The 1,101,059-nt window shown below is 35.7% G+C and overlaps 2 protein-coding genes and 1 pseudogene across 9 annotated transcripts; 1 reads left to right on the top strand and 2 right to left on the bottom strand.

Moving 5' to 3' along the window:
- Window positions 1-67,524: 67,524 nt before the first annotated feature.
- Window positions 67,525-69,413, top strand: LOC308622416 (eukaryotic initiation factor 4A-II-like). 2 transcript variants are annotated; one of them, XM_081243852.1, is made up of 2 exons: window positions 67,563-67,746; window positions 67,887-69,413. In XM_081243852.1, exons 1-2 carry the CDS (start codon window positions 67,684-67,686, stop codon window positions 68,760-68,762), a joined length of 939 nt encoding a protein of 312 aa, XP_081099978.1. In that variant the 5' UTR covers window positions 67,563-67,683; the 3' UTR covers window positions 68,763-69,413. The 2 variants fall into 2 exon arrangements, with proteins under 2 accessions (XP_081099977.1, XP_081099978.1); XM_081243851.1 differs by having other exon boundaries at window positions 67,525-69,413.
- Window positions 69,414-146,523: 77,110 nt separating this feature from the next.
- LOC308622814 (uncharacterized protein) lies at window positions 146,524-729,973 on the bottom strand. 6 transcript variants are annotated; one of them, XR_014016684.1, is made up of 8 exons: window positions 729,713-729,973; window positions 589,561-589,649; window positions 578,651-578,728; window positions 379,999-380,081; window positions 266,893-267,002; window positions 218,784-218,948; window positions 147,888-147,984; window positions 146,524-146,606 (listed from the first exon to the last, which is right to left on the bottom strand). XR_014016684.1 is itself a non-coding variant. In XM_081244446.1 (6 exons), exons 2-6 carry the CDS (start codon window positions 589,588-589,590, stop codon window positions 218,836-218,838), a joined length of 414 nt encoding a protein of 137 aa, XP_081100572.1. In that variant the 5' UTR covers window positions 589,591-589,649; window positions 729,713-729,973; the 3' UTR covers window positions 217,247-218,835. The 6 variants fall into 6 exon arrangements, 3 of the variants coding, with proteins under 3 accessions (XP_081100572.1, XP_081100573.1, XP_081100574.1); XM_081244446.1 differs by lacking the exons at window positions 146,524-146,606; window positions 147,888-147,984 and having other exon boundaries at window positions 217,247-218,948; XM_081244447.1 differs by lacking the exons at window positions 146,524-146,606; window positions 147,888-147,984 and having other exon boundaries at window positions 217,247-218,948; window positions 266,920-267,002.
- Window positions 495,967-497,364, bottom strand: LOC308622760 (protein ILRUN-like; annotated as a pseudogene). Its single transcript has 2 exons — window positions 496,410-497,364; window positions 495,967-496,234 (listed from the first exon to the last, which is right to left on the bottom strand). The product of its transcript is annotated as a protein ILRUN-like (transcript).
- Window positions 729,974-1,101,059: the final 371,086 nt, after the last annotated feature.

Raw genomic sequence — 1,101,059 nt, 5'->3', positions numbered from 1 at the left:
TCCCTTTAGTATATTCCCTGCCCTCCTGGAGCTAACATTCTATTGGGAGATAAAGATGATCAACAAGATAAAGGCATATCATAGTTTTATGTACTGATTCTACTTTGTATTAGGGAGAGGATATATTGGAAGTGGGAAGTTCTAGCCATCACTTTAGCAGGGGATGATTCATTTCTCAAGTTCCACGTTAAAGTGCTGTCATTTATTTATTTATGAAAATCAGTATTTAAAATGGTGTTTCTCTTCCTTAGTACTTGTAGAATAAGCTATATGTATTAAATTAGGCACTAAGTAGGCTTTAGTGGCCTGGCTAGAGCTAAATCTAGCATTATTTTTAAGCAGAGAAAATAATGTGTTCCAGGTTTCAAACAGTAAGATTTGCAAGTGAACTTTTAAAACAAAACCTATTTGTTACAACTCATTGGTTAAGTTGGCAATTGACTACTTTGCAAAGTTATTCTAAATGAAAAATGATTTTTTAGGCAGAAATCTAGGCAGAAATCATAGGTTTCTTTTATTACCTAGAGGTGATTTGGCACTTAAAACTCATTATTAATTTATAAGAATTATGTAACATTGTCAGGGTGTAAGCCTTTTGAAATGTTGGCTATTTCAATATATAAGGAATCTGTTGTGTCCTTAAGTTGACCTATATACTATAAATGTCAGCCTAGGGTTGTTTTTGGTAAAGAGCCATAGAACCATTTTTTGTAGTTCCTTCTTTTTTGGTCTGTTATATATCAAAAGGAGATAAAGGTAAAAAAACCATATCCAATGTTCTCATTAATTCAAGGTGTGAGGTTCCCTGGAAAGAAATGCAATTATACCCTAGAGGCAGCCAGATTTCTGAGCCTTAAATTTGCCACTTTGGCTGTTTTAGCTGTTTTTTTCTGTTTATTTCGGATTTCACTCACACAGAGAATCCATCTGTATATACCGGGGTCTAAATATTTAACCAAGACTTTAATTTACTACTAGTTGAAATGAAAAGCTATATTTCTAGGCAGTTTTAGTTTATGATTATTTTTACTTTTGTTTTTATTTACCTCATGTTCAGAAGATTTCGTGAATCTAAGGAATATAGTGTAGCTAAGACTACAAGACTAAACTGTAAAAATTAAACAATAACCTTAGCAAAAGCAAACACTTCTCACTTATACCCCTTATTACTACAAACCTTGGAATAAAAAATAATAGTTATACTTGTTGAAATTCAAATGAGGAATGAGAAGGAATCAGTTAAAACATTTATGAGAGAGAGACCGTCAAGATGGTGGAGGAGTAAGACGTAGAGATCACCTTCCTCCCCACAAATACATCAGAAATACATCTACAAGTGGAACAACTCTTACTGAACACCTACTGTACACTGGCAGAAGACCTCAAACTTCCCAAAAGGCAAGAAACTCCCCACGTACCTGGGTAGGGCAAAAGAAAAAAGAAAAAACAGAGACAAAAGAATAAGGATGGGACCTGCACCTCTGGGAGGGAGCTGTGAAGGAGGAAAGATTTCCAGACACTAGAAAGCCACTTCACTTGTGGAGATTGGTGGGGGTGGGAAGCTTCAGAGCCACAGAGGAGAGCACAGCAACAGGGGTGCAGAGGGCAAAGCGGAGAGATTCCCCCACAGAGAATCGGTGCTGACCAGCACTCACCAACCTGAGAGGCTTCTCTGCTCACCTGCTGGGGCAGATGGGGGCTGGGAGCTGAGGCTCTGGCTTCAGAGGTCAGAGCCCAGGGAGAGGACTGTGGTTGGCTGCATGAACACAGCCTAAAGGGGGCTAGTGCTCCACAGCTAGCTGGGAGAGAGTCCGGGAAAATGTCTGGAGCTGCCGAAGAGTCAAGAAACCATTGTTTTGGGGTGCATGAGGAGAGGGGATTCAGAGAACTGCCTAAATGAGCTCCAGAGATGGGCGCGAGCCAGAGCTATCAGCCCGGACACCAGAGACAGGCATGAAACACTAACGCTGCTGCTGCAGCCATCAAGAGGCCTGTGTGCAAACACAGGTCACTATCCACACATCCCCTCCTGGGAGCCTGTGCAGCCCGTGACTGCCAGGGTCCTCTGATCCAGGGACAACTTCCCCAGGAGAACACACTGCGTGCCTCAGACTGTTACAACGTCACACCGGCCTCTGCCGCCGCAGGCTTGCCCCACATTCCGTACCCATCCCTCCCCCCAGCCTGAGTGAGCCAGAGCCCCCTAATCAGCTGCTGCTTTAACCCCGTCCTGTCTGGGCAGGGAACAGAAGCCCTCAGGTGACCTGGGCGCAGAGGTGGGGCCAAATCCAAAGCTGAACCCCAGGAACTGTGCGAGCAAAGAAGAGAAAGGGAAATCTCTCCCAGGAGCCTCAGGAGCAGTGGATTAAGTCTCCACAATCAACTTGATGTACCCTGCATCTGTGGAATACCTGAATAGAAAACGAATCATCCCAAAATTGAGGTGGTGGACTTTGGGAGCAACTGTAGACTTGGGTTTTCTTTCTGCATCTAATTTGTTTCTGGTTTTATGTTTATCTTAGTTTAGTGTTTAGAGTTTATTATCATTGATAGATTTGCTTATTGAATTGGTTGCTCTTTTCCTTTTTTTTTTTTTTTTCTTTTTGCGGTATGCGGGCCTCTCACTGCTGTGGCCTCCCCCGTTGCGGAGCACAGGCCCCGGACGCGCAGGCCCAGCGGCCATGGCTCACGGGCCCAGCCGCTCTGCGGCACATGGGATCCTCCCAGACCGGGGCACGAACCCGTATCCCCTGCATCGGCAGGCGGACTCTCAACCACCGCGCCACCAGGGAGGCCCCCTATTTTTTTTATATATATATAGATATATATGTTGTTCCTTTTTCTCTTTTTGTGAGTGTGTATGTGTGTATGCTTCTTTGTGTGATTTTGTCTGTATAGCTTTGCTTTTACCATTTCTCCTAGCATTCTGTCTGTCCCTTTTTTTTTTTTTTTTTTAGTATAGTTTTTAGCACTTGTTATCATTGGTGGATTTGGTTTTTGGTTTGATTGCTCTCCTCTTTCTTTCTTTTTTTTATTACATCTTAATTTTTAATAATTTTTTTGATTTTTTATTTTAATAACTTTATTTTATTTTATTTTTTTCTTTCTTTCTTTCTTTTTTTTCTCCCTTTTCTCCTCTGCCGTGTAGCTGACAGGGTCTTGGTGCTCCGGCCGGGTGCCAGGCCTGTGCCTCTGAGGTGGGAGAGCCAAGTTCAGGACACTGGTCCACCAGAGACCTCCTGGTTCCATGTAATATCAAACGGTGAAAGCTCCTCCAGAGATCTCCATCTCAACACTAAGACACAGCTCCACTCAACGACCAGCAAGCTACAGTGCTGGACACCCTATGCCAAACAACTAGCAAGACAGGAACACAACCCCACCCACTAGCAGAGAGGCTGCCTAAAATCATAATAAGGTCACAGACACCTCAAAACACACCACCGGATGCCATCATGCCCACGAGAAAGAAAAGATCCAGTCTCATCCAACAGAACACAGGCACTAGTCCCCTCCAACAGAAAGCCTACACAACCCACTGAACCAACCTTAGCCACTGGAGGCAAACACCAAAAACAATGGGAACTACGAGGCTACAGCCTGCAAAAAGGAGACAGCAAAAACAGTAAGTTAAGCAAAATGAGAAGACAGAGAAACACACAGCAGATGAAGGAGCAATGCAAAAACCCACTAGACCAAACAAATGAAGAGGAAATAGGCAGTCTACCTGAAAAAGAATTCAGAGTAATAGTAAAGAAGATCCAAACTCTTGGAAATAGAAAGGAGAAAATACAAAAAACGCTTAACAAGGACATAGAAGAAATAAAGAGCAAACAAACAGTGATGAGCAACACAATAAATGAAATTAAAAATTCTCTAGAAGGAATCAATAGCAGAATAACTGAGGCAGAAGAACTGATAAGTGACCTGGAAGATATAATACTGGAAATAACTACCACAGAGCAGAATAAAGAAAAAAGAATGAAAAGAATTGAGGACAGTCTTAGAGACTTCTGGGACAACATTAAACACATCAACATTCAAATTATAGGGGCCCCAGAAGAAGGAGAGAAAAAGAAAGGGACTCAGAAAATATTTGAAGAGATTATAGTTGAAAACTTGCCTAATATGGGAAAGGAAATACTCAAGTACAGGAAGCGCAGACAGTCCCATACAGGATAAATCCAAGGAGAAACACGCCAAGACACATATTAATCAAAGTATCAAAAATTAAATACAAAGAAAAAAATATTAAAAACAGCAAGGAAAAAGCAACAATTAACATACAAGAGAATCCCCATAAGGTTAACAGCTGAACTTTCAGCAAAAACTCTGCAAGCCAGAAGGGAGTGGCAAGACATATTTAAAGTGATGAAAGGGAAAAACCTACGACCCAGATTACTCTACCCATCAAGAATCTCATTCAGATTCGATGGAGAAATTAAAAACTTTACAGACAAGCACAAGCTAAGAGAATTCAGCACCAACAAACCAGTTTTACAACAAATGCTAAAGGAACTCCTCTAGGCAGGAAACACAAGAGAAGGAAAAGACCTACAATAACAAACCCAAAACAATTAAGAAAAGGGTAATAGGAACATACATATTGATAACTACCTTAAATGTGATTGGAATAAATACTCCAACCAAAAGACATAGACTGGCTTAATGGATACAAAAACAAGATGCGTATATATGCTGTCTACAAGACACCCACTTCAGTCCTAGAGACACATACAGACTGAAAGTGAGAGCAAAAAGATATTCCATGTAAATGGAAATCAAAAGAAAGCTGGAGTAGCAATGCTCATATCAGACAAAATAGACTTTAAAACAAAGACTATTACAACAGACAAAGAAGGACACTACATAATGACCAAGGGATCAATCCAAGAAGAAGTTATAACAATTGTAAATATTTATGCACCCAACATAGGAGCACCTCAATACATAAGGCAAATGCTAACAGCCATAAAAGGGGAAATTGTAACACAATCATAGTAGGGGACTTTAACACTCCACTTTCACCAATGAACAGATCATCCAAAATGAAAATAAATAAGGAAACACAAGCTTTATATTATACATTAAACAAGATGGACTTAATTGATATTTATAGGACATTCCATCCAAAAACAACAGAATCCACTTTTCTTTCAAGTGCTCATGGAACATTCTCCAGGATAGATCATATCTTGGGTCACAAATCAAGTCTTGGTAAATTTAAGAAAATTGAAGTCATATCAAGTATCTTTTCTGACCACAATGCTATGAGACTAGATATCAATTACAGGAAAAAAAATCTGTAAAAAATACAAACACATGCAGGCTAAACAATACACTACTAAATAAACAAGAGATCAGTGAAGAAATCAAAGAGGAAATAAAAAACTACCTAGAAACAAATGACAATGAAAACACGATGACCCAAAACCTATGGGATGCAGCAAAAGCAGTTCTAAGAGGGAAGTTTATAGCAATACAAGCCTACCTCAAGAAATAAGAAACATCTCAAATAAACAACCTAACATCACACCTAAAGTAATTAAAGAAAGAAGAACAAAAAAATCCCAAAGTTAGCAGAAGGAGTGAAATCATAAAGATCAGATCAGAAATAAATGAAAAAGAAATGAAGGAAACGATAGCAAAGATCAATAAAACTAAAAGCTGATTCTTTGAGAAGATAAACAAAATTGATAAACCATTAGCCAGACTCATCAAGAAAAAAAGGGAGAAGACTCAAATCAATAGATTTAGAAATGAAAAAGGAGAAGTAACAACTGACACTGTTGAAATACAAAGGATCATGAGAGACTACTACAAGAAACTATATGCCAATAAAATGGACAACCTGGAAGAAATGGACAAATTCTTAGAAATGCACAACCTTCTGAGACTGAACCAGGAAGAAATAGAAAATATAAACAGACCAATTACAAGCACTGAAATTGAGACTGTGATTAAAAATCTTCCAACTAAAAAAGCCCAGGAATAGATGGCTTCGCAGGCAAATTTCATAAAACATTTAGAGAAGAGACAACACCTATCCTTCTCAAATTCTTCCAAAACATTGCAGAGGGAGGAACACTCCCAAAGTCATTCTATGAGGTCACCATCACCCTGATACCAAAACCAGACAAAGATTTCATAAAGAAAGAAAACTACAGGCCAATATCACTGATGAACATAGATGCAAAAAATCCTCAACAAAATACTAGCAAACAGAATCCAACAGCACATTAAAAGGATTATACACCATGATCAAGTGGGGTTTATCCCAGGAACACAAGGATTCTTCAATATATGGAAATCAATCAATGTGATGCACCATATTAACAAATTGAAGGAGAAAAACCATATGATCATCTCAATAGATGCAGAAAAATCTTTCGACAAAATTCAACACCCATTTATGAAAAAAACCCTCCAGAAAGTAGGCATAGAGGGAACTTTCCTCAACATAGTAAAGGCCATATATGACAAACCCACAGCCAACATTGCTCTCAATGGTGAAAAACTGAAACCATTTTCTCTAAGATCAGGAAGAAGACAAGGTTGCCCACTCTCACCACTGTTATTCAACATAGCTTTGGAAGTTTTAGCCACAGCAATCAGAGAAGAAAAAGAAATAAAAGTAATCCAAATCGGAAAAGAAGTAAAGCTGTCACTGTTTGCAGATAATATGATACTTTACATAGGGAATCCTAAAGATGCTACCAGAAAACTTCTAGAGCTAATCAATGAATTTGGTAAAGTAGCAGGATACAAAATTAATGCACAGAAATCTCTTGCATTCCTATACACTAATGATGAAAACTCTGAAAGAAAAATTAAGGAAACACTCCCATTTACCATTGCAACAAAAAGAATAAAATACCTAGGAATAAACCTACCTAAGGAGACAAAAGACCTGTATGCAGAAAACTATAAGACTGGAGAGGGTGTGGAGAAAAGGGAACACTCTTGCACTTTTGGTGGGAATGTAAATTGATACAGCCACTAGGGAGAACAGTATAGAGGTTCCTTAAAAATCTAAAAATAGAACTACCATATGACCCAGCAATCCCACTACTGGGCATATACCCTGAGAAAACCATAATTCAGAAAGAGTCATGTACCACAATGTTCATTGAAGCTATATTTACAATATCCAGGACATGGAAGCAACCTAAGTGTCCATCGACAGATGAATAAATAAAGAAGATCTGGTACATATGTACAAGGGAGTATTACTGAGCCATAAAAAGAAAGGAAATCGAGTTATTTGTAGTGAGGTAGATGGAACTAGTGTCTCTCATACAGAGTGAAGTAGGTGAGAAAGAGAAAAACAAATACCGTATGCTAACACATATATATGGAATCTAAAAAAAAAAAAAAAAAGGTTCTGAAGAACCTAGGGGCAGGACAGGAATAAAGATGCAGATGTAGAGAATGGAGTTGAGGACACAGGGAGGGCGAAGGGTAAGCTGGGACGAAGTGAGAGAGTGGCATGAACACAAATACACTACCAAATGTCAAATAGATAGCTAGTGGGAAGCAGTCACATAGCACAGGGAGATCAGCTTGGTGCTTTGTGACCACCTAGAGGGGTGGGATATAGAGGGTGGGAGGTAGAAGCAAGAGGGAGGAGATATGGGTATATATGTATATGTATAGCTGATTCACTTTGTTATAAAGCAGAAACCAACACACCATTGTAAAGCAATTACACTCCAATAAAGATGTTAAAAAAATTTATGAGACAGTCCTAATTTCTCTAAGGCCATTTATTTTTACAAATTAAATGTCAAATTATAGTTTCCTTTTAAAAATATGATATATATAAAGCAACAATCTACTGCTATTTCTGAATCCTTCTTTACTTTCCTTGTGTGCCCTGCTGTGAGCATAAACCTTTATTTCCAGATATTTTCTGTGTTTATACAGACATGTATATGTATCTATATTTTTGTACAAAATCAGGATGATAAAATATATCTTATTTCACAGACTTAAAACATTTATTTATAGTAAACATTTTCTCATATTAGTACCTATGGACCGTCTTTTGGTTTTTAATCATCTTATTGAGGTATAATATATGATAAATTGTACATATCTGAAGTAAACAGTTTGGTAAGATGTAATGTATGTGTCTTCCTGTGAAAGTATCACTACAATCAAAAAGCTGAACATATCATTCACTGAAAAGTTTCCTTATTTTACTTTGTGATCCTTCCCTCCTGTAGCTTTCCATAATCAATACCTGCAGGCAGCCACTGAACTGCTTTTGTTCCCTGCAGATTCATTTACATTTTCTAGAACTTTATATAAATGGAATCATATAGTACAAACTTTGTTTTGGTCTGACTTTTTCACTCAGTATAATTATTTTAATATTCTTGAATGTTGATATGCATATCAATGGGGCATTGCTTTTTATTGATGAATAGTGTTCCATTATATGGATATACCACAATTTGTTTATCCATTCATCTGGTGTTGGCCATTTGGGTTATTTCCAATTTGGGGCTGTTACTGATGAAGCAGCTATGAACATTTGGTTCAAATCTTTGTGTGGTCATGTGCTTTTTTCATTCCTTTTGAGTAAGCACCTGGAAGTAGAATATCTGGGTCATGTGTTAGGTAAATGTATGAATTTTTAAGAAGCTGCCAAAGAATTTTCTAAAATAGTTACCGGTGTATTCCACTGTATACCACCTTTTGGAATATTTTTTTATTATTTTTTCTATTGTTGGTTTTGTTTTCCTGCTTCCTTGCATGCCTGGTGATTTTTCATTGGATGCCAGGCCTTGTGTAATTTGCCTTTTGTGGTATTTTTGTATTTCTAAAAATATTCTTGGGCTTTATTCTGGAATACAGTTATTTGTAAATAGGTTGATCTCTTTGGGTCTTGCTTTAAGCTTTGTTTGACCCAAGTTTAAAAATGTGTATGTTTTTATTTTATTTTGCTTTAAGACCTTACTTTAATATTTCTTGTGATGCAGGTCTGCTGGTGATGAATTTTGTCAGGTTTTGTATGTCTGAACAAGTCTGTATTTTAACTTTATTAAAGAGATTTTCACTGGTTTAAGAATTATAACTTGAGTTTTTTATCTTTTAGTTCTTTAAAGATGTTGCTTTAACACTGTCTCCTAGTTTGCATTTTTTTTTTTTTCTGATGAGAAATCTGTCATTGTTATCTTTTTTCTTCTGTATGGCTTTTTCTCTGACTCTTTTAAGACATTGTCTTTATTGATGGTTTGAAGCAATTTGATCATGATATGCTTTCGTGTAATTTTCTTCAAGTTGCTCATGATTTTTATTTGTTATGGTTCTTGAATCCGTGTTTATAGTTTTCATCACATTTGGAAAAGTTTTGGCCATTATTTCTTCAGATAACTCTTCAGTCTTCCTCTCTTTGGGGATTCTAATTCTATATATTTTTAAGTGTTTAATGTTATTTTACAGTTCCCTCATTTTTTCTTTCTCTTTTTTTCTTCTGGGTTTGACTTTGGATAATTTTATTTTTATTTTAAGTTTATGCAGCATTTCTTCTTCAATGTCTAATCTGCGATTATAGCTGATCAGTATATTTTTATCTCAGGCATTTAAGTTTTCATCTTTAGAAGTTCAGTTTGGTTCTTTTTTTTATACCTCCCTTGCTTTTCTGAGGAAAGGTATTCAGTCTTTCTTCATGTGTCCTGAATGTAGGAATGGAGTTAGAATAACTACTTTATTTCTTATCTACTAATTCTATCATCTGTATTATTTTTCAGTCAGTTTCAAATGATTGCTTATTCTTTTCATTATTGGTTGTGTTTTCCTGATTCTTTGATGTCTTTGTATGTGATTTTTCATTGTGCCAGGCCTTGTGAAATTTACCTTTTGGGGTATTTTTGTATTTCTAAAAATATTCTTGGGTTTCATTCTGGAGTACAGTTACATGTAAACAGGTTGATCTCTTTGGGTCTTGCTTTAAAAGTCTATAATTAATTTTTCCACACTGCAGAAGCAATACCCTTGTTAGTACTACATGCTCTGTGCATTATGAGGTTTTCTACTCTAGTCGTTGCCAACAGGCATTATTCCCAACCCTATGGGAGCTCCAAGCACTGTTTCCTGTAATCCTTTCAGGTGATTCCCTACTCCTCCTCACAGATGTGGGTAGTTTTCTCACACTGATGCACTGAACAGTAGTTTAATGAGTTATTTGAGCGATTCTCTGCACATCTTTGGGGTTCTCTCTCTGTGCATCTCTCCCCTCCGTTATTCTGATTTTCAGACTCAAGCTTCCTTCGACACTCAGCTCTGTCTCCCATTAGGGACACTCTCAGGTTTTTTCTCCCTGAGTCACTGCATGCAAACTTATACCAGGCAGTAAGCTGGAACAATCATAAAGGTCATCTCATTGTCTTCATTGCCTAATGTCCGATGTTTTGAAAGCCTTTGTATTTTTTTAGGTGATTCAGGTAGGGTAGATCTGCTCACTGTTACTCCATCTTGGCTGAAAGAAAAGGTCAACCTTGTTTTTCTAATATCTGGAAATATTCTACTGCATTACTTAAATCAAAATGTATTTAACTAGAGATTTATTGAAGAATGTTACCCTGATACCAAAGCCAGACAAAGACACTACAAGAAAACTAGAGACCAATATCCCTTATGAACATTGATGCAAAAATCTTCAATGAAATAATAGCAAACAAAATTCAACTGCATATTAAAGGATTATACAAAATGACCAAGTGGAATTTATTCCTGGAATGCAAGGATGATTCAATATATGAAAATTGATCAATGTAATGCAACACATTGACAAAATGAAGGAAAAGAAACCCACATGATCGTTTCAATTGTTACAGAAGAAGCATGTGACAAAATTCACCACCCTTTCATGATAAAAGCACTCAACAAATGAGGAATAGACAGAGACTACCTCAATGTAATAAAAGTCATATATGGAAAAACTCACAATGAACATCATACTCAATAGTGAAAAACTGAAAACTTGCCCTTTAAGATCAGGAAGAAGGAAAGGATGCTGGCCTTTGCCACTTCCAGTCAACATAGTACTTAAATTTCTGGCTAGAGCAGTTAGGCAAGAAAAAGTAAAACAAATAAAAGGAATACAAAGAACTGAAAGCAGGGTCTCAAAGTGGTATTTATACACTCATATTCATAGCAGCATTATTCACAATAACTAAAACATGGATGGAACCCAAGTATCCATTGCTAGATGAAGGGATAACTAAAATGTGGTTTATGCATACAGTGGAATATTATTCAGCCTTAAAAAGAAAAGGCAATTCTGACATATGCTACCATATAGATGAACCTTAAGGACATTATGCTGAGTAAAATAAGCTAGTCACAAAAAGACAAATACTGTATGATTCCACTTATATGAGTAGTCATAATCACAGAGACGGAAAGTAGATTGGTGGTTGCCAGAGGCGGGGCAGCAGGGAGAATGGGGAATTATTGTTTAATGGGTACACTGTTTCAGTTTTACAAAATGAAAAGTTATGGAGATAGATAGTGGTGATGATTGCACATCATGAATATATTTAATACCACTGGACTGTACAGTTGAAATGATTAAGATGGTGTATTTTATGTTATGTGTATTTCACCACAGTTTTAAAAATTGGAGAAGAAAACTACATTTTCTTTAAGGATGAATTAGCTGAGTTTCATAAATTTTAATTTGTGTACTTTTATTATCCCATTGAATATACTTTCTAATTTCCTGGTAATACTATTCATCTTCAAGTCTTTTTGGTAGACATTAGTATAGTATAACAGGTTTCTTATGATCAATGTTTGCATGGTAAATCCTTTTAAAAAGTCTTTTAACTTCAAATTTGTCATACTTTTCTGTTTAAACTATATTTATTTTTCATAAGTAACCATGGTTGAGTCTTGCTTGCTTTTTAAATCTCACTTTATAGTCTGTGTTTCAAGGGAAGTGTTTTGTTTGTAAAATTTAATATAATTATTGACATGCTTGAATTTCATAGTAGTATTTGATTTTTGTTTTTTTGTTTTTGGTTTCCTTCATTCATTGTCCTCCAGTTGATTCCTTTTTGTCTTTTTTTGGAGGTATATAAATGTATTTTTAGTGTTCTACTTTATCTCATCTTGTTGCATTTTAGTTATTCTGTTTTGTACTTTTGGGGGGTGTTTCTTTAGATAATAAAATATGCATATTTAATTTATTATAGCATACATTAAAAATTCTGTTACCATCCTCTCCTCTCATACAGCACTAAAACTTCTATTACTTAAGGAACGCTTTAAGAAATTTATAACAATATATTTTCAATTGTCATTTACTTCTAAATATTCTGTAAAACCCATTTTTGTTATTATTTTTACTTTAAATGGCTAAATGTCTTTAAGGAGACAACAAAAAGTATGTGTGAGTATAGGAATAATAATTTCAATGGCCTGTAATATTTACTGACTGTTGTTATTTTTTTCTGGTGTTCTTCATTCCTTCTTGTAAAACCAAGTTTCTATCTGATATCCTTGTCCTTTAGCCTATAGAAATTCTTTTAGTGTTTCTTGTGGTGGAGATTAATTCTTACAGGTTTTCACTTTCTGAAAATGACTTCATGAGAAGTAATATTTATCAATGAAATTGGCAAAAGTAAAGAAAAGTCTATTGTTTGGTAGACTTCTTGAAAAAGGGTGCTCTCATACTGCCATTCTGAGTAGGAAATGATGGAACTATATAAAATTGTCTTTTGGAAATCAAATTAAAAAATTTTTTCATGCTTTGACTTAAATATTAAAATTCTTGGAATTCATGAGAAAATTCAGTTGTGTGTAAAGATATGTTCACAAGGGTGCGCACTGTAGCTTTGTTTTTAATAGTAAAAAATGGAAATAACCTCAAAGTTATTTAAGTAAGTAACAATACATCCATATAACAAAATAATATTTAGCTTCTAAAATCTGTATTGAAGAATGTATTGCTAGAGCTGAGGAAATGCTAAAAAAATCTACCGTATAACTGCAAAAATACATATGGTTTTGCCTGCTAGAAAAAAATGACATACATCAAGTTTTAGCAGTGGTAATTTTTTTCCTTTGTGCTTTTTTTGTTTGTCAGCTTTTCTGCCATGACTATTTAATAAGGCTGAAGTCCTATAATATTTATTCAAGGAAGAATTATCAAGGACAGTAGGAAATATTAAGTATACTGTAGAATAGAAAACAACTAAGAGTTCCTACTGACCTCTGGGTCTAGATAATTCTCTAGGGAGTAGAGTTGTCTTTTTTGCCTAAAGGGCCAACAGTAAAGCCATTTAATTTTCATTTTTTCATACCTCCCCTCTTCCCTGCCTAATGAGCTGTGATAAAGGGATAAAAGTTGAGAAAGACATAGATGCCAGATAATGTAATCCTGGAAAAAAAAAAAAGCAAGTTATAAGTGTAAGTGTCATTAAATTTTACAGCACTAATGAAAAGTCTGGTTTATACTTTGCAAGTTTCCAAAATGTTTTGAAGGTAGTACTCTATTTTCTGGAATGTGTTAGAATTCTTTTTACTAGAGAACTGTAAACTAAAAATTATTAGCCTAGTGACCTGAAATGAATTATTTTGGCCTGAAGCTAGTTGACCTGTCAGGCAAGTGGCAATCAATGGAAGAAGGGTATGTTCCATATGACGCTTTAATTTCTATTTTAATCTATGCACACATGCATTATCTTAAGAAGGGCTGTGCTTTTGTGCATCTTAAGGTCATGGAGAACTATGGTAAATTGGAATTTAGCTCTTCTGACAATAGGTTAATTACCAACTCACTCTTTTGGTGAAATAAAAAGTACGGAAGACATATATTTGGAAAAGAATTGTTAAGCATGCTTATCTTACCTTAATATAGTTTGATTATTTGTTATACTATTCAAATGTTACTTAACCCTTGATGGCTGCAGGTGGACATAGCTATGATCTAACTACTTATTTAATGACATTGCTTCGGTTTCTAGTAGGAGCAAATTAGAAACATTTATGGTAGATCTGGGAAGGAGTTTATAGGAAACCTTAAATATGATCAGTGTAGGAGAATATACATTTTATAGTCTCCCACTTTAACATTTTATTGTGAAATATATATATATCTCCCACTTAACAATTTATTCTGACCATTCTCTATGGTAATAAATATTTTTCAAAAACATTATTTTCAGTGTATATATAGGATTCCCCTAAAGGAAGAGCATCTTCTTTCTCCATCAACTAATAGATTGCTGCTGAAATATCCATTCTTTGTTCCAGGGCAGTATAATATCATAAGACTAAATGAGTTGTAAGAGATAGTTTTGTGAAACTCCCCAGTTGATAGTGATCATGCCAGGAGATTACAAAAATAAGGTAATTGCTCTTTAGTCTCTGATTAGATGTGTTTTTTCTAAGCAACTGCTTATTTTTAACGTGTAGATACTCTATGTTCTATAAATGACTATATTTTAAATCTTGCCTTCTTGAAGGCTTGGATAAAGGTATATCCTAATTCTAGAATCTGGAATATATAACTTCATTTAGTTTTACTATACCTCAACCTCACTTACTGTAAATTTATTTTAGCTTATCATACGTATACATTCTTGTGAGATAGGTTAAATTTGTTGGAACATTAGCATATAAATAACAAATCAAGAGCTATAATAAGTATTACCACAAAGAAATAACTTGGTCTCTCTAAATATTGTTTCCTAATCTGAAAAATGTGGATAATTATTTCAGTGTATTAGGGTAGAGGCATCATGAAGTTTAAATTAGATCATTTAAGTGAAAGCCTACTATACAGCCAGGAAGAGAGATGTGTTCGAAAAGTGCCTTCCATCCTTCCTTTAGAAATAGAGCTAGTACACAAGTTCCATTTTCATTTGGCTAATACACATGCTAGTGGAGCCATTCTGAAACCATACCAAGTAGATGATATCCTATCCAATATTACCAATATCTTGGTATTTTAAATTGAGCAACTTCATATATAAAACCCATTAAAAATGCTAATAAAATTAAAAATCTTTTTCAGTTTTCAAATGATTGTTTTGGTAACATGTAGATAAATACTGTTTTCCCTTTACTATAGGAAAGGCTAACCATACCATTTCTTTACCAATATAATCTTAAAATATACTAGACTATGGCTTTTATATATAATTTTATACAAAAGAGTTAGGATGCTTTATATTTTAAATATGTATGAGAAAATATGTCAGAAGGATGCAAAAGTCAGTGCAGAGCACTCCAGGTACTAAATAATGTACAATTTATTATCAATAATAAGATTACTTATAACTCAGGGATAACTATATTTATGAAGAAACATTTGCCCCACTAAATATGTTCATATTAATTTGCTTTTCACATGACGTGTTAATAATATTTGATTTGTTTAAATTTTACTTTGCCTTTAAAATATCATTAAAATTTGTAACGTGTATTTAATGCAGTTGTGATGACTAAATCTTGGTATTGGGATTAATGAGTGAAATGATCTGTGTCATAGGGATATCTCACAAGATGCTTTTATTTTTCCTTGTTTAAAATTTAAAAATTCCTAATGTTCATAAATAATCAGATTTTGAAATTTGGGCTAAAAAACATAAATAAAAGATATCTATCGTGGTCAAAATGTCTCACCCAGGGAAGAGACAATTTACTATTAAGAACATATCTCAAAGAAAAATCAACTAATTGAACGATATTAGTTGGACAAACCGCCCTTTCCTGCTCTATTTTCTAGTCCTAGACTGAAATGGAACAATGAGAAATAAGGTGTGACTGAGAAGGAGTAGAGACATACAAGATCTGAGTTTCTGTTATAGGAGTTTTCTGACTGTGAGTGCCCTATTTCTCTCCTTTTTTGATAACACCTTGATACCCCAATCTATTCTTTCAGTTCCTTTTTGGGCAAGAATTCTCAGAGTAGATCCTTTGCCTAAGAAGAGTCATTAACAAAGTGTCCTACCAAAAGCCATACATACTCAAAGAAGAAGAACCACCAAGCCCATGATAGTCTTCTATCCCAGGGCAAGAGACATAACATCAGAAAGAGGTGATGGGGAGTCATGTTATTTCTACCTTCTTTTTTTTAATACATACACAAATTTTCTTTTCAACAATAAATAAAAAACTACCTGAAGAAATTTGAAAAACAAATGAAAATCCCTAAATGTTATCTGATTTTTATTAGTCTTTGCTTTTGCCTACAGCAGAGGTCTCTTTTATTTCTTAAATTGAGAGAGATAAAAAGAGACACAGAGAGATATCCTTTAAAAAGATAGAAAATTTTCATTGCTTAGAAAATGAATGAGACCATAAAAATTTATATCTAAAGTAAGTAATAAATGTTACCATTTAAAACTTGCATCTTTATTAAGAATGCTAAATTTATGCCTTAAAACAGTACTACAATTATGATCTCAATTTGATGAGCTCTTGAAAATAACCTAGTAATTATGCTTGATTCTTGCATTTTCTCTATTAGTGTTTATTATTTAACTCTGATACACAAACACATCTTGATGATTTTTGTTTTCCTGTAATATTACTGATTTGTAATTTTAAAAAGAAAATATGGCTAAAATAAAATTTCCTGAATCAACAAATTCTTAGTTTATAAATTAAGACCTGAAATAATTCGGGTACTTTTTCAGACCTCAGAATTGTCAGTACATTAGCAGTGGCTTAAAAAAAAGGTACCATTATCTTTGTCAGAGCTACCAATATTTATAATAGATGATTGCATATGATGAGCCTATGGAAGGATTCCATAGTTTTCTCAGGCCACTGAATGTACTATTTAAATATCATTGGGACAGTTATACTAAGTTGGCTTCTATCAGTCAGCAGACGGTCAGTAAATATTTAGTACATGGCTTCCATGTGCTCTGGGCATTGCTAGACTAGGAATATATATGCATAAGACATGGATTTCACTTTTAAGATACTTGCATGTGAAGCAACGTAATTACACGTAGGAAATAATGGTGAACTGATCACACATACAACAATATGGTATTTATTTCAAGTGTTCTAGGTATTCAGACAAATTTTACTCTGAATTGCTGTAAGGCTCATATGTCTCGTGAGTGAGTAACTAATAAATATCTGACGCTGATACACATAGGCCACCTAAAGATCAGTTAAAGGTGTTATTTAAGAGATTTGTTTTCTATTGAATAAAACAGACTTGATTATAAATATAAGCAGGCTGTATGAGCAGGTTGCCTTGTAAAGAGGTTTTGGAATCATTATGGATTTTAACCTGGATCACAGGAATTTTAACAAATATTTTTCTTTTAATAAATTTATTTATTTATTTATTTATTTATTTATTTATGGCTGACTTGGGTCTTTTGTTGCTGCGCTCTGGCTTTCTCTAGTTGCGGCGAGTGTGGTGCGTGGACTTCTCATTGCGGTGGCTTCTTGTTGCAGAGCGTGAGCTCTAGGTGCGCGAGCTTCAGTAGTTGTGGCTCGTGGGCTCTAGAGCACTGGCTCAGCAGTTGTGGCACCCAGGCTTAGTTGCTCCGTGGCATGTGGGCTCTTCCTAGACCAGGGCTCGAAGCCGTGTCCCCTGCATTGGCAGGTGGATTCTTAACCACTGCACCACCAGGGCAGCCCAACAGATATTTTCATGGGAGACTTATTGGTGACCCATTTTATTTGTATTGAGTGTTCTTGAAAGCAATTGTGAATTATGCACAGTATTAACGAATAACAGTTTGACAAATACTGTTTAATGTAGTGAAGTATTTTAAATTCTGAAGCGTGTTTCAGATACTGTTTCAGGGGCCTTTTCGTCTTAAATTTTAGTATTTTACGTACATACAGATCATCATCCTTCTACAAACCAATAGTGAGTGCAGGAGCAGTGTTATATGAATAACTTTAATGACAACATGCTTAATATTCTTGGTGTTAATATCCTGATTGAATTTTAGTTCACTAGCAGTGTAGATTTCATTGTCTTGTATTCTAACTTTATGTGTTAGACGACCAAATGATACTTTGGTTAAGACATTCTAATCTGTAATAGCCAGATCCATGACCAGGAAATATCAATACATCATGCAATGCTTAATGAATTGCTTTTGGTTGCTGCTATTAAGTTGATGATATTGTCATGAACAAAGTGAGTCATAATACTCTATGACTTCAATCAAGCACCTTTTCCTGGGGGGCATGCTCCAGCACAGTCAGGAATAGATGTTAAGTAAATCCTTGAGCTTGAATTTCTCAACGTATATCTCCCAATGTAAAGAACACACACATGCACACACACACACACACACAGGCTGAGGATGCAAAGCAGGGTGGACGAAATATAGATTTTTTTCCAAATTATCAGATTGATTTTATTTGTCCTATGGTAATAATCCTGCCCGTATTACACATTCATTATTTTAAATGATTGTAACTCTATAACTAAAGTGAAATAGAACTTTGAATATAATAGAAGATTAATGCGTAAGTAAATGTAAGTGGAATTGATTTAATAATAGACTAAAATTTTAGAATATTTTATAAATTTCAAAAGCTTTCCATATGTATTAACTTCTTTAAGACACAAAATAGCTTTATCAATTGTACAGGCCTTGTTAATTCATTTTACAAGATGAACAAACATAGATTTTAAAAGACTGTATAACTAATCGGTGTCAGAACCAGCACTAAAAATCTTCCTCTTGATTTCTACTGCAGGTTTTTCTCCCTTACAATGACTTAATATTCATAAACCATGCTTATGAGGGGAATATTTTCAGTTTAATAATTTCTAAAAATTCTGTTTTAAGGCTAGATGGCAGGTAGACAAGAGCTAGGTTCATCATAGTTCTTTAAAGTGTGACTTAACTTCAGTTTTTCTTTATTGTTTCAAAAAGTATGTGTTCACACGTGTAGGAGGATAAAGTAAGTACTAGATAAAACAAAACTGGTAAGTTCCAGGTCTCAGATGAAATTCTAGAAAGTATCACTTAAATGACAAATCTAAGTAATTATAAAAGAATGTGAAAACAGAACCTATTTTAAAAAATAATTATTAGAATACTACACCATGGGGATTACATGACCATAGATTACCTGTTTTTTAGTGCAACATTTGACAGAAGTTTCCTATGAATTCCTTAAGGTTAAAGTGTTAAAATTTGAGTTAGATAATGTTATTAACAGTTTTTACATATTTACAGCTGATTAAGGAGTAATGATCTATGACAATTTGGGTGAAAATTATACAGGTGTTTAAAGAAGTGTATATAGAAAGTGTATAAACATCCCTTTGTTTCCCTATTTAAAAAATTGCTCCATTTTGGATGATCTCTCTTCATGTAATTTGAATGTCTAAACAAATGGCCATGGAGGCAAAACACACACACACACACACACACACACACACACACACACACACATGGCCCGCCATCACCACCACCACCAAAAAATATACTCATGACTTCTTCTGAGGCCTTTGGTTTCTGGATATTAAATCTGATGAGATTTATCATCCAGTAAGATACTAGAAGGATATCTACCTATAAATATTTTAGAAAATCAATAAATTCTCCAAGGAAGAAAAGCAACGAACTCTTCTTGGATTTTAATGAAATAGCTGACAGCATTAAGAAAAATTAACACAAAAATTGATCTTTCCTCAATTTTTCCATACTTTAGAAATAATTAATCATACCTCCATTTCAGGATCTCAGTAGAACATAATGTTAACTAAGCCATACTATTACTGCAGTTCTATAAAGCTTGTAGGGTGATTTTTTTTTTTTTTTTCCGAACCAGAACAGATATCCGTCCATTGCTGTTTATAAAGTGAAGAAGTGAGCTTAGCTCTCTAGCTTATCTATTCCAAAGGCCATTAGGTAACTCTAAGTACCAAATGCTGAGTCCAGGCCCTGGACTTTATTAGCGAAGGAGACGTTTGCCAAACATCTTTTGGTCTGATATTCTTACTTTTATATATTTTCACAATAAATGCAATGTCTGAAATATATAAAGGAAGATACTCAGGAATGATTAAAATACCATTCATTTTTCTTATAGATAATTTCAGCCTCGCTCACATTCCTCCCAGAGGTTTATTTATTCTGGATGCAACACCTTTGCAAAAGGGAACATCTTGTGTAGTACATAAAATAGAACTGCTCACACAAGAAGAATGTATAATAAATGATTTTATAATGCCTTGGTAATATAAACAACCTCTACCAATTGTACAAAATAAATATGCAGTGTGGTTTTTAATTCCTGAAAGTAAGGGATAATGACTGTTTGCTTAGGAAATTGAAAAAGGAAACCCACCAGCATATTTAATAAATTATTTCAAGTTTTCCTTGAAATATTTTTAAAGGGTAAGATCAAGAAGAAAAAAAATCTACTAATGCATCCACCCATGTTGCCCATATGATGGGGACTGGTCTTACAACCCTGGTATTATCTTCCTCTATAGTATGTTAGTAGGAGATAAGATGGTCAGAAATATTTTCAAGGACAATTGGCCAGAGTCAGAGCTGGCAAAACAATGATGAGTATGGTTTACTTCTACTAGAATTTTAAACTCTCTGCTAGATTGTGGATTTGTAAAACAAAAAAACTTCAGGAGGAGGCAAAGGGGTATTTGATTAGCAGTTTCCATGTGATATGCTTTTTTTGTGGGATGTGCTTTTAGATGAAATGTTTTTCCAAATAATCCAATTCCTTTTTTTCTGATTCTCCATTTGCCAAGCCACTTTCTTAACAATTTGGCAATATAATTTAAAAATTAAATATTTACAAGTAATTTGGTATTCTAAATATCTTGATACTGGAAATGATGTGCTCTAAAATCAGAGGTTAGCAAACTACAGCCTGTGGGCCAGTTCTGGCCCACCATCTGTTTTTGTATGATCCATGAGCTGAGAATAGCTGTTATATTTTTAAATGGTTGAAAAAATTAAAATAATAATAATATTTTGTGACTCATGAAAATTATATAAAATTCAAATTTTAGTAAATGTATAAAACATTATTGGAAGACAGCCATGCCATTCATTTACACATTGTTTTTGCTACTTTCACATTACAATGTATATTGGAATAGTTGCAAGAGAGACGATATGATCTGTAATGCCTAAAATATTTACTAAAACATTTGCTATATGGTCCTTTACTGAATGCTGATCCCTGCTCTTGATTATAGGAATGATTATTTCCATCTGTTGGAAAAGGGATTGAAAATGAATGTAACATCTTTTTTATTTAATAGATCTTTATTGGAGTATAATTGCTTTACAATACTGTGTTAGTTTCTGTTGCACAAGAAAGCGAATCAGCCATATGCATACACATGTCCCCGTATCCCCTCCCTCTTGAGCCTCCTTCCCATCCTCCCTATCCCAGCCCTGTAGGTCATTGCAAAGCACCGAGCTGATCTCCCTGTGCTATGCTGCCGCTTCCCACCAGCCAACTATTTTACATTCGGTAGTGTATATATGTTGATGCTACTCTCACTTTGCCCCAGGTTCGCCCTCCCACCCCATGTCATCAAGTCCATTCTCTATGTCTACCTCTTTATTCCTGCCCTGCAACTAGGTTCATCAGTACCATATATATACGTTAGCATACAGTATTTGTTTTTCTCTTTCTGACTTACTTCACTCTCTATGACAGACTCTAGGTCCATCACCTCACTACAAATAACTCAATTTTGTTTCTTTTTATGGCTGAGTAATATTCCATTGTATATATGTGCCACATCTTCTTTATCCATTCATCTGTCAATGGACACTTAGGTTGCCTCCATGTCCTGGGCTACCGTAAATAGTGCTGCAATGAACATTGTGGTACATGTCTCTTTTTGAATTATGGTTTTCTCAGGGTATATGCTCAGTAGTGGGATTGCTGGGTCGTATGGTAGTTCTATTTTTAGTTTTTTAAGGAACGTCCATACTGTTCTCCCTAGTGTTTGTATCAATTACATTCCAACCAACAGTGTAGGAGCATTCCGTTTTCACAACACCCTTTCCAGCATTTATTGTTCCTAGCTTTTTTGATAATCGCCATTCTGACCGGCATGAGGTGATAACTCATTGTAGTTTTGATTTGCATTTCTCTAATAATTAATGATGTTGAGCATCTTTTCATGTGCTTCTTGGCCATCTGTATGTCTTCCTTGGTGAAATGTCTATTTAGGTCTTCTGCCCATTTTTTAACTGGATTGTTTGTTCTATTGATATTGAGCTCCATGAGCTGTTTGTATATTTTGGAGATTAATCCTTTGTCTGTTGTTTCATTTGCAAATATTTTCTCACCTTCTGTGGGTTGTCTTTATGTTTTGTTTATGGTTTCTGTTACTGTGCAAAAGCTTTTAAGTTTAATTAAGTTCCATTTGTTTATTTTTGTTTTTATTTCTGTTACTCTAGGAGGTGGGTGAAAAAAGATCTTGCTGTGGTTTATGTCAAAGAGTGCTTTTCCTCTAAGAGTTTTATAGTGTCTGGCCTTACATTTAGGTCTTTAATCCATTTTGAGTTGATTTTTGTGTATGGTGTTAGGGAGTGTTCTAATTTCATTCTTTTACATGTAGCTGTCCAGTTTTCTCAGCACCACTTATTGAAGAGGCTGTCTTTTCTCCATCGTATGTTCTTCCCTCCTTTGTCATAAATTAGGTGCCCTTATGTGTGTGGGTTTATCTCTGGGCTTTCTATCCTGTTCCATTGATCTATATTGCTGTTGAATGTAACATCTTTAAAGGAAAAATTGCTGGAGGAACAGGTGAGGGTTATAAAGTGACTTAGAATAAATAAGCTTATTCTCCTTTGTCTAAAATTATTTTTAGTTTCATTGTGATCTATTTAAATTAAACACAGCCCTGGGAAACCATTTCATCATCTCAAAAAGTTACAAAATCTGAAAATTTTGAACTCCAATATTTATGGTTATAACTTCATTTTTTAATTTAATTTTTATTTTATATTGATAACTTTAAAATAGCAAGTTCTCTAAGACAGCAAATGAAGCCTCATAAACATCCTTAATACCTCTCTTTTACAATTTGTTACAATTTGTTATATCTAGTAATATAAATATAGGCTTTTGTTTCTAAAATTTGATCTCTCATTAACCCCAAAGAGCAATTAACAGCGAGGGCACCCTGAAAAAAGCCATGCTGTATCAGAAGCCTGAGTCAGAAACTTAAACTGGCAGCCTTGGGTCAAATTCAACCCATATATACATATTTGTTGTTGTTGTTGTTGTCGTCGGTACGTGGGCCTCTCGCTGTTGTGGCCTCTCCCGCTGCGGAGCACAGGCTCTGGACGCGCAGGCTCAGCGGCCATGGCTCACGGGCCCAGCCGCTCCGCGGCATGTGGGATCTTCCCGGACCGGGGCACGACCCCGTGTCCCCTGCATCGGCAGGCGGACTCTCAACCACTGCGCCACCAGGGAAGCCCTTTTTTATTTTTACTTTTTTACCCTTTCTTTCTGTATGTTGTCTTTGAAAAATTTGAATAGTTGCCAACGTATAAAAATCGGGAGATTTCACTTAAAATGTTGCCTTCAAAAATTCTCAAAAGTTCTGATCCACGTGATCCCACGTGGGATCACGAGTTACAGCTGAGTAGCAGCTGCCCTTTTTATAGGAGGCACCACCTCCCCCATTAGCCACAGTCCTCAGCTGTGTGCCTTCCATTGCCTCTCTGGCCCAGAATCTTCAGAGCGTGAAAGGCTTGCGCCTGGCCGGGAGCCTTGCATGAGAGCTGAAGAGAGCGTCTCGGGCAGGCGCAGAGTAACATCCTCAGGCATCTGGGAGGAGGCCAAGGATTTTTTGCGAGGAAGGAGGTGACCTATGACTCACAGTGATGTGCTTCACTAGATAACAGGTTGGTGGAAATATCATTGAATCGCGAAGAGACTTCATCTAGAAACGAATATAATGATTATGAATATTATCGTTACTATGTTATCTCTCTATGAATTTGAGTCATGGTCCTGCAGCCTTACACTGACTGAAAGAGCTGCATCAATGATTTTAGTTGAAAATGAATGGCTTTGCTTGTGTGGCGCCATTAGGTACAGTTAGAATGTAAAGCAAGAAGTTATAGAAAAGCTGTTTTAAGTGAGTCAGCATTTCAAAGACAGACCAGCTGATTCAGGTTATAATGTGTTCCCTATTACCGTAGGTGTTAGCAATAGGATGGATGAACTGTTGATAGGTATTTTTGCCCAGGAAGTTTAGTCATCACTTGAGTTGTCAAATTAGATGGTGTTTTTCTTTCTTATTCAGAAAAGCTGCAGTTTTCTGTCCCTTGTGCGATTAATCAGTTGATGAAAGTACACACTCGTGTGTGTAAATATGTGCGTGTAGATGTGCATGTTATCTACGTGTCTGTCAGTCATCTTAGGTTGAACCATAACACATATACAGAGGAGGATCTTAGATATCATGGGCAAGAGAACTCCCTTGTTTTGTATTTAAAGAAAATGAAGACGAACTTGGTATGGTGTCTAGAACTTGAGGCTTTTAAATCCCAGGTTACTGTTTCCCTCTTCTCCCTCCTTTCCCCTCCCTCCCTCTCCCTCCCCCTCCCCCTGCTTCTCCTTGTCAATCACCACCTCCTTTTCCTTCTATGTCATATTTAATGGCTTCTAAATGACTGGAAAAAATTTTATTCAGTTTATCATTTGACGTATTTTTTTAACTTAGAACTAAGATCAATTATAATTAATCAATAAATTGCTAATTATTTTTTCTACCAAGTGAATGACATTGTCCTACTCTGAAATAAAAGCAATGAATAAGACAGAAAACAGTGTCTGTTCGCTAGATGTAATGAGAATTCTCTATAGATATAATCAAGTGCAGATGAAAAACATTAAAAATATATGAAATCAAAGCCAAGATTTTGGAATTTATAGGCATTAATCAAAAGAAACCCCACTGTGAATTAGAGCCTATGACGTACAACTAAACTAGTACCCAGAGGAAAATTTGTCATCTTAAGAACTTATCAAAAAGAAAAAATGAAAATCCATGTATTAAATGAACTAGGTAAAGAGCAATATAAGTTTAAGAAAAGGTTAAAACAGGAATTAGAGTTCAAAAGAGCAGAAATTAATAAATTTAAAAATAGAAAAATAGTAGAACTGAAAATATTTGACTGGCAATAGTTCAGTAATCTCCTATACCTTTTTAAATTTAAAGTGTATATTATGTTTATACTTTAGATACTCAAATTTATATTACTGAACATTGGTATTATACTTTGAACTTTTATTATAGTGGGAGGAATGACCTTTAGACAGACAAAATTCCTATCCACAGAGTCATGAATCCTTTTGCTGTCACAGAATTTTTCCACATCTATGTATATTGCATTGGCCAAAAAGTTTGTTCGGGTGTTCCATAAGATATTGCAGAAAAACCTGAATGCAGTTTTTGGCAAACCCATAATTATTTAGAACTTTTATTTTGAAATCAAACATATTTTGTTTATTTATTTACTTTCCTTAAAATCTATAGTTCTGAAAGTAGTTTCTTTTAACTCTTTTAGATCTAAATAGTCATTTGTCAGAAAGACACATTTCTACCTATTGGTAGAAATTAGAAGGCAGGAGTTGATTTCCTCTTCAAAAGCAAAAGTACTTTGTATAAATCACGGTTTTCTTTCACACCCTGGAGTTTTATTTTCCAGTATTTACTTTGTTTCTGTCACCATAGTGTCATTCATTCATATTCCTTGTCTTTGTCCTATTAATGTTCTCCACAGAGTTGATTGTATAAATGTTTAAAAGCAAAGAAATAAGCCCCAAATGAAGTAATTGTAAATTTCCTCAAAAAGGGAATTCCATCAACATGCTTATGTAACAATGGGATATTTACCAAGACATAATTATGCAAATTAATGAGACATTTAAAGATCTGAATAAGTTACTTGTTTTACAGTTCTTACCAAGACTTTTTCATGTTTGCTCTGTTTCATCTATTACATACTGGTTGAGTACTTACTATATACTAAGCACTGTGCCCAGTGATTTATATTTAATATCTTATTTAATCTTGACAACTATTTTGTGATAGCCATTTTATATGAGTAAACTGAGACACAGAGTGGTTATCTCCTTGCTAAATATCACTCACTGAGTAAGTGGTAGAACCAGAATTCAAGCCTAGGCCTTCTGATTTGTAATCACTCTGCCTAACCACTGCTCTTTACCTCCTGTTAATAGAGCCTCTCTAATACATTTTATAGTGATTTCTCCTTAACTTTACATCTTTCTCCTAAAAAAATATTTAATAGATGCTTTCTCTGTTTTATCTTTCACTTTTCCAAAGACATAGTATCATCTCGTTTGTATCATGTTATCACTTGAATGATTTTTAATGTTATCCCTTTCTTGAGTCCAAAGAGAAAGATTTGGTTTCTTTAACACTTTGATAAATCGGGGACATCTTTTATCTTCATTGTGTTGCTTCCCAAAAAAGTCACTTGACCACACCCAGCACTCCCTTTATCCATCGTGGTCTGGCAACATACATTCATGAAACAGTGAAAGCACTTTTTAAGACGTGCCAATGACCTGTAGACTTCTCTTTCTTCCCTGGAGTGTTTCCCTTTTTTGACCTTGGTTTTTATCTGAAGGAATTTTTACATTTGTAATTTCAGTGTGTTCTTATTTTTGTCCATTTTAAGAAAAATATGTTCAAGATGCATCTGGTCCTTTGAGTATTATTATTATTTTTCTGGCAGCAGTTTGCTGTGATCATTCTTTTTCTTCACTTCTGCTTTACTTTTTCAAATTGTTACAAATTTTCAGCTCCGCCCTTTCTTCTTTCCTCTGAGTTTCTTTCATTACTCTTTTACTTTTAGGCTATGTCTTTCTTGTACCAGCTCTTCTTTTGTTGTGTGATATTCTTTCCATCCCCCTTGTTTGTATTTTTCTAGTTAGGCTGTCTAATATCCCATTTTCTTTTTCCTCTCTCTGTCCACTTGCTCATTTTCTTCGGCTTATGCATGTTTGTTTTGTTTTCTTTTCCCTTTGCTTTGAGTGTTACAGATCAGTCAGCATTTTTCTTTCCTTACTACTATTAACAGGCACCATCTACCCTTTAGGGTGAGTCAAGAAAAATAAGGGAAGGAAAACAATAACAAGAAAACTTCATCTCAACCCCTCCATTTTCTTGGTTTTTATTATACCCTTCTGTGTTTTTTAATGATCATTCTAATTATTTCAGGTAATAAATAGTTTTGAATTGATACTCATACTGTGATAAATTACCTAGCAAATTTAGTCAAGTACACACATCCATGTGGCTTAAAAAGAAAAAAAGGAATTACAAATGGACCCTAAAGACAGTCTTTCTCTTTTTCTATTTATTTATGAGAATACTAGGGCAAACACATTTTTTTATCTTAAAATTATATTTTTTGTTCTTTGCTTTTGTATCTTCTAGGATGATTCCTAAGATTATAATGCATTATAGGGAAGGTCTTGGCTGCTAACAGATTGAATTTTGTTACAGCAAAGTCCGCTGGGATTTTGTTATTTTCAACATTATTCAAAAATAAATTGGCTTTAAGTTGAGGCTGGCAAACATTTATATGACTGCCATTTTCATTCTGAAAGTATGTGGAAGAGGACCGGCTCTCCTTCACCGATTTGAAGATTTTTCAAGCTAGTTTAAATGCTGTGCAAGAGTGAAGCACAAGTTCTAATTTTTGTTGTTATTGCTGTTGGCAGACTTTGCTGCATGGACCCCGGGTATCTTACTAATATTCATACCTCATACTTCTGCTATGCTCCCTCTACAACTCGCACATGTGCTAGAAATAGAGCTGATGCTCTCAATAATAAATAAGTTAAAAAAACCCTCAAATCCCACGTAAGTCCAGAAGTGGAAATATCATCCTCTTTGGAACCATGAAAGGAATGGATGGGCAGGATGCACTTTGCTTATACAGTGCTTGAGAGGAAGACAAAATAATAGTACTCATAACAACAGTAATACTAACAATGATAAAAACTGGCATCTATTGTATGCCTACTAAGTCTGATTTTTATTAAGGGTTTATTAGTAATACATTGTATTGAATATCTACTATTAAACAGGTTTTGTGTTAAGTTCTTCATATGTATTTTCTTTCTTAATCTTTATAAAGTCCTTTTATTTATGAAAAAATTGGCTACAGCTTAGTAACTTGCCTAAGGTCATAGAGCTAGTATATTGGAAATAAATTTCATATCTATGCTTGTCTGAGTTCAGAGACTAAATTTCTCAATTCCTCACTATTATTCAGTACCTGCTCTTGAGTGCTTTATATCAAACATTGGAAGATGTCTTCCTTCCCTTGTAAAAATTATGGGGTATTGGTAATCCCAATTTTGTCATACATTTTAATTATTGAATAAGACAACATTTGGAATTATCTGAGAAAGAAAGAAAAAAATTATTGTAAGTCATGAACAAATTGTACAAATTTCTTCTCATCTCCTCACCCCCTTCAGTCTCCTTAATTATCACATGCACACAAATCAAGCAAAAGAGCCTGCTTCTCCTGTTTATTTGAAATTTAATGCATGGCACTTTTCTTTAGATAAAAAATTTGTATTCTAGGAGTTTAGATGCTTTAAATTCTATAATTTGATTACATTTTAACTTCCCCTAATGTGTCATCTAAGAAAGTAATATCTATACTCTTGCTAGTGGGAAATAACGAGTTAGTAAATTATACAGAAGCCGTGTAAGAGCCCCATAGAGCATGAAGAAAACAAACAAATCAGGGAAGCATAATCAATTTTCTGTACCATGAGAGGCTAATGTTGTTCTAATAAATAAGAATTCCTTTCTGTTACTTTGCATGCTGTAAGTACTGTGACTCACTCTGTCTGCTTTTGTTGTTCATCCCAAAGTGGTATTGCCATTAGAACTTGTGCAAAGTAATAACAGTTTTAAGTTCATTTTCATAAAAGTAATTAAACTACATCACTTCTTGTTGATGCAACAAGCCAAGCAGTAAATGGAGTGAAAAGGCCGCAAACACAAACTTTTAACTCAAAATAATGTAACATTAGCATCTTCTGCACCAAGGAATATGCAGATAAAGTGCATGAGATTAATCATGTTTAAATAACAAAAGAAAATATTTAGGGAAAACAGTTTTATTTCTTACTGGTTACAGAGCTCTAAGAACATTATTTAAAATAGCAAAAGTCATGCTATTAATAGCTTGTACTTTAGATAGATTACCAAACACGTGAGAACGATGCCCTCTTTAAATGCTTCAATTTAGGGCAAGTTGCATCCGTTGGAGAAGTTAAGATATTTCTAAAATTCATCACTCTGGCTTACTCCATAAAGGAAGAGAAAGGATGCACTTTTGTGTTGAAATGTACACTATATCTGAAATATACATTACATCTCCTTGAAGGGTATATTGCTTTTATAGAGGGAGTGGAGGAAGAACAAAATGAAAATATATCTGGATGGTTGCTAATTTTGTAAGGCAAATAACATGTTTCTAAGTGATGTTACTTTTGTCAACTAGAAATTCATGTTCCCGCGGACTCTGTGGCATAGGCTTTAGTGTAGGGACAAGTGTTAGTGCATGTGTCTTTATTACTTAATAAGCCTTTATTTTAGGTTTCTGAATTTCCACTTAAAAGTTGACATGGTTGGACTGAAATTAAATTGATCTTATTGTGAATTTGTGCAAACTTCACACTTCTATGTATAGAACAAATACGTGTCATACATAGTTATATTCAGAATTCCACCCTAAAGCTCACCTTCTAATTTAGCCTTTCTAAAATAAACAGAAATGTATTATGAGGCTCCTCTTTGATAATTGCAATACCACCACCACCAATGCACACAACACACTTCATAATCAGTTTTTAAAAATTATTGTACCATTACTAAAGGAGTTATATGAAATTACCTTTATTTCAATAGATAGTATATATTGTTTGTTGAATAAATGAAATGGAAAGACTTCAGAGGCACACATAGCTTGTGCTCTATAGAGAGAGGTGTTAGAAGCATATTCTATCAATGACTAATAATAGTGATGATGGTAAGAAACGCTCTGTGTTTGTAAATGATTGCTTGAAATACGTATGGCATAATTATACAAGTTTTTAATGATTTACTTAAGTTAAAGATACTAATTATTCTTCCAAGGAGCTATCATTGTACAAGTGTGTTTAAATAATTTAACTTTAGGTATCTTCTCTATAAGCTGCTTTCAACACACTTAAATGGAGCAACATCTAACAACTTCTAAAATATGTTATTTCTTTTGGGAAGCCTAGAGAAAAAATCCAGGGGGGAAAAAGTCTTACCTAATTTTAGAGAAAGGAGAATAGACCATCTTATGCTTAAAAAATTCACTGGGGTTCCCCTGGTGGCGCAGTGGTTGAGAGTCTGCCTGCCAATGCAGGGGACACGGGTTCGTGCCCCGGTCCGGGAGGATCCCACATGCCGCGGAGCGGCTGGGCCCGTGAGCCATGGACACTGAGCCTGCACGTCCGGAGCCTGTGCTCTGCAATGGGAGAGGCCACAGCAGTGAGAGGCCCGCGTACAGCAAAAAAAAATTCACTGATTTTTTTGAGCACTTTTAGGTTCACAGCAAAATTGAGTGGAAGGTCCAGAGATTTCCCATATACTCCCTGCCCCTACATATGCATAGCCTCCCCCCATTATCAACACCCCCATCAGAGTGGTACATTTATTACATCTGATGAACCTACATTGACACGTTGTAATCACCCGAAGTCCATAGTTTACATTGGGGTTCACTATTGGTGTTGTGCATTGTATGGATTTGGACAAATTACAATGATGATAATGATTAGTGTCCACCATTATAGATAGTATCATACAGAGTCTTTTCACTGCTCTAAAAATCCTCTGTGCTTCCCCAGTTCATCCCTCCATCCCCCAGTCCCTGGCAACCATTGATCTTTTTACTGCCTTCATTGTTTTGTCTTTTCTAGCATGTCATTTAGTTGGAATCACGTGGTATGTAGCCTTTTCAGAGTGGCTTCTTTCACTTAGTAATATGCATTTAAGTTCCTTCCATATCATTTCATGGCTTGATAGCCCATTCCTTTTTAGTGCTGAATAATATTCCATTGTCTGGCTGTATCACAGTTTATTTATTCATTCACCAAGAACATCTGTCTTGCTTCCAAGTTTTGACAATAATGAATAAAGCTACTGTAAACATCTATGTGCAGGTTTCTGTGTAGAGATAAGTTTTCATTTCTGTTGAGTAAATATCAAGTAGTGTGATTGCTGGATTGTATGGTAAGAGTATGTTTAGTTTTGTAAGAAAGTGCCAAATTGCCTTCTAAAGCGGCTGTACTATTTTGCTTTCCCACCAGCAATGAATGAGTATTCTTGTTGCACCACCTCTTTGTCAGCATTTGTCATTGTCAGTGTTCTGGATTTTGGCCATTCTAATAGGTATGTAATTATATCTGATCATTATTTTAATTTGCATTTCCCTGATGACATGTGATGTGGAGTATCTTTTCATATGTTTATTTGCCATCATATGTCTTCTTTGGTGAGGTTTCAGTCAAGGTCTTTGGCTCATTTTTGAGTCAGGTTGTTTTGTTTTCTTACCATCGAATTTTAAAAGTTCTTTGTATATTTTGGACAATAGTCCTTTATCACAGCAGTCCCCACCCTTCGTGGAACCAGGGGCCAGTTTCACGGAAGGCAATTTTTCCACGGAAGGCAGGAGTTGGTTCAGGCAGTAATGTGAGCGATAGGGAGCAGCTGATGAAGCTTAACTCGCTTGCCACTCACCTCCTGCTATGTGGCCCAGTTCCTAACAGGTCCGCGGCCCACGGCTTGGGGACCCCTGCTTTATCAAATGTGACTTTCGCAAATACTTTTGCCCAGTCTGTTGCTTGTCTTTTCATTCTCCTGACAGTATCTTTTGCAGAGAAAAGGAATATTTTGCTTTTAACCATTAAATCCCCCAAAGGCATAGCTTCTCTAATCTTTTTGTGGTTAAGGTTGAATTCCCTTTTCATTTCTTCTCAATGGCTCAAATAATTTTGGAAAAAATATAGTGTTCTGTTTTACTTGGGAGTGTGGAGAGGAACCTGAGAGAAAGAGAGAAGAGACTGATTTAGGAAAAAGATCAGAAAATACATCAAAATATTGATAGTAATTTGAAATTCATTTATGGGTAATTTAAATTTTTCTTTCTTTTATTCTGTATTTAGAATAGTTGGACAGTTGAGATTTGAAACAGGTGATTTTTTTTGGTTCATAAACAAATTTTTATTATAATAAAAAATACTGCATTGAGATAGTCGTTATGGCTAAAACGTTGTGTACTTTTTTTAACATCTTTATTGGAGTATAATTGCTTTACAATGGTGTGTTAGTTTCTGCTTTATAACGAAGTAAATCAGCTACAAATATACATACATCCCCATATCTCTTCCCTCTTACATCTCCCTCCCTTCCACCCTCCCTATCCCACCCCTCTAGGTGGTCACAAAGCACCGAGCTAATCTCCTTGTGCTATGCGGCAGCTTCCCACTAGCTATCTATTTTATATTTGGTAGTGTATATATGTCCAGGCCACTCTATCACTTTGTCCCAGCCTACCCTTCCCCCTCCCTGTGTCCTGAAGTCCATTCTCTAGTAGGTCTGTGTCTTTATTCCCGTCTTGCCCCTATGTTCCTCATGACCATTTTTTTTTTAAGATTCCATATATATGTGTTAGCATATGTATTTGTTTTTCTCTCTCTTACTTCACTCTGTATAACAGATGCTAGGTCCATCCACTTCACTACAAATAACTCAATTTCGTTTCTTTTTATGGCTGAGTAATATTCCATTGTATATATGTGCCACATCTTCTTTATCCATTCATCTGTCAGTGGGCACTTAGGTTGCTTCCATGTTCTGGCTATTGTAAATAGAGCTGCAGTGAGCATTGTGGTACATGACACTTTTTGAATTATGGTTTTCTCAGGGTGTATGCCCAGTAGTGGGATTGCTGGGTCATATGGTAATTCTATTTTTAGTTTTTTAAGGAACCTGCATACTGTTCTCCATCGTGGCTTTGTCAATTTACATTCCCACCAACAGTGCAGGTGGGTTGCCTTTTCACCACACCCTCTCTAGCATTTATTTTTTGTATATTTTTTGATGATGGCCATTCTAACTGGTGTGAGGTGATATCTCATTGTAGTTTTGATTTGCATTTCTCTAGTGATTAATGATGTTGAGCACTCTTTCATGTGTTTGATGGCAATCTGTATATCTTCTTTGGAGAAATGTCTATTTAGGTCTTCTGCCCATTTTTGGATTGGGTTGTCTGTTTTCTTGATATTGAGCTTCATGAGCTGCTTGTAAATTTTGGAGACTAACCCTTTGTCAGTTGCTTCATTTGCAAATATTTTCTCCCATCCTGAGGGTTGTCTTTTTGTCTTGTTTATGGTTTACTTTGCTGTGCAAATGCTTTTAAGTTTCATTAGGTCCCATTTGTTTTTTTTGTTTGTTTGTTTGTTTGTTTTCATTTCCATTTCTCTAGGAGGTGGGTCAGAAAGGATCTTGCTGTGATTTATGTCATAGAGTGTTCTGCCTATGTTTTCCTCTAAGAGTTTGATAGTGTCTGGCCTTACGTTTAGGTCTTTAATCCATTTTGAGTGTATTTTTATGTATAGTGTTAGGGAGTGTTCTAATTTCATTCTTTTACATGTACCTGTCCAATTTTCCCAGCACCACTTTTTGAAGAGGCTGTCTTTTCTCTCTTGTATATTCTTGGCTCCTTTATCAAAGATAAGGAGACCATATGTACATGGGTTTGTCTTGGGCTTTCTATCCTGTTCCATTGATCTATATTTCTGTTTTTGTGCCAGTACCATACTGTCTTGATTATTGTAGCTGTGTAGTATAGTCTGAGGTGCAGGAGCCTGATTCCTTCAGCTCTGTTTTTCTTTCTCAAGATTGCTATGGCTACTTGGGGTCTTTTGTGTTTCCATACAAATTGTGAAATTTTTTGTTCCAGTTCTGTGAAAAATGCCATTGGTAGTTTGATATGGATTGCATTGAATCTGTAGATTGCTTTGGGTAATATAGTCATTTTCACAATGTTGATTCTTCCAATCCAAGAACGTGGTGTATCTCTCCGTATGTATCATCTTTAATTTCTTTCATCAATGTATTATATTTTTCTGCATACAGGTCTTTTGTCTCCTTAAGTAGGTTTCTTCCTAGGTATTTTATTCTTTTTATTGTAGTGGTAAATGGGAGTGTTTTATTAATTTCACTTTCAGATTTTTCATCATTAGTGTATAGGAATGCAAGAGATTTCTGTGCATTAATTTTGTATCCTGCTACTTTACCAGATTCATTGATTAGCTCTAGAAGTTTTCTGGTAGCATCTTTAGGATTCCCTATGTAAAGTATTATATTATCTGCAAACAGTGACAGCTTTACTTCTTCTTTTCCTATTTGGATTCCTTTTATTTCTTTTTCTGCTCTGATTGCCGTGGCTAAAACTTCCAAAACAGTGTTGAATAATATTGGTAAGAGTGGGCCACCATGTCTTGTTCCTGATCTTAGTGGTAATGGTTTCAGTTTTTCACCATTGAGAACGATGTTGGCTGTTGCTTTGTCATATATGGCCTTTATTATGTTGAGGTAAGTTCCCTCTATGCCTACTTTCTGGAGGGTTTTTTTCATAAATGGGTGTTTGAACTTTATCGAAAGCTTTTTCTGCATCTATTGAGATGATCCTATGGTTTTTCTTTTTCAATTTGTTAATATGGTGTATCACATTGATTGATTTGCATATATTCAAGTATCCTTGCATTCCTGGGTTAAACCCCAGTTGATCATGGTGTAAGATCCTTTTAATGTGCTGTTGGATTCTGTTCACTAGGATATTGTTGAGGATTTCTGCATCTATGTTCATCAGTGATATTGGCCTGTAGCTTTCTTTTTTTTGTGACATCTTTGTCTGGTTTTGCTATCAGGGTGAGGGTGGTCTCGTAGAATGAGTTTGGGAGCGTTCCTCCCTCTGCTGTATTTTGGAAGAGTTTGAGAAGGAAGCCATCTGGTCCTGGGCTTTTGTTTGTGGGAAGATTTTTAATCACAGTTTCAATTTCAGTGCGTGTGATTGCTCTGTTTATATTTTCTATTTCTTCCTGGTTCAGTCTCAGAAGGTTGTGCTTTTCCAAGAATTTGTCCATTTCTTCCAGGTTGTCCATTTTATTGGCATATAGTTGCTTGTAGTAATCTCTAATGATCCTTTGTATTTCTGCAGTGTCAGTTGTTACGTCTACTTTTTCATTTCTAATTCTTTTGATTTGAGTCGTCTCCCCTTTTTTCTTGATGAGTCTGGCTAATGGTTTATCAATTTTGTTTATCTTCTCAAAGAACCACCTTTTAGTTTTATTGATCTTTGCTATTGATTCCTTCATTTCTTTTTCATTTATTTCTGATCTGATCTTTATGATTTCTTTCCTTCTGCTAACTTTGGGGTTTTTTTGTTCTTCTTTCTCTAATTGCTTTAGGTGTAAGGTTAGGTTGTTTGAGATGTTTCTTTTTTCTTAAGGTAGGCTTGTATTGCTATAAACTTCCCTCTTAGAATTGCTTTTGCTGCTTCCCATTGGTTTTGGGTCATTGTGTTTTCATTGTCATTTGTTTCTATGTAGTTTTTGATTTCCTCTTTGATTTCTTCAGTGCTCTCTTGGTTATTAATTGGTGTATTGTTTAGCCTCCACGTGTTAGTATTTTTTACAGATATTTTCCTGTAATTGATATCTAGTCTTATAGTGTTGTGGTCGGAAAAGATACTTGATACTATTTCAATTTTCTTAAATTTACCAAGGCTTGATTTGTGACCCAAGATATGATCTAGCCTGGAGAATGTTCCATGAGCACTTGAGAAAAGTGTGTATTCTGTTGTTTTTGGATGGAATGTCCTATAAATATCAATTAAATCCATCTTGTTTAATGTATCATTTAAAGCTTGTGTTTCCTTATTTATTTTCATTTTGGATGATCTGTCCATTGGTGAAAGTGGGGTGTTAAAGTCCCCTACTATGAATGTGTTACTGTCGATTTCCCCTTTTATGGCTGTTAGTATTTGCCTTATGTATTGAGGTGCTCCTATGTTGGGTGCATAAATATTTACAATTGTTATATCTTTTTCTAGTGTTGATCCCTTGATCATTATGTAGTGTCCTTCTTTGTCTCTTGTAATAGTCTTAGTTTGAAAGTCTATTTTGTCTGATATGAGAATTGCTATTCCAGCTTTCTTTTGATTTCCGTTTGCATGGAATATCTTTTCCCATGCTCTCACTTTAAGTCTGTATGTGTCCCTAGGTCTGAAGTGGGTCTATTGTAGACAGCATATATATGGGTCTTGTTTTTGTATCCATTCAGCCAGTCTATGTCTTTTGGTTGGAGCATTTAATCCATTTACATTTAAGGTAATTATCGATATGTATGTTCCTATTACCATTCTCTTAATTGTTTTGTGTTTGTTATTGTAGGTTTTTTCCTTCTCTTGTGTTTCCTGCCTAGAGGAGTTCCTTTAGCATTTGTTGTAGAGCTGGTCTGGTGGTGCTGAATTCTCTTAGCTTTTGCTTGTCTGTAAAGGTTTTAATTTCTCTGTCAAATTTGAATGAGATCCTTGCTGGATAGAGTAATCTTGGTTGTAGGTTTCTCCCTGTCATCACTTTAAATATGTCCAACTGCTCCCTTCTGGCTTGCAGAGTTTCTGCTGAAAGATCAGCTGTTAACCTTATGGGGATTCCCTTGCAGGTTATTTGTTGTTTTTCCCTTGCTGCTTTTAATATTTTTTCTTTGTATTTAATTTTTGATAGTTTAATTAATATGTGTCTTGGCGTGTTTTCCCTTGGATTTATCCTGTATGGGGCTCTCTGTGCTTCCTGGACTTGATTAACTATTTCCTTTCCCATTTTTGGGAAGTTTTCAACTATAATCTCTTTAAATATTTTCTCAGTCCCTTTCTTTTTCTCTTCTTCTTCTGGGACCCCTATCATTCAAATGTTGGTGCATTTAATATTGTCCCAGCGGTCTCTGAGGCTGTCCTCAATTCTTTTAATTCTTTTTTCTTTATTCTGTGCTGCTGTAGTTTTTTCCACTATTTTATTTTACAGGTCACTTATCCGTTCTTCTGCCTCAGTTATTCTACTATTGATCCCTTCTAGAGAATTTTAAATTTCATTTATTGTGTTGTTCATCATTGTTTGCTTGCCCTGTAGTTTTTTTAGGTTCATGTTAATCATTTCTTGTATTTTCTCCATTCTGTTTCTGATATTTTGGATCATCTTTACTATCATTACTCTGTATTCTTTTTCAGGTAGACTGCCTATTTCCTGTTTATTTGTTAGGTGTAGTGGGTTTCTACCTTGCTCCTTAATCTGCTGTGTGTTTCTCTGTCTTCTCATTTGCTTAATATACTGTGTTTGGGGTCTCCTTTTCACAGGCTGCAGGTTCAGAGTTCCCATTGTTTTTGGTGTCTGCCCCCAGTGGCTAAGGTTGGTTCAGTGGGTTGTGAGGCTTCCTGGTGGAGGGGACTAGTGCCTGTGTTCCCGTGGATGAGGCTGCATCTTGTTTTTCTGTGGGGCAGGTCTGCATCTTGTGGTGTGCTTTGGGGTGTTTGTGAACTTATGGTTTTAGGCAGCCTCTCTGCTAATGGGTGGGGTTGTGTTCCTGTCTTGCTAGTTATTTGGCATAGGGTGTCCAGAACTGTAGCTTGCTGATCGTTGAGTGGAGCTGGGTCTTGATGTTGAGATGGAGATCTCTGGGAGTTTTTTCCGTCTGATATTACCTGGAGCTGGGAGGTGTCTTGTGGACCAATGTCCTGAACTTGGCTCTCCCACTTCAGAGGCACAGCCCTGACACCAGGCCGGAGCACCAAGACCTTGTCATCCACACGGTTCAGAATAAAATGGAGAAAGAAAGAAAGAAAGAGAGAGAGACAGACAGAGAGAGAGAGAGAGAGGGAGGGAGGGAGGGAGAGAGAGAGGGAGAGGGAGGGAGGGAGGGAGGAAGAAAGAAAGAAAGAAAATAAAAGAGTTATTAAAATAAAAAATAATGTTTAAAAAAACTAAAAGTATTTTAAAAAGAAAGAAAGAAAGAAGAGAGCAACCAAACCAAAAAACAAATCCGCCAATGATAACAAGTGCTAAAAACTATACTAAAAAAAAACAAACCAAAAAGACGGACAGACAGAACCTTAGGACAAATGGTAAAAGCAAAGCTCTACAGACATAACCACACACAGAATCATATGCATACACACTCACAAAAAGAGAAGAAGGGAAAAAAAAAAATATCTATCGTTGCTCCTTAAGTCCACCTCCTTAATTTGGGATGATTAGTTGTCTATTCAGGTATTCCACAGATGCAGGGTACATCAAGTTGATTGTGGATATTTAAACCGCTGCTCCTGAAGCTGCTGGGAGAGATTTCCCTTTCTCTTCTTTGTTTGCACAGCTCCCGGGGTTCAGCTTTGGATTTGGCCCCGCCTCTGCGTGTAGGTCGCCTGAGGGCGTCTGTTCTTCGCTCAGACAGGACAGGGTTAAAGGAACAGCTGATTTGGCAGCTCTGGCTCACTCAGGATGGGGGGAGGGAGGGGTACGGAGTGCGGGGAGAGCCTGCGGCAGCAGAGGCCAGCATGACGTTGCACCAGCCTGAGGCGCGCCGTGTGTTCTCCCGGGTAAGTTGTCCCTGGATCCCGGGACCCTGGCAGTGGCAGGCTGCACAGGCTCCCAGGAGGGGAGGTATTGATAGTGACCTACGCTCGCACACAGGCTTCTGGGTGGCTGCAGCAGCAGCGTTAGCGTCTTATGCCCGTCTCTGGGGTCCACGCTGATAGCCGCGGCTCGCGCCCGTCTCTTTAAGCGGCGCTCTTAATCCCCTCTCCTCGCGCACCATGAAACAAAGAGGCAAGAAAAAGTCCTTGCCTCTTCGGCAGGTCCAGACTTTTCCCCGGACTCCCTCCCGGCCAGCCGTGGCGCACTAGCCCCCCTTCAGGCTGTGTTCACGCCGCCAACCCCAGTCCTCTCCCTGCGCTCCGACCGAAGCCCTAGCCTCAGCTCCCAGACCCCGCCCGCCCTGGCAGGTGAGGAGACAAGCCTCTCGGGCTGGTGAGTGCCGTCGGCACCGATCTTCTGTGTGGGAATCTCTCTGCTTTGCCCTCCGCACCCCTGTGGCTGCGCTCTCCTCCGGGGTTCCGAAGCTTCCCTGCTCCACCACCCGCAGTCTCCGCCCGCGAAGGGGCTTCTGGTGTATGGAAACCTTTCCTCCTTCACAGCTCCCTCCCACTGGTGCAGGTCCCGTCCCTATTCTTTTGTCTGTGTTTATTCTTTTTTCTTTTGCCCTACGTGGGGAGTTTCTTGCCTTTTGGGAGGTCTGAGGTCTTCTGCCAGCGTTTAGTGGGTGTTCTGTATGAGTTGTTTCACATGTAGATGTGTTTCTGATGTATCAGTGGGGAGGAAGGTGATCTCCGCATCTTACTCTTCCGCCATCTTAAAGCTTCTCTCCCAGGGGTGATTTTTTTTTTTTTTTTTTTTTGCAGTACGCGGCCTCTCACTGTTGTGGCCTCTCCCGTTGCGGAGCACAGGCTCCGGACGCGCAGGCTCAGCGGCCATGGCTCACGGGCCCAGCCGCTCCGTGGCATGTGGGATCTTCCCAGACTGGGGCACGAACCCGTGTCCCCTGCATCGGCAGGCGGACTCTCAACCAGTGTGTCACCAGGGAAGCCCCACAGGGGTGATTTTTAAAACGTGAAAAGTTGCTATCACTTCGTGTCCTTATTTCACTTTATTATGACTTTTAGCCAAATACATAATTTTGGTGTTCCCTGACCCCTAATCTTACTACTCTTGCACTAAGTTAGTGGTTAAAGGATGCAGATTGAGAAAATTCCCAACAGTGCGGAAACTCAGAGAAATACTTAAAAATATTATTTTAAAGACAGTTCTAAATTTAAATAAGAGACTATTAACTTCTGCCATAGTATCATTTCAGTGGTCCTGAGGAAGTTCTCTCAGCAACTCCCAGCACCCCATCCCCAGACGTTTTTGGTGATGCCTTAAATTCCTTCAGCAGAGCACAAAGCATTTAATTCCAACTTGATTTAAAGCTTGGTAGTTTCAGACTAAGTTAAACTAAGGGGCAAATGCCTGACAGTAGACCCTTGTCTGGTTTTAACTATTTGGAGAGTTAGAGGAAGCTGAGCTTATAAGGGTCCATCAAAGTCAGAATCAGTCATAGAAACAGGGTAGGTGGGGAGATGGGAGGATGCTGACGCAAAACTCTACCTAGTTCACATATTTTCCTGCGTCCTCTCCAATGTCTGCTCAAGCTTGGCACAAAAGGAGAAGACTGGAAACAACTTTACATTTTATTTGTTCATTAATCTTCTGTACAGAGCTTAGCAAACCACCAGACTTCCAGCTTTCCCGCAAACAACACAGAACACCTTTGGTAGATCAGTGGGGTTGAGCATGGGGACCAGGGAAAGAGCTGCTTTACACCTCCAGGCCCTATTCCACGTAGTCAGTTCTGTGTCACTTGTTTAATCTTTTTTTTTTCTGGAGTACTGTATATATATGATATATGTATATATGTACAATTATATGTACAATTATGTATGTATAATTAAAGAACATGTTTAGGTAGGACGATCAGGTACCATCCTGAGATTACAAGGTTGGGGAGTCATAGAAGGCTGGGCTAATTGCTCACTTGGTGAATGGGGTACATTCAGTCCCTGCCTGAGGCTTCACATGTGGCTTTGAAGCACATAGCAGAGTTCACAAACACACAGTCGGTCGGTCGTAGATTACTGAAAAAGAAATACTCAAAAGGAACATAACTTTAATACTTGTTGCATTCTTGTGGCCAGGTTTATCCATAAGAAGCATAAACATTATAGGAAACCTATTTTGATTTTGCCTGTGTGTCACCCTTTACTCTGTCATTGTTAACAGTGCCCCATCTTTCTTTAAAAAATTTATCTACGTCCATTTTATGGGTCATGATGGAATTGTCAGTGACATGTACTGATTTCCCATGCCCCCACCCCCACCCCTGGTCCCTCTGGCCCAAGTACCCACATGAGATTCAAGTTAGGCCGATCTGACTGCTGGGATTTTGAATCTAATGTAAGTAGCTCACCAATGGAATGAACTTGGAATTGAGTCTTTCTGATATCAGAGCCTCAAAGATATTTCCTTTGACATTTGATATTTTCCCTTAATACCCTTCCTAAAAGCTATTTCTGAGCGAGGTCTCCAGAGAGGTCTGGGTTCCTGTCCTCCTCAGCCTGGTTGTCCAGGTAGTTTTCTGATTCTATAGGCTACACACTGGTAGCTAATAATTAAAAAAAATTATTGATGTAGAATTGATTTATAATGTGTTGATTTCTGCTGTACAGCAAAGTGACTCAGTTATACATATATATACACTCTTTTTCATATTCTTTTCCATTATGGCTTATCACAGGATATTGAGTATAGTTCCCTGCACTATACAGTAGGACCTTGGTATCTATCCATCCTTGTATATACTAGTTTGCATCTGCAAATCCCAAACTCCCAATCCTTTACTCCCCGCCTTGCTCCCCCTCGACAACCACAAGTCTGTTCTCTATGTTTGTGAATCTGTTTCTGTTTCATAGATAAGTTCAACTGTGTCGTATTTTAGATTTCACATATAAGTGATATATGGTATTTGTCTTTCTCCTTCTGACTTACTTTTCTTAGTATGATAATCTCTAGGTCCATCCATGTTGCTGCAAATGGCATTATTTCATTCTTTTTTATGGCTGAGTGCGTCACATCTTCTTTATCCATTCACCTGTAGTTTCCATGTCTTGGCTATTGTGAATAGTGCTGCTGTGAACATAGGGGTGCATCTGTCGTTTTGAATTGTAGTTTTGTCTGGGTATATGCCCGGGAGTGGGATTTCTGGATCATATGGCAACTCTATTTTTAGTTTTTTGAGGAACTTCCATATTGTTTTCCATAATGGCTTCACCAATTTGCATTCCCAACAACAGTGTAAGAGGGTTCCCTTTCTCCACACCCTCTCCAATATTTGTTATTTGTAGACTTTTTAATGATGGCCATTCTGACTGGTGTGAGTTTGTACCCCATTGTAGTTTTGATTTGCATTTCTCTGATAATTAGTGTTGATGAGCAGCTTTCCATGTGCCTGTTCACCATCTGTATGTCTTCTTTGGAGAAATGTCTATTTAGGTTTTCTGCCCATTTTTTGATTGGGTTGTTTTTTGTTATTGAGTTGTATGAGCAGTTTGTATGGTTTGGAAATTAAGCCTTTGTTGTTCTCATCATTTGCCAATATTTTCTCCCAGTCTGTAGGTTGTCTTTTCATTTTGTTTATGGTTTCCCTTGCTGTACAAGAGCTTACAAGTTTGATTAGGTCCCATTTGTTTATTTTTGCTTTTATTTCTATTGCTTTGGGAGACTGATCTAAGAAAACATTGGTATGTATGTCAGAGAATGTTTTGCCTGTGTTCTCTTCTAAGAGTTTTATGGTGTCATGTCTTACATTTAAGTCTTTAAGCCATTTTGAGTTTATTTTTGTGTGTGGTGTGAGGATGTGTTCTAACTTCATTGATTTACATGTGGCTGCCCAACTTTTCCAATACCACTTGCTGAAGAGACTGTCTTTTCCCCGTTGTATATTCTTGCCTCCTTTGTCAAAGTTTAACTGACCATAAGTGTGTGGGTTTATTTCTGGGCTCTCTATTCTGTTCCATTGATTCATATGTCTGTTTTTGTGTCAATACCACACTGTTTTTTTCTTTCTTTTTTTTTTTTTTTTTTGCTGTACATGGGCCTCTCAATGCTGTGGCCTCTCCCATTGCGGAGCACAGGCTTCGGACGCACAGGCTTAGCGGCCATGGCTCACGGGCCCAGCTGCTCCGCGGCATGTGGGATCTTCCCGGACCGGGGCACGAACCCATGTCCCCTGCATCGGCAGGCGGACTCTCAACCACTGCACCACCAGGGAAGCCCCCACACTTTTTTTTTTTAATGAATGTATTTTTTAATTAATGTAATGTAATTTTTTAAAATTAATGTTTTGATTAATGTATCTCTGTAGTATTGTCTGAAGTCTGGGAGGGTTATGCCTCCTACTTTGTTATTTTTCCTCAGGATTGTTTTGGTAATTCTGGGTCTTTTATAGTTCCATATAAATTTTAGGATTATTTGTTCTACTTCTGTGAAAAAATGTCATGGGTAATTTGATAGAGATCACATTAAATCTGTAGATTGCTTTGGGTAGTATGGCCAACTTAACGCTATTAATTATTCCAATCCAAAAGCATGAGATACCTTTCCATTTCTTTGAATCATCTTCAATTTCAATTTCATTAATGTTTTGTAGTCCTCAGCATATAAGTCTTTCACCTCCTTGGTGAGGTTTATTCCTAAGTATTTTATTTTTTTTTGATGAGATTTTAAAAGAGATTTTTGGTTTACATACACTTTCTGATGTTTCATTGTTAGTGTGAAGAAATACAACTGATTTCTATATGTTAATCTTGTATCCTGCTACCTTGCTGAATTTGCTTATCAGTTCTAGTTTTTATGTGGAGTCTTTAGGGTTTTCTATATATAGTATCATGTCATCTGCATATAATGACAATTTTACCTCTTCTCTACTAATTTGAACACATTTTATTTCTTTTTCTTGTCTGATTGCTGGGGATAGGACTTCCAATACTGTGTTGAAGAGAAATGGTGAGAGTGGGCATCCTTGTCTTGTTCCAGATTTTAGAGGGAGGGCTTTCAGCTTTTCACTGATCAGTATTATATTGGCTGTGGGTTTGTCATAAATAGCTTTTATTATGTTGAGATATATTCCCTCTATTGCCACTTTGGTGAGGGTTTTTATGATGAATGGATGTTGGATTTTATCAAATGCTTTTTTCTGCATCTATTGAAATGATTATGTGGGTTTTGTCTTTTGCTGCTGTGGTGTATCACATTGATTGATTGTCATACGTTGAACCAACCTTGTGACCTGGGATGAATCCAACTTGTATGGTCTTTTTAATGTGTTATTGGATTTGGTTTGCTAATAATTATTTATTAGCAATTAATTATTGGTAGCTAATAATGTTAGTAAATTAAAACAATTAAGTTAGCCAGAATTGTTTTCTAATTTAAATTTGACTACTGAATTGATACATATGTGGATCACTGGTATCATCTCATCCCTGATAAGAGGGAGCCTCTGCCTCTGACTGGCATCTTGTGTGTCCAATTTCAGGTCAGGCAAAGTGAGAGAGTGAATGAATTTTACCAAAGGCAGCAGTGCATGGTTTTGAGGCCAAGATGTGAGATATCTTTCTGTGAAAAACCTACAATCCAAAACCTGGCCAACCCTTTAGTAGAGTCATTGATCCAAAGTTATGCAGGATGAGGAAAGTGGAAGCGTGAAACACAGCAGCAAGAAGGCAGGAAAAGGGAGCTGTATCTTTACTGAAGAAATATTCTGATTCTTGGAATCTAGCCAAAAGATATGTTTTATAGTTGACCTATGCCTTCTCTCTGGCCAAGAGACTTGTTCTATTGGCTGTTATTGATCCTGATCAGAGAATATACTTCACTTAAGTCACATTGTACCAATGAGTTTCTGCTTAATTTTGTACTCTGCTACTTGCCTTCCCCCTTTGCCCCATTCCTTTGCTTGGGCTATTTTTTCAGTGTGAATTTTACTTTTCAGTTTGTCCAGTGACATACTCATCCTTTGAGATTTATCTCCTCTGAGAAAACTTTTTTTGATTCTGCAATCAGATATTAGATTTCACTTATTCATTACACTGCAAAAAAACCTTCTCAGCATTATTTTATAGTAAGAATTAGGGTAAATGGTGGTGGTGAGAGTACTCTAAGCACATGAAACAAAGCATGTGCAAAAAGCAGGAGCTGAGACAGTTCCTGGCATATTTAGAAACCGAAATATGTGTATTCATTACTTATTACTTGAACTTAGTTGGTGATGGGGTGGGGTGAGTTTGCTTAGCAGAAGAGACTGGAAAGGTTGATAAGGTTCGCTTGAAATTAGTGGACATAGTAAGGACTGTTAGAACCAAATGTTAAGGCATTAACATATCACGGTAAGAAAATTCATGCATAAAAAAAGTGACTCGAAATTTCTAAATAAAATAAGTAGTCACAAAGTTAAAAAATATGATTCAGAGGAGGGTAACTTCATCAAAAGAGTTTCAGCAGCTAAGGTGCAGTTGAAAAAGACGACTGAAATGAGATTGGGCAATTGCCTAGGATAGTGGTTCTCCAATTTGGTTGCACATTAGAATCACCTGTGGAGCTTTTTAAAAATGGAAATAGCCAAGTTACACCCCATAGCAGTTAAATTAGAATATCTGGGGTGCTGCCAAGGGTTAGTATTTTTAAAGATCTGTAGGTCATTAATATGTGCAGCAACATTTGGAAACCAGTGGCTGACACCAACATTTACTTCATTTTATTTCCTAAGGTTCATTTTGTGTAACAAAGCTTTGCAGTCAAAAGAGAAATAGTGAGAGAGGACATTTAAAAAAATGTACTCATGAATCCTGTTGTCTGTACCAGGAACTGGAATGCCTAATGGAATTTTGGAACCATATTGAAAGTCAAGTTGCTTTTCTTTTTTCTTAAATTGTCAAAATACCTATGCTATCTTGTCTATCATTATATACTTTAGGATAAGACATGACTGATAACTCATTATGTGCTGAAAATCAGAGATGACAGTAATGCATACAAAGTACTGTTCACATGGCACAATTCCCGGTACCCCTAAGCCACAAGAAAATGTTCTTGTGAATTCCCACTTTGTCCGGTTAATTGCCTAAGACAATGACCTTACCATTCTTTTTATGAAAGAGGAAAGTGAGATGCAAGTAATTGGAGCTAGAATCTAGGTTTATTGATTCTCATGCCCCAATTACATCTGTTGTCCCTGCACTACCTGATAGACCAAGCCAAAGCTGGATGCTCACGTGATGAAAGCTGGTTGCCAGAAATGCTATTTTTAGAATAAAAAGTGTCAAGTTGAAAAATTTGCTTTGAAATCAATCTATTTACCCCAAAGGAATCATATTTCCTATGAAACAGCTGGAGATTAAAGACAGGTCAGTGGGAAGGTAATGCTTAAAATATGAGGTAAGGAAGAAAGGTTGTTATTCCTGAGGATAATTCCAAGTATGTTATCTTAGTCTGGGCTGTTGTAACAAAGTACCATAGATGAGGTGGCTTATAATAACAGAAATTTATTTCTCACAGTTCTAGGGATTGGTGGTGTGAGACTAGGGTGCCAGCATGGTCAGGTTCTAGCGAGGGCTCTTTGTGTGTTGCCGACTGATGACTTCTCATTGTATCCTCACATGGTATAAAGAGCAAACTAGCTCTCTGGCCTCTTCCTGCAAGGGTGCTAATCTCATTCATGAGGATTCCATCCTCATGACCTAATTGCCTCCCAAAAGCCCCACCTTCAAATACCATCAAACTGGGGACTGGATTTCAAATACGAATTTTGGGGTGACACAAACATTCAGTCTATAACATATATTAACCTACAGATAAACCAAGGAGTATTTATTGTACATCTGCAATGTCCTTAACATTCACCAGGCATTATGGTGCAAATAAAGAGTTGGTAGTTTCTTGTATAAGGAGGTTGCAACATATTGGTGAGCTATGACAGCACTTGCTATAAAGTGATCATGTATAGTGATACAGGATGTAATTGTTTGGTGAAGCTAAAGCACCAAAGCACATTTAGTGTCTTCTAAGTTACTCCTTATTTTATAATATTTAATGAAGAGGGGAAGAAAAAAACTTTGAATGTGATAATGTCTCTTTAGCTAATAAACTCCTCCATCAGCTAGCTGATCCTCCACCAGACTGTGAGTTCCTTGTTATAGAGATTTTTAAAATCTTTGATTCCTCTGCACAGAGTGTCCTGAACATAAAAGGAATTTGATAATTGTAGAACTTCCCTTAAACTAAGATAAAAGACACACAACTAACATCAAACTTAACGGTGAAAAACAGAAAGATTTTCCTCTAAGATCAGGAGCAAGAAAAGGAGGCCCACTCTCACCATTTCTATTCAGCATAGTAGTGGGACTCCTAGACAGAGCAATTAGGCAAGAAAAAGAAATAAAAGACATCTAAATTAGAAAGAAGTAAAATGGTCTATTTTTGCAAGTGACATGATCTTATATATATGGAAAACACCAAACACGACCAAGAAACTCTTAGAACTAATCAGCAAATTCAGTCAAGTTACAGAATACAAAATCAACATACAAAGAATCAGTGGTTTTTCTATACACAAACAATGAACTAGGGAAATGAAAAGGAAATTTAGAAAATCTCATTTAAAATAGCATCAAAAAAAATAAAATACTTAGAAATAAACTTAACCAAGGAGGTGAAAGCCCTTTACATTGAAACATACACAAGAAATTAAAGAAGTCACAAACAAATGGCAAGACATCCCATGTTTATGGATTGGAAGACTTAGTAATTGTTAAAATGTCCATACTACCCAAAATGATCTACAGATTCAATGCTATCCTCATCAAAATTCCAGTGGCATTTTTTGCTGAAATGGAGAAAAATCCTGAAATTCATATGGAAACATGAAAGACCCAGAATATTCAAGATGTTCTTGAGAAAGAAGAACAAATCTGGAGACATCACATTTTTTATTTCAAAATATATTACAAGGCTACAGTAATTAATATAGTATGTTATTGGCATAAAGACAGAGATATACACCAGTGGAACACAATAGAGAGTCCAGAAATAAATCCATTCATATGTAGTCTATGATCTTCAACAAGATACCAAGAATACACAATGGTGAAAGAATAGTCTCTTCAATAAATGGTGTTGGAAAAACTGGATATCCACACACAGAAGAATAAAATTGGACCTTTATCTCATACCATACATAGATCAACTCAAAATGGGATTAATGATTTAAATGTAAGACCCCAAACTGTAAAACTACTAAAAGAAAACAAAGAGAATTAGCTTCTTGACATTGGTCTTGGCAATGATCTTTTTAGGTATGACACCAAAAGCACAGGTAACGAAAGCGAAAGTGGACAAGTGGAATAATATCAAACTAAAAATCTTCTGTACGGGAAAGGAAGCATCAATATAGTAAGGGCAACCTATAAAATAGGGAAAATATTTGCAAACCATTTATCTGGTAAAGGGTTAATATATAAAATATATAATAAAAACTACAACTCAATAGAAAAATAAAATCCAATTAAAAATGGGCAAAGGAGTTGAATAGGCATTTCTCTAGAGAAGGCATGCAAATAGGCACCAGGTACGTGAAAAGGTGCTCAATATGGAAATGCAAATCAAAAGCACAATGAGTTATAAATTCACAACTATTGCAATGGCTATCATCAAAAAGACTAGAGATGAGTGTTGGTGAGGGTATGGAGAAATCCGAACACTTCTACATTGTTGATGGGAAGGTAAAATGGTACAGCCACTACAGAGCACAGTATGGAGGTTTCTCAAAAAAATTGAAAATAAAATTACCTTATGATCCAACAGTCCCACTCCTGGATAGACATCAAAAGAGATGAAATAAGGATCTTGAAGAGATACCTGCACTCCCATATTCATTGCTGCATTATTCACAGTAACCGAGATGTGGAGACAAATATCTATCACCAGAAGAAAGGATAAAGAAAATGTGATATATACATGCAGTGGTATATCATTCAGTATTCTAAAAGAGGGAAATCCTACTATTTGCAACAATATGAATGACCCTGGAGGACATTAAGCTAAGGAAAATAAGGCAGTCACCAATGGACAAATACTGCAGGATTCCATTTATATGAGATATCTAAAATAGTCAAACTTGCAGAAACAGAATAGAATGGTGGCTGCCAGGGCCTGGGGGGAGGGAAAATAGGGAGTTGCTGTGCAATGGATATAGAGTTTCAGTTATACAAGATGAATAAACCTAAAGATCTGCTGTACAACATAATGCCTATACTTAACAATACAGTACTGTGCACTTAACATGAGATTTACCCTCTTAACAAATGTTTGTGTTCTTACTACAAAAATGAAACATTAAACCAAAAAACAAAAAAACAAAAAAAAAAAGAAAAGAAAGCAAAACCAAAAAATCTAGCAAAGGGAGACAAAACACTTTTGGAGGTGACGGATCTGTTGATTACCTTGGTTATGGTGATGGTATTGCAGGTGTATGCATATATCTAAACTCAGCAAATTGTATACATTAAACATGTGCATTTTTTGTATGTAAATTACATCTCAATAAAGCTGTTAAAAATTGAGAAAAAAGATAGTGAATCATTAGTTATGTTTGTCTTGTTCCACCCATTTTATTCCACATTTTAAATTTCTCTTCAAATTACAGTTCCTGAGATCATTGACTTTGGGCTGCATACAGCAAACTGCAGATTTAAATTCTTTATTCTGCTACGAAGTTTAAATCTTTTTACTTATCATTTAGGTACTCTGACATTGTTTAGGTACATCTTATATGAAGGTAGTTTAGAAAATAATGCATTGAAAATTCGCATCACATAAGGTGATCTCAATGTGAATGAATTTTACAACACAAGGATGCATACATTTGCTAAAACAAGCCTTGAAAGTGCTAATAGAATACCACCACGTCTGAAATGAGGGAGCGTATTTTTTCTATTATAAATTCAATTATTTATTTAGTTATCTTTGTCTACTTTAGAAGACCTTTAAATGTGTATTTTTAGCTCTGCCTTTTTCTATTTCTTACAATGTATAAACTCTGGATCTTAAATGAAAAATTTCAGTCCTCTAGTTTTGTTAACCTTCTCTAATGGATCACTGGTTTTCCTTTCTGCAGTGGCAATGGGAAGACATAATACAGTGATACACATCATTGAATTTTTAAATTAAACTGGAAAAATTAAACCTTTAGTGAATTTACTTTAAGGGTTGATGAAAGTCCATTATGCTTAAAGAAAGTTTAAAGGTAGTATAACTTGTTTTTACATGGTGCCTGGTAGACAATTCCTAATCATGGATCAAAAATAGAATAGTATATTCTAAGTGTAAAAATAAATATATCTACCCGTGTACTTTAATATTACTGAATAAAATGTAACTGATTTTTGAATATCTACTCTGTGTCAGGAACTGTATTATTTTGTTAACCATATAGGGAAAGTAATTCAGGGTGGGCTAAAATGATTCATTTACAGAACAAAAGTTAATTTGACCAGATTATTAGGTATTGATTGTTATTATTTTCCTTGTGCCTATTTTAAGTGTCCATTCCTGTAACCCCCACCATAATCAAAATATTGAAAGTTTTTTATTACCCCTGAAAGTTTCTTCATGTCCATCTATAGAAAACTTTCCTCCAAACCCAGGCCCAGGTAACCACTGATTGCTTTCTGAACTTTCCAGAAGACCTAAGCCACAGGAAATACTTCCTCTGTTTTGCATTTACTTGAATTAAATATAAATAAAATTATACAGTATGCATTCTTCTATAGCTGGCTTATCTGTCAACATAATGTCTTGAGATTCCTTTGTGTGTGTCATTAGTTTGTTCATTTTTATTGCTAAATAATATTCCATTGAATGGATATACTGAAATTTCTTTCTACAGTCCCTTGTCGATGGCCATTAGGTTGTTCCCCAGTTTTGGCTATAATGAGTAAAGCTGTTGTGAGCATATGTTTTGAATTTCTATTGACTGAATACCTAGGAGTGGAATAGTTGCATGGTGGGAGTAGTACATGCTTAAGTCTTTGAGAGAATGCCAAATGATTTTCCAAAGTAGTTGTACTGCTTCACATTTTCAGCAGCAAGCTATGAAAGCTACAGCTAGCTCCACTACATCCTCGCCAAGACCTGTGAAGAGTCTTTTCATCTCTTCTTGTGAAATGTACATTCAAATTTTGCCAGATTATATTGTATTTTTCTTATTAATAGTTGTAAGAGATTTTTAAAATATATTCTGGGTACAAGTTCTTTGTTGAACATATGTACTGAGAACACTGGGAATTATCCTTCAGACTATGGATTGTTTTTATTTTTATTTTTCATTTTAATGCGGGCTTTCAAAGACCAAAAGTTGTAAATTTTAATGAAGTGTGATTTTTCAATATTTCAATGGTTGTGTTTTTTTCTCTTCTAAGAAGTTATTATGTAACCCAAGTCTGTCTTCTATGTTTTTTGGGGAGCTATAATCCATTTCATATTTTTGCATGTAGTGTGCAGTAGGGTGAGTGCTCCTCTTTTCCTCTTGTGGATATTTAATTTTTCTAGTATTGTTTGTTAAGACTATTCATTCTCCATTGATTTACCTTAGAACTTTTGCTGAAAATCAGTTTATTATATATGCATAGTTCAGTGTTTGAACTTTCTACCTCCCTAACCATCCTCATATCAATAACACACTCTCTTGTTTATTATACCTAGATTATTTCCAATGGTTATTTATCATAGAAATGGAAATGTTTACCACTTTCCTTTATATTCTATTATACTCCATTTCTTTTTTTTTTTTCTTTTTCTTTTTTTTTGCTGTACACGGGCCTCTCACTCTTGTGGCCTCTCCCGTTGCGGAGCACAGGCTCCAGACGTGCAGGCTCAGCGGCCATCGCTCACGGGGCCCAGCCGCTCCGCGGCATGTGGGATCTTCCCGGACCGGGGCACGAACCCGTGTCCCCTGCATCGGCAGGCGGACTCTCAACCACTGCGCCACCAGGGAAGCCCCTATATTCTATTATACTCCATTTCTAGGTTTTTTACACTACATTTCCCTAAATTTTACAATCTGCTTCTCAAATCCTTGAAAACCTACTAGTTTGATTAAAATTATATTCAATCCATATTTCAGTTAAGGGAGAATTGATATCTTAATATTAACAAGTTTCCTAATATAAGCTTTTGGATACTTTTATAATACTTTTTTATACTTTTCCAACTTTTTCTTGTTAGTATATTGAAACATATTTAACGTTTGTGTGCTGTTCTTCTAGTCGGTAACCTTCTGAAAATCACTTATTGGTTGTAGTAGCTTTTTTGTGGATTCCTTAGGATTTTCTATATGCATGATGGTTTGAAGTGTGAGTGAAGAGATTTTACATCTTTCTTTCAGTCTTCCTGTCTTTTACTTCTTCTTATCGCCTTACACACTATCTGGACTTCCACTGCACTGTTCAATAGAAGTGCTAAGAATCAATATTCTTTCCTTTTTTTGATCTTAAGAGGAAAACATTCAGTTTTTCATCATTAATTTTTTCATATATATCCTTTATCAGGTTGAAGTTTATATTTCTAGTATCTATACTTTCTATTCTTTTCTACAGAATACAAAGGCTTCCCCCCCCAATTCCTAGTATCTATTCCTAGAAAAACAGTTGTCTGTAGTTTGCTTTCTTCTTCTACTCCAGTATTTTACCAGACCTTTGTATTATTTCCTCCTCAAATGTTTGATAGGATTCACCATGGAAGCCTGTGGATATTGTTATTAATTGTACTCTGCAAATGTTGATGTGTTGTTGATATATTTTTATTACCATTCATTTCAATACATCTAATTTTCTTCTGTGACTTCTTAGACTCAGTAGCATTATTCAATAATGTGTGGCTCAGTTTCCAAATATTTGAGGATTTTTCTATATTTGTTAGTGATTTCTACTTTAATTCAGTTGTTGGAATGTTTAATTAATTTAAAATTTATTATGACATTTTAAGGCCCAACAAATGGTCTGTCTCCATTACTATTCCATTTAAACTTGAAAAGAATGTGTATTCTACTGTGGTTTGGTGGAGTTTTACCACTGTCAATTAGGTCAAGTTGATTGGCAGTTTTGTCCAAGTCTTGTATATCACTACTGATGTTACGTCTACTTGTATTATCAATTACTGAGAGTGGAACATTGACATCTCCAACTTAAATTTTTGGATTTGTCTACTTCTATTTTATTTTTTTCCATTATTGCATCATATATTTTGAAGCCCTGTTAGTGGCACATAAATTATGGTTTGTGTATCTTCTTGATGATTGACCCTTTATTACTATAAAATATCTCTTTTTATCCCTGGTGATATTTTTGTTCTGAAGCGTACCTTTTTTTCTGAAAATAAAACAGCCACTCCAGCTTTCTTATGTCTGGGGGTTTGTGTGGTATGTCTCTTCCCATTCTTCTATTTTTAACCTGTGTCTCTATTTTTAAAGTGGGTTTCTTACAGATAAGGTATTGTGGGTATTGATTTTTTTCTCCAGTCTGAAAATTTCTGCTTTTTATGTAATTAGAATGTAGACCAACTACATTTAATGTGGTTATTGATATGGTTATGTTTAAGTTTATAATCTTGCAAGTTGTTTTCCATCTGTCTTATCTGTTCTTTGTTCCACATTTTTTTCTCTTTCTTTGCTTTGTTTTAGGTTTTCTTTTGTATTTCATTTTAGCTGCATAATTAGTTATATCTCTCTCTTTAAAAAATATTTCAGTGGTTATATTAGGGTTTACAATATGAATCTTTAACTTACCACACTCTACTTTTGAATAGTATTATACCCCTTCACATATAATGTAAGAAACTTAAAACAGTATAGTCAAAGACAAGATGGAAAAATTAGATCTATTGCTGTGATAGTTTTATTTCCACATAAGTTGTAAACTCCACAATACATTATAAGGTGGGGTTTTTGTTTGTTTGTTTGTTTTTGCTATATCCAATTATCTTCTAGAGAAATTTTTAAATTAAAAATTTTTTAAAATATTTAAAAAATATTCACATATGTCTTCATCATTCTGTAGCTCTTCATTCCTTTTGTATAGAACCAGTTATCCGGGCTTCCCTGGTGGCGCAGTGGTTGAGAGTCCGCCTGCCGATGCAGGGGACGTGGGTTCGTGTCCCGGTTTGGGAAGATCCCACATGCCGCGGAGCTGCTGGGACCGTGAACTATGGCCACTGGGCCTGCGCGTCCGGAGCCTGTGCTCCGTAACGGGAAAGGCCACAACAGTGAGAGGCCTGCGTACTGCAAAAAAAAAAAAAAAAAAGAACCAGTTATCCATCTGGCATCTCTCTTCATGGAGAACTTTCTTTAATATCTGACTCCTTCCTCATTCCCTACCCCTCTCCCCCCATTGATCCCTCTTTCACTAATTTCCAAACTTTCGTTGAGTATGAAGTAATTGGACTTGTTATTTGTAATCATTTAATAACAGCTAACTAGTATTCCAAATGCCAAGGCCTTCTGTATATAAATTTAGATTTATAACTAGGGAATGCATGGAAACATGTTGTGTTTTGCTGTGGTTGTGAGTTAGATATACATTATGGTCTAAAATATGAAATGAAATCTTTCTGGGAAATAGAAAGCTTTATTGAACTTACTTTAAGCTTGTTGAAAAGATTTAAAGAATAGGCTTTTAAAAAAATATCAGGAATACATACTAGGAGAGATGTTTCTTCCATTTAGATAACTAGTAATGTTCTAGGCATTTTTCATGATGTAAATTTGAGTTTACCTGGTAAGGTTCTCAATTCATGAACTAACTTCAGTATTGAGCTTATTTTTTCTTTGCCTATTTGGTAACATGTGTGTCCCTTTGGTTTCCACTTAGGAAAAATCGTAACAAAGGCTCAGCTCTCAATAGGAACATATTAATGTGAAATTGCTTCATAGTGCATTGCTCTCAGGAAATAGAAATAATGATTTTAGATGAATTTGGGGTAAGTTTTTATGGGGAGAGAAAAAATAAGGACTGTAAACCTAATATAGTACCTAGAGATTTAATGACAGCTGAAAAAATATGTTTGAGAATTCCTGAGCTGGTTTATTGATGTGGAGAATCTAGTTACATACTTTTCTTTTATTGTTCTTTAAACAATCTCAGTTTATTTTACTTGTTTAGTAATATTAACAGTTAAGAAAATAGAAGAAAAAATATGCTAAGATTTTATGTTATCTTAGTTAATTCCCTTGACAACATCTTAATAAAAAGATAAGTACTTTTAGAGTCATGTAAACTGAAGGTCAGGGAGTTAAAAAATTTGCCTAATAAATGGAAGAAATAGTATACAAATTCAGCTCTTTCCCTTCCACTTATACCACCCACAACCTAGTAATAAAAATATATAATTTAATGCTCAACTTTTTTCATCTAATTTTCTTTTACTTTCTCCTTTCTCATTGTCTCCACCTCCCTGTGTCTCTGTCTCTGTCTCTTTCTTTCCCTGCACTTACAAAAATGGTTGATGAATGGAATCAGTGATATATCAGGTCTAAAACCTTGGAATCCTCCTTTCCTCTTCTTCTTCTTACTCACCACACAGCCACTTGGTTAGGAAATCATGTTGGCTTTTACTTCAAAATATCTTCATTTTATGACCACCGTTAGTTCTTCCCTGGATTACTGCAATAGGCTCTTGTTAGTAGTCCCTGTTTCTGCATCCTACTTTCAAGATAGTAATTTGAAAACTTAAGATGGATCATGTTAATATTATTGGCTTCCATTGTTTCACAGTAAAAGCCATATTCCTTACAGTGGTCTCTAAGGCACTGCATGATCTGACTCACCTCTCTAGCTTCATCTGCTATTCTTCCTGTTGATCTACTTGTTTACTCTCTCCAAGCTTAAGGACCTTCTTTATATTCCTAGAGCATATTTGCTTTATTCCTGCCTCAGGCTTCTCTGTTGGCTGTTACCTCTGCTTGGTTAAGTTCTTCCCTCATAGGGATAATTACCTCACCCCATCTAAGATTTATTTAAATGTCTTTTTTTTTCTACCAAGCATAACGTGACCACTGTACTTAAAATTGCAATCCATATTCCCAATCTCCCTTATTCTTAATTTCCATAGTATATATTACTTTCTAATAGACTATATATTTTAAGTATTCATTTTCTTATTTATCTCTCTACATTCCCTTATAGATCTTTATTTCAGTCATTGATCTCTCCAGTATCCAGGAAAGGCTTGGGACAGAGTATATGCTCAAGTAACGAATGAATAAATAAGTGCAATAGCAGAGGGAGTTGTCATAGGTAAGAGTGTGGGATGGTGGGGGGCTGGAAGCCAGGAACAGTGGGAAGATCAAGGTTTAAATCCTGAAGTGCGTAACATAGTTCCAAAACATATCTGTGTAATTTTGATCGAAAGGGATTATAACTGCTGAAATGCATAGGCCCTCAAAGGGCCATGAAATAATAGTGATTTAGAGAGATATCTTCTTTTTTAGATGATCGGTTAAATATTAGTTCTTACAGAAGTACTAAATTCTTCCGGGGCCTTTATTCAACCAGCAGAAGGAAGGAGTGGAATCCTGAAAAATCTCCTATGTTTAGCTTGGATTATGGCTGACAGAACATCTTATTTCCTAGATACTTTACCATTCAAAAAGGGGGATGGGGGGAGATTTCTTTATGGCATCCAGAAATAAATATTTTGTCTTTTTAGTACTTTTGGGTGATAAGCTTGTAGGAACACAGGCACTCCTCTGACAACCCAACAGATTTTGTGTGTGGGGGAAGAAACCACATACAAATGAAAACAATTTATTCCTCACTCTCATAAGACAGATCACAAGATGCAGTTTTTGAGACTCCTCTGGGGTCAAGAGGTCAAGAAAGTGTCCCTGGAGGCAAACTTATATTAGTTTATGTTCCTGGGCCATAGCTATTCAACTAAGCAAACCTATCATTCAGAGATTCAACCAGGGAAGAAAAGTCAAGTGTGTTTTATTTCTAAGTCAGAATATGCCCTTTTCAAAAGGAAATGTTCAGTGAAAAATATATTAAATTGAATTGACTCAAAAAATGGCCATATTAAAACATGGACCTCAGTCTAATTACTAGTATCATTTTTTAACCCATTTTAAAACCCAGCTGAGAGGTGATGCTAAACCCATCCTAAACAGTGAAAAAAAAAATAGACTCTTTATAATTAAAAATACACTTTGAAAAATCTAGTGTAATATTATTCGAATTGCATTTTAAGTTACCTTTATTACATGTCATTTACAAAACTGAGAAAACATCTCATTTACTATGTGTAGCAGCAACATTTAGATACTTATTATTCCAATATTTTGTACCTGAATTTGCATATATTAATAGGAATCAATTTTGAACTTACAAGTAGAAATTTTTTTCCTTTATCTTAACCTCTTATTTTCCAAGGCCTAAGACAACTTGCAGGTGAAATATTCCCATCATTTCATCTTAACTTTACAGAATTTCCAAGACATAAACTTATACAATTCTGTACCACTCAACCTGTTTTGGTTGACTATATGCACAGATTTTTCAACTTCCAGATCTTGAACTTCCATATGTATTTGTTCCTAAAATTGATCTTAAAACTGTCTGAACATCAACTGTCTGCAAAATAATTTTTCTCCCATTTTACGGAAGATAAGCATATCCCTCTTCTACCCCAAGTCCTGCTAATGGATGTTACCCCAGGGTTTTAAAATCTAAAGAACAGCAAACTAAGAAAATGCTTTTTAAATCTCTCTTTCCCTGCATATATATATTTCTGCTAAGTGTGAAGCCTGGCTTTAAAAACAGGGTATTGAAACATGTAGGGTATGTCTGAATTCACATATGTGTTAGAAATATGTGGTGTGATAGAAGTCAAGAAAAATTCCAGTTAGCAACTATACCTCTTCCATCCCTTGATGGAAATGTCAAAAATGCCTGGCTTTAGAGCAAAGCAAAAACAATCATAAAAAAAATGGTAAATGCTAAAAATATCCCTTTACCGTGCTTAAGTATAATTGATACTTGTCAGTTCTCAATATTAATTTCTAAAAATGTCATAAATTAGTGATGCTGCCTCTTTCAAATATAACTAGAATGATTTTGGAAATACCAACATTTTTTACAGCACATTGGATAAAACATATAGGCAAAGTTTTGTGTCATCTCTTTCAAAATTTACATGTGTAAATTCTGTGTAAGCTATAAGGTAGCTAAAACTATTTTATTAATCATGTGATAAAGTATTAATACAAATTTAGTCAATTCTCATTTTAAGTTATCGTATAAGATATTTAACATTTTCTAATTCCTATGAACCAAACCTAACATTTAAGCCACCTGCCAGATTGCTTAGTTTTTAGCTACACATATCGTTCTCTTCATTAAATAAAAAAGCAATATTTGTTCTTGATATAATTCCGTTAGTTTTTTCATAGTTTTGATTTTGATTTTTGGTTCTTATTTAAGTAATCCCCAAAGAGTTCCATACACACATGCAGTGACATCTCATTGTGGTGTTAATTTGCATTTCTACACTGACTAATACTTTTGAACTACCTTTTCTGTAATTTTTTTTTGCTATTTGGATATCCTCTTTTAAGATGTGCCTATTCAAGGATTTTTCCCATTTTTCAGTTGAGATCTTTTTTGTTTCTTATTGATCTGTAGAAATGCTTTAAATATTCTGGATATGAGTCCTTGATTCAATACATGCACTGAATATTTTCTCCCAGCTGTAGCTCATCTTTTTACTCTCTTAATGGAGTCTTTTAATAAACAAAAATACTTAATTCAGTGAAGTCCAATTCATTATTTTTTTATTTTTATTGCTTTTTGGTATCCTATTAAAGAAATAATTGTATTACCCAATGTGAAGGTGATATCAAGAATACTTATTATTTTGTCTTTCACATTTAGGTCTGCAGTAAATTGTGAACTAATTTTTCTGGCACGGTGTGAGAAAGGAGTCAAGATTTTTCTTTGATGTAATCATTGTTCCAATAACATTGACTGAAAGTATCATCCTTTCCCAAGTGAATTATACTAGTTTCTTCTCTGGAACTCAGTGGCTATGCATATGAGTCTTTTGCTGAACTTTCTATTCCTCACCGATCCTGGGAAAATACTGAACAATTGAAAAGTAAATATATTCAAATGCACAACACTATTTTAACTTTAAAACTGTTGTTTATACCCCAAACAGAATATTATCATTTTATTTTTCTGGATTTAATCAACAGAAACTCATCAATAATATTCTTAAAAACTTGTTGTTTTGCTTATCTCATTTTCAGTTTTGAGTTGTTAGTTAAAACGAATTGAATGTAACTTGTTTGATAAGTATAAACTTTATCAGGAGAAGTAAATATAATTCCTGGATATTTCAACTTAAAATAATGCTGTGAGTTTTAATATACATACTTTAAATTTTTTTCAATATTTTTTCAATTACTCTCATGTTCTGGAGAAAACCTAGTGAGGAAATACATAAAACATGTATATGGCTCACATTTTTCCTTTTGCCTCAGGCTCCAATATGGCTTGGCACATCATTTTTTGAATCCTTTTAAATTTATGTATTATGTTCATCACGGACTTTTTTTGGCATTAATTATGACTTTTAGAATATTGTTTTAAAATATCCTTTATCTTGATATTGAGTTTTTTGGCACCCCCTTAAATTTTGCATCTGAGGCCAAGTCTATCCGGGCCCTAATGTAACACTGTAGTTTTCACCTCTAGAAGTTTAATTGGAGTCTTTTTAAAAATATCTCTCATGTCACTAACACGTTTTAAATAAACTTCTTATTTTAAAATAGTTATAGAGTTCTAAAAAACTTATGAAGATAGAACAGAGAGTTCCCAATACTCCACTCCCAGTTTCCCTATTATTAACATCTTACATTAGTACGGTACATTTACTGCAATCACTAAATCACATTATTATTGACGAAAGTCCATAGTTCATTAAAATTTCCTTGCTTTTTACATAGTGTCTTTTCTTTGTTTCAGGATCCCATCCAGGTTATCACGTTACATTTTCCCGCCTTATCTCCTTAGGCCCCTCTTGGTTGTAATAGTTTCTCAGACATTCTTTATTTTTGGTGAGTTTTGAGATTTTTTGAGAAGGATTGGTCAGATGTGTATAGACTGTCCTTCAATTGGGATTTGTCTGATTTTTTTTTTTTTCTCATAGTTAGGCTGGGTTTTTTGGAAGGCAGAACACATAGGTAAAGTGCCATTTTCATCACATCATATCAAGAGTACATACTGTTAACCTGCCATATCACTGTTGGTCTTAATATCAGTCACCTGGCTTAGGTAGGGTTGGTCAAATTTCTCCTCAGAAAAGTTACTTTTTTTTCCTTGTGTCTATACTCTACTCTTTGGAAATAAGTCTCTATACACAGCCCACACTTAAGGAGAAGGGAATTATGTTCTTCTCCTTGAAGGTGGGGTGTTTACATAAATTATTTGGAATTCTCCTATGGTGACTTGTCTACTTTCTCCTATTTATTTATCGAATCATTTATATCAGTGTAGACTCCTGGGTGTTTATACTTTGGGTTATAATCCTATTCTACTTTATTTAGTTGCTCAAATTGTTTTAGCTTTGACTCCTGAGGACTCTTTAAGTTAGCCCCTGTCTCCCTTTGACATATGCCCATCTTTGTGGGTTTTTCATTTATAACTTTCTTACTTTCTGGCACTCTATGATGCTCCAGGATCATCTTGTGTATTCCTTCCCTGAGTTCTAGAATCACACATTTATCCAGGGAGTCCTGGTTCCTCTTAAAGGAGAATGTTATTAGAAACCAAGATCTAGGCAATAGATATGTTTGTTGCTATAGAGTGATAATGCTTGCTTGACCTCTCAGCTAACAGAGCACGAAAATTTATGTGTTTACCAACTCATGTATATACACATCTATAAGTGTTGCTATATGTATTCATCTGTATCTATATTAAGCTAACCCTGAGTTCTTACTGAGTTGTCTAATTCTAATCATTTACCAAATGGATCATTCTAGCCTCCTCCTTTTGCTGATCTGTGAATTCACACTCCAGCAGTGAGGGATCTCGTTCCCTTCATCCTCCAAACATGGACCTCATTGTACAGCTCCAGATCCGTGTATAATCATTTCAGAATTGTCAGCCTTCACTCCTACTGTAAACAATTTTGTGAGCCAGAGTAGAATGCTTATTTAGTTTGTCACCTTTACTCTTACCGTCTCAACTCATTTTCAAAGTTACTTCCAACAAAGTCTTTCTTCTGCCCTTTCAGTTACGTTATTTCATACCTTTGCAATAGAATTAGATTGTGTTGTCACTGCCTGTATCATTTTCTGGGACCCCCTTAACCTCCTAACTAGATTTAAAATTTTTCACACTTTAAATTTCCCTTCTTTTGCTGTAAAATTTTATGGCTTTTGACAAATGAATGGTGTTATCTGTCCACCATTATCATATCACACAGAATGGTTTCACCACCCTCAAACTCCCCCGTGCTTCCCTCTTTCGTCCTTCCCTCCATCTCCCTGAACACCTGCAACCACTGATATTTTCACTGTCACTATAGTTTTGCCCTTTCCAGAATATCATACAAGTGGAGTCATACAGTATGCAATATCTGTGTCATGTCTAAGTCTGGTTCTGCTGATTGCTTTGTCTCTTGAGAGTATTTTTCCCCTTGCTTTTGACATGCTTTATCATTTTTTGTTGAAAGCCAGACATGTTACATTGGGTAATAAGAACTGAAGTTAATAGGCCTTTAAGGATTGATGTTAATATGGGTAGGGCTGTGATTAATGTTTGTAGAAGCTGTAGGTTCCAGAGGCTTCAATTCCTCTGGTGTCCTTGTTTTCCTCCGCTCTTGATGTCAGGCTTCTTTATGTGCTCTTCATCAGACGGAGTCTGGGTCCTGCAGGTTCTTCAGCTGTAATTTATTGTTATTATGCTGGAGCCTGTTGCTGTGGTGGTAAGGTGTATGTATGTGTATAGGAAGCAATGTATAATCTTCCAACGAAGCCTCAGTCTTTTGATGGACCTGTGTCTTGGGACTGACTGTAGTCTTCACAGTTGTTTTCCTCAATGGTACAGCTTTTTTTCCCTCACTCTTATCTACTCCTTTCCTTGGCTGCAGTGTTCTGATCTGTGTTAATTCTATTTCCCACCAACATCCTTAGATAAAATATAAGGCTATAGAGGCCTGGAGTGGGGAAAATTTCCCTTCCCCTGCCCCCACCTGGCATAAGATTTTAGAATTGTGCTCTGGCCAAGTTCTTATTCTTGGAGAGAAGGCCTCTGATATGGAGAAGGACCTGCATCTATTTCCCAGTGGTTACTCTTCCCCAGTCCCTACCATGGCCACAAGGAGACCTTCCTCTACTCCTCATGATGAGACTTGGTCCAGTTCCTGGAGAGAAAGCCCACAAAAATGTAGGGCCCCCTAGGATCATCCCCCAAGGAGTTTCTGGGTCTCTTACTAGTCCTCATTCAGCTTCTAGCAGTTCATCAAACTTACTATTTTAAGTGTTTCTGCAAGTTTATGGCTCCAGCAGCTTCTTCTCCATGTAGGTAGATTTCAGTTGTGTCTCTGCATGCACCTGTCTCTTCAGATTTCAGGGTGATGGTTTGTCCTGTGACCTCAGTTCTCTAATGTGCAGGACAAGTCATTGATTTTCTATTGGTATCAGTTTTTCTTGTTTTAGGGACCGGAGTGACAACTTCCAAGCTTGTGGAATCTGAAACTGGAAGTCCCTCTCAACTTACATTTTTGAACTTAATATAGTTATAACTTCTCTCATGTTTTTGTCTGCTGATTCTTAGATCTGTGTCCATTCTGGGTTTGTGGCAGTGGATTAATTTTTCTTCTCATGATGGAGCATTTTTTTCTTATTTGCAAGCCTCGTCTTTGGAAGCCAGATGTTGTGAATTTTACCAATTTGTTTGCTGCATGTTTTCGTAGTCCTGTAAATACTCCTGACTTTTGTTCTGGGATGCACCTAAGTTACTTGGAAATAATTTGATCCCTTTGTGTCTTGCTTTTTAGGTTTTTTAGGAGGGACAACAGCAGTGTCTATTCTAGACCTAATTATTACCCCTGCTGAAGCAAGACACTTCTGTATATTCTTCCTGATGTCCATTCAATCTTGAGATTTTCCAACATGGCTGGTGGGAATGAGCACTGTTCCTGATTTGTGTGAGTGTATGTTTCCACTAATCCTTTCACGTGATTATTTGTCTGACTTATCTAATTTCCTTACACATAGGTGCTGATTCCCTGAAGATCCCTAGGGTTCTCTCCCTGTGCAGCCTTCTCCTCTCTGGTTCTCTTTCTTGAGGCCTGTAGCTACCTTGATCTCCTTGGACTCCAGGACCCTTTCTCAATCAGAGAGTCTGCTGAACTCCTCTGGGGTTCCCTGGGTAATGTCCTGGAAACTCTCTCAAGACAGTAAGCTGGAGCAATCGTAGGGCTAACTCACTCATTTCTCATCTCTAAGGAATCCCTGTCCTTTGTTCCCTAATAGCCAGTGTCTTGAAAACTATTATTTCACATATTTTTGTCAGTGTTTTTAGTTGACAGGAGGGTAATTCTGGTCCTTGTCATCCCACCTTGGCCAAAAGTGGAGGTTCACATGTAGCTAGTGAGCACTTGAAATGTGGGTAATTCAAATCAAAATGTGCTGTTTGTGTAAAATATACATCTGATTTTGACGTCTTAGTACCAAAGAATGATGTAAAATCTCTAATTAATAGTTTTATAGTGATTATATTTTCAAAGAACAGTTTTGGATATTGGTTAAATAATACATATGTAATTAAATGGGTTTTACTTGTTCTTTTTAAAATGTGATCAGTGAAAAATTTTAAATCATTTATATATTCCCATTATATTTCAATTGGACAGTACTGATTTAGACATTCCACAGACCATCATGTTCATTCACTGTAAATTAATAACAACATATTAATAATACTGGGGGAGCAGGAAGTGGAAAGTGCTTTGGATTTTGTATTACAATACATATACTCCAAAGAGTGAGACATACCATGTTAAGACTTCAGGACCAGCTACAGTGATGAATTTTGCAGGGGCCAATGTTCTGTGCATGCTCACACCTTGTGATGGGTTTTTATGACCAGAGGATAGACGTGGAAAATACCTGGACCTGGTTCATAGATGGGTTATCTTGATAAGTTGGCGTGAGCCAAAAATGGACAGTAGGTGTGTCCTTAAGGGCAGTGTTAAAGGGAAATCCTTCTATTGGAAATATCCTTAAGTAATACACTTGGTCTTTTACTTGACATGGAGAGAGAATTGTTCTGTGGTAAAAATACATGTGGAATAATCAGGAGCCCGGGTGGAAAAAGATTGAGACAACTGAGATGGAGAGTTTTGCAGAAGGGTAGGCTCATGGGAGTGGCTCAACGCTTGTGGATTTTTGTATCCACGGCAGTGCCTAGGGCTCAGCATTCACTATAGAGGAGACACTGAACAACCCGCTGGATGTGACGATCTGTCCAGCCTCTGTTCATAAATATACTAGTGATTGTGTTTCAGGACCACAAACAGAGTGATTTTGGTTGCAGAATGGAGACTTTGCATTTAAGACCAGAACCTGAGTTCCCCATCACAGGTTCATCTAGCTAGTGCTTTAGCTGAATATTGACCTGTCAGCAGCAGAGACCAGTACTGAGCCATTGAGGAGGCCAGCCAGTCCCTCCGGGGCAAGTAGCTTTCTTCTATCACATCCCTTCTACCTTAGAGGAAGGAGGTATTTGTCTTTTGGTGACTGACATGTGTTCTGGGTATGAATTTGTTGTCCTTGCCTTCAGTGCTTCCCTTGGCAGCACTGTCTGAGGGCTCAGACATTCTGGATATTTACTTTATCATCGTGGGACCCCATATGACATTGCTTACAATCAAGTGACCCATTTTGCAATGACAGTCTGACAATAGGCACATGACCGTATCCATATTAACCAGAAGCTACGGAGCTAATCATTTAGAGAACTTTGATCTGATCCAGTAAATCAAAATCGGGTAAAATAGGGGAAAATCCTCGCTGCTGATGGAAAAATACTGCAGTGGCTCATTCGTAATGGGTCAGCGGTGTCATCTTCAGAATCAGGCCAATGCATTACCATACAGACCTACCTCAGGGCAGAAAAGTAGATGCCCTGCTTTCTTGAGATTTCTCTTAGCCTCCAGTCAAGGGAAGAATTGCATTCATATTCATTTCCTATCCAAATAATTGACTGCACAACCTTGAATTTTCTTGTTTACACAGGTTATGACCAGGATTTCAGGTTACAAAATGACAAGCCTCATAACAGATTATTGAATACTAATTGTGTAAGCTAAATTATCTGAAATACATACTATAGTCCAATAGCTAAATTTTATTTGCAGGATAAATTAAATCATCACTTTTATACTTATGATTTTAACATTTACTTTTCTTTGGTACAGACTTCTTTTTCAAGCAACTTATAGATAGAAGAGCCTGTTATTCAGCATGGCTCTAAATCAAACAGTGTGCAATACATTATAATTACTTTCTGGGCAAATGTGTGTTCCAGAGGGTATGTGAGAAAATATGATAATTTCATGGAAATGGTAAGAGTGAGGTTGACCTAGCACAGTGATTAACCTATCCTCACAGAGTGCCGTAGATGTGGATGGATGAAGGCATGGATTTGAGAACTGGGGATGCATCAATTCCAGTATTATTTCAAAGGAAAAAGACTTAGTCCGTGTTTCTTGTGTTATAGAGTGCTAATCTAAATTATGATTTTTATAAACATATTATCTCTGGAATTCAGGCATTTCCAGTTATGTCCAAAGCAATGGTGGGGTGTGGTTCACTCAGGACTTATTTCAGTAGGACTTAAAGATCTTTCAAAGACCTCATTCTCAGGGAATAGTCATGAAGCCACAAACTTGATCTGAGCAATATCCTTCAGAATTAGAGGAGAGGGATGGTGAACTGTATTGCAAAATATTTGTCATTCAGGTCATTGTTAAAATTATTCCAATGAACTACTATCTGAACCCTCAGAAGACGATACAGTAAACATATGAAGGAAGCATATACTTCCTGAAAGAGAGGAATACTGCTTTATCACTCTTACTTAAGAGTGTAGCCTGTTGGTGGTGAGAAAAGGGGGTGAAAACTTGAAAGGTATTTCCCCCATTTGGTAAAACCTAGAACAAATATTAATTGCCCAAGTATAAGGCTGAACCAAAATATTTAGACACTATAAATTTTAGCACAGCAGTTGCAGCAGCTAACCCTTCTGTTACACTTTCCATAACCATATACTACTCTTAAGCTTTTTGGTAAAGCAGATTTTCACAGAAGGCACTAGAGCACCAGAGAAAGATACTGTTGGCAGCCTTAGAGAGCAATTGGTGCCTGCAAGTCACCCTAGAGGCATGTAAGCCTTACCAGAAAATATGGATTAAATAAAAGGAAAATGATGGAATCATAAGATAGCAGAGAGAACTGTGTGCATGAGCACACGTAAAACATACCCTGAGACATATGGTCACCTTACCTTTGATAAAGGAGGCAAGAATATACAGTGGAGAAAAAACAGCCTCTTCAGTAATTGGTGCTGGGAAAACTGGACAGCTACATGTAAAAGAATGAAATTAGAACACTCCCTAACACCATACACAAAAATAAACTCAAAATGGATTACAGACCTAAACGTAAGACCAGACACTATAAAATGCTTAGAAGAAAACATAAGCAGAACACTCTATGACATAAATCACAGCAAGATCCTTTTTGACCCACCTCCTAGAGAAATGGAAATAAAAACAAAAATAAACACATGGGACCTAATGAAACTTCAAAGCTTTTGCACAGCAAAGGAAACCATAAACAAGACGAAAAGACAACCCTCAGAATGGGAGAAAATATTTGCAAATGAAGCAACTGACAAAGGATTAATCTCCAAAATTTACAAGCAGCTCAATATCAAAAAAACAAACAACCCAATCCAAAAATGGGCAGAAGACCTAAAAAGGCATTTCTCCAAAGAAGATATACAGATTGACAACAAACACATGAAAGGATGCTCAACATCACTAATCATTAGAGAAAGGCAAATCAAAACTACAATGAGGTGTCACCTCGCTCCTGTCAGAATGGCCAGCCTCAAAAAATCTACAAACAATAAATGCTGGAGAGGGTGTGGAGAAAAGGGAACCCTCTTGCATTGTTGGTAGGAATGTAAATTGATACAGCCACTATGGAGAACAGTATGGAGGTTTCTCAAAAAACTAAAAATAGAACTACCATATGACCCAGCAATCCCACTACTGGGCATATACCCTGAGAAAACCATAATTCAAAAAGAGTCATGTACCACAACGTTCATTGCAGCATTATTTACAATAGCCAGGACATGGAAGCAACGTTAAGTGTCCATCGACAGATGAATGTATAAAGAAGATGTGGCACATACATACAATGGAATATTACTCAGCCATAAAAAGAAACGAAACTGAGTTATTTGTAGTGAGGTGGATGGACCTAGAGAGTGTCATACCGTGTGAAGTAAGTGAGAAAGAGAAAAATAAATACCGTATGCTAACACATACATATGGAATCTAAAAAAGGTTTTGAAGAACCTAGGGGCAGGACAGGAATAAAGATGCACACGCTTTTTCCAGTCGGGCCCTGAGTGGTTCATTGGATCATGTCTGGTAGCTCCGTGGATTATAACAGAGAACATGGCGGCCCTGAGGGAATGGAGCCCGATGGTGTCATCGAGAGCAACTGGAATGAGATTGTTGATAACTTTGATGATATGAATTTAAAGGAGTCTCTTCTTCGAGGCATCTATGCTTATGGTTTTGAGAAGCCATCAGCTATTCAGCAGAGAGCTATTATCCCATGTATTAAAGGGTATGATGTGATTGCTCAAGCTCAGTCAGGTACTGGCAAGACAGCCACATTTGCTATTTCCATCCTCCAACAGTTGGAGATTGAGTTCAAGGAGACCCAAGCACTAGTATTGGCCCCCACCAGAGAACTGGCTCAACAGATCCAAAAGGTAATTCTGGCACTTGGAGACTATATGGGAGCAACTTGTCATGCCTGCATTGGTGGAACCAATGTTCGAAATGAAATGCAAAAACTTCAGGCTGAAGCACCACATATTGTTGTTGGTACACCAGGGAGAGTGTTTGATATGTTAAACAGGAGATACCTTTCTCCAAAATGGATAAAAATGTTTGTTTTGGATGATGCAGATGAAATGCTGAGCCGAGGGTTTAAGGATCAAATCTATGAGATTTTCCAAAAATTAAATACAAGTATTCAGGTGGTGTTGCTTTCTGCCACAATGCCAACGGATGTGTTGGAAGTGACCAAAAAATTCATGAGAGATCCCATTCGAATTCTGGTGAAAAAGGAAGAATTGACCCTTGAAGGAATTAAACAGTTTTATATTAATGTTGAAAGAGAGGAATGGAAGTTGGATACACTTTGTGACTTGTACGAGACACTGACGATTACACAGGCTGTTATTTTTCTCAATACAAGGCGTAAGGTGGACTGGCTCACTGAGAAAATGCATGCCAGGGATTTCACAGTTTCTGCTCTGCATGATGACATGGACCAGAAGGAAAGAGATGTTATTATGAGGGAATTCCGATCAGGGTCAAGCCGTGTTCTGATCACTACTGACTTGTTGGCTCGTGGGATTGATGTGCAACAAGTGTCATTGGTTATTAACTATGATCTACCTACCAATCGTGAAAACTATATTCACAGAATTGGCAGAGGGCGTCGATTTGGGAGGAAAGGTGTGGCTATAAACTTTGTTACTGAAGAAGACAAGAGGATTCTTCGTGACACTGAGACTTCCTACAATACTACAGTGGAGGAAATGCCAATGAATGTGGCTGACCTTATTTAATTCCTGGGATGAGAGAGTTTAGAATGCAGTGCTCGCTGTTGCTGAATAGGCTATCACAACGTGCATTGTGCTTCTTTCTTTGGGAATATTTGAATCTTGTCTCAATGCTCACAACGGATCAGAAATACAGATTTTGATAGCAAAACGACATTAATCGTGATCTCTTGTGAGGAAAGTCGTTGGCTTTATCCTCTTTGGAGTTAGACTGTTGGGGTGGGTATAAAAGATGGGGTCTGTAAAATCTTTCTTTCTTAGAAATTTATTTCCTAGTTCTGTAGAAATGGTTGTATTAGATGTTCTCTATCATTTAATAATATACTTGTGGACTAAAAGATATAAGTGCTGTATAAAATCAGCCAATTATGTTAAACTAGCATATCTACCTTTATTGTGTTTGTCATTAGCCCGAATAGAAAGGCCTTTAAAACTGATTTTTTTAGAAAGCATTTGAATGCATTTTGTTTGGTATTATATTTATTCAATAAAGTATTTAATTAGTGCTAAGTGTGAACTGGACCCTGTTGCTAAGCCCCAGCAAGCAATCATCCTAGATAGGATTAAACGTTTACCCCAGTAAAATTGCCATATTGCACATGTCTTAATGAAGTTTGAATGTTAAATAAATTGTATATTCACTTAAAAAAAAAAAAAGACACACAGATAGGGAATGGACTTGAGGACACGGGGAGGGGGAAGGGTAAGCTGGACGAAGTGAGAGAGTGGCATGGACATATATACAGTACCAAACGTAAAATAGATAACTAGTGGGAAGCAGCCACATAACACAGGGAGATCAGCTTGGTGCTTTGTGACCACCTAGAGGGGTGGGATAGGGAGGGTGGGAGGGAGATGCAAGAGGGAGGGGATATGGGGATATACATGTGCATATAGCTGATTCACTTTGTTATACAGCAGAAACTAACACAACATTGTAAAGCAATTATCGTCCATTAAAGATATTAAAAAAAAAAAAACCATACCCTGAGGACTCTAGAAATAGTTATTGGTAGCAATCCTAAGAGGGGGTTCAGGGGTTCTATCATGGTGAGTGAGCATTATTTACCTTTAGGTTGGCCTGATGCTGAGATAAATGTTATGTGTGAAAAATGCTGTAGAAGAGTTCTGAGCCAGGAACTAACACCCTGTTTCACTTGTCTGGAATTTTCACTTCTCCATATTCAATTCAGATCTGGAAATGTTACAGTGGAGACTGAGGATGCCATCTGGGTTGCTCCAGCCTTGTAGTCTCCTAGCTCTCTGCTTTATGTCTATTCCTAGTAAAAATAGTACTAATGGTTGTGATAGAGACAAAAAGTAGCTCCTATATATTCTCATTTACATGAAATAGTCATTAAAAGTTGTTAAATATCTATACTGCTAATTATCATTTTTGGCAACTACCCTGGTCAGTTGCTCTGGAAGATGTCGGCTATTTTTTTGAGGTACTTCTGGATTCTCCCAAAGTATAATTTCAGTGTACCACATAGTTAATATGTAAGACAAAACATCCAAAGTTTACACTCTAATTTGGTATAAACCAACCCAGTATTTTCTGATAGTAGTGTAATGAATAGATAAACAGGAACTTAATTTATATATTTATTATATGTAATACATTATATAATCAGATGACTAACTGAATTGCCAGAAGAACTGAATACAACATGATGAAGTATTTGAAAATTTCCTTGTTCTTTGGAAACTTTCCTTAAACTTGTATAAGACGAAAGACAATAGGTACAGATATTTTTAGAATTATTGTTCTGAGACTTACAGAAGATTCCTAATATAATAAACCACTCCAATGCTAAACCTAGCCAAATTACTTTTTCATTTGACTGTAAGATTAAGAAAATGATTCTTACAAAATGTATAGTGAAGTGATGGATGGGGATGGTGTGCTACATTGGAGATAAAGTGAATTAACTACAGTAAAATTACAGGCCTTCATTAATGTATATCTTTGATGAATGTTCAGTTTACAAAATCATAAGGTTAATGACCTTTTTAATCAGAGGATAGTTAAGCCCATAATAAGCACTAAGTATGTTTCCTATCACCCTTGCAAAGAAGAGTTATTTATAACTTCTTGGAGCATTTGGACATTCTAATGGTATTTTCTGCTTTTGCTGAAAGACTCCTCAGGAAATAAGCTTATTTGCAGTGCCATTGGCTCAGTAGTTGGATAGGTTGATTTGCTTTGCATGCATGTGAATTTGTCCCCAGCCACAGGCTGTACCCTTAATCCTCAGTCTTTGCCCTTGTGGTTTTCTTTGAAATGCTCTTTCCTTAAACCTTCAAAAGGCTGACTTCATGTCATTTATGTCTCAACTCAAATATCAGCTTTTCGGTAAGGCCTCCACTAGCTCCTCCATCTAAAGTAACTATTCTAGTCACACTATTACACTGTGTTGTCTTGCTTTTGTTCATTTCATTAAATATTAATTTATTCAGCAAATATTTTTTGGATACCTACAATGGGTCAGTCACTATTGAAGGGTCTGAGGATAATGTAGCAATAAAAGCGATAAATCCCTGCTCTTCCAGAATTTATATATGAAATTCTTTTTAGTTTATTTGTTTACTTTTTACTCTACTTCCACAAGAACGTGTGCTCCGTGAGAGCAGGGACCTTGTCTTTCTTGTTCTCTATTATGCAGCCAATTTCCAGAATTGTATCAATCAATAGGTCAGTAGGTGCTCAATACACTGTTGAATGAATGAAACCAATTTGTAAGAGTGTTTAAAACTTTCTACTTCACTGTCTTACCAGCACCCAACGTTATTCATTCCTTCTGTAAAAAAAAAAAAATAATACTGACTGAAGACCCTGTAAGTACCACAATAGTGGATTATTCTTTAATGTACTTGATTACTCTGCCATTCTTATTTGAGCTTATCCAGAATTAGTTTGCTTTCTCTCAAACTTGTTTATGGCAAATGTATTAGATTTTTGTTGGTGTATAACAAATCACTATAAAATTTGTGACCTGAAACAACATACATTTGTAATTTATAGCTTCATTGAGTCAGAGGTCTGGGCATAGCTTAACCTGGTCTCTTCTTTCAAGGGCTCTCATGAGGCTGCACTTCAGTTGTTAGCAAGGGTTGAAGTTTCAGGTAAAGGCTCATCCAGGGAAGAATGTACTTTGCAAACTCAGGTGGTTTTTGGAAGAATTTACTTCCTTGAGAATTGTTGAAATGAGAGCCTCACTTCCTAGCTGGTTATTGGTTGGACATCACCCTGACTTTATTGATGGCATCTTGTTTCATCAGAGCATGTAAGCCAAGAAGGCAGTAGAGTCTGATAGCAAGAGAAAAGTCACAATTTTATGTAAATTCCTCATGGAAGTGACATCCTGTCTCCTTTGCCATTTTATATTGATTAGGAGCAAGTCACTAAGCAGCCCACACTCATGGGGAAGGAAATACACAACACTGTGAACACCAGGAGGTTGGGGTCATTGAGGACATCATAGACCCTGCCTGCCATGACAGTTGTACACATGCTATTTGGATCTTTTGTTTTAATTAATAATGAAAACTATGATAGATGAGTGGGAAAAGAAAATTGTTGGCATAAAAACTATGTAAAGACATGATAAAGTAATTTGGTAAATAAGATGCTTTTGAATTATTTGTGAGCTAGATTGTTAAAAACATTAGCAATCGGTAATTTTGTATATAGGTTTGTTCACAAGTGGCTAGTTTCTTGTCTTATTTTAGAAATGCAAATCCAAATTATAAATTATAATTGATCCATCATGGATGTTTCTTAGGCAGCAATGTTGAAATTTCATTAACCATACTCAAAAAGGTCCTGCCATTGAATCAAAAATATGGGTAGCCCAAATATTTTTAATAAACGGACTTTAGTGTAGCTGTTGGGGAAGAAAATCATGGGATCCACATACTGAACACCAGCTAGGAGAAATTACCTGCTGATATGCATGCTGTTCAGAGACTTGCAGAAGAGTTAAAGTCACTTATCAATAGAGAAAACTGGATTAGAGAGTAACCCTACAAAATTGGAAAAACAGATCTAAATGAGAATATGTTATATTTACTTACAAAAACAATGGCATAAAAATCAGTGTATGCAGCATCAAGAGTCAGAAATTCAAAGAAGAAATCACAGCAGCAATGTAGCTTATACCCAAATTGCTATTTTTTAAATCAGCAAATTCTAGAGCTTTTAAAATGTAAATATTTTATCTTTACCAATTTAGTGCACCTCACAAAAATCAGCATGGATGTAGAGTGAATTATTCAAAGAAACATGTGAAAAAAATAGTTACATGAAAAGCTAAATTTTTTAGATAACACATTTTCACAACTCAATTTGAAAAATTTTAAGGTGCCATAAAGACTTCATTTTTTTCTTGAATATGACATTCTTGATTCAGCCTAAGCATTCAGGAATTCTATAATATTTTAAAAAGATGATGCAGGCAGAATTTTTCCTGTTTTGGAAAAAAAACAAGACAAGAATATATGTCTTATGGAATCATTAGCATTCATTAAACAAAGACTGTCGTATTATTATTATGGGTTTAAATTCATACTCTAGCCTTTGATAAATATAGATGAAAAATAATCACCTGAGACACACACACACACACACACACACACACAAATATATATGTATATATATACACACACACACAGAGAGAGAGAGAGAGAGGGAGAGAGAGAGAGAGACATATAATAGAGTGCTATAATAAAGCCCAAACCACAAAAAATAGTTAACACTGTGGAGTATTAGCTGATTCGGAGACAGTTAAAGAGTGCAAAGATTTTCTGGAAGATGATACATAACAGAGGGTTTGTGGTAAATGTTCTGGCAAATTAAATTATTGAAAATACAGAATTCTTACAAGTATTGATAGAAAAAAACCCAGTTAAATATGAAGAAGTTATGAAATTCAGAACCAAAAGCTGCACATGGATTACTCAAAAAAGACATGGATGTAATTATATATTATATTGACTTACAACTGAATAAACCAACAATATTCTGATAAAATTTTGGAGGGAGTCTCCTAGAAAAGTATACTCCTTCTTCTAAATAACTTAAAATAATCAATATCATTAAACAATATCATTGCTTCATCAGGGCTGAGATGTCAAGTTTAATAACTATTAAGTAAAATAATATATCTAAATTCTTTTTTTAACATATCCCTTTAAAAATTTTTAAAATTTTTTAACAACTTTATTGGAGTATAATTGCTTTAAAATGGTGTGTTGGTTTCTGCTTTATAACAAAGTGAATCAGCTATACATATACATACATCCCCATATCTCCTCCCTCTTGCCTCTCCCTCCCACCATCCCTATCCCACCCCTCCAGGCGCTCACAAAGCACAGATCTGATCTCCCTGTGCTATGCGGCTGCTTCCCACTAGCTATCTGTTTTACATTTGGTAGTGTATATATGTCCATGCCACTCTCTCACTTCATTCCAGCTTACCCTTCGCCTTCCCGGTGTCCTCAAGTCCATTCTCTATGTGTGCGTCTTTATTCCTGTCCTGCCCTTAGGTTCCTCAGAACCTTTTGTTTTGTTTTGTTTTTGATTCCATATATATGTTTTAGCATACAGTATTTGTTTTTCTCTTTCTCACTTACTTCACTCTGTAAGACAGTCTCTAGGTCCACCCACCTCACTGCAAATAATTTAATTTCATTTCTTCTTATGGCTGAGTAATATTCCATTGTATACATGTGACACATCTTCTTTATCCATTCATCTGTCAATAGACACTTAGGTTACTTCCATGTCCTGGCTATTGTAAATAGTACTGCAATGAACAATGTGGTACATGACTCTTTTTGAATTATGGTTTTCTCAGGGTATATGCCCAGTAGTGGGATTGCTGGGTCGTATGGTAGTACCATTTTTAGTTTTCTGAGGAGCATCCATACTGTTCTCCATAGTGGCTGTATCAATTTACATTCCCATTAACACTGCAAGAGGGTTCCCTTTTCTCCACACCCTCTCCAGCATTTATTGTTTGTAGATTTTTTGATGATGGCCATTCTGACTGGTGTGAGGTGATACCTCATTGTAGCTTTGATTTGTATTTCTCTAAGGATTAATGATGTTGAGCATCCTTTCATGTGTTTGTTGGCAATCTGCATATCTTCTTTGGAGAAATGTCTAGATCTTCTGTGCATTTTTGTATTGGTTGTTTGTTTTTCTTGATATTGAGCTGCATTAGCTGCTTGTAAAATTTGGAGATTAATCCTTTGTCAGTTGCTTCGTTTGCAAATATTTTCTCCCATTCTGAGCGTTGTCTTTTCATCTTGTTTATGGTTTCCTTTGCTGTGCAAAAGCTTTGAAGTTTCATTAGGTCCCATTTGTTTATTTTTGTTTTTATTTCCATTTCTCTAGGAGGTGGGTCAAAAAGGATCTTGCAGTGATTTATGTCATAGAATGTTCTGCCTATGTTTTCCTCTAAGAGTTTTATAATGTCTGGCCTTACATTTAGGTCTTTAATCCATTTTGAGTTTATTTTTGTGTATGGTTTTAGGGAGTGTTCCAATTTCATTCTTTTACATGTAGCTGTCCAGTTTTCCCAGCACCACTTATTGAAGAGGCTGTCTTTTCTCCACTGTGTATTATTGGCTCCTTTACCAAAGATAAGGTAAGCATATGTGTGTGGGTTTATCTCTGGGCTCTCTATCCTGTTCCATTGATCTATATTTCTGTTTTTGTGCCAGTACCATATGGTCTTGATTACTGTAGATTTGTAGAATAGTCTGAAGACAGGGAGCCTGATTTCTCCAGCTCTGTTTTTCTTTCTCAAGATTGCTTTGGCTATTTGGGGTCTTTTGTGTTTCCATACAGATTGTGAAATTTTTTTTCTAGTTCTGTGAAAAATGCCATTGGTAGTTTGATAGGGATTGCACTGAATCTGTACATTGCTTTGGGTAGTATAGTCATTTTCACAGTGCTGATTCTTCCAATCCAAGAACATGGTATATCTCTCCATCTGTTGGTATCATCTTTAATTTTTTTCATCAGTGTCTTATAGTTTTCTGCATACAGGTCTTTTGTCTCCTTAGGTAGGTTTATTCCTAGGTATTTTATTCTTTTGGTTGCAATGGCAAATGGGAGTGTTTTTCTTAATTTCTCTTTCAGATTGTTCATCATTAGTATATAGGAGTGCAAGAGAGTTCTGTGCATTAATTTTGTATCCTGCTACTTTACCAAATTCATTGAATAGATCTAGTACTTTTCTGGTATCATCTTTAGGATTTTCTATGTATAGTATCATGCCATCTGCAAACAGTGACAGCTTTACTTCTTCTTTTCGTGTTTCGATTCCTTTTATTTCTTTTTCTTCCCTGATTGCTGTGGCTAAAACTTCCAAAACTATGTTAAATAATAATGGTGAAAGTGGACAACCTTGTCTTGTTCCTGATCTTAGAGGAAATGGTTTCAATTTTTCAGCATTGAGAATGATGTTGGCTGTGGGTTTGTCATACATGGCCTTTAGTATGTTGAGGTAAGTTCCCTCTGTGCGTACTTTCTGGAGGGTTTTTGAATTTTGTCGAAAGCTTTTTATGCATCTCTTGAGATGATCAGATGATTTTTCTCCTTCAGTTTGTTAATATGGTGTATCACATTGATTGATTTGCATATACTGAAGAATCCTTGAATTCCTGGGATAAACCCCACTTGATCATGGTGGACGATCCTTTTAATGTGCTGTTGGATTCTGTTTGCTAGTATTTTGTTGAGGAGTTTTTGCATCTATGCTCGTCAGTGATACTGGCCTGCAGCTTTCTTTTTTTGTGACGTCTTTGTCTGGTTTTGGTATCAGGGTGATGGTGGCCTCGTAGAATGAGTTTGGGAGTGTTCCTCTCTCTGCTATATTTTGGAAGAATTTTAGAAGGATAGGTGTTAGCTCTTCTCTAAATGTTTGACAGAATTCACCTGTGAAGCCATCTGGTCCTGGGCTTTTGTTTGTTGGAAGATTTTTAATCACAGTCTCAATTTCAGTGCTTTTGATTGATCTGTTTATATTTTCTATTTCTTCCTGCTTCAGTCTCAGAAGGTTGTGCTTTTCTAAGCATTTGTCCATTTCTTCCAGGTTGTCCATTTTATTGGCATATAGTTGCTTGTATTAATCTCTCATGATCCTTGTATTTCTGCAGTGTCAGTTGTTACTTCTCCTTTTACCTTTCTAATTCTATTGATTTGAGTCTTCTCCCTTTTTTTCTTGATGAGTCTGGCTAATGGTTTATTAATGTTGTTTTTCTTCTCAAAGAAGCAGCTTTTAGTTTTATTGATCTTTGCTATCATTTCCTTCATTTCTTTTTATTTCTGATCTGATCTTTATGATTTCTTTCCTTCTGCTAACTTTGGGGTTTTATTTTTTCGTTCTTCTTTCTCAAATTGCTTTAGGTGTAAGGTCAGGTTGTTTATTTGAGATGTTTCTTGTTTTTTGAGGTAGGATTGTATTGCTGTAAACTTCCGTTAGAACTGCTTTTGCCGCATCCCATAGGTTTTGGGTCATCGCTTTTCATTGTCATTTGTTTCTAGGTATTTTTTGATTTCCTCTTTGATTTCTTCAGTGATCTCCTGGTTATTAAGTAGTGTATTGTTTAGCCTCCACGTGTTTGTATTTTTTTGAAGATTTTTTCCTGTAATTAATATCTAGTCTCATAGCGTTGTGGTCCGAAAGGATACTTGATACGATTTCAATTTTCTTAAATTTACCAAGGCATGATTTGTGATCCAAATATGATCTATCCTGGAGAATGTTCCATGAGCACTTGAGAAAAATGTGTATTCTGTTGTTTTTGGATGGAATGTCCTATAAATATCAATTAAGTCCATCTTGTTTAATGTATCATTTAAAACTTGTGTTTCCTTATTTATTTTCATTTTGGATGATCTATCCATTGGTGAAAGTGGGGTGTTAAAGTCCCCTACTATGATTATATTACTGTCGATTTCCCCTTTTATGGTTGCTAGCATTTGCCTTATGTATTGAGGTGTTCCTATGTTGGGTGCATAAATATTTACAATTGTTATATCTTCTTGGGTTGATCCCTTGATTGTTATGTGGTGTCCTTCTTTGTCTCTCGTAATAGTCTTAGTTTGAAAGTCTATTTTGTCTGATATGAGAATTGCTACTCCAGCTTTCTTTAGTTTTCCATTTGCATGGAATATCTTTTTCTATCCCCTCACTTTCAGTCTGTATGTGTCTCTAGGTCTGAAGTGGGTCTCTTGTAGACGGCACATATATGGGTCTTGTTTTTGTATCCATTCAACCCGTCTATGTCTTTTGGTTAGAGCATTTAATCCATTTACATTTAAGGTAGTTATCAATATGTATGTTTCTATTGCCATTTTCTTAATTGTCTTGGGTTTGTTATTGTAGGTCTTTTCCTTCTCTTGTGTTTCCTGCCTAGAGAAGTTCCTTTAGCATTTGTTGTAGAGCTGGTTTGGTGGTGCTGAATTCTCTTTCCTTTTGCTTGTGTGTAAAGGTTTTAATTTATCCATCTAATCTGTATGAGATTCTTGCTGGGTAGAGTATTCTTGGTTGTAGGTTTTCTCTTTCATCACTTTAAATATGTCTTGCCACTCCCTTCTGGCTTGCAGAGTTTCTGGTGAAAGATCAGCTGTTAACCTTATGGAGATTCCCTTGTATGTTAACTGTTGCTTTTCCCTTTCTGCTTTTAATATTTTTGCTTTGTATTTAATTTTTGATAATTTGATTAATATGTGTCTTGGCACGTTTCTCCTTGGGTTTCTCCTGTATGGGACTCTCTGTGTTTCCTGGACTTGATTAACTATTTCCTTACCCATAGTAGGGAAGTTTTCAATTATAATTTCTTGAAATATTTTCTCAGTCCCTTTTTTTTTCTCTTCTTCTTCTGGGACCCCTATAATTCAAATGTTGGTGTGTTTAATGTCGTCCCAGAGGTCTCTGAGACTGTCTTCAATTCTCTTCTTTGTTTTTTTCTTTATTCTGCTCTGCGGCAGTTATTTCCACTATTTTATATCTTCCAGGTCACTTATCTGTTCTTCTGCCTCAGTAATTCTGCTATTGATTTCTTCTAGAGAATTTTCAATATCATTTATTATGTTGTTCATCATTGTTTGCTTTTTAGTTCTTCTAAGTCCTTGTTAAACGTTTCTTATATTTTCTCCATTGTATTTCCAAGATTTTGGATCATTTTTACTCTCATTTCTCTGAATTCTTTTTCAGGTAGACTGCCTATTTCCTCTTCATTTGTTTGGTCTGGTGGCTTTTTACCTTGCTCCTTCATCTGCTGTGTATTTCTGTGTCTTCTTATTTTGCTTAACTTACTCTGTTTGGGGTCTCCTTTTTGCAGGCTGGAGGTTCGTGGTTCCCATTGTTCTTGGTGTCTGCTCCCAGTGTGTAAGGTTTGTTCTGTGCGTTGTGTAGGTTTCCTGTGGAGGGGACTTGTGCCTGTGTTCTGGTGGATGAGGCTGGATCTTGTCTTTCTGGTGGGCAGGACCACATCCGGTGGTGTGTTTCGGAGTGTCTGTGAACTTCTTATGATTTTAGGCAGCCTCTCTGCCAATGGGCGGGTTTGTGTTACTGTCTTGCTAGTTGTTTGGCATAGTGTGTCCAGCACTGTAGCTTGCTGGTCGTTTAGTGGAGCTGTGTCTTAGTGTTGAGATGGAGATCTCTGGGAGAGGTTTCACCATTTGATATGACGTGGGGCCGGGAGGTCTCTGGTGGGCCAGTATCCTGAGCTAGGCTCTTCTACCTCAGAAGCTAAGGATTGACTCCCAGCCAGAGCATCAAGATCCTGTCAGCCACACGGCTCAGAAGAAAAGGGAGAAAAGAAAGAAAGAAAGAAAACTAAAATAAAACAGTTATTAAAATAAAAAAAATTATTAAAATAAAAAAATTAAGAAGTAATTAAAAAAGAAAGAAAAAATGGTAAAAGCAAAGCTATACAGACAAAATCACACAAAGAAGCATACACACACAGTCATAAAAAGAGAAAAAGAAAAAATATATGTATATATAAATTTTAAAAAAAATGGAAGAGAGCAACCAAATCGATAAAGAAATCTACCAATGATAATAAGGTCTAAATACTAAACTAAGATAAACATAAAACCTGAAACAAATTAGATGCAGAAAGCAAACCCCAAGTCTACAGTTGCTCTCAAAGTTCACTGCCTCAATTTTGGGATGATTCATTGCCTCTTCAGGTATTCCACAGATGCGGCGTACCTCAAGTTGATTGTGGAGCTTTAATCCGCTGCTCCTGAGGCTGCTGGGAGAGATTTCCCTTTCTCTTCTTTGTTTGCACAGCTCCTGGGGTTCAGCTTTGGATTTGGCCCCGCCTCTGCGTGTAGGTCGCCAGAGGGCGTGTGTTCCCCGCCCAGAGAGGATGGGGTTAAAGGAGCAGCTGATTAGGGGGCTCTGGCTTACTCAGGTTGGGGGAGGGAGGGGTATGGAATGCAGGGCGAGCCTGTGGCGGCAGAGCTCGGCGTGACGTTGCACCAGCCTGAGGCGCCGTGTGTTCTCCCGAGGAAGTTGTCCCTGGATCACGGGACCCTGGCAGTGGCGGGCTGCACAGGCTCCCGGGAGGGGAGGTGTGGAGCGTGACCTGTGCTTGCACACAGGCTTCTTGGTGGCGGCAGCAGCAGCCTTAGCATTTCCTGCCCGTCTCTGGGGTCCGCGCTGTTAGCTGTGGCTCGTGCCGGTCTCTGGTGCTCATTTAGGCGGTGCTCTGAATCCCCTCTCCTCGCACACCACGAAACAATGGTCTCTTGCCTGTTAGGTCCAGGATTTTTCCCGGACTCCCTCCCAGCTGGCTGTGGCGCACTAGCCCCCTTCAGGCTGTGTTCACGCCGCCAACCCCAGTCCTCTCCCTGGGATCCGACCGAAGCCCAAGCCTCAGCTCCCAGCCCCGCCCCACCCCGGCGGGTGAGCAGACAAGCCTTTCGGGCTGGTGAGTGCCGGTCGGCACCGATCCTGTGTGCGGGAATCTCTCCGCTTTGCCCTCTGCACCTCTGTGGCTGCGCTCTCCTCTGTGGCTCCGAAGCTTTCCCCCTCCGCCACCCTCAGTCTCCACCCGCGAAGGGCCTTCCTAGTGTGTGGAAAAGTTTCCTCCTGTGCAGGTCCCGTCCCTATTCTTTTGTCTCTTTCTTTTTTCTTTTGCCCTACCCAGGTACGTGGGGAGTTTCTTGCCTTTGGGGAAGTCTGAGGTCTTTTGCCAGCTTTCACTAGGTGTTCTGTAGGAGTTGTTCTATGTGTAGATGTAGTTTTGATGTATTTGTGGGGAGGAAGGTGATCTCCATGTCTTACTCCTCCGCCATCTTGAAGGCACCCCTAATGTACCCTTTTAACGAACACTTTTCATCATCTGAACAAGTACTATTCCATGCAGTACTGGATATGAGCACTTCTATTAAAGTAGCTTATAGTCAAACTGGACAGCTGCCTCAGCTGGAGCCTTAATGACTTTTGTGAAAACAGTGCCTCTGCATTTATCTTAGTGAAGGTGGTTTAGCTGTAGGAAATACAAGGAAATGGTGCTTTTGATAGGAATAATCATCTCAAAACTGACTCCATAATAGTGGCTAACTGAAAAGTAGCAATGTTGAAATGATCCTTTCTATTGATCAGTGGAGAAAAAAGAAAACATATTTTTGGGGTACTGCTATTTAATTTGCAGTGATTGGTTAAAATCTGAAGCATAATACTGTAAATGCTATTAAACTGTGGAAATGGCATCATTCACATAAAAAATAAACAGATGAATTGGTTGCCTCCTTATCATCTGTTCTGCCTTTGGTCTATTGTTTTGATAATAGCCACACAACCACTCAGCAAAATCACATCCCTCTTGCAGAGTCATTGATCAGGGATGGGCTTGTAACATAGAAGAGTGAAGCTCAGAGCTTTTGATCGGTGGTTGGGGAAGAGAAGCTTTCTGTCTTCTAGAGGATGTGCCATGTAGTTGGTGGATACTGTTGCTACATGATAGACACCAAGCTGAAAATGAAATGTTCATAGGTGAGACTGGAGCAAAGAGAATCAAAGAGAAATGAAGCTTAATGGAGTGATAAACATGCCTATCTGAATGTTTCAGTAACAAAAGCCAAAGCATATGTAAGGCAATGTAAGTTGTGTTTTCTGTTACATGCAACAAAAAATATCCTTATACAGTAGACAAGACACTGAAAGAAGTTTGTGGGGTTGAAGACCAACTCCTAGATTCTCCCACAGTGACATTAAAGATGATGGTAGCGGTGTGTTGTGAGCAGCAGAGGCTTCTGTACAAGTGAACACCATCACCAATAAGTGTCTGGTAATGACGATGCTGACAGAACTATATCTCTGATGGTGCTGCTTCCATTGAAAGCTGATTGCCTTTTTATATTAATGGTCGATTCTGCTGAATACATGGAGAGTTCTTCACTTCAAAAAAACTGCACTTCTACTTGTCAAAGCTATTTTCTTCCTTACCCTGATCATTTTTGGCTAAAGACATTAAATATTTACTGAAGTTACATATAACTGGAAATTATTAGTGATTGACCACAGCTATAACCCATGAAATATTAATTATATAACTTTAAATTATTGATTGACATTACAAATGTACAGGGCTCATAATAGAATAAAAGTTGAGCATATTTTTCCACTGAGAGCAATAGAAATTCTTTACTCACATTCTTTTTTCTCCTTATAGGAAGCTGACAATATTAATAAACTATATATTTTTAACTTCTTTTGATAATGTCTTGCCAGATGTCAGGAATCCTCTATGAAAGACTTATGTATGGGTAGATTAATGCTAATAATGGCAAATAATAAAAATAATAACTGACACTTTTGTGGCACTTACCATGAACCATACACTATTTTAGTAGTTTCCATGTGTCAGCTCATATACTCCTTATGACAACACTGTAAAGTACATACTATAATTTTGTCCCTCTTATAGATGGGAAAGTTAAAGCACAGAAGCAAGTCACTTGACCAAGAAGACAGAGCTCGAATATGGCAGAGCTGGGATTTGAACCCAGGTGCTATAGCTCCAGAGCCCATGCATTTAACCACTATAGCAAACTGCCCACTATACTCATAATCCTAGATGTTACTAGATATTGGAGTGAAGACACTTTCAATGGTCTTTATTAGAGCTGATCTACATAATTGTGAAGCATAGATAAGAAAATTAACATTGTGATTTCTAGCTAGAAATGTAAGAAGAGCATATAAACTTTCTGTGTTCTTGACTTTGGCCCATAGGAAGTTTGTGGTGTGGCAGTAAATGGAAATTTGAAAGAAAGTGAACAAGTCTTTTTCAAAATTAAAGTGAACAAAGAAGGTATATTTTGGAATATTCAGAGGTGGGTAAAGTTTTCGTGAAGGTAGGTGTGCTCCAGAACGGATGCTCTGAGGAATGGAAGTCTGACACTTATCTGCCAATAATGCCAATGAGGAAGCAGATGGGAAGGCATTAGAAGCACCAATTTGACTTCACAAGAAGCCACCCATCTTCAGATTTTAGAAGATCATGTGGCTTCAACTGCCAATTTACATATTTTTAGGAACCCTGAGTGAAATCTAGCCAAGATTTCCCTCCCAAGCCCTGGCCCATATATCCAGCTGCCTGTTGGTTACCTCCATATGGTGTGGATTTACTCTCTTGGTTAATGGTATCACATCTTTCAATTTCCACTTAAATTCTTTCAGGCTTTATCTGGCTGCATAAATTAAAATGAGTTTGTGTTTTCCTTTAAATGTACTTAGTATAAGCATTTTATAATTTTATCTAAATATTTTAATAAAATGCTTTCCAACTCCATTTAGTATATTACTTCCCAGTGGATTGGTAGAATTGTTTTTTTAAATTAATTAATTTTATTTATTTATTTTTGGCTGCATTGGGTCTTTGTTGCTGTGTGTGGGCTTTTCTCTGGTTGTGGCGAGCGGGGGCTACTCCTTGCTGTGGTGCATGGGCTCCTCATTGCAGTGGCTTCTCTTGTTGTGGAGCACGGGCTTCAGGTGCACAAGCTTCAGTAGTTGTGGCACGTGGGCTCAATAGTTGTGGCTCGTGGGCCTAGTTGCTCCATGTCACGTGGGATCTTCCAGGAACAGGGCTTGAACCCGTGTTCCCTGCATTGGCAGGCGGACTCCTAACCACTGTGCCACCAGGGAAGCCTTGGTAGAATTGCTTTTTATCGACTAGTAAAACTTGTTGCTTACGCCATTTGCCTCAGGATTGCAAATTTATGTAAAATTTACTAGCCATGCCTGAGAAAAAACGGTGAGATGAAGCCTGGCCTCATCCTTGATTCTGCTACCTGCCTCACCAACCAAATCAAATTTGACTCTAATTCTGTATGTGTCTCAATTCTGACTTTTCTCTAGAAGTTTACCACCTTAGATTAGAACCTCATCATTTTCCCCATAGATGATTGCAACAATCTCCCAATATATCCTCCTGCCTCTTCTTTTGCTACCATTCAAACCACATTTTCCTTGTCATCAGAATGATGCTTATATATACCAATCTTTATTTTCACTCTATAGGTTCTGAATAGAGTCAGCACTCCCGCAGGGGACACATAGAATACTTTGATTTGGCTCTTGTCCAGAGACCAGACTTACCTGTCACCATTCTGCATCACCCTCTTTCCTTTCTGAAAGCCATCCTCCAGCTAATTGCTAAAGACTTATTCCTGCAAACTATGTCCTTCTCCTTTTTTCACAGTGAATGTGTGTGTGTGTGTGTGCGTGCGCATGAATACTTAATGGTACATTGGGAGTTTTCCCATGATTATATGTCCTAATGAAATTTGTGACTTGAAGTATTCTTCCTGGGGACCTAGGATACATTTCCTGTGAAAGCTCCCCTTCTGATAAAATCATATCTAAAGCAGTCTTTCGTCTTTGGTGCCAAATTGTATGGAATAAATCCACAAACCAGAGCAGAAAAAAAAATGAGAAGTTTAAAAAAGATTAGTCTGGCTGTTCTCAAGATAACACCCATCCAAGGGTTGAAGGCCTGTTTTGTAGATGAGAGCTTTGGCTAAATTTGTAGCCTCTTTTTGTATAACTTGGGAGAAGTCATTTGGGATAATAGACTGTAGAAAGATGTTTTGACTTCATAAGCTGGCTTGTGAGGAAGTGTTTAAGTGGAGACACTTGAGAAGAGAGGGAGGTGGCACTAAAACGACACCCTATGCCTCCTTTCCATCTGAATATTCTTTTTGTATCTAATTCCTTTTTCACCTTAAAATGGTACATTTGACTGCCTTAGTGCATCGATCATAACCTCCATTCTAGAACCATCGACAATCAATTAAAAATATGTATGTCTTCACCAATTTTTTGAGAAGAAACACCTGTGGACGTTACTCAATTTATTATTTTCTATGTGTTCAGATTGTGATATCACAAACTCTATGCTTTCCCCCCTCGCATCATGTAGCTAATAGTCTATATAAAAGTTGATTAAGAAATTACCTCTATTAAATTCTAGTGTTCCCCTCTGACTATATCATTTATTTTTAAATAGTATTGATTCTTAAGCTTTTAGTTTAGTATGTCTAAATAAGTCTTTTGATTGTTTGGTCTTTGACTATTAGCTTAAATTTTCCTCATTTCAAATTATTTTAGCTACATCTTATATATCTAAATATTGTATGTATGTTTTTGGTATTACTATATTTTAATGAACAGTTCCTTTCTGAAATAAGCATTTTAGAAAATAGGAAGTAATGAAGAAGTAATTTAAAGATCACTTTTAACTCTTCCACTTGGAGATAACTATTAACAAATATTAATTTTGGTATATTTGTTTCTAGTCTCTTCTCATTGGCATATATGCTTATCTTAAATAGTTGCTATTTTATCTTATTTGTAAGTTTGTATCCCACTGTTTTTAGTTAACATTATATTATGTGAATTATTACATGCTTCCTAAATATGTTTTTATTAATTCTTGGTTATTAAGGACATGATTTTCTGAACAATTAAGCTTTAAAACTTTATATATAAATACCTTTTATCCAGAAGAATGGATGGGAAATGGCTGCTCGGTAGCTACCATTCTCACTAACTTGGGTAAATACAATTAGAGAAAGAGAAGTTTAGGAGAGAAAGCTTACATCAGCTATGAACTATGTAGGATGTCACTGATGAATGTCCAATATCCAGTAATTTCTTCTACTCCATTTACATTAATTTTAGCCCCGTCTCTCAACTTTAAAATTCCTTTGTTATTAACCTATGGCTCTGTCTCAAAAATCAATTCACTTGACCTATTTTTCTTCTAAATGCTACTTATATTTCATACGATTAAGCAGTTTTCTTGAATCATGAGGTCCTAAATTCAGGATAATTATTGGACAACAAATCTTTTCTATTACTCTTTAAAGATAGAGAAATCAACAGAGATTTAAAAATTGCTTCATTCTTATCTGGCTTATTGGCTCTGAAAGAAGGACTGCACCGTTTATCTCAGATATGTTAGCAGCTTAGCCATTGAAGACACCCCATAGTATTTAATAAAATACCGTAATTAAAATGTTTTTATTTTGTTAACATGCTATTAAAAATGAAAGAAGAGCATAGAAGAAAAAGAGACAAAAAATTAGAAAATGAGTAAATCAGATGAAAGTTGGCTTGTGGATGTTTTGCGGCATCGTCTTGAACATATTTGCCTTCCTGGGTTCTGCAAATGTGTGAATCTAACCAACTAAGATGCATAAGCCAAATCAACTCAACTTAGCTCATCTTTCCTAAGGTAAAAATAGGCCAAATCATTCCTCTTTTGAATTTAAGAAGGCAACAATTAGAAAAGTATGGGTAAAATTAATTTTACATTATTTTAAAATAAAAATAACATGTAGTTTTAGAAAACAAATTTAATATGAAAATGTGTATAAATCATTTCAACTTATAAAGTCAGTTTGGATATAATCTGCCTTCCCAGATATTTACTGGGGGGAAATTTGGAAAGTACGGAGATCACCTGCAGTTATCACCTAGAAGTCAGCAATGTTAACATTTTCTAAATACCCTTTTTCTTTTCCCCATATATATACTGATGCACATTTTCCCCACTAAAATAGACTGTATCACACACATATTTCAACCTGAAATTTGAATTTTGTGTATTTCAAGTATGTTCTCATGGTTTTATTAAATAGCCTTTTTATACTATTCTAAAAATAATCTTGATTTGATATATTAAAACCAAGATTTGCCAGCCTGAAAATGATCTATATCTTAATTTTGATTACAGTATGTTGTGCCTTCAAGTTTTAAGGTATTTTATTTTCCTCAGGAAATTTACACTTTTTTATTATTTTATATTGGAGTAGAGTTGGTTAACAATGTTGTGTTAGTTTCAGGTGTACAGCAAAGTGATTCAGTTATACATCTGCATGTATCTATTATTTTTCAAATTCTTTTCCCATTTAGGTTATTACAGAGTACTGAGCAGAGTTTCATGTGCTATACAGTAAGTCCTTGTTGGTTATCTATTTTAAATATAGTAGTGTGTACATGTCAATCCCAAACTCCCTAACTATCCCTCCCCCACACCCTTCCCCCAGGTAACCATAAGTTTGTTAAGTTCCTGAATCTGTTTCTGTTTTGTAAATAAGTTCATTTGTATCTTTTTTTTTTTTTTTTTTAGAATCTGCGTGTAAGTGATATCATATGGTATTTTTCTTTCTCTTTCTGACTTACTTCATTTAGTATGATAATCTTCCAGGTCCATCCATGTTGCTGTCAGTGGCATTATTTCATTCTTTTTAATGGCTGAGTAATATTCCATTGTATGTATGTACCACATCTTCTTTATCCATTCATCTGTGGATGGACACTGTTTTAAGATATTTTAGATATTATATTAAAAAAACCTTTTCAGATAAATTTTATGATACCTAAGAACAAGTGAAGGGCTCCTTAGTATTCTTTTCTCTCTAACATTGGGTGGCAGGAACAATACGGACATGTAAGGTGAAATCTGAATTTGCGGCATAGAGCCATGCCTAAGACAGATTGGTGTGAAGAGTGAAACATTCAGAAATCTGTAGTTATTGCTAATGGTAAAAATAAGCAAATGAATAAACAAACACATCTCAATACACCCCACCCACACACACACATATGCACAGACACACACAATACCAGTGAACAGGTGTGAGTCACCTATACCGCTTGACTGAATTAGTTAAAGCTCTCCATGTGAAAAGCCAATCTAATAACAGTAGAGTCTTCTGCACACCTAGAACTGATTTTTTTTTTTCTGTAAACCAAGTATTTCAACCTTGTTCAGATTTTAGAATTAACCAGTGAGTTTCTAAACTACAGAGTAGTCCAGCTCTACCTGTCAAAAACTGGTTAGTGGTGGAGCCTGGGTATTAGTTTGTTTTAATAAGTTCAGTGATGATCCATATTTTTAGCCAAGGATAAGAAGTATTACCTAAATGATAGTAAATTGCAAAAGTGAGCTTTGAGTGAGTAAAATATAATTTTCTGATTAAAGAATAAACAAAAAGAATGAGATGAAGGCAATTAACAGTGTAAAAATATATTTTTAATTTTTCATGTTCACCTGGGCAGATACTCGCAATGCAATTTTTAAAATAAGCACAGAACATTTGTCTCTAGAAAAGTTTAAATTTAGCCTTCAAGTTTTTTCAGAATAATATTACATATATGTTAATATCTGTTCTTTATTGATGGAAAAATCCAAAATGCAAATAATTTGCTCTTCATATTAAAAAATAAATCTATATATTTATAATGGAGATGGTTAACCGCATAGTCTCATATTCATTTACTGACAGCAAACAAAGTAATTACTCAGTTTTTTGATATTGTGAATGTATTCCAAAATAATTATTTTAAAATTTACATTTTATATATTACATAAAACAATCATCTATTTTAAATTTGTGAACAGCAGACAGAGGTAATGTCAAATAATTAAATTGCTGTTTTGGTTAAAATTTGATTAAATCGACTAGCCATTTTAAATTGGATTGGTTTAAATTAAATCCTTTCTTAAATCAAGATAATAAAAATGTTCCAAGCTGATTGTAAATCCATTCTGAGAAATACTGGTAAATCCCTCTGTAATTAACTTACCTAAGGCAAGTTCAGAATGAAATTTGCTTTCTGGCTTCTCTACCACTGCCAGTAAAAATAGCCCCAAATCTGATTAACCAAATGTTGTTTGCCTATATTTTATATAAAAGCTTCTACCTGACATACTTTCCATATGCCTTATTTCGTCAACTGTTCTTGAATATTTGTGTTCAGAAAGAGACATTTAGGGGTGTTAGTTAAAAATTCAGATGCCTGGTCTCCAACCTAGAGATTCCTAGGGATGGAATTTAGGCTTCTGCAACTTTTAAGCAAACTTCACTGTCTATTCTGATGTAAATAATTCTGGCTCTCATTTGAGGAAATGTTCATCTCATTATACTTACTCTCAGATGTTTTGGGCTCATGATGCTCTGAAGTATACTTCTCAGGTGTTTGGAGAAAAGTTCATTGGCTGTTACTTTTATCCCCTTTACAGTTCCAGAGCTGTCCTTAACAAGGAGTAGGTCATCACCTGTGCCTAGTGATTTTTAGGGCAATGCCTACTTTTTCTCTAAGGATTTATACTTCTTCCCTTTGTTGATATACTTTATATCCAAAAGGTAAAACCTTTAATGTGTGTTAGAGCTAAGGCTTAAATTAGAAATATCCATGAGAAAAAGGGATCACACTTAAGTATAAATGAAAGGAATCTTTTCTGGAGAAAGAAGTGCAATGGAAAAGAAATTTAAGGTTGTAAGGGCACTGACACGGAACATCGAACAGGGGTGGGACTTTACCAAGATAGGAAAAATGGCTCAGCAAGCAAAGTCTGCTAACATTGAAGAAACCATGCCTCTAACAGATTTACTCTGTTTAGGGTGTGGCATTCTCTACCTATCTACTGATATAAGTTTTTGAGGATAGGGTCTCTCTTCTTCCTTGATTTTTCTGAACCTTTTTTTGTATTTGACACCTAAACAGAAGACAACAATCACCTGATTTTAAATGATAAAGCCTCTGGGTCGCTTTAAACCTCTTTCTCTCCCTCTTACTCCCTACCTTTTAAGCAGACAGTGTGTGCTTCTCTCTCTTAAAGATTTTATTGGAACCTCCTACTGCCATTTCCTTACATAGTGCTGTAGTCATTTCCTGCCAGGCTTCCCTGATGGAGGCTTTATTTTTTTCTTCTCAAATTTGTCTTCCACTTCAAAAGCAGTGTTACCTTCCATGGCCTCCAATAGCATTCTCTGAATTGTGTTCCTGAGGACACTTATTTCCAGAAATTGGAGCTCTATTTGAATTTGCCTATTCAATTATGTTTGAAGAATGGTTTCTTTTCATTGTGATCTCTTAGAGCCCTGATATGCAATGTCCTCTCCAAGGACCTGTGCTAGTCAGCACTTCCCAAACTTATTTGGCCAGCAGTTCATCATCATGAAGCATTTCTTGGCCTGTAAGAAGAACTATCCATTTCTTACCCTGGCATACAAGCCCTCCCACAGCCTTTGTGTCTGTTATTTTTCACCAATTTCTCCCATATGTTCCAAAAACAGCAAAACTGAGATTCTTTTAATTTCTGAGACAGGATTTTAATTTCACATGCCTGTCCATGCTTTGTGGAGTCTGATTGCTCTGCATGGCATGTGACCTGCCTTTAGCTATCACTCCAACCTTTACTTTTCTCTTATGTCTTTATGGGTTTTTTTTTTTTAACATCTTTATTGGAGTATAATTGCTTTACAATGGTGTGTTAGTTTCTGCTTCACAACAAAGTGAATCAGTTATACATATACATATGTTCCCATATCTCTTCCCTCTTGCATCTCCCTCCCTGCCACCCTCCCTATGCCACCCCTCTAGGTGGTCACAAACCACTGAGCTGATCTCCCTGTGCTATGCAGCTGCTTCCCACTAGCTATCTATTCTACGTTTGGTAGTGTATATATGTCCATGCCACTCTCTCACTTTGTCCCAGCTTACCCTTCCCCCTCCCCATATCCTCAAGTAGATGCTCTAGTAGGTCTGTGTCTTTATTCCCATCTTACCCGTAGGCTCTTCATGACATTTTTGTTTTCTTAGATTCCATATATATGTGTTAGCATACGGTATTTGTTTTTCTCCTTCTGACTTACTTCACTCTGTATGACAGACTCCAGGTCAATCCACCTACTACAAATAACTCAATTTCGTTTCTTTCTTATGGCTGAGTAATATTACATTGTATATATGTGCCACATCTTCTTTATCCATTCATCTGTTGATGGACACTTAGGTTGCTTCCATGTCCTGGCTGTTGTAAACAGAGCTGCAGTGAACATTTTAGTACATGACTCCTTTTGAATTATGATTTTCTCAGGGTATATGCCCAGTAGTGGGATTGCTGGGTCATATGGTAGTTCTATTTGTAGTTTTTTAAGGAACCTCTATACTGTTCTCCATAGTGGCTGTATCAATTTACATTCCCACCAACAGTGCAAGAGGGTTCCCTTTTCTCCACACCCTCTCCAGCATTTATTGTTTGTAGAATTTTTGATGATGGACATTCTGACTGGTGTGAGATGATATCTCATTGTAGTTTTGATTTGCATCTCTCTAATGATTAATGATATTGAGCATTCTTTCATGTGTTTGTTGGCAATCTGTGTATCTTCTTTGGAGAAATGTCTTTGTAGGTCTGCCCATTTTTGAATTGGGTTGTTTGTTCTTTTGTTATTGAGTTGAATGAGCTGCTTGTAAATTTTGGAGATTAATCCTTTGTCAGTTGCTTCATTTGCAAATATTTTCTCCCATTCTGAGGGTTGTCTTTTCATCTTGTTTATGGTTTCCTTTGCTGTGCAAAAGCTTTTAAGTTTCATTAGGTCCCTTTTGTTTCTTTTTGTTTTTATTTCCATTTCTGTAGGAGGTGGGTCAAAAAGGATCTTGCTGTGATTTATGTCATAGAGTGTTCTGCCTATGTTTTCCTCTAAGAGTTTTGTAGTATCTGGCCTTACATTAAGGTCTTTAATTCATTTTGAGTTTATTTTTGTGTATGGTTTTAGGGAGTGTTCTAATTTCATACTTTTACATGTACCTGTCCAATTTTCCCAGCACCACTTATTGAAGAGGCTGTCTTTTCTCCACTCTATATTCTTGCCTCCTTTATCAAAGATAAGGTGACCATATGTGTGTGGGTTTATCTCTGGGCTTTCTATCCTGCTCCATTGATCTATATATATGTTTTTGTGCCAGTACCATATGGTCTTGATTACTGTAGCTTTGTAGGATAGTCTGAAGTCAGGGAGCCTGATTACTCTGCTCTGTTTTTCTTTCTCAAGTTTGCTTTGGCTATTCGGGGTCTTTTGTGTTTCCATACAAATTGTGAAATTTTTGTTCTAGTTCTGTAAAAAATGCCAATGGTAGTTTGACAGGGACTGCATTGAATCTGTAGATTGCTTTGGGTAATAGAGTCATTTTTACAATGTTGATTCTTCCAGTCCAGAGCATGGTATATCTCTCCATCTATTTGTATCATCTTTAATTTCTTTCATCAGTTTCTTATAATTTTCTGCATACAGGTCTTTTGTCTCCTTAGGTAGGTTTATTCCTAGATATTTTATTCTTTTTGTTGCAGTGGTAAATGGGAGTGTTTTCTTAATTTCACTTTCAGATTTTTCATCATTAGTGTATAAGAATGCAAGAGATTTCTGTGCATTAATTTTGTATCCTGTTACTTTACCAAATTCATTGATTAGCTCTAGTAGTTTTCTGGTGGCATCTTTAGGATTCCCTATGTATAGTATCATGTCATCTGCAGTAACAGCTTTACTTTTTCTTTTCTGATTTGGATTATTATTTTTTCTTTTTCTTTTCTTATTGGTGTGGCTAGAATTTCCAAAACTGTGTTGAATAAGAGTGGTGAGAGTGGGCAACCTTGTCTTGTTCCTGATCTTAGTGGAAATGGTTTCAGTTTTTCACCATTGAGGATGATGTTGGCTGTGGGTTTGTCATATATGGCCTTTATTATGTTGAGGAAATTTCCCTCTGTGCCTGCTTTCTGCAGGGTTTTTATCATAAATGGATGTTGACTTTTGTCAAAAGCTTTCTCTGCATCTTTTGAGATGATCATATGGTTTTTCTCCTTCAATTTGTTAATATGGTGTATCATGTTGATTGATTTGCATATATTGAAAAATCCTTGCATTCCTGGAATAAACCCCACTTGATCATGGTGTATGATCCTTTTAATGTGCTGTTGGATTTTGTTTGCTAGTATTTTTGTGTGTGTGTGTGTGTGTGTGTGGTACGCGGGCCTCTCACTGCTGTGGCCTCTCCCGTTGTGGAGCACAGGCTCTGGATGCGCAGGCTCAGCGGCCATGGCTCATGGGCCTAGCCGCTCCATGGCATGTGGGATCTTCCCGGACCGGGGCACGAACCCATGTCCCCTGCATTGGCAGGCGGACTCCCAACCACTGCGCCAGCAGGGAAACCCTGTTTGCTAGTATTTTGTTGAGGATTTTTGTATCTATGTTCATCAGTGATATTGGCCTGTAGTTTTCTTTCTTTGTGACATCTTTGTCTGTTTTTGGTACCAGGGTGATGGTGGCCTCATAGAATGAGTTTGGGAGTGTTCCTCCCTCTGCTATATTTTGGAAGAGTTTTAGAAGGATAGGTGTTAGCTCTTCTCTAAATGTTTGATAGAATTCACCTGTGAAGCCATCTGGTCCTGGGCTTTTGTTTGTTGGAAGATTTTTAATCACAGTATCAATTTCAGTGCTTGTGATTGGTCTGTTCATATTTTCTCTTTCTTCCTGGTTCAGTCTCGGCATGTTGTATATTTCTAAGAATTTGTCCATTTCTTCCAGGTTGTCCATTTTATTGGCATAGAGTTGCTTGTAGTAATCTCTCATGATCTTTTGTATTTCTGCAGTGTCAGTTGTTACTTCTCCTTTTTCATTTCTAATTCTATTGATTTGAGTCTTCTCCCTTTTTTTCTTGATGGGTCTGGCTAATGGTTTATCAAGTTTATCTTCTCAAAGAACCAGCTTTTAGTTTTATTGATCTTTACTATAATTTCCTTCATTTCTTTTTCATTTATTTCTGATCTGATCTTTATGATTTCTTTCCTTCTGCTAACTTTGGGGTTTTTTTTGTTCTTCTTTCTCTAATTGCGTTAGGTGCAAGGTTAGGTTGTTTATTTGAAATGTTTCCTGTTTCTTAAGGTGGGATTGTATTGCTATAAACTTCCCTCTTACAACTGCTTTTGCTGCATCCCATAGGTTTTGGGTCATCGTGTCTCCATTGCCATTTGTTTCTAGGTATTTTTAAATTTCCTCTTTGATTTCTTCAGTGATCACTTTGTTATTAAGTAGTGTATTGTTTAGCCTCCATGTGTTTGTATTTTTTACAGATCTTTTCCTGTAATTGATATCTAGTCTCATAGCATTGTGGCCGGAAAAGATACTTGATACAATTTCAATTTTCTTAAATTTACCAAGGCTAGATTTGTGACCCAAGATATGATCTATCCTGGAGAATGTTCCATGAGCACTTGAGAAAAATGTGTATTCTGTTGTTTTTGGATGGAATGTCCTATAAATGTCAATTAAGTCCATCTTGTTTAATGTATCATTTAAAGCTTGTGTTTCCTTATTTATTTTCTTTTTGGATGATCTGTCCATTGGTGAAAGTGGTGTGTTAAATTCCCCTACTATGATTGTGTTACTGTCGATTTCCCCCTTTATGGCTGTTAGTATTTGCTTTATGTATTGAGGTGCTCCTATGTTGGGTGCATAAATATTTACAATTGTTATATCTTCTTCTTGGATCAATCCCTTGATCATTATATAGTGTCCTTCTTTGTCTTTGTCACTTGTCTGATATGAGAATTGCTATTCCAGCTTTCTTCTGATTTCCATTTGCATGGAATATCTTTTTCCATCCCCTCACTTTCAGTCTGTATGTTTCTCTAGGTCTGAAGTCAGTCTCTTGTAGACAGCATATATACGGGTCTTGGTTTTGTATCCATTCAGCCAGTCTGTGTCTTTTGGTTGGAGCATTTATTCCATTTACATTTAAGGTAATTATCGATATGTATGTTCCTGTTCCCATTTTCTTAATTGTTTTGGGTTTGTTATTGTAGGTCTTTTCCTGTCTTTGTGTTTTTAAGTCTTCTGAGAATGTTATATTTATTATCCATATTATCCTCCACTTTTTACTACATTATCACTATATCTGCTATGTGTCTTCATTAGAGCATACAACACAATCTGTTTTTTATGGATACTTGATCTTCTCTAGAGTAAACTTCCTAATGCCAGCAACATTCATATTGGTCTTCCAAGAAATTGTCCTCAATATATGCCAAATAATAAATGCACACAAAAATTTTCAGCTCAACTGATACTGGATTACTAACCAGAAATTCTGAATTAAGTGAAGTTTGCTTTTATAAAACTTCCAAATTCTACTTATATGTAGATTAATATGGTTAGAACATAGGTTTGATTCCAGGTTATTCACATCATCATTCAAATGTCCACTTGTTTCAACCATTGTTGTCTTCTGGACAGTCCTAGAGTGCCCACTATGTTTCTCCTGGATGTAGATATTCTTGGAAGAGTATGCTGTGTTTGAGAACAGATTAGTTATTTTTTATTGGACTCTGAGATGGAACACTTATGATTATTAAGTTTTCCTTTCTCTTTTATGGTTTGGTTTTTTAAAGAAAAATATCCATCTCAGAGAGCACTCAACCTCTTTATTTTATTCTTATTTAATCAACACATATGGCATATACTATGTATTAGTTTCTAAGCAATTTAGAGATATTAGCTTATGTAATTTTTATAAAAACTCTACTGGGCAGAAACCCTTGTTGTTTGTATTTCACAGGTGAGGAAACACAGGCACGAGAGGTGAAATAAATTAAGAAGCAAGAATAGAATTTGATTCCAAGCAGTGTGGCTCCCAGGATTGGTACTCTTAAGCACTCAGCCATGCCACCTTTCACTGTGCTTGAAGTTTGCAATATTTTTCAACTTTGTGCAGAAGAATCCCTGAGCAATTCTTAGGAGCTCATTTCACTTTACTGAAATTGCTTAAATTTTCTGTGAAAAAGAATATATTTTAAGTTTAGCTAGTTGCTAAAAAGGATATAAATCTATAAAGAAATGTAGGGGTTATTAATAGGATAGGATTTATGTTTCCAAATGTAACCGTAAGGACTTCTGAAGTCAAGAAAGTAAACAGAGTTTTCAAATGGGTATATTTCAAGTCAGTTATAAAATATTTCTTTAAAGATTTAAAAAATATATAACTGGTTTAGTTATATTAATGGATTTTATCTGAGACTCAGTGATCTTAAAGAGCTTAAGCCAATGCCAGAAACCTTTACATGAGGAAGATGGACAGGTCTGTTGGCTACAGACTATTTCAATGCCCAATAAATCTTTCTAATGATAAAATAACCAAGGCCAGGTAACTTCAAAAATACAGGATGGGGCTTCCCTGGTGGCGCAGTGGTTGAGAGTCCGACTGCCGATGCAGGGGACACGGGTTCGTGCCCCGGTCTGGGAGGATCCCACATGCCGCGGAGCGGCTGGGCCCGTGAGCCATGGCCCGTGAGCCATGGCCGTTGATCCTGCGCATCCGGAGCCTGCGCATCTGGAGCCTGCGCGTCCGGAGCCTGTGCTCCGCAACGGGAGAGGCCACAGCAGTGAGAGGCCCACATACCGCAAAAAAAAAAAAAAAAAAATACAGGATGCCGTGGTGGTGAGGAAGAGTGGCAGAAAATAATAGAAGGAAGGGAGAGAATTATAAGCTGTAAAAGGGCTGGGCTCCATCTCTTCATTCACCTATTGTCTATATAATATAGTCTATAAAAGAGCAAATAGTTGGAGTTCAATACATATGTCTTAAAAGGATGCTTAAAGGTGAGGGAAAATGAAATAAATGGATATAAAACGAAGAGGAGAAAAGAACTGACATGGAGAATGTAAATGTAGGGAGGTAGGTAAAGAATGGGTAATAAAAGCAGCTACAATCACAGAACATTCAGTATCAATGAGGAACTTTAATTTATCATCTTATTTAATTACTACCATGGCTCATGGGGTAGATGCTATTATCACATGTTATTACTTTAAGAGTCAGAACCATGATTCACACTCAGCTGTTGGGCTTCAGAGTCAGTCCTCTTAACCATGATGCTATCTTAGTTCTGAGAGGAAGGAGCCTGGGAGGCAACCACATGAGGGTAGAAATCAAATAACAGCATCTTTCTTAGAGTTCATTATTGAACTAGTTACTAATTACTCTAAAACATAGCAGCTGAAAGCATCAACTATTTGTTATCCCCCGGAGTCCAGGGATTAGGAATCTATCTGGGGTTTGACTAGGACCCTCTGGTTCAGGATGTCACGTGAGGTTCCAGTCAAGTTGTTAGCCGGGACTGAAGCTGTCTCGGTGCTCTGCAGGAGCTATAGAATTCTCCTCCACACTCACAGAGCTGCTCCAGGTCTCCCTTGGAATATTTCTTCCTAGCTCACTCCTGTGGGCCCTGGCGGCCTTTACCACCAGGCTCACCCTGTGGGCCTCTACATAGGCTACCTGAGTGTCTCTACTACAGGGCAACTGGTGACTCCAAAGAGTGATAGAGCAAGATTGTGCCCAAGATGAAAGTCACAGTCTTTTTGTAACCTCTTCTTGGAAGTAACATTTCATCACTTTTGCATGTTTCATTTGTTAGAGTGAATTGATAGGCCTAGCCCACAGTCAAGGTGAGGGAATTACCCAAGAGAGAGGATTCAGGAGGTGGGGATCACTGGGGAGCACTTGAGAGTCTGCCGACCAAAATTGTAATGGGTTTATTAGATATTGTTCCTTTTGCCTGAATCATGTTTCTCATACCTTCAGGATCCTAACAGAGGATGCTTGGAGTTGAAAGAGTTAATGTGTATTAAATATCAGTTAATTACTTTTAAAACCAGACAAGTATTCAGTGTGGTTTTTCTCTGTAGTGTCATTTTTAAGTTTTGTCACAGTAAAAGAATATAACAACTTGTCAGGTATCTCAAGATTAAAAATAGGATAAGAACATTACGAAAACCTGGATGTACTATTCTGTGAGGTTGACAGGTTTAAAAAAAAATTGTGTGTCTTTTGGTTAGTACAAAGAAACAACTTGCACCAAATAATTTACTGAATTCGTTTTCATAAAGAAAATTTAGCAGAAAATCAAAGCTGGAAACATAGTCACATATCCTGGTAGCTTGTAGAGAAATTTAATGGAATGAAATAATTATTGTTTCCTTTTGAGGGATACAACAGTAATAACATCTAATTAATATTCATGTAGGATGAGTCATATAGTTTGGAATTTGGGTAAAGTATGGTGAACATCATTCATCTAGGGAGATCATTGATCAAAAAAGTTTTTTGAGACCCTTCTGTGTCCAAGGCACTGTGGAAATGTCAGTGAGATCCCTGAACCCTCATGAGTTGCAATTCCTTCATTCATACTTATTCATCCAGGTGCTAGCAGAGAGCCTAGTATGTGTGCAGAGTAGTAATAGTAGGGTGGACAAAGATGTTTAAAATCCATCAGTCTGATTCCTGCCTTCCAGGATTTCATGCTCTCAGATTTCAATCTGAGTCACCTTTGTACATTCTATAGCTCAATTACTGCATTTTGTTCCTGGTGGAAATTTAGTAGACCCATGATGAATTATCTATTAAGCTTCTTTCAGTTCATCAATGTGTCATACTCTGTGCACTTTCTGCCACCCTTCTGGAAGGTGCCTACTCATTTTCAGTTTTCAGTTTAGAAATCATTTCCTCTGGGAAGTTTTCTCTGACCACTTCAGGCTGAGTTTCCTGCCCTTCCTTTGTGTGCTCCTAGCCATGTGGACTGTTCTTATATTGTTCAGTGCCCATTTGGTTTTGAAATCCATGAATCCCATTCTTGTTGTCATGCTCATCTTGTTATCACGACATCCCCGTCTATTCAATAATATTTATTTAGTGTCTGTTGTAGGCCAACCACATCTCTAGGCACTGGGAATGTAGCAGTAAACAAAATATAGATTCTACTTCTTTCTGTTCAGTGGAATGAGGCAGACAATAAGTAAATAAATGTTTATTCACTTGAGTAGTGCTAAGTGCTATGAATACAAATAAAGAAGGGTAAGGGGACAAAGGAAGTGGACTTGAGGGAAGGCAGGGCTCTTTTAGATAGAGGTGTTAGAAGTCCCCTTTGAAGTGACGATGAGCTGAGAACTAGAGGAAGGGGCAGAGTCTTCCTGGAAGAGGGATGGTGAGTCCAAAGGCCCTGAGCTGGGAGCACATTGAGGTACTGAAGGGGCAACAAGGAGACCTTTGTCCCTGGAGCCAAATGACTGCCAGCGGGTGGGGCAGAAGGTGTTTAGGTGTGATGTCAGAAAGATTTCCAGAGGTCAGGTCCCATAGGACACTGCAGACCAGGACACCTGCAGCACCTAGCCCACACAATTGGTGTTGAATGAGCATACACTGAATGTTGTTAGATTAAGGTTGGGAGTATAGGAGCAGTATTGTCTGATTATATGTTAGCGTTATTCTCATTAAAGTACTTGGAGTAGTGGATTGAAAGCTTTGCTGCACAATAGAATTACCTAGGGATCTTTTAAAAAGGCTGTTTGATTCTAGGTCACAGGGCAGGCCTGTGACATCAGGATCTCTGTGGGTGGCATCTGTATTTTTAGAACTTATTTACAGAGCAGAGAGAGACCCACAGACACGGAAAGCAGACTTAGCTTACCAAAGGAGAAGGGAGGGAGGGATAAGTTAGGAAAATGGGATTGACATATACACACTACTATATATAATATAGATACCTAACAAGGACCCACCTTATAGCACAGGGAGCTATACTCAATATTCTGTAATAACTTAAAAGGGAAAAGAATCTGAAAAAGAATATATATGTATGTATAACTGAATCACTGTGCTGTACACGTGAAACTAACATGACACTGTAAATCAACTATACTTCAATAAAAAAGGATTAAAAAACTAATAAAGTTCCTTAGGTGATTTCAGACAAGCATGAAGATCGGTAACTTAGATCAGTGGTTCTCAAAGTGTGCCCACCGACCAGCAGCCTTGGAGATAACTAGAAATACAATATTTGGCCCCATCTCATACCCATTGAATCAGAAGCTCTGGAGGTGACACTAAGCTATCTGTGTTTTGAGAAGTCCTCCAGGTGCTTGGGCTGTGTGCTAAAATTGGAGGACCACAGTCTCAGAGAAATGGGCCACACGCGGGCAAGGGCAAAACAGATGTTAGTTGTAGAGGGCTGTGTTTCTATATGTGTGCCCTGGCAAAAATACCTAATATTTTACCATTTGAGAATTATTTCTTTGGATTAAACTTTCTCTCATATCCCTTTGTTTAAGTGAACCATTTCTCTGGGTAACATATCAAGCCATGGTTATTTAGTAGCACTGTAATGTAAAGGAGGCTGTTAGAATCATTTAGCTGACAAAATGAGCCATTCTGAATACAGGAATGGCTGCAGCTAGAAAATGTTTCTCAAAAAGGATGGAGATGGGGTGATGGCACAATTTTCCTGTAGTCTTGAAAGTATGATCAGTAATCAGTATTTCATAAGATTCAGGAAGTACTGAATAAGATTTTAAAATAATCTAAATATAACTTTCTAGTATTTACTCAGGGATATTTTGAGAAACATATTTACTTCTCTTTTAGCTGACCGTACACCTGATTCTGTATTACCTAAGTCTGGAAATGATGATTTAGACGTTTGCAAAGTTGAAGTAATACCAATATTTGTAATAATTTAAGAATGGAATATTTGTCTGGATGCCTTTTTTTTTTTTCCTTAAAGAAATCAAAGTCTTGCTGCCTAAGTTTCTCACTGGCATCGCTCTTCAAGAGATTTCCATGTGGAAACTCTCATCATCATTCATCCAGAGAACGTTACATTTTCTTTCACAAAACTCGAATATTAACATGTACGTTAGAGTTTCTTTTCCCTTTCTTTTTATCTGAGAATAGTAATGAATGAGAGGAAGTGAATTACGTAGCTTGGGGCCCTGTTGAAAGGAGAGCTTGAGCAAAATGCTAATTTTTGTTGTAGTGTCCTTATTAAGCCAGCAGGTTCATTCAGATTTAAGAATGTGGTGTGAAAGTCTTTTGTTGTCCTGCTACACAGGTTTTCTCTTTTACAGACAAATCAGCTTTTTCATAAAGGCTTAACCAGAGGCGATACCCGATACTGTCTGCAAACTGCAAGCAATATATCTTTGAAACAATTGAATAATATTAGTACCTTAGCTGAGAACAGGAGAAAATAAGGATAATATAATTTTAAAAGAAAACCTTCTCATGCCAGAGGATTTCATTCAGCTTGGTCACTAAGGACTCCAGATATAAGGAGTGCTTGAGATGGAGCGGATGTAAATGTAGAAAGTATGTCTCGATATCTCCAGTTTGTGTCCTCATATGTTCCTGGTGTATTTGACTGATCAAAACATTCCTGAGATCTGCAACCACACATCAAAATCTGTTTGCAGGATTTTAAAAAATGTTTTTTTCCTTTTTTTTTTGCGGTACGCGGGCCTCTCACTGCCGTGGCACCTCCCGCCGCGGAGCACAGGCTCCGGAGGCGCAGGCCCAGCGGCCATGGCTCACGGGCCCAGCCGCTCCACGGCGCACGGGATTCTCCTGGACCGATGCATGAACCCGCGTCCCCTGCATCGGCAGGCAGACTCCCAACCACTGCGCCACCAGGGAAGCCGCTAAAAAAATGTTTTAAATTGAAGTATAGTTGATGTACAATGTTGCATTAATTTCTGCTGTGCAGCAAAGTGATTCACTTTGTGCTATTCAGTAGGATCTTGTTGTTTATCCACTCTATCAATATATATAATAGTATACATCTGTTTGCAGGATTTTTAAATGAACAATTTCCCTCTATATCATTCAACCAAGCAATGTGCTTTCTTAATTTTCCCTCATGTCATTATTTTGTTAAGGTAAATCTGCACCCTTGCTGGGCAGGTGAATGTCGCCTCTGCAATGTTATATTGCCCTTCTGGGAACCCTTCTGTGACAAAACAATGTTCCCTTAAATGTCAAATTTGTCTTGTTGACTATTTTTGCGTCAGAAGCCAACTTTAGCAAAACAAAATCGTTTTTTTCCTTCCCCTATTTCTTTTCAGCCCACCTAAAGCAGTGTCATTTAATGTAGCATTCCATAGTTAGATGTCTTAAATCTGAATTCTCCAACTGTAAGTAGCATAAAACTGTCAAATGTCTTTTCTCTTTTGCATGTTTAATGGCTTTGTTACTACATTTCATCAGTCTCTGGCATTTGTTAGAAGCCATCAGTGGCCTCACACTTTTTAGTACTGGATCACAACGGACAAGTGGAGATGTGTCTATATACCAATAACTCTCCCCAGAGTTAATCTAAGCTATCCCCCAAACCACATAAAGGTAGTTTTTATATAAAAAACATAAAATCATTGTACAACTGATAGGAACTACAGAGTTAATGAAGTAGTGATACAACTGTAGTAATTCATCATCCAGAATTACGTATCTGTGCTTCCTATGTGAGACTAAACGACTCATTCTTACAGATTGCACAGAATACACACGGTACCCCTACACAGAGACATACGTATTTTTTCTCACTTTTTCTCTTTCTTTTATACACATTGTGGATCAAATGCATCAGGTCTTAATGTCTGTCACATACTATCCAGATATTTACTCATCAATTTTGTTTGTTTGACAAGTATTGATTGAAGACAGGGTTCTATGCTGTGGGTGTAGATGTCTGTGCATACAAGTCTGTGTGCTCAGGGAGCCTATTTTCTAGTGGATGAGGCAGAAAATAACCAAGTAAACAAATAAACAAGGTTAGAAGAGGTTCTTAAGTGGGAGATTGAAAACAACAGAATAATGTAATAGAGATAGGATTGTGGATGTTATATTAGATTAATAAATACACACACGTCTACAAATGGCAGGACATTTGAGGTGAATCCTTAATGATGACAGTGAACCAGTGAGGAGAAAGCCTGGCAGAAGAGGGAACACATTCAAAGTCTGTGGGTGGGGAAGGGCTGGGTATATTCAAGGAAAAGAAAGAAGGGGTGTAGTGATCAAGGCAGGACGTGCTCTGAGATGATAGTGTAGCGGTAGTTAGGAGCTGGACCCTCAAGGCCTTGTGGGCCAAACAGGGTTCTGGGTTTTATTCTATGAGCAACAGTGAAAATCCGGAGGGACCTATGTAGGTTTCTTGGTGATGGAAGATAAAGGCTTGGACAAGAATTTTGAGAACAAACATACCAAAGATATATTTTAAAGACAGAAAAAGATGACTATTCACAGTTCCCATACTGGTTTCCTTAATTATTATTTTTAGATACGCTAAGCACAGCACAAAGGATATTCCTTTTGAATGTCTAAACTATTACCTTGGAACAAAGATTGTTTAGCTCTCAAGGAAGTCTTTTTGATAAAATCAGTTATTTAATGAAGATAGTAGGAAATGGACAAAAAAGCTTTAAGGCCAGATATTTCACATACAGCTATTAAGTTTAGTGTCCCGTATCATGGTAGAGTCAAAATAGTGCACAGGAAAAATACAATTTTAAACACACACACACACACACACATCTGTGTTTTATATCCATCTCATAGTTATGAATGGAAGCATCATGACTTGTTTCAAGTGATGATTTCAAGAAGTGTTGTATTCACCTCTGCTGTGGACTGTATATTTGCCCCCACCCAAAATTCACATTGAAATTCTAACTCCCAAGGTGATGGTGTTAGGAAGTAAGGCCTCTCTTCAGTCACATGAGGTTACAGTGAGAGGACAGCCATTAAACATCAGCAAATTGTGCTTTTAACTTTTGACAGTTGTTACAAACAGCACGTATCTAGACTAACTCAGAGAGGGAGAAAAATCGTACATATCCTTTTGGAATGTGGTATCATTGTCCAGGGGCAACAGGCTTATATTACATGCTGACGACCTCCTGGGAACATTAGTTCTGATTGACAAGCCAGGAAGAAGTATATGATGCATAAGTGGAGGAAACACAACCCAGATGCATTAATTTGATAAATAAAAATATGACTGCAGCATAAGAAGGGATCCTGTGAAGTGCATGAGAGAGCACTGGCTTTGGGCTCACAGAAACCTGAGTTTTATTCATGACTCTAAAACCTACCTAGTTACTGCGTGATTTTAAGCAGCTTGCTTTACCTCTTTGAGCATCATGTACATCATGATACCTCAAGACTGTGAGAAAAAATGGAAAGAAACAATACATGAAAGTGCTAGCAAAGTTCAGGTGAAAGTTCTCCCAGATGACCTTATTTAAAGTTGTAATTCTTTCACCTCTCCCAGTGTTCTCAATCCCCCTTCCCTTGCTCTACTTTTTCTTTTTTTATATAGCACTTTATCACCTTTTACTATACAATGGGATTTATTTGTTTATTGTATTCACTGTTTATTGTTCTCTCCTGGATAATGTAAGCTTCACAAGAGAAGGGATCTTTCTTTGTTTTGTTCACTCTGTGTTCCAAGACTCTAGAACAGTGCCTCACACATCATAAACACGAATGAGTGTATTCAATGAACATACTAAAATCCAGCTCATAAGTAATAATCAGTGTTGACTCATTTCTACTCCCCCTAGACTCTCACTCTTCTCACAGGGAGAGTCCAACTCCCTGCACAGTAGGAAGAGAGCAAAGAGAAAAATCTAAATCAGTGGTTCTCAGCCTTGGCTGCAGATGAGAATCACCTAGGGAGCTTTAAAAAAAATCTAGATTTTTCTCTATTTTAAAATTTTTCCATTATGGTTTATTACAGGATATTGAATATAGTTCCTTGTGCTATACAGTAGGACCTTGTTGTTGATTTATTCTAAATATAATAGTTTGCATCTGCTAATCCCAAACTCTGAATCTGTTCCTCCCCATGTGACTGTGGCAACCACAAATTTGTTCTCTGTGTCTGTGAGTCTGTTTCTGTTGCATAGATAGGTTCATTTGTGTCATATTGTAGACTCCACATATAAGTGATGTCATATGATACTTGTCTTTCTGACTTACTTCACTTAGTATGATAATCTCTAGGTCCATTCATGTAGCTGCAAAGGGCATTATTTCATTTTTTATGGCTGAGTAATATTCCACTGTATATATGTACCACATCTTCTTTATCCATTCTTCAGTCGATGGATGTTTAGGTTGCTTCCATATCTTGGCTACTGTAAGCAGTGCCGCTATGAACATTGGGGTACATGTACCTTTTCGAATTATGGTTTTCTCCAGATACATGCCCAGGAGTGGGATTGCTGGATCGTATGGCAACTCTATTTTTAGTTTTTCAAGGGACCTCCATACTATTCTTCATAGTGACTGCACCAGTTTACATTCCTACCAACAGTGTAAGAGGGTTCCCTTTTCTCCACACCCTCTGTAGCATTTGTTATCTGTAGACTTTTTAATGATGGCTATTCTGACTGGTGTGAGGTGATACCTCATTGTAGTTTTGATTTGCATTTCTCTAATAATTAATGATGTTGAGCATTTTTTCATGTGCCTCTTGGCCATCTGTATGTCTTCTTTGGAGAAATGTCTATTTAGGTTTTCTGCACTTTTTTTGATTGGGTTGTTTGGGGTTTTTTTGTTGTTGTTATTGAGTTGTATGAGCTGTTTGTATTAAAAAAAATCTAGATTTTTAAATCAAGAAAACCAAACTCAGTAGAGACGGGAATCGGGCATAATCATTAAAATTTTTTTCTATTTTTCACTGTATAGACAAGCTGGAAAACCACTGATCTAAGCCACAGGCTGTTACAGTTGCTCTAATTCCCAACCAGTTATGCTGGTCAATGAGACCCATCATTTCCCATGCCAGCTCCTTCTTCCTGAACAAAGAGTGGAAGGGTGATGGTAAGATAGTGTTAGCTTGCAAATTCTTGACATTTTGATATGACTTTTAAGCAAATTGATGGGATAAACAATAAATATAGTGAGGACTCAGCAGCTGAGAGCACGCATACTCAATTTTAATCCTTTTTAATTCAAATTCTTTCCTGTCATTATCTTACCCCTTCTTAAGAGACGTCTCTTCAGATTTCCTCCAAGACCCTTGAATCTCTGATTCAAGTGAGTATTTGCTTTACCTGCATGTGATTTATCACATTGCAAGACTGTTATGACAATGCGTGGTGACCTCATTGTTAGGACAACTGGGAGTGGTGTTTGCTCACCTTAGCTGAAGCTTGATTCCCCTGGATCAGCTGTTTTGTTGGTTATTCTCAACTCCACCCATCCAAAGATGTGAAAACCTCTGTAGTGCTGCTAGCTTTCCTCCTTGTTTTGTCTGTTTTGCCACAAAGAATGAGTGAATGATACATTAGTTCCCTTAACTTGTATTTCTGTTAAATATATAAATATGTTAAAAATTTGAACTAAATATTTACTTTACGTGCAGTATTACTGTAACTACTAATGAGGGAAATGTGATTTGCTGAACTTCATTAGTCAGTGGTAGGATTATAGCTAGAACATAAGCATTTTGTTGAAAGATGAAAAAAAGAATTATTCAATTCCACATCCCTATGCATAACATAACGAATGTTGAAATTTTTTCTGACTCCTATCTCTTTATTTTTATCATTATTAATCAGATATATCCCCAGAACCAAGTGTGGCAAAGATTATCTAGCTGCTCACCAAACCAGATTCCTCCTCTTCCTGAGCCCGTAGATTACATTTCCTAAATAGACTTGCAATTAATAAGCCCATGTGACTGAGTTCTAGCCAATAGAATGTGAAGAAAAGTGATGCCCACCATTTCCAGGCTTGACCCATAAAAACTCCAACATACAGTTCATTCTTCTTCCCCATTCGTTGCCAAATGCACATGACTCTGAAGTCCAAGAAGAGAAAGGAGCCATAAGATAAAAGTGTCCGGAGCATGACCCTTGGAAGGCTGTCCATCAATCAAGGAATACCTGTTTTGGACTTCCTGAGAGCAAAGGAATAAGCTTCTGTTATGTAAAGCCACTGAGATTTGGAGGTTTATTCATTACATTCATTCATCAAAGAAGTTATTCCAAGTAATGATCATGATTTTAAGAATGCCCAGTGGAGCTTAATGATAAAAGTGCCCCCTTCCATAGATTTCTTTACAGTATTCTCTGACATTCTACTATTCTGTTATTTCTTTTTTTTCGTACTCTTCCATTCTCTATGGAGACAATCTCCAAAGCAATTCATGGTTATCTGTTCTTCTTATTTTTGAAATATCTTCAACACTCAAGAACTCAAGTAACCTTTCTACTAATGCTTCACAAACCTGTCGTATTTAGCCAAACCACTCACCCAACACAGATGAACGCATATAATAGTTTCTTAACTCACTAAGTCTAATCTTTCTCCAGTAGTTTTTTAACTCACTAAGTCTAGTCTTTCTCCCATTGATTTATTACTTAATTGGTATGCTATTCAATTTTTTTTGCATATTCTACTGAAGATCTCTCACACTTATTAGCTTTATATTAATTTTAGAATTTATCTGCCTGGAATAATTCTTTGGTTTTTTTTTGGTATGCGGGCCTCTCACTGTTGTGGCCTCTCCCGTTGCGGAGCACAGGCTCTGGACATGCAGCTCAGTGGCCATGGCTCACGGGCCTAGCCGCTCCGTGGCATGTGGGATCCTCCTGGACCGGGGCACGAACCCATGTCCCCTGCATCGGCAGGCGGACTCTCAACCACTGCGCCACCAGGGAAGCCCATGCCTGGAATAATTCTTACCTAATTTTATAATAAAAAATCTTTAGGTTTAGGTAACCTGGGCACTGCATTTGCTCATGTTTCTCCCTTCTCTCTTCTCTTCTACATCAGTGCAAATTTTATTTTATTAGCAGAGATACAAATTTTACACATTCTTCTAGGTTTCAGCTAATGTTCTAATTTCTCCCTTAGTACTTTTCTTCGATGTAGTCAATATTTACTGTGAATAAATCTTGGAATTTGCTCCATCTAGATAGCTCTCTGAGGGCAGGGGCTCAGTGTTACATTTCTTTGGTTATAGAAAGTACAAATACACACGAAGTAGAAGCAATAATACCAAAACCCTAATGGTTTTAATATCTTTGCCTCCTCAAAAACTTTAATTTAATTCTCAAGGTTTATATTCACTTTCTCAAGACAAACCTGAATTAATATGCTCTGTACCTAGAATGTTTCTTGACCTTGAAATCATCAAATTCTTGTTTTTTGGGGATATACAATTAAAGTGTTTATACATTAGATTGATTACACTTCCACTAGTACCTTTCACAGATCATACCAAACTGTATTATTTTCCCCTAAATCTCTGGATTATAAATATTCTCTACTCTATACCTGGTGAGGGATCTCTGGGAAACTAGATTTTTACGTCTAACTCCTGGTTATAGCTGAAGAAATCTTTTCGAGAGGAAACCTCAGTCTCTGCAATTGAAACTAACATAAGTTTATCTCCTTATGAGCTCACAGAGCTAAAATAAATGGATTTCCTAATGCTTTTCTGAAGTTATGCGGTGCCAAAACTTTGGTTTCTTTAGAATCATTCATCCAATTTAAAAGCTGTGTCAGGCTCTTTCTAGATTATATTGGACAGAGTTACCATGGCTGTGAGCTAAAGATAATTATTAAAACATATTTGCAGGGCACTTTTCTTGATAAACATATCCTTCTCTTTGACATTGCAAATTTTGGAAGAACTTTTTCAGTGGAGGAGGCAAAGAGGTTGTATTGTTTGAGGAGTTTATTTATTTATTTTATATCTTTATTGGTGTATAATTGCTTTACAATGTTGTGTTAGTTTCTGCTGTATAGCACAGTGAATCATCTATATGCATACATATATCCCCTGAGGAGTTTATTTAAAAGTTCCGTAATTAATGGCATGACCTCAGCTGACGATCAACTGTAGGTAAGCAAAATATAAGCTGCCCTTTAATACATTATCAATTGATAAATGTTGGAGAAAAAGTAATTACTAAAGAAGTAATTTTCAGTCAATTCAGTTTCATCAGCTCTTGGGCTACTTAGGCAAGATCCTGGGTTGATTCTTATATGGGACTCGTGAGCTGTACAAGCCATAGATGATGTCACCAACTCCAGTTTATCCTTTAAAACCTTTTTACTAATAAGGAGACACCGACTGGGGTTGGAAGGAATATTTACTACATTGAGATTCATCACAGAGACTAGAAAATCAAAAAAGTCCATTGAGTGTCTGGCATAGTATGTCATTTAAGAGGCCCTCAAAATGCTCCATTGAATGTGAATTCATTACAGAATGTCAGTGGCTTAATCACCTCAAATAATGAAGTAGCTAAAAGTAGAAGACATTGTCTGAATAAAACCTCCCGTAATTAGTGGATTAAAACAAGTTGATTTTGCAAATTTGGAAACTCTATGCAGAGAGTCACATGAAGTAAACAGGTATGCATAAATTTTTTTAAAATTGAGCTTCCTCTCATGTTGTTATATTATTGTCTATTTGCTTCCATATATTTTCATCAAAAGAGGTGCTGAAATAATAATGCTGTGTCAAACTGAGTGCTGGACAAATAATTATTTGAGCCTCACAATTGGAATACTACCTTGCAGTGACATAGAAACCTCAGATTGAGGTAACCGCAGATTTTATGTGATAGGAACTACACCGCAGTGACTTGGGAGGGATTTGCTGGTCCTTTTTTTTTTATTGAAAGAAATAATGAGAAGATGAAGTAAACTAAGAGAAAGATATGCATATTGAGAAGAAATTCATTTATGGGAGGGTGAAACCAAAGTGTAGTTTTAGAGACCTTCCTATTTTGGCATTTCTATTTTTTTTTTTAGCATCTTGATTGGAGCTTAATTGCTTTATAATGTTATGTTAGTTTCTGCTGTATAACAAAGTGAATCAGTTATATGTATACATATATAGCAATATCTCCTCCCTCTTGCCTCTCCCTCCCACCCTCCATATCCAACCCGTCTAGGTGGTCACAAAGCACCGAGCTGATCTCCCTGTGCTATGCGGCTGCTTCCCACTAGCTATTTTACATTTGGTAGTGTATATATGTCAGTGCTACTTTCTCATTTCATCCCAGCTTACCCATCCCCCTTTGTGTCCATAAGTCCATTCTCTACGTCTGTATCTTTATTCTTGTCCTGCCTCTAGGTTCATCAGAACCTTTTTTTTTTTTTCCATTCCATATGTATGCGTTAGCCTATGGTATTTGGTTTTTATCTTTCTCACTTACTTCACACTGCATGACAGATTCTAGGTCCATCCACCTCACTACAAATAACTCAATTTCGTTTCTTTTTATGGCTGAGTAGTATTACATTGTATATATGTGCTACATCTTCTTTATCTATTCATCTGTCAGTATACACTTAGGTTGCTTTGATGTCCTGGCTGTTGGAAATAGAGCTGCAATGAACCTTGTTGTACATGACTCTTCTTGAATTATGGTTTTCTCAGGGTATATGCCCAGTAGTGGGATTGCTGGGTCATATCATAGTTCTATTTTTAGTTTTTTGAGGGACCTGCATACTGTTCTCCATAGTGGCTGTATCAATTTACATTCCCACCAACAGTGCAAGAGGGTTCACTTTTCTCCACACCCTCTCCATCATTTATTGTTTGTAGATTTTTTGATGATGGCCATTCTGACCAGTGTGAGGAGATATCTCATTGTCGTTTTCATTTGCATTTCTCTAATGATTAGTGATGTTGAGCATCCTTTCATGTGTTTCTTGGCAACCTGTATATCTTCTTTGGAGAAATGTCTATTTAGATCTTCTGCCCATTTTTGGATTGGGTTGTTTGTTTTTTTGATATTGGGCTGCATTAGCTGCTTGTAAATTTTGGAGATTAATCCTTTGTCAGTTGCTTCATTTGGAAATATTTTCCCCCATTCTGAGGGTTGTCTTTTCGTCTTGTTTATGGTTTCCTTTGCTGTGCAAAAGCTTTGAAGTTTCATTAGGTCCTATTTGTTTATTTTTGTTTTTATTTCCATTTCTCTAGGAGGTGGGTCAAAAAGGATCTTGCAGTGATTTATGTCATAGAGTGTTTTGCCTATGTTTTCCTCTAGGAGTTTTATAATGTCTGGCCTTACATTTAGGTCTTTAATCCATTTTGAGTTTATTTTTGTGTGTGGTGTTAGGGAGTGTTCTAATTCCATTCTTTTATGTGTAGCTGTCCAGTTTTCCCAGCACCACTTATTGAAGAGGCTGTCTTTTCTCCACTATGTATTCTTGGCTCCTTTATCAAAGATAAGGTAACCATATGTGCATGGGTTTATCTCTGGGCTTTCTATCCTGTTCCATTGATCTATATTTCTGTTTTTGTGCCAGTACCATATGGTCTTGATTACTGTAGCTTTGTAGTATAGTCTGAACTCAGGGAGCCTGATTCCTCCAGCTCCGTTTTTCTTTCTCAAGATTGCTTTGGCTATTCAGGGTCTTTTGTGTTTCCATAAAAATGATGAAATTTTTTGTTCTAGTTCTATGAAAAATGCCATTGGTAGTTTGATAGGGATTGCATTGAATCTGTAGATTGCTTTGAGTAGTAGAGTCATTTTCACAATGTTGATTCTTCCAATCAAAGAACGTGGTATATCTCTCCATCTGTTTGTGTCATCTCTAATTTCTTTCATTAGTGTCTTATAGTTTTCTGTATACAGGTCTTTTGTCTCACTAGGTAGGTTTATTCTTAGGTATCATTCTTTTTTTTGCAATGGTAAATGGGAGTGTTTCCTTAATTTCTTTTTCAGATATTTCATCATTAGTGTACAGGAATGCAAGAGATTTCTGTGTATTCATTTTGTATCTTGTAACTCTACCAAATTCATTGATTAGCTCTAGTAGTTTTCTGGTAGCATCCTTAGGATTCTCTTTGTATAGTATCATGTCATCTGCAAACAGTGACAGCTTTACTTCTTCTTTTCCTATTTGGATTCTTTTCATTTCTTTTTCTTCTCTGATTGCTGTGGCGAAAACTTCCAAAACTATGTTGAATAACACTGGTGAAAGTGGACAACCTTGTCTTGTTCCTGATCTTAGAGGAAATGCTTTCTTTTTCACCATTGCGAATGATGTTGGCTGTGGGTTTGTCATATATGGCCTTTATTATGTTGAGGTAATTTCCCCCTGTGCCCACTTTCTGGAGAGTTTTTATCATAAACGGGTATTGAACTTTGTTGTAAGCTTTTTCTGCACCTATTGAGATTATCATATGCATTTTTGTCCTTCAGTTTGTTAATATGGTGTATCACATTGACTGATTTGCATATATTGAAGAATCCTTGCACTCCTGGGATAAACCCCACTTGAACATGGTGTATGATCCTTTTAATGTGTTGTTGGATTCTATTTGCTAGTATTTTGTTGACGATTTTTGCATCTATGTTCGTTAGTGATATTGGCCTGTAGTTTTATTTTTTTGTGACATCTTTAGTTTTGGTATCAGGGTGATCGTGGCCTCATAAAATGAGTTTGGGAGTGTTCCTCTCTCTGCTATACTTAGGAAGAGTTTGAGAAGGATAGGTGTTAGCTTTTCTGTAAATGATTGACAGAATTCGCCTGTGAAGCCATGTGGTCCCGGCTTTTGTTTGTTGAAAGATATTTAATCACACTCTCAATTTCAGTGCTTGTGCTTGGTCTGTTTATATTTTCTATTTCTTCCTGTTTCAGTATCAGAAGGCTGTGTTTTTCTAAGCATTTGTCCATTTCTTCCAGGTTGTCCATTTTATTGGCATAGAGTTGCTTGTAGTAATCTGTCATGATCCTTTTTTATTTCTGTAGTGTCAGTTGTTAGTTCTCCTTTTTCATTTCTAATTCTATTGATTTGAGTCTTCTCCCTGTTTTTTGATGAGTCTGGCTAATGGTTTATCAATTTTGTTTATCTTCTCAAAGAGCCAGCTTTTAGTTTTATTGCTCTTTGCTACTGTTTCCTTCATTTATTTTTCATTTATTTCTGATGTGATCTTTATGATTTCTTTCCTTCTGCTTTCTTCAGGGTTTTTTGTTCTTCCTTCTCTAATTGCCTTAGGTGTAAGGTTAGGTTGTTTATTTGAGATGTTTCTTATTTCTTGAGGTAGGATTATATAGCTATAAACTTCCCTGTTAGAACTGCTTTTGCTGCATCCCATAGGTTTTGCATTGTCATGTTTTCATTGTCATTTGTTTCTAGGTAGTTTTTGATTTCCTCTTTGAGTTCTTCAGTGATCTCTTGGTTATTTAGTAGCATATTGTTTAGCCTCCATGGGTTTGTATTTTTTACAGTTTTTTTTTCTGTAATTGATATCTAGTCTCATAACGTTGTGGTTAGAAAAGATACTTGATACAGTTTCAGTTTTCTTAAATTTACCAAGGCATTATTTGTGACCCAAGATATGATCTATCCTGGAGAATGTTCCATGAGCACTTGAGAAGAAAGTGTATTCTGTTGTTTTTGGATGGAATGTCCTATAAATATCAGTTAAGTCCATCTTGTTTAATGTGTCATTTACAGCTTGTATTTCCTTATTTATTTTCATTTTGGATGATCTGTCCATTGGTGGAAGCGGTGTGTTAAAGTCCCCTACTATTATTTTGTTACTGTCGATTGTACCTTTTATGGCTGTTAACAATTGCCTTATAGATTGAGGTGCTCCTATGTTGGGTGCATAGATATTTACAATTGTTATATCTTCTTCTTGGATTGATCCCTTGATCATTATGTAGTGTCCTTCTTTGTCTCTTGTAACATTCTTTATTTTAAAATCGATTTTGTCTGACATGAGAATTGCTACTCCAGCTTTCTTTTGATTTCCATTTGCATGGAATATCCTTTTCCATCCCCTCACTTTCAGTCTGTATGTGTCTCTAGGTCTGAAGTGGGTCTCTTGTAGACAGCATATATACGGGTCTTGTTTTTGTATCCATTCAGCCAGTCTGTGTCTTTGGGTTAGAGCATTTAATCCATTTACATTTAAGGTAGTTATCGAAATGTATTTTCCTATTACCATTTTCTTAATTGTTTTGGGTTTGTTATTGTAGGTCTTTTCCTTCTCTTGTTTTTCCTTCCTAGAGAAGTTCCTTTAGCATTTGTTGTAAAGCTGGTTTGGTGGTGCTGAATTCTCTTAGCTTTTGTTTGTCTGTAACGGTTTTAATTTCTCTGTTGAATCTGAATGAGATCCTTGCTGGGTAGAGTAAGGTTGGTTGTAGGTTTTTCCCTTTCATCTGTTTAAATATGTCCTGTCACTCCCTTCTGCCTTGCAGAGTTTCTGCTGAAAGATCAGCTGTTAACCTTATGGGGATGCCCTTGTATATTATTTGTTGCTTTTCTCTTGCTGCTTTTAATATTTTTTCTTTGAATTTAATTTTTGATAGTTTGATTAATATGTGTCTTGGCCTGTTTCTCCTTGGATTTATCCTGTATGGGACTCTGTGCTTCCTGGACTTGACTATTTCCTTTCCCATATTAGGGAAGTTTTCAACTATAATCTCTTCAAATATTTTCTCAGACCCTTTCTTTTTCTCTTCTTTTTCTGGGACCCTTATAATTTGAATATTGGTGCATTTCATGTTGTCCCAGAGGTCTCTGAGACTGTCCTGAATTCTTTTCATTATTTTTTCTTTATTCTGCTCTGCTGTATTTATTTACACTATTTTGTCTTCCAGGTCACTTATCTGTTCTTCTGCCTCAGTTATTCTGCTGTTGATTCCTTCTAGAGAATTTCCAATATCATTTATTGTGTTTTTCATCATGTTTGCTCTTTATTTCTTCTAGGTCCTTGTTAAACGTTTCTTGTATTTTCTCCATTCTATTTCCAAGATTTTCGATCATCTTTACTATCATTACTCTGAATTCTTTTTCGGGTAGACTGCCTATTTCCTCTTCATTTGTTTGGTCTGGTGGGTTTTTACCTTGCTCCTTCATCTGCTGCATATTTCTCTGTCTTCTCATTTTGTTAACTTACTGTGTTTGGGGTCTCCTTTTTGCAGGCTGCTGGTTCGTAGTTCCTGTTGTTTTTGGTGTCTGCCCCCAGTGGGTGAGGTTGGTTCAGTGGATTGTTTAGGCTTCCTGGTGGAAGGGACTGGTTCCTGTGTTCTGGTGGATGAGGCTGGATCTTGTCTTTCTGGTGGGCAGGGCTATGTCCATTGGTGAGTTTTGGGTGTCTGTGAATTTAGTATGATTTTAAGCAGCCTCTCTGTAATGGGTGGGGTTGTGTTCCTGTCTTGCTAGTTGTTTGGCATGGGGTGGCCAGCACTGGAGCTTGCTGGCTGTTGGGTGGAGCTGGGCTTTAGCGTGTAGACAGAGATCTCTGGGACAACTCTGGCTCATTGATATTATGTGGGGCTGTGAGGTCTCTGTTGGTCCAATGTCCTGAAGTCTGCTCTCCCACCTCAGAGGCTCAGGCCTGACACCAGGCTGGAGCACCAAGACCCTGTCAGCCACACGGCTCAGAAGAAAAGGGTGAAAAAAAGAAAGAAAATATATAAAAATAAATAATAAGTAAAAATTATTAAAATAAAAACAAAATAATAATGAAAAAGAAGAGAGCAACCAAACCAATAAACAAATCCACCAGTGATGACAAGCGCTAAAAACTAAACTAAGGTAAACATGAAAGTCAGAAACAAATCAATTGCAGACAGCAAACCCCAAGTCTACAGTTGTTCCCAAAGTTCACTTGCTCAATTTTGCGATGATTCATTGTCTTTTCATGTATTCCACAGATGCAGGGTTTATCAAATTGATTGCATGGATTTAATGCACTGCTCCTGAGGCTGCTGAGAGAGATTTCCCTTTCTCTTCTTTTTTTGCATAAATCCTTGTGTTCAGCTTTGGTTTTGGCCCCACTTCTGCATATAGGCCGCCCTCAGGCATCTGTTCCCCACCCAGAGAGGAGGAGGTTATAGCAGCGGCTGATTAGGGGGCTCTTGTTCACTCAGGCCGGGGGGAGGGAGGGATACGGAATGCGGGGCAAGCCTGTGGAGGCAGAGGGTGGCGTGATGTTGCAATAGACTGAGGCCCGCTATGTGTTCTCCCAAGGAAGTTGTCCCTGGATCATGGGACCCTGGCAGTGGCGGGCTGCACAGGCTCTTGGGAGGAGAGGTGTGGATAGTGACCTGTGCTTGCACAGAGGCTTCTTGGTGGCAGAATCAGCAGCCTTAGCATTTCATGCCAGTCTCTGGGGTCTGAGCTGATAGCTGCGGCTCGCGCCCATCTCTGGAGTTCATTTAGGTGGTGCTCTGCCTTCTGTGGGCAGACGAGAAAGGAATCCCCTCTCCTCGCGCACCCTAAAACAATTGTTTCTTGCCTCTTCGGCAGCTCCAGACTTTTTCCCAGACTCCCTCCTGGCTAGCTCTGGTGCATTAGCCCTCTTCAGGCTGTGTTTACGCCGCCAACCCCAGTCCTCTCCCTGGGATCTGACCTCCGAAGCCCGAGCCTCAGCTCCCACCCCCCCACCCACCCTAGCAGGTGAGCAGGCAAGCCTCCCAGGCTGGTGAGTGCTGGTTGGCACCGATCCTCTGTGTGAGAATCTCTCTGCTTTGCCCCCTGCACCCCTGTTGCTGCACTCTCCTCCGTGGCTCCAAAGCTTCCCACCCTCCCCCCGTCTCCACCAGTGAAGGGGCTCCCTACTGTGTGGAAACCTTTCCTCCTTCAGAGCTCCCTCCCACTGGTGCAGGTCCCGTCCCTATCCTTTTGTCTCTGTTTATTCTTTTTTCTTTTGCCCTACCCAGGTACGTGGGGAGTTTCTTGCCTTTGGGGAAGTCTGAGGTCTTCTGCCAGCGTTCAGTAGGTGTTCTGTAGGAGTTGTTCCACGTGTAGATGTATTTCTGATGTATTTGTGGGGCGGAAGGTGATCTCCACGTCTTACTCCTCCAGCATATTGATGGTCCCCCCGGCATTTCTTTTTAATTGGTGTGGAACTTCTATGCAATTTATACCATAGAGTTTGCCTGAATGTTGCATAGGCAAATTCAAGTTTAATTCCTGAGCATGTATCAACTGTACCTGAACATTTTCACTTTCTGCCATTTCTAACAAAAAGTATTCAAAGAAAAGATATCTAAGACATTCAAAGTTACACGAGGTTAAAAGCCATGTTTTTTGCTCCTTGGTGTTTAAAATGTTTTGTTTATTAGTTGATTACAACTGACGTCCACTTTCACTTACCTATTGAAAGCGGAATTCTTCATATCACTTTAATAAATACTGAGCAAAGCACTTACTAGAGTCTTGGGGCATTAAAAGATAAGTGAGACACAAAATCTGCCCTCTAAGAGTTCACAATTTAGTGGGCGCTGAAAATTACTCCTCAAACTGAATAATCTATACTGCAAGTGTCAAAAGGGAGATGGGACAAGATTTTATGGGTGGGAGAGACTGTATTTAGCTGATGGGGGATCAAGCAATGCTTGAAGATAGCAGCGACATTTAAGGTACATCTTGAAAGAGTAAGTGACACGTCAAACGAGGGAGAAAAGCATTGAAAGGTCAAGGCAAAATGTCTTAGTGAACACTAGGCATATTTAGGAAATCATAAGTGGTTCTGTTCTGGAGAGTAACCTGAAATACAATATAGAGTATCATGTTTATTTTGAAAATGTGAAGAAATCCACTTACAAGTTTTATGTTTTTGTTTTAAAATTTGAAGTAATTATGGACTCATAGGAGGTACCTAGAAGAAAGTCTCAGGTACCCATCATTCATTTCCCTCCAGTGGTGACATCTGTTGGACGAGGTGATGAGATGTGATAGGATGTGACCAGTGGTTGACCCACGAGTTGGATCTGGGCATTCAGAGACTCCTCCCTTCCTCCCCTGTCCTTGGAATGTACACTCTGCCTACTGTCCCCACAGTGGGAGCCGTCCCAAGGAGAACAGTCTTGCAGCTGCCCAAAACAAGCCTCCTAAGTAATTTCCCTGGTTCATTAAACCTGCCACCTACCAATCTGGAGGGGTCTCCTTCTTTCTTTGGTCCCTTCTTGCCCTGTGTTTCTGAGAGCTAGTTTGTGAACCAAAAACATATTATAGAGCTATAGTGTAATGTCAAAACCAGAAAATTGACTTTGGTGCATTACTACTAACTAAAATTGCAGACCTTATTCAGTTTTCACTGTTTTTTTAAAAACTTGCATTCTTGTGTGCATGTGTGCTTGCACATGTGTGTGTGTATGTGTGTGCGCAGTGTTTTTACTTTTTAATCAGGGGAAACCCTTGAACAACACAGGGGTTTGGGGTGCTGACCCTCCCTGCAGTCAAAAATCCAAGCATAACTTATAGTTGGTCCTTCACGTCCGCAGTTTTTCCACATCCATAGTTCCACATCCCCAATTCAATCATGCATGAACCCTGTAGTACTATAGTATTTAATATTGAAAAAAATCCACTTGTAAGTAGACCCTCGTAGTTCAGTCCTGTGTTGTTCCAGGGTCAAGTGTAACTCGAGTTGGGCTTTAAGAAGATTATCTGGCAACAGTATACAGGCAAGCTTGGAAACAGAAAGATCCAATCAGAAATAATTATAATAGAGCAGAAGAGGAATGATGGGACCCTGTAATGAATGATGCACAGCACAGTGCTGGATACAGGGAAAGCGCACAGTGGCTGAGTAAAGACTTATATTTTCAGGCTGCATTTTTCAAATATAAGGGAAAAATATGATTTCTTTTCAATTAGACAAGGTGTGTGCACTGGCAGAAGTCAGAAGAAGGATAACACATAGAACCCGGTGAGGCTCTCAGTCCAGCACAGTGAACAAATACACTGCACGAGTCTAATAGAGGGAGATTGGAAAAACAGGACAGTTCTCACGTGGAATGAGGTGAATAGCACAGGTTGGAAAAAGATCAGATCAAGAATCCCAGGTCACACAACATTGTAAATCAACTATACCCCAATAAAAATTAAAAAAAAAAAAAAAAAAGAATCCCAGGTCATAGGTCGGCAATTAGAGTGGTGGTGTGAGAAAAATGAAGAGGCATGTGTTTCCTACCCTAATTGCTAGTTGATCATTGTTTCTATCTTAGCTTGCTAATAGCTAGTTGAAATTTCAAAATCAAAAATCTGCTTTTTAAATCCAAGACCTTTTAAAAATCCTATATCCTAGGAGAAAGCTCAGATATGGTTTCTTCTTAATGCTAATAACATTTTCCAATAGTGCATTTCTCCTGCATTATTCCATATAAGGATTGGTTAACTTTGTTTCCCTTATGCCTCACAATCTCCTATGAAGGTCAATATTTGCTGGGTAGGCAAACTGGGAGTTACAGAACTTAAAGACATCTTTTGCTGGCTGAGGGATTATGAGCAAGTTATTTAAACATTTTCTAAAAGTTGATGACCTCATCAGTAATACAAAAATGTTGGAGTCAACGGGCCTTTTCCATCCTAACGCTCTCAAAAGAAATCTCATCTTATTAATTCCCACATACCTTTTTATCGCTGTTCAACTTTTGTTCAGCATTTAGCGTGGTGACTGGTGACTGGCACGATATTCAGTGAATGTTTTCTGAATGTGACATTTGAAGAAACTTAAATACAATAAAGCTTCCCTCAAGAATTTTAAGTAGTTTTTAGATCTTAATAGCGTAAAATTGTTTAAGCTTGAAATCTTTACAACTTTGCCTTTTTGTCCTCTATTCTTTATGTGTTTAAAAATATGAAAGTCACTTAATCTCTTTTGGACTCCATGTTTTTCTCTGAAATATGAGAACTGAGCTTTAAAAATAGCTTCTATTTCTACAAATCAATGGTATTAATTAGTGGAAAAATTATGCACATCACATGTAGCAGAACTTCAAATGAAATTCCACTTCATTCCCTAGCTTCTTTTGTAAACTGCAAATGTACTTTTAATAAAATTTATAAAATAACACATTTAAATTAAATTTGTCTAAGCATTTAATCATGTTACTTTATAATATGTATAAATATAATGAGCTAAAAATAAGAACTAACATTTAGTGAATCTTTTGCTAAGTTCCAAGCATTGAGGTATCACTTTATGCATTTTACTGATGAAGAATCCAAGGCCATAGAAGTTAAATAACCTATCCAAGGTCATACATCCAATAAAAGGTGTATTTGGGATTTAATATAAGGGGTTTGGCTCCAGAGCTGTGTGGTTCAGTATCACTGTACATCGTATGTCACTATATGCCACTTCCTAGATGGAGAAAAAGGCCCCGAACAGTATTTTTTTAATTTTTATTTTATATTGGCATATAGTTGATTAACAATGTTGTATTAGTTTCACATGTACAGCAAAGTGATTCAGTTATACGTATACACGTATCTATTCTTTTTCAAATTCTTTTCCCATTTAGGTTGTTACAGAATATTGAGCAGAGTTCCCTGTGCTATACAGTAGGTCCTTGTTGGCTATCTATATTAAATATAGCAGAGTGTATATATGGGAGAAAATATTTGCCAATGATGTGACCAACAAGGGATTCATCTCCAAAATTTACAAACAGCTCATGCAGCTCAATATCAAAAAACAAACAGGGCTTCTCTGGTGGTGCAGTGGTTGAGAGTCTGCCTGCCGATGCAGGGGACGTGGGTTTGTGCCCTGGTCCGGGAAGATCCCACATGCCGCGGAGCGGCTGGGCCCATGAGCCATGGCCGCTGAGCCTGCGCGTCCGGAGCCTGTGCTCCACAATGGGAGAGGCCACAACAGTGAGAGGCCTGCGTACCGCAAAACAACAACAACAACAACAACAACAACAACCCGGTGAACAGTATTTTTTGAGTTCGGAAGCTGGCAGGCGTTGAACATTTTCTTGGTAACCCACAGTAACTCGAACTCTAAAATTTTACAGCCAGTCTCCAGCTACTGGCCCTAGAATCTCTGGCTGTGCTGTAAACCCAGTTTGTATTTGGAGGACAGTCCAGCTATGGGATAAGGATAATTCAATAACCAGAAATAACCCTTTAGTTTATCTTAAGGGAGAATCTTTCATAAGTACCTGCTTGCTCTTTTACCATCAAAACTCTTTATTTAGTGTCTTTATTTGTCCTGAATTATCCCTCTTCTGAAACATAATCATATACCTGGCAAATTATTTCAGTTATTAATCCTGAGTCTCTTTTCAATGGATACAAAATTTCCTAAACACTGTATGTTCCACATTGACTTGCTACACAAGAAGGTAGATTTCTGCTGAGAAGTTTGAGAAGAAATAGTTTATCTGTTTGTGAGTCTTCTAGGAAATATGGACCTGGTTTTCACGATATTTGAGGTATGCCCTAACTGTATTCACTGTATATATCTATAAAACAGAGTGATTTAATTCTGTTTATGCCATTAAGTCACTATATGATTTTGTGTCAACAATTCAATCGTCAGATATTAGCATGAGAAACCAAGTGTTTTATTTAACAAAGTAGTTCTCTCTTGGGGGCTCTCTGGCTGTCTCTTTTTCTCTCTCCTCAAAGAATGATTCAATTATACTATATTGACCATTTGGTTCTTAATGACATGTATGGTAACACAATACTGAGTAGATTGTCTTGAATGTGGATTTCATGTCTTTGACACATCCTGGATTCCACAGATAGCTTAATAGTAAAAGAATTTTTAAAAAAGCATCCGAGGGCTTCCCTGGTGGCACAGTGGTTGAGAGTCCGCCTGCCGATGCAGGGGACACGGGTTTGTGGCCCGGTCCGGGGGGGATCCCACATGCCGTGGAGCGGCTAGGCCCATGAGCCATGGCCGCTGAGCCTGCGCGTCCGGAGCCTGTGCTCTGCAACGGGAGAGGCCATCCGAGTAAAGAAAAAAAAACAAAACAAGTACCATTACACTCATTTTTCTCTCTAGAACATTAAATCCCGAAAGCATTACATAGAAAAATAATTCCTTGGACTCTAGCAGATATTACTCCCAGAGGTTTGAGAGAATGGTTAAATAAGGTTGAACAGATTTCTCTATTACAGAACTCCTCACTGTCTTTAACATATAATGTGTTTAATTAAATGCTTTCTAAATCTCATTTCCCCATGAACATTTTACGGGCATTGTTTCATGGAACCCTGATAATAATTGAGATCAGTAGCTTTCAAACGAAGCTGGACATTAGAATCACTTAGTGAGTTTTTGAAGCATATCCCTGCCAAGAACAATTAACTCTGCATCTTTGGAGGGTGGGAGCCTGCTGTAAACAGAATAATGGCCTCCCAAAGATGTTTATGTCCTGATTCCTAGAACCTGTGAATTCCTTAATTGCCAAAGGGTAATTAAGGTAACAGATGGGATCAATGTTGTTATTTGGCTGACCTTACGTTAGATTATTCTGGAATATCCAGGTGGGCCCAATGTAATCAGAGGGGTTTTTAAATAGGGTGGAGGGCAGGAAGCTGATGAGTCAGTGTTGGAGTGATGCAGTCGGAGAAAGGCTCAACCGTTGTGGGCTTCGAAGAGAAGGGGGCCACCAGCCAAAAACTCCAGGCAGTTTCCAGAAACCAGAGAAGGCAAGGAAATGAATTCTCCCCTAGAGCCTCTAGAAAGGAGCACAGCGCTTCTGACATCTTGAGGTTCGTCCAGTGAGACTCATTTTGGACTTTTGGCCTCCCGGACTGTAAGTTAATACATTTATGTTGATTTGAGCTGCTGAGTTTGTGAGAATTTGTTACAGCAGTAATGGGAAATGAATACAGGGTCCAAGCACTGGTCATTTTTAAGAGCTACCAGTTGATTCTCAGGTGTAGCCAAGGTGAGAGCCCTGGGTTAGAGGAATACCTGCTCATGGGAATCACCTAAGAAGCCTTTTATCAAACACTAATGTCTGGCACCCACCACTAGGGATTCAATTCACATTCAACATATTAACTTATTTAATCCCCACAACTTCTTCATAAGATCGGAATTGTTATTATCAAAAGCACAGATTATTTTTTTTGTCTGCTATGACCCAGCTACTAAATAGTGGGCTTCAAACCCATGCAGGATGGCTCCTGTAACCTGCACTGCGTTAACTTAAACTCTTGTGTAGAGCGCAGTTAGTCCTGTTTTAAACACGATCATTAAAATTATCAGCTATTTTCTGAGTTTCTTTTTCACAGAAAAAGCAGGAAGTTAGAAATGAAAGGTGCCAGTAAAAATAAAAACATACTTGGCAATAAACTAGTGATCGACAGACTAATAGTGAGGGCTGAGAGTAAAGAATATAAAATCCATCAGTGTTTAAAAATATAAACACCTGAGAGCTTTGGGGAGTGTAAATGTTACTACATGCAGCAATATTTAGTGTTATTTGAAAGTATTACTCAGAGTAGAATTCATTCCAATAACTGATTTAATAAGGTTCATTTTTGTTCTATTTCCGTCACAAGAGGAGGTATATATTTATAATTTCCTAGTATTAATATAAGTAAATAAATGTTGATACTGTGAGAGATAAGCATTAAATGAGTATTTAATAGGTCAGCCCGGAGTTTTTGGAAATTCAGTGAAATGTATTATGTACATATGTTAGGTATCATATGGAAAGCCTGCCTGTTTGCATATGAGATCTATTCAATTTTTAAAAAGTTAACGGCCATTCAAAATCAACTGAAATGTCAACATACTTTGACATTTTGGTGACAGACTTAGGAGAAGCACAAAGACACCAAAACAAAGCTATAAAATCCAGTATTTATAATGCATTCATAATTTAAGAGTGAGGAAGGCAAAGATAAACAGCAAAACCAATTCCCTTGTGCTCAGGTGTTTGCCATTTCTGTTCATCCCCTTTAAAGACTGTAATCCTGGTATATGTTAAATCTTGAAAATTTTCAGCTCTCTGTTCCTCTGAGTGTTCTAATGAAAAGAGCACTGAAATAAAGGAAAACACTAGCTAGTTGTGTGACAGTGAGTATAAGCCATAAAACCAGGGCAACTTTTCCATCTGTAAAGTGAGTTTTTCACTTGCTTTTTCAATCACAGAGGATTGTTAACAGTCAAATGACAATGCATGGAAAAGTGATCTTGAAAATAATAAACCACCATGTAAATAATTATTCCATGCAATAATTTACAGTCAGCCTGGACTGCAAAAGTTATTTATCCCTGCATAAAAAGTTACCCCAAAATGTAGTGGCTTCAAACAACAGTTATTTCATAGTACCTTAGGGTAGAAGGCTGCGTATGGCTTCATTCAATCTCCTGCTTCAGGGTCTCTCACAGCTGCAGTCAAGGTGTCTGCTGTGGTTATAATCATCTCAAGGTTCAAGTGGGGAAGGATCTGCTTCCAGGCTCAGTTCCTCCCAGATGATCTGACTGAGGGCCTCAGTTTCTCACTCACCGTTGGCTGTAGGTGGCCCATAGTTCCTCGGTACATGGGCTTCTCCAGTATGGAATCTTGCTTCATCAAAGTTTGCAAGCCTAGAAAGCAGTAGAAAGATACAGAAAGATGGAAGTTAGTCATTTGGAAGCTAACTGTAGAAATGACATCTCATCACTTTGGCCTTCCTCTGTTCCTTAGAAGCAAGTTAGTAGGTCCATCTCATACTCAAGGGGAGGTGACCATATGATGGTGTGAATATTAGGAGGTAAGGGTCATCTTGAAAGATACCTCTTATGTGGACTGTCTCTCGTTCCTTAAATATATCCTGGGCTTGGCTCTCCCTGAGTTACTGTTTGAGGATTTCTTTCTTTCTTTAAAAGTTCCCTCAAACCCAGCTCAACCTTCAAGGTCCAACTCAATTATGATACCTTTCACGTGTGTGTGAATTCCCTTGAATCTTCAGTTAGACGGGCGGGATCTTTGCAATATCTAAATTCCCAAAGCATTTGACATTCACCTCTTGCTTATCTCACTATCTCTTGACTTTTTAACACAGTCATAGCTTTCAGACGTATCCATTTATAAGGGCACTAAAGGCAGGAATTGGGTCTTATACCTCTTTGTATTCTCCCACAGGGCCAAGGACAATCAAGACTACAAAATGAGCAATCTATACACATTTATTGAAATGAGGCAGTTTTTTAAGGAAAAGGTTAAGATCAGCTGTATTTTGATCTTCTTTCTGATAAAGGCTTACATGAAGCCATCAAGAATCGATCAATAATGTCAGTTCTGAAATAGTTTAAGTTCAGGGATTCCTGCCAGTTTCTTGTTTTTCAAAGGACATCTGTGGTCTGCCCTTGAAATGGCTTGATTCATCGAGAGAATGGGCCTCAGGAAAATAATGGAACCGTGTGACCTCAACCGGAAGGTCCTCGATTTTCTGGGGCCTATGCATGAGAAGCGCACCCTTTTGTTCCAAGAGTTTTTCTGTGGCTACATGCTTCGTTATTACAATGCTCTATAGTAAGCTTAATCTTAAGGCAATATTTCTCTTGAGCATGAAGTTTCAACAAGAAATCTTTCATTGACATTAACTTATAAAAAACTTTATTATATGGGTAATATTTTTTAACCATACCCTGTTTGTATGTACATAGACCTACCCTCCAAAGAAATCACTTAGATAATAGCCTGGATAAAAGAGTGTCTGGGGATACATAAAATTATATTGGCACAGTGGACCCTGAGCCAAGATTTCTACTTCTTTGGGGTATTTATTTATATATTTATTTATTTATTTATTTATTATTATTTTTTTTTGCGGTACGCGGGCCTCTCACTGTTGTGGCCTCTCCCGTTGCGGGGCACAGGCTCCGGATGCGCAGGCTCAGCGGCCATGGCTCACGGGCCCAGCCGCTCCGCGGCATATGGGATCCTCCCAGACCGGGGCACGAACCCGTATCCCCTGCATCGGCAGGCGGACTCTCAACCACTGCGCCACCAGGGAGGCCCTGGGGTATTTATTTTTATATGAAGTTTGGCCCAACATTCTTACCATTATTATCTTACAAGGTAACAGAAGAGTAATTCATTTCAGTTCAAAAGATTTCAAAGGTTTCACTGGCCTTTACTCCAGAACATTTCTGTAGCTTGATAATCTGTTGAAATTGGCCCCCAGGGGTTTTGGTTTAGACTCAGTCTACTCCTAGTTTTTCTTTCTAAACTCAATCCAAAGAAGGCTTGGGGAGAGCATATTTCAGGGCAACTCGCTGTTAAGTTCTCTACAAATCCCTTCATCAGCCTCCCCGACGGCACTTGCTACTTGTCATTACCATTTATTCTGGGGAGAATTTCAGGAGGTCTGTGCTGAGTTTTGCTGTTTTTCAAGGCTCTCCCCCATCAGTAGTCCCTGTGTTAGGAAGTGGCCAATGTTTGCAGTTAAATTTCTGGCTCCACAAATAGGACTTAATCCGTTTGTTCAGTGGTCCATGTATTCTAAAGCATCATGGGGTTTGATTCAGTGTGCTGAGCGCCAAGTCACAGGAAGCTGTGTGATATTTTATTGCATTTTATTCTTCAATGTGTGGGAGAGAAAAATTGTGAACTGATGGGAAAAATAAAATAGGGCAGAAAATTGAGAGAGAGTTTTAGCGCAGGCCACATTCATAACTTCACCAATGATATAATCATCCTTTCATTCATTTGGTGGAAAATACTTGGGCATTACTGAGTTTAGTACTGTTTTAGGCAATGAGGTCAAGCAGTGAACCCAGAATGTCCCAGCTCTCATGGATCTTCTATGTAGTCCAGAAGTGGGTAATGAACAAATAATCAAGTAGACCTACATTAGGCCAGATGGTGATAAGTGGTATGCAAAAATAAATAAGTAAATAAATCTTGTAAAGCAACAGAGTAACAGTTGGAGATGGGGGTGTGTGCTATCATATATAGGGCAGCATATGAGCAGTGACCTGAAGAAAGCGAGAGAGGAAGGTTATATGAGTTTGGGGAAAGAGGAGGTTCTGAAAGCAGCGGAAAGTACATAGACACTAAGGTGGGGAAATTGTGTGTCTAAAGAGCGTGAAGAAAGCTGGAGTGAGCAATCCCACTACTGGGCATATACCCAGAGAAAACCATAATTCAACAATGTTGTTTATTTCTACTGTACAGCAAAATGAATTAGCTATACATATACATATATCCCCTCTTTTTTGGATTTCCTTCCCATTTAGGTTATCACAGTGCATTAAGTAGACTTCCCTGTGCTATACAGTATGTTCTCCTTAGTTATCTATTTTATACATAGTATCACTAGTGTATATATGTCAGTACCAATCTCCCAATTCCTCCCACCCCACCTCTTTCCCCTTTGGTGTCCATACATTTGTTCTCTCTGCATCTCTATTTCTGCTTTGCAAATAAGGTCATCTATACCATTTTTCTAGGTTCCACATTTATGTGTTAATATACGATATTCATATTTCTCTTTCTGACTGACTTCACTCTGTATGACACCCTCTAGGTCCATCCACTTCTCTACAAAGCAACTATACTCCAATAAAAGTTAATTAAAAAAATAAAATTATCCTGGTACACTTAAAAAATAAAAGGAAAGAAAGCTGGAGTGGAGATACAGAGAGAAGAGAAAGAAATGAAATCAGAGAGGTGGGGCGTGGATGTGGATCATATTGGGACAGGTAGACCATTGTACTGGAGATCTTTGAATTAGATTCCAAATGAGATAGCCATTGGGGAGTTTTAAGCCAAGAGGCGATTTGTCTTAAAGCTTAAAAGGACCAATCTGCCTGTCATATGGAGAACAGACTTCCAGAGAACAGGGAAATCAGGAGGCTGTAGTAATAATGCAGGTGCAATAATAGTGACTCTTGGACGGAGGCAAGGTTTAGAGAAAGTGAAGTGTCAAGGATGACCCAAAATGCCATGGGTGGAAGGATGAAGATGCCATTAGTGTAGATGGCAAGACTGGGGGAGGGACAGATTATGGGGAAGCCAGGGGGCTCAGTTTTATACATTTTGTTTATGAGATAGATTATTAAATGGGAGATAAATTCATAGTTGAATATATGAGTTTCAGACTGAATAAATACAAGTGCCTTCAGCAGTTAGATAGTACTTAAGAGTCAAGGGGCTGGTTGAAATAATCTAACAAAGAAGTGAATCAATAAAAAAGAAGTTCAAGGACTGAGTTCTGGGGCAGGCTAACGTTTAGAGATAAGATAGATATGGAAGACTCCATGAAATAGGGGAAATGAGACGATGTGGAGAGAATTTGAAAAATGTATTGAAACCCTAATGTATAGGAAGCACTGTGATAGGTACTGTGGTTCAGTGATGAATAGTTTCTGCCCTTGAGGACTTCACAGTTTACTGGTGCTTTAATAGTTATTTATATAGAGAGTTCTATAGAATGTCCTCTGGGCTCAGGGAGGACTAAGCTGCTATCTGTGCCTTTGAACATCAAAAACTCTTCAGAAAAGAGGTGACATTTGAGCTGGCAGAGAAACATGAGACGGAGTTTTCCATGTAGATCAGGAAATGAAGGACATTCCAGGTGTGATGAATGGTGTGTAGGAAGGTGCAGAATTGGAGCACCTGTGTGTTGGTGAGGGTTACAAGGAAGTGGCATAGTTGTAGAACTAAACACAGGCATTGGAATGTTGGTGAACTGACATCTGTCACCCAGTGGCTGTGTCATTTGGGGCAGCTTATTTATCTGCATGGCCCTTTGGTTCCTTATTTCTAAATCATGGTAATACTGTCTTCCTTGCATGGTTGCAACGAGGATTAGGAGTCCGTGTCTCTAGTCCTTGCCTCCATAGTTACAGTACAGGGTGGTTCTGCTGATGTTGTTATTACTGTATCTCCCATGTTCTAGAAGAGTGGCATCGAGAGCCAAAACTGAAGGAGCTGGATATTTTATCTTCACTGGGTAGAATTTGAAAAATGTAAGCCACAAATATTATGGGCTTTTGTAATGTGAAAACACCTTTCATAATTGAAAAGAAAGAATTAGAAAGGGAAGGAGGGAGAAATGAGGAAAATAGAGAAAGTGAGAGAGGGAATAAAGGAATAGTCAAGGAAAGGAGGAAATAGTGAAAAGGGGGTGGAAGGAAGGGAAACACAAAAAAGAAGAAAAAAGGAAGAGAATGTTTCAGTGTTTATGGTGTGTCATTCATTATGCACAGTGTCTCAACAGACATTACCCGGCAATTACGTGAAATAGGTATTACTACCCCCATTTCTGCATCGAGGAAACAGATACTCAGAGAGGCTAAATAATTTGCCTAAGTTTTCCCAGGTAGTAAGTAGGGTGGAGGCTGGAACACAGGGATTGTGCAGAAAGCCAGCATTCAAAACAAGGCTTGTCTAGTATCATATGATATCACTTCTATGTGGAATCTAAAATAATGATACAAATGAACTTATTTACAAAGCTGAAACAGACTCACAGACTTAGAAAATAAACTTACGGTTACCAAAGGGGAAACCTAGGGGGGGAGGGATACATTGGGAGGTGGAGGTTAACATATACTCACTACTGTATATAAAATAATCAACAGGGACCTGCTGTACAGCACAGGGAGCTCTACTCAATACCCTGTAATAAACTATATGGGAAAAGAATCAGAAAAAGAATAGATATATGTGTATATATAACTGAATCTCTTGGCTGTACACCTGAAACTAACACAACATTGTAAATCAACTATGCTCCAATATAAAATAAAAATTAAACAACAACAACAAAAAAAACAAGGCTTGCCTGGCTCTAAACACTAGGCAGAAACATGAGATGGCTCTTTACTGTCAGCGAGGTCCAAACTAGAGCCAGCAGGGTCAGTTTGCAGGAAAGGGGATGATTTGGCAGAGAGACCCAAATTATATCAGCTGAGGCATCGCCAGAGTAAAAGCTTTGTAGCTTGAATAATAGATTGGATTGTGATGATTTCATTCATTGAAGAAAAGAGGGAGGAACATTAAGGGAAGTGGCAACTTATTAAAATTACACCATCCGTGATGGATCAAGATGACTTATTTACATCAGTTGGATCAACTAAGCTTTTTGTTTATTAGCTCCATTAAAAATCTGATATTTGGGGCCTCCCTGGTGGCGCAGTGGTTGAGAGTCCGCCTGCCGATGCAGGGGATACGGGTTCGTGCCCCGGTCTGGGAGGATCCCATATGCCGCGGAGCGGCTGGGCCCGTGAGCCATGGCCGCTGGGCCTGCGCATCCGGAGCCTGTGCTCCGCAACGGGAGAGGCCACAAGAGTGAGAGGCCCGCATACCGCAAAAAGAAAAAAAAAAAAAAAAAAAAAAAAATCTGATATTTGGACCCCTGGAATTTTGATTAAGACCGTAAAATGCAGAGTGCTTTTTCTTCAATTTACTTACAATTAAAAGGACTCAGAGCCCCTGGAGTTCATTTAAAACTTTGAAATATCTCAGCATTAAGCTTTGAAAGCAAATCTCCCCCCCCCAACCTTTCCACACCCCCTCCACATACCCCAGAATAGAAGCTGTACCCAAAGGTAGTTCTCTCCAGGAAAGAGGGCACAGGAATTTAAATTCTGAGGATTAGGAGGATGCAAGGGAAGATAAGGCTTAAGCAATAAAGTGATTAAATTGCCTTTTGATTTTAATTATTTTAAAATTTCTGAAGCTTGAAGCTGGAAAATTTTTTTGGTACAAAGCTCAAGTTGTAATACTCAGACCGCTCTCCTGAATTCCAGACCTGAATATCTTTCTGTTGGGAAGCTCTATGTGAATGGTCCCCAGGAAGCTTGCATGCCTCAGAGGCATTTAAACTCAACATGTTCAAAACTGAACTCACCATAGTTTTGTAACATTTCTTTCCCCCCCACCCCCGAAAAGCCAAGTCAGTGAAAGGTAGCAACATCAAGGCAATCAGAACACTTCAATCGTTCCCTGACTTTTCCATTCTCTTCCTCCCTCCCTCCCTCCCTCCCTTCCTTCCTTCCTTCCTTCCTTCCTTCCTTCCTTCCTTCCTTCCTTCCTTCCTTCCTTCTTCATTCTCCACATCCAGTCAGCTACCAAGGTCAGGCCCCAGTTTTCCTAGCACATGGTCAGCTTTCCTAGTTTATCCAAACCAGGATCAACCCCTGTCCTCAATCCCCACCCTTAGAGTCCTTGTCACATGAAGTGTCCATGAGTAAGGTATAGAGTCTACATTGTGGGTGTGTGTGTGTGTGTCGGGGACAGGGGTGGACCCATACATATGTTTTGTGTCCCTTACTCATGAGAAGAGATGTCACTGTCTGAATATTAATAGGTATCCTATAGATCCGCTTTGCTCTTTCCATGAGCTTCTCTGGGGAAGAAATTGAGGTGATCTTTAAGGTTACTTAGAAAAAGAGCAAAAGGCCCTTAGAGGCTTTTATAATTCTTCTAGGCTATGCAGAGTTTGAGAGATTAAGTGATTTATATACACAGTCATATATTAAAATATTGTATTTGGCTTCTTATGTTTAATTGATTATTATTATTAACAGTAATACTTGCTGTAGCCTCACCGGAGTAGCCAGAGTTTTTGAGGTCTGGGCGCTTCTTGCTCCAAAGAAAGTAAAAATGGCCTTTTGGGATTTCTGAGAGAGAGAAGTGTTCTATATAGTATATGGGAAAATCAGACAGACACCTAATCCACGTGTTTTTCTGCTAAGATAGTGTAAAGTATTGGTCCCTTAAGCAAATTGGTTGAATGTTGAGAGACAGAGAAGGAGGGAGGGAGGGAGGGAGGAGAGATACTTCTGTGCTTTGAGGTTTGGAGGGAAAAGTTGCCCTTGACAAACAGGTGGAATTCCTGAGACTGGAATATGGGAGACAGGAGGGGTGGAACCTTGTGAAATTTTGAGAGTTGGTTCTTGAATCATTGAAGCATCCCTGAAGTGATAGAATTTTGAAAGTGATAGCTGTGTGGGATCCTGAGGAAAGTGTGTGTTGAGACCGTAATTCAGGGGCCTTTGAAAAGGCCCCTGGTGTGATGTGGAACTGACCGGAAGAATACAAAACAGCTGTCTTCTCATCATGCCTCAGGCCTGAGCAGGGGCCAAAGGCTCCAGTGACCTACATGAAAGAGCAGGGGTGGGAGTGGGGAGAAGGGCTTCACTTAACTGCACGGTGCAAACCTCAGTGTTCTCATCTGATCAACAGTGGGGGGCAAGACTTGAAAATGGATTGATAATGGCTTTAACTGTGATGATTGGCAGCTAGAATTCAGTTTTGATTTGATTGAAAATAATAAAGAAATGTGAGGTATCTGGCATTCTGAAGGCTGTGGACGAATTCATGCTTATTATACACAAATTCACAGTGATCAATAGTTCAGCTGAAATCTGATGTCTAGAAAAATAAATGACTCATTTTAAAAGTTGATGGGATATTTGATAACATGAGCTCTTGAGATTGTGGTAGCACTCATAATGTTTTAGGGCCTGAGGAATAGTGAGAATTCAAGCTTTTGATGCTGGAAAACAATTAACCCTGGATATTGTCCAGGAATCATACTGAATTCTTGCCAATTTTACTTCATTTCGGAACCTCCGCAAATGAGTATCCTCAATGCAGATGAATTGGTTTTCCTACTTGATGGTCATGACTGAAAATTCCAAGTACTATTTCTTAAGATATATCTTTGCAGAGTGAGTTAATAGAATAGAAAATCAATGACTTGCTTGCTCATCTTGGACATGAGGTAACCTTTGCAGTTCAATTACACAAATATGTATTGAGTGCCTACTCTGTGGATTCAATAGACTAGGCAGTAGGATCTAATGTAAAGAGCATGAGATAGGAATTTACTGGAAATGATAGTACCTGGGTTTGTAATCTGAGCCCAAATACTTACTAGATGAGTGTCTATCAGAAAGTCATTTAACTTTATCTTCTACATTTATGTTATTAAAAGAGTGATGTCTGTCTCACAATGTTAGGACCATTTTCAATGTGGAATTTTGCTTCTTATTTGTTCAGTCTATAAAATGAGGCAAAATTATCACCCCTAGTAGTTCCTCTAAATTCTGTGATTCCCACAAAAAGAAAATACTTTGGAAATTCAACAAAGGGGTATTTCTGAGAGCTATTTATTCAGGAGATGTAAGTCTGTTCAGTAAAAGTGTGTTTAAGCTTAACTCATTGCATATGGGATCTATAATCATAATCTAAAGAAAATAAATAATGGTTATAAATGGAGATACTAACAAGTAAATAATTTGTTTAAAATCATAAAAAATATCACAAAGACATAATTGAGCCAGTTATATTGTGCCCCCCACAAGGTTAAGGATCTCATTTGTTTACATGTTTTCAAAATAGTGAGCATTTGATCAGTTGTATTAAATTATGTGAACCCTCAATTTTCAGCTCATTTTTTGGAACCAGTAATTCTCAAACACTGCCTTCAGTGTGATTCAGCATCGCCTGGCATGGCTCATTAACATGCAGATATCTGGCCCATCAGAGCATTTGATTCAGCAGGTCTGATAATTTGCATCTCTAACAGGTTCCCAGGTGATGCTGTTCTTGCTGCTCTGAGGAGTACACCTGAGAACCAGTTCTTCTGAAACACCAGTTCATCCACTGGTGAGATAGGGAGGAATTACCTGGAAAGACTTTATTTATTTAAACATCTTTATTGGAGTATAATTGCTTTACAATGTGTTAGTTTCTGCTTTTTAACACAGCGAATCAGTTATACATATACATCTGTTCCCATATCTCTTCCCTCTTGCATCTCCCTCCCTCCCACCCTCCCTATCCCACCCCTCTAGGTGGTCGCAGAGCACCAAGCTGATCTCCCTGTGCTATGTGGCTGCTTCCCACTAGCTATCTACCTTACGTTTGGTAGTGGATCTATGTCCATGCTACTCTCTTACTTTGTCACAGCTTACCCTTCCCCCTCCCCGTGTCCTCAAGTCCATTCTCTAGTAGGTCTGTGTCTTTATTCCCGTCTTGCCCCTAGGTTCTTCATGACCATTTTTTTTTGTTTAGATTCCATATATATGTGTTAGCACACGGTAATTGTTTTTCTCTTTCTGACTTACTTCACTCTGTATGACAGACTTTAGGTCCATCTACCTCACTACAAATAACTCAATTTCATTTCTTTTTCTGGCTGAGTAATATTCCATTGTATATATGTGCCACATCTTCTTTATCCATTCATCTGTCGATGGACACTTAGGGTGCTTCCATGTCCTGGCTATTGTACCTAGTGCTGCAATGAACATTGTGGTACATGACTGTTTTTGAATTATGGTTTTCTCAGGGTATATGCCCAGTAGTGGGATTGCTGGGTCATATGGTAGTTCTATTTTTAGCTTTTTGAGAAATCTCCATACTGTTCTCCATAGTGGCTGTATCAATTTACATTCCTACCAACAATGCAAGAGGGTTCCCTTTTCTCCACACCCCCTCCAGCATTTATTGTTTGTAGATTTTTTGATGATGGCCATTCTAACTGGTATGAGATGATATCTCATTGTCGTTTTCCTTTGCATTTCTCTAATGATTAGTGATGTTGAGCATCCTTTCATGTGTTTGTTGGCAATCTGTGTATCTTCTATGGAGAACTGTCTATTTAGGTCTTCTGCCCATTATTGGATTGGGTTGTTGTTTTTTTGATATTGAGCTGCGTGAGCTGCTTGTAAATTTTGGAGAGTAATCCTTTGTCAGTTGCTTCATTTGCAAATATTTTCTCCCATTCTGAGGATTGTCTTTTGGTCTTGTTTATGGTTTCCTTTGCTGTGCAAAAGCTTTTAAGTTTCATTAGGTCCCATTTGTTTATTTTTGTTATTACTTCCATTTCTCTAGGAGGTGGGTCAAAAAGGATCTTGCTGTGATTTATGTCATAGAGAGTTCTGCCTATGTTTTCCTTTAAGAGTTTTATAGTATCTGGCCTTACATTTAGGTCTTTAATCCATTTTGAGTTTATTTTTGTGTATGGTGTTAGGGAGTGTTCTAATTTCATTCTTTTGCATATAGCTGTCCAGTTTGGAAAGACTTTAAAACAGATTCTAGGCCTTAACCTCAGATTCTGTTTCTGTGGGTCTTGACTGGGACCAAGGCATCTATGTATTTTAAAAATTCCCAGGACATATTAATAATCCAGTTTTGGAAACTCCTTCTTGATATAGAGCTAAAGGCTTGTTGGGCTTGTAAGATGTACTTCAGCTTTTCTTAGGTTTGAAATTTCACAATAAATCTAACAATAAAAAATAATAAGACAGCATTCTGATACAAAGGGAGAGAGCAATAGAGTTAGTTCTTATTTAGGGAAATACTGGTTTATTTGATTTTGATTAAATTGAAGACAACATGGCATTTATATGGAATATAAATTTCCTTCCAAAGGACGATGACGTTGCTTTGGGTTTCATGTCCTTAAAAGCATTTGGGGGCTTCCCTGGTGGCGCAGTGGTTGAGAGTCCGCCTGCCGATGCAGGGGACATGGGTTTGTGCCCCGGTCCGGGAAGATCCCACATGGCATGGAGCGGCTGGGCCGGTGAGCCATGGACGCTGAGTCTGTGTGTCCAGAGCCTGTGCTCCGCAACGGGAGAGGCCACAACAGTGAGAGGCCCGCGTACAGCAAAAAAAAAAAAAAAAAGCATTTGGAAGCCAGATTTCACATATATACAGTGATATACATGGCACTGTATAATAACTGACATGATTCTGCTCTCTATCTCTTTAAAACTTATTAAACAAAATTATTACAGAAGGTATTTGGTTGATTCTGAATTTATCAGTTATCTGCTGGAAGACTTAAACAGACATTTCTCCAAAGAAGATATACAGATCGCCAATAAACATATGAAAGGATGCTCAACATCACTAATCATTAGAGAAATGCAAATCAAAACTACAATGAGGTATCACCTCACACCAGTCAGAATGGCCATCATCAAAAAAATATACAAACAATAAATGCTGGAGAAAAGGGAACCCTCTTGCACTGTTGGTGGGAATGTAAGTTGGTACAGCCACTATGGAGAACAGTATGGAGGTTCCTTAAAAAACTAAAAATAGAATTACCATATGACCCAGCAATCCCACTACTGGGCATATGCCCTGAGAAAACCATAATTCAAAAGGAGTCATGTACCACAGTGTTCATCACAGCTCTACTTACAATAGCTAGGACATGGAAGCAACCTAAATGTCCATGGATAGATGAATGGATAAAGAAGATGTGGCACATATATACAGTGGAATATTGCTCAGCCATAAAAAGAAATCGAGTTATTTGTAGTGAGGTGGATGGACCTAGTGTCTCATACAGAGTGAAGTAAGTCAGAAAGAGAAAAACAAATACTGTATGCTAACACATACATACGAAATATTAAAAAAAAAAAAGTCCTGAAGAACCTAGGGGCAGGACAGGAGTAAAGACGCAGATGTAGAAAATGGACTTGAGGACATGGGGAGGGGGAAGGGTAAGCTGGGATGAAGTGAAAGAGTGGCATGGACATATATACACTACCGAATGTGAAATAGTTAGTGGGAAGCAGCCACATAGCACAGGGAGATCAGCTTGGTGCTTTGTGACCACGTAGAGGGGTGGGATAGGGAGGGTGGGAGGGAGATGCAAGAGGGAGGAGATATGGGGATATATGTATATGTATAAGTGATTCACTTTGTTATAAAGCAGAAACTAACACACCATTGTCAAGCAATTATACTCCAATAAAGATGTTAAAAAAAAAAAGTTATCTGCTGAACAGTCATCCAAGACCTGAGAGATGAGGCAGGTAAACTCACATAACAGCATTCTGATGATTAATTGTACCCAGTTACCTGCTAAAGGGTGCCACACTTAATCATTTTTCATGACCCTTTAAACCTTCACTGTTTATACTTCTCCATATCAAATATCTCATCTACATGCAAAGGTGATTTTGTTGCATAACCAGTAGTTTTATAAACTCTATATGGCAACCTCAAGCGTCAAACTTTATCTTCTATAGGATATCTTTGGACAATAAACATTCTCAACCAGGATTTAGCTGCAAGCTTGGCAGATAACGGAAGAAAAAAATCTAAGCTGACTGTTCTGTAACTATTTCAGTTATGTAATACAGAAATGAGTAAATGTTTATTTTGGTTGATAAAGCAAGCAGGTGTGGCTTGAAGATAGGCCAGGATGAGCTAAGTTAAGTAAAAGGTGGTGATTTTACAAAATTACTTTCCTGACCACCATGAAAATTTATCCTGCACATTTGAGATTAAAGGTTTTTCACAGAAGACTAATCCAGGGAAATTTATTTTCCAAATAAAGTATATATACTTTCTAGTTTCATTTTTCATTTCACACATTCAGGTAGGATGAAACTTAAAATGATGTTTAAAATTTCTTTAGATCTTCTTTTACTGTCCATCTTAAAGAAATCTGGCCTTGCAAGGAATGGAATCTTTATAGTGCTGAGGACCCAAATTTGCCATGTATTTGCCATGAATGTACTTGGATCATGTGAAAACACTGAAAAATATGACTTATGAAGCATTAGAAGACTATGCCTAGAAATAGTTATTCAATAAATGTTTGCTTCATTTTTATATAAAATAATTGGGCTAAATTCAGAATTAAACACCCCTAGCAAAGGGTCACACACATCAATACACGCATCAAGACATCAGTAAATCATGTATTTATGGGCCACAGGCACAGTAAATGCTGAGGCAATAGAGAGATATAAAGGTAAAATCCTTGCCTTTAAAGAGCTTAGCTTCTAGAAAGTAAGACAGGTGTGCAAAACGGCAGTCACAATGGGACCAGTTATATGACAAACTGCCATGTGTCAGATTGACTAGGAGTCAGTGCAGGCTTCATGGAGACATAATTATCAAGTTAAAAGATGTGGGAATGTTCAGTGCAGCCAAGATGAGTGAGGGAATTATGTTCCAGAGAAATTCCTGAGAGAATATGGTGCATTTGGGTAACAACAACTTAGTCTTTATGAAGGTCAATGGTTGGGGGTAAGTTGGATGGTGGGCAGAGAAAGATCAGATCACCTGTACATTAAATATAGGTGCATTTGTGTTTATCTCTTAAAACCTCGATAATCTTAGATTCACATGGTAGAAAGTCATTTGCCAGGCTTTTGCTGGCCATTCCCAGTACCATGGTTTTCTCTGAAGATGTAGTCAGAATGCACACACGTGTAAATGCTGCCAAGTCACGTGTCACAAAGCAACCACTAGATGGCAGAACTGTATCAATTCTGTGGCCAAGGCCAGCTAGCTGATCCCTTGACACCTTTGTCCTAGTGTTTGTTCAATGCCAGTTTGGCTCCACACTGACACTAGGAGTCTAGGTTTGTCTAGAAGCTTTGCTGAAGATTGCACAGTAAATTTTAAGGAGCTTTTGTCTCTGCAGACAATCTGCAGCCACCAGCCCTGCTCTTTTCTCCTCCCAGGGGACATCAGTTGTCAGCTGAATGCAGCCTGGAAATATATCTTAAATTATTTCTTTGGTTTAAAAACATAATCAAGACCCATATATTACCAACAGTCACACACCATATTTCACATATAATTAGCTCATAACTAAACTTAGCAGTGTGCAAAAATAAAATGTCAATCTAATTTCTGTAAAATTTTTCTGCTGCCAACGTAGAATAAATCCATCACCATATGGCCCATCCGTTCAGCAGAAAACATGGGGTCTAATGGTATTTTGTTAGCAAACTCTTATAATTGATTTATTTTTCTAGGCTACCAGCTGGGTTGTTGTTGTGTGTTTCTGGTTATATCATCAATAGATATACTTAACTGCATTTTTGCTGTTATTGTGGTTCCTATTTTGAAGAACATATAATCAGAGTTCAAGAATTCTACAGCGTAGATTTGCCAGTTTAGAATGGGAGAATGTCGATAACAGGTTGATAATATTAAACATTTCAGTGTTTCTCTTCAATATAATGTAAACATTGTCTAAATTTAGGCTCTGTTCAGGCAACAGTTAGTCATGGATGATCTGTTTGGACTGTTTTTTAGTTAATGGTACATTGATTAACTTAACTTACTCAATAAATCCATTAATCAAACTGTTAGTTTGGTTAATGGTTCCATGAGCATGTTCCTTTGATGATACAGTCCGGATCTTAGCCTGGTTTTCTATTAACAGATTAATGTGGAGGTCATTAATACCCTGAAGAGGTAATTAATATCCTGCTGCTCCAGGTATTACTCAAAATAGTTTTTTAGTGAAGATTCAAACTTTGTATAGGCCTTTCCAGCATAGGAAGGTGATTAAAGGAATGTGAATTTATTTTGCATGGGTGTACAAGCATACAGGTATGAGACTCTCAAGTAGTTTTCTTTAGGTGGGACACATGTTAATATTTTAAATATAGCTTTTTTTAAAACCATAAATTCTGTAAAAATTGTTCTCTAATTAGACTTTTATGGATGGAGAGATTTTAGCCTCTCTCCAAAGTCAGTTAATTTGTAGTAACCATTTGAAACAAGCACACACATGCATGCACACACACCCCATCCATTTTAAGTACAATAGTCCCAGTATCTTTCTGACCAACCAGCAATTCATAATACAGACTTTCAAATTACATAGGTTACTGAAAATAACTAGAATGCAGCACTGAAATATAAAACTGGTTATGTTAAAACATTATTTATTCTGTTCTCTTGCCTACTGTATTTCTCAGGGAATCATTATGCCTTGCTAGAAATACATAATTATACAAAGCTTAGATATCTCAACAAGGAACACCGTAAGGTGAAATTGTAGCGCTATAGGTCAGCATGGTCTCCTATCATAATCTTTTTCTTCTTTCTTTTCCTCCTTCTATTCCTTTCCCTCCCCTTTCTTCTTTTATTCATTTTTTGCTTTCTATAATCAAGAAAAAAAATTGAACTGGAATGGAAAACATGTGTATCCCAAGTTTTTCCCCCTCTTACCCAAAATAGATACAGTATGCTGAAAGCTTTATAAATTATTAACAAGCAAACTAGGTATTTAAAACTTATTTTAAATAAGTGCTATGTGAAACACAAATCTTCTAAGGCCATAAAATAATACAACTTTGTGAATTCAGAGTCTCTACAGGCTGGAATTTTAAAGTAGATATTCCTTACTTATTTTTATATTACAGCTGCATAGTACTCCACTCTGAGGACAAATTATAGTTCCTTCAACCAGTTCCCATTGTTGTATGAAGATTCTTGTACATAAGCTTCTTAAAAATTTTGGCCAGTGTACCTCTGGGGTTGATCCCTAGAAGGAGAATTGCTGGGTCAAAGCGTCAATGTGTTACCAAACCAAGTTCCTTTGCTGGACATGAAGCAAGCCAAACTGAGATGCTGAGGTTTGCAGCAGGAAATGGTTTATTCACAGGGCAGCCAAATGAGGAAACAGGAGAACAAATCTGCCTCTCCCAAGGCAAGGGGCTTAGGATATTTCTGGAATAAAGTTGAGCCATAGGGAGCCTGGAAAAGGTAATTGGAGATAAGAAAAAGGTGAGGTAATCATCCTTCTGTGCAGGCATGACTAAGCTACAGGCTTCTTCCTGGGACATGTGCTCAGAAAATGATGGTGTGAGCTTGTTCTTAGGGTGGAGGTTTGGCCTCTGTCAAAAGTTCACTGAGTGGACATTCACGCATGCCCAGTTGGAGGACCTGTGGTCCTAACCAGTCTTAACCTGCTTGACCTGGAACTGGACAACTTGGGCCAAAACATCTTATTGTTTAGGCTACATGACGTTTGGAGGACACAAGTTTTTTGTAAAAACAAAGCGAGCGGGCTTCCCTGGTGGCGCAGTGGTTGGGAGTCCGCCTGCCGATGCAGGGGAGACGGGTTCGTGCCCCGGTCTGGGAAGATCCCACATGCCGCGGAGCGGCTGGGCCCGTGAGCCATGGCCGCTGGGCCTGTGCGTCCGGAGCCTGTGCTCCGCAACGGGAGAGGCCACCACAGTGAGAGGCCCACATACCACAAAAAAAAAAAAAAAAAAAAAAAAAAAAAACAAAGCGAGCTTGATCAGTGAAGGCGGGTGAGTCTTTATTATATATTAATGGCAAACAGATGACTACCCTTGGTATCAAACGCTTACATAATTTTGCCAGGTGTTGCCTCATCAAATTCTTTATCCTATGGGTTCTCCTACTTTGCATCCCTACTAGCAATACCTGAGAATGATTATTTTACCCAACCTTTTCAACAAAGTGTAATGTCAAAAGTCTTGATATTTTCCAATCTGTACGTGAGAAATGGAAACGCAATTTAGTTTTTTTTTTAATTAATTAATTTTTGGCTTCATTGGGTCTTTGTTGCTGCGCGCGGGCTTTCTCTAGTTGTGGCGAGTGGGGGCTACTCTTCATTGCAGTGCACAGGCTTCTCATTGTGGTGGCTTCTCTTGTTGCGCAGCATGGGCTCTAGGTGCGCGGGCTTCAGTCGTTGTGACATGCGGGCTTCAGTAGTTGTGGCTCACGGGTTCAGTAGTTGTGGCTTACGGGCTCTAGAGCACAGGCTCAGTAGTTATGGCGCATGGGCTTAGTTGTTCCGTGGCATGTGGGATCTTCGGGGACTAGGGCTCGAACCCGTGTCTCCTGCATTGGCAGGCGGATTCTCAACCACTGCGCCACCAGAGAAGCCCTCTCAATTTAGTTTTAATTTGCATTCAGTTAGGATGAATCAGGTTGAGTATCTTCTCGTCTGGTTAAGAGAGATTTATATTTCCTTATCTGTGAACTATACAGTGTTACACCTAATTTTTCTTTATTTTTAGAAGTGTATACATTTTAATGACTTTAGTATTTTGTCTATAAGTTGGACATACATTATTATGTAATTATGGGGTTTTATTTCATATGGCAGTATGGTGGACTTTTTTTTGGCTATGAAACATACTTTTATTTTTACTTTTGAAATTTAACAGTCATTTTCTTTTGTGTATCTGGATTTGAGTCCTTGGGGAAGTATTCCCATGGCTAAAGTATAGAAGAATTTACCTATGTTTTTGCCTAATGTTTATATAGTTTCCTTTTTTCACTATTCAATTTCTGATCTCTGAGGAATTTATCCTTCTGAATGGTATAAGGAATGGACCTTCATTACTTCATGACTATAAAAACATTAATTACATCACGGCATACTAAATTTACATACAAACGGATCCATTTAATTTTAATCAAGTAAAAATTGTAAGTTATTTATAGTGTACAAAGTAATGATTTAATATATGTATTCATGTAAAAGGATTCCCCATCAAGTTAATTGACATATATGTCACCTCACATATTCCTCCCCTTTTTTTTCTGTGAGATCATTTAAGTTCTACCCTCTTAATTCTCTTTGAATAGTCTATTTATTCACGTGCTAATACTCTACAGTTTTAATTACGGTGGCTTCATAATATTTATTAATAACTGGTGGAGCTATTCCTCTATGATTGTTTAATGAGGGGGTTATCTCAGGAAGATACATACTTGAACTTTTAGTATTTTTAACCCCTGTTATGTATTTTTAACTCCAAATCCTAGCTGCTCTTAACACACAATGAAAGCCTTAAATGTAAATGTCTATAGTTCAAGGTGTTAAGCTCTAGTGGTATCTTTTAGCTTTCGTAAACTTGTATGTTGGAAGAAATAAGTTAGTTTTAATGGTTCTCTCCTATAGGCTTTTTCATCTATTGGGAAATCGTTTATGGCATGGAGAGTCAGAAGACCTGGATTTCAGAACTGGGTCATTAATTAAAAATAAAGGGAGAATAAGTTCTAGGGACGTAATATACAACATGATGTACTTATGTAACACTTCTCTGTTTATATATGTGAGTAAATCCTAAGAATTCTCAACACAAGGAAAAGATTTTTTTTTCTGTTTCTTTAATTTTGTATCTATATGAGATCATAGATGTCCACTAAACTTCTTGTGGTAATCATTTCATGATGAATGTGAATGAACTCTTTAGGCTGTATATCAAACTTACACAGTGGTGTATGTCAATTGTATCTCAGTAAGACTGAAAGATGAAAAAGGAAAAGAAAGTAGAGGGAGAACTTAATGAAGGAAGCCATTTAACTTCCTTTGCCTTCCTCCTCTTATCTATAAAAAAGAGATTTTGTAGAGGGATTGCATGCATCATTTGGGAATAAGTTCAGTGGCATGTAAAATTCAATGTAATCAAATATGGTGTTTTGTTTGTTTTTTGCATAACAAAAAGTTCAGAATTAGAAAACAAAGCGTTGACCTGGTAGCTCCAGGAAGCCGTCAGGGCTCACTTTTTGCTCCATCAACTTTAGAGTTGTTCTTATGCTTTTGTTCTTAGCCTTTAACCTGTGGTTTCAAGATGCCTTCTCTGCCTCGCTTCTGTGTCTCTACTTAAAGGAATGAAGAAGGGGAAGAGCATAAACATCATATCCAAAGTGCATCAGCCTTTATTAACCTTTTTTCATAAGGTCTGATCAGCCATTTCTGCTTAGATCTAATTGACCAAAACTGTGCCCTGTGGCCATTCCTCATTCCAAAGGAGGCTGGAGAATTAAGTGGGATTATTGTATTTATTAATGTGTTGGATTTGCAGCTGAGAGCAATGCTATACCAAGAAAAATTATGATTCTGTTAATAGAGAAGAAGGGAAAATATAAATTTGCCACAGTGGATTATAAAGGCCCTTCTATAAATATCACAATAGAAATAAACAAAGAAGATATTTAGCTCTTTTCTTCTCCCCCCAATATTTCTTTACTCATTTATAAAAAGGTCTTTCCTATAAATAACTCAATTTTTCAATGCATTGAACTTCTAAACTGTCCAAATAACTTACATGTTATAAGCCTTTTTAAAAGTTAGAAGTATGAGAAGGCAGTCAAAGGAATGGGGACAGGAAGAATGCTGTGCTGAGGGAAAGAGAAATGGAGAAAATGTCAGATCAATAGAACAGGCTCCCTTTGTTTTCTAGTCATAAGTATTGCTGAGTTTGCTATTTTGAAAAAGAACCAGATTATGTAAATAATTGTTCAAAGGCATACGAAAAACTGCTTTTGAATTGCTCCAAAATCTACAAGTTACCCACGTATTTGTTGTTAACTTCAGTGAGGTATAGTCTATATATAGTGAACTGCCCCATTTTAAGTGTGCGGTTGGATGAGTTTTGACAAATTATACGCCTGTATAATAACTACCCCACTAAGAGTACAGATCAAGTCTGTTATCCCCCAAAGATTCCTTATTTCCCTATGTAATGTGCCTCTCCAACCCAGGAAACTACTGATCTGCCTTCTGTTGCTATAGATTCGTTTGCATTTTCTAGAATTTCGTATGAAAGGGCTAAACATCACATATTCTATTGTATTTGGCTTCTTTAACCCAGCTTAATGATTTGGAGATGGATCCATGTTGTTGTTGTATCAGGGGTTCAGTCATTTTATATTGCTTAGTAGTATTCTACTGTACACACACACACATACACACACACACACAAAAGCCACAGTTTGTTTTATCCATTCATGTATTAATGGACATTTGGATTACTTTCAGTTTTGAGCTGTCATGATTAAGTTGCTATGAATGTTCACGCACAGATCTTTGTGTGGACATGTTTTTTTCATTCTTAGGTAAATGTAAATGTGATTGTTGGGTCATACGGTAATTGGACACAGCAATTTCTGATGCTGCTAAATTCTTTTCTAAAGTAGCAGGTCAAATTTACATTTTCTCCGCCAATGTATGAGGTTCTAGTTCTATGTACTAGTCTCAGCAGTGCATAGTATGGCCAGTCCTTTTAAATTTTAGCTACCTCATGTTTAAGGGAATGCTCTGAGTTATAAAAGCAGCAAACTCACAGTTCCCTTCTGCAGATCTGTCTTTCAAGGTTAGATTCCTCTGGTCTCTGCCTAGTTTCCCATTAAGCTTCATGAGCTCTTCCTCATGCACGAGTGATTTCACTGTCAGCCAGGGATTTGAGCAGGGTTTATACTGAGATTTTGGACCGCATTCCTTCAGTTCTCTTGCTGCCATGATTTCTTCAAATTTCCATCTGTTCTTCCAGCCCTGAACTCTGTTCCCTGGCATCTTGAGTTGCTGAGGCTGAGGTTTTCCATACCTCCTGTAGCTGTGGTGGTTGAGGAGACCCCTTTTGTCCTTGTCTTTATATAAGAGCTTGAACCTTTAACATCTGCCCACTGTTCTCTGCACCCATGCTCATTTTTCTCCCTCACAGTTGTAGTTTACAATCTCTTGTCTAGCTTCTGTCGATTAAAAAAATTTTTTTTCTAGTGCCTTTAGACATTGGGTACACATTCCCAGAAAAGTCTCCATAATTAGGTTTGAAAGCAATGTCCAGAACCCTAATAACTGATAATGAATGTAACTGAAATAAAGGATTTATTTAAAAATCCTACCCAAGTTCTGGGGGCCATGCAGTTTAAAATTAAAGCACAAAAGAAGAGTTTCTTTACTTTACTGGGTCAAGAATGGTCCAAAGAACAAGTTAAAATTTAGCGCAAGTTTAACAGTGGTACTTCTCTATTCCCTTTCTGCTTTCTTCTACTTTTCTGTGTACGCGTGGATGCTATTTTGTCATGCTGTATTCTCAATGAACCCATGTTGAGGTCTGACTTGCCTCCTTGAGTTTTTCTCACCTCCACCCTGCTTTGATGAGTACTCCAATTCTCCAATGCAGTTCCTCTCTGCTAAATGTAAAAGAGGCGTTTCTTCACATTCCCAGAGGCATTTTCATTTTTAGAAGTAGACATTTAATATGTTAAGTTTTTAATAGAGAACATTTGATGATATAGCAGAATATAGTAAATTGTTCAGTTCACATGGGAAAATGTATTGGGGGCAGAGGGCAAACATGTAGGCATGGGAATCTTGTAGGAATGGGGATCTTTACTAATGGTTAGCAATTCTGGAATGTTTCTGATTTTTTTTTCTTTTTTTTTTTTGCCTCTTCTTACCTGTTTTCATCTTTAAATCTAGAGATTTGTTAAAAGCTTCATGTATTTGGTTGTATGTTTGGTTGGTTGATTTCAAGTAGCCACTGATGGCAGTGACTGGGGATTCACAGGTGGCGGATGGCAGGTAGCAGTAGTATTGAAAGACTTTTTTGCTAATAGGTGAACTTGTCTCTGAAATTTTCCTATATTCTGTTCTGCTGCTTTTCTCTACTTCCCATTCCTCTCTCTCCAGGCCCTCAGTGGATGAATTTCTCCTCATTGAAACTAAGAGTTTTATCAACTATACTTCTATTTGATCATGTCTCAACATTTCTGGAGAATGGGTCTCTTTCCAAGTTTAGTTTGGTCCTTCAAAATTTGACTCTTGGGCTTACCTGGTGGCGCGGTGGTTGAGAGTTGGCCTGCCAGTGCGGGGAACACGGGTTTGTGCCCCGGTCCAGGAAGATCCCACGTGCCGCGGAGTGGCTGGGCCCGTGAGCCATGGCCGCTGAGCCTGCGCGTCCGGAGCCTGTGCTGCACAACGGGAGAGGCCACAACAGTGAGAGGCCTGTGTACCGCAAAAAAAAAAAAATTGACTCTCACCAGTGCCTCATGCAGTTAAAGCAATTTAAAACAGGGCTGTATGCTCAACCATAATCTTTGTCTATAATAATTCCTAACTTTTGCCTTAATCACGTTTGCTTTTCAGACTGCTTCTAGGTTATTGTCTTTCATCATTGCAACTGGCTGTTTCTAATCTGTTGAGCAGTTTTTTATTAAGTCTGATTTTCTTCTTTAAGGTCTCATGGCACGTTACCCTCTTTGGTTCTGAGAAGCTACTCTGAGTTCTCATCCTGCCTCCAGTGCTCCAGCCTTCTCTTTTCTCAAGTCCCCACTTTATGCAGTTGGTGAATTCTACCTGCTTTGAGCATTTACCTGTTTTGTCCTATGAGGATTGAATGCCGTCCCAAACACGTGCTCTGCTACTAGCCTCACATGAATCCTGTTTTTTCGTAGCCTGCAGAATATGATGACAGTGAATCCCTTGTGGCCACAAATGATGCAACATATGAATACCGTGTTTCAGAAGTACTAAGTGAATTACAAATAGATTTCACATATAATCACAGAGTGCTTCAGGCACTCTTTTATACACTTCATTTGCATTGCTCATTTAATCATACGACTAATTAGGTAGATACTGTAAGTATTTCCTTCTTATGCAATAAAAACCTAAGCAAGGAAAGCAAAGTGAGTTAATGGATTCCACAAAGCTACAAGTTAACAGAAGGAGATTCAAGGTCAGGTACTTTGGCTTGGAAACTTGACCCTGACCTCTTACACTGTTTGGTATATGTCAAACGAATTGCTCTAGACAGCTGCCCAGCGGGAAGCTGCTATTAACACCATTTGTAGTTGAGGAAGTGGCTACCAAGTGAGGTTAATTTATTACTCCCTCTTGCCTGACTAAAGTGGTTCAAATGGCCCTAGAATGTGAGGCATCAGTTCCTTTGGAAAAGCCTATTACTGCCAAGAGTTCATGTCGCTTCTGTCTCTCTAGATATCCTACAGGAGATAAGAGAGACAATAACAACATCAAACGGAGGTTATCTCGTTTTAAGCCTTGGAAGCAACAGCATTTGAAGGGTACAGAAAGAAAATTAGGAATATGACAAATGCGTTTATTAAGAACTGAACCAAATTCCTTCCGCAAACACTGTTCTCCCAAATGTTAGAGCAACTGCTTCAAAGCCTGCCGGTAACAATCACTGAAAAAAAATACACTGTGTAGCACAATGCCTAGTTAGTTATCTTTTGGGACTAAATATATATGACTGTTTGAGAGCCGTGATCTGATGAATGAAGCAAGTGGAGCATTCAGCCCCAATGCCACTCGACCAGAAAAGTGATGCTTACCCCAGAAAGTTTACCTTAGGAAATCCTTCATTAATTAAGGATGTTTTCTCCTGTGTAAATATGTGCCCTCCTTGGAGGGAAAGCATTTTAAGTCTCACTCATTATTCAGGCTCTGGTGGAACTAGTTAATTCAGTCCAATTGCTGGCCAATTGAAAGTCTGGATAAGGAGGTAGAGGGAGAGACTGTGCCCTGTGCTGAAAAGACATAGGTTTTAAGGTCAGATAAAACAGGACCTGAATCCAGATCTCTCCCTTAGAGGCTAGGTAACAATGAACAAATTATGAAACCCCAGCTTCCTTATCTGTGAAATGGTTATGATGACACAGCCAGGAACTTGCAATTGTGTAAGACAGCATACATAACACACCTAGTTTATAATACCTGCTAAAATCTTAGTTCCATTTTCTCCTAATGCTTCTCTGGAAGATGTGTTGTAGAGGGTAAGCAGTTAGGTCGCTTCTGATTCCAGAGGGCTGGGCTGCGGGGAAAGGAGGAAGAGGAAGAACAAATAAAACAGGAGAGCTTTGGAAGGAGGTTATAGTTACCAAAGGAAAAAATTAAACTATTTTGAGCTTCCGTTTGTGATTGGACCTGATTTATTCTCTCTGTGTGTCTGGCTCTGTGTCTTTCTGTCTCTGTGTCTCCATCTATCTGTTCTCCCATCTCTCTTTCCTTTGTACAACTCTCTATTTAAAAATATTACATTATAGGTAATGTAAATAAATAAATAATTCTCAAAACCTCAAACCCTTAGTTGCTACATTGGTAATACTTTGCTATTATAGAGATACAAGCTAAATCCCATTCATGAAGTTACATTTTCAAGACTGGTTAGTTTAAACACAATACTGGATTTTGGAAGGAAAGAAAAGCTGTGTGTTTGTGGGGGGCAGAAACTATCTACTTTAAGTAGCAAAAGGTTAGGTAAAATTTGGTGGCATTTTGCTTCAAGCTCTGGAAATGGGTGAAGGCTATACATACTGTAATTGTATTGTAACTTTTATTTGCAGTGAAATTCTTGCATCCATCACCTTTTAAAACAGACCTGCATGTTGTAGAGAACAAAACAAATGAAAAGGCCGAAAGCATCCCTAGCACTTTCTTCACTGCTTGGCTTTAGAGAAAGGAAAGAGAGGAGAGAAAAGTTAACACAAGGAACAGAGACTTAAGCTATGTGACAAAGTGAGAGAGTGGCATGGACATATATACATTACCAAACGTAAAATAGATAGCTAGTGGGAAGCAGCCGCATAGCACAGGGAGATCAGCTCGGTGCTTTGTGTCCACCTAGAGGGGTGGGAGGGAGGGAGATGCAAGAGGGAAGAGATATGGGGACATATGTATATGTATAACTGTTTCACTTTGTTATAAAGCAGAAACTAACACACCATTGTAAAGCAATTATACTCCAATAAAGATGTAAAAAAAAATGAAAATAATATCAACCCACAGATGAGGAGTACTGAGGTGATGGGAAGGTTTTTGGATCAGGACCTTCTGTGAAATTGCCTTCACAAAGGCAGTAATCATTTCCACCTGTGTGCTTTGTAACTGGTTCTACAACAGTTGACTAACCACTGCTTCTATTTCAGCTTTTCCTTCTCTCTTTGATTCTTTCATTTTCCTTTCTCCTAGGAAGCTGAGCAATTTTATAGGAGACCCAGGTCTTCCCAGAGGCTTTCCTGAAGGTAAAACTTATGATTATATTTGGGCATTTAAATGTTACGTTGACATAAATGATATCCATCCTACATGATATTCTTTCATTTTTGACCTTACTATATTTATGACTTTTGTCTTATATTTGACAGATATTTCTGGTACTGTTTCACTGAAACTGAAGAAAGCCACTGAGGTAAGTTCTAGAGAGAAGAAACCCTGCAGTGCAGATTCAGAGACACGTACTTGACTAGCTCCTGAGGAGATCAAGGTAAGGTTTCATCAATTACTAGTGTCTTCATTCTGTTGTGTACTGTTCCAGGTCAGTGTTGGTATGAAAATACTCCCCACAGTGATCCTGGTCTAAAGTTTTAAGAGAATATGAAGTGTTGGAGAAGATAACCTCTCAAATGGTCCCCAACCCTAACCCACATCCCCAAATACATACCAACAGCAGACATTGTGTGCCTTGTTCCCCAGAGAGATGGGTCAGCTCAAAGACATTAAAGATTAAACATAGAAAGAATGTTTTACTGTGGTGATAATGTGATAAATTTCTGTACTTTTCCTCTTTCTTTTGATTGTTATGATTGTTAAGACAATTTTTTTTTGTAGAGTGGGAGATAAAATAAGCTTTTTCAATTCAGTTGAAAAGCATACATGTTAAAAATTCTAACTGAAATGTGGTTATATGTTATATGAAAGTTATATGAAAGTAGCCAACTGTTTTCATTCATTCAGGAATGACATGAGCATCTTCTGTGTGGCCAACCTTGTTCTAGGGGCTGGGATGCAGGGATGAGTAAAGCAGATGTCTACATCCTATTCGCTGACATTATTAGGGGGAGAGAAGCAGAAAGTAACCAAGTTGACAAGTACACGCAGATGATAACATTTCAGATAAGGAAATTTTTTTAAAAACTAGAGAAAGTAAAGGATGAAGTAACCTCTCCATGGAGAGGGGCTACTACTTTAAACTGGGTAGTTACAAAAGGTTTCTCTGAGAAGGCAAATACAGAAGGCATAACTAGAAAGTTTCACCAAGAATTGTGTTTAACTCTACAAAATACAATGCGATATTCTGATAATTTATGTAAGTTATATAAGTAGTTGTTTTGAATTGATCTTGATATAGGAAGATAACATTTTTTTGCCTGTTTTAAATGAATAATTTAGGCATTTGTCTCCAATCTCTAAAATTCATAAGTAGTTGTTATATGCAGTGTTCTTTGGCTTTCCTCCACTCAGTCTTTAGACTTTGCTTAATCCCAAGTAGAAACTGTTGGGGAATATTGCTTTGGGTGCCAAAGTATTAGCCTTCCAGGGAATGTGTCTATTTATCATGATTGTGCTTTAATTGGGTAGAAAAATATAAAAGCAAATTAGAGGTTTAGAACTTAGTTTTTTCTGTAACATGGTCAAGTAGATTCTGCATCTGGGATGATTTTCTGACTTTTAGTACTTCTTTTCGTATACCAGGTGATAACTTTTTTGTGCCATTTTATACTCTCCATTATTTTTCTTGAGTAAGTGTCTAAAAAAGACTCTGATATTGAACATGCCCTACTTAGTTGACCTAACCATTAAAATGCTCATCTTAAACTAGCTATCTGGTCTCTACCCGCATTATTTATTGCAAAAACTAGATAATAATTTTCACAAAAGATAAAAGGCATTGTGTGATGGCTTGGCTGAAGATATTAACAAAAATAACTTAGCACGGTGTTGTGACTGTAAGTGATAAAAGATAATGAACTGGAACTTTCCCATTCAAGTTAAATTCCTCTGAGACTTATTAGTATCAGTTGTAATGGTGTAATTTTTTTTTGATGTGGGCACTTACCCACCATCCTAGATGGAGCTGATGCATTTCACACAGGCTGCCAGAGAGCTGTGTGTAAGTGTTTCCCCTCTCTGCCAACTAGCAATTGGTCAAATGGCTCCTGCAAGCCTAAGGCTGTTCCGTCTGTTTCTGGGGCCAAGTAACAAGAATAAATTAAAGTGATGTAGCATGAGTAAAGGAAAAATCAGACTTGTAAAGGGCTATGAAAACTAGAAGTTAAAACATCAGAAGAAGTGCATTTTTGCAATGTTTGAAGTATCTCAACATTAATCAGAGCATAAAAAAACATGTTGTAGTCTTTTCCCCCTAATGGCAGAAACATGTATGTTTTTCTAATATAAATCAGTGACTAAAAGGGAAAAGAAAATGCTACAAGAATGTTGTGAGACACCTGATTGTGGAAATCTTTTGAACATTCGTGTGGATTTTTGATGTTGTAAACACATCCCCGTGTAGTTTTTTTTTTTTTTTTTTTTTTGCGGTACACGGGCCTCTCACTGTTGTGGCCTCTCCCGTTGCGGAGCACAAGCTCCGGATGCGCAGGCTCAGCAGTCATGGCTCATGGGCCTAGCCGCTCCGCGGCATGTGGGATCTTCCCGGACCGGGGCAGGAACCCGTGTCCCCTGCATCGGCAGGCGGACTCTCAACCACTGCGCCACCAGGCAAGCCCCCCCGTGTAGTTTTTAATGACAATATATGCAGAAGTGTTTTAAGAGCAATGGACTGTGCAGCTATCCACATAAATTTTTATTACATCTCTAAGAATAAGTCCAAACTGTGTAGAGAAATTCAATACAATAAAATATCTCAAAGACATTATAACACCAAACCTAAGTACTTGTAACAAAGCGTGCTCCAATCTGAAAGTCCAAGGTCAGAGGTGTTTTGCTAACACAGAGCTTTAAATATTTCTTAGGCAAAAGGAACCTGTAGAATCTCTAGAAGCTTGGTTTAAGGAAAGATAGTTTTAATTAGAAACAATCCTGAGCTCTTAGAAATAATATTCCCCCAAAGCAGTATATTATAGCTAGCATTTTTTTTTTTTTTTTTTTTTTGCTGTACGCGGGCCTCTCACTGTTGTGGCCTCTCCCGTTGTGGAGCACAGGCTCCGGATGCGCAGGCTCAGCGGCCATGGCTCACAGGCCCAGCCGCTCCACGGCATGTGGGATCTTCCTGGACCGGGTCACGAACCTGTGTCCCCTGCATCGGCAGGCGGACTCTCAACCACTGCGCCACCAGGGAAGCCCTATAGCTGGCATTTTATTTGATTTTTCTGTGTTTGTACATAGATTCGTAGTTTATACCTATAGAATAATTTTTGCTAGGTTGACCATGTGCTTTATAAGCAATGTCTAACTAATCTTCAACACATCTATACGTATTGGCATGGGATCCTGGTTTGTTAGGTCAGCTTAGCAAAGGGAAAATGAATTTCAAAGGAATTAGGTGACTCCAGTAAGGAAAGCTCATTCTACACCCCCAAATATGGCTGTTTTTCAGCAAAAAATAACACTTTAAACAAATGATATTGCCTCGTGGTACCTCTATCTGATTCTGTTTCTTTCAAGGATTTATTGTGGCTCTTGGTTGCTTTATATATATATCTGCATGGTTTGTACATTGTCCAGCTCTGCACATCATTCAAATACGAATTCCTATATCATTCTGTCTTTTAAAGATAGACAATTCATTTTATGTTGTCAAATGATTTTGTCAAGGATTCTTGGTAAAATCATATTAAAAATACTGTTTTGAAAACAGGCTGGAATGTGATAAATCCAATTCTGCTTCATCACTCTGAGAACAATCCAATCATTTCTTGGTCTTGGTTTTCTTAGGAAATCAATGGATGTGGTTTACAAAAGGTCAACTGTGACTTTTCATCTACCATCCCACCAATACCTTCAAATCTGTAGGCTGTTTCTACTTAGTAGTGCTGCTCTCACTTTAACCTGGACGTGACTAAACATAAAGTTCCCTCCTGTATTCCTCCTCTTCTACAGGCAAAGCAATATCTGTTTCTCAGCAAGTCCATTGTTAGCTAACATTCCACTGTCTGAGACCCGAACTCCCTTAAAAAGAGTTGCCTTTGACTCTAATTTCCCTCTAGCAGCTCTGACTAATGTGTCTCCAAACTCCGATATCCTAAACTGAGGAAATTTCTCTCCTCCTATTGTATCCCCTGTAGCCCTTGAACCATGTCTCTCTGTCCTGAAGGCTCTACACTTTGTTAGGAGAATTGTTTGCACTTTGTGTTTCCAAGTCTCACCTTCCATTTACTTTTTAACCTCCTGCAAACTGGCTTCTGTACCAGGTAATAGCTAAATCCAGTAGAACATTTTTCATTTGTACCCAATTGAATTTCTTTACTGAATACTTTTAATTAATCCTTCCTTTTAAAGACCCTCACTTCATCTGTTTTCATGACCTATTAGCCTTTGGTTTTATTTGCATCTCTTTGTCTATATATTTTTCTTATATGATATGCATGCATTGAATAGGGTCCATGAGGACTCGTTTGTATCTGCTTCCTGCTTTTGGTGATGTCCGGAGTTGTGATTTTTGCTCAGAGAGATGAGGAGAGTTAGCCATTCAGGTGTTGGGAGGAAAGCAACATTAATAGACAAAACATGAAAAGTAACAGAGGTTTAAAAGAATATGGTGCGTCTGGAAGAGGTTTGGCAAATTGGTAAGATGAATGTGGTGGTGCATCTGTGGATAAAAATAAAAAGGTGGCTCAGAGTCAGATAGTGACTTACATCAAATGCTCTGTGAAGGGTTCGGACATTGTACAGAATGCTTGGGCTACCACTGGTAGATTCCAGGCAGTGAAGTGATAAAATCACATTTGAATTTTAGAAAGACCGTGCTGGTAAAAATTTGGAGAATAAATTGAGATCGTGCAACATTGGGACGGAGACAATCTGGGTTGTCTTAAAATCGTAGGAAATGAATGATGAGGGTCTAAACCAGAACTCTGGCAAGGAGATGAAGAGAATGGAATCAATTCTTTTTGGGTTGCAGAACTGACAAAACTTGGCCATCAATTGGATATGGAGTGGGGCTGAGGGAGACAGCAGTTGAGGATGAGTCTCACAGGTGAGTAGTATTGGAGGAAGGGAAAGGAGATGACGTTTTTGACAGAAAAATGACAAATTTAGTTTTGGTTATGATTATCAATTGCCTGAAGAGCAGCCAGATAAAATTGTTCAGGAGGCATGTAGAAAATGCATATAGGGATTAGGTGATTGTTCCTGGTGGCGAAAAAGATTTTGGGGGAGGAAATAATTAACATATAGGTGGCAGCTAAAGCTGTGAGTACAGAGCTAGAGAGTAGCAATAGAGTGAGGAAATAGGATAGCTCTATCAGTCCTTGTGGATGTGCTTATGCTCTAGCACAACACCCTCAAACCTCAATGATGCACAGTAACACAGCTTTACTTCTCTGTTTTGTTACATATCTATGGTGGTTGGGATTTGACTTTAAAAAATCTTTGGGATACAGCCCTGCTGACCAACTTGTATATGGAACCTCATTCATCATTATGCAGAGGGAAAAGAGAATGGGATGAAGCTTGGATGGACCCTTACCACTTCTGCCTGTAACACATAAAACTTCTGCTCACGTTTCCATGATCAAAGCAAGTCACAAGTTGTGACTTCTGAGGGGTCGAGAAGTATAATCCTCTCCCAGAATGGCAAGCAGATATTTGGTAAATAAAAATGAAATTTACCAGGATTGCCAAGTCAGAATCTAAGAGAACATAAATGTTTAAGTTGCTCTTGGAAAAAGGAGTATTTTTGAAGAAAGCTGAAAAGGAGTGGCCAAAAATATAAGTGGAAAACACAGATGAAGTGTTTTTCTTGAAATAGACTGAATGATTTTTTCTTTTTAAATTCATTAATGATTTTTGAAATTTATACACCAAGGGTATATTTGCTTTTAATAATTTATATTTGGAAGAGTATGGGGGTAAATTTTTTTATTAAAGATTTCTTGGAGAGAAATCATCCTGCAAGATGCATTGCCATAGGCAAATGTAAAGTGCAAAGAGAATGCCTTAATATAAGGTTTAAATACACTCTCATATAAAGGTAGAAATACGTTCCAAATTTCTCTTCATAGTTAAAACATGTGTTTTCCTAGAAAATATAAGGATAGTTTTAAATTTCTCATACTCCACACGGTTGAAGGCCTTTAAACTGGTTCTTAAATTTGCTCCTTCCATTTCAGGCAAAATGGAAGCTCCCAAAGATGGAGGTAACATTTATAGCTTTGATTTTAAGAAACATGGTGTTCATTTTTTTTTTAAGCATGTGAATAAAGTACCTATCTTTGCTCTCTTATGAAGATCTGGGCAAACTTCCAGTACCAAGACCTGAATTTGCTGTCAATAAAAGAACAGTGAGACATTAGGTACTGAGGTTGGTTCTGTCTTATTCTGAAATTAAATGTGGAATTAAGAATCAAGATTTTAGTAAATCAGAGCTCTCTGGAACATTAATTGGCCTTAGGTAACTCTGTGGAGTCACAATTAACTCATGAACTAACTATTTGTGGATCAAAAACCGTATTGAGTCTCTATGAGGATCAACTGTGCATAGAAGATACAAGGCCCCTCTATGAGGATCAACTGTGCATAGAAGATACAAGGCCCCTCTCCAACATGGAACTTATATTAAACTTGGGGAAACATGTTAATCCAATAGTCCCCGCCTTATCTGAGGTTTCACTTTCTGTGGCTTCAGTTACCCGTGGTCAGGTATGATCTGAAAATGGGAAATTCCAGAAATAATTCATAAATTTGAAGTTATGTGCCATCCTGAGTAGCGTGATGAAATCTCTCAATGTCCCATTCCATCCTGCCCCGGATGTCAGTCATCCTTTGTCCTGCATATTCTGCCCATTAGTCACTTAGCAGCCTTCTTAGTTACCACATCAACTGTTTGGGGTATTGCAGTGCTTATGTTTCAAATAACCCTTATTTTACTTAATAATGGCCCCAACATGCAGTGATGCTGGCTGACAATTTGGATATTCTCATGCTGTGCCTAATTTATAAGTTAAACTTAATTATAGGTATGTATGAATAGGAAATAGTATATATAGGCTTTGGTACTATCCATGGTTTCGTGTATCCACTGGAACCAGGGGTTCTGGAATACAGACAAGTGGGGGGACTACTATAAATGTACAGTTAATAACAATTATATCAGCGTTAAGTGTCAGGAAGGAGATGACTGATTTCTAAAAGATGAGCTGACCTAGTGTGATCTCATTGAGAAAGTGATCTAGAGTGGATAGTTGAGGGAGAAATAGGTGTTAGTAGGTCAAAAGAATAGAGACAATGTGTGGGTTAGGGAGCTCTCTAGACGGAGAGGATCACGATTGTGAAAGTGATGAAAGCTCAGTTGCCTAGGGGATTTGAAAAAGTCCAGTCTGTGAGAGGAGGTGGGGAAGATGTTCCTTGACCTGGGTTGACTTCATCTATAGATCCTGGAGGGCCTTGTAGGTCACGACAATGATCTTGTATTTCATTCCAGGGACCGTGAAAGTCATTTTTTTTAATAAGACAGAGGGGAGACATATTCACATTTGTGTTTTCAGTAGATTATTCTGGTGGCTGTGGGGGGAATGAATTAAGGAGGAATTAAAGTGACCATGGCATAATTTACTATAGTTCAGGTAAAGGATCACGATGACTGGGAATGAAAATGGAAAAACAGGGATAGGATCCAGAGATAGCTCAAAAACAAAGTCCAATGGGATCCATGATTGATTAGATAGATGTTGAAAATGAAGTTCTAAGAAGGAGTGATAAAGGGTGAATGCAAGGTTTCTGGCTTATGTAACTGTAGGGGTTAGAGTCACCATTTACTGTGGAGGAATGCTGGAGGTGGACCAGATTTATGAGAGGATATTTTGACTCTGTATAGTTTCTATGCAAAGGCATTACTATTGTGCACACTGGCCCTGGGTAAGTGCAAGTACCATTCAGTTTAGAAGAGAGATCTAGAGACTGTCTCTTTTTGCTGCAAGATCAAATTTTCTGGGTCCTAGGGAAAGTCAATGAATAATGAAGTTCCATTCTATAATATCAAGTTAGCCATTCTTGGCCTAGCTTATTCTTACACAGAAAGGATGTTGAGGGAATATTCAAATTGATTGGGCCATTGGGCTTTTGGGAGTAGATCCTTCAGTATTAAGCATTGTGCTACTGACCACCTGTACGTTTATCCACGGCACACAGTAGTGATGATAACGATGATGCTTAGTAGACACTGAGTCCTTACCATGTGCCACATGCCATTCTATATGCTTTATGGATATTAATTCATTTGCCTCCTAACACCCTAGGTACTATTATTACCACTATTTTACAGATTTACAGGAAAATGAGTCATAGAATTCTTCCATACTTGCCTCAGTGTATATAGCCGGTAAATGAAAGAACCAAGATTTGAATCCAGAGAGTATAGCCATGCAGTAGGGGCTCTTAAATACCTCACTAGAGAACTGGACTGTAGTGAATCCTACTGTGCAGAGGCTATGAGAATTTGACTGGAAAAAGGCAAAGGTCAGGGAATGGGGTTGTGATTTGGGGACAAATTGCTTTCACAAAAAGCCAGAAGTGCCTCATAAGGTATAGTCCTAGGCCTGTTATTACAGCTGATGCTTCCCAGACTGAGTGGCTCTGAGTGGGAGGCTGGTGATGATTATTCCCCAGGAGTCAGGAAGAGTCCAACCTCTTAGGGATCTTTAGGCTACAGATTGTGAGATCTTAGCATGAGGAAACTATACCATATTCATCTTTGTATTTCTAATGTCTGAAAGAAGGCTTGAGGAATTACAGATATTAAGTGTCTAGTGGTTAAAGAAATGAATCAATCAATCGATCTTGTAGTCACAAGTAGTTCCCATGTGTCTTTTTCTTTTTTCCTGGTAAAGTGTTGAGGAAGGAGGTAAACTGTGTGAAGCTGAGGACTGAGTCTTTAGTTAGAAGTCTCTCATGTTATTCAGAATCTCATCAGGTATAAAGTAAGAAAAAGGCAGGCAAAAATAAACAATAACATCCGGTTATGATGAGCCTGTGGTAGATTCCAAAGAGCGCTACAGATGCTTTAATGATGTATAAAGGTTAAATTCACTTGAGGACGATTACAACATTTTGTCATTATTTATAGGAATTTTCCCCTTAAAATCTTCACTTAAACCTTACATCATCTGCTGAGATGCAAGGGGAGATGAGATTATCACCCGTTTATAAAGCAGATACACAGAGCAAGTAGAGGAGAGGTGATTTGCTCTCTTAGTGAACTGAAAGTCGAGTGGAATTCATTCATCCCATGAACCCATACCAGGGTTTTAAATTCCTAGTTGACTGTACTGAATCTTGAGTAAAAGATACTTCCCACTGTCATGCACTATAAGAAAGCTATTAAACTGCTCAGTTCGGTGTAACTTGTCACTTTCATTTTTAAATGCTTCAGGCCTGTTCATTTCTCACTTTACTGGCTCCACTCAATCTGCCATAGATTCCGGGGACTGTTGGACAGTGAGTTCTGAGTTAAGTCAGATCTTTGAAGCTTGTGAGTTGGCCAGGCTTAATATCAGCAACTGTATATTTTGAAACACAATCTTGCAATATCAGTTTATTTTTTTAAATATGAGAATTATATACTGCTTATGTGGTGTGAGATAATTATTTAACTGGAATTTATTATAAGAGCAAATAAAAATTTTCTTCAAATTTACCTTGTCTTGTTCAAAGATCTTGTAGTTCCTAAAGAGTTCTACTGAAGTTACTAGAGGTATTTTTGTATCTTACTCTGTGAGCCTTTTAGAAGCTTCAGTCTTCAGTGAAGTCACGTAATGCAGTTGGTGTGTTTCTTTGATCTTGTTTGGGAAATAGATTTGCCTTTCTGCTGATACAGATTTATTGCTGTAATGTGTTTTAAATTCAATCAATTTTAAATTCAATTACTCATTGATTCCCTATTGAAAGCTTTCTACGGGACTCATGTAGTGCTGTGTTTGAGGTCCTAAAAGAAATACTATACCCACAGGCAGCAAGAAAGAGAGGAAGAGAGAGGAGAAATGGAAAGAGAAATAGGAAGTAAAGTATTTCTATTTTCCTGAATGTAATTTCCCTAAAGACACATTAAATGATGTATTTCATTGGATGTCCTGTTACAAATTACAAGCTTGTTTCTCTTAAAATTTAAACAATGTTTCCTCTCTTCAATCCTGCATGCACTGGATGTTGATTTTATGTTAAGGCCAATTACAGTATCATTAATCTACTCTACACTCGAGTTATTTCCATGTCTTTTAAAAAATGACATAGCAGTTACATCTGTGGTGAGAATCGTATGCAGTACTGGAGAAAAAATGGGAGATGAATTCTGTAATTGACTTTAGGCTTTGCTGATCATTAGAATTGAGGGACATTAAGGACAAATTGGGAAGAAAGTTGAGTTATGGAGATAGAGGCTGTTTCAAGATACGGGTCCTGTGATGTACCATTTGCAGTGAACTTGACTGCTTGCTTTAGTAGACTTGCTCATACACCACGTATTGGTGTATCAAGAAGCACCTTGGATTCTGTGACTAATTTCTTACCCGTACACTTTTAATAGATACAGAGAAAAATTTGTCTTGTGACCCAATTCTAGTTTTCCCAATTACTTGAAAATACATGGTTTAGGAGCCAACTAGAACATTGCTTCTTCGCTCTGGAAGTGATCTTTTTGAAACGAGGGGGATAAAAAGAAAGGAAAAACAAAACCGGTACCTGAGATCTGTGAATTTTCATGGTGCTAGACAGCTTTAAGAAAGAAAAGTAAGAGGTTTGGGAAATAAAGACCAATTTAACATGAGAAATTTTACCTGGCAGTACTGTTTATCTCACCAATATAATGGCCTAGTTAAGAGTTTTATTTTAACACCCTATTTATTTTAGCAGTACTTATACCCTGAATGGGTTTGAAAAGTGAGTAGTCTTTTTTTCCAGCAAGTTCTAAAAGTACACAAAGATTTAACGATGTGTTCAAAAGTCAAATAATAGGCTTTATAATTCACAAAAACCTTTTTCACAGTTGAAAAGAGAAGGCCTCACCACCTCTACATTTGTTAAAATTATAAGAAAACCTGTACATTAATCTTGGTAGCTATTTTAGAGGCACAAGGAAACTGCTATTTATAGTGATGCAATTTTAGACCAAGAGATGACATGTGGGACTTGGCTAAAAGGTCGGTGGTTTTGTTTAAATTGAACAGTAGTTTTTTGGTTGTTTTCCCTTCACAACACTCAGAGCTACTGAGAAGTCAGACTGTGTTCTATCTATGATAAGGCGGTAGGGGAATGGAGTAATTTCATTCAGAGGTGGATACTTGAGCCTGATGAAATGCTCATTTTTAGAAAATATAAATGTACTCTGAAAATTGAATGCCAGATTTCACGAGCAATATTTCAGGTATTTTTTTTTAAAGATGTAAGAGTAAGAAAGAAAAAAAAAAGTCTTAGAACTTTGGTATGAAGTAGGCTGAAAAATAAAAGGTAGAGAATTTGGGACAAGTCTTTGAAGATGAGATTGAGATCAGTGGTATCATCATAGTTTGGGTTTCGCCAGAAGTAGACGTTAAAATGGAGATTATCAAGCAAGTAGTTGGATGAGAGGGACTTGTGGGACCCTCTTATCTGTGAGCGAGTGAGGGGAGCAGGACTGGGCAGGGGGAGGAGTTGAACTGTGACAGTTGCAGCAGTTGAAGCAGAGGCTTCATCTGGCACAAGTGAAACTCTGGATCTGGGATAGTCCTTCAGAGATGTCCAAAATTGAGGTAAGGTTGTCAGAACTCAGTGCAGCTGTCCCTGAAAAGAAGGTGTAACCTTGGGTGAGGCAGAGACCTTCCTCTGAGGGCAATTCAGCTCTGAGCTCAGCAGACAATCATCTATGCAGCTGGGGAATGAGAGGTGGCAATTCAGTGGGGCTCTTGCTTAGTCCCCTTGGAGAAGTATTTACTTTTTATGAGAATAAGACATCTAGAATGGCAGAACCTAGAATTTCAGGAACTGGAAGCACTAATTTCCAAAGAAAGGAAACCAGGATTCTTAAAAACCATGATCTCTTCTACATCTACCTTCTTGGTTCCATGTATTTAACCTGGTAAAGAAATATAACTGTAATCGATTTGTGGTATATGCTGGGTCCTGGACGATGACACCTTATATGCTCAAGATGATCATTTCTAAGCAGGTAGCTGCACCTTTAAAAATCCATTTAATTGTTCTATCAGGCCAGCAGCTTCTGTATGGTATGTTATAGAACCACTCTATCCCATGATCATGTTCCCACAGCCATTTTCCTCTGCTGGGAAGAGGTTCTTTAATATTCAGTATGATGTTATATGGATCTCATATCGGGGAGCAAACGTTCTGTTGACCTTTACATAGATATTAGTGCTCACTGAAGCCTTGTGGGTAGGAGAAGCAGCCAATGATGGAATATATACATAATTATTGATCTCAGTCAAGATGATTCACTGTCTCTTCCCGGATGAAAAGTTTCCAGTGTAATCAACTTGCTACCACGTTCCTGTTGGTCTCTTGGAAGGATGGTGCAGTAATGGCAGTGTTGTGCTGTGCTAGAGTTGGCTTGAGTTGTGTCTCAACTGGTGACTGTGCCCATCTCTTCAAGTCTCTAAGTTCAGTAATGTCCTATTGGTAACTTCAGGTTCACCATGCTGAAAATATTACACCACAGAGATGAGGGCTTTTTTTTCTTTGATAACCAGTTGTTAAATAGTTACTAATGCCCTACTGTATTTTGGAATCTGAGATTTGATCTCTGTTGCTGAAAATTTAGGCATTCAATATGGGTAGTAGCTAAATCAGCCTTAGTGAATGGGACCCCATGTTACTGTTCACAAGTCCAGAGCCCTGTGATGGCCAATGACAGAGGCTGGCAGATACCAAATGACTGACTCATTCTGTCTATGTTGTTGGTGCCATTTCTTTGGTGGATGCTCTTGGGTGGCCTTTCACATACAATACAAAGAAGTTCCCATAGATCTATATATACATTTTCCCCAGCCCTCCTAGTTTTGCAGCCTTTATCTTTCCATGTCCCTGACCTGATAGCCAAGTCATTCACTGCTGCCTATGAGATTACAAATATTCTTATTTCAGGCCATTTTCCCTGTATGAAGTGGATGGTCTACCCTGTCCAAAGCTCTGACCATTCCAAGGACTCTCCCCTATGGCTGACTTTCACCATCTTTCCCTGGGTGAAGATAACCTGCATTAGCAGTTTTTCAAATTCACATACTGAGCTGATGTATCTATGATCCCAGGTTGACTTTTTTTTGTTTTTTGCCTCCATCATCTAGTTTTAAGGGACCCCCCTGACATAGTCATAGTTCTGAGATGAGAGAGACCAAAATCTGCTTCAGTTGTTAGTGAACCAGACCCTTGTGCCTTCTGTACCTGCTCATGCCCCATCCCACATGTTCCATGTAATCTTACAAGGTGTTATTGTTGGGTCCACCCTACATTAGGACGGAATGCAACTCATTATGAGGTATTCTGGCTGCACGGTCCTTTGCCATATCTCCACCAAGGCCCAGAAGGACAATGCAGGTCACTTTTCAAATGATACTTAACTCTCTGCTGCAGATGGCATGGCCTTGATCAAGGAGTCTAGGAATCTGTGTTGTAATTTTACTGCTGGAGAATTCTCTACATTGCATCTTTTCCCACCGTACATACTTCTAAAGCCACAGGGTATGCTGGATCATATGGTCCAAGAGGCAGAGATGCTTGCACTGAAAACTGGGCCTGCTGTAAAGCTCTATTCTCTCCTTGGTCCCACTCAGTGCTGGCAGCCTTTTGTGTAATCCAGTACATGTACTTAGTGGATTTGGAGCAAAACTCCCAAATCTTGCCTCTAGATCCTGAAGAGTCCAGTCAGCTTGTGTTTCCTTAGCTGTGGGATATGTGATATAATAATGTCCTTTAATTATTTTGATATTTTTCTAACTTTGTGAAGTTCAAGATTAATAGAAGTACATTTAAAATGAATATTTATCTGTTAATAAATTGTAATAGACTCAAAAAAACTAATAATCTGTCCTTTGTAAAGGACATGTCCTGGAATGCCCCAGACCATAAGACATATAAAAATATCACTGATATTAATCTTCTAGAGTATATATACTTTATGAAGGCCTCCAACATATTTAGGACAAAAGTATATTTTGGTTTGATTAACATGCTTTCATTTCATGTGATTAACCAAACGGATGAACCAGTAATCTTGTTTGATTAACATGATGTCATCAACGTATGGACTAATATAATATTGTGAAGATGATCTAAACGTTGCAGAGTACTTCAGACAATATAATAGAATGCAGGAGGGTAAAGCTAGCCTGGGGGGAAACTTGAAATATATACTGTAGTCAGTCCCATGTGAATGTGATCTGCTTCTTGATAGATTTAGGAAAAAAATACATTCTTCAAATTCACGGTAGTTTACTTCAGGTCTGCTGATCTAGCAAAAATAGCACATCAGGCTCAGGAACTGCAGTTGGGGTCACTGCCTTATTGAGTTTGCAATAGTCCATTGTTATCCTTCAATCCTGTTTGGTTTGTGTAAGGAACAGCATGGAAAGTAAATGAGGATATGATGGGACCATCAGCCCTCTATCTTTTAAATACTTAGCTAGTTCTTCTTCTGTTTTTTTTTTTAACATCTTTATTGGAGTATAATTGCTTTACAATGGTGTGTTAGTTTCTGCTTTATAACAAAGTGAATCAGCTATACATATACATATATCCCCATATCTCTTCCCTCTTGCGTCTCCCTCCCTCCCACCCTCCCTATCCCACGCCTCTAGGTGGACACAAAGCACCGAGCTGATCTCCCTGTGCTATGTGGCTGCTTCTCACGAGCTATTGGTTTTACATTTGGTAGTGTATATATGTCTATGCCACTCTCTGACTTCGTCCCAGCTTACCCTTCCCCCTCCCCGTGTCCTCAAGTCCATTCTCTAGTAGGTCTGTGTCTTTATTCCCATCCTGCCCCTAGGTTCTTCATGACCATTTTTTTTTGATTCCATATATATGTGTTAGCATACGGTATTTGTTTTTCTCTTTCTGACTTACTTCACTCTGTATGACAGACTTTAGGTCCATCCACCTCACTACAAACACCTCAATTTCATTTTTTTTATGGCTGAGTAATATTGCATTGTATATATGTGCCACATCTTCTTTATCCATTCATCTGTCGATGGACACTTAGGTTGCTTCCATGTCCTGGCTATTGTATAGTTAGCTAGTTCTTCTTGAGATATAATCTAGGTACTTAATTTAATCTTGGCTGGAAGTGGGGTTAGCTTCAGAGGCTCCCATCTGGCTCTCCCCACTATGAAGCTCCTGCCTCACAAACCATGGAACCAATGTGGGAATTCTGACAACTCTACTATGCATCCATTCCCATTGTACATTTAGGGACCAAGGAAATTACCGTAAAATATGCTTGTAGACCTAGTTGGCAACTGTGTCCTGGCCTCTGACCCAGGCCAGGACACAGTTACTGCCTGGCTTCCACATTCTCTCATTATAACAGTGGTGGGGACAGGGAGTGGACATGTTGATACTTCAGTTTTCTGGGTATAGTTCTCAACTCAAGCACTGTGTCCAAGAGTCATTAAAAAAGCTACCTCTTCCCTTGTCCTCAGTGTGAAGTTACTTTAGTAAATGGACATAGGTTCCTTTGGTAAAGTGCTGGAGAAAATTTTGCTACATACCCTTTGTGTAGTAGGACAGAGTCCTTCCTCCTGGGGACCTGACCAGTCCTTTAATCAAGGGGTTCTGGATCTGCAAATTGGCTCAGGTCTGGATCCTCTGCAAGGGATTGTGAGTTGTATTGTGGTAGCCACTCTTAGTCTCCTGATCATCCATCCTTCATTCCTCTGTTTGTGTTGATGGAGCAGTACCCTACCTTTCCCTAGGGACACTGTATTCTATTAACCATTTCCAAGGCATTATGAGTCGGGCCACCCTGACTGCCAGTTCAACCTTGCTGCTTATTAGGATCATTGTTCCAACTTTGTCTCTGATGGTTAAGTAACACCATATGCCCTTTACTCTTTGGGAGATGATATCATCCCCACTGCTCTCAGGGAACTCATTTCTGTAACAGCAAATCCTACTGTTATCCTTGTCCTACAGAAGACAGCCACCACTGTAATAATGCTGGTGCTTTTCTCACAAAGACATTTCTTAGCACTTTGCTAAACAGAGGGTCCTCCATGTTTTCTCTGTGAAACAGTTATCTTGTGGATTTTTTGACTTTTTTGATTTTGCATAGTGTACCTACTGTAGCATGTCTAATCTCTGAGCCTTTTGAACTCTTCCAGAATTTTTCATTTTTGTTTCACCAAGTATGAGCCATTTCCATGATTCTAAGAGCTATCCTAATAGAATGTTAGCATCTGTCTCTGAAGGTCCTTGCTAGGAATTAATTAATTAATTATTTAGTTTGTTTGTTTGCGGTACGCAGCCCTCTCGCTGTTGTGGCCTCTCCCGTTGCGGAGCGCAGGCTCCGGACGCGCAGGCTCAGCAGCCATGGCTCACGGGCCCAGCCGCTCCGCGGCACATGGAATCTTTCCGGACCCGGGCACGAACCCGCGTCTCCTGCATTGGCAGGCGGACTCTCAACCACTGCGCCACCAGGGAAGCCCTCTTGCTAGGAATTTAAATATGGCATCATGAATAATGCCCCCATATAAATAAATTCTAACTTTATGTTCCAGCAGTAGGAGGCGCCCCAGCCATTGGCAAAGAGCAATGAGCCACTTCTGCAGGACCAAAGGGCTCTGGAGCAAGTGGGGTTTTTTGTCTGTAAATAAAGATTTTTCCAAACTTAATAATTTTAGATTCCCACTCCTTCCCAATAATGAATCTGACCTTGGCATAGTAGATTTGCTGGAGGTGAGAATTCAATCCTCTTGAGAGCTTTTCTACTCTTAAGTTCTGGGTCTGATCCTCAGTCTTTACTACCTGTAGGATGCAGTAGATACGATACTTTTCTATTTTACCAGCGAGATCTTCTAGCTTTCATACTTTGCCTTGAATTAGTAAATAATCATCCTCTACTGTTCTTTTTGTTTTTCTCTAATGCATCAATAGCATCCAGCAAGAGCCATTTGGTTCTATAGTAATTATAATTGCCACTTCCCTGAAACTCTAGGAATGTCTGAGACAGTGTACTCACCAGAGCATTCTCTTCCATGATATCCTATTCTAATTCACCAGTGGAGAAAATCACATGCCAGAGACTCTTTGTTTTATCTAACACCAGTGATGGATGGTATCTGGACAGTGGATGGTATAGTTCTAAAATCTCATTTTAGTGCCTGTTTTCCAGCACTAATTTTCATAGGTCATTTTCCCCAGGAAATAGATTCCAAGATAGACATTTACATGGTGTAGCTACATTAGGAAATACCAGTAATTCCTGTAAGAGAGTCAGGGAAGTGGGGCTGGGCAGAGGGGGAGTTTGAAAAGGGTTGTATTTTTAGCACAGGCCTTACCAGACCCCAGTGGAGGTCTGAAGCTGTAGTCTTTCAGGGGTATTTGAAATTGTGGCAAGGAGGTTGAGCCTCCTTGATTCAACAGGCAGAAGGCCTTGCATCTGCAGGGTGAATGCTTCAGCCCTAAAGAGAAGATCTGGGTGGCATACCACAGTACCTTCTACAGTGTCAGAAAAATCCATTCATATTGACATTATGGTACATTTGGTAGCATTTATATTTTCCCAAATCATAAATGAGAGCAACTGCTCTAATATTGAGCCTTTAAACATTTCAAGACAAAATTTTGAAATTGGCATTGTATTTCAGTACATTGCTATTTTTCAAAGGAAAATATCCATGAAAGTCATTCTTGTTTATGTATTCAAACTGTCATGAGGTTTTTATATCTAGAACAGTGAAGTAACAATTTTTTATACATAAAACTAAAGAGGAAGAAACTATTATGAACTAGTCATTTCTATGTAGTAATTTAAACATTTGTGAGACAGTATTAACATTGTTTAAAGGCAAGGCATACTAATGACAAAATAACCACTGTGAACAAGATAGGTGAAAATTTTATAATATCAGAGTAATGCAATTTATATATATAATTTATTTAATGTTTTACAGTATTAAGATCCTACTGGTCATTTTTCTTTGAAATAGGGGTATCCTACATCATACAGAGAACCCAGTAATAGCAAAGAAAAAAAAATGATAGAAAAAATAATAAAGTGTCATGATAGCCAAAACATTGCAATGAATAACTGATAATTAAATGCTAAGGACACCTCATTAAAATTACAGATGTCACATTTGTCTAAAGATGATCAAACTTGGATAAAATTAAATGCAGATGGATCTTTTTTTATATATACCACATTTCCATTGTGTCAAAATAACTTTGATATGTTCCAATGTGCCTTTTTGATGTTGACTGAACATCATTAATTTGTTCTGCCAAGTAACACTGTTATCAAACGTAACACATGCCACTATGAGTTTTCAATTTCCAAGGGTAAATTCCGGCCAAGTTTTATGCTTTCAGCAGGTATGGCTGTCCTCCAGCAATAACTACTGTGGATACTGCTCTGGTATAAATGCATGGGTGCTCAGCAGCAATTTATTTTTAGTATTAAAACAACCTGAAAAAAATAAAGGTTTTTTGTTGATTATAAAAAAGGTCACATCTTTTAATGAAAAATTCCAACTTAACATTTAAGAAAAACCTATTTAAATTTTTGAAGCACATGGTATGTTTTTAAGCAAACTAATGTACATAATGACAATACTTGCATCCCACTTAAGAGTCTCAATATAAAAGTAAAAATAAGATATATCTTATTCTCTATCATGAGAAATATCACTGTCTTGATGTCACTATTTTCATGAAGTGACCTTTCTTTGTTCCTTTATTCAGTATTTATACAGCCCTTCATTTAAAACTCTTCATGATTCTTTGAGTCACAGATGTACAGAACAAACTTATGGTTACCAAGGGGGGTAAGGGGGGTAGGATGAGTTGGGAGATAGGGATTGATATATATACACTACTGCATATAAAATAGATAACTAATGAGAACCTACTGTATAGCACAGGGAACTCTACTCAGTGCTCTGTGGTGATCTAAATGGGAAGGAAATCTAAAAAAGAATGGATATAAGCAATGTATGTCTGTTTCAAGAGGATGTGACAGAGCTAAAAAGCAAACATTGTTGGATTTTTCAGAGACTAACATATGAATCCCAGTCTATCCTGAAATGTTTAGCTATGTGACCACACACAGATCAGTGTTCATATCTACTTGGAATTGTTAAAACATATTCTCTATCATCAAGACTGTTAACCTCAGTGTTAATATCTATCACTAGAAAAATAATCTTGTAATCAGAATGATAAGTTCCTTGGCTGAACTGATTTACCATTTAATAAGACCTCAAAGAGCTGTATTTCAATATTGTCTTTGATTTCAGATTGAATAGCAATGAACACTAGGTCTATGATAGTATTTTTTTTTTTTTTTTTTTTTTTTTTTGCGGTACACGGGCCTCTCACTGTTGTGGCCTCTCCCGTTGTGGAGCACGGGCTCCGGACATGCAGGCTCAGCGGCCATGGCTCACGGGCCCAGCCGCTCCACGGCATGTGGGATCTTCCTGGACCGGGGCACGAACCTGTGTCCCCTGCATCGGCAGGCGGACTCTCAACCACTGCGCCACCAGGGAAGCCCTATGATAGTATTTTTTTAATGAGTAATACAAAAGTAATTTTGGATTCCTTTAGTATTACTCATTAATTACTGGAAAGTTAAAAAAAAAGTCCTACTGCTAATAACAAAGCAAATATGTGTATGGATTTCAAAACCTGATATATATGTGTGTGTGTGTGTGTGTGTGTATATATATATATATATATATATATGTATATATATATATATATATATGTATATATATATCAACCCAGAATGGGAACCGTGAGGTGGTTATAAATTCATGTTAAAAATAGGTACTAAGATCCCAACCTTCTACTATTTCTAAAACCTTCTATGTCCTCCTAAAGCCTATTCTGAATAAAAGAAAGTAACCAGCTGAAAAAAAGAAAATAAAAAAATATAAAACTTTCCATGATATTTGACTTAATCTGACTTTCCAAATGTAGTAGCTTCATAAATTCTATTTTGCTACCACAAATGTTCCCTGTTCAGTTTCATGACATTGAGTATGCGGTTGTCTATTGGAGATGAACTGAGTTGATGGATTTAGGGGCGGGTGTCACTGTGTTACAACTGAAATGTCAAGACCTCCACATTCACAAGTGGTAGGGGTTCTGCAGTTAGTTCATATTCAATTTGGAAGTTACTCTGCCCAACAAAAGAAGTAGGATATAAAACTTTTTTTTCCCCATCTCTGCTGTGTAGGCAGAACCCTGAAACAGATGGGTGGAGAACACAATGTCCTAAGATTAGAGACAGAAAAATTCAGGGCCCCCACATAGAAAGAAATCAGTCCACAGTAACAAGTGATACAGGCCAGACATTTTGTAGAGCATAACAGAGAGGAAAAAAACTAGCTTAACCATCACTTTGATTTAAAAAAAAAAAAAAGTACTTAAGGTGACCTTAAAGCAGAGACTGAAAAAATTCTGCAGTGCAGGATGACAACACTTAGCACAGAATGGTGTGGCATGAGGAAAATGTGGGAGAGAGCACTGAAGCCCAGAGCAGAGACTTCCTTTTAGAACATGAACAGATTATTCATATTAATAATCCATGAAAAAGACTTTTCTCAACTCCTGATCAAGTGGGAAATGGACATAGACGGGGCTCTGTTCTTTCTACTGTATGATTATGAAAAGATATTTTGGTTGATTTTATATAGTGCTTATTGTTAGGTATGAATTCAGTAATTCTTAACAAATCCACTTATTATCTATATTAAGTGCTGAGGTAAAGAGGGCCACCTGGATTGGACAGGCTCTCCTGACACTTTAAAGTACCCGGAGAGGGCACAGCAAGTGGCAGTAGCCTTTGCACCACGCAATCTGAACCATTTTCCCTTCGACTAGCTTTACACTGACTTGCATGTACTCTGCTTTCCTCCTCGTGCCTGGGCTCAAGGTACGTCATTGCCTGGAACAACCTTTCTGCCATTTGCCCAAGTCACGATCTTGCCTATCTTTTTAAAACCTAGCTCAGATGTCATATTCATATTTATTCATTCATCCTCAGAGGCACTAAATACCTCTTACATTCTTAGGAATCAAATGATAAGAACCATAGAGAACCATAGAGAAAACAATAAAAGAACCATTTATTTTATTCAAAAATAAATTGGGTGTGTAGCCATAAAATTGTTACTTTTTTTTAAAGCTTGCAGGTCACTTTTATTTCTTATTTTATTGAGATACAATTTACATATAACATTAGTTTCAGGTATACAACATAATGATTTTTTGTCTGTTTTTGGCTGCCCCGGGTGGCATGCGGGGTCTTAGTTCCCCGACCAGGGATCGAACCCATGCCCCCTGCATTGGAAGTGTGGAGTCTTAACCACTGGACTGCCAGGGAAGTCCCTGTTACTGTTTGTTTTTTTTTTTAATTGCATATTAGTCAAAGGAAGTGAGGAAAAGGAATTAAAGAGTTTTGTTTTCTGCAGGAGATGACACATAATCTGTGTCTGAAGAGTCGATGTTAATTAGGTAGAGGGGTTGGGAAAGTATAAATGAATAGAGAAACATGAAGAAAGAGTAATTGGAAATAACCTGATATTTGTGGAGAACTGCAAATAATTCAGTGTGAGCAAAAAAAGAGTGAGTGAAGAAATGGTGAAAGCTGAAACTGGAGAGGTAGACAAGGTTTAGTACATGGAGGTCCTGGAAGATAGAATTCAAATTCCATAATACTAGTAAGTTATTGGGATTCATTGAAGTATTTAAGCAAGAGAATGGCAAGGTTGACTCCTCAGCAACAATTACTCTTGTAGCTAAAGCAGAGGAGAAAAAAATGAGCGTGTTAGACAGTAGTAGGTCAAGTAGGAATCAGTTCTATACCTACTGAAGTAAAGGTAGAGGAGGAGAAAAAGGAGAGGAAGATTATGAGTTCAGGTTGAACAAGTTGATTGGAATTGTCTATGCTACAAAAGATGAAAATCTCAAGCAAAGTACACTTATGGAGTTTTTAGACAAAGCATTTGCTGGAAGATATTTATTTAGGAGTTATCAACTTACAGATAGAAGTTAAAATTATGAAAGTCAATGAGATCACCCAGGCTGAACAGAAAGAAGAAAATTTTAAAGCAAAGGTGGAAGAAGTTCTTAAATTGAGTTAAAAATATTTACAGTCAAGAATGCTAATACCATTTTGTCAGGCAGTAAAGGACACTGTCATTTGGCTGGTAACAATGAAAGTGAAGTTCAAATATAGGACTTGACCCTGCCAACATTTGTGGTCTCTCCTATGTAGCCATGTGCATACTAGAATCACAAGAAATTCAAGTAAAATTATTTTTAACTAGAATATTTTTGGAGAAATAATAGTTTTTAAAATTTACATTTAATTTCCCAGTGTAGAGTAAGTCAAACATCAGAACTAAAGGAAAACTGAACATTCTAACCTTGGTTCTGAATTCAGAGCCATAATTTTTATTTCAAGCTGAGTGACATTTTTGTTTTTTTCAACTCACAATAATCATTTGGATGACCTTGAAAAGATAATATATCTTGTTTATTTCAACTTTTAAAAAATATAAATGAGTAGTTGAATCACAAGGGTCATATTTATTTAAAAAAGCAGTTACATGATGGAAAAATACAGTTGAAAAAAATACATGTAAATTCCGAGGAGAGAAACGTTCTTTATATGCTGTTAGTAAGATGCTTCTTACTAAATTGTTTGATTTCGTTCATATTAAAGTTTGAAGGAATCATGGAGTAGAGTGAACATGTGGATTGAAAAAGATAAAATATACTTCTTATCTACATGCTTTATATATTTATTAAAGACAGTGATATATTAAGATAATGGGGTGTGTGTGTGTGTGTGTGTGTGTGTGTGTGTGTGTGTGTTTCAGTTTAGTTTTAAAATTTTCAGTGACCATTGGTTATCTATTCGAAAACTCCATACTGGGCACATAAAAATATCATACCTGGTAGTCGGTTATATTGAAGGCGTCCTCAAAGGATTTGTTAACTATTTAAATATACAAAACTATACAGAGGAAATAACTGTATACCTAGTTAAGACAGTCAGTGTGCTCTATTAATTCTGACCTAAAGCCAAATCAAGCCAATCTTAGAGCCAAATCAAGCTATGAGAAAAGATAAAGTAATATTAACTGAAATACAGTAACTTAAAAAATTGTGCTAAATTAAGACAGCACCAATGTATTGTGTACTGCTCTGTCATGACCTGTAGTGTTGGGTTTATTCTGGGCTCATGTGTTATTACAACAAACAAATAAGAAACATTCACATAACAAAGGTAAAAGCCTGGAATTGTGAAGGATTAAGTGAAGGGCCAACTCTACCATTTGAATTTTGGGGAAAGAACTGATGATATGTAGTTGGAACTAACAAGACTGCTGAAGAGTGATACTTCTATCCTCCAAGAGTGGAAGGGCTGTTACTTAGAAGATATTATGCCTTTTCTTTATCATCCTGGAATCTAGATCTGAAGGCTTAGAGTAAAGGAAAACCCTAGAGTGAAACAAAGGTCTGTTTGACTCCAACGCTGAAATGGATTCAGAGTAGCTTTCCTAGAATATATTTAGGGGCTGTCCCCTTTGTTTGAACCTGCTCCTGGGCACATACATCCTCTGTGCCTCTTCTGTAGATTCACTTTTGACATTTGTTCCTGTAAGCCCATCTTGGTTTCTTTAACTGTTTTCCCTTTTCCCTACTGTCAGGGGTATTCATGGTTGAATTTCACTTTTGACCTCCATCACCTTGAACTTTGCTGTCTGATCAGAAACAGAGACAGATCTTCTATATTCCTACAGAGAGGACACTGTAGCTACTAGAGATGTATTTTACTTTTCTCTATATCAGATAAATATGTTATGTGACTTTAAGGGAGAGTTCAAGGTTGAATTTATGTTCCTAATCAGTAATAAAAATCTGAGATTGTTACCTCAAATTCTGGTCTAATAGCATCAGCTTCAAGTATCTTACATTTGGCCTTAAACAAAATCATAGTTGAAATCGGAAGGCATCAATCTCAATGGAAAGGTCTATGTAAATTAAATAACAAATTCTGGTTTAGTCATTAGTTATTATTTAGATAAGAAAGAATATTAGTGTCTATATAAATTACTGTGAAATTTAAGTTAAACCAGTACTTATTCTTGATCAAATCATTACTAAGTTGAACTTTTGCCTATTAACAGGGGCAAAGAGCTTTGCTATAGTATTAAAATACATGTTATAATTGAATGATTGTTGCCCTGTAATCCTAAAACTATAAATATTTGTTGGGGGGGACATCCTTTGTGGAATACTGGCTTTAAATTATTGGGTTCTTATACCTAAATTAAAAACATTTTTGTCATCAGAAGCTTATTTTACAAGCCAAATTTGAACTATTTCTGATTTCATTAGCTAACAAATCCAACTGATATAAAAGACTACGTGATTCTTTTAAAATTAAAATTTGAAAAGAAATTATTTTATAAATAGATATTTTCCTTGTAAAAGTAAAAATTAGTTTACAAGATTACAGTAGATTCACTTTAAAACCCAAGTGGGAAGCTCAACTTTCCCCAATGGAGAGTTTTTTTTTTTTTCTTTCTTTTTGACAACAATGCAAGTTTTTACTTGCATACCAAAATAAAATTATTTCAGTGATTATTTTACATGCACATGATTTACTTCATTTCCTTAAACTAAAGAAGTTAACAATAGATATTGCTTTCTCTTCCTGATCATATGTCTCGGTCCTAAGACAGGCAAGTGGAAATTTTGTATTACCTTAATATGTAGGTGAAATTCTACGTCTCGAAGAAAATAGAACCTTAATTCTTGTCTGTGGGATGAGCAGGCCTTCATAAGAGCATTTTTCGAAGACTTAAAATAACTGGACAAAATAGACTATATGTGCAAAAATGATTAAGTTTTAGGCTAGTAAAACATAGCAAACTAAAAAGAATGAAAGTATAGAAAATATGAAAGCAGTAGTAAAATGTACCTCAAGGAATGATATTACCACAGCAGTATTTCTTGAACATTTGGATAAAGCAATTCAGAAAACTGATTACTGAGAAGGATTTTAATGCCAACCAATGTGGTAAGTAGTACTAGATGCATTCTAGAACTTGCATTTACTGAATTATTTTTACCCAGTACCATTTTCATCACACTGGATATAAATATTTTATATAATAACTTGCTTTTGCCAATCATGATTTTGCTAGCCACTTGGGTAGACATAAAATAAATTCTGTTGGGCTTTCCTGGTGGCGCAGTGGTTGAGAGTCCACCTGCCGATGCAGGGGACACGGGTTCGTGCCCCGGTCCGGGAAGATCCCACATGCTGTGGAGCGGCTGGGCCCGTGAGCCATGGCCACTGGGCCTGCACGTCCGGAGCCTGTGCTCCGCAATGGGAGAAGTCACAACAGTGAGAGGCCTGCGTACCGCAAAAAAAAATAATAATAAAAAATAAATAAATTCTGTTACACAGCTGAGAGTTCCAAACTGTGCCACCCAGACTATTCTGACTGGTAATAGCATCTTTTCAACTAAAGCAAAGGTTCTATGATTTCCAGATGAGGACATCTTGTTACCTAAGTATGTTGGTAATTTCTTGAGACTTTGATTCTCTTTGAATTGTCCAATTACAGCAACTAAAATAACTTGTTGAGAAAAATTTGTGTTTCCTCTTCTGTGCAAAACTTTTTGTAAAGAGAATGAATTGACATAGCGTTACGTGTGCTTTTGTCATCAGCTTAGATATCTGCATTCTTTCAGAAGCTGGAGGCTTACAAAGGTGTAGAAGGGTTAATGTAAAAGTTCCCTTTAAATTTAGCAGCCTGTGAGTTTCTAGGCAGTTGGCTTTGTAATCTAAATTAACCAAATTTCTTTTCTTTTTTTTTTTTTTAACATTTGGACTTTATATTTTGTTTCTCCTCATGGTTTAAATAAATATTCCTTGCTCAAACTGTAAGACCCAGTTTTACATCATCATTGTGAAGAAATCTTCCATCATGTTAGTCTATATTTATTCCCCTTGACACATTCACGATCATATAGTTTAAGTTCAGACTTCCATTTGTAAAATCCCTCATATTTATTTAGTAGCACAAAATATTTTAAAGCCTATCTACATGTATTAATCATCAATGTGGTTCAGAAATTCCTGAACAATCAGTCTGTTCCAACTCCAACTACTTGATTCCTTTTCAATACTGCAATCTAATTGTCTAGTATTTCAATTATGCCCCATATATTAACTTAAAATACCTCAAGAAATGTTATCATTTTTACCCCAGTTAAATCATTGGAAAAATGTATGATACCAGCTAATTTAAAGGTACAGTTCTAAAATCATATAATGCATCTTCAGTCATCTATTTTGTCTTTCATTTAGCTATACTTTTGCCTGGTTCAAAGTCTAAAGGTTTTATTATATTAATGCCAAACATTAGCATAGAGTCAGATATAAGATAAAATAAATATTTAGCATTTCTTAATCTTGAAATCGCTTGAACTACTGTTTTTAATTTTTCTCGAAATTTTAACAAATACAAGTTTATACCTTTCATAAAGACCATGAACACAGAGAATAACATTTTATTACAAGTGAAAGCTATATGGAGTAATGAGGAATCATCACAGAATTGAGTTGAATAGTAGACAGGGCTGTTTTTCCAGGACCTAAAATAGTTTTGCTATGTATATGTTGCTAAATTCTTTAGGTAACTTTTCATACCCAAATATTATTTGACTGTATTGGTCTCGATTTTGAAGTACAAAAACTTGAATCCCTTTGGAAGTAAACAAAATTATTATATAAGAACTTGTTACTACATAAAGTAAAAAACACTTTGTTCTGTTTGAAGGTTTACTAAGCATTTAGGACTCTAGCATAATGTCTTATAATGTTATTGAATAAATACTGTTGTATTGTCTCAACACTGAAGAGACAGCCTAACTGTATTGTGCTTGATAATGCTTCAGTAGAAATGCAAGTAAATAGTGTTCTCTCCTATGAGTTTTCTTTTTTCTCCAGAGAACCAGCTCATCATTCCAGTGTACTAAATACACTGTGAATATGAATAAATATCTCTAAGTCAAACTTTAATCGAATTACTGCAGAATATTCTTGACAGAGTAGATCAGTCAATGCCAGCTACAGGCAAATATATGACATTCTGCCTGCCTTGGTCTCTGTTCTTGACAGTGTTCTACATGATCCTCTGTGGTGGAAACTAATCGAAGGATCATGTTTTAACAGTGTTTTATCTTTGTCCTTATTGCTGTCTTGTCTGTGCCCTCATTTTCTCCTCTACATTCAACTCAGAATGAAAGACATTAATTGTTCTGAAGTAGGCTATTATAAATTGATTATCTTTTACTTCCTATATATCAATAGAGCAGTCTGCATGTTTTCCCTCTACTGAGTTACAATTTCTGTTAGGCTCCCAGGAAAAGAGATATGTATTTTATTACAACAAAAGTGAGAGTGTTTCAATGTATACTGTACCTATTTTTGGTATTTCAATCAACTATTCAATTAAGAAGCACCTGTCCCTCTTCTATTTCTTCCTCATAGCAGGAATTTGTTTTTATGAAGCCCCATGTTCATCAACTTCGGTCACTGTTTTTCACATTAACTCATGGAATGACTCAGGGATGACTTGTACATGGCTTAGAAATTGAACTAGTCAAGTCACTAGAGACCAAAGGGAGCTTGAGCTCTCAAGTTTTAGACCATTTTTCAGGAATTGTATTTAGAGTTTAGAAAGTACTCATCATTATTCAAAGTCTACCTTGATTACTAAGTGTGGATAGGAAATTATAACTTCATTTTGAAAAAGAGTGATTATAAAGTTTGCAGTTATTTCTAGTGCTAATTTGAATCTCCAGAATAAGAGTCTTCTTTTATTATGAAATCGTACTAAAGTTTGTCTAATACTAAAAAGCTTTATGTAATATTAGACTAAGTTTTACATAATTTCTGCCACTCCCAACAGTATAAATGTTAACTAAAGATTTCAAAGAGTGTTGAAAAAAACGCATCATGCTTCTCCCTTCTTAGGGAGAAACATTTATGTCAGGCTGTGCCAGTGCTCCAACCCACACACAACTCCTAACCAACCAGGGGCACGCCAGGGAAGGAACTCAAAGATTTCAGACCGTGTGCCCTATATATATGATTATGCTCTGAGCTAATATCATAATTCTGGGCCTCATTCCATTTTCTTGGTCCCTAAAGAGGACTGGAGAATAGGAAAAAGAAATAAGACTCATTGTTGTGGATTATCATTTTGTTTTTAATTTTTAACTGCAAGTTCACATTCTCCTTTGAGTATCCTCCACCACTGAGTTCTTTCTCACAGACACTTGGGAAATTTCAAATGCTGGATCTGCTTTTCTAAAACACGATGTGCTGAAATAAACATGGGGCAAACTGCAAGGACTTGATGAGAGAGTAATAAATTCTTTCCTTCTAAGCAAATGCATGTGGGATTGAAAATTAAGACTAATCTATGATAATATCATTCAGTCATAGTGAGTTCCTAACAGAAAGACAAACTATATAATGAAAGGAAAATATATCATTGAATATGTGAAATTCAGAACGTGAAGTGTTTTTTGGTGGTGGTGGTGTTAGTCTCAAAATCTGTTAAAAAAAAAAAAAGAAAAAGAAAAAAAGAAAAAAAATCAGTTTGTCGGAGTAGTTTTCAGACAAGAAGGTAGGATTTAACAACTTAAAGGTCTGTGAAATTGCCTTAAGCTCTATATAATGTTGTTTTAAATTTCATTTTATTTTTATTTTTATGTATTTTAGGGACAATTTTGAACAGATCACTGCGCTCCACCCCCAACACACACAATTCCAAGGTATAAAGTTTTTTACAAAACAAATTTTACTCTCACCCATTTTAATTATTTATCGATACTTCTACAGGTGTGGAAGTTTTTTTTTTCCCCCTCATGATTTCTTGGTAGAATAGAAAAGTTCAGTTAGGAAAAATTTAATATCAATAAGAAACTTCCTGCCAACCATGAATAATGCTTTTTGTTTTGCGGGCTTGGTATACAGGATACTCTAGATTACTCTGAAGGTTTCTCATGAAAGAAAGTAAGCTATATTTCTCCTTTATCTTCGTTTACCTAAATATTCATGTGCCAAATATAACTTTGCATACATTTAAGACAGGAGAGATTCAGCTAGAAGTCAGGATTATTGTGTCAGCATGTTGGCTATTAAATGAACAAAGAGGAGCTTCCAATAATGATGACATGCCCTCCTGAGCAAGCACGTTTCAAGCTCTGTCCCAAGCTTGTGACCCAGTATCAAGCCAATATGTATTTGTAAATTTTAAAAACCAAGAGAAAATAAACACAGGTAGCTTTTGTCTCCTCAGAAGCAACCATGACCAAGTATAAATGTCCAAGCTATATCATGGGTTCATGTAGTCAGTTGGCAATGGACTAAAAAAAAAGAAGCACAATTGCAGGTTATATTGCAATCTGATGTTTGCAAAACCAACTATGTGGACTTTTCAAAAATATATGAACGTATCAACGTTTCTGACCATTCACTGGAAGATGGATGGCAATAAAGCTTCCTAGTAGAATCTTTTGGTGAATGAAATCAGAGCCTATATGTCATGATAATAAAGAGTCTGGGCATCCAAGTCAGACCACAAGGACCTGTAGCACACTCTACAACTCACTGTGACCATGGCAGTTGGCTGCCCATAACTGACTCATAATAACTTCAGTGAGTTGTTATGGGCATTAAATGAGACAATGTACATATTCGGTTTTGTATGGAGCTTGACCCCTTCAGGGATCAGTGAGATAGGGCTCAATGTATCTGCTGCCGGTGAAGATGTTCATCCAATCTAAAAGTGGGGTGTAGTTCCTTCCTTTGAATCTGGGTTTTTCTGACCAGTAGATTATGGCAGAAGTGATACTATGTGTCTTAATCCATTCGGGCTGCTATAACAAAAAACCATAGACAGAGAGGCTTATGAAAATTATTTATTGCTCACAGTTCTGGAGGCTAGGAAGTCCAGGATCATCAGGGTGCCAGCAAGGTCGGGTTCCGGCGAGAGCCTGCTTCCTAGATTTCCCTTTTTTTCACTGTATCCTCACATGGTGGAAGGTGCCAGGGAGCTCTCTGGGGCCTCTTTTATAAGGGCACTCTCTCATTCCTAAAGGCTATGCATTCATGACCTAATCAAGTCCCAAAGGCTCTGCCTCCAAATACCATCAAATTGGGCATTAGCATTTAACACTAATTCTTGGGGAACAGGAATGCTTGGTCTATAGCATTGTGGTAGTTAGAGAACTAGGTTCTACTTCCTTCATCTCTTGGAGCCCTGACCTACAAAAGAAAAGAAATTTAAGCAACTTCTAAAGATAGAGGTCACAGAAAGGGGCACTGAAGGGCCAGGCATATGAGTGAAGAGGTCATATTGCACGCACATCTCAGTTGAATCTTCAGATAACTCCAGCACCAAGCTTTATCTCACTCTGGCACTGGAGACCCCCGAGGGCTACTGCACTCTTCCAGGGATTTAGCACTAAATAAAACAAAACTGCTCCCTTCATGAAGGCTGCAGTCTAGTAGCACTGGAGCTCTCTAGTATTGAGTGTTCTGTGGTAGAATGTTCTGTGGTGGACTTGTTTTGACTGTGGTAATAAGTTTATTCATGGACAGAGATTCAGGGTAGAATGTGAAAGTGATATGTCAAGGATCAGATAATCCTTGAATGGCAGAAGTGGTTTGCTGTAGAACAACAAGAACAACAATAACAACAACAAAAAAAAATGGAAAAAGTGAGAAATGAAGCTTAGGTTGATATCCTGTGGAAAGACAGTTCACCTTTATATTTCAATCATTTATGTACAAAAGAATTGTCATTGATAATACTTTCAGTAAGTAAGAGTATTCAACACTCTTAAAGTGATATGAAAAATACAATTTTAATAGTGGGGAACCAGGTTCTTTTTGGTGAAGAACCAGCGTGTTCTACTGAGTTAATAGAGGGTGGAAGATAAGCTCCTGAAGAAGCAAGTTGGGAAACTGTAGGAAAGATACCCAAACACTAAGAGATGAATGTAAATTCAGTGATGGGGGTAAACAAATGAGAATAATGAAGGGAAACAAATAGGAGAAAAAGGCAAAGCAATGGGGTTAGGGGCTGAACCTTGAGGAAAAGCATGTCCAGTAAGAAATTTCCCACCCTGGATGGGCAAGGGAAGTGTAGGAACAGGGGTATGTATTGTTCTGATTTCTTCCATCTCTGCAGCATGTACCTCTGATGCTTATTAATTAGTTTTTTGGTAGAAATCAAGGGTAAGAAGATTTTTGGTATGGGGATCCACATGGAGTTGAGAGAAACACATGACAGCAGATGGTGAAATGTAAGGGAATTTGAGAGTTCACTGGGGCAGAAACTAGTGTCCAGTCATAATCATGAATGTAAGCTCTTAGGAACTTGCTGAAATTTGAGAGAGGGCATTGGATTTTACATAAAATGTGATAGAGAAGAGTAAGGTAATTTTATCTAAATATCCAAAGGCAGGATGTCATTAGCTGATACCTGTCAGACATCAAATACGAGGGGACATAAATGATGGGCCCTATGAAAAATAATCTTTGAGAGAAAAGTTTGGTAGTGGGGGTAGGAGTGGTGGGCAGGAAACTAATATTTATTGAACACCAACCAGGTGCTAAGCTCTGTGCTAGGTGCTTTGCTTATTTTTATCATTTGAACTTAACAATGACTCTCTATATTAGTTATTGTAATCTCCATGTGGCACATAGGAGCTAAAAGACTGTGACATAGCTAGTAAGTGAAAAAATTGGATTATTTGCCTTTAAAACCTTTGCTGTCTCTATTATACCTCATTCTATATGAAGTAAGAATATGACTGCAATTCCAAGAGGCCTCTGAATGCAGACTCACCTAATTCTAGAAAAGTATTCTCAAATATATTCTTTCATCAGACGTTGGTATCCGATAACGAATAGTGATATTACTGGTATTTTTAAATGGCAAAGTCTATAGTAATTCTAGGTAAGTGGGACTTACTGTCTGGCTGGACATCCTCCTTGAATTCCTCCCTCTAATGTCCTCATGGGAAGCTTTAAAGAGGCTGCCTTGAGCAAAATAACGCAGTGGATATAATTTATTATTATTTTTTCTTCAAAATCTTCACATCTCCTCAGCAATGTTCTTTTCTTCCCTCTTTCTCCACTACATCAGTATCAATGCTCTCAACATCACATTTTATCAAAGCCTGCCCTAAGGTGAATAGAGTGTCTGACTGTGGTATTCCAGGCATCATCCAGTGCTCTGGGGTATTATGGATAATCAGGCCTCTTTTTGGTGCACACGAACTCCAATTTAGAATTACCAAAAAGGATTAAAAGTTAGGATTAGAAGTTAAATACAAGCAGTAGAGCAAGAGCAAATATTCATTAAAAGCATATACAGCAAAAATACTGAAATAGAGGTTAGCCCTTTTAACTGTTGACATTCTGTTTTTATTGTAAATTCTAGGAGTATTCTCAGAAAGGCTTCTTTGCCACAGTATAAAAATGAACAGTAGACAACATTATAGGCAATGGAGTATGTGTTTCTTTGAGCATCTAGCACGGACATCTGTTGGAGATGGGACACTAGCTCATTGCTCTTTTCTTATGTGGAAGGTCTAATTAAGTAGCAAACAACCCAAGAAGCCCTAGAGTGTAGTTTAAATCAGTATCCAAAGGTTTATATATGCTCACAAACTTCTTAGATCAGTAATACTGAAGTGTGAGTCTCAGCAAAACTAGCCCAGACTTTCAGGCCTAGCATATGCAGAAGTTGAAAGAACTTTTATGAGGCACTACGTCTAGCTCCAAGATGTGACAGAGAATGACTAAGCTAGAAGGAACTTCAATAAGTCAAGTTCTCAGCTAAGGCTGCTATTTAAGAACATTTAAACTGGCTCAGAAAGAGAGCTGTTTACACTTTGCTAAATAATCACCAGTGGCTGAGATTCTGCGTTAATAGCTCACAATCTTTAGAATCAAGGACTTTTGTCTATTCACTAAATTCTCCTCCTATCTTTTTTTCTGTTGTCTCTTCCTCTCTTTCTCCTCCTCCTTCCCTCCCTCCCTCCTTTCCTTGCCCTCTTTCTCCCTCCCTTCCTTCCTCCCCCCTCCCTCCCCTCCCTCCCTCCCTTCCTCCCTTCCATCCCCCTTCCCCCCTCCCTTCCCCCTCCCTCCCTCCCCCTTCCCTCCTTCCCTCTCTCCCCTCCTTCCCCCTTCCCCCTCCCTCCCTCCCTCCCTCCCCCTTCCCTCCCTCCCCGTCCCTCCCTTCCCCTCCTCCCCCCTTTCCCCCTCCCTCCCCCTCCCTCCCTCACTTCCTACCTTCTTTCCCCCTCCCTCCCCGTCCCTCCCTTCCCCTCCTTCCCCCCTTTCCCCTCCCTCCCCTCCCTCCCTCACTTCCTACCTTCTTTCCCCCTCCCTCCCTCCCCTCCCCCCTTCCCTTCTCCCTCCCTATCTCACTTCCTGCCCCCTCCCTCCCTCCCTCCCTTCCCCCTCCCTCCCTTCCTTGCCTGATTCTGATTGCTGTTTACAGAGGAATATATATTTGACTCCATATACTAATTGTCTTTTATCAGTCCTCCTTCTGTTAGCTCATCTTTACTCTAAGGAATTTAATTTGTTTTCAGATTCTTTAGGTTTTGCTCATAGGGTCAATTTTCCTAATCTTTGTTTGCTCTTTTTTTGGGGGGAACCATCTAGTTTACATATTAGACCTTGACAGATTTCTCTTAATGTTCACAGAGTTAAATCTTCTGTCTGCTCTTTCTTTCTGAACTATCACTCTCTTAGAAATTGGATTGAAAGCTATTTCTATTTTAAATTAATCAAAATATCACTTTGATGCATGGGAATTTATTTTCCCTACAAATGGATATTATTGAGAAGAAAATAAAAGGTTTTAGTAATTTTATATTTTATAAATTGAACTTTGGACTAAAAATGGAAAAGATAAAGGAAATTTATGAATAAATGTGAAACTATAGACCCAGTTGGCTCCACGTCTCCAAGTGGACAATGGTGTCTGGGAATTCACCTCCGAGTGGTACTTGGGACTAAAGAACACCACTCAAGATGAGAAAATAAACCTGAGTCACTCATGAAACCAGTGCCAGAGTGATAACTACCACTGCTCCCCATCAAAGAAAAGGAAAGCAAACTAATGTCCTATAAATGCTGCCTATATAGAAGTGTGGGCCTAGTGACACTGGAGAACCCAGATATACTACTTTTAAAGCTAACATTGCTTCCCTTACTGCATGTACTATGGACTCAAACTTTGTAGAAGTCAGTCTAAACCCCTATTTTAAGACCTGCTTCTTAGAGTCTGGGGAGGTTGCGGTGCTGGAGGTAATTTCAACATGACCCGACCCAGAAGGATGTGCAGGAAACGAGGGGACAGGGCAAGAAAGAAGGTAGAAAAAACCCTTTCTGTGTAGAGCAGATCCCTGTAAACCAAAATTCCATCCCTCATGAAGACAAAGCGTCTAATGATGATAACACAGATATTTTAACTTGGTGAATTAACACGGGGGAGAGATGAAGAAAGAGCATGCTAAATGAAGCAGAATCAACAATCAAAAGATAAATTTACTCTAAATGAAACTGATTTTATAAAACAATCTAACGTTCAAAAGGAATGGGAGATGGGCTTCCCTGGTGGCGCAGTGGTTGAGAGTCCGCCTGCCGATGCAGGGGACACGGGTTCGTGCCCTGGTCTGGGAAGATCCCATATGCCGCGGAGCGGCTGGGCCCGTGAGCCATGGCCGTTGAGCCTGTGCGTCCGGAGCCTGTGCTCTGCAACGGGAGAGGCCACAACAGTGAGAGGCCCACATACCGCAAAAAAAAAAAAAAAGGAATGGGAGATATATCAAGCTTCTAAGAGATCTGGACATAGAAACTAAGAAAGTGAGAAAGAGTAGTATTGGAAAGGATAAGAGCTGAGAGTTTTCAAATATTAAAGAAGGTTTGATCTTCACCTTAATGTATCTCCTAGACTTTGGGGTAAAAAAAATGAAAAACACAGAAACAAATATAACCTAGACACGTCACAGTTGAACTGCAGACTATCAAGATTAAAGAGAACATTTCAAAAGCTGCCAGATGATTGACAAAATAAATGAGAATTAAACAGACAACAAAATTCTCTTCAGCAACAACAGATAGTGGAATGCAGTAAAACAATATTTTCAGTTTTGAGGAAAAAGAACCTAGAAATGTATGCACAGCTAAATTATCATTCAAATGTAAGAATAAATTAAAGATACATTGTGATATTTGAATAACCAGAAAACGTTGTTAAAGAATTATTTTAAAATATACTGCAGTGAAAAGGAAAATGAAGGTGGGTGGAGGGAAGATGTAGTATATACAAAATACCAGAGTAACATGACAGTTAACAATTTTTTGGTGAATTTAACTTATTCTTGATTATAAAAATACTCACTTTGTAAAAAGATACAGCTAAAACTAAGCAAACAGTAAAGTAGGATATTCAGTGTGTGAAACAAAGAAGCTAGCACCTTTATGTTGAGGAAGAAAATAGCTTGAATGATTTTAGCCTTTAAAAAATAAGTATGCAGGTTAAAATGCAAAGATATGCATCAAAACATTAGAAATAAAATTTATATTTCCAAAACATCTGTTTAGAAAATAGTATTTGGCTCTCAAAAGGCAGAAAGGGGGAGAGAAAGAATCAGAAAAGAAGATGATAAACATAAAAAGTAAGATGTTAAAAGGAGGTCCAAATGTAGCAGTTATCAAAAGTAATGAAAATAGATTAATATTATCAAAACCCTTAAGATCCTTAAGTTGGCACTAGTTGATCCCACCCAGTCCAGAATGTAACATTGCTTTAGATTTACTGTTTTAGCTACGTGAGGGAAATTTCAGAGGCTTCCACCCACTTGTGTTTTCCACTACAGTAGCTCTTACCTCACATGCCAAGGACTCAGTGTGGGAATTGCATCAATTGCCAAGTATGTCAAATCCCGTTACACATTCAGGAACTGCAGAAAGCTTAATGAGTGGGTCCACAGGCTCAGAACACCCATCATAAATCAAACCTTGGCCAGGATTCTCCTTTTTCCAGATTCCCATATACTCTCTGCTGTAGCAGCAGGGCCAAGGTGACACTTTGTTTTTCCAGATATTAATATCAACTCACATCCTTCCTCATGTTCCTTGAAATACATGGGTGTTTTGTTCTTCCTGAAATAGTTTCCTGACTATAAGGCCATGTGTAGCTTTGGGAAAGGACTGAGGAAACATGATCACTTGTGGTTTGGCAGGATCCTTCTTTTGGAGGAGGATGCAAAGGTTGTCAGGTGTGAATGCGTTTTGGTTCTAGCAAAGGGTTCTAGGTGTAAAAACTGACTTGGGTCTGTAAACTTGGTCAAGTGTCAAGACTTCTTATGGGAGTGACTGGTCTCAGCCGCTCTGTCATCCCTGTACATGCTGAGCGATACTCTTGTTGGACGACCATCCATTTTGCCCTTGGGATTGCTATGGTTCTGTTAGCCTATTTGATAACTTTCTAGATGTCAGGCCTCTTTGGCTGCACCCTTATCAATCAATAAGACACTTGCTTATATCCTTCAAACTCAGCTACTTGGCTTCTACTGTTAAAGTGTCTGTGATCCTGGTTAGTATTAGCAAGCCAAGTTCTGTAAAAAGTCTCTCTGATATTCAGCTTTTGTATGTAGTGAAAGAACCATCTGTTAACTCTTCAGTTAGGTTTTTCTACTTCTTTATTAAAAAAATTTTTTTTAACATCTTTATTGGAGAATAATTGCTATGTATAACTCATCCACTTTGTTATAAAGCAGAAACTAACACACCATTGTAAAGCAATTATCCTTCAGTTAACGTTTTATGCCTCTTTCCAGCAGCATTTCTTTTGGCTTTGTGTCTTCCTATGGAAGAAAATCATCTGGCGGGTGTTCTAAACACATAGAGTATATTTATTTAAGAATGCCCAGTTATCTGAGCCTTCCGATTTTTTCTTTCACCATCTGCCAGGGCAATTCAACTTTGCTTAATACAGACCTTCTCTTCACTTCTTTTCTGTGTTGAGGAACTGTTTCCTGAAATCTTTGTTTGTTTAAAATCCTGTATCTTAGGAGAGTGCTTGCAAATGTATAAACTCTTCTGTGTCCACCTTTTTGTTTTTGTTCTGGATCCCCTGAACAAGCACTCTTAGAATCATTTCCTATGCATCTTCCTCCAGCTCCCTCAGGTCTGTTAAATAGGTCTGGTGGTTCCTTTGGGATATATGATCTTGCCTTCCTTAACAGGCCTGGTATGTCCCCACCTGGTCTATACCACGAATTAAGCCTAGCTATGTGCCTAGTTAGTCGGGAAGGAAGATGGGACAGATCCTTAGGGGGAAACTGTCGCCTTGATGGGGAGACGCCTGCCAGCATGAGGGACGTGCTAGCTCTTAATAGAGGTCAGTTACTCTGTAGGCTCAGAAGGTTCAGTGGTATCTGGGGTACCTCAAATCTTAGAGGATTTCTCCCAGATGTCTCCTGTCCACATGTCAGATTCCTAGGTTTTCCCAATCAGGACTTTTATCATGACCTAAAAGACTTAACTGGCTAGAATATTTACCCTTCTGAAGCTCAGCCCCTCAGACTATTATATCTTGGGCTTGGTCTTCTGTCCAGGATACCATATTTTGTCTGTACTCCTGATGTAGCAGATGAGGGCTTTGTATGCTACCAGAAAGGTCCTCTGGCTTTCATACTTGGTTTTAAAATGCTTGATAACTGCCTTCAGCATTTCATTATTTTTCTCTTCAGCATCAACATCAATGCAGTTTATCAATAACCTTCCAATCCCTCTGCCCTTGTAATTATTCCCTCTGTAAGTTTCAAATGCCAGCTAACGCATTCCTTGGACCAGTATACTAGCCCAATTCACCAGTGGTAACAGTTTAACAAGTAGAACTGCATGAACTGTTTGTGTTCTACCAGTGATTTGGGCAAGTGCAGGGGTACAGGGAGGGGAGAGTCTTCATCTAGGCAGGGAATGATCCAGCCTCAAAATACCAAACTATTATCTAAACTTTTGAACTACCCCTAGACCTTAGCTTCAGGGAGCTTAGGTGCTTGAAAAGAGTTTCCTCTGGCACAGACATTTTTCTGGATTTACTTTTGTAAAACATCTTTGCCTCTGAGTATTGGCTCCTCCTGGCTACAGAAGTATGTACTCAGCCTGGAAATTCTGAAGAAGGGAGTAATGGGATTTGCACTGCAGCCAAGCCTAAGTCCTGCTCAGGAACTGTCCCTCCTGCTGATGTTCTAGAAGGAACATCATGCTTTAAAGACGGATTTTATTCTTCCATTTGTTCCTTTACCCTTCTTGCCTCCTGTCTCAAAGGTAATGATCAGAAATACAATCATTTCATGTTTCAAAATTTAGATATTGTTGAGAAATCTCTGAAGATTGCCAGGAGAGACATTCTATGTCCCAACTGAAATGAAAAAAAAGACATTTGAAAGTATATTAGCTGTTTTGGCTGAATACAACTTTCAAACAGTAGGTGATCTTTGCTACAGCTGACAGGACGCCTTTAAAATGGGTTCTGGAGTTTTATTTTTTTCATCATGCATGTGGATAATTGAATTGCATGTGGATAATTGAATTGCAATTCAACTGAGACAACACTAGTTGGTGTCATGTGTACCATTCTGACATTTTAAAGGCATCCTGGGTTTCTTTAGCCACTGAAAAATAGGATACTAAAGGCAGAAGGTTTCCAGAAAGTGGATTTTTAGACTGACAAATTATTACAGCTTCAGTGAGAGGCTCTTAAAAGCTTTTCAATGTTCTGCAAATCAGTTTGTTCTTTTATTTCTCTAGAGTCTTGATGATATGCTCAAAAGCAATGCTTATAATTTTAATAGTAATACGGCAGTAGTAATAACTTATTGAACACATACCATACCCCATGCTTTAGTTAGAACATGATATACATTATCCCATTTAATCTTGTTTTACACTAGAGGAAACTGAAGCTTAGATAATTTGAGTATTTGGCCTACGATCATTTAGGAGGGAAGGGTGATGGATGGTGAACCCAGGTCAGTGTGCAATAAATCCAGTGCTCTCAACCACTGTGCTAAAATATTCCACATTGACTCTACTTCCTGTTTAAAGTCTCAGCTGTTAGCACAGCATCTGAGACTCAGGGAATACTCAATAATGTAGAAAATAAATGCTCATAGAATTAAATGGAATCTTAGTTATGGGGAATGGCCATTACTATATGTAATGTATTGTATGAAAAGAATTACTTGGCTACACTGAGCCTGCTTTAAAGAACTATTCCTCTAACTTCCCTCTCAACCTGTTTTTCTTGAAATGTTTTCCTAATTTTTGTTGAATATAATTAACATACAATAAATTGAACATATTAAATAGCATCATTTGATAAATTTTGACATATGTGTGCACCCATGAAACTAAGACCACATCAAGAAGTGAACAAATCCATCACCTGGAGAATTTATCTGGACTAATTTATACTCCCTCTATCCCATCCCTCCCCATCCTAGACAACCACTGCAGTTTGTCAGTATTCTTTTTTTGTGTGGATTATACTCTTCACAATAAGTTGGAGATGCATCCATGTTGCTGCATATATTGACAATTTAGTTATTTTTACTGTTGAGTAGTATTTCCTTGTATGGGTATACCACAATTTCTTTATCAATTGACCTGTTGATGAACATGTGGCCATAACTAGAAGCAAGAAAATTATGAAGTGAAAAAACTCACTGGTAAAGGCAAGCATAGAGTAAAGGTAGGAAACCATCCACATACAAATCTAGTAGGGAGGTTAAAAAAACAAAAGTAGCAAAATCATCTATATAGGCAATAGGCAGTTAAGGGATACACAAAACAGATGTAAAATATGATATCAAAAACAGTAATCAGGGGAGGAGAGTACAAATGCAGGGTTTTTAAAATGCATTTGAAATTAAGAGATCAGCAACTTAAAACAATCATATATATATATATATATATATATATATATATATATATATAGACCGCTATACAGAAACCTCATAGTAACTGCAAAACAAAAATCTGTAATAGAGATAACACCCAAAAAAGAAAAAGGAATCCAAACATAATACCAAAGATAGTCATCAAATCAAATCACAAGAACGTGGCTGTTTTTTATGTTGACTATTACACATCAAGCTGCTATGAACATCACTGTACACGTGTTTGTATGGATATATATATATGCTTCCTTTTTCTCTTGGGTGTATCACTATAGGTATAAGGGATGGATGATATGATACCTGCATATTTAACTTTTAAGGAAACTGCCAGATTGTTTTCCAAAGTGGTTGTACCGTTTACTTTATAGCAAATACGTTGAGAGTTCCCACTCCTCTCTCTCCTCAACAGCACTTGATAGAGTCAGGCTTTAAATTTTAGACACTCTAATAGCTATGCAGTGTTATTTCAAATGGTTTTAACTTACATTTTCTAATAAATTGTGTGGGTAACTTACGTTTTCTAATGAATTATGTGGGTCATGTTTTCATGAGCTTATTTGCTGTATAGCTTTCTTTTTGTAATGAAGTCCGTTTCCAAATGTTTGCCCATTTAAAAAACTGGTTTGTTTTCTAGTTACTGAACTTTGAGAGTGTTTTATATACATTCTGAACACAAGTCCATCAGATATACGCTTCTCAAATATTTTCTCCCAGTATGTGGCTTGTCAGTTTATTCTTTTAATAGTATCTTTCAAAGTGCATAAGTTTCTAATTTTGATAAAGTTCCATTTATCAATTTGTGGTATGTGGTATGTGCTTTTTATGTCATAACTAAGAAATCTTTTCCTCACCCAAGGAAGCAAATATTTTATCTTATGTTTTCTTATACACGTTCTACAGTTTGAAGTTTTATCTTTAGGCCTATGAAACAAACTGAGTTAATTTTTGAATAAGAAATAAGAAAAAATTATTTTTATGTATATGGGTATCCAGTTGTTCCAGCATCATTTGTTGAAAAATCTACTTTTCGCCTATCAATTGCCATTGCATCATTGTTGAAGGTCAGTTGTCCCTGTAAGTGTGGGCCTATTTCTAGATTCTTCTTGTTCTGTCAATCTTTTTATCTATATTTATGTCAGTACAATGCTGTCCTTATTATGTAGCTTTATAAGTCTTTAACATTCATGGTGTCACTCCTCCAACTTTGTTTTTCTATTTAAAAGTTGTCTAGTCCTTTGCATTTCTATACGGATTACTACATTTCATCAATTTCTTCAAAAACAGCTGCTGGCATTTTGATTCAACAGTATTTTATTGAATCAATAGATCAGTTTGGGAGAGTTGACATCTTAATAACAGTTAGTCTTCTGACCCATGAAGATACAGATGATGTCTCCATTTGCTTAGGTCTTTAATTTCTCTCAGCAATATTTTGTAGTGTTCAGTAGTTTCATATACTCATTCAGATTTATCCATAAGTATTTCATATAACTTGATATTACTATCAACAGGATTATTATTTTCAACTTCTAATTGTTGTTAGTGTATAGAACTCCAAATGATTAATGTATATTGGATTATATTATATTTTCCAACCTCGATAAGCATATTTATTAGATATCATGTCATCGGTTTAAAGACAGTTTTACTTCTTCCTTTCCAATCTAGATGCATTTTGAAACCTCCAATATATGTTCTGTCAAACTGGGGATGGCAGACATTATAATCTTATTCCTGAACTTAGGGGAAAGCATTCAGTCTTTCACAATTAAATACGATGTCAGCTGTAGGTTTTTTGTATATGCCCCTTATCAGGGTGATGAAGTTCCCTTCTATTTCAATTTTTCTGAGGGATTTTATCAGGAATGGATTTGGATTTTGTCAGTGCTTCATAATTGTCTGTTGAGATGATCATGTGATTTTTTCTTCTTCAGCTTATTGATAGAGTTAATTACTTTAATTTTTAAAATAAATTTATTTAATTTTATTTATTTATTATTTTTGGCTGCGTTGGGTCTTTGTCGCTGTGTGCAGGCCTTCTCTAGTTGCGGCGAGCGGGGGCTACTCTTCGTGGTGGTGCGCGGGCTTCTCACCGCGGTGGCTTCTCTTGTTGCAGAGCACGGGCTCTAGAGTGCGCGGGCTTCAGTAGATGTGGCGCGTGGGTTCAGAAGTTGTAGCTTTTGGGCTCTAGAGCACAGGCTCAGTTGTTGTGGCGCATGGGCTTAGTTGCTCCGTGGCATGTGGGATCTTCCCGGACCAGGGCTTGAACCCGTGTCCCCTGCATTGGCAGGTGGATTCTTAACTACTGCGCCACCAGGGAAGCCCTACTTTAATTTTTGAATGGATGAACCACACTTCTGACATTATGTCTGTTGTGCAATTCTATGGGTTATGACAAATGCTTGTACTGGTACATATCTGTCATTGCAGTATCATACAGAATAGTTTCAATGCCCTAAAAATCCACGGTGCTCCACGTACTCATCCCTCTTCTCCCCTCTCTGACCTCTAGCAACCACTGCTCTTTGCACTGTCTCTAAAGTTTTGCCTTCTCCAGAATGGCATATAGTTGGAGTCATATTGTTTGTGGCCTTTTTGAACTGGTTTCGTCTAGTAAAATGCGTTTAATGTTTCTCCATATATTTCCTTGGCTTGATAGCTCATTACTTTTTTTGTTGTTGTTTAAAAATATTCCAGTGTTTGAACTGCAGTGTACTACAGTTGATTTATCCATTCACTCATTGAAGGACATCTTGGCTGCTTCCAAGTTTTGGCGATTAAAATAAAGCTACTCTAAATATTTGCGTGCAAGTTTTTGTGTGGACATCAGTTTCCAGTTATTTGGTAAAAATACCTAAGAGTGTAATTGCTGAGTTGTATGGTAAGACTATGTTTAGCTTTTGAAAAATCTGTCAAACTGTCTTCTAAAATGCTATACCGGGCTTCCCTGGTGGCGCAGTGGTTGAGAGTCCGCCTGCCGATGCAGGGGACACGGGTTCGTGCCCCGGTCCGGGAAGATCCCACATGCCGTGGAGCGGCTAGGCCCGTGAGCCATGGCCGCTGAGCCTGCGCGTCCGGAGCCTGTGCTCCACAACGGGAGAGGCCCACATACTGCAAAAAAATAAATAATAAATAAAAAAATAAAAAATAAAATGCTATACCATTTTGCATTCTCACCGGCAATAAGTGAGGGTTCCTGTGCTCCATATCCTAGTCAGCATTTGGTACTGTCAGTTTTTTTGGATTTTAGCCATTCCAATATGTTATCTCATTATTGTTTTAATTTGCAATCCCTTAATGATATATGACGTTGAGCATCCTTTCATACATTTATTTGCCATTTCTATATCTGCTTTGGTTAGGCATGTGTCCAGATATTTTGCACTCTTTAAAATTGGCTTGTTTTCTTATTGTTGAGAATTAAGTGTATTTTGCATGTTTTGGATACAAGTGTGTTTTTAGATATATGTTCCATAAATATTTTCTTTCTTTTCTTTTTATAAATATTTTCTTTCAGTTTATTTTTCTTTTCATTCTCTTAACAGTCTCTGCAGAGAAGAGACTTTAAATTTTAATAAATTTTAATAAAGTCCAAATCATCATTTTTCTCTTTCATGGATTATGCTTTGGTGTTGAATTTAAAAACTCATCACTAACCGTAAGCTCAATCAAATTTTCTCGTAAGTCTTATCTTCTAGAATTTTTATAGTTTTACATTTAGGTCTATGATCTCTTTTGAGTTAATTTTAGTGAAAAGTGTATGATCTATGTCATATTCATTTTTTGGCATGTGAATGTCCACTTGTTCCAGCACCATTTGTTGAAAAGACATTCCTTTTTCCATTGAGTTGCCTGCTCTTTTGTTAAAGATCAGCTCACTGTATTTGTGTTGGTATATTTCTGGCTTCTCTATTCTATTTAATTTATCTATTTGTCTATTCTCTTTTTTTGGCAGAAATACACAGCAACTGTAATTTTCTTACATTGTTGGTGTGAATGCAAAATGATATAGCCACTTGAGAAAACAATTTGGAAATTTCTAATAGTTAAACATACACTTACCATACAGCTCTTATTTTTCATTCTTAAATATTTACCTCAAAGAAATGAAAGCATAATTACACACAAATATCTGTAGGTTATTTGTAACAAGCTGAAATCTGGAAATATTCCAAATGCATGTCAACGGGTGAATGGACAAACTGTGGTACAACCACACAATGGACTCCTCAAAAACAAAAAAGAACAACTACTCAAATACAGTAATAGGAATGTATTTCAAAAGTATAAGTTATATGCAGCATAATTCCATTTATTCTGGATAAAGCAAAACCATGGGTAAAAACATCAGATCATTGGTTGCCAGGGGGTGGGGATGTTGGGGGAATTGAATATAAAGTGTCACAAGAGAACTTTTTGTGGTGTTGAAAATATCCCATATCTTTAATGTGTTTGTAATTAGCAAAGTGTATATGTTTCTCAAAAGTCTGAGTTCTACACCTAAAAATATGAATTTTAATGTATGAAAATTATACGTCAATATACCTGATTTTTGAAAAATTCCTGTTATTCTTGATTTTTAAAATCTTCAATAAATCGGGCTAGATATTTTCTTAATATAATTAAATATTTCTTAGCCCAAGTCAAGCATCATTTTTTTTTTTTTTAAAGGGCTCTTTATTTTTTTTAGTAATTTATTTATTTATTTTTGCTGTGTTGGGTCTTCGTTTCTGTGCGAGGGCTTTCTCTAGCTGTGGCAAGCGGGGGCCACTCTTCATCGCGGTGCGCGGGCCTCTCACTGTCGCGGCCTCTCTTGTTGCGGAGCACAGGCTCCAGACGCGCAGGCTCAGTAGCTGTGGCTCACGGGCCTAGTTGCTCCGTGGCATGTGGGATCCTCCCAGACCAGGGCTCGAACCCGTGTCCCCTGCATTAGCAGGCAGACTCTCAACCACTGCGCCACCAGGGAAGCCCAAGCATCATTTTTTTAAAAACAAACTTTAGATTTTTAAAAATTGAAAAATAGTTGATTTACAGTGTTGTGTTAATTTCAAGTGTACAGCAAAGTAATTCTGTTATACAGTACATACATATATATATATTCTTTTTGTACATTCTCTTCCATTATAGCTTATTACAAGATATTGAGTATAGTTCCCTGTGCTATACAGTAGGTCCTTGTTGGTTATCTATTTTATATATAGTAGTGTGTATATTTTAATCCCAAACTCCTAATTTATCCCTCCCCCATTTCCCCTTTGGTAACCATAAGTTTGTTTTCTATGTCTGTGAGTCTATTCCTGTTTTGTAAATAAATTCATTTGTATAATTTTTTTTGATTCCACATATAAGTCATATTATATGATATTTGTTTTTCTCTGTCTGATTTACTTCACTTACTGTGATCATCTCAAATCCATCCCTGTTGCTACATATGGCATTATTTCATTTTCTATGGTTGAGTAATATTCCATTGTATATATGTACCATGTTTTCTTTATCCATTCATCTGTTGATGGACATTTAGGTTGCTTCCATGTCTTGGCTATTGTAAATAGTGCTGCAGTGAACACTGGGGTGCATGTATGTTTTCAAAGTATTGTTTCCTCTGGATATATGCCCAGGAGTGGGATTGCTGGATCATATGGTAGCTCTATGTTTAGTTTTTGAAGGAACCTCCATACTGTTCTCCGTAGTGGTCGTACCAATTTACATTCCCACTGACAGCAAAGGAGGATTCCCTTTTCTCCACACCCTATTATCACAGATCAATAGAGTTACTGTTGGAATTACCTTTAGGAACTTGATTCTCCTTCTTAATTTGTGGGATGATACACAACATTTTACTGTATTTTAATTGTGTCTTAATCATAGAAAGCTAATGCTTTATAAAACTTATTCTCTGCCAAGTAACATTTGAAGTATCTTAGGTATAGCAACTTAATTAATGTTAAAAACAATCTGATGAATTGGGAGATTGGGATTGACATATATAGGCTAATATGTATGAAATAGATAACTAATAAGAACCTGCTGTATAAAAAAATAAAATAAAATTCAAATAAAAAACCAAAAAAAAACCCCAATCTGATAAAGTAGGCACAATAAAAATCCCCATTTAAAATTGAGAAAGCAAAGGAAAAGAGAGGCTAATATATTTCTCTGTTAACCAGCAGAGTCAGAATTGAAACCTAGGCAGGATGACTTGAGTCTCAACAGCTAATAAGCATTCGTATCTGCTTACTAGAAGTGGTATGTATTAGTATTAACAGCCCAAGTGAATTACAGACCCTTTGAACACTGACTGATATCATGAGGGCTTCACTGTTAAGACATCCTGATCTATTCAGATACTTGCCAACTAAATATTTTGCTTTAGAATTCTTGAGGATGATATGCTTTATGCAGTAACACAAGATGATGCTGGTGCAACAGAAGTCCACAAAGGTTTTGATACTCTCCAGAGAAGCCCTGATCCTACTCTGACTCTTTCTTCATTCAGCCTTTCTGTTTGTTTTTCTATAAATTCTTCCCCTACTTCCCAGATTGTTTAGGAGAAATATATTCACTCAATATAAATTTGGAGGTTTTAAAAAATACCATTTAGTGAGTAGTTAATAATTGTTAGTTTTTCTTAGAATATACATTTATGAAATGAACGCCTTCAAACGGGCTCTATAAATTGTACGGAATTTGGCTGTGAAATATCAGGGAGATGAATGGAACAATCTGAGACTTGAGTATGTTCAGAGAAATATGAGGAATTTTACCGAAGCTTTTTTTTTTTTTCTTTTTTTGCGGTATGCGGGCCTCTCACTGTTGTGGCCTCTCCCGTTGCGGGGCACAGGCTCCGGATGCGCAGGCCCAGCGGCCATGGCTCACGGGCCCAGCCGCTCCGCGGCATATGGGATCCTCCCAGACCGGGGCACGAACCCGTATCCCCTGCATCGGCAGGCGGACTCTCAACCACTGCGCCACCAGGGAGGCCCTACCGAAGCTTTTTAAATAAAAGTATAAAGGCTAGCTAATAAAATGAATGATCTCTGACATGCAAGTGAATTATGTGGGCACACTTAAGGAATACAGTATTAAATGAAGAACATAGGAGAGAATTTGTGAAGTCAACTACCTGCATTTTCAAGGTCTCCTTGACACTTTACATAAAATAATCTCATTGAATTAATTTTCTTCAATGATCTCACATACCCAAGGTTAACTGCAAGTAATAGTTAACATTTGGAAAAGCTATTCCCCTTTAAGTCCAGAAAATATTCAGCAGCAGCATCTGTGGTGTTTAGGAAAGGTGATACATCCTTCTGATGACCTCAGTGATAGCTTCATGAAACATTTCGGTCCGCACCACTGACTTGCAACTGATTTCCTCTGAGGTTGGAGGGTACCACTAGGCTTTCATCAAAGGGAACTTGATCTCCTGCCCAGCCCTCCACATGCTGCTTCGACCCTGTATCCTGTCACTTACATGGGAATTAGAACTGACTTTAAGAAACACTTTGCCAGGGAGAGTTAATAATTTAAGCCCAAGAAGGGGGGAAGATGCTGGCAGTTGTATTTCATGAGCCTCTAAAAATCAGTAGGATCTGTATAAATTGCCATATTATAGGTGCACAGGTTAATCTAGAGCTAAGGTATCTGCTTGGCGCTCCAGTTTTACATGGGTACCTTGGGGCTTTGCCAGGCACCACCACCTATATCAATTCCTGCTCTTAACAGATCTGGCTGTCATTGAACCTTTTTACAGTCCTGCTAAGTCATTAGCACCTGGGACTCAGGAAGGCCACAATGTACAGCTGCTGAGTTGCCCTGGAGTTGTGCAACGTGGCATCCTTTCTGTGCTCTACTGTGTTCTATGCAAAAGGAGAATGCCTCACCCTCTTTTTGTGTTGCAGTATGTTAAACAGGTACATGCCCCTGTGTCTTTATGATTAAAATCTCCCAGAGTTACTAATGAAAAAGAAATCTTCGATTTTTCTTTCCTGAAGCCCTAATTCTAAAAGGAAGGTAGGGGAAACCTAAGCCCGAGAGACTTTATCACATGGGTCCTAACATATGGTTAAGTTTATTTTTTCATCTTTATATGTTCTTTCTTAGGAGCTTCTTAGTCCTTTATTTAGTGTCAAATGGAAATGGTTGAGATGATGCACCTATGTAGTCACTGTCTCTGATGACGGATATTGGCAACCCATGATTTGCAGTTCACAATTATTATCTATCGTTGCATCCTTCTGAATGATGTGATTTAAGAGTGCACCTTCAGGGCTTCCCTGGTGGCGCAGTGGTTGAGAGTCCGCCTGCCAATGCAGGGGACGCGGGTTCATGCCCCGGTCCGGGAAGATCCCACATGCCGCGGAGCAGCTGGGCCCGTGAGCCATGGCCGCTGAGCCTGCGCGTCCGGAGCCTGTGCTCCACAACGGGAGAGGCCACAACAGTGAGAGGCCCGTGTACCGCAAAAAAAAAAAAAAAGAGTGCACCTTCAGTGTGCTGGAATGGGGAATGATAGCAGAATTCTTTGACTTTGCCTGTGGATTAACTGTTGTCCTTTGTATGGAGACAGTGTAGGTTGACCTTTTAACTTTGGAAATGTGACCATATTTTCTAAGAGTTCAGATAAAATATAGAAAACCAGAACGCTTACAAACACCAAAGCCAGCGTGACCAAGGCACCACTGCAAAAGAAGGCCAAGTAACTGTGTTACTTTAATGACAGATGGAAGGACATATATAACTAGGTTAGGGAGATAAATAACAGAACATTTGTTATCGGGAAAGGTGCCGAAGGAGCGGTGAAGGCACGTGTGGAGACTGCATCTCACAAGTCTTGGAAAGACAGGCGAATACATCTAAATAAATCAAAAATGTTTCGTTTCCCCTAAAAGACACCAATGCTCCGTTGGAAATGGCTCAGTGGCTGCTGAACTAGCTTGGAAACACCCCACTGATGAACATGCAGTATCATCTTGTTACCTCGATTACTGTGTGAAAGCCAGTGAGGTTACATTTCCTGATTAAGAAATTGCAACTAAAATGCTCTGGGAAAACAAAAGGGGACCTTTTGATCATACATAGGTTTTACCCCTTTACATTATAAAGTTCATTCTGTCAAATGTAACTAGCTAGTTTCCTTTTTAGCATTGGGAATATTATGACCATGTTTTTATTTTCATTTTTTAAAATTTCTTTTCTTGAAGTATAGTTGATTTACAATGTTGTGTTAAATTCTGCTATACAGCAAAGTGATTCAGATATATATATATATATTTTTTCTTTTTCATATGCTTTTCCATTATGGTTTATTACAGAGTATTGAATATAGTTCCCTGTGCTATACAGTAGGACCTTGTTGTTTATCCATTCTATATATAATCGTTTGTATCTGTTAATCCCAATCTCCCAATCCATCCCTCCCCCACCCTCCTCCACCTTGGCAACTACAAGTCTGTTCTCTATGTCTGTGAGTCTGTTTCTGTTTTGTAGAAACATTCATGTGTGTCATAATTTAGATTCCACATATAAGTGATATCATATGGTATTTATCTTTCTCTTTCTGACTTAGCTTCGCTTAGTATGATAATCTCTAGGTCCATCCGTGTTGCTGTAAATGGCATTCTTTCTTTTTTTTTTATATAGCTCAGTAGTATTCCACTGTATTTATATACCACATCATCTTTGTCCATTCATCTGCCGATGGACATTTAGGTTGTTTCCATGGCTTAGCTATTGTAAATAGTGCTGAAATGAACATTGGGGTGCATGTATCTTTTCAAATTATAGTTTTGTCTAGATATATGCCCCAGGGTGGGATTGCTGGATCATATATGATCATATTTTTTATGTGCATGTATGTGCCACATTGAAACTAATTTTTCTCATATTATGCTGGAGGCATTAAGCTCATTCACACTTATTGGTAGGTTTAGTTCAACTGCATTGTAATTTATAATTATGGGCCTTTTGTTATATGTACTATGTTCCTTTATCTATAGGATGTGCATTCTCTGCTCTTTTATAAAAAAAAAAAACAACTGGATATTGAAGAAGGTTGAATGGTTTGTCTAGGGGCTACCTTGGTACTTAGATCTCGTCTAGTGACTTTAATTCTCTCTTTTCTTATTTTATCTTTCACTATCTGCTTTATCACTTTTTTTTGGGGGGGTGGCATCCTTAAATACTTACTTATTGTCTATAAATAATGAGTTTTTTGTGGTTTTCTTTTTTCCTCTCCCTTCTCCTCCCAAATTTTAGCTGCATTATTTCTGTTATCAAAATACATAACATGAAGGTAATCAAAAGGCACAAGCTTCCAGTTATAAAATAAGTTCTGGGGATGTAAAGTACAGCATGCTGACTGTAGTTAATATTGTATATTTGCAAGCTGCTAAGAGAGTAAATCTTAGAGGTTCTCATCACAATGAAAAAACATTGTGACTGTGGTGATGGATGTTAGCTAGACTAAGAGTGGGAATCATTTCATAATATATGCATATGTTGAACTATGATATTGTATACCTGAAACTAATAAAATGTTATATGTCACTTTTATCTCAATTAAAAAATATATAACCTTTTTACAGTAGTCTCCCACTTCTCTCTCCCTTTATGGGTATATTCATGCTTTTAAAAAAATTCTTCCTATCTATCCTTTTTTGAAAATTTCACAGTCACAATTTAGTTGGGTGAAGCTTGTGCTTTTATAAGAAATCCATTTTGATTTTTAATTTTTGATTTCTGATCCCAAGTGACTTTTCATATGTTCGAATACTTGTTTCAGTATTTTTAATTCTGTTCAGTGGGTAGATTTATACTTTTCTTTGGGTTGATGCTGTTTTTGTGTATGTGGGAGTTGGGGGTGCCTTATTTAAGTTGCATGTAAGATTTTTTACTGATTTTCTGCAGTACATCTCTGTGGACTTTTCTTGTTTTCATTCTGAATGATATCCAGATATTTTACATGATTTTTATTTTAATGGCACCATTTTCTGTCAGTCTGGCAAAGGAGAGTAATTTGGCAGTGTTTCGTTGCTTGGTTTTGGTGTCGGAGGAGAGGTTGACAGCCTTTCCACACGCAGAACTCTGCATTTTCCACTTTCTCTTGCTGTTTTCCCTTTCACTACCTAATTGACAGAGCTCACGCCTTCCTTTTGTTTTTTCCTGTTCCTGTTCAGGAGCTCTGTGTTGGGAAGACTTTTTTTTTTTTTTCAGTCATGCCTTTTGTTCCCCCAACACAAGCCTTGGATGAGAAAAGAAAACACATCTAAATAAATAAAAAATGTTTTGTCTCCCCCAAAGACACTAATGCTCAGTTAAAAATCGTGGTCACTGAACCAGTGAACCAGTTTGGGAATATCCCACTAATGAACAGACATTATCATCCTGTTCCCTTGATTATTCCAGGAAATTCAGAAAGTCACATTTGCTGATTAAGAAACTTGCCCCATTAAGCAATTTACCTCTTTAAATTGGACGCCTGAAATGGAGTGTATCTTTTTAAATCCTGCATCTGTCTCTTTTTATAGTGTTTGGCTCTTTAAGACCAAGTACTCTGCAGTCGCCTTCCTGGAGGTTTGTTGTATGAGCCTCTTTTGGCTTTTTCCCCTTAGTATCTTCAAATTTAGTGTCGATTTCATCTTTCTCTGGTTGCTTCAACTCCCCGTTAGGCTCCTTAGTTAGCGTCCCTCCTCCATGTTTCTCTGCCACAAAGCACTGAGGTGCCTGGGGATGGTTGGGAGCGTTTGGTACCGTGGCACTGATCCTCTGGTGCTCTTTCTCTTTTTTATTAACACTAAATTTGCATTCTCCACCTTCAGGTAATGTTAAAGGTGTGACTTTGCCTAGATTTTTCACAGGTAACCAGGGCAGTTAACCCTGGCCTCTGGGAAAAGACTCAGGGCGATTTTTCATACACAGTCTCCGTGGTCAATAGCCCCTCCAAAGCCTTTTCCTCTGAGTTTATAATTTCCTTGGCAATACAGATCTCTTAAAATTTAGTAAGCACCCGAACTTGTGCTTCCAGCCAGTTCACTTTTGCTTTTTGGTCCCCTCGTGCTCCCTTAAACCAGCACTCGTGCTCCCTTAAACCAGCAGCGGCCCTAAAGAAGCAGATGTGTGGGCCACTCTTTTACTCTGGTTTTGTGAGCCTTGGTTCACTTTATGCAAGTGAGGGTCTTTTCTGGCTCTTTTTTTGCTCAAAGCCATTTAACATTTAATCTCTTTGGTTAGGGTCTGAAAATATGCAGCAGCTTTTCCAGTTCTTCAAATGTCTGATACTCTTCCTTTTTACGTGCTGAGTGACCCCTTCTTTTTTGTTGAGCTCTTTTTAGTATTAGCAAGAATACCCTAAGCGCTAGGATTTTAAAATCACTTTTGCTAGACCTCCTAACCCACGAGGCACATGGTTGACCTCTAATACCATGACAGCAAGAGTTTGGCTAGAAGTTTTGCTGCTGTATAACATGGATCACAGCATCTCTATCCTGCGTTATCAATTTCCTTTTCACACTGTAAGCCATGGTTCAGCAAATAACTCCCTGTGGGCCAAATCTGCCCTTTGGCCTGTCGCTGTAAATGAAACGGTGTTGGAACACAGCCATGTTCATTCATTTAGGTACTGTCTATGGCTGAGTACAGGATTGTCAAGCAGTTACAACAGAGACCATAGAGGCCTGAAAGCCTAAAATATTTACACGCTGGTCCTTTGCAACATTTGCTGACCGTTGCCACATACGTTATGCTTTTGTTACAGAAGAACACCTCTTCACAATACAAATTTCTGGATTATTTGGAGTGAGTCAGTCATTTTTCTGTAACTGATGAACTCTGAAATCTTGGGGTCTTGACATCATAAAAGTATATATTTTCACTAACGTGAAGTCCAGTGCCAGGTGGATTCCTGGGCAGTTTTTCTCCAAATGTTGACTTGGGATCCAAAGTTCTTTGATCATGTGACACTGACATTTTGGAGTTTTTTTTTACTACCAGCCACATAGGAGAGAGAGAAGAGGGAAGAAGACATGATGGATAATTACTCACATTGGCCTGGAAAATATACCCACTGCTTTTATTCACATTTCATTGGTCAGCATAGTCACATGACTATCCTTATTGCAGGAGAGGCTGGAAAATGAGTTTGCAGGTATACTTCATGTTCACTCTGTAGGTTTCTTTAATAGGCAGATACCCAGGGCAGCTCCTTTACCTCTCCTTTTGCAGTTTTTAATTTGTTTATGGCCACACAGAAGTTCCCATGCCTTGTGTTGAGATAAGCCATAGCCTTTAACGTTTGTGTAGTGGTTTTAAGATATGTCCACACATTCTCTGGTACTCTTTCTTTTACAAGGTGGAGTTTAGTTCCCGTCTACTTGATTGTTGGCTGTGTGTATTAGTCTAGGTGTCTCCAATATTTGGACGGTGTCTGATATGTAGCATATGTTTCTTGTTGAATAGAAAACAGAATTTTGCACAATTTATTGCAAAGCATACTGCCACAGAACTTGACAAATACTGTACTCAAAGTGAGCTTCACAGAATTGCAGATGGAAAACTAAGACAATTCTGTAAATAGTAATAGATAACTAGAAACAAAAAAATATAAAAACGTACAATGCAAGGAACAAGATGGCCAGGAAAAAGAGAAGAGGATCAGATGAACCTGGACAAACAGGCGTCCAGAACCAAAAGGAAAAGTGATGGTTCCTTATTCATGCTGAATAAGGAATCTGATCAGATGCCTAGAGAGGAAGTAAATATCGACATCTGAGTGCATTCATGACTCATTGCATATATTAATATTTAATTTAATTGTCTTCTTTATAAAACTCCAAGTTGGAAAATACAAGAGTTTTTCATGTTAGCTTGTGTTAAGCATAAAGCAACATTTAATAATGTCGGTGAATAATGTGGTGTATAATTGAGATCAGAGATATTTAATATAAAGCAACCAGGAAAGGCTTCTCTGATAAAAAGCACTTTTGAGGCTGAGTTGAATAGGAAGTAAAGAATTAAGGTTTGTGGGTACCTGGAAAAACAGTGTTCCAGCAGAGGGAAGAATAAGTGCAAAATGTCCTGAGGCAGGAACACGTTTGTCATGTTTGAGGAAAAGCAAGGGATCCAGAAAAATAGGTGGAGTAACCAAGGAGAGATTCATAATTATTTAGGTCAGAGGAATAGTAAGAGTTATCCCTTGTAAAGCTATGGATAAAAAAAAAATTAACTTCCAGTGAGATAGGAAATTTGAAAACATTACAGTGCTTTGAGCAGAGCAGGGAAAATATTTGGCTTATATTTAAAAAAAATATTTGGGCAGTTCTGTGAGGACTATAGGAGGGTGTTAGGATGTTACTGCAATAGTTGATATACAAAAATGATAGTGTCTTCTACTAAGGACATAGTAGTGAAGCAGGAAGAAAGTTAGATTCTTACGTATCATCTTACAATATCATCATCCACAACTTAATTACAGCTTATTCTAAAACACAGAGTTTGTAGGTAATCCTGTAGTACTAAGAGATCGTCACTTCCACAAGAGAAGGCATCTCAGTACCTAGAATAGTTTCTGTCATGTGTGAATTCTTCAGTAAATATGTGTGGAATGAATGAATAAATAAATGAATGACTGAAAGAATGAATAGGTGAATACCACATATTTTATACTTGTTGCAACCAGTTATATCAATATTATGGTCGCATCCTAGGCTAACTCTGTGTAACATGGCTAAAATATATTTATTTCCATTTCTCAACTCTGCATTTCTTTTCGCTGTCTTGACTGTGATCTTCATAATCAAAGGTTACGATGCCCTTTGACAAAGAAATAAGCTGCATAAGTCTTACTGAATTTTACATAATTGCTCACTATCTCACTAGATCTTTATAAGCAAATAATATATCTTCTCAGGGGACTTGACTGCAAGGACACTGTAATATGAGTTGTATGCAAGGTTTCCTTTTTTGTACTGACTCACATAAAACTCATTCAATCCATTGAAATCATTCTAGAAGCAAGATGAAGTATAAATCAATAAGCAAAAACTATTGATAATAATGAGTACTTATTTAAAAGACTTTTATGTAATGAGAGTAAACCTCTATTGAAACACAATTATGTATCCATAAAAATTTATCTTCCTTTCAATCTTTGGCAGCTCCAATCCTGGGAAAAGTTTTATTTTTTGTATCTGTTAAATTTATTAGTTTACATAATTATCACTGCTGAGGTTCCTGCTTATTTATACTTTGCATTGATTCCATATCCCTTTTTGTTTTAAAAGCAATTATTTCAAACGATTATCAGGTCAAAACATGAAATTTTTGAAGGGCAAAATGGTAAAATACTGGTGATTTTATATAGTTCAATCAAATGTTTCTCTTTGTCCTAGCAATGAATTCATGCATTGTGGTCTCATAACTGCTGAAATTTGAGGCTTCTTTCAAGGAGAAAGGAAGTTTAAGCCATAGCTATTTTATGGTCTAGCTCATCCTTTATTCTACCCTTCAGAGACCATAAGATTACTAGAGCCCATAAGATTACTAGAGCCCATAAGATTACGGGAGCCCTATCAGAGTTGCAGTGATCCTGGGTATTTAATTAATCTAGAGCCAGGCAGAGAAAACTGAGGAATTAGCATTATATTAATTATATTCTCTCAGTTCCTGTTGCCTTCTGTGTAAGCTAGGATTAATTTTAATTTTCTGCTGGGAAGGACTGACCTTGTCTTGATTTACGATGTAGCAATGCTCTTTGCTAAGGGAAATATTCAATTAAAATCAAAATAACCACAGCAACAATTGTACCAGTAAAAAATACTCTTCACTAAAATCAAAATACCTACTGCATAAAATTTACTCTTTTTTCCTGGAATTCTTTGCTGTAGTGTTTTGCAAGATCTTTTATGTCAATATAGGGCTACGTACTGCATTCTTTCAAATATTGTAAGCTGAAAAGTTTCTTAGGATCTTAGGATTTCTATTCGGTAGATAGCCTATAAGCCATAAAATAAACATAAACAAACAAAATGAAAACCAACTGATGTAACAGTTGCTAAAAAGTGATGAGAAAACTCTGGTAGATATCAGAGAGGAAGGTTTTATGTTCTATGATTTACCTTTTACCAATCCATTTTTTATGATCTGTCTGTTTTACATTCCACATAACAGAAATTACTTATTCACACAGGTATTCAGTGACTGTATTATGATGGATTTTTAAAAAAAAATTTCAAAGTGAAAGATCAAGTAGAGCATTTAATTAAACTAATATTCAGCTGTGTTTAAGACATTTTAGTTGAGGCTGTGGGGGACGGAAAGGACTCCTCTCAAAGAAATTATAATAAAAATTGGAAGACAGGCCCAAAGCATGGAAGTGAAAAGCTACAAAACTACAAAAAATTTTAAAATATTTCTTTTCAGCATGAGAGGGCATATCACATAGTAGTGGTGATTAATTATAATTAATTTTGCAAATAATAACGCCCTTAAAATCTTAGCATTGGGAGAATTTACTTCAGGTAGGTGGTCAGTGGTGATAGAAATTATAAACTATAACAAAGTATTATATTTGCAATATATTTGCCATATCTCATCCTAAAGGTATGAATCCACCTGACTGGGAAAGCATGGGGACAATTTTTATAAAAAGATGTGAGTGGTTTTTAAGAAAAGCACACTATATTCATAGTTTTATAGTGCCTGCAGAAACTAATAAAATTGGGCTTATCTTGTTATCTACACTTCTGTCACTGACAGAGAAGAATATGGCAGGGGAATGGAGCCTGCTGATGAGAAGATTTTCAGCATTCTTCTCAATCTCCTTGAAAACTGAGGTGTAAAAACATTTAAGTTAGTGTCTGCCTGTTGTTCATTAGTGCTAAAATCCTAATTTAATTTAAAGGATAATTGGTCTACTCTTTACCAGAGTTGATTTTAAATTCTATTTCCATAGCTAATTCTCATAGTGAAGGTTTCCTGTTTGTTTCTTCATTTTAAGCAGGATGATCTATTAAATATTTTTCCTTCCTTCTCTGATGAATAGGATGTAAACTTGAAACTCTTTTAATTATATTTTTCCTTATTTTGCTATGATTTCATGCCTGCTATAGATGTAAATATTAAAAAAAAAAACCTCTTGAAGCAGATGCCTAATGTAGACTGGGTTGGTCCATTGCACATTTTCAATCAGATTATAATAGTTTCTATAAACACATACCTGTACACAGCTGAAAACCTTACACAAATTTGATGGCAGTCAAACTAAAATAGGGCTGTGCAACTGATTTCTGTTGCCCCAGATACAGGAAAGATCATGATCTGAATGCTCTCCAGATTCAATCAGTTACAGGAGGCCACCTTTTCTCCAACCTAAGCGCCCTCCTACTGGTAACTAAGAAAGGTCACTTCAGTTTTTTACCACTCAGGGCTTGCTTGATTAAATGGTATTATATTTAAGTATTCTCTCATGGGAATCTCACTGAAGTTAATTTATAAAATCTACATATTAAGTACAAACTTCTCTGGCAAGTACAAGCTTATCAGACAGTGGAAAACAACGGAGTAGAAAATGACACTTTGACTGCCTAAAAAGTCTTCTGCATATCTTTGTTTCTTTTGCTAGATTCTTTTCACTACATTTCCCAGTATTCTTTGTGACGAGGAATCTTTATTGTGTACATGATGAACTTCTTTAAGCAGATGCTTCCTTTGATACTTGAAAATCCAAAATGAAAATAGTATGTGCTGTTCAGGAAGGCATATATTTCTGCAGCAGGCATCCTGCCGTCTGTTCCCTGACTTAAAAATTGTCCAGCAGTAAGTAGCTTCAGTAGAATTCTGTTGAATTATGAATAGTCAGAAAAAAATATATTAAAGAAAAAATGGCTAGCTATTTGCCTTATCAGGGTTCAGTCAGATTTGCTATTTTCCATTTACATTTGTCCACATATTCTCTTAATGTAGGTGAAACACTGAATTTCATCAGAGTAGAATTATTTCCAGCACAGTATTAGTTCTCTCATAATATGGACTAAAAAATGACTAAACTCAGTGAAAACACTCCATAATGCGCTCTGTGAGGGCTAGTTATGCAAAATAGGAACTTATGCTTTATAATATGTTTTTCATTTTATATACTTAAATATAGCTTACTAAGAAATTTCTAGGGAGATTGGTATAAAAGCAATTAAAAAAACCCTAATCTCAGACATAATCCCAAAAGGGCCCAGCAACTTTATGGCTTCTTAGTGAAGTACTGTAGTTTCAGCAAAGAGAAATTAGTTAAGACAACTTTATCATATGGGTCATGAACTTTGTAATTTTGATCAAAGATAGGAACAGGGTGATGAAAATGACATTAGGATAGTTATAAAACAACAAGGCAAATAGAAAATAGAGTAAAATCCCAGAAAATCATGCTAGCAGTCCCAGATTTGAAAGCCTGAGGGCCAGAGGTGAAGATGAACAGTGGGAAAGATGGTTATCACAGATGGAGCCCATTTTATTGCCGTGGAGTAGAAATTTCAAAGACTGTAGCAGCAAGGATATAAAAACAAGTACGAGGCCATGACAGTAATGTCTGACGTGGCTTTCCAGTGTGCACTGGGGGTGGGAAGCAAGGGAATAGGGCAAGCCACAGGAAAACAGAGAGCACACTGCTAAGGAACACTTTTAGTCTATAGTTTTACGACCAGAGATTTCCATATATGCACTAAAAAAAAAAAAGAAAAAAAAAACCCTGCAGATAAAAGAGCGTGCTGTTTGAATTTTTATGATCAGAGTTCCTTTAAAATTGGAAGTTTTATGTCAAGATATGATGGAACCTTCTGGAAAAACATTGATTCAATAGGCAGAAATTAGAGGAAAGTCTAGAAATACCTGTGCTATCTACGTGCAGAATAGAGAATACAAAACTAAATATGGAAATATGGCATTTTGAGAAATGAGTTTAAGGAATAAAAGTAAGTATGTATAGAACAACATTCCTTTCCCATGAATGCCTAAGGTCTCTGCTGCTTCTCTAAATATAGCAGGAGGCAAAGTAGCTGAAGTGATGGTACAATATTTCATCACCAAGACCTACACAAATTTTTCCAGTAGCCTGATGCCTATGTTGTATCTTAGAGTAGAAGAAATTCCTAGATTTTGTTACTGTCACTCCAACTCACCACCTACTTGCCTGTGAATGTGGAAGAGATCAACAAAATGAAGAGAATAATCACAGGACTAACTTTTCCTGAGAGAAGTGGAGACTTGGGAGAGCAGGACCAGTGGACTTGATGCCAAAAACGCGGCTTCTGTGAACTGGTGCTGAATCAAATTTCAGAGACCAAGTTTTGGGTGAAGTAGAAAAGAATAGCTTTATTGCTTTGCCAGGCAAAGGGGAACATGGTGGCTCATGCCTCAAAAACTGTGTGTCCCAACCTGGGAGGATTTGGTGAGGAGTTTTATAGCAGTGGTTCAAGGGTGGGGTTGCTGATAAGATTTGGGTGTGTGCAGGGCCTGCACTCCTTTAATCTGGTCCCAGTTAATCTCTTGAAGAGCTTCTCTGGTTCCTTTGATCTGGCCTCAGGTGGTCTTCTCTGGAATGAAGAATGCTACAGCTTCCATTTGTTGGGGGTTTTAGTTCTATAAAGAGCTCAAAGATAGTGCTATGTGTATCCCTTGAGGTGGACCCAGGACCCTGCCCCAAGACTGCACCATTGTTTCTTGACTGCTCCTCCCTTGTCTCTGCATCCCCTCCCTTCCCTGATTAGCAACTATTTGAATCTGCCCTTTGGGACTCACGGAAGGTCATAGAGGCTGGAGTCTATTCCCTACAAACAAGAAATGGGGGACACAGAAAGGCATCTGTGCCCAGGAGCCCCACAGGGTCCTGCTTGGTTTCAGACTCACCTTGCATTGGGAAATGGGTATTAATCGTGAGGGCACACAATGGCTCCAAAGCCTAAATATGCATCCAACTTAGAGAAGTGAGCCTTGTATAGCAGTTAAAATGGAATTAAAAACCAATATGATATTTTGCTTCTGGGAAGATGGAATAGATTTCTTTCCCTTATTCTTCCAGCTAATGACAACTAAAAACTCTGGACATTCTATGTAAAATGAACATTAAAAAGACTGAAAGGTGGAAAGAAGATGTCCGACAAGCTAGGAACATCAGGGCCCAAGAAACAGCAGGGCCACAGGGATGTATGAGTGGAGGCCTAGAGGGGAGCTGAGACTCCCACCAAGGACAAGGAAGATTATGAGTTAACACTGAGAGGTTGCATGTTAGAGAGGGCTTCTTTCTGCTGCTTCTGTTTTGAGTCAACTTAAGTAATAAATACTATGTAATTGCATATCTACATTTTCCACACTCCTTCCATTCGATATCACTTTAGATGTTGGGTTCTCCCAGCAGGCAAACTACATCAAGTTGCCAGCAGCTATCAGGCTGTCAGAACCCACCATCATTAGACAGTGATCCATACTGGAATATATCCTGAATTTTCTGACCATCAATAACAAGGAATGATGTCATGAACACTGCAGCAAAAAAAAAAAAAAATTTTTTTTTAACTTAAAAGAGAAAAAATGAGACTATCTTCCATCTTTGCAAAAGCCAAACATTGGTTAGGGAAGATTTAAGAGACAGAGGAGGCCCTAGTTGATCACCTGGTTGGCCAAGTATATTCCTCCCTGCCCCAAAATACTACAGCAGCTCTATCTCCTTCTGATGTTCAGGGTCAGTTACTCCTGTTCAATGGTTACCCTTTTCCTTGCCTTCTTGTGTGCATAAGATCAAAGTGACCGTGTAGTGGGAGAAACTTAAAATTTAATGTAACATTTACAAAAATTCTGGTGCAAGTGATTTTCCTTGTGGAACAAGAGACAGAAGGCACAAATTCTTCAAGTTAAGTCATAGGAAATGATTATAAGCAGGACACCGCTGTTTCCAAACTTTGGTTCCCAGACCCACGTATTCTATCTGTTGGGAGCACCATATATACGGAATAATGGTTCTCGACTTAAAGAGTATAGACTGCTTGCCGGAGGATGGTGTATCAGGAAGGATGGTAAAGATCATAGGCAATATGTCTAACTTATCGTTTGTGCTGCACCTTCAAAAAGCAGTCTCATCACTCTATCAAGCCAGCAGCTGCTGGCGGTACAGTATGTGATAGCACCAGTGTATCCCATGATCTGCTGCACCCCATTTTCTTTAAATTGGGTGCCTTATGTTAGATTTATGCAGTATGTCAGGTTCATGGACAAAAACACTCTGCATATCCTTGGATAGAGGCACTGGCTGAGAGGCTGTATATGCAGGAATGTTGCACATAGACCGATACCCAGATATTTGATTCAAGAAGAATCACTGCTGCTTCCACGAAAACACAAGGTCCCTGTAATCCAAAGCCACCCTCAAAGGATGGTATCACATGATGGGGGCTCTGTACCCAGTAAGTTCAGCTGTCATCAGTAGCAATAGCTAGATCAGCCAAGGCAGACAGGAGCCATGCTATCCCTTATTGGCTACATTTTCAATGTCTGTAGTATAATATCCAACTCAAGGAACTGACATTAGTATAAGGTATCTGTGTAGTTTCATGTAACTTTATCACATGTGTAAATACATGTAGTCACCACTGCAATCTAGATACAGAATTATTGTATTACCACAATGATGTCCCTCATAATACCTCTTTATAGACATACCTACCTCCTTCTACCCACCATTCTCAATCCTTGCAATCACTAATGTGTTCTCCATCTCTATACTTTTGTTGTTTGGAGAATATTATATAAATAGAATCATGCAGTATGTGACCCTTGGAATCTGTTTACATAATAAGATGTAACCAATAAGGGATGCAGGGTGAAGGTTATACGAAACTTTCTATACTATCTTTGCAACTTCCTATTACTCTAAATGATTTCAAAATTAAAAAAATAAAATATATGTTCAAGTTTTGATAATAACAATACATTTTATTTTTGAAAAATAAAGAAGCTCACTGTCTAAAGCCTTATTTTCCAATATAATTTTAACTAAATGAGGATTTTATCAGGAATATTTGGAAATAGAGATTGAATAGAATTTTTAGAAACTAAGCTATAATAAAAGAATAAACAGAAAGGAGTTCAAGATTTTTTTCTTTCTTAGGTCATTTCTATCTTTTAGTTAATCACACAGTAGGTAGGTGTGATTAACTAAAAGATAGATTGGGGCTCTATATGGAAAAATGTTTTAAATGTTCCACATTTGACACATACACACTACTACATATAAAATAAATAACTAACAAGAACTTACTGTATAGCACAGGGAACTCTACTCAATACTCTGTAATGGCCTATATGGGAAAAGAATCTAAAAAAAGAGTGGATATATGTATATGTATACCATTCATTTTGCTGTACACCTGAAACTGACACAACATTGTAAATCAACTATACCCCAATAAAAATATTTTTAACAATGTCCCATACTTGGTCCTAAAGAACAAAAATATGTCCCAATGCATGTTATAGGCTCTTTGTGAATTTTTGTATATTAAGTAAAAGATATATGAAGTCTATATTGGTAAAACACAGTAAGTATAGCATAAAACACTTGAGTTATGGAAAATCCAGATTCATTTAAAAATTAAAGACGACTTTCCAAATAACACCGTTAAATCATTTTGGTTAATCTTTTAATGATATAAATTTAATTACTTGTGATCTCCTTTGACGACTTGTTTTTAACCTGGAAAGTCAAAGGACTGGGAAACCAGGCTATAGTTTTTTCAAAAAACAAATCAAAAACACAAAAATGCTCTGCTATGTATTAAATAATGTATTGTTACATTTACTTTTCATTTGAATTTTCAGATTTTTTTTTTCCCCAGAGTATATTTGTTCTGATGTCTGAGTCCTTGTATGTTTGGTGCAAACAATGGCAACGGGCCACGCAGTGCTGTTCCTTGGTCAAAACTCAGCCATGAGCAGTAGTGGCAAGTGTATCACAGTTGTGGTTGGGCTCTGAGGGAGGATCCCTAATATTTGGGTTTGGTTCTTTTAATCTACATCATAAAGAAAGCCTCAACATATTATTTAAAATTATAAACAGAATTTCTAACATTTTTTTCTGCAATCTAATGGATCATCTCATACATCTTCTTTGGGCACCATTTCTTACTTTTATGTTATGATTTGTCATTTGCTGCCAGTTTTGCTTCCTGTTTATTTAGACAACAATAAGAATCTGACATGAACACTCATGTTTATAGTAATGAAATTTAAAAAAATCAATTTTAGATATGTTGCACAGCTTGACATTTTATTTTAAATGGTATCTGATAGAAGAAAATGGAATGTAAATTGTTTGGACATTAGATCAATTTTATATTCAGATTCAAATAACATTTGCTGAGCAATAACAAAGAGATTGCCAGTGTATGTATTAAGCACTCCACATAATCTATTTTAAATAACCCTTATAATATCTATGTGAGGTATTACTAGCATCTGATTTTATGCATAAAGAAATTGAGACTGAGAAGAGAAATAATTTCTAAGTATCTTAAACATAAGAAGAAAAGCAGCCTTTTAAAATTTTCCTGATTCCTGAAATGTATTTGATTGCATGTTTATGTAAACCTCTAATTTCTGCCTTATACAAGACATAATTACAATAATGCAATGAGACTGATTTGTGACTGCAGTTTACGGAAATCAGACTAACTACATTTAAACCACCAGCTGGAGAAAAGACATATACCTCTATTTTTGATGTACGATTTACTCACAAAAGGCATTTGATAGATATCTATATCCGTGTTTATTTCTTTGCAATCTAGAATTAGTTATATATCTATTTTCAAGTAAACTTGTGAACTACTCTTATTTTAGGACTGGTCTATTAAGGAATCATCAATGGGTATCAGTTTTCAGCTTTTAACAGTTGCTTTAATATCACATTCAAAGACTCCCTTCAGATCCTTTTGCATTTCACTTCATCTCACTCTCATTAGTATTGCTTTAATTGTTTTGTGTTAAAGCTCTTTTATCTATTTGTTTCAAGTTTTAAATCCATCTTGAATATCTTATTAAATTCAATCATGCATTCTCTTTGGTCAAAAAAGATAATAGGGGGCTTCCCTGGTGGCGCAGTGGTTGAGAGTCCGCCTGCCGATGCAGGGGACATGGGTTTGTGCCCCGGTCCGGGAAGATCCCACATGCCACAGAGCGGTTGGGCCCGTGAGCCATGGCCGCTGAGCCTGCGCGTCCGGAGCCTGTGCTCTGCAGTGAGAGGCCCGCATACTGCCAAAAAAAAAAAAAAAAAAAAGATAAAAGTGGTTTAAAAGAGCTTAAAATGAGTAGAGAGACTTTTTCAAAATTAAGTGCTATTACTAACATTTAATAAGAAATAGAGATGCAACAGAAAAAATTAAATTTTTTGGCAAAGATTGTTTTCAAAAATGATGTCAAAATAGAGAGTCTGGAACTTTATACAGAATAAAACAAGTGCCTTAACTTGAGCATATGCAACTTATTCATTTCAAACTTGAATGAGTGGCCAGTGTTTAGGGAAAAAAAACGTAAAGATATATAAAAATAGCAGCAACTATTGAGAAGTAGGACAACAGAATATAATTCTTCTGTATTTTAAAGTACAGGTATTTCTTTAAAAATACGTTTGTCCCATTCGAAAATGGGAAAAATGCATTTGGTGCCCTATAGACCTTTGAGATAGCTCCTGTGTCTAAGAGGAGGCTGAGAAACTATGGGCAGAGCAGATCTTTTGGCAAGTTTACTGGGATTAGTGGAAAAAACGGGTGATCAACACCCTCTAAGGATGAGGGCGCCTGATTTATTACCCATGCTTTAGGTTGGTTTCCAAAAAGACTACAGTTGGGAAATAAAGATGAATTTGGAAATACAGTGGTCTTAAAGTCCTATTTTCAAAGTATCTCAAAACTTCTTTTTTTGTTAATTTTTATTTTATATTGGAGTATATTTGATTTACAATGTTGCGTTAGTTTCAGGTGTACAGGAAAGTGATTTAGTTATACATATATTCATTCTTTTTCAGATTTTTTCCCATATAGGTTATTACAGAGTGTTAAGTAAAGTTCCCTGTGCTATACAGTAGATCCTTGTTGATTACCTATTTTATATTTAGTAGTGTGTGTATGTTAATACCAAACTCCTGATTTATCCCTCCCCTCCACCTTTCCCCTTTGGTAACCTTAAGTGTGTTCTTGAAGTGTGTGAGACTGTTTCTATCTTGTAAATAAGTTCATTTGTATCATATTTTTAGATTCCATGTATAAGTGGTATATGATATTTGTTTCTCTCTGCCTTACTTCCCTTACTATGATAATCTCTAAGTCCATCCATGTTGCTGCAAATGGCATTATTTGATTTTTTTATGGCTGAGTAATATTCCATTGTATATATGTACCATGCCTTCTTTATCCATACATCTGTCAATGGACACTTAGGTTGCTTCCATGTCTTCGCTATAGTAAATAGGGCTGCAAAGAAAATGGGGGTGTATGTTTTCAAAGTATGGTTTTCTCTGGACAGATGCCCAGGAGTGCAATTGCTGAATCATATGATAGTTCTATTTTTAGTTTTGAAAGGAACCTCCATACTGTCCTCCATAGTGGCTGTATAAATTTACATTCCCACCAACAGTGTAGGAGGGTTCCCTTTTCTCCACACACCCTCTAGCATTTATTGTCTGTAGACTTTTTGATGATGGCCATTCTGGCCTGTGTGTGGGGATACCTCATTTAGATTTGATTTGCATTTGACCAATAATTAGTGATGATGCGCATCTTTTCATGTGCCTATTGGCTATCTGTATGTCTTCTTTGGAGAAATGTCTCTTTAGATCTTCTGCCTATTTTTTGATTGGGTTGTTCGTTTTCTTAATATTGAGCTGCATGAGCTGTTTGTATATTTTGGAGATTAATCCCTTGTCAGTCTCATCATTGGCAAATGTTTTCTCCCATTCTATGGGTTGTCTTTTCATGGAGTTTATGGTTTCCTTTGTTGTGCAAAAGCTGTTAAGTTTAATTTGGTCCCATTTGTTTATTTTTGTTTTTATTTCCGATTACTACAGGAGGTGGATCCAAACAAATATTGCTGCAATTTATGTCAGAGTTTTATAGTATTTAGGTCTTTAATCCATTTTGAGTTTATTTTTGTGTATGGTGTTAGAGAATGTTCCAATTTCATTCTTTTACATATAGCTGTCCAGTTTTCCCAGCACCACTTATTGAAGAGACTGTCTTTCTTTTCTCTATTGTATAGTCTTGCCTCCTTCGTTAAAGATTAGGTGACCATAGGTGTGTGGGTTTATTTCTGGGCTTTTTATTCTGTTCCACTGATCTATGTTTCTGTTTTTGTGCCAGTACCATATAGTCTTGATTACTGTAGCTTTGTAGTATAGTGTGAAGTCAGGGAGCCCGATTCCTCCAGCTCTGTTTTTTTCCCTCAAGACTGCTTTGGCTATTCAGGGTCTTTTGTGTGTCTGTACAAATTTCACGATTTTTTGTTCCAGATCTGCAAAAAATGCCATTGGTAATTTGATAGGGATTGCATTGAATCTGTAGATTGCCTTGGGTAGTATAGCCATTTATGATAGTAACATTATGAGAGGATGGGGAAGGGAATCATCTGCATTTTTTTTCCTTACAATTTTTCTAGGAATTACAACTCAAATCCAAAAATATATGAAATATGAAAGAAAGGATTGGGACAAAGATACATTGTACTAATATTAAACAGAAAATTGAGTATAGCGCTTTCATAGTGATTAAAAGGGGTTATTTCCCAGGAAGATATAACAATTATAAATGTCTTTGTGCCCCTAATAACATATCCTCAGAAGATAATACAAAATTTAACATTAATAAAAGGAAAAAATGGCAAGTCTAAAATCATAGATTTTATTATACCTCTTTAAATATTTGAATAGGAAGTCAAAAATAAGGATATAGAAACTTTGAAAAAGATGTATCAACTTAAGTACATAGAATAGGCCCCAAACTCCACCCCCTCCTGCCAAAGTGCAAAACAAACACTCATTCTTTTCAAGTGCATTTGGCATATTTATACAACATGCTAGGCCAAAAAGGGAATTCTGAAATAAATTCTAAAAATTACACAGATAATCATTCACACAGATTATATTTCTAGTCCCATGGAAATTAAGGTAGAAATAAAAGATAACTACAGTATCTCTTTATATTTGGAAATTAAGCAGTATCATTCTATATAATCAATGTGTGAAAGAAATTTAAGGGGCAAAAGGAGCAAATACAATCTTGAAGGGGAAAGATGAAATGGAAGAACATACTCTAATAGGTATCAAGAATTATTAAGGTGGTACAGTATTTAAACAATGTGCTTTTGGTACAAGGATATACAGCAAGACCAATATAGAGTGTCCAAGTAGACCTCCACAAACAGACAGACACTGGATTTATATAAAAAAGCGGGCATTGAAGAGAGGTGGAGAAAGATCAGTTTAAAAAGTTGTGTGCTATCTATCACTTGGATATCTATATATGGAAAAAATGAAATCTGACCCCTTTTCTCCCCATACTCAAAAATCAAGTTTAGGTGAGTTATCTAAATATGAAAGAAAGAGTAAAACAGGAGTCTCTAAGAGCAGAAAATAAGTTCACAAACTCAGTGCAACGAAAAATTTATAGTTAGAAGTTTTAATCTTGGGTTTAATAAAGGAAATGATTGATAACTTATAAGTAAGCATTTATATGAAAAAAGTTCTTAAGAGATTAAAAATGTAAGACCTACAGTGGGGGAAGATAATAACAGCATATATAATGAAGTCATACAAATTAGTAAGAAAATATGTAATTACTACACACATATACTATACCAGAAAATACATGACATTTTAAAAAACCCAGAAATGTATGGAATTATTAACAATGGTATTATTCATAATAGAATTTTTAAAACATTCCAAATGTCCAGTAGCCAATGGATTAATACACTGTAACAGTTATACAAATCCTATACAGCAATTAAAAAGGAACATAAAACAAGAATAAATCTCACAAACACAATTTTGAGAAACAGAACACTGACACAAAAAGATATCAGCTGTGTGATTCTTTACATAAACAGTTCAAAAACCAGCAAAGCAAATCTGTATTGTTATGTTTCAGGATAGGGGTTACTTTTGGAGAAGAGGTTAGCAGCAGAGAGGAAAAACTGGGGCTCTTCTAAAATGACGGTAAACTTCTATTATGTCAGATTTACTTGGTGGTAATTTGTACTGTACACTTGTGATTTGTATGCCTTCTATTGTTATGTTATATATCAGTATGAAAAAATAAAATTTACTCCCTACAAGAAATACAAATACTGAAATGTAAAAAGTAATAATCATCTGGATAAAAGTCATTCATAGCTGAGGTAATACAGACAAAACAACACTGAGGGGTCACTTTTTTCACCTATTAGTTTGAAAAGAAGCATTCTGGTAATGCCCAGTATGGCCCAGAACATGGGTTAACAGGGCATTAAGGCTTTAGTGGTAAGAATATGCATTTGTGCCACTGGTTTGGAAAACCATTTAGCAACAGCTACAAAATTAAAAATGCATATATATGTTTGGTTAGAATCTCCACTTCTAGGAATCTTTCCTATGGATATACTCACACACTTCTATAGAGTCCTATGCACATTACACCATTGTTTTAAAAAATAAATGAAATCAGCTTAAATCTTCAAAGGTAACAAGTTAAATACCCTACATCCCTTTAAAACTACTAACATTTCCATATTTGAACATAGGGATTATAAAACAAAGTACTCAATTTCTACAAAGATAAAGGGAATAGAACTTTCCATTTGACTTATTTTCAGAACTTTTATTCTGTCATATGCAGGTTCAGGCCTGTGTACAGGACAGTTAGTATTCTGAATTTAAAGCAGCTGATCATCAGGTAAAGAAAATGAGTAAAATATCGATGAGTTTTAACCTACCGTTTGCATATTTTGCCTACTCGATAATATATATTCAAGATGACGATCTAATATTTAGCTGGAGTTTACTGTCTCTGAATTTTAAAGTGTTTTATTGGGGAGAATAAATAAATTCTTCTGTAGTTTCTGGCATATTTTTCCCATTGCTGATAACACAGTGGCATTTTCAGTGATACCGGTTTAGAAAGATCCGGCAAATTTAAGATCTGCAGTAAAGTGAAAACAGTGCTATTTTCTTGAACACTTAGGGTTTTGTTAGACGCTCTCATAAAACCTTCTGAGACTACGGCAGCAATTGCGGTTACTACTTTGTTATTAACACAGCACGTTGATATAGTCTCGTAGAGATATTTATATATATATGAATTGTTATGTATCATACTTATATATGTAACAAACGCCCGAGGGAAACACTACCTGCCGCTTGGGTTCAGAGCTGTCCTTCAGCTGTTCAGGCTTCAGACGTGTCTTAGCTTTCTTTGTTCTGCAAGAGGCTTACTGGCATCACAGCACGCTGTGTCAAACTATAGGTGAATCCTTTATCAGCACATCCCTTTGAAACTGTCATTGAACCGCATGGACCTAAGGAGTGATAAGTATTAATAATACCGTGTTCCTTTCATGCCTTCTGCCTTTCAGCTTGCTTGCCAGATTCTTTATCTAAACTTAGGTTTTACAATCCAGACAAATGCAATTCCCCTTGCCTTCAAAAGTGTGGTGCTTAACCTAGCTTGTACACATGTAGGATTTTTTTCTAACTACTTATTTTCTAAAATAATCAATACTTTCTTGTAAATGACCTTGAGCTTTACTTGGAAAGTGTCAGTATCATGGATCACAGAACATCTGAAAAGAAACACATCATATAAAAAGGCTCTCATTCCCCATAAATTACTGGATATGTTTCTATGCGTGGTAAATCGTTGTTACCATGTGGCTCCTTTGTGTGAAGCAGGCACGCATACCTGCAGACACCAGACACACTCATTTACAGGCTTCATATTGTCAAGTGCAAAGTAAATTGTGAATTGCTTGAATTGCCTGTGGAAATGGTTAAAGGTTGAGACATGAGAAATATGTCTTCTGAGGCTTTTTCTGGTTTGTTATGTGAGAATTTCAAAATTGTAACTTTATTCTCATCAGTATTTTTATATTTTAGGTATCTTAAATATAAAATATATACATATATTGAAAACCACAATATACAAACTGCTTTACTTTTATATAATTAAAAAATAAGTGAGGTATACTATTATATTTTGCATAAACATGAAACAGTAAGGACTTGGTTTGAAAGACTTTTCTTTGTTGTTGTTTTAAGATGTAAAAACACTACAAAAACTGTATGAAAATATTTTCCCATTCTTCTCAGATATTTTTCATGTCAAACATGACAGAATTATGTATACTTCTGAAACTAAATGAATTGTATTAACCATTATGTCACAGGGATAAGATGTCATAAATCACAAGATCATCTAAGGGATCTATTATTCTCAAATTCTTACTTACAGCTTTTGTTGAAATCAGGCTAAGGATTAGATATAAACCTTGAAACATTTCTAACTGATATATAGATATAGATATAAAACAGGTAATTTAAATAAAAAAGCATACCCAAACTACCAATGGTAGATGGCCTTTGAAAAAAATAACCAATTTTGTCTGTTCCCTATCTTTATGGATTCTCCTCCTTTAGCATATGCTTAAAAAGGTGTTTCTTTGAAATTGTCTTAGCCTAAGATTATGCGTGTGTGTGTATATATATATATATATATATATACACACACACACACACACACACACATATATATATATGTGCTTTACAGAAGCAGGGGTTGTACTGCTAACAGATAAGTAACCCTAACAAATAGTTCTTTCCTGAACACACTCTCCTACTGGTCCTGGATCCCACAATCTGAAACAATACTCTCCCTAAAATTCTTGATACCTTCGTATCTCTTTCCTCCAGCCACACCTTTCAAGCAAAACTGCGATCAATGCTGAAATTAAACTTTCTGGCTTCTAATAAAATTTGTAAGACTATACCTCAATTAAAAGTGTAATTAACATAACAGTACTTTCAAGTGTACAGCAGATATTTGTATATATTGTGGAATTTTTACCACAGTTAGTCTAGTTAACATCCAAGGCTATACTTTCTAAATGTATCAGTCAACTTTGTAAACATAAACCACTACCCGTTCATGGTCTGCAAGTGCATCAATACCATTAGCACTGCCCAATCCTTTTCTTGGCCTTTATTAGCTATAGATCATACCGAGTTCCTCCCTTCTGGCTACAAAACTTCACTTCTCAAGGTCACCATTCTCCTTCTCTGTAACCAAACTTGCTTGCTTCCTAGTTCACTGAGAAAGCCAACATCTCTCTGAGCTTCCTGCCCTACCTACCTACGAATGTATATACAACCATACCTTAATTTCCGTTTTTCTGCTCTGGATGAGGGTCTTGAACAAGGGCAACCATCCCAGTTACGCTTTCAACCTAATTCCTTCCCCTCAGTCTTTCTCTTCTGCATCTTCACTAAGTCTCATCTCTTCTGAAATATTCTCCCTTTAGCCTTTGTGCTTGTTTCTCTTGTCATGCAATCTCTCTCTCCCTTCCTCATGTAATTCAGACTTCTCAAAAATGGTAAGGTCATCGATGGCCTCCTCTTGTTTCCATTCCTGCCTTATTTGCCTCTCTGGGAGCATTTGACAGAATTAATCATTCCCAACTGGATACTTCCTAGTTCCTTGTTTTAATTTCAAATTTTATATATATATATATATATATATAATTTTATAGAATAATTTTCACTCATTTTCGATGTAAACCTTGATGTTTAGTAATTATATGTATTTAACCATCACCACAATGAAGGTATAGAATCATTCCATCACGCTCTAAAGTTTCTGCCCCTTTTGCATGCCATGCACTTGCCTGACCCTGGTCCCAGGCAACTACTGATCTAACTTCTGTCACTATAGTTTTGCCTTTTCTAGAATTTCGTATAAATGGGCTCAAACACTATAAAGTCTTTTGTGTTGACTCCTTTTACTTAGCGTGATGTTTCTGATATTCACTGTGCTGCGTATATAGTGATATTTTGTCCCTTTTCATTGCTGAGTAGAATGCCATGTTATGGATACCAAAGCTTGTTTATCCATTCATCCTTTTGTTGTTTCTCGTTTATTGATTGTTGCAAATAATACTTCTGTGGATATTCCCCTACAACTTTTGTGTGAACATATGAACACTTTCATTTCTCTTGGGTAAATATTTAGAAGTGGGACTGCTGGATCATATGGTGTACATATCGGAGGGCTCCATTTGCTCAACATCAGAGTTTCTCGGCAGCAGCACTACTGCCATTTGGGGCTGAACGATGCTGTGTTTTAGGAGAACCTCCTATGCATTTGAGACGTTATTATAATAGTATCCCTAGCCTCTATCCATACTGGATTCCAGTAGCAGAGCTCCCAATCCCCCAGTTGTGATAACCAAAACTGTCTCCAGATAATTTTTGCCCCGAGGGAACATTTGGCATTATCTCCGGTTGAGAACCACTGCTCTACTTTCTCACTAACACTTGGAACTGTCAGCCATTTGACTTTATCATTTGAGTGTGTGTGGCACAGTAGCTCCTTGTGAGGATAATTTGCATTTTCCTTATGACTCCTATGGCAATAAGCAAAGACTACCCAGATGAGGAGGAGCTATAACAAGGGAGTAAGCCACCAGTACTGGCATTTGGCAGAGAATCAAGGGCAGGTAGAGAAGTATAAAAGCTTTCGAGTGGAAAACTGGAAGGCCCTGATCAGAGACTGTTGGCATGGGGAAGACAGAGGTGGGCGACTTGGTGGGGCATCTTGTGTGAATAGTCAGGAGAGCCTATTTGGCTTTCTCTAGTTGGCTCTAAGTTAGAAATAGAGGCAACAATTAGGGAAGCTGGGGCAGTTTTCGATACCGCAGGAAACTAGAAAAATCTCAAATAAACAACCTAACCTTACACCTAATGCAACTAGAGAAGGAAGAACAAACAAAACCCAAACTTAGTGGAAGGAAAGAAATCTAAAGATCAGAGCAGAAATAAATGAAAGACAGACAAAGAAAACCATAGCAAAGATTAATGAAAGTAAAAGCTGGCTCTTCTTTGAAAAGATAAACCTCTAGCCAGACTCATCAAGAAAAAATGGGAGAGGACTCAAATCAATAAAATTAGAAAGGAAAAAGAAGTTATAGCTGACACAGCAGAAATACAAAGCATCCTAAGAGACAACTACAAGCAACTCTGTGCCAATAAAATGGACAACCTGGAAGAAATGGACAAATTCTTAGATACGTACCATCTGCCAAGACTGATCTAGGAAGAAATGGAAAACAGGAACAGGCCAATTACCAGTACTGAAATTGAATCAGTAATTAAAAAATTCCCAACAAATAAAAGTTCAGGACCAGAAGGCTTCACAGGTGAATTCTACCAAACAATTAGAGAAGAGTTAACACCTACCATTCTGAAACTATTTCCAAAAATGGCAGAGGAAGAAACATAGTTCTCAACTCATTCTGATACCAAAACCAGACAAAGGTATCACAAAGGACAGTCTCTTCAATTAGTGGTGCTGGGAAAATGGAATAGCTACATCCAAAAGACTGAACTTAGAATATTTTCTCACACCACACACAAAAATAAACTCAAAATGGATTTAAGATCTAAATGTAAGACTGAAATACATAAAACTGCTAGCAGATAATATAGGCAGAACACTCTCTGACGTAATTTTTTTGCCTCAGTTACCTAAGACAAAAGAAACAAAAGCAAAAAGAAATGAGACCTACTTAAAAGCTTTTGCACAGCAAAGGAAACCACTGACAGAATGAAAAGACAACCTACTGAAAGGGAGAAAATATTTGCAAATGATACGACTGATAAGGTGTTAAAATCCAAAATATATAAACATCACATACAACTCAATATCCAATAGACCTGCTTAAAAAAATCGGCAGAAGACCTGAATAGACATAATTACACAGCAGAAATACAGATGGCCATCAGGCACTTGAAAAGAAGCTCAACACTGCTTATCATCAGAGAAATGGAAATCAAAACCATCAGATATCACCTCACACCTGTCAAAGTGGCTATCATCAAACAGTCTACCAAAAACCAATGCTGGTGAGGATATGGAGAAAAGGGAACTCTAGTACACTGTTGGTCGGAATTTAAAGTTTTTGCACGCACTATGGAAAATAGTATGGAGTGTCCCCAAGAAACTAAAAATAGAACTACCATATGATCCAGCAGTCCACCCCTGGGTATGTACCCAAAGAAAATGAAAACACTTACTCAAAAAGATACACACACCCCTATGTTCATAGCAGCATTGCTTACAATTGCGAAGCTAGGGGAGCAACCTAAGTGTCCATCAACAAATGACTCGATAGAGAAGAGGTGATGTGTGTGTGTGGGTGTGTGTATACACACACACCCACACATACCCACAGAGTAGAATATTTCTCAGCCATAAAAAAGAAAGAAATTCTGCCATTTACAATAACACAGATGGACCTGGAGTGTACTATGCTTAGTGAAATATGTCACAGAAAGACAAAGACCATATGTTATCACTTATACGTGGAAACTTAAAAAAAATGAAGGAATGAATACAGAAAGAGACTTAAAGATATTAGAGAAGAAACTAGTGGTTACTAGTGTGGAGAGGGAGGGGCAAAATAGGGGTAGGTGATTAAGAGATACAAATGCTATGTATAAAATAAATATGCAACAAGATATACAGCACAGGGAAATACAGCTACTATTTTGCAGTGATTTAAATTGGAATATAATCTATAAAATACTTTATTATGTTTTCCACATGAAACTAATGTAATATTGTAAAATAACTATACTTAAAAGAAAATCACTAAGGAAACAAACAGTGCACTTGTCCTATACCCTACATGAAATGGTCCTATATCCTACATGAAATGGACCTAACAGACACATACAGAAAATTCTACCCCAACAGCAGAATATACATTCTTTTCAAGAACACACAGAATATTCTTCAGTATGTATCATAAGTCACAAAACAATTTTAGCAAATGTATTACAATAATACCAAGTATCTTATCCAAACAAAATTGTATCAAACAAAAAAATTCAGTAATAGGAAGAAAATAAGAAAATTCACAAATGTGTGGAAATTAAACAACAGGCTTCTGAACAATCAATGGGTCAAAAAAGAAATAAAAGAAGTCCAAATCATGAAACAAAGTAAAATGGAAACACAACATATCAAACTATCAAACAAATAAAAGCAGTTTAAGAGGGAGGTTAATTCATTCATTAGAAAACAGAAAGATCTCAAACAACCTAAATTTACACCGCAAGGAACTAGATAAAACAACCAAAGTGCACAATTAGAAGTTAAAGTCAGTAAAAGTAAAGGCACGACAAAAATAGGGCAGAAATAAATGAAATAGAGACTAAAAAAGACAATAGAAAACATCAATGAAACTAAAAGCTAGTTCTTTTTTAAGATAAAAGAAAAAAGTTGACAAATGCTTTAGGTGGACAAACTGAGAAAGTAAGGGAAGACCCAAATCAGAAACGAAAAACATTACAATTAATAACACAGAAAAACAAGGACCATATACTACTACTGTGAACAATTAAAGGCCAACAAATTGAATAACCTAAATAAATAAATTCCCAGAAACATACAACTTACCAAGGCTGAATCATGAAGAAATAGAAAATCTGAAGAGAACAATATTGAATGGAAGGATTTAAACGGTAATCAACAACTTCCCAACCATATTGTTTCCCTGGTGAATTTTACCAAACATTTAAAGAAGAATTAATGCCAATACTTCTCAATCTCCTCTTAAAATATTAGAGGAGGGAACACTCCCAAACTCATTTTATGAGGCCAACATTACCCTGATACCAAAGTCAGACTAGGATACTTCAAGAAGGGAAGACTATAGGCCAATATCCCTATACGTGAATATAGATGCAAAAATTCTCAACAATACTAGCAAATCGAGTTCAACAGTACATTAAAAGGATCATACACCACGATCAAGTGGATCTTCCCTGGGATGCAAGGGTAGATCAATATATACAAATCATTAAATGTAATACTCCACATTAATCATAAGATCATTTCAATAAATGCAGAAAAACATTTGACAGAAGTCTACATCCTTTCATGATAAAAACACTAAACAAAATGGGTATAGAAGGACTGTGCCTCAGCATACCAAAGGCCATATATGGAAAACTCACAGCCAACATGCTCAGTTGTGTAAGACTGAAAACTTTTCCTGTAGGACCAGGAACAAGACTACAGTGCTCACTCTCTACGCCTATTTAACAGAGTACTGGAAGTCCCATCAGAGCAATTAGAGAAAAACAAAACAAAAAAAACATCCAAACTGGAAAGGAAGACGTAATGCGTCCACACTGGAAAGGAAGAAGTAAAACTGTCTCTTGGCAGGTAACATGATTTTATGTATGGAAAACGCTAAAGACCTACCAAAAAGCTGTTAGAACTAATCACCAAATTAAGTAATTTGTAGTATACAAAAATCAACATAAAAATCCGTTGTGTTTCTATATACTAACAATGAACTATCCAAAAAATAAAGAACACAATTATATTTACAAAAGCATAAAAAATTATTGAGGAATAACTTTAGCCAAGGTGTGAAAGGCCTGTATAACATCGTGCCCTTTGTAACAGCATGAATGGACCTTGAGGGCATTATGCTAAGTAAGAGAAGTCAGATAAAGGCTAAAACTGCATGATATCCCTCATATATGGAATATAAAAAAGTCAACTTACAGAAACAGAGATAAAATGGTGGTTACCAGGGGACAGGGATTGGAGGGATAGGATAGATGTTGACAAGTAAAAGCCCTAGGGGTCTAAATGCACATACTGAATATAGACAATGACATTAGATTATAAACATTAAACTTGCTAAAAGACCAGAATTTAATTATTCCAACCACTAAAAAGAAATGATAATATTGTAAAATAATAGAGGTACTAATTGTAACTACAGTGGTAATCATGGAATATTATTCAGCCACGAGAAAGCAGTCATCATGCCTTTTGTGACAACACGGATGGACCTTGAGGGCACTATGTTAAGTGAAATAAGTCCCAGACAGTGAAAGACACATACTCTATGTTCTCATTTATATGAGGAATCTAAAAATAAAAGTCAATCTCATAGGCAGTAGAACAGTGATTGCCATGGGCTGGAAGTGGGGAAAATGGGGAGAATTTGCTCAGAGTATACAAATTCCCTGCTATAAAATCAATAAGGTCTGGGAGTCTAATGTACAGCATGGTGACTATAATTAACAAAACTGCATTATATATACTTGAAGTTATTAAGAGGGTTAAATGTTCTCACTCTCTCCTCCCCCCACCATCAATGGGAAGGACATGAGGGAACGGAGGTATCAACTAACATTATTGTGGTAATCATTTTGCAATATATACTTGTATCAAATTGTCACTTTGTATACCATAAACTTACATATGCTATACGTGAATATTTCAGTAAAGCTGAAAAAAATGAAGGTTTAAGAAAAATGGATATAATTAAATTTAAAAGAATTCATTTCAGTTAAGGGCAAGATAAAGGTGAACTATGACACACTGGAAAATATTCACTGGTCACTTGCTGCTTACACCCTGCTGAACACATTGTATATCACCTCATTCACATGAGAAAATATTCCTCCTTGTTTAGTTCACTTTAATCATGTCTTAATTCATACTTGGATGCATTCATTCCCAATGATTCCTAACTTTCCAAAGAAAGTCCCAATTATTTGACTTGAGCCTATTGCTGATTTGAACAAAATTGGAGTTCTTTATTAAAGAAAACTAAGGTAATTAATGACAGCCTCAAACCATTCCTCTCTTTAATTCTTAAAATATTTTGGAGATTGTCATTTCCATCAAAAGAGACTTTGGAATTATTATATTAAATAATTAATTTTACTTTCCTCAATGAAACATTTCCTGCATTTTTTTCATTTATGTCAAAAGAACTGTGAAGATAACCCAGTAACTCTCAGGTGATTAAACAGATAGCGTTCCTTAAATATGTAAGTTTTAATTGACTGTAAAAAATACCCTCTTCACTATCAAATAATTTTATAAGAAAAAATTCAGCTAACAAAGTAATGTCATTGCTAATGTACCTTATTCTGTAGTCTCTCTGATGATACTTAGTCGAGCACAGCAAGAGTGTAATTATATTTCTAAGCTGAAACAGAGTGCACTTATTTTTTCTGAAAATTACAGTGGGACTAATCATTTAGTAAGCCCATAACTGCTCTGTCAATGTAATATTAGATTGCTGCATAATTTGAATAAATTTGTGGATGATATCACTTAGGGAAACTATTGATTATGTATATAATCCATTCAAAAAATGCAGTTGGTCAATTTTAGGCAAAATTGTTTAGGAAAATTTTGGTATTTGTCAGAATTCTATTTACAATATGATTAAAAAACATTTAAGTGGCTAGATCTCTGGGAGAGAAGAAGAGATAATTGTGATTTATTCCTAGATCTCTGACCCACTTAATGTTACAACCAATCATGTCAAGAAAATTACATCCAATTGTCATTTCATTTACAAGGATATTAGGGACATAATGGCATAAGAGATATGTAATGATTCTTGATATTCTGTAATGAAATTACAGAATTTCTCATTCATAAAGGGATATAAACAATTTCTGCCTTATACATCTTAAAATGAAATAAACTTTTTATGCTCATACAACATTCCCGTCAACATTGGTTGCAACATATTTGAACATCAAATCCTTTACCAAACATTTGATAATCTTTATGATTTTTATAGAGAGATACATCTTCTTAGCATCTGTGAACATCTTGGTTTCCATGTTATGTGTATGTTATTTTCTTTCTCCTAAAATTTGTAAGTGTTCCAGTAGTATATTCAAGGGGGAGGCATTAAGTAGTTAAAAGGGAGAAATGTCTCCATTCATATGATTTTCCTATCATATTACTGTTTGATTCAGATATTGTGTTTACTTTTCGATTCAAAAAGTAATAATACCCATTATAAAAAAATTAGCAAATAAAAAAAGCAACATTCTTATTTTTAATATTTCTCTGAGTTATCAACCTTAACATATTAACGTGTTCATTTCCCTCTGCTTATATATATATATGAGGTAAATACAATTTTGCTGACACTCATTATTTTCTTAAGCTTTTTTCTGAAACATCACAAGTGCTTTTTAAGTTTCGTGATATCCTATTACTAACTTTTTATTCACTCATTTATTTGTTAAACACTTGAGTGCCTATAATGTATCAACAAATATGTTTATGCTAACATGCAGTACTGAAGAGAATAGGCCAGACTCTCATGCCTGAGCAGCTTACAGTCCAGTAGAAAAACACAGATAATGAAAAGTAAATAAATGTAAATGATGGAGAGGGTGTGGAGAAGAGGGAACCGTCCTACACTTTTGGCGGGAATGTAAATCGGTATAGCCCCTTTGTAGAGCAGTATGGACGTTCCTTAAAAAACTAAATATAGAACTACCATATGATCCAGCAATTACACTCCTGGGCATATATATGTGGAGAAAACCATATTTCAAAAAGACACATGCACCCCAGTGTTCACGGCAGCACTATTTACAATAACCAAGGCATGGAAGCAACCGAAATGTCCATCGACAGAGGAATGGATAAAGAAGATGTGGTATATATATACAATGGAATATTCCTCAGCCATAAAAGGGAACGAAATAAGGCCATCTGCAGCAATATGGATGGATCTGGAGATTATCATACTAAGTGAAGTAAGTCAGAGAAAGACAAATATCATGATATTGCTTATACGTGGAATCAAAAAACAAAAAGGTACAAATGAACTGATTTAGAAACAAACTTATAGTTACCAGGGGGAAAAAGTTGAGGGGTGGGAAGTGGAAATTAGGAGTTTGGGATTGACTATATATAAAATAGACAACAAGGACCTACTGTACGGCACAGGGAACTCTACTCAATATCTTGTAATAACCTGTAAAGGAAAAGAATCTGAACAAAAAGATACATATGTATGTATAACTGAATCACTCTGCTGTACACCTGCAACTAAAACTATACTTAAGAGAGAAATGTATCAATCTGATGATTTCTAATAGTGGTAACAGTAATAAAGATGATGAAAATGGATAATGTGATAGTAACTGGAGTACAACGGCTCTGAGGTAGTAATAAGTGCAGCATGTTCAAGGAACATAAAGCACATCAATGTAGCTGGAACTTAGTTATCAGGGTTGGGGCAGTGCATTTAGTTGAGGCGTTACTTTGAGTTTGCAAGCTTTTGCTTACTGTTTTAAAGTCTTGACTGACAGGTGCTAATAGGGATCATCAGCTTTGCTGATCTTTGCACAACTGAATATATAGCACAAGAATTCAGAAATATAGTATTAACCTAGCCCCTTATTATTGGATAAGTAGTTTATTCCCAATTTTACATTAAATAATGTTGAACTTCTTTACACTTAAGTCACTAGCTGAGTTTCTGCTTTCTTAAGGTAGAGTTATATGATGAGAATTACTATGTCACAGTTTATAGAATTTTGAGTATCTTGACACCTATTTTCAGATTGATCTTTGTTTTCACTTAGGCTTCTAATAGCAAAGTGAAAAGAGCTAAACTCACTAAACCCTTTTTAGTATGCTACCTTGTTAAGTAGGTTAGAATTGAACCAGAATTGATTATTTCATGGACATTAAGTCCACAACAATATAAAGAAAGACATCATAAATAACACAGATATAAATATGTACATTTTCAAGTAAAGGATATCATATGCTTTTTAAATATTTGCTGAATAAATAGAAAATATATAAAAAGGGGGAGCAAATTTGGGGCTCAAACACCACACAATTTTCTCTAAGCTGATTCTTGAATCTTGCATAAGACATTCAAAAATCCTGAAATAAATAATCTAAACTATTTTAATTACTCAGGCCTATCAATATTCCTACCCTGACGTTGATAATTAAGGTAAAAAATGAATCCTTTCTATTCACGTTACAATCAATAATATACATAGTGCTTTAAAATGATGTTGGATTTCATAGTCTGGTAGGGTATTGAGCATTATTCATATAAATTTGAAAATACTATATTCTCTGATTTTGAGATGCGCTTTTGACCTTGAGTAACTCAGAAATTACAAAGAATTTTTGCTTTGAGCAGGTGGTATGTGTCAGTCAGAAGTATGCCCTGAGCGAAGAAGAAATACACAAGAAGTTTTTGGATGCTGTGCATAAAAATATTCCAGGAAAAGGATTTAGAATTCCATGGGCACATCAGGTCTCAGGTTGTCATGGGGAAGAGAATTTTCCAATTGAGTTAGGTGGGGAAGGAAAATTCCTAACACTGAAAGTTTTTTAAAAATTAAAATATCAACATTCAAATATGTGCATAACAATATGACAATTCTATCACTGAGTTTGTTTTAGTGAATTAATAGACAAAATACATAATAGTTATCAGATTGGTAATTATTCATTACACTTTTCTTTCAGATATCAGAAGCAGAGGAAAAAAAATAACTGACATTTAAAAGATCTGAGTTAACAATCTCAGTTAATAAAAAGTGTTTTTCACTCTTTCTGCTTTAAAGTTCTATAAGCTATCAACAAGACAACGTATCTATCCATCATCACCTGATGAAGAATACAATAATGAAGAGATACCATCTTAAAAAATGGTCTTTCTGGCTGAGACAGTGGTAGAAGTGAGAAAGCTCCATTTCAAAAAATGTTATTTTTCAGCCTCTGTGATAAAAAAATGTATCAATAATGTATCAGGAAAACATTAATATATACCCATTGTTTTTTTTACTTTCAGATTTCTAAAAAGTATGACAAGAAAAAGCAGACAAAGACCTAGACTGAATTTCACTGAAAAATCTACCACACATGCAAAAGCAAGTATTTCTAATGCCACAAATTGTTACAGAGATAAAGGAGGACAAGAAAACCTTCAGAGCATTTTTATGAATGAAGATATTAATGCTATACCCAGTCAAGGCTATCAATTCGTTTTAGAAGGATGTTGGAGACACAATGTAATAAGAGATATGTAATAAAAAAAAGAAAAGTACAGACTGGTCTTGCTGAATCATGAATAAAATAATATCAGAAGAATCTAAAAGCACATTAAAAACTGTATCATAATCAGTAGGATTTATTCTAGAAATTCAAAGATGATTCAATACAGTATAATCCATTAATATAATTTATACTCTACACACAAAAACTTTCCAAAAGTCCACTATTTGTTAACAAAACACCAATAAAATAAATTATGGTGACTTTGTAACCATGATAAAATTTATATGCCTCCGACATACTAGGAAACAATAGAGCAATAACACCAAAATAAGGAAAAGGGCCACTATCCTTCTATCTATACTGATATAAGGTTGAATTAGAGTTATTATTCAAAACAATAAGAATTGGAAAAGAAGAAACATGCTTAATTTCCTGCTTTTTATGATAATATGTGTGGAAAATTCAAGAGGAAGTTTAAAAAGAGTAAAAACCAATACAAAGATTTCAGTATCAGAGTATTAAAAGTTAGGAAATTCAAAACCCTTCAGCTGTTTAAACAATAATACCAGAGAAGATCTTGTTTTAAAAAAAACAGTAAAAGATGATACCTAAGATTAAAGGTACAAAAGCTACAGAAGGAAAATATTTAAATTCTTCAGAAAGACACAAAAGTTGTCTTAAAAAGATGGAAGGAAGCACAATTTTTTACTATAACAAACAAACATTGTAAAGACATTGATCTACACTAGGTAAAATATAAACTTACCATGGTCCCAATAAAATTACTGTAGATTTTCACTATATGTAAACAGGTTTATTAGGAATGTCATATGGAAAAGAATAACAAACATGGATAGACAGGAAGACCCTAAAAAAGATCAACAAGGTAGAGGAAGATTGGCCCTACTAGATATTAAAATAAAGAAAAAGAAACCGCTTCTCTCATAAAAGCAATGTGTTGTGTGTACATGAATAATCAATCAGACCACTGGCACCAAAGTAAAACTGGACCCAAGTACCTATGGAAGTATAGTATGTGATAAATTAACTCACAGGGATAAAAGGGTTTTTGATTAATATTTTGAAGACAGTTTGATAGTCATTAAAAAAAAAACCCTAAAATTGAACCTGTATTTCATACCTTTCACTAGGATAAACTCCAAGTCGATCAGATATATAAATATTTTAAAAGAAACCATGCAAGTGCTTAACATGTATTAGTTATCTTATGTCAGAATTGGGAAGCCTAAGTAATATGTCTCAAAATTCAGAAGTGGTAAAAGATGAATAAATTTGATTCCATAAAAAAAACCTTGGACATGGAAAAACATACATACACACCCCAAACTAAAACCAGAAGAAATGTGTACCTTTTCATCATACATGAAGTTTAACCCCTATGTTTGTTCTCTTTCCACACTCCCTCTTTCTTTCTCCCTCCCTTCTCTCCCTCTCTCCCCCTCTCCTTCTCTCCCTCGCTCCGCTCCTTCCCTCTCTCTTTTTCTTTCAGAAAAGCAAATTCTGATAGAAAAATGAATAACTGAAAATACAGTTGACACAAGAAAAATAGGAAAAATTACCCTTAAACCTAGGAAAATACTTTAAAAATCAGGACTTAGCTATTTCTGGCTCACTCGTACTGCTAGGTGGTAGCTGTTAGGAGTTTAACCTGAGAGCTCATTTTGAATGCCCTGAATAGCAAAGTTTGTGCCCCAGCCCTTAAAAACTACCAAATGTTCTGTCCAGGGTTCACAAATGCTTCTCTTGATTCACTGAATGCTCTATGGCAATGGTTCTCAACTGGGGGAAATCTTGTCTCCCCTATCCAGGGACATCGGGCAGTGTCTAGAGACATATTTGGTTGTCACAGCTGTCACGGTGTTACTTGCATCTAGTGGGTGGAGACTAACGATGTTGTAAAACTTTTTGTAATGCACAGGAACACTCCCCATAATAAAGAATTCTTTGATTTAATATGTCTGTAGTGCTATGGTTAAAGCATTGACCTTTTCAGAGGAAATGCAGCATTGCATGTATTACTCACATTTTAGGGCATTTCATCTCGGTAGGATCATGACCATTCAAGTCTTTCCTACTTCAATACTATTAAAAATACATTTTTTATTTTGCATATTGTCCAGATTTTCAAGTTTTGGGGAAAGATCAAACTAATCTGCTATGGCTGGAAGGAAAAAAAAATCAGAGATTTAGTTAGAGTTTTGTATTTCTCCACAATTTCTTTGGACAATAGGAGCAGGAGCAGAGAGAAGTGTTGTACAAGGAATGGATGATAGATTTAATCCAGAGCTAGGCTTAGAAGATATTAAGGAATAGTTTGTGTAAGAAAGAGTCTATGATGTTAGAGATTGTAGCGCTGATCAAACTGTCTCTGGATTGTAGGATGAAGAAAATCAGCCATAATGATCAAGCGAGTGGTCTTTGGTTTTAGGAAAAGAGTCAAGATTGAGACTAGAGGCAACTTCGATGGCAAAAAAACAGGTTTTATATTCCCACCATGATATTTCGGTTTAGATGCAACTTTGCAGTATTTTTATAGTACAGGTTTTTTTAATGACGAAAGTGTCTGGCTTCTAAATTTGAAGTCATCCCTCAATAGTGGATAGTGGTTTAAAGCCCATGAGGGACATTTTAAGTGCTGAGATCCAAGACATTCAATTTATTTTTAGCTAGCACTCAAATTTAAATTTAGTTATTTTGCATTCCTTTCAAAAGAACACCATTAGAAATTAGTCTCTCAGGAGTAATACCATGATAACTTATTATATCAGTGTTCTCATATAGATTCACTTCTCCAGGAAAGGTTAAGGGGTTAGAGACCAGTTTCACTTCTCCCATGAATTTTCTTCCAGTTTTCATGACTGTATACTGGGACCTGAAAGCCAAAGAATATAAAAGATCCAAAAGTGTTGGGGTGCATATAAATCCGGTCTTAAATGTGGGTCTAGTAGAGATGCCAGATGTCAGAAATAGCTGCTGCATCTTGAGATACACTGATGAGAGGTGAAGATAAACACATAATTATTGCAGGTATGAGCACATCTAACACCCAAATATTTAAAAAACCTTTAAGAAAATTAATTTATAGTGAAAAGATAAAATTAAATAAGCCAACATTATTACTGGAGAAGTTAATCCAATAAAAATTGCAGATTAAATAAAATGGAGAACACTATTTTAACCATTTACCATCTATTTAATTTTTTTTATAAATAATAAAAAAATATAAGATTTACTATTGGCCTTACATTAATAAAGTGGCTGAGGGTGTACAATAAAGTAGGGTTCAATTCTTCCTTTTAATACTGTCTCATATTCAGCAAGAGATGATGAATTTGGGAGCTAAGGTAAAACTTTCTATATGCTACAATATGGTGCCTTTTTTTGGTGGTACAAAATAGTAATGAATTGCTTCTTCTTTAAATTATTTTAGGTTAATAGGGAAGCAGATACTGTAAACATAGATGAGAGTATTATTTAGAAATTTGCAATCAACATTGAGAGAAGTCATTCAAAGCAACCTGACCAAAATAGGAAATTTCTAGCAACTCATGATCCAAAATAGGAAACAAAAATCTGGATCTAGATCAACTCTCAATTCCTGTATTGTTTATCACAATTATCATCAGTCTGGTAGGGTTTGCGCTTTTTTTTTTTTTTTTCCTGAAAGTGTTCTTTTAACCCTTTAACGTTCCATATAACTTCCATTTAGTTGACTGGTTATATGAAATTAGGTATAACATATAACGAATGGCTATTGATGATTTTGTAAGCTATTTAGTGACATGAGGCAATAATCGGGATGTATTTATTTTTTTTTTTTTGCGGTACGCGGGCCTCTCACTGTTGTGGCCTCTCCCGCTGCGGAGCACAGGCTCTGGACGCGCAGGCCCAGCGGCCATGACTCACGGGCCCAGCCGCTCCGCGGGCATGTGGGATCCTCCCGGACCGTGGCACGAACCCGTGTCCCCTGCATCGGCAGGCGGACTCTCAACCACTGCGCCACCAGGGAAGCCCAGGACATATTTTTAAATGAAAAATATTGATTACCAAACAGAAAATACAGGATAGCAACATCTGAGATCTATAATGCATATTTTATGTTCATTGCACTATTTTCTATGCATCCACTGATTTATTAAATGTATACTATAAATTAGTCTACAACATTTTTATAGGGAATATTTTTGAGGTAATATGTTAGGTGACTTTTAATCTTTTGTGATTTTCTTTTTTCTATAAGATTAGAGTTTAAAATTGAGAGAACTGATCGGGAATGGGGGAGAAGTACAATTGATGTACATCTCATTAGAAATTCTGGTTTAAAATATATTTGGAGGGAAGTTTAAAACAAAGGAATAAAATGAATTTCCTAATGTCTTTCACTTGTATTCATATATATCTCTCCTACTTATGTAGCTGATGAAATGTAAGACATAAACCTATAAACTGGACTGTTGTTAATGATAAACTAAGTTGAGGGTTAAAAAAAGAGCCCCTGATTTAGTCAACATTCATCATCAAAATTTCTATCACTGAAAAACAGCCCCTCATTTTTTGTCAGCCTTTCTTTCATTGACATAGTGAAAGCTCCAGGTTCAACTATTATGAATTTCTTTTTTTCATAACCTTGCAGTTACTTTTACCTAGTCAAATAAAGTGAAATGCTCTATATTAAGCAAACAAATCAACATAAAATATAGAGCTATAAGGCCATTTTCTATATATATCTGAAAGTAATTCAGATATTATGAACATTTTCTAAATTAAATAAGGTACTAATGGTGATGGGAAGTCTCAATAAGAGTAAAAAATTTATTGATCCAGGCACTGTGTTCACTGCCTGTGACACAAAAATGATTGGAGTGGTTTACGTTTACTGAAGCTCATTCATCTGAAGGAGTTTTGTTGGTATAAGCTCCAGTTTGGTAAAAATAGATGCACAGCTGTTTTCCTCCCTCAGATCACTGAAGCATTAAGTATCCTTGCTTCTGATTCAGGTCTGCCTGTGGGGTCTGACTCTGAACACTTCCTGACTGTGTATGCCTCTGCTTGTCTGGCTGCGTACCCAACACCAAGGACAGTCAGAGCTATTAGCAGAAAAGCAGACTTTCAGAATGCTATTCTCTGCAGAGCTGCGAGTGTGACAGTGTCTCTGGTGTGCATTGCTACCAATGAATGAAGCCTCTCAATATTCAGTTGCTAAAGGAAAGGATCCCAAAACTCTTCACTGGGGCATAGTGGTTTCAGTGTGTCAGATTTCTTTAAGCTGCTCATGACAGTTAGCTACCTGGTATGTGGAGATAGAGCCCACACAAATATACCTACCTTTGTCAAGCACACTTAACTGCCTGACTTCATGAAAACGAAGCATAATGGAATTCTTGCCTGATATTTTACTACAATTGCTTTTGTATAAGTATTTCAACTGGGGTAGGCAATATACCAACAGGTATATATTTTCCATTTGAATACTGAGTGCTAAATTTGTACACCTTTTTATTTAGTGAGACATATTCCCTGGCCTAATTTGTCAACCCAGAATATTTCCCACATGCTTTCCCTTTCTTAAGAGGAAGATCCCATTGTTGGAGAAAATGGATGTTAATTAATCATATCCTACCAAGCTTTTTATTGTGTAGCTCAATTTTATTTGAAAAGTATAATTGGGGTTGATGTAGGGGAAGAGTGAACTTTAAAAACAAAGCTTAATATTTATGACAATATTGAATACTTAGGCAAACCATCTGAATATTTTAGTCTGTTTTCTGCTGGTAACATTTTATGGTTGACTAAAGCTGTCAGAACAACATTCAAATTAAAGGCAGTGGGAAGTCATTCAGCAGTGGAGAAGTATGTGCAGCCAGCCAGTACTCAGCACTGCTGCAGAAGGCAAGAGTGCTAATAATTGTAGTCCTTACTGAAGCTTGGCAAAGTTGTTTTATTTTTATATATTGATATTCAATGAATATAAGTATATATTTGGTTTTAATAATGTAAATATCATATTAGAGCATTAATTTCACTTTTAACTGGTAGACAAAGAATCCAGAATAAAAGGGAATTCAGGGCTTCCCTGGTGGCGCAGTGGTTGAGAGTCCACCTGCCGATGCAGGGGACGTGGGTTCGTGCCACGGTCTGGGAGGATCCCACATGCCACGGAGCGGCTGGGTCTGTGCGCCATGGCCGTTGAGCCTGCGCGTCCAGAGCCTGCGCATCCGGAGCCTGTGCTCCGCAACGGGAGAGGCCACAACAGTGAGAGGCCCACATACCGCCAAAAAAAAAAAAAAAAAAAAAAAGGGAATTCATTCCGTCTACTAATTCCTAAATTATGAAAATTAAAATAGTTTAACATAAATGGTTATGATAAACAGTCCCAATAAAATCAATTCCACTGAAGTTCCCACATCATGATAAACATAATTATAATTATTAATAAATGCATATATTTTATTTTTTTCTTGAAAACTAAATGAGCCTTCATTGTTTTCCATGGCATTTTATTCAAATTAGTGTCTGCACTGAAATCCCCAGAAAGTGGGCATAGAGGAAACATACCTCAACATATTAAAGGCTGTATATGACAAGTCCACAGCTAAATTCATACTCAACAGTGAAAAGATGAAAGCATTTCCTTCAAGATTAGGAACAAGAAAAGGATACCCACTCTCGCCACTTATTCAACATAGTCTTGGAAGTTCTGGTCACAGCACTCAGGCAAGGAAAAAAAATAAAAGGAATCCAAACAGGAAAGGAAAAACTAAAACTGTCACTGTTTGCAGATGACGTGATACTGTACATAGAAAATCCTAAAGGTGCCACCAGAAAACTACAAGAGCTCATCAAGAAATTCATGAGAGCAGCTGAATACAAAATTAATATGCAGAAATCTGTTGCATTTTTATACACGTGTGTCAAACAATCAGTAAAAGAAAGTAAGGAAACAATCCCACTTACCATAGCATCAAAAAGAATAAAGTGCTCAGGAATAAATCTATCTAAGGAGGTAAAAGACTTGCTTGGAAAACTATAAAAAGCTGACAAAAGAAAATGATGACAACTCAAACAGATGGAAAGATACACCATGTCCTTGGACTGGAAGAATCAATATTGTTAAAATGACTATATACCCAAGGCAATCTACAGATTCAGTGCAACCCCTATCAAAATACCAATGGCATTTTTCACAGAACTAGAACAAATAATTTTAAACTTTGTATGGAAACACAAAAGACCTTGAATAGCCAAAACAATCTTGAGAGAGAACAGAGCTGAAGGAATCATGCTTCTCAACTTCAGAATATACTACAAAGCTATAGTACTCAAAACAGTATGGTACTGGCACAAAAACAGACACATACATCAATGAACAGGACAGGGAGCCCAGAAACAAACCCATGCACTTATGGTCAATTAATCTATGACAAAGGAAGCAAGAAAATACAACAGAGAAAAGACAGTCTCTTCAATAAGTGATGCTGAGAAAACTGGAGAGGTACATGTAAACAACACTCTCTAACATCATATACAAAAATACATTCCAAATGAATTAAAGACCTAAAGACTGGAAACCAAAAAGTCCTAGATGAAAACATGGGTGGAACACTCTTTGGCATAAATCATAGCAATATTTTTTCCATCTGTTTCTAAAGCAAAGGAAATAAAAGTAAACAAATTGGACCTACTTAATCTTAAAAGCTTTTGCACAGAAAAGGAAACCACTGACAAAATGAAAAGACAACTTACTGAATGGGAGAAAATATTTGCAAATAATATGGCAAATAAGCGGTTAATATCCAACATATATAAACAGCTCACACAACTCAACATCAAAAAACAAACAACCTGATTAAAAAATGGGCAGATGACCTGAATATATATTTTTCCAAAGAAGACATACACATGGCTAACAGGCACATGAAAAGATGCTCAACATCATTAATCATCAGAGAAATGCAAATCAAAAGCACAATGGGATATCACCTCACACCTGTCAGAATGGCTATCATCAAAAAGACCATGGATAACAAATGTTGGCGAGGATGTGGAGAAAAGGAAACTCACCTATATTGTTGGTGAGAACATAAATTGGTGCAGCCACTGTGGAAAACAGTATGCTGGTTTCTCAAAAACCTAAAAATAGAACTATTACATGACACAGTGATTGCACTCCTGGTTATATATCCGAAAAAAACAAAATCACTAATTCAAAAAGATACATGCACCCCAATGTTCACAGCAGTATTATTTACAATTGCCAAGGCATGGAAGTAACCTGAGTGTCCACTGACAGATTAATGGATAAAGAAGATGTGGGATATATACACAATGGAATACTACTCAGCCATAAACAAGAATGAAATCTTGCCATTTTTAACAACATGGATGCACTTGAATGATATTATGCTAAGTGAACTTTATCAGACAGAGACAAAGCCTGTAATATATCACGTATATGTGGAATCTAAAAAATAATATAACAAAAAGAACAGCCTTACAAACATAGAGAACAAACTAGTGGTTGCCACTAGGGTAAGGGGCAGGATAGGGGTAAGGGATTTAGAAGTACAAACTACTATGTGTAAAATAAATAAATAAGGATATATAGTACAACACAAGAAATATAGCCAATTTTTTAATAACTATAAATGGAATATAACCTTTAAAAATTGTAAATTACTATGTTGTACACCTGGCACTTACATTGCATATCAATTATACCTCAATTTAAAAAACATTTTAATTGACTAAACACTCCACAAAGAAGGCAGAGAATGTAAGAATGAAGAAAGCAGGGCTCAGTTACATGGTATGGTGAAAAAACACTATAAAGACACTGGCGGGTTCAAAGTAAATGGATGAAACCTAAATAATATACAGTCATCCCTCAGCATTCTCAGGGGGATGGTCCAGGACCCTCACAGATACCAAAATCTGAGGATGCTTAAGCCCCTTATGTAAAATGGCATAACACAGCTGGCCCTCCATATCCCAGGATGTGGAACCCAGAGATACAGAGGATCAATAGTACAAGCAGTAGCTTGAATAGAATGTTCTATTAATATTAGATGAAGTATTTAAGAGTATGTTGTTGTTGTTGAGTCTATGACTCATTTTATTCTTTTTAACTTAAATTTTTAATCGAAGTACAGTTCATTTATAATATCAAAGAGTATTTTTTGAAATAAAATTGTCCACTGTATAATGACAAAAGAGTCAGTTCATAAGGAACACATGACAATCCATACTGTGTATATGAATAATAATAGAACCTCAAGATATATGAAGCAAAAACTGGTATTAGGAAAGGGAAACACAACTACAGTAGGATATATTTAAAACAGTTCTCTCATCAACTGATGTAAAACGGTAAGTTAGTATTTTTTCCAATCACCTATACTTGTACTATCGGCTACAAACTATCGGCTAATTGTTTTTTTAAATATCTATATCCTACAACTGTTATTTTCAAGTGCACACAGAACGTTTGTCAATATGCTCGGCCAAAAAAACAAGCATCAAGGAATTAAAAACAAACTTGAATCAAACAGGATATACTGTATCTATGCCCATAACAGAATCAAATTATAGATTAAAAAACCCTAAGATACCCAGGAAAACCAGTATAAAATAAGTATTTCAAAATTAAATAAGAAAAATTTAAACAACTCATGGGTCAAAGAAGAAATCACAAGAGAAAGTGGAAAATATTTCAAAATGAACGGTGAGGAATACATAATACATCGATATTTATGGGAGTTAAAAGCAATCCCTAGAGAAATATGAAATTTTAAATGATTATATGAGACAATGGTAAAGAAGTTAAATCATTGCTGAAGTTTCCATCTAAAGGAGCTAGAAAAAGAGCAAAAAGTAAAAAGTATTTTTTTCAAGTAAAAAGAAGTAAATAATGATAAGAGCAGGAACTGGTTAAATGGCACAAAGATAAGATAGAAAATAAAGTCATAAGCATGTTTATTAAAAAGATCAATGAATCTGATAAAACTCTAGGAAGAGTGAACACAAAAAGAAAGAAAAAATGTACAAATTACTCATATGAGGAATTAAAGAAGGTTTTCACTATAGATTCCATAACCATTAAAATAATATGATGTTATGAACAATTTTATGTCCAAACAGAATAACAGTGATGAAAGGGACAACTTAATGGAAAATCTACAACTTAACAAAATTGACACAAATAAATGAAAAATATAAATAGCTTTATGTCTGTTTAAAATGTTGAAATTTTACTCAAAATATTTTCCCAGAAGCAAAGTACCAGGACCAGATATTTTTGCTGATTAAGTCTATGAACCATTTGAAGAAGGAATGTTATCAATTACTCATAAACTCTTTCAAATGAAGCCAGAATTACCCTGATACCAAACCTGTAAAGATATTACAAAAAAGTAAAACACTGGGTCAAGATTGCTTATGAACATAGACCCCCAAATACTAAAAAAAAATTAGCAAATTGAATCTGGCAACATAAAACAAGCATATAACAAACAAAATTTTCTTTCATAATGGCATGAAACATAAGATTTTGGGAGTTAATTTAATAAAAAATGCAAAATCTTTATAATAAAGCTAGTTATTTCTGAGGAATATTGAAGAAGACTAGATAATGTTGAAAACACCATGTTCATGGGTTGGAAGAATTAACTATTTTAAGTGATCAATTCTCACCAAATTGATCTATAGATTCAATAGAATACCAAAAAATATCCTAGTATGCTTCTATGAAAGTTAATTGTTATTTTTTGAAAACCTATAAAAACCAAAAGAGTTATTAACAGTTAGAGGACCTACAAAATTTGATTTTAAGATTTACTGTACACTGACAGTTTTGGTAGCTTCTTCTAAAGTTAATAAACACGCACCAACCATATGCCCCAGCAATTCCACAGTATTTACTTAGGAGAAATAAAAATATACATGCACAAAAATAATTGTTTGTGAATGTATATAGCAGCTTTATTGACAGTAACCCCAAACTAAAAATAATCTAAATTTTTATCAACAGGAAAATGAACTAAAATTTATGGTACATTCATTCAACAAAATACTACTTCGCAATTAGAAAGTAACAAACTACTAATACATGTAGCAGCAAGGATAAATCTCAAAATCACTATTTTTAAGAAAGTGAAATATAAAATCTACTTATTGTATAATTCCATTTATATAAAAGTCTAGAAAATACAACCTAATCTATACTGATGGAAAGCAGACTAGTGGTTGTCTGGATTTGGGAGCCTAGGGAGGGGACGGACTGCTGAATGATGAGGAAACACTGTTGAGGATGACAGAAATATTCCGTATCTTGACTGTGACTTTGTTTCCACATACTTATTTATCTGTCCAAACACAATGGTTTGTACAATTAAAACAGATGCAGTGTATCGTACTTTAAAAAAACAAAAGTAAATACAATTAGCTTAATTAAAAAAAATACTGAGGCACATTTTATTTTGGTCTAAGCAAGGTTTTGTATGCTTTAAAAAAAACTTGAATTAATATAAAACCTTGATGATTTTTTTACATTAAGCACAAGAGTTAGGACTAGTTGTTGAGTATGTGAGTGCATGAGTACCTATAGTTACTTTGTTTTCTCAACCAGTCAGGTTGAAGTCAGTTCTTCCTGTGTGTGTGCATGTGTGTATATCCTAAACTACGGCAGAAAGAGACTCCTTAAAGAGTTTGGCTTTTAAATCACTTGCAGTATTTAAATAAAATAAAATTTTAATACTCTTAGGAGAAATACCTGATAAGGTATTCATGTTTTGTTTGAACAATACCACTCTTCCTGTAGATATATCTTATTATGGAATGCTTTGAATGATGCCATGTTCTCTTCACAGTGGATACTGTAAGAGTTGGTATTCCTCATGATTTGCATAGTCACATATGGAGGGTAGTCTGTGTTGTAGAGTCTTCTCTGAAAGGTTCATGGAATCTTATACTTACAAACGATAAAAGAGTGAAGGAGTCATACGCCTGTAAGTGGTCAAAGGGGACTATTCTTGTGACTCTCACAGAGGCTATTTAGAAATTCAAATTAGGTAAAGTATAAGAAAACTCTTCCTAAGGAGCCATACAAATAAACACTTTTTACTAAAATTAAGATTTGTGAAACATTGCTCTATTAATCTTAACTTTTATGCTACCCTTTTAAAAGTCGAGGCTGAGAGAATTGTTTGAAGAATCTAAGTGAATTAGGGCTACACTAGAGCGGAGTCTTGAGTTGTTTATAGGTGGGTAGAAAAGATTTTGCTTTTTCATTTTAAGGAAAATTACTCTTTTGAAACCTTTACATGCTACCTTGGCTATATCGTAAGAATAAAAAGCTTGCAGTTCAAAGGACACTGAATTCTGCTGTGCTCAATTTATTCTTGCCTTCAGAATTCCAAAAACCTTTCTTCTTGTGTCTTAAAACCATTCACAATCATAGGATAACATTTTAATATATTTCAGTAATACTCTCTTTCAGTTTCTTTCTTTCCCAAAGGAGAGTTGTAAAAGGGCTAGCTTCTTAGTAAAAAACTTGCTTCTAAATATACATTTTATCTTTTAGAAAATACAGTTTATAAATTTTCCAAATGGAAAGAAAAAAAAAAAGAACAGCAGTAAGTTGCATGAGAAGATAATGAGTAGTATAAATACTTAAATATTTTTGAAGATACTTGGTTGCTACCTTGGTTAGGTGATTTTTTTGTTCCTGCAGGATTTTTTTTCATTATTTATTTAGCATATTTCAGGAATGTCAGATGCAGATTATACAGCTATTTTAATAGGCAGTTCCACGCTTTTTTCCGGGATGATGTGCAAACAGCAGAATTATCAGAAATGAGCGTGCTCCAGATGACTGTATTTTTACAAAGAAATGGAACATACAACTCTGCAGTTTACTCTGAATTTTGCAAAAATCTATCTGAAGGGCATTTATTATTTTGATGACCTGAAATTCTCAAGATACAAGTCAGGTCAAATTGACAATCTTTTAAATTTGGTAGGAAGTAAACAATCCATCCATTCATTCATATACTCATTAATTCAGGCTACTATATTTAATTCTCTATCTTCTGTGACCACTCGGTGTCAATTGAGTGAGGTACTGAGGCTATGAAGATGACTGTGATTAGACTCTGCTGCGAGGAGCTTGCAGTATTGAGGGGAAGATAGATGTGACTGTACCACGAGGTGCAGGCCATTTGTTATTTGGGCCTGGCTGCAATCAAGGAGCAGCAGGTCTTCCCTTCATTCATTGATTGGCCTTCCTGGGCTCAAAATATGTTGGCCTCATCTAGCAAGTCAAGGCAGAGGGTTCTTATCACATGACTTTCTAAATATCTCTTCAAATGATCAATTGACTTTTAAAAACTTTAATAAAACACAGATCTGTGGCTTTAGATGTACAAGGTATCTGATCTTTGTTATTAGCCATGTATGTTTCTGTAACAGCTTTGTCTTATTTTTAGTGAGGTTTTTTTTTAGACTAATTCCTTTCACTATTTTCCCTTTCCTCCTGTCATATCTATCTATCCATCTATCTAATGTATATACACTTGTTTTTCTCATATTTAAATATTTTAAGTACCTGTAACATTTTGTGGGAGTGAGGGACCCTGTGTTTAATCTCAGACATAGACAAGGAAATTTGTACTTAGCTTTTACTTAACCGGGAATCTTCTAAGCTCCTGAGATATATTTATTGTATTAATTAATTACTTTCATGGAAAGGCATTTAATTTTAAATATAGCAGTATGTACATGTCAATCCCAATATATTTATTTTAAACTTGTATATTGCTTTGCCTTTGGTCCTAAACATAATCTTCCTGGGAGAGTTAGTCGTATTACATGTAACACACATGGACCATTAATTGGTAATGATTAAGTTTCATGTAAAAATGAACCTACCCACCCAATGGCTTAAGTAAGAAGGTGCTTACTGACTGACATAACTGGAAAATCCAGGGATGGGACTGTTTTCAAATGAACCTTGATTCAGGATCTAAATGATGTAATTTGTCTTTTCATCTATGTACTAACTTGAGGGTAGGGAGTGAAATTTGGTGAATATTTTATATAAATCAAGGCCTACTTCTGGAGCTGAGTGAAGTTATCCTCTCCAAAAGTATATGTACTGAGAGTGGAAGACAGGTAGCTCTCTTTTATCAGGAAAAGTGTGATTGTTGGATACCAGCAGGCAAAAACGCATTTCACAATTTTGCACCAATTTGGTAGCTTTCTCTACCTATTTCTCTAGTAAATCACTGGAAGAACAGGTCAAATTAACAGAACAATAAATTCAATCCTAAATATGGATGAGTATAACTACTAGAATAGTCTTTTGTTGTTGTTGTTTCTAGAAACACTCAATCCATATATGTATAAATTTGTGAGTGGAAATGCAACCTAGCAGAACACTATGGGGCCTTCCTGGGATAGATCCAATCCCCCTGTCCTCCACCTGCCTCTTTTTTGTAGAAAAGCCGTAGTCTCTCAGGCCTCCCGAGTCACAGAAGCCTGGATCAAGAATTAATGATTAAAATGTAGTGCAAAAGTAACATTTGGGCCAGGACAACTGTTAACAATTTAAACAGTAAATCAGCCATATGGCAGTGACAGAATCTTTAGTTCCTTCCTGAATTACCTAGATAACAGTATCTGATGCACATTTCCTGAGTTGCTTTACAGAAGCTAAAACCCCCACCAAATGGAAGAAGTTAACTACTTGATAACCATGAGCACCACAGGCCCCAGACTGGCTGGACCCTGAGGACTGGTAATGTTAATCCCTGTGACACCCCCCTGTTACCTCACCTCAACCAATCAGCAAATTGTGCACTAGTTGATCACATATCCTGCAACTCTCCTTCCTCACCTGGCCTTTAAAAATTCTTCCCTGAAACCCATCGGGGAGTTTGGGTTTTTTACGCCTTAGCTTCCCAGGAGTCCTTGTGTGGCTCCTGCAATAAACCTTTCCTTCACCAAAACCTGGTGTCAGCAGATTGACTTTACTGCACACAGGCAAGCGGACACAAGTTTGGTTCAGTAACAGAAATCTTGGTTTCTAACAGGCATCCTCTTTTAGCTCAAGCCTCCACTTCACATGATGGTCTGGTACTGCAGGGAATAAAGTAATCATTTAGGAAACGACACCAAATGTAATCTTGCCACTGGTTTAAATTCTAGAAATAAACAATTAGGAACTTCTCACAGTATTCTTTAGAAGGAGGTACAACAGAGCATCTCAGCTAATGTATGAAAATCTCTTGCAGGTCAATTATCCTCCAGCATATGTCTGAGTCAATTGATGCCCTTTCTATCAGAGAAGACTGTGAAAGGAAAAAATAGTCTTTCCCTTCCATCTTGTGTCAATACAAAAATTAAAAACATTTCTCTAAGAAGGACTCTTGTTAGTTAGGTCATGTTTCTAGATAAGATAGACCCTATGACTCTCCTTTGGAATCAGTACTTGAATTGCATTCCAGGGTCTTTGAGAACAATGATCTCCAATGCTCTCTGAATCTGCCAGGCTCCAGTGACTCTCTTGAATATTGAAAGTCATTAGAGTTTGCAAATCCTACAGATACATCAGACAGTGTGTAATCATAAAATGCCAAGATCCAAAAACAATGTTTACCTCCATCAGATTGTTTTGGGTCTTTCATTTACTCAACAACTCGAGTGCCTAGAGGACCTGGTTCTCTATTAGGCGCTTGAAGTATAGAGGTCTCTGTTTTCAATGGAACTTACATGCTATGGGAAGACAGACAATAATGAACAGGCAATTTCAGAGAGAGACAAATATTATGCAGAAAGTAAAATAGGGTGATGTTATAGAGAGTTACTGAGTAGGAAATACTAATTTAGAATAGGTGTTCGTGAAGTAATTTTCTTAGCACGTGATATCTGAATCAGGACTCGAACCATGTAAAATCTGGAAATTAAATATCTCAGGGTATATTTCACAACAAATAAGTATCATGCCCAGAGATTTGGCAATGTAAAGATACAGTCTAGACTTCTACTCAAGCATGAACACTGTTTATATGAAAATTTGTTTTATGAAAAAAAAAATCTTCGAATTCCAATACTCCAGGCTCTTTTAAAATATGGTATTATAATAAGATGACTTAAATAAACACCAGTGTGAGATAGCTGATACTGTTTATGGTCGAAAGTAGAGGATAAGTTCCTTAGCTATACGTGTGATATAAATTTACTGTTCCAAACTCTGGTCTAGGTCTCTGATAAGATTAAGCTGATATGTCTCAATCAGTGTCTCCCTCTTACTAAGAAGCAACTTCTCTCTCAAATGCTTGTACCAATTTGACAGCTTGTGCCACTTCCGATATTCTGAAAGAGCTTTAGCTGTCTTAAGAACTTTCAGAGACCTGGAGATATTTAATTTAAACTGGTTTAAAAGAGATGCATTCCCTTTTAACCTACTCAGACAGACTGTTAGTGTTATTTTCACTAAGTCTAACTCTACCTGTAATGGAAGAGGTGACGTGGCCGATAAGTTTAAGAGAGAACAGGATGCCTGCAATTCCAATGACAAAGTCCAGATAATTCTCATCAATCCACTCAAAATGAATTTTTGGAACATTAAGAGATATGCTGGCATTTGCCTCTGTGTTACTATGTCTGCCAATCAGTGATTTGATTACCTTTCTTTAAAATGCTAAAACCTCTAATAAGTCCAAATACCAAACTGGAAAAAGTCAGAGAAGTAAGAGCATACTTCAAACAGCAATAAGATGCAGTCACATACAAACATGGAAAATTGTTTCTTTTTTTAAACAACACCTTCTCTTGAAAAATTGTGGTTACAGAAAGTGTCAAGAGGAGGTTTTACATTAAACCGTAAAGCTAATAACAAATGTAAATTAGGAGCTGTAACTGCCTGTGATATAACAAGTTTAATGTTTTTCATTTTCTTCAGTTCTCAAAAATATCCTGATTAGCCCCATTTTATAGAAGAAACTGAGATTCAAAGGTTGCACAAGGTCATTGTGGTAGGCTGAGAAGTCTTTGGGTAGACCCCAAAATATCCAGGTCCTGATTCCTGTAAGGAAGCAGATTATCCCCTGGAGTCACCAGAGGAGTGCAGTCCTTCTGACACCTTGGTTTTGACCCAGTGAAACTGATTTTGAACCTCAGATCTGTAAGAGACTGTGTGTTGTTCTAAGCCACCAAGTTTGTGGTACTTTGTTAGTGCAGCCATAGGAGACTAATACCATCATAAACGTGAACATGTTGAATCCCAGATTAGAACCAATCTATCCCCCTGTTTTCTTTCTAAAACACCACCTTGTTTTGCTGATTTCTAGAAGAGACTTTAGAGTGGCAAATAGATACCCATCGATTGGGTACACTCCTCATTTGAATTTACAGTTTCAGGAGAATGTCTTAATTTGTAGATCTGGTAAATGCATCCACTTTAAAATATTGGCTCCGTCACCTAAAACTGGATTATTTATAGTGTTTTGAAAGATGGAACCCAAGCCTTGGCAAATTAGTGACACTAGTTACCGCCTCAGACAGAGTTTCCTTAGGAGAAACTTAGAGAATATAGACCCCTTAATTTGTTAGATACGTGTAATTTCCAACCTATTCAATTTCTCTTGAATTTCTTGTGACTCTACATTTTGTATAAAAAATTGAAACTGGCATTACCATTTGACCAATAATCACTACTCTGTTGCATTTTTGGACTAGGTAAGGAGTTATGAAAAATGGCATCTTCTATTTACTACTCTGGAAAATACTAGAACAATAAGAAGAGGAGTTCAAAGGCAAAGCTGAAGGAATAAAGGGCATAACACTAACAAACTGAATCAGGCAATTTATCAGGTTACTGTTTGCTGTTTCGGAGCTGAGTCAAAAATTACAAAGTCTTTTTTAGGGGTAATACCCTTGTTTCTGGGAGAGGGAATGACAACAACATAGAATATAAAAGCAGCATAGAATCACACACATGGGAAATATCTACTTATCGGTCAGATTCCAGAAAAGGCAGAGTGAAACAGTATTCACAGCTGAAGAACAGTGATAAGATTGGGTATTTGAATGGGGTGGACAGACATGGATAGGAGCTTGGAATAAAAGGCATAGAGCTGAGGGATAGGGATGAGGAATTTAAAAATGAGAGCTCATTAAGGGTAAAAACTGTTATCACTTAAATAAATATCTCAGTGCCTGTGATATGCCTAAGTAAAACTGCCAAAGTAAAATTTTAAGCTAATAGTCAGAAATGAAACAGCATCATGTTTGAATGAGCAGCAATGATGGGGCTGAGCTCACGAATGTGAGGTGGTTAAATCCTTCTGTTTCAGGTCACGTTTGGTTGCAGAAATTGAGGTCAATCTGAGCCTGAGTTGATACTTAAGAGCATGATTCTAATGTGGGAAGTGAGTTGCACTTCCGAAGGTTACAAACTTGGCTGATTCAGAAATTCTGTGCTGTTCCATTGCACCAAGGAAGGGTACATGAATTAAAAATTTATTGAATGCATGGATAGTTTAGTTTATATGCCAAACTATAAGCTCCCTACATAAAACTCAAAGTCAATACTTCTTCGAAACCTATAAAGCAAGGACTTGATGTGTTTTATCAACTGTCAGAAAGCCTGTATGTAGGAATGTACTAAACAAAGGGAAGAAGCATAAGGTAAGGTTGAAGGGATGGGAAAAAGTTTGGACATTATTCTAAGTAAAAATGGATGCCACTGGAGAATTTTAGGTAGCAGAGGTATATTACATGACCACATTATTAAAGATCAATTTGATTATCCTATGTAAAATGAATTTAAGGGGGAAAGAGCGAAAAGGGAAATCTTTTAGGAGGCCATAGCCATATTCTAAATGGAAAATGAGCATGACTAAGCTGGTGGGAGTGGAGTTAAGAGAAATATTTATTATGTATTTTTAACTTAAGGTAGCAGAATTTGCCACTGACAAGTTACATATATGTGTTTGTGTGAATATGGGTGGTAATGAGCAGGAATTCAGATGAAAATAACTGGGTGGCTTGCCTAGGAATTCACTGAGATGACAAAGGTTAGTGGAGAAACAGGATTATTAACTGATTGATGAACCTTTTAGGAAAAGAGGAAAGAGAATCAAGAGACTGTTTTGTTAAATCTGTCATGCTTATGAGACATTTCAATGGAAAAATCAGGTAATCAATGAGATGTATAAAGGCTATAGTTCAATGAGATATATATTTGGGAACTATCATCCTATATATGGTATTTAAAGCCATGTACATTTGTACGATCACCATAGGAGAGGGTATAGCAGGGAAGAAAAGAGAGGGCAGCAGCAAATCCTAAAGGATCCCTCTGAGAAGGAGATAACATATACAGACTGAGAAAGAATGAAAAATACAAATAGGAAAAAACAAGAAGAGTGAGACCTCATGGAAACGAAGGGAGTGGGTATTTTGGGAAGAATTCAGTGGTCAAGTGTAGCACACGAGAGGTGGCCTAAGGTGAAGACAGGAAAAGGTCCCCTGGAATGGTCCAAAGGAAGGCTGTTAATCATGTTGACAGGTGACGTTTCAATGGAAAAGAGAGTTTCACAAGCCATACCGAAATAGGTAAAAGAGGGAATGTGAAACGAAGCACTGGAAGAATGTATATACAATATTGTTGAGGAGTTTTGCTTAGAAGGGGAATATAGAAATTGAGTGGTTGCTGAAAAAATATGCATCTGTTAAGGGAGAATATGTTTTCAAGATGGAGGTATGATATATTATAACATACTTATGTGCTGATGGAATGAATTGGTAGAGAGGGAGAGATTGATGATGCATATCTGGAGCATATGTTGGGGAGTTGTTCTTTTAAAAAAGCAATATTTCCTCTACTATTACAGAAGACAGGCAGCAGAATCTAAGCAAAATCTACACAGGTAGATTTTGTTTTGAGAAAGTGAATCCTTTCCATTTGATTATGTCTATCTTCTTATTTAGTTATTAAATGGAGTTATCAGCTGATTCAGGAAAGGGAAGAAAGGGCTATGAAAGTTTGGTAGAATTTATATGCTGGAATATCTGCAGCACCAAAAAGGCCTGGCACATAGAAATCCTCACAATTGTATGTTGAAGGAATGAATGGAGAGAAAGAAAGAGGAAATTGTTACCTTGGAAAGTAGAATAACTGGCTTACATAGGATTGTGTAGCAACCTGTACGTCCAGTTTTCACTTGTTCACTCTTTCCCTACAGAACTAGGGTCATCACTGTTCTACAGTAGCAGCGATGTTCACATTTCTCGTCAATGACTGGTATTGGCATGGGAAGGCATTCAGGTTTTGGGCCCGTGAAGAACAAGAGGGATTCTTCAAGAGGCTTCTTTGCTTTTACATAATCATGTGGGGGAAAATGGTCCTTTTCTGTCCCTAGACAATGGCGTGTTATAGAATGAAAAAGGGAGCTAGCCAAAAGTTTGAAAATGGCAGAGTAGAAAAATAGAAAGGGCTCAGGCAAAGCACCAGCATTTGACCAGAGCAGAAATGCCCTGCTATGGGCCCTGTAATTTAGCAACTTTGAGGACCTGGATCATTGCAAACCAACAAAAAATACACTTGTTAAAAAATACACTGGTGAGGGCTTCCCTGGTGGTGCAGTGGTTGACAGTCCGCCTGCCGATGCAGGGGACGTGGGTTTGTGCCCCGGTCTGGGAAGATCCCACATGCCACGGAGCAGCTGGGCCCGTGAGCCATGGCCACTGAGCCTGCGCATCCGGAGCCTGTGCTCCGCAACAGGAGAGGCCACAGCAGTGAGAGGCCGTGTACTGAAGAAAAAAAAAAAAATACACTGGTGAATCTGTCAATAGGGTTTTGTGCTCAATAGGTAGTTCTTAACCCATAACCCTAAACATCACCTTTCATGGCTAATGTAGGATTGCCACGTAAAATACAGGACGCACACTTAAGTTTGAATTCCATATGAACAATGATATTCTTTGAAATATTTGGGACATACTCATATAATAATGTGTTATTTATCTGAAATTTAAATTTAACTGAGAAACTGATCATTTTATTTGCTACATCTGGTCATCTGAGACCAATGAACCTCTCTACATCTTCTGTCCTGTATCCTCAACAGGAAATGTGCTGGCATCCATATGCTGTGACTCTGGGTGGAGACGCTGCTGGCACTGGAAGACAGATGTTGCTTTGGGGTACAGAAAACATTTAAACAGAAAGTGCCCAAGTGAGAAATGACAAATACACTTTGTTTTTACTTTTAATGTACAAAATCCTTTCATATGGCAAAAATGCAACAGATTTCTGCACAAAGAGTGTCATTACTGAGCACTGCCAAACATCCATTTTATTTTTGCCCTTGATGTTTGAATTTATGATTCTAAAGGTCCTCATAATTTAGTGCAGTATTCACATATGCACATGATAGCTGGGAAATATTTGGCTATATTAAACAATCTATACTATACTAATATAGCCAAATATTTGGCTATATTAAATAATCTATGTAACATAAATAGAGCAAGATACTGATTCATTACATTGACCACTAAATGTTCGATGAAAGCAAGAACTCTAAATAGTTTTAAATATTAAAAGTTATTTGGTAAAATCAAACTAATTTTACAAAGAAGTAGAGCATATAATTTTAATAAGCTGTATTTATTTACCTATTATATTTTTGTTCTCAAGTTTCCAGAACATACTACTTACCTAGTACCATTCTAGATACATAGGAAAAAAGTTAATTTATTACACCAAATAGCTGCCTTAAGGCCTTAAGGCTTAATTCTCTCCTGTGATCCTAGCTGAGAAAGGCTGAAAGGATATAGATTTTCATTTAGTGAACAGAATAATGCATTAGCCCTATAAGAGCTTGTTAGAAAGTAAATCGTAAATGAACTTCAACAATCACTAAAATATATAGTTGAGATGCCAGGTATTTGCTAAGAAATATACTATACTAACTATATTATATTATTATTATTTAATATGTCATATAATATATATGAAAGTATCACCAGAATTATAAATTTAGATTGTGATTTTGGTTTTCATTCCTTCACAATGCATGTTTAGCCCTAATTATTTAGCTCTTTGTGCAACCATACCTTTGCAATATGTCTTTACAACTTCTTGCATCAGTGAGAGTCTATTTTCCTAACCCTTAAAACATGGGTAACCCTGTGATATCTTTTGGTTAATAGAATATAGCAGAAGGGATAATTATTAAACAAAAATTAAAGCTGACTCTTGTATGTCCTATAACTTGAACCCATTTGTAAGAATTAAGTGGTAGATTATTTTAGGAAGAAAGAACCAGAATTCATAGGTTTTTATCTTCAGATGATAAACATTTTTTTTTTTTTACTGGGTGGTTATCTTTGCTATTTCTTTATCACCTACCACTGTTTCTTATCATGCTTCACTCTAAGCAAAGCACATTCAGAGTTAAAATATCTTTAACTGCTTTGTCTTAAAAAATATTTTATTGTCCATGCCACTCTCTCGCTTTGTCACAGCTTACCCTTCCCCCTCCCCATATCCTCAAGTCCATTCTTTAGTAGAGAGTGGCATGGACATATATACACTACCAAATGTAAAACAGATAGCTAGTGGGAAGCAGCCACATAGCACAGGGAGATCAGCTCGGTGCTTTGTGACCACCTAGAGGGGTGGGATAGAGAGGGTGGGAGGGAGATACAAGAGGGAAGAGATATAGGAACATATGTATATGTATAACTGATTCACTTTGTTATAAAGCAGAACCTAACACACCATTGTAAAGCAATTATACTCCAATAAAGATGTAAAAAAACATTTATTGTTAACTTCTTTTCCAAATTTTTCACTGGAGCTTTCAAAAAAAACTGTCAAGTCAGCAACTGAACTACATGTACTAAAATTGATAAACTTGAGAAACTGAAACTCTTGATCTCTTATCATGGTATTTTGAGACATATTGACTAAAGCCAATTACCAAGTAAGAAGAATTACTTTTCTCAGTGATGGCACTAAAAAATTTTTATTGGCATTTTCGCGTTACAACCTGACAAGTTTTGAGTTAAAAAAAAATAAGCTTATTCTTTCTGCTATGGAAAAGCCTATTGTTTTATCAAAATATTGCCTGTGAACAGTGAGTTATGTTTATTTGAAAACATAATTCAAAGTTTATTTTCATTATTAAGACATTTTTAGAGAATGATCTTATTAACACATAAATATTGCTTTCCAATATTTAGTGTACTCTCCATTTAAAAGTTAAAAATTAATATTTTAAGATTATAGCCAATGTCTATTCATTTAGAAATGGGAAATGCTTATGCTACAAGTAAATGTCTAATCTAATTTTACAGTATTTGGATGTCTTTTTGGATGCAAATGGACAACTGCATTGCACGGTTACAGAATTCAAAGCTCAAAACTCAGTGGGGAATCTCAGTCTGCTCTTCAGAGAGGCACTGTGGGCGAGACTAATAGGGAATATTCCATTGGTGGTAATGGGCAATAATGCTTTTGCTTTCAAAAAGTTTATGAATGTCTGAGAACTAGAAATTCAAGGAATTCAGACTTACTTCATTGTCTATACATGGTCAACTCCGAGACACATAACTGCTCCAAAATTAAGTAAAAAAAAAATACAAGATAAATTTGGAAAAGAGTGCTATTTAATAAAATTTCTGCAAATCTGAACTTGAGGGAGTATTTATTCAGTAAGACAAGCAAGGAGTCAGGCAGAGGGATTCTCCTGGCATGAGTACAACCATCCACTCCCACTTGCAGTCTGAGATGATCTAGGTAACCAGTAAAGAACTTAGACGTACAAAAACAAGAGGTACCTTTTGCTATGGTTTCCCAAGCAAGTACCTCAATAAGCTTTGTTAGGCTTTTTGTGGAAAAGGCTGGGGAAATTTTTCGGAGCAAATATGGAAATGTCCCAAATTAGTACCCTGGATATTTACTTTAACAGGTTTAACTCTTAGTCAGAACCTCTCCGTTTTATCCAATCCTCAACAACAATTAGTTAAACAGGTAAACTGACTATGTGGCTTTTCTGGAAAAACTGATGTATCATCCTGTATTCAAGATCCACCTAAAGTATCCTATATCCTGATGAATATAAAACCATGGGGTTTTTTTGGCAACTAACTGGATTAAGCATTTCAACATTACTTATTATGTAACAATTACATATATACAAAACATACATCATATAAATGTTTATATGTATACATACGTGTATACATACATAAATATATGTATGTATGTATGTACAGTTGACCCTTGAGCAACACAAGGATTACGGGTGCTGACACACAGAGTTGAAAATCCACCCATAACTTGGCCCTCTGCATCCCTGGGTTCTGCATCCTAGGATTTAACCAACCATGGATCATGTAGTACTGTAATACACATTTATTGAAAAATATCCACATATAAGTGGATCCTTGTAGTTCAAACTTGTGTTGTTTAAGCATAAATTGTATCTATATCTATCTATCTATATCTAGTATATTATACACATACTCCTTTTATATTGGGCTGAATTGCTGCTGATACAACTCTCAGTTTTGTAATATATTTTCATCCAGATGAAGCCCTACATTATGTTTTGGTTCTTTATATTTCCTAGTGACTTATAAAGTGCAAGAACCCTCCTTAATATAGAACAATGGTTCTCAACTCCCTTTCCCCCTTATCCAATTAGAGAGCAACTCCCATCAGTAACATTCCTTGAAAATAACAGTGATTCATTTAGGGCTTGAAACTGACTGTTCTCCAGAAGGAAATATCACAAATCCTAGGGATAGTGATTCATCTTCAGTGAGGGTTATAGTTATTTTCCTCTCTCACTTTCTTACAACCACTGATGTAGATTTTTAAACCTCAAAAAATATGAGTAGAATTTATTAGAAGAATTAAAATGTTATGCTAAAAATATCCACTTAATACAAAGGAAGACAAAAGAGGGGCAACAGAGAAATAAAAAATGAAGATGCACATAGTAAACAAAAAACCAAGAGGGAGATATAAATGCAAACACACTAATAGTCATACCAAATGTAAATGGATTAAAATACAATCGAAAGGCACAGATTTCAGATTGTGTTTCAAAAATCACTGATATCCTGTTGTATACTCTCTACAGGAGACACAATTCAGATTCAAAGATATTCAATACAAATAGAATGAAAGTAAAGGATGGAAAAATAAATCATATAAACAGCAATCAAAACTAAGCTCGAGTGACTATACTAGTAACAGGAAAAAAAAGACTTTAAGACAAAAAATATTACTAGAGAAGAACTAGAGATATTTTTAATGTTAAAAAGGTCAATCCACCAGGCATATATGACAATTATAAACAAATATGTGCATAGCATCACAGTTCCCAAATGCATAAAAACTGATAGAATTGAAGGAAAAATAGACAAATGAACGTATTATTTGGGACTTCAATACCTTACTTTCAATAGTGGACATATATAACAGTATGGCAGAAGATAATAAGAAAACAGAAAACTTGAACAACACTATAAATCAGCTAGACCTAAAAGACATCTACAGAACATACCATCCAACAGGAGAACATGTATTCTTCTTAAATAAATGTGGGACGTTCTCAAGGACCATAAACTATGTAAAAACCAGCCTTGACAAACTTAAAGTGAAATTATACAAAGTATGTTTTCTAATCAGAATGAAATTAACTTAGAAATCTATAACAGAAGGAAATTTAGGATATTTGCAAATATGTGCAAATTAAACAACACATTCCTAAATAACCAAAGGACAAGGAAAAACTAAATTACACATCTCTGAGATTAATGAAAAATAAAATCAAAAATTCCAAAATTTATAGGATATAGCTAAAGCGGTACTCAGAGAAGATTTATAGCTATAAATATTTATATTAAAAAGAAGGAAGAATTCAAATGGATAACTTAAATTAATGAACAATGCCTTTGACAGAATTCTCAGAAGAAACTTCCAAGAGAATAAACAATGCACTTGAAGACAGATCAATTAAAACTTCTAAAACTGAAACTCGAAGAAAAAAAAAGCGTAGACTGGAACATCCAAGAACATCGGACAATTTTAAAAGTTGTAACTTAAAAAAAAAAGAGAATGGAGGAGATGAATATTTAAAGTAGTAATGGCTGAGAACTTTCCAACATTAAAGACAAGTACCAAACCACAGGTATGAGAAGCTCAGAGAACACAACAGAGAATAAACTTCAGAAACTAATCACAGCCTATTTTTATGGACTGAATGTGTCCCTCAGAATTCATATGTTTAAGTCCTAATCCTCAATGTGATGGTATTTGGAAATGGGGCCTTTGGGAGGTAATTATGGTTAAATGAGGGTTAGTAGCCTTATAAGAAGACACAGCAGAGAGGTTGTTCTTCATCTCTCTCCACTATGAGAGGACACAACTAGAAGGTTGTTGCCTACAAGCCAAGAGAAGAAGCCTCAGAATGAAACCTACTTTGCTGGCACCTTAATCTTGGACCACTAGCCTCCAGAACTATGAGGGAAAAAAAGTTTTTTTTTTTCTGTTTTTTAAGGCACCCAGTCCATGGTATTTTGTTATGGTAGTCCAAGCAGACTAATACACTGTCATATTCAAACTGTAGAAAACCTGTGACCAAGAGAAAATTTTGAAAGAAGCCTATTTCTTGGGGGTAGGGGGTGAGGGCTGTGGCAGAGTACCTTTTCTAAAATGGAAGAAAGATAAAAAGCTAAGATACAGCTGTTTGTCAGAAATCATGTAATAAAGAAAACAGTGGATTAAAACATTTAAAGTGTTGGAAAAAAAAAAGAAAAACCCATCAAACTAGAATTCTGTATCTAGTACAATTACCATTCTAAAGTTAAGGAGAAATAAAGACATCATCAGACAAACTAAATTTGAGGGAATTTGTTGTAAACAGTCCTTACCTACAAAAATATTAAAAGATTTTTTTCAGGCCAAAGGAAAATTATATACATCAGAAATTTAGATCTCCCTAAAGAAAGAAATACCATGCCAACATTAATCAAAATAAAACTGGAGTAGCTGTAATAATTTCAGATGAAGCTGCCTTCAGGGGAAGGGATGTTATCAGGAATATGGAGGGAACTATAAAATGAGGTATACATCTCTCTTTTAGCACAATTCCATTATCACACCTATCAAAGAAATAGAGCAATAATTCCTTTACATTTAATACCATTTCTTACTGATAGTTTCTTAATTGCCTCAAAACGTTTATTTAAAATCAGTTTGTTCAAATTGGTTCTCAAGCTACATATATTGACTTGGTTGTTACGTTTCTGAGGTCTCTTACTCTAGAATGATCTCTTCTCTCCAAGTCCTCCTTTTTCTTGTTTTGCACCCTTGACAATGCAAAACCAAGAAAGTTGTCCAGTGTTATGAATTGCATTCTTGATTTGTCTGTCTCCTTCCTTTGGATGCCATTTAAATTGATGGAGGAACAATTTTTTTTTTTTAACTTGGAAGTATTATCTAGAAGACTCAGATTCAACTTTGGCAATGTTTCTAAGAGGTACAAAATATCTGGACATCTGGCTGTCCTACTTTTTTTTTTTTTTTTTTTTGTGGTACGTGGGCCTCTCACTGCTGTGGCCTTTCCCGTGTGGAGCACAGGCTCCAGACACGCAGGCTCAGCGGCCATGGCTCATGGGCCCAGCCGCTCCACGGCATGTGGGATATTCCCGGACCGGGGCACAAACCCGTGTCCCCTGCATCGGCAGGCAGACTCTCAACCACTGCACCACCAGGGAAGCCCTGGCTGTCGTACTCTTAATAGTGATAAGATTGATCATGGATTCTGGTGGCAATAGCATTACTCGTCCTTTGTAAAGTTCCCCATCAATCTTTCATCTAATTGTTTACTCCTCTGCCTGAAACAATTATTTAATTACAAATTACAAAATGGCAATGTCCTAATGTTGGTATTTCTTCCTCATTTATTACCTAAATTTTTCTATAAAAACATTTTCATCCTTAGCTAGGGCTACTGGGTTACAGTAAAATGTCATTAATATGAGATTAGTAGGGAAGATATTAAATTTTCCATTAATTACCAACTTCAGGGTAAAGAAGTGATGCTCTACATACCTAGGTGGTGACCAGTAAAGTTTTTTGTTTGTGTTATTTATTATTGTTCTTTTTTTCTTTTACTGTATCTTCTCTTCAAGTATCCTTATTAACTCAATGTTTTAAAAAATATATTTCATGTATATTAATAAATAGAACCTGATTTTACATTTGTTGCACAAATTTTCCCATCTTTGTGGGAGTTCCTTCCTTTTAGTCCCAAAGTCCTTTTGATATATCACTATCAGACATTTATTGTTTCTTTGCTGTGATGCAATATCACCGACTCACCTTGAACATTTCATATACCAGTCCTGGAGTCAGCCAATAATTTAAGATGCACTAGTTGCTACAGCATTTCAGAGTTCACAGGGGCACAGTTTTGGGGACACAGGTACCTATCCCTACTGGGCTGTTATTATTTCTAGGTCTTTTTAGTGAACCAAACTAGGATGGAAGGTTGGACAGACAGACAAATGTACAGCATTTTTTAAGACAGAGCAAGACTCATAAACAGGTCATAGTCTTCCCAGCTTAATGTACTAATCTAACTAAAAATAACTTTGTTAAAGTTATAAAAAAATATGTCTTGCAGTTTTCAAAGAAAAATAAAAGGGAAGAAAAACACCAATAAAGAGGACACCTTTGAGGTGATCTTGTATCTGTTGTCCACAGGAAAGGACATCTTAACTAATGGATTTCAAAGTTGCCAGTGTTGATGACAAAGCTAAATCCTGAGTGGTAATGGATATAGAAAATTTTAGGATTCCAGAACCTGCAGCAAAATTATACCACAACCTATTGCCATTAACATTTGGTTTTTGGAATTCCTTTTGTTCTGAGTCAAGGTCCTTTTTAGGACAATGTCCTCCTGATTCAAACGTATTCTGATTATAGAACAGACTTTGTTTCTGGTATTTATTTTATTTTTTGTGAATACAATTTTTCATTTTAAATAAAAATACTGCCTTTTAATATATTTGGCTTCTCTATAACTTGACTAAGAAAAAGAATATGCTGATCATGCCAATATGAGTATATTCACAATCCTTTTGACATTTATTTTTTCTCTTTAAAATTAATGATTTGGCATTCTGGTGTCTAACTTAGTCTGAAGTGTATTTTAGTTAGCATTACTCATTTTCTAAGGCATGGTGAGTCTGGGGCCTTTACAATAGCACAACTTCAAAGAAAGGACTAGATAATAGCAAGCACTAATAATAGCAAGACTTCAAAGAAAGGATGGACTAGTTAATAGCAATGCTTTAAAGAAAAAAATAGAAAAAGTCATTATTCCCACAGACCAGACCTTCCTAAACCTTCCAAAGAAGGGTGAATATGGGCAGAGTAGATTGAAGCATAGTAAGAAAGTGCCAGATTAAAATGAAACGTTTCTTTAAAATCTCTTACTTTGTAACAGAAATCCATGCTTATTATGAATTCTGCTTAGTAATATATTTGATATTTTTTCATAATAATAGTGGTTTATATTTATTGAGTACTCAGTATGTGCCAGACACTGTGTTAATTGCTTTACTTGTTCTCATTCATTTGTCTCAATTCAGGGAACTGATGTTCAAAGAGGTTAAGTAATGGACAGCTCTCAGTGACAAAGTCAAGATTTGAACCCACACCTATCTGCCTACATATGTTTATAAACATTACTCTTCAGAATAATGTGTCAAGTTGATACTATGGTTTTCAACACCCTGTAGATCAGTGTCATAAAAAAGGTATATAAATATTTTATTTTTAGAGGATTGCCTTAAATCTTTAAGTTATCAATTCCTCTGCTCCATTCAGAGAGATCTGGAATAATTGATCCAATGTAGTCCCAAAGAATGAATATTTCTTACAAAGAAGACTGGTGAGCATAATGCAGGGGGCTAAGATTCACTTTAAGAAACTACATCCTTATAGGTTTTTCTTCCATTTATTTCTGTATCAACTCAGCTCCCTACCTAGGCGTTTTTGTAAAGAAAAAGCCAAGCTGCTCCATCCTGAGACAAGTCCTACCTTACCCAGCAGCTAGCTGGGGTGCTAAGGAAGGAAGAGAATGAATGACAATAAGGCGCAGCACTGTGTCTGTCTCACTTGCTCCTCTGGCAGGACCAGTGGCAAGTGGCTGGCTGCAAATGTATTTGAAAACTCTGCCTATCTTGGCAAGCATAAATACCTTCTGTTTAGCAGGTAAACATGTTTGTTAAAAAAATGTATTTTTCATAAAATTATGGTGACTCTTTGTGTTGGGAAGGTATTGTAACATTGGTGTATTAAGAAGAGAGTTGGGAAAATGAAGATATATAACGCTTTTCAGTAAGTTAATTTTTCTTTACCAAATTCTTTTGCTAAATAGTACTGATACTTTTTTCAGAATGGATTAAAAAGGCACCTTTGCTTTTACATAGATATATATAGATATACATATACATATATGGATTTGGCATCTAAATTGACCATAAAAGACCACCTAGATTGTATATGCTGTAATCAGATACTTTCAATAATAAAATGACTGCCCTTTTAGTAGACATGTAGGAAATCAGCCAGGAGGTTATGCATATTTTTGCAGTATTTAAGCAGTCAAAAAAATGTCAACCCTTCGTTAGAAAATTTAAAAATTAATCTAGTTTAAAACTTCTAACTGTAATTCTGTTGACCACTGAGCTGCAGCAGCAGCTTTTGTAAAATATGTTCTTCTGAGAAAACAGAATTGGAACTGAGTTGTTATAATGAAGTTTACTTACACATGTTCTCACCCGCAATATTTATAAAACATTTAGATTTTGGAGAGTGATGGGTAGAAAGTCTAATTTATGTATTAGGATGATCAACCAAAAAGGATTGCTAGATTTTAATTTAAGTTTTCTTCTCTTCCTTCCTGAGTGAATTAGAAGGGTTATGGCTATTCTGGTCCATACAGTGGAGAGTGGTTCTGGAGATCATGTTTTTCCCCAGGATGCAGAAAAATATTTAGATTAAGACTTTGAAGTTTGAGACCCCAAGCACGGAGAACCAATGGCTCATCTGAATTCTTCTGTTATAGAAGCACTGAGTTCTGTGCATGAATGCAGGGCCACAATAAGTGGCTATATAATTCTATAAAACATGATCTAACCCAGTATTAAGGAACGATCTTCTAAAGTTACAGGGCAAGAACAAGAAACAAGTGTTGTGGCACTTGGTAATGTAAGTTCTCTACAGGTGAAGTTAGATTTCCATTTTTAGGACATTACTTGGGAATGGGAGAGATACTGGATTTTGTGTTAATAGGGCAAATGGGTCTCGTTAATTTATTGATAATACTGCACTTGGTAGACTTTGAAATAAAGACTGTTACAAGAGACAAGGACACTACATAATCAATAGGGAGTCAATCCAAGAAGAAGATATAACAATTGTAAATATATATGCACCCAACATGGAAGGACCTCAATATACAAGGCAAATGCTAACAGCCATAAAAGGAGAAACTGACAGTAACACAATACCAGTGGGGGCTTTAACACTCCACTTTCATCAATGGACAGATCATCCAGACAAAATCAATAAGGAAATGCAGGCCTTAAATGACACATTAGAACAGATGGACTTAATGGATAATTATACAACATTCTATCCATAAGCAGTAGAATACACTTTTTTCTCAAGTCCACATGGAACATTCTTCAAGATAGATCACATTTTTGGCCAAAAAACAAGCTTCGGTAAATTTAAGAACAATGAAATCATATCAAACATCTTTTCCAACCACAATGCTATGAGATTAGAAATCAATTACAGGGAGGAAAAAAACTGTAAAGCATACAAACATGTGGAGCCCAAACAATATGCTAGTAAACAACCAATAGATTACTGAAGAAATAAAAAACTACCTAGAGACAAATGACAATGAAAACATGACAATCCAAAACCTATGGGATGCAGCAAAAGCAGTTCTAAGAGGAAAGTTTATTGGAATACAGTCATACTTCAGGAAACAAGAAAAATCTCAAATAAACAACCTAACCTTACACGTAATACAACTAGAAAAAGGAGAACAAACAAAAAAACAAAGTTCATAGAAGGAAAGAAATGATAAAGATCAGAGCAGAAATAAATGAAATAGAGATGAAGAAAATGATAGCAAAGATCAATAAAAATAAAATGTGGTTCTTTGAGAAGATAAACAAAATTGATAAACCTTTAGCCAAATTGATCAAGAAAAAAAGGGAGAGGACTCAAATCAATAAAATTAGAAATGAAAAAGGAGAATTTACAACTGACACCACAGAAATACAAAGGATCACAAGAGACTACTACAAGCAACTCTATGCCAATAAAATGGACAACCTAAAAGAAATGGACACATTCTTAGAAAAGCACAACCTTCCAAGACTGAACCAGGAAGAAACAAAATATTAACAGACCAATCACACGTACCGAAATTGAAAAAGTCATTAAAAAACTTCCAACAAACAAAAGTCCAGGACCAGATGGCTTCATAGGAGAATTCTATTAAACATTTAGAGAAGAGCTAACACCCATCCTTCTCAAAGTCTTCCAAAAGAGTTGCAGAGGAAGGAACACTCCCAAGCTCATTCTATGAGGCCACCATCACCCTGATACCAAAACCAGACAAAGATACCATAAAAAAAGAAAATTACAGGCCAATATCACTGATGAACATAGATGCAGAAATCTTCAACAAAATACTAGCAAATCAAATCCAACAATACATTAAAACAATCATATAGCATGATGAAGTGGGATTTATCCCAGGGATGCAAGGATTCTTCAATATGCACAAATCAATCAGTGTGATATACCACATTAACAAACAGAAGAATAAAAACCATATGATTGTCTCAGTAGATGCAGAAAAAGCTTTTGACAAAATTCAACATGCATTTATGATAAAAAACTCTCCAGAAAGAGGGCATAGAAGGAACGTATGTGAACAAAATAAAGGTCATATATGATAAACCCACAGCTAACATCGTTCTCAATGGTGAAAAGCTGAAAGCATTTCCTCTAAGATTAGAAACAAGACAAGGTTGCCCATGCTCACCACTATTATTAAACATAGTTTTGAAAGTTTTAGCCACAGCAATCAGACAAGGAAAAGAAATAAAAGAAATCCAAATTGGAAAATAAGAAGTAAAACTGTCATTGTTTGCACATGACAAGATACTATACTGAGATATCCTAAAGATGCTACCAGAAAATTACTAGAATTCATCAATGAATTTGGTAAACTTAATACAGAGAAATCTAAATACAAAATTACAAAATTAACACAGAGAAATCCCTTCCATTCCTATACACTAACAATGAAAGATCAGAAAGAGAAATTAAGAAAACAATCTCATTTACCATCGCATTGAAAAGAATAAAATACCAAGGAATAAACCTACCTAAGGAGACAAAAGACCTGTGCTCTGAAAACTATAAGACACTGATGAAAGAAATCAAACATGACACAAACACATGTAAAGATATGCCATAGTCTTAGATTGAAAGAATCAATATTGTCAAAATGACTATACTACCCAATGCAATCTACAGATTCAATGCAATCCCTATCAAATTACCAATGGCATTTGTCATAGAACTAAAACAAATAAAATTTAAATTTGTATGGAAACACAAAAGACTCCAAACACAGAAAGAAATCCTGAGAAAGAAAAACGGATCTGGAGGAATCAGGCTCCTTGACTTCAGATTATATTACAAAACTACAGTAACCAAACAGTATGGTACTGGCACAAAAACATATATATAGATCAATGGAACAATATAGAAAGTCCAGAAATAAACTCACGCACCTATGGTCACCTTATTTTTGATAAAGGAGGCAAGAATAAACAATGGAGAAAAGACAGCCTCTTCAATAAGTGGTGCTGGGAAAACTGTACAGCTACATGTGAAAGAATGAAATTAGAACACTCCCTAACACCATACACAAAAATAAACTCAAAATGGATCAAAGACCTAAATGCAAGACTGGACACTATAAAACTCTTAGAGGAAAACATAGGCAGAACACTCGACATAAATTGCAGCAAAATCGTTTTGGATCCACCTCCTAGAGTAATGAAAATAAAAACAAAAATAAACAAATGGGACCTAATTAAACTTAGAAGCTTCTGCACAGCAAAGGAAACCATAAACAAAATGAAAAGACAATCCACAGAATGGGAGAAAATATTTGCAAATGATGTAACCAACAAGGGATTAATTTCCAAAATATACAAATAGCTCATGCAGCTCAATATCAAAAAAAAAAAACCAAACAACCAAATCCAAAAATGGGCAGAAGATCTAAATAGACATTTCTCCAGAGAAGACATACAGATGGCCAAAAAGCACATGAAAAGATGCTCAACATCCCTAATTATTAATGAAATGCAAATCAAAACTACAATGAGGTATCACCTCACACTGGTCAGAATGGCCATCATTAAAATGTCTGTAAACAATAAATGCTAGAGAGGGTGTGGAGAAAAGGGAACCCTTCTACACTGTTGGTGGGAATGTAAATTGGTACAACCACTATGAGAACAGTAAAGAGGTTCCTTAAAAAACTAAGGATAGAATGACCATATGATCCAGCAATCCCACTCCCAGACATATATCCAGAGAAAACCATAATTCGAAAAGATACATGCACTCCAATGTTCACTGCAGCACTCTTTATAACAGCCAAGACATGGAAGCAACCTAAATGTCCATCAACAGTGGAATGGATAAAAAAGATGTGGTACATACATACAATGGAATACTACTCCACCATAAAAAAGAATGGAATAATGCCATTTGCTGTAACATGGATGGACGTAGAGATTATCATAGCAAGGGAAGTAAGTCACACAGAGAAAGACAAATGTCATGTGATATCACTCATATGTGGAATCTAATTTTAAAAAATGATACACATGTACTAATTTACAAAACAGAAACAGACTTACAGATATTGAAAAGAAACTTACAGTTACCAAAGGGGAAACATGGGGGAGCCTGGGATTAGCATACACACTCTACAATATATAAGATAGATAACCAACGAGGACCTACTGTATAGCACAGGGAACTGTACTCAATATTCTGTGATAACTTATATGAGAAAAGAATATGAAAAAGAATGAATATATGTATATGTATGTATATGAAGTTTGGGGTTCACTGGAGTAGCTTTGTTAATCACCCCGGAATGCAACAGAGATGACACTATCAAAAGGATTAAAGGAATTACCTGTAAGAACTCTCTGAAGCCACATACCTTGGCTGAATACTGTCTCCATCCTTGTTGGTTGTTGCATATTCAACAAGTTATTTAACTTCTCTGTGCCCAAATTTCTTTCTCTGTAAAATAAAGATGATAAAATTATTTACTTCATAGGGTTTTTACAAGATTACATGAGCTACTACATGAAAAGGGTTCTGAATAATTCCTGGCACACAGAAAATGCCACTCTTGCCATGTATTGTTTGGCTTATTAGTTTATTATCATTTTATTTATGAGTGCCCCTTTAGGACATGCATATGAACATATTTGAAAATATTAATTTATCATATAGGCAAATAATGTCTTCAGTAAGGTTGCTATATTTAACAAATAAAATACAGAACATGCAGTTAAATTTGAATTTCAGGTTAATAATGACTTTTTTTAGTGTATGTATAGCCCAAGTGTTTCATACATACCAAGTGATATTCTAACAGCATTTGAACTTGTAAGTATTTATTCTGTTCTCCTGTAGTTTCACTAATGACCCCAGATTGTTTCTCATTGACCTGGCTTGGGAGATGATCTTGTAAGTGAGCCATTACTGTGAATCGGGACATGAAGGGCTTTTTTTTTGTCCATGATTGTGTCATGTAATGGTCAGTCTCACCTGCAAGTCACAGAATGAGGTAAAACGTTCTCTCTCAAACCACATCAAAAAAGAAACAACCAAATAGACCTCTGCTAAAACTACTAAAAACAGACACAATCTTTCCTGTGATGGTTGAAAAGCTGTTAGAATGTAAGCCAGAAGCTACTGGAAGAGAGACTATGCAATAAACGATGAACAAAAACAATACATAAGAAAGCAGAACAAAGAGATGAGAGGGAAAAAAGATAAGATTAGTTTCTCAAAGATGCTCTGAGTCCCTATAGCCAGCTGACCTGATTTGATATACCACTGGCCTTTTCATTTATAGGAACCATTAAATTTTCTATTTAGCTAACACCAATTTTCATTAGATTCTTCACACGTATAGTTGAAAGAGTCTTAGCTAATTAAGGAAGTAAAGGTCAGCTGCAAGGCTTGGGAACCAGAGAATAATCCAAGCCAGAGGCTTGAGAATATTACAGTTACTCTTAATATGGGTCCTAGCACGTGATTAGTATTGAATAAATTATGGTCATTGTTAATAGCATAAAACAGCTAAGGAATGAAATGTAACTAATTTGATATGTGAGATCAAGTTGCAAACAAATAGACCTTCTGTAAAATGGTATTTAAAGCAACTCATGTTATTTCAGTTTTTTCCTCTAGTCAAAACACTTTATTTTCTCAAAGAATCATCATATATATTCTACAATAGCACAGAGCCCTGAGAAACATTTTGACAAGTTGAATTAGACAAGTGGAGACTTTAGTTTCCTAGAAATACAGATACTTTAAAGAATAAATGTATAAAAATTTCTGGGGCAATTTGAGTTTTAGTTTTGTCAAACTTTCAATGTTTGCAAAATTGTTCAAGGAATCAGACGAACTAGAACACAGATTCTCTTTTCCCTGTCATTTGATTACTGCCACAAGAGTATTGAAGGGCGGCTGTAGCATCTTTCTGTAATCCTCTCATATGTCTCTAGTGTTTTTGAAATAATTCAAGGAATGGATTTTTGGTGGTTGATATCATTCTGGTCAACATCACAAATGCTATGAACTTATTCAATAAGAAAATAATGGGGCTTTGCATAAATCTTCATATTTTATAAATTAATTTCTACAGTCCTGAAGCCATATAACCACAGGTCTAAACTCAACTCTGCTACTTAGTATTTGACTATCTTAGGCAAGTTACTTTACCTTCCAGAAACTCAATTTTCTCATCTGAAAACTGAACCTCATAACACTACCTGCTTCATAAGATTACTGTGAGGATTAAATAAGTTAACACATCAGAAACAGTATGTTAAGTGTAACCTACTAGGATTATGATTATTGTCCACTGATCCGAATCTGCAGTCTTCTGAAGGAGTTAGCACATTTCATTATTTATTACCACACCCTGTAACTGGGTAAAATCAGGTTTAGAGAAAATGAAGTGACCAGCCAAGATCACATAGCTCTGTCTGAGTGGCAAGTCTGAGTCTCAGCCTCAGACTGTGGAGATGCCAAATTATTTTTTGGCATTCTCAGAATCCATGGTCAATGTTCCCAGGAATGTAGTATGGCATGAAGTGCTTGGTTTTAAATTCAGGATATCCATTTGCATAATCATATTTCTTTTATTGAAAGTATAATTAGCCAAACCATGTATTTTTAATTGGTCTCCATTTCTCGGTGTACCCAAGTTAGGGAGATTTTCTTAAAAAAAAAAATCTTAGTTTATCTAAGCTTGAATTTTGAGGTATAAGCTATTTTTTTTTATTTCTTCTTTTTATTTTTGGTTTATTTTCTATTTTTGTTTTGTTGTGTGGTGGTAGTTGTTGAGTTGGAATTTTATTGCCTACTAATAATAATTCATACTGACCTAGATAAAAATTTTCTCTGCATGTAGGCATACTGGCAGGCAGTAATTAGAGACCTGTGTATATTAAGAGCACTTATATCAAAATATGATTTACTGTACTTTTCAGATAAGGGTTTCTAGTTAGTCTCTGGTGAGGTAGCAATTACCACATCATCTCCAAAATTCAACAGTTTATATGTGGATTTTGTAAGCATGAGGATATACAAGCACAAATTTTATGCCTATGTTTAGACTCTTTATGACCAGATAGCAAATTCTGAGGCAGCATTTACCCAGTAGAAAGTAAAGATATAACAGAGAGACACTGCACCAAGAAACTGCAAAGGTGATTTTTTACCCTATTGCTTTGCTTGATCATTAAGGGAGACAAATATCTTTAGCCGCATAAAATAAACTCTAATTAAAAAGGAAGACATTAATGTGCATGATCTAATTATTTTCTCCAATGTTAGGCATTAATAACATACCACAGAACTTACTAATAAATGTTCAATTAATAAGTGTTATTCGCAATTAGCTCTTTCTGTTTTCTTCCTAGTTGATACGCATGGTGCTGGACCACATAGTAGCCAAAATAAATTCCTATTGACTGATTTTAAAAAGTTTTTTTAAAATCACTTAAAATGTATGAGATAAAAAGTTATTATAAGTTAGGCCAAAAAAGGTTGAGGACATACTTCCAATAGAAAAAATACTTATATATTGTCAGTAGTAAAAATATATTTTTAACAGTGCTCTTATGGGTTTAAAAATTAGTGGATTTTTTTTTTTTTTTTTTTGGAAGCTATGCATTGACGGGGCTGAGGGTTTGGGTGCGAGGAGCTCTGGTCTGAAGCGACAAGTGCAAGTCCTTCAAACTCAGCACCCAGTGAGCAAGTGAAACTGGACCAAGCACAAAGGAAACAAAGGGAGAACCTTCAAGATGGCAGAGGAAAAGATGTGGAGATCACCTTCCTCCCCATAAATACATCAAAAATACATCTACATGTGGAACAACTCCTACAGAACACCCACTGAATGATGACAGAAGACCTCAGACTTGCCAAAAGGCAAGAAAATACCCATGTAGTTGGCTGTGTGACTGACAGGGTCTTGGTGCTCTGGCCTGGTATGAGGACTGAGCCTTTGAGGTGGGAGAGCCGAGTTCAGGATATTGGACCACCAGAGACCTCCCAGCCCCATGTAACATCAATCGGTGAGAGCTCTCCCAAAGATCTCAGTCTCAACGCTAAGACCCAGCTCTGCCCAATGGCCAGCAAGCACCAGTGCTGGACGCCTCATGCCAAACAACTAGCAAGACAGGAACAAAACCGCACCCATTAGCAGAGAGGTCACCTAAAATCATACTAAGTTCACGAACACCCAAAAACACCATGATGTGGCCCTGCCCACCAGAAAGACAAGATTCAACCCCACCCACAAGAACACAGGCACCAGTCCCGTCCACAAGCCACTGAACCAACCTCACCCACAGGGGGCAGACACCAAAAACAACGGGAACTATGAACCTACAGCCTGTGAAAAGGAGACCCCAAACACAGTAACTTAAAAAAAATGAGAAGACAGAGAAATATGCAGCAGATGAAGGAGTAAGACAAAAACCCACTAGAACAAAAAATGAAGAGGAAATAGGCAGTCTACCTGAAAAAGAATTCAGAGTAATGTTAGTAAAGATGATCCAAAATCTTGGAAATAGAATGGAGAAAATACAAGATAAGTTTAACAAGGACCTAGAAGAACTAAAGAGCAAACAAACAATCATGAACAACACAATAAATGAAATTAAAAATTCTCTAGAAGGCATCAATAGCAGAAAAACTGGGGCAGAAGAATGGATAAGTGACCTGGAAGATAAAATACTGGAAATAACAAATACAGAGAAGAATAAAGAAGAAGAATGAAAAGAATTGAAGACACTCTCAGAGACCTTGGGGACAACATTAAACACACTAACATTCGAATTATAGGGGTCCCAGAAGAAGAAGAGAAAAATAAAGGATCTGAAAAATATTTGAAGGGATTATATTTGAAAACTTCCCTAATATGGGAAAGGAAACAGTCAATCAAGCCCAGGAAGCACGGAGAGTCCCATACAGGATAAATCCAGGGAGAAACCTGCCAAGACACATATTAATCAAACTACCAAAAATTAAATACAAAGAAAAAATATTAAAAGCAGCAAGGGAAAAGCAACAAATAATATACATGGGATTGCCCATAAGCTTAACAGCTGATCTTTCAGCAGAAACTCTGCAAGGCAGAAGGGAGTGGCAGGATATATTTAAGTGATGAACGGGAAAAACCTACAAGCAAGATTATTCTACCCAGCAAGAATCTCATTCAGATTCGACGGAGAAATTAAAACCTTTACAGACAAGCAAAAGTGAAGAGAATTCAGCACCACCAAACCAGTTTTACAACAAATGATAAAGGAACTTCTCTAAGCAGGAAACACAAGAGAAGGAAAAGACCTACAAAAACAAACCCAAAACAATTAAGAAAATGGTAATAGGAACAACATATCGATAATTATCTTAAATGTAAGTGGATTAAACACTCCAACCAAAAGACACAGACTGGCTAAATGGATAAAAAAAACAGGACCCATATATATGCTGTCTGCAAGAGACCCACTTCAGACCTAGGAACACATACAGACTGAAAGTGAGAAGATGGAAAAAGATATTCCATACAAATGGAAATAAAAAGAAAGCTGGAGTAGCAATTCTCATATCACACAAAATAGAGTTTAAAATAAAGACTATTACAAGAGACATAAAAGAACACTACATAATGATCAAGGGATCAATCCAAGAGGAAGATATAATAAATTGTAAATATTTACATACCAAACATAGGAGCACCTCAATACATAAAGCAAATGCTAACAGCCATAACAGGGGAAACTGACAGTAACACAATAATAGTAGGGGCCTTTAACAACTCAGTTCACCAATGGACAGATCATCCGAAATGAAAATAAATAAGGAAACACAAGTTTTAAATAATACATTAAACAAGATTGCCTTAATTGATATTTATAGGACATTCCATCAAAAACAACAGAATACACTTCTTCTCGAGTGCTCATGGAACATTCTCCAGGATAGGTCATATATTGGGTCACAAATCAAGCCTTGGTAAATTTAAGAAAACTGAAATCGTATCAAGTATCTTTTCTGACCACAACGTTATGAGAGTAGATATCAATTAGAGGAAAAACACTGTAAAAAATATAAACAAATGGAGGCTAAATAATATGATACTAAATAACAAAGAGATTATTGAAGAAATTAAAGAGGAAATAAAAAAGTACCTAGAAAAAATAACAATGAAAACATGATGACCCAAAACCTATGGAATGCAGCAAAAGCAGTTCTAACAGGGTAGTTTACAGCAATACAATCCTACCGGAAGAAACAAGAAGAATGTCAAATAAACAACCTAAACTTACACTAAAGCAATGAGAAGAAGAACAAAAAAAACCCCAAGTTAGCAGAAGGGAAGAAATCATAAAGATCAGGTCAGAAATAAATGAAAAAGAAATGAAGGAAAAAATAGCAAATATCAATAAAACTAAACCTGGTTCTTTGAGAAGATAAACAAAATTGATAAACCATTAGCTAGACTCATCAAAAAAAAATGGGAGAAGGCTCAAATCAACAGAATTAGAAATGAAAAAGACGTAACAACTGACACTGCAGAAATACAAAGGATCATGAGAGATTACTACAAGCAAGTAGATGCCAATAAAATGGACAATCTGGAAGAAATAGACAAATTCTTAGAAATGAACAACGTACTGAACCAGGAAGAAATAGAAATATGAAAAGACCAAACAGAAGCACTGAAATTGAGACTGTGACTAAAAATCTTCCAACAAACAAAAGCCTAGGACCAGATGGCTTCACAGGCAAATTCTATCAAACATTTAGAGAAGAGCTAACACTTATCCTTCTCAAACTCTTCCAAAATATAGCAGAGGGAGGAACACTCCCAAACTCATTCTACAAGGCCACCATCACCCTGATACCAAAACCAGACAAAGATGTCACAAAAAAAAGAAAACTACAGGCCAATATCACTGATGAACATAGATGCAAAAATTCTCAACAAAATACTAACAAACAGAATCCAACAGCACATTAAAAGGTTCATACACCATGATCAAGTGGGGTTTATCGCAGGAATGCAAGGGTTCTTCAGTATACACAAATCAATCAATGTGATACACTATATTAACAAATTGAAGGATAAAATCCATATGATCATCTCAAGAGATGCAAAAATAACATTCAACAAAATTCAACACCCATTTATGATAAAAACTCTTCAGAAAGTAGGCATACAGGGAAACTACCTCAACATAATGAGGCCATATATGACCAATCCACAGCCAACATGGTTCTCAATGGTGAAAAACTGAAACCATTTCCTCTAAGATCAGAAACAAGACAAGGTTGCCCACTCTCACCACTATTATTCAACATAGCTTTGGAAATTTTAGCCACAGCAATTCGAGAAGAAAAAGAAATAAAAGGAATCCAAATCGGAAAAGAAGAAGTAAAGCTGTCACTGTTTGCAGATGACATGATACTATACATAGAGAGTCCTAAAATTGCTACCAGAGAACTATTAGAGCTAATTAATGAATTTGGTAGAGTAGGAAGATACAGAATTAATACGCAGAAATCTTGCATTTCTATACCCTAATAATGAAAAATCTGAAAGAGAAATTAAGGAAACACTCCCATTTACCACTGCAAGAAAAAGAATAAACTACCTAGGAATAAACCTACTTAAGGAGACAAAAGGCCTGTACGCAGAAAACTATAAGACACTGATGAAAGAATTAAAGATGATACAAATAGAGGGAGAGATGTACCATGTTCTTGGATTGAAAAACAAATCAGTCTCCCTGATTTCAGACTATACTACAATGCTACAGTAATCAAGACCATATGGTACGGGCACAAAAACAGAAATATAGATCAATGGAACAGGATAGAAAGCCCAGAGATAAACCCATGCAGACATGGTCACCTTGTCTTTGATAAAGGAGCCAAGAATATACAATGGAGAGAAGACAGCCTCTTCAATAAGTGGTGCTGGGAAAACTGGGCAGCTACATGTAAAAGAATGAAATTAGAACACTCCCTAACACCATACCCAAAAATAAATTCAAAATAGATTAAAGACCTATATATAAGGCCAGACACTATAAAACTCTTAGAGGCAAACATATAGGCAGAACACTCTATGACATAAATCACAGCAAGATCCTTTTTGACCCACCTCCTTGAGAAATGGAAATAAAAACAAAAGTAAACAAATGGGACCTAATGAAACTTAAAAGCTTTGCAAAGCAAAGGAAACCATAAACAAAAGGACAACCCTCAGAATGGGAGAAAATATTTGCAAACGAAGCAACTGACAAAGGATTAATCTCCAACATATACAAGCAGCTCACATAGCTCAATATCAAAAAAACAAACAATCCAGTCCAAAAATGGGCAGAAGACCTAAATAGACATTTCTCCAAAGAAGATATACAGATTGCCAACAAACACATGAAAGGATGTTCATCATCACTAATCATTAGAGAAATGCATATCAAAACTACAATGAGGTATCACCTCACACCAGTCAGAATGGCCATCATCAAAAAATCTACAAACAATAAATGCTGGCTAGGGTGTGGAGAAAAGGGAACCCTCTTGCACTGTTGGTGGGAATGTAAATTGATACAGCCACTGTGGAGAACAGTATGGAGGCTCCTTAAAAAACTAAAAACAGAACTACCATATGACCGAGCAATCCCACTACTGGGCATATACCCTGAGAAAAACAAAATTCAAAAAGAAGCATGTACCACAATGTTCACTGCAGCACTATTTACAATAGCCAGAACATGGAAGCGACTTAAGTGTTCATCGATAGATGAATGGATAAAGAAGATGTGGCACACATATACAATGGAATATTACTCAGCCATAAAAAGAAACGAAATTGAGTTATTTGTAGTGAGGTGGATGGACCTAGAGTCTGTCATACAGAGTGAAGTAAGTCAGAAAGAGCAAAACAAATACCGTATGCTAACACATATATATGGAATCTAAAAAAAAAAAGGTTCTGATGAACCTAGGGGCAGGACAGGAGTAAAGATGCAGACGTAGAGAGTGGACTTGAGGACACGGGGAGGGGGAAGGGTAAGCTGGGATGAAGTGAGAGAGTGGCATGGACATATATACACGACCAGATGTAAAACAGATAGCTAGTGGGAAGCAGCCGCATAGCACAGGGAGATCAGCTTGGTGCTTTGTGACACCTAGAGGGGTGGGGTAAGGAGGGTCAGAAGGAGATGAAAGAGAGAGGGTATATGGGGATATATGTATACATATAGCTGATTCACTTTGTTATACAGCAGAAACTAACACAACTATGTAAAGCAATTATACTCCCATAAAGATGTTAAAAAAATGAAACAACAAAACAAAAGATATGAATTGACACCAAAATGCAACTTTCCTTCTTTTTTTGTTTGGACACGCTTCGTGGCTTGCGGGATCTTAGTACCCTGACAGGGGTTGAATCTGAACTTCGGCAGTGAAATCACCAAGTCCTAACCACTGGACCACCAAGGAATTTCCCCAAAGTACAATTTTATTTTTGTACCATTAGTAATTTTCACTTGCCATGCAGGCAATGAAAAGTTTGGTCTATAAGCCTGCAAGTTTACATACATAATAAAGTATTTTATTCTTTTCAAAGAAGATCTGAATACAAGTGATGATTTCTTTTAGGAGGACATGTACCATTTTAACCTTTCTGGTTATTACACATTGGGGAATTAAAAAATTTAGTCTACGAATTTCTATCTTACAAAAAGTGCCTGTTTTTACTTGGCTTCAGAGGCACAATGACATATATAAACACATGAAAATCAATGTGGATTTTATAGGCAGGATCCTAATCTGATTCCAAAATCGATTTACAAAGAATATATTAAGCAGTATCAGAGATAATTTAAGCGCAAACAGTGTGACCAAGCTGTAGTGTGTAAAACTGCTCAAAAGTCCGTAATTTCCTTCTTACCTAGCTTAGACTCCAGCAATAATTATTAGATTAACTTTCCAGAAAATCCCAAACAACCCTGCCCACTCCCTCGTACTTTGTTAGATACTTGAGCAAAATCTCAGCCATAGTAAATTCGCACCAGTGAATATGACAAAAAGAAATCAAAACTAAGACAACAATGTAATATTCACGATCACTAGTTTCAAATGGGAACTTAATGCTATCTTTCAATCCTACAAGATATTCTCACTTTTTCAACTGTCTCACTCGCCTAAACAAAATATAGATCAACAGAGACAGACAGACCGTTAGCTAGCTAGCTAGCTAGCTAGCTATGGATATATCTGCCTGTGATCTGATATAAAGCCAAAGCCAACACTTAAGCATCAGATACCATCTCCTCTCTCCTTAAAGACACAGTTCCAACAATCGTGCTCTCCCTCCTGAATCTAAGTTCAACCTTCTAAACTTTCTACTGGATCATTCCAATGAGAATATAAAGCTGTATAATTTATCCAAACTAAAAAAAATAGTCTCTTGATCCTTAATTCTTATCCAGTTAACACTCAGTTTCTCTGCTCAACAAAATTCCTGAAATTTCATCTGTATACTTAGTTGTTTCCAATCTCCCTCTTCAAAGTTTCTCATAAATTAGTTCAAGCAGGGTGTTCTTTCCTGTACCAGTAGAAATCTTTGCCATGGAGGCAGTGAAAGAGCTACTCCATTAAAAGATCACTTGTACATGTGGTATGCTGCTAAAACTCATACTCAGTAGTCCATCCCCATTCTATTTTACATTTTCAGACCTTTTGTTTTGAAGTTACTGTAGACTCAGGTAGAAGCTGAAAAAATAGCAGAGGGAGTTCACCTGTACTCTTTGACCAGATTCCACAATAATACTATCCATCCAAATAATACAATGATCAAAATCAGGAATTCCCATTAGAACAAAACCATTAACTTAACCACAGATCTTATTTGGGTTTCATCAGTTTTTATATGCACTCATTTTTGGGGGGGGTGCATAGTCGTGTAAGATTTTATCACATGTATGAATCCATATAACCACCACTATAAGGATATGGCGCTGTTCCATTATCCCAAAGAAACTGTATCAGGCTACTCTCTTTTTGGTCTGAATCATTCATAGACTTGCCTGCTTGACTTGTCTACTCAGAATCGCTTGGGGGTTCAATAGATGACTTGAATGAATACATTCAAAATTGTAAAAAGCCTCATCTTTCTCCTCAAACTTACTCTACCTCTTCCTTCCAAATTACAGGCAACAACAACCTTATCATTTAAGTCTCTAAAGTTAAAAACTTTGGAATTATCATTGATTCTTCTCATAATCACTCACCCCATAAACACCCCATCAGATAATCCTGTCGGCTCTATCTTCAAAGTATATCCATAATCTGACCTTTCCTTGCTATTTCCAATATCAATGCTTAGGTCCAAAACATCATCATTTTGGTTAAATTATTTATCTAATTAATTACCCAATTATCTTCTGAACTTGTTCTTCTCTTTGGTCTACCAGCAACTTAGTAACTAGTGTGAATCTTTTAAAACAGAAGTCAAATAATATCATCCCTTAGTTCAAAAGTCCCAATGTCTTTCTAGACAATTCTGAGTAAAATCAAAAGTCCTCCAAATGCCTAGATGACTTGGCATGATCTGTCTCCCTATGATTTTTGTATCTTTACTTCTACTACCTTCCCCTTACTCACTCCTGTCCAGGTACACTGGGGTCACTGATCATCCTAAAAAAAAAAAAAAAAATCAAACATACTCCTACCTTTGGGCTACATAGTACCTGATGTTCAAGCTGTCTGGCATACTTTTGACCCAAATCATCACTCATTCTTTTTCAATTTATTTTTTAACTGTACTTACAGTAAAATTCACTCTGTAGTAAAACAAAAATTCTATAGATTTCCTTATTTTCTTTATGTCTTTGATAAATGTCACCTAATTAACCAGTTGGGTCTTCCTGACCAGTCTGTATGAAACAAACCCATCCATAATGAACACACACTACTTGTCCCTTTTATCAATATTATTGTTTTTGTTTCATTTGAAGCCATTGACATGCTGTGCTTTTATAATTTATTCTTTTTTAAAGCTCTTTCTTCAGAATGTAAGTTCCATTTAAGCAGACTCTTTGTTTGTCTTGCTCCTCTTTCCTGTTTTTTTCCAGGACCTAGAACAATGTTTTTCATACTGTAAATTTCCAATAACTGGATAAATAATATATGTACCTAAATCTCAAAGATATTTTCCCCAGCCTTTATCTTTACACTTTTCAAACTAATTGTTGTTCCTATGTCCATCTTAAAGATAAACTGATGTCATAGATGTTATGACATATCATATCAGAAGGAGAATTTCTGGATCATATGGTAGTTCTATTTTTAATTGTTTGAGGGACCTCCATACTGTTTTCCACAGTGCTTGTACCAACTTATAAGTGCACAAGGGTTCCCTTTTGTCCACATCCACACCAGCATTTGTTATCTTTTGTCTTTTTGATGATGGCCATTCTAACAAGCATGAGGTGATATCTCACTATGGTTTTAATTTGCATTTCCTTAATGACTAGTAATGTTGACCATCTATTCATGTATCTGTTAGCCTTTCCTATATCTTCTTTGGAGATATAGGATTTGTCTATTCAAATCCTTTGCCCATTTTTTAATTGGGTTATTTTTTTGCTGTTGATTGTATGAGTTCTTTATATATTTTAAATATTAACTCTTTATCAGATATTTGGTTTGCAAATATTTTTTTCCCTATCTGTAGGTTGTCTTTTCACTTTGTGGATGGTTTCTTTGCTGTGGAGAAACTATTTTCCTTTTAATATTTTATTGAAGTAGTTGACATGAAATATTCCATTAGTCTCAGGTGTACAACATAGTGATTCAACATTTATTTCGGTATATACATTATGAACTGATTACCATGATAAGTCTAGTAGCCATCTGTCACCATATAAAGTTATAGAAATATTATTGATTATATTCCCAATGCTGTACATTACATCCCATAACTTACTTATTTCACGACTGGAAGTTTGTACATCTTAATCCCAATTGCAATCCCATACACGGATTTATAGTCAGTAGGATTTATATGTGAATAGAAAGATATGAGTACATTTTATAATAGAGCACCTTGCTTATACTCACTGTCCTTTATTTTTCTCCTTGTACAGTATTCTCTGATTTCTGCTAAGCATTTGCCAACCAGAGCATTTGGTCTCTGCCACATCAGTCAATCAGTCCATATGGAGCCTGATATGTTGGTATCATTTTCACTTCTAATGACAAGGCAAAGTAGTTTCCTTTTTCTTCTTAAACAAATCCTTGGTTTTCATAATCATTGCCTTTGATCATCACTGTCTTTGCCAGGAGCTGTTTGATTTTAATATTCAATTTTGAATAAAAATGCCAATTGGGATAATCTTATTTTGCTCTGGGACTAAAAATCAGTTGAGATTTTTATTTATTTTCTTTCCTGTTAGGCAAAAAGAAAGGTTTTCAAAGACACTACATTCTTACAAACACTGCATATGAGTTAACAAGCCATTGAGAAAGAGAATATTTTTATTGTGTTTTTCTTTCAGAGTTCTGAGAAGGAGCGGCCTGGGCTATGGTCCTAAGCTGCAACATGTAAAGTTGGAAGTTTTATTTATTGAAGAGGGATAAAAGGCAAGCTTTCAGTTTTTAAAGTCTTTATTTGGGCTTTGATTGGGCTGAGAATATGATTTTGTGGCTATCAGGTAGCCTGAAAACAGCACTTTCTTAAAATGATGGATGCTTTTTCCTTTCACATAATGTTTCAGCATGGAATGAATAAATCATATTTGCCCTGGAAATCCATCTTATTCCTGCATAACTGATATTACATTTGATGTTCACATTTTACATGTTGACCAAGTGTCATGCCCTATTCATTTGATTCCTTGAACTTTTTCAACCTCTTGCTATATTTTTTCCTATAGAAATCTATTTATCTTGAAGGCTTGAGTCTCACCATAGCCTTATTTGGTGAAGATATATGACTGTTAAAATGAAATTTGTGTCAATAGAATACTATGAAACTGAGCCAAATACCTCTAAGTCATTTGCTACAGGCATACAGTGAATAGAGGCAGACACAGGTTAAATTTCCTAGGATTGAAGACATTGCCAATGCTCAAGCAAAAGACATCAGCAGATTTCCTTACTTTTTTTTTTCTTTTTTTTTTTTTAGTATTTATAGTATTGGAAAACAGATAATAGTAGAACTGAAGCCGTTCATGAGTTAAAAGAAATAAACACTAAAGGCATAAGGATCTAGGTATCTTTTTATAAAACTAGTGTATGTCAAAATCACCTATATGTTATAATTCCAACACTTGAATGATAGGTGTTTTTTTTAATCCTTAACTTATTCACATCTGCAAAGTCCCTTCTGCCATATAAGGTAACATATTCACACATTCTGGGGACTGAGACTAGGAAAACTTTGGAGGCCACTGTTCAGTATACTACAATCCACCCTCTGGCCCTCAAAGATTCATATCCATCTGTTATGCAAAATACATTCACCCGGTCCCAACATCTCTAAAAGTCTCAAAGTATTACAGCATCAACGCAATTTCAAAATCTCAACTAAGTAGAATGATAGTGTTTTTCACAGTAATGAAGCTAATTTAACTCCTCATAAGTGAGCCGTTATTCTTCTATTTTTCATTCTTATGACACATTTTACAATATGTACATGTGATCTTATATGTTAATTCTGCACTCAAAAGACATTTTCCTTTTAGATATTTTGCCTGAAAGCAAATACTGTCACTCAATATGTGGTAGATAGATGCCCAGATTCTGTATATCTCAAACTTACTGCAAGGTATTTTATGAATCCTTCTACTTTTTCCTCTCTAGGGAGGAAGGAAACATGTGGGCTTTCCCATATTTCCTGCAATAATTTTAGCTGTGGAATACTTAGTATTACTAATTTATTGTAGTTGTAAACATATAGGATTTTTCATTAAGAAATCCAAAATTCTTTATAAATGGAGGTTGAGAATTAGCCACCTTTTTAAAATTACTAAAGGATACCAGACATACAGAAAAGTGAACAAATCACCAGCAAAACAATCAAGTTTTATGAAGTGAACACTTCCATTTACTAGCCTCCAGATCCAGAAATAGAACATTGCCAATATACTAGAAAATGTCACATCTCCCAAAAAGTACCATAACTATGACTTCTAGTTATGCCTGGTTTTTAACTTGAAAGGTATTCACTCTCTTTCGTTTCTTCAACATTTATGTTTGTAAAATTTACTCACTCTGTCACACATAGCGATGTTCTTTATTATTTCACTATAGTATAGAATTCCTTTGTATAAACATACCAAAATAGAATTATCCATTCTATTATTAATGAACACTTGGCTTATTTCCAGCTTCTCTATATTAGTGCAGCAATAAACATCTTATACATTGATTTTAGTGAGTAAATGTTCACATTGATTTGGGTCTAGGACAAAGAATGGAATTGCCAACAGTTCTGCTGGTTTCTTTACTTCTGCCCAGGCCTTTTATCCAGAATCTCAGATACTCTCATACAGTATGGTGAATATATCTGCTTTATCTTTTTTCTTTTTTAATAACTACTCAGATATCCTACAGCAGTTGTTACAGACATTCATTTCTTCCAACAATTTCAAACGGAACATTATCATATGGTAAAAATTTTATGTGCAATTTGTTGTCCTTCTAGTTTTACTATTCTTTCCACTTTTCTGTGTGCCTATTAATATGCCAGTATCAAACCTGTTAATGATAAGCTTATAGTATGTTTTAATATCTGTACACTAGAACACCGTCAGCTCCTCACTTCTACCCTCCCCTGCACATACCTCTTTGTCAGGTATTCCTGACTCTTTTGATTTTTGTTCTTCCAAGTACATTTTATAATCAACTTGTCTAGCTCTGGAAAAGTATTTGTACTGGGACTGCATTACATTTTATGAATTAATATATAACATCTTTATGATGTTAAGACTTTCTATCTAAGAACATGATATAATTTTCTATTTTTTTCAAATCTATTTCTAAATCTCTCGGGACTCTATAGAGTTTTCCGTATTTAGGACTTGGATGTTTCTTGGTAATGTTATGCCTATGTATTTTTATCTTATTGCTGACGGATGTGTATCTTCTCATCCATTATGTACTTTACCTGATGTTTACTTGTTTATAGGAAAGTTTTAGATTTTTGAGTGTTAACTGTATGATCTGCTATTTTACTAAGTTCTCTTAATGCTTGTATTGCTTTTCCCATTGATACTTTCAATTTTCCAGATATAGACTTATTTGAGCTGAATTTTTATCATGTTGAAGAAATATCCAAGAATTCCTCTTACGTTTAGGGTTTTAACATGAATAGTTATTTTTTTTCAAATGCCATTTATTCTCAGTGGAGATGTTCATATGATCAGTCTGCTTGAATCGAACTATATTTAGGATTTTATTAATTGATTTCCTAACATCAAACTACCCTTGCTCTCCTGGAAATAATTAACTTGGTCATGATAGGATACTCTTTCAATATATTATAAAATTTTTTATGACTACTCGTATGTAAGTTTGGTTTGTAGTTTCTGTTCTTGATGTAATTTTTTTGTCAGGTTTTGGTATCTATGTTGCATTGATGCCAAATAAACAAATTTCAAAAACGTTTTTGATGCTCTACAGTTTCATGTAGTTTGGGATGCTCTGTTTCTTAAATCACTGGTTTAGTTCCCCTGTGAAGTTCCCCTGTGAAACCCCATGGTGTCTTCTGTGGGACTCTCTTTTTTTTTTTTTCCTAGTTTTTCTCTGGCATTGTTTTGTTTGAACTTGCTGTGTGTATTGGGATGGATTTTCATGAGGAGTATTTTAGGGGGAAAAAAGTACTCTAGATGTGTTAACTTCCTGAGAAAAAAAAGTTTAAAAATTAGCTATTATCTATTTCATCTAGTTTTTCAAATTTATCTGCTTAAAATTCTGCAAATTATAACTTAGCCTAGACTGATCTTTTTCATGGAATTTTGCACAACTGAATTAGCCAGATTTGGTAGATGCCCTGTCAGCTACTGAGATAGGCAGAAGAGGCTGCATGGCCAGAAATAAGGGTTCTCTTCACCTCTCAACCTCTGAGCAAATGCTGTTAAATACCATAGTCTAATATCAGTCCTACACTAGTGATTTAGAGAGAAGAGTATTTTTCTCCTCAGGACAAAATGGGAAAATCAGTAGTGATCTTAAGTGGAGGACAGCTATGCCCAGTTGTTGGCAGAAAGATGAGATACATGTTCCAGATCAATTATCAATAAATTGATATTTGCTTGAAGATGCATCACAAAAGAGCCGGAAGGAGAGAAACAGGACAGAATCAAACTAAATCCTATTTGTGTTTTATTTCCTTGAGCAAAGAATGGATGACAGTAAATTATATTGCTGTAGCCTGATCCATTCCAATATTACATCAAAGTGTGAAAAGGTCAATCTATAATATTTCACATCTTCAATAGAGAAAATATATTGATGCAATGCTTGTAAGAACACAGACAATCTCAAATAAAAAATAGTATATTGTAATTACAAGCCAGAATTAAAGGAATTTTTCAGGGCTAGCAGAATATTTATACTTTGTTCAGATCACTTGGGTGACCTGGGCGTATGAGGTGGCAAGAATATTAAAACTGATGTGAAATAGTTAAGAAGGAAAAAAATCATTTAATTCTTCTAGTTTGGCTATTTACTTAGGCAGTGATGGATTAAAACCTTATAGCATTATAGGGATATAAAAGACCTTAGAGATCACTTGGATCAGTAGTTCTTAAACCTTTAAAAAAATTTTAAATCATAGCAAAGTCCAAATAGAAAATAGCTAAAAGCAAAGCTGCTCTATTAAAATAGGGGTCCCACTGTTCTTATCTTTTCCCCATCACCCCAAAATCACAGCATTGGAGGTTTTTCCACTAAAGCTCAAAGAATCTCTATGGGTTTGAAAATTTCTGATTTGGTGCAAGGCTTCATTTTTTTAAACATGAATATCTCTTTTTTTTTTTTTTTTTGCAGTACGTGGGCCTCTCACTGTTGTGGCCTCTCCCATTGTGGAGCACAGGCTCCGGACGTGCAGGCTCAGCGGCCATGGCTCACGGGCCCAGCCGCTCCACGGCATGTGGGATCTTCCTGGACCGGGGAATATCTTTTATTATGAAAATTGTTGTTGCATTGCAGCCAACATCCAAAACAGTATTTTAATAAACACTTGTCTTGATTATAAAGTAGAGCAGAAACCATGATCCTTTTTCAAAATCGATTAACATCTGTAGAGGTTAACACAAAGCACGAGGAGGACACTCTGTATGCTCACCCTGGTGTGTAGGAGATGAGATGGCGAAGAGCACCTACGTAATCCAGAACAGCTACTAGTGTCACTTGTACAGTGTAAACCAAACACTTACAATAGGACATTAAAAAAAAAAAAGCAAAACACTGAAAGGTTGAGGTGTCACAACACTTTTGAGATGGGAAAAGCCACAGCGAGTTTCCTTTTCCTTCCCTTCTGTGAGTTCAGTGCCAGCAAGGTACAGGGAAGAACCACAACACTAGGTCAAGGATGGATGTAGTTCTTTGCTTCTGTGTTTTCCAGTCCCTAGTTCTGCTCCAAAACACAGCCTGCATGCAAAAGCTCTGCCTTCTGCCTCCTGACTAGAAAGAACATAGGAATTTTGTTCTTGGATTCCTTACAATGCTACAGAGTGAATACACTGGAATTCAGACACTGACTCTGAGCTGCTGCAGAACCTCATTCATCTGTGTGCAAATGCTGTATTCCGGGGCCTGTGAATGAGAGCCGGAAGAGCTTTTGCATGAAGGCTTCATTTTAGACACAGGAATGAATCTGGAGACTACATAGTGGAAGAGTGGGAAGGAAAAAGGCACTGTGACTCCTGCCTCCGTTCTCCGCCGCCCCAGTGGACTCCAAAGCTCCCCATTCCCTGCTGCTCCCTCAGCTTTTACCAAGTTGTTCAATACAAGTATTTCAATTCTATCAAGGTAAAGGATCTCATAATAAAGTCAAACAGAAGGACTTGCAGTTTGCAAAAATGAGAGTAAACAGAGAAGGGAGAAACTTTAACAATTATCTCTGTGCACAGTCTAAGTGCATTTAGTTCATAATAGGGATGCTGTTTGGGTATAACCAGCACCTCTGGTTATCTAATTATGGTTTTCTTGTTGTTTTCTGTGCATAAATGTATGATATGAAACAGTTACTGATATAGCCTACATACAGTTTTTCTTTCTTTGAATTTGCTAGAATGAGGCGATAATTTATATCTTCAAACTACCATGTAGGCTAATCTCTGTTTTTTCTGTATTAAAAACACTATTTTCTCTGGAATAGTGTTTACTTTTTGATTTTGTCACTTAACACTGAGAGTAATCCATGATTCAAAAAACTGTAATAGGAAAAATAAGCACCTTTCCTCAAACTCTAGTGTTTATTTTATGCAGGTCAAAACTGCTGAAAGCCTTATTTTTCTGTGTATGTATTACATATGTAAGTGTCCAGGAACACTCCTTCCATAAATGTCTAGGCAAAATCATTTGGCCCTTCAAAATCAATAGACCTGTTGAAGTATTTTGAAAGAGTGCTATTAGCAATGCAACTGTATGGCACAGTGAGCAAAGCAAACTCACTAGAGAGACAACTTGAGATAGCCTCTTTGACTACAGATTAGTAGTCAAAGAAAACTACAGATTTATTCTGGTTATCAGAATTTAGATCAAAAAAATTAATGTTTAACATATCTTAATCATTTCTCCAAGTGTAGGAAGGGCTAATGAACAGATACTTCAATCTGTAATGTATCACAAGTAGGCTATAAAATAATTTTTATGCTATACTTATGTGTGTGTATCTTTTATATAAAGGTAATGCTAGGGCTTCCCTGGTGGCGCAGTGGTTAGAAATCCGCCTGCCAATGCAGGGGACACGGGTTCAAGCCCTGGTCTGGGAAGATCCCACATGCCGCGGAGCAACTAGGCCCGTGAACCACAACTACTGAGCCTGCGCATCTGGAGCCTGTGCTCCGCAACAAGAGAGGCCGCGATAGTGAGGGGCCCACACACCGCGATGAAGAGTGGCCCCCGCTTGCCACAATTAGAGAAAGCCCTTGCACAGAAACGAAGACCCAACACAGCCATAAACAAACAAACAAATAAATAAATAAAACAAAAAAAGTAATTAAAGGTAATGCTAGCCTCACAGAATGTGTTGAGAACCAAGCAAGAAAGGAAGCAGGAAAATATAAACTTTAGTGAGGGGATATATCACTCAAACAAAAAATGACCCATAACTGATGTAGATAATGTAAATTAGCAGTGAAGACAGTAAACAAATTATTATAACTTCAGAAAATATGCTCAAGGGACTTTCCTGGTGGCGCAGTGGTTAAGAATCCGCCTACCAATGCAGGGACACGGGTTCGATCCCTGGTCCAGGAAGATCCCACGTGCCATGGAGCAACTAAGCCCGTGCACCACAAGTACTCAGCCTGCGCGCCTAGAGCCTGTGCTCTGCAACAAGAGAAGCCACCACAATGAGAAGCCCGCGCACCACAACGAAGAGTAGGCCCCGCCTGCATCAACTAGAGAAAGTCCGTGCACAGCAACAAAGACTCAACGCAGCCAAAAATAAATAATAAAATAAAATAAAGAAAGAAACAAAAAAGAATATATGCTCAAAAACACTTTACCCAAACCTCTATGAATCCTGAGGTTTTCCAGTAGCACTGATGGGAAGTGACACTATTACCAGCTCTGTGTAAACATCAATCACTATTACTTCTAATTCCTTCAAGTGTTTTTTTAATTTTCTGGCCTTGATTTGTTTCCTCAGATGCATGACTGGTAAGTACTCAGCTGAATATTCGAAGGAACCTTCTACCTATCTCCAGAATTCTGTCTCTGTGGAACTATTTCCTCTATGCTGTGAACTCTCACTCCTTTGATCCCCTGGGAGTCTCTACTTCATGTTACTAGTGCAAGGGTGTACAGGACCATACCTGGATTTGTCCTCCTTATGCTCCAGCCTTAAAACTATATTACTGCAGTAAGCTTGGGCTGTCCTGGGCTCATCTTTTTTTTTTTTTTTTTTTTTCATTCCTAAGGGATGCTTTTCCTTTATTTTGTGATGTCCACTGTCTTGAAAACCATTTTTTTCCATAATTTTGTTTCTTTCTTGATAGTTCAACTTGTGAGCATAAATCTGGCTCCTGTTATTCCATCTTGGCCAGAAGCAGAACTTCCTTATTTATTATTTTCTCTTGTTTCTTCTCGATACATCTTTTATTATTTTTTTAATTATTTTTATTTATTTATTTTTTTGCTGTACGTGGGCCTCTCACTGTTGTGGCCTCTCCCGTTGTGGAGCACAGGCTCTGGACGCGCAGGCTCAGCAGCCATGGCTCACGGGCCCAGCCGCTACGCGGCATGTGGGTTCCTCCCAGACCGGGGCACAAACCTGTGTCCCCTGCATCGACAGGCGGACTCTCAACCACTGCGCCACCAGGGAAGCCCCATCTTTTATTTTTTATCAGAGCCATTATTCATTTTGTTGATGTCAGATTTTAAGTACGATTAGCTCTTAGTACCAAAAAATGTTTTAATTTTGCTCTTGTGCTTAATGTGTTCTTGAGCTAAATACAGAAAACAAGACTGATAATTTTTTTTACTCTTAGAAAATCAAAGATATAGTTACATTAACTCTTGAACTTTTATTATTGCTCTACTGCATCTAAGTTTCATTCCTTTTGGTTTTCATTATTATATTTCTTGATGTTTTATCTGTTTACGTCTTAGGATTCTTCAGTTATGCATTTGGGTTTTTTCTTTATTTTGGCTCTTCAAATCGATAAAGTTCAAGTCCATTCTCTTTTGCTATTGTCTGTCCCATACTCTGTCTACTCTTCCATCTGAAAAATACCGTTATAAATGTGGTGGAATTCTCTATGTCTCTTTCTTTCTCCTTCCTACTTCCTGTATGTTTATCTTTCTGTGCCTTATGAATGCATATATCCTTATGTCTAACAGTTCTTTAATTTTCTTCAGCTGTTTTTAATATTCTCATGTTATTTACTGCTATTTTTAAAATCACTGTACTTTTTACTTCTAGATACTCATTTTCGTCTTTAAATAAAGTTTTAAAGTTTTTTTTTCCCCCAGAATTCTGACTCCTTCTCATGTTTGGTCAAGGATTGGGGTTTCAAGTTTTCACAGGAGATCTTTTTATTTTTCTCACCCATAGCATAGCATAAAGAAAAACTTCACTGTATACATCAAAGTGGATGTATCCTTTTCCAACACTATACATCATAAAAAGTGCCCTGGCTTTACAAGTGGCCTTGCATATCCATTCCAGCCTACCTGCACTCAAGGCCAGATCACTTTTCTCTATATTCCAGACAAAAACCAATGGCTCAGTTTGGTTAATATATTTGTCTGATGCTTGCAAAGGCCACCAACATCAACTTGAGCTCTCTACTCTGAGATTCTTTCCTTTTTTTTTTAAACATCTTTATTGGAGTATAATTGCTTTACAATGGTGTGTTAGTTTCTGCTTTATAACAAAGTGAATCAGTTATACATATACATATGTTCCCATATCTCTTCCCTCTTGCATCTCCCTCCCTCCCACCCTCCCTATCCCACCCCTCTAGGTGGTCACAAAGCACCGAGCTAATCTCCCTGTGCCATGCGGCTGCTTCCCACTGGCTATCTATTTTACATTTGGTAGCGTATATATGTCCATGCCACTCTCTCACTTTGTCACAGCTTAGCCTTCCTCCTCCCCATATCCTCAAGTCCATGTTATAGTAGGTCTGTGTCTTTATTCCCGTCTTACCCCTAGGTTCTTCATGACATTTTTTTTTCTTAGATTCCATATATATGTATTAGCATACGGTATTTGTTTTTCTCCTTCCGACTTACTTCACTCTGTATGACAGACTCTAGGTCTATCCACCTCACTACAAATAACTCAATTTCGTTTCTTTTATGGCTGAGTAATATTCCATTGTATATATGTGCCACATCTTCTTTATCCATTCATCTGTTGATGGACACTTAGGTTGCTTCCAGCTATTGTAAATAGAGCAGCACAGAGCTATCCTTTGGCCACTTGAAAAAGTTAGATATATAATGAATTTTTAGTCATATCTTATGAATAGTTCTTACAAATTTTTGCCTGGAGAGTGATCTATACTAGATCCATATGCCAAGGTTGTCATAAAACTTTATGTAACTTTTTATATACCTTCTTTACTATATTCCTCAAAATGATTCAATGAATATAAGTTGATAGAGAAAAAAACTGAGGCATAGACTTTTTCAATGACATGACCAGAACAACATAATTAGTAAATTATTTATCTAGGAATCAAATCCAAGTCAATTGCCTCTCTTGGCCTTGCACTTAGCCATTAATCTGTATAATAATAGTTTTAATAAACAGGGTATTTAGACATCTTATAGATCTTTTTTCTAAAGGGAGAAAGTACCTCAACTATATGACCTACACCTGACAGTTGAGTATGAGTATATCCTGTGTTCTCAGCAATTTAAATGTCTTGTGAAACCTGATCAAATTATTGGGTTTGGAGAGAAAGGGAAAAGAAAGAAGAATAATGCTATAGTAATGGTATAATATTAGATATTGGTAGGTGGATCAAGCTTATGTCTTTTCCTTTGCTTAAAAATTACAGCATTTTAAACTCCAGGGATTGCTAATGGAGAACTTTCTCTCATGAAAATTCTTTAAATTTAAATACATGGTGTACTAACCCATGGTTAGTCCTTGATATTGATTGTGCTTTACCTATTAATCTTGAGTTATATAACCTTCCTTTGAGATTTATTCTCTTCTTGATTCAGTTTACTATCTCAGCACCACTTCTGCCACTTGCCTTTAAAAAAATGAATCCTTAACACTCTCATGAGTTTATCTTTTTAACATCAAAAGGGTCAGTAAGGCTATTAATGAGGTTAAGTAGATTCATATCAATGGTTTATTATTATTATTAATCATCACATCCGTATATGAAAAAACAAAGTTGAAACTTCTTTCAATATTGATATTGCCTCTACTGTGTTTCTCTTTTATTCTGTAGAATTTTCCAAAGAGTTTCTCAAAATTACATAAATTTCAGAAACACCCACTGAAGTTACATAGACCTAAACATGCACAGCTGAGATTTACTCACTGATTACTGTTTATCTGAACTGAAGTTCTAAGTCAGATTGAATCCTATTCTTACTTCCTCATCTACTCCCAATTAATTTAGAAGGTAACACTGTTCATTTTATAAACAAAATGCCTTAATAGAGATTTCTATCCTTAAAAGCTTATTCTAAGTATTTACCAATTCTCTTACAATTGCTAGAGTTGCACAATACACTGCCTACATGATTATCAGGAAGGATGATTATATCATTGATAGAAAGACACTGAAGGACACAGGGGATGAAAACTTTCATTTGTGACAGAAGTTATGGAAGCATAGATAGATCACTATATAAAATAGGAATTTTTCCGGAGATCAAATTCTAGTTTCCCAAAATATCACACCTCAGGTATTCGAGGTGTAAGTGGTATGTGAAGGATAAGTGATTCCACTTATGCAAGTTTTGCATATTTAGCCAAATTTTAGAAGCTTGCCTTTAATATTTTCTACTCCAGTGCTTGTCACTATTCCCCAATAACTCCTGCCTAAAACTCTGTCTTAACTACTCTAGAGACTTGAATTATATGTCTGTCTGTTTTAGCAGGTGCTGTGCACAAGCCAAACCAAAACAATTATTGAATATTCTCTTTGAAACTGAATGAAGTGAAAGTCAATTACCTAAAAGCACTGCTCAGAGGGTCCTGGCTTTAGATCTTTCTCAGGTTCATTCCTGTACTGTCATATGGAATGTCAAAACTTTACTTAATCAGTTCCAGTTACAGGCCTGAACACCATGCTAATCGCCAACATAATACTGACTACTTTTTGAATCCAGCAATACATTAAAAGGATCGTACACAATGATCAAGTGGCATTCAACAACAAAATGGTTCAATGTGTGCAAATAAATCAATGTGATGCATCAAATTAACAAAATGGAAGATAAAAATTATATAATCATCTCAATAGATGAATAAAAAAAAATTTGACAAAATTCAACATCCCTAAAGCAACTAGAGGAAGAAGAATAAACAAATCCCAAAATAGTAGAAGGAAAGAAATCATAAAGATCAGAGCAGAAATAAATGAAATGGAGACTAAAAAGCCATAGAAAAGATAAGTGAAATTAAAAGCTGGGTCTTTGAAAAGATAAACAAAACTGATAAACCTTCAGCTAGGCTCATCAAGAAAAAAAGGGAGTGGGCCCAAATCAATAAAATTAGAAATGAAATAGGGGAAGTTGGAACCAACACCACAGAAATACAAAGGACTATAAGAGATTACTACAAGCAACTAAATGCCAATAAAATGGACAACCTAGAAGAAATGGACAAATGCTTAGAAATGTACAACCTTCCAAGACTGAACCAGGAAGAAATACAAAATATGAACAGACCAATTACAAGTACTGAAGTTAAATCTGTGATTAAAAAACTCCCAACAAGACAAAGTCTAGGACCAGATGGCTTCACAGGCAAATTCTACCAAACATTTAGAGAAGAGTGAACACCTATCCTTCTAAAACTAGTCAAAAAAATTGCAGAGGAAGGAACACTTCCAAGCTTATTCTATGAGGCTACCATCACCCTGATACCAAAACCAGACAAAGATACCACAAAAACAGAAAATTACAGGCCAATATCAGAGATGAATACAGATGAAAAAGTCCTCAACCAAATACTAGCAATCTGAATCCAACAACACATTAAGAGGATCATACACCACAATGAAGTGGGATTTATCCCAGAGATACAAGAATTTTTCAGTATTTGCAAATCAGTAAGTGTGATACACCACAGTAACAAACTGAAGAATAAAAACAATATGATCATCTCAATAGATGCAGAAAAAGCTTTCGATAAAATTCAACATACATTTATGCTAAAAAACTCTTAACTTAGTGGGTATAGATGGAATATACCTCAACATCATAAAAGCCATATATTACAAACTCACAGATAATATCATACTCAATGGTGAAAAGCTGAGAGATTCTCCTCTAAGATCAGAAACAAGACAAGGATGCCTACTATTGCCACTTTTATTCAACAGAGTATTGGAAGTCCTAGCCACAGAAATCAGGTAAGAAAAAGAAACAAAAGGCATCCAAATTAGAAAGGAAGAAAAAATCTGTCACAATTGGTATAATAGATGACATAATACTATATAGAGATCTTAAAGATTCCACCAGAAAACTGTTAAAACTAATAAATAGAATTCAGTATTCAATTCAATAAAGCTGCAGGATATAAAATCAATACACAGAAAAGAGTGGCATTTCTATACACTAATAATGAACTATCGGAGAAATTAAGAAAATAATCCCATTTACAATAGCATCAAAAAGAATAAAATACCTAGGAGTAAATGTAACCAAGGAGGTGAAAGAAAGATATTCCGTGTTCGTTGACTAAAGGAATAAGCACTGTTAAAATGTCAAAACTACCCAAAGCAATCTAAAGATTCAATGAAACCCCATCAAACTTCCAGTGTCATATTTCACAGAACTAGAACAAATAGTTCTAAAGTTTGAATGAAACCACAGAAAAACCTGAATAGCCAAAGCAATCTTGAGAAAGAAGAACAGAGCTGGCAGAATCACGCTCGCTGACTTCAGACTATACTACAACGCTACAGTCATCAAGATAGTATTGTACTGGCACAAAAACAGACACATACAATCGAATAGGCTAGAAAGCCCAGAAATAAACTGATGCACTTATGGTCAATTAATCTACTACAAAGGAGGCAAGAATATACAATGGAGAAAAAGACAATCTTTTCAATAAGTGGTGCTGAGAAAACTGGACAGCTACATGTAAAAGAATGAAATTAGAAAATTCGCTAACACCATATCAAAAGTAAACTCAAAATGGATTAAAGACCTAAATGTAAGACTGGATACTATAAAACTCCTAGAAGTAAACATAGACAGTAAATTCATTGACATAGGTCTTAGCGATGCTTTTGTAGATGTGACTCCAGAGGCATGGGAAACAAAAGCAAAAATAAACAAACGGGACTACATCAAATTAAGAAGTTTCTGCACGGTGAAAGAAATCATCACCAAAAGGCAGCCTACTGGATGGAAGAAGGTATGTGCAAATCATACATGTGATAAGGGGTTAACATATCCAAAATATATAAAGAACACATACAACTTTAAAAAAAAGCAATCTGATTTACAAATGGGCAGAGGATCTGAATAGACATTTTTCCAAAGATGACATACAGATAGCCAACAGGCACATGAAAAGATGTTCAACATCACTAATCATCAGGGAAATGCAATTCAAAACCACAATAAGATGGTTTTGAATTGCACCACCTCACACCTGTCAGAATGGCCATTAATGAAAAGACAAGAAATAAGTATTGGAGAACATGGAAAGAAAAGGGAACCTTCATACACCGTTGGTAGGAATATAAACTGGTGCAGCCACTGTGGAAAACAGTATGGAGATTCCTCAAAAAATAAAGAACAGAATTATCATATGACCTAGATCTAAAAACACTAATTTGAAAGATATATGCACCCCTATGTTCATTGCAACATTATGTACAATAGCAAAGATATGGAAGCAACCTAGGAATCTATCAACAGATGAATGGATAAAGAAGACGTGGTGTACACACACACACACACACACACTGGAATACTACTCAGCTATAAAAAAAGGAATAAAATCCGACCATTTGTGACAACATGGGTAGACCTTGAAGGTACTATGCTAAATGAAATAAGTCAGAGAAAGACAAATATCATATGATTTCACTCATATGTGAATCTAGATAAATAAAAACAAAACATCTTCACAGATACAGAGAACAGGTTAGTGGTTACTGAAAGGGAACGGGGTTGGTGGCTGGCAAAATGGATGAAGGGGATCGACTGTATGGTGATAGAGTGTAACTAGGCTTGTGGTGGTGATCACTTTGGAGTGTATACAGATGTCAAATTATAATGCTGTACAGCTGAAACTTATATAATAAAAATATACATGTTGATTACATTTTCAGAGATTTATCTAAATCTTGATTGTTCTAACCAATCACTGTGACACCATAATTCTTGCCAATGTTTATTTCCAGACAAGAGCCAATAGGCCAAGAATATGAGAGTTAAATCTGAACTCTTAATTATATTATTGAGCCATTAAATTGATTGATGGTGTATCTCCCTGTTTTAATATACTGAATTTGAAATATTAAGTCATTCTATTAATTCAGGACCTTTGTACTGGATTATCTGTTACTTGCACCTAAGTATAACTAACTGATATATTTCCCCAATTTTTACCATTAGTTATCTTACTCTTGAATATACTTTTGGTGGTATTCTTGGTGTTATACTTTCCTAATTATAAATTTCTAGAAGTAAACATATGTGATCTGTGGTTAGCTGATGTTTATATTGTTAAAACTCTTGGTATGGGCTTCCCTCGTGGCGCAGTGGTTGAGAGTCCACCTGCCGATGCAGGGAACACGGGTTCGTGCCCTGGTCCAGGAAGATCCCACATGCCGTGGAGCGGCTGGGCCCGTGAGCCATGGCTGCTGAGCCTGCGTGTCCGGAGCCTGTGCTCCGCAATGGGAGAGGCCACAGCAGTGAGAGGCCCGCGTACTGCAAAAAAAAAATAAAAAAATAAAAATTCATGAGAACACATCATGATCTGAGAAATGTAGTACCTAGTGTCATGGCAGATCCTTACTATGGCTCCAAGAAACTATGCTTTTGAGTTTCAGACAAGAGTTTGTTTTATTAAGGCTCAGACCACCACTCTCTACTTTTACCCAAACTCTCTTCCACTCTTGTTGACTTGTCTTTTCATTTGCCTTTTGAATAGCAGACAAAAAAATCAGAAACTCCCTAATCATGATGAGACACAGATGGTGGATGCATCCATACAGTAATTTAAGTTATGGCAGAAAGTCCTGCCTGCTTCCAACTGTCTGCTCCAATCAGACCTATCCAAGTTTATAAGAGAAGAATATTATTAAAGTGAATATCCATTGAGGAGGGCACAGAGAGGTACCTTAGTCACTTCACATTCTCTCAAATGCAAATACTTGTTTCTTAGTTTAGATTAGACAGAGAGCAGTCTAATTTGAAATGGAATATATATAAGTAGAGCGACTGTAGTTTTTCTGCTGCCCTAAAAGGAGGTGGAGGGGGGTATCCAATCAAGGCTGGTGGGGTGGGCAGGGGAGTGCAGAAATCTTCACATATGGCTATCTTAAAAAAATAAGTTGGTAAGAAAAGAGAGGAAAGGGACATAAACACAAGTAAAGCCTAATTTCAAATTTCCCCAGGGCTCTAGCATTTGTCCAGGGACTTAAAGTGGAAAATTAAAAAAGAAAATAGGAAAGGAAGAGCAATAACTGGAATTCCCTAGAAACATTTGGAGAAAAGTAGTCCAAGAGTTGATTTTAGAAAGGGATACATTGTTTGAGTTAAAAAAAGAAAAAAAAAAAAACCTCAGGATTTTTGGTTTACTGGTATAGTGTTTCTATGAAAGGGACATAAATAAAAATAAATAAAACTTTAAAATACCAGCTCTTCCCACATGTGACTACAGAGCTTAAAGATTCACTTTGCTTTGATGAAACAAGCTCTTTGGGAGATTACATTGCAAGGGCATTAGACGTGGAAATGGGAATATCTGGTGAGCTCTTTATCATTTAACTAGAAAATTAAACTAGATGGAAATGTTAAACTTATTAGTGGAAGAAAAGCACTCAATGTCATTTTGCCTATTAAAATAATATACTTCTCAACAAAACAAACATTTTCTACCTAAAAAAACTAGTATTTAATCAGCAAAATAAGCTGCATTAGCATTTTGCAAAGGTACACATGGTGTCTTCTCCTATCTGCATGCTTCTGTACTTGTGTTAAACATTTTCACTTTTGCCAATGGTATTATTTTTCCCTTCCTATTTAGTCACAGTGGAATATGATCAGAAACAAGGAAAATTTATTTTGTTCTCCATATAATCATTCTGTTTAATGATATTGCATTGTGTGTTTTTTACAAAGCAAACCTCAAAGATCAGTCTATGTTCCAAGCAATCTGATAAATTGTCTTCAAGGTTTTTTTATAGACCAATTTAGCAACCTTTCATCAGATGTGCACATGGTACCAATAAAAATGCTTTTGTTGCCTTCCTGAGTTTGGCAGTACTGCACACTCATACTTCCAATGGGATATTTCATCATTTGTAATGAATTAACATCATACAACATGATGGGTGATACAGAGAAAATTGGCTGGAGTAAACAAGTCAATAAACATTTACTATTAGAACCATGTTAAAAATATGACATGAGACAGTCTATCCCATAAAAGCCATAAAGGAGATGTTCACAGGCCTGAGAGACCTCTGAAATTCGCTGTTATTTCTTTTTTATACTTTCCTATATACCGAAGAAGAATGGGAGTCATATGAAATTATTTGGACTTACTGGCAAACAAATTCAAAGGGGAAACCAATACTTCTCTATACGGTTTGCAATATGTATTGGGGGAACTTACTTTCTAAAAATAGTTCATTTTTGAGAGATGTAAAAAGTGATTTACAGTATTTTGACCAGTCTGAACATTATTAAAATCCCAAACAATGAAATTAGTAGTTTTTAGGGAGAAACTAGACTATCAAATTTCCTAAGAATCTGAGAAACAGCTACAATCCTTATATGTAGCAGTCATCAATAGAAAATCATAAAATTTTTGAAATAGAAAGGAACCCAGAGATCATAAAATTCAATATGCTACTCCTTATACTATGCTGTTTTATTCATTCAGCAGGGACATCTGATACTCCACTAAAGGCAAAACCACAGAGAAGCATCTTTTTTTCCATGATAACCTGTACATTCTCATAGCACCCAATGGCTATATAACGATGTAAAGCCTATTACTTATAATTTAACAAGTATTTGTGGGTTACAAAAAGAAATTTTAAATCTACAATATTAAATAATCTTTTTTGCTGAAAAATAATATACTTTTATTCATATAATTATATGCCAAGTATTTCAGTGTTACAAAGGCTTTTGTTTAAACTTTATATTTAGCCTAAATATACATTTGAATCACTTTTGGCCATTGGTAGTTTGTTATGGCATCATCATGACTGATTGATATCAATTGTCTGTACGAGTGATCAAAAAATTTTTAATCACCTTTTGTATCAAAAGTAAAATATTCAGGCATATTGAAGAAAAACCCAAGGTTTCATCTTTCTTCCCTATTTGTCTGTAATTGCAATTTTTTTCTCCATCTTGATTCCCTTTCCCTTGAGTAAATTATATGTCATTTTATCACTATACCATAAAAGCATTTTATAAATTTCAGCCAGAAGCAAATTTCAGGTTTATTAACTCACATATCAAAAATCCATTTAGTACCTACTGTGTGCCAGGCACCTTCCTTGCCCTGGGGATGTAGTGGAGAGAGTCAAACTTCTCTTGAGATTTACATTCTTGCTCTTTCAATCTGCATATTCAGTTTTCTTTAGCTCAAGGAAATTGTCTTCTTTTGTCTAATTATTGTCCTTATCCCGTTCTTTTCTCTTTCGGAAAGTCCTTATATTATCATGTTAGATATTCTGAATCTTCTTTCCAAGTCTTATATTTTCCTTCATGCTTTTTATATTATTTCATTTTTGCTTGATACTTTGAAATATTATTTCTACTTGATTTTCTGGCACAAGAGGCACTGTCTTACCATTTATGAATTTGTACTCATTAGTCTGGAAAACAACATTTTTCAGTCCCAGGATGTGTGTTGGTGTGATGTAATGTGCATCATGTTCCACAAGAAAGATAAAGACTTCGCCCCTGAGGGCTGGCTGGACAGTGGAGGCAACTGGAGGAAGCTCTCCACTCCACCAGTTCCTAGGGCTCCCCCAGACTCAGCAGCAGAAGCAGGACTCAGCCCAGGCAGTTGGCTCTTCCTCATCTTCCAGAGAACCCGGAAGATGGGACATGCTCACACCTAGGCCAGGCAACCTCCCTTGAACAGCACTCTCTCCGCTCTCAGTGGGCCTCTGGGAGGAAGTCCAGCAATGCCTCTCTCCTAGAATGTGCATACAGTCCCAGGTCTTTTCTGCTCCCCGAGATGCTTGGCTCAGGAGAGATGACGGAAGAATGTGTGTGCAGCTGGATGAGTATATGTATGTTCAACACCACATCTCCCCAGAACCTCTTTGGTGGAAACCAGAGGACTATATTTTTTAAAGGGAAATCTGATCATATAACTTCCCTTCTTAAAATATATCAATAGAATCCCACTGCTCTGAAAACTATTAAAAATGGCTTTTGAGTCCTTGCACCCGCAGATATTGACTATTTCTAAACCATGTTTCCTGCTATTTTCCTTTCAGCCAATACCCCTGGATAGACAGACTGCTTTCAGGTCTCTTTATCACATTCCTTCTCACCTCAGAGCCTACTCTTCTGTTTCCCCTCCACCTAGAGTTCTCTTTCTCCTTTCATCTGTCTACTGTTTACTCATCATTTCCTTTCTTCCTTTTTTCCTTAAACTTGTTGTAACTGAGGTCCTATTATGTGCTAAAGTGTAGTTATACACTGATGATCTAAACTGATACCACCTATGTCTGTGTAGCTTTTAGTTTACCAGGAGCAACAGACCCCCCCAAAAAAAAGTGTACATAAAAGTATAAAATCCAAACCATCATGAATTCAATGAAAAAAGAGAGAAGATACATTTGTTCAAGGTTAACTGAATGAAAAATCTGACATAAGAATTCATATCTACCTGTTTTTAAAAACTCTGACCTCAATCACAATGTTATTCTCTATTTAATAAAATTATATTAGTTTACTTTCTGTACCATTTTATATTTAATGTCTACTACTTAGGATATATTCTGAACTGTTCATTGCTATCAGTCAGAAAAATATGGCAAACAGCAATAGAGGGATGGAAAGAAAGTAGATTGCATTGTTGTTCACAATTTTTCATACCTCCCTATTTTTGTCTGCCAAGTGACTTTGCAGACCTGCTTAATAAGAGTGTGCTTTATTTCTCCACCTCATGGATGCTGGGTACATACATTAATAGCTAGTTATGCAGCACTGTTTGTGACAATAGTTAAATATTACAGTACACATCCCCAAGTCCATCCCAAATTTCTATAAACCTATTGCTATTTTTTAGTCATTGATGTACCCCAGAAGTTCATTTAAATATATTTATTGAGGAACCATTACCTCAAAACATTTCTTTTGTGGTATATTAAAATGAGAAGTATAAATTACTTATTTAAAATAATTATGGGTTCACATTTTCAATAGCAACCTCAAGAGCAAAACACTTCCACCCTATATCCAAAAGGTAACAGTGGAAGCAAAACTATTAATTAAAAGAGAAACATAACCCTATCTTGTTTTAATGTTAGGGTTTATTTTTTGAGATGTAGGAAAATGAAGTTTATATCTCTCCATTTAGAAAAAAATGACTGTCCTTTTCCTATTTAGAAAGGCATTTGTATTTATATTAAAACTCCACCGTACTCCAATGGAAGTGGGGTTTGGAATCCCGAATTTTATTGATGGTTTTGTACTATAGGTAGAAAGATTACTGAATAAGTCTCCTAATTCAAGAAGACTGTAACAGAGTTGGTGGTTTGAAAGGCTAGTGGATGATTAAAATAAAATGTAAAATTCAAAACAGGTCAAAGATGGACTGAGATGATTTTGATATGGTACCATTCCCATAGAAGACAACCCCTCTCTGATACTGTCTATCTTGAATCACGTACAAACACACTGGCCCCATTTCTCCCTAAGTATCACTCTTTCTCTGCTCCATTTAACAGAAGATCTTCTCAGGGTAACTGTTTATACTTACTATCTGCAGTTCCTCTTCTCCTATTCTCAATGAAGATGTTCCAATGAGACTTTTACCCCACAACTATTCCTATCAAAATCACCTATAGTCTCTACATTGCTAAATCCAATAGCAATTCTCAGCTTTCATCATCTTTTACTTATCAGCAGTATTTTACACATTAATCACTCCCACTTTCTTTTTTATTGAGATATAATTGACATCTAACATTATATTAGTTTCGGGTGTAGCCTCTTTCTAAAAATTACTCTTCAGCTGTATTCCACGGCACTACACTCTCCTAGGGCTTCCCCTGTTGTATCAATGGTTACACCTTTTAGCTTCCCAATATCTCAACACTGTAGAACCTCTGGACACAACTTTTGGATTTTTTTCCCTTATTTAAATCCACTCCTTGATAATCAAGGCTTTGAATATTATCTAAATCTCAATGAACTATAAAAGTATTCTCCAGCCTAATTTACAAAAAGGGTACAAATGAACTTATCCACAAAACAGAAATAGAGTTACAGATGTAGAAAACAAACTTATGGTAACCAGGGGGTAAGGGGGGGGAGGGGTAAATTGGGAGACTGGGATTGACATATACACACTACTATATTTAAAATAGGTAACTAAGAAAGACCCACTGTACAGCACAGGGAACTCTACTCAATACTCCATAATGACCTATACGGGAAAATAATCTAAAAAAGAGTGAATATATGTATATGCATAACCGATTCACTTTGCTGTACACCTGAAACTAACACAACACTGTAAATCAACTACACTCCAATAAAGATTAAAAAAAAAAAAGGATTCTCCGGCCTGGACCTCTCCCCTAAATCCCCGAATTCCAGACTCATACAATACCACCTACTCAAAATCTCTACCTAAATATTCAAAAGGCATTTCAAACTTAACATTTACAAAACAGAATTATCATGTCCCCCAAAGCCTGTTTCTCTTGAAATCTCCACCATCTTGATTACAACCACACCACTCTTTAGATGTTTAGGCTAAAACTCTTGTTGTCATCTTTGACCCTTCTTCTTCTTTACTAACCAACATTAAATTTCAGAGCAAATCTTGTCAGCTCTACTTTCAAAATATATTTAAAATTCAAGTAATAATTTACTACATCCACCAGAATGACATGATCTTAGCCAACACTATTTCTAGTCTAGATAACTGCAATGGCCTCCTAATTTTTTTCCCTTGACTCAAATGTGTATTCCCCACAGAGCTTCTGGGGGAAAATTATCCATATCTATATTGACATCAATATATAGATATAGAGACATGTATCTTTTAAAATGCCAATCATATAATGCTGCTTCTATGCTTCAAACCCCTTTAATGGCTTTCCATACCACTCAGAGAGAAAACAAAAATCATTACAGCATCCTACAATGTTTTGCAGGATCTATACTTTTCTCTTCCAACTCAGTTAGCTCTGTGATCTCATGTCCTATTATTATCATTCCCCTTACTCATTCTGTTATAGTGCCACTGGATCTTTGCTCTTCAAACACACTGGACAATGTACACCTACAGGCTTTTCTATCTACAGGTGATTAGCTTTTGTTTGTTTTGCCTAGAAAGCTCTTCCATCAATAACACCTGAACTCTTCTCCCTTAGGCTTTGTTCACAAACTCTTCCTCTGATCAGACGTTTCCTAATTCTCTTATTTAAAATTGAGCCTCAACATTCTCTTCAGCAATTCCTTTCCTTATTTCTTGCTTTGTTCTCATCTCTGATATCTAACATTATATCTTTTCACTTAACCATTTTTGTTTTGTGTCTTTTCCCAGTAGAAGGTAAAATTCATGAGAGCTGGAATTTTTGCTTTTTATTTCTCTGTTACATCTTCAGAGCATAAGATGGAATAAATATTCAATGAATGAATAAATAAATGACTGAATTTCATGAGTCCTGCTTTGCTGAAATCATTGATGAATCAACTAGCCGATTTGCTAAAACTGTCAAAGCAGATTCCGGTGTAAAACAGAATAAGAATATAGCTCTCCTAATCTTTAGACATCCTTACACCTCGATGTTTCATGATTTTTGTGGAGATAAGGCATACATTAAGAGAATGAAATTATAGAAGTGCTTACTTTCTCTTTCTTCTCCTTCAGGTGGTGATAGTATAGGAAGTATATTTGATGTTGCAGAAAGATAGTTCTGTCTCACCGAAGCAGAGTATAATGGACCATCGGAAACCCTGCACACTAAAGCCTTAGGTATGTCTTCCTAAAAGTTGAGTGATAACCATCCCATAGGATGCATGCTGTGTAGGCCTAGGGCTGCCTTTTAAAAAAAAAAAAAACATAGTCCTAGCATGTGCATGGATATTTATAGCAGCAAAAATAAAATTCCCCACAAGTCAAAAAAAAAACCATGATAGCTGACTGACAACCACATTGATTAATTTCATATGTTAAATGTAAAGTTTGATGACAGGATGGTTTGTCCTTGCAGGTAGTATTTGTGAGGAGATTACCTAACATCACTGAATGTTAAAATTCTATTCCTGCCCAAAGCTGTGCCCACATTATTTTTCACTAAACACTTTGAGGATTTATAATGTTATCAATCTCAATGCAGTTTTTATCTGCTGTGCATAGAGAAGAATTTGAAACATCAGGAGTATGTAGTCTATGGATGCTGCGGAATAAAAACAGCAGAGTGTGTGTGTGTGTGTATGTTAAAGGGAAGAAACTAGAAAGAGGAAGTAGGAAAATATACTTGACTTCTCAATCATTTTCGTTCAAAACTGTATGGTATGTGAAAACTGATTTGCTTATCTATGTAGAGATTTTATTTATATTTCTGGATTCTCAGTTTACTTTGACATTTTAAAATACCGCATTAGCCTTTATTTATTAAAAGGCTGAAGAAAAAGACACCTGATTTCCTATCAAATCATGAAAGCTGAGTAGATAAAAGTGTAGAACTGAATAAATGAATTTGACAAAAATGGAAATTCACAGAAGTGAATGGTGAATGTCTTTCACTTCCGGGCACTGCCACATAACATATATAAGCGTTAGGAAGGGAAGCCAGCTGGTACACAGATAACCAGTCCTGTATTATGTGGTAAACCTTATTCCTCCCTTGACACCATAACATAGCTAACTCCACAATCCTTTATAAAAACATCAGTAAACAGAGAGCTCTTCAATATCCATGGAAAGAAGCTGATCTAAAATTTGAATAGTCATGAATTAGGAAAATGTATGATAATTGCTGTGCCTTGCCTCTTGCTTTTTCATAAAAAAAACACCACATGTCTGAGAACAGAAATGTTGAATTTGGGACCTTAGAGTGACTGGCAGATAATAGAGCAGGACATCCAGATGAAGTACTTGGCACAAGGTAAAAAATAACCTAGGCCAGGAGACTTTGTACTCCCAAACAAACTCAAGGGAATAAAGCAGCAAGGGGCTGTATACATTTGATAATTTAGAGGGCATCAGATAATAGCACACCCAAAACATGGTTAAAAATGAATACACCCAGCAGGAAGAACACCATGGTGGCTCAGAAAATAGAAAAAGTGAAATAAGTGGTTGTAAAGATCATCAGTATGTTTCATATAAGGTACTAATTCTATCTCCAATTGAACTTATGCTATAGGGACACTACTATTTTTTTTTATAATTGAAGTATAGCTGATTTACAATATTGTGTTAGTTTCAGGTGTACTGCAAAGTGACTCAGTTATATATATATATATTTTGTACTAGTTTCCATTATAGGTTATTACAAGATATTGAATACAGTTCGCTATGTTGTGCAGTAAATCCTGAGAAAACAATGATGAATAAGATAGACAATTTTTCCAACTCTCAGAACTTTCAATCTATTGAGGAATACAGAAAAGTGAATATATAATTACACCACACAGTTTTAAGTGCTCTGAATGGAGAAATATAGAGGACACCACAGAGGATAGAGAAATGGGAACTATGCGAACGTGAGATAGGTGAAGGGGGAGAGGCAGGAAGACTTCCAGAAAGTAATGGTCCATTGATTGTGACATAAAGACTGAACGGAAAAGTCTCTGCGTTAAATATTATGACACGTAAGATAGCTCAGAGGCTAGTGGAGAACTTAAAGATGTGAAATAAATGGAGTTTGGGGTTTTATAGGGTTTTTGTTTGTTTTTTTCCCATGGAATAGTGAGAGCTGAAGTAGAAAAAGAGACCAGACATGTGGCCATTTTATGGATACATTGCATTTCTAAAGTGCTCTATATTTTTTAAAGATCTATCAAATTGGTGTTCTCCTATCACTCCCTTTAACACTGCTAAGATAGGTGGTGCAGTTAAAACCATACTCTTTCACTGTTGTGAAAACTGAGGCTCATATGATCTCTCAAGGTCTCAAGGAAGTGGATGCCAGAATGGGAATTAAAATCTGTATGTCTTGACTTAGTTAAGTTAGTATACCATGTTGCCTTCTCTCCGCTCATCTTCTAGAGAAAGATAAACAACTGAGCCTGATATATTTAGATTCTCTCTTTGCCAATGAAGTACTGACAAAATTGACTGCAATTTAACGGAACTAAAAAAAAAAAAAAGGAGGGAATATAATGAAATCTCTCTTGAGGAACTATCTTATATTCTGCTGTATTAGGGTTTGTGTGTTAAGTGACAATGTTTTTATTCTATTGCAAGATAGTATGCAAAGCAAACTCATGGTCACTCCTTGAATTGGGAAAAATCTTTAGTTTCTGAGCATAATCTATAATTTGCATTTGATTTTGTAATTCTAGGATGAGCTAATTATTAAGGCTGAGAAATAATTTTATTTTACATAGTAACAATGTACACACAGAAAAAAGATGTCAGTTACAGCCACACTGAGAAAGTCCGTGACAAGTTGGCATGAGAAAAAAGGGATTTTACATCTGAGGTACAAAGAAATTGCAGTTTGAACATGATGTCAGATTTTGGATATGAGAGGGAGGAAATGAAGTGTAATAAAAAGTTTATATATAATACCTTAACTTGGAATAGAAAGCTTAGTTTCTTAGTTTGGCTCCATTAATTCACATGAACATACCATGTAAACTCATTATACAACACTCTCTTCATCTGTAAAATGGGGGTGGAAGGGGGGGTAGGAAATGACATTCTTACTCAGTGCTTAGGGAACCTGTGGGACTCAAAAAGGAATCTCTTGGAGCATTTCTAAATAGAAAGTATATACAAATAATAAATTTGGAAGGTATTAGGAGAACTCGAATGAAGGACACGGCAGAGAAGAATCGCCCCATCTGAACTAAAAGAGATGGAAAATAAAGTTTTTCTACAAAATCTTAAAAAAAATAACTTCTAAGTAAGATGGGGTTTAGTTTACAACTTTTGGAAACCAAAATTTCATTTTAGTGCCTCAGAGTATAGAAAAATCATTTGAAAGATGGATCTGCCAGAATGCATCTTTTGTGTTCATCCTCTATTTGAGGGGTTCCCACAGCCCCACAGGAACCGGGCCACACAGCAGGAGGTGAGAGGCTGGTGTTTGAGCAAAGCTTCATCTGTATTTACAGCCACTCCCCATTGCTTGCATTACTGCCTGAGCCGCCTCCTGTCAGATCAGTGGCGGCATTAGATTCTCACAGGAGCGCAAGCCCTACTGTGAACTGCACATGCAAGGGATCTAGGTTGTGCACTCCTTATGAGAATCTAATGCCTGATGATCTAAGGTAGAGCTGAGGCAGTGATGCTAGTGCTGAGGAGTGGCTGCAAATACAGATTATCATTAGCAGAGAGGTTTGACTGCACAGAGACCATAATAAATCCATTGCTTGCAGACTCATATCAAAACCCTATCAGGGCTTCTCTGGTGGTGCAGTGGCTAAGAATCCACCTGCCCATGCAGGGGTCACGGGTTCCATCCCTGGTCCGGGAAGATCCCACATGCCTCGGAGCAACAAAGCCCGTGCGCCACAAGTACTGAGCCTGCGCTCTAGAGCCCATGTACTACAACCACTGAGGCCCACGCGCCTAGAGCCTGTGCACCGCAACGAAGAGTAGCCCCTGCTTGCCGCAACTAGATAAATCCTGCATGCAGCAATGAAGACCCAACACAGCCAAAAAAGAAAAAAAAAAAAAAGCTACGATTCTCAAATAAATTTCTTTAAAAAACCCCAAAAAAACCCAAAACCCTATCAGTGAGTGGCAAGTGAAAACAAGCTCAGGGCTCCCAGTGATTCTGAATTATGGTGAGTTGTATAATTATTTCATTATATATTACAATGTAATAATAATGGAAATAAAGGGCACAGTAAATGTAATGCGCTTGAATCACTCCAAAACCATCCCCCCACCTCCCACCCATGGTCCGTGGAAAAACTGTCTTCCACGAAAGCAGTCCCTGGTGCCAAAAAGGTTGGGGACCACTGCTCTACTACATGACTTTGATGGTATTGTGTATTGCCATTTTACCAGTGTTCAAGTTTTTAAGGGTTGTTAAGGTCACCATGTGACTCCATTTTGAATTTACTTGTATTTGTTAAATAACATTTACTTGTATTTGTTGAATTTACTTGTATTTGTTACATATTTTCATGGTTTAATCAAAGAACAATAAATAAAGTTGTTCACAGAGTACTAGCATATATTTTGGGTCTAAAAAATAAAATGTATAGTTTAAGAAAAATAGATAGCTTCTCCATTTAATTCATTACCCCTTCATTTACAAAAGCAAATTAGTGAACATGGCAGCACTAATCCCAATATACATGATTATTCCTAAACAAAGCTTTAATATATGACATTTTCCATGACTTATTTGAGATAGCTGTTTATCACAAGAATTATGAGCAATTCTGCCACATAAAAACTGAGACCTTTATCGTCTGGGTTTGGTCAAGACTCCAATATTCTCACTAATTCAACTTCTATTTATCATTTGTACACCTTCCCAAGCCACTATCAACTTCATGCCACTATTAATTTCTTCCTGTACTTCTGCTTCCTTCATCTTATTTACAATAGGAAAACTCTATCTCCCTAACACGTTACTCAGTATTTGTACCACTATTCCATTAAGCTGCTCATCTCCCTACTCACATCTTCATAGATGCACTGGGCTTTTCCAATGCTCATCAAGGTAACAGTATACTATTAAAATGTATTTTCTAACATTGTCAAATATTTCTGTAAACAATAATTCAACTTCTTTGCTTTAACTGAAATTTTACTTTCTCTTTCAGCTGCCTTTGCTGGACAGTGCTCTGTTTTCTAACTTTCCCAGTCATTAAAATACCTGGGAGACTTCCATGCTAATTACAGATCACACTTCTGCCACCACCAACCAGCAATCACTTTTTGAAAATCTTCACTAAACCTTAACTCCAACTTCTTCACATGTGGTGTCAGTGACAGACACTCAAAATTCAACCCCTCTCCTTGAGGACTTCATCAGCAAGCTGACGGCCTTCCATTGCCACCTCACTAAAGTTTTTTACAACTTCAATATCAGCAGCAATGACCCTTCTGCTACCTGAGATCAGACTTCCTCAATCACTTCTACATCTTTCAAGGTCATTTTTATATCACTTAGTTCACCTTTTACTAGAGATAGGCTATGATTTCCATCACGTTTGGAAATGATCCATCTCAATTAGCTCACATTTGGCACCCAAAAATATCATGTATTTATTGAACCTATTCTGTACCTTTACTGTGATTTCCCATCCTATGTGTTTCCATTCCTCATTAATTAGTCTGCCCACTACATTAATTGATTCATGCTTGTTTGATTGATTCAGTTAATTTTTTTTTTTTCCAGTACGCAGGCCTCTCACTGTTGTGGCCTCTCCTGTTGCGGAGCACAGGCTCCGGACGCGCAGGCCCAGCGGCCATGGCTCACGGGCCCAGCTGCTCCGTGGCATGTGGGATCTTCCTGGACTGGGGCACGAACCCGTGTTCCCTGCATCGGCAGGCGGACCCTCAACCACTGCACCACCAGGGAAGTCCCAGTTAATTATTATTAATTGTTGCTGATAGATACCATACCAGATTATTAGGATTTGAGGAATTCAAGACAGAAATAAAGATTGATAAACATGGCACCTTCCCTTAGGGAATTTAATTCAATAAGTTCTAGGAAATACAGTTTCATGGGTTGAGTATCTAATATGTAGCAAAACAAAAATGGAGCAATGCCAGGTGGAACTCAACAGTGAGCCTAAGGTCTGTGTCCTGAATCCCTATAAAAATCTGTGTGGAGGATAGAATAAGATCCATAAGTTTCAGTGTGGAAATGGAAAGGTTACAAGAACTGTAGACAGGCTGAAACAGATCAGAAGAAGGATTTGATGAGTAGGGACGAATAGTTTGTACCATGGCATCCAGAATATTGCCCACCAAAGACCAGCTGGGAAGTCACATCTCAGTGGTCACCCGCATAGGATCTGGACTACACCAGTTATATCACAGCATAGATGGAAGGGGAAATGAAAAACAAAAGAAGAATCAAGGCCTTCTTACCCGTCACTATGAGAACATTGAAGAAACTGGTATATTATGAGGTCATCTTGATGAATTTCAGAACAGGATGAGGGCATTTGAAAGGCAGGACATTAATCTAAAAGGGACCAAATCAGGGCTTCCCTGGTGGCGCAGTGGTTAAGAATCCACCTGCCAGTGCAGGGGACATGGGTTCGAGCCCTGGTCCGGGAAGATCCCACATGCCACAGAGCAACTAAGCCTGTGCACCACAACTACTGAGCCTGCACTCTAGAGCCCGTGAGGCACAACCACTGAGCCTGCATGCTGCAACTACTGAAGCCCGCGTGCCTAGAGCCAGTGCTCCACAGCAAAAGAAGCCACCACAATGAGAAGCCTGCACACCTCAAAGAACAGTAGTCCCAACTCTACGCAACTAGAGAAAGCCTATGAGCAGCCATGAAGATCCAGTGCAGCCAAAAATAAATTAATTTAAAAAATAATAAAAATGACTAAATCATTAATACAGATTTTTATATTTGTAGAGACTGTGACATCATATAAAGCTGTATTTTATTTCTCCACTTAAAGTCCAGCAAGGTTTAAAATTGTGAGTAAATCTGGATCTTTATAGAGAACAAAAATGCTAAATTTCTTATGCATGTATAAGGATTAGTATGAGTAAATTTGTATTTCTGCTATTACTATAAATTTTCTCTTCAGTACAAAATATCTCTGTTCTATGACATCAGAAAGATGAGTACAAAATAAATATTTTCTAAGACATACCAAAACTTACAGCATCAAACATATATTGTCTTTCGAAGTCAACAGCTACCTGACACTTGTTCTCATGGGCTGACATCTCTTCAGAGTAGCAGCTCATTTGGAATTACCTATAAAGTCATTTTGTAAGTGCCATAAGGAATGCAGTTATATTCCTCTGTGGCCATACCTTGAATTTCTCATCATGTCATCTCTTTCGGCATAACTATCTGCCTACTGTTGACATTTCTGCAGCATGCATATTTTTAGCTTGAAGGGAGAATTAGTGATATCTGCTCTGTCAACTAACACTCATGAAAAACAAAAAGCTCTGTTGAAAAAATTGGGATTTGCAATGATGATAAAGTTTATCAGAACCATCAGGGGAAGCAACCATAGCACTGCCCTGCCATGAATTACAGACTGAAACTGTGCCAGGAAGAGTGCAAAACCATTTATGTGTAACTTCACAACATATACAGAAGATAGAAATGATTAATACTGTTGCTCACACAAGGAAACCAGAAATGGACAAAGTACTTACTCAAGATATCCTAAGTTATGAGTGGACTTCAAAACTAATTCAGGTGGATTTCAGTCTATCATTTTCAGAATTTAGTTGTTAAATTTGCTCTTAGAATATCAGCAGATGCCTGAGTTTGACTAACACACTCTACAATGATGCTAGAAAGTTTGTGAGGCTGATGCAAATGAAATATCATTGCATTATTTCCTGAAAAATTTTTAAACAAGAAATTGCCTTCATTTTTCAAGGAAATTTTGAATGTTCCAGAAGGAAATGCTATGGCTCTGTACCTTGAGGGCCGTTAGTGCCTCCTAAAGTTGGAATGAGATAAAGTGTTATATAATGAGTTTTTAAAAAACCAAATCAAAGCATCACAACAGCTGGCATTTATATCCTAAAGAACCAGGCAGGAAAAGAAGACTTTAATATACCAAAACAACATCATTTGTGTTTTGAAAGGAATATAGCAAGATGTGATCCAGGGAGTCATTCTATGTGTTTTATTTATTGTTATTATAATTATAAATAATATTTGCCACTGTTTTTGACACTGTAGTTAGGACTATCAATTTTGCTATGAAATGAGAAAATGTAAATTGATTATGTTAATGATCCCTGTATGAGAAAAATTGGTTTAAAAAATTGGTTAAAAAATTGGTTCAAAATAATCTTACAAGTGCTTAAAAAAAGCAGTAAGACTCTTAACAAAAAGCAAATTCCCTGTCCCATGCCCCTTTTAATTCTATATTTGAAAATGAATGCTTATAGTATTTAATTCTATATTTAAAAATGAATGCTTATAGTATTAATTTTGGTTCACTGACTTTCTCTACTATGGTAGAGATTTCTCAAAACATCCTCAACTCCCTCACTCATCTTCCAATTTTAATTATGTCATTATTTTTAGTTAAATTAGGACACAATGTTTACCTTGATATGAGAATGTAAACTGTATTCTCTGCCAATTCAGAAAGTGTTCTATAATTTTTATTTCCTGTATAGCTTTTTTCCCCATGATGTCTTTCCCACCCTCCTCTTAACTTGCACTGCCTGCCTTAAATTGTTCTAAAAACTCAAAAAAGATATGAGATCTACTGGGTACTCCTTTTTATTTACCAAACACCCACCTCTCTCCTAAAAACTGCAATCCTTCTTCAATATGGACTGATTACCATCTTTAGGTCTCCTGCTTAAAGCAACTGGAACTCTGATGTCATTTCCTTTGTGGCCTTCTCTTTTATGGTTTATTTCCTTACACTGTTAAGCATATAAGCAACTTCCAAAGATAAAATGTGAGGAAGGAAGTTCTCTGATTCCTCTCACGTCTGAAAATAGTATTATTCTGGCTCAAACTTAATTGAAGATATTGAGTATAGAACACCTGGTTTAAAATGGCCTCTTAGAATTTAGCAAACAACACTCTACTGTAAACTACAATCTAGTGTTAATGATGACAATACCAATGCTTATTCAGTTCTCATTCTTTTGCAGATAACTGTTTCCTCAACCTCTTATACCGCCTCACTCCTATTCCTCTTGACAAAGAAAAAACTTATAAATTTCTTTATTTTCAGTTGCCTGCAATTTCACTGTTCTTTATCAGAAAATCAGGATTTATATTTCCATTTGTTTTCCTGGGCTTTGGGATGCTCCTTCAAAATGAAGACACATTTCTTCATTTTGCCCTTTCTAGAACCCCTATTACACATATGTTGGACACCTTACACTGATTTTCTGTGTCCTTTATCATCTTTCCCCTTACATTTTCCATCTGTTACTCATTTCTACTCCCTTGACGTATTGTCCATTTGCCCTTTTTTACTGATTTTCAGCAACCATACTTCCATTTTCCAATACTTCTCTGTCTCTGTATCTCATTTCTTCTCTTTTGAATAGCGTCACCCTTTCTTTGTATATAATGTCTTCTCAAATTTCTCTAAAGATATTCACTTGAGGAAGATCTTATTTGTTTATATATCTTGTTCTCTCTATGCCATGTTTTAGGCTTTCCTCAAATGTATGAGATATTCAACAATGAGACAATGAAAGAATGACCCAGGAACACTGTGTACTTTGGTGCAGTGTTGATAGGGATTCAGTGCTCCAGGGTGTGATCGGAGGATGGGGCTGGCTTTTATAACAGGGGTTGCCTAAGTGCCTATATGGGAAGAACTCTCTTTTTTCCCCTGGTGCCATTCACTTTGTTTCTCTTTTCCTGGGTGGCAGAAGTCAGTTTTCTGTGTAAAAAGGCTTTGCATCAGTGTTGAAGGGGAGAGGTTTACTATTCCAGACACAGTTTCATTAATATTTGTTTTCTCCCCTGACTCCCATCTAACCTGACTTATTCCTGGCATTTCTTTTTTTTTTAATGAATTTATTTTTTTATTTTTGGCTGTGTTGGGTCTTCGTTGCTGTGTGCAGGGTTTCTCTAGTTGTGGTAAGCAGGGGCTACTCTTCATTGCAGTGCATAGGCTTCTCATTCTGGTGGCTTCTCTTGTTCTGAAGCATGGGCTCTAGGCGCATAGGCTTCAGTAGTTGTGGCATGCAGGCTCAGTAGTTGTGGCTCACGGGTGTAGTTGTTCTGTGGCATGTGGGATCTTCCTGGACAAGGGATTGAACCCATGTCCCCTGCATTGGCCGGTGGATTCTCAAGCATTGTGCCACCAGGGGAGCCCCCTGGCATTTAATACTGATCATCTCCAAGGTTATCCATGGAAGTATGTCTTATTTTTGGCTTGACCTTTCTCTATAAGAATTTGGTTACACCTTCCTCTGCCCTCAATCTTTGGTTACTCCTCATTGATCAGCTCTCTAGGACTTATATCATGTTGAAACATTTGTCTCCTGGTGGTACCCCATTTGTTTTTTCTTTTATTGTGATATTATACCCTTCCATTTCATTTACTTTCATTTTAATTGTGTATTCAGAAAAAGGAAAAGAAATGTATGTCAATTTATCTTCTTGAAACAGAATTTTCAACCCTATCATTTGGAAAATTAATACAAAACTTGGTACAGAAAAAACATATAGCTCATGACTATTTAGATTTCATATTGCAATGGTCTAAATTTATTTTTCTTTATCTAAATATACTTGGAGTTCTTAGAGAAATGTCAAACAGCATAGTTATTACCTGGATATGACTGGCACTGAAATGCATTAGGTATTCTTTACTTCCAAAATTAAGGTATGATTGTGTGAACACATGAGTGAGTGCATGAATGTGTTTGTGTGTGTTTTGCATATTTTGGATGTCTAGTGCTTTAGATTCTTGTGAGAATCTTTAGAATATTTTAGAACTGAGAGGAGCCTTTATGATTATTTAGCTCTATCTCCTCATATTAGTAATAAAGGAATCGTGGGTATCAGAAGAGATGGCTATTTCAACTCACAAGATATCAGTGATAACCCCAAAACTTATGTTTTCTAACTTCTAATTATATTTCCTTCGATTCTATAAAAATTCACTTTATATGAATATGAAAATTACTATTTTATCACAGTTTAATTTTAATTCACTAATGAAAGTTTAAATCATCTCTAGTCAAAATTTTAGTAGATGACAAATAAACCAATTTTTAATTACTTCTCAGTTATGAAATGATTTTTTAAAGCACAAATGTATTAATGCATACTTTGATTAATTAAATAAATATTATGTCCCTACTGTGAACTAGACTCAGTGCTTCACAACAACATATAAAGGCAATGTCTGACTTCAGACATGTTAAATGTAAGTGTTATAAAATGCTACGAGGCTGTGATAAATTTATATTCTGAATATTAAGGGGAATAAGAGAGGGACCAGTTAATTCTACATTTCAATACTGGAGGTGACCCTTAACTGATTAGCTCAAAAATACCTATTTTTGAAGATCAGTATGAAAATTTACAAGAACTTCTTACATCTTTTTAATAGCATTCTTAATTTAGGAACTAGGAAGGCTACAAAAATAAAAGAAATATTAGTTGTCTTCATGTGCTGTACATGCAGACTTTTCATTTCTTGTGACTTTTAATCTTTTTCCATTTTTTGATGCCTTGGCTTTATATTTTTATGGTCTTACATTTTTAGAGTAGTTTTAGGTTTGCAGCAATATGGAGCAGAAGGTACAGAGGTTTCCCATATAACCCCTGCCACCACACACGCATAGCCTTCTCCATGACCAACATCCCCCACCAGAAGGGTACACTTGTTACAACTGATGCAGCTGCACTGATACATCTTTACCATCCAACGCCACAGAGTTAACTTTTGCTGTGGTACATTCTATATGACTTTCATTTTTATATAAATAAAAACTTAGAAAAGTTGCAAAAGTAATGTAAGGTATGTCCATATACTTTTCTCCAGAGTCCTCAACTGATTACATTTTGTCCACTGGATTTAGTATCTTTCTCTCTCTCAAAAACATTGGAAATTAAGTGGGAAGCATCATGCTGCATTGCCTTCTGCATTCTAGACATCCTCTTACATAATTATCTAACCAATGTACAATTATAAAAAATCGTAAAACTTTTCAATGAGGTAATGCTATTATCTAACCCACGGGTTTTTCTCCTTCTCTGTATGTATATACATGTATAATAATGTACATATACATATATGGTAACATATGTATGTATACTAATATAATGATATATAGTAAAGTAGTAATATTTAGGTACATATAGTTTTAAATACACCCCCCCCACACATATATACATTAATAGGTTTTCAAATGAAGTTTTGTAGAAATCTAAGGTGTTATGAAACGTCACTATAAGTTTTATGAGAGATAGTGGTAGTGGGAAAAAAAACTTAGGTTTTTTTTTTTTTAAACTTGGAGCACCATGTGATGTTAAAGTCTACAGTAATGGACGTGGACCAAGCAGCTCTGTTAGCTTTTCCTCTCTAATTATCTTCCTCAGTTTCTCTTTAATTCATGCAGACCAACTCGAGGGTAGGGACAACTTTTACAAGGTAATATAACATAGGAGAGACTGTTATTCTATATGTATAGGCATTTCATACACCACAACTTACTTGCCATTCTCCATACCATACTTGCTGGGTTTTTTTAAACACTGCAAAACATGGATTATGTAGGTCAGATATGGGTTGAATTGTTTTTTTTCTGTTTTGTAATGTATCATGTCCTTCTGTTTTACATTTTATGAATATATGTTTTCATTGCTTTGCCAATCCAAAATAGTGACTTTTAAATATGATTTTTGATATAGAAGAACAGCTTAAGCCTAAACCTATGTTCTGATAAGATTAGGATGAAAAATTATAAACTTCTAAAGCATGTTTATACACTATTGCAACAAAAAACACAAAAGTTTGCTTGTGTAATGAAAGCTACTCGCAACATTTTTTACATGGGTAGGTGATCTAAGTTGTCCTATTTCTTTTTTAGGAGGTCTGCAACAAATAATTTACAAAGAAAGCTATAGATCCATCAAAACTGGAAGAGAACTTAACTAAAAATGTTACTTAACAAAAAAAAGTACTGATTATTTTAAAGTGCCATTGGAATCTCAAAACAAACAAAAATAAAGGTTTTATTTTTAAGAGTCACATTTAATAAAAATTATCAGGAAGCAAGTTACTCAGTAAAAGTAATTAATGCCCAGGAAAGGAAAACTGATGCCACTGGAGAGAATCTAATAATACCAGCATGTAAAATTATAGGGAGTAAAATTCTAGGACAAGTTGCAGTGTATAAAATTTCAAAGATTACATTCTCAAACAGCAGGAAAAGTCAATACAATGCTGAAAAGGTTTTGTACTATAACTGAAAACCAGCAGTTTCTCTATTCAGATGATGAGTAAACAGATTTTAGCAGTAAGTATCATGTCGTAGCATTTTCAAGATTTGTAAATGATGGTGAAATTAAAGAGAAATTTTATTCTGTTGCAAAGGACTGCTGAGACAAACAGAAGTATATACTTTGCATTTTTGTCTTTATACCTAGAAAGGTCTGTCTTAGAGGGACTATATTGGCGTCTGTATTTATGGTGCCCCATCAATAGTCTGTTTCAGAAGTTTCAACTGTTAAAAAAAAATAAGGAAGGAAAATCCTAACATTACAATATAGAACTGCATCTTCACAGAAAGATACAGGTGCCAACAATTCTTTTTTATTTCTTTTCTCTAATAATGAGAACTTTTTTTTAATGAGAAATTTTAAGACCTACTCTCTTAGCAACTTTCAAATATGCAATATAGTATTATTAATTATAGTCATCATGCTGTGCATTACATCCCCATTACTTACTTATTTTATTACTGGAAATATGTACTATTTGACCCCCTTAACTTATTTTTCCGCCCGATTCTGGCAACTACTCATCTGTTATCTACATCTATGAGATTTTTAAAAATTTAGATTCTACATATAAGTGAGATCATATGGTATTTGTCTTTCTTTTGCCTGAGTTATTTCACTTAGCACAATCCCCTGGAAGTCCATTCATGTTGTTCGAAATGACAAGATTTCCTTCCTTTTTTTAAAAAAAATTTTTATTTTTTTTAAATTTTTTTGCGTTATGCGGGCCTCTCACTGCCGTGGCCTCTCCCGCTGTGGAGCACAGGCTCCGGACGCGCAGGCCCAGTGGCCATGGCCCACAGGCCCAGCCGCTCCACGGCATGTGGGATCCCCCCGGACCGGGGCACGAACCTGCGTCCCCCGCATCGGCAGGCGGACTCCCAACCACTGCACTACCAGGGAAGCCCATTCCTTCCTTTTTATGGCTGAATAATATTCCATTGTACATATATACACCAAATTTTCTTTATCCATTCATTCACAGATGAACATTTAGGTTGTTTTCATATCTTGGCTATTGTAAACAATACTGCAATGAGCATGGGGGTGCATATATCTTTTTGAGTACTGTTTTCATTTCATTCAGATAAATACCCAGAAGTGGAATTGCTGGATCAACAATTCTTGATGATAAAAATGAAAAAAAATTCTGGATAACACTAAAAAAATGGCTAACTTTATTGTCAAAGACCAGTTCATCTAGCACATTTAAAAACTGTGTGAAAATATGGACAAAAAGAACATAAATCCTCTGCTAAGTAAAGAAATCTGATGGTTTATCAGAGCATCTTTAGGATTTAGCATCTTTAGGATTCTCTATGTATAGTATCATGTCATCTGCAAACAGTGACAGCTTTACTTCTTCTTTTCCAATTTGGATTCCTTTTATTTCCTTTTCTTCTCTGATTGCTGTGGCTAAAACTTCCAAAACTAGGTTGAATAAGAGTGGTGAGAATGGGCAGCCTTGTCTTGTTCCTGACCTTAGTGGAAATGGTTTCAGTTTTTCACCACTGAGGACAATGTTGGCTGTGGGTTTGTCATATATGGCCTTTATTATGTTGAGGAAAGTTCCCTCTATGCCTACTTTCTGCAGGGTTTTTATCATAAATGGGTGTTGAATTTTGTCGAAAGCTTTCTCTGCATCTATTGAGATGATCATATGGTTTTTCTCCTTCATCTTGTTAATATGGTGTATCACATTGATTGATTTGTGTATATTGAAGAATCCTTGCATTCCTGGAATAAACCCCACTTGATCATGGTGTATGATCCTTTTAATGTGCTGTTGGATTCTGTTTGTTAGTATTTTGTTGAGGATTTTTGCATCTGTGTTCATCAGTGATATTGGCCTGTAGTTTTCTTTCTTTGTGACATCCTTGCCTGGTTTTGGTATCAAGGTGATGGTGGCCTCGTAGAATGAGTTTGGGAGTGTTCCTTCCTCTGAAATTGTTTGGAAGAGTTTGAGAAGGATGGGTGTTAGCTCTTCTCTAAATGCTTGATAGAATTCGCCTGTGAAGCCATCTGGTCCTGGGCTTTTGTTTGTTGGAAGATTTTTTATCACAGTTTCAATTTCAGTGCTTGTGATTGGTCTATTCATATTTTCTATTTCTTCCTGATTCAGTCTTGGCAGGTTGTGCATTTCTAAGAATTTGTCCATTTCTTCCAGGTTGTCCATTTTATTGGCATAGAGTTTCTTGTAGTAATCTCTCATGATCTTTTGTATTTCTGCAGTGTCAGTTGTTACTTCTCCTTTTTCATTTCTAATTCTATTGATTTGAGTCCTCTCCCTTTTTTTCTTGATGAGTCTGGCTAATGGTTTGTCAATTTTGTTTATCTTCTCAAAGAACCAGCTTTTAGTTTTACTGATCTTTGCTATCGTTTCCTTCATTTCTTTTTCATTTATTTCTGATCTGATCTTTATGATTTCTTTCCTTCTGCTAGCTTTGGGGGTTTTTTGTTCTTCTTTCTCTAGTTGCTTTAGGTGCAGGGTCAGGTTGTTTACTCGAGATGTTTCCTGTTTCTTAAGGTGGGATTGTATTGCTATAAACTTACCCCTTAGAACTGCTTTTGCTGCATCCCATAGGTTTTGGGTCATCGTGTCTCCATTGTCATTTGTTTCTAGGTATTTTTTAATTTCCTCTTTGATTTCTTCAGTGATCACTTCGTTATTGAGTAGTGTATTGTTTAGCCTCCACGTGTTTACAGATCTTTTCCTGTAATTGATGTCTAGTCTCACAGCATTGTGGTCGGAAAAGATACTTGATACAATTTCAATTTTCTTAAATTTACCAAGGCTTGATTTGTGACCCAAGATATGATCTATCCTGGAGAATGTTCCATGAGCACTTGAGAAAAATGTGTATTCTGTTGTTTTTGGATGGAATGTCCTATAAATATTAAGTCCATCTTGTTTAATGTATCATTTAAAGTTTGTGTTTCCTTATTTATTTTCATTTTGGATGATCTGTCCATTGGTGAAAGTGGGGTGTTAAAGTCCCCTACTATAGGGCTTCCCTGGTGGCGCAGTGGTTGAGAGTCCGCCTGCCTATGCAGGGGACGCGGGTTCGTGCCCTGGTCCGGGAAGATCCCACATGCCGCAGAGCGGCTGGGCCCGTGAGCCATGGCCGCTGAGCCTGTGCGTCCGGAGTCTGTGCTCCGCAACGGGAGGGGCCACAGCAGTGAGAAGCCCGTGTACCACCAAAAAAAAAAAAAAAGTCCCCTACTATGATTGTGTTACTGTCGATTTCCCCTTTTATGGCTGTTAGTATTTGCCTTATGTATTGAGGTGCTCCTATGTTGGGTGCATAAATATTTACAATTGTTATATGTTCTTCTTGGATCGATCCCTTGATCATTATGTAGTGTCCTTCTTTGTCTCTTCTAATAGTCTTTATTTTAAAGTCTATTTTGTCTGATATAAGAATTGCTACTCCAGCTTTCTTTTGATTTCCATTTGCATGGAATATCTTTTTCCATCCCCTTACTTTCAATCTGTATGTGTCTCTAGGTCTGAAGTGGGTCTCTTGTAGACAGCATATATATGGGTCTTGTTTTTGTATCCATTCAGCCAATCTGTGTCTTTTGCTGGGAGCATTTAGTCCATTTACATTTAAGGTAATTATCGAAATGTATTTTCCTATTCCCATTTCCTTAATTGCTTTGGGTTTGTTATTGTAGGTATATTCCTTCTGTTGTGTTTCTTGCCTAGAGAAGTTCCTTTAGCATTTGTTGTAAAGCTGGTTTGGTGGTGCTGAACTCTCTCAGCTTTTGCTTGTCTGTAAACGTTTTAATTTCTCCATCAAATCTGAATGAGATCCTTGCTGGGTAGAGTAATCTTGGTTGCAGGTTTCTCTCCTTCATCACTTTAATTATGTCCTGCCACTCCCTTCTGGCTTGTAGAGTTTCTGCTGAGAGATCAGCTGTTATCCTGATGGGGATTCCCTTGTGTGTTATTTGTTGTTTTTGCCTTGCTGCTTTTAATATGATTTCTTTGTGTTTAATTTTTGACAGTTTGATTAATATGTGTCTTGGCATATTTCTCCTTGGATTTATTCTGTATGGGACTCTCTGTGCCTCCTGGACTTGATTAACTATTTCCTTTCCCATATTAGGGAAGTTTTCAACTATAATCTCTTCAAATATTTTCTCAGTCCCTTTCTTTTTCTCTTCTTCTTCTGGAACCCCTATAATTCGAATGTTGGTGCGTTTAATGTTGTCCCAGAGGTCTCTGAGACTGTCCTCTGTTCTTTTCATTCTTTTTTCTTTATTTTGCTCTGCATCAGTTATTTCCACTATTTTATCTTCCACCTCACTTATCCGTTCTTCTGCCTCAGTTATTCTGCTATTGATCCCATCTAGAGTATTTTTCATTTCATTTATTGTGTTTTTATTTTTATTTTTTATTTTATTTATTTATTTATTTTTTTTGCGGTACGCAGGCCTCTCACTGCTGTGTCCTCTCCCGTTGTGGAGCACAGGCTCCGGACGCTCAGGCTCAGCAGCCATGGCTCACGGGCCCAGCCGCTCCGCGGCATGTGGGATCTTCCCGGACCGGGGCACGAACCCGTGTTCCCTGCATCGGCAGACGGATTCTCAACCACTGCGCCACCAGGGAAGCCCCCATTTATTTTGTTTTTAATCGATGCTTGATTCATCTTTAGTTCTTCTAGGTCCTTGTTAACTGTTTCTTGCATTTTGTCTATTCTATTTCCAAGATTTTGGATCTTGGAAATAGAATTTTGGATCAGCTTTACTATCATTATTCTGAATTCTTTTTCAGGTAGACTGCCTATTACCTCTTCATTTGTTAGGTCTGGTAGGTTTTTATCTTGCTCCTTCACCTGCTGTGTGTTTTTCTGTCTTCTCATTTTGCTTATCTTACTGTGTTTGGGGTCTCCTTTTTTGCAGGCTGCAGATTCGTAGTTCCCATTGTTTTTGGTGTCTGTCCCCAGTGGCTAAGGTTGTTTCAGTAGGTTGTGTAGGCTTCCTGGTGGGGGGGACTAGTGCCTGTGTTCTGGTGGTTGAGGCTCCATCTTGTCTTTCTGGTGGACAGGTCCACGTCTGGTGGTGTGTTTTGGGGTGCCTGTGGCCTTATTATGTTTTTAGGCAGCCTCTCTGTTAATGGGTGGGGTTGTGTTCCTGCCTTGCTAGTTGCTTGGCATAGAGTGACCAGTACTGTAGTTTGCTGGTCGTTGACTGAAGCTGGGTGCTGGTGTTGAGATGGAGATCTCTGGGAGATTTTCGCTGCTTGATATTATGTGGAGCTGGGAGGTCTCTTGTGGACCCGTGTCCTGAAGTTGGCTCTCCCACTTCAGAGGCACAGCACTGACTCCTGGCTGCAGCACCAAGAGCCTTTCATCTACCCGGCTCAGAATAAAAGGGAGAAAAGGTAGAAAGAAAGAATTAGTAGAAGAAAGAAAGAGAGAGAGAAAGAAAGGAAGGATGGAAGGAAGAAAGAAAGGAGGGAGGGAGGAAGGATGGAAAGAAAGAAAGAAAGAAAGGAGGGAGGGAGGGAGGGAGGAAGGAAAGAAAAAGGAAGAGTAAATGGAAGAACGGAGGGAGGGAGGGAGGAAGGAAAGAAAGAAAGAAAGACAGGAGGGAGGGAGGGAGGAAGGAAAGAAAAAGAAAGTGAAAGGAAGAAGGGTGGGAGGGAGGGAGGAAGGAAAGAAAGAGAGAAAGGAAAGGAGGGCAGAGGGAGGGAGCGAGGAAGGGAAGGTAGGAAAAAAAGAAAGAGCAGGTAAAGTAAAATAGAATAAAGTATGAAATATAGTAGCGTTATTAAAATTAAAAAGTAATTATTGAAAAAAAAAGTACAGATAGAGCCCTGGGACATATGGTGGAAGCAAAGCTATACAGAGAGAATCTTACACAGAAGAATACACATACACATTCACAAAAAGAGAGCAGGGGGGAAAATAAAAAATCTTGCTCTCCAAGTCCACCTCCTCAATTTGGGATAATTCGTTGTAAAAAGAGGAAAAGGGCGAGAAGTCTGAAATCTTGCTCTCTAAGTCCACCTCCTTAATTTGGGATAATTCCTTGTAAAAAGAGGAAAAGGGGGGAAAGTCTTAAATCTTGTCCTCAAAGTCCACTTCCTCAATTTGGGATGATTCGCTGTCCATTCATGCACTCCACATACGCAGGGCACATCAAATGGACCGTGGAGCTTTAATCCGCTGCCTCCAAGGCTGCACAGAGAGATTTCCCTGTCTCTTCTCTGCTCTCACAGCTCCCGGGTCTCAGCCTTGGACCTGGCCCCGCCTCTGCGCGTAGGTCGCCGGAGGGCGTCCGTTCTTCACTCAGACAGGACGGGTTTAAAGGAGCCGCTGATTCGGGGGCTCTGGCTCACTCAGGCAGAGGGGAGGGAGGGGCGCGCAGTGTGGGGCGGGCCTGCGGCGGCAGAGGCCGGCGTGACGTTGCAGCAGCCCGTGGCGCTCCGTGCGCTTTCCCGGGAAAGCCGTCCCCGGGTCCCGGGACCCCGACAGTGGCGGGGCGGACAGTGTCCCGCGCTCGCACACAGGCCCCGCGGCGGCGGCAGCAGCAGCCCCAGCGTCCCACGCCCGTCTCCGGGGTCCGCGCCTTTAGCCGCGGCTCGCGCCCGTCTCTGGCACTTCCCCAAGCAGCCCTCTTAATGCCCTCTCCTCGCGCACCAGGAAACAAAAGGGAAGAAAACGTCTCTTGCCTCTTCGGCAGCTCCAGACCCTTTCCCCGGACTCCCTCCGGGCTAGCTGTGGTGCACTAACCCCTTCAGGCTCTCTTCCTGCCGCCAGCCCGTCCTCTCCCTGCGCTCCGACTGAAAGTCAATACCCCGAGCTTCAGCTCCCAGCCCCGCCCGCCCCAGCGGCCAAGCAGACAAGCCTCTCGGGCTGGTGTGTGCCTGAGGGCACCGATCCTCTGTGCTGGAATCTCTCCGCTTTGCCCTCCACACCCCTGTTGCTGTGATCTCCTCTGCTACTCCGAAGCTTTCCCCCTTCGCCACCTGCAGTCTCCGCCCGCGAAGGGGCTTGTAGTGTGTGGAAACCTTTCCTCCTTCACGGCTCCCTCCCACTGGTGCAGGTCCCGTCCCTATCCTTTTGTCTCTGTTTATTCTTTTTTCTTTTGCCCTACCCAGGTACGTGGGTACTTTCTTGCCTTCTGGGGGGTCTGAGGTCTTCTGTCAGCGTTCAGTAGGTGTTCTGTAGGAGTTGTTCCACGTGTAGATGAATTTCTGATGTATCTGTGGGGAGGAAGGTGATCTCCGCGTCTTACTCTTCCGCCATCTTCCTCCGGGGCCTGTTTGTAGATTTTTTGATGATGGCCATTCTGAGTGGTGTGAGGTGATACCTCAGTGCAGTTTTGATCTGTATTTCTGTAATGATTAGTGATGTTGAGCATTCTTTCATGTGTTTGTTGACAATCTGTATATCTTCTTTGGAGGAATGTCTATTTAGGTCTTCTGCCCATTTTTGGATTCGGTTGTTTGCTTTTTGATATTGAGCTGCATGTAAATTTTGGAGGTTAATCATTTGTCAGTTGCTTCATTTGCAAATATTTTCTCCCATCCTGAGTGCTGCCTTTTCATCTTGTTTATGGTTTCCTTTGCTGTGCAAAAGCTTTTACTTTCATTAGGTCCCATTTGTTTATTTTTGTTTTTATTTCCATTTCTCTAGGAGGTGGGTCAAAAAGGATCTTGCTGTGATTTATGTCATAGAGTGTTCTGCCTATGCTTTCTTCTAAGAGTTTGACAGTGTCTGGCCTTACATTTAGGTCTTTAATCCATTTTGAGTTTATTTTTGTGTATGGTGTTAAGGAGTGTTCTAATTTCATTCTTTTCCATGTAGCTGTCCAGTTTTCCCAGCATCACTTACTGAAGAGGCTGTCTTCTCTGCATTGTATATTCTTGCCTCCTTAAAATATGAAACCATTTCCACTAAGATCAGGAATAAGATACGGTTGCCCACTCTCAGCACTATTATTCAACATAGTTTTGGAAGTTTTAGCCACAGCAATCAGAGAAGAAAAAGAAATAAAAGGAATCCAAATCGGAAAACAAGAAGTAAAGCTGTCACTGTTTGCAGATGACATGATGCTACACATAGAGAATCCTAAAGATGCTACCATAAAACTACTAGAGCTAATTAATAAATTTGGTAAAGTAGCAGGTTATGAAATGAATGCACAGAAATCTCTTGCATTCCTATACACTAATGATGAAAAATCTGAAAGAGAAATTAAGGAAACACTCCCATTTATCATTGTAACAAAAAGAATAAAATACCTAGGAATAAACCTACCTAAGGAGACAAAAGACTTGTATGCAAGTCTTTATAAGACACTGATGAAAGAAATTAAAGATGATACAAACAGATGGAGAGATATACCATGTTCTTGGATTGGAAGAATCAACATTGTGAAAATGACTCTACTACCCAAAGCAATCTACAGATTCAATGCAATCCCTATCAAACTACCAGCAGCATCTTTCACAGAACTAGAACAAAAAATTTCACAATTGTATGGAAACACAAAAGACCCCGAATAGCCAAAGCAATCTTGAGAAAGAGAAATGGAGCTGGAGGAATCAGGCTCCCTGATTTCAGACTATACTACAAAGCTACAGTAATCAAGACCATATCGTACTGGCACAAAAACAGAAATACAGATCAATGGAACAGGATAGAAAGCCCAGAGATAAACCCACACACATATATCTCCTTCTGTTATGTCCTTAATAGTCTTGCAAGTTTGCAGGCTTTTTATGCTGTGAGGATGAGTCCTTTTTGGGTCTGGAGGATGTTGCCTCATAACCAGACTCAGGTTTCTTTAGGGTGAAGTCATCGTTGAGATTTCAATATTATACCAGCATACTGTTCCTCAGCGAAACCTCAGCCATGATTATAATCTTCCAAATTATGACTATCATTCCCTCCTTGTTTTTAGTTATTTTATTAAATATGACTTTTTTCCTCCCTTATTTAAAATATTTATATCAGTATGGACTCAGGTTCCTATTTTATTAAATGGGGTATCATCTGATACTGTCATTGATTTTGATGTTCAAATTGTCCTAGATTTGCTTAATGAGAGAACCATCAAGTAGGCTCATGTATACTTTTGACGTCTTTGTCATTCTTTGAACATATCTTTACTTCTTAGTATAAGGTATTCTTGGACAAAAATTCTTATGATTTAATGCAGTTGCTATTTGGAAGCCAAGAACATTGCTAAGTAGATATCAATGAGTCTATGCCCATCTGTGAATAGAATTCACCGGCACTCACATACAGAGTTGATTCTCATTATTCACAGTAGTAGTTATGTGCTATCAAGTCACTGAAAATTACAAATTAGGGAATACTGAACCAGTGCCCCTGAGAATGTAGGGTCAGGTTCCTTTGAGTCTCTGGTCACATTTTCACCAATTGGTCAACATATAACCTTGTTGTTTTATGTGTGTTTCGTTTAAAAACATGGTACACAATATATATCATTGATTCATTGGCACTGAACTCATGACCAACAGCACAATTCATGCCTGAAGGAAGCATATTTAACACACATATTTTCTCCATAAGGCACATCATAGCCTTCTTGCCCTTACGAAAGCTAGACAAACTTCAGCACTATGACTGGAAACAGCAAAAGCACAAAAATATGAACACCGTAGAACTAAACAGACCAAGAAGAGGAAGTGTGTTTACAGTATGATAGTTGAAACAGAAGGCAGAGCATCGCCTTGGTCGACCTCAGCTGGGAACATGCAAGTCACTCAACTCAAACTGTTCACTGTTCTGTCCATGGCCACAAATGACCATGGGGGTGCTGTATTTATTGTGGGGTTAGAGATAAATTTTAGCAAGTACATGAATTCTCAAATACTGAATCCATGAATAATTAGGGATAGTCTATTTTTTTAAAAAAGGGTTCATACCCATACTTGCAATTCCAAATGAAAATCTCAAGGTTCTAACTAGCATTTTCCTCCTCCCTTGTTTGTAAATCATTTCTCAGTAGGTAAGATAATTGCAAATCCAATTATTCTTAATGTATTAATTTATTTGCCTAATCAACAAACTTATTTGCTCAAAGTAATCGAACTTGCAATCACCCTGATCACCTCTGCTATCTGACCTTTCACCACAGCACTCTCCAGGCTGCCAGGACACACTGTGACCACCTCCTTTCAGCTCTTCCTCCCTAGCACTGCCTTACTGTCCCTGGAGCATGGAACACTACCCCTTGAGGTCTAGCCTCTTTGGGTGCCTGAGCTTAATATTTCCCCTGAGACTTCCTGGAAGAACTCCCTCCCTCTTACCATCTGTCTCCTAGAACGCAGATGATTCAAGCTGAGTCAATAACTAGGAATAAAATTACTGGATAGTAGAGTAAGTATACCCTGAATCTTATTTAAAAAAACCTAAATAGACATTTCACCAAGGAAGACATACAGATGGCCAAGAGGCACATGAAAAGATGTTCAACATCACTAATTATTAGAGAAATGCAAATCAAAACTACAATGAGTTATCACCTCACGCCAGTTAGAATGACCATTATCAAAAAATCTAGAAACAATAAATGCTGGAGAGGGTGCGGAGAAAAGGGAACCCTCTTACATTGTTGGTGGGAATGTAAATTGTTACAGCCACTATGGAGAACAGTATGGAGATTCCTTTAAAAACTAAAAACAGAACTACCATATGACCCAGCAATCCCATTACTGGGCATATACCCTGAGAAAACCATAATTCAAAAAGAGTCATGTACCACAATGTTCACTGCAGCACTATTTACAATAGCCAGGACATGGAAGCAACCTAAGTGTCCATCAACAGATGAATGGATAAAGAAGATGTGGCACATATATACAATGGAATATTAGCCATAAAAAGGAACAAAATTGGGTCATTTGTAGAGATATGGATGAACCTAGAGTCTGTCATACAGAGTGAAGTAAGGCAGAAAGGGAAAAACAAATATTGTATATTAATGCATATATGTGCAATATAGAAAATGGTACAGATGAACCTATTTGTAGGGCAGCAATAGAGACATAGATGTAGAGAATGGACATGTGGACATGGTGGCAAAGGGGAGGGTGGGACAAATTGGGAGATTAGGTTTGACATAAATACAATACCCTGTGTAAAACAGACAGCTAGTAGGAACCTGCTGTATTGCACAGGGAGCTCAGCTCAGTACTCTGTGATGACCTAGATGGGTGGGATGGGAAGGGTGGGAGGGAGGTCCGAGAGGGAGGGGATATATGTATGCATATAGCTGATTCACTTTGTTGTACAGCAGAAACTAACACAACATTGTAAAGCAATTTTATGACTAAATAAATAAAATTTAAAAAGTGTTCAAAACTTAATGTCTTGTTTCAGTAAGAGCTGTATATTGCCATGTACTGATAAAATACCAAAATGTAAAAAGTTTGTCTAGGTGTGATGTCGACCTCTGGTTTTCTTTCTGTATTGAGTCAATCTTTCCCGGTTGATGAAACTCCCATGGAAGGGATTTATGATGACTGAGTTCCTTTTGAATAAGCTCTCTTTAGGCAGATGAAGGGGTTCAGAGAGAGCCCTCAGCTCAAAATACTATACCAAAGTGGCATCTATCAGGATGGCATGTCCTGAATTCCTTCACTATCCACATAAAGTAGTTAATTCAGATTAAAGTTCTGACTGAAAATCTGGGGGAAAATCAACTTAAAGGCAATGGAAAGTAAGTAAAAGAAGACTAATACTAAAGAGGATTCTATAATTGAAACTACACTTGTGAAAACAAATTTGTGAGTCTTCATTCATGACAATCTCTAACACATGTGCTGTTGGGAGGCAGAAAGCCACTGCCTTACTGGCTTGATATGTCACAGCACAGCTTGAGGCTGGGTGAAAATCTAGACAGTTAGAAGAAAACATGGGAAGGAGGGAATCAAGGGAGGGGAGTGACAGAATCAGCATATAAAATCTATCCAAACCCTTTGCTGACCACTAAACTATACAACCACAGGGAAGGCCAGAGGGGTGCTAACAAAGAAAAAGCTTTGGAAACTGAAAAATCTCAGCAGAAATTTCAGCTCCTGTTGTCTGCAGGCAAACCCAGTCTGGGATTTAACTGTCTGCCAGAAAAAAATCATTCTTTAGAGACATAATAGGGTTTCTGAATATATTGTACAAAATTTCAAATTAAAAATAACCAATATAGATATATAAAGAAACAGGAAAATTTGATACATACTCATAAAAAAGTCAATAGAAAAATAACTTGAGGTGACCAAGACAACATACCTAGTAGAAAAGGAATTTAAATAAACTATTATAAGTATATTAAAATATGTAAGGAAATGCATATATATAATCTTAAGAAAAATCTTTGAAAAAGAACCAAATGGAAATTCTAAAATTGAAAATTTTAATATATTCCTAAAAATTCAGTATATGAACTTAACAACAGATTTGAAAAAGTATTGATGAAATCAAAGACAGATTGGTTATAGAAAATATCCATTTCATAGATAACAATTTTAGAAAAAAGGACTACCAACACTGAACAAGTAGAATTTGAAATTGAAAACACAAATACCATTTACATTAGCACCCCAAAAATAAAATACTTAGCATAAGTCTAACAAAACATGTACAAGATCTATAGGAGAAAGACTATAAAACTCTGGTGAATGTAATCAAAAAAGGATTAAAGATATCAAGAGATATGTTCATATATAGAAAGGCTTAATACTGTCAAAACATCACTTCTTCCCAACTTGATCTATAGATTCAATGCATTCTGAATCTAAATCCCAACAAGTTATTTTATGGATATTGACAAAATAATTCTGAAGTTTATATGGAGAAGCAAAAGATCCAGAATAGCCAGCACAGTATTGAAGGAGAAGAATAAAGTTGGAAGACTGAGATTAACTGATTTCACGACTTACTATAAAGCTACAGTAATCAAGACAGTATGAAAGAATAGACAAATCAAGGGAACAGAAGACAGAGCCCAGAAATAGATTCACATAAATATAGTCAACGACCTTTGACAAAGGAACAATGGCAACTACAATGGAGCAAACATAGTCTTTCACCAAATGGTGCTGGAACAATTGGACACCCACGGGCAAAAAAAAAGAAAGAAACAAAGAATCTAAACACAGATCTTACAGATTTCAAGAAAATCAACTCAAAATGGATCAGAGACCTATAATATAAAACTAAGCTGTAAAACTCCTAAAAGATAACACAGAAGAAAGTCTAGGTGATCTTAGGTTTGGTGATAAATTTTTGTTACAACAGGAAATGCATAATCCATGAAAAAAAAAGTTGAACTTTATTAAATTTTAAAATATCTGCTCTGTGAAATACACTATCATGGGAATGAAAAGACAAGACACGGACTGGGAGAAAATATTTGTAAAACACACATAAAGTACCGGACAGATATCTAAAATATATAAAGAATTTTAAAAACTCAACCAGAAGAAAATAAACGACCTAACTAAAATACGGGTAAAATATCTGAATAGACTCACCAAAAAAGATATAGAGATGGCAAATAGGCACATGATAAAATGCTCAACATCAGATGTTTCCAGAGAATTGCAAATGAAAACAAAAAAACACATACTCCTTCCTTTCAGAATGGCTAATATCCAAAACACCAAATGCTGGTGAGGATGTGGAACAACAGGAATTCATATTCATTATGAATGTTGGAAGTCCTCCACTTTGGAATACAGCTTGACAGTTTCCTACAAAACTAAACATACAACCCAACAGTTGCAATTTATGGTATTTACCATAAATTAAAAACATAAGCTGAAAACTTATGTTTACATAAACACTTGCACTTCAATGTCTATAGATTTATTCATAATTGCCAAAATTTGAAGCGACCAAGATGTCCTTCATTAGGTGAATGGATAAACATTAGGCGAATGGATACATTCAGGTAATGGAACATTGTCCAGTGCTAAAAAGGAATGAGCTTCAAGCCATGAAAAGACATGGGAAAACATTAAATACATATGCTAAGTGAAAGAATCCAATCTGAACAGGATGCACACAGTAGGATTCCAATTATATGACATTCTCAAGAAGACAAAACAATGGAAACATAATGAAAACAAGAACAAACCTAATGGGAAAGACAGTTAAAAGATCAATGGTTGCCAGGGGCTTGGCGGGAGGGATGGAGGAATAAATAGAGAAGAGGGCACTTTTAGTGAAACTATTCTGTGTAATACTGTAGCAGTGGATACATGTAGTTATACATTCATCAAAACTTATAGAATGTACAACACAAAGAGTGAACCCTAGTATAAAGACTTTAGTTAACAAAAATGTAACAATATTGGCTCATCAATTGTAACAAATGTACCACATTAATACTAGACACTAATAACAGAGGAAATAGCATGTCTGGAGAAGTGAGGGAGTATACGGGAACTCTCTGTACTTTCACCTAATTTTTCTGTAAAGTTAAAAACCGCTTTAAAAATGTAGTCCATTAATATAAATCAAAAATCAAAAATCAACAATTTAAATAATTATAAGTCAATAAAACAGTTAAAAGACTGAGATTTTCAGACTAGATGGAAGATCTAAACTCAAGTATATGCATTTACTAAAGATATATGTTAAAGACACAAAAACATTGAAATTAAAGAAAGGAAAATTATGTATTGAATTATAATAAAGATGGAGTGACTAAAGTAATTATCTAAATATAGAAGCAAATAGATATCAAGACAAGGAATATTACCAGAGGTCAAAAGTGACATTTCATAATGATTACAGGCTCAATATATCAGGAAAACATAATGTGTATAAATATGCATTCCCCCAATCATGGAAATAATGGGACAGCAAAATACATGAAGAATGGTCTGGCAAAACTACAGAGCAAATCCATAACCATAACTGTAATCTTTAACACTACTCTCAGTAACTGACAGAACAACAGTGGTTGACAGAGTATATCAATGGAGATACAGAAGATCTGAATATTACTATCAATTACCTTATCCCAAATGATGTTTATAGACCCTACATCCAATGCCTACAGATATAAATTCTTCTCAAGTGCACCAATTTACCGAGTTACCAATATAGACACTGAGCCATGCATAAAACAAGTGTCATAAAATTTCAAAAGAGAGAACACTTACAGACTATGTTCTCTAGCCACAACAGGAGGAAATGAGGAATCAAGAAAATTAGATACCTAACAAAGCTTATATTTGGAAATATAAACAACTCTCTTTTTAATAACACATGGATAAAAAAGATATCATAGGTGAAATTAGAAAATATTTTAAATAAATCATAAAACATATTATATCAATATTTGTAGAAGACAACTAAAATTATGCTCAGAGAGAAATATATAGCTTTAAGTTCTTATCATAGAAAGGAGTAAAGGCCTAAAATCAGTTATCTAAATGTTCATCTTACGAAGCTAGAAAAGAACAAGCAAATTAAATGCAAAGGATGTAGAAGAAGGAAAATAACTAAGAAAAAAAATCAATGGCATAGAAAACAAACAGTAAATTAACAACGCCAAAGTTTGTTTTTTTAACCAATCAACACAATTGTAACAACAACCTGTAACAAGACTGATATAGGACAAGAGACAGACACAGAGATAGAAATAGAGAGAAAAGCATACACAGAGACAGAGAACGAAAGAGAGGAAGACAAATTAGCATGATGAAAAGGTAAAAAGGGTCTACAATTATCAGTCCAGAGATATCAAAAAAAGCTATTATAAATATCTTTATTCCTACACTTTGTTAACTTAGAAAAATTATCCTGAACTCTGTCTCATTTTTAATGTTTTAGGACATATAATTTCATAGAAAAATGAGCAACTGAAAATACTGAGGTCAAATGCCATGTAAATTTGTAAGAAAAAAAAAGGAGTAAAGAGAATAAGATCCTTACACACAATGAAAGTATGGCTTAGACACATATTCATAAAGCAGATAAAACTTATAATTTACTATTTTAAAATGAAATTCTTAGAAATGAGATGCTAGTAATCAGAAAAGTGTTAATAAAAAACATATTTCAGAAATAAAAATATATTGAAAGAAAAACAAGAGTGAATAATCTTATTTATTATTTCTTAAGGCAATTATAAGTTTAAAATTTGTGTCCTAATTTTAAAAGGCTGTGTATTTTAAATTAAAAATTAAACTTAAAATGAATATATAATAGGAAATTTCAGCTAAGCCAAAAGCCTGTTTTTTAAATAATATACTGCTAACCCCTAGAAAATTTTTTCAAGAAAAATAATAGGAGAGGAAAAATAACACAAATTATAACCATCGTGATTGAATATGGAAAATCATGACAGATTTAAGGAGGAGAAAATATGAAATAATTATCAATATATTTGCTAATAAATTTGATAGTTGGGTTGAATTGGGCAAGATCCTCAAAAATAACACTAAAGCTGACAGGAAAAAAGAAAACAAAAACATAAAATCTCAATATCCTGTAGTTCTAAACTGTGGGCCAAGGCACATTAAGATGATACAGTGAACTCAGAGTGGTGTCAGAATATATTTCAAATATATTTCATATATACATGAAATACGATTTGCAGAGAAAAATTTAGCTATCTGTGATACTAGAGAAGACCAAGATTGATTAAGTACTGGATGCAAAAAGTTTCACCCGTTAAAGAATTATAGTAAAAATAAGAACTTTTGTTTATATGGTAAACTATTAAGAGAGTGAAAAGTCAAATGAGTGATGTATTCCCAATAACATTTCTAAAAAAATACTAATAAACAGGATGTAGAGAGACTATACAGAAATACACAATAGAAAATCTGACAAATTTTTCTGATCATGTGGTAAATGAAACTTAAAACACCATGATATCCCACCATACATCTACCAGAATGGGGAAGATAAATAATGACAATGACAATAATATTAAGTTTTCGAGAATGTAACTCTCTTACTTTGCTGGAGGAAGTGTACATTGGTATAACTCCTCTGAAAATCTGTTTTGCAACCTCCACTAAAATTGTACACACACATTTCCCACGCTCCAGGAATTCTACTCCTAGGTTTATACCTAAAAGACATATACACAAAAGTTCACTCAGAAATATGTACTTGAATGTTCATGGCAGTAGCACTATTTGAAATAGTCAAAATCCTAGAAACTAACTGAATATGTATCAACAATAGAATGGATAAATAAATGGTGTTACAGTCACACAACTCTACAGCAATGAGGAGAAATACCTAAATCATGCAACTCTATGGCCAAATTCCATAAATTTAACGTGGAATGAAAAATGACAAAGATAAAAAGTACATTATGTGTTATTCCATTTATACAGATGCAAAAAGGACAAATGTTTTAGAAGTCAGACTGTGGTTTTCCTGTCACAGGGTAGTGTTTGGAAGGTAACATGACAGGTAATTCTGAGGTGTGGACAACATTCCATTTCTTGATATCAGTGCCATTTACAAAGGTATATTCACTTTATAAAAATTCACCCTAATATCTCTCCCTCCCCCTTTAATCTTCTCTATTGCTGTCAAAGGAAACCATCTATAATTCAAACCTAATCATGTCAATGCCCAGCTTACACATATTTTTACTCGTAATATTTCTTTTATCTGGATGACTCAGCCACACCTGACTCTAACTCTTACTCCTTCCTAAGATTTAGTTCAAATGTCAGCACTTCCACAAGTACCCAAGTGACCATTCGTGTCTAGAGATGACCCTGTGCTCACCTCTGCTGTATCACATTGAATGTAAAATCCCTAGTCCCAGGAAGCAAAAGAATTGACTCTCTATTAACCAGTGTAGTAACACACAAATCTTAAAAAGGCAAAAATATATTCTATTAACACTTCTCATTTATTGAAGATTTGGATTTGAATCTGACACCAATAGTTTAAGATTTTAGAAATAGTATGAATATTATTTTCTCTGTTCTTTGATTAGAAAAGATGACTCAAGCAGTCATGCAAGCAGTCTTGCTTGCTTTTGCTGGTCACGTGCTTTTTTGAAACCCAATTTGTTTGCAGGGTTTATCTGTTATAACTGGACTTTTTGTGTGTTCTTGGTGGTTCACTGGGAATAACAGGTGCTAGCAAAATAATTTCTGATTGATTTATTTTAAATCTTAGCTATGTGCTCATTGATGTTTCTTTGAGTTCACTTATATGACAACAATTTGTACCAACACAAAGAGCCTATAAGCAGGTCTACCTCAAATTCCTCAGGGAAAAGGAAGCATCACTATACCTAAATTGGAGAAAACTGTTTCATTTTTGAGTCCAAATTTAGGAGAAAACAACAATATATCTGCAATGTGAAGGGCTATTTTCTACTAATATACTGAACCCTGTTTATAACTTACTTGTTTTCCACCTCTGTCTGTTAATTAAGTAAACAAATGCCTATGGTTAGCTACTTTGATAGAGGTAATGTTAATTTCTGGGAATACAATTATGAACAAAAACATTACGGTCTCTGTCTTCGTGGAGATTACAGCTTAATAATTTAATAAACAAAATAAAGAACTCAAATATGATAAGTGATTTTTAAAAAGGCAAAATAAATGATGCTATGAGGCCATTTAATGAGGATTTTTACCTCATTAAATCGATGCTGACTGGAAGGTAGCCAACTCGCCCTCACAAATCTGCACTCATCACTTTCTTCAAACTCTAGGCTAAAGAGATGATTTCTCTGAGAAATCTTATTTAATTCTATTTCACTTTGTATATCCCTGTAACTTGCGTATGCTTAGGCACTTGTACTATATTAAGACGTACCTGCTTACATATAACTTTTTAATGGTGGTTTAGCATATGTATTTTATGACACCTATTAGATAACCAACTTCCCAGAATATTGAGTTCATTTTATTTCTGACTATACCTTGTGAACTCCCATCTACCCAGACTTTCCTAAGGGCCCATGAAGATTGTTTAATGAATATGCATTGAGATAGGGAGGTTAAAGCTGAGTAACAGAGGAATCCTTTACATGTGAAATGTCCTCAATTCCAGAAATAGAGCAGTAAATTATCAGGGAGCATAACCTCTTAGAATCATCACATGGGGACAATCAATCACCTATTGCACTTGTTCCATTCAAAATTCATTCAGTGAGTTCCCGCCTGCCACAGACATTTTAGAGCTGGCAGAATCTTCCAAACCGCATAAGGAATTTTAAACATCTCAGTTTTTCAGATTTTATGCTTATAATGAGCCCAATCTGCAGGTGTTAAATTAGCCAACAGGGAGCCTTTTTGCTGGCCCATACATGTCAGAGAAGCAGACTGAAACAGATAAAAGAAAAGTAAAAAGAATTTATGTAGGTGATACAAAGCTTAAACTTCATTCCACAGATGGTAACTGCCTCAATCTGCAGAAGAATTCTATTAAAAAGGTATTTTATTCTCTGCAAGCTTTCCAAAGAAAAAAATAATAAATGAAACAAGATTGTTTCCTTTTTATGTTGCTCCACATAATTCTCTCTATACAAAAAATTGTGATGCATGCATTTAAGTACATTTTTTAAAGGCCATAAATTAGCATCCACAGACCTTAATATCTACATCTCTAGTATAATCATCTGCTGAGTGAATGTAATTCTAAGTGGAGGATTCTTGTTTATTGGCTTATCTTCATTTGATGCCACAGTCCCACAGTGTTATACAATTTAACTGCAGCTTTTTGTTTGCTGATCTTTCTAGTAATTTGTTTTAAAGGTTACTCCCATTATGAAATCTCATCTTTAGATGCAGAACCTTATACCTTTGGAATTTCAGAATATGATATTAGTGATGTGTTTTAAAATAACTACACCAGAAAATATAAGAAAAAGAAGATAATTTTCTTTGGAATAAATATACCATTATATTTATAATACTTTCAATATGTTGAGGAATCATTTCTACAATGTTTGAGCTTTAAGAGCAGGTAAAGTTTGCAAAGATATTATTAATTATCTTATACGGAAAGTGGCAAACTTGTTTTTTAGTACATTATAAAGTGGAAAAAGTAAATTACATGGCTATTATTATTTTTCAAGCTTGAAAAAATTTTAATGATTCTTATGCAATAGTGAAGTAAGTATGTATATGAAACTAGAATACTTGGGGTACAGGAACATGTCTGTTGTACAAATGGTACCGTTACTCTATCAAGTAATGGGTTATTAAAACAAATGATCATATACACTCAAAGAATGAAACATCATGATAAAGTCAATCTGAGTATTTGTGACTAGTTAAACAGATTATTGTACGTTTGAAAATATAGTGACTAGTAGGAGAAGAAAATAAGACAATTGAAAAAAATGAACAAAACAGGAGAGAAAAATGGAGCCTATTTACCCTTCAATCAGTATAAACACACAAAACATCAAAGGGCTTCCTTGTTTTTGTCAAATTATTTTCAATATATTATTCAAAAAGACATACTACCATGATCAGGATCAGCACATAGAAAGAATATGAGAAATATTTTTAGCATCTTTAAATGTGTTATAAAGTGCTAGTTTAAAATAAAATTATAGTTAGATTTCATATTGTTCATATTTCATAACCTTTCTAATGGTGCTGGATAAAGTACTGCTTTCAACTGGGTGAGAAAATAGGACTGGGAGAGTGGAAATAGTAGCATAGTAAAGAGTCTTTAAATCTAGATCTGGAGCCTGCCAAGCATGCTGACCAAACTTTCTTTAGTACAAAACAGCTTGTGACACTCAAATGCATAAAGAAAACATAAATAATAAAAGCAAAGCCAGCTTTTAAAAATCCAAACAAAAATAGTTTTCAATGAAATGCAAGATTTTTATGATCTTAGAAACTCTTTGCCAGAATTTGCTTTGTGCTGCCAGGATTCATGAGAACGGAATACAAATTAGTATGTTTTGCTTGCTTTGGATGCACCTAAATCAAGTAAGTGACTATTAGACTTCACCTCCTAGTGAAGATCTTTTCTCTAGTCATTAAATTTTAATTAGTTCAGCTTTTCCAGTTGAAAAAGTCACTTTTTTTAGTTTTGAATGAAGTTGCTAATTTGACGTTAGTTCTTAAAAACAGTTGAAAAGCTCTGAGGCTCATCTGACAAATCCAAAGCATACAAAACTGAAATAAACCATTTGCCACCATCAGAAAACTGACTGTATCACCCACAACTATAATTTTTATTTCCAAGTGAATTATTATCTATACTGATTCTAAGACTATATTGAATCTTTAGTTCAGTGTTGGGAAATTCTATATGTCTACTAACATATAGAATACACTAATGGAATTACTTTCAAACTGTACTCCTCCAAATCACGGAAGGCAAGGCTGAGTTTGTGACTACTACCCATGCCCTCCAAAATGAAAATGAGGACAGCATTACTTTTTTTAATCCATTTTACTATAAAATGAGCTTCTATTTGAGAGTTATTTCCTTCAAGGAAAGACTTTTAATCTAAAACAGGTTTAAAAATCAATGGAATTAGATATTATCAAATAGTTATTGAGCTATCAAATTTCATATAACTATTTTTGAATCAATAATATAATGGTACCATGAATGAAAATATTATGACTTAATTAATCTTATACCCTGCAACTTAACCAAATTCATTCGCGAGCTCTAGTAGTTTTGTGGTGGCTTCCTTAGAATTTTCTATGTATAGTATCATGTCATTTACAAACAGTGACAGTTTTACTTCTTCCTTTCCAATTTATATTCCTTTTATTTCTTTTTCTTGTCTTACTGATGTGACTAGGACTTCCAATACTATGTTGAATAAAAAAGAGTGGACATCCTTGTCTTGTTCCTGATCTTAAAGGTAATACTTTTAGCTTTTCACCAATGAGTATGATGTTAGGTGTGAGTTTGTCATATACGGCCTTTATTAAGTTGAGTTAGGTTCCCTCTATGCCAACTTTCTGGACAGTTTTTAACATGGATGGATGTTGAATTTTGTCAAAAGCTTTTTCTGCATCTATTGAGATGGTCATATGATTTTTATTCTTCAATTTGTTAATATGGGGTATCACATTGATTAATTTGCAGATACTAAACAATCTTTGCATCCCTGGGATAAATCCCACTTGATCAGGGTGTATGATCCTTTTAATGTATTGTTGGATTTGGTTTGCTAATATTTTGTTGAGGATTTTTGCATCTATGTCCATCAGTCATATTGGCCTGTAATTTTCTTTTTTTGTGATATCATTGTCTGTTCTGGTATCAGGTTGATGGTGGCCACATAGATGAGTTTGGAAGTATTCCTTCCTCTGCAATTTTTTGGAATAGTATGAAAAGGATAGGTATAAACTCTTCTCTAAATGTTTCATAGAATTCACCTGTGAAGCCATCCACTCCTTTCATTTGTTGGGAGTTTTTAAATTACTGTTTCAATTTCATGACTGGTAATTGGTCTGTTCAAAATTAATATACAGAAATCTGTTGCATTTCTATACACTAAAAACAAAAGATCAGAAAGAGACATTAAGGGAACAATCCCATTTACCATCACATAAAAAGAATAAAATACTTAGGAATACACCTACCTAAGGAGGTAAAAGACCTGTACTTGGAAAACTATCAGATGCTAATGAAAGAAATTGAAGATGGCACAAACAGATGGAAAGATATACTGTGTCCTTGGATTGGATTAATTAATATAGTTAAAATGACCATACTACCCAAGGCAATCTACAGATTCAATGGAATCCTTATCAAAATACCAATGACATTTTTCACAAGCCTAAAATAATTTTAAAATTCGTATGGAAACACAAAAAGACCCCACATGACTGAAACAATTTTGAGAAAGGAGAACAGAGCTGGAGGAATCACACTCCCTGGCTTCAGACTACTACAAAGCTACAGTAATCAAAACAGTATGGTACTGGCACAAAAACAGACACATCAATCAATGGAACAGAATAGAGAGGCCAGAAATAAACCCACATACTTTGGTCAATTAATCTACGACAAAGGAGGCAAGAATATACAATAGAGAAAGACAGTATCTTTAATAAGTGGTGCAGGGAAAACTGGACACCTACATGTAAAAGAATAAAATTAGAAATTCTCTAACACCATATACAAAAATAAACTCAAAATGGATTAAAGACCTATGTGTAAGACCAATATCATAAAACTCCTAGAGGAAGACACAGGCAGAACATTCTTTGACATAAACCACAACAGTGTTGTTTTGGATTTGCCTCCTAAAGCAAATAAAAGCAAAAATAAATAAATGTGACCTAATTAAGCTTAAATACTTTTGCACAGCAAAGTAAACTATTGACAAAATGAAAAGATAACCTACCGAACGGGAAAAAATATTTGCAAATGATATGACTGATAAGGGATTAATATCCAACATATTTAAATAGCTCATACAATTCAACATCAAAAAAACAAACAACCCAATTAAAAAATAGGCACAAGAACTAAACAGACATTTTTCCAAAGAGGAAATGCACATGGCCAACAAGAACATGAAAAGATGCTCAAGATCACTAATCAGCAGAGAAATGCAAATCAAAACCATAATGAGATATCACCTCACACCTGTCAGAATGGCTATCACCAAAATGAACATAAATAACAAATGTTGGCAAGGATGTTGAGCAAAGGGAACCCTTGTACACTATTGGTAGGGATGCAAATTGGTGCAGCCACTGAGGAAAACAGTATGGAGGTTCCTCAAAAAAACAAAAATAAAACTACCATATGACCCAGCAATTCCACTCCTGGGTACATAGTGGAAAAACACAAAAACACTTATTCAAAAAGATACATGCCCCCCAATGACCACAGCAACATTATTTACAATTGCCAAGAGATGGAAGCAACCTGTGCATCCATCAGGAGAAGAATGGATAAAGAAGATGTGGGATATACATACAATGGAATATTACTCAGCCAAAAAAATGAATGAAATTTTTCCATTAGCAACAACGTGGATGGACTTGGAGGGCATTATACTAAGTGAAATAAGTGAGACTGAGAAAGACAAATAACGTATGATAGCGGTTATATGTGCAATCTAAAAAATACAAAAAACTAGTGAGCATAACAAAAAAGAAGTAGACTGACAGATATAGAAAACAAACTAGTGGTTACCAGTGAGGAGAGTGAAGGGGGTAGGGGCAATATAGAGATAGGAGATTAAGAGGTACAAAATATTATGTTCAAATAAACTACAAGGATATATTTTACAACACGGAATATAGCCAATGTTTTATAATAACTATAAATGGAATATAACCTTTAAAAATTGTGAATCATACTGTACATCTGTAACATATAATACTGTACATCAGCTTTACTTCAATTAAAAATGTAAAAAAAATATGACTTAAAATAGTACCAGTTAGTCATCAGATTCATTTGCTCATTTGTGTCCAGAGACAGGGACAGATTAGAGAGAGAAGAATTTTTATGTTTTTAAAATTATGCTTAAAAAGATTACACAGTGCTTCTTGGTCACATATTTTAATTCATATCTTCAAGACTCTCTTGGGAAACAACAAGAGAATATGGATATCTATGAAACGAAAAAATGCTATTAGCCAGCCTAAACTATCAGTTTTGTAGTTTGCTCTTTAAGTATATAAGTTATTGAAAGATAATATTAATAAGCCTGATTTTGGAGTTTTCTGAATAGTGCTAAAGATAAACTACGGTTAAGGTAGGACCTGGAAACTCAAATTTAAATACACCAAAATTAATATATCACATATATTTTGGGAGAGTTATGCGGGAATACCATCATATTACACTAGTAGAACACAGTGCCTCTCCCCTCCTCCTCTTCTGTCCTCTCTCTCTTCTCACTGTTCCTCCTCTCTCTTTTTAACCCATTATGTGTTGGATATAATAAATACAAGAACACAGAATTTTACAGCTTAATGATATAACACAAAGTAAACATGTGGTTAACCAAGGCAATTAAGTCAAGAAATAGAATATGTCTAGAACATCATAGTTCCTCTCAAACTTTCAATCATGATCTTCCTATTTAATGTTACTACTATTGTGACATTTATAACAATTATTTCTTTGCATTTACTTATAGCTTTAAAATCCCTATGCATCACTGTTCAGTTTCACATTTTATTTCATATAAATGAAGTCATTTGAGCTGTATACTTTTGGTTCTGGCTACTTTCTTTCAAACATGCTTGTGAGATTCATTTGTGTTGTTGCATGTAGCTTCAGTTTCTTGATTTTTTTTTAATGAAGTATAGCTGACTTACAACACTGTGTTACTTTCAGGCATACTACAGTTTCTTGATTTTTAATGATCTGTCATACTTCATTTACATCTTTACAGTGTTGAATGATTCTATAAATAAAACTATTTATCCATCCTACTGTTAAGGGGAATTGGGGTTGTTTCTAATTTTAGATTAATAACCACAATGCACTTATGAATCGTTTGGAACATATCTCTTGCACACAGATCAGTTTATCAGTTTTTACCATCATGTTCAGTGCTTATTTTTAATTTTTTTTTTTTTTTTTTTTTTTTTTTTTTTGCGTTACATGGGCCTCTCACTGTTGTGGCCTCTCCCGTTGCGGAGCACAGGCTCCGGACGCACAGGCTCAACAGCCATGGCTCACGGGCCCAGCTGCTCCGCGGCATGTGGGATCTTCCCAGACCGGGGCACGAACCCGTGTCCCCTGCATCGGCAGGCGGACTCTCAACCACTGCGCCACCAGGGAAGCCCTATTTTTAATTTTTAATGTCTTATCTAATAAATATTTGCCTACTGAAAGACCATAAAGATATTCTCCTAAATTAACTTCTGAAATTTAATAATTTTACATTTTACATATTGATCTATAATACATTGTAATTTAATGCTGTATTGATATAAGGTAGACATCAAGTTTCATTTTCTTCCATAAGGTAATCCAATTGATGTAGCACAATTTACTGAAAAGGACCACTCTTTCCCAATGCTTTGTAATGCCAATTTTTCCTAAATCAAGTCCTGTGCCTGTTTCTGAACTCTCTTTTGAATTCCACCAGTCTAGTTCTCTTTTTCTGGACCAAAAACTCGTGTTACTAATGACTGGATTTTTATTAAAATTTTAATATGCAGTAAAGCAAATCCTTCATTATCTTCTATTTCCCAAATGTTTATTCTTGGTCTGTGAAATTTCATATAAACTTAAAATCATTTGTCAAGTTCTACATAAAATATACAGTAAAGTTTGGAACACTGATTGTGATTACGTTGACTATACAGAATAATTTGGGGAATATTTATATCTTGACAGGGTTGAATGATTCTTAGGTATCAAGTTTATGCTAGCTTCATCAAAACATTATTCTCTGTAATGGTCTACATAAGTTTGGTGCTATTTTTTCATTATTTATTCAGTATAACTGTCTTAGTCCAGAGTTTCCTTTGAGAGAGGATTTGGAATTTTAGATAACATTTCTTTGATAGTTGTAGTGATATTAGATTTCAAATTTTCTTGATTCAGTTTTGATAAGATGTATTTTTTGAGAAATTTTACAATGGCATACTTTTTACAGTTATTTGCATAAAGTTATTCATAATATTTTCTTACAATTTTTTAAGTCTATGTGGCATTTTGATACTAATTACATCTTTTAAACTCTTGATTTTTTTGCCATTTTTCTCATCAATATTTTTAGTAATTTTGTGAAATGGACTTTTTAATTGACATGTCCATTCTTTGCACTTTTGTTTTCAATGTCATTAATTGCCATCCATATCTTTAATTTTTTAAATTTTACTTTCTGGGTTTAGTTGTTTTTTTTTCCCTAAGAAGTAAATATTTGATTCATTTGTTTCCAGTATTTCCTTTTTTCCAATATATGAATTTAAAGTTATAAATCACCTTCTAAGTCTGGCTGCATTTCACAGTTTTGAGATTCATGGTCCTTCAGTTCAAAATTTAGAAAATAAAAACAAAAACATATCAATAAACCATTAAAATTCAATCAAGTATACTAACTGTAAAAAAGTTAAATGATTTAATCTTTGGCAAATTGATAAAAAATAATAAACCCAAATAAACTATTATGTAAATTGAGAAGGTATTTTAACAATTAACATATTTTCATATATAAACTTTATACTAGTAAATTTGAAAGTATAGACATAAAATATACAAGTTAGATAAAGATCAAAATTGCCAAAATTGATTCAGGAATTACAAAGTTGATTATTTCAATACTGTATAATAAAGATGAAATAAACACAAAAATAAAAAGATAAGCAAGTAATAAGCAAATTAAAACATTTGCTACAATGGTTTGAGGGGCAATTGTAGAGATGTGCAGGACAAGTTGTCAGAAAACTCAATGAAACAAAAGATAGAATGTTATTTACTTTTTAGGGCAGATAGGCCTTACCATAAGAGAATTTCTACAAATATATATGGTGCTTTTAAATATCTAGATTAAATTTGTTTTAACATTTTGCTTTCACAGTGTGTTCCAGAATGGCGACTTCACATGCTTGAAATTGGAACTAGTTCAGTTATCAAACAGTACTTATTTGACAGTTTTTATGAGAAATCTTTCTGTAAGCCCACACACAGGGATAAGCATATTGATTTCCTAGGTTTAACAGGCAATAAAAGAAGTGACAGTGATTTATTTAGGAAACTCCTAGAGGGATGCAGCTAGGCCTAGACAGGATTCAATGCTGTCAACCAAAGTAGACAGATTATCACAATGTATTTAGCAAATGATCATGCAGACTAAAGGCAAATATGCCCCGAAGGTGAGGGACAGTGGTGTGAGCCTGACTGAGAAGAATTTACTGTAGACTGTGAATACTTTAGCCTGAATTTTTACAAACATCAAAAACATTGACACTGCTTAAGTGGTTGTTAAAAGTCATTTCTCCTTAAGAATAGTAATCAAAATAAAATTGGCTTTGAACTTTAACAACACAATTACTTGGTGGGAAAAAAGGTCTGTTAATTTTTTTTTTTTTTTTTGCGGTACGCGGGCCTCTCACTGTTGTGGCCTCTCCCGTTGTGGAGCGCAGGCTCCGGACGCGCAGGCTCAGCGGCCATGGCTCACGGGCCCAGCCGCTCCGCGGCATGTGGGATCTTCCCGGACCGGGGCACGAACCCGTGCCCCCTGCATCGGCAGGTGAACTCTCAAACACTGTGCCACCAGGGAAGCTCAGAAAAAGACTATATTTATCTATTTATATATCTATGAAGGAATATTAATTCCTTCTCTACTGGATATTATAATCAAGTTTCTTTCTGTCATGCAGTTTTAATGATTCACTAAGACAGAAAGAAGTCCTGCTGAGTTGAAGAAACTGGGTTATCAGGGAATACAGTCATAGAAAGAAGTTCCAATTTTTGTGGAAAGTCATAATGCAAATTCCCACCAATTATGCCCATGATACTTGACTCTCTTCTACAACTCAAAAGTCACATTCTTAGATTGTCACAAGTTTCCAGTACTCACGTACACTGAATTCTGTCACACTAAATATAATACAGAGATACCGTGTCTTTTCTATGTAGAAATTAGCAGTAAATGCCCCTTAAGTAAAATGAAATGCTCCTCAGGTAATCTGAATATTTAAAAATGCATTTACCCACCCTATTTATCAAACATTTGTTCTCTAGAATACAGAATCACTAAATCATCATGAAGTAATGTACTTTTTCCAGATTTTACTGAGGTAGATTTGGATTTAAAAACTCACTTCTTGTGGCTAACACTGGAAACATAGGTAGAAATTATCTGTTCCAAATAACTGCCTCCTCAATTAATGATGTTTAACAGATAACAGGAGAGAAGAGGAAAGAACTCAAGGTATGGTCAGCTTCAAATCACAAATAAATTAGACCAGTGACCTTAAGATGTATTGTTGTTGTTCATGATGTTTTCCTTTCTTTAGCTGAAAAGCTATTAATTCCATGAAATCTTTGGTGGGGACCCATATGTAAAAGAAAAAAGCACTGCTGCTCTGGATAAAGCAAATCTGATACACTTGGGTCTGCTTCATGCAGCTAAGGCTACATACTATACTCACAGGATGGAGTCCTTTTCTGAATTAGAGACCCATAGGTACGTCACAAAAGGCTCTTTCTGATTCAAAACAAGTTTTCTATTCATCTTTACTACTTATACAAATAATGATAATTCCTTTAGTTCTGACTAGATACTTGTTAAAACACAAATGTCCTTGATTGGTTAATTAATTCAATCTGTTAATTATTAACACCATAACACCACAGAATAAATTATTTTTCACATCCCTTCCTAAAGGCAAGAAAATAGACAATAAAACAGATATTATCAAGAAGGATTACATGAGAAGTTTAGGATATTAAAATCAAACTTCAGCTACTTCAATTTTTCTAAGACGCAGATCATTTTATACTTTAATACAATTTGAATTAAATTTTATTATAAGAATAACATACATGGAATATTAGATTTGGAAGATCCATAGAGTTAGGGAGGCCGACTCAGGAATTAAGACATTCTGGCTAGGTGAGAAGTGAGTCAGGGTTGCAAATCTTAATAGTAGCAAGAAATCTTGGCACTTGTTAAGTTGGAGAGAGAGCAATGATGAAGCTGTTGGGAGACAATCCTCCACTGGTCTTTTGTGATTCGACACATCTTATAAAGAACCACTGACCAGCTTTTGTTCTGAACTATCTTTTCAAGGAAGTTTGTATAGCAAAGGTCCTTGGAAGAGGAAGGTAGTATCTCCTTCCAGGGCAGAAGGCAGATGCCAGGTTATTAAAGACACTATCTCCTTCTGGGGAACAGGTAAGGCAGGTTTGCCAGCAGCGCTCTTACAAAATTGGTAGTAAATTGTGGCAGGTGAAATCGGTAGCTTAAAAGTACAGTAAAATCTCAAACCTTTCTACAGTCTTTACAGCAGTATGTCATATAAAAGGGTCAGAAACTGAAAGCAGCACACCCGATAAGTAGTACAATGGGGCCTGTGCTGGCCAAGAATTAACATGAAAATTCTACTAAAGCAGAGTTGAACAGAAGGAAAAAAATTAGCTCACACAAGTCACGGGGAAAAGTTGAGAGAATAAAAAGAGAAGCAAGTGTTCCTCCAAAGTGATCCTAGTGTCTTGAAAATGATTATTAGTCTCTAGACCACCCCACTGGTCTAATATTAGTATGCTCCTTATTCCTGTTCCTCTAGGTCATTACAAAGAAACCCACATTCCCGGATCATTCCTCACTGCCTTTGCACTAAGACCCGCATAGCTCCTCTCTCATCTTCCCCGGCCCTCCCTGCATACATACACTACTTAACTTCCTTCTTTGCTTTATATTTTCCCTACAACACTCACGACCATGTGACATATTATGCGTGTACTGTATTACGTCTTTATTTGTTTGGATTCTTCCACTAGAATATAAGCTCCAAAATAGTAGAGATTTTTGCCTTCTCTATTCACCTATTAATCTTCACTTCTGAAAGAGAATCTAGTGTTGCATAAGTAATAAACATCAGTCAAGATGAATTAAGAAGTAGATGAAAGAACAAGAATGGCTGTGGTTAAGTTGAAGAGTTCAGCTGATTTCAAGCCTTCCAATCCCTTACGGCCTGCCTTGCAAGACCCACTCTTTCCTTCCTTTCTTCCTTTTCTTTTGTTTCATTAAAAAAAATTTTTTTTCTTCCAGTTTTATTGAGATATAACTGACATACAGTACTGGATAAGCTTAAGGCGCACAGCATAATGATTTGAATTGCACACATCATGAAATGATTACCACAATATGTTTAGTGAACATCCATCATCTCATACATATAGACACAAAATTAAAGAATGAAAATATTTTTTCCTTGTGATGAGAATTCTTAACTATTTTTATATATATAACATAAGCAGTGTTAATTATACTTATCATGTTGTACATTACATCCCTAGTACTTATCTTAGAGCTGGAAGTTTGTACTTTTTGACTATCACATCCAGTTCTCCCTCTCCCCATTCCCCCACATCTGGGAGCCACAAATCTGATCTCTTTTTCTGTGAGTCTGTTTGTTTTTGACATATAATTGACTTATAACACTATGTTAGCTCCTGTTACACAGCACAGTGATTTGATATTTCTATATATTTCAAAACAATCACCACTGTATGTCTAGTTACCATCTGTCACCATCAAAGGTGTTACATAGTTATTGACTATATTCCCCACACTGTAGATTTTATACCTGTGGCTCATTTATTTTATAACTGGAAGTTTGTGCCTCTTAATCTTCCTCACCTATTTCTTTCCTCCCCCCAACCTCTCCCCTCTAGCAACCAGATGTTGTGCTCTACATCTAGACCCTGTTTCTGTTTTGTTATGTTTGTTAATTTGTTTTGTTTTGTTAGATTCCACATGTAAATAAAATGGTACCATATTTGTCTTTGTCTGACTTATAGACTCGTGGATATCCTTAATCTAAATTCCTTTATGGTTAACTAACAGGAAATGTTTTCAAATGTATTTAAATAGTGACAGGCACTTCCTGCTTCCTTTTTTACAGCTCTTGGACACTACCTTCCTCACTTTCCAAAATCTACAAAAATATATGCAGCTATAAGGGGAAAACATAAATGTAGTATGCTTCTGTTGGGACTTATAAATTTAAAGCTAATGATGAGATCATCTTTACTGGGTGATATCAACACACTGAAAAATATAACATATTTGGCGTTAATCTGAAATGCAAGACACTTAACAAGGATTAATAGCTTTAGTCAATGCTTTACCTTCCAAATAGAAATCTACACAGGTGCTTAAAGGTTCATAACTTTTTTCCTACAGAAAACTTAGTTGCAATTTATACCCTCTTCATTATTCATATGAAAATGATCTAAAAGTTATTATACAGTTTTTATAAGCATCTTTCCTCTTTAGTTACAAACTGTCCTGGGACTAATAATGTCTTCAACCCTTCGACTGAGCAGGCCTTCTTCCCATGAAATGTTATAAAAAACAAAATGTTGTTAATAAAACTGGGACTTTTAAAGCTGCCATATTTTATTTCACAATGTACTCTGTGCCACACTTAGTACTATGTCTGGAATTCTATACATTCAAGCCTTAGATTAATGCACAATTTTTACTGATCATGGAACCCAGATTGAATCAGAACCAAGCCAAATTTTTATTCTTCTTCCCTTGAAAATAAAACTACATCATCATCCCCAGCTGGTAATTATTTGTAATTTCTTCACTCTGGTTGCATTTAGTTATTGCCATACACACACATACACACATATGCACACACATATATATACATATATATTTATCTACATATTTATACAGATATTTATATAGATATACTTGTTATATATTTATATACATACAAAATAAAAAGTATCCAAACAACCTGGCTTAAATTATTCCAGAAGTATACTGGGTAAAATTAGATGAGCAAGAATTCCAAATTTAGGTCTATTCTTTTTTTTTTAATTTGTGAGAAGAATATTTTTGAGGTCTATTATGTATAAACAATATGCTTTAATTGTTATAAAACTCTAAAATATGATCCTGAAATCTAACCTCAGAATATCTTAATTTCATTTTTTTCCAACAAATAATATTCAAATTATATATGTAACTCATTTTTGACTGTCAGATTGTTCAACAAGGTGGATTTTTAAACTTATTGATAGCTACTGTTATATTGCACTCAAATGTTAGTTTAAGAGTTCCAACTAGATTCATAAATAGACACAATCATAAGGTACTGCTTATGACTGTTAATGGTTAACTAAGAATACATAGAAAAGAGAACTAAATTATTACAGAGGCTCAGAAAGAAATTATGAGAACATTACACCGTATTATAATTTACCTTCATTTTGTAAGCAAGTTAAAGCAAAAAAACACCTGCCAGTGATGACCTACTCCAATTCAGCCACCTTAAGCAGAAACTTTGGCTAAAGCCCGAAATGAACACCTGCATTTACTAGTAGATCTATCTTAGCCCAGCTGATCAAAAAACAAAGGAAGAAAAAAGAAAAGCCTGTATTCCATTCAGAAGGTAAAGCTGTAGTTGCACTATTTTTATATTTTTGGAGCCAACAATTAGTGATGGAAATAATAGAGTGCGTGCAGATGGTGGTTTGGTTTCTGCATCAGGAGTTGAACAGTTTTGCTGATAGGAGGTTAAAATTAGCAGTTGAAATTAGTGAGAAAGGAAGTAAGTTGAGAGAGTTCAGTAAGTTGACCTTAAGTTCTTTAAATATCATGGCAGTTTTAGAATCATCCAAAAAAGAATGTTAGCATCATGCTCTATCAAACTCCCTCTCACGTATCTCCTACCTACTCTCCCTTCCAAGCCCATGCTCACATTAAGGTGAAAAAGGACCCAGAATATCATGCTCAAGTTATTTAAAGTGCAATGAATTATTTTTATGCTGGAACGGGTGCGTGTTAAGAGAAAATGGTGTCAGGGAATTGTAGGGTTTCAGAATTTCTATTCTAAATTCTAAATCAGGGATATTTCTGTGATTTTATTAATGTTTTTAGAGCCTTGGATCTTTCAAACATTTGAAGAAAGATGTAGACGTTCCCCAGAGAAAAAATTACAGGTGTACGCACATACTCTCACATCAAACATACTCTCACCCACATCCACAGGCACACGCTCTCTCCCCCTTCTCACACACACATATTTGTATATATTCAGACTTATACACATTTACAAAAAATCTTGTATATTTATAGGTTTTTATAGACATTTCACAGAGTACCATGGACATTCCTGAATTCTCTCTATGTAATCAGAATAATAATCTGTGATCCAATCAGGGGCACCAAAATCCAGCCCACTGGCTGTTTTTTTTTTTTTTTTTTTTTTTTTTTTTTTTTTTTTTTTTTTTTTTTTTTTGCTGTACGCGGGCCTCTCACTGCTGTGGCCTCTCCCGTTGCGGAGCACAGGCTCCGGACACACAGGCTCCGCGGCCATGGCTCGCGGGCCCAGCCGCTGCGCGGCATGTGGGATCTTCCGGGATAGGGGCACGAACCCGTGTCCCCTGCATCGGCAGGCGGACTCTCAACCACTGCGCCACCAGGGAAGCCCCACTGGCTGTTTTTATAAGTGAAGTTTTATTGGAACACAGCCTTAGTTAGTTATATATTATTTATGGCTGCTTTTATGTTATTGATATAATGGCAGAGTTGAGTAGTTATAACAGAGACTGGTTAAGGAAGCACAATGAGTTATTCCCTCTATTGATAGACCGATATAGATGACTGTCTATACCCCTTTCTATATCTATCCATATACGTGTCCACACATACGTATCTCCTCATATGTATATAAAGTGTAGAAAATCAAAGCAAAGAGGTTTCTTAAAAAAAGAGAGAAAAGGCATTATAAAAATGACATTACAAAAATTTATGCCAATGGCAGGATACATATTTACAACAGAGGACAGACACTGAAAAACATTTTTCACTGGCTCATCTATAAAGATTAACAGTTATTCATATGCCACTAAGGTATCATTCAAGATAAGGATAAAAAGAAATATTTCCAGACAAAAGAATGAATGAAAAAGTTTACTACTGGTAGACTGTGGTAGAAAATATTATGCATGGTTTATATTAAGATAAAAAGTAAACCTGGAAGAAAGAGATTTCAGAAGAAATAATGACAGAACAAATGATGTTTTGTAAGACTGAAAATTACTGTGCTGTTTCTAAATAAGCTGGGGAAATGTAAGATGATGATGAATAGCAGGTAAAGGGTGATGGTAGTGAAAGTAATTCCCAGTTATCTCAGCAAGCAGCTGTCTCAGAAACAAGAAAAAATGGGAATTCTCAGCAGAACAGCAGAGCTCTCCCTGAAGGAATTAAAGAAGCTTCCATTGATAATTCAATGGTCTCTTATGAAACACTGGACTATTTTGGAAATCCATGTAGAAGTATACGGATGCCAAAATCAGTTCTGAATATAGTAAAACAGAAGTCTTGCCCAGAGCTATCAGCCAGATACCTTATTTGCAACCTGTTCACAGAGGAAGCCCTGATAAAAAGTAAAGCCTACAGCAACCTGGGGTGTGGCATGTGCACCCTGAACACCAGTAAGATTAATGCGCTCTGAGAGTGTCTCCAAGACATCTACGAGACTTGTGATCTTTCAGAAACTGGATATGACTGGGAATTGTGTGTGACTGCTATCAATAGCTGTATTCGCAGTCTTAGATATGACCACAGGAAGTCCACATCCAAATCACAGCTGCCTCCAGCAAGGACTCCTTCGACAGTCAGAGCCAAGAGGTACTGGCTTAGCTGACTGAAGTACTTGAATGTTATTTTTTTTTTTTACACTACTGTACCATCCTCTAAGTTTCTCAAGTTATTAATTCCAAAGTTAGCCTGTTGTAGTGGCATTGTAGTTCTGCATTCACACCTACAGAAATAGCCTACGTTCTTTTTTGGCCAACAAGGGAGGCAGAATTGCATTAGGAAGATGTGTAATGTTTCATCTTATGAATAAAGTGATGGACAGTATTCCAATAAGAACCTCTGAATAAGGGAATGGTAGTAAACACCTAAAGATCGTTTTCTTTGCTGTTTTAATGTAGAACGAGAATAGCACTTTTAGCTCTTAATGACAGATGAAAATGAGTGTCAGTGATACAGATATAGGTAGTGATGTAGAGAACCATAGTTGGATAGGCAACTCATAATACCGAGCATAGGAACTTGCAGGTAGTAGACACTCAACATGTCAAGTGAATCGGCAGTACAGAGCTTAGGTTAAGCTACACTGATTGAGAAGGATGGTATGGTTGACATATAACCAAAACATCCACGCTGGCTTTCTTATACATCCATCAGTAGGGGATTCATAGGATTAACATCATATTGTTTGACGTAAGCTTTCCAGAGATGAGACCTATGCTCTTTTGATTTACTTCTGATAAGAAGAGAATTCTTTTAATTAACTTCTGATAATATTTTATCATGAAATATCAGGAGTCAACATAGAAAATCATATTAGGAGACTTTTTGGTTCCATTGAAGTAATTTAAATTTGAGAACATATCACTATGAACATAAAGAATCTGACCAGATTTCAACACTAACTTTTTTTTTTGGTTTCTGAAACATCTACATAAAGATTTTAATGTTTATTGTTTTTATGATTAATTCTATTAACTGAAATGCATACAAGTTTAAATCTTACAAAGTTTAAATGAAAAAAATTTTATCAGAAATTCAATTAGAAAAAAAGTGATCTTAAAGGTTATTGGCAGCATTATTGGGGAATTAAAAAATAATTCAATTTTGCTCATAAATAGAATTTTATTTTTTTTATACTCAGGGTGCAATGCACTGCTCCTCCCCACCATCCCCATCGGCTCTCCAGCCCAGCCTGCCCTACCTACTATCATATCTAAATCCTCACACTGAATCCCACTTCCTCCATGAAGACTTCCAGCTTACCCCCTCCTAGGATTTTGGTTTTTTTATTGAAGTAAAGTTGATTTACAGTGTTATGTTAGATTCTACTGTAGAGCAAAGTGATTCAGTTATACATATATATATATTCTTTTTCAGATTCTTTTCCATTATAGGTTATCACAAGATATTACCTGTGCTACACAGTAAATCCTTGTTGTTTACTAGGATTTTATTTTTAACTTAAGCACTTTATTTAAAAGTTCTTGAATGTTTCAGCCATAGGAAATATTGTATAATTTCATTGTTTTTGATTATTTGTGTTTAAGAAACAATTTTATCAGTTACAATGCCATCTTTCAGCTTTCAACCTGTTGAACAGTCCTCAGTCACATTCGTTTTAGAGTGTTCCTTGTTACTGTTCAAAGAGCAAAGTTTTTCCTTGTGAGAGTTCAATCTTTAGTTATGGCCATTTGATTGTGGCCCATGGCTGTGTCTTAAATAACTGACATTAATTAACTTCTGATTTTTAACAAGGCAAAGAAGAAATTCAATAGAAAGTAATAAGTAGGTCAAATGATATAATTTGTGTGAAAGCTGATAAGTCTTGTTATTTTTGTGACTTTTGAGATAGTTTAAGATGGTTTTATGGGATCAATTGGTACAACAGATACATATTTTCATATGATATATCTTTTGAAAATTAAATTCAACTTTTAGAGTATTTTAGTGAAGTATAGTATAATTAGTTTTATAAAGATAAAAGATTTAATTTTTACTCTATTCTCCAAATAAATAATTTGCTATTAGTTGCCTTTAGTTTAATAAAACTACAGTATTTCTATGCATATCTTTATATGTTTAGGCTATGTCTACAATGGTCTTAAAAAGTAGATAATTCAAGCCAAAAAAATCTTCCAGATTTTTAACTTCAGATTAATTCATCTAAATTAGTCTTGGGCTTCACCATTCACTTTCGCAAATAATTTAACAAACTACTGGTAATAGAGTTAATATAGAAAAGTAAATTTATAACCTAGGCAAGATTAAATTTCAAATTGTGTATGCAGAGTTCAAATCTGATTTGTATTTTGTATTATCTGAAATATTCCCTGGATTAGAAGCAAACTTACAACAACAAAAACTTCATATTTACAGAAGGTTTTCAAGATTTATGTGGTTAACTTTATTATGGTGGTTGCTTACATAAGTTATTAGACCAGCCCTGTCCAACAGAACTTTCCATTATGTTGGTAATATTCTATAATTTTACTTTGTCCAATATGGTAGTAGCTAGCCACATGTGGCTTTTGAGCACTTGACATGTGGCTAATTAGACAGAGGAACTAAATTTTAAATGGTATCTCATTTTAGCCAGTTAAAATTTAAAGAGTCACATGTGGATAGTGGCTACTATATTTGATAGCACAGTTTAGAATGTACTTTATTTTTTTTAAAGTATTTAAAATTGTCCCCGCAGTTTGAGTCATAGTAATATACACATAACTTCTTTAAAACCACAATGATTGAGCAAAGTAAGTTTCATAAAGGTGTTTCAGATCTTATTTAGACTAAATTAGACCTTTCTATCTTCAAAATTTCACAGGTTAATTTTACTATTGTATCAGTCCAATGTTAAACAATTTAAATGCCTGTTCACAAGTTTTGTTTTTGATAAATAAATGTATCTTTTAAAAAAAGAAGACTTTTGCAAAGAAATTTAAACCTTAAACACAGATGTGTCATGTAGTACCCTTGGCCATGTAGGCTTTAGAAATAATGTATTCAAAATTAAGTTGCTATATTATTCCTCTGCTCTTAGGAAAGAAGACTCTTAGCTCGTCTAGAATACAATCATTTTTCTAAACTAATTTATTCCTAAGTTTTCTAGGATCAAAGGCCAGGGTATGTACATGCAGTAGTTTTCTATCTCCCCCAATGGGTCGGAGAGACAAAATTGTACTTCTGAGGTATCAGTCTTTCAAGAAAGCCAGCAAAAAGCAAGGAATAGTTGATCATGGTAACCACTGAAAAATTACCAACCCCAAAGCTCACATTTAAAATAAATTTATTATAGTTTGAGAAATTTAAGGTTATCTCACCCAAGTTTCTCTGAAGACCAGAACTCTGATTAGTTAACTATTCCAACACTTATAAGTAGCATAAGTTCCACAGATGGTAGACAATCCCATATATGGGCTATCTTCTCTAAGGCTAAGAATTTTCTTCCTTGTTTTTGGAGGAATTAATTCTGCTTCTCTAATTTATAACTAGTTAACAGATTTGTACTTATAGACTAAAAATGCACAGAATGTTTCTAAAGATTTTCTACCTGAAGATGGGAAACTTTTCCCCTAGATCTCCAGCAAATGGCTTTAAAACAGAAGTTAATTTTCCAGTTTCCTGAACAGCAATTTCTCCAAAATAACTGAGATTAAATTACTAAAATCACTCATGGAAAGAAACCCATGCATGAGAAATATAATACAACAATGAATAGCAGGTACAGGGAAGCAAAAGCATTATTTCTCATGTAGTATGTACTCCAAGACCCTATTCACTCTTTAAAATCATACATAGCTTTTAGTCATTGGTAGCCAAAATCAAGAATGCTCATTTTACAAATGAATACAGCGACAGAGTATATGATATTTTAATATAAATTATGCACTAGTGATATAAACTAAGACACAGTCTGTATATAAGAAAAGCCAGATTTGAAGAGCAAATAATAATTCAGCCATATGCATGAAAATATTATATAGGTGAAGATATATCTAAGCACATATGAAGATCATCGGACTGACTAGATGATCTTGGACTCCATTTCACTTGTAATTTTACATGATACTACCTCATACAACTTTAGAACAACAATGTTCCATAACAAAGCTTCTAAGTGAAGAAAAGTTTTTGATGTACTGTCATTATAATTTTACCTATATCGTAAAACAGGAGCTTTAACACTAATATATAATGTTGCACTTTTTATTTGACCTAGGATTTCATATTTCTCACACCTATGTATTAGTACATATTATCAAAGAAAAAATAAATATATATTTTAATATTATCAAAGAACAAATAAACAAATAAATTTAATAAACATTTATAATGGGAAGGCATGTCTTAGCAATATAAAAAGTTGTCATAGATTTCTGACAACTACACAGGTATATCTTAAGATTTTCATAGAAATCTAACTATTTTTTCTTTCTGTTTGAAAGGAGGTAATATTAATTCCATGCTGATTTGGTGCCTATAAATGGAAGGGGTGGGCTAGGATCATAAAAGGGAGGCCGAGGAGTGTTAATAAGGGGATGTTAGTTGGAATGGGAACGTGTAAAGCCTAGATAGTTAAGTTATGCTTTTAAATATGCAGTCCTGTATCTCTTTGCCTTGGGGTTCATATGAATACAAAGATAATCATAAAGTTTGAAATTAGGAAATGGGGGAATGACATCATTATGTAAGAACAAAGGGAAAACAGACTTAACAAGATAAGTTGTCTGCATAATCTATCTAATAATTTGTAATGCAAATGCTGAATACATCAGTTTAGTAACTTAATTTTATGCTAAGTAATTTTGGTGTCCTAAGGTCATGTTACATGCCCATAACACTCTATATGCTCCTCAGAGCTATGATCACAGTATTATTTCTCTTTCATTTTTAATCTTTCTTTTCGGTATTTTGAGTTCCGTAAGGGCAGTGATCAAATCTGGCTTGCTCACTGGTATTTGTCCATTGTCTGAAAAATGTTAGGTGCTCGAGAAACATTTGAGGAGTATAATTATAAACACAATTAGTTTAGTTCACTCCTGTTTGGTCAGTTATTTATTGAATAACTACTACATGCTGGGATAACAAAGATTAATAAAGCAAGGCACTTCCGTAAAAAGCAGCCAGACTGACAATACATGATATTCCATATCTCGTGGCCCATCTATGCTCTAAGTCTGTATAACGTGCTATGGGAGCACAGGAAATCAGTCAGAACTCAGCCAGCAAGTTCCAACAACACTTTCTGTCTAAACTGAGTCCTGAAATAAAACAAAAGGTTTGCCAGTTAAATCAGGATGATAAAAGCATTCCAGGTCAGGGGAACAGGACAAGCCATTTCAAAAGCATGAAAGAGCATGATGTATGAGAAAGTTTTTATGTCATCAACTACTGTTTATTATTAAGAAATGGTTGAAACTTATTTTTGCAAAATCTGTTTCCAATTGGAAGCATTGTAAGACTCCATTGTCTGATTATACATGTAAATTAGATTTTACCAAGAAAAAGTATCATGGTATGAAAAGGAAGTTATAATGTTTGTGGACGTTTGGGCTCAGAATAACAGAGTAGAATAAAAACAATGGATTCAAGCATTTAAAAAAAGGCAGCTCTCAAGAAGATATACATTATAGTTAATATATAAAGTGCATGTTTTTGCATTTTTTTCTTTGATGAGAAAGGTGTAAGTTATTTTCCTATACAGCCCACATATATCCTTTTAAAAAATAATACTTCTTACATACATTCTCATTATGCACACTTTTTCCCCAGTGGATTATATATTACTGCATACATATTATTTTGGGCATCATCCAACTCATTAGAGAAATTACTTAGAACTTTACAATGAGGGGAATTTTTAGAGTTGCTTTTACTCTAGCCTATTTATAAACTTTAGAAATAAAGAAGGAAGACTTGTTATTCTTAAGAATCTACTTAATGTTCTGCTATTGGTGTCTTGAATTTCTTAATTTTTAAAAAAGGGTCCTGCGTTTCCATTTTGCACTGGGTCAAATGATGACAGACAAATTATGTAGCCAGTCTTGCTTCCTGTTTTCTTTTACTTACTGCAGAGAATTACTATTTGTTGTTTGCATTTTTGTTTTGTTTTTAGGAGAATTCTATTGCTTTCACAATAAAAATTTATCTATCTATTGATATATATCCATATATACATATATATTTTTTAATTATATGCTTATTTCTGTAAACTACTGTGGTGTAACACGAAAACTTTCAGTTGTCATGATAATTACTGAGTATCAGTATATTCTCTAAAATATTAAAATTAAAAGCATGACTCACAGAGAAAGAGAGGTGTTAGTCTATCACTACTACTTACTGCTCTGAAAATGGAAGAAGAAATTTATTTTCTCATTTCTCAGACCTCAATCAGCACCACTTGCTCACCTTTTGAACAGCTGCAGATTTTAATGTAAAATGTATGTGTATTTCTAGAGAAATTTTTACATTTAGCTAGAATTTAGCTAGAATGGTGTAGCTTGTATTAGATTAATACGCCTGGTAGGAACTAAAAGGTATTTAAATTTATCAGAGAAAAGCAAAGACAGCCAAGACTTAAGGAGCATCACTGAGGGAAATCAAATTAAATGAAACCCAAATTCTGCATATCATTTCATCTTGAGATATTTACCAACTCCTAAACAATACATGCATGGGGTGAGATGTTAAGAATGTTAAAAACAGATACTAAAGGCTATGACACTAATTAGTTTCTAGAGAATTCACAGTGCTGGAAGACAAAAAATTGACATGACAAGTCTGACAAGAATGAGGGGCTATGGTTAAAACTTAGGCTTTTAGTTGAGACCCTGAAAAGAGGTAAATGGAGTAAAAGGGGGGAAAATAGACAAATCTGAGCTAGAATAACATGATGTGCCTACATTCCATCTGCCTATAGGAAGAAAATGAAATCTAGTGGGAGAAACAAAACAGCATCTAGAGCCTTTGCCATCATTCATGTACACTGCATTCAATAAAATATATCATAAATAAAAGGAAATAAGACCAAATGACAAAAATCAAGAAGAACACAGACAAAGCAGTAAACCCACAAGTGATCAAGATACTAGAGTTTTCAAAAATGGACTTAAGTTACAACTAACAATTTTAATAAAATAGATAAAAATATGGAGAATTAAACCAGAGAATTAAAACCCATGTATAAAAAAAGGAAAGAAACAATTCCTCGAAATTAAAAACACTGTAACTACAATTAGGTGTTCAAGACGTAACAGGAGAGAGGATTAGGGAATCTGAAAACTGATAATCAGAAAATACACAGGTAGAAATACAAAGAAAATATAAAGATAAAAATTATAGAAAAGTATGAAAGAAATATATGGGATATGGAAGATCCAGAATGCATGTACTTAATAGTTCCAGACGAGAGAAAGTGAAAGAATGAATGTCTTAAGAAATACAAGCTGAAGATTTTTTTTAATTTGTGAAACTTATCAACAACAATATCAAGAATCAATATGAATTCAAAGTAGTGTAAATACAAAGAAAAAGCACAACTCAGCACATAATATTAAAAATTTGACAAAGTGAAAGAGATATACTTAAAGTAGTAGAGGAAATAAGACAATTTTTCTTCAAAGGAGTTAACTGTAAGTTTAAAAACTGACTTTCAATATTATATCAATTTATCAATTTATTCAAGATTTTCTTATATGATAGTTATTTTCAGCTGTGCTTATACAACAGTGGATTAAAAACCGATAAAAAATATGCATATATTATGTTAGATGGGGATAAATTCTAAGGAGTAAAATAATTCAGGAAAGAAGATAGGGAGTGGTAGGACGTTGGCTGTTTAAGCAGTTTACAAGGAAGCCAGGTGGACATTTGGGGGAAGAGTTTTCCAGGCCAAGGAACAGCCTGTGCAAAGAACGTGAGTTGGGAGCATGCTTGGTGTGTGATCAATGAAGGCGAAGAAAGTCTAGGCAGTTGGGGCCAAAAGCAGGTGGAAAAAAGCCTAAGAGAGGACCAATTCATTAAGGTCTCACTGTACTATATTAAAACTTTGTTTTTTTACTTAGAGTGAGATGCAAAGCTAATGGATAGTTTTGAGGTGAGGAATTACATGATCTGACTTAACGTTTTGATAAAAATCATTCAATTTGTTGTGCTGATGACAGACTACAAGAAGGCAAGGGCAGAAGCTTGGAGATTTCTTGGAAGACGTATCATTTCTACTGTTTTCCTGTTTCCAGAGTAACTGCTGTGAAGTCTGCTGTCAATTAACTGTCATTTCTTTGTGATAATCTATCTTTTTTTACTGACTTCTTTAAAAATCAGAATGGCTAACACAAAAAGGAAGAAAATTGTGTGGTTTGAAGAGAACACAGAGCAAACGGAACTCACACACTGCTTGTGGGAAAGTAAACCGCAATAACCACTTCAGAAAACTGTCGGTATTATCTATCAAAGCTTAACATATATATGCCCTATGACCTAGCAGTCCTCCTAGATTTATACCCAACATAGATGTGTACACAGTTATCAAAAGATATGTACAAAATCACTTATAACAGCACAATTCTAAATAGACTGAAACTGGACCCGTGTCCAAAAATAAGGGAATACATAAAAACATTTTGATATTTCAAACATCAGGAAATGATGCAGCAGTGAGAATGAATAAAGTATAACTTTATGTACCAACATACATGAATCTCACAAACATAATGTTTTGTCTGTTTGAAATGCCCCTTTTTATTTCTAGCACCCCCTACTTTCTTGCACAAGATTCTCCAGACTCATCTTACAGTTTCCTTCTAATCAACCATTTCTTTAAGGAGCTTTTAGCTTTATTTGAGAATGGATCTGGAAACTCCTATCAGAGAGACTGGAGTGCTCATTTCTCTTAAGGTGTCATTGCTCCCAGGTCATTCCAGACCTAGGAAATAACAATGAACTCTTACTGATATTACCCATTCCAAACCAACACCTCAGGGTTTATTCTAGTTTACCCCTTTCTTTACATGTAACCATATTCTCTAAAAATGAGAACCTTGACTTTTATCATCAATATAGTTATTAACTTGCTCAATCTTCAAATATGCATAGTATCAGAATTTTTGAACTATACTGCTGTGAAAATTAAATATCTAAATTAAAATACATATGTAGAGTTCATTTTTTCTTTAATCTTTAGTCGATAATCAGAAGAAGGTAGTTACTTAGGTCAGTTATTTTCTTCTCTACCCCCATTAGTGTGGTTTATGAACATTTTTGTCAATTCGGCTTTTAGCATGAAAAAGGTCCCTTTTCACCTTTAATTCTTGTGCACTTAAATTATACTAGGTTTGATAATACCCCTACTTTCTTACTGTTTCTATGTGGCTGTTATACCTTTGGCCTTCCCTTAAAAATATGCCTCTATAAGTCACTTTGTTTAGATCTGCCTTTTGAATATAACATGACTGAGTCTTGTTTTGTGAGCAAATTAAATGTCTTTTTTCTTTAAAAAGGTAAACTAAGTCCATTCATATTTATTGTTGTACCAAATATGTTTGGTCTCCTTTCTGTCATAACATTTTACAATGATATGGTTTATGTTATAATTTTATGCTTCTTTCTCTATATGATGTGATCTTAAGTAAAAACATATTTTGGAAAGTATTTTTGTTCCAGTTATTACCTCTGTACTTATAGCGTTTTTATGCACTTAATTCCTACTTTTCATAAAATTTTACTACATGGTTTGTCAGCTTTCAAGCTATCTTTTTATTCCCTATGTATTGTCTATAGAAGTATCAATAGGTATACTTTAAACTAATACAATGTTACATGTCAATAAAAAAAGAAAACCAATGATCTCATTCAAATTTCCTTTTTAACTTTTTTCCTCCCATTTAAAAAAATGTACTTTGTCACCACATATAGAATTTGTACATTAGTAGTTCCCCCTAATATCCACTATTGTTTTAGCATTAAATTTAAATTGCATATATTAAAATGCTCAGTATCAGTCCTGTTGCTGAATTTTCCCCTGCCTTCTCATGTTTTAATGAAGCTCATTCTAGTTTTCCTAAGGAGGTCTCACTAGTAGAGAATTCTCTAAATTCATATATGCTTAAAACGTTTTCTATCACCTTTATATTTAAGGAATGCTTAACTTGATACAAAATCCTTGGTTCACACTTTCTTTTATTGATTTTTTGCATGTCCTGCTCTATTGTGGCCTTGCTCTGAATGTTGCTTTTAAATAACTGAACATTGTTCTAATTCTTTTTGCCTTGTAACTTATTTGATCTTTTTGTCTAAAGAACTTGAATATTTTTTAATATCTTCAAAGTTTAATAGTTTTATTAGGGTACTTCTAAGAGCTAATCATCCTCAGTTAATTTTCTCCTGTTTGCCCTTTCAATTTGTGGATTCAAGTCTTAACTTATTTTTAAAAAGATATCTGGGATTATAGTTTAAAATATTAGTTACATTCCATTATTTTTCCCCAAGGGGTACCTCTTCTTTTCCTTTTATTCTTTTTTCTTTCTCAGATGCTATGTGTCTCAAAGACAGCCACTTCAAACAGTCAGAACTTTAAGTTTTCTTTGTAAGTCATGCTGTGAAAATTCAGGATACTTTATTTTAGAAAGTATTTTCACAACTGTCCTACTCTTAATGGCAGTAGTTTTAGAATAACTTCAGGCCTAAGGCTAGCTCTTCTCTTTTCTCTTTCCAGCACTTCTCCCTCTCTCCTCTCCTCTCCTCTCCTCTCCCCACCAACTCCCCCTCTTTCTCACTCTTTCTTTCTTTCTGCCTACTCTTTTCAACACAAAGCCTTTGCAGGAGGGTATAGTGTACACTGGAATCTATTGACTTCTGCACTTACCTTTCCCACATTTTATTTAATTTTAAAGTTTGAGCATTCTCTATTTTCAACTTGCAATGAAGGCATGGTTTTGGTGCATATTTTTTTTTTCTTTTCTCCTTCTTGCTCTATTTTGTTTTAGGTGGAAATATTGGGAGATGGAGACCTAGGTAGCTGCTGTTGTGCTATCAACCTGGAAGTCTCTTAAACATATTCTGTGATACAAAAGCAAATCTATATACAGTTTCATTTTCTCCTTTGTACAAAAAAGAAATCACACTATGCATACAATTATACTTCTTTTTAAAAAGAATATATTTATCTTGAAAATCTGTCCACAGCAGTTTCAACATTTTATCACATGTATAAAGTAATATATTTGTTACTAAAAATTTTCACATGCCGCTAAATTAAACAGCTATGGAAAAAATAGGATTAGGAACAGTATACTCAGTAGTAATGAAACTTATAGCCAGAATACTAACAACAATTCCTAAGGAAAAATACTAGTACAGTTAAAGACACAGCAGATCATCAATAAATGGAGCACTATAATAAGTATATGTTCTTCCTAAAAAAGTAAAATAAAATAAAGATAGCTCAATAGAAGGGGATGTAAGGAAGAGTTGAAGGTGTTGAGTTCTGGGAAAGTTAAAGAAGGTCACCCAATAGCACTGGGTCAAAAAAGAGGAACATGGAGTGGACATTCATCATGTATGTGAGCTACTTTTGTGGCCTGGTGCTTTCGGCTGACGCTGCAACATTGCATTCAACTGCTGGTGCTTACTGGCACAAAATAATCAAATGCTGGGAAAATTCCCCAATAAATCAAAATACAGTCCATCTTCTAGTGATATCATTCTTCTATTTACCAATCACATGTGACCTTATTTGTATTCCATAAATTGGCTGTATTCAGGTATCTCTCCCCCCCTCTATCTCTCTCGTGTGCGTGCATACACACCCACATTTAAATGTGAATTAGAATTTATAAAAAGTATCCTCTGTCAGCTATTCTCGACTTCCCTTGTAGAAGTGCCTGATGTCATAAGTTTTGAAGACTCTTGTGTGTACTTTTTTGAAATTGATTGTTTCTTGAATTTCCTTATTTCTGACCCTGGATTCAGTTTTCTTGTTCCATTAATGATATGTCTCCATCAACTTAAATCATGTGGTTAGCCTCATCTTCCCATTTTCTTTGGTTCTTGTAGGTTCATACTTTTTGTTTGAAGTCTTCCAGGGACATTTTAATTGATACGAACCCTTTACTGATTATATATAAAACCCCTCAAACAGCCAATGTATAATTATTCTTAAAATTAATAAAACTATCAGTAAAAAGAAAAACAATTCATCTTCTCTTTAAGCCTATTAGATTATATATTCTGCTAAAAAAAATAATTCCTAACTGCCAAAACAGAACTTGTAATATAACATTTGGTTAACAATGTGAGATTTTGAGTGGAACAACCTAGTTTTGAATTTTGGCTTTAGCCTTTACAAGCTGTGTGACTTTCAGCAGGTGGCTTAACCTTTCTGATCTTCACTTTTTACAACGTGTACATCACAGAGTTGTTGGGTAAGTTAAACGAGTAGAGATGTGACAGGACTTCATATATGCTACATTTAGAAGTTTGCACTACAGAGATGATACATTCAGTATCTTAATGAGTTATTTTTGTCTCTTATCTAAACTTAGAGGATATGTATTAGGATAACTACACAGTTAACCAAAAAATAACCCTAATGAGATAAATAGGACGGATTTGATCCCAGCTTGGGGCCTGGGGAATTGCTAGAGAACATACTCAGTTTTTGTTATTGCTGGGTAGAGATTGAGCCTTGGAGGAAGGGGGAGCCATGTACAACCATGCTCACCATCCTTCATAGATTCAATGATAGCTGTCTTAGATGGTGATAAATGCATTCTATTACATAGTAAAAAAAATGCTGAGTGTGAATAAAACTTATAAATGTGTCATCACAACTTTATGGAAAAATTTTGCAAACATTATCTATGTGCTTCTGAATATGCTACATAACCTAGAATTCTTTTGTTACTGTTAGCCAACCACTAACTTACAATCATATTTAGGAAATTAAGGACAGCTCTGAAAGGGGAAGGATTCCTTGAGTCAGCAATACTGTGTCACTTCATAGGGTTGTTTTCCTTTGGGGATTAATATAGAGCTTACTGATTTTGTTTCGTCAGCCTACTGGTACAAGGTTTCTTCTTATCAGCACCCTTTCATATGATTCTTAAACACAGGAATAAGGATTACAGAGTACTGCCTAATTTATTTTTTAAAAAGATATTCCAGTGAGATGCTGACTTTAGTTTTTTGGAGGAAAGATTGAAATTGCCTACAATTTTATCATCAGCAGTGATGGACAGACTTTGAAAACCTTAAATATTATGTCTTAAAATTGCTTTCACATCATTATCTGTCTGTCCTAAAGGGTCTCAATTTTTGAGTGTTGATTTTAAGTAAACCTTTTCATATTAATTTTTCTACAAAATGCTCTGTACTGTATGCCATAAGTGACAAGATTCCTACTTCATAATGTGAAGCATAAACCTGCAACAACCCTGATTTTATTTATATTCACACACAAACTTCTTTTGAGAATGGCTAAATCACCTAGTTGTTTTTTTGTGTGTGTCTGTGTGTTCAAGAGGCCTCAATATACATGTTCAATGATGTAAATGTACTAATGTTAAGAAAAATTTCTAAAATTACAGGGGGTTTTTACCTGATGTTTTAGATTGATTAAAAATATATATCTTGTAATACAGTTTAGTCAAACTGTATTATTTCCCAGTATAATATATAAATATTATACTGGCTTTCCTGTAAATATTTTCTTTCTAAAGAGATAAAAGTTAGACACATGTTTAATCTATATAAATCATACATTTCTTATCTTGCAAGTCAATCAGGATACATTTGAGATATGTATGGAGTGCAAATGCGGATAAGCCATTTGTATTCACTTTTTATTTATTCAATATATATATATTTTTTAGTGCCTCCCATATACCAGGAATATTTTTAGGCCCTGTGGCTGCAGCAAAGGAAAATAAATGAAGATATTTCTAACATGGAGTTTGCATTTTAGGGGTGGTGGGAGAGATACAATAGGATACTCACATACACTCACACATACACACACACATGCACACATAGGCTATAATTAAGAAAACTGGAAAAGAAAAGAAAGGTAGATGTAAAATACAGGTACTAAAAAACAAAAAAGAGACAGTTCCTCAAAAAGAATCATTGAAAATCAACATTGGAAATATTCATGCAAGAACTAACATGAGAATAGTCTGTACATAAGTCCCATCTTTTTAAAGTCGTTTTCCTTATTGTTCATTAATAATTTTATAGTGACTTAACGTTAACATAGAGTTCTGATGTAAAAACACACTCTATATGTCTTACTGATAAATATATACAATGGTAGATCCCCCACTGAATTTCACTGTCCTACATTTCATACACTTAAGTAGGAAAATTTTTGATGATTTTAAGAAAAGTCAAAAAGAATATACACACACACACAAGCATGTGTGTATGTGTGCTCACAAGTGTGTGAGTTATATGAAAAACAAGGAACATCCTCTAAGTACTTACCTTGTTTGTAAAAACAAAGCTTGGGTATAAATTGTGTCTTTTGATAGACACTTATTTCTGTACGAACCTTTTTTCTTATCAGTATAACAATATCTCTTCTGTCACTATCACCATGGCATATCTACAAGACACTAATTTTTTTACAAAATGTATCAACCTATTCACCCATTAATCAAGCACCTGCTCAATATACTAGATTAAAAATGAGTTAATTCATGATAATTTTCATTAATTACTAATATGTTACTATGTTGGGGGAGCCTGGGTAACAGAGTAAATCAATTCTATTTTAAGAAGAGTCTTGGAAAATACAATATTTAACCCAAATGAAAAATATGTTTAATGGTGAAATTTCAGACATGCGACATGTAAATGAACAAGTATTTTGTATAGATGAACTTTTATTTTTATCTCCTGGTAAGGTATATGAGCATCATATTTAACAACAGATATCTTTGCATGTTTTATTTTAAGAATATGCACAACTCACTCCCCCCGCCACATCCCCCACCAAGAAATAATGGCAATGATAATGTAGGAAAGAGCTTTTTAGCTTTTTCTAACCTGAGATTTATCTGCTTGCCTTTTGAGGAATAGAGATACTGCCTCAGAGAAGATACTGGCTTTAAAAGTCAGGGCAAGTGGACCTACAGATTATCATACTAAGTAAAGTTAGAGAAAGAGAGAGAAAGAGAAAGACAGAGAAAGACAAATATCATATGATATCGCTTATATGCGGAATCTTAAAAAAATGATACAAATGAACTTACTTACAAAACAGAAACAGCCTCACAGACAGAGGAAAAACAACTATGATTACCGAAGGGGAAAGGTGGGGAGAGGGATAAATTGGGAGTTTGGGATTAAAATAAACACACTACTATATATAAAGTAGGTAAACAACAAGGACTTACTGTATATCACAGGGAACTACACTCAATATCTTGTAATAACCTACAATGGAAAGAATCTAAAAATAATATATATATCTGAATCACTATGCTGTACACCTGAAACTAACACAACATTGTAAATCAACAACAACAACAAAAAAGTCAGGGCAAGTGCTATTGAGTTCAATCACATTTTTTTTCAGTACTTTCTGAAAGTACTGCTAACATGCTGATAATAATAATTTCAAATAAACATAACTATTGTAGTATTTTTTTGTAAATGACAAGATCATCTGGCCACAAAAGTGTGGGTCTATAGGAATATTTCTATCGAAAATATAATGCTGCAAATATAGGCTGAAAATACATAAGAGAATTGCTCTGGATAATACCTTATGAAAAACAAAATGAAGTCCATTTCTCTGGTACCGACATTATTTAGATAAAGTATTCTCTGCCCTGCTGTACCTTTTGAAAAAAATTTGGATTGTACATATACTCAAAAATAGCACTAAAAATCATTCTTTGCTGACAAATGGAAGATACATGTTACTCTCTACTGTTACTAGATTTAAATGTGAAATATCAATATAGTACCTCTTTCTCCACAACTTCCCTGAGTACCTTGAGGACTTGTCTCTCATCTTTACGTTTTATTGACAAAGGTCAAGTCCTTCTTTCCCAACTCAATATAAATAGTCTTGAAATTGGTGCTGATAATTCTCATGCAAGTACTGTATACTTTTACTCTAATTTGTTTATTCATAAAAATAGTATGTATTGTTCTGTGTGTTCTAAGAATTTGTATTAATGAAATGTGATACTTTTCCAACTTGATACTTTCACTCAATATTCTATTATAGAGATGTAGGTATCCTGATATACACAGATGTTGATTATATTTCACTGCATGAATTAGAGTTTATTTAGCCACATACGATGAAACAATTACACTTTTAGATAAACTACATATAAAAACATTCCAGTATTTTATGTATTTCATCTTCACACATTCTCTCTCAGGGTAAGGTAAGTTAAAAAAAGACTTGAAGTGATTACCACTTCATTTTACTGTCTCCTCTGATTTACACTTAAGTAGGAAACACTTTTTAGTACCATCGCTATGGCTATTTTTATTTAAGAATAGTTAAGATATGAATCCTATGACTATAAATTGCAGATAGGTAAATCAAGAATTTAATCTCTCTCCCAGCCTCAGATTGCAATGCAGTTTGTAACACACCTGTCAGAAATGCGCAATGCACTGAATCATAAAACTATAATTCAGTTCAGATCCAATCAGTCACAGTGTTATCATCGGCTGTTTTAGATATTATGTGGATCTGGAGCTCAAGAATCATTCTTTAGCATAAAGAGTATTTAGTATAGCACACTTTATGCCTGCTGCACAGATCATTTCACTAGGAGAGCATTAAAATAGGTCTGTTTCTGATACAGCTGCATAAGCCATTTTCTATGGAGGATCTTTTAAAAGATCCTTTCTTTGAAGACATACTCATTATTTAAAATGAATTAAACTTTAATGTATTCTCAAATAAGGCATTTTACCATATTCTTACACAATTCTCTGAGATACACAACGTAAATATTGTTAGCTAAGAAAATAAATTTCTCTTCTATATCTGATGTGCTAAATAGAAAGTAAAATTTTAATGGAAATAAGTTATTTATATATACCTCACAGTTGCTGTAATACCCTCACATTTATGTTTTCCTTTAGAAAAAAATTTCAGCTTGACCTTAATAAAACATTAGAGGCCTTTTTAAAGCCTGTACAAAATCAGAAAAAGATGGATAAACCCATTCAATGGTCTCTGCTCAGCTCCTCCAATTCTTTGGCCCTGCCTCTACCACAGTTAGGAGAGGGACATATCTTCTCTGAAAATTAGCCTAGGCTTTAAGAATCTCTGAAAAATTGTGCTTACTAAGAAAGGATTGAAGAATGTATTGAAACCATATTCAATACGCATTTTAGTGTATATACAATATCTCATTTAAAATATACACACACAGTTTTAAAATAAAAAAGTCTGGGAAGATATATACATCAAACATTATATCGATTATTGCTGCAGTGTGACTATAGATGTTGTTTACTTCTTTTTTTTTTTTTCTTTTCTTTTTTTTTTTTTTGCGGTACGCGGGCCTCTCACTGCTGTGGCCTCTCCCGCTGCGGAGCACAGGCTCCGGACGCACAGGCTCAGCGGCCATGGCTCATGGGCCCAGCCGCTCCGCGGCATGTGGGATCTTCCCGGACCGGGGCACGAACCCGTGTCCCCTGCATCGGCAGGCGGACTCTCAACCACTGCGCCACCAGGGAAGCCCTGTTTACTTCTTTATTGTATATAGGATAATACTGTAAACAGTGAATATTTATCACTGTTTTGTGAATATCACAAATGTACAGAACATCTACTATATAAACGTTACTGTTTTAGGTTCTGAAAAGTGAGCAAAACAGTGTCTTCATTATGGAGCTCGTAATTTTACAATAATTTTTATTTAAAAATGAAATACTTTAAGTTTGGTATGATGACAATTTTGTAAACTTTGGTACTTGAAAGCCAGATTATTTCTTCATGATGAGAAAGAATAATTCTTACTTCTTTTTCTGTATTTTTAAAATTTTTCTAAAAGTATGACTTCATTATAAAAACTTTAAAATAATCAAAAATCTTAGATGCAAGTATTTCAATTGACCAAATTATTTCTTAAATTATGGTTTACATTCTTTTTTGTCTGTTCCAGTTTTATCTTCTATCACTGAGAAAACACTCATCCTGAAAGTGAATCTTCATTTTATTACCTCCATGTCAACCATTTTATTTTCTCACTCTCTTTCTTTTCAATGGTCAACATCTATGTGATTTGACTTTTTAAAGCTAAAATTTTGCTTCAAACTGTTCCCAATAAAGATTTTAATAGTCATTTTAACTATTTTTAAATTTTTGCTTTATTTAATTTCCTTTTATGTTATATTTTTTCTTCTGATCTCTCTGTTCACTCTTCGTGAGATTCTGCTTGAATTTCATGAATTCATTTACCTGTGTTTTATTATGAACTTAAATTCATTTTCTAAGTTATCTTTGATTCATTGTTGCAAATTACTTTTGCAATGTAGACCTGGCTCCCTATTTTCAGAGCGACATACCTTTCCATTGGTCATGCAGTTGTAGACCCACGTTCTTTGTTTTATGTGCTTGTTGATCTTTTTTAAAGATTTTTTTCTTATGTGCATATCATGATGATAATTAGATTAATACTATTTCACAAGGTATAAGGATTGTCCGTTCAGTGACTTCCAACATGCTGATTCATTCTCATCTTCACTCCTAAAGCAGGAGTGCTTGTTTATATGATGTAGCCCAATTCTTCTTGTCTATAATATATTTTTATGAGTTTCTACTGAGTTATATTTTTATTGAGTTTCATATTTTATGAGTTTCTAAAACATAAACATATAATTTGCAGTTTACATTTTACATAGCCTGCTCCTATTTCTTCTCTCACTTCCAACAATTTACTCGAGAAAACTATAATCCTCAGGAAGTAATCAGTCGTCCCCACAGTGGCTGTTAGCAGAAGTACTGATCCATTGATTTTCACTGTAGTTTCAAGTGCAGATTTCATTTTTTCCTATATTTTCATAAGTATTCTACTTGATAGATAAGCAAAGCTAATTTAAGACCTTATACTCAAAATGCCATTTTGAGATAAGACCAGGCTGGTAAAAAAAAAAAAAAAATCACTAGAGAATGCCACTTAAATCCCAAATGAGTACAAGACAAAATAATACTCAAAATCATAGTTATTTTAAGCCATTAGAAAGCTTATAGTGGAATGCAAACCTAATGATCTAAAATCCAAAAAAGTGACCAGCCCCTATTAGATGAGCTCAGTGGTGGACTTAGTCTTTAACAGAGTAGTGAGAGGACAAAGAAACAGCCCTATATGCTGGTAAGAAGAAATCAGCTGAAAATTTAACAAAGGAGATGACTGTCTCTCCTGGATTTGAAACAATAGTGAGAGTCACTTGTTGCCAAGGAGCAGCAGGGGGCCTGAAGAAGTCGGAGGGTGTACGGCGGGGGAAAGGAGAAAGCTACCAGGTGATCTGAGCCTCACACACCATCAGGCAGTGGTCTTCTATCCCCCAATCCTACACTATGACTTGGCAAATGAAATGGCCTGACTTTTTATGGGAAATACTATCATTTATGTCCACCTTATTTTCCTTTATGCAACCTTTCTGACATTCCATCAAATATTATGAAATGCAAGGACATAATGTTAAAATAATTTTTTAGACTGAAAAATAATTCCACAGAGAAAACTGATTCTGAGGACTCTAATGGAGAATGCCTGGAAGAGTAAATATATGATAAATCTAACAATCCCTCTTCAAAAAAACTCTTCATAAATTAGTAGTGGGACTCTTTAATATCCCTCTTTCAATAGTTGATAGAGGAATTAGGCAAAAAAAAATCATTCATTGTATAGAAGATTTGAACAACTCTGCCAAACAATTCAACTTAATTGATATTTATATAACGTCACACCCAATACTGGCAGAAACACATTCTCCTCAAATGTAATGAAACATTCAATGACATAAACCATACGCTGGGCCATAAAACAAGTTACAAAAATTTTGTAAGGATGGAATTTGTACAGTATATGTTTTTGAACTATGATAATATTAAATTATAAATCAGTAAGTATGATACATCCAGAGAACCTACACATGCTTGAAGATTATACAATACACATCTAGTAGATCATGAGTCAAAGAGGACGTCTCAACAAAACTAAGAAAATATTTTAATTAAATGATGAAAACACAACTTGTTAAAATTTGTCTTACAGCTAATCAGTGTTTAGATTTATAGTATTACGTGCAATAATAGAGAAGGAAAAAGACATAAAATCAATGATATGAACTTTGACACTAAGAAGCTAGATGAAAAACAAATTAAACCCAGAGTAAGTCAGAGTTGTCTTTAAAAAATCATCCTATATAACTAACTTACTTAACATAAAAGGAAGAACATTATATGATAACTGCAAAAGATACAGAGAAGACATTTGAGAAAATTCAACATCCATTCATGATAAAACTTCTAAGTAGGAATAGCAGTGTATTTTTTCAGCCTGATAAATTAAATCTAAAACCAAAATTAAAATAAAAAGTCCTACAGCTAATATCATACTTAATGGTAAAATATGGACCACCTTCTCCCATGATCAGGAAGGAGACAAGGTGTTTGTTCTAGTTTTACCAGGGTGATTCAATATTGTACTGAAGGCCATAGGGAACACAATGAAGTAAGTATACGAAATAAAAGATGCATAGATTGAAAGGAAAGAAGTAAAAGTACCTTTATTTTTAGATGACTTAATTATGTACTCAGAAATTTTAAGAAGGCTAAAAAAAAGAAAGCCCACAAACAGAAAACCTAGCTCTAATAAGTGAATTTAGCAATATCACAAATACACAGTTAAAGTATAAAATTAATTTGAACTTCTAAATATGAGATATGAATAACTGGAAAATAAAATTTAACACTCATGTTATAGAATCAAAAACAAATTATATATACATATATGGTTAAATTTAACAAAAGTCATTCAAGAATTCTACACTGAAAACAAACTTTAAAGAAAGAAATTAATGAGTGTTTAACCCAATAAAAAAACAAAATATTCTTGGACTTCAACACAATATTTAAGATATATATATATATATTCTTTCCAAATTAATGTAGAAAAAAGGTCAATAACCTTTTTATGCTAAAGAGGAATAATAAATACTTTAGGCTTTACAAGCCATACAGGTTCTGTCACAATTATTCAACATACCATAGCATGTTGTAGCATAAAACCAATTATGTCAATGAATGAGCATAGTCTTGTTCTGATAAAAACTTACAAAAACTGTGGTCAAATTTGACTTTGGACTCTTGCTTGTCAATACTTGATAGATTCAAAACTCTCTTAGTAGGTCTCTGAATAGATTTTGAAAACATGTTGCTAAAAATTTTTTGGAAATCCAAATAACCTACAAGAATCAAGTGATCTTGAAAATAAGAACAAAATTGGAGATCTAAAAGGATCTAACTTCCATACTTGATTTATAGCTATCGTAATAAAGATACCGTGGTTTTAGAGAAAGAATAGACAAACAGATTAACATTCAACAAGTGTCAAGCCATATACCAACACATAAACAGTTAATCTTTAATGAAATTGCCACAGCAATTCACTAAGGAAAGAATAATCCCTTAGTAAATGGTACTGAGACAATTACATATCTAGTTTAAAAACTAAAAAAGAAAACAAAAGCTCTGACCTCTACTTCATACCATACACAAAAGGTAATTTGAAATGAATCATAGTGCTAAATATAAACCATAACTAGAAAACTCCTATTTAAAAAAACAGAAATTAGCCTTGCAAATTTGGGATAAAGATTCCATAGAAATGCCACAGGAAAAAAAAAGTTTCAAAAGAAACTGATTAATCTTACTTTATCAAAATTAAAAATTACTGGACGTCAAAATCCAGCATTAAGTAAATAAATAGGCATATCACAATAGGGAGAGAATATTCATAATATCAATATATATTAAATAGGAACTTAATTCCAGAGTATACAAGATCTCTTCAAACTCAGTAATAAAAATAAATAATCTAATATAACATGGGTAAAGCCTTAACAGAAGCTTCACAAATGAACATATAGATGAACATATATATATATATATATATATAGATGATCAATAAGCACAAAATTTGCTCAACATTATTAGTCATTGGGGAAATGCAAATTAACAAGAGTTAACACTACACAATCATTATACTGGCTAAGATGAAAAAGACTGACAACACCAAATGTTACAGAGGCTGTGGAGGAACTGAAGTCTCATATATGGTTTTGGGGAATGTAAGATTTACAATTACTTTGGAAAACTGTTAGGTAGTGTCTTAGAATGTGATAAGTACCTTTACCCTATGACTCATCAATTTTACTCCAGTAAAATGAAAATATATGTCTCCAAAAAGCCTTGTGTAGTAGTATTTATACAAAGCTAGTTCATAATAGTGAGAACTGGAAACAGTCCAAGTGTTCATGAACAGGGCAATGGAAAAACTTTGTGATAGTCATATAATTAAAAAAAAAACCATCAAAAATTGCAAACTAGTGATATACGCAAATACGTGGATAAATATAAAAACATTAAGTTGAGAAAAAATCCAATTACAAAACAGTATACACCCTATGATTCCCTTTATGTGAAGTTCTAGGTAAGTCAATAAATAAATAAATAAATACTAACCCATGGTGATAGCAATCAGATTAGATTGCTTCTTGGGGTAGGAAAGAATTAACTGGAAAAGAGCATGAGGAAACTTTCTTGAGAAATGGCAATGTTCTATTTTTTTTAAGTTATGTGGATTTCATTGAGTGAATCCATTGTCAAAACTGACCAAACTGTACACCTAAAATCTGTGCAATTCACTATGCATACATTACACCTCATAAAATAAGATTTTTAATAGCTCAAAAAGTCCAAAAAGTAGGAACCAGGCTGATTTTTTAAAAAGATATTAAGAAGACTGAGTAACAAAAACAACAAAAAACAATGTAAGAAAAAATAATTTAAGGCTCTTTGGCTCTTAATGGAAACTGTGGTGCATATGTGGTGGTTTCTAATTCATCTGTAACTCAGAACTTTCAAAATAGCTAAAGTTAGGTGATTTCAGATCTTGGCTCAAGCCAAAATGACTAAAATAGTTGTTAACCCATTTATTAAATAATGTATACTGTACTCTTCTTAGTAAAATTGCTTAAGAAATCAAATGATATAGCTAGAATTGTTTAATGCTTGAAGAAAGAAAATAGGAAACAATTTAACTTGCAATGAAAGTTAGGAGGTGTTACATAGATTTATAGATTACAGCTTTATATGGGACAATCAGATGGTTATTGGTAGCACATAAATATACTTTCTTACATAGAGTTAGTGGCACCATCCTTTTCCACATAAAGCAAATGTTACCTAACTCTGTAACACCATTACTACAATAAACAATTAATTACTTGCTTTCATGACTGCTCTCTCTCTCTCTTCCTTTCTCCACTCCCAAGGGAAACTCTTACTGGGCCTTACTGGCCTAGTCATCAGAACTGAGCACAGTTCCTAGCTCAATATAGGAGTTTTGAATTTAGTAAAAATAAAATATAAGAGAAAAATTAGTCATTCCTAAATCTTAGGTACAATAGGACTTTTTTTTTTTTTTAGAATCAAATATAAAAATATGGACCAAATAGCAAAAGCCAATACGCGAGCAGGATTTGGAGATCATAGTGGTTTGGAAAAAACCCTGAGGAACTCTGGAGTAGCCAAGAAAAAAATTATTCAGCAGAGTTCTGTATACTTTTTATAGTTCAAAAAATAATGTTAACCTTCAATGTGAAAACCTGTTTATACAAGCACAATTTGGAATAAAGTTATTGACATGAATATCTATCTATACAGATGTCTAACCCTGCTGGTGAAAGCATGATCATGCCTGAGATTGCATTAAGTCAACTCTCCAAGGACTCTCCAACCATCCTCATTACGTTTTGGAATACAGAATGATAGACAAACCACCTCCTCTTAGAGTGGAGCAATGATAAAGTAATTTGTAAATGGATTTAAATAGCAATGGGGCAGCTCTGAAGATTTATGTACAAGTTTCGACTAAGGATATACATTTTATGAGACAAATAGGTAATACATTGCCTCTTACATTCTTACCAAGTCTGAATTTTGTTACTCTTAACCAGAAATATCAGTATTCACAGTACAGACTACACATTTCCAAAATTTGACATTAATTAGGCTGAAGACATTTCTTCATTGACAGCTTGGAACTTTTTGGTTAATGATGAAATTAAATTTCATGAATATAAAACAGTGGAAAAATTATTTCCTTTTCATAGAATTAGTGAATTTTATAATTTCCTTTAAAAGTTTTATTAATAATAGTAGCTGTCAGGCTTCCCTGGTGGCGCAGTGGTTAAGAGTCCGCCTGGTGATGCACGGGACGCGGGTTCGTGCCCGGGTCCGGGAGGATACCACATGCCGCGGAGCGGCTGGGCCCGTGAGCCATAGCCACTGAGCCTGCGAGTCCGGAGCCTGTGCTCCACAACGGAAGAGGCCACAACAGTGAGAGGCACGCGTACCACAAAAAAAAAGTAGCTGTCCATATATCAAACTTTTACTAAATAGCATTCTATAATTTAAGAACTCTGAGGTCAACAACTGTGTTTTTATTTTTGTCTAACTGATATACACATACTACATTTGTTATATATAATGACAATCTCTGAAGACATCAATACAGAATACGAAGGCTATTCATTTCCATTTCTTAGTCAGAAGAAAAGTGACCATGCACAGAGACGAATACAATTTAAGATTGGCCTTTATACAGATTAGTACCATTTTAACAAAAGTGAACAAAAATTGATTTGGGCAAGAAAAATGAAAATTATGTCCATCTATTTGCCAATTAAGGACTTCCCTGGTGGTGCAGTGGTTAAGAATCCACCTGCCAATGCACGGGACACAGGTTCAAGCCCTGGTCCGGGAAGATCCCACATACCATGGAGCAACTAAGCCCGTGCGCCACAACTACTGAACCTGTGCTCTAGAGCCTGCGAGCCACAACTACTGAGCCCACGTGCTGCAACTACTGAAGTCCGTGCTCCGCAACAAGAGAAGCCACAGCAATAAGAAGCCCATGCACTGCAAGGAAGAGTAGCCCACGCTCGCCGCAACTAGAGAAAGCTCATGTGCAGCAATGAAGACCCAATGCAGCCAAAATTAAATAATATATTTTACAAAACAATTGCCAATTTTTTGCAGATGGAAATGCTAGTACTTTATGTCTTAAATGTCACTTACGACACAATTTGGGAAGCCAGATGCAGCTGGCTTGTAAGAATCAAGATGATCTATGTGCTTTTTATGACCACAGAGAGCCTGGTTCCTGAATGGTTTACTGCCTTCTCAAAACAAAGAATATGCTAATAATGCCTGTATCTCTTTGAAGAGTGTTTTTTTTTTTGATTTATTGCATTGGCATTTAAATGACTAATATAAGTACGAACTAGGGAAAATTCACATAGTAGATGCCTAATAAATTTTCCAACAAGTTTGCGTGATGAAATATACTAGCAATAATAGCAAGAGACTTAAGTTCTTTCTTCATCTTTCCAAGGTAGAAAATTATCTCTACAAACCTCAGTTTTCTAGACCGTAAAACTTCAAGGACAGACACTATACAATTGATCTAATTCATCAGTATTATAAGGACCAGATGCCACAAGCATTAAAGCATTTTTTGAATAAGAGCTACATAAAACACATAAAATATTGGGAAGTTAAAATATTTGTAGAGAGATAATAGTTCTAATGCTTTCCTTTCTCCCATCCTAGACTACACAACTTCTTTTCTGCAGCAAAACCAACCACAAATTCTCAGTGGCTTACAAAAATAACATTTATTTTTAACTACTGATGTGACGTCAGCTGGATTGTTGTACCTCAGACGGTCGGTTCAATTTTTCTTGGGTCTGTTGGGTTTGACTAGTTTATAGAAAATTTGAATTGGGATGTCCAAATGAAAATACTCCCTGGAAACTACATTAATCCATTCAGATATCCTAGCAATGAATTTTATAAACATGTCTCCTTTAATGTTTTCTCTGTCCCAAGAAGATATGTTGAGTGGCCATAATGTTACTCATTTCACTTTTCAACCTTATCTATTATGTTTTTATAAAAGAAATAGTCACAACACTCCATGCTAAAAGTTCCAGAATATCTATTTTGTTTCTTCCAATGACACCCTGATTGCAAACAGTTACACACCTTTTCTGAATTAAGCTTATTGTAGTCATTAATAATATGAAATTAATAACAAATGACTTTCAGTAGTAACAGTCTGTCTCAAAACTTCTCCTCCCAAAGTAAATTCACTAGGTATATGTTCTGCATCTACTTTAACCCAGCTGATAGTTTTAGTTGCCAAAGCAAAACGTGAATCACCATTTTTTCAGCCCCCTGTAACAATAAAATTTATAAGCCTCTAGTCAGGCTACCAAAGGAAAAAAACTACAAGAGAAGGCACAAATTACAAATATCAGAAGTTAGAGAGTGCCCATCACTACTGATCTCATGGCCATTAAAAGGTTAATAAGGGAATATTATAAACAACTCTATGCCCACTAATTTGATAATGTAGATGAAATAAAACATTCCATTAAAGGCATAATCTAAAGAAACTCACACAAGGAGATAAAGATAACCTGAATAGGTTTTTAGTTACTAAAAAAATAAGTCAATAACAGAAAGAACCAGTTCCTGAGGATTTCACTAGTGAGTTCTACCAAATATTTGAGGAAAAATAACACCAGTTCTCTATGATTTGTTCCAAAAAAATAGTAGCAGAGAAATCACTTCCTAACTCCTTCTATGAAGCCATGATTACCCAAATACGAAAACTAGACATGACAAAAAAAATAACATGACAAAAAAAACTATAAACCAATATTCTTCATGAAAACAGATGCAAAAACCTTCAACAAAATGTTAATAAATAAAATTCAATCAATAATTCAAAAATTCAATAGATAATTATATACCATAAACAAGTGGGATTTATTCCAGGTATGTAATCCATCCCATCAACAGGTTAAATAAGAAAAATCATATGATCATATTAATAGATGCTGAAAAGTTATTTGAAAAAAATCTAATACCCACTATGAAAAAAGAAAACAACACAAAAGGCAACTTCCTCAACTTGATTAAAAAAAAAAAACTGCAATGAGCCTTGTAGCCAATATCATACTTAAAGTGAGAAACTAGATACTTTCCCTCTAACATCAAGAACAAGGCAATTTCTCTACTATTAAACTTGTCCTGGAAGCCCTCCCAAATGCAGTAAGAAGAGAAAGTACATAAAAGGTACACAAAACAAAGAGGAAGAAATAATACACATGGCAAATAAAGCATATAAGAAGCTGCTCAACATCATATGTCATCAGGTAACTGCAAATTAAAACAACAATGAGATATCACTGCACATTTATAATGACTAAAACCCAAAATACCGACAACAACAAATGCTGACTAGAATGTGGAGCAACAGGAACTCTCATTCATTACTGGCAGGAATGCAAAATTGTATAGCCACTTCAACGTGGAAGACAGTTTGGCAGTTTATCTCAAATCTAAACATATCTTATCATATGATGCACCAATTGCACTTTTAAGTATTTACCCAAATGAGCTGAAAACTTATATTTGCACAGAAACCAGCACAAGAATGTTATACAGCTTTACTCATAATTATAAAAAATTGGAAGTGACCAAAATGTCCTTAAATAGGTAAATGGATTTTAAAACTGTGGTATAACCAGCAAATGGAATATTATTCAGCAATGAAAATAAATGAAGTATCAAACCATGAAAAAAAATAAGAACAAAAACAACAACAAAAAAATGAAGGAACCCTAAATGCTTAATACTAAGCAAGAGAAGCCCATCTGAAAAGATTACATACTGTATGATTCCAAGTAAATGACATTCTGCAAAAGACAAATCTATGAATATAGTAAAAAAAAAAAAAAAATCAGTGGTTGCTGGGGATCAGGGGTGGGCAGGGCATAAGAGATGAACAGCTGGAGCACAGAGAGTTTTAAGGTAGTGAAACGATTCTATATAATACTGTAATGGTATATACATAATATTCTGCATTTGTCTAAACTTACATAACTATAACACACAAAGAGTGAACCCTAATGTAAACTTTAGGAAACAATAACATGTTAATAATGATTCATCAATTTTAACAAATGTGTCAAATGAATGCAAGATGTGAACAACAGGGGAAACCAAATAGGGGAAACCGTATGTGGGGGAAGAGGGTATATAGAAACACTGTAGTTTCTGCTTAATTTTTCTGTAAATCCCGAAGTATTCCAAAACAGTCTATTAATTTAAAAATGTTCTAGCTTCATTTCTGCAAGTAAGGAGTTTGAAAGTCCTCACTCTGTCCTAATGACAAAAAAAAAAAAAAAAACACTGAAAAATCAATAACCTTTTTTGGGTCTGTAAGAGAGCAGAGGACACAGGCAAACTGCTGCCCCCCAACAATGGAGAGAGACTGGTGAATACAGAGTCATGGCTTACCTGAGCAGAGACCTGCAGAAATCACCACCTCCGGCCAGGATAGGAAAACCTGACGAATTGCTGGGGGCTCTGTGCAGACAATTCTGGGAGTTAAAAATTCCAGAGAGAACCAGTCACAGAAAGGTCCTCACAAAAAATACCTCCAGGAACTCAATAAGGTTCCCACAATAGATGGAGAAAAACTCCCTCACATTTCCAGCAGGGGAGGGGCAAAGGAACCATTTTGAAATTGGCAAATACTGCTAATTACTGAAGATGATTGCTCAGTACATTGGGGCTCATTATACTATTCCTTCTACTTTAGTGAACGTTTGGAAATTTCCACAATAATAAAAACTATGGTAGAACATTAAAACAAAAGGAAAGGAGTAAAAAAGGAAGAAAAGGAAAACAATAACCAGTGTACAGGGCCGCAAGGCCTGCCCTCAAGGGCAACTAATTAACCAGAGCCTAACCTGTTGGGATATTATCAAAGCCAGCTGACCTGAGGGAGGGGAAATACCCAACTCCAGGCAGCTCTTATTTTCCATGTAGGAGAAGGGAAATACCTGACTACAGCCCACTCTAGCCATCCTGCCCCACCTGAGAGGGGAGGGTAAAAACAGAAATATTTGTGAAGTTCGCAGTCGAGACGCATAGGCTAACTAAAAGACTAAATGACTAAAAGATTCTGAGACCTAATCATAGGTCCCTTGCCCCCTATACCTCACCACCACAATACTAAAGGCCCATTTACAGCTGTTCCTTTCACCAGGCACATTATATCCAGCTATTGAAAAAAAAAATTACGAGGCATACCGAAAGGCAAAAAAAACCCAAAATTTGAATAGACAGAGCAAGCATCAGAACCAGGCATGGCAGGAATGTTGGAATGATCAGATGAGGAATTTAAAACAACTATGATTAATATGCTAAGGGCTCTAATGGATAGAGTAGGCAGCATGCAAGAACAAATGCGCCTACTTTTGTAAGAACAATGTAAGTAGAGAGTTGGAAATCCTAAGGGGGAAAGAAAAATGCCGGAGTTAAAACACACAGAAATAAAGAATGCCTTCAATGAGCTTGTTAGTAGTCTGGATACATCTGAAGACAGGATCTCTGTGCTTGAGGGCCTACCAACAGAAGCCAACAAAGGAGAAAAAAAAACCCTCAAAATATAAATAATATAATCATCAGTAATATCATCAGTGTAGCTCAGGTCTGTCTACTAATGAATCCTCTAACTTTCAAAAATGTGATGAAAAGTTGTCTTCCACATATACATTAAAAAGGAAAGCTTTGTTGATTTGTATCTTAAATGTCACTTAGGACACAAAATCAGGAAGCCAGACGCAGCCAATATTTAAGATATAAATTTGTTGATTTCTAAGATTTTTGCCTTATTGAATCTGAATACTGAGATGCAATAGATTAAAATTTAAAAGAATCTTTCTTGTCTTAAAGATGATTGAGAATTGCAATTAAAAAAAGAAAACAGAAACCATTGGTAAATGGTATTTAATGTAAAATAACTTTAGACTTTAAAATGGTGGAACTCTAGACAGTCAGAAAAAGAATATATATGTTTTTCTGTAGGTAGACAGAGCATGCTAATTTCCTGGTTATGTTCAGAGGGATGGAAGAATAATGAAACTGAAAAAAAGTTTGGAGTTTGGAAGAGATATTTTGGAGTTTGGAAGAGATATTTATAATGAATTACACAGCTGAAAATCTGGAAAGACATTTTCATGGTAGGATATAAAATGTAGGTATAGTAAAATCATCTTAAAGGAAGAGACTATCAGAGTGGGTTAAGAGAGAAAATAAAACCTGCCATATACTAAATCCATAAAAGATTTATTTAAGGCAAAAATATTTTTAAAATTCTAAAATCAAAGGGATGTAAAAGTATATAACTAAATGAAAGATTGATGGTGGGGAGTTTATTAATACAATACAAAATAGAGTGGAATTAAGGCATTAATCCTGAAATTTGATACTGCTTACTATTAATTACAAAGGGGTTTGAATTAATTGAGCATAGGAATCTCAATAAAGCTGTTAACAAAAAGTTTCTTTTTGGTATGACGAATGATCCTTTTTCAATTCCTCTTAAACATCATTAGATTTAGATGTATCCACTTTAGGATAAGTAGGGGATTTACAGTACTTTGAATTGATACAGCCACCTGAGCCAGGGTACTTTACCATCCTTGAGCTGGTAATTATGTATCAACAGTATTTGAGAGCAGCGCTGTCAATATCCTCATTCTGATTTTTTTTTTTTTTTGTGGTACGCGGGCCTCTCACTGTTGTGGCCTCTCCCGTTGTGGAGCACAGGCTCCGGATGCACAGGCTCAGCGGCCATGGCTCACGGGCCCAGCCGCTCCGCAGCATGTGGGATCTTCCCGGACCGGGGCACGAACCCGTGTCCCCTGCATTGGCAGGCGGACACTCAACCACTGCGCCACCAGGGAAGCCCCCTCATTCTGATTTTTATCTTATTCTTTATCTATCACCTGAACAGTTGACTCAACTAAACCATTCTTCTTGTTGTTCTTGTTCTCACACTTATTTTTCTGGTCATCAATTTTTTTCTTGTGAATAGCTCAACCCTTTTTCTCATTATTAAAGCAAATGCATGGCAGATGTGGTCAGTGTTGGATCATTTTCTATCTATCACTCTCCGACCCTGACATTGAAATAAGGGGGCCCAAGCAAAAGGAACTGCCTTTATCACAAGATGAATAGTTATTTGGAACAGAGACATCATTTTCATTGGCTCGTTGGTTGTCTTCGTAAAACCAGTCTTAGCTTGCTTGTACATACTACATCTCAAGGGTTTCGGGAATATTCCATCGTTAAAAGAATGTAAGAAAGTCAAACAGTAACCTTTTTTGGCATAAACGTGATCTATTCATACCTTCACTCCTTCCCAATGGGATAGTTTTGTTTGATTACATCTACTAAGAAATTATTAGTCTCCTGTTCATTTAACTAAAGAATCTAAGATGGCGAAGATTCATCAGGCATTTGCTAGTATTTTTAAGGGAACTGCCACACTCCTTTGCACTCTACTCATAAGCTTCCATGGTTACCTCTCTATTACATTCTGTGCCTGGGAGTATGGTGTAGTGACTAATGCCCACACATGAACAGAATCATAACTGAACACTGTGTTTTCCAAACACCCAGCAGAACTTTTGGTGCACATAAACACCCTTTTTTCTTTTTACTTTTGTTTTACCTAAGATGACTGACTCTTTACTTTCTCTTATGTTTTTAGCAATTTTACTTACTTTAGTGTAAGCAACTAAGTAATAGTCCTTCTCACTCTTTTCCTCTCAATTTGCCTTCCACAGGAGTCAAAACTTCTCATTCATAAATAACAAACAAACTAGCAAACAAACCCTTGCCACAGAGGTTTGGTTGCTTCATACTGAGAGTGGGTCAGCAACTGCCCTGGGATTAAAATCTCCTCACATCTTCTTTTTCTCTCCTTTGCCTTACTTCAAAGTGCCCGCACCATACTTAGATGTAGGTCTGAAAGTCAATCCTATACGTGACACCAACTTTTAATATCTACAAATAATCAGGTAGTAGCAGGGATCTTGGATTCTGGTAGATAATCAAGCTCATAAGGCACAGTAGCCTTCACAAAGTGCCACACTTATGAGTTTTAATAAAGGATAAAGAACAGAGAACACAGCAAGCACAATGGTAGTAGAGCAGTGGTCTCTTGACACCCAGGAACAGCTTCTGAATATGCCAAAAATTCCTCATTAATTAAGATTATGACTGAGAATTGAAATAACATGGAGGTGACTGGCTACTTTAACAAAAGAGCTAGAGGGTCATGTTAGGGTAAAACCTGATTAGAGTGGGTTAAAGGGAACTTGGAGAGGCACTGTAATCAGCAACTATGGATAATACTCTCAGTGAGTTTTGCTATAAAGGGCAACAGAGGAATGGGCAGAGACTTGAGGCAAAGGTCCAGTCAAACGGTTTTGAAATAGAAAAGTCTACTGATGGTAATGAGCCAGTAGAGAAGGAAAAATAAAATATGCAGGGAAGAGAAAAGCACTGCCAGAATGATGTACTTGTTTAGGCAAGAAGAAGTGGGTGTTGAACACGGCTGCAATCCGTGGAATATTGCCATATTGTTTTTGTGTATCATTACGCTACTTATCGTTAATTTTAGGCTTCAGAAGAAATAAATATACGCCAGCATCTCTTTGTTTCATTGTCTGTATTTTGGTTCCTTTTGAATATTTGGTATTATGATTCCTTGCAAAAATGCTTTAGGGTCAATTTAACTCTCAGAAATAGGGAAGCCTACCAAAATCGTTTCCCCATTACATGGTACCGTGAAGAAACGTTTTCCAAGATTTTAATTACTCAGAGCAAACTACCAAAATCAAAACTGGTGTAAAGGATCTGTGCATAACTGATATTTTCTAGACCTTTTTTCAGAGAAAGAAAACAACAACAATTGTAGCTCACACAACACTGACAATCCAATCAATAATTTCTGGCTGACCTCATAGTCAAATACTCACTGGAATTTCAGGTGTGTTTAATATGTATGAGACAAAAGCAATCAGATGAAGATGAATGGTTTACAAGTTGGAGGAATGTTGTTCCATGTTCTGGTTTGTTGTCTCCAATGTACTGATTCTGGTGATAGAGTTTTATTTATCCTGTTTATTCTTGCCCTAGTTATTGATGCCATAAATACCCTCTTTGGAGCCAAGCATCTGGAGATAACCAGAGAGATGGAGCCCAAAGCACCCATCACTAGGATGACAGTAGAGATACTGGCTGAAAATCTGCTCTCTCAGTACGGGGCCAGCCAAAAAGAACATGAAAGCCATACTTTTGCTTTTCCATTACTTACTCAACAGTAGTCTTATTCTTGCCCCTAATCAGAGATCTTTTAAGTCCAAAGCTATTTAAACACAGCCATATTTCTTATGCTGAGCACTCAATTTTACCTTTTGGTCTCGGTGCCTTATCATTTTTGAATAAATACATGACTGAGAATTACACTGATATTAGACTATAGCACAAGCAATCTGGTCACAATTATCGGCATCTAGTTAAAGGACCCTTTTCACTGAGGCATTTTCTTTTACTTTCCCATAACCTACACCTAGCACAGATTTGACTGCAGATGGCTGCTGCAGAGTGCATTTGATCCAACTGGAAATATGAGTTTCAAGCAACTTTAACTTACTCATCATTGTTATATGGTCACTTGACCAGTGATTTAAGAGCAACACTTACCAACATGTTATTTCTCTCTCATATCATTAACAAAACCCCTAATCTAATTGCAATATATAAGCACTTTTTCAAGATTAAAATCTTGTTTTTCTAAGTAACAATGAAATTACAGTTTGAAATGTATCTGTCAAAATGAAACTTCTGTCAAAACTGAATGTTCTGTAACTTATATCATCAGCATGGTTTTGTCGTTTCTTTTCTATCTGGCTCATGTTACAGATAATTCCACAAGGCCCCGGCAAGCTAATTAATCCCAGGTCACATAAGGTTAGGTAGCTTGCTGTCACATTAGTGTTCCTACCCAGCTATTGGGAAAAGGCAGAATGACAAAAAATGCCATGGAACATCTGGTCTTCCTAATAACGCCACTGTCATTTTTCAAATTGCTGCCAAATCCCTTCTTCAGAGCAGCAGCAAATGCCAGTGAAGACAGAAGTATTTGTTAGGGGGCAGGATAACTACCTTTCAAATAGCAAGGGGAAAGCATTACATGTTCTCTGGTGTCGAAAAGAGAGAGAGAGAATGAGAGAGAGAGGAGAGAGACAGAAGGGTCACTGATTATCTCTATTTTGGAGACAATTTCTATCTTCTCTGAACTGGAAAGCCCAGTAAGATCAGTGTGGCATTGGCTTTGACTAAATTAGGCTATTAGTGTGAAAGAATTTAACAGCGTGTGAGATTATTAGCTTATTATCACTAAAGTGGCAGCCATCACTGCCTTGCTACAGTAAGAGCAAAAAGGGCTGTAGCATCAGCTTTTACTGCTGATGACAGTAATTTACTCTGTCAATGTTTAAACACTTCATGGAAATCAAAACCTGAGACTAGAACTCGAATGTCTAGTTGACTTTTTTCTGTGTCTATGAATATTCAAATCTACATCTTTGGAGGAATCATTGTTTTCAGCTGGATGCTCAGAACACATTTATTACAAAGATCAAACAGAAGTTTAAATCAATTCTTTTCTTACGAGCCTTATAATTTAGCTAAAAGGGTGCAAGATATTGGTGCAAGGACTTTAGGGTAGTATATACACAGAGGACCCAGTGCTGGTCCACAGAGAAGTAACTTCTTTTATCTGATTTCTTCAAATGCTTCCTCTACCAAACAATGACGGGATCTTCTATTCCATAATTAATACAAATTGTGACTACTACTATCTCTTATAAATTTTTAAAAATTTCTGCAGCCTAGGGTGAAAATTATTCTATAGTTTAGTGGGGAGAGAGAAAAGAGTACAATAAAGCTACACCCCACTACCAACTCTTGGCACCTCATCTCACTAACACAGCTTTATTTTTCTCCAAAGCAACCTAATACTTTACACAATAATTTCTCTACTGTTCCTCTTTTTCACAGAACGAAAGAGCCAAGTGGGCAGAAATTTTGCTTTGTTCCCTGTTGTTATCTCCAGTAAATCTAGCATGCTAACAGACCTTCAAGAAACATCAACTGAGTCAATGAATAAATGAATGAATGAATAAATTGGGGTGCTCACAAATGGTGAAGTAACACAAACTGAACAACAAAGAGAAGAACGGACTATGGTGATTTTGCTTTACACCTTAGGCTTCTCTCAGTTTGGTAGAGAACACCGACATGTTTGTATATATAAGATTATATATATATATACATAATCTTGAAAAGACTTATATTGCAACAGAATAAATATACTCCCAAGGAATGGAAAAGGGAATTCCCTGATTTGTTTTCAGAGACACTGTGTTCTATTAACCTTCTCCTTAACTCCCTATGGATCAAGGCCCTTGCTTATCTTTCTGACATGCAAATCACTACAGCAATTTTGGTCCCCTGGCTTCTGGAGGTTAAAAACTCCCACCTCTTCTCTATTGCTTTGGGGTCCCAGCTTCTCTACTGCTATAATATCAAGCTCTGTGATCACTGTCCTACCATCAGTTCTGGCCTACAGAAGAAAGCCACCATTGAACAGAATAGTGCCAGCATCCCTTTCACCAATGTGTTCCTCATGGCTTTGGTGAATGGATGTGTCCTCTGGGCGTTTTTGCAGAATATAATCCTCTGGTGGGTGGTCTGGTCTCACATAATAATATATTCCTACCTGCAAAATCACTTTTCCGAGCCATTTTGACTGCTCCTTGTACTGTGTGCCAAGCAAACTCAGGCATTTCCACTTCGCTCAGTGTAGACAATTCTTTTCCCCAGGTTTCTAAGAGACACTTCAGCAGTGAACTTGTCCCATACCCTGAGTCTTCGCCAAGGTGTTAAAATCCATGTCTGAGAAAGTGTCGCCAGGTCTATGAATTCTTATTTAACCACTCTTATGCTCTGGGCTTCCCATCCCTGCCACCCTAAAAGCAAGCACCATCCCAATCCAATCCCAGGAATGCTACTCATACATACTAGCTAATTCTTGTTCCTTTGGGGTGCATAGGACCAGCTGCCAAGGTTCTTGATTAGTTTCAAACCCTGCTCATTCTTGTATTTGCAATCCCTGTTTTCCACTTACTTATATACTCTTTCTACTCCTGATCTGGTCTGACTGTAGTAGCATTGCAAAGTAAAGCAGAAAGGTGGAAGAAATCATGCTCTGTTTTCAATAACCAGGTGATAAGTAAGATTGATTGAGGCACTTTCAGGCTTTGAATGGGAAACACACTGCACGCATTAACATAGGAATATTGCTTAAAGTGGCCACAGTTACTAGTTGTTTTATCTTGAAAAGGAGGCTTTCATCAAATGAAAATATAGAAAGCTGATGTTTTTTGAAATGTTCACGTCAATTATTCATTTATCTAAGAAGAAAACCCTTACCCTTTTGGATATAAAATACAAATGAAATATCTTTACGAAGAAACAAAATGTTTAGAGTTAAAGTGTCTATGAACTAGAGAAGCCTAAATAAATGAGAATTTTCTGTCGACAATATTTCAACAAAATACTATTGAAAATTGAAAACTGTAAAATGCATTTAAGCAGCTAATTTTCTACTTCAGAATACCAAATCACATCTTCTGATTCCCCTCGTATTTTGCTAAGAAGCAACTTTAACCTATGCCCTAGTAATGACAAGGTTGATGCTTTCCGTGTTTCTGACAGGTGCTCTCATTAACATCACTCATAACCTTATATAACAAACACAAACTCCATCACTCAAAGGAGAAAATGGAGATTGAAAAATGAAAAACAACATGAGATTTATGAAATACATATATAAACTTATTGTCAGCCAGCCCTGAGTGATGGCACCAATTACCCAATGCAAGTTATATACATTCATGCGTTATTTTTTAGAGTAAACTTGTCTAAAGTGTGTTATTGTTCCTTTATGAAAAACTTGTTCTTTATTTCTATGTGTGCTTTTTTATTTCAGTAGCTTACTGGTTTTATATAAATAGGTTTAAAATATTTTATATTAAATGTTTGTTGATCTCTTATAGAGGTACCTAAATACACTGATGGGTCAAATTATAAATATATAATTTATTATAATCACCATGTTACATAAATGAGAAGGATTTATTATTTAATTCATGATCTATAAATTACTCTCCAAAGGTTTTTCTAAGTTTTGTGGGGGGAGAGGAGGTTAGACTAGGTTGTTCAGTTGATAAAATAATAAACTTATTGCAGCTATAATCTACTTATGTAATGTCATAATGTTTCCTTTCACAAAGGGTTTTGGAAGTTTTCTAGTCATACCTTAAAGGGCCATACAGTTTGGAATTTTGGAGAATAACGATGGTAAATTTTAAAGTATTTTAAATTCATACAATATATTTTTCCTAAAACAAACTGGAAGCTTCATCTATATTCTAGTTTTGTGTATCTCTCATAATTTATCCAATGTAAGGTAAGATTAAAAACCACAACTTCCATTCACTAAAATTCATCACTAAACTAAAAACAGGAAAGTAGGTCAGTGAATTCTTTCCCTATTGTGTAAATATATGGAAGAAAAATTTAGCATGCAGCAATTCCATCAATAATATCAATGAATAATCTCTACCTGTATGGGCGCTCCCAAGTATTTCATATATTTATCAAACTTTGATTTTATGTGCAAGTATAATAACGAACCTCCAAAGAATAAGAGGGTCTGTGGTAGCCTTAATTTCAATACTTCATATTCTGTTTATTGTTAACTCTGAAATGTAAGCCTGTATTCTAATAGCACAAATGCATTTTTTATAACATGAACTTGTTATTTATTTCTCAAACAAAGGAATTTTGAGAATAAAAGGGGGACTTAAAAACCCAGGATAGTCCCAGGCAAGCATGGATTTATAGTTGCTTTAATCATTAAACACTGTTGACAGTATAGCCATTTCTAAATTCAGAAGCTCCCAACTGCCTTCCCTTTGCATTCCTGAATCCTACTGTAGGGTTGAATTTAGGCAAAATAGAACAGCACTGAGGAACAGACTCTATACCCAGCCTGCATAGGTTCAAGCTCAGTTCCTCCGCTTACTAGCTGTGTTGTCTTGGGAAATTTACTTCAACTCTCAATACTTTATTTCTCCTATCTATAAAACAGCATCAAAGATTTCAGTAAATATTTCATAATTTGTGATGATTGAGTTATTAGGTATAAAATATGTAAAACAGTGCCTAGCACATAGTAAATTATTATAAAGTACTATTATTTGCTAAAATATAATAAGTTATCCATATAAAAAGCAGGAGAAAAAAGACTGAATCACATTTTCTTAGTATTTTATCTTATTTGTTCCTAACCAAAGAATTAATGGTGTGATAAGTACATACAATGAAGAATGAGGTTTGCGTGACTAGATGTGAGATAGTCTTAATTTTTCTTAAGTTCACATCCCTACAGATTTCTGTGTGTGTGGGTGTTCAACAAATTAATTAGGTAATTAGCCAATTAATTAAAAACTTTTGTACACCAGTTTTAGATTTACAAAAAACTTGAGAGATTTCCAGCGTACACTTTGCACCCACACGTGTAGCTGCCACAATTTTCAATACCACTCACCAAAACGGTATATGGTATATTTCTTACCAAGAATGAACTTACACTGACACATTATAACCATTCAAACTCCATAGCATATGTACCTTGGGTCTCCCTCTTGGTGGTGTGCATTCTACGGATTTGGACAAATATATGATCACATATATCCATCATTATAACATAATACAGAGCATTTTCATTGTCCAAATAATCCTCTGGGCTTTGCGAATTCTTCTCTTTTCCCTTCTCCCCCAACAACCACTGATCTTTTTCGTGTCTGGAGGATTGTGTCTTTCAAGGAATTGCTCCATTTCAGCTAGGTTATCAAACTAGTGAGCATACAGTTGTCCATAGTGTTCCTTTAGAATCCTCTTAATTTCCATGGGATCTATAGTGATGTTTTTGCTTTAATTACTGATATTAGAACTTTGGTCCTTTCTCTTTTTTTCCTTTTTTTCTTTTTTCTTAGCCTGGCTAGAGGCTTACTGGTATTATTGATCTTTTCAAAGAAACAGCTTTTGGTTTTATTGATTTTCTCTATTAATTTCCTGTTTTCAATTTCATTTATTTCTGCTCTAATTCTTATTCTTTTCAATTTCTGCTCACTTTGTATTTAGTTTGCCCTAATGTTTATAGTTTACTAAGGTGGAAACTTAGATGATTGATTAAAGAGCTCTCTGTTTTTAATATGCATTCAATGCTATAAATTTCTTTCTAAGCCCTGGTTTTGCTGCATTCTACCAATTCTTCAAGTAGTGTGTGTGCCCTCATTTAGTTAAAAATATTTTTTATTTCTCTTGAGATTTCTTCTTTGACCCATTTGTTATTTAGAAGTGTGTTGTTTACTCTCCACCTACTTGGGGATCCTGCAGTTTTCTATTATTGATTTACAGTTTAATTCCATTGTGATCTGAGAGCAGACACTATATCATTTCTAATATTGAAACTTTATTAAGGTGTGTTTTATGGCCCAGAATGTGGTCTATATTGGTGAATATTCATGTGAGCTTGAGAAGAATGTGTATACTCCTATTGTTAGGTTAAATAGTCTACTGATGTTAATAATATCCAATTTATTGATGGTGTCGTTGAGTTCACCTATGTCCTTATTGCTGGATCTGTCCATTTCTGAGAGAGGTGTGTTGAAATCTTTAACTGTGATGGTGGTTTCATTTATTCCTCCCTGCAGATGTACCAGTTTTTGCCTTACATAGTTTGACACAATGTTGTTAGGTGCATACACATTAAGAATTGTTACGTCTTCATGGAGAATTGACTCCTTTAACATTATGAAATGCCTTCTTCACCTCTGATAACTTTCCTTGCTTTGAAGTTGGCTGCTTGGAATTAATACAGCTACTCCTGCTTTCTTTTGATTAGTATTAACACAGTAAAATTTTCTCCATGCATTTACTTTTAATCTATATGGACCTTTTTATTTAAAGTGCATTTCTCATGGACAACATATATTTGGGTCACATTTTTAATCCACTCTCAAAATCTCTGTAATTTAATTGGCACATCAGACAGTGACATTCAAAGTGACTACTGATGTAGCTGGATTAACATCTACTGTATTTGTAACTTTTTTTCTATTTGTTGCCCTTGTTCTTTCTTCCTACTCTTGTCTTCCACGTTTTTCTGACTTTTGTGGATTTAACTGAGAATTTTATGGTTCCATTTTCTCTCCTTCTTAACATATCAGTTGTACTAATTACTTTTTTTTTTTTTTTTACTTATTTTGGTGGTTGTCCTAGAGTTTGCAATATACACTTACAACTAATCCAAGCCCACTTTCAAGTAACACCCGATCATTTCACAGGCAGTGTGAGTGCTTTAGAATAACAGAATTATCCTAATTTCTTCCTCCCATCCCTGTTACCAATGCTTTCATTCATTACATTTATATAACATATACATAAGGATAGGTACATAGATATATAAATATCCCCAAGTATATACATAAACATACATAATTGAATACACTGTTGCTATTATTTTTGAAGAAACTATTATCTGTTAGATCAATTAAGAATCAAAATAATAGAAGTTTTTACTTTATTTATTCTTCCTTCCATGTTCTTCCATTCTTTATGTAGATCTGTATTTCTGTCCTGTATTATTTTCCTTCTTTCTAAAGAACTATTTCAACATTTCTTGCAAGGCAAGTCTGACAATAAATTCCCTCAGTTTTTGTTTGTCCAGGAAAGTCTTAAATTTCTCCTTCATCCTTGAAGAATAATTTTTCAGGGTACAGAATACTGTTAGTGGGTTTTTCTTCCTCGCCGCACTTTAAATATTTCATTCTATTATCTTCATGTTGGATGGTTTCTGAGGAGAAGTCAGATGCAATTCTTACCTTTGTTCCTATATAGATACATTCTTCCCCCACCCCCACCCCGTAGCTTCTTTCAAGATTTTTTTCTTTATCTCTGATTTTCTGTAGTTTGAAAATGGTATTCCTATGTGATGCTTTTCTGGCATTAATCCTGCTTGGTTTCTCTGAACTTCCTAGATCTGTGGTTTGGTGTCTAACATTAATTTGGGGAAATTCTCAGTCATTATTGTTTCAAATATTTCCTTTTTTTTCCTTCTTCTCCTCCTTCTGGTATACTTATTACACAAATGTTACACCTTTGTAGTTGTAAGATACAGTTCTTAGATATTCTATTCCATTTTTTCCAGTCTTTGTTCTCTCTGCTTTTTCATTTTTCAGGATTCTATTATTATACCCTCTAGCTCAGAGAGTCTTTCCTCAGCTGGGTCCAGTCTACTAATAACCCCAAGTGTTTTTTACCTTTAGCATTTCTTTTTGGTTCTTAGGATTTCCATCTCTGCGCTTACATTGTCCATCTCTTCTTATAAGTTTTCTATTTTATCCATTATAGCCCTTAGCATATAAATTCTAGTTATTTTAAATTCTTGGTCTGGTAATTCCAACATCCTAGTCATATCTGGTTCTGATGCTTGCTCTGCCTTCATTTTTTTCTTTTTCTTTTTTTTTTTTTTTGTCTTTGGGTATGCCCTGTAACTTACTCTTGATAGCTGGTCATGATGTACCAGATAAAAGGAACATCTATAAATAAGCTTTTATTAACATGGTGGTGAGGTGTGTATAGAGGGGGAAAAGTTCACACAGTATTATGATTAGGCCTCAATATTTTAGTGAACCCACAGCTCTGGACTGTTAACTTCACAAGTGTTTCTCAGTTATTTTCTCTCCTCTTAGGTGGGACAGGATGTTTAGAGCTGACTGAGGTTGGGTATTTCTCTTCCCCAAGGTCAGTTAGGCTCTGATAATATGCCAGCCTGTTAGGCTCTGGTTACTAATTAGCTTTTCCTGAGGGCCCATCTTGTTAAGAAGAACAATGTGTTCTGATTTATTACAAAATGGTTCCTTTCCTCCTCCCCCTACATGAAGGGTTTTTCTCTGATATTAACTGTGGGAATCTGGTCAAACTCCTGGAGGTATATCTTACAACACTGTGGGTACCTTCCGATGACTGGGTCCCTCTGGAATTTTTAGCTCTCAGAGTTGCCTGCACTAAGCCTCCAGAAAGTCATCAACTCCACTTTAGGTTTTCCTACCCCATAGCTGATTCCCATGGCAGTTTCCCCTTGTGACTCCCTGTATTCACCTGTCTGTTTTTCCAATCTTGGGGGCAGTGGTTTTCCCTGTGCTCTCACCTCCCTTGGGGATCCAAAAAGTTATTAAGTTTTTAGTCTGTTTAACTTTTTACTTATTGTTAGCATGGAGTGGTGACTTCCAAGCTCTTTATGTGCAGAATTAGAAACTGGGAGTGTTCCCCAACATACTTTTACCTACCTAGCAACAGCAGCCTCAGTTCCAACCCTCTCTCCAACTGCAGGATCTTGGACATGATAGCTCAACAAGCTTACAGCTTGCACATCATAAAGATGTGTGAATCACTAACTTGCATAACATTAACTTGTTCCTTTTTTTTTTTGCGGTATGCGGGCCTCTCACTGCTGTGGCCTCTCCCGTTGCAGAGCACAGGCTCTGGACGCACAGGCTCTGGACGCACAGGCTCAGTGGCCATGGCTCATGGGCCCAGCCGCTCCATGGCATGTGGGATCCTCCCAGACCGGGGCACGAACCCATGTCCCCTGCATCGGCAGGTGGACTCTCAACCACTGCGCCACCAGGGAAGCCCAACTTGTCCCATTTTAAGGCAAGGACATTACCAAATGGCCTGCTGTTGCCAGTGGAGTAGGTATTTGCCTTTGAACATGCTAGTATGTCCCCTTCACTTTTCAAAGCCTTATAATTCAGTACAGTGAGGGCACGGATAAATCACGTAGCATCTGGCACCAATTTCAATCATAAGTTAGTGACAAGAAATCAGGCCCCATGGCAAATCCAGCTTCCAGAAGTGGACGTATCAGAGGTGCTGGTATGACGTTTTTATTCACTGCTCACTGTCTGCTGAGCCTGTGCCCACTGAGGGCAGCAGCCTTTCCTTCAGCTATCTCTGTTTTGTATCACTGTTTCCAACTGTGAGGACTCCAAGTTTGTTTTCAGCTCACCTAGATATTCTTTGAGTTATGCAATATACTTTGAATATGCTCTTTACAACTAAAATCCCTGATTGATACTCCAGATTTTTATTCCATATGTGTTTTTTCTTAAATAACCTCTGAGAAAGCAAGCAAGAAAGGAACAAATGGAGAATATAATATTTTTAAAACAAATTCGTCTATTTTCACAAGTGGAGACTATTTGTATCCTTCTCACAAAAAATATTTTTTCACTTGTGAACAAAAGTACACACTCTATACATTCATCATTCTGCAACTGCAATCACTGAGTTCTCCGAAAATGTATATGCTCACATTATAAATTCTAAGTAATCATCGTTTTCCAGCATGTATTTTAGGTTTTAATATACATGCAACTCACGAAGTCAAGTAAATGCATAAATAGTTTTTAGAAATTCTCTGTCATGGTTATATTCATGTTCTTTGACTACCTGTTGCTGATATCTCATTTTTGACAACTTTAGCTTGAAAAACCTGTTATCTAAAAAAAACAATTAAAAAAAACAGTAATTCAAATGATATTGTCATCAATACTTATGACATTAAGATTTATAGCAAAAACCTGATGAAAATGAAAAATAAAGACAATTGAGTTTCAAAATTACCTAAGAAGAAATATATTTGATCTAATTTCCCTTAACTTTCCTAGACTCAGTTACCGTTCTATAGAGTTGCTTCTTTGGCACTTCACATATACTTGTGTGTTCTGCTGAATTGTGCTGTCATAAGGAGTTGTTTCTATATATTTTGTATTTCACATGTTAAACTAGGCATCTGTTGTACACTCTCCTCCCCCCAGATACGACTGGAGTCACATGGCTATAGGTAATCCATTTTATAATATTCTTTTATTTTCCATGATTCCAGGCCTAAGTTCACTCCACATTCAGAATAGCTCTTTTCATCTTTCACTTTTGAAAAATAGCTTCCGGAAGAAAGTGACTTGAGGCAGTAAAAGGCCTACCAACTAAATGTGAGTTAAATTTGAAATGGACCTCTGATTTCCTGGATTCAGATTCTTTTTCATAGCCCAAGGAAATTCAATTAACCCAACCTTCAGAATCGAATTATATTCATTGTTTCAAATTAACACTCACTTTTCTCCTTTCATTCATTAAACATTTGTTAAATTCCTATAATCGAATGTCTTCACAAATCCAAAGTGTTTCTGTTGGAAATGCTTTGTCTTCTATATAAATTTCAAGTTTACACAACTCAATGTTTTTCCAATATGCTTTCGTTGGCTTATTGTCTCTTCTTTAGTTCAGTACAATCGATGGGGGAGATAACAGTCTAGATCACATTTCTGTCATATATCCCAGCTTCCCTGTTAAAGCTTATTAACCCTCTATTTGTAAAGAACTGAATTAGATAACACCTCTAGCCAGAATGCAGATGTTTAGATGGTAGACTCAGCATATTACAGTAGGAAAGGCATGTAGAGGCCGAGTCAGTCATCTCATACAAGAAAAAAGGAAACAACACAAAAAGAACTAAAAATTTTATAAAAGACCTAGCCAAGAGTACAGTAACAATTATTGAGAGCAGAGTAGGACACAGGCTTCTAGGCATTTGTTCCAATATTCTCACTATATAAACTACTACTTCTGGAACTATGCTCACTAATGCCACTTTTGCTACACTTGCTGCTGATACTACATTATAGTTTAAAACTATGTTTTAAATCTAAAAGAAATATTATATTTTTGGTTCTTCTAAATGTGCCAGGTCACCATTCTTTACTATTTTTTATCAGGTTACCTTTTGTAATAGTAAGGTATTTCATGGAGAAAAGCAGGCAATTAGATTTAGGAGCTAGATGTCAGGAAAATATTTAATCTCACATGAAAAGAATTCTGAGTAAGAGGCTTAATAAATGTTAAAAGATCAATGCATTAACAGAGAGGATAAAAAAGACAGTTAATTCTTATTTTTTGATAACTTAATTTAGATTTCCTAAAAAACTGCAACATGCTAAACAACTTCATAATTCCTATATGAATGATAGCTATTATTATTATTTTTTTGTGTGTGTGGTATGTGGGCCTCTCACTGTTGTGGCCTCTCCCACTGTGGAGCACAGGCTCTGGACCCGCAGGCTCAGCGGCCATGGCTCACGGGCCCAGCCGCTCCGAAGCATGTGGGATCTTCCCGGACCAGGGCACGAACCCATGTCCCCTGCACCAGCAGGCGGACTCTCAACCACTGTGCCACCAGGGAAGCCCCTGATAGCTATTATTTTTGACATTCCAAATACTCTACTTTTACTTTCTAGATCTTTTTTTTTCCCTTTTCCTATTATAATACTATAGTCTGGGGATGTGGCTATTCCCTTTCCTAGTTACCAATATGGTGGACATTTCCAAAGTAAAAGAGAAAAAAAATCAATATTATTTGACAAGACATTGTGTTTCCATGGAAAATGCATGATTATTAGAAGTCAATGAACTGAATTTTGGACCCGATTCCACAAAAACTTTGATATTAGTCCTAAAAACCTTTGTGTATCAATGTGATAATCTATAAATTTTGAAAACTGTAACAGCTTTTCATAACTCACAGGAATGTCTTAAGGGTAAATTAAAGTGATAAAAGGCCACAACCACAATAGCTACTTATTAATCTCTTACTATCTGTGGCAGAGTTAAATGCTGTACTTTCAAGGAAAGGCAGGACATGCATCCCCACTGCCCAAAAGGTAAAATCAAATAAACAAGCCCAGACCTAACAAAATGGAAAACTATGTACTGATATGGGAAAAAGAAAAGAAATTTGACTGAAGCCTAGGCTCTGCTATGAATAGTTGGCTAACTCCTGAAAATGTACTTTATATCAATGAACATTAGTGTCTCTATTGTAAAAACAAGCATATTTATTGAGATTACAGTTTGTCTTATGCCCCGATCAGATCTAAGATATTATGAATCAATGCTAAGTGCTATGTGAAAGGAATGAGAGGTCTTGAAAGACTTCATGTCGTCTTTTGCAACCTCATTTCTGTGTGTTCCAAGCTAAAACAAGAAAACTAAGACACATAACACAATATGGTTCTAGTGGAGTTGAATTTCTTTGATTCTATTAAGATTATATATGATTTTTAACAATATATACCAAAAAGAGTTCCAAGTATAAGCAACCTTCATTATTTGTTCATTTCAGAATACAGTAAGTTTACATTAGTTGAAAACTAAGGAGCATTAAAAGGTAATTTTCAAGAGTAAATAGAAGTGCTAAAAATGGAAAATGACTTTGTATGGCTTTGAGACAGAATAGAATACAGAAAGAGAAAGTGCATTTAAATGGAGTAAAGTCTGAAAATTATGCAGCCTCCTTTTAAGTGTCTGCCACAAATAGAGACACTCTCAGTTGAAAATATTCATTTTAACATTACTGACCTTTGGATACTTAAGGATTTTTCAAATGACATTCAGAGCAGAAATGAGAGACTGGTATTCAACAATTTAATATATATTCAAATGAACATTATAATAGGAGGGAAATTTATGAAAGGGAATTTATAATAGCTCAAGAAATGTTGGTAGATTCTTAGGATAACTTCAATTGTGTGATTACATAAAGACCGATAGGGTCTTCAGATGATTTCCAATTATATTCTTTTGCTTTAAAGAAATTTTCTCTGATGCCCAAGAACCTTTCTTAGGCTAACCTTTTTAACATTAGAGGATTCTGACTTACCCTGAACTGCTAATCTTTAACTTTCTAGGGAATGATGAGGACTCTCTGTAATTTTCTACTAAGTATGGCTATATCACCTACATAGGACTGGGGTTCCTTTAACTTTTCTCTCCACCTAGGTCATGAAACAGATCTTGCTGTTGTTACTGTTTTTTCCATTTGCTTGTGTGTGTGTGTGTGTGTGTGTGTCCCCATGCTGCATATTATAATTAAAATTATCAAGATGCAGTATATTGAAATGAACATGTTCTATTTTTTTAATCCTATCCCATCTCTCTTCTACCACCATGTAGCAGAAACATATATTATAGGCCACTAAATACAAAACAGATTTGCTAAACTTTCAAACTACAAAGCCTTTTACAGAATTTAAAAGAAAAAATGTGAATTCTGGAAAGTTAAGTTGCTTGCCTAGTGTTAAATAACTTGATCTAATTGACATTTATGGAATACTCTATCCAACAACAGCAGAATACACATTCTTCTCAAGAACAATGAACTGTTGGCCAAAATATGCACACTCTGGGTCAAAACACAAATTTTAACATATTTAAAATGACAGATATCAACTAAATAAACTAGAGGTAAATAATGGAAATAAAGCAGGATAATCCTTATATATTTAGAATTTAAGCAGGATACTTCTAAATAACATATACATCTAAAAAAAGACCCTCAAGAAAAACTAACGATGAATGAGGACAGAGTCTCTGTTCATGGACTGGAAGACTCATTATAATTAAGATGTCAATTCTTCCAAGTTTAACATATGGATTCAATTCAATTCCAATCTAAATCCCAGCGAGGAAATTTTAAAATATTGATAATGGATTCTAAAGTTTATATGGAAAGCTAAAAGATGAAGAATAGCTAACATGACACCGAAGAAGAAGAACAAAGTTGGAAGACTCACATTACCTGATTTCAAGAATTATTAGAAGGATACTGTAATTTAAGACAGTGTGATATTAGTGAAAGAATATCCGTGTGGATCAATAGAACTGGCACGACAAACTCAAGATTCACTATAAAGCTACAGTAAACAAGACAGTGTGGTATTGTGAAAGAGTAGACATATAGAACAATGGAACAGAAGAGAGAGCCCAAAAATAGACCCACAGAAATAGAGACAACAGATTTTTGACAAAGAAGCAGCAGAGGCAATTCCGTGGAGAAAGAGTAATCTCTTCAACAAATAGTGTTAGAACAAATGGATGTCCATAACAGACACTGCCAAGAGAACAACAAGCCACAACTTGGAGAAAATATTTGCAAAACACATATCTGATGTTCCACCTCATTTATTATTAGGAAATACATATATTTAAAAAATTAGAAACCACTACTCACCAATTAGAATTGCTAAAATAACAACACTAATTAAACAACAACAACAATGGCTAAAATAATAAAACTTGACAAAACCACATGCTGATGAGAATTCAGACCAATACAAACTCTCATTCACTTCTGGTGAGAAGATACAGCCACTCTGGAGGACAGTTTAGCAGTTTCTTACAAAGCTAAACATAATCTCACCATGCAATCCAAAAAATCACATTCCTAGGTATTTATTTATCCAACTGGTTTGAAAATTTATGTCCATACAAAAACCTGCATGCAAGTATTCATAGCAGCTTTAGTCATAATTTCTTTAAAACTAGAAACAAGATGTCCTTCAATAGATAAATGGATAACCTAATTGTAGAGATCCATATAATGGGATATTATTTAGCAATAAAATATAAACGACCTATCAATTCATGAAAGATCTGGAGGAACTTTAATGCATATTGCTAAGTTAAAAAAAAATCCAGTCTGAAAAGTCTACATACCATACTCTTCCAATTATGTGACATTCTGGAAAAGGCAAGTATACAGAGACAAAAGAGATCAGTGGTTGCCAGGAGCTGGGGTTGGGGTGAGTTGTGAGGTTGTATAAGTGAAGCAGAGAGGAATTTTAGCATGGTGAAACTATTCTGTACAATAGTGTAATGGTGGCTACATGCCATTATGCACTTGTCAAAACCCATAAACTTTAAAACACAACAAGTAAACTTGAATTTATGCCAAATTTAAAAAATCATTTTGGAGGTTGGGAGACCCTAGTAAGGAATCCATACAATGATGAGACTTTAACAGTATTAAAAATGTATGAAACACCTTCACTTAAATTAGGGTGAAGTGGTGCCAACATAAACCAATTTGAAAATGAATGAATGAATAATCTGAAAGATTAAAGACAAAAGGAGTTGTATGTATTCTAGTTTATAAAATATTTCCATAGGGCATGTGGATATGGGTTAATAACTGTGATACTATATACATATACTGGAATTAAATTAAATAAATAGGTGGTGGATTGTGGGAGCCAGTTCTTTTCATTTTGACATTGGAGTTTATAGATAAGCAAGGGGATGAGATGCAACTGATCTATGTGGTACCAGATGAGTTGGAGACATCAGTATGTACTTACTCATACTTCACTTCATATAGATACAGATGATTACATATAGAAGTATTTATAAGGGTGTGCCTATATACTGGTTGGTATCCACACATATGTCCCTGCACTGTCAGGTGAGATGACCTAAATGAAATCACACCCCAGTAGTAACAAACAAAGTGGTACCCAGATCGTATTTTCAAATAACATTCTCCAGTAAAACCTCCAAGACTCTTTGGAGAAATATACTAGATGAGCCTGGAGCAGAAAGTAAGGAAGTTCTAAGAAGAACAGAAACAAAACAAAAATTAACAAGCAAGTAAAAAGCATTACAACATATCCCATAAGCCACAGAGAAAGAGTGTCCAACTGAAAGGGTTCCTAAATGCCAATGCTGGAACAATTTGATTACAGCAGGAAAGGTGGAAAAAAAAAAAACCACAGTAATTTTACAGTGGAGAAGCCTGACAAACACTACCTCAACCAGGTGATCAAGGTCAACATCAGTAATGATAAATCATGTTGTTAGTATTTACCTTTCATATACTAAGGAAAATGGTATTTTACTTCTGTGTAACCACAGAAGTAACCACAGTCTAATTATAAGAAAAGAATTTTTTTAAATCCAATAGAGGAGCATCTCACAAAATACCTAACCAGTACTCCTCAACACTGTCAAGACCATCAAAAACTAGGGAAGTATGAAAAATTGTCACAACCAAGAAGAGCCTAAGAAGACAGGACAACTAAATGTAACGTGGTATCCTGTATGCAATCTTGGAACAGAAAAAGGACATTACATAAAAGCTAAGGGAATCTAAATAAATGATGGATTTTAGTTAATAATAATGTATCAATATTAATTCATTATTATACAAAATGTACCATACTAATGTAAGATGTTAATCATAGGAGATACTGGGTGTAGGTTATATGGCAACTATCTGTACTATCTTAACATTTCTGTAAATCTAAAATTGTTCTAAAAAATAGTCTATTTCACTTTGCTGTACACCTGAAACACTGTAGTTCAACTGTACTTCAGTTTTAAAAAGATTTCTATTAAAAAGCCTATTTTTTAAAAATTGATATATTAGAATATAAACATACGTATTTCAGATTAAAAATACAATAATTTTTTTTTTTTTTTTTTTTTTTTTTTTTGCGGTACGCGGGCTTCTCACTGTTGTGGCCTCTCCCGTTGCGGCGCACAGGCTCCGGACGCGCAGGCTCAGCGGCCATGGCTCACGGGCGCAGCCGCTCCGCGGCATGTGGGATCCTCCCAGACTGGGGCACGAACCCGTGTCCCCTGCATCGGCAGGCGGACTCTCAACCACTTGCGCCACCAGGGAAGCCCACAATAAATTTTTTAAAATTCCAAAAGACAAACATAATAAAAATACACAAAAATATGAACATAAGCTTTCAAAAGAAGATATACATCAACTAAACATGCAAAAAAGTGCCAACATTATTATACATCAGAAAAATGCTAATCAAAACTACAATGAAATATTTGTACCCACTGCAATGACTAAAATTAGAACTAAATATACTGGTTAAGATGTAGGGTGACTGGAACTTTCATGAATTGTGGGTAGGTATTTAAAGTGGTGCAGCCACTTTTGGATAACTGCAAGTTTCTTCTAAAATTAAATATACAATTACCCTGAGATACAGAAATTTCACTTTTGAGTACATACCCAAAGAGAAACGAACACATACCCCCACAAAACAACTTGTATAAAAATATCTGTTGAAGTTTATTCATAGTAGCGTAAAACTAAAAATAATCTAAATACCCATCCACTGGTGAATGGATAAACAAAGTGAAAAGTTTTTTGTTTTGGTTTGGTTTTAGTTTTTAGTTTTTGGTTTTCCTATAGAGTAGAATGACCAACAATAAAAGCTGCATTTAAGGCAAAATTTTAAATTCCCTGATGATCAAGTAAAGTGACTCCACAGTAACAGGAAAATACTAAAACCTAAAAAAGCACATCAATTGTTATTATGTACCTTGAAGTAGTAAATGATATCCTCAAATAGACAAATTTAAGGATACAAATTCATTCAGGTCCATACAGAATATATGTAATCTTGAATACGTTTTTGCAACTTCAGTGCCGTTTGGAAAATAATTACTTCATTCTAATGTTAAGACCCATACAAGAAGCTTACGTAGTTGTTTAGTTTTGTTAAATGATGTTCCATGTTAAACTCTTACCTTGATAAATTATTTTCACTTCACCCCATTTTCACTTGCAGAGGTACACAAACACTGCGTATTTTTTTACTCCCTGTTGATATTATTTGTCAGGGTACACACTTAATACCTAGCTCTTCTATACCACTTATACAGATAAATCCATCCTCTCTGGTTCAGTGCAGTAGCTGGCAAGTAAATGTATGCATCATTATGATTAGATATTTGAGAAGAGTCTATGAAGTAAACACTATTAACTTTGATGAGAATTTGTTTTGTATGAAATGGACAATAATGTTGGCCAAAACTTCTATGCACTTCTATAGATTTCTCAGGTTTAGACAACCAGTCTTAGGTTGGTAATAAGGGCTGTGAAACATCCTTTTATTTCTCCTACATACAAGGAATGATTAAGAGAAATTGAGGCTTTGTTGCCCTGAAAGCAACCACAGTAATTACCAAACCTAAACAGAAGTCAGCTCCTATTTGACTGATTCAGTATTCCATGTGTATGCTACCTAGTTTTTCTAGAATTCACTAAAAAAAAAAAAAAAACACATCATCAAAAAAAGAGCAAGAAGAAGGAAAAAACTTTTGCAACAGACAGAGTCAACAGAACAAGGTATTAAGAAAAATACACTGTTTAATATGTAATTAGAATTGCAGAAGAAAAAGAATAAGGGACAGTACATTTTTAAAGAAAATGTCAGGAAATTTTCCAAAGAACACTTTAAAAAATTAAACAATATATAAGCCGAAGTAATCCAAAACAAGATAAAAACCAACACACACACACATGCATTAACACGAATTCAAATACAAACATCCAGGTACATCAAAGACACTTATGAAAACCCAACATAAAAAGGAAATTTTAAAAGCAATTAAAGAAAATAATGTACATTATCTAGAGGCAAAAAGTTATAAAATACAAAAGATTATCATTAGAGACAATTAAGCCAGAAGACATTGGAGTGTCATCCTTCAAGTATGAAAGAAAAGAGAAAATTTAAAAATTTAACCTAGAACTGGCACAAAAACAGAAAGATAGATCAATGGAACAGGATAGAAAGCCCAGAGATAAACCCACGCACATATGGTCACCTTATCTTTGATAAAGGAGGCAGGAATGTACAGTGGAGAAAGGACAGCCTCTTCAATAAGTGGTGCTGGGAAAACTGGACAGGTACACTTAAAAGTATGAGATTAGATCACTCCCTAACACCATACACAAAAATAAGCTCAAAATGCATTAAAGACCTAAATGTAAGGCCAGAAACTATAAAACTCTTAGAGGAAAACATAGGCAGAACACTCTATGACATAAATCACAGCAAGATCCTTTTTGACCCACCTCCTAGAGAAATGGAAATAAAAACAAAAATAAACAAATGGGACCTAATGAAACTTCAAAGCTTTTGCACAGCAAAGGAAACCATAAACAAGACCAAAAGACAAGCCTCAGAATGGGAGAAAATATTTGAAAATGAAGCAACTGACAAAGGATTAATCTCCAAAATTTATAAGCAGCTCATGCAGCTCAATAGCAGAAAAACAAACAACCCAATCCAAAAATGGGCAGAAGACCTAAATAGACATTTCTCCACAGAAGATATACAGACTGCCAACAAACACGTGAAAGGATGCTCAATATCTTTACTCATTAGAGAAATGCAAATCAAAACTACAATGAGATATCATCTCACAACAGTCAGAATGGCCATCATCAAAAAATCTACAAACAATAAATGCTGGAGAGGGTATGGAGAAAAGGGAACACTCTTGCACTGCTGGTGGAAAATGTGAATTGGTACAGCCACTATGGAGAACAGTATGGAGGCTCCTTAAAAAACTACAAATAGAACTACCATATGACCCAGCAATCCCACTACTGGGCATATACCCTGAGAAAACCATAATTCAAAAAGAGACATGTACCAAAATGTTCACTGCAGCTCTATTTACAATAGCCCAGAGATGGAAACAACCTAAGTGTCCATCATCTGATGAATGGATAAAGAAGATGTGGCACATATATACAATGGAATATTACTCAGCCAGAAAAAGAAACGAAATTGAGCTATTTGTAATGAGGTGGATAGACCTAAAGTCTGTCATACAGAGTGAAGTAAGTCAGAAAGAGAAAGACAAATACCGTATGCTAACACATATATATGGAATTTAAGAAAAAAAATGTCATGAAGAACCTAGGGGTAAAACAGTAATAAAGACACAGACCTACTTGAGAATGGACTTGAGGATATGGGGAGGGGAAAGGGTAAGCTGTAACAAAGTGAGAGAGAGGCACGGACATATATACACTACCAAACGTAAGGTAGATAGCTAGTGGGAAGCAGCCGCATAGCACAGGGAGATCAGTTCGGTGCTTTGTGACCACCTAGAGGGGTGGGGTAGGGAGGGTGGGAGGGAGATGCAAGAGGGAGGAGATATGGGAACATATGTATATGTATAACTGATTCACTTTGTTATACAGCAGAAACTAATACACCATTGTGAAGCAATTATACTCCAATAAAGTTGAAAATATCTTTTAGAGACAAAGGGAAATACAGATTTTTCAAACAAATGAAAACCGAGAAAAGATATACTGCCTGCAGACTTGTACTAAAAGAAATATTAAAGAAGCTTTATAGGAAACAAAAATATGATACCAAATAGAACTCTGGATTTAGACAAAGAAATACAGAGCTCTGGAAATGCTAAAAATAAAGATAAAATATTTTTACTTATTTTAATAGCTTTAAAAGATAATTGACATTCTAAAACAAAATAATAGCAGTATATTATGGACTTATATGTAAAGAATAAATACTTTTTGTCACAAGAGCTTAGTTTTATGTAAATGGAATTATTATGTACTCTCCTGTGCCTGATTTCTTTTACTCAGCATAATAAATATGAGATTAATTCACATATGTATTATAGTATATGTTTTTATCACTGAGCAATATTCAATTATATGAATACACCACAATTTTTTTATCCATTCACTTATTAACAGTTAGGTTGTTTCTTTTTTATGGCTATTACAAAGTTGCTAAGAACATTTGTGTACACCTCTTTACAAGCACAGATATCTCGCAGTCTCACAAACATCTGCTGAAAAGACTATTCATTCTCTCTTAAGAATACTTTGCACATTTGCCTAAAATCAGTTGTCAGTGTACACATAAGTCTAATCCTGGATTTTCTTTCTCATTCTATTAATCAGTTTATCTACCTAGACTCTAATTCCACACTTTCTTGATAACTGTAACTTCATAATAAATCTTGAAAGTTGGCTGTATTTAACATTGTTTATCAGTTTTTTTCATTAACCTAGGTCCTTTGAATTTCTAGTTGAATTTTATAATCACCTTGATAATTTCTAAAGGAAAAAAAAACGTGTTTGGACTTTGGGATTGCATTAGTCTACAATTCAATTTGTAGAAAATTTATGTCTTAAATATATTGATATTCAACCCATAAACAAAGTGTATCTCTCCATTTACTGAGAAATTTTTAAATAACTTTCAACAATGTTTTGCAAATTTTAGTGTACAAATCTGACATATCTTTTGTCATATTTATTCTTATTTCATATTTTATGCTATTATAAATTGCTTTTATTACTTTAAGTTTCTGATTATTCATTGTAAGTATATGAAAACAGTAAATTTTTGTCAATTATGTGCATCCTAAAACCGTACTAAACCCATTAATAATTCTAGCATGTTATTTTAGTTTCCGTTAAATTTTCTACACAGAAGATTGTCATCATCTCATGTCAAATAAGAATTTTATTTATTCCTTAACAATCTGGATGTGTTTTTCCCTTGCTTTATTGCACTGGTTATATCTCTACTACAATATTAAATATAAGTAGTAAGAGTGGATATCCTGGTCTTGTTCTTAATCAAAATCTTTCAACATTAAGTATAATGTCAGTGGTAGGTTTTACAAAGATGCTCTTCATCAGGTTGAAAAAGTTTCCTTCAACTCCTAGGTTGATGAAAGTTTTTCTCAGGAATGAATACTGAATTTTGCCAAATGCCTTATTCTATTGAGATAATCATAAGGTTTACCTCTTTAAATTTGTTAGTATGGAAAATTACAGTGATTCGTTTTGAATGTTAATACATTGAAAAATTTGCTCTTAATAGCAGTAACAACAAAAAATAATGTAGCTTCCCCATTGATAAATGTGATTTACTCCTGTATAACACTGAGAGTTAGACAGGATTTGATTGCTAGAAAAGACTTATGGGACCCAAAATGTCTATGCTTACTAATTTATTATTTATTTTAGAAAAAAGATATAATACAGCAACAGCATTAAAATAATATGCATCTTGATCAATGGTTGCATCACAGACTCAAGCTTTAATTTTTCTTGCTTTATAATAGCCATAATAGACTATATTCTTTATCTCTCTGATCAGAAACCACCAAGGTGGGCTCATAACACCTAGAAGCCTGAAATGGAGTCTCAGCTGGAGATCCTTATACCTTGCTAATAACATAGGCCTATTTCTTGTTATGTAAAGAGTGCCGTGGCAGAGCCCTCCAGGAATCTCAAAAGTACAAATTATCAACCTCACTGATCTCAATAAACACCACTAGCTAGCTGAAACAAATCATCCCAAAACTCATCACAGGTTCCACTGTATTAACCAGTGCATTTCATACCTTAAGCAGGGTCCAGTGCCCTATAGATATTTCAGTAAAGCTGCTCAGGCCAATTCCAGGCCTACAGAATTAACTCCTCACAAACCTTCCCACTCCACTGAAAAATCCACCAATATTTCTCTGTCATAACATATTTTTCATTAGTCATCAAAACTAATCTGATTTATAGTTATATATTTATTCAATGAATGTATAGTTTTTAAATTTTTGATCCTCCAAAAGGAGAACTTGAGATAAGGACTTGGGTGCAGATATTTTTTTGGGGGAAGGGGAGGATTGAACCCGGAATAGAGATATTATGGAACAAAGTGAATGATTTATGGAATAAAAAAAGTTCTCTATCAGGGTGCATTGTATATTTCACATTAGTGAACTACAGAAGCTCAATTCTACTAACAACCCTTGAGAATTTTTCAAAATGGCTCCCAGAAATGACTTCCTAATAGATGAAAGGCTGGAGCATTTATCCATCTGCTGCTTCCTTCCACTGGCTGAGGATTGCCTACAGGGGCTCAACTCCCCAAACCTTCCTGTCAGCACGTGCACAGCTGCCAATATAGTTACAGTGGTATTGGAGAAGGCACTGGGAAAGAAACGTGATAAGATGCTCAGTGTTTGAACTAGGACAGTGTCAGCACCAGGTAAGTCGGGTCTCACCAGAACTGTCTAGCACAACTGATATTACCTAAGGCTAAGATCAGGGGTTAGCTAAAGGGATGCACTGTAGAATACAAGTGATGTGTGTCATACTTGTTGTTTACATGAGGAATAAAGAGTTGCAGGGGTAGCACTCTAAGGTACAAAGACCGCAGAATTAGAAACCAGTGTAGAGTGAAAAAAGAATGTAGAATAATCTCCACTGACAGTCCCAGATTTAAAAGTCATCTACGTTTTTGATTCAAGGCTAACTCTGGAGACTAAATTATTATCATTTCAGTATCAATTAGCAGTATCTTTCAAAATGAAATGATCATTTCTAATCACTCTACGAGCACTTTCTAGAGCTGAGATCACCTGGACAAAGATCAAAAGAGTTTGCTGCTTCCTTTTATTTTTAGGAAGCTCATAGAAATCCTTTCTGACAACTGTCAGATTTTCTACTGCTTTGTCAAGCAAAGTGATATAGCCTTACAGCCCTTGGGAATGAATCTTTCAAGTCAGAAATCAACTCTTGTAGCAACTAAGAGTATGCAATATAAACAGATGGTTCCATATTCCCAAAGAAGTGTTTTTATATATTTATTTATTTTGGTGTTTTGCACACAATTCATGCTTTGATAGATTAGTGACTGAAAGCTTCCTTGAAGAAGACTGGAATGATTTGAAATGATTTGAATGGAAAGAAGATGTTATGTCTGCATTAGATCTGTTTTTGTTTGGTTAGAGAATAAATGGTAGCATTTTGCTTTTAATATTCTCATTGTAGATTTTGAGTTCACAATTAGAAAATATTCTTTCATTTTAGAAATGGTTGTAGGGCTTCCCTGGTGGCACAGTGGTTAAGAATCCACCTGCCAATGCAGGGGACACGGGTTCGAGCCCTGGTCCAGGAAGATCCCACATGCCACGGAGCAACTAAGCCCGTGTGCCACAACTACTGAGCCTGAGCTCTAGAGCCTGCAAGCCACAACTACTGAGCCTGTGTGCCACAAGTACTGAAGCCCACGCGCCTAGAGCCTGTGCTCCGCAACAAAAGAAGCCACCGCAATGAGAAGCCCACGCGCAGCAACGAAGACCCAACACACCCATAAATAAATAAATAAACAAATATTTTTTAAAAAAGAAATGGTTGTAACTAAACACTAGACAGGAGAGCACAGAAAGTATTCCTTTTAGATTGTCCTACTGTTCTTCAGATACTGTCTTTTTAGTTTCTGAGCATTCTGTGAACAATAAGGTAAAATATGACAATTTAACAATCAGCTTCATAAAGCTTTGGTAAGTTATTAACAATTAAATTACTCACCAACAGCAGTTTACACAAGAATTAGACTTTAACAGAGCAATGTTAACGTGAATTTTCCAGGTAGTCCTTATTGAAAGGAGAAAATGTATATTGCATTTCATATATGATAGCATTTAAGACTGCAAAATGAGAAACTGTGTTAAATATTACATTAAAATGCTAATTAAAAATTCTAAAAATGACTAATATTTTATATTTATTTATATGTTGTAAAACCTACGTAAGTCAGTGAAAATTAAATATTAGAATATCCTTAAATAAATTAATGGATGAATATACACCCAAGTGAATAAATACTCTTTAGTTACTTTCAAATATCGAAAACAACCCCCCCCAAAAAAGAGAGAAATGATTGCTCCCAAAGTCCTGTCCTAATAAATGGGTGATATTTTTTTTTTTTTTTTTTTTTTTTCTTTTTGTGGTATGCGGGCCTCTCACTGTTGTGGCCTCTCCCCTTGCGGAGCACAGGCTCCGGACGCGCAGGCCCAGCGGCCACGGCTCACGGGCCCAGCCGCTCCGCGGCATATGGGATCCTCCCAGACCGGGGCACGAACCCGTATCCCCTGCATCGGCAGGCGGACTCTCAACCACTGCGCCACCAGGGAGGCCCGGGTGATATTTTTATATTTTAAAAACCTTTTACTTTGAAATAATTTTAAGCTAACAGTTGCAAAAACGGGCTATAGTGTGCCCTAATTTTAACATCTTATATATCTATGGCACAATTACTGAAACTAAGAAATTAGTTATTAACTAAACTACAGAATTTATTCATATTTCACCATGTTTTCACTAATATCCTTTTTCTATTCTGAGATACAATTCAGTATCCACACTGAATTCAACTGTCATCGATCTGTTCATCCTCCAAACCATGACAGATCCTCAGTCTTGTCATTCTAGATCTTAACAAATTTTAAAACTACTGGTTTAGCATTTTGTAGATTCCATCAATTTGTGGGGTTTTGAGGGTTTTTTTTTTTCATGAGACAGTTGACATCATGAATTTGGGGGGAGAACACTACAGGGGTGATGTGCCCTTCTCAGTCATGACATCAAGGGGAACGTGACATCTATCCATATGTATCGCAAAGGGAAAAAATACAAACTCTACATCATCAAACATGTTTCTCCAATATAATGTTATTTTTCCACCTGTAATCAAAAAATATATTGAGAAATATCCTTTGAAACTGTGGAAATATTTTCTCCTTAAACTTTCACCCTCTAGTATTAGCATGATCTGTGGATCTTGCCTGCAGCAAATATTACTGTGGTGGTTACTAATGTTGTTTTTCTATTTTATTCTTTCTATATTTATTAATTTTGCAAAGAGGTGTTGTCCCATTCCTCCCATTTGATGCCTTTATTCAATCATTTACTTATATCGGTATGGATTCATGCATATTTATTTTATTATTTGGGTTATAATCCAATGCTGTTATCTACTCTGTCGCTCAAATTGTTCCAATTGTGGCCATTGGGAATGTTTTTAGCCTGGCTTCTATGTCTTTTTGACACTGCATCTTCCTTTTTCTTGAGCACTTTATTACTTTCCGGCAAAATAAGATACTCTCATTTCCTCCTGTATTTTCCTAATCTCAGCTTTAGAAAAAACAACTTGTCAATGGGTTTAATACATACTTGAAAATAACATTTTTGTCTTTTTTTATTACGGTCAAATATACAAAACATAAAATTTAGTGTTTTAATCATTTTTACTGTACAATTCAGTGGCATTATATAACTTACACTGTTGTGTAGCCAGCACCACCATCCATTTCCATAATTTTTTCATCTTCCCTAATTGAAACTCTGTCCCCATTAAACAATAACTCTCCCCTGGCAACTGCCAGGGGAGGTTTTTCTATTTTTTGTCCCCATGAATTTCACTATGATAAGTACCTCATGCAAGTGGAATCACACAGTATTTTTCCTTTTGTTTCTGGTTTATTTTGCTTAGCATAATGTCTTCAAGTTTCATCCATATTGTACTTAGTACATGTGAGAATTTCATTCAGAAGGAGTCATCTTTAATGTTCTCATGTAATTAATATTCTTATAGAATTTTATTTTCTTATGATATTGGAATATCAGTTATTCATTATCATGAGATCACCTTATTTTATATTAAAATATTGTATTATCTTGAATGTTTTAGTAAAATATCCTACTATTGATAAATTTGTAATTTGCAAACTGAGATTACTGTTTAAAAAAGCATGCCTTAAAACTGCTGCTTCCATTAGAATACAGAAATATGCAGGGAAATGTCACTCCAACACTAAAGGTGAGAATAATTAAGATAATCCAAAAACAAAAATGTTAAACCAATCAGAGATCTTAGGCAAAGTGACCACCTAATTACTAAAAATCCAAAATATGACAAGTTCCTTTCAGAAAAGATGTAACATGTAACTTTCATCTTTGGCAGCAATAAATGGAGAGGGAAGTCACCAAACACTGGAGAGAACAAAGCAGACCAACTTTTACCAATTTTTTTCAACTTTCAAGTACAGCTTGGAATTACAGTTTAGTTTCTCTGGCAGTCCTAGATTCAGGGTAAATCTCTATCCAATTGCTACCTCTTTCCTAAGGGCCATGACAGAATGCTTACAAGAAAGATTGGGAATTGGGTATAAAATCTCACAAACTGAGAAAGACCCCTTCTGAAACACAGACACATCAGTCATTCTGTATCCTGAGGATGGAACAGAGAAAGAAAGAAGCGAATCCCTTCTGCACACCACACACTACAGTGACAAGAGGCAGTTAAGTATCCACCTTTAGGATAAAGAATACTTAAGACTGTGATTAGAGTAACTGATCAATTTTTGATTATAGCTTAATGTGTTCTGTTTCTCTGAGATCTTATGATGGAATCCAATGCCAATGTCTTAATCTCCGTTAACATGCTTATAGGAAGCCTAACTGCTAGGAAACTAAGACAATGTATAATCATTCAGTCATTGTAGTGTACAGTAATTACCAGGAGTTAGAAATAGCCTCTTTGACATTGGTCTCGCTAAGGATTTCTACTTGGATTGGCTCCTAAAAATCATACACAAATGTCCATAACTACAGCCTCTCTCCCCTCAGTATAATCAGGTTTGGATCCAGCTCTGTATGATAATAAATCCCTTTTACATACTGTCTCTGAAAGAAGAAAATTATCCACAAGCATCACTCTCTTCCCTAGTGTATTGCACACTAGGGACTACACTAGGGAAGAGAGTGGTGCTTGTGGATAATTTTTTCCTGCTGTGTACCTCAATTGCGTGGACCTGCAAATAAGGATGTATAGTCAGTTAAGAATTGAACAGCTCTGCATAACAGAAGGACGCTGTGAAGAGAAAAGAAGCAAGGAACCAACAACTGTGGGTTTCATAAAGATGGCTTAGCCTTTGTGATGCATGGTATGATTCCACGCAAAACTCCGCCAAATATTAAGTACATCTACTAAATAAATGATTGCTTTATGTGAATATTTTTTGATTGAGAGAACAAAAACAGCAACTAAAATTCATGTAAGCCTCAGCATGGAACAGAAAAAACGTGACAATTTAAGAAGTCACCACCTGAGAAGCAGGGGAGGCCAGGAGAATGAAAGTGCTGATGAAATTAGCAAAAATCTTCAGAGAAGACCTGGATTTTCATAGGCCATGAGACTGGTTGCGGGGGGGGGGGGCTCAAGAAGATTTTATCTGGATCACATATGCATTGGGTCCACCAGGTGCCATTTCAGTTCTAGCTGCTTTCAGAATTTCCCTTTCTCATGCTAATGAAAGTTGAGAATCCTAAACTACCCTCCAACATCGACACACTCCAGCCACACAGTATCCTATTCCATCACATATGTTGGTTTAAGTGTTAATATGTAATGTCTGGATATAAGCAAGTAAGATTACTGCCAATGGATTGAGGCCAAATTTGATAATAAAATACTCCCCAGTAATAGAATCGTAAGTGTGAGGGATGTCCAAAATTTGAAGACCTTGTATTTAATAGATTAATCGATGGAACTAATTATGGAAATAGGTGGGTGAGAAATACTTGGAATTAAATATTTGGAATATTAGGTTTCAAGGACTATTTACTTGACATGGAATTAGAGCTTGAATACTTTAAGAAGAAAAATATATCTGGGCTTGGGATGATTAAAGGCATAATTAGAGGGAAAATACAGGAGCAATATAATTCTTAACAGTAACAAGATCTCATCTGGGTAGCTACACTGATTACATGTACATTTTCCTCTTCTTCTACTTTATTGATGAATATTTTGTGGCCTGACATACATTTAGTGTGCAATTTTCTTACATATTGCAGAAAAAATAAAATATAGAATTGACAAGTTTAAACTGAGGACTACTTTTTTTTTTTTGACATGTGGCTGGAATATCATCTCACCATCCTAAATCAGCCTCTCCATTTTCTTCTCTTTCAGACCTACTTTCACCAGAAGTTCTTTGAAACCTTAAAAACAGAATGATCAAATATGAAAGAATATTAAATATTACCTAATTCATCAACCACCTTTTATAAATAAGGAAACAGTCACTGGGAGATTAAAATGACATTCTAGTTAGTGGAAAATAATGATGGACCACAGTACAGGTTTGCCTGTTCCCAGTATATCTGGCCACACATGCTACTCAAATCAGTCTCAGCAAGAATATCTTAATACCCCCAAATCTGATCCTGTTAAAGAGTCAAAAATATTAATTATGTTATGTGTTCTAAGAATGGAATTAAGCAATGTATGACTAACTTTCATTTATAACCTGTTTGCCATCACAGTAAATCTGACCAATTGTGAGGATTTCATTTCTGATTTCCTTTTATGAGAAATGTTGGGATATTTATACAGTTTAAATGCAAGTAGCTGAGTTACCACTATCTACGATGAAGCAAAAGAAGACTTTTTTAATACTATTTTTCTATACTTCTTACTAGATTACTAGAAACACTGCTCTCAATTAGCAAATGTTTTCTATTTTAGAGTTTGGAGCAAGGCAATGGCCAATCTCCTCCCATCTCCTTCTCCCCAACAAAACTCAAGACAAATAAATACATATGGAATAATACAAAGATAAAGAAATCTCTGATAGCCTCTTTGTGCAATTTTGTTTGTGGTTTTTTTTGTATCTTTCTTTCTATTTTATTACTTGCTATGTAGGCATAGGTAGACCAATAAATTGGCAAGGTGATGAGCTTCACTCTCTGAAGATAAGGGTTCCATATTAAATTACTGATTTAACAAGGCAGAAGATATAAAGCACGATAAAAAAGAAGATCTGTACGTTGACCCTTGTGATTACAGTGGTGTTTTGTTGGGAATACTAATCTATCAACGTGCCAAGTTGCTGCACCAGAATGCATATCAATAGTTTCTAATTCTTTGAGCTATTTCAGAGATTCCCTGAAATCTGAAGCAACATGCCATGGCAAGCTAAGTAATTGCTTACACATTAGTGATAATACATTTTTCTTTTGCGTAAAGTCATAGTTAACAAAAAATAACAAATTGAAATTATGACCTTCAGCCCTAAAATACGTATTTCGTTCTTGAAATATGAAAGTATTCAAATATTAAGATCACATAATAACCCTAAATCCTTTATATATTATGCACTATAAGTGGAAATAAACATAGTACTATGATAAATTTATTAATTATAAATGCAGCAACAGCAATAGTAATAAAAATAAATTATAAGATAATTCCACTTGAGCTAAATTTAATATGAAATGAAGAGAAAAGGATCTTATTTGGTTGTGTCTTGCATAAAACAACCCTGTGTGATATATGCTAAAGAAATACTTACTAAATGAAATAAAACTATTATATATCTCTATCATCAAGATTTGGTTTGAAATAATATTTTCTTCTAAAAGAAATGTCCATTACTTGGAGAGTAGCTCATTACATGTTGTGATGCAAGAAAAAGAGATGTACATCTAGCATATGTACTTAGTGCCAAAAAATTTTTTTTAAATATCTAAAATAATTTTGGAAGGACAAAGGGTCCGCCAATAGGGCCTCCCCGTGTTCAAACTGTTATAATTTGACATCAAATATTGAAAATAATTATACTTTATTCAAAGTAGTTGAGAGTACAAAAAGCTGTGAGAATAGTTTGATAATCAAATCATGAAAGTAAACATAAAAAGTACCAAAAAGAGCTTTGATATAAAGTTTAACCATATGAAGACAGAATTAAGCTATAATTATATACATATATGCATATATATATATATAAATATATGTTACAATATGCAGGTGTTTGGTTTCTTTTATTAATTATACATCACTTATACAGTATAAATACATTTTCTCCTAGCTGGGTAAAGAGAGATGTGGAACTGTGAATAAACCAACCTGTTGGGTGGGATGGAGGAGTATAGGAAATAAACCTGTGTTCAGGTATGTGGAATATAGCACATAAAGAAATTATCCAAGTGTACCTAGATGAAGATGAAATAAACAAAATCAGCCTCTCACTTTCTGGGAGATAAAACCTCTTGATGAGCCCTGTGATACAAAGAGTAATAATGATATAAATATTAAACTGGGGTCAAATATCATGTATATGACTTGGTAAGGTTGGGAAGGAAGTAGACTAGAGTAAATGCCACAGGCTTGAAAAGTTTTAGTGACATTACAAAAGATGGACATTGCTTGGTTATTTAAGTAAGAATAGTCTAACAAACCATAAATTCAAATTAATATTGAAGACTCAAGCAATCCTTTTTTTCCTACCATGGGCATAAAGTGAAAAATCACTCTGGCCTTGCCAACTCAGAATCCATAATCAAATGTTCTTATTTCTTCAGCCTGAATATATAATCATTAAGTACTCCTATATGTCAGTAAGATTTAAATGACTACAGGGATAATAAAGAAATAAAACAGTGTACAATGACAGTAGCAGATATAATAACTTTAATCACACTTTTGTAATTTATTTTTTAATCTGGTATTTTAAATACTTAGAAGAGTTTAATTATACAATAATCATGATTTCTGAGAGATTTAATTATGCTTTAAATCAATGTTTAAGAATTTTTGATTAATGAGATTTATTGACAAGTTTATTAGTTGTAAAATTTATAATTAAATAATGAAGACAATATTTTATGAACTTAACAAAGTGAGCATTAGCCAAACTATAAACTATAAATTTTTCTGTACACATAAAAGTCCTTTAGGTATTAAAAATCTACACATGAATGAAAGGAATTTATCTGAGGCCGGGTAAAACAATGACACAAGAAAGTAGTAGGCTGAACAATCCCTGGAACTCATACAAAGCTGTGAAAGGTCTCATTCTCACCAGACAAATTAGAAAAACCATAGATGTATCTCTCCTAGGTGGATGGGTCAAATTAGCACCAGACTTCAGGAAGCTCTTAACATTCCTAAGAAGTTCAACAAAACCCAACAGAAAATTGGAACAGATACTTCACCAAGAAAGATATATGGATAGGAAATGAACAAATGAAATACACATTCAACATAATTACTTCTCAGGGAAAGACAAATTGAAATTCCAAAGAGATACCATTACACATCCATTAAAATGACCAATGGCTAAATTTTCAAAGTCCGAAAATCCCAAGTGTTGGCAAGAAGGTGTACCAATTGGAATTCTCCTACATGTTTGGTGGTAGTCCAAAACGAGTTAGTGACTTTATGAAACAGTTTGTTACTGTCATAAACATTCACTTTCCATATGATCCCCAATCTCACTCCTAGGTATTTTTCCTAGAGAAATAAAATTACATGTCTGTACAATAGTCTGTACTATACTGCTATAGAAACTTTAATCATAATAGCTAAAAACATGAAATAACACAAATGCCTATCAACTATGAAAGGACAGACACATTGAAGACTTTACACAAAGTAGGCCAGTATTATTTACTTGGACTATTTTATTCCAACAATTGCTACAGTGAGATTCACAAGAGTTTTGATTTTCTAATGTCATATTTATTTTCAGTCTCAGTGGCATTAATGAAGTTCATTGTTTTTAATGATATGAGGGGAATTAATTAAGCAATTTATATTAATTTGACAGAGACTATAACCTCATTAAGAAAATGTGATAGGGCAAATATGGCAAAATATGAAGTAAAGAAAATCAGAGGATGGACATATTGATCCACCAACCCTTTAAGATTGTTTGTCTAAAAACAGAGCTACCATATGATCCTGCAATCCCACTCCTGGGCATATGTCCAGAGAAAAACATAATTCAAATAGATACATGCACCCCAATGTTCATTGCAGCACTATTTACAATAGCCAAGACACGGAAGCAACTTAAATGTCCATCAACAGATAAATAGATAAGGAAGATGTGGTGTGTGTGTGTGTATATATATATATATATATATATATATATATATATATATAATATATACATTGGAATATTACTCAGCCATAAAAAGAGGAAAATAATGCCATTTGCAGCAACATGGATGGACCTAGAGATTATCACACACTAAATGAAGTAAGACAGAGAAAGACAAATATCATATAATATTGCTTTTATGTGGAATCTAAAAAAAAATTATACAAATGAACTTATATACAAAACAGAACAGATTCGCAAACACAGAAAACAAACTTACGGTTACCAAAGAGGAAAAGGGGGGAGGGATAAATTAGGAGTTTGGGATTAAAATATACACACTACCATGTCTAAAATAGATAACCAACAAGGACCTACTGTATAGCACAGAGAGCTAAAAAGGCATGACCGCACCATAGTCAAGGAGAAATCACTATCATATTTAGGAAAAAATGTATTGAAGCAATGCTACAGAGTTACACTATGAAGTATCTCTTTTAATAGTTCAAATAATTTTTGAATTATTAAAAATCTACAGACTATCATAGCTTATTATTCTATAGTCTGTTAAGTTCTAGCTATGATTAATGTTTAAGAATTTCTGTAAATATGAACAAGAAGAGAGATTTGTTAGTGGTAGTCAGCTATGGATGTTGATGAGTTTCTTGTTACTTGAGGAAGAAAAAAACAGGAAAAAGATCAAAGATCATGCTGGTAATATCACCTCACAAAGTACAATAATAAAGACCTAGATTACAGTATTGGACATTATTTGACAATTGTTATATATTTGCTATTACATATTATCTGTTTTATCCAATTATCTAGGCCTGCTTCTTACCTAGAGAAATTAAATATTACATTTAGTCAACACTGAACAATATGTAAGACAATATGCTTTCCTGGTCTTCTCCACCCTGCAATAAGCATGTGTATCCATTTAGTTTTAGATGTACTTCAAGATATAACTAAAATGCTTCTTGAATCTAGGATATAATTATGATGGTGACAACAATGTCAATAATTTTACTACTTTGGAATCCTATCTTACATGGGGACCAGTTCTACATTTGGCCTGTAGGTTAAAAATTGTGTGCAGCTAAGATTATCTTTTAAATATTTTTGAATTATCCAATTAAGTCTACATGATTTGCATCAAAAACCCTGTATAATACTATGCTAATGATAATGATGATAACTAACAGATATCTGTGCTTACTGTGTACCAGATTTTCTTCTAAGAAATTTGTATATACTTTATGCATATTTACTTATTTAACCTTCACCATAACTTATACTAAGGTGCTATTCTGATTTTAAGGTCCACAGAAGTCAATTAATTTGCCTAAAATACAACAGATTTCAATTGGTGTTACTAGAGTTTGAAATAATAAAGTCTTGCTAAGACAGTATTATTACACATATAATAAACATATTATATATAATGAACACATTAATGCACAATATATAATAAATATTATCAGTTTTTAAATTCTAGAAGTACACCCAACACTGTGAATTAGAAGCATTCACGTTATGAGAGACACTGGAAAAATTGATATTTAAAGAGAACAAGTAATTTGCTTTCTTCATCAGATGGTTACTCTGAGATAGATGCTCATCAAAAAGAGCAGAAAGAATTTTATGGTACATAAACTATGTCATAGGTATGGTCATTAACTTACTAGTAAGCCACATTCAAACTTTAAGTTATATGCCTAATTAGTAAGAAGGAGGTAATTTGAATTCTATATAAAGGAAAATCAAACAAATTTATATCTGAACTGTTTTGGTTCTAAACTATGAAAACACCTGGTTTAATAGAAGAAATAAACAAAAAGAGGAAACTCACTGCTAGAAACAGTGATTAGTTGTAAACTTATAGATATATTTTTAATTAAAAGAAGTTTTGTTGTTGCTCAGTGCTGTCATAGGAAACATTTTTACTGTATGTTTATTACACTCCAGAATTAACATGTACACACACACATATTACTCTAATTCTATACCCCCAAAATTTTTAAAACGATTTCTGAATGGAAGATTACAATAGGTTTGGCATAAACATTCAAGAAGGAAAACAAAACAAAAATTTCCTTGTATATGATGGTGTATCTTGTACAAACAACACTTCCCTCCAACAAGAAGCAGCTAACCTGAATATAACAAAACAAAAATTCTGTTTGAAAGCATTAGAGAGCTACCAAGGTTGGCAGGCTTTAAAGGGCCAAACTTCTAGAAAGAAAGAATATACTCAGAAGTAAGACTCATATGCAACAGTATTTTGATTTGTAAACAGCATAGAATGAGTGACTGAAAAGCTCAGAAAAGTGTCTGCTAACCAAAGATTCTGCAGTCTCTTAGGACTGAGGAGATAGAAATTGAAGTTCTGGGATATCAAGTCACCTAGGGCTAGAAGGACAAGATTTAAGAGAAAAAGGCAATATGGAGAACAGATTTACAAAGAGAGCTCTCTCTGAAGGTCGTAAGTCAATTCAAAGCAGCCACTAAGAGGCTGAGAGCCTAAGTAGTGCTCAGCAATCTCACAGTGCTGGGCTGTGGGAAGTGAGCAGAATAGAATTCAGGCTGTACCAAGAGGGTAATGATCTATTTAACACTTTAGGCTTTGAGATGGACACAATCTAGGAACAACTGTGAATCAGATTTGGATCAGCCATCAATAGCTGAAGTCTGACTTCATATCATCCCAAATTTTGATAGATTTATTTTAATGGTTTTGGGTAATTCTGCAAGGTCTATATGAAATCTGAAGTTAAATAATGTACTATTTATGTAGAGTTCAAAATAAATAACAAAAGAAACTTTGTAGAGATGATTAAATGTATAAATATTATATAAATGTAAATATATGAAACCATATAAAATAAATATATCCTGAGGAAAAGAAAATATGTTTGATTTGTTACTGTTGCTATAATGTCTTGCAAATAAACATGTGATTTGATTTGAGACTGAACAAAACAAGTGTGACCATTTTTGTAAAATAATTTTGCTAGGCCTGAAAAAATCTGGATCCTGAAAAACAAAATGTTTTCTAGCAGTATCTGTTTTTAAATAAAACTCACTTAAGAAAAAGGAACTAAATTTTAAAAATGGATGCTGCTAGTAAATCTATTATAATTGGGAAAGTTAAATCTCAACACTTAAAACAAATTAATGTTTTCAAGAAAAATAACTGCAATCTCAACACTGATCAAATTATAAGATTATATTTACAAAATGTATTGTTCAATTTTAATTCTTTGAATTTTTGAAAGACTGTTACTGATGTTTTAGGAGTAAAACATACTAACCTTTATAGAGAGCGTGGCTTAATGACTGGAGCTATAATCCAAATTCAGAGGCATATTTTTACCTGTATCAGCAATTTGATATATGAACTAAACCTTACTAGACTTCATGATCCATGATAGAATTTCTTTATTCACCAAATTTATCTGATTTCAAACTCTGAGTGTGATAATATTTTCAATAGTTATAACCTGATTAAATGATAAATTTACATATGATAAAATGTATAGAGCGTTTTTGTTTGCTATAGTCAATTATATGTCACACTTGTTAGTTCATTTGCTAAACATCCATGAGCACTCACAATATGCCATTTTGTTAGATTCAGGACGGATCCTACACTTAAGAAAGTTATTGGCCACTATTGGAATACTGACATGTAAAGAAATTAAGAATATATTTAAGTTAAAATGATAAATGATTTTGGGAAAAAGTTGGGACACAATCAAAAGTGGCCAACCCAGGTAGACATCAGTGAAAATGGTTAAGTAGGTAGCTCAACAGATACACTAAAAAAATTCAGCAAAAACTGTCAGAACCAACTTTGTCTGAAGTCTGAAAAATAGTCAAAGGTTTATGGCAACAAAGCAAATAAATGCTAAATCATGAAAAAGACCATTTAAAAATTGTTGGCAAGCTTTATAGCATTTTTACTTGCTCTAGTCCCACCCTCCACCCTAGCTTTGCGACAGTCTTAAAGTAGGGGTAGCCCATGTTCCCAGTGTAGGTCCCTGGTCTCTGGCTGTAGACAAAAATGCATTTGTTTGTAACTGCCTAGGAACTACACTGTTTTACCTACCTTGGAACTTTCTCAGGATGGAAGTGTGGCCACATAAGGGACATTCCTCAAGAACACTGTGAGGCAAATGAATGAACCAATGCAACCCTGAGCAAAAGTGTACAGTTGAGGAAAACAAACATGCCAAATGTCTCAGAGGACAAGCTTGAGAGAGTGTGTCTTTGGGAAATTAGAATACTGAAGGCACCATGTATACCAAGAAGTTTAAAAATCCATGCCTATGCCCAGAGCAGGATGCACGCTCTGAGAGAACTGAGCTATACTTAATCTTTCAACTCTGAGTGAAATTTAGTCTCAGGGAAAGCAGTGAGACTAAGGCAGAGTTTTACATGGCCTTCCTAAGCACTGAAGGAGTGCCCCATCTCAGAGCTAATTTGCAAATACTGAGAGAATTTTTTCTCATTTCTTTCTTTTTCTCCTCTTTCTTTTGTTTTCTGTCTTGTTTGGACTCCAACTGTTAAAGGAAATCTCTGTCAAGACACTAGCTGATTTCAGAGACTGCCCACAATAAAGTACAGATGTTTACAGAAAAAAAGTTGCAAAAGGACAATCCTGAAATCAGCAAAACAATGTGACAAATCACCTATAATTGGTTGTTAAAGAGATTAACAGACACTTTTTCGGCAGAAACCAAGGCTAGAAGGCAGTGAGGGACATTTTTGAAGTGCAGAAAGAAAAAAACTGTCAACCAAGAAATCGATATCTAGAATAATTACCCTCCAGACTTAAAGAAAAACTTAAGGCATTCCCAGGTAAACAAAAAGCTGAGTGACTTTGTTTCCAGTAGATCTGCTTTATAAGAACTGTTAAAGAAAATCCTTCAGGAACAAGTAAAAGGACACTAGATAGTAACTTGAAGGCAAATGAAGAAATAAATAACACCAGTAAAAGCCAGTATTAGTGCATTTTTGGTTTGTAACTCCTTTTTTGCCATGTGATTTAAAGGACGAACACACAAAACAATATTTACAAATCTATGTTAAGGGGCACACCATGCATACAGTATAATAATTTTGGCAACATGAAGGGGGAGGAAAGGAGCTATATAGAAGCAAGGTTTCTGTACACTATGAAGCTAAAGAGGTATTAACTCAAATTAGATTGTTGTAAGTTTAAGAGGTCAAATATAGTCCCCAAGGTAACCACAAGGAAAATAGCTTAAAAATATGTAAAATAAAATAAGAAAGTAATTGAAATGGTACACTACAAAAAGTTAAAATTAAAGACGTTAGAAGACCAGAACCGAGGAACTGAAAAACAAAAAAGATATAGAAAAAAATAGCAAAATGGCATAAGTTGTTTTTTATTATTAATTACTTTAAATATAAATAAATGAAACTCTCTTATTAAAAGGCAAATATCAGCAGAATGGATTTTTTTAAAAAAGAAAACAATCCAACTAAATGTCTCTATCTACAAGATACTTCAATCCAAACACAGGTTGACAGACAGCTTGACAGGCTGAATATGAAAAGATGGAATAAGCTATTCCATGCAAATAATAATCAAAAGAGGACTGTGTGGGCACACTAATATTAGACAAAACAGATTTTAAGTCAAAACTCTTACAACATACACATAAGGATGCTGTATATTGATAAAAGAGTCAATTCATCAAGAGGACAATACTTATACATATATGCACCAAATAAGAGAGTTACAAAACATATTAAGTAAAAATTGTCAGACTTAAAGGAAGAAATAGTTCTATAATAATAGTTGGAGACTTCAATGTTCTCAGGTAGTCCATGTTAGACCACAAAACAATCCTCAATAAATTTAAACATAGAAATCATATAAAGTATTTCTCTGACCACAATGGAATAAAACTAGAAATCAATGCCAGACAAACCTATCTCAAGAAAACTACAGACAAATATCACTGATAAATATAATTACAAAAATCATCAACAAAATGTTAACAAACCAAAATCTAGCAGCATATTAAAATGATTATATATCATGGTAGGTGAGATTTGCCAGAAATATCCCAGAAATGCAAGGGTGGTTCAACATAGAAAAGTCAATCATTGTAATACACTGCATTAACAGAAAAAAGGAAAAAAGAAAACCAATAAAACATGATTATCTTAGAGTCTTCCAAAGAAACAGAACCAATAGGATATATATTGATGTATATAAAAGAAAATTTATTATAGGAATTGGCTCACATGGTTATGAAGATTGAGAAGTCTCATGATCTGCCATCTGAAAGCTGGAAAGCCAGGAAAGGTAGGGATACAATTCATTCTGAGTGTGAAGGCCTGAGAACTGGGGAGTAGGGGGAGCTGATAGTGTAAGTCCCAGTCTGAGTCTGAAGGCCCAAGAATCAGGAGGGCCAATGTCTGAGGGCAGGAGAAGTTGGATGTCTCAGCTCAAACAGAGAGTGTGAATTCATCCTTCCTCCTCCTTTTTGTTCTATTCAGGACTTCAACAGATTGGATAATGCTCACCCACCTTGGTGAGGGCAATATTCCTCAGTCCACTGGTTCAAATACTAATCTCTTTCAGAGACACTCTGACAGACACACCCAGACATAATGTTTATCAGCTACCTGGGAATGGCTTAGGCCAGTCCATTTGACACAAAAAATTAGGCATTAAAATAATTATCCCAGTTGATGCAGAAAAATCATTTGAAAATATGCATTTATAATAAAAACACTAAACAAATTAGGCATAGAAGGGAACTTCCTCAACCTCATTAAGGGCATTTAAGAAAAGTTCATGTATAATATCACTCAACATTGAAAAACTGAAAGCCTCACTAAAATCAGAAAAAATTTAAGGATGCCCACTTTCACCACTTCTATTCATGATTTTATTGGTAGTTCTAGCCAGCCAGACCATTAGACAAGAAAAAGAAATAAAATGCATCCAAAGTAGAAAGTAAAACTGTTTGCAGATAGCATAATCTGTTATTTTTAAAAACCTAGGAATCTATAAAAAATACTATCACAGCTAATAAGCAAACTCAGCAAAGTGCAAGACACATGATCCATACATAAATATCAGTTATATTTCTGTACACTAGCAATGAACAATCCAAAAAAAGAAATTAATAAAACAACTTGATTCACAATAACATCTAAACAAATGAAATACCTAGGAGTAAATTTATCCAGCCTAGTAAAGATTCATACACGAAAAACTACAAAATATTGCCAAAAGAAATTGAAGACCTTCACAAATAAAGACAACAGTGTTCATGGAATGGAAGAGTTAAGATGGCAACAGTACTCAAATATATCCACAGATTCAGTGATATAAATCTCTATTAAAATTTTAAGTCTTTTTTTTTTCAGAGATGGAAAAGCTGGTCCTCAAATTTATATGGAATTACAGAGAGTTTCTTAAACAAAACTATCTTGAAAAAGAAGAAAAAGTGAGAGGACTCACACTTCCAGATTTCAAAATTTACTAAAAGCTACAGTGATCAGAAGAATGTGTTATTAGCATAGAAGAGACATATAGACCAATGGAACAGAATTGAGAGTCCAGAAATAAACCCATACATCTATGTCCAAGTAAACAATGGTGCCAAAACCATTCAATGAGAAAAAAAAATTAGTCTCTTTAACAAATGGTGATGGGACAACTGAAAATACACACACAGAAGAATGAAGTTGGATCCCTATCTCACACCATATCCCAAAATTATTTAAAATGTGTCATAGATCTACATGTAACAGGTAAAACTACAAAATTCTTAGAAGAGAACATAAGGGTAAATCTTCATGACCTTGGGTTTGGCAACAGATTCTCCATATGACACAAATTGCTCAAGTTTAATGGCTTTTTTAGGGGATAATGAAAACACCCTTGAAGTTGGTATAAATGATGAATACATAACATTGTGAATGTATTGAATGCCACTGAATTGTACAATTAAAATGGTTAACTTAATGTTCAATGAATTTTGCCTTAAGACAAAAAAAAAAAAAAAATAGTCAATCCAATCTGCGTCATGGGGAAAGGCTTCATTTAGTAGATATGCCTTAACTTGAGCCCTGAAAAATGAGGTGTGTACAAGGGAAAGGAGATGGGAATGTGCAGGAAGTGCAAGTGGGAAAAGGGTGGTGTAAAATATTCTTGGTTAAGAAGTCACCATAAGAAAATGCACAGAGGTCATCATCAATATACAATGTTAGAAGACGGCAAATGACTTTTGAGAAAAAAAATGAACAATTGTGAAAGGGCCAACACAATATCCAGGACTTCTTCACCATGCAGAACAGTCTGGATTTAACCTTTAATGTTTGGAAGTTACTGAATCATTGGTATAAGGGAAAAACATGGTCAAATTTGCCTTTCAATAAAGTTACTATGGAGACAGGGTGACTTGTACAGTAAAAGGGAGCAAAACTGGAGATCATGGGGCTTCCCTGGTGGTGCAGTGGTTGAGAGTCCACCTACTGATGCAGGGGACACGGGTTCATGCCCCGGTCCAGGAGGATCCCACATGCCGCGGAGCGGCTGGGCCCGTGAGCCATGGCTGCTGAGCCTGCGCGTCCAGAGCCTGTGCTCTGCAACGGGAGAGGTCGCAATGGTGAGAGGCCCGCGTACCACAAAAAAACAAAAAACAAAAAAAAACCTGGAGATCATGAGAATAATTTCATTAGTTTGTGTGAGACACAATAATGAAGGCATAAACTATATCAGGAATCTTGGAGACTTTGTTGATATTCAATCATGGGGGGCATCTGATGAATGTGACAGTTTAGAAGGATTTAGTTGGCAGGGGTACGAATTTGAAGCTAGAGGCAAAGAGAGACTATTATGGTGTTCTGAGATTGGTATATGAATTAGTGTGATGGAATTAAATAGAAAAGGACACAGTTAACAGATGTTTCAAAGGAAGAAATAACAGTATTTTGGTAACAGTACAAATAAGAAATGAGGTGAATAAATGTCAATGACTCCTTCAAAATTGCTAGTTTGTAAAACAGGGAAAATGATGATGAATTTAATATGGTGCAGAAGTGGATTTTAATTGTTTAAGCTAGAGGGCATACTTATCCCCAATACCTCTATTCCAATTTTAAAATCTCCGGGCTTCTATTTCTTATCTACAAAATAGTTTCAAAATTGAAATTCTTGTCTTTCAGAAATGTGGGGGAGGGATAAGGGGTCATGTCAGTAAGATGTGTATACCAAATATGATAATAAGTGCTAGTTGTAACTAGTATTATTGTTATGATGATAATTACTAATTATGCTGAAAGGACCAGTGTTCAGGATTTAGAAACAGGGATAATGCTGTAAAATTTTTGAAGCAGGAAAAACTCATACATTTGCCCTCGACTCATAGAATTCTTTTTACTCTGGGATACTTTTCTCAGTTACCTTATCTTTTAGCATCTCAGGAAATTTTCCAGGCCCTATTATGCTCTTAGTTACAAAATTTATACTAAGATGATCAAGTTGTCATATGTTCTAATTTTATTAACCTTACTCAAAATCTCTTGTCAGACAAGACAATGAAATTTGAGGTGATATTCAAGCAACCTCATTCATATTTAGACTGTTAATAGTATGTAAGTGCAATGTCCTCATTCACATTTAGAGCTTCGTCGGTAGTAAAAATAGAATTTTCCATGTTCATTGAAGGGATTGTGACTTAATAGGGGAGGACACTCCACATAACTTGGCAAATCATATTTTGAAATGACAGTATTAATGTTTTCTTGCCTACATTTAATTTTAATCCATTAAAGTTAACAGTAATAAAAATCAGTGATTATAGGAATTTAATATAAAGGCCAAAATGTACATGTTTTATAAAAACTTACCTTCCAGAGATGCTTAGCAAAGACTTAATTACCATAATAAAATTTATTTCTTTCTCCCAGAGAAAAAGATCAGAACTAGAAACGATAAGTGGTATACTTAACGGTCAACTGCAAAGTACTATATGAGAATCAAATAATTGGCTCTGGAGTATTAAGCTCCCTGGATATTGCTAGATGACCTTTAAGAAAAATGAAAAAATTACCTGAAGATTTAATTTTAAAGTTCAAAACAGAACATTACTAACGTGCTACCACTTTCAAATTTCACTGGTCATATATACTAGATAGGAAGTATGCTATAGAATAAAAAGTTTCATCCTAATCTTTCATGCTTTGTGTAAAAGATAAAACATAGTCTTTCAAGCTTAAGGCTGTATATTTAAAGATAACGTTTAGTATTTTGAGTGATAAAAATGGAATTGCAAACATACTCTCTGCCAGGGTGTTTCTCTGGTAATATAGATAAAGAATTGCCATGAGTGTAGTATCCTTCGGAAAGAAGTCTGATTCCAACTTTGGAAGCAATTTTATTTTCCCCAGTCAAGTCAGAAAAATGTAAAATGTGTGGTGCATCCATCCCTAGAAAAATGGTTTAAATCAAGGCTCATAATCAAATCAAACATATTTGACTTTTCATATTTTATAGTTAATTTTTTTTTACTTATAACCCATAACCAGAAGGCAAAAATTATATAAATAAATTTTAGACCAATTCTGCTTGCTTGCATGTTTTATTATTTTCTCCCAAAGTTGACAGATGACACTGTTGTCAATTTAAAATCAGATTAAGTAGATATACAGTGGCCACCTCATTAATTCCACGTATAATTTGTCTTTCCTTTACATAAATCAAAGAGTGTTAGGACTGAGATTTTATTCATGCCTAACTGCTTCGTGATTATAATATTTATATGCTGTTTTAATTTTGTTGAAACCATTAGTAATCAACACTAATTTTGAGCATGCATTTTAATTTTTCTCTAAGAATGCAAATATATATACATATATATGCATATACATACACATACACACAAACACACACACATATATATATATATATCAGACCCTGAGCAATATTTATTATAGAAATATGAAAGCAATTAGAGATGACTCTGTAGAAATTCCACCTGCATTGCAAGATTTTAAAATAACTATGATTTATATGTTAAGACCTCTGGTGGAAAAGGTAGACTTTTCAAGGTCAGATAGGTAATTTTAACAGAGAGATGAAAATGATAAGAAATAATCAAATGGAAATGCTAGAAATAAAAAAATACCAGCAACAGAAAAAAGAATGATGTCAGTGGACTCATAACAGTCTAATATATGTAACTGAAATCTCAGAAGGCGAGAGAAAGGGCAAAATAAATATTTGAAGAAATAACAGATGATAACTTTTACAAAATTAATAATAGGAACCTCACAGAACCAAGAAACTCAGATAACTCCAAACAGGATTTAAAAAACAAACTAAACAAAACAACAAATAACCTCAGCATATCTAGGCATATCATATATAAACTGCTCACAACCCAAGTGAAAGAGAAAATCTTTGAGACAGTCACAGAAACAAAATGCATTACATACAGGCAAATAAAGAGAAAGATTACAGCAGATTTTTTCATTTACAAATGATAATGGAAGGAATTTTTCACCAGCAGACTTGGACTATAGAAAATATTAGTGAAAGTTCTTTTAGGCAGTTAGAAATAGGATAGAAATCTGGACCTGTATAAAGGAATAAAGAGTGCTAGAATTGAAATAAGTGGAGACAACCACAAATTTCCTTTTTTTCTTAATTTTCAATGCATGTAAAGATAATTGACTCTCTTAAGTAAAATAGTCATGCTTTAGTGTATATTTATAGCACAAGTATAACTAAAATGTGTAACAAGAGTATCACAAAAGTTGTAAGGGAAGGATTGAGAGTATACTGTAAACTGCTTAAACTATGATGAAGTGACGCTATAATATTATTTGAAGGTAGACTCATTCATAAATAAGTAAATACTAAGGAAACCACTAAAAACCTCTAAAATATATTAAGTAAAAAGATTATAGGAGGTAAAATGAAGTGCTAAAATTAGTTCATTAAAAAGATCACAGAGAAACGGGGAAAAATCCAATAATGACTTGATGGAACAAATAGAAAACATCTAGCAAGATGGTAGATTTTAATCCAACAACAGCTATAATTACAATAGATGCTATAGACTAAAAAAACTATTAAAATACAGAAATCATCAGATAAAAATCAAGAAATAAAAAAGTTAAATGTAACTACATTTGTCTATTTGATCACACACACACATACAAACACACACACATATAGATCCCACAACACACATTTCAAATATAAAGACATTAAAAGTAAAGAAGTGGAAAAGTATATATTAAACCAACAGTAATCAAGAGGAAGTAGGAATAGTTATATTAACATCAGATTAAATGGATTGCAGCACAGAAAGATCCCCTAGGATAAAGGAGAATAGTAGGTAATGATAGAGATATCAATCAGCCAAAAATCCATAACAATGCTAAATGTATATAACTTAACATCAGAGGTCTAGAAAAACAATAATGATACAGAAGACCTGAAAATCACTATCAGCCAGCTTGATCTAACTGACATTTATAGACCCCAAGAGCAACAGACTATACATTTACATCAAGGGCACATGGAACATTCACTAAGATAGACCATATTCTGCTCCATATAACAAACCACACATTTAAAAGTGAATTGGAATTAATCAATGTATGTTCTAGAGATAATAATGGAATTAAATGCAAAATTAACAAAAAGAGGTTAGCTAAAAACTACCCACAATATTTTGGAAATTAAACAAAACACTTCTAAATAATGAATGAATCAAGGAGGAACAAAAAGAAAATTGGAAAATATTTTAGTTTAATAAGAACTAAATACATATTAAAATTTGGGGAATGCATCTAAAGCAGTGTTTACAGGAATATTTGTATCATTAAATACTTGTATGAGAGAAGAATTAAGATCTATCAATAATCTACCACTCAAAAAAAATTTTAAAGAAAAATAAATCTAAAAGCAAGTGTAAGGAAGAAAATAATAAAATTGACAACTGAAAAACAATAGAGAAAATAAATAAAACAAAACCTATGTGTTTGAAAATATCAACAACATTGATAATAAACCTGACTATGAAAAAAATAGAAAGCAGAAATAACAAGTATCAGGAAAGAGAACATCAACACAGACCTAAAAGTTAAGGGTATGGTACAATTCCAGGACATTAAATGGAAGAAACAATCAAATTACTTGATAAAACTGCTATAGCTCACTAAGAAGAAATGAAGAGGCTAAACCGCCCTTTATCTTTTAAAGAAGCTGAATTTGCAGTTAAAACTTTTCCAACAAAGAAAACTTGAGGCCATATAACTGCTGCCAAATATTTAAGGGAAAAAAAAGAATAGTAATAATTCTACACAAACTCTTCAGAATATAAAAGATAACAGAACACTCCTTAATTCACTGTATGAAGTTGCATTATCCTGATAACAAAAGTAGACAAAAACTTGACAGAAAAATAATTCTACAGGGTAAAATTATTCAATAATATGTTAGCTCAGGACTTCCCTGGTGGCGCAGTGGTTGAGAACCCGCCTGCCAATGCAGGGGACATGGGTTCGAGCCCTGGCCTGGGAAGATCCCACATGCTGCAGAGCAACTAAGCCCATGTGCCACAACTACTGAGCCTGCTCTCTAGAGCTTGCGAGACACAACTACTGAAGCCTGCGTGCCTAGAGCCCATGCTCCGCAACAAGAGAAGCCACCGTAATGAGAAGCCCACACACCGCAATGAAGAGTAGCCCCTGCTCACTGCAACTAAAGCACACGTGCAGCAAAGACGACCCAACACAGCCAAAAATAAATAAATTAATAATAAAAACATAATATGTTAGCTAATTGCATCCAGCAATAAAGAAATAGAATAGTACATCATGACTAAGTAGCTTTAATCCAAGTGTTAAGTATAGCCCTTGCCTATACTTCATCTGCCTCTGCTGCACTGAATTATCTCCCTCAACTACCACTGAAGCCTTATAAATGTTTTCCCGTGACCAGCCAATAAATGAGAAAAATCTTAGGATTGGTTTAGAAATAGTTCAATATGATATGTTAGTGTAAGCCAAAAACTGACTACTGTCCTGCTAAGGTCCCACTCAAGAGGGCTCTAATAGTGAATGATGAGAGAAAAGTGCCCAGGCCAAAGACAGCAGTACTCTTGCATGTATACTTTCTGTGGAGGAATACTGTCCTGAAATAAGGATATACAGGGTGCCATGGCTAGTTGATCAAGGGCCTGAAAGATAGGAATTAGGAAAATTAAAGACCAAGAAGTATGAAAAATAGATGCATATGTGGACTCATGTGAGTGTGCACTGTGTGTGAAACTTTGCCTCATGTCAATACTCACGAGAGAGTGTAGGGGAGACACTAAGAAACCAAGTGGACAGGATGAGTTGATAAAAGAATGTCAAAGAAATTCTGCCCTCAGCCACCCTAATGGAATAAAGAAGAGAGCAGCCATGGTGCCAACAACTGGGGCCAAGCTTGAGACCAAAAGTATGCACTTTCTCTTTTTTGAAGCTGAGGTAGCGGTCTGCCTCTACTGAATGTCTGATCCTCCATCAGTGGAGAGCAGATCTGAGTCCTTGCTATAATACTATCACAGATGGAGACCACATAGCTATTTGATGTCAAGAAGAATATATTGGACCTCTTCAACCCTGGGGAGCAAAGCCATTAGTCTTTCATGGAAGTAACACTAATTACAGACACAAATTACAGCCTTTCCTACTCACAGTGCTTCACGCAGCATCACTATCCACTGGTGTTCAGAATGCCTGATTTATAAGCATGGAATTTGGTATCTAACATTTTTGTGTCTAAGATTTTACGTAAAGGATGTAGGATATTCAGAACCATTGGCTGTGTCATATCCCGCATTGCCTTAAAACAGTCAGCTTCATAAAATATTGGAATGGGTTATTAACGGACCAAGTAAGATGCCAGCACGGGACTGGCATTTAATTTGAGGGCTTTGTCCTTTAAGATAAAACAATGGTCAATGTAGATTGCTGAGTTGCAAACAGCTAGAAATATGGATATAGAAACTGAGGGGTAGAAATAGGCTGGACTCTGCTACCATCATTCCACTGACTCAATTATAGGTTTTGTGTCTCCTGTCCTTACAACTAGAGGATATTTTGGCTTAGAGATCCTGTTTTCCAGACTGTGGCACCTTAAGCAGATTACAAGTAAAGGATTCTGATGAACCTGAAATTCAGATTATGAACATCCATATAACTGCCACTTATTCAATATGGACCTCTCATGCCAATAAACCATCAAAGGAAATCTATGCTATTTGGGGTATCAAACTAGGTATCATAAAGATTGAGATTTGATGATATATGGGGAAAGTCGAATAAGTCTGAAACTTGGAAGGTTCACTAAGTCATCTCTTATTGATTTCACATTTGGGGATAAGAGTGAAGTTTCAACTGCAACCTGGTAAAGGGCAGGGAAACCAAAGGCTTACCCTGCTTAGAAATGAAAGTTTGGGTCACCTCAACAGATAAGCTGAAGTGTTAGCTGAGGGTGAGGGAAACATAGAATGGGTAGTAGTAGAAGAGGGAGATGATGAATATCAATTATATTCCCAGAAGCAGCTGTAAAGGAAAAGATCTTAGCCTACTCCTCACAGTCTCCTAGATAACAAGTTTTTAAGAGATGAGTTCCAACCATCATCTTAAGAGTTAGGGACAGAGTAGGTTTAATGTGAAATATGAGAAGTTCTGAGCATGGCAAACAAAGCACAGTACCAGATGCTTTATGTGCCTCATGTTACGTCCTCTAACCTCTGATTTCTGCTACAACCATGGTAAGCAGACAGTGCAGGTCACAGGCCTACCTTAAGTCTATGCTGCTGGTCTCTCCCAATTTCTATCGCAAAGAGTACACTATATTTGTGAGAACCCTCTTGGTCCTTGCACAAAAGGAAAATTAAAAATACAATACAGTGGGGAGACCTTCAAGATGGCAGAGGAGCAAGACGTGGAGATCATCTTCCTCCCCACAAATACATCAGAAATACATCTACATGTGGAACAGCTCCTACAGAACACCTACTGAACGCTGGCAGAAGACCTCAGACCTCCCAAAAGGCAAGAAACGCCCCACGTACCTGGGTAGGGCAAAAGAAAGAAGAATAAACAGAGACAAAAGAATAGGGACGGGACCTGCACCAGTGGGAGGGAGCCGTGAAGGAGGAAAGGTTTCCACACACTAGGAAGCCCCTTGGTGGGTGGGATGGGGAGTGGCGGGGGGAAGCTTCGGAGCCATGGAGGAGAGCGCAGCAACAGGGGTGCGGAGGGCAAAGTGTAGAGATTCCTGCACAGAGGATCGGTGCCCACCAGCACTCACCAGCCTGAGAGGCTTGTCTGCTCACCTGCCGGGGTGTGTGGGGGCTGGGAGCTGAGGCTCAGGCTTCAGAGGTCAGATCCCAGGGAAGGACTGGGGTTGGCTGTGTGAACAAGGCCTGAAGGGGGCTAGTGCACCACAGCTAGCCAGGAGGGAGTCTGGGAAAAAGTCTAGACCTGCCTAAGAGGCAAGAGACCATTGTTCAGGGGTGCATGAGGAGAGGGGATGCAGAGCACTGCCTAAATGAGCTCCAGAGATGGACACGAGCCGCGGCTATGAGCACAGACCCCAGAGACAGGCGTGAAACGCTAAGGCTGCTGCTGCAGCTACCAAGAAGCCTGTGTGCAACCACAGGTCATTATCCACACCTCCCCTCCCGGGAGCCTGTGCAGCCCGCCACTGCCAGGGTCCCGTGATCCAGGGACAAATTCCCCAGGAGAACACACCGCGCGCCTCAGGCTGTTACAATGTCATTCTGGCCTCTGCAGTCGCAGGCTCGCCCTGCACTGCGTACCCCTCCCTCGCCTGGCCTGAGTGAGCCAGAGCCCCCGAATCAGCTGCTCCTCTAACCGCGTCCTGTCTAAGGGAAGAACAGACACCCTCAGGTGACCTACATGCAGAGGTGGGGCCAAATCCAAAGCTGAGACCCAGGAGCTGTGCGAACAAAGAAGAGAAAGGGAAATTTTTCCCAGCAGCCACAGGAGCAGTGGATTAAATCTCCACAGTCAACTTGATGTACCCTGCATCTGTGGAATACCTGAATAGAAAATGAATCATCCCAAAATTGAGGCGGTGAACTTTGGGAGCAACTGTAGACTTGGGGTTTGCTTTCTGTGTCAAATTTGTTTCTGGTTTTATGTTTACCTTAGTTTAGTATTTGGAGTTTATTATCATTGGTAGATTTGTTTATTGATTTGGTTGCTCTCTTCCTCCTTTTCTTGCTCTAATGTACAAATATTTTTTTTCCTTTTTTTATGAGTGTGTATGTGTATGCTTCTTTGTGTGATTTTCTCTGTATAGCTTTGCTCCTACCATTTGTCCTAGGGTTCTGTATGTCCCTTTTTTTTGTTTTTTTTTTTTAGTATAGTTTTTAGCACTTGTTATCATTGGTGGATTTGTTGTTTGTCTTGCTTGCTCTCTTCTTTCTTTATTTTATTACTTTTTAATTTAAAAATTTTTTTATTTTCTTTTTTCTTTCTTTTTTCCCTCCCGTTTCTTCTGAACCGTGTTGCTGACACGGTCTTGGTGCTCCAGCTGGGAATCAGGCCTGTGCCTCTGAGGTGGGAGAGCCGAGTTCAGGACACTGGTCCACTAGACACCTCCCAGCTCCATGTAAAATCAAACAGTGGAAGCAGTCCCAGAAATCTCCAACTCAACACTAAGACCCAGCTCCACTCAATGACCAGCAAGCTACATTGTTGGACACCACTGCCACACAACTAGCAAGACAGGAACACAACCGCACCCATGAGCAGAGAGGTTGCCTAAAATCATAATAAGGTCACAGACACCCCAAAACACAACACTGGACACAGTCCTGCCCACCAGAAAGACAAGTTCTAGCCTTACCCAACAGAACAGACTCAACAGTCCCCTCAACCAGGAAGCCTACACAATCCACTGAACCAACCTTTGCCAATGGGGGCAGACACCAAAAACAACAGAAACTATGAATGTGCTGCCTGTGAAAAGGAGACCCCAAACATGGTAAGTGAAGCAAAATGAGAAGACAGAGAAACACACAGCAGATGAAGGAGCAAGGTAAAAACCCACCAAACAAATGAAGAGGAAATACACAGTCTACTTGAAAAAGAATTCAGAGTAATGACAGTAAAGATGATCCAAAAACTTGGAAATAGAATAGAGAAAATACAAGAAACGTTTAAGAATGACCTAGAAGACATAAAGAGCAAACAAACAATGATGAACAACACAATAAATGAAATTAAAAATTCTCTAGAAGAAACCAATAGCAGAAAAACTGAGGCAGGAGAACACGTAAGTGACCTGGAACATAAAATAATAGAAATAACTACTGCAGAGAAGAAAAAAGAAAAAAGAATGGAAAGAATTGAAGACACTCTTGGAGACCTCTGCGACAATATTAAACACACCAATATTCGAATTATAGGGGTCCCAGAAGAAGAGAAAAAGAAAGGGACTGAGAAAATATTTGAACAGATTATAGTTGACAACTTCCCTAATATGGGAAAAGAAATAGTTAATCAAGTCCAGGAAGCACAGAGAGTCCCATACAGGATAAATCAAGGAGAAACACACCATGACACATATTAACCAAACTATCGAAAATTAAACACAAAGAAAAAATATTAAAAGCAGCAAGGGAAAACCTGCAATTAACATACAAGGGAATCCCCATAAGGTTAAGAGCTGATCTTGCAGCAGAAACTCTGCAAGCCAGAAGGGAGTGACAGGACATATTTAAAGTGATGAAATGCAGAAAACCTAAAACTAAGATTAGTCTACACAGCAAGGATCTCATTCACAATCAGTGGAGAAATTAAAACCTTTACAAACAAGCAAAAGCTAAAAGAATTCAGCACCACCAAACCACCTTTACAACTAATGCTAAAGGAATTTCTCTAGGCAAGAAAAACAAAGAAAGAAAATACCTAAAATGACAAACCCAAAACAATTAAGAAAACGATAATAGGTACATATCAATAATTACCATAAATGTAAATGGATTAAATGCTCCAACCAAAAGACAAAGACTGGCTGAATGAATACAAAAACAAGACCCATATATATGCTGTCTACAAGAGACCCACTTCAGACCTAGGACACATACAGACTGAAACTGAGAGAATAGATAAACATATTCCATGCAAATGGAAATCAAAAGAAAGCTGGAGTAGCAATTCTCATATCAGACAAAATAGACTTTAAAATAAAGACTATTACAAAAGACAAAGAAGGACACTAAGTAATGATCAAGGGATCAATCCAACAAGAAGATATAACAATTGTAAATATGTATGCACCCAACAGAGGAGCACCTCAATAGGTAAGGCAAATGCTAGCAGCCAAAAAAGGGGAAATCGACAGTAACACAATCATAGTAGGGGACTTTAACACCCCACTTTCGCCAATGGACAGAACATCCAAAATGAAAATAAATAAGGAAACAAAAACGTTAAATGATACATTAAACAAGATGGACTTAATTCATATTTATAGGACATTCCATCAAAGAACAACAGGATACACTTCTTTTCTCAAGTGCTCATGGAACATTCTCCAGTACAGATCATACCTTGGGTCACAAATCAAGCCTTGGTAAATTTAACAAAATTGAAATCGTATCAAGTATCTTTTCCAACCACAACACTATGAGACTAGATAGAAACTACAGGAAAAAAATGTGTGAAAAACACAAACACATGTATGCTAAACAACTAAATAAGCAAGAGATCACTGAAGAAATCAAAGAGGAAATCAAAAAATACCTAGAAACAAATGACAATGAAAACACGACAACCCAAAATCTATGGGATGAAGCAAAAGCACTTCTAAGAGGGAAGTTTATAATAATACAATCCCACCTCAAGAAACAAGAAACATCTCAAATAAACAACCTAGCCTTACACCTAAAGCAATTAGAGAAAAAAGAACAAAACCCTCCCAAAGTTAGCAGAAGGAAAGAAATCATAAAGAGCAGATCAGAAATAAATGAAAAAGAAATGAAGGAAAAAATGTCAAAGATCAATAAAACTAAAAGCTGGTTCTTTGAGAACATAAACAAAATTGATAAACCATTAGCCAGACTCATCAAGAAAAAAAGGGAGAAGACTCAAATCAATAGAATTAGAAAGGAAAAAAGAGAAGTAACAACTGACACTGCAGAAATACAAAGGATAATGAGTGATTACTAAAAGCAACTCTATGCCAATAAAATGGACAACCTGGAAGAAATGGACAAATTCTTAGAAAAGCAAAACTTTCCAAGACTGAACCAGGAAGAAACAGAAAATATAAAGAGACCAATCACAAGCACTGAAATTGAGACTGTGATTAAAAATCTTCCAACAGGGCTTCCCTGGTGGCGCAGCGGTTGAGAGTCTGCCTGCCGATGCAGGGGACACGGGTTCGAGCCCTGGTCTGGGAAGATCCCACATGCCGCGGAGCAACTAGGCCCGTGAGCCACAATTACTGAGCCTGCGCGTCTGGAGCCTGTGCTCTGCAACAAGAGAGGCCGTGATAGTGAGAGGCCCCGCGCACTGCAATGAAGAGTGGCCCCCACTTGCCACAACTAGAGAAAGCCCTCGCATAGAAATGACGACCCAACACAGCCATAAATAAATAAATAAATAAATAAAAATTTAAAAAAAAAAAAAAAAAAAAAAATCTTCCAACAAACAAAAGCCCAGGACCAGATGGCTTCACAGGTGAATTCTATCAATCATTTAGAGAAGATGTAACACCTATCCTTCTCAAACTCTTCCAAAACACAGTAGAGGGAGGAACACTCCCAAACTCATTCCATGAGGCCACCATCACCCTGAAACCAAAACCAGACAAAGATGCCACAAAAAAACCAAAACTTCAGGCCAATATCACTGATGAACACAGATGCAAAAATCCTCAACAAAATACTAGAAAACAGAATTGAACAGCACATTAAAAGGATCATACACCATGATCAAGTGGGGTTTATCCCAGGAATGCAAGGATTCTTCAATATATGCAAATCAAACAATATAATACACCATATTAACAAATTGAAGGGAAAAAAACATATGATCTCAACAGATGCAGAAAAAGCTTTCAACAAAATTCAACATCCATTTATGATAAAAGCCCTCCAAAAACTAGGTACACAGGGAACTTACCTCAACATAATAAAGGTCATATATGGCAAACCCACAGCCAACATCATTCTCAATAGTGAAAAACTGAAACGATTTCCTGTAAGATCAAGAGCAACACAAGGTTGCCCACTCTCGCCACTATTATTCAACATAGTTTTGGAAGTTTTAGCCACAGCCAACAGAGAATAAAAAGAAATAAAGAATCCAAATTGGAAAAGAAGTAAAGCTGCCACTGTTTGCAGATGACATGATACTATACATAAAGAATCCTAAAGATGCTACCAGAAAACTACTAGAGGTAGTCAATGAATTTGGTAAAGTAGCAGGATACAAAATTAATGCACAGAAATCTCTGGCATTCCTGTACACTAATGATGAAAAATCTGAAAGAGAAATTAAGGAAACACTCCCATCTAATACTGCAACAAAAAGAATAAAATACCTAGGTATAAACCTACCTAAGGAGACAGAAGATCTGTATGCAGAAAACTATAAGACACTGATGAAAGAAATTAAACATGATACAAACAGATGGAGAGATATACCATGTTCTTGGATTTGTAGAATCAACATTGTGAAAATGACTATACTACCCAAAGCAATCTACAGATTCAATGCAATCCCTATCAAACTACCAATGGCATTTTTCACAGAACTAGAACAAAAAATTTCACAAATTTTATGGAAACAAAAAAGCCCCCAAACAGCCAAGCAATCTTGAGAGAGAATAACAGAGCTGGAGGAATCAGCCTCCCTGACTTCAGACTATACTACAAAGCTACAGTAATCAAGACAGTATGGCACTGGCATAAAACAGAAATACAGATCAATGGAACAGGACAGAAAGCCCAGAGATAAACCCATGCACGTATGACCACCTTATTTTTAATAAAGGAGCCACGAATATACAATGGAGAAAAGACAGCCTCTTCAATAAGTGGTGCTGGGAAAACTGGACAGCTACATGTAAAAGAATGAAGTTAGAACACTCCCTAACACACCATACACAAATATAATCTCAAAATGGATTAAAGACCGAAATGTAAAGCAAGACACTATAAAACTCTTAGAGGAAAACATCGGCAGAACACTCTATGACATAAATCACAGCAAGATCCTTTTTGACCCACCTCCTAGAGAAATGGAAGTAAAAACAAAAATAAGCAAATGGGACCTAATGAACCTTAAAAGCTTTTGCACAGCAAAGGAAACCATAAACAAGACCAAAAGATAACCCTCAGAATGGGATAAAACATTTGCAAATGAAGCAACTGAAAAAGGATTAGTCTCCAAAATTTACAAGCAGCTCATGCAGCTCAATATCAAAAAAACAAACAACCCAATCCAAAAATGGGTAGAAGACCGTAATAGACATTTCTCCAAAGAAGATATACAGATTGCCAACAAACACATGAAAGGATGCTCAACATCACTAATCATTAAAGAAATGCAAATCAAAACTACAATGAGGTATCACCTCACCCCAGTCAGAATGGCCATCATCAAAAAATCTACAAACAATAAATGCTGAAAAGGGTGTGGCAAAAAGGGAACTCTCTTGCACTGTTGGTGGGAATGTAAATTGATACAGCCACTATGGAGAACAGTATGGAAGTTCCTCAAAAAACTAATAATAGAACTACCCTACGACCCAGCAATCCCACTACTGGGCATATACCCTGAGAAAATCATAATTCAAAAAGAGTCATGTACCACAATAGTCACTGCAGCTCTATTTACAATAGCCAAGAAAAGGAATCACCTTAAGTATCCACTGACAGATGAATGGATAAAGAAAATGTGGCCCATATATACAATGGAATATTACTCAGCCATAAAATGAGACAAAACTGAGTTATTTGTAGTGAGGTGGATGGACCCAGAGTTTGTCATACAGAGTGAAGTAAGTCAGAAAAACAAATACTGTATGCTAACACATATATATGGAATCTAAAAAAAAACAAAAACAAAAAATGGTTCTGAAGAACCTAGGGGCAGGTATAAAGACACAGATGTAGAGAATGGGCTTGAGGACATGGGGAAGCAGAAGGGTAAGCTGGGACGAAGTTAGAGAGTGGCATGGACTTATATATAATACCAAATGTAGAATAGCTAGCTAGTGGGAAGCAGCTGCATAGCACAGGGAGATCAGCTTGGTGCTTTGTGACCCTGTAGAGGGATGGGATAGGGATGGTGAGAGGGAGACACAAGAAGGAGGAGATATGGGGATATATATATATATATATATATATATATATGTATCTGATTCTCTTTGTTATAAAGCAGAAACTAACTCCATTGTAGAGCAATTATACTCCAATAAAAAAAAATACAGGGACTTCCCTGGTGGTCCAGTGGTTAAGATGTCATGTTCCCAGTGCAGGGGGCCCAGGTTCGATCCCTGGTCAGGGAACTAGATCCCACATGCCCCAACTAAAAGATCCCACACACCACAAGGAAGAAGATCCTGCAAGCCTCAACTAAGACCCACCGTAGCCAAAAAAAATAAATATTTACAAAAATAAAAATAAAATAAAGTATTTGTAAATACTTAGCCCAAAGGCCAATATCTTTTTCTGTGAAGAAACACCAGAAGCATTTCTAATAAATCAAGGTCAAGACAAGAATATCATATAACAAAAATTCTAAACACTACAGAGTTCCAAAACCTTCCAAAGTTTCCTCGTATCTTGTCTCTTTTCTTGTTGTGGTAAGAACACTTAACATAAGATCTATTCCCTTAAAATGTTCTGAAGTGCACAGTACCTTACTGTTAGCTATAGGCAATAAGTTGTACAACAGATCTCTAGAATTTATTAATCTAGCATAACTGAAACTTTATACCACTAAATAACTCTTTTTTTGAGGACTGTTCAAATCCTTTGTTTTAATTTGGTTACTTGTTTTGTTCTTTGCTATTGAATTGTAGGAGTTTTTTAAAATATATTTTGGATATTAACCCCTTATCAGATAAATAAATAGTTTGCAAATATTTTCTCCCATTCCGTAGGTCACTTGTCAATTGTTTCCTTTACTGTGCAGAAGCTTTTTAGTTTGATGTAGTCCCACTTCTCTATTTTTGTTTCTGTTGCCTGTGCTTTTGGTGTCATAGCTAAGAAATCATTGTCAAGAAGCTTTTCTCCTATTTTTCTTCTCGTGGTTTTATAGTTTCAGGTCTTAAACGTAAGTTTTTAACCCATTTTGAGTTGATATTTGTGTATGATGTAAGGTAAGGATCCAATTTCTTTCGTTTTTTTTTTTGCATGTGGATGTCCAGTTTTCCGAAAACCATTTGCTGAAGAGACTATTCTTTCCCCATTGTATATTCTTGGCACCCTTATCAAAGATCACTTGATTATATATGTGTAGGTGTATTTCTGGACTCCCTTAGTGTGTATATCTGTCATCATGCCAGTACAATGCTGTTTTAGTTACTGTAACTTTATAACATGTTTTGAAATCAGGACATATAATGCCTCCATCTTTGATCTTCTTTCTCAAGATCTATGGCTATTCTGGGTCTTTTGTGGTTCCACATAAATTTTAGGATAGTTTTTGATATTTCTATAAAAAATGTCAATGGGATCTTGATGGAAATAGTATTGAAACTTTAGATTGCTTTGGGGAATATGGACAGTTTAACAATATTAAAGTCTTCTAACATATAAACAAAAAACAGAGAGGAAAACAGAACAAAAAACAAAGGGACATGAAAAAACTTTGGGAGGTATTGGATATGCCTATTACCTTGACAGTACTGATAGAATCAAGTGCTTGCATATACCCAGACTCATCAAATTTTACACATTAAATATGTGCATTTCTTTGTATATTAAGTAAATAAATCATACATACTACAGAGTCAGAAAAGTAGAAAAATATGCATTGTTTTTAGATGGGAAGATATTTTTTAAAATCTTACCTCTAAACAAGTTATCATGTAAATTGAATATGATATGAATAAATATCCCAATAGTCTCCAGCTAAGAAATACATTAATTATACAATGCTTAAAGCAGTGCACCATTATAGTGGTCCTATTATTTACTGGTGAAGATGCTTGGTTTTGTGTGACATCTATCCAAGGCAGAAACATAATCCCTGCTATTTTTAATTTGCTCTGCCCTGCCAAATTACACAGGTCTTTGTTATTACTCACTTATACCTTGGCCATACAGATGGCCAAGAGGCACATGAAAAGATTTTCAACATCACTAATTATTAGAAAAATGAAAATCAAAACTACAATGAGATATCACCTCACACCAGTCAGAATCATCAGAAAGTGTACAAACAATAAATGCTGGAGAGGTGTGGAGAAAAGGGAACCCTCCTACACTTTTGGTGGGGATGTAAATTGGTGCAGCCACTATAGAGAACAGTATAGAGGTTTCTTAAATAACTAAAAACAGAGCTACCATATGACCCAGCAATCCCAAGCTTGGGCATATATCTGGAGAAAAACATGGTTTGAAAGGATATATGCACCCCAGTGTTCGTTGCACTGCTGTTTACAATAGTCAAGACATGGAAGCAATATAAATGCCCATCAAAGAGGAATAAAGAAGACACGGTACCTATATACAATGGAATATTACTCAGCCATTAAAAAATGAAATAATGCCATTTGCAGCAACATGGATGGACCTGGAGTTTATTGTACTAAGTGAAGTAATTCAGCCAGAGAAAGACAAATATCATTACTTATTTATTTTTTATTCATTCTCTTGGTTATTTTCCTGCATTATTATCAATTTTATTCTCCTTTAATTTACCTCTTAGTCTTATTTTCCAAGATGGCTTATCTTTCTCTTTCTTTCCTAAATTTGATCAATCTTGTTACATTTATTCTTACTTTTCAAAATCTACATTTATTGTTAGTATTTGAGTTTCTTGAAGTGTTTTCATATCCCCAAATGTTTTCTGAGGTATTTAATTCAATTTGTTACATATTATAGCTTTTTTTTTTTTTTGGTGATTTCCTTCAATGGGGGTGATTTAATTGCTAATACATTTTAAATTTCAATGTCTGTTTTTTCTTATAGTAGTTTATATAACTAAACATTGCTCTTTATATTCATTTGAAATTACAACTTCATATACATTCTACTACAGTTGCCATTTATTGTCACTATCTCAAAAACTTAAATGTTAATGACATTTGCTGCTAATTTATGATATTGCATACTCATGTAAATCATACTCTGTGTTTACAGCGTGTTACAACTACCTATCCTAACAATTCTTTTTGCATCAGGTATTAGTGGGTATTTATTAACAGTGTTCTTGTACAACTTCAAGATAAAACTGATATTGTCCAGTGTGTTTTGCAACAACATAATTATGTCATAAATAATGATCATTAATTTTTAAAATGGAATTTTACTTCTGTAGAGAGTAAAATCATACATAACACTTTGGGGTTTTTAAAACACCAATAAGTAAAATACTTTTCTATGTTGGCAAATAAAAATAAGCTCTAATTTTACTCTACATTTAATATTCCCTAAAAGTAATTGATGTGAAGTATACATATTTTAATATATAATTAAATTCTCAAAAAAACAGAAGTATTCCAATAAGAGACAAAATTCTAGTAGTGCTTTAATTAAATATAACTATCATCTGCTCTTTCTCACAAATTTTTGGGAAACACTTAGCATAAAAACATGTTGAAAGTTCAGTTTCTACTTTTATTCTTTAAGCTCTCTCTACCTTCTTACATAGTATGCATGGAAAGAAGCATATTTTTAGCAGCTAGTTTACCTTTAAAGAGCTGAGCCAAGTTTTCACATTTAAAATTCATCCTTAACTCAGGTAAGCAAAAAATATTTTCTTTGATTTTTATCATGAAAATAGTATAACTTTCCTAGCAGAAAGTAATAAATATATATAGCTATCTATAATCTGATTACTCAGAGTAGATAAGAGTCTATATATTTCCTTAAATCTTTCACTTTAACACTTAGTGAAAGTGAAAAAAAAGTTTATACCCTAAATATTTTAATTTACCCTAGCCTTTCTCAAGCAGTTGCTGAAATAAATAAATTTGTTAGTTTTCTTTTTCTTTTCTTTTTTTTTTAACATCTTTATTGGAGTATAATTGCTTTACAGTGTTGTGTTAGTTTCTGCTGTAAAACAAAGTGAATCAGCTATATGTATACATATATCCCCATATCTCTTCCCTCTTGCATCTCCCTCCCACCCTCCCTATCCCACCCCTCTAGGTGGTCACAAAGCACTGAGCTGATCTCCCTGTGCTATGTGGCTGCTTCCCCTTAGCTATCTATTTTACATTTGGTAGTGTATATATGTCAACGCTACTCTCTCACTTCATCCCAGCTTACCCTGCCCCCTTCCCGTCCTCAAGTCCTTTCTCTACATCTGTATGTTTTCTATTTTTTTTCAACTTATCAGGCATGCAATTATAAGAAGTTATCTATTTGCAGTACAACACTTTTTACAAGCAAGAAATAGTAGCATTTTGCTATTCAGTAATATTCTTCAAGTCTCTACTGATGTCTGTTTTTACTAAACAAGGAAGGGGAGACCTGCAGCCAGTGGGTGAATTGCCAAAGCTTATGTAACAACTGCCTGGGAATTAAAACCCTTGTTACAGAAAACTATTTTCAGTGAGTATATGCTGACCCCGATTCTATCTTTGCTGTCCAGGATTTTTACTTTGAAGCAACCTGTTGGGTTTCTTGACAGATTTCTATATTACTGAATGATTATATTTTGCTAGTTAAGGGGAAAAAGCTGTTAGAAAAATAAAAACAATACTTCTACAGTGAATTTGATGAATATTACATGAGTTTGCTATTATTATAAAATTTGTTTTTCCTATATATGGAGGCAGTTCATCCCATTTGACATAATTAAATTTAAGGACATTACAGCCTCGATAATGCAAACATCAATGAAAACTAACCAAAATGACATTCTAAATTAGAAAGATTTGTTAATTAAATGTTCATCAATTTTTGTTGCATTTATAAATTTTCACATTTAAAATCAATTTAATACTTCTTCATCTCCTCCTCAAGTACGTTCTCTTTCCTCCAGCAAATTTATCCATATTTCTGTATGTTTCATATATACAAATTTACACTTAGGTACACCTCTCTCTATGTTTATGTTTAAAGAATTTCAAAAACAGTAAGTTTGAACAGAGGTGTCTATTTCCCGGTACCTTGAATCTCTGCTAGGAATGGACACTATAGAGCAAAGTATAACATATATCTGAAATCTGAATTTTTATTGGTTCCATAAACAATGAAGTGTTTCTCATGTACATATAAGCATTTTTCACAGCAAGATACTAAAAACAGAAAAGTCCTAGTATATAATCATTACATGGTCTTTAAGGCATTTAACTTTGTTTCACACAATTTTGCCTATCTCTCTCTAATTTACAATTTCAGTATGTCATAAAAGTCACTTTATTACCTTATATCAGAAAATTTTCAATGAAAAATAACAAATTCGTTTTTTTCTTTTTCCTTATACTTATGAAAGGGTGTAGAAATCTCACTTGAGAATTCATGATTAAAGGCCTGCCTTCACAAGGCTCAGCTGCCGATATTCACAGTGGGTACTATGAAAACAAATGGGGCTAAAATTTAATTTAAAGGGTTCTTGGATGTTAGTGGCATGAGTTATCTGCCTGAAGCAATTTCATATCCTCACTGGAGGAAGATAAATCAAACTAGACCGTAAAATACTACAATTGACAAAAAAATCAAATGACTGAGAGCACAATTGAATAGTGTAAAAGTTAAAGAAAAATACTTCAGCAAGAATGAAACCCAGGAGAAATAAAAAGAGAAGAATTAGATCGATACAACCTTCACATACTGGAATATTTAGAGGCAGAATAAAAATAAATACTTAAAGAAGTAAAACATAAAAAAGAAAACACTGATAGGTAGCAATACTAAAATGATGACCACATACTTGAAACAAAACCAAATATAACATTAAGAAAGTGAATTATTAAAATTAAAATTTCATACTAGTAGATGGGGCATATAAGTCTGGAATTGGCAGATCACTTTACCACTTTTATAATTCCATGTTTCTATACAAGTCACTTCCTGATCTAAGCCCAGAAATATCTCCCATGAGTAGAAATTCTTTGAATAATATAGTTAAATTTTTTCTCTATTGTAGCTATTATTTTAATATTTCAAAGTAATCATTTATTTTTAAAATATACTATTTATAAAATAATTACCATACTTAAAATCTCCACTGTTTGCAACTATATGCCAAGTATAACTTGACGATCCTTTGAGTGGGGTGCAGGGAACTTTTAAAAAGACTAGAAAAAATATATATAATGCAAAATGTTAACTTCATCAATGAACCAAGATATAAGAAACATTTTTTAAGCCAAAAATTAAGCAAAAATGTGAAAAATAGATTGTTACTTAAAGTGTCTTTCAGCTTGATAGCATTTGCAGTAACAGGTAAAAGCAATATTAATTGCCATGCACTGGTGGAGAGTGGGTACCAGGAGACAAAGCTCAGATTTAGCAGAGGGTAGGGAATAACACTGGAGACACCCAGGATATATATGGATGTCTTTCTTGTTGCAGAAGTATTCTCCCAAAAAACAAAGAGTAATGTTTAAAAGATGGCTAAAATATTTAAGCAACAGATAAACTTGACTAGTTGAAGCATTATGTAGCTTTCAGGACAGCAAAGACTTGAAGAGAAGGGAATTATAAAGAGGTGATCCAAACATCTAGCACAGCTTTTTCCCTTGAGGTATTTGCCAATTCCAACAGGGTTGATGGTGGATTGAGAACAGAAATCTCATTAAAAAATGCAGAACAAATATTGGACTTAAATTACCCAAGGAAGATAGTCCCTGGAAAAATTCCTAGGTTGGAATACCAGACAGTTCTCACCATAAGAGTAAGATAGACTGAAAATAGAGATTCAAGCTGAACTTCAAATCATCTCAACCCTTGGTTCCACTTAGAGGAGAAGGTATACTCCTATATCAACTGCTATCCAAAACTAAGAGTGAATTCTCTATGAATTCCTTAAATTTTTTTAAATTTTATTTTAGATGAGGAATAACCAAGAGAAAAGAGATAAAAGAAACAGATTAACAAGAGAAAAATACTTTAGAATTATCAAATAAACACTTTAAAATAACTATGACTAGTTTTCATGAAATAAACTACGTGTTAAGAATATTAGTAGCTAACTGTAAAATGTTAAAAAAAATAGAAAGGAAGGAAGGGAGGAAGGGAAAAAAACAGATAATTACTGTATGATTTTCCTATGCAATAATAAAAGGGAAAATTCAGTAGATTTGGTTAATAGCTGACAACACATGATTGAAGAAAAAATTAATAAACTGGAAAATTAGTCCTATATTAGTGAGTTTGGTCTGCTATAACAAAAATATCATATACTGGGTGACTTAAACAACAAACCTTATTTCTCACAGTTCTGGAGGCTAAGAATTCCAAGATCAAGATAGTGACAGATTCAGTTCCTGGTGGGAGACCTCTTCTTGGTTTACAGATGACCACCCTCCTGCTGTATCCTTCCATGAGAGAGAGAGAGATCATGCCATTCATGAGGGCTCCACCCTCATGACCTCATTATTTCCCAAACCCTCCACCTTCAAGTATCATCACAGTGGAAAGTGGGGCTTCAACATGTAAATTTTGGGGAATACAAATATTTAATCCATAGCAAGATTTAAAAAAATACCCACACTGAAACAGAGAGAGAGAAAAAAGATTAAAATAACAAATATATTGGAGTGATAATGGTACCATATGTGTAAGAAGAGGTCTTGAAGAAAGAGAGAGGGAATGAACAAAATAAATATTTGAAGAGATAATAGGCTAGACTTTTCCAAATTGATAAAAGTGGATTGACTTGATTGACTTTTCCATCAAGCTAAATATATAAGAAGGACTGGGAAGGCCAAACAGGATAAATATAAATAATACCATATTTAATACATCATAATAAATCTGCTGAAGATCCAAGAAGGAAATATGAGAAACAATGAGGAAAACAAAATAGAAATATAGTTGACCTTTGAACAATATGAGGGTTAGGGGTACTGACCCACTGTGCAGTCAAAAATCCACAGATAATTTACAGTTGGGCCTCCTATTAACAGTTCTGCATCTCAAATTCAACCAACCGTGAATCATGTATTACTACAGTATGTACTTGTCGAAAAACACCCATGTTTAAGTGGACTCATACAATTCAAACTCATGTTGTTCAAGGGTCAGCTGTACAACATAACTCCCTTAAAGGAACAGCAATAAGATTAATATTTGTCTTTTCAAAAGAAACAGTGGAGAAGACAAAAAACTATTATTTGAAATGAAATACCATACCTAAAATTATATTGTTGCTAAAAATATCCTTCTTATATCCATGCAAAATAAAGACATTTTTAGATAAAGACAAAATTACACTGCCATGAAGAGTAGACATACCTTACAGATAATCCTAGAAAGTATTCTTTAGGCACAACCAAAGATATGCAGTAAGAAATGATTATCAACAAAAAGTATAAATATGTGGGTATGTGAATACTGACTTTGTAAAACAATAAAAATATCTCAGGGACTTTAAAATATATCTAATATTAGACATATAGCATCAATTAAAAATATGGTGGGAGAGGTTAATTGAAGTTGAAATACTGTGAAAAATCCTTACACTATGAAAAGTTAAGAGTTAATTTCATTCATAATCTAATAAATCAAGGGTAAATGCAGTGATCTCTAGGGTAACCACAAAAACCAGAGTAAAAGGATGTATAATGAATAAGTTAAATGGGAAAATGAAAAAGTAAAAATAAAAAATATTAATCTAGTAAAGGATAAGAAGATGGAGAAAAGGAACATAAAATAGGTAATAAAATTAGAAAAAAAAGTAAAATGGTAGATTTAATTCAGATATATGATTTACTACTTAACATATATGTCAACTACCAGATTGGTTTTAAAAATACACTGCTTACAAAAGACACATCATAAATATAATGACACAAAATGTCTGAAAGAAAAATGATATATAACTAAACACTCTCAAAAACAAACTTGTTTTAGCTATACAAATGTCAAGCAAAGTAGACTTTAAGAAGTACTACTGAGACAATGTGGAATATTTAACAACTAAATGTTACACTATTAAGGAACTAAAATAATACTAGATTTTACACTTAATAATAAAGAAAGCAAAAATTGATATAACAGGAGAAATTTAAAATTCCACTATCATAGGAGAAGTTTTTTTTTAATAGAATTTAGTAACTAAGAAAATAAGTCAGCAACAATCAACAAGTTTATAGAAGACTTGAAAAATAATTTGACATAATAACCATATAGAAAATACCACGTCTAACAGCAGAGTACACTTCTTGTTCAAGTGATACTGGACAATTTACTATAATAGAACATGATGTGAGATAAAATAAATCTCACCAAACTGTAAATGTAATACATAGTATATCCTCTACACATTTTATAAGTAACCTAGAAATCAGAAACCAGAAGATAATAATAAAATCTCCAAATTCGGGGAAAGTAAGTATTAACCTTCTAAACAACCTATATATCAGAGAGAAATCACATTGGAACTTAAAAAATAATTTGAAATTTAAAATGATGAAAAAGATATTTTAAAAAATGGGCAGAATGGGCTTCCCTGGTGGCGCAGTGGTTGAGAGTCTGCCTGCCGATGCAGGGGACACGGGTTTGTGCCCCGGTCTGGGAAGATCCCACATGCCGCGGAGCGGCTGGGCCCGTGAGCCATGGCCGCTGAGCCTGCAGGTCTGGAGCCTGTGCTCCGCAACGCGAAAGGCCACAACAGTGAGAGGCCCGTGTACCACACACACACACAAAAAAAGGGGGAGAAGAACTGAATATACATTTTTCTAAAGAGGAAAAGCAGATGGTCAACAGGCACATGAAAAGATGCTCAACATCACTAATCATCAGGGAAATGCATATCAAAACCATAATGAAATATCACCTCATACCGGTCAGAATGGCTACCATCAAAAAGAACACAAATACAGATGTTGGCAAGGATGTGGAGAGAAGGGAACCTTCGTACACTGTTGGCAGGAATGTACATTGGTGCAGCCACTATGGAACTGTATGGAGGTTTCTCAAAATACTAAAAACAGAACTAACATGTGACCCAGCAATTCCACTCCTGGGTATATATTCAAAAAAAAATTAAAAAACACTAATGCAAAAAAGATACCTGCACCCCAATGTTCATAGAAGCATTATTTACAACTGCCCAAAGGTATGGAAGCAACCTAAGTGTCCATCAACAGATGAATGGATAAAGTGGTATACACACACACACACACACACACACACACACACACACAATGGAACACTACCCAGCCATGAAAAAGAATGAAATCTGTCATTTGCAGCAACATGGATGGACTTGAAGGGCATTATGCTAAGTGAAATACGCCATACAGAAAAAAATAAATACTGTATGCTATCACTTATATGTGGAATCTAAAAAATATAGCTAGTGAATAAAACAAAAAAGAAACAGACTCACAGATATAGAGAACAAGTTAGTGGTTACCAATGGAGAGAGGAAATGGGGGGAGGGACAACATAGGGGGAGGGAAAAAAAGGGATTTATGGAATTATATGAAATCATGTGTGTGAAACTTTTGAAAACTGTAAAGCACTATAAAATTCAGAAATTTTCATCCAATAAAGAAGTAAGATATCTCAAAATATGATGGATATAGCCAAAGTATACATAGATGGGAATACATAGCCTAAAAGATGTTGTACTGTAAAGAAACTAAAACCTATGGTTGAAAAACAAAAACAAAAACCAACTTTCTTGCAAAGAAAACATGTGCTTCAGGTCTTGCTGCTTAAAATCTACATATTATAAAAGAAGAAAGGCTAATAATAAATTGGTTAAGCAACCTTCTCATGAAATTAGGAAAAAATAACAAACTAAAGCTAAAGAAGGTGGAAGTAAAGAAACAATACAGATAAGAGTAGAAATTCAGGAAATAGAAAACAAATATACAATAGGATCAACAGAGCTGTAAGATGATTCTTTGAATAAATTAATAAAATTCATAAGCTGTTATTAGACCTGAACAATGAAAAGGAAAGAATAAACCACATAAGGAATAAAAAAAATAGATACTGTTTTTGACTCTAGACATTAAAAATTTTATGAGTCCATTTTAAATAACTATGTCATCTATTTGAACATATAGATAAATCTCTAGTAAAATAAAATGCATTCAGACTTACATAGAATAAATGAAAAAGATCAGAAAGATAATTATAGGGGCTTCCCTGGTGGCGCAGTGGTTGAGAGTCCGCCTGCCGATGAAGGGGACACGGGTTCGTGCCCCGGTCCGGGAAGATCCCACATGTCGCAGAGCAGCTGGGCCCATGAGCCATGGCCACTGAGCCTGCGCGTCCGGAGCCTGTGCTCCACAACGGGAGAGGCCACAACAGTGAGAGGCCCGCGTACCGCCAAAAAAAAAAAAAAAAAAAAAAGATAATTATAAAGAAACCTAAACCTAAAAATTATTTTTAAAACCGAGACTTTCCTACCAAGAAAACACTTGCCTCAGATATTTCCCTGTTGAATTCTTCTACGTATTTAAGAAATAAACTAACCTCTTTTTTTTTTTTTTCAGATAATAGGAAAGTGAGAGCGAGAGAGAGAGAAAGGGAGAGAGAGAAAGAAACCCATTTTATGAAGCCAGCATAACCTTGACAAAACCTGGTGCTCAATCTCATTGGCACAATAGATGAAAAACTCTGGAACAAAATATCAGCAAACAAAATATAGAAAGATATGTCATGTTTATGGTAGTTTAATTTTAGGAATCTAAGGAACTTAAAGGGGATTAATAATAGAAATACAAGTGGAAAAGGAATAATTTTAATTCAGAATAAGAAGAAAATTTTGTGATCATTAAACGGACAAAGTGGAATTAATATCTGCCACTAAATTACATCAATTGCCATTAAGTGTAAAAGTGGGAATTAATTGCCTTATCCAATATCAAGAGTAGCTTATAGCTGCATAAATTAATGCAGGGCATCATCTGACAAGTTATAGATAATTTGATAATGGAAAATAATTACTAAACACTGAACTACATTAAAATAAAGAATGTTATTCATCAAAAGCACCCTAAAGTAAATGAATACACAAAAGACAAATTGGAAAAATATATTTACAACATTTAAAACTGACAGAGGCTAAGTATCAAGATTATATAAAGAATGTCTGTATAACGATAAAAGACACAAGGAAATTATGGACAGTCTCTCCACAAAGGATGAAATCAGAATTCTCAATAGGTAGGATTTTTTTTTTAAATGTCGCCCTTCATTAGCAATCAGGGGACTGTATACTTAAAGCAGATAAGGTAATTTCCACAACACCAGATTGGTAAAATTCACAAATTATTAGAGACACCATCAAGTATTGGCAAAGACAAACAGTAATTTGAACATTCACATTCCATTGGCGGGAATGCAAACTGCTTCAACTATTTTGGAAAACAATTTGGCATTATTTCATAAAGTTGAAGTTGTGCATATCCCCTGACCCAGAAATCCAACTGCTACTTGTATGACCTAGTTAAACTCTTGCCCAAGAACACTGGGGAAGATATAAGAATGTCCATACTACAACTGTGTTATACCTATGTGAGATATGAACATAAGGACAATGGGCAATTGTCTATTAACAACACAATAACTAAACTGAAGTATATGCACACACACAATGAAATACAGTATCTTGGAACTGTGACTATGGGGAGAAAGTAAGAAAGTTAAGGAAGTTCCGGTTTACTGACTTTAATATTCACTACGTAACACAGGGTTGGTAAATTGGATAGATTTGAAGGGAGTGGTAGAAATTTACACAGAATCACCCAGTGTCTCTGGGGCCCCAGCTGAGGTTGGCAATCATAAATCAGTAATGGCCTCCATCAGCAGTATTAATCATTTACCTCTAACGACACTTGGCAGGAACTATTAGCCTATAGGTAAATTCACTCACTTATTCCCTCATTCGTTTTCTAAAATATTTATTAACAACTATGTCAGGCAATATTGAATTCCTACTTTATACAAAGAACAGCTGTATAACGTGGTGAGCCACCTAATATACAAGTTGACTTGAAGGCAATTTGGTCAGCTAAGGGAATTTAATAAATATATATAACTCTACACTAAAAATATATGAATGTTATGATAGTGGCAAAATAAAATCCCAGAGAAATTCAGAGAAGTTAGAAATAACAAACTGAAAGTTTCTCTAAGTAAATGTAAAAGCTTTATCTACTTTATACTTTTAACATATTTTTCTGTCATTCAGATGACTATGATCTGCTGATTTTTCTTATATTTTAGCTCTCTCCCACATTTTCTTTTCCCATTCTGAATTTGCTCTTATTTTTTTGAACAGAAAATAAATTTGTTTTTATTCACATTCTTCTTTTAGATTTCAAACACAGAGTAATTTAAGTTTATCACTCTAATATTCAAAAATGAACTCATCATAGGGAAACATACAGTAGAATACAAAGAGGAAACTTTTGTATATGCCAGTAAATATCTTAGTAAAATAACCCTGGACAACTAATTTCATCCACTTAACTCATTATGAGGATTTTTAACTAAGAGATATCTAAATTTTTATTAATATTAAAGAAACTAACAAAAATTAAAGGTACACGAGACCAATCTATTGTCTATCTCTCTCTCACACACACACGTACACACACACACACACACACGATGCTAAGTTTCAAAAACACGTTCACAATATAAATGATAGGATTAAATGAAAACATTCAGAATAATCTATGGCGAAAAAAGCAAGTGGCAACATCATTTAAAAAAAAAAAGGAATAAGGGCAAAGGGCAAAATATGAGTTAAAGACCCAGACTCCATTGTTTCTTTATATTACCTACGCTATATACTTTTTAAAAGGAAAGCAAATTATTTATATTTTATTATCTTCACTTATTTAATCTGGAAAATAATATTTTCATCCTAGAAGGACTGTGTGAGAAGTATTCAAGGAGGAAGCTTAGTCGTGTCATGTACTTCAATCCCACTTTGGTTGACAGCACCTACTGTCTACGAATCACACTTGGAAGTGCAGAAGAAACATTATTCTTGACTTTTTAAAACTGGGAACTGATCAAGTGCTATGTAAAACAAAAAATGACTAAACTGTTAAAAATTACCTAATGCTATACAGACCCCTCAGAACACTAGTGTTAACAAACAATCTGTTTTTCTCCAATCCCTTTCTTTGCAATTTAGTGTGAAACCTGATAACCAAAAAGGGGCCAGCTGCATAAAAACTTGGATACACATGTAATGAACCATATTAAAAAAGCAGAATAGAAATGATACCTTAGGAAAGGTGTAGTGAAACAATGAGAACATGTTGAAAGAATGGGTTCTCATGAAGGATAAATATATTATAGATCAAACTTAAATAAAGATACAATAACTTAATACTCAGGTTGATTAGTGGGGCAGAGAATAAATGTAGTGACCTTGTATTTCCAACCACAGGTATGGACCCTGGGTAGAGGAATCTGTAAACTTCAAGAAGGCAGATCGGAGACAGTAAGTAAATGTTCTCCTTTTCTACCTTGGGTATATCATTTAAACTTGTCTTTGTTCCCACCAATTGATATATCTAATGCAGGAACACTAATAAAATCAAACAATACTGAAGAATTCATTGCTGAAATTATGGAAAATATTGGTAGATGAGAGATGTCATAACAATTCCCAGTAGAATCTTAGTGAAATGAGTGGGGATGATTCCATTCAACCATTCACCATGGCTATTTGGTCATCCATTGCTGCATTATTTCCTTAGTAGCTTAATGTTGATCTTGAAACTCCATAAATTGAAGCACATTGAATGAATAAGGAGGGCAGAGAAAACCTGTCTTGCACTTAGAAAGTATGACACAGTCATCCAATTGAGAATGAAAAATGTCCATTTCTACTTTCAAACTCACTATTCTAGACACAGATATCTACTCCTGAAAGTAACATTATTGCTTACATTTTATTGGGTACATACTGCTTGAGGGTTAAAAGTAAATATGCTCCATGTATTTCGGATCCCAGTTCACTAAATAGGATGTGGTATTACCTTTTTTTTTTTTTTTTTTTCACAGTCTGAGAATTACTGCCTGGCGATAATGCCAAGTGTCCTAATAGCAGCTGAAATCCATCAGTATGTGAAATTATGTTGTTTACAAAGTTAGGAAAATATTCTTTAATATAAAAGTTTCCACATAATTGTAAAATATTATTTTATCTGGATAGTTTTATCTTTGTATTCAAAAACAAAGTATTTTACAGCAGAATGTTTTCATCTAATATATAAAAGGAGAATTCAGGACTTCAAGCATGAGAGTCTACCAGAAATTCAGCAAATATTCCTATAAGATTCAAATAGACCATCACTGACTATTCCTTTGTGTATATGATTTTCTCTGAAATTACAATATAATTTTATTTTCTCTTTTATTCTGTTACTGATAAGAAATGGTAAAGGAAGTGTGATGAAAGACGTTGAATACACACAAGACACTCCACACGCCCTAAATTGGATAGTTTTGAATTTTCTTAAGACTGAGTTATATGTAAGTGTCTTTTAGCAAGGCTTTCAAAGTCTGTGCATAATTAGTTTGAGTACAGGACTCTATAATTAATTATTTAATAAACAGAGACATCTATTCTTTGCGTCTTTGAAGAAACACTTGCAGCCTTATTCCCTCTTGTTTTACAAATAGTCTTTAAATTATTACTCAGATAACTGGGGCATTTAGTCTTGGCTCTAGCACCAATTAGTTTTAACACTGGATAAATCATTTGATAAACTTACCCTTCTGTCTTTCAGTTTGTTCATAAGTAAAATGAGGATCTTACGCAAATCAGTGATTTTTCATGTTTAGTCTGACAGAGTCACAGATTTATGCAGAGAAAACTTGAAGATGCCATGAGTTAATGGAGAGCTCCAGAGCGCAGGGGGTCTCCTCTAGACTGTGACTACACTCACTCCCTTGACATCCACTCTCATGGCTTGGAATACTGTATATTTGTACATACCTCTCAAATTTATATCTCTAGTTCACACCATTGTATGATTCATATATCTAGATTTGTAGTCCAGATTCACATATCTACTGCTATTCAGCCTCTCCACTTTGATGCCGAATAAGACCTCTCAAACTCAGCCTGGTCAAAACTGAACTCTTGGGCTTCCCTGGTGGCGCAGTGGTTGAGAGTCCGCCTGCCGATGCAGGAGACACGGGTTCGTGCCCCGGTCCGGGAGGATCCCACATGCTGTGGAGCGGCTGGGCCCGTGAGCCATGGCCGCTGAGCCTGCGCGTCCAGAGCCTGTGCTCCTGCAGCGAGAGAGGCCACAACAGTGAGAGGCCCGCGTACCGCAAAAAAAAAAACACAAAAAAAACCTGAACTCTTGATCATCCCCCCTCACACTTACTCCATCATCACATCCCTTAATAAGTTTCCTTATTTTAATAACCTTAGCTGCTTAGGCCGATAATTTTGGAGTCATCTTGACCCCTCTACTTTTCTTACACCCCACACATATTGATCCATCATGAAATCCTTTCGTGTCTACTTTTAAAATATATCCATAGTTTGGACTTTCTTCCCACTTCTACCGTGTAGGAGCCTGGTATGACTCCCCAACGTGGATACCTTGGATTACTTTAATAACCTAACACTAATTTCCTTTCTACGGTCTATTTTTAAGATAGCAGCCAGTCTGATCATTTGTCTAAGATAATGTCAGCCCAAGGCTTGAACCCTTCTAATGGGTCCTCTTTTCATTCATTCTGAAAACTAATTTCCGTACAGTGTGCAAACAGGCCCTACGTAATTTCTCACCCTGTTACGTCTTTGTCTTCAATTCCTGCTACTCACCTCCTGTTCCAGATACACTGAGCTCCTTGCAGGTTCTAGAGGCCTCTCTTACAAAGAGCATGGCCCCTTCTTGGAAGCCAGATATCCACTTGGGTAGCAATTCACTTGTCTCCTTTATGATTGTCCTCAAAACCCCACTTCTCAATGAAGTAGCACCTTACTTACAACTACCAACTCTGAAGTACCACTATTTCTCACATTTTTGTTTCTAGGCCCCCCTATTTTACATGGCATTTTTCACTTTCTACCATGCTAGACAATTTTCTTACTTATTGCCTACTGTTTTATGTTTCTGTCATTCTCCTACAACATAAACTCCATAAGGACAGATGTTATATTTTTTAACAGTTTTATCCTAAGTACATAGATAAATGTGTGGCTTATAAATGTAAATATGTTGAATGAATAAGTCAATAATGAAATGGATAATGAGGGGTATGTTGCATTGGAAGGCCAAATCTTTTTTTTTTTTATCACCAAATGTTATTAATAAAAACTGCAGTGTATACTGTGTCATTGACAAGATTTCTGATAAGGCCTTAATGCCCTCATTAGGGGCATGAGGCTTTCATTTCACAGTTAAAAACAAGATTTGAAAGGAAAATAATTAAACATTTACGTTCAGTGTGGCCAAATAATTCTGATCAATCCAAACTTCTAACATATGACAAATCTACATGCTAAAAAATAAGAGCAAAAGGCAATGGAGTCCATGGAGAATAAACAAAGCAAACAGATACTGGAAAGGAGTCAACACTTGGGGCTGTGAATGGCAGTATGAGTTTCCTGTTTCTATAGATTTTATCATAACGGCAGACCCTAGTGTGGCCACATAACATAGTTAAACCCTAAACTCTTGTACTTGAAAAAACAGGGCCAAACACATACACTGGAGAATAAGGTGAAAATTTCCGGAAAGGAACTCTATCCAAATGTTTAACTAACCTTTGAACCAGGGGTGAACAGGGCAGACTCCAAGTACCCTGGCTAAGATAAAAATCACCAATTTGAAATTTGCCTTACCAGACACTGAAAACAGAGCTGTAACAGTTTGATTTTAGCCAGATTAGCTGCATACCAATTAAAAAAGATAATTTTTAGAATCCAGACTTTATATAGTATATCTTTTGAAATGTTTGAGAATACCTTCCAAAATGATTTAACATACAAAAAAATTACTAGATAAGAACTATTATAACTATGCTCAAGGACATTAAGAAAAATATGCTTAAATTTTAAAAAGAGAAAATTTCAGCAGAGAAATATAAACTCTTTAAAAAGAACCAAATAATAATTTTTTAAATGAAAAGCACACTCAAAAGATTCCAAAATTTAGTGAGAGACATAAAATTATAAGTTCAAAACCTCAGTGAATACCAAAGAGAATTAATAAAAAGGAACCAAACCTAAGCACATGACAGTCAACCACTGAAAACCAAAATGAATTGAAAATGAGAGAAAAATAACACATCACATGCAGTGAAAAATGATTCAAATGACCCAAATTACTACTGACATCTCACTAGACACAATGGAAGCTAGAAGCTAGAACGATATTTTTTAAATGCTGGAAAAAAATAAAACTGTCAACCCCTAATTCATCACTTTTTGCCAGTCATCTTTGCTATCTAGCTTCCTTATATGGACCTTCATTTTCTATCTATACTCACTCCTAGATGATGTCATCTAGCCTCATGGTTTATATCACCTATTTACTCTTGATGCACAAATATATGTCTACAGCCAAATATGAGCTAAAACCTTGTATATCCAGCTCCATACCTCTACTAGGATGTCTTAAAGTTTCCACAAATCAATAAGGCCAAAACTGAACCAATCCTCCCCTTCAAATTGTTCCACACAGTATCTTCTCCATATCAGTTGACAGTGGTTTGACTCTTATTTCTCTCCCTTTCACTTTCATGCACATTTTGTCAAGTAATTGTATTGGTTTTACTTAAAACGATTTCTGGATTCTGACCACTCACATTCTCCCAAAGCTACTGCACTGGTCTAACCATCAGCATCTCTTTCCTATAATACTGCTTCCACCCTTACGTCATCTTACCTCTCTAACCTATTTTTGCCACAACAGCCAGATGCCTTTCATTTCATTCCTCTTTCTTAAACTTTCACATAAACTCCAGTCACACAGAGTGAAAGTTAAAGTCCTTGCAATGGCCTTCAAGGTCTTAAAACAACCACAGCTCTTTTACTCTTTCCTTCCTCCTCTCAAACTAGATACAAGCATCGTGCTTTTCTTTAAACATATCAGAAATATTCCCAACTCAAGGTCTTTTTATTTGTTATATCCTATGTTTGAAAGTTCTTCGCTTAGATAGTCATATGCTACCTCTCTTTTTAGATTTAATGGAATTTGCTCTAATGTTACTTTCTAAGCTCTTTTTATATTCCATATGAGGTATTTATTATGGATAGTTTATTATCTGTTTCTCCCACTTTAATAAAAGTACTTCAGGATGAAGGTTATTTGTGACAAATTTGTTTATGGATGTGCTTTCATTCCTGAAATAGACACTCAATATATGTTTAAAGAAAGCATAAATTAATAGAATTTGTCATCTCCTCCCTTACGACTTTTATCTTTTCATGATTTTGCTTTCAGAGGAATTTCTATGGTTTTTCTTTCACCTCACAATTTTAATTGTCCTTAGTGTCAACATTATTTTGTGGGTTTATATTTTGCTATTTTATTTTTATATTTCCTTATCTCTCATTGAAGCTTTTCATCTCAGTTTTTCTTTTTTTTAGTTTTTTTAATATTTATTTTCTTCCTGTTCTGTTCTGATGGTTTTGGGCTGAGATTTTGAGAGTTAATGTATCCCTACATCCTTGAGAATACTGCCATCCTTGTTCTTTTTCCCTTGTTCTTTCAATACATTATCAGAGATGTACACATCCTGTGTGAATTTTCCTGTACCTTTTTTGGTAGTATTTCTATAGGTTCCATTAGAAAAGTGTTTCCTCAAAATAGGGGGTATCTCCCCACATTCAGGATTTTGTATAGCACGAACTTGCATATCCTTCAAGTCTATTTCTATCTACATGGGCCCTGGTAGAACTCCTTTCTTGGATTGTTCAGTTCATAACAACATGAATATGCCCAGCTCATAGCCCACATGTCGGTGACTGGTAACATTTAAAGTACTTGGATTGAAACAGAATAAAAAAGTAAATAAAAAAGCCACAGTGTAGTGAATGTTCAGCATGTACATGACACTGGACTAAATGTTTTGTGTACCTCTTCTAAGCAACAACCACATGAGAAAGAATTTAATTACTGTGATTTAAAAATAAGGAAGCTGAGGCATATAAAGATTAAATAACTTGACCAAATACAAAACAATTTGAAAATAGTTAACCTAGAGATTATCATACTAAGCGAAGTATGTCAGAAAGACAAATAACCATATGATATCACTTATATGTGGAATTCAAAATACAACACAAGTAAACCCACCTACAAAACAGAAACAGACTCACAGGTATAGAGAAGACTTATGGTGGTCAAGGGAAAGAGGGAGCGGGGGAGGGAAGGATTGGGAGGTTGGGATCAGCAGATGCAAACTATTATATATAGAATGAATAAATAACAAGGTCCTACTGTATACCTCAGGGAATTATACTCAATATCCTGTGATAAGCCATAATGGAAAAGAATGTGTATATATGTATAACTGAGTCACTTTGCTGTACAGCAGTAATTAACACAACATTGTAAATCAACTATACTTCAATATAATTAAAAAGTAAAAGAAAATCAACCATAGTTCAGGCCTTTTTGATTTCTAAATAAACAAATATTCTTAAATATTATGCTATTCATTTGCAGTGCACCAAATGTGTTAATTGTTGTCCCCAAATTGCTCAACTACCAGTTCTCTCCATCATTCCACTCCCTCTGGTATTACTTCTTAGTGAGCATTTCACCTGTCAAGATAAAAACATGCATCACTACCAGCCCAAACATCTAATCTCTACCCTATTCGTTTATAAGAATTTTAGTCTTTGAATAAATGGAGAGAACAATGAAATACCACTACACACCTATTAGAATGGCCAAAATCTGCAACGCTGACAACACCAAATGATGGCAAAGATGTGGGGTTTTAGGAACTCTCATTCACTGCTAGTGCTAAATGGTACAGCCACTTTGGAAGACAGTTTAGTGGTTTCTTACAAAACTAAACATAATCTTACCATATGATCCAGCAATCATTCTCCTTGGTATATAACCCAAAGAACTGAAAACGAGTGCCCACACAAAAACCTGCACATGGATGTTTATAGTAGCTTTGTTCATAATTGCCAAAACTTGGAAGCAATCAAGATGTGCTTCAGTGGGTACTATGGAAAACAGTATGGAGGTTCCTCAAAAAAACTAAAAATGGAGTTGCCATATAATCTAGTAATCCCACTCTTGGGCATATATTCAGACAAAACTACAACTAAAACAGATACAGGCACCCCTATGCTCATAGCAGCACTATTCACAATAACCAAGACATGGAAACAACCTAAATGTCCATCAACAGATGAATGGATAAAGAAGACGTGGTACATATATACAATGGAATACTACTACTCAGCCACAAAAAAGAGCAAAATAATGCCGTTTGCAGCAACATGGATGAACTTAAAGATTATCATAAGTGAAGTAAGTCAGAAAGAGAAAGATAAATATGATATGATACCACGTACATGTGGAATCTAAACTATGACACAAATGAACCTATGTATGAAACAGAAACAGACTCACAGATAAAAAGAAGACTTGTGGTTGCCATAGAGGAAGGGGGGTGTGGGAGACGGATGGACTGGGAGTTTGGGGTTAACATATGCAAACCATTATATATAGAATGGATAAACAACAAGGTCCCACTGTACAGCACAGGGAACTATACTCAATATCCGGTGATAAACCATAAAGGAAAATAATTTTTTAAAGAATATATATATATATATATATATATATTATAACTGGATCACTTTGCTGTACAGCAGAAATTAACAGAACATTGTAAATCAACTATACTTCAATAAAAAAAATAAAATAAAATATTAGTAACCTGCACTACTGGAACTTTCATACACTGCCACTGGAAGCGTAAACTGGTACAATTACTATGGAAGTACACACTATCGATGAAATTGAACGTATACATTCCCTGTAACCCAGCACTTTTACTCTCCAGTATCTACTCAACAGAACTTTTAGTTATGATCTCTGAAATATACAGACCTGAAGATAATAGCCAAAACTGGAAACAATCCAAATCTCTGTCAATGGCAGGATGGATAAACTGTGATAGATTCATAATGGAATACTATATCCAACACTGAGAATGAACAAACTACAATTATATGCAATAACAATGGTAAATCTCACAAATACCTTGTTGAGTGAAAGATGTACAAATTAATATATACTGTATGATTCCATTTCTATAAAGTTAAAAAATAGAGGAAACTGATCTATATTGTTAGAAATCAGAACAGTGGTTTACTTTTGAGGGAGGGTGATGATCAGAACGGTCACCAGAAGGTATTCTTACAAGGGAACAGTCAGTTTTCCTAATGTTACAATTTTTTATCTGTGTTTTGGTTACGTGGATAAGCCCATTTTGTAAAAATTCTTGGAGCTGTATTTTTTGGGCGGTGGAGGGTTGTATTATACATATGCTATACTTTAATAATAATAATAATAAAAAAGGATGTGCTTCAGTGGGTAAATGGATGGACTGTGTTACATCCAGACAATGGAATATTATTTAGCACTGAAAATAAATAAGCTATTAAGCCATGAAAAGACATAGAAAAAGCTTAAATGCATATTACCAGATGAAAGAAGCTAATCTGAAAAGGCTAAATACCTTATGACTTCAACCACATGACACTCTGAAAAAGGCAAAACTATGGCAACAACGGAAAGATCAGTGGTTGTGAGGGAAAGGGGGAAGGGAAGATGAATAGGCAAAGCACAGACGATTTTCAGAGCAGTGAAAATAATCTGTATATCATAATGACGTATATATGTGATAATATATTTGTACAAATGCATGGAGTGTACAACACCAAGAGTGAACCATAAGGTAAACTACGAACTTTGGGTGATCATGATATGTCAATGTAGGTTTATCCTTGGTAAATAAAATATCATAAAATAACATGTGAGTGACTAATGTTGATAATGGGGGAGGCTATGCGTGTGTGGCAGCAGGGAGGATATGGAAATCTCTGTACTTATTTCTTGTTGTAAACCTAAAACTTCTTTTTAAAAAAAAGTCTTATAAAAAGATATGGAGGATGAGAGTTTCTAATGGGAAGGATAACTAATTTGATGCATAAAAGAACAGTCATTTAAGTATACACTACAAGGCAGAGGAAATGAGACAAGTTTTCTGCTTAGTATAAACCTCAATTTTCACAGGGATAAAAGGCTCTTCCATTTATTTATTTAACACAATTGACTGGCATTGAAATTAGGAAAACTCTTCTAGTACGATTGTATCATTTCCTTTAAGTCCTAGTTTATAATGCTATCTTAGGTTTTTACATTGTCCTTTGTCAGAGTACTATAGGAAGTAGATGAGATAGCAATAATGTGAGATTTTGCCAGACATCAAGTTAATCACCAGTAGTAACTTTTATGTGCAACTCCTTTTTGGAACCATGAGGAATCTTAAATAATCTGCCTAATTATTTGTAGGTAGAAATAATTATAAAAGTCCAATATGGGCCCCATCCATGTCTATTTTCTTCAAAAATGGATTTTTATCAGAATATATATTCATAGATGCACAAGGATAAAATTAACTACTGTCTTTTCATTGTGATGACAGTTATAAATACATAAATGAGTGAATTTCATTAGGTTTTCTTTTAAAAATATTTTTATTTAAAACATGTTCAAAATATAACCTTTCCTTAACATTTCTTTGTATAGAAAAGGAAAAATGTAAGAGCTTCTATTTTAGTTCCAAAGATAAGAAGGGATTATTCTGAATGTCCTGAAATAACATCCAAAGCAGATATAAGGAATATCTAGCTACTGAAGTTTGCATTTTGACAGCACACTTCAGAGAAATCATATTTTCTGATGTGAATATGGTATTGAGAATTTGTACTTTGAATTATATTTTGGAATTTATAATCTTAGCTTCCTCTTTTATGCCTCTAGGCTTGTTCTTTTTCCAGAGAAAAGAAAAGAGAATGAGAGTTTAATTGAATAAATAAAACATAAACCTTTCGGTTTGAAATGAAGTCAATATTTCTCTTTTGTTGATGAATGAGTATATTTGGTAAATCTTACCATATTATAAGTAATATCTTACCATATTACTATATTTGGTAAATATAGTAATTGTGCTAGACAGTGTAACAGATTTCATGTTAAATCTCATTTTAGAAAAATTTACAAAATTTATATTGGTAGTGTTTTAAAACAACAAGCTTTATCCCATCAATGTCCACACCATCAGGAGGGAAATACAGCATAACAAAGCAATCCAGTACTTAGTACAGAGCATGAAAACTGCTGGCACTGTAATTGTACTTTGCTGATGTATCTTTTCAGAGGCGTATTTTTGCCACCCCAAAAGAATCAGTTCTACTTGATGGGCACTCTACCTTGTAGGTAAAACCAGTGCCAGCATTCACATAAATGACAGTCTTCTTGGTGTTATATTCTAAATAGCAAAACAGGGCTCAAAGCCCAAAATAAATCACTCGCCTGTCAGTGATACTTGTGATTTATTCACAGGATACTTAGCTTTTCATGATTTTTTCTTAGAAATATAGCAAAAATATGAATAGTACAATGACACGTAACATAATTTTAAATGAACTCTGAAGTATAAATGAGAATTTCTTATTTACAAAACAGAAAAAGAGGTACAAACACAGAAAACAAACTTACGGTTACCAAAGGGAAAAGAGGAGGAGGGATAAATTAGGAGTTTGGGATTAGCAGCTACAAACTACTACATATAAAAAAGATAAACTACCAGGTCCTGCTGCATAGTACAGGGAACTATATTTGATACCTTGTAATAAACTATAGCGGAAAACAATATGAATATATATACATATAATCTGAATCACTTTGCTGTACACCAGAAACTAACACAACATTATAAATTAACTATGCTTCAATTTAAAAAAAAGTAAAATAAAATAAATGAGAGCTTCTGTCCTGGAAATTGGGAAGAAACAGAGGTGATAAGGAAACAATGGGAGAATCATCAAAATGGCACAGAAAGACAGGGAAAAAGAGCTGAAGGCATACTAGCTCCAAGTAATCAGATATTATTATATCTAGGATAAACAGTCTATTTTAAAAGAATAGAAATTTTCTTGTAAAGGGATTTACTTCACTTGGGAAACTGGTCTACAGTCATCTTAAATTCCTGAGTTGACTGAAGAAGCACCTTATGAAGCATTAAATCCACTGCCATAGCCATTCTGAGCAAAAACTTTGCCACATTAACTTTCTTTTTCTTTCTCCCACTTCAAAATATACTCCAGCTCATACTTTCAATACTCTCAGGTTTATTGTTTTATTACTGCTATTTCCTACTCTCATTCTTGTTTCCCCAAAATTTAATACTGTCTCTCACACATATTTACTTCTTTGTTCAAGGCAAATTCTTGAATCTGGGAAATGGTACTTTCACAAATAACCTGAATTTGTGGTAAGTGTGGGCACTATTTTAGAGAAAAAACACTGAAGAGATTTGGGTAAGGAAACATTTTTTCCTTAATTTTATTGCAAAAACAAACAGGGAAAACCTTTGTCATGAACAGAGTGGTTAGAGACAGAAATATCCTTCTTATCTTGCATGTTGTGCAAAAGTGAAATGACAAACAAATGGCAAACCCATTTTCAGTTAACCTCAGAGAAGACAAAACATATTAAAAAAATAATAGTAGGGCTTCCCTGGTGGCGCAGTGGTTGAGAGTCTGCCTGCCGATGCAGGGGACACGGGTTCATGCCCCGGTCCGGGAAGATCCCACATGCCGCGGAGCGGCTGGGCCTGTGAGCCATGATCGCTGAGCCTGCGTGTCCAGAGCCTGTGCTCCACAACGGGAGAGGCCACAACAGTGAGAGGCCCACGTACCGCAAAAAAAATAAAAAATAAAAATAAAATAATAAATAATAATAATAATAACAGTAATACAAAAACAGTTGCCCAAAGCAGCTAAGTATAGAGAGCACTACAGAAAGTAGTGTGGAGATGGGGTGATTCCTCAGAAGAGTGAGCCCAGTGGCAGGAGATATAAGCAAATGCTGGCAAAAAGTTTGCTGATAAATTTGAACATTTGGATGACAAATACACCTTACTGAGCTGACCAGAAGAAGGAATCGAAAATTTGTCTAGTCTGTTATCTCTTGAAGAAATTGAATTCATTATTAAATCTTCTGCCAAAGAAAACCTGAGCCTCCGGTGAATTCCTCCAAAACTTACTGAGAAAAGAGATTTGCCACATAATTCCCTGATAATTAAAAAGAGGGCTTTCAACTCCTTTTATGAGGAAGCCAATATGAAAAGACCATACTGATTTCTTAATTAAAGAATTAAGAATCGGATAGCCTTGTTAACAATGCCCTTTGAGACAATGTCTTCTTCAATTTCCCCAGCGAATAATATATAGCCCAAACGTGGTCCTGACTGCTCATAAATTAAATTGAGAATTATTCTATTTTTTACTGGGTTGTTACTGACAAGTTTCCTTCTATCATTACCACCAAAACCTAAAAAAAATTGAGAAGACTTGTCAGATATCAGGAAATATAATGAATGCCAGATTAGGTACACTACTGTTGCTGGATATGTTTTAAATTTGGAGTCTTGTAAGGATCTATATTATGATTATATACTTTCACTTGGAACACTGAAACAAAAAAGGAAAAGGACGTGGAATGGAGAATGTAAAAAGGCAGATTCATAACACCATGTGATGAAATTTGTTCATTCTCAACTCATGTGTCTGATGTTAAGCAACACTAGATAAGAGAAAATTAAGAAAAACAGATATTAGAGGTGAAGATTAGAGATGGTAAGAGCAGCGAATACAAGGTTTCACGTCTTAGTAAATCTGCCTAAATGTAGCAAGAGTGAATTGCTTAGGTAGCAAACAAGCCCTGGATTGCTGACTGGAATACAGGGTAAGATGCCTGCCTCCCCACTCCTACCCTGTGGATTTAAATGCTTTGTAGAAAATGTTGAGGACTTAGTCCTCTGATGAAAATCACCACCTGCTAGTTAGAAGATATAAATAATTTTGATAGTTTGACTTGTGTATATATATGTGTATGTATGAATTGTCAATATGCATCTGTAGATTTAAATGAATTTCAAAAAATAAACAAACCAAGGTGACCAGAATCCAAATCAAGCAGGGACCATTATCTCAGAAGCACCCCTCATTTTCTCTTCTGTTAATAACCTCTCCTCAAGTTAACTGCCATTTTGACTTCTGACACCATAAGTTACTTTTGCCTATTTTGGAAAATTGTATAATTGGAATCATACAGTATACAGTCTGTTGTGTCTGGCTTCCTTTGTTCACTATTATGTTTGTGAAGTACATTCATGTTGTTTAAGGTAGTTCTGCTTCAATCATTTTCATTCCTATGAACTTAAGTTGTAATGTGGCACACAAAATGGGGGAGAGGAAGAGGGAGAAGGAGAGACAGAAAGTAAAAGAGAAAAGTGGAAGACAAGGGACGTAAAAAAGACTGCATCTGGAGGGAAGAAAACAATAACCTGACTGGACCCAGATCAAAGGGGGGATGAAACTACGTAAGTCTCAGCAGATGCCAGGTCCTGGTCTTAATGTCCCTTCCCCTAATGCCTTTATTTTTTTAATCTGAAAATATAGATGTAATCTCAGGAAAAAGGATCAAGTCACTTAGTTGACTGATACTAAGTCTTTGCTACAATTGTGGGCTAAAGACTCATTTTTTAAAATAAGAAAGTTACATTCCTGTACAATTTATTAATATAGCCTATAGTTATGAATATCATACATCACCTTCCAAATGGGAAAACTATCCATACATGCACACGTGCATCACTGAGAGTTGGGCTTTTCAGCTCTTTAGAAGATGTATATTATAGATGGAATTCATACTTGCCCCCAAGAAACTCAGTGAAGAAGAGATGAGAGAAAATAAAGCAAAAGGATAAAGAAAAATAGACCAAGTTGGAGGAATTCGGCAGATCTAGATGATGAGTTCGTTTCGAAATTCAGCAAGTTTCCAGCTTTGAGACATGCCTTGAAACTGTAACATTGTTACTGCTTGTTCAATAGACACTGGGACTGAAGTGAGCTTGCAGGATTTAAAGTAGAATCAAAGTGAACTAGTAAAAGGTGTATATTTTGTGAGCCACAAAAAAAGATTCATATTCCAAGCCAGCGAAAGGCTTTCACTCAGTACTACCTGCCCATCCTCCTTTGTCCCCCAAAACCTCTCTAACGTGATGTCACATACCTCTAATCCTACAATGAAACTAGTTTGGGAGAGACAAGCTTCTACCGTTTAAAAATCAGTGCTTCATCCTGTTAATTTAACAAGGAAAAAAAAATAGCTGTGCCAATAAGTTTCCTCCTTCAACATAAAATTTTTTTTTTAATTTTAAAAATGAAGATTTTTTTTAATTAAAAGGAGATTAACATTATGTAATTTCAGATATTGAAATGAATATCATTCATATCCTAAGTTTTATTCTGATCCTAAAGGAAATCTTTATGTATTCTGCATGACTGCTCAGAGGCTGCCACTATGGCTGCCTCTCTACTGAAGACCGACTTCTTAAACAAGGACAATAAGTATCTTTCTCTACCGCTCCAAGGCGGAAGGGGGACGCTCATGGATTTTAGTGTGTTGGCAACAGAAGTTACAGAAAAGTCACAAACACTGGAATTGCATCAAAATATCAGAAACCTACAATTGAAAATCAAATTACAAAGAACTGTAAATCAGTAATGAAAGCAAATGATTGACTGAACTGAGGAGTAAGATTTTTGTTGATTTTTAAAGGTTAAGGATGCCATGTTATGCTCTTATTTAGGAAAGACGCTAGCCATACAGTAAAAATTTCCAATATAGGAACATATAATCACTGAATTTGGGGACTATATGATAGTGTAAAAAAATAAAAGTCATCTTTGCTCACTCTGTGAAGCTCAGGAAATTAAAAAAATAAAACTTAAGACTATATTCTTCGTTCCAAAATGTATGTTTTTCTTACCTATTATAAGAATCTACAATCAGATTTTTTAGTATTCTCAAGACGTTTTTAATGTTATTAGAAATAACATAGTTTTTAAATTAATAATGAAGCTGAAAGAGCTCAGCAGAGAAAGAACACATAAATTTTAGACCATTTCAGTCAGTTATTAAGAAATTTGGCAAAAAGTTTTTAAGATGACGAGAATGAGACATTCTAAGTTGTAAATCATTTGGGCTAAGAACAGAAGGTCCAAGATGCTGCCGACAAGGGTCTTTCACAAATACTCTATAATTATAACAATTGGACAACTGTAATTTGGTATTTTTTATATGAAAGCAATTGAAATGACAAAGACCACCTACCAGTGCAATTAAAGAGGCAGAAAATAATAGCAAAAAACAAAACTCTGAGACTAGAGTATAAAGGAAATTGTTATGCATGTTCTTTACATTACTTATTCTCAATATATGACATTTTTAGAAGAACATCAAGTGAGTTTATAAAAATTTGGGAAATCATTTCTATTAGCTTATCTTACAATATTTAGAGCCATTTAACATAAAAATACTATTTTTAGGTGGCAGAATTAATCTTCTATCTTCATTTTTCTCTATTATTAGATAAAGAAAAGAGTAATGTGAACACCACAAAATTTGATAGTGTTTCCAATCAAGTAGAGTTACTTTTGTTATTCACACGGAGCATCCAATGAAATTAATTAAGCACACCACCCAGGTATGTCAGCATCTGACTGCTGATTATAATTTCTGGAACTCATTATTCACAATAATAAATTATGTGGGGAGATTATTACAGACTAAATATCTTAAGAATACCAATAATATTCGTGTTTGGTTTAAATATTGACAATAATATATTTAAAAAGAAAAACACTGAGAGATAGCTTGGCTGAATGTAAAGTGAGTTTTCCATTATGACTGAACTCATAATTATGATATGAACTCATGATTTAATAGTGTTTTAGAGTAAATGGATTATTTTAATCTCTTGTCAATGGGGAATTATCTTTATCCCCATTACTTGGAGTCAGTTATTCAAAAACAGACATATACTGTATTTCTTAGATTATAGGGGTTTTGAACATTGTTTAATTTTAGCTGAACTGAAATATTTATATATTGAGTTTGCCAAAAACTTCGTTTGGGTTTTTCCATAACATCTTACAGAAAAACCCGAACGAACTTTTTGGCCAAGCCAAAACATATATGTATATGTAAATACATATATTTAAGGGGAAATTCCTAGGCTAAACTGTGCTTAATATATCTAACTTCATCACTTATAAGAATTTAGATGATTGTATTATAAATCTTTGGGACACTTATAGAATTCATGTAGTATTACCCCCAACACTCAAAGACAATTCAACAGTAATAGATCTTTAAATAATTTGCCTAATTTTGAAAATGACATAAATTAGAAATTCTCCAGTGTTCAGTAAGTCTCCATTAGATAATGTGCTATTATTTCACTTTATACAAAATTAAAAGAATCTATGGGTCATTTGGTATCATCTGAAAACTTTTACTTAGTTTTGTTTATATCTAACAAATAAACACACTATAATTAATCATTTTTAAATAACATTAACTAGAACCAAAACTTATAATCGATCTACCCATTTTAAAAGTGAAAATGCCAAAAAAACACATAAATTTAATAAAATTTTTACCACATAAAAATGAATGAGAGCAATACGAAGAACTATGAAGTCGGTAAAAAATTTGATTTATCTTTTCTGTGAACGTCCTTAACAAAGAAGTAATGCTGAAGTTTAACTGAAGCTGAGAAATGTTAGTTTCCACAAAGGCATTTATTTTACTTATTACAATGTTAATGAATGTAAAATTTCATTTATGGAATAAAAGGCACCAGTGTGTCTAGATAAAGGAAGGATTATTAACATGATCTTTCCTTAGTTCTTGGTCTTGTAACCATTCAATCAGTGTAATTTTTAAAGTTATTAGACAGCTCCATTGTGAAACAGTAACCAGCTTTTTAAAAATCTTTTTTATTTTCTCAAATGCATTTTAGGAGGAAAAGGATAGATAGTGACTAAGTTTTTGAAGACAAAGCTTATCTTTCCTGTTCCCAAAATAGTTTGGGGAATTGGAATGAAATAGGTTTTATAAAGTAATTTAACTTTCAGAAATATTTAATTCAAAATATACACAAGGAATCTGAACTACTTTAAATACGAATATGGAACTGTACAAAGAATTTGGACTTTTATGCAGTAGCTACATAATTAAAAACTAACTTTAGTGTTAGAGATAATAAACTCATTATAAATATTATTTTCAATAATCTTTTAAAACATGGTCAATATTTCTTGAGAAAATTAAAATATTTACAACCACAGAAGGTCAAACCTTGGTTGCTTCTTAAATTATCTTGACATAAAAGATGTTAAAGTGACACAGAAAGTTTGTATGCAAACTTTGATTAGAGTAGCTCTGAAGCCAGTTCACAACCATGTATTAATAAAATAAGTGAAAGAACCTCCTTAGAAATTTTCTCTTTCATTTAAATAAAAAGACTTTTAGAATGCAGTTTTACCATCACAACACAAATAAATATTTAAAGAGTGTAAAGATTCAAATATGACTAAACAGAATAGCAACTTTCTTCATAATTTTCCCAAACTGGGAACAACTCAAATGTCCCTCAACTGGTATACAAACCATGGCATGTTATACAAGGAAATGATACTTGAACAACAAAAAGGGAGCAGCAGTTGAGACATGCAATGACATGCACATGAATCCTCAATGCATTTCTCTAACTGAAAGGTTATCTAAAGACTCATGTCATGTGATTCCATTTCTATGACACTCTAGGAAGGGCAGAGCTCAGGAAATGAACAAATCAGTGATTGCCAAGGACTGGGAGGATAGGAGTCATGCATAGAAAGGTAGCACAGGGGACTTGAGAGTCAATACACCCCTCTGCACAAAACTGTGCTCATTGACTACATGACTCTCTGCATTTGTCAACACTGACAGAAAAATGCACCACAAAAAATGAGATTTACTCTATTTTAAATTTTAAAATATCAATAGGATGTGGGGGAGAAAATGGAACATTAACTGTGACAAATGATTCAAACGGTTTTCCAATAAATCAAAAACTAGGGCTTCCCTGGTGGCACAGTGGTTGAGAGTCTGCCTGCTGATGCAGGGGACACGGGTTCACGCCCTGGTCCAGGAAGATCCCACATGCCGTGGAGCTGCTAGGCCCATGAGCCATGGCTGCTGAGCCTGCACGTCCGGAGCCTGTGCTCCACAACGGGAGAGGCCACAACAGTGACAGGCCTGTGTACCGCAAAAAAAACCCAAAAAAACCAAAAAACTAAACTGAAGAGTATGGGAAAGAAAGAAGCTAACCTCTATAATGGGAAAATAATGTTTTGATTGGATATTGTAAAGGAAAAGACAAAATGAACTGCACAGAAACTCTGTATTCTAGTTGGCAAATCTGTTTCAAACAGGTATGGTTGAGGAATTTTTTTTTTTTTTTTTTTTTTTTTGTGGTATGCGGGCCTCTTACCACTGTGGCCTTTCCAGTTGCAGAGCACAGGCTCCGGCCATGCAGGCTCAGCGGTCATGGCTCACGGGCCCAGCCGCTCCTGGCATGTGGGATCCTCCTAGACCGGGGCACGAACCCACGTCCCCTGCATCGGCAGGCGGACTCTCAACCACTGCGCCACCAGGGAAGCCCTGGTTGAGGAATTTTTGAAACTACTTTATTTTTAAAATAGGTTGGAAAATATAAGTAAATACAGTATAAATAAGATTTCTATAAGAAATCTAACAGATTTCTCACTGTAGGAAAAGGAAGTTACAAATAAGGAAAAGGGCAAAAGGTAGAATGAACACTGGGATGTTGAATGTGAGGTAGAGGTATCAATACAGACTCCTGAATATATTATTAAAATATACGTAGAAACAAACAAACAGAGGTGTGTGTGTGTGTGTGTGCATGTATGTATGAGTTAGTACATATACATGTATTTCCTAGCTCTATTCACAAGAAAGGTAAGAAGCAGTGACACTACAGTAGCAACGAGCACTCTAGCTCCCAAGCCTCAGTTTCTAAATATCACACTGCAATTAAAAAAAAAAAAAGATCCAGAACTAGAACAAGGGAAGTACAAGATGAGCCTGGAGCCTCTTGTACTGATAGAAGATGCTATGAAATAAATAAGTTTGTGTTGGGGTGTGTGGTGAGTGGGTTGGTAAAGGTATATTGAAAGGGCACAGATATCATATGTTAATTACATCTCAATAAAACTGGAAAAAAAGAAAAAGAATAGTTCCCAATGCCCAAAGCTGGAATGGCTTGAGCCACAAAATAAGTAACAACAGTATTGGATAATCTAAAAATAAAATAAATATCCATAAATCTACACCAATTTAAATCAGTGCTGAAGACAAATAACTGGGGGATAATAACTTTTCCTTATAGATGGATTCCAATGATTAAACGTAAAAGGAATGACGGATACAGAAAAATACATTAGAGCACTACTATGAATACTAGATTAGTGGGCGAGATTTTGAGCAGATACAGGATATTGGCATAATCTCAAAAGATCGACCTCAAAACATTTAGTAATCACAAAGGGAAAAATAGTAACTTGACAATCAGAGAATGCTGGAAGATCCAAGTAGTCATGGTTAATACTACCAGTAATGAATGTTGACATCATTATACCCCCTAATTTAAAACAATGAGAAGAGTATATCACCTCTCTGGTATCCTTCCCAATAATGCATAAAGACGCAGATGTAAAGTGTGGACTTGAGGACACAGGGAGGGGGAAGGGTAAGCTGGGACGAAGTGAGAGAGTGATATGCACATATATACACTACCAAATGTAAAATAGACAGCTAGTGGGAAGCAGCTGCCTTGCACAGGGAGTTCAGCTCGGTGCTTTGTGACCACCTTGAGGGGTAGGATAGGGAGGGTGGGAGGGAGACGCAAGAGGGAGGAGATATGGGGATACATGTATACGTATAGCTGATTCACTTTGTAATAAGGCAGAAACTAACACACCATTGTAAAGCAATTATACTCCAATAAAGATGTTTAAAAAAAAAAGTTAGCTAGGAGGAAATTACAACAAACTGTAATGTGGACAAGCTGGTAAAATGCAAAAACTTCTACCCTTTAATTAATATTATTGTACCAAAATTAATTCTTCAGTTATGATAAAGATTCTATTGTTATGTAAAAAGCTGCCATAAGGAGAAGCTGGATGATGGGTATATAGGAAAGCTCTGCATTTTTGTGACTCTTCTATAAATCTAAAATTAGTTCAAAATAAGAAGTTGAAAAATGCTGTCCATGCATACGAAGGTATTTGTTTTTGTCTGACATATTAACTACAATTTACTTTGAATAAAATATTTGGGGTTCTAATTTTCATTTGTGCTCTATCTGAACATTTTTTAAAGATCCAGGATAAACTGGCATAGAAAATGTTCCCTTTTCCACTGTAGTTACAATCTTTGTCAGGATAACACATTATTGTGCTTCCACTTTCCTCCCTCACTTATAACGTTGTCATGAACAGAGAACATCTGAAGTCAAATGTTCAAATTCCCTAAATGCTTTATATTTGAAATATTAAAGATTGAGGACTGTGTTTCTTTGACCTTCTCATTATTCAAGATGCTGTTTGGATGACCTTTGTATTCCCATTTTTACATTCTATAAAAACTGGTATTTTTTAAGGAGTAGACAATAAAAAAGCAGCTTGCCTATTAATTATGGCTGTTGCCAAATTATTTTTTTTGGATTTTATTTTACTTTTTTTTATACAGCAAGCTGTTATCTATTTTATACATATTAGTGTATGTATGTCAATCCCAATTGCCCAATTCATCCCGCCACCACCACCTCCCCCCTCCTTCCCCCCTTGGTGTCCATACGTTTGTTCTCTACATCTGTGTCTCTATTTCTGCCTTGCAAACAGGTTCCTCTGTACCTTTTTTCTAGATTCCACATATATGCATTAATATACGATATTTGTTTTTCTCTTTCTGGCTTACTTCACTCTGTATGACAGTCTCTAGATCCATCCACGTCTCTACAAATGACCCAATTTTGTTCCTTTCTATGGCTGAGTAATATTCCATTGTATATATGTACCACAACTTCTTTATCCATTCGTCTGTCAATGGGCATTTAGGTTGCTTCCATGACCTGGCTATTGTAAATAGTGCTGCAATGAACATTGGGGTGCATGTGTCTTTTTTTTTTTTTTTTTTTTTTTTGGCTGTGTTGGGTCTTGGTTTCTGTGCGAGGGCTTTCTCTAGTTGCGGCGAGCGGGGGCCACTCTTCATTGCGGTGTGCAGGCCTCTCACTGTCGTGGCCTCTCTTGTTGCAGAGCACAGGCTCCAGACGCGCAGGCTCAGCAGTTGTGGCTCACGGGCCTAGTTGCTCCGCGGCATGTGGGATCTTCCCAGACGAGGGCTCGAACCCGTGTCCCCTGCATTGGCAGGGAGATTCTCAACCACTGCACCACCAGGGAAGCCCACATGTGTCGTTTTGAATTATGGTTTTCTCTGGGTATATGCCCAGTAGTGGGACTGCTGGGTCATATGGTAATTCTATTTTTAGTTTTTTAAGGAACCTCCATACTGTTCTCCATAGTGGCTGTATCAATTTACATTCCCACCAACAGTACAAGAGGCTTCCCTCCATTGCCAAATCATATTATGAAACCTCTTTGGTTTTCCAACAATTGTTCTGGACCTGGAGCTTTAACAATATGGATATAAATATTGAAGAGGTTCAGTGAATAGTTTAATGAGCACTTGGTCTTAATTTTTGGATCTCAGAAATGTGACACTTCTGTTTGTACATGCGTTTCAGGCAATTTACTTATTATAAGTTATTAAAATATTGGTTTAGCCTGAACACCATCTGCAGCATACACCAGAATGTTGGTGTCAAAGCAGTTGCTTAGTCATACAGTTTATATTTAACCAGCTCTCTAAATACTTGTTAGAAAAGGACACATGTAAATACTGACAAAATAATATTTGTAACAAAATCAGTTGAAATAAATCATATTTAGGGAAACATTGTTTGAAGTGCCTTGGGCTCATCTTGCATCACAAATATTCTACACTGGATCACTGAGTCAATTCCAGTGAGAAACAACTCAATATGTATTTTTCAAATTGAGACTTTATTTTTTAGAGAAGTTGTTTATAGCAACACGGAGGGAGGAGTAGAGATAGTACTTACATATACCCCTTGCAGCACACATCATTGTACTTGCCTTAATATCCATCTGGATAATCTGTTTGATTATCACTGTTAAGGATTTACATACTTTTGCTTCTGCACTGTCACTTCAATTGTTAGTGGCAGGTCCTGGTGGAACAGTATAGCATTTTGGTTCACGTAATTGCCAACCAAGACCGTAGACACTCAGTGCTTTCTGGAAGCACTTTGTAGGTATCCAGGAGTCAAAAAATTACCAGATTGCTCTCTGGATGCAGTGTTAGCTTAGATCATACATATGTCTTCAGCATTTTGTGTTAACATGCTCTCTTGGCAGGCTAAGCGGTGTCTCATGAAAAAACATGCCAGTTGTATTTTTGTCCCAAGAGCTATCCTGCCTCACCATTGTTATCCTACCTCACTGGAGAAGTCTCCAACAGTCTTGTTAAATTCCTGCCCGTTAGCAAGTTATATAGCAAGTTTAAAATTTTCCTTCATCAGAAAGCATATTTGACTTTAACATCAATTATTGTAGAAATCCTTTTGCTTTATGAAATCTTTGCTAATCCATTAGCGAATTGTTCATGTCATCAAGTTTGAACCTGGGTTTTGTTTTGTCTAGAGTTCAGCTAAATTACTCCATGGTACTGCTGCTTTGGCATCCACTTCGTTTGATCAAGCGGACTGTGAGGACCTTAAACTGACACAAGCCCCCTCATGCAAGCCCAAACCCTAGGAAACAGCCCACAGAGGCACAAGAGATGTACGTTTCTTAAATGACTTTCCCAACAGCCCTTGTAATAAATAGCCTTCCCCACTTCCCAGGGCCTTCTCCTTATATACCACTTAGATAAGACCCTCACGAGATTACCAAAACCACATTCTTTTTGATTTGAATTGACCGACCCAGCCTTACCCCAGGAATCCCAATGCACTTCACTTGTGAACCTAATAAAGGAATGTGCCCCAGGTGCTGTCTCTCTCTGCCCACTCTTCCCTGCCTTGACCTCGCTGTGTGACCCCCTGAGGTGTGCTATGTACTTCCTCCAGGACCTGTAATAAACTTCTCTATTTCAATTTCTCTTGTGGTCTTTTGTTGGACCACGGCTCCCCATCTGGAACTCTGTGCTTCACTTTGCAAATGTTAGCTTTAAAAAGTGATATCATGTTTCCATTCTTAAAATGTTACTCTGCTTCAAGATTTTCATGAATGTGTCCTGTAAGTATGAAAGACTATAGTACATTTTAATATGTTCTACAACTGAGGCTGATTCAATCAGTTCATTTTTTCCATTTGAAAATATAGTTTTCTTGTAAGTTTGAAGATAATTATTTATATGTCATCTTTTAAGCTCAACTGCAAGTTTATCATAGGGCTCAGGCCTGTAGTACCTTCCATTCAATTACAGAGTTCGATCTTAGCCTGATGACTGTATTTGTGAATAAATTTCTTCTCCTTTTTCTTCTCCTCTTCTTTTTTTCTGCTTTCAGTGGCAGCAATTGACCAAATATCAATATTTTTAATTGTAGGCCAAAGTCTCTCTGATGGCTTAATTGAATATTTCATGATTAATTTTCCTCTCTTTTCTACTGAAAAGGACTCTAGTAAACTCTTAATTAAAGGGGAACAGAATCTTCCTAACTCATCATACTTTAGAGGATAATGTGTCAATAATTATACAGTATACTAGCAGTAATAATATTAACATAAATAATAAAAAATATAACGCCAAAATAGCTCAACTTTATGGTATTTCACACACGAAAAACTTTCACTCACATTCTCTCATTTCATCTTCAAGGTCATCTCCAAGTTAGGTTTGTAAGGGAAAAGTCCTAATATATCCTTTTACAGATTATTAAAGTGAGACACAGAATGTGATTTGACTTGACTAAAATCTCCCATTTAAAGAAGCAGGGTCTGATCTTGCATAGGGGTCTTAATGTTTGTGTGTCCTGACTAACCTGCTATGTAAAGAGTGACTTATTAACTTTTAGAGCGCTACATTTATTTCCTCTCTTATATTCCTAACTATGATTTGAAAAATTACTTTTAGTGACTAATCTTGAGCTAACAATGTGCATCCTTTTCTTATCAGATTCTAATTACATTTAAGACACTACCTCTTTATACTTTCAACTTGATAGCTCACACCTGACGGTATCAAACTCATCACTTGACTTCCCCATCTGTTATGGGATTGCTGTCATAACTTTTATTTTGACAGACATTACTGACCCCATACATAGTTTGACGCTGCCACAGTTGGTAGCAGTTTCCTTTTACAGTTTAAAGTTCTACCAATGGGTGACTTTAATATCCCAATTTCCATTTACTAGTGATGGGAGGAACAAATGAACTGCATAGGATGATCTCTTAATGATTGATTTCAGGTTGATGGGCATTTTTATTTGCAGCCCTTTAGGCTTCCAGGATCTTTACAGCCAAACTAAAGCAAAGCTGTTGGAATAACAAGGCTTGGGAGCCACATCTGCTTGTTAAATGAAAGTAGAGCCATAGTCCCTGATTCTCTTCTCTACCCAAATCTAAAATCTTCTCAGTACTTACAGAAAAAAAAAAAAAAAAGAGTGCAGTGGTTCTATAGCTAAGATGACAGAAGCAGAGATTGTTCTGTCTACAGTTAACTGTGGATTGCATCTGGCTACCCTAAAATCTTGGTAACTTTCCAATATATCTCTAATTTTAGTGGAAAAGATTTATGGTTGATACTTTGGCTTTCACCACCACGAAATGGGAAACCACATTAATCTACAGAATCTGGAGCCAAGCTAATCGTCTTACCTGAGTAGTTGGACACCATGTTAGGTGAGAGATGAGGAAAACACGATTTTTACTGCTTATCAAGGGGCAGCCATGCCCGACAGTTCCTGAAAATATATCCTCCTTAATCCAGACCTTTAGTGTACAATAAAAATTGCTTTAAAAACAGATAGCCCCAAGTGTCTGGTCTTTTAGGACATATTGAGGTTTCCAAGAACCTTGAAATGTAAACACCTGCAAGATTAGGCCCCTCCAGTCTTCCTGGAACCTTGGAGGCTTAAGGAAGGAGCTTATTCCCAGGCTGTAACCATTTGACTTTCTTGTGAACGATAAATTCTAGTATTCCTTCTTTCTTTTTTTTCTTTAGAGCACTTATTACATGTTAATATTATTCTATTATTCTCTCAGATTAATTAGCTAGACAGATAACTAGAGATCTAATTCTCCTGGAATATCAAGAGTCTTGTGAAGCTTGGGCTTTTTAAGGAACACTAATGAATCCAGGAAAGCATAACCTTCCTACAAAGGGAAAATCAACTTCCTTGTGGGAGATTGGATAATAAGAAAGGAAAGAAGAGGGGAAAAAAGGGAAAACTGAGAGAAAGAAAGGGAGAGAGACAAATGCTATCTTGTTCCTGATTTGCTAGATATATCTTTAATTAGTCATAAAAGTGAGGGTTATGAAAACCTAATTCTAACAGTACAGAATGGATGAGGAAGCCTGAAGACATTCATAATGCAGTGATGTGGGAATCACGAACTTAGCCAGAAGCTGCTTTGTGATACCTAAAAACTTGATGGATGAATACAAGTTACAGTCAAAGAGAAAGAAAATCAGTAGAAATTATGTTTTCTTTATTTTTCTAAGTCTAGAGATTATATTTCAAACATTCATGATTGACTGCATGGGAAATTAGTCACAAGTCACTGTGTTATAGAACTATCTGCTTATTATTGATGATATCAATATGCATGCTTACAATAAACTACATTTTAAGCTTGCATCTTTCAGTATAATATAACGAGAAGAGTTATTGTGCAATCAGCTGGTGAAGGAAACAAAACAATCATTCAGATTTATTAGGATCTGTTTTAGGACAATACTTATTTTTTATTTGACACAGAGAAACTAATATATTATAAAGGCAGATAAATTTTTTTATAAAGGCAGATAAATTTTTGATTGAGGCCATGTTTTAAAAAAATACACTCTTCAAACATACCCCATCAATATTTTTTCAAGGGCTAAAATTATATAATGGGTGAGTTGGTTTTAACTGGCATTTTTATAGTATTTAAATATAAATCTTTAAAATCTGTGAATGCATTTTTAGACCATTTATTTTCATTGTTCCCCTGACTTAATGATAAAAGTTTTTGGAAGTAACTAAAACTAACACACAAGGGTTAAACTCTAAATATAGATTAATATTTTAATAAAAATAGTATGTTTACTTAAAACGAAAGGAAGCTAAATAAAAGCAGATGGTTACTGACTGACTAGAATTATTTTTATAAAAGCATTTCTCTTTATCCATGAACATTAATTCTAACATGTACTCTAACTCATATATTTGAATACAAGTAGACAATGAAAAAATTAATCCACTTTTGGACAATTATCATGAAATGTAAAATATTTATGGCCCAAAAATCAGTAAGAAAAAAAGAAAAAACCCAAATAAAAACAGATTAATCAATGAATTTTTTATAAAAAAACACAATAAAATACAATCTTACTCCCACTCAAGTAACAAGAATTAGATTCTAATAATTAATGTTTGTAATGGGGCCACAGCTGTGGCTCACGGCTGGGCTCTAAATGCACAGGGGGAAACTTTGTAAGGCTTTCCTGATAGTAGCTGCTCTGGGTTAACGACAGAACAGAGATACTAGAGCAAAGAGCAATCTTGGGGACATGAATTCTGTTCCTGCCAGGTTGGAGAAACCTCATTATAACCTCCTTAACTCCTCTGAAAAACAATTAAGACAAGAGAAAATCCTTACTATGGAAGTAAGGATTTCCAAGAACGCACTCTACTAGATTTTAACAAAGCTTAAAATAAAGATTTAATCAGGTATTATGGAATATAGACTCTGGTGAATGAGTCCTGAGCAGCTCGGGGAATACTTTGAGCTTTACACAGATTCACATTAAAAGTATAAATCTATGGTTACCCAAATTCAAAGTGTTTAACCAGCCATGTGAATAAGAATCAAGATGCTCAAAAGAAGAAAACAGAGTCCACAGTCTCAACAACGGCCAGTGTTCAATAAAAATATACATATATACAAAGAAAGAAAATTTGACCCATAGTCAATTAAATATAAGTAGTCAATAGAAAATGAACATATGACCCCAAAGTTGAACTCAGTATACAACAGACAGCCACATATTCTCACTTCTTTCTTTCCTCATTTTAAAATTCATAATTATTGTAATCCTCCCTTGCACATTCCCTTACCTTCCTTGCCCTTCCTGGCTTTGTCAAGAAAACTATGCCATTCCTTTTGTTTTGTTTTAATGCATATTGTCACTTACTCCAAGCCTGTTTCCCTGAAACTGAATGTAGCTGGAGAATAATACAAAATTGTGCCTATTATATTCATGCGACTATTAATGCTGCTCGTAATATTACGTTTCTCTGGTCAGTCACTTTCCTCCTTTTCTAGATGACTAATTATTACCTCCTCTCTCCTCAGGCATTCAACATTTTATTCTGCACTAAGAAAGTTGCTTTATTATTGTTATTATCATTATTATTATTACCAGTAAAATAGAAACAATGAGAAGAGAATGTCCACACCCTTTCACACCACATTTACTTACAAACAAAATTCCACAGTTCTCCCACATAATCAATTTTTCTCTGTCCACTAGGTTTCTTCCATAAGTATTGAATCACACTCTTTTTTTCTGTCTTGACAAGGCACTCCCATTAGTTCATGTCTCCTTCAGCAACTACTCCATTCCTCTGTTCTCCTTAACAGCAAAATCCTCAAGCTAATTATATGTGCTCACTGTATTCAAATTCTTATTCTCTTATAAACCTACTTTTATCAGGTTTTTGCTGGCATCAAAACATAGATTCTGTTAATGTGTGCTCACCAAAGACTTCTAAATGCTAAATCTAAAGATGAATTCTCATTCTTTATCTTATTTGAACTATTACCGGTATTTGAAACAGTGTACCACTCCTATGACACTGAGGCACTGCCTTCACTTGACTTCTAAGAGACCATGCTCTGGCTGTCCTCCTTCTTACTGTCTTCCCTTTGATGGCGGAGGGTCCTAGGGCTCCATACTCGAAAATCTCCTCCATCTATACACGCTCTCTTATGTCTATACCATCCAGACCCTGGCTTAAATGTTTATATGTTGACATCCAGACTCATTTGAACAATCTCCTTGAAAACCCCATTTGGAAGTTTAGTAAGCATCTCTAATACGATTCAAAGGTGGACACCACCTCTCCCTCCTACAGTATGCCCCATCTGCAATCTTCCCTAATGCCACAATGTCAACTCCACCTACTAGTTACTAAAGCCAAAAACTTTGGAGTGTCCTTTCTCTCATTCCTCCATCCAATCTATCAGCAAATAAAATGATTTTGCTTTCAAAATATAGCCAGAAATCATAAATTTCTCATCACCTCCACTGCTACAACTCAGGTTTAAGCCTCCTTAATGCTTCACCTGTTTATGGCTATACCTCTTAAGTATCAAGAGCTGTCCTGTTTCTAACCTTGATACATCTTCCATTTGTAATCAACAGGGTAAAAGCCAGGATGAACCTACAAGATATAAATCAGATCATGCCTAAGCTCTGTTCAGAACCTTCTATTTCTCCCCATCTCACTCAGAGTAAAGCCCACTATCCTTACAATGACCTTCAGAGCACCAGAGGGTTACATCTCTGACCTAAGCGTCTACTATCCTCACTCACAGACTGTCCACTCCAGCAATTCTTCCTTCCTTGTGGTTCTCTGGAGAGTCCCAGGCACACTCCCACTCGGAGCTTCTGCCCCTGCTGTTTCCTCAGACGGGTGCCTGATGTTCTCCTTCACTTCCTTTTAGTGTCTGTGTAGATACCACCTCTTCAGTGAGTGTTTTTATTAAAGCTCTGTAAAGGCTTACTCTATCACTCCTTATTTTTACTTCTCTACAAAGCAAGTATCACCTTCTGAGGTACCACAGTTATCCCTAGGTATCAGTGGGGTATCAGTTCCAGGACCTGGCAGGAATTCCAAAATCTGAAGATGCCCAAGTCCCATAGTTGTCCCACCATATCCTCAGGATCCAAGTCCACAGATTCCTCAAAACCACCAATCACAAATTTAGTGCAAAATCCAGTTGGCTGAATCTGTGGTTGAGGAACCTGAGGTTACAGAAGGCTGACTGTATACAATTTAGTTATTTTTTGGTACGTCTCTATTGAAAATGTATGCATTACAAATAGATTGTTTTTCTTATTTATTCTTTGCTGCATTCCACATTTTTCAGTTCCTGGCATATTGTAGGTGCTCAATATTTATCTTTGTAAGAAATAAATGTTCTGAAAGTTGAGTTTCTCCTACATCTGATATTTTTTAAATTCTTACAGGATTTTTCTTTTTCTGAAGTAATTTTTTTCATCTGAGCTTTACTTATTACTTCTAAAAAACTCTGCCATAACAACTCAAAAAAGTTATTAATTTTGCTGAATTTTTCTCTGGCTGGGGCAAAGGAGGAGGGCCCCACAGCAGCCAGTAGTGAGAGTCAAAGGACATTTTTTCTTCCCAGAGAACCATCTCATCTCAGGTTTCAGCAGTTCCTTCTTCAAGGTGAGTATATCACCCAGAATGAGAGGTGAATGATTCAAATTAATGTCTTATAATTCACAGATTATGTGTCTAAAATCAGATGCCACTTCAACCCTTTTCTCCCTCATTCCCCATTTTAAGGCCATGACTGGCCTAAAATTGGTCACATAAGAAGCTTAGTTTACAGAAATTAAGAAAACATCGATCACATTGTTCCTTCAACTCTATACTACCTGTTTTCTGAAATGTGAAATCCCATCTGTATCTGGACTTTCTTCTCCCATACAGTTGAAAATGTTTACCTGAGCGACTAATCACTGTGGCAGTGGTGTTCAACAGGGACAGAAACAATTTTGCCCTTAAGGGAACATTGGGCAGTATCTGGAGACATTTTTGGTTGTCACATCTGGTATGTACTACTGTCATTTAGTGGTTTGAGGACAGGGATGCTGCTAGACACCTTTCAGTAAGTGAAATAGCCTTCCACAACAAAGAATTTCTGGCCCAAATGTCAACAGTGCCACAGGTGAAAAAACCTGGACAGTAGGCATTTAAAAAATGAAAACCTTCCAAAATAATTTTAGTGATCATCCATTTTTAAAATATATATTTATCATTTAATAATCAAAGAAGAATTCACTGAGCTAAAAAGTATCTGTCTATAATGTTATAATGTTCTAAGTCAAATACTTAGGAAAAAATAGTACAGGTTGTGACAGAGAAGTTCAATAAAATCATGTTCTTGGCAGGAATTCTATTTTAGTTCAGAGTCATTCATAGGATTTTTTAGATAAGAACCATTTTAAAGACATGAATTAAAATTGCTCAAATATATTCATTTTATCAGAATGTATCTTTAGCTGAACACTGTGCCCTTTTCAAACTTTTTAGACCTAGGCATTCAAATTCCAAAAATATCATTATAACCTGAAGCAAGTCAGATCCTGAACATCTAAGTAACTGGCCTATAGATTTTTCATTCATGAACAATCAACTGCAATTCTCTTGTTATAGACTTTTTTTTTTTTTTGCGGTACACAGGCCTCTCACTGTTCTGGCCTCTCCCGTTGCGGAGCACAGGCTCCAGACGCGCAGGCTCAGCGGCCATGGCTCACGGGCCCAGCCACTCTGTGGCACGTGGGATCTTCCCAGACCGGGGCACAAACCCGTGTCCCCTGCATCGGCAGGCGGACTCTCAACCACTGCGCCACCAGGGAAGCCCTAGACTTTTGAAAAGAGTTTTTCAGGACCAATAACTTAGATATAATATTGAATTCATTCTTTTATGAAATAATAGATTTTCAAAAATATGTTTATATATTCCCTTGCCAATCACTTTTCATATCCTTTTTTCTCACAGCAATTTTTAATCATATTTCTTTTGTAGTTTTTATGGAACTCAGGTAAACAGACAGAAGGAATCACAAAGACTGGCACTAATTTAGCCCTCTCCTCTGAGGACGGATACATTGGCAATGATTTACTTAGTCTATGTGCTCCTACCCTATTCTGTCCACTATCTCTCCACACATAAATACAATTTCAAATTGACTACGTTCTTTATTCACTTGCCTTAATTTTTATAGTTGAATCAGATTCTTTATTGTCTACATAACATCTTGCTTAGCATTCTTTGTTTTGGACATTGGTAACATGCCATATGCAATCCTCTGTTACTTATTTCTTTTCTCTACTTAACTTTATTATTCCAATATTCATATCCTTTGTAATTTCCACAACTCCAAGCATAATAATAATATTTTAGGAAGCATTTCTGTGACAGACAATGCCTTTATATGCCTTCCATAAATTATCTATTGTATTTTTTATGAGATAGACACAATGAATTTGAGATAAACATATGAGAAAACTGAGGTATTGTCTTACTTTGCCCATTTTTAGATAGTCAATGGCTAAACTGGACTGTGAACTCAAATCTATTAGGACTCAGTATACTTCATATAAATATAAGTATCTAATTTTTCTCCCAGCATTAAAAAGTAAAAGTCAGAGAATGGATTCAGTACAGTCATAGAAAATATGCTCACTAAAAAACAAATCTTTCTCTCTTCTATTGATATATTAGCAATAACAAATACTAGTAGGTGCTAATAAACATGCAGCTTTCACATCTCTCTACAAGTTCAAATATACCCTAATAAGAAGCTCTTAGTTCCACTAGTAAATATATCATCAGATGACATATATAAAGGATCCCCATATTTCTAAAAATATCCAATTTTGAGTATTGTTTTCTCTGCTCCTTGTTGTGGATTTAGAGTCCAAGTCACTAAAGATCAATGGAACAGGATAGAAAGCCCAGAAATAAACCCACGCACCTATGGTCAATTAATCTACAACAAAGGAGGCAAGAACATACAATGGAGACAAGACAGTCTTTTTGATAGCTAGTACTGGGAAAACTGGACAGCTACATGTAAAAGAATGAAATTAGAACATTCTCTAACACCATACACAAAAATAGATGCAAAATGGATTAAAACCTAAATGTGGGCTTCCCTGGTGGCGCAGTGGTTGAGAGTCCGCCTGCCGATGCAGGGGACACGGGTTCGTGCCCCAGTCTGGGAAGATCCCACATGCCGCGGAGCGGCTGGGCCCGTGAGCCATGGCCGCTGAGCCTGTGCATCCGGAGCCTGTGCTCCGCAACGGGAGAGGCCATAACAGTGAGAGGACGGCATACCACAAAAAAAAAAAAAAAAAAAAACCCTAAATGTAAGATTGGATACTATAAAACTCTTAGAGGAAAACATAGGCAAAACACTCTTTGACATAAATCACAGCAATATCTTTTTGGATTCACCTCCTAGAGTAATGAATGGGACCTAATTAAATTTAAAAGCTTTTGCAAAGCAAAGGTAACCATTAACAAAATGAAAAGACAACCCACAGAATGGGAGAAAATATTTGCAAATGATGAGACCAACAAGGGATTAATCTCCAAAACATACAAATAGCTCATGCAGCTCAATATTAAAAAAAACAAACAACCCAATCAAGAAATGAGCAGAAGATCTAAATAGACATTTCTCCAAAGAAGACATACAGATGGCAAAGAGGCACAAGAAAAAATGTTCAACATCACTGATTACTGGAGAAATGAAAATCAAAACTACAATGAGCTATCACCTCACACCAGTCAGGATGGCCATCACCAAAAAGTCTACAAACAATAAATGCTGGAGAGGGTGTGGAGAAGACGGAACCCTCTTGCACTGTTGGTGGGAATGTAAATTGATACAGCCACTACGGAGAACAGTATGGAGTTTCCTTAAGAAACTAAAGACAGAGCTACCATATGATCCAGCAATCCCACTCCTGGGCATATATCTGGAGAAAACCATTGTTCAAAAAGATACATGCACCCCAATGTTCATTGCAGTGCTGTTTACAATAGCCAAGACATGGAAGCAACCTAAATGTCCATCAACAGAGGACAGGTTAAGGAAATATGGTACATATATACAATGGAATATTACTCAGCCATAAAAAAGAACAAAATGATTCCATCTGCAGCAACATGAATGGACCTGGAGATTATCATTCTAAGTGAAGCAAGTCAGAAAGAGAAAGACAAATATCATATGATATCACTTATATGTGGAATCTAAAAAAAAAAAAGATACAAACGAACTTGTCTACGAAACAGAAACAGACTCACAGACTTAGAGAACGAACTTATGGCTAGCACCGAGGAAGGGTGGTGGAGGAGAGAGAGACTGGGAGTGTGGGATTGACATGTACACACTGCTCTATTTAAAATAGATAACCAACAAGGACCTACTGTAGAGCATAGGGAACTCTGCTTAATACTCTGTAATAACCTAAATGTGAAAATAATCTGAAAAAGAACAGATACATGTATGTGTATAACTGAATCACTTTGCTGTACACCTGAAACTAACACAACATTGTTAATCAACTCTACTCCAATATAAAATAAAAATTTTAAAAATAAATATAATAAACAAGGTCCTACTGTATAGCAGAGGGAACTATATTAAATATCTTATAATAAACTATAATGGAAAAGAAAAAATAAATATCTTTCTAATAAAAAAATATATACTCTACTGTACTCCAATATAAAACAAAAATTTTTTTAAGGCAAACGTATAAATCTAAAGCAAAAAACCATAACAAATTGTTCTTATCTTGCCACTATATTGACTGAAGTTATCCTTGCTATAGTTCAAGGGAGTCAATATATACAGTGCATTACCCATTCTCTGAGTTCAAAACCCACTGAAAGAAAGGAGTCAAAAGTATCAAGACTAAAATGTCAGCATTATTTCTGATACGAGTTAGGTTAAGGAGGTGATATTTTTCTGCAAGCAAGTAAGCTTACTAATGCTCCTCCACAATATTGTAACCTCAGTCCACAAGTTAGATCTCATGCTCTGTACCTAATGTGAATATTCATGATGTGAATTTAGTTTGTGAAATTCCTGTATGTACTGAACATTAGCAAATATACCTTGCAAAATCCCCCTCCACTCCCACTGATTTTAAATGACAGTAGTAACTGTATGTGCCTCTGGATGATACAGCAATAATAAAATTTGCTAAATAACATAATAAATATAAAGTAATAAAATCTAAATAAATGTACTTTACAAAATTTAGCAGTCAGCTTAATAAATATCTCTTGTATCTGCTACTTGCAATCTGATCGAGGCTTTGAAAATATTAGGATGATTAGGAATTAAGTTCTTGTACTAGACAAGTTTACATCTAAAAGGTGACCATAGATATGGGTCTCTAAAAATAAAACATACAGAATGTGTTGATTACAAGAGGCTAATTATGTCTGTGGAGATTCAGTGAAAAGTTAGGTAATGAACGGATTCTGGTGCAGCCAATACCATGTTCACAGGCAGAGAGATGGCCCAATGGCAGTCCAGGAGTAGGGGGAAAATTAGCATAGTTTCTGGGGTCAGTAAAAGCAGTGTCTGGGTAGGAAACACTTAGTCATCAATGGGTATGAGTGGAAGGTATCTAACTTTCTAGTTGCATTCAGACTACTTCCTTTCATTGTCTCTTCCCTCTAGCTTTACCAATTTACAGGTGTTCCTCAAAAATTCCATGTTGTTTTGCCTCTTCAATATTTCTGCATTAATTTTCTCTGCTTGTTTGTAAATATTTTGAATTTTTTAGGAAGAGTTTTAGTACCATTCCCATCCTTAGAAATACTAGACAAGATGACAAATAAAATTTGGGGAAAGTACTATGATAAGTAATCTTTTACGCATTTAGAAAAATCATTTCATGTAACATTTTATTTAATCTTTCATGGACAGATTTTATTTAATCTTCATGGACAACAGTCCATGAAGTAGGCATTTATTTTCTGCATTTAGAAATATACAACTGTAGTATCTTTGTATGGCGACAGATGATAACTAGGCATATCATGGTGATCATTTTATAGTGTACAGAAATACTGAATCATGCTGTTGTGTACTTGGAACTAACAAAGTGTTATATGTCAATTATATTTCAATTAGCCATAAAAAGAAACGAAACTGAGTTATTTGTAGTGAGGTGAATGGACCTAGAGTCTGTCATACAGAGTGAAGTAAGTCACAAATACTGTATGCTAACACATATATATGGAATCTAAAAAAAAAAAAAAAAGTGGTTCTGAAGAACCTAGGGCAGGACAGGAATAAAGATGCAGATGTAGAGAATGGACTTGAGGACACAGGGAGGGGGAAGGGTAAGCCCGGACGAAGTGAGAGTGTGGCATGGACACATATACACTACCAAATGTAAAATAGATAGCTAGTGGGAAGCAGCCGCATAGCACAGGGAGGTCAGCTCGATGCTTTGTGACCACCTAGAGGGGTGGGATAGGGAGGGAGGGAGACGCAAGAGGGGGGAGATATGGGAACATATTTATGTATAGCTGATTCACTTTGTTATAAAGCAGAAACTAACACACCATTGTAAAGCAATTATACTCCAATAACTCCAATTATACTCCAATATGTATGTATAGCTGATTCACTTTGTTATAAAGCAGAAACTAACACACCATTGTAAAGCAATTATACTCCAATAAAGATGTTAAAAAAATAAAATTAAGATATACAGTATAAAAAAAATACGTAGATACCAGGAAGAAATGCATTAAAATGCTAACGATGGTTATCTCTGGGGGGTGGGGATTATGGGTGATTATTAATTTTACTTCATGTTTTTATGTATTTCTAATTGTCTGCAATGAACATGTATTGCTTGCAAAGTTAGAAAGAGAACAATAAATGTCATTAAAAAAAGAATAAAACAAGAAATATACAACTGAGACTCACAGTTAAAGCAAATTACTTCATGAGCTAACTCATGAATTATACGGTTCGTATTTAAACTCTAAATCTCACATAGTCTTCCAGTAGAAAAAAGTGAACTTCCATTAAAACAAAACTCCAACAGAGCAGTGGCACTTGCCCAAGGTATTTGCTCCTTTTTAATCTCCTGCTGTCATTAACTCACCAAAATTTAAATAGAAAGTCAAGTTATTTCAGATCCAATATTTGAACACGTTTGCATGTACTGAGGAAAATATGTGGATGCAAGCCAGTTGAATTATAAATTTATTACTCTGAAAAAGAAAAATTAGTTTAATCCCTGAATTTAAGACTGGCATGCTGGGGCTTCCCTGGTGGTGCAGTGGTTGGGAGTCCGCCAGCCGATGCAGGATTCGTGCCCCGGTCCGGGAAGATCCCACATGCCGCGGAGCGGCTGGGCCCGTGAGCCATGGCCGCTGAGCCTGCGTGTCCGGAGCCTGTGCTCCGCAACGGGAGAGGCCGCGGCAGTGGGAGGCCCGCGTACCGCACAAAAAAAAAAAAAAAAAGACTGGCATGCTGAAATGAATATTATACTCTCAAAATGGTATAACTTCATGTGCCTAGGCAATATTTTCATGCCCATTGCCAAGAACAGTACATATTTAATGACATAAGAATTGTTAGTATTCTAAACCCAGAAATGTCAATATATCTAAATTTTTCATAATTTTTATTCTATAAATGCTAGCACACAGTGACTCATATTTAAAATGTGTTATAATCATCATCACTAAGTGGTATTTTTTTATTTAAAGTCAATCTCCTTTTTCTAACCACCGACACCCACCATTCATTATGGATTTTGCATATGGAAGACAAATTAAGCTTATTTTTGATTTTAAATAAATTTGAGAGGAACATAATATACTCTTTAATCATCCATTATGCTTTTACTGTTTAATGGACTTATACAGATATTTTATATACTATACTTCAAACTCTTTTTGGAAGCAAATGATTTGTAAATTAATACATCAATATAAATAAACAATAGCATGAAAACCAAGCAGACCGCGTTAACTGAAAGTTAATTTCTGGAGAAAAAAAGTAAAACATCTGCTAAATTTTAATAGTGTTAACGAATTACTCATTGAACAAATATTGGTTGTTCTGCTATGTGTCAAGCACCGTTCAGGGACTGTTCTTCATAGATCTTAGATGGGAATCAAGGTGGGAGATAAATCCTCATGCTCTCAGGTTAGTTCTGAAGGCAATTTCAAGTCCTTAAGGACAAGAATCACCAGAAGAAATGTCGCTGTTGTAGTGAGACTGGGCCAGATAACAGAGACTATCATTGTCTAATTTGGTGGATATTAAAAGAGGGAGCTGGTGGGAATGTTGAGTTTTGAGCTGGAAGAGATTTGCTACAAATAATGTTTTGTTTGTACAGATGAGACACACAAGGATTTTACCAAGAGTTAAATGAGATGAAGCAAAAAAAAAATCAAATTGTAAGTACAAAAAAGTTCTCATTTCTCATGAGTATAAAATCATCTGGCTGAATAAATGCCACACGCCAGAAGTTTTGCTAAATGAGCTGTTTCTGACAAGACTCTGCCATGATCTGTTGTCAAAAATCCCTGGCCTTATGGTAATAGGTACCATAGCTGTCCCTAAACAGGAGATTTAGAAGGAAGAAATTTAAGTGGGACTATGTTTTCCCAAAGACACATGATACCTAGGTTGTCACAGAGCAAGTGAGCAGAAATGTGCTGAATGCTTATTGACAGGTGGGAACATGACAGGCTTACTCAAGGACTGCCATGGCCCTGTGTGCATAAAGATCTTACTTTAAGTAGAAGAGACTCTAACTAGTGAAAGAATTTAAAAACCTCATATGTGATAAGAGGATCATACCAGAAAAAACATGTTTTAAGTCACAGAGAGTTTTACAGGCTGTGGACGGATCTGGACTAAATGGTTTTGGTTAGACCGAGACGAGGCCTTAGGTGGATATTTCCACAGGTGTAGGCAACAAGTATGTAATTAAGAGTGATAAAATTCTCATTACAAGGTAAATATTAAGAGCTGAACTCTAATGTTTAGAGATGGGGTTTTGATATATTATGATTGATTTCTCTGTAACTATTTAAAAATTATTTAAGAATATTTTGGTAAGAAAATGTAATTACAAGTAATTACTATGTAATATTAAGTAAAATAAATCAGAATTAAAATAATATGTAAATGTTATATATAATATTATATATAAATATATATAAAATATACACATATACAATCTGCAAATTAAATGCTAAGATGTAAAATTATTACCTCTGGGTGTGTGGAGTTAAAACATTTGGTTTTATATTATTTTTTACACCATATTTTAAATTTATCTACTCTCAACTGGTATTGCTTATTCATAGAAAGTCATTAAATCGATGATTCTATTTCTTACAGCAGGCACAAGGAAATAAACAGAATTCTGTCTTAATAAACCTTTTTTCTCTCTGTACATAGTATCAATACATGTCTTAGAAGTAAACAGCTTTGTATTTAGAATTTAAATGTTAAACAATTTCAGCCACCAATAACAGATGTACCTTGGAAAGAGCTTGCATGGAGTAATATACTGAGATCAAAATTTAGGCTTCGTGCCTTTTTTTCCAACAAAGAGACATTTTTTTCTAAGAGCAAAATTATCATCTTAAACTTTTTTTTTTTTTTTTTTTTTTAAGAAGATGTTGGGGGTAGGAGTTTTTATTAATTAATTAATTTATTTTTGCTGTGTTGCGTCTTCATTTCTGTGTGAGGGCTTTCTCTAGTTGTGGCAAGCGGGGGCCACTCTTCATCGCGGTGCGCGGGCCTCTCACTATCGCGGCCTCTTGTTGCGGAGCACAGGCTCCAGACGCGCAGGCTCAGTAGTCGTGGCTCACGGGCCTAGTTGCTCCGCGGCATGTGGGATCCTCCCAGACCAGGGCTCGAACCCGTGTCCCCTGCATTAGCAGGCAGATTCTCAACCACTGCGCCACCAGGGAAGCCCCTATCATCTTAAACTTTGGCGTAATCTACAACATCAGCAGTTCTCAAGCCAGCAATATCACCTTCACCTGGGAACTTGTTAGAAAAACAAATTCCCAAACCCAACCTAATACTGAATCAAAAAGACTGGGTGTCGAGACCAGCAATCTGTGTTTTAACAAGCAGTGTAAGAAATTCTAAACTACATTAAAGTTTGAGAACCACAATCTACACTACAGAATACAAATAGAGTTTCGGCAGCTTTTACCTGTCTAAATTCACAAAAGGAAAGCTCAGTAAAGTTGGTAACATGTCAGATGCTACCTTGAGTGCTAAGGTCTAAACTTGTTTTTTTTCTGCTTTCTCCAAAAGCATTTCCAATCAAATAAGATAAATTGGTATTTCAAGTACCAAATAATTTTGGCCAGAGAGATTATACATTTTAAAAACTTTTTTTTGTCTTTCTTAGCTCTCAGCATCAGGGCTTTATTCAACCAACCAAAACCAACAACCAGGAACCATCATCACCTTAGCAGAGCATGGAAGACACTGTTTAATCAGCAAGCATGGAAAGAAACAGATGAAGAAATCAAACACCTAGAAGTGTCTTAGAACAGTCAGAATATTTAAAATGATGATTAACTCAACAATTCTCTCACTTATTCCTCACACATGAAAAGTCAAAATATCACTTGGGCCACTCCAGGTTTTGAGTGAGGACGTGGATGGGCTGTAAGAGACTGGAAAAATATCGACAAGACACACAAACAAGGTAAATAAACTTGAAACTCACACAAACAAGGTAAATAAACTGGAAGCTCAACAACATTTAGGATAAATAATTGAGCTTGTCTTTTTCCTCAAGAAAAACACCCCACCCAAATCCAAAAAAAACCACAGCAGGAACGAATTCCAAAGCTGTGTTGCTGCTCCACACTTAGTACGCATTTACACTGGAAGAATGACGTGATATTTTGACTTTTTTTTTTGTTAATGCTAAAGGTAAAGAAGTTGGTTCTTTCAACACCCAAACCAGAGCAGAGAGAGAGCAGTAAATTACAAACGTGGATGGAGTAATATCCACAGGACATGGACGTGGCGGGGGGAGGGGGGTAGGTATGTGTGCTGTTGCATTAGCAGGAGAACTAAGCAGTCTTAAAGAACATTCTAGGCTTCTAGGTTTGCCATGAAGGGGTATCACAAATCCCAAGGCCCACCACCTGCCCTTTCTCCTCGGGCACCTACCTTACGGACAAGCTGCGTGACGGCTGGGGGAGAGATTCACAGAGTTCTGTGAGGGTCTACTCCCATCTTGCTCGCTGTGGTGAGGAACAGGAGCCCATGTGTTTTTGCTGATGGAGTCAAACCGGAATCCCCAGGGTCTTTTAAATTGTTTCACCTGATTGTCGGTTCTTTTTTTTTTTGCGGTACGCGGGCCTCTCACTGTTGTGGCCTCTCCCGTTGCGGAGCACAGGCTCCAGACGCACAGGCTCAGCGGCCATGGCCCCACGGCATGTGGGATCCTCCCAGACCGGGGCACGAACCCGTCTCCCCTGCATCGGCAGGCGAACTCTCAACCACTGCGCCTCCAGGGAAGCCCGACCGTCGGTTCTTTTACGGAGAGGCAAAAGGGTTGAAGTTTCCTTCTACCTTGCGATGTGGCTGTGTATCGCACTCCGTTTCAAAAGATGACAGCTGCTACGTTACTCCTAAAAGTCCACCCACCTCCACACCGAGAAGGGCCCCGAAGGCATCTATCTCCATGGTAGAGTCCTGTGGCCGCGTATATCCGCCGCTGTCCTGCTCAGATACATTCCTGCTCTATCTGGGCTGCACACCTGGATGCTAACATCTTCAATCTCTTGGGGCTCTAGCGATCTCACCATCACCACGTGCACAAGTCCAAATTGGTCTCCTCTGACGTATTTAAAACAAACCCCTGGAGGCCAGGCCTCTGCCCCAGAATTCTGCATCCGCCATGTTTTTATAAACTGAGTATCAGAAGGTATCGACTCCCCTTCTCCTATGGTGACATCTTCAACAAAGGACATAGAGGGCACACTGATGTTTGGCCTCTGGAAGTCATAATAGGCGCCAATTGCTGCTTGTAGGTTCCAGCTGGTCATGGGCAGGAAAAAGCATAGCCAGCCGGGTTGAGCTGGAAGCCAAGCAACTGGTGGAACCCAGAGATGAGCACGTCCTCGTCAGTGGTGCAGGCAGGTGAACTCCTGCATCAGCTTGGGGTGCAGGTCCATGTCCTCCACGTGTGGGGCCGGACACTCGCTTCCCCGCATCCTCACAACCGAGCCGTCGCTGTGTCCGGGGGACCGGGAGAAGCTGCTGGCAGGCGCCGAGACCCTGCTCGTCTGAGGTAGGCCCCGGCGTCTCGCTGCCTTATGCGGGTAAACACTCAGCCACGCCCGCACGCACTCTCGTGCTTTCCCCCCTCCCACCCCCAGTCTCCCACCCTCCCAGCTCCACCGCCTCCGCTGACTCCGCCTCCCCCCGCGCCACGCCACTGGTAGCAGATAAGTGAGAGCGTTCAAACAAATAAATGTCGGTACGCGGAACATGTATATCCAAGAATCCAAATGAAACATCAAAACTACAAATAGATATGCAGAGAGAACATCTCAGGTTAAATAATACAAATACCATGTATAAACTGCAAAACTCAAGAGGCCTGATAAGGCACTCCTATACAGAGGTGTTAATGATTTGTGAATTACAAACAGGAACAATGCGGAGGGTTCTGTGAAGGGCCTTCCAGTTAAGCTCACCTGAAATCCTTTTGGGAAATTGGCAGAAGCAAGTAATGAATAAATAAAATTTAAATACTCAGTTAATCTAATCAGGTCAACAGAGAAGCCAGAAACTAAAGCAAACTCCAGCAACTGGCAAAATGATGTACAAAAAAGGCAGAAAAGGCTACAGTCTGTCTTATTTGGAGACCACATGCCCCAGTATTATAAAGTGCCCTCATTATACCACCAGCACCTGGGGCTCCTTGTTCAAAGGAGGCTGCAAATGTGAAACATATCTTCTTAAAACTAAAATGTTTGATGGGGCATCTCAATCTTTTTTGACTAATTACTGTTTCCAGGAGTTTCCCTGATAATTCCTTTGAGCTATAATTAGAACAGATCAATTTACAGGAAGATGATAGAAGTTTCTTGACCTGCTGATTGGGTTAGGCTTAAGAGTGTCAGTCCTTGGAGGATTTTTTTTTTCCACTTGGCTTTCCATTATTAACCAGAAAACAATGTAAATTCATAATCTCTGGGCAAAAATTCCCATTTCCAATAACTCTCACACAACTCTCAAGCAAACTTTAAGTTTCAGAACTCTGTGTTCTAATCTACAGAAAACCGAATATTGTTTGTGGTTCAGTTCGTTGAGTATTCTGTTAATGAAGCCATAGTTATGACTTCAATCTCCATTTTAGAGTTTGCTTTTCTTTTTCTTCCCCTTGGAAATCTGACTTGAATACCATATACTTTTTTTTTCCCCCACAAGTGGGCAAGAGAATGAAATAGAGCAAAGAATCACTATAAAACCTAATTTAAAATGCTGATGGTGGGCCATTACTTATAATGGAGCCAACCCATCCTCCGTAAAATGTTCAGATACTACCAGGCATTCTACTGGTCTGTTCCACATGGCACACCCCCTCCTTTTTCCCCATCACCACCTTGTCTCCTAGCTACTCCCTCTGGGGTATGCCCATCATGCACTTCTCATCTCAGCAATCTCATTCCCTCTGCAGTGACGGCACTGTTTATCTGTTTGAAAATCATTGGCATAGACATTAATGTTGACAACATCTGATATTCACTGCAATTACTTCTAACACCATCATGGGTAACTAAAGAGTAAATGATCCTAACATACAAAAGGTCTCCTAATTGGAGAAAAGAAAACACCAAAATTTTGACACGGCCGTCATTGTCACTATTCAGTCATTATCACACTTTTTGTTTACATTTCTTCATTTACTTGTCTGAATATAGAAGAAGCAGCTGATGCTAACAAGAAAAATCTTTGGAGCGAAGCTATGGCCTTTTACTGGAGAAGTTAAAAGCAGGCAGGTAGTAGTTGACCCCAGTTTCCTTTTGGTTGGGAGAATTAAGTACATCCATCTACATGCTCATTCTCTTATGCCTCCAGTCTCAAACAATTAGCAAATCCTTTTAATTCTAACTTAAATTAAAGTTAAGTACAAAATAGAGACCAGACTTGAAAATTCCCTAAACAGACAAAATCAATTAGGCCACATAAGCAAAACTTAATTTAGCTTATTTTACAAAACAAACAAAACTTCGGTGACTTCTTGCAAATGCCTCTGAAAATCATAAATGAAACTTAAGCTGCTCCCCCAAATTGGCAAGTGGTGTCCACTTTTAAACAATACGCTATCACTAGGGAAGCTCTAATGCTATAACCCATCATTGTACAGAATAAGCAGCCTCTACTTTTTCATTGTATAAGCTCTCCTATAGCAATACCTCTGAACCTCATTCCCATGTTGGTTTGAGAGCTCCCAGTTCACAAACTGTTATATGTACACAATAAACTCTTGCTAATTACTATTTTAGTTATCTGGTAGTTTTAGTCTTGCTATTTCTGGATGTTGGACACTAATAAATGCATTCAATAACTGACTACTTCATGTCACCTCTGCCAGAGAATGATTTCACTTTGATTTTGCCAGTATCTTCAATAATCCACTTGCCTTTACCATCTACTCTGTACAGCACAGCAATAACGATCCTTTTAAAATGTTAATTTATGTTCAGAATTCTCTAATTGTTTCTCATCTCTCTCAGGGTAAAAGCTCAAGTGTAAATATGGCCTTAAGGACTTCTGTGCTCTTTCCCAGTAATCTCCCAACTATTTGAATTTCTCTCTACCTCACTCCCCTCATGCACTCAGCTTCTTTCCAGGATGCATCCTACTGGTTCTAGGCATAGGAACATTTGTCTTCATGGGCCCCTTCCTACATAAAAAAAATTAAAAATTATATTTTATGACTTTAAAAAGAGGAATATAATCCAGGCTGGATTTATAGTTATATGTTCTTTTTTTAAATTTATTTTTTATTGAAGTATAGTTGAATTACAATGTAGTGTTAATTACTGCTGTACAGCAAAGTGACTCAGTTATACATATACACATTCTTTTTCATAGTTTTCCATTGTGGTTTATCACAGGATATTGGCTATAGTTCCATGTGCTAAACAGTAGGACCTTGTTATTTATCCGTTCTTTATATACTGGTTTGCATCTGCTAATCCCAAACTCCCAGTCCAGCCCTCTCCCACCCACCCCCATTGTTATATGTTCTCTATCAGTACATTCACTTTTTCTGATTTTAGAAGAAATTAAATAGTAAAAATTGTATGGGTCCCTAAAAAATATCGTGGGCTCTCCACACTCTGCCTACAGTGCCTAGTGGCCAGGAGGGCCCTGCTCCTATGCTTTCTGAGGAATTAACTTCATACTTGTTAAGGAATATCTGGAATGTGATTTCTTCAAATAGCCCAGGTGTGTTGGAAGGAATACTTTTATAACTTAAATGGGATTTTAGGAAGGTCTGTCAGGTAGGATCATGGAATAACACCATGTGAGTGAAAGAGATTTTTTATACCTACAGGTCCTGGAAGGGGAGACACATGCAGGGGGCCATATGGCGGGAGTTGCAAGGAGCCAAGAGAGAATGAGGACCTGTGGGCAGGTGCCTTTATTGGGGGGCAGGGTGGAATATATTAATACAAGGAAAAGGCTTGAGGGGATTTCATGGGTGCCTGTGAATATCATGACGTCACAGTCAGGCAGGGTGAGAAGGGGAACTTGTGGCAGGATCAGCCTTACCACAGTGCTGCACCTGGTTACCTGGGCAGGGTGCTCACAGAAAGTTCATTGGGATATTGAAGCATCAGGAAATACGAAGTTTTAAAACTTTATAATACATGAGATGAGCTTCCACCGGTGTCTTCTCCCAAAGGTCTTCCTTCTCCTCACTATAAAACGGGTTCCAAATTCCAGCCTTCCTTATCCTCCTCACTTGTCTTTTTTTCTGCATTGCATTTTTTAAGATCCAATATATTTTATTCACTTGTTTATTTTGTTAACTGGTTATCTCCTCCAACGAGAATGAGTACTATATGAGGAAAGGAATGTTGTGTGTTTTTTGCATTGCCTTTCTTCAAGCTCCTAGAAGTGTAGCCTGAAATAAGCCTAGCCTGTAATAGATATTCAAAAAATAAATCTGGGGCTTCCCTGGTGGCGCAGTGGTTGAGAGTCCGCCTGCCGATGCAGGGGGACACAGGTTCGTGCCTCGGTCCGGGAAGATCCCACATGCCGCGGAGCGGTTGGGCCCGTGAGCCATGGCCGCTGAGCCTGCGCGTCCAGAGCCTGTGCTCCGCAACGGGAGAGGCCACAACAGTGAGGGGCCCGCATACCGCAAAATAAATAAACAAACAAACAAACAAATAAATAATCTGCTAAAATTGTATGCAACTGGAAAGAGTAAGGTAGTTTCTTACAAAACCAAACAATTGCTTATCATACTACCTAGGAGTTGCACTTAGGCATTTTTGCAGACAAAATTGTTTTCATAATTTTATTTATGCTAGTATATAGAGAAACAATTGTTTTTTTAATACATTGATATTTATCCTGCAACTTTGCTGAACTCATATATAACATCTAATAGATATGTACGGATTTTTAAGGAGTTTCTATATATGAGATCATATCTAGATCTCACTGCATTTCTGTAACAGTTTTGCTTCTTCCTTTCCAATCTGGACCATTTTAATTTTTATTTTTCTTGTCTAATTGCCCTGCCTAGAAAATCCAGTTGTGTATTGAAGTGACAAGAGAGCACATTTTTATCCCATTCCTGATCTTAGAGGCGATATATTCAGTCATTCCCCCATAGTTAGCTGTGGATTTTTCATACATTCTTTTATCAGAACGAAGTTCACTTCTATTCCTATTTTGTTGAATGCTTTCTCTTTTTTTTTCATTTAAAGGTGTAGATTTTGTCAAAATTTGTTTCTGAGTCTATTTAGATAATTATGCAAATTTTTGTCCTTTATTAACATAGTGCATTACACTGATGGATTTTCAAATGTTAATCCAACCTTGCATTTCTGGGAGAAATTTCACTTCATCATGTTGTATAATCCTTTTTACATGTTGCTAGATTTGGTTTGCTAGTATTGTGTTGAGAATTCTTGTGTCTGAAAAGTACTGACTGTAGTTTCTGGTTTTGTTTTTCCTTATGATATGTTGTCTGGTTTTGGTATTAGAGTATATATTGATGTCATAGAATCTATGGGGAGTGTCCTCTCCTCCTCTACTTTTTGGAAAAGTCTGAGAAGGATTGTTATTAATTCTTCTATAAATGTTTGGTAGATTTCACTAATGAATCTATCAATCAATGCCTGACCTTTTCTTTGTTGGAAGTTTTGTAATTATCACTTCAATTTCTTTACTTGTTAAATTTACTTAGATTACCTTTCTTATTAAGTCACTTTTTACAGTTTGTAACTTACTAAGAATGTATCCATTTCATCTAAGTTATCTAATTTGTTGGTACACTTTTAATAATATGACCTTATTTTCATAGCATTCCTCTTTGTTTCTATAATATTAGTAATGAGTTTCCCTCTTACATTCCAAAATTTTAGTAATTTGGGTCTTCTCTCCCTTACTCTCTTTGCTTGGTAAGACTAGCTAAAAGTTTATCAGTTTTATTAATCTTTTCAAAAATCAATCTTTGGTTTTGTTGATTTACAATATTCCCCTATTTCTATTTCATTAATTCCCATTCTAATCATTTTTATTATTTCCTTACTTCTGCTTGCTTTAGGTTTAGTTTGATCTTTTTTTAGTTTATTGACTTGACATCTTTCTTCTTTTTTAATACAGGCATCTATTTTATAGAGAAGGAAAGATGGCACATGAAAGAAAGTACATTTTAGCCAGTGAAACTTGGCTTATCACCTAATTCCAGGATTTAGTAATTCAACTAACTTAGACAAGTTGCTTGGTCTCTGTGAAGCTTGGTTTCCTCATATGTAAAACAAATTGTAATTCATATCTTGAAGTTTTGTAACAGAAATCAAGAATCATGTAAAGTTCTTGACATCATACCTGGGAGAAATAGTTTTTCAATACAGTTTATATAATATTTATGTCAGCAAATTCATTTTATCTGTTACAGGGGAAAAAAAAGAGATTTAAGAACACCTGTATCAGAGGAGACATATGCATTTAAGACACACACATAAGAGAAGAGATAGCATTCATCATTCTCATAATGTGGAAAGATAATATCATATTCCTAAAGGAGAAACAAATAGTTTGCATATGGTAGTTTAAACACTCAAGTATTCTAAATACTCATGTGTCCTATTACTTTCATGACAGAAGGAATAATGAAAGTCATATCAGATTGCTTTTTTTAGAAGGGATATCATGAGATCATTAAAAAAAATTCTACTCTTCAGTGCATATTTCCAAAGTAGTTCTATTGGCATATGATTTATTTGTTCTGTTTGATATATAAACATGATTCATCTTTGCTAGATGAATGCAAGCATTATATGCTCTTTCTTCTTTTTTAAATATTTCAAATACCAAAAGCAATAACAGAATGCTGGAGACATTAACAAATTTTGAATAGCTGAGTACTCAAATCGTGTGGGTGCTACCTAATGTTTTAAAATAAATGCAGAACAAATATGAAGGTAATGAAAATAAAGGGTTTTACTGCCCTCTGTAGAGAAATAACTGGTTTCTCAGTATCATGAAATTCACAATGTGATCTGTTTTAAGAAGACATTCTAATTTTTCTTTAAGTAGAAGAAAATGAAAGAGAACATTTCTCTAAATATCACATATTTTAACTGAATGCAAGGCATCTGCTGACAAAATCGAGCAAAAAAAAAAAAAGGTGGGAATTACTTATTACTTAACATTGAGACTGGCTGAGAATTTTCTGGCAGCAGGAGGATGACAGTCACAGACATTTTTTTTAGGACTAAAAGTTACTAAAATTATTAAGTACAATAAAACTCACTAGATTATTTCACTTTGTTTTATTTTTAGTATACTGACACAAAAGACTTAATGATTGCATACTCCAGAATGCACAATATTAAATGATGTTAAATAATTAAACAATATATGTAAGATGTCAAAATTTTTAATATTTGACCTCTTTAGTCTTATTTCTCAGCTATATTCTGAAATAGAAGCTTTAATTTTTGTGTCAAAAGGAACACTTACATAATTAGATCAGGGTTCATTTAATTAATTTTGTTTCATAATGAAAGAGTAGTCAGCTTCTTAAATGAAAATATATTGTTAGGATGGGAATTACAGTATTCATGTAATTAAATAAGAAATATTGTTTAGAACCTATTAAGTATCATACAATGCCCTTAAGTAATATTATGGTGACTAGCCTATTAAAATGGAAGTAACAAAGTAGAAAAATATAGTGATTGAATAATACCTAGTATTAGTAAGTGTACAGTTGTATTTCACTGGAATTTATTTTTTTAACATAGACCTATACAAATCCCATCATACATAATTTTTACTCATATTAGAGGAAATGCACTATCAGTGATACTTTATTTCATTCTTCTAATGTTTATTTTTCTTTTATGGCATTTAAAACCAAGATAAATGTAAACCGTGACTTTGAATATATATCATGTTTTTAATATTTCTTACAAAGCCTGGTGTGTTTGCCTGACCAATTTCTGTGGCCTTTCTGGTAACAATGCTCTGGTTCTCTTTCTCATTTTCACTTCCATTGGATTGAATGGTGCTTGAAACACTTCTCATCTCCAAACATGAGCAAAATACCATGTGGCTAACCAGCATATTTCATTATTCTGGCCCTGGTGATTAAGTCAGATGAAACTGTGTAATCCAGTCTAAACCAAATCAGAGTCGATCCCCAAAATTTTGCTTCTTTCTTTCCCTGAGTTTGCTACATTGTTAAAGATAAGCCTGGAGCTTCTTGTGCCTATTTATGCCAACATAAATAGAATGGGATCATGCCTGAAAGGAAGCCACAGGAAAAGAAAGCAAGTCCTGGAACTGAGGAATTGATGTTTCTTCTATTCCAGGATCTGGATCCAGACAGACATCGTTAAAGCCAGACTGTTCTCTGAATTTCTAATTAAATAAACCAATAAATTATTTTTAAGCCAATTTGAGTTGATGTTCTGTCCAAATATAAGAATCCTCACTAATACACACAGAATAGAAAATTCTTATCTCGTATATGACAAACTAGAGCACAAAAAATGTCTAGAACAGCATTCCATAAATACTCTACTATCTTGGCATATCCAATATGCCTGTGGCATCTACATTTTTTCTAAGATAAGGTATATTAAAAATAAATAGATAAATCTTAAATACATGATTTTCATAAATTAACCTAAAAGAGAAAAATATATATGTATGCATATATACACATATATATTTCATCTTTATTTTTATGGGGTATATTTGTTGGGGGAAGAGTAAGAAGATCAGCCAATACAAATATTAAAAATCTTAAAGAACCTCATTTCCTCATATATCTAATGAAGTTTTTGGACCTTCTGATTTCTCACTTCCCTTTCATCCCTGAAATAAAACTAACAAATATATTTGTGCTTTTAAACAATGGTTTATCTAGTTGTAAGTGCTCCTAAACTATCTGACTACTTCTTTTCGAGAGCTTATAATTTCTGCAATTATCTCATCATACACTCTATGAAACTTTTTGTACTTAGAAGTTATTATAGCATTCTAAACAGACTTTTCTCCAAAGAAGACATACAGATGGCCAACAGACACATGAAAAAATGCTCAACATCACTAATTATTAGAAAAATGCAAATCAAAACTACAATGAAGTATCACCTCACATGGGTCAGAATGGCCATCATCAAAAAGTCCACAAATAACAAATGGTGGAGACGGTGTGGAGAAAAAGGAACCCTCTTGCACTGTTAGGTGGAATGTAAATTGGTACAGCCACTATGGAGAAAATTATGGAGGTCCTTAAAAAACTAAAAATAGGCTTACCATATGATACTGCAGTCTCACTCCTGGGTATACACATATCCAGAGAAAATTCTAATTCGAAAAGGTACATGCACCCCAATGTTCATAGCAGCACTATTTACAGTAGTGAAGACATGGAAGCAACCCAAGTGTCCATCAACAGACGAATGGATAAAGAAGATGTGATACACACACACACACACACACACACACAATGGAACATTACTCAGCCATAAGAAAAAATGAAATCATGCCTTTTGCAGCAACATGGATAGACCTAGAGATTATTATATTAAGTGAAGTAAGCCAGACAAAGACACATACCATATGATATTGCTTATATGTGGAATCTAAAAATAATGATACAAATGAACTGATTTACAAAACAGAAATAGATGCACAGACATAGAAAACAAACTTATAGTTACCAAAGGAGAAAAGGGGGTGCAGGGAGGGATGAATTAGGAAGTTCAGATTAACAGATAAACACTGCTATATATAAAATAGATAACCAGTGAGGACCTTCTGTATAGCACAAAGAACTATATTCAATATTTTGTAATAACCTATAAGGGAAAAGATCTGAAAAGGAATATATATATATACTTATATATATGAATGTATGTATATATATCTGAATCACTTTGCTTTACGTGTGAAACTAACACAACGTTGTAAATCAACTATACTGCAATTTAAAAAAAGAAGTTACTGTATCATTGACATTCCAGAAAATATTTCAAGAAAAAGTTTTAGCAGAAACTAATATATATATAATTAATTATAGGTTATAATGAAAAATAGAGCTAAATAGATGCCTAAGGAAAGTGCTGTGGATAAGGGAGAGAGAGATGAGAAAGATCATTTGGAGGTTAGCCATGTTGATAGAGGGTATTCACTTGAGCAACACTTCAGGGAGGGTGATAAAAACATAAAGCACTGGGAAAAAGTGAAGGGCTAGAAGAATGTCACACTTTTTGATGGACTGGAGTCCTCAAGAAAACAGCAGAGTTTGGGGTAAGGTATTTGCTCAAATGGGATAAGTTTACCAGTAAAAAGGATCTTTTTAAAAGCTAGGATAGAAACAGAAAGAATGAGTAAAAGTACAGAAAAATAATTGAGCTACCAAGCTAGTGAGACATATTCAGGTTAATCTCTCACACGTTTCAGTAATGTAGATGATGTAATGATGATATTGATGGATTGATTTGTAAAAGTCATTGCGTGGAATGTGATAAGGAATAATCAATAGGGGACCACTGGATGTTAAGATCATATTAAACAGTCTTCATTTTTAGGGGAAACAGTTGGATTGGCTTTTATGCCTTTATTCATACAGGCTGGTCAGGTTGGACTTTGGAACAGGAAAAACCATGCCTAGGATGAGGGATTAATGAGAAAGATATAACAGAAAGCATGGGGCAAAGCAATAAGACTAAAAGTGAAAAAAGTGGTGAAGTGACCATGGTGTTAAAACCAGAAGTCAAAGTCAACCTGAGGTTCCTGAGAAACAGCTATTATCTTGCTTAATATCACCTTCTCAAGGCCAAGCATGATACCTGGCATATATAAAATGCTAGTTCATTTCATTAAAGCCAAAAAACGTGATGGTCTGAGGATGTAGGGAGCCATACAGTAAAGGTCACAAGCAGTGGCATGTGAATCTTATTCTGTCATCACATTTTTCTCAAAAGTCTCAATATTTTAAAAAATTTGCTTTTGAAATACTAGATGCAGAACCCATACCCAGTCGTTCAGAATATCTTCACCTTATCCCCTTTGTCATATACCTTGTTTGATTTATAAATTCATGCTATCTTGCTCCTTCGGACATTTTAGTTAGTGACAATTTAGCATAAAGAGTTTACCAATAATGATGAGAATAACAGTGTCATTTGGCACGTAAGATGTAATTTTCTCAAAGGTATTGAAGATACTAAAACCTATACCCCCTAGGCTATATGCTACGTATCTTCTATATTTACCAATGTATCTCTGGAACCTAGCATATGTTAGGAATATTTTAATTTTAATAAATTATTAAATACATAAATAGACCATATCTCTAGCATTCTTATCTCCCAAAGAGTATAAAAATGAATGTGCAAAAATGACAATAAGCCATCCCTTCATTTTGCCCTTGCATATTCCGCTCCCATATTGACTTGTAGCTCTAGCCTTGTGACTTGATTAGATGAATGTAAGTGTGACACAAAGAAGGAAAAACTGCTTATATGTTGTAGCATGCCTGATCTTACTGCTCCTGGGAACTCAGGAACCACTTCCTCTGTGAATGAGGCAAGCAGCCTCTGGATGCTGAGAAACACTACCCAAGTCATTCTCATCCCTCAGCTGGTATTGAATTTGCTGCCAGCCATGGTTTGAGACATCATAGACCCAGCCAACCTGCTGCTACCCAATGATCAGCTGAGCTGCCTGAATTACAACTTCCCAGTGAACTCGTAGAATTATACCAGAAAAAATGATTTGTTGATTTAAGGCACAAGTGTTGGAGTGATTCCATACTGAACAAAACTTAACTGAAATACTTGGAAAGCTGAAACTTTGGGGGACATTCATACTAGAAGTCTGAAAGTGATTGAGAAGAGACATTCATAGCAATCAAAGCATTTCACATCCTATGGAGGACTCTGGGTATTTTTTTCACATTGTGCTCATTGAGAATACAATTGCTGTTTGTAGCCACAAAAATATATGTAAAATAAAGTAAATTAAAGTGGGAAGAAAAAAAACCCAACAACCTGAAGTGGGTGGATCTACTCAACAAACCTCACATGTGTGATATTACTTATTGGCTAAATATCTGAGGCTGAATTATATTATTAATTTTTAGGTTACTGCATTCACCCTAAATGATGCTTATTTAAATGCATAAATGAAGCTATAAGCCTTTATGCCAGTTCTTCTAAATGCAACTCTACTCTCTTAAAAAACACCAAGTTAAACATGTATCCCTTAAAGTAAACAAATTTCCAGAGGACATTACTATGGTGTCTTGACACTTTGGAGATTTAGGGAGTTATTTTTAGTGCTGGCTCAAATCATCTTGATTTTTTTATCCATCAATCTACAGAAGTTGGCTAGGACTTGTCATTTCTACCATCCCAGGAAAATAAATGAAATAAGAAATGACTGGATAGATGAAGACATTTCAGTCTGAGAACAAGATCAGAAGTGGCATTTCACAGAAATGACATATCACAACATAAACTACAAGATAATTAAAGACAAATTATATAAAATAAAAGAAAGATGGCATATTTTTCAAAAGTCAATAGGTTTAAAATCATAAAATACAAATTGCAGTCTTTAAGGAAGTACTAAATTGCCTCTATTTTCAGTCACATTCATGGTGAACAGCTCCCAGCTGCTTACACATGTAGTAAGTGATAGACTATGAAGTTCTGAACTTTTGCCCCTCTGTCTAATACTCGAAACCAGCTGTGAAATAGACACTACAAATTAGTAGTGTCAATCAGCATCATAACTTCAAACTTTATTTTTCCTTAAAGTAGTAGAGACAGTGGCTAATGTCTCAGGGATGTTAATATTAAGTACACAGTATATAAAGCTTAAGTATAAAAGAAACTCTCAGAGTGAACTAAAGAGTATTAATTTCCCTCTTTTTCCTTCTTTTCCTTCTCCCCTTTCCCCCCTCCTTCTTCTCATACACCTATCCTTTTACTTCTTATTATCTGACTCTTTCTTTTTCCTCAAAATTTATGAATATTATTTCAGTGAAAGCTGGACCCTTTATATTCGGAACTGCCATGAATCTCTCTGAACCAAGTAATGTATAGGATATAAATCTGATTTACAAATGTCTATGTAAAGTCTCATCATTTTGAAATATGTCCAAAGTGTCATTTGACTCACTTTTCTAATCTGAGAAAATAAAGTATCTGGAATTGAATCATTAAAGGGTTTAGAAGTGAAAAATAGTGCTATATTCTCGTAAGAGGAAATGACAATAGGAAAGGAAACTGATCATCCTAAAACAAAGGACAAGTTTTCAAGATATGTCTCTAGTTCTAGGATGGTTCTGAGGTACAAAAGCAGACTACTTTACTTGAAATTTTTGGAGGTAGAAAAAGCTTTGACACACCTGAGAGCCCCATTACCAGAGACCTGGGGCATGACTCTTGTTGGTAGCAAATATCTAAGCAGTTTGATCATCACTGAGGCTCCCAGATCTTGGTGAGAAACTGTCTAGATAACACAGGATTTTGGCTAGAGCAACGTAATGGCTTCCAGCATCAGCAAGAACTGCTTCTGAACCAACAAGACCAACTTTGAGAACTGGGCACAGATGGGAAATAAGGAGAGCTATGAGTATTGATGTTTCCATCTGTGAAGAGCCCAGAGAAAGGCTGAAAAAATCAGAGCCTGGCACTATGAACTAGATTGTAACTTTGAAAATTATGAGTTATATGAAATAGCATTTCAAATAGTGAGTATTTTAACAATGTTATGGGGATTGTTAATGGTGATTATGCTGAGAAGTAGGTGAACAGTTCATGTCAATAAACTGATTCATAAAAGTTTAGAATTTAAATGAAAAACAATGTGCAAAGGTAGATGGTTATGTATGTAGGAACTTAAAACACACTCTAATAACTGTTTTTTTTTAATTTTTAAAAAGATGGAAAAAAACTGAGCAAAAGAATGGCAGACAAGTCAAAAAAATCTATCTGATAGTTCACAAGCATTTACAAAGCTTCACAGTAAAAGAGGGTAATGAATAGCTAGACTATTTTAGTGTTGAAATTTTGAGCTATTACAATAAGAATAAACTTTGTGTTGAAACTTTATAAGACAGAGTATAAAATACATTCATTAGTAAAATAAGCTTCTACAAATTTCCTGATTTTTTTCCAGATGACCTTTAAACAAGTAAAAACTGTGGCATTTCCTCAAGTTGATATTTAGAAGTAACTATGATACAGCTTGATATTTAGAACTGTGATACATATGGATTGTACCTGTAACAGAACCTGTGTTTATATGTGTGATACTTGCTAAAAATTAAATAGTGAAAATCATAATCACTTTCCCATTGGAGATTTGTCAGTGTTTCTCAAATATCTTGCCCTTGATAGCAAGGAACTGAGAGTGGTATCGAGAAGATTAGATAGATAGATAGATAGATAGATATAGCTATGAATTATCTGCAATTTATCTTATCTATGCCAGAGCCTATCAATCATCTAAAGATCTGTGAAATAGATCCTGATCTGTGAAATATCTGGAACACCAATATCACCTATAAAGGGTCATATTCCATGGGAAAACTCAAGAACCACTAACTAGGTGAGAAGTCAGTTATTCAATCCCTAGTTTTATAATTATTTGCTTTATTTTTCTGTTTTGTTTCAATATTTATGCCTTTTTTCTTAAAATCATAGAACCTGGCAATATATATCTTCATATATATTTGTATGTGGCACTAAATGCACCTTTGATCCTCAAGAAGTAGACCTCAGTGTCAGTGAAGTTGATTCTCTATTTTTTACAAACCATTTTACTGTGGACTCCTATAGTTCAATATTTATTGAGTGCTTACTCTTTGAAGTACTGTTCTGTATTAGACACTTCATCGTTAGACTATTTGCACTTAAAAAGTTATTGGACAAAATTTAAACTCATTGTGGCAAGTTTCTTAGTCATGATTGCCCTCTCCCAGTAGCATTCTAGGAGGATGTCTTCTGTATCGTATTAAGTGATACACTTCAAACAAGTCTGAATATAATTCCCTGGCAATCAAACATCTTGGGTTTCTAGAAAAGATGCTGTCTGGCCTGAACTCTTTTAAACATACTATGATGGAATTGATCCAGGGACAAGATGAGAGGATGTGCTCCTGCACCCAAACACTTCAAAGCTTTTAGAAAGACAAGTGCATTATAAGCACTACATCAGAATATATTTTGATCTAGCCTAGTGATCAGCATCTAAATATTTACATTATTCCTCTTTTTACATAATTTTTTTTTTTTTTTTTTTTGCTGTGTTTGGTCTTCATTGCTGCGCGTGGGCTTTCTCTAGTTGTGGTGAGCAGGGACTACTCTTCGTTGTGGTGCGTGGGCTTCTCATTGCAGTGGCTTCTCTTGTTGCGGAGCACAGGCCCTAGAGCACGTGGGATTCAGTAGTTGTGGCATGTGAGCTCAGTAGTTGTGGTTCGCACACTCTAGAGCACAGGGTCAGTAGTTGTGGCGCCCGGGCTTAGTTGCTCCGTGGCATGTGGGATCTTCCCTGACTAGGGAGCGAACCTGTGTCCCCTGCATTGGCAGGCAGATTCTTAACCACTGCACCACCAGGGAAGTCCCCTTTTTCTACATAATTGTTACAAAATAATATGGTGTCACAGAAAGAAAACCATACTGTTTAGTAAAATCTGGGTGCTACAAGACCCTCTCATTTTTCATATTCTGTAAAAGGCCCCTACATCGGATTTCTGCAATCCTGCCATGCTAAAGTACTATGATACCTGGGGAGAACACCATGTAATATGGTTACATATAGTTCTAGTCTTCTCAGCCAGAGATTCTCACACTTTGCTTCATTTGTAGAGATTGTTTAAAAGACAAATGACTTGATGCCATCCTGTGAAGATTCAATATGGAGATGCAGAAATATACTAAGTTATATGGCTTCTATATACACTTCTTCCATAACTCCTGTCATACTCCATATAATTGCTAAAGAACCAATCAAAAAAATAATATGACTATGACACTTGCTAATCAATATCTTACTATGATCTATGCATAACCATAAGTGAATTGATTTCCTAGCAATACCAGTCACATGAGCTACAGGCTTTCCATGTTATGATCATTCTCCTTCCCCGCCCTCTGGCTTAATTTCTCATTGCTCCTTTCCTGCGTTTTAAGCTCCAGATTAAATCACCTGGTGATTTCTCTTAACACTCACCTCCTGTTATTTGCCTCATTAGATTCTCATCCAATAGAATGTAAACTGTAAATATAAGTCATTCCATAGAATGTTTAGTTCATTGCTATATTACCAACAACAGTGTCTGGCATATAGCAGGTTCTCAAAAAATATTTTCTGAAGAAATGAATGAATAAATGAAAGAATTCTTTAATGTTTAGCTTTTCTGTCTACTCTTACAGGAGGCCTTCCCTGCTTCTCCTCTAGTACCGTCAAGCTAAATTACATGCCTCTCCACAGTGTTCCGAGGTTAATACACACACATTTTTCTATTACTGTACATCATACATTGCTTGTTAATAGGTGTGTTTATTTCTAGACACTGAATTCCCTTTTTTTTAGGATCTATTTTATTCATATTCCTTTTTCAAATTTTTCATGACTAGTAGGTCATATGACACATTTTGGGCATTCAATAAATATCTGTTGGATGAACGCATGAATAAGTTCACTCTTAACTCTCTGGATGTGTGTGTGTGCGCGCATGCGCGCGCATGACTGCATTCATCCAGGTTCAATTCTATCCAGGCTTCTCTCAGGTTTTGTCAAGGCTAAGTGTGCACTTGCTTTCTGGGCTAGATTCTACTTTGGTTCCTTTGATCAAAAAGAAAATTTTTAGATTACCAAAAGATAGAGATTGCTCGTTTCTATCTTTGTTGTTGCTGTTCATTTATTTTACATGCTCTTTATGCCATAAAAACATTCATGTTATCCATATTTTTTCCAGCCTCCTGCTGAAATGAGAAAATTGTCAGTGGTCTCAATGATTGGGGTGGACAAACTGTCAGTCACATATTCCATTATGTGTCATTTTATAGAGGTGCCAAGAATCTACACTTAATTTGGATATTGTCCAGAGTATCCATGATAAAGCTTTGCTAAGGTTGCTATATCCTAAAATATGATAGGAAACCAGGAAAGTAAATATCAAGTGAAATGTGAAGGTCAAGGCAGAAATGGATCCATTGACAAAAATTAAAATGACAATAAAGATGACATAGAAGACAAATTCATTTGAAAGTCCATAAGGTTTAAGGAGCAACAAAGGGATAGTCAGGAGTTGACAGTCAACATGTGAAGCTAAATGGTTAGCAGATGATCCATAAGAACCACAGGGAACAGCAACAAGAAGTGATAAACACTAAGATCAGCAAAAAAAGAATCTAGAACTAAGATTGTTGTTTTCTGTGGTTGTTCAGGATGTTGTTCAGTTACTTTGATTCCTCTCTCATTCAAATGAGTCGTTAATAAACATGACCTGCAGGCCTGTGTATAATTATAGTATAAAACATTCAAATGTCTAATATTTCAATAAAACTAGCAATGACTCAATAATTGCAAAACACTTTGGAATTTTATGTTTGCTTTATTCATATCTTAGAATGCTTCTGTTTCTCTTTTTACCTTTTTATCTGAGAGGAGACACAGATTGTAAGTATGTGGCTCCATGAAATGTTCACAAACTGCACACACCCATGTCCCCAGCCCATATCCAGATACAGAGCGTTCCTGGCAATCCCCCTGGTGTCCCCTCCTGGACGCCCTCAGCCCTCCAAGAAAAACCACCACCTGACTTCTAACCTCAGAGATTCAAACATGAAGTTTCTAAAAAGTCTGTTTCGGATATTTTTAAGTCAGGAAATCTGCATTTCTGTCATACTTTGAGGGATCATGGGCCATGAACTCCTTCCAGGCAGCTGCCTGAAGGAGACCGTCTCTCAGGGAGGGTGTGGCCTCTCCAGGCCCACCTGACTCACTTCCTCCTTTTGTCACGTGCCCTGCCCACTGGTGGAAGAGCTTGCAACATTTGCCTTTTTCCATCTCTTGATCCCAATTTCAGTGTCTTTGTGTTTTGACCACCCTGAGCCTTTTGTACAACATGGTTTATTAGATAAATAAATAAGAAATTAAAAAAACAAGTAAAAAAGTGTTTCCTTTCTCTTTTTCCTCAGTTAAGTGAATTACAACACTTTAGTTATCAACAGTATTTCAAAACTAGGAAATTATATAGCCATCTATAAATAAAGTTATGTGGAAATATACTTCCTCTATCAATTACAACAATCAGGAGAGTTTAAATTTTTGATGGGTGTGAAGAATTTTGGGCAAAGCAGAATTCTTCAGTATTTGTGAATGGATAGTGAAGTATAACATATTTTGATTCTTCTGTTTTGAACCCAACATTTCAACTGGTCATAAGGTTTTACAGTGACCTTTTAATCTTGCAGATTAAAATTTTAAAATTCACGTTGATTAATGCAAATAATTTAATCATAATATTCAATTTAGAGATACAGTTTTATGAAGTTAACTCAAATCATTTTTGATCAGCTTCCATAATGTGAAGATAAATCATTTACATTCTTTGCTTTGAATTTTTCCTTCACAAATTTCACAATGAAGACTAGATGCATTTAATTTTTTAATATGTATCAACTTTCACCACTAACAGCATCTGTCATTTGCAATCTTATTTTCTGGCTATCATTTCTACTAAGTGCATTCTGCTTGTTTAAATTTGAAGACAGTTTACAATGATTTAGTCCTCCTGCTATACTTTTATCAATAACAAATTTTATAAGTACAAATTATTGCTAATGTTCAGTAAAATGAAGTTAATATATGTAGTTTTAAACATTATTAAGATAGGAATTCACAGAATTTTATGTAAAAATTTTCCATGTGGAAATTTAATTGTAATTAGCATTATTTTTTACTTTTCTCAGTTTATATGATAACAATATTCGATTTGCAAGAAATAATATGGTGAAAGTTTTTTTAAACAGTTACATCAGATAATAGCTATGAGCCTCTTGGGTATTACAGAATTGTTTTCATTTTCAAGGTTCAAATACTTCTCCATTTTATCTTTTTCTCCCCTAGGTATGGAAGATATACATAACAAAAAGAAAATGCCTAGATATTCTATTGGCTAATGGTCTTATCTTCCTGTGTTCTTATTACCTGAAGGACAAGAGTGAAGACCTGGATGAGACCCAATTTGAAGTTTGTAGTTGTCAACTGAGCTACAGTATTTCTGGGAAGGAAAGTCAGGTAGGAGACAAGAGTTCTTTGGAAGAGTGAGTCACTCCTTTGATGGAGTGGGTTTATGAGATATATGAATATATTAGATCCTATCTACTCGTATGTGTCAGCTAAACTGAAAAAAAAATCAAAAAAATAATCAAATAGGTTTAAACAAGGAACCAGCTAAAGGATTCATTCCAATTCACTTTTTTGTATGCTGTCGTATATGACACTCTATTTTTCCCACGGTAGTCTCTACATAAATAAAGGGTTGGAAATCCTTCAAAATTGAGATAATAATTTGCGTAGCTTGCTTTTTGTGTTTTTGCTGAGTTTGAAGTATATGATAAAAAGCAATGATGACAGTATTGGTAGAAAAATTTGGAACATCAGAAGCAGCTAAAATATGAATAATTTAGAATAAGAATAAACACAATAAATGTAAAATAGCATTTAGCCGTTTTTAAAAAGTCTTCATAATCTATCAACTAGATTCTTAAAATACTTGATTAAAAATACTTTTATTCAAAAGACCAAGTTACTTGGAGAGAGATTTAAACCTTCCCAGTAAAAACAATGGATTTGTGATGAAAAATCTAAATTGCTGGCATTCTATTATTTCTTCACTCTTAGAAGAAACAGTCACACTGAAGAAATTGGAACTCATTTTGAACTTTAAAAGATTTTTTTAATATGTCAAGTAATAAAAGGCCTTTAGAGCAAAGAAACTGAAACTGAATCAAAACAAAATTTCATACAGGATTTCACCTTTCCATTCTTTCCTCTTTCTCTCTTCCTGCCATATGAATACATACATCTGTCTTTACTTGAGGTCTGGGATAATTATGGCCAGATAAAGATCTGCCCCTAGAAGGAATTCTATGAAATAGTTTCTACCTAGAACAGAAACTAGATATAATTGTTCAGATCTGTTTTACAATAATTCAAAGTTCCTCTGTTTTGGTGAAGACTGTCAAGGCATACAACCCAGAATGCTATTTCTCACTCCCCCTTTAATTACAATAGCACCTAATATCTGAACTACTTTTTGTTACCCATTTCTTGAAGCCAATCTATTTCTTCACAATTTTCCCATGATTTTTTTTTATGTCATGGTAAATGTCCTTAAAATTCATAACTCAGCTTAGTTCACCTTTCATCAAGTAAACACTATCAGGCAACTCAAAGAAGCAAATGAGTGACCAAAGATAGGCAGTTGGAAAATTTTAAATTTTCCGTGGTCTTCTACAGATAATTGAGATGTAAGTGCAAAATAAAAAGGAGCTTTGAATGTGATGTGATGTTCCATCCAGGCTTAATGGCAACAATTTAGTGACTGTGCCCCTCACCCTCACCATATTTCTTTGTGCTTAGAGTGGAATATAATTCTCCTCCCAATTACATCTCTTGTTATGTCCTCATAACTTTTTAATGAAATTAACATAATACCATATCTTACATCCCTTTCCATGGAAGCATATTCCTTATTCCATATCCCCAAAAAATGATGAAGGAAGAAGACAGTTGTATTACCATTATATTTTTCCAGTATATGGCATTCCACCAAGAGATCAGGGGATTATCTTCTCTTTTCACCACTGCCTCTTTTTTTTTAGATTTTTTTTTTGACATGGACCATTTTTAAATTCTTTATTGAATTTGTTACAATTTTGCTTCTGTTTTATGTTTTGGTTTTTTGGCCCCAAGACATGTGGGCTCTTAGCTCCTGACCAGGGATTGAAACCACGTCCCCTGCATTGGAAGGCAAAGTCTTAACCACTGGACCACCAGGGAAGTCCCTGCCACTGCCTTTTTTTTTTTTTTTGCTTTATAACAAATTTAATCAGTTATACATATATATATGTTCCCATATCCCCTCCCTTTTGCACTGCCTATTTTTGATGTACTTTCCTATATGCCTTATTTTATCATTCTCTCAGTTAATATCATGTTTTTTTCAACTCCCACTCCCAAGAGTAGGAGTTGAAAAAACATAATATGTAATGCTTATCATTACCAAAATAACAAGAGTTATTATGAATGCTAAGTATGTTCTAGACACTATTACAAGTACTCATTTAATCCTGAAACAACACTATTGAGGTAAGTAAGTGCCCATGTTTTTCCAGCTTTACTGAGATATAATTGACATATAACATTAGGTAAGTTTAAGGTGTACAATGTGTTGATTTGATGCAAAATAACTACCATCATAGTTTAGCTTGCACTTGCATCATGACTAGAATGATGATTACCAGGAGCTGGGCAAGGGAGAAAAGAGGAGATGTTGGTCAAAGAATACAAAATTCCATTTAAAAGATGAGTAAGTTCTGGGGATCTAATGTACAGCATAGTAATTATAGTTAATAATACTGTGTTATACACTTGAAAGTTGTAAAGAAAATAAACCTTAATTATGTAAGATACCCATTGTAAAGATAGGAAACTATAGTTCAGAGAGGTTGAAAAACTTGCTCCAAGTCTAGAGCCAGTAAACATGTTAAAATTCAAACTCACGCTGTGTGGTGAGGAAGTGTCACTGCCAGAGGGAATGTCATACACTCTCTCATTTGGCTTCGAAATTTCTCATATTTCCTTTGTCAATACAGGATGTATTCTCTCACTTTTAAAATTATTTCTTGTTTATAATTTATTTCTCTCATTTTACTGTTCATATTGTGAACATCTCTCTGTATTCATTCCTATTCCTTCTGAAAATACTCTAAATTCTTCACACTGAACTTTTAGGTCACTCATTAATAATTAATTATGAGTTAAAGTAAAATTCCAAACTTTTGATAAGTTAACATTTAATCCCAATTTCTTTCTGAATGCTGAGAAGTAAGGTCCCAGCATTAATGTTTGAAAAAATTTTTGCTCTTCAGAACATAAGGACTTGCCCAAAGGACCAGTTACTTATAAAGAGATGTATTATTCCCAGTCAAAATCAGAAGTACATATCTAGTAGTAATAAAGCATACGCAGCACACATTTCAGATAATCAAGGTCTTTCAAAGAATAACTGCTTTTCTGTAGTCCAATCATCTCTGGTCTGGCAAATGCGCCTTAATCCATATCCAAAAAGTGGAAATCAGAGACTGGTACTTTGCTGTTAAAGAAAATACAGTTCTAATATCACTGACTTGGGTTGTCCAAACAAGTTTTTGGTTTGGGAAGTATGATTTCTTCACAACGAAGGCAGCTACTCAAAATGGTCAAAATATATTAATTCATTGGTCAATCCAAATAAGGTCTTCTGATGAGAACATTATATATATATATATATAAATGCCTCGTTTACCCAACTGGAACAGAAGGGAAGACCTGGAGCAACGCTTAAATATGAAATTGTGCTTTGTTCCTCAAAACAATGAAATAAAGACAGGATAACTTAAAATCCCTAAAGGAAAATCTAGGAAGAAGGAAAAGAGCCAATTTTTGAGATCTGTTTGAGAAGTGAGAGAGAATAAATTTCCAGGAGGCATCCAGGATTGCCCAAAAAGTTCACATGAGAACATAAACATGAGAGTGTGTATATGTGTGTGTGTGTGATGTTTTCTGTCCTATGAAATGTGAGCCCTCTTTCCTACATTAAGTATCTTTAAGAAAGACTACAAAAATATCTCAATATCTGGTGTTAATAGATGACTTATGAAAGTCAATGATGGATGTGGATTTTGTGTCTGAGACATAACAAATAAATATAAATATGGCACTGGAAGATTCTGATCTGTCATCTGGATTATTTGAGTGATACATGTTTAATCACTTAGCAAGTCAGTAAGACACAGTTGGTTTAGGTTTGGATATCAGGAAACAAATTATCACTTGAGTGCAAGCAGGAAACAACAATTTTAAGATGACCAATGAACTGACAGACCAGGGAACAAAATGTCCCGAATTAGTTTTTTTTTCTGAGGTATATATGTACCATTTCTTAGATGAAGAGCCAGCATCGTTTCCATTATTTAAATTGTTTTCTTACAAGGGCCAGAGCAGGAAGAGTTATATCATTCCAGGCCCTTAAAACAGCTTATGCCAATATATTGAATGGAAAAGTTTGTGTTGTGTTTGCAACACACGTCGAAGACTTCCATTCACATAATAATTGTTCTTTAGACCCAGCTCAGCAATCACTTTTCTCAAGAAGCACTTGATTAATGAAAAAAACTTTTTCTATCTCCCTATGTGTATTTGCTTTCTATTGCTGCATTACAAATTAGTATAAACTAAATGGCTAAAAGCCGTACACATTTATATTCTCATAATCTCTGTGGGCCAGAAGTTCTAGCTTGGCTGACCCTAGTCTTCTACTCAGTGTTTCCCAGGATGCAGTCAAGGTGTCAGTGGAGGATGTGTGCTCATCTAAGGCTGGGGATCCTCTTTCAAGATCACATGGTTGTTGGCAGAATTCAACTCCATGAGGTTGGGGGATGGAAGCCCTCAGCTCCTAAAGGCTGCCTGCAGTTCCATGCTACTTGGCCCTCAGTTCGTGTCAGCAGCATGTTTCATCAAGACCAGCAGGTGAGTTTCTCATTCCAGTAGGCTAAGAAAGAAACTTGTATAAAGTATGTAATCAAAGATGTGACATCCCATCACCTTTGCCATATTCTATTGATTAGAAGCGAGTTGTATGTACTGTCTACACTTAAGGGAAGAGGAATACACAGGATACAGGATTTATTGAGGGTCTCCTGGAGCCTGTTGACCACACTCTGCCTGCTTTAGTAAACTGACCATACTTTATTTTGTTTCTCAATTGTGTTCTAAGTGCTTTTTTAACATAATATATAAATCAAATAATAAATTATGTTTATGTTTTTCTCCTCCAATCACTTAAATTTCTGTATTAGTATGCTAATATATGTATTTGATATGTTTTTCTAAATCAGTGATTTAATGAATGAATGAAATAATGAATGCATGAGTGATCTACACTCATCAAAAAACATGAGTATATAACAATTTGAGTAGAACAAATGCAAAATCTTCCATGCCATGAAGAAAATTGGATTTGAGTCAAAGTCTTAACATTTGGTACGGTTTTGATATATTTTGTGGGTTTGGTGGCATGGTGGGGCTTATGGGTTGTGAGACATAACAGCATAAGTATAACAGGAATAAACACTGAATTTCATGGACAAAGTAGAAGGTTACTATGGGGTGTATAAAGTTATCAGATTAGAATCATATAGGCCCCTAAATACCATGTTCAGAAGTCTCCTCTTTGAATTTTTAACCATAGGTTAAATTTCAAAAGTACAGGACAAAATAATTACAGCTATTTGGAGTTTAGATCTGTCCTTTAGAGACTCCTTTCTGTGTAAGACAATAATGTTTCCACATCTCTCATGATATTATTTGCTACAGCGTATATATTCAATGGGCATCATGACCCCTAAATTTTTCTCATTTAATTCCAAATTTCATATACATAAATCACTCAAAATTATCTACATTTTATTATATTTATAAAATGTGTTGACCAGTGTATGAATCCTGCACAGAATCTTGTAGCTTGTTTTATATTATTTACTAAACTACAGTCTATACCCTTCCCTGTAACAACTGGTGTCAAGTATTTTCAAGACGTAACCTACTCATTTGAATTCTTTCCCATACCCTCCATTTATTAGCTAGCCTGTTACCTAGAATCCCCACCAACTATTACTTTCAACTTACTTTTGAACTGATTTTTTGAGGTATATTATTCCAGACCTCTAGATACTCAGAATTTCAAATCAAGCAAATGACCTATGTATAGATCACAGAAGAAACAGAGAGAGCAGTCATGCCTTCATAAATTATATGGTGCCTCACAGAGCCCACAAAGAAAACACTGTTTCATCTCTATCACCCCTCTTTCACTTTGATGTATCTGCTTTCCCATCTTTTCCCCCCTGACTCTATCTTATTCCCATCACACTGATTCTGTAAAAATTCTGGTCGGCATAAAAGTTCAAATCCATCTACGCACTATCTAGAACACCGTTCATGTCATTTAAGTCAATCTTATGTTTTTGAATCAATTGCATTCACACTCTAGGAGGAACTGCTTTTGGAGTCCTCCCAACCTGCCACTCTCACCACCCACTCCACAAATCAAAATCTAAAATACAACTTTATTGCCATGTTAACCTCAGTAAGGACCACACATCTCTAAAAATAAATAACAAAAGGTCAGTTTTTATTGATTATTCAATCAAGAGCCCATTCCCTGGTAAATTCAAAAGATGATCTAAATCAGTCTGCTTTGCTAAAGCATTTTATTTAATCTTAATTATTACTTCATTATGGCTGTCAGCATTTCATTCTGGGTAAGTATTTCCAAGGCATTTTTGCTCTGATCAGCTTCTACTTGTCAGACCCTTGATTGATACAACTCTGCTCACTTTACTTTTGCTTAGCTACACCAAGAATATGTTGCTATGAAAGTTCAAACTGTAAAACTCTTATTTCATTAGGAGCTGTCAAAATCCATTTATTTTCTTTTTTTAAATAAATTTATTTATTTTTTAATTTTTGGCTGCATTGGGTCTTCGTTGCTGTGCATGAGCTTTCTCTAGTTGACGTGAGCGGAGGCTACTTTTTGTTGTGGTGTGCGAACTTCTCATTGTGGTGGCTTCTCTTGCTGTGGAGCATGGGCCCTAGAGCACATGGGCTTCAGTAGTTGTGGCACATGGGCTCAGTAGCTGTGGCGCATAGGATTAGTTGCTCCATGGCATATGGGATCTTCCCGAACCAGCGCTGCATTGGCAGGCAGTTTTTTAACGACTGCGCCACCAGGGAAATCCAAAATCCATACATTTTCTATGGAACCAATTTTCTCACAATAATTTGCCTTTCAATGGATTTAGATAAATGAACTAAATTACATTCTAAGGGCCTGGGATTAAACTTTTTAAATAAGAGGCAGACACACTTATGGACAATTAATCTTCGACAAAGGAGCCAAGAACATACAGTGGGGAAAAGAGAGTCTCTTCAGCAAGTGATGCTGGGAAAGCTGAACAGCCACATGTAAATCAATGAAGTTAGAACACACCCTCACACCATACACAAAAATAAACTCAAAATGGCTTAAAGACTTAAATATAAGACAAAACACCATAAAACTCCTAGAAGAGAACATATGCAAAACATTCTCTGACATAAATCATAGAAATGTTTTCTTAGGTCTGTCTCCCAAGACAATAGAAATAAGAACAAAAATAAACAAATGGGACCTAATCAAACTTACAAGCTTTTGCACAGCAAAGGAAACTATAAACAAAATGAAAAGACAACCTACAGAATGGGAGAAAATATTTGCAAATGATGCAACAGACAAGGGATTAATTTCCAAATTACACAAACAGCTCATACAATTCAATTTAAAAAAATCCAATAGAAAAATGGGCAGAATACCTAAATATACGTTTCTCCAACGAAGATATACAGATGGCAACAGGTACATGAAAAGCCTCTCAACATTGCTAATTATTAGAGTAATGCAAATTAAAACTACAATGAGGCACCACCTCACACTGGTCAGAATGGCCATCATTAAAAAGTCTACAAATAAGAAATACTGGAGAGGGTGTGGAGAAAAGGGAGCCCTCTTGCACTGTTGGTGGGAATGTAAGTTCCCACAGTGGAAAACAGTAGAGAGTTTCCTCAAAAAACTAAAAATAGAGTTGTGACATGATCTAACAATTCCACTCTTGGGCATATACCCAGAAAAAACTATAATTCAAAAAGATACATGCAGGGCTTCCCTGGTGGTGCAATGGTTAAGAACCTGCCTGCCAACACAGGGGACACGGGTTTGAGCCCTGGTCCAGGAAGATCCCACACACCGCGGAGCAACTAAGCCAGTGCACCACAACTACTGATCCTGCGTTTTAGAGCCCGTGAGCCACAACTACTGAGCCCGTGTGCCTAGAACCCGTGCTCTGCAACGAGAAGCCACCGCAACAAGAAGCCCACGCACTGCAACCAAGAGTAGCCCCTGCTCGCCGCAACTAGAGAAAGCCCACGTGCAGCAACAAAGACCCAATGCAGCCAAAAATAAATAAATTAAATAAATAAATTTATAAAAAAACAAAAAGATACATGCACCCCTATGTTCATAGCAGCACTATTCACAATAGCCAAGACATGGAAACAACCTAAATGTCCATTTACAGATGAATGGATAAAGAAGATGTGGTCCATATATAGAATGGAATATTATTCAGCCATTAAAAAGAATGAAATAATGCTATTTGCAGCAACATGGATGCACCTAGAGATTATCATACTAAGCGAACTAAGTAAGAAAGAGAAAGACAAATACCATATGATATCACTTATATGTGGAATCTAAAATGCGACACAGATGAACCTATCTACAAAATAGAAACAGACTCACAGACATAGAGAACAGACTTGTGACTGCCAAGTGGGGTGGGGGTGGGAGAGGGAAGTATTGGGAGTTTGGGGTTAGCAGATGCAAACTATTATATGTAGGATGGAATAACAACAAGGTCCTCCTGTATAGCACAAGGAACTATATTCAATATCCCGTGATAAGCCATAATGGAAAAGAGTAAGAAAAAGAACATATATGTGTAACTGAGTCACTTTGCTGTACAGCAGAAATTAACACAACATTGTAAATCAATTATACTTCAGTAAAATTAAAAAAAATAAACGGTAGAGTGTGCAAGCATGCAGGATCAAATTAGGTGGCAATCAATATAAGTTGTTTAAAAATGTTTCATAAATACAATGAGAATCATATTTGTTTTTTAAAAAATAGCCTTGATTGATCAAATAATTATATACGAGTGTTTCTGAAAGCTAAATGCAAGTACCTGTTTCTTATTGTAATATTTAAGTGGTCTTTTCACCTTAAGAATTGAGACACATACTGGGCCTCCCTGGTGGCGCAGTGGTTGAGAGTCCGCCTGCCGATGCAGGGGATACGGGTTCGTGCCCCGGTCTGGGAGGATCCCATATGCCGCGGAGCGGCTGGGCCCGTGAGCCATGGCCGCTGGGCCTGCGCATCCGGAGCCTGTGCTCCGCAACGGGAGAGGCCACAACAGTGAGAGGCCCGCATACCGCAAAAAAAAAAAAAAAAAGAAAAAAAAAAAAAAAAAAAAAAAAAAAAAAAAAAAAAAGAATTGAGACACATACAAACACATGCACACGTCTGCAAGTAGTGCTGATTTGCTGGTTTGGTAGCAGAAGTTAGTCCTCTGTCTTCCAATTCATAGTCACTGAGAGAGAGCTTACTACAAAGTGGACTTGAGAAGCAAGGATAGACAGCTTTGCAAAAAGAACTCATCAATTTCAAATTTCTCTGGAAGAGACATTTTCAAGGAATGGGGAAGATACTGCTTATCTAATTGGAGAGAAACTTTTGCGGAGGATAGTATTATGACAACCAATTCTTATTTGGTATTTAAATAATTGCTTTGCTTTCTTCGAGTGACAGACATTTAGATAAATTCGCTTGTGTCCTAGTGTTCACTCCTCTGAGAGTTACGTGCAGAATGGATTGTAGGCTCTCACTCTGACTTCTGGCTAGAGACAGCTTTGGGTTTGTACCTCTGCAGCGCATGGTGCAATTCTCAGTCGCTTCCATAACTTGTTTCCTCCATCTTTCCCATAAATACCTAAAATTCAAATTGCCTAACTTTGCACTAAGCAGTCTAATTTTGGAGCCGGTCTGGTCCCTGAACTTTGCATTGTCAGGTAATTTTGCCCCCATATTTTCAAACTCTACCTAAATCTGTATATTTTTCCCCAGAGATATTGACATACTTAAATTTCTCCTATCTTAAAACAAAATAAAATTAGTTTGTTCTGCAGCCTAACAAACACCATTAGCTACTGCTGTTATCTCTTTTCTTCCTCAAAGTGTTGAGCTGCTGGGCTCAAAAAACTGAGCCCAGTCAGTGTCAGTATTTCTCAGGAAAATGATACTTCTACAAATATTTCATGAAAAATTAACAAGATCTAATAATTTGGAGCACATTTGGATTAAATAAAGTAAAACATGATTTCCTGTTGCAAGATTACTCAGAATCTTAATTTAAAACTTTCCACTGTGAACTTCCAAGTTGTTTTCTAATGACCATGAAATAACTATGAACACTTTTTCATTCATTCATGTATGTGTTCATACATTCACGCATTCGTTGATTCAAAAAGCGATATACTTTTGCAGTCTCTAACTTCTCACTCTAGATGTTCACTTCAATCCAGAAGAATGCACATTTGCCACCTAAACTTTTTGATCCTCTACAGAAATTTTGTAGAAGAAAGAGAAAAAAAGAAGAAGAAGAAAAGAAGAGGCTAATGGTCTTTTCAGGCTTTAACTTAACTGCACTGCAATATTTTATACCAGTAGCTCTTCCTTCCCCAAAGGTCCCTCTCTAACATTCATGCTATCTCTCTGCCATGATTCTCCTCCTGTTTCTATAGTTCCATCTCAGTCTCTTTGGCAGGCTTCTCATCTGTTTACCTGTTGGTGTTCACAAAAGGCTGGTCTCTGATCATCTTATTCTACACAGTCTCTGGATTATCAAATATGTTCTTGGGGTTTTAAAAACTATCTATATTCTCGACAGGAAAATTGCTATATCCCCAAATTTTCAGTCTTCTGATTCACATATTTAGCTGCTCACATCTCTTTCTGGGCTTTCCTGGGAAATCCTCAGTTCGAATGTCTAAAAATATCTATTTTCTCTCCTGTATCTGAGCACATGGCATTACCATCTGTTCAATCACCCATGTCAGAAAATGGAAAACTTTTCTTTTGCTCTTCACTCAAGTCTTGACTTAAATAGATGACTGGGTTTCATTGCTTCTGTTTCCTTAATATCTTGCAATTCCATCTCCTTCTGTAAAACTTAAAGGCTACTGACTTATTTCAGTCTCTTACCCTTCCCCCGCTTATTGCTGGAGACTCCTCATAGCATTTTCTCTCCCAGCTCTTAGCACTTAAAAAGGTTCTCAGAATTTTATAAACACAAAGACCATGTGTCTGTACTATTGAAATCTTTTGATAATTTTATAATTATAATTCTATAATTTTATAGATAAAAGAATATTTCAGTTCATACATAACCTTCCAGAAACTTGTCTCTTTCTAATCATTAGTTGAGTTCTACTCCCCCATCCATTGAAACTTGCTAGGCTATCCTGACTGCTTTTATAAAGAGAACAGAGCAGAAATTGTGATGTTTGAACTATGAAGTTAAGTATAAAAAGCAATACACTTCTCCCCTGTCCTCTGTTACGATGTTCATCCTAGGATACCAGCCACCATATTGTGAGCCAGGTCACCTGGAGAAGCTACATATAGGTCTTCCAGCAAACAGCCTTAGCTAAGGTCCAAACTGACAACCAGTATCATTGGTGATGTGTCAGTGATCACATTTGAGTGAATGAACTTTCATAAAATGATCATCCCTTAGACATTGAGTCACCTTCCTACAACTTAATGAATTATCTCAATAGGAACATTCTGGAGACTTCTCTGGTGGTCCAGTGGTTAAGACTTCTCCTTCCAATGCAGGGGGCACGGGTTCAATCCCTGGTCGGGGAGCTAAGATCCCACGTGCCTCACAGCCAAAAAAACAAAACATACAACAGAAGCAATATTGTAATAAATTCAATAAAGACTTTAAAAATGGTCCACATCAAAAAAAATCTTTAAAAATATTTTTTTTAAAAAAGGAACACTGTGAAGTCATCTCAGAGGTCATTAACAGCCTTATCTATTAAACTTAAAGGAGTATGTGCCTTATGAGAAAGCAAATCTATTATTAGGTACATCCAGCAAACATACTGAACATTTGCACCAATAGACGTATACCAAAAAATATTTATGAGAAACCCAATATCCTTAAACAGCAGAACGCATAAATAAATTATAATGTACTCAAAAATTAGAATATACCATAATGAAACTAAACCAATATCATAGGCAAAAATAAGTAAACTTCATTAAAAATATTCAGCAAATGAAACAAAAACAAAAAATTGTACTTACTATCTGAAATAATTTATATACAGTTGAAAAACAGCAAAACAAATACAACACCAAAAGTCTAAGTAGTAAGTGGTGCCTTGGAGGAATGGGGCATAGTGATGTGGATGCTTTTGTGATATTGTCAATATTCGATTTCTTGATCTGTGAGATGACTTCACAGTGTTCTTACTGAGTTAATTCATTAAGTGATAGAGGGGTGACTCAGCGCCTAAGGGCTGATTATTGTCTGAAAGTTCATTCACTCAAATGTGAGCATTCACACATCACCAATGATACTGGTTGTCAATCTGGACCTTAGCTAAGGCTGTTTTCTGGAAGACCTATATGCAGCCTCTTGAGGTGACCTGGGCTCACGGTATGGGGGCTGGTTACCTAGGATAAACATCCTAACAGAGGGAAGTGGAGAAGTGTATTGATTTCTTCATTAGTGTACACAAATAAAATTACCTTAATTTTAAAATGTCTTCTATGGTTTGAATAGAAACTTGGTCTAGATTCTGCAGAATAGAATAACTCATTCAATCAACAGATCATTTCTCAAGTGCCTATTATATGTCATACTCTATGCTGGGTGCCAGCATTTTTGTAGTAACCATTATAAATCAAGTCTTGAGGGTGTGAATAGAAACCAAGATTATTATATTCTCTTTCCTTTCCTCTATCCCATTTTCTCCCGACCCTTACAAAAAATCTAGGGCAAGCTCTATGATTTATGCAGTTATGCTCAGATGACGAAAATTCTTCCTGTCACTTCTGATCACAAGTATAATCTCATTTCAGGAAAAGTCAAATCTACAAATTTTATTTGAATGCAATGTCTTCCTCCTGTTCCACTTCTGTTGGCAGTGGGAAAAGCAGGTCATGGTTGGCTTCTTTATTTCCTCAACTTGGCTTTTTATATCAGTCTTTCTGTGACATCTGCCTAGGTTAGAGAGGAGTGGGAAACCGGGGAAAGTCTTATTAGATTAGCATCGTTTGAACTAACATTTATTTCCTCTGGCTGTGGCAGATATGGAAAGATAATATTTCTCTTTCAGAGTGTATTGTGGGTTTATTGCAGACATCTTCCAGTTCTTCATTATCACTTATCTAGTGTACTTTATAGTAGGTAAAGAACTCTACTCTACAGCTAGTCACTTGTTATTCTTCCTATAGCTCCCTTATCATGGCAGTCCACTTATACTCAGATGCTCTCTGTGGGGACCCACAGTCTAAGAAATCTTCTAAGTCAAAATCATTTAAGAGACTTGCAGACAATTCCTCTCTTTTTCTTCTCACATGGCCACATTTGATCTTTGGGAAATACACTTTTGAATCTATATCTATAGAAATGTCATTACTTGTCTAAGTTTAATGCTCCATGCTGTTGCCACATGTAATTTCAAACTCCCAGTCTTTATATTTCCTAGACATGTATCAGTTTATAGTAGCCCTCAAATGCCAGGGGACATATATCAAACTCTCCAAATGGTCTCCTTGAAGCCTCCTTTGCCCGATTTAAGGTGAAGAAAAGTTACCTTTCTCCTTTCCCTATTGGAATATGGGTTGTTATTTTTAAGGCAAAATTCTCTGCAAAGAAATATCCCCGATTTCCAAACTCCTCTTTGAATCATCAATTTCATAGCCAGAAAATGAGTGATAGTTACAAAAGCCATTTTTATCTATCTTCTATGAAAATTCAATATTGGTTGATTACAATAACTGTTAGAATATAAAAATATAAAAATAACTCTTATCTTAGGATCTCAGCTAAAACTGCGATAATTCCTTTCCTATCATCCTTTTAAGAAATGATGACTAGAAGCTTGTTCTATTGAAATTCACATTCTAGAAGAAAATAATTGGTACACAAATAATTTCTAACAACATTATATAGTCTATAACATATATATAAACGATATACTCTGAGAGCCCAAAATATTGGGAGAATAACTGGTTATGTATGATACATTTTTTAAAAGGCAGATAATAATTGAGGAATACTTGAAAGATGAGTAGAAGTTTGGCAGGAATAGAATAGCAGAAGATTCTCTAAGCAGAGAAAACTGTGTTTGAAAGGAAATAGTATTAAGAGAGAAATATTTAGGGAGAAATAAAAGTTTTGGCGTCTCTAATGAGTAGTGCAAGAGACATGGTGGCAGCAAGATGTGAGGGATACAAACAATGCTGGTTAAGTATTTTGAACAAGATATAAATGGTCTTATCCCATGTCTTCAGAAAATGGGGGTTTATTGAGGATTTCTGATCCAGAGAGTAATATTATGAGATTTGGATGAAAGAGAAGAAAAGTATTTCTCAAGATTTATTGCATGGAAAAATGGTCTGGGGTGGAGAGGAAGTTCAGGATTCTAGAGAAGCTTCTCAAAAACAGGCTCTATAATTAAATATGTTTGAGGGAGTCTGTGTTCAACTATCAAGCATACTAATCTATTGAATAGCTGGAGAATTTTTGAGGTAGGAGAATCTTTTAACATTGAATTAACCCAGCATCAATCAAATGTGTTAGAACACATGATTTTAACAACTAATGTCCTACAGAGATATTGAGTAGTGAAAAAATATATTCCAGGTAATCTGGCATTGTTGACATTTATGAGCTTTAGCAGCTATTTAGAAAGTGATCCTAATTATTTACATGAAAGATTTTGAGCCTTCATTAAAAGAGTGGTAATTGGGGTGACTAAGAGTGCCTATGTAGAGGACTTTTTCTACAAAGGCACATGGGTGGACAGGGAAAGAGTGAAGTTTTACCCTGAGAGCTTCACATTTCAATTGTCTGTAAAATGTCAAACCATTTGCAGATACTAAGAAAGCATAATAAACTTGTGTTTAAATTATAATTTTAATCACAAATATTAGTATAGAATTAAACATCCATCACAGTTATCACTCCACCCTTCGTCCACAGCAGTCCTGTCTCAATTTTGAGGAAATATCTCTGAATAATTCCTAAATCAAGAAGGACATATCCAGTTATATGGGATAAGAACCCTGCTTAGGTCACAATTGATAGTCTATAAATGTTCTTCATTACATTTTATCTTTTCTTCCTGTCAGTGTCTACAGTTTTAAAAAGGAGAGCTTATGAAAGATTTTTTTTAAGTAGCTATTTTCACAGCTTGAAAAAAAAACTTTTTTTGTTTTTTGTTGAAAAACTATATTGTGACTTCTATTTCCAGTAACAGTGCTGACTATACACCCTGCAAAAGCAAAAACAAAAAGAAAACTACTGGCATAAAATGCCTAGAAATGCCATTTCTAAATGCATAGCTGACCTTGCACGATGTTGAGTGAAATCCCCAGAAGCAGAAAGTGAAGAAAAAGCGGAAAACTGCAGCGTTTAGAGAGCCCTGAAATCACTAATGCCCTAAGGGCATTTACTAAGGTCAGTAGCTGGCTTTTGGGTTTGAACGTCTGTCAAGTGACAGAAGTCAAGGTCCTGGGCATGGTAAAGTGGTTACTTAGAAGACTTCTGCCTGAAATAAGACCATTGAGGAGGTGCAACTTCAGGAAAATCTGGATTAAAAAAGTCCTCCTACCGAAAATATCTGACAACAACAAATTATATCAGTCAGGATTCAAGGCAGAATTTGAAATATAGAAAAAGGAAAATTTTGTTGACCATTCATAATGCTATGCATGACCTCATGTAGAATTAGTTTGAGTTTACAATTCTTGAGTAGTTACCAAAGTCAGTTTAAATTAGGTTAATGTTTTATAGCATTCTAGGGGGCCCGGCAGAGGGAAATCCTCCTGGGAGGGAGACCTATCTCTGGTCTCACAGAATATGGAAAGATTTGAGACAAAAATTGACACGGTTGAAAGAAAAATGGACTGTTACACAAACAGTGGGAAATTGCAGCACATCAACCACAGTAACTATAAGAACAAATGTCCTCAAATTAGTATGCATACAGAATACTTTTTGAGTAAACAGTTATCCAAATAATTATATATATGTATGTATATATATGTATAAAATCATGCACCTTCAAATTAGAAAGTAAACATTCTTACATGATCGCTAGTGTGAAGAAAACATGATAATAAAAATTTGAAAATACTGAAAAAAACATGAAAATAAAAATTATGACATCAAAACCTCTGGAATGCAACTGAAATAGCAATTAACAATATAATGTCTTAAATTCTGATCACTAAAATCAGAAATACAGAAACAATAGAGAAGTTCAAAACTGCCAAAGTTGGGTTCTTTGAAAGGATCAACAAAGTAGACCAAAATTGAGAATTTTGATGAGACAGAATAAGAAAAAGGAGTCTTTTATAAACTATATTAGAAAAAAAATTAACCACAGATAGAATAAATGATTAAGAGTATACTAAAATAGTTTAGGCAAATAAGTATAAAAACATACACAGTCATAACCCTAGTATAAATACAATATCAAGTAAGCAATAAGTTAATTGAAAAGTAAAATACATCCATTAAATACATTAAATCAATAAGTTAAATTATATGCCTATACAGCCCACTCCTCAAAACTATTCCAGGTTAAGATGATTTAAAAACAAGTTTTTACAAAGTTAACAATTAACCTACCAAATATATATGTGAGTTCTTACAGATATTTAAAAATCAACTAATATTATAAGGGTAGTATCAACTTGATATAGTATAGGATTAGCAGAAGAATAGATAATCTCCAACCTACCCTGTTATGTATACAAATGCAAAATTCCTAAATAAAATATTCATAAATAGTATATCTAAAAATTGTATAAAAATATATGATAGAACATTTGATTTACATGAAAAATGCAAGAATGACTTAATACTAGAATTTGATCTCCTTAACTACTGTAAACATAGCCTATTTTTGTGCTCAAGATACTGAATGGAAACCCCCATTGTGTGTTGCTGGACTGTTTTGGAAATATTTGGTCAAATGTGTGTTAATTTGGCTGTAATGGAATTTAAAGCAAACAAACAAAAAAAAAAAGCTGTGAAAATGGCCTTGGTGCATTATCTTTAGTTACTTAAAGAGTTTTTAGTTTTTTTAAAATACAGTTTGTGTTAAAATAATTTTTATTAATTTAGAGAAGACAGTGTCTGTGAGAAAACAGACTTTCTTTTGGATTTTCTTTTTGTGGTCATTGTGAGTGATTGCTTTTTCCTTTTATTAGTTTCACATTATTCCTTTGTTCTAAAACTTAGACTGACATCTAACATTGACAATCACAGTATGTTTTATTTTCCTGAGGCGAGTACTAACTTATAATGTTGTTTAGTGTTGTCCTGTTGGTGTGTTGGCAAATTTTTAAACTGTGTGCTAACTGAAGTAAATTATATGAATGGAAAAAAAAAAGATGTAATTTAGCACATTAATAAATTAAAAGAGAAAATGCATATAATTATCTCAGCTGTTGTAGAAGAAAAAAAACCCTAAAATACAACATCCAGTCATGATAAAATATCTCAGGAAACCAGGAATAGGATAGAACTTCCTTCCCTTGAAAAAAAAAGTATCTATCATAAATTTACAATTAGTATCATATTTAATGATCATGTATGTTAGAGACATTCTTTTTAAAACAGGAAAAAATTAACATACTTGCTCACACCATTTGTATTTAGCATTTACAGGACATTGTAGTTAATATGTTAAGAAAGAATAACCAAAAAGAGAATGTAAAAATAAGAATTAAAACTGACTCAAATAATTAAAAATTTCATACTATTGAAAAGCATATGATTGCCTAGTTAGATGACTCAAATAAGCTAAAGAAAATTAATGGACTTAAAAAATAAAGAATTAAAAAAGGTTACTGTATAAAACGTTAATATATAACAACTAATTATATACTTAAATACCAGCAAGAAGCAGCTAGGAAATGTACATTAAAACATTTTTAATAATAATAAAATCCCCTACATGTTTTTTATGGGCCAAATTCCCTCTAGGAGAAAAATATCTGCTAGTATAGGACTTTTGTTGTTGGTATTTCATCGTGACAACTCATAATCTTTCCTTGGGCTCTTAATGTTACATTCTTTGTTTGTATCATGGAAATAATTAGTCATAGGATTTAATTAGTTAATTTAACTTTACCTAGTTTAATTAGATTTTAATTAGTTTTATCAAACCTTAATTAGTTGAACATGTAGAACCTCCACCTAATGGGATAAGAAAGTGAATAATAATTTTTTTCAGAAAGCAACTATATAGATGGATAAAACTGTCAAAAACAAGTATTTCAGCATTCTGGAAATTGACCAAAGATATACAGAGAAGCATTTATTCTTGAAAACTGCTAAAGTTTGCATAGAAACTGGATGATTCTATAGTGGTCTTTGATGAGGACTCTTCCCATATCTCACCCCAGCTCTGTCTGTGTGGTTCAACAATACAGTGTGTGTGTGTGTGTGTGTGTATTTATGAGAGAGAGAGAGAAACAGAGAGAGAGAGAGATGATATGAGACTGCTTGGCAGAAACTAAAGTAGTAAAGGAAAGACTTGAAAATGGCCTGGCATTTGAATGCACTCTACAGGACACACACAGATCTATCTTCAGAGTGTGAGCCCTTCTGACCTGAGGGGTTTGAACACAGTCTCTTGTCAACTTTTGGCTGAACACTGATTGTGCTGACACAGGGATAACCCTAGGAAAACAGGCTTAAAAATAATCATGAGAAAATAAACCGAGAAAGAGAGTCTCACAGAGATTCATCATAGTTAAGCTAATCAAATTCAAAGAAAAAAAAGAAAATCCTGGAAGCAGCAAGAGAAAGAAAACAACTCATCATGTACAAGAGAACAAAAATATAATTAGTGATTGACTTTCTATCAGAAAAAAATGGAGGTCCAAATGTAGTGGAAAGATATCTTTAAAGAGTGGAAGGAAAATACTTTATTTTTAAAATATAAAGGTAAAATTGGGACCTCCCTGGAAGTCCAGTGGTTAAGACTCTGTGCTTCCACTGCAGTGGGGCATGGGTTCAATCCCTGGTTGGGGAACTAAGATCCCACATGATGCATGGTGTGGCCAAAAAAAAAAAAAAAAAAAAAAGGGTAAAATCATGTTATATCCAGAAAAAGAAATTGAGAGAATTTGTTACTATCAAGCCTGTCTTGCAAGAAACACTAAAGGATGTCCTTCAGCCTGAAAAAAAGTGATGCCAGGAAATAACTTGAATTTCTAAGTAGAAGTGAAGAACATCAGATACAGCATATATAGGGTGAGTATAAAAGAAGCTATAGATATATTTCTCATTTGTTACATTAACTTATAAAATTGTATGGAGCAATAAGTATAATAGTCTATAGTGGGGTTTATAACATACGTAACATATATGACAATAAAGCACAAAGGAGAGGGGAAGAAAATATATTGAAACAACAGAAACAACATGTCTATACTTTACCAGAATTAAGTCAGTATTATACTTAATTAGAGTATAATATGTTAAAATCTATTTTTAATTCCTCAGAAACAAGGAAGAAAATAAATGGGAAAGGGTTTTTAAAAAATCAGCAGAAGAAATAAAATAGACAAAAATGGTTTGACACAAAATAGGACATTAAATGAGAAAGAGGTGAGCAAAAACTGCATGAATAAAATAGAAAGCAAAGAGAAAATAGATGGCGTGAAATCCAATCATAACAGTGATGACACTAAGAGTGAATAGACTAAGTACTCCATTCAAAGGGAAAAAAAGATATTAACAGATTTAATAAAAATGCTAGCCCGAGTTATATGGGGTCTAGAAGAAACACTACTTAGGTACAGAGACAAAGCAAGTTGAGAATAAAAGGAGGAAAAAATAGATCATGTAAAGAATATCTGTAAGAGAGATGGAATGGTTATATTAATACCAGGGAAAACCTATATTTGGAAGTTAAACACACTCCTACATAACCCATGAGTAAAAAAGGAAATCACAAAGTAAGTTTAAAATATATATTTCAATCTGTGTGAGAATGAAAATACAACATACCAGAATTTATTAGATGCAGATACAGCAGTGCTTAGAGAGAAATTTATAGCTGTAATCTCCTCTGTCAATAAAGATGAAAGGTCTCAAATCAATAAACTGAGCTTCCACTGCAGGAAAATAGAAAAAAAAAAAAAGATAAACTAATTCCAAAGCAAGCAGGAAAAATGGAAAAAATAAAGATTAGAGCAGAATTCAATTAAATAGAAAACTGAGAAAAATCAATACACCAAAAGATGGTTTTTTTGAAGACGTCAAGAAAATTGTCAAACATTTAGCATACTGACATTTAAATGATTAAAACCAGAAATGAAAGAGGAAACCAGTATGAGCCCTATAGAAATCAAAAAGATTATAATGACATATTATGAGCAATAGTCTGCCAAAAACTTAGATGAAATAGACAAATTCCTGAAAAATACAAAAGCTAAGACTGACTAAAGAAATGAAAACTTTGAATTTCCGAGGGAATAAGAAATTGAATTAGTTATTTAAAGTTTTCCCACAAAGTCCCAAACTGATGTTTTTACTAGAGAATTTTATGAAATATTTAAAGAAATAATACTGGCACTTCAAAGACTCTTTCAGAAAGCAGAAAACAAATGAACATTCCCCAACTCATTCTATGAGGGTAGTATTACCATTACATCAAAGAGAGATAAAGATATTTCAATAAAGAAAACTACAGATAGATAGCTCTCAAGAAAATAAAACCAAAATTCTTAATAAAATGTTAGCCAATAGAATCCAGCAACATATAAAAAGGATTACAAATCACGGCCAACCATAATTTCTACCAGGAATGCAAGGTTGCATCAGCATCAGAAATAGAGTAAATGACAAAACCACGTGATGCTTCCAATAAACTCAGAAAAAGCATTTGAAAATATTCTCTAAATTTTCACAATAAAAACATCTAACAAACTAGAAATAAAAGGGAACTTTTTCAACCTCATTATGGTCATTTTTAAGGCCTGCAGCTTATATCACAAAAAAATAGTGACAATGTTTTTCCTACTATCTTTAGGATCAAGGAAAGAATGTAAACTCGACATTTCTGTTCAACATTGTTCCGGTGGTTCTAGTGAGTGCAAGAAATGAAGAAAGAAAAAAAGAGAAATAAAGGTAGAGACAGAGACACAGACATATGAGAGACATAGACGGAGAGAGAAAGAGAAGGCATTTTATAAGTAGAAAATCCAAAGGATCCACAAAAATATTGCTGGAACTACTAAACTACAGAGGTCACAGAATGCTAGATATATATACTAAAATTAAATATATTTCTATATATTTGGATTGTAGCAAACAATCCAAAATTAATACCAACAAAATAATTTTATTCATAATATCAAAATTAATAAAATACCTAAGAAAAATTATATAAACACATGTAATATTTATACATTGAAATCTACATAGCATTGCTGAGAGGATATCAAGAAGGTATAAATAACTGAGAGATCTGCCATGGCCATTAATTGGAAGACTCAATAATGTTAAGGTAGTAATTATCCCAAAATTGATCTATTGATTCAATATAATCACTATCAATAGTCCAGCAAGAATTTTTATACACATTGGTTAGCTAATCCTAAAATATATATAGAAGTGCAAACGACCTAGAATAATCAAAACAATTTTTAAAAGGAAGAGCAAATTAGAAGATTTAAACTACCAGGTTTCAAAACTTATCACAAAGCTACAGTAATAAAAACACCATATGGATAGAACAAAATTAAGAGTCCAAAATAAACCCTTACATTTATGGTCAATAACAAGATGCTAAGAAAAATCCAATTGAAGAAAGGAGAGTTTTTTCAATAAATAGTTCTGGGACCATTTTTATATCCAACTGCAATAAAATGAACTGAACACTAATGTGACACTATACACAAAAGTAACTTAAAATGGATCATTGACCTAAACATAAGAGCTAAAATACTAAAACTGCCAGGAGACAAAGAATAAAACTTTCATCATCTTCAGATGGGTAAAGTTTCCTTAGATACGATACCAAAAGTATAAACCTTAAAAGAAGGGGAGAAAAAGATAAATTGGACTTCATTAAAATTAAAATTTTTACGCTTCAAAAAGTACCCTTAGGTAAGTGAAAACACAAGCTACAGACTGGGAGAATATATTTGCAAATGATATGTGGAGGACAGACATTAGATAATCCCCCATAGTTTCCTCCTGGTGTCTATGTCTTTGTTTAACTCCTTTCCATTCAATGTAGGCAGGCCCTTTCACATGCTTGCAAGTTAAAAGATATGATAACAGTGATGAGATACCACTCCCACCGCTAGTTATGTTGTATAAGACTCTGTCTTAGCAGCTGAGCAAGCTTCTCCTTACTGGCTTGATGAACTAAGCAGCCATGATGAGGAAGTTCATGTATTAAGCAACTGAGCAGCCAACAGCCAACAGCCAGCAAAAAGCCAGGACCAACAATTACACATCAATAGGAAGATGAATACTGCCAATTACCTGAATGAACTTGGAAGCAGATCTTTCCCCATTTGAGCCTCCAGAGGAAAATACTGTCCTGTCAAAATTTCGATTATATCATTCCAAGACCCTGAGCAGAGAACTCAGCTAAGCCATGCTCAGACTTCTGACACATGGAAATTGTGGGATTATAAATGTTTGTGCTGTTTTGGCCCCTAAATTAGTGGTAATTTATTATGGAGCAATATAAATTAAATGAATCATATATCTTCTAAAATATATAAAAATGGATACAGAATATGTAAATAACTTCTAAATTCAATATTAAAACGTCAAATATTCCAATTAAAAATGAGCAAAATAATTCAATAGACATTTCTCTAAAGAAGATATATAAATGGATAATAAACACATGAAAAGGTCCTTAACACCATTATTCTTCTGGGAGATGCAAATTAAAAGCACAATGACATAACACTACCCACTAGAACGGATATAACCAAAAGAAGAGGAGGGTGGTGTGGATGATGATCAAAGGGGCACAAATACCGGGAACCGGGAATGCCTCCCCACAGTATCCAAACTCAGAACGTGTGGAGAGGCTGTGTATGGATTTGAAGAAGGCGCCTTCTAGATGGCAGAGAAGTAAGACGTGGAGATCACCTTCCTCCCCACAAGTACATAAAAACTACATCTACATGTGGAACAACTCCAAAGAATACCTATTGAATGCTGGCAGAAGACTTCAGACTTCCCAAAAGCTTTCCTTTTGTCATTTGTCCTAGGGTTCTGATTGTCTGTATTTTGTTTTTAGGGTTTATTTTTTAGTATACTTTTTAGTGCTTTTTATCATTGGAGGATTTGTTTTTTGATTTTGTTGCTCTCTTCTTTCTTTCTTTTTAAATTACTTTTTAAAACTAATTCTTTTCTATTTTAATAACTTTATTTTATTCTAGTCTTTCTTCTTCCCTTTCTTTCTTCCTCCCTTTCTTTCTTTCTTTTCTCCCTTTTCTTCTGAGCTCTGTGGATGACAGGGTCTTGGTGCTCTGGCTGGGTGTCAGTCCTGAGCCTCTGAGGTGGGAGAGCTGAGTTCTGGATATTGGTCCACCAGAGACCTGCTGGCCCCACATAATATCAAACAGCAAAAGCTCTCCCAGAGATCTCCATCTCAATGCTAAGACGCAGCTCCACTCAACAACCAGCAAGCTACAGTGCTGGACACCCTATGCCAACAACTAGCAAGACAGGAATACAAACCCACCCAGTAGCAGACAGACTGTCTAAAATCATAATAGGTTCACAGACACCCCAAAACACACCACTGGATGTGGTCCTGCCCACCAGAAGGACAAGATCTAGCCTCATCCACCAGAAAACAGGCAGCAGTCCCCTCCACAGGAAGCCTACACAACCCACTGAATCAAACTTAGCCACTGGGGGCAGACACCAAAAACAATGGAACTATGAACCGGCAGCCTGCAAAACAGAGACCCCAAACACAGTAAGTTAAGCAAAATGAGAAGACAGAGAAATACAAAGCAGATGAAGGAGCAAGGTAAAAACCCACCAGGCCAAACAAATGAAGAGGAAATGGACAGTCTCCCTGAAAAAGAATTCAGAGAAATGATAGTAAACATGATACAAAATGTTGGAAATAGAATGGAGAAAATACAAGAAACGTTTAACAAGGAACTAGAAGAAAAAAGAGCAAACAAACAATGATGAACAACACAATAAATGAAATTAAAAATTCTCTAGAAGGAATTAATACCAGAACAATTGAGGCAGAAGAACAGATAAGTGACCTGGAAGATAAAAGAGTGGAAAAAAAAGAACACAAAGCAGAATAAAGAAAAAAGAATGAAAATAATTGAGGACAAGCTCAGAGACCTCTGGGACACATTAAATGCACCAACATATGAATTACAGGGGTCCCAGAAGAAGAAGAGAAACAAAAAAGGGACTGAGAAAATATTTGAAGAGATTATAGTTGAAAACTTCCCTAACATGGGAAAGGAAATAGTCAAGTCCAGGAAGGGCAGACAGTCCCATACAGGATAAATCCAAGGAGAAACACGCCAAGACACATATATATTCAAACTACTGAAAATTAAATACAAAGAAAAAATATTAAAAGCAGCAAGGGAAAACCAGCAATTAACATACAAGGTAATCCCCATAAGGTTAACAGTTGATCATTCAGCAAAAAATCTGCAAGTCAGAAGGGAGTGACAGGACATATTTAAAGTGATGAAAGGGAAAAACCTACAACCAAGATTACTCTACCCAGCAAGGATATCATTCAGATTTGATGAAGAAATTAAAACCTTTACAGATAAGCAAAGGCTAACAGAATTCAGCACCACCAAACCAGCTGTGCAACAAATTCTAAGGGAACTTCTCTATGCAGGAAACACAAAAGAAGGAACAGACCTAAAATAACAAACCCAAAACAATTAAGAAAATGGTAATAGGAACATACATATTGATAACTACCTTAAATGTAAATGGATTAAATGCTCCAACCAAAAGACATAGACTGGCTGAATGGATATAAAAACAAGACCCATACATATGCTGTCTAAAAGAGACACACTTCAGACCTAGGGACACATACAGACTGAAAGTGAGGGGATGGAAAAAGATATTCCATGCAAGTGACAATCAAAAGAAAGCTGGAGTAGCAATTCTCATAGCAGACAAAAGAGACTTTAAAGACTATTACAAGGGAAAAAGAAGGACACTACATAATGATCAAGGGATCAATCCAAGAAGAAGATATAACAATTGTAAATATGTATGCACCCAACATAGGAGCATCTCAATATATAAGGAAAATGCTAACCGCCATAAAAGGGGAAATCAACAGTAACACAATCGTAGTAGAGGACTTTAACACCCCACTTTCACCAATGGACAGATCATCCAAAAGGAAAATAAATAAGGAAACACAAGCTTTAAATGATACATTAAAAAAGATAGACTTAATTGATATTTATAGGACATTCCAACCAAAAACAGCAGATTACACTTTCTTCTCAAGTGCTCAAGGAACATTCTACAGGACAGATAATATATTGGGTCACAAATCAATCCTTGGTAAATTTAAGAAAACTGAAATTGTATCAAGTATCTTTTCTGACCACAACACTATGAAACTAGATATCAATTACAGGAAAAAATCTGTAAAAATACAAACACATGGAGGCTAAACAATACTACTTAATAAGCAAGAGATCACTGAAGAAATAAAAGAGGAAATCAAAAAATATCTAGAAACAAATGACAATGAAAACACGACAACCCAAAACCTATGGGATGAAGCAAAAGCAGTTCTAAGAGGGAAGTTTATAGCAGTACAGCCTACCTCAAGAAACAAGGAACATCTCAAATAAACAACCTAATCTTTCACGTAAAGCAATTAGAGAAAGAAGAACCAAAAAACCCCCAAAATTAGCAGAAGGAAAGAAATCATAAAGACCAGATCAGAAATAAATGAAAAAGAAATGAAGGAAACAATAGCAAAGATCAGTAAAACTAAAAGATGGTTCTTAGAGAAGATAAACAAAATTGATAAACCATTAGCCAGACTTATCAAGAAAAAAAGGGAGAAGACTGAAATCAACAGAAGTAGAAATGAAAAAGGAGAAGTAACAATGGACACTGCAGAAATACAAAGGATGATGAGAGATTACTACAAGCAACTCTATGCCAATAAAATGGACAACCTGGAAGAAATGGACAAATTCTTAGAAAAGCACAACCTTCCAAGACTGCAGTAGGAAGGAATAGAAAATATAAACAGACCAATCACAAGCACTGAAATTGAGATTGTGATTAAAAATCTTCCAACAAACAAAAGCCCAGGACCATGGCTTTCACAGGTGAATTCTATCAAACATTTAGAGAAGAGGTAACACCTATCCTTCTCAAACTCTTCCAAAATATAGCAGAGGGAGGAACACTCCCAAACTCATTCCACAAGGCTACCATCACCATGATACCAAAACCAGACAAAGATGCCACAAAAAAAGAAAATTACAGGCCAATATCACTGATGAACATAGATGCAAAAATCCTCAACAAACTACTAGCAAACAGAATCCAACAGCACATTAAAAGGATCATACACCATGATCAAGTTGCGTTTATCCCAGGAATGCAAGGATTCCTCAATGTATGCAAATCAATCCATGTGATAAACCATATTAACAAATTGAAGGAGGAAACCCATATGATCATCTCAATAGATGCAGAAAAAGCTTTCAGCAAAATTCAACACCCATTTATGATAAAAACCCTCCTTTAACTAGGCATGGAGGGAACTTACCTCAACATAATAAAGGCCATATATGACAAACCCACAGCCAACATCCTTCTCAATGGTGAAAAACTGAAACCATTTCCACTAAGATCAGGAAGAAGACAAGATTGCTCACTCTCAGCACTATAATACAACATAGATTTGGAAGTTTTAGCCACAGCAATCAGAGAAGAAAAAGAAATAAAAGGAATCCAAATTGGAAAAGAAGAAGTAAAGCTGTCACTGTTTGTAGATGACATGATAATATACACAGAGAATCCTAAAGATGCTACCAGAAAATGAGAGCTAAACAATGAATTTGATAAAGTAACAGGATACAAAATTAATGCACAGAAATCTCTTGCATTCCTGTACACTAATGATGAAAAATCTGAAGGAGAAATTAAGGAAACACTCCCATTTGCCATTGCAACCATAAGAATAAAATACCTAGGAATAAATTTACCTAAGGAGACAAAAGACCTGTATGCAGAAAACTATAAGACACTCATGAAAGAAATTAAAGATGATACAAACAGATGGAGAAATATACCATGCTCTTGGATTGGAAGAATCAACATTGTGAAAAAAAATATACTACCAAAAGCAATCTACAGGTTCAATGCAATCCTTATCAAACTACCACTGGCATCTTTCACAGAACTAGAACAAAAAATTTCACAATCCGTATGGAAACACAAAAGACCCCAAAAAGCCAAAGAAATCTTGAGAAAGAAATACGGAACTGGAGGAATCAGGCTTCCTGACTTCAGAGTATACTACAAAGTTACAGTAATCAAGACAGTATGGTACTGGCACAAAAACAGAAATATAGATCAATGGAACAGGAAAGGAAGCCCAGAGATAAACCCACACACATATGGCCACCTTATCTTTGATAAAGGAGGCAAGAATATACAGTGGAGAAAAGACAGCCTCTTCAGTAAGTGATGCTGGGAAAACTGGACAGCTACATGTAAAAGAATGAAATTAGGGCTTCCCTGGTGGCGCAGTGGTTGAGAGTCCGCCTGCCGACGCAGGGGACACGGGTTCGTGCCCCGGTCCGGGAAGATCCCACGTGCCGCGGAGCGGCTGGGCCCGTGAGCCATGGCCGCTGAGCCTGCGCGTCCGGAGCCTGTGCTCTACAACGGGAGAGGCCACAGCAGTGAGAGGCCCGCGTACCACAAAAAAAAAAAAAAAAAAAAAAAAGAATGAAATTAGAACACTCCCTAACACCATACACAAAAATAAACTGAAAATGGATTAAAGACCTAAATGTAAGGCCAGACACTATCAAACTCTTAGAAGAAAACACAGGCAGAACACTCTATGACATAAATCACAGCAAGATCCTTTTGGACCCACCTTCTAGACAAATGGAAATAAAAACAAAAATAAACAAATGGGACCTAATGAAACATAAAAGCTTTTGCACAGCAAAGGAAACCATAAATAGATGAAAAGAGAACCTTCAGACTGGGAGAAAATATTTGCAAATGAAGCAACTGACAAAAGATTAATCTCCAAAATATACAAGCAGCTCATGCAGCTCAATATCAAAAAAACAAATAACCCAATCCAAAAATGGGTAGAAGACCTAAATAGACATTTCTCCAAAGAAGATATATATATTGTCAACAAATACATGAAAGGATGCTCAACATCACTAATCATTAGAGAAATGCAAATCAAAACTACAATGAGGTATCACTTCACACCAGTCCAAATGGCCATCATTAAAAAATCTACAAACAATAAATGTTAGAGAGGGTGTGGCATAAAGGGAACCCTCTTGCACTGTTGGTGGGAATGTAAATTGATACAGCCTCTATGGAGAACAGTTTTGAGGTTCCTCAAAAAACTAAAAATAGAAATACCATATGACCCAGCAATCCCACTACTGGGTATATACCCTGAGAAAACCATAATTCAAAAAGAGTCATGTACCACAATGTTCATTGCAGCTCCGGTTACAATAGCCAGGACATGGAAGCAACCTAAGTGTCCATCAACAGATGAATGGGTAAAGAAGATGTGGCACATATATACAATGGAATATTACTCAGCCATAAAAAGAAACGAAATTGAGCTATTTGTAGTGTGGTGGATGAACTTAGAGACGGTCATACAGAGTGAAATAAGTCAGAAAGAGAAAAACAAATACCGTATGCTAACACACATATATATATGGAATCTAAAAAGAAAAAGAAAGGTTCTGAAGAACCTAGGGGCAGGACAGGAATAAAGACACAGACCTAGAGAATGGACTTGAGCACATGGGGAGAGGGAAGGGTAAGCTGGGACAAAGTGAGAGAGTGGCATGGACATATATACACTACCAGTTGTAAAATAGATAGCTGGTGGGAAGCAGCCGCATAGCACAGGGTGATCAGCTCGGTGCTTTGTGTCCACCTAGAGGGGTGGGATAGGGAGCGTGGGAGGGAGATAAAAGAGCGAGGAGATATGGGGATGTATGTATATGTATAGCTGATTCACTTTGTTATAAAGCAGAAACTAACTCACCATTGTAAAGCAATTATACTCCCATAAAGATGTTAAGAAAAAACAAAACAAAAAAAGGATAGACAATGCTAAGTGTTGGCCAGAAATCGGAGAAACTTAAATCTTCACATAATGTTGGTGAGAATGTAAATTGTAAATTGGTACAACCACCTTGGAAGAAAAAAAATATATCCCGTAATAGTTTCCTTCATAGTTAAGTATAAAATCATCATATGATCCAGCATTTCACTCCTTTGAATATTATCCAAGAGAAATAAATGTTTATGTTCACAAAATGATTTGTGTGTGAATGCTCATAACCGCATAATTTATAATAGCTAAAACCTGGAACTGATACAAACATCAACTGGTGAACACAACGTGATGCATCTGTACAATAAAATACTACTCAGCCAAACAAAGAACCAAATACTGATACGTCATGGACATACCTCAAAACACTCATGCTATGCGAAAGAAGCCAGATGTAAAAGTCTAGTATTGTATGATTTGTTTATATAAAATTGGCAAGCAAATTTATAGAGGTAGGAGGAGATCAGTGGTTGCCTGGGGTTGGAAGTGGGAGCAAGGTTAGACTATAAGCTGGCTGGTGGGGAATTTTAAGGATGATAGAAATGTTCTAAAAGTAGATTGTGGTTCTGGCTGCACGTTTTATAAATTTACTGAAGATGACTGAATTGTATACTAATGTGGTTGAATTTTTTGATATGTAAATTATATCTCAATATAGCTGTCTAAAAAAAAAAAAGAAAAAGGAGGTAAAGACATATTACAGTTTTTCCTGATTTACTGATTTGTAATTGTTCTTTCCAGTAGTTAAATCTGAGCCTATATCCTCCATGGATTAATCTAGAGTTAGGAACATCCAACCCACATGGGTCCAAATAGAGTTATCACTCTATGAAATCTGAAGCTTGACAGAAGAGACAACAGAATTGAGCTAAACTTGAACTTAATCACACTCTTGCTATCCTACCTCTTTCTGCTATAGTGATCTTGCATGGTATTTAGGTCCTGCCTTCTCTAATGGTTTTTGTTGTCTTGTCTGCAAGTGGGTATTCTGACAGACTGCACCTTTTGCCTCAAATCAAAGTAGCTTTCTATGGTTTGCAACCAAATCAAACTTAATAAATATAGAATTTAACTTTAAAATATATAAATGCTATATATATTAGTGAGAGGGCAAGTAAATTTTAAGTCACTTATTCAACATATTTATGACAGTATCCAGACCTTTAGTCACTCACCCTCAACATCTGTAAAAAAGAAGGGAATTGACAAACTTGGAGGATTTGAAAGATAAAATCGTAGAGCGCTAAAAATGAGTATGACTCAATCATCAATACCAGTTTCTTGCTAGAGCAGTGTAATAGAATAGCTATAATCTCTAAAGCAAAGTGAATAAAAGAAAATGTTTTTGAAACAAATGAAAGTTGTAGATTTCTTGACAACGAATCCCCAAGGGAGATCATGAAAAGTGTCTCACTAAAGAATTTGAGTAATGGAAAGGAATGAAAAAAAACACTACTTCTGTGGGATGACTTAATTGCTTTTCTATCAAAAGATAAGGGTTAGATTAGTAATAGCCTTGACATTCTATGGATTTTTGGTTTTTACTTCTGTGTAAATCTAACAATTTACTGTGTATATCTAACACTTTCCTGCCTTGCTTATAATGGTCTACTTAACACGCTGTAACAATTCCAAAAGCTTCCAAAAATCTGTGAATTTGATATAGTCCTTACTATGCTCTAGACAAGAGGGCAGGCAGTACATGATAAATATTGCTAATAGATTAAATGGGCCCCTCTCCTAGCTAAAGTTCCTTAGAGTCTTGGGATAAATAGAGTTAAAAATGGAGTATGCAAAGTTAGAGTGAAAAGAAAAAACCTCATTTCTAGAACACAACAACCCATTATAAGCATTTTTGTTCAATGGTGTTTTGAATAATCTTTTGTGAGATTAGTAATTGAACCCTGTAGAATATTAAGAAAGCACGAGTTATTTTTTAAGTGCCTAATAAAATGATAGATGACTTTTATGTAATATCTCATTTAATCATAAACTTAGGATAGTATGTATAGTAATAGATAGCATTTATCTATCTATCTACTATGTACCAAACATTTGTCTATGTGCTTCATATAATTTAATCTTTGTAAAAACTCTGTGAAGTAAGTACATATGTCATTACCACCCACTTTGGGAAATGAGAAAAAAAAAAGACAGACAAAGACTTGAAGTTAAGAAATCTGCCTACAGTTAAACAGCAGTAAGTGGCAAAGCTGAATTTCAATAAAGGGACTATGGTTTGAGATCTCAATTTCTTAACCCCTAGGTATATATCCTCCCTAATAACCCTATATATGATAGCTATAAAATGGCAGAGCCACAACTGGGAGATATTTGTTTCCAAAGCCTGTGATATTTTCTTTACAACATACCTCTTTATTATCTAGAGTAATAAGTTGGCTGGGGATGAGGTCTAGGCACATGAATGTTTTTTTCTTTTTCTTGAGCACTTTAGGTGGGACTGAGCAAACTGAAACTAGAAGCTGGTACAGAGTAATTGTTACCTGTGCTCTCCCAATCCTATGATAAGATTGCTGGGCTGCCAAGAGAAAAGTACTCCTTACCACACCGTCTTCTAAGTTTCTCTGAAACAGCCTTTTGTTTTTCCCCCTCCACGTCCAAGATGGTAATACACAAGGTATGAGCTAGTGCTTACCTGCTTTGGCTCTGCACCAGCCTGGATGACTCCAAACTACTGTGCTCCAAATTTTCTCCGCAATTAAAGGTTTTTCTCTGTCCATGGGGAAATCTCTCACCAATTAAGTTGTGATCCCCTACATTTCCATGTCCTATTGCATTTATCTGGAGAACATGATCTCACAGCAATGCAAAATTTATTTTCATGCAAGTATTAATTATAATGACCCGACGTAAAGTCATTTTGTAATGTAAGAATAGCTTTTCCTCCATTACACAAAAGCAATTTCCGCTGACATATTAACCGTAAGTGAACACTTCCCTAATTTTATCCAGGCAGTATCACACAAGTGGAATATGAGGGATATTTTAGAGGGAGTTTTTTTTTAACCTATTAGACACTTGTGAAAACAATAGAAAAATAAGAGAGAAAGAGAGAGAGAGAGGAAGAAGGAAAGAAGAAGGAAGGAAGAAAAAAAGAGAAGTTTCTACATTTAACATTTCCTCATTGTTTCTATTTTAGTGTCAATTCTAAATCAATTTTTACAAGGATTGAAGAAAATGTCTTAGAGAATGAAAGAAACTGCAAAATGCTTTGCAGTCTATTTAGAAAAAGTTCATGGCACTGAAGAGAAAATAATTGGGCTAAACTAGCAACTCTTTTAAGATTTTTTTTTTTATTGAGACATGTTTCCTCTTAAATCCTTTTTCAGCTTTACTAAAGTATAACTGACAAAATTCTAAGAAATTTAAAGTGTACATCATGATTATTTGATGTACATATACCTTGTGAAAGATCCCCACCACCTAGTTAATTAACACATCAATCACCTCCACATACTCCACATATTTATTTCCTTTTTTTTTTTTTTGGTGAGGACATCTACTCTCAGCATATTTCAATTATATAAAATACTGTTATCCACTATAGTCACCATGTTTTGAGGTTTAACATTAAATCCTCAGACCTCATTCATCTTATAGCTGAAAGTTTGTTGCCTGTAACCAATTTCTCCCTATTACCCCAGCCCCAGCCCCTGGCAACCACTTTTCTACTCTCTGTTTCTGTAAGTTTGACTTTTTTTTTAAGATTCAAGATATAAGTGATACCACACAGTATTTGTCTTTTTCTATCTGACTTGTATCACTTAGCATAATGCCCTCAAGCTCCATCCATGTTGTTGCAAATGGCGGGATGTCTTTCTTTCTCATGAGTGAGTAGTATTCCACTGTGTATATATACCACATCTTGTTTATCCATTCATCTGTTCATGGCCACTTGTTTCCACACCTTGGCTATTGTGCATAAAGCTACAATGAACAGAGTAGTGCAGATAGCTCTTCAAGCTCCTATTTTCATTTCCTTTGGACACATACCCAGAAGAGGGGTTGCTGGATGATATGATAGTCCTACTTTTAATTTCTTGAGGAACCTCCATACTCTTTTCCTTAGTGGCTAGATCAATTTGCATTTCTATCAAGAGTGCACAAGTGTTCCCGTCTCTCCACTTCTTCACCATCACTTGTCTTTTTGATAATAGTCATTCTGACAGGTATGAAGTGATTTATCATGGTGGTTTTGATTTGCATTTCCCTGCTGATTAGTGATGTTGAACATCTTTTCATGTACATGTTGGCCATTTGTACATTTTCTTTGGGAAAAAAATGTCTATTTGTTTCCTCTGTCCGTTTTTCAATTGGATTGTTTGTATTTTTGCTATGGACTTAAATGAAAATTTTATTACAGCAAAGGTAAGATATATACAGGTGGAATGAATATGGATGAAATATGCATGAAAGCCTAACCTCACATCTTCTTGGTTTCCTTGTGTCTTCACAAGGCTGTCCCTGAGATATCTCAGTGTAACTCTAGGACACCATGGAACACAGTGTGAAAACCTGTGAAATAATTTATTATAAACCTCAGAAACATTACCTCCAGATCAACAGTAAGAGCCACCATTTAAAAGCAACATTGGGAGAATTTGCTTGTAGAAAGGATTTTTCAAGAGACTGAGAAAACAAGGATAAGAACGTGTTCTTATGAAATACTCACTGATCTGTAGCAAACCAGTAACCAACTCATATCTAAAATAACAGGGGCTTCCCTGTTGGCACAGTGGTTGGGAATCCACCTGCCAATGCAGGGGACATGGGTTCGAGCCCTTGTCTGGCAAGATCCCACATGCCATGGAGCAACTAACCCTGTGCGCCACAACTATGAGAGCCTGTGCTCTAGAGCCCATGAGCCACAACTACTGAGCCCACGTGCCACAACTACTGAGCCTGCACTCTAGAACCCATGCTCTGCAGCAAGAGAAGCCACCTCAATGAGAAGCCCACGCACAGCAACAAAGACCCAATGCAGCCAACAAAAAATAAATAATAAAAATAAATTTAAAATAACAGAAAAAAATTTTAACCCTACTTTTTCCCTAAACTCCTTTACTATTCCCAATCACCTATTTCTCTCTAAACTTTTCTCACTATCTTCCTTACTTAAATTCTAGCCATATGGACAACGAGGCTGGGCCACTATGATAGCCACAAGGATAAGCCTTGTTAAGAGAAAGTGGTGAGAGTGGGCAGTTAATCTGATTTTAATGACTGAAGCAAAATCTAAAACAGGGAACACAATCTCTTCCTGTAAGGAGCCAGAGAGCAAATGATTTAGTCTATGCAAGCTCTACATAGTGTCTATCACATATTCTTTTTTATCTGTTTATGCAATCTTTTAATATAAAAACCATACTCAGCTTGCAGGCCTTTCAAAAAAAAGCCACAGGGCTGGATTCCATAGACTGTAGTTCGCCAACCCATGATATAAAGAATCTCTTTACTGTGAGATAAAAAATATGAGGAGAACCTCTGAAGCCATATTCTGTCATAACTGATTCTCTATTCACTATACACTCTGATACACAAAACCAATGAGTTTCAATATCTATAACTGCTACCCTGGATGAAGTACTGGTGAATATTATCTAGTTTCTTTGGCTTGGTTCTCAGACGGGGGTTTGTGGAAACCTGTGGGGTTATTTTAGCTTCTCACACTGACCACAGAAGAGGGTGGTTTGGACGAAGGGGAGTCATAACAGGCATTTATTGCCATATGTTCTGCAATGGAAGTTCAGCCACAGTGAAAAATTACCCTCCCCATGTGCTAAAAGCAGCCATGTCATGAAACATTGGATTTTTGCAGTCAGTACTTTTACCCAAATTTCAAAACAGACATGAAGTTTTAGAAAACCGATTTCAAGAATATGAAATAATCAATACAAAATTAGTCATAAAATGAATGTTTATTTAGAATGAGAAATGAAAATACTACAAATTACCAATTTTTAAAAAGTTGACAGGTACTTAAAAATAAAAATTTTGGAATGCAAATATTTTGTACTTAATTTTATATTTTTATAATAATTCCTTTTTTCTACATTTTATTGCTGCATGCTATTGGTACTCTTCATATGACAACCATTTCACAATATTTTTTGTGGAATCTACAGAAAGAAAATATAGTTCAATATTTCTTCTAGCATGGTGGAGCAACTTTTTTTTTCTGTTCGTGAAAGTCTCAGCTCATCACTCTGTGATTGATATCTGTAACTTCTAGATGCTTTCTCAGGAAGAGCTTCCTGTGGAGAAAAGGCTTTGGGGAACTTCATTCCATTGATTGCTTCTAGGCATCTGGCAGCCCCTATAGTAGCCAGTTGAGCTTTCCTCTATATTCTCTGATCCAGTTCCCTTCATTTGCCCATAGGCAGTCTGACCTCAGCCAAGACTGAGTAGAATCTTATTCATATCCTTCTCCTTGGCATCAAGAAGAGAGTTGGAGATGCTCCCCTGGGTCCATCAGGGGCAGCTTTCCACTGCAGGCATGCTTCCTCTGACCACTGCTAGTACCCAGCCCTAGGAGTAATGCTAGGGCTGAGGTGTTGACTCCCATGCTGAGGCAGTGCTCCAAGCCTCTGGCTCATGCCTGGGGCTGCTGCTCCCTCCATATGCTCCCCAAGGAAAACCCCAGGTCTTTAGGTGCCTAGGCAACTGACGAGCCCTGAAGATTAAGTTATAGATACTCACATCACAGATTTAAGAGTCAAGTTATGATCAATCCGTTCTATGGAAGACTTTGCTTCTCTCCAATACACTATGTCCACATTGGCTATCTTCTCCCTTCTCTCTCTTCCTCCCATTTACTTTTTTTTTTTTTTTTTTTTTTTTTTTCGGTAGGCGGGCCTCTCACTGTTGTGGCCTCTCCCCTTGCAGAGCACAGGCTCCGGACGCGCAGGCTCAGCAGCCATGGCTCACGGGCCTAGCCGCTCCGCGGCATGTGGGATCTTCCCAGACCGGGGCACGAACCCGTGTCCCCTGCATCGGCAGGCGGACTCTCAACCACTGCGCCACCAGGGAAGCCCCCATTTACTTTTAAGCTCAGGTTATTGATCTGTGTATCATCTAGAAGACATATTTCCTGTGTAAGAGCAGCAGTCTCTGTGGGTATTAGAGGATTATTTTAATTCCTTTTATTGGAAAAACCACTATTATAAAATTGCCCTCCATCATGCTGTTCCATGATACCTCCTGTATAATACGACTTAATAACCCACCGGCAGAAGTATCTTGGAGTATTTAAAAACAGTGGTCCAATTCTCATAGGTATTAAGTTTTCATTCTTTAAAGAAGTTTCAATCACTATTTTCTTAGTTTCTTAGCATAGCTCCCTTCTTGTAACACCCTCAACTCTATACGAATACATGCTATAAACAGAAAATAATATCAATTTAAAGCAAAACATGAACTGTAATCACTTCTATTTTTAATGAATAAAGTTCAATTAAAAGCACAGTTAAGAAAATACTTTGAAAGAAATTTTTAAAATAATGATAAATCTTAGATTGTTGAAACAAATCAATGAAAGCTATATATCAACAAGTAAAATGTTGGGCCCATCATACTTATATGTTTTGCTGGTAAATTTTCCATCCTATGATGTTTCTTCTTATATTTTATAACAAATAAATATTTTATTCAAAATAACTCACATAAAAATAGATGTATTTTAGTAGCACAAGATGGTTTACACAAGTAACAAGAGTTTTTATTTTTCCTAACTAAAAGCTATGTGGCATAATCACAGAAGAAAAAGCATCCTAGTCTTCCCAAAACAAGAAAAACACAATGTGTTTTTGTAACCTGGCAACTCTGTATCTATTACTTTCAGAATTATAGTGTGTCCTGAATTGGTTTATCAGTTAACTTGATGTTATCTTTTAATGCTGTTGTGCTTCTTAGTTTATCTCATGTTGTTCACAAATGTTCTTTTCTCCTTCCTTTGGAAGGTCTCTCAAACAAGAAAAACAGGCATATGCAGTGCAGTATTTCTGAGAAAATGCACTTACATTTTATTTCCACCTATAGTTTACTTTTCTCAGAAGCATCTAGAAAACAGGAATTATTACTTTTAAAAGTGTTGAATATTAAAGAAATAAAGGTCTTCATGTAGTGAAAAAAGAAAAAAAAAACAATGTGGAGTTTATTAGACCATTGGAATTTAAAAATATTAAGATATATGGAAAAATTTTTAAATATGTTTGTTCAGGGAGTTAATGTAGGATCATTGTGCAGATGATATAGACAATCATGCCATAGGATGATGGAACCTAAAGACAACCACTCTCCTGAGATCTAAATCCCCTTGAACACCATTAGTGATTATCTGGTCTCGGAATATTTCCAGTCATCAGGGAATTAATCTCATAAAGTTACCTATTTCATTATTAGAAAGTTCTGTAAGTTATAAAGTTCTTCCCTATATTAAGTATAAATTTACTTTCATTAGCTTTGAATCCCTAAATCTGTCCTATCCATGTAGAACAAATGTAATTCCTCTCAACCTAATCATACTTCACATCTTTGAGGCTCCGGTTCTAACCTACTGTGTCATTAAAAAAAAAATTACAGATGGTCTTGCGAAATATCCCAGAAACTTTTGTGAGAAGTAAAGAGAGAGAGAGAGAGATTAGGAAGTGGAGGTGAGTGGAGGGAGTGGGGTCATTTTCCACACCCCGAAACTCTGCTTCCTCCAGAGCAGTTCTGCATTTACATCTTTTGCATTTAGGTCTTTTTCTTTTAATTTTTATTTTTATAAACTTATTTCATTCATTTTATTTTTGGCTGTGATGGGTCTTCATTGCTGCGTGCAGGCTTTCTCTAGTCATGGTGAGTGGGAGCTACTCTTCGTTGCAGTGCACGGGCTTCTCATTGCAGTGGCTTCTCTTGCTGTGGAGCACGGGCTCTAGACATGCAGGCTTCAGTAGTTGTGGTGCACTGGCTCAGTAGTTGTGGCTCGCAGGCTCTAGAGCGCAGGTTCAGTAGTTGTGGTGCACGGGCTTAGTTGCTCCGCAGCATGTGGGATCTTCCCGGACCAGGGCTCGAACCCATGTCCCCTGCATTGGCAGGTGGATTCTTAACCACTCTGCCACCAGGGAAGCACTAGCTCTTTTCTAAGTTGGGCTCCGTCCCATAGGAGATTTCAATTTTATTACAAATATTTAAAAGTCAATATATATATTATATGACAACCTAAACATTTCCAAGTTACATGGACATTTAGATTCTGTGATTTATTGGTAATGATTTTCCTCATAATATGAGAATGCAGTCACTCCAAAATCAATGTGAATGTCAGACCTCATGTAGCTCGGGGTTGAAATAGAATCTTAACGTTAGCTGTTTGGTGGAGACTTTAACTTCCCCATAATTTCTTTCCAAATATTGCTGGAGTCCTTCAGAGCTGTCCTATTGGTTCAGCAAGAAACAGGTCTCTTTAATATCTAAAGTACTTGTAATTGTCTTCTGAGGCCTCGCTATGGACAGCTCTTGCTTTTCCTCTTCGCAGAACACTGACCACCAAAAACAATGTCATCACTCCTCATTACTGTCAAAGCAACTGATGTCTAAGACACTGCTGATGTCTAAGACAAATTTACCATGGCCCAAGATTAAGATACTGATGCCTCAGGTAATAGCAATGAAGCCCAAGAACAAGATGCATTCAGCATACACTTTCCCTGTCATCAGAAATGGCATGGCTATCCACCAATGTGGCAATATTATAATTAATATTTCTACTACCAGCACTGCTGTTTCCACCATCAGCATTGTAACACTATGATTTTTAGGTTTTTTTAAAAATTTTAAATTATTTTCAAATTGTATTATTTTGACCAAAATAACCCATGCTATTTGGTCATCCAGGAATTTTAAACACTTTTCTAAATTTTAGGAATAACCATTTCATGAACGTCTGCTCTGTAAAGTTAAAGCCAGCAACCTATTCCCAACTCCCTTGAAGCCAAGCTCAGATATTTGATATGGGCTTTGCAGTTTGCATACATCCCCTGGGATGTTGATTAGGAGGAGAGGAACATGAGTGAGACACTACAAGGGGATCTATTTTCATGAGTATGATGGGAAACAGCCAGCGTGCAGGTGTAGCAACATGCAAGGTCAGAAAAGCACTGCTATACTAGTGGCTGTCATTCTTGTGCTCAGTAGCAGCTGAAGTAGATTGTTCATTAGGGCAGACAAGTGGCATAACATGATCATTTTTCTTGGCTGTGTAGATGCCTGGTCTGGTTCTCTAGCACTGTAGGATATTTGATGGACTCTCTTGATATTTTAATGAATTTATGTCTAGCTTAAAATAGCTACAGTGGGATTTGTGGTTTTTAATTATGTTCTGACAGATACAGTCAGAATGCTAAATATTTGAGGAGAGACCTTAATAAAACTCTTGAATTAAGAACAAGACTATATAAAAGGCAAATTATTTCTACTTCAAAGGCAAAAATCAAGCTAGGTTAGAATAGTCCTCTGAAACTTAAAAAAAAACTATATATTTACTACATAATTTTATTAATAATGGTAACCACAATCTTTTAGGACAAATTCTTTTTCTTCTAGGTTACAAATACTGTGTAAATTTATATTTAGAAGAAAATACGCTCAGAATAAGTATATTGCCACTTATTTCCTTATTTACTAGCTTTTTATATGAAAAATAATGAGACTAATACAGGTTTATTGGGAATAACTAATGAAATAAAGTTTCAGAAAATTTTTAAAAATATTGTTTACCTTCAGTTGTGTCAGAAGGTATCATTCCCTAACACACGGAATAAATTACCAAAAAAATGATCAATATAGGTAATAGGAAAAATCTGAAGTTCAAATTTATCTATTACATACTGAATACAATATTTACTCCTTTGTTCCCACAGTTTTCTTAACTACATCATGAGTGTTATATCTATTTTAGCATAGTTCATATGATTTTAGTGGGGAAAAAACTACTATAAGAGTAAAAATCTTATTTTGCCTCTGCTGAAAATTTTTGTAGTAAGGACTCACTTGTACCATTTTTATCAGTCATCAGAAACAGAAACAAAATTGCTGACATAGCATATGTTTGCCAAGAGCTGGGTTACTTATCATAATGAATGTCAGAATGATATTTAATAGGATTTGTGTCAAAGAAAGGAAATGGTGAAAAGTCAAATTAAAATATATCTGACCAAAATACATTTTTTACATTCCAGCAAATTTTGCTCTTAGTTTAGTCTAAGTACATTTTAGAAATAGGACAGAGTAAACTATCATCCATCTTTTTAATATTGTAGATGATGAGAATAAAGATAATGATGTAATTTGACTATAAATTTTATTCATAAGGAAGCATCCTCTATCACGAATAACTGAACAACGTGACTTTTTTATAAAGCAGATAAGAACCCATAATATGATATAACATTTATACTCACATATATTTACATACATGTGTGTTTGTGTATGTGTGTGTGTGTGTACAAAGAGGAGAGACAAAGAGAGAAGAACACACGTCCTTAGCTGCAAATCTAAAACCCAGAGAGCTATACATCAAGATTTTTCTTCAAAATTCACATTTTAGCAATGTCTGCAAAGAACAATCACTAGGCAATTTGTAGTCTTTTTTTTTTTTTTTTTTTAAAAAGCAGTAATTGTGATTGCTTACACATTTTGCTGCAGAAATGCTGAGTTTGATTACAGGTTACTGCCACCCATCCCTCTGGCAGTGTTAGCTATTATATAGTATATGCGCTACATCTCCTGTTTAAAAATGAAAAAAATTTGAATTCTAAAGCACACCTTTCCTCAGAGAATAAAAATGATTGTCAACCTGTATTGTTAAACCTTATGACCCGCAGACTGCGGGGATTATTTTCTCGCTACGTCAAGGGTTTACATTGCAAATACATGAAAATTCACCTCAAATGTTCTGAAAAAATAAAGGAAGGGTACTGGTACACATAATTGAAAAGACTGGAAGTAGTGGGGGGCTTCACCAGATTTGGATCTCAGTGACATCAAAGCTCTAAATTTACCCCAGGAATTTTCTGAGCTCTGCCCTGATCTACTAAATTTTCAGGGTGGCTTAAGGAACAACAAATGCCTCCAGTGGTAATGGGGATTGTTATGTCTACCAAGAGGGGCAGTGCTTTTTGCTCCCATATATCAAGCCAGGCTGCTGAGTTTCACTCCAGTTGAGCAATTTAGGTCATAAACTTGGACGGGAGAAGGGATGCACTAATTGGTTAAGACTCTGTCCATCTTCTATCCTCACCACCAGACTCTGCAAGTGAAAACCATGGATTATTGGAGAGAGACAAGAGAGAAATGGGTTCTGGGGAATCACTCAACCTGATTACAATATAGTAGTCACATTCTACAATGATGGAGGTTGAGGCTCAAACAGCCTAAAAGAGCAAGAAACAGATTTTAAGCTGAGATCCATGTGACACCAAAACCTACCCTCAACTTTTCTAAGCTGTACCTATTCTTTGTTTTCTGACTTACTCATCTTTTTTTTTTTTTTTTTTTTTTTGCGGTACGCAGGCCTCTCACTGTTGTGGCCTCTCCCGTTGCGGAGCAAAGGCTCCAGACGCACAGGCTCAGCGGCCATGGCTCACGGACCCAGCCGCTCCATGGCATGTGGGGTCCTCCCGGACCAGGGCACGAACCCGTGTCCCCTCATCTGCTGGCGGACTCTCAACCACTGTGCCACCAGGGAAGCCCTGACTTACTCATCTTTGATTCCCTTTAGTTGAATCTCTTTCAGGAGAGTTTCTGGTACAGACAAAACTTTAGTTTCCAGCTATATATCTGAAATATATACATTGAAGGACCTTTATTTTTGAAATGCTTTCAATACATTAAAATATAAAACTATTTTTTACATAAGCAGATATAAGAATAATGTGTATATGGATATATATAACATATATAAGAATAATAACATCCATAATAAAAACACATGAAAATAGTTTGTTTTTCATGAATATTAAATTTTGTACAGAAACAGTTAAGTGTTTTCCTTTATGAAATTATTTTACTGAGAAATCAAATGTGCAGAAATAATACTTAAAATGGATTAGAGGGGCTTCCCTAGTGGCGCAGTGGTTGAGAGTCTGCCTGCCAATGCAGGGGACACGGGTTCGTGCCCCGGTCTGGGAAGATCCCACATGCCGCGGAGTGGCTGGGCCCGTGAGCCATGGCCGCTGAGCCTGCATGTCCGGAGCCTGTGCTCCACAACAGGAGAGGCCACAACAGTGAGAGGCCCGCATACCGGAAAAAAAAAAAAAAAGGATTAGATACATTATTCTGATTTTCCACTTAAAGACTATTGAGCGATATAAAAAATTCACTACTTTGATATACATAATAAATGTATACTGGCATTATTGGAAGCAAATACAATTACAGGGTTGTATAGCAATGACAAAAACAGAAAATAGTTCAAGTACCTTCCAGTGAGCTCTTAAGTCCCTTTACAGTACAAATGAATACTAGACTAAAAAAACCATCTTATTTCAAATAAGACTTTCGTACTATACCACTGATGGAGCTAACACACCTTTCAATACAACAAATTTTTATGAAATATTTGAGATCATCTACTCTAGGTTTATCTTTTTTCAGCTTTTGTTGTTGTTATTGATATTGTTTTTATTTAGAAAACTTATCCAAAGAAGCTAAATGACATGTTTAAGTTCAAGTGCCAGAGTAGCATATATGAACCAGTATGCTATACTTTCAGGAGTGCAATTTCATTTTCCCTCTTTGGTTCAAGAAAATTGCTCTTGAGCTTTGGAAAGAAAATTGGCTAATGTGGTCTACCCAGTGGTTCATGTAAAGTTTACAGAAAGTGATTACCTGGTGAGGCAGCTAAATGAGGGCTCTAGTGAAAGCCTAGCTTATAGTCTTGTTACACATTTTCTACCAACCTGAGGAAGTGCTTATGTCACATCAAGCCTTAGTTTTCTCATCTAAAAAATGCAAGGATCAGTATGTAATACATATTCAAACAAAGACAGTTTAGTTTAATTAGATATTATCAAGGTTGCACTAATCATGTGTTATCTACAAGGCATTATCCTTTGGGTGCATTTACACATTCCCTTCATTCTTCACGTTCGTTATCTTCTTTTTCTGACCATATTTTTTTAATGGATATACAAAGCACATACGGTATAAGTACCATGAGTGCAGAAAATACTTATTACCTTCTTACATGTTTACATTCTAAAAGGCTTATGTGTATCACATCCACACACAAAAGAAGCTCTGAGGTAGGTTCCATTATAAACTCCTTGTGCTCCTAGGAAACTGATCAGTGAAGGTTAAACGACTTGTGTGAAGTCATATAGCAAGGAATTTTGGAACCTGGACTCAAACCTCAGCACAATGTCACTCTTTTTCCAATTGTTTTGATTTACTGCTAAATCTCACTATCTTCCAAATTAGTGGTCAGTAAATATTCTCAGAAGAAATCAACAGTAATTAAATGTATATTTTTAATAATGTTCCCTTTCCATCGTAGTTTTAAATATGGCGTTTGAACATTATCATGCACAAATCTATGCATGGCTATTTTTCTCTATTCAAATGCCTCTTCTTGCAGCATAACATTCCTTTAGAAACTGACTGGGGTTTAAATAAATAAAAAAGTTTAAAGGTTTTCAGAAATTAGGACGGAAGAAAATAATCAAATTTAAAAGAACTATTCATTAAACAAAATGGAAAAGAAATAACTGGGTGTGCTGGCTACATGTAATGTGTGATCTGCCATGTTTATCAATAACTAATAGTATTCTCATGAAAATACTTCAAATATGTAGAAAGCTATTCTGGAATTGGGTTAAGTAAGCCATGATCTCTAAAAAGATAATAGGCTTGCCATGAACCTTGGTTTCTAGAAACCAGTAGACTGTACTTCCCTGAATGTCAATGCCTCAGGACAGGTGAAGTGGCACTGCAATTAGAAGCTATGCCCATTCACTTCTTTCCCCCTCTTTCCACATCATACCAATGTTTCACGTAGCAATTTTCACTCAGTTGCTACAATTTCTTGAGACAGTGATAGATCACCTGTCAGCAACTGGAACAGCTATATGGCTGAAAAGAGACTAATTGCAAGAAATAGAATTGCTAGTAATCATTTGCTGAGAATTTCTGAAATCTCAAAGAGTTCAAATACATGAGCATGATAGCTTTTGGTGAAGAGAATCAATATAATTCCATCCTTCACCCAAAAGTTTCAATGTATAAGGTCCACATCCTTAAAGTTCATAATTTCCTAATAGGTACAATTCAATCCAACTAACATTTATTGACACTGACTATGTTAAATTCAGCATTTAGGATCTGGGTATGCAGGGATGACTTATACAAACTTACATCAAAATGAAAGAGGGTAGAGGCAAGTACAAATTGATGCTACACAAGCCTTATCACATGGGTACAGAGTCAGGGGAGTGAGAGACAAGGAGAAGTATCTTGTTTTAATTAAAAGTAGGGAGTCAATTTACTTTGACTGAAGACATGAATGTATAGCTTTCAATCAATATTTACAGCCTGGTAATAATGTTTTAAAAAGTATATATTACTTTAATAATATCATTTGACATATTTTTAGGGCCTCCTTTTTAGTGTGCCAAATAGTTTCTACTTGTAGAGATTATGTGTCCTTCATTTTGTTGGAGAAGATATATGTACTAAAAGAGTAACTCTGATTTTAGTCAATGCTATTAAACCCATCTCTACACTTGATGGAGCATTTCAAGTATGTTTGAATACGTCTTTAGAGTGAATTGAAACTCAGATGGCCTTCCTCTGACCTCAAGTGTCAGGGTATACGATCTGAAGGCATACTAAAGACCAAGGGGGTTCTAAAGTGGCACCAACCCCTCACTGATGACCTATATTTGGGGGCCAGGGGCAGTGGATATGTGTGTGGTGGGGAGGATTACAAGCATTAGGTCTTACTGAATGCAACAAAGAGACTATGAAGATCTTTAATATTCTTGATAGATTTGATCAGGGATTTTATCTGTCTTTCTTTTTATCAATACGATCTGTGATTCCACTTCATAAAAGGTAGCCAAAATCTTAGATAAGAAATATGAAAACAGTTTAGAGTAATATGATGTTTTGTATTTTAAAAGGTTTTTCATATATATTATTTTATATAATCCTTACAGTTATTCTATGGAGCACATGGGACAGGTATTATTAGTAGTCTCAAGTTAGAATATTGAGGAAAGAATGTTTTTAATGGCATTTCACATGAGGGTTAATATATTTAAATTTGTCACTCAAAACTTTACTGATATTTATATTTGTAAATGTTTGCAACATGTGTTGTATCATCATATAAAAACCCTATAAACCTCTATCAGTGTATCTCAGCATCAATTTTCATTTATATAGTTATATTTATGTATTTACTTATTTTTAATATATGATTTAAAATATATGTTTCAGTTGTACAGCATTATAACTCAACATCTGTGTACACTACAAAGTGATCACCACAAGTCTAGTTGCCATCCATCACCATACAGTTGATCCCTTTCACCCATATCACCCACCCCAACCCCCTTCCTTTATGGTAACTACTGATCTATTCTTTGTATGAGTTTGTTTTATTTTGCTTGTTCATTGGTTTTGTTTTGTTTGCTTTTTAGATTCCACATATGAATGAAGTCATCTGGAATTTGTCTTTCTCAATCTGACATGTTTCACTTACTATAATATCCTCAAGGTCCATCCATGTTGTCACAAATGGCAGGACTTCATTCTTTTTATGGCAGAGTAGTACTCCATTACATCCATTCATCCAACAATGGAGAGTTAGGTTGTTTCCATATGTTGGCTGTTGTAAACAATGAACACAGTGGTACATATATCTCTTTGAATTAATGTTTTTGTGTTTTGTGAATAAATAACCAGAAGTAGAATAGCTAGATCATATAGTAGTTCTATTCTTAATGTTTTGAAAAATCTCCATACTATTTTCCATAGTGGCTGCATCACTTTACACTCCCACCAACAGTGTATGAGGGTTCCCTTTTCTCCACATCCTCTCCAACATTTCTTATTCCTTGTCTTTTTGATGATAGCCATTCTAACAGGTGTCAGGTAATATCTCACTGTGGTTTTGATTTGCATTTCCCTGATGATTAGTGATGCTGAATATCTTTTTATGTGCTTGTTGGCCATCTGTATGTCTTCTTTGGAAAAATGTCTATTCAGATCCTCTGCCCATTTTTTAATTGAGTGGTTTGTTGTTGTTGAGTTGTATGAGTTCTTTATGTATTTTGGATATTAACCTCTTAATTGGATATATGACTTGAAAATATCTTCTTCCATTCCATAGGTTGTCATTTTTGTGTGTGTTGATGATGGTTTTCTTTGCTGTGCAGAAATTTCTTACTTTGAAGTAGTACCATTTGTTTACTTATGATTTTGTTTTCCTTGCCTTTGGAGTCAGATCCACAAAAATCTCCTTAAGACTGATGTGAATAAGGGTTACTGCCTACATTTCATTCTAGAAATTTTATGGTTTCAAGTCTTATATTCAAGTGTTTAATCCATTTGAGTTAATTTTTGTGTATGGTATAAGATAGTCATCTAGTTTTTTATTTTCCATGTGGCTGTCCAGTTTTCCCAACACAATTTATTGAAGAGACTGTCCTTTCTCCTTTGTATGTTCTTTGCTTCTTTTTTGTAGGTTAATTGTCCACATATATGTGGGTTTATTTCTGGGTTCTCAGTTCTGTTCATTAATCTGTGTGTCTGTTTTTGTGCCAGTATCACACTCTTGATTATTATAACTTTTTAGTACAGTTTGAAATCAGAGAGTGTGACACCTCCAGCTTCTTTCTTTTTTCTTAGGATTGTTTTGACTATTCAGGGTCTTCTGTGTTTCCATACAAATTTTAGAATGATTTGTTCTAGTTCTGTGTAATATGCTATTGGAGTTTTTATAAGGATTGAAATAAATCTGTAGATCATTCTGGATAGTATGGCATGTTAATAATATTAATTCTTTCAATCCATGAGCATGGAATATCTTTTCTTTTCTTTTCTTTTCTTTTTTTTTTTTTGTATCTTCTTCAATTTCTTTCACCAGTGTTTTACAGCTTTAAGTGTATAGGTCTTTTACCTCTTTGGTTAAATTTATTCATAGGTATTTAATTCTCTTGATCCAATTGTAAATGGGATTGCTTTAAAAAAACAAAACAAAACAAAGCAACAGCAAAAAACCCATATCTCTGTCAATGTATCTCAGCAATAATTTGAATTTATACATATTTTAAACATCTAGTTTTCCTCATTAGTAGTTTTCCATATTTTCTCGTTTAATGGTGGACTAGGAGTTGCAGATATGGAAGTAAATTGATTTCTGACTGAAAACTGTAAAATCAGTCATTTTTGAAGACCAAAACAGAAAAATCTTATCTAAAAGGATAGAGTCAATCAACACCTTACTTTTATGGCTTAGAAGAGAGACAAATGATCTAAAAAAAGAAGAAGAAAAAATAAGGTCATTTATAAGATGGGAAGAAAATAAGGAATGTTGAATGCATTCTTCATTCATTGTAACTTTGATTTTTTAAACCTGTCATTCATGAGGTTTGCCTTTGGTAATGCCAAACAATTAACTCTGTGTGCACACAAAGCACGTTAATGATAATGTGTACAACTGAAGTTTTACTTTTCTTTTTCCTGCTTGCATTTTTGATTTATTGGCTTTACTATTATGTGTCTAGCCTAATTGTTGTTATTTTGTCTATGTTACCAACATCAGTTTGCAATTGAAATCCTATAAATCTCTCATTTGAATTAATTTTATTTAAAATTTTCCTTTCCATTGTGCATTCTTGTCATTTAAAGTGTGAAAATCAGAGTGGTACACAACTCCAAAATTCTAAACCCTTACAAATGTAGCACCTTAATGCAGCACTACTGAGCTCTCTCAAATGAGTTTTGAGGGAGAAGCAAACATTTAATCACAGAAATGAGAAAAAAAAAGTCAAACTTAAAAGTATCATTATTGATCATTGCTCACAATCCTTCCAATGATCCACTAAGTCATTCAGAGACAACACACCATCTCTTCTGAGAGCCCATCATGCTGCCTAATGAAAGGAGATGGTGTATTTAGAGTGAGGTGTCTTGATTTTAACCAGAGTAGCTAGCAGCTGACTGTGTAACAATGTTAATGGAATAGCCTGTGCTGTAGTTCTTTATTTCTACTTAAAAAAAAATCATTTTCACAGCAATCACTCCCTGGATGAGTCATCCACTAGTAGCAGATCCTTAACACTAATTATTTCAAATACCATTAAAAAAAATTCCTACACTTTGAGAGAAACAAACAAACAAAAATTGAGAAAAAAAGCAGCAGGAATCCTTTTCCCCTCTAATCTATTGCTTGAATGTACCAGAAAACCATTTCACCTGTAAAAATTCACTTGCTAAAATAATTCAGTACAAGGAATGAAAAGAGACACCTAAGGCACCAAAGAGATTACCTAGAAGGAAGTAGAATAAGACTAACATTGACTTTCTCATATAAAATACATGCAGCATTTTAGAAGACAATGAAAAAACTATTTTAAAGATCAGAGAAAATATATTTGAATCTTAAATTCTAAATCCATTTAGTCATGGGGAAGAGCCAAAAATACATTCAATATTCAAGGAATAAGAACATTTACCTCGGAGGCATTCTCTCTCTTAGCAAATTCCTCGTAAACATACTCTATCAAAGCAAGTAAGTAAAACATAAAAGTAGAAGATATGGGATTCAGGAAACTTTCACTTAATTTAAATAGAGCAACAAAGAGAAGTCCCAAGATGACAGATTTGTATCAGATCTAAGAATCAATCATTACAGTTTATAGAAGGAAGATGGTGAGAATGTGGAAGTGGATTTCCAGGGGTTAAGAGGAATCCTGAGAATAGCTGATATGATGGATCATTTGAAAATAATTAATGATATAATAGATACAAATCTGACAACTTACAAAGAAAAATCCAAAAAAAAAATTTTGGGAAAATAAAAGTCTTGAACAAATAAGGAAATGTAATTCTCTCCTAGTTATCTTTTGCGGCATTAAAAAAAAAATTCTTGAGGGCTTCCCTGGTGGTGCAGTGGTTGAGAGTCCGCCTGCCGATGCAGGGGACACGGGTTCGTGCCCCAGTCCAGGAAGATCCCACATGCCGCAGAGCGGCTGGGCTCATGAGCCATGGCCGCTGAGCCTGCACGTCCGGAGCCTGTGCTCCGCAACGGGAGAGGCCACAGCAGTGAGAGGCCCACGTACCACAAAAAAAAAAAAAAAAAAAAAAAAAAAATCTTGAAAAAACCATTGTATTAAATAAATCTCACAATTTTGTAGATTAGAAATGTGGACACTGTTTAGCTGGATAATTCTGCTATTCCATGTGGCATCAACTGAGGTCACTCAGTGGTACTCCGATGGTAGATGATGGTATGAAGGGTACAAGACTGATTCACTCTTAAGTCTACTACTTTGGAAGAAATGGATGAAAAGTGCAGGTCCCATTGTGACTGTCAAACAAGTGCTTACATGTCCTCTCTCGCAACAGTGAAGTCCCAGAATGCGTTTCCATGCACTTGAGGTATCTCATATGGTCTTCTAAGTCACAGAAATGAAAGCTGCCATCTCTTAAATTCTGGGCCTAGAAACTGACATGGCATGAGATCTGCCATGTTCTATTTGTCAAAACAGTCACAAAGCCCAGACACATCCAAGCAAGAGTCTTCAACCCCATTGTTAATGGAAAGAATGTTAAAAAGAAAAAAAAAAGTGTGGCTATCTTTCACCTATTTATCACATTACATCATTTTGTCCCACTGCCCCTGATTTTCACATAGACATATTTGATTAGAAATTTTTTTAATATTTATTTATTTATTTGGTTGCGCTGGGTCTTAGTTGTGGCAGGCTGGCTCCTTAGTTGCAGCTTATGGGCTCCTTAGTTGTGACATGCATGTGGGATCTAGTTCCCTCACCAGGGATACAACCCAGGCCCCCTGCATTGGGAACATGTAGTCTTAACCACTGAGCCACCAGGGAAGTCCCTGATTAGAAAATTTTTGTTGATTTTAGAATTTTAGAATCGGCCTACATTTAAAATAGAAAAGATTTCACATGGTTTTAAAAGAGAATGGAAATATTACTGAACTTAAGTATACTAAAGTAAAAGGACAGATGACAGAATTTAATAAATGGAAAGAAAAGGAAAACAAAATTGTAGGAAAAGAATTCTAATATCCTTGTTTTCTGGAGTAAAGTTGCTATGGTCTAAATGTTTGTGCCCCTCCCCCCATTTATACGTTGAAACCTAACCTCCAAGGTGATGATATTAGAAGAGGGGGGTGACTGGGATATGATTAGGTCAAAAGGGTGGAGCCCTCATGAATGAGACAAGTATCCTTATAAAAGAGGCTCCAGAGAGCTCCCTTGCTTCTCCCACCATATGAGGACACAAGGAGAAGGTACCATCTATGAACCAGGAAGGAGGCTCTCACCAGACACTGAATCTGCTGGTGTCTCGATCTTGGAATTCCCAGCAGCCAGAATGGTGAGAAATAAATTACTGTTGTTTATAAGCCACCCAGTTCATGATATTTTGTTATAGCAGATAAAATGAACTAAGACAAATGTGTAAAACAGTATCATTTATGGTTGATGTTAGAGGAAATAAAAATATATTATAAACATTTAAACATATAAAACTAATGGAAAAGTGAATTAAAAGTAATGGCAATACTATGAAGGTAGGAGTTCCAGGGAAAGAGTAATAATTTCAGTAGCTAAATCCTCACTTGGCATAGCAAAATCAATAGATACATTAGAATGTGACCACTTAAGGAATAGTGCTACAAACACATTTTTTTTTAGAGATTTAGATCAGCTACCTCAAAAAATAAAAAGATAACTCTCAAAGTGAAGTGAGAGGGATAATGAAAGAGGGATCTAGCAGAAAGCTGTTGCTTTTTAATACAAGCTGTTTGGTTCTACCAGTTTATAGACATTTTTTAGTTAAACATGTGAATGAATAAACTACTTTGGAAAAAAAAGGAAAATGATCCAAAATGGAGGTGTGGTCTATCCCACACTTCCACGCCTCGAAGCCCCCAAAAGGTGGTGTAGCATCATATCAGTAGTACTGGAATCCAGGAATTCCCAGAGGAAAGGCCACAGAGTAAGAAGTAGTGGTGGGTCTAATGACCAGAAGGAGGAATAGCTACCAAGTCACTGAGACGAGAGCAATAGAAGAAAAATTTCCTCTATCTCAAATATACTGGAGAAAAACAAAACCTTTAAGTGGAACAAAACACATAGCTTATACCTGGATTTTTATAAGAAAACAAACAAAAGATGTGTTTAAGCATGTAGAGATGAATACAATTCAACAGTTAATGTCAACTCATAATTGGCAAAGGAGTCAAGAATACTTAATGGGGAAAGGGTAGTCTATTTATTAAATGGTATTGGGAAAACTGGATATCCACCTGCAAATGAATGAAGTTGGACCCCTCTCTTACACTACTCACAAAAATTAACTCAAAATGGAACAAGACTTAAATGTAAGACCTGAAACCATAAAAATGCTTAGAAAAAAACATAGAGAAAATCTTTTTGATGCTGGTCTTAGCAATAATTTTTTGATATGACACCAAAAATACAAACAATAAAATAAAAAGTAAACAAGTTGGATCATATCAAACTAAAAAGCTTCTCTACAGCAAAAGAAACAAGCTGATAAAGTGAAAGGGCAACCTACAGAAAGGGAGAAAATATTTGAAAACCATATGTCCCATAAGAGGTTAATGTCCAAAATATGTAAAGAACTCACACAACTCAATAAAAAAGAAATCAAATTAAAAAATGGGGAAAAGATATGAATAGACAGTTTTCCAAAGAAGATATACATATGGTCAGCTGGTTCATGAAAATGTACTCAACAGCTTTAAGTATCAGGCAAAGGCATATCAAGACCTGAGTTATCACCTTACCCCTGTTAGAATGGCTATTATGAAAAAGGTAAGTGTTAGCAAGAATGTAGATAAAGGGGATCACTTGCACACTATTGGTGGTGCTGTAAATTGGAACAGTTTCTATGGAAGACAGTATGGAGGTTCCTCAAAAAAATTAAAAATACAACTACTACATGAGCCAGCAGCTTTACTCACTGGTGTATATCCAAAGGAAATGAAATCACTGTCTTGAAGAGATATCTGCACCCCATGTTCACTGCAACATTATTCACAATAGCCAAGATATGGAAGCAACCTAAGTCCATCTATGGATGAATGAATAAAGATTCACATATATATGCAATGAAGTATTATTCAGTCATGAGAATGAAGGAAAACCTACTATTTGCAACATCAGGGTTGAAACTTGATGCCATTATGCTGGTAAAATAAATCAGGGAAAGACAAATACTGCATGATCTCAGGGTGTGGGAAACAGGGGGATGTCAGTCCAAGTGTACAAACTTTCAGTTATAAGATGAATATATTCCGGGGATCTAATGTACAACATGGTGATTATAGTCAACAATACTGTGTTATATACTTGAAAGTTACTAAGAGAGTAGATCTTAAATATTCTCACCACACACACATACAAAGGTAATTAATTGAGTTACAGATGTGTTAACTGACACTACTGTGGTAATCATTTTGCATTAAACACACTGCATACCTTAAACTTACACAGTGTTACATGTCAGTTATCACCTCAATAAAGCTGGGGAAGGGCAATTGGAAGACTGAAAGCTTTGGGCAGATGGCAGCAGCAGTATAGTTTTTTGGGGGGAAAAAGGGTTAATGGCTACTAATTTTTAAGTGAACTTAAACAGATATAATTGTAATGGGGTTCTGACACTTATTACCAAAATTACATGTTAGGTATCGATAAAAGCCTTCAACCAGAGAATGCTTAGGGAAATAGACAATTTGTTGTCCCCTTTTTCTAATCTGTCATATCCCTTGTCTTGATGCATCCAATTAAGTGCCTTATCAAATGGTCATGTCCTTGCATGAAGACTTTCATTGTAAATGCAGCAAATGTTCAGGCTCCAAGGATGAAATTGATTCAAGAGTACCGATTTTAAGAACTGTTTTCATCAAGTTCATTTCTTAGCTCTAGTTATTTCTGTTCCTATTTGCTATGTGCAGATCTTTGCAAATTCTAAAACTCCAGGAGGTAGATCTCTCCTCCAGTTCTGCTAGCTACAGCTGCTCGTAAATACCAAGGAGTGTATGAATCTAAATGCCTGCTGTTGTAGGAGGGCTTATATAAGATTTCCTGGCTCTTGGTAGAAAGAGAACAGTCTTCCAATTTGAGAAAGAGAATTTTTCTTCTTCTCTCCACTTTATCCAACCACAATTTACTTAGGAGTCATTTGCATTATAATCTTTCTTGGGGTTAGGGTTATAAAAGTTCATTTTACTTTCTCTGAAGTTTTACAGTTTAAATATTTCAAGCATAATATTTGCCATCTATTACCTGAACATCAACTTCTTCTAACAATCCTGGAATATCTAAATATCAGTTATTTTCAAATAAGAAAATGACTCTCCTAAAAGCTTTTTAAGTAAATCATGCAGAAAGAAACACAAAATGTACACTGAATATTTCATTTAGTCTGTTGTCTATTTTATATTTTGTCTCCTTATTTTTATTTTAGGTTTATAAGGGCTGATTTACTGGTTTTCTAATGACTGCTATTCATTCCAGCAGCCAGTACTTCAGTACAAACAGATATGTACAAAAAAATTCACTCATTAGAAAAATAAATATTTTTGAACAGCTAATATTAGCTACTATTTCTGGATGTACTAATTCATAATCTCTGAGAAACTCACAGCTTAGGGGTAGGAGGAGACAGATATACAATAATGAATTTTCATACAACAATGTAATATATTACCACAGAAACACATTCAGATAGCTACAGGTACCAGAGAAGGAAATACCTAACTGCTAAGCAGGTGTGGAAAAGAGGGTGAAACTGTATTTTTGGTTTTATAGTGTCTATGAACCAAGCTACAACACTGACATACACAATATTCTGTTTTCATAAGAGCAAAAAAATAATTTAGAAAACTTAAAAGCCCCCAAAACAACCAGAATGCAGTATTGTAAGTCAAGTGATACTGTCTCAGTGAGTGCATAAAATTGGAAAATCAACTGTGAAATCAATGTCTATTAAGCTGGGAAAAAAATCTGCTAAACCATTTGCCCTTCCGCTATTTTACATAGAGTAGGGATCTCATCAAATCCTAGAAAAAGAGAATCATTCTTTCTCTCCAACATTTCTAAACTAACAGGAATTGCCTGAACTTCAGATCCTAACATCAATGGCAAGAGTCTTGGTCAATTTTTAGCTACATTTTCCATCAAGTTGTGAATATTAGGCTGCGCAGAAAAGAATGAACATAGAAGGACTGCTATCCTTTGGAAGTCCTGCTTACAAGGTTGGCCCTTGGCTGGCATTTGGGAACTTGGATTTGGGGAGGGTCCCCAACATTAACTGATAAGAGTGACTTGCTATGTCTAAACTCCTTGAACAAACAGTATGGTTCATGCTGAACACCTTCTTTCCTTCTGAGAGTCTGGAATTTGGGGACTTGCCAGCAGGGGAAGCCTATGTGGTCAGAAGCGCCCCCCCAAAAACAAACAAACAAAAATCTCTGGGCACTGGTCTCTAACAAACTTTATACCTGTACTCACAACTTGTTACTGTGATGAGTGTGTCTTGTGGACACCACTGAGAGAAGATCTTTGGTAGCTGGTTCCTATTTCCCCCCAGACTTCACCCCATGAGACTTTTCCCATTGTCAATTGTGTTTTGTATTTTTTCACTTTAATAAATCAGCTGTGAATAAGACTATTTGAATCCTATGGGTTCTCCTAGGGAACCATCAGACCTGGGGGTATTAATCAGGACCCCCAACAAATAAGGTATATAATTAATTATATTTTGATAATCTTTCTGAATTTTTGCCAATGTAAACTCATAATACAAACAATCTACATGCAGTAGAAGAGGAGAAAATATTCTTGCCTCAGAGAACATACAGGACTTAAAGTAAACCACTGGTTTTCCAATTATAGCTAGTTTTCTAGCAAATCCAAGTATTTAAATAAGACATACATAAACATTAACTTATATGTTAATTATATATACATAAATTATACATTTATTCATTAATATATGTGTGTGCACCTCCTCTGAGCTATTAACTCATAAATAAAAAGTACCATTCTGACCAAATCATAGTTAATAGAGTGTAAACTCTTCAAGCACAGGTATAATCACCTTTTCTAGTCCCAGTACTACCATTAACCTACTGAGTGAACTGAAATAAGTTAATTACCTTGAGAGAAGTCACTCATTTCACTTTCCACATTTATAGTTTTAGAGTTGGAATAGATAATTTTTGGAATGTCTTTCCTTTCTGAAATTCTAGTTGCATAAATAAAGGATGCCCTTGGTATTCACTCTGTTTTCTGTTTGATCCTAAGGATCAGCTTGACTGATCCAGCAGACATGTAGGTGATCCTGTACTCCCTCTAAGTACCTGCGTGTCCTACCAAGCTGCCCATTCATTCATCAATGAAGAATATCCCAGTTAGTTGAAGAGTGAATATTCTGTTAATGATGTATTAGTCTGGGTTCAGACAGGTAAAGAGAGCAACTAGAGGTATTAGAGAAAAAAAGCAGCTTAGTAAAAGAATCAGAGATTATACATATGTGGGAAGAGCTTAGGAGCAACTGTGGGAGTGATGGTAATGAGAAGATGGTAGAAAGAACTGTGAAGGACTCCAGCCTGAAGTATGAGAGGCAGTGGGGAGGGTACCAGAGCTGTGCAGTAGAAGCTTGCCAAGAGGTGTGCGAAGCACTGCATCTCGCCACCATGATCTCCTAGGAGGAGTGGCTTCTATTTCACCTTCTTGCATTGGTAAACTCTAATGATGATTCATATAAGGAAGGGAACTGGAGAACATTAGTTCCCAGCCTTAGAAGGAGTGCCTTGTTGACAAAAGACAACACAGATGGCATGCTGGTTGTTGGGATGCCCTCAAAGACTTTCCACACATAAAAGGCTTCTAGAGATATGTGAATCTGTATTTTAAAAAATAAAATATCAGAATATTTAATCTAATACTAATCAAATTTCCAGTGATACTGATGGTATTTTTCTACTTAAAAAAATTAAAAAGGTGGTGGTAGGAGAGATTTGATTCTTGTCATTAAGTTTCTGATTCTTATTAATGTACTTCCTGGATCTTAACTAGCTTGTTCATTAAATGACTCATCTACCAAAGGAAGTTAGCACTTCCTTATGTTGAATAAAGAACAGGTAGATGTGGCCAGTACTCAGTCAATGCCATAGTTGGAGTCTAATAAGATTACTATTTTCTAGTCATTTTTGATAAGGTTGCCTAGTCAATCTGACAGACAATCATACTAAAACACATAGTTTTATTAAATGCTGTGTATGCAAAGGAGAATAAGGGAGTATTGCAGAGGGACATCTAACACAGACAAGTGGGTAAATAACAAATCAGGTAATATTTCCTAAAAAGGAGGATATCTAAACTGAATCTTTAAAGATTCAGTGATAGAGCCTGTACCAAGCAGAGAAAAAGAAGATGCAAAGGATAGAGCTACCAGACTGTGGAGCATTCAGTCATCTACAGTTAAATCAGATTTATTGGAACAATGGCAGAAGTAGTGGCGGGAAATGAACCTGATTACTTAAGAAAGGAACAAATCATGAAGGGCCTTGGCTTTTATTTTGGGAAGTTTAGCTTTCTTCTTTAAAATGATGGAAAGCCAATTAAGAATCTTATATAAAAAAGTAATTATTAAGACATTTATGTTTAAAAATAATTAATCTAACCTTTTTACTGAGAATACATTTAAAATTAGAAAAAATGTTAAAAAGACTGTCCGATTAATCTGGTTGAAAAACATTATTATGAATGTGAACTAAAGCAAGAAGAGAAGATACAATAAATATTCAGGGTATAAAATATACAAGGTTTAATTGGGTTGAAAGTAGGAGAGAAATAAAGGTGAATCATAAATTAATCTTGGATTTCTTGTTTGGTTGACTGAATAGATCATGGTTTTAACACAAAGATCCAGGTTAGGAAGAGATTTGAAGAGAAGATGAAGAGGTTTTGGTGTGATAAATCTGAGATGTCCAAGTGGAAATAAAACATTATATAAATAGGTCAAGAACTCGAGAAGATTTTTTTCTGGAAAATGTTGAACTGGCAATCATCAGCATATTGGTTCTACACAATCAGGCTTCAACAACATATTTCATAACTCCCAGATAACAATTTTTATACCTGTTCTCAATACAGTAAAAATTATAGTCTTCCTCCTACATCAATTCATCCAAGCGTATGTCCCATATCTACATATAGAGGCTTCCATCTCACCCACACATCAAAACTCACACCACACAGTATGATATATAAGACTTTTAAGAGTTACGTAAAACTCATGTGCCAATAGCACATTTTGCTCTTAAAATTTCCCTGTCTAGGAAAAATGGGACAAAGTGCTTAAGATCCCTAAATTTATAGAATACTAAAATGTTTAAAGGCAAAGAAGTATGATTTCCATTGAAAGTGTTTTAGTCATGGGACTTTAATGATAGATCTGAGTTTTGCAAAGAGTAAGTCATTTAGTAGACTAATAAGAGACTTTAAATTTCCTCATATAAAGTGAGGTGCTTGATTAGTTCAACTCTAAGATTCCTTCTTACCACCAAATTTCAAGGTTAAATTAAAAATTATTTAAGTAATTCATTTTTATTGTAAGACTATGTTTGATGTGAATTTTGAATAATGTATGTGCATCATTCTGCATTAGATTTACAGACTTATTTTGCACATAGCCATGTGCAGAAATTGACTTACTAAAACATATTGGAAAAAAATTTCTGGCTATTGTTGAATTAATCAATCTAGTCTTTATGGCAACACATTATGTATATGGATATCACTTATTAATTATACTTTCCATAATGCCTGAGAAAAGAGTCTCATTTTAATACAGTAGATAACTGTGTATGCACATCACAAACTGATAGAAATGCTTACAAAAGGAATGAAGGTACTTTTACAATTTCAATTATCAATTCTCTGCCCTTTGAATTCATGCACTATTTATTTGATAATAAGTATATGAATTCAAATTTATTTGGCCTTAAAGCTAAAGCTTAAATTGATAGCCATTGTAACAAAATAAACAGTCATAATATATCTCCTTTCAGCATAGCATCTCTATTCATTGAAACAACAGTTGGTTTCGTCCAACGTTATCACAGTTGCTGGAATTTTGTTTCACTTAAATTATACTCACACTCACAGACATCACTCATTCACATATATTCACACAAATTCACAACACATACACATGCATACAACTGATACATATGCACACACACACACTCATATTTATGTACACTCTCTCTCCCACACACACAGGAATTTGAGGTTTTCTTTCTCCTGCTTCTGCACACAATCTTACATACTCAAGACTTATGGAAAAGTGGGTAGTCCAGCCCCGATAATGAACAATTACTGAATAGAAATAGCTAGTGCCCTGTCCTTGAATGTTTTCTTATGCTGGCAACATGGACTTGACAACTTAAAATAATGTAAATGACCCCTTTAGCTATCTAAAACTTTTTGGCTGAGATCAAACGCTTTATAGATACTTCTTGCTTCAATTCCAGGGTCTAGTTTTACCCCTCTCAGCATTATACTATCAAAGTAACTACAAAGTAAGAGGGAATTTGAATCCCCAAATACATGTCCGTAAAACAGTAAAACATTTCCTCAACAATCCTCAACAAAAAACCTCCCTTTTATCAAATAGTCTTAATTTAGATTGGGATGCCCAAGAAGCCACAAATTCTTCATAGGTTTATAACATTTCTTCCTAGGGAAGTTCTTTTTTCTTCTTTTTCCTACTGAAGTTCATTTCCTTCATCAAGGTAAATATAGAAAAAGAAAGAAACAGATTCTGAAATAATAAGTTGCATTGTATAACAAACCCTATTAGTTGTTTTTCAATGATTTAATCCTCAGAATAAGTCCGTGTATAGATTTTATTATTACAACAAAGGAAAGTGAAACACTGAGCGATATTTCTGACCAACATCATACAGAGCTGTTAAGTGACACTGTTGATATACGAAACCAATCTTTCGGGTACCTCACAAAGAGAGAGAAGATGTATCAAGCAGATTTTTCAATTAGATGTAAAAAATTCATATCCTCCACATAATTCCACAGCTGTTTAATGTAGAGACCTAAAACCATTCCCTGGTGGATTCAGTATATTCTGTCCTAGTTGGTCTCCCTCACTAAGAAGAATCATTAGCCACCTTGAGAAACTTGGGAAGACAATACAAAGTTGGTTTCAATGAGAGCGGTAGCTCAATTTCAATTTAATGCCTGTACTGTGGACCGTGCACTCTTGAGACGTGATTTGAAGCTTGTATGGGAAACAGATGTGTCCCCTTCTCCACTGGCATCTTTGCAGACATAGTTGGTGTCCTCTGTTAGCCAACAAACACCCAGACCTCTCATTGCACCCACTTTAGTTACTCCAGATGATAACTTTCCATTGATTTCAGTTGTCTCTAGGCCTCTCAAAGGGAATTTTTTATATACCACATAAGTTAATATCTATTTCCATTCAGAATATTTCATGTATACTATCTCAATTTGTGAAAAAAAATTATATAGCCACTTTTATTTAGTGTTAAGACACAAAGACAGAAATTTTCTAGAAATACGCTTTTAAAAAAAACCTTCATGATCTTTAAAATGTATATACTTATTTATAATAAAATCAGGCTAAATTTAGGCCTGCCCTACGTAAATGGAATGATTCTCATTTGTGCTACATTTGGTTTCTTACCATTAGTGACCTTCAGTATAGTTGTTTCATGATAATTTTAACCCATTTATACCATTGTTTCAGAGAATAGGTCCAAGTCTTAGCTCCTGAAACCTACTTGTTCTGCCTTAGGAGACTGTAGCATCTAGAATGACAGTTTCTTTCAGAACCACTTCCTGCTCTCTACTTGTTCTTGCAGATTTATGGATCCAGACTAATACCTGCTTCCTAAATGCTTCTTAGCTCAGAGCACAAAACTCAGAATCCCTTTGTCTCAGGACTACCACTGTGAGTTAATACTAACATATCTCTTCTCCAGACCCAGTTCCTTGTCTACACTATTGTCCCACACCTCACTCACCCAGTATCAGAGAGAAATTGTCTACTAACTGTCCCAAATTTTAGTATTAAACAGGCCATGGGGCCTGTTTTCAAAATAATTTTAGACTCATTCTATTTAGTTATCCAAATCTGCCCCCATCTTTATTTATGAACAGTAAAAACTGCAAATAAAAGAGGTGCCTGGATTTTCAGCCCTGGGTTCCACAGCCTCAGACTCTGATGCTCTAATCAAGTTTTTCAGTTTCCCTTTTAGTTCCTCTGACAGCAGCAGGTCTGGAAGTAATCAAAGTCAGCAGCAGAAAAATGAAGCTTCTACCAGACACCAACAGCGTTCTCAATTTTTCTGCAGAAAGATTCATCTGTCAGCTTTTTTTTGCAGATGTGCTGCTTCATATGTAGATGCAATTTACTCAGGGCACAGTAACGTCTAGCTTTATGGGTGTTTGGTGTGAAGGAGCTGAAATGTAAGACCTTCTCTTATTTTATAAATTGAAGGAAAATAAGAAAAATGAACAATGATACAGACTCAAAGAAAAAAAAATCAAGGAAACTTGTAGCTCTTTATCCAAGATTATAAATAGAAGAACTATATGAAGCTCTATGATCTCACTTCTTTGAAGGAATTGTTGCAAACCCTCATCTTTATTAGCTGAATATAGCTGGTTATGCGATCATGCCTTCTTAAGCTCATTGAGGTGACTTTGCTTATTTTCTCAAGATTGAGAATTTGAGTCAGAACCAATTATACACTAGGGGGAATCACTGAAATTTCTGAAACATTTCCATGGTAAATTGACCTTTATGAAATTACTTTCAAAGAGGTGGTATAGTGAAACCATCTGAAGCACACAATTTTCAAACAAACTTTAATCCAAATACTGGATTCATCCAAGAATCTTTGGCTAATGTTACCTAATTTTCCTAATCTGTAAAATGGGATTAATGATTCTTAAATTAGGTATGTTGTGAGAATTAAATCAGAAAATATAAATGAAGTGCTTAGTACTATGCCTGCAAGACAGAACCTGATCGATGAATGGTGAACATTTTAAACTATTACTGTTATAATTTTATTGGGAAAGGTAACTTGCAGAAGGTTGCATTCTAGATAAACCTCGGCCAGTTTGAATACATAGAAATGGTTTTACTCAACACTGTGACTGTCTACAAAGTGTGGTGAGTAGAGCTTCACAATCCCCCTAGTGGGATGGATTTTGGTATCACGGATAACACACACTTTAACTTCCTTGACATTATATCTCATGAGCCTTTAGTCCCATCTGTCCCAAACTGCTCTTAGCAACAGTGCCTCCATGCCAACTCCAAAAATCACAGTTCTGAGAGTTTGTTTTCTCCCAGTCAACAGGTATCCATTATCACCACATCTGAAATGCCGGTCCTCCTAATCAACCAAAAGTAAGAAATTCCTAGGTACTAACAGCAGTTTATTTCCCACTTTCCTGCCCTACCAGTACTGTGTACATCTTCAATAAGAAAAAAGTGTTTGATTGACCTCTAGAATTTGCTAATCTATTAGAGCAGCAGAAAAATGTAATTTATGTCTGAGACAAAGATTGCTAAGACCTTTACCACAGAGATCACTGCTTTCTGCTGCCTAATGTCCAGGGTCTGAAAGTTTGTGCTTTAAATGTTTTATTTAGTTTACTATTTGCTTAACGTGTAATTTAACCAAATAAAGTTCAAAACTGTACTCTAGCACTGTAAGGAATACCTAACAAATGTTAAAATATATCATGTTCATTGACTGGAAGAATTAACACTGCTAAGATGATTACCTTCCACAAGTTGATATATGGTTCCACCCTCGTAAGAATATCATAAGGCTTTTTTTGAAACTGACAAGTCTAAACTAAAATTAATATGGAAGTTCAAAGGGCCTAGAATAGGCAAAACAGTCTTGAAAACAAAATGACTACATAATTTCAATGCTTACTATAAGCTATAGAAATTGACTATATAGTATTAATGTGAGGATATACAAAAATAACAGAAGAAAATAGAGGGCTTGATAGTCAAATATATAGATAGCCAAGTGATTTTTGACAAAAATACCAAGTTAATTCAGTAAGAAAAGGGTACCTTTTTCAACAAATGATGGTGGAACAACTTGATATTCCCATGGTGGGGAGGAACTTTGCTTTCTAACTCATAAAACTCCTAGAAACAAATGTAGGAAATAACTTCATTATTGTGTGTTAGACAAAGTTTTTATAGATAGCACAAAAATAGTAACATAAAAGTATAAAAATATTCAAAATATTGTATTTTATATAAATTAATTCTGCTCTTCTAAAGCAGTAGTTGGTCAAATTTTTCTGTGAAGAGAGAGTAAATATTAAAGCCTTTGTGAGCCACACGGTCTTTGTCACAACTACTTAACTCTGCTTTTATAGTGTGAAAGCAACCATAGGCAATACATAAACTAATGGGCGAGACTGTGTTCCAATAAAACTTTATTAACAAAAACAGGTAGCAAGCTGGATTTAACCCATAGGCTATATAGTTTGTTGACCTCTGTTCTAGAGACACCTTCACAAAAATGAGAAGGCAAGGCTCTCAATGGAAGAAATGATTACCTTTATGTTTTTGATAAAAGGTTGATAGCCAGAATATAAAAAGCTCTCCTACAATTCAATAATAAAAAGACAGAAGCCTGATAAAAATAGGAAGAAAGACTCGGACACCAAAGAAAATATAAAAATTTCCAATAAATGCATGAAAAGTTGATCAAATTCATAGCCATCAGAAAAACGGATATTAAACCGTCTAGAGTTAAAATGTCACACCATTCAGAATGGCTAAATTTAAAAAGGCTGACAACATCAAATGTGGATGAGGTTGTGGAGCAACTGGAACTTTCATACATTTCTGTTGAGAGTAGGAAATGGTGCCATTTGGAAAACTCTTTAGCACTGGAATACCTAGAATTCCCCTTCTAGGTATTTACCAAAAGAATGAAAACATATGACTATAACATACTTTCATAAAATGTTCATAATAGACCCAAGATGGAAATAGCTCAAATATCCCTTAGCAGGTGAATAGATGAACAAATTATAGGTACACCGTTACAACATTCTTGATAACATGAATGAATCTTAAAAACAGTAGACTGAGTTACAGAGGCAAAAGGGAAAAGAGCATATACTTTTTTATCCCATTTATATTTTGAAACAGGCAAAATAAGGTGTGCTTATAAAAATCAAATCACATTTGCCTTAGGAGTTCATTGCCAAAGGAGCATAAGCAGACTTAGGTGTAGAAATACTCTATCTTTTATTGGGGGTGGTAACTTCATATGTGTTAATTTGTCAAAATCTACAACTGTCCATTTAAAATCTGTGGATTTATTATAAGTAAATTAGGCCTTAATTTTTTTAAAAAATTGGTTTTGTTATGGCGAAGATACCATATAACATTTTTTTAAAGGGTAAGTTAAATGCCACAGTTATTAAGGAGCCAGGGACAATCCTGAACTTCTCTGAGCCAAGGAATATTATGACAAGTCTTGGAAATGATATTAAGGAAGAGCAGGACTGGCCTTTGTCAAAACTCTAAAGGGATTAACATTAATCTTCCAGTTACTCTGTCTTCCTCCTATTTAGCCCCTATCACGTATTTTCTTTTTCTGTAATCTAGTGTTTTGTCTTTTATCTTGCCTTAGTCCTACCAAAATCTATTCAAAGGAAAGTGTCTGATCAATTGTTTTACCTTCCTGTCAGATTAATCTCATCTCAGAAACATGTAGCCTTCACCCATCTCTCATCTTGCAGTGAAAACAGACTCCTGTTAAAGTATCTTTGTAGGGATTTAAAACCTAGATGGATTGGGATATACTTTGAGGAATAGAAGACTATATCTTTCTAGGTGGTTGATTATGATGAGTAAGAGAATCAGGCCCTCTTTAATTCTTAGATGAATTTTACAAAAATACCCAGGTCTTTAGAGATCATCTATTGGCCAGGCTAAAAGAAATGAGTTGTTGAAATAAGCATTACAGTCCTTGAGGACAAAATCAGACCTTTGTCCTTAACCTTAATGAATTTCAGTCTAATCGCATAACACAATCTCATAGAAAAGTGCACACATTTAGAAAAAAAAAAGATAAATTCTGGTCTATATATTATTTTTATACCAATACAATTATAATTAGTAGAATGAAAATAGATTATTTTAATATTCTCTTTAGCATAAAATATTCTGTGCATGTTTTTAAAACTTGGGTGATAATCTTGTCAAAAACGAATTGAAATATTGTGTCCTGAGCTCCTCTCAACACTTCTGTATTCCTCAATACCAGAACTCTCTTTTGGTTTAGAATTTTGCTTCTAAACAGTCCTGAATTCATTAAAAAAAAAACCTTTACTTAAGAAAAGAATAAGTGTATCTATATTGGCTTTGCTTCACTAACTAATTGAAATTTAGGCTCAAGAGAACAATACTTTGGGAATTGAACTCAAGATTTAGCTTATTTCCATTGAGAATTGTACCTTGTAATTCTAGAAAAAGCATATTAACCAGGCAGAGTATAGCTATGGTTTACTTTTGTTCAGAAGAGTAGGTAACGGGCTTTATTATGATAATTATAAATTAATAGGCAGCTGGAACTAGCTTTCTTCTACTAAGGGGATAGAAAAACTACTCTTATTAAAAATGTTGTCTACTGTGTGTTTATGAAATACAATTTTGGTGATCATAAAATACCAGAATGCATTCTAAATGTACTTTGTCAATGGTGTTTATTTAAATTGGTTGACTTATAATTGGAAGTCCCAGTCATTCCTTGATAATCTTAGGAATCTAGACATAAGGAAACTATTTTAAATAATTTTGGAGAATCCAAATTGTTTCAATATTTATTTATAAATAATTCAATTGCAAAAAAAAAAGTGTATAGAAGTTTAGAAACCATCCAGGGGGATAAAAAAGTAAATTGATCTTAGTTTTAGTGTGACATCTTGTATTTTATTTTTTACATTTCATTCATATGAATTTCAATATAGGCTGAAACAGATGCAACATCTAGTAAGACTTAAAGAAAACTATATTTTAAAAAGTCACAGAAAAATGGGCTATATTCAAGATCTTGTTGCCAAGTGACATATGATTTACTGCTAGTACCTTAAATTCTTTTGACTGCCAGATTATGCACCAAACCACCAAAACAGCATCTGTCTTGGAATAATCACCCATTATAAGAAGAATATAAAATATACATTCTCTAATTTCACTTAACGGACAGAAAGTAGTTAACAGAAACTGGCAAGTATCAAAATCTTTAGTGGAAACAGAACGTATGTTCAAAAGATTTGTAATAAAAAAAGAATCAAATGTAATTAAACATTTGATTCTTTGAGTTAAAGTCATTTGATCAGAGAGAATTATTTGTAACTGAAGGTATCAATCTTCAAATTCTAGAAGAGAAAAGAACCTAAGAGCTCATCAATTCCAAACCATTAACTTTGCAGTGTTTTAGACAAAATATCATTAATTTGGTTACACATGTGCAGGTCTGTCATTTTGAGGATGATTTAAATTATTAACTCTAAGTTGATTTCATACCACTGCTCAGTAAGGTGTCTAGCCAAGATGACCTAAGGTATGCTATTCAACCTTAGTATTATTGAAATAAAAATAATAAGGTAAATTATGCATGCAAATTGATTATAAATAAAGGGATTCATTTTCCTCTTGAAATGCACATATCATAACAGTATTTAATATCAATTAGTGTCAAACATCTGTCATTCTCATCATATCTTTATTCAGATGTGTTAAAGCAAAATATATTGGAACTATATATGCTATCACTTTTCCTATAAATCCATGTTTATTACAAAATTTTGATTTGGTCACAGGCCTAGCAATAGGGAAAGAAGTTATAGGCAGTGGTGTGTGTGTGTGTGTGTGTGTGTGTGTGTGTGTGTGTGTGTGTGTGTGTGTGTGTGTGTGTGTGTAGGTGATTAGCTAATCTGCAAAGTGAAATTCACCTGAGCATCCACATATAGGAAGTTAGGGAACATCTGCTTTGAGAGCCTAAACTACCTTTCTTCTGAGTGTAAAGAATCAAAGAAACATTGTAAAATAATCCAGTTTTGTCCAGGGAGCATTATTCTTTGCAACTGTTTCACTAATCTTTTGTTTGTTTTTTTTTGTTTTATATCAAGACTTCCTTGATGAAGGAAGCAGTATATTTGTTTGCTTGTTTTACATCAAGACTTCCTTGATGAAGGAAGCAGTATGTTACTTTACATTTTGACACAGCCTTCTTATATTAACTCCTGAATCCTCTCAGATAATATACGTGGAGCTCCTAGCATTAATGTTTACCTTTTTTTTCCTTTTTTCTGTTTTTATCTCAAGATCTCAAATGTTACATAGCTAATCTGGTTATTGAGTCTCTGCTTATCATAATATCCTTTTCATTTTGTTATATGATAAAAATATGAATAATAGCATAGTTTTTGCTATTCCAATGGATTTTACCTATTCATTATCTCTTTTTTTCTCTCAGTAAACCTGGAAGATAGGTTGTATAATCCTTATATCTCCATTTGAGACATATTAAAATTATAGATCTGTCAACTCACACTTGTATTCATATTGAGAAGTCTCTTATGATCTTATGATGGAAGAGGATATAACCTAAGGGGAGTTCATGGATGATGTGGCTTAGTGTACAGGTGTGAACAAAAAATGTATTGCTACTTCACTAACGTTCAGTCAGAGGCGGCTTAGAAAGTTAATGCTGAGGTGAAGTCCTCCCACTGTGCTGAGCCTTATTTCGGTGTCACACCTACTTATTAACTTTTGCTAAATAGAAGTAGCTTAAAATAAGTATGCATGTGAAATAAGAGGAGTAGTAAATGGCTTGGCTAGCTGGATGGGGCCTTGAAGGAGAATGTTAGCATGGGGAAGGATGAGGAGGTGTGGAGAAGAGGTGTATGGATGGCCATATGGGAGTGGGTACAAAGCATAATGATCTTCAATTCACATGTTAACATACCAAAGAGCATCCAACATGGAAGCAGCCCTAAAAAGCTATGTAGTTCCAATAATTCATTCAGTTGATGTCAACCTACCCCTTTCTTCAGCTCTCTGGGAACAGGCTCATGAATAGAATAGCCATGGTCATCGGAGGTAGAGTCTAAACATGTGATAAACTGCTTAGCCTTCCATTCTCCAAACTGAATTTAGCTGCAGCTTTTGGCAAATGCCAGATCTTACAGAAACAGAAATCAATACTGAGCCCCTAGTCAAACATCATTTTTTGAAGAGGCTAATCAGCCATGTAGTGATTCATTGATTATAACAGATACATGACACCCTGGAAATGCAGTAATTCTCACTGACTTGGATAAACATGACACAGGTACGGATTAGTTTTTCCTACTAAAAGTGTCATGGGCAGAACCACTGTCTAAGATATAAAATATTTGATTCAGCCAGATGTCACACCACGTAATATCACCTTTGACCAAAGAAGCCACTTCATGGTGAACCAGAAATGGTGGCTGGCATGTAGTCATGAGTACAGTAGTCATATCACATTCAACAGCTGCCAGAAGCTACTGGTGTAATGGGCTAAGGCAGGATTTCTAAACCCCTGCATGATTGACATTTTGGGCCAAATAATTCTTTTCTTGTGTGGTGGTTTTCCAGCGCCTTACAGTGTATTTATCAGCATTGCTGGGTTGCTGGACTCTACCCACTAGATTCCAGTGGTACCACCCAGCTGTGAAAAACAAAAATATTTCCAGACACTGTTAAATGTCTCTACGGGGCGGGGTGGGGGTGTGGGACAGCAGACAAAGTCACCTCCAGTGTAGAACCACTGAGCTAATGGAGGAAACTTTTGAAAGGATATCTGAGTTGCCAGGTTGGACTAATTCTGTGACAATAGATGCTATCATCCAGGATGTGCTATCTACCTACCTATCTATCTATCTATCTATCTTAAATTAATGATTATTACATGATGTTATGTCCTTAATAGGTAGAATATTAGAATATATGGATCCAGGAACCTAGGGTATAAATAGGGGTGGGCCTTGCTTATGATCATCTTGGTTAGTCCACTTGGTTAATTTGCAACTCTAGACTTTGGGTTTACTCTAGTTCCCAGAGTAAAGATACTTCTACTAGAGGGTATAATAAAAAACGCATTAAACTTTAAACTAGAGCTGTCCCTGGTAACCTTGGGTTCCTTGTGGCCAAGAGGTGAGCAGGCAAGAACAGAGTCACCAAAGTGAAAGGGATAATTAACTCTGATCATTAGAAGGAGTTAGGACTGATGTCACCAAGTAGTAACAGAAAAGAATGTGTATTTTCCCCATTGATCTATTTGCCTATCTCTTGGTAATCTTTAGCCCAATTTTGATAGTAAAAAGACAAATGTAGTAGTAGGGTATGGTGACCAGGGCTCTCAGACACCTGAGGGATGACAGTCTAGCTCACAGCACACAGGAAACCACCTAGACTAGCAGAGTTGTTAAACCAGAGTAAGAGGAGTCAAGTATGAGTCAAAGAGGAAGAAAATGCTGAATATCCACTGTGGCTCTGAAAACAGCGGTAGCGGCAGGCCTACAATTTATTCCCCTCATCTTCCTCTTATAAAATTCTCAGTTACAGAGATTAATGAGAATCTTGAACTAGCTGTTCCCAGATCTTATGAACCTACAGTATGAAGCAAGTGGATATGAGTCACACATGGGCTGGACTGTGGAGGCTGATGTGGTACATCACTCAGATTTCCCCTTCAGGAATGGGACGCTCACACTCTGGGGGGGTTGGGTTTCCAATGACTCACAGCAGAGACCCTTCCAGGGACTTGCAGTTAGCCGAAGGGAGCTACTTCTCCCTAGATTTCACTCCCTCCAGGGGCAAACCACACCCAAAACTCGATCAGTGTGGGGAGATAAAGACCTGTCCCCCTTGCCTCAATTTGGGACAAATATTAAGAGCTGTCCCAACTCTAGAACTTCTCATAAAATTGATTGTGACTTCTCTTCCAAATGCACTGGAGTTCAACTTCCTCCATCCAAGTCTCCTTCTCTTATTCCTTGCAGAAGTTTTCCCCAAGAGCACTCTCCAATTAACTCCCTGCATAGAATCTCTTCTCCAAGTCTTTTTCATGGGAAACCCAACTTAAGATAGGGACAGACATCAAGCTATGTTTCTCAAGTTGCACTGAATAGTGCAATAGAAAAAGGGACAAACAGCTCATGCAGCTCAATATCAAAAAAACAAACAAACAACCCAGTCAAAAAGTGGGTGGAAGATCTAAATAGACATTTCTCCAAAGAAGACATACAGATGGCTAAAAAGCACATGAAAAGATTCTCAACATCACTAATTATTAAAGAAATGTAAATCAAAACTACAATGAGGTATCACCTCACACTGGTCAGAATGGCCATCAGCAAAAAGTCTACTAACAATAAATGCTGGAGAGGGTGTGGAGAAAAGGGAAAACTCCTACACTGTTGGTGGGAACATAAATTGTTACAGCCACTATGGAGAACAGTACAGAGGTTGCTTAAAAAACTAAAAGTACAGTTACCATATGATCCAGCAATCCCATTCCTGGGCATATATACAGAGAAAACCGTAATTCAAAAAGATACATGCACCCCAATGTTCATTGCAGAACTATTTACAATAGCCAGGACATAGAAGCAACCTAAATGTCCATTGACAGAGGAATGGATAAAGAAGATGTGGTACATATATACAATGGAATATTACTCAGCCATAAGAAAGAATGAAATAATGCCATTTGCAGTGACATACTCATACTGAGTGAAGTAAGTCAGACAGAGAAAGATAAATACCATACGATATCACTTATATGTGGAATCTAAAAAAAAGGGTGCAAATAATCTTATTTATAAAACAGAAATAGAATCACAGATGTAGAAAACTTATGGTTAACAGTGGGGAAAGGGGGTGAGGAGGGATAAATTGGGAGATTAGGATGGACATACACACACTACTATATATAAAATAGATAGCTAATAAGGACCTACTGTAAAGCACAGGAAACTCTACTCAATACTCTGTAATGGCCTATATGGGAAAAGAATCTAAAAAAGAGTGGATATATGTATATGTATAACTGATTCACTTTGCTGTACACCTGAAACCAACACAACATTGTAAATCAACTATACTCCAATAAAAAAATTATTTTTAATTTAAAAGGGATAAATTATATATAAAAAAATTTGGAATTGGTCTCTATGGTACAAATGAAGTAAACGTGTTAAAGTTACAGAGAAAAGTCTCTCTAGAAAAAATAGAAAAAAATTCATTACTTTGTAATTTGACAAAAAATAGTATATAAATCATCAAAGTTTAAAGGTAAAGTGTTGATTAAAATAATTCTCCTCTGAGGGCTTCCCTGGTGGCGCGGTGGTTGAGAGTCCACCTGCCAATGCAGGGGACACGGGTTTGTGCCCTGGTTCGGGAAGATCCCACATGCCGCAGAGCGGCTGGGCCTGTGAGCCATGGCCACTGAGCCTGTGCATCCGGAGCCTGTGCTCCACAATGGGAGAGGCCACAACAGTGAGAGGCCTGCGTACTGCAAAAATTAAAAATAAATAAATAAATAAATAAATAAATAAATAATAATAATAATAATAATTCTCCTCTGAGAAATGCAAATCAAAACTACAATGAGGTATCACCTCACACTGGTCAGGATGGCCATCACTAAAACATCTACAAATGATAACTGCTGGAGAGGGTGTGGAGAAAAGGGAACCTTCCTACACTGTTGGTAGGAATGTAAACTGGTGCAGCCACTATGGTAAACAGCATGGAAGTTCCTTAAAAAACTAAAAATAGAGTTACTGTATGATCCTGCAATCCCACTCCTGGGCTTATTTCTGGAAAAGATGAAAACTCTAATTCAAAAAGATACATGCACCCCAATGTTCATAGCAGCACTATTTACAAGAGCCAAGACATGGAAGTATGTCTATCAACAAATGAATGGATAAAGAAGATAGATAGATAGATAGATAGATCACAATGGAATATTACTCAGCCATAAAAAATGAATGAAATAATGCCATTTGCAGCAACATGGAAGGACCTAGAGAATACCATACTAACTGAAGTACATCAGACAGAGAAAGACAAGTATCATATGATATCTTATATGTGGAATCTAAAATATGATACAATGAACTTATTTACAAAACAGAATCAGACTCACAGAAATAGAAACCAAATTCATGGTTACCAAAGGGGAAAAGGGGGCAAGGGATAAATTAGGAGTTTGGGATTAGCAGATACAACTTGTGTATATAAAAAAGATAAACAACAAGGACCTACTGTATAGCACATGAAACTATATTCAATGTCTTATAATAAACTATAATGGAAAAGAATCTGAGACAGAATATATATATATACATATATACATATATATATAATATATATATATATGTACATATATAACTGAATCACCTTGCTGTATACCAGAAACTAGCACATTGTAAATCAACTATATTTCAATAAAAGAAAAAAGAGAGAAAATAATTCTCCTCTGAAATCTAACAGAAATGAGGTAGAAATTGTGAATTATTAATTGGCATTAAAATTTTATTCCTTGTATCACATCTAGTGGGCACTAACTCCATTTCTCCTTTATGTTGTGTCCCTGGGAAAAGGGGAATTAAACTAAAATATGCCCAAGGAAAAGTAAGGATAAACAGTTATGAATCCTGGCTGTATCAATAACTGAGTTTCTTCTTTGGATATTTACTTATAATTTTGGTTACATTAAATATGTATTTACCTTTCTGGGGTATTTGAAAATATCCATAGTGACTAGTAATAAATCACATTATTTTCAGAAAAAAATCAGCATCTTTTTTACAATGAGGAAAAAGTCTATTATTCAAATTTTAAGTTGAATTTTGAAGTGCATTTCTCTTCTCCAAATCTCTAGAGTTTAAAATATTTAATGCTTTGAAAATTAATTTTGAAACCTGTGGATAATCTCAGACTCAGTGGTCTTACATCGATCTTAAGCATGGGTGACTCAGCTCTTTGATGTTAGCACAGTGCAAGAATTTTCAGGTATTGTTAATGTGGCTCAGAATTCTTTGAATAAATTTAGATTCCTAGCAGATAATTGACCTAAGTGACTTTGGGAGGTCCCTATAACTTAAATAAATAAAAAAAAACTATAGTTCCACACATAAATAATATGTGGATGCAGTTTTATGCCACAATAGAATTTCCCAAGTTAATCTCAATAATAATTTATTAGGTCTAAATGATTACCCCAATATCTTAGCTAATTTTTGAAAAAAAAATTAAATACATTTATGGTAAAAAAAAAAAAGGAAATTTAAATACGATTGAACACACATACACATTAAAGGAAGTAATTGAGCATAGCAGATCTCAGCCCATTATCTGAAGTTGGCAAGGATATTTCATTTCATACATCATTTAGAGACTAATTTGCCACAATGATTCTGTAAATATAATAGTTCTTAAGATGTCAGCAGAATGAGAAGGGGGAAAAAAAGTTTGTTTTCAACAAATGTCTATGCCAAGATGTGCATATCTCCAGTCCTGTCAGGGGTATATTCACATTTGATTGAGCTAATATGCCTGACTTTTTATAAGCTCAAAAATGAGATAAAATAAACAACAAAAATGACATTTCAAAACAGTGACTTAATTTTCATTTGTTTTGAAGGATCCATAATATTTAACAGCACATAAATTAGATGCTGGAATGTAATGGATCATTCCCTGTCAATATTTAATTCATAATTACGTTTCCTTTGGGGCCAATTTAGAGATAAGGTAAATGAGAGAAAATGGGCCCAAGTGTCCGAGAAAGATAAGTCAATGTCAAACTCTGGCTACAAACATTAACTAGCAAATTACACAAAGAGGTATAAAAAAGAAATAATTTATGAAGTTCATTAATTGCTTCTCACAATATTGGACAAAATACCTACCTGCCCATCATTTTCCAAATGTGTCAACATTATATCATTAAAGAAGATGTCAATCAAGAACTTTTGCAATCAACCAGGACATCCAGGACCCTAGTAAGATATAAAATAAATAAATAAATAAATATCCAAGCCTTTGTCTTAAAATGTTTACAATTTAAAATAGGAAACATATCATAAGCATTTACATTCAAAAATTTATAGAAAAAGAAAGGTAGATACTGTAAATAGATAGATACATCTGTCCATACATACATGGATAGAGGGATTAAGAGGTAGATAGATATGGATATTACTGAGTACGTAGCTTTTTATCAGACAATTTTCCAAGCAATATAAAATTTTAACTCATTGAATCCTCAACAAATCCTGTGTTATCATTAGTATTTAAAAAATGAAGAAGTTGAGATTTTAAAAAGTTAATACATTTGATGAAATTCCAATAGTTAAGAAGTGATGGATAAAGTAATCCTACATCTGCCTGCCTGGCTTCAAAGCAAGTACTCAACCATGATGCTTGCTGCTTTCCTCTCTATAAATAGGATATTACATTTAGCATTAAAATGCTGTAATTATTTAAAAGAAGCCTTAAATTGTTTCTTGGAGATCATTACTGTGCACCCAGATTCTGAGTAGGCCAGGGGGGTAGTGTAGGACTCTGCTTTTTTTTTTTTAATAAATTTTTATTTTTTAGTTATTTATGGCTGCATTGGGTCTTCATTGCTGAGTGCGGGCTTTCTCTAGTTGCGGCGAGCAGGGGCTATGCTTTGCTGCAGTGTGTGGACTTCTCATTGCGGTGGCTTCTCTTGTGGAGCACGGGTTCTAGGTGCGTGGGCTTCAGTAGTTGTGGCACGCGGGCTTAGTTGCTCCGTGGCATGTGGGATCCTCCTGCACCAGGGTTCGAACCCGTGTCCCCTACATTGGCAGGCGGATTCTTAACCACTGCACCACCAAGGAAGTCCCTCTGCATTGTTTTATAAACACACCAGGCAATTTTGTTACAAGTGGTGCATCATCCACAATATGAAAGCACTTACAGAACTCACCTTGTAGCTATAATTCAATGCAAAGGTAAAATATGTGTCATTAAGGGAAAATACATAGACACCAGAGGGGATTACTTCTGGGTTTTTTTTGTAGCACAAGCAGCCACAATCTAAGAGAAGAGAATTTTAAATGAGCAATTTAAATGATGTAATCCACAAGACCAACAGCTATCTTCCCATGAGTTTTCTCACTGACATCATTTACAATGTAACTATTCGGTTTTACCTTCTCTTCATAATGTCAGCAGCTAATATTTTTTAATTTTGAATTCTGAAATAGTTGTAGATTTACATACAATTATAAGAAATAATACAGAGAAATTCCATTTACCATTTGAGACATTTCCCTCCATTTTTAAATCTTGCATAACTGTAGTAAAAGGTCATAACCATAAATTTCCTATCAATATAACCCACTGATCTTATTCAGATTTCATATTTTATAGGTATCCATTTATCTGTTTGTATTTAGTTCTACAAAATTTTGTCTCATGCATAGATTTTTTGTGTGTGTGACCACCATCAGAGCCACAGAATATTTTCATCTCAAGGATCCCACAATGAAACCTTTCTAAGGCCACAGCTACAACCTTCCTTCTCCCTTCCATAATCCCTAGCAACCACTAATCTTCATCTCTATAATTTTTTCTGTTTCATAATGCTATATAGATGGAATCACAGCATATCTAACCTTTTGAGACTGGCTTTTTTCACTCAATGTATTGATAATTCCCCTGAATTCAGCATCATCCCCGTTGTTGCTTATATCAGTGGTTGCTTCCTTTTTATTGCTGAGTAGTACACCATAGTATGAACGTACCACATTTTGTTTAACTATTTACCTGTTGAAGGATATTTGGGTTGTTTCCAGTTTGGGGCTCAAATCAAAAGCCAAGACTCATTCTTGATACTTTTTTATTTCATCAGTTCCTACATCCAACTACTAAGAAATTTTTATTAATACTACTTGCAAATATATCTCAAATCTATCCACCTTTATGGGATACATTGTCTAAGTCATTATTGTCTCTTTCCTGCCATGCAGCCACAAGTCCTTTAATTGGCAACTTTGTCTCCTTATAAGCCACAGTGATTACAGGTAGTCTTTTTACTAGCCTCAGAGTTTCTTCACGATCTGGTCTCTCTCTCATCTGTTACCAACTGCACCCTCACCCTTTGTCAATAAGATTTAGCCGCATTCGTCTTCTTTTCTTTCTTAAGCTTATTTTTTCGGGGTCATTGCAAGTGCCAGTCCTCTGCCTGAAGCATCTCTTAGCCTTACTTATGCTTGGCCAACTCAAATGTCACCTCCTCAGGCAGATCTTTCTTAACCCCCATATCTAATGTTGAACACACCCATCTCACTTGTATGCTGATGGGAGCTTGCTTCAATTTCTTTTCAGGATGCGTCACCACTGAAATAACCCAATGTGTTAATTGCGAATCACTCACATAAGAATATTAGCCACTTGCTAGCTTAAAATGTCTCTCTCTTACTCACTGCTGTATTTCCAGAACTTGAATGGTATGACACCTGGAATATAGTACTTACTAAATGTTTGTTTAATAAATACATGCATTAATCTATCTGTTTATCACCTACCTATCAAATGTTCTTTAAAATATGAACTGAAGTTAATCTGGCAATTTGTTCTCCTGTGACCAAATTCATACATTGTCTGCCTTAAACCCAGAATTCTTCATTTTTCCTTAAATATCATATGCCCTTCCCCATTTTCTTTCCTCCTCATAGAATATTTAATTTCACCAGTCCACACTCCTTCTTTATTTGAGAAATTCTTACAGTAGTTTAGGAGGAATCAGGAAAAATATTCCCTGATCTTACAACAAGGTTGTAAATGCTAACCAGAAAGAAGGGACTTCTGGCTAACAATCAGTATTTCAGCTGTTTTGCTGCTTGAGAGTCAAAAGTACATAGTTATACTACAACATACTCATGTTCATCAGGCCGAGATTTTTTTTGTCATCTTGTGACATGTCTTTCAAATTCACGTTTGAAGAAGTTACAAATGTCAGGATTTGGTGGAGGCAGGGGTGAAGGCACGTGAAGAGAGTCTCCAAATTCTGAAGTTCTTATTCACAATTCATTGCTTGTAAACTTATTCCTCAACTTGGCATGCATTTCTGTTACCCTTCTTCCTTTTATTTCACCACCAATGTGCAGGCCAGCTGTCCCACCATGTTTTTGAATAGGGTACCATTATCCATGCAGTAAGGACTTTAATATAGAAAAATTATTCTTTGTTAATGTTAACTATCACTAGCAGAATGAGATATTTAAAACAATGCATAAGGAGGCCAAAAAAAGGAGTATTAAAAAAATCCCTAGGTGCATAATTATATTTCTGAGAGCAGGGCAGCTTAGGTCAGCAGCCTGCTTTACTTAGAGGAAGCCTTTGACAGTCTTCATGCTTTGGTTGCTCAATAGTATTCCATCAGGAGTAAACTGAGTTTCTGGTAACACATTTGCTCTAAAGCAGCATAAAAACTAATGACCGTGTCCAGCTATGTACACTGCCGGCAGCTACAGTATGCCAGGAAAATTGCTTAAATTTGGATTTCTGATACTCTTGCTCAATCAAAGGCTGTTTTGAATATTGGCAGACCAGACAATAAACTCATTGTGCATTTTCTGGATAGATATAGACTCTGAAACTGGCTTATCTCCCTTCAGAACTCTGATTATTTCAGCAATGATCATGTCCTTTCAATGTTCCACCCTGGCATCCCATTACAGAGCACAAAGACTTTCAAACTATGGAATGAAAAATGTTGGGGAAAGGCCAACTTGAGGACAGCGTTTTGGGATTAAAGACTTCTTATATACTTGTCAGAGTCCTAGCTTTAAATAAAAACAGTAACTCTTAGGGGGAAAAGAAAAGACTTGGATGCTAGTAGGTGATAAATGTGTAGACCTGTTTGACCTCACGTGCTGTAAGGGTGGGTTTATTCATGGGTTTATTCTTTAATACTTCCCTTGTAGTTTCTCTTATTACTTCCTCTATTCTACCTCCTTTTTTTTTTTTGCGGTACGTGGGCCTCTCACTGTTGTGGCCTCTCTCGTTGTGGAGCACAGGCTCCGGATGCGCAGGCTCGGTGGCCATGGTTCACGGGCTCAGCCACTCCGCGGCATGTGGGATCTTCCCGGACCGGGGCACGAACCCGTGTCCCCTGCATCGGCAGGCGGACTGTCAACCACTGCGCCACCAGGGAAGCCCTCTACCTCCTTTTTTATGCGATGTCTTTCTTCAGTAACATTTATTGGGTATGCATTTACATTTATGGTACACTAAAATAAAGGAGAGAGAAAGACTTTACCAGATAAAGAAAAACTGAGGCAGTTTGTCTGCACTAGTCCTGCCCTACAAGAATTACCAAGGGAAATTCTTCAAGTTGAAATGCATAGATGTTAAACAGCAACATGAGAATATGTGAAAGTACAAATCTCACTGGTAAAGTAAATATACAAACACAGAATATTGTAATATTGTAATGATGGCATGTAAATCACTTTTAATCCTAGTATAAAAGTTAAAAGACAAAAGTATTAAGAATAATTGTAACCACAAAAATGTTTTAGTGGATGCACAACATAAAAAGAAGTAAAGGCTGACATCAATAACACAGTGTAGGGGGTGGAAATAAAAGTGTAGAACTTTTGTATTGAAGTTAAGTTGTTATCAGCTTAAAATAGATTGTTGGAGCTATGAGAGACTGGATGCAAGCCTCAGGGTAACCACAAGAGAAAGATCTATAGCAGATACACAAAAGATAAAGAGAAAAGAATCCAAGTACATCACCACAAAAATGATTAAACCACAAAGAAAGACGTCAAGAGAAAAGGAACAAGAGAAGCACAAAAAAGACAGAAAACAGTTAACAAAGTGGCCGTAATATGTCCTTACTTATCAATAATTACTTTAAGTGTAAATGGATTAAACTCACCAATCAAAAGACACAGAGTGACTGAATATATTAAAAAAAACAAACAAAAAAAGACGCAAGCCCAAACTATATTGCAGTCTACAATACACTCGCTTTAGATTTAAAGAGATCCGGAATTAAAAGTGAAGTTATGATTTTTGCTTTAAAGAAACATATTTGAAGAATTCAAAAACATTCTAAATGTTTCAAAAGAATTCTCAGTTCCAGTTTTATCACACTGCCTCTGTATTTTTTCTTCTATTCTTAATATCCTATAAAAATTATTTCTTCCCCTAGGTTTGAAATATAGAACCACACATATGACTCCCAAACCTACATGGGCAAAGTCATATCCTCAAAATTTCTCTTCATTTGGTTGACCTCAGATCATCCAGTGTCTACACTCATCAGTTATCAACTCCTCCACCTCAAACACAGACAGGCATTTTATTACTGGTCATTTTCCATTATGCCAACCTAAACAATGCTTCATTCCCTTAGTACTAACATAATCATCTCCCATATACATTTTGATGATCATTTCTTTTGATGGTTTTCCTTTGCTTTCATTTTCAGAAGTTTCACAATAAGGAGCAGAAACATTTTCTCAGATAAAATTATATGAGCGCATAGATAAAGTAAAAACAAGTAGAGCTCAGAGCCACATTCATAGAAGTTCCGTTCCTTGAAGAAAACAATTTAGTTAGAAACTCAGCAACTTACAACTAGAGTCCTTAATAGCTAGCTTCTTATTCACATTTTCTTATTTATTTCATCTTTAGACATTAGAAAAATAACAAAATTTCAGAGATGTCATAGAGTGAATTTTGTGGCTCAACAGGGCCCAAAGGACTCGTTAAAATTCACAGATTCAAAACTCACTCTATCAATGCATCAAGAGTTTGCTTTAAGAATGATGCTCATCAAACCAAGATGATGGAAACCACTGTGTTTATTATACATGGGCTTTTACAGATTCATAAAAGCCAGGTATGAGCTAGATCACTCTCTGCCTCTTATTGATCTTCTTAACTCTGGCTGAACCACCAAATTTAAAGCCTGTTATTGTTGAAAATTTATTTTTTTTCCTTTCATATTATTTCACTGACTTCTGCATGCTTTTCTGCTTTCTGAAACATGAGTATTGCCTTTATTCCACCTATGTTAGTCTAATAAGTCCAACTCATTTACCATAACCAAAGATACTTCAACATTTTGAAGCCTTGGAGCCTCTACTGAAGACATGGTCTCTGTGGGTGTGGGTGTGGGTGTGGGTGTGAGTGTGCATGCAGGTGCACACTTGTTGGGTTGAAGAGTGTCCAAGGTCATAATGAAGACACATGGACTTCCGAGACTTCTTCAGGTGGTCTTACCTCCCCCATCTTACAATCTTATATTTTCTCTTGGTCCCTTAATTTGGTCAACATCTGGGCTCCCTCACGTTCTAGCCTAAGACCCAAGTTGTTATCAAGGTATTTTCCTACAAAGCTTCTCTTACTTCTCAAAAGAATTTTGGTAAAGGTGAAAGCTTCTAAACAAAAAATAATTGGGGGGAAAAAAGAGAATTTGATAGTCTTAAGAGATGTATTGTTGCACCAGATCAATCTTATCAGTACCTTTCCACCTGGTGACTAGAGCACACGTATCTACTACATAGTGTTTCTCTCTCTTGGTCAGTTTTCCTGAAAAACAGACATATTTAGTTCCTGATTTTGTACAATGTGCGCATATCTCAGAACATGCATCCACTTCTTTTCATCTTGACACATTCTTTCTCCAAAAACACTAAGATGTGTTCCAGTCCTGAGGATACACTCCTTTCATCTTGATATTTTTCATGTCTCTTCACTTACAGAATCACAGAAATTGTTTTGTCATAGATGACTTGCAGAAATAGCAACACTCCTCCCTTATATATTATTATTCATTTAAATACCAGTAGGATGTTTATTTTCAACCTCTGGAGCAAATTCGAGTAATTCTTTCTATGCTGACTATACAATAGGTTCTTTAGGCCTAATGTTAATCTTTGTACCCCAGGAAAAGGCCTAGTAGTGGCTCTTGATGGCTTTTTATATCAAATCACAGGCTTTTTATAACAAATCCACAATTAGTAATATGCAGGATATATTTCAGAAAATATTTTCTGAAGAGAATATAGTGAGCAAATACCTGATGTTATTTAGAGTTGGAAAAATCCCACCGTCATGTAAACAAATGGCTACTTCACATATGTAGGTGTGTATTGTGTATGCATGTATTTATCCTACACCTTACTTTCCCTGAAGTGAATCCATGTATACCATGGAAAAATAAGTTTTTCTTACTTGTTTACCTTTACCTCTGGGAAGAAAGGTAACAAAGGTCTATATTATGGAACCATTTGGCCAGTTTTAGACCACTGAAACATTCCACCAGGAAAATAGTAGTAGTCCAATTTTCATTTTCTAATCTTTCTTTGGATCTCTGCTTGGCACTTGAAGCTTTCTTTTAAAATGGATGTAAGGGCTGTAAAGGTTAAGAGGAGACAGAAAACCTAATGCTTTAAAGTTCACTTATCATTTATCCAACATAAATTCTCTGGGAGGAGAGTTCACTGAAAGCTTATCAGTCCTTCCTATTGTTTGATATCTTGACACCCAATTAATTGGGGCTTCAAGAGTTTAGCTCAACTTCAAAAAGAAGAAAAATAAAATTCCCTTTTTCTCCCAGACCTTTCTGCCCTATAAAGGTCTATTTTATAACATCATATTTATGCATTTTTAAACTCTCAATTTTATTCGTTTTGTGGAAATTACACATTGTAATGAATTACACATCTTACCCAATAATATGGTAGCCTTAAGATAAAAGCAAAGTATTTGGAAGAGAGTCCACTCTGGGTAACCCAGCTGGTGTGAGTAAGTTCAATTACTAAAATCTCCAGTGCTGTGAGCCTCAAGGCCAAATTAATGTCTGTGAGAAATGAATATTTCCTGGAGGTTCACTGGCTTGATAATCCAAGCCCTCAAAGCTATTAAGAATGGGCACTCTCAGGTGGAACAATGGATCAAGGGGCCACGGTTTCAGTTTTTAATGTTCAATACAATTAATTTTGGAGCCATACACTTGTCGGTTAAAACTACTGGATAAAGTATATTCAGATGTAATGTTTATGTTTACATGTTTTATTTTCTTTGGATTTCCCCATGTTTCCTGTGTCTGAGCGCCAGATTTATGTTTTCTTTCTCATATTTCTCCGATAAAGTCCGCTGGCCCCAAATGTGGACATATCCTTTTGAGTAGTTTTGTAGTCATCTTTTCAGGGAAGATACCTGGAACATGATGCATATCAATAAATATTGATATTTATGGATATTTCTTATTTCTAGTTTCTAGTAGTTTTTTAAAAAAAAACTGGAATTTTTCTTGTGCCAGGAAATGACAGCCAGTAGACTTGGGTCTCAGTGCTGGTTCCATGAAGTTACTGCTCCCTGAGACTAAATATATCAACCCAGAATCTGCACATTACTGTGGCTTTTTCAGTGCCCTGTGATCCCTCCTGAATACCCGAAAAGATATTCAACCATAATTCTAGAGTACATACTAATTTATGTACTGAACCCAAAGATAATTTGATCACCATGGATGGCACACAACTCACAGCAATATTTTTTTGTTTTCTTTCCTCTAGCTGACAAGAAAGGGTTGGAGAAAATTTTTCTTCTTCCTTTCTAGGTTCTTTGGCTGGTATATTAATTAAATTCATATAAGACAGATTAATACAAGAAAAACAAAGTTTATAACTACGTATACCTCCTTATACACAGGAGAGACCCAGAAAAACAGAGTAACTCTCTGAAAAAGCCAAAGTCACCACCTTAAATACCATCTCCAGCTAAAGACAAAAGAAGATGTTGTGGGACTGGGGCGTTGGTACAGATTACCAGGAAAAGCACAGTAAACAAGGGTATGGTTGTTACGCAGATTTAAGTGGGCACCTTCTCCATTTGTAAATGTTTCTAGAGACTTAGATATTCTTCTCTTCCTGCTACAGCTAGGGAGACAGCATTACAAATGGAAATTTTCCATATAAATATAAATGTTTCTAGCAAAAGGGTAACTCCTACTCAGTTTTCAGAGCTTCATCCTTGTCTGCTGTTTCTTAAAAAGAACCAGCTTAAAAAATCAATATGCCAAAGAGGCATACTTTGGGGTGGTATATTTTGCTCCCCTTCAAAACTCATATGAAATTTGAACTTTAATCATTACAAGTGTATTGACAACCTATAGTTGAAATTTTGAGTAGAAAGTTTCAAGTTGGAATGCTCACTTATAAAGGACACTAGGATAGAAAATTAAGTACCCTGACATAGCACACAGATATTTGATAGCTATATTAAATTTATATTAAAGAAATATAGTATGATGTTGAATAAAGATTCTGTGAAGAGTTTTAGCAAATGGAAAGCATTTCTTTATAAGGCAATTTTTCTAGTTACATAGTTGAGATTAGCAAATAAGATAGTTCATTGCAAACATAATCTTCAAAGTTTTACTGGTGTTTTTCATAGTTTTGTTTTTTATATGATTTATAGGTTTATTACTTTTTCTATAATTAAATATCTTAATTAAACCTACATAGAGCCTGAATTTAAGACTGAGTGATAAAAAACATTCTGATATTAAAAGTAGTTGTTGGTACATAGAGTGAAAAAATATTTGCAAAAATGTTAGACAGAGTTAATTAACTTTGATGGTTAATGATAGAAATGATGGTTAATATTTACAACTTAGAAAACAAACATGAAAATATACTAAAGACCTTAAAATTTTTATTATGTTTTATCATTTAATAATTTATTTAATTATTTATCTGTCAATGTTCTAGGTAAAGGTATAGTTACTTTTTAATTAATTAATTAATTAATTAATTTTTTGGCTGCGTTGGGTCTTCATTGCTGTGTGCGGGCTTTCTCTAGTTGTGGCAAGCAGGGGGTTGTGGTGCATGGGCCTCTCATTGCGGTGGCTTCTCTTGTTGCAGAACACAGGCTGTAGGGTGCGTGGGCTTCAGTAGCTGTGGTTCGCGGGCTCTAGAGCGCAGGCTCAGTAGTTGTGGTGCACAGACTTAGTTGCTCCGCGGCATGTGGGATCCTCCCGGACCCGGGCTAGAACCCGTGTCCCCTGCATTGGCAGGCGGATTCTTAACCACTTTGCCACCAGAGAAGCCCAGGTATAGTTATTAACACTAAAAAAATTTAAATATGATTTTAAACTACTAAGATATTATACAAAAGATAGGGCTGGGGGTCCCCAAAGAAAGAAAACTAGGCATGGCTTTCTTTACATAAGGGAAGCCATTTTTGGCCTAGGCCGTTTTGTGAGCTAAGCCTGGCCAAGATGCTTGCTCTTGAATGGGTCTCAGCAATTAATGACGTTAAGGGAACAAAAGAATGCAGAGACACTGCCTGTTTTCAGGCCAGAAAAGTAACAATAGCAACATCAGTTGTAACATCAGTTGTAAAGATTTCTAGTTCTGTTTTTATGGTAAAGATAAGCCTGCAGTGCTCAACCACCAGGTCAACCAGAACCTTAGGGAGGATGACGTTGACCTTTTCTGACCCTCCTGACTTCAATCAACTCAAGCTTGGACTCTGTCTACCACCCAAACGCCTTCATGAATATGCTTGTACCTTTAGCTTAAAACTTCCCCAATCTTGCTGTTGGAGGAGACACTGCTTTGGGAAAGATCCCTGGTGTTCTCCCTACTTGCTGCAAGTAATAAAACCTTCCTTCTCCCAATCTTTGGTCTGGTTGTGTCTTTTGGCTCAACACTCACCAAGAGGCAAACCCAGTTTTCGGGTAACAGTACTTAATCAAGGAAATCCATTTCAAATAATTGAAGAGGCATAACTATTCATTTCAGAGCTGTGTACCTCTGAAACCAAATCCCCCTAAAATCAAGTTTCCCAGCCAAGTTTATGATTAACTTCTCTATCCAATACTTTATTGCCTTTCTTGTCTTGCATCTGTTCCCCTCAGGATTGAGGAATATCAAAAAAAAGGGGGAATTGAACCCCAGCAGGACCCTGTGGGGCCCTCCTGGGTACAAAAGCCCCTCCATGACACACTCCCTCCCCTCCACCCTGTTTCTTGTTTGTAGATAAAGGCTTTAGTCTCCTAGGCCTTCCCTGAGTTTCAAAGAGCAGGCAGCAGGAGTTACTAATTAGAGAAGTGAGGAAATGCAGAAACAAAGGCAAAGCAGTCAAGAAAAAAAAGTACAGGGATAAAACAGTCCTAGATCCTCCTCAAGAGATATACATAACAATTTGATGCCTATCTTTGAGTTTTCTGCAGAAACTAAGATTCCCACCCAGGTGGAGGAGTATAACTAAGATTCCTGGAACACCACCCTGTTACCTCACCACTAACCAGTCAGAAGAAAGTCATGCCCCCTGCAACCCACACCCCAAGAGTTGCTTTGAAAACTCTTCCCTGAAAGCCACCAGAGTTCAAGTTTGGGTCTTTTGAGCATGAGCCACCCTTTCTCCTTGCTTGGCCCTGCAATAAACATTTTTCTGCTTCAGACTGATGTTTCCGTTTCTTTGGCCTCACTTTGTGTTTTGTACACAGACTTCGGTTTGACAATGTCTCTCTTACCTGTGTCAGAAAATTTTACTTTTTGATTTTTTCTTTGAGGGCCACATATGACTACAGTCTTGGACATACTCTAGAACTGGGTGTGTAACTTTTCTTTATTCTGTCTCTATTTCTGCTCTAGCTTTGAGATGTTTCTATCTAGGCTGGCCTTCCTGCTCCTCAATATTTACCACTGACATGGCATTGAGTATCAGAGAGGAAAAAAACTTGTCACCCCCAAATATGTCTCATTGGTGTAAGGATTATTTTAGAATGACTATTTTTGGTTTTTTGTGCTTTTCTTTGTGGTACGCGGGCCCCTCACTGTTGTGGCCTCTCCCGCCATGGAGCACATGCTCCGGACGCGCAGGCCCAGCGGCCATGGCCCACGGGCCCAGCCGCTCCACGGCATGTGGGATCCTCCCAGACCGGGGCACGAACCCGTGTCCCCTGCATCGGCAGGCGGACTCTCAACCACTGAGCCACCAGGGAAGCCCTAGAATGATTATTTTTAAAAAACAGCAGGCAAAGAGATAAAGCACTGAAAACTGAGTAGAAGTTATTCTGTAAGAGACATCTACATGTACAAGAGCAATCTCCATTTGTAAGGGTGTCTCCTTCTCTGTAACAGCAAGAGAAAGATGACAAAATCTCTAGAAGCTCTTATCAATGAAGAAAGCAAGGACCTAAATCTGCATAACAAATTATCCTGTGTTTACCATGTTTTCCCTGATAGCCTCACATAGCTGGCTTCCCCAGTGCCCAATATCTTTTGCTTTAGCTCAAGATGGTATCTAAGGTGGTGGCTTGGGCCATTTGGGGGGCATTACTCAGTTTTTCCTGGATACCACCCATGTGTACAGGAGGTATACATGTTATTGAATTTATGTTTTTTTGTTTTGTTTTGTTTTCCTGTTAATCTGTCTTTTATTACAGGGGGTCTCAGCTAAGACATTAGAAGGGTGGAGGGGAAGTTATTTTTCCTCCTTGACAGTATTCTGGAACTTCTCCCAACACCTTTATTGTTCAGGGTGGAAAGAAGCATCCTCTGTACAGAATTCGTAACTTGACTGAGCTATTAACCAAAAGCACATATTTGATTAAAATACAAACATGAGAAAAATAGAAAAAGCTGTGAAAAATAACTCCAGGAAATCAACCAAGTCCCATGCATTAAATTTCACTTACTATTCACAGAACAAAAATACTCTTCAATTTCTTATTGATCTGACAAAGCCTATCTCAATAGGAAACTCTGATGAAAGGAAAAGGTAAGACTAGGATTTGCCTGTCTTAAACAAAATCCTTCATTTTACACAATGACAACTCTATTTGGTTTTTAGTACACTGAAAAGAGTGCAGGTACTACATATGGAAAACATCATCGTAATGAAAAACAGATGCTCCGGGAAGTTAAGCATTTTGCTCATAGAGAATCGAAAATACCTCTGGGAGGTTGTTTAGCTTATATTAAAGTGCCCCCTTGAGGATAAAAACATGACTACATGACCAAAAGTATTAACTGAACCACCAAATGCTTTAATTGAATCATGAAAATAAATTTTTCAAATGGTCATATGTGTATTAAAACTAGTGAACATGTACCTCTTTTTGTAAAGCAAGGGATAATTTGCATGCCTTCTTTCCTATTTACTCTGTTAAAGGGAAAGACTTCTGCAAGAATAGTTGCCTAATCTAACAGGTAGGAATTCTGTCCATATCTCATTGTTTAAGACATATAACTTTTGTTATCGTGGAAGAAATATTATTTTCAACAACACCGTTGAATTTCTGACAAAAAAAGAACTTCCTGTGATTATATTCTACTTCAGAGTCTCAGGCCTTTCCAAGGCATTAATGAGAGAGGTTGATGTGTTCCTACTTCTTCTGTTCACACGGGTTATTGCTTAATCTCCAGATTTTCAATCCAGTGGCCACTTCTGGTTGGGTAACTCCCTTGTGGATGCCACACAGCTTTGGTGCATGCAGAATTCAGTGGGAACTTAAAATACTGGCTGCTAAGATGTTCCATGAAATTACCCTTCATAGTGATTTTGCTGCTTCCATAGCACCCTGACGAAAGACGGGTCACTCCTCTTGGCCCTTCTCTTGAGTTTAAAGAAATATCTTTATGTTTCTGCATAAAAAAATAAATTCTACCTGTTTGCTTCTTAAATATACTCATTATGTACCTGAAAATTTCCTTCTCCTAAAAGTTTAAGCTTTAAAAATTAAATGCAAAGACATCTGTAAGCTCTTTCTTTTTTTCAGTTCTGCTAACTTTTCTCTCCTGTGACAGTGAGCATAAAACCTCCCACCCCCATAAAGAAGAAATAAAAGGGAAAATTGCAAGGAAGAAACAGATATTTTCTCTAAATAACACTCTGCTAATTCAAAGATTAGGCTGCTTAGAGTACTACTAAATGTGGAGATATAACCAGTTTAAGAATATATAGGCAACTAGATGTTCATATACCAAAAATAAATTTTCTATAAGATTCAGATATTATATCTTAGGTTTTTTTCCAAATTTAAATAAATTTACACCTTTGGAGGTTTGTCTTGTCAAAAAAAAAAAAAAAAAATGGAGACCAGCCTTGAAAATTCCTGAGCAGACAAAACCAGTTTAGTCCCACAAACAAAGCACAATTTAGCTTAAATTGCAAGATAAATTGGTCCTGGGTCATTGTTTGTTCATGCCTCTGGAAATCATAAGCAAAACCCGAACTGTTTCCCAAGGTTGGTATGAGGGAACCAGTAACCAATTCTTATGATTTAAGAAAAGTCTACTATTGTAACCAATCGCTGTGAAAAATAAAGTCACTGTTTTCTCACTATTTAAGCTGCTTTATAACACTAGACCCCTGAGCCTCATTCCATGTTTTGGTTTGAATGGCCCATTTGCAAACTGTCTTCCCAGTGTGTGTACAAAAAATTTTACTAATTACAGCTTTGATGATTTATTGGTTTTACTTCAGCTATTTCTGAACTTTTGACAATCTAGAACAAAATGCTAGTATGGTAATTCTATTTGATTAAACAATAATCACTGAATTATCCCTAAACTATAAACAGGGTATGTTCCCCTTCTTGGTTTTAATCTACGGATATGTTAAATTTACACATTTGCAAATATAAATTTGTTAAGAATAGGAAACTAACTACAAGGATGCACTGTGTCTTCGAGGTGAAAACAATGGTTAAAGTGAAAATTGGGAGATTTAGCAGAAAAGACTTATGAGCTGGGTGGGAAAAGAATGAACAATAAATCAAGCAAGGGGAAGGGAATATTATATTATAAAATCTTAACACCATAACTGGAGAGAATATCATTTGAAAAGTTAAATGCAGCTTAAAGAGATTTTTGCTCCAGACCTGATGGCAGTTTCTACATGGAAGAACTAGAAAAGCCATGAAAAACAATTAAATTGTCTTTTAGGAAGCAGTAGTCCTTGATTGAGGGCTTAGTTCTGTATGAACAGGGGAAATCTGTCTGATGCTTAAGTAAAATGACTCTTATGGTATTGAGAACAGAACCAAGACAGCAGAGGTCACATAGTCTTAGGGCATGTAGAAAGTCCAGCCTAGCCAGTGTGGAGGGATTCTATCACCACTTCTTTGAGACACCAGCATCCAGCTAAGACAGAAGTGTACCGCCTTGGGAATAAGGACCACATCCTAGAGTAAAGTTTCCCTTAGTCTGACCATATTTTGATTTTTCCCTCCAAATCCATAAGGACTCCCATAACATAATACCCCATCTGCGGTTCCTTTTATCTTCCAGTTTACCCAAGCCCTACTTTCAGACTTTATTGCCAGTCCATTGGCTACTGCCCAAGAAATAATGAAAAGCATTACCATATTAATATTGTTATTCTCTTGTTTACTGATGCCTTTGACAATACCGATGGATCTTAATTCTGCTCATTCAGCAGATTTATCCTTTTAATCTTCAGTTAAGTCACAACAATGAGTGCATTGTAATACAGCTGTTTTCCAATTTGAGTTTCTGTCCTCTACTCTTGAGCTACCATCCTTAAACCTAGATGCATATTTGGCATCCTCTGATAACTGATTATAGGGAGGGGCTCATCCAGCTAGGTGTTAGGAAACTCCTGAAGGAGATTTCTTATAGTGCTCAATGACATACCAATCACCTATTCACGTGTGCAATGGATACTTCCAGTGGTCCGCTGTCATATATTCCTGAATATGCCATTTCATTTAGTACAGAATCTCTTTTACACATGTCTTTCCTTGAATTTCTATTGTCTTTAATTTAATGATTCATCCATACCTGGGATCTACCAACTGCAAGTGGCATCAATATAGTTTCCCTATCATCAATGCTCCCAGTGTTTTCCTGACCTCACCCCAGGGATGGCCAGGAAGCCATCCTGGCAACAATAGTTTCTCACTCCCACTTTCTTCCTCTCAAGCAAACCCTTAGTTAGCCATTACTTAAATTACTGAGTCAAGAATTGTTACAAAAATCTTATTAATGATATGAACTGCAAAGATTACATAGGTCAGATAATTGACAGGACTCACAAACCTCTACAGAACAAGTTCATGAAGGCTATAATAAAGGCAAATAACATGGTATAAAACAGACAGAAAGCACAGGTAAGTGACAGGGCCCAGCAGATTTCCAGGCTTAATTCCCCTGGAACATTTCTTAGTCACACAGAATAAACTTTGTCTCCAGATGACAAGCCACCTACACGTGTGTGAGGAGCTATATCAATTTCCTGTGGCTGCTATAAGAAATTACCACTGACCTCGTGGCTTGAAACCAACAGAAATGGGTTCTCTCCTAGTTCTGGAGGCCAAAATTCTAAAATCAGCACCACTGGGATAAAATCAAACTTTCAGAAGGTCTGTGCTCCCTCTGGGGACTCTAAGAGAGAATCTGTTCCTTGTCTCTTCTAGCTTCTGGGGGCTGTCCACATTCCTTGGCTACTAGTGGATGAATGCCTTGTCCATTGTGTCTGTATCACTCCAGTCTTTGCCTTCATGGTCCAACTGCCTTCTCCTCTTTTGTGTGTGACAAATCTTCCTCTGCTTTAATCTTATAAGGATACATGTGATTGCCTTTAGGACTCACTTGGATAGTCCAAGATAGTATGCCCATCTCAATATAATTAGCATAATCACATCCACAAAATCCTTCTTTTTTAAAACCATATAAAGTAACATGAAGAGTTTTCATGGATTAGGACATGGATATCTTTTGGGAGGGCTATTATACGGCTTACCACAGGAATCTTAATTTCAAGAGAGTCAGTCAACGCTTCCACTGTGGTCTTTCATGTCCTACTGGTCACATAGGCAGGACAGGCTATTTAAACTTTTGTACCAACAATAAGACATCAATAGACAAGTGGCCCTAGGGATGCCAGAGGAGCCTCAAACATTGAGCAGTAAACTTGAAGTCACTAATTAGCTCATTCACCCACTAGTAGCCCATCCAGTCAGTACTGGGATTCCAGATACCCTCAGAAATTAAGCATGGGGTGGGGCCAATACAGCTGTAAGATAACTGTTTCTTACTCAAGGGAAATGGGAGAGAATGATTTAAAGGTGTTTTGATTCAGGGAGCAAAATAGGTTCAGTTACAAAAAATTGTGAAAAGAGTCCTCCCATCTAAGGATTAAGAGAACATATAGAGTCTTCATTCAAAATTAGCATTCAAGACCAGTGACAATAGTCTCCCCAACTAAACCAAACCTAGCCAACTATAATAACCACAATAACAACAATAAAACTTCACACATTATAATTACATTGTAACTTTACTGCAGGCACACCGATTGAGGTGTGAAAATCTGACTATAATCTTCCACAATCATCTGCTACTCCTCACCTTTCTGATTCATCAGGTCACCAAATTCCTGTGATTCCAAATCAGAAATGATCTTCATTCTCATACTTACTTTCTTATTTCCATGGCCAGGGCTCTTTTTCTGGCCATATTTTCAAGACAAGTGAACTACACTTGCTACTCTTATCAATATAGCCTTATTTTGCCTTCCTTATCTATGTTTTTATCTGTTGCTAGAATTCTCCTCCTAAAATATAATTATCCTGTATTAATTTCTTCCAAATCATATTTTTTTGAATTTTACCTTGTAGAATCTCTTTGAATTATTCTGCTTCCCCTGCAACTCCTATAGGAGGACTTAAGAGTAGCCCTTTCATTTTTCGTGGATGAGTTATAATACGATTAGGTCTACGGTTATTTACTTTAGGCACTAATAAAAGTACGTTTGTTCTCATCTCACTGATTTTTAGCAACAAAGAACACACAAAGAATAGAATGATTTTTCATTAAACCACATTAGTATCTACAAAATAAAGAGAATTTAAACATATTACAATTATATGTCTTTTTAGGCTTAACTGGTATCTTAAGCCATGTAAAACGGTGCAGCATATGCATGGGTAGAAAACTACAAGCAAAACTACATGCAAGCATCAGCAGATCTTGAGCAGATCTTTCTAATATATCCATTTAGCCCTTTTATACGTAACTTCCACTCTTTTCAAAATTTATAATTTATAAAAAATAAGGTGTTTGCAACCAAGAATATTAAAAATAATAAAACTTATTATTCTCCAAAGAGGCAAGAAAAACCTTAAATGATTGTTTCCATATTTGAATTTTTTTCATATTATGAGAGAAAGCAAGGAAATACTAGCCTTACCAGAAATCCCATAATTAATCACATACATCATCTATTGAGTTGATGTATCTAAGGCATATATTTATTGTAAAATAAAAACCCAAAAGTCACTGGCCTTTTGGAAGAAACACTGGTTACCATTTCATTTGTAACTCACTTGCAATTCAGCCAGGTCCCAACACTCACTGAAGTATCTAAATATACTTGCACATGGGCTTCCCTGGTGGCGCAGTGGTTGAGAATCTGCCTGCCAATGCAGGGCACATGGGTTCGAGCCCTGGTCTGGGAGGATCCCACATGCCGCGGGGCGGCTGGCCCCGTGAGCCACAATTACTGAGCCTGCGCGTCTGGAGCCTGTGCTCCACAAGAGAGGCCACGATAGTGAGAGGCCCGCGCACTGCCATGAGGAGTGGCCCCCACTTGCCGCAACTAGAGAAAGCCCTCTCACAGAAACGAAGAGCCAACACAGCCATAAATAAATAAATAAATATTTAAATATACTTGCACAGCTGACCTTAGAACTAGTTCCTGTCTGTAGAGGAAATTGAATGCTTAATGACATGGAGAGCATAATTCCTAACTTTGTTTTCTTTATTGTTACAATGAAAAACATAGGCAGGAAAAAAGCCATTCATCATAATATCATAACAACTGCACACAAATTGCATGGCCAATAAAATATGTGCTCTTAAGGCATTTGTAGATTATAAATGAGAAATTTGAATTTATATAAAAAAATCACTGTTGCAACATTTCTGTACATACTTATATTAAAAATCAACCTACCCTTGCTAATCAAGTAGTAACATGCTTTACTTAAACATTGATATAATAAATAGCTATTTCATAAAGGTTATACAGTTTGCATATATTTTTGATGACACATTGTAGAAACAAAGGATTATTGTGAACTACAAAGAAAGCAAAAATATCACAAATATATTTGAATTAGACTCATGGTAGAAAGCCAACAATATATAGACAGAGCCCAGCATTTAAAATCAGAAGTCTGGGTTTTAGGTCAAAGATCAATTCTTTGATTGATCAATGAATTTGATCAATTCATTGACGTGTTTTGAATGTCAATTTACTCATTTGTATAACATAGATAATAAACTATGATCTCATGTAATAATATAAATTTTAAAAAAATTTGCAGCACTGGATAGGCCAGCCTTTGAATTCCGGCTTCATCGTTCATGAAGTGCATGACCTTGGGCACAGATTATTTACAACCAGCCCTCCATATCCACGGGTTCTGCATCCATGGATTTAATCAACCATGGATTGAAAATATTCGGAAAACAAATTCCAAAAAGTTTCAAAAAGCAAAACTTGCATTTGCCACACACCGGCAACTATCTACATAGCATTTACACTGTATTAGGTATTGTGAGTAATCTAGAGATGATTTAAAGTGTATACGAGAAGATGTGTGTAGGTTATATGAAAATACTATCCCATAAGGGACTCGAGCATCCTTGGATTTGGTATCTGCAGGGGCTCCTGGAACTAATCCGTGCAGATGCCAAGGGATGACTTTACTAAAAAACATATCTGTTAAATACATATTCTAATAACATGTTCATATTAAGGACAGTAAGAGTTAAATTAGCCTATGAAAAGCATAATAAGTGCTACACAAAAGGTAACACTTAACAGTATTACTCATCTGAGAAGTTTGTATTCTCTTTTTCTTCCTAATTCAAAATGCTTATAATAAGAACATCTTTGCTCTAGAATTAATGAGGACAGAACGAGACCATTTGTGTAGAAGCATTTTAGGAAACATAAAGCAACAACCCTATTCAGATTTTTCTTTTTCATGAGTCACAGTTTCAAATTAGCTCTCTGACCAGTGAACATATACATGAAAGTGCTGCATAAATCTGACCTTAATTTAACTAATTCAATGTTTTAAAATATTTGCTATTTGAAAAGAACCTTATTAGCAAGTGGAGGATATGCTTGCTTGAATGTGTTCCCTAATTTCTCTGGTCATATTTTAAACTTTTCATAAAACTAACCTCAAAACACAACTCTTGCACAGCTATGTCCCTGCGTTCTTTGCTCATTTGCAGAAATAATATTAAAGGTTAAGAAGCTTAACTCTAAATAGTCTAAAAGCCTAAACTAATTATATAAAAAACCAAAAAACAGTTTTTACTTGATATTTTATTTTCTTTACTACCAGAACAATTAAGAGAGCTGAGAGTAGCTTATAGTCTGCAATAACCAGACAGGTAAATGTTAACTATTTTTGATGAGTTTAATGATGCAGGCAAGGCTACCCTCTATATGAGCTGATTAGATTAAACCTACTTGCTGGATCTCTTTTTTTTTTTTTTTTGCGGTACGTGGGCATCTCACCGCCGTGGCATACCCCCCCCATACACCCCCCCCCCCCCGCGGAGCACAGGCTCCGGACGCGCAGGCTCAGCGGCCATGGCTCACGGACCCAGCCGCTCCGCGGCATGTGGGATCCTCCCGGACCAGGGCACGAACCCGCATCCCCCGCATCGGCAGGCGGACTCCCAACCACTGCGCCACCAGGGAAGCCCTACTTGCTGGATCTTAAGGAATTTTCTCATAACTACAAAGCATAACACAGTTATCTATCTCACATGTGATATTACTACTGAAATCACTGGAAGTATATTAGATCCATAAGAATGTCTATTGCCTCTTTTCCCATAGCTTTGGAGGTGCCAAAATAATTTTAAATTTCTGTGAAGAATCTTAACCTACATTGTCGGAGGATAGGCTTCTATATGAGATAATTTTCTAGCTGATTCAAGCTGAATTTTTCAGAGCTTATCTTTATTTTAAAAAACAGCATTTACAGCTGTCTCAAGTATAATACGTATCCCTTATGTACTTAAATATAGTGGATGAATAAAAGTCTTATCTTAATGAGGTAGGGTATCATTAAAAGAATCAATTGTTACAGTGAATAGCAAAAGAGCAAAGGTCTCAAGGGTAAGTCACTTTGAAATATGTTGAAAATATTAATCTTTTTGCCTCTCCACTGAATGACCTTTTTCGTATGTTTTGATTTTTATAATTACTCTTTTTCATTCACTGTTGAGCTATCCTTATCTAGGTCGTGAGCTTCTAAAGAGCAAGACTGTCTCATTAATCATTGCAGATCTCCCCCACCCCCATTCAAGGACATGTCTTTGATCTGTCTGCCACCAGCAGCTACTGAGTTCTTCCCGATCTATCTTTCTTATTTACTATTTATAAGCTTCTGTGAGCTGGGAAACGTTCTTATCAAACTTGTAGGAACTTTGCTCAAAACTAGACTAAGCTCTGAGACAGTGTCTGAGATCTTTTTCTTAGTACATTGACTTCCTGACCTCAATACTGCTTCCACATTCCTACAAGCCTTCTGGATAGTTGAGGTTGCCACATTAATGAATGCACTTGTATTCAGGCAGTATGAGTCAACAGGTTAGTTATAAACATATCTGGCTTGTATGATAGTTTAGATGTTATAGGCACTTTGTAAATTAAACAGTGGTGTACTGGCTGCCTGAGTTTTGAAATATTATCTTTGCAAACGAGTTTAAATCAAGCAATAAATAATCCAGATAGGACTAGGAATCTATTATGGCAATAACAGCATTGCACATTTCCATTTATCAAATGCTTCCACAACTACTTAGTTTTGCAATGTTTTGCAATAAAGCACAAGTCTCCTTCTGACTTTTTAATATGTATAACCAAAGAAGGATACGTTCACATACATCCTTTTCATATAGTTTAACTATACCAGATAAGAACTTATACCTTCATATTAAAGAATCCTTGGGAATCTATTGTCCCTGTTCCCTTGTTAGACATAAGAGGTCATATACTACATGCGAAGCTGACAGTTGCCATCCTTTCCTCACTGTTTAGACTAAGAGTACATATAGCATTATTGATTATTATCTGCATTTATTTATTTTTAAAATTAAAAAAAATTCTTTTTTATTATTATTATCTGCATTTAGACCAGCAATGTGACTTGGAGTTTTCAATGCTGAAACGACTAGGATATTTCCTGCTTAGACAAACTTTTAGCAAACAACAATTACATAGTCTAGTAGAATATATAATATGTGTATATATATATAGTAGGATATAATACACATACATATTTTATATATATTAACAAAGGATATATACAGTGTGTGTATGCATATATGTAGTGATATATGTATCCTACTTTATAAGAAGCAGTCTACATGTTTTATAAGCAACATAAGTATTCAGTCAGATGCTGCCTTTGAAGATGTATTCTTATCCCCCGACTCAATTTTTCAAACTTGTTCTGTGACAATTTGCCAAGCTTCCACATCTGCAGCACTCCCTGAGGACTAAATTGGCATACAAATATATTTAAAGTACATTAGCATTTTTTTCATGCCTGCCGGGAGGATTAGTTCACAAATTCTAAAGGAATAAAGCAGTGAATTCTGCAGTTGTACCAAAAGCCTTTGCCACCCACTAAATAAAAGAGATCAAAGGTACCTAGGAATGTTTAGGTAATAGCAAATGTAATAGCTGCCCCTGCTTTTTCTGGAAGGACGGTTCACAACCTTTCCAGAATTTCACTCAATTCTAGTCCATATGAACTAGAAGACTGTGTTTTGGGTTACCTCCTGAATTATACGTTGGGTCCAACTTTACGTTTTTCTCTACAAAATCAAGGGGCTATGACCATGGTACAGTGAGTAACACGGAAAAGGAAGACTATTCAGAAAATAAACTGAGAGGGAAACAGCATTAGGAAAAGCTTGGCATGACCAATTTATTTTAAATCTGTGTTTGTAGAGAAACTGTAGCACCACAGGACTGGTATGTTAAATGTTCCTTTAGTTCACCCTACTCCAAGAGGCCAAAAGGCTACCAGCTTTCTCTATTTGAAAGAAGGAGATAGAGACAAATATTAATCTAAGATATGTAAATAGTTAAAAGCACACACACACACACGCATATACGAAACCCTTGTACCGTTACACTAGAAAAGATATTTAAGAATTTTTGCAGTAACACTTTCATAATAACCAAAAAGCAGAAACATGCCAAATGTCTATCAAGATCAAAGTTAATAAATCTGGTATGTTTATATAATGATTATAATAAGAGTAAAAAAGAATGAAGTGCAGCTACATACAACAACATGGATAAATCTTAAAATGTTAGGGAAAAGGCATGTTAAGATGACTACATGCAGTGACATATATATGAATATTGGATAGAAATACGTATAGTATATATATCATACATATATGGGATACAATTCTGGATAGTAATTAAGTGGCTACATCTGGCTAGGAGGCAGGATTAAGTGACAGAAAGAATCACATGAGAAGGAACATTATTGGTAATTTAAACACACACACACACATAAATACACACACACACAAGCATTCATAGGCCAATTTAAATACTGTGCTATGAACCAAAATATGATTAATCTAATTATAAACTCCTGTATAAAAAATAATTTACTAAGACCAACCAGCTCACAATTTATTTTTATCAGTTCTTCAATATTTACCAAATCCATTTCTCTTTTCCAAAATCTTTTTTTAATAGTTCATCTTTACTCACAGCTAAGTAATAGGTCACCAGAATATGTTATTTCAAACTTGAATAAAATGGATATTTTTCAATTTTAATGAGTCAAGGAGAGGAAATATATTTAAAACAAACAAAACAGAACACCTGAGGCTATAGCAAGTGATTTGTTTGAAGTTGTTTTCTACTTTCATTTTTTTCCTTTCGCCAATTCTCATCACCTGTACATCCCCCATTTTTACACACACAGACACACACACACCACCCCCCCCAGTAGAATATAAAAAGTTTCCAATGAAATATATTTAAAAAAATAGGACATACATGTTGCAGATATTTTTCAATATAGCCTGGTTTCTTGTCCCTGTACCTTTCATTCTTTTCGCTGGTTTCACTTAACTTTTCTGAGTGGGAGGTTCAGCTATAACACAGGCAGTACACATGGAAATGCAGGCGGCAGTCCATTTACTGTGTCAAGTGGATGCTTTTGTTTCACCTACTCTCACCTTATACTCTTGCTGCTGTGATTGAGAATTTCCTATGCCATCTCTTCACACTGAGTTCATTTCTTGCTTCTGAATTCTACTCTCCTAAAGATGAGGTCACTAGTACTTCCTGCTACTCCCCTCCATTATCAGAACACCTTCAGCATATCCACATTCAATATCTCCAGCCACCTATTCCAATAGACTCTTTGTACACTGGCAATTGTATCATCCTTTATTTCATAGTTTTAGAAGTATTTTTGGAGTCATGTTCTCTTTGTTTCTTTTTCCAATAACAACTTCTTTTAGGACCCTTGTCTTCTTGTTTTGTCTGCTCTTTGCTTGTCTTCTCATTTGCTTCTGTGTCTATCTACCACCATAGTACATGGATACTTATTAAAGCTTTCTCAGTGTGGTCTATTTGAAAATCACCAGTGCTACTCTCTAACTATCTGAATGTCTGTCTGTCTACCCACCTACCTACCTATGTCTCATTGATCTATCTAGGTATAGATTAGATATATACAGCAGAGTATTTCTTTTGAAGGCCCATATTAAGCCAAATTTATGGCTTATTCAGGGTTCTTATTTCTAAAACATTAATTATGTTAATGAATACTAGGAACCCTCATCACATTCTGCCTACCTATCTTACATAATGATTCCCAAAAGTGATAATAATACTTTATTGGAAAGGAAATTAAATTCCTCATTAATATAGTTCACTAAGTCTCAAAATCTCCTTCTAAGTCAGTTATCTAAGTAAAACAAGTAGTAGAATTTGAAGTTATTTTTACCTAATACTCACCTATTTTTATATTATCCATTTGTAAACTTGGAATTTGTTTATACAGTGAAATAATAAACATTTTACATACATTTAGAGATTTTTTATATTAAGAGAAATAAATATTTGGCCCCAGATTGGTCTTCAGCCATTATATACAAACCATGTGGTTGGATTCTTGGGTAAACATAAAAAATAAAGTAATAACTGATAAAATTTGTTCTAAGTATTAGACAAGCTGCAGGGCTTCCCTGGTGGCGCAGTGGTTAAGAATCCGCCTGCCAATGCAGGGAACACGGGTTCGAGCCCTGGTCAGGAAAGATCCCACATGCCATGGAGCCACTAAGCCCGTGGGTCACAGCTACTGAGCCTGCGCTCTAGAGCCCGCGAGCCACAACTACTGGAGCCTGCGTGCCTAGAGCCTGTGCTCCGCAATGAGAGAAGCCACCGCAATGAGAAGCCCGTGCACTGCAACAAAGAGTAGCCCCCCCTCGCCACAACTAGAGAAAGCCCGCACGCAGCAGAAAAGACCCAATGCAGACAAAAATAAAATTTAAAAAAAAGCTTAAAAAAATTAGACAAGCTGCAATGTCTCTAAAGGTTCAGTTAGCAATTATGTATGCACCTCTCATTTTACATATTTAATACTCAAAGGATAAAATTTTGCTATCTGTAATCATAAATTTGACTTTTATAAGGAAAAAAAGGAGACCGTCCATTTCAAGAATCCGAATTCAACACTCAAATTAAATACCCCTAGTCATTTATTTAGATTAAGCTCTCTATATTGTTAACCAATGTTAGCTATCCTCTTTATCTTCCCAAATCTAAGAGGTCTGATCATTTTTTATTTAGGGAACTCATTTAAACACTTTCTAAGACTCATGCATCTTGCCCTAAATAGCATACAGGCTATAAATAAATACATGTCCTTTTCCGTCTTTTTATGACAATGGAGTGTTCACATGGCTGGATTTTAAATTCTTGGTCTGTTTTCTCTTACTAGTTGTCTGTACATGTTATTCCAGTGTCTTTAACTTCTGGTGTAATAGATGAAAATAAGGTCGATTTCATTCTTTTCATTTTTTTAGAACATTTTTTTTAAATTTACAAGATATTATGTTCATTCTGAAGTTTAGGAATCATTATGATATATATCAAGATGTGTTTCTTTCTGCCCTTTTGCCTGAAATTTGGGGACTCTTTTAATTGTACAAATTCAAGCCTTCAGTTCATAGAAATGCCATTCTTAATTTGTTTAATTATTTTCCATTCCTCATTTGCTTCTTATGGAAAATGTTTTATTTATATCTTCTGCATTAGTCCCGTAGGACGCTTGCTTTTCCCTCATGAGTGAAACACTTTCAACTTTTACTGTGTTTACAAAATGCTTCTTCCATTTGATTGTTAGCCCACAAACTCAGGTCTCAATAATGGCAATGTTATTATTCAATTCATCTACTAATTTCTTAAATGGAAGGTTTTTTTTGTTTTTGTTTTTGTTTTTTGGTACGCGGGCCTCTCACTGTTGTGGCCTCTCCCATTGCGGAGCACAGGCTCCAGACGCGCAGGCTCAGCGGCCATGGCTCACGGACCCAGCCACTCTGCGGCACGTGGGATCTTCCCAGACCGGGGCACGAACCCGCGTCCCCTGCATCGGCAGGTGGACTCTCAACCACTGCGCCACCAGGGAAGCCCAATGGAAGTATTTTTAAAAATAAAATAGTTTCTATTTTGCAATTGAAGCTTATTTTAATATTTTATATTTCTCTCAATTTTCTTTGCCTTCCATTTTGTCTGTTTGACGGATTGCTCCTTCTTCCTTTCTACTGTTGGCTCCCATAAAGTGCCCTCACTTGGCTCCATAAATCTTTGGTGTACAAGTCCAAATTCCAGGATATTTTATTGGGAATAATCCTTTGGGGGAGGAAAGGCTAAACAATAAATTTGTCACTCATTTATCAAAACCTTGAGGAAGACTTCTGTTACCAGGCATGTACAGTTTCAAAGTGTAGCTTTTTTTGCCTTGGAGGCAGCAAAAAATTATGATAATGAGTTGACATAAAGGAGGTCTATATATATAGATAGTATGTGTGTGTCACAAAGCCTGATATCACCCCTCCAAAGATCTCCATCATGGGTAACCTTTCCTTTTCTAACACTCTATATTTAGCCCCTTCCTACTCAGGAGCAGTGAATAAAAGTTGTGCCTCAGCTCTTTCTACTGGGAGAACTGTCACTACAGAGTCAGCAGCTTCTGACAATGCCTCATACTTCATTCAGCCAGCACCAGTAGCTCCATAAATTGCTCTACTAAAAACATATAGATGGTATTTGGAATAGAACTGGAGGCATCAAATAACTTTTCAGAATCCCATATCCCCCAAATCTGCCAAGGCCTTATAATTCACTAACATTCACACTCCAAAAGAAAAAGCAACATCTTTTATCTTGATTTCTCCACTAAGTTAAGATGTGTAAATTATGTAGTTGAAATTTCCACTTGAATGTCTAACAGTCATATCAAACATAAATTGCCAAAACTGACTCTCATTTTAAATATTTACTTGTTTGCTTATTCATTTATTGCCTCTCCCTCATCCCTTGGCATGTAAGCTCTATGAAAAGCAGAAATTTGATTTGTCTCGTTGACCCTGTATCCCCATACTTGGTATAATGTCTGCCCATATAGTAGCTGCACTATAAGTATCTGTTAAATTCAGAGATTAATACATGGTAATAGAATACAATATGAGTAAGGTATTCACAGAAGAACAAAAGCAGTAAACTTGAAAAAAAACTGGTCAGTGATAAATATTAAACAAACATAAAATAGCAATTTTACTCTCCAAATTGAAAAGATGGAAAAGCAAGTAATTGAGTCTAGAACACAAAACTTGTTCATTAAATATTTGTTGAATGAATAAATGCTGGAATCGGTCTGATAAAATCGACAGTATTTGGTAGTGAGTATACAAAATAATGTGCCATCAAGGAGCAAGAACATTGAAAGAATTCATACTCCTTGTATAATTATTTCAAAGCATAGTATGTCTCCTGGAATACATACTAATACATGCACAAGGAAATAATGAGGGATACACTTATACATAAGAATATAAGGAGTTAAATATCAGAATATTTGTTGCAGTATTACTTTGCATAAGATAACAATAAATCTAAATTTACTATAGGAGAATTATTAAATAAGTTGTAGTTACAAAATTTGGTCATTAAAAATATTTTTCCAACCTCACTTGACAATTTATTTCATAGAATTTCCATGGGGGGTGGGGAATATAAGGACATGTATCATGTTCGTTAAAGAAAGAGAAAGCAAGGAAGGAAGTAAGGGAGGGAGGAAGGGAGGAAAAGAAAGTTAAGAAAGAGAGAGGGAGAAAGGGGGAAGGGAAAGGAGAAGGAAAGGCAGGAAAGAAGGAAGGAAGGAAGAAAGGAAGAAAGAATAATAAAAGGACAAGAAAATAAATGAAAGGGAACAGCTATCACTAGAGGAAAAGATAAGTAACATAGATTATATTCATAACGTAAAATACACTGCAGCCCTTTCAAATTAGAAATTAAAAATATCCTCCAAGTTGTGTGATAAAGGCTAGAGTATATATCACATGGTCCCACTATGTAAAGCAAAACCAAACAAAAATAACCCCCAAATGATTAAAAACCCCCAAACTATGTGTGTGTTTGTGTATCAATATGTGTATATAAATTATGAAAGATACCAAAAAATGCATAAAGGTAATTGACATGTGTTACTTGCTAGGACTGAGGCAGGAGCTGCTTATATAGGTTATCAGCCAGAGGGTAAGCAGAATGCCAACCAAAATGGAAAAAGAAAAACATAAAGACTGCTCATATAAGAAAAAAAAAACAAGGACAATAAACTATCTAAACTAACACTTAGTCTTTGGGAAAAATAATATTGGGTGAAATAGCAATATAAAGCCCTGAATATACTGAATGGCCCTGGATTTATGTAAGTATATTTAAATGAACAGTATATGTATGAAACTGCATTTCAAAAAATCATTATTTTATGTATAACATGTATAAAGTATTGGTGAAATAAGAATGAAAGAATATCTGTAATGATGTTTAAATAGTCATATTACAGTGATATTTACTTTCTAATACACAATATTTTGCATATTTAACTATGCATTTTTATAATGCAAATTTAAAATCCCAGCAGGTTTTAAAAATCATAGCTAGGTATGTAAACACATATGGACATGGAGATCTAGATATGCAGTTATACAGTCACTTATTCACTGGACAAATGTTTATTGAGTTTCAACCATGTTCCATGCACAGCAGTGAACAAGCAAATGATATTCCTGCATTCATAGAACTCACATTCCCATGAGAAATAAGACAATGCACAGATATAAAATCATGTAGTAATAAATGATATGAAAAACAAATAAAACAAAGTAAAATGATAGAGTGTGGTGGATGTTCTTTTGGATAGAGGAGACTCTGGGTCTTTGGAAGTGGCATGGAAACACAGAGCTGAATGATCTGTGAGGGAGATGTGTACATTTGTTGAGAAGCTTCACAAGAGGAAACAGCAAGCACAGTCTTCGTGCTGTAATCTAGGAGCAGCAAAACTCAGTAGAGATAGATTAAGTGAGCAAGGGCAACAATGGTAGAAGATTTTGACAGGAGCAAGGACATGCTAAGCTTTGTAGAGAATCAAAAATACATTTGGGGGCTTCCCTTGTGGCGCAGCGGTTGAGAGTCCGCCTGCCGATGCAGGAGACACGGGTTCGTGCCCCAGTCCGGGAAGATCCCACATGCGGCGGAGCGGCTGGGCCCGTGAGCCATGGCCACTGAGCCTGCGCGTCCGGAGCCTGTGCTCCGCAGCGGGAGGGGCCACACAGTGAGAGGCTCGCGTACCGCAAAAAAAAACAAAACAAAACAAAATTTGATCTTATTCTTAGTGCAGTGGGAAGTGATCTGGGGCTTTTGAGCAGGGGAGTTGGACATGATTTATGTTCTAAATAGATTTGTGCTTATGAAGATGTTATTCAGTGATGTCTTATAAATTAATCCACTGCTTTCTCTTTTAAAAATAACAACTCAAATCTCTCACGCATGAACCATTCCAAAATATTTTTAGATTTTTCCTTTCTTCAGGCTCTTCTTGTTCTCCTACATTTTAACAGCCAATGGGATTCCCCTCAGATGCTATTGTATCTTTAATTCCCAATGTGATAACCTTCAGGGTCTTCCCATTTCCTGCTACTTTATGTTATATTGCTCAGGTTATAACTTTAAAATTTTCTCCAAATTGATTAATCTGAATGTGCTTTGATTCTCCAATTAAAACTTTTTAAAAAAATCTGAACTCTTAAACAGGAGTTAAGCTAATTATGCGGGCCTCTCACTGTTATGGCCTCTCCCATTGCAGAGCACAGGCTCCGGACGCGCAGGCTCAGCGGCCATGGCTCACGGGCCCAGCCGCTCCACGGCGTGTGGGATCTTCCAGGACGAGGGCACGAACCCGCGTCCCCTGCATCGGCAGACGGACTCTCAACCACTGCGCCACCAGGGAAGCCCTGATTATTTCTTCTAAGGATTCTTCAATAGTCTGCTTTTGATTAAGGAAAATATTCTGACTTTGAAAAATGGTACATCAAAATAGCTTTATGATTCAAACTAACACTCTAGTCATGCCCCTCCTTATCCTAAATGCTTCCTTGTATGTATGGCATCGTGAGGGATAAAGAAAGAAGGTGGAGTGAGAGGAACTTTCCTGTTTTAGCCCACAGTCATGATTTTTAAAAATAAATTTATCGGGCTTCCCTGGTGGCACAGTGGTTGAGAATCCATCTGCTGATGCAGGAGACACAGGTTCGTGCCCTGGTCCGGGAAGATCCCACGTGCCACGGAGCGGCTGGGCCCGTGAGCCATGGCTGCTGAGCCTGTGCCTCCGGAGCATGTGCTCCGCAATGGGAGAGGCCACAACAGTGAGAGGCCCGCGTACTGCAAAAAATTAAATAAATAAATAAATAAATAAATAAATTTATCTTATCAGTTTATAATCCCTGTGACTATTATCTTCAGACCTTATTATGTACTAATTAGAAGAAATCTTAAAAACACCTTTTTCTTCAGTTACATGTATCAGGTCTGCTTCAAGACCCTAAAATGCTAATTATGCAAATAAACTCAGTGCAATGCTTTATTTTATCCTGTCAAAATCTAACAATCTCCATTATACTTTAGCTTAGTATGGCTTCATGGAAACAGTTAACAACCGGTGGAAGGCATTTATAAGTAGAAAACACAGATCTTGCTTATAAGTACAGTTTATAAAATTCTTGAAGAATAAATACTAGATTGACAAAAATCAACTAGATATAAGTTGCATAACATAGAACTCTTTGTGTTCCAACAATTTAAGAGGTAATTCCTGTCAGCAGGAGCCTCCTCTGGGACCTCCTTCCAGCATCGTGGCTGTAGGCCCTTCTAACTGAGGAGGGACAAAGCCATACTGGTTGATATGTGTTTTATATATTATTCCTGGATGTGCACAAACTATCTGAATCAAAAGTTAGCTATAGACAAAAAGAATATGCAAAAAAAAAAAAAGACTTTTCCTTTGCTAAGAAATTAGTCACTTACTGCCTTGAAATGTCTTTTCTATTTTTCTTTTAATTTTTAATTTCTGTTTTGCCTTGAATTGTATGATTCTTGAATTTTAATTATTTGTAACATCTAGAGCAAGTGACATACTTTCCTATATATTTTAAACACTGGCAATTTTAAAAAAAATTTTATGATAAAAGAAAATCTCGTGGTATTACCATAAGACATGAATCTCCGTAAATGCCTTATTTTAGAGATAAATGAATGCTCAGAAGTAGATATTAATTGAGATTTTGAAGACAGAATCAATGCAAAATGAATGGGTACAATGATTTTCTAAAATTTTATACTATATGACATATACATATCTTATGCTATATATGTAGTACTGACACACTGAATAACTCAAAGAAGCACTATTCATATTATGGTTCCTATATGAACTATAATATAAGTGCTGTTCCTATATGAACAACACGTCTGCAGTTTAATGCAACAGATAGCTATGCATAATATGATATTAAAATACAGTAATATTTTTAAAATTTTCATTAGGGAGGTAATTAATGAAAAATTCAATGTCCTATGAGATTTTATCTAAATATTTAATAAAACATGGAAGATATATTAAGACTAAAAATCCACATTACTTTCACTTTTTCTCTTCAGTAAATCACTTATGTAATATATCTATTTAAATAACTTACAAATACTGTGTTCTAATTTTGAATTAAGACCCACTTAATGATGGAATACTATATTAATACGTTCCCATGCAGTCTTCTTTTGAAAGCTAAACTAAATAAAATCTATTATAAATTCTTCCTCAAAAAACTTTTTATGTAGATTCTGCCTGTTTCATGAGTTTGGAAACCTCCCTTAGAATAGTAGAAGCCAAAAGAGCAACATGGTTACAAGGCATCCAAAACCATAGGTACATGATCAGTGTTCTTTTAATAGCTCCTGCTATCCCCTATTCTTACTGTTATCACTTTGACGGCTGTTCCTAGATGCAAATTACTAAGAAAGCTTGCATTTCCCTATTATAGTTGTGGTGATACTAAAATATTTCCTATTTACATTTGCAGACAGAAAATGAGACAGCCTAAATTATTCATTCTTTGGTGAAGATACATTGGGGTGCTCAGAATCAGTTATGGAATTCAGAAATTCTATTCATCTATTCCTTTTCTTAGAATGTATATTGCAACTTCTTTTCTCATTTATACAAATATTTAACACTGTATACAATAAAAAGATATTCCCTAAAGAATAACATAAATCTGAACAAACTGGTAATGATATTTTTATTACCTAACTTCACTGTAAATTTATGAACATAACAGTAAGCATGACTGGTTAAGTGGATTTGTTATATTTCTTTAAGAAGTTCTTAAATTCTTAGTTTGGAGGGTATACACACTTTACATATTTCCTTATGTAAATATGCATATCTAGTATATCTAGTTTATACAGTTTATATACATATTGATAAATGGTAGACAGATAGGGCCAGTTATCCACATTAAGTAGTTAAGGGATAGACAAAACAAAAAGATGTAAAATATGATGTCAAAAACAGTAGACATAGAGGTGGGGGAAGTAAATATGGAAAATTGTTAAAATGTATTTGAACTTGAGAGATCAGCAACTTGACTCACAGACATGGAGAACAGACCTGTGGTTGGCAAGGGGAAGGGCAGGTGGAGGAAGGGTGGATTGGGAGTTTGAGACTAACAGACGCAAACTATTATAGGTAGAGTGATAACCAACAAGGTCCTACTGTATAGCACAGGGAACTCTATTCAATACCCTGTGATAAACCATAATGGAAAGAATATGAAAAAAGATGTATAGATATGTATAACTGAGTCACTTTGCTGTACACCAGAAATTAACACATTGTAAATCAACTATATTTCAATAAAATAAATAAATAAACCTCACTGCATTTTCTATGTCACTCACAAAACTGTATTGTCAGTTTTCAAATCATTAACACCTGTTCACATTAAGTATTTTAAAGGTATTTGGCTACAATTTAATTACCTGTTTTTCTGGGGGGGTATAAAAGAAAGAGTAATCTCCATCAGTATAATTAATTCTATTCTTCTATAAGAAGCTATATATCTCAATATTATGTAATAGCTCATTTTGTGTTATTCTGTATCAATAGTTTTTGACACCCTCTTTTCTTAAATTTAGCAAAATTTGAAATCAGTTGGTGAAGTCTGGCATTTCTATTACTCATTTCCCATTTTTAATCTTTTATTTTGAGGCTAATATATTGATATTCTCCCTGAGGAGACTGTTGGGTGATGGGAAACACAGGAATTCATCTATAAATTTTGGTAATTTGCCTTCTGTATTTTTTAAAGTGTCTTCTAAGAAAGTATTTTATAATAAAGAAGAATTTTACAATAAAGATAAAACTAAAGGGAAAATTAATGCATTTCTTAACTGTTTTGGGTGGGAAATATTAGAAATGAAAGGTAAACAAAATCATTCAAAAATATTAATGTCTGTAATTAAGAATTTTAATCTTGTGATATTTTCCCATAAACATACCAGAAGGAATAATTTCTCCATGTATACTTCTATTTGTACATATAGGGATACAGATTCAATACACAAAACTGTTGAAATAAATATATATAACTTTGATACTTCTCCCAAGTTATTTCTTCAATGTCTTTAATATTGGTTTGTCACCCTTCACACCATCCTTTCCCCTTCTTTTGACCTTCCACCATCTCTAGGATATTACATTTCATTTAAAATTGCTACTGTTGAAATAATAGGCAATGCAGAGATACAGTTACACAATGCAACTGTTCAGCCTCCTCACAGTTCTTGAAAACACTCTGAATCTCAGTAAGAGTGAAATAAATCAGAACCTCTCACCAGTCAATGAAAACTATAGCACTGCATTTTTTTTTCTGTCAAAAGGATCCAACAATATAACATACAACATAATGTATATTGTTAACATTGCTGTACGGTAAAAATGAAACTTCGTAAGAGATTAGGTCCTAAGAGTTCTCATCACAAGGAAAAAAATATTTTCTTTTCCTTCTTTTTTTTTCCTCTCTATTCAAGACGATGGAAATTACCTAAACTTACTGTGGTAATCAATTTCATGATATATGTAAATCAAATCATGCTATACACCTTAAAATTGTACAGTGCTGTATGTCAATTATATTTCAATAAAACTGAAAAAAATTAAAGTTAAAAAAAGCACACACACCTCCAAAAATTATCAAGCAAAATTTTACTTCATTTTTGATAAACACATAAAGTTTCTAGTTTTCAGAGAGAAAATTGAAGGTTTTTTCAAAGTTTTATTCATGTTGTCTTTGGTATTAGTAAACATAGATGCATTGTATTTATACGCCAAATTCTTAAGCACAGAAGGAAAGGTGGTGCTTTAGCAATGATATGAGTAAATTTAAGTTTCTAAAGTAAATGTACTAAATATCCTTAAACATGCAGTGGTTTCCTTTGTCTTGATTAGTTCAAATTCAACTTGTAACATATAATTATCATTGAGTTTAGAAAAGACTGAGTAATAAAAGACATAGACTATAATATATATATACAGACAGTATTGTAGAGATATTGTCTCTTCATATCATGTTAAAACAGGCAGATTGTCTTCCTTCTTTATGTTTGACTGATCATTAACAATTAGTTCTGGTGTTTTATTACTGCCTATATGTCAAAAAAAAAGTAGTTACTACACATGATTTATTAGTCATAAGAGTGAGACAGTGGTTTCCTTTGTCTTGATTAGTTCAAATTCAACTTGTAACATATAATTATCATTGAGTTTAGAAAAGACTGAGTAATAAAAGACATAAACTATAATATACATATACAGACACTATTGTAGAGATATTGTCTCTTCATATCATGTTAAAACAGGCAGATTGTCTTCCTTCTTTATGTTTGACTGTTCATTAACAATTAGTTCTGGTGTTTTATTACTGCCTATATGTCAAAAATAAGTAGTTACTACACGTGATTTATTACTCACAAGAGCGTGAGACGGAGAAAGCAAGCAAGAAAGAACACTAAAGTCCCCCCACCCGTCACACTTCTGTTTTCTCATTTATTCTCAGCGTGCTACTATGAAACACTTAAGAGATGCTAAAAACACCTCAGGAACAAATAAGTCACTTCTTGGCTTCTTCCTGATCACGTGTACACATTTACATTCCATTGCAACATGCCACAGTGCATCCTACCTTAAACTACTATTGTCAGGCCTAAAAGGACTTTACATATGAAACACGATACTGTGTATTTAGTTGGTGGAAAGCCAAGTGTTCAGTTAGAAACAATAAAAGGAAAGTGAATGAAACATTATTTGCCTGAAGGACAGACCTGCTTCTCTGTCTCCTGTGAATTAATCCACAGAGATATATACCTTTGGCTTCTCGGATAGAGGGTATTGGCCTAAATATTTGTAACATCCCATTATAATTTTCAATGCTTATTTTTAAAAATGAATTTAATTGACTTTGTTTGCCCCAAAGCTATGTGATTCTTAGGTTGAAATCAATCCAGAACATTTTCTAGGTGAAAACTCTTTGCATCCATTCATTCAGCCATTATTAATATATTAATATTATTAATAAGTGCCTGACACTGTTCTATGTGCTAGGAATATTACAGTGCATGAAAGTGAAAAAGTGTGTTCCTAAGGTTTATATTCTAGACAGTGGAGACAAGGCAACAAAAATAGCAAAAGTAGCCTAAATAGTATGTTAAATGGTGATAAGCAGTGTGAAGGAAGGTAAGGCAGAGAGTAATGAACATCAGGTGTGGAATGAGGGTTTATAGATAGATTGCTGGAGAAAATCCCTGTTTAAGATGATGTTTTTTGTTTTTTGTTTTCTTTTTGTGGTACGCGGGCCTCTCAGTGTTGTGGCCTCTCCCGTTGCGGAGCACAGGCTCCGGACGCGCAGGCTCAGCGGCCATGGCTCACGGGCCCAGCCGCTCCGCGGCATGTGGGATCCTCCCAGACCGGGGCACGAACCCGTGTCCCCTGCATCGGCAAGAGGACTCTCAACCACTGCACCACCAGGGAAGCCCTGATCTCACTCTTTATAGGATTATGTCCACAATTGGCCATTGTTATGAAATATGATTAGCATAAAAGTGTCATTTTTCTTTTTTGGTATGACTCCTTTAGTCATGATGTCAAAATCTGAACCAGGTGGGCTTATAATAATTAGAAGTAATAGAATATCTTGACAATTTTTTGCGGCTGTTAATAGGTTCTAAGTATCAAAAGGTTTCAGTAAAATAAGGACATGACCTTATCCCTTAACACAATATATACATGTTAGCAGCAATTTTTGTAAAGCTATTAACATATACCTATGAATAGCTCATTGATTGCTGTATTTTCTACTTGGTCAATATTGAATTTTTAATATTGATCATACTGTCTACAAGGTTGAATAAAAATAAAAGACCAAAATATTTTGGGATAGGCAAAAAGTTATGAGTTAGAGCACTGTGTATAGTAAATGCTGAACAATTACTAACATTAATTGCTAATAAATGTAAAATAATAGTCAAATCAGGACAACATTCAGGTGTCATACTACAAAAACTTTCAGACGAGTTGAAATGTGTTTAATAAAGATATGGAAGGCAAACTGATCAGAATTGTAACTAGATGCATTGACTACACGGGCTGAATAATATACAGAAACGTGCAAGCTAATATGGGAGATTTCTAACACATTAGGCAGAATTGTGAATGTCTAAAGTTCTGAATTCATCAACAAGGGTTCTAATATACACATAACATAGAAGTGAACAGTGAAGAGAGGAGTGAGTTTTAGTATAGGCAATTGTTCATTCAGGTGTGATACTTAATATGCCATATATTCAGTGCATTTAAAATGTATATTATCAACTATTTGCTTCTTTTGTAGCTTAGAAATGTTTCTTAATAAATATTCCTATTGATTATTAAATATAATGCCCTATTTCCAGTAACATTAGACACGATTTTGTATAATTTATCTCTTGACAAAGCCATATTGCCTGTTTTAAGGGTTGACATGAAGTGCTCATACTGTCAAAAGCATGCAAATTTCAAATAATATTTAATCAGTTGAAAGGTCTGTAAACTGAAATGGTGAATTTCTGTTTGTTGACACTAGATGGTGGTAGAACACTTTATAAAGGGTTGAGCACAGCCTAAATCAAGGATCTCCAGGATCAATAAAAATGAAATAGAAACAAAATGCCGAGCAAGTAAATGTCTATTAATTTTGAACCCAGTATTAGATTTTTGGAGGCAATTCTTGCTCCATTGGTTATTAGCATCTGGAAAGAATAACTTCTTGGGTTTTAAAAAATTCCAACACTGATCATAGTTCACGAACCTTAAACCCATTTTTTCTCCTCCTACCAGATTCATTTACCAGAACCTTTTATCAAAGTTTCATTATAAACACAAGATGAAGAAACCTCTGATAATGATAAGTTTACAATGTTTTTGGGATATTATATTTACAAAAGAAACATTAATTAGGGTAAAATATACGCTCACAATGTAGAAAAATCTTTATGTTGTGATAAGAGCATATTTTTTTGACACGGTACATCATAAAATAAAAATTATCATCGACTTAGTCTTAAGTATCTGGCCACACACAAATATATCTGGGATATAATAACTGTCTAATTTTTTTAAAGTGAGTCAACCAAAGATTTCAATAAACTTTTTGAACTGTAGGTATCTTAGTAAACATCTCTTACAACTTCCTTATTACGCAAATCCATAGAGATTAAATGACTCGTCCAATATCTCCGGAATTAGACACCTGGTCAAGTGTCCTTTCAAACACACCATTTCTGACACATTTCCAATTCACTTATCCTCATGTCATGAGTTATCGTTTGATAGCCAGCCATTTTATTTGTCCAGGGAAATAAACACCATGGCCAACATCTGGATATGTGTATTGCAATTCATACTGAAAATTATAAGTATGCATCCAACACAAATGTTGTAACTGTCTCCAAGGTACTGCCATTGTCCTCTGCTCCACATCTGCATAAGTCTGAGACATACCACTCACGTTTTTAAAATTGCATGGCAGTCTATAGGCTACTTGACTTATCTGCTCACAGGTGCCTCTTTAAGTACAAGCATATGTATGTAAAATGAGTAGGACAATATTGTTGTCAAAAAAAGAAATCTAAGGTTGAAGAATTAAATTAATATTTCCAAAGTATATTTAGGAATGTTTACTTGGTGCATCAGATACATTCATTATAAAGTCAGGATGAAATTAATTTTTTTGGCCATGCTGAGCGGCTTGTGGGATTTTAGTTCCCCAACCAGGGAGTGAATCCGGGCCCCCGGCAGTGAAAGCACAGAGTACTAACCACTGGACCACCAGGGAATTGCCCAGGATGAAATTTTTCAAATAGGGCATGTTATAGTTGATTGTCACGGTACTACTTTACATTGATAGCATTGCATAGACTTTCCTGTAATCGTTGTTTCCATTTTTAGAATAAGTCATTTTGCAAAGCACAATACCTGAAACACTGGAGATGAAAAGTCTCCAATAATAAGAGCTTTGTTGCCAAAGGTATGAAAATTCTGCATAAATACCCCAATATGTCCTTAACACATAATTTTTTGACTCACAGTATATATTAGCACATTAAAGGATATCTTTAATAGGTCTGTGTTTTATTCCTGTCTTACCCCTAGGTTCTTCATGATATTTTTTTTCTTAAATTCCATATATATGTGTTAGCATATGGTATTTATCTTTAAGAAGCTTGTTGAAGTTTTTCAACCCAGTATACAATTTATTTTAACCCTCAAACCCACTTTAATAAAACACATTTCTGGAAAAAATGCTCTCATTTCTTGTCTCAACACTCAGTCTATTATGTTCTTCTCAATCTAAATCACAGCATCTCTACATCCTTAACAATAACTTATGAATATTTAGCTCCTTAAATATTTAACTTCTGAATATGTCAGAGTTTTATTTTAGTCTCTATCAATGTGTTCTTGGTGTCCCATTTTCTTCTCATTTCTTCACAGTCTCGACATAAATTTCAAATGCGTGTAGTGAAAGCAAAATCTGAGTCATGACTACAATCCATATCTAATATGATTTTGATGTTGTGCAATTAAACACAGCAAAGAAATCCTAACACAAGCATATAAATAGGTGGAATTGCTTAAGGTCAGGAAATATCCAGCCCTCAAAAATTCAGCCCTGGGCTTCCCCGGTGGCGCAGTGGTTGAGAATCCCCCTGCCAATGCAGGGGACACGGGCTCGATCTCTGGTCCGAGAAGATCCCACATGCCGTGGAGCAACTAAGCTTGTGTGCTACAACTACTGAGCCTGTGTTCTAGAGCCCATGAGCCACAACTACTGAGCCCACGTGCCACAACTACTGAAGGCCGCGTGCCTAGAGCCCGTGTTCCACAATGAGAGAAGCTACTGCAATGAGAAGCCCGCGCACCGCAACAAAGAGCAGCCCCTGCTCGCCGCAACTAGAGAAAGTCCGTGCACAGCAACGAAGACCCAACACAGCCAAAAAAAAAAAAAAAAAAAAAAAAAAAAATTCAGCCCTCAAACAAGTGCAGCATACAACAACCTCTTCTTTAGTAGTAAAATTTTTGTTACATTAACCTTGGTTCTGCCAATAAATTTCCATCAACACATAAAAATAAAATACCCATGCACTCACTTCATATGCTTTAAACAACTAATCAGGAGGGTTAGGAGAAATTATAATCTGAAATCAATTCTCATGGCAAATTTACTATGGACATATTTATATCATATTTACTTTCAGAAACTAGTGTATGCAAACTGCAATAAAACTCACGCATTCAAGGCAACTATTAAAGCACAAAGAACCATGAAGATAAAGAAAAGAACCCGATTACCTAAACATAGCAGAGGTAAGTAGTTTCTAATTTATTAAGCACTTTGGGGAATCAAAAATTTTTTTGGAGAAAAAAAGAAATGTCTTATTTATTTATTATTTATTTAGTGGAGTGGCAGTTTAAAAGGAATTTATAACTCAGCCTTCATTTGCTAGGTCTAGACACCTTATGGGCAATACATTCAATAATGTTCTTCCAGTAAGTAGGAACATCCTCCTTAGCCTATAGAAATTTTCATTCTAAGTATTTTCAAAACATTTCCAAAAGTTTTTCAAATCACTAAGGATCAAATTCCTTCACCGTCTCTACAGGGTTTAATGTGAATGTTATTTTAAGACTCTTCCAACATTCACGGGAATATTTTTATTACAAACTCAGTGTTTCTTTGGCACTTTAATTCTCTTAAAAACCTTTAATGCATCTCATCTCTTTGTTCTCAGTTAGCTTTAAGTCCCAGTAGCCACACCCAAAGATCTTTTTTAGACAGAGATTTCAAGTCTGATTTATTGTGTTGCCCTTTTTTGCCCCATGGCTTTCCTTCTGCTAAATCTGGGCCCCTAGGGACCACCTGGAGCAAATGCATTGTGTGGGTGGGTAACATCCTTATCTGATGTTTACTTCAAGACCAACTCAAGCACTTCAACTGAAGGATCTCACTGGATCTTTCTTGTTTTTATGTCCATTTATTATTTTTGGGTGGAGAAAAGCAATTGGCTTTTGAAACTCTGAGAAGTTTAAAATTTATATTTATCCCTTGTTATTTCTGCTCACAAACTGGCCAACTATTTCCTGATATCATCTTTCTTATAATACATTGTCAAAAGAAGCCTCCAGGAGCCAATGAGTAGAGACACAGGCTAAATAAGTTATGCCTATGTTATGCCTTCCAAATTGCTGTAGGTGAGAATTTTACTCAGGGTTTTGTGGCTGCATAACTTGGATCACCACATTCTCAGCTGCGGATATGTTTCTTTATCACAGACCACCCACTATGCACCTGTAGCACCCAATTAAAGTTTCCTTTTTCTAGTTGTTCAATAATCTTCAACTCTTATAGGTATAACATAATAAAAGTTTTTTCTTACTCAGATAATATTCTAATACCAATAGGGATAGAAGAATCTGTTTTCCATGGAGTTATTCATAAACTTGGGTTCTATCTCTGTAATATCTCTGCCAGTAAATTTCTTCACTGGATTCTTATTGTCTGGACAGCAGAGTAGGGGGGAGAGAGAGAGAGAGAGAGAGAGAGAGAGAGAGAGAGAGAGAGAGAGAAAGAGAGAGAGAGAGAAAGAGAATGGAGAAGGCCTTTGGGCTCTTAACTGCTCAACCTACATGTATCACATATCACTTTCATCATTTCCATCCATATTCCATTAGTAAGAACTAATCACAGGTCCCTACTCAGATGCAAAATTCCTATAAAATATCATCTAACCAAGTGTTGTGGAAAAGGAAATCAAATATTGTGAATACCAGCAGTCTTTGTCTCACATTACCAACATATTGAGGTAACGCCCATGTGTTATAGGTTGAATTGTGCCCTCCCCAAAACACACGTTGAAGTCTTAACCCCTAGTACCACAGAATGTGACCTTGTTTGGAAATAGGGTTGTTTGTAGAGGTAATTGGCTAAGGTATGTTGAGGTCATACAGGACAAAGATGGACCCTTAATCCAGTGATTGGTGTCCTTATAACAAGGGGGCAATTTGGATACAGACAGGCATAGAGAAAAGAATGCCATGGGAAGACAGACAAACAGGAATACCACCATGTGGAAAGAAAGGCAGAGACTGGAGTGATGAATCTTCAAGCCAAGGAACAACAAAGATTGTTGGCTGTCATGAGAAACTAGCAGAGAGGTATGGTACAGATTCTCCCCTCAGAGCACTGACAATGAATGAACCCTGCTTGAAATCAATGAACACCTTGATTTCAAATTTCTAACCTCTAGAACTCTAAGACAATGAATTTCTGTGTTTAAACCATCCCAGATTGTAGAACTCTGTTACAGCAGCCCTAGGAAACTAATACACCATGGACTTTTAACTTTTTAGTAAGATCATTTATGGTTGACCTAGATTCATTTCACATGAAGAGATCTCTAAACTCACACATAAAAAAAGATGCAAATTAAAAATATTGTGATATGATTTGTCACTGATAGCACTGGCAAAAACTGCAAAGTCTGTCAGTACACTCTTATAATGAAGTTGGAGAAGATGAAAAATGACACAAACACTCTGGAAAGTAACAGTAATATCTGTAAGATAATACATAAATTTACTCTTTGACCAGAAAAATCACTCTTAGGAATCTGTCCTCCAAAATAAACTGGTACAAATATGAAAATACATAGCATCAGATTTTGCATTACTGCAATATTTTAAATAGCTAAAGAATAAAACAACAATAAAAAGCAATAAATAAACAAAACTCAAATGAGTCTTAATCAATGATGCTATCTGAATAAAGAGCCACACAAGAGAAAACCACACAGAATAGTAAATATCCCTCTATACACTTATGTAAGGATAATCAGAATATGCGGCAAGTGTGAAATGCAAAATGCAAAACACTACAAATGGTATTCAGTCCTTATCTAAGAACGGACATAGATTGGGGAACACAAATATTCACATATGTGAATATGCTTAAAATATATTTTCAGCAGGAAAGATACAGAAAAAATAAAAAATGTGTTCTTAGAGTGGAATTAGATGCAAGAGATATGGATAGAATATGGAATTCTATGAAAAAACCTTGTTTTGTAGGTTTGACTTTGAAGTTATGTAAGCATTTTGTGTGTGTGTGTGTGGTACACGGGCCTCTCACTATTGTGGCCTCCCGTTGCGGAGCACAGGCTCCGGACGCGCAGGCGCAGCGGCCATGGCTCACGGGCCCAGTCGCTCCATGGCATGTGGGATCTTCCCAGACCGGGACACAAATCCGTGTCCCCTGCATTGGCAGCTGGACTCTCAACAACTGCACCACCAGGGAAGCCCTACATAAGCATTTTTATAGTGAAAAAATTAAATTAAATAAAAAAGGAAAAGGTAAAGAAAAAAATTAAACCAAGAATCTGTTATCAGATTTTTGCTTACTTAAACAAAGAAAATTTATTTAAAGTAAATTTAAAGAGAGTTCTTTATCTCTTTAGTAATATTATATATATATATATATATAGATAGATAGATAGATAGATAGATAGGTTCATATATATATAGATAGATTTATATATATATAATATATAGATAGATAGAGACAGAGACAAAGAAGCTTGTCTTGCCCTAAGCTAGGTAAACATTCTGGCCATGTCCACTCCATGCCACAGCCTAGCCATATATCTGGAGTGATCATAATGGAGAAAGGAAGCAACAATGGGTTGTGACTGAGAGGAGCCACAGATGCCTACACAGGCAGAGCATTAGACCTCTGTAAGCACATAAGTTTCACTTGCTTCAGCAAAGACCCCAGTGTGGGCAGAAAGAAAAACACACTTAGAAGGAACACAGCCAGCTCAAGTCCGACCCTTAGGGCTTCCACTCCAGCAACTTGGGAGGAGACCCCCACCCAGAAAGGAAAATGACAGCCACTGAGCAGAAGAAGTCCTGACTCATACTCTATGCAGGCTCTAGCTCCAACATCATCAGCCACATCCCCTACCAAGGTGATAGTAGCCAGCATACCTTGAGGAAAGACATGGCTGGCATCCACATCAAATCAAGTCCTCCCACAAAAGGCATTGGGCACACACAGTCTACATAGGGATGCTCCCACATAAGAACTCTCTTTCAAGACCACAATACATAGCTGTTTCACCTAAATTCATAGAGACAGAGAAAGTTAAATAAAATGAAAAGGCAGAGGAGTTACTCTTAACTGAAAGAGAAAGAGTGAACCTCTGAAAAAATAAATAATGAAACATAAATAATTTACCAAAGAATTCAAAACAATGGTAATAAAGCTGTTAACTGAATTAGGAAAGAGAGTTGATCTAAATACAGATCATTTTAACAAGGAACTAGAAAATATAAAGAAGACTAAAACAAAAATAGATAATAAAATATATGAGATAAAAAGCACTCTAGAAGCAGTGAATATCAGACTAAATGACACAGAACAAAGCATGAGTGGTTTAGAAGATAGAATAATGGAAATCAACCAATCAGAACAGCAGACAGAAAGAGGAAAAACCAAAAACAAACACCCCCCCCCCATGAGTGCAATACATGAGATCTCTGGGATAACACCAAACATGCCAACATTTGCATTATAGACATTCCAGAGGCAAAGAGAGAGAGAAGGGTATTGAAAATGTATTTGAAGAAATTATGGCTAAAGAAAAAAACAGATATCCAGTTAGAGGAAACACACAGGGTTCCAAACAAGTGAACCTAAACAGACCCACATCAAGACATATCATAATGAAAGTGGCAAAAATTAAAGATAAAGAGAGAATTATAAAGGTAGCAAGAGAAAAACAGAGTTACATACAATGGAATCTCCATAAGGCTATGGGCTGATTTATCTGCAAAAACTTTGCAGGCCAGAACGGTGTTGCATGATATATTCAAAGTGCTGAAAGGAAAAAACCTTCACCTTAGATACTCTACCTAGCAAGATTATCATTTAGAATAGACAGAGAGATAAAGAACTTCTCAGACAAGCAAAAACTGAAAGAATTCAGCAATACTAAACCTATCCTAAAAGAAATGTTGAAGAGTTTTCTTTAAATGGGAAAGAATTAACAATCCATAGCAAAGGGAAAATACCAATAGGAGAGGCAAATATATAATAAGGATTGAAGATTACTTAAATAAGTCAGTATAAAGATTAAAAGACAAAAATTGTAAAATCAAATGTAAGTACAATAAACAGTAAAAGGATAAGCATAAGGATGTAAAACATGATGAAAAACACAAAATGTGGGAAAAAAGTAGATATTTTAGAATGTGTTTTAACTTAAATGACTGTCTGTTTAAATCAAGTAGATATAATTATGGGTCAACATATATGAAACCAATGATAACCACAAATGAAAAACAAAAAATAAATGAACCCTACCAAAATAAAATGATTATTATCAAACCAGAATGTGAGAAACAAAAAAGATGAAGAAATGAAGGAGAAGAATGACAAAAACAACTGGAAAATAAGGAATAAATGAAAAGAAGTACATACCTATCAATAATTACTTTAAATATTAATGGACTAAATGCTCGGATCAAAAGACTTAGTGTTGCTGATTGGATAAAAAAAAAAAAAAACCCAAGACCCTTCAATATGCTGCCTACAAGTGACTCATTTCAGGCTAAAAACACACAGAGACTGTAAGTGTTGGGATGGAAAAAGATATTTCATGCAAATGGAAATGACAAGAAAGTGGGGGTTGAAATACTCATAGCAGACAAAAAAAGACTTTAAAACAAAGGCTATAACAAAAGGCAAAGAAGGGCATTATAATAATGATAAAGGGATCAATTCAAGAAGAAGATATTACACTTGCTAGCATATTCACATCCAATGCAGGAACATCTAAATATAAAAAACAAATGCTAACAGACATAGAGGGAGAAATTGACAATAATACAATAATAGTAGGGAACTTTAATAGCACACTAAATCAATAGACAGATCATCCAGACAGAAAAATCAATAAGGCTGCAGTGGGCTAAAATGACACAACAGAGCAGCAGGACTTAATTGATATCTATAGGATATTACATCACTAGAAGCAGCATACACAGTCTTTTCAAGTGCACATGGAACATTCTCCAGGATAAATCACATGCTAAGTCACAAACAAGCCTCATAAAAGTTAAGAAGATAGATATTATATGAAGCATTTTTTTCTGACCATAGTTGTATGAAATTAGAAATAAAGTACAGAAGGAAAATTAGGAAAAGAACAAATACATGGAGACTAAACAACGTGCTACCAAAAATCAAATGGATCAATGACAAAATCAAACAAGGTATCAGAAAATACCTCAAGACAAATAAAATTAGAAACAAAATTTTCCAAAATCTATGGGATGTAGCAAAAGCAATTACAGTAGGAATGTTCATAGTGATACAGGCCTTCCTCAAGAAACAAGAAAAATCTCAAACAAGCTAAGCTACCACCTAAAGGAATTAGATAAAGAACAAACAAACCCCAAAGTCAGCAGAGGAAGGAAAAAATGAAGATCAGAGAGGAAATAAATAAAATAGAGCAAAAAAATAGAAAAGTTCAATAAAAGAGCTTGTTTTTTTGAGAAGATAAACAAAAATGATAAACCTTTAGCCAGGCTCACCAAGAAGAAAAGAGAGAGGACCCAACATAACAAACTAAGAAATGAAAGAGGAGAAATAACAACCAATATCACAGAGACACAAAAAATCATAAGGGAATACTATGAACAGTTATATGCCAAAATACTGGACAACTTAGAAGAAATGCACAAATTTCTAGAAATATACAGCTTGAGAAGACTGAGTCAAGAAGAAACAGACCATTTGAACAGACAGAGCACTAGACATGAAATTGAATTTGCAATTAAAATATTCCCAGCAAACAAAAGTACAGGACTGGATGGCTTCACCTGTGAATTCTACAAAGCATAAAAAATAAAAATAATACCTATACTTCTCAAACTATTCCAAAAAACTGAAGAGAAGAGAATACTCCCAAATTCATTTTACAAAGCCTCTATTACCCTGATACCAAAACTAGACAAATATGACACACAAAAAATGAGAAAATTACAGGCCAATATCTCTAATGAATATAGATGCAAAAATCCTCAACAAAATATTAGCAAATCGAATCCAACAATATATAAAAAGGACCATACACATTAAGTTGGATTTATTCTAGGGTCACAAGGATAGTTCAACATTCACAAATTACTCGATGTGATACACCATGTTAACAAAAGGAAGGATAAAAATCACATAATAATCTCAATAGACACAGAAAAAGCATTTGACAACATTCAAAATCCATTCATGATAAAAACTCTCACCAAAGTGGGTGTAGGGGAATATATCTCAATATTATAAAGGCCATTTATGACAAACACACAGCCAACCTAATACTCAATGGTGAAAAGATGAAAGCATTTCTGCTAAGATCAGGAACAGGACAAGGATGCCCACTCTCACCACTGCTATTTAACATGTATTAGAAGTCCTAGCTGTAGCAACCAGACCAAAAGAAAGACAGGGAGAGAGAGAGAAGAAGGGAAGAGAGAGAAGAGAGAGAAGAGAATAAGAGAGAGAAGAGAAGAGAAGAAGAAAAAGGAAGGAAGAGGAGGAGGGGAAGGGGTAGTGGGAGGGGGAGGGGGAGAAGGGAAGGAAGAAGGAAAGAAAAGGTATCAAAATTAGAAGGGGAGAGGTAAAACTGTCACTATTTACAGGTAACATGATACTTTATACAGAAAACCCTGAAGTCTCCACCCCAAAACTATTAGAACCAATAAGTAAATTCAGCAAGGTTGCAGGATACAATATTAATATACAGAAATCTATTTTGTTTCTATACACTAATAATGAAACATAAGAAAGAGAAAGTTAAAAAAAATCCCATTCAAAATCACATCAAAAATAATAAAATACCTCGGAATAAACTTAACCAAGGAGATGAAACACCCATATTCTGAAAACTCTAAAACATTGATGAAGGAAACTGAAGATGATACAAAGAAATGGAAAGAGATCCTATGCTCTTGCATTGGAATTAATCTAGTTAAAATGCCCATACTACCCAAAGCAATCTACAGATTTAACGTCATCCCTCTCAAAATACCCATGAAATTATTCACAGAACTAGGACAAATAATTCTAAAATTCATATGGAACTACAAAAAAGAGCCCAAATTGCCAAAGCAATCTTGAGAAAAAAGAACAACCTGGAGATATAACCCTCCCAGACTTCAGACTATACTAACAATCTATAGTAATCAAAACAGAATTGTATTGGCACTAAACAGACACGCAGATCAATGAAACACAATACTGAACCCAGAAATAAGCCCATGCACATATGGTCAATTAATCTAAGGAGGTAAGAATGTACAATGAATGGAGAAATAGTTTCTTCAACAAGTGGTGCTAGGAAAACTGGACAGCACATGGAAAACAATGAGATTAGAACATACCCTCACATATACAAAAATAAATTCAAAATGGTTTAAAGACCTAAATGGAAGAATGGAAACCATAAAACTCCTAGAAGAAAACATAGGCAGAAAACTCTTTGACAAAAATCACTACAATTTTTTCTTGGATCAGTCTCCTAAGGCAAAATAAATAAAAGCAAAAATAAACAATTGGGACCTAATTAAACTTAAAAGCTTTTGCACAGGAAAGGAAACCATTGATAAAATGGAAACACAGCCTAAGGAATGGGAGAAAATATCTGCAAATGATTCAACTGACAGGGGTTAATAACCAAAATACACGGACAGTTCATACAACTCAATATCAAAAAAGAAACAACCCAATCAAAAAATGGGCAGAAGACCTGAATAAACATTCTTCCAAAGAAGAGATGCAGATGGCCAACAGGCACATGAAAAATGCTCAGCATCACTAGTTATTAGAGAAATGCAAATCAAAACCAAAATGAGGCATCACCTCACACCTGAGAGAATAACTATCATCAAAAAGTTTACAAATAACGAATGCTGGAGAGGATGTGGAGAAAAGGGAACCCTCCTACACTGTTGGTGGAAATGTAAATTATGCAGCCACTATGAAAAACAGCATGGAGGTGCCTCAAAAAACTAAAAATAGAACTACCATATGATCCAGCAATTCCACTCCTAGGTAAATATCCAGAAAAAATGAAAACACTAATTTGAAAAGAAACATGCACCTCAATGTTCATAGGAGCACTGTTCATAATAGCCACGACATATGACATGGAAGCAACCTAAGCACTCATCAACAAATGAGTGGCTTAAGAAGATGTTCTATATACATATATATATGTGAATGAAATACTGTCATTTGCAGCAACTAGGATGGACCTAGAGAATATTATGCTTAACCAAGTAAGTTAGAAAGAGAAAGACAAATATTATATCAGTTATCAACTAATGTGGAATCTAAAAAATAGTACAAATGAATATATTTATAAACAGAAATAGACTCATAGAAATAATCTTGTGTTTACCAAAGTGGAGAGAGAGGTGTTCGGGACAAATTAGGGGTATGGAATTAACAGATACAAACAACTATGTACAAAATAAATAAGCAACAAGGATATACTGTATAACACAAGGAAAGAGCTACTATCTTGTAATAATCTATAATAGAGTATAAAATGGAAACAATACTGAATCACTACACTAACATAATATTGTAAATCAACTATACTTCAATAAATAGTAGGTTCAGTTATGCAAGATGTATATGTTCTAGAGATCTGCTGTATGACATAGTACCTATAGTTAACAATACTGCCTTGTGCACTGAAAATTTTATTAAGAAGGTACATCTCATGTTATGTGTTCTTACAAAAACAACAAAAGGGCACACAGAAAATGAGAGGTGATAGATAGGTCTATTACCTTGACTGTGATTATGGTTTCCAAAGTGTTTGCATATGTCTAAACTAACCAAATTGTACACATTAAATATATTCAGTTTTTAATATATCAGTTATATCTCAAGAAAGCTGTTCTAAAAAGTAAAAAAAAAATGAGCAAAAATTAACAAAAATTTTTAAAAAGCACTAGAGAAAATTAATGATATCAAATCGACTTCTTTGAGATCAATAAAACTGATAAACTCTGACTGTACTGATGATGCCAAAAAGAGAGAAGACACAAATTCCCTAAATCAGAAATGAGAGCTGACATCACTACTGGTTCTTATATATATTGATGATATTAAAGTGGTGTCTGCAAGGTTTCCCCTATTTAAACTTACTATTTTCCTTATCCGTATTGTATTTGTTTGAAGAAAGTCAGTAAGTTATGGTAACTTTATAAAATTGACCATTAATTGCATATATTTTCATTCATCATCAAATGTGTGACCTTTGTGTACCAGAGCTTCAAGCATAAATTGCTTACTGCTACTCATGTAGTGACATGTTTTAAGGTGGCTGGCGATTATAAAAAGATTTTTTTTTAATGTTGGCAAATATACTCCAGTATATTTACACTCTCTCCCTTTAGCATTACTAATGCATCTTGATATTACAAGTAGCTTCTTATAAGTTTAATGAGCATGTCTCAAGAGAATGTGGAGCTTAGCACACTTAATACATCATTTAGCCTGCCCTAAATATGATATCTTGAACTTAAAACTTTTATGTCTGAATGGGTTTGATGAATTGAAGTCTCCCAATTTAAAGATTTCAAAAGGCTTATTGGATAAGGACACCTTTGTTATTAAATAGGTTTGTAGAAACCCATGCTTTTGATGGCTTAATTATAAATGGATTTAATTTCATGGGTTAGATGCCAAACTCAGAAATTGATGGGGGAAATGACTGACAAAATGTGCTTTAGCTTTTGTAAAACACAAACATGTAATCACACAGTTTGTGATAGCCAGCTAAAACATATTTTATTTTTCATTCTTATTTATCCTGCTTTGAGGATTATCTTTCACCTTTATAACAGAATTGAATTTCTGTGTTTGATGTGGTGATCCCAAATAAGCAAAACGTTTGGGGGGAGAATTTCGTGGATTTAAGTTCTTTCCTGATTCTGCCCCTCATTAGTTCTCCCTATTAGAGACCAACAAAAATGGTATCTTCCCACAAAATATCAGAATAAGATGTGAGGGTCTCTCCTTTATAATAATATTAGAGGACATTTCAGGCAGCTTTGGAATTAAAATTGAACAACTGCCACATATACGTTGTTTGTCCCAGCTTTCTATCTCTGGGATAATTTCTATACGTTTTGTAGACATGAAGTTTCATCCCAATAAAGAATTATTTCATCCCAATAAATAATATTTCATCCCAATAAATAGCATCTTGCATTAATAGCTGATGTGATTAAGAATTTCAAAGTTAAAATAACTTGTTGCTGGACTATAAGTCAAAATATAGTACAGCAGACATGTTCTCTTAATAAGCAAGTTAAAGTCAACCACCTGTACTCCTCGTCCCCATATGCTTCCCAGTAGTACAGGGATAATTGAGAAAAATGAGATCAGTTACAGAAAATACGGAAACCACATGTTTCCTGTACAATGGAAGGTAAAGTTAGTTTGTTAAATTCAATCCTTCTATAACCTTCTACAAAGGTTATTTTTGGAATATAGGAAAACCATGTTGTTATGTATATTTGCCCCGTCTCTGGGCACTTTTTGTTTTGTTTTGTTTTTTTGTGGTACGCAGGCCTCTCACTGTTGTGGCCTCTCCCGTTGTGGAGCACAGGCTCCAGACGCACAGGCTCAGCGGCCATGGCTCACAGGCCCAGCCGCTCCGCAGCATGTGGGATCTTCCCCGAGCGGGGCACGAACCCATGTCCCCTGTATCGGCAGGCGGACTCTCAGCCACTGCGCCACCAGGGAAGCCCCATTAGGAACATTTTTGTTATTTATCACAGGGTCACTTGCAAGTCCTAACTTCTCCCACTTCACAATTCCACATATGTTGGGTTTTATTGCAGGTAACTGAATGCTCTTCAGAATTGTTGTGTCCTCTCTTTGAGTTCCCTTTATTCTCACCATCAATGTCTACACTTCCTCTCTTCCACAATCTCTTCTCTTCCTCCTGTTCCTCCTCCTCAGTCTCCTTCTTCTGTGTTTGCTTATTTTGTGTCTTTTGCTCTGTTTATTTTTGTTTCTTGCCATTCCAAAGAAAAGCCTGACAACAAGAAGTAAGCTTTTTCTCTTTGATCAGTTGGCAAATAGAGCACTGGATTAACTGAGCCTTCTATTCTTCTCTGTTTGCTTCTTATGCTTGAAAGGCTGACTCTTTGTGATATTTCTCTTCCAACCCTTTCCTCTTCTTCCATTTATACTTTTGGAGACTTTCAGTTACCTGAGGCTTTTGGAAGACTAGACTCCAGGTTTCTGAATTAGTCACGTTTTATTGTAACATCATCCACTAAGATGATATGTGGAAAAATACAAAATGACACTCTTATGTTTTAAACTGATATTAATATGTCCCATGGTTAAATATACTTTTTATTTTACTCTCAATATTTCAGAATTGACCTATGACTGCTTCTTATTTTACATACATTTTGGATTGCCAAATCTCTGTTTTTTGACTTGCTTTACTTTTGTGTATGGCTTTATAAGCAAGCACAATTGTTGATACAATGTTAAATATATGTATACATGAACTATATCATCAGGAAATGGCTTCACAAAGTGATTTTTATGATACTGCTTTTTCTCATCAGCAATATTAACAGACAAACCTAATTTGTAGAAGTCGATTGGTCTATTTTGACATTTTGATGGAATAACTTCAACTATTTTTGAGCCAGAAAAAGTCAGTGTTTAATAAATGGGCTCAGTGAGATGTTTTCCTGGGGTGGTTTCTCATTTCTAATTATTTATTGCCAACAATTTAAAATACCTAAATCCAGAATGATTCAGGACTTTACATCCTTCATTACAAGAGTACTGTAGCTAAGATTACAAAAGATAAAAGTTCCAATGTCTATTTAGGCATGTCATAGCTCTTAAAATGATTACATATTTGAAAAGCCATTTGGATCTCATTAAAAATGAAATGGAAGCTATGAAAACTGAAAAAAAAAATCCATCGGGTAAGTGTTCTCCTTAGGTGCCTTGTAACTAAACCCAGTTTAGACAAACTGTATGTACAAGGTTCCACCCAAAATATTTTAAGCATAAAAGAGAGAATTTAATCATAAAATAAATACAAGTTCAACCTATCTTTCATGATTTTATTTCTTCCTATCCCATGTCTTTGGTTATATTTAACATTTACTATTAAAAATGTTAATTATTAAAAAAAAGAAATCAATAACCATGTGGCAGAACTAAAGAATATTTACCTGTTTTCTCTAGTCTTTGAATATAAATGGATTTTCCAAATAACCCACAGTACCTCATTAGTCACTAAATTATACCATCTCATTTACCAGGGGCATCATGGGTAAACTCAACATCCTATCCCTCATGGAACACAAAACAAAAAGTGTGATTTTAATGTGGCATTACAAGAAACAGAAAATACATCTTCTCAATTCCAGTGACATGTAATTTATTACTGATGTAGTTATAAATGTTTTAAAGTTCATAATGAACTGCAATACAGTATATATCACATTTTTTAAATTAGAGTAACTAATATGGTTGCAGAGGAGTATTTTTTCCATTCTTTGTCTCTCTCACTCTCTCCCCACCCCGAATAATACAATCCAAGAGTTGGAGGGAGTCTTAGAAGTCATCTAACTCAACCCACTGCCATATTTATAGCAACTCTAGCAGTCATAGCGTGAACTGTTCCTATGAAACGAAGCATACTATTTTCCAGGGTAACTCATAAATTGAATTCTGCTATTTTCATAAAAGTATCTCTATATTGAGCTTAAATATGTTTAAAAGGTTAGACTACTTTTCCCTAGATTTTTAATTTGAAGTAGAGTAAGTCAAATTCCCCATTTTATTCATTGAAAATAAATATTTATACTCATTAAATTGCCTAAATATTTACATATAAAATTGCCATCTCCTCCAAAAGTTCTTCAGATGACATAATGAACAGAACTTTCATCATGTGGACTCCTCAAATGAATATAATATTGCATTTAAATATCCATTTAAAAGCAAGATAAAATGTGCCGTTGTTTACATAATGTACACAATAAAATTTAAAATTGCATTTCTTATGACTGCATATCATTACCATAATTTATCTGTGTTAAAATGAATTTTATTATGTGTATATTATGTATCAATAAAGTTTAAAAATATACATATAAATATGTATACGAATCTCTATCTCTGTGGCTACAACCCCTCTCCCATTCATTCTTTTCATTATTATACTTGGTTTCTTTCCCCTTTGTTTTCATAAGCTAGCTAGAGGATAGTCTAAAACAAAACTGAATTTCTCATCAACTTCATTAATGTACAGGATGCACAGGGCAGGGGAAAAGAAAGATCAGAATGATAAAACAGTTAAGGTTGAAATACATAAATGTCCTAGAATGTAGGAACAATATTTATTTTCAAGTTTCTATGGAATAGTTACAAATATTAAACATGAAGTTGCAGACAAGGATAGTGTCAATAAACCTTAAAGGAAACACAGACCAATAACAATACAAAGTAAATAATTTTTTAGTTAAGAAAAGCCTAACCAATTTCAGATAAATATGGATATTTTAAAACTCCCCTGTTAGGTAAAACAAGAATAAAAACTAGAATTTCTGAATAATTTTTTAGAATTCTACATATCAAAAAATAGGAGATGCAGATAAAGCTTTAACTGGAAGGAATTTTAAATGATTTAACATTTAGCCTTAAATAATTCATCATTAACCAAAAATGATAACGTACTAGTAAAATAATATAAAAATTAAAAATAGAAAAGCCAAGAGACAGAATGAAACAAAAAGCAGAAAATAATAAATTATAAAACATAAATTAATAAAATTTGTAAACAAACACCAGATTTGGGTTTAAGAAGGGATAGTATAAAAAGAGACTTAAATTTTTTGAGTAGTTACTACAGGAAGAGTGTTGTACCAAATAATATACACACACCATGCACGACATAGTATAATTTTAATTATTTATCTTCCTGATTCAGAAAACTAAATCTTGTCAATACAAACATAGTCCAATTCAGTGATTTTAACAACAGATAAATAATGTAAGCTCGCTAGAGTGTAAGCGTCAAGAGGTCCATCACTTTTATTTTGTGTCACTAGATGGCACAGAATAGGATATGAATAGAGAATCAGTGAATGAATGAAGTTGAAAATTCAGAAAAATTTCCAGTCCCCTCCTCACTGCCAGAAAGGTATTATCCCTGCCTCAGTGTCCATTTGCCTCGGTTTTATCCTGGCATATATATCATGCAGTGTAATTTACCTCAGCTATTTCTCCGGTTCTCCCAACCAGTTTAGTGATCTAAATGGAGGCATACTGTAGTCTTGTCCGGGCATAACGTTTCACCCTGAATTCTAGGCTGTCAATTTACCTTATATCAACTTCAAGATCCCTTGCAGAATCGTTGGGCTCTTTCTCTTTCAGCTAATTTATATTCTCTTCCTGGAGCAGAGGTGACATATTCAGTTTCCCCAAACCATGCTTGAGACACATGGATCCATGGGACTTTATTCAGGCTCATCTCCTAAAGCAGCAGCACGGTGCTGAAGACTATGGACCTCTTATGTTACTTCTGGGTTAAAAACAGCTTCATCCAAAGCTACCTTTGGCTTCAAAATTTTAGGATTCTCTGGCAATTAATAATATTTATTCTTAGTCCATGGTATGTCCTAATAGTAAAAGAAAAATCACTACACCAGTTTTTTTCCCTTTTGCTAAATTCTGACTAGTATTTATTTTATCTACCATATATATACCATGAAGATCTTGAGAGGAATTGATACCTGTATATACAGATTGTTCCTGACTTAACGATGATTCAACTTATGATTTTTCAACTTTATGATCTTGAGAAAGCAATATGCATTCAGTAGAAACTGTACTTAGAATTTTGAATTTTCATCTTTCTCTGGCTAGTGATACACAGTGTGATACTCTCTCCCGATGCTGGGAAGTGATAGGAGCCACTGGCAGGGAGCCATAGCTCTCTGCCTTACCGTCATGAGGGCAAATGACCCTGTACACTTACAACAATTCTGTACCCATGCTAGTGTTCTGCTTTTCACTTTCAGTACAGTATTTAATAAATTACATGAGATATTCAACCCTTTATTATAAAATAGGTTTGTGTTAGATGATTTTGCCCAACTGTAAGCTAATGTAAGTGTTCTTGAGCACATTTAAGGTAGGCTAGGCTAAACTATGATATTCATTAGGTTAGTTGTATTAAATGTATTTTCGACTTAACAGCATTTTAAACTTACAATGGGGTTATCGGAATGTAACCCCATCATAAACTGAGGAAGATCTGTATAGACAAATTGAATAAGATGATTTCAAATAATTTCTTACTTTTCCTATTGTAGATTTACAGAGGAAAAAAATGATATGGAAACTAATTTTGTAGTTTAAGAAAAACTGGGGAAATATTATATTTCAAATCTAGTGGTCTGAAAAATGGTCTGAGAAAATTATACTATATGAAGGTAAAATATTATAGGAAGGTAAGCCTGATAGCATCTACCACTGGGAAAGGGCATTCTCAGGATTCTCATAGTTGCACATAGAATGGGGCCACGTTTGTCAAATGTATTCCAGCAGGAAGCAACCTTTATCTTAAAAAACCCTGATACTCTGGTGAACTCATACCTGAGATAGGTCATAGTGAAAATGCATACATTCTTGTAAGAGTTTATTTTCTGTACACATAATACTTGGTACCTCCTAGTGAAATAAAATTATTAAAGCTTATACTAGTTTCTGGAAATAACGGAGGCATTGGAAATTTAAGTGATTACAGTAAGTCCCCTACATACATATGAGTTCCGTTCCAAGAGGGCGTTTATAAGTCCAATTTGTTTGTAAGTCCAACAGAGTTGGCCTAGGTACCCAACTAACACACTTAGCTATACAGTACTGTACTGTAATAGGTTTATAATACTTTTCACACAAATAATACATAAAAAACAAACACAAAAAATAAAGAAAACATTTTTAATTTTACAGTACAGTACTTTGAAATGTACAGTAGTACATAGGAGCTGGTATTGAGTGAACAGGCAAGAAGAGTTACTGACTAGAGGAGGGAGAGGAGGTGGGAGATGGTAGAGCTGAAGGATCGTCAGCAATAGGAGACAGAGGGCAAGCTGCAGTTTCACTCATGCCTGGCATTGATGGCACAGGTCCTGGCTCCTGGCTGGATTCAATTCCATCTACCCTCTTGACAAAACGATCCAGTGATGCTGCAAACTTCGTGGACCGTTCTATGTTCAGGTCCTGTGCCTCAAAAAGTAACAGTGCCTTCTCAAATAGAACTAACTTTCGTGATTGGACGTGCGAACCCACGTTTGAAAGTTTGCAACTTTGAAAGTTTGCAGCTTGAAAGTTCGTATGTAGGGTACTTACTGATACACACTTTTCCGAACTCTGATTATTTCAACTCCTTGTAATGTGACGGGGTTTAAATTATAACACCTTTCTTCTGTGTTTGTCGATACCTTAGTATATTCTATGTGAAGTCTGGACACACCTTTTCTTTTTCTATAACATAGTGATTCTCCTTCTCACAGCAAGCCAGATTTCCTGCTAAGATATCTAGTTTACCCGAGCTTGACAAAGTTTGCTATACTCTCATGATTATTCCACTGTGGTCATTCTTCAGTCAGCACACAGCTCATTTCTGAAAGTAAAGCCCTCTTAAGATAAATGTGAACTTTCTGTCTCTCCTCTCAATCTCCCATCACTCTCCTCCCCCACCACCTGCCCTCTCTAATGCTGGTTAGATCTTTTCAAAATATTCTGAGTATATTTTAAAAAGGAGATCATTTGACAAACGTTTTGGCTATTGCAACTGAGCCATTATTTTCAATGATTTCTATAACTCAAGTTAGAAAACAACTGCTAAAACCAATATAACTGTCTGTAATGAAGAAGAAATTAATTTATAGAAATGATAACTTTTTTGTGCCTTTTCCATACCTATGGAGGAAAAAGGTGTTTATAGTTTTGAGTTTTTACCAGAATTCTACGTAGACAGGGATAACTAATGAAAGAATCATTAGTGGGGGGTATTTAGGCTAGTAGTTCTCAAACTTTAGTGTACATCAGAATCACCCAAAGGACTTGATAAAACACACATTGCTGAGTCCTGCCTCAGAGTTTCTCATTCAGTAGATCTAGGATGAGGCTCAACAATTTACGTTTTAAAAATGCTTTCAGTTGATGCTAATGCTTTTATCCCAGGTACTGGGTTCTGAGAACCACTGATTTAGGCTCCAGTCAAAGAAATCTATTATGTAGTTCCTAGTGTTTTATGTACATCTTTTGTAAATATTATTTAAGGAGATACTGATTTATATAACAGGGATTTGATGACTTACTCCACATGTAAGGATAAGTTTTGATCTTTCAGGGATTGCATTGTTGGTGAATTATCCAAGCTTATTACTTTTTATCTTTTAATTTATTGTCATTTTATAATTCTTAACTTTTGTCTTATCTGCTTCCAATGGAGTAGAGAACTTACACAGATCCTTGTGTAAGATTAAGTACTAGACAATCTGGGAGTAAGTTTGGCTGCATTAGTTTATTGCAAAATATGTGTCCTCATAATAGTGACCTTTAATCAGTGAACACCAAAAATTGTGTATATTCCTGAGACATTTTAAAGTTACCTTCTAAAGGAAGGAAGGAAAGAAGGAAGGAAGGAAAGAAAGAAAGAAAGGAAGGAAGGAAGGAAGGAAGAAGGAAAGTAAGGGAGAGAGAGAAAGAAAGAAAGGGAGAGAGAGAGAAAGAAAGAGGAAGTGAAGGAAGGAGGGAAGGGAGGGAGAAAATATTCCCCAAATTAGTTGCCTACAATAGCCAACTCAAATTAATTGAGTTAATAATATTTTAACAGAGTGTATGTACCCAATACATTATAATAACACATAATGGAATAAAACTTGCAAAAAAGAACAGAATCACTATGCTGTACACCTGAAACTAACACAATATTGTAAATCAACAATACTTCAATAAAATAAATAAAAATAGAGTGTAATTTTTTTAATACTCTCATTTTATATCATCAATGACAGTAAAACTTTCCAATTAAAGATACTTTTTACTCAAGAAAAAAATATTTTAAATGTTTACTTGCACACTAAACAGTTTGACATTTTTGTTTTCAGTTCCTCTTGGCATGGTATTTCTATGCTGATTTGGTCCATTACAATTTTGTGGGCTGATGAATACTGTGTAATTCTGTGTGGATTCCTCCAGTACACAGGCATTTTGCACTGGAAGCACAACAGATCCAAGTTTGTGTTTTTTGGCTTTTAGGACCTGTGAGTAATATACAGCTCAACTGAATTCCTGTACACAAACATGAAAAACAAACAATGGAAAACACTAGTATCATTTCTGAGTGATGAAGTATCTGGACACCTGTGAGCTCTTAACTTATTTCTAGCCACTTGCAGGACACATTATTTAGTCCATTTGTGAAAAACAGTACATCAGAAGGACTTTGTTTATTTTACTAAAATAGTTTAATTTTTTGACAGTCAGTATGTGCTGAATGTTAACTGAATTTTAGTAGCTGGGTTATCTGACAAGTTAACAAATAGCTATAGAAACTGGCAATTTGGTGATCAAACAGTAGAAATCTTCAAATGATCCCACTCTTTTCTGTGGTCAGAAAATGCCAGTGAAATTAGAATTAAATTATGTGGAAATGTAGTTTTAAGGTAGCATATTTATATAGAACTCTAACCATTTATTAACATACATTATCTGTTTTTTTTTTTATTTAGGGAATACTTTACTAGTTTCTGTAATCAAACCCACGTAGATAAGACCTCACGTATTTAATACAGTGTGTTACCCCTGTACACATGGAAAAAATTATGTTTAACATTTCTAGACCAATATGGCTATTGATTTCTGTACAATGCCAACCCAACATGTTACAACTGGGATTCGTCTCCAAAGTTGACAGCACAGCTAAAGTTTCCAAAAATTCAAATTATATATATATGTGTGTGTGTGTGTATATATATATATATATATATATATATATATATTTTTTTTTACTTACTTACTTATATAAAAAGACCAATAGCAGTATGTTATGCATCAATAGCAGCAACAGCTTTTCCAGGTTCTACATTCATCTGAACAAAATTAGAGAGACATCCAGCACACTCCATTAAAAAAAAAAAAGGTAAAAAACAAAACCTCAGAAAACAGCAAAGTTCTCTCACTGTTGTGGTACCTGACACCATTTTTTTTTTAAATTAGCTTCTCAATTATCATCTGGAAAGAAAACATTCTAGAATAACGTCACTGAAAACAGATCTGATAAAGCACGGTCACTACTACGTATCATAAAGCAGGTACAAAATATTTTACATCATACATTATCTCTTGATAAAATTTTCTCTTTTAAGTTGGAGGGGCATGAGGCACCGAATACTGTAACTTTTTCTAGAAGGGTTTTGTGAATAATAGTAATGAGCATTTATGAATCATTGATTTGTTTCATTTATTTTTATGTTTGCAGAAAATACAAGAGCAATGTTTGTAAACTTTTCCTTTCCACCCTCTCCATGAAGAAGCAAGCAAAGTTTATTTGTTGCTTTTGTTGGTCTAACTATAAAGTAATCATTTAAAAAGAATTTTCAAATGCTTTCAGTTACTGAAATTGTATTCAGTAAAGAAAATCCCTCCGAAACTGGCCATTACTTCCCAATCAGTTGGTGAATTGGACCATTATGAGGTCCCAGCCAGTCAACGGGAAAGATGCTAAGAATGAAGTAGACACACTGAAGTCAAAGGTAGAAGGGAGAAAAAAAGAAGTATGGCTACAAAAGAGTTCCTGTCAAGGAGAAAGTGTTCAGATGTACACCTATTAAAAACTATGGCTTGACCTGATTCCATCTTTCGCTCGAGAATGGCATGAAGGAAATCTTACTAATCTCAAGTAATACCCAACTGTAGGTCCACATTTTATGACATCCTGGCATCAGTCGGTGTAGATTGGATATCCTAGTAATGCGTTCCAGTTATTTACTCTCTTTAGACCAAATGTATAAACTGCCCTTTGTTTCCACACAATCATTCCACTGTTTGGAACTTCTGGTAGCACTAAAGTTCACTCCCTTCTGGAAATTGATACGTTGGTCACAGGAGCGTTTTCTACCCTCTATACCTCAAATATCACTGTAGATCAAAACATACAGTAGGAAAAAGGATAAACACGACTGGTGTTTGAAAATGCCAAATTTACGCTCCTGTAACCACCCGCTTTCCAATTTCCTCTCCAGGCAGACTTGGAAGGGTCATTTTGAGACCGCTCTGTTCTTTTTAGGTCCTCTAAGAAGAACTGGTTTTTCTTGTTGAAAGGGAAGAACGACTTTTGCAGATTTTTCTTATAGGATAAGAAAATAGAAGATAAAATAGAATAGAAAAGAAGCACTTCTCCTAAGGCGGCAACAACAACACAAAGGTGGAAAATAACAGCTTAGTGACACATTACTAACAAAACGGGTAGTGAGAGACAAGTATTTCTTTTTCAGTAGAAGTCATGAGAAGCATGACAGTGTTTCTATGCACTACACTGGTGAGGTTATACTAAAAGAGCCCGGCTCTTCTCAGATTAACCCTACCCTGGCCAAAGCAAACAGTCTTCACTCTCCTTCCTGAGCTAAGATACACAGATATTAATAATTGCACTGTGGGCTTCCCTGGTGGCGCGGTGGTTGAGAGTCTGCCTGCCGGTGCAGGGGACACGGGTTCGTGCCCCGGTCCGGGAAGATCCCACATGCCGCAGGGCAGCTGGGCCCGTGAGCCATGGCCGCTGAGCCTGCACGTCCGGAGCCTGTGCTCCGCAGCGGGAGAGGCCACAACAGTGAGAGGCCCGCGTACCGCAAAAAATAAAAAATAAAAAAATAATTGCACTGCTTGCCATTCAAGACCACTGTGACAAGGAGATGAGTAGATGACACGTATGCTTTTAGAAACTTCATGTGTTGTTTTTCACATTGTGATTTTCCTAACCTTATCATCTCAAGTCGATATATTAATAGAGCATTCATTCATTTATCAATTATTCAGTAAACATTACTTGAATGCCCCATGTGAAAAGTCTGAACAAATGTTTCCACCAATAAAGTATTTCCAACAGAGATGTGGAAAAAAAAAAACCAAACTATTGTTTCATGTTCTCTTTTCTAAGGTTCAGAGAAGAGAAGAAAAAGGAAACAGACACACAGTACACTATCAAATTGCTCAAATGGGATATTCAAGTAGGAAGAAACTTCCAAGAAATTCGTTTTGAAAACGGACTGTAATAATACAACCAAGGAAAGAAAAAAGATCAAACGGAGTAGAAGCCACATGTAGAACTGGAACAGATAAGAGTTAAAAGACCTGGTACTTCTAGTGGAATGTACTAACTTTCAAGAAGATGTGTAGGATACTGTCCCACTACCTCTTGTTGTAGCTAAAGTAGTTATCTAATATTTACTCGTTTTCCCAAATAGAAATTATACCAAGAGGAAACATGTGCAGTGTTTAAGAGCACAACTGACAGTGCAAGATTATCAATGCTTAAATCTTGGCTCTGTTACTTACAGCTTTGTGGCCTTAAAAAAAGTTACTTAAATTCTCTGTGCTTTCATTTCTTTATCTGTGAAATTGGGGCAATAACTATACCTATCTTGCTATAAGGATGAAGTAAATTTGTATGTGGTAAGTACTTAGATGAGTGCCTGGTACATCATCAGTACCACATAGCAGTTAAATATGATCATTTTCTCCACATTTTTTTCATTCGACTCTCTAAATGAGGAACACCACATATTAATCAACAATAAGATAGGTTGTTTATAATCAGGACCATACCAGAAAATTTAAGGCACCAGTCATAATAATAACAATAATAACTACTATATACAGAGAGAGATTAGCTTTGCCCGGCACTGTCCTAAATTTGTTACGTGCTACATATAAGGATCATCTCACCCTTAGGTAGTAACTATAATTATCCCTATTTTGCATATTAAAAAACTGAGGCATCCTGAGATAAGCTAATTTACCCAAGGCTATAGAGCTAGGAAATGGTTGAACTGTGGTTTGAATCCAGACACTCTGTCTCCAGAGCTTGCACTGTTAACTTGTAGTATCGCTAAAAGTACCATATAGATATAAATATTTATATCTGTGGTAATTCAAAGCTACTTAAAATGTTAACAAGAGCATCCAGTTTTTCCAATACTCTGGATAAACAGAATTTTATTACACATACTTTTAATGCACCATTAAATTTTCTAATAAACTTTAAATCTCAAGCTTCCTTACTAATCCTGCCCAGTAAATTATATTAATATATTTGCCACAAGATGGCAAACTTCACCAAGAAGTGCTCATCCTTGTCAGGTGCAAAGACCTATCATTAGGTACCTTACAATAGAGTCAGGAAAAAAAAGAAAAAGATGAGTAGCCTTCTGTGAGTGTTTTCTGTAAACAAAGATATTTAACCTTCATTTAACCATGATCGTTCTTGGCAGAAAACATGCAATAATATTATTCAACTCATGTTGAAAGCTACGCCTTTTGTTTTTCTTTATTAAAAGCATTGTATTCTGTTTTATAGATTCAATATTCTGCTCTCAAGATCAAAGCTCTGAGTCTGGCATTGTGATGCTTTCACATGAAATATTTTGATTACATAGAGATTACATATCCCCTGGGAAAAGCATTCTTTCAATGTACCTATCCAAATGGGTGCTTTGGGTGGAAATAAACATTTGCATTTAAACTGTTCTGTGGCCTGTCAACATCACTATGGCCCATCAACACTGTCAGGGCATTAGCAGGAGACTAAACACTGGGGCAAAGCCTTGATAAGTGGGATGGACTAACTGAACCTATGAAATTGGTCCTTTATGGGCAGATTCCGAGGGCTAATCCCATGCAGAAAATAACTAAAAGTTTGACCTGTTTTACATTCATAAGTACAACGATAGTAAAACGTGGAACGTCAACACTATGAAAGACATTATGAAGTATACCTTCATCTTATCAAAATATAGCCTATTTTTCAAATTACAGTTCTAGTAGGATCCCAAGGCATTGCTTGCATTTTAAAAAGTTGGGTATGGTTAAGGAAGATTTTCATGTTTAAGTAACAGCATCCTGTGAGTGATAGGGTCTGCTCAGCGAGCTGTCAGTTCTCTTTAAACCGTACAGAACTCCCAGACAGCTATAGCTTGGTCCCTCTGAGTGGTGGGGTCAATGAAAAGTCATGTGTGGCTCAAACTTTCTCACCCCAGGATCTGAGAGGCTGAATCTATAGAACTCACGGCTCTGGCCAGCTCTGGAGTGGAAAATGGATTTGAGAGATTAAAGCTAAATCTCTTGTGGATGAAGACAAGGAACTAAGTTCAGGACTACTGTGCTGGCTGAGCAAGGATGCAAAGCTCATATCAAACCCTGCAGGCCATTATCACTGGGTTGAGGTCTCAACCTCGAGACCCTTCTTTGTTTTCACTCCTTAGGAAGGAAAGGGAAGTTTTAAGATGCAAAGCTTTTTAATATAAACTTTAAAAAAAAACTTTTCATCTGTTTACTTATATATACAGGAGGATCGAGTTGGGATTTTTTCATTAAGTCCTGTTTTTCTGTGCTCCAAGAGAGCCTCACTTCTGTTACAGATTCTGTTAAAAATTAAAGCATCGAAAGGTCTGCCAGAATTCACAGACTGGAACCAGGGTACTACCTCTGGTGTATCTACATTCAAATGATTGCCTTAGGCCATGCAGTGGCTACAGAGTGTGGGTCTTCGGAGGTCAACCGCTGTGATAATTGTTGATAGGAAGAAGTCAATATTTCACAGATTCACAGTTCTTATGTAATTTGTGAAGTAGTAAGTTCAGTGGAGATTTTGGAAGTTTTCAATAGTACTATTAAGAGTGTGCCTGGATGAAGAGTCAGGTCAACCCTGCTCAGTGGCGCCTCTCATGATCTCTGTGGTAGAGACTTCCCTAATAGTCAAAGACACGCGTCTGCTTCTTGTCACTTTAAGATAGGCTATGATTAATGGGGAAAAGCAGAAGAAAGAGTATCTAGGGTATTTCCACCGATAGTGAATTGTGAGACATATTCATCGAATAAAACAAAAATCTGAATAAATGGCATTTGTTTCCGAATTTATATCCAGTATTCATTGCTTCTTTAACAGTTATTTATATTCAGATTGGTTTTTATGAAATACTTTACTAATATAAAGGTGTAGTGATTGAGGTTTGTATTCAAAAATTAGAAGGTGCAGGTTTAAGAATGGCAGGGTCAGTAAAAATCCCTCTCTCTGTGAGTCAAGAAGGGATTTTTTTTAGTCCACAATTTTCTTTCTGTATCCTTGTTGAGCACTGTTATGCCCAAGGCTGCAGAACTAGTTACTAAGCATATTCAATTTCTCTTTCTGCTGTAACTAATTACCATGAACTTGGCAATTTGAGATAACACAAATTTTTTATCTCACAGTTCTATTGGTCAGAAGTCCCATGGGATTGGCTGATTTGTCTGCTCTGAGTATCACAAGGCTAAACTCAAAATATGCTCAGGCAGAGTCACATTCCTTTCTGGAAGCTCAAGGGGAGAATCCATTTCCAGGGACATGCAGGTTTTGGCAGGTTCAGTTCCCTGTGGTTGTAGGACTGAGATCCCTACACCCTTGCTGGCTGACAGCTGAGGATTGCCCTTAGGCCCTAGAAGGCTTTCTCCAGTCTCCCACGTAGCCCCTACAGCTCACAACCATCAGGGATAAGTCAAATCCTTTTTAAGCCTCAGGTTTCTTGACCCCTACTGTGCTGTATCTCTCACTGACTCTTCTGCCTTTCTTTCTCACTTTTCCACCTGATAATCCCCTTATTTAAGGTCAGCTGATTAGCAAGCAACCTTTCATCCATCAGCAAAGTCCCTTTTGCCATGTAACAAATCTGGAGGCCTCAGGGATTCGGGTGGACATCTTTGTGCATGGAGCGGGGGGGGGCAGTAATGGGGTGGGGGGAGGTGGGAGAGGTGCATTATTCTGCCTAATACACTAAGTGTGACGGTCCATATCTTGTAAGAGAATTATTCCATCAAAACCCATGTTTTCATTATTACTAGGTCCTTGTTTTATTTTATTTTAATGCATGTCTCTATTGTTCTCAGGTGTACTTGTTTAGAAACCCTAATTTAGAAAAACCGTTTTGGAGTTACTTGCATTGATCTAAGACTTTTCTAAACATATTTCCTCCAATCATCTTCTTTTCAGGAAACCCAGTGAAAGATTAAGTGACTTTCCCAAGATCACCAGCAAAGGAATGACACATTAGCTCCTAAAGAAAATGAAACTTTGATGCAGTGGAAGTGTAACCAGAACACAGTTAGATGTCTCCTGGGCAACTGGCCTTCCCATCACCCCTGTCCAACCGACACCTTCATATCTACAACAGGGAGCACCAGCAGAACTTCTATGAAATGGATGGCCTCACATTCCTCTAGAGGAGGAATAGAATTTATAACAAAATTGAATTTTGCATTTGGTAGAAGTATAATTCAGAAGGCTGAGGTGAAATGTTTAAAATGAAGAAGAAGAAGGTTTTATGGGGGAAGTAGGGAGTTCAGATTAAGCCCAAACAAGCTGAACAGCCAATAATGATGGTGATGATGATGATAATGATAATGGTAATAATAATGGTAGCATGTTATTGCTGAAGAGTGTAAACTCTTTTGACATGTTAGGCAAAGTGCTTAGGAAAAAGACACCTGAGCAGGTGGAACACGAGGTTGGAGACAGGAGAAGGCTGAGGTGGGGGTGAGGTAAGCTTCTTAACCAGTGGTCGATTGGTCACATAGCTGCACGTTTTAGCAGCACAGGAGAAGCCTACGGTCCCTGAAAATACTAAAGTGTAAGTTTTTTTGAAAATAATAACATTTTTTCTCTCAAAATATTAGATGTTGGCATTGCAGTGCTAGAGGCCTAGGTGGATGATTCTGAGGATTCTAAGAAACAAAGCAGTATATACTGATTGGATAGATCTTTTCAAAACACTCAGAAGAGCTGCTACTTTTTGAGCAGTTTTGAGGGAGACAACACTGCTTGCAATCACACTTTTTCTGTTGGTGGTGACATTTTTAAATTTGGAAATCTGAAACACAGTTACACTGCCCAACAGATAAAGGCGACAAAGTAACTTCATGATTACAAAAACTATGGAGACACAAAAATCTACAAGGACTTAGGTTTTCATTATAATTTTCTCAAACTAAAGTTAACTGAGATGAGAAAATCATTGAGGCAGTGTGCCACTGAACAAAAAACCAGCGGATGGGGAGCTGGGTCTACTGTTCTCGTATCAGTTTTGTCCCTATATTTTTTTCTCTTTCTTTTCCTGGTGTGTGTGTGTGTGTGTGTGTACAGCTCCTTTCTCCCCTTTCTTCAGTGTAGGTATGTCATGCATTTGGAATACAGTTGGGTTCATTTGTCACAGTCTGCGTCTCATCTTGGGTTCCCCATTCATCAGGGTTCATTCTTAATTTGCATAGAGTAACATTCACTCTGTGGTGTACAGTTCTATGGGTTTTAACAAATGCATATAATCATATATCCACGGGCACATTATCATATAGAACAGTTCCATCACCCCCCACTGTTTCCTTGTGATACCCTCGGGCTCATCCTACCCTCAGTGCTTGGCACACTATGATCTCTTTTTTATTTTTAGATTTTTGTTTTTCTAAATTGTCATATGAAAGTTATTATATAATATGCAGTCTTTTGGATCAATTTACTTGGTTTAAATGCCTAAGAGGATGAGTATTATATCACAGTTTCCTTTTATAAAGAAATCGCCCAACTGTTTTCACAATAGTGCATTTCTACCAACAGTGTATGCATCTTCCAGGAGTTCTATATCCTCAGCAGCCCTTGGTACTGTCAGTTTTTTGTTTTTCAAATTTTAGGCATCCTGACAGGTTTGCAGTGGTGTCTCATTGTGATCTGAATTTGCAGTTTATTATCTATTTATATTAATTATTTCATATGCTTAATTGCCAACTGTATATCTGTGGTAAAGTATCTACTTAGATATTTTGCCCATTTTTTATTGCATTGCTTTCTCATGGTTGAATGTTAAGATTTTAAAATTTATTTTAGATAAATGTCATTATCAGATATGCTATTTGCAAGTATTTTCTTTCATTCTGTTGCTTATCTTTTCAGTCACGTAAGAGGGCATTCCAAAAAGCGGTTAAAAAATTATAAAGTCAAATTTGTCGATTCTTTAAATTGATGTTTTTAGAAGAGTTGAAGATTCACAGTAAAACTGAGGGGAAGTTACAGAGGTTTCCCAGGTACACCCTGTTCCCACGCATGCACAGCTTTCCCCATTATCACCATCCCCAACCAGAGTGGTACATTTGTTGCAATTGATGAATCTACACTGACACATCATAATCACCCAGAGTCTATAGCTTGCCTTACAGTTCACACTTGGTGTTACATATTATATGGGTTTGGACACATGTATAATAAGATATATCCATCATTATGGTATAATAGAATATTTCCAGTGCCCTGAAAATTCTCCATGCTCCACCTATTGACCCCTCCTCACCTCCCCCAAATCTAGCACATGCTGATCATTTTACTGTCTCCATAGTTTTGCTTTTTCCAGAATGTCATATAGTTGGAATCATATACTATATAGTCTTTTCCAGATGGGCTTCTTTCACTTAGTAACATGCCCTTAAGTTTCTTCCATGTCTTGTCCTGGCTTGATAGCTCATTTCTTTTTAGTACTGAATAATGTTCCCTTGTCTGGATGTAGTACCACAGTTTATTTATCCATTCACCTACTGAAACATATATTGATTGCTTCCAAGTCTTGGCAATTCTGAATAAAGCTGCTTATAAACATCTGTGTTCAGGTTTTGTGTGGACATGAGTTTTCAACTCCTTTAGGTAAATGCCAAGGAGAAGCCTGTCGTTTTTCTAAAACTTTACTGCTTATGTCTTTGGTGTCTTTGTCAAACTTAAAGTCATGCAAATTTCCTCCTATATTTTACTCTAGAAATTATATAGTTTATATCATACATTTAGGTCTGTGATATATTCTGAGCTAATGTTTATATAAAGTGTGAGATTTAAGTCACCTTTTTTTTTGTTTTTAGACGACAAATGCCCACCTATTCCAGCATCATCTGATGAATACAATATACTTTCTCCACTGAATTGTCTTTGCACTACTATTGACGATCAGTTGGCTATACTTACACACGTATCTTTGGGCTCTCTTTGGTGTCCCATAATCTATGTGTCTATCACCTTCCACTACTACACTGTACTGATTTTTGTAGCTTTATAATAAATCTTCAACTTGGGCAGGGTGATTCTTCCAATTTAGTTTTTCTTTTTCAAAATTATTTGCCTGTTCTGGATACTTTGTCTTTCCACACAAATGTTGAATAATGTTGTCAATATTGATAAAAAAAACTTTCAAAGAGTTTGATTGGGATTGCACTGAGTCCATAGAGCAAATGACATACAATTGACAGCTTAATAATATTGAAGCTTGAAATCCATGACCAGGCTATAGCTCTTCATTTGTAGAGTTTTTCTTTTGTTACTTCATTACTGTTTCCTAGGTTCTAGCATGGAGTTCCAGCATTTATTTTAATATTTATATCTAAGTACATCTTTTGTTTATGCTATTGTATTTAGAGTTAATTTTGTTTCATTTCAGACTCCAGTTGTTTTTTGATGATGTATGGAGATGTGATTGATTTTTCTGCTTTATTGACCTTTTATCATATGACATTGGATACACACTTAGTTCTGGCAGATTTTAGTTAAATTTGGGGGGATTTTTACATAGACAACCATGCTGAGAATAGAAAAAAACATTTTTTTTTCTCTATTCAGTAGGCCTTTTATTTTTGTATTTTGCCCTGTTTGCACTGGCTAGGACTTCCAAAACAGTGTTGACTAAGAGCGGCAAGAGTGGACATTTTTGCCTTTTTACTAACCTTAGTAGTAAACAATTCGGTTTTTCAGAATTAAGCATGTGGTGAGGTGAAGAATTTTGTTGTTGCTACTGCTTTGTAGATATCCTGTCTTAGGTTAACAAAGTTTTATTCTATTCCTAGTTTGCTGAGAGTATTTATCATGAATTGGTATTTCATTTTATCAAAAATTCTTTTCTGCGTATATGAGATATTTATATTTCTTCTACTTTACTCTGTTAATATGGTGAATTATAACGTTTACTTTACAAATATTGAATCAACCTTGCATTCTTGGAAGGAAACCTGTTTTTTCATGATGTTTAATTATTTTTATATATTTCTGAATTCAATTTATTCAGGATTTTAGTGTATATGTTCATGATGCTGGGTTTGTAGCTTTCTTAGAACATCGTTATCTGATTTTGGCATTAGAGCACTGCTGGCCTCAGAAAGTGAGTTTGGAAGTGTTCCCTCTTCTATTTTCTGGAAGGAATTGTGTAAAATCAGTATTATTTCTTCCCTAAATATTTGTTGGTGGTCATCAGTGAAATCATCCAAACCTGGAGTTTTCTCTTCTTGTAAGATTTTTAACAATAAATTCAACTTCTTAATAGATACAGGACTACCAAGGTTATATATATATTTTTTGCATATTTTATTAGTCTGTTTTTCAAGGAAAGAATTAATAAATCTAGTTTGCTGAATTTATAAGCCCAGAATTGTAGGATTCTCTTTATTTTCCTTAAAATGTCTGTGGGATCCCTCACGATATCCCCTATTTCATTGCTTATATTAGTAAATTCTGTTTCCTCTCTTTTTCTTTGCCAGTCTGAGTAGGGCTTCATCAGTTTTATTCATCTTTTCCAACAATCACCCTTTGGGTTCATTGACTTTCTCTACTGTTTTTCCACTTTCAACCACGTTGCTTTTGGCATTGATCTTTATCATTACCTTCCTTCTGCCTACTTTGAGTCATATTTGCTGTTCTTTTTCTACTTGTTGGAAAATTAGATCACTGATGGGAGATCATTCTTCTTTTCTAACATAAGCATTTTATAAATTTTCTCCTAAGCAATACTTTAGCTCTGTCTCACACATTTTGATCTGCTGTATTTTTGTTTTAATTTAGTTCAAAATACTTTAAAATTCCCTTCAAAACTTCTACTTTGATCCCAGATTTATTGAAAAATATGTTGCCTAATTTCTAAATATTTGAGAAATTTTCTATATATCTCTGTGTTATGATTTCTAGTTAAATTCATTATGTACCAACAACATATGGTTTCTTTTCTTTAAATTTATTAAGGCTTATATAAAGAATCTGTATCCTGATAGCATTCAGTTTTTCAGATGTGTTCTATAAATGTTAACTAGGTCAATTTGGTTGATAGTGTTATTTAGGATATGTTTATCCTTACTGATTTTCTTCTTCTTTGTTCTACCAATTATGAAACAGTAATATTGATGAATCCACATATAATTGTGGATTTGTCTCTGTTTCTTTTAAGTTCTGTCCTTTTTTTTTCTTTTTTTGCCCTATGTAGGTACATAAACATTAAAAATTATATATTCTTGGAGCACTAACTCTTTTATCATTGTGAGAATTGTCTTTATGATTGGTAATATTCCTTCTTCTGATATTTACATCTTCTGATATTAATATATGTATTCCTGCCATCTTTTGATAAATGTTTGCATGACACATCTTTATTCATCCTTTTTTTTTTTTTTTTTGCGTTACGCGGGCCTCTCACTGTTGTGGCCTCTCCCCTTGCGGAGCGCAGGCTCCGGACGCACAGGCTCAGCGGCCATGGCTCACGGGCCTAGCCGCTCCGCGGCATGTGGGATCCTCCCGGACCGGGGCACGAACCCGTGTCCCCTGAATCTGCAGGCGGACTCTCAACGACTGCGCCACCAGGGAAGCCCCTATTCATCCTTTTATTATTCTCTTTTGCTGATTTTTTAAGTTATCATGTTTACTATAGTATGATGTTTATATATAAAGTGAGTTTCGGGGGGGGCAGAGTCAAGATGGAGGGGTGGGAAGACATGGAATTCACATCTCCCCACAACTAAGGCACCTGCCGGATGGTAGTGTGGGACCTCAAACTCCAAGGAGACAGGAGGAACCCCCAAGAAAGCTGCTGGGGGTTGGACCAAAGCTCCTGCAGTGGGAGCTCCGAGTCTGAACTACTGGACTAACAGAGAACCTCAGGCAAAAGGGAATATTCATCAGAGTGAGGTCTCCCAGAGGTCCTCCTCTCAGCACCAAAACACAGCTCTACCTAACAGCCTACAAACTCCAGTGCTGGAAGCCTCAGGCCAAACAACCAGTAAGACAGGAACACAATCTCACCTATTAAAAAAAAAAATGAGATGGCAAAAAAAAAAATATCACAGATGAAGGAGCAAGATAAAAACATACAAGACCAAATAAATGAAGAGGAAATAGGCAATCTATTTGAAAAAGAATTCAGAGTAATGATAGTAAAGATGATCCAGAATCTTGAGAAAATATAAGAAATGTTTAACAAAGATCTAGAACAACTAAAGAACAAACAAACAGACATGAACAACACAATAACTAAAATGAAAAATACACTAGAAGGAATCAATGACAGAATAGCTGAGGCAGAAGAATGAATGAGAGAGCTGGAAGACAGAATGGTGGAAATAACTATTGAGGAACACAATAAAGAAAAAAGAATTGAAGACAATCTCAGAGACCTGTGGGACAACACTAAATGCACCAACATTCGAATTATAGGGGTTCCAGGAGAAGAAGGGAAAAAGAAAGGGTCTCACAAAATATTTGAAGAGATTATAGTGGAAAAGCTTCCTAACATGGGAAAGGAAATAGTCACCCAAGTGCAGGAAGCACAGAGAGTCCCATACAGGATAAACCCTAGGAGAAACACACCAGACACATATTATCAAAATAACAAAAATTAAATTCAAAGAAAAAATATTAAAAGCAGCAAGGGGAAAGAGAAAAATAACATACAAAGGAGTCCCCATAAGGTTATCAGCTGATTTTTCAGCAGAAACTCTGTAGGCCAGAAGGGAGTGGCAGGATATACTTAAAGTGATGAAAGGGAAAAACCTACAACCAAGATTACTCTACCCAGCAAGGAACTCATTCAGATTTGACAGAGAAATCAAAAGCTTTTCGGATAACCAAAAGCTAAGAGAATGCAGCACCACCAAACCAGCTTTACAACAAATGCTAAAGAAACTTCTCTAGTCAGGAAACACAAGAGAAGAAAAAGACCCACAAAAACAAACCCAAAACAAAATAAAAAATGGTAACAGGAACATACATATCAGTAATAACCTTGAATGTAAATGGATTAAATGCCCCAACCAAAAGACTGGCTGAATGAAGGCAAAAACAAGACCCATATATATGCTGTCTACAAGAGACCCACTTCAAACTTACGGACACATACAGACTGAAAGTGAAGGGATGGAAAAATATATTCCAGGCAAATGGAAGTCAAAGGAAAGCTGGAGTAGCAATACTCATATCAGATAAAATAGTCTTTAAAATAAAGACTGTTACAAGAGATAAGGAAGGACACTACAGAATGATCAATGGATCAATCCAAGAAGAAGATATAACAATTATAAATGTTTATGCACCGAACATAGGAGCAACTCAACACAGAAGGCAAATGCTAACAACCTTGAAAGGGGAAGTCGACAGTAACAGAATAATAGTAGGGGCCTTTAACACCCCACTTACACCAAAAGACAGATCATCCAAACAGAAAATAAATAAGGAAACACAAGCTTTAAATGATACAAGAGCAAATAGATTTAATTTATATTTGTAGAACATTTCACTTGAAACTGGCAGAATACACTTTCTTCTCAAGTGCACATGGAATATTCGCCAGGATAGATCACATCTTGGGTCACAAATCAAGCCTCAGAAAATTTAAGAAAATTGAAATCGTATCAAGCATCTTTTCTGACCACAACACTATCAGATTGGAAATCAATTACAGAAAAAAAACTGTGAAAAACATAAATAAATAGAGGCTAAACCGTGCACTACTACTATATAACCAAGAGAGCACTGAAGAAATCAAAGAAGAAATTTAAAAAATGCATAGAAACAAATGACAATGAAAACACGATGACCCAAAACCTATGGGACACAGCAAAAGAAGTTCTAAAAGGGAAATTTATAGCAATTCAATCTCACCTAAAGAAATAAAAATCTCAAAACAATCTAACCCTACACCTAAAGCAACTAGAGAAAGAAGAACAAAGAAAACCCAAAGTCAGTAGAAGGAAATCATAAATCATAAAGGTCAGAGCAGAAATAAATGAAATAGAAACAAAGAAAAAAATAGCAAAGATTAATAAAATTAAAAGCTGGTTGTTTGAGAAGATAAACAAAATTGAGAAACCCTTAGCCAAACTCATCAAGAAAAAAAGGGAGAGGACACAAATCAATAAAATTAGAAATGAAAAAGGAGAAATCACAACTGACACGGCAGAAATACACAGGATTATAAGAGACTACTACAAAAAATTATATACCAATAAAATGGACAACCTGGAAGAAATGGACAAATTCTTGGAAAGGTACAATTTCCAAGACTGAACCAGGAAGAATTAGAAAATATAAACAGACTTTTCACCAGTAATGAAATTGAAACTGTAATTTAAAATCTTCCAGCAAACAAAAGTCCAAGACCAGATGGCTTCACAGGTGAATTCTATCAAACATTTAGAGAAGAGCTAACAACCATCCTTCTCAAACTCTTCCAAAAAATTGCATAGGGAGGAACACTCTCAAATTTGTTCTATGAAGCCACCATCACCCTAATACCAAAACAAGAAAAATACACCACATAAAAGAAAATTATAGAACAATATCATTGATGAACAAAGAGGGAAAAATCCTGAACAAAATACTAGCAAACAGAATCCAGGAGCATATTTAAAGGATCGTACACCATGATCAAGTAGGATTTATCCCATGAATGCAAGGATTCTTCGATATACGCAAATTAACCAATGTGATACATCATATTAACAAATTAAGGACTAAAAACCATATGATCTTCTCAATAGATGCAGAAAAAGCTTTTGACAAAATTCAACACCCATTTACAATACAAACTCTCCAGAAAATGGGAATAGAGGGAATATACCTCAACATAATAAAGGCCATATATGACAAACCCAGAGCAAACATCATACTCAATGGTGAAAAACTGAAAGCATTTCCACTAAGATCAGGAACAAGACAAGGACGTCCACTCTCGCCACCCTTATTAAACATAGTTTTGGAAGTCCTAGCCATGGCAATCACAGAATAAAAAGAAATAAAAGGAATCCAAATTGGAAAAGAAGTAAAACTTGTCACTGTTTGCAGATGACATGATACTATACATAGAAAATCCTAAAGGTGCCACCAGAAAACTACTAGAACTAATCAATGAATTTGGTAAGGTTGCAGGATACAAAATTAATGCACAGAAATCATCTCTGGCATTCCTATACACTAACAAGAAAAAATCAGAAGGAGAATTTAAGGAAACAATCCCATTTACCATCGCAACAAAAAGAATACAAAACCTAGGAATAAACCTATCTAAGGATGCGAAAGGCTTGTACTCAGAAAACTGTAAAACACTGATGAAAGAAATAAACAGATGGAGAAATATACCATGTTCTTGGATTGGAAGAAGCAATATTGTGAAAATGACTATACTACCTAAAGCAATCTACAGATTCAATGCAATCCCTATCAAACTACCAATGGCATTCTTCACAGAATTAGAACAAAAAACTTTACAATTTTTATGGAGACACAATAGACCCTGAATAGCCAAAGCAATCTTGAGAAACAAAAATGGAGCTGGAGGAATCAGGCTCCCTGACTTTATACTACAAAGCTACAGTAATCAAGACAATATGTTACTGGCACAAAAACAGAAATATAGATCAATGGTACAGGATAGAAAGCCCAGAGATAAACCCATGCACATATGGTCACCTAATTTACAACAAAGGAGGCAAGAACATACAATGGAGAAAAGACAGCCTCTTCAGTATTTGGTGCTTTGAAAACTGGACAGCTACATGTAAAAGAATGAAATTAGAAAACTACATAACACCATACACAAAAGTAAACTCAGAATGGATTAAAGACCAAAATGTAAGACCAGACACTCTTAGAGGAAAATATAGGAAGAACACTCTTTGACATAAAGCACAGCAAGATCTTTTTTGACCCACCTCCTAGAGTAATGAGAATAAAAACAAAAATAAACAAAGAGGACCTAATGAAAGTTAAAAGCTTTTGCACAGCCAAGGAAACCATAAACAAGATGAAAAGACAACCCTCAGAACGGGAGAAAATATTTGCAAATGAAACAATGGACAAAGGATTAATCTCCAAGATATACAAACAGTTCATGGAGCTCAATATCAAGAAAACAAACAAGCCAATTAAAAAATGGGTGGAAGAAGACATACAGATGGCCAAGAGGCACGGCAAAAGATGCTCAACATCACTAATTACTAGAGAAATACATATCAAAACTACAATGAGATACTACCTCACACCTGTCAGAATTGCCATCATTAAAAGTCTACAAACAATAAATGCTGGAGAGGGTGTGGAGAAGAGGGAACCCTCCTATACTGTTGTGGGAATGTAAATTGGTACAGCCACTATGGAGAACAGTATGGAGGTTTCTTAAAAAACCAAAAATAGAGCTACCATATGACCCAGCAATCCCACTACTGGGCATAAACCCTGAGAAAACCATAATTCAAAAGAGACATGTACCACAATGTTTATCGCAGCACTATTTACAATAGCCAGGACATGGAAGCAACCTAAATGTCCATCAACAGATGAATGGATAAAGAAGATATGGCACATATATACAATGGAATATTACTCAGCCATAAAAAGAAATGAAACTGAGTTATTTGTAGTGAGGTGGATGGATCTAGAGTCTGTCATACAGAGTGAAGTAAGTCAGAAATAGAAAAACAAATACCATATGCTAATGCATATATATGGAATCTTAAAAAAAGGAATCTAAAAAAATGCATATATATGGAATCTAAAAAATGGTACTAGTGGCAGGGCAGGAATAAAGATGCAGACATAGAGAATGGACTTGAGGACACGGGGAGGGAGAAGGGGAAGCTGGGGCGAAGTGAGAGTAGCATTGACTTATATACACTGACAAATGTAAAATAGATAGCTAGTGGGAAGCAGCAGCATAGCACAGGGAGATCAGCTCGGTGCTTTGTGATGACCTAGCAGGTGGGATAGGGAGGTTGAGAGGGAGGCTCAAGAGGGAGAGGGTAGGGGGATATAGGTATGCATATGGCTGATTCATTTTGTTGTACAACAGAAACTAACACAGCATTGTGAAGCAATTATACTCCAATAAATATATGTTAACAAAATAAACTAAAATAAAAGGGCTAACTGGAAAAAAAATAAAGTGAGTGTCTTACAGACAACCTATGTGTTTGGGTTTGCATTCTTTTTACATATCTCATTTGGCAATCTCTGTCCTTTAACTTGTATAACATTACTATCTAAGGCAATCATTTCTATTTTAAATCTGTGCTTTGTTTCTCTTTTTCTTTTTTCCTGCATTCTTCTGTATTGGTATTTTTATGATTGTAGTTTATCTCATTGATTGATTTATTTATACTATTACAAGAACAATGGTAGTTTCCCCTAGTTTTACAATATATAGTTTTTAATTGCTCAGATTTAACTTCCAAATAATATTACACAACTCCATGTATAATTTAAATGATTGGCAACTCTGTATCTCTCCCATCCTATGTAACATTGTCATGTGAATGCATTTTATGTATACTATTAACACACAATACATTATTCCCACATTTGCTTTACATGATTATCTTTTAGAACATTTAAAAAAAGAAATAAAATAAATTTCATTTATCTTCATTTATTCCATTTTCAATTCTCTGAATTTTGGGGGTAGATACAATTTTCTTATGTTCTCTCTGCCTGAAGAACTTCATTTAAAATTGATTTTTAGATGAGTTCTGCTGACAGTGAAGGTCTCCAGGTGTTTTGATTGTTTTAGAAAATCTTTATCTTTATTTGAAGGATATTTTCACTGAGTATAGAATTCTGGGTTGATTTTTTCCCCTTTCTTTTTCAGCACTTAAAAATGTTACTTTATTATGTTCTTGCTTGCCTGGGTTTTTATGGAAGTCTGTTGTAATTCTCATCCTCATTTCTATATAAGTAATGTCTTTTTTCCTTTGGCTTCTTTCAAGATTTTTTAATTTGACTTTATTTTCAGCAGTTTGTTTGAATATAATTAGATATACATGTGTGTATATGTTTTAATTTATTCTACTCAGTGGTCCCTGTGATTCTTGGGTCTGTGGTTTGGTGTCTGTCAATAATTTTGGAAACTTCTTGGGTATTATTTCTTTTTTGGCGGAGGGTATTATTTCTTAAAAAGTTTCATCCACCTCATTTTCTCTTCATCTTTTTGAATTCCAATTATGCATATGCAAAACTGTTATTTTTTCACAGTTCCTAGGCACTCTCTTCTGTTTCTTTTGCTATTTTGTTGTTTTCCATTTTGCTTTGTTTTTTTATTTTTGTTTCATTTTGGATGATTTTAGTAACTTTTTTTTTCCTGTGTCAAGTCTACCAATGAAGCTGTTGAAGGCCTTACATTACTTTTCTCCATTACTCTTTTTTTATGTTACTATGTTTTTAATTTTTAGTATTTCCATTTGAATTTTCTCTTATATTGTCCACCACTCTGATGCAATTATCTATCTGAACTTACATGTCTATCTTTTCTATTAGACTCTTTAACATAACAGGTTTTTAGAAAATTTCCTATCATAATTATATATTTACAACAGGTCTGATGATGATTTTGTCTCCTTTCATTGTTTTTACTTGCTTTTTCATTTGCCTCATTTGTTGAAAACTGACACCTAATTAAGGAGTGTAGTCACTGAGGTAAATATGTTCTATTCTTAGAGAAACTTCTACTTGGCCTTCAGTGTATGGCTTTATGTGATTCTAATAGAGAACTGGCTGGTGTGAGGTGTGTTGGTATAGTCACACTCAGTCATACACACACAGGAGTGACACACAGGTTTAAAGCCCTCTACTGATAGCTGGTTTTTATCAAGTAGACTGTCAGAGCATTTTTGTCAATGACTGTTTTCCTCCATTGGCTTTGTGTCTTTCCTTTGCACTGTTCCTGAGAAATAATATCTCATGCAGACTTCTCAACTGTATCCCACTGTTATTTATGCAATTCTTTTTATGTTGTGGGTGAGATGGAAGGATCTTCTCTCATGTTCTGATTAACCCACAGTCTCAGCATGGTGCTGTGTTCCTCGGTCTCAGAAGAATGGCCTTTAGAACTCTTGCTTTTCTCCAACTCTAGAGTTTGTAATAGCATGTGTCCCTGGTCATCCTCAGAGGTAAAGATTTTCTTCCCTGTCACCCCTCTCCCACAAGCTGGAATGGTTTTCTACCAGTGCTCTTAGATGACACTTCTTATTGCTTTTCCCTTGCAAATGAAAGCTTTTATTCTGGAGGGGAGATGGGACAGTAACTCGGTGGAGTTTTGGCAGCAATGTCTGTAAACCACTCCTGGACCCACCATGGCTGAGTCAGCACTCAATAAATGCTTTCTCAGGATGCTCCCTCATGTTGCCTATGAGTGTGTTGTGGCATTTGTAGAGGCAAAGCCTGAGTTTGTGAACCCCTCTGTACCTTCCCCCAGAGGCTTCACATTCTCACTAGCCTGCACTCAATATTTAGTAACTAACTGAGAAGTTGTAGCTGTAGCTTTTTATAGGCTTACACAGAATCTGGTGGTGTTTGGTTCAGGTAAGCAAATGTTCAGGTCCAATTTCTCCCTGCCAGTGCCTGGCTCTTCCCAGATTTTTGGTTATTGGGTTTCTCTGTGACTTCAGTTCTCTGGTGACTTAAAAAAAAAGTAATTAACTTTCAGATTTTCTAGCTTTTTCATTCTTATAAAGATTGGAGTACTACTATTTTCCACCTCAAACAGAGGTTCTCTGCCTCTATTTTCGTGATGTTGTTCATTGACTTAAACCCTCCAGGCTATAACTTCAAGTCCCTTCCTTAAAATAAGGGACACTAGATGACCTCTAAGGGACGATCCAACATTAAATTTTTGGAATATAGTATATTCCCAACCATCTACTTCAGGCTGTCTGAGAAGCCCTTCAAACCTCTGTTTGTTGTTGTTGTTGTTTTTTTTGCGGTACGCGGGCCTCTCACCGTTGTGGCCTCTCCCGTTGTGGAGCACAGTCTCCGGATGCGCAGGCTCAGCGGCCATGGCTTACGGGCCCAGCCGCTCTGCAGCATGTGGGATCCTCCCGGACCGGGGCACGAACCCATGTCCCCTGCATCGGCAGGCGGACTCTCAACCACTGCGCCACCAGGGAAGCCCAAACCTCTGTTTTATAGAAATAAAACAGTCAGAGTTCGGACCTCAACAACAAATAGATTATTTGTTGTTAATAATCAGGCACTTTTTTCCCTTCAGCATGAGACAAGAACATGTGGTGTGGATGTCCATATTTCTATGTGATGCACATACACATCTGCACACAAATCCACACATGCATGGTCATTGGAATCAGGAATTTAGATTGCATGCCAAGATAGAACACATGCTAGGGCCATCTGTCACCTGAAAAATGTAATATCGGAAAATGCATGAAGGCATATTTACTGAATAAAAAGTGTTCTGGCAGTTAATCAGATGCATAATGTAAACAGCACATTTTTGGAATATTAAATTAAGTTGCTTTTAATTAATTTATCTGGGATTTCCAAAAGGAATTATACTTAGACTGTTAATATTTCAGTTACTTCTATCGGCTACAGAAAGGCCCAAATAGACTACATTAGTCCTGCAAGAATATTAAGGTTTTATGTTGCTATTAAATCTTTTAAGAAACAGGAAATATATTTAGCAGGAAAATATTTAAACATATCAGTCACTTAAGTCAGCCTGCAAATATATACATTTTATCGAATAGCCTGATTTATCCCCCATATCCCTACACTACTCCATTTACAGTCCAAATGATAAAGCCACATCTAAACGAAGGTGAGAAATACATTATAAAGCTTCTTAACTTAAAGCATTCATATATTTCTCACTAATTTTCATTACTACAACTTGGGTATTTTACTTTTGAAAATATTATGATGAAACAAATTGAAGACGGTTTTGAAATTAGAACATATGAGTGCCATGCAAATTTGATTGTTCTCTTTCTGATTTGAAGTCTTAATTTCTTTTCGGGAAGCATTTTTTTGTATCTTGATTAGTGTTTCTTTAAAAGCTCATTAACAACATTAGAGTAAGTATAAGGAATATCAAAATTCTTTGATGAAAATTTGAAACTGATGCTTGTAGCTATTTGGTTGAATTCCTTTTTATTCTTCATGATGTGTCTTAATGGACTGATGGAAAATATCAACTCTTATATCTCACAGCCACCATCTAATAATTGAACTCATGTTATTGCTCGTTACTGGTCCACAATTTAATAAGTACAACTTATTAATTATATAATCTTTCTCCTCATATCAGTTGTGAAGCAGTTTCACTAGGGTGTAGTGACAGAAGTAACTGCTTGTCTCTCCCACATATATTTTCATCTTTGTCATTGGTAATAGGATCCTTATTTCTGGGTTAGTGGCAAATCTTACATCATAAAGCACCATGGTCCAGCCTCCTTTACAATGAGGGTGTGAAGGAAATGGAAGCAGGAGCCCTTGGATGAGGTTTTAGGGAAAGCACTTTAAAGACATGTGACTCAGTTGGGAAGCATCCTTTATTGCACTTGTTCCATCATAATTCCTGGTGCCTAAGACAGGGATGGATGGAGCTGTAGCAGCCATCTTAGAACCATGATGAAAAGGCTAAGAGAAACACAGAGACTTGGCCCTGGTATCTGAACTATAGAAACAACGATAGCAACTGCCTACTTCTGGATTTCTTGTTATAAGAGAAAAACAAACCCTTTTACATGTAGACCACTGTAATCAGTTCTCTGATAATAGCTGTCAGATGCAATTTGTACTGAAATGTGTGATGTCCGGGTATGAATGAAAAAATACACTTCCTCTATTCAGTATCTGACAGAACATTGTGAATAATTTCTGTCACCCAAGTCAACTCTTAAAATATTTGTTTATATATATATTTTTAGCTTGGTTTTAATTGCCTTCCTGTCATGCACAAAGCCCTCATGCCTTTAGTTGCTTATATTTTCTCTTCCTAAATTTAGTCACGATCGCCTGTGCTTCATGTCTCAGACCAAATAAAAGTCTTCTTTAATAGACCCATTTCCCATTATTGGCTTTTTTCTATCACACAGTGATTTGCTAGTGGGAAGGGGGTAGTAGTATTCAGCATGTATCAAATTGTAGTTAGGGTCTGAATATCTCAATCAAAAGTTGATGATGCTAATTTAGACAAGGAGTTGAAGGAAGAGCTTATTTACTTTATCAAACAAGCCTGACTTTAATGACAATTTCAGGTGGAAAAATTATTTGTAAAACCAGAGAAAATTGTTGATAATGATATTTCCTTGATGAATAGGAAAATATTTATGTATGGCTTTTTAAAAAAAATTTTAATTTTTATTTTATGTTTGAGTATACTTGATTAACAATGCTGTATTAGTTTCAGGTGTAGAGCAAAGTGATTCAAATATACACATATATGTATCTATGATTTTTCATATTCTTTTCCCATTTAGGTTGTTACAGAATATTAAGCAGAATTCCCTGTGCTATACAGTAGGTCCTTGTTGGTTATCAATTATAAATATGGTAGTGTGTATATATGAATGCCAAACTTCCAATATAACCCTCCCCTCCATCCTTCACCCCTAGTAATCATGTGTGTTTTCTAAGACTGTGAGTCTTTCTGTTTTGTAAAGAAGTTCATTTGCATCATTTTTTAAAGATTCTTCATGTAAGGGATATCATACAATATTTCTCTTTTTCTGTCCAACTTCCTTCACTTAGTATGATAATCTCCAGGTCCATCCATGTTGCTGCCAATGGCATTATTTCATTCTTTTTAATGGCTGAGTAATATTCCATTGTATATATGTACTTCATCTTCTTTATCCATTCATCTGTTGATGGACATTTAGGTTGCTTCCAAATCTTGACTATTGTAAATGGCGTTGCAGTGAACATTGGGATGCATGTATCCTTTTGAACCATGGTTCTCTCCAGATATATGCCCAGGAGTGGGATTACTGGATCATATGGTGGCTCTATTTTTAGTCTTTTAAGGAACCTCCATACTGTTCTCCATAGTGGCTGTACCAATTTACATTCCCACCACAGTGTAGGAGGGTTCCCTTTGCTCCACACCCTCTCCAGCATTTATTGTTTGTAGACTTTTAATAATGGCAATTCTGACAGGTGTGAGGTGGTATCTCACTGTAGTTTTGATTTGCATTTCTCTAATAATTAGTGATGTTGAGCATCTTTTCCTGTGCCTCTTGGCCATCTGTATGTCTTCTTTGGAGCAATATCTATTTAGGTTTTCTGCCCACTTTTTGATAGGGTTGTTTGTTTTTCTGATATTGAGGTGCATGAGCTGTTTGTTTACCATTGCATCAAAAAGAATAAAATACCTATGAATAGACCTACCTAAAGAGAAAAATACCTCTACTCTGAAAATAAGATGCTGATGAAAGAAATCGAAGATGACACAAGCAGATGGAAAGATATACCATGTTCTTGGATTGGAAGAATCAATTCTGTCAAAATGACTATACAATCCAAGGCAATCTACAGATTCAATGCAATTCCTATCAAATTACCAATGTCATTTTTCACAGAACTTGAACAAAATATTTTTTAAATTTGTATGGAAAAAAAAAAGACCCTGAATAGCCAAAGCAATCTTGAGAAAGAAAAATGGAACTAGAGGAATCAGGTTGCCTGACTTCAGACTATACTACAAAGCTACAGTCGTCCAAACAGTATGTTACTGGCACAAAAAATAGAAACATAGATCAATGGAAAAGGATACCAAGTCCAGAAATAAACCCACACGCTTATGGTCACTTAATCTATGACAAAGGAGGCAAGAGTATACAATGGAAAAAAGACAGTCTTTTCAATAAATGGGGCTGGGAAAACTGGACAGCTCTATTTAAATAAATGAAATTAGAACAATTCTTTAACACTGTACACAAAAATAAACTCAAAATGGTTTAAAGACCTAAATGTAAGACCAGATACTTTAAAACTCAGAGGAAAACATAGGCAGAACACTCTTTGACATAAATCACAGCAATATCTTTTTCGATCCACCTCTTAGAATAATGGAAATATAAACAAATAGGACCGAATTAAACTCAAATGCTTTGCATAGTAAAGGAAACCATAAACAAAATGAAAAGACAACCCACAGAATGGGAGAAAATATTTGCAAATGATATGACTGCCAAAGGATTAATATATGCTTTTTTTAAAACAACTTTATTGGAGTATAATTGCTTTACAATGCTGCGTTAGCTTCTGCTGTATAATAAAGTGACTCAGCTATATGTATACATATATCCCCATATCCCCTCCCTCTTGAGCCTTCCTCCCACCCTCCCTATCCCACCCCTCTAGCTGGTCACAAAGCACCAAGCTGATCTCCCTGTACGATGCAGCTGCTTCCCAGTAGCTATCTATTTTACATTTGGTAGTGTATATATGTCAATGCTACTCTCTCACTTTATCCCAGATTACCCTTCCCCCTCCCCGTGTCCTCAAGTCCATTCTCTACATCTGCGCCTATATTCCTGGGCATATGTCTTTTTCATAGATATGGTAGGTTGCTTTCTATTCAAAAATAGAAATGCTTAACATTAAATCTCAAAATGTTTTTTGAGAATCTACACTTGTCTGCAATGCACTATTTTCAGTATAAAATAAAAATTACATATGACAAATATTCAGTTCTTGAAGAGCTGCTCAATTATGGAAGAAATATTGTAATGGTTGTTTTTGACAATTTGAAACAGAAACATAGAAACCCAAAGACTTCGTGTGAATTCTAATTCTACCCCTTAAGAGATTTTGAGCACAATACTTAAATATTTATGAAATACAAAAATAAGTAACTTAATGTGGTGCCTAGAACTTACTAGATGGTTTTGGGTATCGTCCGTCCTAGGTATGAAATCTAGCTCTCCTTGAAGATCTCTAGGAGCATGGACAAGCCTGTTTTCTTGCTGGTAAAATGAAGCTAGAAAGAGGACCCACCAGTATTTTATAGAGTTATTATTAGTTTTAGGTTAGGTAATATATTTAAGGAATTTATATTCTGGGTAGCACATGTTAAATTTCCAGTCTACTTTAGTTGTCTCTATTTAATGATCAACAGTGTTACAGAACTGTAAACTACTTGATACTTTTGGAAAGCACTTTCAAGTACAATACCTATTTTACCCATATGTTTCGATGAGATAGAAAAAACTTTTCTCATCCACATATTTATGGAGAAGAAAATCAGGGAAAAGATTAACTCCATTATCAGGTTAATTTCACAAGTGGCGGATGATGTAATTCTGAATAAGCTTACTTGATTTTCTCAACAACATTACCTGTACTACATGGCTATAACTTTCTGCCAAACTTGTATCTCTTCGCATCCACCTTCTGAATCTTATGAAATCCAAGGAGCCAAAATGCCATGCAGTGTTGTTTGAGGGGTTTTATGTGGCAAACGTACCCCGAAGTCCACCACTTATTATGGTTCCTTGTCCCCCCCCCCCAATCTCAACATAGCTTCCACATGGGTGCTATGATTTGTACTCAGTGAGAAATTCTAGTTCATTCATTTTGGGGAAACATTTAAAAAACAACTTTTCTGCTTACAATTATATACTGGCCTCAGATATTCATTCCATTCTACTTTACTTTCCTCATCTGTGAAAGTTGGATAACTGAAAGAAATAGGTACTTACAAATCAGCTATATACTTATTTTATTTACAAAGAAAAGAGCTCTTAGTTGCCCATATATGAATATATACAATGGATTCACATTAGACAGGGCAGATATCACTTCAAATGTGTACACAGTCATCTACTGTTTATGCTATGCATCAGTGTATCTCCTGATCACATTATGTAGAAAGCTACAAGGAAAGAGAATGGTTTAATATTTGTGCTCAAAAAATAAAGATGAATCTGAGAAAGTAGACAAATCTACTGAAAAATGATGAACATGGCTTTCATATATTTGCATTTTCTTCTGAGTTTTTTGAATTATATTTTGTGGACATTTATGTGGAATCTTTGAAACTATTTTATTTTAATATAGAGATGTTTATTGCCCTGTTAAGAAAACAGCATGCCAAAAGTATAAGGAAATGATCTTGTTGATAGATCTTTGAGATCAGCATTAATGTTCTAACTGAATGCAACACAAATTTTAAAGCAGAATTGGTACTCAAAAATGCTACTTGAAAGGCTGTCCAGATATAGCTTCTCAATACTAATTGAGCTTCTATATGTCAAGTAAAGAATAAATACATCATGGAGCCATCCTCCATTGTAAAAAAGACATTAACTTCTTGACCACTTACCAAATCAGAATACTATAGGCTGGAAGAATCTTCAAAGATAATTTACTCCATACTATAATTCAGGATACTGAATCCCAGAAAAATAAGTGATTTATACAAAATCATAAAATTGAATCCGTTTTCTTAAAACATGTTTTGCATATAATTATGATTTGCAAGTATCTAGATTCACAGGACATCAGAAAGACTCTGCTTTCTTAAGTCAATTATTTTTCCTAGAGTTACACAAAAGAAATAATGTGGACAAATAATATATTCATTTTCATCTTTCACTATAATAGGTTCATTCATCTGTTTACATAAAGTTAATCAGAAAGTTAATCTAACCCAATGGCCACCATCACCACTGCCAATAACTTTTACCAAAACTTGATGCAAACCTTGATGCAAGTTTCTACAAAACTACATAGTCTGTTTTCTTTGGAAAGAGTTTTCTTCATTTTCTACTTTCTAACTAACTTTTAATTAACTGTGAATCTTATATTACTTGACAATATCCTTAAAACAAAATAAAATCATAGCAAAAGTAAAAGGCTTTCAAATGAAAGGAAAACATCTGTAACATAGCAAGGTAGTCTTAAACTCAACCAATTATGGGCTTAATCAGGCAAGTTCTTAAAATCCCTTTAAAGAACACTGACTATAACCACACTTATGGGCTCAGTTTTGAAAAGGAAAATATCACACTGAGCACTTCTGAAAGAAACTTTATAGTAGGTTCATCTACCTAACCTAAGAAACAGATCTGGGGAACCAAAATGAGAGGGTGTGAAAAACATTTTTAAACTTTATTCCTCACACCAAAATGCCAAATTGTGGCACCAAGATTGGAAAAAGCACACTAGCTTTTTAATACCCTTCATATTAAAAGAAAAAAAAAGTTTGGCCTTGAAATAAAGTAATTACAGACACTTGTAACTTTCCAAACTCTACAATTTGACCCAAATTTCCCTCTCCCTATTATAGAATTTCTTTCAAAAATTTACCTAGAGGTGGAGGGATATTATTCAACCAATCCTCATAGAGCAACAAGAACCATCATTACTCACTATTTTTCCTGAATAGAGGCAAAATCTACTTTAGCATTTTCCAGATTTATCATTCTGTTTTTTCCCCTGCTTCTTTCACAGCTAGGGAGACCAAGATGAAGAACACTGATTTCCCTGAGCCATCACCTTTTTTATTTCCCTGTATGAATTGTCCCATATAACGACCCTTTACATCCATGAATGATATTCTATCTAGAAATTTTAACTTGAGTTATCACTTCCTGTTTGCAAATCATTAGGATTTATTTTAGTAAGCCTATAAATGCTAGGTTACAAACTTTAGACTTTATTTTGCAAAGAAAGGGAGCACTGAGAGGGATTTGAGGAGGGCAAACTCTTCCAATTTTTAGTGTACAAATCATTGTGGTAGTAATGTAGAGGATGGCTTATAACAAAACGAGATTTGAGGGAGACCAGTTAGAGGGCCCTTTGGCTAGTCTAAGAGAGATTTGATGTGCACTTGAGCTAAGAAAAGTGGCAAAGGAAATGGAGTGATAGAAAGTTGTCGAAAGCTGTGATTCCTCCAACTTTAGTTGGCGTCAGATTCAGAGTTTGCAGTGTTAGGATAGGGCCTGATGATATGCATTTCTAATAAGTTCCAAGGTGTATTAACGCTGCTGGCCTAGGACCACATTTTAAAAACCAGAGGACTAAAGCCTTTCTGCTCAAAGTGGCATTTGAATCAGCAGCCTTGGCACCACCTCCATTATTAGAAACTGAGATTATTAATAACTAGGTTATTAGACATCTAGTCCTATCACATCCAAATCTGCCTTTAATAAGATCGTCAGGTGGTTTCTATGAAGATTGAGACTTGAGACGTGATACACTAGCCTAAAGTAAAGAACAAGTGAGATCAATAGAGTTTGGAAAAACTGAAAGAGAGTGTCTAACATGACTGATGCTGCTGCCTGGACCATTAGGTAGATAGTGGTGTTGGTGCTTATTCAGCTCCTCCAACTGATGGGTGGACAGGTAATCTCCTAGTAATTGACAAAATTTTCACAAACCCTAAAGTCTCTCTGTCTCTGTCTCTGTCTCTGTCTCTCTCTCTCTATATATATATATATATACACACACACACACACACACACACATATATATATATATATATATATATATATATATATATATATATATATATATATATATATATATAAACTCTAAGCTTGTATAATACAAGCCAACATATAAGGGTAGCCCAAGAAATAGGTATCAATACAAGTCATGAGGAACTTCTGAAAGTTGAGAGTGAGAACTGAGTTTTCTCTACAAAGAAAGAAGTCTCTGATCTACAAATAGGAAAAATTTTCAGTTCCTGGCTCTAACTTGGATTTATCTCCAAATACACTGTTTCCATCAATTTTGGTAGAGGATCAAGTTCCAGGCCAGATGGCTAAATGATTGCCTTCCTTCCTACAGGTAAGCCAATTTTTTGTTGTTTGTGTTATCAAAAATGGAAAGTAACTGTACTCATGTTTTTAATGAGAAAATGGTCTCTTAAATGAAAAGATCAAACATAATACAAAAGCAAGGCTGCTCTTCTGGTCCATAAATGTGTTGCTCTTTAGGACTTTCTCTTAGGAAAGATGAAATTTCTGCCAACTTAGCTGTTTCTGAGAACAAGGCTCAGTAAATGAGGTTAGGAACCAAGAACTACAGTTAGAAAAGTTTTAAAGAGATGAGTGGCCAAACATATATTCCATTCACTGGATAGTATGGCAGACACTGAGCAAACACCCCCTAACCAAATCCAGGTCACCTGCTAAATGGCTGTGGGACCTTGGGAACTTCCTTTATATCTCTAAGTCTCTTCAAAATAATCTTAACACATGGTTTATGTGAGAATTAAATGAACTAATATATAAGATGTCTTAAGCACAGTACCTTAAAGTTAATAATTTCCCAGTAATTTTAGGTATCTCCTGTCTTACCCATTGGCCACATCAATGGATAAATATGCCATCATTTCTTGGCTATTGCAGAAAATCTAGACTGGATCAGAATCAACAGGCCAAAATTATGAGCATTAAGTAGTTTTCAACTACTGGGATGCATATTGATATGCCAGGAGCTCTTTTTTCATAAATGTGCTACTCCATTGCACTCAAAAACTGTAAATAAACACTGGTTTGTTGCAAGTGAATGTATATGCCTTTACAGTGGTGATTATGTGATAAGCTGAAATGAGCAAGGCCATGCAATGAGCACTATTTGTAAATAAGAGACAAACAATTTTGCAGGACATCAAACTACCACAAAAGATATGTCACATGTTTCTTTATCCCCTCAATATATCAAAACTTTGTTCTATCAATATTCAAGAAAGTACTACTAGGAAAAAAAAGAAAGCTCTCCTCAAACCAAGACATACCACAGAGTTGACCTAACAACTATTTTGATGTGCAGTGTATTGACATTAACTATCAAGCAGTTATAATGTAATTACATGCAAATTTTTGTAGATCTTTTAGCTGTGTTCTGAATCTTTTAATTTTTTTAACCGAAAAGTCAAGTGTTTGAAAATTTTTAAAGGGAAAAGGAGAGAAAGAGAGAGAGATTGAGAACTTTGTAGAAGTGTCTCATTGTTGAAGAAGGATCAACAGAAGGAAGAGGAACTGATAGCAGAATTAAAGAGGCCAGTTACAGACTGACTGACTTGCGATACAGAGATAGATCTCAGCTTTCCCTGTGCACACCCAGAATGCTGTCTTCCCCTTGACTAACTTTAATACAAAGTTTAATTTTGGTCTGGTTCCCTGAATATTAAGGGGCCTCCAGCCACAGTAAGGTGAGTGAGGATGAAGAAAATTAGAGAGGCAACAATTATGCCAAGGTAAATAACCACACAGAGGCCACATTCTCTTTGACTCACACAGGAAGTTAGGTGAAGTAGCCAGGAAATGTACCATTAAATGATATAGTGGCAAAGAAATAGTGTTTTTCCTTGTGCTGTCACGTTTCTGGCAATAATTTGCCTTGAAAAAGTCCCTCAAGTATGATTCTCTTACTGTGTCAGAGGAGAATATAGGTATAGAGAGTATATATCAGGATATAAATGCCTATTAGAGCTGAGAGATACATTACCTTATCATTCTTGCCTATAAGGTACTTATACTTATCATTCTTGCCTATAAGGTACTTATACTTTCTCCCTTCCAATGAAAACAAATGACCCTTCTAGATTGTTGAGCCAGACTCTGCAGTTCTCTCTCTTGACCCATCTCTCTCTTGACCCATTAAAACTACTAGGAAAAAAAAAAAACAGAGAAGTGTATGGACTGAAGATGTGAAGAATTCTCTTGTGTGTCTGGGTCTCCTCGGATCCCATTCATTTGTACATGAACTTTCTATCTGCCCCCATGACTAAGAAGAGAAAGTCACTTGCACTTGTCACAGGCTTGGGTATTAGTAACTTCAACCCGAGTACCTGGAATTCAATAAATTTCAGCATATGAAAAATACAATATGGATTTAACAGAGTCTTAAATGTAAAGTCAACTGTGAGAATAAGAAAGACTGTAGACTCCTTTTTCTCTTTTGGTGAAATAAAGTACTCTAGAAAGTTAATAATAAAAGCAAAAAGTCTTAGGAGCTTGTTCTCACAATCCCTAAGTAGAAAAAAAATCAAAACATTTCAAACCATTTACGTTGTAAGAGTTTTTCTTTTTTTTTTTAATTCTAGTTTTTGGGCATCACTGATTTTTTCCCACACTATAATTAGAAAGGGGTGGGGGAGATGGATAATTATAGATAAAACATCTGTGAAGTCCACTTTGGAATCACAAAATATATATATATTTAAAATGAGTCTTTAATTTTTCAAAATCTTTCATTTTCCGGTCCCCCTTTGGTAAGGGAAAAGCCAAGTCAAGTCTCTTTCTGCTCTTCTGCAGTGAATTTCCACCAGCCAGCCACAAGTGGGAAAGGATTTCATAGGTTTGTAGCACTTTACAACCAGTTTTTTGCCCCTCAAAGCATAAGAGCAGACTGTCCATTTACTGGCTTGTGATGGTGATTCCTGAGGAATCAGTGCATACCACAAACCAGAATGCACTCTATCCCTGTATAGACTGTGAAGATTTCACGTTAGATAAATGAAACATTGCTTAGGTACATTTTATTTCATTGCTCAGGCAAATAATTCCACTCTGATTTTTAAATATCCTTTAAACAACTTTCTTCAAATATTTGCTTTCTATGGATGTTCACCATCAGTGTTTGCAAGAAGTTTTGTTGCCAGAGATGAATGAATCAGAAATTCTCTGAGTATACTGGCCAATTAGAATGGTGCATTTTGTCCTAATCATTGTCACTGCCAGGACACATTTATTTGCACAACAACAAAACATGGCACCATGCCTCACAACAAATATGTCCACAGCAAATTCAATACTCTCTGCTAATATGGAAAAAATCCTTCAATACCAGATTTTCTTTTAACTATATCTGTGTGGAAAATAGGTTCATAAAACCATCACAGGATATGAAGGAATCTGTTGAAGTGACTGGAAAATGAAGATGGATCCTTGGCAATCAGGAAACTGTAAAGTGTTTCTGCTTGGGTGGAACAGACTGTAAAAATTGAGGAACAGGAAAAATAATAAAAAAAAAAAACTACAGAGTAGACTTTCAAGAAAAAGTCACATGTTTTACATTAAGCACCTCTACTGTCAGCTACAGAATCTGTTTAATATTTAATTAAAGACTTAAAAGGAATATGTAAGCTAGTACAGGAAGTTTAGAGAATAACAAAAATGATTTAACAAATTATGGATTGTAGATATATGACAAGGAATTAAGAAAACTGAGAATGAATTTTTTGGCTTAGTAAGTGAATTGGGGTGGCCTAAAAGGGAAGACAGAAAGTAGATATAATGACTCTCTACTGAGTTTCATGGTCCCAAGAAAGAAAAATATAATTAGAGCAGAGAAGAAGGAAATATAAGTTAGACGATAAAAGTAAAGGAAGTTTTCCAACAAAATTATGGTTACGGGGGGGAAGGGGGGAGGGATAAGTTGGGAGATTGGAGATTAACATTTACACACTACTATATATAAAATAGGAAACTAATAAGGACCCACTGTATAGCACAGGGACCTCTACTCAATACTCTGTATGTAATGGCCTATATGGGAAAGGAATCTAAAAAAGGGTGGATATATGTTTATGTATAATTGATTCACTTTGCTGTACAGCAGAAACTAACACAATATTTTAAATCAACTATACTCAGTAAAAAAAAAAAAAAACTAAAGGAATAAAATAAAATAAAATATTGGTAATCCTGTCTTCTAAGATGAGAACAATTTTATTTGAGATCCTTAGTACCAATTGGTATATAAAATACCAACTGTTAACCATATTCACCACACGACTTGTTTTTATAAATGTACAGGATTTCAAGTTAGAAGAATGTTAAAAAAAAAAAAGAAAACCCTGATTCAAAGTAAATTATTTAATTATTATAAAAAGTATATCAGTTAGTAAAAAATGATACCTATTCAGCAATTATTATGTGCTAGACATCTATTTAAGCTTCAAAGAAATTACATATGGGGTGGGAGGGAGGGAGATGCATGAGGGAAGGGATGTGGGAACAGATGTATATGTATGACTGATTCACTTTGTTATAAAGCAGAAACTAATTAAAAAAAAAAAAAGAAATTACATATGGCAGGCACAATTATAGCCACAGTTTAAAAGAAGATCTGAGACCAGAACTGGTTAGTCATGTCAGAATTGATCACCTAATCTTGTAACCACTAGGTAATACCCTTCCTGCCCTAACTACTTGATATACAGTGTAGGATAGTCACAATTTTCTTAAGAAAACCTCACCTTCTTTCCATAGGTCTTAAAAAATTTAAGTATGAGTGGTATGAAACTAGATCAAAATAAAAATCAATGAAAGTATTTCACTTAAAGCAACTTAAAAGAATTGTTTTCTTTTTCTTGGCATTATTAATGCAGTGAAAAGAATTTAATCATTTTTTTTTTTTTTTTTTTTTGCAGTATGCAGGCCTCTCACTGTTGTGGCCTCTCCCGTTGCGGAGCACAGGCTCCGGACGCGCAGGCTCAGCGGCCATGGCTCACGGGCCCAGCCGCTCCGCGGCATGTGGGATTTTCCCGGACCGGAGCACGAAGCTGTGTCCCCTGCCTCGGCAGGCGGGCTCTCAATCACTGAGCCACCAGGGAAGCCCAATCATTGATTTTTATATTACTTTCATAATATATGTTTAGTCTGGTCTTTTAATGTCAGATCTGTCAATTTTTCCTAGAACTGCCTCTGTGTAAGGCTGTTCTTTCTCAACTTGATGTAAAATGACAATAGAACTTTATACACTTTTCATTAATTACTTCTAACCAAGTGAAGTGATTATTTTTATTTTTTTATTGAAGTATAGCTGATGTAAAATACTATATAAGTTATAGGTGTACAACGTAGTGATTCACAATTTTTAAAGGTTATACTTCACTTATAGTTATTATAAAATATTGCATATATTTTCTCCATGTTTTACAATATATCCTTGTAGCTTATTCTATACCTAATAGTTTGTACCTCTTAATTCCTGCCCCTATATTGCCCTTTCCCCCTTCCTTTGTCCCCAGTGGTAACCACTAGTTTGTTCTCTATATCTGTGGCTGCTTCTTTTTTGTTATGTTTACTAGTTTGTTGTATTTTTAGACTCCACATTTGAGTGATATTATACTAAAGTGATTGTTTAAGTGAGGGATAATAATCTGATTTATAAGGAAAGGAAGTGAAGGAAGAAAAAAATGAATAGATTTCAAAGATAGTTGGAAAGAAAAGTCAATAGTCCCCAGGATCAATTGTTTATAGAAATATGAACAATGAGAAGCTGATGAGGACCTTGACTTTTCTTGCTTAGATGTCAAGTGTAAGAAAAGATGGCATTAGTAGACAAAGGGGCACATGAGTCAGCCATAATTTTGATTTTCACTCCTAAATAGCCTAATTCATAATTTCAGGTCCATTTACCTTATGAGACTTCTCTACAGTACATGATGCTGTGGAATATTTCACCTTTCAAAGCTTTTTCCCCTCAGCTTGCATGGTATCATTCCCTTCTGATCTTTCTCCTCCTTGATTCCTCTTCTAAGTGTCCTGTTTCTCTTCCTCTGCATGCTCCATAAATGTTTTCCCCAGAATTCCAGCCATATATACAATGAGAGCATAGATTTTGAAGTCAGATCAATATTCTATTACATTTCAGCTCCTCTAGTCACTACCTTTGCAAATATATGCAACCTCTTTAGAGCCTCCTGGTCCTCTTTAGACTGGCCTACAAAGCCTTCCAGTTGTCTGGGTCTTGCTTATTGATCCAACCTCATTCATTAAAACTTCTCTGTTCTTGGACCCTCCTACACAGTTGGTGGGAATGTAAATTGATACTGCCACTGTGGAGAACATTATGGAGGTTCCTCAAAAAACTAAAAATAGAGTTGCCATATGATCCACCAATCCCACTCCTGGGGATATATCTGGACAAAACTATAATTCAAAAAGATACATTCACCCCTATGTTCACAGGTGCACTATTTACAATAGCCAAGACATAGGAACAAATTAAATGTCCATCGACCGATGAATGGATAAAGAAGATGTGGTACAGATATACAATGGAATACTACTCAGCCATAAAAGAGAATGAAATAATGCCATTTGCAGTTACCTGGATAGACCCAGAGATTATCATATGAAGCGAAATACATCAGAATGATAAAGACAAATATCCTATGATATATCTTATATGTGGAATACAAAATAGAACACAAATGAATTTATCCACAAAACCGAAACAGATTCAGAATAGATTTGTGGTTGCTGAGGGAGGTGGAGTGGGGTGGGATGGACTGGGAGTTTGGGTTTAGCAGATGCAAACTATTATATATAGAATGGATAAACAACAAGGTCCTACTGTATAGCACAGGGAACTATATTCAGTATCCTGTAATAAACCATGGGAAAGAATATGAATAGATGTATATGTACATGTATAATTGAATCACTTTGCTGTACACCAGAAACTAACAAAAACAAAAAACAAAAAACAAAAAACAAAAAAAATGCAAAAAAAAAAAACCCCCAAAATAACTTCCCTCTTCTCTTGCACAATTCCTATACTCTGGGCTTCGGTCATTTTCATTTGTTTGTTCAATTATCCAACGTGATGGTCTCCCTTTTTTGTGAGTATTGATGTGTTATTGCTTCTGTGTGTCACGAACCCCTATTATCTTTTCTCTTGGATCAATCTGAATCATAACTCAGGTCCAACCAGGCACTGACACCGCTTCCTCAGTGATATAGTTGCTGAAACTTCCAAATTAGGGTTAGTGCCACACCCATAACCCAAATTAAGGTTATGTCCTAGTGGTCCGCTAGTTTTGATGACTATATAATTTATCTTCCAAACTTGGACATAATTGAGGGTAAAAGGAGGTGCTATTATGATTATGTCAGCAAAACAGATGTAAGCTGGGACTACTCTACCTCTAGAAAGCTCCTTTCTCAACCATAACATCAGAATAACCTCAGAATTATCCACTTCTTTCAGTGTTTTTAAATCTCTCTCCCTGCTATAGCTATTACTTTTGTAAGAATTATATTTCTGTGTAAGTTTACAGTCTTATTACCTAGGTACACCTGAACAAGATATGTGTGTCTTCAAAAAGTATAGTTTTATTTTCCGTATTTTTTTTTTTTTTTTTTTTTGCGGTATGCGGGCCTCTCACTGTTGTGGTCTTTCCAGTTGCAGAGCACAGGCTCCGGACGCGCAGGCCCAGCGGCCATGGCTCACGGGCCCAGCTGCTCCGCGGCATGTAGGATCCTCCCGGACCGGGGCATGAATCCGTGTCTCCTGCATCAGCAGGCAGACTCTCAACCACTGCGCCACCAGGGAAACCCTATTTTCCGTATTTTTGAACCACATGAGTATGAAATAAAGCTTTATGCATTCCTTTATTTTACTTCTGTCAACAGTGTGCTCTTGAGTTCAGCTGAAATTTGTTTATATTGATGTGTACTAAATAATTTGGATGGTTTCAGTGAAGTACTGACAAACATCACTTCTCCAATACTTATTCAGATATACTGTTGCAAATGGGCAAGATATTTTCTAATTTATATCCTACGGCTGGCAGTGATGGGTCATAGGGTATTGATATTCTCAACTTCAATAAATTATGCCAAACTTTTTCACCAACATGGTTATTTTGATTTACATTCCCATCAGCATTGCATGTTAGTTTTTGTTCCTCCACATTATTTTTTTTAATTTAACAGTTTTATTCAGGTTTAATTTACATACCATAGAATTCACTTGTTCCCAGTATTTAAAAAATCAATGATTTTTGTAAATTCATAAACTTATAGAGTTGTGCAACCATAATCACAATACAATTTTAGAACTTTCCCATCACCCTGAGTATATTTCTCATAGCCATCAGTCCTCATTCTCACTTCCATCCTCAGGCAACCACTAATCTGCTTTCTATCTCTACAGATTTACATTCTCTGGACCTTTCATAAAAACAGGATCATACAAGTTGTTGCTTACCATTATTAACAGTATTGTAGACATTACAATTTTGACAACCTGATGGATGTGTAATTTATTCTACAGTTTTTATTTTCATTTCTCTGATTATTTATGTGGCTAAATACCTTTTCTTATATTACCCACTTGGTGTTCATCTTCCATGAATTGCTTGTTCAAGATTTTTTTTTCCTTTTTTCTATTAGATTATCTATGTGTGTGTGTGCACATGTGAAGGTGGTGGCGGTGGGGGTGTGTGTGTGCAGTGAGAGAGAGATTTGCAGAAATTCTAAAATTTCCTCCTGTCAGTTACACGTGCTACACATGTCCTACCTCATTTCCGTAACTCCTCTGTTTACTCATGTATTCTTCACTGTGGATGAACACATGTTTAATTTAATGTAAGCAAAATTATCTTCTTTATGGTGTCTAAGATTATCTGGCTTTTCCTTTATTTTTGCCCAAGAAAATAACTTCTTAGAGTGAAGTTGTGAAGATATTCTCTATAATACTTTGTTAAAGCTTTATAGTTTTGCTTTCCATATTTTGTTCTGGAATCCATCTATAACTGATTTTTTTCTCTGTTTTTAGGAAAGGTTCTTCACCATAGTTTTCCATAAGTATACCCAGTTTTCTCAGCATATTTGTTTGAAAAGACCATTTTTGTTTCTTGCTGATCTGCCATATTATCTTTGTCATATAGCAATTACCCATGCAGCATTGAAGGCTATTTTGACTGTAAATACTGTCATAATTGTTTCACTATGTTGCATCTATGAATAATGTAAGATTCAGTTATTTTAGATCTGCTTTGTCATTTTATAGTTTCTGACTTCCTGTAGAGATTTCTTTGCTTTTAAAATTTAAGAAACTGATTTTTTTGCATTAACTCCTTATCTTTTATGTCACTGGTTGGGTTCAGTCATGGTGACTTTTTGCTGTGTGCTTGGTTTTCTTTGCCTGGTGCTCCTTGATGACATTTTACAATAGCTTCTAGGGAACTACTCAGGCTTAAAATGAAGGTATGTCTTCCAGGATGTATTTGCCTTTTCATTTGCTTCTGCCAAGTGCTTGAGGTTCTACAAAATGAAGCCATGCTTGAAGATTCTTTGGTCACTCATAATCAAACAAATTCAAACTGAAATTCATATGACATCTGGCCAAGGGTTCAGTTTCTTGGGAAAAAGATTTAGCTCTTAATTTTTTCCCATGCTCAAACCAGGACTATGACTTTCCCTGAAAGGATAACTCTAATCATCGTTGTCCTGAAGAGTATAACCCAAATATTCCCTGCTTAGGTTACATATGGGTATCTAGCAGCTTCCTCACTTTGGGAGACAGTGCTTATTAGAATGGATGTAGGTTCCCTTGGCCCTTTGAGCCTTCACAGTTATAGCTCAGATACTCAGCTGTATTTCATCATGATTGGCAGATGTGTTCCAACCAAAAGGAACCTCCTCTGCTTCTTTGGTCTTTAAATTCTTACTATCTTGATATTCCTAGCTTTTAAGAAAATGTTTTGTTTTGCTTTGTTTTGTATATGTTTATCAAACATTTAAAGTTATTTTTGGTGTTAGTATGGAAATGTAATCTGCTATCAGTGGGATTGCTGTTGGGTTTGAGGAAATTGGGAAAGTGAACCTGCAGTTTTAGAGAAAGTAACATTTATTGGTAATGCCAAAGTCTAAGATTTGAACTTGGCAGTGGGTGAATGAAGTACAGTGGAGAATGAGATTACTGGAGAATCGGGAGCAAAAGGACAAAAGAAATAAACATGGAGAACACAGACTAGTTTTCTGACTCATATGGCTGAGAAATAATGGATCTGCCCTCTATGAAGGCTGCTTACATTGTGCATACTGTTTCCATTTTCTCTTGAGATAGTTGTGTCTTGTTTTGATGTAGAAACCCTAATAATTAAGGCCTTCTTATTTAATTACAATGAAGAACCTCTATTTCTCAAATACACTACATTATTCATTGCAAGTAGGATTTGACTGAATGCCCCAAGTTTAATTTTGACACATTGAAAATAGAATTAGTAACAGGATATAAATGTCCACTGAATAAAATAAATTCACATTATTAGTATGGCCCGATGTATAATATAACTAATTTATTATTATTAATATAAATATTTTAAAAACCTTTAACTTTTTTCTCAAATTTCATAGTCTTTGGTTTTATTGTTTTCTTTCCCTTTATTATTTGCTTCAAATTTTTTAAAGTTAGTTTATTTAAAATTTTTTCATTTACTAAACTACAGCTTCTACCATAAGCAACACTTTTCTTTTTGTAATAAACAATTGTTCTTTTCCAGGAGCATAAAATATAGATTTTTTTACTAAGCTTTCTTTTAAATAACTACCTTGAATTAGTAAATGTACACATTTAACCTTGACTTATATTATAAATTAGGATTCCTCCCCACTTCTTATTTTAGTAAGTTTCTTTAGTCTTATTCTTATTTCAATGGATTCTTCATTTAAACATTACAAATAGATGTATCTGAAATAGATATATTAAGGTAAGTATAATATTTAAGTAACAGTTATTGCTTCTTTGTGAAAGAATCATATTTATTCTATTTCAGAATGGTTCAACAGTCTAGAAAATTATCTCCTTCTTAGAATTATGGGGTATTCAGAGCTTTTCCTGAACTATACACAAGTAGTGCACAAAGGCAATGAGATTTAACTTGTATAGGATTAAGAGTTCTAAGATTTGATATCAAGCTCATCTCTGCAGAAACCAGACACCTGTATTGGGTTGGCCAAAAAGTTCGTTTGGTTTTTTTTTTTTTTTTTTTTTTTTTTGCGGTACGCGGGCCTCTCACTGCCGTGGCCTCTCCCGCTGCGGAGCACAGGCTCCGGACACACAGGCTCCGCGGCCATGGCTCGCGGGCCCAGCCGCTCCGCGGCATGTGGGATCCTCCGGGATCGGGGCACGAACCCGTGTCCCCTGCATCGGCAGGCGGACTCCCAACCACTGCGCCACCAGGGAAGCCCTCGTTTGGTTTTTTCCATAACATCTTACAGAAAAACCCAAACGAACTTTGTGGCCAACCCAATACTATGACAAATCTCTTAAGCTTTCTAAATGTCCCTTTTTGCATTTATAAAATGGAGAGCATATTTCTTCTAATGCTTTTCACAAAGGGTAATGTACTAAAGAAGACCAGTGTATGTGTCAGAATTGTGTAAAATAAAAACTATTATGGACATGAATAGCATATACTATATACTATATATAGTATATAAAATACTCAATATATGTCAGCCATTCACAATTAGCCCATTTAAAAAGGAAATTTTGTTTGTGTACAATGTGAGAAGTTACCCCGCTTTCCCCAAAAATACTGCTGTCCAATTTTCACAGTGACATGTAATAATTAGTCCATAATCCACTTGTAATTTTTCCATTATTACATAATTGTTTTATTTATAATGGAGACTCTGTGATATCTTCATTTTCCCTTTGTCTACTTTTATGCAAGCACCACACTATTCTAATTTTTATTATATTATAATGTTTGGTAGCAAGAGCCACATCATTCTTTTAAAAATTGTAGCTATTCTTTCACATAAAGTTTCCAAAATATACATATACCTCTTTGTTTTTCAAATAATTCCTTATCTATTGGTCAAGTTTTGTAATTTTATTCTTTTTAAAGTAATACATACATAGTTGGGACTGTTAATTTATTTTCTTACCTATATGAAATTACTTGTTTTATTATTATGGGTATTCATTGTTTTATTTATTTTATTAAAAACTAGTCATTATTATTGTGGGCATAAATCAATCAGCCATTAATTTATAGACATTTCAATTGTATCTAGCTATTTTCATACAATTACATTAAAAGTAAGAATTCGCAAATTGTTTACCTTGTTATCTTTTTTTTTTTTATGCTACACACAATGGACCAGAAACAGTGATGATATTGTCTCCTGACTTTTCTGGTAGGTCATTTATGCCTGCATTACCTCTTAGTAGGCTGGTAAAAATATTTCATAACTATAATAAATAAAGGGTAAATAAAATGTTTCTAGCTACTCCCGATTTTCCTGAGAATGTTTATTAATTCACCTTTTATATTTATTTATTTTATTTATTATTTATTTTTTTTTGCGGTATGCGGGCCTCTCACTGTTGTGGCCTCTCCTGTTGCGGAGCACAGGCTCCGGATGCACAGGCTCAGCAGCCATGGCTCACGGGCCCAGCCGCTCCGCGGCACATGGGATCCTCCCGGACCGGGGCACGAACCCGTATCCCTTGCATCGGCAGGTGGACTCTCAACCACTGCGCCACCAGGGAGGCCCCACCTTTTATATTTAAAGAAATAAAAATATGTATGCTCTTGGGGGAGAAGAAAACACTATTTCACAATAATGATAACAATAATTGATTCAGACATGAATCATCAGTAGATGATAAAACAAGTGGATTCATGTTCAATGAAAAAATATGACACAGCATCCAAGCAGCTCACCACAAACATTAACTGCAAAAAGAAAAACAGTAACCTTATTGTGTAATAACATGGTGGATTCCATTTTAATGACATAATTAAAATTAGTATTACCATTAATGGTGCAAATTGATATTATGTGCTTATTGCTGCAATGCACTGAGAAGGGCACAAAATCACTATTACTGTAGTGCTAGAAACATACAAAATGAACCTGATCATGAAGAAGTAGCCAATCTAAACTGAGGGATATTTTACAAATGTAATGCCCTGTACTCTTTCAGAATCATGAGAGACAAAGAAAAACTGAGGAATAAAGGAAAATAAAGGGACATTTCTACTAAATACAATGTGTGATCACTTATTCAATTTTTACTGAGGGAAAAAAAGCCATATAGACATTAGACAATGAATGAAATTTAGATATGGACTATTAATTAGCTAAGAGTACCAATATTAATTTATGTAATTTTGGCAATTTCACTCTGTTTATAAAAGATTACATCTTTGTTCCTTGGAAATAGGTACTAAAGCATTTAAGGGTACAAAATATGATTTGTATTGCTTTCAAATGGTTAAGAAAAATATCATAGATAGCAAGAGAGAAAGCAATTACTACAAAAGGATAAAAAGTAAAGAATATAGTAATTAGATAGTAGAGTCTTTGCAATATGCTTGAAACCATCCTACAACTTTGGAATTATATAAATTAAAAAAAAATCAAACACATCCTCTTTTCTTTATAGGATATCTTAGACCATAGGATAGAGTTTCCTTTTTAATTACAATTGTTGTGACATCTTGTATCAGCTCTATCAGCCTAACAATGTCACTAAACTACCCTTTAATTTTTATTAAGTCTAATGCTTCCTGTATTCACCCTACAAATGCATACAGCCTGGAAGATCAATAGAGTGGTCCCAGGATCCTTGGTTCTTAAAAACCTCAGTTCAATGACACTCACTGAGCTCTCCTACTCTGAGAATCTGTTTAACTAATACCTTTCTTGGTCTGAATGTGCCTCTAAGTACGTGCAGGCCAGGCAAGAAGCCCCTGGTTAGGGTTGTCATGATATCTGTCTTTTTCTTCTCTCTGTCTCTATGTTATCAAATGGATCGTGATAGGCAGTCAATCCATCAAGATCATCATGATGTATACTTGTCTTTCCACCCTTGTATTATCCATAGAGAAATGGTAGCAGGGCATGGTCTGGGAACGTAGGCATTTGAGGTTTAGATTTAAATATGTAACAAAGATCCGTGTTAGTCTTCATAGCAGCACAGGTTTTGATACACTTGTATCTTTTCATTAATATCACCTTTTGATAATATAATTATTTGCACTCTTCTAGAAGATAACATTAGAAAGGCTGGTTAATTCAATTGTTCATTGAAGTTATAGGCAGAATGTTTCAGGTAGATTCATGGCTCAACAATGATAATTAAATAGTCCAGACCCTGGCAGAAAATGTAGTTTTAAGTATATAAAAGCACTGGAAGTTTACTGGTTTCATCCCATTTTTAATCCCCCATGGGGTTTCCTAAGAGTGGAAGGCTTTGGCAAGACTTGGATGCTTTAAGGAAATGTGAATAATCCAGAAAACACAAGCATTTGAAGAGCGTAATGCATTTAAAGAATGATGGCTGAAATTACATATGTATATAATTACTTCACTTAGGGTTGTAGGTGGTAGTAATAAACCTTTGGCACAATAAGAATGATGTTATAATTAATTACTACTTTTCTTGGGTTGTTAGTAGAACAGACATGCTCTGTATATACAGTTTGGAGGCGAGTAGAATAGTTATTTGGCATATGATATTCATAAGGAACAGGAAATGGTACATGTCTTTGAGTGAACTCATATGTGTCAGCACATTTTATTATGTAGTTTCATCTAACATAGCTTGAGGGAAGGAGATTATAGTTCAGTGACTCAGAGGAAAAAATATCCTTAAGAAAATTTAAACACCTTTTGTTTTAGAAAAATCAAAGTGCTATAACTCTCAGTGAATTTTTTTAAACACACGAAACCACAGAAACCAAGCACTTTAGAAAAAAAATCAGATTGTATGCAAGTGTGACTTTTCCATTAATGGCCATTCATCTTATTAAAAATTAAAATTTTGATAGGAAGTTTTTTTTAAAGAAAGTAGCAAGATGTCAGTTATTAAGATAATTAATTTTTACATTAACAGACCTCTAATTATCATACTCTGAGTCAGTAACTTAATAATCTCAAAACCAAGATTTCTCCATATTGTCTTCGGGGTAATAGTCCACATTTTAAAACAAATACAAAAATCACCTTTAAAAAATAAAATTTCTATTTCTTACTGAAAGTTTTTCTCTCCCTCTCTTCCTCTTTCTCTTGAAAACAAAGCCAAAAATGCCTCCTTTGTCCTCACATTCTTCTCCAGCAAGTGCTAGAGGTACATGCCTTCAATTTTTTCCTCTCATTTTCTTCTGAACTATATCCAATTTGGCCTCTGACCTACAGTTTCACCAAAATTCATTATCTACAAGATCACCAACACACTCTTCCTTACTAAAACTGACGGTTAGTTACTAGTCCTAGATGTCCTTGACCCATCTGGAACGTTTGAAAATCTTTGCATCTTCTCACGCTTGAAGCAGCCCTCTGCTTCCAGGGCACGACCTCTCCTGGATCTCCCCACACTCCTCCTGTCACTCCATCTCAGTTTCTGGTGACTTCCTCTGTTTCTCTCTACCTCTGACTATTAAAGTAACCTGAGGTCAGCCCTCCAGTCCCTGCTCTTTTCTACCTACTCTCTCTCCTTTTGCTATGGCTTAGTTATCATGCAAGAGATTCAGTGAGAAAGAAAAGCTTTTCTTCCCGTAGAGCACAGGGCAAAACAGAAGTTCCAAGCCTCTTCCTGGTGCCAAAAAACTCTTCAGTTTATCCCTTCATTTATACAAGTTGTCTTTAAACATTTAAAACTCCTTGCTTAGCAACGGCCTGTACTTTTTGTGCCCCTTTCTTTTGTGTGCCATGACTGACTCATAAACCCTTTCATGTATAGTAAATTATTCAGGGTTAATTTCTTGAAGTCACTTTGTTTTTGTCACTTTATTCTTCTGATGTTGTTTTACTTAATTTGCACAATGATGTAAATCATTTCTAGTCTTTGGTTCAAAACAATTGGCATATTACAACTGGTTACATCAGGCTATCCACATGTATTCCCTAGGCACATAGGAAATTAAACTGATCAAATTCCAAAGTCTTTAAATTATTATTGATAGGACTGATACCTAGATTTCTTAAAAAGACAAATATTGATTTTTTTTCTTCTTTGTTATTTACAGGACCCTGGACAAAGGATATGAAGATAAAGGAGACATGAATTTGTTTCTCAAAAAAATTATTTCTTAGGGATATATATATATAATATGTCTATAAATAACTATAATATGAAATCATCATGAGATATATAGGTAGTGTTATAAAATTAGAGGAGGAAAGATCAAACTCTTACTGCAGAGTATCAGGGACATCTCCACAAAGATGACATTTAAAAGGAACCTCATGAACCACCCAAAATGTCATCATTTGGAGGAGTTTGGCATCAATTGTGGAGTCATCCTAGTATCTCTTCCTGTGTGATTTCTCAATTTTATTCCCAAGCTTAAAAAAATACAAAATATATCTTTCCTTCAATATTAAAAATTTCAACAGTTAAGATCCAAATTCCATGATATTATTTTTCTAGAATAATAAAAAAATTCAACAATATTTGAATAATTGAATTTACCTAAGAAGAACCTCAATATATATCTATCTCAATATGTATGACTAGTTACCATCAGTTGTAATGATCATTTTCAAAGCTCAAATTGTCTGATCTTTAGCAAGAGCATTCTTTTTAAATTAGCTCCTGATCCTTTTGATGTGACCTTTTGATGTGTGTTTGATATCTTTGTCACTATCCTATGTGTTCCAAGGACACCATGTTCCAAGCTTTCCTTGGACATTTTCTGCTCCAGAATTGGAACTGGTCACTTGTCTAAAAGGCACTCCTTTTATTTAATAGAAAAAGTAATTAAGACCCCAATCTATGTAGTAAGGACTCACTGGTACTAGGTTGGCCATTCTTTTCAGGCCTCTTCAGTGGACTGAGCTAAGAATATATGTTGATGACAGATGATAAATAGAGATAGACAGACAGGTACTTTTAAGAGACATTATGCTTCGTGAGGCCTTACTGATACTTCCATTCAAATTTAGGACCACCAGACTTTTTCTATATCATGTTCTATATTACATTCATAACTGCTTTCTTTTACACTGAGAATTCAAATGCTCTAGGGTACATGACATAGTAAAATGTGTATAGTCCATAGCATTACTTAAAAATTTCCCACTTTATACACACATTGTCAGAAAAATGATATTAACACTTATAGTATATACATAATTACTGAGAACAGTTTAACTTTTTACATATGCTTTCCCAATTTCCCCCAGTTTTAATAATTGCTTTATACCTATAATACCTGAGCATATGGTTGTTACATACTGTTCTATTTCATGTTTAACCCTTCTTCAATTTTAAGTCTATAAGTAACTCTGTTTAATGTTCACCATCCTCCTCATGTTGATGCCTTTATAGCCATTTTGGTTGTCTGAAGATCATTCTCTAGTAGATTTCTCTAGAAGGATCAAGGGAACAAAATTTCCTGAGTTCTTCCATGTTGAGAAAACTTTGTTTATGTCTTCATACTGGAAGTCAGTTCTGCTGGATTTTATACTGACTCACATTTAAAAATTTTTCTTGAGTATATTGAATATGTTACTCTATTTTTCTTACAAAAAGCACTGTTGTTGAAAGTCTAATGATAATCTAATTTTCTAGTTCATGTAACTTTTTTGTCTTGATACCCAAATGAGCTTTTGTTTATAAAAAATTTTATTAAGTCCAATAATTTTAATAGAATATTTCCTGGGTTTGATCATTCTGGATCAAAATTCATAGGTACCGAGCAGGCATCAGTACAAATTTTCATTTTTTTAATGACAGGAAATATTTCTTAAGCTATCATTTTTTCTTTTCCATTTGTTCTTTTTCCATGCTTTGGATTTGTTCAGAAAGTTTTATTGTGTCTATTTTTTATCTTCCTTGCCTATCTTCAATAACGAACACTTTTTATTGAATCCTTTTATCTTTCTTTTTGGTTTTTATAATTGTCCTCTTAATGTAAATTTCAAAAGTCGTTTTCTATTTATTTACTTGTGTTTCTTCTAATTAAGATGCCATTTATTAAGTAATTTTTCTTTTATTTTAGTTATTTCTTGAGTCGTATCACCATATTTCTGCTTTACTCTAATTCTCATTTATGTTGCTCTTTCACTTCCAAATGATATACGGTGGTTTAAAACTCATCTTAAACTTTTCATTTTCTGTGGGGATGTTATTCTTCACCTTATTACCGTTTTGTCTTATAATAAACGTATGGAATTTGACCTTGATGATGATCTGTTACTTATTTTTATGGAAAATAAGAGGAGGCATAGTTCAGAGACTTTTCTAACTTAAAAGTGCTCTTATTTTCTAAGAGTGTTAAAAAAAATACTGTCATGCTTTCTGAAATTTTATGGGTCTCTTAACTCAACCCCACTTTATCTGGTCATTTTCTTTTTTTCTGTCTCTGTCCATACCTTGCTTAATTTTGATTGCACTCATCAGTTTCTCCTCTGTGTGTAGCTTTGGCCTGGTAGGGAGCCCTGGCTAGTCAGTCTGAGGAGTTTTTAATGGCTATAAACACCTAGCTTTTTAGTGGTTACTGTGCAGTCATTGTGCCCATCAACAAAGCAAATCTCCTCCTCATTTCAGCTGTTGTTTTCAAGTTGGCCCAGGGTGACATCCATCACTTTCAGGCATGGCAGCTACCTTGTAGCTTCTTTGTTTTTTGCCTCACAGATATGAGTGCCATGCAGGCTTTTGGTCTTTTTAAAAATTAAACCTACTTGTATTTTGGGATCCATAGGAATAACTTGCTGCCTAGTTTTATTGTAAATATTGTCCATGAGTTTTGTTTTTGCTAAATAATTTTACTGTTTTGATGTGAAAATTTAAAAAGATTAAGCCATTTGTCAAGAATTCTCCACAGTTAGTATTTCCTTAAATACTTTATTGGGAAAGTTTTTTCTGGATATCCAGTGTTCCAAATTGCTAGATACAGAAGTCCTTTTTAGAATTTAAATTTCTTGCAATTAGTGAAATATTAGAATTTATTCTTTGATTTTTTCTATGTTTGTTTTATACTTATTTTGTCATTTATTTGAATTTTATTTTTTTATGCTTATCTGCTAATTTGAAATTATGTTTCTCATTTTCTTTTTTAGAAGTAAACAGAAGGATCCATCGATCTTTCCCCACCCCCAATATTTCTCTTTAATTGCATCTCTGGGCTGGTGGGAAAATGAGGAAAATCTCAAAAGTTCAGAATGGTAAGAAACTACAAACTCATTTTCCCAATATTATCACACAAAAATACATATAAAATTATATAATTTTTGTAATTTGGATCTGTGAGTTTATTTTTTTGCTTTTAAAATTGTAACTCATTGAATAGGCATTCATATGAGGTAAGTAAACTATTAAATAAACAATGCCCAAAGTTATAATCCTAAAACATACATGCATGGAAATTCAAAATGGATATTGCAGACTCCTACTCCATCCTGAAAAGGTTTCCACAATTGCCCTGGTCATTATGTTCAAACAGGCAGATGGCAGAAGAAGGCCTAGAGAAAATCTAACTTCTTTTATATCACCTTGGGTCACATTTTATTTGTGAGAACCAGTACAATGTCCTGAGGTAGACATAAGGGAAATATGGTCCTTGTCCACTCAGCTACTTTCTAGTTAATTACACTATAGAAGGGTGCAGTCTTAATCCTGAGGTAGACATAAGGGAAATATGGTCCTTGTCCACTCAGCTACTTTCTAGTTAATTACACTATAGAAGGGTGCAGTCTTAAATCTCTATCAGGTGTTTTCAGTGACTATCAAAAACTCAAAACACTTATGGACATTTTAATAAGTGTAATTAAAGTGATCATTACTAGGGATAAAAAACACATTAAACCAATTTACTGCTCATTTATTTTCACTTTAATTGATAGCTCAAGATCGCTGAATTGTTTTGTTTTGTTTTGTTTTCCTTTGATTGCACCGGGTCTTACTTGCGACAGGCAGGCTCCCTAGTTGCAGCTCATGGGCTCCTTAGTTGTGGCATGTGAACTCTTAGTTGTGGCAGGAATGTGGGATCTAGTTCCCTGACCAGGGACAGAACCCGGGGCCCCTGCATTGGGAGCATGGAGCCTTAACCATTGCACCACCAGGGAAGTCCCTGTCTTTCTTTTTTAATCTTAGACTTATTCAAAGAAACATATGTTTGTCGAAAGAGCTAAATGACACTAGCCTAGTTGAACTGTCATTGATGTGACATTAGCAGAATGCCTGGCCCCGCCATTTCCTAAATTTGTTTCCTTGGACGAGTTATTTAATCTCTTTGCTTCTTTTTATTTAGGTATAAAATAGAGATATAAATTATACCTGACAGACTAATAGAGAGGATTAAATAAATTATGATTTATAAGACACATAAAATAGAGCAGCACATAGAAAGTCCATCTGCTGTTCTTGTTTTATTATTTTTATTATTATATATTATCTAATTATCTATAAAATTGAATGTTAGCAATTACTTGAGATAGCATTTACAAAATATTTTGAAAATAATATATTCCCATGCAGATGCAAAATATTATCCCCCAAAATGCTATTTAGCTTTGGCAAACACCCCGAATTTCCCATTTAATCACCCTTTCTCCCCGGATTCTTTTAATTGGTAACTAGTGGATGTTCCTATCCTAATAAATATATTTTAAACTAGGTTCTATCCCCTATAGGCATGAAATAGTGTGAGCCTGTTTCTTCTTACAGATCTCACTAAACACATGGATCTGGTTAAGTTCCAGGGTGAAAGAAGGGCGGAAAGCACTATTATACAACCTGCATATTTCCCTTGTGGACAATCTATGGAGACAATGATAGAAGCCATCCTTTGAAATAGTCCATGTGGTACATAATAACCCTGTGGTATCTTAAAATAGGATTTCTTTACTCATTTGCATGATAGTTTTGAAAGACAAACATCTTGTGAAGCTAAAGCCCAACTGTATTAAGTCATCAAAGATAACCACTACTGAGGGGAGGCCTAGCTGATTGGTTAAATTCTAAATGAGGACACAACCTGAAGGAATAGATCCATATAACATTTGTCATAATTTATACCCAATCTTGACAAACTGCTTTAAAAAAAATCAAAATAGATATAATAAAATAGCTGTCAAACTGAGTAGTCCATGTGCATCACCCTAGTGGTGTGCTAAGTGGTTTACAGATTGAGTATCTATGTAAAACAAAGAATCTTTCTTATAATCCTCCAGGAAATTTAGGCCATCAAATATTGTATTATTGTCTCCAATTATATATGAAGAAAAGTCAGGAATTGCAGATGTGTGGGATGCATGAATTTCCACATTTCATAAGAAATCATGTAAATGTCTAAAATATAGTTCGCAGTAAAAGCTATTATCTTTGGAATGCCATTCATATCACATGCTTCTTTTTAGTGCCTTCTAAATATGTGTTCCCTCTAGAGTTGGCTTGGTTTGAGTGTATGTTCTCCCAGTTGCCTATTTCTTATCAAAGAATTTAGAACTTAATAGATAGCACACTTCTGGACCAGACCAGTTCCCTCTCTCTCACTATATGGAGGAAGAGTCTGCAGTTCAGAGAGGTTAATTAGAAAGTGTTTAAAAATAATGCCTTAACATATTGTGCTCAAAAGCTATCTTGTTGAATGCATGAATGAATTAATGTCACCCAATCAGTGGAAACACTGGCACAACACCGGTTTTTGTTCTTGACCCTTTTTCTCTCGGTTAAAGACTTAATGTTCAGGCTCCAGACTTTTGTCATGATGTAATATGTGCTAAATAGAGGTGTAAAGTCATTCTAAGTGAACAATGATTTGCATAACTTGGTTCATGCTGTCAGCATGAATTGTAGAGACATAATTTTACTGCTGAGTTTTCTGTATTTTATATTCCCCCTCCATGGTAAGCAATGAGGTTTATGGTTGTTATTTCATTTGAACTTTGAAAGAACTTTGCAAGAGATAGAGCAGCTTTTATTATGAGAAAACTGATAGTCTGGTGTTACAAAACCTGGTAGGAATTTGTGCATGCATTCACATATAGCCCTAAATAATTTCTTTTTCTCTTCTATTCTTTAGAAAGTCAGAACAATGTTTTATGTACAAATATATTACACTTGTATGTGTGTACTTAAGATGGGGACAGTGAGAATGTGCGACTCTCCTTCTTTTATCAAGCTATTTTGCCACTAAGATTCCATATGTCTAGATATGTTTATAGGCGTCTTCCAGGAGCTTATTTACGAGCACTCTACAAAGATCACCAGGACATATGATAATTCATGGGAAGACAGAAACACTATTGATAATGAAAGCTTTAAAAAAGATAGTTCCCTTTGCTAAAAGCATAAAGGCAATATATTTGTTCAGCTGATCTCCAGTGACTTGTGTCCCAGTGCTTTGGAGAAAATTTAGTGGAGGAAAAAAAAAACCCAACAAAACAAAAACCAAAATTTAAAATAACAATTTTTCCTCCCAAAAAACAATAGCCCAGGAACAAATGACTTCACTGGTCAATTTCTACCAAAACTTTAAAAGAGAATTAATACCAACCCTTCTCAAACTCTTCCAAAAAAAAAATAGAAGAGAAGCAAAAACTTCCAAACTCATTTTACAAGGCCAGCATAACCCTGATACAAAAACCAGACAAGAATACTACAAGAAAAGAAAATTACAGGCCAATATCTTTTTTCATTTTTTTAGGCCAATATCTTTGTTACTTTTACTTTTTATGTCATGATACTAAGTACAGAAAACCCTGAACACTCCACCAAAAAATTGTTACAACTAATAAATGAATTCAGTAAAGTCACAGGATACAAAGTCAATATACAGAAATCTATGGCATTTCTATACATTAATGTTGAACTATCATAAAGAAAAATTGAGATGACAATCCCATATACAAATACATCAAAAAGAATAAAATACTTAGAACAATTTAACCAAAGAGGTGAAAGACCTGTACACTGAAACTGTAAAACACTATGAAAGAAATTGAAGATGACACAAATAAATGCAAAGAAATTTAATGCTCATGGGATGAAAAGATTACTACTGGTAAAACGTCCATACTACCCAAGGCCATCTATAGATCCAATGCAATCCCTAAATGTGCATAGTGTCAATGCACATTTCACACAACACAAGTATATAATTCTAAAATGTGTATACAGTCACACACACACACACAAATAAAAACAAAAAAATAAATAGCCTAAGTAATCTTCAGAAAGAACAATAAAGCTGAAATATCATGCTCTCTGATGTCACACTATACTACAAAGCTACATTAATTAAAGCACTGTGATGCTATGTTAAGTAAAAAATATTATAGAGTAATATGAATAGTATGGTTCTATTTGAGGAAAGTATCATAAAATACATATGTAAGCAAGATTAAGAAAATAAAAATCATTGACTTGTTAATATTTTGTTGTAGCTTCTAAAGTTGGTAAAAGGAATGTAGGCTATTTAAAATAAAAAATGAAACAAAGAGAAACAAAACAAAACCAACAAAAAAATAATCAAAACTGTGATACTGGCATGAAAAAAGACACATAGATGAATTGAACACAATCTAGAGACCATACATAAACCCACACATAAATGGATAATAAATTTATGATGAAAAGCCAAGAATATACAATGGAGAAATAGTCTTTTCAATAAATGGTTCTGGGAAAACTGGACAGCCACATGCAAAAGAATAAAATTTGACCATTATCTTATGCCATGTGCAAAAATTAAACTAGATTAAAGACTTGAATGTAAGACCTGAAACCATAAAATTCTTAGAAGAAAATGTACTTGGTAACCTCACTGACATTGGTATTAGAAGGCTTTTGTGGATCTGACTCCAAAGGCAAGGGAAACAAAATAAAAAATAAATAAGTGGGACTATATCAAAGTAAAAAGCCTCTGTACAGCAAAGGAAACCATCATCAAAATGGAAATGCAGGGCTTCCCTGGTGGCGCAGTGGTTGAGAGTCCGCCTGCCGATGCAGGGGACACGGGTTCGTGCCCCTATCCCGGAAGATCCCACATGCCGCGCAGCGGCTGGGCCCGCGAGCCATGGCCGCGGAGCCTGTGTGTCCGGAGCCTGTGCTCCGCAACGGGAGAGGCCACAGCAGTGAGAGGCCCGCGTACAGAAAAAAAAAAAAAAAAAAAAAAAAAATGGAAATGCAACCTACTAAATGGGAGAAGATATTTGCAAGTCATGTATCTATTAAGGCGTTAATATACAAAATAAATAAAAATTAATAAAACAATATTAAAAATCCAACAATCTGATTTTAAAATGGGTAGAGGATCTGAATAGACATTTTTCCAAAGAAAACATACAAATGGCCAACAGGTAGGTAAAAAGTACTCAATACTGCTAATCAAGGAAATGCAAATCAAAACCACAATGAGGTATCACCTCACATCTGTTAGAATGGCTACCATCAAAAGGACAAGAGATAATATACACTGGTGAGAATGTAGAAGATGTGCACTGTTAATGGGAATGTAAATTGACCCAGTCAGAGTGGAAAACAGTATATAGAATCTTAAAAAAATTTAAGAACAAAACCACCATATGACCCAGCTATTCCACTTCTATTTATCTGAAGAAGACAAAAACACTAATTCAAAAAGATAAATGCACCCGTGTTCATTACAGCATTATTTGCAATAGCCAATATATGGAAACAACCTAAGTACATTGATGGTTGAATGGACAAAGAAGATGTGACATTTTATATGTGTATACACACACATACATACTGTATATACATGTACATATACACATATACATATACATATATATATATATATACACACACACAAACACAATGGAATACTACTCGGCCATAAAAAAATGAAATCCTGCTGTTTGTGACATCATGGAGGGAACTTGAAGATAGTAGGTTAAGTGAAATAAGTCAGGTGGAGAGAGACAAATAAATACTGTATGATTTTACTCATATGTAGAATCTAAAATAACAGTAACAATAAAACCAACTAATAAATAAAATAAAATAAAACCAAATTCATAGATACAGAGAACAAAGTAGTGGTTACCAGAGGGTAAGGGAGTTGGGGGGGCAAGATATGTGAGGGGGGTTAACTGTATGTGATGAATGCTAACTATACTTACTGTGCTTATCTGTTCATAGGATAGTATACACATGTCAAATCATTACGTTGTATACTTGAAACTAACACTGTTATACGTCAAGGATATCTCAATTTTAAAAAAGAAAAAATAATAATTGAAACAAAAAATAATTATTTTTTTACCCAATGTCTTCTTGAAGAAAAAAAATTATCTCCCTTTTAGGAGGCACCGACTATGGTAGCAGGTGACCTGGAGGCATCAGAACTGGTGATAGTATTGCTATCAGGAGTCACTGGAAGCATCCAGGGTTTACTGGTGAGCTAATGGGCAATACTGGGGTACTGTAACAGCAGATTGGAGGTGTCTTGACAGGAAACAAGGAGGCACTTTTCTTGGCTTTGGGATCAGGGTAGTGCATGCTTTGCCACCGCTCAAGGAGACAAGCTCAGAGCACACCTGTAGGCTCTTACCAGGACATACGGAAACTGGTGCAGGGCCTCCTGCACCCCCCTCGCCCAGCAAGGTCAGCAGTCCCTGAACCTGGCAGCTGTCTATGCCAGTAACGAGATCAACATGAGTGATGTCAAGGTCTATAGCTCCCACTATGACAAGATGCTGGCCCAGAACACAGTTGCATTGCACCTAGTGATCTACAGTGCTGCACATGACATCCTGATTGAGCAGTACAAATGCTCAGAAGGGCTTCAGAAGTATGACTACAACTTCAAGTTTGCCTTTGGGGACTCCACTATGACATTCAGAAGAGTATTCAGATGAAGAATGATGCCTTCCATTATATGCAACTGGGGAATGCCTCGAGGGTCCTCCAACTCTGCAGGATGAGGAAGTGATCCACCTGTTTTGGGGCACCCAGCATACCCCCTGTACCAGGTGGGCAGTTTCTACAGCAAAGTTCCCTCTATCATACATTTCATGGACATCTTCTACTGCCAGAGATGTCACTGTTCTGCATGGTAGACCACTTCCTGGCTCACGATCTGGAGTTTGACCAAGTGTACCAATATAAGGATGTGATGGAGGTCATTCAAGATGCCACACAAGACATGACCTCATATACCAGTGGATTGAGTGGGGACCTAGAGAAGTACATCCCGAAAGTGAAATAAATATTGCTATCCTGAGCCACCTGGTGGCCCATGGGAAACAGTTTTTCCTCATCACCAACAGTCCCTTCAGCTTCGTGGACATGGAGATGTATCATATGGTGGGTCTTGATTGGTCAACCCTTCAGTGAGGTTATCCTCCAAGTGAACAAGTCCAGCTTTTTTTTACCAACCAGCACAGTATTGCAGAAAACTCAATGAAAAGGGCTTAGTCTGGTGGGACCATATCACCCACCTGGAAAAGACATGATCCTTCCACAGGGAAAACTGTTGGACTTCCTGGTCTGATGGAATGGGATGGCCTCTGCATGCTTTACTTTGGAGAACACCTCAACAGTAACCTGGAAGATTTCATGCCCCAGGACGCCTGGTACAGTGGTGCCATCATGCCCAAGCTGGAATACGAGATCCACATCATCAACACAACACAGAACAGGACCTATGCCCACAGACCCTGAAGTTGCACTCATGGGACTGCTGGAGCATAGGTAGACCTTCCAGGAGGTGAAGTCCAGGCAGGTGCTGTGAGCCTGGAAGAAGCAACAGCAGGATCCGAGTTGCATCACCTACGTCCTATTCAATGCTCAGTTTGGGAACATCTTCCACTCCTGCCAAAACCTCACCTTCTTCTCAGGGCATCTCTTGTGTGTATCTGACCTTGGCATGGCCTCCCTAGGTTAAGTGCTCAACCACTGAGTGGCCTTTACCTCATACAGGCCCTACTCACCCCTGCAGCATGAAGCAACCTGCTGGATGGACCGACTCTGCACCTGCTGCAGGATGATGCCTTTCCTTGGCAGCGTGGCCCACATGTGCCGAGGGCACCTCTATTGTCAAGGAAAGGTCCCTGCCCCTCCTGCCCCGCCCACACTGTCTGTCTGTCCACACCAGCAGTAAAAGTGGTCTCCTTCTTGTAAAAAACAACAAAAACAAAAACAAAGCCCCCAGAATTATACTGCACAGCAATCAGAAAGGCTAAAAGAGCCAAGATACCAAGTGTTGGCAAGGACATGGAGAAACTGGAACTCTCCCACATTAGGAGTGTAAGTTTTATATCCACGTTGAAAGATTGTTTGGCAGTGCCTAGTAAGGCTAAATATACATAATCCCTGTTACCTAGATTTCCAATTTTAATGGAGACTCGAGAGACATATATATATTTGATTAGCAAAAACTATGTATACGAAACTGTATAGCAGCATTGTTCATACTAACCTTGACTGAAAGTAACCCCAAATCCATCAACAGTAGAATTGGATAAAAGAACTGTGGCTTATTCATTCAATGGAATAATTTCCAATAATAAAATTAAACTAACTAGTGTTAAGTGCAACAACATAAAAGAATCTCACCCACAAAATGTAGCACAACAGATGTCAAATATAAAAAAATATATAGCTCTTATGATTCCATTTATATAAAATTTAAAACTGACGAAACTAATCTATAGTACTGGGAATCTAGATGGGATTGGGGGAGGAGGTCGTCTAAGTGACTGGAAGAAGGTATTGTAAGTCCTTCTGGGTGTTGGTGTTATTCTATTTCTTGACTTGTCCATTTATGTGTGTATGTTACAGATAAGTTACTGGAAAGCAAGCAAGTAAGCCTAAGCATCTCCATTAAGACGAATATCTGATTGGCAACTTCTATAGGTCTCCTTAATCACACTCCACAGTATCTTTTAGTGAAGCTTGAAAATATAAAAATGTTGGGTTCAATCCCTGTTTACAAAAAAAACAAAAAACAAAAAAAGCCAAGAAGCACTGATAGCTGTGACTATGCTGGAAATGAGTTTTTAAAACTCTAAGCTCTTTCCAGCCGTAAGCTATGAGCCCTCTCATAGCTTTAAATAATCTGGAAGAATTCTTGTATCCACTGGTGAATGCACTGATTCTTATTATTTCCCCCCAAGTAAATCTAAAATCAACATCATGAACCTTGTCTGCCAAGTCAAAATGTGTAGCTTAAACCACTTTTATACAGATACAGAAAGGAAAAAAGCATTTAAGTTTCCCACATCCCTACAACTTCCCCGTAAGAGGGACTAGTCAAATAGCTGTGTCCTTCAAAGGAGCGATCATCTGGTTGGAGATGCCATGGCTCAGGATTTCATTAGGTGACTCCCTCAGGGATAATTACCCTAACTTTACATTTTCTCATGAAACATGACAATTAAAGCTATTTATTACTAGGCTTCTTTCCTGGCAATAGCACTGTTTTTAGACCTGCTCTCAAACTCCCGAACTGACAACATGGAAATGTAGGCTCGTTTATCTTTCTTATTTGTTTCCAAGTCCCACTAAGTGTTTCCCTTATCTGATTCAGACTTTGGAAAGCATCTTTCAAAATTCTATGACTCCTCATCTTCAGTAATACTGGAAAATGTGCTAAGTGTACATTTAGTGAACAGGAGCTAGCAACGAATGCTGGCACGTGCATATACACATATAGGCATATAGTACTGCGACATGATTCTAACAGCTTTGTAGGTGTTGGAGGTGGGCAGAGAGAGGAACTTGTGAGTTTCATGAATCTATTCCTGCCTGGAACAGTCCTATCACCGGGACCTATGTGTCCAGAATACGAGCTGAAGCCTCAGGTGATTCACCTTATTTCAGTTCTCCTATCCTTGCTCATCATTGTAATCCGAGTGCCTTATTAGGCTCTCAGGAGGACTTCCTTGGGAAGACAGAGGTGTCATAAATTATAACACTGCCTCTATCATTTCCTGTGAGAGCCTTTTCCTCATGCTGGAGAACAGAGTACCTTCTTGTTTTCAAAAATCCAATAAATAAGTGCCCACAGGAAGGCCCATAAAGACCTGAACCTTAAAGCTCTCAGGCTCATTTAGAAACTGCTCACACAGGAAGTTTAAAAGCAGGAACCACATCCTCGTCCTTGGTTCACCTAACCCCTATAAAAACACGAGCTGCGGTGCCAGTTTCAAGCTGGGCAATTGTAGCTGACCCTGGAGGGCATAGTACTTTTTAGTACAATAAGCTGGTTTCTTTTCACATTCAAGATGGGTGGAAGGAGAGTTTGTTACAGCCAGATAAAAAGTAATCCTTTGGCTCAAATTCAGACGGATTTGCAAAGTATGATTTTCTTGGAAGAAAAATAAATCTCTTAACTGTTTTCGCCTGCCATCACAACAGCACTAACAGTTGCCTAATTTTCCATCTGCATATTATTTGGAAATGGTAAAAGTTAGGGTAATATAATGTGCAGATGAGTGAAAACAGAATTTGTTTGCTTTCCTTCTTGTCTACATACAGGGTTTTCTGATGTGTAAATCATAGAATCTGTTCACTTGGTGTGTAAGCTCTGTTTCGACGTGAGTTCCAGTGTGCGCTTTAGACTTGGGCTGCTGAGGAAACTTTTAGGAATGTATTACAGGTAAAACACCAGGAGACAGCATTTATGTGAGAGAAAGTGAATGACAGCTTGTTAGCTATTCTGTCTGAACAGTTAAAGGCTTTTACTCTTTCAGTGAATGGGGGAAAATCCTCTGCTTCTGTCAGTTTAGGTTACAGTAAGAAAAGAAGATAATTATCTGTTAGCTGTTTTCAGCCCCTCAAGAACTTGGAAGGAGACAGAGCGAAAAGGTAGGATTCTCCGTCCAGTATCTAACTCTTCAACTAGATCTGTTCTTCTCTTCTCTCTTGTACATACTGAAAGTATAACGTTCATGTATAGCAATGATTAACTTTTTAAAAAAGTTTAAAAACCATGACTGATATTGCACCAACTAAAATCACAGTGCAAGCAGAAAAGGTGGCATCAACAAGTTTTAGACTTTAAAAAAAAAAATACTGACCTCAGAATATGAGGGCAAACTCCGTACGCAGCACCCCCTCTAATTAAGTGAATGCCATCCATGGAAGGGAAATGTCCATCAGCCGAATACAATCTCCCCAAGCTTAGCTGGAGACACAGTTATGATTCATCTGAAATTCAGTCTTGGACGTGGCAATTTACCTGATGTGACACATAATGCCAAATGAGGAGAAAAGAAGTTGAATTCTATTCATGTATTTGAAGCTCACTGTTTATGGTCAAAATAATATAATTGGCATTTTTGATAATAATCAGTGCTAGATATTTGATAAATTATTTTCTTACTCTTATAAATGATTATTCTCTTAATGTCTCCTAGGAAGATTACTCAATAATACAGGAAAGAGGTAAACTGAATAGTCCAAGACAGGAAAATAGAATTCCATGAGTAAAAAGGTATCTGGTAATCTCACTCTGTTGTACTCCCTTAATCAGCATTGGATTTCAGGATTATTTTCCTTTTGGCTTTGGATATAGCCTGTTATAATCAGAAAAATCATGTGCCAAGTGTTCTGCTGCCTGTTTGAAGACTTCACTTATGAGAAAACCCTTCTGGCTTCCTGGAAATGGAACCAGGCATTTCACTGTTGCTGCAAAGTCTTCAGTAGTTCGTGTGTGGTGTTGCATATGCACGCTGTGTACTCAGCCTGTATTAGTAAGCAGTACTAGGGTAAGAGGCATAATTACTGTATACAAACTAGCATGATTGGCACAGACTCATTTATTGTCTCTAATTTGAGGAAAGGTGATTTTGACTTGAGAAGTAACTGGAGATTACAAAGCACTGACAATAACTGTATTTTAGTGGAAAAGTGGGTAGTTTATTCAGCCTTAATTTACTCAGATATTCCTGATTTTCTTTACTTTTTTTTTTTCTAAGAAGGAGCCCAGTAGATTTTTTTTTCTGGTGGATCCAGTTAGTCTTGCAATTCTGCGAAAGCAATCTAAACTTATTGGCTACATTATGAGAACAGAAGAGAATAACACCTCCTTGTCCCAACTTTCTACTCCAGTCTTTTATCCTTTTACAGATATGCCAAGTCACTGGGGAGACATGGTGGTCTCTAAGGCAGCATTCTGGAGCCGGGAGTGCATCCGAGAATGTAATCAACAGTTAGATCTAAGGTTACATGAGTTCTGGCTCATCAGCCTGATGCATCAATGTGTGAAAGCTATTTCTTGTGCTTGGCTTTAGAGAATATGGATACATTCTAAGTAGCTTCTCTTTTTTCAAATCTGTAGGTTTAACATTAAAACAGCTGATATTATACCCAGAGAATAACTCCATCATCAGTGATCTTGCAATTTCACATCTTAAAAATAACATATTCTATATTACTTGAGCATTTTCTAATAATGCAGTTGTAATCAGGTATTATTTCTGTCAAGGAGTTGAACTTGGCTGAAGCAAACAAGTGTAATTATGTATCCAAATATCTCATGAGATAATCTCGTATTCAGAGGTTCTTAGCCTGAGGTACAAGGATATAATTCAGTGAGTTCAAAGAGACTTCTAAAATTAAAAAAAAATAGGCATATTTATTACATATTTTCAGGGTCGTTTTTGCTAAAAAAAAAAAAAAAAAAAAATCCCATGGCTTTTATCAGAATTTTCCCCCCAAACTGCTAAGCAATCAGTGCTAAGCACCACTGATTTTATAATGATTTTATTAGGATTAGTAGTAATAGTACTAAAATAGTATTTTGCTGATGAATCAAAACTGAAATTTGTAAAACAAATTCAGAAATAACCATAGGTTTTTTGTTTGTTTGTTTGTTTGTATTTTTGGCTGCGTTGGGTCTTCATTGCTGTGCGTGGGCTTTCTCTAGTTGTGGCGAACGGGGGCTATCCTTTGTTGCGGTGCACGGTTTTCTCATTGCCGTGGCTTCTCTTGTTGTGGAGCACGGGACTCTAGGCAAGCAACTTCAGTAGTTGCAGAGCGCAGGCCCTAGAACGCACAGGGTTCAGGGTTCAGTAGTTGCAGCACGTGGTCTCTAGAGCACAGGCTCAGTAGTCGTGGTGCACAGGCTTAGCTGTTCTGTGGTATGTGGGATCTTCCCGGACCAGGGCTCGAACCTGTGCCCCCGGCACTGGCAGGCAGATTCTTAATCACTGCGCCACCAGGGAAGTCCCACTATAGGTATTTTCAAGTTTATGGTTATTATAAAAAGATTGTCAACATGCTATCTCCTAGCTGACACATTACATGATCATAGCATGGATTCCAAAATACCTGGAGTCAAAACAAAAGTTTTCCCCAAAGCTTTGTGCTTTTAACAAGTAAGAACCAATCAATTACACAGTGATGCCTCACTTCCTGACACTAGTCTAAGCGCTCTGCATATTTTATCTAATTTAATCTCCCAAACAAGTTTATAGATTAGGTATTATTGTTTCCATCCCAGTTTTACAGATGATAAAACCAACACAGAGAAAGTTGCATATTATGCCCACCGTCAATGAGTTAGTAAGTCTGGCCTTAGAATTTGTAAATTAACCACTGTAGCTATGCTACCTTTAGAATCAAAGATCACATGACACAGAGAACAGTACACATTTCAAGGCTCATGTCTTAGAGTGAAGTAACAGTAGGACTCCTTTACCATTTTCTTCCTATCAGCAACATCAGATCTTCCCAACTCTTATTTCCATAGTCTTTGTAGCTCTCAATCCTGCAGTCTCATCAACAACTTTAGTGATGTCCTGTATCAAGAACATGCATCTGTTTCATTGTCTCTACTTATCTTTTGTTTTCTTCAACCTTCTCTCCAGGAAAAAGGACTCTATGGTCAATGTTAAAAATTAGAATGTTAACTGAGTGTACCTCCATCCTCCAATTTTTGCATCCCTTAGGATATGACAGGAAAGGGTAGGCTTTCGTAATTCAAGTCAACACAAACATGCCTACGAAATGCACATTTGTGGAAAATTCAGCACATGCTCTAAAATTTGTTAGTATAGCTTGCTCATTAGTGGTCAGAAAGTACCAAACTTGAGGTAGCTGTATTGTTTCATGAGGTCTTATATGGTATCATGGTCACCCTGTTTGTGTTTACTGGGGAATAGAAATTCAATTTGACCACATCAAAAGGTAATTATTCTCACTAAAGAGAGTGGAAATATTTTTATCACCTTACCTGCAATATGGCTAACAATACAGGTTAACTGAAAAATAGTCAAATGAGAGATGAGCTGAGTTAACACATACTTCTATGGTTAACAAGTAAAACAGGCATCCAGGAATTGACATCATACTGAAATTTAAAACTCAAACATTGAGGTTTTTCTTTGTATTAATATGTCTTTCCAACTCCTGAGTAAGCATATGCATACAAACTCACTTTAAGCAATTGCTTTATCAGAGCTTGAGGACTACATGAAAATATTAAAAAGACGCTTGGGACAAGGACTGATAATTTCCAGCACATCTGGCATGGAGGAAAAATTTGATACATAGAAGTGAAGGGGAATGGGAAGTTGGCATAAGAACATCATACTCTATTTTTAGTGTGTTTTATGAAATTGAGTTTTGTTGTGTGTGTCGAGAAACACAGAATACATGGTCATTTAATCTAAGTCAAAATAAGCTTTGATTTTCACACAACCTTAAGGAAAACATCTTTTGTAAAACTGAACTCTTCTAAATTACAAAATCAGGGGTTTGTTGGTAGTTAAATAAAAATACATATGTGTACCATTGAGAATAGTTTAACTGCTTCTGATTATCCAGATAGTCTGGAATATATCAATAGAGAAAATTATCAATAACAATAATTGCCATGGTTGGGATATAAAACATTTCTCTCAGTGTGATTCCTTGTTATTATGAAGATATGCTTGAAGATACTGACAATGTATGCCGTCGGTACAATAGTAACTAAGAGTTTTGCCACAAAATCTTATTTGCATAAGTAATTAATTATATGAACAACTATATTTACAAATAGCTTCACATGATTTTTATATTCAGTTCCTCACAAAAGGCATATACCACACAAGCCAGAGTTTCAATAATACTTTTGGAAATCCTGAAACAACACAAAGCCAGCTCACTACATCAGTTACTTTTAGGCAGTAAGTAAAGGCCTAAGGGGCATGTGAAGCAAGCCAATTGTTGGGTTTTGTTTGTAATTAATGCCTCATTATTTTACAGTAACAATATTATGACTTAATTACTCTTTGAGTTACAGTGAAATCTTGAGCTTTAGAAAGACTGTTACAGTTTGGCTATGCATTTGACACCACATCAAATTGATGCTTAAAGAAACCAGGATTCTCCATGACCACATATCTAAAATGATACCTAGTATTAAACTCTTATCTTCAAAACTATTTAATAGAAATCATAAGTTATCATCACTGATTTATGACAATATTGATAACCATATCAAATCCAGTAGTTTACTGTACATAGATCTGTAACCATAGTGTACCACACAGCTTTATTTCATAGCTATAATTATTTTAGAATAGTGTTGCCTTCCATTTATATGAATATATTATAATATGAAAGTATGTAATAAATGTTGATATGCATATGTATATCTCATATATGTAAGTCTGATTTAATATATTGTTTAGCCGATCAGTCAATCATTTTGAAAATAACCATTGAGGAAAATATGAATCATTTTATCCTCACAGTCCAGCTAAATATTTTGGCGCAGACCTATATGGATAGAATCCTGTGTAACTTGTTTCTGATGACCTATGGTTTTGACAGCTTGAACACCAATTTTACTACAGTTACATTAGTTCTTAGGTTGGCACACTGAGATTTCAAATAGAGATGGAAGGGCCTATTTTTTTTAGATGCTGGTATCAGTGGTAATGTGCAGCATCATTCAAAAGATGTGGAAAGATGGAGTCAAAGGAGTAAAAATTATAAAGCTTTAGGACAAAGATATGAAGATTAAGTGAGCAAAAGATACAAGCACTCTAGTGGAAAAAACACAACAGGCTAGATCTATAACAGAATATTAGCTAACCACAAAATTACTATTTATAAAAGATCCAACACTCGGCCTTGAAACAAATATGAACAAGTATGTTGCTATAACTAAGCATATATACTTGACTGTCACCAGAACTTATGCTTATCTTAACATAAAAGATTATATATATATGAAATAAATTTGGACCCTTTAAGCAGACATTTTATCAATAAAACATCTCTTTTTAAAACAAAAACCTCATAGCTGATTGGGAACATGATTATAACTCCTGGGTATAGAGTAAGCCATCTCAACCTACCTTAAGTATAACACTATTCTCTAGCTATGTAAAATTGATCACACACATACCCACACACCCCTACCTTACAATACAGCAAGTCATTGACCAAATTTCTCTGTATGCAGATTCTCTTTTAAGTATCAGATTTAATTTAAGTGTAACTACATCAGTCTCTCAAATACATTTTAAGTTAGATCCTGACTCTGAGATTTTCCAGTATCAAGTACAGGCATAAGTAACACATTTCAAAGGAACAGACTGCCTTTTAAGGAGAAACCAAAATCCCAAATGCTGTGTCTACTATATTGCTTAAATTCCTTAGAATTCAGTAAGCATGCTAAAAACCTTTAAGTAAGACACAAACCCGAGATTATCCTACCAAGGAAGGACAGGATGGTCACAACAATCATAAATGTACATACCATATGAATATCCACTTGATGTTCAGAGAAGATAACTCAAGGAGATGAAATGATGTGAGTCATAATTGAAAACACTCCAGCTATCATCCACAAAACGTTTGCGGTAATGTGAGAGGGCTTGTCTGCAGAACTATCATAACTCAGGCTTGGCATTTGGCTTTGCCTCGGTCACCAAAATTCTGTTCTAGGTTTTTATTGCACACTCTATGGACTGAGTTGCAGCAACGATAGAAGCCAGTTTCCATATTAGTGTTAATTGAACATTGGCTTGGATAGAGCCTAGATCCCACAAAAAGTGATCTTATAGGGGGAGCAATGGATTTATATCATCAAAAGAGTTCTCTTTCTTTTGCTGATCTCATAACTCCGTATACACATACATAGCAGGCAGCTTGCCAAAACACTGTGAAATAATGCCCCTAATTAAAAGCAAGCCACTTTTACCATTTGATATACAAACTGTTCCCTTTACAAGATTTATCAAGAAAGATTATATATTGAATATCAAAGTGGATTTTTTTGAGCTCAGAGATTATTTCTACACGGTATTTTGGCACCGCAGATAGTCTGGAATGGGTGTGCTTGATCCTTTCATATCTTGGGATCTGTGGATAATTTACAGTCATCAACATTGTTGACACAGCACAAAATAATGTAAAAATCTAGCCAAAATAATGACTGTGGGACTAAGTTATTTTGCTTTGGTCTCTTTTTCAATTCTTTGTAAATGCAGTTTAATTTATCATGCCTAATTTTGAACTTAAAATTCATTGAAATCTTGAGTTGTATTTCTTTAAGCAATATGGTATAAAAACGTGGTGGTGTATATTTTTTCATCTCTAATGGTGTTTTTAAAATGACTCACTGCTGCTCCAAGTCAGATGTCTTACAGGAACTTCTTTTTCATACATAATTTGCATATTAAATTATAACAGCTTTCTAAAAATGATTCAGATTCAACTCGTGTTATTATGCTCTGTGTCATGGCATAATGGGTCCTCTATTAATGGATCCTCTATTGAGTCTGCTTTTGGTACTAAATCATCTTTACAACATTGCCTGGAAGGAAAGGTTGACTCTAATGGCTAGTACTTCTATACTTATACTCCATCCAAAGAAAAGGTCAAAACATGTTTTAAAAATTATTATTATTAAATGAAAGACAAAGGAAATGTGCAGTAGTACAGGGTAAATAAAGTGCCAGCATTATAACTGGAGGACTTACAAGGGGACTTGCAAGCAATTGGAAGATACTACGGAGATCACAGAAGGAGAATAACTTGAGATAGAAAATCTTTAAAGTTATTTACAAACTTTTCAGGTGACCCCTCACACCATCCCCAACCACCAAGATATGCATGCATGGATCTGTCCTAAGAAGTACACAAAAGACTTGGAAACTAAACCAAGAGACAGACAACCAGACAGTTCCCAGACTATCCCAGTGTGTATCACATTCTGGAAATAGAAAACAAAATATTAAAAACACAATCCAGAGATGGATGGATGGGTCAGTGGAACGTATGGCTTAAAGCCAAAGTTGTTATCTACTAAAAGTATCAACATTATCTAGAGGTTTTAGAAGATATAAGAGTCTCATAGCACAATATTAAAATATCCAAGACACATTTAAAAAGTACTTTGCACACAAAGAACAAGGAAAATATCAACAAGCATATGATACAACGATCACTGTTTGCCAATGACATGACACAAATGTTGGAATTGACAAAAACTTTAAAGCAGCTATTAAAAAATGTTGCAACAAGTAAAAGTGATCACTCTTAAAATGAACAGAAAGCCAGAAAAGCTCAGAAAATGAACAGAATATATAGAAAAACAATGAAATGGAAATTTTATAACTTAAAAACAAACCCTCACTAGATGTGCTTAATAGCAGAGTGGATATGACAGAGAAAACAGTAAGCAAACTTGAAGACTGATTAATAGAAATAACCTAATATAAACAACAGAGACAAAACATATTAGAAAAAAATGCACTGAGCTTAAGGAACATATGGAACAATATCAAATGGCCCTAGAAGGAGAGGAGAAACTTAGTACAGAAAAAAATATCTGAATAAATATTAGCTGAACACTTCCCCAGTTTTATGAAAGACATAAACTTACGGATTCAAGAAACTCATTAACCCCAAACAGAATACACCAAAGAAATCTATCCCCATCAGTTGTTGTAAAAGTGCTGGAAATCAGAGACAAAGTAAAAACTTTTTCAAAGCAGCGAGAAAAAAAATAATGCATTGATTTTGGGGAATAACAATTTGAAGGCTGGCTTCAAGTTTTATTTCAGAAATAACTGATGACAGAATGAGTGAAACAAAAAATTTAAAGTGCTGAAATCCTAGATTTCTGTATCTAGTGAAAATAGAGGAAGAGAGATTTAAATAATTTTAAAATATTCAAATAACTCAGAAGGAGACAGAGAGGGGGGCCAGAGTAAGGATAATAAGAGGAATCAACCAAACAAAGAGAAATGCCAGACCTAAATTTGAAGACATTTATTTTATGGTATGTTCATGTCCCTAAATACACCTATAAAAAGACAGAATGTCAGAATGAAATTTGAAAAACATGGCAGTGTAAGGAGCTCCATGGACCCTCCCCTCAGTGAAACAACAATAATTGATGAAAACAACCATTCAAAGTCTCTGAAAAGTGTCCTGAAGGATTTTAGTGAATGGAGAAATAGTTACTGAGGAAAATTTACTACATCTTGTGTGAATAGTCTGAGCCTCTGACACCTGAGTCACTGTCTCCTCCATTCTTCCCCCACCCTAGCTCAGGAAGCTACACTCATGTCAGGTACCACCAAGAAGACAGAGCTCCCTCTCTCCTCAGTTCCCAGGTAAGGCTACTGCTCCAACCTGGCCACCAGCGTTTATCATCCCCTCCCACCTCATCCAGTTCCGTGTTTCAGAAGCTCTCTATTCCAGGCAAGTGCAGTTGAGATGTCTGGAGTGCCCTTCCTCCATCCAGACCCATTATTGAAGAAGCCCTACTCTAGACATGGCAGCCTGAGAACACTCTGCCCCAATTCACCCTAGTACCAGCTCATGTTTAGGGCAAAGATTCCGCACCATGAGAGGCAAGCTGAGAAGATCAAGGGCTACCATGGCCACCAAACATTCCATTCATAGAACACAGGTGTCACCCCAAGAGAACTGGTTGCTCAAAAGGAGAAGAACAATGCTTCTGCCCAGGCATAAGGGAGGCCTTAAGAACAGAGAGCTGTGTAGCTCCCACTAAGGAAACTGCCTTTATGACCCAGGTGATAAGTTAAATCCACCAGAAGAAATAAAGAAAACCAGACGTGATAAAAAAAAATTTTAATATAATGAACTCTAAATACATTTCCTCCTTGTTTTCCTCTTAGCTTCTTTGAAAGATATAAAATTATATAAAGAATTATAACAATGTATTGCTGGTTTTGTAAGATATATAAACATAATATGTATAACAAAAAAGCACAAAAAAGAGGAAGGAATAGATTTATATACAAGTAGCATTTTCTAACTATCAATTTATAATCCCTTATAATTTGTTTGTCAGTTAACTATAATAATTATGAAATGAGAATAAAGAAATTGACTGGGGCCTTTTTAAAATTTGAATACAAAAATGTTGTTAAATTAATCTTTTCCAAGTTTTTTCCAAGTTTTATTAAAGTTTAATTAAATGTCAATAAAATTTTAACATAGTTTTATTTTCTTTTGCAAGTTTATATATGTTACAGTATATAAAATAAATGTAATACTTATAAGTGTTGAAACAATTGCATTCTGTAGATCTCTTTTTGTTTTCTTAGCGGAAACAAAGACCCTGTACCTCGCTTGGAGCCAACTTGAATAGGAGAACTTTGTAAATGAGGCATGAGGCAAGAATGTGACTTCTTGGCTTAATCCTTTTCATAGGAAACCCTTGACAAGTTAAATGAATAAAAAAATAATATACACATTTTAAAAGATTATGAGTAAAATAAACGATAATGAGAAGTTCACTGGAATTTTGTGATCAAACAAAGAGAATCACCCACCTAAACAAAGGAAACTTAAGAAACCTTTCCTTATTAATGCTACATGGGAGGGGACCAGCCCCAGATCCTTTAGTGGCAGGTGGTACGAGGAAAGCTATCAACTGTTCAAGTCTGATCCAAATTGTTGAGAAGGTGCCCTGTTATCCTTCCATAATAAATTCATTTGTAATATGATTCTTTAAAAAAAAGTATGTTTCTGTAATGTGCTCCTTTTTTAATGATTTAGTATTTATTTTCTTTCATTATGAGCTTTGCATGAATATTTTGTCTACATATAATTTTAAAAACTCATATAACTTAATCATTTGAGCTCTTACAATAAACAGAACTCTTTGATAAATGTAGGTCATTCCAATTTGAACTAAGATAAATCTCTAGACATCCATATGTTTCTGGACCATGTTAATGGGGCTATTTAATCAGGTTTAGAAAAAACAAAAGGTTTCTTAGGCCTGCAGGATTACAAAACACCCCAACGCTAAATCCAGTCTCTTTTCCAACCAGAAAAATTTGATATAATATTCTCGGTTTAGATGGTTCCAGAAACAAACCTTAATATGTTGGACCAGCATTGGGCACGTGGGCCACTGAAAATTGCTTTACCCCAGGATATGCATTTCAAATACAGCCTTTGGACATCTGCTCTACGTTTGTTCTTACTGACTTTTCATTCCCACTTCTTAACTATGTCTGTTACCTACCATCCTAAACTCTCAGCAATTCCCAGTCACATTCATACTACTGCAGCCCTCCTTTCCTAATTCCGATCTCAATTCCAATTTCAGGTCCTGTATCTACCCTTTTCTAACCAAGCTTCTATTGCACCCACACTCTTGCCCCCACACCCCCGCCTCCAGTTTTCACCATTTCAATAATCCATATTATGTAAGGTATAGACTCTAAGTTTTCCAGAGTCTATACCTAGATAACCCCAGACAGTTCCAGTCTGGGGTTATCTAGTCCAATTTCATTAAATCCACACGTTCCAGATAAGCTGAAAAACAGGCTCAAGATGATAGAGTTAATTAACAGAAAAAGAGAACTAGGTTGTTATATTATGACTCCAGTCTAGTGCTGCTTCTATCAAGTTGGAAATACAGGTTGATCACTAAAAAAAAGTTAAAATACGATTAAATGCTATTGGGAAAACTGGACAGCTACACGCAAAAGAATGAAACTGGATTATTCTCTCACACCATGCACAAAAATAAGTTCAAAATGGATTCAATACTTAAGTATAAGACCTGATATCATAAAACTCCTAGAAGAAAACACAGGCAGTAAGCTCTTTGATATCACTGTTAGTAATATTTGTTTGGATATGTCTCCTCAGGCAAGGAAAACAAAAGCAAAAGCAAACAAAGGGGACTACATCAAACTAGAAAGCTTTTACACAACAAAGAAAATTATCAACAAAACGAAAAGACCACCTACTGAATGAGAGAAGATATTTACCAGCAATATATCCAATAAGGGGTTAATATCTAAGATACACAAAATAAAAACTCATACAACTCAACATCAAAAAATAAAAATAAACAACCTGATTAAAAAATAGGCAGAGGAGCTGAATAGGCATTTTTCCAAAGAAGACATACAGATGACCAACAGGCACATGAAAAAGTGCTCAATATCGCTAATCATCAGGGAAATGTAAATCAAAACCACAATGAGGAATCACCTTACACCTGTCAGAATGGCTATTATCCAAAATAACAAGAGTTGGTGAAGATGTGGAGAAAAGGGAACCCTTATACACTGTTGGTGAGAATGTAAATTCGTGGAGACACTAGGGAAAACGGTATGAAAATTCCTTAAACAATTAAAAATAGAACTACCATATGATATGATCCAGGAATTTCATTCCAAGGTATTTATCTAAAGAAAATGAAAATGTTAATTAGAAAAGATATATGCACCCCTATGTTAATATCAGCATTATTTCAATAGCCAAAATATGGAAGCAACCAAGTGCTCATCAATAGACAAATGGATAAAGAAGATGTGGTGTATGTATATATATAAATGAATATTACTCAGCCATAAAAAATGAAATCTTGCCATTTATGACAACATAGATGAACCTAGAAGGTATTATGTATGCTAAGTGCAGTAAGTCAGACAGAGAAATACTGTCTGATTTCACTTACATGTGGAATCTTGATAACAAATGTATAATCATAACAAAACAGAAACAGTTATAAATACAGAGAACAAACAGGTGGTTGCCTGAGGGGAGGGGGTTGAGGGGAGGAAAGAAATAGGTGAGGGAGATTAAGTGGTACAAGCTTCCAGTTGTAAAATAAATGTCATGGGTATAAAATATACAGTGTGGGGAATGTAGTCAATAACTATATAATATCTATGGATGGTGACATATTGTAACTACATTTATCATGGTGATCAGTTTGAAATGTACAGAACTATAGAATCACTAATTTGCACAACAGGAACTAACATAGTGTCGTAGGTCAACTGTACTTCAAAACAAACAAACTCATAGGAAAAGAGACCAGATTTGTGGTTACCAAGGCACGCGGTGGGGGGGGGGGGAGTTGGGTGAAGGCAGTCAAAAAGTGCAAACTTCGAGTTCTAAGGTAAGTACTAGGGCTGTCATGTACAGCATGACAAATATTATTAACACTGGCATATGTCACATATAAAAGTTAAGAGAGTAAATCCTAAGAGTTCTCATCCCAAGGAAACATTTAGTTTCTTTAATTTCCTATCATTTTGAAATGATGGATGTTCACTACACTTGTGATAATCGTTTCATGATGTATGTAAGTCAAATCATTATGCTGTACACCTTACACTTATACAAGATTGTATGTCAATTGTACTTCAATGAAACTGGAAGAAAAATATACATGATTAAATTTTGGTGTACCTTTTAGAGCTGCTTTTTCCAGTCTTTAAGATTCTTGTGTATTCCTTTATGATTACTTTAGAACCTACAAAACTTTTGGTAAATATAATGTGGATTCATAAATATTATATTGCCGTAAGCTCAGGCACTCATTTGACTATTTTTAAAATATAATATAAGGTAGTGGTAACCTCTCTACTGCTTCTTCTATTCACTCTTGATTTCATTAATATATTTCCATGTGCAAAGCTCAATTTACTAGTGGTTTAAAAGAGCATTAATATTAAAAACAGCCTCTGTCTCCTTCTCACTCCAAGAAAACTTAATCAGAAAAACAATCCTCTAAGTGTTGTATTTTGCCTTTGATTCCTCCTCTCAGCCTATTTTGAGATCCTTTCACCTAAACTTTTGAGCAAATATTTCCTTAAAGAGACTTTCAATTCTGTCACAACACTAGTATCTTCCTGATGGGCCTGATCAAGTTGTGTTTCTTTCTTCTCATCTAGGATCAATGTATAAGATGACACAGACCCACATTTGTATTTATAAGAATGAATAAAAGGGAGAGTTACTGTAATATCAAATATTACACTTACTGTAAAGGCAAATGATTGTTTCAAAAGAAATAATCTCGTTTTTTTTTTTATGTCAAAGGAACTCATTATATGGCTAGATATGTCATTTTGTATTATTTTCCAGATTAGAAGATATAACCCCTCAGATAAAAGTATATTTTTTATAGAACATTTGATCTCAGTGGTAATTTCAGAATGTAAATATTAGAACTATTCAGTTTAACTGGACTGACCCCAGAAATGAAACCTTGCTTTCATGAAATTCTAACTATATCTACACAATCTACTTTATTTGCTTTTAGAGTTTCCTGGCAATATTCTATCTCTGTGGCTTATGTGTCTTTCATATGGCTAAAGGATTTCTTCCAATTTTCCCCATTAACCCAATAAGAGATTTCAACTGAGATCACTGTAATTCCAGAATTTCTATTTCAACTCCAATATTTCTGAATCCTATTTGAGATTAAGGCAAATACTAGATGCCCCAAAGGAGTTCCAATTAAATTCGATTTATCCACACAGTTCTCTTAGAAACTTCATTTATTTGAATGGCTGGTATTTTAGTTTAAACTTAGAAAATCATGTGAGAAATATGTTTGTTTCATATGATTGATATGATTTTGACTTCGCATTTTTATATATTTCTTTCTTAGGGGATTAATGGTATTATATAAACAACATCTGTATCAACTGAAACTTAGTTAACATGTAGAACCTTTTCATCAAGATAGAGCCACTAGTTAGACAAAAATAAAACTTGCTCAGATAGTTGCCTCTTTCCTGCCTCACTGTTACTAAATAAACCTGGAGTTTAACTTGCGTCATATTGGTTTGTGGGAACTGGCGTCACAGAATAAATGTTTGGAAGATCAGTCCTTGAAAGGACATTGTCAACATCTTTAAACCATGGGTTTGAATATTTTATTCTTCTCCTGTTTACTGTATAATTTTATTTTTTTAACTTCCAAAAATATTATCCCAACTATTGGGCTTTATAAAAAATTGCTTTTAGTTCTTTCTCCAAAGTATTCTTAGTTGAGTTCAATTTTACACTAAAATGTTGAGCACAAAGTTTAGTAATAAAATTATCTATATGTAATTAATTCTTCTTGCTAAATGGTGAAGTTTGCCACTTTCTATCATTTCCCATGTACTTTCAGGGTCAATGTTACTATTACTAAATCCCACTGTTACAACGTAAGTTTTTTGCCCAAAGTTTTGGCAAAGAAAGCTAAATCATTTTAAGTTGCTCCTCTTAAATTTGAGATACCTTGCTGAATATAAATTACGCTAAAAAGGAACACAATAGGATTATAGATCAGTATGTTAAGTGACCAGTTAATATTGCAGTAAAACATCACTATCGATTTTAGTCATTTCTGGTAGATATTCTAGATTAATTTTCCCATTCTACTCTTCTAATTGGAGAGATTGGGTATTAAATTATATTTTCTAAACTCTCGTACCACTAGGCTTCTGGATATAGACTTGTTTCTGTCAATTATGGGAATGAGTGAGATTTTTGAAAGGAAAAATGAGACAAGCCATCTTCCTCTACTGGTAAGATAGAGGTGTGAAGTAGAACTGTTTTTACATCATTTCAGCATTGTATTCCAACATTCGGGTATGAAGAGGCAGTTACATCAGCAGTAACAGATAAGATGGTAGAGATTCTTGAATGAAGCTTCCTTATTCACAAAGTGCAGGTGTTGATGTACTATCTGGATTTGGAATCTCCATTGGTGACATTAGAGATAGATGGCTCTGCATATCCATGGAGTCAACCAACTATGGATCAAAAATACTGGGGAAAAAATTCCAGAAATTTCCAAAATGCAAATCTTGAATTTGCCTTGCACTGGTAACTACTTACATCACATTTACATTGTATTAGAAATCATAAGTAATCTAGAGATGATTTAAAGTATATGGGAGGGCTTCACTGGTGGCGCAGTGGTTGAGAGTCCGCCTGCCGATGCAGGGGACACGGGTTCGTGCCCCAGTCCGGGAAGATCCCACATGCCACAGAGTGACTGGGCCTGTGAGCCATGGCCGCTGAGCCTGCGCGTCCGGAGCCTGTGCTCCACAACGGGAGAGGCCACAACAGTGAGAGGCCCGCGTACCGCAAAAAAAAAAAAAAAGAAAAAAAAAGTATATGGGAGGATGTGTGTAGGTTATATGCAAATACTATGCCATTTTATACAAGGAACTTAAGCGTCCCTAGATTTTGGTATCCATAGGGATCTGGGAACAAATCCCACTCAGTTATTGAGGGACAACTATAGTTGTTCTACCATCAATTCTGTATTGCTCTAAGGTCATTCATACAGTCACATGCCTTCAGCATTCTGCTGATTTTTATATACACTGAATTCCTTTTATTTGTAATCTGTGAGAAGAAACAACTAGGTTGATTACTGGTTCCAGGCTGGACTTTGATATGGTAACTTTATTTGGGGACTCTGTTAGATTTAGTTTTCTTTTGTCAGTCTCTTTCACAGTACAGTTTTCATTATTTTTAATTATACTTCACATAAATCATTCTAGTTTTGTCTTATTCATAGAATAAGAGCATTATTTTACCCTCAACAGGAGAAAGCAGCGATTCACTTTTTTCATTAAAGAAATCCACTTCTGGAGCCTTTACTTGTATTGATTATAACTCATGCTTTCCAAAGACATTCATTTATTTTTAAATAATGGATTTTCTCCAGACACTTGTGCTTTGGGTGAGTCTTTCCTGAATAACAAAATACAAAGATTTCAACACCATTTTTTCAACTAATTTATCCATAAATAATTTATCAATGGCTTTCTCTGGCTTGAATTTAGAATCTACAGTAATTCTTTCTTATTTCATTTATGTATTTAGAAGTTTTATTTAGAACAAAGAAAGTATTAAGCAGTTGTGAGTTAATATTTATTGAGCACTTGGATAGAAAATAACATGCGCAAGGCTGTGGGAAGAGGGTATGTTATTTAGACTTCATGATATGTCTGAGAGAAAAATGGTGTATTTTCACTTTGGAAATAAAAAAGTGAATGGCTAGCAAGATTCACGCAAAGTTTGCTTTGATTAAAAAACTGAATACCTTTAACGTTTTTTTAAGTTTTTTTTTTTTTTTTTGATGTGGACCATTTTTAAAGTCTTTATTGAATTTGTTACAATATTGCTTCTGTTTTATGTTTTGGTTTTTTGGCCCTGAGGCATGTAGGATCTTAGCTCCTTGACCAGGGATTGAAGCCACACCCCCTTTATTGGAAGACAAAGTCTTAACCATTGGACTGCCAGGGAAGTCCCTGAATACCTTTAATTTTATGCTTAGCACTCAGCTTTAACCAATTACTGCTGACCTTGCATAAATTGTAATAACCGTTTCTATATTTCCTAAACTGTAAAGTGGAGTTACCATTGACTGCCTGACATAGGTAGTTGCTCTCTCTCTCAATATATATATATATATATATAGGCACCCTAACCCATTTGCTATAAAGGTGTTCTTTGATATTTGTGGTAAAAGTTCTTTCCTCGAAAGTTACTGGTATCCACATCAGAGAATTTTTAGTCTTTTACAATATTTTTTAATATCTCTTTAGAACCATGTTCAGTAAAAATACAAAAAATCTGAAGTATATATATATTTTATATGGTAATCATGTCATAAAGTTTGAAAAGATTATATACATTTGTAGGTATACAACATAATCACTGACTCAAACTCGACATAGAAGAGTGTGTACTTTAGAGGATTCTGCTAAGCAATAAATAAAAGATGATTTTGGAGTCAAAGGTGGTTCATAGAACAGATTGTACTTTTAAGAAGGGAAAAGGGTAGGGAGCCATGAAGGCAGATATTTATCTGATTTTATTGACTTGACTTTTGGAGTCATGTTTGGACATAAACTAACTCAGAAATGTCTGGCTCTAGTAAGGGGTACACAACAAAACAAGCTGTGTAGTTGGAAGATACATGCTCCTGAGACCAGTCTCTTTGCTTCTAATCCAGTAGGATCTAGAGCAGATGTGGCCACTTTAATTTTAGGAGATACACAGATCTTATGCTCATCCTTGTTTGAAAACCACTAAGGTACATTACTCAGTGTGGTAAACATCTATAAGATTTCAAAAATATTCTAAATTTAAACACCAGGCTTTTGGACAGAAACCGCAAAATGAATTTAATATGATATCAGAATCTCACTATTTACAAGTACTTTAAAAATATCAAAATCAATTTAGACCACCTTCAGATGAGCCAACAGAATTGGCTAAATGTCAAAGTTATTTTTAGGATTGACTTAAAATGTTGGGCACATATGTGCACCACTGCTTATGGCTAACTCCAGGAAAGAGATTTTAGGAACGAAAAGACATCCACTAATATGTAATATCTAGTAAATAGTATCTGACAGTTAGTTCCATGGAGAATAAATTAACTTTTTAAATCTCTTTTTCTGAGACTTTCTGAAAATGCTTAAATTTCTTATGGGGCATTAGCAGAAACCACGTAATATCTTGGGACACGTGGCAGAAACAGTTTGCGACCTAACAACACCCATTTCCTCATGTTTATTAACAAAACACAGATTTTTGACCTGGAGAGTAGTGAGCTCATCTAAGTATTGCTGTTCTTCCTCTCCTTTACTGTTAGATGTTGGCATACAACAAATTTCTCGGCAGAAGGGGCATAATTAGAAATCTATCTGAAAAAATCTTTCATTTTCTGGTGAATAAAATAAGAGTCGGTAGGCACTACACTCCTTCCTGCATTGACTTGGACATGCAGTCTGAATTGCAATAACCTTACTGTGCAAGAACCAAATGTCCCTTATCGGGAGGGAAAGGTCCTTCATATCCAGAATGTGGCTTCATTTATCCCTCTGTTTTCAGCTAGGCTAACAGATGTTTATTGAACTGAATCAAAGGCTTTAGAATTTAGAGTGTGACTATGCTTAATCTGGATTAATATCTTACCTAAGAACCTCAGAACACTTATTTCCAACAGTTAGAAACAATTTTTTCCCAAATCACTTTGGCAAATGGGACAGGGGCAGCAAGGAGAAAGGGCTAAGCTATTTTTTTCTTTTTTTTTTTTTTCTGGACAAGAATTGACTAATCTCCTCACACATTATTTCTCCCTTTCATATACTTAGTCTTTCATATACCTAGGCATGTATGTATATGGCTAATGGAAACAGAGAGAGAGAGAGAGAGAGAAAGAGAGAGAGAGAGAGAAAGAGAGAGAGAGAGAAAGAGAGAGAGAGAGAAAGAGAGAGAGAGAAAGACAGAGAAAGAGAGACAGAGAGAAAGAGAGAGAGAGAGAAAGAGAGAGAGAAAGAGAGAGAGAGAAAGAGAGAAACAGTTGCTTAACAAATATGCATAGCTTTATGAGGAACCTAGTAAAAATTACAACAAAATTAGTAAAGTAATATTTAATTATAATCCAATCACTATGATTAAAACTAGTGTGATTTCTTGCCCATGATCTTGATTTTTACTTTCTATCCTTTTGTGAGGCTCTGCTTTACATATGCACACAATCTCTATCCTTATTCAAGCATATCAAAGATACAGCAGTGCTACTACTAATTATAGGTTTACAGTTTCACATTTCTTTTCTCATCTAGTGTTCCCTCAATCTCTTCAACATCCCAGGTAGATAAAAACAATAAATCTCGCAAGCTCAAAAATCAGAAGCAGGGCCTCCCTGGTGGCGCAGTGGTTGAGAGTCCGCCTGCCGATGCAGGGGATACGGGTTCGTGCCCCGGTCCGGGAGGATCCCATATGCCGCGGAGCGGCTGGGCCCGTGAGCCATGGCCGCTGAGCCTGCGCATCCGGAGCCTGTGCTCCGCAACGGGAGAGGCCACAACAGTGAGAGGCCCGCATACCGCAAAAAAAAAAAAAAAAAAAAAAATCAGAAGCAAAATTTTACAGAAGTATAAGTAAGAAATCTAACTAGACTTTACAGAAAAGTTCAGAAGAAAGTTGACAATTTAAAAAAATACAAATTGTAAGGCAATTAAGAAGTAACAACTGAATGATCTGCATGGAAACTTTTGGCGGATATAGATTTTGGCTGAGCAGAGAACTGAGTGAACCTTTTTTCAGTTTAAGACGCAATGCCAATATCCTTGGTAGAAGATGAGTATGGTTTGTGTTGTAGGGTGTCTATGACACAAGAGTTGTTGAGGATTCAACATGTTGATGTCTCATTGGAGAACATAGGAGAATAGAAAAGAGAAAACTAAGGAGTGATCTGACATCTGCAAACCAATTCCTTTCTGTTCCTTAATGGAAATAATGCTAGGACAAGTGTGCGCTCTGATGAGCCAGACTGAAGTTATTTATTTCACACTGCTTATTGTAGAGGTTGGATAATCTACTGACACTGGCTGGGAATCATTTCAGCAAGAACTTTATTCAAGTAAACTGCAATAAGAAAGCTCCTCCTTATTCAACCATACTCATTTCTGACATCAAAATACTGGCTTCTGAAAATTAGAACTTGAAGCAACACCATCTTGACGTACTTAATTGTACTCCCTGATCATCCTGTAAATCAGAGTTGATTTGGTTTCTCTTTCTAAAGGGAAAAAAACTTTCCTTACAAATTCATTTTCGCTTTAACTATAGAATACAAATGAAGACAATACCACACATGTTCATACTGTTTTCCTTAAGACATGAAGGGAGAAAAAGGAAAAGCTTTAGGATGGTAAAGGGAGGCAAACCATGGCTTTTTTCCCATCATGTTGGGAATAACTCAAGAGAAAAACCAGCTTTGTGTAGAACTGCCTTTTTGTTTTCCTTCTTAGAAAGCATATGCACCCAAGTAAGAATAAACTGGATTCTCTGTTCCAGGACCCTGAATATAACTAAATATTGGCTTTAAAGTGTTTATTATGTATCAATTTCTGTACAAGGCATTGCACATGTATTACCTAGTTTAATTGTACAACAGCAGTGAGGTATTACTATATTCCGTTCACAGATGAAGGAACTCAAGTCAGGAAGATCATGCCAATAGTACATAGAGGAGAACTTACCAAAGCCTGGTTTGTCTTTACATGAAAACACCACGATGCCCTAGTCCCCATACTCCAATTATCTGAGGTCTATGAAAACTGTAATCCCAGCTGTCTGAAATTACCCTGCCTGAGCAGCATGCCAAAACAAGCCCCAAAGCCCTCTTTTTTCTACAATTCAAATACAATACAAACACAATCACAGTGCCTCCACCAAGCAAACGGTAGGCTTTGTGAAAACTACTAAAAGCACAAGTGAAAAAGAGATCCCTAAATTTTCAAAATTTAACAGCTAGGAAGAAAGATTTCCACTTGTATTAATTAGTTTCCTATTGTTGCTGTAACAACCACAAACCAAGCAGCTTAAAACAATAAAAAATTTGAATCTTACAGTTCTGAAAGCTAGCAGTCCAAAACAGGGGTCACAGGGTGTCAAGCTGTCACCAGGGCCGAGCTCCTTCCCGGAGGATGCCGACATTTCTTGGATCGTGGCTTCCTTCCTCCGTCTCCAAAGCCAGGAGCTGCCTTGCTCTCACACCTCCTCACTCTGACACTGACTCTTCAGCTCCATCCCGCATTTAAGTACCCTTGTGATTACATTGGGTCCACCTGGATAATCTGGACTAATCTTCTTAATTGAAGATCAGATAACTTGCGATCTTACTTTCACCTGTAACTTTAATTCTCCTTTGCCATATAACACAATATAGTTAAAAGTTCCAGGGATTCAGATGTTGACACCACTTAGGGACCATTATTCTGCCTACTACACAACCATTTTAAAAATCACAGTGGAAAATCAAAAGTTGTAGTAGAGACAAAAGGGCAAATATGGACAAAACCTCAAATTGCTTTTCTTCAGATTCTAAACACTGGAAATCAGTAAATGCCCCTGGCAGGAGCATAAGGATGAACACAAAAATCCCTCTAAGACTTCTCGGGAGTTTCAGAAGCAGCATGAAAGGATAGTTCCAATTCTGGGGACTGAAAATTGTGTGACCTTAAGCACGTCTGTGAACTTGTATTTCTGGACCTCAGATTCCTCATCTTCAAAATAACAGGGTCTGAGTAGACGACCCCTCATATCATTTCCAGTAGGTAGAGTATGATCTCCAAAAAAGAGGGTTTTGATGAAGATATGATACTCTGAGAAATGTGGGTACTAGTGGCCCGTAATGACATAGCACCTGACAAAAAACAAGGCAATTAACATTTTCCTACTTTAAAAAAAATGTGCAATCTGATACTGAAGTAATAGTGCAATCGTGAGCAGGGAGTCTTTTTCTTATAATTTGCAGATGATGAAGGACAGACTTAGAAGCATTTTGGTCAAAGTAAATACCTATGAGGATTATTATATGAAATAATTTTTACTTTGTTATTCATTGTATTCATTGTCATAGAAAATGAAAATTAATTGAAATCCTATAAACAGAAACATAAGCTGTTTTTTACAGTTAAAAACAATTGCATTGAAACATGATTAATGGGCTAGTGAAAGCAGTTGTCAAACAAAAATTTATAACTGACAGACAACAAAGGAATCTCATATTTATGATATTTCATATCATAAATTAGGCTTTATTATTTTATAGTATATCAGACTTTAAAACCAAAATAAATACTCAAATTCCAATTACTTAAAAGAATAATTAATAAAAATGGATAAAGCAGAAAAGCACTTTCTGATATCAAATATGGGCAATCTTGTTTTAAAACCACATTAGTCAAAATTATTCTTTGAATATATGTACCCTTTTCTCTTCATATTAAATATAATTTTACATACTCAATCATAATTTTGTGGGTGATGATTTTATAATAGGCCATAACTTGTTGAAATTTGAAGAAGACACCTTGTAGCTAGAAAAAAAAAATCAACTTCAAGGTAAAGCAGATGGGGTTAAGGCAAAGATAAAACCGGTAAGGAAAAGACATTCCAAGATATGTAAACTTCTGTAATCCCTTTGGTCCTTATTTTCCTTATTTGTGACATATATAATGTTTCCTATCTATCAGATCTGTGATTCTATAAGAAGTGAACTGACAGAGTCCAGGAGATCCAAGTAACAACTGTAAGATGAAACTTGCTCAATATTAAAAGGAGTAAGAGAGCATTCCAGACAAAGGCTGAAGAAATAAGACTCACAGAAAGTGACTGAGATGAATGGGGTGGAAGGCAGTGGTGGAGGAATTTGGAGGCAGTTATAGGTGAAAAGATGTTCTGTGCTTGGAAATTTGGGCCAAGTTAAATTAGATAATTGCAAAAAAATGCAAGTAGATAATTGGAGTGTGGTTTAGGCCTGGAATCCTTTGGGATTATAGGGAAAGTCCCAAGAGCCACCAAGAACAATGAGGTTGCAATAGAGCTGAAATTGAGGTAGAAAAAGCCTGAAAAGGAAATTTGGAGAGAGGCAAATTGTCATTGGTGGCTAAGATGTAGCGTGAGAGCTAATATATAGTTGATACTCAGTAATACATTGCCCAATTTATTTTATACATATATATATATATATATATATATATATATATATACCATTTATACAATCAGATGACAGGAATTACAAAGATTTGGCATTCATTCTGCCAAGTTACATTCTGTAACTAAATTATTTTCTTCTTAGGAAAGCTACAGAGGTACCTAAAAGATGATGCAGATCTAAGAAGGAGAAATTCAAACTTAAAAATATTTATTGGACTAATATAGTACCAAATGTAAAATAGATAGCTAGTGGAAAGCAGCTGCATAGCACAGGGAGATCAGCTCGATGCTTTGTGACCACCTAGAGGGGTGGGATAAGGAGGGTGGGAGGGAGACGCAAGAGGGAGGAGATACGGGGATATATGTATATGTATAGCTGATTCACTTTGTTATAAAGCAGAAAGTAACACACCATTGTAAAGCAATTATACTCCAATAAAGATGTTTAAAACAAATACATTTATTGGATTTCTGCCTTGTTAAGGGCATTAGATACTGGAACAAGGAGAAAACACTGTAATAGAGTAGTAAGAATATTTTGTTTATGCAAAGTTTTACACAAGCTCATTATCTGTCATATGATGAACATTTAGTAAATGTTGATAAGGATGACAATGATGATTGGATAATAAATAAGAAGGCTTAGATGTTAATTTTAGTTCTGCTAGTTACCAGTTATGTTTTCTTCTGAAAGTCATTAACCTCTCTTTAATCTTAGTTTCCACCTTTAATTAAATCATAAAGAAAAATACCTCTTGTACACCTATTGGATGGGATTTTTGAGAAGAGAGAAGACAATGAATCTCTTCTATCTATCCATCTATCTATCGTTGCTTTTTTAAACTCTAAAAATCATAAGAATCCATATGGCTAAGGCAAAGTCTTGTCTGTACACACAGACTGTAAGCTAAAAATTGAGATATAATGCGTGTACAAGGGCTATAAGAATACATACAAAATGTTGATGATACAATGACAGAATACAGCAAATGCTGTAAGAAAAGTACAGTTTTATTTTCATTAACACATTAATGAAGGATTATAATACGATATTAACACCAATTGACTCAGTAGACTTAATGGAATGGATCAGAATAGATAAAAGGAATCACTCACCAAAAACTGAGTTAAAGAAAGGGTGTAAATGTTACATAGAGCCTATCCGAAGTTGCAGCCTTAACACTGTACTTGGTCACTTCCATCCTCCACTCCTGACCTTTCATATAGATTCAGTTTTAAACCATATCAGACTCTTGAAAACCTAACATACATTTCAGCCTAATAGTACCCATCGATAACTAAAAGAATTTTTGAAACTTTGTAAAGAAAATGTAAAAAACTGCTACTGATTCTAACAGCAGAATATGAGGTATCCTGTAGAAGACGAAGAGTGACTTACAGTGGTATAGAGAAAATAATAATACAATGTATATTGGGTTGAATATAGAAGAAACCACAGAGAAGTTAAAGTTAAATTTTAGGGAAACCACAAAACGATTAGATTATAGAATCCTCTCCCTGGGGAAGTAAAAGAAACCTTGTGACTACTAAAACTACATCAGGGGAAATGAAAGGGTGGAGACAATACAGGAATTCTATACCAGAAGGGGAGGGGAGAGATGGATGACCTTTGATTTTTTTTTTCTGTAGCATTCTTGGACACCAAACTGCTCGGAGACAGCACTATTTTTCCGAATTAACTGTAAATAAATCAGAACCATATGTATTACAATTTCACATTCTGAAAATGACCCTGGTCATCCCTAATGGGGTGGGGAAAGTTACTCATTAAATTCCAGATATTTTCAATTTAGCAAGCTCTGTACAAAGGGCACGAGGATAGGTGTAGCCAGTTAACATCAAGACTAAAAGAGATAACTCTCTGCAAACAGGCATCTTAGGCTGTCTCTTTCCACTGCTTCCTTATCTGTACCTTAACAAGTCATCTCCTTCGGGCAAAATATATTCTCACATGACAGAAACTAATTCTGACACAAAATGTTCTGTATTGATTTCTGGGATTCTGTTGTGGCCTCTCCTCAGCAGATTCCTGCTGGACCAAACAGGAAAACCACTTTGATCCATAATTCAATAGAAAGCCCAATATAACTTTTCAAATTTACTACTGACATCTGAGAAGATGAAGAATGGCATCCCATCCTTCTTCTTGGAACTTCAAGCACAATGAATAAAACTTTTCTGTCCAAAGGGCATATTCTGCATGAGGAGCCACATCACTGGGGAGAAACGTACCAAAAATGATCCAAGTTTTTAAATAATAAAGGAAAGGATGAATGGGTGTAGCCGTTAAGTGCTTTTCATTACATTCCTACCCCCTAAGGAAAAGTATTCCTTCTGGATGCCAAGATTAAGGCCTTTTGTGCCATAAAAGGCAGCAGAATGATGTTCTTTACAGCAGTTTTTCGGGTCCTAATCTAATGTGACCCAACTTGATATTCTAACTGGACATAGAAAAAACAAAGGGACCAGCAAAAAAAAAAAAAAAAAAAAAAAAAGCCTGAACAGTATTATGATTTTCAACTACTTTTCATGATATATAGTTAAGAATTTCTCAAAATTATCACAATTTTCATTCACCAAAGAATTCAGATATATACCATATATTTAGTAAAATGTACAAGATGCCTTATTTCCAAGGCAACACTTCTGATAATTTCAAAGATGTATTCATAAAATTTCAAAATGCCCCACCACCATAAAATGCAATAGTCTTTTATCATTTTATTATATTGTGCTCTCTAAAATATTTATTAATAATGCATGCAAATCTTAACTATTCAGAAATATATAAATATCTTTGTGACATCTCTGGGGACTATTGATAACATTGCTATAATTTTGTGCCTGAGATAATATGAAATCTGAGAGTGATTTCTTTTGATCATACCTTAAATTCACTTGAGAAACTTCTCAATCCTAAAATAACTGAACTTATTTCAGGATTGAGGGACATCAGACTTACGACTTTTGTCATTCGATTGCTTTTTGTTTTTGAAAGTAAAATATTTTTACACACAAAATCATTTCTCTTTACACTAAAAATAAAATGTCAGAAAGAGAAAGTAAAAAAAAAAAACCCCATTTAAAATAGCATAAAAAATACCAAGTAATAAACTTAACCAAGGAGGTGAAAGACCTATATGCTGAAAACTATAAAACATTGATAAAGGAAACTGAAGATAATGTAAGGAAATAGAGAGATATTCCATGCTCTTGGACTGGAAGAATTAACATTGTTAAAATGGCCATATTACCCAAAGCAATCTACATATCATATTTAATGTGATCCATATCAAATTACCCATGATATTTTTCACAGAACTGGAAGAAATAATCCTAAAATTCATATGGAACCCAAAGCGATCCTGAGGAAAAAGAACAAAGCTGGAGGCATAACCCTCCCAGGCTTCAGACAATACTACATAGCTACAGTAATCAAAACAGCATAGTATTGGTATTAAAACAGACATATAGATCAATGCAACAGAATAAAGAGCCCAGAAATAAAGCCATATATCTACAGACAATTAATCTTTGACAAAGGAGGCAAGAAAACACAATGTAGAAAAGACAGTGTCTTCAGCAAGTCGTATTGGGAAAGCTGGACAGTCTCACGTAAATCAATGAAATTAGAACACTCCTTCACACCATATAAAAAATAAACTCAAATGTTTTAAAGACCTAAATATAAGACATAACACCATAAAACCCCTACAAGAGAACATAGGCAAAACATTCTCTAAGTCTTACCAATATTTTCTTAGGTCAGTCTACCAAGGCAATAGAAATAAAACCAAAAATAAACAAATGGGACCTAATCAAGCTTATAAGCTTTTGCACAGCAAAGGAAACCATAAACAAAATGAAAAGGCAACCTACAAAATGGGAGAAAATATTTGCAAATGATGTGACGAACAAGGGCTTAATTTCTAAAATATACAAGCAGCTCATGCAGCTCAATATCAAAAAACAAACAACCCAATCAAAAAATGAGCAGAAAACCTAAATAGACATTTCTCCATAGAAGACACACAGATGGCCAACAGGCACATGAAAAGATACTCAACACTGCTAATTATTAAAGAAATGCAAATCAAAACCACAATGAGGTATCACCTCACGCTTCTTGGAATGGCTATCATCAAAAAGTCTACAAATAATAAATGCTGGAGAGGATGTGGAGAAAAGGGAAACCTCCTATACTGTTGATGGAAATTTAAATTGGTGCAGTTACTATGGAGATTCCTTAAAAAAGTAAAAATAGATCTACCATATGATCCAACATACCACTCCTAGGCATATATTTAGAAAAGAAAGCTCTAATTCAAAAAGATACATGCACCCCAATGCTCACTGAAGAACTATTTACAATAGCCAAGACATGGAAACAACCCAAATGCCCATCAATAGACAACTGGTTTAAGAAGATGTGGCATACACACACACACACACACACACACACACACATACACGAACATCACTCAGCCATGAAAAAGAAGGAAATATTGCCATTTGCAGCAACATGGATGGAAGTAGAGAATATCATAGTAAGTGAAGTATATCAGACAAAGAAAAGACAAATATCATATGATATCACTAATATGTGGAATCTAAAAATATAATAGAAATGAATCTATATACAAAACAGAAACAGAGTCACAGACATAGAAAATAAACTTCTGGTTACCAAAGGGGAAGTGGGGGAGGGTTAAATTAGGAGTATGAGATTAGCAGATATAAACTACTATACATAAAATAGGTAAGCAAAAGGATTTATTGTATAATACAGGGAAAAATATTCAAAACCTTTTAATAACCTATAATGGAAAATAATCTGAAAAAAATATATATATAACTGAATTACTCTGCTGTACACCCAAAACTAACTCAATATTCTAAAACTAACAATATTGTAAGTCAACTATATTTTGATTTAGAAAATCATTTCAAAATCATTACTATTCAATAAAAATCTCTACACTTAATTTGGTACTTATGTGGAAATATACACTAAGATCACATATGTGGGTGTATCATAATATATGACATATATAACATACATTTTTATACAATATATTATGTATACATTATATACATGTATACACATACATATGTATTCATATAGCATATTAATATATACTATATATAATATAGAAATACATATGTATACAATTTTCCCATCCCATAATAATTAGAATTATTTTCATTTTACTCCATTAATAATTATAAATTATCAGGAATAATTCAAAAGCTGAGTATAATTTTTTAACAATTTTTACCGTTGATCTAAAAGTTCAATGATCTTTGATAATTGATTACACTTTTAGGCCTTGCAGATGTAATAAATTACAGGTTGGCGCTGATGTCACATAATTCAATATATTTAACCCTCCATTATTTGGTTGTGAACTCTAGCTTTAAAAACATGAAATCAAATACATTTAAATGAACTTCCTTTTACTGCGTTTTCAAATCTACAGAGAAAAAAATACTCCAACTCAAGTCAGAGTATGTGAAAATGCCTCAAAGAAGAAAAGAGAAAATAAAGGTTTATAATGTTTGGAAACTTTTTAGAAGCTTTGTTTCCAGTGTTTTATTTTACTTATAGACCTTGGTCCAACACAAACTAACTAGAGTCAGGATAAATCTAATGATTTTCCACCAAATGAATTCCAAGCTTGCAAAAATAAGAACTGATAATAACAAGAACAATATTTTGATATCTCCCTTTCCTATTTAGGTCCATCAAGAGGAAAACTACAAAAATAAATAGTGGTCAATCCAAAAGGCAGAAGCACAAACATGACAGGCCTTGTGGTATTATTTCCTGAATGGCTCATGTGATTTGTTGGAGAGTATTTTTATAGGCTAAATTACAGGATCATAGAAATATGGAATTTTTAGAACTGGAAGGAATGTTAGCAATCACTAGGGTGCTGTTTAGTAAACTTTCCCTTGAACGTTCAAAACAATACCCAAAGGAACTCATATAATTTCCTAAGACCTTCCTTTCCCTGAAGACGGCTTCCTATATATGTTGAGGTGCTGGGTATATGGCACCATGTAGCTTCACTACATTGTGATTTGGTACAGGGTGGATAAGGTTTTCTTCTTTAGGATTCTATCCAAGGAGGTTTATCATTGGAAGTTAAACGGATTCATAGGCAAACATATTTATCAAAACATATCCCATACAGAAATCCAGATAATATCACCAGGATAACTTTTCTGTGTATAAAAATGCATGTCACTAACTAAAATCTGCCATATGTAGCAGAAACTTTAGCCTAGCTTGTGATCTCTAAGATTACATTATAATATGTTAGTAGATTATGGTGTTTTTTAGGGTAGAGTTTATGTGCTACATTACTGTAACTCATATAGAACCTAGCCTTGCATATAGAAGGAGGTGGATATTTGTTTGTTTTTTTTTTTAATACTTTAGGTGGCATCTGTCTCAAAAAGAAAAACAAAACAAACCTCTAGAGTATAATATGGGCATCTAAAGTGTCCCATTTATTTTAGTAGAATTATTAGGGAAAATTTAACTGTGCTTAAAGAAGATTATCTAATTAAAGCCTCACAAAAATCTAGTTTGCAAGTGAGAAGACTGCTTAGAGAGGGATAATCATTTGACCTGAGTTACACAGCTGTTAAGGCACAGCTCTGAGCTTCAAGCCCAAATGTCTGTTAAAGCCCCCCTGTGAGGAATGACAGAAAATGAGAAGAATTTGCACATCAGTTCATCCATTTTTCAAAGGAAGGATAATAATTCTTAGAAAAATTATATCAAGTAAAAAATATGCAATAATTCTAATTACTGTATGAAAAAGGAAAATTTAAACTGAGATGTACCATGGAATCTAATCAAAGAGGAAAACAAAACAAAATCATTCTCCCCAGAAATCTCCCTTTTACCCATCTCCAGAGTTTCTTCACACTAAAAAAGAAACACAGCATCCCCTGGAATAAAAACGATGCCTGGAAAACATGCTCCTGAGGATGTGATGGACTAAGGTCCTCTCCTCAATCTACATTCCTCTCAGTCTAGCTCATAACTCTGAATACATGTTGTCAGAATGATTAGCTAGTCTGTGGATTCATCTGCTTCCATATATGCCCGTGGTACAAGTTTGTATATTTCCCTCAACTCTAACTTTCAAGCATGCACAGATTTGGTAAATTATTTCAATCTTTCACAATTTCTGTTCTTAATATGTTGAGCTTCTGCCTTTCAAGCATTCTATTAAATAGTTACACATTCTCTGAACCCCATTGTCTTTCTACTGAGAACTAGCGATATAATGTTGATCTTATAGATTAGCAGACTTCACCAGTAGTTGATATTAGAAATTTATTCTCTTTATTTTCTCTTTCACTGGGCATTTTGCCCCATCCTTGTGGGTGATTTCTAAGGTCACTTGATACCTTTATTTTTATTTAAGGGGGTTTCCTAAGGTCACTGGATATCTTTATTTTTATTTACATATCTTGGATCTTTCATTAGGAAAAAAAGACACTTTTCCACTGAAAATAAATCAAAATACTGGGTGGGCTTGTAAAGTTCCAAAATTATTTTAAAGTCATATTTAGCTGCCAAAATTGATATAATTTATCAGCTGGCATTTTTAGTGCAAGAAAATTTCCAATTATTTGAATCAACTTTTTAAAGTAAATGACGATATGATCCTCATGTTCATTCTAGCAATTTTTTTTTAACATTGTGTTCCCTTGGCTATTTTGTAGTCTGGCTGGATAAAAATTGCAAATCAACATATTAAATGATTAGAGAGAATTAATAAACTAATGTGAGAACTGATTCCATATCAACTTAGCATTATTACAGTAAGTTTCATTCAGTGCCTTAAGTTTAAAGTAGAAGTGAGCAGTAATCAACAGACTCAAGATTTTTAATACACAATAGTTCTATCTCATTCACATAGTTTTTAATGAACTATATTTTACTATATAAAAGCAAAAGTGTTCTTAATCTATATTTATTAAATCTGATTAATCAATACTTCTTGTAAAGGGTTCCATTACAGTAACTGTTAGGATTACATAGGAGGAAAAAATCAATTACTCACATTCCACTTTACAGGAAGCAAGATGTATGTGTAAGTTTATAAGAGATTTTGCAGGTTATTTCAATGACCTTTTATCTCAACTTCAAAATTGTCAGATTTTATACATATCTAGAGTATTAAATTTTATTTTAGCCAGCTTCACCTCTGCTTTCTAAATACAGCCCATACAGAGCCTATTTCTTAGCAAAACCATTCTTATCTGCTATATGGAGTTATTCACTTACTCCCCTGTGATGTATTTGACACATTTTTCAGTTGGAGATCATACCCCATTGTTTTCTAATTATTATTTACGTCTGCCTTCCCTTTTAAAATAATGGACTTGTAAACAGACGGTCACTTTTGTTTCATATTTCTACACTCTCTACTTGGCACTCTTTCTAGCACTTAGAAGATGAACTAGAATGTAAATTTCCACCAGCCAATAAATTTCATGAGGCAGGGCTTTTGTTGTTTGTACAATGATGTGTCATGATCACCTAGAAAGTGCCTGGCACATAGGAAGTTCTCACTAAAGAAATATTCATTGACCTCATAAAGTTTTATTAAATTTAAATTAATTAGCTTATTCAATTAGAATTATTTTTTAATTTGAATTAGATCCTAAAGTGTCTAATCATGAAAATTATCATTTGCTTTTCTATTAGCTTCTATGAATTGTATCAATGTATAAAATATTTTCTGAATTTAAGTTTACACCACAACACACATTTCAGTCACCAAAATAAAGGAAAGAATCAGATCTGCTACATCAGATTGTAACCGGTGCCTGCCTTTCTGACACAAGCACCATCTAATATGTGTGCATTACATTTCCCAAGTCTGGTACTCTCATCAGAAACTTCAACCAAACTGTGTTTGAGTCTTAACACTGAAAATGGGGTGGAAACTTTGCTGTAGAGTCTCACTCATGATATTTCTGGCACTATTTAGGTCATTTCATGCCAAATAACTGCAAGAGGCCACATTAGATTTCAGAAGGACATACCATCTCTTGCCAGAAACAGGAAGATAAGTGAACAAGATGAAACTGTCACAGGTTAACAGTAATTACAACAACATATTTTTCAAGCCCTCTCTTTGGCAATCTCCTGTTTCCAGTCTGTAATTTTAATTGTTCCATTCATATTGAATTAAACGTGAACTAGTAAAATTGAACTTATTTATTTAAAAGAGCACTGGACTGTGAAAATCAAGAGACCCAGATTCATGTATCAATTGAATCATTAACAAGCTGTGTGTCTTTGGCAAGTCCCCTCTTTTTTTCATTCTTAGGATCCCAAATTGAGAAAACAGGAGATTGAGCTGTGTGATGTTTGAAGTCCCTTCAAGTTCTAACATTCTAAGATCCTTTTAACTTATCCCTAAACATTGACATTTCCCAATTTTCACCCATATCATTATACTTTGTGTTCTCTCCTTAGCTTGGAATACCCTCCCCTCTTTCCCTACTTTTTTCAAATCTTGATGACTTTTCAAGACCCAACTTACTTCAAATTTCCAACAAGAAGCCTTCCCTGATTACTGTGTGTGGACATATTAACAGCCATATGAATATACTATTTTGTTGGATAGATTAGTTTTTTCTATTCAACAATAGTTTTGCATATGTATTAGTCTTGTATCTCCAAGTAGGTTACCTATGCTCTTGAAGAGAGAATGGCTATGCTTCCTTTGTATGCCTCATGGCATTTAGTAGTATTGTAGGTATTCATTAGTTTTCTGGTTGTTGTCTACTTTCAAGAAGCACTTGATTGACTGCTTACTTAATTCATTTTTGAAATGAACCTGTAATATTTGTGCAATTAAAAAATCAACAATTAAAACTCCACAGTTTACTTTTTGCGTAAGCTCTTAAGCAAGATCTGACTAAATTTTCCATTCTGTTAATAATGCTGGTATTTGAAGGGTCTTTCATTTTTGAATTTATATACCTTGTTGTTTCTGAGAATCAGTTTTGTCTATGAAGGAGAAAAAGGCTTTTGGTGAGACCCTTGTGTGTGTTCAAGTAGTGGGAAGTTTTACCATTCCAGATGATTCATTTTAGCTAAAATATTTCTTTATATGGCCTAAGGAATGAGAGGATTATGACTCAAGAGAACCAGATTTTAGTACCAGCTTTGTCAGGAAATCCATGGATAATAAAACCAATAAATTAAGACGTGTGTGCTCAGCTTTCCTATTACATCTTTAATTCAGTCTTATTCTCCTGACTTATTTCACAGATTAGCTGAAAATAAAATGAGAAAGTTTTTTAAAACAAATTTTAAATACAAGTGGTATAAAAATGTTAGAATATTACTACTTTCAGTTTGCTTTTTCTATCCTCAGTTCAACTGTGTCTTTCTTATCAATCACAATTGTTGAAATTATTTTAAAATTCAGAAGAAAAAACTCCAAAAGAAAAATTGTACATGAAACTGGGACTTTCCTTTTGCTGAAAATAGATATAGGCAGAAGCAATGGATATGAGATTCATCTAAACAGCCAGTGTGGTTTTTAAAATTGCTTAAAAAAATGTTTTAAATTACTTTTCTTTTTATGAGTTAAAAAAATATGTTTATTTGACAAAATGAAAGGTGGACAACCCTACACTGATTTCCATTTTTAATTTACTTCTTCATGAAAAACAAAAGCACAAGAACCACTGGTCTAGCCCAACTCTTCATTTTAAAGCAGAAAATAAATCAAGCCCTGGAATGATCACATGACTTGCTCAAATTCCAGATTTAAAGTGGTTAAAATGATACAAATGATCTTATTTACAAAACAGAAACTGACTCACAGATATCTCAAAATCAAACTTATGGTTATCAAAGGGGAAATGAACATGGGGGGAAGTGATAGATTAGGAGATTGGGATTAACATATACACTTTACTACATATAGAGTAGATAACTAATAAGGACCTACTGTATAGAACAGGGAGCTCTGCTCAACATTCTATAGTAACCTATATGGGAAAAGAATCTGAAAGGGAATGGATATATATATATATATATATATATATATATATATATATATATATATATATATATCTGATTCACTTTGCTGTACACCTGAAACTAACACAACACTGTAAGTCAACTATACTCCAATAAAAATTTAAAAAATAAATAAAAATAAGAGCACATATATAAAAAAATAAATTACTTTTCTATTTAAAAATTACTTTTCTATTTTCTAAAGAAGACATTTTTTTCCCCACTAAATCTCTCTAATACAGTGTGCTTTTAATTTATGGAACATAAAACATATGACTTTTCTACAAATGGTAAATTTTCTGAAGCCTGTGTCTAGAGCACATGAGCCAATGGTTGAGGTTATGGCAAAGCCTATTTCTTACTGAGGTCCTCAGTGTCAAAGAAAACTGTTAAAACATGTGGGAGTGTCCACTAGTGTGTGTTGCATTAACCATACCGTTCTTGGACTTCCCTGGTGGCGCCATGGTTAGGAATCCGTCTGCCAATGCAGGGAACACAGTTTCGAGCTCTGGTCCGGGAAGATCCCACATGCCTCGGAGCAACTAAGCCCGTGCGCCTCAACTACTGAGCCTGCGCTCTAGAGCCCGTGAGCCACAACTACTGAAGCCTGTGCCCGTAGAGGCTGTGCTCCACAACAAGAGAAGCCACCGCAGTGAGAAGCCCACACACCACAACGAAGAGTAGCTCCCACTCGCCGCGACTAGAGAAAGCTCGTGCACAGCAACGAAGACCCAACGCAGCCAAAAATAAATAAATAAATTTATTAAAACAAACAAACAAACAAAAGAATACAGTTCTTCACTGAGATATATTAATTTAAAAAGAAACTCTAAAACTTTATAGAAGACTACAGCTATACAGTTTTCTGATAAATATTAAATTAAAATGCCAACAGATAACAAGTGAATTAATTGTCTTGGGTTTCCTCTTAAGAGAGTATATATAACTTTCCATTAGTTATCTATTAATTAGATCTCTTCTAGTTTGTTCAGTTTTAGTAAGATGTTTTTATATTCTTGATTGATCATTCCTTTTAATCTCCTTTTCTTGTTTTTTTTTCCTTTGGGTTCATTAATTATATTTATTAAGAGCTAATTTTAATTTAATAAAGTACTTTCATTTTATCATTTTATTTTCACAATAAACCCATGAGGTAAGTAACATTATCATCGTTATTTAACTAAAGACAAACTTAAGTTTTAGAGAGATAAATAACTCACCAAATACCACATAGTGAGCAAATGGCCAAGACAGTAACAAGATCCAAGCATTTCTGAATCCAGAGTAGATGTTCTTAACCCTAATCCATTCTGCCTTTGTCTCACCAGCATTATATGTTTATTAGTCCTTAATTCTTATTCCTTGAAGAAGCCCATGATCATTCATCTTTGGAAATAATTTTCACATTTGAAATTTATAATCAGAAAATAAATTAACTCTAAACTCAATATTTCAGCTACATTTACATAATATACATCAGAAATTATGAGAATTAAAATGCAATCATAGAATAAGCACATATTTTGCATCCACACAGCTCTCTCTATATACAGAACATAATAAGGTAGAGTGATTGGTTTTCAATAAAGTAATTCATTCATTCATTTACTTAAGCATAATTCTTTATTTGTCAAGGTCATGAAAAACAAGGAAAGACTGAGAAACTGCCATAGATCTGAGGATATTAAGGAGACATGACTAAATGTCATGTGGTATCCTGAATTAGATCCTGGAACAGAAAAAAGACACCAGAGGAAAAACTGGTGAAATCCAAATAAAGCCTTTAGCTTAATTAATAGTATTACCAAGGCTAGTGGTTTAGTATTGACCAAAGCACCATAGCAAATATTATGTTAACATTAGGGAAAGCCGAGTAGAGGATGTACAGAAACTCCTTGGATGATCTTTGCAATTTTTCTGCATATTTTGAGATTTTTTTTTAAGTTTAAAATTAAGAAATGCTTTATTGAATACCTAGCATGTGCTATACTGTGCTGAGGAGTAGTCAGGAAAGAAGAGTCAAGAGAGCTCCTGCCTTTGATGAGTTCACATCTAATTAGGTTAGTAGTTCTGAATGCAAAAGAGTAGGACACTGTTTTGTACGGATATGCACAGAATGCAGATGGGGGTACAAAGAAAAGAGGACATGAACTCTACTTGGCCAAGATAAAGAATACTTGGTGGTTCAGAAAATACTTCATTATATTATCTAAATTGTTAGTGTGACAAAAATGGATACTATTTGTAGGCCAATATTGCTTCTTATTTTAAGGATAATCTTGAAAAAATTATGTGTGGACAAATATTTCTTTTTATGAATAACAAAAGGTTTTATATAGATAGATTAGATAAATAGTAGATAGATGTAATAAAAAGATTGGATATAAAAATTGTCATATATAATACTAAAATACTTTTCTTAAGGTAGTGATATGCAGTTTGCTTTATTCTAGACACTAAGAGCATCTAATTAGCAAGAGACCCAAGAGAACAGGAAATATTTTAACATTTCAATTGGTAGTGGGCAGTATAGATAGCAGTTCTCCATTAGAACATAATTTTACTAGCTCCTGTTAGACTTGTAGACATATTAACTTTTTCAAGAAATAAGGACTTATAACTGAAGTTTTCTTAGGCTTGTTTATAATGACATCTATCATGTTTCAGATAGGAAATTTTTATCTAAATATGGTTCTCAGATATTCAATTACATTGTCTACATTTAACAGAGTTATGAAAACGAATGTAGTAATTGCTTTGATAAGAGGCTTAGGTTAGTATTCAAAAACATAGTATCCTTGAGAGAATAATTATAAATCAACTATGGGATCTGCTTTTGTAACTAATCATTAAGAAACGCATTAACAGAAGGTTCTGTGAACAGCTGAAATACTGGGCATGTCACTTTATGTTTGGGTACTATAAATATAGGATTAAAAAGGCTTTATGAACGTTTAACTACATTTTAACTAACACCCTTCAGTCCATTTTCTATCAGTAAAATGCCTAGGAGTTTACACTTGTAGAGTTTCAAGAAATCCAGATGGACTGCATTACCGTTTGGCTTCTTTGAGCAGTGTGAAAACATGACCTTGTTTCTCACAAAAGTATACAGTTTTATGTTAGTGTTAAGTGCTGTAATATCTCTAAGCTTTTAACTTAATTTGACCTGCTCAAAACAAAATATTCCATTTTGTTGTTATATGAGAATTGTTATGACTCACGATGATACTGGCCTATTTGCCAATAATGGGACCTAACATAAATATACAATCAATAGCATCATGATGCCATATTAGGTATGTAAAGCTGACTTTTTTGATACACCATTAGACATACATTGACTTGGATTTGTTTTCCGGGTAGTGGTAATAAATTTGACTCAATCCATCCACATTGTGTTTTCCAGTCCTTCATATGACCTGCGGTTTTATTTGCATTTTAGTTGTCAGAGTTCTCAGACACAGTAAATTCAGATATATTGAAGTAATAAAGTTTGTTTTTGGTTCACCAGCCCCTACTTTCTCTACGTTGGCCTCTCTTGCTTACTCAACCTTTAGATATTCTCTCAAGAAATGTTCTCAAGATAGGAGCTGATAACCTCATTTACATTTCAGCATGAGAAACAAAAAGCATGTCAACTTCCCCAGTGGTACTTTCTTTTTTTGGCAGTTGAAAAATCTATTCAAGCAAAGGACACAAAAGGGAACCTCTGTAATATTGAATACAAATAGGATTATTGTAAGTTCTGCTTGGAAGGAAGCATGAACCTTTTCATTATCCTAACATGGATGATCCATAGAAACGCTTATATCTAGGTTTGCTGGGAACAGATCCAGTTCACGTCTGTTACCCTGGCATAACTACAATTTGAGTTTCATTTTACTGTCAAAAAAAATCCCAATTGGGATTTTAAACTATATAGTTGTTTAGCCCTGTGAAAGACCTTGCCCACAGAGGGACCCATATTTTGCCCACAACAGGATATAGTGACGAATACATGCATGAACTGTAGTTAGTTAGGGCCAACATTTCACAATAGTCTAGAGTAGAGCTTGTGAGGCTATTACTGTGATGCCATTTCCCTAAGTCTTTCTCAGTTTTTAGCTACTACTTTTTACATGAATATGAATCATTACATAATGTGATATATATTTCTAATTGAGAAAAATTCAAGTGGAGAAAAGCTTTAATTAACTTTTGTTTAAGTTTCATGACAAGGCAAGCCCTGAAAACATCACGATAATTTTATAGAAAATAATACACACTGTTAAATAAAGCAAGATGAGGGAAAAGGTATATATTTCCATTAGATACACATCAGCAATAAACACCTCAATCATGAAAATAAAAATCAGTAATAAGCATTTTTCTATCTGTTGCTGATGACCCATTGTAATACATCTATGTCATAGCCAAAGAAACAAAAAACTTTGAGCCAGATCTAGTGATTTATTTTTTTACATATCAATTCAATATATACTTTAAAATGGGAGTTTTATATAAATGTATGAATTTTTAGTATTTTTAAAAATCTGAATTCCTCTTTAGGTAGCATGTGCTTTCTTCAGTTTAAAATAATCCTTTAAATTTCTCACCATTCTTGTACTTGAGCCTTTTCATTTCTGTATAGTTTATCTGGCCTGTGCTGAATGTACTCAGTCAGCACTCAGCATGGTGCTTTTTTTTTTTTACTATATTGGCTGAAAACCAAAAACTTTACTTTCCAATGCTTTCTTGCAACTAAGGAGGCTGGGAAACTCAAAATCTACTTCCCCATAGTTCCTGAGCATAGTTCCTAAGTTCTGGATGTGTCTTTGGTTCTAGTAACTGATAAACTCAGATTAGTTTCGGAAGACAAAAGTGAGGCATTTCTGTTTCCAATTTTGTCCTTGGAGATGTGAGTATTTAGTAGTGGTTACACGGGTGGACCCAGCATTCCAGGGTCTGGTAACCTGCTGCGGGGAGACCGTTGTAATCGCCTAGATGTTAACAGCAGGAGCTTGCTGAGCTCTGGATTGCAATTATGAATTGACTCTCATGATGGCGTCCCCTGACTCTAGCCCTCCAGTCATTCCCTGACGGTGTAAAGGAAGATCTAATTCTTCACAATCAAGATTTTTGTTGTTGTTTGAAATAATTAGAAAGATTTCTATTCCCTGTACTGACCTTTTAGGGATCCTTCTTCTATACTGAAAAAGTAAGCCACTTTTAGCAGACATTTATTTAGGAAAAATCACTAGAATTATCACTCTTAGTTACAAACATGTAAATTAAACTATACTCATTGTCCCATGAAAAAATGTAACAGAACGTTTTAGGTGACCAACACTGCTCCCATATCCATTATTAGGCAAATGCAAGTGCTTCTGAGTTGGAGGTAAGAGATTTGAATGATCAGGGGCATTTTTTTTTTTTTTTTTACATCTTTATTGGAGCATAATCGCTTTACAATGTTGTGTTACTTTCTGCTGTACAACAAAGTGAATCAGCTATGTGTATACATATATCCCCATATCCCCTCCCTCTTGAGCCTCTCTCCCACCCTCCCTATGCCACCCCTCTAGGTCGTCACAAAGCACCGAGCTGATCTCCCTGCGCTATGCAGCAGCTTCCCACTAGCCATCCATTTTCCATTTGGTAGTGTATATTGTCAAGGCTACTCTCTCACTTCGTCCCAGCTTCCCCTTCCCCCCACTGTGTCCTCAAGTCCGTTCTCTCTATAAATGTCCGCTAAAAGTGGCTTACTTTTTCAATATAGAAGAGGGATCCCTAAAAGGTACAGTGTCAGGACAGGGAATAGAAATCTAATTATTTCAAACAACAACAAAAAACCTGATTGTGGAGAATTAGATCTTCCTTTACACCGTCAGGGGATGACTGGAGGGTAGAGTCAGGGGACTGTCATCGCGATAGTCAATTTATTCCTGCCCTGCCACTAGGTTCATCAGTACCATTTTTTTAGATTCCATATACATAGGCATTAGCATACAGTATTTGTTTTTCTCTTGCTGACTTCCTTTACAATGATCAGGAGCATTCTAAGAAGAGTATCAAAGGCTCACCTATTTAATGGATTTATATATCCCCAACCAATATCTGCGGGTAGGAAAAGGAAAGAATGTCAAGGACCACCCTCCCAAAGAGAACAGACCTCACTGTGATGGGATAAAAAGTCTGGATATAGAATTTAGTTTGTCAATGGGAGGCCCATTGTGAGGCAAAGATATCGAGACTAACTGCCTGTACCTCGAATCCAACACAGACACCTTCACATGACGTGTGTGACTTGGGAACAATGGCTAAGGAGATGGGTCAAGTGAACTCTATGAGACTCCACTCCAACCTCTCAAGGTGTTGATGTGCAAAGGCTCCCATATATAAGCCAAGTTAGCAAAGACAGAGAGACATTAGTTTCTTGTGGGATAGTTCCTATTGGTTCCATTACGCCTGGAGAACTAGGACAATTATTTTCTCCCAAATTCTCTCCTTAGAACTCTTGCCTGTAAAGGATTTAAATGCTTCAGTTAAATATTTCTATTGCTGGCAACCTAATTCCTGTCCATGTGACTTCTTTCAAACCACAGCAGAAGTCTCATATTGGTCTCCTACCCACAGGGTCTCCCCAGCATTGCATACTTCTAACAGATTCATCATCACAGGGCTAAAGGATTCCAGTGAGTTTCTGTCATCCTGGAACACAGACACTGACTGGCATTCTAGAACGCAGGACAGAAGTGTTTATGAAAAAGTATATGTAACTTAATAACATATAGGTCAAAAGCAATTTCCCCCAAAAGATTAATGACACAAGAACCCCATTTCATTTGCAGTGTGCTGGCAGCAGTAACCAGTGATTTGTCTCTATGATGACATTAGGAGAAGCTGTAGCATGAAGCTCTTCACCCCACAAAGAGAAAAACTTACTGTCAAACGTGGTATAGTTGGGAGATAAAGAGCTACTGCCTGGTAGCATCATAGAGAGAAGGTCATGAAATCAACTATTCTCTAGTTCCACATGCCTTAAGAAAGGTCAGTAGCTCAAGTAGTGATCATTTTATGATCTAAGCTTTTAATTAAAAAGGAAGCCTCTCTGACGTATAAGACAGTATCACACATGGCAAATGATTAAGCTTAAAATTGCCATAGAGATGCACGTTATACAGCACAAATGCAATAAAAATATGAGGAACTCTGTTGATGAAGAAGAGATGTTATTCTCTCCCCAGGAGTGACTTACTACATCTGTTCATTTATGGGTGCCATGCTGGCACTGGATAAGAGCATCCTGCCAGACAGTGGCACAAGTTATTCTGAGAACTTAACATTCATATGTTGACTATGTTTTCAATAATAAGCAAGCAACAAGACCCACAGGCATAGACCAAAATTTCATATCAGATTTCACATATGAGAATTAAAAAGCCTCTGTAATACTTGCCATTATCCTCAAATTCTACAAGCTGTTTCCCACAAATTCAAAACATTCAGCTACTCAGTGCATTTGGTCTTGCTCATGCCCAAACATCAGATCAGCATGCGTTAGTTCGTTCTGAAAACACAATCACCTATTATCATCATTAGGTGATTCTGTAGTCAGAACAATACATAGGAACTTCCTCTGCTGTCAAGAAGCTCATATTCAAGTGGGAGAAAGAGAGAAATGTAAGGACACCATTACAATATAACATAACACATGCAACTATACAAGTGCAGGCAAGATAAAGAAATACAGACAGGACTATGAGTAAATCTTAGTGAGGCAAGTCAGCAAGGATGGCAGATAATATTTCATGTGCTTCCTAACATTTACAGTTAGTTTGAGATCACATGACCATGCCTACTTAAGGACTGTATGTCACTTAAAGGACAGTTCCCCTCCATGTCCCACTCTCTCTTTCCCTTTGGTAATGGCCAGGAGGGCCTTATGGAGACCACAAAGCCACCGAATAGAGGCAGCCTGGAACTCTGAGGCTACCTGAAGAAGAGGCCTTGGTGGGATTGAGAAATAAACTTTGTCTTGTTGAGCCACAGAGTTCTCTAATGTGTCTGTTGCATAGCTAACATTTACTATCTCGGCTATTTTAGAGAGAAATAATTTGGTCAACTTCGTTAAATGTTACAACTTGGATCTGGGAATACAAAATTGTATCAGATTTTGACAGGTGAGTCATAGACTGTAGCATCAAGTAGCATAGTCATAGAAAAGAGTACATATGTATATGAAGATATGCAGTTCTGAAACACTCTTCAATACTCTAAGGTTTGATAGTCACATATCAATAGGCAGGATAGGACAGATAAGCAAGATTCTCTACATCATCAAAAAGAAATTTAAAAATCTTATGGTCAAAAATCAGGCATTGATTTTTAAAGGGAGTCAAAACCATGGCCTGGTTTGTGTTTCCTAAAAAGGTCAATCTGGTAGCAAATGAAGAATATTATGAAAGTAGTTTGACAGATAAATTAAAAACCATCAGCCTGGGTAAAAAAAAAAACATAAGACATAACAAAAGCACAGACACAGAAGTAAAAAGTTTTAATCTAATTACTATTAACAAGGCAAAATTTCAGGGGCTTAGGTAATTGGTTATAAATAGGAGGATTAGTGAAGGAAGAGTCAGAGTTTAGCTCCTAATTTCTAGCATCTGTATGGATAATGCCACCAGTAACTGAGCAGTTACATAGGAGAAAGATTTGGAGGTAAAATAATGAGTGTATGACTCATTGAGTTGGCAAATTTTCAACAAACAGGTAGAAAACTCAGAGCCTATCTAAAGCCTAGAAATAAAGACTTCTCATAACATTGTGAATATAGTAAGTACTCAATATATATGTTTTCCTGTTTTTCTATAACTGAAGGATAGCTATATCAAGGGCATGGAATTTGGGAACTAGACCAATGATTAGAAAATATTATTTGTTCATAAACCTAAATAGCTAAGGTTTTGATAGTATTGAACTGAGAAGAAACACGCAAATGCCATAAGAAGATTTGATATTTCCAAAGAATCTCTGAAGGAATGAAAACCATGTCCTGTTATCCAATCTCAGCAATGGAATTCATTCGCTGCAGAACTGTTTCCACACACTTTCTGAACTAAAAAAGAACAAATCATTATTTCCTGAAAATTAAGTAAAGAGAGGGAAGAGGATGAAGCATAGCAGATAGAGGAATTTTTTAAAAATCCAAGATTTTCTATAAAGTCTTATGAAAAATTCTCCATTGCAATATTGGAGATGACTGACAGAAAGGAAAAACAAATGAAAGAAAATGAAATCTTGTTAATAAAAGTATGAATTAGCTTCTACCAAACCTAATGTTTCCCCAGTCCACACATATGACATACTTTATTAGGCTATATGCTAGTTGAGTAGATGCTTCCTGATGGCAATTTCACTATTTACAAGGTTTTAATGCCGTAGTGGTTGTCCAGAACTTGTTAGCATTACTAAAGGTTTTTTCCAAGAGGATTGCCACAGCACAGCTGTCAAAAGTATACCCAATAAGTTTAAATAATCAGTACGACATTTTACAAATGAGTAAAAGCCAAGAGACTCGAAGTCCGGAAAACTTATCCTGAACTAACATTCTTAATTTCCTCAAAGCCTTAAAAATGAAAAGAATAAAAATGTCCACATTACCCATAAAGATTCGTGAAGTTGTCTCTGCATAGTTTTCTGTAACTAATTACCTTTAAAAAATGAGTGTTTGCAAAGCTAATATAAAGCAACCTTCTCAAATGGTCAAAATCTTGGACCGCATACACCTGGCCTTGGTTATTTTTCTGTGTGACCTTAAGAAGTTACTTTCAATTTCCCATCTACCAAAAGATGATAAAAAACACTTGTTTACCCCTAGAACTCTGGTGGAAGTCAGTTAATAAATTAGAAAAAGTTATTCTGAAAATTATAAAAGTACTTCATAAAATCCAATGATCAATTATACTTTCAGAGCTTTATTTTTTTCCTCAAAGGCATTTGCACTAAACTAGATGTAACATATGTGTAATTAAACTGTTATGTTTCTTCTCATGTGTAAGCATATGCTTGGAACTAAGCAAGGAGTGAATTTTTTTTTTTTGCGGTACGTGGGCCTCTCTCTGTTATGACCTCTCCCGTTGCGAAGCACAGCCTCCAGACGTGCAGGCTCAGTGGCCATGGCTCACGGACCCAGCCAGTCCACGGCATGTGGCATCTTCCCAGACTGGGGCACGAACCCGCGTCCCCTGCATTGGCAGGCGGACTCCCAACCACTGCGCCACCAGGGAAGCCCAGGAGTGAATTTTTAATTAATGTATATTCTTCAAGACAAAAAAGGCTATTCATCACAAAAGTAGCTATAAGAAATAAAGGAAATGATACATGGAACTTATATTGAGAAACATTTATTTATAATGGTAACAATAATGATCACTTTCACTGATTCTAAAACACATAATTTTATATCTCTGGAATTAAGATACATTTTACAATTGAGGGCAATTCATAGTTTGTTGATAGTGGGTTTTTTTTTTTGTACAGAAAATAATGTGTCTTAGATAAAACTATGTGTAATGTGTTTGAATAGTGCTTTCAAAGTGCCTTCTTTGTGGATGCAAACTGAAATCCTACTCACTAAGCAAACTGAAGATTTTTTTCTGTATTTTATAAATACAGAAATTCACAATCAGATTACTAAGAGCAAATGTGTGTCAGTTCATGCCTTCCAGAAGAGAGGCCAAGATGGAATTAGACATGAAAGTGAGTTAATAGGGGAGACATAGGAAAAGGCAGGAGGAACTTCTGACCTTGATGCTGATCTGACTCCTGTGGAAGGATAGAGAGGATTAAGAAGGTTTGTATTGAGCCTATTACTGCTGCTAGGATGGTGGGAAATCATGAGGCTAGGTCTCCTGTTGGAGGAGTTCCACGTCTCACAATAATGGGCCCACCTTAGTACACTGCCATGTTCAGTTACCAGCTGGGGGCTACCTGGGAGGAGTATGGACTTGGCAAGGTGATGATGGGGCATCCAGACTGACAGCAGGTGGGATCTTCAGTCAACTGCGCTCCCTGCAGCCAGAAATCTTAGCTGGGAATTCCATGGCCACCACACGTGGTTTAGGCAATACAGATCTTAAAAATTGGAACTATTTCCTTTGTATTATGAAATCTTTTTATTTCTAAGAAAAAAATTTATTCCATTAATAAGTCATATTTTTAAAGCACATAAGAGTTTTTATTTCACACACATTATAAGTTTACTGGTATGTAAAACCAAATAATTTAGTGTTATAGAAACACAACATGAAAAATTTGCTTCCTGTTTTCAGCATCTACACTTGATTATTTAACTTGCATATTTTATCCAGAACCCACAAATCTCTCATGTATTAATCAGCAGCATTGTGAAATGTAAAGAACACCAGCGGAGGATTCAGGAAACCTAGTATTTGTCACTTTTTTTGGTCTGAACACAAACACACACTCTCACTCTTCTCTCTTTCTCTCTCTCTGTCCACCCCCTATCTGTCCCCTCTTTTCTTTCTCTCTCTCTCCTAATGACCTCTGGAAAATCATTCAGCCTCTCTCAGTTATAATTTCATTATAAATAAAATGAATAATAGCACTTGAAGTAGTTACCTTGTGAAAATATGTTCAATGAATTGACTAAAGAGTTTACAGATAATTCTAGGTCGTGATTAACTATACTAAAGGAATTCTGAATTCTGCAGAAAATAAAGAAATTGGACCAGCTTAACAGAACACAATAGGCTGATTCTGTTATTTTCAATCCTAGCCAGATCTGTGGTTTCTAAAGCAAACTTGAGCTATGCTCATATTTTAAGGACTCATCTACTGGTGGCATTGCCTACTAATAACACTGGATTTGCACAAACTCTTATGTTTCAGAAACGGAAATATACCTCTAATCTGTGGTTTTAAAAATATATGTATAAAATATGAAGTAATAAAAACTGATCCAAAGAACATGGTTTCTTATAGTTTCAAGACGGCTTTTAGGAAAAGTCCATTAATTTTTAAATGTAGCTCGATTGACTAAGGCGAAAAGTATATTGAGTAAAAGAACAATAGAAAACAGCTGAAAAGAAGGAACAGATTGGAAAAGAAGTTTCACTGTGTCTCTGAATTCTGGTTTTAAGATTGTATCTTTTGAACAATCATAACTTATAAATGAATTAGACAATATTATGATGAGGTGACAAATAAAATGAATTATATTTCAAATATAAATATAAAAATATTTTGTGATTTTGATTCATATAGTGTATTATACAGACTATCTTTTTTGATCAATAGGCTAAAGTAATTGAAATAAATAATGTAATTGAATTGACTTTATTCACTGTAATCCCTATTAAAATGAATATCAATTTAGTGGTAGTAACCAAGTTACAAGGCTATATATTCAGAAAATTTCTTTTCCTTCTTAGCAAAATGATAAATGAAATTGAAGAGATACTAAAGTTTAATAAGATGAGAGAGAGAGAGATGTAAATGTGCCATTCCAAGCAGTCAAATGAACAGCCATGGAAGAAAGGAGCAGTTAGACATTTATAATTGAACAGTAATAATTTTATATAAAAATATTGTATATTTTATCACTTCATTAAAGTATAATTCACATGTAAAAATTGCCATTTTATATATATCTGGAAAAAGCTATAATTCAAAAAGATACATGCACCCCTATGTTTATAGCAGCACTATTCACAATAGCCAAGACATGGAAACAACCTAAATGTCCATTGACAGATGAATGGATAAAGAAGATGTGGTAGACATACACAATGGACTATTACTTAGACATAAAGAATAATGAGATAATGCTATTTGCAGCAATAGATGGACCTAGAGATTATCATACTAAGTGAGGTAAGTCAGAAAAAGAGACAAATACCATATGATATCACTTATATGTGGAATCTAAAATATGACACTAATGAACTTATCTATGAAACAGATACAGACTATAGAGACAGACTTGTGGCTGCTAAGGGGAAGAGGGGATGTGGGAGGGGTGGATTGGGAGGCTGGGATCAGCAGATGCAAACTATTATACACAGAATGGATAAACAACAAGGTCATACTGTGTAGCACAGGGAGCTATGTTTAATATGCTGTGATAAAGTATAATGGAAAAGAATATGAAAAAGAATGAATATATATGTATAACTGAATCACTTTGCTGTACAGCAGAAATTAACATTGTAAATCAATTCTACTTCAATAAAATATATATTTTTTAAATCACCATTTTAAGTGTATGAATCTATGAGTTTCGACAAATGTATTCAATAAACAGTAACCACAATCATGATATGGAACATTTCTTTCACCCTAAAAAAGTTTTCTCATAGCGTATTTCACTGAACCCCCTTCCCCTATCTTCACCCTTAGGCAAATATTCATCTGCTTTATTAACACTATAGCTTTGCCTTTTCTAGAATTTCTTACAAATGGAATATAGAATGTAGCCATTTTTGTCTGTTTTTTCACTTAACATAATGTTATTGAAATTTACTTATGCTAATAACAATTTATTCTTTTTATTCCTGAGTACTATTCCATGGTGGGGTATACCACAATTTGTTTATCCCCTCTTCAACCGAGGGACATTTACCATGTTTTTACTTTTTGGTCATCAGGAGCAAAGCTGCTATGAACATTCAATAACAATTCTTTGTGTGAACATATATTGTCATTCCTCTTGAGTAAATAACTAGGAGAAAGATTTCTAGGTTACATGATAAATGTGTACTTAACTGTATAAGAAACTGATAAATGATTTTCCAAAATAGCAGTCTCATATTGTATGCTTACCAGTGATATATAAAATTATATAAAATTTTCAATGCCTTCAACACACCTGGTATTATCAATCTGTTTGTAATTCTAGCAATTCTAGTGGGTTTGAAATGATAATTTGTATTGTCCTAATAATAATGAATGATGTTGAGAATTTTTCATGTCCTTATTTGCCATGTCAATATCTTTTATTTTGGGCTTCCCTGGTGGCGCTGTGGTTGAGAGTCCGCCTGCCAATGCAGGGGATGCAGGTTCATACCCCGGTCCGGGAGGATCCCACGTGTCACAGAGCGGCTGGGCCCGTGAGCCATGGCCGCTGGGCCTGCGCATACGGAGCCTGTGCTCCACAACGGGAGAGGCTACAACGGTGAGAGGCCCGCGTACCGCAAAAAAAAAAAAAAAAAAAAAAAAATATATATATATATATATATATATATCTTTTATTTTTAAAGTGTCTGTTCAAGTCATTTGCCTTTTTAAATCAGTATTTTTGTCTTATTATATCATTTTAAAAGTAAATTATATTCTGGATGTCTTTTATCATTTATATGTTTTGAAAATATTTGTTAATGTGAATGGCTAGCCATTTTGTCTTTATTCAGTGCATTTCAAACCACAAATGTCTTAATGTTGACTAAATTGCTACTTAGTTTTTTTTTTTTTTTTAAAGTTTATTTATTTATTTTTTTAATTAGTTTCTGCTTTATAACAAAGTGAATCAGTCATACATATACATCTGTTCCCACATCCCTTCCCTCATGCATCTCCCTCCCTCCCACCCTCCCCATCCCACCCCTCCAGGCGGTCACAAAGCACCGAGCTGATCTCCCTGTGCTCTGCGGCTGCTTCCCACTATCTATCTACCTTACGTTTGGTAGTGTATACACGTCCATGCCTCTCTTTCGCCTTGTCACAGCCCACCCTTCCCCCTCCCCATATCCTCAAGTCCATTCTCACGTAGGTCTGCGTCTTCATTCCCGTTTTGCCCCTAGGTTCTTCATGACATTTTTTTTTTAAATTCCGTATATATGTGTTAGCATACGGTATTTGTCTTTCTCTTTCTGACTAACTTCACTCTGTATGACAGACTCTAGGTCTATCCACCTCATTACAAATAGCTCAGTTTCGTTTCTTTTTATGGCTGAGTAATATTCCATTGTATATATGTGCCACATCTTCTTTATCCATTCATCCGATGATGGACACTTAGGTTGTTTCCAGCTCCGGGCTATTGTGAATAGAGCTGCAATGAACATTTTGGTACATGTCTCTTTTTGAATTATGGTTTTCTCAGGGTATATGCCCAGTAGTGGGATTGCTGGGTCATATGGTAGTTCTATTTGTAGTTTTTTAAGGAACCTCCATACCGTTCTCCATAGTGGCTGTACCAATTCACATTCCCACCAGCAGTGCAAGAGTGTTCCCTTTTCTCCACACCCTCTCCAGCATTTATTGTTTCTAGATTTCTTGATGATGGCCATTCTGACTGGTGTGAGATGATATCTCATTGTAGTTTTGATTTGCATTTCTCTAATGATTAATGATGTTGAGCATTCTTTCATGTGTTTGTTGGCAGTCTGTATATCTTCCTTGGAGAAATGCCTATTTAAGTCTTCTGCCCATTTTTGGATTGGGTTGTCTGTTTTTTTGCTATTGAGCTGCATGAGCTGTTTATAAATTTTGGAGATTAATCCTTTGTCAGTTGCTTCATTTGCAAATATTTTCTCCCATTCTGAGGGTTGTCTTTTGGTCTTGTTTATGGTTTCCTTTGCTGTGCAAAAGCTTTGAAGTTTCATTAGGTCCCATTTGTTTATCTTTGTTTTTATTTCCATTTCTCTAGGAGGTGGGTCCAAAAGGATCTTGCTGTGATTTATGTCATAGAGTGTTCTACCTATGTTTTCCTCTAAGAGTTTGATAGTTTCTGGCCTTACATTTAAGTCTTTAATCCATTTTGAGCTTATTTTTGTGTATGGTGCTAGGGAATGATCTAATCTCAAACTTTTACATGTCCCTGTCCAGTTTTCCCAGCACCACTTATTGAAGAGGCTGTCCTTTCTCCACTGTACATTCCTGCCTCCTTTATCAAAGATAAGTTGGCCATATGTGCGTGGGTTTATCTCTGGGCTTTCTATCCTGATCCATTGATCTATCTTTCTGTTTTTATGCCAGTACCAGACTGTCTTAATTACTGTAGCTTTGTAGTATAGTCTGAAGTCAGGGAGCCTGATTCCTCCAGCTCCGTTTTTCGTTCTCAAGATTGCTTTAGCTATTCGGGGCCTTTTGTTTTTCCAAACAAATTTTGAAATTTTTTGTTCTAGTTCTGTGAAAAATGCCATTGGTAGTTTGATAGGGATTGCATTGAATCTGTAGATTGCTTTCGGTAGTAGAGTCATTTTCACAATATTGATTCTTCCAATCCAGGAGCATGGTATATCTCTCCATCTATTTGTATCATCTTTAATTTCTTTCATCAGTGTCTTATAGTTTTCTGCATACAGGTCTTTTGTCTCCTTAGGTAGGTTTATTCCTAGATATTTTATTCTTTTTGTTGCGATGGTAAATGGGAGTGTTTTCTTGATTTCATTTTCAGATTTTTCATCATTAGTGTACAGGAATGCCAGAGATTTCTGTACATTAATTTTATATCCTGCTACTTTACCAAATTCATTGATTAGCTCTAGTAGTTTTTCGGTAGCATCTTTAGGATTCTCTATGTATAGTATCATGTCATCTGCAAACAGTGACAGCTTTACTTCTTCTTTTCCAATTTGGATTCCTTTTATTTCCTTTTCTTCTCTGATTGCTGTGGCTAAAACTTCCAAAACTATGTTGAATAAGAGTGGTGAGAGTGGGCAGCCTTGTCTTGTTCCTGATCTTAGTGGAAATGGTTTCAGTTTTTCACCATTGAGGACAATGTTGGCTGTGGGTTTGTCATATATGGCCTTTATTATGTTGAGGAAAGATCCCTCTATACCTACTTTCTGCAGGGTTTTTATCATAAATGGGTGTTGAATTTTGTCGAAAGCTTTCTCTGCATCTATTGAGATGATCATATGGTTTTTCTCCTTCAACTTGTTAATATGGTGTATTACATTGATTGATCTGCGTATATTGAAGAATCCTTGCATTCCTGGGATAAACCCCACTTGATCATGGTGTATGATCCTTTTAATGTGCTCTTGGATTCTGTTTGCTAGTATTTTGTTGAGGATTTTTGCATCTATGTTCATCAGTGATATTGGCCTGTAGTTTTCTTTCTTTGTGACATCCTTGCCTGGTTTTGGTATCAAGGTGATGTCGGCCTCGTAGAATGAGTTTGGGAGTGTTCCTCCCTCTGCTATATTTTGGAAGAGTTTGAGAAGGATAGGTGTTAGCTCTTCTCTAAATGTTTGATAGAATTCACCTGTGAAGCCATCTGGTCCTGGGCTTTTGTTTGATGGAAGATTTTTAATCACAGTTTCAATTTCAGTGCTTGTGATTGGTCTATTCATATTTTCTATTTCTTCCTGAGTCAGTCTTGGCAGGTTGTGCATTTCTAAGAATGTGTCCATTTCTTCCAGGTTGTCCATTTTATTGGAATAGAGTTGCTTATAGTAATCTCTCATAATCTTTTGTATTTCTGCAGTGTCAGTTGTTACTTCTCCTTTTTCATTTCTAATTCTATTGATTTGAGTCTTCTCCCTTTTTTTCTTGATGAGTCTGGCTAATGGTTTGTCAATTTTGTTTATCTTCTCAAAGAACCAGCTTTTAGTTTGGTTGATCTTTGCTATCGTTTCCTTCATTTCTTTTTCATTTATTTCTGATCTGATCTTTATGATTTCTTTCCTTCTGCTAGCTTTGGGGTATTTTTGTTCTTCTTTCTCTAATTGCTTTAGGTGCAGGGTCAGGTTGTTTACTCGAAATGCTTCCTGTTTCTTAAGGTGGGATTGTATTGCTATAAACTTCCCCCTTAGAACTGCTTTTGCTGCGTCCCATAGGTTTTGGGTCGTCGTGTCTCCATTGTCATTTGTTTCTAGGTATTTTTTAATTTCCTCTTTGATTTCTTCAGTGATCACTTCGTTATTGAGTAGTGTATTGTTTAGCCTCCATGTGTTTGTATTTTTTACACATCTTTTCCTGTAATTGATGTCTAGTCTCATAGCATTGTGGTCAGAGAAGATACTTGATACAATTTCAATTTTCTTAAAATTACCGAGGCTTGATTTGTGACCCAAGATATGATCTATCCTGGAGAATGTTCCATGAGCACTTGAGAAAAATGTGTATTCTGTTGTTTTTGGATGGAATGTCCTATAAATATCAACTAAGTCCATCTCGTTTAATGTATCATTTAAAGCTTGTGTTTCCTTATTTATTTTCATTTTGGATGATCTGTCCATTGGTGAAAGTGGGGTGTTAAAGTCCCCTACTATGATTGTGTTACTGTCGATTTCCCCTTTTATGGCTGTTAGTATTTGCCTTATGTATTGAGGTGCTCCTATGTTGGGTGCATAAATATTTACAATTGTTATATCTTCTTCTTGGATCGATCCCTTTATCGTTATGTAGTGTCCTTCCTTGTCTCTTCTAATAGTCTTTATTTTAAAGTCTATTTTGTCTGATATAAGAATTGCTACTCCAGCTTTCTTTTGATTTCCATTTGCATGGAATATCTTTTTCCATCCCTTTACTTTCAATCTGTATGTGTCTCTAGGTCTGAAGTGGGTCTCTTGTAGACAGCATATATATGGGTCTTGTTTTTGTATCCATTCAGCCACTCTGTGTCTTTTGGTGGGAGCATTTAGTCCATTTACATTTAAGGTAATTATTGATATGTATGTTCCTATTCCCATTTCCTTAATTGCTTTGGGTTCGTTATTGTAGGTATATTCCTTCTGTTGTGTTTCTTGCCTAGAGAAGTTCCTTTAGCATTTGTTGTAAAGCTGGTTTGGTGGTGCTGAACTCTCTCAGCTTTTGCTTGTCTGTAAAGGTTTTAATTTCTCCATCAAATCTGAATGAGATCCTTGCTGGGTAGAGTAATCTAGGTTGCAGGTTTCTCTCCTTCATCACTTTAATTATGTCCTGCCACTCCCTTCTGGCTTGTAGGGTTTCTGCTGAGAGATCAGCTGTTAACCTGATGGGGATTCCCTTGTGTGTTATTTGTTGTTTTTGCCTTGCTGCTTTTAATATGATTTCTTTGTGTTTAATTTTTGACAGTTTGATTAATATGTGTCTTGGTGTATTTCTCCTTGGATTTATTCTGTATGGGACTCTCTGTGCCTCCTGGACTTGATTAACTATTTCCTTTCCCATATTGGGGAAGTTTTCAACTATAATCTCTTCAAATATTTTCTCAGTCCCTTTCTTTTTCTCTTCTTCTTCTCGAACCCCTATAATTCGAATGTTGGTGCGTTTAATGTTGTCCCAGAGGTCTCTGAGACTGTCCTCTGTTCTTTTCATTCTTTTTTCTTTATTTTGCTCTGCATCAGTTATTTCCACTATTTTATCTTCCACCTCACTTATCCGTTCTTCTGCCTCAGTTATTCTGCTATTGATCCCATCTAGAGTATTTTTCATTTCATTTATTGTGTTTTTAATCGATGCTTGATTCATCTTTAGTTCTTCTAGGTCCTTGTTAACTGTTTCTTGCATGTTGTCTATTCTATTTCCAAGATTATGGATCATGGAAATAGAATCTTGGATCAGCTTTACTATCATTATTCTGAATTCTTTTTCAGGTAGACTGCCTATTACCTCTTCATTTGTTAGGTCTGGTAGGTGTTTATCTTGCTCCTTCACCTGCTGTGTGTTTTTCTGCCTTCTCATTTTGCTTATGTTACTGTGTTTGGGGTCTCCTTTTTGCCGGCTGCAGATTCGTAGTTCCCGTTGTTTTTGGTGTCTGACCCCAGTGGCTAAGGTTGTTTCAGTAGGTTGTGTAGGCTTCCTGGTGGGGGGGACTAATTCCTGTGCTCTGGTGGTTGAGGCTCGATCTTGTCTTTCTGGTGGACAGGTCCACGTCTGGTGGTGTGTTTTGGGGTGCCTATGGCCTTATTATGTTTTTAGGTAGCCTCTCTGCTAATGGGTGGGGTTGTGTTCCTGCCTTGCTAGTTGCTTGGCATAGGGTGACCCGCACTGTAGCTTGCTGGTCGTTGACTGAAGCTGGGTGCTGGTGTTGGGATGGAGATCTCTGGGAGATTTTCGCTGCTTGATATTATGTGGAGCTGGGAGGTCTCTTGTGGACCCGTGTCCTGAAGTTGGCTCTCCCACTTCAGAGGCACAGCACTGGCTCCTGGCTGCAGCACCAAGAGCCTTTCATCCACCCGGCTCAGAGTAACAGGGAGAAAAAGTAGAAAGAAAGAATTAGTAGAAGAAAGAAAGAGAGAGGGAAAGAAAGGAAGAAGGGAAGAAAGGAAGGAAGGAAGCAAGGAAGAAAGAAAGGAGGGAGGGAGGGAGGAAGGATGGAAAGAAAGAAGGAAAGAAAGGAGGGAGGGAGGGAGGAAGGAAAGGAAGAAAGACAGGAGGGAGGGAGGAAGGAAAGAAAAAGAAAGTGGAAAGAAGAAGGGTGGGAGGGAGGAAAGAAAAAGAAAGAAGGAAAGGAGGAGCGGAGGGAGGGAGGGAGGAAGGGAGAGTAGGAAAAAAAGAAAGAGCAGGTAAAGTAAAATAGAATAAAGTATGAAATATAGTAGCGTTATTAAAATTAGAAAGTAATTATTGGAAAAAAAAAAAAAAAAAAAACCGGACCGATAGAACCCTGAGACATATGGTGGAAGCAAAGCTATACAGAGAGAATCTTACACAGAAGATTACACATACACATTCACAAAAAGAGAGCAGGGGGAAAAATCAAAAATCTTGTTCTCCAAGTCCACCTCCTCAATTTGGGATAATTCGTTGTAAAAAGAGGAAAAGGGCGAGAAGTCTGAAATCTTGCTCTCTAAGTCCACCTCCTTAATTTGGAATAATTCGTTGTAAAAAGAGGAAAAGGGGGGAAAGTCTTAAATCTTGTCCTCAAAGTCCACTTCCTCAATTTGGGATGATTCGCTGTCCATTCATGCACTCCACAGACGCAGGGCACATCAAATGGACCGTGGAGCTTTAATCCGCTGCCTCCGAGGCTGCACAGAGAGATTTCCCTGCCTCTGCTCTCACAGCTCCCGGGTCTCAGCCTTGGACCTGGCCCCGCCTCTGCGCGTAGGTCGCCGGAGGGCGTCCGTTCTTCGCTCAGACAGGACGGGTTTAAAGGAGCCGCTGATTCGGGGGCTCTGGCTCACTCAGGCAGAGGGGAGGGAGGGGCGCGCAGTGTGGGGCGGGCCTGCGGCGGCAGAGGCCGGCGTGACGTTGCAGCAGCCCGTGGCGCTCCGTGCGCTTTCCCGGGAAAGCCGTCCCCGGGTCTCGGGGACCCCGGCAGTGGCGGGGTGCACAGGCCCCCCGGAAGGCGGGGCGGACAGTGACCCGCGCTCGCACACAGGCCCCGCGGCGGCGGCAGCAGCGGCGGCGGCGGGCCGCGGCGGCGGGTGGCGGCGGCGGCGTGCTACTTAGTTTTTAAAAGCTTATGATTTATGCTATTTGTGTCACGTTTAGGGATTCTTTGCCAATCCAAAGTAGCAAATGTGTTCACCCATGTTTTCTTCTAGAAAATTCATATTTTTAGCTCTTAGTTTAACTTCTATGATTAATTTCATATTAAAAACATTTTTGGTGTAATATATGAATTTTTAGTACATAGATAACTAATTGTTCCAGAAAAATTTATTAAAAATATTATTTTCAGTAAACTTTAAAATTCTAGAACAGTTTCAAATTTACAAAAATAATGCACACTACAGAAAGCCCCTGTATACCCCACACTCAATTTTCCTTATTGCTAACATCTTATATGCGTATGGTACACCTGTCACAATTAACGAACCAATAATTATATGCTATTACTAACAAAGTCTATACTGCATTCAGCTTTCCTCAGTGTATCCCAAATTCTTAATCTGTTTCAGACCCACCCAGACTAACACACTACATTTAGTTGTCATGTCAACTTAGGCTCCTCTTGATTTTGACAGCTTCTTACATGTTTCTTATTTTTGATGACCTTGACAACTTTGAGGCTTGTTAGTCAGGTATTTTGTAGAATGTTCCTTAATTGGTATTTGTCTGATGTTTCTCTCATGATTAGACTGGAATTATATGTTTTGGGGAAGAAGAACACAAAGGCAAAGTGCCATTCTCATCATACCACATCATATCAAGTGTTCATACTATGGATATGGCTTTTAGTTCTTCTTAAACTTGATGACCTGGTTTGAGGTAACTTTTGCCAGGTCTCTCCACTGCAAAGTTACTTTTTTTCTCTTCCTTTCCATACCCTACTCTTTGGAAGAAAGTCATTTTGCAAAGCCCACATTTAGAGAGTGGGGAGATGTGCTCACCCCCTTAAGAACAGAGTATCAACATAAATTATTTGGAATTCTTCTGCATGGGAGATTTGTCTATTCTAACTCACTTATTTGCTTAATCATTTATTTACATGAGCATGAATCCATGCATATTTACTTCATACGTTCGTTTATAATCTAATACTATTTTTTTCTCAAATTGTTTCAACTTTGGTCATTGCGGAGCTCCTTCTATTGGTTGATATATCCTTTTGACATTCCCTATCTTTTAGGGGGTGGTCACTTTCTTACTTTATGGCACGGCAAGATGTTCTAGGTTCATTCTGCATGTTTCTTTCATAATCCTAGAACCAGGAATTCACCAAAGAGCCCAAGTTTCTTTTATTAAAGAATGGGATTACAAAGAAATTTCTAGCTGCTAAATGTGGTCGTTGCTACTGTGTGTCATTGATTCTTGGCTCCCAAAGCTAACAGCAAAGAGATATATGTGTGTATACTAGCCTATGCACATATACATATGTATAAATATTTCTATATGGAACAACCTATATTGATATTAAGCTAAATCTGAGTACACCCTGATATCACCAAGTCTTATGCACTGCCAAATGGATTATTCTCAGCCTCTTTCCCTTTCTTGTCTGCAAATTCCCCCTCCAACAGGCTCCTACCATCAAATATCCATTTACTTAATTGTTCAATTCCAGTAGACATGAATAATGGCTTCAGGGTTTTTAATCAATACTCCATGGGAAACAATCTTATCAACTATAGTTGAGTGCATATACATAGTTTTATTTGCCATTAGTCTTACACACTACATTAATTTCCGAAGGGACATAGGTCAGCCTTTTCCATCACCCCTCTCAGTGAGCTTTTCTCACTGAAGCACTGCAAGGATAGACATTACAGAAAGATACTCTGATTTGTAGATTCAAATACCAAATAAAGGACCTTCTAAAGAAGTATAAGAGGAAAAACCAAAAATCAAATATATGAGACAATAGCAAGAAATGTTGGATAAAATTTTAAATCTATGAGAAGACATGTTTCTATAAGCCCTAAAGACTCTACACTACTAGAACTACCAGAACTGAAAAATGAATTCAGAAAGGTAGCAGGATACAGGGTTAACATACAGAAATCAGTTGCATTTCTTTACACTAATAATGAAATACAGAAAGGGAATGTTAAAAAACGATACCTTTCAAAATCACACCAAAAAAATAAAATACTTAGTAATAATTCTGACCAAGAAGGTATAAGAGTTATATGCTGAGAACTATAAAACATTAATAAAGGAAATTGAAGATGATTCAAAGAAATGGAGAGCTATTCCATGCTCTTGGATTGGAAGCATTAATATGGTTAAAATGGCCCTACTACCCAAAGCAACCTAAAGATTTAATGTGATTCCTACCAAATTACCCATGACATTTTTCACAGAACTGGAACAAATCATCCTAAAATTTATATGGAACCATGAAAGACCCAGAATTGTCAAAGCAATCCCGAGGAAAAAAACAGAGCAGGAGGCATAACCCTCCCAGACTTCAGACAATACTACAAAGCTACAGTAATCAAAACAGCTTTGTATTGGCATAAAAACAGACATATAGATCTATGGAACAGAATAGACAGCCCAGAAATAAACCCACACACCTACAGTCAATTAATCCTCGACAAAGGAGGCAAGAATATACAATGGGAAAAAGTCTCTTCAGCAAGTGGTGTTGGAAAAGCTGGACAGCCATAGGTAAACCAATGAATTTAGAATACACCCTCACACCATACACAAAAATAAATTCAAAATGGCTTAAAGACTTAAATATAAGACATAACACTATAAAACTCCTAGAAGAGAACATAGGCAAAACATTCTCTTACATAAATTGTACCAATGTTTTCTGAGGTCAGTCTCCCAAGGCAATAGAAATTAAAAACAAAAATAAACAAATGGACCTAATCAAACATATACGGTTTTGCACAGCAAAGGAAATCATAAACAGAACAAAAATTTACAAACCTTACAAACAGCTCATAGAACTCAACAACTAAAAGTCAAAAAACCCAATTGAAAAATGGGCAGAATACCTAAAGAGACATTTCTCCAAAGAAGACATACAGATGGTCAACAGGCACATGAAAAGATACTCAACATCGTTAACTATTAGAGAAACGCAAATCAAATCTACAATGAGATACCACCTCACACCAGTTCAAATAGCCATCATTAAAAAGTCTACCTATAGCAAATGCTAGAGAGCGTGTGGAGAAAAGGGAACCCTCCTACACTGTTGGTGGGAATGTAAGTTGGTGCAGCCACTATGGAAGACAATGTGGAGGTTCCTCAAAAAACTAAAAATAGATTTGTCAAATGATCCAGCAATACCACTCCTGGGCATATATCCAGACAAAACTATAATTCAAAAGGATACATGCACTCCTATATTCATAGCAACACTATTCATAATATCTAGGACATGGAAACAACCTGAATGTCCATCGACAGATGAATGGATAAAGAAGATGTGGTACATATATATAATGGAATACTACTCAGCCATAAAAAGGAATGAAATAATGCCATTTGCAGCAACACGGATGGACCTAGAGATTATCATACTAAGTGAAGTAAGCCAGAAAGAGAAAAACAAATACCATATGATATCACTTATATGTGGAATCTAAAATATAACACAAATGAACTTATCTATGAAACAGAAACAGACACACAGACATAGAGAACAGACATGTGTTTGCCAAGGGGTGGGGTATGGAGGGGGAGTTTGGGGTTAGCGGATGCAAACTAGTATATATAGAATGGATAAACAAGGTCCTACTGTATAGCACAGGGAACTATGTTCAATATCTTGTAACAAACCACAATGGAAAAGAATATAAAAAAGAATGTATATATGTATAACTGAATCTCTTTGCTGTACAGCAGAAATTAACACATTGTAAATCAACTATACTTCAATAAAATTTTTTTAATTTCAAAAGGCATGTTTCTATAGAGTATAATACTGAAATATTCACCTTTCATGAATTTGAAACACTCTTTACATATTAAGCTTTTTAATAGTTTGTCCTACAAATATTTTTATATATCATAGTGTATCTCCTCAATAGTTGACTATCATTTTACACACAATCATTTATGTTTTTATAATGGCAAATTTGGCAAGTGTTTTTGGGATTCTCTGGATTTTATGCTATATTTAGAAAAGACTTTTCTACTTCCAACACAATATTTTCCTAGCAGTTTGATGGTTTTAATTTTTACATTTAGGTCTTCAGTCTGTCAGTGAATTTGGTAACATCTATTCTTATTTCTACCACCAATTTTTTCATGGAATAAATAATTTATTAACCCAGGACTTTCACAAACTTTTTAAAGTATTATAATTAAATGTTACTTTATGTGGATATAGCTTTCTGGTGCTAAAATCATTCTCCTTAGAATTCTGAAATCACTAATCATCCATCGTTGTCAACCATTTAATGACATAAATGATGTCAAAATAATTCTGTATTTTGTGGGTAACTGGATTTTCTTTCTTTGTTTATAGAATTATTTTATGTAATTTTTATTCAAGTATTTCACTGACATATGATTAGTTCATTCACAATTCCTTTCCAAATTTAGTGGTGCTTTTTGATATAAGATTTAAGTCTTTTTGCAACTCAGCAAAAAGAAAATAAATAATAATATGGAAATTTAATCCATGGTTCAAGTTATATACAATAAAATCAAATATGACTACCTTAAAAATTCAAGTAGTATTATTCATAGAGGAGCATAAAACAAGAAAACCATATTAAAATATTTTTGATATTTATTTTTTGATAGTGGAAAAATATTTACTTAAAGTTGGAGGGTCATATATATGCCACATTTCATAAATTAATTACTGATGACAAAGGGTGAGGACACTGACTAGCCATATTGGTAGTTTTTCAGTACATCAAATTGCCTTTCCCTTTCTTGCCTCTGTGCTTTTACCTGTTTGGTCCTCTCTGCCTAGTTATCTTTCACCAACTATCCAGCTATTTCCTTCTCATTGTTCAAGGATATATACTCACTTAATGCCCTGTGTTTTCACTTTTATACGACTTATCACACTAGAGTATTTCTTCAATCTCATTTTTCTAATTAAATTATAAACTCATAACTCTACTTCTTCCTAAGTACTAATTACATTTCTAGAAGATTGTATGTACTAATTAGACCTTCATATTATATCCTGGAGTCTTTCCTTAGTAATTTTTGTGTTAATGTCTATTATGAAAGGAACCTATTTTTTTCATTATATTTTCTAACAGTTAATTTTGAGCATATAAAGTAGTTATCAATCTTGGTATAATTATCTAGTAATCTTTCCTTTTTAATGGTGACTCAATATCCTAAAGATTCACATTTGATTATTTTGTGTTTTCTGCTACTTTTGAAAGGTTTTCATTGTTTATATTTTTAGTTGTTCTCTATAAATTCCTCAAGTTCTATTTTTTAATTACATGAAAATCAAGTTACAGCCTCATATTCTTCTTTATAACATAATACTGTAGCATGCTTGAACTCTCTCAAACTTTTTATTCAATCTCTTTGCTAATAGGTTTTAATACTTTATAAATCCTTACCTCTAAAATACAATAATTATTTTCGGAATCTACATTCTCTTTAAAGAATAGTTCTAACAGAGTTACATGCTTATCTCAGAACTTTTTTTAGCTAAGTTTTATTCCTGAACTTTTAATATTATTTAACTCTCAAAACAAAACGTATGCCAACATATTTTTAAACAAATTTTGTTTTATAATAATTTGTTTTCTCAGATATATTTTCTGATACATTAATTACATAAGAATGTTTCTGCATTCATTAAAAAGCACTCAGTTGGGCATAAAATAAGTGGAGCATGTCCTTTTGCTCTCCAAACACTATAGACATTGTTCCCTTTTCTTCCGGCAATTTGATTCACAGAGGAGAATTCTGAAGCCAACTGGTTTTTTGTTTTTTTGTAATAAAATATTTTTCCACCTGAATTCTTGTGCAGAACATAAGTGCACACACGCACACACACACACAAACACCCTTGTACATATAAAAACCAATTATGGTAAAATAATAACAATTTGGAACCTAGATAAGATGTATACAGTTTTCATTTTACTATTCTTGCAAGTTTCCTATATATTTGAATATTTTCATAATAAAAATTTGTAATTCAGTCATTTTCCAAGATGCTTACAGGTGTGATTTTTTTCTTTGAACCAAATGAATGAATGCATCATTCTATATATTATGGTGCATTTCAACTCAGAAAAGTTTCTCTAAACACTTGTTTGACTGCTGTTCCAGTTCCCATATCTTGTTCCCAACTCTACAATGACAATAATTCTTGGATTGGATTTCAGCCAGTTTTCTTCCCTGCCTATCATATTCTATTTTACCTTTTGCAGTTGTGTGTTTTTTAATTCTACATTTGGGGAAATCTTATTTTCCCTTTACATTACTGATTTAATTTCCCAGTTTGTGTATGCTGCTCTTTTCTGCTGCCAATGCTGTTTTATTTTTTTAATTTGTTAGAGCTATTTCACTCTTCTTGAAATATCTCTTATTTTCACTTCCTTTTAATCACAACTTGTAGTCTCTGCAACTCACATCATTGTTTTGTCAAGTCATCCCGTCTTATTCTGATACCAATCTTTCCTCTTCTGACTTTTAATCATATTTTATATGAATCCAGATTACTACCTTTTTTTCTTTCATGCCCCCCCAAATTTTTCTAGCATGTATTCCTTTTGTCTATTTCTTCAGAACTCCTATATGTCAACATGATGTTATATTTTCCCTATTCTATATTATTTTATCATGTTATATGCTTTCTTTTCATCCTTTTTCTACTTTTCAATATCCATTTTTTCTGAAGTAGGGATACTCCAAATTGTATTTGTCAACTGAATGAACAGAGTGGCAGATTATTTATACCTTGTTCAATGTCCACTTAAATGTATGAAGTCCCCTCCAAGAGTTGAAAACTGAGGTGACAGTTAGGGTGACCAAACTTCTCGGTTCTCTGGGCAGTGGCTTCATTTAAGTGCCACACCCTGGAAAACTCCACACTCCTGGGTAAATCATGACAGTTGGTCACCCTAGAGCAAGCATAGCTCTCAGCCCAATATCTAGTAATTTCATTTTATGTAACTGAGTTTCACTCCAGAATTGCCATGCTATAGAATATAGACAGCATGTAGAATCACAACATAGTTCATATAAGGAGGAAGAAAGGACCAACAGTAACTATGGACCCATAAACTCATTTAGATTTACAATTTTCAGGAAAGACTTTAGACTTTTATTTAATATGAAATTTTACATCTGCATCCATCTTATCATGAATGCAAAAGGAATGAGACTCAGGCAAACGTTTAAGATAACGTGAAAATACTTATCTTTGTTCTTCAAACATAGGGTAAGTCGCAATAGTAGATCATTGCTTTTACTGATTTGGTTCAATTTCTAAATCTAGGTCTGCTGGCATTTTTGTCGGTAGGATTTCTTCCCAGATTCTGGCAGATTTAATGTATCTTAATGTGCTTTTATTAGGATTTTATAAAAGGTAGTGCCAGAAGTTAGTACAAGTGGCATTTCTCAACGAAAAGTCCTGGTTTCCATTTTTCATTTAGAAAATACTGAGTTAATTGTCTCCTGATTCAAATCTAGGAAAAATATTATTATTATTTTTTTTGTGTGTGTGGTACACGGACCTCTCACTGTTGTGGCCTCTCCCATTGTGGAGCACAGGCTCCAGATGCGCAGGCTCAGCGGCCATGGCTCACGGACCCAGCCGCTCTGCGGCATATGGGATCTTCCCAGACCGGGGGACAAACCCGTGTCCCCTGCATCGGCAGGTGCACTCTCAACCACTGCGCCACCAGGGAAGCCCGGAAAAATATTAAATTTGAATTAATGTAACTTTTAGTAAGGACTCAAAACATAAATTAACCAGAAAAAAAAAATAACAAGATTTAAGTTGGATAATTTTAGGAACAATATCTTTCTTAATCATGCATCCTAGACATCAAATATCTGTGGATACCAGAAATGTAGTTCACAATTTCCTTCTGCAATCTGTGAATTGTGTGCCTTCAGAGGCTAATGAGCTCTTTATGTTCTTGGTTCCTTGTACTTCAAAGGGAGTTATATAAAAAGTCATTTTAGGGCTTCCCTGGTGGCGCAGTGGTTGAGAGTCCGCCTGCCAATGCAGGGGACACGGCTTCGTGCCCCAGTCCGAGAGGATCCCACTTGCCGCGGAGCGGCTGGGCCCGTGAGCCATGGCCGCTGAGCCTGCGCGTCCGGAGCCTGTGCTCTGCAACAGGAGAGGCCACAACAGTGAGAGGCCCGCGTACCGAAAAAAAAAAGTCATTTTAAATGTGGGTTATTTTACAAGTGTGTGTTATTTTTAAAGTTATTTAATAGGTGTATTTAAAAAGTAGATTACTTTTTAAAATTTAATTTTCAAGAACATCCTATTCATAATCATTTATAGATAGAAAATAATAAATTTGAATTCTACTTCATTTAAAAGGATAAAAAACAGGCCCATATATGTATTTATGTCTATTTAGTAATGGTCCTGATACAAGCATTGATAATAACAAGTAACTGCACTGTTTATGAATACATCTACTCTTACCATACCATGCTCAGAAGTATTTGTGGTTATTCACTAGAATGTATATGATTCAATAAGTCAATAAGTAAATTATTAAATAGGAAAATAATTTTGAAATAGAGTATAAAAAATGAATTCAGAGTTATTTTTTAAAAAGTAAAAATTGGCCTCATCATGGCAATTAATATCAATTAATGTCATAACTGCCTTTGCATAAAACAAACTCATCCGGCAGTAAGTACTATTTATCTTTCTACTGCCTCAAAATGAGTTACAGATACACTTTAAAAAGAGATTATCTAAACTGAGTAAAGTACGCTGGTAGAAAATCTGGATTCAGAAATCAAACAAAACCAGCTAAAGCAGATCACCATCCCTACAACTCAAAAGTTAGAAAGCAGTTCCCGTCATAGAGAATTCTCCATTTAGGTTCCCCAAGTGACTCAACCATGTGTCTAGAGATTCTAAAATAACCACACGTGGAAGTATTGCTAACATCTTGATCTTGAGTTCCAAATTCAAGCAGACATAGGTTTAAATGCGCTTTTAAACTCAGTAGCTGTGTGATTTTAAGGCAGTTTTTTAACTTCAGGTTTTTTTTTAATGTATAAAATGGGGATAATAATATTATCTAACTCTTAGGGATATAGTATTATATAAAATATTGCATCTAAAAGTCACTTACATTTTATGCCTAAAGCAATTCATTTGCGAACACCTGGAATATTAAAAAATTCAATCACCATGTGTCCAGAGGAGAATCAGAAATATTAACAATGAATAGTTATGCCTATCAAATTCTGTGGGCTCAGGTTTAATAGAGCCCCAAGTTGAACTAAAGTGGGCTTCAATTGAAATAAAGACCACTGCTGATTTTTCATTTAAAAAATGAATAAACAGCCTTTTAGGGATAACTGCTTATAATAGTTTCTCTTAATTTCATAACAAGACGAAAATGTTGAGGGATTCCACATAAAGTCAGAATATTCATATAAGGCTGACAAGAATTTTAGTAGAGGAGAAAAATGATAATTGATTCTTTTTAAGGTAGGCTTGCATATTTGTGATGTCAGAGCCAGGGACCATAATCTTTCTACTGAGTTATTTACCTGATTCTTAAAGTGTTCACAATTCCTCATTTCTAACCAAGGTTAGGGAAATGGCATTGCCTAAAAAGAAACCCCTTAAATTGGTCTCCTGCCTACTCTCTCTCATTTATTTCTGTTTTTGACCCCAAACATTTACTTACTATATATGTCAGAGACTTAAGACGTAAGTCCCTTCAGATAAGGACAAGATGATATGAGATGCAAAGATTTAGTTCTAGTCCAATAACTCAAGCATGATAAATGTACATTGAGTAGTTATTATTTTGGGAAGAGTCAACATATGGGTCTCCAGAAATTCTTGTGGTAATTTTTTAGAACATCTAGAAAAACACAGAATATTTATTAGGAAGCATCAAAAGCGTAGGTATAAAGACTTCTGGGTTTGAGTACAGGTTCTGCCACTTACAACCTGTGTGACTTGGCCAAGTTACGAACTTCTCAATACCAATGTTTTCATCTGAAAGAAAAGATAATAACAGCACCTACTTCAAAGGGCTGATTGCAGATTAACTATGTATAGAATGCTTAGAATAGGTTATAATATGTAGTAGGCATTTAAAAAGTATTTGTTCTCATTATTACTACTTTCTATTTTTACTATGCTACCTCCCCTCTTTGAGGACTTAAAAAATCTTAAAAGTTAAACATTTTAAAATGTTGTAAGACAAGAGGCTAGAAATCAATGATGTAAATTTAAAATTAGGAAAATGAACCAAAATATAAAAATAAATAAACATAAAATAAATGACATTTTATGACAAAGGAGCCAAGAATATACTACAGGAAAGGGCAGTCTCTTCAATAAATGGTGCTGGGAAAACAGGACAGCCACAGGCAAAAGAATAAAACTGGAGTACTATCTTACATCAAACACAAGATAATAACTCAAAATAAATTAAAGACTTGAACATAAGACCTAAAACCATACAATTCCTAGAAGAAGACACAGACAGTAATTTCCTGACATCAGTCTTGGCAATTACTTTTTGGATTTGACAGCAAAAGCAAAGGCAACAAAAGCAGAAGCAAGCAAGTTGGACTAAATAAAACTAAAAAGCTGCTACACAGAAAAAGAAACAATCAAGAAAATGAAAATACAGCCTATTAAGCAGGAGAAAATATTTGCAAACTGTATATCTAGTAAGGCATTAGTATTCAAAATATATTCAAAAGAATGCATATAATGCAATCACAAAAATCAAATAATTAATTTTAAGATGTGCAGAGGATCTGGATAGCATTTTTCCAAAGAAAACATACAAATGGCTAACAGGTACATTAAAAAGTGCTCAATATCACTAATCATCAGGGAAATACAAATCAAAACCATAGCGAGATATACTTCACACCTGTTAGAATGGTTATCATCAAAAAGACAAGAGATAGCAAATGCTGGTGAGGATGTGGAGAAAAGGGAATGCTTGTGCACTGTCGGTAGAAAGTAAATTGGTACAGTCACTATGGAAAACAGTATGGAGGTTCCTCAAAAAATAAAAATAGAACTACCATATGATCCAACAATTCCATGTCTGGGTATTCTTCCAAAAACAAAACATAACAAAAAACAAAAAAGAACATTACTAATCTGAAAATATATCTTCACCCTCAAGTTCACTGCTGCATTATTTCCAAGAAGTGGAAACAACTTAAGTGTCCATCATCGAATGAGTGGATAATGAAAATGTAATATATATATATATATATGGAATATTAGTCAACCATAAAAAGAAGAAAATTCTGCTATTTGTGACAACACAGATGGACCTAGAGGGTATTATGCTAAGTGAGATGTCAGACAAAGAAAAATATCATACAACCTTACTTACATGTAAAATCTAAAAAAAAAAAAAAAAAGAAGAAGAAGGAAAAAGCTCTCGGAGAGAACAGATTGGTGGTTGGCAGAGGCAGAGGTAGAGGTTGCAGGCTGGGATGGGTGAAACTGGTGAAGGTGGTCAAAAGGTGCAAACCTCTAATTATAAGATGAATAAGCCCCAGGGATGTAATGTACAGCATGGCGGCTATAGTTAATAATACTGTATTGTATACTTGAAAGTTGCTGAGAGAGTAGATCTTAAAAGTTCTCATCATAAGAAAAAAAATCTATAACTATGTGTATCAATGGATGTTAACTAGACAATGGGGTGATCATTTCCCAAACCAAATTTCATCAAATCATTATGTTTCATATCTGAAACTAATAAAGTTATATGTCAATTGTAGCTCAACAAAAAATTGAGAATACAAGAATAATAAATACATTTTTATAATAATAAACAAATATACAAATAAATATAAACTGGAGATCAAGATGATTAAGCAGGAGGACGCTGAGCTCACCTCCCCCCATGAACACATCAAAACTAACTCTACAAAAAAGAAAAGAAAGAAAGAAAAAAAAACTAACTCTACACGTGGAGCAACCCTTGCTGAAACAGACTGATGACTTGCAGAAAGGATCCTCTACAATCAAGGCTATAAAGAAAGATCCACATGGAGTTTGGCAGGAAGGGAGGAGAAGCAATTCGGTTAGAACCCACATTCCTAATAGGGGACATAGAAGAGCAGGGGATTATCATGGGCTTGGGGATCCTCCCTGGAGAATGAGGGTTTCAAGCCACATACTGGGTAACCCACCTCTGAGGTCTAACATGGCAAAGATAAGTCCACTGAGTTGGTTTGAAAACCAGTGGGACTAACAGGAGGGCTGTAAGAAACCTAGACTCCACTTATAAGAGTGCTTCTGCTTACTCCTGGGAACAAGGTGGAGGAAGCAGGCTGAAACTGCCTGGGCTCTGGCCAGTTTCCACTACTGCACCAGAGTACAACCCAGGGTGCAAGGGGTCCCTGCTCCAGCCACTCTTGTTCTGGTGCAGCTCTCCACTAGGGGGAAGGAGCTTTGCCAAGGAGAGTGTCCACACTAAGAGAGAATGGCTCAAACCTGACGCTGCCTCCGAAGAGGGTGAAGACAGTCATTACCAGTGCTCCTGCAGAGACAGCAGATTGAAAACAGCTTGGGGCTCTGAACCACTTGCCAGGACCATCCCAGCCTCCACCACAACCCTCAGTGGATGTCCCCTCCAACCCGCCTTGCTCTGATGCTGCTCTCCACTGGGGTCAAGGTACCATTGCTGAGAAGAGGGTGTGCAACTGAGGGAAACAGAACTGGCTTGGGTCTGGCCCTGCCTCTGAGTGGCACAAGGTCAGCTACTGCCAGCACGCATAGAGGCAGCAGATTGGAAACAACCTGGGGCTCTGACTGGTCTGCCAAGACAGTCTGCTCTGTCCCAGAGCACACCCTGGTCAACACCTGGTACATGTTCCAGCCCCTCTTGCTCTGGTGCTGTTCTCCACTACAGTGGAGGTACCTTTCTTAGGGGGTGTGCACACACTGAGATGGAATGGAACCAGCTTGGACCTGACTCTCAGGACTTCTACTCCAACACCTTGGGCCCTGACTCCACTGACTATAGGGCAGTGACTACCAGTGAGCATGGGAGATGCCCCAGTTCACACCTGGCTTGGGCTCTAGCCCCTCCAACTCCAATCCTACCTCCCACCAAAATGAGAGCTTCCAGCATGTCCCAAGGGAAGACCCACGCTCACATCAGACCCAACTCTCCCACCAAAGCCATGGGGCACACGCAGACTGCATAGGGACACTTCCACACAAGGACAACCCTTCAAGACTGGGATAGGTAACTTTTCACCTACTTTCAGACAGACAGAGAAAGATAAACAAAATCAGAAGCCAGATGAATTTGTTTCAAATGAAAGAGAAAACACCCTGAAAAGAACCCTAATGAAACAGAGAGAAATAATTAAGCAGTTAAAAGGGTCAAAGCTTTAGTAATAAGAATGCTAACTGAACTTGGAGAAAAATTAAATAAACACAGAGAAAGTTTTAACAAGGCACCAGAAAATAATAAAAAAGAACCAGTCGGAGCAGAAAAATACAATAACTGAAATGAAAAACAAACTGGAAGAAATTAAAAACAGACTAAATAATACAAAAGAACACATAAGTGATCTGGGAGACAGAATAATGGAAATCACCCAATCAGAACAACAAAAAGAAAAACAAATTTTAAAAAATAAGGATAGTTTAATGAGACAACATAAAGCATACTAACATAGAGATAGACATACAGATTGGCACCAGACACGTAAAAAGATGCTCAACTCTCTAGTCACCTGCAAAATGCAAATCAATACAACAATGAGATATTATAGGGGTATGGGAAGGAGAAGAAAGAAAGTGTTCAAAAATATATTTCATGAAATTATCACTAAAAACTTACTAAAGCTAAAGAAGGGAACAGATTTCCAGGCACACCAATTACAGAGAGTCCCAAACATGATTAACCCAAAGAGACCTACACCATGACATATAGTTAAAATGGCAAATGTCATGAATAAAGAGAGAATTCTAAAAGCAGCAAGAGAAAAACAAAGAGCCACTTACAAGGGAACTCCCATAAGGCTATCAGCTGATTTTTCTGCAGAAATTTTGCAGGCCAGAAGGGATGGCATGATATATTCAAAGTGCTGAAAGGGGAAAACCCACAACTTAGGATACTCTACCCAGCAAGGTTGTCAGTCAGAATTGAAGAAGAGATAAAAATTTCTCAGAAAAGCAAAAACTAAAAGCATTCATCAATATTAAACTGACCTTACAAGATGTGTTAAAGGGTCTTATTTACATGGAAAAGAAAAGGGTACAACAAGAAACAAGAATGTATAGGAAATGAAAAAGCCCACTAGTAAGGCAAATATATAGTAAAGGCTGTGGATCAACTACTACAATAAGCTAGTACAAAACTTAAAAGACTTAAAAATTGTAAAATCAACTCTAACTACAATAAATACCTAAGAGATACACATGGAATGAAAATATGACATCAAAAACACAAAATATGGGGGAGGGGAGTAAAAAATGAAGATCTTTTAGAATGTGTTTGAATGTAAATGACTATCAGTTTAAAAGAAGTACATATAGTTATAGGTCAAAATATATGAATTCCATGGTAACCACAGATCAAAAACCTGCAACAGACACACAAAAACTAGAGAGAAAGGAACAAAAATATACCACGAAATAAAATCACCAAACCACAAGGTAAGAAGCTAAAAGAAGAAGGAAAGAACAGAGAAAAACAGAAAACAAGTAACAAAATGGTAATAAGTACATACCTATCCATAATCATTTTAAATGTCAATGGATTAAAAGCTCCAATCAAGTCTTAATGTGAAAATGACTCTACTACCCAAAGCAATCTACAGATTCAATGCAATCCCTATCAAACAACCCCTGGCATTATTCACAGAACTAGAACAAAAAATTTCACAATTTGTATGGAAGCACAAAAGACTCCGAATAGCCAAAGCAATCTTGAGAATGAAAAATGGAGCTGGAGGAATCAGGCTCCCTGACTTCGGACTATACTACAAAGCTACAGTAATAAAGACAGTATGGTACTGGCACAAAAACAGAAAGATAGATCAACGGAACAGGATAGAAAGCCCAGAGATAAACCCAGGCACATATGGTCACCTTATCTTTGATAAAGGAGGCAAGAATATACAGTGGAGAAAAGACAGCCTCTTCAATAAGTGGTGCTGGCAAAACTGGATAGGTACATGTAAAAGATTGAAATTAGAACACTCCTTAACACCATGCACAAAAATAAACTCAAAATGGATTAAAGACCTAAATATAAGGCCAGACACTATCAAACTCTTAGAGGAAAACATAGGCAGAACACTCTGTGACATAAATCACAATAAGACCCTTTTTGACCCACCTCCTAGAGAAATGGAAGTAAAAACAAAAATAAACAAATGGGACCTAATGAAACTTCAAAGCTTTTGCACAGCAAAGGAAACCATAAACAAGATGAAAAGACAACCCTCAGAATGGGAGAAAATATTTGCAAATGAAGCAACTGACAAAGGATTAATCTCCAAACTTTACAAGCAGCTCATGCAGCTCAATAGCAAAAAAACAAACAACCCAATCCCAAAATGGGCAGAAGACCTAAATAGACATTTCTCCAAAGAAGATATACAGATTGCCAACAAACTCTTGAAAGAATGCTCAACATCATTAATCATTAGAGTAATTCAAATCAAAACTACAATGAGATATCATTTCACACTGGTCAGAATGGCCATCATCAAAAAATCTAGAAACAATAAATGCTGGAGAGGGTGTGGAGAAAAGGGAACCCTCTTGCACTGTTGGTGGGAATGTAAATTGATACAGCCACTATGGAGAACAGTATGGAGGTTCCTTAAAAAACTAAAAATAGAACTACCATACGACCCAGTAATCCCACTACTGGGCATAATCCCTGAGAAAACCATAATTCAAAAAGAGTCATGTACCAAAATGTTCATTGCAGCTCTATTTACAATAGCCAGGACATGGAAGCAACCTAAGTGTCCATCAACAGATGAATGGATAAAGAAGATGTGGTACATATATACAAAGGAATATTACTCAGCCATAAAAAGAAACGAAATTGAGTTATTTGTAGTGAGGTGGATGGACCTAGAGTCTGCCATACAGAGTGAAATAAGTCAGAAAGAGAGAAACAAATACCATATGCTAACACATATATATGGAAGCTAAGAAAAAAAAAAGATCATGAAGAACCTAGGGGTAAGACGGGAATAAAGACACAGACCTACTAGAGCATGGACTTGAGGATATGGGGAGGGGGAAGGGTAAGCTGTGACAAAGTGAGAGAGTGACATAGACATATATACACTACCAAAGGTAAAATAGATAGCTAGCGGGAAGTAGCCACATAGTACAGGGAGATCAGCTAGGTGGTTTGTGACCATCTAGAGTGGTGGGATAGGGAGGGTGGGAGGGAGGGAGACACAAGAGGGAAGAGATATGAGAACATATGTATATGTATAACTGATTCACTTTGTTATAAAGCAGAAACTAGACACCATTGTAAAGCAATTATACTCCAGTAAAGCTGTTTTTTAAAAATAAAAAAAGTCTTAATGTGGCTGATTGGATTAAAAATAATAGGACCCATCTATATGCTGCCTACAAGAGACTCACAACGGAACTAAAGACACACACAGACTGAAAGTGAGTAGATGGAAAAAGATATTCCATGCAAAAGGAAATGACAAGAAAGTTGGGGTAGCAATACTAATAGCAGACAAAGTAGACTTTAAAACAAAGTCTATAATAAAATATATAGAATGCCATTAAATAATGATAAAGGGATCAATATAAGAAGAGAATATAACATTTGTTAACATATATGCATGCAACATAGAAGCACCTAAACATATAAAGCAAATATAAACAAATGTAAAGAGAGAAATTGACAATAACACAATAATAGTAGGGGATTTTAAAACCCTACTTACATTAATAGACAAATCATCCAGGCAGAAAATCAATAAAGAAAGAGTGGCCTTAAATGATGCATTAGACCAGTTGTACTTAACAGATATCTACAGGATACTCCATCCCAAAACAGTAGTATACACATTCTTTTCAAGTGCACGTGGGATGTTCTCTAGGAAAAATGACATGCTAGTCCACAAAACAAGTCTCAACAAATTTAAGAGGATCGAAATTATATCACGCACTTTTTCTGACCACAATAGTATGAAACTAGAAATCAAATACAGGAAGAAGAATTGGAAAAACACAAGCATATGGAGACTAGACAACATACTAGTAAAAAACCAACATGTCAGTGAAGACATCGAAAAGGAAAACAGAAAATATCTGGAGACAATTGAAAATAAAAACACAATTGTCCAAAATCTACAGCACACAGCAAAAGCAGTTCTAAGAAGGAATTTTATAGTGATACAGGTCTATCTCAAGAAACAAGAAAAATCTCAAATAAACAACCTAACCTACAATCTAAAGGAATTAGAAAAGAAGAACAAACAAGCTAAAGCCAGTATAATAATGAAGATGAGAGTGGAAGTAAATAATATAGAAACCAATAAACAAACAAACAAACAAAACAATGAAAACGAGCTGGTTTTTTTAAAAAAGATAAACAAATTGATAAGCCTTTAGCCAGGCTTATTAAGATAAAAAGAGAGAGGATCCAAATAAACAAAATAAGAAGTGAAAGAGGAGAAATAGCAAATAACACAGAGATACAAAAATTCATAAGAGAATATGATGATAATTATGTGCCAACAAACTGGACAACCTTGAAGAAATGGATACATTCCTAAAAACAAAAATCTTCCACACCTGAATTAGGAAAAAATAAATAATCTGAACAGATCAATCAGTAGTAGTGAAATTGAATCAGTAATCAAAAAACTCCCAAACAAACAAAAGTCCAGGACTGGATGGTTTCACAAGGTAATTCAACCAAGCATATAAAGATGAGCTAATACCTTTCCTTGTCAAAGTATTCCAAAAAATTAAAAAGGAAAGAACACTTCCAAATTCATTCTCCAAGGCCGTTACTACCTTGATACCAAAACCATACAAAGACACTACAAAAAAAGAAAATTACAGTACAATATCTCTAATGAATGTACATTCAAAAATCCTCAACAAAGTATTGGCAAACCAAATTCAAAAATATATAAAAAGGATCGTACATCATGATCAAGTTGGAGTTATTCCAGGGTCATAAGGATGGTTCAATGTTTGCAAATCAATCAATAACAAAACAAAGGGTTAAAGTCACATGTTAATCTCAACAGATATAGAGAAAACATTTGATGACATTCAATATCCATCTGTGGTAAAAATTATCAAAGTGCATATAGGGGAAATATATCTCTACATAATAAAGGCCATTTATGACAAACCCGCAGCTAATATACTCAAATTTGAAAAACTGAAAGCTTTTCCTCTAAAATCAAGAAAAAGACAAGGATGCCCACACTTGCTGCTTCTACTAAACTTAGTATTGGAAATCCTAGCCACAGCAGCGAGACAAGAAAAAGCAGTAAAATCTTCCAGATTGGAAGGGAAGAAATAAAATTTGTCACTGCTTGCAGATAACATGATACTATTTATAGAAAAAGTCTTCACCAAAAATTATTAGAACTAATGAATGAATTCAATAAAGTTGGATACAAGATTAATATACAGAAATGTTGCTTTTCTATAAACTAATAATTAACTATCAGAAAGAGAAAGCAAGAAAACTATCCCATTTAAAACAGCATCAATAATAGTGAAATATCTATGAATACACTTAACCAAGAAGGTGAAAGACCTATACTCTGAAAACTATAAAATGTTGATGAAGAAAGTTAAAGATGACGCAAAGAAATGGAAGGAAATCTCATGCTCATGAATTGCAAAAATCAATATTGTTAAAGTGTCCTTACTACCCAAAGCATTCTACAGATTTAATGCAATCCTTATAAAAATACCCATGACATTTTTCACAGAACTAAAACAAATAATCCTAAAATTTATGTAGGACAACAAAAGATGCTGAATAGCCAAAGCAATCTTTAGGAAAAAAAAACCCAAAGCAGGAGATATCATGTTCCCTGACTTCAGACTACACTACAAAGCTACAGTAATCAAACAACATGGTAGTGGCACAAAAACAAACACATAGATCAATGAAACAAAATAGAGAACTCATAAATAAACCAACGCACATACAGTCAATTAATCCACAATAAAGGAGTCAAAAATATACAATGGGGAAAACACAGTTTCTTCAATAACTGGTGCTGGGAAAATTGTACAGCTATATATAAAAGAATGAAATTAGAACGTTTTCTCATACCATACACAAAAATAAAATCAAAATATATTATAGACCTAAATATAAGACTGTAAACCATAAAACTCATAGAAGAAAACATAGGCAGAACATTCTTTGACATAAGTTGTATGGATATTTTTTGGGTCTGTTTCCTCAGACAAAGAAAACAAAAGGATAAATTAAAAAATGGGCCCTAATTAAACTTAAAAGCTTGTGTACTGTGAAGGAAACCATAGGCAAAATGGAAAATCCACCTACTGAATGGGAGAAAGACATCTGCAAATGATCTGTACAATAAGGGGTTAATATCCAAAATATATAGACAGCTCATACAATTCAATATTGAAAAAAACAAACTTATTAAAAAATGGGCAGAAGACCTGAATAGATATTTTTCCAGAGAATACATACAGATCGGCAACAGACACGTAAAAATATGTTCAACTCGCTAGTCACCTGCAAAATTCAAATCAATATCACAATGAGATATTACCTCACACCTGTCAGAGTGGATACAATCTAAAAAATGAAACAAACAAATGAATATAACAAAACAGAAACAAACTCAGAGATACAGAGAATAAACTATATGAGGAGAGGGAAGAAGGGAGGAGCAAGAAAGGGATAGAGGATTAAGAGGTACAAACTACTATGTATAAAATAAATTACAGTGATATATTGTACAGCACAGAGAATAGAGCCAATATTTTGTAATAACTTTAAATGGAATATAATCTATAAAAATATTGAATCACTACGTTGTATGCCTGAAACTATTAAATTAATGTAAATTAACTATACTTTATAAAAAATAATTTAAAAATAAATACAAAAATAAGGAAATAAGATGAAAAATAAAAAGTACACATGATTGTTTTGTGAATAAAATTTTACAATTTGATTAAAAATTTATTTAAAAAGTTTGCTTAAAATTTGAACTGACTGTGGATCCTTTCCTAACTTCTCTGCATTAGATCGTGATCTGATGAATCATGCATATACGCTGGGTATACTTTGCCACTCAATTTTAGTAGAAAATTAAGGAGTAGCAATGTTTATACTGCATCGTAACATATAGCATTTTTATACACACACACACACACAATAGTGTGTAATACATTCCTGTTCCTAGACTCAGTTTTCCCATTCTCTGGTAGATAGAAATTGTTCTTTCTGTGTCCTTTGTGTGTATATACATACTGCATCCCCACTTGTTACTTGTTTTCTTTTCCTTTTTGTGCCTTTCCACCTTAACTTCAAATGCCTAAGCATCTTTTCATCAGGTGTGCAGTCTTTACATGTGATTCATGTATTCATGTGATTCATGATCTCATCTATTAGGACCATCATGTCAAGGCTTCATGAAATATGAGTGAAATACACTGCAAAGTGCTTTCTAAATATGAGGTTTTAAATAATAAATAAAGTCTACTTATGGCAGTCAGTGAGTAGATGGTAGACTTTTTTTAGAGTCTCATATTGTTAAAATGTTTTCTGATATATCACGTGGAAAGAGAAAGAATAATAATACCTTTGTTTCTGCTCCATTCCATTACATACCTACTCCATTCCATGCATCGCTAATGATATCTTTATTTAAAATAAATTTAAGGAATTAATTGCAAATCCATAAAAGCATATCTAGAAATTCAAATGATAGACAATGGTGTGACTTGGTTATACAAGTAACAAGTAACCTAATGGAAAAGAAATTTTGATTGGCCTTCTGACTTCATGGGGCCACAAACTATAGTCCTTCTGTTATTTCACTTAAGTGTATTATGTCCCAGGCAGGCACTGTCTGAAAACATTGAGAAGCATGAAGCTCAACTCTAGGAATAAAGCTCTGTGGGCCCTGAAATAAACCATTTTTATTTCTAAAAGAAGCTAGAAATGAACCGTAGTATTGTAGAACCTAAAACTGCAAAGTGCCCACTGGCCCATTTTTTTTCCCTCCAGTGCTTCTGCACATGAAGTATAACTCCCCAAAGAATACTACAAAATGCTTCCTTCTTCTGTTAAATGATTCAAATGATGGTCTTTCCACAATTGCTTTCACTTTTACAGTTTGAAAGCCCCAGCATTTGTATATTTAACCTTTGACTTTTCCTTTTTTGTTCCTGTATGTCTAACCAGCTTGATTCAGTGGGGAATACAAACTGGCCTATATTTTAGCACTTCCTGCACTTTGCCTACCGCACAGGGCCAGAGTTATGCACCATGAGAGCTGGGTTCTATTATCATAGCCTTTTCTACATCACATGGAAATGTACACTTTGACAGAGAAATTCACTCTCAGAATTGCCCCTCCAAAGACACAAAGGGAGCATTATCCTCTTTCTCTTTCCTCATCATATAACCATATAGAATTGTCTTAATTATCTTAAATACCAACGACTTTTTTAACCAGAAAATTATTTTCTACGATGGCTTGCTAGAATGCCTGAAGGTGAACTAATTTTGCCTTTGGTTACAGGAGAAAAAAAATCTTTTGAAATTTGTTAGCTGGAAGGGTGCAAAATTTTGAGAGTTACCACCTATAAGACATTAACACAAATGGAAAAGTATGATTAGCCAACAAATCATCCCAAACAGTGGGACCCTGAGGCACTGGGTCAAGGAACAAGTAGAAAGTTTTGAAAGACTCTGAATATGAAGGAGAAAATCAAGGGTTGGAAAGAAATGGAAAACATATTTTGCCTATGGCATACCCTCTATGTAATATGGTGCCTTGCAAAATTTCAAAGGTTTTGACTAAGATGTTGATTTATATGCATATATATATATATATATATATATATATATGTTTCCTTGATAATATTTGGATTTAGAATATTAATAAATGATGATTAAAGAAAATTGTGACCTTCATATGTGCCTAAGGGCAGCCATTCCAATAATTACCATTTTTTTGATTACAGAAGGGAAGTTGAATTTTAAAACAGAATGCCAAAGTTTTAATTAAATGTGCAAGAGAAAGTTGATACTAAGTCATACAAGAGAAAATTACTGAAGCATATCCAACTTGATCAGAAGTCAAGAATTTTCAGTAAAAAGAAAACCTTATAATCATACATTCTTAATATCAACACACTCATTCATCTGATAATTCTAACATTGAATTTTAATGAGTATCCAAAACCAACAGAGTCTAAACAATGTTTTCATGGGGCTACAAAATTGCACCCTGTCCTTAAAAAGTTTTTGACACAGATCCAGGATTTATATTACAAGTGTACTAACAATAGAAAGGTATTGTTCAAAGCACAAGGACTAGAAAATGGAAAAGAGAAGAGAGTAACAGGAGTTGGGAATCCAATGAATTGATTTTCTTCATATTGGCCTACTTATGTGGCTATTAATTTTTGGAGTAGTCATTTCTGTGTACTAAACTATATGTTGCTTTGATCTAAAAATGACTAAAGAATTTATAAAGTTTTACATAATTTTAATAGCACAGTGGAAATTTAAAAACATTTTCAGACTGGAAGAGCAGACCACATTTATTACAAGCTCTTCATGTTACTTCATGGTAAATATGTTACAGTGATTATATACTCTGAGAGAGACTTGAGTTACTAAATGATAAATGATATTACTAACGAACACAATAGCCAGCATTCATTCATTGGGTTAAATACAGACTGCCCGCTTATTTTCTTCCATGCAGTATCTGAGGCATCAGGATACAGACAGAAACAAATGTTTTCTTTCAAGGAGCTCTCCTAAACTGTGGGTTAATCAAGTAAAGAATCTAAGGGCTGGGGACTTCCCTGGTGGCGCCGTGGTTAAGAATCCACCTGTCAATGCAGGGGACATGGGTTTGATCCCTGGTCCTGGAAGATCCCACATGCCTCAGAGCAACTAAGGCAGTGCGCCAAAACTACTGAGCCTGACACTCTAGAGCTTCTGAGCCACAACTACTGAGCCCGTGTGCCACAACTACTGAAGCCTGCACGCCTAGAGTCCGTACTCCACAACAAGAGAAGCCACTGCAGTGAGAAGTCCGTGCACCACAACAAAGAGTAGCCCCCGCTCACCGCAACTAAAGAAAGCCTGCGCACAGCAACGAAGACCCAACGCAGCCAAAAATAAAATAAATTAATTAATTAAAGAAAGAATCTAAGGGCTGGATTAACACTAAGAACATAGGGAGATCATATGATATTTCTTATGTGTGGAGTAAAAAAAACAAAAAGCTACAAATGAACTTATTTACAAAACAGAAAATAGACCCACAGACATAGAAAGCAAACTTATGGTTACCAAAGTGGGAAAGGGAAGGGGGAGATAAATTAGGAGTTTGGGATTAACATATACACACTACTATACATAAATTAGATAACCAACAAGACCTACTGTATGGCACAGGAACTATACTCAATATTTTGAAATAACCTATTAGGGAAAAGAATCTGAAAAACAATATATAAATATATATCTCTATATATGTATATATAACTGAATCATTGTACAGTACACCTAGCACAACACTGTAAATCAACTATACTTTAATTTAAAAAAGCATCAAGTTGTATACCTTAAATACATCTCAATAAGGCTGTTAAAAAAAAAAGAATATAGGGAAAAATACTAAGTAAGAATACCCACCCACACTGGGACAGGGAATGGCCTAAATCAGAGGCATCCCAAGTACGCAAAAATAACCCTAGGTTCATAACACACTGTTATCATGGGTCTATGCATAGTGCTCCTCAGAATAATTTATATCATATATGTGTATGCCTACCTAACCTTGTCTTTAGTGCTATACACCTAAAACACAACATTGTAAATCAACTATATCTCCATAAAAAAATAAAGAAAATATTGATTTTAGTTTTGCTTGAATTTAACTTTCAATTTCATCTGTTTGTTTCATTTCATTGTTTACTGAAATAATGAACACTCAGGAACCTATCATTTAGCCCCAAACTAAAGCAAACTGGCATATATACTATTGGTGGTTCACATCTACCTACCTCTCCTCTCACTTCCTTTCTCCTATCCTTCCCCAATATCCATCACAGAAATAACCATCACTCTGAATTTCATTATTTTTCCAAGTTTTTAATTCTTTTAAATATATACATATACCTAAATAATATACTATATGGTACTGCTTGTTTTAAAGTTATAAATCTCAAAACCTGATCTATGTCTCAAAGGTTGTTCAGGTACTATTTGAATAGCGTACTTGTTGTCTAATCAAGACTGTTTAAAGTGGTGTGAATACCTTCTCTAGAATGTTAGGTATAAGTTCATCTCTTTCTAATTATTAGAAACACATCAGTTTGTGGGACACCAAAGTGAGGAATTGGTAGAAAAGAAAATGCCAATTCATTCTAAAAGGAATCTTGATTTCTCTTCAGTTTTCATAGTCAATTCTTGCAATTATATTTTTACTCTACTTGTCACTTAAAGGTCTAGCAGAATCATCTGGGCGAATTTTCAAGATATAAATATGGATGTAAATCCTGCATCCGATCCCATATAGGGTGGAGACCTCTGCTTCATGTACACGAAAGAAGGCCCCTAGATGTTTCTGAATTGCCTCATGTGATCCTATTACCCAAACTTGGGAGAAAAAAGAACATATACTAAGCTGGTTAAATTCTTCTCAGCATGTCTAAAATCTGAGGATCTGCTACTAGATGAAAGAGGTTACTTTGAGAGGTAGTATGTACAGTGGTTAGGCTACAGATCCCCTCTGTGCATCCGTTTTCTCACTAATTTAATAGAAATGATATTATTACAGAATCTTGTAAAACAGAACTTGGTAAATAGTTCTTGTTATTAGAATTAGATTTTTGTCTTGTGTTACAGCTGTGTGGATCCATTGACTAAGCTTTCTGCAGGCATAAATTATCAGTGAGATCAGAGATGTTCATTTTATTTTTTATAAACAAAATATATATGTTGATATGTTTTCAATCATAACATAACTAAGAGGGATATCAATTAATTACTAAATTTATAAAGTGAGGCAGATCCTGTTTTATGAGGTCTGTAGCTTATACAATTTAGGGATTTAAAAATATATATATAATTATAAATTTAAATTTCAGTATGAAAATGAAGATATATTTAGAATGGGAAAATAAGTCACACAAGTAACAAATATCAAAGCTGGCATATACCACACACATCAAAAAATCCAGAAAAATAATGTAAATTTGTTTCCAATTTAGTTATCTTCCTGACACAGTTTTATGATACATTTTGCCCTATGTTTTTTGGCAAAATCTCTAATTTTTCATATGATAATGCTTTTGTAATAGTTTCAGTAGAGAAAGAGTTGAAATTGCCTTTTAGCATAGCTGATAGAAACTTATTATTTATTATTATTATTATTATTATTATTATTGTTATTATTTAGTTCTAAGATTTGAGGACACAGTTGAGTATATGCCTGAAGGAAAGAACATTGTTTTAACCTGAGTGTCAATGAAAAAAAAATTTTTTACAGAAATCAGCAACTGGCTTGATACATTTGGTACCTTGTACCTTCCTCACTTCCCACACCAATCAAGACCAGGGTGCCATGGGACAGGATGTTCATACCTCAATATGACCTTTGTCTTTATACCCTTATGCCACAATGTTGGACAAGTTGGCATAGAACTTCTGAAAATCACTCCTACAAGGGGATAGTGAGCAATAAATTAACTATGCACAGAAATCATTGCCAAATCACAAAGTGGTGATCAAATAGATATACTACCAAACCCAAACAAAATGTGTCCCAAGCGTCCCCTTAGACAGATTCCAGAAGTGCCCAGGGCCACTTCAAAGCCACATGACACAGAGGTTGGAGTAAAGAGACAATAATCTCAAGTGATTTTAACTGAAATGACTTATTCTGGTAAATTTTAGTAAAAATATAAGACCATATGAATGCATTGCTAGGGCTACTGCCAGTGTTCTGAAAGGAGCTCATGCAAGTGAAGAGACGTAGAGTTTAAACTCTGATCTTTTGCAGGTAAAATCCTTACAGTAAGAATTAGACATATTTTTAAAACTCTGTACTAATGCAGCACTAACTGTTACAAAAGATAATACTGATTATAAACACAAGAAAAAGTACAAGTTTTCTTATAAGATAACTAAAGTATACATTTCTTCTAATTTCACTTGAAGTTTTGGGGGAAAATATATTATCTAATTGACAAGAAATTTAAATGATTTTTATTTTTTGGTATGGAAAAACGTACATATATTCTGAGGTGGAATGACATCGTTTCAAGGATGCATATGTTAATAACTTTTATACAAGTCTCATGCTTAAAATAGGTTGCTTTGGTCCAAAATCTAGGGTTATGAATTTTTTTTCTCTTTAAAAATGTTAGGTTATATGCACAAAATATTTATGACTTTTTAAAAAAGATTAAATAACTTTTCATGTTAGAGTTATTTTTTTCCTATAAATAAAATAGAAATTGCTTCAGTGATACCAAAGTATTACCAAATTTGGGGAATCAATTATTTAAAAGATTGTTATCAAACAATAGTTCATGAGACCATTTTGATTAGGTATATATCATTCAAGGCACATCATTTCATATTAGTTGTGATTAAATGTATTAACTTCAGAGTATTGAACAGAAAAAAAGCAGTGGCTCAATAATAATTTACGGTTTGCCCAAACTAATAAAATTTTGTAAACAGGATTAGAGTTCAGGTGTTGGGGCAACACTCCCATGTGAAAATGTCTTCTCCCAAAGCAAATTGAGCATATTGGTCAAATGATGTGCTTTACACGCACTTCCTAATAAGAGATTAGTATGTAATTTGCAATAATGGCATCATCATGAATGTATTCCTATGTGTCCAAAACTACAAGTCAAAACATAGGACCAAATGAACATAATTAATTTTGTGTGCTAGTATTAATTTCAAGTTTTCAATTAACTACTGCTTTGAAAAACCAGGTGTGGGCCATTTTGCATTTTATGAGCCAAAAAGCATAGAAAGAGCCAGGAGGTATAATTTACTACCCAATATGAATAGGCCGAATACTATATATGACAGTGAGAATCAGTTTTCAAGACCCTGCATCCCAATTTTCTCCTGTCAGTAAACCCACTGCTTTATCACAGACACACTGCATTAGGAAAAACCTTGCCCAAGTCATTAACTTCCTCTTTATGCTCTGAATCAAAACCACTCCCAGAAAAATGGGTTTAAAGCTAGTAAAGAAGGGTTTCAATAGCCATTTGCTCTTTTTATAGGAAGAGATTCCTTTTGGCTTTTCAAAACACTCTTCTCATTTTGAAACTAACATAAAATCTGATTAATGTAACAGGGCTACCTTGCACTCTCCTCCATCTATAAATTTCTGCACTCCCGTGTATTATAGAACCATCTGTATCAGCATAACAAAATGAAGAACAGATGGACAAGAGACATACAGCATCATGAGGAAAACTACAGGGTATAGGACACATTATTATTCATTATTATTTATAGTCAAGCTAAATATTTATTATGCATATACCATTAGGAGATTTACATCTTAATACTTTGGAAAATAAAAGCCTTCCAAAAAAGGTTGCATGAATACACGCTCCCTCCATTGGAAACTGTTGTTTGACACCATTATTATGGTTTAGCAATGGAACATATTTCCTCTTTAAGATATAAAGTACATTGGAAAGGCCTGACCAAACGTACAAAATGTGCATAAAGCTACCTACGAAGTAACCCATTAGGAACTAATGGATATTAAGGATGCACTCCTAACATGTCCTGGATTAAGGACTCTAATGGTAAGTGGCTGTTGTTAAGTATGGGTGGGGAACAGCAGCAAAGCAAAAGTGAAAAATAAACAGAGGAGTTAGGGAAGAATGCCCAGGAGCCCAAACTTATTTTATTCCTTTAAGAGGCCACAGAAGGAGGCTGAGAAAGTAGAGAAAGAGGACAGAATTCAGGTGATTGATTCCTTCTTAAACTCTGTATCTTGTGGACACATCTAATAGACTATATTTCACTCTACATAATTACAAATGCTCAGTTTTTGTTCGTAGTCTCTAGAACCAGAGAAATCACATGACTGTAACCACCTTCCTTTAGAGAAGTTATATATTTCAATTTCATAATGTATGAAATAACATGATTGTAAACAATATGAAGCAAAAATTCTCAGAATGAGCAGTCACCTGAATTTTTGCATATTTGGTATGTTTACATGGCAAATAGAATTCTCTTTGTTCTTTCAAAAATTGGGATATGCTTCCTATATCATATCATCGAATATTCTTTCCAGAAGGAGGTTTTATTTTTAGACAATGTGTAACATTATAATGTCATGACATAGTAATAATAATACGCCTCGTAGATGTTTTTGTTTAAACTTTCTGAAGATGTCAGTTTCTCTCTTTTGAATAACACCAATTCTCCTTTTAAACCATTTTCCTCATAAGTAAACATGATCATCAAACTTTCAAAATTACACTACTTGAATACAACAAAAACTATTTTATGTAGGCAATTAAGATACATAATTAATAATTATTTAATCATGATTAAATAAAATAGCTACATTTTTCAAACCTGTCCTAAGTGTTTTACAGATACATTCTCAGTCAATCCCCCAAAATGTCTTGATGAGAAAGATATTATTTCTATCTCCTTTTTCACAGTTTTCACAAGAAAACTGAGGCTCGGAGAAACCGGGTCACACCACTAGGATGTGGGAGATCTTGAATCTGAACTCACACAGTCAGGCTCCAGGAGAGTTGTGCCCTTGATGACCCTGTATTCTGCCCTGCTATGGTTCTTTTGCATATTATGTGCCAAGAACCATTTACAGCTCTTTACATGTACTAATTCAATCAATCCTTCCTCAACACTATTAATTAGGTACCACTATTATGCTCACTTTATATATGAGGAAACTGATGGCCTGAAATTGCATAATTTGCCCAAGTCCACCTCTTAAAAGAGGAGAAATATCAATGACTTCCATAAATAGAAGAAAACATATCCACCTAGCCTTGGTCTAGATGATCTCAACCTGGTTGCATACATCACTAAGGTGAAGACAGACTGCCTAACTCCCAGTCTAGTGCTTTCTCAATTCTTATTCAATACAGAGCACAATCAACTGGGCCAAGCCTACCACAAAGGATGCTGCTTGACTCATCTTCCTAATTTCCATAATAAAATCTTGAATTTCAATGGTGAGTCATGGTCCAGCTGGTCCAGAGATCTAGCTACAAAAATATTTGAATTGTTTTACATAGTTACCAGAATTTGGCGAAGAAAAAATAAATCCTAAAAAACAAAAAAATGTATAGGTTATTATAAGTTAAGGTCATTAAATTATTGATGCATACCACAGTAACTACTATATGCTGTGTTTCTGCTATTAAGTTCCACTCAACTTCTCCTCATTCCAAACCGGGGAAATCTTTACACAGCGGTAAGCTGATATAATCTGCCTTATCCTCTCTGCCCTTTCTTCTCCCATGTCTCAGATGGCTCACACCCTTTCTGAACTACCTTGGAATGATTATTTCCCCATACTATTTCTTTTATTCTTAATTGGATATAAATAGATGCTGAATTTTGCAATTGTTCAATGTTTAGACTTTAAATACAGCTTCCATTCAGTGATTAATTAAATATCAAAGTAATTTAAAAGACATCATTATCCTCTACTGAGGAAGAAGTTCACCCAAAAATGTCTCTCTACGCAATGGCATGGTTTTCTATTAGTTTCACTTCCTGTTCAGTCTAGGATCTGTCCTCAGTTCGATCGTACTGGTTTTATCAGGAAAGATTGATAATGAAGTAGCATCAGCTATGAGAGAAAGGAAGGCAGCTGAAATGAACTCCCATGGTACAGTTAACTGGAATATACAGATGTAGCCAGTATTTAGAGAATGCTATTTTTTTAACAACTGAAAATTTTTAATAAAAAAAGGAAATTACTGGGCTTCCCTGGTGGCGCAGTGGTTGAGAGTCCACCTGCCGATGCAGGGGACACGGGTTCGTGCCCCAGTCCGGGAAGATCCCACATGCTCGGAGCGGCTGGGCCCGTGAGCCATGGCCGCTGAGCCTGTGCGTCCGGAGCCTGTGCTCCGCAATGGGAGAGGCCACAACAGTGAGAGGCCCACGTAGCTCAAAAAAAAAAAAAAAAAAAAAAAAAAAGGAAATTACTGATGATAAAATGTGCTGTTAAACATTTTAACTAATTAAGTACAGCTAAATATAAACATAGGCACGCATATGGATGAGCTATTCACTTGCTGAGTTAGGAACTAACAATTACATCACATGAAACGTGTGAACAAAAGTCAACTTTTACTCACATTCTATGAGCAGTTACTTTAAATAGTAACTACATCTCAGAACTAGTTTGGAGCAACTGACAGCAGACTGGTCTGGTATGTCATATTTGGTAAGCACAGGATTTACAAGGATTTCTAAAACCACACAATCATCAGAATGCAGTGTAAATCCCTACAGGATTACAAAATCTGGAAAACAAACATGGTATGTTCTAAGTAGCTAATTCACATAACTGGAAAACCAAAGAAAGCTTGGGAAGTTCAGCTTCTGCAAAATAATCTTAGCCCAAGACCAAGCTGTATTCTAGGTATAAAAATACACGTGAGAAAAGACAAATATCATATGATATAGCTTATACGTGGAATCTAAAAAATGGTAAAAATGAACTTATTTACAAAACAGAAATAGACTCGCAGATGTAGAAAACAAACTTATGGTTACCAAAGGGGATGGGGGGTGGATACACTGGGAGATTGAGATTGATATATACCCACTACTATATATAAAATAGATAACTAATAAGAACCTACGGTATAACACAGGGAACTCTACTCAATACTCTGCAATGACTATATGGGAAAAGAATCTGAAAAAGAGCAGATATATGTATATATATACCTGATTCACTTTGCTGGACACCTGAAACTAATACAATATTGAAAATCAACTATACTCCAATAATAATTTATTTTAAAAAAATGTATGTGTCATGTGTGGGTCCTGGAGGGTGCTAGGAAAGTGGGTGTTGTGACCCCTTCCTAGCTTTCTCTATTAACCCTCCACCTTCCGTTTTCCATGCTAAAATTGTTTACTAAGGTTGGCTCTACCTGGTGACTGACAGGGAAGACTTCTAAGAAGGAATTGAAATGGGAACTATTTCTCCAGCAACAGAAAAATGGAATTATTTTATAACAATATTTTGAATTAGGGAGAAACATCCAGAAAAAAAAGTAGCATGACTAGTTACAGGAGGGGTTACTAGAAGTTCCCTCTTCTTTATATGTACCAACTACTTATAGTCAAGTCTAAATAAAATGGATATGAAAATATTTCCTTTGCCTTGAGACATGACCTACTTTTCTTCTTAGTGCCCACAGTTTTCTTTACCATTTCTTTTTTTTCCCCTTCTTGTCTCTTTATTACTGAAAAAATCTCTGAATTTTGCTTTTGCATTATTATTGTAGTTCTAATGAAAATTGTGTGTGTGTGTGTGTGTGTGTGTATGTAGTTTGGAGACAGAGAGAGAGACTGAGAGAAGGAACTGCATTTTTACAGGTTCTTGACAAGATTCTTGTACACGCTAGTTTGAATCACTGCCTTAGATTTCCTATCTAGTATTCTTTTTACCTAATTTAGTAAAATTCAATAAACTTGTCTTGAGTCTGTTATTGATCAGGGATTTTGCTATGTGATATGTGTATACATATGAGTAAGAGATGATTTCTATCTTCAAAGAACTCATATTTAATATTCTAGTTTAAGCTATTATGTGTTATCAAGTTGAAAGATATAGATCCTTCAAACAATACAACTGCATGCTTTCCATCCACATATGAAATCCACCACTGAGAAGTAATTTCAAAACACACCTTTTGTGATCTCAGTTACATTTCAAGATTTTTGAAGCAAGTGTGTCAACAGTGTATCTTGACTTGCTTTTTTGGATTTCAGATACAAAATTCTGTTTTATGTATTTACCTCCTAACTGCTCATCTTATCTCTTCAGCTGATGAAGTTTGAGAGGCTGAGACCAAGAATACCTTCCCAGTGCCCAGAGACATCACAATTGCTTTACTTCAAATCCTAGTTCAGAGAAGTGGGTCGCAAAAATGCTCCTCAGTCTTAAAACTTCAGGGAAAATGTTAATAGAAAACCTCATAATTCCTATCAAATGAAATTGATTTTGAAATGCAGACAGCTATTTCAATGATGTGTCTGACACAGTATTGTCAAAATACCATCAAAAGGTTTATATTGCATTTCCCAATCTCACTGTTCCTAAGAAGCCTGGAAAAAATCCAGGCAAGGCATCTGCTATTATTCATTAATCAATGTAAGTTTCACTGTGTTAACAAGTTTTTAATTACAAAAAAAATAAATAAAGTAGAAGGGTCCAAAGTTTAGGGCTGATTCCTTTCCAAATGTGAAATCTTGGAGTTCTGAATGTATTCTTTCTTGAATTAGAAAAGGATTTTCATGCTAAATTCTCCATTTTTATTTCTTTCACTCAGTTTACTACATTTTCAGGCATTGCATTGTGTCCAGTCATCTGACATTATGAAAAGCAAGCTGTACTTTTTTTTTCCTCTTCAAACAATTAATGAATACCCCTACAGACTTTGCTTCTTTTGTGAAATTCCAGGGAAATCTCTAACTCACCTCAGACATGACGTGTATCATAAACACGCCTCAGGCTTCTTCTGAGCGCCTGCAAAGCATGACCCATCTGGCAAGCCTGAGTCATGGCCTTATTTCTGGCAAAGCAATCATTCACGGGAGCCAAGAATAAGAGTAGCAGAAGGAACTGCCCGTATATCAGACTAAAAGAAAGTGATGAGTGTATGAAATCTCCCAGTGGGTACAGAACCATTCCTAAATTACTCTGGTCGCCTTTGCAGACACATAGAATGTCCTGCCCTTACTTTGTTCTCATTGAGACCTTCCGCTTTCACGTAGGAGACCAGCTGCAGTGACACATTCAATTCACTGGAGAAAACACGTTCCAAGCACAGGCTTTTCATTAAAGTGCAGTGTATCTCATAAACATTCTTTTGAAATTTTTAGACACTTAAATGGTGCCAAGTGCAATCCTTTCTTCTATTCATTAAGCAATCAATTTTATAATGCATTCATTTTGCCAAGCACAAAAAGAAAGATCATGTATACTATATACTGTGGATGAGGCATGTAGGAGAAGGGAGTTCCACTACTACTAGTAATGACAGAAGTAGTAATACAATAATAATAATAACAACTAACATGTATTACTTTCTCTGAAGAGGCACTGTACTTTGCATTTTACCTGGGCTATATTATTTAATTGTTAAAACGGCCTTAAAAGTAGGTATTATTATTAGCCTCAGTATAATATTTGAAGACACTGAGGTTATAGACCTTGGGCAAGCTTATAGAGCTAGGAAATAAATGCCTGGGAAGTAAAAGAAACTCATCATATTAGAAATCTATGTACAGTACCTGAATGAATCTATGTACAAACCCTCAGAGAATGATTTTATACCCATATTTGTTATGTTAAGATCATCATCAGGTTAAATATCTTCCACAAGACCATGTACCATGGTATTCTGATTTACACTTAGGTCCGACTCCAAAGACAATGATCTCTCCTTTAACCTTACATTTCACTAGGTGTATTTCTCAGAAGGAGGAGTAGGACGATTAGGAATAGAAGGAGAAGAAAAGAAAGCTACAATCGTCTCTCAGTATCCATGGAAGTTTGGTACCAGGACCTCTGAGGATACAAAAATCTAGGCACGGTCAAGTCCTGTAGATAAGATGACATAGAGTTTGTATATAACGTTCATCCTCCAGTGTACTTGAAACCACCTCTAGGTTACTTATAATACCTAATCAATGTAAATACTATGTAAATGTAAATAGTTGCTGGAGCTGGCAAATTCAAGTTTTGCCTTTTGGAACTTTCTGGAGTTTTTTTTTTTCCCAATATTTTTGACCAGGGTTTTCAATCCATGGATTTAGAGAGCTGGAGGCCCCACTGTACTTTGTCAGAAGGGGGTAAAACATTTTCAGGTGCACTTTACACCGTGTATCATGTATTGATATATTAACAATGTTTTAACAACACTATAGTTATGACATCACTGAAACTTGATGACCATTTGTCATGTTTCTATATAATCCATCTCTCTACTCTTTCACTAATATGTACAGTAATAATAGAACCTTCCATTACCAATCTGACACTCATTTCATCTCTAAGGAAAAATATGCAGGATTAGTTCCCTCCAGGAACATAACACTTTTACATACACAGCCCCTTATAGTCTCATTGAAGGTCATTTTGCCTAAAATTGCGGACCACTTCCCACCAGAGAGTCATACCAAAAAGAAAATGGTTGAGTCAGATGATACAGTAGGTAAGAATGGAACATTATACTTCTCGTTGCCTCTATTTCTTTCTAGCCAAACCTTAACTACAAGTTCTCAATTGAAAGGCACATTCTTGAGAAAGAAAAACGGGGCTGGAGGAATCAGGCTCCCTGACTTCAGACTATAGTATAAAGCTACAGTAATCAAAGACAGTGTGGTACCGGCACAAAGACAGACTTATGGATCACTGGAACAGGACAGAAAGCCCAGAAATAAACCCACAAACCTATGGTCAGTTAATCTATGACAAAAGAAGCAAGAATATACAATGGAGAAAAGACACTCTCTTAATGGTGCTGGGAAAACTGGACAGCTACATGTAAAAGAATGAAATTAGAACATTCTCTAACACCACATACAAAACCAAACTCAAAATGGATTAAAGACCTAAATGTAAGGCTGGCTACTATGAAACTCTTAGATGAAAACATAGGCAGAACACACTTTGACATAAATCGTAGCAATATCTTTTTTAGATCCACCTCCTAGAGTAATGAAAATAGAAACAAAAATAAACAAATGGAACCAAATTAAACTTAAAAGCTTTTGCACAGCAAAGGAAACCATGAAGAAAACAAAAAGACAACCCACGGAATGGGAGAAAATATTTTAAAACGATGCGACCGACAAGGGATTAATCTTCAAAATATACAAACAGCTCATGCAGCTCAATTTAAAAAAAAAACAAAAAACCCAACCCAATCAAAAGAATGGGCAGAAGATCTAAACAGACATTTCTCCAAGGAAGACATACAGACATCCGAAAAACACATAAAGAGATGCTCAACGTCAGTAATTTTTAGAGAAATGCAAATCAAAACTACAATGAGATAGCATCTCACACCAGTCAGAATGGCCATCATCAAAAAATCTACAAACAATAAATGCTGGAGAGGGTACACTGTTGATGGGAACATACATTGGTACAGCCACTAGATTGGGATTAACATATGCACACTACTATATAAAAAATAGATAATCAACAAGGATCCATTGTATAGCACAGGGAACGCTACTCAGTACTCTGTAATAATATGGGAAAAGAACCTGAAAAAGAATATGTATAACTAAATCACTTTGCTGTATACCTGAAACTAACACAACATTGTAAATCAACTATACTCCAATATGAAGTAAAAATTTAAGAAAAAGAAATGCACATTGGTTTTATACTCATTTTATGTCACTTTATGGATAATTACTAAAAACCTTACAGTGTAAAAAAGTGAACTTTAATTACAAATATGTGAGATGTTATTTTGTAATCAGAGTCAAGGAAATACGTTCTAATGAACAAAACTGGTCTTCAACATATTAGAAAAATGAGTGGCTGCTTTATTTTATCTCACATGCAGATGTGCTAAAATCTTTGGGGGGATAAATGGAGCCAAGAGAGAACCCTTCCTACTGGACTTCTTTACTATTTTTAACCATTGATATTAGCTCATTTTGGTTGCACTGTTCACATGCTTCCTTGAAACAATGATTTATTCACCCCCAGGCAACAAGCAGAGTGACATATAGTACATGAAATAAAACCCCCAAGGTGCTAAAACTTAAAACACCAGTCTACTTTGTCAAGGTCAGTTGATTCCACTTGGGAATGGGGAATTTGGCAGAAACAGGTTGTAATATTTTAAGGGTTGTCACAAACATGGTTAAAACCTGTCCTTCTTAAGAAGGCAGTTTAATTGCATCACATTTCATCATTATTTTTTTCATATTGACATTTAGTTCTTAGGGACTACCAAGGTACAAATTTCATATTATCAATTTCAAATTTGGGACACATATCAATGTCAAATGAACCAAGTTTATATATATACCAATTTATTTCAGATTGCTCGAATTCCTAGTTTTGTTAAAGTAATAACAACTTAGCCATCTAGGAATCACTACATAGATGCCTAAGTACACATTGAAATTTTTTAAATGTCAATATGATTCAGATGGGACAGACGAACCTTAAAATTTTGACTTGTACATTCAGATCTCCCAAGAAGAAATGGTTTGAGAGAATGTAAGTCATCCTATTAAAAAATTATCCAAAACAACTCCTCTTCTACCAAAGCTTGGGAGGTTCACACACATTTGGATTCACTCTCAGTATCACGGTAATTTTCTCTTTGCATGTCCTAGGCTAAAAGAAATACCTAACAGTTCCATTTATTCAGTAGCTAATTCCAAACAGCCTAATAAGCATTGATGTCCTAACAACTTAGTAGGCTTTTGGAAAAAATACACATAAATTGAGAGAAAATAATATTTTTAGTTCCTTCTTAATAACCACAATTACTTACAAATGGGGTGTGTGCACCTGCTTGGCTCTGCAAATGTTTAAATCAGATCAAGCACTCACACACTCATTTCCTGTTTCATGCAGATTTTCATATGGTACTTACTTTTTATCATGCAGCTGCAGGAAACATAGCTCAGCAAGTTATGATGTCATCATCAGGAATGCAGCCCAATGTAATGTTGAAATTGTTAATATTTTTCACTCCAAGTCTGAGGGATGTTGAGTATTGCTGTGTTTTTCTTGAAAACTTAAAATATTACGCAGCTCCTCCATGAGTTTGCTGCAGCTCTGGAGAGAATACGTTGGTGCATAGTTTGAGTGGTATGCCTGTAGTCTGTTGATCTCATTGTCGTATAGATATGTGGCAAATAACACTAGGCTTTTTTTTTCTTTTGCGGTACGCAGGCCTCTCACCATTGTGGCCTCTCCCGTTGCGGAGCACAGGCTCCGGACGCGCAGGCTCAGCGGCCATGGCTCACGGGCCCAGCCGCTCCGCGGCATGTGGGATCTTCCCGGACTGGGGCACGAACCCGTGTCCCCTGCATCGGCAGGCAGACTCTCAACCACTGCGCCAGCAGGGAAGCCCAATACTAGGCTTTTAATGCTGTCATTTCACTACCAAACTCATAACAGTTTCAGCGTACCAAACTTCCTCCTCCTTCCGCAGGCACAGAACACCGGGTGAGAGAGGAGATTAGGAATAGCCAGCAGCTGGGTCCAATTGGCCTTTATTGGACTGAGACGTGAGATGGGGCAGCAGCATCCAGGCACTGGAGCAAGGAAGCTTGTCTTTCCAGGAACACTGTTCTAGGCTTCTACTCTTTAACGTAATATTATTGGTTGTGCAGGATTCCAGGGAAATATATTTGCTAGGGCTCTTGTCTACAGGAACAGTTTGGTTACAAAATAAATAATGCCATGTTGGGAATAGTGAAGTATCAATGAAGGTTCAGAATAATGGGTAGAGATACTTCTGTATGGGAAATTTCTGTATTCAGTTTATTGTCCAACCAGTGCACAATGACGTTTTTTGTTTGTTTGTTTTTTCACTGTCCAGGCATCATTTCTTCCTGTTAATGTCCAGGAACTGTCTCTTTATTGTTATTGTTCAAGGCACCATCCAGGCTAATTTCATATCTCCCACTAAGAGAAAAAGATATAGTATGATCTCACTTATACGTGGAATCTAAAACACAAACAAACAGCAAACCAAGCTCATAAATACAGAGAACAGGTTGGTGGTCACCAAGGCAGGGGATGGAGGGTGGAGAGTGGGCAAAATGGGTGAAGGGGGTCAAAAGGTACAAACTTCTAGTTTTAAAATAAATAAGCCACAGGGATGTAATGTACAGCTTGGTGACTATAATTAATAATACTGTATCATGTATTTGAAAGTTGCTAAGAGAGTAGATCTTAAAAGTTCTCAACACAAGAAAAATATTCTGTAACTATGTGTGGTGACTTAACTAGATTTATTGTGGTGACCGTTTTGTAGTACATACAAATATCAAATCATTAGGTTGTACATCTAAAACTAAGATAATGTTGTATGTCAATTAGTCTAAAAAACAGTTAGCAATGCTGTTAGAACTCACAGTGCCATGAAACAACATAGAAAGTCTTGCCTCTACAGTTTCTTAATATCATTTATTTCACACTGATTGCATCACCACTCATGATTGCGCATTTTCGGTAATATTGCCCGTGAATATTGGTCTCCAAGTATCCTTTCAATGGTTGTTAATATTACTACACTTTGATGATGATGACAGCAAATGTGAGTGTTAGCTATGGAAACAATAATGATAAGCATGTAAACAATAATTCATTTTCTGGTCTGGTTAAATTTATCTTTAAAAATGTGTTGACATAAATGTCAAACAACACATCTTCCATCCGTGCCTTCTCCTGGATTCATTAGGCAATAATCACTGGATCCCTAGAAAGTGATCTTTTTCAACGCTGTCTGCACTCCCACCTTCCACACACTGAGGAGGATGTCGATTAGAAGGGCTTACTGATCTTACAGAATGACAATCTCAAAAGCCCTTGGAGGAGATAGACATGGCCACTGCCAAGCATGTCCTGTCATGTGGCCTGGAGCCTGTGGAGGGAGGGAGTGATCTCCCTGGGTTCCAGCAGGGAGGGGTGAGTGGGGGGGTAGGGCACAGGATAAAGCTAAGACAAACAAACATCATAAACCACTTCAGCTAAAAGTTGCTTAGGGATCATTTGGTAGGGCATTTCCCTTTAGATTGGCAACACCAGGTGGCACATGAAAGGAAGACTTGGCTGCAATGGTTTCTGGACTTGTCAGTGATGAGTGATACTCTCTCCAGGTCTGTTTTCAGTGACTTAACCATTGGAAGCAATGTGCTATCGATCCTCCTTGGGCACGTTCTCACCCTCTCAGTGTTCCTCTCTGTGGGCTTTCTTCTTAAGTCTTTCCCCTAATATATTAGTTTGCAAAAATATGTCGCAAAGTTCCTTTTGATTTTACGTCTTTACCTGCCATCTGTGAGATCCAAAACCGGATTTTATATTCTGTTCTGCTCCCAGGTTGTCTAGTGTCCCACAGTATTCATGAATATTGGTGAAGGTAACTCACTCTGGATGGACTTTTAATGTAGCTGTGTTCTTCCAAAGTATCATGATCTTCAGAAACCTATTACAAAGAAAAGGAAGCAGTAGAAGTGGACACATAAATTCTTGCCAGATAAAAAATAAGGTTTATGTAATCCTTAATTATATATTGACATTTATCCTGCTTATTTCGTTTAGTATTGTCTGTGTATTTCTGGTTATTTAGATGTATGGGTTAAGTTGAAATGCTTGACATAAGTCATTCTACAGTGCAAAGATAATTAGACTGGGTGCCAGGATTCTTGTTTCTGGACCATCTCTCTATTAATTGACTGCATGCTACTGTATTAATCACGTTATATTAAGCTTCAACTCATCTATCAAGATAATTAAATCACGTGAACTCTAAGGTCCCATTATTCATCAAAAGTTTAGATAGCTATGGTTTTATGTTAGTAAATGACTGTGACTTGGTTTGATATAGCTCCAATTTATGTCATTTTGACCACACACTTCACCTTTTATATCTGACAGATTTCTGGATTAACAAAATTAAATTTATCCTGGACAGTTATTAAAATATCATTAATGTTCACATTTTCTCCCCAAGAAAGTGAGAAAAGACTAAAGTAATCTAAGGTAACTACCTCTAGTTACCTTCTTAGCCACATAACAAAAGCACTGGACCTGAGCCTACGCAGGTGGGTCCACTTTTCTTCTCATTCTTCGATAATGACAGAAGTGCCATAAACAGTTTCAGCTGGCAATTTAAGAGATCCAGTTCCATGTATTTATTGATATTTTAACCTTCTTTCAAGGGTAAGACTTCTTTCCTCCTTAACTAGTCAGAAACAAGAGGAACCTAGAGAAGGATGGGGTATCTTTTCCTCTTCCTTCCTTACCCCCCCCATGAAAAATCACTATTTAAGACTCTCCAAGGTCAAATGAAGGTGAGAGGGAAAAAAGGTGATGAGGGGTTGGTGGGTTGGTTGGTTTGGGGCTTTGTAATATAAATTAGTTTCCAGTTATTGGTAACTATTTTGCCTTTAGTCTCTAAATTTACTATTTAGTCAAATTTTGTTGCTTTAGTTTTATTATTTCTGTAGTGTGTATTGGAAGAAGAAATCTATCTTAGGCATCCTGAGCATCTCTGTATGTTCTCGTTGAATGTGCCAGACTGCAAGCTCCTCCTGATAAAGAGAGATTTCTGTAGTTAGTCACCCAGGCAACTAAGTAGGTTAAGAAGATGAGAGTGACTACATGCATCTCTTTGCTCCAAAAGGGGAGACAGCAGGTTTGTTTGCTGCTTGCTACCATGTTTGCTGCTGGCAAAGGGGCAGTACTGGGTCGTTGGCCCAGGTTCTTCTCCTGTAAAGCACCTGTGCACAGGTGTCCTCTGGCCCTCCGCGTGGTCCTGTGGGAACTGGGGTTCAGAGGACCCATACAAGCATGCTGACATGTGGAACACTGCTGCTGCCATGACTCTTTCATCTCTGATTTGAGAATCTCTTGTCTTTTGTCAGTTTCCATGAACCTGTGGCAAGTTAACTTACTATCTTGCAAGTAGAGCAAATCACACAGCACCTCACAGTTCCTGATGGTGTTTGGCCATGAGAATGGGCCGCTGACAGAAACATGGCTTTCTAGAAAAGAGCTACCTGGGCTCTGTTGGACAATTAATGGGATTTAAGGAGGGTTCTTGGAAATTTGCAGCAAATGTATTGACCAAATTGTATGGTCAAAGGAACAATAAATGTTTCTCCGGATTGTTGCCTGTTAATGAGGAGGAATTAGGCAGGTCTTAACAGTATATTTCTTAAATATTTAATTGGTTGTGATAAAAACCTTCTAAACAATGTTAATAAGGGAAAAGGAGTACCCAATGTGAGTTATGCATTACTGAAAAATATATACTAATTCAAAAGAAATAACAAGCATCTCCTAAATTATCTCAATAATTTAGCATTTTATACTCACACTTATTATCAGAATTGTTACCCTAAAAAAACCAGTATCTGATTAAATACTCTTTCTTATAATGTACTAATGACTAATTAATAAAAACTAGTTTAAGATGAAAAACCAAAGATGAAAAAATTATTATTTACCAATTTATAATTAGGTCAATCATATAAATTAATTTTAATCTATGTATTTTTCACCATATTGTCTGCCCCATTTTCCCCAACTACATTTCATCATATATCAATAAGACGGTTATTGTAACATGTAATAAAAGATAATTCTGGGCTTCCCTGGTGGCACAGTGGATGAGAGTCCACCTGCCGATGCAGGGGACACGGGTTCGTGCCCCGGTCTGGGAGGATCCCATATGCCGCAGAGCGGCTGGGCCCGTGAGCTATGGTCACTGAACCTGCGCGTCCGGAGCCTCTGCTCCTCAACGGGAGAGGCCACAACAGTGAGAGGCCAGGGTATTGCAAAAAAAAAAAAAAAAAGAGAGAGAGATAATTCTGCTCCTCACAAAGCACCTATTTCGAAAACATCATCAATGTTTTCACTCAACATTACAAGAAATGGACTTGAATACAGATTTGGGTAGGACTTGGAATTTCCAGAGTAGACTTAGTTCTTAATGAGTGGTCACTTTGTATCAGGCATCACTCTAAGTGTCCTATACTCACTTATTTCATATAATGATGCTATGGTTAGGCTTCCCTAATAACCCCGTTCTACAAAGAAGGAAAACAAGAACAAGAGTTCCACTACACTGCTTTGTGCCACATGGCTCCTTAGTGCAGACCCAGAATGCCAACCCAGCAGTCCGGTTCCACAGCCAGATTTAAAGCCACTGTGCCAGGTCAGGTAACCTTATTTTTTCTATGTCTGAGTCTCTTCAAATGTGAAAATATGGAAAAGGTTAGCACTGAAGGTCCTTTTTAGGAATAAGACTTTTCATGACATCAGAAGAGAAATCACATTTACAAAATGCATTTCCAAGTTAGTCAAAGATTAAATTTCTCTTAAAAAAGGAGGAAATTTCAAGATTCTCAATTACTTTGAGGAAAAAGCTGTTCAATACCAGAACATTCTTTTGCATCTGTAATGTCTCTTGAAGCTTCATTGAAGTCCATGATTTTTTTTTTTTTTTTTTTTGCGGTACGCGGGCCTCTCACTGCTGCGGCCTCTCCCGCTGCGGAGCACAGGCTCCGAACGCGCAGGCCCAGCGGCCACGGCTCACGGGCCCAGCCGCTCCGCGGCATGCGGGATCCTCCCAGACCGGGGCACGAACCCACGTCCCCTGCATCAGCAGGCGGACTGTCAACCACTGTGCCACCAGGGAAGCCCCCATGATCTTTTTAAAGCAATGGAAGTGAGTGAAAATATATAATTCATCATGGCTCTTTTATTTTCTGGCTTCTCATTTGGTCATGATGCAATGCTTATACCTAGAATATTATCAGGAAAAGTCTTATTCTGTTCTTTCTCCTTCGCAAAACAATTTTCTGCGTTAGACTGAAAAGCCTCAATGATGTGGCTAGGACAACAACGATGCTCTCTTTATTACTGAGACTTACTGAGAACTATTAATGTCAGACCAGACACAAAAAAAACAGGAATGAAAGAGCCACACATCCAAACAAGACAATTTAATTCTTAATTCAAAATCATTGTGTATTTTTATTATTTCATTATTGCTGAGTTAATTCAAAGGTATTAAGATGTTTATTTAAAATAATGTCAGCTTAGGGTCTTTGGTTCTTAATTTGCTGCATTTAAAATTTTTCAGTAATATTTACTGAACACCCACATTTCTGTTTGAGATATTGTGCTTGACGGTTGGCCTCTGCTTTCATGGAACCTATAATCTCCCAAAGTAGACAAGCCAGCAATTATAATGTAATGTGACCAGTGCAATAAGAGGGTAGGCAGAAGGCACTGAGGAAGTACTCAGTGTGGGGCATCAAAACTAGTCTAGGGGGCTTCACTGGTGGCGCAGTGGTTGGGAGTCCGCCTGCTGATGCAGGGGACGCGGGTTCGTGCCTCGGTCTGGGAAGATCCCACATGCTGCGGAGTGGCGGGCCCGTGAGCCATGGCTGCTGAGCCTGCGCATCAGGAGCCTGTGCTCCGCAAAGGGAGAGGCCGCAACAGTGAGAGACCCGCGTAATGCAAAAAGAAAAAAAGAAAAAAAAAAACTAGTCTAGGAATTCTGAGATGGTCCTCTGATTTGGTGTAATACCTAAAAAACTGTATATAAGCCACAGCTTTCTGAAAAAAAAATCGTACATCACAAAAAGTACACCTACAGGTATATTCAAATTAAAATTCTGTGAATGGTACGGCTTTGCAAATATGCATTTTCACATCAGATATAAGAAAGATTACATTCAATTAGGACATAATTAACTTTCTGATAACAAGCTTTATTGTCCTAAAATTTAAAATCTGCTTGAAGACATTTTATGCTTACATAATAGTATTTTATAAATATGACCTCTTAAGATTCACTGATAATAATTCAAATGCTAATGACTTGGAAAGTACTAAGCTCAAAAAGTTAATGTTCTCCAAGTGAGACACTTTCATATACATTTCCCTAAAGATGTCATCTTTGCTAAAATCGGAGCAAAGTCTATTCCAAGTCCCAGTATTTCTCTGCCGTTAAAAAATTCAAATACCACCCCCTCCAAATTCCTCACTTTAAATGTATATTAACACAACCTATTTATTATTATGTTTTTGTGCAAAAGCGAAGGTTTACATCTCAGATCTTGAACTAAGATGTAAACCACAGAGTATTGTTTGGCCAACAGTCAAATACTATGGCATTTAACCCTTAACCTTTCTTTTCTCTAAGACATTTTCTCTTTTTATCACAATATTAATCTCTCCATGTTAGCTACTTCTGCCTTCCCAGCGTAGTTAACCTTAATTCACGGCGATCTTGTCAAAATACTTCTATTTCACCTTTTAGAGCAATTCCAGCTGTTTCTTTCTGTAATAGAGTTTTGTTTTTACTGAAAGAACATGCAAATTAGACAAAGTGAGAAATGAGAGTTTTTTCCTTACAGATAAAAATTTTGCATTGTGAAAAAAAATATTTTAAATCTATCTTTAAAAGGTAAGTAGGCCAGTTTTTCTTAGCATAATTAAAATGCATTGTCTAATACACTTAAATGCCTTCAGTAGGTCATGAACTTGCTATTTCATTACTGTTACAAAGATGACTGCTGAAAACTATAACAAAGAATTTATATAAACTCGTCCCACATTTCCCATATTTTTCAAATGTGTATCCCAAAAGGTACAAAAAATGTTGAGCCAAAGATCCACAGGACTTTCAACCAAAGTGTGATAATTTTTCACAAAGTACTTGGTTATCTTGAGCGAATACTTCACAAATATTGCTTTCATTGGTTTTAGCATATTCCTACCCATTTATAACAAGAAATTGGCTATAGAAGCAGCATAGGCTATTAACTGTGCCATTTGTATTTGCAGTTTGTTTCAATGTAGCCTTGTTTGTCTGTTAGTCACTCTTTTGTGAAGTATACCATTATCATAATAGCTTCAAACAAAAAAATACAGTAGCTACATTTCAAGAATTTGGCTCTGCAACTTCGGAAGTTCAGCAAAAGCAGAACACTAAAGTCCTCAGTTATCTCTTTGTATTTCTCTTCTTAAACGTCATTTATCTTTTCCATCACAGGTCTGCCTTACCTCTTATCTGGGGTGTAACAACACTCTCTTACCCAGTGTAACTACCCACAATCTTTCTAACCCCTACCTACTGCCTCTCATTCCATATAAACAGCACGGACAAATTATCTTTCTGAGGCATAGCTTTGATTGTAACATTTGGAATCAACTTTTTTGAATTACCATATGACCACATTTCAGTTGTGCAGCATGCTGCTATGACAAATGTGTGTACCTTTAAACTATCACCACAATCAAGATATGAAAAAGTTCTGTCACTCCAGAAAATATGTTTATGCCCTTATTTATTCAATTCTCTCCCAAAACCTGACCCAAGGCAACATTTAAGCTGTTTTCTATCAAATGACTTTTTTTTTTTTTACCTCTCCTAAGACCTCATATAAAAGGGATTATACAGCATGTACATCTGGCTTCTATTGCTCGGATTAGTGTTTTGAGAGTCATGTGTGTTGTGGCTGTATCTGAAGTTTGTTCTTGTTAACTGGTGAGTAATATTCTAATGTATACATGCACCAGTTTGTTTCCCACTCACAGTTTTTGTACATTTGGGTTGTTTCAGTGAGTAATATAAATAAATTAGCTACGAACATTTGTTCACAAAATTGATGGACATAGGTTTTCATTTCTCTAGCAAAAATATCAAAATAGGTTAAATGTTTATAAGAAATGTCAAAATATTTTTCAAAGTCACTCTCTCATCATAAGTGAGAGTTCAAATAGCTCATATCCTGGTCAATACTTAGTATTGTAAGCACTTTTAATTTTTGCCATTCTGGTGAGTGTGAAATGGTATCTCATTGTGCTTTTCATTTTAAGCTCTTGTCTCACATTGAACATCTTTCATGACCTTATTGGTCATCTGTATACCTTAGTTTGTGTGGTACCTGTTTGAGACTCTTGCCCATTTACAATTGCCAAGATATGGAAGCAACCCAAGTGTCCATCAATAGATAAATGGATAAAGAAAATGTGGTATATGTATGTAATAGATATATACACACACACACACATATATACATATACATACATATATATATATATATATATATATATATATAATGGAATACTACTCAACCATGAAAAAGAATGAAATTTGCCATTTGCAGCAACATGGAGGGCATTATGCTAACTGAAATAAGTAAGACAGAGAAAGACAAACACTGTATAATATCACTTATATGTGGAATCTGAAAAATAAAACAAACTAGTGAATATAACAAAAAAGAAACAGACTCACAGATATAGAGAACAAACTAGTGTCTACCAGTTGTGGGGGAGGGACATTATAAGGGTGGAGGGAGCGGAGGGTACAAACTATTGGATGTAAGACAGGCTCGAGTATGTATTGCACAACATGGGGAATATAGCCAATATTTTGTAATAACTGTAAATAGAAAGTAACCTTTAAAAATTATATTAAAAATTTAAAAAATTTGTTTACTCTTTTAGTATTAATTTGTAAAAGGTCCATTTATGTCTAGATATAAGTGCCTTGCCAATATGTGTTTGAAACTTACTTTTCCTCCAATGTGAGCTTCTTTTCAAAAGCAAGCACAAATTTGTTATGAAGTCCAACTTAGCAATTAATTCATTTGTGATGAATATTTTTTGTATCCTCTCCAAAAAACTTTTGCCTACCCCAAATTTGTGTAGATTTTTCTCTATATTTTCTTCTGGAAGATTTATATTTTTAACTTTTCTGTCTATGGATATTTATTTTGAATTTTTAGTAAGAATAACATATAAGGGGTAATGTTCACATTATACATACAGATATCCCATTGTTCCAGGAGCATTTGTTGAAAAGACTATCCCTTCTCCACTGAATTATCTTGGCACATTTGTTGGAAATCAGTTGGCCATATCTGTATGCACCTATTTATAGACTCTATTCTGTTTCATTTACCTGTGTGTCAGTCCTTATGAATTACTGCACTCGCTTTATCACTGTTGCCCTACAATAGGTCTCAAATAATTGTAGTAGTATAAGTCATCCAATTTATTTTTCTTTTTCAATACAGCCTTGCCTTTCTAAGTTCTTTGTTTATCCACATAAATTTTAGATCAGCTTGTCGATATCTACAAAATAATCTTGCTTGGGATTTTTATTGGGAGTACAATGAATCTACAAATTAATTTTGGAAAATTTGATACCTTAACAATATTAATTTTTCCAGTTTATAAATCCATATATCCTACCATTTACTTAGGGTTTCTAAATTCCTCTTAGAAATATTTTGTGTCTTCAAAGTACAGGTTTTGTAAACCTCTTTTAAAAATTATGCTTAAGTCTTTTACTTTAATGCCATTATGATTTTTTAATTTTTATTATTTTCCAATTGTTCATTTCCAGTCTACATAATTATATTTATTTTATGTAAAGCTAATTACGATTGACTGCTTTGGATTTAAAATTTGCATTCTTTAATTATCCGAGTTTACTTAAAGTGAATATTGTATGACTTCCTTCTTTACATTTCCCAGTTAAATGTTATAAAGTTTCATAATTCCCTTTACATACCACCTATCTTTTCACTGTTGTCATAATTTTGTTTTTATCTAAGTCATAAATCCTGGTTTATAATGTTATTGTTCTTGGTTTAAAAAGTAATTTCTCTTTTAAGGAAATTTTGCTAAGAATTAAACATAGTTTTTACATGTATTTATTTGCCATTTCTAGCACTCTTAATTCTTTCTTTCAGTCTTTAATCTATCCAGTATCACATCCCTTCATTCTGAAGAATATCCTAAAGCTTTTGTTGCAGTGTGCTCTGCCTGTGACACAATCTCTCAGCTTTCATTTATCTGAAAATGTCTTTTTTTATACTCTTTTTAGAAGCAGACATTTATTGAATTTAAAATTCAGATTTGACTAATTTTTGTCAGCAATATGAAGAAAAAATGTTAAGTCTAAATGTAGAAATTTCAGGGTTGGTTCGGTGCCTTAACAATATCAAAGATTCAGGTTTCATCTGCATTTAAGCTCTATAATCCTTAGCATATTGGTTTACAGGTCTGTGAGTCCAAGATGGTTGTTGTAGTGCCAAAAATTATGTCTTCAAGGCATAAAGTAGGCAGAAATCTTCTCTAGCTGCATTTTTCTATTTTCATCTAAAATATAAAAATTTTTTCCAGAAGTTCTTGCACCAGACTTCCACTTAAATTCACAGACTGAAATAGAGCTTTGTAGTCACCACTGGCTGTGATGTGAGGCTGGAAAAGTATTTGACTTTTCTATCCTCTGTAATGTGATACCATGAAGAAGAAAGTTTTCACTATGAATTTGAGGTCACCCATCAGTAGGATTTGTATCTATAGGAAAAGAAATTCAGAAATAGTCTCATATGTACAACTGGAATCCCAAAGAAAAAAGAATATGCAATTATAATTCCAGAAAGAAGAGTGAAATAAAGAGGAAGAAGAACTATTTGAAGAGTGAATGCCCAAGAATTTTCCAAAAATAATAAAAGAAGTCAACATCAACTATATACCAAAGATATGCAGAGATCCCCAAGCAGGAAAAATGACAATAAAAAAACAACAAATTTTTAAAAATCTAGATGCTTTATAACCAAGTTTATGAAAACCCAAAGATAAGGAGAAAATCATGAAGTCAGAGAATAAAAGATACATTACACACAGAGGAACGCAGATAAGAATTAGTGAAGGGACTATGCAAATCGGATGACAATGTGATTATGTTTATTTGTATGACATTCTGGAAAAGGCAAAATTTTAATAGAAGAAAACTAATGAGTGGTTGCCAGGGATTAGCGGGTAAGGGTGTGCTTAAATACAAAATGGTACAGGGATAATTTTGTCTTGATGGAAATTTTCTATATCTTGATTGTGGTAGTGGTTACACAGAGCTGTATATATATATGTGTGTGTGTGTGTATATGTATATATATATATATATATATATGTGTGTGTGTGTGTCAAAACTCATAGAACTTTGTCCTAAAACACTTTAGTTTTACTGTATGTGAATTATATCTCAATAAACTTGACTAAATAAGGTAGAACAAAGTATACATTTTCCAATAAACATTGGAGACATCATGCATGTTTGCCACAACTTCCTCCCAAGACACGAATACAGGGACAGTAAACAAGTATTCTATTTAGCATATAAACTTAATATGTGAACAAGAGGAAATGGAAGGGAAAAAGCAGAGGATAGGACAGCAGAACAAATTTCTGCAGCTGAAGGATTGGTTAAGGACCAGGTGAGGAGGAGACATGTGAAAGTTCAACCCCAGGGCTCTGCAAAGCCTTAGGAGACAAGGTAACAATAGTCCCCCAAAAATTCTGGGGTAAGGCAAGGGTTTAGCAACAGGGGACTTGTGTAACAAGGGCAATCAAGTAACCTTCATATACCTTCATATACCTTCATCACATTTTCATTAAGTGTGTGGCAAGAGTGGAAGCAAGTTCTCAATCAGGGGACATTATTCTGTGGTGACAGAGGATGGGATCATAGTTGAATGTGAATGGTACTGACAGAGTTCAAGAGAGAGGCTCCTGTGGTGGTGGAAATAGTCTACATCTTGATTTGCAGAATGGTTACCCAGAGGTAAACATAGGTAAAAGTGCATTAAGATGCACATGTAAGATTAATGTACTTTACTGCAGTTAAACTATATCTCATTAAATTTTTTTAAAAATAGGAATTTTCAACAAAATATTTTCTTTTTTAACATTCACAAACATCAGATAATTTTGGTTTTATCTTTTAAATCTCACAGGTGGCATGGTGCCTCATATATTGTAGGTGCTCAATAAGTATTTTTGAATGTAAACAAAAGATGAAGTATAGTGTTGGGGAAATATATCTTATTAAATAATGGCTTTTAATTTCACACATGGCAAATTCAATTATTTAGCATGAAAATCCATTCAGCTATATTTGTAAACGGAATTCCAAAGTCCGTGATTTTTTTTCATTTTTCTAAGTTAGCATACATCCAAGATAATAGTTAAGCTCTAAAAAAAAAAATGTAATCTCATATTTCAGTGTTTTTAGTGTGAGATGAAGTTATTGACAGAAGAAATAACCCCAAAGGTAGGATGCTTAAAAATATTCTATTATAATTCATCACTAGGATTAATAGTAGAGAAATATGATTTAAAATCTTTTAAAATGTTCTTACCTTTGATCTTCTTCTCATGTGATATTTGCTGTTTTTTGGTTGCAGAGCATAAATAAATTGAAAATGTGGTTGTAACTCTTATGTGGTTCTTCTCACAATATTAAAGTTTTGTGGTAGGTTAATGGTGTTCAATAAACACGTTGCTACATGTAGAAATCTTGCCGTAAGTATATAGTACTCCAGCATTTCTTGCAAGATTTACTGTGCTTCACAATATTGGATAAGTGATGTTGATCACATACCTGAAATATACATTTAATGGTTTCAAGTAGCCATAAAACATTATTGTCAAACACCTACTTTCAAACAAGATCTCACAGAGATAAAATGTTAAGTCTTCCATCAGCTGCATACAACCAATAATTTACATTAAAAAAAATTGCATCCATATATCCTGAAATATATGATTTCAAAATAGTTAATTTATATTTTGGAAAAGAAGTCTGCTGGACTTTCATAGCAATTGGATTTATTGGGCACCAATGCACTGAGATTTTATTTGGAAAGTAAATTTTCATTTTTATAAAACTAATAAATATTCAGTTACTGGAAGAATACGAAAAGGATAAAGGAAAAATGTTGCCTTTATATTTGAGTTATTTTATAGGGTAAGATATATACAACAGAGCACCACATCCTGTAATTTTGACCCCTAAATTTAAACACAAAATATTTTTTAAAAAGAGAGCAGTCTATCTACTACAATTAATTCTTCACAAATTAATCAATACACAAACTTTTAAAATTACCTTTGTTTTTAAATTTGATGAAGTGGACATACATAAACATAACAAATCTGTTTGAAATTATTTTTTATTTTTCGTCTTGTTCTCTGACTTTTACTCATTCTTTCTTTTAATGTCAAATAGAATGGAATATTTTTCTTTGAAAATAAAGTATTCTGCTAAGTCAAACCCTTTAAAGTAATATAACGTATTAGCGTCACATGTCTTATCACTTTTAAAATAATAAAATATATTTTACAATTTCTGATATTAAAAGGATGCAGTTAATTCTATATTTTTCTTCTTTCTTCTTGGGATTTACTCAATAATTCTGAAGGGAATGAGAAACAAAAATGTAAATTTTGTCTTTGATAAACCTTACAGAAACCTGAAACCTTGTGTCTCAACTTAATAGAAAGGTATCCCAAATGCAGTAATGGTCAAATGGGGATTTGAAAGACACAGAATGCTCACTCCAGGGTACCCTGAACAGTAGGTAATACTTCTCTAAAATAAGGGGCAAAAGCAAAGGTGCAAACCAACAAGTCTGTGCTTACAAAAATGGGAAGTAGGTCCCTGGAATTGCAGTGAGAGCCTTCTTGGACTTGGTTTGATTTCCAATCCTACAGATCAGCAATATTTGCATAAATCATTTTGCCAGTGAGGCAGGGTGGAGGACAATGACTGAACTAGAAGCAATGTATTCAGTTGCCTGAGAGAAGTAACAGATAAAAGAACTCATTTGCTCACAAACCCTGTCATAAAAATAATTCTCATTACCTTGGAAATGACCTTGAACCCTTCACTGGTGAAAGACAGTAGAACAGTGCAGTTCCCCAAATGTGACTCAAGGACATTTCACACAATTCAATTATATTCAAATATAAAGCTAATAGGCAGAAATTTTTGAACTTGAAATAACTCAGGGGATATACCGGTCATATATTGCTCGTAAGCTTTCATTTAACTCACTGCTTGAGAATGAACTTCAGGCAACTTTGAGATGATGATGAAACTCTGGCAATAGGAATGTGTGACTATGAATAAGTTGAATATGGAACTTAAGTTCATAATACAACATATGAACATGATAAACCTTAAAATTTTGGAAAATTCATAAGTAAAAAGGGATATCAGGGAAAGGAGAAGAGAAATTTGTAGATATTGTGATTTTTTCATTTTTTATACATGTGAAAATTATTTAAAGCTAATAAAATAATAGCTGTTTGGGTACTTTAATTATTTGTTAGTAAACTAACTTCTTTGTAGAGAACTTCCTTATGTAGTAAAACAGTAAAATATATAAAATATTGCCATATTAAATCAAGATAGGAAGGAAGACAATATAATTATGTTAAATAAGAAACAATAAGTAGCAAGTTGTCACAGATATATAGGAAATTATAGAGAAATATAAGAGAGTTCTTTGGCAACTTCATGAAATAAATTTGTGAACCTAGAAAAAAGATGATTTTCATGAACATATATATTATCATAACTGATGCAGAAAATATAGAAAGTCTAAACTGAAAAAAGTGACATAATAAATAAAATTTTCAAGAGATTCTCTCATTGAGAAAGCACCAGGCCTGGATTTTTCCACAGAGGTACCTCAAAGAAACTTTAAGTAACAGATTCATTCTATACCATTTAGCATTATCCTTTATTGAGAGAGGAAAACAAGGAATTCATTTAGGTATTTTGATGAAGAAAGTTTCATATCAAAATCTAACATAGAATGTAAACACAAAAATATCTTATCTCCAGATCAATCTTACTGATAAATATCAATGAAGAAATCCTAAATACAATTTCAACAAAAATAATTCATCAACTGATTAAAAGGATAATAAAATTCCATGATGTATCATGTTTATTCTAAAAATACAAAGATCCCTGAATATCAGAATGTCAATTATATAATATACCACATTTATAGATCAAATATTAAAATATCTAAACAAATCTGAAAAGGCATTTAATAACATAAAGTTGCAATTAACAAGAAGTTTTGGTTAAAACTCTCAAGAAGTAGGAATGAATGGATAGTTCCTTCACATGATGAAATACACTCACTTTATCCCAAAAAGCAACATTATGCTCAATGAGAAAAAACTGTGGAAAGTTTGCTACTAAAATAATGAAAGAAAATCAACAACATTTAACAATACTAGGCAATAAGAACAAAACAAGAACAAAAAAATAAAAGCTGTAGAATTTGATGGAGAAATGGGCACTATTGTTATATGAAGGTGACAATTCTTGACCTGAAAAAAAATCCAAGAATGTAAGTTTATAGAATTCAAGCAAGGATCAGTCAGCATAGAAAATGGGAGAAAAGTTATTGCATGATAGGAACAAGAAAGACTTAAATATGCTTGTTAATAAATTTAACAAGCAGTCAAGTTCTAGATAAAAAAATTTAGAGAGACAAAAGAATATTTTATAAGATGAAAAAACATTATATGTGCTTATTTTGAAGGACTCAACATAAAATTAGTGATTCTCACTAAATTAATTTATTAATTTAAATTTATTCCAAGAAAAATACTATTTTTTAAACTTCTGGACAGGGAATTCCCTGGTGGTCCAGTCATTAGGATTCCAATGCTTCCACTGTAGGGGGCATGGGTCTGATCCCTGGTCAGGGAACGAAGGTCCTGCATGCCGTGCGGCCAAAGAGAAAAAAAATTATTTAAAGTACTAGGCAGATTTTGCAGAAAAAAACCCAAATAATCAAAAAGTCCAGGGTAATTCTAAAAAAAACTTTTTAAACTGCGTGTAGCCATTATTCTTATCAGATATAAAACATTAAACTATAATAACTAAACAGCATGGTATAGGTGCATATAGACAGCTAGGTCAATGCAAAATAATAGAAAGTCTCTTTTTTCTTAAATTTGCAAAGGTTAGAAACAATATAGATGTTCATCATGGTAGAACTACTTAAATGAATTGTATAAATAAACACTATTCAGTACTATGCATCCATAATAAATAAAATACACACATGCACACATGCAACAGAGACAGAAAGAGAAAGAGAGAGAGAGCAATTTACATGAACAGTTCTGGAAATTAACACAATAATCTGGTAATGATAATGCCTCTGGGGAGAGAAACAGTGTATCAGTGACCAGAGATGGAGGAAAACTTAATTTTGCTAAGACATGCTTTTGCGCATTTTGCATTTGGCACCTAACCTTTTCGAGATATAAAATTTTATCATTTAAAGTAGCTATTTTGAATATTATTTCAATGTATTCAATCAGAAATTAATTCAGGGATTGTCAGTCTTTGAGGTTCAGCATTGTGACACCAGTAAAAAGAATCAATGTATTGACTAAGAAGAAATAACGCACGCTGCTATTGAATAGATCCATTGAACTGACAGAGTCATCGTGACAGAAATAATTCAACTAATATTCATTCATTTGGATACTAACCTTTGCAGAACTGATAAATCTTTCATGATTCAGTATTTTAACACCAACACGTAATGGGCAATTAAATCATTGCATTGATTTGCCTATAGCAATGAGGGGGAAAAGACGTAAAATACAAGAAAGAAAAATGTAATTTTAGCTCTATGACAAGCCTGAGACATGCAAAACCTTGCAACATTTCCAATAAATATACCCCAGGTGATCATTCTACTGAAAATTGTAGTCCAAACTATAATTAGTGTCTGTAACTTAGCTTTGTTTTCTGTCATCAAGCAAAAGATGATCCCTAAGTTAATATCTAAGTACATTGTAACAATTAAATTTGGTGTAACTCCTACCACTTTTGTAAAAAGTACTTAGGTTTTCTCAGATAATAGGAGCTTCCAATTTGTTTTATTAGAATCAGGATGTGATTTCATGCAGACAGTGAAATCCGTGGCCAAATCACGAAAAAACAAGCAAAGAGTGTTTTACTAGCTTTTGTCTACATGAAGTCAAAAAGCCAATTTTAATACATTGTTTAAAATACTTAATTCCTTTGTATTTATATGAAATCAATGAGTAAATGTCAAAATTGTTTATTTAAAAATTTCTGCTTTATTAATTACCAATCTCAAGTAAGCATTAGAAAACAATTACTGGAAAACTGCATTTGCTGCCAGTGTTTGCCACTCTTGTAGATTTTTCTTTTATTTCATCTCAATAGCATCTAACTCCATTTAAAAATGAAACAATGGGTCTTTAAAGTCAGTTAAGAAATTTTATTTCTCTTTCAAAATACAACTAAATTTAACATGAACAGAAAATTCCAGACAGTGAATGTAAACTAGCTCCTTTGGCTTCATCCTTATGTGAATGCTACAATATACTTAGTCATATAAATAATATTATTATAAATATTGAAGATATCCATGAAAAAAATGCCAATATTAGCTAGGATGAGGGCAGATGTATATTACTATATTTTATGCACACATGGAAAAATTGAAGTTTATTATAGAACCCCACTCAGAAAAGAGTCAAAATCCAAACTAGATCTTTAATCTGTAAACTTCAAAATTCCAAAGCCACACACATTCTCTGAAGTCACACTTTATCCCTTGTTTTGGAAGTATATTTATTATGTGTCTCATTTACTACAAAGCTGACAAAGTGGGAAACTCCCTTAAAATCATGGGGTTTCTGCATGCAGATTATCTTGGCAAAGACATAGTAGATGAAAAATGGGTTAATAATTCTCATGTGTTGTTGGCTTAGGCAGAGAAGCTCATCAGTATATCACTGTTTATGTGACATCTTTCCTGTTCATATTGTTTTTGTTGTTAAAAGAATGATCATATACGAAAGACTTCGACCTTCAGTTATGTTTAAAAATACAGAATGAATGAGATTTTCTTCTCAGTAGAGTCTCTACTAACATTTTATTCTCCATCTTTAGTATTTTGATAGTTATTATACCAACATTGTAAATTTTATTAATTTGTATTATTCAGTGCTATGGCTTCAATTCACCTTGTTTCTCTGGTATTTTTATTCTTATATTCGTCATTTTGCAGATATCATGTTGCTGGTTTGAGTGATATAGGTATCATTAGGTATGTTATTATAATTACTATATAATAAAAATATTGTTTTCATAATAGTTTAATTCATTCATGTAACAGTTATTGAGTAGAAATGGTGATTTAGATCCGGGTTAATATTTCAGTAATAATGATGATTTAAATATGATTCCTGCTCTCAAGGAGCTTAGGTTAATGAGAGAAGAAGTAATGTAAACAAATAAAAACAATCTCCTGTCACATCTTCCTTTTTTATGTGTAAAATCATATGACTTAGGTTTTGTGATTTTAAACACTGAAAACACTACCATTAACATGTTGTTGATAATAACAGGTGTGTCCAAGCTACAATTTGTCTTTTCATAAAAAAGTTAGCACTCTAATAATTCTAAATTATTTAAATCTATTAAACTGTACCATGGAAGCACAAGGGAAAGAACTTTGAACTTGCCAGGAGAAAGACAGGGATGTTTTCACACAAATGTCAGATGTTATAAGATATTGTTTCTAAGGGTTCATCTTTTTTACTTTTTTTTTTCAATATCTTCTACTTAAACGTATCCCTGATTAAATTAAATTCAATTATTTTGGCCTTCTTTATCTAGAAAATGAAATACTAGAATTTTTACTTGTAAAGTATACCAATTAGTTTGGCTCTAATTGAGAGTTTACCATTATGAACATGTTTCTAGAATGGTAATAAAATGGGTCTATGTACAGCAAAAATGAACATGAAATGTAATGTATTAATTATATTAGACACAAATAGTCCAGATGATCTGACTTGCTGTGATATAAGCTAAAATGTCATGAGATAATTAAAAAGACCAAATTAACAGTTTGGGATATTTTTTCATGCAGCTGTCATTAACATCTGCCTTATTTTCCTTATGCATTTTAACTTCAAATCACAAAACTACTTTTGCTTGTAATTTCTCATTCTCTTATCTTGATATTTAAAACATTGCACCTTTTTTATCAAAGAAGCAAAATACACATGAAAAATAACGTAATTCAGAGAAAACCCAGATAACTCATTTTGTGACCTGGAATTGAACCCCAGCAGCAGTTAGCAAGTTGGTGAGCAAAGTGTGTTATACATGTATTACATGAATGAGTGTCCACTTGGCACACATAATTCTCTGGCTGTGTTATTTATGCACAACGTGGTAACATGAAACAGACTTTCAGAATGAAAAGTCCAGTGAGTTATGGTGCTCTTTTTAGCTGAAGTTTTATTTTAAAACCTAATGAATACAGGTAATTTGAGGTTAGACTAAGCTTAATCAATGTGAAATAAAAAAGCCAACTGATTGCAAAGCATGGCTTCATTGGTCTGCCATTTTCTTTTTAAAATATCTTTCTTTTCTACGTGTGAAATCATATGACTTAGGCTTCATAACTTCAAATACTGAAAACACCACCTATAAATATGTTGTTGGCAATAATAAATAAGTTGCTGGCAATTGTAGATTGTTGTACCCCCAATCTACAATTTATCTTTGCATAAAATTTTAGCACTGTTAGACCAAAGTGTTTAAATTTATTATATTTTAAATAGGTATCTAAAAGTGGAAACCTCAATTAATGACATAAGGAAAAATTCAGATAATCGTCCATATTGAACAGCATCCAGAATTTAATGGAAAGGGGAAATTTGTCACTAAAGGAGATAAAAGTTATTTCAAGATGGGTAGTATAGTATAATTATCTCAATTTCCACATGATTTTGAAGCTCTGAGAGATGAACAGGAAACTGAATCATGTATAGGAGACATCTTCTGTTTCTACTTTGAATTTCTTATCATGCTATGACATTTGGGACTACCATTTTTCTTCTGCTAAGTTAAAGGTTTTATAAGGTTAAACTCCATGTTCTAAAATAAAAATTGCTAGAAAGATAAGTGACTCTCTACAACAGAAGTCATATTCCAAATGTGTTAGTAGTATGTTAGCATATTTAGAGTAATAGTGATGTTAGCCAATGCTCCAGAATATATGTCTGTTGTGAATCCAAATTGAATAAACCAGTAAGAGTCATTTATGGTGGTGGAGGGGTACGAGAGGAGGGGCTTAGATTCAGAGCAGTGTCAGGGTTGTGGGTGAGCATGACATACACGATTTGGGAAAATTCACTAATTTCCTGAGAATATGAAGCTATACATTTACATATTCTGCCACACTTTCAAATAGACTCAAATATTAAAGCATCTCCCAGGAGAGTTAACTCATAACCACAGGATGATTATAGGTGAGCGGCACTGCCTGGTGGGAAAAGTGTCCACCCCAATGTCATTTATTCAACCGTCAGGAACTGAGTACATACCCTTAGCAAGATACTAGGCTAAGTGATCTAGGGCATGAGTAGATACATTTGCTACAGATAACTTAAAAATTATGTTGTGAAAATACAGCTAACACGTTTTTTTAATGCTTCTTATGGACCAGGCACTGTTCTAAGTACCTAATATATTAGTTCATTTGATTCTCAAATAATCTTATGAGATTGCTGCTATTATTAACATATTCATTGTACAGGTAAAGGGCTGAATCCCAGAGAGAAAAGTAACTTGCCTCCAGATAAAGCAATGAGATGAAAGAGTAGGATCCAAGTTGAGGCTGAATACAGAATCTGTGCCTTTAATCTCTCTACTTCACTGCTTAAAATACATCACTCCACCATACCAACTCAAGGTTTCACTTGAAAACATTCTGGCTAAAGGACTTGACATTTTCTGACACTTCCTTTCCTCCCTCTCCTGCCTCTCCTCCTCATTCATTACATGGGTCCAAAGTTTACAGCATGGCTGGTTTTTATCCCCAAGGTATAACCAAGCTGAATCAAGATGCCCACTAGAATGAGTTCTTATCTGGAGGATTTGCGAGAAAATTTACTTCCAAACTCATTCAGATTGTTGGCAGAATTCACTTTTTTGAGGTTGAAGGGCTATTCCCATTACCTTGCTGTCTGTCAGTAGAGGTCAATCTCAGCTCCTAAGGGCTGCCCCAATTCCTTGTCAAGTGGCCCCTTCTCCATTCAGACCCAGCTACAAACAATCTCCCTTCTTCCTAATTTGTCTCATGCCTCAAAGCTCTGACTTCCTCTGTCTCTGATCCAGATTCATAGGTTTCAAGTTATTAGGTTAGGCCCATCTGAATAACCTCCCTTTCTTAAAGTCAAATATGACATAAAATATAACTCGATCACATGAGTAAAATCCATAATATACTCACAGTCCCAGAGATTATTCAGGGTACGTAGACCAGGGGAGTGGGGCTGTTAGTCCCATCTTAGAAATCTGCTTACCACAAAGAGTGACAATGTTGAGAGTGGTTTGGGACACGCTGAATTTGAGGTGTCTAGGTCATGTCATGTGTAATTATCCCATATATTTTTAAATGCATACTTGACCTAGAAAAAGAGATTAATAGTAACTATATAATTTTAGAGTCATTTCAAAATTATGATGGAAGAAATCATGGAAGCACATGATGAAGACAACAGTGACAAAGTAGAATGCACACTTTGTGGAAACACCATTATTGAGGAATTGTGGAAAACAGACAAGTTTGTAGAAAAGAGATAAAGAAAGGAGACAGAAAAAAAAGACAGAAAAGTAGGAAAAGAGCCTAAATAAACAATGTTGCATAAACTAAAACCCAGGACAAGAATTTAAGAAAAGGATGGCAACTTGGAATGGAAAGTGATTTGTCCCTGGAAACACACTGTTGATGGACTTGGAAAAAGAAATATTTATGAGGTTAGGGTGGGAGTTGAGGTAGATTTCAAGGGGTTAAGTAGTATCGAGGAAAAGAATCATCAGTTAACAATTAATTTTGTGAAAAGATTAGTAGCATGAAGAAGAAATTCTAAAAACCTGGCTTGACTCCTTTGTGAATTATGTAACAATTAGTTTTTCTAAAAAAAAGAAGAAAGATGGTGGGATAAGAAAGCTGGTTGACAGGCAAAGTCAGAGCCATACGTTGAATGAAATATTCTCTTGGAGAAATTCTGGTGCTCAAGAAAAAGCATTTGTTTGCTCACATTATTCTGTGACTGTCCCCAAAGTGCAACAGATAAAGGGATAAATGGCATTTGCTCTTTCTTGGCAGATATTTTTTTCTTTGTTGTCTCTTTTGTCCCCTTAAGTGAAGGAGTTTCTTGGCAAACAATTACCACATGAACTTGTAATAATAGGTAGATGCTTTCAAAGAAGTGTGTGGGTGCATCCATGGGGGAAGACAAGTGGAACCCTTTGCCACCTGGAAGCTAGTTCTGCTAAAATCCCCATTGTCTGTCTTCCAGACATTAATGCATTAGTCATTCAAACCACTGCACTCATAGATCACCTCTGTGATTCAACAGCAACAACTAAAACTTTCGATTCCACCACAAAGGAATTTTTCAGGCCAAAAGAAGAGTGATGTTTCAGAATTCATTCATTTCCACCCCTCTTGGACGTCAAAACAGCCTGACAAAGGCAGGTATTAAAATTTCCAATTAACTATAAATACTTACTTTAATTTCTTCTCAATCATTTCAGTGCAAAGAGGTCACCAGTGACAATACTGCACTAAGATAGGCACTGTGCTAAATAGTCAGTAAGCTAAAATCTACACACATTTTCTGCAAACTCTTGAAGAGTCATAGAGGTCTTTTATGTTCAGTAGAGCAGTGAGCTGCAGACATATACTTCTCAGCAGCTAAGCTGGGGTCACTAACTACCACATTTCTATTTCTGATTATTTATTAAAGTGTTTTTCTTACTTGTGTAGAAACTGAAAAACACTTTTCACATGTTTATCTTAATTCACTATATATCCAGTACAATGAATGATTTCATTTTAACTACTAGTATAACTACTCTTTCTTCATCAAGTCTGAAAATAATGATTTCATTTTAAAGATCACATCTCTGTAAAATATCTATGCCATTCAGTTTATTATAATTTATAAATTTTTATGCTATGCAAAACCATGTTTAAGAGCACAGACGATGAAAAATGTATAAGTTACACAATCCTGTAAAGAAACAGAGTGGGAACAGCTGTAGCACAAAAGATTGAGACAAGTTTGTTGTATCATCCATAATTTCAAATGCCATTGTGAGCTGTTGAGTGAACATAGGGAATAATCCATATTTACATGTTAGAACAAAAGAATATCATTGGAAAGGTATTCTAACAGTCAGCTTTTTCACCACTCACCGAAACTGAAAAATACACAATTTAAAAAGAAATTCTTGCATGCATGTTATATTTAATAGGTTCCAGATAATAATGCTAGCAGACTTGGTACAATTTTAGGATTCTTTAATAAATAAGTCAGTGAAGAACCAATATTTAGAAAATCAGAAGACCAGGATGGTTTAAACTCTCAGCTTCTAGAATCTATGAATTGCTCCTGAAGTTACAATCAGTTGATAAACCATGATGTCTGGCTATTAACCAAGGGTGAGGAATTGGAATTGTAAGGAATTTATAACATCTAGTACAATCATTGACTGTAAGAAACTGTTTTCCTTAATAGTCCAAAGATCTAGAATTATATGAATCCATCTGAGAAACATATGATTGCCCAATGTGGGACATGAATCTTCTCTCTTAGAACATTACTCTGAGTTGAAGATTACTGAATGGGAGACAGGAATGTGAACTCATCAAAATATGTAGAAATATCTTACATTTTTACATATTTTTAAAACAAGTCAGGTAAAATTAAAATGCTTTTTTATTCAATTTTGAAAAAAGATTTTATGTTGATTTTTCTAAGGTCTACAGAAGGCATCATGGTTTAAGGCTCAGAGCACACAAATGCCCAAAGGGTAGTGTCATCTCATTTTTGCTACCATATCCATCTAATTCCACTAAGTCCTCTAAAAATAAACACAAGCCAGGGCTTTCATCTCGGACCTTCTTTTTTTCACTTCTGCTAACGTATTTAACACATGGTACTTTTCTAAGAAAATAATTTTATGTGAACACAGATTTCACTCTATATTCTTATACTCTGAGATGGTACTCCTTCAAATACACGAGAGCCCACTGATCCACTAAAGAACTGACTTCGGAGGTTGCTACTAGGACTATGCTGAAAGCAAGAAACAGACACTGTTATTCTGTAACTACCTCTCACACCCAGGAAGCTGGAGAAGGGACATTGAATGCTGCTAGAGGGAAGCCCCACATATCCACATTGTTAGCCTTCAGCAATAGTCAAGAGTCATAGGAAGGTAAATGTCACCTCACTTTCACCTTCCAAATTTTCATCAGGTATATCCAATTGGCTAAACATATTTTATATCTAGAAACTGGAAAGCCCTCTGGGAGATCTTGTGTTTTTTCTTTTACCTTTTCAACCACAAATAGAAGAAATTGGAGGTTAAAGTGACAATCCTCAGCATTTACATAGGTATAATAAAGTTAACTCAACCTCAGTTGAGGTCAAACCAATTAGGTATACCAGTGGCCAAAATCTATAAATCTAGTCCACCTGCATAATGGTGGCACTCATAAAACAGACAAAGCTTAATCATATCAAAGGATTAAGTGGTAGAATTTCTCATGCTTTTATATCTGAATGAAAGAAAGAAAAATTATTTAAGGATTAAAAACATTTATAAATTCTCTACAGTAAGTCACTTATGACTGCCAAGACCCTCTGCCTAGAGTTATTTATGTTATAATAATAAAATTGTGGTTTTCATGACCATGAAAAAAAACTTGTTTGTTTTCATCTCTATGAATCAACAGCAACAGCCTTTGCCAAGTATTTTGACTGCATATTTTTATTGCCAAATGTTAATGTCTAAATTGGGCTCTGTTGTGTCAATCATGCCATTTTTATTCAGCTCTATTTTGTCTTACAAATGATTGATATCACAAAACTGTACCCATTAAGCCACAGACTAAGAAAAGGTTACTTAATGTATCCTCCCAGCTTTTCAAACAAAAGCAGATAGTGACAGCTCATTTCAGAGACAGGAATCCATGATTTTTCTGCTAGGCTATTATGGAAAAGTCAGTCACATTTACAGTGCAATTACCTTTAGGGAAATTGATACATTGCCAGAGTTAGTAGGGACATTAGATATTGTCTTAACCTATGTTTCTTTGAAAATAGCGCCTGCGACAAAGGATGATAAATGAATAGTTTATTTGAAACTATGAACCCAGGAACCAGAGGTGAGTCATAGGGCAAGAGAACCAGGAATGAAAATAGAGCCATTATGTTATCAATTGGACCATTACTATGGAAACAAGGTACTTGATGTCTTGGGGCCATATGAGAAACTTCATGAACACTTACTTGGCAGAAGAAAGGAGAAGCATTCATTTATCATTTCCTATCCTCATGTTCAAAGACTGTTCCAAGAGATACTTCTTCAGAGGGAAGAGACATGAGATACAGAAAAGCCCTAGGCAGAAATGTACAGGGTAGGCCTGCTGTTATGTGCTTCCATTATAGAGATATATTTCATATCCCAGAGGACAAAAAGAAAATTTAACAGGCTGTTTCATCATTTCATTAGAACTGTTGCTCCTGGGTGATGGGGTATACATTAGACCAGCAGATCCAATAGTTACATGCCTATTATTGCACCTCTGTTGACAAAAAATGGGTCCCTTGATATGAAACAATATTGTGCAATATACTAGGCTGATAAAGCAAGCATTTAGATGGTGATGCTTGTAGATATGCTGTACATAGGAAAAGCAAACCCATATACAGCGTTGGTGTCAGTTCTGGTAAGAATGAGCTGCTTGTCTCTCCAGGATAGAAAGGGTATGAGGTCATCAACTTGCCACCAAGAGGCCGTTTTTTTTTTTTTTTTTTTTTTTTTTTTTTGCGGTACGCGGGCCTCTCACTGTTGTGGCCTCTCCCATTGCGGAGCACAGGCTCCGGACGCGCAGGCTCAGCGGCCATGGCTCAACGGGCCCAGCCGCTCCGCGTCATGTGGGATCTTCCCAGACCGGGGCACGAACCCGTGTCCCCTGCATCGGCAGGCGGACTCTCAACCACTGCGCCACCAGGGAAGCCCAAGAGGCCGTTTTTGAGGGGGGAACTATACAATATTGAAGGCTAAGCATCAAGAGTTTCCAAACAATGATAACCCCTACACCCTATATACATTCTGGCAAAAACAAGTGAATTCCGGGTTGTCCCATGTAGCAATATCAGAGAAGGCCATGGGCAAAAAGATCGAGGTGATGCACTTCCATGTTATACCTACATGAAGCTGGATAAATTCTGTTGGAACTTGTCAATAGAGCAGTTCTTTAGCAAAAGTTGAGGCAAAGAGAATTTTAAGTGGGCACAAGAACTATAAACTACTGAACTATAAATAACATGTTTCTACCTCCAGCTAATGTAGGAATTGTAATATTCCTAATAGTTGAGCAACCAGCCTCTGCTAAAATGTCTTCATTAAGGTGATCAATTTCCTGTGATTCTGAAAAGCATACCATCTGCCGGCCCCCCTATAGTGCATTCTCATGAAGAGGAAGAATTCAGATGCTGTACTCTCATGAAGAATTACAGAAGATGCTTAGAGGACTGATCATTCAATGAACCACTGGAATCAAAAAGAAGATATCATTCAAAATTCAGGAATTTTCAGAGTCCTTTGAACAGCAACTGTGCTTTAGAACCAAATGCTCTGTTAATTTAGGACCTGAGAGCAGAAGAGAGACATGAAAGGGAATGCCTGAGGATGGAGATGAGATCCTGCAAGGGGTGAGGAAGGAAGGACTCAGAGAAGCATACATGGCCCCCCTGGTTGAAAAATAACCCAAATAGTACTTTGTTTCCACATCATGACTATGGGTGCTACTGTGCGTTTTGAGCCCAAACACACCATGCTTGGAGCTAGAGGTGGCAGCTGTAAAAGAGAGTCTGCAGATGCTGAGGGACTGAAGGGGGTGTTTGGTACAACTGCTCCCCAGGATGACTTATATTCCAACTGCTTCTGGCATCTTAGTCCAAAGTGTGTTAACCTTTTTTATGGAATGAAAAGAATCATAGGCATTTAATAAAATAAAGTCAGTCTTGAAAATGTAAAGAAAGGTGTTCAAAGATGTGTAAAGAGCTTTATATTGGAATGAATTCTAATTGTTCTTTATTTTGCAATCATTGGTTTCCTGTGTTGACCTCTTGGAAGACAGAAAAAATTTACTCTGGCTTCTGCATGTCAGTTCTTCAAACATTTGAAAACTATTACCATCATCTCTTAGTATTTTATTTCTTCTCTAGCTTCTTCAACAACCCATTTTCATTTGACAGTGTTTCCAGTCAACTTACCATCCTTGTCATCTTTCTCAGATCTCTTTCCACACATTTTTCTTCAGCTGGGTTTTCTAAAATAAAACATCTCCCAGGGACAATACACAGCCAAATCTTCAACAAAAGTGAAGGAGGCATGGTCAGCTTACCTGTGGAAGCCAGGAAGGCAGAATTAGGATCTGGTATAAAGTAATGGAAAATAAAAACGTCAAGCACACAGGAAGTAGGGTGATGTCAGAATCAGTGGAGAAAAATAAGGAGAGAGAGAGAAACACACAGTTGATGATTATATGAATAAGCCATCATGAAAGATGAGCATCTGGATTCCCAGATAATTGCTGCCCATGAATGGTATTATCTCATGAATTATGCCTAATATGTCCAGCCTAATAGCTCCATCATGGATCTTAACATACTGCCGTGGAGTTTTTGTTTGTATAATAACCAGTCAAAATCGACAGATCCAAAAAATATAATGAGGAACCCAAATATATTTATATAAAATCAAAAAAACTAGATGACAAAACAGTAAACATCCAATTTTTTTCCACTGGCAAGAACTTTTATTTCTTTTTAATGACATTAAACACAACAGCTACAAGGGGAAAAATATGATAAAGAGGACGCACCAAACTTCAGTTTTATAATTGATCCTGACAGCAACCAAAGTTGTAACTCAATTATTGAGTACTAAATTCCCGTTGGGTATCAAAAAATTTCACACATGCTTAAGTATACAAAATATCCCTTTGGGATAAGTGTTATTAATTAAATGGTAGGTGTTTAGGTTATTTGCTCAAGGTCACATAACACATAAGTGTCAGAGCTGGAATAAAAATCCAAGTCTGTCTGACTCTAAAACATATGCTTCTGAATGCAATAGTATTATGCCCATTTAACCTGTATACTATAGAATTCAGCAAATATTTGTAAAGTTCCCACTCTTCACAAAACAGAATGATAAATGTTGTCTCATATCAAGAAGCTCACACTCTAGTAACATACAAATATATCAAACTTTCTCTATGAAATATCAAATTCTTAAGGGGGCCATAATGGAAATCGAAGCATGGTATCACATGTTCAACAGGAGGGAATAACTAATTTAACCTGGCAGTTTGGGGTAAAGGATTGGTTCTTGGAGGGTTAGTAGGATTCCTATAAGGGGATAAGTGATAAATATAGAAATTTTAAACAAAGGAAACCTAGTAGGAAGCTATTGTGATTGTCCAGATTAGATACAATGACAACTTCAACAGAAGCTTGAAGTTACAACTTATTATTTTCTTTATAATTAACTTTAAATCATACAAGTGACTATTAATTTGTTTCCCTTTAACAAATTAAAATTTGAAGAAAAACCCAATCCTTTAACAATCCCTCTCCGATACCCCCATTACCACTGATATGAATTTTCTTTGTCTCTCTCCATGCCTTTTCTTTTACATACACTCATACACACATATGCAGTACATGTGAAATATATATATATATATATATATATATATATATATACATATCTATATATAAAATTACCAACTTGTACATATAGGTTTATATACATGACAGGGTACTGTTACATTAATTTGGCTACCACAGTGCAAACAACTGAACGGCTTAAGAATGGAAATTTATTGTCTCACAGTTCTGGAAGTTAAAGTCCTAAATTGAAGTGTTTTCAGGATTGGTTCCCTATGAAAACTATGAAGAAGAATCTATTCTATGGCTCTCACATAGCCTTTGGTGGTTTGTTAGCAATCTTTGGCATTCCTTGGCTTATAGTAGTAGCATCACCCCAATCTGTGCCTTTGTTTTAATTTGACTCTCTCCCTGTGTGCATGTTTGTCTTCAAATTTCCCCTTTTTATAAGTACAACAGTCATACTGTACTTGGGTCTACCCTAATTACCTCATTTTAACTTGATTACCTCTATCAAGACCCTAAGCTATGAGCAGAATATTTGTGTTCATCCAATATTCATATTTTGAAACTCTAATTCCCAGTGCAATGGTATTTAAAGATTGAGTCTTTGAAAGGTAATTAAGTCATGAGGGTAGAGCCCTCCTGATGAGATTAATGTGCTTATAAGAAGAGACATGAGACAGCTTGCTTCTTCTCTCTCCACCATGTGGGGACACAGAGAGAAGGTGGCAGTCTACAAGCCAAGAAGTGGACCCTTACTAGACACTGGATCTGCTAGCACCTTGAGACTCCCTTGTCTCCAGAACTATAGGAAATAAATGCTTCTTGTTTAAGCCACCCAGTCTATGGTGTTTTGTTATAGCAGCCCAAGCTGCCTAAGACACCCTATTTCCAAATAAGATCATATTTTGAGGTACTGAGGGTTAGGACTTCAGCATATGGATCTGGGGACACGATTCAACCAATAATAGCTGTGGAAAACTTTTGTAATTTTTTAGATCTAACATTCTTAGATCTAAGCAACTAGCTGGATATAAATACCAATTGAATGTGAAGAACTGAGATTATTTAATGACCCAAATTCAATCTAGGGCAAGTAGATGTTGAAGATGATAATTCAGTTTTGTTGAGTTTTACTAGTTATTTTGTAATTGATAAGCTAAGCAGCAATATTGATAGGCATATTTTTATTTGCATGAGAATTCTACTAAAGCATTTGAAATGTTAATTACTCCTCATGACTGTATTGTAAAATAAGTAAACACAGTTAATGATTTTATTAATAATAGTTAGACTGAAATATATTTAGAAAAGATGACAGCTCAGTGATAAATGTTAATGACATTTTTCAATTTTTAAATAGAGTACATGTAAAAATAATTTTGAATAATGTGATTCTGATCTAAAGGCTTTTTATTTCAGGATAAAAACAAATGCTATTTTGGTGATTCATTTTTAATGATGTCATAGTTATTTGTAAAGTATAATTTCTATTAGCCAATTTATTAATTTATCCATTGACAGAATTTGGAGCAGGTTATTTTTTCCCCTTGTTTTAATATGGTATGGCATTAAAAAAAGGGGGGGGGATGACTACAACTCAGCTTTTCCCCTTTAATTTCAGTAAGGTTTCTGGCCAACATCGTATCCAAAAGAAGATTCTACTGTACAGGCATGATTTCCATTCCAGAATAGTGTCTTGTTCTAGTATTCAAAATTTCCTAATTTTATCCATATGGTTTCCTCCATTATATAAAGTTAAATTAAGAAGTGAAAGACTGATCTGAAATCCATCTATTTGCTCAAAGGCTGTGTTGTGCAGTGTGCCAGGCATTCCACACAGAACTTTGGAAGTTTTAGATCTATGCTGGGGTATTGCATATCTCATCACTTGTTTATAAGAGTGGGTTAGAAAGAACAGCCTGACCTCAGCTCAGAAATCAGCAGTGTCTGGAAACAAAGAATGAGTAGGCCCAGAATAAACAAACCCAGAACTTTCAAAGTATACTAGAAACAAACAGGCATTGTGGTCAATGCAATAAATTACTCAGAGCAGTTGATTTCTACCACACTACTTAAGCAAATACAGTGCAATATTTGGTACTCTTCACCACAGCACTGCAACCTCATTGGCTTAAGGACAGATAATATTATACCATATCTGTCAATCAGCCCCTGAATAAATGACCTATGACACCTTGGGAATAGAAAGAAATTTACTTCTTTGTTATTACTTGTTGCCCCATCTTTAGTACAACAAATGCATTTTCTACAAAACTATAAAGATAAATGAAGTTTCTTCAATGCATGACTCTCTTATTGTGGTAATACTAGATTTCAGAAAGGTTTTGTAAACCTAAGTGGAAAAATTTTAAGTGAAAAAAAGTTTGCTATTTGCTACTATGCTCCCTGAAACATATTTATGTTAAACATACAGAAGTGGGAGAGGAAGTGGGAAGGGAAATGGGATTATGGGCTATTCAACAAAGGCCAAACTGCAGAGTGTCAAAACAAAATACTATAACCAAGTTTGTCAATGATATATCCTGGTCTTTGCTACTGCTTTTCTTCAGCTACGATATGCTCCCTGTAAAGCTAGACCACTTAATTATAGGAAGCTGATCTGTAATGATTCCATGATGCAGTCCTGGAATGTATAAATCATAACACCCTCCATTAAGTCCATAATTATTGATTTTATTTAAAATTATAATTCTCAATCTTTTGGGTTATGGCATTTATGTTTGGGTAATCAGCCATCATTGTGGTTAAATATTTTCAAATAATCACTTTTGTTATATAAAATTTTAGAGTTGGAAGGGAGCTCAAAAGACATCTAAACAACTCCATTATCTTATAGATAAACTTTGGCCAAGAAAACTTGAGGGCATACAACTTGTGATGGCAACAAAACTCAAACTCAGATCTGACTAGCCCAGTTTATCTTTACATGCCATGGCATGGCTCACCAGCTATCCAGTGGACTGGCTACCTGGAGAGTTTATAAACACATGGCATAAACTACTTATGGCAGAAGATGATATCAATGGTATACTACATGGCACCTAAATCAAAAGTTTGGCAATAATATTAATACTTAGAAGGGTCTGTGTGTGGAAACTGATGGACAACAAACATTTCTTATATATGTTGGACTATGTCCCTTCTCAGGGGTAGTCTTGAAAAAGATGAAATGTTTTTCAAAATTACAACATCTCAAAGTTTACTTTGCTTGAGTGAGAGGATAACCAGAGGTAGGATTTAAAATAATGTCTGAGCAGTGTATAAGGCCAGCTGTATAATTTGCATTGCCTAGTGCAAAAGGAAAATTTCATGGGGCCCTTTGCTTTTGTTTAGTACCCTGCTATTAAATGTACAAAAATATAAGGTTTTTTTCTTTAAAAGATTTCATTACTAAACATAATTGTAAACATAATAGGGAACAAGTGCTACATAAAAATAATATTAATTTTCAAATTGCAAAAAAATTGTGTTATAATTTTATATAATACCACAAATAATAATTTTTACTGTAGCATCTTGATTGATAATAGAATTTTGGTCCCCCTAGTCTGCAAATATATTTACTAGATCATGAAAATTTATATTTATAGAAACGTTATTTACAATTGATATAACTAAAAGCATCTGTCACTCTTCGAACATGCAAGGTTGCAAATAATTTTGATAATTTTTAATTTGGAGAAGGATCTTCCTGCTGATGCAACTGTTTCTGGAACTGATAAGAATGTTTTACAGGCTGTGATAACATTGGGATAGATTTCTAATAAATTATTTCAAATATGAAATTTAGTACATCTGGATCTGATGTTTCTCAAGGAAATATTTTTCTAAAAAGATTTAACTCTTCATACAAATCACTCTCTTGGAAGTCTGAATTTAATTTAAATGTAAATTTACGTAACAGCATTTTAATGTTTCCTCTGACATTTCTCGTAACTTGTGGACGTCGTATAAAAAACAAGGCAACTTCAGTATCTGTACATAATTCAAAATGTCTGTCTATACATTCTGTTGCTGTATCTTCAATTTCAAGGGAACAATTTAATTTAAAACTGCCTACCTTATTAAGAATAGTTATCTGAAACTTCATATGAAAATAGCATTCCTTTCTAATAATGCAATGATATTTAAATGTTATTTCTATTTCCAAGCCTGTGGATATTTGCTTTGCAATATTGCATCAGTTATCAAAATGAAGATTCTGAACTCTTTGAAGTGTTCTAATTACTCCCAGTATTCTTTACTGCAATATCCACGTGTAAACTTTTATTTTGCAATAATGTACTAACACAGTTTACTGTTTGACTCCAGCAGTTTCTGTCTTAGCACTCAGACTGGAGATTTAATATTTCTGCAGATGTCCCAGAGACAGGCCCTGGAGACAGAAGAGCAAGCTAGCCTCACAACCCAGGTCCAAAAACCCACGCAGGACCCATCCTCCCTCCCATAGCCATGGCTGCTGGTACTTTTTCTGCTGCTATAGCCAATGCTACTCCAGTCTGGTTCCAGATCCTGGCTTGGCTGTCCCCGTGGTGCCCTAAAATGCCCCGAGGCATGTGCTTATGGGCCATGCCAACTGCTCTGCATTCTTGCTTTCCACCATGCCCACAGTCTTGAACCAGCAGGTGCTGACTGCTGCTAGACCACAACCAAGTTAGTGCGGCATCACTCAGTGTGTCTCCTCGGCTCACATGCCAGCTCTATTGTTCCATCAGCCTTCACTTAACTCAAAGCCAAAGGATTTCAAGACGGTAAAAGAAAAGCATTAAACAAAGCATGGGTCCCTTCTCTGCACGAGGTCTGTGCAAGTAGACGGATCACATGCCTCCAAAGCTGACCCTAGTAGTAGAGAACAGTTTGACTAGATGCTCATTGATTTGGAAGTAGCAAAAATGAAAGATTAGGTAATACTGAAGTTTGGGGAAAGACTTTTATCAGATTTAATGCTTACCAGAGAGCTTTCACTGGAGAAAAGATTTTTAACAAAGAATTGATTAAACTATCAAAAATGGCCAACTATTTTCTTTTTCATTATCCAACCTTGTTCTTTCTAATGGCACAAAACCAAAGCAATCAGGGGAGCAGGGATGAGTGCTTGACAAAATCAAGAACGTGACCTTCATCTTACCGTGTTCTTCCTGGATTGAATCCTAATTTTCCAGGAACAAATCCAATGCTCATTTCACGATTAGTCACAGGGCCACCCACTTGTGTAACAGGACTTAGGCTAGTCTGCCATGGGCCTAGAATTAAAGTATGTAAGATAAAACAGTAAATTATCTACACTCAGTAAGGCAAGAAGTTGTTTCATACAATAGTATTCAGACCTTGAATGCTGACATGTTCCCATGTCAAATTAATATTTTAAGAGGCAGTAATTAAGTATTTTGCTTAAGCTCACACAACTAATTAGTGGTAGAACCAGGATTTGAGCCCAGAATGTCTGACCAAATACCGTATGCTAACACATATATACGGAATTAAAAAAAAATAAAAATGTCATGAAGAACCTAGGGGTAAAATGGGAATAAAGACACAGACCTACTTGAGAATGGACTTGAGGATATGGGGAGGGGGAAGGGTAAGCTGTGACAAAGCGAAAGAGAGGCATGGACATATATACACTACCAAACGTAAGGTAGATAGATAGTGGGAAGCAGCCGCAGAGCACAGGGAGATCAGCTCGGTGCTTTGTGACCGCCTGGAGAGGTGGGATGGGGAGGGTGGGAGGGAGGGAGATGCATGAGGGAAGGGATGTGGGAACAGATGTATATGTATAACTGATTCACTTTGTTATAAAGCAGAAACTAATAAAAAATAAATGAATAAATAAATAAAAAAATAAAATACAAAAAATACAAAAATAAAAAAAAATAAAAAAAAAAAAAAAAGAACTGCAATCCTAACCTATTACTCAATTGTCCCAGTACTACCCGGTGTTCTTTTAAAATTATGCATCTTCTTTAAACTTACGCCTCTCAGATAAGTACTCATCACTGCCAAAATAAATAAATAAACAAAAAAAACCCTATGAGATTCCTTGAAAATAAGTTTCCAATTCTCCCAATGACTATTTCTCTATAATCAGTTCCTCTCTTCTGATTTGTTAATTTCAGCTTATATGTCATAAGGAAACAGATGCAATCAGATGAGATCAACATTGTTCTCCTCTTCCAATATATATGTTAAAAATTCCTAATATGACGTAATAATTCTGCCTTTTTGGGTCTAAGGGTAAACCAGTTGTGCTATGGAGTACATCTCTCACTTCTCGAGGACTTTAATAAGTATCCTCTTTCCCTATCACATGATCGGTTTCTCCTTTTATATTAAACTATTCCATCAGAATAGAAATACTATGCCTTAACATTTTTTTATAAAAAGCTACTTCTTGAAGGAATTCCTTCAATTAGACTTTCTCTCCACTCCATTACATTTTGTTATATCTCCAACATACTCCACTAAAGCAGCTCTTATTTAAGATCACAAATGATCTTCCTAAGGTCAGTGACCAACTTTTTCTTGATTTCTTATCAGCATTTTGAATTGAATGATCTCTCCTTCTTTATTAAAACATGCTATTTCTTAGGTAAGTGTCTCTCAGTGATCCCCAGATAAGCAGAGAAGTATTATCTATCTGCAGCCACCCTGAAGCAGCAGGATGGACACTGCCCAAAGTCTGGTTCACATGTCAAGACTGATGATGCCACACACACACATACTAAGAGGGCATGAAAAGACTTATTACTCACATAATAAGACTTTCTAGGGACATCAAAATGGTTCTTAAGCAGGTCCAAAATGACTCTTGAAGCCAGCAAAGGACACTGACTTAGGGTTTTTATAGTGGTTAAGGGGGTGATGCCAGGTAAATGTTCTCCCACACAGGAAGAAATTTTTAAGGGTTTGAATCTCTTACCAGGACCAAAGGAGAAGAAAGCTAGGCTGTTTAATTAGCTTATCTAGATGTGGCCAGAAGAGGAAGAGAAAGGGGGAAACCTGAAAAACTGTCAGCAGTCAAACATAAAAAAATGTACTCAGATCCTTTACTATACCTGTGAACTTATAAAATAAGCAAATTATTGGGCCCTTTCTCAGATCTACTGAATCAGAAACTAAGAGGTTGGGGACAGCAATCTGTGTTTTAAGCTTTCCAGGTGATTTTGATGCACCCTCAATTATAACGATACTCTAGGCTCCAACAAAACAAGGTTCATCTGAGTTTCCTTCCACTACATGAGATACATTTCCTCAGTCTCTTTCACTAGTCTTTCTACCTGGCCTCTAAATCAACAAAATTTTAGTCTTCCCTACTCTACCTAAATGGTCTTTTGTGGCATTAAAATACATCAAGAAGGTATGACTCTCAAATCTTTAACTCCACTTTGGCTCTCTCCACTGTGTTCCAGTCTTATTTTTACAAACGCATTCTCAACATCTCTTCTTAGATGTATAGTAGCCATATCAAGTTTACCATGGCTAAAACAGAAAGTGTTTTACTCTTAACCCTTTAGAAATTCTCCAGACCATTCTATTGCTTAGCAAATTTGCCCTATCTCAGAAAATCACAAATTTTGTCAGTTCTTTCTTTAACCTCCCAGATACAACTTATTTTCATCATATTCTGTTCCAAGAGGAGTTCAAAATAAAATCATTTGTCATCTGGACCAGATGACAAATGGCTATTAATTGGCTCATGTTGTCTCCATTCCTCATCCCATGGAGTTCATTCTCCAGGCGGCAGCCAAAGTGATTATTTTAAAACAGAAATCTAATCATGATGCATTTTTTAAATTAAACAATCTCCAAAGGCTTTCTATTGCAGCTAGAGTAAAATTAAAACTATTGTAATACACAAAGACTTGTATGATTTTTCATCTGTTTACCTCTCTTTCCTCATCTCTCCCATTTTCAACTCTTCTTAATTATGCATTTGTTAATTTATAAATAAGTAATCGGTAGTTTTTCTAGCCCTCATAAGCAGCTTGAAAGCAAGGTTTGTGTGTGAGTGTGTGTGTGTGTGTATCTTATTCAGCTTTATATCCCTAATTTATCCTCATATGAATAAATGTAAAATTCACCTAACATATATTAGGTACTTAATAAATACTGAATCAATAACTGTTCTAGTTGGACAATTTGTGGTGGGTGAACACTTTTGGAAATATATAGGAATGATGTTACGTGTTAATTCCTTCAAGAAATAGAAAGTAATAGAGATACCAGTCAGTGTTGGTCCTATTCGTACCCACACTCTCAAGTCAGGGGCACTACCTGAACACCACCCTTGCAGAGTGGCTGGTCATGTTTATCTCACCGTTGATTGGATCAGTGACAGATATCTAATCCAAGACAGCTCAATCCCAGGCAAGCCAAAAGGCTAAAATATGGTCAGACATGAATGAGCCTGGCTTAACAGAAGTGAGTAATTAGCTTAAACAATCATATACCCTTTCCTGGAAATTTAAACTAAGGTAGAAGAGAAGATCGGCAATTGTTACTATGTCAGGAAAAAGAAGACATGTTAAGTGGGGTGTCACATTATTTGTGAAAGGTGAGGCCGAAGATTCATAAATTAGTGCTCCTGAGATCTCTAGCACTTGCTTGCATCAAGAGCTACCCTCCAGTTCTTCTCCTGAGCTGGCCAGGCCTAACGTAGTTCCATTTTAGAATCATCAAGAGAAGAGATAGCTAAACTAAATATTGACAAAATGAGTGATTTGCCACCTGACAAACTGAATATGAAGTGAGGTGTGTGGGGCATGTGATAGAACGTGGACAATAAACACATTTTATTCAAACAGCGGCATGTACAAAATATGGAAGCATATTTGCACTGAGCAATGCTAGTATGATTTCACTGTATTAGTGTATCTTTCTATACAGATGAGTCACATATGAAAGAAGAGGATAAAAGTGAAAGGGCAATTTAAAAGGTTTCTAAGCAGGTGATCAGATATTAGCTAAATGAGGAAAAAATAACAAGAAAAAAAATACAATGTCAAAATAATGGAAACTAAATAAAATTGGCCTTGAAAGAACCAAACGTCAAGTGAAAGGGGAAAAGGGACATATAACAAAGTTGACAGGCTCCCCCTGCAGTAATTCATTTGTGAAAAGGAGAAATAATCTAGCCCACCAGAGAATATCTGCCTCATTATTTTTCAATAATAAAATCTATTAACACTTTGACAGTCATGGTCCAATCTGAACAAGCACTCAAATGTTTGGGTTTTTTTTTTTTTTTATGGTGTACATATCTCCTGGGCTTGTGGAACTACTCTGCAAAGCTTCCTAGAACTGGAAGAATATTCTCATTAGACTTTAGGTGCTTCCTCTTTCAGCTAAGTTGGCAATACTAGCCAAGTCTTCTCCTCTTGAACAGCGTTATAGAAACCCACTTATTCTGACCGGAACATATATAATAAGAGCTTATAAAGATGTACACAAAAGAAAAAAAAATTAATGAAGCTGGTTGACATTCACCAAGATTTTCTTAAGAATTTCAGCTCAAGGGTTATTTCATAAACTAGAGTCAGTAAACTTAGTTTAAACAAAGATGTGGCTCAATTCTTTCCAGCCAAATTGGTTTACTAATTTCTAGCTGTCACGTGCCTGTGGTTATAGAACTCACCATGAACTGCAGCCTGACGCCATGTGCTTTAGAATACCCCCAGATTTTGGATCTGATTCAAACTTATCTGTAGGTCTATGGTTTTAAGAAATAGAAAAATAAATTCAAGAATGCTCATCACTATGTGGCTTATAAATAGAATAAAAGAACTACTTTCCTCATGGTAATTTAAAGCAGACTAAGTAAATTCAGAGAAAATAAAACTTGCCATTTCAGAAAACATTCCCAAATTTCAAAAATCAAGTTATCAAATTTGGGTATTTGTATTTAACATCCATAAATACACACACAGGCAGACATATGAGAATGCATACTTATCATAAATTAATTTAATCTTAATTAATTTATTCAGACAGCAAATATTTCCTGAGTGCTTCTCTGTGCCAGAGACTGTTATATGCTAAGGACACACGTTAAACAGACTTGATTCCTCACTTTGAAATCTTTACACAGTGCATTCATAAGTAGAGAGCTTAGCTTATTTCTGATAAGAAAAGAAAGAGGCATGAAGTATGGTCCTCTTGCTTCAGGGAACTTAGTTTAGTTGTGTGGTTAAAGTATATGCAAAACAATTAATAATAATAACGTACTACCATGCAATAAAATTTAAAAGACTATTACTGGCAGAATTACTCTCAAACATACAAGAAGAGAAAATTTTCTCTATAGATTTGTGTGTAAAAGGAAGTCTTCTGGAAGAATTATTTCCTACCAAAACTTGATTGAGCTTAAACTGTAAAAGGAAAGAAAAAGAAGGATTAAAAAGAGCATTCTATATGCAAAGGAGGCCATCAATCACAGGTCAAAACCAGTTTCAAGAAAACTGTGTTCAGGGTACTGGGGTAGACAAACAGGTCAGGAGAAATTAATTTTATTTTTTGGATATTCAACGTGAAATGCAGTTGTTATCAAATAAGGGAGTTTTGTTTCATACACAAAAGGACACGATAGTGAATGAAAATGAATGAAAAGATATGGGGAAGTGGAACACGCCAACAAATCTTTCAAAAGATATTGAGCCCCTGTCCTGTGCAAAGCACTATGCTTTCGCTCAACAGCAGAGACTGTTGGAGTCTCCCTCACGTTCCCTTCTATAGGCCAATGCATACTTCCTCCAGCTGCCATAGATATAAGCTGATGAAAACTCACAACTTCTCCCTTTTCTGGAAACTTCCCCTGGGCTTAATGGGAGTTACCTTGACCTGTTACCCATGTGCCACTATGGATTGCCCTTGCTCTGGAAATTATACTGTGTGAGCAGCCAATTTCTGACTGAATTGGGGGGGGTGTCTCATCACTGATGATAGTCCCTGGCATGCGCTAACATAGCAACGGCTAGGGTTTTCATATGTGGTAAACTGAGATATGATGCACGAGGAAAGGCATGTGTTAGCATATGCAAAATCTCAGGTGTTTGAGAAATATGGAGGAAATTGCTAACAAAAAGGAACTGTGGAATTAAGAGGTTATTTCTATGGGCTGTTGATGCATTGAAGAAAGAATACAGTAGGCACAGATCTATTTATCATAAAAGTAATATGAATTGTGAAAATGAGATGCCTCCTTGGCACCATTGAGGGACTCTCACCTTCTGCATTCTAAGGGCAGACAGAGGGAAATATCTGGGCCTAGAACTAACAGAGACAGGACCCTGAGACATCGAATGGGGTTATCTGAGGACTTGGAATACTCAGGTTTTCCTGAATCATCTAGAGCAACTGACGGAGCCTACTTTCCCTTGTTTGAAAATAAAGCTTCCCTTTATTTGAAGACTATTCAGATGCCTCCATGTGGCAAGAGCTTTATAAGACAATGGTTTCTCTCTCCTCGATCTATTCTCAGACAATGGTTTCTCTCTCCCTTCCTGAACATGAGACCCGTATGTAGACCCAAATATCAGTATCACCCAATTGACAAAGTGCTGTGTCAGCTAAGGAGTGAGTGGGATTTTATACCAAAAGAGTGGCAGGATCTAGCTAACAGGTATAGGTGGGAACCAAGAGAGAATAAATCAGAGTGGATGATGGGGATGCCAGATTGAGGGGAGTGGAATATGGAACTAGGTAAGGAGCAGTATAAATATGGAGCATTCTCTCATGACATAGGATTTAACAACCTGGCAAGGTCTCTGGGAGAACATTTTAATGGTCTGATGGTTTAGCTCTCAGAAGCTGGGAAAAAGTGGTGGCCAGATATTTCTGCTTCCACTTAAGATTGAGAAGCCTGGAAAGAACATCACTTCCACTGAAACAAGATATTTTCTTGAAGCAATTAGTTAGTTACAGTCACAGGATAACCAAAGAGTCTGGAAATCACAGGCTCCTCTACCACCCCCATCCCAGGAAGCCTGGGTAGGGAGAAACAGCTAAAATTTAACTAACTTACTAAAGGTGAAATGTGGGTTAGCAAGACTGTACATAATACCTAGGAGCCCCATATACATGGATAGTTTTAATTCACTGACTGTCAGGAGCTCCGCTGAGCTGTAGAGAGAGCTGAGCTGTCAGATGTCGGGGTAGCCAATTAAAGCCACAAAACAAAAATCAAAGTAACATTCACTTTAGTCACTGACTATGATGCTGTGAGCAAGAGTCTAAAAACAGAAGAATTATGAACTCTCCCCTACTAATCCCTCCCCCACCCAGTAGAGGTTCAGCTGGATAGACACAGACATGGGAATCATCTCACTGTTCAGGGAGCTTTGAACAAAAGCTAAAAGGCTCCAGCAGTTTTACTGGGGGGTGGGAGTGCTGGGAAGAGGGAGAAGGAGAAGAAGGAGTGGAAAAGCAGTGAGTACTGAGTCAGAGTGGAGAAAGTATCTTCACACTTTCCTAATAAGGAAACCTCCAAAGGAAGGCACTTGGGCAAGGAATGCAGCTATGCATAAGAGCTTGGTCATCCAGGGGGTCCTGAGTCCTCAACTGCAACTCCTTTTAAAGAAGGGCTGTGCACCAAGTCTTGTATAGGGAGGGCAGTTTTTAACCTCATAAGTCTTGCCATATAAAGCCTTTGAAATTGCCTATGGTTGGACCTGAAAAAGCATACAGCGATTTCTTGGCAAATTGCCAACCGCCTCACTCACAGGGTCGTCTCCATGAACTTTCAGTGGAAGCAGAAAGTTGAAACAAATAGGAAACAACTTTCAAGATTATAGATTTGATTGATCAATACCAATAATTACATTAAATTAAACTGTCTAAACATCCCAATTAATGTCACATTTTCAGATTAGAGATTTTACAAAGTAAGAACTGTGGTGTCTACAAGTAATGTCTACAACATTTAAAATACAGAGACAGATAAGTTTAAAGCAAGTTTAAAGGATGGAAAAAAATATAACATGCAGACACTGACCAAAAGAAAGTTGAACTGGCTATATTCCCACGGACAAATTAGACTTAAGAAAAATGAATATGTTTACAAATAAAAAAACCACATTACATAATGATAAAGTCAATTTGGGGAGAAGACATAACAACTTTAAAATGTGTATACTCCTAACAACAGAGCTTTACAAGTCAAAAAACAGGCAAACAGGGCTTCCCTGGTGGCGCAGTGGTTGAGAGTCCGCCTGCCGATGCAGGGGACACGGGTTCGTGACCCGGTCCAGGAAGATCCCACATGCCGCAGAGCGGCTGGGCCCGTGAGCCATGGCCGCTGAGCCTGTGCGTCCGGAGCCTGTGCTCCGCAACGGGAGAGGCCACAACGGTGAGAGGCCCGCGTACCGCAAAACAAACAAACAAACAAAAAAAAAAACCCAAAAAACCCCCCAGAAAAACCAGGCAAACAATGATGTAACTGAAATAAGAAATATACAAACTCATGATTATAGATGGATATGTTAAAGCCCCATACAGTAATTGATAGACCAAGTAGACCAAATGCCAAAAGGATATAAAACAGGAGCCAGGAAATTATGACCCATGGGCCAACTACTTGATTTTGCAATCAAAGTTTTGTTGAATCACAGTCACATTTATTTATTAATATATTATCTATGGTTGCTTTCATACACATTTCAGAGTTGAACAGTTGTCACAGAAACAGTGTGACCCACAAGACTAAGATATGTACTATCTGGTCCTTTAAGAATAAATTTGCTGATTCCTGATATGGAAGACGTGAACAACACTACCAATCAACTTGATTTTTATGAACTCTCACCCAATAACAACCATGCCTAACAGATTTAACCCATCTTTGCTTTTGCAAATGTCAATGTGGTAGAAAAAATTATTAACTTCCTACAATTATTACGAAAATTGTTTTGACTTCATGGACCGCTTGAAAGGATCTCAAAATTCTGCCGGTATCTACAGAATACATTCCAAGGATGGCATTAGATGGGTACAGATGGGTACACAACTACTGTAAACTAGAAAATAGTTTACAGTAATTGTGTACTATCTGGTTTAACCCATCAAAATGAGTATTTACCTCTAGATATATATTTTTTAATTACCTTTTGTTATTTTTTAATTTTTTGTTGATTTTTGTGGTTTCTTATCTGCTTCCAGTAACATCTTTCCTATTGCGTGTTCCATAATTTTAATATCTGAATTATTTATGGGTCTTAATCTGTGGGTCTCATTCTGCTAGTACTTGCTCACTGTGCCTTTTTTCTTTGTGTGTGGGCTTTTTCTGTTCTGTTAATAGTTCCTGTTCATTTGAATTCCATACATGGGTAATACTTCAAGGCCTGTGTCCAAGGTGTCCTCCTTCAGAGACAATTTACATTAGCTTCTGCTGAGTAACTGGGAACCATTATAAACCCAGGTCAACCTTAGTGCTTTAATATAAATTTCCTCCCTTGGGCATTTTTGGGACAATTGGGTTATGCTGGTACTGTGAAGTCAAGCCACAAACATTCATGAGCTTCACCACATGGTTACAAATAGTTAGAGATAATATTTTGCTCTCTCCTCTCAGAGCCAAATTTGAGAAAGACAACTGTGTATCCTGTCTCCCCTTGCAAGAGCAGGTTTTTCTGTGGTTCAAACTTCCATGAAGAGTATAGACTTTTGAAGTCCCAGCTTTATGTGATTGTCTCTCTCCAGATTCCTCATCATGTATAAGGCCTGGATTTTTATTCCTGTCTCTTAGACAGCCCTTAAGCTAACACTCAAGGTCACAGAGGCTGTGAGTTACGCCTCGGCTGGGGTTAGCTCACCTCACTGAATCCACGCGCTTGCTTGGTTTGAATGTTTCCTGACTTTCTTGCCAAGTTCAGCAAAGCATATAAAGTAACATTTTCCTAATTTTATCTACTCTTTATAGGTGTTTACAATGGAGGTTTGTTCAGGATATTCCAGTATATTCTCCATTCACTCTTCAATTCACTCCATTTTGGATTCTACATCTAGGAGTGCTCTTGTCATTCTTCAAGTTATATATTCTTTTTTTTTATGGCTCCATTTTATTCAGCTTCTCAGCCAGAATCTATACAGTTATTGCTCCCTCCTTCTTAAACCAGCTCTACCTTTTTGATTGCTCTTTTACTTTCTAGCAGAATTGTCAGTTCTTTTCAGACTCTTTGATTAGCTCTCCTCCTCTACCTAACTGTGTGAACCATGACTTCTTCTCAGAGAGTTTTTTCCTCATATATATATTTATGCCTTATATCTATATCTATCTATCTATCTATCTATCTATATATGGCATTCCAAGATTTTATATTCTAGGTTTTTCTTTACTTGCCAGTCCTCCTTTCTTCGCTCCAATTCATAAATCCAAGTTTCTATCTCATGCAAATATTTGCATATTTTTATGATAACTTAAATTTAACATGCCCCCCCAAACTGATTTTCTCTATTCAAGCTTAAATAATGTTTATTAGGTAAATCTTATATATGCAATATTACATGTATAGTTTTTGAAATATGCTAATAAAACAAACACCTAATAATCTACTACTTAACAAATTCACTAGAACATTACGAATAACATCGAATCTCCACTTTTCTGCTTCTCCCTATTCTTACTTCTCCAATGGTTATTTTGAATTTTTTTAAATTAGTCATTCTCTTGTTTTTCTATAGTTTTAGGGGGATATATATATATATATATATATATATATATATATCCCTAAATAATATATGTTTTGTTTGAGGAATTTATGAAAATAGTATCACAGCTTCTGTATGTGCATGTATTAAATTTTTCACTTAAAATTTTATTTATAAGATTTATTTATGTTGTTGGTATAATACCAATTAATTTTTTCACTTATGCATAATATTATTCTGTGTGAATATGCCACAATTTATCTGTACACTCTCTTGCCAATTGATGTTAGGTTATTTCCAGCATTTTTGCTATTAAAAGCAGTGCTGTAAGATGTTCCAGACTCATACTTGGTCCATTTCATGCTTGGTGGTTCGATGAAACACCTGAGAGTTTGCCAAGCCCCTTTCCAGAAGCCAGTCTTGTGCAAGACTTTTTATAGAATATATCCCTAAAAGTGGAAGGACATTGTAGGAAATATATATCTTCATATACAATACCAAATTATTGTTGAAATGGCTTGTTGTAATTTGCAATCCAATCAACAATTTATGTAAGTTCTGGCTGTTTGACATGTTTTCAAACACTTGGTATAATCAAACATCTATTTTTGCCAAAGTAAGTTATATAACAATACATCTCATGGAAGTCTTCATTTTCATTTGTCTAATTACTGATGTGTGTGAACAGTTCAACTGACCAAATTTGCTTCCTCCGTTAAGAAATGCCTGTTCATACTTTTTTTGTTATTTTATGCTGTTTCTCTTTTTTTAAAAAAAATGATTATAATGAATATTTCATATATTCTAGATACTGATTATTTGACATAATGTGTTATAAATAGCTTCTAGATTGCTTTTTCACTTACACTTTTTAGCTGTTTGTTGTTAATATGAGACAGAAAATTACATTCAGCTATATTGATAAATATGCTAGTAATTTTTGTAGACGTTTTGGATTGTTTTTAATTGATTGATTTATTTTTATCCATTTCCCCCATTAGACTCTAAATTCATGGAATTTAACACAGCACTTACATTGTTCAATGTAGTATCCCCAGTTCATGTCAGAGTTCTTGAAGCAGTCAATTAAGTATGTGTTGATTGAATGGAATGAGTTATTCCTACCATCTGTAGAGACCTATAAGTAAAAATGAACAATTATTGGCTTAGGTACTCAGTAAGTAAAAATATTTTTGTGTATGTATTACCAAACCAGATGCTTAAGAAAAATAAAAAAAGATATACAAGATGTGGCTCTCTATCCTCAATGCATTTTCATAGACACAAATTCCCTTCATTTTCACAATCAGACCCATAATCCCTTTATTTAGTCTATTTTGAGCAATAAGGCTGCTCTCCTAAGCATTATTTTTTAATACCTACAGCTATTTTTAAATCAACTCAACATTTGTTTCACTGTGTAATATCTGTCCTGTAAAATAACTTTAATGTAGCTTATATTATTTGAAACACCTGTATTTAACTTTACTGAACATTTGGAAAATCTGCCACATGTTCCGATTCCATGAACCACAAACAGTGAACATTTTAAGAAACATTAGTGGTGCAAAAACAAAAAAAAAATATATTACCTTTATTTATAATAATTAAGATGTGGAAAGTGGATCAGCACAGTTAAATAGGAAGTTAATTCTATTCTTTTAAACATGGGAAGTGCCCTCTTTTACATGAATTTTAAAAAAACTCAACACAATTATTATATGAATAAGCAGGGAGAGCTGGGAATCATGCCAAACACTATGAAGTAGAAAGCTAAAGAACATAGAGCAGATGAAGAGTTTCCCTTTACAGAACTTTTAATAGTGCTTGGGCAAGACAGAACAAGGCTCAACAAATGTTGCTTCAAGCAGCAAAAATCGCATTCTATCCACCAGAATTTCTACTCATAGACTCTTCCATAGCTCATTACAATTCATAATGATAACTACCAAATTGAATTATACAGATATATTATAAGAATATTCTAATAAGCTAGATGTTATAAGTGAATTCCTTTTATAATTATCTAAGCACATGACTTAACAGCAATTTTATTAATCACAAGGCTGCATTTAGCCAGACAAACATTCCATAATCTTGCAATGTAAGTATACCATACTTTAATTTAAGTCAATATTTATATCTGTATTTTGGTATCTTTTCACCCAGACTTCCACCAATCACATTAGGAGTTTTGATAAAACTGTCATATACTGAAAACAAGACTAAAATATTTAATTGAATACAGTTTTAGTTGATTTGATTTAAAAGAATTGTTTAAAAGAGGAAAGAACAAAACATGTTCCAAATAGCAGGTTATTTTCAGTAAATCTAGCATTTGTCATATCCCTAAGAAATTAAGTTCTCCCTAATTTTTAAGGGATAATGGTAAAAATAATCATTTGTGCAAAAACAGTATGAGACTGAGAGCACTAATGAAATGATTATGTATATAATTATGTTAAAATTATATATAATATAAAATTGATACATAAAATATAAAACATATTAAATATGTATATACATATATATACACAAATATGTGTCTGCACATATACAGTTTCATATATATATGTACATGTATTTTTGTGTTTCTTCCTTTTCATTTAAAAAAATTGATTTTTTTTTCTCTAACTAGATTCTTTGTCTGCCCCCCACCCCCTATTCACACACTTCTCCCTCATATTCTTGACCTTTTTCCTTCTCTTTGCCTCTGGAAAATAGAAAAGGACAAACGTATAATCTGAAACAATTAAGTACAAAGATTTTAATTCTTAAAGAGGCTTCAAGATTGTGGAAGAGTAAGACGCGGAGATCACCTTCCTCCCCACAGATACATCAGAAATACATCTACACGTGGAACAACTCCTACAAAACACCTACTGAATGCTGGCAGAAGACCTCAGACCTCCCAAAAGGCAAGAAACTCCCCACGTACCTGGGTAGGGCAAAAGGAAAAAAGAAAAAACAGAGACAAAAGGATAGGGACGGGACCTGCACCAGCGGGAGGAAGCTGTGAAGGAGGAAAGGTTTCCACACACTAGAAGCCCCTTCGCGGGCGGAGACTGTGGGTGGCAGAGGGGGGGAAGCTTCAGAGCCACGGAGGAGAGCGCAGCAACAGGGGTGCGGAGGGCAAAGCGGAGAGATTCCCACACAGAGGACCAGTGCCGACCGGCACTCACCAGCCCGAGCTGCTTCTCTGCTCACCCGCCGGGGCGGGCGGGGCTGGGAGCTGAGGCTCGGGCTTCGGTCAGAGCGCAGGGAGAGGACTGGGGTTGGCGGCGTGAACACAGCCCGAAGGGGTTAGTGCACTACGGCTGGCCGGGAGGGAGTCCGGGAAAAAGTCTGGACCTGCCGAAGAGGCAAGAGACTTTTTCTTCCCTCTTTGTTTCCTGGTGCGCGAGGAGAGGGGATTAAGAGCGCTGCTTAAAGGAGCTCCAGAGACGGGCGCGAGCCAAGGCTGTCAGTGTGGACCCCAGAGACGGGCATGAGACGTTAAGGCTGCTGCTGCCGCCAGCAAGAAGCCTGTGTGTGAGCACAGGTCACTGTCCACACCTCCCTTCCAGGAGCCTGTGCAGCCCGACACTGCCAGGGTCCTGGGATCCAGGGACAACTTACCCGGGAGAACGCACGGCGCGCCTCGGGCTGGTGCAACGTCACGCCGGCCTCTGCCGCCACAGGCTCGCCCCGCACTCCGTGCCCCTCCCTCCCCCCGGGCTGAGTGAGCCAGAGCCCCCGAATCAGCGGCTCTTTTAACCACGTCCTGTCTGAGCGAAGAACAGACGCCCTCAGGCGACTTACACTCAGAGGCGGGGCCAAATCCAAAGCTGAACCCCGGGAGCTGTGCGAACAAAGAAGAGAAAGGGAAATCTCTCCCAGCAGCCTCAGGAGCAGAGGATTAAATCTCCACAATCACCTTGATGTACCCTGCATCTGTGGAATACCTGAATAGACAACGAATCATCCCAAATTGAGGAGTTGGACTTTGGGAGCAAAGATATATGTATATTTTCCCCCTTTTTCTCTATTTGTGAGTGTGCATGTGTATGCTTCTGTGTGTGATTTTGTCTGTATAGCTTTGCTTTTACCATTTGTCCTAGAGTTCTGTACATCCATTTTTTTTTAATTTTTTTTCTTAATAATTACTTTTTATTTCAATAACTTTATTTTATTTTATTTAACTTTATTTTATTTTATCCTCTTTCTTTCTTGCTTGCTTTCTATTTTTTCTCCCTTTTATTCTGAGCCGTGTGGATGAAAGGCTCTTGGTGCTCCAGCCAGGAGTCAGTGCTCTGCCTCTGAGGTGGGAGAGCCAACTTCAGGACACGGGTCCACAAGAGACCTCCCAGCTCCACATAATATCAAACAGTGAAAATCTCCCAGAGATCTCCATCTGAACACCAGCACCCAACTTCACTCAATGACCAGCAAGCTACACTGCTGAACACCCGATGCCAAACAACTAGCAAGACAGGAACACAACTCCACCCATTAGCAGAGAGGCTGACTAAAATCATAAGGCCACAGACGCACCAAAACACACCACCAGATGTGGACATGCCCACCAGAAAGACAAGATCCAGCCTCATCCACCAGAACACAGGCACTAGTCCCCTCCACCAGGAAGCCTACACAACCCACTGACCCAACCTTTGCCACTGGGGACAGACACCAAAAACAACGGGAACTACAAACCTGCAGCCTGTGTAAAGGAGACGCCCAAAACATAAGATAAGCAATATGAGAAGACAGAGAAATATGCAGCAGATGAAAGAACAAGGTAAAAACCCACCAGACCTAACAAATGAATAGGAAATAGGCAGTCTACATGAAAAAGAATTCAGAATAATGATAGTAAAGATGATCCAAAATCTTGGAAATAGAATGGAGAAAATACAAGAAACGTTTAACAAGGACCTAGAAGAACTAAAGAGTAAACAAACAATGATGAACAACACAAAAAATGAAATTAAAAATTCACTAGATGGGATCAATAGCAGAATAACTGAGGCAGAAGAACGGATAAGTGACCTGGAAAATAAAGGAGTGGAAATAACTACTGCAGAGCAGAATAAAGAAAAATGAATGAAGAGAACTGAGGACAGTCTCAGAGACCTCTGGGACAACATTAAACGCACCAATATTCGAATTATAGTTGTCCCAGAAGAAGATGAGAAAAAGAAAGGGACTGAGAAAATATTTGAAGAGATTATAGTTGAAAATTTCTCTAATATGGGAAAGGAAATAGTTAATCAAGTCCAGGAAGCACAGAGTCTCATACAGGGTAAATCCAAGGAGAAACACACCAAGACACATATTAATCAAACTATCAAAAATTAAATACAAAGAGAACATATTAAAATCAGCAAGGGAAAAACACAAATAACACCCAAGGGAATCCCAATAAGGTTAACAGCTGATCTTTCAGCAGAAATTCTGAAAGCCAGAAGGGAGTGGCAGGACATATTTAAAGTGATGAAGGAGAAAAACCTAGAACCAAGATCACTCTACCCAGCAAGGATCTCATTCAGATTTGATGAAGAAATTAAAACCTTTACAGACAAGCAAAAGCTAAGAGAATTCAGCACCACCAAACCTGCTTTACACCAAATGTTATAGGAACTTCTCTAGGCAGGAAACACAAGAGAAGGAAAACACCTACAATAACAAACCCAAAACAATTAAGAAAATGTAAATAGGAACATACATATCGATAATTACCTTAAATGTGAATAGATTAAATGCTCCCACCAAAAGACATAGACTGGCTGAATGGATACAAAAACAAGACCCATATATATATGCTGTCTACAAGAGACCCACTTCAGACCTAGGGACACATACAGACTGAAAGTGAGGGGATGGAAAAAGATATTCCATGGAAATGGAAATCAAAAGAAAGATGGAGTAGAAATTCTCATATCAGACAAAATGGATTTTAAAATAAAGGCTATTACAAGAGACAAAGAAGGACACTACAAAATTACCAAGGGAACTATTAAAGAAGAAGATATAACAATTGTAAATATTTATACACCCAACGTAGGAGCACCTCAATATATAAGGTGAATACTAACAGCCATAAAAGGGGAAATCAACAGTAACACAATCATATCAGGGGACTGTAGCACCCCACTTTCACCAATGGACAGATCATCCAAAATGAAAATAAATAAGGAAACATAAGCTTTAAATGATACATTAAACAACATGGACTTAATTGATATTTATAGGACATTCCACCCAAAAACAGAATACACTTTCTTCTCAAGGGCTTATGGAACATTCTCCAGGATAGATCATATCTTGGGTCACAAATCAAGCCTTGGTAAATTTAAGAAAATTGAAATCATATCAAGTACTTTTTCCAACCACAATGCTATGAGAATAGATATCAATTACAGGAAAAAAATCTGTAAAAAATACAAACACATGGAGGCTAAACAATACACTACTTAATAACCAAGAGATCACTGAAGAAATCAAAGAGGAAATCAAAAAATACCTAGAAACAAATGATAATGAAAACATGACGACCCAAAACCTATGGGATGCAGCAAAACAGTTCTAAGAGGGAAGTTTATGGCAATACAATCCTACCTTAAGAAACAAAAAACATCTCAAATAAACAACCTAACCTTACACCTAAAACAAATAGAGAAAGAAGAACAAAAAAACCCCAATGTTAGCGGAAGGAAAGAAATCATATAGGTCAGATAAGAAATAAATGGAAAAGAAATGAAGGAAACGATAACAAAGATCAATAAAACTAAAAGCAGGTTCTTTGAGAGATAAACAAAATTGATAAACCATTAGTCAGACTCATCATGAAAAAAAGGGAGAAGACTCAAATCAATAGAATTAGAAATGAAAAAGGAGAAGTCACAACTGATAGTGCAGAAATACAAAGGATCATGACAGATATTACAAGCAACTCTATGCCAATAAAATGGACAACCTGGAAGAAATGGACAAATTCTTAGAAATGCACAACCTTCTGAGACTGAACCAGGAAGAAATAGAAAATATGAACAGACCAATCACAAGCAGTGAAATTGAAACTGTGATTAAAAATCTTCTAACAAACAAAAGCCCAGGACCAGATGGCTTCACAGGTGAATTCTATCAAACATTTAGAGAAGAGACAACACCTATCCTTGTCAAACTCTTCCAAAATATATCAGAGGGAGAAACACTCCCAAACTCATTCTACGAGGTCACCATCACCCTGATACCAAAACCAGACAAAGATGTCACAAAGAAAGAAAACTACAGGCCAATATCACTGATGAACATAGATGCAAAAATCCCCAACAAATTACTAGCAAACAGAATCCAACAGTACATTAAAACGATCATACACCATGATCAAGTGGGGTTTATCCTAGGAATGGAAGGAATCTTCAATATACATAAATCAATCAATGTGATACACCATATTAACAAATTGAAGGAGAAAAACCATATGATCATCTCAATCGATGCAAAAACAGCTTTTGACAAATTTCAATACACATTTATAATAAAAACCCTGCAGAAAGTAGGCACAGAGGGAACTTTCCTCAAGATGATAAAGGCCATATATGACAAACCCACAGCCAACATCGTCCTCAATGGTGAAAAACTGAAACCATTCCCACTAAGATCAGGAACAAGAGAAGGTTGCCCACTCTCACCACTATTATTCAACATAGTTTTAGAAGTTTTAACCACAGGAATCAGAGAAGAAAAGAAAAGGAATCCAAATCGGAAAAGAAGAAGTAAAGTGGTCACTGTTTGCAGATGACATGATACTATACATAGAGTATCCTAAGGATGCTACCAGAAAACTGCTGGAGCTAATCAATGACTTTGGTAAAGTAGCAGGATACAAAATTAATGCACAGAAATCTCTGGCATTCCTATACACTAATGATGAAAAATCTGAGAGTGAAATTAAGAAAACACTCCCATTTACCATTGCAACAAAAAGAATAAAATATCTAGGAATAAACCTACCTAAGGAGAAAAAAGACCTGTATGCAGAAAATTATAAGACACTGATGAAAGAAATTAAAGATGATACAAATAGATGGAGAGATATACCATGTTCTTGGATTGGAAGAATCAACATTGTGAAAATGACTCTACTACCCAAAGCAATCTATAGATTCAGTGCAATCCCTATCAAACTACCACTGGCATTTTTCACAGAACTAGAACAAAAAATTTCACAATTTGTATGGAAATACAAAAGACCCCGAATAGCCAAAGCAGTCTTGAGAACGAAAAACGGAGCTGGAGGAATCAGGCTCCCTGACTTCAGACTATACTACAAAGCTAAAGTAATCAAGACAGTATGGTACTGGCACAAAAACAGAAATATAGATCAATGGAACAGGATAGAAAGCCCAGAGATAAACCCACACACATGGTCACCTTATCTTGATAAAGGAGGCAAGAATATGCAGTGGAGAAAAGACAACCTCTTCAATAAGTGGTGCTGGGAAAACTGGACAGATACATGTAAAAGACTGAAATTAGAACATTCCCTAACACCATACACAAAAATAAACTCAAAATGGATTAAAGACCTAAATGTAAGGCCAGACACTATCAAACTCTTAGAGGAAAACATAGGCAGAACACTCTATGACATAAATCACAGAAAGCTCCTTTTTGACCCACCTCCTAGAGAAATGGAAATAAAAACAAACAAACAAACAAAAACAAATTGGACCTAATGAAACTTAAAAGCTTTTGCACAGCAAAGGAAACCATAAACAAGATGATTAGACAACCTCAGAATGGGAGAAAATATTTGCAAATGAAGCAACTGACAAAGGATTAATCTCCAAAATATACAGTCAGCTCATCCAGCTCAATATCAAATAAACAAAAAATGCAATCCAAAAATGGGCCGAAGACCTAAATAGACATTTCTCCAAAGAAGATATATGTGTTGTTTGCCAACAAACACATGAAAGAATGCTCAACATCATTAATCATTAGAGAAATGCAAATCAAAACTACAATGAGATATCATCTCACACCGGTCAGAATGGCCATCATCAAAAAATCTAAAAACAATAAATGCTGGAGAGGGTGTGTAGAAAAGGGAACACTCTTGCACTATTGGTGGGAATGCAAATTGATACAGCCACTATGGAGAACAGTATGGAGGTTCCTTAAAAAACTACAAATAGAACTACCATAGGACCCAGCAATCCCACTACGGGACATATACCCTGAGAAAACCATAATTCAAAAAGAGTCATGTACCAAAATATACACATCTTAATTTCCAATTATTTCTTTAACAGTAGTAGGAATAACTTTGCTGATTCTTTTTATTTTGGTGTTTCTGTAGCCACAATAAAAGCTAGTAGTGATTGGACACTTACAATGTACTTGGCGTTATTGTAAACATCTGCCATTGATTCTCTTAATCCTCACAACAGTCCTATGAAGCAAACATAATTATCCTCATTTTACAAAAAAGGAAACTGAGGTACAAAGGGGCCAAGGTCTAACATCTGGTAACTGGTAAATAACCCGAGCCTCTTTAGATTGCCTTTTACAAATGCAGATCCTTAGCTTTTCTTTTCTCAATATTTCTTATTTATCTGGATGTTATAAACCAGCCCATGGTTCTATTATTACCTATATGTCAGTGGTATATTGAACGAATGAATGAATGAAAAATGAATGATAGATGAATGAATGATGACTGTGTTTCCAATGATATTTCTCCTATGCTACAGATATACATAAATATTCAACTACCTGGGTTCTACTTACGTATCTCCCAAATGTTTTAAATTGAATTATTTCAATCTTGAATTTATTATCTGCCTCATCAGCACCAGTACCTCTAAGATATTCACTCTGCCTACTGTCTCTATATAATTGTGCTAGTTATGTACATTTTTGTCCAGAAACAATTAGCCTTTTTTTTAAAACCAGAATCTGTGAGGAATTTGCAAATTACATTTCTCCTTTACTAATAGACTTCCTTGTAATACCCATAGGTAGCAATACAGAGAAATTAGCAAGCAATAGGAAGGGAGACTGTAATTTCTTTCATTTGTTTGCTATTGCTGTCAGCATTGTCCTAGCAGTAGTTGGTTCCAGCCTCCAGTTTCTCTGCATACACAGAACCAGGTTTATTGTACACCTGCAGCAGACAGCAGTACTCACTCCTCAGGGGTCTGAGCTCTAAATCCATAGAGCCCTCCTGAGTTTCTAGGTTCTGGTAACAGCAACTTCTTCCTTTTGTTCCCTCAACTCTAGGGTAGTAGCTGCTTCCTGCAATTATATACTTAGTCTTACCTTTAATTCTCCCATCTTCTAACACCAGTGTAACCAATTGCCTATATTAAATTCTATCTGTTAAAATAGCTGGTGTGCTTCCTGTTTCCTGACCAATGCTTCACTGATATACTCATTTATTAGAATTTCGTTTGACTACTCCAATTTCTTTCTTTGTTTCAGGCATTTTCTTTACCTACTCCATTCTCTTCCATGTCCAGCTGATTTCCAAAAAATGCCAATTCTAATCTACACTATGTCAAAAATCTATCTTCTCCACTTGTATCAATCAAAATCGAGTGATGAAGATCAGGCAGTTTTGATCTAGAAGGCCTACATTCAAGCACTAGAACTCCTGTATGTTAGCTTTAAAGACCGGGGGAAGACTTATTGGTTAGGTGATTTACCACAATCCACCCTAGGGTGGATGTAACCTGACAGAACTTGCTATTGAAAGAATTATAATCTTATTTTAACATCTTTATTGCAGTATAATTGCTTTACAATGGTGTGTTAGTTTCTGCTTTATAACAAAGTGAATCAGTTATACATATACATATGTTCCCATATCTCTTGCCTCTTGTGTCTCCCTACCTCCCACACTCCTTATCCCACCTCTCTAGTTGGTCACAAAGCACAGAGCTGATCTCCATGTGCTATGAGGCTGCTTCCCACTAGTTATCTATTTTACGTTTGGTAGTGTATATATGTCCATGCCACTCTCTCACTTTGTCACAGCTTACCCTTCCCCCTACCCATATCCTCAAGTCCATTCTCTAGTAGGTCTGTGTCTTTATTCCCATCTTACCACTAGGTTCTTCATGACCCTTTTTTTTTCTTAGATTCCATATATATTTGTTAGCATACAGTATTTGTTTTTCTCTTTCTGACTTACTTCACTCTGTATGACAAACTCTAGGTCCATCCACCCCACTACAAATACCTCAATTTCGTTTCCTATTATGGCTGAGTAATATTCCATTGTATATATGTGCCACATCTTCTTTATCCATTCATCTGTCGATGGACACTTAGGGTGCTTTCATGTCCTGGCTATTGTAAATAGAGATGCAATGAACATTGTGGTACATGACTCTTTTTGAATTATGGTTTTCTCAGGGTATATGCCCAGTAGTGGGATTACTGGGTTGTATGGTAGTTCTATTTGTAGTTTTTTGAGGAACCTCCATACTGTTCTCCACAGTGGCTGTATCAATTTACATTCCCAACAACAGTGCAAGAGGGTTCCCTCTTGTCCACACCCTCTCTAGTACTTATTGTTTGTAGATTTTTTGATGATGGCCATTTTGACCGGTGTGAGATGATATCTCGTTGTAGTTTTGATTTGCATTACTCTAATGATTAATGATGTTGAGCATTCTTTCATGTGTTTGTTGGCAATCTGTATATCTTCTTTGGAGAAATGTCTATTTCGGTCTTTGGCCCATTTTTGGATTGGGTTGTTTTTTTTGATATTGAGGTGCATGAGGTGCTTATAAATATTGGAGATTAATCCTTTGTCAGTTGCTTCATTTGCAAATATTTTCTCCCATTCTGAGGGTTGTCTTTTCATCTTGTTTATGGTTTCCTTTGTTGTGCAAAAGCTTTTAAGTTTCATTAGGTCCCATTTGTGTTTGTCTTAATTTGTTTTTATTTCTTTTTTTTGTTTTATTTCTTTTTTCTCTTTAGGTAAGTTTATTCCTAGATATTTTATTCTTTTAGTTGCAATGGTAAATGGGAGTGTTTTCTTAATTTCACTCTCAGATTTTTCATCATTAGTGTATAGGAATGCCAGAGATTTCTGTGCATTAATTTTGTATCCTGCTACTTTACCAAAGTCATTGATTAGCTCTAGCAGTTTTCTGGTAGCATCCTTAGGATTCTATATGTATAGTATCATGTCATCTGCAAACAGTGACCACTTTACTTCTTCTTTTCCGATTTGGATTCCTTTTATTTCTTTTTCTTCTCTGATTGCTGTGGCTAAAACTTCCTAAACTATGTTGAATAATAGTGGTGAGAGTGGGCAACCTTGTCTTGCTCCTGATCTTAGTGGGAATGGTTTCAGTTTTTCACCATTGAGGATGATGTTGGCTGTGGGTTTGCCATATATGGCCTTTATCATGTTGAGGAATGTTCCCTCTATGCCTACTTTCTGCAGGATTTTTAACATAAATGTGTGTTGAATTTTGTCAAAAGGTTTTTCTGCATCGATTGAGATGATCATATGGTTTTTCTCCTTCAATTTGTTAATATGGTGTATCACATTGATTGATTTGCATATATTGAAAAATCCTTGCATTCCTGGAATAAACCCCACTTGATCATGGTGTATGATCCTTTTAATGTACTGTTGTAGTCTGTTTGCTAGTAATTTGTTGGGGATTTTTTCATCTATGTTCATCAGTGATATTGGCCTGTAGTTTTCTTTCTTTGTGACATCTTTGTCTGGTTTTGGTATCAGGGTGATGGTAGCCTCATAGAATGAGTTTGGGAGTGTTCCTCCCTCTGCTATATTTTGGAAGAGTTTGAGAAGGATAGGTGTTATCTCTTCTCTAAATGTTTCATAGCCAGGACATGGAAGCAACCTAAGTGTCCATCAACAGATGAATGGATAAAGAAGATGTGGCACATATATTCAATGGAATATTACTCATCCATAAAAAGAAATGAAATTGAGTTATTTGTAGTGAGGTGGATGGACCTAGAATCTGTCATACAGAGTGAAGTAAGTCAGAAAGAGAAAAACAAATACCATATGCTAACACATATATATGGAATCTAAGAAAAAAAAAGTCATGAAGAACCTAGGCGTAAGACGGGAATAAAGACACAGACCTACTAGAGAATGGACTTGAAGATATGGGGAGGGGGAAGGGTAAGCTGTGACAAAGTGAGAGAGTGGCATGGACATATATACACTACCAAACGTAAAATAGATAACTAGTGGGAAGCAGCCTCATAGCACAGGGAGATCAGCTCGGTGCTTTGTGACCACCTAGAGGGGTGGGATAGGGAGGGTGGGAGGGAGGGAGACACAAGAGGGAAGTGATATGGGAACATATGTATATGTATAACTGATTCAATTTGTTATAAAGCAGAAACTAACACACTATTGTAAAGCAATTATACTCCAATAAAAATGTTTTAAAAAGAAAAAGGGAAACATTGAAAGATTGAGGACACAGAATGATTGAATGTAAAGAAATTAATATTTCATAAAAGGCAAAAATTAATCAAAAGAAACCTGAGGTAGTCATGCTAATATCAGATAAAAGATACTTTAAAAATGCATAATTGGAGTATAAAAGCTCACTATAAAATAACCAACGTTTATTTCACCAGAAACGTTTAACAATTTTATTGTACACTTGAATGCACCTAATAAAGGGAAAAACAAAGAAACAAAAAGATGTGCATATTGAATCTCTACAACACCAATCTGTTTTACTGCTTTTTGCTCCTGTATATGGCTGCTCAGGTTGTGTACTACACAGCCCAACATATGCCGTTCATGTAATGGCATCTTGCAATTAGATAGCCCAGGTAATTCTCCACTTGATTAAAGTGCTGAGTTGTTTTGTGCTTAAATGCATGCTAAATGTTATTCAAGACTCTTAAAATTATACAAATTGCTTTCTGATTTATAAGTGAGAGGATCCATGACAGCATAAATGGTAAAGGAAGAATAAGGTCAAATGCATGTTTTAAACTTAATTTAGAGAGTTTCACTAAATTAATAAAGTAAAACATAATCTGAATGTGAATTCAGCTTTTCAAAATGCAATGAGGTATTTTTTAGTTGTGTAGGGACATTTATGAAGAAAGGTTCATGTGGATAAATGTATAATATAATGCAAGGTGGGATTACTGAGTTGATAGGGAGTTTCTAAATGCTGGATAAGAATTTAGGTATTTCATAATTCAATCTATTTTACACTCTATTTTTTTTTACAAAAGGAATAGCTTGGTACACTTTCATAGTAAAATCTTCTCTCTTACCTTGTTGTTAGAATTGACAGCTACAGTTGTATTCAATATTATGCCTTCAGAGCTTCTCTATAGAGATATGCATTAAAAATATTCTAAAAAGAGAGTGCCATGATTCAGATATCGTACACATATGAGAAAGGTTTTACGTATTAGTTTGTTCATTTATGCAGTACAGTTCGTCAGAAATAACTTTTTCAGCTTTTCCCATCTCAAACTCACTTAATATGAATTTCTTTTCTTCTAATTACTTGGGGGTGGAATATATTTGAACTGCTAACTAGTATACTTCAACTTGCCTAGATATGTATGAGAAATATAATGTATAGGAGAAGACAGTTTATGCTTGAATATATAAGCTACACCTAATTTTATCCCTGATGACTCCATCTTTATCCAAATTAAATATAAAAATTGGGCCAAATTTGCAAACATGTAAGTAAAAATAATGGCTTAGTTGTTGTCACTATTTGCCTCAAAAGGGAGAATTTTACAAACACCTGAGAAAAAGAGTAAGGAATCAAAATTACAGAATATACAATCTTTAAAAAGAAGAGAGCCAGGTCAAAGTACAGCTCTTTTTTTTTTAGTTTTCCAGGACTGTGGGCAAGGGGTAGACCTAGTGAATTTCACTTTCTTAGACGCCTCATAGTTGAAGGGATTCTTTTAACAAATGCTTTAATGCTTGAGGCTGTTCAATCATAAGATAAAAGTCTTCAAATTCATGTTATGCAGAGCCTGGAGATAAGGTTAATTTGCCATCTCCTGTAAGGGGCAAATGGTTAACATTGTTTTACTTTATTTATTAAATTACATATGTACATAGTATAGCCAATATCAAGAAATAAATATTCAGTACTATATGCCATTCTTATTCCATCTTTATTCAATATAAATAAAATTTAACTTTGCTATATTTTACTAGCAATTGTGATATTTTATATTTTAAAAGAAACTACATGCTTCTGAGTATTTGTTTTAGAAATTAACATAAAAATCTATATTTTTATTTAGCACTATTTATCTCATTATGTCTTTCATAATTTTATATAGTGATTAAATTATCAATACATTAACTTTCTGAGACAATTTTTAAAAATGATAAATAATGTTAATTTGGAGAAAGTCTATATACTTTTTAACAGTACTCTGAAAGAATATAATTATAATTTAACATATTAGTTATTTTTTCCTACTTACCCACTTTAGATGCCCAGAAATTTATGGTCTAGCTCTTAATAAAGCCAACTACACATAATAATAAATGTAGGGCAAATTTGATCTGAGTAGGAGGTTTGAAAAGACTTTTTCTCAAAAGTAATATGAAAATGACAGAGAATGTATGTTCTAGTTCCATGATTCTTGATTTACAAACATTATTATCAATATATGACATAGATTTTATTGCAGTTAAGAGAAACCTGTGCTTTGTTTTTCATAGTATTTTTGCAGATAAGAGAGCATTATAATATTTAGTCAACATCAGCTCTGATGTCCTTTGAAAAAAGAGTCTATAAATGCATGAAGGAAAGTTAAATGAAATTACTCATAATTGATATTGGAAGGAAAAATGACAGGCTGGCTTTGATTCAGTTTGACTCACAAGATGAGATTAAACAATAACACATTTGAAGGTATAAGTGAAAGGTGGTGAAATTTGTATTACTACAATGTCAACCAGATTGGTATAATCGTTATCTATGTATAAATACAGAGTTTCTGAGTGTGGCAGGGTTTGGCTTACTGATCTAAGTATCCAAATGAGAAAGCCTAGACTGCCTGGAGCCAGAGGTTTAAGTCCTGTCAACCAACCCTTTCCTCTTTCCAAAGCAGATAAACCAGGTTCTGAAAAGCCAGGTCTTTGTGTGGGGTGGAGTGGGGATCTCTCAATAACACCTTCAAATCATGGCCTGATTCTACTTAGGGGATCTTACAGATTATTTTGTCTGTCTTATGCAATAGAACAGCTTTGTCTTTCCACAATTCTGAAACCCAGACCAAAATATCAGGTGGGCCATCAACCACCATATCCCCATAAAGTACCTGGAATTTTAAGTATTTCATCTCTTTGACTGACATCGATTTTTTTAAGGAATTAAGAATAGGAGAAATAATTTTGTACATCCAGAAAGATGACCTCTAATAATTAGATATTTATAAACTACTTTGATCATTCAGTTAAGAGTTGAAAAGGAAAAACAAAGCATGAGTGGAAATCCGTGGTGGAAATCCTGGGTCAGAAGGCAAATGTGATTCAAGGAAATGCAGAAGCTGTGGACTTCAGGGGAACTCTTAATCACTCAGCTAATGCAACCCAGCACAGGTACCTCATTCAAAGGAGTCTTGAGTTATTCAGATGACAATGTAACGGTCCAGAAATCGTCAAAAGAATTTAACCAGTGGACTAAAACATCATGATTTACTTTTCTTTTTTGAAAATCTGAAGGTAAAAACATGAATATAACAAAGTCTGTCTTTTTCCACAAGAAAAGCAAGAATACCAATAGAATGGAAAGGCACACAGTTTATTTTAAGAAGGTAAGCGAAGTGATTCAGCAACCTTATTTAAAAAGTAGGGCTTCCCTGGTGGCGCAGTGGTTGAGAATCCACCTGCCGATGCAGGGGTTCGTGCCCCGGTCTGGGAAGATCCCACATGCCGTGGAGCGGCTAGGCCTGTGAGCCATGGCCGCTGAGCCTGCGCGTCCAGAGCCTGTGCTCCGCAACGGGACAGGCCACAACAGTGAGAGGCCTGTGTACCGCAAAAAAAATAAATAAATAAAATAATAATAATAATAATTCAGGTTATGAAAATAATTAATAAAGAATAAAGAGAACAAGATCAGACAAACAATACACTCCTCATGTAAGCTGATGGAAAGAAACCAAAAATTCCTTGAAGAATTCAGTCAATGAAAATGGCAAAGTGATTAAATATTTGTCAGAAAAGATTATTAAATCTGAATCAAAAGATTTCGCTACATAATTTTTATTATTTATGTTAGTTACCCAAAATAATTAGCAGTATTAAAATTTATTAAATAAAAGAGTTGTTAGCTAAGTACTAAAGGATTTTAGAAGCTTCTAAATTGTGTTCTTATGTACTGAGTTTACTGAAAGCACGGAAAGGGTAACAGACAACACAGAAGCTATTCCACCTGCTTTGAAATAACTTGCATGCTAATTAAGCATCACTGCAATTAACAAAATTCACTGAAAATACTACTTCTCTGTGGACAATGTGTCATAGTTAATTCATAATCATAAATGATATTTTCACTGCACTCTCAAACTGAGGCCATTACAGAATTCTCGGCTAAGTACAGTACTTCAGAAAGTAAAACTTTTTGTCTCTAAACCCCTCTCGGCTACATATGAGAACAGGATACAAAAACAAGGACATTTTCCAGGAGAATATCTGTTAGGAAGGAGCAACTAAATCACTTCTTAAAGCCTCATATACCCACCCAATGCCAAAATATTTGAGAAAGACCATATTTATTTCAGAAATCAAGAACTCTTTGTGATACACAACTTTTCCTTTATTCTCCAAGAAGAAGGTTCTAAACTCATAGCAACAACAGCTGCTTTCTCTGAATGTGGAAAAGTAGCCAGGAATTCAGTCTATAATTACCTGTAATGGACATCAATTTGCCTGTCTAGATTTTTCAGTTCGCAGTATCTAAGGAATGTGCAGGTGTCACAACTTTGCAACATTCAGCCATTGAAAGCAATAGTAACTGTCAAGACTACTGAATTCTTATACAGAAAAGTTCAAACAGGCCACTGGTATACCACTATACAGACGACTTGTGCTCCCAAAAGCCACCAGATCCCTGAGACAATGTAGAATGTCACAGCAATTCCAAAGGAAAATTCACTAAATAATAGATTCCAACAGGAATGCTCAAAAGAATTCTTGTTTATAATAAAGACATTCAGAGGTCATCTGTTCTATCCTTGCTGCCCCCAAAAATAATCTAGTTAAGGAAGCTGCCTGACATTTAGGCTTTTATACAATTTACTGACCCCAGTAAATTGTGTTACTCATAAGAACCTCAAAAGTTCTCCTTAGTAAGTTTTATACTATTGAGACCATATTTATGAACTGAAAATTAAAATACAGAGGTCTCATACAGGGACAACTTTTTAATTCGATATGTCTTAGAAAAATTGGAATGTATGGCGACTGAACTAACCCATTTTAAATTTCTCATAGCTCCTAGCACCGTATTTTTCATAATAGATGTTAGTTAAAAAGTATCAATGCATGAATTATGGAATTAATTGAAGTAATTAAAGCTTTCTTCCAGGTTCAGTTTTTCTGGATTTCTGAATGTTAAATTAGCAGTTGGTTAGCGTGCAATAGCTTATTCAGCATCTTTGTGCCATCCTATCAAAGTGAATTAACTAAAAAGATGAAGATATGAATCTCTTTTACTTGAAGTTTCAAAGGTGCATAATCATGTGTAAAAACATTTAAATGGTGCCAATCTCAATGAAATCTCATAATAAAGAGCAAAAAGGTTTACATTTGAATAAAAAAAGATAAAATTTGTACATGATCTTATAAATGTAACTTGGCTTAAAATCTATAATGTGGTTAAGCAAAAACTAGTACAGACTTTTCCAAGTTTGGCGAAATGAATTATGGCTATATCTATCTAATATCTAAATAGTTATGTAAAATTGGGAAAAGCATTAATTTACATATAAAACTTCTTCTACTCAAAATTAAGCATCATCTGTTTAACAGTTTCTCCTTTAACTTTTATATTTATTGATAACTATACTGAGTATTAGATACAGAACAGATTTTAAATTTCAGTAAAGTCTGTTATAGCACACAACGCCTAAATAACTGATTAATTAAGTCACTTCCATTAATTAATCAGTTTCAGTAGTGAAAAATAATTGGGTGGATCAATTAACAAGTCACTGCAGCTGGAAATTTCCAAGAGCTGTACACCAACATTGTGTAAATTTTATTGCAATTATAGAGTCACCTAAATTATAAGTAGATATCTCAGTGTGTTTTACTACAATAGTTCTTTTCTTTTGACATAAGAAAAGTTCATTTTCTGCTTTGGTTTTCATTAAATGGACTATTTATTTTTAAAAGCATGTACTTTCCCGTATATATTAGGTTTGATTCTCAACATAACGTACTGGCATAAAATTTGTAAACTCATGCCCGTTAGTTGCGAATATTCCATGTCGGAAAATGAAATCAACAAGTTCAAAAAAAAGTTGTTTAACCGTCTGTATTTACATGTATATGTATGTGAGTTCTACGGGGAGAAAAACAACTACCCTTTGTACCAGAGCTTCAGTTTTCATTTAATGGAAAGAGTTGGTAGTTTGTTTATTTGTCTTTTTAACATCTTTATTGGAGTATAACTGCTTTACAATGGTGTGTTAGTTTCTGCTTTATAACAAAGTGAATCAGCTATACATATACATATATCCCCATATCTCCTCCCTCTTGCGTCTCCCTCCCTCCCACTCTCCCTATCCCACCCCTCTAGGTGGTCTCAAAGCACCGAGCTGATCTCCCTGTGCTATGCGGCTGCTTCCAACTAGCTATCTACTTTACATTCGGTAGCATATATAAGTCCATGCCACTCTCTCACTTCGTCCGAGCTTACCCTTACCCCTCCCTGTGTCCTGAAGTCCATTCTCTAGGTTTGCGTCCTTATTCCTGTCCTGCCCCTAGGTTCTTCACAACCACTTTTTTTTTTTTTTAATATTCCGTCTATATGTGTTAGCATACGGTATTTGTTTTTCTCTTTCTGACTTACTTCACCCTGTATGACAGATTCTAGGTCCATCCACCTCACTACAAATAACTCAATTTCGTTTCTTTTTATAGCTGAGTAATATTCCATTGTATATATATGTGCCACATCTTCTTTATCCATTCATCTGTCGATGGACACTTAGGGTGCTTCCATGTCCTGGCTATTGTAAATACAGCTGCAATGAACATTGTGGTACATGACTCTTTTTGAATTATGGTTTTCTCAGGGTATATGCCCAGTAGTGGGATTACTGGGTCATATGGTAGTTCTATTTTTAGCTTTTTAAGGAACCTCCATACTGTTTTCCATAGTGGCTGTATCAATTTACATTCCCACCAACAGTGCAAGAGGGTTCCCTTTTGTCCACACCCTCTCCAGCATTTATTGTTTGTAGATTTTTTGATGATGGCCATTCTGACTGGTGTGAGGTGATACCTCACTGTAGTTTTTATTTGCATTTTTCTAATGATTAGTGATGTTGAGCATCCTTTCATGAGTTTGCTGGCAATCTGTGTATCTTCTTTGGAGAAATGTCTATCTATGTCTTCTGCCCATTTTTGGATTGGGTTGTTTGTTTTTTTGTTATTGAGCTGCATGAGCTGCTTGTAGATTTTGGAGATTAATCCTTTGTCAGTTGCTTCATTGGCAAATATTTTCTCCCATTCTGAGGGTTGTCTTTTCATCTTGTTTATGGTTTCCTTTGCTGTGCAAAAGCTTTGAAGTTTCATTAGGTCCCATTTGTTTATTTTTGTTTTTATTTCCATTTCTCTAGGAGGTGGGTCAAGAAGGATCTAGTTGTGATTTATGTCATAGAGTGTTCTGCCTATGTTTTCCTCTAAGAGTTTGATAGTGTCTGGCCTTACATTTAGGTCTTTAATCCATTTTGAGTTTATTTTTGTGTATGGTGTTAGGGAGTGTTCTAATTTCATTCTTTTACATGTAGCTGTCCAGTTTTCCCAGCACCACTTATTGAAGAGGCTGTCTTTTCTCCATTGTATATTATTGGCTCCTTTACCAAGAATAAGCTGACCATATGTGTGTGGGTTTATCTCTGGGCTTTCTATCCTGTTCCATTGATCTGTATTTCTGTTTTTGTGCCAGTCATACTGTCTTGATTACAGTAGCTTTTTAGTATAGTCTGAAGTCCAGGAGACTCTTTCCTCCAGTTCCATGTTTCTTTCTCAAGATTGCTTTGTCTATTCAGGGTCTTTTTTTCTCCATACAAAGTGTGAAATTTTTTGTTCTAGTTCTGTGAAAAATGCCATTGGTAGTTTGATAGGGATTGTATTGAATCTGTAGATTGCTTTGGGTAGTAGAGTCATTTTCACAATGTTTATTCTTCCAATCCAAGAGCATAGTATATCTCTCCATCTGTTTGTATCATCTTTAATTTCTTTCATCTGTGTCTTATGGTTTTCTGCATACAGGTCTTTTGTCTCCTTAGGTAGGTTTATTCCTGGGATAACTAATAAATAACTTCTTTTTCAGTATAATGATGAGGTAGTTGAACTTTTTCTTGTATAAAATAATATGATCTACCTTCAAGACCATTTGGAGAAATATAAACCTCAGAAAAATGCAAGTCTTGTTTCAATAATCTAACACAGTTTCTCCCTAGTTTTACTTTTGATTATTTACTTGTACTCTAAGTCATTATTATGACTGTTTCCTATTGTACTGCCTATTAAGCTATTATTTTTCAGCTTTAAAGCCTCCCTTCTGCACTTTGCTTTGTTAGATAGAGCCTGGAACTTGTAGAACTGCATTTCTCAATTACCAGCTGGCTCTCTGTTAGATTTCACTAGAGGGAGATGGAAAGTCTGAACATGAGAAAGGATTTACTCCTTTTGTTTGTTTCCCATTCCTTCCTGTCAGCATTATTCCAATAATAGTTCTTTATCCTGGCAGTTGAAGCTGATTCCAGTTTGCAGTTTGCCTTCCACACTCCTGGAACCAACCTCACTGTGTCTCCTCAGAAATACTAGCAGCAACTGGCTGGCACCCTCTTTTTGGAGGACTGAGTCTCAGATGTGCAGGGCCCTCATCTGACCTCCTGAGGTACCAGCCCTCACTGACCAGCGCCCTTTCCTCAGAGGTCTGAGTCCCAACACTGAGGGCAGGATCCCTCCTTTAAATTCTAGACTGCCATCCAATCCTAAACCCTTGCCTTTCTTTCCCCAGCCCTAGTTGCCCTCCTTCCCTTAATTACTACCTCTGTGATTCCTCAGTATTCTCCATCTGCTTTTTCAGGTCTCCGATATTTGCAAACAGTTTCTCACATTAAAATGTTTCTCTATTAAAATAACTGGTATGTATTTTCCTGGCCAGACGCCCTGATTGAAACCTCACTAATCATGGCCCATCATTTAGTTACATTTCTCAAGTGTTTTTAAGGTCAATCATTTCATTTAAAGTCTATATTCATGTTTTATTTCATTTTGGCTATATTATATCTAAGTTGGAATTAAGTAATTATAGAAATGAAGAGCTGGAATAGATTTTAAAGATCATCTGGCCCAGTGCTAATATGGAAAAGCACCTGAACTCATAGTGCTCTTTGGGGATTTTTGTATGCATGACAAAAAACCAGAAAATGCTGACATTTTTAATTCTCTCATATGAACTGGAAACACTTCTATCAGGAGAAATATGACTACATTATAACTGTGCAAAATAAGTTATATCCTAAAGTACAGAAAAGACAAGGTGGGGGGTGTAGCATAATTTACCATTTCTAATTACTTCCATTAATGTTACTTAAGTATTGATTCATATATGATATAGTTTGCTGATCCTTATTAGCTGGTAAGTTAGAGCAAAGTTCTAAGTACCACTATTGAGGAAAAAAATCTTAAAATTAAGAAAATTATATGCATTATTCAGTGTAGTACTGGGATAACTCAATCTAGCCCCTGGAGTTGAAGAGTATTTCAGAGAGTTAGTCTAATGTCCTAATTTGATAAGCAGTCTTTATCAAATGATCAAAAGTCATTAATTAATAAAGTCAAAATCTTCTGACAAAAGCAGAATACTTTTTACTACACTGAAATATTTATTGTTAGGATGGAATGTGATTATGTTATTTATATTTTCTGATTTTAGATTATTTATACAAGTTACTCAGCAATGTAGGGCTAAGTGGGGGAAAAACTGGTCAGCATGCAGAAAATACAGCTCTCAATTTTGAAAAAAAGTAAATTGTACCTGAATTTAAAAACAAGTTAGTTTGCTTGTAAGATTCTCTGCTGAATAGTGTTGAAGCCTAAGATAAAGAAATAGAATTCTCTTGTAACAATTCATAAATTCTCAGCAGCATAAATGCCACTAGAAATAGATCTAATTTTCAAAGAAATATATTTAAAAGAGTTTACCCTTGACTGGATTTATGAACAAAATTCAAATTTGCAGTCATTAATTTTTATATGTGATAAATTCAATAATTCAATTTCACGTAGTACACCATCTCATTTGATCTATCGTACCAATCAAGGAAGAACAGGCAGGTACCCTTCTTCTCATTGCATGTGAGGGTCAGAGAGGCTACTTAAGGTCCCGTATCAGTGTAACCGAGCAGAACCCTATGGGGCCTTCCTGGGACAGACCCCTCCCTTCATGTCCTCTGCCTGCTTCTTGTTTGTAGAAAAGCTGTAGTCTCCCGGGCCTCCCCTGAGTCACAAAATCCTGGCACAAGAATTAATGATTGAAAGGATGTGAACATGTAGTGACAAAAATACCAGTTGGGCCAGGAAACTGGTAACAATTTAAATAGTAAATCAGCCATATGTCAGTCACAGAATCTTTAGCTCCTCCCTGAAATACCTAGACAACAATATCTTATGCTCATTTCCTGAGTTGTTTTACAGATGCTAAAACCTCCATCAAATGGAAGAAGTTAACTACTTGATGACCAAGAGCACATAGCCCCCAGACCTACTGGAGCCCAAGGATTGATACCTTACCCTGTGACACCTCCCTGTTACCTCACCACCAACCAATCAGAGAATGGTGCACAGGCTGATCATGCACCCTTGACCCCCCTCCCTTACCTTGCCATTAAAAATGCTTCCCTGAAACACACCACGGAGCTCAGGTCTTTTGAGCATGAGCCGACCTGTTCTCCTTGCATGGCCCTTGCAATAATCCTTTGTCTTCTCCAAACCCCAATGTTTCAGTTTGTTTGGCCTCTCTATGCATCAGGCATGTGACAACTCTAGTCCAGACTCAAATCAGTCTCACAGTTAATTTCTCCCTTTTCTTTATCCTTGTGCCTTTATCCTTAAAGGCATCTCTAACATAGCAGAGATCTAAATTCTATAGACTTTGTGTTCTTTAAGGCTAAAATGATATATTTTTCCTCAATATCTATTGTTCCTGGAAAATAGTATTGAAGAACAGAAAAATGCTAACAATGTTACTATGATATATGAATCAAAATACCTTATGGATGCTACACTCCTTTAAAATGTCTTGCCTATTAAAATTTTGTTCATGAAGTATGACAAGCTGTTATCTGCAGGTGGTATCATTACCAACACAGGTTTAAGACATTTTTCTGTTTTTTCCCCATGGTTGCAATAGAAGCAATAATGAGCACAGGAAGAAAAAAACAAAAAGAAGAACCTGTCAATCATAATGCTTCTATCTCAACATCAAATTTGACAGTTGATGCCCTCAGGCTTTACTGACATTAGCCACAGTCAGATAAATAAGATATGATACAGGATTGATGATTGCCCTGAAGATGCATGACTTTCAAAAGATTAACCCCCAAACATTCACACTTTAAGGTTCTTATCTATAGCTATAAAATGAAAATTTACTTAGTTAAAGGAATAGCAGACTTCAGTTATCAGGAGGAAGAGAAACACAAGAATCAATAAAGGCTATCTGCTTACAAGACAAATGTGAAAAATCGCCTAACAGTGACTGATAGTGGCAGAAGAGGCTTTCTTCTTTCTCTCTCCTAATTTTCCCACAGTTGGATCCCTGCTTCTCTAAGGAGAAAAAATTTGGAGACATAATTCCTTCTGATTTGGGAACTAATATTCAGAGAAATCATGAGCCCCTGCGTGTACCCTCTCAATGAAGACCTCCATCTTCCTTAAGTCAACTTCTCTCTACCTTTCTGTATACACCAAGTTCATATCTTCAGTGCTAACTGCTAACATTATTTGTTACTTAAAATATGTTTTTAACAACTCTTTATTATCCAGTGTAACAAAGTATATTCCTATGAACTCTATGTTACTCTTGTTAGTCATAATTAATTTGTTTTATAGTTACTAAAAGATAGTCTCTTCTTGGATAGACATTACTGTACTATTATTGATATTAACATCATTCGTTTTTATAATTAATTTATAAATGCTACCAACACACTTATAACAGTTTAAAAAATAACGTTGGATCATTTAGTAAAGTTGGTACTAAATACAAGTATATTGTCTAGGTGTTAGTATAGCAAGCCATTATGCTTAAAAGAGAAAAAGTAGCTAGGTTCATGAGTCTAAAATAATATCTGACTTTTACATTTTGAATAACCTTAGCAGAGGTTTAAGCATCTGAAAGTGTATGGATATGAAGTAACTCCTGTAAATAGAAATTATATTTTATTTAAAGTTACATCCCACCGCTTTCATCAGCCCAAAACAGTGACTTATAAATAGCAAGTTCTCTACCAATGTTAATAAAGTAGTTCAAATAGTATATAAAAATGGATAAGGCATATTGGCATATTCTGGTCTGGAGGAAAGAACTAATTTTAATCTAAAAGAAGGTAAAGGAAGAGGAAATATGTTCAGTTATGATAAGTGTGCATATGCACACAGGTGTAAGTGTGAGAGAGAGTGAGATTAAGAGTGGAGGGAGATTAAAAATTTGAAAGCCTATGATAAAATAATGCACGAAACTCAATATCTTGTAATAACTTATAATGGAAGAGAATGTAAAAATAGAATATATATACTTATATATATATAAATATATATATATATATATATATATATGTATAACTGAGTCACTTTGCTGTATACCTGAAACTAACAAAACATTGTTAATCAACTATATTTCAATAAAATTTTTTTTATAGAAATTTAAAAAATATTGCTTACTTCAACAAAATTAAAAGTTTTGTGCTAACCATGTAAAATATGAAGGTCTGCTGAAGAAATTATGAAATTACAGATTTTTAATTTCCTTTTGAGGGCTCTAACAGACAAAGCAATAGCATGTAAGGGAAACTGGTTTAATCCTCATTCAGCAATACTATGATCAACTCCTGGTCATGTCTGACTGCTTTCCAAACCAAATGGAAATGCTTAACTGCTTGACAGCTTTGGTGGTACATATCTGCCATGTGGGATGATACCCTATCACACAACAAGTTGTACATTTTAGGTGCTGCTTAGGCTAAATTAAATCAAGATGTTTGTTTTCAGTAAGCACCCCTTGACAGATTTCCAGATTCAGGTGCTTATACAAACAAATCTGAGCGGCAACATTAATTTTAATTCTGACTGAGCTGCATTCAGCAATTGTAAATTATGGAAATACTTCAAACTTTATAGGATTACAAAATGGAAAGTGATCAGGGTTCTGGGCATGGGTCCTATAGAAGTATTTTCCAAAGAGTTCTGCATTGGAAAATAGAATCCATGTGCTCCTATTTACCTGAACATGTTCCAAACAAAATCTAAATGTTTATATAAGGAAATTCAAAATACAGTGATTTAATGTCTAGCCAACACAAAGAATATCTGTAGTATCACTGTCTCATGATGTTCAATCTATACAAAGTCATTAAAAATAAAATAGTGAAGTAAATTATTTTCACCCCTTCATCATATACTAATATATGAGAAAATTTTAACTGTTATTAAAAGATCTAGGACATTTCCCTATTCAGAATCAAAAGTTTAATACTGAAAGTGGAAAAAAACCAAGTCTTGTTTTGCTTTGCTTATTTAATTGAAAAAGGTTGGATATGTAAGGAAACTTGTAAATTTAAAAGTAGATGGAAACAGCTCCCAAATCTTGGCCCTGCGCAAAATCAATTTAGTCCTGGTGCAAAATGGTGAATAAGACAAAATCCTTTTCTTTACAGAATTTACATGCTAGTAGGGAGGGAGAAAAAGTAAGCAGCAAATAAGTAAACAAATGTAAGAAGAGGAAAAGAAACAGGTGATGAAGATGGAACATACTGAGGTGACAGGGTTGGGAACTGTGGTAGAAAGGGCCACGAGGAAAAACCCTTTTAAGTGTACATTTCTACTGAGAAGTAAAAGATGAGAAGCCACCAGGTATGAACATGAGCAACCTGAAGATTTGACCAGAGCTGTAATGGAAGGCTGACATTGCAAATAACTATTTCACCACTAAACTAACTCTATGAGGAGTCATCCTTTACTATGACGATGGCATTGGTGTACTGTGGAAATTCCTTATTCTTAGGAAGATGACATGAAGTGTTTAGGTAAACCTTACAAAATGTTAACAATTGATGATTTTAAGTGAATGGTACATAATGAGTGTTGATTCTACTATTTTACCAATTTTCCCGTCAATTTGAAATTTTTCTAAATAAAAAGTTAGGAAATTTATTTTTAAAAAAACAGGAGTTAAAACCATCCACAGGCTAATTTCCAATGATTATGTAAAATGATTGGGTGTTTTAGAGTAGGTTTTCTTTTGTGAAATACTCCATGACAGATTTCTATTTTAGAACAGAAATAATACAAACAGTGGCATGTCCAACAACATAACACATTTCACCATGTCCAGATAACAGTGCAGTAAATGCTTCAAATAGAGAAGACAGCCAGAATTATGAGTCTGTATAATATCTGAAACCGACTCTATTCTGACCCTAGGCTTCAATCCTTCTTTGGCTACGCTGTCTCTGTGTCTGACATACCCCACACTTGCACTCACATCACTGTTATTCTGTCTTTCCAACCTCTCCCGTGCTCCAGTTACAATTCTGACTTCTGCATTGCATTACCTGCCTCTCCATTCCTTATCTTACATTTCATGCTTTCTTTTCTCCCAATTTGATTTTTTATCCCCCCATGATTCTTCTTAGCATAGCACACAGGAGCCTGAAATATCTGGTTGTCCTTTGCCAAATTCATTTCTTGCAGAAACTTGCTTTCTCTACTCTACTCTAGGGATCCTCAGTTGTTATTTAGCCCCTCTAAATGTCAAGATGTTTCACACCTGCATGGCTTTGTCGAAACTATGACTTTTACTTCAAATGCCCTTCTCTACAAAACTGTACAATCTTTTTACTCGACTCGTTACTCAAGATTAATTTCAAAGGTGAAGATTTTTCCAACAATCTCCCATCCCACTCTAAAACCAACTACCTATATAACTCTTCCAAAAACAGTCAATAGCTTTTTGTTGATAACCCTTGTTATTTACATGGATCTCTCTCTTTTGGAACGAAACTTTCAAAAAGTAGGGATCTTGCCTAATTCATCACAAATGCACAGCACAAAGCACCCTGCATGTCACAGAGAGTCACTGAATAAACGTTTCTTGAAATGATGAATGGATTCAATAAGCAAGACTAAAATTATCTAGTCATAGTCAATATTATTGTGTTAAAATAGATTTATGCTTACTCTTCAAAATACTTCAAATGTACAATTTTCATTCAAAAATATTTATTCAACACTTACTGTACACGACTCCAGAGTTAATTGCTAAGTGTAAAGAAATGGAAAAGTCTCTGTCATCAATGAAATGTAGAAAATAAAATGAGCATAATTTGGCAGATGAGTGTTAAAATGTTAAGAAACAAAAAAAATGAGAAGATTCTTTAGTTTATATCATGTAAAGTGCCTACTTAATCTGTTCAATGGCAAACTCTATAATGCCTGAGAACATTAAAAGCCTGTCTCCAAATCTCAGGAAATGATTTAGATTTGAAATACGCATTTATGGACCCTCAGCATAAGAGTGATTGTTAACTCTGTGATTGTGGATGACTTCATCAAGGGAGTGTACTAAAGTGATCACAGAAGTGTCCCTGGAAAACTTCAGCAGATAAGGATTTAATGTAAGAAAGTGATATTAAGACAGAGTGGCCATAGAGATAGAATACCTTCGTAGAGTAGGCAAATCTCCAATTCAAGGGGAATGGGGTTGAAAGGAGTTATAGAACATAGTTTAAAAGGCCTCAGGGAACCACTAACCATAAAGCAAGCTTGCCAAAACACTAGTTAGATAACACCTTTATCCATTTAAAATTTACCTCCAATTGCACATCCTCATTCCAAAAAGTAGTTGGTTCAGTCAATTCAGTTTGTTCTCTGTGCTTTTGTTAATGAAACAATACATTTTTATTTGAATTTAGTCTTGAAATTTCCTAATATTCAGAGTGATACTTGGAAAGGTATTCACCAAATAGTTAATGGTGGAGATTTTTGCTTTATTTGTTTGCCTTTGTTTTCTTCAATTTTTAAACTTTTTTATTGGAGTATAATTGCTTTACAATGGTGTGTTAGTTTCTGCTTTATAACAAAGTGAATCAGCTATACATATACATATGTCCCCATATCTCCTCCCTCTTGCTTCTCCCTCTCTCCCACTCTCCCTACCCCACCCTTCTAACTGGTCACAAAGCACCCAGCTGATCTCCCTGTGCTATGCGACTGCTTCCCACTAGCTATCTGTTTTACATTTGGTAGTGTATATATGTCCACATATACACTACCACTCTCTCACTTTGTCCCAGCTTACCCTTCCCCCTCCCCGTGTCCTCAAGTCCATTCTCTAGTAGGTCTTCATCTTTATTCCTGTCTTGCCCGAGGTTCTTTCTGACCATGGTTTTTGTTTTGTTTTGTTTTGTTTTAGATTCCATATATATGTGTTAGCACATGGTATTTGTTTTTCTCTTTCTGACTGACTTCACTCTGTATGACATACTCTAGGTCCATCCACCTCACTACAAATAACTCAATTACATTTCTTTTTATGGCTGAGTAATATTCCATTGTATATATGTGCCACATCTTCTTTATCCATTCATCTGTCGATGGACACTTAGGTTCCTTCCATGACCTGGCTATTGTAAATAGAGCTGCAATGAACATTGTGGTACATGACTCTTTTTGAATTATGGTTTTCTTAGAGTATATGCCCTGTAGTGGGATTGCTGGGTCATATGGTAGCTCTATTTTTAGTTTTTTAAGGAACCTCCATACTGTTCTCCATAGTGGCTGTATCAATTTACATTCCCACCAACAGTGCAAGAGGGTTCCCTTTTGTCCACACCCTCTTCAGCATTTATTGTTTGTAGATTTTTTGATGATGGCCATTCTGACTGGTGTGAGATGATACGGCATTGTAGTTTTGATTTGCATTTCTCTAATGCTTAATGATGTTGAGCATTCTTTCATTTGCTTGTTGGCAATCTGTATATCTTTGGAGAAATGTTTGTTAAGGTCTTCTGCCCATTTTTGGATTTGGTTGTTTGTTTTTTGATATTGAGCTGCATGAACTGCTTGTAAATTTTGGAGATCAATCCTTTGTCAGTTGCTTCATTGGCAAATATTTTCTCCCATTCTGAGGGTTGTCTTTTCATCTTGTTTATGGTTTCCTTTGCTGTGCAAAAGCTTTTAAGTTTCATTAGGTCCCATTTATTTATTTTTGTTCTTATTTCCATTTCTCTAGGAGGTGGGTCAAGAAGGATCTTGCTTGCCTTTGTTTTCTGATTTGTAGTATGGATTCTTAAGTTTTATGTGTTCCTTGAATTTACCTTTTGCATGAACACATAACACAAAGAGAAAAAAGGAAGTTAAGAAAACTTTTTTTTTTTTTTTTTTTTTGCGGTACTTGGGCCTCTCAGTGTTGTGGCCTCTCCCGTTGCGGAGCACAGGCTCCAGACACGTAGGCTCAGCGGCCATGGCTCATGGGCCCAGCCACTCCGCGGTATGTGGGATCTTCCCAGACCGGGGCACGAACCCGTGTCCCCTGCATCAGCAGGCGGACTCTCAACCACTGCGCCACCAGGGAAGCCCAGAAAACAAATGTTTTATAAAAAAATATTTAAAAAGAAAATACAGAATTTTAAGGGGTTCTTTTATAATATAAACACAAATTCAATATAAAAATGGTATTTATGACTATTTTATTTATAGACAGTGTTGGGTAATTCAATTTCCCAAGCTAGATCATCTGTATCCTAGAGAGTACGCTATTCTTTTTATTTTTGAGGTGTAATTAACCTGTAATTAAATGCACAGATCCTAATTGTTCAATTCAAACAATTTTGCTAAATACATTCATCTGTGAAACTAATACCTTAATCGAAATTGTAACATCACCAAAGCCCTAGAAAGTACTCTTATGTCGTCACAGTCACTCTGATCATGGATTAGTTTTTTTTCCTGTATCTGGATTTAGATAAATGAAATCACTCTGTACTCTTTCATGCTTGGCTTCATTTGCTTACACAATGTTTTGAGATCCTTCCCTATTGTTTTACTGTTCAGTAGGTTATTTTTTTTAACTTCAGGGTATATTAGATGATATGGCTATACCACAAGTTGTTTATTCTTTCTTTTGTTGTTAGGCATTTGACTTGCTTCCAATTGTGGCTATTCTGAATAAAGCTATTATGAACTTTCTTTTACAAGTTTTTGTATGGATACATTTTCATCCCTTTTGGGTGAATACCAAAAGGTGACTTACTGGGTTATATGGTAAATGTATATTCAATTTTATAAGAAACTTGCAGGAAGTTCTCCAGAGTACTTGACAAGTTTATATTCCCACCAGCAAGGTATGAGTGTTACTTGAATTGTCACCAACATTGGTGCTGTCAGAAATTTTTGTTTGTCATTCTACTGGGTTTGAAGTGGTATTACACTGTGATTGTAATATGCATTTCCCTGGTGACTAATAATGCTGAATATCTTTTCATGTGCATAGTGCCCATTTATGTCCTCTGTTTGTAAAGTATCAAGTCTTTTGACACTTTTAGAGATGGTTAAACTTTTTATTGTTAATTTGTGGGACTTTTTTATGTATTTTGAACACAAGTTCTTTGCCCAATATATGTAATTAAATATTTTCCCCTAGTATGTCCCTTGTTTACTCATTTCCTTAATGATATCTTTTGATGATCAGAACATTTTTAATTTTAATAACTTCCACTGTATCACTTCTTTTTATGGTTTGTGGTTTTTGTGTCCTCAACCTTAACCTAAACTTAACCTAAAATTATGAAGATATTTGCTTGTGTTTCTTCTAGGTCTATGATTCTGGGTTTTATGTTTAAATCAATAATCCAACCCAAATTAATTTTGGGAGATGGACTGCAACAGTCATTTCTCCCTACATGAATATCCGGTTGTTCCAACAGCATTTGTTAAAAACACTGTCTTTTCTCCATTGAATTTTCTTAACATCTTTTATGGAAAATGGTTGACCTTATACATGTAGATTTATTTCTGAACTCTATACTGTTACACTGTTGTATTTGCTTACCTGTATACCAACAGCACACTGTCTTGGTAACTATATCTTTATAGTAAGACTTGAACTCAGGTAATATACTTTATAATTACACTATTTATAAAAATATATATTAAAAGAATTCATAATTCTTTTTCACAATTGTGGCTATTCTAGATTATTTTTGCCTCCACATGAATTTTAGAACCATATTCTCTATTACCTTAAAAGAAACTCCTGGATTTTTTTTTTTTTTTTTTTTGCAGTATGCGGTCCTATCACTGTTGTGGCCTCTCCCATTGCGGAGCACAGGCTCTGGACGCACAGGCCCAGCAGCCATGGCTCACGGGCCCAGCCGCTCCGCGGCATGTGGGACCCTCCCAGACCAGGGCACGAGCCCGCGTTCCCTGCATTGGCAGGCGGACTCCCAACCACTGTGCCACCAGGGAAGCCCAAACTCCTGAAATTTTGATAGGAATTATAGGTGAATCTATGTATCTCTTTGGAGAGAATGGACATATTAAAAATATAGTTTTCCAATCCATGAATATGGCTTATTTATGCTTTCATTGATGTTTTTATCTTTACAAGCTTTTATAGGAGTCAGTAATATATATCTTACTCATCTTGCATTAGAGTCATTCTTATTCATCAGATATTTATTCATGCTACTATTAAAGTGAATTTTAAAATCAATTTACAATTGTTTAATGCTAGAATACACAGAAAATAATTATTCCTTATGTAGCTTTTGTGACATTTCTAAATTTATTTATTGTTTACAGTACAGTAATTTGTAAATTCCTTTAGATTTTCTATGTGTAAATCATGACATATCTGATCTCCCCCAACAAAAAAATTTTTTACTTCTTTTAATTCTTAATTTCTAATTCTTGCCTAATTGCATTGTTTTATACCCTATGGGGGAAAATATTTAACATTTCATCATTAATTAAGATGTTACTGAAAGATTTTTTCATATATATCTTTTATTAGAATGAGGAAGTTCCTTTCTATTTTAAGTTTGCTTTAATAAATTTTATATTATAAAGAGATGCTGCTTTAACTATTCAGATTATAAACGGTCTTTCTGTTTAAACTTGTTAATGAATGTTATTATACTGATTTTCATTGGAGTTTGGGAATAATCCCACTTGGTTTGATATATTATCCAATTTATACATTGCTTGATCCAATCTGTAATATTTTGCTAAGGATTTTCACATCTATATTTATGAGGCATATTGGCCTATTGTTTTCTTTTAACATTTTTATCAAGGTCTGTTATAAGAGCTATGATGCCTTCATAAATTGGGAAGTAAGTGTACTTATTTTTGAAGTCAATAACCAAAGTAATGATGGCTAATCAAATATTAAACCCTTTATGAAAGGGTTTATGAAAGGGATTATGAAAGCTTCTAGAATTATAATTCACAACATTTCAGAACGCCTCCAATCAACTGATATAAATTTATTTTAAGACCCATGGTTGAAATTAAATGCTCCCACTTTAACAACTCTGCAGCTGCATAGGCTGCATCTTCACAATACCCTCTTTTGAATATTTGGGTGGCCGGGTACCTCCACGGTGAAAATCTTATTAAGCACAATAGAATATTCTGAATTTTAAAACTCACTTGGAATTGCAGATATGTCAGTGCTTTAGGAAGACAGACACTTGTGGAGCACATGCTCTGAAGTCAGTAAACGCAGACCATCTGAGCAAGAAATGTAGCCCTCCAGAGTTCATTTGAAAGGAAACCTCCAAATCCTGCCACTCAAGAGACGAGAGGGAAATGACAGCTCTCTTCAACAGGAATATGTTTATTTCAAGGAGTTGTTCAAAGGTTTATCCAGAATGTGGACTTTTTTTTTATCACTTACATTCCAGAGATACTATAACATTAGAGAAAACATTTAAATTGCTCTTTGAGCCAGAAACCGCCCAACACTGTGAGTTAATTACTTAAAATAATAATAGGAACACATTTGAGGCCTTTAAACAGGAAAAATGTACTCAGAAGCATGGTCTTCTCTGTTTTATTTCTTTTGAAAATGAAATGTATTAGCAATGACAGATAAAACGGGCCTGCAGGAGATGTGACCGAGGTGTGGTGACAGCCTGGTATTCACAATGGATGTACTGGTGTGCCTCAGGCAGCTGCTTTATATACTCCACATTTTGAAAGCTAGTAATACAGCATCGTTTCTTACATTATACTGGATATTATAAGATAAATGTATTGGAATGGCCTCCATTCCAATGGAGGAATGGCCAGGTGGAATGGCCCTTTATATAAGTGGAATGCTTGCATTCCAAGTAAGGAAAATTTTCAGCAAGGATTGAGTCATTTCTATTATCAGGGATAAATGTGCTGTGGTCCTCCTCCCTTGATTCCTTAATACCATAGACAAGACTGATTTACTAGAAACATATATGATAAATTATTCTCCTGCTAACAGAACTCAGTTATGTCTCACAAAGTAGGACTCTCAGATTCAATCTACTTTAGTGCTCTTTTGTATGTATATGAACTACAAGAAAGAATCAAAAGTGCATCACTTCTAATTAGGATGATGAGGTTAGACATTTCCTAACTAATAATCTGTTGTTACCTCGTAACATTAGGTAACATGACTTTAATAAAAAATTATGGCATAGGAAGAAGAAGAGAGATTTACTCAAGAAATCACTAGAAATAAGAGGGACCTCAAAAAAGACCAAAAGTGACCAACAGAGAAAAATGCCTTGGAGATACAAGGAAAAGAGATGGTGAGGAGGGTCTACAGACATATAACAGAGAAAAGAAATTATAATATCTCTTTTCCCTTCCCTTCAAAGTCACATGGTATAAGTAGCAAATTTTAAAAGATCCAAGGAGCCAAGCACAGAGCTGAGGATATATTCTACCCAGGGTCTGGAGGAATTTGATCTGAAGCTTCCAAAGCAGATACTTGGTAATATATATCAAGAAAATACCATGTTCAAAGATACAATTGAACAAAATAATGTACTTGTACAAACTGGGATTAAGGAAACCAAGGGCATATTGAGCCTTGTAAGAATATACTGACCTGCTGTTCGTTAGTGTGTCCACATTTCAATCAAATATCCTTTTGCATGACCAAAGTATCTAAGTATGGCTTCTACTTTCAAATTTCCTAAAATTTCCAATTTAGGATTAAAGGGAAATATAAGCCCTCTTTGGTATAATAATTAGCATGAGAACACATTTACCAGGAATATTTTATTGTGGGCTTTAAAAAGACCTAAATGTCTGTACTCAAAAATATGAATTTTTCTGTTATTTTTAACTACTCACCCAAGCCAACTCAGTATAAAGTATGAAAAATCTTAGGAATCCCCTGGCAGTCCAGTGGTTAGGACTGGGCACTTTCATTTCAGTGGCCCGTTTTTTTTTTGTTTGTTTGTTTTGGGGTTTTTTTTGCGGTACAGGGGCCTCTCACTGCTGTGGCCTCTCCCGTTGTGGAGCACAGGCTCCGGACGTGCAGGCTCAGAGGCCATGGCTCACGGACCCAGCCTCTCCATGGCATGTGGGATCCTCCCAGACTGGGGCACGAACCCCTGTCCCCTGCATCGGCAGGCAGACTCCCAACCATTGCGCCACCAGGGAAGCCCCGGTGGCACGTTTTGATCCCTGGTCAGGGAACTAAGATCCCACAAGCTGTATGGTATGGCCAAAAAAAAAATAAAAATAAAAATCTGAAAAATCTCATCTGTGCTAGAATATCATATTCAAAGAACTCAATAATGGATTCCAAGAATAGCCAGCCTTAAAAGATACAGAGGATGCTATACATGTGATATGAATCAAAGGGTTTCAAAAGCCCAAGCTGGCTTATTTCTTAAAATTGATATTATCATCATTTGGGTCAAGTTATACAGTAGATTGCAATTATTTTATGTTTTATTTTCAAATTTATAGTAAACTAATTCACCTCTTTAAAAAGAAAAAAATAAAAAATAAAGTAGTAAAAATAGAAGTAGACATTTCTCCAAAGACGAAATGCAGATAGCCAACAGACACATGAAAAGTTACTCAACATTCCTCATCATCAGAAAAATGCCAATCAAAACCACAATGAGATATCCCTTCACACATGTCATAATGGCTATCATTAAAAAGACAAAAAATTACAAGTGTTGGTGAGGATATTGAGAAAAGAAACTTAGTATATGGTATTGGTGGGAAAATAAATGTGTACAGCCACTGTAGAAAACTATATGAAAGTTCCTCAAAAAATTAAAAATCAAAATACCATAAGATCTAGTAATTCCACCCCTGAGTATCAGTCTGAAGAAAATGAAAACACTGTGCCCATTGATAGATAAATGGACAAAGAAGATGTGATTTTTATATTTATATTTATATAAATTTTATATAAATATAAATATAATATATAATATATTTTATATACATATATTAAAATATATTTTAGTTCATATTATATATATATATATATATATATATATATATATATATGAAACATGGAATGCTACTCAGCCACAAAAAAGAATAAAATCTTGTCATTTGCAACAAGATGGATGGACCTAGAGGGTATTATGTTCAGTGAAATAAGTCAGACAAAGAAAGACAAATACTATATGTATTCACTTAAGTGTGGAATCGAAAAAACAAACAAATGAATCAATATAATAAAACAGAAACAGACTCACAGAGAATAAACAAGTAGTTGCCAGAGGGAAGAGGGGTGGGGGAGGAAAGAAATACATAAAGGGGATTAAGAAGTACAAACTACTAGTTTTAAAATAAATAAGTCACAGGGATATAATGTACAGCCTAGGGAATATAATCAATGTTTTATAATAACTTTGTATGGTGTGCAATCCATAAAAATATTGAAACAGTATGTTGTACACCTGAAACTAATATATATAGTAAATCAACTATAGTTTTTAAAAAATTGCAAACCTTCTGACAAGGAGAGACAGAAAACTGAATCAGGGAAACTATGATCACTAAAATGAGTGGGAGAATCTCAAAATGGAAACAAAACAGAAAAGCAGTCTCAAACTCTGTTCCCATTTTGGAATGATCCTGGAATTATGTATACATGGGACAGACCCAAAGCAGCTCAGCAAGAGGCATGAAATGTGAACTTAGGTCAGAGTGGCTGCTCAAGCAACAGATTATGCAATTAAAGTCCAGCAAAGATAATTGCCAGCTAAAACAAACAAACAAGAAAATTCGTCAGAGAAAATATTCTAAACTTTTGGAAAAAGTTCCAAAGTTATTATTCATAATGTCTAGAATGTAATTTGAAGTTACTGGTTATATAAAGAACCAAAATAAAACAAAAGAAACATACTTCCAGGTGAAAAAAACCCCGAGATAACCTAGATAGAGACTTTAATATTTACTAGATGTATATACTTTATATAAAGTGATAGAATATTCATTGGACATGGACCATGGAAAGTTAAGGCTGTATACTGTAGTACCTATGCAACCACTAAAAATAATGTAAAAAAGTATAGGAATAGAGCCAATTGGAAAATTAAATTTGAATTCTAAAAAATAGTGAAATAATCCAAAAAACAGAGTCAGTCAGAAGGAAGAGAAAAACAAAAAGTAGAGGAAGCGTAGAAAACTATTAATAAAATTGTAGACAAATACAAAATTTATAGTAAATATTACAATAAATGTTAACTGAAACATCATGTATCTGACAGAGCTTACACGAAGAATATAAAAGAACTCATACAACTCAATAATAAAAATATAGTCAACTCATTAACAAAAAAACAAAAATGGTAAATAATTTGAATAGACACTTGACAGAAGAAGGTATAGAATGATACATAAGCACAGAAAAATACTCAACACATCTAGTCTTTAGGGAAATGCAAGCACAAAATGATCAGGGAAATAAAAGCACAAAAATATGTGCTTAGGGTTAAATTTAAAAGATTTTCAATACTAAGTATTGGTAAGAATGTGAAACAACTGGAAATTTCATACGCTGTTGGTTAAAATATAAAATGTTATAACAACTTTGCAGTATAGCAATCTATACTAAGGTTTATATATATATATAATACATTATACATAATACATTATATATATATATTATATATATATACATATATATATAATATATATGTATATATATATACACACCATATGACTCAGAAATAATACTCCTAACTATATACCCAACTGAATCTAGGTTCATGGTTGTCTGGCACTAGGAGTTGGAAGAGAAGGTAGACAGCAAAGGGGCACAAATTATGTAACTATTTCAGTAGGGGAACATTTCTCTATCTTGACTGTGGGGTGGGTTACATGACTATACATTTACCAGAATTCAATCACAATACACAGTTTAAATGGGTGGATTTTATATCATGTAAACTGTTCCTCAATACATTTGAAAAAAATCTATGAGAACAGTATTATTTGGGGGACATGTAAAATGTGTAATTTTCTGGGAAATGAAAAACAGAAAGAACAGTGTATGTACTGGTACTGGTTAAAAAGATATTTAAACCTAGTGTTTTATTGAAACAAAGAATACAGTTTCATCTCTCCCTCTACCACTCTGCCCTCTCTCCCTCCTTCTCCTTGTTGTTCTTCTTATTCTTCTGTGTTTTCTTTCTTCTTCACTTCCTTCTCTTTCATCTTGTTCTTGTTCATTTTTTCTTACTGTTTCCTCATGTTTAAATTAGAGTTTTGCATAGATAAATACCAAATAAAATGAACTATTACATTCAACCATTATAAATGTCATCCATATGTTCATAATGGTGTAGACAATAAAGTCAAGAATAGAATTTTAATCAATGTTGATTTTTACATGTAGAATTGCCTTGCTTTTGGTCTGTTTTTCCTACTTTGTCTTACTCACTGCCAAATTTCTAGCATCCATAAGTGCCTGGCACATAAAGTATTAGAAAAGTACTTGTTGGAAGTTGAACTCTATTTCTTGCTTAGAACAGGTAGGTAGCTGGGAAAAGAACCATCAATTGTAACATATTGGCCCCCCTTTAGGGGACTACGTATGCTTGCTAATAAGAGAAAATGTTTGAAAAAGAAGCTTGAGAGTGCTCTGGATGAAACAATTTTAAATAGGGTACACAGAGAAGACCTCTCTGAGAAAGGGTTATGTTTATGTGTAGACAGTGATGATCCATACATACACACACACATACACATATAGCATTTGACTTTACATTATCTTAGATGCTTTCTTTATGACAACATTACAAGTGAATGAGAAAATAAAATACTCATAAAGTGCTTACTCAACTATAAATGCAAAAGAACAAAATCTTCTTAATATTTTATCTGAATGAACAGACTCATCTGATAATTTCAAAATCATGTAAATATACATTCAACTGTCATAATAAGTGAGTGGCTCATTTGAGAAATATTCAAACCACACTTTTGATGTGGGGCAAATATTATCTCAAATAATTTATGAGATTTCATATAAACTAGCATAATTAGTAAAGGTACATAGTGTCTGAATAACTGAATTACATCACTTACAAGGATGTATATGAAGCAAACGTGTCACAAATATTAATATCAATCAAATACATTTTTGAATGAGAAAAGATACTTTATAAAGCTAAGAATGTAAATCTTCTCACTGGGAACATACTTTTAGCTTCCAGCAGACCATCAGGAGTGTCAAAATCATAGCTAAGATCTTGGAGGAGGACAGAAAGCTGTTTTCTTTTAAAATTTACCTTGAGATTTTATGTTGCTTTCTGATATTTGGTTTAAAATTCCAATTCATAACCTTTCAGTATCAACTAGAATAGCACAAAATAAAAAACAGCACTAGAGCTATTACCAGAGAGAGAGATGGAGAGAGAATTTTCCTGCCATTCCACTCAACAACCATCCATGCAACTTTAGTGAGCATGAGTTACAAAGTCTAAATCCACTTCAAGCCTGCCTCAATATTATATAATATTTTTGGCAGAAAAGTATTTATTCTTTAATGTCTACACATTATTTTCAATTTAATTACACATTTTGAAAACTAAGCTCTTCAAGAATGCAAATTCACAATACAAACTCAACCAATATTTTTGAGAAAAATAAAAAATAGTATAAAATATTTGAAGTAGTCTATAATTGTTTTATAATTATTATTATTAAACTTAACCTACTGCAGTATAACAGCACTATATCCTTGCTTAAAAACGTTCAGTTTGAGAAATTTATTTTCTTTCCCTTTTATATCTGCCCATGATAATATCTAATAATTAAATTATGAGCATTATAAATTACAGGTCAGATTATTTGGAAAGATTGTCTGAGCTTAATGGATTTACAAAAGAAAGAAGCAAAGGGCATATTCTGTGGGTAATTCATATATATCATATTTTATATATCTATATTGAAATATAATTTTGCAAAATGAAACTTCTATTTTCCATCTTGAATAAAAACCAATGAGTTCTTTGACACTGAACCAAATCTTCATCAGTTTAAAATGGAAAATCAATGTTTTATCCTCTAACTTCCAAAGTAAACTCTCACTGTGTTTGACCATGGGTGAAACATACTCTTTGTGGTAATTTTATTCTTAGTCCATCCAAACCTATTCAAAAGCCTAACAAGAAATTACCTGAAGGAAATAATTTGAATTGTAAAATATTTTCTTAGCCAAAAATCAATATTAAGCCATTTTAACTTTTAAGTGAGAATCGACGAATTAACATTATGAATGTGACTGTCATGAAGCAGAATCACTGATGAATATTATTATTTACCCAAAAATTATGTGAAGAAAATAATGAAATACAACTTAGGAACATCAGGCACTTACCCGAGTTTCACTGTGAACTTGAGAAAAGATTAATAGCATATCTGGAACAGTTATTATTTTCATAAAATTTTTAGAATTTTACTTGTTGAGAAACTATATATGTACTAAAATTTTTAAATGATCATGAGGCTTTCTATCATTCCTAATTATTTTTTTTAAATGACATATAGTGGTTCAAGTACATGAGACCAAGTTTTGCCACCCAGTCATTATATAAAGGCCTATATATAAGGGACAAAATCTTTTTTTCAGGTACTAAATTGAATAAAATTTTAAGAAAGAGAGAAGCTTACCACTCACTCAGTTTCTAACATGTATCCATTGCTAACCTAAGCACCACCATAATATTTCTCATTTATTACTATGAGGCAGATATTGTTAGCCTTACTTTAAATTCTCAGAGATTAAGTAACTTGTAAAAGATCAAATGTTAATAAATTGGGTGAACTCAACTAATCTTTTTTTCTTTTTACTCTGAATTCCACTGTCTTCCAATTAGGTTACTTAAAATCAACTTTAAAATATGGAAAGCACTGAGTCTGTAATTTTCATGCTTTCTGTCAATAATAATAACTATGATAAAAAAAGCAACTAAGATGCATTGAGTATGCATTATATTCCAGGAACCATGGTAAAGATTTCTATAAATTATTTTATTTAATCATTATAAAAAACCCATAATATAGGTGCTATTTTATAATAAAAATGAGAAAATATAAATGAGAAAACTGATACCTCAGATGTAACTGGCCAAATCTATCATAAATGATAGAGCACAAATTGAAGTACAATTTACTCTGTTTCAAGAGCCTTCACAGGAATGCACCACTGTTAATTAACAATGTCTGTGTTTTGCCTTTTGCTTGAGCATGCCAAAGACATCCTTCTGAGCCTTAGAAATCTAACTTCAATGACCCCCAAGCACAAATATTCATGAAAATGAAAAAAATCAAGTGAACTTGCACTAATTCCTAAAGATTGAAAAAGAAAAAATAAGATAACATGCTATTCAATTGAGAAACTTTAAACTTCTGGATTAATTCTAATAAACAGAGACAATCAACATCATCTTCAAAAAGAAAGAAACAATTGGATTAGTCATATAGGAACTTGTAATGTTTTACTGCATCTAGATAATCAAATTAATTAAAGGATTGATTGGGTTTAGAGGAATTCCTTTAAATTTCCTGCCATTTTTCAATTTGATCCCTCTCAATCTGAGTCAGAGAGAGAGTAGGAGACAGAGAAAAGTGAACAAGCAAATGTTAAGACTGAAGAAGAAATACCCTGGACTATAGCCCATGCTATACATGTAACTTCAGCTAGTTATTCCTTAGCTGTCAGTGACCATGGTGGAAACTTAGAGGAATGTGAATTGAGATTCTTGGTCTCCCTAGTAAACTATAAAAATAGACTTGATTTCAAAGAGGAGATAAAAAATACCTAGAAACAAATGACAATGACAATGCAAACCCTATGGGATGCAGCAAAAACAGTTCTAAGAAGGAAGTTTATAGCAATACAATCCTACCTCAAGAAACAAGAACCATCTCAAATAAACAACCTAAACTTACACCTAAAGTAACTAGAGAAAGAAGAACAAAAAAAACCCCAAAGTTATCAGAAGGAAAGAAATCATAAACAGTAGATCAGAAATAAATGAAAAAGAAATGAAGGAAACAAAGCAAAGATCAATCAAACTAAAAGCTGGTTCTTTGAGAAGATAAACAACATTGATAAACCACTAACCAGACTCAAGAAAACAAGGGAGAAGACTTAAATCAATAGAATTAGAAATTAAAAAGGAAAAATAACAACTGACACTGCAGAAATACAAAGGAACATGAGAGATTACTACAAGCAACTATATGCCAATAAAATGGACAACCTGGAAGAAATGGACAAATTCTTAGAAATGCACAACCTTGCGAGACTGAACCAGGAAGAAATAGAAAATATAAACAGACCAATCATAAGCACTGAAATAGAAACTGTGATTAAAAATCCTCCAAAAAACAAAAGCCCAAGACCAGATGGCTTTACAGGCAAATTCTATCAAACATTTAGAGAAGAGCTAATATCTATCCTTCTCAAATCTTCCAAAATATAGCAGAGGGAAGAACACTCCCAAACTCATTCTATGAGGCCACCATCACTCTGATACCAAAACCAGACGTAGATGTCACAAAAAAAGAAAACTACAGGCCAGTATCACTGATGAACATAGCTGCAAAATCCTCAACAAAATAATAGCAAACAGAATCCAAAAGCACATTAAAAGGATCATATATCACGATCAAGTGGGTTTATCCCAGGAATGCAAGGATTCTTAAATATATGCAAATCAATCAATGTGATACACCATATTAATAAATTGAAGGAGAAACACCATATGATCATCTCAATAGATGCAGAAAAAGCTTTCGACAAAATTCAACACCCATTTATGATAAAAACCCTCCAGAAAGTAGGCATAGAGGGAATTTACCTCAACATAATAAAGGCCAAATATGACAAACCACCAGCCAACATCATCTCAATGGAGAAAAACTGAAACCATTTCCTCTAAGGTCAGGAACAAGACAAGGTTGCCCACTCTCACCATTATTATTCAACATAATTTTGGAAGTTTTAGCCACAGGAATCAGAGAAGAAAAAGAAAGAAAAGGAATCCAGATCAGAAAAGAAGAAGTAAAACTGTCACTGTTTGCAGATGACATGATACTATACATAGAGAATCCCAAAGATGCTACCAGAAAACTACTAGAGCTAATCAATGAATTTGGTAAAGTAGCAGGATACAAAAATAATGCACAGGGGCTTCCCTGGTGGCGCAGTGGTTGAGAGTCTGCCTGCCGATGCAGGGGACACGGGTTCGTGCCCTGGTCTGGGAAGATCCCACATGCCGTGGAGTGGCTGGGCCCGTGAGCCATGGCCATTGAGCCTGCGCGTCCGGAGCCTGTGCTCCGCAACGGGAGAGGCCACAACAGTGAGAGGCCCACATACTGAAAAAATAATAATAATAATAATAATAATAATGCACAGAAATCTCTTGCATACCTATACACTAATGATGAAAAATTTGAAAGAGAAATTAAGGAAACACTCTCATTTACCATTGTAACAAAAGAATAATATACCTAGGTATAAACATACCTAAGGAGACAAATGACCTGTATGCAGAAAATTATGACACTGATGAAAGAAATTAAAGATGATACAAACAGATGGAGAGATATACCATGTTCTTGGATTGGAAGAATCAACATTGTGAAAATGACTCTACTACCCAAAGCAATCTACAGGTTCAATGCAATCCCTATCAAACTACCAATGGCATTTTTCACAGAACTAGAACAAAAAATTTCACAATTTGTATGGAAACACAAAAAACCCCTAATAGCCAAAGCAATCTTGGGAAAGAAAAACGGAGCCAGAGGAATGAGGCTCCTGGACTTCAGACTACACTACAAAACTACAGTAATCAAGAGAGTATGGTACTGGCACAAAAACAGAAATATAGGTCAATGGAACAGGATGGAAAGCCCAGAGATAAACCCATGCACATATGGTCACCTTATTCTTGATAAAGGAGGCAAGAATATACAATGGAGAAAAGACGGCCTCTTCAATAAGTGGTGCTGGGAAAACTGGACAGCTACATGTAAAATAATAAAAGTAGAACACTCCCTACCACCATATGCAAAAATAAACTCAAAATGGATTAAAGACCTAAATATAAGGCCAGACACTATCAAACTCTTAGAGGAAAACATAGGCAGAACACTCTATGACATAAATCACAGAAAGATCTTTTTTGACCCACCTCCTAGAGAAATGGAAATAAAAACAAAAATAAACAAATGGGACCTAGTGAAACTTAAAAGTTTTTACACAGCAAAGGAAACCATAAACAAGACCAAAAGAAAACCCTCCAAATGGGAGAAAATATTTGCCAATGAAGCAACTGACAAAGGATTAATCTGCAAAATTTGAAAGCAGCTCATGTAGCTCAATATCAAAAAAAACAAACAACCCAATCCAAAAATGGGCAGAAGACCTTAACAGATATTTCTCCAAAGAAGATATACAGATTGGCAACAAACACGTGAAAGGATGCTTAACATCACTAATCATTAGAGAAATGCAAATCAAAACTACAATGAGGTATCACCTCACACCAGTCAGAATGGCCATCATCAAAAAATCTACAAACAATAAATGCTGAAGAGGGTGTGGACAAAAGGGGACCCTCTTGCACTGTTGGTGGGAATGTAAATTGATACAGCCACTATGGAGAACAGTATGGAGGTTCCTTAAAAAACTAAAAACAGAACTACCACATGACCCAGCAATACCACTACAGGCATATACCCTGAGAAAACCATAATTCAAAAAGAGTCATGTACCACAGTGTTCATTGCAGCTCTATTTACAATAGCCAGGTCATGGAAGCAACATAAGTGTCCATCGACAGATGAATGGATAAAGAAGATGTGGCACATATATACAATGGAATATTATTCAGCCATAAAAAGAAACAAAACTGAGTTATTTGTAGTGAGGTGGATGGACCTAGAGACTGTCATACAGAGTGAAATAAGTCAGAAAGTGAAAAACAAATACCGTATGCTAACATATATATATGGAATCTAAAAGATAAAAAAAAAAAAAAGAAATGGTTGTGAAGGACCTAGGGGCAGGACAGGAACAAAGACGCAGACGTTAATGGACTTTAGGACACTGGGGAGTGGGAAGGATAAGTTCGGACGAAGGGAGAGAGTGGCATGGACATATATACACTACCAAATGGAAAGTAGATAGCTAGTGGGAAGCAGCCGCATAGCACAGGGAGATCAGCTCGGTGCTTTGTGTCCACCTAGAGGGGTGGGATAGGGAGGGTGGGAGGGAGATGTAAGAGGGAGGATATATGGGGATATATGTGTATGTATAGGTGATTCACTTTGTTATAAAGCAGAAACTAACACACCATTGTAAAGCAATTATACTCCAATAAAGATGTTAAAAAAAAGAGTTGATTTTATTGTCACATTGAACACTGTTCATTTTTTTTAAAGAAACTATTTTCAGACCGATGGCCATGATTATCTCGTAAACATTTATACAATGTTCATAAGCAAGTCACTAATTTAAGCTATATTTTTAGCTTTGTTATTTATGTCAAATATGGACGTAAACACATTAGAAAAATATCAGGGCTTGATTTTTCAGGTTCAACTGAAAATTTAAGCTAATTCCTTTGGATATAACCTTCTCAATTCACAATTATTATTAATGCATAGTGTTCATTAAAAATTAATAAAATGGTTAATATTTATTGAGTCTTCACTATGTGTAATGCTTTGTTAATAACTTCACAAACTTTTTCTTAATTTTCACCATAATTCTATTATTATTCTATTATTAGAATAATAATATAGTTCTATTATTCTTATTATCAGCAGTATAAATAATGCTGTCCAATAGAATTATAATGTAACATTATTTCACTATTCATTCATTTTTAGATTATTAAGCAATTACTTCAATTATAAGTGACATAATTGAAAATTTTCTACTAGTCACGAAGTTAAAAAGTAAAATAAAACAGGTAAAATTAATGTTAATAATAAGTTTTATTTTACTTATTATATTTAAGTATTATCACTTCAACCTATATTCAATATTTAATAATATTATTGAGATATTTTACATTCTTTTTTATATTAAATCTACCAAAAATTGTATGTTTTACAGTTACAGCACATTTCAATTTGGACCAGCCACATTTCAAGTGTTAATAGTCACATGTGTCTAGTGGCTACTTTATTAGACAACGCAGACTGCAGAGATGAGAAAACCAAGGCTTATAAAACTTAAGAAACTGACCCAAGATTACACAATTAGAAACAGAGACTGACCTTAGGTTTAGACTGAAGTTGTCTGACTCTAAAGTCTAGGAAGATTAACCACTAAGCGTAATGTACTGCCTCCTCTTCAAGATGATGAATAAAATCCTTACGTGCTAAGGATCTGAGTTTAAGTAAGTGACGATATTTTGGCCATATCAGGGTATATCTGACTAACCAGTAGCATCAGAATGCTACTTGCACAACTGATTGAAGACTGCTTTCCAAAATAATGCAACCAAAGGGTCAATTGTGCTAAGCTTCAGTGAATATCAAAACCCTAAAACTGGGAGAATTAAGGGATTTTGTGTGCAACTTAATGTCAGTTTTTGTAATTTTTTATGGATCCAAAACCCATAGAATCATGCCTGAGTCCTAAGTAGATTTGCTGCTGGAAGTTAAAACTATAATCCGTTTCAGTAAAATCTTTGCGAGATCCAGGTGTACAAACAGCTCAGCTCTAATAACACTATAGAGGAGAAATACATTTTCTCCTATGATATACTAGGTCTTTGAGCATGTTTGGCATCTCTAAGTCATTGTAATAGCCAAAGAAGTAGGTAGCAGGTAAGCAAGAGACAAGTGGGACTTGGAAGAGGAGGTGACCATGCACATGGGAGTAAAAATGCCGGGTATAAATATCACTTCTGTCCAGCAGAGTATGCTGTATAACTCCCAGGGGATATGGTGAAGAACGGCAAACACAGCAAAAGATGAGAATGTACAAAAGAAAGATGTTAGTGTTTGGATGACAGAATATTTTTGTGAATATATACAAGGCATATGCTTGTGCAACAGCAGTATTCAAATTATAATTTAAAATATCTTAAAACAATGAGAAAATTTATATAAGTAGAATAATAGAGATAATGTTGGCTTTAGGTTGTTTGGATCCAGAGGTTACTATATTTTCAGGACTATAACTCCAATTCCCTGTGACTCTCTTCACTCTGCCTTACTCTGTGAGACAGTTACATTCTCCAATGTCTCAGTTCATGGGAGGGAATGCTCCATGCATTCTGATGCATAGCTCTTCTACACCTATTTTGCAAAACTATGGACATTGATCCTAATTAGACCTTCTTAGATCACCTACCCACAGCTGTGAAGTGAGGGTAACAGTACACAGTTTGTCTTGGATCTGGAGATGAGGTCCAGATAACCCAATGAATGTCAGAGGCTACCAATTACCTATAAGGTGTGGTGCTCCCATAAACACTTGAGCAGTAGTTCATTTTCGGAGATCAGAAACTGCATTGGCTATTAGGAGCAAGACGCAGTAGTGAAGCACAGGTGAGTTCAATTTTTAACTGCCACCTGATGTGCCATGGGCAAATATTTTACATTTATATAAAAGTATTGTATATATATAGAATTTATATTATATATACATGTTTTCCATTTTCTACAGTTTTACTGTAAACATTTTAAACATACTACAGAAAAGTGGAAATAATTTTAAACAGAACGCCTATATACATACGATTTAGGTTTTATAATAAACATTTTACAATGCTTGCTTTATTACACATCTCTCCATCTGTCATTTCTTTTACCAATCCATTATTTTTGCTTTATTTCAAAGTTGAAGGCATCAGTTCCCTTCAGTCTACATACTTCAGCATACATATTACTAACCAGAGTTCAATATTTGTTTCTGATTTACTTTTAGGTAAAATTTACATAAATGAAATTCACAAATGGTAGAGGTATCATCTGATACATTTTGACAAATACGTACACTTGTGAAACTCAAACTCCTGTCAGATATAGAATATTACCACCACCCTAGGAAGCCCTCACGGCTCCTCCAAGTAAATCTAAACTCCCACTTCTATACAAGCAGCAACTCTTCTAATGGTTTTCTACCAGAGATTAATTTTTCCCATTCTCAAATACTATATGAATGGAACCATATATATGCACTCTTTTGTAAAAGACTTTGTGTACTCAACCGAATGTTGTGGGTATGGGTTCTGTTTGTTTGGGGTCACTTTCCAGGGGAAGGAAGGAAGGAAGGGAGAGAGGGAGAGAGGGAGAGAGGGAGGGAGGGAGGGAGGGAGGGAGGGAGGAAAAGAAATTCCACATATTATGGTTATTATCTGCTGAAAGGTTTGTCTGATAAGAGCTTACTCTGCCATTTCACCATTTCTGTATGCTTAACTGCAGTTATGTATAGATTTATAAAGAATCACTACTGCATGACATAAAGGATATGATTGTGGAGATTTTTTGTTTGTTTTCCTAATAGGTGTTGAATTTAACTGAGCTGACTCCAGTCTCTTACCTGGTCTGTTTTGGGATTTCAAGCAGGTTTTAGTGATTCACTTGTGTCTTTGAAACCAAGATATATACTCTATGAAAAAGTCACTGGTCCATAAACTTTGTAAACTTATGACTTTACACTTCCTTAAGACAATGCTCCAACCAATTGCTTGGTATGAGGCTATTCTACTCCATATGCATATTAATGATTATCCCTTATCTTAGTCTTTTCATTTTCATGATGATTATTCTTTAAATACTTCTGACCTATTTCCCTGCCCCTTATTTCTCCCTGGGTATAGCTCATTAATAGCTCCATATCTTCATGCCTCTCTGAAGCTACATCTTCCCACGCTTGCTCTGCCTTGGCTATGTGATTTTCTTTGGACAGTAGTAAATGTAATGCAGTTAGGGACACTTGCTCATTTCTGATTCTCTCTTGTACAATTTGACTTGCCTATTCTTGTACCTGTGTTACATCATGAGACCATGCTCAGGCCACTCTGCTTAAGAACTGTGAGAATCTCATGGAGAGAGACAAACAATTGATTGTCCCAGTCATCCCAGCAGTCCTAGATAAGATCATCCTATATTGATCAATAGACAGTCAAATTCCAGACATGTAAAGCAATCCAGTTATGAACAAAAGAATCCCCTAGCTGAGTTCCATAAATATTGCCAACACTTGATGAGGTAAATAATTGCTTATTGCTTTGGACCACTCTGTTTTAGGGTGGCTTGTTACAAAGTATTTTTGTGGCAGTAGATAAAGGATACACCATGGAAGGAAACTTAGTTATCTGGTTAGTGATATTTGCCATTAGTCATGTTTGTGGATTGAAGGAAGCTAATGAATAGAGCATTTTATCTTCAAAGATTTGGTGGTTTATTTGTTTGTTCGCTCATTGCTTATTCTCTCAGAGCAGTGGGAGTCTCTCCTTTAGGGTTATCCCAAGTTCTAAACCAAGAAGTGGGGCTTAGGAAGCTCATTTTCAGTCACACTAAACTACGTCTTCCAAGTGAGCCTGTTTCAATAATAATGTTTTCTTTCTCTACCTGCTAATTCTTGTCTTATACCTCATTTGGCCCAAACCCAAGGGAAGCAAGAATAGAGCTATCAAGTGGACTCTAACATAAAGGAATCATTTGAATTTGAGCAAAAACTTAAGTCCATAAAAATGTTAATATTTGGGGAAAGACTGAGGAGAAGTCCAAAAGCCAAGGAATGTATTACTATGTAAAAACTGTTTATTTTGGATTCAGTAGAGCCTAAAACAAAAGCGAAGGACTCTAGAGTCTAGTTTAGTGCTCAGATTTTACAAAGAAGGAAACTGAAACCAAATGAGCTCACGTGACAGGCTTAATGTCACATAGTGAATTTAGCGTAAAAGTTAAGACAAGAACTTTAATTTGTTGGCATCTGTGTTCTAGAAAAGCAGTTAAGTGTTATAGAAAGAGAATGATATCTGATATCAGAAGACCTGAATTTTAGTCCCAACATCTCCTCTTACTCAATGTGTGGTTTAGAGTCAGTCACTAGAACTCTTTATGTCTCAGTTTTCTCATATGTAAAATGTGAATAATATCAGTCATGACTCTCTTAAATATTTGTATGAGAATTATTTAAATAATAATGCACCATGCTTTGTGAATTTAAGTTAATTCATCCTAACATTTATTATGAGTCAATCATACGTCGGACATTATACTAATTGTTGAGGATACAAAAATGGTCTCGGGAATTTAGAGTCTAAAGGGAGAGACAGACAATAAACAATATCAAAATAAACTGATAAATGCTAAGATAGAGATACACAAGAGAGGGGATGTTAAGGGACCATAAGAGTATTTGGCTCAAACAGAATAATGAACTTAAAGCAGTTCCAGTTCAGCCAGTTAGATAAAGGATAAATTAAAATTGTCCAGGTGAAAAATACAAAGGCCACTTAGGCAGAGGAAATGTCAACAAAACATGGCAGAATGTATACCCTACTGAATAAAGTTCCTATTACTAAATCATAAAAGGAGTAGCAAGAGACAAAAAGACCAGGGCGTAAAGGTCAAGTCATAAATTGGGACATTAGAGATCCGCTGAAAATGTTTAGCAGTGAAATTACGTGGCTTGATTTATGTTTCAGTTAGAATATTCTAGCTGCATTGGGAGGGAGACCAACAATTTAGGAAAGAAAATAGAAAAATTAGGGCAAAGTAATAAGGATGAAAAGGAAATGACAGATTAGAGAAATTCTACATTCAGTAAATGTCTATTTTATTATTGTTTTTATTATAGCAAATTGTTTCCTTGAGTGTTTTTTTCCTCTTATAGAATTTAGTTAAGTATTGGAGGCTCCAGGAGAATGTTTTTTTTCTCTCATATTTATTACTGGCTTTGTCTTACTCATGTGATCTGTTTATCATGATAAATGGAATACTCCTTTTATTTTTTTGGACTTAGATAGAGCCAAACATAATTGCTTCACTCATCTTTATACCAAAAGGAATGCTGAAATCACTAAACGTTCATTTTCTTTTTCTAAATAGTAAGCCAGAAATACAATGTGCCAATATATCCTGGGCAACACAATCATACCTGAATGGTTTCCAAAAAGATAATTGATTCAGCATACTGTTAAAGTTTACTCCAGCAATAAAATAGCATTTCCCTCCTTATGAAGGCTTTTATATTTAAATTCTAAGTGCCTAGAGCAGCAAATATCTGCAACCATGTAACAAACATTACACTTCATTTGCAGGAAAGCAAGGAAAACTTGTTTGTTTCTATGCATACAATGAAAAATCTGTGCAAACAGCCAAGTAAGATTTCTCTTACCTGTGCAGACAGCCCTATCAAGATTTCTCTTGCCCAAATATATATGCCTCAAGAACCCACAATGGGACAAAGATTTGATCATAAATGGTTTGTTTCTTTAGGTAAGTTGCTCAAAATTTTCCATTAATAGAAAATAGTCTCATAACGTATAACCATAATAAAATCTTGTAAGTGTTTTCAAAATGTTATGCTGGAAGCCTGTCACTTCATAACATTAATTGGGGTTAATTCTCTCTTTAGAGTGGAAAGAAGAATATTTAAGTGAAGAAAGTATTTCTTCACTTAAGTATTTGACTTAATGAATAATTTAAGCATAGGTTTCCCCTGCCATCTAAAAATAGAGCGATCCTAGGAAATATTTCCTATGCTGAAATGCTTAAAGCAAAGAAGCAATTATCTTGGGATGCACCAAATATTTTGTGCTAATGGATGCACAAAATAAATTGAGATAAAGCACAGATGACCACAGACACAGGTCAAAGCTATGGTGGCTTGTTGCTGAGATGCTGAGTGTAGTTCTGGGAATGAGCTGGGGGTGCCAGTCTCTTTGCCTGGGGTGCACGCTGCCTCTATAATGGCCCCACTCTGCAAAACAAACACTGAACTCTATTTTTGCTTTTTGTCTTTTTTCGTAAAAGTGAAAATCCTTTTCAGATTTCTTCCAGTTAGTGAAAACAGGTCTAGTTGTCCCTTGGTATCCATGGGGAATTAGTTCCAGGACCCGCCTCAGATACCAAAATCCACAAATGTCCAAGTCTGTTATATAAATGGTGTGATATTTGCAATATAGCCCATGCACATCCTCCTTTTTGCTTTAATCATCTCTAGATTACTTATAATACCTAATACAATAGTAAAATATGTAAATAGTTGCCAACACACAGCAAATTCAAATTTTGACTTTTGGAACCTTCTGGAACTTTTTTTTTGAAATATTTTCTATCTGTGGTTGGTTGAATCTGCAGATGTGGAACCCATGGACATGGAGAGCCGACTGTACTAATGCAGGTCTTCCAGAAAAGCCAAGTAGTGGAAAGTGAACTTTCGAAAAGCAGGGGATACCTGTATATGGTCGGAAATGTGAGCCCAGGTTCTTCTTCTTAATCTAGTTCTGCCTTTATGATATTGACTTGTCTACTCTTAACACTTTAAAAAGGACTGTTTTATCCAGTTTCAGAGCATAAGCAGATTATATTCATGGACTTATTCAGAAACTGGAAACTTGCCTGGACCCTTAGTTTTTCCATGATTTCTTTGTTTCCACTATTACCAGGTCAAAATGAAGCCAAATGAGCCTTCTGGAATAATTACTTTCTCACTGCTTTCCTGCATGCCTCATAGTGTAGAAGGCTTCAAGACGGTCACATAGCTTTCTTGGTGGTCTTCTGGATTAGGATCACACAGTGTACTTAGATTTGTCCAGTCTGGCTACGAGCCTGGTTTTCTGTCCACGATAAAATTTTTTTTCACATATTGTATGCACTTTTGTTTTTAGCCACAACTATGAAATTACTATCATAAATAAGGTTAAGTGTACATATAAAGTTTAAATTAATTTATGATCTTTAATCTGCATGACTGCTGTTGTGAGTACCAGTGTATATACACAAACTATGCACCTTTAAAAAGAAAGGAAGACACACAAACATTTCACCCAAAAATTACTTGATTCAATTGCAGAGCTCCTCCAAGGCACCAAGCCACAGCTAAATAAAAAATGCATGTTGGAATTCTTCAATCCACTAACAAATTGTGATTTGGGAAACAGTTAAAAAGCTATGTGGCTGATATATTTAAATGAGGTGACTATCATTTCTACATAGGGTAGAATTTTGTTTTGTTTTTTTTAGGACATAAGAGGTTGATTAACCACATTTCATGAGCAATACAGTTTTATAAGTAGTAAATAAAACAGATAGTTCATAGTAATAATTCATGAGATGCAGTACTGAATTCCCCTATGTTGCTCTAAATTGTTACAACTTTTTTCTGATTAGGTATAGAAAGCTCATTTTATTTAAATTAAATTAAATTGCTTGATTATGTTAAATTAAATCTATTAATCCTGTGTTTACTTTTAACATTGTATCTTATAAGGATTCTTATGAAAGTCATCACCATTAAAAATGTTAATTTTATACATATGTATATACACATATATGTATACATATGTATATATATGTAAATATATATAATAAAAGCATTAAAGTAAAATAGATAACAATATAAAATTTACCTAATACATCACTATATTTCTCTGGACATAAGCATGTTTGATACCAATTTTCCAAAGAATTAGCCCATCCCAGAAATAAGCGCTTTTTCTTTTAAATTTTTTTAAGTTTCTCAAACTGATGACAAGGCTGCTGAATTGTGGATATTTCATATAGTTACTCAGCCATGTCACAAAGCCCTGAGCCTATTTAAATTTTTAAGATTTTTATATATTTTCTCATCTCAACCAAGTATATTATTTCACTGCAAGTGAAGGAAAACTTGACCCAAACTTACTTCTGGGAAAAAAAAAAATATGGGGGCGGGGGGGCGGGGCCTTTATTTGCTATTGTAGTTTCTATTGCTTTAACAAATTTCTACAAACTTGGTGACTTAAAAAAGTACACATTTATTGTCTTACAGTTCTGTTTTTTAGTCATGGGACATGCATCTCACTGGGTTAAAATCAAGTTGTCGTCGGGCTGCATTTCTTTCTGGAGGGTCTAGGGAAGAATCCATTTTCTTGACTTCTCCAGCTTCTAAAGGCAGCCCACACATCTTGTGTTATGGGCCCAGTCCTCTGTCTTCAGAGGCAGCAATGTTACCACTTTCTGACCATTCTTCCACAGTCATATCTGCCTCTGAATCTCCACTGCTGCCTCTCTCTTCTACTATCAAAGACTCTTGCAATTACATTAGGCCCACTAGATAATCCAGAATAATCTCTCTATTTTAAAGTCAGCTGATTAGCAGCCTTATTTTTATCAGCAACCCTAATTTCCCCTTGCTGTGTAACCTAACAGATTTATCCATTCCAAGGACAAGGACCTGGACATCTTGAGAGTGTTTTTCTGCCCATCACACTCATATTCCTTAAAAGCACTGTGAATAGCATTAGTTTCAGGCACAGTTCTATCAAGAATATTTAGATAAATTAGATCATCAGAACCATGTTTCCCTCTTAATCTCTTGGAGTCCTCTCAGTTCTATTTCCTTTAATTTGTCAAGATGGATGCAGCAGCATCGTTTTTTTGTTTTGTTTTGTTTTGTTTTTTTGCGGTACGCGTGCCTCTCACTGTTGGGGCCTCTCCGGTTGCGGAGCATAGGCTCCGTACTCGCAGGCTCAGCGGTCATGGCTCATGGGCCCAGTCGCTCCGCGGCATGTGGGATCTTCCCGGACCGGGGCACAAACCCGTGTCCCCTGAATCAGCAGGCGGACTCTTAACCACTGCGCCACCAGGGAAGCCCGCAGCAGCATCTTTAAACCATATCCGTTCAGTTTTATACTAAAGAATGTATCTTTTCTCTTGATCCAAATAAAAGTCTCAATAACTGTCTTTGGCTTTGATTGGCTTGGCTTGAGTCCTGTGTCTATTTTTAATCTAATCACTGTTCCAGAAGGTAAGAAGGCTTAAGTCATGTGCATCCTTTGTAACAGAATTACTGTCGGCAGACACCCATGGACAGAGATTGAATAAGGTAATGGAACCTCAAGTGGAAACGAGGTTAATGTCATAAGTATGGTTAATAGATGCTGGTTGGCAAAAAAAAAAAAAAAAAAAAGGTAACATATAAAACATCAGCTACTGCCCCAGTCTACATTACATTCATATCAACCAAGTCAAAACAGTGAGAGGTGTCTACCTGAAACAAGAAGACAATGCTGAAAAGCCAAACTCTACTGTCATAGATGACAATTTGTGTGCTCATGTAACAGTGAACCTGAGTTCTTAAGAAAAAAGTCTTCCAGTTACAAACTTAACCTTTCTCTCTAGTCTCATCTTTCCCGTTCCACATCTGAGCCCCTTGCTCCAGTGAGCCTAGACTCGTCACCATACATATGACACTGGCAATCCCCCTCTACTCAGACGAGCTTGTCCCTCTGCTACTAACCCTAGAGTTTTTTAACCTGAGTCTCGGTTTCTACATGGAAATAGTACCAATCTTCAAAAAGAAAAATCTTGATCCTAGTGTTGTTTTAAAATAAAAGGTGTAGTAATATGTATAACACTCATGTTGTGAAATAGTTGTTAATATATAAGCCATATATTTATATTTATACTTATATTTATATTTTTATATTTATACATTTGTGTGTGAGAGAGAGAGAGCAGTTTGGAAGTTATTAAATAGAAAAACTATAAAAGACTCCTAAAGTGACATGTCCAACTCACTCTACAATTAAAGATATAATGCGCTAAACCACAAGGGCATATAACTTTTTTTTTTTTTTTTTACTAAGTGTGGTTTTAATCCCAAATATTTTAGATAATGACTATCCATTACCTTGAGACCAATGCCTGTCACTGAATATAGTAAGATAAATGTGCATATGGAGTTGTCTTTACCTCTTTTCTTGCCATGTATTTAAGATATATTATACATTTAGCCTGGGATATTTATCAAGGAAAAAAGGGCAAAATTTAAGACATAATCAGTTTTAGATTTTGACTTGACTCTTATTGGTGAAAACTAGCATAATACCACATTTTGCAATCAATCAATTAGAAGGAAAGTGATAATACTACTTCATATATCTCAGTACTTTTCACTTAAAGGTCTTAAAGAGAAAAAGACACTTTGCAAATAAGAATTAATGAAACCCTCAAAGTGCTCCTCTGAGTTAGGTAAATATTATTTCAGTCATTTAAACATCTGCAGTCCAATGGCTTTGACAGTTTAGTGACTTACTCAAGGCTACAGATTAAATCGAAGGCAGGTCCAAACTCCAATTTAGCAGCTAGGCTGCCAGATTCTTACCGTGTTGTTTGTGGTCAGTTACAAAGCAAGATCCTCATTTTAAAAACGGAAGAGACATGTAGTTTTAATTTAAATCAAATTTATCAGGGACTTGACTGCCCTAGCTTTTAAAGCCCCCTTCCTTGTTCTGGATTTGTTCCACAGGTTTCCAAGATACAGAGTTACTCTAACTCTTTGGCCACCATTTGTCTTTCCTGGTTTCCTGCTAACCTTTGCAGATTCTTGAAAGCATGCCTATCTCTTCCCTTGTGTCCAATGCAGATTCTTCTAGTGCAAAGGAATTTACATCAAATGGGGAGGAATTCTTTCTATTTTGGATGAGGGCTGTTGGGAGTGAAAATTGAGGAGCTGACAGAAAGTCGTCTATACTGTATACATCTCTCTACCTCTTATAACTCATGCCAATAAATACGTTTTTCTTTTATTTTAAATTTCCCTGCTACGGTGTCCTGTTCATCATCTCTGCTCTCGGGATGAACTTTTTGCCACTGACATTATATACGGAGGTGCGCAGCACAGGTGGGTTTAAAGGAATTCAGAAACTATGCATATTTTAAAGCACAAATTGAGAGGATTATATATAAATACACTTGAATGCAGCCAAGATTCTGAAAGGCAATATTTAGAAGATAACACAATGAAATCAAATGAAGAAATATCTCTCTAATCAGAGGTACAAAACGCAATGAAAGCTAAACGTAGCTTTAAGTAATAACATTTTAAAAAGTTAGAAAATACACAGTCCCCTGTTAGTGTGATTGAATTCACGTAATCTATAACCGTCATTTTTTATTTTTATTTTTTTACTTAGAGGAATCTGTTTTTAGAAATCTCACTGATGGTAATAACCAATTTAGAGTGGCAGTTTCATTAACCTCTTTTTCTTTAAGTCTTTATTGAATTTGTCACAATACTGCTTCTGTTTTATGCCTTGGCTTTTTTTGTCCACGAGGCATGTGGGATCCCAGCCCCCGATCAGGGATCGAACTCGCACCCCAACATTGGAAGGCAAAGTCTCAATCACTGGACCACCAGGGAAGTGCCAAGCTCTTTTAACATACTGGAAATTCTAATCCATTTGACAATATGTTTGACACAATCCCTCCTGGCTTGGCTGCTAAATAGACAGGAATCTCATCAGTGGCTACTGGGGAAGAGGAGGAAGCCAGAAATCAGACACCTGGGAATAAGTGGTTTAATGTCACACCAAAGCTGACCTTCATGAAAAATGGCAGAGTGCAAAGCCAGTCCTCAAAGGGATGTGACATGTTTAAGTTTATCGTGGCCATGCATTCAGTATTTATAGGGCGTCCTAATCTGGTGGATAGGAATTCTAAGCTGTCATTTTTATATTATATTTGGACTAAGAGTTACGTGTGTGATGGTGTCATTGTTTAGGGTACCTAATTTGTCTGGAGCAAAAACTAAACTTTAGTAAGCATAGAAGGTACCATGCTCTATGTTTTAGCTTTCTATTGCTGTGTCATAAATTATCATAAATTTAACAACTTAATACCTATTTATTATCTCACAGTTCTATAGGTGGAAATATGGTTTGGCATAACTGGATTCTCTGCTCAAGGTCTCACAGGACTGAAATCCAAGCAGCAGCTGGGTTGTGTTCTCCTTTTGGATCTACCTCTAGGCACAATTCAGGTTGTTGGCAGATTTTGGCTTTTAGGGGTTGGAGGAGTGAGATCTCCAGCTCCTAAAAGATGTCCACCATTCCCTCACACATGGCAGTCTCAACAACATGGCATCTTGCTTCTTCAAAGATAGGAGATGAATATTGATGGCTTCAAACTGCTAACTTCTTTTAAGCACTCAAATGATTAGGTCAGACCCACCCAGTAAAATCCCTCTTTTGAAGATCTCACTGTCAACTGATAAGGCACTTTAATTAAATCTTCAAAATCTCTCTTGCCATTTAATATAACATAACCATGGGAGTGATATTCTATTATTTTCATACATCTTGTTTACAGGACAGGAATGAGATTACACAGGGCATGTAAACCAGGAAGGCAGTAATCCCAGGGACCACATTACAATCCTGCCTACATTCAATATAGAGAGGGTCTAAAAATACATGGTTTGACCATAAGTAGGGAGGGCTGGAAAAATGTTAAGACTCCCATTCCAAAGGGTAACTAGGGTGCACTCATTCATCCAAATAGAAGCCAAATTACATGAGCTCTGCAAAAGCAGCAGATGTGAAACTCAAAGCATAGGTGAATATTTAGTGTTCATACCAACCAGATAAATATCAAGATTAGGAAAGAAAGAATAATATTATATTTCATTCCACTGTGGAAATGGGGGTTACTTGATAGATTGGAGTGAACTTGGGCTTTGAAATCAGACTGACTAGAATTAAAATGTTAGCTCTGTCATTGCCTGGCTACAGACTCCCGGCAAGCCACCTCAAAGATAAATTGAAGATAATGACATCTACTTCATAAACTCTTGAGCATAAAACTGAGGATACTGAAGGCACCATGTTAGTTTCCTTCTCTTTGTTGGCCCAGGAACTGAGTGAAACCAATCCTCTGGCTGTGTCTGCAGGTAAGTAAAAGTAAAGAAGTGGAGGGTCTGACACTGATCAGGTGAAGTGCTTGGAGTGTTAATTGATGCTGATGATAAATTTTTAATTGACCATCTTAAGTTAGTTCAAAAGCAAAATCCAGGAAGAGATTACCTTATTATAAATATAAGGTTATTTTAACTTTAAAACAATGTATCCATTATGATTATTTTAAAAATATTGTTTAATTAAATCATAGGCCATCATGGCAAATTTGAGTTGCTTTGGCTAACATGAACTCCAGAACCCCACAATTTAAATATTTTTCTTCATTCTAGTACTGCTTAGTTCATTACTTCACAAAAAGATAAAGAGACACATTACTATCATATATCCACCAAAAAAAAAAAAACCTTTAGTATAGGAAAAGTATAGAGAGTGCCATAATTTGGCCCTGCATTGTATTTATTCAAAGATATTCTCATGAATATGCTTGGGCCTGGTGTTGCCTACCACTCTAAAAGTTTTCTTTTCTGTAAGTTTACTTTTGAGGCGCAATTAGATAGACACAGTTAGGTTTCCATCAGAGCCTTTTGTAACTTTCTTCTTGGCTCTGCATTCATCACTGACAAAGAAGAATCAAAGCCAAAATTTTTGGTTAGAAGTGATGTACACCAGATAAAACTTCCCTACAAACAAAAGTATATTTACTAATGAAACATAAAGGCCATAAATACTTAAAAGAGTTTCAAACACATTTACATTTTCCTCAACTGCTCTTGAGACATTTTGATTAGAATCAGTTGCTATGAAAGAAGGAAGATATATGGCCTTTAAAGAATTCTTGAAATTCTCACACACCAATTCTGCTCTCATTTCATTAGCCGTACAAGACATGGTCATGTATAACTTCAAGTGGGTGAAGGAGTACATTTCTACCATAGGCAGAAAAGACAGTTGTAACATACCTAGTATCTATCACAGTATTCCCTTCTGGTCCCCAAATATGTATCTCAATCTCCTTTCAGAATGCAATAGAAATTCATTCTGTTCTCCAGGGAAGGAAATCCCAAAATACAGGAGACTCAAGGCACAAACACACGGTGTAGGGTTTCTGGGTGGCATGTGATAATCTCTGCAATAGGGTTGATGCACAGTAGTCTCTTTATCTGACTCAGATGTGACTCCCCTAGATCTGGAGACCTATGAACATAAGATAATTATCTGCCCCTCCACACATCCATTTTGCACAGATACAACAGTGTCACAATAATGGCATATTTCCATTCAGAGTGACAAAATATGAGACAGCTGGCAGTCCCTGATACTTAGCAATTCTGAGATCCCTCTGAGACAATATTTTAAGGGCACCCTTCTCCAGGAGTGGGCAATATACCTTGCCCTGTTTTCATTCCCTAGATGTATCTTCCTTGACCATAGTTTTCCATAGCTTCTGACTCAGCCTTCCAGGAAATTTTTCTATTGCCATAATTGTCTTTAACAATATTTGAAATGGGACACAGGACACATGTCTAGTGTGGTAATTGAATGGTGCCCCCCCCCATGTCCTAACCCCTAGAACCTGTGAAGGTGACCTTATTTATAAAAAGTGTTTTTGAAGATGCAATTAAGTGAAGGACCTTGAGATGAGATCATTCTGGACTATCCAGTTGGACCCTAAGTCCAATGACAACAAGAAAAGACACTCAGACACCATGTGAAGACATATGTAGATATTGGACATATCCAATATGTGGTGATATGTAGATACTAGCTATATTGGATACAGCTGTAAGCTAAGAAATACTTAGAGCCACTAGAACTCAGGGAGAGGCAAGGAAGGAGTCTCCACAAGAGCCTTCAGGAGAAACAGAACCCTGTCAACACTTTGATTTCAGACTTCTGGCCTTCAAAATTGACCAGCAATATTCCTTGAGGCCACATGACTTGTGTTGGCTGGTAAAATATGAGCATAAAAGATGAATCACTTTCAGGTGGAAACATCTAGTTGCCATTGCGGGGCACTGTAGCACTCTCCTTTCCTTGCCTCAGTGATTGTGGAAGCATGAATCAAGATGATGCCAACATCCACCTGGGTCTCTGGCTGACTTAATGATCAGATTAGCCTGGCTGATCTGTTCTGGATGTGATTGAAAGCAATAAATAAGTAAACGTTTGTGGTTTTAAGCCACTGAAATATTTGGCCAGTTAGTAACTGCAACATATCTTAGCCCATACTCATGATTAAAGCAGTTAACATAAATTTGGGGATTAATAATTTCCTCTTGACGTTCAAATGCAAACTTTTACTAATTCCCTTTTAACATATTTGTTGTAAGTTCAAATATGGCTCAATAACAGTCCAAGGAAGAGGGAGCCTCACGAAACTTGGAATCAGAAACACCTGTGTTGAATTCAATTACTTCTAATTCCTTTGAGAAGTCCCCTGAGTCTCAACCTTTCCCTTTGCAATACATAAACAGTAATACTGGTTCTTTCTTCACTAGGTTGTGTGAGGCTCCAATAAGATAATTGATGGCAAAGACTTTGTAAACTATAAAGAATTACATACACATAATTGACTTCCATTCCAAATCGTGATGACAAGAAGCTACCTACACCATAATATTTGGGGGCAAGTCTCTTACGAAGTGGACCAAAACTTCCAACCTTTCCTAAATGAATAATTCAGATTCCTCATATTTCCACATAGTCATGAATCCCAGTGAGATGTATCAAAAGAAAGCCGAACCCAGAAAAAAAGAAATACACTCCAAAGACGAATTCTGCTAAATGGGCCTGCTCACGATTCTTTATCTCCAAGATAGTGGATGAGCTTTTTCGGCTTAGAGAACCTGAGCTGTTTATGCACTATGGCTGAGGGATGCTTAAAAAATCAGAGACAAACAGTAATCACATACAGATCCGCTGGGGCTTTGATATTTGGCGGGGCCACAAAACTGGTATGGAGATCTGAGAAATCTCTAAACAGAAATTGATTTAGAAATTCAAGCCAAAGATACAGTACATGGAGGAAGTAAGTGGTGATTATCAGAGGAAATAAAATGAACTTTGGAAATGAAGTTGGAACAATAAGAAATGTTGAAAACGATATTGATTAGTGTTAGTTTCTGCTTTATATGACATAAGAGTGGTTTATGAGAATAGTAGTCTATAGGAGAATTCAGGTTTTCTTCTTTTGCCAACAAAATAATTCCTGAAACACTGAATTGCTAGCTAATGTGCTGGTTCAATTATGTCATGAACACAGGCTCTATCTCACATCCTTGTTTCTCACATGGCTGTTGGAACTTCAACCTTTACATTTTCATTCCAGCAAAGGAAAACAGAAAGTGAGAAGAAAGTCCATTGTCATTTTAAGGAAGCTTCCTGGAACTACCCCAGAACACTTCTAATTACATATCATCGCATGCAACTAGTCATATAGCCACTCTGAGCCACAAAGAGGCCAACAAATATAGTCTTTTAGCTGCAAGTGTTGCCACTCTGAGTATACTTGTTAGTTAAAAGGAGGACGAGAAAGAAGATTGGAGTAGGTAAAACAATACTATCTGCTGCAGGAAATAAAAACTGAAGTAGAAATGAACAGGAAGAATAGTTAAAGAACAAATAAGGAATGAGCATTTTTTGTTATCTAAATAAGTATATTTCTCTAGAAATTCATTTATTTAATAGATATCTATTGGTAGATAACCTAATGTGAGACACTGTACTAGGTCCTATGGATACTGTGATGAATAGGACAGTGCTTGACCTCAAGCAAACTGTAAGTGATGGAAGGAGGATTCATAATGATACATAAATAATTACAGTGAAAATACAGATATAACAGCTGCCAAGAAGGAGGTAGTAAATGTTAACAGATAATCTCTTTCAGAAGGTTGAAAGTATATGTTTGGTTGATCTTGGTCATAAGAGAGGTCTTGAACCAGGGTACAGGGATTGTGTCAGTGGGAATCGAAGTTGGGGAATCCATATCAATATTTTAAGAAAGGAAGAGGAAACAGGGCTTCAAAACCGAATGACGGGGCTTCCCTGGTGGCGCAGTGGTTGCGAATCTGCCTGCTAATGCAGGGGACACGGGTTCGAGCCCTGGTCCGGGAAGATCCCACATGCCGTGGAGCAACTGGGCCCGTGAGGCACAACTACTGAGCCTGCGCGTCTGGAGCCTGTGCTCCGCAACCAAAGAGGCCGCGATAGTGAGAGGCCCGCGCACCGCAATGAAGAGTGGCCCCTGCTCGCCACAACTAGAGAAAGCCCTCATGCAGAAACGAAGACCCAACACAGCCAAAAGTAAAATAAATAAATAAAAGAAATGCATTTCCATTAAAAAAAAAAAAAAAAAACAAAACTGAATTACGTATGTTTGTGGGAAAAAGAATAATAGGAAATAATGGTAAATCAAAGATTTCATGATTTCTAAGTAATTGGAAAAAATACTGTTATGTATTAATATGAGCAAGCAGATCAGAATGAGAACCAAGTTGAAGAAGTACCTGGTGATGCAGAGTTTGGGTTAATGAAGCCTTCTCTGATTCTGGTCGATGCAACTCCTCCCCCACTCTCCTGTATTTCCTCAGCACTATGACATGCCACAATCAAATCACTTAACCCATGGGTCTAGAAAAGACCACTATATCACCAACAGTTTGCTACAGCTGGCTTTTGCCAGCTTGCAAGGATTAACTATGCACATTATTTTCCCCTAGCCCTAGTTCAATGACACAAGTTGACAGCTTGAAACCAGTCATGGTGGGAGCATTTACAACATAGAAACTGGCAAATGCTTCTTAGCAGGCTCTCTCTTTCCCTGAAGAGCTGGTTGTTAAATATCTATCAACACATCTCTATGTGTAACTCTCTGTGTCTCAGAGTGTAAGCTTTTGGAGGGCACAGCCTGTGCCTTATCCATATATGTGTCCTCTTTTGGTGGGAGGGCAGCATTTAGTGGTGACCATGGGTAGTGGTTTCACTGAAGTTCCCTAAGAAATGTGGGTTGACTTAACAGATAATCAGAGAAAAATGTTCTGCACACAGTTGAAAAAATGGTTGGAAGTTCACTTTTGAGAGTGTAGCTTGAGTTACGCATGGACATGGTGATAGTTAAGTTTGAGAAAAGAAGAAATAACTCATATGTGGAATGTGTTATAAATTTGGTACAGCTACTAAAAAATGTTAACATTGTAGGGGGGAAAATAAGCTTTTTAATGTGGAATTTGCTTTATCTTGTAGTAACCTGGAACTGAAAATATATGGTTTATGGAATCATCTAGAGGGATGAGAAATGGGCTTTACCTTAGGTCCACTTGAAAAAAAATAGCATTATATCATGTAGATAGGCATAAGAATAATGTAGATAAAGTCTGCCTCTGCTTCGCCCTTCAGGATCACTCTGTCTTCTCAGGTTTATAATACATGATCATATGAAATATTATAAGCCTCTTATACAGACACTCAGAATAGATATAGATTACTACAGAGTAATCCGATTTTAAGAGGATAAAGCTCATGTTTACTTTGAATAAAAGAATAAACACCTAAATGTGGAGTAACAACTTAGTGAGCTACTTAAAGGGCAATTGCTAAGTAGACTTTCAATTGATACTAAAATCCTACTACAGAGAAATGGTCACATTTTACATCATTTCATTATGTGGGATGTTTCCAGACATAGTGAAAAATACAAGGTCCTAAATCAGGATGCTTGTTCTTTAATACAACTAAAATCCTTTATCCTAAAACAGCTTAATAATACAAAGAATAATTACATTAGCCAAATATAAATTGAGTGCATTTAAACAATGTATTCTAAAGGCATAAAAGTGAAATCATACTAGTTATAAATTTAAGCGGTCATCTTTATTGAAAAGCATATAATTGTATGATTCCCTGTCTCGTAAAATAAAGAACATATGGTTACTATTGATATGGTTAAGTCTAAAGCTGTACCCTTCCAGGGAGCATGGTGAAATAAATCAAGTTTCTCGTCCTTCTAACATCATCTGTGTCTCTCAAATCAATGTAAGTGGATACACAGTAGGGGACTACATTCAGTATTTGTGACAGGCTTCTAAAAAAATGGATTAATATATCTTTGTTAGACATTACCTAGTCCCCTAAATATATGTTCTAAGAATTTTCCTGCTGTTTTACTAATAATTTAATCACTACCATTTATTTGGAAAAAATCTCATATTTCTATTAATAACATAGATATTATCATAGACATGTTTTTAACATTTTTTGTTTTCCATATTTACATGACCCTTTTTCTAAACGTCTAAATTTTCTTTTTAGTCCTATACTGGTTATATACACTATTAAATGACTATGTATCTTGTTTTAAAGCAGCCAGAGAGTTTCATGTGTGTTTTCTCCACATAGAGCTCTTTAGAATTAAATGTATAATCATGATGAATTTTATTACAAAAGAATAAAATGACTGGCAGTTTTTGTATGGACACAACTGATTAAAGTCTAGATGAACCATTTTAAAGAACTGGTTAACTTAAAAGTGGTTTGTATAATATTTCATAATATTCAGTGATATTTCTACACCAGTTCTGTGTCCTTGAACTCATCTTTGAGATGGAAGCATTTCCAGTAAATGCCTCACAGTACTGTTATAAGAATTAAAAGAGATAATGGGGCTTCCCTGGTGGTGCAGTGATTGAGAGTCCGCCTGCCGATGCGGGGGATGTGGGTTCGTGCCCCGGTCCGGGAAGATCCCACATGCCGCGGGGCGGCTGGGCCCGTTAAGAGATAATGCATGTAAATGGATATAATACAGTCTCCATTATTAATGGCAGCTACTATTAAAAGTATCAGATAGTTTTAACTTTAATGAATTTGTAAATTAAAAATCATACAAAATGATAAAGTAATTAAAGACTACTGGAAATCACTTGATCATGCACAAAGTATTTATGAAAAACTGACCATATATTTCACTAGTATTGCTTTATATTGTCTTTAAAAAAATGGATTCACTTAAAGTATAAAATTTGTATTAAAAAGTCACCATTATGATCAGAAGTATTTCCGTGCATCTAGATGTTGATAAAATGCATTTTTCTAATGAATAACAGAAAGATTCATTTGAAATCCAAAGCCTGATCATTGAATTCTAAAACAACATCCTGAAAAATTGTTTAGGACTTTGTGCGGGCAGATATACACACAATTACCAGCAGGTGGCAGTATGTATATGGAAGTACGTCCTAAATAATTTTGCAAACTGCAGGTTACTGGCTATTACTAACAAATGGATTTGCATCCACTTAAGAGCTCTATTTAGGAGAAAAAAAATGGACGCCTATTTTGAAATTTCTTTCTATTATCTTCCTTATGTTACTTCAAGGAAAAGTATTTGCTTATCATTTGTGAAATGCAGGAAGTCTTAAATCTAGTGTAGATCCAAGTTTCCAGGAAGGTGAGAATTACTGGCTGGCCTTTACATGACTCTTCTCTGCTCTGTCATTTATGATCAAATAGGCTGTTTAACTATGAGATACTTTAGTATATATTCTTATGGCTGTTTATTTGTTGGGGGTTTCTCCAGCTTGCGCACATATGTATACAATGTTTTATGTTAAAAAATGTATGAATAAGGAAGGATAAAAATAGAATCAGAGATAGAGATGTACTAGTGTAAATTCTTTAGGATTATTAAACAGTAAAATCATATCTTTTATCAAACTGGTAGGAAATTTAAGCCTGTTTCAAAACTTGGTTTTGATGTATATGCAACAACTAAACATTTTTCTTTTTTATCCTGCCTCTCATCCTTATAACCTAAGAATGAAGGTCAGAGGCAGCTGAACGTACTATACTAGCAACCCCTCCTCAATGCCCCAGTCATGATTGTGGCTTTTTGCAGAACATGTGTCAGCAGAATGGCAGTAGAAGTTTCCAGACCAGGCAGGGCTGGTGATTAGTAGTAACTTAAAAATTTGGGTAGGGCTTCCCTGGTGGCGCAGTGGTTGAGAGTCCGCCTGCCGATGCAGGGGACATGGGTTCGTGCCCCGGTCTGGGAGGATCCCACATGCCGTGGAGCGGCTGGGCCCGTGAGCCACGGCCGCTGAGCCTGAGCGTCCGGAGCCTGTGCTCCGCAACGGGAGAGGCCACAACAGTGAGAGGCCCGCGCACCGCAAAAAAAAAAAAAAAAAAAAATTCGGGTAGTGACAGTGGAGAAGGCAAGACGTATTTCAGAAAGAGATGGTGACAGAGGAGGTCCTTTCCACTTGCATTGGATTCATGGAAGTTTATTTTTACTTTTTTCTCCTCAGTAAAAGTATTTATCTGCATGTTTCCATATTGTGTGTCACATATCTTATTCAAAAGTATGAACATGCAGTGTAATCACATGTATCTGGAGTAAGAGAACAAAGGGAATATGACACTAAAAATCTATCATTTTTCAATAAAAATCAGTGTTGCAGTTTAGTCATGAAGGTTTTGTGAATTCTTACTCTAGAGTAAGTATGATATAAAAACTATTTTGAAAAACATGTCATTTACCTACTAGCTCCTTTGTTGAAGAAAGGTCAGGCCTGGGGACTGGGGGGAAGGAAAAGGTGTTGCTGCAGACAGCACTATTATTTTTCAGTTCTATTGACTAAGGCAGTATTTTGAAGCATTGCCCTGAAGTTACGAGTAGATTCACAAATGTACTTTAAAGATAAGATGAATAATATTAATTTTACTCAGAAGTCTTCTCTGCTTCCATCCTGCTAAAGGGGCAGATTGTAAACCTTGGGCCTGACTCTGCATAAATCTGTAACACTGGAGAAGTATCAACACTTCCGTTCTATGAGTTTTCCATACTTCTCTTTCACGAGTATCATTCCTACCTCTGTCTCGGTGAATTTCATGTTGATTCTTAGAAAATACTTTGGAGTATAAATAAGTCAAAATATTACTCCACTAGGTGAAGGTGCATTAAAATATAAAAGCTTACAACAGAACAAAGACCCAGAATGGAATTCTAATCCACACTGAGTAAATGGGGATGGTGTCTGTAGAGATAACTGGTTTTTCTCAGTAGACACTGAAGTCACACCAGAGGTTATAGAATATGCAGCAGGATCCAACTAAATGAGACACGGTGTGACACACGAAGATAAGCATTTTTGAAATGGGCTATATGGATAAGTAGGAGAAACAAGGAACTTTTATTCAATAGATTTTGAAAATACGCGTGTCAGCTAAACATGTTTCAAATCCCATACTCCAAAAAGAAAAGTGGGTTTTTGAAAATTTCGTAAATTGTATTGAATTCTCGCATGCATGTGGAAAAGTACACAGATCAAATTGACTGGACTGATGGATTTTTTTTTTCCCACAAAATAAATGCTCCTAAGTAACCGACAATAAGGTCAAGAAATAGAACATAACCAGAACCTCAGGGTTGCCTAATGCTAACTTCTTCCATCACTTCTTCCATGTAACCCTATCCTGTCTTCTAATACCACAGAAGAGCTTTGTCTTTTATCGAACTTCACATAATACAATCATATAGTATGTATGCTTCTGTGTCTGGTTTATTTTATTCAACATACTATTTATGAATTTCCAGCCACACAGTATCTTGTTCATTATAATTGCCATCTATTTCATTGTATGAATATACCACAAATTTATCCAATTTGGTGCTGTATAGATAGTGCTTCTATGAACATCCTAGTGCATATTCTTTGATGCATACATGTGTGTGTTTCTATTGGGTATATAACATAAGTTTATTAAGTTACATGGTTTAGTAAATGCTGCCAAACCAATTTTCGAAGTGGTGGCAGTAATTTATACTTTCCCCAGCTGTGATTAAAATTTCAGTCACTCTGTATCTTTACCAGTACTTGTATTGTGTGTAATTTTCATATAGCCCTTCTCCCAGCACACTTTTTAAGACTATGTATATATATAATATCATGTACAAAACAAATATACATGTGACATATATATCATATATTGACATACATATGATATATCACATATGAGACATGATAGTAAAAAGAGTTTAAGCTAGATGTTGTAGAGACTGTCAGTTTGCAATGGAATAAACAATTGGCTGGCCAACCTAGATGAGCATGATCCTTGTCCCACACTACCTTTCCCCAGAAAGAGCGACAGTAGAGACTCTAAGGTCTGGAAGAGACCACACATAATTACTTAGCAGCTCTCACATATGCATCATTAGGAATCTAGCTCCTATCTTCAAAGAGCTTACATTTACCTTGATGCTTTGGAAGAATGAATCTGCCACCTGTGCTTGGCGGAACAAACTGAACATGGAGGACCTGAGACAGACAGGCTGGTTCAAATAGCGCTGCTCTGCTGGACATGCAGGATCAGTTGCTGAAATAGAAGAATACATTGGAGAATCAAACTAAGAATTTCAATTGCTTTATATTTTGCACCTTCCTGAAAATGTCTCTGCTCTTGAAATATATAGACTCTTAAGTTCATTTACTTCCTAAATTGTTATCTTGAATATAAAATGCCATAGTGTCAGCTTAATGAAATCTGAGAGAAGTCTTGGGCCATTCAACCCTCTGCCCCTGGGCCTTAATGCCATTTCATAGTTTTTGCCCTGAGTGTTTATAAACTTGAATCTCAATAGCTAGTCAAAAACAAATTCACTTTCCTAACAATTTTGGCCAGGTGATTCATGCATGATATACCTAGAGAACTTGCAGGGGCTTTACAGTCAGATAGATAGACCTGATTTTGAACTTCCCAGGTTTCAAGTCAATTCTCAGAGCCTTAGTTACTTCATTTGTCAGTTTGGGAGAGTATAGGCTGGCCACTATGGGAACTGAGATGATTAAACAATTTGTATAAAATCCTTGGTACTGTACCTTGCACACAATGGACACACAATAAATGGTAGATAACATTGCTAAAATTTTATTATTAATTAAGATGTAACATAAATTTCTATCAAAATCAAAATGGCATTGTTTCTCATATATTATAAATTTGTTTATAGCATTCAAAGGAATAGTTCTTATTTATATATAATTTTAATCATTTTTTTGGAAAGATAAAGTTTGCTAACAGTCTTGTTATTATACTTTCATTGCCAAAACCAGCTTATATTCTGGTTTATATGCAGTTATTAACATATATTAACTTATATGCAGTTAATGATGTTTCCCATGATTGTGGATACTGCTTGACTGTATAGTTACCTTAACCTGAAAGAACAGTATCCCAAATATCAAGTTTCCCCTTTATGGTTAAGCTATTTGTGTGTGTGTGTGTGTGTGTGTGTGTGGGCGTGTGTGTCATTCAGTGAGAGTAATTAACCAACACATAGTTCCACAGTTATAACCAAAACCGCAGATTCAATATTGTATGGCTATTTATGTTTATTGACCTTTGAGTTCTAATGCTTCAATTAAGTGCAAATGCCTCAGCAGTACATAACACAGCAAGAATACAATGGGCAAAGGAGTGAGCAAATAGTGACCACTGAAGCAAAAGAACTGAAGAGAAGACTCTGTTCTTTCTTATACAAATACTAGGGATCATTTTCTACTAGTGTAGTGTGGATAACATCATCCATGGGAATAGAGTTTCAGAGCACTTGGTTAAACTGCTTTTAATAGAAAACAACATTTAAAATACATCTTCAAAAGCCACATTGGAAAAGCCCAGTAATTATTCCATTAATCACTGCGTTTGGTGTGACTGAGCAATAATTGGTTCCAAAGCTATATCTGTTAACATGGTGAGTTTTAAATTCAGGATCATGTAAATACATAAGCATGTTTTTTTATTAGGAAAAGTAATAAGATTATTTTAATCTCCAACACCTTATGTACCTATAGTTAGAGTAGTTACTATTTGTGAATTACCAACATTTTCCCTGTCTTGCCAGTCTTTGCAATGAGTTTGAATATTGAATTATTTGTTTAAAATTAATTAATTCCACTGGGTATATGGAATGTACTAAGGATCAAATAGACATAATACTCCTCTCAAAACTCAAGGACATGGACACAAAAACAACCAATTACAAAGTAATGGACTCACATCAGCAAGATGGCAGACTAGGAGGCCCCAGCACTTATCTCTTACAAAAATGAGTTAACAACTATCCAGTGATAAAAATAGCTCCAGAATACAATGAAGAGGCTGCAGCAACCCAATGGAGCACAAAACTGTGAATGGCCACATCATAGTCGTATCAACCCAACAGGATTTTTTACAGAAATAGAAAAAATAATTTAAAAAATTAATATGGAACTACAAAAGACCCTGACTAGCCAAGCAATCTTGAGTAAGAAGAATAAAGCAGGAGACATTACACGTCCTGATTTCAAAAAATACTACAAAGCTACAGTAATCAAAACAGTGTGGTACCAGCATAAAAACAGAAATATAGACCAATGGAACAGAATATAGAGGCCAGAAATAAATCCACACAAAGAAACTGATCTTCAACCAGGGTGCCAAGAACACACAATGAGGAAAAATAGTTTCTTCAACAAATGGTCTTGGGAAGCTGGACATCCACATGCAAAAGAATAAAACTGAACCATTATCTCACACTTTTATTTTGACATACAAAAATCAACTCAAAATGGACAAAAGACTTAAATGTAAGACCTAAAACCATAAAACACATAGAAGAAAACATTGGGAAAATCTTCTTGACATTGATCTTAGCAATGATTTTATGGATATGACATCAAAAGCATAGATAAAAAAAGCAAAAATAGAAAAGTGTGACTACTTCAAACCAAAAAGCTTCTGCAAGCAGAGGAAATAATTGGCAGAGTGAAGAGGCAATGTATGGAAAAGGAGAAAATGTTTGCAAACCATACATCTGATAAGAGGTTAATATCTAAAATATGTAAAGAACTCATACAACTCAATAGCTAAAATATAAATAACTGAGTAAACATGGACAAAGATTCTCAACAGACATTTCTCAAAATAAGACATACAAATAGTTAACAGGCACATGAAAAAAGTGTTCAACATTGCTAGTAATCAGGAAAATCAAAATCAAAATCACAATGAGATATGTCCCACGTTAGAATGTCTATTATTGAAATGAAAAAGACAACAAGGTTGTTGGCAAGGATGTGGAGAGAGAGAACCCTTATACACTGTTGGTGGGAATGCAAATTGGTACAGCCATTATGGAAACAGCATGGAGGTTTCTCAAACAAAAATACAACCACCATATGATCCAACAATTCTACTTCTGGGTATATTCCCAAAGGAAATGAAATTAGGATCTTGAAGAGATATCTGCAGTCTCATGTTCATTGCAGCTTTATTCACAATAACCAAGATATGGAAACAACCTAAGTGTCTTACAACAGATGAATGGATACAAAAAGATGTGATATATAAATATATATAATGGAATATTATTCGCCCATGAGAAAGAAGGAAATCCATTTGTAATTAAATGGATGGAGGTTAAGGGATTATGCTAAGTGAAATAAACTATAATAACTGATATTATAACATAGGGCAATTATGTACCATTCTTTTTCTTTTAAGTTAATTACTTGAACAAATATTTATTGATCTTGATAAAGCACACACAAATGACAGTAAAGTGGATAATGTGCCTTCAAGGGGCTTCCCTTCTAGGGTTCTTTAAAAAGACAAATTTGATAGATTCTGAGATTTTAAACAGGATATTAAAAAATTCCAAATTAGAAAGGGACAAAAGTAACACCAGGATAAGACAAAATGAGCTACTTCAAGTAAGATTCAAAAAAGATAAAGCAGAAGGTCAGAAATTAAATTAAGGCACAATCTATGTACACTTTAGTTAGTGAATATCTAACTCTAAAATGTCTATACTATAATTATACCATACTGGAATTATGCAAAAAGTAAAAAAAAAACTCTTTGAAGTGTTTTGTATTTACTAAAACATGAAAATAAATTTTCATATAGTTTAATCACTATTAAGGAGTTTGTCATTTTTCATTTTGTTCATTCACTCCTATCATTATCACTATGCTGTGTAAAATCACCAAAAAACGGAAGCCCTAGAGCATACAATTTATACTGAACATTTAACACTTTACAAAATCCTACAAATAGCCACTTGAAGAGTAGGAATGATATATTTCAAGTCATCTTAAAAATATAGTCTAATTATACCACAAAGAATTTGCTGCACTGAGCAATATTTTCAACATCCGAAAGACTTTATTTGTTTCTACTGGTTTACTTAAATTTTCAGTAAAAATTCTTCCTTAATAGAGAACTGAAACAGAAGAAAAAGACCCCACACTAAGTTTATTATAATGAAAATGGGTGTTTGTTTTGTTACTTATTTTATATATATATATATATATATATATACACACACACACATACACACACACATATATGTGAGTGTGTGTATTTAATTTATATATAAATTATATATATATATATATATATATATATATTATATATATATATATAAATTATATATATATATATATATTATATATATATATATATATATATATATTCCTCTATAGAATCCAACGAATTTAGCAAGTTTTCTACAAAAGTTTACTTTTATGGATGTTGCCACAATTCCGTATGGATAACTAACTAAGAGCAGTTTGTGAAAAGCTGTCATATTTTCATTCTTGGCTAAAAGCAAAACTAAAGGAAGTCAATGAAAAAATTCTTAAGCAAGGACAGCATAATGCCTTTACTGAAAGATATTTAATTCTTGGCAGAGAAAAAACATGAAGTCAGGCTGCCAGTTCAAGTGAAGGATTGTAAGAAGAAATTAAAAATTATGCATCTGAAATTTCCTCCAAACAATGCAGCAACAATACGAGTTTCAATAAAATTGTACAATGACAAGACTTATGCCATCAAGTCATGATATAACAGTATCATCATGTGACAGTTTCTGCCCCCGAAACAAAAGACAAAATGTATATTACAATATTTGGGGATAAGTAGCCAACTAATTTAAGAAGGAGTAGCAGTAATGGAACAGTAATTTGTCTTAAGTACCATGTAGATTAGTATTGTTCAAACAACGCCTGTGCTCTCAGTTTTAATCCTCAACATTCTAATTGATCCCATCACAATTTTGTCAAATAATTCAGGGTCAAAATAACACTTATCTAATCAAATTATACTAACCCACTAATTCTAATTCCAAAATTGCTATTAAGTTTTTACTACAATATATTTTATACATACTGACACTAAGAATGTAATAGTGAATAAGATAGACAAACTTCTTGTAAAGCTTAGATTCTAACAGGGAAAAACAATACACAAACAAGAAATTAGTTTGTGATTGTTGCTATATAGAGAATGAAAACAGGTTTCAGTGTCCAGAGAAAATGACAATAGATTTGAATGGCAAAGAGCTGGCAATCAAGGAAAAATCAAGGACAAGAACGTCAGACAGAAGCAACCGCCAGTGTGAAGGCCTGATGTTGGGTACCCATTGGCTTGATCACGGCACAGAAAAATTACTCTTGTGGCTGGAACACAGGGAACAAGTGAGAAAGTGGAAGAAATAAAGTTGGAGAAGTAGACAGGGGTCAGGTCACATAGAGTCTAGGATTTTACTGTAAGTCATTTGAGAGTTTTAAAATTCTTCAACAAGTGATATAGTTGATGGATAAGTTATTTAAATTGATAAAGACTTTAAAAAAAACACTGAAGATTGGGGAATGGGTTCTAGAAGTTCAATAGTGAACTTTATTCAAAAAAGAAAGCAAATTAAATAGTCCTGACAGTAAAAGGTAGTGGCCCTGAGTAGAGATAATTATAGTCGACATGGAGAGAAGTGGATAGATCTTGGGAAGTTCTAGGACTTGTTAATAGATTGAATATGGGTGCTGAGACACATAGAATAGTCCAGGAAAACTTCTAGATATTTGGTGCTGTTACTGTTTTCCTAAAATGGGAACAACAGTGACAATCATATTCTGACATGGTGGTTGAAGTTAATAGTTCTATTTTTATTAATTTTTAAGTGTGCACTGCCTACTAAAAATATACATGGAAATGTTAAGCTATTAAATATAAAAAATATGAGGTTCAGATAAGAGCTCAGGACTGAAGAAGTTAACTTCGGAATCATTATATTAAGATAATACTTAATATAATGGTATGAACAAAATGGAAGCCTGAAAAAGGAGATGGTCTATTAAGTACAAAATCATAAAATTTGGGCAATTGAAAAATTGCCAGGTTTACTGTTGTAAACCTTCATATTTAGAAATACTATGAACTTTTGGGTGCTTAGACATATTTTTTATGTCTAAACATTTAGAAAACATGCAGAGCATACGAACCAAAGAAAAAAGAATAAAATATTCATGGAAGGACCACTACAAAAATTGCTCTCCAATGAGAACTGGTGGAAAACTGACAAAAACTCTGAAAATTTTCCAAGCATGTTATAAAACTTCAGCCCTTTAATAAAAAGAGAGATTATTCTTATATAACATAAAAAGAAAAGAATATTGATAACTAATTTCCCTCCATTTTCTCTTATTAGCTTTGAGATTAGGAGATGTTCTTATCATGTTGAGGGTATTTTTATAAATGTATAAATGTATCTCCTCCTGTAGAAAGGTTAAAAGATGGTTCAAAGAAAAAGTCTTGAGAATTAACTATGCTTTCTCCATAAAATGAGAGCTAATGAGTTGAGTATTTGTACAGTGTGGAAAACTAGCTTGCCAAAACATAAAGATTGTTGATGATTTTACTGCTGTGGTTACCATGAGCTCCGTAAACAGTAACACAAAACAGTTTGGGGAGAAGTATTTTTATTTGGCAAATTTGTACATTTTGAGGCAATCAACCTTTATAAGAAATATTTTGGGGCTAAAATACAAAGAATTGGATATTTGAAAATGTGGACATGGTTAATAAGTGACTTACATATTAAATATTACTACAAAACCCATTAGGAGAGACAGATAAATCAAAATGCAAATCCGTCTTTGTAATTTCTAAGCTATTCTTTTAGAATATTTATGACAATGCCTACACGGATTATTGAATTGATTTTGTAGATTGGATTTATTTATTTAGTTATTCTAAAGATAGATGAAATATTTAATTAAATTAGTTGATCCACAACTCCTCTGCCTTTAACAAGTCCCTCAAAAAGTTGTCTACATGCTCTCTCTACTTGGTTTTTCCTTGGTCTGATGTAACCCATATTTTAGCTACTGGTATGACCAAGAGTTACAGTCAGTCATATCCCTGATGATTTTTATATAGATCATGATAATTTTATATATAAAATATATAGGTCAAAGGATATGCTCTATTGTGGCTATTGGTCATACCAGTAGCTAAAATATGAGGATATATGTATATATATATACATATATATATATATATATGTATATATATATATACATATATATATATATATATATATATACACACATATATATATATATATTTCTCAACTTACAGTGGGGTTATATCCTGATAAACCCATTTTAAATTGAAAATATCATAAGTTGAGAATGCATTTAATACACCTAACCTACCGAACATCATGGTTTAGCCTAGCCTAATTTAAAGAGGCTTGGAATACTTACATTAGTCTACAATAGTGCAAGTCATCTAATACAAAACCTATTTCATGATAAAGTGTTGAATATCTCATGTAATTTATTGAATACTAAACTGAAAGTGAAAAACAGAATGGTTGTAGATGCTTTGTTATTTACCTTGTGACTGCGTGCCTGTCTGGGAGCTGCAGCTCTCTACTGCCCACTGTCCAGCATCACAAGAGAGTATCTTACCACATACCACTAGCCTGGGAAAAGATCAAAATTAAAAATTCAAAGTACGGTTTCTACTGGATGTAGTTTCATACCATTGTAAAGTTGTAAATTCAACCATCATATGTCCATATGTATATATAACTTTATGATGGTATAAAACTAATATCCTTTATGGACATTATGGACATTCTAACAAAAGTTGTATCCTACTCAAGAAATTATAATTTATCCCATATTCCTTTTATCTATTTTTCTCTTTTATTAAAAATGTCGCAAAGATAATATACCACATGATTTATTTCTGGATCAAAATTCTATTAAAAAGGGACAGTTTTGAGCCCAGTTAGACTACTGGGCTTTACAGCAGTCTTTACAGACTTTACAGACTACAATCTAGACTTTACTGTAGACATTACAGACCACAGTAACAGAGATCCAAACCCAAACTGAATTATATCTAGGTTCAGGCAAGACTTATTCCAGGGATTCACAGTGACATAAAACTTTCATTCCTCTAAGATTTTCTCATTACTACCTCCTTGTGTTTGTTAGTTTGACTAACACGGTTTCCTATAATGTAGCATAAGTGGCTCCAGACATTTCCAGATATCATCTTCACCATTTAGCCATCATTTCCATCAAAAGTCTTGATTTATGCTCTGATTGGACTGGCTTAAGGCACATGCCCACCTTTAAGCAAATCACTCTGTCCAGGGTGTTGAATATGCTGATTATCCTGACCAAGATAAAATAATCCAACTCCATATGGATAGAGTCACTCTGACCAAAACTTCGTGGACCCATAAATGATGATCAGAGTGTTTTGAGAAAGAAGAGAAGAACATTTATATAGGAGAACAGATAGCAAAAAAATGTACTACAATTCTTTTCCATTTTATGTGAAGCCATAGGAATTAGGATGTTGTGGCAAAGAGGGATTGATGGGCTAGATCATTTCTTACTTGAATTCTTCTAATGTGACTTTCTACGTCTGCCATACATAGAAGTTTTACAGCATCAGAAGGACTTGATCCACATATGGAGTGGGAGAAAAATTCTTAGGGCTTTAAAGTGTTTCCAAAGAGGTTTCAGTATATTCCTATCTTGTACATGGGCAAAATGACCTAAGTGATTGAGCACACAGTGGGTCTTCAAATATCATCCACCTCAACCACACAGAGCAAACCATTTAAATGTAGGTGCTTCCAACTCTGCCTCCCAGAAATTTATTCCAAGTATTTGACATTTTTCCTGTATCAAACGAGTCACGAGTATTATTCTTTCAGTTTCATACAGTCTAAATTTTGTAGATCAGCTTCAAATAGTACCTGAACTATGGAACGCATTTTTCTTCTTAAACTGATATTTACACTACAAGTTACTTAGAGAACTTTTTAGGACAGGGAATTGAATAGAGGAAAAGCCAACTTTTTCCAATGCCAGAAAGCAGGTTTGGTGGATACCTTGATATCAAGGTACCCCTTGATACCTACCACAATAGAGGGAGAGCATCTATCCAGTGCCTGGTAAGGGAAGAGCAATCTGTGCATAGAGCTTTGTGACTTTGGACTTTATGTTAAAATCCAAACACTCAGCCTAGAATTCATAAATTTACTGACCATGAAGTATGTGAAGTTGTTGCTGCTGAGTCCTAAGTAGGTAGCCTCCTGCATCACAATTATGCTGTTATCTGTTACCTGGTTGATTTTCCACAGATACTGTCTTTGACTGGGTGCTGATTCATAGAAACTTTTTTCTGCCTTTGTTTAAACGACCACATGTGATTCTTCTTGAAGAATGAATGAACCCAATAGGGTTATGAAAATGAAATGACCCTACTAATGAAATACATATGTATGATTGTTACATACACCAACTAAGCACTCTTTGGCTCTTCAATTTATAAATGTTTTATATTCCTTAAAGTGGAAGAGCACTTTTAAAATAAAAATTGATCAACTATATTGAAACAATAATTTTCAGACTTTAAAACAAGTTTTAAAAATGGATAAATTCATTTAAATTGATTAGGTAAATTGATCCTGTGATTTTTGGCAAACTGGCTGTTAGTAAATTGACCTTCTATAAATTTGTCTACAAAAATATCTATTTCTCATGTGGAATCACCTTCTGATCTAGTGAAATGTGTGCTATGATTTGCTTTTGTTTGGAAAAATTTATGTGTAAAAGCTGAAAGATCTAGTGTTGAGTTATTAAAAGTGTATGAAAATACATTGTGATTTTTTTATAATGAAAAATCACATGTACTGCTAAACCTACTAAACTGTGTTGCCTACCTTAATAATTAAAGGGAATGCTAAATTTCATTAGAGATTAGTGAGAATAAATACATAATCTTACCCATAAAATTTCAATGACCCTCTGATATCTACTCACAGACCTGAGGTTATAGCACCCTTAGAACCTTACACTAGAAATCAAGACCACCTTGGTATCTATATGCCCTTGATAATCCATGTGGTTAACAGGAACCTCTGTTGGACCTCCATATTTCATCATTTTCAGCAGGATGCCACTTCTCAAATACTGGGCAATTTCTGAGAACAGGGTCTTATACTGTACAAAAAACAGTATAGTTCTTGGAAACAAAAGGTCCCCAACTATAGCAAACATGGCAACCTAAGGAACCATGACTTCAAACAGATTCTGTGATGTAAAAAAATAAAAATTCTAGAAATCAAGCTTGAAGAAGAAATCTAATTTCTTGAGAAATCTTGGTAAAGGATATCCATGGAGTATTTGTGAAAGAAAGCCTCACAGCTGATGTAATATCCTGGCAATCTTATTAGGTTGGGCTCAGTCATTATATCTGAACAGTAAAATAAAACTGCCCTTCCTCCTACTGATAGCTGGGAAAATGGAGCATTCCAGTTATACCTATGCGATTGGCTACTCGCTTTACATTGTTTAATAATTTTAATCTTTATGAAAGGCTTATACATACATACTTTAAAACATCAAATAAACTCCAGAAATACCTCAAGAAGTTCTCAAGAGGATCTCTTAGTTCTCAAGAGGTGACCTATATCACCTCTACAAAATTCCCAGGACTAGGTTGAGTGAAGTTTAAAAAGCCACTATTTGGTGACCAACAGATGTGTTCCTTGCTAACTATAATAGAAGGAATTTGTAATTTGCTCAGTAAATATTTATGAGTACTTAACACTTATTAGTTTTGCTGAAAATATAAAGTTAAAATAAACAAAATAACAAATAACAAAATAGCTAAACATTCCAACAAAAAATTAGGCAATTGTCTCTGGTAGCTTATAGTGTAGAACAGGAGGAAGATATGACTTAACAGTACCATGAGTTAAGTGTAATGAGAGAGGTATGATGCAGAGAGCCTCAGGAAAACACAGGGAGGGGGTTAGCACATAAACTAGACTGAGAGGCTTGAGGGCTTCGCCCAAAAATTATGACTGTAGACTTGAGTTTTGAGGGACAAGTAGGCATTAACTTGTTAAAGAGGGAGGCATTCGTGCCCATAGGTCAGCATGTGCAAAGTATGAATGCGTGGAATTACTTGGCATGGCATGCTCAGAATAAAATAAATAATGTAATATAACAGAAATTAAGAATAGTGTGTATGGAATAATTGAAGAGCCAAATCATGAAGGGCCTGTGGTGTTAAATGGAACAACTGACACATTTTTTTGCTTTACGTTTTAGGAAAGACTTGGAAGTCTTTTACACAGCTGAATGGCATAATTGTATTTATTTTCTTGAAGTTTCTCTGAAAGGATGTTAGAGTGAGTGAAGATGGATTGGTTATAGGGAGACCAGTAAGAGATGCTATCATATTTTTTTTAAAAAACGTTTTCTACATACAACAGCTTTCTTTTTTTAAATTAATTTATTTATTTTTGCTGTGTTGGGTCTTCGCTTCTGTGCGAGGGCTTTCTCTAGTTGTGGCAAGTGGGGACCACTCTTCATCGCGGTGCGCGGGCCTCTCACTGTCGCGGCCTCTCTTGTTGCGGAGCACAAGCTCCAGACGCACAGGCTCAGTAGTTGTGGCCCACGGGCCCAGTTACTCCGCGGCATGTGGGATCCTCCCAGACCAGGGCTCAAACCCGTGTCCCCTGCATTGGCAGGCAGACTCCCAACCACTGCGCCACCAGGGAAGCCCTCATATTAATCCAGGATATAAGTAGGAATGTATAGAAATTAATCAGTGAATCTTGGGAAGGAGAGAGGAAGCCAGTTTCAGGAAACATTAGGAAGGAGGAATCTTTAGGATTAAAAAGCTGATACAGTGATGAAAGGAGGAAGGAGGGAGCAGTAGATGCAATTCCTAGTTTTCCCATTAGAAGTAGAAGGTGCTGGACAAGAAATTGACAAATTAAATGGGTTTTAGGAAAAAGAATATGAATTCAACTTTGAATATGCTGTGTATGAGGTTTGGGGGACATCAAACTTATTGTATGATAGGCAGTCAAATTTATGGTGTAAAATTTAGCATTATGACCAGCACTGGAAATAAAGTGCTTTCTTAGAATGCAATGTGTGTTACATAAATAAAAAGAGATATTATTTTTTTGATACTTGAAAGAATATACAATATTATAAAACTGATAATTCTTTAGCATTATATGTAAAGAAAATTTGAAAAGTCAAAATGTTTGCTTCATATCAGGAATTGCTTACATTTTTGAAGGGTCTTGAAGGAAGGATGAGCTAGGCATGGCAGGGCAAGTTGTACCCTCCTTGTAGCCATCAGAAGAAATAGAAACAAAGACAGGAAAAGACCCACAAAACAGGAAAAGATAATTGATTATGGTGTCCCCCATGCTAAGTTAATAAGAGAAAGCTTTCATAATGTAATTTGTTTGCAACATAATTTAAACAAATTAGTATCTAAAAGTTTGCCAGAGAAGAACAATGGCAGCAAGATACTACTATATTGAGATATTTAATTTCAGTTTTAAATGGCGTATTTTCACGTTTCAACATCTCTGAAATATGGATGCATCTTAATATCAATAACATTTTATACTTGTTCTCCCCTAAGAGCCAGTTCTTCCACACTCTACACATGTGCTCAAAGTACAACTACCAAAATTTGGGAAAAGGGTGTTAGCTGTTTGGTAGATCTTAATCCGTAAGAAACAAATAGTTGAAGGAGAATGGATTGAATGTAATGAAAAATTTTTCAAAATACAAGAGCTAAAAGTAGGTTTTCCCTACATTATATAAGTGTAAGGGCCCAGTACTAGTAACTTAAAAAAAAAAAACCAAAAAAAAAAATACGATTCTTTTCAAAAATCTCTATCATCAGTGCTTTTGGTTGTAAGGATAAAAACACAGATGTCAACAACACTGAATTTAAAAATTATTGAGGGCTTCCCTGGTGGCGCAGTGGTTGAGAGTCCGCCTGCCGATGCAGGGGACACGGGTTCGTGCCCCGGTCTGGGAAGATCCCACATGCTGCAGAGCGGCTGGGCCTGTGAGCCATGGCCGCTGAGCCTGCGCTTCCGGAGCCTGTGCTCTGCAACGGGAGAGGCCACAACAGTGAGAGGCCCGTGTACCGCAAAAAAAAAAAAAAAAAAAGTATTGAAAAAATTGTAACTGTGAATGTGAAGTTTAGAAATGCAATATCCAATTTAACTGGCATATATATATTTTTTACTTTATACATACAAAATGGTGATTTATAATTTTTCAGACAACTCTGCATAACTAAATCCAAAAGAGTTCTTTCAATTACTCTAAAATAAAAATTCTAAAAGTTAAGAAAGAATTGCACCATGGTTTAACAGGTAGTACTCTTCTTCTTTTTAAAAAATAACATGCAATCACAATTGATGATATTTTAGATTAAATGAAATACTGTATTTTTGCAACAACAGAAAGACAAAAAAAAAAGTTTCTGTAGCTGTCACTCTCTTCTCTACCCTCAGGAACAAAGTTTTCTTTTTTGCTACCCAGGAGTGGAAGAGAACAAGGGACAAATTAGCTGGAGGATCATCCTACACAGCAAGTTGGCTCAACTAAACCTCGCTAGCCGCCATTTAGACTCTGAAACCTGGAATTATTAACTGTGACTCTTGAAAGTCACATACATTCTCAGGATCTGTCTGTATGATCACCCAGCAGAGGAAAGAGCGATAAAGGTGAGAGGATGACCACAGAAAGGGAGGGAGAAGAGAGGTATGAAGAGAGAGAGAGAATCCTGATTCCCAAAGCATACAAGCTTTAATTATCCTTCTCAGAGAATCTAAGGGGCATTAAATTGCTCCAGGAGAGCAAAGGCAAGCCTTTAGACCTGTGGAACAGCTTCAGACCATGATGTTTTCAGGGTAGATAATAATGCAGGCTATACAACCCAGAGTCGACTTTAAACAACCGAGTATTTGCCAGGAAGCAGAGCTGTTGCCAGGGTAGGGAGAGTTTTAAAGTGTGGTTTAGCCACACTAAGGAAATACACATATATAAAATGTCTTGGAAACTGAGAAATCAGTGAAAGATTGTTGTGGAAAGTTTGAAGGAAACTTCCCTTGATGTGGTAGATGGGTTAAAAGATACAAATACTTCAGCCTTGTTATATCTGTGTTTTTGGACCCTTCAGTCTTCCATGTGATTAAAAAGTGCCAAGGAAAACCAAGCAAAGCTCCTGAGATCCTATTAATAGAAGGAAGATAAAAAGAATTTTGTTCTTGCAATTAGGCAAATATCTGTTCAATGTCGTGGAAATATGTGTACTTAGGCAAAGATTCAAAAGCAATTCTACCAAATGTTGGCAGGAAACATTTATTCATGTGTATATTTGTATCCAAGCTCTTTCACCTTTGTGACATACCACATTGCTTATTGGAATTTTTACTGCTGATACAGTTATCCAGGTAGAAGTGTGAAAATTAGAAGATAGAATTCAAAAGAGCAAATAGTACAATAAAACTGCATTCAGAGTACGGCCAAGCTCTATATTAGTTTTCTATTGCTGTATAAGAAACTACAACATATTTAGTGGCTTAAAACAACACCTATTTATTAGCTCACAGTTCTGTAGGTCAGAAGTGTGGACACAGTGTGACTGGGGTCCCTGCTCAAGATTCTATAGGCTGAAAATCAAGGTGTCAAGCTGCCACATTCTTAATGGAAACTTAGTCTTCTTGCAGTTTGATGGCCCATGTTATTTCCTTACGGTTGTCAGATTCAGGTCCCTATTGCCTTGTTTGTTGTCAGATGGAGGCCACTTTCATCTCCTAGAGTTTACACACCCTCTTCATCTTCAAAACCAGCAATGGAAAATCTCTTCTCACACTTCAAATCTTCCTCTCTGGGAAAAGATGAGATCCTTTTAAGGGCTCACTTGATTGGATCGGTCTCAGAGGGGTTATTCTCCTTTTTTAGAGTCAACCGATTTGGGACCTTAATTACATCTGAAAAGGCCCAACACAGTAGCACCCTTGTTAGAGTTAGATTGACTGGGAGAAGGTGTATATTTCCAGAGACTAGGACCCTTAGGAGGCCATCTTAGAATTCTGTCTGGGACAGACAAACAGATATAGTGACATTTAGGCATTTGGAAATGTGGGGTTATCTGAAAAGGATGAAGGCTGGGAAATTCTAAGATCTTCCCCTTTAGTAGAAATGTCTTGGCAGAATTCACTTGTCACCCTTCAATGAGGTTGCCTTACATTTTTAACTTGAGGTAGGTCTTGATGAACCTTGTATTTTTCCCAACTATAGTTAATATCTGGTAGGTATAGCTTGTTAACATGTGCAACCATAGTTGAGAAGGATACACAGTTAATCAAGAATGGGACTTACCAGTAACATCTGGCCTGATTTAGAGCATCACTGATCTTGTCTGTGTCCGAAGAATTGTTGTAATCATAGTTAAGTTTCTGATACAGTCGGCCATCTGTATCCATTGGTTCTGCATGTACTGATTCAACCCACTGCAGATTGAAAATATTTGAAAAAAAATTCCAGAAAGTTCCAAAAGGCAAAAACTGAATTTGCCATACATGGCAACTGTTTACATAACACTTACATTGTATTGACAACTCTTTACATAGTATTTACATTGTATTAGACATTGTAAGTAATCTAGGGATGATTTAAAGTGTGATTTAAAGATTCAGTAACCATTTACTGAAGCAGTGCTCACATAAGGGATGAATTTGTCTAGTGAACAGGTTGTGTTTTTACCACTGAGATTCCTTCCTTTGCTAAGGTATTCAGTGTTCCTCTCTTACCTCTTCCCTATTAAAACAGATTCAAACAGTATGTTCTCACAGCAGTAATTTGCATCTCAGTCTGAATTAAAGGCTATATATAGATATAGATAGCAGTACTTTTACTTTATGTTGCACCTGTATTCACATAATGAAATACTCTGTCACTTAAAATTAATTTAGAAGGATATTAACATATGGAATCATTTGAAAATTATTTTGAATTATTATTGCTAACACTTACTGAACTCCTATTCTAAGGCACTATATTAAAATGTTTAAGATAATAACTCCTTTAAATCTCACAATCTGTAAGGTGGTTATTATAATTGCATAATTTTACCAATAGGGAAATTGAAGTATAGAGAAACAAATTTAAAAAAAATTTTTTTAAAGAGGAGTTGTTTTGATGGTAGAGTGGAGGGATAGTAATTTTATTTATTTATTTACTTATTTATTTTGGCCGTGCCGAGTGGCATGCAGGATCTTAGTTCCCCGACCAGGGATTGAACCCAGGCCCTAGGCAGTGAAAGCCTAGAGTCCACCAGGGAATTCCCTAGAAATAAATAAGTAAACTTATCAGTGTAATACAGTCAGTTAGTTAAGAATGTGAACCTGGAGAACTTAGTTTTATTGACTGCTATAATAACTGCCTTCCACAAAGAACAGCATTCAGTAAGTATGAATACATGTATGGTTAAAAAGAAAATCTCCCTCCCATCCTGAAGTATGCAGTTCACTTTGCCAGATGCTACCACTGTCATCAGTGGTTTGCACCCTTCCAGTATATTTCCTATATCTTCTACACGCAAACATATGTAAAGTCAAAATTGTTGTGCATGAGATATTTAGCACTATTATGATGCAATAACATGCATCCTCCTTTTTTCGTGTGTAAAATAATCCTGGGGATCTGAATATAGTAATTTGGTGTTTGAGGACCCACTGTAGTATATAAAATCTGTACTGAACCATGAAACTAAAGAAATCATTGTCTCCTCTGCTTCACAATTGGCTTCCAAGAACTGTGACAAGTCTAGATTTTACCATACATGCAAACTAAGCAGTTGGCCAGTTTTACGGGTGCTGGTAGAAGATGTAAGACTCCTGGATCAGAGACAAAGAACTTAATTTTTAGGTCAGTTTCCCTTGTCTCCAGTTTCCAAGGGGCCAATGTATAAAGAACCCACGTGGAAGTGGCAACAAATTATGTCTGCATCACAGCTAAGAAGTATTAAGTTAAAAAAACTCACATTTTTTATTATGGATTGTAAGCAAACTTGTCTGACCTTTGCTCTGGAGGAGACACTCAATTTCACAAGGTTATTCTACATACACATGTTCTTAAAATGATAGTCCAGAGGCAAAAGGCAGTTAGAGCCTTTGCTTGCAAGCCAAACAAAACTACAACAGAAACATGAAGAACCATCACCCAAACTTACTAGTTGTGGAGCTTTGGTTTATCTCTTAGGCCTTCTGAGCTTGCTTTCCTAATCTGTAAAATACTAGTACCAGTCATTTATTTGTCTAAGGATGAAATATAATAATGTATTTTAAATTGCATTGTGAACTGCAAAGTACTCCAAATATTCCAGTTATTATTCCTACTATCCTTGAAATCAAATATATAAGCTCTTTTCTATGGTCAGCAAGTACATGACCAATTGGACGGATATTAACTTTGGCAATATTCTAGGACATGTTCAGCTGGGCATAATACCGAGTGAGAGGTTTAGGATTATTTGGGACCCAACCCAGGGACAGTTATATTAAAATTCAGTGCATTACAAGGCAAGATGTTAATTCATGATTACAAAAAGAAATCCAACTCCTAAAAGGAAAGCAGGACATATTTTTCTCCTGGAAAATGCCTCGGTATTTTCAGTTTTGATTATGTGGTTCATACCAGTTACAATAATATGAAAAACACCTTAACTAGCATATGGAGACACAAAGATGACTTGAATAAATAAAACCACCCAGCTGATCTTATCCCTACATAAAAGAAGGACTCCTACTAAGAACTTAAAAAGTCTGATTCTGTGTGGAAAATATTGCAAAATTTTCTAATTAATTAGACCTAAAAATATGTAATGTTTATTTAATATATTGCTGCACATATTGGGTTAGTATTTATACCTGTTTCTTCATTTAACAGATTGTCATTTCTCAGACCCATACTTATAAATTTTAAATTGTTTTATTTAAAGGAAATTATTGATAAAATAAGGTTTTATTAAGTTATATCTTTACGTTATATGTCTCTCTGAATTTATTTCCCTCTGGGAGAAATAAAAAGTTAAATTTGATCTGTTCACTTATCAAATGAATAAGGTGCACTATTAACATAGAGAGCAGTTAAATTTCTTCCTCTTTCTATTGCTGACTACTTAATCCTTTAAGAAGGATAGTAAAAAAAAAAAGCTTTCTTTAAGTATAATAAATTCCAGATTTTGTAAAATTCCCATAAGCTTTTTAAAAATGAAAACAGACTTTTAAAAGCTTTACGTTGCCTCCCCTCCCCCACCCCTGCAGAAAGCTCTGACAATATTTAAGTATATTAATCACATGTGGAGTACAAGAACTATGATTACAATGCATCAATGTTGAAAAAATTGTACAGAGAAAGAAACCCATCACTCTCTTCATTTAATTTACAAGCTAATCAGACACAAAGCTAAGTTGACATAAAACAAAGAGCGAAAGGGATTTTTTCTGTGTGTGTGTTGCGGGGTGATCTATGCCAAAGAGAAAAAACTAGAGTAAGTAATTAAAGTGAAATAAAATGGAGCAGTATCATTTTTTTCTATTTTTTTATTTTATTGCATTGGCAAATGTAGCACACGTAAAAAATATTATAAGTACAATTTAAACAACAACAATAATAATAACCTGCATAACTACCACTAGAATTAAAAAATAGAATTTTGCCAGTACCAGAGAAGCCTCTATGGCCCTCTGTAATAGAACTGGATCACTTTCCAATATACTCTTGAATATCTTGTTAATCATTCCCTTGCTTCTCTATAATGTTATGATGTATGTAGCTTTCCTTAAAAATCTATTGTTTGCCTGTATTTTTATTTTCCAATTTCAATGAATGTGATTATTCGGCACACTTTCTTTTTGACTTATTTTACTCTGTTACATTTTCTGAGATTCATCCAGGTGACACATGTAGTTGTAGTTGTAGTTCATTCTTTTCACTGTTGAATGTTAATCCAGTGTGTCGTTATATAGCAATTCATTTATATATTGAATTAATGCTGAACATTTTGGTTGTTGCTGGCTTTGGGAGCATTGTCAGTCTTTCGTTATTATGAATACTGCTGTAGGTTTTTGTACACGACTCCGGATCCCGTATTCAGTGATTCAGTCTTACACTTTCATGTATGTACCTAAGAGTGAAATTGTTGGCCCATAAGGTATACATATCTTCATCTTTACTTGGTGTTATCAATTTTCCAAAGAGATTACAGTCAGTTTGAACTCTCTGATCTTTCTTACATTGCTGATGGGAATATAAAGTGGTATAGCCACTCACAAAATGGTGTACAGCACTTTCTTACAAATCTAACATGCATTTATCATATGAATCAGCAATCATACTCCTGGACATTTATCACAGAGAAATGAAAACTTATGTTGACACAATATACACATAAATGCCAATACATGAATGTTCACAGCAACTTTATTTATAATAGAAAAATTATACAATAGCCCAGATATCCTTCCTTTGGAGAATGTATGGACAAACCCTGATATATTCCATACCTGGAATCCACACATTCCATACATGGAATGCCACACACCACTAAAAAAGAAAGAACTACTGAATACATCTAACAACCTGAATGGACCTCAAAAAGCTATTCTTAGTGAAAGAAAAGTCAATCTCAAAATGTTTTACACTGTACTGTCTCCTTGTATAACATTCTTGAATGGAAAATATATAAAAATGGAGAACATACTAGTGATTGCCAGGGGACAGGTAGAGTGTGTATGTGTGTCTAGTGGGGTTGTGGATACAAATAGAAAGAGATAGCATGCTAGAGTTGTTATGTGGTGATGGGGCCATTTGGTACCTTGATTTGGGTGGTGATTACATAAATCTATACATGTGACAAAATTGTAAAGAATTGTATATTCCCACAAATTAATGTAAATTTTAAAATGGTGAAAAGACTTTATTCTGGTTAGCAGTGATGTGCCATTTCCTGGTTTTGATGTTATACTATAGCTGTGTAAGATGTCACTACTGCGGAAAGTTGGGTCAAGAGTATATGAAAATCTGGACTGTTTGTGCAACTTTCTTTGAGTCTATGCTTCAAAATAAAAAGGTTTTTATGCCTATTGTAGTTACCTAAAATAATAAAAAGTTTTTATTCTGGCATGACTTTTAATTAAGAGTGTGCATGTGTGTGTGTATGTGTGTGTGTGTATCTCAGGGAAAGTGATCAACATATACTATTTACCAAATCTTCTTGTCCCTTGTTAGCCCATATAGACTTTGATAGTGTGTGCATTCCTGTGAGTACAGTTATTTATGTATACTTAATCCAACAATTTCTCTACCAGAAATATATGAAAACTAGCATCCATTTATTTGTATTCAAAAATTAAGATAGCCACATTAATCTAAATTATGCTTTGTTCATTGAACTCACTCTTGAAAACTCCCAACTCATGAAATATTGTGATTTCAAAAAAAATAAAACTAAATATTCTTAAGTACCATAGGAGGTGCTGTGACTACAGTCAGGTATTCTGGACCACTCACGAGATTCTTTCCTCACTTGTCTTTTGATTTTTACAGTATATTTGCAAAGAAACAAGCTTTTTATGCACTTAGAATATCTGAGTTGGGAGTATATTTGAGGAGAAATTATAGTCACACACTCCAATGTATACATGTTATAGGTATGAGCTTTTTTCTGAGAACAGAAGTAAGAGGAATGAGAACAGGACAAGAGGTTCCACAAGAAGGTAAAGAAGAGAAAAGTGGTGGAGACAGATTGTGCTGACGGAGGCTTTTTTGATGGAAGCTGGAGTGCCGCTTCCATCTCCCTGTGGCTGGACCAGGTTGTACAGATTTGTGGTTTAATAAATTGTTTTAAGTGTCAGACCACTCAGATAAGTGCTCAGGAGCCAAATCCAAAAAGGGGCCTTAAAATCACTAAAATGTAAACAAAGAGAGATTATGCTTACCAGATCCTTTTTAGGTAGAAGAATTGTATGGGTTTGGAACATTCTTTGATAGTTTATTAAAGCATATACGTAATGAACTGGGAAGGCATCAAGTATCAATAGAGCATCATTAAACTGCCTTCTTAGAAATGGACCCTGTTAACTACAGGATTATTTACTTTGCCAAGTAGAATGTGAGACTAGGAGAGAATTGTTTGAGAAAATAGAAAGAGACTGATCACACCCTCCAATGAACCGCCTTCCCTCCTTTTCTGCCCCAAAGAAGTCAGCTCTCTTGTACATGAATGTAGAGTATAATAAACACTGAAAGTATATTGGTTTGAAGGAGTGCCAATTTATTAGCTTGCCTGGGGCATCTACATGCCTCTGTCTAGCCCTGGTGGTATATACACATTATATATGTGTGCACAAACGTACTCACAAACATACACAAGTATACAGAATGTAGTTCTTACAACTGAAGAGAATACTGCTGACAGCGCAATAACTCTCCTGAAAACAGTGCTTTGGTATTTCATGCCCTCACTCTCATTTGGCCGTCCTCCTCCAGATCTAACTGTATTCCTGAGTGCTGGCACAGAAATACACCACATGTATATACAAAACATTTGTATCAGCCTAGAATTTGGTATTCTTCTTTATCAGGCTGGAAACCTGCCACATGGCAAACAGACTCAGTGCTTATACAACAGAATTCTTTCCGACCTTCCCTCTTGCCTTAGTGTAAGATTACATTCATTTATTTGCTTTTAAGAACCCACACAACTCTGTCCACTATAAGTTGGCAAGACATTCCTACCATGCAGAGCACAGATAAGTAAAAGCTTCAAGCCAGTTGTTGATGGCTAAATCCATTTTTGCATTACAGAAAAGAGAATCCATATTTCTCTTTTTTCATTACAGAAAACCATACATACTTGCGTATGGTAATAATGCAGTCTTTTATTGAAGATTGTCATGAATAGACATTCAAAACATTTCTATTCTCAGTGCCTGGGGTTTTTACTTTTTCCTTTGACTTGGCTGCAATTTTTTCTTGAAATTTTATATATATATATACATATATATGTATATATGTGCATAATATTTATATTAGTATGTATAATATTTATATTGAAGATTATTGTGCATAAACATTCAAGAAATATTTCTATTCTCAGTGTTTGGTATTTTTTATTATTCCTTTTACTCAATTGCAATTTTTTCTTAAAATTTTATATATATATATGTATATATGCATAATTATTTATATTAACATATCCAGTATGTTAATATAAACTAACCAGAATCAATCTTAAAATAAAGAGATAGTATACATTTACTAATTTTGGAGTTAGAGAGGCTGAGAGTGAAATTTGTTTCCTATTTCTCTATTACCTTGAAAATACTCTTAAAAATGCATTTATTTTCTTTTGGTGGTTAAAGTTACAATTACTACTTAAAAAAGTCTCTGAGGGCATACCTAGATATTACTAGCCATTCATTTGTTTATTCATTTCACATGCTGAGCACTTTCCTAAATTCTGAGGACAAATACAGACATGGTCCTCATGAAATGTATGATCTAGTAAATAAAAAAGTCAATAAAAGAAGATGTGGCACATATATACAATGGAATATTACTCAGCCATAAAAAGAAATGAAATTGAGTTATTTGTAGTGAGGTGAATGGACCTAGAGTCTGTCATACAGAGGGAAGTAAGTCAGAAAGAGAAAAACAAATACCGTATGCTAACCCATATATATGGAATCTAAAAAAAAAAAAAAAAAATTGTCGTGAAGAACCTAGGGGCAAGACGGGAATAAAGACGCAGACCTACTAGAGAATGGACTTGAGGACACGGGGAGGGGGAAGGGTAAGCTGGGATGAAGTGAGAGAGTGGCATGGACATATATACACTACCAAACGTAAGGTAGATAGCTAGTGGGAAGCAGCCGCATAGCACAGGGAGATCAGCTCAGTGCTTTGTGACCACCTAGAGGGGTGGGATAGGGAGGGTGGGAGGGAGATGTAAGAGGGAAGAGATATGGGGACATATGTATATGTATAACTGATTCACTTTGTTATAAAGCAGAAACTAACACACCATTGTAAAGCAGTTATACTCTAATGAAGATGTTAAAAAAAAGTCAATAAGTAGACAGACACAAATATATTTGTAATTATAGTTATAATAACCTCTATGATCGAAAAACATAAGCAATTTGGTTCAACTTTGTAATAGTTATCCTTTCTCTTATTTCAAACTCTCCACATTCTCTTACAATTAAAACTTAGCTTCTTAGTTATGTTTGTCTATCGGGAAATCCCATGTTTCTTTATATACTAAAAATCCAGCCCTCTTGATAGTTTTATTATGGATTATAAAATCATAAATTGATGTCTTATGTTTATGAAAAAGTAGGAAATTTTAGTATATTGCATATACTTGTAAGTGTAATAGACTTTTGTCCACTGATGGGATTTAAGCCCTATTTCTTATACTGCTCTTTCTCCCAATGTGATCTAGAATAAGGGAGTAGTAAAGAATCAAATGTACTTGCTTATAATTTCTGGAAGTAGATACATTAAAAAAAAATAACTAAACTGCCATTAATATAGGATATTATTTGTTAGTCTTTATAAATAAATCCAGTAACGTATCACACAAATGTTTGAGCTTCAAAAATATGCAGTCATATACTTCCATTTCAATATACTGCAAACCACAGCTCCATTACTCACTACTAAATTTTCTCAGCTTAAGCAAATTAATCTCTAAAGATCATAAGAATTATATATAGCCTGTAGATATCAAATGGTACCTCTGCAAATTTGGGCTTATTTAGATTTTGTTGCTATGTGTAATAAAATAATTAAAATGTCACTGCTTTATTTCTAAATCCTTCTGTCTAAGGCATGTGTATATTATTTTGACAAATTCAACTTAAAAATTAGCCTAATTTTAGGAATGATTTTCCAATAATGGTGCCAAAACTGTAACACCAGTGTTCCAAGGCATATGCCATGTTGGATTCCTTTGGCAAATGTTGCCACAAAACTTTGATTGAATCTAATACATTTACTTAAGTGGAACCCTATGTCTGTATTTCCATTAAATAGATACTTTTAAAACTACAAATATGACATAATTGAATAATGTACATCCCTTTTCAACACTGAATAAAAATTATCAATTACTTGGCAGCTGCTTTTAATATCTTAGTAGTGTTAGGTTATACACATTCGCTTACAGCTGAGCGATGTGTGAAGAAACTGAGGTCTAGAGATATTAAGAGACTGACCCACATCTAGTTAGTAGCTAACTAGTTGTATAGTCAGAAGCATCATCACATGCTCCTGGATCCTAGCTTACTATCATTCTCTGAACTATGCTACACAATAATTATTAGGAATAATCACTCTCAAGAATTATACGTTTTATGGTCCACAACACTTTCCTGCCTTGTTCATATTCCAAGCACAAATATCAAACATAATACAGGAAAATGACAAGTTACTCTGATTTTTAAAATAATTTTATATTTTCTTATGGAAGGTTGCAGATTTGTTTTTCCTTAAAGAAAATTATTCCATTTGTGGTTTCTTCCAAAAGGGAATGGATGCAATTGTTTTCTTGCTGCCAAAGTGGCCCATCAAAACATTTCTGTTCCAAATGGAACAAATTACATATTCAAAAATTCAAGTAAAAGTCTCATATAAAGGTTAATTATTTTTGTGCCATCCCTTGTGGAAGGAAGAATTATTTTGCTTAGAACACATGCTTAATATTCTATGAATAATTTAGATATGTAAGTCCTGCAGGGGGTGAAAAGCTAACTTATTTGTTCATTTTTTAAGTTTAAAATATTCTAAGTGTTCCAAAAATATTAGAATTAGTTTTGTTCTTTCTAGTAATTGAGTTTGAGATTTGGATTCTATATTTATTTTACTCTTGAAAAAGAAGTATGTTTACTGTTGATTTAGTGTGGAATTTTTTTTACATTATGAGCATATTTAAGTTTATATTTTCTAGATATCAATTTGATTAATAGTAAACTCTTAAAATGTCTTTGAATGACAAATGACAGTTTTTTAAACATCTGAAAAAAAATAAAGAGAATTTTTACAGGAAACTGGTCTCAAATACACTGTGGATCTTCTATTTAATGGAGAAGTCATAAAAAAATATAGCAAAAGGACATCAGAAAGAAAAAGGAAATACTTTCTGTGTAAAACCCAAAAGAATATTTATTATCCTAAGATACTTCGGTTGCTTTTCCAAGGTCAGAAGTATGATTACAAGAGTATTCATGTGGGTTTCTCAGATTTTAGTGTTAGAGCATTCTTACATTTTTTGTTGATTCTTGCCGTGTAACTAATTAACCTTGAAAAAAAAGTATCTTATCACCTAAAATTTTTTATTAAATTATACATCATTAAATTATTTATTAAATTATATAGTTATACATTTATTAAATTACATAGTTTTTCTCTGCCAACTGAATGCTAATTACTTTTAAATAGTGTTTGTGTTATTTTTTATCTGTTTTCAGCACTTATGAGCATGACAATTACAAAATGGATATTCCATTCACCAATTACTTGGGGTTTTTTTTTTTACATCTTTTTAAAGACTTTATTTTTTTAGAGATGTTTTAGGTTTACAACAGAATTGAGAAGAAGGCACAGATACTTCCCATATACTCTTTGTCTCCACATACGCAGAGCCTCCCCACTTACCGACATTACTCACCAGAAAGGTACATTTTTTTTTTTTTTTTTTTTTTTTTTTTTTTCTTTTTGCGGTATGCGGGCCTCTCACTGTTGTGGCCTCTCCCGTTGCGGAGCACAGGCTCCGGATGCGCAGGCCCAGCGGCCATGGCTCACGGGCCCAGATGCTCCGCGGCATATGGGATCCTCCCAGACCGGGGCACGAACCCGTATCCCCTGCATCGGCAGGCGGACTCTCAACCACTGCGCCACCAGGGAGGCCCGAAAGGTACATTTTTTACTAAGGATGAAACTCTATTGATACATCATAATCACCCAAAGTCCATAATTTACTTAAGGGTTCACTTTTGGTGTTGTACATTGTATGGGTTTGGACATATGTATGACATTTACCCCTCATTATATCATACAGCGTATTTTCATGGCCCTTAAATTTCTCTGTGCTCTACCTATTCCTCTCTCCCTATCTCCTCCCATCTTTAGCAACAACTAGTCTTTCTATTGTCCCCATTGTTTTGCCTTTCCCAGAATGTCATATAATTGAAATCATATAGTATGTGGCCTTCTCAGATTAGCTTCTTTCACTTAGTATTTTAATATGCATTTAAAGTTCCTTCATGCTTTCTGGACTTCCCTGGTGGTCCAGTGGTTAAGACTCCATGCTTCCACTGAAGGGGGCACAGGTTTGATCCCTGGTTGGGGAACTAGGATCGCATATGCCGCACAGCATGCCCCCCGCACCCCCCCAAAAAAAAGTTCCTTCATGCTTTCGTGGCTTGATAGCTCATTTCCTTTTAGTGCTAAATAGTATTCCATTATCTGCATACACCATGGTTTATTTATCCATTCACCTACTAAAGGACATCCTTATTATTTCCAAATTTTGGCAATTATGGATAAAGCCATTATAAAATCCATATTCAGGTTTTTGTGTGGGCATAAGTTTTCAACTCCTTCCAGTAAATACCAAGAAGTATGATCACTAGATCTTATGGTAAGAGTATGTTTAATTTTGTATGAAACAGTCAAACTGTCTTCTAAAGTGGCCATACCATTTTGCATTCCCATTAGCAATGTATGAAATTTCCTCTTGCTCCACATCCTTGTGAAAAATTGCTATTGTCAGTGCTCAATTTTGTCCATTCTAATAGGTGTGTAGTGGTATCTCATTGTTGTTTTAATTTACATTTCCCTTATAACATATGATGTGGAACATCTTTTCACATGCTTATCTGCCACCTATATATCTTCTTTGGTCAGGTGTCTTTTAAGGACTTTGGCCCATTTTTTAATCAGGTTGTTTGTTTTCTTATTGCTGAGTTTTCATAGTTCTTTGCAGTTTGGGTAACAGTCCTTTATCACCTGGGTCTTTTGCAAATATTTTCTTCCAGTCTGTGGCTTGTCTTCTAATTCTCTTGATACTGTTTTTCATGGAGGAGAAGTTTTTAATTGTAATGAACCCCAGCTTATCAATCCTTTCTTTCATGGATCATGTCTTTGATGTTGTATCTAAAATGGTTCCACCATAGGTTTTCTCCTATGCTATCTTTTAGGATGTTTATAATTTTACATTTAGGTCTATGATATATTTTGTGATGATTTCTGTGGAATGTGTAAGGTCTGTGTCTAGACTCATTTATTTGCATGTGGATGTAGTTGTTCTAGCACCATTTGATGAACAGACTATATTTACTCCATTGTACTAGCTTTTCTCCTTTGTCAAAGATCCGTTGACTATATTTATAGGAATCTATTTCTGGGTTCTTTATTCTGTTCCATTGATCAATTTGTCTATTCTTTTGCCAGTACCACACTGTCTTGTTTACTGTAGCTTTATGGTAAGTCTTGAAGTTGAATAGTGCTGGTCCTCTTTGTTTTTTTTTCCTTTAATACTGTGTTGGTTATTCTAGGTCTTATGCCTTTTCCTGTAAATTTTAGAATCAGTTTATTGATATCCATAAAGTAACCTGCTGGGATTTAGATTGGGATGGCCTTGAATCTACAGATTAATTTGGTGAGAATTGACATCCTGATAATATTGAGTCTTCTTATCTTAGAACATGGAACACTTTTCCCATCTATTAGTTCTTCTTTGATTTCATTCATCAGAGCTTTATACTGTTCCTAGTGTAGATTCTGTACCTATTTTGTTAGATTTATACCTAAATATGTTATTTATTTCAGTAAGCAGTATTATGTTTTTAATTTCAACATCCACTTATTCCTAGTTGGTATGTAGGAAAACAATTGACTTTTGTACATTAACCTTGTATACTGCAATCTTTCTATAATCATTTATTAGTTCCAGGAGGTTTTATTGATTTTTTCGGATTTTCCATATAGACATTCATGTCATTTGTGAACAGTTTTATGCCTTCTTTCCAATCTGTATGCCTTTTGCTTCCTTTTATCTTTGTTTTAGCAAGGAATTGGAGTATCATGTTGAAAAGGAGTGGCAAGAGGGGACATCCTTGGTTTGTAGCTAATGTTAGTGGGAAAGCTTTGAATCTATCACCATTAAATATGATGTTAGCTGTAAGTTTTTTGTACATAGTCTTTACCAAGTTGAAAATACTTCCCTCTATTCCTAGTTTCCTAAGAGTTTTTAGCATGAATAGGTGTTGGATTTTGTCAAATACTTTTTTGTATATATTGATATTATCATGTGATTTTCTTTTTTATTTTGCTGATAGAATGGATTACATTAACTTTCAGATGTTGGACACATCAAGGGATTTGCCTCTAAAGCTTGAATATTCTAAAACTTTGGGTACACCAGAACAAAGAAAAGATCAATACGAAAGCAACATTCTACACGGATCTTTCAGAATGCCTTTGTAGTGATACAAGTTATAAGATTATATAGGGGTTACAGTAGAGAATTCAGAACAGTACCGTGAAAGATTGATAATTCTGAAAACTGAAAAAGGCATAGTACTTGAAATCAACTCCAAAAGAGGCCTAAAGTATTAAACTTATGGTTATGTGTTTTGGAAGTACAGAATTTGAGTGAGGGGAAACAGAGGGTGAAGGCACTGTCAACAGCATAATTTAAGTATATACTTTTGTTGAACAAATAAAAGCAAATAAGAAGTTTCAGGAAAAAATTCAATAAAAGAGAAAACAGTTCAAAAAAAACTGTACCATAGTGGAACTACTGTAATACCATATTCCTTGAAATTTAGGGAGAAATTGCTGTAGGAGCAGAATGACTCGAAGGTTTAGATAAATGATAGTAGAAAGTGGAGAGGGTGTTCTCATTTCAGAGTTTTCAGATGTCAGAAGTCTAATTAGAAGTGTGAATTAGGGAATGATGTTTATAATTCATGCCAAAGCTACAAAAGAGAACAATGGTTAGGTGTTAGCAGTCAGAGAGTGCAGAGAAGGTCAAGGTGAAGACAGACTGTATGACACTTGATAGATAACAACAGTTATGATGACTTTACTTCCTAGATAAGACCACCTGGAGACTTCTGGTTTCGGCTTCATCATGTAAAGTTCTTGGAAGTTGTCACTCCCATTCTTTCAGCAAGAAAAATTCGGACAAACTTAAAATCAATAACTTATCTTGAACCTATCAGAGAACTGAGGTTTAAGAACAAACTAACACCTAAAAATCTGGTAAGACAGACACATCCAGATACAGCACCCTAGATTTACCTTACATGGAACAAAGCCATTGGAACCATAACTGATAAGAAGATTTAAATGGTAATCTTGAAGAACTAATGGAGGCTGAGTAGGAGCAGCAAGAAAATGAGAAACTCCTGGGGCCACAGTCTTAGGGGCATACACCCAATGCATATTTTTATCTTTCCCTCCTGTCTCACCTAAAAGAAACACACACATACACATACACACACACACACACACACACACCTGCTGCATCAGGGAAATGAATAGTGAGCAAGGGGGGGAATTGGTGTCACAGTCCTGAGACACAGACAATAATGGCTGAAGTTTAATCATAAGATTATAGAACAGTCACCTTTCCCCACATATTACCATGAAGGCTCCAGTATAATAAGAGTAGATTATTCTGTAAAGAGCTGTAAGACACAGACTCGTTCTGAAGAAGCATACTTAGGGAAGCCTAAGGTCAAGAGAGGAGAAAAAAATAAGGACACTAGAAAAATTAGAAGTAGATGGTACCTACAGCTACAGCAAACAGTGGACATACCCCAGTTCCTAGCCTGATTAACATAAATCATCACATTAAGAGCCTGTTTACCTCAGGTCCTATTACCTGACAAATCATGTCCCAGCTTTCAACAGATATAAACAAAATACAATAGCCAAGAAAAAAGTCTGAGGAGGAAAAGCAATCATAAGAACCAGACTCACATGTGACACAGATGTTGGATTAATCAGAGAATTTAAACTAACTGTGATTAATGTATTATGGATTCTAAGGGGCTGAACAGACACAATGAAATTACATAAGGGTAATGTAAGCAGAAAGATGGAAACTATGAAAAAATCAAAAGGAATTTCTAGAAGTGAAAAAACACAATAACAGAAAGGAAGAATGTCTTTGATGGGCTCATCAGTAAATGTGACACAGCTGAATTCAGTGACCATAAAGAAATATCAATGGAAACTTCCCAAACTGAAATGCAAGGAGAAAAAAATGTATGGAAAAAACAAAACAAAAACTGAATGTAACATTGGAGATCTGTGGGAAAATTTCAAAAGTTGTAATATGTGTGTAATTGGAGTACCATAAGGAGAAGAGAGAACAAAACAAAACAAATAATGGCCAAGAATTTTCCCAAATTATTACAGATAAAAAAACCACAGATCCACAAACCAGCTTGAAGAACATGAAGCAGGATAAATATAAAAAAATAAACACAAACTTCACATGTAATATTTAAAATATTTAAAATAAAAAAAAGCAAAGACAAAGAGAAAATCTTGAAAGAATCCAGAAGAATAAAAACACTTTATCTATAGAGGAACAGTGACAGGAATTACATTGGGATATTATCAGAAACCATGCAATCAAGAAGAAAGTGGAGTGAAATATTTTAAGTTTTGAGAGAGCTTTGCCTAGAATTCTATATTCAGAGAAAGGCTCCTTCAAAATTGAAAGGGAAATGAAGACTTTCTCAGTCAAATTAAAACTGAAGGAATTCATTTCCAGCAGACCTGCACCTGCACACACACACACACACACAAAAAAAATTTTTTTTAATTAAAAGAAATTCTTCAGGCAAAAGAAAAACAATGTAGGTCAGAAACTTGGATCTATACCAAAAAAAGTGTTGGTGAAGGAAAAAAATTAAGATTAAATCCTTTGTTTTTTTCTTATTATTAATTGATCTAAAAAATAACTGTTCAAAGCAATAATTTTAACAAATGTATCGGGTGGTTATAGCTTATGGTAAGTGAAATGAATGACACCAATGTCACAGGGGATGGGAGGAAGGAATTGAGAATACTCTCTTATTTGGTACCTGTACTACACATGAAATGGTATAAGGTTATTTGAAGTTTAACCAAGATTAGTTTAAAATGTACAGGATATGGTAAACTCTAGGGCATCTACTACAAAAAATTTTTAAAGAAGTATAATTGATACACTAAGAGGGGAGATAGAATGGAATCATATAAAATACTCAAAACTAGAGAAGGCAGAAAAGAGGGAAAAAGGAAACAAAGAGAAATGGAATGAACAGGAACAGTTTCAAACATGGTAAATATTAATTCAACTCTATCAATAATTACTCTAAATGTGAATGATCTAAATAACACCAATTAAAACATAGAGATTGTCAGATAAGAAAAACAGTGCCCAACCCTATTGTATTCAAGAAATTAATTTTAAATATAAAGACAAGGATAGGTTAAAAGGTAAGGGGTGGAGAAAGGTATACCATGTTAACACAAAGCAAAAGAAAGCTGAAGTATCTATACTAATTTCAGAAAAAATATAATTCAGAATGAGAAAGATTATGAGCCATGAAGAGGAATCTTGCATAATAATAAAGTGGTGAATTTTTCAAGAAGACAAAACAAATCTAAACATGTAGGCACCTAAAAGAGAGTGTCAAAATAGCTGGTGCAAAAATTGATAGACAAACCCACATCATCTTAGAATCTAAAAGCCCAGACCAGTAAATGATACAAAAAGATGCACAACATTCTGAGAAATAGCTGACTTGAAAGACTGAAAAATTTAGGCCATAAGCTTCAAAAAATTAATAAAACAAAAGTTTAATAGAAGTTAAGAGGAAAAGATAATCTGGCACATTTGTATGAATGCTGTTCTCTGAAACTATTACTTAATTTTGATCTTTCAACCTAGGAATCCTCACAATGAAATAGATCTAAAAAATAGTAACAAAGAATTGTTAATTTTCCCACATCATGTTGGATAATTTAAAAAATGCAAAATAAGTATCATTTGTTCTGAATAATTCTAGAGATAAGTTTAATAAATTAACAAAACCAGCCAAGTTGTATTTTTAAAAAATAATTTAAACACCTTTTGTTTTTAGTAATATGGTAATTTTTAAAATTAATTTAATTTATTTATTTTTACTTTTGGCTGTGTTGTGTCTTCGTTGCTCCATGCGGGCTTTCTCTAGTTGTGGCGAGCAGGGGCTACTCTTCATTGCGGTGTGCGGGCTTCTCATTGCAGTGGCTTCTCTTGTTGCGGAACATGGGCTCTAGGTGTGAGTGCTCAGTAGTTGTGGCTTGCCAATGCAGTAGTTGTGGTTCATGGGTGCTAGAGCTCAGGCTCAGTAGTTGTGGAGCAGGGGCTTAGTTGCTTCGCAGCATGTGGGATCTTCCCGGACCAGGGTTCGAACCTGTGTCCCCTGCATTGGCAGGCGGATTCTTAACCACTGCACAACCAGGGAAGCCCCAATATGGTAATTTTGTTGCATTTAGATTAGCATCTGGTCAATATGTTAGAGTCAGTCATAGGTAATGTCAAAACTATGCCAGTAAATAATCTCTTCTTCCTATGCTAAATGTTATGGCCAACTGTAACCAAGGTAATAGGCTAAATCAATTTTCCAATAATTATAAGAAAATTTATACACACACACAGGCACAAGGCTATGTGTGTGTATATTTACCTTGTGCATATTATGAGCTAAACCTAAACAAGGACCTGCTTACATCTAAACATGAAGAGAATAGAGCAAAATGAAGGTGAAGCAATATCAGAGAAAAAAATGACTGAAATTTTTAAGAAATGATTAAAAACTCACAACTTTATAGATAAAGAAAGTATGACATATATATAAGTAAAGTGAAAACCACTGACATAGTGTAATTAAGCAGTAGGTAACCAAAGATATTGGGAGGACCTTGCTATCTGGCCAGGAATAAATAGAGATCACCTACAGAGAAACTGTAAAAGACTAACAGCCACTTCTCAAAACAATAATGAAAGTAAAAAATAAGTAGAATAATACCTTCAAAAGTTTCAGAAAAAATAATTATAACTAACAAAGTAAAATTATATTCCCAGCTGAACTACCAAGAATGAGAGAACAATAAAAACCATTTAAGAGGAAAAAGAAGTTTAGCACTTCAAGTTTGTCATGAAAGAAATTCCCAAAAGATACACTGCAGGATGAAGGAAAATAACTTTACCACAAAAAAAGTATGCACTGAAACATGAAATGATGAGCAAAGTAATTATTAAACAAGTGGACAAAATTCTAAAAATAGTGTCTGTATAAAACAGTAAGCTATGATGAAACAAGAATAATATTTGTAATAATAATGTATTAATTTGGTTTTACTTTAGTAAAAAGGCCATAACTAGACCACTGTACAATATTATCATTAAAGGGATCAAAGTACAATTTCCTAAAGTCCTGAAGTTTCCTCTTGGGAACTAAGGCTTTAATTAACTTTATTGATTAATATGCAAACTAATGAAGCATAAACTTTAAACATTGAAATTATATTTATAATTCTCAAATCAGCATATGTAGTAAATAGAATAAAACTAAAAATGACAAAAGCACTAATCAACTCATAAAATAAGAGAAAAAACATAATGGAAGAGCATCAAAATATGGAAGATATAAAAGCACAATAACTACAAATGTAAAAAGAAAAAAAAATATGTCAGTGTGAAGATAGAGGTTATCAGGATAGGTTGTAAAAGGCATAAAGAAAAAAGCAAACAAGAAAAAAAATCAACATTCTGCTGTGTTTCTTCTAAGAGATACATCCATAAATAGCAAGGAAAAAGTTGAAAGTAATAAAATGAAAAAGAAAAAAGAAAAGAATACCAGAAAATACTAGCCAAAAGAAACTATAGTAGCTATATATTACTTTCAGGCAAAATAGATTTTAGAACATAAAATAGCTTTATTATAAATAGCTCCATATTATAATTTTTAATGTTGAATTCACCAGAGAGACATGACACTTTTTAACTTGTATTCACCTAATAAAACATTTAAAGCAAAACTTGTAAGACTACAGGAAAAACAGACAAATCTGCTGTTATAATGGGATGTTTCAACACGCATTTCTCTATTATGAATAGGGGAAGTAAAGATAAGAGAGTAGTAAATAAATGGAAAATTTGAAGAGAACCCTTGCTTGGCTCCCATTTTCATTCAGAATGAAAACATATCTTTGTAACGGCCCAGACCAGACCGTGGTTGAAATCACACCTCTACATCTTTTCTGACCTCATTTCATATGACCAGCTCCCCTCATTCAGGTTGTTCCAGTTCCTGGCCTCTTCACTCTGAAAATGCAAGGCATGCTACCACACCAGCTGCTCCCTCTCTGAAAAATGACCTTCCTGGAGATTACTTCCTTTCTTTGCCTAGACATCACCTTCTCAATGACCACACTTTAAAATGCAATGCACAACCCTCCCAACTCTCCTACTCCAGCTATTCCTTACCCTGGCTTTTTGTTTGTTGCTTTCTTTTTTTCTTTTCCTTACACCTATCTTCTTCTAGCGTATTATTTAATGTTCCCATTTTTTTTCTGCCATTTACTATTAATGTTCTGCTTCCCCACCCACTGCTTGAATGTAAATTGTATAAAGGAAGTAATCAGTATTTCCTTCAGGAATATGTACCAAGCACTTAGAACAGTGTGTGGCACAAAAAATATATTCAATAAGTATTTGTTGATTGAATGAAAAGGCCAGGAATTGGGCTGTGATGGGCAAGGCTGAGCCAAGTAGGGAGGGTGGAAAGATGAAGGCAAAAATTTTCCCACAGGAATTCAATTTTGAGAAATTACAAGCAGGAAAAAGTGTTGGAAATCAGTTAGTAAAGCTGATATGTGTGTGTGTATACATATGTGTGTGTATACATGTGTGTGTGTGTGTGTGTGTGTGTGTGTATATATATATATATCTCCAGTGTGAGACACGACGTGTTGTCATCTGATACCTGAGGACTTCTAGGTGAAGATAACTCAGTTTTGAATGCACACTCCAGGCCGTATAGAGATGAACACATCAAAGTGCCACATTGCTAGGAATTTACAACCTAGTGTGAGACAAATCATTACCAGAAAAAATATTTATGTAAATCAAAACAAGTAGTCATTTATCTAACTTTATTGATTAAAATGTATTTTTTCTTAATAAAAGTATAACGTTATATTGGAAAATAAGAGCACACCAAGTGTTTTAAAGCACATAGGTGTATATCTATCTCAAACTTAGAAAAACACTATTCAGATTCTAGAAGTATAAAAGGATTCAAATATTTCTTTTGAGAGGAAATAATCTGTTAAAACATGGGACTCCAAACTAGAATTTACTAATTAGTTATTTTGAGACGCTGATAATTCCTTGATATCCAAATCTAACTTTTATTGAAGTATCTATAAGCTTCTTTACTTATTTTTACTCTTTAATCTCATATATTTCTTCTTTTTCCAAAAGTCATGTTTTGTAGGCCTACCTATTCTTTCAAAAGCATGTCAATAGTTCAATCTCCTCCACCACACACCCAGAAAATGGAAAGAAATAAGTTAATTGCTTAGGATCTGTAGCAGGCAGAGTTAACAGCTTTCTAATGTGAAAATTGTGGTGAGAAGACCAAGTGAAGGAAATCTGAACAGAGAATGTTTCCACTTTCTTTGGCCACCATACAAGACTTAACACAAGAGAATCTCCAGAGATCCAAGGATGGGTGTCTCTACAGAAGATTTCATAATTCTGGTAATTTTGTTCAAGTTCATTTGACAGGCTTGGCTTTAAAACATATTTGTGGAATTAGACAATAATCACAACTGGCCAAATGCCTAGTTTTAAAACAGATTTTAAAAAATCTATTTTAGAAAGCTTTTTGCTTTGTCATTAATTTTTACAACTGAAAGTTTTGATATTAGGAAAAATGGTGATATTTATCTCTTATTTTACAACCTACATGAAAATCATATCTTTTTCTTGGGTTTTTATCCGTAATGTGTTGAGACCTCGATTTTATAGCATAATGTTAATTTCTGCCATTGTAGAAGATGCTACTTTACTAGTTAATCTTAAATATGTTGTTCTGCTTTCACACACAGAGACATACTCATGGTAGCAACCAGGGAAAACAACATTTACTTTTTTATCTGTAATTTTCATTACATAACATACTTTAAAAAGGTTGCAGTACAGTGAATAAAATAAGGGTATACTATGGTTCATTCTTATTAAAGTATATATTTTAAGTCTAAACAATACAAACGGTAAATTTTCTACAACATCAGATTGTAATTTCCTCAATATATGGAAATGTATTTTACATGATTTCTCCAAATCAAAATATCATCAGATATAGGCCCCATTATTGTACGTGCCACTGAAATATCCAAAAATGCTGCCCCGGCATTCATTGTAAAACAGCATGAATTGTAAGGCAAAAGACACATCATGATGTTAAAATGTAACATATGGTCTATCTTCTAAGTGATTTTTAACTATGTGCTAATAGATTATACATATTTTGATATGATATGTGTACTTTAGATTTTAGTGTTAAAATGGACATATATATCTGCACTGTTTTATGTGGAAGTGATTGCATGAAATCCAGCAAATATTACTAGCGACTGCATATGGTTGTAGGATGCAGACATATTTTAACAGTAATTCTAATTAACGAAATATGTTTCCTCTTCATAGTATTGGGCAGTAAATTGAGTATATTTTGAATAGAACCATTCTTAAAAGAGATACATACATGTCATGAAAAGTAATGAAACAACTGTTCTCTGCTAGAGATAAATTTGTTGGAAAGTTAGGTATGAAAATTTCTGGGGAAAGTTCTGCTTCCAGTAATGACAGAGGAGCTCCTATCAGACCTCTCCACAGATAACAATTATAATTTCTGGGGGATAAATAAATAAATTGAGCAATTATCTGGAGGCTATGGAGAATCGCTGAAAGCAGGCAGACTATACTGAGAAGGCAGACTATTCTTCTTCATCATTTGGAAGAAATGGCACTGGATGAAGTTCCTTTTTTTTTTTTTTAATGGTTTTTACCTGATAGCAGGCCCCAGTCTGTGACATGTGAAGTGGCAAAAACTCAGATGGAAACTTAGAGCCTTACTGGCTGGAAGAACCACAGAAAAGAGTTTGGAGCTATTACAGCCAGTGGAAAGGTAAGAGGAAATACAAGAAAGGAGAGATCCCTGTTTAAAAAGCCTCAAATTCTGCATATGAACTCTGCCCAAATCTCTGGCTAATACATGAATTATTCATGCATATGGCAAACTCCAAACAGCCCAGGCAAGGCTAGAAGAATTAAACAGCTTTCTGCTTCTGCCCACCTCAGCAAAGGTAGTTTTGAGATTGAGTTTAGCCTGGTTAGCTGTGTACTAACACAAACAAAAAACAATAATCTTTTGAGGAATATAATCAAAACTGAAATCCCTATAATACCCTCATTCACAATGACCAGGCCATAATTGAAAATTTGACCCATATTCAAGAAACCAATTGAGATGACCCAGATGTTAGAATCAGTAGACAAGGACTGGAAAACAGCTCTTATGTTTGTGAAAACAAAGGAAAATATGCTTATAATAAAAAAAATAAGAAATCTCAAAACAGAAAGGGGAACATTTAGAAAGAACCAAATGGAAATTTTAGAGTTGAGAAATATGAGATAATTTATGTAATGGCCTAACATGAACAGTTCTCAAAAAAAAAAAAAAAAAAAACTGTAGTTAAAGAACTGCTAAATGTGAAAAAAAAAAGGAAAATCATCTTTAATCTTCATGTTATTCTATGGCAAGAATAAAGGCAAAATGATGTCAATTTGTGTTTATTAAGTAAAAAACACCGAAAGAATAGACTAGGCAATTCACTCTTTTGAATCTTTTTAACCGTCAGTGGAGGTGGACAATTGTTCTTTCACAGTAAATTAAACATTTACTCTTTCCAGTAAGTACATTCAGCTGAGTAAATTCTGATACATTATACTGAAATATCGTTTAAGAATACATACAGAGCACTTGTTGTTATATAACTTTTAGTTTAATACTCAAGTATAAGAGTCACAGAATTTGACACATGGTTACCAGTAAAAGACACGGGGTTCCCATACAAGAAAAGTAAGCCATCCTCTATCCTTGCTGAGCACTTCTTTCTTTTTAACCTTTAATCTGCCTTTAATCTGCCTCAGCAGCCTCAGAGAGATATAATGGCTGTAACTAAAATCTGTAATTTGCAGGAGGAAGGGGGCATGGATTTTGTTGGAATACCTTCTACCAATTACTTTGAGTTTTACCATGCAGATTAGCAAAATCTTGTGTTACAAAACATCCAAAGGGATTCGAAATTAAATGATAAAGATCATTTTCTAAAAGAACTTACTGCTTTTGTACAAAGCTCAAAATATACTACTTATCCATTATATTGAATATTTTTTTCACTTTTGTGAACATCTCTTCTAATGATCCTAATTCTAACCTTTATATATAAAACATTTTAATACAAAGTTGGATAAATGAACTCCAGATTTACCCATCGGTAGTGTGAAAAGTGTCTACACGAAAGATGAAAATAAAAAATGAATTGTTCAGTCTTTCTTTTGACTTAATCTAAGAAATTTAAATTAGATTATTTTCAATGTAGTTGCTGTTCAGGACCATGGAGGTGAATTTTCTTCCCCTTACTGCTGACTAGTGAGGTGCTGCAGAACTAAATCTGAACACATATTTAGAAAAAATATTTTAAAATAATAAGTATTTAATTTATCTATAATTAAAACATTAACTCAGTTTGATAGAGCTAGTGAAATCATAATGATAAAAATAGATTACTAAGAGTAGAAAATTACTGTTATGTCCATGAACACTTTTATGTCCATGAACATTTGCTCAGGGAAAAATTGTAATTTCATTGTTGAAATAATATAATCTTCCCCCCAAAACTTGAGTGAAACTTTCCAAGACAGAACCAATTATCTTATTCACCTTTGTCTTCCTCAAACCTACCAATAGATTTAGCATATTAGATGCTGAATATACTAGTTAAATAAAGTGTTCCTACTTAAAATCCTAAATATATCAATTAAAGAAGAAAACAGATTTAGTTTCTAAAAGATTTTTTTTTAAGAATTTTTTGATGTGGACCATTTTTAAAATCTTCATTGAATTTCTTATAATATTGCTTCTGTTTTATGTTTTGTTTTTTTGGCCACGAGGCATATGGGATCTTAGCTCACCCACTAGGGATCGAACCCACACCCCCTGCATTAGAAGGTGCAGTCTTAACCACTGGACTGCCAGGGAAGTCCCTAGTTTCCAAAAGATTTTATCCTTTTGGGTTTATATATGATGAACAAGTCTTCAACTCTTAATCTGTAGTTAAGTTTAAAATAGAGTACACAGAGAGTATGATAATGTAGCATTTTAATCTTAATATCTTATTTCTAAAAGAAGGGTATAAAATATCCACTGCCATGGAAATTATTTTAATAAGGTATGACTGCTATTTTCAGCCATACGTTTATCCCATTATACATGTTTTTGTTGGTATACATTTGAAATTTCTATCAAAAACTTTCTTACCATTTTCCTTCATAACTTTTGGCACTTTAATAACACATGAACACTAGTATTGTGTTGGAAAAGTAAACATCAAAGTTTATATACCGGTTTTGAAAAAAATATATTTGAATTCAATTAGTCAAAACTTTAAAGCAAATTGCTAACTTTTGGGGCATGGTCTTACGTGGGCTTTAACAATTTTTAAAAGGAAATTCAAAGGAAGGAAAATAGTTTAATGACAGATCATGGAAGAGTTACTGGAGCATTTGATATTCACATTCAATGTTTTCCTTGGCCAAATAGTGAAACCCAAAGATCTAAAGGTGTTTTTTTTCCTTTTTAAACAACTTTGGAGAGTGTATCCCCAATGGACAAAATGGGAAAAGAAGAGGATAAAAGTAAGTCCAGTAAAAAGAAACCATTATATTTTCGAAAACTTTGATCTTTATATAAGGAAGTAGTTAGAGCGTGGAATTATGCAATGCTATCTGTACACAAAATACTTGGAGATGCTTAACTACAGATACTACTCAAGACATTTACAGGGAAATGATACTCTGCACCTACTCCAAATTACTCCAAATAGTCAAAGTTGATGGAAATTTTCTCTGCTATTTCAATTTCTGTGATGTGATCCCTCAGAGGTTTTTTGTTTAGACACTACAACTAATAAAAATACCAACAATTTAGTGATGGCTCCTAAGCAATCTCATTAGTGAGGATTATGATGGAGATAGAGAGATACTGAGATGTCCTAACCCCCAAATAACCCTTTCTTAAAAGTCATGTAACGGCAGGACCTATACATTTTTTTCTTTCTTAATGCTGTTAGTAGTGCTCTTTCTTAAAATTCCCAAGGTTTTCTTACATGCACACAATCATAGGTAATCCAGAAAGGTAAAGTTGACCAAGTACAAAGTAAAACTTAATGTCATGTCTTATGCCTAATCTATTATTTTCCAGGTAAAGATGGCATGCTCAAAAAATAATTTATTGTATTATCTGGTGATTTTTCATTTTTTCTTAACTATAGTGGAGAGGAAATTAATTTTAACAGTAAAAAAATAATGTACTCAGGAAAACATTGTATAAGTTGAAATGGAATTCTGGAATTAGGGAAAAGTTTTTCAAAAGCTCAAAAATATTTCTAAAAGTTTCTGTATTCTTAAGACTGCAGAAAGCATACCTCATTTCTGGTGGCTTGCAATACTGCTCGTGTTGCTTGGGTGTCAGCATTGCAAGTAACAAAACTTGACAGAACTAGCCTTACTTGGCAAAGTGTAATTAAATAGCCAAGAAGTCCATAATTCTATAGTTCATCAAATTATTGTTGTCTATCAAGACTATGCTGAATTAAATGAAACATTAATTGTATTGTAAGGGCCATAAGGACTATATGCCTGTTTATACATGCAGACAGAGTCTCAGCCTCCTAACTCACAATTTTTTAAAAAGAAAAGTGGGAAAAGGCAAAGAGAACTAAAACAAAGCAAACTGAAGAAACGAAAAGAAAAGAGTGCAAAGAAAATGAAAAGAAGCAAAAGGAAAAGGAAAAGGAAAGGCGTACAAATAAATACCTGGCAACATGACAGTCAGCTTCCACCTTCCAAATGAAATAAATCTAATGCGACATACTAAAACAAATTTAGACAGTAGCACATTAAGTTCAAGAATCAGAAATACTATTTAAATAGTATAAAACTTCACTTTTATTATAAACAAGTAACACTGTCCAAATCTTTTTGCATGCCAAACTGAAAAGGAAGATGACTTTTTTCAAGAAGGGCAATTATTGCCAAAGTATGATTTTATTTCTTATGAATACAGACTCCTAAATAATTTTCTTTTGTAATGCCCATTTACCAAATGGTTCTCAGATCTTTTTTAGTAAATATTTTTGCTGATTATTTCTGATTTCTAAGTGAGTCCTGACCACAAATTTATCAACATAAATGGTTTTGAACTGATGATTCTAAAACCAGACTTGCTAGCAATGACTTCCTACTCCTCAAACAAACTTAGTCTCTTGAGGGCAAGAACTCTTTATTGTTCATCTTTGTATCACACTGTAATTAGTACGTGGTTAAGCATATAATAGTCTATTACTATTCATTGAGTAATGAAGGAAGGAAAGAAAGAATAAACAGGCATGGACAATGTGACCATCTCCCTCAGCCAACGTACACCCAAGCTAGAGTCAATGCATGGAGCAAATTCAGGATGAAGTCATTGGAAATGATTCTGATACAAAGCTAATCATACTACACATTAAATACACCACTGCATGACCAAGAAAATAAAGATCTTTCACTTGGCATTTAACAACCTTCATAATTACAAGTGAATGATTTCTAATCTTCTCGGTACTTCCTGCTCCCTACTTTCAAACTGCTACTAGAGAAATACCTGGGAGTTCAAAATCAGTAGGGTGAAAACCAAATCCATTTACAAATCCCTCTACCTGTGAAAAACACTGGGGTTACACTAGGCCAATGTCAAAATAATAGAATTTTTTAGTGCCCTGTATCAAATCTTTTATACAATTAGCTAATCATATAATTTCTACTTTCTCAACACATTTCTCTCTTCTTTTCTCGGTTCTTTTTTCTCTACCTTATAGTTGTCCCTTTTACTCCCATTTCTTCACCGATCTCACTTCTTTAGTCTTTCCTGACACCATTTTATTACAATTAAGACTCCAGATTAATTTTCTAAATCACACTTAGATCATGTTATTACACGGAAAAAAAAAACTGCTACTAAACTAAATACAATTTGCTCAAATTGTCATTCAAAATCAAAGCCCGACTTAGTTTTCAGCCATTAATCCTAATGATTCCCTACATGGATCCAATAGGACAATCCAACTGGATCATTCTTCTTCTGAAACAAGTGGTCATCATGTTCCTTCTCCCTAAAAAGTCACCTTCTTCCTGAGCATTGAACTTCTGCAATTTCACAAAGCATAGAATCAAAGTTACTATCAATGTGAAGCCTTGATATTTCCAAACAGATGTGATCCCCTTTTCTTCTAAATCCCCCAGCACTCTTTTGAGATGCTAATCATCATCTGTCTAGTGATGTAGCTATTTTTGCATTTTCTTACACTCACCTGATATACCTCTTTGTGTTGGGAATTCTTTTCTAGTCCACCTTCTATCTATTATAGGACATTGCTCTGGGCCTTACACAGAGGAGACAAAAGAAGTCGCTGAATAAAATTTAAAAGTCAGAAAGCTAAATATAACTCAACCACTTAAATCCATATCTAAGAGCCTTTAGTAACTAGAGAAACCCAGATAACTACTTAGGGAATCCCTCACCCCAGTGTAGTAACTACTCTATGACTCAGAGTAAACATTTGGATGTCTGACTGAAACCATCTTTGTGGTTTGGTGTTCTCTGAAACAAAATATATATGAAGGGATGTTATCAGTGAAAGCACAATTTCCATTCTTTTTCCATTCAGGTACTGACCACAGAGAGGAGTCCCAGATGACTCAAGTAGTGGAAACATTTACTCTTGTCAAGCTATTTTTTGTCTAGAAGACTGGTGACCATCCTGTCACTCATGCCTGCTGCTGAATCAGGGAAGGGAAGTGAAAGGGAACCACTGGTCCAGTTGGGCAAGTGGCCCAGACAGACACCCATACTTACTGCCAACTATAAGAAGAGGAAGAAGAAGACATGACTTAAGTCACCAAACTAGGTATTATCCTGGTAAATATAAACTTAGTACTTAACAAATTGCATATAAAATGACAATAAGCAATTTACTAATAATACATACATTAAAATAAATACCATTTGCCTTATTTTACAAAAACTTATTTTAAATAATATTGAATATATGAAGGGAAAAATCTATGGTAAGCCAAAATTAGGTTATTATAAAATATATCAAGGATTCTATTGAACTATGTTAAGTAAAACAAACATTGATTATGTTTAATAATGCTAATAGAAACATAAACATTTGGTAGAAATTATTGATACAGATTGTAACATGTAGCACACAATTAACAATTTCCATAAGCTAATTTTATCAACTAGCTTGTTTTATATTTATAAATACTTTGCAAAGAAACTACATAAAGCATATCAAAGTTTTATATCATTTTACGTGAGGATGTTAATAAGGCAGATGTTACTTATATTCTTGCAAATAGACCAAAAAATCACAGATACACAGAAAGGACCATTTTTCTTATTACAACATGGACAGTGGTGTGTGAACTGTGAGTCTGGGGTTTATCTTATTCATCATTGAATTCCTGGACTGAGCACAGTGCCTGGACACTAAGAGATACCTAACAGTTAAATGAAAAGTACATCTACCAGATTTGAATGTGTAACAATTCTGATGGATTTCTTAGTTGGCTGTAATTATTAGTCCTATAAGACAATTTTCTTCAGTTTTTTAAAATTATAAATTACAAATTAAAACCTAAAATTGTTTGGTGTATTCATCCTTTTGACAAGAATAATGGTTTACCTCAGTGAGATTAAATAATACACTCTGCTCTAAAGAATGAGAAGCAGCACTTATGATTCACCATAGATAGGATTAGAGATTGATATCTAAGCCAGCTAAGTACTTGGACTTAAGAAGCTCTGATAATCACATTTTGTGGATTTGGAGGAACACACCAAATCACTGCAGATCCTGAGAGATATAGCAGCACTGTGGATCACTGATGGAGACAGATAGATAGATGACAGACAGATAGATAGATTTATACACATATACATACACATATTTTTAGAGCAATTCAATTACATGTATTATTTGCATGGCATTAAAGTTTTTGTTTTATTCTATATTATACAGCTAGATTTATTTAAAATAAATGCATACCTGATACACATGCATATCTATAAATATATAAATTTATATATTTATACACACACTTCTATAGTCGTACACCACCTTAATCATTTTTCTTTGGTCTCAAACACTAAACTGTAATTTTCTTACAGGCTGGGAATATACTGTATTCAACATTTCATCCATCACTTAAGAGGTGACTGCTCTATTTTCAGTGAAAGACTGTGGCACATTGACAAGATTGTAAATGTAGAGATTGTGAGAAAATGTAGATTTTGTGCACATTTTGAATCTAGATATAACAGAATTTCCTGATGAATTTGATGTATGGTGTAAGAGGTCAACTGCTGTCAGAGATACTGTAAACTTTTGGTAGAGAGTTAGTTGGACTATAATAGAAAAAGAAAATGGTCAGTGTAAAACTTGCCAGCCCCTATTCATATAGTGATGTACGATCTCATATGTGATGTATGAAGTATGACCTAGTTTGTGATAGTAAAACAGTTGAATATGTAAAGGCTGTAGCAGTGGTCAAATAGTATAGCAAAATTGTTCCTTCCTTGCTACATGACAGAGATGAAACGGACATAGATGCAGTCTCACTACATACACTTTAACTTATGTGTATTCAACAACCTTTCACATTTTCTCTAGTAGCCCCCATAATAGAACTTAGAATACTGCTGGCCATAGGTGGGAATGCTGTGAATACTGACACGGGTTCATAGAATACAAGAAATCTGAACACTGTTCCTCCTGGTTTTGAAGAATGGTACTATACTTCCTGTGACTATTCCTCTCTGTTTTGGATGTTAATGTCACAACATAACCTCTGTGCAAGAAGCAATTTAGTTTTACAACAGTAGTGATAGATTTACACTTGATAATTCTGTTCATTCTTTTGTGCTTACACTTATGAGTAAAACCAGTAAGCAGTACAGTTTAAAACATTATTCTCACTGAAAAATAAATCATGTATAAGGAAATCAAGCTCAGTCTCTTAAGAGCATAGTTACTTGGTCTAGGCATTTCTGATTAGTGCTATACATGAGACAGAAGTGAAATTAACATTTAAAAAAAGAGAGACTTTACACCTAATGAAAACTGTGAAGGACATTTTCTCATCTAAGAAATCAAGCTTTAGAACTCTCTCTACATGAGATACAACAGTCTACATTTTCTTCTAGCATAGGTTAGCAGTGCATATTCTGGCTTATCATAACAGATAAAGAATAAACCATTTCAATGATATATACCCAATATGTTCCGAAATATATTCATTGTTTTTGACTTATCAATTTACTTGTTTATATTTATATAGTTTTATATGTGTTCTTAAAGTAAGTTTGGATGCTGAGGACTTCTTTATTTAAATAATAAACTGGTATTAGATTAGTTTCTATAGTAATTAGACTGGGACTATTAAGACAAAGAAAGCTTCAAGGAACTTTTAGAGTAATAATAAGGGATCTCAAAATCCTTAATGGACATTTTTGTAGAGTCAGTTTACAGTATTTCTCATATTCATACTTATTTTTCAAATGCCTGTATATGCTATAATTTATAAAATATAAATTTATATTAAAATATCACTGACCTCATGATAGTTTTTGGTTGTTACACATTTTCCTGATCAGAGGTTACTAACAGTATCACTACTACCTTGTGGATATCTACAAAAGATGTTGACATTAAAAACCAGGTCTTCAGACTTGAAAAAGTTTACATACTATTACTCCACCTTAATGAAGTAACTGTCCTTAAATGATACAATCTAATCTTCTGTCCTTTTGTCTGTAGTTAGTGGAGATTAGAGACATCTGGTTAGGATCAAATATTCATAATCCTCTCATGTAAAGTTATATAACTCAGACTTTTTTTGTCATATTTGGAAAGAGCTAAATATGTACCAAAAAAGTAGACAGAAGGTCATGCTAACCCTAGGTTATTCTGAATTTTTTCAAGCTTTATTGGGACTACCAATACCCTATCATTTTAATTCTTTATCCTATTCTACTTGAAAGATGCAGTTGTTATACACTTCAAGCTAAATGAGGCTAGCACTGCACCAAATGCTGTGTTTGGTTAATTCCAAGTTGCTGCTCCACATATGTCAGATACAAGTAATTAAAACTGTAGTGTCCCCAAGCAAAACATCAAAATTTTTGCATTCCAAAGGGCCTCATTAAAACCAGATGACTAGTTTGGCTTCTAGAAAGACTTGGCTAGAACACATCCACTTCAAATCCATACTGTCTTATTTGCTTACATCACAGGATCACTGACTCAAGAACCTAAAGGGTCCTCCAAAGTTTATGTAACCTCTTTCCAAGTAGAGTTTTATTTTACATGTCTTGGGGAGAGGCTATCTAATATCTCATTACAGATTCACATGCAAGAATATTCTGAGAAGACTTGCATCATTAATTTGTATAATTTCTTAGTGAGTAAAAAACAACAAAAAACCTTCATTATTCTATTTTACTAAAATTCCCTCCATACAATCTTGGCCTATTAATTTTTGGCCTCTCTGAGATAGAACAGCAATAGTTTTAACTGAATAATACCCCACCCTACATTATTTTCAATACACAGAGAGCCCAAAATATGCACTCTTCATGATAAGAAAACATGAGAGACTTAAGTTTTTGATAAAAGTACAAGTAACACTCAAAAAATTTTATAAATCCCATGTTTGGTTAACATATATTTTTACTATGTTTGAGCAATTTATAATTGAGTCAAATATTTAACCACTCAGCATTAGAAAGAATGGAACTAAAGAATATCAATATCATATTTCTTAAAGAATATCTATTTTAAGAAAACATATATTACAATAAATGTAGTAGGCCCCTCATCATGGACAGTTTTGTGAGGTAATGGGTAAATAACCTCAAGTAGTTTATGAATCAAGCAATGAAAAGCCATGTATTGTATTGAAAATAATCTCAAGTCATATTTGAACAGTTAATAAAGAAACACAATTTTTTTTTTTTTTTTTTTTTTGCGGCACGCGGGCCTCGCACTGCCGTGGCCTCTCCCGTTGCGGAGCACAGGCTCCGGACGCGCAGGCTCAGCGGCCATGGCTCACGGGCCCAGCTGCTCCGCGGCATGTGGGATTCTCCCAGACCGGGGCACGAACCCGTGTCCCCTGCATCGGCAGGCGGACTCTCAACCACTGCGCCACCAGGGAAGCCCAGAAACACAATTTTTTGAAGCCCATTGTGATTTATCATTTAGCAAATAATCCTAAAACTTGCAAATGTCACTGCTTAAGCAAGCAGTTTCTTCCTTCCCATTAGTAGTGTACAAAAAATAAGGCACAGCCCTTCCTTTCTGCTACTATATCATAGGTCAACTTTAAAACACAGTGGTATGAGAAAGTACAGCTTTATGAAATAACACACCCGATTCTGAAGGCATGTGAGAGAAAAGACAGTCTTCTGAAGTCCAGGTAAATATTGAATCCCATTCGGGTTCCTCCCACACCTGTTTGCTCTGGGTGCAGTATGTCAGCTGAGCACAGATAGCTGCTGATTGTAACTCACTCAAAACCTAGACCAGAAAGACTCATTTTGTCCTTTCAGCTGAGAAATGGAAAAAGCAAAAGAATGAAGGTATGAGACTTTTAGTGTGCTTCACATTACACACCATTATTAAGGTAGTCTGATACCTATTTCCTCAATATATCATTTGAACAATGTGATATATATAAGGTACTGAATTATTTTTACTCGCTCAATTGGCTTAATACAGTAAGAATTCAATTCATCTTCCTACCATTAAGCACATATTTTAATATCAGTGTAAGAGTCAGTCTTAAATAAAATACAAAATTATGGTTTTATAGCCACAGAACATAAATCTCTTTTTCCTCCTGGGTATTTATCTTTCAAAATATGTTATTAGGTAGTGTTAAGTGCCTCACAAGAGAGCATATTTCTACCCTACCTGTAACAGTCATAACTACATGTTTTGCATATTATGGATATTCTATTCCCTTAATATAAATATCTCTTTTGATGAAGAAGCAATAATATACTTAATACATTTTTCTTATTAATTTTTAATATTTATTAATTATTCAAAATCCTCTCAAATTATATTTGATTCATAGGCCAAAGACAAACTGGGTAGAAAACCGTATATCAAGCAATATATAAAGTTGCATATCTGTCTAAATAAATATTAATCTTCATATAAGGGAGATGTGAATTTTAGAGTGTCAAGCTAAAACATTTTTCTTTACACAGTAAATTTGCAGATCTTTTGTATGCATGATTTTCTAAAGACCTGTGACAAATTGCCAGAATGCATGCGAGTCAAGCTGATTCAGAGTTAGGTTCCCATCACTTAATTACCTTGCCTCTTATCCATGATTTCTTTATTTGATTAGTTCTTCCTTCGCTGTAGAATTGTAGAAGGTTTTAACTCAGAGGGTACTTAGAAGCTACATAGCTTTAGTGATGTTGGGAGTCACTCTGTTCCCTATTTTTCTCAACTCTACTCTTTTCTCTGTGTTGGTCCTTCAGTTTTGCTACAGGTAAAATTCCTCCATCTGAGAGGAAACAGTAATACTATGTCCACACAAGGCCCTAGACTATTAGCAAAGCTTAGTGATCTTGAAGGACTATGCAGTTCTCCACTCTAGCATCTACGTGTTAAATTCCAGAATAGTTTGTTCTGTTGCCATCACCGGGCCAATGATTGTCATTGAAGTGATGGGTAATATAAGTCACACCTAGGTCAGACACTTCTCTGGCTACAGAGAGAGAAGGAAGATGGGAGGGCAGGCATGACACGGTCTCACCAGAACAACATGCGGTAGATGAGACTTGGTTCCCCCAAAAGGATGGAGTTTGCTGTTCATATATGAAATGTGGGTGAACAAGGGTGTTAAAATTCTGTCCACCTCATTATTTCACCCCTTAGCTGCTCAGTTAGCACACCTATACACAATTCAATGAATAACTTCACCTAACATAGTATAATTATTTCACTTAACAATAAAAATGTACTTATCCACTCCCCAAAGGGCACAACCCAAAGACACATCCTGTACCAAGGCTAGCCTTTTTGGATAAAATGCATTCCTCTAAATCAAGTCCAGAAGTGAGTCCTCACGATACCACAACAAAATTCTAATTACAAATGCAACCACTCCCATCTTACCCAACAGACAATGCTAGGAAAAACAGAAACAGTACAACAAATATTCCTATTTGAAAAGCAGAAAGGAACAATCACAAGCTCATACTTGTCTGCCATTGGCGTAAATTAATTGATTTGACCCACTGTGAGGCTCCCCCTTCCCACTGAGCTCCATTACCATGCTCATGAGGGCACTGGGGAACACACTGTGCCTTCACTCAGGCCCTGCAATATAAACAGTACTTAAGAATGGTACTAGCTGAAAGCAAAAAAAAAAAAAAAAAAGAATGGTATTAGCCTTGGTCCTGCAGGCTTTGGGGGCAATCACCAGGTGGCTAATTTCCAAGCATGGATTTTCCTAACAATACAATTATCTTAAAATCCTAGTATGTATAAAATAGATAACTAATGAGAATCTTAGTTAGTACGGTACAGTACAGTACAGTAATCTTAGTTAGTTAGTACAGCACAGGGAACTCTACTTAATGCTCTGCAGTGACCTAAATGGGAAGGAAATCTGAAAAAGAGGAAATACATGTATACATATAGCTGATTCACTTTGCTGTACAGCAGAAACTAACACAACATTGTAAAGCAACCACATTCCTAAAAAATTAAAAAAAAATCCTAGTCATCTATCAGTTGAGTCATTCAGGGTAATTCTATTCACTAGTAATCAAAAATAAAATCTTGCCATGTCATGCTTCTTAAGTCTATAGCATGTCCTTGCATTTTCTGTCTCTCAACAACACTGGGGGTTCTAGGCAAATCCCTATATTCCAGTTTAATGGCTTTTCTGTTGGCATTCCTCTCAGGTCAGTATTAATCTATAGGCCAGGACGCCGGAACAGAGACATACATTCACCTCCATACCTCTAGGCTGAATCCCTGGGGATGGAGAGAGAGAGAGAGAGAGAGAGAGAGAGTGTGTGTGTCTGTGTGTCTGTGTGTCTGTGTGTCTGTGTGTGTGTGTGTGTGTGTGTGTATGGCATATCAAAAATCAGGTAGAGGAGAGACTAGCAAGTAATATTTCAAAGGACCCTGAATATCTGGCTCTTCATATTCTTTCAGAGTTTCAAACTTACTTTCTGATCTGTATCCCATATCCCTGATCTGTCCACAACTTAAGGGTTGACAAAAATTTTAGTGCTTTACGCATCCATGAGGGACATGATTGACCTACTCCTGGTGGCCTTGGGATCAAAGCTGAAATGTTTTTCAGATTAACTACAAGCTATAAGACTCTAGGCTTAAATGGGTTTTCTCTTAAAAATGAAAAAAGAAATGAAAGAAAATAGTGCTTTAAAGAGGTAATACGGGCATATGGTAAAAAAATTTCAAACAATACAGTGAGAGGTAATTCTGCCTATATTCTTGACACTCAAATTCTAGTTCCCTGACCAGGGGCAAACAGTGAAGTCTTACATGTATTTCCAGGAATGCTGTATGCATATAATAGCACATATATGTGTGTCACAACGTGATACCACTGCACACCCACCAGAGGAACCGTAATGAAAATGATCGAAAATGCCAAATGTGACAATAATGTGAAGAAACAGTTTATTTATACACTACTGATTGGAATGTAAATTAGTATAGGTGCTCTGAAAAATGACTTGTCAGGATCTGCTAAAGTAAATCTATGTATGCTCTATGAATCAACAATTCCACTCTCAAGTATAGAGCCAACAGAAATGCATACACATGTACACTGAAAGACACAAATAAGATTGCTCATATCAGCACTATTTGTAGTAGCCCCAACTTCAAAAAACCTAAATGCCTATCAAAAGTACAATAAATTGTGTTATATTCTTACAATGTCATGTACAGCAATGGAATGAAAAAACTTCCACTATTGACAGCAGTATAGATAAAGATTACAAACATTACATTGAATGAAATAAACCAGACACAGAAAAAGAATGTCCTGTATGATTCTATATACATAAAGTACAAAAAGAAGCAAAACTAATCTATGCTCTTAGGAGCCAAAAAAGTGGTTACTCCTGAGGGTTGACTGGAAAGGCTGACTGGTATGTATATTAAAACTCAAAAATTGTTAAAAGATATGTTGATAGTGGAAGTATTCTATATAATCTTGAATAATCATATATTTAAGCCAAAATTAAAATGAATGAGGTAGAGTTCTACCTCCTGACACAAATATAATGCCAAAAGAGGGCTATGCTTAAAAAGAAAATACCATAATAATAAATACAATATCATAGAACACATAGCTCTACCTTTATATATACATATACATTTGTAAGTTTATTTAAAATATCATTGGGAGATATACTGAACTGATGAGAGATTATATTTTGGGAGAAATAATATTCTTCTCTATGTATTATAATGTAATATCATAACTACTCAACTACATATTTATGTATCATTATATATCACATATATACATATATATATATACATATATACATACATATATATATATCTCCAAGTAAATAATAAATTAGCCAAGGAGTGGAAGCAACTCAATGTCTCTTAATGGATGAATGGATAAATAAAATATGGTAAATACATACAATGGAATATTATTCAGCCTTGAAAAGAAAGAAAATTCTGTCATATGATATAACATTGATGAATCTTGAGGACATTATGCTAAGTGAAATTAGTCCCCCAAAAAGATAAATACTGGAGGATTCCACTTATCTGAGGTATCTAAAGTAGTCAAATTTATAGAAACAAAGTAGAATCATGGTTTCCAGGGGCTAGAGTAGGGAAGGGTTGAAAAGGGAGTTGTTTAATGGGTATAGACTTTCAGATTTTCAAGACTAAAAGTTCTGGAGATCTGTTTCACAACAATGCAAATATACTTAACACTTTCAAAATGTACACTTTAAAATGGTTGATGTGGTAAATTTCATATGTGTTTTTTACCACAATAAAAAAATGAGATTAAATAAACTAAGTCCCAGAATAAGACAACAATGAAATTACATATTCATTCTAAACTTTGCTCTAATACCTTAACAACATGTCTTAAGATTTACTCACTTTTGTTTATACAGAGTTGCCTCAATTTTTTTAAAATGATCGTAGCATATTCCATTGCATAGAAGTATGACTAATTGTAGTGTGTCAGCTCTTCTACTGATGAACAGACTCTCAAACATGATTAGTAGCCATGTAAATGGGGACAAAGCCCAAAAGAAAACATTTTTTTTACTCTCTATCAAAATTTTTTAAATATGTATTTTCTCAGACTGAGTTATTCCACTTCCATGAATGTACGCTACAACACATCTGCATGCATGTGTCAAGGTTTATGTTCAAGGAAATTCATTGCAGTATATTTATAACGGCAAGTTTTGCTCCTATATAAAAGTAGTAGGAGGACCCTGAACACTGAATTCAACAGCAGAAACTAGTAACCTGCCCATATTTTTCATTGTAGAATGAGTTCCTTGGAGGGTGTTATCCTGTTTTATCTTCCAGCCCACAGTCTTCAGTCTCCTTGGTGGGATAAGCATTCTCTACATTTTCATCTGGTAACATTGTTTCCTCTGATCTAAGAAGAGTGGAGAATGATGGCTATGCTTTACTTATGGGAACTCTAAGGTGAAAATTTGTGTTGTGCTTTGGAACCAGGCCCCACAGCGTAAAAGTAGATGGGGTATACATTTAAAAAATATATATCAAGTTATTTCCTAGTTCACTTCATTTCCTTAGGTCTCAAATGTTCATCTGAAAAATGAGGAAATTACTGTTAACTAATTCAAGAGATTTGCCCACCAGTTCTAGGGCTATAACTTCTCCTAGAAGGTCCTGACCGAATTCCTTTTCAATAGCAATGAAAACTGACTTGAAGAAAGAGATTGGGAAGTTGTGTTTATTGTGCATTTCTTACAGCTCTGTTGTTGAACAAGTAGACACAGCAGACATCTAATAATGTCTGTTGTTGGTGGTGATGATAATAGTTTTACTGCTGTCCTCGCAATAAGTAGAAAATGACTTTAGTATCAGAATAACTAGATTTTAAAAATATTTTACCACAAGTGCAAGAGTATTAGTACTAAAAGCAATCAAAACAACAATTTTTTTTTTCCTACACCAGAGACGGTTTGGTCTTTCACATAAATTATCTCTAAACACTTAAATCGACCTCATAGGATAGGGTCCATATTTTTAAATAATGAAATTAGGATTCAGAGAGTTAAAGTGAATTTTCTAAGAAAACACAGCTACAGAGAGTAGCTGAGATACAAGTCCAGATTCCTTTGGCTTTGGTTTCTCTCACCTCTATGTCATTACATCATGCTGCTTTAGAAAAAGATGAGGCTTTATACTTACTAATTATATATTCTTAAGTAATATTTAATCTTGAAGTAAACTTCTGATGGTTTTGTATGCTAATAAGAGAAAAATCCATCAACATAGTGGACAAGTCTTCCTTTTATTCAATGTGCAGCTATTTAATAAATCTAAAATGTTAATTTAAAAATGTAAAACATATTTAGAATTCTAACTTAGTTGAAACTATACATTAGAAACCAAACGACCCAATCTCCGGTCACAGAGATCATGCAAAGTTGAACTTTGAGTCAAGCATGTTTGCTTACCCAATTTGGTATATGTTAAGTGCCATGTAGTTCCCATAAATATAGAGAGCACGAAAGGTCTTCACCACATCAGAGTTTGGGTAACACTTCATTTCACCAAACACAAATATAATATAACTTCTCTATTCTATATTTATGGGGCAGGTGTTGACCATATAATAGTAAGTTTACTAAAGAATGTCAACTGGCAAAATATACCCCATGAATGATATTGGTAAATACAGGAGGTTCATGAGGAAAATGTACCGTTTATTTCTGTTTTCCAGAGGAGAGGGAAGGTTACAGCACATAGCAATTACGTTGAGGCTTTTTGCTTCACAAAAAGTGCTTCCAATTTCATGACCACAAGTCTGGAGAATGCAGTCAGCATGGTCACAGTCTAAGCAGGCCCACCTTCAAACTCACCCTTGCCAATCAGAGCGGAGCACCCTGTTGGGGAAGTGTAGTAGAGTTCCATGCTGCAGCTTTCAGAATAGGAATAGCACGCTGACTGAGGCCCCTGTGAAAACATGGCCTTCTCATGACAAGATGTGGTAGTATTAAGCTGTCACTGATGCACCTTAGCTGGAAAAATTAAATAACCCTTTCCAAAATAGAACTTTTTAATTTAAATGGAATTAACTGAGGCATTTTTACTCAAAGTGCATCAATTTAAACCAAATATTTATTTTGTATAATATGTACAAGCTGCTGTGCTATTGTTTTAGGATAATGTATAATACCACCATTTAATTTTTGAATATTTTATCAGCAGTTCTGCTTAATAAGTTAATAGTAAGCAAACTATTCAGATTCAAGGGGATCAAATTCTGTGTGGATAACTTTACTATCTAAATCAAACCCTTGCACTCTTCTGCAGCATTGTTCTATACAAAACTTAACAAGAGGGCTTCCCTGGTGGCGCAGTGGTTGGGAGTTTTCCTGCCGATGCAGGGGACACGGGTTCGTGCCCCAGTCCGGGAAGATCCCACATGCCACAGAGAGGCTGGGCCCGTGAGCCATGGCCGCTGAGCCTGCGTGTCCGGAGCCTGTGCTCCGCAACGGGAGAGGCTACAACAGTGAGAGGCCCGCGTACCGCAAAAAAGCAAAACAAAACAAAACAAAACAAACTTAACAAGATTTAGAAGGTTGATGTTTGCTCATTTATTCATCTAATTGTTATTCAGTACCAAAATCCTATATGTAATGTGTGACTGAGTACTATATTAATCAGGTTTCTCCAGAGAAATAGACCAATAGGAATTGGATCTCTCTCTCTCTCTCTGTGTGTGTGTGTGTGTATATATATATATATATAATCTAAACATAAAACTTTATTTTATTCTTTATGACTTCAAAATTACTGCATTTTATCTTTATTGAAAATATTATGATTTAGAGTTTCTGAAATTAATATATGAAAATGTCATATATTTTAGGGTATCTTTATAGAATGACAGTAACTTAACTAAAACACCAAAACGTACTTTTCTTATCACCTGCATTAAAAAAGAGAAATAAATAAGTAAACCTCAGTGACAAGGGTCACTTACATTCCCAGGGGAAAGGAAGTGAAAATCAAGGCAATTAAGATATTCGATGGTTGTTTTTCCAGCTTACGTGATCATAAGGCTACAACAATTTATGGTAACAGCTTTGAGTAGGAGTTTAAAGAATATTTCTTTCCTGTTCATTTTGGTGACATGAGTCACTTTGAATTTTTTCTTTTGGATATTGATATGAAGGAAATTTTTGTGTAGTCCAAATACTTCATGCTACGTGAAAAAAATGCACTATTTTTGTGCATTTTTTAAAGATAAAGGTTTAACAAAAGAAGTCACAAAATTAAATGATTTCAAACATACGTATGACACTAGTATAATATTATGATGAACTATTTGGGTCTTGAATCATCTGAGAATGTCCAAAGTTCAGTATAACATCTTATAAATTCCACTTTTACTCTGCCCCCATGTGATTCTATGGCCATGGTTTTCAACTTAGCTATGCTATTTTTCAAATGATTAGAAAATAAGATTTTGAATCATTCAGATTTTTAACATCTTATCCCACTGTTCTATTGAGTAGAATATTGATAATAAAAAGATAATAAATATCAAAGTAGTTAAAGGTATCATATAGATTGAGATAGTGTTATACGTTATACTAAGCTATTGCTGAAAATATATGTAAGTTACAGCTATCCTTTGGTTTAACAACAATGACATTAATAAACCTTGAGACCTATTAATGAGAGGCACAGTATTCATGAGAGCCTTTAGGACTGCCAAATATAATATAATATAATGTATCATTCCCTCATCTCCTGTAACCACTGAAGCTGATGGGGTGGGTTTTTCATGGGTTGTGGTGTTTAGAAACAGCAGAATGCATAGTCTGTTGTCAAATTTTCGCTTGGACCAAAATCAAAATCTATGGGAATAGGCATTCCTGGTTACACAAGATGTAGAGTCAGCCAAGCCAAATTATGTTGCTATATCCTTTAATTTTCCATCTAACCCATGGCATTTTTCTAGGAATAAAACAAAATCCATCTAGGCAAACTTTGTTTACAGGTAGCATAACTGCTTCAAGTAGTTTCCTTCCTATAATGCACCATTTGCACACATGCTTATAATAAACATTCATTTAGTAGTTTATCTGAACTGTCAGAGGATTCAATGAAGTCCTGTTGAGCGTAATGATTGGGTTTGCCCATCTTACATATTTAAGGAATGTTTTGAGTTCAAGGAGGGGGAAACAACTCACATAAGATTACTATAGTAAATTTTCCCAATTGTGTTTATTCTGAGCAGACAGTGGAAGGTACTTGAATAAAGTAAGACTGACTAGACTTAAATGCTTCAGTAGTGGGCAATGAAGTTGTTTTTAGAGCAGTGAAGGCATGGAGACAGATGACTCTTTATTTTCTGAGTTAACTTACTTTCAGTGACATGAAAGGAAACTGTGGGATGGTGACTAACACAAGTGGGAAGGGTGGAAAGGCTTGAGAAAACCAAAATAGAGTTGGTGTTTAGGACATTTCCTTAATTGTTGCTTCTTGACTTAACTCCCCCTCACTTTTCCATCACACATCTTTGCATTGCCTTGAGTTTAGCTTCTGAAACATTTGCTACAAAAATGATGATTTTATATGCAGCACACACTACTTTGGAAGGTCTGGCTTTAGGGGCCTTTAATATTTTAAAATCAATGTAAATTATTTACTGTAACAACACTTGGAAATATTAAAGTAAGGATCTATTAGAAACCAAACCTAATAGTGGGTTAATAGAATATAAAATCAGAAGCATAAATATTTTCAGGACTTTCAAATATGTGAATATTTATTGGAAGAGCTACTTTTGTGATAGACTTCTGTGATCTACTCACTTATCTCTTAGAGAAGCAAGTAAAAAATGATCAAGGTGGCTGACAACTCATGAACACTCTTGATTATATTCCTTTCCTAGGTTCCCTTGTTACACGTATCTTCCTGGACTCCTTTGCTAGCTGTTTGTTTTCATTTACCCTTACACATTTTTTTCTAACCAATAAATATTGGATTTCTTTAGATTGTACTTTTTGGCCCTTTTCAATACTTTCTCTCCAGTGATGTCCCACAGAATTTCCTGTAATAATGGAAATTTCCTGAAAGCTGCACTGTCCATGTGCCACATGAAACTAGTGAGCAGTCAATTGAAATGTGGCAAAGAGAATATTAAAAAATATGAAAGAAATATCCCTAACTATGCTACCCAATGTCACCATTATCTCTTTTATCTATTCCTTTTCTCTTTGTCCTTGTCTTTTCCTGTTTTCCTCTTGACCTATTTTCGGTTCTCTCAGTTCACCTCCTTAGAAGATCTCCCTTATATTCAAAGATTGATCTACTGCTTATTGCTGTTGATCTCCAAGTTTCCAGGTCACCTATATATACATGCAGTGATTTATTCATCATATACTTAATAAGCAATTAGTGGGTTCTAGGCACTATCAGACATAATGTAAGAGAGAAGACCAACATTGAAGAAAGAATTTCAAGTGTGATGACTATTTCAGAAGTGAATATCTACCTATTAGAAATTTTTGTGAGGCTATCCCACAACCTCATACAATTTAGCACGTTCACATATGGAAGTCTCTTAAGGATTTTAGGTAACTGTAATTTTCCTAAGTCTGGAAAATATAATCTCAGTTGTTATAGGTTTCCTTTGTTCTTGGAAAAATCACATGAATAGGCAAAAACACCAGCAACAGCAATAATGAAATTGTCTTATCCTAAAGCCAGATATTAAGTACTGTGATATGTTCATGTAAATTTTGTGCATTGTGTAGCTGGGCTTCTTCCTTCTAGAGACAGTGTAGGAAAAGATAGGAAGAGAGAGAAATAGCTCTTGGCCCTCTCAAGGGAAAGGACAACGTGCAAATCTCAGCTGCTCCTAGGGTGTGGTGGTGTGGTTCTTGTTGCTCTAGCTTGATTGCTTAATGAGGGAGTTGTGGTGCACTTTGGGGAGAAGAGGAATATTGCTTCCAGAATACGACTTGAAAAAATTAAAAATAGAAGAAATTGCTTCCCCCACCACTACCAACTTTACATTTTTTAAAAGTTCTATTCTATAAAGAACCAAAAAAAAGTACTACAATGAATAACTGTAAACCCTTCACCTAGAGTCACCAAGTGTTTATATCTTCCATCATTCTTTTATCTCTCTCTCTGTTTGTATACATCTTTTAATCATTTGAAAAGTAGATTGCAAGAATAATGATTCTTCATTAATATGTCAGCATACACTTTTTAAAAATAAAGGCATTCTACATAACCACAATATTATCAGATCTAAAAATATTATTCCATAAAATAATTGTAATAATTGTCCACAATCATATATTCCCAATTGTCCCAGAAGTCTTTGATAGCTTTTTTTCCCCTGATATAGACTCCAAATTCCATGCATTGCATTACATTGTTTTGGCCATTTAGTCTATTTTAATCTAGATACCTCTGTTGTTGTTTTGTCTTATTTTTCAAGACCTTTTTTGTTTGTCTACATTTTGTTTTGAAGAGTCCAGGCCATTTGTCTTGTAGAATGTTTCACTTTCTATATTTGCCTCATTTTGTTTCCTAATTACATTCAGGTAAAATGTGTTTAGCAATAATAGAATATAGGTTATGCTGTGTACTTCTCACAGGATAACATCAGGAGGTACATAATATCAGGTTATCCCAGTATTGGTGAGACATCTTGATCATATGGTTAAGGGTAGTGATCATCATCTCTCTTCATTATAATTTTTCCCTGTAATTAGTTAGTAACCTGTGGAGTAAGAACTTACAACCATGCAAAAATTTCTCTTCCCCAACAAACATTAAGCTAATGGTTTTAGTATCCATTTAAAGTAATAACCTAAATCAGTTATTACATTGAAAACTATAAACTGATTAGTTGTCTAATTTCATCATTCTTCTACATGTATTATTTGACATTCTTCTATAAAAGGAGACCTTTCCTTTTTTTTTTGTATTCATACATTTTTTAAGGGATTGTAAACTAAGTCTGTCATTATTCTATTAGATTCTCAAATTAACCAAAGAGTGAAAGTCTCTTTAGATCAGTGCTGAGTCTCGTTTTTTCATGATTATTTTAGTGTTTTAACTTTTTTTTGCTTCTGGCACAATATATATTCATCTCTGTTAATCAATAATGACCTTTAGAAACCAAGATTGGGCACTAGGTGTTTCATTGCTACTAGGTTATCATTGATTCTAGACCTTTACAGTGGATGGACACAGGAACTCTCCTTTGCATGTTCAAGCAGGAGTTCGAGCTAATATTTTAATAAAAATTTAACATTAACAGAGTTTTTCTTACCTTATTTTATTTTATATTGGTAACTCATTTCTCTCTCAGTGAAAATCTTTCTTTTAATAACATTAACCTATTTGTTTATTTACACTCTTCTACAATACACATAAAATATCAGAAACATATCAATACTATTACTACTACTAGTAATAAACCTACTTAATAAATAGCTTTAGATTTTTATTTCCTAATATTTTTAAAGCATAGAATAGATCTTATGAAGATTGGACAGTCAGAGCACTGTGTTCAAAATTGATTTATTTTTTACTGCACAGTTATCTTATTAAATATATAGTTAGTTCATTTTCCTATTTTAATTTTGCAGTTTCCTTTCATTTTTGATATTTTTCTTAATATGTAAATATTTAACTGTGCTAAAAGGATTACTAAAGGAAATCTTGCTCCCACCATATCTAGCTTCCCCCTTTTTCTTCCTATCCACTATAAATATTTTCATTAGTTTCTGATTTATCCTTCTCCTGGTTCTTTTTAAGAAAAAAAATATATTTTTTGCACAAATGATAGCATATTAAGTTATTAAACACACATTTTGCACCTTGCTTTTACCTATAAAAATATGTTCTAGGACTTCCCTGGTGGCGCAGTGGTTAAGAGTCCACCTGCCAAGGCAGGGGACATGGGATCGACCCCTGGTCTGGGAAGATCCCACATGTCGCGGAGCAACTAAGCCCGTGTGCCACAACTACTGAACCTGCGCTCTAGAGCCCACAGGCCACAACTACTGAGTCCACGTGCTGCAAGTACTGAAGCCCGTGTGCCTAGAGCCAGTGCCCTGCAACAGGAGAAGCCACTGCAAGGAGAAGCCTGTGCACCACAATGAAGAGTAGGCCCTGCTCACCACAACTAGAGAAAGTCCGTGTGCAGCAACGAAGCCCCAATGCAGCCAAAATTAACAAATAAATAAATTTTTAAAAAGTTCTAGATATCACCTCTCCCTCAATTTATACAAAATTTTCTCATTCTTTCTAATGACTACTTAGCACTTCTTGTTGTAGAGTATACTGTAGTTTATTTAACCAGTCTCTTATGGATGGGCATTTAAGTGTCCAAATTTTGCTATTACAAATAAGGTCATAACAAGTAATCTTTTGCATATATTGTTTTGTATTTTGGAAGGCTTATCTTCAGGGCAATTTCCCAAGAGTGAGATTTTTAGGTCAAAGGGAAAATGCATATATGGGTTTTGTTGAATATTGCCAAATTTCCCTCCCAAGAGCTTGACCATTTTGCAACAAGTCAGAGTCCCTCATTCCCAAAAAGCTCCAGCTACAGAATATGTTTATCAAGCTTTTGAAGTTTTTCGTCTGAAAAGTGAGAAATAGTAATCTCAGTATAGTTTTACTTTGCATTTTTACTGAGTAAAATAGTGCATATTTTCATATGTTCTATGAATATTTTTCTGTGTAAACTCTAAACATGTATTTTGCCCATTCTCTATATGCTTTTTATCTTTTATTTCTTAATATTTAACATCTTTTATATATTAGAGAGATTAGCTAAAGTGTACTTCTGTGAGATACTAATGTAAAGTTTTTGGTGTTTCTGGCCCAAGTGATAGAGAAGTTCTTGTTACCAGAGCATACTTTTTATTGGTCCCATTACAGAGCAAGTAGTCATCTTTTCAGGTTCAACATAAGATCAGTGTCCTAGATGGAGCTTTTCTGGTGTTCTTCCTTCCTGCTTTTCCCCTGAGAAGTGGACAGTATTCCCTTTGCTCCATCAGTTGGGAGCAAAAGAAGAGGAAGTGAGACAGAGCTCTTGGGGGTGATTTGAAGATGCAAATCTCTTTGATAAAATGTACAGTTATAGAGAAACGTTGTGGAGGAAATGAGTGGCATCCAAGAAAGAAAACATGGATGAAGACTCATCAACACCATCCTGCTCATTTCCCACATCGTTACAGAGTCTGGCTGATGGCCTTTGCATCTCCTGTAAAACTGTAGTACGTCACTGAATGGCTATCAAGACCACTTTCTTTGCACATACCAAAGTCCCTTTCTAAACCTGTCTGAAAAATGCTAACAGAGAGGAAATGACAGGCTGAAAAACTGTTTAAAAGTTGCACTTTTGGGGGCCTCCCTGGTGGCGCAGTGGTTGAGAGTCCGCCTGCCGATGCAGGGGATACGGGTTCGTGCCCCGGTCTGGGAGGATCCCATATGCCGCGGAGCGGCTGGGCCCGTGAGCCGTGGCTGCTGAGCCTGCGCGTCCGGAGCCTGTGCTCCGCAACGGGAGAGGCCACAACAGTGAGAGGCCCGCATACCGCAAAAAGAAAAAAAAAAAAAAAAAAAAAAAAAAAAAAAAAAAAAAGTTGCACTTTTGGGATATGATGATTGATTGCTTTGGACAAAGATTTATAAAAATACAGGAAATTATGTCTCAACCATGGTACACATCAGAAGCCCTCAGAGAGCTTTTTCAAAGGTAATTTTCCAAGGCCCCACCCCAAGCCGAGTGAATCAGAAGCTCTGTGACTACATCCAAGGCTGCTGGCATAGTAGATGCACTTGTGGAAAGACAGGGATATTGAGTATGAGGTGTGAAATGAGACCTCTACATGTTCTGATAATGAGCATCTTTCATATAAGTTTACTGGCCTTTTAAGCTTATTCATTTTTTCATTGTATTTTTTAAATTTATTATTGACTGTTTTAAAGCATTCTTTGTATATTCTGATAATAATCCTTTGTCAGCTATATATATGACATAACTTTCTCAGGTTACAGATTATCTTCGCATTTTGTTTAAGGCACCTTTGAACTTAAAATAGTATTTTTTAAATTTAATATAATGTATGAATCTTTATTTTTTTGTTTGTTTGTTTTAAATATCTTCTTCAAACCATATTTTCCTGATCTGAAGTCATAATCTCTATTGTTTTCTAAAAGTTTTTAAAACTTCTATAGTTTACCTCTCACATTTCACTCTTGAATCCACTTAGAACTATTTGTTTAATAGTGTGACATTTTTAACAGTGTGAAATGTTTGGAAGTATGAAGTAGAAACCTCATTTTTCTATTTTATGCATGTGTATGGATACACACACACACGCACACACACATACACACACACACACAGTTTTTCCAGTACTATTTGTTAACAGTCATCCTACTATTTCACAAGTCTGGCTGGGAAGCAAAGAAGAAACACTAGTTAATGCAATGGAGGCAGGCAGGGAAGGGATTGAAAGCTTTCAGTAGACATTTACAGGAAAGTCTTATGGACAGGGATGGCTTCTTGACCTGTATAGTTGCAAAGCTTCAGGCCTAGAAGGGCCTGAATTTGTTTTAATTTATATTTTTATTCAAGTAACATTGGTTTATAATACTATATGCTTCATGTGTACAATAATATATTTCTGCTTCTGTATATCCAAAATTTACTTTCCGTCTGTCACCACAGACTCGGTCCCTTTTACTCATTTCTCCCTCCTCCCTACCCCTTCCCCCCAGGTAACTACTCCTCTGTTATCTTTTTCTACATGTTTATTCTTGTTTCATTTGGCGTGTTCATTTATTCTGGGGTTTTTTGTTTACTTGTTTATTGGTTTTTGGTATTCCACATATGAGTGATATCATACAGTATTTGTCTTTCTCCATCTGACTTATTTCACTTAGCATAATACACTCAAGGTCCATCCATACTGTTGCAAATAGCAAACAATTTCACTCCTGGGCATATATCTGAAAAAAACAAAAGCACTGATTTGAAAAGATACAGGCACCCCAATGTTCATAGCAGCATTATTTACAATTACCAAGATATGGAAGCAACCTAAGTGTTCATCAACAGATGAATGGATTAAGAAGATGTGACATATATACATATATATATATATATATATATATATATATATGTACACACACACACACACATACACAATGGAATACTACACAGTCATAAAAAAGAATGAAATTTTGTCATGCAGTAACATGGATGGACTTGGAGGACACTATGCTAAGTGAAGTAAGTCAGACAGAGAAAGACATACTCTATTATATCCCTTATATGAGGAATCTAAGAAATACAACAAACTAGTGAATATAACAAAAAAGAAGCAGACTCACAAATATAAAGAACAAACTACTGGTTGCCAGAGGGGAGGGGCAAGATAGGGGTAGGAGATTAAGAGGTACAAACTATTAGGTATAAAATAAACTACAATGATATCTTGTACAATATGGGGAATATAGCCAATATTTTATAATAATTGTAAATAATTATAAACTATAACCTTTAAAAATTGTGAATCACTATATTGTACACCTATAACTTATATAGTACTGTACATCAACTATATTTCAATAAAAAATGGACAGAGGACCAGAATAGACATTTTTCCAAAGAAGACAAACAGATGGCCAACAGGCACATGAAAAGAAGTTCAACATCACTAATTATTAGGGAAATGCAAATCAAAACTACAAGGAGACATCACCTCACATTTGTTAGAATGGCTATTATCAAAAAGACAAGAAATAACAAGTGTTGGTGAAGATGGAGAAAAAAGAGAACACTAGTACACTGTTGGTGGGAATGTAAATTGGTGCAGCCACTATGGAAAACAGTACAAAGATTCCTCAAAAAATTAAGAGTAGAACTACCATACAATCCATCTATCCCCTTCTGAGTGTTTATCCAAAGACTATGAAAACACTAATTCGAAGATTTATGCACCCCGTGTTCATAGCAGCATTATTTACTATAGCCGAGGTATGGAAGCAATCTAAGTGTTCAGCAACAGATGAATGGATAGAGAAGATGTGGTATACATACATACATACACATATATAAGATATATAATATGTATATAATAGAAGGGCGTGAATTTAATTTAATGCTCTGCTGTTGCCATATTGAAATTTCTAATAATCTTTGAACATGGAGCCCCCATTTTTAATTTTGTACTGGGTATACTGGGCCTTACAAATTATGTCTAGGGAATATTATCTGGCAACATTTGCCTTTAGACTGCTTTTGTCATCTTCTATGTCTGTTTCCATTGGTTGAGGTCTTACAGATTTAAGAATATTCAGCTGCTCTTCTATTCAAGAATAGATTCTACTTTGAGCTTCTCCCCTCTGACATTAAAATTTTCAGCTGCTTCTCCAGATAAAAGAATCAAAAAACAGCTCACATGTTGGCTTTAGTGAAAGATAACAGATTACCATGTGATTTATTCTGCTATAAAACAAGGTGAGAAAAACAATCAAAACTCAATCAGCCTAACAAAAAGGTGATATAGAGAGAACGTGTGGTGACTATCAAATGTCAAATAAAATTATTGTCACTCAGGTATTTTTTTCAGCTCAGGCTGAATTTCTTGCCTCCCCATTGAAATCCACCAATTAGAAACATAATTAATTGTATACTCCTCTAAACAACAAATGTCCTCCAACAGAGACCTATGACTCTGTACTTTGCTTCCTACCTACACCTACTTGAGACCAATAGACACTGAGTAACTGGGAATTCAGGTAGGTGAGAAGGAAAGGAGAAAGTAAGGAGAGGTGATCTGGATTCCCAGAGAAGGAAATAGCCAGCTCAGATACCACAGTGAGATTCTTTGTGCAGTACGAATGTATCCCCATCTTAACAGCACCTACCCGTCTTTAACTGAATGTGTCTGGCAAGGATGGTTACTTTTTGGTTAGAAAGCATCAATACTTCAGTCCTCATAAAGGTGGAAGTAGATAAGTGAGGGGAATGATACATCGAAAATCCTGGTGCGGGAAACACAACAGAGAGTAGAAGATAGGGAAGTTCATAACCATGAGGGTGTCGAAGTTTGAGCAGACACTGGAAGCAGAAAGGCAAGAGCTGCCCTTTACTGAGCCATGGCTCTGGGAAGCATGGGTAAGTGGTCTTCAGGTTACATATGAGAAATAATGACTTGCTTCTCAATGAGGAAATGTCCTCAAACGTTATTTACTTAATTGATATTTATCTAAAAGTGACAAAAAGGCATTCAAGGACAGAAGTTAGTTAATAAAATCTTCATTATTCTCTTAGACCAGTAGAGGGACCCATTTCTCATGGTAATTTTTTTTTTTTTTTTTTACTTCTTCTTCTTTGTAACTCATTTTTGCTATTCGTACATGATCCCAGGCATTCTAATCATTGCTTTTAGTGTTTGGGGCCCCACAAAATGACAATGATAAGATCTTTGATCATAAGTAGTGGTGACCAAGAGTAAGTAAGTAAGGCAGGGTCATCTGAGATAGAAAAATGAAGCTGGAAAAGAGAACTGAAAAGTAGCTGGAAATAGGGTATATGTTTGTAGGGGAGATAAGGGAGAAAGAATGACAAGAGACAGTACTTTAAAAAAAGATGAAATAAATTGTAAATCAATTCAGGAGTCATAAGTGATAAACATGGAATCAAAGAAAAGAAGATCCAGAGTAGAAGACTCATGGGATGGCTCCGGTCATGGGCCTGATGTCTGCAGAGATAAAATCTACTCTGCTTCAAGGAGAGATTAAAATAGAGATACCTGCTTTGCAAGTAGAAGAAGAGAGAGAAGTGAGAAAAAAGAATTGCAACGATAATGGGCATTGTAAGCTGTAAAATATTTTCTTCCTTCTAGTTTAGAATGGAGTTTTTCCATCAGTAGGTCAAAATCCAATTGTAAAATGTGAAATCAATTTAGTAGGTAGCGACCAACAGTAAAAATAAAATGGAAAACAAAGAATGAAGAAACCATAATAGAGGAAAATGGAAATGTAATAAAACAGAATCGAAAGTTTAGGTATGTACTGACATTAAGAATAAATAATTTATGAAACTTGCTTTCATTTTACCTGTCTATCTATAGATGAACTTCTAACTCTGAATAGGAGTAAAATATATTTAAAATATAGACTCTAGATTACTTCTAAGTTTTCTCCCAGCTCTAAGATAAATATCTTAAATATATTAATATAGTTAATGTATATATTTGAGATATAAATATCTTCAAGATATTTGGATTCCTGGGGATGGGGAGAGCTTATTTCAGGAGACTAGGAGTAGGGCAAAAATAGAAAAACACATGATTTCAAAAACAAACTTACATACACAAGGTATCAAAACTGTGTTATAGTCACATAGAATCTTACGTGTATTTTTTACATACTTTTCAAGCATTGTTTTTACTTAATCTGGTCAAGTTATACACTTATTTCAACATAATTAAAAAAGAAAAACCCTTTTAGATTCATTTGTTAAGAAAGGCAGTTGGAATGGAGGATAGAGGGAAGTAGGAAAAGACAAAGTAAAATTTGAAAGTTATTTTCTTCAATTATAGCACAGAGCAGCTACCTATTATACTTACTCACCAGGGAATACAAAACTTATACTTTTCTTACTGCATTTCCAGCATCCATCAAATTGGACTTGTAAGGGAGTAAGAAAAGGCTGCTTGCTAAACAAAAATTTTGTGAAAGTGGTAAAACTAAATAAGCTTTTGTTAAAATATTATATACAATTCATGAGCATTTATGTTTCACTATATAAATGTTAATCTTTAAATCAGACACTGTCTCACCAAATGAGGGAATACTGAAGCCTGTTAAAACACAGACAGTGCAGCTGAACCAGGGAAATGGGGGAAAGTATAAACAAATCAAATGCTTAACCTTGCAATGAAGACGTGTCAACATAAACATAACTGTACCTCTCATTTTCCTCAAACATACTATTGGCAACACAATGAGAACTAGATTTGCACTGTGAATGCAGCAGTGGCGTTCATTGTATTTCTGAACAGAGCCGTGAGATTCTTTACTAGAATTACTGAATAGTGTGAATGTTCATATTTTTACATTCCTGGATATTTTCTTTATGGCAGGAAGTACTAGCCAGATTTTCTGTAAGATCTATATCTACAAAAACAACAAAAAACACTAGGGAATATATCAATGAGTTTTTGTGGTATAACAAGCTACCCTAAAATTTTTGGCTTAAAACAACAAGCATTTATTACTTCTCACAATTCTTTGTATTGCTTAGGTAGCTCTTCCTCTCTAGACAGATGTGACCAAAGCTTGATGATCTAGAATGGTCTCACTCACATATCTGACAGTTACCCAGTTGACTGGTCTACAGAGTCCTCATTCAGGAAGGTCTCTAATTCTTCAGGGCTACCCTGGGCCTCTGCACGTGGTAGTGTCAGGACTCCAAAGAGCAACAAGAGAGCAAGATCCAATGTCTAAATAGTATTCAAGTCTTTGTTTGTATCATACTTGCTAATTTTCCATTGCTCAAAGCAAATCTTATGGACAAGGCAAGAATCAAGGGAGGAAAATTTACCCCCTTAATGGAAGAGTTGCAAGTTAGGAGAGATATAACATTACATTGCACTTTGAGTTGATTTTTATGTATGGTATAAGGGTCCAATTTCATTTATTTGCATGTGGATATCCAGTTTTTCCAATACCGTTTGATGAACAGACTATCCTTTTCTCAATGTGTTTTCTTGGCATCCTTTTTGAAGATCAGTTGATGGAATATGTGTGGATTTATTCCTGGACTTTCTATTTTGTTCCATTTTTCTATATGTCTGTCTTTATGCTTGTACCATGCTGCTTTGATTAATGTAGCTTTGTAATATATTTCGAAATCATTGTCATGTCTCCAGATTCATTCTTATTTCTCAAGATTGTTTTAGCTATTCAGGGTCTTTTGTGGTTTTATATGAATTTTAGGATTACTTTTCCTATTTCTGTAAAAACTGCCATTGGAGCTTTGATAGGGATAGCATTCAATCTGCAGATCACTTTGGCTAGTATACACATTTTAACAATATTAAGTCTTATAATCTATATGGGATATTTTGCTATTTATTTGTCTTTTTTACTTTCTTTCATCAATGGTTTATAGTTTTAAGTACACAAGTCTTTCACTCCTTTGGTTAAAACCTGATACTGTAAAAGTCCTAGAAGAAATTATAGGGGAAAACGGTTTTTTTTGACATTGGTCTTGGCAATGATTTCTTGGCTATCACACAAAAGCACAGGCATCAAACCCTAAAATAGACAACTGGGACTACATCTAACTAAAAAGCTTCCACAGAGCAAAGGAAACCACAGAATGAAAAAACTACCTGGAATGGGAGAAAATATTTGCAAATCCTATATTTGATAAGAGGTTAATCTCTAAAATATATAAAGAACATCTGCAACTCAATAGCAAATAATAATAACAACAACAGCAACAAGATATTAAAATGGGCAAAGGAATTGAATAGACATTTCTCCAAAGATGACATACAAATAGCCAACAGGTATATGAAAAGGTGCTCAATATCAAATATCACCTCATACTTGCTAGGCTGGCTATTATCAAAAAAACACATAACAGATAACAAGTGCTGGTGAAGTGTGTAGAGAAATTAAATGCTTGTATACTGTTGGTGAGAATGTAAATTGGTACAGTCATTGTATAAAACAGTATGAAGGGTCCTCAAAAAATTAAAATAGAACTAATATATGGACCCAGCAATCCTACTTTTGAGTATATATCCAAAAGAATTGAAATGAAGACCAAAAAGACCTATTTCCACTACCATGTTTATTGCAGCATTATTCACAATAGTCAAGATATGGAAACAACCTAAATGTCCAATGACAGATGAATAGATAAAGAGAATTTGGTATATACATACAATAGAATACCTTTTAGCCTTAAAACAAAGGAAATCCTGCCATATGCAGCAACATGGATGAACCTGGAGGACATTATACTAAGTGAAAAAAGCCAGTTACAGAAGAACAAGTACTGCATGATTGCACTTACATGAGGTATTTAAAAGAGTGAAACTCATAGAAGCAGGGGTTAGTGGTACTTGTCAGGGTCTAGGAGGAGGGGGAAATGAGATACTACTGTTCAATTTGTATTAAGTTTCAGTTTTGCAAGAGAAATAAGTTCTAGAAATCTGATGTACAAGCATAGTGCTTATAGTTAACAACACTATATTGTACACTTAAACTTTTGTTGAAAGGGTATATTATTATGTTAAATGTTCTTATCACAATTTAATAAAAAGTTATATTGCAAAAGTAAGTGTATAAAGCGAGTGAAATGTGTGGCCATATTTGTAACTTACCATAGGAATTACTTGTATATGATTTTTGGAAAAAGGGCAAAATAAAAGGATAGAATTTATAACAACAGCATTAAAAAATATATTTTCTGGCTTTTCTTTTGAATTCAAACCAAAATCTTATGTAGGAGGTTGAACATGACTCCTAAAATAGTATCTAGAGGGTCAGATTAGATTTTTAATGTTCAGAGAGCTCATTATGAGATTCTATACTGATATTGATGAAAGAATACCATTTTCTAAGCCCTGATTTCATTTAGAATTTTAAAGGAACATAGCAGTTTTATTTTCCCTTTTGTTATAAATTTTCTTCAGTGAGTGTACTCTTCTCCCAAACTCTGTGGATAGGGATAAAGAGAGCATCAGTTCAAGTTCCAAACCTGCAATCTCCTCCACGTATCAACTTTTTCCCCACTGGGGATTTTTCTATGTTTAGCATATCCTGGTAGTACAGATTTTAGTGATGAGAAGGTATGGTGTTTGATTGTGGGTTGGTGAGGGAGTGAAGAAGGAAGGGTGATACAGAATCTCTCTGCTGGGACCTCTGAAATCAATTATATATATAGGAAGTTACTTATTTTTCCTGTGGATAAGACCCATCTTAAACTGTCTCATGAGTATTTGGAAACAAACTATGAGTTATTTACCAAATGGAAAATAAAGATCTCAATGTGTGAAGCCATGCTCATCGCTGAGTTCTCTGTTAGTAATGACATTACATACACAAATCTCTCCCAATTTATCAGAAATATCCTCATAAAATGAAACTTCTATTTTTTAGGAAAGTTCTAATAAGCATAAAAGAAAGAGACCATAAGAAAGAAAAAGAGGTCTCATATTTCTTTCTAATGGAGTGTTTTTGACTGTGCATAGTGACAAATATAACTGTGAGAGTGGATCTCCTAATACAGCAAAATGATTCAGTATATAGAACTCAAAATCCGGAGTCATCATACCTGACTTTGAAATCTAGGTTTGCTACTGGGCAACCAATTGTTTAACTACTGTAAGCCTAAACTTTCTACTCAGTAAAATTGTGATAATAATAATAATAATAACAACAGTAAAATCAGTATGGTTTGGGAAAGATTAATGTCATGTAAATATTAGCATATTTCATCAGCTGTTATTTGTGAGTATTAATTTTGCTCTGAAAGACAATGGGACAGTTACCCTTATCTCTCACTGAGCGTAAACAACCACAATAACAGCTAAAATACAGAGACTGAGATGAGCCTCAATGCCAAATATATTTCCGCTGGACTAAAAAAATCACAAATATACCTAAAGTTTAAAAGAATTCATAAGACTAATTTCAAAGAGCAGAATTCTCTAAATTCTCCCTAAGTATTCATGGGCTTTGACTTCTAGTCATAATTATCTGGTAGTTTTTTCAGCTATTTGGTCTAAAGATTGGTGAATAAGCCTATTCTTTCTAATGTAAAATTAGATAATCAAGCCAGAGTCTGGAGGATCATCTCCCATAAAGTCATTCCAAGTATTAAAGCAGCAAAATAAGCAAAGCCACATATACACTGGTAGTCTGGAAATGAATTAAGTATTTTATAATTCTCCACACTTCCCGTTTATTGTCTCACATAATTGACCAGGTGTTCATGGAAGCCAACTTTGAGGTTTCTAAATTCTTTCCATCCTTTCTAAACCCTTGGGGCAATACTTACCTTGGTGAAAGATCAAATTCCCTCAGAGCACAGGAAGAGAGCTGTTTATTATAAGCAGTAAGTGCCAAACGCATTATTGGGAAAACAGCCAAGATTATTGCACCCTAGTCTGCGTAAATACCTCAGAAGTTGTTTTTTTTGTTTTTTTTTTTTTTGGTGTTGTTGGAGTTTATCTGATTGTATTTAAGGAGACTGTAATGTAATACTGAACATCTTACATGAATATAAAACTCAGGGTAAACAAGAGATACCTTTTTTAGATTAGCTACTTATTCTAACTAGGTAAATCAACAAAAATCAAAATTTTGCAGTATTGCATTTTCAAAAACAGCACATTAGCCAAGGCTTGAAATCGGCCAAGTGTTAGAAGTTCACCTAGCACATCACATTGCCAATATACGTGGTCAGGAAGAAACATTCTGAAATAGTGTTAATCCTATGCTAATGAAGCGATTCAAAGTTGAAGAAATAAAGATGGAAAATTTTATACTGTGTTTACAAATGCTAATTTTTGTAAATGGATAAAGGAAAAGTAAGTTTGATATACAGAAGCATTCATGTTTAACTACAGCCTTGAACTTATAGTTCTTCAAGTCAAGGTGTTCAACAATAGTTGTTATCAATTTTAGCAGTATCTCTAATAATGTCAATTGATGTATAAAGAGATCAAGGCCTCAAAAAACTCTGTTGAGGTCATTACCCCTATTAAAGCTTACTGACCTGTATTTCATTTACTCCTAATCTAATTTCTTTCAGTGCTTCTAAGGATTTAGCTTCGATGGTAAGGTGATTTTAACACCATCAGAATGAGATTCTTTTTTTATTAAGGTAGAATTGTCGTGAGATTTACAAAAGAATGACCCTAAAGTTTATCTTTATTTATAATGGAATAAAAAAATTAAACACCTCTCCCACAGTATATTTTGTTATGAATGTAATTTATTTAAGTAAAAACTACAAACTTTTTAAGTGAGGGGGCAGGTTTATTTCAATAACACTATGAGGTAAGCTCATTCTTTTAAAGTGAAATTACCTAGAACATTATAAAGTACTAAGCTTTCTTTAAAAAAAGTTTATCTTTTTTATATGATAGAAAGTAAATTTCAAAAAGTCATCCTCTTACTGTGTTTTGATATTTTAAATTATATCTTTACAAAAAAATAACATTTAAAAAGGTAATTATAAATGATTTTATAGAAGCCTCTCAGATTGGCTTCTAATAAACAGAATAAAAATTTCAGAAAAATGGCAGAAATTTCACTTCATACATAAGATAGTCACAGGATTTCTACCATATTAATCTTTTCAACTATAATCTACTTGATTATGTCATGAGAAAGGCTGAAAAAAGTGATTATTTTAGTAGTTGTTACTCTTATCCATATATAAAATATAAATACAATTTATAAAATATGTGTAAGTATATATCAGAAAGATAATTTTCAACATCTTCTGATATATTGTGTTGTTACAGGGTTATAATAAGTCTTCTTAACTAGTGCCTAAACAACTGTGCTCACATGATTGGATATAGTTAGTAGCACTGGTGCTTAATAATAAAAGACACCGTATCTTTCTAATTCTGGCTTAAGAAATTGGCAAAGAGATTTCAAATGCTGGCCTTTACTTAAAGAATTAGCTCATACCCTCTCTGACTAAGGCATATAGTTGTATGTGGTAAGAAAAGATAACAGTGATATTTATATTTTTGCAATTCAACTGAATTCATTAACGTTTAAGAGATTTTGTTTTGGCTTTTTTTCCCCTTGTTGGATATTGAGTTTTCTTATAATATCAGTTGGATGCCAACTAAACATCAATGTATCAATTATGTGGGAGAAATGTCCTAAAAGAGAGGATGAGAATGTTGTTAATTTCATTTCAACAAAACTGAAGGGTTTCTTGTGATTGATTTAGAAAGTGGCCCCAATTCTTCACTCTGCTCTGTATCTATCCCTTAGCAATACAGCTTTGCAGCTTTCTCCATCATGAAATATAGTCTGTGTCCCCACTCCTTGGTTCTGGGTTGGTCTTGTGACTTGCTTTGATCAGTAGAATGTGGCAGAAGTAGTTGTGTGGCAGTTATAATATTCAGAGATTTGTATACCCCTGCTTTCTCTTGGATTGTTGCCAATTCCATGCAACCAAGCACAAGCTACCTTGTTAGAGGATGATAAACCTTGTGGAGAAGGGCGAAGATTCCTCAACTAACAGACAGCCATCCCCAGAAACAAAGCTGCCTAACTGACCCAAGCGGAACACTGATGCATGAAGGGGTCCAGCCAGATCAGAAACACTGACGAGCTGAGCCAGCATAAATAGCTTTGCCACAGAAATAAGGTTTTTTTGCTGTATGTTCCTGAGCATCTTGGTTGTCATGCAGCATTGTTGTCAATAGCTCATAGGTACCCCATCTCTAAGTCTTGTTTGGTCACTTTCCTCCAAGTTTCTTCACAGTGATCTCTCATCATCTGAGAAGACTGAATTATGTGGGGAAAAGAGCAGTACTGGGTAAACACAGTAAGAACTAGCCCCCAGGTCTCCTATCTGTCTGATCAAAGAAATTCTATTCCAACAGGCAGGGCCTCCATTTTCCCATCTGTATGAGGTATGTATGTCATGTGTTGTTTGCGATGAGTGTGTGAAGAAATGTTTGATTCCTCAGGGGTCTACTGCTGCTCTGATATTCTGTGGTTTTGTGATCTTTTGCTCAAAAAGTTATATATTTCTCACACTACCCTTCCATTGATGCTCTCACAAATTAATCTGCTAAAAAAAAGCAAGCTGTTTTTAAAGGTGAGTAACAATGTTATTAGAGAAATGCAAATCAAAACTACAATGAGGTACCAACTCATATCAGAAAGGCCATCATTAAAAAGTCTACAAGGACTTCACTGGCAGTCCAGTGGTTAAGACTCCGTGCTTCTAATGCAGTGGGCATTGGTTCGATCCCTGGTCAGGGAACTAAGATCTCACATGCAGCGTGGTGCGGCCAAAAAAAAAAAAAGTCTACAAATAACAAATGCTGGAGAGGGCGTGGAGAAAAAGGAACCCTCCTACACTGCTGGTGGGAATGTAAGTTGGCGCAGCCACTATGGAAAACAGTATGGAGCTTCCTCAAAAAACTAAAAATAGACTTGCCATATGATCCAGCAATCCCACTCCTGAGCATATATCCGGAGAAGACTCAGATTCTAAAATATACATGCACCCCAATGTTCATAGCAGCACTATTTACAATAACCAAGACATGGAAACAACCTAAGTGACTACTGACAGATGAGTGGATGAAGAAGATGCACTACGTATACACAACAGAATACTACTCAGCCATGCTAACACATATATATGGAATCTAAAAAGAAAAAAAATGGTTCTGAAGAACCTAGGGGCAGGACAGGAATAAAGATGCAGACATAGAGAATGGACTTGAGGACATGGGGAGGGGGGAGGGTAAGCTGGGATGAAGTGAGAGAGGGGCATGGACATATATACACTATCAAATGTAAAATAGATAGCTAGGGTGAAGCAGCCGCATAGCACAGGGAGATCATCTCGGTGCTTTGTGACCCCCTGGAGGGGTGGGACAGGGAGGGTGGGAGGGAGGGAGACGCAAGAGGGAAGGGATATGGGAACAGATGTATATGTACGACTGATTCACTTTGTTATAAAGCAGAAACTAAAAAAAAAAGCAAAAAAAAAAAACACAGCAACAAATCAAATATTTTCCTATTGAGTCCTTCTCCACCATTTACCTACACTATACTGTAACAACTTAATGCTGATATTCCTTGGAAGCAAGCATTTAAGTGCATTGTCAATACATGGATAGAAGCCACAAAAATATAATGATCTGAGAACATTTTATAAATCAGTCCCTGCCTTTGTATATACTTTTTAAAAAGTCACACTGGTAATATAAGGATTGACTAGAAAAATTTGAAAGATGAAAAATTCATATGCCAGAGCTAAATAGGCTATATAAAAATAAATTTATTTCAGAAGTATACATTATATATATTAATATTGACTTAAATAAATGGATTTGAAATAAATGAGCTCATGTTCATGCAAGCTTTTGTTTTAAACAATGCCTACTTTTTGAAAATGCCTCAATGATGGTAAAGGACCATTTTGTCTCATAAAAGGACAATGCTACTGGATTTAGGAGCCATTTAGATAATCCACCAACATTCCTCTTAGAAAGCTTCTCATGTTCTGAGTTTCTATATCACTGAGCTAACCATGTGTATTGACTACTTTATTGTATTTAGGCCAAAGAACCATATCAAAATATTATCAACTAAAAGGAAGAGAATGGTTAGACAATTTTTAAAAAGAAAAAAGTGAATTTTGAGTATAGGTATATATTAGGCCAGGCTTGAAATTATAGATTGCTGTTGTCAAGAGAAAAGTTTGAACATCCTTTAAATTTATGGGTTTTTAGGAAAAACTTAATCAACATAACAACCTATAATAAACTGAAATTTTTATTCAGTTTAGTTTACATTCACAGATATACCTCTTTTTTTTTTCTTAACACCTATTGAATTAATCTGCTAAGGTAATGGCACAGTCAGGTAACTGAAAGCATTTACTTTTTCATGGTGTTTTAGTTGGAAAGATTCACTACATGATTCCAATTCTATTTAAACTTGAAAGATAGAAATGTATAACTGGAATTTTTTCTTTTTTAATTTTAATTTTTAATTTTTTTTTAACATAAGTCAGATAGTCTTGTTGTTAGGAAGAAGAAAACAGACCTGCAGAATCAGCACTATATTCATTACTGATATATTTGTTTATCCTCGTGGGTGGCCCATTTGATTTTCGAAGACTCAAGTTCCCTGTCTTAGCATTCTTATTCAAAACAAAATGAAAGCATCTTTGTGGATAATTTGAATTTCAATACCTGTTTTTCCTCAATTCATCTAATACAGCAATTTAGAACATAAGCTCTGGAGCCCAGCTGCTGGAGTCACAAATTCTAGCTGCTTGTCATGGGAGCTCAGCTAGTCTGTGCTACAGTTACCTCTACTCTCCTACTACTTTATTTCTGGGGGGTTGTTGTGAGAATTAAATTAATATTTGAATGCACTTGGAACATTTGAATGTCTGCTACGTGGATAATATAGAATAAACATTAACTGCTATTGTTACTATTTACCTAATGTGTAAATGCTTCATGAAGAATAGAGGCTTTCATTTCTAATACATAGTACTGAACACATATGAATGATAATGTTAAGTATTTAAATTATATAATATATATAGCTACCTGCTGTGTTAGTTCCCTAGGGCTGTTATAACAAATTACTGAAAACTGGGTGGGGCTTAAAACAACAGAAATTATTTTCTCACTGTTCTGGAGTCCACAAGTCCAACATCAAGATGTGGTCAGGGCAGTGTTCTCTTTGAAAGCTCTATGATCTTGGAGGCCACGGCCTGGACTACAATAACAAACAGATTCTTGCTGTTCATACAGATTCTTATAACACAGACACTAACCAATGGACACTTTGTTACTTTCAACCTACTCACTGGCCAAAATGAATCCGGAGTTGCTGTCCATAATGAGAGAATATATTTTGTGGGTGGTATCCGATTCGGACAAATGAGCCTCTGGCTTGTATCCAGGTATTGAATGTAAGGAGAAAAGGCCAAGAAGTACCCTAGGAGTCTACACTCCGTTTTGCTTCCAATGGAATAGCAGCCTGCTTCCTTCCAGCTCCATATTTCACATGCCTTAACCTTCAAACTCTTCACCTGCCTCATCACATTACTGACATCATCTAAAAAGCCAATTTTCTGTTAATAACCATTATGAATGTGAGAAGGAAAAAAAAAGACCTGACTTTTGGATACTGAGCATGAAAAGACGCAGTGCTCTATGCTTCACTGTCGTGTTTCTTAGGTCTTATATTCAGATAAATATTGGTAAAAAATGGACAGCTATCTAAAATACGTTGTTGAAAACTCATGTCACTCTTTTCAGTGTGTGACAACACACAATACAATAAAATATGTATGACTTAAAAAAATCTTTTGACTTCCGGGGAAGATGGCGGAAGAGTAAGACGCGGAGATCACCTTCCTCCCCACAGATACACCAGAAATACAGCTACACGTGGAACAACTCCTACAGAACACCTACTGAACGCTGGCAGAAGACCTCAGACCTCCCAAAAGGCAAGAAACTCCCCACGTACCTGGGTAGGGCAAAGCAGAGACATTCCCGCACAGAGGATTGGGGCCGACCAGCACTCACCAGCCCGAGAGGCTTGTCTGCTCGCCCACCAGGGCGGGCGGCGCTGGGAGCTGAGGCTCGGGCTTCAGTCGGGGCGCAGGGAGAGGACTGGGGCTGGCGGCGAGAACTCAGCCGGAAGGGGGCTAATGAGCCACAGCTAGCCGGGAGGGAGTCGGGGAAAAAGTCTGGACCTGCCGAAGAGGCAAGAGACTTTTTCTTCGCTCTTTGTTTCCTGGTGCGCGAGGAGAGGGGATTAAGAGCGCTGCTTAAAGGAGCTCCAGAGACGGCCAGAGCCGCCGCTAAAAACGCGGATCCCACAGACGGGCGGGGGACGCTGGGGCTGCTGCTGCCGCCGCCAAGAGGCCTGTGTGCGAGGGCAGGTCACTGTCCACGCCCTCCTTCCGGGGAGCCTGTGCAGCCCGTCACTGCCGAGGTCCCGGGATCCAGGGAAGGCTTCCCTGGGAGAACGCACGGTACGCCTCGGGCTGGCGCAATGTCACGCTGGCCTCTCCCGCTGCAGGCTCCACCCGCACTCCGTGCCCATCCCTCCCTCCCAGCCTGAGTGAGCCAGAGTCCCCGAAGCGCCTGCTCCTTTAACCCTGTCCTGTCTGAGCGAAGAACAGACGCCCTCCAGCAACCTACACGGAGAGGTGGGGCCAAATCCAAAGGTGAGACCCGGGAGCTGTGAGAACAAAGAAGAGAAAGGGAAATCTCTCCCAGCAGCCTCAGAAGCAGCGGATTAAAGCTCCACAATCAACTTGATGTACCCTGCATCTGTGGAATACATGAATACACAACGAATCATCCCAAATTGAGGAGCCAGGAGTCAGTGCTGTGCCTCTGAGGTGGGAGAGCCAACTTGAGGACATGGGTCCACAAGAGACCTCCCAGCTCCACATAATATCAAACGGCGAAAATCTTCCAGAGATCTCCATCTCAACACCAGCACCCAGCTTCACTCAACGACCAGCAAGCTACAGTGCTGGACACCCTATGCCAAACAACTAGCAAGACAGGAACACAACGCCACCCATTAGCAGAGAGGCTGCCTAAAATCATAAAAAGTCAACAGACACCTCAACACACACCACCAGAGGTGGACCTGCCCACCAGAAAGACAAGATCCAGCCTCATCCACCAGAACACACGCACTAGTCCCCTCCACCAGGAAGCCTACACAACCCACTGAACCAACCTTAGCCACTGGGGACAGACACCAAAAACAACGGGAACTACGAACCTGCAGCCTGCAAAAAGGAGACCCCAAACACAGTAAGATAAGCAAAATGAGAAGACAGAAAAACACACAGCAGGAGAAGGAGCAAGATAAAAACCCACCAGACCTAACAAATGAAGAGGAAATAGGCAGTCTACCTGAAAAAGAATTCATAATAATGATAGTAAAGATGATCCAAAATCTTGGAAATAGAATAGACAAAATGCAAGAAACAGTTAACAAGGACCTAGAAGAACTAAAGACGAATCAAGCAACGATTAAAAACACAATAAATGAAATGAAAAATACTCTAGATGGGATCAATAGCAGAATAACAGAGGCAGAAGAAGGGATAAGTGACCTGGAAGATAAAATAGTGGAAATAACTACTGCAGAGCAGAAGAAAGAAAAAAGAATGAAAAGAACTGAGGACAGTCTCAGAGACCTCTGGGACATCATTAAATGCATCAACATTCGAATTATAGGGGTTCCAGAAGACGAAGAGAAAAAGAAAGGAACTGAGAAAATATTTGAAGAGATTATAGTTGAAAACTTCCCTAACATGGGAAAGGAAATAGTCAGTCAAGTCCAGGAGGCACAGAGAGTCCCATACAGAATAAATCCAAGGAGAAATACGCCAAGACACATATTAATCAAACTGTCTAAAATTAAATACAAAGAAAACATATTAAAAGCAGCAAGGGAAAAACAACAAATAACACACAAGGGAATCCCTATAAGGTTCACAGCTGATCCTTCAGCAGAAAATCTGCAAGCCAGAAGGGAGTGGCAGGACATATTTAAAGTGATGAAGGAGAAAAACCTGCAACCAAGATTACTCTACCCAGCAAGGATCTCATTCAGATTTGATGGAGAAATTAAAACGTTTACAGACAAGCAAAAGCTGAGAGAGTTCAGCACCAGCAAACCAGCTTTACAACAAATGCTAAAGGAACTTCTCTAGGCAAGAAACACAACAGAAGGAAAAGACCTACAATAACGAACCCAAAACAATTAAGAAAATGGGAATAGGAACATACATATCGATAATTAACTTAAATGTAAATGGACTAAATGCGCCCACCAAAAGACACAGATTGGCTGAATGGATACAAAAATAAGACCCGTATATATGCTGTCTACAAGAGACCCACTTCAGACCTAGAGACACATACAGACTGAAAGTAAGGGGATGGAAAAAGATATTCCATGCAAATGGAAACCAAAAGAAAGCTGGAGTAGCAATTCTCATATCAGACAAAATAGACTTTAAAATAAAGACTATTAGAAGAGACAAAGAAAGACACTACATAATGATCAAGGGGTCAATCCAAGAAGAAGATATAACAATTGTAAATATTTATGCACCCAACATAGGAGCACCTCAATACATAAGGCGAATACTAACAGCCATAAAAGGGGAAATCGACAGTAACACATTAATAGTAGGGGACTTTAACACCCCACTTTCACCAATGGACAGATCATCCAAAGTGAAAATAAATAAGGAAACACAAGCTTTAAATGATATATTAAACAAGATGGACTTAATTGATATTTATAGGACATTCCATCCAAAAACAACAGAATACACATTTTTCTCAAGTGCTCATGGAACATTCTCCAGAATAGATCATATCTTGGGTCACAAATCAAGCCTTGGTAAATTTAAGAAAATTGAAATTGTATCAAGTATCTTTTCCGACCACAATGCTATGAGACTAGATATCAATTTCAGGAAAAGATCTGTAAAAAATACAAACACATGGAGGCTAAACAATACACTACTTAATAACAAAGTGATCACTAAAGAAATCAAAGAGAAAACTAAAAAATACTTAGAAGCAAATGACAATGGAGACACGACGACCCAAAACCTATGGGATGCAGCAAAACAGTTCTAAGAGGGAAGTTTATAGCAATACAATCCCACCGTAAGATACAGGAAACATCTCGAATAAACAACCTAACCTTGCACCTAAAGCAATTAGAGAAAGAAGAACAAAAACACCTCAAAGTTAGCAGAAGGAAAGAAATCATAAAAATCAGATCAGAAATAAATGAAAAAGAAATGAAGGAAACGATAGCAAAGATCAATAAAACTAAAAACTGGTTCTTAGAGAATATAAACAAAATTGATAAACCATTAGCCCGACTCATCAAGAAAAAAAGGGAGAAGACTCAAATCAATAGAATTAGAAATGAAAAAGGAGAAGTAACAACTGACACTGCAGAAATACAAAAGATCATGAGAGATTACTACAAGCAACTCTATGCCAATAAAATGGACAACCTGGCAGAAATGGACAAATTCTTAGAAATGCACAACCTGCCAAGAATGAATCAGGAAGAAATAGAAAATATGAACAGACCAATCACAAGCACTGAAATTGAAACTGTAATAAAAAATCTTCCAACAAACAGAAGCCCGGGACCAGATGGCTTCACGGGCGAATCCTATCAAACATTTAGAGAAGAGCTAACACCTATCCTTCTCAAACTCTTCCAAAATATAGCAGAGGGAGGAAAACTCCCAAACTCATTCTACGAGGCCACCATCACCTTGATACCAGAACCAGACAAGGATGTCACAAAAAAGAAGAAAACTACAGGCCAATATCACTGATGAACATAGATGCAAAAATCCTCAACAAAATACTAGCATACAGAATCCAAGGGCACATTAAAAGGATCATACACCATGATCAAGTGGGGTTTATTCCAGGAATGCAAGGATTCTTCAATATACGCAAATCAATCAATGTGATACACCATATTAACAAATTGAAGGAGAAAAACCATATGATCATCTCAATAGATGCAGAGAAAGCTTTTGACAAAATTCAACACCGATTTATGATAAAAAACCCTGCAGAAAGTAGGCATAGAGGGAACTTTCCTCAACATAATAAAGGCCATATATGACAAACCCACAGCCAACATTGTCCTCAATGGTGAAAAACTGAAACCATTTCCACTAAGATCAGGAACAAGACAAGGTTGCCCACTCTCACCACTCTTATTCAACATAGTTTTGGAATTTTTAGCCATAGCAATCAGAGAAGAAAAGGAAATAAAAGGAATCCAAATTGGAAAAGAAGAAGTAAAGCTGTCACTGTTTGCAGATGACATGATACTATACATAGAGAATCCTAAAGATGCTACCAGAAAACTACTAGAGCTAATCAATGAATTTGGTAAAGTAGCAGGTTACAAAATTAATGCACAGAAATCTCTGGCATTCCTATACACTAATGATGAAAAATCTGAAAGTGAAATCAAGGAAACACTCCCATTTACCATTGCAACAAAAAGAATAAAATATCTAGGAATAAACCTACCTAAGGAGACAAAAGACCTGTATGCAGAAAATTATAAGACACTGATGAAAGAAATTAAGATGATACAAATAGATGGAGAGATATACCATGTTCTTGGATTTGAAGAATCAACATTGTGAAAATGACTCTACTACCCAAAGCGATCTACAGATTCAATGCAATCCCTATCAAACTACCACTGGCATTTTTCACAGAACTAGAACAAAAAATTTCACAATTTGTATGGAAACACAAAAGACCCCGAATAGCCAAAGCAATCTTGAGAACGAAAAATGGAGCTGGAGGAATCAGGCTCCCTGACTTCAGACTATACTACAAAGCTACAGTAATCAAGACAGTATGGTCCTGGTACAAAAACAGAAATATAGATCAATGGAACAGGATAGAAGGCCCAGAGATAAACCCACGCACATATGGTCACCTTATCTTTGATAAAGGAGGCAGGAATGTACAGTGGAGAAAGGACAGTTTCTTCAATAAGTGGTGCTGGGAAAACTTGAGAGGGACATGTAAAAGTATGAGATTAGATCAATCCCTAACACCATACACAAAAATAAGCTCAAAATGGATTAAAGACCTAAATGTAAGGCCAGACACTATCAAACTCTTAGAGGAAAACATAGGCAGAACACTCTATGACATAAATCACAGCAAGATCCTTTTTTACCCACCTCCTAGAGAAATGGAAATAAAGACAAAAAATAAACACATGGGACCTAATTGCACAGCAAAGGAAGCCATGAACAAGACCAAAAGACAACCCTTAGAATGGGAGAAAATATTTGCAAATGAAGCAACTGACAAAGGATTAATCTCCAAAAATTATAAGCAGCTCATGCAGCTCAATAACAAAAAAACAAACAACCCAATCCATAAATGGGCAGAAGACCTAAAAAGACATTTCTCCAAAGAAGATATACAGACTGCCAACAAACACATGAAAGGATGCTCAACATCTTTACTCATTAGAGAAATGCAAATCAAAACTACAATGAGATATCATCTCACACCGGTCAGAATGGCCATCATCAAAAAATCTAGAAACAATAAATGCTGGAGAGGGTGTGGAAAAAAGGGAACACTCTTGCACTGCTGGTGGGAATGTGAATTGGTACCGCCACTATGGAGAACGGTATGGAGGTTCCTTAAAAAACTACAAATAGAACTACCATATGACCCAGCAATCCCACTACTGGGCATATACCCTGAGAAAACCATAATTCAAAAAGAGTCATGTACCAAAATGTTCATAGCAGCCCTATTTACAATAGCCCGGAGATGGAAACAACCTAAGTGTCCATCATCAGATGAATGGATAAAGAAGATGTGGCACATATTTGCAATGGAATATTACTCAGCCATAAAAAGAAACGAAATTGAACTATTTGTAATGAGGTGGATGGACCTAGAGTCTGTCATACAGAGTGAAGTAAGTCAGAAAGAGAAAGACAAATACTGTATGCTGACACATATATATGGAACTTAAGAAAAAAAATGTCATGAAGAACATAGGGGTAAGACAGGAATAAAGACACAGACCTACTAGAGAATGGACTTGAGGATATGGGGAGGGGGAAGGGTAAGCTGTGACAAAGTGAAAGAGAGGCATGGACATATATACACTACCAAACGTAAGGTAGATAGCTAGTGGGAAGCAGCTGCATAGCACAGGGAGATCAGCTCGGTGCTTTGTGACCGCCTGGAGTGGTGGGATAGGGAGGGTAGGAGGGAGACGCAAGAATGAGGGGATATGGGAACATATGTATATGTATAACTGATTCATTTTATTATAAAGCAGAACTAACACACCATTGTTAAGCAATTATACTCCAATAAAAAAATAATAATAATTTAAAAAAAAACTTTTTTGTTTCTTTCTGGTTTCTGGTGTTTCTAGGTATTTCTTGGTTACATGGCTCCAGTCTCTGCCTCACTCTTCATGTGGACTTCTTTCTGTTTCTTTTCCTCTTCTCTCTTTTATAAGGACAATTGTCAACGGGCCCAGGGTCTATCTGGATAGTCCAGGATAATCTCATCTTGAGATACTTAACTACATCTGCGAAAGACCCTGTTTTTTACAAATGAGGTCACTTTCACAGGTTTCAAAAGTTAGGACATGGATATGTCATTATTTTTGAGGATACCATTCAACACACTACACCTTTCTTCTCTAATATTTGATTTTTATTTAACAGATCCCTCCTCTTTAAAATGGAATTAATATTAGAAATAATCAATTATTTAAATATTTTAATAATTAATGCTTAATTAATACATTTTAACAGCTACTGCTTATTTAGTAATATTCAACTTACGTGTTAGTTTTAGTATTCTTGAGAAAACTATAATCTACCTGATTTTATTTGATGAAGAGAAATTCATTGTGCATGGGTTTTCTTTCAAATCTTTGAACTAAGGATATACTAAAACTTATAGAGCCAATTTCCCAATTATTCACAGTTGGGCTTTTCCACAATTTGTCTTTCAACTTCAAAATTATGTTATCAGCTTCTTTACTTACACCCTCTCTGCAAAAATGTTAGCTCTTGTTGACATTGTCACCATCTCCTGTTCACACCCTCCTATATATAATGTACAGTCAAGTACCAGATGGAAAGGCAGACGCTAAAAAATCAAAACATGCAATTAATAGCTTCCTGTCTCTAGGGAATGTTTTGGCCAAAAATGCAGAAGGTTTGGAAGAAAAGAGGACGACTTTTATTAAGTTTAGTCATATACTTGGCTTCTGATCAGGAGTTAATGCTCTCCCTTTTCATCATGGAGGGGAAGACAGGATAGGATTTGGACAGAAAAGTATAACAGGGAAGCTCGGCAGCTCCAGCTCCAGTTTCAACTGAGTCTGGAGTCATTCGCAGCTTTAGCACTTAGAATGAAATGTTTATAGATGAACACCTTTACCATTGCTATAAAAATTAAAAATTTAACATTATTTGTAATGTTATTGATTGCTGGAAATTATCCACCAGTAATAATTTTTAATTAATGTATTGCCTAACAGGAAATGTATTTACAAACTAAGGATAAGGACTCTTCCCTTGAGGCTAAATATGGTACAGGATTCACTTCTGTCTGATCAAGTGGGCAGAGTGGATTAAATTTATGTCAATACAGAGGAAGGAAAATTTCCATAAAGCTTACAGTGTCATTTAAGGTTCAATGAGATGTTTCTCAAAAAAAATGTATAATATCTGCTGTTTTTAAGAAAAGGGAGAGAAATTTTAAAAGGCAAAGTTTTTTTCAGAGACACTTTGACTTTATAAAGTAACATGTAAACAGGAAGATAGGTTTTCCCACTGTAAATTTAAAAAAAAACAGGTATTCTAGAATATCCATTTCATTTGTCCATGAGATAATAGTTAAAATTATAGCAAATTTTCACCATGCATGACTATTTTAAGTGAAATTTTATTAAATTAGAGCTAATCTATTAAGGGTTTTTAAAAAAATCAACTTTCTGACAATTTATTTCACCCCTCTCCTTTCTTCCTCTCCCTCTCATTTTCTTTTATTTAACTATACAAAATCTAATTAAAATAATTTATCAATTATTTATTATGTTTTTACCATTATTATTTATTATATTTATTTTACTTGTCTTAAAAATCTAATTTAAGATTTTGTTTTTTTCTGTCTCCACAGGATCTTACTGGAAAAAAGAATTCCCTATGCATTATATTAGATATATTTGTACAAAAACAACAAAAAAACAAACTAAAAACAAACAAAAAATGTAAAATCCAGGATCTGAGAATTTTATAATTTCTTGAGTGCTAGCATTTCTTTAAAACACTTAGATGTAATGTAGTTTCATTTACCTTCTTACCAACTATAGCCTAATAGCCTTACTTTGTTCATATTTTAAAGTAAATGGGAAGTACTTTAAAGAAAAAAATAGAAAGGAGAAAATTAGCAAGCAAATAGTTCATCCAAAGTTGTGATCTTTTTAAAAACTAATATAACTAGAACAAATTATTCACTTAAAAAAAAATCATGTTAGACACACAGGACATAATTGGTCCGGAGGGTGTTCCAGGGGAGAGTTCATCTTCACATTCTTGGCAATAGTAATGTAGGTTGTGGTTAATAATAAAAGAATTGGCCAAGGTTTTTCTAAAGTTCTTTTTTTTTTAATCAAATACTCAACAATGTAGCAACATCTAAGTTTCAAGTACCACCAAAACCAAAAATTGGGGACAACTGGGGACAACTTTGGTTTCATTTTTATACTTAGAGTCTCGTTGTAACCAGGGCAATAAAGGACACGTTTTTGAATCGTATATGTTAACTTATCAAGAAAATATTTTTGAGTTTTTGATGTTCAAAAAGTGAAGGGATCTTTGGTTATGGGTATTTGAAAATGTTTAAGTATCTCTCCATAGAATTGGAAGTCAAGCTGTTTTAGTTTGTGAACCCTAAAGCTGACGCTGAGACAAAGACTCAGTTGCATGTAGTTTATTTGGGAGATGATCTTAGGAAACAGGAGTGAAGGAGAGGCGAGATAAGTGAGAGAGAAAAGGGAGAAAAGCCATGAGAGGGCTTCTGCTTTGGACAACTGATGTTCCGCCCCATCGGCTCCCCGCTGAGGAATGGTGTGGTATGTGCCTTGGAATCGTCATCCACCATTTTTTTTTTTTTAAGATTGAATTTTATTTATTTTTTGCTGCATTGGGTCTTTGTTGCTGCACGTGGGCTTTCTCTAGTTGTGGTGAGTGGGGGCTACTCTTCATTGTGGTGTGTGGGCTTCTCCTTGCAGTGGCTTCTCTTGTTGCAAAGCACAGGTTCTAGGTGCGCAGGCTTCAGTAGTTGTGGCACACGGGCTCAGTAGTTTTGGCATGCAGGCTCTAGAGCACAGGCTCAATAGTTGTGGTGCACAGGCTTAGTTGCTCCGTAGCATGTGGGATCTTCCCGGACCAAGGAAGTCCCTGTCATCCACCAATTTTTATTCACTAAATCTACTAGTTAAGGGTTGACCCTGGGAATGTGAAGTCTAGTACACGTCACTGTTTTAGAGCTGGAGAAACCCTCAGAGACAGACACAGACAGATGCAGGTATTTCCAGTGGGGTTCTGTCCCAAGGCTGAAAATTGGTTACCTGAGCTGCAAAGGAATATGGAGGAGGATTCAAGAATCTTCTCCAGAGCTTCCGTGGTGGTGCAGTGGTTAAGAATCTGCCTGCCAATGCAGCGGACACGGGTTCAAGCCCTGGTCCGGGAAGATCCACATGCCGTGGAGCAACTAAGCACGTGAGCCACAACTACTGAGCCCATGTGTCACAACTAAGGAAGCCTGCAAACCTAGAGCCCATGCTCTGCAACAAGAGAAGCCAGCACAATGAGAAGCCCTCACACCACAACGAAGAGTAGCCCCTGCTCGCCACAACTAGAGAAAACCCACACATAGCAATGAAGACCCAATGCAGCCAAAAATAAAATAATAATAATTAATAATAAAAAAAGAATCTTCTCCAAAGATTTGGCCCCAAATTTGATCCTGTTATGTATGTGGATGATATGAAGACAAACACGCATGTTTAGCAAACATCCAATTGGCTTTTTTTAACATCTTTATTGGAGTATAATTGCTTTATAATGGTGCCAATTGACTTTTAAATATCAGAAATGTTGGCCCCAGTTGTGGGGAGGAAGAAGATTACAGAACTATTCTGAGTATTTTCTAGAGACTTTATATTTATATTTTTAGTAATTTTCGGGTAGAAGGAAACTGCACAATAAAATGACTTGGTTTGTTAAAAAAATATATTTATGTTTGGATCAAAACATAGAGTCCATGAAATTTTAGATAATACTGAGTATGAATCTGCTGGAAAAAAAATTCCTGCAAAAATGGTATTTTTCTCAATGTTTCTCAACAATCCATTCTAGTTCCCATGAATGTAGTCAGTCTTAATCTTTCAAACTCCACTTTTCTTTCTTTCATTTACAAACTAAATGAGGAACTTTGGTAGGTCTTTAAAAATATCTTTAATTGAAATTCTGAGTGTCAATGACTCTGAATTATAAATTACTATGAGATCTAAGATGTTTCAGCAATGTTAAAAAAAAAGTCTTAAGTAGAAAACTAAAAACTAAATTTGTTCTAAAACAAATCACTATTTAAAGGGAAATATATATAAATCATATTTATATCTCATAAAACATTAACAGTTAAGTCATTGACTTGAGTTTCTTATAGCACATTAAATTTCAATTTTTTTTTAACCAGGTCTAGAATACTAGTTATAAGTCAAGCATTTAATTTGACAGATCTAATTGATAAATGACCAAAAAAAAAAATCTTAGAGACTACTTGGGGAATATGGGCAGTAGAGAATGGCAGGAACTACCTACAATGGTAGATTCATTTGGTCATGGTCATTTAGTATATCCTCCCTTAGAAGCCAAAAAATCTCAGTATCTCAATATCTTCATCTACTTTTCCTTTTTGTTGTTGTTTTTTTTGTTTTTGCTTTTAAAAGCTGTGTGTAGCACTTACATGTATGTATTTATGGTACATCTGCTCATTCTATTTTTATTCTTTGGTAGTATTATCTAGTATATACATTGAATATTTATAATGTACAAAATATCACAAATTTAGAATAACTGCATTTCTTTTGCTTAGCAATCCTTTGCTTAGCAATCCTTTGCTTAACCAATGGAAGTGTATTTTTGTGAATGGACTTTGCAATTTGGGCCAATATTTTGGAAACAGAAAGTCTAGCCATTGTGTCTCTAAGACTGCTTATTAATATGCTTGCATGGTTTATTAGTAAACACAGCTGAATAACTAAAATTCAAAGCAAATTCTTGAGCAAACAAATTTGACCTTAGCTATCATGACACTATGTTCACCCTCCAGTGGACCTGTTTTCCTTTACATGCAGCAAGGTGAGTGTTAAACAGAAACACAGTATATTTTATTAAGGTCTCTCTTACACACAACTGTACCTGCACAGAAAACTACTTACTGCTAATTAACATGTGACCTCTGGAACCATCACATAATTTTGGCTTCTTTGTCAATGTTTCAAATTCTGAGGGGGAGCATTCAATTAATATTGTCAAGCTACATGATATAGAAAAAACATTTTGTTGACTCAGAGTTAAATGATGTCAAAAAAAAAACAGCAGGAAATTGTCACAAACCAATCTGGACTTTCTCAACTCTGGCTTCCTGGTAGCAGATTCATTTTTTTAAAATGTATAAACTGAATGTAGTTGGCAAATCAGTTGCATCCATGACTACTGGGTCGGGAAATATGTGTACATTAGCTTATTTCTTTCATGTTCTCTCCTGCACTATTTCATGCTCAAATAATAATTCACTGGCACAAATGGATAAAAATAGCAAGTCTCAAAAGGGAGTAATAGTAGGAGTTGTTTAGGAATCAAAACACTTTAAAAAAGTACAGCTGTTCTGATATGGTTATCAGGCCAGCAATTTCTGATGGCTAGGTGATGGTAAAAGGCAGAACAAACGCTCAGTGCAACTATTTTGCTAACTTGTTTCTGCTATTGTGGTATGCATTTATCTTTCAAAGTGATGTACCCCATATGTACACACTGTAAAGATGCCAATAGAATGCACGTGCTCTTCAAAAGATATAAGTACACGAATGCAATTATTGGTACTTCCTATCCACGGAGAGGAAACTGAACACCATGCAAGTGTCTTCATTCAGGAAGTGGATTACTCATCTCATATAGAATAGCTTACATTTCTAAAGCATCTAAAACCACTGGTATAGTTCATACAAAGTCTCAGGAACAGCCTGGCTCCAAGCCCTGTGACTGCATAGCCATTTGGCCTTCTCTTCCACCCTACAAGCCGTACTTGCCACCTAGAAACTCAGATCTGAGACTTCCAACTCTGAATCGTTCTCCTGGAAGTGGATTTGGCATCATGCAGCATTCTTACTCTGGAAGGCATGCAAGTAGAGATTAAGAACATGAACTCTTGAGCTAAACCACCTTGTGTAATTACTTGTAGCTGGGTGACTCACTTCACTTTCCTGTGTATGCTTCTGTATTGTTTCTTCACCTGTAAGATGTGTATTATAATAGGGGTTGTTGGTAGAATTACATAAGTGAATTAAGAATAGTGCCTGGCTATAGTATGTGTTCCATAAATTTGTCATTGATATGAAACATTTCCCTTGCTTATCTTTTAACCACTGCTGACTTCATATGCAGATATGCTTGTCTCTTATCTACTTAGCATAAACTAAGGGGCTAATGTGTAAGGTTACTTTACCACCAAAACATTTCCCCACTTTTACAGTATTAAACATTTTTTAAAAACCAGAGGCATGATCCTTAGGGAAAGCAGTGTAACCTGCATAAACCCACTGTTAAAATCTATGTATGTAACTGTTTCTAGTCTCCCACACCCGAAAATAAATTAATTGATTAAACCATAGCTAACAAGAAACAACATAGCCCAACTTAACTTTTTCTTTAGATCTCCACTGTCCTGCTAATCCTTCTATCATATTTGTTTGTACATTCTCTCTTAGTTACCAATAACTCCTAGACTGTAGGGGTTATATCTAAGTCATCTTTGAATATTTGTACTGTATACCTACCTACTCGATAAGTATTTACTGAATTAAAAATAAGGCAAGTCATATATTATAGGAGAAACATAACAGGGAATTATAAAACTGTAGGACACAGGTATTATAGGAAGGCAGAAACAGCTGTAAGATTCTTGGAGAAGGGAGGGACCAGGACAGAGAAATAATACATGAGGGCCGTGGATACTTCAGTTATGGAAATATAACTGCTGACAGGAAGGAGTTAGGAGCTGAGAGATGTGGATAAATATATTCACTTCATCCATGGGACTGTTGGCCTTAATGTTTTACATTTTTTCATAGGAGTTAAGGTGACACTGTTCATAAACATCTAAAACCACAAGGTCAAGGGAAAAAAAAGGTTTACTATTTTAACATGTTTAAGTTGCCCCCAACGAAATAATAAAAGAAGAAATGTCGTGAAAAAAACCTATGACTGCGAACCATCTGTCAATTAGCAAACAAAATGTGGGGTGTTTTCTTAGTATGTTTTTCAGATAGCAATTGCCCTTTTGCTAGACATTATGGAAGATCTGAATTCAAGTTGAAGTGCACTCAAAAAATATACAATTCCTCATGTTCAATATGAATTCTTCTCAAGTTCATACTCAAAAGTCCTTTGAACCCTAAACTATCTCCCATCTAATTGTGACAAAATATCATCCCTCCTTAAAAGCGATAGGGAATTATGAGTTTACCTCCAGAAAATTTATGGATTTACTTATACTCCTGATGTGAAATAAATTACATAAGGTTATAAGTATAGTCAGTATGTGAGGTATATGAAACCAACCACAGAACTCAAAACTCTGGACTCATTGTCCAAGTCCACCCACTACAACATGCTACAAAGACTTGAAAGAAGGTAGAAAACACTGAGAAAAAAAAAAGACATTAGTCTTCCAGAGACTAATGAAACAGTAGAGCTAAAGTAACTTGTTTAACTAAACAGAAAAATAAAATAAAATGAGACACACCAGTCAGATTAATCATGGCCTTAGTTGACAAGATCTTGGGAAGGAATGGTAGACTAAAAAAAAAAAAAAGTAACAACAAATTACTGAAAGGAAAATTCATATATTTAAACTAGAATTAAGTGACTTATATTGGCTTTATATATTATACAGTAGTTAAGTTAGCTGTACACCTGAAGCACGTCTGAAGCATAGTGGGCCACGTGAGAGGGGAAACCTACTACAAGTCATGGCAGTAAGAATGAAGAAAAAGACAGTTTCAAGAGCTTGGGTTTACTTCTAATGACAGCACCATAAAGGCGTTGTAAGACAGGTTTCAATTTCCCCATTTTGTAAAATGTATCTTGGAGAGGTACCTTTGCACAGATCAATATGGTAAATAATATTCTGTATGATCATTCAGGCCAGGACATAGTCTATTTAAACATATAAAGAAGGGACATATGGGATAGACCTGGTTTGGAATTAGACTTCTAAACTGAGTGGGATGGACAGTTGATTGATGAAGTAAGCTGCAAACTCTTCAGGTAGCTGGAGCAGAAGAGAGAACAAAGTATCTTGAGAGTATATGGTAAAGCAAGTAAAAATTAGTATACATCAGTGGTATGGGGGTTGGAGGGACAGAAAGAGGCTGTATATATACAAAATAATAGGTTATATTCCGACAAGTAAGTTGAACGTGAGAATGGGGACCAACGAATAGATCATAATTCATAATGTAAGAAAGTAAGTTATGGGCATTAAAACAATGAGAACAATTATGGCATCAGGTAACTACAATCATCAGCTTTGGGTTCAAGGAAATGAAACCACTCTCTGGATGGATGACAGGAAAGAGGGAGAATTTATTCATCGGGTCTTCATGAATGAACACATACTATGTTTCAGGCAGTAGCATTAGCAAGAACAGTTAATGCTTCAATCATAAAGGAACAGTGAAAGTAGAAAGAGTCTTAAGACATGGACTTGGGCATGATGAACCCAAATTGTGCCTCATAATCAACATCAAGGCAGAGGTTCCCACGGGTATCAGTGCTGATGTTCAGAGCCTGAGGCCACATGACCTGCTTGCCATGCTCTTGGACTATAATTCCCATCCCTTTATCATTTTTTGAATTCTCAATTTCTCATGGAGAAAGTACTAAGAACAATTGTACATGCTTGTATTATACTTTCAACCATGTGTTATTTCTTTCTCATAGGTACGTCTTATCTCACTGGAAATATTGTGAGACCATAGAACAAATGCTGGATACAGAGTTAAAAACACCTGCATCAAGCCACAGCTCTGTCATTTACTAGCTCTTTGGTCTTAGAGAAGGCTCTAAACTTCTCTGAACCCCAATTTTTTTCACCCTAAAGTGGTTATAATAATTTCCACCTCCTATGTGTTATGAAAGCATAGAATGATCCAATACAAGTGAAAATATTAATATATCCGAAATTTAAACCTTGTAAGAGGTTTTAATAAAAAAAGGACAATTGGAAAAATTTCCCCAGATGAAATTGCTAGTAGAACCCCCAATAACAAAAATAATAATATTCAAATAGATTTTATAAATTATTACCTGAGTTAAAATATATAACATTCACTTATTAAAAGTTTTTTTGACAAAAACATCTGTATTTCACCTGGCAATTTACTTTATATTGATTGCATGGAATCAAGAACATTTGGATTCCCACAGTGAAATAGTTGCACAAGACATTTCAAAAAAAATTCCTAATTATAACATTTACCACATTTCACTGTACAATTAATTTAAAAGCTTACAGATGGAACGTAGTAAAAATTTTAAGCAATAAACACATTTTAAAAGAGTATGCAACAGAATACAATTAAAAGCAAATTAAGCTTCCCTCCTACCCAGAAGTGAGGACCTCTAACATAGAATAACCCTGTTAACAGTTTCTTGTGTATCATCCAAAAATAGTCTGTGTATTTAAAGCACTGTAATCAGATCTAGTCTGAGATCTCTTTGCAGTATCAGATATCATTATCTAGAAACTTTAAAGTTAAATAATAAATTCTATGTGTAATTTAATCAAATACTCTCCATCCTTGAAATAAATATCAAGATAATATAAGAAACATACAATATTTAGAATTTCTACGTGTTAAAATGATGCAATAGTATCACAATTCAGTGTGTTATATGTTTACTTTATACTGAAAAACTATTATCCCATGATGAGAGTGTGCTCACAGCAAAAACAGCTGCAACTTGCTGGGCATTCATTAATAGAAGATGGTGTATGTGTGTTTTGGTTGTGTACTCAGACATAACATTTTACATGGGTGCCTATGTATAGATGTGAATTCAAATGAAGACCCATAATGCAGTATAAGAAGTTTAAATGTTTTTTCATGTGGTTTTAGTAGAGGAGATATATTAAAAGGTATGAAGAAAAATGAGTTCAAGTGCTTATGCCAGTAATTCTGTAGCAAAAGTCAATCTACTGGTGTTCTCTAATGTACTTAAATTGAATAAACCAATTATTTGAGTGTTTTTAAGATAATTTTAACTATTTAAAATATACGTGTTGTTAATAAAATTCAAAGCTAAAGACTTCAAAATCTTTTTGGGAGATTAGGTTTGACATAAATATACTACCATGTGTAAAATAGATAGCTAGTGGGAACCTGCTATATAGCACAGGTAGTTCAGCTCAGTGCTCTGTGATGGCCTAGATGGGTGGGATGAAGCGGGTGGGAGGGAGGTTACAGAGGGAGATGATATATATATATATATATATATAGCTGATTCGCTTCACTGTACAGAAGAAATGAACACAACACTGTAAAGCAGTTATACTCCAATGTAAAAAAAAAAAAAAAAAAAAGACTTCAAATCTTTGAATTGCTCCTGGGAACAACAGTTATCTAGTAATTTGGTTTGAAACAGTTTGCTTCCCTAATGTAGTGTTACATTTACTACTATTATCAAAGTTTCTGCGAATCCTATTGCTATTCATTTTTTATTATTTTTTATTGGAGTATAGTTGCTTTATGATGTTGTGTTAGTTTCTGCTGTACAGCAGAGTGAATCAGCTCTAGGTATACATATATCCCCTTTTTTGGATTTCCTTCCCAATTGCTATTAATTTTTAATCTCTCAAGTTCAGTATTTTAGAACTACATTTTTTTATTCCCCATGATTTCTTATCACATAGGTACTTTAAAATAAATGTAATAATTATTGTGTTAATCAATTCTATATCAAGTAATCTGATGATCACATGACCATATCTTTCTTTCTACTTCTAACAACATTGTCCAGTTTAAACATGTCATACCCAATCTTAGCAAACAAGTGTATTATTTCTACAATGACCTCCCACACATTATAGTATTAAAAATACACATAATCAGACAAATATGATGACTAAGATATTAAATAAATGTATGTCTCCTTATCTTTACTCAATATTTTCAGTTAAGGGATAACAAAATACTAACATAAGAATCAAAGGTAAATACTCATAATGCTTAATGTAGAAACCTCTTTATGTAGTATTAGATAGTTATTAGTGATTAGCCTGAATCCTATTTGAAAATAAACATCTGAAAAAGAGACAATAAGCTTTAAATAACAGAGCATATCCTTCCTTGTAAAAATAATAATTTAACCATACATGCAAAGATTTAGACTATTAATGTGGTCTTTCATATAACTTTTAAATGGGAGAATTTAAGTACTGTGTCTTTGAGCATGTATGCACATGATCATTTAAAATAAAACCTTAGGGCTTCCTTAGTGATTCAGTGGTTAAGAATCTGCCTGCCAATGCAGGGGACACGGGTTCGAGCCCTGGTCCGGGAAGACCCACATGCCACAGAGCAACTAAGCCCCTGTGCCACAACTACTGAGCCTGTGCTCTAGAGCCCGTGAGCCACAACTACTGAAGCCCACATGCCTAGAGCCCGTCCTCTGCAACAAGAGAAGCCACCACCATGAGAAGCCCATGCATCACAATGAAGAGTAGCCAGCCCTCGCTCGCTGCAATGAAAGCCCACGCTCAGCAAAGAAGACCCAATGGAGCCAAAAATAAATAAATAGAAGTAATCTCTCATCATTAAAAATAAATAAATTAATTAATTAAATAAAACCTTAAAAATTTGTCAAAGAATACAGAATTTCAGACAGCTGTAACTGACAACTGGTATAGTCTGGATTTAAGTGGCTCAAGATTCGGTAAAAAGAAAAATGAAAAAACCATGTCTATAAACACATAAATCACCATGGGAACCAATATACCCCATCTGCTAACACAGTATTCTTTCTTGGCCTAGAAGGTCAATCAGGATGGAGATCCACCACAGAGATGTGTGCAGGCCCGTCTTCCTGTATTTAGATGTAGCTAAATGCCTTGTATCAAGTGGCCGATGGAAACTTCACAAAAGGCCCTAAAATATCCTTCTGAGTATGCAAGTTGATACTTCCTTGTCCTTCCCCAGAGGTCCGCCCCAGAGCTGGAGCTAATCCCCTCCTTATATTGGTTTCCATAGTGACATGTATTAGTATACATATATATGAAAGGTCTGCAGATATCACTGTACTAAAAATTAGCAAACAAATAACATTTTGGGATTGAAGTTTTGAATTAAAAATGTTATTTTCCTCCTTATTATCGATGCACTGAATTCCCATAATCATTAGCACTCAAAACTATACTGTTTCAAGAATATTAACTTAGATATGATGACGTGAACACTAATACATAGTTTGAGATAGATGAAATAATAAAACGTTTGCTGTATGTATGTGTTTGTGTGTATATGTGTGTCTGCATGTACATATGCAACTTTCAGTTTCTGAATTTTTATGTTGGCCTATACATTTTAGATATCCAAAGCACTTTTCAGGTGTTGCTATTAATACTCTTACTTAATAAGATATGACTGAAGAAAATGCTGGTACATATTGTTTCATTAACTTGCTCGATAAAAAATCAGAAACAAGAAAAACGAACCAGAATAAATCAAATAGTGAAATAAATTATATGCATTAATTCACATAAATTATAATTCAAAATAATAAAAATCATTTGTGTGTCTAATAATTTGCCTGAGCCTCAAGAGGGACTTAGGTCAGCCCAGACAAATCTGTGAACTTAGCTTGGGTCATGTTCAGATCATTAGCTTTCTTTTCCTAACATTAAATATATTTTTCTTCTTTCTTGTATGCACTTTTGTTCCAAGTCACTTAGATGCATATCTAGCTTTTTATAAATACTCTTTTATTGATTTGGTTGAGATGCATTAAAAATAGAGGGCAGGAGAAAGAGATAGGAAGTAAGAAATGCAGGGAGGGAGGGAGAAAGGGAGAATGACAAAGAGCAAAGCAGAGAAAAAGAGAGAGAGAGTGGTGACAGAGACACAGAAACAGAAACAGAGATATGAGACCTAAAACATCATTTGAGCCCCTTGTCAGGGATCTTGTCAGCCTCTCTGCAGCTTTCTAAATCAGTGAACCAGTCAAGTCTCATTTATCATAAGCCAGCTTACGTTAGATTTCTAGTACTTGTGTTTAAGAGTCTGGTTTATTCTTGAGAATCACTGAGGGATATTAACCACGAATTAAAAAATCAGATGTATAGGGCTTCCCTGGTGGCGCAGTGGTTGAGAGTCTGCCTGCCGATGCAGGGGACACGGGTTCGGCCCCGGTCTGGGAGGATCCCGCATGCCGCGGAGCGGCTGGGCCCGTGGGCCATGGCTGCTGGGCCTGCGCATACGGAGCCTATGCTCCGCAATGGGAGAGGCCACAACGGTGAGAGGCCCCTGTACCGAAAAAAAAAAAAAAAAGTCAGATGTATATTTAGAGCAACCAATTATGCAAGAGGGAGGACGATGGATTGAAGACAGGAAGGAGTTTTTTGCAAAAATCACAGTGAGCAATGTTACTGGCTAGACTAAGGCATTGGTTCCAAGGAGATAAAAGTGCCAATACCTAATACGTAATTGTTTGGGGACTTAGAAGAGAGGGAGAAGAAGAAATCAAAAGTAACCCCCAGAATCTTGCCTTGAGAGTTTGGTTTAGGATAATGCCATTTGAGAAGATGAGAAGTAAAGTAAGTATAATAGCTTTGAACAGGGCTTATGATAATTTATTTTCAGGACATGTTGAGTTTGAGGTATCCATGGACTAGTCAGGGGAAAATGAAATAGACAGTTGAGATAAATATCTGGAGCTCACGAGAGAAAAGGCTGCTAAAAAAATAAAGAAAACACCTTAAGGAGACATCCAGAGTTGATATACACTGCACAGTGAAAAGTCAAAGACATCAGAAGAGAACACCAAAATTCAATGAAATTATAGTGATGGATGACATTAAAATACATGCTACAACATTAAGTGAAAAAAGGATTACATCTCAGCTAAAATAATAAAAATGTAAAAAGTATATACGTATAGAAAAGTCTGAATGAATACATGAAAAAGAAAATGTGAATTGGTGAGTATCAAAGGCTCCATTTTTTGAATTTTTGCTTCTTTTTCTACTATTTTATTATTATTTGTCTTTTTCTTAAAGTAGCATAAACAAAACATTTAATAGAAGTGACTCCCCAAGCTATCTTTACCATATAAATAACCACATGTAACCTGTTAGCATCTATGAAGTTACTTCTATTAAATTCAGACACATTATATCTTAATTATTCTTTCCAGATTGTGGAGTTCTAATGATTTAGGTTTATCTTTATAAAGAAAACTTTCCAATCCTTTGATCATTCTAATTGGGCCTTTAACAACTTTCTTCTCCATTATAGCTTTGCTGAAGTGTAACAACCAGTCATCATGCAACCCATGTTTGCTCCTCAGAAGGCAAAGCCCATGTCCCGGAAGTCACTTTTACCTATAGGAAATAGTAAAGTGCCTGCCACTAACCATTCAGTAACTGTTGGTTCAATAAATAAATAAGTGTTTAATTTCAAATAGTATTCCTGATTATGCCAGCCCAGGATGGCCTTTTGGATCTCACTGTCTTATACTGAGCTAATGTTGTCAGGAAACTATCCAGAATTATGTCATTATTTTTACTATATACCGAGGTTGGCAAACTATAGCCCATGAGCCAAGTCTGGCCAGTTGCCTGTTTTTGTTAATAAAGTTTTATTGAAAAACTGCCCCAAACAGACATTTCTCCAAAGAAGACACACAGATGGCCAACGGGCACATGAAAAGTTGTTTAACATCACTAATCACCAGAGGAATGCAAATCAAAACTAGAATGAGGTATCACAACACACCACTCAGAATGACTATTATCAAAAAGTCTACAAACAAAAAATGCTGGAGAGAGTATGGGGAAAAGGGAACCCTCCTACACTGTTGGTGGGAATGTAAATTGGAGCAGCTACTATGGAAAACAGAGTGGAGGTTCCTTAAAAACCTAAATATAGAGCTACGTTATGATCCTGCAATCCTACTCCTGGGCACATAACCAGAAAAGACAAAAACTCTAATTCAAAAAGATACATTCACCCCAATGTTCATAGAAACAGCTATTTACAATACCCAAGACATGGAAGTAACCCAAGTGCCCATCAATAGATGACTGGCTTAATAAGATGTGCCATACATATACACACACACACACACATACATACATACATACAGTGGAATATTACTCAACCATAAAAAAGAATGAAATAATGCCATTTGCAGCAACACGGATGGACCTAGAGATTATCATACAAAGTGAAGTAAGTCAGGCAAAGACAAATATCATACAATTATCATTTATATGGGGAATCTAAAAAAATGCTACAAATGAACTTATTTACAAAACAGAAATAGACACATAGACAGAGAAAACAAACTTATGATTACCAAAGGGGAAAATGGGGAAGGTATAAATTAGGAGTTTGGGATTAAAAGATACACACTACTATACATAAAACAGAAAAACAAGGGCTTCCTTAGTGGCGCAGTGGTTGAGAATCTGCCTGCTAATGCAGGGGACACGGGTTCGAGCCCTGGTCTGGGAGGATCCTATATGCCGTGGAGCAACTAGGCCCGTGAGCCACAACTACTGAGCCTGCGTGTCTGGAGCCTGTGCTCCGCAACAAGAGAGGCCACGATAGTGAGAGGTCCGCGCACCGCGATGAAGAGTGGCCCCTGCTTGCCACAACTAGAGAAGACCCTCGCACAGAAACGAAGACCCAACACAGCAAAAATAAATTAATAAATTAATAAACTCCTACCCCCAACATATTAAAAAAAAAAGTCCTGAGTTAAAAAAAAAAAAAAAGAAAAACAAGGTCCTTCTGTGTAGCGCAGGGAACTATATTCAGTATCTTATAATAACCTACAATAGAAAAGAATTTGAAAAAGAACATATATATATATATCTGAATCACCTTGCTGTACACCTGAAACTAACACAACATTGTAAATCAACTATACTTCAATTAAAAAAAGAGAGAGAGGAAAAAAATAAAGAAAAACTACCACACTCACTTCATGTTTTCTCAATGGTTACCTTCTCACCATAATGACAGAGTTGAGTAGTTTCAACAGAGATTATATGGCCCACAGAGCTTGAAATATTTACTACCTGACTCTTTTCAGAAAATGTTTACCAATCCAAGATCTATATCAGAAATGATATCTAGATTTTATTATTTATGAGTTCAACAACAAATTTTTCTCTCTATATATATATATCAATATATATAGGACCTTGGTCTATATAAACATTTTTCTTCTTTCTTCTCATAACTTTGTTACCCATTTATAACCCAAAAGAAATTGTGTCATCCTTAAACCTAAAAAGCATCATTGAATAACTCTTTAATAGATTATTTATGGAAATTGTGGATAATTGTCAGTCGGGCAGCAATTCTCCAGAGCTCTACTAAGATTAGTTCAATTTCTATTGATAGCAAGCAATTATGTAATTTGTATAATTTATACAAAATGCTCATCACATTATTTATTTATCACAATATCACATCACAAAGTTTACATGACTTAAAAATTTATTATTATTATTATTAGTGCCTTCAAAAGAGAGAACAAGGTAATTGTTAATAATTTGCCCAAGAATACACAGCCAGAGAATTATCCTCCCTGAATTTTAGTATTTGATTACTTTTATTATTTCTCATAACTAAAAGTTTTCCCCATTTGCCATATTATTCCAATATTAAAATATACCTTGGGTAAAAATCAAAAACATTTTTGTGGATAAAACTAGGTAAATACAATGGTTTGTTTTTCCTATATTTCTCCCATAAAACATTCAACAAGAGTAGAACATTCTCTATAAACTTTTTTCCCTCAAAGTAAATATTGCACATTTTATATAAATGTAAAAAAATCATATCTGCTAATAGGTTCTACATTCCAAATAAGAGAAAATCAAATAGTGTGTGTCTGTATTCTGCAGAGTAAGTGTTCTACATATGATACTATTTGTATCATATGTACCCCAAATTATATAATCATGTAAAATGGTGAATCCTGGCTGTGACCCCAAACTGGTGAGGTTCAATAATTATTAATAGCAGCAAGCCTGCTGTTGATTGATTAGACCAACAGAAGAAGCAAAAGTCAAGAAAAACTTGCTTCAGAGTAATACACGCTGAGGCAAATTTAAAATTAGGTCACTTCATTGACTCAAGCCACACCAGAATGGAACTGAAATACAACTATGCTAGCCATAATAAAATGCTATTTTCCAATTCAGCTTCCACCTGGAGATTTCTAGAAATCAGTCTATCTCAAATGTCCTCCAGATATATCGAAGAGTTATCTTTATGTGTTCAGGAATACAGTCCTCTCTTGGGAGGTTTAAGTTCCTTCACTTCTTGTTCCTGCTGCTGCTTTGATGACTTAAAGTGCCCCTGATACATGATGTTCTCTGTTCTCTAATCTGAATTAGGTTAGTCTCACTAAATGATCAAGGCATCAGCATTCTTTCCCAGGTCAAATTCTCGACCAGTCCACCACTTTGTGATAAACTATGAACTCCAGTACAGGTGTTTATTAAGAGAAGACAAACTGTCATCTCTTTTACCCTGCATTCTGTTTAGAGGTTCTAAGACAGTACTGCCCATGCCCTTCGTGTCTTTCTCTCTCTCTCTCTCTCTCTCTCTCTCTCTCTCTCTCTCTGTGTGTGTGTGTGTGTGTGTTCCAACTCTTTTTTTCTTTCACCTTTTCCCCCTGGGTTTCTATACCAAGTTTAGCATCAAAAAACAATCTAAGCCTCAGTTACTAAAAGCTGCTTCACTCAAAAATTTCTCCTCTCATTGACCTCTTGAGTTTTATCTGGTTGCTTTAGTTCCCTTCTTAAGGATCAGTTCTTCGACAGAAGATGTCTTAGGTCTTCATGCACACAGCCCTCTGCTAAGCCCATGATATGAGCCAAACTTCGTTCAAATCTACTAGCCCAAGTCTGATTTTTTTCATCAAATACAACAGTAAGACTAACTTCCAAGTCCCTCATTCATTTTCTAGTAGATTAAGAATATCTCACTTGTATTTCACCATTCTGTAGCCATTCTTTTCTCTGATTTTTATAATAATTCAAACTTGGAAACTGACTCTTTTCCCTTAATTCCTTGGAGAAACCACTAAAACATTTTTTGCATGTATCATTTTCTTAAGATTTTGGGTGTTCTAACAAGTCGGTTGACCACTGTGTCTCTTGGAATCTCTCCTTCCACCTTTGCTGAGTCTAGCCTCTCTCTCTGTTTCAACCACATTTAAAAAGATTCTCCTCTTATCTCTCTGATTTTCCATTTTACAGACAACTTTATTCTCAGATGCCAATGAAAACACATTTGCCATCACATTTTCACATATGGGTATCTATACATTCCACCCCTTCTCTGCTTCAGCCTTTGCATATTTAAAGATTTATTAATAGTCTTACTAACATAAGACTTTCCACTCCAGATTTTCTTTCCTTCTAAAGGTAGAGCCTAGATGAACCTTTGGTTTTTGTTTTGTTGATTTTTTGGGGGGTGTTGGGCAAAATTTTATTAGATAGTATACAAAAAGCCAAAAGAGCTGGAATGTAGAAGAAAAAAATGATAAATTAGATTTCATCAAAATTAAATACATTTGCTCTTCAAAAGACACCCTTAAGAAAATGAAAAAGCTAAATCAGACTGAGAGAGTATTTGAAACACATGTATTAAACAAAACACTTGTTTCCAAAATATATGAAGAATACTTCCAACTAAATAATAAGACAAAAACCCAATAAAATGGGCAAAATATTTGAGCAGACACTTCACAGAAGAAACTACATAAGTACACAAAGTACATAAAAAGATAATCAACTTCATTAGTCATGAGGAAAATTCCCAAAGAAATGTCTCACTATACTAGATGACCTCTTTGTTTTTGCAGCATAAAAAAAAAAGTAAAGACTTCAAAATTTTACTAGTCTTTTTTTTCCTACTTTGCTAGTTTTTGTAGGTGTGAAGAAAGGGTACAGATGTTAGTTCTTATGAATATAAACTATATTCCCTCCTTTGAAGGCAAAAACATCTACAGGCAGCTTTATTTAAAATAATATTTTCATCTCTCCCATGGGGATTATCTTCCTTTTTGGGAAAATAAAAATCTGGACAATAGTTGATGTAAAAAGTTAAAAATTGTCTTTATTTCATATCTACAAAAAATTATACTACAAGTCCAATTCCTCTGTAACAAATACGGTCACCAATAGGTTACTTTTCTATTCTGTTCCTATTCTATTAGAGATAATAGCCACAGTCTCTTGGTATATTCACTTGTAATTCTTAGTAATTTTTGAACATCTGTAAAACACCCCACTCTCACTGTCTCAAGGCCCACCACCAGCTATTACTTGTACACAGTCTTTAATCTCATGGTGAAAACAATGATGTGAAATTTGCTTTCTGTTTAGAAACAAAAGATGCTCCATGAAAAAGGCTTTCTGATCCTCACCTTCTAACCGACAAAATGAAGTGAGAATTATCCTCTAGAGTGCTAGGTGGTATGAAAAAAGTTAAACCATAATAATAATCTCTGCTGATTTGGGATTTACAGAGTAATCTGAACCCTTTAGTGGATAGGTGGACCGTTTAAAAATGTTGTACTCTAAGAAGTTTGTTCAAAGTGGTAGTAAACCTCTCTGAACTAACTGAAGAGATCTCAGTTGCATTTCAGAGAGTTCAACTCTAGGGAGATTTGAAATGCTCTAAACATATGGTAGAGTCGGTTAGTTATAAAAGCCACTTCTGCATGGGGGCCTGCTCAATATTTTTCCCTGGATAATATGGTCCAGAGGAGCCACATAATAAATGAATTCTCTGTCTACTCATTCTATTTCCTTTCCGTAAATTTTAATTTCTTTCTGGGTAGAGAAAAACCTTTTCCATATGTCTGGGTAGTGCTGCTTTAGAGGCATTCACATAGAGATAATAGGCACAGTTGCTTGGTATATCCCAGGAATTCCCAGTAACTTTTAAACATCTGCAAAATACTCCCTTGTCACTGTCTCCAGGCCCTATGTTAGCGCTTATTGGTCCACATCTTTAATCTCATGATTAAAACAACAATGTGACTGAAATGTGAATTCAAAACATTATTCCCTGCTTTGCTTTGTCCTGGTTCTTGTAGTCTGTCCCCGGTACAAAGCACAGTAATTAAAGACACAGTTCTTCAGGATAGTTACAGTGTGTTGACGAAAATAAGAAACAAATGGAATGGTTTCAGTCCTGTGGAGAATATATATTTCAATGGAGGAAGAAACCTAACCGGTTGATAATTGCCTTTGCTAGAAATGAATTGGACCAACTCTTGTGGGATAATGTTGCAGAAATGAAATAAAACCATTTTCTATCGTTCATATCAACTCTTGCTCTAATTTCAATTTTCCCAAATGGGAAGATTACATTGAAAAAAGAGCAATTTAAGCAAAAAAGAGAGCATAACCTAAGATGACCCAAAGTATCATATTTAAATTCTATTTAAATTTCAACAAATAGGTTATAAACTTTGTGGGTACAGAAGCCAAGGACTCTGTTATTCAGTCTTATGTTTCTAGCAATTAGCACAGTCACTGACTTATAAACTAACAACAATAATCACTTCTTTGAGTAACAGTGTCAGCCACAGTTGTACCATGCTTATGTGTAAGTCTGTTCACAAGTAATCTTCAAAATTATATCATGATATAGGTACTTTCATTATCCACATTGTACAGATGAGGAACCTGAAGTTTGTACAAGTTAATTTACCCAATATTTCCCATCTACCCAGTTGCAGAGTCAATTCTATTTCCTTTTCTGAAAATCAAAATCAGTTCCATCTGACTATAAACCAAGTGTTCTTAGCTACCCATCTATACTACAGAGATGGTGAGATACAGAGGAATTAGCTGAATTGAGAAAGAGTAAAAGGTAAAAATATAAGCAAATTTAAAAAACCAGAATGTGTTGATCAAGTAGTCATGGGGATCGTGTTAAGGGAAAAGAAAAAGTAATGGGGAGTGTCCCATATTTAGCCTAGTTGGTTGATTGGATGATGAGCCTTTTCACTGAGTTACAGAATGTAGAGGAAGGATAGGATTGCAGGGGGAAAAAGAAAGGACAGTAGTGGTGGCAAAGGTAATATAATTTTTGACACTTGGGGGTTCATTTTCCTTTTAGACATCCCAAAAGAGAGACCATTAGGCCCTAGGATGTGTGAACTGGGAATCACCATAGGAATAAGATCTAGTGAGATAGATTTGTGTACCATCTGCACATACTGTTGATTCTAGTCATTTAGAGTAGTTATGTTCTAGAATGTTGCCACAAACACTGAATTAGCAAATACTGAGCCATTGCCCCTAGTTCCCGAGAGCCATCTCATCACAGTGTGTTTTTCAACTCCTTAATACATAACTTTGTTCTGTGTGTTTTTGTTTAAAGACACCTCATTCAAATGTATTTCTTGTAAACAATTAATTATATAAAATACTAACCAAGAAAGGTCTAACAGTTTCCTGACCCAGGATAATGTCACCATAAGTGTTTTCAGATTTCAGTCTTACAATAACACTGTCCACTATACTTTTTTTTTTTTTGGTTCTGTGATGGTTAATTTTGTGTGTCAACTTGGATGGGCCATGGTGTCCGGTCCCCAGATATTTGGTCAAATATTATTCCGGATGTTTCTGTGAAGGTGATTTTTAGATGAGATTAACACTTAAATTGAATTTTGTGTAAAGCAAATTACCCACCATAATGTGGAAGGGCCTCATTCAGTCAACTGAAGAACCTTGTTAATGGAATAATCTTGTCCTCTCCCCAGTAAAGGGTATTCTGCTAGCAGACTGCTACTGGACCACAACCCCTGTCTCCAGCCTGCCTCCCATCCCATTACATTTTGGGTTTAGCAGAAGCCTCCACAATCACATGAGGCAATTCCTTAAAGCTAATCTCTCTGTCTGTATATATACACATCCTATTCGTTCCGTTTCTCTGAAGAACCGCGATAATACCGTTTTTGTCTTATGGTTCCACAGATGTAGATGTTTTCCATCATTTCCACGGCTTCCTCACACATGATAGATGTTACTTAGCACTTTTCAGAGCTGCCTCACATACAGATGGGTCATTTATGTCTTACTTGGTCTCGATGTACCATATTATTGATTCATGAACACCGAACTCACGGTCAACAGCACAACTCACACCTGAACAAAGCTTATCTGATGCTCCTATTTTCTCCATAAGGCACATCACAGACTTCTCATGCTTAGGAACACTAGACAGCACTTCAACACTACTCTTGTTGGCCATTTCAAACAGCAACATCACCAACAAAAAGCACACAAGTGTGAAAAAGTGTGGCATTAAACAGACCACTAAATGGCCACCTATTTACAGCATGAGAACTGAAACAAGAAGGCAGAGCATCACCTTTTTCTACCTCATTTAGGAACGTACATGTCAGAGGACTCTCATTTTCCACACACTGAATGGTATGAATGACGGTGAAGGCAGCAAGGATGGATTTGGGGGTCACAGATATCTTAGTAAGTAGGTGAATTTGCAAACAAGAAATCCACAAATAATGAAGTACAACTCTATGTGGGAGGTTTTTAACTTATACCTCTCCTTATTATCTTATTATACACAAAGTGATTTTAGGGGTCTTTGATAGAATATATAAAACGGTAAGTTAGAAAATATTTAACAATGTAGTAGGCAAAAGAAATAAGCTTAAGAACAAAACAGAACATATTCACACCACAAGATTCCACAGTGTTATTTCAACCAGGTCTCACATTTGGCACTGAGTTTCTGGGTGGGTTAAATTAGATGATGTAAGGGTCAAATGTAGTCTGGGAAATGATCACATTGAAGGGACAGATAAAAAGAAATCATCCATATGAAGCCCACGGCAGTAAAAATGAGGTTTTCACTTCCTTACTAGGTGCCACTTTTTTGACCTATGCAAGATAAGTCTTACTACAAAGTTTTCTCCAGCAAATGAATACATTATATCATAATATGTTATCAATGAACACATTATATTAGTGTCAAGAAGATACTCTGCAACTCAGTCATGTATGAAACCTGCTCTCAACTTCGTGAAGTGAAAACTAGTGCAATAGATAAAGATGATTTCATCCTAAGCAAAATATAATTTACACAATAATGCAAACATCATATTGGTGCTTTAGGTTTTTGTGCCTAGACCTAATGGTAAGATATTCTAAGTATAAGGAAAAGCATGAAGGGTGAGCTAAAAATAAGTGGCTGCTGGAAGAGACACGCATCTGTTCTTGAGAGCCTCTGGTGCTCTGTCCTTTTCTTCCCAACTCTGAAATCAGAGCTGCCATGTCCATAGTCTAAAACTGGCAGTGTTGGGAGTATTTACATAGAAATCAGCAAATGATCGGGAAAGTTTTTACCCCAAAAAATCAGTTGTTAAACATTCAACAACATAACCCTGACTAAAACTCATAGTACACTATCTTATTTATTTCCTATAAAATACATCCTATTTTTCAATAAAGCAGTAAATTATTAATTCATAATTTATACTTTAATCTTTTGATATGAATTATAGTTGAAGATCTAAGGACATGCAAAAAACTCAAGGACACTAATGTCCTCTGTTATCATTTATTTTAAGTTTATGCTTCTACTGTCAGACTATAACTTACATTCTTTTATAGATAGTGTTGAAAGATGTTAAAAATTTTCAGCTCCTAAATTATGAGTAGCTTTATGAAATGCTATGGACAGAATAAAGTTCTTATTCTGTTTTAACAAGAGACTGACTTAATCGTTACTACCTAGAACATTACTTTTTCATACAGGGCTGATACCTCTTAACAATTCTATAGACCCACTTCTGAAAGATACCAAAAGAAAAAAGGTAAGTCTAAAATGCAACGCTGGGACTTCCCTGGTGGCACAGTGGCTAAGAATCCACTTTTCAATGCAGGGGATGCTGGTTCAATCCCTGGTCAGGAAACTAGATCCCACAGGCATGCTTCAACTAAGAGTTTGCATGCCACAATTAAGGTGCCTGCCTGCAACAACTAAGACCTGGTGCAACCCAAAAAAGTAATTAATTAATTAAATAAAATAAAATGCTGTATATGCTTTCCACCACTCTATTAAAATTCTCATCCCATTCTAGTTTCTAATTAAAAATTTTACTTCAGTAAAATATTTTCTATATATTTCCTTAATTTTCATAATCAGGGCATCATAAACCTGGGAAGATATTTTACTATAGTCCTAACTTGACAATTTTACGGCATATTCTTGCTCTCAACAGTCATTTTTTCTTTTTAAAGATATAGACAATTTTTTTCTAAAAATATAGTTGAAACATAACATTATTTTAAACACAATTCATGAGTCACACAAGAGAATTAATAGTAAGTGCAATCAGTTATATTATAAATTCTTTAATAGATGTGTTGCTTAAATTTTTATCTAAATACAGTTGTATGCTCACACTGACACATAATTTTAGATTTTGCCTGATTTCTTTTAGACAACAATTGGCAATAGATTCTAATTTCTTTCTTTCTCTGAAACTCATTGCCAATAAGTTACTAATCTGTAAATATGTGCTTAAATTAACGTAGGTAATTAGTACTTAAAAACTTGACTCCTAAGATTAAAATGCAATTTCTAAATGTAAATAGTGACAGTATCAGGTAGGACCAAGTCACTTCAAATTTTTATTGTTATATTTAAGTGTTCTCAAAGTACATTGTGTAAGAACATTTTCTGCAAATTAATGAGTTATTTTGAGTTTAATTTTTTTGTATATCAAAACTATAGAAAAGATAACATGGCTATTATTTAATTCTGGCCCGACTGACTCAAGATGCCATAATGATATGCACAATACAGTTGATGACAGTGGTTCTGTGTCTTTTATTCCCAAATATATCAGTAGACAAGGAAAGTGTGCCATGAAAATATAAATCTGGAGGTCAGAATATCTAGCTAGCCACTGGTTCCTCTGTGGGATCAACAACGTGGCTTGTAACATGTTACCTCACTTGTGAAATGAAGGAGTTAATTACATGAACTCTAAACTTCCTCTTTTGGCTTTTCTGGTTCTACATTTTCAAATCTAAAAAAAAAAAAATAGTACACATAGCAGTGACACGTGACTCCTCTTTACAGCACTTTTTATTCTCAATCTGAAAAACTATATGTGTGGGAGACCTTCAAGATGGCAGAGGAGTAAGACATGGAAATCACCTTCATCCCGACAAATACGCCAGAAATACATCTACATGTGGAACAACTCCTACAGAACACCTACTGAACACTGGCAGAAGACCTCAGACTTCCCAAAAAGCAAGAAATTCCCCCACGTACCTGGGTAAGACAAAAGAGAAAACGAAAAACAGAGACAAAAGAATAGGGACGGGACCTGCACTAGTGGGATGGAGCTGTGAAGGAGGAAAGATTTCCACACACTAGAAGCCCCTTCACAGGCGGAGACTGCAGATGGCGGAGGAGGGAAGCTTCAGAGCTACAGAGGAGAGCACAGCAACAGGGGTGCGGAGGGCAAAGCAGAGAGATTCCCGCACAGAGGTTCAGTGCCAACCTGCACTCACCAGCCCAAGAAGCTTGTCTGCTCACCCACCGGGACAGGTGGGGGCTGGGAGCTGAGGTTCCAGTTTCTGTCAGATCCCAGGGAGAGGACTGGGGTTTGCTGTGTGAACACAGTCTGAAGGGAGCTAATGAGCCACAGCTAGCCAGGAGGGAGTCCGGGGAAAAGTCTGGAACTGCCTAAGAGGCAAGAGACCATTGTTTTGGGTGTGCAAGGAGAGGGGATTCAGAGCACCGCCTAAACGGGCTCCAGAGATGGGCATGAACTGAGGCTATCAGCGCGGAACCCATAGATGGGCATGAAATGCTAAGGCTGCTGCTGCTGCCACCAAGTACCCTATGTGCAAGCACACGTCAATATCCACACCTCCCCTCCCAGGAGCCTGTGCAGGCCGCCACTGCCAGGGTGCCGTGATCCAGGGACAACTTCCCCGGGAGAACACACGGTGAACCTCACGCTGGTGCAATGTCACGCCGGCCTCTGCTGTCACAGACTCGCCCCACATTCCGTACCCCTCTGTCCACCAGCCTGGGTGAGCCAGAGCCCCCTAGTCAGCCGCTACTTTAACCCCCTCCTGTCTGGGTGAAGAAAAGTTGCCCTCAGGCGACTTATATGCAGAGGCGGGGCCAAATCCAAAGCTGAACCCCAGGAGCTGTGCGAACAAAGAAGAGAAAGGGAAATGTCTCCCAGCAGCCTCAGGAGCAGTGGATTAAATCTCCACACAATCAACTTGATGTACCCTGCATCTCTGGAATACCTGAAGAGACAACAAATCGTCCCAGAATTGAGGTGGTGGACTTTGGGAGCAACTGTAGAGTTCGGGTTTGCTTTCTGCATCTAATTTGTTTCTGATTTTATGTTTACTTTATTTTAGTATTTAGAGCTTATTATAATCAGTAGATTTGTTTATTGATTTGGTTGCTCTCTACCATATATATATATATATATATAGATAGATAGATAGATAGATATAGATATATAGATATATAAATAATTTCATTTTTCTCTTTTTGTGAGTGTGTATGTGTATGCTTCTTTGTGTGATTTTGTCTGTATAGCATTGTTTTTAACATTTGCCCTACAGTTCTATCAGGGTTTTTTTTTTTAGCATAGTTTTTAGCACTTGTTATCATTGGTGGATTTATTTTTTGGATTGGTTGCTCTCTTTCTTTTCTTTATTAATTTTTAATTTTTTAAATTTTAAAAAATTAAAAAAAAATTATTTTAATAACTTTCTTTTGTTTTATTTTTTTCTTTCTTTCTTTCTTTTTCTCTCCCTTTTCTTCTGAGCTGTGTGACTGACAGGATCTTGGTGATCTGGCCGGGTGTCAGATCTCTGTCTCTGAGGTGTGAAAGCCGAGTTCAGGAGATTGGTGCACCAGAGACCTCCCAGCTCCACATAATTTCAAACGGCAAAAGCTCTCCCAGAGATCTCCATCTCAATGCTAACACCCAGCTCCACTCAACAACCAGCAAGCTACAGTGCTGGACACCCCATGCCAAACAACTAGCAAGACAGGAACACAACACACCCATTAGCAAAGATGCTGCCTAAAATCATAGTAAGGTCACAGACACCCCGAAACACACCACCGGATGAGGTCCTGCCCACCAGAAAGACAAGATCCAGCCTCATCCACCAGAACACAGGCACAAGTCCCCTCCACCAGGAAGCCTACACAACCCACTGAACCAACCTTAGCCACTGGGGGCAGACCCCAAAAACAGAGGGAAATATGAACCTGCAGCCTGTGAAAAGGAGACCCCCAAACAGAGGAAGTTAAGCAAAATGAAAAGACAGAGAAACACACAGCAGATGAAGAAGCAAGGCAGAAACCCACCAGACCAAACAACTGAAGAGGAAATAGGCAGGCTACCTGAAAAAGAATTCAGAGTAATAATAGTAAAGATGATTCAAAATCTTGGAAATAGAATGGAGAAAATACAGAAAACGTTTAACAAGGACTTAGAAGAACTAACGAGCAAACAAACAATGATGAGCAACAAAATAAATGAAAATAAAAATTCTCCAGAAGGAATCAATAGCAGAGGCAGAAGAATGGATAAGTGACCTGGAAGATAAAATACTGGAAATAACTACCACAGAGCAGAATAAAGATAAAAGCAAGAAAAGAATTGAGGACACTCTCAGAGATGTCTGGGACAACATTAAACACACAAACATTCGAATTATAGGGGTCCCAGAAGAATATGAGAAAAAGAAAGAGTCTGAGAAAATATTTGAAAAGATTATAGCCAAAAACTTCCCTAATATGGGAAAGGAAATAGTTAATCAAGTCCAGAAAGCACACAGAGTCCCATACAGGATAAATCTAAGAAGAAACATGCCAAGACACATATTAATCAAACTATCAAAAATTAAATACAAAGAAATAATATTAAAAGTAGCAAGGGAAAAACAAGAAACAACATACAAGGGAATCCCCATAAGGTTAACAGCTGATCTTTCAGCAGAAAATCCGCAAGCCAGAGGGAGTGACAGGACATATTTAAAGGGATGAAAGGGAAAAACCTACCACAAGGATTACTCTACCCAGCAAGGACCTCACTCAGATTCAATGGAGAAATTAAAACCTTTACAGACAAGCAAAAGTGAAGAGAATTGAGCACCACCAAACCAGCTTTACAACAAATGCTAAAGGAACTTCTCTAGGCAGGAAACAAAAGAGAAGAAAAAGACCTACAATAACAAACCCAAAACATTTAAGAAAATAGTAATAGTAACACACGTAGCGATAACTACCTTAACTGCAAATGGATTAAATGCTCCCACCAAAAGACACAGATTGCCTGAATGGATACAAAAACAAGACCCATATATATACTGTCTACGAGAGACCCACTTCAGACCTAGGGACACATACAGACTGAAAGTGAGGGGATGGAAAAAGATATTCCATGCAAATGGAAATCAGAAGAAAGCTGGAGTAGCAATTCTCATATCAGACAAAATAGACTTTAAAATAAAGACTATTACAAGAGACAAAGAAGGATACTACATAATGATCAAGAGATCAATCCAAGAAGAAGATATAACAATTGTAAATATGTATGCACCCAACCTAGGAGCACCTTTTAGCAAATGCTAAAAGCCATAAAAGGGGAAATCGACAGTAACACAATCATAGTAGGGGATTTTAACACGCCACTTTACCAATGGATAGATCATCCAAAATGAAAGTAAATAAGGAAACATAAGCTTTAAGTGATACATTAAACAAGATGGACTTAACTGATATTTATAGGACATTCTATCCAAAAACAACAGAATACACTTTCTTCTCAAGTGCTCATGGAACATTCTCCAGGATAAATCATATCTTCCATCACAAATGAAGCCTTGGTAAATTTAAGAAAACTGAAATGGTATCAGGTATCTTTTCTGACCACAATGCTATGAGACTAGATATCAATTACAGAAAAAATCTGTAAAAAATACAAACACATGGAGGCTAAACAATACACTACTAAATAACCAAGAGATCACTGAAGAAATCAAAGAGGAAATCAAAAACTACCTAGAAAAAATGACAGTGAAAACACGATGACCCAAAACCTATGGGAGGCAACAAAAGCAGTTCTAAGAGGGAAGTTTAGAGCAATACAATCCTACCTAAAGAAACAAGAAACAACTCAAATAAACAACCTAAACTTACACCTAAAGCAGTTCGAGAAAGAAGATAAAAAAAAAACCCAAAGTTATCAGAAGGAAAGAAATCATAAAGATCAGATCAGAAATAAGTGAAAAAGAATGAAGGAAACAACAGCAAAGATCAAGAAAACTAAAAGCTGGTTCTTTGAGAAGATAAACAAAATTGATAAACCATTAGCTAGACTCATCAAGAAAAAGAGAGAAGACTCAAATCAATAGAATTAGAAATGAAAAAGAAGAAGTAACAATGGACACTGCAGAAATACAAAGGATCATGAGAGATTACTACAAGCAACTATACACCAATAAAATGGACAATCTGGGAGAAATGGACAAACTCTTAGAAAAGCACAACCTTCTGAGACTGAACCAGGAAGAAATAGAAAATATAAACAGACCAATCACAAGCACTGATATTGAGACTGTGATTAAAAATCTCCCAACAAACAAAACTCCAGGACCAGATGGCTTCACAAGTGAATTTTATCAAATATTTAGAGAAGAGCTAACACCTACGTTTCTCAAACTCTTCCAAAATATAGCAGAGGGAGGAACACTCCCAAGCTCATTTTACAAGGCCACCATCACCCTGATATCAAAATCAGATAAAGATGTCACAAAGAGAGAAAAGTACAGGCCCATATCATTGATGAACATAGATGCAAAAATCCTCAACAAAAGACTAGCATACAGAATCCAACAGCACATTAAAAGGATCACACACCATGATCAAGTGGGGTTTTTCCCAGAAATGGAAGGATTCTTCAGCATATGCAACTCAATCAATATGATAAACAATATTAACAAACTGAAGGAGAAACACCATAGGATCATCTCAATAAATGCAGAAAAAGCACTGACAGAGTTCAACACCCACTTATGATAAAAACGCTCCAGAAAGTAGGCATAGAGGGAACTTACCTCAACACAATAAAGGCCATATATGACAAACCTACTACCAACATCATCCTCAATGATGAAAAACTTTAAACATTTCCTCTAAGATCAGGAACAAAACAAGGTTGTCCACTCTCACCACTATTATTCAACATAATTTTGGAAGTTCTATCCACAGCAATCAGAGAAGAAAAAGAAATAACAGGAATCCAAATCAGAAAAGAAGAAGTAAAGCTGTCACTGTTTGCAGATGACATGATACTATACATAGAGAATCCTAAAGATGCTACCAATAAACTACTAGAGCTAATCAATGAATTTGGTAAAGTAGCAGGATACAAAATTAATACACAGAAGTCTCTTGCACTCCTATACACTAATGAAGAAAAATCTGAAAGAGAAAGTAAGGAAACACTCTCATTTACCATTGCAACAAAAAGAATAAAATACCTAGGTAAAAAACTACCTAAGGAGACAAAAGACCTGTATGCAGAAATGTATAAGACATTCATGAAAGAAATTAAAGATGATACAAACAGATGGAGAGATATACCATGTTCTTGGATTAGAAGAATCAACATTGTGAAAATGACTCTACTACCCAAAGCAATCTACAAATTCAATGCAATCCCTATCAAACTACCACTGCCATGTTTCACAGAACTAGAACAAAAAACTTCACAATTTGTATGGAAACACAAAAGACCCCGAATAGCCAAAGCAATCTTGAGAAAGAAAAACGGAGCTGGAGGAATCAGGCTCCTGAACTTCAGACAATACTACAAAGCTACAATAATCAAGACAGTATGGTTCTGGCAGAAAAACAGAAAAACAGATCAATGGAACAGGATAGAAAGCCCAGAGATAAACCTATGCATATACGGTCACCTTATTTTTGATAAAGAAGGCAAGAATATACAATGGAGAAAAGAGAGCCTCTTCAATAACTGGTGCTGGGAAAACTGGACAGTTACCTGTAAAGGAATGAAATTAGAACACTCCCTAACACCATACACAAAAATAAACTCAAAATGGATTAAAGACCTAAATGTAAGGCCAGACACTATCAAACTCTTAGAGGAAAACATAGGCAAAACACTCTATGATGTAAATCACAGCAAGATCCTTTTTGACACACCTCCTAGAAAAATGGAAATAAAAACAAAAATAAACAAATGGGACCTGATGAAACTTAAGAGCTTTTGCACAGCAAAGGAAACCATAAACAAGATGAAAAACAACCCTCAGAATGGGAGAAAATATTTGCAAACGAAGCAACTGACAAAAGATTAATCTCCAAAATTTACAAGCAGCTCATGCAGCTCAATATCAAAAAAAGAAACAACCCAATCCAAAAGTGGGCAGAAGACCTAAATAGACATTTCTTCAAAGAAGATACACAGATTGCCAACAAACACATGAAAGGATATTCAACATCACTAATCATTAGAGAAATGCAAATCAAAACTACAATGAGGTATCACCTCCCACCAGTCAGAATGGCCAACATCAAAAAATCCAGAAACAATAAATGCTGCAGACGGTGTAGAGAAAAGGGAACCCTCTTGCACTGTTGGTGGGAATGTAAGTTGATACAGCCACTATGGAGAACAGTATGGAGGTTCCTCAAAAAACTAATAATAGGACTACCATATGACCCAGCAGTCCCACTACTGGGGAAAACCATAATTCAAAAAGAGTCATGTACCAAAATGTTCACTACAGCTCTATCTACAATAGCCAGGACATGGAAGCAACCTAACTGTCCACTGACAGATGAACGGATAAAGAAGATGTGGCACATATATATACAATGGAATATTACTCAGTCATAAAAGAAACGAAATTGAGTTCTTTGTAGTGAGGTGGATGGACCTAGAGACTGTCATACAGAGTGAAGTAAGTCAGAAAGAGAAAAACAAATACCGTATGCTAACACATATATATGGAATTTAAGGGGAAAAAATGTCATGAAGAACCTAGGGGTAAGACAGGAATAAAGACACAGACCTACTAGAGAATGGACTTGAGGATACGGGGAGGGGGAAGGGTAAGCTGGGACGAAATGAGAGAGTCACATGGACATATATACACTACCAAATATAAAACAGATAGCTACTGAGAAGCAGCCACATAGCACAGGGAGATTAGCTCGGTGCTTTGTGACCACCTAGAGGGGTGGGATAGGGAGGGTGGGAAGGAACGCAAGAGGGAGGTGATATGGGGATATATGTATATGTATAGCTGATTCAATTTGTTATAAAGCAGAAACTAACACACGATTTTAAAGCAATAATACTCCAATAAAGTTGTTAAAAATAACTAAATAAATTTTAAAAAGAATAAGTATATGTGTGTGAGAAAGAGTTTAAATTATGGAAAAGAAAGCTATTTCAAACCAAATATCAAAGTTTGTTTTTCCCCAAGTTAGTGGAATATAACTTTTTTTAATCGAACATAAATAACCACTTTGGAAGTTGGCTGTGGCTCACGGCGAAATGAAAAGGTACTCCTACTCTTGAAAAACAGGTTTTTTTCTTTTTTAATGGAATTAAAAAAAAAACATCTTGTAGAATAAGTGGCGCCACAAGAATGACAAGATTATACTAGATACGAGATAAGGCCCTGAATAACTTCCATTCAAGCAAGAAAGAATATGTTACAATTTATTTTAATAATTTTTAAAACAGAGTTAGAATTTCTAAAATAGTTGCTGCAATTAGGTTACTTGTATTAAATTGGAGAGAACATCTAGTTTAATACGGTTCGATTCTCCATACTTTACTACTACTTGTAAGTTAACTGTATTTTCTACAGGCATGGGAAGAAGTAGAACTTTCTTACCACACTTTGGACTCCACCGTGATTGTGCATTTTTACCTAAGGCAGCACGTGATGAGAGACATAGCCTGCCCTCTAGCAGTGGCCACTCACAAGAGGTATTTAGGGTGATTTATTACACTGGTCCTGATTCACCTTGAATGAAAGCTGAGATCAAAGGATGTTTGTCACTTTCCTAGTTTAATGCTATTATCTGATGATGCTTTGCAATAATTATTTAGGCATCAACCAATTCCTATTACTTCTTTCTCCTCTTTTCAAGTTAATTGATTTATTTAGCGTACATTCACTGAAATAACCATTTTTTTCCAACACAGACTCCAAAAGAGCCCTATTTTGAGTTAAATAACACTCCACAAAAATAAATGTCTTAGAAAATCCTTTTGCTGTTCCCAACAACTACAAAAAAACCAAAAAAAAAAAAAAAAAACCAAAAAGATTCAGGGAGGAAAGAGAGAGAGAGTGAAGGAGAGGGAGAAAGAGAGAGAGGACCAGGCAGAGCTGAGCTCCTCTGAACTGAGACTCTAGTAACTATTATAAACACTTTGATGAACTAGAATGGACAGGCACAAGCTGGGAAGAATATTGGACTACGTGTCTGAAAAATTATATGCTATAAACTACTTGTCCGTGTAATGTTATTTCTCCTCAATAAAAATTTTGAGAAAACTTGGTTTTATACCTGATTATCAGAATGCTAAAACATATGGTTCTTTTACAATGATTTTTCCCAGTTCCCTTACAAGGGAATCACAGTGAAAATTATTGCTTTTTCGATCATGTTGCTATACCTTTGAGATTCCCCCTTTATAGGATAGAAAATGAGGCCCAGGAAGAGTACATCCTTAAATATACCAATATTATATATCACTATTTCCTAAAGGTTAATGGACTATACATGTAATTTGTCCTGATCAGGAGAAGAAAGCAAACAAAAAACAGCAACAACAACACAGGGCATACAAATCCAAAAGTCATTAATTTCAAGCCAATCAGGTCTGGTTTGCAAACTTTAGAAACTGGTGCAATTTTAGAAACTTCAGGTGCAACCTGAAGACTTGTGCTGGAATCTGTCTCAGAAGATGATAGTTCTCTGTTTATAAACAGTTAAAGTTGGTAACGTTTGAGAAGGAGTAACTACTGGAATGACTTTTTGCAACACAGATCTGATTAATTTTTAAATGAAGATATAAACTGCTGTGAACTGTGCATTGTTACTATTTATCCAGCTCTTCCTTTTTTAATTAACTATTTTTCTAATTACTACTTTGCTAACTTGATAATTTGCTAAGTTACACAGCATTTATTAGGCAAACCAGTAACTTTTCTCATCCTCAATTTCTTGATATAAGAAATAAGTGATGAAACGTAATGATCTCTAAGATCTCCTCTAGCTGTAAAATTCTGACTTTTTTGCTAAACGTGTAATCCCAATTCCCTCTATGTCTCTTAAATAGTCTTGAAGTAATACCTGTAAACTATAGGACTTCACTCAGAACAGGAAAGTACAGTGAAATAACTCACAATGTCTCTAAATCCCTGTGGATATATTCACATGTCATTGAACATAAAAACTACTTTTTACATTACTATAAAATACTCATTGTATTTATGTTACTATAAAATATACAATTGTAGAGTTGTCTGAAATGCCACACCTGTTCTCAACCCAGCAGCATACATGCTAAAATTGGAAATAATGTACATTGTGTAAGAAAACAGGGTTGCACTGAAATTCCTTCCTCAGAAATAAAAGAGACGTGGAACATTTTATTCCAATCAAAAATATCCATTGATTGCTAAATATGTGCAAAATATTTTAACAGGTACTACAGCAAATACACTATCTAAGCTTCAAAGGATTTAAAAATTAATAGAAGGAATAATGCATTCATCTATTCATTTCTTTCTTCCTTCCTTCATTCAACATTTGTTAATTCTTTATTATTTATTATTGTCCATGGAGTTTGCATTCTGGTCAGGGGTATGCAAAAAACAAAACAACCACAGACAATTAACCAAGGCTGACAAATGTCAGGCAGACAATCCAAAATCAGTAATGCCATCAACAGTTTCAAGGTAGTTTCTTTAGAAGCAAGACCCTTCTGAAGAGGTATCATTTAAGCTCAAATTGAATGTCAAAAAGAAATAGTTTTTTTTTTTTAACATCTTTATTGGAGTATAATTGCTTTACAATGGCGTGTTAGTTTCTGCTTTATAACAAAGTGAATCAGTTATACATATACTTATATCCCCATATCTCTTGCGTCTCTCTCCCTCCCACCCTCCCTATCCCACCCCTCTAGGTGGTCACAAAGCACCGAGCTGATCTCCCTGTGTTATGCGGCTGCTTCCCACTAGCTGTCTATTTTACATTTGGTAGTGTATATATGTCCATGACACTCTCTCACTTTGTCCCAGCTTACCTTTCCCCCTCCTCATATCCTCAAGTCCATTCTCTAGTAGGTCTGTATCTTTATTCACATCTTGCCCCTAGGTTCTCCACGACCTATTTTTTCCCTTAGATTCCATATATATGTGTTAGCATACACATATATACAATGGAATATTACTCAGCCATAAAAAGAAATGAAATTGAGTTATTTGTAGTGAGGTGGATGGACCTAGAGTCTGTCATACAGAGTGAATTAAGTCAGAAAGAGAAAAGAAATAGCTCTTTGAAGATTAAGAAAAGGAGCATTTGAGGGAGAAACAAATGTCTATCAAATAATTTAAATTTTTAAAATTGCCTAATGTGTCTGAGAAACACTTAGATAATCACTGTTCTAGTGATGTGAGTTGAGATCAAGAAGGTAGGCAGGGACAGATTAGGTAAGAATTCATATGCATAAAATATCTGGATTGTATTTTAAACAGTAGGCAAAGCCACTGGAGATATTTAAGCAGGTGGGCGCCAGCATTTATACATTCAAAATATCACTCAGGTTTTCCTGTGGAGAATGTACTGACAGGAAGAAGTCCTGTTAGGAGGTTTCTTTGGTAGACTAGGAAGAAATGATGATAAAATGATAAAATAATGATGATGAAACAAGAATGAAATGATGATGGCTTTGGAGATTGGTAATGGAGCTGAAGAGAAGAGAACAGATTTGGGATATGTTTTGAAGGTTAGTTTGATGATACTTCTTTGGATGTTGACGTTGAGAAGACATAAGGAAAAAAAGAAAAAGAAGGATAATTCCTAGATTTTGGCTGAGCAAGTATGTAGATGATGGTGATATATATTGAGATGGACTGGGAGTGACCAGGTTTGGGGATTCGGTTTTGGCCATATTAACCTAGAGATGCCCTTTAGTTACTGACAAAGTAGATATACAATTCTGTATTTAAGAGAAATTAGCCTAAGGTTCACTAATTAAATAAGTGGATTTAAATGGACTAAACACGATGTTAAAATAATACATATAAATTTAAAAAACAGTTATGTTTATTTCTCATCCTTTTTTAACTGCCTTTCTAACTCTATTTATAACAGGGAAGGAAAGAAGGAAGAAAAGAGGGAAATAGGTAAAACTTAACTCTGATGGATGCCACTCATTTTAGAATAAAAACTGATGAGTTTGTGCAAATCTCTCTAGCCCAGTGACTTGTGTGCTGCTGAAGGAAAGGAGCTGACTTTGTTTGATGCCTAAAATGCTGATATGTATCAGAAAATAGTCTTCTTTATCTCATTAAGTCTTCAGGTAAGTTTTTCAACCTGTGTGTGGTTTTCCAACTATGTGGAGGAAGAAACTAGGCTCAGTGAGGTTGGGAAGTTTGTTGAAGACACCCAGCTAGGAATGGATGGAGTTGGATTTGTAATGCCTGGATCTTGGCCCGAGAGCCTTTCCCTACTCCATCCCAGAATCCTGTCTGCTAGCTTCTTCATACCAGCTGGCTACAATTTTGATTCAGTCTTCCTTTCCTGAGACTACCTGAAAAAGCAATTTGTGATTCTCTGTTATTCACTTCCCCTTTTGCTTTCACTCAGAGAAGGAAGAAACAACAACTTGCTTCATATAATTTTCTTTGATTGAATGTGCAATTAGCTTATGAGTAGAGGGGATATTTTTACTTAAAAAAAGGAGAAATAAAAGAAAAGAGAACCAGCACTGAATTCATCAGAAGGCCTTCTAATGAACATATTAGAACCAGGTTTGAGTATAAATGTATGATATCCTGGAATTCTGATTTGATATTCCTTAACATCAAACAAAGTGGGGCAATTTGCCATTCCTCCTTAAAAAAAAAGAAAAAAAAAGAATTCTTTATCCTCCCAAAATATATTTTTGGTTATGTTGGATAAATTAAATAATCAGCAAGTATCTGAGTGCCCACTTTGTGTCTAGTGAATCATATAATGTATGTATGGTGCATACTACATACATATTATTCTTTTCAAAGCATTTCTTTAGCAAGGGCAGCTGCATGCTTCCAACTTTTTAAACAATTTTTAAGACAGATCCTCTGATACAGTTGGTATGCCTTGCAAAACCAACTATTTTAAACAAAATATTTAAACAGTTTCCTGAATACTGGCTTGATGCAGTTTCTTATCTTACCTTGGCTAAAAATCAGCAAAATGAGTCAAAGTTGCTAGATTTGACCATACTTATACCTAAACTTTGGAGCTATATAAGGCTGTTCTATGGATACATTGTATTAACATGTACATGAGCAATTTATATATATTTATGTATTCAGAAAGATTTTGATAACAATTGCTATCAATGAAAAACATAACCCCGAAAACTCTTTTTCAAAAACTTCATAATTTGGGGTACAAATATTAAAGTTTTTAAAATTAAAAATATTACCCTGAATCAACTTTTTTACTGACAAGTTTTTCTGAAACTTGACTTTTAGGGAAATGACCTACATGGAAAGCTACCCGTAATCAGTTTCGGGCCAACTGTTAAAATCAAAACCCGTGGCACCAGATAGAATTATATACAAGTCCATAAATAACTATGATAATTGATTTTCAATCTTTTTTAGGTCACGATAAACTTGAATCAATTCTTGAATTAGATCACTTAGATGTTTCCTTAGTGGAAACTTTAAACCGAGCCTAGAGAGAAATTTGCATTTGGATGAAACCCCCAGTCTCTTGGACATATCTAAGCTCACTAGATAAGGGTCCTTACAATTCTCCCTATACATTCTCACACAGTTTGCTCTAGGGAAGAGATGTTATTCTTTCAGCTTACACTTAGCTTTTCTGTATTTTATCTAATACTACAAAGAATCCTTAAGTATCATGACTTTGGTTCAAGAGGACCCAGCAAATTGCAGACACTTTTTTCTACTTATAAGAGTAAAATTGGTATAATCCTTAAAGTGCCAGAATGATAAGAATTTAAATGAATAATCGGATACACTTTCTTCTGTCTAAAGGTTTTTACAGTTCATTCTCCTCCCTGTTGTCTTTTTGCTTTGAATAATGTTGCCATATCTAGTTCCTATATTTCAATTAAAATTTTTGTTTAATAACTATCTATTTCATGCCTTCTCTGTGCTAGGCTACCGGATTAGGGACTAAGTCTACAGGATTAACAAACTGGACTCATCCCTGTCTTCATGGAATTTATAGACTAATGGCAAAGGCACAAAACTAAAAAGGAAAAAAAAATTATATATATATTACTAGAAACAGTGATAAATGACAAGAGAAACAATTAGAGTGCCATGAAAGCAAATAACAGAGAAGAGAAAGTACTAATTAAGACTGGGTAGTCAAAAAAGCCCTCTCTGAGAGAATGATATTTAAACTAAGACCTCAGGGAGAAAACAATCCACACCTTTAAATGTGTGCATGGTGGATAGCTGGGGAGAAGAGTTTGGTGGAGAATCTCTCAGAAAGAGTTAATTGTATGAGCAGAGATCCCAGATAAAGGATAAAAATAAAAACTTGGTGTTTTGAGATACTGGGAGGAGGTGGTGACTGTGGCTGGGGCATGAGAATCAAAGGAAAGATGGAGAGATGTATATGACTTGGGGAATTATTGGTAAAGTCAGCAGACAACAGTTGTCATGGGAACCCACTGGAGGACTTTAAGTAGGGCAGTGATATAATCCCTCATGTTCTTCCACTTTAGAGTGATGCTTGAGTTGTACTGAGATGATTCAATATGTTGTCCATGGTAGGGAATAGAAAAAATGTGAAAAATGAAGGGGGCTGGCAGACTGATATTTTGAGGACACAGGGACCATCCAAACCTTCACTGATTCCCTAGAAGGACTCACAGAACTTGTACTCAGTACAACAGAGAAAGCATACAGAGCACGACTATAGTAAAGGGAAAAGGGCACAGGCAGAGTCTGGAAGTATCCAAGCATAAGCTTCCTATGCTCTCCCCCTGGAGAGAGGCTGCTCTAAGGGAGCCCTAACTTCAGCAGTGAAAAGCATTTGTCTTTTTACTGAGCAATGTGTCTGTGTTGGGAAACTTGTTTGAGATTCAGGGTCCAAGGTTTTTTTTGGACAATGGTCACAAAGGTACAAATAGGGAGGCATAACTAATGAAATTTCAGACTCCCAGAAGGAAAGCAGGTGTTCCATGCCCTTGGCAGGCAAAACAACCTTATCGGTGTATCAAATATTTCAAAGGCGGAATTTCCAGACGCCAGCCCAGGGCCAACCCTACAAGCAGGCCTTCTGTAGACAACTGCCTCAGGCCTGCTATGATAAGTCTTTTCTGTACAGCTACAGCTGCTGAGAGAGAGATGGGTCCAAAGCCTCAGAGGGAATGCCATTCAGAAATTCTGAAGCTGATTCCCCAAAACTGGAAGTGCTCCATCTTTTCCTATAAAAATCTTGTCAGAATTAAACCCATTTCATATTCTACCTCCTCTGCATCATCATCCTTCATTCTCTGCCTCCATTCTTTCATTGAACTCTCTATCCCCTGAAAGCCTACAACTATTATTTTTTCTTTCTTATGATAGATTACACATTAGCACATGTTATTTTTCCCAGTCATCATAACTCATTCTTCATCCTAGATGGCAAACCTTTACCTGAAAAGGATGAGTTGTGATGGTGGCTTTGCAGTTCCCTCACTTCCTTGTAAGAGCAGAGGCCATAGAAGTAATTGTAGGATGAACGAGTAAAAGAAATGAGAAAAATTTAGGACAAATGAGCAGAAGTTTGCATTTCTTTTTCATTTGTATTTAGTTCTATGTATTTAGAATACATCAACACTTAAACCTTCAAAAGGAACAAAACTGTACTGACAGAAATCATTATGATCTATATTACCTAAGATCACAGTATATGCATAACATCTGTACAAATTATTATTCTCATTTTACCTTTTGGTTTTTGATTCAGAAATACATAACTATTTCAACAACAAAAGAGTTAAATTTATTTCTGAAGGAAACATAAACAACCATGTGGAGAAACATATTTAATTTTGTAGTTGCTTTTGTTATTATTTTATCTCCCAGTAGCAATCTGAGCACATTTATTATTGTTTTAAACTTCACGAGCCACCCCAATGGTTTCTTATGTTTGTTTATTTGGGGCTGTGGTTATGATTCCTACATAAATGTTTACAGATCTCTTCAAGTTTCAGACTACTTTTGGAAAGGCTATAGCCTATAAAGGTAAGAATGTTTAGTCCTGTGATCTTATGCACAAAAGAGAGTCGCATGTTTGACATGAGAAAGTGATGGGAATAGATTCTGTTGCAATGGAATAAATCTGTGTCTATCCTGTTTTTGCTGAAAGTATAAATACCAACTGAGAAAAAAAAAAGAAAAAATTCCTCTTCCTAGCATACCAGACCTTGGAATTACCACAAAGTTTATAACAATAGCAGTGGGTGGACACATGACAATTAGGAAGTGGATTTCAACCACTAACCCATTCACAAATGCTACAGAAAATGCCTTCAGACACAAACCATTGGTTTCTCCCATCAAAGACTGAACTTAGAAGTTAAGCAGCATTTTTCTATTTTACTCTGGGCCAAGAGAATTTGAAAACTGAACAAAGGTCAATCAATTTGATCAGTTTAGACAGCTATATAAGTAATTTATGAGAGCAAAATTCTCTTTCCTTTAATTGCTAAACACTTCTCTATTTATGAAAGTAATTTCAAATGCTTTCCTTCCCTGCATCTAAGTTGCTTCCTGTATCTACAGGGCAGTTGAATGTCATAATTGTCAACAACTTGGTAAAAAGGCAGTCAAAAGTTTGTTCAAATCTCTACTCCTCTGCTTACTAACTGTACGAGTTTGGTAATTTTATGTAATTTCCCTAAGCCTCAGTGTCTTCGTCTTTAAAATGACATAATGGTACCTATCCCAAAGGGTTTTGTGAGAATTAAATATAACACATATAAAATATGTGGCACAGCGCTTGGTATTAGAAAGCCCTAGAGAACCATTTTAGTAGGTAGCATTATTAGCGGCAGTTATACTAGTGTATGTGTTGGCATTGAATTGGCCATGTCTCTGACAAATAGGGATGATTTTTCTTATTGAAGAAGCAAGAATTTGCCATTGTTGGCTCTTAATGATGTCCATGCTGAGGACTGAGTTACTGTCTTGACCTTGCCCTGCTGCAGCTTCAGCCAACTTGTCAGCTTTCTAAGTTGGTAGAAGGGGATGGAGAAGGGCAGTATTAATCTCAACTATCTGTGTAATGAGGAGAGCAAGTGATTTTCTTTTGAGTTCCCTGTAGATCAATGGATCTCTCTAAATATAAGGAGGGCTGAGAATGAATTTTTGGATTTCCAAGCTCTGTGGTAAAATGAGCAAGTGGGAAAGAGATTGAGAATGTCTTCTAGCTACCTAGACATATATTGTTTCTTTAGTTCCAAGTGTTGTTTTAAGAACTTTACTTGTATTAACTTATTTAATCCCCTCAGCCACCCAATTTGATCCCAATGTGTTAGACACTATGGCAATTTTCATTTTATACATGAAGGAACCACAGCATGGAGAGGTTAAATGAGGTTCACATGCCTTGTCTATGCTGGGGTTCAAATCAGGTTAGTCTGCCTTCAGTCTCTATATCCTTTATTACCATGTTCTACTGCCTCTTCTTGAAGAGGACGGTGACACTGTTTGCCAAGTATTTGCAGCAGCAGGAGAATCAAGCCCTCCTAAGAGGGTAATGAGGACTCAAACTTAAGCACCACTAACAGAGTAGTGATTGCTGTGTCAAGTAGATTTTGTGAGCAGAGATCCAGCTTTGTAAATTCTTGGGAATTTAACTCTCACTCTCTGCTTTTATATAACTACGTTAGTACTTATAACTCCTTTAGTGTGAAGAAAAAACAACAACAAAAAGCCTAACACACCTGTTTTGGTAACTGACAGATCAAGGAAGCAGTAAGGTAGTGGGAAAGAGTTCACCTCAACAGAACCATAAATCAAGTAGATCTAATTGACATTTATAGAATATTTCAACTAGTACAGTGGAATACTTTCTTCTCAAGTTCACATGGAACATTCACCAAGATAAACCACATTCTGGGTCATCAGACACACCTTCATAAACTTAAAATAAATCTGACCACAAGGAATTAAACCAGAAATCAGTAATGGAAATATAGCTGGAAAATTAAAAAAATACTTAGACATTAAACAACATGATATAAGATATGGGCCAAGGACAACATCTCAAGAGACATTAGCAAATATTTTGAACTAAACATAAATGAAAATAGAACTTATCAAAATCTGTGGAATATAATGAAAGCAGTACTCGGGGGATATTTAGAGCATTGAATTCTGTAAATCTTAAAACTCAACAATAAGAAAACAACCCAGTTGAAAAGTGGGCTCTTTGGTTTTCCATCACTGGAGGACTTATTTCGTAAGTTTTGTTACACATAAGCATAGTTTCAGGATCAAATCTTTCCAAAGCCTATACTTCTTTCTTCTTCCTGCCCCATCACCACTTCCCAATATCAACCCAAGTTAAAGAGGAGAACTGTATTCATTGGTTGGAAGGTAGTAATTACATCGCCAAACTTGCAAAGTGATGTTAGTTGTAGTTTCCAGGTAGTTGCTCATTGTGACTCTCTTGGGGAGTTCTGATTTACCTGGTAAACATGGATTCAACCAAACAGCATCCTCTTAGAAAGACTCTACCTTCTCCAGTAGCATGTGTGTGCTTTTATGAAACTCTCACCAAATTAAAGGATACAATAATTTTTTTGACCATCAGATAAATATTGGGTTGGCCAAAAATTTCATTCGGGTTTTCCCATAAGATGCTATGGAAAAACCCGAATGAACTTTTTGGCCAGCCCAATACTCATAAGTAACTAGAATTCTAGAAAGAGGTACCAGTGACTACACAAGAAAACCATGATGGTTATCAATGGGCGTAATCTTCTCCTAATGAATAAAAGAGGAGTCTAAAAGACATTTTTATTTAGATATTTTAATCTTCTTTCATTATACATAGATTGCAAAATATATTAACTCAAGCATTTTTGCTCTACCAATTTTTTTTGTATAACTTAGTAAAAGTAATGTAGGCTGTTACACATCATTCGTTTATAAACTAAACAATGTTAGAATCACAACTGTTTCCATTATGAATTAAAGTCATTAAAATTATAGGGAAAAGAAGTCCTATCAGTCATGAGCTCCTGTGTCTTTCTAGTATTAGTACATGGCCCCCTCTTTTTGTAGATTGAAATTAAAATATAAGATAAAAACCTTTAGAGGTTTTAGGTATTTAAAAATGGTATTTCTTATTGATTGTCTAATATTTCTATAATGGATTATGTTATTTCTAAGTGTAAAACCTATTCCACCCTGAAATGGTTTGGTCCATTTATTCCCTAGAGTTTGAGAAATTCTTAGCATCATCATGTAAAGACTCTCACTGTTTATGAATAAAGATCTTTCTTTAGCTTATTCCCTTTTCTGTTTTTTTACTTCATCACAGCTACTGCCTAATGAATACTTTAGGATATTCAGAAGACATGAACAAAGTTTTCTTAGAAATGGATATTCTGGGTTTTAAATTCTTGAAATGAAAGATAAAACAGAATGAGAATTTGCTTTCCTCCTTAGAAAAAAGTAATAGCAAAGGTATTCATGGCAGATGGTGATTTTTAAACTAAAAAGGCACACATATTCTCATTTATAAAATGAAAATATACACAGCATCCCGCTTTCTGAAACCTTTTCTTTTCACTGAATCTAGCCAACTTACAGAAATTTCAGAGTCCATTAGATGGTTGGTTTGTAAAGAGTCACTTCTGTCCTCTTTTGCATTCCTCTAGAATATTATTTCTAAAAGTATGCATTATAAGTAAGACTATTTTCTTAGCCCTTTTCAATCCTGAAAGCCCAGTTAAAACCAGTTTTTTGGTACCACGGCAAAATATATTTTAACTCAAATTCTTCTACTCAAAGCCAACTGGCATATGTGAGGAAAAAGCTAAAAACATGAATTTATCATTTAGAATTGGCATAATAACCTTCTTGGCATAGAAAAGTCTTAATTAAATATGTTTACAGATGAGCCTCTCATACACCTTTAAGTTAATTGCCTTCCATTGAGATTTAAAACTAAATATGGAGGGATTGCCCTGGTCTATGTACATCAAGACATATTTTAAGACAATGTCTTGCTTCTATACACCTGGCTGAATTTTAGATCTGTTTTCTGTCCGAAGAAGTTCCATGAACACTTTTATATGCGAAACCATTTTTTGCTACACCAGTCTGGAAGATATAAATGTGGCTCCATTGAAAGTAATAAACTATACTTCCCTATTTTCTTATATATCCAGTGTTAGAGGAATTATAGCTCCCAATAAAGTTTCCAAAAATAGGACTTTTTTCTGGTAATATATGGATTTGTCACATCTGATATCAAATGGCCACTGTCATTTTCTTCTTTCCCCATTCCAGTGATCTTTAGGAAGTTCTCCTCTGGAGGTCTTTACTCCCTGAAAATCTATTTCATTTATCCATTTAAGTATGTATTCCACAAATATTTATCACATCTTTACTGTGTGTCAGAACCTTTTTATACCCTATGGATTCAGCATCGAATAAAACAGATGGAAATCCCTGCCCTTGTGCCAAGTAAATAAGTTTTATATATTAGATACACACACGCACGCACACACACACACACACACACATTAGCGAGTATGAAGAAAAGTAAAGCAGAAAAGGAGAGTGGGTGAATATAGAAGGGAAATGCATCATTTTTATTTCTTTGAATGCCAAAGATGGTACTATTTACTTTTGTGCCACTAGATTATAAATTCTATAAGACAGAAACTTTTTTCCTGTTTCATTCATCATAGTATTCTTAGCATATATACAATTGTGCTGGACATATTTAAAATATAATAGACATATAGGTTGAATGAGCAAACCAGTGCCAAGGACGCTAACCACAAAAATTTACATTTATCTTGTCCTACAGATTATACCTTTAAGTGTTCCTGGTGTATACCTCACCACAGATTTTATTATGTAGCATTGCCACCACTATCTGGAAAGGATACTCAAAGTGGAATCATATTTTCTGGAATTATTTGTTCAGAATACTAGGGAAAATTATTGGGGATAAGAAGAGCAGCCATGTGGATTATCCCCCAAAACCAAGATAAATAAATTTCTTCACTCTGGATGTGACCAACTGGAACAATTAAATTTTAATCAAAGTATAACTTAAAATCAAATCAAAGAATGTTCCAGTGACCAACTGTTGGGAAACAATTCTATGTAGGTCTGTATTTCTGTACATTTTGCTGACCTATGTTCCAGACTGTCTTTCCAAGGATGTTTGTACTGTGAAGATCCCTGAAAGAGACAGCCCTATAGTGTTTCTCTCTTGAGCAAAGAACAAGTTTCTTTCTTTCTTTCGTATTTTCAAGCACAATAAAGACAATGGCCTTCTCCAGAGCTAAGGCCAGGCAGGTTTATAAAAGATTCAGTTTCCCTAATCTTGGGATTCCTCAGCTGCGACACAAGCTACTACATGTGCCTATTTGTGTCACCCCTGAAGGACCTGGGAGCAAGGGGAACCAACACAAACATGAAGCTCACACTGCCTGCCCTGCCATGACTAATAAAGGTCTTTGTCTCTGACCCAGGAGTCTCGTGTCTTCTGCCAGCACCCATGAAACTAGGACCTACTTACTTGATAGATTTCAAGTCAAGTAAATGCTCAGATGCTTCACAGTTCTTGACACCAATATTCATTTTTGAAGAATTTAAGCAAATTACTTTCTTTGTATCTAGTAGTAGTAGAATTAAGTTCTAAAAGCATCGACTTGGATAGACAGTCAATAGTATTTCATTTTATTCCAAGGCCAAGAGATAAATAAATTGCTTTTCAAAAGCAATTTAAGAGACTTTCTTTGTATTAATTGCAAGCAACAAAGATCAGTCCCCGTGGAAAGCCATGTAGCCATGCACAGTTAATTCATATAATTCATGTCAACTGTACAGTTCACATTAATTTTACCTCAGCTTAAAATCATGTTAATTTCAATAGTCCCAAAATAGGATTGAATTTGCAATATACTTATTGTAGTGCTTTGGTAAATATGCAAATTTTGGAGTAGGACATAGAAAGGAATCATCTGCGATATAAGTAGAGTATAAGGAAGGCACAGATGCAGCACAAGAAAAGCAACGTTAGCTAATGTTAATACTACAGCATGTGCTTTGTTAACTTGGGCAAGCCAAAGAGAGAATACACTTACATATTAGATACTCGCAGCATAATGGGAATCTTGCCTGTTTTAAACTCAACTACAAATAAAGGTGGAGTTGACACTTAGACACCAGGGCTTACGCCAAGTGCTTTATCTCTATTTCTTACAATATTAGTGTAAAGTAGATCATAGTAGTTATTACATCTCTGGAGTCAGAATAAACTCTCAGAGATTAGCAAGTCATTTCAATGGAAATCATGGCAATCATTAAATGATCATTATTATTCCTCTAAAGAGCTTAGTACAGTGCCTTAGTACAGTGTTCAGTTAATTTAATATACTTATCTACATAATTTCCATATTTCTATAACCAACTCTCTCTACATTAATTAGGTATAAATCATAGACTGTTAAAGCATAGATTGACATAAAGCATAGATATAAAGCATCATTTTGAAAATGAAGAAAATAAAGCTCAATGAAGTAATTTGGCTAAGTCAAACACCTGATAAGTATCCGGACCGAACATTGAACCCATATCTGTGACTTTATTACACTGTACACAATCCAGCTGGGCATACAGAGCCTGATACAGAGCCTGGATTTGGACTGAATAATCACTGGCAGTATTAGGTAGAAATTTATCCTGAGATAACTAGGTGATCTGGGAAACTTGACATGGTACCAGCAAGATTTGGAGATCCAGACAGGCAAATAAATAGTATCAGGAGGCCCAGAAGCAGGTAACAAGATCTCAGTGATGTGGTAAGATTTTGAGACACATTGCTAAGATTCCAAAGAGTACTAATAAGGAAAAGATAAGATTCAAGTCTCAGAGGAACCAGAATACCAAGTAAAGTAGATTATGGATGCAAGGACTGCCATAATACAACTAGCCTGAAGCCCAGGAAAGGGAGGTTTAAGGAAGGGATTTGATCACAGGAACAAGGTAGGACCCAGATATTCAGAGAAATTGACATAGTAAGATTATTTACAAAGTGACTTGATACTGAGTCAGTTCAGCTACTGAAGAAGAATTATTTACATTTTATAGATAGAGGAAAAATGTTAAGATAGATAAATATGAGTTGAAAAGTTTGTTCATGGTATAATTTAAGAAATATGGGGACTAGGAGTCAAACAAAACACTATGGTTATGGTTCTCTTTACTTGCCAATTTTCAAAACCGTCCGAATCTTAATGTTTAATATAGATCAAATTTTGTTTGGGAAGGAAAATATATTCAAGAAATCTGATTCTGAGATCTCTAACCCAACATTTTATGTTATCCAATGTTTTTGATTTCTTCTACTAGCCAAAAGTATGAAAATCAAAATTTTATTTGTATTTTTGTTGAAGACAATGCTCAAGGCAAATATACTGTTTATTCAGTATTTGATTCCAAATTCTACTTGGGTTCTACCTTGGTGACCTGGTGCAAATCACAGATTATCTTCAAGGGCCCTTCTTGAAACTTTACTTCAAGATGCTAGCTGGAAACAATGGATTGTTTTTAAGTATGTTTTCCATGGGACCACACTATGATCCTTTCCTTTTAAAACATACAAATTCTACGGAGAAATGAGGAGTAAACTAACAGCACATAGGGTAGGAAGAGGCAGATAATCCCTCACAGTTATCACCCATTTTTCTTTTTGTTTGCTCCACTCTATTCTTGCTTGATCATTCAAGAGGAGAGTTGAATGATTAAGTCATTTAAAAAAGAAAAACAGGGCTTCCCTGGTGGCGCAGTGGTTGAGAGTCCGCCTGCCGATGAAGGCGACAAGGGTTCGTGCCCCGGTCCGGGAAGATCCCACATGCCGCGGAGCAGCTGGGCCCGTGAGCCATGGCCTCTGGGCCTGCGCGTCCGGAGCCTGTGCTCCGCAACGGGAGAAGCCACAACAGTGAGAGGCCCGCGTACCGCAAAAAAAAAAAAAAAAAAAAAAAAAGAAAGAAAACTTACACTGAATTCTTTTCTGAACATAACCATAAGGGTTCTACACTCCCAATTACTAATATGTCAGGCCTCCCAAAAATCTCTTCCAAGAAACATGCTAAAAATAAGGCATTCTAATACATAATGATGACCTACCCAATCTTACACTCCTGGCTAGAAGACAGATGAGAAGCTCCAGTTCTGTCAAAAACTGATTAAGAAGCACATTCCAAGTCCCATGTCTAGATATTTTCCACTCAGATATTACTCATAATGTCCTAGCCAAATAATTCACAATTTGCCAACCCTCACTCTACACAAGGTAGAAGAAAGTCATCTGAAATACCCTACTTGATTACCTTCAGAAGGCTAATACAGGGCTTCCCTGGTGGCGCAGTGGTTGAGAGTCCGCCTGCCGATGCAGGGGACACGGGTTCGCGCCCCGATCCCGGAAGATCCCACATGCTGCGGAGCGGCTGGGCCCGCGAGCCATGGCCGCGGAGCCTGTGTGTCCGGAGCCTGTGCTCCGCAACGGGAGAGGCCACAGCAGTGAGAGGCCCGCGTACAGCAAAAAAAAAAAAAAAAAAAAAAAAAAAAAGGCTAATACAAAGCAATTAGACTGAGGTTTTCTAATATTTCCCATTTTATTTAATTTATTATATATGTCTCATTTTTTAAGGAAATCAACATAAAATACTACATAGTATTTCTCATGAATACTTTCATGATGATGTTGAGTTGTCTTTGTTATCTAAGATAGGAATCACCTAAATTTATATCCTGGCTTTTTCATTTACAGGTAATCTTTTGTAAGGAATATAACTTCTCTGAGAATGCTTCCTAATCTTTGAAGTGAAAGTAATACCATTACTTAGCTCAGGATTGTTATGACTACATGAGTTAATCCACATGAAGTGTTCAGCGCCTTGAAAGTCTCTAATTTTTAGCTATAAAATTATTAATATATAAAATATATAAAAATTATTAATATCAGTAAACTCAGTTTTTTCAAGATGTCACACTTTTTCCCAGCTTGGCTGGTTTCTTAAAATGTGACCCCAAATTTACTAACCACTGTAGATTAATTGTATTCCAAGTAATTGTCATGTTTTTCAATCTCAGATAAACTGCCTTTCGAAAACATTTAAAAGATGGACCAAAAGAAACTATTTACAGTGAGTTTCCTGAAGAACATGTATCCATTCATTTCTTTAGGACAGTGTTTTATAATATTTGTTCATCTCAATTATTCCATATGATACAAAAAGGGGGACTGTATGGTCACGTATTTTTTAAAACATTGGTAAATTCAACTTTATAATCTTCATACGTAATTTTTGTCCATACTCATAGCAAGCTACACTTACACAAAGGTCTCCAAAATTTTACTTCATCTGAGACCTCTACTCTGAACCCTAGATATTCAAAATCCACAATCAAGTCTGAATTTATAAACTGACTCTAACCAACTTCCTCTCCCCCAGAAAAAGTTGAGTCTATCTAGTTGCTCAATTTAGAAGTTATCCTTGATAATTCTTACTTCCTCCTCCCCCCATATCCATCTTTTTAGTATTCACATTGATATTACTGCCCTGAACAGGTACACATCTTTCCAATTTCACTGTTTCCATTTCAAGAAACCTTTTTCTCTCCCTCTGATTAGGTTAATATTCTAGTAATTGGTCTTCCTATACCTTCTTCTTCTTCTTCTTCATTTGCCTGCCACACTACAGAAAGATAAATCTTGTCAAAACATACATTTAGTCATGTTATTTTTAATACTCTTCCATTGCTTTCTTTTCCTCTTAGGAGCAACATTCTTCATATGACTAATTATTTGGACGCTCTTCCTCCCCTCTCTTTCAATCTCTCTCTGCCCCAATCATAGTGACTTTGTTCCCCTTATAGTATGTGCCATGACCATGGCTCCCTCTTACTGCAAGACCTTGATACATGTTGTTCATCCTACTTTGCAATGCTCTTTCCTCTTTTCCAACTAATTTCTACTCAAAATTTAGATCTTGGCTCAAGGGCTGAAGCTTTCTCTAACCATACCCTACCCTGCCATTTAGCCATTTAGACGAGACTCTTCCTTTCTTCTTTCCTCTTTTCCTTCCTCCCTTCCTCTCTCTCTCTTTAGTTTTTTTCCCCCAAGGCCAGGGACTTGAGAGGCAGAACTGATTAAACACATTAGTTCATGGAACATTACCATCATCTATGTGGGCATACTGTGACAGATTGTATTTTTCAAAGATGACCTCAACCATTTCTCCAATCCCCCATGTTTTTCTTGACACTACTCCTATTGAGAAGTGGAGTCTATGATACTTCTTAAATCAGAATGTGGTTGTGACTTCTTTGAGCATAAAGTATGGTAGAATTCACACTAAGTGACTTCTGAGATTAGGTCATTAAAGACTGTGCACCCACCACTTGGTTCTCTTGGAACACCCATTCACCGGAAGGCCCTCTTAAGATACTCTCTCTCAGATCCCACCCATCTGGCTGAGAGAAGCCTCAGCCACACAGAGAGGCCATGTGTAAGTGTTCTCATGATGAGTTTCAGTTGCATCAAACTTTAAATCATCTCATCTTTGATTCCAAATGTGAGTAAAGACATCATCTTGAAAATAGATCATCCAGTCCCAGATTTTTGTCTCCCCAGCCATTTTAATCTTCTAGGCTGAATCCTCAATCATACTGTAGCTTTTCTCACAGATTTGTGAGTATAATAAGTGCTGTTGTTTTATATCACTGCATTTTTAGATGATTTGTTACACAGCAATAGTAACCAGGACAGATACCCATTTTTGTTTTATGGGGTTTTTTATTCATTATTTTTACACTTTGAGCCAAAATTCCCACTTCTATTTCTCTCTCCTTCCACTGGCTGCTGCACTACTCTGTCTTATTATGTGCCCTTGCATAAGTACATATCTATAAGGAATGTTAACAGTTGGTTTTTCTATGTATCTATTTTCATTGAAGTAAATGATCTTGTGCTCAGATATTTCCTCCTAACTTTTTCCAGTCAGTAGTGTTTCACAATCCACCTGGGTTGGTAATTGCCTATCAAGTTCACCGCTCCTAAATGCTCCACACTATTCCACTGTGTGCATTCATCACATTTATTTATTTATTTATTTATTTTTAACATGTTCATCCTTTCCTTTGTCACTGGCTTTGGCTTTTGGTGGAGGCAGGTGGGGGCACCATGTAGCATGCGGGATCTTAGTTCCCCAACCAGGGATTGAACCCATGCCCCCTGCAGTAGAAGCATGGAGTCTTAACCACTAGACCACCAGGGAAGTCCCCATCACATTTCTTATTATCTAGTTGTCTTGGGCGGAATTCTTTGGTTACCCCAAACTCCCTTCTTTGTGAAAAACAAGTCCGCAAAACAAAAAACACCTCAGTATGGACTAGAGAATATATAACAAGGTATATACAACAAAGAGTGAAATAATTGGTTCAGAGGTATATTCATAAAAAGGCATATGTAATTCCCCTAAATACCATCAGATATCGATAGCAATCTCAACGTCTACCAGCAGTGCACAGGAACACAAGAATTTCCATTTTCTACATATTTACAAATACTTGGTATTTTTCTAAGCTCTAATCTTATGGAATCCTGGTATTGCTTTAGTTTAGATTTGTACGTTAACAATGTAACATAGCACATTTTCAGCCTTTCTGTGCACTGTCTACTTATACGTTTTGTCCATTTTCACTTGGGTTTCCTTAGCTTTCCTTTTGATTTGCAGAATTTCTTGTATTTTGTAGACATTCTTTGTTTGAAGCATTACAAATATTTTCTCCTAGTCACTAATAAATTCTAACCAAAGAACCCTAAAATTTGATACCTTCAAATCTACCTTTAGTATTATTATTTTTTTCTTAGCTTTTCTGTTTGGGTATATATTTTACTTTTCCTATTCATGTCTTCATTCCATCCACAGTTTACCTTTGTATACAATGTAGGTAGTGATACAACTTTATTTTTCTCCACAAACATGAGCCAAGTCTCCCCAATGTCATCTACTACATAATTCATCTTTTCTCCCCTGAAATTTACTGCCTCCTTGATCCTATGCTTAGCGTCTATGTGCATAGGACACTGCTGGTATATCTTTCTGTTCTTGTATCAGTACTGCAGTGTTTCCATGATGATGGCTCTGTGACACAGTGTAACATCTAGTAGCATGAGGCCTCCTCCCTCTTTTTCTCCTTTAAAAATAGTTTTAGTCAGTCATGGACTTCTACTCCTTTATACAATTTTTAAAGAATAGTTTTCACATGTTTCTACAAAATCTTGCTTGAGTTTTATTAGAATTATTTTGAAGTTAGAGATAAATTTGAGAATTAACACCTTTATAGTAAGTCATTTCATTCAGGAATATGTTATCTCTCCATTTGTTTAAGCCTTGTGTTATGACCTATCTTATAACAGTCTTCTGAATTGCTTACAGGTAATTCCTAGATAGTCTATAGCATTTTACTTTGTTTTGTTTGAGGAGGGGTGTTTTGTTTTGCTATTTTAAATGGTATTTTACTATTAATCTTAGCTTACTTTCTTATTGGTTGTTGATCGTAGAATAAAACACCATTTACTATTTTATGTTGGTATTATGTGAGACATTTCTGATTTCTTTTATTGGAGCCACTACGTAATTTGTTAATTATATCTTATAGTGTTACCTTGGTTTATTGTTTCCCCCATTTATGGTATCAGGATGTCAAAACACATCATCAAGTCAACAATAAACAATTCCAAGGTTTATTCCTCACTTGGGAACAAACAAATTGCTGGTGGAGGGACCACCAGCAAGAGGACTCTTTGACTTCAGGGCAGGGAGAAAAAACCTATTCTTGGGTAGCTGTATGATTTCTGAATGATGCTGTGGGCAGAGTGGTAGAGCAGGGCACGCTGCCCTGCAGGAGAACTTCTCCACAGGACTTAGCAGAAGTGACTAAGGTTGATGCCCTGGCTGGTGTCAATGTTTGGACCAAATGTCATTTTGCTGAGAAAGACTTATTAATTATACCCAACTCTATTTTCCCACATTATATCACCTGCAAACAAGGATAATTCAATCTCTTCATAATCGGCCCCCCTCTTTTTTGGATTGTCCTATAAAACCATTTTCCATGTTAGAGGGGCCAAATAGCAGACTCTGGAGCTAGACTTCCTTATGTTTGACTTCCAGCTCAATCATTTAGCATCTCTATGACTCTGTTTTCTGTACCTTAGTTTTCTCATCTGTAAATTGGGCATCATACTGGTACCCAGTTCATGGTGTTTCTGGGAGGATTAAATGGATTACTATATATAAAGCTTTTAGACGAATCCTGGCAGAGGTTAGTGACAGGTTCTTCTCTTTGGAGCCTTTACATTAGTTTGCAATTTTATCTCCTTAAACGTGATCATGGATATCAGTCTCTTCTACTAGACTGTGGGCTCCATGAGAGCATCCACTTTATTTGTACTGGTTCACCATCACATTCCTAGTACTTAGCACATATTCTGGAACAGAGTAGATATTATATGCTGAATAAATAAATGAGTGAATGAAATAAAGAATGAATAAAAATGTTTATTTACTATAAAATTTCTCAAAATATTTAATATACTAACGAGATTTTTTAATTCTGAGAATATTTAAAGTTTCCTAAGTTTATATGACCATAGACATTTTGCTTTGACCTATTTCAATGGAGAGCCACTAAGGACCAATACACACTTGCACCACAACTAGTGAAAAACTGCTCACCATATTTGGTATTTTATTCCTGAGTTAAGTCAGGCCATTAGAGAACCAAATACCCAGATTTTAGTATACTGGCATCCATCTAACTGTTTATGCTACATTACATTTCAGTATAATGCTCTCAGTTTATACTGAAGGGCTTTAGAAGGACCAGTTCTATAAAACACTTCAATATTTTTACTATAAAGGAGTAACTGAAAGTGCACATCGTTAATGGTACAGGGTTTTCTTGGTGAGGCCCACTGGAGTAATTCCTGGTGTTGGTAAGAGAAATCTTCCTTTTTCTGAATATTTATTTTGTTTGCTTTTGAGAAAACCACACATTTTCCTCACTAATTGCATTTGCTTGATCATAGTAACCACTAGAAATCTTTGAGTCAAATTTACGTATGCCCTCTGAGTTAGGGTTTCTATTCTAACTCCTGGTTTCATCATAATTTTCTACCTTATTTATATTTTTGTCATGTATTTTAATTATTTTAACATATTTTATTGCTTTAAAAAATACTCCTTTGCCCTTTACAAGGCAAAGCATAATAAACAAAGAAGTCAATTTACAGCGCAGTAATAAAATCATTTACAAAGATACATATTGCTAAAATAGCAGAGAGAACAAGAAGAGGAGGAGGATAAAAAGAAATGATGTCTATTACATCTCTTTTGTTATTTTGGAATGGTAAACTGATCTTTCTTTGGGAAACCACACCTCTTGCCTCTCCTCCCTCAATCATTCCAGGGATCAAAGCCTCCCATACCCTGGTCAGTGACTGACTGAGTCTGGGATGTGACGTAAGCCAGGCCAACTAGACACAAGTGGGATTTTTGGTGAAACTCTTGGAAAAGAAGCATGTATTCTCTTTCTGATGGGTCTCCCTTACAGTAGAAGATACTAACCAGGAATTGCTGGTGGTAATCTTGCCAATGTGTGGAATTAATTGTCTACTTGAATGAAAGGACTTACGAGGAAAGCAGAGAAGAGACAAGAAGCCAGGATCCTCATGGAATCATTTAAGCCTAGAAGTTCAACTATACCTGATGAATCCTGGGGCTATTCAATTACTAGTGAAATTTCAAATAAAACAATGATTTTTTAAATATAAAATTGGAGTTGCTTTAGCCTGAGTTCTCCTTCAGAAAGACTAGCCTGGAACTAATATTTGAGGAGAGCTAGTAAGCATATTTTGAGAATGATCTCCAGAATCAGGTTGGGAGACTGGGAAGAACGAACTGAGAAAGAGGGAAAACCAACACAAAGATGCCTTCTAGATTCGATCACCACGGTGGTCAATGTGGGCTAGCTCCCACCAGGACCTTCTGAGTAACACTGAAGTATATGCCCAGAATTGTCTGCTCAAAGAAGAAAAGAATAGTGCATTTATCCACCAACTTTCTCCCCGCTGGTCAGGAGATTTCTCTAGGCTTCACAAGCATGACTGCAAGATGGTTTTTACCAGGGACAACCTATGCCAAAAGTTAGAAACATGAGATATGTTGTGTATGAGGTACTATCATCTTGCACAAAGTGCTCGCCAAGATACGACTGGAGTAAAAGATAAGCCGAGAGCATAGGAAACAAGGTAAAAGAGGAGTAATGTTAAACCTCAAACCCTAAAATATAGAATTAGATAGAGGAAAATGAGGGTCCTTCTTCCTCAGCTAAGAAGGTGACTATCTTTTTTTTTTTTTTTTAACAAATACAAAACAGCTGTTTGAAATGTATCCTACTGTGCAAGAATGAAACTATGAATTACAAAGTCTGGAAATAGAGAACAATATTAGCCTTTTTATAAGCTTACTCCTATGGCCTTCATTAAAGTCTCATTTCCACTGCAGTTGAAACAGGCTTGTCTAGAAGGATAAAAGAAAGAAATCTATTTTGTTCAGAAGAGCTCTTTCTTAACTTTTGGTCAAGGGCTGATTAGTTTTTCACCTTTATCTCTGGCTATTAATTCAAAATTTGTTGAGAAAGAGACCTAAGTCATTAGCTGAGAGGGAGGTACAGATACAAAAATTTTCCTGTTAGAGAAGGAATTCCCAGACCAAAGTCCTGATAAATCATCTCTGATTTCTCACTGATCTTTGCCTTTGGAATCTGACCACAGACAAGAAAAGTGACACCTTGCTAATCTTTTGAGGGAGGTATTTTTCCTGATAAACCCTGAAGGTGGCTACCAGACCTGGCACAGCTACACTCACTCACTCCTCAGCCTCCGGGCTCCCAAACCCATACCCTGAGGACATAAGCAATAAAGATGAGCATCTTCCAGTAAGACAACCCTCCTCCTTAAGGCCCTTCAAATGTGACCATGGAGTAAAAACAACAGGAGATCTTCCTAGAAAGCAAAACAAGATTGGCTGGACATGGAAGTCATTCCACTGCCAAGGAAGGGAGCGTTGCTGCTATTTACTGCTCTACAAGCTATGTTTTGAGATTTGGACCAGTATTATCTCTCTATTTCTCTTTATCAAAATGGGAGTTTTGCCTATTTATCCTATTGTATTTTAAGTAAGTTGAAAATGATTAAATGTGACATTTCACTTGAAGTTACTAGATGATGAGTAACTACATCACAGTTTTTCAATCAAGACATTATTTTTCTCTCTTTGGCTTAAACGAATCTGAATTGTTTTCTGATGGTTGCAATGGAAAGAGCACCGGCTTTTGTATTGTGAAATTAACTAAGAGTAGGGGAATGGTTAAATAAGTTACAGTACATCTATTTGATGCAATAGTATGAAGCTACACACACAAAATGTTAATATATGTTTATATAATTATAAAATATAATATATAACTATAAACATGTGTAAGTTCTATATATATATATGTTTAGTAGTTAATTTTCTTTGCCTCAAGATAAATTTGATGTAATGCCTAGATAAATCGTTTGAAAAGAGGTAAGTATTGTCTATCTGAAATCCTCTATCAAAATATCGTAGAAATATTAATTATTTCATGGCATACCAGTCTATTAGTCAATATAACCTTAAAGATAGAAGTGTGGAATTAGTTATGTGATCTGATTAGACTTAAAAGTATAAATGACATTTTTGATAGCGGGAGAGAGAACAATGGAAGAGTTCATAGCACGTGATGGCAAACAATTACTTCAATTATCATTTATAAACATCTGTAATTGAGTGCCTATAGAATCAAGGTTTGGGTAACCAAAACGTTGCTGCCACTAAATCTTTAAAGAAAATAGGATTATAATGCGCGTGGCTGGTCACTTGCTTTTTAGAAGATTTGGAGAAAGAAAATTATAAACTTAGGTCTTTAAATTCCCAGTTAAACAATGGGTAAGAAAATAGAAAGATTCTAAGACTTCTTAAAAAAAAAAAAGTCTTATCTGCTATAGCCACAGAGTTGAAATTTCTGAAAACCAAACCCACAGTCTAATTCTGTGGCTAGTAAAATCACACTGTATAGTAAATTCTCAATCTTACACTGTCTTTTAAAGTTAAATCATTTATTGGGAAGCAATGGGATCCTAAAATTTGGGATGATACGTGTGCAGATTTAAAGGAAGCTGAAGATCTTAAACCTCCAAATTCTGTTGAGCTTCCTTTGCCAGCAGAAGTAAACCATCTTCTCCTTGCCTGAAGAATCTTTAATGGCCCTCTCTTAAGACAGGTTCCTTACAGGGGGTTGCTGATCCTCCTGAGGACCTGTTCCCAGCCCTTCTCACTGTTCCTAGACCTATACCAGATTCAAGTCCCGGAAAGCCCCAGTACATCAGATTCAAAGTGCGAACTATGAGAAATCATCAGAGACACCAAAAGAATGGCAAGGTTTTGCCAAATTTGCCTGAAGCAGAATGACCTTTTGAAGACTTGGAAATGGAGGCTGTTGGGTGACAATGTGTCACCATTGCAAGATGGAGTCATCTTCTCTAGAATGTGGAACATCTTCAAAATCAGCAATCAATATATGGCACTGTTTCTCCCATACCCATGACTCTTGGGTCTGGGAATCAAGGGATGGGAATGAGAGCAGATCCTTTCACTTTTACTCCTTATCATCCACTACAAAATTTGTGCTTCTCTTCCCTGCAACATTGGGCTTTGCTGGGCTAGAGGTGTAAGCTCCCATTCCTGGTGGAATGTACCACCAGGAGGTGTAGCAGTGGAAATTGAGTCTGCCACCTGGTCATTCTGGTTTTCTCATTCTAGTATACCAACAGGAAGAGAAGAGGGTTACTGTACAGATTAGAGAACACATTCTGACTATTAAATGGAAACTGGATTGAAACAAAGAGGTAAGAAGGAGTATAGCTGGAATGCAGGTGATCCTCTGAGATATCCCTCCATTCTCCCACGTTCTGTGGTAAAATTTAAGGAAAAAAATTACAATAGCCCAATACACGCAGGACTGTCAATGGACAGACTTGTCAGGAATAAAGTCGTGGGTCCCCCCATTAGAAAAGAAAATACAACTCATTGAGATTCTTGCTTAGGGCAAAGGAAATGTGCAATGAGTAGGGTAAGATAGAAAATATAAATCACAGCTATGACCATGTGCCCACATATAGAAAAGAGGACTGAAGTAGTTTTGAGCTCTTGTTTACATACATATGAATATATTTTTGTATTTTTCATTTCATTTTCTTTTTTCCCATCTCCCATTGCCCTAATATTTAAGATATGTGATATAATAGAATGGGTAAACTTATATCTCCTCAGTAAATAAGTTATAAAATATTAAGGGGGGATATATCCCAGTTAAAAAAATGACTAAACATTACCCAAATGTAGATACTGTGCTGCACTGACTATGTATCTTCTTTTGGAGAGTGGGTTAGTATGTTTTCAGTGGCAGGAGGGATAGTTATACCAGGTAAAGCTAACACAAGCTTTTGCTATTGTCTTTAGATGAAAATTAAATATGATTTAAACTGGTATATATGGCCTTCAGTTTGAAAAGTGGTGGACTGTAGTAGTTTCATACTATGTCAACATGGCCAAGCTGCAACTACATTTCCTAGAATCTCTTTCCCTTTATAGTTCTGAGTTGGAGTTGGTCAAGAGGGAAATATTCATAAGACTGGGAAGACAGAATTGAAGAATCATTGATTACTTCCTGAAGATTGTAGTGGTTCTGTGTGCTAAGAAATAGACACAAGGTGCTAGTGGCTTTCATCTTGTCTTTCCTCTAACGCCTCCCTGGGTACAGCTCTTCTACCTAACTACCAGCTCTGCTCATCAATAACAAGCCAAGTCATGACCAAATGCAAAGGCAATAAATAGCCTTCCATAGTCTTCTCTACCAACTGTCCTTTCAGTTTCAGTATGGCAGCTGGAATTAACTGGCTTCCTAGATCTATCCCTGGAAACTCCAAATTGCTCACCCATACCAGTGCTTCAGGAGGGCTGGTTAGTAACTTTTCCCTGATCACCTGTATCTCTTTTTTGGAGATTCCTTTTCCTTACTTCCTTAGCTCCTCCTGCAATTGCATAAGTAATAAATTTATTTTTCTACATCACTTATAGTGGTTCTATTTCCCTGACTGACCTCTGGTTGATTAATAATTGTTTTTAAAACAGTTGATATTTATTGCTGTTTTGATACTGTTTTTCTTCTCTTGGTTTCTAGGTCACCTCTTTTTCTTTCTTGTCCTCTTACTTACTTGAGTCTTGTATGTTATCCTCTCCTTTTCCCTTACCCCTTAATAGCAAATATTTCAGAGCTCAATCTTGGTCCTCTTTCTCAAGCTACAATCAGTCCTTTGGTGATCTTAGGTAGCCTTGCAGTTTAATATATTTGATTAATCTTTTTCTTCCATATCAAGATCTAATGTATCAGAAAATATTCATGGCTTTATTTTCAGAAGATATTCAGAATTCACCAAAATTCAATCATATATGCCCATCTCAGTTATCTGAACTATCATTATCTTAAATGTCTTCTTTTGCTCAACTCCTGACACCCTAGAGGTTTCCTAACAAAGAATTCAGAGTAATTGTTACAGATCATATGTTACATCATTTTATTCTATCCCTCAAATCCCTGCAATATCACGCAATTTTATTTACAACTACAGCCAACATCCTCACAATGGCTAAGGCCCCTCTGAGATCCTATGAGATCAGGGCCTCTATTACATTTCTGATCCCATCCTCTACTCTTTCTCCTGCTCACTCCACTCCATCCACTCTGGCCTTGTTGGTGGTTCTCAAACATACCAAGTGTGCTCCCACGTTCAGGCCTTGATAGCTGTTCTTCTCTCTGATCATATGTCACCTGCTCAGTAAAGCCCATTGTGAATGCACTGATTAAAACTGCCACTCACGCCACCATCAGGATTCCTCAAGGCTGCTCTATGTTTTTTGACATGTTTATTACCTCCAAACATACCAAATGCTTTTATTATGTATATTATTTTATATTGATCTTCCCAACCCCAACTCTGGGTAGAATAGAAACTTCATCACGGCAGAATTTGGTTTTCTTTTTTTTCTTTTTTCACTGATGTAATCCATGGGCCTTGTATAATGCCTAGCAACTAGTGATCACTCAATAAATATTTGTTGCATTAATAACTGAATGGTGAAATTCATCTCTATCAAAGATCCAGTACTTTTCCTGACATATATATTATCTATAGTATAATTGTTCTTTCTCTTTTATAGAAATGTTGGCAAGAGATGACATGGTATAAAATATGAATGTGTTAACTTTAAACACTATCTTTTACAAAACTATGCCCTCATAAAAAGCAATGGCAAGCAAAGTTCAAATCTCTTATACTTTCTAAAGAAGAAAAAACAATTACAATAGCAATGAATGATGAGAAAATTATCTAACCAAAATATCATGCATAACCTACTTTCATCTGTATTATAGTTAGGTCAACATAAGAGAATCTTTAGTATGTTGTTGGAAACTTAGACAAAGGTTTGTTTAGTACTTCCTCCTTGATAAATGTCAGCTATATTTAAATTTAAATAAACCAGGAGCAAAGGGGAGAGCTGAATCCAAGAAATCCCTTCCAGCACAAAAATAAAAAATAATAATAAAAGAGAGGGGATAAGATTAGCTGGGATTGAACTACTTGCCAGAACTGGGGGAAAAATGTTACTGCAAAAACCACATCTCAGGAAACATTTCCAAATGTGATTGAGGGTGTAGTCTGGTGGTTTATGTAGCAATGTAGAGCAGAAAGTCCATCAGGAGAGCAGAAAAACAGACGTGACCATGAGCCAGTGACCAGTAAGTCAAGAGCAGAGCCCACACAGCCCAAGGACAAGCAGCCTCACCCTAATGTTTTCAAGACATTTGATGAGTTCTGCCTTTTACTTAGAGCAAGGCTTTAGTGACTTGTGGAGTCTACTCTTTAATTCCAGATGTTTTTCTTCCTTGTAAGGATGCCATTCATCTCCCTCGCCTTTCACATCAACAACAAACAGCCCTCTAATCCAAAAGGAGGTACAGAACATAAATACTAGAAATCCCTACCTGCTTCAAGATGTAACATTTCCTTCCAGGAGAGACACCTTAGTTTTGGAATACACTTTAAAACAACATTGCTCTTAAGTAAAGATTCTAAGTTGAATATAATTCTTGACTATTCAAATCTTACACTAATATTTCATGTTTTATTTTTTAATGCAAAAAATCACTACATTCACTAATCTGCAAGTAATATTTATAGCATAATTAACTTTATCTGGGTAGTTTAGAGTATGTCCATTTGTAGAGTTCACAGAGGCTGACAGAGAATTAGTTTTAGAGAGAAGCCTTTGATGAACAATGATTTGAGATGGATAGATAAACAGATAGATAGGTAGATCATCCAGAAATGAGAATGAATGGCCCCAAATCTTGCCAACAAAAGCATGCACCAAAGTAGTAGTATGATCAAAGTAGTATACATAACCCACTGACGTGGCTTTGTGATATTTTTTAAGTCTAATCGCAGAACAAAATATGGAAGAAAGTAATAAGGTAAAAAAATTTATTCTCAATATATACGGCAGCATTAATCTAATAATGTAAAAAATGTTCTCTATTCAAAACTGTCAGCTTTTTGACATCAGGGACCATATAAATACTATTTTATAATGCCAAGTGTGGGTCACATGTAAAGATGAATCATTTATAGTTAACTGGCAAAGATTATCATTTTGTATTAGATTCGTGTTATATATTATCCTGTCTACAGAAATCTTTTATGTTCTGAAATCACACACACACACACCCCAAATATTTTCAAGAATATTTCCCCCAAGTCTAAGAAATTATTGTTCAAGGAGCAGGAAGATAGATAGATACATAGACACATATCTTTATCTGTATGCCTTTCATGAGCCCTATCCCCAGTTAATAAAGGAATGACAAGAAAAATACTCAAATTTAACGTGTAACTAGATACATAAATATGAGCTCTGATAAACATCAAACATATATATGAAACCAAAATGGTACATTTCCCAACGAGAAAATATTTAACCATGCTAAGTTACCTCTATTTTGCCCAAATGTTCTTTTGGCAAAATACTTAATTGTCATTAAAAAAAATATCAGTTGATTAAAATATCTGTCTTCATTCTTTTTTATAAATAATTTTTCACCATTTATAGAAAAAGTTATGTTTAAGTATTAAGCAAGGAGACCAGGTATCACAATTTAGATCTAAATAAAATGAGCCAAATCAAATGTAAGTGATTTGTCTGAGTAAATTTGTAGCAGGACTGTAATTATAACCCCTTCCTTGAAGCAAAGCCTCTTCCCTGGTCTACTGCACATTCTACTGAGCCTTGCAGATTCCAGAATGGAGAAGATAATTATTTATTTAGTTGGAAATATGAATATGATTCTACAGAAAAGGAACAGATTTAGAATTTTTTTTTCCTCTTCAAATGTCTTAAATCCTTTATAAGTCCTCAGTTATTAGTTTGTGGTTAAATACAACACAATCATCTGATAAATCTTTGTAGTGTGGTCTGATTTTTCCTGTAACAAATCCAACAACCTGAACCAAACTAACACATTTTCTGGCTTCCTCCACTGAAACAAATTATAAGTGGGCCAGCCTTTCTGTCCTGGGGCAAATTTGTCTAAGAGCTAAAGTTTTACTTTGCTAGATAAGGAAAAAAATAAAACTCTTTTTACAGGTTTAAAGCCACAAGACAAGCAGAAAACACAGAACTGTTTATCTGTCCTCATGCCTATTTATATCTCACAGCCATCAATCTGATAACAGGTTAATTCTGGGTGTCTTGTTTCTAAGGCAGTGACATGTAGACATTACAGATAGCTGGTGCCTGGCAGATAGGGAGGGGTGGCAGTACCCACCAGTGCCCAGATCTGTAACTTAATCCTACACTAAGTGATGTTTTACCAAGTCATAATGCTAAGAAGAGGCTAGAAAAAGAAATGTACAGTTTAAGTCACCAACATCAATCTTAAAAATTCAAATAGAAACTGGACAGACAAGTGGGAAGGCTAGTACTGAAGAAACACTGCCAAATTTCTTAAAGTATGGAAGATCAAAGATGAAAATTCACTTTGAAAATATTAATGCCATTGTGAAAAGAGCTGGGTCATGGCCAATTCTAAAGACTTAAGAACAATATAGGTTATAGATAAGAACTCCTTGTTTACAAGACAAGTCTGAACATCCAACTGAGAGGTTAGGCATCCTTTTCTGGCAGTCACTCAAACTGCAGACATCAGTCAAACAGACCCAACTTATGGAGTTGGGGAATAGAGTAAATGACCTCCACAGTTACTTTTAGTCTTCAGATTTTAAATGTAAAGGCACCATAAAGTCAACTAAAAGGAAATTGAGTTATAAATAAATAATGGCATTTGGAAACAGAAGACTGCCACCTTCATGAACCCATACTGATTTTATTTATTATTTTCTTTTGGTTTCTGATGCTTTACTTGCTTCTCTTAATGTTTGTAAACTTTCAGACCCTGGGTGGCCTATTATTCTGGATTTCAAAGTAAAAATCAAGAATGTGTTCTTTGTCCTTCCATAGATTAGTCACATGGCCTTAGGCAAGTTGCTAAATTTCTCTAACACTAAGTGATTAAATTAATAATTGAAGGTGTTACAAACTGTGTCAATGATAAAAATTGCTTATTCTTAATACCTGATATTCCTAAAAGCCAGGTTTGTTGACAGACTTTTCCTTCCTTTTGAGTTGGAATAAGAGCCTTTCAGTACGTAATATGTGATCTCATTACTCCTCACTTGTGAGTGACAAGTAAACATTATAAAATTCACTGCCTAAAACTGTAATGGCATGTTTAGGTTGAAGCTAAAATTCTCACTGGAAAACAAAAAAATAATTTAAGCTCCTTTCCCTCCCAATTTATACCAAAATTCATAATATCTTCTGGTTTTGTAATTAAACAGTAATTGAGTATTAGTTTATGGAGGCTGTTGTGCTGTTGTGGTTTTACTTTGTTTTTTCTTTTAATAATCAAAACCACTGTTAAGAGTTTCACTGAAATAATTTTCAGGCTATATTTGCTAAAAATATTTTTGTTACTTAGTCTTTACATTAAGAGTCAAGTGACCATAATTTCAACAATGCAGTAGGGATTAATACCGTTACACGATTTACCTCCTGTTGTCAAGAACCTCACAGCATATATCCCTGAGAGCTGAAATGATTTGCAGTGGGACATGGAAATGGAGTGGTAGGGAGAGGTGGGAATGTTAAGTAGGGGGCTGAAGGGGTGAAATCCCTACAGCAACAATCTAGAACAACTTTGTCAAGGACAATTTGTGGTTTGACCTTTCTCTGTCTTTATTTTATGCTTTCCACCTGTACCTTCTGCATAATAATATCATCTTTATATTAAACTTACTCCCCTTAATTATAATCAGCATAATTTACTTTTTCTCATTCTCAGGAATTGAAAAAAACTCTACTTGTAGACATTAGAAATTTGAAACTATATAAGTACAGATATAGTTTTTTTTTGTAAAGAGAAACAAAATAAATATCCTAATCTTTAAGTATCTAAATGATTTTCATTATTCCCTGTTTAAAAACATTTTTTTAAAGATGGCTTATATATTTGGTGCATTTCCAAAGTGTAAATTACTATTTTTGTTATTATTTTGCTTATTGCATGTCTAAACAAGAACAACACTGGGAACAATGAAAAATTCTTTCCTTGGAAGCATATTTAGATTTAATATGTTGAGCGTTTGAAAGTAGACCTTTGTGAAGTCTTCTACCTTCCCAAACCGGCCCTGGTGTGCAAACTAACCTTGTTTTCTCTAAAGGCGGCACATAAATAGTCCTCCTGTATATCTGTCAGGAAGGGTACTAGTTCTCCCATACGCCCATGTCAACTGTGCAGTTCTTCCATTCATCTGGTCTGTTTGGAGAATTCTATTTGCATTCTCACAGCCATCTCTTTGCTTTAACAATGAAGTCCTTTGGGAATTAAAGAGTTCTGGTTTTCATATCATGCCCTACGTTTATCCCAGAACACTGCTTGTCAATCTTTGCTGACCTACAGTTGAGATTCTACTTCACCTAAGAGTAAAGAGCAACAATGTTTGCTCTTTTAGAATATGAGTATTACATATGGCGCTAAGCAAATTCTCTATGTGTGACCATGTGGTGGGATCCTCCATTGCCAGGTCATTTTGCCTACTATTTTTAGACCTTTCTATAATCTTCCATCTGGTAAGCATGCTACTGAAGAGATGCAGTAAAGACAACAGAGGGGCTTCCCTGGTGGCGCAGTGGTTGGGAGTCCGCCTGCCGATGCAGGGGACACGGGTTCGTGCCCCGGTCCGGGAGGATCCCACATGCCGCGGAGCGACTGGGCCCGTGAGCCATGGCCGCTGAGCCTGCACGTCCGGAGCCTGTGCTCTGCAACAGGAGAGGCCACAACAGTGAGAGGCCCTCGAACCACAAAAAAAAAAAAAAGACAACAAAGTCAAGGATCTTCCTCCTCTCCTTCCTTTCCACCTTCTCCTCTTATTCCCTTTAATAGTGTTTATAGTGTTTAATAGTGTTTCTTCAATAAAGATCCAAACTTTTCAAAGACACCCTGGTTCACAGGCTTCCAACCTCAGGAAGCTTAATTAATTAAGACTGCAGCTGTGGTGCTCTGAATTCCACCTTGGCCTTTGCTTTGAGGCCACACTTCCCACTGGATGCTCCCAGTCGATGGCTGAGCCCGGAAAGCCTTCAAAGGCAGGACTGTCCCTGAGAGACACAGACTCCCCTGCAGACTCTGGCTGGAAGACCCCCAACTGTCCTACTGAAACTTCCTTAAACTATACTGCTGTTTAGTAGGCTTCCTATCAACCTTTACTCCTTTATCTCTTCATTTACAGTTAGACTGACATTATGGTCTTAGAGCTACTCCAGACATTCTCCACTCCCTTTCCATTTTCTCCCAGTTCTCTAATAATAATCCCTGCACATTTAATCCCATTTTGCCATCTGCTTTTCAGAGGCCCCAGACAAACACAGGCCTCAAAGACGAGAGATACACGAATATCCCAATATTTAAAATCTAAACTGGAGAATCCAAAGAACCATAAACTTCAAATGTATTGAGATCAAATAAAATAAAAAGATGGAGTGATCAACAAATAGCAAAAGGGTTTATGATGTTCGCAGTTCAAAGTTTCTTCATGTCCTTTCTCTACAGAGGAAGAATTCAACATTTAATTCATTTAATTCTTACCTCAAGTCCCAAGCTCTCCTTGGCACAGTAGATATACCATCTCAGTTAATGCTCATACCTACATGTTTTCAGCAGATAAGGAAAACTGAAACTCAGAGAGGCTGCCACTGCACAGATGCAGAATGGTGGACTGGAAATGGGAATCTAAGCTGCAAACCTGTTCTTTGTCCTTCACTACCTACTACATTTGATACAGTGCTAGGTTACAAAATCAAGGGAATACAATAGCTGTCACATTTTTCATATTGTTCTTATTTTCCTATGGCTTGCCCTAATTCATAGCTGTTTACCAAAAACATATCAAATTAATTGTAGTGAGTGCCCCCATGCCAAATCTAGTTGATTGTAGCATGCCAGAAACTCATTCGGTTCTAAATGGCAGAATTTTTAAAATAACGTAAAAAACACACATCTGTCAAATCTGCAGAATACAACATAGGGTTGCTGATATGAAGGGTGATACATTTAGAATGCAAACTGAACTTGATAAAATGAAATGAACTGAAAGCAGCAAGATGAAGTTTAACAGAGAAAACATGTGGCCCTCATTTTAAGTTCAAAAGACAATTTTGTAAGTACAGGATGTAACTGCTCAAAGATGAGACCAGTTTTCTTCTGAATGTAATGGGTTGGTCTTCTGGAATGACAAGAGTTCATATAAAGGTCCAACGTTTTATGTGACCACAAACTCGATATGAGCCAACAGCGTTACTCTGTGGCTAAAAAAGAAAATCTACTTTTGGAGTATACTAATTTACGTATGGCATTATCAAAGACAGTAAACACACAGACCTGGAGGATAGTCTCTGCATCTGGGCATCGACTTTAGGAGGAGCCTCCATAACCTCCAGTCCTGGATGAGGGCTTACTCATGCATACATTTAACAAAGGGTGAAGTACACACTATAAAACAGAAGTGTGCTTGATAAAGGGGATGAAAAAGTAATTGTTGCACTCAAGGAATTCAAAGCCTAGAGCTGATGATCTGAATACTTAGCCTAAAAGAAGACTTAGAGGAAAACGCAAGTTGCCTTCAGATATTTAAAGATATTTTAATAGGGAAGGTTTACTTTTTCCAAACTTGATTTCATTAAGGTTGATCTCAGAAAAAAAAAAAAAAGCTGGCCTGCAAAGCTGTATGGGAAATGGTTATGTTTCCAGTATTTAAGATAATCATCTCTCTTAGTCAAGTCCTCCCAGGACCCTATTGATGAACTCGGATTGTGGCAAAGCCTACTGTAACCCTGGGTCCTAAGCCCAACTCCCATCCCTCCAGGGGAAGGGTAGTATCTGCTGTCCCCCCTGAACTGGCAGGATGTGACTAATGATTATTATATCCCAGCCCCTCATCACACCAGGGAAGGAATGAAGACTTGTCAAAGTCATCATCCTAGAATCTGACATCCAACCTGCTGGGTGCTCATGCTGCCCTAGAGCATGATAGGCAATGTACAACTTACACACCTCCTGATCCCGTCTGCATTGCCTCTTTCTTAAGTGCCATTTCATCAGGTCTGCTGGACTATCTGCCGTTCTTTGTATGAAACGCATATAAGAAGAAATATGCTGCCGAATTTAAATTAGGTACTCAAATGTTTGTTGAATAAAATAACTAGGAACTAAACTATAATCAGAGAGTGAAGGGTACATCCAAGAAATTTTCAATGGAACATGGAAGAAGATTATAAAAGTCATAATGAGACATGCAATTAATTATTTTTTAGGTAGAAATCTTTCAGTCATTGGGGTCTTCAAGCAGAGATGAGGATGGCATTACTTAAGTATATTATTGAGTTTATTTCCGCAATGGGCGATTCCTATATTGGGTGGAAAAATGTTGTCTTGGTAAAACTCTTAACCCCTCTCCAATTCTAAAGTTCTGTTGTGCTCATACTTTGAATTGACAATGCAAGCTGCATCCAAGCAGTTGTCTCATGTGGTTGATTAAATGCAGGTAGTCGATCTGTATATTTTCTCAATGGCAATATTTTCTGACTGTATTGTTTGTACATTTATGTTACCCTCTCCATCTCATATTTATTAATGTTACAAGTGAAATTTAGTGCTGCAATTACTTCCTTTATTATTTTAATAAATTACATTATTTTTAAAAGAATGTTTTAAGTGTACATTTTATTTATCTGAATTTTATCTTTTTAAATTTTAGAGTATAAATCAAGATTAGTAAAAGATTAAATTTTACCCATACCAGGCATTTTTCTTGAAAGCATTTCTGAAATCTATCACTTTTTCCTCACAGTACATTTATTAACACTATAAAGTGGATTGTCCTCACATGGAAATGTTACAAAAAGTATAAAATTCAGAGTCTTGAAAAACTCCTACAAAGGATCTTATATTTATACTTCCCTGAAAGATAATTTATGCTGGCAGTATTGACCATAGTATATAAACTTGGCATTTACAAACATTACCTTACATACTTTGGTGCCAGAACTTCGTTTCATAACACACCAAGCAATGCAGTTAAAGCAGTAAAGCCAAAACCCAAATGGTAAAACTATAATGAGTAAGGACTGTAAAAATACTGTGCCCAAACGGTGAAAAGCTAGAAATAGCTAATTCCAAAGGGAGAAAAACTTATTGTACCTGTGAGACAAATATATAATCACATTTTGTGAAAAATTGGGAAAATTAAAACATACCATCATTTCTGATCCTGGAGATTTCCCACTTATGTGACCTTTCTATTTTGGAGACACTTGATTTGTATCTCACAAATATTTTAGTAAGGAAGGAGAAATAGCAGTTATCTAACATGCAAGAAAATCTCATTTTCTGTCTATTTTTCTCAGCCATTTTCAATAATTCAATTTCTTTAAGTTCTAGAATGGAAATCTTTTTTTTTTTTTTTTTACATCTTTATTGGAGTATAATTGCTTTACAATGGTGTGGTAGTTTCTGCTTTATAACAAAGTGAATCAGTTATACATATACATATGTTCCCATATCTCTTCCCTCTTGCATCTCCCTCCCTCCCACCCTCCCTATCCCACCCCTCCAGGCGGTCACAAAGCACCGAGCTGATCTCCCTGTGCTATGCGGCTGCTTCCCACTAGCTATCTACCTTACGTTTGGTAGTGTATATATGTCCATGCCTCTCTCTCGCTTTGTCACAGCTTACCCTTCCCCCTCCCCGTGCCCTCAAGTCCATTCTCTAGTAGGTCTGCGTCTTTATTCCTGTCTTACCCCTAGGTTCTTCATGACATTTTTTTTCTTAGATTCCATATATATGTGTTAGCATATGGTATTTGTCTTTCTCTTTCTGACTTACTTTTACTCTGTATGACAGACTCTAGGTCCATCCACCTCACTACAAATAACTCAATTTCATTTCTTTTTATGGCTGAGTAATATAGAATGGAAATCTTTTAAGTTTTTTTGCAAATAAATCTATATAAACAATATTAGATATTTACTTCTCTATTATACTTAATTTCTAACAGGAATATTTGTATGTGCCAAGGACTGTTTTTAAAATATCATAAAGAATGGGGAATTTCATATTTTGAATAACAATTTAAATTTACCTGACATCTAAATACATGGTGCAAATAGAAATGCTCGAAATAAGAACTTTGAGAAACTGGACAGAGAATGCAATTATATAGAAAGAAAGAAAGAAAGAGAGAGAGGGAGAAGGAGGGGAAGGAAGGAAGGACAGAAGAAAGGAAGGGAGGAAAGGAGGGAGGGAAGGAAAGGAAGGGAAGGAAGGAAAGAAAGAATTATAAAATGAAAGATAGTGCATGGCTACAGTGTTGTTTTACATAGGTTTATTTTGAATGCCTTTCTATAAATTAAATACAGTAGCTTGAGTCTCGTACACTGTTATCTCATTTCTTTGATTAAAAAAAAAGAAATCTGACATACTATAGATGCTTCTTCTTATCTAATAAGATCTAGACTAATTAGCAATCAAAACTTATGTGTGTTGGGCTTCCCTGGTGGCGCAGTGGTTGAGAGTCCGCCTGCCGATGCAGGGGACACGGGTTCGTGCCTCGGTCCGGGAAGATCCCACATGCCGCAGAGCAGCTGGGCCCGTGAGCCATGGCCGCTGGGCCTGCACGTCCGGAGCCTGTGCTCCACAACGGGAGAGGCCACAACAGTGAGAGGCCCGCGTATAGAAAAAAAAAAAAAAACTTATGTGTGTTGAGTTGAAGTAACAGTCAGTCTTTCATTCATAAACCACTGTTACGGTTTATAGCCTGAAGTATCCAGTTTTAGTTGAAGTTCAAGTAAGTCCTTAAAGATTCACAAAGCAATATGCAAAAACCACCCTAGATTTTTTAAATGTATCTCCTAATCTTTTACATTTGTCTCATTAACACCTTTTTGACAGCAGACAATTAATAGTATTTTTCCAAAGTATTTAACCTGGTTTTTATAAAAACAGCTTTCTTTCTTCTCATACTGCTACTCCACCAGTTATGTAATATTTGATTAATTACAGTAACTTGCTAGAATAATAAGTATAACTGGCATAATCAGTTTTAAAATAAATACAATACCTTCTAGATGAGCATAATAATAAAACCAATCCTCTCTTGATACAGTCTAACTGTTAAGAGAAAAAGTGAGTGCTGTGCTCAAGTTTTGCGAACTAACCCTGAGCATACATAAAAGACATCAGTCCATATGAACCGTACTGGTTAATCTTGGACAGTACTTCAGTGAAGAGATATTAAGAGAGCTCTTCTGTATTTATGCAATGGTAAAAAGTTGAGGGCATAAAATGTGGACAGAGTAGTCATTTGATTTTAGAAAATGTTTATATATGGATCTATTTATACAGATGCAACCTTTTACCATATATATAGATAACCATTAACCATCATCTGTATTTCACAAAGGAAATACTAGTCCAATTTGCTTTGAATCACTAATAGATCAAAGAGTTGGAAACAGACTAATTTTCAGTTCAAATTTAGAATCTATTATTTCTGAACCTTTTAAAAATTGTGAATGTGGGTTTTTTGCTCTGACTCCAAGACTTTCCGGAAAGTAAACTATGCACCTTATCAGCAACATTTGCAGTGAGCTTTTCAAAACTGCTTGGGCTCAAAGTTTTTATTTTAAGAATTGAAGTTGGGGCTTCCCTGGTGGTGCAGTGGTTAAGAGTCCGCCTGCCAATGCAGGACACACGGGTTCGAGCCCTGGTCTGGGAAGATCCCACATGCCACGGAGCAGCTGGCCCCGTGAGCCACAATTACTGAGCCTGCGCGTCTGGAGCCTGTGCTCCACAACAAGAGAGGCCGCGATAGTGAGAGGCCCGCACACCACGATGAGGAGTGGCCCCCACTTGCCACAACTAGAGAAAGCCCTCGCACAGAAACGAAGACCCAACACAGCCATAAATAAATAAATAAAATTTTTTAAAAAAGAATTTAAGTTGGTAATTGGGGTCAGATCTATGATATGATATACTTGTAAAAAAAAAAAAAAAAGAACTTCGTCAATGTTGAGCTCTTATATTCCTCGACTAGATCATTTGATTTGGGAGCACTCTGCTAAAAAGATCATCCAGATGGCCTGTGGATGCTTAACGAAGATGGGCAAGTTCTGAAGAATCAGCCAAATTCAGATCTAGTTTCAAGAGATTATTCATGAATATAGTATGTCAGAAGATCATTTTGCCTGCTTGTAAATCTGCTTTTCCTTGAATAATGTTCACCTCCACTTTAAAAATGTGTATGCACTTGGAAAAAAAGTCCAAGCTGGTGTTTTAAATAATCTATTTACTCATGACAGAGATATTGAAGACTTGATAACCTACATGCTTATAACAAAAAAATGTTGCATAAATAGAAAGTACAGGGCACATAAGACATATCATTATCCATAAAAGCAGTATAAATTCCCTTTGGTCTTCTTTTGACAATAAAGGAAAAAAAATCTGGAACAGACTTTTAGAAAAAAGTAAAGGATCATATAGCGTACATTTTCCCCTCAATCTTTGGCACCTATAGGTACAATCTTTGGCACCTTTAGGTAGAATGTCAAGTCTAGAATTGAATCTTGAAAAGAAATCAGACTTGTCTGGATAGAAACCAGCATTTTATTTCATTTAAGCCAAATGAATTTAGTTGGTTTGGGGAAATATTTTTTAACTGTTTACTAATCTTCTGCCTTTGGGAGAAAAAGAGAATCTCATCTTGAAATATTTTCTAATTTTAAGTCCAACTGTATATATTAAGCAACCATACCAATAAAAGGAGGCCCTTACATGTTCTAATTATAGAGATTATAGATACAACATATTACAGCTACTGATACAGAACTCTCACAGATGACCAGGAATCACTTATACTGAATTTCCTTTAGTGATGGATTAAAAAGTAATTAAAAATTACTTTTTGATAATAAAGTATTTTAATTTTTATAAAAGTAAAATATATTCCTTAACAAATTCTTAAATATTAACAAAAATAAACTTCCATTATAATTTCTATCAGTATATCTCACAACTCCATCTTCAGATATAAAAGATCATATATTTTTTTTAAATCATACAAATCACTATTATTCAATTCAGTCTTGTTTGCTCTTCCTTCAGTTTTTGAGCTTGAATTTATATATGTCCCCTGAAGCTGGAAACATTCTCCAGTTACTACTGGCTATATGCCAAAATTTCCCTGTGCTCTCAGTGTTATAACTTTGTGAATTAGTTTCTTTCTGTCTTTTCTTTTCCTCTCTTTCTATCTCTCTTTCTCTGATATTCACAGATACCATATACTCCTACTCATATACCCAATTTTCCTCCCAGGGCATACATACCATGATAACGGGCTAGTTGAAAAAGAATTCCACCATCATCCACTTGTCTGGCACCAGCCTGTCCCTAAAATAATCCCAGTCTTGGCACTGATCCTGGATCACTAGTCAAAACGTCTCACGTCTTTTTGATGAATTTCTTCTCTGAACACCTGGGTCTTTTTCCTGCCATTTGACCTAAGTTGGGGACTTGCAAATTCATCTAAATTGTCTAATATTGAGCATCATAAAGAAAACAACCTAGTTCTTGATCATATTTTCCAAAGAAAACTCCTTGTCTGCAATGCAAATTTTCTATCCTCTAACCAACAACTTTTCAATTCTAAATTTAGGGAGCACTGCTTTTATCCATCAGTAAAGAATCATGTTAGAGACTCTACCCAGATTAATAGAAACCTCCTCACCTTATTTATTGTTTCAATTAAGATTTGACTACACATAACAGAGACCAGTTCTGTATAACTTACACTAAAAAAGGAACTTAAAAATAGCAAAATTTAAATTTAAGAAGAAATGGGCATTATCTACATTAAGAGAATTTTCAATTGCTAATGAAAGCCAGAAAACAGAACTTGCCTATTTTTAGATAGGACGATCCAGCAGTATGTCAATTCTCCCAAATTCAATCTGAAATTTTTTTTTTTTTTTTTTTTTTTTTTTTTGTGGTATGCGGGCCTCTCACTGCTGTGGCCTGTCCCGTGGTGAAGCACAGGCTCCGGACGCGCAGACCCATCGGCCATGGCTCACGGGCCCAGCCGCTCCATGGCACGCGGGATCCTCCCAGACTGGGGCACGAACCTGCGTCCCCTGCATTGGCAGGCGGACTCTCAACCACTGAGCCACCAGGGAAGCCCCAATCTAAAAATTTAATGCAAACTTTATAATATACCATTAAGATTTCTCTTTTAACTGATTATTAAGTTCATATTTTTAAAAAAGCAGGAGAAAATAATTCTTTTACATATACACACTGCTATATTTAAAATACATAACTAACGAGAAGCTACTGTATAGCACAGGGAACTCTGCTCAATATTCTGTAATGACCTATACGGGAATAGAATCTAAAAAAGAGTGGATGTATGTATATGTATAACAGATTCACTTTACTATACAGCAGAAACTAACACAACATTGTAAATCAACTATACTCCAATAAAAGTTAATTAAAAAAAAATAATTCTTTTACAAATACTGCCCCAAAAAGAGCATTGATATAGAACTAACACTGCTAGATAGTAAAACATATTAAGAAGTTATAGTACTCAGAATACTGTCTTTTTATTACATGTCATTACAATGACTCACTGCCAACTACTTTCTATGTTTAAGATACCTCATTGAAGTGTTCAGTTCTTCTAGGAGAGATTCAAATGCTAACCCACTGGTAGGTACATCTTGGAACTAAGACTACATGATTTGGAAGATGACTAAGAACTCAAAGAAAAATCAGGTATTAAGATCAGTTCCATTCTTATGTATTTCCCTAAGATAAAAGAAAATGTACGTTGTGTATAGCAGCTTTATCCTTGATAGCCTAAAACTGAAAACAACCTGGTTGTCCATCGACAGGATAACTGATAAACAAATTGTAGAATATGTACACAATGAACTAATACTCAGCAAAACAAAATAAACACTGATAAATGAACCGATCTGAAATACCTAATGTTAAACAAAAGAAGCAAAATACAAAAGAATATATGCTGCATGATTCCATTTACATGAAGTCCAAGAATACTGAAAAGTTAACTATAGTGACAGAAATCAGATAGTAATTGCTTAGCAGTGGTGGGAGGTGGGGGGATTTACTCAAAAGGGACATGAAGGAAACTTCTGATATGATGGAACTACTCCATATCTTGATTTGGGTGGTGCCTACATGAGTTTGTACAATTGTCAAAACTGATCTAACTGTACAATTTTAAATACATGAACTTTATTGTATGTAAATTTTATCTCAATGACAAAGAAAATATATATACATAATCCATAATTTTTAAAAGTGAAGTAAAAATATAAGTTGTACATAAAATAGATGTCCATTACACTGCAGCCCTAAAATAGTTAATAAAACACTTCCCTTCTTTCCTTCGATATAATTCCAATCTTACTTCTTCCTTTTCCTATTTTGTGTCTCCAGACATCATCCTACCCAACAGCCCAACCATACTGTCATCTCTCCACCTTTATTTATTTTACCATTTTTCCAGTGGCAAGAGAAGCTCAAAATCGTTAGAAGACATTCTCAGATTCCACTTCAATGAACCCATGATTATGTACAACAAAACCTTCAAATTATCAGAAAGCAGAGACATGAAGATGAGAAGTCAACATTTTATGACGTTAGGTGTGATCATGAGAGTTGTGATATCCACTCCCTCACTGCCTCCCAAGACATAAGGACAGTTTCTACTTTTTAACTTTTGGATGGACCAGTGAATTTTGACTATGAGGTTAAAGGGAAGCAGCATAGTTATTTCAGAACACATCCTGGATATTGTAAGTGTACACTTACCCCTGAAATTATTTTCTCACTGTTAGAACATGAGCCTCAAATGGGTACTTCGCTGTTGTAGACGGTCAGTTAATTGCTTCTGGGTTTACGATTAAGAGCAGTGAATTTTACGCTAACCTTCCGTTTTGATGTGAATTGAGTTCTTTAGTTAGTATAACCGAAGCTATATAAAAGGCAGCACTACTAAGTCTGTGATACTAGTAGAGGCATGAAAGACAGGGAAATGAAAACCAATTTCAGAATAGGTTTTCTTCCAGTATATTTTTCTTAATAATGTAAGGAATTCATTTGAGTGTGTTGTATACCACCTAACTTTCTTGTCTATTTGAGCTATGACCATACCAGAAGTCAAGAATTGGTTTTTGTGGATGAAAAACTGGTCACCAGCCATGGTGAAAGCCCTGTCTTTATGAGGGACAGTCCAAACAGCTGAGAACATGTACACAACCTCCATCCTTACCACTGGGATCTCTTTCTTCAAGAACCATTTTAAAAAAAAAAAAGCTACCTAGAGACAGGGACTGATCAATATCTGTGGAGCGGGTTATCATATCCAGTATATGAGAGCATTTTCTACATCAGACTTTTCTTTTTATAAGTATTCATGTGAAACACAACTATTTTCTTGATCTTGACCCACTTTAAGAAGCTCATATACATCTCTCTCCAAATTATATCATCCTATTTTATTCTTGCTCCTTCAAAGTTCCCCCCCATCCCAGATCATTAGCCTTTTGTCCAGGATCCGAGGCTTCTCTTTTTCCAATAAGTTCTTCATTTAGAAAGGAAGACAGACTATATTAATTTATAATAAGTTGTTGTAATGCAATGTATGATAGATATCTAAGCAGTGTGCTATGGGAGCCAGAGAAGAGAATATTGTAACTAGGTGATCTCAGAGCGCTGACTGGAGATGGCAAGTATTCAATACAGGCTCTCAAGAGAACAGATAAGATTTTGAAAGAAAACACTGGAGGGACGATAAAGGAAGAATATAATCTAAGAACAAGGCACATTACTTAATAGATGGATTGTAAAATATAAGTAAATGTACTTTTTTGAGATATTTAGGTTTCCATATTAAAGGACTTGTCTTTATTTTTTCTCCACAGTAGGTATTCATAAGGTGAGTCTGACCAGGGAAATGATTTGGCTTGATCTGTGCTTCAGAAAGATAATTCTGATATCATGCAGACTGGATTAGAATGAACAATACTAGAGAAACAGAGATCAGTTTTGAAGAAAAGAGAAGGAATTAAGACACCAAAGTGGAAATGGGGAGAAATATTATTGATGTAGCATCAATAGAATTTGACAAGCAAGTGGACTAAGAATTCAGAAATAACTATTGGGGTAATTCTAAAAGCTTTCCCTCATTCACCATCTCTCCTGGGAAACACAATGGACCAGAAGTATAACAGAGCAATAACTGTCTCCCTGAAAATCAAGTTTCAAAAGCATATTCAGATCTCCTAAGTACCAGAAGTGAAAAACTTCATATAATGGAAGGACAGGTACTATGAGTAATTCTGGGAAAAGGCTAGGCTTCCTACTTTGTCATGTTTTGTCTGTGGCTTTTGTATTAATGGAATGGGATATGTGTTTTCCTTTCCACAGAATAGCTAACTACCACTACCTGCTTTTAGCCTGGTTCCCTGTTTCATTCCTGTTGTTTCTGTTTCCCAAGGGCTGCATCCTGTATCCCTTCCTTCCAGCACTGTTTTTGTACCTTGGCTTTTTTTGTTTTCACAGGTTTCATTTAATAATCCTGGTCCAATTTTCACCATCGTGAGCCTTTGAAGCCATTTGCAATATTCTTAAGTTGGGACACATTGGTTCTCCATACTGACGACTGAGCTGCCCAGGACCAAACTGAATTCCCCATGACCTTCTTTGGATTTGATCTCTACTGTCACTACGGAGTGGGTCTTTTTTTTTCCTGATGGGGCTCCACAATTTTGCTGGTTTTCTGCCACTTGCACTTCCTTAAGTCTGCACAGACCCCCTTTCACACCTAGCTTGTTTTCCTTGCAGTCAGGACACAATGTGCTGGGTTATCACCACCATCTTTCTAACAATAATGCTGATGCAAACAGACATCATAGTGAAACAGGAGGAAGGTTACTGGGAAGTAATATGTTGCTTGAGTTTGATAAGTTATCAGTCACCTTATCCCAAGGTTTCAGAAATAGGCCATAGGCAACCTGTTCTTATATCTTTGCTTTCTCTTAAAAAATTTGCTCTGGGGCTTCCCTGGTGGCGCAGTGGTTGAGAGCCCGCCTGCCGATGCAGGGGACACGGGTTCGTGTCCCGGTCCAGGAAGATCCCACATGCCGCGGAGCGGCTGGGCCCATGAGCCATGGCTGCTGAGCCTGCGCGTCTGGAGCCTGTGCTCCGCAACGAGAGAGGCCACAACAGTGAGAGGCCTGCATACCGAAAAAAAAAAAAAAAAAAAAATTTGATCTGGAGAAATATTGCTCTAAGCACCAGGGTAGCTGGATCAATGTAACAGCAAACTATATTTTGTATCATGCAAGATTCAAGGTTGTTGTTATAACTCTTTTGAAATATAGATTAGTTTTTCTTTCATTAAGCTTTTTATATGAATTTTTTCTAAAAGTTAAAATTGACTTGTATTCATGACTCCTGGTTCTAAATATCAAAAGATTAAGTATATAATGGTGTTAAAAACTTAGTCTAATTATTCTGATTATCTGGGTTTCATCTTCTTATTTGTAGAATGAGAAATGGAACAAAACAGACTTTACAGACCCAAATTGTTTTAGAACGCAATCAGTAGTAGGAAAACAATTTACTCTTATCTTATAAAGGATTACATTATTCCCCTGGCTTCACCTCTACTTCCACGCCAGTTTCTCTCAATTAAAAAAAAAAATTCATAGAAATTGTGCTTTGGTTTAGTAGTGTATTTTTTTTAATGTTTTTCATAATTTTTATGTGCATGAAAATACCTACTGATTAAGTCAATATTGGGAATTAATTCAAAAGTAAGTTTGTACTGTTATCAAGTTAGAAATCCTGTGTAATTTCCTCGGCTTCTACATCAATTGTACTTTACAATGACAATTAATATTCTTTGTAAAGAATGGCTCTGTTCCATGCCACAACTCTGATCAAGATCCTTTTTCAAATCTACAAAACCAATTCAGAAGAAATAAGATATGTTTTATGTAAGACTTAAAAAAAAAGAATAATATCCTATCTTGTCCAATTATTTCAAGAATGTTTGCCTCCTGCAGTGCAAAAACTAATAACAATTTAGTTTTGCTTGGGGCAGAATGGCAAGTCCTTATTTGTTTAAGCTTCATTTAAAATATACCCTACAGTACAAAATGCCATATCACGGATGCTGTGGTTCATTAACTCAAGGCCATATCATACTCGAAAAGAAACATAGTTCTTCAATTAACCTATACATTTTAGATAACTCTCCAAAACTCATTACCATTCAAGATAATTACATACTTCTGGCATTTTCATTTTTATTTTTGGTTAGTGAAAGTTCATTTCTCAATAGCGTTTACCCCTTCTTCCAACTGCTGCAGACATAAACCATTCTGCTTTAACAATTTCTCCCAAATTCATTCTCCCATGTATGCTTGTTGGAAGCTTTAGTGGTATTTAAATTAGACTTGGCAGAAATAAAGAGAGACTTTCCACTTTTAGACGGCACATCCTATGGGGCACTCATTTGAAAGAGGCAAATTGAAAATGAAAGTGATTTGATGCTACAAGGACTACATCAGAAAAATGTTTGAAAGTGGCATAATTTAAAAATACAATAACCTATGTTTATTTATAATGTCTAGGGAGTGCCATGGTTTGCTTAACTGAAAACTGTAGGTGATTCAAGGATACATATGCCATACATGGATTACTGATTTTCAAAGTGCAATGTGATAAGATACATTCAGCCGTAAAACTTGGATTTACCAAAATTTGAACTTTGATGATTCTGATGGTCCTTCATTGTATGTACATTCTTGGCTTGCCAAAACATGCTCCCTTTCTAGCAAAAAGAATGAATTTTTGTTTTTATTCAGCCCCAAAGAAAGCAATGTGTCTTGTAACAAAAAGGAGGATTTGTTGTTTAGGAACAATTGCATTTTTTAAAAAATATATTTGTTCTATATTCCTACCGCTGGTCAGAAGTGTCTGTACATGGGCACTCAGGAGCAATGCAAGACATGGGCAGGAGGCACTGGAGAGCACCCATGTGAAGATCTACCCATCCACCAAGCAATCTGTTCCACTCATTCTACCAAATGGAGATCTACTAGAAGCCAGTTTCTTTAAGTAGATGTAAACCCTATGGTCATTCACTTATTATTTTATTTTATTTATTTTTGGCCATGCCACATGGCTTATGGGATCTTTGTTCCCTGACCAGGGATTGAACCCAGGCCTTCAGCAGTGAAAGCATGGAGTCCTAACCACTGGACCACCAGGTAATTCTCTGTCATTCACTTTAGTGTTCATTGCTTAATACAGTGGAAAAGAGAAGCAAGAAGTCAGGGTTGTGAAGATGGTACAGGAGGAGGAAAGAAGGAAAAAAAATTCAAACATAACTTGATTCATCCATTCAAATACAATTAAGCAGTGCTATGTTGCAGACGCTGCATAAAATTCAGAAGAAAAAGATTGTCAAGGAATTCAAGTCTAAAAGAGGAGAAAGGCACTTAAGCAAATAACTATAATACCTTGTCATGAGTGCTCGAAGAGAAGTACGCAGAAAGTATTAAGGGAAGAAAAATTGAAAGAGGATTGGTCAGATCTTACTAGAAGGAGGAAGTTGTAAAGAATGGCCATGGATTGGAGGTATAAATTCAATACATCTTGAAAAAAGGTTGAATTGTGGAGAATAAGCAAAGGGGCTCACATACATGAGAGACAGAAGTAAATACGTATAGCCAGTACAGCCAGTATGAGAGTCCACAGAGATGCAGTGATCCACTTAAGCCCAGGGGGACTTCTTTTTATGTCTTCTTTTAGAACACAAGGTGAACTCCACCCTCAAAATTTTAAAGTCCAATTTACAGTTTCTAATCTCTTCAAAGTTGTCAGTACTTGTGAAATAGGGAGCCTCCGTATATTTGTAACTTTCCTACTGAAATAGTTGTAATATTTTGAAAATATTCAACTGTGAACCTTTCATCATTTAGCGAATCATATCTCCTTCCCCAATCCTAGAAGTCTTTTTAGTATTCAAATTAGTAAAGAAAGTTTAATTCCTAAGGGCCTAAGTAGTATCAACTACCTAGAACAGAGAAGTCACTGAACAGATTTAAATTGCAGACTACAGTTAGCAGGCCTTGTCAAGTATTTTACATACTCCAGAACCACTCCTTTTATAGCAGTGCAGGACCCTATATGGAGACTTCCTGGAACAGACCCCTCCCCATATTCTCTGCTTTAGCTCCTCTCTGAAGTACCTAGATAATAGTAGCCGATGCACATCTCCTGAGTTGTTTTACATATGTGAAAATCCCCACTAAATGGAAGAAGTTAACTACTTGATGACCATGAGCACATAGTCCCCAGGCCTGCTGGAGCCTGAGAATAGATAAGGTTAATCCCTGTGACACTGCCCTGTTACTTCACCAATCAGAGAATTGGGCATGAGCTGATCACATTCCCTGCAACACACCCCACCACTTACCTGGCTTTTAAAAATGTTTTCCTGAAACCCATCGAGGAGTTTGTGCTTTTTGAATACTAGCTTGTCCTGGACTGCTTGCTTGGGGCCTTATCATAAATATTGCACTTTCCTGCCCCACACCTAGTGTCAATAAATAGACCAACTGGACAACACGTGGGTGAGTGGACCCAACTTCTGTTAGGGAACAATTCATATGTTAAAAGCAAGCCTAGTTTACACAAAATAAAGTCTTAATGTAAACCATGGGTAGAGAGAACTCAGGATATGTATGATATGAGGAACATAATCAAGTAACAGGAAGTGTAAGAGGAAGTCCCTTCCTAATGGCAAAGAGGGAACCGAGGAAAAAAAAGAAATATAGAAAAAAAGAAATATAGACCTGAGTTGGATATGGTTGCCCAGTTTACTATTTCCATTTACTAATTATTTATTTAATAACATTTTTGGTTTTGGTGCCTACAAGGTATGAGTTATTATTCTAGGTTCTATGGTTACAGCATTAAATGTAAAGTCTCTATATTCAGAGGCAAAGTTCCAGAAGGAGGAGTGTTTTAAGAAATACCCAGATATGTTGGGGAATCTTGGAGAAGTAGGGTTTCTTTCTTACTTTCCATGTTTCAAGGTGAAAAAATGCAAGTACCCTTAGTGAAGTACTGCATCTAACTTCACCAGGTGGAATATCAGAAATGGTTGAGATAAGGTCTGAGTCAAAGACAAAATCAAGATGTAATCTTGGTTAAAAAAAAAATGGTAAGAGATTGAAAATTTGAAAATGGAAAACATAGGGAACTCTTCTCTCAACCCACACCAAACAGAGTGCCAGAATCAAATCAATGTGTGTGTGTGTGTGTGTGTGTGTATGTGTTTGCTTTTTGCAATTTTTTTACATGGCTAAATTTGAAAGCAAGAAAGATTAAAAAAAAAAGTGGTAGCCGAAGTTGAAGAAAGAAAGAAGCCATAGCATGAATGGGAAATAAGGCAAATGACCCACGGACTATCGGAATGAGATGTACCTAAGGGACTAGGGTGTTAACACTCATGCAGGAACTGAAGTTGAGGTCACAGGTCCCAGTAAGCTGTGAATCTGGAACAAATCTCTCAGCATAAAGCTGGGAACCACCTATAAAATGGGAAACTAACAAAATTCTTTCCATTAGCCTATGTAGAACAGAAGTGGGCACTGACCATATGTAAAGATAGTCATGTGTGCAATTTTGAAGCCCACACCTGTAAACATAGGGGTTAGAAATCATAAGCCTAGAAATTACCATGAAACTGGCCTCAAATTAGAAAGCCCGTAGGTCAGATGTAAAGCAGCCACATTAAGGACATGCATAACTTAGGGTACACATGTGGTTCATGTGGAAAACAACTCATTTTGATAAGGTCACTGTCCAACCATACAAAGCGTGAAAGGAAAACAAAATGGAAGGAGAATGTGCAAGTGAAAAAAAAAGAAAAATTGGGATCATACAATTTAAGAAATTAGAGCAATCTGAAAGAGAATAAAATATGTTTGTCAAAAAGCTCAAATAGGGCTTCCCTGGTGGCGCAGTGGTTGAGAGTCCACCTGCCGATGCAGGGGACACGGGTTCGTGCCCCGGTCCGGGAGGATCCCACATGCCGCGGAGCGGTTGGGCCCGTGAGCCATGGCCGCTGAGCCTGCACGTCCGGAGCCTGTGCTCCATGGCGGGAGAGGCCACAACAGTGAGAGGCCCGCATACCGCAAAAAAAAAAAAAAGTTCAACAAGATGAAGGAAGAGATATATGCTATAAAGTAAATACAAGAGATTTCAAAACAGACAGTTACATTTGCAAAATACATAAAACTTACAGAAATGAAAAATATGTTGCTGAAATTAAAATATCAGCAGACAGATGGAAGTAGACAGTTTCTAAGACAAAACTAGAGAGAGTATATTAGACTATAGTTATCAGAAATCATACAAAATTACACAGATTTTTTTAAAGGTTAACAGATAAAGAAGCAAGACTAGACAGCTCCAAAACTGTCTACTATGAGTTCCAGAAGGAGAAGATATAGAGAATTGGAAAGAGAAACCATTGGAGAGGTGACTCCCAACAACTTATAAAACACAGAAAAAACTTGAGTCATCATACTTAATGACACACCTCATACTGAGAGAAATAAGATTAAACAACACTACCACCCAGCAAATTGAGTTGAAATAAAAACATAAAGATAAAAGATTACAAGCTATTCAAAACATCAAGAAATGGGACTTCTGATAATGACTGATTAATTTTTTTTCCATCCCATTGAGAGGAAGAGAAAATCTGGAGACCCACAAAGAAGTGTTAGAGACAGAGTCAAGATACAGAGGATCCGGCCGATATACCAGGGAGACTTAATTTGGTACCTGGCATCTCTTTTTCCATTGGGGTAAGCCACACTTTCAACACCATCACAGGGCTAAGATGACTAGGAATTAGCATTCAATGTCAGAAAAGTGAGGAGCCACAGTGAACCCCCTGTTTTGAGTTAAGACACCGAAATATTGTGTACCTCACAACTAAGGATGAAATGCACACATGGCCTTGCAGATATTGTGGGTCAGTTTTGAAATAGTTTGATTCTCAAAAACGTGTTAAGGTAGATTTGTGAGTAAATATAATTAAATATTGGTTCTCTGATTATTATAATATCCCATGGGCTTCAAAATATATATATAATGAAAGCTCAAGAAACTAATGGCATGGGGAAGAAGGTAAGGTTCAAAGAATTAAAGTGATCAAAGTCCTTTTATTTTTCAAGATGAGGGAAATGTAATATGTGACTTTGAAAATCAGGATAACATACTGTAAATTATAGGGTAATCATTTAAAATGCTGATAGAGTGGAAATAATAAAAGGGGTGCTAATAGAGAAAATGGGAGTAAACAAAATTGTTACTCTGTTAACCCAAAAAGTGGCATGAAAAGAATATAAAACAGATGAGACAAATAGAAAGAACCAAAAAAGCTATTACTTAAAACCAAATATATCAGTAATAACATTTAATGTCAATGAATTTCATAATGCAAATAAATACAAAATTGTCAGACTAAATAAACACATGCACACATACACACACACACACACACACACACACCTAAATGCTGCATGCATACAAAGAAACAGCTAAAACATAACAATATGAAAGACTAAGAGGAAGATGATTAAAAAATTAGGCAAATGTTAATTAAAGGCAAACTAACACATGTTCATTGATTCCAGAGAAAGACTTAAGGAAGAAAGCATTGCTAGTGATAAAATGGCACATTTCACCATCATAAAAAGGTTCAATTCACCAAGAAGATATAATAATTTCAAATTTTTATGTACCTAAATATTCTAAAATTTTCTAAAACAAAAGTTGACCAAATTACAGAAAAAAATAGAGGAAATAATGATCATTATGGGAAATCATAACACAATTTTTTCAATAACTGAGAGAGCAATCAGGTAGAAATCAGTAAGATTTAAAATTTTAATTCCATGGTTAGCCAATTTTGACATAAGGAACATATGCATAAATACAACCACCCAGAAACACAGACAATTTTTTTTCAAATGCACAAGAGGAATTTACAAAAATGACCATATGCTGGATTTAAAGCAAGTCTGTCTTGGTCCATTAAGGCTGCTATAACAAAATATCACAGACTGTGTGGCTTGTAAACAACAGAAAGTTTTTTCTCACAGTTCTGGAGGCTACAAGTTCAAAAATCAGGGTGCAAGCATGGTCTCATGAGGGCACTCTTACAGATCACAAACTTCTCATTGTATCTTTATATGATATAAGGGGGTTAGCAAGCTCCCTGGGATCTCTTTTATAAGGGTGCTAACCTCATGCTTAAGGGCTCCACCCTCACGACCTAAGTACATCCCAAAGGCCCCACCTCCTAATATCATCACATTGAGCAGTAGGATTTCAACATATGAATTTTGGGGGGACACAAACATTCAGACCATAACAAAGTTTCAACAAATTTTACAGCACTGCATTTTAGGCAGAATATGATTTATGCAAGAAATAGAGTAACAAGGGAATCCTCATGTATTTAGAAATTAAGAAATTGAATTCAAAATAACCTACACATAAAGGAAAAATCATAGAAACTGGAAAATATTTTGAACTGAATGAAAATGCGAATAGCAACACAGATTTTCTAGAATGTACCTAAAATCATGGTTAGAGGATTTCTGATATAAATGTATACTTTGTAACAAAAGAAATGCTGAAAATCATTGAGCTAAGAATCTATATCTAGAAGTTAGCAAAATAATTTTAAAAATACAAAGAAAAAGTAGGAAAGGAAACTATTTAAGAGCAAATATTTATGAAATAGAAAAGTGGATCCATAAAACCAAAATTTGGTTGTACAAAAATACAATAAAACTTATAAGCCCATAATCAAGAAAAAAAGAAAGCTTAGATAACAACATCAGGAATGAAAAAGGGGTCTTTATGCCATATTCTACAGACATTAAAAAGGAATAACAGGGCTTCCCTGGTGGTGCAGTGGTTGAGAGTCCGATGCAGGGGACACGGGTTCGTGCCCCGGTACAGGAAGATCCCACATGCCGCAGAGCGGCTGGGCTCGTGAGCCATGGCCGCTGGACCTGCACGTCCAGAGCCTGTGCTCCACAACGGACGAGGCCACAGCAGTGAGAGGCCCGCGTACCGCAAAAAAAAAAAAAAAAAAAAAAAGAATAAGAAATCGTGAACCTAATTACCAAGAACAAAGGAAAAATTACATGAAATAGACTAATATCTAGAGAAAGATAACTTACCAATCTGATACAAGAAGAAATAGAAAACCTGAAGAGATCTTTACTAATAATTCATTAAATTTCTAATCAGAAAACTTAAAAAGAACAAAATCTCTAGCCTAGATGACATAAGCAGAGAATTACACCAAACTGTTTAGGAAGAAATAACACTAATCATTTACAAAATTTTCCAGAAAGTTGAAAAAGAGGTAGTACACACCTTACTTTCTATGACCAGAGTAACCTTGACTCCAAAATTTGACAAGTTCATCATGAATAAAAATCACTCTTATGATCACATATGTAAAAATCCTAAATAAAATGCTCACAAACCAAATTTAGCAAGGCACTAAAAGGATAATAAGTCACACCTAAGTTGGATTTATACTGGGAATGCAATATGGTTTCAAAATCAATCTATGTAACTCACCACATTAATAGATCTCTTTTCATTATTCCCATTGGCATCTCAACGACCATTCTTTACTCATCTCTGCCCTTAGCTGTGACCTGGCATGTTGATAAGCTTCAACTGCTTCCTAGTCTGATATGTCACTGGAAGACACTGGCAAAAGAAGACAATAGAAAAGGGATATCAGATATCTATTCATGCAGTTTTCTCTCCATCATGCTGTCCATTTGGACTGTTGCATTTATCAACCCCCAATTAAAGCTTTGATTAGGTGGTCCTCTCTTACAGCTTTGTATTTCACGAAAGTTAGATAACCACTGCCTTCCTATCCTTTTGGCTTTGATATAATAAAGCTTCCCCAGGGACACCCCTGGTGGTCCAGTGGTAAAGAATCCACCTTCCAATGCAGGGGACAAGGGTTCAATCCCTGGTGGGGGAACTAAGATCCCACATGCCGTGGGGCAACTAAGCCCACACGCCACAACTACTGAGCTTGCGCTCCTGAACTAGAGAGCCCACGTGCTCTGGAACCCAGGCGCCACAGCCAGAGGAAAAAAACCCACACACCACAACTAGAGAGAAGCCTGTGTGCTGCAACTAGAGAGAAACCCAAGCAGACCACACGCCATAACAATAAAGATCCCGCATGCCTCAACAAAGATCCTGTGTGCCGCAACTAAGACCCAACACAGTCAAAAAAATAAGGAGACTAAATAAGTAAAATAAATAAATATTTTTTTTAAAAAAGCTTCCCCACTATAAATTGTTCTGAGATGCTCTGCCAATTCCCATTGGGTATTCTTAACCGTATCTATGTCTTTGTACAACTTCTTTCCTGCTGATCACAGAGAAATAAAAAGTAATAAAATCTTATGATCATCTCAATAGATACAAAAAAAGTGAAATAATTCGATACTAATTCCTGTAGTAAATTCTTAACGAACTAAGATTAGAAGGAAATATTAACCTGATAAAGAGGAACCACAAGAGACCCATAGCAAACATCACACATAATGGTGAAGTGTTGAAAGCTTTCCTTTTAAGATCAGGAATGAAACAAGAATGTCCACTAACATCATTTTAATTCAATTTAGTACTGGTGGTTCTAAGCTGTACATTAAAGAAAAGAGAGAGAAAGAAAGACATAAGATTTTGAAAAGGAGACATTTTAAATCTTTAAATTTGTTCACAGATAATGGAATTTGTAGAAAATGTAAAATAAGAAACAAATATAGAATTAGAATCAGTAGGAGGGGATCAAGATGGTGGAGTAAGTGGACATGGACCTCACCTCACCCCACAAACACGTCAAAGTACATCTACATGTGGAAAAATTCTCAAGGAAAACTAGCTGGAAAAAGTAGGAAGGACTATACAATCCAGGCTGCAAGAAAGATTCCCAAATAACTGGATACGATGGGGGAAAAGAAGCATCAGGTTGAGACCTGTGCCCCTGGGAAGGGCCTAAGAAAAAAGCAAAGACCACATGGACAGACTATTGCCCTGGGACACAAGTGGGTCAAGCCACAGACTGGGCATCCCAGTCCTGGGTTTGTATGTGGAGAAGACAAGCCCCCTTGGCTTCTGGAAGAACCCCTGGGGCAGGCAAAAGATGGAGAAGCCTAGAATCCACCCGTGAGGTGTGTGCAGATGCTGGCTTGCCAACAGACAGGGCAAAGAGAGCTCTGAACAAGTGACTGCTGCTTCACCACACTCCCCAATATCAGCTGGGTGAACACCTGGTCTCCACTCATTCTAAAGGCCACACAGCTACTTGAACCACCACAAGGAGCACACCACAGTCACCGCTCCCAGCTTAGTGAATGCTCCAGCCTTGCCCATTGCACGCCACAGCTTGGTGTTTGATCCGGGACAGGCAGGTCCTGGGAGAAGACTCAATCTAGGGATACAGAAGAGGCTTGGGGGCAGGAGGTGTGGTCTGGTAGACTTCATCTTTTTTATTTCAAGCGTCTTTTCTGACCACAATGGTATGAAACTAGAAATCAACCACAGAAAGAAAAACAGGAAAAGAATGAACAGATAGAGTCTGAACAACATGCTACTAACAAACCAATGGGTGAATGATGAAATCAAAAAATACCTAGAGACAAATGAAAATAAAAACACAACCTTACAAAATCTATGGGATGCAACAAAAGCAGTTCTAAGAAGGAAATTCATAGCAATACAAGCCTTCCTCAAGAAACAAGAAAAATCTCAAATAAATAACCTAAGCTACCATCTAAAAGAATTAGAAAAAGAGCAAACAAAACCCAAAATCAGCAGAAGGAAATAATAAACATGAGAGAGAAAATAAATAAAACAGATTATAAAAACAATAGAAAAGATCAATAAAACCAGGAGCTGTTTTTCTGAAAAGATGGACAAAGTTGACAAACCTCTAGCCAGACTCGCCAAGAAGAGAAAAGGACACAAATAAAATTAAAAAATGGAAGAAGAGAAAAAACAACTGAGATCAAGGGATACAAAAAAAAAATTATAAGAGAGCACTGTGAACAGTTTTACGCCAACAAATTGGACAACCTAGAAGGACAATCTTCTAGAAACATACAGCCTATGAGGACTGAGACAAGAAGAAACAGATAATTTGAATAGACTGGTCACTAGAAGTGAAATAGAATCTGTAATTAAAAAAACAAAAACAAACAAACAAAAAACTCCCTGAAAACAAAAGTCCAGGACTGGATGGCTTCACTGGGAAATTCTACCAAAAATATAAAGAAGAACTTACACCTATTCTCCTCAAACTACTTCAAAAAATTGAAGAGGAGGGAACAAGCCCAAATTCATTCTATGAGGCCAACATTACCTTAATACTAAAATCAGACAAAGATATTACAAAATTTGGGCAATATCTCTGATGAATATAGATGTAAAAACCCTCAATAAAATATTAGTAAACCGAATCCAACAATACATTAAAAGGATCATACACCATGATCAAGTTGGATTTATTCCAGAGTCACAAGGATGTTTCAACATATGCAAATCATTCAGTTGATACAACACATCAACAAAAGAAAAGACAAAAGCCATATGATTATCTCAACAGAGGCAGAAACAGCATTTGACAAAATTCAACATCCATTCAGGATAAAAATTCTCATCAAAGTGAGTATAAGGGAACATAGCTCAACATAATAAAGACCATTTATGATAAACCCACAGCCAACATAATATTCAACAGAGAAAAAGTGAAAGCCTTCCCACTAAATTCAGGGACAAGAATGCATAGTTCACCACTTCTATTTAACATAGTATTGGAAGTCCTAGCCACAGAAATCAGACAAGAAAAATAAATACAAGTTATCCAAATTGGAAGGGAAGAGGTAAAACTGTCACTATTTGCAGAAGACATGACACTCTATATGGAGAATCCAAAATTCTCCACCCAAAAACTGTTAGAATAAATGAATTCAGCAAGGTTAATACACAGAAATCTGTTGCATTTCTATACACTAATAATGAAATATAAGAAAGAGAAAGTAAAAAAACAATCACAATTAAAATCACATCAAACAAACAAACAAAAATCCTAGGGACCTACAGTCAATTAATCTACAATAAAGTAGGCAAGAATATACAATGGAGCAAACACAGTCTCTTCAACAAGTTGTGCTGGGAAAGCTGGGTAGCCACATGTAAAACAAGGAAATTAGAACATTCCTTCAAACCATATATAAAAGTAAACTCAAAATCGTTTAGAGACCAAAATGTAAGACATCAAACCATAGAACTGGAAGCATGCATAGACAAAACACTCTGACTTAAATTGTAGCTATATTTTGTTAAATCAGTTTCCCAATGCAAAAGAACTAAAAACAAAAAATAAACAAATGGGACCTAATCAAACTTAAAAGCCTTTGCACAACAAAGGATACCATCAACAAAAAGAAAAAACGACGTATGGAATGGGAGAAAATATTTGCAAATGATGCAACCAACAAGAGGTTAATATCCAAAATATACAAACAGGGGCTTCCCTGGTGACGCAGTGGTTGAGAGTCCACCTGCCGATGCAGGGGACACGGGTTTGTGCCCCGGTCTGGGATGATCCCACATGCCGCGGAGCAGCTAGGCCTGTGAGCCATGGCTGCTGAGCCTGCGTGTCCGGAGCGGAGAGGCCACAACAGTGAGAGACCCGCGTACCGCAAAAAAAAAAAAAAAAAAAAAAAAAAAAAAAAAAAAAAAATATATATATATATATATATATATATATACACAAACAACTCCTACAACTCAATATAAAAAAAAAATCTAATCTAAAGATGGGCAGAAGACTTCAATAGACATTTTTCCAAAGAACACAAACAGATGGCTAAGTGCATGAAAAGCTGCTCAACATCATTAATTATTACAGAAATGCAAATCAAAATCACAATGAGGTATCACCTTACACCTGTCAGAATGACTATCCTCAAAAAATCTACAAATAACAAATGTTATAAATGATGTAGAGAAAAGGGAACCCTCATACAATGAGGTGGCAAAGTTAGTGTAACCACTATGGAAAACAGTATGGAGAACCCTTAAAAACTAAAAATAGAACTACCATATGATCCAGCAATTCCATTCCTAGGAATATGTTTTGAAAAAAATAAAATACTAATTTGAAATGATAGATGCACCCTAATGTTCACAGGAGTACTATTTACAATAGTCAAGACATGGAAGCCACTCTAATGTCCATGAAAAGATGACTAGATTCAGAGTATGTGGTATAAATACAATGGAATATTACTCAGCAATAAAAAATAATGAAATATTGCCATTTTCAACAACGTGTATGGACCTAGAGAATATTATGCTTAGTGAAGTAAGTCAGACAGAGAATGACAAGTACTATATGATATCACTTAGATATGGAATCTAAAAAATAATACAAATGAATATATATGCAAAACAGAAACAGACTCACAGACATAGAAAACAAACTTGTGGTTACCAAAGAGGAGAAAGAAGAGGGGAGGGACAAATTAGGGGTATGAGATTAACAGATACAAATTAATGTATATAAAACAGAAAAGCAACAAAGACTTACTGTATGGCACAGGAGACTATACCCATAGCCTATAATGGAATATAATCTGCAAAAATACTGTATCACTATGCTGTACACCTGAAACTAACATAATAGTCTAAGTCAACCATACTTCAATTTAAAAACAGACACTTAAGTATGCATTAAAAAAATAACTCTTGATTATATAATAATAGTACCTTCTGTGCTATTTTTGAAGTTTGAAATCTATACTTTCTAAAAATTAAGTAATGGGTATCTTTCTTCTATTAAACTACTAAAAAATAACTGATTAAAAAAAGAATGATAATCAGTAAAATTTAGCAGCGCTTAATGTGCAAGAATCATTTATATTTCTTACACTGACAAACAATAGAAAAAATGTAAAAATATACCATTTACAACAACATTCCAAACAGCAAATATCTAGAATTAATCCAGCAAAAAATATATAAGGTCACTTGCATAAAAGTATAAAATATCACTGAGAGAAATTAAAGAAGACTTAAATGAATAGAACATGTTCATGGATTTGAAACATGAAACCATAAACATCTCATTTCTCTCAAAATGGAGCAAAGTCCTATCAGGTTTGTGTGTGCGTATGTGTATGAGAAATGAGAAATGCATGAAGGGAGTATAAGTTTATTTAATAAAAAACAGGAAAAAACAGGAAATCTAAAAAAAAATATATGGTTCTGAAGAATCTAGGGGCAGAACAGGAATAAAGACGCAGACATAGAGAATGGAGTTGAGGACACGGGGAGGGGTAAGGGTAAGCTGGGACAAAGTGAGGGAGTGATATGGACATATATACACTACCAAATGTACAATAGATAGCTAGTGGGAAGCAACCGCACAGCACAGGGAGATCAGCTCGGTGCTTTGTGACCACCGAGAGGGGTGGGATAGCGAGGGTGGGAGGGAGATGCAAGAGGGAGGAGCTATGGGGATATATGTATATGTATAGCTGATTCACTTTGTTATAAAGCAGAAACTAACACACCATTGTAAAGCAATTACACTCCAATAAAGGTGTAAAACAACAACAACAATGACAACAACAACAACAAAAAACACCTCTATGAGAAGTTACCACTACAGAGTAATGGGAAAAGTATAGTATTTTCAAAAAAAGATGGGACAATGTGATATTCATATGGAAAACAATATACTTGAACCCTTTCTCATACCATGTATAAATATCATTTGTAAGTGGTCTACAGATTTAAATGTAAAAACTAAAACAATACATGTTATAGAAGTTAATATAAAACATCATTTTTACAATATTGGGATACAGCAAGTTTGGGTAAGTAAGAAACAAAATTACACTGGAGTGTATTAAAATTAAACATTACTGTTTACCAAAAAGCTATTAAGAGAATGAAAATACAAGCCACAAAATGGTAGAAGATATTTGCTCTGTGTATAACTGAAAAAAGGTAGAATACAGTAGTTCTCCCCTATTCACAGGGGATAAGTTCCTTTTAAGACCCCCAGTGAATGCCTGAAACCACAGATAGTACCAAACCCTATATATATTAATACAACGTATTTTCCTATATATATGTACATACTTGTGATAAAGTTTAATTTATATATTAGGCACAGTAAGAGATTATCAACCGTAACTAATAATAAAATAGAATAATTCTAACAATATACTGTAATAAAAGTCATGTGAATGTGAGCTCTCTCAAAATATCTTATTGTACAAATTTAATATCTTTTCTATCTTTAAGCACTTATCATGCACTATGGCCATTAACTTTTGCAGCCTGAGGTGTGACACCAAAACTAGCATGAATTTCCTTTTCCTTTTTCACAATTCTAGGAATAGGAGATTTGTTTTTACCATAGATCTTAGCAACCTCACATACAATTTTTTTTTCTTTCCTTATTAGGTCAAGAACTTTAACCTTTTTACTTAAAAGAAGCACTTTATGGCTTCTCTTTGGCATATCTGAATTGCCAGCATCACTACTTTTGCACTATGGGGCAATTATATAGGGTTACTGGACACAAGGGCTATGTTATCTCAACAGTGATAATGGAGATGGCTAGTAAGAGACAAACAGGAAAGATATGCTAGACAAAGTGATGATTCACGTCCCAGGGGAGGGGGGGAGTAAAGCGGGACATCGTGATATTTCATCAAACTACTGAGAACAGTGGGCAGTGTAACATCCCAGAATTGTTAATATCTGGAATTTTCCATTTAGTATTTTTGGACGACGGTTGACCACAGGTAGCTGAAACCACAGAAAGTGAAACCACGGATAAGGGGGGCACAAATGTATACAGATAAACCCTAATAACCAACAAGAAAAGAGAGGGAAAATATGAGCAAATGTTTGAACATTCACTTCAAAAAAAAACAAAACAGGATTCCTAAATGGCTAATAAACATGTAAGAGGACACTCAAACTCATTAGTAATCAAGGAAATAAAATTTATAATCACAGTGAAATATTAATCCTCAACAATTAGAGCATTTATAATAAAAACAAACTCATAATATCAAGTATTGGTGTAGACGTGGAGCCCAAGGAACACTCCAACACTACAGCTGGGAATGTCCATTGATACAAACACTCTAAAAGCTAGTTTAAAATTATCTGTCAATAATAAAGATAGATAACCCCTATGATATAGCAATATCATTGCTAGAATTATATTCAACAGAGAGACAAGCCCATGTGCGTTAACAGGCATGGGCAAGAATGTTCATGCAGTATTATTTTTAATAGTCAAAAATTTAGGCAATCTAAATATTTATCACAGCCAAATGGATTAAAAAATGGTAATATTCCGGGGCTTCCCTGGTGGCACAGTGATTGAGAGTCCGCCTGCCGATGCAGGGGACGTGGGTTCGTGCCCTGGTCTGGGAGGATCCCACGTGCCGTGGAGCGGCTGGGCCTGTGAGCCGTGGCCACTGGGCCTGCGCGTCCGGAGCCTGCGCTCCGCAACGGGAGAGGTCACAACAGTGAGAGGCCCGCGTACCGCAAAAAAAAAAAAAAAAGGTAATATTCATACAGTGGAATACTACAGACAGTAGGGCAAGGAAGTAAATATCTACTGTTGCATAGACAAATCTCCCAAACAGAGTGTTAAGTGAAAGAAGTCAGACAAAATGAATATATTAACTACACAGTTCCATTTATGTAATTTCACAAACAAGACAAAATTAAACTCTAATTTTTGGGGGAGGAGCACATCCTTAGATGGTACAATTCAAGAAAAACAATGATACTATTACAGTCAAATTCAGAAGGCTGTTCCCTTGGTGAAGATAGCTGAAGTCAAGAGAGGGGTTTTTGGATTTGTGACCAAATGGTGCTTGTATGTTTTTGATTTGCAATAATTTTACTGATCTGTGTAACTTCTGCCTCTTTCCCTAATGTACATTATATTTTGCAATAAATAAGATTTAAAATCAAAATTATAAAAAACTACTAGACAGAAAATGTAGCTGTTAATTAAAATGACAACAGACTTCTTTACAGCAACAAGATAAACCAGAAAACAATTTTAAAAACTTACATCAATGGGAGGTAAATAAACTATAATTAATTGGTTATTTTAAGATTTATACTTATTAACAGCAGATTGGGATTTTGAAGGTAAAATGAAATCAGTAACAGACTATAGAAGAATACGTTTTTTTTTAACACTTAAACATCATGTGAAGTTTTAACCCTGATTTTTGTCCTTGATTTTTTGACCCTATTATCTGCCTTTAAACTGAAGAGGTTCTTCGTGATAAAGACAACATTTAACTCATAACCAGTCTTTCTAGAATTTCAAAAATAAAAAAAGGGGGTCTTCCCCGGTGGTGCAGTGGTTGAGAGTCTGCCTGCCGATGCAGGGAACACGGGTTCGTGCCCCAGTCCAGGAAGATCCCACATGCCGCGGAGTGGCTGGGCCCGTGAGCCATGGCCACTGAGCCTGCATGTCCGGAGCCTGTGCTCCACAATGGGAGAGGCCACAACAGTGAGAGGTCCGCATACCGCAAAAAAAATTAAAATTAAAATTAAAAAAGTTTAAAAAAGGAAAATATTCTGTGCTTTTAGAGTGTTCAAAAAATGTAATATTAAAAGGTAATTGAGGGACTTTAACTGTATCTTATTCATAAGATAGAGGAGGGACTTCTCAGAAATAGGGCCCAACTTTGATAAAGGCATCACAATGTCAGAAGTATGGTTGAGTTCAGGAAACTAGAAGAAGCTGCATGAGGCTACCGTCACAGTTACAGGTCGGGGAGCTAGAGCAGTTAAAGCAAAAAAACTAAAACTGGCTCTAGATTATAAGAAGTATTTAAGTGACATAAGAGTATTTAAAAGATTCTGAGAAGAAAATGATTAGACTAGATATTTACCTTAGGAAAATCCTCCTCATAGGTGAATATTGGAAAAAGGGAATAGTGAAATCCCAGGGACCAATTAGGATCTTTTCAATTCCAGGAAAGAAATGGTGAGTATCTTAACTAAGGAGCAACTACATGACTAGACATGAAAGATCCAATTTATATTTTTTTAATTTTATTTTATTTGATTTTTATACAGCAGCTTATTAGTTATCCATTTTATACATATTAATATATATATGTCAATCCCAATCTCCCAATTCATCCAACCAGCACCACGCACCACCCCTCCCCGCTTTCCTCCCTTGGTGTCCATGTTTGTTCTCTAAATCTGTGTCTCTATTTCTGCCTTGCAAACCAGTTCACTGTACCAATCTTCTGGATTCCACATATATGCGTTAATATATGATATTTGTTTTTCTCTCTGACTTACTTCACTCTGTATGACAGTCTCTAGACACATCCACGTCTCTACAAATGACCCAATTTCGTTCCTTTTATGGCTGAGTAATATTTCATTGTATATATGTACCATATCTTCTTTATCCATTTGTCTGTCAATGGGCATTTAGGTTGCTACCATGACCTGGCTATTGTAAATAGTGCTGCAATGAACACTGGGGTGCATGTGTCTTTTTGAATTATGGTTCTCTGGGTATATGCCCAGTAGTGGGATTGCTGGGTCATATGGTAATTCTATTTTTAGTTTTTTAAGGAACCTCCATACTGTTCTCCATAGTAGTTGTGTCCATTTACATTCCCACCAACAGTGCAAGAGGGTTTCCTTTTCTCCACACCCTCTCCAGCATTTGTTGTTTGTAGATTTTCTGATGATGCCCATGCTAACCGGTGTGAGGTGATACCTCATTATAGTTTTGATTTGCATTTCTCTAGTAATTAGAGATGTTGAGCAGCTTTCATGTGTCTCTTGAACATCTGTATGTCTTTGTTGGAGAAATGTCTATTTAGGTCTTCTGCCCATTTTTTGACTGGGTTGTTTGTTTTATTTAATACTGAGCTGCATGAGCTGTTTATATATTTTGGAGATTAATCCTTTGTCCATTGATTCATTTGCAAATATTTTCTCCCATTCTGAGGGTTGTCTTTTTGTCTTGTTTATAGTTTCCTTTGCTGTGTAAAAGCTTTTAAGTTTCACTAGGTCCCATTTGTTTATTTTTCTTTTTATTGCCATTACTCTAGGAGGTGGGTCAAAAAAGATCTTGCTGTGATTTATGTCAGAGACTGTACTTCCTATGTTTTCCTCTAAGAGTTTTATAGTGTCCGGTCTAACATTTAGGTCTTTAATCCATTTTGAGTTTATTTTTGTGTATGGTGTTAGGGAGTGTTGTAATTTCATTCTTTTACATGTAGCTGCCTAGTTTTCCCAGCACAACTTACTGAAGAGATTCTCTTTTCTCCATTGTATATACCTGCTTCCATTTTCATACATTAGTTGACCATAGGTGCGTGGGTTTATCTCTGGGCTATCCTGTTCCATTGATCTATATTTCTGATTCTGTGCCAGTACCATATTGTCCTGATTACTGTAGCTTTGTAGTATAGTCTGAAGTCAGAGAGTCTGATTGCTCCAGCTCGGTTTTTTTCCCCTCAAGATAGCTTTGGCTATTTGGGGTTTTTTTTGTCTCCATAAAAATTTTAACATTTCTTCTTCTAGTTATGTAAAAAAATGCCATTGGTAATTTGATAGGTGTTGCATTAAATCTATAGATTGCTTTGGGTACTATAGTCATTTTCACAATATTCATTCTACCAATCCAAGAACATGGTATATTTGTCCATCTGTTTTTGTCATCTTTGATTTCTTTCATCAGTGTCTTACAGATTTCTGAGTACAGGTCTTTGACCTCATTAGGTAGGTTTCTTCTTAGGTATTTTATTCTTTTTGTTGCAATGGTGAATGAGATTGTTTCCTTAATTTCTCTTTCTGATCTTTCATTGTGTATAGGAATCCAAGAGATTTCTGTGCATTAATTTTGTATCCTGCTACTTTACCAAATTCATTGATTAGCTCTAGTAGTTTTCTCATGGCATCTTTAGGATTCTCTATGTATAGTATCAAGTCATCTGCAAACAGTGACAGCTTTACTTCTTCTTTTCCAGTTTGTATTCCTTTTATTTCTTTTTCTTCTCTGATTGCCATGGCTAGGACTTCCAAAACTATGCTGAAAAAGAGTGGCAAGAGTGGACATCCTTGTCTTTTTCCTGATCTTAGAGGAAATGTTTTCAGTTTTTCACCATTGAGGACGATGTTGGCTGTGGGTTTGTCATATATAGCCTTTATTATGTTGAGGGAGGTTCCCTCTATGCCCACTTTCTGGATAGTTTTTATCATAAATGGGTGTTGAATATTGTCAAAAGCTTTTTCTGCATTTATTGAGATGATCATATGGGTTTTTTTGTTTGTTTGTTTGTTTTGGCAGTATGCGGGCCTCTCAGTGTTGTGGCCTCTCCCGTTGCAGAGCACAGGCTCTGGATGCGCAGGCTCAGTGGCCATGGCTCACAGGCCTAGCTGCTCCGCGGCATGTGGGATCTTCCCGGACCAGGGCATGAACCCGTTTACCCTGCATCGGCAGGCGGACTCTCAACCACTGCACCACCAGGGAAGCCCGATCATATGGTTTTTATTCTTCAATTAGTTAATATGGTGTATCACATGGATGGATTTGCGTATATTGAAGAATCCTTGCATCCCTGGGATAAATCCCCCTTGATCATTCTGTATGATCCTTTTAATGTGT

This window comes from Mesoplodon bidens (genome assembly GCF_964165515.1).
Source record: "Mesoplodon bidens genome assembly, chromosome: 9".
Taxonomy (NCBI): Eukaryota; Metazoa; Chordata; class Mammalia; order Artiodactyla; family Ziphiidae; genus Mesoplodon; species Mesoplodon bidens.
The sequence above is the reverse complement of the archived record's forward strand: the minus strand, read 5'-3'. Positions and strand labels throughout refer to the sequence as shown.

Bases quoted from the DNA above. Each gene is read 5' to 3' on its own strand.
- LOC308622416 (XM_081243851.1), top strand. From the start codon at position 67,539: ATGTCTGGTAGCTCCGTGGATTATAACAGAGAACATGGCGGCCCTGAG.
- LOC308622814 (XM_081244446.1), bottom strand. From the start codon at position 589,590: ATGTTGACACATTTGGAAAATGATGGGCAG. The intron at 380,082-578,650 runs GTACCCTTTTCT...TTTAACTCCCAG, and splicing joins ACCATCATTTGTTGAAAAAG to AATTGTCTGCACAGAGCCCC. The intron at 267,003-379,998 runs GTAAGCCATGAC...TTTATTTTACAG, and splicing joins TTCTGCAGGTCTCTGCTCAG to AGAAAGAAATTTGGGCACAG.